The sequence below is a fragment of the Phyllobates terribilis genome, unplaced genomic scaffold, assembly GCF_046119375.1.
Source record: "Phyllobates terribilis strain yellow unplaced genomic scaffold, ASM4611937v1 Scaffold_12__6_contigs__length_324123572, whole genome shotgun sequence".
NCBI lineage: Eukaryota > Metazoa > Chordata > Amphibia > Anura > Dendrobatidae > Phyllobates > Phyllobates terribilis.
The window spans coordinates 136,271,533-137,424,965 of record NW_027362772.1 but is presented as its reverse complement, the minus strand read 5'-3'; the positions used below and the strand labels follow the sequence as shown (position 1 = coordinate 137,424,965).

Below are 1,153,433 nucleotides of genomic sequence, written 5' to 3'. Positions count from 1 at the left end.
AATTGAGGAAAATCAAGCGTGAAGCTGCCAAGATGCCATTCGCCACCAGTTTTGCCATATTTCAGAACTGCAACGTTACTGGAGTATCAAAAAGCACAAGGTGTGCGATACTCAGGGACATGGCCAAGGTAAGGAAGGCTGAAAAACGACCACCTTTGAACAAGAAACATAAGATAAAACGTCAAGAATGGGCCAAGAAATATCTTAAGACTGATTTTTCAAAGGTTTTATGGACTGATAAAATGAGAGTGACTCTTGATGGGCCAGATAGATGGGCCAGAGGCTGGATCAGTAAAGGGCAGAGAGCTCCACTCCGACTCAGACGCCAGCCAGGTGGAGGTGGGGTACTGGTATGGGCTGGTATCATCAAAGATGAACTTGTGGGACATTTTCGGGTTGAGGATGGAGTGAAGACCAACTCCCAGACCTACTGCCAGTTTCTGGAAGACAACTTCTTCAAGCAGTGGTACAGGAAGAAGTCGATATTGTTCAAGAAAAACATGATTTTAATGCAGGACAATGCTCCATCACATGCATCCAACTATTCCACAGCGTGGCTGGCCAGTAAAGGTCTAAAAGAAGAAAAAATAATGACATGGCCCCCTTGTTCACCTGATCTGAACCCCATAGAGAACCTGTGGTCCATCATAAAATGTGAGATCTACAGGGAGGGAAAACAGTACACCTCTTGGAACAGTGTCTGGGATGGCTGTGGTGGCTGCTGCATGCAATGTTGATCAAAAACAGATCAAGCAACTGCCAGAATCTATGGATTGAAGGCTGTTGAGTGTCATCATAAAGAAAGGTGGTTATATTGATCACTAATTTTTTTGGTTTTTGTTTTTGCATGTCAGAAATGTTTATTTCTAAATTTTGTGCACTGATATTGGTTTACCTGGAGAAAATAAACAAGTGAGATGGGATTGTATTTGGTTTCTATTAAGTTGCCTAATAATTCTGCACAGTAATAGTTACCTGCACAAACAGATATCCTCCTAAGATAGCCAAATCTAAAAAAAAACGCACTCCAACTTTCCAAAATATTAAGCTTGGATATTTATGAGTCTTTTGGGTTGATTGAGAATATAGTTGTTGATCAATAATAAAAATAATCCTCTAAAATACAACTTGCCTAATAATTCTGCACACAGTGTAGTATATACACTGCTTGAAAAAATAAAGGGAACACTCAAATAACACATCCTAGATCTGAATGAATGAATGAAATATTCTCATTGAATACTTTGTTCCGTACAAAGTTGAATGTGCTGACAACAAAATCACACAAAAATCATCAATGGAAAACAAATTTATTAACCAATGGAGACCTGGATTTGGAGTCATCCCCAAAATTAAAGTGGAAAAACACACTACAGGCTGATCCAACTTTGATGCAATGTTGTTAAAACAAGTCAAAATGAGGCTCAGTATTGTGTGTGGCCTCCACGAGCCTGTATGACCTACCTACAATGCCTGGGCATTAGTGTTGAGCGAACATGCTCGACACTGCTCGGTACTCGCCCGAGCATCACGCTACTCGGGATGTTCGGCGAGCACCGAGCATTTCTGGGTTACACGGGCGGGAGCTCGGGTCTCCGCCTTGCATGTTTGGCGCTCTTTACAGAGCCAATGAACATGCAGGGATTGCCAGCCAGTCACTGTAATGCCGCAGCCATGTTGTTTGTGGGCATTACAGTGATTGGTTGGCCGCACAGCGTCACCTCGAGTATTTAAAACCGGGCGCCGCCATCTTGGACACAGTCGCTCCGGATCAGACAGTGTAGGGACAGCGCTGCTGATTTAGGGAGAGATATATCCTGCAAAATAGTTAGTGTAGGGTCTGTAAAGGCTGCCAGATCAAACAAACAGTCCTTCTCAGGACTAATATCCATCCCAGGTATATCAGGCAGGCAGGCAGGCAGGCTGTATAGGAGACGCAGTGGTTATACCAGTAAACGCTGCATTACAGTCCTGTGTGCTCCTGTTGCTGAAATTGCTGGACTTAGCTCCAGGTCCCGGGGGCCAGGAAAAATCCTTTTTTTTTATCTAAATCCTCTTTTTTTTTTTCCTCCTTCACAATGTACAAATACCCATCTTAGTAACCTTTTGGTGCCCCCCCCCCCAAAAAAAAAAAGTGTGCCTCTGATTTTTCAGACACAAATATATCTGTTGAAAATAGTCTGGTGTAGGCCAGAGAAATAGAAGTGTGGTTTTGCAGTTCTATGGGCCATTTGTATCTAAAAAAAACAGTTTGAGTTTGTCGCTCACTGTTCAGCCGCAAATATATATATATTTTAAAAAGCCTGGTATACACCAGTAAATTATTACTGTGGTTTTGATGTTCCACGGTATAACATCTCTATTATCCTGTTTTTGGCATTTTTTGCTGTATAAAAATAATAATAGTGTCTCCCTGATTTTTCAGACACAAATATATCTGTTGAAAATAGTCTGGTGTAGGCCAGAGAGACAGAAGTGTGCTTTTGCTGTTCCACGGTAAAAAATCTCTATTATCCTGCTTTTTGCATTTTTTGCTGTAAAAAAAAAAAAAATAGTGTCTCCCTGATTTTTCAGACACAAATATATCTGTTGAAAATAGTCTGGTGTAGGCCCGAGAAATACAAGTGTGGTTTTGCAGTTCCACGGTACAAACCTCTGTATTATCCACTTTTGGGCCATTTGTATCTAAAAAAAACAGTTTGAGTGTGTCGCTCACTGTTCAGCCGCAAATATATATATATATTTTAAAAAGCCTGGTATACACCAGTAAATTATAACTGTGGTTTTGCTGTTCCACGGTAAAAAATCTCTATTATTCAGGTTTTGGTAGTTTTTTCCGTAAAGAAAAACAGTAGTGTCTCCTGACTGTTGTGACACAAAAATATATCTGTTGAAAATAGTCTTGTGTAGGCCCGACATCCCAGTGTGGTTTCGCAGTTCCACGGGTCAAATCGCTGTACTATCCAGTTTTGGGCCTTTGGTATCTAAAAAAAAAGCAGTTTGAGTGTGTCGCTCACTGTTCAGCCGCAAATATCTCTATTTAAAAAAGTGTGGTATACCCCAGTAAACAATAACTGTGGTTTTCCTCTTCCACGGTTGTAATCTACTCTTTATTACCCTTTTTCCATTGATAGTGCAAGTGTAAGCTATTTTACTTCATTTACAATGGGCAAGGCGCGTGGCAAGGGACGTGGAAGTGGACGTTCTGGTGATGGTTCGTGCAGAGGACGGGGCCGTGGCCAAGGTGAAAATGTGCCACAACCAACAGCCACATCTTCTCGCTCCCACTTCTTGACCGAATTACTAGGGAAGCACAGAACAACACCAGTATTGAGAACTGATCAGTGTGAAGAGGTTATTAATTGGATAGCAGACAATACTTCCAGTTATCTGGGCACCACCACCTCCGGTCAGTCTTCCACATGGTCAACTCTTAGTAGCCGTGAGTCTCGACCGCATACTCCTCCTCACCCTGATGCTCCTTCCTCCCACCATGCCGAGTGTCATCAGACAGCAAGTGATCCCACACTTGGACACTCTGAAGAGCTGTTCACTGGTCCATTTCCATATTTGGGTCCCTCGCCTGATACGCTTGAAGTGGTGGAAGAGGAGATCCCATGTTGCGATGCCCAAATATTTGAACAGCCACGGCCACAGGAAGTCGACGTTGGCAATCTGTCACAAGAGGTGGACGATGACGAGACACAATTGGCAGGAAGTGAGGAGGAGGATCGTGGTGCGCAAGTGGAAGAGGAGGAGGTGGTGGATGATCTAGTAACTGACCCAACGTGGAAGGAGGACATGCAGAGTGAGGCCAGCAGCACACAGGGGGAGGGAGGCAGAGTACCCCAACAGGCAGGAAGAAGCAGTGTGGTGGCCGCAGACAGAAGGCAGGCAACCGTTCCCCGTAACACCAACACGAGGGACGTTGTCAGTACAAGCGGTAGGTCTTCCAGAGTCTGGAATTTTTTTAAAGACTCTGCTGATAACCCCAAAAAGGCCATATGTTCCACCTGCCATGCCAGCATCAGCAGGGGTGACAAAACTACCAGCCTGACCACCACCAGCATGATCAGGCACATGGCAGCAAAGCACCCGACTTTGTGGGGCGAAACCCAGGGTCCACGACCAGTGTCAGCGGGTGTCACCACTGCTTCTTCCACTGTTGTGCGTGCAATAGAACCCCCTGTTGTGTGTGCAAGGCAATCCCCTGTCCATACTGCATGTAAAGATGCCCCCTCCTCTCAGTCTTCACTTGTTATGGCAGTTTCTCAAGAAACAGCATCAACGTCCACGTCCCACCGCAGCGTTCAATTGTCCATATCCCAGACCTTTGAACGAAAGCGGAAATTCGCAGCTAACGCCCCACAGGCCACAGTCCTAAATTCGCACATTTCACGACTGCTTGCATTGGAAATGCTGCCTTTTAGGCTGGTGGAGACGGAATCCTTCCGCAATCTTATGGCGGTGGCCGTCCCTCGGTACTCGGTCCCCAGCCGACACTATTTTGCCCGGTGTGCCATCCCCGCACTACACAAGCACGTGTCCCAAAGCATCTGCCGTGTCCTCAACAACGCAGTTACTGGGAGAGTCCACCTGACAACGGACACGTGGACAAGTGCTTGTGGCCAGGGATGGTACATCTCTCTGACGGCACACTGGGTAAACATAGTGGAAGCCGGGACCCAGTCGGACCTTGGGACGGAACACATCCTCCCCACACCGAGGATTGCGGGCCCTATGTCAGTCAGAGTTGCCCCCAGTGTACAGCTCCTGCACATCCTCCTCCTCCTCCTCCTCCTCATGTTCAGCCTCCATCTCAGATATCACCACATCAGTTACAAGCTGGAAGCATTGCAGTACTGCCTCAGCCAAGCGGCAACAGGCTGTGCTGAAACTCATAAGCTTAGGTGATAAACCTCACACTGCTTGTGAGTTGTGGACAGCTGTGAAAGAGCAGGCAGATCTGTGGCTGAGACCGCTGAACCTACATTCCGGCATGGTCGTGTGTGACAATGGCCGTAACCTGGTGGCGGCTCTGAGGCGAGGTGAGATCACACACTTACCATGCCAGGCTCATGTGCTTAACCTCGTGGTTCAGCGGTTTCTTAAATCGTACCCCGAGTTGCAGATCTGCTCGTGAAAGTACGCCACCTGTCAGCTAATTTTCGCAAGTCGGCTACAGCTTCCGCCGCCCTTGCTGTGTTGCAGCAGCGTTTGCAGCTTCCGGCACACCGACTGGTGTGTGATGTCCCCACACATTGGAACTCTACCCTCCACATGTTGCAAAGGATTTGTGAGCAGAAGAGAGCAGTTGTGGAGTACCAGCTGCAACAAGGCCGTCGATATTCAGGTCAGACTCCACACATAAGACCTCTGGAGTGGACCTGGATGTCTGACATATGTACCATCCTGACAAACTTTGAGAAGGCCACCAAGATGGTGAGTGGCGATGACGCCATCAATAGTGTCAGCATCCCACTTGTCTGTCTTTTGCAACGCTCTCTGCAGAGAATTAAAGAGGAGGCATTGCAGCCAGAGTATGATGAGATGGATCAAGAAGCCGTAGCGGGCGATTACACACAGCCCAGCCTCATCTCATCCCAACGTGCATTGGGGGACAATGAGGGAGAGGAGGAGGAGGAGGAGGAGGAGGAGGAAGAACAGGAGCTGCTATCATGCGTTGTAGACGGTAGTACCTGTACAAGTGTCATACCGTCGGTTCAGCGTGGGTGGCCTGAGGACAGGGGGGAGGAGGAAGAGGAGGAGGAGGAGGAGGAGAGCATGGTCAGTCGTCATCTTGGTGAGGACACGGAAATCTTGCCCGTTACCAGTCTGGCACGCATGGCTGACTTTATGTTACGCTGCCTTAACCGTGACTCTCGCGTTGTCAAAATGTTGGGTGACAGTCATTACTGGTTGGTGACACTTGTAGACCCCCGCTACAAGGAGAACTTTCACTCTCTTATTCCTGAGGTGGAGAGGTCTACAAAAATGGGGCAATACCAGAAGGCCCTTGCTGCAGAACTCTTAAAAAAATTCCCATCTGAACACGCTAGCGGCAGAGGTCACAGTTCGTTGCCCAACCAAGGCGTACAGGCGAGAGAGATGCAACTCCAATCCAGCAGAGGCAGGGGAACACTGTCAACGTTCTGGGACAGTTTTCTGACACCCGCCCAGCTTCCAGGCCCTGAGGCGCGGGGTACTCTCACAAGGACTGGAAAGGTTCAAAAGATGGTGAGGGAGTACCTTGCCGATCGTACCAGCGTCCTCCGTGATTCCTCTGTGCCTTTTAATTATTGGGTATCCAAGCTGGACACTTGGAATGAACTCGCTCTGTACGCCTTGGAGGTCCTGGCCTGCCCTGCCGCTAGCGTGTTATCGGAGCGTGTTTTTAGTGCCGCTGGGGGAATTATAACTGATAAGCGCACTCGCCTGTCAACTGACAATGCTGACAAGCTGACCCTTATCAAAATGAACAAGGGCTGGATTGGGCCAGACTTCTCATCACCACCAAATGACAGCAGAGTAACATAAAGTCAAATCCACTGTGTTATTTCGGGAGGTGTATTCACATGCACCGCTTCACACCCACACATGGGTATACTTTTCCTCGTTTCGGCTGTTTAATCTTCTTCTCCTTATCCTCAGCCTCCACCACCACTATACCACCAGGTTGCCAGCATTGCAAGTTCCTCCGTCCTAATTTTTGGCAGCTTTTGCTGGGAAAGCATAAGCAAATACCATGGGACACCCACTCCCCAATAATGGGACTTATGTTTGTAATATGCTGTATTGCATGGCTCTTGTAAGTAGTGTTGAGCCACCCCCGTAGTGTTCGAGTTCGGTTCGGTTCGTCGAACACCCGTGTGTTCGCCGAACTGTTCGTCGAACTGTTCGTCGAACACCTTCGAACACCGTTAAAACCAATGGCAGGCAAACAAAAACACATAGAAACACATAGAAAACACCTTCAAAGGTGTCCAAAAGCTGACAAACTGCTCAGAAGACACAACTAACACATGGAAAAGTGACAAGTACATATAGTCATGCGAAAATAAAAGAGGTGGAGGAGTAAAAGGAGGGGGAGACACAGATATAGGCATGTCATGCCCTTCTAAAATCCAAAAAGTGAGAAGCCGACACGGCCAGTCCGCTCCTGCCCGTGCCACCTCCGTATCGCCGGGTTTGTGCCAGAGCCGCGGTGAACCCTGATGGCCAGCCCCCCTCTCCCAATACTGGTGCCTGTCCGCTGGTGGGTCGAGCGAGTCCCCCTGTGGTGGAGGCAGCTCTAAGCTTTTTAATTTAAATTGTCTCTCTAATTTGAATGAATACACTTTAAATCCATTTACAAGGATCTATTGGAGGGCAAGTCTCATGCCAGCAGCCGCGTAATTCCAGCTCCAGTAGCGTCCACTAAAGCTGCTGCAGTTAAAAAGCTTTTATAAGGATCGAGCTCGGCTGTCCACCGAAAGGCATCCTACTGCCAGTCCCAGCCCCTATGCCTTGGGGTGCCTCCTGATGCTCTTCACTGAGTATCCCCTGGTCCCGAAGCATTTCCTTTGAAAAAATTAAGTGTCTAAACTACAGGTGGTGTAGCTTGCTTAACAGCCGGGATAATCCGCTGACTAGCAGACACTGCTACTAGGCACAAAGTATTTCCTGGGCTAGATGCAGTTAAAAATTTGTAAGTAGATACTCTCGTTGGATGCTGAGAAAGCATTCCATAGAGTCTCCTGGCACGCCATATATGATTCTCTTAAAAAGCTTGGGGTAGGGGTCTAGGGGACCCTTTTATAGCCAAAATCACGGCCCTGTATCGCAATACGTCACCTAGGCTGAAGATAAATGGAACTGTAGCACCCTGAGGGCTCGGTTGCTACAGACGTATTGCACCTCACCCAGAGGTGTGATATCTCACTCTCAGGTAAGGATGGAGTGTGGATCAGGACCCGACACCTGCATGCATTACACCACATTGCCGTGGGGCAGGGCCCCTGAGATGGGCACGACAGTCCCTGTCCCTGGCTGGAGTGGGGGGAGGGAACACTGAGGAAGGGGAACCCTGTAGTGCAGGAGCAGGGAGGAAGCAGTTCCTGGGTGCATTGAGAAGGGAGTATAAAAGGTGGGCACCATCTTAGTTCAGTGCAGAGAAGTCTGAGCAGAAGTGGCAGTGAGCAGGGGCTCTGCATGAGCTCTGCTCCGGAGGCGGGCCTAGTAACAGAGGCCCAGGCCTGGAAGAGGGAGAAGGAAGGAAGAGGAGCGGAGAAGGCTCCAGGAACCTGCGTGGAGGGGTCAGGCCAAAGGGGGAGACCGGTCCCCGAACTAGTGGAGGCAGGAAACGACCCTCAGCTAGAAACCGGAGGCTCTGACATTTTATGTGGCGCAGCCCCTCGCTACACCCGCTAGGAAGGCACCACATAGGGTCAGGGAAACTGGCGCCAAGTTTACCAAGAGGAGGCTCGAGGCAGCCGGACAGAAGTGTTGGTAAGAAAGGCCAGACAAAGGACACACAAAGGGGGTCCTGTGAAGTGCTCCAAAGTTATCTGGGAGTTGTCTGAGCCCCTCACCACAGTACGACGTGGGCAGCCGTTACCTGCAGACGTGGTCTGGATAATAAGAACTGTGAGTAAAGGCCCTGGACTGCATCACTGACTCCGTGTCGTTACTGCTGCTGCCCTGCACCATCACCCCCATCCTCCGCATACACTGCCCTGAGGCTATACTCCTCCCGTGGGGAGTTATGCTACGCTCTGCTGCACCCACAACACCAGCCTCAGCGGTCTGCCCTGTAGCGGCGGTTCACTCTGACCGCAATCCACGGGTGGCGTAGTCGGACATTTAAACATCAAAACCACATAAATAGTTCCGCCACTGGTTTGACCGCCCTGAGCCATGGAACCGGGTCGCCGCCACGAAGACTACAACCACCAGCATCCACCAAAAAGGGTCCGGCTCCGGGTGTCCCAAGGCCCAGGGGGTGCGTCAGAACATTTTCATCACCTTTCACAATCACCAATGGGACAAGGCAGGGATGTCCTCTGTCCCCTCTCTTATACATCCTAGTGACGGAGCACCTGCTCTCATCAATTCGCCATAACCCCAATATTAGGTGGATTGAGGTGGGAGGCACCGAGTACAAGTGCTCTCTATTTGCTGATGATGTCCTAGTATATATCACTCAATCACATATATCCATCCATGCTGTTATGGCTGAAATAGATCACTTTGTTACATGGTAAAATTTTAAAATCAATGCAGCGAAGTCTGAGGCCCTCGATGTCTCCCTCCCCAAATCCATATAGGATTCCATCCAGTCCAACTTTCCCTTTGCCTGGCCCTCACAGGGTATCAAATACTTAGGAATTCCTATTCATAGAGACCTCTCCCATCTATGTTATCTTAATTTTGGGCCCTTTATTGAACAATTCCATACAGACCACGGTTGGCAAGTTAGAACTGTAAGATTCACTACGTGAACCGCTGGTGTTTTGTGGAAAAGCACATGTAGACCGCGTTCCAAATTATTATGCAAAAAGTGTTTAGGAGTGATAAGGGAAGAATTTGTTTGTTTGTCAGTTAAACTCATTGATGGTGATGTGTGTCAGGGCTCTTTATATCACTGTAAGCAATTGCAGACACCTGTGCTAATTAGTTTGGCAGGTGTGTCCAATGAAAGGCAAGACTACTTAAGAAGGCTCTCTCACATTATTAAGCAGCCTACATTTTCTGCCAAAATGGGAAAGAAAAAGGATGTGTCAGCTGCTGAGAAGCAACAAATTGTGGAGTGTTTAGGTCAAGGCATGACTACAATCAACATTGTGCGATGATCAGGATGAAGTGTCTTGGAAATCAAGAAGTATGTAGCTGATTCACAGTACACACGTGTGCGTGCTGATAAGGGCAAATTGAGGACTCTTTCCTACAGGCAATTACGTCAGGTTGAAAGAGCAGCGGCAAAAAAGCCTTGTCATAGCAGCAGACAAGTTTTTGAAGCTGCTTGTGCCTCCAACGTCCCCCGAACAACAAGATGCAGGGTCCTTCAGAGGTTTGCAGCTGTGCATACGCCATCCTGTCGACCTCCTCTATCCACTTCACACAAGCAGAAACGGCTCCAGTGGGCCAAACATTACATGAAGACTGATTTCAAAACTGTTTTGTTCACGGATGAGTGCCGTGCAGCGCTCGATGGTCCAGATGGATGGAGTGGAGGATGGCTGGTTGATGGACACCCCACGCAAACACGGCTACAGCGCCAACAAGGAGGAGGTGGAGTAATGTTTTGGGCTGGAATCATGGGGAGAGAGATTGTCGGCCCCTTTAGGATCCCTGAAGGCGCTAAAGATGAACTCCATAATGTATGTGGATTTTCTCAAACAGCACTTCCTGCCATGGTTCAAGAAGAAGAACCGTGTATTTCACAGCAAGATCATTTTTCTGCATGATAATGCACCATCTCATGCTGCACATAAAACATCTGCATCTCTGGCTGATATGGGCATAAAAGGGGACAAACTTATGGTGTGACCCCCATGCTCCCCTGACCTCTACCCCATTCAGAACCTTTGGAGCATCATTAAAAGGAGTGTCTATGATGGCGGGAGGCAGTTCACATCTAAGCAACAGCTCTGGGAGGGTATTCTGTCCTCATGCAAAACAATTGAAGCAGAAACCATCCAAAACCTGACAAATTCAATGGACGAGAGAGTTCAGAAGCTCCTTTCGAACAAGGGGTCCTATGTGAAAATGTAACATCACCTAGAATAAAGTTTTGAGTTGAAAACTGTTTGATTTCAGTTTCTAACAACCTGCTAATGCTTATAATTTCAAAAATGACCATTTTTTTGGTCTTTATTAAAATGAAAAGGTTGATCGAAAAGTTTGGGGGATCTAAGAGTGTGGCAACCCAGTAGTCATGATTACTTCGAATTCTGACAATATGAGGGTCATGCTGCAGGTAGTGCAGCAAGAAGGCACTTATGTGTCTTGCGCATCTCGGAGCCCCAAAATTATTTTCCGGGCTAGATGCAGCTAAAAATTATTTTTAATTTTAAATCTGGTGGAGCTTATTATAGATGGCCTAATAGGATCAGTGCTGCACACTGCTACAAAGCCCAAATTATTTTCCAGTCAAGATACAGATAAACATGATTAGTAATTTGAAAGCTTAAAACGTTTGGTAGGGTGATTTTAACCAATCATCAAGCTTTTACTCTCCCCAGGATGACACAGGGGTAGAAAAGTCGTTTCGGATCCATGATTTGTTCATCTTTATGAACGTGAGTCTGTCTACATTATCAGTGGAGAGCCGCGTGCGCTTATCTGTCAGCACACCACCAGCAGCGCTGAACACACGTTCAGACAGAACGCTGGCTGCGGGGCATGACAAGATCTCCAAGGCGTAAGTGGCTAGCTCCGGCCATTTATCCAGATTGGAAGCCCAAAAAGAGCAAAGGTCCAGTGACACAGTCGTGGCTTCAATGTTTACTTGGAGATACTCCTGTACCATCGTCTCTAGGCGTTGACTATGTGTCAGACTTCTTGTCTCCTGTGGCCTTAGAATCATAGAATCATAGAATCATAGAATCATAGAATGGTAGAGTTGGAAGGGACCTCCTGGGTCATCTGGTCCAACCCCCTGCTCAAAGTAGGATTCACTAGATCATCTCAGACAGATGTCTGTCCAGCCTCTGTTTGAAGACGTCCATTGAAGGGGAACTCACCACCTCTCGTGGCAGCCTGTTCCACTCATTAATCACCCTAACTGTATAGTAATCACCCTAACTTGCAAAGGATGGGCTAAAAAAGTGGTGAAATGATTCCGCAAAATTGATGTTACCAGCAGATACTGTGGTTCTGTTACGGTTTGAGTGCTGAACACTTGACGGTCCCACGGTTGGCAAGTTGGAACTGTGAGATTCACTACGTGCACCACTGGTATTTTGTGGAAAAGCACATGTAAGATTCTGCAACAGTCTCTGCTGATACTCCTGCATGCGTGCATCCCTTTCTATGGCAGGAATAATTTCTGCAAATTTACTTTTGTACCGGGGATCTAACAGTGTGGCAACCCAGTAGTCAGGATTATTTCTAATTCTCACAATTCGAGGGTCATGTTGCAGGTAGTGCAGCAAGAAGGCACTCATGTGTGTTGCGCATCCAGGAGCACCAAGTCCCTGTTGTGTTGGTGGCGAGGTAACAATCATGCTTCCTTCCTCTGTCCTCTCCCCCCAACCTCGCACAACAGAAATGTGATCAAGGTCTCCCTCATCTGATGAGTCTTCCATCAGTTCGTCCTCCACTTCTTCCTGGGCTCCTGCACCTTCCTCACTAGTTTGGCTGCTACCATGCGCCCTGGTAAAACCATCTCCCCCACCCTCACATGCCTGCCGCCTTGGTGCTGCCGACCTTCTGGACCTTGCAGATGTTAGCCCTTCCGCATACAACTCCTCCTCCTCTACTTCCTCCACCTCCTCTTGTGCCACCACCTGACTCCGAATTCTGTTTAACATGTGCTCCAGCATGTAAATCACCGGAATAGTCATGCTGATCATGGCATCGTCAGCACTAAACATCTTCGTCGCCATTTCAAAACTGTGCAGAAGGGTGCATAGGTCCCTGATCTGAGACCACTCCTCCAGCGTGATATGCCCCACCTCTGAATCTCGTTGGCCCAGGCTATACGTCAGAACGTATTGCACCAGGGCTTGTCGGTGCTGCCACAGTCGCTGCAACATGTGCAGAGTTGAATTCCACCGGGTAGGCACATCGCATTTTAGCCGGTGAAGTGGCAGGCCCAACGACTTCTGTAGAGATGTAAGTCGCTGAGCTGCGGGATGCGAACGGCGGAAGTGAGCACACAGCGACCGTGCCCTCTGCAGAAGGCCATCTAGTCTGGGATAGTGGGCTAAAAATTGCTGGACAACCAGGTTCAACACGTGAGCCATACAAGACACGTGTGTGACATTGCCCCGGCGAAGGGCCGCACCCAGGTTTGCAGCATTGTCGCACACGGCCTTCCCTGGTTTCAGGTCCAGTGGAGACAACCATTCATGAAATTGGTTCTCCAGAGCTGACCACAACTCCTCAGCTGTGTGACTCACATTTCCCAGACATTTCAATGTAAAAACCGCCTGATGACGTTGAGCCCTACTGCCAGCATAGTAAGGAGGTGTGCAGGATCCCTTCTGCGCAGTTAGAAAGCTTGTGGCATGACCAGACAGGCTTTGGGTGCAGGTGGAAGACCGAGAGGAGGTTGAGGAGGCAGAAGCAGTGGAGGAACTTTGACATAAAGAGGATTGACGCACAACTCGTGGGGACGGCAAGACTTGGACAGCAGCCCCTTGTCCTGCTGTCACCATAGTTACCCAGTGCCCAGTCAGCGACATGTAACGCCCCTGTCCATGCCTACTCGTCCAAGTGTCTGTGGTGAAATGCACCCTGTCACACACAGAGTTTCTCAAAGAAGCGGTGATGTTGTGTGCGACATGCTGGTGGAGCGCAGGCACACCTTTCTTTGAGAAGTAGCGCTGACTGGGCATCTGGTACTGGGGCACTGCGACGGACATAAGGTCTCGAAAATCCTCTGTGTCCACCAGGCGGAAAGGCAGCATTTCTGTAGCCAAGAGCTTGCAGATGGTGAAATTCAACCTCTTAGCTTTCTCATGGCTAGGAGGAAATGGTCTTTTACTTGTCCACATCTGAGGGACCGAGGGCTGGCTATTGTGCTTAGACGGGGTTGATAAGGGTGTCCCCGGCAAACTGCCGGTCTGTGAGGAAGATGCAGGCGGACATGTTAGGTTGCCTTCATCCAAAGGTGGTGCTATCGATGTCGGACAGCGCTCAACACCAGCTGGTGTTACCACCTCCAAAGAAAATGATGACCTGCCAATCACGCTGGCTGTTGCGGGTAAAGAGGTGGCAGGTCTGCGCCCCAAAACAGGTGTGACTGCTGTCCCCCCAGTCACAGAGGATGAAGAGGCCGCGAATGCACAAGATATGGCAGACGGTGGTTGGCCCGGCCGGCTAGGCCGCATTGTAGCACACTGAGCTTCCCACTGCAACTTATGTTTCATGTCCATGTGCCGGTTCATGCATGAAGTACTCAAAATATGTATTTTTTGGCCTCTACTTAGCTTTTGCTGACAAATGTTACAGATAACACGAGTTGGGTCATCTTTATCGATCTGAAAAAATGCCCAGGCTATGCAAGGCTTAGCACCCATGCGACCTGAAGAGCCACCACGACTTGTGGTGAGAGGCAGAGTTGTGTTTGAGGATGCAGTTGTTGACGTGCTTCCAGTACTACGTCTCTGTCCAGGAAGGCGCAACCTGATCTCGTCGTCACTAGCATCTTCCTCCACCTCCTCTGCTGACCTCATCTCTTGGCTGACTGTGGGTTGACAGTAAGTGGGATCTCCGACCTCATCATCATCACCCTGTGCGTTATCACACCCGTCGTCCTCAGAGCCAACCTGTTCCTGCCCTGACAAAAAACTAAAGTTGTCGCTCCAATCAGGTATTTGAGTCTTATCATCGTCTTCCTCATTGTCTCCACCAACAGGAGTTACAGTTTGGGAATGAGGGTCTACATTATGGTCAGAACCTTCTGCGTCTGGTCCTGGATCCGACTCATAAAGATTCTGGGCATCAGTGCAGATCATTTCCTCGTCTGGATTCACAGAAGCGCTGGAGTCGACATCTGATTCCCAGGCTATAGTATGAGTAAACAGCTCTGCAGACTCAACCATCTGTTCTACCTCATACTCAGACGGGCAGCTGGAGATTTGGGAGCTGTGAGGAAGCAAGTGCGATTTGGGTGACACCTTTGAGGACTGGAGTATTTGTGATGTTGAAGTTGATGTGGAGGAGAGCCCACTTAAAGGAGCACTTGATATCCGTTGAAGCACCTGCTGTTTTTGTGCCTCATCTGGAATTTGCAGCGATTGGCGTGGCCGTAAGAAAGGGATCTTATCACATTGTCCGCTAAAAGAAGTAGACATTTTAGTTTGGCTGGAAGATGGTCTTTCTTCTGCAGATGTTACTGTTGCTTTAACACCTACCCCACGGACACAACCTTTTTTCCCCTTCCCAACACGCCTATTCCCCTTTCCACCAGCAGCAGGCCTTTTTCCACTCATTTTGGTGGTTAACTAATTCACAACTCTGGAGTTGTTTGCACAAAAAAACAATGGATGGTAACCGAGCAGAGCTGAGTGGCTAAACTGTGGTATTAGGCCAAAACTATTGGCTGGGTTAGATGCAGAAAAAAATTATTTTGAATTTGCAACCTGATGGAGGTCAGTATAGATGGACTAATAGAGAAAGTCCGACACACTACTAGAAGGCCAAATATTTTTTCAGAGGTAGATGCAGAAAAAAATATATTCAGTTTGCAACCTGATGGAGGTCAGTATAGATGGACTAATACAACAAGTCCCGCACACAGCTAGAAGCCCAAATATTTTTTCAGAGGTACTGTAGATGCAGATAAAAATTATTTTTAATTTGCAACCTGATGGAGGTCAGTATAGATGGACTAATAGAGAAAGTCCGACACACTACTAGAAGGCTAAATATTTTTTCAGAGCTAGATGCAGAAAAAAATTATATTCAGTTTGCAACCTGATGGAGGTCAGTATAGATGGACTAATAGAGAAAGTCCGACACACTACTAGAAGGCCAAATATTTTTTCAGAGGTAGATGCAGAAAAAAATATATTCAGTTTGCAACCTGATGGAGGTCAGTATAGATGGATTAATAGAACAAGACCCACACACAGCTAGAAGCCCAATATTTTTTCAGAGGAAGATGCAGAAAAAACTATATTCAGTTTGCAACCTGATGGAGCTCAGTATAGATGGACTAATAGAACAAGTCCCACACACTGCTAGAAGCCCAAATATTTTTTCAGAGGTACTGTAGATGCAGATAAAAATTAGTTTTAATTTGCAACCTGATGGAGGTCAGTATAGATGGACTAATAGAGAAAGTCCGACACACTACTAGAAGGCCAAACATTTTTTCAGAGCTAGATGCAGAAAAAAATTATATTCAGTTTGCAACCTGATGGAGGTCAGTATAGATGGACTAATAGAGAAAGTCCGACACACTACTAGAAGGCCAAATATATTTTCAGAGGTAGATGCAGAAAAAAATATATTCAGTTTGCAACCTGATGGAGGTCAGTATAGATGGATTAATAGAACAAGACACACACACAGCTAGAAGCCCAATATTTTTTCAGAGGTAGATGCAGAAAAAACTATATTCAGTTTGCAACCTGATGGAGGTCAGTATAGATGGACTAATAGAACAAGTCCCACACACTGCTAGAAGCCCAAATATTTTTTCAGAGGTACTGTAGATGCAGATAAAAATTAGTTTTAATTTGCAACCTGACGGAGGTCAGTATAGATGGACTAATAGAGAAAGTCCGACACACTACTAGACGGCCAAATATTTTTTCAGAGGTAGATGCAAAAAAAAATATATTCAGTTTGCAACCTGATGGAGGTCAGTGTAGATGGATTAATAGAACAAGACCCACACACAGCTAGAAGCCCAATATTTTTTCAGAGGTAGATGCAGAAAAAACTATATTCAGTTTGCAACCTGATGGAGGTCAGTATAGATGGACTAATAGAACAAGTCCCACACACTGCTAGAAGCCCAAATATTTTTTCAGAGGTACTGTAGATGCAGATAAAAATTAGTTTTAATTTGCAACCTGATGGAGGTCAGTATAGATGGACTAATAGAGAAAGTCCGACACACTACTAGAAGGCCAAATATTTTTTCAGAGGTAGATGCAGAAAAAAATATATTCAGTTTGCAACCTGATGGAGGTCAGTATAGATGGATTAATAGAACAAGACCCACACACAGCTAGAAGCCCAATATTTTTTCAGAGGTAGATGCAGAAAAAAATATATTCAGTTTGCAACCTGATGGAGGTCAGTATAGATGGACTAATAGAACAAGTCCCACACACTGCTAGAAGCCCAAATATTTTTTCAGAGGTACTGTAGATGCAGATAAAAATTAGTTTTAATTTGCAACCTGATGGAGGTCAGTATAGATGGACTAATAGAGAAAGTCCGACACACTACTAGAAGGCCAAATATTTTTTCAGAGGTAGATGCAGAAAAAAATATATTCAGTTTGCAACCTGATGGAGGTCAGTATAGATGGATTAATAGAACAAGACCCACACACAGCTAGAAGCCCAATATTTTTTCAGAGGTAGATGCAGAAAAAAATATATTCAGTTTGCAACCTGATGGAGGTCAGTATAGATGGACTAATAGAACAAGTCCCACACACTGCTAGAAGCCCAAATATTTTTTCAGAGGTACTGTAGATGCAGATAAAAATTAGTTTTAATTTGCAACCTGATGGAGGTCAGCATAGATGGAATAATAGAGAAAGTCCGACACACTACTAGAAGGCCAAATATTTTTTCAGAGGTAGATGCAGAAAAAAATATATTCAGTTTGCAACCTGATGGAGGTCAGTATAGATGGATTAATAGAACAAGACCCACACACAGCTAGAAGCCCAATATTTTTTCAGAGGTAGATGCAGAAAAAAATATATTCAGTTTGCAACCTGATGGAGGTCAGTATAGATGGACTAATAGAGCAAGTCCCACACACTGCTAGAAGCCCAAATATTTTTTCAGAGGTACTGTAGATGCAGATAAAAATTAGTTTTAATTTGCAACCTGATGGAGGTCAGTATAGATGGACTAATAGAATGATGCTATGCCCAAAAGATTTTACTTCACTAGGTGCAGTAAAAAAATTGGTATTCTATACACAGGTGGTATATCTTGCAACACAGATAGGCTACTCCACTGACTAACACACTCTGCAATAGGCCAAAAAGGATTAGCTTTGCTAGATTCAGCCAAATGCTGTGAAAAAAACTTGCACAGCACTGGCACAGACCTGCCTGGCAAAAACTGAGAGTAACTCATGTAACCTAGTCCTGAAAAGGACTGCAATTACAATTAGTCTTTACTCCCACAACCAATCTATTTAAGAGCACAGACCTCCCTGATAAAAGTCGTAGGAAATGCTGTAACCTAGTCCTTAAAAGGACTGCAATCACAACTATTCCCTACTCCCAAGCTATCTGTATATTTGTGCGAAAATTGGCTTGAAATTAACAAGGTATAGCGCACACAGCAACAGCGGTGCCGTCTAACACGCAGCTGCAGCAGTGAGAAAATGGTGGCGACGGGGAAAATGGCTTGGTCTTATAGGGCAAGGACATGTGACATACACTGCCAATGACACATGCCCTTGCTTGTGTGAAAAAAAGCACTTCGCTCCGTGTGTGCGCTGCTGATAGGCTGACAGATTGCACCTCCCCACTGTAAATGCGGGAAAGAGAAAAAAAAATGGAGATCTTCATTGTTCCTGCAGAGATCCATCCCCTGCCCCTCCCCCCACCCCGCTGTACACTCAAACTGCGTATTAACATTAATTTTCATCATTACTGAGAAAAAATCCAGTTATGATTTTGGTGCACGAACAGTTATCGAACATAACCTCGAACAGCCGAATTTTTCTCAAATTGTTCGTGTTCGCCGAACGGCTCGAACACCGCCCAAAACAGCTCGAATTTGAGATTGGCGAACAGTTCGAGTAGAACAACGCTCATCTCTACTTGTAAGGGGCATTGCAAGTTGCTCCGTCCTAATTTTTGGCAGCTTTGGCTGGGAAAGCTTAAGCAAATACCATGGGACACCCACTGCCCAATAATGGGACATATGTTTGTAATATGCTGTACTGCATGGCTCTTGTAAGGGGCATTGCAAGTTGCTCCGTCCTATTTTTTGGCAGCTTTTGCTTTCAAGGCATAAGCAAATACTATGGGACACCCACTCCCCAATAATGGGACTTATGTCTGTAATATGCTGTACTGCATGGCTCTTGTAAGGGGCATTGCAAGTTGCTCCATCCTAATTTTTGGCAGCTTTTGCTGGGAAGGCATAAGCAAATACTATGGGAGACCCACTCCCCAATAATGGGACTTATGTTTGTAATATGCTGTACTGCATGGCTCTTGTAAGGGGCATTGCAAGTTGCTCCGTCCTAATTTTTGGCAGCTTTTGCTTGCAAGGCATAAGTGTAGCACCCTGAGGATTCGGCTGCTACAGGGGTATTGCACCTCAATCCAGAGGTGTGATATTCCACTCCCGGGTAAGGATGGAGTGTGGAACTGAGCTCGGTAGGCTGCATGCACTACACACATCCCATTTCCGAGGAACAGACCAACGGTACTCCCACTTAGAAATGTGCAGGTACGACCGAGTCTGTTCCTGGCTGGAGTGGGAGGGGGGTGGAACATCCCAAGTAGTGTAGGGGCAGATAGGGGGAGCAGCCTGGGTAAAGATAGGAGCTCATTGGGTGCTGGTCGCCTGAGCTCACACATAGAGGGTGTATATAAGGTGGGCACCATCAAAGAACAGGGTCAGTCAGTCTTTGCAGAGCAGTCAGTCTGTCAGAGGAGGAAGAGGAGCAGAGCAGTCCCAGAGAGAGAGAGGAGAAAGAAGGAAAGACCCAGAGGGGGAAGCAGAAGAGAGGACTCTAAGACCCCAAATCCAATCCACGGGTGAAGAGTCGGCATCAGGGTACCGGAACCCAAGCTGGTGGGGGCAAAAACACACCCCAGCCAGAGACCGGAGGCCGTGGGCAGCGTCTGCCATGGCCACCCACCACATCCACCACGAAGGCATACCACGTGGAGGGTCAGGGAACCCAAGGCCAAGGGTCACCCAACAGAAGGCCCAAGGGAGCTGGACCTGGGTGGATCAATAGTGGGGACGGCCAGAGAAAGGACAGAAGGAGAGCTCAGGGTCACGCTCCGGACTCGCTTGGGGGTTGGCTGGATCCAGGACCTGGTGGACGCAGCACGGCTCGGGAGGTCACTTGAAGCTGGAGTGACCGGAACATCAGCAGTGAGTAAATACCCTAAACTGCACAACCCGACTCTGTCTTCCTTTAACATCTATGCTGCACCACCACAACCCCCATCCTCTGCACCTGACCCCCTGAGGCTATACCCCACCCGTTGGGGGTTATACCACCAAAAGCTGCACCTACACCATCAGCCTCAGCGGACCCTGCTGCAGCGGCGGCCATAGTGACCGCAATACAACGGGTGGCGTAGTCGACAATAAAGAACTTATAACATCTGTAGGACTGCCACATACTCTGAGCTTGACACCCTGGGCACGGACCGGGTCACAGCCACTCGGAAGACTACAACCCCCATCTGATCCGGCTCCGGGTATTCCCCTAAAGAATATGGCCCAGGGGGCGCGTCAACTTTGGCGTAGTCGGCAGGATTACGTGCCCGCAACATCCGGGTACTGCGTGCCTGAAGAAAAGAACGAATTTACCTCAAAAGGAAGTCTCCTGTCGGTTCCGGAGGGTCCCCGCCATCGGACCCCATCACCAGTCGATTCCCGCCGGTTGTCCGCCATTAACAGCTTTTTCCCGCCATCTGCAGAGTTTCCCGCCACTGGGAGACGATTCCCGCCATTTCCGAAGGTTTCCCGCCTTGGAAGAGCGGGCGCCATTGTGGGCGTGCCAGAGGATGGCAAGAGGCCACCTCCCATCGTGGGCCAGGACCGAAAATGGCGCCAAAAGTGGAAACCGCCCCCACCAACAGAGACTGTGATGCTAGAGGTGTCTGTCAGCGTGAAAGAACAGCCCCTGGAGCTGACAATCACCAAGTGGCCCCGGGACCGCCCTCAAAGGGGGAGGAGACGAAAGGAGAGAAGAGAAAAGATGGGTGCCGCTTGGAGCAGTCTGGAGCGAGCGCACCCGGAGGCAAGAAGTCTAACGAGGAGTAGCGGAGGAGCTTGCCCGGAGATGGAGAGAAAGCAGAACAGCACCGGCCCGCTGGCCAGGAGTCTGCTAGAGACCGAGGAAGGAGAGCAGAGCAGCACCGACCCGTTGGTCAGGAGCCTGCTAGAGACCACGACCCCACTAGGCCTAGTGGAGGTCCTTGCACAGCTCCCCCGAGACCGGGAGTGTGCACAGACTGCCCTGGAGGGCCTCGCACGGAGGATGGCCCGGGTACAGCGCGAGATATTGGCGGAATGGAGCCGGGAGATGGCCCAGCAAGCTGAGACCAGTCAACGGAGCACGCTCCCCTGGGAGAGGACACCAACTGCCTCTACGGATGACGCGGGAGGACCCAAGGTCGGAGACGGCGCTGAGAAGGGAGCCGAACGTATGAAGGCAGGTAAAGGGGACGCTTATACCCCATACCGAGAGACCGCCCACCTGCCCCGGTTCCCCGTCGCAGAGCCCGAAAGTCCCCCGTCCGTGCCAGTAACCGCCATGTCACCGCTAATGATTAGGCCCCGACCAGAAGCCGCCGCCGCGACCCCTGTGACGTCACACGCACCGACCCGGAGCGTGACCAAGCAGGAAGAGCCTCCGGCCTGGTCGCAAGGCCCGGTACTCCCGGGCCCCGCATCACCAACAGCGCCCCCTACCTCCGCGGAGCCTCCGGCCTGGCCGCAAGGCCAGGTAGCCCAGGGCGCCGCCGTCCTAACGGTGCCCTTCACCTTCCAGGTGCCCCAGGCCTGGCCGCAAGGCCTGGGCAACCCGGGCGCCACCACCACCGCGCCCGCACCCGTAAAACCAAGGGTGCCGAGTTTGGGAAAGGACCTCTTCAGCCAGCTCACATGGCCGGACGGGCGGCCCTTTATCTGGCCCGAGGAGTTTTGTGAGCTGGAGCGGCAACAAAGACTAGGGCCCTTGTGTGAGCCCCTGATCCCGGCTCCGAAGCCCGTGACTCGGGTCTCGCCTCCTTTAGAAGAAGCCCAATTCGTGTGGGACCCCACGGGAGAAGATTTGATGGGGTTCACCGGAGAAACTCGGGCAGTCGCCGCTGAGCGTACTGAGTGTTGTCGTCAGCAGCTAGCAGAATTTGCGAGAGAACGGGAGGAGAGGCGGGTCAGAGAACAACAGGCCCAAATCCGGAGCGCGGAGCAGAAGAGCCGGACTAGGAGGAACCCCCGTGCAGCGCACTGTCCCCGCACCATCGGGACGGTGATAAAGTTCAACCCGCAGCATGGGTGGGGCTTTATTCGGGACCGTAACAACCGCGGTGACGTTTTTGTGACCCGCAGAGACGTCGAGTCCCACCTGCCGGAAGGTCACAAAGGCCGTGACCTCTACGTAGGAGACGAGGTCACTTTCACCCGGCACAAGTGTGCCAAAGGACCTTACGCCCTCCACGTACACCGCTTGACGGAGGAGGAGTTGCGGTGCGAGGAGGAGGAGCAAGAGGACCCGGACGGGTCTGAAGCAACACCATATCACCAAGAAAAAGCAGGAGGGAGCCGTCGTTAAGGACGGGGGTAGAGACTGTATATAGTTGCCCGTCGGGGCACAGTGAACCGTTGCTGCTAAAATAGTCCCCGTTGGGACCAGTGAACTGTTTACCCGTTAACCCCTTCATCCTACAGGCTGAGGACTGTGAGCAGCCATTCCCTTCCCTCTACCTGGCCGAGGACTGAGAGCGGCCAACTTCCCCTGTAAATAGTTGCGCGTCCTAAAGCGCCCCCTACCGGTTTTATAGAAAACCAGTTTTTCAAAGAGACTGTCGCACTTTTCCCGGACACACGTTGCACAGTGTCCGGAGGAGGAACCAGAAACAAGAGACGACGAGAATGATTATATGAAAAGTTTTATATGATGTTTTATTATGTTTATGTTTATGAAAAAAAAAAAATAATGTATGTTTGTGGATGTTATGTCTTACAGCCCGAGGACGTGCTGTGATTTACCAGGGGGGAATGTAGCACCCTGAGGATTCGGCTGCTACAGGGGTATTGCACCTCAATCCAGAGGTGTGATATTCCACTCCCGGGTAAGGATGGAGTGTGGAACTGAGCTCGGTAGGCTGCATGCACTACACACATCCCATTTCCGAGGAACAGACCAACGGTACTCCCACTTAGAAATGTGCAGGTACGACCGAGTCTGTTCCTGGCTGGAGTGGGAGGGGGGTGGAACATCCCAAGTAGTGTAGGGGCAGATAGGGGGAGCAGCCTGGGTAAAGATAGGAGCTCATTGGGTGCTGGTCGCCTGAGCTCACACATAGAGGGTGTATATAAGGTGGGCACCATCAAAGAACAGGGTCAGTCAGTCTTTGCAGAGCAGTCAGTCTGTCAGAGGAGGAAGAGGAGCAGAGCAGTCCCAGAGAGAGAGAGGAGAAAGAAGGAAAGACCCAGAGGGGGAAGCAGAAGAGAGGACTCTAAGACCCCAAATCCAATCCACGGGTGAAGAGTCGGCATCAGGGTACCGGAACCCAAGCTGGTGGGGGCAAAAACACACCCCAGCCAGAGACCGGAGGCCGTGGGCAGCGTCTGCCACGGCCACCCACCACATCCACCACGAAGGCATACCACGTGGAGGGTCAGGGAACCCAAGGCCAAGGGTCACCCAACAGAAGGCCCGAGGGAGCTGGACCTGGGTGGATCAATAGTGGGGACGGCCAGAGAAAGGACAGAAGGAGAGCTCAGGGTCACGCTCCGGACTCGCTTGGGGGTTGGCTGGATCCAGGACCTGGTGGACGCAGCACGGCTCGGGAGGTCACTTGAAGCTGGAGTGACCGGAACATCAGCAGTGAGTAAATACCCTAAACTGCACAACCCGACTCTGTCTTCCTTTAACATCTATGCTGCACCACCACAACCCCCATCCTCTGCACCTGACCCCCTGAGGCTATACCCCACCCGTTGGGGGTTATACCACCAAAAGCTGCACCTACACCATCAGCCTCAGCGGACCCTGCTGCAGCGGCGGCCATAGTGACCGCAATACAACGGGTGGCGTAGTCGACAATAAAGAACTTATAACATCTGTAGGACTGCCACATACTCTGAGCTTGACACCCTGGGCACGGACCGGGTCACAGCCACTCGGAAGACTACAACCCCCATCTGATCCGGCTCCGGGTATTCCCCTAAAGAATATGGCCCAGGGGGCGCGTCATAAGCAAATACTATGGGACACCCACTCCCCAATAATGGGACTTATGTTTGTAATATGCTGTACTGCATGGCTCTTGTAAGGGGCATTGCAAGTTGCTCCGTCCTAATTTTTGCCAGCTTTTGCTGGGAAAGCATAAGCAAATACTATGGGAGACCCACTCCCCAATAATGGGACTTATGTTTGTAATATGCTGTACTGCATGGCTCTTGTAAGGGGCATTGCAAGTTGCTCCGTCCTAATTTTTGGCAGCTTTTGCTTGCAAGGCATAAGCAAATACTATGGGACACCGACTCCCCAATAATGGGACTTATGTTTGTAATATGCTGTACTGCATGTGACGCGCCCCCTGGGCCGTGTGTACACGTGTGTGGGATACCCGGTGCTGGGTCTCTGGGGTCTGTAGTCTCCGTGGCGGTGACCCGGTCCCGTGGCTCAGGCTGGTCAAACCAGTGGCAGTCTTTCTTAGGTTTTGAGGTTAATTGTCCGACTGCGCCATCCGTGGATTGCGGTCAGGGAGTACCACCGCTGCGAGGCAGACCGCTGAGGCTGGTGTTGTGTGCGCAGCATAGAATGGGATAACTCCCCTCGGGAGGAGTATAGCCTCAGGGCAGTGAGTGTGGATGATGGGGGTGATGGTGCACAAGCGCAGCAGGAACGACTCAGAGTCTTTGCAGTGCAGTTTAGGGTCTTTACTGATGATTATAAGGTAGACCCTCCCGGGAGTACTGGATAGCATAAGAGGCCTGGTCAGTCTGTGAGCAAGCAGGAGTTCCCCTGGCCAGGTGGAGTTGTAGGCCTCCCCGTCTGTCTGCACTCTTCCTGGCTACCTTGCTGTAAGCGGGTAGAAGTAGCCCACGTCCCTGAGTGTACCGTGTAGTGCTCACCCGTATGGCTGGTGACTTGGGGCCTTCTGTTAGCCTCCGCTCCACGACGGCGGTGCTGGTCCCTTGCTTGTGACTGAGCCTCCGGGCTTCTATGGCCAGAGGACCTGAAATCCCCTGCCGGTTGGTTTCTGCTTCTGGATATATAAGTCCTCACAGCTTCGGACTCCTGTGTCCGGTTCCTATTGTCTTCTGCCAGGGCGAGCTCTGCTCAGCTTCCAGTCCCTGGTCTTTAGCTCCTAGCTCCTTCAGAGCTCCTTGCTGTTACTTTCCCTTGCTCTCACTCTGACTCTGACTGTTCTCTGACTCACTCAACCCCGCCCCAGATCCAGTTTATAAGGGCAGAATTTTCCCCTCCCAGGACTGGGGCAGGAGGATGTTGCATGTTTAAGGGATCCTGACCAGGAAACCTCCCACTTGCTCTCCAACGTAATATCTCTATTACTGTGGTGACCAGACCCCTGGGGTGCCACACATGGCTCTTGTAAGGGGCATTGCAGTTCCTCATAATTTTTGGAAAGCCTTCCATTCACTGCTTAGGCCAACAGTGCACGGGAGACCCAGTTGCTATAAATCGAAAAAAAGGTTTAGTTAACGCCCTCTGACCTCCATGTCATTTCCAAGGGGCATTGGAGTGGCTCGAAATTTTTGGTAGGCATTGCACTCACTGTTTGCCCTATAACTGTGTAGCCGAACCGCTCCTTTGGTTACAGAAACATATCCTACAAGACATATCTGGTTGACTGGCCTGATATTGATGTGAATGGTCCCTGTTCCTCCTGCTCTTTCTCCTTTGCCACCACCTCATCCATCATTTATCACCTGAAGCTTTGTTTTAACGGGAGTCATAGAACTGGGATAGTAGCAGGAAAACATCCAGCAATCCTCGGAGGAGGTAGGATATGCGCCAAAACGCGGACCACCTCAGGCCTAGCCGCTACTACATACATGCGCTTGCATTCCAAGAAAACAAAGCAGATGCTAGCTTCTATCATCATCATCATGCTCCTCACCTAGGCACTCTCAACTCCTCTGATGGAGAAGCCAGGGCCCACCGGAGGAGTCTGGTTCTCTGATGGGCTCGTCCAATGCTGCCCTAAAGCAGGCCAGGCTAAGAAAAGTGTGGGGGAAGGTGACAGGAGAAATCTGGGCGGCTGGGGACCGAGCGTGGACACCAGGCCACCGAGCGGCTGGGGACAGAGTATGGATACCTCGCTCCCGAAGCGGCCATGAGGTAGTGGCCAGCTTCGGCCTCCTCCAAACTAAAAGGCCCCATTTCAAGTGAAAGCTAGCAGTATGGTATTGCAGCCTGCGGGTGGGTGGGAGGTTGGCTGCATATTTTCGTTTGCATTGCAAGGAATGGGGGAGGTACAATTGAACACTGCCCTGCGACAAGGACTTGCACGGGGATAGTTGCAAGTCTGCATCTTCTGATGCGGCAAGGATCACTTCTGATGGGCACACTTTTAGACAGTGACCTGGGGGTTAGAGATGCTTCCAGGGGTCTTCCCCATGCTGATCCCTTGTCTTTTCAGCACTGTATGCATGTGTCACACAGCACAAGGCCAGATAAGGTTGTAAAATGTTAAAATGACTTTTCCCGGTGAACGCATTTGTCACGGTTGAAAGCAATACAAAAGTGCAAAAACGCATGAAAAATGCTACTTGTGAACATAGCCCAAGGAGTGGAGGAGTATTTTTGTTTTTTGTTATTTATTTTACCTTATACACAAGTTTTTACCCTGGAAAGGAAATTCCTTAACATATTTCACAGGAAAACCGTTTCAGTTTCGTTTTTGAACGTTTTATTGTGAGCCCGCAAAAGTGGCTTAATACCTCTGACCACGTTGTTGACAGCAGTGACCTGGGGGTCAGAAATGCTTCCAGGGGCGATCCGCATGCTGCCTCCATGTCTTTTGAGTACTGTCACTTTTTAGGCTTTCTACAGACTGCCGGGGGTGCTGCCGCAAAAATGCTCGGGTCTCTCATAGACTAACATTGGGCTCATTGCTCGGGTCGAGCACCCGAGTATCACGGTAAGCTCGGCCCGAGCTTCGAGCACCCGAGCATTTTAGTGATCGCTCAACACTATCAGTCGTCATCTTGGTGAGGACACGGAAGTCTTGCCCGTTACCAGTCTGGCACCCATGGCTGACTTTATGTTACGCTGCCTTAACCGTGACCCTCGCATTGTCAAAATGTTGGGTGACAGTCATTACTGGTTGATGACACTTTTAGACCCCCTCTACAAGGAGAACTTTCACTCTCTTATTCCTGAGTTGGAGAGGTCTACAAAAATGGGGCAGTACCAGAAGGCCCTTGCTGCAGAACTATTAAAAAAATTCCCATCTGAACACGGTAGCGGCAGAGGTCACAGTTCGCTGCCCAACTAAGGTATACAGGCGAGAGAGACGCAACTCCAATCCAGCAGAGGCAGGGGAACACTGTCAATATTCTAGGACAGTTTTCTGAGACCTGCCCAGCTTACAGGCCCTGAGGCGCAGGGTACTCTCACAAGGAGTGGAAAGTTTCAAAAGATGGTGAGGGAGTACCAGTGTCCTCCAGGATTCCTCTGTGCCTTTTAATTATAGGGTATCCAAGCTGAACACTTGGAATGAACTCACTCTGTATGCCTTGGAGCTCCTGGCCTGCCCTGCCGCTAGCGTGTTATCGGAGCGTGTTTTTAGTGCCGCTGGGGGAATTATAACTGATAAGCGCACTCGCCTGTCAACTGACAATGCTGACAAGCTGACCCTTATCAAAATGAACAAGGGCTGGATTGGGCCAGACTTCTCATCACCACCAAATGACAGCAGAGTAACATAAAGTCAAATCCACTGTGTTATTTCGGGAGGTGTATTCCCATGCATCACTTCACACCCACACATGGGTATACGCTTCCTCATTTCGGCTGTTTTTTGCTCTTCTCCTTATCCTCAGCCTCCACGACCACTATACCACCAGGGTGACCGTGGTCCATGTTGCCAGCATTGCAAGTTCCTCTGTCCTAATTTTTGGCAGCTTTTGCTTGGAAGGCATAGGCAAAGACTATGGGAGACCCACTCCCCAATAATGGGAATAATGTTTTTAATATGCTGTACTGCATGGCTCTTGTAAGGGGCATTAAAATCGTCTTGTTAAGCTACTGTGACCTCCACGTCTCTTCCACAGGGCGTTGATATTGTCTTTTTATTCCACTGTAACCTCCACCACTCTTCCAAGGGGCATTGATATTGTCTTTTTATTCCACTGCGACCTCCACCACTCTTCCAAGGGCCATTAAAACCGTCTTGTTAAGCTACTGTGACCTCCACGTCTCTTCCACGGGGCATTGATATTGTCTTTTTATTGCACTGTAACCTCCACCACTCTTCCAAGGGGCATTGATATTGTCTTTTTATTCCACTGCGACCTCCACCACTCTTCCAAGGGGCATTAAAACCGTCTTGTTAAGCTACTGTGACCTCCACATCTCTTCCACGGGGCATTGATATTGTCTTTTTATTCCACTGTAACCTCCACCACTCTTCCAAGGGGCATTAAAACTGTCTTGTTAAACCACTCTGAACTCCACATCTCTTCCAAGGGGCATCAAAACCATCTTGTTAAGCTACTGTGACCTCCACATCTCTTCCAAGGGGCATTAAAACTGTCTTGTTAAACCACTCTGAACTCCACGTCTCTTCTAAGGGGCATTAAAACCGTCTTGTTAAACCACTCTGAACTCCACAGCTCTTCCAAGGGGCATCGACATGTTGTTTTTAATTACCTCTAAGCTCCACGACTCTTGCAACGGGCATTGCATTTCCTCCTAATTTTTGTCAGCTTTTGCTTTTCAATGCATAGGCGAACACGAAGGGAGACCCACTCTCCAATAATGGGTAGAAGGTTTTTAATACGCTGTAATCCACGTCTGTTTCAAGGGGCATTGCAGTGGCTAATAATTTTTGGAAAGCCTTCCATTCCCTGCTTAGGCCAACAGTGTACAGGAGACCCAGTTGCTATAAATGGAAAAAATGGTTTAGTTAAGGCCCTCTGACCTCCATATCACTTCCAAGGGGCATTGGAGTGCCTCGAAATTTTTGGTAGGCATTGCATTCACTGTATGCCTTATAACTGTGTAGCTGAACCGCTCCTTTTGGTACAGAAACATATCCTACAAGACATGTGTGGTTGGCTGGCCTGATATTGATGTGAATGGTCCCTGTTCCTCCTGCACTTTCTCCTTTGCCACCACCTCATCCATCATTTATCACCTGAAGCATTGTTTTAACGGGAGTCATAGAACTGGGATAGTAGCAGGAAAGCATCCAGCAATCCTCGAAGGAGGTAGAATATGCGCCAAAACGCTGACCACCTAAGGCCTAGCTGCTACTACATACATGTGACGCGCCCCCTGGGCCATATTCAGGGGATACCCGGAGCCGGATCTGGATAGGGGTAGTAGTCCTTGTGGCGGTGACCCGGTCCGTGCCCAGGGTGTCAAACTAAGTGGCAGTCTATGGCAGTAGATGTTAATTTGATCGACTACGCCACCCGTTGAGTGCGGCTTTGAAGCCGCCGCTGCAGAGCAGTCCGCTGAGGCCGGTGGTATATGTGCAGAAGTGATGGTATAACCCCCAACGGGAGGGGTATGGCCTCAGGGCAGCAGGTGTGGATGATGGGTGTAGTTATGTTGTAGAAAGGAGAGTCAGAGACTTGAGGTGCAGTTTCAGGGTTTTTACTCACGGTTGTTCTCTCAGTCACTCTGGCCTTGAGTGACCACCCGAGCCGTGCTGCGTCCACCAGGTCCTGGACTCGGCTAACCCCCAGGCAGTTCTGGAGCGTGGTCCTGAGCTCCCTTTCTCTCTCTCTGTCTCTGGCCATTCCCACCAGGGATCCACCTTTGGCCGGCTCCCTCGGGTCTCTTGGTGGTCAAACCTCCTCTGGGTTCCCTGACCCTATGCTTGGTGTGCCTTTCTGGTGGATTTGGTGAGGGTCGTGGCAAATCTTGACCACGACCTCCGGTTCCTGGCTGAGAATTAGTGGCCTCCACCAGTTCGGGTTCCGGTACCCGTGTCCGCCAACCCTTCACCCTTTCTGGTCTGTTTCTGGGTTCTTGGGGTTCCCTCTGACTCTGCTTCTCTGGGCCTTTCTTCCTCCTCTCTCTCTTCAATGCAGGCTTGGCCCTGGAGCTGGGCCCAGCCGGAGCCACAGCTCCCTGTCAGCCCTCCTGGCTGAGCTCCTCTGCTAAAAAGACCCTGTCCTAAGATGGTGCCCACCATATATACTCCCTCTATGTGTGAGCCCAGGTGACTAGCACCCAATGAGCTCCTAGCTTTACCCAGAGTACTCCCCCTATCTGCCCCTACACTACTGGGATGTCCCACCCCCCTCCCACTTCAGCCAGGGACAGACGCTGTCGTACCTGCACATATACTTGGTGGGAGTACCGTAGTTCTGTCCCCCGGAAATGGGATGTATGTAGTGCATGCAGCCTACTGAGCTCAGTCCCACACTCCATCCTTACCCGGGAGTGGAATACCACACCTCTGGGTCGAGGTGCAATACCCCTGTAGCAGCCGAATCCTCAGGGTGCTACACATGCGCTTGCATTCCAAGGAACAGAAAGCTAAGGAGGTGGATGGCCTCATGATCATGAATAATTTACTCGTTGTGTAGGAGGCCGACCACTGCTGCTGTCTACCTTCTGAACTTTGTGTTGAAGCCTGATTGACCCAGGACCCGCAATCCTCTATGTCTGGAGGACGTGTTGCATCCCAGTGTCCAACTGTGTCCCGGCTTCCACAATATTAACCCAGTGTGAAGGCGTCAGTGAGATGGACCATTCCTGGCCACATTCACTTGTCCACGTGTTTGTGGTTAGGCTGTCCTTCCCACTAAATGCACTGGGGAGGGCACAGGTAATGTTTTGGAATGCGCGCTTGTGTATAAGGCACACCGGGACAAATAGGGGCGGCTGGGGACCGTTTATGGACACCCGGCCACCCCCACGCGGCTGGGGACTGTGTGTGGGCACCCGGCCGCGGGGCGGCTGGGGACTGAGTATGGACACCCGGCCGCCGGGCGGCTGGGGACTGAGTATGAATACCAGGCTACCGACGCAGCCATGACGTGGTGGCCAGATTCCACCTCCACATGCCTAAAAGGCCCAATTTCAAGTGCAAGCAAGCTAGCAGTATGGTATTGCAGCCTGGGGGTGGGTGGGTGGCAGGCTGCATACTTGCGCTTGTATTGCAAGTTATGGGGGAGATACAATTGAACACTGCCCTGCGACAAGGACTTGCACGGGGATAGTTGCAAGTCTGCATCTTCTGATGCGGCAAGGATCACTTCTGATGGGCACACTTTTAGGCAGTGACCTGGGTGTCAGAGATGCTTCCAGGGGTCTTCCCCATGCTGTTCCCATGTCTTTTTAGCACTGTATGCATGTGTCACACAGCACATGGCCAGATAAGGTTGTAAAATGTTAAAATGACATTTCCCGGTGAACGCATTTGTCACGGTTGAAAGCAATACAAAAATGCTACTTGTGAACATAGCCCAAGGTGTGGAGGAGTATTTTTGTTTTTGGTTATTTATTTTACCTTATACACAAGTCTTTACCCTGGAAAGGATGTTCCTTAACCCCTTTCCGACCTGGTCAGTAATAGTACGCACCAGGTCGGGAAGGCCGGTTCAGCGGGGGCTCCGGCGGTGAGCCCGCACTGAAGCAAGCACATGTCAGCTGATTATTGGAATCGCAATCCACCCGCGGCTGTTAACATGTTAAATCTCTGACAGTGGCATTTAACTCGCGCTTCCGGGAGTCCTAAGCCCCGCCCATCAGTGACCCCGTCACGTGATCGCGGGTCACCAATGGGTGGGCATGACAACTCAGGGTCTGCAGCAGACGCCTGTGGTTGTCATGTCTCAATTGCTATGAGCGCCACCTAGTGGTCAGCGCTCATAGCAAGTGAGCATTTCTCCTGCATACAAGCGATCTGCTCATCGCTTGTATGCAGTAGAAGCAATCAGACAACTGCTGCTTCTAGTCTCCTCTGGAGACTATAGAAGCAAGCAGAAAGTGTAAAAAAAAAGTTTTTAAAAAAATAAAAAAAATAAAAAATATATAAAAGTTTAAGTCACCCCCCTTTCGCCCCATTCAAAATAAAATATATATATATAAAAAAAAAACACATACACATATTTGGTATCGCCGCGTTCAGAATCACCCGATCTATCAATATAAAAGAAGAATTAATACAATCAGTAAACGGCGTAACGAGAAAAAAAATTTAAACGCCAGAATTAAGTTTTTTTGGTCGCTACAACTTTGCAATAAAATGCAATAACGGGCGATCAAAACATCGGATCTACCCCAAAATGGTATCAATAAAAACGTCAGCCCGGCACGCAAAGAATAAGCCCTCACCTGGCCCCAGATCCCGAAAGATGGAGAAGCTAAGGGTCTTGGAAAATGGCGTCATTTTTTTTTGTTTTTTTTAGCAAGCTTTGGATTTTTTTTTCACCACTTAAATAAAAAAGAACCTATACATGTTTGGTGTCTATGAACTCGTAACGACCTGGAAAATAATGATGGCAGGTCAGTTTTAGCAATCTGTGAACGTGGTAAAAAAAGGACCCAAAAAACAACTGTGGAATTGCATTTTTTTTGCAGTTTCACTGCACTTGGAATTTTTTTCCCATTTTCCAGCACACGATATGGTAAAACCAGTGATGGTGTTTAAAAGTACAACTCGTCCCGCAAAAAATAAGCCCTCACACGGCCATATTGAACGAAAATTAAAAAAGTTCTGGCTCTGGGAAGAAGGGGAGCAAAAAAGGAAAACACAAAAACAGAAAGACCCATGGTCATTAAGGGGTTAACATATTTCACAGGAAAGCACTTTCACTTTCGTTTTTGAACGTTTTATTGTGAGCCTGTAAAAGTGGCTTAATACCTCTGACCACGTTGTTGACAGCAGTGACCTGGGGGTCAGAAATGCTTCCAGGGGCGATCCCCATGCTGTCCCCATGTCATTTGAGCACTGTCACTATCGTTTTGGGCACTTTTTAGGCTTTCTACAGACTGCCGGGGGAGCCGCCGCAAAAATGTTTGGGTCTCCCATAGACTAACACTGGGCTCGTTGCTCGGGTCGAGCACCCGAGTATCACAGTGAGCTCGGCCCGAGCTTCGAGCACCCGAGCATTTTAGTGCTCGCTCAACACTACTGGGCATGCTCCTGATGAGGTTGCGGATGGTCTCCTGCGGGATCTCCTCCAGGATGGCACATCAATGCGAGCTGTGGCAAGAAGGTTTGCTGTGTCTGTCAGCTTAGTGTCCAGAGGCTGGAGGCACTAGCAGGAGACAGGCCAGTACACCAGGAGACGTGGAGGGGGCCGTAGAAGGGCAAAAACCCAGCAACAGGACCGCTACCTCCGCCTTTGTGCAAAGAGGAGCACTGCCAGAGCCCTGCAAAATGACATCCAGCAGGCCACAAATGTGCATGTGTCTGCACAAACGGTTAGAAACTGACTCCATGAGGGTGATATGAGGGCCCGACGTCCACAGATGGGGGTTGTGCTCACAGCTCAACACCATGCAGGACGCTTGGCATTTGCCACAGAACACTAGGATTGGCAAAGTCGCCACTGGCGCCCTGTGCTCTTCACAGATGAAAGCAGGTTCACACTGAGCACATGTGACAGACGTGACAGAGTCCGGAGACATTGTGGAGAGCGATCTGCTGCTTACAACATCCTTTAGCATGACCGGTTTGGCAGTGGGTCAGTAATGGTGTGGGGTGGTATTTCTTTGCAGGGCCGCACAACCCTCCATGTGCTCGTCAGAGGTAGCCTGACTGCCATTAAGTACCGAGATGAGATCCTCAGACCCCTCGTGAGACCATATGCTGGTGCGGTTGGCCCTGGGTTCCTCCTAATGCAGGACAATGCCAGACCTCATGTGACTGAAGTGTGTCAGCAGTTCCTGCAAGAGGAAGGCATTGAAGCTATGGACTGGCCTGCCCGTTCCCCAGACCTGAATCCGATTGAGCACATCTGGGACATCATGTCTCGCTCCATCCACCAACGTCACATTGCACCACAGACTGTCCAGGAGTTGGCGGATGCTTTAGTCCAGGTCTGTGAGGAGATCCCACAGGAGACCATCCACAACCTCATCAGGAGCATGCCCAGGCATTGTAGGGAGGTCATACAGACAAGTGGAGGCCACACACAAACATTTGACTTGACTTGTTTTGACTTGTTTTAAGGACATTATATCAAAGTTGGATCAGCCTGTAGTGTGTTTTTCCACTTTAATTTTGGGGGTGACTCCAAATCTAGGCCTCATTGGTTAATAAATTTGATTTCCATTGATGATTTTTGTGTGATTTTGTTGTCAGCACATTCAACTTTGTACAGAATAAAGTATTCAATGAGAATATTTCATTCATTTGTGTCACCCCAGGCCTGGATGCCACAAACAATAATCTGTGTCTGAGAGCAGGAGGGAGGTTCCCTGGTTAGGGACCATTAGCATGCAGCACCTCCTGTCCCAGGCCAGTAGGGGGAGCTGGCTGCCCTATAAAAGCTGGAATTGGGGCAGGGTTAGAGAGACCAGAACCCACTTCTGAAGTGACCAGAAGGGTTCTCAGAGAAAAGGGACAGGTCAGCAGCAGCTGAGGAGTCCGTGAGGCAGAGGAGAGACTGCGAAACAGGGACAGAGGCGACGAGAGCTGGTCCTGGCTGAGAGAATCACACAACCGGACATTGGGGTCCGAGGCTGTCAGGGTTATAAGCCCAGCAGCAGAGAACCAACCCGTGAGGGATTTCAGGTCCCTTGGCCCAAGAAGCCTGGAGGCTCAGCCACACAGAGGGACCAGTACAGCGAGGAGAAAGCAAAAGGTACCCAAGGCCCGAGTCGCAAGCCATACAGGCGAGAAGTACACGGCCAGCTCAGGGACGTGGGCTATTACACAACGAAGAGGGGGATAGTCAGAAAGAGCATAGAGAGAACGGTAGGCCTACACACTCACCCTGACCAGTGGGGTTCCCCGAATGCTCTCAGACACCCAGGCCCATTCCTAACCGGTACTACTGTTGGGTCATTAATAATATCTACAATAAAGACCCTGAACTGTTTGAAGCGGACTCTGAACTCTTACTATTGCGGCCTGCACTATCACCCCCAACATCCACCTACACTACCCTGGGGCTACACTCCTCCCGTGGGGAGTTATCCTACCTCTGTGCTGCACACCAACACCAGCCCCAGTGGCCTGCCCTGCAGCAGTGGTTATCCCTGACCAAAATCCACGGGTGGCGTAGTCGGACAATTAAAGCACTGATTGATAGACTGCCACAATTTGGTCTGACCACCCTGAGCCATGGGATCGGGTTGCCACTACTACCCCCAGCATCGTACAGAAGCCCGGTTCCGGGTACCCCACGGCCCAGGGGGCGAGTCACATTCAGATCTAGGATGTGTTATTTGAGTGTTCCCTTTATTTTTTTGAGCAGTGTATATACAAATATACTTGCTGTAACGGGTCTGGGAGGTGGAACCTCTGAGCAACTATACAAGGGGGCAGTCCTTGTAAGGAAGCGGGTGGCTCCCTGGGAAGACGGGCAGGTACTCACGGCAAGTGACAGGGACAGTCTCTGGGTAGAAGGGCAGGTAGTCACGGCAAGTGACAGGGACAGTCTCTGGGTAGAAGGGCAGCAGACAGGTGGCTGGTGAGCACTCCCAGGTGAGCGGGCGAGAGTCTCTGGACAGGCAGGTGGTCACGGCAAGTGACGGCAGAACCTCCAGGTAGACTAGCAGACAGATAGCAGGTGGACGCTCCCAGGTGAGCGGGCAAGAGTCTCTGGACAGGCAGGTGGTCACGGCAAGTGACGGCAGAGCCTCCAGGTAGGCTAGCAGGCAGGTAGCAGGTGAACGCTCCCAGGTGAGCGGGCAAGAGTCTCTGGACAGGCAGGTGGTCACGGCAAGTGATGGCAGAGCCTCCAGGTAGGCTAGCAGGCAGGTAGCAGGTGAGCGCTCCCAGGTGAGCGGGCAGGCTGGTCCATAGACAGACTGACAGGTGTCGGAAGGCAGACCGTCGGACCGCAGGCTTGCAAGCAGGAAAGCGGATATCAGGCAGGTATCTAGCAGGAAACTTGCAGGTGACTGGCAGGTAACAGGCAGGAATCTGGCAGGTGACTGGCAGGTAACAGGCAGGAATCTGGCAGGTGACTGGCAGGTAACTGGTAACGGGACCTGAGGGCTGAAGCAGAGTGAAGGCTTTGCAACAACATTGCTCGGGCACCTCCATTTTGGAGGAGGTGCCTTATATATGGAGAGGTCCTCCGGCCATTGGCCGAGGACTCCTTAGGATGGCGCGCGCGGCCCCTTTAAGAGAGGGGGAGCGCGCGCGCGCCCTAAGCACAGACGCCGGGAAGCAGCGCGCGCTGCCAGCAGAGCGGGAGGAAGCTGCCGGGCACGGAGCGAAGAGGTGAGGGGAACGGCGTCCCTGCCTAGCAGGGGGCAGGGACGCCGACGCTACAGTACCCCCCCCTTTAGGCCCCCCCTCTTTTAGGCCAGAGAGAAATTTAGCAAGGATGAGAGGGGCATGGATGTTCTCCCGGGGCTCCCATGTTCTCTCCTCAGGACCAAACCCCTTCCAATCTACCAAAAAAAAGGTCTTCCCTCTTACCCTCTTAGTGGCCAGAATACTCTCTACCTCAAAGACGTCTTCAGCGGAAACCGGAGCAGGAGGAGTACCTGGATTGTTGGAAAAAGAGTTAAAGACAACGGGTTTGAGGAGAGATACGTGGAAGGAGTTGGGAATCCGTAAGATGGCCAGGAGTTTTAATTTGTAGGCCACTGGATTAATTTGCCTGAGGATTTCGAAAGGACCAATGAAGCGAGGACCTAACTTGTAGGAGGGTATCTTGAGCCGTACATGTTTGGAAGAGAGCCAAACCTTGTCTCCCGGACGGAATTGAGGCGGATCCAGACGTCTCTTATCAGCATATCGCTTCATCCGCTCGGAGGACTGAAGAAGTGCAGACCTGGTACTCTCCCAAATGGTAGAAAACTCGCTGACAAGAGACTGCGCGGCAGGGTTGTCCACAGAGGCGGAGACGGGAAAAGGAATCCGGGGGTGCTGGCCATAGACAATAAAGAACGGGGACTTGGAAGAGGATTCGCTCTCGTGGTTATTATAAGAGAACTCGGCCCAAGGAAGGAGGTCCACCCAATCAGAATGGTGGGCATTAACAAAGTGCCGGAGATAGCTGGTAAGGATCTGATTGATCCGCTCCACTTGACCATTGGACTGAGGGTGGTAAGCGGAGGAGAAGTCCAGGGTGACGTCCAGCAGTTTACATGTGGCTCTCCAGAAGCGTGAGGTAAACTGAACCCCTCGATCCGACACGATGTGGAGGGGTAGGCCATGGAGACGGAAGATATGGCGAATAAAGTCCTTAGCCAGCTCAGGTGCAGATGGAAGACCAGACAGGGGAATGAAGTGGGCCATTTTAGAGAAGCGGTCCGCGACCACCCAAATGACAGTACACCCGGCAGAGACAGGAAGATCGGTAATGAAGTCCATAGCGATGTGCTGCCACGGGGCAACAGGTATGGGAAGCGGCAGGAGATGACCAGCTGGTAAGTGTCTGGGAACTTTGTTGCAGCCACAAGATGAACAGGCAGAGACGAAGTCTACCACATCCTTACGCAGGGTAGACCACCAGTAATGCCGGGAAATGAGTAGGAAGGTCTTCTTTTGGCCAGCATGGCCAGCTAGTTTAGAAGAATGACCCCAGCGAAGAACCCTCTCACGGTCTGGAGGCGCCACGAACGTCTTGCCGGGTGGAAGACGAGTCAAATCCAAGGGGGCCACATTCATCACCTTGGAGGGGTCGATAATGTGCATAGGCTCCTCCTCTTGGTCGGAGGACAGGAAGGATCGGGACAAGGCATCAGCTTTAATGAACAAACAAAGTAGCACACTGTAACACTGAGTATATAGATGTGAAATATGAAATATGAATAGCATAACTGCTGTAAAAAATAGAAATAAATGAAAATTTTTTTTTTTTTTTTGAAAATTTTTTTTAGCGCATGAAATATGAAGTATGGAAAATGAATAGCATTACTGCTGTAAATAAATGAGAAATCTTAGCGCATAAATTGGCCAATTCATGTGTACCTGACAGCCGCGGTAAGGCGTTTCTCGATGTCAGGACCTACCAATGTGAATACCTCTCTAAGAGACCTCCGTCTGCTTATGTGTGGGAAAGACAGATCCTGATGCATTTAAAACCACCTGCGGCATGGGGGTGGGGGTGGAGTGCTCAGTCAATGCTAAATCTAGTAACAAAGAAAATGACGGCACTTCCACTACAAAAACTAGGTGTGAACAGGTGCTTACTAAGAGCAGCTACCTCCATATATAATGAACAAACAAAGTAGCACACTGTAACACTGAGTATATAGATGTGAAATATGAAATATGAATAGCATAACTGCTGTAAAAAATAGAAATAAATGAAAAATTTTTTTTTTTTTTTTTTGAAATTTTTTTTTTTTTTGGCCAATTTATGCGCTAAGATTTCTCATTTATTTACAGCAGTAATGCTATTCATTTTCCATACTTCATATTTCATGCGCTAAAAAAATTTTTCAAAAAAAAATTTTTCATTTATTTCTATTTTTTACAGCAGTTATGCTATTCATATTTCATATTTCACATCTATATACTCAGTGTTACAGTGTGCTACTTTGTTTGTTCAAGGCATCAGCTTTGACATTTTTGTCCGCCGGGCGGAAATGAAGGATGAAATCGAAGCGGGCAAAGAACAAAGACCACCAGGCCTGACGTGGATTAAGTCTCTGGGCATTTTGGAGATATGCCAGGTTCTTGTGATCTGTATAGATGATCACCGGGTATAGAGCCCCTTCAAGCAGGTAATGCCATTCCTCCAGCGCCAATTTAACGGTAAGCAGTTCTCGGTCTCCTATGGAGTAATTGCGCTCAGCGGAGGAGAAGATTTTAGAGAAAAAGCCGCAGGTTACCATTCTCCCAGAGGAAGACTTCTGGGTGAGCACCGCTCCGGCTCCAGAGGAGGAGGCATCAACCTCCAGGTAGAACTGTTTGTTGCAGTCCGGACGGTGCAGCACAGGGGCAGAGGAGAAGGCTTGTTTCAGGGAAAGGAAGGCCTCCTCAGCTTCGGATGACCACCATACCTTGGGATTTGCTCCCTTACGGGTGAGCGCAGATATGGGCGCAGTCCGTGACGAGAAGTGAGGAATGAAGAGACGATAGTAATTAGCGAAGCCCAGGAATCGCTGTATCGCCTTCAAGCCCTCCGGACGGGGCCACTTTAGGACAGCAGAGAGCTTCTCGGGATCCATTCGCAAGCCTGTCTGGGAGATAACATAGCCCAGGAAAGGAAGAGAGGTCTGCTCAAAAAGGCACTTCTCGTATTTAGCATAGAGGTGGTTCTGCCTGAGCCTAAGCAGGACCTGACGAACATCCCTCCGGTGTGTGGGAAGATCCGGAGAGAAGACCAAGATGTCGTCCAGGTATACCACCACACAGGAGTAAAGAAGGTCACGGAAGATGTCGTTGACCAGTTCTTGGAAGATGGCGGGAGCATTGCAGAGACCGAAGGGCATCACACGGTACTCATAGTGTCCGTCCCGGGTATTAAATGCTGTTTTCCACTCGTCTCCCTGACGGATACGGACCAGGTTATATGCTCCGCGTAGATCCAGCTTGGAGAAGATCCTGGCGCCTTTAAGACGATCAAATAACTCAGAGATGAGCGGAAGGGGGTATTTATTTTTAACCGTGATCTGATTGAGTCCTCTATAGTCAATACAGGGGCGAAGCGAGCCATCTTTTTTTTTGACAAAGAAGAATCCGGCTCCAGCCGGGGAAGTAGACTTCCGGATGAATCCCCTGGCCAGATTCTCCTCTATGTACTCAGACATGGCCCGGGTTTCTGCTGCAGACAACGGATAAATAAGCCCGCGGGGTGGAGTGGCACCAGGTACCAGGTCGATCGGGCAATCATATGGCCTATGAGGAGGCAATGTCTCTGCTTCCTTCTTACCGAAGACGTCAGCATAGGGCCAGTAAGGAGCCGGAAGACCGGGTAAATTAGCTGGGATAGGTGGAGGACGAACCGGACGAACCGGAACCAGGCAGGTCTTTTGGCAGGCCGGCCCCCACCGGAGTACTTCACCGGAATGCCAGTTCAACACGGGTTCATGTGTCTGGAGCCAAGGTAGACCTAGCAATAGGGAGTGGGAGAGTCCGGACAACACATGGAAGGAGATTACCTCAGAGTGCAGCATTCCCACCTGCAGGGTTATGGGTTCCGTGACGAGACCAGGATGGTCACTGGAAGGAGTCTTCCATCCACGGAGGCGACTGACAAAGGTTCAGCCAGAGACTTGGTGGGAATACGGTATTTCTCAACCAGGGACTGAGAGATGAGGTTTCCAGCGGATCCAGAGTCCAGGTGGGCGAGTTCAAAGTGACGGTTCTCTCCCCAGGAGATAGATACAGACAAAGTCAGGGTTGGAGAGGACTTATTTTTGTCTAGGGCGACCTCTCCGAGCGGTCCTAGACACTGGAGTTTCCCGACCTCTCTGGGCAGGAACGAATCAGGTGCTCCTTACTGCCACAATAGAAGCAGCTCCCCTCGGCTCGGCGTGACTCTTGGCGAGATTTGACCAACTTGGTCTGGTCGATCTGCATGGACTCGGGTGAGTGCGCCCGGGGAGTGACAGAAGAGGAGACAGGTTTCTGGAAAGTAGGAGCTAGGCGGGGAATCCTTCTCTCATGGGTGGTCTCTTTGGTACGTTCTTGAAACCGGATGTCAATCCGGGTGGCCAGAGACACCAGGTCATTTAGGGTGGTAGGAATGTCCCGACCGGCGAGCTCATCTTTAATCTGACCGGAAAGGCCCTCCCAGAAGACGGACACCAGGGCCTCATTATCCCAGGCAAGCTCAGAAGCGATGGTATGGAACCGTATGGCATATTGACCCACGGTGAGACTCCCTTGGCGGAGACGTAGCAAAGAGGAGGCAGATGAGATCTTTCGTCCCGGTTCATCGAAGACCCCTCGGAAAGCAGTGAGGAAAGACGACAAGTCGGACACCAGGGGATCCCCTCTCTCCCACAGAGGGTTAAGCCATGCCAGTGCCTCCCCAGTGAGATGGGACATGATGAATGCCACTTTGGCTCGGTCGGAGATAAACTGATGTGCCAAGAGTTCAAAGTGCAGGGTGCACTGGTTTATGAAGCCCCGAGCTTGAGCGGGGTCGCCTCCGAAGCGAGGAGGTGCAGAAAGCCGGGGACCGGGGCAGGATGCCATGGTATTGGTGGGCAGCGGCGCTGCCGGGTTGCGAGTCATGACACTAGCGGTGGTTGCTGGTGGAGCAGTCAGAGTGTCCAGGTGAGAGTTGACATTCCGCAGGTGGCTCAGGATGGACTCCTGTTGGGACCTTTGACGGGACAGTTCATGGCATAGGTCCGAGAGCGAGGGAGATTGGGTGCCACCGGGTTCCATGGCCCGAGCAAACTGTAACGGGTCTGGGAGGTGGAACCTCTGAGCAACTATACAAGGGGGCAGTCCTTGTAAGGAAGCAGGTGGCTCCCTGGGAAGACGGGCAGGTACTCACGGCAAGTGACAAGGACAGTCTCTGGGTAGAAGGGCAGGTAGTCACGGCAAGTAACAGGGACAGTCTCTGGGTAGAAGGGCAGGTAGTCATGGCAAGTGACAGGGACAGTCTCTGGGTAGAAGGGCAGCAGACAGGTGGCTGGTGAGCGCTCCCAGGTGAGCGGGCGAGAGTCTCTGGACAGGCAGGTGGTCACGGCAGGTGACGGCAGAACCTCCAGGTAGACTAGCAGACAGATAGCAGGTGGACGCTCCCAGGTGAGCGGGCAAGAGTCTCTGGACAGGCAGGTGGTCAAGGCAAGTGACGGCAGAGCCTCCAGGTAGGCTAGCAGGCAGGAAGCAGGTGAACGCTCCCAGGTGAGCGGGCAAGAGTCTCTGGACAGGCAGGTGGTCACGTCAAGTGACGGCAGAGCCTCCAGGTAGGCTAGCAGGCAGGTAGCAGGTGAGCGCTCCCAGGTGAGCGGGCAGGCTGGTCCATAGACAGACTGACAGGTGTCGGAAGGCAGACCGTCGGACCACAGGCTTGCAAGCAGGTACGCGGATATCAGGCAGGTATCTAGCAGGAAACTGGCAGGTGACTGGCAGGTAACAGGCAGGAATCTGGCAGGTGACTGGCAGGTAACAAGCAGGAATCTGGCAGGTGACTGGCAGGTAACTGGTAACGGGACCTGAGTGCTGAAGCAGAGTGAAGGCTTTGCAACAACATTGCTCGGGCACCTCCATTTTGGAGGAGGTGCCTTATATATGGAGAGGTCCTCCGGCCATTGGCGGGGGACTCCTTAGTACGGCGCGCGCGGCCCCTTTAAGAGAGGGGGAGCGCGCGCGCGCGCCCTAAGCACAGAGGCCGGGAAGCAGCGCGCGCTGCCAGCAGAGCGGGAGGAAGCCGCCGGGCACCGAGCGGAGAGGTGAGGGGAACGGCGTCCCTGCCTAGCAGGGGGCAGGGACGCCGACGCTACACTTGCCAGGTCCTGCTGCTTCATTTGTTGAGATCCCAGGAAGAGTCACGGAGAGGTCAGTCATGTTGATGAGGAGGGGAACATAGAACTGCTGGCTGCTTCCTGTCTAGGAGTCTGCACAATGCTGTGTGGTCAACCGGCCCCTCCACCTCCCTCTCAAATTGTAACGTAACACTGCCAGGGGAGAGACAGGGAAATACATTCTGGACTACAGAGGATGTAGACTGATGTTACATTGATGCACATCCTTTGTGCATTGCACGGAAGGGCCAGCCTTGCTCCTATATCTCACACAGCCTGCACCCCCATGCACACCTCTATCCCACACAACCTATACCCACTTACACCTCTCTTTCTCACACATTATACAACCCCATATCCCACAAGCCAGCACCCCATGCACTTATCTATTCCACACAAACTGCACTCCCATATTCCACACTGCTTGCACCCCTCTTTCCCACACAGCCTCCACCCCTCTATCCCACACAGCCTGCATCCTCATGCACCATTTTATCCTACACAGCCTGCACCCTAATATCCTACAAGCCTGCAGTGCATCCACATGCACTTATGTTCATATAGCCTGCATTCCTCTATCTCACACACACCCTGCACTGCCATGTACCTGTCTATCATATATACCCTGCACTCCCCATGTACCCCTCTATTACATACACCCTACACTCCCAATGTACTCCTGTTCCTCATTACCTGCCTCCACTGCCTCAATGTTCTCAAGTTTACATACTGCTGCTTCCTGCCTGGTAAAAGGAAAGACTTGCTTCAAAACTCTATGACAACTCCTTCCATACAAGTCACATGGACATGACATCATCATAGGTCCTTTGCCATTAGTATGTATTCTTTTCTGTCTCGGCAGGGAGATAATTATCGCTCTGCTGCCGCTGAAACACGCTCGCATCTAAAATTCCTCCTTCACCCTCCCCCCTTTAAAAACAACGCCCGTTTTGCTACTGGGTCTGGCAAAGGGGAAGGTGGTATTAAACAAAAAAAAATTCTGAACCATGGCGCCGCCCCTTGCAGTCTGCCGCCCTAGGCACCTGCTCTACCGTGCCTCGTGCCTAATACAGCCCTGGCTCTGGAGATGTATTTGTAGCACCCTGAGGATTCGGCTGCTACAGGGGTATTACACCTTAAGCCAGAGGTGTGGTATTCCACTCCCGGGTAAGGATGGAGTGTGGAACTGAGCTCAGTTAGCTGCATGCACTACACACATCCCATTTCCGGGGAACAGACCGATGGTACTCCCACTAGAGAAATGTGCAGGTACGACAGTGTCTGTTCCTGGCTGGAGTGGGAGGGGGGTGGAACATCCCAGTAGTGTAGGGGCAGATAGGGGGAGCAGCCTGGGTAAAGCTAGGAGCTCATTGGGTGCTGGTCACCTGAGCTCACACATAGAGGGAGTATATAAGGTGGGCACCATCTTAGGACAGGGTCTTTTGCAGAGTGAGGTCAGTCTGTGAGACGTCAGTCTTTTGCAGAGTGAGGTCAGTCTGTCAGAGCAGAGGAGAAGAGCAGCTCCAAGGCCAAGAGAGAGAGAGGAGAAAGAAAGACCCAGAGGGGGAGAAAGAAGGAACTCCAAGAGCCCAAATTAGACCAGAGGGTGAAGAGTTGGCAACAGGGTACCGGATCCCAAGCTGGCAGAGGCTACAGCACACCTTAGCCAGGAACCGGAGGTCGTGGGCAGGACCGATCTGCCACGATCACCCACTAAATCCACCCGGAAGGCAGACCAGGAATAGGGTCAGGGAACCCAGAGACAAGGGTTTACCACCAAGAGGCCCGAGGGAGCCGGACATAGGTGGATCCCTGGTGGGGAAGGCCAGAGAAGAGGACAGGACAGAAAGGGAGCTCAGGACCATGCTCCAGAATCACCTGGGGGTTGGCTGAGTCCAGGACCTGGTGGACGCAGCACGGCTCGGGTGGTCACTTAAGGCCGGAGTGACCAGAACAACTGCAGTAAGTAAACCCTGAACTGCACAGCCCGACTCTGAGTCTCATTTCCATCCCCGCTGCACCACCACAACCCCCATCCTCTGCAACTGACCCCCTGAGGCTATACCCCTCCCATTGGGGGTTATACTACCTGAGCTGCACATACATCACCAGCCTCAGCGGACCCTGCTGCAGCGGCGGCCGTATTGACCGCAATTCAACGGGTGGCGTAGTCGACACAAAAGAACATCTAGTAACATCATAAGGACTGCCACACACTGAGCTTGACACCCTGGGCACGGACCGGGTCACAGCCACTCGGAGACTACAACCCCCATCTGATCCGGCTCCGGGTATCCCTAACAGCACTGGCCCAGGGGGCGCGTCAATTTTGGCGTAGTCGGCAGGATAACGTGCCCGCAACAACCGGGTACTGCGTGCCTGAAGAAAAGTTCACCGTTACCTCAAAAAGAAGTCTCCTGCCGGTTCCGGAGGGTCCCCGCCAACGGACCCCATCACAGGTCGTTTCCCGCCGGTTGTCCGCCATTTGCAGCTTTTTCCCGCCATCCATGGAGTTTCCCGTCACTGGGAGACGATTCCCGCCATTTCCAAGGATTTCCCGCCTTGGGGGAGCGGACGCCATTATAGGCGTGCCAGAGGGTGGCAAGAGGTCACCTCCCATCGTGGGCCAGGTCGAAGAATGGCGCCAAAAGCGGAAACCGCGCCCACCAACAGAGACTGTGATGCTGGAAGTGTCCATCAGCGTGAGAGAACTGCCCCTGGAACTGAAGTTGCCCCGGGACCACCTTCAATGTGGGCGGAGACAGAAGAAGAGAGCAAAGATGGGTGTCGCCTGGAGCAGTCTGGAGAGAGCGCACCCGGAGACAAGACGTCTGGAAGAGAGTCCAGAGAGAGCGTACCCGGAGATGGAGGGAGAGACAGGCAGCACCGACCCAGTGGTCAGGAGCCTGCTGCAAGCAACAACCCCACTAGGCTTAGTGGAGATCCTGGCACAGCTCCCCCGAGACCGGGAGTGTGCACAGACCGCGCTGGAGGGCCTCGCACGGAGGATGGCCCGGGTGCAGCGGGAGACGTTGGCGGAGTGGAGCCGAGAGATGGCCCAGCAGACCGAAACCCGTCAGCGGAGCACGCCACCCGAGACGAGGAGACAGACCGCCTCTGAGGATGGCGCAGGAGGAATGAAGGCAGGAGACGGTGCCGAGAAGGGAGCTGAACGGACGGAGGCAGGTAAAGGGGACGTCTCTACCCCGAGCCGGGAAACCGCGTGCCTGCCCCAGCTCCCCGTCGCAGAGCCTGAAATTCCCCCTGCCGTGCCCGTCGCTGCATCGTCACCGCCGCCGACTAGGCCTGAACCGGAAACCGCGGCCGCGACCCCTGTGACGTCACACGCCTCGACCTCGAGCGTGGCCAAGCAGGAAATACCACCGGCCTGGTCGCAAGGCCTAGTACCCCCGGGCGCCGCAATACCAACAGCGCCCCCTACCTCCGCGGAGCCACCGGCCTGGCCGCAGGGCCGAATAACCCAGGGCGCCGCCGTTCTTACGGTGCCCTTTGCCTTTAGGGTGCCCCAAGCCTGGTCGCAAGGCCTAGTACCCCCGGGCGCCGCAATACCAACAGCGCCCCCTACCTCCGCGGAGCCACCGGCCTGGTCGCAGGGCCGAATAACCCAGGGCGCCGCCGTTCTTACGGTGCCCTTTGCCTTTAAGGTGCCCCAGGCCTGGTCGCAAGGCCTGGTTAACCCGGGCGCCGCTACCATCAACGCGCCCTCAACATCTCGAGTGCCGCACCTGGGTGAAAATCTATTCGCCCAGCATACGTGCCCGGATGGGCAGCCCTTCATCTGGCCCCAGGAGTACATTCAGCTAGAACTCCAGAGAGCAAGGCCCATGTGCGAGCCCCTGATTCCGGCTCCGAAGCCTGTAAAGAGGACCTCGCCCCCGCTGGAGGAGGCACAGTTTGAGTGGGACCCCACCGGAGAAGACCTCATGGGGTTCACTCAGGAGACTCGGGCGGCCGCAGCGGAGCGTGCAGAGTGCTGCCGCCAGCAGCTCGAGGTCTTCGAGAGGGAGCGGAGAGAGAGGCGGGTCCGGGAACAGCAAGCGCAGATAAGGAGCGCGGAGCAGAAGAGCCGGACCAGGAGGAATCCCCGTGCAGCTCATGGTCCCCCTTCCACCGGGACTGTGATAAAATTCAATATGCAGCACGGATGGGGCTTTATCAGAGACCATCAGACCCCCGGCGACGTCTTTGTAACCCGCAGAGACGTAGAAAGCCATCTGCCGGAGGGACACAGAGGTCGTGACCTGTATGTAGGGGACGAGGTCACCTTCACCCGGCACAAGTGTGCCAAAGGACCCTACGCCCTCCATGTGCATCGCCTGACGGAGGAGGAGCTGCGGTGTGAGGAGGAGCAAGAGGACCCGGACGGGTCTGAAGAATCTAAAGAAGGAGCAGGAGGACGCCGTCGTTGAAGTACGGTAGAGAGAGACTGTATAAAGTTACCCGTCAGGGTATAAGAACTGTTCTAGTTAAAATATAGTCCCCGTTGGGACCAGCAAATTGAACTGAATCCCGTGTGTCCCTATTCCCACTGACCGAGGACTGAGAGCGGTCAATCCTCCCTAATACCTGGCCGAGGACTGAGAGCGGCCATATCCCCTTGTATATAGTTGCGCTTCCTAAAGCGCCCCCTACCGGTTTTATAGGAAACTGTTTTCTTCCAAAAGAGACTGTTGCACTTTACCCGGTCACAAGTTGCACCGTGACCGGAGGAACCAGAAACAAGAATGTTTATATGAAAAGTTTATTGCTGCTGATGATGTTTTATATGTTTTATATGTTTATGTTTATGAAAAAAATTGTATGTTTTGGATGTTTTTGTTTATATCTTACAGCCCGAGGACGTGCTGTGATTTACCAGGGGGGAATGTAGCACCCTGAGGATTCGGCTGCTACAGGGGTATTACACCTCAAGCCAGAGGTGTGGTATTCCACTCCCGGGTAAGGATGGAGTGTGGAACTGAGCTCAGTTAGCTGCATGCACTACACACATCCCATTTCCGGGGAACAGACCGATGGTACTCCCACTAGAGAAATGTGCAGGTACGACAGTGTCTGTTCCTGGCTGGAGTGGGAGGGGGGTGGAACATCCCAGTAGTGTAGGGGCAGATAGGGGGAGCAGCCTGGGTAAAGCTAGGAGCTCATTGGGTGCTGGTCACCTGAGCTCACACATAGAGGGAGTATATAAGGTGGGCACCATCTTAGGACAGGGTCTTTTGCAGAGTGAGGTCAGTCTGTGAGACGTCAGTCTTTTGCAGAGTGAGGTCAGTCTGTCAGAGCAGAGGAGAAGAGCAGCTCCAAGGCCAAGAGAGAGAGAGGAGAAAGAAAGACCCAGAGGGGGAGAAAGAAGGAACTCCAAGAGCCCAAATTAGACCAGAGGGTGAAGAGTTGGCAACAGGGTACCGGATCCCAAGCTGGCAGAGGCTACAGCACACCTTAGCCAGGAACCGGAGGTCGTGGGCAGGACCGATCTGCCACGATCACCCACTAAATCCACCCGGAAGGCAGACCAGGAATAGGGTCAGGGAACCCAGAGACAAGGGTTTACCACCAAGAGGCCCGAGGGAGCCGGACATAGGTGGATCCCTGGTGGGGAAGGCCAGAGAAGAGGACAGGACAGAAAGGGAGCTCAGGACCACGCTCCAGAATCACCTGGGGGTTGGCTGAGTCCAGGACCTGGTGGACGCAGCACGGCTCGGGTGGTCACTTAAGGCCGGAGTGACCAGAACAACTGCAGTAAGTAAACAAACCCTGAACTGCACAGCCCGACTCTGAGTCTCATTTCCATCCCCGCTGCACCACCACAACCCCCATCCTCTGCAACTGACCCCCTGAGGCTATACCCCTCCCGTTGGGGGTTATACTACCTGAGCTGCACATACATCACCAGCCTCAGCGGACCCTGCTGCAGCGGCGGCCGTATTGACCGCAATTCAACGGGTGGCGTAGTCGACACAAAAGAACATCTAGTAACATCATAAGGACTGCCACACACTGAGCTTGACACCCTGGGCACGGACCGGGTCACAGCCACTCGGAGACTACAACCCCCATCTGATCCGGCTCCGGGTATCCCTAACAGCACTGGCCCAGGGGGCGCGTCATATTCATATACTGACTATGCTTTTGGTGATGTAAGCCTGTACTGATGGTGGTTGTAATGATGTACAGTTCTGCTCATGGTTATTGGCACCCATGAAGTTTAAGTACATAACGTGGAATATCTCCTGAAAAAAATAATCAAGTGAAACAGTTTTTTTGAATAGTGCACTCGTGTTAAATACAAAAGAGCAAATGATAAAAAAGAATTTAAAACAAAAAACAATGGGAGTGAAAAACAGAAAAACATAAAGCTTGCTGTGTCACTGGTATTGGCACCCTTTGAACTTAATTTAGTATGGAAACACATTTTGACTCAACCGTGGTAAATCAGAAAAGAGGTTCATCTGTGATTAATTGTAAGTGCCCATGTGACATGAATTACCCAATGAATGAGGACTTTAGTGTTTTAAAAAGCCACACGGTAGACCCTGTTCCTTTGTCACAATAGTGAAGACAAAGGTTTTGTCTGAAGACATCAAAACTGCTATTATTATCAAACACAAGACTTCCAAATGGTATAAGGCCATTTCCAAATACCTTGGTATCCCAGTTTCAACAGTGTGTAATGTTATTAAGAAGTTTGCCAAGCATGGAACCATCAAAACATCCCTGGATGTGGGGGAAAGAGGAAAATTGACAAGAGATGTCTTCGAAGGTTGGTGCGAATGGTGGAAAAAACACCACGTCAAACATCCAAAGACCTGCAGGCCAACCTGGAACAGTCTGGAGACATGGTTTCAACAGGTATCATGCGCCGCACACTAAACCAATCAGAGTTTTATGGTCGAAGGCCAAGGAAGAAACCATTGCTGAAGAAAAGACATAAAAAGGAACAACTGATCTTTGCCAAAGAGTACCGCGACAAACCACAATCCTTCTAGGAAAATGTTCTGTGGACTGATGAAACAAAAATTGCGTTTTGGCAATGCAAAGCAACAGTTTATTTGCTGACAGCACAATGAAGATTATAAGGAAAAGAACACCTTACAAACAATTAAGCATGGTGGAGGATACAAATTGCTGTGAGGTTGCTTTGCTGCGTCTGGTACTGGAGGCCTTGACCGTATCACAGGAATCATGAAATCGGAGAATTATCAAGAGATTTTAGAGCGTAATGTCCTACCCAGTGCAAGAAAACTTGGTTTGAGTCGAAGATCATGGGTCCTCCAGCAAGACCGTGACCAAAAGTTCACAGAAATGGTTGAAAAAGAAAAAATGGACTGTTCTAAAATAGCAAGCAATGAGTCCTAACCTCAATCCCATTGAAAATCTTTGGGGTGAGCTGAAATCTGCCATTGGGAAAAAGAACCCTGCAAACATTTAACAACTTGAACAAACTGCAAAGGAAGAGTTGGAAAAAATTCCAGCTGAGAAGTGCAAGAAGCTTATAGATGGCTACAAGAAACGTATTAATTAGCGGTGCCTTTGTAGCGCCCCGAGGGTTCGGCCGCTACAGGGGTATTACACCTCTGCCAGAGGTGTGATATTCCACTCCCGGGGTAAGGATGGAGTATGGACCAGGGCTCAGTTAGCTGCATACAGCACACACACCCCATTTCCGAGGGACAGCTCAACGGTGCTCCCACTAGACAGAAGTGCAGGCACGACCGACTATGTCCCTGTCTGGAGTGAGGAGGGGGTGGAACACCCAGTGCTGTAGGGGCAGATAGGGGTTGGTTCCTGAGCGTAGGAAGGAGCCCATTGGTTGCTGGTCACCTGGGCTCATGGTCAGAGGGAGGTATAAAAAGTGGGCACCATCTTAGATCTGAGTTCAGTTCAGTCTGTGGAGAGAGTGGAGAAGACAGGGAGTAGAGGCTCTGTAGGAGCCCTACTCCTGGAGGGCCTAGTGAGAGGCGGAGGAGGAGGTGAAGGGGAGTTGTGGTGTCACCTCAGCCCAGCTCCACGAGAAGGGAGGAGAAGAAGGAACAGGAAAGACGGAGGAGAGGCAGAGAAACAGAAGGGCTCAGGAACAAGAAGGCAGAAGGGACCCTAAGAACCCACGAGAATACAGGGTGAAGGGTCAGGCAGATTAAGGGTGCCGGATCCCAAGTTGGTGGAGGAGTAACTACCCTCAGCCAAAGACCGGATGTCGTGATCATTTATTGGTGCGACACCTCATCAAACCTGCTAGGAAGGCACCATATAGGACAGCGGAGGACGGGGCCAACGTTTAACCGCACAAGTCCGCGGCAGCTGGACAAAAGTGGGTCACTGGTGAGGCAGGCCAGAGAAAGGACAAAAGGGGGTCTTGAGCCATACTCCTGAGCTGCCTGGGAGTTGACCGAGCCCCTCACCTGGCGGACGCCGCACGGCTCGGGCAGTCATTCCCTGCAGAAGTGACTTGGATATTAACCGTGAGTAAAGACCCTGGACTGCAGTACGTTGTCTGTGTGCTTTTTCGCTCCTCCGGCACTACCGGTACTGGGACTCTCACCACCATCACTCCCACCATCCACTACACTGCCCTGGGGCCGCACTCTTCCCGTGGGGAGTCACACCATCCCAGCTGCATACATCATCGGCCCCAGCGGTCTGCCCTGCAGCGGCGGTTCCTAATAACCGCAATCCACGGGTGGCATAGTCGGACATTATCTAAGACATCTAAAAGACTGCCACTGGTCTGACCACCCTGAGCTATGGGACCGGGTCGCCACTACTACCCCCATCGTCTTCCTACTGCCCGGTTCCGAGTGCCCCACGGCCCAGGGGGCGAGTCAGCTTTGGCGTAGTCGGCAGGATTTCGTGCCCGCTAACAACGGGTACTGCGCGCCTGAAAAGAGACTGTTTCACTGTACTAAAGATGGCGCCTGCCCCAGAAGAACGAGCGCCATAATGTGCGCGCCAAAAGACCACAGGAGGCCGCCTCCTATCGTGGGCTGGGTCCCAGAATGGCGCCAAAGAGGAAGCCTGCCCCCAACCACCATGAGCACGGCTGTAGAAATGTCCGTCAACGTGAGGGGGCTGCCCCTGAGAGTGATTGTCAGCAAAATGCCCCAGAACCACCCCACATGGGGCCGGAAAGAGAAGAAAACTGCGGGGCAGGGGGTGGTCTGGATCAGTCTGGCCTGGCCGCACCCGGAGATGGAGAAAGCAACCAGCTCCAGCACTTTGGCAAGGGGCCTGCTGAAGCCACACCACCATGCAGCTTCACAGAGCTGCTAGCCCATCTCCCCAAGGAGGACCCCGAGTATGCACGGGCGGTGCTAGAGGAGCTGGACCGGAGGATGGTCCGGGCGCAGCAGGACGTGATCACCGGGTGGAAAGAAGAAGTGGCCCGGCGGGCTGTGACCCTGCAGCAGGAGGCGCCGTCGACATCCAGCAGCACACCAGCCACCGAGGGCAGTGAAGACAGAGCGGAGGCTGAAGACGACGCCGCGGAGGAGGCCGCGACAGCAGAGGCAGGTAACGGAGACGCCCCTACCCTGAACCCTGGGGCCGCCGACCTGCCCCTGCGCCCTGTTGCGGAGCCCAACGCACCTGGACCCGCCGTCGACACGGTACCTCCACCGCCATCAACCGGCCCCCAAGCCGTCGACGCTGCCAGTGAACCCCGCCCCACGCCGTGCCCTCTGACCCCGGGCGTGCTCAGCCAACCACCATCGCAGGCCCGGCTGCAAGGCCTGGTCGCAAGTAGTGTTGAGCCACCCCCGTAGTGTTCGAGTTCGGTTCGTCGAACACCCGTGTGTTCGCCGAACTGTTCGTCGAACTGTTCGTCGAACACCTTCTAACACCGTTAAAACCAATGGCAGGCAAACAAAAACACATAGAAACACACAGAAAACACCTTCAAAGGTGTCCAAAACCTGACAAACTGCTCAGAAGACATAACTAACACATGGAAAAGTGACAAGTACATATAGTCATGCGAAAAGAAAAGAGGTGGAGGAGTAAGAGGAGGGGGAGACACAGATATAGGCATGTCATGCCCTTCTAAAATCCAAAAAGTGAGAAGCCGACACGGCCAGTCCGCTCCTGCGCGTGCCACCTCCGTGTCGCCGGGTTTGTGCCAGAGCCGCGGTGAACCCTGACGGCCAGCCCCCCTCTCCCAATACTGGTGCCTGTCCGATGGTGGGTCGAGCGAGCCCCCCTGTGGTGGAGGCAGCTCTAAGCTTTTTAATTTAAATTGTCTCTCTAATTTGAATGAATACACTTTAAATCCATTTACAAGGATCTATTGGAGGGCAAGTCTCATGCCAGCAGCCGCGTAATTCCAGCTCCAGTAGCGTCCACTAAAGCTGCTGCAGTTAAAAAGCTTTTATAAGGATCAAGCTCTTCTGTCCACCGCAAGGCATCCTACTGCCAGTCCCAGCCCCTATGCCTTGGGGTGCCTCCTGATGCTCTTCACTGAGTATCCCGTGGTCCCGAAGCATTTCCTTTGAAAAAATTAAGTGTCCAAACTACACGTGGTGTAGCTTGCTTAACAGCCGGGATAATCCGCTGACTAGCAGACACTGCTACTAGGCACAAAGTATTTCCTGGGCTAGATGCAGTTAAAAATTTGTAATTAGATACTCTCGTTGGATGCTGAGAAAGCATTCCATAGAGTCTCCTGGCATGCCATATATTATTCTCTTAAAAAGTTTGGGGTAGGGGTCTAGGGGACCCTTTTATAGCCAAAATCACGGCCCTGTATCGCAATACGTCACCTAGGCTGAAGATAAATGGAACTGTAGCACCCTGAGGGCTCGGTTGCTACAGAGGTATTGCACCTCACCCAGAGGTGTGATATCTCACTCTCAGGTAAGGATGGAGTGTGGATCAGGACCCGACACCTGCATGCATTACACAACATTGCCGTGGGGCAGGGCGACCAATATGCCCCTGAGATGGGCACGACAGTCCCTGTCCCTGGCTGGAGTGGCGGGAGGGAACACTGAGGAAGGGGAACCCTGTAGTGCAGGAGCAGGGAGGACGCAGTTCCTGGGTGCATTGAGAAGGGAGTATAAAAGGTGGGCACCATCTTAGTTCAGTGCAGAGAAGTCTGAGCAGAAGTGACAGGGAGCAGGGGCTCTGCATGAGCTCTGCTCCGGAGGCGGGCCTAGTAACAGAGGCCCAGGCCTGGAAGAGGGAGAACGAAGGAAGAGGAGCGGAGAAGGCTCCAGGAACGAGGAACGAAGGGATACCAGGGGTGCGGACGGGCGAGACGCCACCGCACGCCCGAATTCACCTGCGTGGAGGGGTCAGGCCAAAGGGGGAGACCGGTCCCCGAAACTAGTGGAGGCGGGAAACGACCCTCAGCTAGAAACCGGAGGCTGTGACATTTTATGTGGCGCAGCCCCTCGCTACACCCGCTAGGAAGGCACCACATAGGGTCAGGGAAACTGGCGCCAAGTTTACCAAGAGGAGGCCCAAGGCAGCCGGACAGAAGGGTTGGTAAGAAAGGCCAGACAAAGGACACACAAAGGGGGTCCTGTGAAGCGCTCCAAAGTTATCTGGGAGTTGTCTGAGCCCCTCACCTGGTGAACACAGTACGACGTGTGCAGCCGTTACCTGCAGACGTGGTCTGGATAATAAGAACTGTGAGTAAAGGCCCTGGACTGCATCACTGACTCCGTGTCGTTACTGCTGCTGCCCTGCACCATCACCCCCATCCATACACTGCCCTGAGGCTATACTCCTCCCGTGGGGAGTTATGCTATGCTCTGCTGCACCCACAACACCAGCCTCAGCGGTCTGCCCTGCAGCGGCGGTTCACTCTGACCGCAATCCACGGGTGGCGTAGTCGAACATTTAAACATCAAAACCACATAAATAGTTCCGCCATTGGTTTGACCGCCCTGAGCCACTTAACCGGGTCGCCGCCACGGAGACTACAACCACCAGCATACACCAAAAAGGGTCCGGCTCCGGGTGTCCCAAGGCCCAGGGGGCGCGTCAGAACATTTTCATCACCTTTCATAATCACCAATGGGACAAGGCAGGGATGTCCTCTGTCCCCTCTCTTATACATCCTAGTGACGGAGCACCTGCTCTCATCAATTCGCCATAACCCCAATATTAGGTGGATTGAGGTGGGAGGCACCGAGTACAAGTGCTCTCTATTTGCTGATGATGTACTAGTATATATCACTCAATCACATATATCCATCCCTGCTGTTATGGCTGAAATAGATCACTTTGTTACATGGTCAAATTTTAAAATCAATGCAGCGAAGTCTGAGGCCCTCGATGTCTCCCTCCCCAAATCCATACAGGATTCCATCCAGTCCAACTTTCCCTTTGCCTGGCCCTCACAGGGTATCAAATACTTAGGAATTCCTATTCATAGAGACCTCTCCCATCTATGTTATCTTAATTTTGGGCCCTTTATTGAACAACTCCATACAGACCACGGTTGGCAAGTTAGAACTGTAAGATTCACTACGTGAACCACTGGTGTTTTGTGGAAAAGCACATGTACACTGTGTTCCAAATTATTATGCAAAAAGTGTTTCGGAGTGATAAGGGAAGAATTTGTTTGTTTGTCAGTTAAACTCATTGATGGTGATGTGTGTCAGGGCTCTTTATATCACTGTAAGCAATTGCAGACACCTGTGCTAATTAGTTTGGCAGGTGTGTCCAATGAAAGGCAAGACTACTTAAGAAGGCTGTCCCACATTATTAAGCAGCCTACATTTTCTGCCAAAATGGGAAAGAAAAAGGATGTGTCGGCTGCTGAGAAGCAACAAATTGTGGAGTGTTTAGGTCAAGGCATGACTACAATCAACATTGTGCGATGATCAGGATGAAGTGTCTTGGCAATCAAGAAGTATGTAGCTGATTCACAGTACACACGTGTGCGTGCTGATAAGGGCATATTGAGGACTCTTTCCTACAGGCAATTACGTCAGGTTAAAAGAGCAGCGGCAAAAAATCCTTGTCATAGCAGCAGACAAGTTTTTGAAGCTGCTGTTGCCTCCAACGTCCCCCGAACAACAAGATGCAGGGTCCTTCAGAGGTTTGCAGCTGTGCATACGCCATCCTGTCGACCTCCTCTATCCACTTCACACAAGCAGAAACGGCTCCAGTGGGCCAAACATTACATGAAGACTGATTTCAAAACTGTTTTGTTCACGGATGAGTGCCGTGCAACGCTCGATGGTCCAGATGGATGGAGTTGAGGATGGCTGGTTGATGGACACCCCACGCAAACACGGCTACAGCGCCAACAAGGAGGAGGTGGAGTAATGTTTTGGGCTGGAATCATGGGGAGAGAGATTGTCGGCCCCTTTAGGATCCCTGAAGGGGTAAAGATGAACTCCATAATGTATGTGGAGTTTCTCAAACAGCACTTCCTGCCATGGTTCAAGAAGAAGAACAGTGTATTCCACAGCAAGATCATTTTTATGCATGATAATGCACCGTCTTATGCTGCACATAACACATCTGCATCTCTGGCTGCTATGGGCATAAAAGGGGACAAACTTATGGTGTGACCCCCATGCTCCCCTGACCTCTACCCCATTCAGAACCTCTGGAGCATCATCAAAAGGAGTGTCTATGATGGCGGGAGGCAGTTCACATCTAAGCAACAGCTCTGGGAGGGTATTCTGTCCTCATGCAAAACAGTTGAAGCAGAAACCATCCAAAACCTGACAAATTCAATGGACGAGAGAGTTCAGAAGCTCCTTTCGAACAAGGGGTCCTATGTGCAAATGTAACATCACCTAAAATAAAGTTTTGAGTTGAAAACTGTTTGATTTCAGTTTCTAATAACCTGCTAATGCTTATAATTTCAAAAATGACCATTTTTTTGTTCTTTATTAAAATGAAAAGGTTGATCGAAGAGTGTGGGGGATCTAAGAGTGTGGCAACCCAGTAGTCAGGATTACTTTGAATTCTGACAATCTGAGGGTCATGTTGCAGGTAGTGCAGCAAGAAGGCACTTATGTGTCTTGCGCATCTCGGAGCCCCAAACTTATTTTCCGGGCTAGATGCAGCTAAAAATAATAATTATTAATATTATTAATTTTAAATCTGGTGGAGCTTAGTATAGATGGCCTAATAGAATCAGTACTGCACACTGCTACAAAGCCCAAATTATTTTCCAGCCAAGATACAGATAAACATGATTAGTAATTTTAAATCTGGTGGAGCTTAGTATAGATGGCCTAATAGAATCAGTACTGCACACTTCTACAAAGCCCAAATAATTTTCCAGCCAAGATACAGATAAACATGATTAGTAATTTGAAAGCTTAAAATGGTTGGTGAGGTGATTTTAACCAATCATCAAGCTTTTACTCTCCCCAGGATGACACAGGGGTAGAAAAGTCGTTTCGGATCCATGATTTGTTCATCTTTATGAACGTGAGTCTGTCTACATTATCAGTGGAGAGCCGCGTGCGCTTATCTGTCAGCACACCACCAGCAGCGCTGAACACACGTTCAGACAGAACGCTGGCTGCGGGGCATGACAAGATCTCCAAGGCGTAAGTGGCTAGCTCCGGCCATTTATCCAGATTGGAAGCCCAAAAAGAGCAAGGGTCCAGTGACACAGTCATGGCTTCAATGTTTATTTGGAGATACTCCTGTACCATCGTCTCTAGGCGTTGACTATGTGTCAGACTTCTTGTCTCCTGTGGCCTTGCAAAGGATGGGCTAAAAAAGTGGTGAAATGATTCCGCAAAATTGATGTTACCAGCAGATACTGTGTTTCTGTTACGGTTTGAGTGCTGAACACTCGACGGTCCCACGGTTGGCAAGTTGGAACTGTGAGATTCACTACGTGCACCACTGGTGTTTTGTGGAAAAGCACATGTAAGATTCTGCAACAGTCTCTGCTGATACTCCTGCATGCGTGCATCCCTTTCTATGGCAGGAATAATTTCTGCAAATTTACTTTTGTACCGGGGATCTAACAGTGTGGCAACCCAGTAGTCAGGATTATTTCTAATTCTCACAATTCGAGGGTCATGTTGCAGATAGTGCAGCAAGAAGGCACTCATGTGTGTTGCGCATCCAGGAGCACCAAGTCCCTGTTGTGTTGGTGGCGAGGTAACAATCATGCTTCCTTCCTCTGTCCTCTCCCCCCAACCTCGCACAACATAAATGTGATCAAGGTCTCCCTCATCTGATGAGTCTTCCATCAGTTCGTCCTCCACTTCTTCCTGGGCTCCTGCACCTTCCTCACTAGTTTGGCTGCTACCATGCGCCCTGGTAAAACCATCTCCCCCACCCTCACATGCCTGCCGCCTTGGTGCTGCCGACCGTCTGGACCTTGCAGATGTTAGCCCTTCCGCATACAACTCCTCCTCCTCTACTTCCTCCACCTCCTCTTGTGCCACCACCTGACTCCGAATTCTGTTTAACATGTGCTCCAGCATGTAAATCACCGGAATAGTCATGCTGATAATGGCATCGTCAGCACTAAACATCTTCGTCGCCATTTCAAAACTGTGCAGAAGGGTGCATAGGTCCCTGATCTGAGACCACTCCTCCAGCGTGATTTGCCCCACCTCTGGATCTCGTTGGCCCAGGCTATACGTCAGAACGTATTGCACCAGGGCTTGTCGGTGCTGCCATAGTCGCTGCAACATGTGCAGAGTTGAATTCCACTGGGTAGGCACATCGCATTTTAGCCGGTGTAGTGGCAGCCCAACGACTTCTGTAGAGATGTAAGTCGCTGAGCTGCGGGATGCGAACGGCGGAAGTGAGCACACAGCGACCGTGCCCTCTGCAGAAGGCCATCTAGTCCGGGATAGTGGGCTAAAAATTGCTGGACAACCAGGTTCAACACGTGAGCCATACAAGGCACGTGTGTGACATTGCCCCGGCGAAGGGCCGCACCCAGGTTTGCAGCATTGTCGCACACGGCCTTCCCTGGTTTCAGGTCCAGTGGAGACAACCATTCATGAAATTGGTTCTCCAGAGCTGACCACAACTCCTCAGCTGTGTGACTCACATTTCCCAGACATTTCAAAGTAAAAACCGCCTTATGACGTTGAGCCCTACTGCCAGCATAGTAAGGAGGTGTGCAGGATCCCTTCTGCGCAGTTAGAAAGCTTGTGGCATGACCAGACAGGCTTTGGGTGCAGGTGGAGGACCGAGAGGAGGTTGAGGAGGCAGAAGCAGTGGAGGAACTTTGACATAAAGAGGATTGACGCACAACTCGTGGGGAAGGCAAGACTTGGACAGCAGCCCCTTATCCTGCTGTCACCATAGTTACCCAGTGCCCAGTCAGCGACATGTAACGCCCCTGTCCATGCCTACTCGTCCAAGTATCTGTGGTGAAATGCACCCTGTCACACACAGAGTTTCTCAAAGAAGCGGTGATGTTGTGTGCGACATGCTGGTGGAGCGCAGGCACACCTTTCTTTGAGAAGTAGTGCCGACTGGGCATCTGGTACTGGGGCACTACGACGGACATAAGGTCTCGAAAATCCTTTGTGTCCACCAGGCGGAAAGGCAGCATTTCTGTAGCCAAGAGCTTGCAGATGGTGAAATTCAACCTCTTAGCTTTCTCATGGCTAGGAGGAAATGGTCTTTTACTTGTCCACATCTGAGGGACCGAGGGCTGGCTATTGTGCTTAGACGGGGTTGATAAGGGTGTCCCCGGCAAACTGCCGGTCTGTGAGGAAGATACAGGCGGACATGTTAGGTTGCCTTGATCCAAAGGTGGTGCTATCGATGTCGGACAGCGCTCAACACCAGCTGATGTTACCACCTCCAAAGAAAATGATGACCTGCCAATCACCCTGGCTGTTGCGGGTAAAGAGGTGGCAGGTCTGCGCCCCAAAATAGGTGTGACCGCTGTCCCCCAAGTCACAGAGGATGAAGAGGCCGCGGATGCACAAGATATGGCAGACGGTGGTTGGCCCGGCCGGCTAGGCCGCATTGTAGCACAGTGAGCTTCCCACTGCAACTTATGCTTCATGTCCATGTGCCGGTTCATGCATGAAGTACTCAAACTATGTATTTTTTGGCCTCTACTTAGCTTTTGCTGACAAATGTTACAGATAACACGAGCTGGGTCATCTTTATCGATCTGAAAAAATGCCCAGGCTATGCAAGGCTTAGCACCCATGCGACCTGAAGAGCCACCACGACTTGTGGTGAGAGGCAGAGTTGTGTTTGAGGATGCAGTTGTTGACGTGCTTCCAGTACTACGTCTCTGTCCAGGAAGGCGCAACCTGACCTCGTCGTCACTAGCATTCTCCTCCACCTCCTCTGCTGACCTCATCTCTTGGCTGACTGTGGGTTGACAGTAAGTGGGATCTCCAAGCTCATCATCATCACCCTGTGCGTTATCACACCCGTCGTCCTCAGAGCCAACCTGTTCCTGCCCTGACAAAAAACTAAAGTTGTCGCTCCAATCAGGTATTTGAGTCTCATCATGGTCTTCCTCATTGTCTCCACCAACAGTACGTTGTCTGTGTGCTTTTTCGCTCCTCCAGCACTACCGGTACTGGGACTCTCACCACCATCACTCCCACCATCCACTACACTGCCCTGGGGCCGCACTCTTCCCGTTGGGAGTCACAGCATCCCAGCTGCATACATCATCGGCCCCAGCGGTCTTCCCTGCAGCGGCGGTTCCTAATAACCGCAATCCACGGGTGGCGTAGTCTGACATCTCTTAAAACATCTAAAAGACTGCCACTGGTCTGACCACCCTGAGCCACGGGACCGGGTCGCCACTACTACACCCATCGTCTCCCTATTGCCCGGTTCCGAGTACCCCACGGCCCAGGGGGCGAGTCACCTTTATTGCTGAACATGCTGTTTACTCTGTTTCTTCTTTGAAATTGCAACATGGAAGTTGAAAAACAATGTTTTATTGTTATATTACTTTTGATCACTAATTAAAATATCCTGAGGATATAACTTTGGTACATTTCCATTTATTTATGAAGATATTGTCTATGAAAAAAGATACAGTCTGTGAAAAAATGAAGGGGGTGCCAATAATGGTGAGCAGCACTGTATTTCTGTACTATTGGTAGTTCTAGTGGTATATTCATGTACTTTTAGTGGTTCTGATTCTGTATATGTGATGCCCCTGAGGGTTCGGTCACCACAGAGGTACTGCATCTCACCCAGAGGTGTGGTATCTCACTCTCAGGTAAGGAAGGAGTACAGCTCAGGACCCTAACACCAGCATCCAACATACCACTCCAGGCCAGCAGGAGGGGCAAGATGCCTCCCACGTACTTGCTGAGCCCCTTTCCTGGCTGGAGTGGGGGGAACCTAGCTGGTAGGGGGAACCATGTAGCGGGTGTGGGTGGAGGAAATAGTTAAAGGGAGCACATAGAAGGGAGATATAAGTAGAGAAGCCATCTTAGAAAGTCAGATCAGTGAGAGGAGGAAAGTGACAGGAGCAGACGCTCTGCAGGAGCTCTGCTCCAGAAGCGGGCCTAATCAGTGAGGCCCGAGGAAAAAGAGAAGGAGAGGGAGCAGGAAGGCTCCAGGAACCAGAAGAAAGGATCCTAGGGGTACCGGCAGTGCGAGAGGCCACCCGTACGCCCGAATATACCGGGAGGTGGAGGGGTCAGGCTGCACAAAGGGAACCGGTCCCTCAGATAGCAGAAGACTGTACGTCTTAACTAGAAACCGAGGCTGCAGTATTTCATGTCCTATAGCCAACAGTCCATACCAGTCTCGCCAGGAGGGTAGCTATATAGGACCCAGGGGACGGAACAGACGTCGCCCGCCAAGGCCCGCAGGTGCCGGACTGGGACACTTGGTTCAGGGAGATGGCCGGAGAGAAGACAAAGAAGGGGGTCCTGCTATGTACTCCGGAGTTATCTGGGGGTTGACTGAGCCCCTCACTGAGTAAACGCAGCACGGCACGGGAAGTTACTTTGACATCTGTAACTTGGACTGCAATAACCGTGAGTAAAGACCCTGAGGACTGCACTTCCTTGTCTCTGTGTTTCTTGCTGCGCCATCTACCCCTACAGTACAACTCCCAGCACAACCTGCAACATCTACACTGCCCTGGAGCTAGCTCTTCCTGTGGAGAGCCACACCATCCCTGCTGCAGTAACATCAGCTCCAGAGGGCTTCTCCGCAGCGACAGCTCCCTTTAGCAGCATTCCACAGGTGGCGTCACGAACTTTAATATAAACTATAAAAATCCCCTGTAAATATAACCCCTTTTATTTGACCGCCCTGGGTCACGGACCGGGTCACCGCCACTATTACATTCCCTAGCATTTACCGGCCCGGCACCGGGTACCCCACGGCCCAGGGGGCGCGTCATAGACATGTAACAATCAATAACCTGACAGATAACCTGATACATAAGTATGTTATTAAAGTATTGGGCCATCTGACAAATTCAGGGTTACTGTATCAGTATTTATGTTAGTGTGGCACCCTGCTACCACAGGTGCCACAGGACCCAAAAGGGTGCATGGATGGATTTTTCCACAAGAGGCCCTCACTACAAAAAGACACCTCCACCCTTCCACCTCATACCACAGAAGGGAGCCCTGTTAGGTATATATAAACTGGAGAGTGGAGTCAGTTAGGGGGTAGTCATCGTCAGTTAGTCAGTCAGAGAGTGTGCTGACACTGAAAGCAGTGAAGACGCAGTACGTCTGCTGCTATACTGAGGGCCCCAAGTGTGGCCGAGGCAAGGAGAGAGAAGAGAGGAGTTAAGGGGGCAGAGGAGCGACTGAAGCTCACCCCAAGACACAAGCCGGACACCGGGTCCGCGCCTACAGGGTCCTCTACACCCAGTAGGGACAACTGGCATACCAGGAGGCTTCCAGACCCCTGGTCATCCTGAAGCTGCTATCAATTACAGGACTAGGAACCACGAAGGCCCCGGCGTCCAGGGATAGTGGTTGCAGGAGAAAAGTCCTACTACCAAGCAGTTAGGTAAGAGAGCAAAACAATATAGAAGCAAGGCCAAGTTCCAGGCTAGCCAGAAGCTTAGAGAGAGGAAGACACAGACCAGGAGGCCTACAACCTGCTCACTGGGGAGAGTTCTGAAGTGCACCCTTCCTATTAAGTACCCTGGACCCTACATGCCGTTACACCAGTAAAGGTACTGAAGCGAATCCCCTGTGTGCGTGTCCGTCATTCCCCCTGACCTGACCGTGTCACCTCTCACCTGCATCCCTTTCATCAACCCTGCCCCGGGGGCTCGCTCCACCTGTGGGGAGCAGAAACATCCCAGCTGCCATCCCATCATCCCCGGAGGTCTGCAGCAGGTCTGCAGGTACTCATTACCGGGAACCACAGGTGGCGTCACAAGACAAACTGTTAACAAAAAAAACCCTTTTAAAGAGTGACCCCAGGGTACGGACCCAGGAGCCGACTGCCGTGACATCCCACAGAACGTCAAGGCCCGGGTACCGAGTCTCCCCCATATCACCCTGGGCGAGTCATTAGGAACATTAAATAAAAAAATAATCACTCCAGCATGCCAAATCCTAACAGTATGTAACATACTCACTGTCAGGATTCGACTCTGCTTTCCTATTTAAGCTGTCTTCATGTGACCACACATACACTATTTTCATACTTACAGTCACATGCGAACTAGCTTCACTTCCTGCCTCTCTAAATGAAGTAGGTGCTGTAATTTTCACTGAACATTGAGAGAATTAGAAACAGCAGCCCGCCCGCACATGACGATTACTTCAGGTGCATATAGGATGGGGCACCGAACTACATTTTTGGTCCATGTCAAGGAAAACCTAGATATGCCTCTGGTTGCAGCAATGTCTTATGCTGCCACTTGTCGGTTTAGTTAGAAGAGGAACCATGAAGATCAGTGTTGGAAAAAGAGTGGCGCGACACCGGTACTGTGAATTTATTTTTTTTCGGGTTTCTTTTGGCCTCCTAAATGTTTTTCCCTTTTCCTGGGCCCACATCATGCGTCTTCTCCTGGGCCCACATCTTGCCTCTTTTCCTGGGCTCACATCATGCCCCTTCTCTTGGGCCCACATCATTCCCCTTCTCCTGGGCGCACATCATGCCACTTCTCCTGGGCCACATCATTCCCCTTCTCCTGGGCCCACATCAAGCCACATCCCCTGGGCCCACATCATGCCCCTTCTCCTAGGCCCACATCATGCCCCTTCTCCTAGGCCCACATCATGCCCCTTCTCCTGGCCCCACATCATGCCCCTTCTCCTGGGCCAACATCATGCACCTTTTCCTGGGCCCACATGATGCCCCTTCTCCTGGGCCCACATCATGCTGCATCCACTGAAGAATGAAGAAAAAAAAAATTCTTCTTACCTGCCTGCACTCCCGGCTCTGTGCGGTGTCCTCTTCCTTCAGGTTTGGCACGGTAGTGGTGAAATGGCCACCAGCGGATGACTTCAGTGCATCTGTTGCAGGCGGTGCATCACAGTGAGGTCATATGCCAGCGACGTCACTGTCATGCACCACTTGTGGGGAGCGCTCTGAAGTGATCCGCCGGCGGCCATGTTAACTATTGCGGTGCAGACTTTCTGTGCCGCAATACATTTTAATTGAATGTGCGTCCTCGGACGCACATTCAGTTGAAACTAGCGGGCCCCCACTACTTCTTTCTCGGGGGCCTGCCGAAGGCCCAGGGCCCACCAGAGAATCCTCCGGTGTCCCGATGCCCCAGTCCGACCCTGGTCTTACTAATCAGAAGAGGAGCCAAGGATACTGAGGGTATCTACCTAAAATCAATCAATCAATCCATCAATCTATCTAGCTATCTATCCTATCAAATTGATATTAAGTGTCAATACTTGAACTAGTTTACACATTTTAGAGAAATCATACAGTTTTGCAATATGAATTCATTTCTAATTTATAGGATAAATATTCATGGGAACTACGTCCATTTCCGCAGTATTTATTGTCCTATAATCATTGACGTTTAGATGTTCTGTTCGATTTATGTGGCAATCCTTTCTGTCTTGTGTTCAGAAATACAGATTGCACATTTTTTTCTAGTAATTCAAGGCCAAGGTCCCCCAAACTAGCCATTCTAATAACAGTGACTTCCTCCAGAGGTCTTGGCTCACTTATAATGAGATTGATCTCTGTTGACATTTTGTGTTTGTGAAGTAAAAGATGAAACGGCGATGCTTGTCAAGTCTTTTACCTCTGTAGGCCTGTGGAGAAAACTACAAGGTCATTGGAGTGAGCCATGCTCATTTTTAATCTGAGTTTTCCTGCCGGGTTATGCAACCTTTTACAAACAAGGGACCAGGACGCAGCCATAAAATAAATGCAGAAAAACAACAACACCGGCCATTCAGGGGTAGCAGATTTCTCATGTATTCGGTTTTGTTAGGATGATGTCAATGATTTCTGAGACAAGGGGCCACATCTCCTGACAGTATTTTCAACTGGCAGTGTAAGATACAGCATCCAACATGACAATATGGTGCTGAGGCACTGGCGTAATTCCCTAAACCGTTCCAAAAGAGCTCTGCAGGAGCGGCTTCAGGCATGGAACGGTTGACAACTGGACTATCCCGTCTGACACTGCATCTCCTGCAGCCAATTGCACATTTCTTCTTAGGAGATGCAGTTAGTGGATTCGATTTTGAGATTTTGTTCGATTTACCATTTTCTCGGCAAATTTGAATGGAAATTGGTATGAGGCTGAAGCCCCAAAAAAAGTTTTTGACAAAATTTGGATAATTATATATGTGCAGAAAAGCTGCTTACATGCTGTGCTCCATAAATTGTAAGTTACCCAAATTTTTGGCTGGATTAACTGTGCAAAATGCTTTTATATGACATAGTCATACTTACAGTACCAAAAATTCAAGGGCCCAAATGGGGCATTTAGGCCACCAGGGCCACCCAGGTTCATCTCCAAAATTACCAGGAATGCCTACTTTAGAAATTGTGAGTAGGGATATCCCACTGAAATAGTGACTTTTACCAATTTTGTAAAGTTTCTATGAGAATCATTTCCTTTAGCGGTGATAGTTTCCTTCACACATGAGATACTAAAGGAAATACAAGCCCCTTCTGCTAACCTGTTACCTGTTACTGCAGTTGTTGTGCTGTTATTCCATCTTGAAATGTATACTATAATTGGAAATAGTCTGCTACTATTGCCATGGTCAATAAGGTAGGGAATGTCCATATACTATCTGAAATTGTCAACAGTGAATGGTCAGGGTCAAAGTGAACTGGTAATGCCCAATTGTCAATTTGTGTAAATTTGCTCAAGAATTTCTATTTTGAAGAACACTATTAACTACTAACTCTAACATGTCAGGAGAGCTGGTAGACCCTTTAAAATGATACTAACTACAAACTGGTACAATGGGAATATGAAAACCTCTGCTTTTTATAATACTGACACATGCTAATGCTAAAGAAGTTGTACACTACATGGACAAGCCCTTTTCAACTTAGAAATTCCCCTTATAAAATAAAAATAACACAATCACCTCCCATATTGCAGCTGTTCTAGCGATGTCTCCCGGGGCTCATTACATTATGTCATGTGAGCCCTGCAGCTAATCAGCGGCCACTATTAGACTGCGGCTCTCTCACATCCTTCATCCGAACCTTGGACAAAGGTAAGTAGTGAGAGTGCAGCATCTTATTAATAGTGGCTGCTGACTGGCTACAAGGCTCACGTGACATAATGTCACACAAGCCCTGGGATACCAGGTGCTGGCATCCCTGGAGTGGTGGCAGTACGGTAGGTGAGTATATGTTATTTATAAATAGGTTGTTCAAGCGTTATGCTTGCTTATATAGCGCCATCATATTCCGCAGCGCTTTACAGATGTCATCATCACTGTCCCCATTGGGGCTCACAATCTAAATTCCCTATCAGTATGTCTTTTGAGTGGAACCCGGAGGAAACCCACACAAATATGGGGAGAACACGCAAACTCCTTGCAGATGTTTGTAGGATTTGAAGCCAGGACTCCAGTGCTGCAAGGCTACAGTGTTAACCACTGAGCCACCATGCTGCCCAAAGTAGTGGACAACCCCTTTAAAGATGACCTATCACTTGTAATAAGTATGTATTTTTTTACCTGTTTTCTTGAACCCTCTTCCCTGTATATAAATGTATTTTAAGCCAACTGGGAGAAGAGGTTAGGATGACGCTCACTTGGCTATAAAAACTAGTGTTACATACAGGAATGAGAAGGCCATATCTCGCCCAGATGCAATAAAATGAAAGGCACATGGAGGTACAGTAACATAAAGGGCCCATAGCAGGTTACGGGTACAGCATTTTAGATCTTTATCACTTTGACTGATAATACAGAAGTCTAAATAAGTGTTCAGAAGTACAACGTCCTGCATGTGATGATTTCTGGTCAATTCGGCTTCTACTTTGAATATGTCCCCCAAGAAAACATAAATACACAAAAACTCCACTGACTTAAATGTATTTAATAAAAGTTTCAGTCATTACAAATAAATATCACTGTACACATTCTGTATAGTAAAACCATTTAATTGCAGCCCCAGCGTGTGGCTGTTCTTTCACACAAATTATTTACCGGCAGATGGAAATGGTTAATGAACAAACACACAATGGCGCACTTCTGTCTTGGTAGCGCGGGACGTTGCAATATTTATAGCGACATCTCCCAGTCTTTAAAAGCATTTACAGTTCTTGGCAAGAAGAAATTTCTGATACAAGGTTCTTGGAGAAAAAAGTGTACTGTACCCAGGTCGGCTCTAAGGAATATTGAAAAAGATATTTTTAGAAAAATGAACTCAGGAATCAATGTATTTCTTCCCCTGAGGACGTACGTCTGAGCTGACCCAATCATTCTGCAGCTTTAAGGCCCCTCTCAGCACTGTCAAGTACATAACAGCCCGCAGGGTCAAATTAGCATCATATAGCTTGCAGGCACCGCATGGATGAAGATTTTCCTAATTAGAAGTGTGCTTATCCTTCAAGTGAAACATAATGCGTGAGATATAATGTACGAGCTGATTGTAAGTCACATTACTTTCTGAAAAAAATTAAAAAGGAACTGACAGTTTTATTTGGATCACGGTCCATTTTGCATCCATACAATTTTTTTTCCCTTTTGTAGCTATGACGCATCAAAGAAACGTTTCGCAACCAGTTTGCTTTTTCATAGGGTATACTAAAATGGTGCTTTTATATCAAGACGTTGCACTATCTGCAATTCTGTCCTATGCTTTCAAAAAGCTTCTGCTGCAAACAGAGTGACGATAAGTGACAGTAAGAAGCTGCAGAGGGGTTGCCTCCATATGGTAACTGTTCATTAAGGCATGGGGATGTTACAAAGCTGGTTTCCTGCTTTGGACACCCTCTTATGTTCTCTTGCATTATATCACTGGTCCCCAACCTTTTATTACCCAGTGTACTATGCTGGTACTACGTAATAGCATAATGTAAGCAACTAAAAGGTGGTTGCAATGAAACACACAAATTACTGTGACACGCAAGTCGCAATAAATCTAAATCATCAGCATTTTCTATGACTTGCGATTCGCAGGTGGCAAAACGAGAATATTCACTTTTTCCATGATACTGCAATATAGCACAATGTTTGGTTGCAGGATGACTGACATGGTTTACCTTGTTTTGTAGCCCCGGCCTTGGGCTGCTTTCAGACAAGCACATTTCCTGCTCCATATACAGAACCGCTTGACTTGAACTAACAAACTCATAGGCATAAGGCTGCTAGTTCGGGTCAAGATACTGTCTACCGGTCTTTGCTTTACGGTTCATTTATGGATCTTGAGACATGCTCATCTGAAATTGACCTCAGGCTTCATTAACGTATCCATGTTGTACGGTCCATGATTAACGGACCGGCTATGGGTTTCCTGACCCAAACTCAACAACCACCTCAGCATTTGTGAGGCTGTCACGTTTGGGTCAGGAGCGTGTGGCCAATCAGTTCATTGTGCTCCTCTTTAAAGGGTTATCCAGGACTTCTTTATTTTTACTATTGGCCTAAGAACTTAGCAGCAGGTAGATGCTAACTACCTGCCTGTTCTTCCTTGCTACAATCCGTTCTGGCTCAAACAGCAATTCTCCGGCTTCATTTGACTTCACATCAACAGAGCAGCTCTTTCACTTCCGGTCGCCCTGTATACAGATCATCTGTCATGGGTGTGTCAGGCGTGACAGACAGTCATTCTGGATCCAGCTGTAGAAGGTCATTGCGCTTGGCTCTGCAGGCACCTTTTTGATCTTTCTGTCTCTGCAGTGCAGTGATATCCTGCTCTCTCTAGGACCAAGCAGTTACCTTCACTTTCTGCTGCTAATTGACACAATCTTGCTGGATGTTTAAATACCCTCAGTCTCTCCAGAGAGTTGCCGGTGATATCTCTATTTTCCTCTATCCAGGCTTGAAGTACTAGTAATTGGCCAGTGTCTTCTTGGAGTTCCCTTGGAGGATAGTTGGCGTGATCTCTCTGGTGTCCTCTCAAGCTAAGTGTATTCCCTTGTCTTTCTACCTGTTTGTCTTTAGTTGCAGTGGGGGCTGCCTAGTGCTCACCCCATCTCCTCAGGGTTTAGGTTTCCTGCTCGGCAATAGGTGCGGAACCTATTTAGGGACGTTAGGGGAGTCAGGGTGTTGTCAAATCTGCCTAGGGGTCTCCACTCCCCCTTTCCCTAGTGTTTGGGCTTCCTCCTCCTCTTCCCGTCGTTGTGCACTTAGTCTTTCCCTCACCTTGAGTGACATCATCACTGTCGATGTCATGCTAATTGACAGCAGGCTAGACAATGGAAAGCCGGCTGTCAATCAGCATGACATCAGCAGTGACGCCCTGTTGACAGAGCAGACTAAAAGAGAAGAAACTGGTCTGTTGATGTGATGTCATTGGAAGCACAAGAACCGCGGGCAGGAGTGGACCGTGACTGCTCTGAACAGATCGTCACAGGGTAGAACTGGCAGGTAGTTACCAATTACCTGCCGAGAACTTCTTAACTCCATAGCCAAAAAAGTCCAAAGTGCCAGATAACATCGTTAAAGCTCAGTTCACATTTTCATGCTGTTTAAACATCCCAAACTATGAATAGATTCAAACAGAAGAATGTCCAATCTTGGGAAGGATTGTTCTTATTTTTGATTATTATTATATTTTTTGTTAAAAACTGTGCCTAATTTCTTATTATACTCGTAGAAATAAATCTTTAGGAACACTGATACCGCTGCTATAAAAATAAGCACAGTTTTCATGAAGCCCATCGTATGTACATTATGTGTGGTGTTATTTTACACTGTACTTATATGACCCCACATTGATAGATTACATTCACTTCAGAATGATATCACGTCTAGAGATAGAGAAACTGTCCTACAGGAGCGAGTAGAAAGACAAACTGCTCTCTTAGGGACCTGTAGGTGTTTCTCTTTAGTAATGATTTCTCACATTGAGAAAGCCGAGTTTGGCAATCCAGCATAGTGTTAGTCTTCAGGAGGCTTCACTGGAAAATGACACCTTATTTTTACATGAACCTTTTTTTGGAAATTTTGTCATGGCATTTTGTAGCGATTTTGCAATATTCTTTCTATATCAATTTATCACAGTTCTTAAGATCTTCCCATCTTGCCATTGAATAAGATATTATTTACTCCCATTGGATTAAAATATTGCTCATATCATGAGCACAAGTGAACAAAAAAATAAGTGGAAGCATTGGGCCCGAGTCATCATTTACATCTTTTTTTCCCAAGTCACATTCTTTTTTTGTTTTCTGGTATTCATTACAGTTTTTTAGGCCAGTTTCTTCAAAATGCAACAAAGGATTGATGAATTAGGCCTCAAAATTAAATATTCTTTTTTTTCTTATGTCTTTTACTTTTTTCGCGCCTTTTCAGAGATTAGACAGATAGATAGATTAGATAGATAGATAGATTAGATATATAGATTATATAGATAGATAGATATATAGATTAGATAGATAGATTACATAGATATAGTAGATAGATAGATTAGATAGATAGATTAGATAGATAGATTAGATAGATATATTAGATATATAGATTAGATAGATAGATTAGATAGATAAATTAGATAGATAGATTAGATAGATTAGATAAATAAAATAGATTAGATAGATTAGATAGATAGATTAGATAGATAGATTAGATAGATTAGATAGATAGATTAGATAGATTAGATAGATAAATTAGATAGATAGATTAGATAGATAGATTAGATAGATAAAATAGATTAGATAGATTGGATAGATAGATTAGATAGATAAAATAGATTAGATAGATTAGATAGATAGATTAGATAGATAGATTAGATAGATAAATTAGATAGATAGATTAGATAGATAGATTAGATAGATAAAATAGATTAGATAGCTTAAATAGATTAGATAGATAGATTAGATAGATTAGATAGATAGATTAGATATATAGATTAGATAGATAGATTACATAGATAGATTAGATAGATAGATTAGATAGATAGATTAGATAGATAGATTAGATAGATAGATTAGATAGATAGATTAGATAGATAGATTAGATAGATAGATTAGATAGATAGATTAGATAGATAAATTAGATAGATAAAATAGATTAGATAGATAGATTAGATAGATTAGATAGATAGATTAGATAGATAGATTAGATAGATAGATAAATTAGATAGATAGATTAGATAGATAAACTAGATTAGATAGATTAAATAGATAGATTAGATAGATAGATTAGATAGATTAGATAGATAGATTAGATAGATAAATTAGATAGATAGATTAGATAGATAGATTAGATAGATAAAATAGATTAGATAGCTTAAATAGATTAGATAGATAGATTAGATAGATTAGATAGATAGATTAGATATATAGATTAGATATATAGATTAGATAGATAGATTACATAGATAGATTAGATAGATAGATTACATAGATAGATTAGATAGATAGATTAGATAGATAGATTAGATAGATAGATTAGATAGATATATTAGATAGATAGATTAGATAGATAGATTAGATAGATTAGATAGATAGATTAGATAGATAAATTAGATAGATAAAATAGATTAGATAGATAGATTAGATAGATTAGATAGATAGATTAGATAGATAGATAAATTAGATAGATAGATTAGATAGATAGATTAGATAGATAAACTAGATTAGATAGATTAAATAGATAGATTAGATAGATTAGATAGATAGATTAGATAGATTAGATAGATAGATTAGATAGGTAGATTAGATAGATAAATTAGATAGATAGATTAGCTAGATAGATTAGATAGATAGATTAGATAGATAAATTAGATAGATAGATTAGCTAGATAGATTAGATAGATAGATTATATAGATAAATTAGATACATAGATAGATTAGATAGATTAGATAGATAGATTAGATAGATTAGATAGATAGATAGATAGATAGATAGAATATAGGTGCAGCTCCAGTAACAAGGCAAATAATTATAAGTGGGTGCAACCCTTCATAGGCAATACCAAACCGCTAAACATGTCCAAAAAAGACGAAGGCAGCACTCCAAAGATTCCAAAATATAGTGGATTATTGACCCATCATGTCAGGCCAACGTTCCAAGTGAGGAACTTTTTCAAGCAATCTTTGGAGTGCTCCTTTCAACTTTTTGAACTTAGATAGCTAGATAGATAGATATGGGGTAAATAGATAGATAATACATATCTAGATAGATATCTGTGAGATATATACAGTGGTGGCCAAAAGTATTGGCACCCCTGCAATTCTGTCAGATAATACTCAGTTTCTTCCTGAAAATGATTGCAATCACAAATTCTTTGGTATAATTATCTCATTTAATTTGTCTTCAATGAAAAAACACAAAAAGAATTGTCCTAAAGCCAAATTGGATATAATTCCACACCAAACCTAAAAAAGGGGGTGGACAAAAGTATTGGCACTGTTTGAAAAATCATGTGATGCTTCTCTAATTCGTGTAATAAACAGCACCTGTAACTTACCTGTGGCACCTAACAGGTGTTGGCAATAACTAAATCACACTTGCAGCCAGTTAACATGGATTAAAGTTGACTCAACCTCTGTCCTGTGTCCTTGTGTGTACCACATTGAGCATGGAGAAAAGAAAGAAGACCAAAGAACTGTCTGAGGACTTGAGAAACCAAATTGTGAGGAAGCATGAGCAATCTCAAGGCTACAAGTCCATCTCCAAAGACCTGAATGTTCCTGTGTCTTCTGTGCGCAGTGTCATCAAGAAGTTTAAAGCCCATGGCACTGTGGCTAACCTCCCTAGATGTGGACGGAATAGAAAAATTGACGAGAGATTTCAACGCAAGATTGTGCGGATGGTGGATAAAGAACCTCGACTAACATCCAAACAAGTTCAAGCTGCCCTGCAGTCCGAGGGTGCAACAGTGTCAACCCGTACTATCCGTCGGCGTCTGAATGAAAAGGGACTGTATGGTAGGATACCCAGGAAGACCCCACTTGTTACCCCGAGACATAAAAAAGCCAGGCTGGAGTTTGCCAAAACTTACCTGAGAAAGCCTAAAACGTTTTGGAAGAATGTTCTCTGGTCAGATGAGACAAAAGTAGAGCTTTTTGGGAAAAAGCATCAACATAGAGTGTACAGGAAAAAAAAAGAGGCATTCAAAGAAAAGAACACGGTCCCTACAGTCAAACATGGCGGAGGTTCCCTGATGTTTTTGGGTTGCTTTGCTGCCTCTGGCACTGGACTGCTTGACCGTGTGCATGGCATTATGAAGTCTGAAGACTACCAACAAATTTTGCAGCATAATGTAGGGCCCAGTGTGAGAAAGCTGGGTCTCCCTCAGAGGTCATGGGTCTTCCAGCAGGACAATGACCCAAAACACACTTCCAAAAGCACTATAAAATGGTTTGAGAGAAAGCACTGGAGACTTCTAAGGTGGCCAGCAATGAGTCCAGACCTGAATCCCATAGAACACCTGTGGAGAGATCTCAAAATGGCAGTTTGGAGAAAGCACCCTTCAAATATCAGGGACCTGGAGCAGTTTGCCAAAGAAGAATGGTCTACAATTCCAGCAGAGCATTGTAAGAAACTCATTGATGGTTATCGGAAGCGGTTGTTGGCAGTTATTTCGGCTAAAGGTTGTGCAACCAAGTATTAGGCTGAGGGTGCCAATACTTTTGTCTTGCCCATTTTTGGAGTTTTGTGTGAAATGATCAATGATTTGATTTTTGCTTCATTCTCTTTTGTGTTTTTTCCTTGCAAGCAAATTAAATGAAGATAATAATACCAAAGAATTTGTGATTGCAATCATTTTCAGGAAGAAACGGAGTATTATCTGACAGAATTTCAGGGGTGCCAATACTTTTGGCCACCACTGTAATTAGTGCTTTGCATGTGTAGCTTACTGTACATGGATAAATAAATGAAAAAAATGACGTGGGGTCCTCTACATTTTTGATAACCAGCAGAGGGAAAGCAGACAGCTGTGAGTGGACATTATCAGGCTGGGAAGGTCCATGGTTATTGGGCCCTTCCCAGTCTAAAAATAGCTGCCTATCTATCTATCTATCTATCTATCTATCTATCTATCTATCTATCTATCTATCATCTATCTATCTATCTATCTATCTATCTATCATCTATCTATCTATCTATCATCTATCTATCTATCTATCTATCTATCTATCTATCTATCTATCTATCTATCTATATCTTTGCACATGTTTAAAACCTAAACATCTGCAATTTTAATTCTGCATTCTATTCCGGTGCGTGTCACATGGATGGTGCACACGGATGTCACACTCATGTCATCCGTGTGCACGCGTGCGGCACGTATTGTCATCCGTGCTGCCTGAAAAAAATGGACATGTCTATGTGTGGATCACATGGAAACACGGCCAGTGTGACAACACAAATGTGTGTGCAGCCCCATTCATTATAATGGGTGTGTATGTGTACATGTCCCCGATATGTGTGAAAAATGACACCACACGTACAGGAAAAACGGACATGTGAAGGGGCCTAAGGGCAGGTGCAGACGATGATTTTCAGACCCATGTTATTTCATGGGGCCATGCACATGTTCGATTTTTTCCTCGGAAAGAGCTGGTCCAAAGAAAAAAATCACAGCATGTCCGAGTTTGATCTAATATTTGGATCGTACTCGGCCATGCAAGTCAACGAATCCATGGAAAACATCAGACAGGATGGATGACATCTGAGTGCGGTCCAATTTTCCCGGACTGATAGAATGGAGAAGATGGAGAATTTTTTTTTTTTCATCTTTTCCTCATCCCAGGAAATCAGATCACACTGTGATCACACTCTGGTCAAACTTTTATCGGAGTATGATTAGCATAATAAATATGCTGGTGTGAGACTAGTCTAAAACATGTGGATAAGCAAAGATCGTAGAGGAAAAATAAAAAAAGACTTAAAAGAGAAAGACATAAAAACTGGTGTAAAACTTATAGAGAATAAGGAGCAAATATTAAACGCTACAAAAAAAAGAGCAAATTACTCCAGAAAAGTGGAAAAACAGCAATGATGAATCTGGCAAAGAATGGAATAAAAATTAAGATTATTGTGCCCACTATGGTCAAAGTGGACACCCCCTCTATATGTCTGCCCCTGTGTCACATCATGGCATTAGTTTACCTTCATAACATGGTGGTGGACTGAGTACACCGTCAAAGCATTGGCCGGAGGCGGTATAGCTGCAGGCTTGTGTTTTATTCTGGCAGAAAAACTCCACATTCTCTGAGTGATGCACTAGGCCTTCATCGATCTCTGTGACCCAGAGCTTCTGACCATTGTAAATCACTTGGCTCCGCTGTACTGGCACTTTACATCTCGCTGTGTATAGAACAGGAATGGACACATACATTTAAGAGAAAACATCAAAAATTAGATTATACATTTTTGTATACTCAACATTCTGTCTTTGCTGAAATTGAAAGCAGACTCAATTATCAAAAAACCCCTTGATTTACAGTCCTTACTTGTGAGCTCTATTCTGCAAGAGATATATATATATATATATACCTTTACAGATGCAGATTTCTGTGATCTGCTTGGTTGCAGGAGCTTGAGCAGAGACATCTTCACATGGGGTAAAGATTTTTACTCTGTGTATCTGGATTTGAGGTCACACAGGCACAGCTTATACTCAGTTGAGGCAGGCTAGTCTAGCGGTTGCCATCTCTCTGAGTACAAGCTCCAAGGCTAGACTAAAATGTTGGTCCAGTTCTTGGGGGTAACACATCAATATTAAAGCACAGAGCTTGGCAATAACATATGAACAGGAACAGTCTCTTTATTTAGTGGTTACTTTTCAGTTCAGTGACCTGGAGCTTGATGGTTACAATACTAAACAGAGGCATGCAGCTTGGTGGTTCTTAGTTCTTGTCTTTCAGTAAATGTAAACAGGTCTTCTGGGTCCGGACACAGTTTTCTTTTGTCAAGGCTCAGGCCACTGTTAACTACCAGTAATTGTCTCATTCTACAGCAGCACTATTCTGCAGATACATATATATATTTTTTTCACCAGTGATTGACTTCAGCAGTCCTACGACACATGGGACAGCACAGACATTGTTTCTGGAGCTCCGGGGGCAAGTATGAGTATGCTTTTGTTTGTTATTATGAAAAGATTCATGTCCAGGAATTGTTTTACAGTGTTGGGTTAGTTTGAGGGTTGATGCCCACCTACAACTAGATTATGTGGGGATAAGTCCATATGTAATCACCCCTTCCACCACCCAAAAAAATAAATAGTCAATTAAATGTGAAGAATCAGAAAATTATATTTGGATATAATACAGCTAATAATGTGCCCGATATCAAATCTTATTTTAACCACATGTGTCCCATTGCTGTAGTTTTCCAAAGTATAAGATGATTAACCCAGTCTTCAGTAAGTTCCCATATGTTACCTCTGCAAGCAGGACCATCAGACCATTGCCCATCCGCCATACAGGTTACACTATGTGATCCATCCATAAAGAAGTTTCTTTTACACATATAGTAGATCACTTCTGAGACTTCATAATCTGCTTTCTTCACTGCTACGAGAATGCCTTCTTTGATCTCTGGAGGTGGTGGACAATAGACTTCTGAAATTAAAAATGTAAACTGTTATTCTCAATAGACAAATGTAATTGGTCATTGAGTCAGGTAGGAGGTAGTGATGAGCGAGCATGCTCGTTACTCAAGATTTACAAGTATGCTCGGGTGTTTTCCAAATATCTTCAGTGTGCTCGGGTGTTTCTTAGGCATTCTTCACATGTATTAAAGCTGTCAAACAGTCGCAAATCATGAGCATGGAGTGACTAAAACATAACATCTGAACACGCTGAAGATACTTGGCGAGCACCCTAGCATGCTCGGCAAAAGGGTTAACAGAAAATACTCGCTCATCACTAGTAGGAGGACCACCATGTGGAAGGGGACTACTGATGGGCTTCAGGAAAGTGAGAATGGCATGTGACTGGTGGCACTTGTAAGGGGATACTGTTGGTCATCATGTGTGATTTATAGCACCGATCTCTTCATGTGGGATAGAGGGACGTTTTGGGCCCTCTTGTGCTCCAGGGCCCTGGTGCAGGCACAACTACTGCACCACATAACGTGACATTGCTGTATATTTGCATGCTCTCGTATGTGTACATATCAGTTGTTATGCTGGCGTCTGGGCTGACTGGCGTGAGCGTGATTAGTGACCCCAAGGTACCATTAACCGAGGAGTGCCTGGAGGGGCATAACTAAGTATCAACCCGATCCGACCAAGGTCGCACGGCGGCTTAGTCGACTCCGTGGACCAAGGAGGAACCGAGCAGAGGAACCAGGTGCGACTCCAGGTCAGACCCCGGTCACAGTTGTTGACCCACACCGGGGAATGCAGGAACAGGCAGGTTAGACTGGCATACAGGCAGGTGGGTATTGGCAAGTACGGCTGGTATGCAGACGGGTGGGTACTGGCAAGTACGGCTGGTATGCAGACAGGTGGGCACTGGCAAGCACGGCTGGTATGCAGACAAGGAGATACTGGCAAGCACGGCTGGAGTGCAGACAAGGAGGTACTAGCAGGTTGGAGCGCAGGCTGGATAGGGTCCAGTACAGACTGGGAGACAAGTACAGAGCCGCAGATGCGGTAGACAAGCAGAGTAAACCGAAACCGCCGGAGCGGAGGACAAGGCAGAGCAGAGAGGAACTGCTGGTGCGGTGAGCAAGCAGAGCAGAGCGAAAACCGCAGGTGCGGTGGGCAAGGCAGAGCAGGGCGGAACCGCCAGAGCGGTGGACAAGGCAGAGCAGAGAGAAACCACAGGTTCGGTGGACAAGGCAGAGCAGAGCGGAACCGCCAGAGGAGTGGGCAAGGCAGAGCAGAGAGAAGCCGCTGGAGTGGTGGGCAAGGCAGAGCAGAGAGAAGCCGCCGGAGCGGTGGGCAAGTCAGAGCAGAGAGAAACCGCTGGTGCGGTGAGCAAGGCAGAGCAGAGAGAAGCCGCCAGAGCGGAGGACAAGGCAGAGCAGAGCGGAACTGCCGGAGTGGTGGGCAAGGCAGAGCAGAGAGAAGCCGCCGGAGCGGTGGGCAAGGCAGAACAGAGAAAAGCCGCCGGAGGGGTGGGCAAGTCAGAGCAGAGAGAAACCGCCGGAGCGGTGGGCAAGACAGAGCGGAGCGAAACCGCAGGTGCGGTGGACAAGGCGAGAGGACAGGGCTCTGTTCACATGGAACAGACTGGAAAATACAGGAAGATGACTAGAACACAGGAGGAAGATACGGAGGAAGGGAAAAGGGACAAGCAGAACCAGATACACAAAAGGTACTTACTATGAAGTAGCGAGTGGACACAAAACTCACAAACAGAAGTACAGAGACAAAGAGTTAGAGTAGGTGCAGGTTCAGATACTGCAGGAAAAGGGAAGATATGGACCTAGAGACAACAGGTAACAGGCTAGGATACAGTTCAGACAGGAACTGCTACTGCAATGAGATACAAGAATGAGCCTGGGTACACAGCCCCCAGAGTGGCGGGACAGACTAGAAGTCAGAGATAACAGGCCTGGGTATACAGCCCCCAGAGATGGCGGAAACGGACAAGAAGTCACAGATAACAGGTCTGGGTATGCAGCCCCCAGAAATGGCGGAAACAGACAAGAAGCAGAACTGGACCTGGCAACTTCAGAGTCAAGGAGCACACTGAATGTTAGTTTTGCTCAGGCACCTCCTACTGGATGGAGGGGGTTTAAATATCCAGTGACTCACAGCAATAGGCTGGAGACGCATTAGGGGTGCGCCCACAGCAGCTATAAGAATCAGAAAGTAACCGGGCCGCTGTCCTAAGCAGTCAGTCAAGAGACATGCACACAGCATGAACTGGAGCAAGATTTGCAGGCTGGACTGACAGGTAAGATTGCGGTCTTGCATAGTGGGTGGTGGTGCACTATGCAAGCACGCCGCCAGGGATGTTACATGAGTTCATCCCTGACCCTTTACTGAATCTTGTGTATACCACTAAATGGATAGATAGAAATATAGATGAACTGAGTAAACTGTTTCATAATGAGACTAATAGCTTACTTTTACATGTGGGGACGTTGTTAGACCAGGTCTTGTTCTCCAAGCACTTTGCGAATGCTGGACCTTCTAATGTGTAGCTGTCGAGAAGAAAGGACAATCATATATGTCAATAGGGCTAATACAGCTTTTTGTGACGCTGTACCTTAAATGTATTAGGGCACGAATTAATGTCAAAGGAAGGTACCCGCATGTGTGACGGGGGCTCAGAAGCTGTGGCTGTTGCTGCATATATTACAAAGCTGTCATCTGTCTCTAACAGCCATGACTGGAGCTGAGCTTAGGCCGCGGCTCTAAACCTCTTTAATGTCTCTGTCAATCTCTGACAGCGGCATTTAAATGGAACATGTGCCATTGCTTGTGTGCATTTGCTCCATTCGGGCCCCTGAACAATGAATGCAAAAAAAAACAAGCCATTTTTTTACAATTTCATCTCACTTGGATTTTTTTTCCCTGTTCTTCAGTATACTGGGTGGCAACATGAATGGTGTCATTCAAAACTCTAATTTTCCCTCCAAAAACATGAGCTCATACGGCTATGTTGGTAGAAAAAAAAATGATGGCTCTTGGAAGAAGGGAAAGAAAAGACGAAAGAGCAGAAGTAAAAAAAAAATAAATCCCTGGTCCTCAAAGGGTCCTATGCAGTCTATAACTTTGAATAATTTGATTTGACATTTCTACCAGGAGTGAGAAATTTTAGGGTTAACCTGCGATCAATCTTTCACGGCAGATTTATGCTGTAAATTATAGGTGAGTGTTACATGTGACACCTCTTACTCGAAAAAGCCCTTTAGTTTACCCTGGGAGATGGGGGACTCGGAGTCGGGTCCTGTGATGGAGAGATGGGGGTGCAGCCGTGGCCCGGACCCGACCCATGCTCAGGGCCGTCACATTAAAGGAGATGGTGTGGGCTCATCCAGGTTGAGTGGCTGATTTACGACTAGGCCACCTGTGGCACCTGGTGAAGGCCACCAGCACCGCTGCAGTCCGCTGAGGCCTGGTGTTATGGCGGCGAAAGTTATTACTACTCCCCACAAGCGGAGCAAGGCCTCAGGGCAGAGGGACAGGATGGAGGGGGTAGTAGTAGAGGATGACGGGCGCCGCGTCTCGCGGTGTGGCGCAGAATAAACAGTCCAGAGGCAATAGGGGTGAACTTCCAAGGCTTTACTCACTTTAGAGATGGCAGAAGGAAGGCGACTCCCTGCTCCCCGCGGAGTCCTGCGATCACCAGGGACAGGGGTCCGACAACCTCCGAGTAAGTCCAGCGTTCAATCGGGACCCTACACCAGAGTGTTCCTGAACTACAGACCGAATCCTTTCCTGTCCGTGTGTGTGCGAATAGGCCGAGTCTCCCTCTGAGCTCCTCTCAGAACAAGGGCATGGGTGGCAGCTCCACTCCGTCTGATACCCGGTGGGATCCTCTGGGCCTACCGGGCTTTCCCGACCAGGACATGGAGTAGCAAGGTCAGGAGTCGGGGGCCGGTACCCCTCTTGCAGCCGGACTCCCTCTGAATATATCAGCATGGCGAGGACAGGTGGCGTACACAGCTCCTGCCTGGGATCCATTTGCTGTGGAGACACACTCTTAAGCTCCGGGCCTTCTTGGTCCTGGTCCTTGACCGGGTCGAGACATTCCTTGTCTACAAAATACCCCTCGTCCCAAGGCCGGGGCACGAGGGCTGTGTCTCCATCCGTTGCGGGCCCACACAGGATCCGCGTTAGGGTGGGAGATCACAGTCCACTCAGCAATTGACAGCATAGAGGCAGTCAAAGAGCGATTGAAGGCAGTCAAAGAACCAAGACCCAAAATGGCTTTTTATTAAATATCAAATTTAAAGTGTAACTAACTTGTAGGTCCTCCACCCTCACCCACTAACTGGTTCCCCTAACTCTTGGTTCCCCAGTCTCCCTGTAACCAGGGGAGCAGCACCTAGTGCATACTAGCTCCCTCTGGTGGAGAAGTGTGGTGTTGGATGCAAAGGTTGGGTCACGACTATCACACTGTTCTTACCTCAGAGGTGGAACACCACACTCCATTAGAGAAGTGCAGCATCCCTGTGGCGGTCAAACCCTCAGGGGCGCCACATTGCCCCCTGGTAAAACACAGCACGTCCGCGGGCTGCAAAAGAAGTAACACCCAGGAAATTTTCTTTTTATATAAACATGAACTATCTTCCCTTTATGGGAGGCACATCTTCTTAAACATTGCATAACAGGTTATACAGTATAAAAGTACAAAAGTATAAAATTATAAAAGTGCTAGCATTTTCCAGAGACATTTTGTGCAAACAGACGGGTTAAGGTGTAAAGACGCAGAGTCAGTCCAGAAGTGCGAGGGACCTGTCCCAAACCCTCAACGTGGGCCCTGGGGTGGCTGCATGGCATGAAGATCCCAAGTTGGACCTCCCGGAGAGCCACCCTGACAGGTTTTCATGAGGTAGAAATTATCCGCGGTTTTTGTATAAAACCAATATGGAGCACCTAAAAAGATGCAAACTATATACAATAGAAAGAGTCTGTCTGCTGCCAGTCCGCAGGGACACATGTCTCTAGAAACCTGGGTATAAAGTAAAAATAGAAATATCAACACACATCAACTTGTAAACAAAAACTGCAACAGCCGGGGGGGGCTGCTTTAAATCTCGGGCCCCTTCCTGGGAAAAGGCTCGTTCCTCCCTATGGAGGCTAACTGGTCCCCTGAGGCTGAGCGCGGGGTGGCGTCGCTCCCGGACACTTTGTGTACGTCCAGGGCGTACCACCCTCGCACCCTCTGGTGGCGAGAAAAGGTCACTCTGTCGCCCGGGAAGAGGTTCTGACCAGGGTGTCCCTTCTTCAGACGCGGCTCGACGTCCCGCCGGCTGACAAAGACGTCGTCCTGGTACTGGGGACTTCTAATGAACCCCCACCTCGCCTCATGGTGGAAGCAGACAACTTGCCCTTCCACTCGGGGACTGGGACGGGTGGCCTCCTCCTGACGAGCCCGGGATTTCGCAGCTTTGGCCCGTACCTCTAGACGTTCACAGCGGAGCTCCCGTTGGCGCTGCTCCCGAGCGAGCTGGAAGATCTGGTCGCTGCACCACTGGCTCCTCCTCCGCGCTTCAGCCCGGGTCTCCCAGGGGAAGCCCATCAGGTCCCCCCCCTGGTTATCCAAAGGCCCACTCCTCAGCCTTGGGCCAGGTTACTGCTGGTGCGGGTAGCGCGGTCATGACGGGTTGCTGCGGGTCCTCTACAGGCGCGGACCAGTCCGGGTTGGAGCCGGTGGATTCCTCCGCAGTTTCAGGCACTTCGATTTCAGGGTTAGGGCGGCATCGCAGGTCCCCACTCATAGCTGCCGCTTGCAGCTCCGGAGCCAAAGCCTGCTCCCAGGTGGCCGCGGGGGGTATTAAATACTCCATTATCAGGTCCAGGATTGTTACGATAGGCTCTACAGCCGGGACAGGGGTTGCACACTCACCCGCCGCTGGGCCGCCCTCGACCTCTGTCACCGCATCTCCTTGTCCTGGGACCTCAACTCCTTGGCGGCGGTCCCGGATACGCTGCAGCATCTCTTCCCGCCACGCAGCCGTCGCCGCCTCCTGGGCCTCTCTCTGTCTCCGCAAGAGACCTGGAGTTTCCTGCCGTAGAAATTCAAAATCTCCCGATATGAGGATACTGCTGCCTCGTTCTCTGCCGGGTGAAGTGCCTGAACCGGGTTCAGAAGGTGCGTTGGTTTGCTCTCCAAAAGCGGCCATGTCTGCCTCTGATGATTGCCAAGCTCCGACTGCAATGGCCGCACCTTGTTGCTTTTTTTTCTTCCTCCTCTTTCGGGGCGGTTCCTAGGCGGCATGCTGACAGGCCCGCCTTCGTTCAGCCCATCCAGTTTGACGGGCATTACCCCGCGGACAGTCTCTAATGGAAGGGGCAGTCCACATTTTTGGCGCCAAGCGGGAGCCCAGCCCGCGATGGGAGGCGCTTAAAGACAGTCTTTTCACAACATTATGGAGCCTGTTCTTCTTGGGCGGGCGCCATTTTAAGTGTTTAAAATGACAGTTCAAAGTGTAAGGCACACAGTACCCGGTAGCAATGGGTAATTCCTTCCTTTGCTGCGGGCACGCGATCCTGCCGACTACGCCAGGTTGTGACGCCTCTTACTCGAAAAAGCCCTTTAGTTTACCCTGGGAGATGGGGGACTCGGAGTCGGGTCCTGTGATGGAGAGATGGGGGTGCAGCCGTGGCCCGGACCAGACCCGTGCTCAGGGCCATCACATTAAAAGAGATGGTGTGGGCTCATCCGGGTTGAGTGGCTGATTTATGACTACGCCACCTGTGGCACCTGGTGAAGGCCACCAGCGCCGCTGCAGTCCGCTGAGGCCTGGTGTTATGGCGGCCAAAGTTATTACTACTCCCTACAGGCGGAGCAAGGCCTCAGGGCAGAGGGACAGGATGGAGGGGGTAGTAGTAGAGGATGACGGGCGCCGAATCTCGCGGTGTGGCGCAGAATAAACAGTCCGGAGGCCATAGGGGTGAACTTCCAAGGCTTTACTCACTTTAGAGATGGCAGAAGGAAGGCGACTCCCTGCTCCCCGCGGAGTCCTGCGGTCACCAGGGACGGGGGTCCGACAACCTCCGAGTAAGTCCAGCGTTCAATCGGGACCCTACACCAGAGTGTTCCTGAACTACAAACCGAATCCTTTCCTGTCTGTGTGTGTGCGAATAGGCCGGGTCTCCCTCTGAGCTCCTCTCAGAACAAGGGCACGGGTGGCAGCTCCGCTCCGTCCGATACCCGGTGGGATCCTCTGGGCCTACCGGGCTTTCCAGACCAGGACATGGAGTAGCAAGGTCAGGTGTTGGGGGCCGGTACCCCTCTTGCAGCCGGACTCCCTCTGAATATATCAGCATGGCGAGGACAGGTGGCGTACACCACTCCGTCTGCATCCTGCCTGGGATCCATTTGCTGTGGAGCCACACTCTTAAGCTCCGGGCCTTCTTGGTCCTGGTCCTTGACCGGGTCGAGACATTCCTTGTCTACAACCTACCCCTCGTCCCAAGGCCCGGGCATGAGGGCTGTGTCTCCATCCATTGCGGGCCCACACAGGATCCGTGTTAGGGTGGGAGATCACAGTCCACTCAGCAATTGACAGCATAGAGACAGTCAAAGAGCGATTGAAGGCAGTCAAAGAACCAAGACCCAAAATGGCTTTTTATTAAATATCAAATTTAAAGTGTAACTAACTTGTAGGTCCTCCACCCTCACCCACTAACTGGTTCCCCTAACTCTTGGTTCCCCAGTCTCCCTGTAACCAGGGGAGCAGCACCTAGTGCATACTAGTTCCCTCTGGTGGAGAAGTGTGGTGTTGGATGCAAAGGTTGGGTCACGACTATCACACTGTTCTTACCTCAGAGGAGGAACACCACACTCCATTAGAGAAGTGCAGCATCCCTGTGGCGGTCGAACCCTCAGGGGCGCCACATTACACGGTCATGAACAAATAACGTAGCACACTGTAATACTGAGTATGTAAATATGAGCTATGAATAGCATAATTGCTGTAAAAAATAGAAATAAATGAAAAATTTTTTGAAAAATTTTTGGCGCATGTAAAAATGAAGTATGAAATATGAATAGCATTGCTGCTGTAGAAATAAATGAGAAATCTTAGCGCATAAATTGGCCAATTCATGTGTACCTGACAGCCGTGGTAAGGCGTTTCTCGATGTCAGGACCTAACAATGTGAATACCTCTCTAAGAGACCTCCGTCTGCTTATGTGTGGGAAAGTCAGATCCTGATGCATTTAAAACCACCTGCGGCATGGGGGTGGGGGTGGAGTGCTCAGTCAACGCTAAATCTAGTAACAAAGAAAATGTCAGGTACACATGAATTGGCCAATATATGCTCTAAGATTTCTCATTTATTTCTACAGCAGCAATGCTATTCATATTTCATACTTCATTTTTACATGCGCCAAAAATTTTTCAAAAAATTTTTCATTTATTTCTATTTTTTACAGCAATTATGCTATTCATATCTCATATTTACATACTCAGTATTACAGTGTGCTATGTTATTTGTTCATTGTATATGGAGGTAGCTCCTCTTAGTAGGCACCTGTTCACACCTATTTCTTGAAGTGGAAGTGCCGTCATTTTCTTTGTTACATTACACGGTTATGACTTTATTCATCATTACTGCAACCAGCCATAGATGCTTCCTGCCACATCTCACCCAATCACCACAATTAGAAGACCTCAAGTTTTTCCAGATTGGAGTGTTGCTGTAAAGTTACCACAGTGATTGCATTGCACTTGCAGTAAATCTCCTTTTCAGATGATGGAAATAGATTTGACTACAGAACATAAAATACACAGAGTCCAATAATGTGTCTCTGAGATACTGTCGTACTATAATGGCCAGTATCCTGGTAGATAGATGAAGCTGCACAGTGTGTTTGCACTTTAGTGTTCTCAATTGTAGCAATAATTGAAAAAGAAACCAATGTTAGCTTTAAACTTACCCTTGGTCGCATTTATACTGGACCAGTGCTTCTTCTACCAAATGTCCATTCTTTACAAAGTATCCATTCTTAATGCTTGGAGGATCGGTACAAGTGGATACAACTAAATGTAAAGCAGAGAAGTGTTAATCAATAGCACACTTGGAACTAAAATCTATTGATACAACCTTATAAACCATGACTAATAAATATATGGTTCCTGCTTGGGACATATGTCTTTTAACCAGAGTAAAAAGCAACTAGTGCCATGTAATATAATGGAGTCCATACTAGAGCTCCATTGCAGTAGCTGAAGATATGGAAATGTACGGCCACTTGCTATTGAGAATAGGTTGTCCAGATGGCACAAACTCCTTTTAAGAAATGATTGCACTCTGTTGCAGTTTTGACAAAGTATCACCTATTTACTGTCAATAGATCAGTGTGAGTTTGTCTACTGTGACTCCCACAGATCTCCAGAATGGAGGTGTCCATTTATCTGGAAGTCACAAGACATCAGAGCAGAGAAGTTGACTGGTGGCTGGTTGTGCAGCCGAGCGCTGTGGTCATCAGTGCCTTGAACTTTGAATGGAGCAGGAAGGCACATATGCATTCAGGTACTCCATTCAGCTTCTCTCTCCCACGGTCTTGTGATTTGTGGGGAACGGAGTCCATCAGTCTGTAACATGGCTTGGGGAGGTAGCCATGGGCGAGGTACTCGTCTTCTACGCCCCTGCAGGCTACAGACAAGCGAAGTCCTGACTCGGTGTGTGTATGCAGTTGTGTTTCCGTTGTGGACACCTCCAAATTCAGCTTTGCCACCCTTTGCGCGATGCCGGTTCCCTTTGACCCCACGATAAGGAAACCACATCAGCTCATAAAAACAAAGTCCTTTTTGCTGACAACTAAACTTATGTACAGAGAGTAGCAGGAGGTGAGCTCGTCATGTTCTTCTACAGAAGCATATTCCCAACCGTTATGGACAGTGTCACAGTTGGTGAAATAGAGATTACTGTAGAATTGCAAGTTAAGTGGAGAATCTCCATACTTTCTTAGTGTAGCACCACCTAAAATAGTTCTCTTCATTGTGACCACTATGTTTCAGCTACACCTCTTGAGAATCAAGTAAGGATGCACCTCTGGCTGTCGCCTTACTAAATGTACCCCAGCCTTGCTGTCTGTCTGACCGCAGCTTCCAAGGTCTGGCCAACACTAAGGCATTCCCGTTGGTCCCTTAGAGACCTTCCTAGAAGTTTTCTCGCTGTAGGTCCCCTGACTTGCCTTCTTAAAGGAGTACACTGCCACCACTGGAATTCTCTTGCTCTGGCTCACTTTTTCTGATCTCCTCACACACACACCCAGTGATGATCACCTTCCTCTCAGTGTGTCCTTTCTTGTCTCTCTGCTATCCACTACTCACTACCACAACAGGAACTAACACACAGGTCCCTGTTACTCCTCCTCAGCAATGGGCCGGCCTTACAGTTAACCCTGTCACACCTGACTAGCAGGAACTGCAGCCTTCAGGAGGATAATACATATAATGCAACACATTTTCATACATTTAAAACAAAAGGGGTTTCCGGAAGGATGCAACGTCATCCTCTCCACCCCTGCAAGTCTTTGTCACCAATAGGAGTCATAGCAGATTAATCAAATTACTATGATCTACGTAGTGGATATGTGATAATTTGGCTAAACTGCAATTAGTACCTCATTTCTTGTGCTTGCTTTAGAGCAGTGTTTCCCAAACTTCAGTCCCCATGACCCCCAACAGATCACGTCAGGATTTCCTTAGTATTGCTCAGGTGTGAGATGCTGCGGCAGCTTCTGATGCCTTAAAGGGAATCTGTCACCCCCTGGAACCTATCAGACCGCTACTATGGGCATACAGGTTACAGAAAAGTAAATCTATACTTACCTGAATGGCCCATGGTAGAGGTCTGATTGCAGAGAAAAGTGGTTTTATCTTTTTGGTTTTCAACAGGCTTGGCATCTGGGGGACACCAAGCAATGCCCTCCTATCTGATTATTATTCCCCTAAATCGCCGCCTATCTGCCTAGTTACCATTTTCCCTCCCCTGCACGTCACAGGGCGCTGTGACGTTCGCTTTCTTTCCTCACCTCCTGGCACATGCGCAAAGTGCGGGTCTTATAGACCACGCTTTGTTTGATCCCGGACAGGTTTGTATGAGCAGAGTGCCGCAGAAAATATTCTAGTTATGCGCCGGGAGTTACTGGAGTGGAAGTCATAGTGACTCCCCGGCGCTTGCGCAATAGAGCACTGCGGCACTGTGCTCATACAAACCCGGCCGGGAGGAAACAAAGCGGGGCCTACAAGAGCTGCGCTTTGCGCATGCGCTTGGAGGTGAGGAAGGAAAGCACATGTCACAGCGCTCTGTGACGTGTGGGGGGGGGAGGGAAAATGGTAACTAGGCTGATAGGTGGCGATTTAGGGGAATAATAATTAGATAGGTGGGCATTGCTTGGCGTCCCCTGGATGCCAAGCCTGTTGAAAACCAAAAAGATAAAGCTACTTATCTCTGCAATCAGATCTCTACCATGGATTATACAGGTAAGTATAGATTTACTTTTCTATACCCTGTATGGCCATAGTAGAGATCTGATAACTCCCAGGGGGGTGACAGATTCCCTTTAATATTATTGGCATCACCTCTGTAGTAATCCTGAAAATATGATCTATTGGTGCTGTGAGGACTGGATTTGGGAAACACTGCTCTAGAGGCAGATTCACACTGGATTATGACTGTAGATCATTTATAGCAGTGTTCCCCAACTGCAGTCCTCAAGGCCCACCAACAGGCCATGTTTTCAGGATTTCCTTAGTATTGCACAGGTGATGGAATTATTGCCTGTGCAGGTGATGTAATTATCACCTGAGCAATACTAAGGAAATCCTGAAAACATGATCTGTTGGTGGGCATGGAGGACTGCAGTTGGAAGAACCCTGATTTATAGGATGCAGGCTGCAGCAACTAGCAACATGTATGTTGCTGAAACGTCTGCAGCGCAAGGCAAAGTTGATTTCATTGCGGCTCTACCAGTTTCTGCATGTAAAAAGCTATTGGATAAATAATTCCTAAAAGTGACAGTTGGGTATTTGCTATTGTTAAAACCGGCATCTTATGTATAATATATATAATATGTATGTTTGATCATTTCTGTATTTCTGTACTTGGCATGCTGTAACACATGGTTTTAATATGGCCGTTTGTACACTTTTGACCACACCAGAAGGCCACAGAATCGTCCAAAAATTCATTGCCAAATTTTACATCTACTCTGTTGGAGCTTTGTTACTTGTAATGTAAATATGCAGAAAAGTAAGAAGCAAAGCCATCCAAGATTGACTATTTGGATTTTGGGTTTCTTTGACTATAATATTGTCTATTTTTTATATAAAGTGAAAAATATGGTGTAGAGCACACATGTCAAACTCTGACCGGTGGGCCAAATCTGGCCCGCAGGGTCATTATATTTGGCCCCCGACACCAGAACCACCACCCCTATGTGGACCCATTATACTGTATGGAGGACTATGTGGGGCCCATTATACTGTATGGAGGACTTGTGGGGCCATTATTCTGTATGGAGGACTATGTTGGGCTCATTATTCTGAATGGAGGACTATGCGGGGCTCATTATTCTGTATAGAGGACTATGTGGGGCACATAATACTGTATGGAGGACTATGTGGGACACATAATACTGTATGGAGGACTATGTGGTGCCCAAAATAATGTATGGAGGACTATGTGAGGCCCATTATTCTGTGTGGAGGACTATGTGGGCCCATTATTCTGCATGGAGGACTATGTGGGGCCCAATATTCTGTATGGAGGACAATGTGGGGCCCTTTATTCTGTATGGAGTACTATGTGGGGCCAATTATTCTGTATGGAGGACTATATATGGCACATTATAATGTATGGAGCACTATATATGGCCCATTATACTGTGTGGAGCAAGATCTGGGGCCCATTATTCTGTATGGAGGACTATGTGGAGCCTATTATACTGTGTGGGGCACTATCTGGCTCCCATTATTCTGTATGGAGGACTATATGGGGCCAATTATTCTATATGAAGGATTATGTGGGGCCCATTATTCTGTATGGAGGACTATGTGGTGCCCAAAATAATGTATGGAGGACTATGTGGGGTCCCATTATTCTGTATGGAGGACTATGTGGGGCCCATTATTCTGTATGGAGGACTATGTGGGACCATTATTCTGTATGGAGGAATATGTGGGGCTCATTATTCTGTATAGAGGACTATGTAGGGTCCATTATACTGTATGGAGGACTATGTGGGGTCATTATTCTGCATGGAGGACTATGTGGGGCCCATTATTCTGCATGGAGGACTATGTGGGCCCATTATTCTCTATGGAGGAATATGTGGGGCTCATTCTGTATAGAGGAAAATGTAGGGTCCATTATACTGTATGGAGGACTATGTGAGGCCCATTATTCTGTATGGAGGTGTAGCACCCTGAGGATTCGGCTGCTACAGGGGTATTGCACCTCAACCCAGAGGTGTGATATTCCACTCCCGGGTAAGGATGGAGTGTGGAACTGAGCTCAGTTAGCTGCATGCACTACACACATCCCATTTCCGGGGAACAGACCGACGGTACTCCCACCAGTTTATGTGCAGGTACGATAGTGTCTGTTCCTGGCTGGAGTGGGAGGGGGGTGGAACATCCCAGTAGTGTAGGGGCAGATAGGGGGAGCAGTCTGGGTAATGCTAGGAGCTCATTGGGTGCTGGTCACCTGAGCTCACACATAGAGGGAGTATATAAGGTGGGCACCATCTTAGGACAGGGTCTTTTGTAGAGAAGTCTTTGTGCAGAGTCAGAGGAAGAGAGTAGAGAAGAAGTAGAGACAGAGAAAAGAAGCAAATATAGGAACAGAACATCAGGAGCTCTGTGGGAGCAGTGTTACAAGGAGTCAGGGGCTGGCAGCTGCAGAGCTCGCCCTCACTGAGAAGATTTCTTACCGGACCCGGAGTCCGAGGCTGTGGGGACTAACTCGTACCCAGCAGCAGAATCCGTCAGGCAGGGGATTCCAGGTCCTCTGGCCAAGAAACCCGAAGGCCCCGAGTCACCGGCCATACGGGTGAGCACCACACGGTACACTGAGGGACGTGGGCTACTTATACCTGCCTCTAGCAAGGTAGCCAGAAGAGTACAGTTAGTTTGGGAGGCCTACAACTCCGCCTGGCCAGGGGAGATCCCATCTGCTCAAGGACTGACCAGGCCCCAATCGCTAGCCAGTACTCCGGGAGGGTCTATCTTTGTCACCAGTAAAGACCCTGAACTACACCGTACCGTCTCCGAGTGGTTCCTGCTACCCCCATCATCCACGTCGGCTGCCCTGAGGCCATACCCCTCCCGTTGGGGGTTATACTATCACGCTGCACAATCCTACCACCGGCCTCAGCGGTCTGCCCTGCAGCGGCAGCTCCTTAGCTGTACTCAACGGGTGGCGTAGTCGTCCAACATCTACCGCTGATACATCGCCGCTCAGTTTGACTCCCTGGGCACGGACCGGGTCACCGCCACGAGACTACAACCCCCATCTGATCCGGCTCCGGGTATCCCTAACAACATGGCCCAGGGGGCGCGTCAACTTTGGCGTAGTCGGCAGGATAACGTGCCCGCAACAACCGGGTACTGCGTGCCTGAAGAAAAGTTCACCGTTACCTTAAAAAGAAGTCTCCCGCCGGTTCCGGAGGGTCCCCGCCAACGGACCCCATCACAGGTCGTTTCCCGCCGGTTGTCCGCCATTTGCAGCTTTTTCCCGCCATCCATGGAGTTTCCCGCCACTGGGAGACGATTCCCGCCATTTCCGAAGATTTCCCGCCTTGGGGGAGCGGACGCCATTATGGGCGTGCCAGAGGGTGGCAAAAGGCCACCTCCCATCGTGGGCCAGGTCGAAGAATGGCGCCAAAAGCGGAAACCGCGCCCACCAACAGAGACTGTGATGCTGGAAGTGTCCATCAGCGTGAGAGAACTGCCCCTGGAACTGACAATCACTAAGTTGCCCCGGGACCACCCTCAATGTGGGCGGAGACAGAACAAGAGAGCAAAGATGGGTGTCGCCTGGAGCAGTCTGGAGAGAGCGCACCCGGAGACAAGACGTCTGGAGGAGAGTCCAGAGAGAGCGTACCCGGAGATGGAGGGAGAGTCAGGCAGCACCGACCCAGTGGTCAGGAGCCTGTTGCAGGTCGCCACTCCAGAAGGCCTGCTGGAGATCCTAGCACAGCTCCCCCGAGACCGGGAGTGTGCACAGACCGCGCTGGAGGGCCTCGCACGGAGGATGGCCCGGGTGCAGCGGGAGACGTTGGCGGAGTGGAGCCGAGAGATGGCCCAGCAGACCGGAACCCGTCAGCGGAGCACGCCGCCCGAGACGAGGAGACAGACCGCCTCTGAGGATGGCGCAGGAGGAATGAAGGCAGGAGACGGCGCCGAGAAGGGAGCTGAACGGACGGAGGCAGGTAAAGGGGACGTCTCTACCCCGAGCCGGGAAACCGCGTGCCTGCCCCAGCTCCCCGTCGCAGAGCCCGAAATTCCCCCTGCCGTGCCCGTCGCTGCATCGTCACCGCCGCCGACTAGGCCTCAACCGGAAACCGCGGCCGCGACCCCTGTGACGTCACACGCCTCGACCCTGAGCGCGACCAAACAGGAAATACCATCAGCCTGGTCGCAAGGCCTAGTACCCCCGTGCGCCGCCATTCCAACAGCGCCCCCTACCTCCGCGGAGCTACCAGCCTGGTCGCAGGGCCGAGTAACCACGGGCGCCGCCGTTCTTACGGTGCCCTTTTCCTTTAGCGTGCCCCAAGCCTGGTCGCAAGGCCTGGTCAACCCGGGCGCCACTACCACCACAGCGCCCATAACACCTAAAGTACCGCACCTGGGTGAGGACTTGTTCGCCCAGCATACGTGCCCGGATGGGCAGCCCTTCATATGGCCACCGGAGTTTCACCATCCCCGACTCCGGAAAGAAAGACCCCTAGTTGAACCCCTGATTCCGGTTCCGAAGCCCGTCAGGAGGACCCAGCCCCCGCTAGAGGAGGCACAGTTTGAGTGGGACCCCACCGGAGGAGACCTCATGGGGTTCACTCAGGAGACTCGGGCGGCCGCAGCGGAGCGTGCAGAGTGCTGCCGCCAGCAGCTCGAGGTCTTCGAGAGGGAGCGGAGAGAGAGGCGGGTCCGGGAACAGCAGATGCAGATAAGAAGCGCGGAGCAGAAGAGCCGGACCAGGAGGAAACCCCGTGCAGCTCATGGTCCCCGTGCCACCGGGACTGTGATAAAATTCAATATGCAGCACGGATGGGGCTTTATCAGAGACCATCAGACCCCCGGCGACGTCTTTGTAACTCGCAGAGACGTAGAAAGCCATCTGCCAGAGGGACACAGAGGTCGTGACCTGTACGTAGGGGACGAGGTCACCTTCACCCGGAACAAGTGTGCCAAAGGACCCTACGCCCTCCATGTACATCGCCTGACGGAGGAGGAGCTGCGGTGTGAGGAGGAGCAAGAGGACCCGGACGGGTCTGAAGAATCTAAAGAAGGAGCAGGAGGACGCCGTCGTTGAAGTACGGTAGAGAGAGACTGTACATAGTTACCCGTCAGGGTATAAGAACTGTTCTAGTTAAAATATAGTCCCCGTTGGGACCAGCCAATTGAACTGAAACCCGTGTGTCCCTATTCCCACTGACCGAGGACTGAGAGCGGTCAATCCTCCCTAATACCTGGCTGAGGACTGAGAGCGGCCATATTTCCCTTGTATATAGTTGCGCTTCCTAAAGCACCCCCTACCGGTTTTATAGGAAACTGTTTTCTTCCAAGAGAGACTGTCGCACTTTACCCGGTCACAAGTTGCACCGTGGCCGGAGGAACAAGAATGTTTCTAATGAGGAGTTTTATATGAAAAGTTTTATGATATATATATATTGTTTTATATGTTTATGATGTTTATGAAAAAAAAAAAAAAATTGTATGTTTTGATGTTTTGTTATCTTACAGCCCGGGGACGTGCTGTGATTTACCAGGGGGGAATGTAGCACCCTGAGGATTCGGCTGCTACAGGGGTATTGCACCTCAACCCAGAGGTGTGATATTCCACTCCCGGGTAAGGATGGAGTGTGAAACTGAGCTCAGTTAGCTGCATGCACTACACACATCCCATTTCCGGGGAACAGACCGACGGTACTCCCACCAGTTTATGTGCAGGTACGATAGTGTCTGTTCCTGGCTGGAGTGGGAGGGGGGTGGAACATCCCAGTAGTGTAGGGGCAGATAGGGGGAGCAGTCTGGGTAATGCTAGGAGCTCATTGGGTGCTGGTCACCTGAGCTCACACATAGAGGGAGTATATAAGGTGGGCACCATCTTAGGACAGGGTCTTTTGTAGAGAAGTCTTTGTGCAGAGTCAGAGGAAGAGAGCAGAGGAGAAGAGCAGCTCCAAGGCCAAGAGAGAGAGAGGAGTCAGAAGGACCCAGAGAAAACAAGCAGGAACTCCAAGAACCCAAAATTAGATCAGAGGGTGAAGAGTTGGCAACAGGGTACCGGATCCCAAGCTGGCAGAGAGAAAAGCACACCTTAGCCAGAGACCGGAGGTCGTGGGCAGGATCTGCCACGACCCTCCCCAAATCCACCAGGAAGGCAGACCAAGCATAGGGTCAGGGAACCCAGAGGAGGTGTACCCACCAAGAGACCCGAGGGAGCCGGACATAGGTGGATCCCTGGTGAGAACGGCCAGAAGAGAGGGAAAGTCAGACAGGAGCTCAGGACCACGCTCCAGAACTGCCTGGGGGTTAGCCGAGTCCAGAACCTGGTGGACGCAGCACGGCTCGGGTGGTCGCTTCAGGCCAGAGTGACCATAAGAACACCCGTAAGTAAAAACCCCTGAACACCCCTAGCCCGACTCTGAGTCTTCTTGCTGATTCATCCTGCACCTTCACAACCACCATCCTCTACATCTGACCCCCTGAGGCTATACCCCTCCCGTTGGGGGTTATACTACCAAAGCTGCACACATACCAACAGCCTCAGCGGACCCTGCTGCAGCGGCGGCCTTTTGACCGCAAATCAACTGGTGGCGTAGTCGACACAAAGAACTTTGATAACATCTGTAGGACTGCCACACTCTGAGCTTGACACCCTGGGCACGGACCGGGTCACAGCCACTCGGAGACTACAACCCCCATCTGATCCGGCTCCGGGTATCCCTAACAACATGGCCCAGGGGGCGCGTCAGAGGACTATGTGGGGCCCATTATTCTATATGAAGGATTATGTGGGGCCCATTATTCTGTATGGAGGACTATGTGGTGCCTAAAATAATGTATGGAGGACTATGTGGGGTCCCATTATTCTGTACGGAGGACTATGTAGGGTCCATTATACTGTATGGAGGACTATGTGATGCCCATTATTCTGTATGGAGGACTATGTGGGGCCCATTATACTGTATGGAGGACTATGTGGGGCCCATTATTCTGTATGGAGGACTATGTGGGCCCATTATTTTGTATGGAGGACTATGTGGGCCCATTATTCTGCATGGAGGACTATGTGGAGCCCATTATTCTGTATGGAGGACTATATGGGGCCCATTATTCTGTATGGAGGACTATGTGGGGCCCATTATTCCGTATGGAGGACTATGTGGTGCCCAAAATAATGTATGGAGGACTATGTGGGGTCCCATTATTCTGCATGGAGGACTATGAGGGACCATTATTCTGTATGGAGGAATATGTGGGGCTCATTAATCTGTATAGAGGACTATGTAGGGTCCATTATACTGTATGGAGGACTATGTGGGCTCATTATTCTGCATGGAGGACTATGTGGGACCATTATTCTGTATGGAGGAATATGTGGGGCTCATTAATCTGTATAGAGGACTATGTAGGGTCCATTATACTGTATGGAGGACTATGTGGGCTCATTATTCTGCATGGAGGACTATGTGGGGCCCATTATTCTGCATGGAGGACTATGAGGGACCATTATTCTGTATGGAGGAATATGTGGGGCTCATTTTTCTGTATAGAGGACTATGTAGGGTCCATTATACTGTATGGAAGACTATGTGGGGTCATTATTCTGCATGGAGGACTATGTGGGGCCCATTATTCTGCATGGAGGACTATGTGGGCCCATTATTCTCTATGGAGGAATATGTGGGGCTCATTATTCTGTATAGAGGAAAATGTAGGGTCCATTATACTGCATGGAGGACTATGTGAGGCCCATTATTCTGTATGGAGGACTATGTGGGGCCAATTATTCTATATGAAGGATTATGTGGGGCCCATTATTCTGTATGGAGGACTATGTGGTGCCTAAAATAATGTATGGAGGACTATGTGGGGTCCCATTATTCTGTACGGAGGACTATGTAGGGTCCATTATACTGTATGGAGGACTATGTGAGGCCCATTATTCTGTATGGAGGACTATGTGGGGCCATTATTCTGTATAGAGCACTATGTGGGGCCCATTATAGTGTATGGAGGACTATGTGGGGCCCATTATTCTGCATGGAGGACTATGTGGGGCCCATTATTCTGTATGGAGGACTATGTGGGCCCATTATTTTGTATGGAGGACTATGTGGGCCCATTATTCTGCATGGAGGACTATGTGGAGCCCATTATTCTGTATGGAGGACTATGTGGGGCCCAATATTCTGTATGGAGGACTATGTGGTGCCCAAAATAATGTATGGAGGACTATGTGGGGTCCCATTATTCTATACGGAGGACTATGTGGGGCCCATTATTCTGTATGGAGGACTATGAGGGACCATTATTCTGTATGGAGGAATATGTGGGGCTCATTATTCTGTATAGAGGACTATGTAGGGTCCATTATACTGTATGGAGGTCTATGTGGGCTCATTATTCTGCATGGAGGACTATGTGGGGCCCATTATTCTGCATGGAGGACTATGAGGGACCATTATTCTGAATGGAGGAATATGTGGGGCTCATTATTCTGTATAGAGGACTATGTAGGGTCCATTATACTGTATGGAGGACTATGTAGGCTCATTATTCTGCATGGAGGACTATGTGGGGCCCATTATTCTGCATGGAGGACTATGTGGGCCCATTATTCTCTATGGAGGAATATGTGGGGCTCATTATTCTGTATAGAGGACTATGTAGGGTCCATTATACTGTATGGAGAACTATGTGAGGCCCATTATTCTGTATGGAGGACAATGTGGGGCCAATTATTCTATATGAAGGATTATGTGGGGCCCATTATTCTGTATGGAGGACTATGTGGTGCCCAAAAGAATGTATGGAGGACTATGTGGGTCCCATTATTCTGTACGGAGGACTATGTAGGGTCCATTATACTGTATGGAGGACTATGTGAGGCCCATTATTCTGTATGGGGGACTATGTGGGGCCAATTATTCTATATGAAGGATTATGTGGGGCCCATTATTCTGTATGGAGGACTATGTGGGACCATTATTCTGTATGGAGGAATATGTGGGACTCATTATTCTGTATAGAGGACTATGTAGGGTCCATTATACTGTATGGAGGACTAAGTGGGCTCATTATTCTGCATGGAGGACTATGTGGGGCCCATTATTCTGCATGGAGGACTATGTGGGCCCATTATTCTCTATGGAGGAATATGTGGGGCTCATTATTCTGTATAGAGGACTATGTAGGGTCCATTATTCTGCATGGAGGACTATGTGGAGCCCATTATTCTGTATGGAGGACTATGTGGGGCCCAATATTCTGTATGGAGGACTATGTGGTGCCCAAAATAATGTATGGAGGACTATGTGGGGTCCCATTATTCTATACGGAGGACTATGTGGGGCCCATTATTCTGTATGGAGGACTATGAGGGACCATTATTCTGTATGGAGGAATATGTGGGGCTCATTATTCTGTATAGAGGACTATGTAGGGTCCATTATACTGTATGGAGGTCTATGTGGGCTCATTATTCTGCATGGAGGACTATGTGGGGCCCATTATTCTGCATGGAGGACTATGAGGGACCATTATTCTGAATGGAGGAATATGTGGGGCTCATTATTCTGTATAGAGGACTATGTAGGGTCCATTATACTGTATGGAGGACTATGTAGGCTCATTATTCTGCATGGAGGACTATGTGGGGCCCATTATTCTGCATGGAGGACTTTGTGGGCCCATTATTCTCTATGGAGGAATATGTTGGGCTCATTATTCTGTATAGAGGACTATGTAGGGTCCATTATACTGTATGGAGAACTATGTGAGGCCCATTATTCTGTATGGAGGACAATGTGGGGCCAATTATTCTATATGAAGGATTATGTGGGGCCCATTATTCTGTATGGAGGACTATGTGGTGCCCAAAAGAATGTATGGAGGACTATGTGGGTCCCATTATTCTGTACGGAGGACTATGTAGGGTCCATTATACTGTATGGAGGACTATGTGAGGCCCATTATTCTGTATGAGGGACTATGTGGGGCCAATTATTCTATATGAAGGATTATGTGGGGCCCATTATTCTGTATGGAGGACTATGTGGGACCATTATTCTGTATGGAGGAATATGTGGGACTCATTATTCTGTATAGAGGACTATGTAGGGTCCATTATACTGTATGGAGGACTAAGTGGGCTCATTATTCTGCATGGAGGACTATGTGGGGCCTATTATTCTGCATGGAGGAGTATGTGGGCCCATTATTCTCTATGGAGGAATATGTGGGGCTCATTATTCTGTATAGAGGACTATGTAGGGTCCATTATACTGTATGGAGGACTATGTGAGGCCCATTATTCTGTATGGAGGACTATGTGGTGCCCAAAATAATGTATGGAGGACTATGTGGGGTCCCATTATTCTGTACGGAGGACTATGTAGGGTCAATTATACTGTATGGAGGACTATCTGAGGCCCATTATTCTGTATGGAGGACTATGTGGGGCCATTATTCTGTATAGAGCACTATGTGGGGCCCATTATACTGTATGGAGGTCTATGTGGGGCCCATTATTCTGCATGGAGTACTATGTGGGGCCCATTATTCTAAATGGAGGACTATGTGGGCCCATTATTTTGTATGGAGGACTATGTGGGCCCATTATTCTGCATGGAGGACTATGTGGAGCCCATTATTCTGAATGGAGGACTATGTGGGGCCCATTATACTGTATGGAGGACTATGTGGGCCCATTACTTTGCATGTAGGATTATGTGGGGCCCATTATACTGTATGTAGGACTATGTGCGCCTATTATTCTGCATGGAGAAGTTTGTGGGGCCCATTATACTGTATGGAAAGCTATGTGGGGCCCATTATACTGTATGGAAAGCTATGTGAGGCCCATTATTTTGTATGGAGGACTATATGGGTCCCATTATACTGTATACTGGTTGGCCCGCAACTTTGTCCAAGTTTTTCATTTTGGCCCTCTGTGTGTTTGAGTTTTATATCCCTGATGTAGAGGAAAATGTAAAAATCCCAGCATTCTGTGGCCACCACTGGATCCATCGCAAAAATTACACCAATAGTGGCCAATAGTTTCCACTGTGGCCCTTTGAGTTTCATCATCTTGGTGGAAATAAGCAGGGCTCCATGCAGTGCCATTTTTTTCCTTCAAATGTGATGAAATCTGCAATGGAGTTTCCCTATGCTGATATGAACATATCCTATCTTTAATGAGGGCATATTTAGATTTATGGCCCGATTCATCAAGACTGGTGAACAACTTGATAAAGAGGTGTGCTGAAGTCAGACGCTCCTGATTCGTGAAGAGGCGTGAGGATGAGCAGCATACACATTGGTGTGTGCTTTGCCACACATGCCATTCCTGTCGCTGCTGGAGTAAGATTTAGCGGACATAGTGGACAATGCCGCTCATCATGAATCTGATGGGTGGCGGTAGCCACATTCCTGTCCCACTTTCCTCCACTTTGTCACAGCTGGATGAAAATGGCGTAAGAAAGCCAAAAATTGCACAATTTTAACCCAGCTGCCAGTTGCACCCAAACTATGTGACTTTTCAAAGCTTTTTACACCAGAATCCCAGAAAAAAAGCTTTGATGAATCGGGCCCCTAGTGCCTAGGGACTATAAATACAGACCTGCCTGTGCTTCCCATTCCAACACTTCCCTGGTCCCCTGCTAGTATCAGTACTTCCAGTATTAGTCACCCCCACAGTGAGTGATTGGCTGCAGTAGTCACATTTTTGCTTGGACTAAGCAGGACAGTTAGAAAGCCTCAAAGTGTCAGAATGGAAGCAGTCTGGGATCAGTAAGGTGAGCATCCTAAGAGTGGTTTTATTTTTTTAAGAGGTCAAACAACCCCAGAAATATAAAATCTGCCTTCAGCCTTTAGCTATGAGTATAGAGCTACGGCCGTCTGCCTGCTTCCCTCTTATATGGCGTCTGTGTATTTGCGCTTTTACATTAGCGTCGGAAGCACTTTTCCTGAAATACTTATTTATGAAGGCGTCTATGGCAGCACGTTAAGCAGTAGTGATTTACGGTCTGCATAGGAATAAGGCAGCTCGCCTCCTGGCAGACGCAGGGTGACAGCTGCACCCAGGTCCATCTTCTGCCATTCCCACTGGTAAAAGTGTTTAGAAATGCAAAGGGGAAGATTGCGGAGAGTCGGTGAGTGAGCAGCGTTCTTATGGATTACAGCGCTGAAATAAAAATGAATCATGTCACTTTGCTATTACCATCACAGGCTGCTGTCACACTCCACTTCTTGTCTCCCTGACAACGGCTTTGTGCCATCTCCTGTCCAGCGGCCATCTTGAATCCTGAATGGCAGTGCACTAACATCTGATCTCCAAAGTTCCACGTCTCCTGCTTCAGAGATACGTTCGCATTCTCAAGGATTACAGGCCACGGACAGCTGCTGCGGGCTTCAGTGTAGAATCCAGAGGAATACAGATAATATACAGTTAGTATACCTGACAAATAATACGGATCTACTAACTGTGGAAAACAATGTCAGGAGAGCTTTCTACTATAATTTCCTAATATAATTATTTCCTCACCATCTAAGTATAACAATCGTGTCCACATTCAGAACGAATAAACTGATCCATGCCTAGACTTTCACTCATTTGGTCCATGCCTAGACTTTCACTCATCTGGTCCATGCCTAGACTCTCACTCATCAGGTCCATGCCTAGACTTTCACTCATCAGGTCCATGCCTAGACTTTCACTCATTTGGTCCATGCCTAGACTTTCACTCATCTGGTCCATGCCTAGACTCTCACTCATCAGGTTCATGCCTAGACTTTCACTCATCTGGTCCATGCCTAGACTCTCACTCATCAGGTCCATGCCTAGACTTTCACTCATCTGGTCCATGCCTAGACTTTCACTCATCGGTTCCATGCCTTGACTCTCACTCATCAGGTCCATGCCTAGACTTTCACTCATCTGGTCCATGCCTAGACTCTCACTCATCAGGTTCATGCCTAGACTTTCACTCATCTGGTCCATGCCTAGACTCTCACTCATCAGGTCCATGCCTAGACTTTCACTCATCTGGTCCATGCCTAGACTCTCACTCATCAGGTTCATGCCTAGACTTTCACTCATCTGGTCCATGCCTACACTCTCACTCATCAGGTCCATGCCTAGACTTTCACTCATCTGGTCCATGCCTAGACTCTCACTCATCAGGTCCATGCCTAGACTTTCACTCATCTGGTCCATGCCTAGACTTTCACTCATCGGTTCCATGCCTTGACTTTCACTCATCTGGTCCATGCCTAGACTTTCACTCATCTGTTCCATGCCTAGATTTTCACTCATCTGATCCATGCCTAGACTTTCACTCATCTGGGAAATGTGTACCATGGTATCCAGGAGTGGGATTCCCATTTTACACCGGGCTCCTTTCCTTTCCCAAAGGGCAGGGGCAGACAACTGTTTCTTCTCCATCTGACAATATCGCTGCTATTACGCTAATCACACTCTGGTCAGAGTTGGATCTGATTTTCTTAGAGGTGGAGAAAAAAAAGTTTTTCCATTTTCTCCTTTATATGAGTCCATGAAAACCAGACCACACTCGGATGTCATGATTTTTTCACAGACCTATAGACATGAATGGGCAAGTGCCATCTGATTCTTGGAAGCAAATAGTGCATGCTACGATCTTTTTCCCGAGATCACTTGGTCTGAGGAAAAATCTTGGACGTTTGCATGGCCCAGAGAATGACATTGGTATGAGTGGTATCTGTCTAAACCACGAATAGCACGATTAAAATGGTCGTCTGCACGAGCCCTAAAAGCAAAACCAACCAACTGCCAAGTCTGGTTAACCCCTTCTATGTAAGTTTGTCTAGCATGGAGCTACAGCTTCCAGTTTGACCGTAAAAAATGGATCGGACAACCTCTTTTCCATTGTGATATACACTTTACAGTTGTTAGAACCCTCCTGTTTGTTTTTTCCATCTTGTGTTTTGCGGTCCATCTGGCTTTATATTCCAGCTCCGCCCTTTTGGCTGTGCTGGACTTCAGTGTTTGACTGTTTTGCTAGCCAGGTGCTTCGGTGCCTATCTCTGTCAGTTTCTCTGTCCTTCTGGGACCTCTAGTTCCTTTTTGCCAGTTTGTCTTTTTGTGTTCTGCAACAACTTTCTCTGTTCAGGAGGTGTCCCATTTTTGTTCCAGTCCTTAGTTCTTTTAGGGACTCCTTCCTTTATGCTCTAGGTCTTCGTTCAGACTAGCCGAGGACTAAGGCGCGTCCGTTAGCAAGGAACAGGCAGCCAGCTACATCGTAGGGATTCAGCTTAGTCTTATTGTAGGGACAGCTTTCCCCTTCTTTCCTTAGTAAATGTTTCAGATCATAACAGTAAGTCCAGCCCAAAAAACTAAAAGGAAAGAAATTCGGGGATCAGTATGGTTTCCGTCCAGGATGTGGCTCAACGCTTGCAGGGATTGTCTCTGGAGGTGGCCGAGCTCCAGTAACACGTGAGTAGCTGTTCTGGAGCGCATTTTGTGGAACCCAAGGTAGGACTGCCTGATATTTTTTATGGTAATCAGCAAGATTTTTTTTCCTTTAAAAATGCTTGTTTGTTATATTTTTGTTTGAGACCAAGGTCCTCTGGGAATGAATCACAGCGCAATGGTTTTATTATGTCACTTTTGCGCAATGAACCACAGGGGTGGGCCTTTTCTCTCCAACCTAATGATTCATGCTTAAGGTCGGTAGAAGAATTTTTTTCTGCTATGGGGCTATTATATGACGATCCTGATCGAATCTCAACTGCTGAGGCAGAACTCAGGAGTTTGAATCAGGGGTCAGGTGATGTTGAAAATTATTGCACACACTTTAGAAGATGGGCTTCTGAAGTTAAATGGAATGATTCTGCTCTGAAATGTCTATTTCTTGCTGGTCTGAGTGAAAGGGTTAAGGATTTGCTAATTGCATTCCCCGCACCTGAGACTCTGCAGGATGCCATGTAATTAGCTGTTCGTGTGGATAGGAGGCTGAGGTCCAGGCAAAATGAGGTAAAGACTCCTGTAATGCCAGGTCCTAGTCCCCAGAAAATCTGCTCAGATGGCGGAGAACCGATGGAGGTTGGGGCGATGTCACTCCGCTCTCAGGAAAGAGACCGGAGGTTCGCCGAGGGATTGTGTCTTTATTGTGGTAAAGCTGACCATTTGATTAAGTATTGTGAGATTTGTTTAAGTAAAGAAAAAAAAAAGGTCAGGTATGCCCGTATATCTTGTTTACGCTCTGCAGGAGTATTTCTTTCAGGGAGTATTACTTTGCAGGAAAATGTTATTAAATTTCAGGTATTTGTGGATTGTGGTTCAACACTTAATGAGATTGATAAAGTGTTTTTGGGAAAACTTAAATTGAAATCAAAACCTTTGTCATCACCTATTTCTTGGTTGATGGTTTCTTGGTTGTATTAGATAATTTACCCTCTCCGGTCGTTCTAGGATTTCCTTGGTTAAAACTGCACAATCCTTTGCTGGACTGGTCTACTAATGTGATTAAGTCTTGGAGTCCGAAGTGCTATGATAAATGTTGTAATGGTCGCATTGCGGCTGTGTGGAAAAAGGGGAATTGCCTGTACCTATTCAAGATTTTTGGAGGGTTTTTTCAGAGGAGGAGTCGCAAATTTTACCTCCTCATAGGGATTATGATTGCGCCATTGAGTTTGCTCCGGGAGCTACTCTTCCCAAGAGTCGCTTGTTTAATCTGACTATCCCTGAAAGAAAGGCCTTGGAGGAATACATACAGACTAGCCTGGCTGCTGGTCACATTAGACCTTCTAAGTCACCTGTGGCAGTTGGATTTTTTTTTGTTAAAAAAAAGGACAGGGGTTTACGTCCATGTCTGGATTTTCGTGAAATTAATAAGATTACCGCATGCAATTCCTACCCATTGCCGTTAATTCCTGACTTGTTTAACCAGTTAGTGGGGGCCAAGTGGTTCTCTAAAATTGGCCTCCGGGGGGGCTTACAATTTGTTACGAGTGAAGGAGGATGATGAATGGAAAACTGCTTTTAACACTCCGGTAGGTCATTTTGAGAATCTGGTGATGCCTTTTGGTCTTACCAATGCACCTGCATTTTTCAGAACCTTATTAATGACATCCTGAGACCTTTGATTGGTAAGAATGTGGTTGTGTATTTGGATGACATTTTGATTTATTTGCCAGATCTGGAGTCCCATTGGCAGAGTGTACGTGAAGTTTTGCAGTTATCGAGTGATAATTCACTCTTTGCTAATCTAAGAAATGTGAGTTCGCTGTGCAGAGAATTAGTTTTTTTGGGCTACATTGTCTCCAGCGAGGGCTTTGAGATGGACCGGGTGAAGGTTCAGGCTGTGCAGGAATGGCCTAGGCCTATTGGTTTGAAATCTATACAGAGATTTTTGGGTTTTGCCAATTATTACAGGAAATTCATTAAGAATTTTTCTGTAATTGTTAAGCCTCTAACCGATCTCACCAGAAAAGGTGCAAATACGGTCCAGTGGACTACTGAGGCCATTGAAGCATTTAAGTATCTCAAAGAGAGGTTCAGTTCTGCCCCTATCCTTATATAGCCTGATGAGACCAATCCTTTTTTGTTCAAGGTCGATGCTTCATTGATGGGGGTCGGAGCAGTTTTCTCTCAGGAGAACAGGGATGGAGTACATCCTTGTGCCTTCTTTTCGAAAAAAATTTCGGAAACCGAACTGAATTATGATGTTGGAAATCGGGAGTTGCTAGCTATTAAACTCGCGTTTGAACATTGGCGTCATTTTTTGGAAGGCGCTAGATTTCCTATTCAGGTTTTCACAGATCATAAGAATTTGATCTATCTGGATGCTGCCAAGCGCTTGAATGCCCGTCAAGCTAGGTGGGCACTTTTTTTTATCTCGGTTTCATTTTTCTGTTACCTATATCCCTGGTACTAAGAATGTTAAAGCCAATGCTTTATCTGGCAGCTTCTATCCTGCGGTCGGTGCCGAGGAGGAGGAGAGCATTTTACAGAAAGGAGTTGTAGTGTCGGCATTGGACTCCGTTTTGGAGAATGGGATTCTGAAAGCTCAAGATGATGCTCCATCTAACACTCCCCATGGCAGGTTGTTCGTGCCTAAAACCTTTAGGAGATATTTGTTTGTGGAGTGTCATGAGTCTCGGTTGGCAGGTCATCCAGGAATTTCTGAGACTAAGAGACTTATCAGTCGCAGATTTTGGTGGCTTGGATGGCAGAAAGAAGTCATCAAGTGGGTGCGTCAATGTACGGTGTGTGCTAGGTCAAAGGCTTCACATACTCCTGCTGCGGGGTTGCTTTGCCCTCTGGAGGTTCCTAGTGCACCTTGGACGCATCTCACAATGGATATTATTACTGATCAACCTGTGTCCGAGAGTTTTACTGTCATCTGGGTGGTCGTGGACCGTTTTAGTAAGATGTGTCATTTGGTTCCATTCATTAAGTTGCCCTGCGCCAAGACACTCGCTAAGGCGTTTCTTAAGGAGATTGTCAAGCTTCATGGCGTTCCCACGGATATTGTTTCTGATAGAGGACGTCAGTTTGTGGCTCGCTTTTGGTATGCTTTTTGTGACAGGTTGGGAGTCCATTTGTCATTTTCGTCTGGGTATCATCCTGAGTCTAATGGACAGACTGAAAGAAAGAACCAGGATGTAGAACAGTTTTTGCGTTGTTTTGTGGCGGACAATCAAGAGGTGTGGTCTGAGTTTCTGCCTCTCGCAGAATTTGCTTTTAACAATCATACATCCTCCTCTCTTCTGCTTGGTGTGCTCCTTTTTTTTTGTACTGGGAGACATCCGTATTTTTGTTCATTCTCCAAATTGGGGTCGGCAGTGCCGGAGGAGGAGAATTTTTCCGGTGATTTGGAGAGAGTTTGAACTATTGTACGTTGCAACCTTCAAGAGGCTAACAAGAAGTCCAAGAAGTATTTTGACAGGAAACATAAGGAGGTTTTGTTTACTGTGGGTGACATGGTTTGGTTGTCCTCAAAGAACATGCGGTTGAGGATTCCCTCTAAAAAACTGGGTCCTAAGTTTGTGGGTCCATTTAAAGTGCTTCAGGTTGTTAACCAGTCTGCGTTTAGGTTGGAGGTCCCTACTTCCTGGAAGATTAATCCTGTGTTTCATGTTTCCTTGTTGAAAAAGGCTGAAGTATCAGATAGGGACGCCACTGTCACAGTTCCTCCTGTGGTGGAAGACGGCAAATATGAAATTTCTCGTATCTTGAATTCTAGATGGCATAAAGGGAGATTACTGTATCTTGTCTCCTGGAAGGGTTTCGGTCCCGAAGATAATTCCTGGATAAGGGCGGATGATGTCTCTGCTCCTAGGCTTGTTAGAGCTTTCCACAAGAGGTTTCCAGATAGGCCTGGAGGATCCTCATAAAAGAGGGGGCACTGTTAGAACCCTCCTGTTTGTTTTTTCCATCTTGTGTTTTGCGGTCACGTGACTATCTGCCTTTATATTCCAGCTCTGCCCTTTTGGCTGTGCTGGACTTCAGTGTTTGACTGTTTTGCTGTTTTGGTGCCTATCTCTGTCAGTTTCTTGGTCCTTCTGGGACCTCTAGTTCCTTTTTGTCTTTTTGTTCTGAAACAACTTTCTCTGTTCAGGAGGTGTCCCATTTTTGTTCCAGTCCTTAGTTCTTTTAGGGACTCCTTACTTTATTCTATAGGTCTTTGTTCAGACTAGCCGAGGACTAAGGCGGGTCCATTCGCAAGGAACAGGCAGCCCGCTACATCGTAGGGATTCAGCCTAGTCTTATTGTAGGGACAGCTTTCCCCTTCATTCCTTAGTACATGTTGCAGATCATAACAACAGTGGGGAAAAAAATATTTAGTCAGCCACCAATTGTGCAAGTTCTACCACTCAAAAGATGAGAGAGGCCTGTAATTGACATCCTAGGTAGACCTCAACTATGAGAGACAAAATGAGAAAACAAATCCTGAAAATCACATTGTCTGATTTGGGAATAAATTTTTTTTTTTAAATTTTGGTGAAAAATAAGTATTTGATCACCTACAAACAAGCAAGATTTCTAGCTCTCACAGACCTGTAACTTCTTCTTTAAAAGGCTCCTCTGTCCTCCACTCATTACCTGTAGTACTGGCACCAGTTTGAACTTGTTATCAGTATAAAAGACATGTGTCCGCAACCTCAAACAGTCACACTCCAAACTCCACTATGGTGAAGACCAAAGAGCTGTCGAAGGACACCAGAAACAAAATTGTAGCCCTGCACCAGGCTGGGAAGACTGAATCTGCAATAGGCAAGCTGCTTGGTATGAAGAAATGAACCGCTGGAGCAATAATTAAAAAATGGAAGACATGCAGGACCACTGATAATCTCCCTTGATCTGGGGCTCCACACAAGATCTCACCCCGTAGGGTCAAAATGATCTCAAGAACGGTGAGCAAAAATCCCAGAACCACACGGGGGTACCTAATGAATGACTTGCAGAGAGCTGGGACTAATGTTACACAGGCTACCATCAGTAACACACTACACTGCCAGGGCCTCAGAACCTGCAGTGCCAGATATGTCCCCCTGCTTAAGCCATTACATGTCCAGGCCCATCTGAAGTTTGCTAGAGAGCATTTGGATGATCCAGAAGAGTATTGGGAGAATGTCATATGGTGAGATGAAACCAAAGTAGAACTGTTTGGTAGAAACACAACTCGTCGTGTTTGGAGGAGAAAGAATGCTGAGTTGCATCCAAAGAACACCATACCTACTGTGAAGCATGGGGGTGGCAACATTATGCTTTTGGGCTGTTTCTCTGCCAAGGGACCAGGACGACTGATCCGTGTACATGAAAGAATGATGTACCATGAGATTTTGAGTGCAAACCTCCTTCCATTAGCAAGGGCATTGAAGATGAAATGTGGCTGCGTCTTTCAGCATGAAAATGATCCCAAACACACCGCCAGGGCAAGGAAGGCGTGGCTTCGTAAGAAGCATTTCAAGGTCCTGGAGTGGCCTAGCTAGTCTTCAGATCTAAACCCTATAGAAAACCTTTGGAGGGAGTTGAAAGTCCGTGTTGCCCAGCAACAGCCCAAAAACGTCACTGCTCTAGAGGAGATCTGCATGGAGGAATGGGCCAACATACCAGCAACAGTGTGTGCCAACCTTGTGAAGACTTACAGAAAATGTTTGACTCCTGTCATTGCCAACAAAGGATATATAACAAAGTATTGAGATGAACTTTTGTAGGTAACCAAATACTTATTTCCCACCAAAATTTAAAAAAAAAATTCTTTCCAAATCAGACAATGTGATTTTCAGGATTTTTTTTCTCTTTTTGTCTCTCATAGTTGAGGTCTACCTATGATGTCAATTACAGGTCTCTCGTCTTTTAAGTGGGAGAACTTGCACAATTGGTGGCTGACTAAATACTTTTTTTCCCCACTGTATATTCACATCCGATGCTGGTGCCGATGGTCTTCTGGGGCTCTCGTGATATTGTTATGCCACATGACCCCTGCAGCCAATTAACATCACTCTCACATCCCTCAAACAAAACTGATATCCAGATGAAGTGAGAGCTGCTGCTGCTCCCTGACTTCCTCTGGATATCATTTATATTTAAAAGAAGTGAGAATGAAGCAGCACATGAAATAACAACATCACAAGAGACCTGGGCGACCTGGCATCGACGTTACGGGAACGGCTTTATTTTTACAAGGGAAATATAGCAATTGAGAAGGTGTTGTCCGATTAGTGGACTTTTAAGAATGGATCATATGAGAATGAGGACCCCAAGCATATTGCCAATATCCTGAGGAAGCCACCTCCTGTGGCGATACACGTAGGGTCCTCATGCCCATATGATGCTTTTCCTATGAGCCAATTTTTCTAGGTGACTATGCACTTTATTGTACCGTGTTACTGCTGACCTGGCATCATTTCTGTATTAGCTGTACTTGTGCATTGCTGCGCTCTCCATTATTGAATAGTATTTGACATTTCTTTAGGCGTAGGGTCCACTTATACCTATTTTCGATATCCACTATATTACATGTCTCTATTGGTTATCATCCCAGTCATATGGGTTGTAACTCAATGCCAGTTTATGGCCTAGGAAACAGGTTCTGATGCAACATGTGCATTTTTTAATTGTTTTTATATGTCTTTTCTAGTTTTTTGTGTTTGCTACATAATAAAGAAGTACATTGATAAAATTTAGGAAGTGCAACCAATCTTTTGTACGTGTCTTTCCTATTTTTTTTTTAATGACAGATTTGTGCATATGTTATACTATGATTAAGGATCCCATTCATTCCGAAACGCGTCACTGTGTCTTCCTCTTGATGTAATATGTGGACATTTCAATAAACCAGGCAAGTATTTTATTGGATCATTGGTTCTGAATATTTCCTTTTGTGTTTTATCATGCTACCGGAATGGGATAAAATTTTTGCTCTTTTTACTGTATACATGGTGACTCCTGAATTAAATAATTCTCTACATAGTGCCCCCTTGGTTCAATACACTTTTCCTCTCTGAACATAAAATAAATAATCTATACACATTACAACCAATGAGCATTTTCTTCACGTATTGTGCTTTTTTGGGTAATTATGTGTTTTTTATGCACTTTTGAATTAATTTTGCTACAGGAATCAAAGCACATGAAAAAATGGTTGCAAAAATTACATAAGACCTATGGCAGTTTATAAAAGTCGTAAGAGATCTGCACATAAAGAAAGCCTCAAACTATAGTCTGTTGGCTGCTGAAATATTTGCAAGGCAACGCTGGAGAATTTCCTGTAGGATTGTAGCACGACACTATACTGTACATCACCATGCCAGGGTATATAATTCCAAGAAGTATTATAGCAGGATCACCAATGAAATAAATCAGTAAATACAATAAACACGTGATCGAGAGAGCTAAGAAAAATGACAGAACCATCACAAAAAAAGATTTCCCTTGCTCTCCGCAGGCTGTGAGATGTGCGGAAAACCTAAATGCATCGTAAATTCATGTTTCTCATTGGGGTTCGCTCCTATTCCACAGAATCATTTTTTTAACAGCTTGCACCTTAAATAAGTCATATGTGCATGATGATATTAAAGGAAACAGCACCATCTGGTCACCTTCCCTTTGGTGATAAAAGTCATTTAACAGGCAGAGCATCTGGGTTTCCGCAATGCCCTCCTCTGCAACATGTGTGCCAGGGAGTCAAGCCAATGTTTCCCTGTGATAAGCCTTTTACTAGGTTTTAATTTTACAGTGTGGCTCCCCTGGCACAAAAATGTCCCCTTTTTTGATATTTTATTCATATTCTTAGTGGTATTTCACAGTGTCGCTGTATTACTGAATTTGTAATGCTGGCACTTACATTGCAGAAGTGACAGACGTGGTCATCGCCTGGTGTGTGTTATCACTATGATTAACTGGGAAGGAGAGTATTACGTGTTGTTTGGCAATAATACAATTTTTAGAATATTAATGCTTTACAATCTTTATCAGAAATGTAGAGTTGGTCAGAGGGGTCATTATTGTGCAGCATGGTGGCACTGCCGCAATGGAGCTCTGGGGTCGGAATCAGGAATCCTCTGGAATCCTCTGGAATCCTCTGGAATCCTCCTTGTTCCGACCCCAGAGCTCCGTTGCAGCAGTGCCACCATGCTGCACAATATTTTGCTGATAAAGAGTATGTTCCCTGTGTTTGCATGACAGTTTCTTGCCACACTCCAAAAACATGGAAATTGACCCTAGTTTTTGGCAGGTAGGCTGCAGTGCTCACGTGACATAACAATATCATGTGACCACCAGGGATTGTCATGGCAATGTTGCAGACATGGAGCTGACTGTATGTTTTTTATTATATGTGGGCACTTAAAGAGAATCTTTCACCAGGTATTTGCTACTCCACCTGACAGCAGAATGTTATAGGGGCAGATACCCTGATTCCGGGAATGAATCACTTACTATGCTGCTTGCTATAGTTTGGATGCAATTCCTGTTTTCTCTGCTGCAGATCTACTAGTTCTCTGAATGCTAAGCTCTGTATAACCCCGCCCACACCTCTGATTGGCAGCCTATGCACAGAAACAGCCAATCAGTGGTGAGAGAAGGGTTATACAGAGCTCATGAATATAGAGAACTATATGGCAACATGTTTACTAGTTCTTTAGTGATAATCTCTTACTGACAAAACTACAGCAAGTAGCTTAGTAAGTGACACATCATTGGAATCAGGGTCTTTGTCTCTATATAATGCAAGTGCTATAAATCTGGTGACAGATTCCCTTTAAGCTGCTAAGAAAGGATTGTCCAACCCTCTTAAATTGTGCGCCAAGTAGGGGACTTAGATGTGAATGGTGACAACCTCTGTACAATGCTGCTACATAAGAACTGGGAAATATACTACATATCAAGACTTATTAACACAACAGTTTCTGTGTTGTCTTACTAGTTACAATACAGTTGACATGAACGATTTTCCATGGGGAAAAACTACTAGACTCTGTCCTGAGGATGTCCGGAAAAGTTAACACAATGTGAACTGTGGACAGGCACATGGACTGCACATGAAGTGCAAATAGGTCCGATTCATCCAGACGATCCTTCAAAGAGTTGTGTGAATTTAGCCCAACAGATTTGTTCAAGTTTTCAAATATTTTTTTCTTATATTTATTGCCCCTGATTTAGGGATTTGTACTATAGGTGCGTAATTATTATCCATAGACTTTGGATATGTCCATCAGGATCAATGATCATTCGCTAAAATACGGTCAAGCAAACAATACTTTGCTACAGCTATGGCCCCTGAGATCAGTGCTCGGAAAAGTGTTCATAATTGATACTATATTAGGAAATGAGAGCACGTCTTCTGCTCTGCTAATTGGGTTCTAATTATACTCTCCTGGAGAACCACATCGACCGTCCTGTTACAGTTTATAAAATGTGATAAAGTAACAGGAACATTTACATGCCGATCACTAGTGTAATGATACGAGTTGTAGACATACGTGTAACGCAGCTCATCCCGCATTCTCCATCACAGAAACATTTCAGCCTCTTCTTTGGACAGTCTTGGTCTTTAGTACAAGCCTTTTGACAAGTATGACCAATAGGGCTTTTATTTCTTGTAGGGCAAAAATCTGCAATATCTAAAAAAGAAATGAAACAGTCAAAACTCAGCCCATCACTCTGTCTGAAGAATAAAGCGAGGTCTCATTTGAATGAATAATGATCTCTGCAGTATCATCTCAGCAATGCAGAAACCAAACTTTACAGCAGATGGGCAATCGCAATAATTGATAATAAATTCAATATTTAGAACAGGGTTGGACAGAGCATGGCTTAAAAGCTACAAGCAGGTTGTGGGTTCCAGTCCTGCAGCTCCTAACTCTCGACTGCAAGCTCACAGAAATATCAGGTTAAACAGTTTATTGAACTCTAGGGAGATGGGATTGGGGGGAATTGGGTAGCACTCAGCTAAGTGAGAGACCAGACAGAGGCAAATTTGTTTAACCCTGGGGCTGGATTCACAGCTACACAGATCAGTACTTCTATATAATCTTTCACATGCTCCTCCTGCTTCTATCTGTATGCTACAGAGAAAGAGAAGCAGGAATCATTTCTCTGTCAGCATTGACATTTCTATGTTTCACAGTTGCGAAACATCTAGTTACACTTTCATATACACATATCACATTTACAATTTGGTAAAAAGCTGAAAAGAGTAAAAAAAAATGCTAAAAGCAATATATGTTAAATGGAAGAAATCAGGCTAACAAAATTTCACTTTTTAAGAGTTTCGAGAAGACAAGTTATTAAACTTGGGGTTAGTCACTATTGAAAAACAAAGGCTTAGGGGCGATCTTATTACAATGTACAAACAAATGAATGGACAGTACAGAGTTCATTACACCTTGGCCTGCAACCATGACAATGGGACATGCTCTACATCTAGAATGAATTCTTTACTGTACAAGCAGTGAGACTATAAATCTTTTTCCCACACCAGGTTGTAATCGTTAATTGACAAAATAAAAGTTCAAGGAAGGCTTTGACGCCTTTCTTGAAAAATAAAATATTATACGTTATGGGTCCTAAATTCTGTGATAGGACATTTAAAAAGAACCTGTCACCAGCAAAAACGCTATTAACTTGCAGATATGGGGCTATTCTGCAGGTTAATAGTGTTATTAACCTGCCCGGCGCCAGCACTTAGCTGAACGCTGCTGGGAGAAAATTAACTTTATTCCCCCCTGGCAGCATTCCTGTTTCAGTCATGGGGTAGCGGTGGCGTGGGTTCAGGCACTGCTCTGAGAATACAGAGCAGAGGCTGAAAGTGGCCCTGACTGAGAGCCGGGTCTAATGCAAAGCCGGGGGCGAAGTTGTAGTTGCTGCTCTGTATTCTCAGAGTGGTGACTAAGCCCGCGCCACCGCTACCCCATGACTGAAACAGGAATGCTGCCAGGGGGGAATAAAGTTGATTTTCTCCTCGCTGCATTTGTCTACGTGCAGGCGCTGGACAGCTCAGTAACTCTATTAACCTGCACATTAACTCCAAATCTCCAGGTTAATAGTGTTTTTGCTGGTTACAAGTTCCCTTTAACCAGTGATCCAGACTGATTGCCATTAGTGGAGTTGGGAAGAAAATGTTCACCCAATATAGGGCAATTGAAATCGATTGACTGTCTTCTTTCAACATTGAAATCTGAGGCTATGAAGGTTTTTTCCCAACATTTCAAGTTTCATCACCTATTTACAATGGGGCACAAAAATGCCCTGTAACAAGGGAGCTCACCTCCATTCATTTTCTATGGAACTGACAGAGAAAGCTTAGTAAAGTCCTCTGCTTTCTCCAGCAGTCCTATAGATAATAAATTTAGAAGTGGCACACATTTGCAGTCACTGTTTACTTCCAACAAAGCATTTCAAAGCCTTCTTCTCAGCAATCTGCGGGTCCCAGCTGTCAGACCCAGACTCATCAGTAAGTTATCACCTATCCTGTGGTCTTGAAATATTGGAAACAAACCTTTACCTTTAAATAATAAAAATTTGAAAAATAGAATCTCATATTGCATCTAAAGTGAGGAAGGCGATTAAAGGAAATAAACCTAGTGCTCAAAGGTCATGTAGAAGAAAAGTGACCATGATATCAACTTATCTTCATATGAAGTTGACATATCATAGTCACTTTTCTTCTACATCCCACAGAATAATTATAGTATTGCATGCTGTTGGTGATGAGTGTGGGCAATAGGAGCCCCAAAATTCAATGCAAATCGAAGTTGGGTCGAATTTCAAGAAATTTGCAGGTCCCAGCGAATTCAAGTATTTCTGATTCAACTTGCACAAATCACCAAAAAAAAACAAGCCAGCTCTTTAGACATTGCTGAAAATTGCATCAGTCACAGAACACTGACACGACCTCAGGCATATCACATGGTATGGCGCAGCCAATCAGGAGGGACTATCATAGCCTGTATAAAAGCACAGACAGGGAATGCAGCAGCCTTATTAAGCTGATTTTAGGATAGTGGGAGGATGTCAGAGCTCACAGCTCAGCAATGGAAATAGAAAGTGAATGCTCTAAAGCACTGGACAATTCTCCATAATGTGTCGTATAACTGCAGAACTGAAGAAGATGAGAGTAGTAATCTACAAATAATACAATGATTCAAATGGAAATTCGTCAGTAGTTTTTTTTGCTCTGTAATCTGACAGCAGCATGATGTAGGAGCTGAGACCCTGATTCCAATGATGTGTCACTTAGTATACTAAGTGCAGACACTTGTGATAGAATGCTGAGCTTTGTATAACCCCGCCCACAACACAGAGTGACAGTTTTCATTGTACAATGAATATTGACAGAGAGCTGCTAATCAGTGGTGTTGGAGTGGTTGGACCACTAAGCACAAGGCAACTAGTCAGATAATGATTATCTCCTGCTGATTTAACATTGAATTTATTAAAACCGAAACACAGCCCAGTAAGTGACACATCTCGGGAATCAGTGTCTCATCTCCTACAATAAGATGATCTCAGAACACATAGCAAAAACCTGCTCACATATTCCCTTTAAATAATAGCAGAAGAAAGATAAGAGAGGTGTCAGCAATAGTGTGATTGATCAGTAGTAGAGAGGTGTCAGCAATAGTGTGATTGATCAGTAATATTTTCTAGCTGGCATCTTTGCTACTGCATTTAAATTACAATTACACATTTTTTTCTTAATTATTAATACACTTAAAAGCAAAGACAAGTCAGCACAATAGTTTTCACAGAAAAAAGAAATCTGAGATCAGTGTCAGAGCATGTGCTTGCCCCAAAAGAAAATTCACTAAAATCCAGACATTTAACTGCAACTGTCTATCTCACAAAGTGTGCGTGTCACAAACAATTTTATTTTACATATCTGTTTCTAATCAAATTTTACATCCTATATAGCACACCAATACACATATTGCAGGTGCTTGGCTTTTTGGACATGTACCTAACATTTCTTATCATGCAATATTTGAGAAGGGGGATGAATTTTGTGGAGCAAAATGTACATTTAACTGTGAATTTTTGCACACCTAATGTACATTTAACTGTGAATTTTTGCACACCTAATGTACATTTAACTGTGAATTTTTGCACACCTAATGTACATTTAACTGTGAATTTTTGCACATCTATTTTACTAATCATATTTGACAATTGTACACATCAAACCTATACAAAGGCCAGCTGTATCATTTTGCTTTCTATAACAGTACCTATATAGCTGGAATTTCTTATTTCATCCATTTTGGCAAGGGTTGAATAAAAGGGGTTGAAAGGATTGTCAAAAAATAATCATAGAGTTGTAGAAAATGTATAATAAAAGAAAAAGTCTCAATGGTAATGAACGGGATAATGTAAAAGAAAAAAAGCCCTACACCACGTCTAAGACTGTGGGAGCCACTAGCAGCAGCAGAAGCACCATCAGCACTACTGTAACCATCTGTCCAGGCAGTAATACTACCAAGCACAGGTAATATTTGGCTTCCTTGGCTTATGGCAAGCAAATTAGTTGGAAGGAAGTGGAGGTCATTATGGAATATATCCAAGGAATAAGAAAAGATATGGCTTCTCCAGACGCTGCCATAAGGGAGGATGAGCCAAAGGTAAATGAAGAAGGATATGAGGTGATACCTGATAAAGGGGACGAGTCATCCCCGAAACACGTAGTTCTGCAATCAATGATAAATTATCCTTCTTCATTTACCTTTGGCTCCTTCTCCCTTACTGCAGTGCCTGGAGAAACTGCACCTTTTCCTATTTCTTGGATCGTCCAATGGTTCCGTGCCTTGGCACTTGGAAGGGGCGGTCGGTGCAGCACCCATGGGTGTTTCTATTCCAAACCTGCTGCAGTGTTGTGCCTGTCCAGCACAACCATTTCAGGTGAACATTTCCATATTGCTGAGGTTTCTGTTCCTCCATGCTGATACACACATTGAGCGCTTCTGTGTCTTTATGTATTATGGAATATATGGCACATCACTTGTCTCAATCACAGCAGGATGATGTTATCTCTGACAGCGACACCATCAGTTTGAGTCAGCGTTCTTTACAGAAAAGTCTTCCAGATCACAAACAATCAAGACAGATCATTTCTGGACCATATTTTATATTTAAAAAAAATAAAATAAAACAATCTGTCAGTGCACTGCGTTTTTAAATTAGGTTTACTGCTAGGTTAACATCCATTCTCTGGTGAGGTCACTTTGACATTACTAGGGCTCTGTTTGCTTAATAAAGATTAAAAGAGGTTGGATAAATTCCTAGGAGACCTCAGCTTTTCAAGACAATTGAAGTTCCTTTCACTCGAATTTTTTTCGAACCTGGCGATTTCAGATGATAAAAGATTTGGGCATCTATACTTGTTACCTTGTTACTGCAGATGTGAATGCATTTGATTACCCCTGAAGAGCTACTATAGTGTTTTGGGAAAGATAATGTCTGAGTATATTTTTAAAATGATTGTAATACTATTATTTCTCACTAGATGTCAATGGAATCTTTAAACAAACCTCAATTTACCATTATAAGCATTCTGCAAGATGAGGATTACATTGCTATGTAATGCTGGACTGCAAGAACATGTGACTGCTGAATGTATTAGTTTCCAGAGATACCAACAGTGGGCTGCAAAACTGTTCCTGCTCATCAGCACAGCTGGCAGCACCTTATAACATTGGAATACTCCGTATTCACCTAGCAACGGAACGGGAAACGTTGCATTAATGAACTCAGGTTTACATCCCCATCACTGCATAACAATTATAAGGAGAGTATCTACCATAGCTATGGTGAACATCAAAGCTGAATACCCAAGTAATAGGAAATAGTCTAGTAAGGCATTAAAAAAGGAGATGATCCCACATAACAATAAAAAAATGCAAAAAAACAAACAAACAAAACACATCATTTACCAGTTTAAGCTAAGTAAATGAGATTTCATAATGAGATGCTGATGAAGTGTGCATTTTTGTTGTTGCATTTTTCTTCCATAAAGGCTATGGTGAGCCTAATAAAAAGCATGTCTCAAAAACTGTACTAAAATACGGATAAAAAAAGCTGCTTACAATCTGCACCAAAAACGCATAAAAAAGTGGAATTAAAAAAGCAGCGAAAACTCAATAATCAGAGCAGATTGTTATTGCGTACTTTGTTGCGAACACCGGCTGAAAAAACGCTGCGGGAAAAAACAGTGGGAACATTGGCTATTTTTTTTTTAATTTTATTTATTAATTTACAAACATTTATGCGACACAAACAGCAATGTATGAAAAAATAATTAAAGGGATTGTCCAGGATTGGAAAAACCTGATCCAATTCCGTCCATTGGCTGTGTCTGATATAGCAGCTAATCCAAAAGAAAATACTGCAATAGCAGCCACAGTCCATTGACGGCCGGCCTGACTGAGTCTAACTGTGGGTCCCAGTGCTGCTCGGCCCTTATTCAAATTGAGGTCAATTTTGACACATGGTAAGGTTTTAATACTAGAGGTTTGGACCATCCCAACTGGGTACACCTTGACGCTGGTGGGATTGCTTTTACGCTTTTTTTAAAATAAAAAATGGTGTTTACTAAGTGCCCAATGTTATTTATATGCACTATTGCATTTTTACTGATTCATAGCAGTGTATATTTTAATTTTGTTTCTATGTTAGGTTCAAACTCTAGACAAGCAAAATCATCTGTGTTGTACATAGTAACTAATCAGTAAAAAATGCAATAATCTGAGCAGATTGTAATTGATTGTATGTGCACAGACACTGTGCACACGCTGTCAGGATTCACCAGTTTCGGCGGTGAGAGCGGGCAGTCACATGGTGTCAAGTATGTTAATATTCATACTTCCGGCCACATTCCAACTAGATGTGCTCACTCTTTTTCAATGCAAGTGAATTGAGAGAGGTTGAACGCGTCTAGTTGGAGAGTGACCGCATGTATGTAGATTGCATACTTGCAGTCACATGGCCGCCTGCTCTCACAGGCATAACCGGTGAATCCTGACAGTGTGCACACCGCATGCTGTCCAGATTCAGCAGTCTGTAGTCATTTAGAGTAACTGCATATCTTAATAAGAAGACCAAGGAAACACTGTAAGGAAATGTAGCAATTCACAGGCTAGTTGAGTTGGTAAGCCAAACTTTCTACTCTGACTCCATTTTTTAAGAATCTGACTCCATCTCAAAGTTTTTTGTAAATGGTCCATGTACAGTATAATAATTAATACTTATATCAATCCCGTATATTAATTATACCATATTAATAACGTGATTAAAAGGGTTGTCCAAAACTAATATTGATTTTCATCCTAAATGTCTTTATTTATTTTAATAATTTTCTAACATAGTTTAAAAACTCCCTGCTTTTTTTCCTTCTCTAACCTAACTGCTTTATTTTATTTTTTTAACTATTTCTGTTTTGATGACGCCTCATTTGAGAATCCCAAGTGCATGCAGGGATGCTCAAATGAGATGTCATCGGGGGCAGAGGCTGCGGTAAATTCTGGAGCCTCTGTCCCCATCCTAAAATGAAAAGTCATCGGGGATGTCTGTTTTATGGCTGGGCTGGTCCCTGCTGTACTGAGCATGCTTCAGTTTTCAATTCCAATGTATGCTTAGTACGAGCTCCCTTCTTACTGTACAGTATTCTTCTCAGTGCACAGTGACAGTGCGCTCCCTTGCCACTAATTAGAAGTTGTAACGCCGGCGTCCCTGCAATATTCCCCTCCTTCTCATCAGCAGGGACGCCAACATGCTAATGGCCATGGCGTCTCCTGCGCCATCTCCCACCGTGGCTCCCAGGTTCCAGGGTCTGCACAGATCATGCAGGTCTCCCGGCAACTCCCTTAGGGCGCGCGCTCCCTGCTTCTTAAAGTGGCTGCACGTCCACTCCAGAAGTGTCCCCAGCCTAGAGCTGGGAGGCATTAGGTATTTAAGACACCTCCCTTCTGTCTAAACTGGCATCAGTATCCATACTGCCAGTGATCCTGATCCTGTCCTGCCTGAACCCCCTTAGGTCAGATGCTGCAGTACCCAGGACTGCCCTGGAGTGGTACCTGGCGGCTACCTGCAGCATGAGCCTAACCTCACAATTAGAGCCTCTAGTGAAGAACTGAGTAGTCTCTTAGTTATGCCCCTCCAGAGTAGGGAGTAATTAAATTTTGACAGTATGTTCAAAGACACTAAATATAACAGGCTCCAGAGGTTGTGAAGATACCTTTAAAGATACCGCAGAAGAATTTGACCTGCCCAGAGTGTGGCTCTACTGCAGGACAGGAGGGTATTGGGTGAGTAAATTTTCCTTTTTAACCCATATCCAGCCCTAAATAATCCAGCAAAATGGTAGCTTGACAAGATTTTGCTTTTTCAGGCAAATCTCATTTTTTTTTGTAAAAATTGAGGCAAACTCAATATTCTCAACTGTTTATGTGATGTTTAATAATTTTGTCTGCAGAAGGAAGTAAAGTGAGTGCCAGGATTTACTTCCTTCTGCAGACAAATCCCGGCACTCACTTTACTTCCTTCTGCATACTTTTTCTCCTCGAGGAACAAGCCAGTGGAGTGCCGACCCCCCATCTTCATGTTCTTAATGATTGTATCTAGCCTCACCCAAAACTCTTGTTGACTCAGCTTCGGTGATACAGATGTGTCCTTTCTTACCTTAGCTCTTGACTCAGAACATGAAAACTGAGATGAGTAGCCTTAGATGACCAGCCTTGTAAGATAACATTATTTTGTGATACTCTGTTGGGAGATGTTAATGCTACATATGTCTATACATGGCTATAAGGCGCTTGTGAATAATTTCAGCTACATGAGCTTGAAAGAAAACGTACAATTCCTCCTGTCTAACCACGTATGAAAAAAATAAACTGTGTTTCCATATGTAATTAGGTCAGCTATATTGATATTAACTCCAGTAATTGAGTTAATTTTAAACCAGCAGCATGAAGTAATACTCGAAGTTAACATTGGAAATTAGGGGTCGTTAATGGCAGCTTTGACTACAAAGTACCCTACAGAGATTAGCCTGGATATTGGCTGAAATCGCAGCCTGTCAAGGGTCCTGCTGGCCTGTAATGATAATGTTATTGAATTTGTGTCAGGAGAAATTGAAGTCCATGACATAATTTGCTGAAAGGTAATGATGGACTCATCTGTATGGGAATGGTACTGACTTCTCCTCTGTAGTATAAAAGTATATTCCATTCGACTCAGTCTTTTTATACATACAATGCAACTGGAGATAAAACACATGTATTTTTTAAATATAAGCTGCAAAATATTCCATGAATAAAAAATGTATTGGCTTAAAATGGTTGCATGAAAATATTTGAATTGGCCATAAAATGGATTAGCCATTTATTGGCCAATATTTGGATTGGCCATTACTTTTTTTAATTGATGACCTATCCATAAATATCTGATCAGTGGGGGTGTGACATTCGGCACCCCCACGATCAGTTGGAGCCGGCGCTGGCGGCTGAAAGTTCTTGGATGCTACCGGTATACAGCAACTCCGTCAAAACTTTAGTGGCCACAGCCAGGTACTACAGATCCATATGCAATGTGATCCCGTAGTATCCGAGAGCTTCCGGCTGCTGCCAGTAACATCTGATGGGTGCCAAGTGTTGCACCACCCACCGATCAGTTATTGATGATCTATCTTAAAGAGGTTGTCCACTACCTTTACATTGAAGGTATCCTTAGGATAGGTCATCAATGTCTGATCAGCCGGGGTCTGACACCCGGCACCCTTGCCAATCAGCTATTATCGGTTTTGGCAGCGGCTCCAGAGAAAGGCAATAAAACCCCATGTGGCAAACACTAAGCTCCACATTGGGGAAAAAAATTCCTTCCTGACTCCATACGACAATCAGACTAGTTCCCTGGATCAACGTCCTATCAAGTAATCTAGTATATATAACCTGTAATATTATACTTTTCAAGAAAGGCATCCATGCCCTTCTTAAATATTAGTAGTGTATCACTCATTACAACATCATGCAACAGAGACTTCCATAGTCTCACTGCTCTTACAGTAAAGAATCGCCGTCTGTGATTGTGTTTAAACCTTCTTTCCTCCAGACGTAGAAGATGCCCCCTTGTCCCCATCTCAGGACTCAGAGTAAAAAGATCAGTAGAAAGGTCTTTGTACTGTCCCCTCATATACTTGTATATAGTAATAAGATCACCCCTAAGCCTTCTTTTTTCCACAGTAAATAACCCCAAGTGTAATAACCTGTCTTGGTATTGCAGACCCCCCAGTCCTCTAATAACCTTGGTCGCTCTTCTCTGCACCCGCTGTAGTTCAGCTATGTCTTTCTTATACACCGGAGACCAGAACTGTACACAGTATTCTAAGTGTGGTCGCACTAGTGACTTGTATAGAGGTAAAATTATGTTTTCCTCATGAGCATCTATGCCTCTTTTAATGCATCCCATTATTTTATTTGCCTTTGCAGCAACAGCCTGACACTGGCCACCAAACGTGAGCTTGTCGTCCACCAATACACCCAGGTCTTTTTCAGTTACAGTTTTGCCAGTGTTTTACAATTAAGCCTATAATTATACATTTTATTTCCTCTACCCAAGTGCATTGCCTTACATTTATCCCCATTAAAGCTCATTTGCCATTTATCAGCCCAAGCTTCTAGTTTACATAGATCCTCCTGTAATATAAAATTGTCCTCCTCTGTATTGATTACCCTGCAGAGTTTAGTGTCATCTGCAAATATTGAAATATTACTCTGTATGCCCCCTACAAGGTCATTAATAAATATGTTAAAAAGAAGGGGGCCCAATACTGACCCCTGTGGTACCCCACTGTTAACTGAGACCCAGTCTGAGTGTGATCCATTAATAACCACCCTTTGTTTCCTATCACTGAGCCAATTCTTAACCCACATACATATATTTTCCCCTATCCCCATTGTTCTCATTTTATGTATCAACCTTTTATGTGGAACCGTATCAAAAGCTTTTGAAAAGTCCATATACACAACATCCACTGCATTTCCTTGGTCCAGTCCAGAACTTGTCTCCTCATAAAAGCTGATCAGATTAGTCTGACAGGAACGGTCCCTCGTAAACCCATGTTGATATTGGGTCATGAGGTTATTCTTCTTCAGATACTCTAGTATAGCATCTCTTAGGAAACCCTCCAGGATTTTACCCACAGTAGAGGTTAAGCTTACCGGCCTATAATTTCCAAGTTCAGTTTTTGTCCCCTTTTTGAATATTGGCACCACATTTGCTATATGCCAGTCCTGTGGTACAGACCCTGTTATTATGGAATCTTTAAAGATTAAAAATAATGGTCTGTCTATGACGTTAATTAATTCCTGCAGTACTCGCGGGAGTATCCCATCCGGGCCCGGGGATTTGTCAACTTTAGTGATTTTTAGACACCACCGTACTTCCTGCTGGGTTAAGCAAGTGACGTTTAATGGAGAATTTTTGTCATCACTAATCATGTTTTCTGTCATTAGAGTTATGTCATAGACCTAATGGAAAAGAGAAGAATCATCCGGGAAGAAAGGCAAAATGAGCAATTGTAAGTACACAGTGCTGTATAATATGATGACTGCAATATATTAAGATGATGAAAACTTTGATCGAAGTGCTTCTTTACGAGTGAAAATATGTGGGTGCATGGTGGGGGGTCGGATTAAAAATCTCCAGGAAATGTCTGGGTTTATTTCATTAGCAGCATATATTATAATAAGTAGAATAATTATAAAGCAAAATATACTAAATGACCAAGTATGAAAAGAATACACTTGTGTACATTTTCATTTTTAATTAGGTCAGCTATATTGATATTAACTCCAGTAATTAAGTTAATATTTTTCCAGTATCATAAAGTAGCACTCGATGGGTTAACACTGGAAATTATGGGGTCATAAATTGGAGCTTTGACTACAAAGTGCCCTACAGAGATTTGCCGGGATATTGGCTGTAATTGGGATATTCGGGAGCTGTTACCAGCAGCAGAATACAATTTTCTAGCTTGCTAGTGTTTAGTATAATTACTTTGCTCATATTGCTGAGGAAGCCTCCAGAGGTTGATTTTGTATACAGATTATCATATACTGCTTGGGATCCTTGAAATGGGTCACATGAAAAAAAAGTAGAAAAAAAGGAATCTAGAGAGCTGGAACTGTTTATTTCTGAAAAAAATTAATCCACACTCTAATAACACCGTTCTACATATTTTCAAAAGTTGTCAGGTTCAGTTATGAAACGAGCCATTTCTTAATGATTTTGACCTCATGAATTCAAACCTGACAATGAAATTTTTTAGTTGGCTCTTGTTTATATGATATTAAAGAGTTTTTCTTTTACTGCTGCATATAATCAATGCATAAAAGTTTCAGTACTTTGAAAACTTATTATTTTTTGCAAATATAAAGATGCAGAATATTTTGTTATGACAATTTTCTGATATTTATTTAGAGGAAACTTAGCAACAATTCAAATAACTAAAACATGCCTAAACACTATTGCAAATTACAGTGGCTTAAGAAAGTATTCACCCTCCTTGGCTTTTTACCTATTTTGCTACTTTACAATCTGTGTTTAAATATTTCTGTAATCCTATGTGTCTGTGATGCATCAGCACTAAATAGTCTAAGTTGGTGAAGTGAGAAAAATATAGGCATAAATTAAATTTATGGGATCAAATAACTAAAAATTGCCATGTGCATATGTATTCACCCTTTTTGCGATGAAGTACCTAAAAATTTCTGGTGCAAGCAATTACCTTCATAAGTCACATGCTTAGTAAAAGGACGTCCACCTGTGTGCAATCTAAGTGTCACATGGTCTGTCAGTATATACATTTACCTTTTTTGAAAGGCCACAGAGGCTGAAACACCATTAAGCAAGAGTCACCACTTAGCAACCAACACCATGAAGACCAAGGAGATCTCCAAGTCAGGGACAAAGTTGTTGAGAAGTACAAGTCAGGGCTGGGTTATAAAAAATGTCCCAATCTCTGATGATCCCCCCACCCCTGAACACCATCAAATCCATTATCAGCAAACAGAAAGAACATGTTACCACAATAAACCTGCCAAGAGAGGGCCGACCACCAAAACTCTCAGTCCTGGTAAGGAGAGCTTTAATCAGAGAGGCAGCACAGAAACCTAATGTAACCCTGAAGGAGCTGCTGAGTTCTCAAGCAGAGACTGGAGTATCTGTCCATACTACCACAATAAGTTGTACACTCCATAGAGGTGGCCTTTATGCAAGAGTGGGCAGAAAAAAGCCTTTACTTACACACAAAAATTGTAAGGCTTATTTTCAGTTTGCCAAAAGACATGTGAGAGACTCCCCAAATGTATGGAGGAAGGTGCTGTGGTCAAATGAGACCAAAATTTAACTTTTTGGCCAACAATGTAAAAGCCATGGAACCAAACCAATACAGCTCATTATCTCACGAACATCATCCCTACTATGAAACATGGTGGGGGCAGCATCATGCTGTGGGGATGTTTTTTGGCAGCAGGGTTAGAGAAAATGGTCCAAGTCAAGGTGAAGATGGATGGTGCAAAATATAGGGATATTCTTGAGCAAAACCTGTTTCAGTCAGTCAGAGATTTGAGACTGGACGGAGGTTCACCTTCCAACAAAATAATGACCCAAACCATACAGCTAAAACAGCACTTGAATGGTTTAAGGGTAAACGTGTAAATGTTTTGGAGTGGCCTAGTCAAAGCCCAGACCTTAATCCAATTGAGAATCTGTGGTCAGACTTAAAGACTGCTGTTCACCAGAGGAAACCATCTAATCTGAAGGAGCATGAGTAGTTTTGAGAAATGGGCAAAAATCCCAGTGGCAAGATGTGGAAAGCTCATAGAGACTTATCCAAAGCGACTTGCAGCTGTAATTGCCACAAAAAGAGGCTCTACAAAGTACTGACTTTAGGGGGGGGGGTGAATAGTTATGCACACTGAAGGTTTTAGTTATTTTTTCCTATTTGTTGATTGCTTCTCAAAAAAGAAAAACACATTTTCACAGTTGTCGGCATGTTCTTTACATGAACTGCTGCAAACCCTCAAAAAAAACAGTGAAATTCCAGATTGTGAGGTAGCAAAACATGAAGCATGGCAATGTTGGTGAAGTCTTTCACAAGCCATTGTATAAACAGTTACAGAAATTGCACTACAAAATTTGGTCATCATTCAGTGACAACTCTTTTGCTTGTCTCTTGTACTCATGCATCGGATCATCTCTTACAATTGTCTAACAGTAATCTGCAAGCATTGATGGATTTCATCTTCCTTGATATATTTTCTCCATAGCTGCAATATTGGTGAAATATCTCACCAGGCTCCGCAGTTTGGTGGAAAAAAGTCTAGATGCAAATGTAAGAAATAAATGTTTAATTACATGTTAAAGTCAAGATATATGTTTTGAGGAGATTTTCCACCAACACTTCATAGTTAACTGCTCTTAAGTTTTCCAAAAAATGAATTACCATTAATGCAAATGCTACCCATGCAGAGGAGAAACTCCTCATCTTGAAGACGCTTACGAATCTGAGGTCCAATAAACACTCCTGCTGGATGCACGACATATTTACTCCCTGGATGAAGTGAATCTCGGAGAGACCAGTCTCTTTTATTGTACTGATATTCTCTTGCATGACTATCACACTCACACAGAAAGCAGCAGTACTTTGTGTATCCACCCTGGAGACCAAGCAAGAGGGCAACCACCTTTAAGCCACCACAGAAGGGCCACAAATGTTGGTCATAGTTCAGGCACCTCAACAGCTGTTTCATGTTGTCATAGTTTTTTTCATGCGGACTGCATAACCAACTGGAATTGAAGGTAGTACATTGAAATTATGCAGCAAGACGGATTTTAGACTTGTTTTGGATGAATTGATGAAGACCCTCCATTCCGCTAGATTATGACTTATCTTCAGAGCTTATATTAAACTGTTGATGCTATTGTATGCCACAAGATTGCCCTCCATGAAGAAGTATTGAACAAGATCTTTATCACGGTTGCGGAACAAAGAACATCTCCCTCAAGGAGATTCCACTGCTCTGGCCTGGACCCTAGGGGCTTAGCCTTACTCTTGGGAAGGTCTAAATCTCTAACAAGATCGTTCAGTTTCAGTTCACTTTGTGTTATATGGTGTGGCTCAGTTGAGATTGCTGACAGAACTTCTGGGTCGTGAGAGGAAGATGCTTCATGACACCAAGCGCCCTCTTCTTTCTCAGGTGACTCAACTGAAAATGTTTCTGGTGCTTTTGGAGCTGGCAGTTCTTCTGTATGTGGTACTGGGTGTATTGCAGATGGAATGTTTAGATACTGTAAAGTCCACTTTTACCTTCAAACTTCTTTCCTAATCGGGGTCACCATGCAGAAATAGCAATTGGTAGTGTGATGGTTTGGCTCTCTCCAGATCATTGGGACTGTAAAAGGGATAGATTGCCTTTTCCCATGAAACCACTGGGTAAAATGTGATGCACATCTATTGTGGCATATGTGTAGAGCCCATCTCTTGTACTGATCTCCTATAGCCAAAATACAGGTTGTAAGCTTTCCTTATCATGGTAGTCAAGTTTCACCTTTGTGACGAAAAAGTGACTTCTCCACATATCTAGTAAAAACTATCCACTTTGTTAATGCAAAAACGAGGCATATCTGAAAAAACATATAGAAATATATCAATATGCTAAGAAACTAAGCTAAGAAATCCTAAAACTGTATACCTTACATAGAGAGCACTTATAAAAGTAGGTGATGCAACTGTAATTAGGATTACATCATTGAAGCTGACTTGGCGTCTTTTGATTGGTCATCCTAAAATGACAGAATACTGAAGGATCAATAGACTAAATAGATGATGTAAAAGACTAGCTACTAACAATGAAATAGTAATGAGGAAATAATTAAGATGCAATTTTTCTATAAGCCTGCATGAAAGGTGTCATAAATAATTACAACCTCCTCTGGATCATGAAAATTAGAGCAAATCAGGAAATGTAAGCATCATATTCATTTTCAGCACCACAAAATTAGTTGAGTTCAACTGTTTTCTTCCCTGAACCAATTTGGCCGTAGAACAGTGAACAGAAAACAAAATTTAAAAAATCTAGGTGGCAACAAAAAATAGGCTAAATTACCTGATGACAGGTAATGTCCATGATGCAGAACATGAGGGTTGGTATTCAATATATATTTGATATAATACACTGTGATTTTTAGAAGGGGGGGGGGGGGTAATTATCCAGAACTCTAAGGGTTACTAAAGGGAATTAATCATCAAAAGATAACGTAAAGTGTTTAAAGTGTAGCTGATGTTTCAGGAGAACTTGCAGCAGAATGTCGGTGTCTTCCTCTAGCTCCTCCCTCCTCCTGCCTACTCCCTTCTCCGTAGAACCTTATGGGCACCAACTATCATATCCTATTTCAGTAATGGGAAAAATCTGTATTTACTGAAGACAGATTTTACCTGTAAACTGAGAATTTTGAAAATGAAAGATCAGTCCAGAAGAAAAAAGCAGATTTCTCTGATAAGATATATTACAAAAGATATTTATTTTTATGTGTACTATTGATTAATGAAAAATAAATAAATAAATGACAGCTACTTTTTAATTCATTGAATACACATGCATTGAATATACAGGCGGTACACTTCCCTGCAAGTGTCACGACTGCAATTTCAATCTACACTGGGCATGCCCTGGATTATGGGCTGGTAGAGACGCCATGTCAACTATTCCAACAGTGTCCTAACTGAACATGTGCAGAGCGGATTGAGTGTCATGTCACATGCCAACCGAGTCCGAATGATTCAGACACAGGGCTATGTGTAATATAACATTATTGGATTCAATTCTTTATCTATTTTGTAATGTCATAGTATTATTATTATTTATCCATTGTATCTTCATACTAACTCTTTCCCTTCTTCCTTCATGGGGGTGATGTTGCCTTTGTTTTTGGCACCTTTCCTTCATGGGGGTGATGTTGCCTTTGTTTTTGGCACCTTTCCTTCATGGGGGTGATGTTGCCTTTGTTTTTGGCACCTTTATGTGTGACTAAAAGTTGGAAAACTATGGAGGTTTGCATAACACCTTTGTTAGCTTGATAAAAGGGATCCTGTTTCACTGAAACACATTGCTCTTTGTAAGATCTGATATGTGATAATTTTTATGCATTTTTCTTGACATTTTTTTTATAAAAGAATCAATTTATTCAATAATTTTTTGAGAGTTTTTCCTGGAATTGGACTGATAGATACATTGCTCCTTTAAATAAGGTTCCTAGTTTTGCTGATATGATTTTGGTTACATTTAGCCTTTTTATAATATTGATTAAATCAAGTTTCTATATTATATGTCCTTTTTTGAAATGGCAATGTTTTTTTGTCATATTATGATCTATATTTGAAAAAAGAAAGAATTTTTGCAATTTTCACACTGGAGCAATTTTAGCCTCATTCTCCAGGGTCTTTTGAGAAGACTTTTCAGAAGTCTCATTATCATCAGAGGTAATATTACAATGACAGGTAACACCTTATAACCAGCTGATAACACAGGATCACAATAGGTGAAATCACGCTCCTCCTGCTCCCCTTCTCTTCAAAGGCATATCTTTAGATGCTTCGATATAAATGATAGCATCTGAGTAAGTCTTTTGCTCCAAATGTGCATGTGGATTTCCTGAAAGGGCAGGAAGTATGAGTCTAGAATGGCCCCAGTGGACGGTGTGAAAATTGCAAGTTTTAACATTTTTAATACAGATTCTGATATGAAAAAAAAAAAATGACAATAATTTTTAAACAATTCATTAAACATAAAAACGTGATTTAAACAGTAGGTCATTTTATAATAACATGTTGCCTTTAATTTTCATGAAGTCTCTAACCTCTGATGATCAGCTATTATCACTAGGTGAAGCCATGCTTGGCCCTCAGTGCCCCGGTCTCCTCTGGTGTTCTCCAGTCAGAGTGTGATTGGTGACCTGTTTGCAGCTACTCATTGGATTGGGTCTTCTCTGCCTGGCCTCCTTCTTATCACTAGTGCCTTCCTTCTGGATCCTCAGCTAATGATGGCACCAGCTTCTTAAACACTCAGTAAGTGCCCAATCATTTATTTTTTAGTCAATGCCCAATCATCATAACTTTTTAATGGCTGTACGATATTGTGTCCAGCTCCTGAGTAATAATAAGGTCCTTTTGGTTCCTATACTACGCAAATGTGTTTTCTTCTTGCATCACTTGGCTTTAAGTTAACTTGTTTCGGACCACGTCATATTGTCTAGTGCCTGCCCTGTCCTCTGCCTGTCATCTGAGCGCGACTGAACTCTGCGTGTCCTCACCTGTTACTGTCTGATTACACCTTCCGTTTGCTCCAGTCGTTGCTAAAAGATACTACTCTGGGCGAAGCAGCCTGGGAATTTCTTCTGGGAAAGGGAGATTGTCAATCTCTTAAAGGGGTTGTCTAATATTGATGTCCATTTCTTAGTATAGGTCATCAATATTAGATTGGTGGGGGTCCAACACCCAGAACTCCCACCAATCAGCTAAAACTAACTTCAGTGGCAGCCGGATATCAACCATTGAATGGAGCTGGACAGAACAGTCCTGTTTTTTCTTCATTAGAAGCTGATGGGCAGTTCTCAGTAGAAGCTGATGGGCAGTTCTCGGTAGAAGCTGATGGGAAGTTCTGGATAGAAGCTGATGGGCAGTTCTCAATAGAAGCTGATGGGCAGTTCTGGATAGAAGCTGATAGGCAGTTCTGGATAGAAGCTGATGGGCAGTTCTCAATAGAAGCTGATGAGCAGTTCTCGATAGAAGCTGATGGGCAGTTCTCGATAGAAGCTGATGGGCAGTTTTCGATAGAAGCTTATGGGCAGTTCTCGGTAGAAGCTGATGGGCAGTTCTGGATAGAAGCTGATGGACAGTTCTCGATAGAAGCTGATGGGCAGTTCTCGATAGAAGCTGATGGGCAGTTCTCGGTAGAAGCTGATGGGCAGTTCTCGATAGAAGCTGATGGGCAGTTCTCGATAGAAGCTGATGGGTAGTTCGCAATAGAAGCTGATGGGCAGTTCTCAATAGAAGCTGATGAGCTATTCTCGATAGAAGCTGATGGGCAGTTCTCGATAGAAGCTGATGGGCAGTTCTGGGTAGAAGCTGATGGGCAGTTCTGGATAGAAGCTGATGGGCAGTTCTTGATAGAAGCTGATGGGCAGTTCTGGATAGAAGCTGATGGGCAGTTCTCAATAGAAGCTGATGGGCAGTTCTGGATAGAAGCCGATGGGCAGTTCTCAATAGAAGCTGATGGGCAGTTCTCGATAGAAGCTGATGGACAGTTCTGGATAGAAGCTGATGGGCAGTTCTCAATAGAAGCTGATGGGCAGTTCTCAATAGAAGCTGATGGGCAGTTCTCGATAGAAGCTGATGGGCAGTTCTCGATAGAATATGATGGGCAGTTTTCGATAGAAGCTGATGGGCAGTTCACGATAGAAGTTAATGGGCAGTTCTCGATAGAAGCTGATGGGCAGTTCTCAATAGAAGCTGATGGGCAGTTCTCAATAGAAGCTGATGGGCAGTTCTCGATAGAAGCTGATGGGCAGCTCTCGATAGAAGCTTATGGGGAGTTCTCGGTAGAAGCTGATGGGCAGTTCTCGATAGAAGCTGATGGGCAGTTCTCGATAGAAGCTGATGGGCCGTTCTCGATAGAAGCTGATGGGCAGTTCTCGATAGAAGCTAATGGGCAGTTCTCGATAGAAGCTGATGGGCAGTTCTTGATAGAAGCTGATGAAGATTGTACAAATCTATGCCTACATGTCTGTACAATTTTTACATCCTAACTCCACTGGAGCTAATAACAGATGATCGGTGGTGGTGCCGATTTGATATTGATGACCAATCTAAAAGATAGGTCATAAATATTAAATGTCTGATCTACCCCTTTTAACTAACCCCTTGAAACTGAGCCCTGATGATATGGACTCACCAATGCTTTGGGTCCACCTCAATGTGGTGGGTCCACCTCATCTAAGGTAGGCCTCATGACAATAACTTTTACATCAATGGCTGTATTTTTCAGGCACACTCCTCTAAGGTATTTAGACAACCTAAAGGTGCACTTGGTTTTGTACTGTAGTTACCAATTTTAGAGCACTATTTCTACCATTATTGATGCACTGTAGTTTTTTCCTACATTGACTGCTGCATTAATGGATAAGACTATGCAGAACAGCTCTGATGTTGGAATGATATGTATTTCCAACGGGAACATGTGCTTTTGAGCCTCATTCAAACGTCAGTGTAACACTGTCCTCGTGTAGACCATGATGCTAGGAATGGCTTCAGGTCTCCTGACCTGAACTTGGCAGCCTCATATATTCCTGACATTGTCAATTTAAGGTCAAGAGACCCGTGGTCAGTCCATGCATCATGGTCCATATGGTTACACAGATGTCTGAATGAGACTTTGGCTTAAAGAGGACCTGTCACCAGCTCAAAGGTCACCAGTGTTTGCCCTTAATTCATTGCCACTGCTTATCTGAGTATGACTTTTTTTTTTAATCCATCATACAGTCCTTTTTATTTTTTGCTAATTTTTATTGTCTTTAGCAAAGGGGAATGGCTCATAGGATAGTGCAGAGCAGCCTAAAGACACATCCCCAGAGAAGCCCGCGATCCACATCCCCTTGATAAAGACCATAAAATCTTGCACTAAATTAAAAGGCCCATATTCTTAACTATAACCATAACCATATGGCGGATGTCACGATCCCACGCCTCACTGTGTCCTAGGGCCAGAGTGAGTGACAACTCTGCTGTCTTATGGATTGCAGGGGCGTGCCAGGCTGTCAGCCTTGTGAGTGGCAGCTTGGTCGTCCTATAGTATGCAGAGGTGGGCTGGACTGTCAGTTTTGTCTATGGCATTTCCTTGCAGCTTAATTAGGCTGGGCCTGCTGGAAATCCTCCAGGTGTCGACCTTGCAGGGTGATTGCTTGGCCATTTAGCTGGCTGGCTATGCTAGGACTATTGCCAGTCGTAGCTTTGAGCTCAGTTGTGTGTTTGCTCTGTGCTCTGTATTCTGATCTTCTGATCTTTGTTTCTGAACTTTGGATTTTACTTTTGACTACCCGTTTATATTACCCCTTTTGCTTGACCTGTACTGGGACCTGACTATGCCTTAGTCTCTCCCCTCTGCTTATGACGTACCCTCCTGGCTCTTGACCGCCGACTCCTTGACTTCCCTGACTCATGGCTTGTTCATGAGAAGTGACTCAGCATCAAATTACGACTGGCCCATACATTTGTCTCTTTCATCATTATGGACCCTGTTCACACACTATGTGATGAGGTGGTGAATCTGACGCAAATGATTCTGGATCTGGCTAAAGAATACTAGAGCCTTGAATCATCGCTAAATCAATTACAAGGTCAGGTAACTAGCTTGATGAAGACTTCCTATAGCTCTCTGCAGGCAGCAGCGGCTGCAATGTCAGTAAATCCTGATGTGCAGTTGGTCTCTTCTGAACCTATAGTGGACCTTCCTGAGAAAATTTGGGAGAGATCGACCAGTTTAGGGTGTTCCAGTTATTGTCTACCCTACGTCCTCGGTTTTCAGGTTATGAGTCCCAGCAAGTGGGAATAATTATGTCTCTCCTGCAAGGGGGTCCTCAGACCTGGGCATTTCCTTTAGCTCCCCACGCCCCAGAATGGGCTTCTGTTAATGCTTTTTTAGACAGGTATGATTTATGACCAACCTGACAGAATCCAGGTCACGGAGGCTAAGATCATGAGTCTGACACAGGGAGAGCCACACCATTGAAGACTATAGTATTGCATTTCGGCAATTATCTAATGAAGTTCGGTGGAACAATACGGCCCTGAGGTGCCAATTCTATGTGGTCCTTTCCGAAGCTGTTAAGGATGCTCTGGCTTTTCTTGCTTCCCTGTGTTCTTTGGTAGAGGCCATGACGCATGCCATACACATGGTCCGCAGGATTCAGAAAGACGTGGTGAACAAGAAGGTGCCTTTTCCACTGAACATGTCCGTTCATCTGAGATGGAGTTCATGGAAGTTGGAGTTGCCAGTTCTTGTGCTGTGTAAAGGAAACGTTGGCACAATGTAGGTCTCGGTCTCTAATGTCATCTCACTGGAAATTTTCTTAAGAATTTCCCAACTCGTCCTCAAACAAGCAATCCGTTGGGACAACACCTTTGTCTTGGTGATTGTCGAGAAGGTCACCCAGACTCCCTGGTACCTTTTTCTTCCTCTGATGAAGTACTGATGAATATGTTGTTATCCTTCAAGAACCAGGTGTTATCAGCATTGGCATTCAAGGACTGCAGGTCTATTGCTAACTTTAATGATTCAGTTCTGGTTCTAAAGTTAGGATTAGAGACAGTTAATTTGGAAAGACCCATTCAAATTTTCACCATTGACAAGACACCATTAGTCCGGAATTGGGTCAAGATGGTGACGGTGGATTTCACGCTCCAAGTGAGAGCACTTTGCTTTGCATCCATCTCCTGTTTTGGATAATTTACCTGCTGGGTTGGTACTGGGGCTTTCATGGCTGCTTCTTCACAACCCTTTTACTGATTGGTATCAGAAGGAAATTGTTAAATAGAGCCACAATTGTCACAAGGAATGTCTAAAGTCGGTACAAATATGCTCCGCTAGTCTGAAGGGTCAGCCAGGGTACTTGAACGACTTTGGAGATGTGTTTTCAGAAAAAGAAGTGAAGATACTACCTCCCAATTATCCTTGTGATTGTGCTATTAATCTTGTCCCTAATGCCAAATTACCTAACGCTTGCCTTTATAATTTGTCTGGGCCTGAAAAGACCGCCATGAAAGACTATGTTAACGAAGTTTACAGAAGGGTCAAAACCCGTCCTTCCTTTTCCCCTGTTAATGCAGGATTTTTCTTTGTCAAAAAGAAAGATGGGAGTCTCTTTCCTTGCCTTGATTTTCTAGAACTGAACAAAATCACGGTTAAGAATACTTATCCACTTCCACTCATCTCTGACCTACAGTATATAATGAGCTTTTGGGGGCTAAATGGTATTCTAAACTTCATCTTAGGGGGGCTTTCAATTTGATAAACATCCGGAAGGGTGATGAGTGTAAAACGCTGTATTTAACGTCTGAGGGTTTATTTGAAAACCTTGTCATGCCCCTGGCGATATCCAGTACACCTTCTGTATTTCAAAATATTATCAATGATGATCTTTTCAGATTGCATTGCAACATTTGTTGTGATTTACCTGGATGAAATTCTAATTATCTCCCGATTTGGACTCTCACCAGGAATATGTCCTTGTAGGATTACTAAGGTTGAGGGAGAACTGTTTGTTTGGGAAATGTGTTTTTTTCTGTTTAGGAAATTTCGTTCCTGGGGTTTATTTTGACAGGAGCAGGGTTTAAAGGGGTTCTCCGGTCCAAATCGATAAGTCTGCAGTCACTCTGTTTGACTGCAGACATATGAATTCCCCCGACGCACGCACTGCGCGCTGTGGGGATTTGCTGGTTACAGACCCGGGACCTGAGGGTATGTATGTGTTATACATACTCCCAGTCAGTGGGTGTGGCCTAGCTTCCATACACTTGTATGGAGTGAGGCCACGCCCTCTAGTCAGCCACGCCCACTGGACATCCGCGTCACTAGATGGGGCGCAGCCTTGCTCAATATAAGGGTATGGAGTGAGGCAATATCCAGTAGACGGGCCATGGCCGGGAGTATGTATAATGCATACATACCCTCTAGTTCCGGATCAGAAATGCCCACAGCGCACAGTGTGCTGGGTACTGCACATCCACCCCTTATTGATATAGATATTGGATGTGCAGTTCCGGCCACTACCACTATACAGTTGACAGATCTGTGCCGTGCAGCTCCGTAACTGAGCAGTTCCGGACAGAAACAGCTGATTGGCTGGGGGTGTCGGGTGTTGCACCCCCATCGATTAGACATTGATGACCTATCCTAAGGTGGGTGACACATGATCGCTGCACCTAATCAGTGGCTGCAGTGGTCACATATCCTACGCCTGACTGCTATGCCCAATGATTGTAAAAATAGTGATTGTAAAAGCGAAGAGATGGAAGCACTGCAGGAGGGCCAGGACTGGATCCTTGGGGGAGAGAGTATGTGAATAGTGATGACTTTGTTACTTTGCAGTAACAGCAGCCATTATTACAAATTGGATAACTGCTCTGAATTATAAAATGGTTTCTACTTGTAGCTGCCAATATGCCGCCTAAAAAATATGCATTCCTCTCCTCTTATAATTTTGCATTATGGCTGTATGATGGATTTGGTCAGAATAGTATATAACAGTTCAAAGAGATATTACAAAATCAATTAGCGCAGAATTTAAGATCTTTTTTTTTTACGAACAACTGTAAAATAATATGTGCTACCACTAATGATAATAATAATAATAATAATGCTTCTAGAATTCTCAATCACCAAGTATATTAGGTATGGACTCATAAACTCATAGTCCATTATTGTACTTTGGAGATAGTAGTAATGCCCCAAGACACAAGATGTCCAGAATTGACAACTATTAAGGACAATAAAGGATATTACCCAAACTCTGGTTGATAGAAGGATTTTAAAGGGGACTCACAAAAGTCCATAGAATTGGACTTTTTTATTTAATTATTATTATCACCTCTGTTTATTAAATATCAATGTTGTCATAAGCTAGCATTGTTAGTAGTCACACACCAAGACAATTTTATGACATATTTAGAGATGCAATCTTGCACTCCTATAACTTTGGGATGGAATAACTTTGATTTATGGAATAACAATATTTACCAAATTCCAAACAAAGAAATAATGAACCATAAGCAGAAATCAGTATGAATGAGGAGCCAACAATACTATACCGTCATCTCCAAAGTCACAATGGACGGCCATAGGGATGAAGACAATTAGGAAATATATTTTCCAAGCCATTTTTCAAAATGTTGGTATCCAAATGTTGTCACTCCTCACTGGTTCGTATTTTGCAATTCTGCACCTTCTTTATAAATTAGCAATGTTACTGATTAACCAGTTACTAGTATGAAAAAGAACAAAATCTATGTTAAAGGCCATGTTGACTGTGGGCTCATCCTTCCGTTTGGCCTTTGACCTCTCCCACGCTGATAGTTTAAGAACAAAAAAGAAAAACAGTCTCATGCCCGCTGGAAAAACATAACAGAATATAAACTCTATTTATCAATACCAGCAATGTATTACTATTACTACTATTTCCAAATCAGGAACAAATACACAAAAGTACTACAAATATTATAGAACCTAGCTTCTCTCATTTCAACTATTCAACCCATATCAGAAAATGTCTTTTCCCTTAAAGGGATTCAGTCACCAGATTTTTGCCACCTAATCTGATGCAGGGGCAGAGACCCTGATTCCAGCTATGTGTCACTTACTGGGATGCTTGAGATAGTTTTGATAAAATCACTGTTTTATCAGCAAGAGATAAATCTGCTGCCATGTAATTCTCCATATTCAAGAGCTCTGTATAACCCCGCCCTCACCACTGATTGGTAGATTTCTGTCTATGCACAATGTACATAGAGAGCAGCCAATCAGTGGTGTGGGCGGGGTTATACAGAGCTCAGCATTCAGAGAACTGCTAGATCAGCAGCAGGGAAAACAGTGATTTTATTAAAACTACAGAAGGCAACCAAGTAAGTGATACATTGCTGGAATCAGGGTCTCTGCCTCTACATCATGCTGCTCCCAGATAGGGTATCAAAATCCTGGTGACAGATTAGTTTCAAAAGGGTTGTCTCATCGCAAACAACACCTTTAATCCGAGAGCCAAAAAGCTGAGTTTCCGAGGCAAATTTACAGTCCACTGCTCATCTCCCCTTCATTGGCTGCAACTACAGAAATATAGCTGTACATCTATGGCCTACAGATGTATCTTTCCATACCTTTCCTCATGGCTTGTCATATCTGAAGATGTGAGCCACAAGATTTATTACTGGAATATGTTTATGCTATATGTGCCCCTATGTGGACATGCAGTAACTGTGTATGTGCAGCCTGTGAAAAGCTTTGCTAGCATGTCCACATATTGTATTGAATGTGAACACTGAGAAATTGTAGTCACATTACAACCGACATACACTATTAAAATGATCTGATGATGCTGGTGTTTTTACTTTGCAAAGGTATGTCATATTATTTTGAGACTATCTAAAGAATGAGAAATCTCATTATAACAATTGTATTGGCAGCTGCAGCTTGTACTGAGCAGTGTGAGATCTCAGCAGCAGCAGGGAAGGGGGGACACAGAGGAGCTGTCAATCAGGCTAGGTGGTTGGAGATTGAGTCTAGTCAAGCCAAATTGACAGCATAGCCCTTATAAAATATGCTAATTAGTGTGTGTGGTGCACCCTTGGTGTGGCCAAGAGGCTCAGCTCACTGTTCTGTTCAGTAGTTTTTCATGTTTCTGCCTCTTTCAATGGTGATGAGAGCTCTGGCTGGTCTGACAGTGTTCCCTCTAGGCACGCCAATGCTGTCAATCAAAAAATGGGTTGAACAATGCAAGGAGCTTCTTTGTAATGTAAAAGGTGCGCCGTGCACCCCAATTATCATATTTGATAAAATTGTATTTTCTGCAGAACAGAGGCAGTGAATAAAACATTTAAGGTGTCATTTTTCTATGGGCTGTGTTCTCTACAAGGCTGTGTACTATTTTATACTTTCTGTTTGGGCTGTGACTCTCTGAAATGATTATATAGCCATAATGATATGGACATTTAGAGTAACAACACCAGTCTCATCAGGTCCAAGCGATCTATTTCTAAATGTATGTAGTTTGTGTTGTGAAATATGACAACAGATCGGCTTTAACGAACTTTGTGGAAAGGTACGGGAGGACACATCTGTACAGAGATAACTTGAATCTGCAAGCGCGGGAGCAGCTGCTAGTTAGTGGCGCTCTTCTCTGGCTCAGGGATTTTGCTTTTTACAATTAATGTGCATCCTAAAGTATCAAAGTGTAAGAAATGTCAGAGCAGAATTCAGCTGGGACAGAGAGAGGGATTGCTATCAATCTTCATTCATTTACAAACACTGGCACTGTTGCTGCTCTCTGCATGGCTGCACAGACCCATAGGAATTAACCAACGCTATCAGCTATTCACTTATTGGTCTGGATCTAGTCTACTGTACAGACACAGACCAATAAGTGAACAACTGATAGCGTTGGTTAAAGAGTAACTCTTTTTTTTCAGAATTCAATAATACACATGAAAATCAGAAACTTTGTAATATATCTTATCAGGGAATTCTGCTTCTTTCTTCTCCTGGGGTGATCAGTCATTCTCAAAATGATCAATTCATGGGTAATATCTGTATTCAGTGAAGACAGTTTTTACCATTACTGATGGTGCTCATAAATTTCTATGGAGAACTGTAACTGACATTTCAGGAGAACTTGCAGCAGAATGTCTGGGTCTGCCTCTAGCTCCTTCCTCCTGCTCCATAGAATGTTATGAGCACCAACTGTCTGTAACTGACGCTGCAGGAGAACTTGCAGCAGAATGTCTGTGTCTGCCTCTAGCTCCTTCCTCCTGCTCCATAAGATGTTATGAGCACCAACTGTCTGTAACTGATGTTTCAGGAGAACTTGCAGCAGAATGTCTGTGTCTGCCTCTAGCTCCTGTCTCCTGGTCCATAGAATGTTATGAGCACCAACTGTCTGTAACTGACGCTGCAGGAGAACTTGCAGCAGAATGTCTGTGTCTGCCTCTAGCTCCTTCCTCCTGCTCCATAGAATGTTATGAGCACCAAGTGTCTGTAACTGACGCTTCAGGAGAACTTGCAGCAGAATGTCTATGTCTGCCTCTAGCTCCTTCCTCCTGCTTCATAGAATGTTATGAGCACAAACTGTCTGTAACTGACACGACAGGAGAACTTCCAGCAGCATGTCTGTGTCTGCCTCTAGCTCCTTCCTCCTGCTCCATAGAATGTTATGAGCACCAACTGTCCGTAACTGACGTTTCAGGAGAACTTGCAGCAGAATGTCTGTCTGCCTCTAGCTCCTTCCTCCTGCTCCATAGAATGTTATGAGCACCAACTGTCTGTAACTAACGTTTCAGGAGAACTTGCAGCAGAATGTCTGTGTCTGCCTCTAGCTCCTTCCTCCTGCTCCATAGAATGTTATGAGCACCAACTGTCTGTAACTGATGTTTCAGGAGAACTTACAGCAGAATGTCTGGGTCTGCCTCTAGCTCCTTCCTCCTGCTCTATAGAATGTTATGAGCACCAACTGTCTGTAACTGACGTTTCAGGAGAACTTGCAGCAGAATGTCTGTCTGCCTCTAGCTCCTTCCTCCTGCTCCATAGAATGTTATGAGCACCCACTGTCTGTAACTAACGTTTCCGGAGAACTTGCAGCAGAATGTCTGTGTCTGCCTCTAGCTCCTTCCTCCTGCTCCATAGAATGTTATGAGCACCAACTGTCTGTAACTGATATTTCAGGAGAACTTGCAGCAGAATCTGTGTCTGCCTCTCGTTCCTTCCTCCTGCTCCGTAGAATGTTATGAGCACCAACTGTCTGTAACTGACGCTTCAGGAGAACTTGCAGCAGCATGTTGGTGTCTGCCTCTAGCTCCTTCCTCCTGCTCCATAGAATGTTATGAGCACCAACTGTCTGTAACTGATGTTTCAGGAGAACTTGCAGCAGAATGCCTGTGTCTGCCTCTAGCTCCTTCCTCCTGCTCCATAGAAAGTTATGAGCACCAACTGTCTGTAACTGACACTTCAGGAGAACTTGCAGCAGCATGTCTGTGTCTGCCTCTAGCTCCTTCCTCCTGCTCCATAGAATGTTATGAGCACCAACTGTCAGTAACTGACGTTTCAGGAGAACTTGCAGCGGAATGTCTGTCTGCTTCTAGCTCTTTTCTCCTGCTCCATAGAATGTTATGAGCACCAACTGTCTGTAACTGATGTTTCAGGAGAACTTGCAGCAGAATGTCTGTGTCTGCCTCTAGCTCCTTCCTCCTGCTCCATAGAATGTTATGAGCACCAACTGCTGTAACTGACGTCTCAGGAGAACTTGCAACAGAATGTCTGTGTCTGCCTCTAGCTCCTTCCTCTGCTCCATAGAATGTTATGAGCACCAACTGTCATCTCTTATCTCAGTAATGGGAAAATCTGTCTTTATTGAATTTTACAGATTTTACCCATGAATTGAAAATAAAAGATCAACCCAGAAGGAGAAATAAGCAGAATTCTTTGATGAGATACATTACAAAGTTGCTTAATAATTGAAATGGCAGTTACAATATAAAGTGGTTTTCCGGCCTTGGGACACAAGTCTGCAGTCACTATATGAGACTGCAGACTTGTGAATTCTCACAGAGCACGAACTGTGTGCTGTGAGGATTCGCCGGTGCTGGGACCAGGCGGTTACTTCTGGCCACATTGTGACTAGATATGTCCGGCCTTGCTCAATACTAGTGATGGACGAGCACTAAACTGCTCGGGTGCTCGATGCTAGGGTCGAGCACATTGAAATACTCGGGTGCTCGACCCGACCAACGAGCCCAACGTAAGTCTATGGGAAACTCGAACATTTTTCAGGCGGCTCCCCCCGGCAGTCTGCAGAGGGCCTAAAAATTGCCCAAATCGATGGGAACAGTGCTCAAATGACATGGGGACAGAATGGGGAAGACCCCTGGAAGCATTTCTGACTCCCAGGTCACTGCTGTGAACAATGTTGTCAGAGGTATTCAACCGTGACAAATGCATTCACCAGGAAATGTCATTTTAACATTTTACAACCTTATCTGGCCATGTGGTGTGTGAGATATCATCAGACACATCCTGTTTCATTTATGAAGGAGGGACTCTGAAAGTCACAAAGCCTATTTTTATAGGGCCATCAGGCGGCCTTTACTATTCATAAAGGGCCAGCAGTCGGCCCTCAGTATTCTTAGAGAGCCATCAGCCGGCTATGTTTTACTGTTCCCATTACTAAAGAGTGGGTCTCCTATACTGTTATTGCATATGCAGTGAGTGTCAGGGCTGCCCAAAATTTGGACACACCCCAATACCACTTTGAAAATTTGGACACACCCCTATACCCCTTTGAAGAGACTTAAAGGCCTCCTGAAAACAATGTTCCCATTTTTATGAAGTAGGTCTCCCATTGTGTTTGCCTATGCAGTGAATGCAAGGGTTGCCAAAAATTTGGAGGCACTCCAATGCCCCTTGGAAGAGACGTGGAGATCAGAGGGCCTTCTGAAAACAATGTCCCCTTTATTAGAAAGTGGGTCTCTCATTTTGTTTACCTATGCAGTGAATGCAAGGGTTGCAAAAAATTTGGAGGCACTCCAATGCCCCTTGGAAGAGATCTGGAGGTCAGAGGGCCTCATGAAAACAATGTTCCCATTATTAGGAAGTGGATCTCTCATTATGTTTGCCTATGCAGTGAATGCAAGGTTGCCAAAAATTTGGAGGCACTCCAATGCTCCTTGGAAGAGACGTGGAGGTTAGAGGGCCTTCTGAAAACAATGTTCCCATTATTAGGAAGTGGGTCTCCCATTATGTTTGCCTATGCAGTGAATGCAATGGTTGCCAAAAATTTGGAGGCACTAAAATGCCCCTTGGAAGAGGGGAATAAAATGTTCCCATTATTAGGAAGTGGGTCTCCCATTGTGTTTGCGTATACAGTAAATGCAAGGGCTGCCAAAAATTGGGAGGCACTCCAATCACAGACCACGGTCACCGTGGTGATATGGTGGTGGAGTTCATAGAATCATAGAATCATAGAATCATAGAATGGTAGAGTTGGAAGGGACCTCCTGGGTCATCTGGTCCAACCCCCTGCTCAAAGCAGGATTCACTAAATCATCTCAGACAGATGTCTGTCCAGCCTCTGTTTGAAGACGTCCATTGAAGGGGAACTCACCACCTCTCGTGGCAGCCTCTTCCACTCATTAATCACCCTAACTGTCAAAAAGTTTTTTCTAATATCTAATCTGTGTCTCCTCCCATTTAGTTTCATCCCATTGCTTCTAGTCTTTCCTTGTGAAAATGAGAATAAAGATGATCCTTCTACAATGTGACAGCCCTTGAGATATTTGTAGACAGCTATTAAGTCTCCTCTCAGTCTTCTTTTTTGCAAGCTAAACATTCCCAAATCCTGCAACCGTTCCTCATAGGACATGGTTTGCAGACCAGTCACCATTCTGGTCGCTCTTCTCTGAACTTGTTCCAGTTTGTCTATGTCTTTTTTAAAATGTGGTGCCCAAAACTGTACACAGTATTCCAGATGAGGTCTGACCAAAGAGGAGTAAAGACCGATAATGACTTCACGTGATCTAGACTGTATGCTTCTGTTAATACACCCCAGAATTGTATTTGCCTTTTTTGCTACTGCATCACACTGTTGACTCATGTTCAGTCTATGATCTATTAGTATACCTAAGTCTTTTTCATATGTACTGTTGCTTAGCTCTATTCTTCCCATTCTGTAAATGCTTTTTTCATTTTTATTGCCCAGATGTAGTACTTTGCATTTTTCCCTGTTAAAAACCATTCTGTTGGTTGCTGCCCACTGCTCCAGTTTATTCAGGTCTTTTTGAATCCTCTCTCTCTCTTCTCTAGTATTAGCTATCCCTCCTAGCTTTGTGTCATCAGCAAATTTAATCAGTTTACCCTCAATTCCTACATCTAAATCATTGATGAAGATGTTGAACAATACAGGTCCCAGGACAGAGCCCTGTGGTACCCCACTTGAGACATTCATCCAGCTGGATGTGAAGCCATTTACAACCACCCTTTGAGTCCGATCACTAAGCCAGTTATGAATCCACCTAACAGTTGCCTGGTCCATTGCATACTTGGTCATTTTTTCAATAAGGATGGTGTGAGATACTTTGTCAAATGCTTTGCTGAAGTCAAGATATACTATATCTACAGCATTTCCCTGATCCACCCAGTCAGTGATTCTGTCATAGAAGGAAATTAAGTTAGTCTGACATGACTTGTTAGTTACAAACCCATGCTGACTCTGGTTAATCACTTCATTCTTATCCATGTACTTACATACATGTTGTTTAATAATTTGTTCAAAGATCTTTCCTGGTATAGAAGTCAGACTCACCGGCCTATAGTTCCCTGGGTCCACCTTCTTCCCCTTTTTGAAGATAGGAACAACATTTGCTCTTCTCCAGTCTTCTGGGACTTCTCCTGTTCTCCAAGAATTTTCAAAGATTATGGAGAGTGGTTCTAAAATTTCTTCTACGATCTCCTTCTGTACTCTGGGGTGTAATTCATCTGGACCTGGAGACTTGAACTCATTTATGTTAGCTAAATATTCCCTCACAATCTTTCTGTTTACAGATAACTTGGATTCTTCTATTCCTTTAAAAGGACAGTGAAGATCAGTTGATATTACATTTTCTTTCTGAGAGAAAACAGATGCAAAATAGGAATTAAAAAGTTCGGCCTTCTCAACATCCTCTCTTACCATTTCTCCATTTTCATCCTGTAAAAATCCTATAGCATCTTTGACTTTTCTTTTACTTTTGACATACCCCCAAAATCCTTTTTTATTGCTTTTGACATCTCTTGCAAGCCTTAATTCATTGTCAGCTTTAGCTAACCTGATACGTGCCCTGCAGGATCTGCAGACTGCATTATAATCTTCTTTAGAAATGCCTCCCTCTTTCCATTTAATAAACATTTCTTTCTTTCTTTTTAGCATGTGTTTAAGTTCTGTGTTCATCCATCCTGGTTTCCTTAAATGCTTCCCATTCTTCCTACTTTTCGGGATTGTTAACGATTGTGCTTTGAGAATCTCATTTTTAAAAATTTCCCATCCTTCCTGGACATTTTTGTCCTTAAGGACATCCAGCCATTGGATCCCTCCTATTCTCTTTCTGAGTCTCTTAAAATCTGCCTTTCTAAAATCTAACCTTGAAGTTTGAGTCTTCACATGTCTTCCTCCTCTAGTTATCCAAAATTCTATAATAGCATGATCGCTGCCTCCTAGGGTCCCAGCCACCTTTACCTCCTCAACCATTTCCTCCCTGTTTATAAGGATTAGATCCAAAGTAGCAGATCCCCTTGTTTTCTCCCCTACCTTTTGGAAGATAAAGTTGTCAGCAAGAGAGGATAAGAATTTGCTTGACCTGTTAGTTTTACTTGAGAGAGATTCCCAACAAATGTCTGGATAGTTGAAATCTCCCATGACCACTACGTCATATTTTTTGGAGAACTTGGTCATTTGATACATAAAGAGTTCATCCATATCTTCAGTTTGCCCAGGTGGCCTGTAGTAAATGCCTACAATGGTGTCCTTTCTGTTGTTCTCTCCTTGTATTCTTACCCAAACAGTTTCCACAGAACTCCCAGTCTCTGAAGCTTCAATCTCTGTGCAGATATACGCTTTTCTAACATACAATGCGACACCTCCTCCTCGTTTATCAAGTCTGTTTCTTCCAAATAAGTTGTATCCTTTTAGCCTTTTATTCCAATCATGTGTATCGTCCCACCAAGTTTCAGTGATTCCAATGACATCATATTTCTTTTCCTGCATTAGTAGTTCCAATTCTCCTTGTTTGTTGCCCATGCTTTGTGCATTTGTATAAAAACATTTTAGTTTGTGATTGTTTTCTCTTCCTCCCATATTTTTATTATTTAAATTGTTTTGTCTTTGTTCTTCCTTTCCACTTCCAGTAGCAGAGATCTCAATAGTATTTGTCAGCTGTATGGCCTTTTCTGGCCTTTTGCTTCCCTTCCCACATTGTTCTAGTTTAAAGCTCTCCTGATGAGTGTAGCAAGGCGACTTCCAAATACATGTTTTCCAGTCTTCGTAAGGTGCACCCCATCTCTAGCAAGTAGTCCATCGTATAGGTAATTCATTCCGTGATCCAGAAATCCAAATCCTTGTTGACGGCACCATCGACGTAGCCAGTTGTTCACCTGTAGAATCTTATTCCACCTCATTGTTCCATGGCCATCCACTGGGAGGATGGATGAGAAGACCACCTGCGCTCCCAATTCTTTCACTTTCTTGCCTAAGTCTTCAAAGTCACTGCAGATGGTTTCCAGGTCCTTTCTTGCGGTGTCATTTGTCCCCACATGTATTAGCAGGAATGGGTAGTGATCTGTAGGTCTGAAGAGTCTTGATATCCTGTCAGACACATCTTTAATTTTTTCTCCAGGAAGACAGCACATTTCTCTTGAGGTTATGTCTGGTCTGCAGATAGCGGCCTCTGTTCCTCATGTTACGCTGCTATCATTCGGTGGTGTTGAGAAGTCTGGCCCCATCCAGCCCTTGTTCATTTTTATAAGATTCAGCCTGTCAGCATTTTCAGTTGACAGGCGGATGCGCTTATCAGTTATAATTCCAACAATGGCACTAAAAACCCGCTCTGACAAAACGCTGGCGACAGGGCAGGCCAGGACATCCAAGGAGTAGAGAGCCAGTTGATTCCATGTATCAAGCTTGGATACCCAATAATTATGAGGCACAGAGGAATCACGGAGGACGTTGGTACGGTCGTCAAGGTACTCCCTCAGCCTCTTCCCAAACGTTGCACTCCTTGTGAGAGTACCCCGCGCCTCAGGGCTTGTGCGATGGGAGGGGCTGACAAAATTCTCCCCGAACTTTGACAGTGTTCCCCTGCCTCTGCTGGATTGCATTTGTGTCTCTCTCACCTGTACTCCTTGGTTGTCCAACGAACTGTGACCTCTGCCACCAGCGATTTCAGATGGGAATTTTTTTAATAGTTCCGCAACAAGGGCCTTCTGGTACTGCCCCATTTTTGTAGTCCTGTCCGCCTCAGGAATAAGAGATATAAAGGTCTCCTTGTAGCATGGGTCTAGAAGTGTCACCAACCAGTAATGACTATAATCCAAAATTTTGAGAACGTGAGGGTCATGGGAAAGGCAGTGAAACATAAACTCAGCCATGCGTGCCGGACTGCTAACAGGCAAGACTTCCGTGTCCTCACCAAGAGGATGACTGACCATGCTCTCCTCCTCCTCTCTGTACTCTGGCCATCCTCGCTGAACAGACAGTATGACAGTTGTGAAGGTAGTACCGTCTATAGGGCATGAAACTAGCTCCTGTTCTTCCTCCTCCTCATCCTCTTCCCCATTGTCACCCAATCCATGTTGGGATGAGATGAAGCTGGGCTGTGTGTAATCACCCTGTATGGTTCCTTGCTCCATCTCATCATGCTCCGCCTGCAATGCATCCTCTTTGATTGTGAGCAGAGAGAATTTCAGAAGACAGAGAAGCGGGACGATGACGCTAATTATGGCGTCATCGCCTTTCACCATCTTGATGGAGTCCTCAAAGTTTTGGAGGATGGTACATATATCTGACATCCATGTCCACTCCTGAGGTCTTATGTGTGGAGTCTGAACTGTATACCAATGGAATTGTTGATTCTGGTACTCAAGAACTTCGCTCTTCTGCTCACAAATCCTTCCCAACATCTGCAGTGTAGAGTTCCAAGGCATGGGGACATCACACACCAGTCTGTGAGTCGGAAGCTGCAAACGCTGCTGAAACACGACAAGGTCGGCGGAAGCTGTAGGTGACTTTCTAAAATGGGCACACAGGCGGCGGACTTTAACTAGCAGACTCGGCAGCTTTAGGGAGGATTTGAGAAACCGCTGAACCAAGGTTAAGAACATGGGCCAGGCACGGTACGTGTGTGAGCTCGCCTTACCTCAGAGCCGCCAAAAGGTTCCGGCCATTGTCACACATGACCATGCCTGGCTGTAGGTTCAGCGGCGTGAGCCAAAGATCTGCCTGCTTTTTCAGAGCTGTCCACAACTCTTCAGCATTGTGCGGTTTGTCACCTAAGCATATTAGCTTCAGAACAGCCTGTTGCCACTTGGCCGAGGCAGTTCCGCAGTGCTTCCAGCTTGTGACTGATGTGGTCATTTTGGAGATGAAGGCTGAAGAGGAGGAGAAGGCTGAGGAGGATGAGGTGCAGGAGCTGTAGACTGTGAGGGCAACCCTGATTGACCTAGGGCCCGCAATCCTTGGCGTCGGGAGGACTTGTTCCGCCCCAAGGTCCGACTGGGTCCCGGCTTCCACTATGTTAACCTAGTGTGCCGTCAGCGAGATGTACCAGCCCTGCCCGCCAAGCACTTGTGCCTATGTCTGTGGTTAGGTGGACTTTCCAGGTAACTGCGTTGTTGAGGGCATGGCTAATGTTTTGGGACACGTACTTGTGTAATGTGGGGACGGCACACCAAGAGAAATAGTGGCAGCTGGGGACAGAGTATCGAGTGCTGCCGCCATCAGGTTGCGGAATGCTTCTGTGGCGCCCTGCTGCGCAGTGGTGCCATAGATCCCAGAGGGGTGCATGGATGGAATTCTCCCCAGTGGCCCCAATACATACAGACACCTCCACCCAAGTCCACTAGATGGAGCCCTGTCAGGTATATAAATACTGGGGGGTGGAGTTCAGGAGGTCAGTCAGTGGGAAGCAGATAGTGTGACACCATGCTGCAGCTCCAGTCAAGCTGAGGTCTGTGTGGCTGAAGGCCAGGCTAGGCCCAAGCTGCGGGCTAGTCTGGCCAGTGAGAGCCTGGAGCGGGCTAGAAGGCAAGTGAGAGTTCCTGTCAGGCACAGACAGGGACAGAATTCAGAGAGTCTGCTCAGGGAGTCTCTATGAGAGAGTCTGCAGACTGAGGAGAAGAAAGAGAAACGCACAGGGGCAGAGGAGCATAACAGGCTCACCCCGAACCATATACCAGACACTGGGTCCGCGCCTACAGGGATCTTTATGACCAGTAGGAACAACCGTAATCCCTGGAGAACTAGAAATCCCAGGTTAACCAACCGCTGACCACAGCAACACGGTTAGGTACCACTAAGGCTCCAGTGACCAGGAATAGTGGGAACCAGGAGAAAACCCTATCGCCAGGTCAGTAGTGTGTGTGCCTGTACTTCCTCTGTGACCGTCCTGCCATCTCTGTAACATACCTGGCGGCGTCCTTGCATGGTGGTCCATCTCCCACTGTGCAAGAGGGCGCACTTGATCTCCTGTCCAGAATGTCTCTCTGGCTTCCCTCCATGCTGTCTGTTTGTGTCTGTTTCTGCTGCTTAAGGGCGGCGCCCGATCACTTCCTGCCTTTTGTACCTGCTGTGGGTCACACCCCTTGTGCGTCCTCAGCCTATTGCTGTCTGTCACTTGGTATATAGCTCAGCAGCTCCCTTCTATCCCTGCCTGAGCATAGTGTTTCCTTCAGTGTGTGCTTGCACTCTGAAGGTGCCAGGTCCCGTCTCTTGTCTCCTGCTTTTTGTATCAGTTCCCGTGTCTGAACTGAGTCCTGTATGTCTCCTGCTTTGCGGTATCAGCTCCCGTGTCTGAATTGTGTCCTGTATGTCTTCTGCTTTGCGGTATCAGCTCCCGTGTCTGAACTGAGTCCTGTATTTCTCCTGCTTTGCGGTTTCAGCTCCCGTGTCTGAACTGAGTCCTGTATGTCTCCTGCTTTTCGGTATTAGTTCCCGTGTCTGAACTGAGTCCTTTCTGTGTTCTCTTGTCTGTCCTGTCTGAACACGCTCCTAGCCTGTTCCTCCTGCCTTCTAGGGGCCGATTACCTAGACCCGCTCCTGTATCTTGTCTGTCCTGTCTGAACACGCTCCTTGCCTGTTCGTCCCGCCTCTCTGGGGGCAGTATTCCCAGACCCGCTCCTGTATCCCGCTGCAGTGTCGGTCTCCTCCGTACACTCAGTTCCAGTCTGAACTCTCTCCTATCCTTTACCTGTTTTTGCCTCTATGTCCGTTCCCTTCCTTTTTCTGCAGAGTCTGAACTCGTACCTAACTCCTGCCAGTTGTCTCTGTACTCCCGTTTGTGAGTTTGTGGTCCACTCGCTACTTCACTGCAAGTACCCTGTGGGTGTCTGGCTCTGTCTTTCCCTTCCTGTCTGTTCCGTGTGAACAGAGCCCTGTCCTCCCTGCTCAGCCTTGTCTGCACTCTAGCCGTGCTTGCCTGTACCCCTTTGCCTGTATTGTTCCTGTGTCCCGGTGTGTACTGGGTCCTATCCCGCCTGTGTTCCTACCTGCTAGTGCCTCCCTGTCTGCACTCTAGCTGTGCTTGCCTTTACCCCCCTGCCTGCATACCCGCCTGCCTGCATACCAGTCGTGCCTGCCTATACCCACCAGTCTGTGTGCCAGCCTACCAGCCTGTTCCTGTATTCCCCTGTGTGGGTCAACAGCCGTGTCCGGGGTCTGTCCTGGAGTAGCACCTGGTCCCTCTGCTCGGTTCCTCCTTGGTGCACTGGCGTCGTATGCCGTCGTGCGACCCTGGTCGGATCGGGTGAATACCTAGTCACGCCCCTCCAGGCATTCACTCTCCGGCACGGTCCAGTGGAATCACTACCAATCACACGCACACGCCGCTTAGCCCGGGCGTGTGCATAACAATCTCTCTCCTGCTTCCACCATCTTTCTACACCTCTACACTGCCCTGAGGCCTGCTCCACCTGTGGGGAGCCGTCCAATCATAGCTGCCCCTAACATCAGCCTCAGTGGACTGCCGCAGCACTGGTAACCTCTTACCAGAATCCACAGGTGGCGTCACGAAAAACCCCATATAAAAGTATTCCCCCATTTCACTGACCGCCCTGGGTCACGGACCGGGCCCGCCACTGTGATATCTCCGGCAACCAGAGGCCCAGCTGCCGAGTACCCCACGGCCCTGGGGGCGTATCATGTTTTGGCGTCACGAACAGGATTGCGTGCCCGTTGCCACCAGGTACTGTGCGCCTTAAAATACTGTAACCCTTACCGTGGTGAAGTTTTCCCGCCATATCTGCCATTTTCCTGTCGCCGAGTGGGAAGAAGGGCGTAACAGCGGGTAACTGAGAGGCGTGCCTGCTGAAGTGCGTGAAGCCCCGGACACGCACGACACTGCAACGACGAACCAGGAAGTCTAAGGTCCTGGAAGGAGTCCAATGAGCACCCTGACGTCAGACGCGAGCGATGCAAGGTCCTGGAAGGAGACCGTCGCCTGCGGAGCTGCGGCCTACCGGTAGAAAAGTAAAGAAGGTATGCGACGGGTCACTAGGGGGGGCACAACGATGTCCGAAGCCCAGCAGAAAACCGCGGCCCTCGACATCGCCCCCGCAGGAGTAACTTCGTCCGGTGCTGCTCAAGCTGAAGCAGTCGCCGCACCAGCAGGAGCTGTGGCACGGATGGTGCCCATGGCTCTACAGCATGCCCTAAAATGTTCAGAGGGTGAGGGAACTGTTGGAACAGGACACCCAGACTGAACGGGAGGATGACCAGGACGGGTCATCCACCTCCCGTAACCAGGCGCAGCCCAGGAAGGGGCGCCCTTGAGCTACTAGTTTCCCGGTAGTTCTCATGTAACCTGAACTTGGAGTCCATGAACTATGAGCGGTCCCACCATTGTACGTAGTTTGCACCTCCTGAGGTGCCCCCTGGTGGTTTTCACAAGACCACCACCACTAAAACCTGCTTGGTGTGGCCAAACCAGTGGTCCTACACCAGTCCTGCAGCCCGCCCAGGACCTTCGTTGGGGGTTTGGAGCAGGTACCCCACAAGCCAGCTTACCCGGATGAGAGGGACACACCCGAGGAGGGATCGCATCAAAACTGGTCATTGCAGAACGTAAAGTTGTGTTGCTGCTAATGTGCGTGTGCAGCCCACAAACTGTTTCCTTGTACATAATTGCACTCCCTGGAGTGCCTCTAAAGCTACCTATGCAGTGCAATGGACACCATGTTAGGGGACTCGCTGCCATTTGCTCAAAAACTTTAACTTTTGTATATATGTGTATTATTGATTATGTTTTTGCAACGTTAAAGAAATGTGCCTCCCCTAAAAGGAAGAAATGTTATTGCTAACCTGTTTTTGAAAATTGCTTCAGTCCAGGAGTACTGAGTTTTACTAGGGGGGAATGTGGCGCCCTGCTGCCCACGGGTGCCACAGATCCCAGAGGGGTGCATGGATGGAATTCTCCCCAGTGGCCTCAATACATACAGACACCTCCACCCAAGTCCACTAGATGGAGCCCTGTCAGGTATATAAATACTGGGGGATGGAGTTCCGGAAGTCAGTCAGTGGGAAGCAGACAGTGCGACACCATGCTGCCGCTCCAGACAAGCTGAAGTCTGTGTGGCTGAAGGCCAGGCTAGGCCCAAGCTGCGGGCTAGTCTTGCCAGTGAGAGCCTGGAACGGGCTAGAAGGCAAGTGAGAGTTCCTGTCAGGCACAGACAGGGACAGAACTCAGAGAGTCTGCTCAGGGAGTCTGCATAAGAGAGTCTGCAGACTGAGGAGAAGAAAGAGAAATGCATAGGGGGCAGAGGAGCATAACAGGCTCACCCCGAACCGTATACCAGACATATGTCCGTGCCTACAGGAATCTTTATGACCAGTAGGAACAACCGGAATCCCTGGAGAACTACAAATCCCAGGTTAACCAGCCGCTGACCACAGCAACAGGGTTAGGTACCACTAAGGCTCCAGTGACCAGGAATAGTGGGAACCAGGAGAAAACCCTACCGCCAGGTCAGTAGGTACAAGAAGGAAGCAGTAAGCAAGCCAGGCCTAGCTCCAGGCAGGCCCGAAGCTTAGAGAGTAAAAGACACAGATCAGGAGGCCTTACACCCGATCACTGGCCCTGGGGGCGTGTCACTTCCGTCTCCACGAGCCTAAAAAGCAACATTTCAAGTGCAAGCAGTCGTGAAATGTGGGAATTTAGTAGTGTGGCCTGTGGGGCGTTGGCTACGTATTTGCGCTTGCGTTCCAGGGACTGGGATATGGACAACTGAATGTTGCCCTGGGACAAGGACATGGACGTGCTTCCTGATGCTGCTACTTGAGAGTGTGCAATGACAGGTGCAGAGCAGGATGCATCTTCACATGCACCATAGACAGGGGATTGGCTTGCATGCACAACAGCGGAAGAAGCAATGGTGCCACCCGCAGACACTGTTCCTAGACCCAGGAGTTCGGCCCACAAAGTCTGGTGCTTTGCTGCCATGTGCCTGATCATGCTGGTGGTGGTCAGGCTGGTTGTTTTGCCACCCCTGCTGATGCTGGCCAGGCCGGTTGTGCAAATGGCCTTTTTGGGGTTATCGGCAGAGTCTTTTAAAAACAACCAGACTCGGGAAGACCTAACAGTTGTACTGGCAACTTCCTTCTTGTTGGTGTTACGGAGAATGGTTGCCTGCTTTCTGTCTGCGGTTACTACACTGCTTCTACCTGCCTGTTGGGGTGCTCTTCCTCCCTCCCTCTGTGTGCTGCTGTCCTCGCTCTGCATGTCCTCCTGCCAGGTTGGGTCAGTTACTATATCATCCACCACCTCATCTTGAACTTCGGCACCCTGGTCCTCCTCCTGACTTTCTGGCAATTGTATCTCATCATCGTCCACCTCTTGTGACACTTTCCCGCCATCTCCTTCATGTGACCAAGGCTGCTCAAATATTTGACTTGTCTCCGGGCACTCGGCATGGTGGGAGGAAGGAGGATCAGGGTGAGGAATATGCAGTCCAGACTCACGGCTACTGAGACTTGACCATGTGGAAGACAGGGTGGTGGTGGATGCTAAGTGACTGGAAGCATTATCCGCTATCCAGCCAACAACCTTTTGACACTGCTCTGGGTTCAATAGTGGTGTGCTGCGGTCCCCTAGGAATTGGGACAGGAAGGTCGGGCGAGAAGATGTGGATGTTTGTTGTGGCACAATTTCAGCTTGCCTACGGCCTTGGCCTTGGCCTCTGCGTGCACCATTACCATCACGTCCAGTTCCCCGTCCCTTGCAATGCGCCTTGCCCATTTTAAATGGAGGATAATATCTTCCATGCTCACTACAAATGGCTGAATTTGGAGCGAAGTTATATGTAATCCGTGTGATGGAGAAACCACAGTTTTAAGTACCTGGCAAGTAGGTAACTATTTTGAACAGCAAACTGGTGCCAAAAACTTTGCTGACACACTGAAAAAAAATTAGAATGGAGGCCAGAAATGGCAGAATTTTCAGAAAACGTATATATGATCCGTGTGACGGATAAAACACAGTTTTAAATACCTGGCCTGTAGGTAACTATTTTGAACAGCAAACCGGTGTCAAAAACTTTGCTGACACACTGAAAAAATTTGAATGAAGGCCAGAAATGGCAGTATTTTCAGCGCAGTTTTATGTGATCCGTGTGACAGAGAAACCACAGTTTTAAATAGCTGGATTTTTAGCGCTGTAATATGGAAAGGACCTGGCTGTATTCTGCAGTGCCAACAAGCAAATGGCACAGAAAAACTGTGTTTTCTGGATTGCTTTTTAAGACCTGGGCCTTTGGGCCTTTGTCTAGAAATATCTAACAGCAGCAGAAGGCAGAACTGGAATGGAGCCTCTTGTGCTATATGCACTGCAGTCTGCTATATTCACTGCCTGCCTGCCTATATACACTGCCTGCCTATATACACTGCCTGCCTGATATCTCTGTAGATGGATTAGTCCTCAGAAGGACTGTTTGTTGAGATGGATATGTGTAATGTACCGTACTTGTTTTCTCCCTACACTACCTAATACACAAGCAAATCTCTCCCTGACACAGCAGCACCTCTCCCTACTCTGCCTGATTCCGGAGTGACTGTGACGAGCATGGCGGCGCCAGATCTGATATAGACCTGATGACACTGTGCAGCCATCCAATCACTGTAATGCCACATCCACCATGGCTGCGTCATTACAATGAGTGGCAGGAAATCCATGCATGTTGATTGGCGCTCTAAAGAATGCCAAACATGCAGGGAGTTGACCAGAGCATCCGCCCGAGCATCTCGCAAGTACTCGGCAAGCTCCGAGCATCTCGAGTACTGAGATGCTCGGGCGAGTACCGAGTATTTGCGAGTATGCGCGCTCATTACTACTCAATACACTTGTATTGAGTGAGGCTGCTTATGTCTAGTTGGCATGTGACCATATGTATGCTAGTCACATACTGGCAGTCTTACGCCTGGCCTTCCCGACTTCAGCACTGGAGAATCTGTCACATGATGTGAGGGTTCACAAGTTTGTAGATACAAGTCTGTAGATACATACAGTACAGACCAAAAGTTTGGACACACCTTCTCATTTAAGGATTTTTCTGTATTTTCATGACTTTGAAAATTGTACATTCACACTGAAGGCATCAAAACTATGAATTAACACATGTGGAATTATATACTTAACAAAAAAGTGTGAAACAACTGAAAATAGGTCTTATATTCTAGATTCTTCAAAGTAGCCACCTTTTGCTTTGATGACTGCTTTGCACACTCTTGGCATTCTCTTGATGAGCTTCAAGAGGTAGTCACTGGAAATGGTTTTCACTTCACAGGTGTGCCCTGTCAGGTTTAATAAGTGGGATTTCTTGCCTTATAAATGGGGTTGGGACCATCAGTTGTGTTGTGCAGAAGTCAGGTGGATACACAGCTGATAGTCCTACTGAATAGACTGTTAGAATTTGTATAATGGCAAGAAAAAAGCAGCTAAGTAAGGAAAAACGAGTGGCCATCATTACTTTAAGAAATGAAGGTCAGTCAGTGCGAAAAATTGAGCAAACTTTGAATGTGTCTCCAAGTGCAGTTGCAAAAACCATCAAGCACTACAAAGAAACTGGCTCACATGAGGACCACCCCAGGAAAAGAAGACCAAGAGTCACCTCTGCTTCTGAGGATAAGTTTATCTGAGTCACCAGTCTCAGAAATCGCAGGTTAACAGCAGCTCAGATTAGAGACCAGGACAATGCCACACAGAGTTCTAGCAGCAGACACATCTTTACAACAACTGTTAAGAGGAGACTTTGTGCAGCAGGCCTTCATGGTAAAATAGCTGCTAGGAAACCACTGCTAAGGACAGGCAACAAGCAGAAGAGACTTGTTTGGGCTAAAGAACACAAGGAATGGACATTAGACCAGTGGAAATCTGTGCTTTGGTCTGAAGAGTCCAAATTTGAGATCTTTAGTTCCAACAACCGTGTCTTTGTGCGACGCAGAAAAGGTGAACGGATGGACTCTACATGCCTGGTTCCCACCGAGAAGCATGGAGGAGGAGGTGTGATGGTGTGGGGGTGCTTTGCTGGTGACACTGTTGGAGATTTATTCAAAATTGAAGGCATACTGAACCAGCATGGCTACCACAGTGTAACATACCTGGCGGCGTCTTTGCATAGTGGTCCATCTCCCACTGTGCAAGAGCGTGCACTTGAGAATGTCTCTCTGGCTTCCCTCCATGCTGTCTGTTTGTGTCTGTTTCTGCTGCTTAAGTGCAGCGCCCGATCACTTCCTGCTTTTTGTACCTGCTGTGGGTCACACCCCTTGTGCGTCCTCAGCCTATTGCTGTCTGTCACCTGGTATTTAACCCAGCTGCTCCAATCAATCCCTGCCTGAGCATCTTGCCCTGTCAGTTGGCTTTTGTCTCTGACATGCCAGGTCCTGTCTATGTTACCTGTCTTGCAGTATCTGTTCCCATGTCTGTACTGTGTCCTATCTGTGTACCCTAACCTGCAGTCTGTACACGTTCCTTGCCTCTTGTCTGCCTATCCTGGAGGCTGTATTTCCAGGCCTGTCTGAACACGCTCCTAGCCTGTTCCTCCCGCCTTCTAGGGGCCGATTACCTAGACCTGCTCCTGTATCTTGTCTGTCCTGTCTGAACACGCTCCTTGCCTGTTCGTCCCGCCTCTCTGGGGGCCGTATTCCCAGACCCACTCCTGTATTCCGCTGCAGTGTCGGTCTCCTCCGTACACTCAGTTCCAGTCTGAGCTCTCTCCTATCTTTTACCTGTTTTTTCTCTATGTCCATTCCTTTCCTTTTTCTGCAGAGTCTGAACTCGTACCTAACTCCTGCTTGTTGTCTCTGTACTCCCGTTTGTGAGTTTGTGGTCCACTCGCTACTTCTCTGCAAGTACCCTGTGGGTATTTGGCTCTGCCTTTCCCTTCCTGTCTGTTCCGTGTGAACAGAGCCCTGTCCCCCCTGCTCTGCCTTGCTCTCCGCTCCAGGCGGCCTCGTCCTGCTCTGCTCTTGCTCACCGCTCCAGGCGGCCTCGTCCTGCTCTGCTCTTGCTCACCGCTCCAGGTGGTCTCGTCCTGCTCTGCTCTTGCTCACCGCTCCAGGCGGTCTCGTCCTGCTCTGCTCTTGCTCACCGCTCCAGGCGGTCTCGTCCTGCTCTGCTCTTGCTCACCGCTCCAGGTGGTCTCGTCCTGCTCTGCTCTTGCTCACCGCTCCAGGCGGTCTCGTCCTGCTCTGCTCTTGCTCACCGCTCCAGGCGGTCTCGTCCTGCTCTGCTCTTTCTCACTGCTCCGGCAGTCTCGTTCTGCTCTCTCCCTTTACCTCACTGCTCCGGCAGTCTCGCTCAGCTCCCTCTTTCTCACTGCTCCGGCAGTCTCGTTCTGCTCTCTCCTTCTTTCTCACTGCTCCAGCAGTCTCGCTCTGCTCCTTCTTTCTCACTGCTCCGGCAGTCTCGTTCTGCTCTCTCCCCTTTGCTCGCTGCCCTGGCAGTCTCGCTCTGCTCCCTCTTGCTCGCTGCTCCGGCAGTCTGCTCTTACCCTTTGCTCGCTGCTCCGGCAGTCTCGCTCTGCTCTGACCCTTTGCTCGCTGCTCCGGCAGTCCTACTCTGCTCTGACCCTTTGCTCGCTTCTCCGGCAGCCTCGCCCTGCTCCCTCTTGCTCGCTGCTCCGGCAGTCTCGCCCTGCTCCCTCTAGATTGCTGCTCCGGTAGTTTGCTCTGACCCTTTGCTCGCTGCTCCGGCAGTCTCGCTCTGTTTCCTCTTGCTCACTGCTCCGGCAGTCCTACCCTGCTCTTACCCTTTGCTCGCTGCTCCGGCAGTCTCACTCTGCTCAGACCCTTTGCTCGCTGCTCCGGCAGCCTCGCTCTGCTCTGACTCTTTGCTCCGCTCCTGGCGGCCTCGTCTTGCTCTCAACCTGCTGTGTTTGTATACCGCTTCTGCGGTTCTGTTCCAGAAGTCCCAGTCTGTACTGGGTTCTATCCTCTCTGTGCTCCAACCTGTTGTACCTGCCAGTACCTCCCCGTCTGCATACCAGTGTGCCAGCCTAAACCTTCCAGTTCCTGTATTCCCCGGTGTGGGCCAACAGCCGTGTCCGGAGTCTGACCTGGAGTAGACCCTGGTACCTCTGCTCGGTTCCTCCCTGGTGCACTGGCGTCGTATGCCGTCGTGCGATCTTGGTCGGATCGGGCAGACACTTAGTTACGCCCCTCCAGGCACTCTCCGGTACGGTACAGTGGAATCACTACAATCACACGCACACGCCGCTCAGCCCGGGCGTGTGCATTACACACAGCATCTTGCAGCGGCATGCTATTCCATCCGGTTTGCGTTTAGTTGGACCATCATTTATTTTTCAACAGGACAATGACCCCAAACACACCTCCAGGCTATGTAAGGGCTATTTGACCAAGAAGGAGAGTGATGGAGTGCTACGCCAGATGACCTGGCCTCCACAGTCACCAGACCTGAATCCAATCGAGATGGTTTGGGGTGAGCTGGACCACAGAGTGAAGGCAAAAGGGCCAACAAGTGCTAAGCATCTCTGGGAACTCCTTCAAGATTGTTGGAAGACCATTTCCGGTGACTACCTCTTGAAGCTCATCAAGAGAATGCCAAAAGTGTGCAGAGCAGTCATCAAAGCAAAAGGTGGCTACTTTGAAGAACCTAGAATATAAGATATATTTTCAGTTGTTTCACACTTTTTTGTTAAGTATATAATTCCACATGTGTTAATTCATAGTTTTGATGCCTTCAGTGTGAATGTTCAATTTTCAAAGTCATGAAAATACAGAAAAATCTTTAAATAATAAGGTGTGTCCAAACTTTTGGTCTGTACTGTACAATGACTGCAGACTTGTTGCTTAAAACTGGACAACTCCTTTAAGTGTTTGTAGAGATCCAGGCGCATAAGTGAATCTCTGGTAGGGTTGCTTAACTCTTGGACTTGTGAATGGTTGAAATGTTTCAAAATACTAAACCAGTGAATAGATGTAAATTGAAAATAAAAATGCTTTTTTACATATGGTTCCGGGACAAGCTCTTGTTCAGTACTATGATACATTTTGTTAAAAAATTGTGATCAACTATAAAATGATGTAGTTCATCCTTTCAAATGTTACTTCCTTCCTGCACATTAGTCAGGCTGACACTACTTTACTCACCTTCCCCAGGTCCAATGTGAATCTCTCTACTGAAGCATTGATGTCACATCAGTGGCGCTGCAGCACTGACGTCACATTAGTGGTGCTGCAGAGAATCACTGAGCTCACAGGCCTGAGCGACTCATGCTTTCAACTTGGGCAGAGCTGCTGAGCTCACTGGTTGGCTGCAGCGCTGTTGATGTGACATCAGTGCTGCAAACAGTAACAGACACGGGGAGCAGAGACTCATTGTTGGACCTGGGAATAGTGAGCAAAGAACTAGTTTTGCAAAACCAGAAATCTCCTTTAAAAATGATTAGATATTTTGCAGAGAGGCTTTAATGGAAGAATTGTTATTTATTGAAATGGACAAATAATTGTGAATTCATCAAGCGTCTTCGTGCAGAACATAACATGCCCGGTGCTTTGGAATTTAATACATTGTTGCCATGTCAACAGGCAGGTGCAGTGACCATAGAAATTGATGATCTCCAAGTTACCAACTGACATGCAAACAGCGCTCTGTAAAAGCTGCGGAATGACAGGTCTAAATGCGAAGAGCTCGACTGGGTTTTATGTAACTGCAAGAGGCAGGTGAAGAGCTTCCTAATAAATCAATGGAAAAACTGTGAAAGACGACTTTATTCCCTGTCACTGAAATGCATTTCTCCATATTCTTTTTCATCAGCCCATTAACTTCCTACAGGTCAAGGATAAATAAATAAATATATATATATATATATATATATATATATATATATATATATATATATATATATATTTGTGAAGGGATTCTGAAATGAGCTGGAACTAAAGGGTGCTGCAAGTTTGTATATCTGCAGCTGCATAAAGAAGCATTATAGCAGATGGTTACGTTGCCTAGCAACCAGGAATGCGGATACGGCACTGGTCCTGCCGCTTTAACATGCACAGTTAACTCCTTTGGACCTCATTCACATTGGACAATAGTCGTACACTTTTTACTCCCCTGACCCTCAAAAAAGCTCTTTTAAAATACATGAACTGTACAATTCTGAATCCATGTAAGAACATTGCAACAATGGACAAAAGTATTGGGACACCTGTACGTTACACGTACCGGAGCTTGTATGGCATCCCTTTCTAGATATATATACATTAATATGGAGTTGGCCCCGAATTTGCAGTTTCCACTTTTTTTGGGAAGGCTTTGTAAAAAATTTTTGGAGCAAATTCACCCTGAAGAACATTTGTGAGGTTGAAGTCGGATAGATCAGGCTCACAATCTCCGTATTAGTTCATCCCAAAGCAGGATAAGACACCGACAAAAGAGGGCTCCCGTCGAAGAACAATAAATTGGCCCTTTGCAGTCCAAATGCTCCTCATAATTCGCAATTCCACCTGTTTGGAGGTGTTAGTGACTCCTTTACCCCTTTTAGGACCCTGTGCGATTGAACAGGTTGCACCAATGGTATGTTGAATTGGTTGAGGTTAGGGTTCTTTCGGCCATGTTCTTCTTCACCAAACTCCCCCAACTGTTCTTTTATGGCTTGTGCTTTGTCTACTGGGGCACAGTCATGGGGAATAGAAAAGGGCCTTCCCCAAACTGTTCCCACAAAGCTGGATGATTGTCCAAGTTGTCTTGGTATGCTGAAGAATTAAAGGGGTTATCCAGGAATACGTTTTTTTTTTACTATGGCCTGTTGTACCCGGCACCGATCTCTGATGGCACAGTGGTCACAGACCGCTCCTGCCAGTGATTCACGGCTTCTGCTGACGTCACGTCAGAGCAGCGACTTCTCATCCACACTGCTCTGATGACGGGGCGTGACTGCCGATGTCATGCTGATTGACAGATGGCTCCCCACTGCCTAGCTGCGGGTAGCTATGTTTATCCTAAAAATCATGACTATACACAAGGTCAGTGTGCCCATTGTATGCATAGGCTATTAAATACACACTTGCACAATGAAAACAAAACCATGCATTCAATGACACAGCAAGATAGTAAATGGTTGGATGGCAATGAGGACCATTGTCCCCTCTGACATGAGCCCAATAACAGCTATACATGTCTGTAAGGTTTAGTGCACCTTAACGCTATCATTACCAGAGTGCACAGCTTAGAAGGAACAGTGTCTATAACAAGGTTTTCACAATACAAGCTACATTATATTGTCATATAAGGCCAATGTGTCTCATTAAATGCTCATTTTAATATCAAGTGGAAAAACTTTCAATAAGGATTATACAGCCCTCCTGATATTGATTTTCAAAGTCAACTTCATGAGGTGTAAGGGATCTACTTGATAATTGATGCAACTTAGATGTTGAAATATGGTGACAGATGATAAAAGTATGGAGTTTTTGCTCCTATTTTATTTCTGCTGTTCCCCTGAGTATTCCATTTTTTTCTTAGATCCGCCATATGGTTTGAGAAATGCAGGTTTTTTATTTAGTGGTGTTTTCTATGGTCTTTACGCCCCCTAATCATAAAAATTGGTTAAATAAAAAGGCCCATATCTCTGGAACCGTATGGCGGATTTAAAAAAAATGAATACTCAGGAGAACAGAGGGAATAAAGTAAGAGCAGAAGCTGACCACTTTTGACCCGGTGACAAGTCCTTTTTAAAGTATCTTTCCATGCCATAGTAACAAAATATCTTGAGCTGGTAACATTTTTTGAGAAGCTTTTCAGCTGTACAAATGTTACATACTGACACAGTATATAACTGCAAAGCTCCTAGAATAATCATGGGTTAATCACGTATTATTCCTGAATAACTTGGCATCATGTACTGTATCTTGTTTGTAATGTGAGTGCGATAAGACATGGCCTTGAGGCCACAGTAGCCAAGTGCGGTAGATGTACTAGCAGAGGGCACGCTGTCCAAAAATGTATTAGCTTCCGCTGTATACGGAATATGTTTTTCTATATTATAATTGTCCATCACCAAAGTCAAGTAATAGGAGCCACCGCACAGTATTGTACTCTTCCAGATTATTATTGAACAAATGAAGGTGGCGGAGAGACTCTCCCTGTAATACGCCACGCCTAGGCTAGAGTATCACCTGTCTCCAGGGTGGTGAAGCTCTTAAAGGGAATCTGTCACCAGGTCTTTACCACCTAGTCTGCGAGCAGCATTATGTAGAGACAGAGACCCTGTTTCCAGTGATGTATCACTTACTGGGCTGCTTGCTGTAGTTTTGATAAAATCACTGTTTTATCAGCATGATATTATCACTAGAGGACTAGTAAACCTGCTGTCATATAGTCCAACTCCACCCCCCACCACTGATTGGTAGATTTCTCTGCCTATAAACAGTGTACACAGAAAGCTGCCAATCAGTGGTGTGGGAGGGGTTATGCAAAACTCAACATTAAGAAAAATGGTAGATCTGCAGTAGATAAAACTGTGATTTTATCAAAACTGCAACAAGCAACCCAATAAGTGATACATTACTTAAATCAGGGTTTCTGCCCCTACATCATGCTGCTCTCAAATTGGGCAGCAAAAAACTTGCTGATAGATTCCCTTAGTGGTTGCCGAGGTCAACTTACTTTAACACTCTAAACAATGGAATCACATGGAGCTCTTACTCCAGGGACTAAACATAATTTCACAACAAAAATAAATAAATACATTTTCTCATTGACTACCAATGTCCTGTCCCCGATAGTACGGTGACCTAATAAATTTACATGTCATGAAATTCTTTGATAAAGAATTCCCAATATTCTCATTATAATTGGAATTGCTCCGTATATAAGCAGGAATCATTCCAATAAAAGAACAGGGTAGTAACAATCGTAGATAGCCTCTGTGTTCTGTTAATATTCCCAAAAAGAAGCATTACAGTAATGAAAATCTCACCCTTAGTCTATTGGTAAAAATCTTGTATCAGGTATATGTAATTCTGATACTAGCTTAAAGGGGTTTTTGGGTACACAAATTATCCAAGTGTAAGGGTGGTGGACTGTGCTATCACATTCCTTTCCATGAAGACACCAATTGGGTTATGTGTTGCATTGCAATGTGAATAATGTCTTGAGTCTTTTGTATATCGTGTCATGTGAATTGTAATATATAGAGTGTGATAAGTATTGTTAGTATAATGTTATGCATAGTATATAGTATAGTGTTAAGGCCCCGTCACACTAAGCGACGCTGCAACGATCCCGACAACGATACGACCTGTCAGGGATCGTTGCTGCATCGCTAATACATCGCTGGTGAGCTGTCAAACAGGCAGGCTCACCAATGATCAGGGGAGCAGCGACATCGTGGAAAGAATCTTTCCACGATATCCTGCTCCTAGTTACCAGCCTGCTGAAGCAGGAGCAGGCTGGTAACCAGGGTAAACATCGGGTTACTAGGGGCACACGCGCACCTAGTAACCCGTTGTTTATCATGGTTACCAGCCTGATCGCTGCTCCCGCTGGTCACGCACAGCGATGTGTGCTGACCAGCGGGAGGGCAACGACCAAAAATTGGTCCAGGACACTTTGCAGCGATCAGTGACCTCACAGCAGGTGCCTGATCGCTGCAAAGTGTCACACATAGCGACATCGCTGGTGAGGTCGCTGTTGCATCACCAAAACCTTGACACAGAAGCGATCTCGCTAGCGATCTCGCTATGTGAGACGGGGGCTTTATAAGATAGGTAGTGTAAGGTATAGGAATGTAGATAGTTGACTATAGGATAAGATGGAATTAATGTTTGGGATTAGCGTTATGGAGAGTGAGTCCTTTTTGTTGGTTAGTCAGCTAGGGTTTGGGGTGTGAAATAGCAGTGCTGCAGTAAGCTTGTGACCCTGAGTAAAAGGATACCAAAGGCAAGGGATAGTGTGATCCTGAAGAAAAAGTGACCGAAAGAGATAGAGTGGTCTTCTCGAGACGGGTCCTAGGAGAGAATGCCTAGCTACGAGACCTTGAGCTTGTAACGTGGAAGGTTACGGGCCTTTGCAGGACTGAGATATGTGGAATAGTGAAGAGTCCCGAGAAGTAAATCCAGGGCTCCAGTAGTGGAAGAAACAGGACATGGAACCGCTTAGCAAGTAAAGGAGACTTGTGACTCAGGACTGTAGCGTTACAGCTGAGTTGTGGCGAAGTGGGGAGAAATAGTGTGTCTTAAAAGCCCTGGAGTAAAGTACAGAAGAAGGATGCTGTGTGGAATAATGCTTAATACTGTAAAGGAAACATCCATAGCACTTTGTACCTGCTATAACCCTTATCAAGATACAGTTCAGTAAAGAGTTTATTTTGGAAAGGTGGTCTCCCTCATTGAACTTTACAAAATCTGGTCCTGGCAAGGCCACAACTCTGGCTATATGTGGCCTGCACGGGCATAAGGCTCTCATAGCACAAGTCCAATACGCAGCCAGGACCCACACTTTGATGAAGACTAGTGTCTCGCCCTCGGCTACCTCCCCGAACCACGTTACACCAGCATAGCCAGACTCATCTGTTTGCTGCAGACTCCCCTGTCCTCTCCAGACTCCCGGACTGTCCTCTCCAGACTCAACCATGTCCTCTCCAGACTCCACTGTCCTCTCCAGACTCCCCTGTCCTCTCCAGACTCAACCCTATCCTCTCCAGACTCCCCTGTCCTCTCCAGACTCATCTGTCTGCTCCAGACTCCCCTGTCCTCTCCAGACTCCCCTGTCCTCTCCAGACTCCCCTGTCCTCTCCAAACTCCTCTGTCCTCTCCAGACTCCTCTGTCCTCTTCAGACTCAACCCTGTCCTCTTCAGACTCAACCCTGTCCTCTCCAGACTCCTCTGTCCTCTCCAGACTCCCCTGGTATCGACTTATGTCTCGGAGAACAAAAGGATCGGCCATTAGAAATCCAACATTTTTTCCCACATTATCTGTCTCAGTGGAGTTGGGAGGCTCCTATACACATTAGTAGGCCGATTCCCTTAATATCATTGAGTTTGGCCAACTTCAGTCTAATGTTTATGGGGGCTTGTAGATAGCACAAGACTGCTGAGCCCAGTGATCGGTCACATGCACTGCAGTGTCAAGACGTCACTGCTAAAAAAAAACGCCATGAGGGATTTCTTGCACCTTCTAAGGAACCAGAGAGGAGGCCGCTACACACTGCTAATAAGGGGAGAGGAAAGTGTGCAGGTTGACACTAAGACCCAGGATGAAAAAAATTAAAGCATGATCATAAAGTGGAGAAAGGGAAAACTAAGGAGAATGAAAAATAAATGAAACAAGAATAACCTCTCAGAACCTTAACTGCGGTCAAAGGAAAATATGCTGGTAAGGTAGACAAAGAGACACTCAGCAGGAATACAAACAGTGTTTGCCTAGTAGGGAAAATCCCATAACTGAAGGGCTGGAGCTCCTTAGCACAAAGAAGTATAGCCAGCAAGGAAGTACAGTGAAAGGATAATATATAAAGCTCAACCCAGTATGTGATAGGACAAAACAAAATGGGAAAATGGAAAACACCTGGAGAGGAGTAAAGCAAGAAGGGAGAATAAAGACAATAGGAACAATCAGCACTTGGACAGGGATGAAAAGTGCAATAGCCCAGCAGACAGAAGAACAGGTCACCTGATCGAATCCCCAAACCGACCCTTGAGAGTCACACATGCTCTATACACATATCCCACAAGCTCAGTGCACACATCACGCAAGTTGTATCCACATATCGCACGCATCACACAAGCACAGTGCACACATCATTCAAGCTCAGTGCACACATCATGCATGCGTTATGCCAGATCACACAAGCATAGCACATTTCACACACGCACAGTGCAAACATCGCACAAGTAAAGGGAACACGTCACATGCGCAGTGCACACATCACACAAGCTCTTTGCACTGGTAACACAAGCACAGCACACACATTACACATGCACAGGATATACACAGAGCACACATTGCACAATTGTTACTGCACAAACCAAATATACACTTGCCAGTAAAGACACATTAATATCTCCAACAAAAACAATACCGAAAATGGAAATGGGCTCCCCCAATATCGCTGTTAAGTCCTACCTTCATTTCAGGATACTTCATGTTTCTTTAAGCTCCTTTCTGATGTGCCACCTTCCCTACTGGTTCCCTGAGTAGCTGCAATGACTGCATAGCTTGCCACTGCTAATAAACACAAACAGGAGCTCTGATAACACTAATGACAGTGCTAAGGCTGTGATTTTCTGTGATTTTTCGTGAATTTGTGTCTATGTGAGCCATTTTTTAATTTAGTGTAGGGACTCGCAAGTATAAGGACCCTTGATGTGGGTTGCGAGCTTGAGTATTTTGGTCAAAATATTGACCAATACCTCATATATTTTAGACATAATTTTTCATCTTTTTTTGTACATTTTTCCATTTTTTGCAGGATGCAGCGAGGCCCTTTAGTGTTGGTTGGGTGTAGTGGGGTGTCTGTCTTGTGAGGTGCATTTTTATAGTGCTGTGCAGCCCGCCTGATCTAATAGTATGGGTGTCATCAATAGGCTGCAAGCCAGTCACTGTTCATCACACGTGTCTGTGTGACTGGCGCTCTATGCAAGTCTCATCTGTGTGCATTTTTAATACTAAGCAACCACCCCCTTCATAAATTGGTAGGTTTGTGAGTGGTTTCTCCATGAGTATTTTGCACCTGTGTTGCCCCCATCTTTATCATGGGGACTCCTGCATCCTGCTAGTGCATTGGTAATCTCACCTGGCATTGGTAAGGCTGTTGTTTTCTGTGATTTTTCTTGAATATTTGTCCTACAGTACAGACCAAAAGTTTGGACACACCTCATTTAAAGATTTTTCTGTATTTTCATGACATTGTAAATTGTACATTCACACTGAAGACATCAAAACTATGAATTAACACGTGGAATTATATACTTAACAAAAAAGTGTGAAACAACTGAAAATATGTCTTATATTCTAGGTTCTTCAAAGTAGCCACCTTTTGCTTTGATGACTGCACCAAAAGGTGTGTCCAAACTTTTGGTCTGTACTGTATGTGAGTTGTTTTTGGCACTAATGACAGAGAGAAGTCCAAGGCAGAGTAAGTTCTGGAGTTTTGATAGTGAAGCAGACCTAGCTTCACCTCAATTGAACATCTTATTGACCAGCAGACTCCACAGCAGCACCATATGTTCATTGTAGGAGCTGCCTGTGGCATATAAAAGGACCAGGAAAGGTGGGAGCCACAACATGTCAGACAGATGGCCAGTCTGGAACAGTATAAATCATATTAGTCATAGCTCCATTGCAGTACACTGAGCCTGTGTGGGACATTATTGATGGCAGGAGAACCTCAGGGCTGGGCTTACAAGGTGGATGAATATTAGAGAAGAGAAAGTGTGTGCAATGATTTATCCTTCTTGAGACTGTGTGGAAGTCTTTAGATGGTGATTTGTTAATATAGTTTAGAGACACATTTATTTATTTATCTCACTTATATAGGGCCTTTAATTCCACCAAGCTTTACAGACATTAGTGGCACTGTCCCCATTGGGACTCACAATCTAAATTCCCTAGCAGTATGTCTTTGGAGTGTGGGAATAAACTATAGTACGCAGAGGAAACTCACACAAACATGGGAAGAACATTCAAACTCCTTGCAGATGTTGTCCTTGGTGGGATTTGAACCCAGAACCCCAGCAAAGCAACAGTGCTAACCACTGAGCCACCGTGCTGCCCCACATAGCGAGAGTTGGCAAGAAAGTCATCATGTAACTAATATCAGAACCCAAAGATGGCTACAGGGGGACAAAGGGGAGCTAAAAAGATGAAAATAGATATAAAGGTCCATTTGCATTGTGCAAATACTGTGAATCACCATAATTGTGCAGTCTAAACAAGCTGCCAATCACGTGAAAAACAAGCAAAACAAAATGCTCATTCTTTGGGTGAAATGATATTTTGCACTGCACAATAGATCATTGTTCTCGGCAGCACATCATCCGCTGTAAACAGAACCTATGCTGTCGAGAGCAGGCTATTAAATGACTATTGACTAGCAGAAATGTTGCCGGTCGGCAGTTGTTTAACTCCCGTAAATGAACCATAACAGTGCGGTCTTATTACAAGTACAGCCAGATCGATTTTTTATTTTGTGTGCCTGGAAAACCCCTTTAATGATTTATAAGTGCACTAGTGCTGATGAGTTGAATGATATTTACCAGATAAAAGATCATGTCGCAATGAACTGTACCGAATGATAAACCGAGCAGTGCTACCTCTGACAAATGCAGCACTGCTAGATTTGTAACGCAGCATTTCCATGAGATTGTCCTGTGTTCGAATGATAAACCAATTAGTGGAACCATAATGAGCGCTGCGGTAATCCTAGCATGGGGAGGGGAGCTAATGACATGTGACATACCTTAGCGTCTGCTCATTAACCGACTGACCACTGTAGGAATCATGGAGAGACTCAGTCAGCCTAGTCACAGGTAAGTGAGCACATGAACAGGGCCACGTGCAGCGGTATCACGTCATATTCCAGAATTGTGTGCACGTTCATATTCACTAAGGTGCAAAACATTGTATATTTCCTACCTGCTGTGTCCTTAGATGATACTCTAAAAGCACAGTTAAAGAAAAAGGAAACAGCAAACAATGTGCCTATTCTGTTAACACATATCAAAGGCAAGTAATAATGAAGCAGAATAATATAACCTTCAATGTTATCCAAATAAATGAACCACAGAAGCAAAATATAGTGCAATAAAAAAAAGTATGTTAATGGGGGGAAGGATGTCAGAAAATGGGTAACGTAAAGTAGTAAAGGCCACTATAACATTAACTTTACTACAAAAAAATAGTGTACGCTGTAATTACGCTGAATTGAAATAGTGATGAGTTAGAGTAATTATGGAATGTACAAAAAATAAATAATAGTGATGGTTATGTCAGCAATGTGTCACATAGATAATGAGAATGACTCATAAAGAAGAAAAGTGGCATCCAAAGCTCATCACAGTTTTGCTATAGTTCTAAAGTTCCCAATATACCAAAAAGCAGCGGAATTATGGAAAGTATTGCATGCTTGGTCCTACAAGCATCCCCCCAAATAATCAAGACCGTTCCTGAACATATTAGACTTGTATGTGAACCAAAGTAGTTATCCCTTATCAATTGAATAGAGGATAACCTGTTGATTGCTGGTGAAATCCCCACTAATACTGAGATAGGGGCTTCAGAACCCCAAGAATGGATCTCTGCAGCTGCTTCCTGAATGATCCGGAGGTGGGCATGTGCAGGATTTGCTACATTTACTGTCTATGACTGGCAACTCCACTTTATTCAGGATGTGGCTACTGAGCCCCATTCTCGCGGTTCTGAAGCCTCAATCTAGGGATTGCTGGGAATCTCATGGTTGCACCCCAGCAATAAGCATGTTGTCCCCTTCGTCATGGATAGTGAATAACTTTTTTTGGGTGGGGGAACAACTCTCTCTAAAGTCTTATATGACTAGGAACTGTCCCGATTCTTATACTCTGTAACTTTCTATCCACTCTTTTTAAGTGAGCAGTCCCACTTTTTCAGCATTCTGCCAGCACAGTTGAGTCTGGTACTTCCTTTCCAGCACTTCCCAATATGCCATTGACCAATACCTTGGCTACCCCGAACTGAAAGCCTGCCTCTGTTATGCCTGTATGCAGTTTGACATTCACTTTTCTCTCTGCTACTAGAGTTGGATTACACTTGACATTAGGCAGTGGGCAGCAAGTTAAACATCTAGTGGTCAGCACTTTGTAGTGATGTTTAATGGGTAAGACAACATAATTTTTTGCTACCATTTTATTTATTCTCTTTTGAATTGTTGGAGATAGCCAAGTATAGAGTTCAGCTTTTTCTTGGAGCCCCATAGAGAATGAGTGGTGATGAATAGGTGCTCCATTCCAACAGGGCATTGCAGAGCACTGTTCTCGGGACCAGCGGAGGTGCCATCGGCCTAACCCCATTGGCTAGGCAATAGTGATGATAACAACACTTTAGATATTGTGATTGCATCTGCTAACTTAATACTCTATACTTGATATAGTCTACAGAGCGCAGTGGTGACCATAATATAGTAATGTGGTAGACAACAAGTAGTACTAATATATTTGATATAGAGAGAAGAATACATCCTAAAAATACAAAGGGATGAAGAAGAAGACATAGCATTGACTAGTCAAAGAGGCTACCAGTCAGTATAGTGAGAGGTCCAAAAGGTCTGCCTTGTACTGCTGAAATGATGGAACCTGTAAAAAAAGAAAGTTGCAAAGTGTAAAGTGGCTCAGAGCGCAGCAAGTTCTTACAGATTGTTTGTTACCTGTCGACTTCAGAATAAATTATGACCTTGGGCAAGGGTAGCGTGTGCTGCACTAAAGTGACCTGCAGTGATTGATTGCACTGGCCCAACTGCCTGTGGTGAAAATATCTGTGGCCGGAAACAGCGAGAGGGACTGTGGTTTGTAATGCAAAGTGGCACTGTAGCATCAGACAGTGATCGGAGTTGTAATGCAAAATACTATGGCACTCACTTTTGCAATTTAAAGATTTATTGGTAAGTCAGCATATGGAAAGTAATAGAAAAGACAGACAACATTTCGGTCTGTCCCAGACCTTGATCACGGCCTATGTCCTATAGTTCATAGCAGATAGTCATAGAGAATGACTTATGCAATCTTAGAACAGTATAAGTGCGTGCTGTAGTATTTTGCACAATTTTAAGGAGGAATTTATGGAGGAATATCCCTTACTACACAGCACTGATGTCTTCTAGCTACAACTGCTGACCAGAAATTTTGATAATAGTTGTGGCCAGGTGCTGTGACCTGAGATGTTGAGATGAGCTTTGACATGTGATGCCTTATTCTGCCATGGCCTGAGACAATAGAGATAACTGGGGCCTCTAGGATGAGCCATCCATTACTTGAGACAATAGAGATGACTGCGGCCTCTAAGAAGAGCCTTCCATTACTTGAGACAATAGAGATAACTGTGGCCTCTAGGAAGAGCCTTCCATTACTTGAGGCAATAGAGAAGACTGCGGCCTCTAAGAAGAGTCTTCCATTACTTGAGACAATAGAGATAACTGGGGCCTCTAGGATGAGCCATCCATTACTTGAGACAATAGAGATGACTGCGGCCTCTAAGAAGAGCCTTCCATTACTTGAGACAATAGAGATAACTGTGGCCTCTAGGAAGAGCCTTCCATTACTTGAGACAATAGAGATGACTGCGGCCTCTAGAATGAGCCATCCATTACTTGAGACAATAGAGATGACTGCGGCCTCTAAGAAGAGCCTTCCATTACTTGAGACAATAGAGATAACTGTGGCCTCTAGGAAGAGCCTTCCATTACTTGAGGCAATAGAGATGACTGCGGCCTCTAAGAAGAGCCTTCCATTACTTGAGACAATAGAGATAACTGTGGTCTCTAGGATGAGCCTTCCATTACTTGAGACAATAAAGATAACTGTGGCCTCTAGGAAGAGCCTTCCATTACTTGAGACAATAGAGATAACTGTGGCCTCTAGGAAGAGTCTTCCATTACTTGAGACAATAGAGATAACTGTGGCCTCTAGGACGAGCCTTCTATTACTTGTGACAATAGAGATAACCGTGGCCTCTAGGATGAACCTTCCATTGCTTGAGACAATAGAGATAACTGTGGCCTCTAGCATGAGCGTTCCATGGCCTGAGGCTTCTAGCATGATCCTTCTGTGGCCCAAGGCTTCTAGCATGAGCCTTATGTGGCCTCAGACAATAGATTGTGACTTGTAACATGAGCCTTCCGTGGCCTGAGACATTGTAGAAGCCTATAGCCTGTACCAGGAGTTCTGGTTACTGACCACTGTGTAACCTGCATCTGTGAGTAACATTATGGGCGGTAAGAGATAGTGGTCATTGCTCCCAGTGTGATATATTGCAAAGTGTTTTACTGTATGTCAACTGTTCAGACAACTTTGGGCAATGTACATTGCTGGTGGCAGTCATAGCTGTTCATAAAGAGACTATACCTGTTGATTGCCATAGCTGCCAAGACTTCTCACAATATTGTAGTGAAACCTTCAATTTCCATTCCACAGCATGCAACCAGCAAACTAAGAGCCACATTATTGCAGTTTAACTGCTAAGCTTAGAGACTGTTCCGTTTGTAATGTAACCACCAAGCTCTGTGCCTTTATAGCAAAGTGTAACCATCAAGAAATGTGGCAACATTATTTTATTGTGTAATTAGAGTGGACCTGTCACCAGGTAAAAAGTGGCCTGTTTTTTCTCTTATTTTATTTCCGCTGTTACCCTTCCGCCTGGCAGATTCCAGAGGAACCCTAGCCTTCGCCCTTTAAACCCTGTACAGGGATCTGGTCTCAAAATTGGGTCCACTGGATTATTTCCACGGAAGAGCTGCTATCCGGAGGAGTGAACCAGAGGCAAGAGAATAGTTGGGTAGCTGGGTCAGAGTCAGCAAGACTCTCTTGATTGTCCACTGGGAGAATATCAAGCAAAGTTACACAGAAGCAGGTCAGAATATAACTGGCAGTGGACAGCAGGATTTCAGGATCTTCAATCGCCTGCAGCCCCACCCAAACCACACAGCAGTTAACTCTATGTCTCCCAGTATGAAAGTCCCTGAGAACACAAAACTAGAACTGTAGCCCCACAACACCTGCAACGAGATTGCAGCACCACCTGGTGACAGAAGCAGAGGCAAGAAGAGTGGGCACTGATTCAAATGTCACAGAGAACAGTTAAAAAGCAAATTGAGGAGTTTTCACTTGGAGACTAGTAAGGCACAAGTACACAGAATCAAGCCAGATTATAACTGGCAGTGGACGTCAGGATTTCAGGAGCTTAAAGAGGTTGTCCACTACTTCAACATTGATGACCTATCTGTAGGATAGGCAATCAATGTCTGATCGGCCGGGCTCTGACATCTGGCATCCCCGCCGATCACCAGTTATTGGTGTCGGAGGCCGCCGGCCAGAAGTACTCACTTGCCGAGCTGCTCCGTTTTCTGGTAGTGGCCGAGGCTTGGTACTGCACATCCGCCTCCCATTCACATCCATAAGAGGCGGATGTGCAGTACCCTGCGGTGGCCACAATCAGAAGACGTCCAGCTTTTGGCTGGCGGACGCCACTGACACTGAATACAGCGGATCAGCAGGGTTGCCGGGTGTCGGACCCCAGCCGATCAGACATTGATGACCTATCCTAAAGATAGCTTGCAGTCCCACCCAAATCACACAGCAGTTATCTCTATATCTCCCAGTCTAGATGGAACCTCAAGTCCCAGATGACACAAAACTAGAAATGTCGCACACGACACGCGTGAGGCGCCGTCTGGCGACAGAAGCATAGGCAGCAATGGCAGGCACCGATACAGATTTCACACAGATTAAGAAAAAGCAAAAAGCTGATTACTTAGGGGAACACTGGAAGTAAAATAAGAGCAAAAATTGTCCATTTTTGACCTGGCGACTTGTCCTCTTTTGCCTTGCCTGCCTGACATTGCATTAACCTGTCGCTGCATCCTCTTGTAACAGTTTTAGGAGTCAAAGGGCCGAACACAAAAACTGACCCACTTACATCAATCATGTGACTGCTGCCCCAGATAGTGAAGATGTATAAATATGTCATACCTGCCATTATTAAAATGCCTGAAAGAGTGAAATTTGGGGCAGATTCGGAGGGCTCACACAGTGGAGCCATGCTTTATACAGTGACAGAGATGTAATATTGCAGTGTAAAGGTCAGCTCCTCATACGTTTAGTTAAGAGATCTTACTAAAGCAAATACACATGTATCACAGAGCGCCCCGACATGGCTAATGCCTTCATGAAGTATCAGATTGTGATATAATCTGATCTATCCTCTGCAGCTATGTGGTTAGGAGCCGCCTGCACGCCGGACTCCCCGTTCATTACTGCACTGAGATATTCATGTCTTCAGAAGACATCTTCCTCCGTTCCACCGACACCCTGTTCTCTCCATCTAGCAGATTGGAGTTGTTCATGAGCACGGAGCCAACAATTCCACTACCATTCCTGACAACCAATGGCAGAGACAGAGCAGCGATCTGCGAGCAATCCCCGGTCACTATGGAGACTGATACATTATGGACTCTCAGCTTCTTATGGCATTTCCATCACTTTTTCACCATTTGTTTACTAGGAGAAAGGGTGAATATTAGTATCCGTCTATGGTAACCTATGGTATATAAAGAAGCCGGCAGCTTCTTTATATATCCTTTTTAATGATGTAGTTCAATAAAAGGAACTAGTGTTAGATGTCCTCCGAACCAAAAGAGTCTGAGGAAATGTATAAATTCTTTATTGCAATGATCAGATTAAAGCAAAACCTGACACGGTATGAAATTTCCTCCGATTCGCATATCTTCAATCTTCGGCTAAGTTCACATATAAAAAAAAATCATCCGATTTTCACCCAGAAAAACAAAGATGATTTTCCATCTGCATTATCATCCACATGCCATTAGCAAGATTCCATCATTACAAGACCAAATACAGTTTCCTATGTTAAGAATTGCAATGTATCCATAGAAATTGGATACTGTACGGACTGGATCTGATTTCATGCGGCCTATAGACTTGAATAAGCGGGTCTCATCCGATATACAGAAGAGATGAGCGCATACTGTGATTTTTTCCATGTAGATATTCAGTCCGTGTTAAAAAAACGGTTATCTCAACAGCCCTATTGTATAGCATTGATCCTAGTGCTGTCCTTTGTCCGTGTGATATCAGTTTGTTCCTCGGACAGCACCGGACCACAAATACGGTCGTGTGAACGTACTCTTATCTCTACATGAAGGAGGAATAAAAGCTACAGCGCTACTAAATAGCACTTCTAGATAGGTCAAAGATACCTTCCTGGGCTGTCGTGATGGCATACAACTCCATTACACAGACCACAAAATAAATAGAGACAGTATTCCAGCCCACCCAAAAAATACAGACTTCTCAAAAGAGCCCTACAAAATATAAGCCTCCTCTTTTTAAAACTCCAGTCCAGCTCTCGTTTAAACAGGCAGCAGACCAGATCCCTTATATACAGACCCCAACCAGACCCCCCCAGTATACACACCCCAATCCTGGCTCCCCTGTATACTGAACACAGACAAAATGCTCTATGAATAGAGAGCTCTGTGGCGCCCCTGCTGCGCATTGGTGCCACAGAACCTAGAAGGGTGCATAGATGGATTTCTCCACAAGAGGCCCTCACTACATGCAAACACCTCCACCTTCCACCTCATACCAGCAGAGGGAGCCCTGATAGGGATATATAAAGGGAAGGTGGAGCCAGGCAGCTCAGTCAGTGTTCAGTCTGCAGAGAGACAGGATGTAGCTGCACGCAGGCTGCTGTGTGAGGCAAGCTAGGCCTCCAGCAGCCCTGAAGCCTAGTGAGGGCCCCGAGCGGCCGAAGGCAAGTGGAACTAAGGGGGCAGAGGAGCATAGTAAGCTCACCCCGATTTCTATACCGGACACCATGTCCGAGCCTACAGGGATCTTTATGACCCGTAGGAACAACCGGAATCCCTGAAGAACTACAAGTCCCAGGTCAACCAACCGCTGACCACAGCAACAGGGTTAGGTACCACTAAGGCTCCAGCGACCAGGAATAGTGGGAACCAGGAGAAAACCCTACTTCCAGGTCAGTAGGTACAAGAAGGAAGCAGTAAGCAAGCCAGGCCTAGCTCCAGGCAGGCCCGAAGCTTAGAGAGTAAAAGACACAGATCAGGAGGCCTTACACCCGCTCACTGGGGAGAGTCCAGAAATGTACCCTTCGCCCTGAGTGCCCTGGACCGTACCTGCATCACCACCAGTAAGGTATTGAAGTTTGCCCTTGTGTGTGTGCCTGTACTTCCTCTGGGACCGTCCTGCCGTCTTTCTCCTGCTTCCACCATCTTTCTACACCTCTACACTGCCATGAGCCCTGCTTCACCTGTGGGGAGCCGTTCCATCATAGCTGCCCCTAACATCAGCCTCAGTGGACTGTCGCAGCGCTGGTAACCTCTTACCAGAATCCACAGGTGGCGTCACAAATTATTCTAAAACCCCTATAAATATAATTATTCCCCATTTTGTTGACTGCCCTGGGCCACGGACCGGGCCATCCACTGTGATTTCCCCCAAGCATCTGAAGGCCCGGCTGCAGAGTACCCCATGGCCCTGGGGGCGCGTCAGCTCAAGCAAGACCCTCATATGCACAGACCTCAGATCAGACCCCAATCAAACGCCAGACTAACTCTTAATCCAGACAACACACCAAATAAAGACTGCACTATTTATAGACTCAAGACTAACTCGTATTCCCTGTCTACATAGACCCTATACTAAACAAATCCCTGACCAGGGCCCCCCATCTTCATACTCTCCAGCCAGACACCCGAGCTTTACAGACTTCAAGCCAGGCTATCTTCATATATACAGACCCCAGACAATACCTCCAGATATAGAGACCCCATACTTTATGTAACGGGTCCGGGAGGCGGAACCTCTGAGCTACTATACAAGGGGGCGGCCCTTGTAAGGGAGCGGGTGGCAGTCTCTGGGTGAACGGACAGGGAGTTACGGCAAGTGATCAGGGCAGTCTCTGGGTAAGGGGTAGGTACGACCTGTGATGGCAGAGCCTCCGGGTAGGCTAGCAGGCAGATGGTAGATGTGTGCTCCCAGGTGAGCAAGCGAGAGTCTCTGGAATAGCAGGTGGTCACGGCACGTGACGGCGGAACCTCCGGGCTGGCAGGCAGGTAGGTAACGGAGAAGCGCTCCCAGGTGAGCGGGCAAGAGTCTCTGGAATAGCTGGTGGTCACCGCACGTGACAGCGGGACCTCCGGGCTGGCAAGCAGGCAGGTAACGGAGATGCGCTCCCAGGTAAGCGGGCAAGAGTCTCTGAGATAGCTGGTGGTCACAGCACGTGACAACGGAGCCTCCGGGCTGGCAAGCAGGCAGATAACGGAGAAGCGCTCCCAGGTGAGCGGGCAAGCTGGTCCATAGACAGACTGACCGGAGTAGTAAAGCAGACCGTCGGACCTCAGGCAAGCAGGCAGGTAGCTGATATGCGCTCCCAGGTGAGCGGGCAGGCTGGTCCTTTAGACAGACTGACAGGAGTAGTAAGGCAGACCGTCGGACCTCAGACTGGCAGACAGGTAACAAGTATTCAGGCAGGAATCAGGCAGGTAACTGGCAGGTAACTAGCAGGAAACTGGCAGGTAACTGGCAACGGGACCTGAGGGCTGAAGCACAGGTGAGACACAGGTGCAAACAACATTGCTCGGGCACCTCCATTTTGGAGGAGGTGCCTTATATATGATGAAGTCCTCCGGCCATTGGCCGGGGACTCTTTAGGGCGGCGCGCGCGGCCCCTTTAAGAGGAGGGGAGCGCGCGCGCGCGCGCCCTAAGCACAGGGGCCGGGAAGGAGCGCGCGCTGAGAGCAGAGCAGGAGGAGGACGCCGGGACGGAGCGCGCGCTGACAGCAGAGCGGGGGGAAGATGCCGGGCACGGAGCAGAGCGGTGAGGGGAGCAGCGTCCCTGCCTAGCAGAGGGCAGGGACGCCGGCACTACAGTACCCCCCCCTTTAGGCCCCCCCTTTTTTAGGCCAGACAGAAATTTAGCAAGGATGAGAGGGGCATGGATGTTCTCCCGGGGCTCCCACGTTCTCTCCTCAGGACCAAACCCCTTCCAATCTACCAGAAAAAAGGTCTTTCCTCTTACCCTTTTGGTGGCAAGAATGTTCTCTACCTCAAACTCGTCCTCAGCAGAAACCGGAGCAGGAGGCGTACCTGTAGACTTGGAAAAAGAGTTAAGCACCACAGGTTTGAGGAGAGACACATGGAAGGAGTTAGGGATCCGTAAGTTGGCTGGGAGTTTCAATTTATAGGCCACCGGATTGATCTGACTGATGACCTCCAGTGGGCCGATGAACCGAGGCCCTAACTTATAGGAAGGGATCTTGAGCCGGACATATTTGGACGAGAGCCAGACTTTATCCCCAGGGCGGAATTGAGGAGGGTCCAGACGTTTTTTGTCAGCGTGTCTTTTCATACGCTCGGATGACAGAAGGAGTGCGGACCGGGTACTCTCCCATATGGAGGAAAATTTGTTAACAAGAGATTCCGCAGCCGGATTGTCCGCCGAGGTGGAGACGGGAAACGGGATCCGAGGATGCTGACCGTAGACTACAAAAAACGGGGATTTGGAGGAAGACTCGCTCTCGTGATTGTTGTACGAGAATTCGGCCCATGGCAGGAGATCCACCCAGTCAGAATGGTGGGCATTAACGAAGTGCCGAAGGTAACTGGTCAGGTTCTGATTGATCCGCTCCACTTGACCATTAGACTGTGGGTGGTAAGCGGAGGAGAAGTCCAGGGTGACGTCCAGCAATTTACAAGTGGCTCTCCAGAAACGGGAAGTGAACTGTACCCCACGATCCGACACGATGTGACGGGGCAGGCCATGAAGACGGAAGATGTGGCGGATAAAGTCTTTAGCCAGCTCGGGTGCAGACGGAAGACCTGGCAGTGGAATGAAGTGAGCCATCTTGGAGAAGCGGTCAGCGACCACCCAAATGACCGTACAACCGGCAGAGACGGGCAGATCAGTAATGAAGTCCATCGCTATATGCTGCCAGGGGGCAGCAGGTACTGGCAGAGGTAGGAGGCGGCCGGCCGGCAGGTGTCTCGGAACTTTGTTGCGGGCGCAGGACACACAGGCAGAAACAAAGTCTATTACATCCTTGTGCAGGTTAGGCCACCAGTAGTGCCGGGTAATAAGCTGGAGGGTCTTTTTCTGACCGGCGTGGCCAGCTAGTTTAGACGAATGACCCCAGTGTAGGATCTTCTCCCGATCAGGTACTGGTACGAACGTCTTACCAGGAGGAAGACGATTTAGACTCACGGGAGCCACCTGCATTACTCTGGCGGGATCGATGATATGTTTCGGATCCTCCTCGAGATCAGACACCAGAAAGGACCGAGACAAGGCGTCCGCCTTGACGTTTTTGTCAGCCGGGCGAAAATGAAGGACAAAATCAAAACGAGCAAAAAACAAGGACCACCGGGCTTGGCGCGGGTTAAGTCTCTGGGCATGCTGGAGGTAAGCCAAGTTCTTGTGGTCAGTGTAAATTATTACCGGGTGAAGAGCCCCCTCGAGCAGGTAACGCCACTCCTCCAATGCCAGTTTGATGGCCAATAACTCTCGGTCTCCTATGGAATAGTTGCGCTCAGAGGAGGAGAAGAGTTTAGAGAAGAAGCCACAAGTTACCGTCCTCCCGGAAGATGATTTTTGAGTAAGTACCGCTCCGGCTCCAGAGGAGGAGGCGTCAACTTCCAGGAAGAACTGCTTGTTGCCATCTGGGCGATGCAGCACCGGGGCGGAAGAGAAGGCCTGTTTAAGGGAAAGAAAGGCCTCCTCTGCTTCGGGTGGCCACTCTTTGGTATTAGTACCTTTACGGGTGAGCGCAGAAATTGGGGCCGTCCGGGAAGAGAAGTGTGGTATGAAGAGGCGGTAGTAGTTGGCGAAGCCCAGGAATCGCTGAATGGCCTTCAACCCCTCCGGTCGGGGCCATTTCTCGATGGCAGACAGTTTCTCAGGATCCATTTGTAGGCCGGTCTGAGAGATAATGTAGCCCAGAAACGGAAGCGAGGTCTGCTCAAAGAGGCACTTCTCAAATTTAGCGTAGAGATGGTTCTGCCTTAGCCTGAGCAGGACCTGACGAACGTCCCTCCGGTGAGTCTGGAGATCCGGAGAGAAGACCAAGATGTCGTCCAGGTACACCACTACTCAGGAGTAGAGAAGGTCCCGGAAGATGTCATTGACCAACTCTTGAAAGACGGCAGGAGCGTTACAGAGACCAAAGGGCATTACCAGGTATTCATAGTGGCCGTCCCGGGTGTTGAATGCCGTCTTCCATTCATCCCCCTGACGAATACGAACCAGGTTGTACGCCCCACGAAGGTCCAGTTTGGTGAAGATCCTAGCCCCCCTCAGACGATCAAATAATTCTGGAATGAGCGGAAGGGGGTACTTATTCTTCACCGTGATCAGGTTTAGGCCTCTATAGTCTATACAGGGACGGAGAGAGCCGTCCTTCTTTTTGACGAAAAAGAAGCCTGCTCCCGCCGGGGAGGTAGATTTCCGGATGAATCCTCTGGCCAGATTCTCCTCAATATATTCGGACATTGACCGGGTCTCAGCAGCGGATAAAGGATAGATACGCCCACGGGGAGGAGTAGTACCGGGTAGCAGATCGATGGGACAGTCGTATGGTCTATGTGGTGGTAATGTCTCTGCCTCCTTTTTATTAAAGACATCTGCATAAGACCAATAAGGAATCGGAAGTCCAGGTAGATTAGCTGGGGTAGGAGAGGGACGGACGGGATGGACGGGAACCAGGCAGGTTTTATGACAGTCTTGTCCCCAGCGAAGGACCTCTCCGGTTTGCCAGTCTAGCACGGGTGCATGTCTCTGGAGCCAGGGCAGACCTAGCAAGAGGGCGTGAGAGAGTCCAGGCAGAACATGAAAGGAGATACTTTCAGAATGCAGCATTCCCACCTGCAGGGTAATGGATTCGGTGATGAGTTGAATGGGGCGAGGTAAGAGGCCCCCATCCACGGCAGCGACAGACAAGGGTACAGCCAGAGGTTTGGTGGGGATGCGGTATTTCTCAACCAGGGACTGTGAAATAAGGTTCCCGGCTGCTCCAGAGTCAAGTTGGGCTAGTTCGAAATAACGGTTCTCCCCGTAGATGATCGAAACTGACAACAGCAGGGATGGAGAGGATTTATTCTTGTCTAGGTGGACCTCTCTGAGCGAACCTAGACACAGGCGTTTCCCGACCTCTCCGGGCAGGCACGGATCCGGTGCTCCTTACTGCCACAGTAGAAGCAGCTCCCCTCGGCACGGCGTGAGTCCTGACGGGTTTTGACCATCTTGGTCTGGTCGACCTGCATAGGCTCAGGAGAGTGAACCTGGGGAGAGATGGAGGGAATGACGGGTTTCTGGAAAGTAGGAGCTAAACGTGGAATCCTTCTCTCACGGGTGACCTCTTTGGCACGCTCCTGGAACCGTAGGTCAATCCGGGTGGCAAGGGTTATTAGATCATCGAGAGAGGTAGGAATGTCCCGACCAGCAAGTTCATCTTTAATACGACCGGACAGACCCTCCCAGAAGACGGATACCAGAGCGTCGTTATCCCAAGCCAGCTCCGAGGCAAGGGTGCGGAACCGTATGGCATATTGGCCCACGGTGAGACCCTCCTGACGGAGGCGTAGCAGAGAGGATGCGGATGAGGTCTTCCGTCCGGGTTCGTCGAAGACTTTCCGGAAAGCCGAGAGAAAAGCAGGCAAGTTGGACACCAGGGGGTCTCCTCTCTCCCATAGAGGATTTAGCCAGGCCAGGGCCTCCCCGGTGAGATGGGACATGATAAAGGCAATTTTGGCCCGGTCGGAATTAAACTGATGGGACAAAAGTTCAAAGTGCAGGGTGCACTGATTTATGAAGCCCCGAGCCTGGACGGAGTCGCCTCCGAAGCGAGGAGGTGCAGACAGCCGGGGACCGGGATAGGTTACCATGGTATTAGTGGGTAGCGGAGCTGCCGGGTTGCGAGTCATGGTACTGGCAGTGGCTGCAGGTGGTGCAATCAGAGTGTCCAGGCGAGTATTGACATTCCGCAGGTGACCCAGGATGGACTCCTGTTGGGACCTTTGACGGGACAGTTCATGACACAGGTCCGTGAGCGAGGGAGCTTGGGTGCCACCGGGTTCCATGGCCCGAGCAAACTGTAACGGGTCCGGGAGGCGGAACCTCTGAGCTACTATACAAGGGGGCGGCCCTTGTAAGGGAGCGGGTGGCAGTCTCTGGGTGAACGGACAGGGAGTTACGGCAAGTGATCAGGGCAGTCTCTGGGTAAGGGGTAGGTACGACCTGTGATGGCAGAGCCTCCGGGTAGGCTAGCAGGCAGATGGTAGATGTGTGCTCCCAGGTGAGCAAGCGAGAGTCTCTGGAATAGCAGGTGGTCACGGCACGTGACGGCGGAACCTCCGGGCTGGCAGGCAGGTAGGTAACGGAGAAGCGCTCCCAGGTGAGCGGGCAAGAGTCTCTGGAATAGCTGGTGGTCACCGCACGTGACAGCGGGACCTCCGGGCTGGCAAGCAGGCAGGTAACGGAGATGCGCTCCCAGGTGAGCGGGCAAGAGTCTCTGAGATAGCTGGTGGTCACAGCACGTGACAACGGAGCCTCCGGGCTGGCAAGCAGGCAGATAACGGAGAAGCGCTCCCAGGTGAGCGGGCAAGCTGGTCCATAGACAGACTGACCGGAGTAGTAAGGCAGACCGTCGGACCTCAGGCAAGCAGGCAGGTAGCTGATATGCGCTCCCAGGTGAGCGGGCAGGCTGGTCCTTTAGACAGACTGACAGGAGTAGTAAGGCAGACCGTCGGACCTCAGACTGGCAGACAGGTAACAAGTATTCAGGCAGGAATCAGGCAGGTAACTGGCAGGTAACTAGCAGGAAACTGGCAGGTAACTGGCAACGGGACCTGAGGGCTGAAGCACAGGTGAGACACAGGTGCAAACAACATTGCTCGGGCACCTCCATTTTGGAGGAGGTGCCTTATATATGATGAAGTCCTCCGGCCATTGGCCGGGGACTCTTTAGGGCGGCGCGCGCGGCCCCTTTAAGAGGAGGGGAGCGCGCGCGCGCGCGCCCTAAGCACAGGGGCCGGGAAGGAGCGCGCGCTGAGAGCAGAGCAGGAGGAGGACGCCGGGACGGAGCGCGCGCTGACAGCAGAGCGGGGGGAAGATGCCGGGCACGGAGCAGAGCGGTGAGGGGAGCAGCGTCCCTGCCTAGCAGAGGGCAGGGACGCCGGCACTACACTTTACACACTTTTTAACCCATCCCTAATCTACAGTCACCATTGGTACAAACCCGAGACACCCATCTAGTCAGACCCCAAACCAGACCATCTCTACCTATACAGACACCAGACCAGATCACACCTTTTTACGGACTCCAAACTTAACTTGGGGCTTCCCAGACCCCATCTTCACGGCCCCCCAACACATCATGTTTTCCGGTTTTTCTAAGTATTGCACAGGTGAGAGACCCTCTGGCAGTTTCTGATGCCTTAATAATAATTCCATCACCTGTATATGTGGCTCCCCTGAGGGTTCGGTCACCACAGAGGTACTGCATCTCACCCAGAGGTGTAGTATCTCACTCTCAGGTAAGGAAGGAGTACAGGCCGGGACCCTAACATCTGCATCCAACACATTCCACTTCAGTGGGGGCAGGGCAAGATTGCTCCTAAGGGAGAGCACAGTCCCTGGTCCCTAACTGAAGGGTGGAACCATGTAGTGGGTGTGGGTGGAGGGCGTAGTTCAGGGGAGCACAGGAAAGGAAGTGATATAAAAGAGGGAACCATCTTGGCAAGTGAGCTCAGTCAAATCAGTCAGAGGAGGAAAGTGTGTGGAGCAGGAGCTCAGCAGGAGCTCTGCTCAGGGAGGAGGGCCTAGTGAGAGGCCCAAGGCTGTGAAGGAGAGAGGAGCAGGAGGAAGGCTCCAGGAACTCGGAAGGGACCCCAGGGGTGCGGGCAGTGCTGAAGGCCACCCGTACGCTCGAATCTACCAGGAGGTGTAGGGATCAGGCCGCACAAAGGGGACCGGTCCCTTAATTAGCAGAGTACTTTATGACTCAACTAGAAACCGGAGGCTGCAGTATTTGAAGTCCTGCAGTCAATAGTCCTTGTCAGTCTCACCAAGAAGGTAGCCATAGAGGACCCAGGGGACGGAACAGACGTTGCCCGACAAGGCCCGTGGTTGCTGGATTGGGACACTAGGTGTGAGGTGCAGGGAGACGGCCAGAGAGGGAGAACACACAGAATAGGGTCCCGCTAAATATTCCGGATCTACCTGAGGGTTGGCTGAACCCCTCCATGAGTAAACGCAGCACGACGAGGGAAGTTACACCGGTACCTGTAACTTGGATTGCAACAACCGTGAGCAAAAACTCTGAAGACTGCACCCCACTGCCTGGGTCCATTATTGCTGCTGCGCCATCATGCCTGCACTACAACGCCCAGCATCACCTATAACATCTATAACATCTCTACACTGCTCTGAAGCTAAGCTCTGCCTGTGGAGAGCTGAACCAACTCTGCTGCACTAACATCAGTTCCAGAGGACCTGCTCCGCAGCGGCGGCTCCATATAGCCGCATACCACAGGTGGTGTCACAAACTATACGTATAAGAACTTTAATTCCACTGTAAATATCCCCTTTTTACTGACTGCCCTGGGTCACGGCCTGGGTCACCGCCACTGTGACATCCCCCCTAGCAACGACCGGCCCGGCACTGAGTACCCCACAGCCCAGGGGGCACGTCATATACCACTAAGGAAATCCTGAAAACATGACATGTTGGGGGCCGTAAGGACTGGAGTTTGGGAAACACTGGTATAGACCCAAGACTAAATCCTCCAATAATACAGACCTGAGATCCCTCATTTAAATAGTTCCCAGAGTTCCAAGTCCTGACTTATTATCTGTGCTGAGCCTATAATAGACCACCTGCAAACAGATCCTTGACAAGGGAGCCCTATCTTCATAGACTTCAGCCAGACAACCCAAATATACCGACTTCAAGCCAGATTATCATCATATAAACAGGTCTCAGACCAGACCTCATTCTTGACCACTTTTTAACCAATTCCTAACCACAACCACCATTGGTACAGACCTGAGACACCTGTAGCACCCCAGGGGTCCGGTTGCTACAGTGGCATTGCCTCCCTCACAGGGGGTGATGCCATGCATAGAAGCAAGGAGGGGTCCCCTAATCTGGTTTACCAGCATACAACACTTTCCTGGCTACAGACCAGAAAGGGGAGCTCCTCCACTTCAAACTGGAATCTGGAGGCAGGGTTAGTAAGAATGAGTGGAGAGGAGTTGGAGACAGGAAGACGACGAGGAAGGACCTGGGGAAGGGAGCTGTGTACAAGCTCGCCCCAGAGGGAAGTGCAAGTGAACCAGACACCGGAGTTCGTGGTTGTGGGGCACTGAAGGCTCAGCAGCAGAATCTGGAGGGCAGGAGACTGCAGGTCTCCTGGCCCCACCAGACGCCGGGCGACTCAGCAGCATCATAGGGCCCAGCACCGCCACGTGGGAGCGACAATTGAGGAAGGCCCGAGCTGCCTGCCATATGGGTGAGGAAAAAGACGTTTTTCTCAGGGACGAGGGCCACAGCATAGCTTCAAGCAGCAGGGCCAAAGAGAATAGCGCAGAGGGAAGACCTACAACTTCACCTGGCGAGGTGGATCCCCAAATTGCTTCCAGGCTGCCCGGACCTCTACTAACAGCTAGTACCCATGCCCCGGTCTGCTTAACAAACCGCAAGTAAAGCTAACAGGAAACCGCCATTAAGGTGTGGACTGGTCATTATCTGCGCCATCACCTGCATTAGACCGCACCAACAACATCTACCTCCACAATTCTACATACACTGCCCTGGAGCTTAGCTCTGCCTGTGGAGAGCTGAACCAACTCTTCTGCATCACCATCAGCTCCGGAGGATCTGCACCGCAGTCGCAGTCTCATATAGCCGCGTACCACAAGTGGCGTCACGAATAGAATCTCTAAAAACTTAATTCCCCTTTTACTCTCCCTTCAATTGACCGCCCTGGGTCACGGACCAGGTCACTGCCACCGTGACATCCCCAGCACCGACCGGCCCGGCTACCGAGTACCCCACGGCCCAGGAGGCGCGTCAACTTGGCGTCACAAACAGGATTCGAAGTCCGGTATAACCGGGTACTGTGTGTCATAGACTTTGCTGAACTGTCTTATCACGTCATTTGCCATCAGCAGAGGGGAAGCAGGAGGCCCCGATCCTGAACCGCCGGGTAAGCGATCCCTCTCACCTGGAACGGGAGCAGAAACCTAGGACCTGGCTGAGGTTCACTAGGATGGAGGAAGATGCCCGACCTGGGAGAGGATTCAGCCGCGAGCGCGGCCGCCGCCACTCCAATGCCGTTATCCATGCCATATATACCAGGGGCGGCGTGGTTGCCCCAGTACTCAGGGGAGTCGCACACCCTGAGCAACTTTGGGGAGAGACTGCACAGTTTGTTAAAAATGTACCCCCTGTCTGAGGACCAGAAAGTCAGCATCCTTATAGGCCTGCTAATCGGTGCAGCCCAGAGGGAGGTGAAGTCCTGGCCGGGCAGGGACAAAAGCACTGTTAAGGAAATATTGGCCCGGTTGAAGGAGACCTTTGACACCCGCACAGCAGCAGAGATTAAAATGAAGTTGTACGGGTGCAAACAAAGGGTGCAGGACAGTGTACCGGACTATGCTCTAAACCAGCAGGAGGCGCTGCGGGCCATTAAACAGGTAGATCCCGACAGTGTGCGACACGAGGACAGATTGCTAACTGAGCAGTTTATTGAGGGGCTCCTGTCTAACGCTCACCGGACACAGCTGCGCATTATGGCTCAGCAAAACCCTGATCTGGACTTTGCACAATTTAAAGACTGAGCCATCCAGGTAAAGCACCCCTCTGGTGCCCAGCTATCACATACCACCAGGAGGTGGCGTCCTTTTCCCCGGCACCTGTGGAGGCTGACGCACAGATCCTAGATAATGACCCGTCTGCAGACCTACGCCTTCAGGTCCAGGAGCTGACCAAAAGTATGGCTACGCTGACCAAAACCGTGCAGACCATGCAAGTGTCTCCAAAGGAAAGAATCCAGCTGGCTTTCAGTCCAGATGACGTCCCGTGGCGACGACAGAGAAGAATTTCACCGTCCAGAGGGAGAAACAGCTATCGCTACGACCAGGACGGACAACCCATCTGCCGCCGCTGTGAAAAGGCGGGTCACCTCACAAGATTCTGCAATTTAAAAGAGCAACCCATGGGCATAGGGCCAGCCCCCAGGAGTAAGATGACCAGGCCCACAAAGCTGGCGAGACAAGTACGTGGGAGGACGACCGGTCCTACCTGTCATGCTTGATGGCATCCCGATGAACGCATTGCTGGACACTGGTTCCCAGGTGACAACGATGCCATATATTCTTTTCAAATGATACTGGACTGATTCAGACATTACCCGCAGTCCAGATGAACATATTAACATCTTTGCCAGCAATGATCAGCCCTTGCCTCAGGTGGGGTATAAAGAGGTGACCATAAAGGTTGGCCGAGTAGAATTGCTATCACAAGGGATGATTATTGTTGATATTAATCGCCGAGAAAGCCATCCTATGATAACTATAGGCACCAATGTGATAGAGAATTGTCTTGGGGAAATTATTGTTTTGTTGCAACAGGTCGCAGAGACTGCCAGTTCCAGTCAGCAGCGAGTTCTGCAGAAGGAGATCAAAGCCCTGATGCAAAGACAACAGGTAAAGCTGTCTGGTGGAGAAGTCGGCAGTGCCAGAATGAGTGATCCATTCCCCATTGCAATGCCCCCTAGGAGTGAAATGTTAATATGGTGTCGGGCAGCAATAGGTCTCAGGCGTCAAGATTATCAGGCCCTGGTAGAACCCGTGTACTCTGATAGTAGGCCCACCATCTTGACAGCCAGGGGTGTAGTCGATGTCCGCAAGGGGAGAGTACCAATACGCATCCTGAATTGTGGGGAGAAAGAGGTCCATTTACCCCAGTATGCCACCCTTGCTAAGTTGTTCACTGTCAGTAACAATGCAATAAAGGCAGTGGAACCCTTGCCTCCATCCAAACCGGCGGTGGATAAAGGCTCCAAGGGGCAGGTGGAGGATTGGTGTCAGAAGCTACAAGTAGGCACCGACTCCACCCCTTTGCACCAAAAGCATGGGGTGTACTGGGTGGTCCAAGAATATGAGCGAGTCTTTAGCATACACCCACTAGACTTTGGGCAGGAAAAAGGGGTCCAACATCATATCCCCACAGGAGATCATCCACCCATTAAAGAGAGGTACCGGCCTGTACCCCCAGCTCACTATCAATGTGCCAAAGGAATGTTACGGGAGATGAAGGAGGCTGGGGCGATCAGAGATAGTTGTAGCCCCTGGGCAGCTTCATTAGTCCTCGTTAGAAAGAAAGATGGTACAATGAGGATGTGTGTTGATTATAGGCAGATTAACCGCATTACACATAAGGACGCCTACCCATTACCCAGAATTGAGGAATCATTAGCTGCACTAAGATCCGCGCCATTATCTGAGCCATCACCTGTGTGGCACCCTGCTGTTCACAGGTACCACAGGACCCAAAAGGGTGCATGGATGGACTTCTCCACAAGAGGCCCTCATTACATGCAGACACCTCCACCCTTCCACCTCATACCACCAGAGGGAGCCCTGTTAGGGATATATATATATGGAGGGTGGAGTTAGGCAGTCAGTCAGAGAGTGTTTAGCCACTGAGAGCAGTGAAGACGCAGCACGTCCACTGCTGTATTGAGGGCTCCGAGTGTGGCCGGAGGCAAAGAGGAGAGGAGATAGGAGTTGAGGGGGCAGAGGAGCATCATAGGCTCACCCCAAGACACGAACCGGACACTGGGTCCGCGCCTACAGGGTCCTTTATACCCAGTAGGGATCACCGGCATACCAGGAGGACTACAAGTCCCTGGTCGACCTGAAGCTAAACCCTTGACAGGACTAGGAACCACGAAGGCCCCGGCGTCCAGGGATAGTGGTTGCCAGAAAAAGGTCCTACTACCAAGCGACAGGTGAAGGAACAGCACGACACAGAAGCTAGGCCCAGTTGCAGGCTGGCCAGGAGCTTAGAGAGAGGGAGACACGGACCAGGAGGCCTTATACCCACGCACTGGGGAGAAGTCCTGAAGTGCACCCTTCCTACCGAGTACCCTGGACCGTAACTGACATCCGCACCAGTAAAGGTACTGAAGTGAATCCCCTGTCTCTGTCAGTTACTCCTGCTGCGCCATCTCGCCTGCACTACAAGCCCCAGCATCACCACCATCTGCACCTACACTGCCCTGGGGGCCCGCTCCGCCTGTGGGGAGCAAGAACATCCCAGCTGCCATCCCATCACCCCCGGAGGTCTGCAGCAGCGCCGGTAACCATTACCGGAAACCACAGGTGGCGTCACGAGACAAACTTTATACTAAAACCCCTTTTTAAAGAGAGACCCACAGTATGGGCCTGGGAGCCGACTACCGTGACCTCCTAAACAAGGTAAAAGGCCCGGGTACCGAGTCTCCTATATTCCCCCTGGGTGACACACCGGCATTACACCCCACCAACAACATCTACCTCCACAATTCTACATATATTGCCCTGGAGCTAAGCTCTGCCTGTGGAGAGCTGAACCAACTCTGCTGCGTCACCATCAGCTCCAGTGGATCTGCACCGCAGCGGCGGCCTCATATAGCCGCATACCACAGGTGGCGTCACGAACATAATCTCTAAAAACTTAATTCCCCTTTTACTTTCCCTTTAATTGACTGCCCTGGGTCACAGACCGGGTCACTGCCACCGTGACATCCCCAGCACCGCACGGTCCAGCTACCGAGTATCCCACGGCCCAGGGGGCGCGTCACACCCATCTAGTCAGACCCCAAACCAGACTATCTGTATCCATACAGACACAAGACCAGATCACAGCTTTTTGCAGATTCCAAACTTAAACCCTTCTTTTACAGACCGAAGAACAGACCACATCTTTCTACAGACCCAAGAACAGACACTTGGTCTCTTCAGACCTCAGACGAGATGTACAACAATGGCCAGAAGAGCATCAGTGTCCGAACATTGTGTGTGGCAGCATCAAGACATGAAGAGAAGTGCGAGAACAGGGAGAGGTAAGCGTCATTTAAAACATATGCTGTTGTGAGATTTCTCCACTCCAGGAGTAACAGAATTTCATAGAGATATCCTCTTACTTCGGGAGATTAGGCAAGTTTGTTTTTATCAGACAGAACCGAGGATAAAAAAAATGAGCAAAAACCCTGCAGTAAATAAATAAATAGCAATAATTCATGTATGTAACTAACATGGGGAGACTTAGTAGTCACTATTTTGATCAAAAAAGCGTAAAAGCCATCCCACCACACGTTGTAACCAATCAGGATGGTCCCTAACTCTTGCAGTTTTTGTACCCTCGGTACTTCTTGACTGTCAAGATGTTATACGACATTCTTAGGCACACCACAAAATAAATACCGATCATATTCCAGCCAACCTAAATTAATACCTCCTAAAAGAATCCAGCTCTATCTTTTAAACAAATGTGGCGCCCTGCTGTGCATTAGTGCCACAGATCCTAGTGGGGTGCATGAACGGATTTCTCCACAAGAGGCCCTCATAGCATACACACACCTCCACCTTCCACCTCAGACCACCAGAGGGAGCCCGTCAGGGATATAAATAGGGAAAGTGAAGCTAGGCCGCTCAGTCTGGAGTCGACAGAGAGTCAAGCCTGTTGGGAGAGCACCTGCAGTAGTTAAGCCTGAGAGAGGTCAGCCTGCAATGGAGCCCAGTCCAGATTCAGGGAGCTCAGTTGGAGCCCAAGGCGTGCCGACGCCATAAGAGCGGTGAAGCGCGGCAAGCTGCCGCTAGTGTGTATAGCCTAGTGAGGGCCCCGAGTAGGCCGAAGGCTAGAGGAGTGAGTAGCATTGGGGGCAGAGAAGTAGTGTTGAGCCACCCCCGTAGTGTTCGGGTTCGGTTCGTCGAACACCGGGATGTTCGTGGAACTGTTCGTCGAACACCTTAGAACACCGTCGAACACCGTTAAAACCAATGGCAGGCAAACGGCAAACAAAGACACATAGAAACACATAGAAAACACCTTCAAAGGTGTCCAAAAGCTGACAAACTGCTCAGAAGACACCCTCTTTAAAAAAGCCGGCCGGCAATTCAGCAGCGGCATACACCGGTACCCGACAATTTAGAACAGAGAGAATAGAGCATCACACATAGATTAGATAGATAGAAACATGTCAGTCACATACAGTACAGACCAAAAGTTTGGACACAACTTTTCATTTAAACATTTTTCTGTATTTTCACGACTTTGAAAATTGTACATTTACACTGATGGCATCAAAACTATGAATTAACACATGTGGAATTATATACTTAACAAAAAAGTGTGAAACAACTGAAAATATGTCTTATATTCTAGGTTCTTCAAAGTAGCCACCTTTTGCTTTGATGACTACTTTGCACACTCTTGGCATTCTCTTGATGAGCTTCAAGAGGTAGTCACCGGAAATGGTTTTCACTTCACAGGTGTGCCCTGTCAGGTTTAATAAGTGGGATTTCTTGCCTTATAAATGGGGTTGGGACCATCAGTTGTGTTGTACAGAAGTCTGGTGGATACACAGCTGATAGTCATACTGAATAGACTGTTAGAATTTGTATTATGCTTGCGCTCTGCAATGTCTCTGAAGGATGACAAGCTGGATGGCAGCGCTCAGCTGTGATCCAGCCTGTCATCTCAATGGCATCCCAGCGTGGGAGAATTCTCCTGCTCAAGCGCTGAGCGCAGGAGAATTTTCCCACGCTGTCAGTGACGTGCATGAGGTGAGCTCATGTCCAATGAACTCAGCTCACCTCATGCTCTCCTGCTCAAGCGCTGAGGCTAAGTGCCAGAATCCTATGGATGCGCCATTTCTGGGGCGGCTGACGACTGGTGTTTCTAGCCTGGGAGGGGGCCAATATTCATGGCACCCTTCCTGGGCTATTAATATCAGCCCCCAGCTGTCTGCCTAGCCTTTGCTAGCTATTAAAATAGGGGGAACCCCATGTCATTTTTTTGGGGGTCCCTCATTTTAATAGCTAGTAAAGGCTAGGTATTCAGCTGGGGTCTGATATTAGTAGCCTGGGAAGCTCCGTGGGTATTACCTCCTTCCCATGCTTCAAACATCTGCCCCAGCGGTCTGCTTAACCACTGCTAGAGACTAAAATTACGGGGAACCCCACGCCAATTTTTTTTTTTAATAAATCCTTTATTTTAACACTAAATGACAAGTACAGTAACCAACACTATCACTGTACTTATTATATATGTGACTGACATGTTTCTATCTATCTAATCTATGTGTGATGCTCTAGTCTTTCTGTTATAAATTGTCGGGTACCGATGCTGAATTGCCCGCCGGCTTTTTTAAAGAGACGGTGCATGAAAACACTAATATTTTTTTAAATAAATCCTTTAACACTAAATGACAAGTATAGTAACCAACACTGTCACTGTACTTCTTATATATGTGACTGAGATGTTTCTATCTATCTAATCTATGTGTGATACTCTATTCTTTCTGTTCTAAATTGTCGGGTACCGGTGTATGCCGCTGCTGACTTGCCGGCTTTTCATGTTTCACTGTGAGCACTGTTCCCATTGATTTGGGCAACCACTGTAATGCCACAACCACCATGGCAGTGACATTACAGTGAGTGGCAGACAATCCCTGCATGATTGGTGCTCTAAATAGCGCCAGACATGCAGGACACGCTTTTGGTGCGCGAACAGTTATCGAACATAACCTCGAACAGCCGAATTTTTTGCAAATCATTCGCGTTCGTCGAACGACTCGAACACCGCCCAAAACAGCTCGAATTTGAGATTGGCGAACAGTTCTAGTCGAACACCGCTCATCTCTACAGAGGAGCTGTACAAGCTCACCCCAGAAAACATATACCGGACACCGGGTCCGCGTCTACAGGGTCATATATCCCCCTGTAGAGACAACTGGAGACCCCTGGAAGACTTCAGGTCCCAGGATCACCCAAGAGCTGATACGTAACAGGGTCTGGAGTCACGGAGGCCCCGCAACCTGGGAGCGCGTACTCCAAGTGAAGGCCCTACCACAAAGTCAGCCGGTGCAGGACAGAGATAAAGTTAGGCCTAGCTCCAGGCAGGTCAGAAACTTACTACACAAAGGCAAGAAACAGGAGGCTCTATACCTGCTCACTGGGTAGGATCCTGAAATACACCCTTCACTCTACAGTCCCCCGGGATGTGCCTGCATTTCCATCAGTAAGGTACTGAAGTGACTATCGTGTCTGTCCCTGTTCTTGCTCTGACCCGTCTGGGTCCCACCTGTCATGCATCCCTTCTCCTACGCTGCCCTGAGGCCTAGCTCCACCTGCGGGGAGCTATACCACGCAAGCTGCCTTAACACAGGCCTCAGTGGGCTGCCGCAGCGCTGGTGATCCTCACCAGACACCACAGGTGGCGTCACGAACTTTTATCTAATTATCCACCCTTTTAAAAGAGAGGCCCAGAGTAAAGGCCCGGGAGCCGACTACCGTGACATCCCCCAAAACCAAACAACAAGGCCTGGGCGCCGAGTCATCCCCATCCCCTGGGCTCGACACAAACACCAGACAAGATGCCCTATATACACACCCCAATCCTGGCTCTCCTGTACACTGAATACAGACCAAACGCTCTCTGAATAGAGAACTCAAACAAGACCCTCATCTGCACAGACCTCAGATTAGACCCCAATTAAATGCTAGACTACCTCTTAATCCATACAACACACCAAACAAAGACCACAGGCTAGACTACACTATTTATAGACTCAAGGCTAAATCTCCCATCTTTATAGACCCAAGACTAGATCCTTTATTAATACAGACATGAGACCCTTCATTTAAACAGTTGCCAGGCCTGACCCACTATCTATACAGACCCTTTACTAGACCCCCTGTAAATAGATGCCTGACCAGGGCCCCCCATTTTCATAGACTCCAGCCAGACATGCCAGCTATACAGACTTCAAGCCAGACTATCTTCACATGTAGAAACCCCAGAGCAGACCTCCAGATATAGAGACCCCAAACTTGACCCACTTTTTAAAGATCCCTAATCTACAGTCACCATTGGTACAGACCCAAGACACCCATCTAGTCGGACCCCACACTAGACAATCTCTATCTATATAGACTCCAGATCAGATCACATAATTTTACTGACTCCAAACACTTTCTTTTACAGACCTCCCCTTACTACAGACCCAAGAACAGACCCTTTGTCTCTTCAGACTTCAGACCAGATGTGCAGCAATGGCCAGAAAAGCATCAGCATCCGAACATTGTGTGTGGCAGCACCAAGACATGAAGAGAAGTGCAAAAACCATGAGAGGTAAAACGTAGGTTCCTCTGAGATTTCTCCCCTCTGCCAGGAGTTATAGAATATCATGGAGATATCCTCTGATTTCAAGAGAGTAGGCAAGTTTGCTTTTATAAGACAGAACCTAGGATAAAAAATAATGAGCTAATACTCTGCAGTAAATAAATAGTAAAAATGCATGTACATAACATTGGGGACGTAGTTGACACTATTTTGAGCAAAAGAGCTAAACAGCCATCCCACCACAATAAGGTGTACCTAATCAAGATGGTCTCTAACTCTTGTTGTTCTTGTACCCTAGGTACATCTTTACTGTCATGATGGCATACGACCCCCTTAAGCGCTTCCAAAATAAAAACAGGCCATATTTTAGCCAATATGACCTGTTTTTTTTTAAATAAACACAGACCTCTCAAAAAAAAAACTGAAACATAAACCTCCTCTTTGTAAAGACTCCATTCCAGCTCTTTCTTTTAAAGAGGCCAGATCCCTTATATAAAGACCCCGATCAGACAGGCCACTATGCACACCCCAGTCATGACTACTATGTACACTGAATACAGGCCAAACTTTCCATGAATAGAGAGCTCAAGCAAGACCCTCATCTCCACAGACCTCAGATCAGACCCCAATCAAACGCTAGACCGTCCCTTAATCCAGACAACATACCCAAATAAAGACCACCGGCTAGACTGCGCTATTTATACACTCAAGACTAAATCCCCCATCTGTACAGACTAGTGTTTCCCCAACCCCATCCTCATGGCCCCCCAGCATATCATGTTTTCAGGGTTTCTTTAGCATTCCACAGATAAGAGAACCTGTGGCTGTTTCTGATACCTTAGTAATTCCATCACCTGTGCAATACAAAGGAAATCCTGAAAACATGACATGTTGGAGGCCGTGAGGACTGGAGCTTGGGAAACACTGGTATAAACCTAGGACTAGGTCCTCCAATAATACAGACCTGAGTCCCCTCATTTAAACAGTTTCCAGACCTGACCTATTATCTGTACTGAACCTAATAGACCCCCTTTGTAACATCCGTTGCCTGCTACCCCGCATGGTTCCCCTGCTCTCTCCCTGCAGGGACACCGACATACTCACCACCCCAACTGCGGCAGCGTCCTCGTGCTCCTCCTCCTTCCCCTGTGCCCTCCGTACTGTCTTCTGGTGGCGCACCTAGTGTGCGCATGCTTCCCTGCTCTTAAAGGACCAATGTGCACACCTGAAAAGGTGCTCCCAGACAGTAGCTTGGAGGCATCTTGTATATAAAGCACCTTCGCCAATGGTAAGGTGCCTGAGCAACCCCTATAGTTAGTTTGCAGTAGTGTGTGCAACTGTATGTTGCCAGGTCCTCCATCCTTAGTCTGTTAATAGTATTTCCTTATTTAGTATATTTCCTATAGCCTTGTGTAGTTTGAATGTGATCCTGTGGCCGCTCTGGCGGTACCCAAACACTGAAACCACGTCGGCGATACCTGAACCGTTTCCCAATAAACTGCATGTATGAACGAATACCTATCTCTAAGATTCACGTTATCTGGACTGTCGATCAGTCTCCGAATCCTGCTTGTCAGTGACTTTGGTCACGTCTCCCCATCCAGCGAAACCGACCCTTGAGATCGGCAGATGCGGTACCGGGGACTACCTGTACCTGGTAGATACCTGCAGCTCAAGCCTGACTCAACCTTCAGGAGCTCAAGTAAACACCAGGTACACGCTTAGCTTCGCCCTTCCCAGGCAAGCCCGGTCCCGTGGCACAGTGGGTCTACTAACCACGTGCATCACCGGCGAGCGTGACACCATATAAACAGATCCTTGACAAAGGAACCCTATCTTTATAGACTTCAGCCAGACAACCCAAATATACAGAATTCAAGCCAGACTATCTTCCTATGAACTGGCCCCAGACCAGACTCCCAGATAAAGAGAACCCATACTTCACCCACTTTTTAACCGATCCCCAACCACAACCACCATTGGTACAGACCCGAGATACCCATCTAGTCAGACCCCAAACCAGACCATCTCTACTTATAAGACACAAGACCAGGTCACAACTTTTTACGGACTCCAAACTTAACCCCCTTCTTTTACAGACCCAAGAACAGACTGCACCTTTCTACAGACCAAAGAACAGACCATTTATCTCTTGAGACCTTAGACCAGATTTACAGCAAGAGTGAAAAGAGCATCAGTGTTCGAACACTGTGCATGGCAGCATCAAGGCATGAAGAGACGTGCGAGAACAGGGAGAGGTAAGCGTCATTTAAAACGTAGGCACTTGTGAAATTTCTCCCCTCTTCCAGGAGTTACAATATATTATACAAATATCCTCTTATTCTGGGAGAGTAGGCAAGTATGTTTTTATTTAGTGCCAAATACACTTCTATTATATATATATTTTTTTACTTACTTATATAGCGCCATCATATTCCACAGCGGTGTAGAGACATTATGATTGCTTCCTATCAGGGCAAAATAAGAACACCTTTTCCTGATTTGTCCCGACATGATATCTTATTAGGCTATGGTCACATGACTGTTTTTCTCTCATCCAAGATTATGCTAATCACCTTCTGATCAGTGTGATCCATTATTCTCAGATGTGGAGAATAATTAAGAAGAAATTCTCCATCTTCTCCATTCTGTCAGTCTGTGAAAATCGGCCTGCACTGGGATGTCAGCATTTTTTCTACGGCCTCTTAGATATAAAAGACCTAGTGCGATCTGATCATCGGATGAAACTTGTGCATGGTGCAATTTTTTACTTGGACCCCTCAGTCAGAGGTAAAAATCAGACATGTGCACGGTTCCATAGAATAACATGGGGACCAGTGCTATCCATAACAAAGACAGATAGCACTCATTCAAATTTTACAGTCATGTGTACAAACTCTTAGGATGTATTTGTATGAGTGATTTTGGTAGCAGCTTTTTAAGTGTTTTTCTCACTACAATTTTCATATTTATGTCGAATTTTTGGAGTTGCAACAATTTTGAAAAATACAAAAAAAAATGACAAAAAAACATCTGGTGTAATTACACCCTTAGCCCTAAATATACAGCTTCTAAAAATAACAGCAGTCCTTGTAAAATAGCAGCACCTTGGGAGTGAGAAGCCCAGAGGTGTGCCACTATATTTGATGGCAAAATATCAAGATGATCAAAAATATTAGAAACCAAAAAACTCCCCTTGTAACAGAGCCTTGGTGCTTGCATGACGCTGCTTGCATTTATCTAGCACTCAAAAACGTTTTTGTATCGGAGACTTGATGCTTGTATGGCGCTACTTGCATTTATCTAACACCCAAATACGTCTTTGTATCGGAGCCTTGGTGCTTGTATGGCGCTACTTGCATTTATCTAACACCCAAAAACGTCTTTGTATTGGAGCCTTGGTGCTTGTATGGCGCCACTTGCATTTATCTAACACCCAAAAACGTCTTTGTATCGGAGCCTTGGTGCTTGTATGGCGCCACTTGCATTTATCTAACACCCAAAAACGTTTTTGTATCGGAGCCTTGGTGCTTGTATGGCGCTACTTGCATTTATCTAACACCCAAAAACGTCTTTGTATCGGAGCCTTGGTGCTTGTATGGTGCCACTTGCATTTATCTAACACCCAAAAACGTCTTTGTATCGGAGCCTTGGTGCTTGTATGGCGCCACTTGCATTTATCTAAAAACGTCTTTGTATTGGAGCCTTGGTGCTTGTATGGCGCTACTTGTATTTATCTAACACCCAAAAACGTCTTTGTATCGGAGCCTTGGTGCTTGTATGGCGCCACTTGCATTTATCTAACACCCAAAAACGTCTTTGCATCGGAGCCTTGGTGCTTGTATGGCGCTACTTGCATTTATCTAACACCCAAAAACGTCTTTGTATCGGAGCCTTGGTGCTTGTATGGCGCCACTTGCATTTATCTAACACCCAAAAACGTCTTTGTATCGGAGCCTTGGTGCTTGTATGGCGCTACTTGCATTTATCTAACACCCAAAAACGTCTTTGTATCGGAGCCTTAGTGCTTGTATGGCGCTACTTGCATTTATCTAACACCCAAAAACGTCTTTGTATCAGAGCCTTGGTGCTTGTACGGCGCCACTTGCATTTATCTAACACCCAAAAACGTTTTTGTATCGGAGCCTTGGTGCTTGTATGGCGCTACTTGCATTTATCTAACACCCAAAAACGTCTTTGTATCGGAGCCTTGGTGCTTGTATGGCGCCACTTGCATTTATCTAACACCCAAAAACGTCTTTGTATCGGCGCCTTGGTGCTTGTATGGCGCCATTTGCATTCATCTAACACCCAAAAACGTCTTTGTATCGGAGCCTTGGTGCTTGTATGGCGCCACTTGTATTTATCTAACACCCAAAAACGTCTTTGTATCAGAGCCTTGGTGCTTGTATGGCGCCACTTGCATTTATCTAACACCCAAAAACGTCTTTGCATCGGAGCCTTGGTGCTTGTATGGCGCTACTTGCATTTATCTAACACCCAAAAACGTCTTTGTATCGGAGCCTTGGTGCTTGTATGGCGCTACTTGCATTTATCTAACACCCAAAAACGTCTTTGTATCGGAGCCTTGGTGCTTGTATGGCGCCACTTGTATTTATCTAACACCCAAAAACGTCTTTGTATCAGAGCCTTGGTGCTTGTATGGCGCCACTTGCATTTATCTAACACCCAAAAACGTCTTTGCATCGGAGCCTTGGTGCTTGTATGGCGCTACTTGCATTTATCTAACACCCAAAAACGTCTTTGTATCGGAGCATTGGTGCTTGTATGGCGCTACTTGCATTTATCTAACACCCAAAAACGTCTTTGTATCGGAGCCTTGGTGCTTGTATGGCGCTACTTGCATTTATCTAACACCCAAAAACGTCTTTGCATCGGAGCCTTGGTGCTTGTATGGCGCTACTTGCATTTATCTAACACCCAAATACGTCTTTGTATCGGAGCCTTGGTGCTTGTATGGCGCTACTTGCATTCATCTAACACCCAAAAACGTCTTTGTATCGAAGCCTTGGTGCTTGTATGGCGCCACTTGCATTTATCTAACACCCAAAAACGTCTTTGCATCGGAGCCTTGGTGCTTGTATGGCGCCACTTGCATTTATCTAACACCCAAAAACGTCTTTGCATCGGAGCCTTGGTGCTTGTATGGCGCTACTTGCATTAATCTAACACCCAAAAACGTCTTTGTATCGGAGCCTTGGTGCTTGTATGGCGCTACGTGCATTTATCTAACACCCAAAAACGTCTTTGTATCGGAGCCTTGGTGCTTGTATGGCGCTACTTGCATTTATCTAACACCCAAAAACGTCTTTGCATCGGAGCCTTGGTGCTTGTATGGCGCTACTTGCATTTATCTAACACCCAAATACGTCTTTGTATCGGAGCCTTGGTTCTTGTATGGCGCTACTTGCATTTATCTAACACCCAAAAACGTCTTTGTATCGGAGCCTTGGTGCTTGTATGGCGCCACTTGCATTTATCTAACATCCAAAAACGTCTTTGTATCGGAGCCTTGGTGATTGTTTGGCGCCACTTGCATTTATCTAACACCCAAAAACGTCTTTGTATCAGAGCCTTGGTGCTTGTATGGCGCTACTTGCATTTATCTAACACCCAAAAACGTCTTTGTATCGGAGCCTTGGTGCTTGTATGGCGCTACTTGCATTTATCTAACACCCAAAAACGTCTTTGCATCGGAGCCTTGGTGCTTGTATGGCGCTACTTGCATTTATCTAACACCCAAATACGTCTTTGTATCGGAGCCTTGGTGCTTGTATGGCGCTACTTGCATTTATCTAACACCCAAAAACGTCTTTGTATCGAAGCCTTGGTGCTTGTATGGCGCCACTTGCATTTATCTAACACCCAAAAACGTCTTTGTATCGGAGCCTTGGTGATTGTTTGGCGCCACTTGCATTTATCTAACACCCAAAAACGTCTTTGTATCAGAGCCTTGGTGCTTGTATGGCGCTACTTGCATTTATCTAACACCCAAAAACGTCTTTGTATCGGAGCCTTGGTGCTTGTATGGCGCTACTTGCATTTATCTAACACCCAAAAACGTCTTTGCATCGGAGCCTTGGTGCTTGTATGGCGCTACTTGCATTTATCTAACACCCAAATACGTCTTTGTATCGGAGCCTTGGTGCTTGTATGGCGCTACTTGCATTTATCTAACACCCAAAAACGTCTTTGTATCGAAGCCTTGGTGCTTGTATGGCGCTACTTGCATTTATCTAACACCCAAAAACGTCTTTGTATCGGAGCCTTGGTGCTTGTATGGCGCCACTTGCATTTATCTAACACCCAAAAACGTCTTTGCATCGGAGCCTTGGTGCTTGTATGGCGCCACTTGCATTAATCTAACACCCAAAAACGTCTTTGCATCGGAGCCTTGGTGCTTGTATGGCGCTACTTGCATTTATCTAACACCCAAAAACGTCTTTGTATCAGAGCCTTGGTGCTTGTATGGCGCTACTTGCATTTATCTAACACCCAAAAACGTCTTTGTATCGGAGCCTTGGTGCTTGTATGGCGCTACTTGCATTTATCTAACACCCAAAAACGTCTTTGCATCGGAGCCTTGGTGCTTGTATGGCGCTACTTGCATTTATCTAACACCCAAATACGTCTTTGTATCGGAGCCTTGGTGCTTGTATGGCGCTACTTGCATTTATCTAACACCCAAAAACGTCTTTGTATCGAAGCCTTGGTGCTTGTATGGCGCCACTTGCATTTATCTAACACCCAAAAACGTCTTTGTATCGGAGCCTTGGTGATTGTTTGGCGCCACTTGCATTTATCTAACACCCAAAAACGTCTTTGTATCAGAGCCTTGGTGCTTGTATGGCGCTACTTGCATTTATCTAACACCCAAAAACGTCTTTGTATCGGAGCCTTGGTGCTTGTATGGCGCTACTTGCATTTATCTAATACCCAAAAACGTCTTTGCATCGGAGCCTTGGTGCTTGTATGGCGCTACTTGCATTTATCTAACACCCAAATACGTCTTTGTATCGGAGCCTTGGTGCTTGTATGGTGCTACTTGCATTTATCTAATACCCAAAAACGTCTTTGCATCGGAGCCTTGGTGCTTGTATGGCGCTACTTGCATTTATCTAACACCCAAAAACGTCTTTGTATCAGAGCCTTGGTGCTTGTATGGCGCTACTTGCATTTATCTAACACCCAAAAACGTCTTTGTATCGGAGCCTTGGTGCTTGTATGGCGCTACTTGCATTTATCTAACACCCAAAAACGTCTTTGCATCGGAGCCTTGGTGCTTGTATGGCGCTACTTGCATTTATCTAACACCCAAATACGTCTTTGTATCGGAGCCTTGGTGCTTGTATGGCGCTACTTGCATTTATCTAACACCCAAAAACGTCTTTGTATCGAAGCCTTGGTGCTTGTATGGCGCTACTTGCATTTATCTAACACCCAAAAACGTCTTTGTATCGGAGCCTTGGTGCTTGTATGGCGCCACTTGCATTTATCTAACACCCAAAAACGTCTTTGCATCGGAGCCTTGGTGCTTGTATGGCGCCACTTGCATTAATCTAACACCCAAAAACGTCTTTGCATCGGAGCCTTGGTGCTTGTATGGCGCTACTTGCATTTATCTAACACCCAAATACGTCTTTGTATCGGAGCCTTGGTGCTTGTATGGCGCTACTTGCATTTATCTAACACCCAAAAACGTCTTTGTATCGGAGCCTTGGTGCTTGTATGGCGCCACTTGCATTTATCTAACACCAAAAAACGTCTTTGTATCGGAGCCTTGGTGCTTGTATGGCGCTACTTGCATTTATCTAACACCCAAAAACGTCTTTGTATCGGAGCCTTGGTGCTTGTATGGCGCTACTTGCATTTATCTAACACCCAAAAACGTCTTTGTATTGGAGCCTTGGTGCTTGTATGGCGCTACTTGCATTTATCTAACACCGGCCACCAAACTAGAACATGACCAATTCACATTCTACAACCGAAAATATTGTAAACATTTCCCTGATGATTCACAGGATGCACTGATAGCCATTGTATGAGCTTATTATTGGCTGAATCATAGAATACATCATTGCCCAGGACCAGCACAATAATTGTTTTTAACTCTTACATAACCAGCCAATTCTATTAATGTTCTCCTTTATGAAACTCCCCCCGTTTGCTCCCGATAGACAGGGAAAAGTCCTTCCTTTTGAAGGATACGTTGGAGAACTGCCTTCTCTATCTCCTAGGCTGGTGAAGATAGCATCATACCGTGGCTCTCAGCAGACACACACATACACTCACACATACACACAGCCGTGACGACTGCCCTACAGTTACAGCAAGTATCTCCAGCGAGAGGCTCACAGCTACAGCTACTGCAGCTCTCTCCTCTTCCAGCCTTCATTTCCACAGGCACCTATTAAAGAGCTGCTTCTGGTTTTCTCTCTGCCAGGTGTTCAGGTTTTATCTCCTCGCTGTGTCCTCTGGCATTGGGTGAATCTGGAAATCTCACAGATAGTCGCAGCAATAAAGACCTGGACAAGATGGCTCAGGTGTGCACTGGCACCGACGTGGAGCAGCCTTTTGTAAAACCACTGTTTTGTAGGAAGGGGGCTCTCAGGCAGAAACTAGTGCATGAGGTCAAGAGTCACAAGTTCACAGCCAGGTTCTTCAAGCAGCCGACCTTTTGCAGCCATTGCACTGATTTCATATGGTAAGTTTCCTATATGGAACTTTTGGTATTTGCATGCATCATGTACGCCGTACATCTCTGTGCGAGAACACATCATCTCTCCCGTTGTTTTCTCATCCGTCACATAGTGTCTGACATTATGCTGTGCTGTTCATTGCTATAGACAGATGTGGCTGGAAACAAAGCAGATGTTCTGGTAAAAGACAGCAAAGAGCACCTGTGTGCTAATTTCCGAAATGAAGGCTGTCACTCATCGCTGTCACCTGTCAGTGCAACATGGCATGTAAACTAGTAATACACTTGTTACAGAATATTAAGCCAGTGGCAAGTGACACAAATGTCGGTTCCTAAGCCTGTTTATATAATGTAGTAATGGCCAACTGTGTGACATGGAAGGTATGACCAATAATCATACCTATAATCATGCGTGTATGGACCCGAACATGGAAGGTATGACCAATAATCATAACTATAATCATGTGTGTATGGACCCGAACATGGAAGGTATGACCAATAATCATAGCTATAATCATGTGTGTATGGACCTGAACATGGAAGGTATGACCAATAATCATAACTATAATCATGTGTGTATGGACCCGAACATGGAAGGTATGACCAATAATCATAACTATAATCATGTGTGTATGGACCCGAACATAGAAGGTATGACCAATAATTATAGCTATAACCCTGTGTGTATGGACCTGAACATGGAAGGTATGACCAATAATCATAACTATAATCCTGTGTGTATGGACCCGAACATGGAAGGTATGACCAATAATCGTAACTATAATCCTGTGTGTATGGACCCGAACATGGAAGGTATGACCAATAATCGTAACTATAATCCTGTGTGTATGGACCTGAACATGGAAGGTATGACCAATAATCATAACTATAATCCTGTGTGTATGGACCCGAACATGGAAGGTATGACCAATAATCGTAACTATAATCCTGTGTGTATGGACCTGAACATGGAAGGTATGACCAATAATCATAACTATAATCCTGTGTGTATGGACCCGAACATGGAAGGTATGACCAATAATCGTAACTATAATCCTGTGTGTATGGACCTGAACATGGAAGGTATGACCAATAATCATAACTATAATCCTGTGTGTATGGACCCGAACATGGAAGGTATGACCAATAATCATAACTATAATCCTGTGTGTATGGACCCGAACATGGAAGGTATGACCAATAATCGTAACTATAATCCTGTGTGTATGGACCTGAACATGGAAGGTATGACCAATAATCATAACTATAATCCTGTGTGTATGGACCCGAACATGGAAGGTATGACCAATAATCATAACTATAATCATGTGTATAGGGACCCGAACATAGAAGGTATGACCAATAATTATAACTATAATCCTGTGTGTATGGACCTGAACATGGAAGGTATGACCAATAATCATAACTATAATCCTGTTTGTATGGACCCGAACATGGAAGGTATGACCAATAATCATAACTATAATCATGTGTATAGGGACCCGAACATGGAAGGTATGACCAATAATTATAACTATAACCCTGTGTGTATGGACCTGAACATGGAAGGTATGACCAATAATCATAGCTATAATCCTGTGTGTATGGACCCGAACATGGAAGGTATGACCAATAATCATAACTATAATCCTGTGTGTATGGACCTGAACATGGAAGGTATGACCAATAATCATAACTATAATCCTGTGTGTATGGACCCGAACATGGAAGGTATGACCAATAATCATAACTATAATCATGTGTATAGGGACCCGAACATGGAAGGTATGACCAATAATTATAACTATAATCCTGTGTGTATGGACCTGAACATGGAAGGTATGACCAATAATCATAACTATAATCCTGTTTGTATGGACCCGAACATGGAAGGTATGACCAATAATCATAGCTATAATCCTGTGTGTATGGACCCGAACATGGAAGGTATGACCAATAATCATAACTATAATCCTGTGTGTATGGACCTGAACATGGAAGGTATGACCAATAATCATAACTATAATCCTGTGTGTATGGACCCGAACATGGAAGGTATGACCAATAATCATAACTATAATCATGTGTATAGGGACCCGAACATGGAAGGTATGACCAATAATTATAACTATAATCCTGTGTGTATGGACCTGAACATGGAAGGTATGACCAATAATCATAACTATAATCCTGTTTGTATGGACCCGAACATGGAAGGTATGACCAATAATCATAGCTATAATCCTGTGTGTATGGACCCGAACATGGAAGGTATGACCAATAATCATAACTATAATCCTGTGTGTATGGACCCGAACATGGAAGGTATTACCTATAATAATTCCGATAGTCATGTGTGTATGGACCCGAACATGGAAGGTATTACCAATAATCAAAACTATAATCATATATATATGGACCCGAACACGGAAGGTATTATCAATAATCATCTTTATAGTCATGTGTGTATGGACTTGAACATGTAAGGAATGACCATTAATCATACTTATAATCACATGTATAGGGAGCCAAACATGTAAGGTATGACCAATATTCATACCTATAATCCTGTGTATATGATTCCTGTAATCCTGTGTGTAGGGACTCGAAAAATCAGATATAATCTGTTCCAATTATTGTTACGCCAGGGTGATCCTCAGCCTCGGCCACTTTTGCAGGTGTTATTACCGTACTGCAGCCATAAATGAGCATTGCTACCGGATAGGTCACGAGATATAATTTACTGTGAAGTGGATTGGAGATATTGGTGGTGCTGGACACTAAGGATAAGGTCCCACGTGGTGGTCCCCATTTGGCTGTGCCATGACAGTAACGGCGGCTATCAAATGCATTATAGGAACATTTGAGTAGTTTCATTGCTTTTTATTAATGCCACAAGTTCTACAAAACCAACCTTATATTTTTTACCAAAAGCAGATAATGTACACGCATTTACGGCCACTTCGACTGTCATGACGTGCCTTTGTCGCAATGACGCGCCTATGTGGTGGCTGTCTTGTGGGACCCTTTAGTAAATATCGTATTGGACTAGTGGGTAGGTAGGACATCTATTCCTAATTCTGCCGATATGGTGTGGTAATTGCCATGGATGTAACAGTGGGACATGCTGTGAGTGAGTTTAAGGCAATTGCTTCTTAATTAAACTAGTGGAGCATTACGACACATGTTACGTCTATGCCCGGGTTTCCACCTCTGCACAATGTTCATGGAGAATCTTACAGGCTGTGTATAGGAATTCCACCGCCAGCTCCTTTTCACATTGCAGCATATCACATTCTGATATAAAGAGGAATGAAACCTTCTGCACGAAGTGCTTAGCAACCATACGCTGCTGATAAAATGCTATTTACATAGTCCTCATCTCCCGTCTATGGCTCTGCAGTTATTGCCAGAGGGAGCTGGATGTTATTGGGCTCAAACAGGTTGCCATCTGGATTCACGTGGCAATTAAAGCTCATTATTGGCTGCCAATTACCATTTTATGGTGGTTAAATATATAAAAAGAAAAAAAAACAGGTTAAAATAGAAATAACCATTTTAGCAGCAACACCAAGCCCAGCACGGATCAAGTTGCTGTAAGAAATTAGTCAAAGACATCCGTCTAACGGTATGTGCATATGAGGTCTTAAAGACGCCAGCGTACCAGCATTGTTTTTGAAGCCGAAGACGCTTCATTAAAACATCGGTGTTGTTTTTCCTGAAGTGTTTTCTTTTATTTCCTTTTTATGGCATATTTTTTTTATTCCATGTATAAAGTAGTGAAGCCGTCTGAAAAATGGACCGGTCACTTCTTTTAGCCGCTTGACCACTTTCAAGGCCTGAAGTGGTAAAAAGTATTGTAATCGGCAAGAGAGCGCACTGTCAGTGTGCATTGGAAGGAGATTACCAGGCAAGCAAGGAAAACAGAGACCAGCCATGCCCCCCAAAGTGAAGACGGTTTTGGGAGTTGCCTGGTCTCTACTTTTTCTTGACGTTATCTCCTTACAATGCACAGTGCCAGTGCACTTTCTTGCCGGCTCGTCACTTCTCATCAGAGCCAGTAAGGGAGTGCACTGTCACTGTGCACTGAGATGAATATTGCATAGTAAGAAGGGAGCTCGTGCCGAACATACGTTGGAATTGACAACCAACGCATGCTCAGTAGAGCAGAGATTAGCCCAGTCCCTGAAATAGGCGGTATCAATGATGATACTTCATTTCAGTGTAGAAACAGAGGCTGCGACAGTGACCTTTAAAAAAGACTAATCATATGCACAGCAAGCCAGTTTTGATCATGCTGTGTATGTGTTCACTATTTTTACATTGTTTAACGCTTTTTCAGGCGGGTTCTAGGAGGAATCTGCGTGGAAAAGATGTTGTGGACAAATATCATCAAAGATGCAGAATTCAGCTACAGTGAAACCCATTTTATCACATGAAGAGGAGCTGAGTTATCAGCTGTAGTGGTGCTAAGCTTGTGTGTAGGATCAGGGCCAACTTTGACACAGTGTGGATTGCTTTTACATGAGACTGCAGGTTGAGTGATGCACAGCTGTTGTATCTGCAGATTGCAAATCTACTGCGGATTCCAGTTGTAGCGCTGGGGATTATTTTTTATTTTCTTTTTTACAAAATGTCATCCGCGCCCTGCGGAAAAATCGGTAATGTAAATTGACCGAAGATTTGATATAAGGCAAATCCGCATTTTCGCAGCGATGAGTTGCAGATTTGACGCAGATTTTCCACGTGCACCTATCCTCAAAAGTAATCAGTACACACAATTAGCATATGCAGGGGTAGCAGGGCAGAGAATTATGTAATCCTAATCCCATGTAGTATATGTAGCTCTTAGAGGAATACAAAATCCCAGAAAAATCCCAGACAACAGAGAAATGCGATTGATTGTGATTATTGAGCGTTAGAATTAAGTTTGACATTTCTTCTTCTGATCCTTTACAAATCCAATGGGGTAGGTTTTCTGCCCATGAAATGTCTGCTTGACATAACTAGGCAGCCTTATAAATCAAGGCATTTTCTATTATTGATTTGTTCAAGGCTGGAACTCCCCTCTGGAGTTTAAGACTTGTGAACGCTCAGGAATATCGCTCAATGGTGTCCTATTGTGGATAAACAATGAATGTCTAAGGCATCAGAGCTGGCATATGGAGGGTGGCATTTACGATATAATGAAAGGCTTAGCAATATTAATTAACGTTCGTCTGTGTGCACATTACGCAATGTAATGTTGACATATGTGGTGATTGTATAAATGATCAATACTTTTTTTTAGCTTCTAGAAATTCCAATTCAACATTTGCTTGTTTGTAATTTGGCTATTTTCAATGACATAAATAATCCCGATGATGTTCATTTACATAACTGGCTTGTATTTTATAAGCTTCTGATTGAAGCCACTCATACTATTATGGAATTACATTATGAGCAGTTGTCTATCATAATACTAATAACTAGAGATGAGCGTTGTTCTACTCGAACTGTTCGCCAATCTCAAATTCGAGCTGTTTTGGGCGGTGTTCGAGCCGGTCGGCGAACACGAACAATTTGAGAAAAATTCGGCTGTTCGAGGTTATGTTCGATAACTGTTCGTGCACCAAAATCATAACTGGATTTTTTCTCAGTAATGATGAAAATTAATGTTAATACGCAGTTTGAGTGTACAGCGGGGCGGGGGGAGGGGCAGGGGATGGATCTCTGCAGGAACAATGAAGATCTCCATTTTTTTTTCTCTTTCCCGCATTTGCAATGGGGAGGTGCAATCTGTCAGCCTATCAGCAGCGCACACACGGAGCGAAGTGCTTTTTTTCACACAAGCAAGGGCATGTGTCATTGGCAGTGTATGTCACATGTCCTTGCCCTATAAGACCAAGCCATTTTCCCCGTCGCCACCATTTTCTCACTGCTGCAGCTGCGTGTTAGACGGCACCGCTGTTGCTGTGTGCGCTATACCTTGTTAATTTCAAGCCAATTTTCGCACAAATATACAGATAGCTTGGGAGTAGGGAATAGTTGTGATTGCAGTCCTTTTAAGGACTAGGTTACAGCATTTCCTACGACTTTTATCAGGCAGGTCTGTGCTCTTAAATAGATAGGTTGTGGGAGTAAAGACTAATTGTAATTGGAGTCCTTTTCAGGACTAGGTTACATCAGTTCCTATCAGTTTTTGCCAGGCAGGTCTGTGCCAGTGCTGTGCAAGTTTTTTTCACAGCATTTGGCTGAATCTAGCAAAGCTAATCCTTTTTGGCCTATTGCAGAGTGTGTTAGTCAGTGGAGTAGCCTATCTGTGTTGCAAGATATAACACCTGTGTATAGAATATCAATTTTTTTACTGCACCTAGTGAAGTAAAATCTTTTGGGCATAGCATCATTCTATTAGTCCATCTATACTGACCTCCATCAGGTTGCAAACTGAATATAATTTTTTTCTGCATCTAGCTCTGAAAAAATATTTGGGCTTCTAGCAGTGTGTGGGACTTTCTCTATTAGTCCATCTATACTGACCTCCATCAGGTTGCAAATTAAAAATAATTTTTTTCTTCATTTAGCTCTGAAAAAATATTTGGCCTTCTAGCAGTGTGTGGGACTTGTTCTATTAGTCCTTCTATACTGACCTCCAGCAGGTTGCAAATTGAATATAATTTTTTTCTGCATCTAGCTCTGAAAAAATAGTTGGGCTTCTAGCGGTGTGTGGGACTTGGTCTATTAGTCCATCTATACTGACCTCCATCAGGTTGCAAATTAAAAATAATTTTTTTCTGCATCTAGCTCTGAAAAAATATTTGGGCTTCTAGCAGTGTGTGGGACTTGGTCTATTAGTCCATCTATACTGACCTCCATCAGGTTGCAAATTAAAAATAATTTTTTTCTGCATCTAGCTCTGAAAAAATATTTGGGCTTCTAGCAGTGTGTGGGACTTGGTCTATTAGTCCATCTATACTGACCTCCATCAGGTTGCAAATTAAAAATAATTTTTTTCTTCATTTAGCTCTGAAAAAATATTTGGGCTTCTAGCAGTGTGTGGGACTTGTTCTATTAGTCCTTCTATACTGACCTCCAGCAGGTTGCAAATTGAATATAATTTTTTTCTGCATCTAGCTCTGAAAAAATAGTTGGGCTTCTAGCGGTGTGTGGGACTTGGTCTATTAGTCCATCTATACTGACCTCCATCAGGTTGCAAATTAAAAATAATTTTTTTCTGCATCTAGCTCTGAAAAAATATTTGGGCTTCTAGCAGTGTGTGGGACTTGGTCTATTAGTCCATCTATACTGACCTCCATCAGGTTGCAAATTAAAAATAATTTTTTTCTGCATCTAGCTCTGAAAAAATATTTGGGCTTCTAGCGGTGTGTGGGACTTGGTCTATTAGTCCATCTATACTGACCACCATCAGGTTGCAAATTAAAAATAATTTTTTTCTGCATCTAGCTCTGAAAAAATATTTGGTCTTCTAGCAGTGTGTGGGACTTGGTCTATTAGTCCATCTATACTGACCTCCATCAGGTTGCAAATTAAAAATAATTTTTATCTGCATCTACAGTACCTCTGAAAAAAATATTTGGGCTTCTAGCAGTGTGTGGGACTATTTGTATTAGTCCATCTATACTGACCTCCATCAGGTTGCAAATTCAAAATAATTTTTTTCTGCATCTAACCCAGCCAATAGTTTTGGCCTAATACCACAGTTTGGCCACTCAGCTCTGCTCGGTTACCATCCATTGTTTTTTTGTGCAAACAACTCCAGAGTTGTGAATTAGTTAACCACCAAAATGAGTGGAAAAAGGCCTGCTGCTGGTGGAAAGGGGAATAGGCGTGTTGGGAAGGGGAAAAATGGTTGTGTCCGTGGGGTAGGTGTTAAAGCAACAGTAACATCTGCAGAAGAAAGACCATCTTCCAGCCAAACTAAAATGTCTACTTCTTTTAGCGGACAATGTGATAAGATCCCTTTCTTACGGCCACGCCAATCGCTACAAATTCCAGATGAGGCACAAAAACAGCAGGTGCTTCAACGGATATCAAGTGCTCTTTTAAGTGGGCTCTCCTCCACATCAACTTCAACATCACAAATACTCCAGTCCTCAAAGGTGTCACCCAAATCGCACTTGCTTCCTCACAGCTCCCAAATCTCCAGCTGCCCGTCTGAGTATGAGGTAGAACAGATGGTTGAGTCTGCAGAGCTGTTTACTCATACTATAGCCTGGGAATCAGAGGTCGACTCCAGCGCTTCTGTGAATCCAGACGAGGAAATGATCTGCACTGATGCCCAGAATCTTTATGAGTCGGATCCAGGACCAGACGCAGAAGGTTCTGACCATAATGTAGACCCTCATTCCCAAACTGTAACTCCTGTTGGTGGAGATAATGAGGAAGACGATGATAAGACTCAAATACCTGATTGGAGCGACAACTTTAGTTTTTTGTCAGGGCAGGAACAGGTTGGCTCTGAGGACGACGGGTGTGATAACGCACAGGGTGATGATGATGAGGTCGGAGATCCCACTTACTGTCAACCCACAGTCAGCCAAGAGATGAGGTCAGCAGAGGAGGTGGAGGAAGATGCTAGTGACGACGAGGTCAGGTTGCGCCTTCTTGGACAGAGACGTAGTACTGGAAGCACGTCAACAACTGCATCCTCAAACACAACTCTGCCTCTCACCACAAGTCGTGGTGGCTCTTCAGGTCGCATGGGTGCTAAGCCTTGCATAGCCTGGGCATTTTTTCAGATCGATAAAGATGACCCAACTCGTGTTATCTGTAACATTTGTCAGCAAAAGCTAAGTAGAGGCCAAAAAATACATAGTTTGAGTACTTCATGCATGAACCGGCACATGGACATGAAGCATAAGTTGCAGTGGGAAGCTCAGTGTGCTACAATGCGGCCTAGCCGGCCGGGCCAATCACCATCTGCCATATCTTGTGCATCCGCGGCCTCTTCATCCTCTGTGACTGGGGGTACAGCAGTCACACCTGTTTTGGGGCGCAGACCTGCCACCTCTTTACCCGCAACAGCCAGCGTGATTGGCAGGTCATCATTTTCTTTGGAGGTGGTAACACCAGCTGGTGTTGAGCGCTGTCCGACATCGATAGCACCACCTTTGGATCAAGGCAACCTAACATGTCCGCCTGCATCTTCCTCACAGACCGGCAGTTTGCCGGGGACACCCTTATCAACCCCGTCTAAGCACAATAGCCAGCCCTCGGTCCCTCAGATGTGGACAAGTAAAAGACCATTTCCTCCTAGCCATGAGAAAGCTAAGAGGTTGAATTTCACCATCTGCAAGCTCTTGGCTACAGAAATGCTGCCTTTCCGCCTGGTGGACACAGAGGATTTTCGAGACCTTATGTCCGTCGCAGTGCCCCAGTACCAGATGCCCAGTCGGCACTACTTCTCAAAGAAAGGTGTGCCTGCGCTCCACCAGCATGTCGCACACAACATCACCGCTTCTTTGAGAAACTCTGTGTGTGACAGGGTGCATTTCACCACAGACACTTGGACGAGTAGGCATGGACAGGGGCGTTACATGTCGCTGACTGGGCACTGGGTAACTATGGTGACAGCAGGACAAGGGGCTGCTGTCCAAGTCTTGCCGTCCCCACGAGTTGTGCGTCAATCCTCTTTATGTCAAAGTTCCTCCACTGCTTCTGCCTCCTCAACCTCCTCTCGGTCTTCCACCTGCACCCAAAGCCTGTCTGGTCATGCCACAAGCTTTCTAACTGCGCAGAAGGGATCCTGCACACCTCCTTACTATGCTGGCAGTAGGGCTCAACGTCATCAGGCGGTTTTTACATTGAAATGTCTGGGAAATGTGAGTCACACAGCTGAGGAGTTGTGGTCAGCTCTGGAGAACCAATTTCATGAATGGTTGTCTCCACTGGACCTGAAACCAGGGAAGGCCGTGTGGGACAATGCTGCAAACCTGGGTGCGGCCCTTCGCCGGGGCAATGTCACACACGTGCCTTGTATGGCTCACGTGTTGAACCTGGTTGTCCAGCAATTTTTAGCCCACTATCCCAGACTAGATGGCCTTCTGCAGAGGGCACGGTCGCTGTGTGCTCACTTCCGCCGTTCGCATCCCGCAGCTCAGCGACTTACATCTCTACAGAAGTCGTTGGGCCTGCCACTTCACCGGCTAAAATGCGATGTGCCTACCCGGTGGAATTCAACTCTGCACATGTTGCAGCGACTGTGGCAGCACCGACAAGCCCTGGTGCAATACGTTCTGACGTATAGCCTGGGCCAACGAGATTCAGAGGTGGGGCAAATCACGCTGGAGGAGTGGTCTCAGATCAGGGACCTATGCACCCTTCTGCACAGTTTTGAAATGGCGACGAAGATGTTTAGTGCTGACGATGCCATTATCAGCATGACTATTCCGGTGATTTACATGCTGGAGCACATGTTAAACAGAATTCGGAGTCAGGTGGTGGCACAAGAGGAGGTGGAGGAAGTAGAGGAGGAGGAGTTGTATGCGGAAGGGCTAACATCTGCAAGGTCCAGACGGTCGGCAGCACCAAGGCGGCAGGCATGTGAGGGTGGGGGAGATGGTTTTACCAGGGCGCATGGTAGCAGCCAAACTAGTGAGGAAGGTACAGGAGCCCAGGAAGAAGTGGAGGACGAACTGATGGAAGACTCATCAGATGAGGGAGACCTTGATCACATTTCTGTTGTGCGAGGTTGGGGGGAGAGGACAGAGGAAGGAAGCATGATTGTTACCTCGCCACCAACACAACAGGGACTTGGTGCTCCTGGATGCGCAACACACATGAGTGCCTTCTTGCTGCACTACCTGCAACATGACCCTCGAATTGTGAGAATTAGAAATAATCCTGACTACCGGGTTGCCACACTGTTAGATCCCCGGTACAAAAGTAAATTTGCAGAAATTATTCCTGCCATAGAAAGGGATGCACGCATGCAGGAGTATCAGCAGAGACTGTTGCAGAATCTTACATGTGCTTTTCCACAAAATACCAGTGGTGCACGTAGTGAATCTCACAGTTCCAACTTGCCAACCGTGGGACCGTCAAGTGTTCAGCACTCAAACCGTAACAGAACCACAGTATCTGCTGGTAACATCAATTTTGCGGAATCATTTCACCACTTTTTTAGCCCATCCTTTGCAAGGCCACAGGAGACAAGAAGTCTGACACATAGTCAACGCCTAGAGACGATGGTACAGGAGTATCTCCAAGTAAACATTGAAGCCACGACTGTGTCACTGGACCCTTGCTCTTTTTGGGCTTCCAATCTGGATAAATGGCCGGAGCTAGCCACTTACGCCTTGGAGATCTTGTCATGCCCCGCAGCCAGCGTTCTGTCTGAACGTGTGTTCAGCGCTGCTGGTGGTGTGCTGACAGATAAGCGCACGCGGCTCTCCACTGATAATGTAGACAGACTCACGTTCATAAAGATGAACAAATCATGGATCCGAAACGACTTTTCTACCCCTGTGTCATCCTGGGGAGAGTAAAAGCTTGATGATTGGTTAAAATCACCCTACCAACCGTTTTAAGCTTTCAAATTACTAATCATGTTTATCTGTATCTTGACTGGAAAATAATTTGGGCTTTGTAGCAGTGTGCAGCACTGATCCTATTAGGCCATCTATACTAAACCTTCACCAGATTTAAAATTAAAAATAATTTTTAGCTGCATCTAGCCCGGAAAATAATTTTGGGGCTCCGAGATGCGCAAGGCACATAAGTGCCTTCTTGCTGCACTACCTGCAGCATGACCCTCATATTGTCAGAATTCGAAGTAATCATGACTACTGGGTTGCCACACTCTTAGATCCCCCAAACTTTTCGATCAACCTTTTCATTTTAATAAAGACCAAAAAAATGGTCATTTTTGAAATTATAAGCATTAGCAGGTTGTTAGAAACTGAAATCAAACAGTTTTCAACTCAAAACTTTATTCTAGGTGATGTTACATTTTCACATAGGACCCCTTGTTCGAAAGGAGCTTCTGAACTCTCTCGTCCATTGAATTTGTCAGGTTTTGGATGGTTTCTGCTTCAATTGTTTTGCATGAGGACAGAATACCCTCCCAGAGCTGTTGCTTAGATGTGAACTGCCTCCCGCCATCATAGACACTCCTTTTAATGATGCTCCAAAGGTTCTGAATGGGGTAGAGGTCAGGGGAGCATGGGGGTCACACCATAAGTTTGTCCCCTTTTATGCCCATATCAGCCAGAGATGCAGATGTTTTATGTGCAGCATGAGATGGTGCATTATCATGCAGAAAAATGATCTTGCTGTGAAATACACGGTTCTTCTTCTTGAACCATGGCAGGAAGTGCTGTTTGAGAAAATCCACATACATTATGGAGTTCATCTTTAGCGCCTTCAGGGATCCTAAAGGGGCCGACAATCTCTCTCCCCATGATTCCAGCCCAAAACATTACTCCACCTCCTCCTTGTTGGCGCTGTAGCCGTGTTTGCGTGGGGTGTCCATCAACCAGCCATCCTCCAATCCATCCATCTGGACCATCGAGCGCTGCACGGCACTCATCCGTGAACAAAACAGTTTTGAAATCAGTCTTCATGTAATGTTTGGCCCACTGGAGCCGTTTCTGCTTGTGTGAAGTGGATAGAGGAGGTCGACAGGATGGCGCATGCACAGCTGCAAACCTCTGAAGGACCCTGCATCTTGTTGTTCGGGGGACGTTGGAGGCACAAGCAGCTTCAAAAACTTGTCTGCTGCTATGACAAGGCTTTTTTGCCGCTGCTCTTTCAACCTGACGTAATTGCCTGTAGGAAAGAGTCCTCAATTTGCCCTTATCAGCACGCACACGTGTGTACTGTGAATCAGCTACATACTTCTTGATTGCCAAGACACTTCATCCTGATCATCGCACAATGTTGATTGTAGTCATGCCTTGACCTAAACACTCCACAATTTGTTGCTTCTCAGCAGCCGACACATCCTTTTTCTTTCCCATTTTGGCAGAAAATGTAGGCTGCTTAATAATGTGAGAGAGCCTTCTTAAGTAGTCTTGCCTTTCATTGGACACACCTGCCAAACTAATTAGCACAGGTGTCTGCAATTGCTTACAGTGATATAAAGAGCCCTGACACACATCACCATCAATGAGTTTAACTGACAAACAATCAAATTCTTCCCTTATCACTCCTAAACACTTTTTGTATAATAATTTGGAACGCAGTGTACATGTGCTTTTCCACAAAACACCAGTGGTTCACGTAGTGAATCTTACAGTTCTAACTTGCCAACCGTGGTCTGTATGGAGTTGTTCAATAAAGGGCCCAAAATTAAGATAACATAGATGGGAGAGGTCTCTATGAATAGGAATTGCTAAGTATTTGATACCCTGTGAGGGCCAGGCAAAGGGAAAGTTGGACTGGATGGAATCCTATATGGATTTGGGGAGGGAGACATCGAGGGCCTCAGACTTCGCTGCATTGATTTTAAAATTTTACCATGTAACAAAGTGATCTATTTCAGCCATAACAGCATGGATGGATATATGTGATTGAGTGATATATACTAGGACATCATCAGCAAATAGAGAGCACTTGTACTCGGTGCCTCCCACCTCAATCCACCTAATATTGGGGTTATGGCGAATTGATGAGAGCAGGTGCTCCGTCACTAGGATGTATAAGAGAGGGGACAGAGGACATCACTGCCTTGTCCCATTGGTGATTGTGAAAGGTGATGAAAATGTTCTGACGCACCCCCTGGGCCTTGGGACACCCGGAGCCGGACCCTTTTTGGTGGATGCTGGTGGTTGTAGTCTTCGTGGCGGCGACCCAGTTCCGTGGCTCAGGGCGGTCAAACCAGTGGCGGAACTATTTATGTGGTTTTCATGTTTAAATGTCCGACTACGCCACCCGTGGATTGCGGTCAGAGTGAACCGCCGCTACAGGGCAGACCACTGAGGCTGGTGTTGTGGGTGCAGCAGAGCGTAGCATAACTCCCCACGGGATGAGTATAGCCTCAGGGCAGTGTATGCGGAGGATGGGGGTGATGGTGCAGGGCAGCAGCAGTAACGACACGGAGTCAGTGATGCAGTTCAGGGCCTTTACTCACAGTTCTTATTATCCAGACCACGTCTGCAGGTAACGGCTGCCCACGTCGTACTGTGCTCACCAGGTGAGGGGCTCAGACAACTCCCAGATAACTTTGTAGCACTTCACAGGACCCCCTTTGTGTGTCCTTTGTCTGGCCTTTCTTACCAACACTTCTGTCCGGCTGCCTCGGGCCTCCTCTTGGTAAACTTGGCGCCAGTTTCCCTGACCCTATGTGATGCCTTCCTAGCGGGTGTAGCGAGGGGCTGCGCCACATAAAATGTCAGAGCCTCCGGTTTCTAGCTGAGGGTCATTTCCTGCCTCCACTAGTTCGGGGACCGGTCTCCCCCTTTGGCCTGACCCCTCCACGCAGGTGGATTCGGGCGTGCGGTGGCGACTCGCCCGTCCGCACCCCTGGGATCCCTTCATTCCTCGTTCCTGGAGCCTTCTCCGCTCCTCTTCCTTCCTTCTCCCTCTTCCAGGCCTGGGCCTCTGTTACTAGGCCCGCCTCCGGAGCAGAGCTCATGCAGAGCCCCTGCTCCCTGCCACTTCTGCTCAGACTTCTCTGCACTGAACTAAGATGGTGCTCACCTTTTATACTCCCTTCTCAATGCACCCAGGAACTGCTTCCTCCCTGCTCCTGCACTACAGGGTTCCCCTTCCTCAGTGTTCCCTCCCCCCACTCCAGCCAGGGACAGGGACTGTCGTGCCCATCTCAGGGGCATATTGGTCGCCCTGCCCCACGGCAATGTGGTGTAATGCATGCAGGTGTCGGGTCCTGATCCACACTCCATCCTTACCTGAGAGTGAGATATCACACCTCTGGGTGAGGTGCAATACGTCTGTAGCAACCGAGCCCTCAGGGTGCTACAGTTCCATTTATCTTCAGCCTAGGTGACGTATTGCGATACAGGGCTGTGATTTTGGCTATAAAAGGGTCCCCTAGACCCCTACCCCAAGCTTTTTAAGAGAATCATATATGGCGTGCCAGGAGACTCTATGGAATGCTTTCTCAGCATCCAACGAGAGTATCTAATTACAAATTTTTAACTGCATCTAGCCCAGGAAATACTTTGTGCCTAGTAGCAGTGTCTGCTAGTGAGCCGATTATCCCGGCTGTTAAGCAAGCTGCACCACCTGTAGTTTAGACACTTAATTTTTTCAAAGGAAATGCTTCGGGACCATGGGATACTTAGTGAAGAGCATCAGGAGGCACCCCAAGGCATAGGGGCTGGGACTGGCAGTAGGATGCCTTGCGGTGGACAGCCGAGCTCGATCCTTATAAAAGCTTTTTAACTGCAGCAGCTTTAGTGGACGCTACTGGAGCTGGAATTACCGCGGCTGCTGGCATGAGACTTGCCCTCCAATAGATCCTTGTAAATGGATTTAAAGTGTATTCATTCAAATTAGAGAGACAATTTAAATTAAAAAGCTTAGAGCTGCCTCCACCACAGGGGGGCTCGCTCGACCCACCAGCGGACAGGCACCAGTATTGGGAGAGGGGGGCTGGCCGTCAGGGTTCACCGCGGCTCTGGCACAAACCCGGCGACACGGAGGTGGCACGGGCAGGAGCGGACTGGCCGTGTCGGCTTCTCACTTTTTGGATTTTAGAAGGGCTTGACATGCCTATATCTGTGTCTCCCCCTCCTTTTACTCCTCCACCTCTTTTATTTTCGCATGACTATATGTACTTGTCACTTTTCCATGTGTTAGTTATGTCTTCTGAGCAGTTTGTCAGCTTTTGGACACCTTTGAAGGTGTTTTCTATGTGTTTCTATGTGTTTTTGTTTGCCTGCCATTGGTTTTAACGGTGTTCGAAGGTGTTCGACGAACAGTTCGACGAACAGTTCGGCGAACACACGGGTGTTCGACGAACAAAACCGAACTCGAACACTACGGGGGTGGCTCAACACTACTAATAACTAATAATTCTGGCAATATGGTTATTGGGTTGAGCGCAAATTATATTAGTCACCTCTGTTTATGGCCCTGAATTCTCAGTATTGGTCCTGAAAAAAAGCTGTTCATTCAAAGAAATCTAACACTCACTATGTTCCGATGAAAATAGTTGTAACAAACCAAAAGAAATATCAGAAAGTATCAGAATTGTACAGTATTGACAAAGCACAGTTAATAAAATTCACATGGGGATTTACTTGGGTGTTGGATACAGTGCATCACCTTTTCTTGTATTGTAAATGTAATGCTTACTTATACTTATTTACTGCCTGTATTATAATAAGCTGCAACATTCATGTATCATAGCTTCAGAGCTTAAATCATCCAACTTTCCCACTTATGTTGTGGCTTTCATTATAAATCTGCCAAACACCACTGTTGCCCCTTAGATCATGTTAATTTAAAATAGGCTTCATTGGTTTCTTCATTAAGCTGACTGGAGACAATGGACACTTTGAATCAGAAACAATGGACAAATTTGCTCAGAAACAATGGACACTATTGACTGGAAACAATTGACACATTTGGTCGACACAATGGACACTATTGACCAGAAACAATGGATGCATTTGATTTAGAAACAATAGACACTATTGATCAGAAACAATGACACATTTGATTTAGAAACAATAGACACTATTGACCAGAAGCAATGGACACATTTGATCAGAAATAATAGACGCTATTGACTAGAAACAATTGACATATTTGTCAACAATGCCACAATAATGGCAATACACCAGGTCTACAAAATAGACCTACTTATTACAGAAGGCTCCAATGATGCTGGCGGATCTGCCTTACCTTTCTATCTCTCTATCAACCTATCTATTAGAGGTGGTGCGAATCAATTCCCCTGGCCCAGTCCATTGGCCACGTCAGGGATCTGTGACCTCCGGATGGAAGCCCAGGGAACCACCTCTTACATGACACCATTCTCTGCTCCCGTTTGATTAGTCAGCCTGTCACAATGTCATAGTTGTGGCGTGACGCATTTGTGATGGTGCGCCAGATCGGCTATTCGAAAGAAGAGCTGCAGATGCTGTCAAGTACAGGTGGTTCTCAAGGCCCCCATCCAGCAGCCACAGAATAGATTTGCACCATCTCTAGTATGTATCTGCTCAGCTTGTTATCCCTTTGCTTTGCCCCATCTGCCAATATATTCACTTGTCTGTCTGCCCTGATAACGGTAGGCATATTTAACGTGTATTGTCAGTGAAGCCTTGATGCTCTTGGTGATATACGAGGAGTTTTCTATCATCTCTCGCCTTCTGTTGCTGAAGTTAATGAAGCGTAGAAATGCAGCTTATCAGAGATTACAATTACTGGAAAACCATTTTTCTATTCCCTTGTTAAAGTTCAAAGATTTAGTTATGTAGTGAGACTAATCCTAGGAGCGATGAACGTATCTCTTCAGAAGGGGGTCTTGTTACGGAAACATGACATATTTTCAGTTACACAATGGATAAAAGGATGCGGAGTCCGGGGGTATCTCCCAGGCTGTTGCTTCTCTGTATTTCTTACTGGCATCTCACTTATGTACCAGAATAAAGATTGTACCGAGCAGAACTCACGGATTTTCTACTAATGGCGACCAATATCATAGCCTCAAGCTATCCACACTCACTAAATTGATATTGGTCGATACTGTCATCATTAGCTGCCAAGATCAAAAATATAACCTGGATGAATTCCCCTAGGCATTCTTCATTTTTCATATCAATGATCAAGAATCTTTGGCTAAAGCAATTGTTTCATGTCAACAGGAGCATCATTCACGTTGATGGGTTATGCAGGTGATGACGGATGCCTGGTGAATACTATGGTCACAGTTCTAAAAAAAATTCCCTGGACCCCCTCTACGATAGTTTCTGGTTGTAGTAGTGTCTGTGAATAAAACGGAGGATCAACCGAAAATATATTTTACAAGTTACCTCTGTCAAAAACCGAGCAGATGCTATAGTCTGCCCCAACTGGGGCTTGTCATAGTCATAGCTCTAGTGTCTGAAGGGTGTGACAGTAAAAGGGCTGTCTGGTTTGTAATATATGAGCATTACAATTTAATGGAGGGGGGAGGGTCCCCCAATCTGGATCAGTTTATTAGCCAGGGAGATGATCAGCATCTCTAGCTATGGTGGAGACATCTCTAGTTGTGGCACTGGAGAGAAAAGATCGGGATTTAAAGAGTGATCATCATTTAAATGTTTATAAATCAATAATACTCATGAAAATAAGAAACGCTGTAATATTTCTTATCAGAGAAATCTGCTTTCTTTTTCTGCCAGGACTGATTATTTATTCTCAAAATTCTCAGTTCTTGGGTAGAATCTGTATTCAGTGAAGATACATTACTGAGATAGGGGAGGGCAGATCCTTTTGTCAGAAGGCCCGTATACATACGTGACCAAATTTAATGAACAAAAAAAAAGATTGGGAAAACACTTTTCCTCAGTCAGTAGACATAACAATTAGGTCATAATTAAAAGGAATCTGTCAGCAGGTTTTTGCTATATAATCTGAGGACAGCATGAGGTAGTGGCTGAGACACTGATTTCAGTGATGTGTCACTTATTAGGCTGTGTGCTATTGTTTCAATACGCGTGTTTTATCAGCAGGAGATGATCACTGCTCGACTGGTGCCCTTGTGAGTCCTGGCCCATCCCCCCCCCCACCACTGATTAGCAGCTTACTGTTAATATACAACGTACAAATAAAGCTGCTAATCAGTGGTGTAGACGGGGGTCAGCTTTCTGAGGTCGGCTACATGCTAAAAATTTTGATTGCGTGACAACTGCTGCACCCAGTAAACTAAGTGACACATCACTGGAATCAAGATCTCTGATCCTGCATTATGCTGCTCTCAGATTAGGTAGCAAAAACCTGGTGACAGATTCCCTTTAAAGGGAACCTGTCGTGTCAAAAAACACTATGAGCCTGCAGATATCTGTCAGTTAATAGCATTCTAAAGCCATGCAGCCGCCACACTGAAAGCCCAGCTACTGGGAGGAAATTAACTTTATTCCTCCCGGCAGCCTCAGGCTTTCAGTCATGGAGGCGCAGCTGGTGCTGATTCAGTCATTGCTCAGTACATACCAAGCAGCGGCTGTAACCTCGCCCCGGCACTGACTAACAGCCGGCTGTGCAGTGCATCAGTACGGAGCCGGCTGTCAGTCAATGCCGGGGCGTGGTTACAGCCATTACTCACTATGTACTGAGCGATCACTAAAGCCACTCCAACTGCACCTCTATGACTGAAAGCTGGAGGCTGATGAGAGGAATAAAGTTCATTTCCTCCCTGTTGCTGGGATTTCATTATGACGGCCAGACATCTTTAGAACGTTATTAACCTGCAGATTAAACCCATATCATTTTGGGACATGAGAGGTTCTCTTTAAATTCTCTTATTTTGCAGAAACTCACCCTTATATCATTGAATCCCTTATTTGTCAAAAACTGTGCATAATGCTCCAATATCAGGCAATACTAGTGATATATATAAGTGAGAAATTATCTTTTGATCATGGAGGCATTTTTGAATGCATCCTGTTGTTTTATAAGCTTTAGCAGCAGCTGCTTAGCATTGCTTTATGCTGCTCAGTTTAATTCCAACTAATTTCCCCAGGTTCCTTTTCATGTCAATTTTATTAAGTTTTATTCCATTGAATATGTAGTGATGACATTTATTAAATCAACCTCAATGTATAACCTTATATTAATCTACAGGGTGGGCCATTTATATGAATACACCTAAATTAAATGGGAATGGTTGGTGATATCAACTTCCTGTTGTGGCACATTAGTATATGGGCGGGGGAAAACTTTTCCAGATGAGTGGTGACCATGGTGGTCATTTTGAAGTCGGCCATTTTGGATCCAGCTTTATTTTTTTCAATGGGAAGAGGGTCATGTGACACAGCAAACCTATTGAGAATTTCATAAGAAAAACAATGGTGTCCTTGGTTTTAACATAACTTTATTCTTTCATGAGTTTTTTACAAGTTTATGACCACTTATAAAATGTGTTCAAAGTGCTGCCCATTGTGCTGGATTGTCAATGCAACCCTCTTCTCCCACTCTTGACACACTGATAGCAACACCGCAGAAGAAATGCTAGCACAGGCTTCCAGTATCCGTTGTTTCAGATGCTGCACATCTCGTATCTTCACAGCATAGACAATTGCCTTCAGATGACCCCAAAGATAAAAGTCTAAGGGGGTTAGATCAGAAGACCTTGGTGGCCATTCAACTGGCCCACGACGACCAATCCACTTTCCAGGAAACTGTTCATGTAGGAATGCTCGGACCTGACACCCATAATGTGGTGGTGCACCATCTTGTTGGAAAAACTCAGGGAATGTGCCATCTTCAGTGCAAAAAGAGGGCAACACATCATCATGTAGCAATTTCAGATATCCAGTGGCATTGAGGTTTCCATTGATGAAGAATGGCCCCACCATCTTTGTACCCCATATACCACACCATACCTTCAAGATACGAGATGTGCAGCATCTGAAACAACGGATACTGGAAGCCTGTGCTAGCATTTGTTCTACGGTGTTACTATCAGTGTGTCAAGAGTGGGAGAAGAGGGCTGCATTGACAATCCAGCACAATGGGCAGCACTTTGAACACATTTTATAAGTGGTCATAGACTTGTAAATAACTCATGAAAGAATAAAGTTACGTTAAAACCAAGCACACCATTGTTTTTTTTATGAAATTCTCAATAAGTTTGATGTGTCACATGAAAAGTTTTCCCCCTCCCATATACTAATGTGCCACAAACAGGAAGTTGATATCAACTATTCCCATTTAACTTAGGAGTATCCATATAAATGGCCCACCCTGTACAATAAACTCTGTATGTGCCAACCTTCCTTCCATATAACCTTCCCATTTCTCGAAATCCCTTAGTAATATCCCACTATCCTCCTGAGCACTAACCACTATACATAATTTAGCATTCCCTGCAAAATAGAACCTCTAAGAGCTCATTCAGACGTCAGTGATTTTTCTCATAGAAAAAGAGAATGATCCAAGTTTCATCAGAGTTTTTGATTGTCTAATGAATTTGGTCAATGTCAGTTTTTACCATCAGAGTTTCATTAGTTAAAACAAAGAAACTGATGGGAGGTTTCTCAATCTTCTTCTATCAAACAGTCAGTGAAAAACAGACAGGACACGGATGGCATCCAAGTTCTTTCTGAGTTTTCGCAGACTTATAAACTTGCATTGGCCAGTTTGATCGATGACTCAGATTAAAATTGGACAAGTATCAATCATTTTGTGCTGATCACTAGGATTGTAAAAATACTCAGACATGTAAACAGCTCCATAAACTATAATAGGTACAAGTTCCATCCATGAAAAACACGGATAACACTCGTACATGAAAAACTAATGTCTGAATGGTGCCTATTAGAAGGTTATCTATAGATATACAAAAATGTAGAGGACCCAATACTGTTCCCTCTAGAAACCCATCATTAGTTATGACCCATCTTAATATGTTCTATTAAAACAAATAATAGAGTGTTTCTGATAAGTGATGAAAGATCCCTAAAAATAGTTTTTTTATGTACTGTAGTAACCCCTTCACCATACATTATAAGGTTGTTAATAGATATGCATAAAATGTAGAGGATCCAATACTGTTCCCTCTGGAACCCCATCATTAGTTATGGCCCATCTAAATATGCCCTATTAAAACAAATAATGGAGTGCCTCTGCTAAGTGATTGAAGATCACTAAAAATAGTTTTTTTATGTACTGTATTAACCCCTTCACCACATATGACATACATTTACAGTGCTGGCCAAAAGTATTGGCACCCCTGCAATTCTGTCAGATAATACTCAGTTTCTTCCTGGAAATGATTGCAATCACAAATTCTTTGGTATTATTCTCTTCATTTAATTTGCTTGCAAGGAAAAAAACACAAAAGAGAATGAAGCAAAAATCAAAACATTGATCATTTCACACAAAACTCCAAAAAAGGGCCAGACAAAAGTATTGGCACCCTCAGCCTAATGCTTGGTTGCACAACCTTTAGCCAAAATAACTGCGAACAACCGCTTCCATTTTGAGATCTCTCCACAGGTGTTCTATGGGATTCAGGTCTGGACTCATTGCTGGCCACCTTATAAGTCTCCAGTGCTTTCTCTCAAACCATTTTATAGTGCTTTTGGAAGTGTGTTTTGGGTCATCGTCCTGCTGGAAGACCCATGACCTCTGAGGGAGACCCAGCTTTCTCACACTGGGCCCTACATTATGCTGCAAAATTTGTTGGAAGTCTTCAGACTTCATAATGCCATGCACACGGTCAAGCAGTCCAGTGCCAGAGGCAGCAAAGAAACCCCAAAACATCAGGGAACCTCTGCCATGTTTGACTCTAGGGACCGTGTTCTTTTCTTTGAATGCCTCTTTTTTTTTCCTGTACACTCTATGTTGATGCTTTTTGCCAAAAAGCTCTACTTTTGTCTCATCTGACCAGAGAACATTCCTCCAAAACGTTTTAGGCTTTCTCAGGTAAGTTTTGGCAAACTCCAGCCTGGCTTTTTCATGTCTCGGGGTAAGAAGTGGGGTCTTCCTGGGTATCCTACCATACAGTCCCTTTTCATTCAGACGCCGACGGATAGTACGGGTTGACACTGTTGTACCCTCAGACTGCAGGGCAGCTTGAACTTGTTTGGATGTTAGTCGAGGTTCTTTATCCACCATCCGCACAATCTTGCGTTGAAATCTCTTGTCAATTTTTCTTTTCCGTCCACATCTAGGGAAGTTAGCCACAGTGCCATGGGCTTTAAACTTCTTGATGACACTGCGCACGGAAGACACAGGAACATTCAGGTCTTTGGAGATGGACTTGTAGCCTTGAGATTGCTCATGTTTCCTCACAATTTGGTTTCTCAAGTCCTCAGACAGTTCTTTGGTCTTCTTTCTTTTCTCCATGCTCAATGTGGTACACACAAGGACACAGGACAGAGGTTGAGTCAACTTTAATCCATGTTAACTGGCTGCAAGTGTGATTTAGTTATTGCCAACACCTGCTAGGTGCCACAGGTAAGTTACAGGTGCTGTTAATTACACGAATTAGAGAAGCATCACATGATTTTTCAAAGGGTGCCAATACTTTTGTCCACCCCCTTTTTAGATTTGGTGTGGAATTATATCCAATTTGGCTTTAGGACAATTCTTTTTGTGTTTTTTTCATTGAAGACAAATTAAATGAAGAGAATAATACCAAAGAATTTGTGATTGCAATCATTTTCAGGAAGAAACTGAGTATTATCTGACAGAATTGCAGGGGTGCCAATACTTTTGGCCAGCACTGTATGTCATATGTCATGTCCCTACCTATGCGAGACTGCATCTCTCCCGGCAGGTGATGGCTGATTTAATCAGCCACCATGTGCCTTTAACAGCCATAGGTGGAGCAAGGTGTTAACTTGTACAACTGTCAAACTCTAACAGCAGCATTTAACACGCACCGGCAGGAGGGCATGGCATTCTATTTGATGTGATCGCAGGGCACCAATGGGTTGACATGAAAGCTGGTGGTCTGCTGAAGAACCCCATTTTTGTCATGATGATTCTTTTCTTCATTGGAGATCCTCCTGACGTGGGTGGATGCATTACTATGCATAGTACAAGCGATCAGATGATCGAAGCTTCAAGTCCCCTAAGTGGACTATTACATACTGCAAAAAGTTTAAAAAAATGATTTTGAAAATATGAAAAAAATAAAAAAACACAAAAGTTAAAATCATCCCTCCCCCCCCTTTCCCGACGCAAGCAAAAATAATTTTTTTCACTATGCATGTTTGATATCTGTGTAACCGTACTGACCTGGAGAGACATATTGCAAGGTCAGTTTTACCATATAGTGTTTATGGTAAATAAAAAAGCCAAAAAACAATTGTAAAATTGCTCTTTTTTTATTGCAATTTCAACACACTTGGATTTTTTTCCCGATTTCCAGTGCATCACATGATAAAGTGAATGGTGTCATTCAAAAGTACAACTTGTCTTGCAAAAAACACATCCTCATATGGTTATGTAGATGGAAAATTAAAAAAAGTTATGGCTTTGAAGAAGGGAAATGAAAAACCGAAAAATGAATGCAGAATGAAGGGGTTAAAGCCTTCTAATAGAACAATCACTTAGCAGAAAATATGGGGGAAGGTATTGAGATCTCTGTTGTATTTATAGGCTTATTATTTATAGGCTTATTATTTACCGGCTTATTATTTATAGGCTTATTATCACTTCCTGTAACAGACATGAGTTTACTTATGTAATGAATGTTTTGCTTATTCGGCTTGTGTTATTAAGACCACACATAATGTCCATGGAAGCACAGTGAAGTAGTCGTGATTTAGGCTTTTTAAGGCATAATTTATAATGAAGCAGTCTCCGAGCGTCATATCTTGCCTTTTCACAAGGGTGACATCAAATATGCCTGGTCCTTCATTAAATAGTAAAGGTATTAAATAAAAAATGCAGGTCACAAAATTATTCAGGCTCCTTTTATCTAGATGGCAAAATATTCTTCTTAAAGAGTAACTAAACCTTTGAAATGTCTTTTTTTTCTTCACATTTCATTGCTCCAATAATTACAAGCAGATTGATGATGGTCAGAGTCCTGAGATGTCCATCGATTGCTCCCCATCCCGAGAGGAGCGCAGCTCAGGAAACAGGAGTGCATAGGTCCTAGCTGAGCACATCCAAAGAGCGGGGTACGGATTCAATACCGAGAATAGTATACAGAGCCTATGCTTTTGTGGCACCCCAGGGGTCTGGTTTCCACAGTAATAGAAGTATTACGTCTGTGAGCAGGTGGGAGGTCTCCTGGGCAGGAATCCTAAGCATGCCACACCTCCTGCCCAGTCCTGGGAGGGGAAGAACTTCCCCTATATAAACTGGGGCTGAAGCAGGGTTAGGGAGAGGAGTTCCAGACAGAGACGGAGTCTGGTCTGGACACACAGAAACAGGGACAGATAGACCTCAGGAGCTCTGTAGGAGCCAAGGAGAAGTGCCAGGGGCTGGAGCTGTGCAGAGCTCGCCCTGGGAGAAGGTACTAAAACCGGACACAGGAGTCCGAGGCTGTGGGGACTAAGATATACCCAGCAGCAGAATCCATCCGGCAGGGGATTCCAGGTCCTCTGGCCATAAAAGCCCGGAGGCTCAGTCACAACGAAGGGACCAGCACCGCCATCCCGGAGCGGAGGCTAACAGGAGGCCCCAGGTCACCAGCCATACGGGTGAGCACCACACGGTATACCCAGGGACGTGGGCTACTTGTAACCACTGAAAGCAGGGTAGCCAGGAAGGGTACAGACTAACGGGAAGGCCTACAACTCCACCTGGCCAGGGGAACTCCGGCTTACTCGCAGACTAACCAGGCCCCAACTACTAGCCAGTACTCCCGGGGGAATTTGCCTTGTACCATCAGTAAAGACCCTGAACTGTACCCTCGCGTTTCCGTGCTTCCTTGTCGCACCGTTAGTGCTGGGACATCCACACCATCACTCCCAACATCATCCACATCCGCTGCCCTGAGGCCATACCTCTCTCGTTGGGGGTTATATCAACATTGCTGCACACCTATACCACCGGCCTCAGCGGTCTGCCCTGCAGCGGCGGTTTCATAACCGCATTCAACGGGTGGCATAGTCGGACACTAACACCATCATACCAATAACCGCCACTTAGTTTGACCACCCTGGGCGCGGACCGGGTCACCACCACACGAAGACTACTACCCCCATCGGATCCGGCTCCGGGTATCCCCCACGCGCGCCGCACTACAGCACTGGCCCAGGGGGTGAGTCACTTTCAATTTAATCGGGGTTAGAAAAATTGGAATAACAATAAGTGCAATAGGGTTTTATCCGAGTGACGTTGGGGAGATCAAAGGCAATGGTACTCTCATCTGGTAAGGTTGTGTATCCACAACCACTAAAAGGCCGAAGGCTGCTGCGGACCCATGGCTAAGATAACAACTGAAATGGAATGAAAAGAGTTAATTTTTTGCGCTGTAGTCAAAGATGAAAGAGGAGAACAGTATCCAGGAATGCGTTTTTTTAGTCAACGCATTTCGAAGTTCCAACCTTCTTCATGAGGACAAACCACAGTGACACTGTTTGGAACTTCGAAATGTGTTAACACATAAACCGCATTCCTGGATACCGTTCTCCTCTTCAATCTTTGACTACTTGCGGCGCAGAGTTATCCCTTTTCATTTCATTTCATTTCAGTTGTTGAATTAAATCTGCCTGCAATGCTCAGCCAGGAGCTGTGAACTCCTGTATCCTGAGATGTGCACCTCTCACGGATGGGGGTGAGTGTAGGCAATCGGTGGCTGCCTCAGGACTCAAACCTCCACCGATCTTCTTGCAATTATTGGGGCAATGAAATGTCAAAAAACATTTCAAAGGTTTAGTAACTCTTTAAATATTGTGAGCGAGCACTAAAATGCTTGGCCACTTGTTACTCGAGTTGAGCAAATCATAATGCTCGGTTGCTCAAACCCGAGTAATAAGTATAATAAAAGTCAATGGGAAACGCAAGCATTTTTCCGGCGGCCCCCCTAGAGGTGTGGGGGGACCTAAAAATAGCTCAAATCGATGGAAACAGCGCTGAATTGTCATGGGAACAGCATGGGGAAGACCCCTGGATGCATATCTGAATGCCAGGTGGCAGCTGGGAGCAATGTTGTCAGAGTATTACGCCACTTTTACGGACTGACAATGAAACATACAAAAACAACGCTAAAATGGATTTTACTGGAAAGAATGTTAAGAAACATTCTTTCCAGGATAATGACTTGTATATAAGGCAAAATAAGAGAAAAAAATGCTCCTCCACACCTTGGGCTATGTTCACACGTAGTGTTTTTCTGCATTTTTGTACGTTCGCATTGCTTTCAGTGCTAACAAAAACATTCACCAGTAAATGTAATTTTAACATTTTAATACCTTATCTGGCTATGTGGTGTGTGAGAAATGATCAGACACATCCTGTTTAATGTATGAAGAAGGGACTCTGAAAGTCACAAAGCCTATTTTTTTCAGGGCCATTAGATGCCCCTTACTATTTGTAGAGGGCAATAAAGCAGCCCTTACTTTTGTTAGAGAGCCAGCAGTCGGCTCTCACTATTGTTAGAGGGCCATTCAGTGGCCCTCACTCAAGTTTTAGAGGGCTAGCTGCCAACCCTCACTAAGCATTTTTGGAGGGCCAGCAGCCAACTATGCTTTGCACAGCCTTATATTGCTACTGTAATATAGTGTATCCATCTGAGGTGGTCAAATTTTCTTTTTTGTATATATTATGTAAAGTTTGAAACTTGGAGTGCCAGCAGACGGCCTTCACTATTTTTAGAGGGCCAGCAGGCGTCTTGTGGACAGATGAAACCAAAATAGAGATTTTTGTTAAAACACATCATTCAACTGTTTACTGTAAATGGAATGAGGCCTACAATTAAAGCACTGGTGCCTTGACTGTGTGCAAGTGTGACATGTAGAAGTAGTGCTGTTGCTTTAAAAGCATTCAGCAACTAGTAGAAGTAACACACGCACAGGAGACTGGAAGTGTTGTGCTCCAGAAGCATCCAGCAACTAGAGGGGTTAACACAGTCACAGGAGAAGGGGAGTGTTTTAGCAGAGCCCCAGGGGGATTGTGGGGAAGTTGTTTACTGTCTGGCTGGAGCCGAAGAGAAAGGTGGTGTGTTCTGTATCTCACAGAAGTCCCCCTGCAACTGAAAAGGATTCAAGTCAGGAGTGAAGCTAAGCACAGGTCTGGTAGAGTTCCTGAACTAGCAGTGCAGAGTATTGTCAGGCAGAGAGATAAGGACTGGAAGAAATGGTGTCACAGGGATCATCTCCCTCAGCAAACCAGAAATTGATACAAACAAAGCACTGGAGAGTTGTGAAGTGGTAATTCCAACTCCAGTAGTCTTCCACCACTACCTCTTACATAGAGAAGCTACAGAGTAACTGCGAATGGACACATTAAATCAGTTAAATTTACCTGCTTTGATAAATTTCTGAGTACAGATCACTGTAAAGAACATGAATCTGTCAATGATTTTTTTTTAAAAAAAGCAATCAAGTTATAGACAGTGGAAGAGATGTATGAGACCAGAATGAACACTCATTTTGAGCAGATGATACCCAGCACCTGTCCCTATACTAAATGGAACTAATTACAGTATTAATTTGAAATAGAATAGAATTTTTTTTCGGGTGCAGCATCAAGGACTATAAGGCAATAATCCCTAACTAGGTGTCTGTAATACGCCGTCCCTAGTGCGACAGCTCACCGTACACGAATTGCAGATAAGAGAGGTAATATTGTAGCATGTAAAATAGATTTGATTCAGCAGTGAAGAAAGTTTTTTTTTTTTTTTTGTACATAGCAGCAGAAATGGGCACACGCACGGCGTACTTTCTCAAGCAGCTCAGGCAGATCAGGGTAGGTTTTGAGAAACCGTTAAACCACTAAGTTGAGCACGTCGGCCAGGCATGGTACGTGTGCAAGGTAGCCAAGCTTCAGAGCCACTACCAGGTTATGGCTATTGTCACACATGACCATGCCTGACTGTATGTTCAGGGGCGAAAGTCACAGATCAGTCTGGTCTGTTAAACTTTTCAACAACTCTGCGGCAGTGTGCGGTTTGTCACCTAAGCAGATTAACTTCAGCAGAGCCTGTTGCCGATTGGCTGAGGCAGTGCTGCAGCGCTTCCAGCTGGTGACTGATGTGGACATTCCGGAGATGGAGGGTGAGGAAGAGGTGCAGGAACTGCTGTAGAAGGAGCGGGAAACCCTGATTGAACCGGGGCCCGCAATCCTCAGCGTCGGTTGCACATGTTCTGTGGCTTCTATAATGTTCACCCAATGTGGCGTCTTGGAAATGTAGTGTCCCTAGCCACAAGCACTTGTCCATGTGTCCGTGGTTAAGTGAACCTTCCCAGTAACTGCATTAGTGAGGACATGGCTACTGTTATGCAGTCTCTTCATGTACCACTTGAAGCGGGCAGGGCGAGAGGCCAGAATCTATAAATGGATATGTGAACAGTTCTTCGGAGTGTCCAAGTGTTGGATAAGGGTGAGGTTTATGTGGTCCAGACTCAACGGCTACTGTCACTTTACCATGTGGAAGACAGGATGGTGCTGGCAAACTGACTGGAAGCATTATATGCTATCCAATCAACAACCTTTTCACACTGGTCTGACTTTAAGAGTGGTGTTCTGTGCCCCCCTAAAAAATGTAACAGGAAGCTAGATCGACATAATGTGTGTGTTTGTTGTGCTCTTTCAGCATGCACAGTTTCATCTTGTCCACAGCCTCAGCCTCTGCACTCACCATCAGCATCATGTCCACTTCACTGTGCCTTACCACGCACCTTACCCATTTTAACCCCTTTACAAACCAAGGTGGTTTGCACGTTAATGACCAGGCCAATTTTTACAATTCTGACCACTGTCACTTTATGAGGTAATTACTCTGGAACGCTTCAACGGATCCCCCTTATTCTGAGAAAGTTTTTTCATGACATATTGTACTTCATGATTGTGGTAAAATTTATTCGATATCACTTGCGTTTATTTGTGAAAAAAACATAAATTTGGCAAAAAGTTTGAAAATTTTGCAATATTCAAAATTTGAATTATTATGCCCTTAAATCAGAGAGATATGTCACACAAAAGAGTTAATAAATAACATTTCCCACATGTCTACTTTACATCAGCACAATTTTGGAACCCAACTTTTTTTTTATTAGGGAGATATAAGGGTTAAAAGTTGACCAGCGATTTCTCATTTTTCCAACAAAATTTTCAAAACCATTTTTTTTAGGGACCACATCACATTTGAAGTCACTTTGAGGGGTCTTTATGACAGAAAATATACAAAATTGACACCATTCTAAAAACTGCACCCCTCAAGGTGCTTAAAACCACATTCAAGAAGTTTATTAACCCTTCACGTGCTTCACACCAATTAATTGAACTTGAAAGGAAAAATGAACATTTAACTTTTTTTCACTGAAATTTTATTTTAGACCCCAATTTTTTTAATTTTCATAAGGGTACCAGGAGAAATTAGACCCCAAAAGTTGTTGTGCAATTTCTACTGAGTATGCCGATATCTCATATGTGGGGGAAAGCCATTGTTTGGGCGCACAGCAGGGCTCGGAAGGGAAAGAGCGCCACTTGAAGTTTTCAATGTAAAACTCGCTGGAATTGACAGCTGACCCCATGTCACCTTTGGAGAGCTCCTGATGTGCCTAAACAGTGGAAACCCCCTACAAGTGACCCCACTTTGTAAACTAGACCCCTTAAGGAACTTATTTAGATGTGTGGTGAGCACTTTGAACCCCCAAGTGTTTTGCAAAAGTTTATGACGTAGAGACAAAATATTTTTTTTCCCACAAAAACGATCTTTTAGCCGCAATATTTTTATTTTCACGAGGGTACTAGGAGAAATTGGACTCCAAAAGTTGTTGTGCAATTTCTACTGAGTACGCTGATACCTCATATGTGGGGGTAAGCCATTGTTTGGGTGCACAGTGGAAACCCCCCACAAGTGACCCCATTGTGGAAACTAGACCCCTCAGGGAACTTATTTTGATGTGTGGTGAGCACTTTGAATCCCCAAGTGTTTTGCAAAGGTTTATGACGTAGAGACGTGACAAAAAAAACATTTTTTTTCCACAAAAATGATCTTTTAGTCGCAATATTTTTATTTTCACGGGGGTACTAGGAGAAAATGGACTCCAAAAGTTGTTGTGCAATTTCTCCTGAGTACGCAGATACCCCATGTGTTGGATAAAACTACTGTTTGGGTGCATGTCAGGGCTCGGAAGTGAAGGAGTGACGCTTTTGAATGCAGACTTTGATGGAACTGTCTGCGGGCGTCATGTCACGTTCTCAGAGCCCCTGATGTGCCTAAACAGTGGAAATGCCCAATAAGTGCCCCCTTTTTGGAAAGTAGCCCCCCAATGAATTTATCTAGATGTGTGGTGAGCCCATTGAACCCCCAGGTGCTTCACAGAAAATTATAATGTTGACTTGTGAAAATAAAAAAAAAAACATTTTTTCCACAAAAATGCAAAAAGAAATATTTTCACAAGGGTACCAGGAGAAATTGCACCCCATAAGTTGTTGTTCAATTTCTCCTGAGTATGCTGATACCCCATGTGTTGGAGAAAACTACTATTTGGGCGCATGTCAGGGCTTGGAAGGGAAGGAGTGACGCTTTTGAATGCAGACTTTGATGGAACGGTCTGCGGGCGTCATGTTACGTTCTCACAGTCACTGATGTGCCTAAACAGTGGAAATGCCCAACAAGTGCCCCCTTTTTGGAAGTGGTAGCTGATTTTTGAATCTTATAATGTAGTGTCATACGTCAGTTGTGTAGGACAACCTGACGAACACTACACAACTGACGTATGACAACCTGACGAACACTACGTCAGCTGTATAGTGTTCGTCAGGTTGTCATACATCAGAAATTAATTTAATAGTCCATGGAAGTATGGTACCTTTTGAAGCAGTATTTCATGCACAGGCCAGGTTTGTCGTTTCAGGTGTCACATTGATAAGTGGTGTCCTTGCGTATTCCCCTTTTATAACACACTCGGCACCTCTTTTGTGACTTACCTTTTTTTCCGCTGTGAGGGACCTCTCCCGGGAAATGCTGGCCTGGTAAAATTCGAGGTCCTTAAGTTCCGGAAGTACTGGGGCCTGCTCCGTGACCGCTGCCAAATATCAGGGCCTTGATAACTGTCTCCTGGAAGTGAAGATACGACGCAGAAGTCGGGCCTGCACATTGTGACAGATGGAAAGCGTTGTGCATTGCCATCTGTACAATGTGCACGGCAAGCTTCTTATACCATACCTTGGCCTTTCTAAAAGCACTGTATGGCTGGCTGGAGGACTTGATCAGAGAGATCAACTCCCCCCATGTACTTGTTGTACCCCACTACACAGTCTGGTTTGGCGACCTGTGTAGTGGAACATCGTACGGTGCTGAGGGTGCTGCCATCACCATGTATGGTGGTCAAGAAAAGGACATCCCTCTTGTCCTTGTACTGGACCACCAGCAGGTGGTCAGTGTGGTGCCCCTGAGGGTTCAGTCGCCACAGAGGTACTGTATCTCACCCAGAGGTGTGGTGTCTCCTTCTCTCAGGTAAGGAGGGAGTGCTGCCCGGAACCCCAACATCTGCATCCAACACTACACTGCTCCAGGACGGCTGGAAGGGCAAGATGCAATGTATGCTCCTGCTGAGCCCTGTCCCTGGCTGGAGTGGGGGAACCAAAGGTAGGGGGAACCAGAAGTGAGTGTGGGTGGAGGAAGTAGTTAGGGGGAGCACTTTGGCTGGAGTATAAATAAGGAAGCCATCTTAGGGTGGCAGGTCAGTTCAGATGAGTGAGAGTTCAGTGGTGAGGGGACAGTTCAGTGCTCCACAACTAGGGCCTAGTGTCAGAGGCCCAGGAAGGGAGCAGGGAGTAGGCTCCGTTCTGTTGAAGGGATCCTAGGGGGTACAGCGAGTGCAGGACGGCACCCGTACGCCCCGCATCAGTCAGAAGACAGAGGGATCGTAGGCCGCAAGAAGAGGACCGGCCCCTGGTCCAGCCGTGTTACTCCAGGTCTCGACTGGGAAAACCGGAGGCTTCTGGCTTCTATAGTCAGTTGCCGAAGCCTCATTCTAATCCCCATGAGGGTCAAGCAGGTCTGTGAACTCTGACGGACAGGAGGGACTTTAGAGCACTCGAGCAGGATTCAGAGTGGGGAAGCGTAGGGCAGGAGGGAGAAAGACCCAGAGTGAAGACGGTCTAGCTAGGAACATGAGAAAGTGGGGTTCTGTCAGGTGCGCCTGACCTACCTGAGGAAGTGCTGAACCCCTGCCTGGTGAACGTAGCGCGATGTGGGAGGCTGACACCTGTACAGTGCACCAGTGGAACTGTCAAAAGAACTGTGAGTAAAAACTCGGATGACTGCACCGCACTGCCTCCGTCCATTCTTTAATCTGCGCCATCGTTCCCTCTCTGCACTGCAACACCCAGTGCAACCACCATTTCCATACACTGCCCTGGAGCTAGCTCTACCTGTGGAGAGCCACACCACCCCTGCTGCCATACCACCAGCTCCAGAGGACTGTTCCACAGCGGCGGCTCCTTTTGGCCGCAATCCACACGTGGCGTCACGAACAATCCCAAAAACCCCATTTAAAAGTACCCCCCTTTTGCACTGACCGCCCTGTGTCACGGACCGGGCCAGCCACCGTGATACTCCCCTACCGGCCTACACAGAGGCCTGGCTGCCGAGTACCCCACGGCCCTGGGGGCGCGTCACGCTACATTGGGCTCTGCTCTCACCCCTTCTGAGCAGCTGCCCAATTAGCGTCTTTGGGAGGCCTCTCTGATTTTTGCGGACCGTACCGCAGGCTGCGGTACCTCGCACAGAGAGGGACTTGAAGTGCGGGATACTTGTATAAAAGTTATCCACTTACAGGTGATAACCTTTATCCAGCAGTTGGTGCACCAAGTCCCTCACAATTTTCCTACTCACTCCCAAAACAGGGGGGCATTCAGGGGGTTCAATCGGGGAGTCTTTCCTTTTCATAAACTCTAAACTTGTGAGTGTACCCTGAGGTACTCTCACAAAGTTTATATAGCTTGATCCCGTACCTTGCCCTCTTACTGGGCCGGTACTGCCGCCCCTTAAAAGAGATTAAGGACTCATCCACGCAGATGTCCCTTTGGGGCACGTACACTTCAGCAAACTTGTTGAAGTGTTCGATGACCGGCCGAACTTTGAAAAGGCGATCAAAGTTCAGGTCATCGCGAGCAGGACACCTTGCATTACCTTGGTAATGCAAGAACCTGTGGATGGCCTGAAAACGTTTCCAGATCATGACCATTCGGAATACTGGAGTGTTATACAAAACGTCAACACTCCAGTATTGCCGAACTTGTGGCTTCTTCAGGATCCCCATAAGAAGGACCAGGCCCCAAAACGTCATCATTTCTACTGCGTCTACAGGAGACCAGTTAGAAAATGATGAAGAGGGGTTTTGTTCCAAAAATGGATGAGCGTATAAATTAGTTTGGCCCACCATGAGGTTTGCAAAATCCTCAGAGAAAAAGACTTTGAAAAAGTCTAGTCCTGTGAGGCCGATGGTGTCAAACTTGATTCCTGATTCCGCCACAAAATCAGGAATCAGTGGCTCATAATTTTCGAGGAGCGAGGTCCATATGGGATCAGTAGTGGGAAGCGCTGGATCATCTTCTCTCCTGCGACGACTGCGGGGCGGTCCTGCAGCACCTGAGGAAGAAGAGGAAGAGGAGGAAGAAGAGGAGGAGGAGGAAGACGACGAGGAGTCGGAAAAACAAAGAAATGTGGGATCCTTACCCTCACTGTCAGTGTCGGAGGCAAGAAAAGCATATGCCTCCTCCGCTGAATAGCGAGTTTGGGATGAGCGGGACATTTTTTGTTATGTATGTGGTGCATGTGTGTCAGTACTTTATTTAGAGTGTGTGTCAGTACTTTATTTAGAGTGTGTGGAAAAAGGAAATACTGTATGTGGTGCAAACAGCGAGCACGAGCGTGGATTGGTGAACTAAGTCACCGATCAACACTCGGTGGCTGCTGGTTGTGTGCACGGATGTGTGAGGAGTGGGAAGAGGGGGTGGATGAGGGGAGATCAGAGATGGACTTACCAAAGTCTTCTCTGTTCTTCTTTCAGCAGCAGGACCGGCGCTGGTGACCAGAAGCCCGGCGCTGGTGACCGGAAGCCCGGAACAGGAGACCGGGAGCACGGAAGCCTGGAGCAGGAGCCCGGGAGAGGGAGCCCGGAGCAGGAGACAGAGCCCGGAGCAGAAGACCAGTACTGGAGCTGGAGATCAGAACCAAGAGAGTTAACAGGGACAATGGGGTGAGGGGGGTTGGGGTGGATGAGGGGAGATCAGAGATGGACTTACCTAAGGGTCAGCAGGACCGGAACAGAAGACCCGGAGCAGGAGACCGGGAGCCTGATGCTGGAGACTGGGAGCCCGACGCTGGAGACCGGGAGCGGCGCTGGAGACCGGTACTGGAGCAGAAGACCAGAACCGAGAGAATCAACAGGGACACTGGGGTGAGGGGGATTGGGGTGGGAAGGGGGGTAAAACGTCGGTGGAGTGGGGAGAGGGGGATTGGGGTGGATGAGGGGAGATCAGAGATGGATTTACCAAAGGATCAGCAGCACCGGAACAGAAGACCCAGGCAAGAGAGGGAGCCCGGAACAGGAGACCGGGAGCCCGGAGCGGGAGCCCTGAGCTGGTGACCGGGAGCCCGGAGCAGGAGCCCGGCGCTGGTGACTGGGAGCTCGGAGCAGGAGCCCGGCGCTGGTGACAGGGAGCCTGGAGCAGGAGCCCGGCGCTGGTGACCGGGACCGGAGCTGGAGACCGCAGCAGGAAAAAAAAATGGTGGTAAGGGGGGTAAAAAGAGGGGAGAGGGGGGAGTGGGGTGGATGAGGGGAGAACAAACTTACCAAAGTCTTCTCTGCAGGATCAGCAGCAGGATCAGCAGCAGGCTCTGGAGCAGGATCTGGAGCAGGAACCACAGCAGGTCAGGAGCAGGAGACCCAGGATGCTGGAGCAGAAGATCCAGGAGTAGCAGCAGCAGCAGCAGCGACTGGAGCAGGTGAGAAGATGGTCTTGTGGTGTCACAGAATATTCTGTGGCACTACAAGGCCCAGCGATAGACACTGCAGACGTGACCGCTCTGCAGAAATCCTTACCAAGTGTGAGGGTCTGCAGGGCGATCACAGGGGGGTGATAGGGTGGTGACAGGTGAAGGTCACCACCCAGTCACCTCCCGGTCAGGTAATGATTGGAGCGATTGATGTTGACATTGATTGCTCCAATCAGAGTACCTGAATACAGGTGACTGGGCGGTCACAGGGAGGTGTCACCTCTCTGTGACCCCCTGTGGTGCATGCTGTGCCCCAGCCATCTGATTGGTGCGATCAGTGTCACCAATCAGACATGGCTGGGGCAGAGCATGCACCACAGGGGGTCACACACCTCCCTGTGACTGCCCGGTCACCTGTATTCAGGCACTATGGTTGGAGTGACTGATGTCATCATCGATCGCTCAAATCACAGCAGTCTGGGGGCTTGGATCACATTACAGGGGTCATGGGGCGGTGACAGGTAGGTCACAAGCCGGTCACGGCCCCTTGACCGCCCTGTCACCCTGCGGTCGCGCTACGATCGGTGCGATCGATGTGATCGGCGATTGCACCGATCTTAGCGCTTTGGGTCCAGGGCTGGGGTGTCCTAGCAACAGCCTAGGATCGGTGCTCTTAGGAGCACCGATACTAGGATGCAGATCACTGTTTCCGGCAATCACATTGCTGGAAACAGTGAGAAATGCTGTGATTGGCTGTTCAGATTTGAACAGCCAATCACAGCGATCACTGGTGAGGGGGGGGGCGACACCCCCCGGGATGACGGTGCCATCTACCCAGAGGTAAGATGGCGCAGGAAATTTAATGCGATCACCGCGACTTCGGTCAAGGTGCCGCATTAAAGATATGATGTACTAATATGTATCAGGCTCTTAAGTCCCAGGGCACAGATACGTATTAGTACGTCTTGGGCTTTAAAGGGGTTAAAGTACATATGATATTTCCCTGCAGAGAAAATGGTGTAGTATTTTTGTATCAGTAAAATTTGCCCATCTCAGATGGACTTTTTACAGTGCAATAGCAATATAGCGATGCTACCGGTTACAGGCCAAGTCTGGATGTATGTTTTCAATGCACAACTGGCGCAGCTTAAATAGCATATAATTTGTTGACGTTGAGAAAAGTTTGCAGTATTTGTATCAAAGAAAATTTAGCACACCTCAGATGGACTTGTTACTGTGCAATAGCAATAGTGATGGTACTGGTTACTGGCCAAGTCTAGATGTATGTTTCAATGCACAACTGGCGCAGTTTAAATAGCGCAGAATTTTTTTATGCTGAGATAAGTTTGCAGTGTTTGTATCACAGAAAATTTAGCATACCTCAGATGGACTGTTTTCACTGCTTGCACTATATAGTGATGCTATACCAATCAACCAAGTCTGCCTATAAACTTTTAACACACATGAGCAGTATAAACGGTGTATAATATGTCTTTTCACAACAATTTGCGGGATTAAGAGCAAAAAGTTTATTAATAGCCCTTAGGAGAGCTATTAGATATGAGTTCCTGCAGCAGAAAGGAAGTGCAATGAACCCTATCCTGTCCTACACTGTCCCTCCACAATCTCTCCCTAAATGCTGCTAACAGCAGTATTAATATTTATTAGAATGAGCCATAATAAGGGCAGTTGTTGCAGATTTTAGAAATAAAAGTGGTGTGGAATCCCTGCCTAAAGGCTGGTAAAAATCTCTTCCTCGCTCAGCAGCAGCTCTCCCTACTGTGATTGCATCCAGGGTAGACTGTGATGAGCATACGGTCCAAGGTCTTGTATTGACCAGATGACACTATACGGCCAGCCAATCACTGTAATGCCACAACCAACATGGCTACGGTATTACAGTGACTGTCAGGCAATCCCCGAATGTTTATTGAGTATCTAAAAAGCGCCAAACGTGGGGCAAGTACTCGAGCTTTTGCCCGAGCTTTAAAAAAATACTCGCGGAGTAACGAGCATCTCAAGCACAGTAATGCTCAAGCGAGTAACGACGGACATGCTAGCTCATCAGAAGTGGTAGCATCAGAGAAATCAGCTTGTAGTGATAGTATAATGGAGGGCACTGTTTACAGTAATCTGTCAGCTCTAAAAATGTCTAGCCACTCCGTTTACTAGATATCAGGGGTTAACCTGGCCTTCATCCATTAAGCTCTGCAGAGGGATCTGATCTTATGCAGGGACCCCTGATCTGGTGCCACAGAGTTGGCTACTACTGTTCAATAATGCAGGCTGGCAGGAATGGTGAGGTAGCCAGGTGGGAATCAGGAAGACAGACAAGGTACAAAAACATCAGGCAAGAAAATGGTCATTAAACAAGCTGAGAACAGAAACAGGAAAATCCCCCGGAAACCAAGAGTTGAAAATCAGAGTGTGTGAACCAGGCAAGCAGAACTATATCTGGCATCATTAAGCTGGGAGCTTTTGTAAGGTGCGGTGCTGTCCTATTGGCCAAGTTAGGGAGCTGATTACTCCATCTGACTGCACAAACACCCATAGTCTAGGTACAGACGAGTGTATTTTTTGTCATCCAAGAAAATCTTAACAATTATGCAAATGACACTCTGATTAAATTCTGATCAAAGTTTGATCAGAGTGTCAACATAAAGACATCTGATTCTCTCGGATAAGGAGAAGATGAAGAAAAAACTGTCTCCATCTTCTCCATTCTGTGAATGTGTGGAAAGCAGACCGCACTCAAATGTCATCCGAGTGCAGTCCGATGTTTCCCACACACTCACTTACTTGCATGGCCGAATGAGATCCAAACTCAGGCATGCAGTGAATTTTTTTCCAATGGACATTCTCTGTCTAAGCAGAAAATTTATCCTTTGTTGGGTGAACAGAATGGGGCATCAGACTGCGCTGCTCGCCTGTCAGAATAATGTACCAGAGGAATCCAAGTCGATGTATTGATGAAATAGACTTTATTTCTACTCGTTTCGTGGTGATCACACCACTTCCTCAGGACAGTCAGATTGTCCTGAGGAAGTGGTGTGATCACCACGAAATGCGTAGAAAGAAAGTCTATCAGACTGTCCTGAGGAAGTGGTGTGATCACCACGAAATGCGTAGAAAGAAAGTCTATCAGACTGTCCTGAGGAAGTGGTGTGATCACCACGAAATGCGTAGAAAGAAAGTCTATCAGACTGTCCTGAGGAAGTGGTGTGATCACCACGAAATGCGTAGAAATAAAGTCTATTAGATTGTCCTGAGGAAGTGGTGTGATCACCACGAAATGCGTAGAAATAAAGTCTATCAGACTGTCCTGAGGAAGTGATGTGATCACCACGAAATGCGTAGAAATAAAGTCTATTTCATCCTTACATCGACTTGGATTCCTCTGGTACATTATTCTGACAGACGAGCAGCGCAGTCTGATGCCCCATTCTCTTCACCCAACAAAGGATAATTGCATCGGGGTTTGCAGCAGCCGCCAATGCTAAGTACAGTTGTTGTGTCTCACACAACCCTAATAGGTGAGTGAATTTGAATTATCTTTCACAAATATTCCTTTTATCTCGGATAAGACCCTATGTGCGCTCTATATTCCATCTAGTTACTAAGCAGAAAATTGGACACGTGCGGGGCCCGATAGATTAATAGTGGTCATCAAATACGCTATATGCTATACGCTTTTTGATATTGAACTGAGCCTATACTTGAATTCTGTTTAGGAATTGATCCTGGCCCTTGCTGGACTTTCTTGGGTGCCTTAAAGCTTTATTCCAAGCAATGAACAACTCTCTCTTTGAAGTTCTTGATGGGCTGATAAATGGTTAATTTGAGGCAATGTTATAAGCAGGAATGTCCTTGCCTGTAAGCACCAGCCCCTTTTAAACCATATAGTCTGCACTTATAAATATATTAACGTAACAGAGTTATATCAGTTGCCTTGTCCTTTTTAATTCTTTCTCATGCCAGCGCTGACATCAATAAGGTGAACAGAGTTCATCACCTATGAACTCCGCTCACCTTATTCACCTCACCGTGAGTCACTGATGCTGCGCTATCACATGCAGCTCAGTGAATCTGCTGGAAGCCAGGCTGAATGGTGGCATCATGCAACATTTCAGCAAGGTATCTAGATGTAGCTGAGCTAGATAGACAGGTGAGGAATATGGTGGTTTATTATTTTTACTTTTTCCATATTAAATGGGTACAATAGGGGTGTGTTTATTTCAAATAAAGGTGTCAGTGTCTTTATTTCTATTAAAGGACTTTATTCTAGATGTGTATTATTTACAATTTGACTATGGGGTTAGTAATGAGGCTCTCCATTACAAACCCCTGGGCTTGATATCAGCTGCCAATACAAAACTGACATCAACCCCACATGCCAATGCACCAGGGCAAGTGGGAAGAGTGGATGTGCCATTTCTGGGGCAGCTGAGACTTGATGTTTTTAGTTTGGGAGGGTGCCAATATCATTGTCCCCTTCCTAGCCTATTAATATCAGCCCGCAGCTGTCTGCCTAGCCTTTTCTGGTTATTAATTATAGGGGAGACCTTACATCATTTTTTGGGGGGTCCCCCATTTTAATAACCAGTAAGGGCTAAGTATACAGCTATTAGCTGATATTAATAGCCTTGGAAGATCCATGTGTATTACCCCCTTCCCAGGCTATAAACATCAGCCCCAGCTGCCGGCTTACCCTCAGCTGGTTATTAAAATTCATACGCCATTTATTTCTGTAATTTATTTATTACTAAAATACATGTACTGTAAGCTACACACACACTGTACTAATTCTATATGTCACTCACATATTTCTATCTATCTATTGTACAGTATCTGACTCGCCCCCTGGGCCGTGGGGCACTCGGGACCGGGCTTCAGGGCAATGCTGGGAGTAGTGGTGGCGACCCGGTCCCGTGGCTCAGGGTGGTCAGACCAGTGGTAGTCTGCTATGTGCTGTAGGTAATGTTCGACTACGCCACCCGTGGATTGCGGCTATTATGAACCGCCGCTGCAAGGCAGACCGCTGAGGCTGATGGTGTTTGCAGCTGAGGTAGTGTTACTCCCCACGGGAAGAGTGCAGCCCCAGGGCAGTGTAGAGGATGGTGGGGGTGATGGTGCAGAGAGTCCCAGTGCTGTTAGTGCTGGAGGAGCAAGGAGTACACAGACAACGTACTGCAATCCAATATCTTTTACTCACAGTTCATATGCTCCGGGTCACTTCGGCGCAAGCAGTGACTACCCAAGCCGTGCGGTGTCCACCAGGTGAGGGACTCGGTCAACCCCCAGGCACTTCAGGAGTATGGTTCAGAGCTCCTTCCTATCCTTCCTTCGGCTCATGCCCCGCCAGTGACCAAGCTTTTGTCCAGCTCCCGTGGGTCTATGGGGGCAAACGTGGGCCCCGTTTCCCGCTACCCTATATGGTATGCCTTCCTAGCAAGGTTTAGCAAGGGGTCGCACCAAGTGATGGTCGCGACCTCCGGTTCTTGGCTGAAGATTATTAGCTTCCACCAAATTGGGATCCGGTACCCTCTTCTTGCCTGACCCGTCACCCGATTCACGTTGGTCCTTAGGGTTCCTTCCACCTTCTTGTTCCTGAGCCCTTCTGTTTCTTGGCCACTTATTTCCCTTTTCTGTTCCTTCTCTTCTCCTCTGTTCCTTCTCCTCTCAGGCCCCGGCCTTTTCTCTTGGCCTGCCTCTGAGCAGAGCTCCTACAGAGCCTCTGCTCCCTGTCTTCTCTTCTGCGTTCTCCACCGAACAGACTGAACCTGAACTGACCCTCGATCTAAGATGGTGCCCACCTTTTATACTTCCCTCTAGAACATGAGCCCAGGTGACCAGCAACCAATGAGCTCCTACCTACGCTCAGGAACCGTCCCCTCCTGCTCCTACATCACTGGGTTTTCCTCCCCCCTCCCCACTCCAGCCAGGGACATGGTCTGTCGTGCCTGCATTAATATTTAAATGGGAGCACCGTTGAGCTGTCCCCCGGAAATGGGGTGTGTGTGCTGCATGCAGCTACCTGAGCCCTGGTCCATACTCCATCCTTACCCGGGAGTGGAATATCACACCTCTGGCAGAGGTGCAATACCTCTGTAGCGACCGAGCCCTCGGGGCGCTACATATGTACTGTATATATATGTATTCTACCTATTCTATTGTGACTGGTCACACTGTGATTTTACTGTACTCGGCTGATGAAATGTCGGACTTTCTAGGTGATGGTTGTATAAAATTCGGACGGCACACGCATAGTCCTTGTGCCGTGCGATTTTTTTCTTGCACCCATTGACTTGCATTGGCGAGTCTCATTCGATATATATATGGACAATCACAGCATGCTGTAATTTTTTTCTCAGTCCGACCTCAACTGAGGAAAAAATTGCAGATGAGCAGGGAATCATTGAATAACATTAGTCAGAGTACAATCCGATTTTTTATAGGGTTGCACTCTTCCGTTTTTCTCGCAGATGAGTATGAGGTCTAATAGTACAACTCTGTATCTTACCAGAGCTGTCACTCAAGGAGGTGTCCCCACCCCATCAAAGATCAGGAAACAAGGAGACTGCATAGCTCTGAGATACTCAAAAGACAACCTGAGAATACCCCTTTAATGCAATTTGCCATTATAAAAACTGAAGCAACATACTCTATGAAAAACAACATTTGTATCAGTCTCAATACTTTTGGCCAAGTGTAACATGGCAAGGGGCAGTAGCCGCTAGCGAGGCACTCGTCTCCTTTTACGCTCCAACGTACGTTACATGAAAGTGTGGGTCCTGGCTGGGTGTATGGACTTGTGTTGTGATGGCCTTATGCCCATGCAGGCCACATGTCGCCATTGATGTGGGCTGGCCAGGAACATGTGTTTTACAGTTTAAAGAGAGAAACTTTGGTTCCAACACAAGCTCTTTACTGAATGGTAACTTGGTAAAGGTTGCATAGAAAGGATAGTGGGTACAAACTCTTATGGACATTTCCTTCACAGTACAAAACATTTTCCACTTTCAATATCGTTCCTCCATAGTTTACTCCAGAGCTAGTGAGGCACACTGTTTATTCCTACTCTGCCAGAGTCCAGCTTAACGCTACAGTCCTGATCAGCAAGTCTCCTTACTTGTTCTTTGGTTCCTCATCCTATTTCTTCCACTACTGCTGCCTTGGATCCCTTGCACTCAGGACCCCCACTTGTCCATCGTACTCAGTCCTTCTTAGGTCCGTTACCTTCTATGTTACAAGCGCTGGGATTCGTTACTCGACATCCTATTCAAGGACCCCTCTCTGGAAGGCCACTCTGACTCATCGGTAACTTCTCTTCAAGATTACACTATCCCTAAACCTTAGTCTCCTCTAACTGTGAGCCACCCTTTTGCAGCGCTGCTCACATTGCACACCAAACTCTATCTCTCTAACAGGAACTCCATCACTTTCCCTAACACTAATCACAACCCCTGTGGGCTAATCCCAACATTAACTCTATGCTAACTTACCCTATCGTCACTACCTATACTGCAGTAAACTATCTACATCTTACACTATCCTATGCTATACATTACTATACACTTTAATACTTTACATTATATATTACTAACATTAACTATACCACTATGCATAACCATATCACAATACATTACACTACACAATATGTACAATGACGCACAACATAATAAACACACAACGCTATTGGTGTCTTCAGGAACAAGAACACAATAGCACAGTCCACCATCCTTACACAAGCCTGTATGTTCTACATTACACACGTGATAGGTGCATTACATTGTCATGTCAGGATGTTGACATTGCTGTGGGAGTTGATTATAATATACAAAATGACCTTTGACAAGGCAAACATGATTTATACCTCACTTCAAATAATAGTCGTGGTTTTTGTATGCTTTTGATAGGAGACAATAGACATTCAATTGTGATCACTATTCATAAACCAATGCCCCGATTCATTAGGACTGGCATTTTGTATTCCAATCTTAATGAAAGGAGCTCTGGAGTAAGATGCACCAAATTCATTAGGAGATGTGTGCCTCTTTAATGAATTTGACACATCTTTCAACTGTCATGCGCCAGAAAAGCATGCCAGAAGCTGCTGTACATTTCAGTCATAATGTACGCCAACTTTCTAAGTTTGCAAAGTTGGCTAGGACAGACTTAAAAACACCAAAACTCACAACATATTTGCGTGATTTCAAGAATTCTGTCGAAAACTGCCTGATGAGTGAGTTGGCACCCAAGTGTCATGAAAGATGTCAGAATCAGGTGCCAGAATCCATTGCCTATAATGGAAGAGTATACTGGATTTATGAGAATATAGTCATTATAGAACTCAAAAGCTCAAGAACTTTTCATTATGCTTTGGCCGTGACGCATCAAGAAGTTTTTGCCAGGTTTCTACTGTAGAACTGCCTCAAATATTGAATTTGTGGTTCTTCTTTCATCAGCATTTTAAGTTTTCCACTAATTAAATTTTGGTGCAAAGGGGCCGGACTGTGACCTGGGTCTTCTCCACCCTGTCTGTAGTCCCCCGCCCCTCTGCCTGCCTCCAGTCTGTGAATGATCTGCCTCCTCTGTTTTAAATCTCAGCAGTGACCTGTCATTCAAAAATGGCAGGTGCAGGAGCAGGTGAATCACAGACAGTGAGAAGACCCAGAGCTGTATGGCATTTGTGACCGGAGACTGCCATTTACAGCACAAACGGAACCCTGTGGAACCAATAAGAGGGGGGATTGTTTTGAAAAGGACGAGTCTAGATGGAGCACCAGGTCAGGTGACATTCGTGACGCAGCTCCCCGATATAAAAGGCTGGAGTGACAAGAGACTTGGCGCCAATGAGAGAGAGCAGTAGGACGTGTGCTTGGAGGGATGCTGCAGCTGAGATACCAGAACGTACTCTGGGGATCAGACCAGCGGGCTACCGTGGGCTCATGAGTTTGCTCATGAGGAGTGGGCCAAAATACCTGTCGAGAGGTGCTGAAGTCTCATTGACAATTACAGGAATCGTTTGATTGCAGTGATTGCCTCAAAAGGTTGTTCAACAAAATATTAAGTTAAGAAGAACCATCATTTCTGTCCAGGCCTATTTCATGAGTTTCATTTTTTTAAAAAAATTCTGTGGAATCAGGGTTGAAAAGCAATGTCTGACTTTCTTTTGTTCATTTTCAAAGATTTTTTATTGATTATTACTTTTGTCAAATTCAAGTTATTTCTGTGACCATTGTGGGTTTTTCTTTCATTAAACTAGGGGTAACAACAATTTTGACCACGTGTGTAGTCATGTACTCAGCTGAAGTTTGGAAACAGTTGTATCTAGGCAATACTGCCTGTAACTGAGAGCAGGACTAGCTACGTACCTTCAGGTTATTGCCTTTGAGTATAAGGCTATGTGCCCACGATGCAGAAATGAAGCAGAAAATTTCTGCAGCATTTCTGCATCTCCCTGGCAGAAAAAACGCATGCAGATTGTGCATGCGTTTTTCCTGCAGAATACATGCGGATTCACATGCGGATACACATGCGTTAACGCATGTGTTTCCGCATGTGGACTGACAAGCACTTTTCAGGCGATAGCATCACTTGGAAAGTGCTTGACAACTAGGTCACACTGTATAAATCCATGCAAACGGCCTGGATTTATACAGTGTGACCGTAAAAATAAAAAAAATAAAGCTATACTCACCCCCGATGCCCCGGCGTGTGCTGCAGTGCTCGTCCTGGCTTCTTCCGGGTTGCCGGCACATCGCGAGACAGCCTGCGGTCACATGACCGCGAGGTCATCTCAGGTCCTGGAAGATAAACGCTGCAGGGGCCGCCGGACAGGTGAATATAAACTTTATTTTTTATTTTATTCTTTTTTTTACAGGTACAATGGTACCCAGGTCTGGATGAGAGTCTCCTCTCCTCCAGAACTGGGTACCATCCGCACATTGAGATGCATGTTATCCGCTTGTACAAATATGCAGACGTGGATATTATGCGTCTCAAAGCAAGTCAATGGCGGCGCTTCCGCTGCGCTTCCACAAAATTAATGAACATGCTGCGGATTTATGAGCGCCGCAGAAACGCTGCGGAAAAATCCGCAGCATGTGGATTGACATTGCGGAATGCCATTGGGGACCATGGGGTGCGGATTACCATGCGTTTTTGAAGCGTTTCCGCTGCGGAAATTCCGCAGCGGAAACGCATGACAAACGCATCGTGTGCACGCAGCCTAAATATGATTGTTCTCATTCACAAAGGCAAATATCTAGGAACAAGAAAAAATCCCCTTGTCCATTCTAAAAAGAAGGCATAATCATTGTATAATATACAGCTGCACAGCTTCATTTTTACTGCTTGTTTAGATTCATTTACATTGTGTTTCAACCCATAGCAATCATCAAGATCTCTGTTGTTGGATGTTTTCATCCAAATGCCTAAATGATCACTCCTGCATTTTTATTTTCCATTAGCCATTAGTAATGTGAGTATAGTGTATGCATTAAAACACTTACCCTTTGATGTCTTTTGCCGCTTCCACTGCCGCTCCAGTGCTCTGCTGCATTATGTGACCACAGCTCTTTCTTGCCAACTCACACATGGGACCGTTAGTTCCTGTCTTAATGGAAGCCTATCAAAGCCTTGCTCTAAGTCTCATAGCTTTACTTTGAAAAAGTAACTTCTAGTCTACATAAAAGAAGATGTTTGAGTTGGATGGTCATAACTGTGGTCTCATAAAGCAAGAGGAGACCTGAGCAGCGCTGAAAGCAACAGAGGAGAGTGTTATGAGATACACATTACATACATTACTGATAGCTAACCCCAGGACCGAGCCACTTTTGTAGGTTAATAACCAGGCCTCATTTTTTAATTTGACCAGTGGCATTTTATGAGGTAATTACTCTGGAACGCTTCAACGGATTCCCCTGATTCTGAGATTGTTTTTTCGTGGCGTATTGTACTTCATGATAGTGGTAAAAGTTTTACGATAAGATTTGCGTTTATTTGTGAAAAAATTGGAAATTTGGCAAAAATTGTGAAAATTTCACAATTTTCAAAATTTGAATTTTTATGCCTTTAAATTTTGTCGCACAAAATAGTTAATAAATAGCATTTCCCACATGTCTACTGTACATGGCAGGGCTCGGAAGGGAAGGAGCACCGTTTGACTTTTTAAATGTAAAATTGGCTCGAGTCGAGAGCGGACGCCAGGTCGTGTTTGCAGAGCCCCTGATGTGCCTAAACAGTGGAAACATACCACAATTGACCTCATTTTGGAAACTAGACCCCTCAAGGAATATATTTAGATGTGTTATGAAGACATTGAACCCCCCAGGTGCTTCACAAAAGTTTAAAACGTAGAGCCGTGAAAATAAAAAAAAATATTCTTTCCACAAAAATTATCTTTTAGCCCCAATTTTTTTATTTTCACAAGGGTAACAGGATAAAATGGACCTCAAAATTTGTTGTGCAATTTCTCCTGAGTTCGCCAATACACGATTTATAGTCAAAAACTACTTTTGAGGCACAGTGCAAAGCTCAGAAGAGAAGAAGCGCCATATTGGCGTTCAAATTTTGCTTGAATGGTTTGAGGCTGCCGTGTCACATTGATAGAACCCCTGAGGTGCCAGAACAGCATAATCCCCCATAAGTAACCCCATTTTACAAACTACACCTCTCAATGAATTCATCTAAGGGTGCAGTGATCATATTGATATCACAGTTGTGTCACAAAATTTTATACCATTGGGCAGTGAAGAAAAAATAATGACATTTTTACCACAAAAAATTTGTTTTAGCTCCAGAGTTTACATTTTCACATGGGGAAATTGGTAAAAAATGGCACCAAAATGTGTCACACAATTTCTGCTGAACGTTGCAATACCTCACACGTGGTTGTACAGTACTGCTTAGCCACACGGTGAGACTCGAGAGGGACGGACCGCTATTTGCCTGCTGGAACGCAGATTTTCCTAGAATAGTTTGCGTACAACATATACAGAACCCCCTCCCCCAAGTGACCCCATTTTGAAAATTATACCCCTGCCAAACATGTGGACGCTAAATGTGATTTCGACACACTGTGGTACTCAGAAGGGAGGGGATTTGGATTTGGGAGTGCAGAATTTGCTGAATTTCTTTTGGGGGGTGGGGGTGGGGCGGGCGAGGAGCCATTTAGCTTTTCAAGACCCTTTGTACTACCATAATGTGGAAGCCTCCTATATTTCCATTAACAGAAGATGAACCAGAGTGTGGGCTTTTTATGTGAAGGTTTTATTAGGAATATTTTACATAACATTTGGAATCACATTTATCCTGTGCTCTACATTGAGCTCTTACTTTGGGGTTTCCATCTAAATCTCCGAATGACATGATTTATATGAAACCCCTGAGGGATCCATTCACTATAATGAGATGAGGCAGCAGAGTTACTCTGGACTCTGTCTAGCCTCTGTACAGCGTTTTCCTTCTTTTCAAAGGGGCACAAAACTGTGGTTGACCGCGCTTTCATGCACACCTAAAAAAATGTACACCACTGGATCATAGATCAGATGGCATCCACAGTGCCTCCATTTGTCTCATCATAGGGAATCTTCCACCGGGGGTTCCGTCTGAATCACTTATTTCAGAGATTTACATTTAAACCCTGGTGTAAGCACTCAGCGTAGAGCGCAGGATAAATGTGAGCCAAGCCTTACCTTATCTTTGGGAGGCAGAATAAACAAATCAACTGCAGGTGAAGAATTAGTTTTATTTATTTTTTACACTGTTTCTTGTACGGTATAAGTGATTACTAGACTTTATTCTTCGGGTTGGTGCGATTACAGCGATATAAGATTTATATCGGGTTTTTATGTTTGCCAGCTGTCACACACAAAAAGACGCCTTTTATTATAAAAAAAAAGTTTTTACATAGCCATAGTTTGAGAGCCATAATTTTTCCATATTTTGGTCGATAGAGTCATGTAAGGGCTTGTTTTTTGCGGGACAAGTTGATGTTTTTATTGCTACCATTTTTGGGCAAATTACATTTTTTGATCGCTTTCTATTCTGATTTTTGGGGAGGCAGAATGAACAAAAACTAGCAATTCAGGAATTGTTTTTTTTTATGTCATTACTCGTGTGGTAAAATTGATAAGGCATCTTTATTCTTCAGATCAGTATGATTACAGCGATACCTCATTTATGACTTTTTTATGATTTTGCGCTTTTATATAATAATTTTAAATAATTATGTTTGCATCTCTGTATGCTGAGAGCTGTATTTTTTTTATTTTTTGGCTGATGGAGCTGTATGACAGCTTGATTTTTGCGGGACAGATAATGTTTTCTGCGGTACCATTTTTATTTACATTCGTCTTTTTGATCGCGTTTTATTCCACTTTTTTCTAGCGGTATGAAGAAAAAGCATAGTTTCCCATGTTTTTTTTTACGACATTCACTGAAGGGGTTAACTAGTGTAACTGATATAATGTATTACAATGCACTAGCATTGCAGTGCATTAAACCTGTGCAGAATACTTCTGAGACCATGCTCACAGCGGGTCTCAGATGCTTTCCGTAGCTTTGTGACCTGGGGTTCATTATGATTACTCCGGGTCATCATGGCAATGGTTGGACCCCCGCAATGACATCGTGGGGGCACCGATCTGAAGGCAGAGGGAGCTTCAGTCTCTCTGCCTGCCTTCTGACACCGCTTCTAGCTGTTTCATGAGGGGGGCTCAGCCACTAGAAGCGCTGAGCTCCTGCTCTGATCAGGCAGGTGGTGCTGATATTTCAGCATCTCCTGCGCAATCACAGCGATCTGGGTGCAGAGACCGCCAGCATGGGTCCCTGCAACTCTTCCCATGCCGACCAGCTGTCTGTGACAGCTGTCGGCATGGAACTGTAAGGCTAAGTAACCACGAAGCAGAAATGCACTGGATTTTTTCTGCATCTCTCTGGCAGGAAAAATGCATGCTGATTTTACATGCGTTTTTCCCGTCAGGTAGAGGCGTTTGTCAAGCGTTTTTGCATGTATTTCTGCATGCGGGTTATCAAGTGCTTTTCCAAACGATTTTAGCATCACTTAGAAAAGTGCTTGACAACTTGGTCACACTATATAAATCCATGCAACCGGCATGGATTTATATAATGTGACCAAGTTAATAGTTAAAAAAAGAATAAAAATGGTAAAAAATAAAAAAAACACATTATACTCACCTTCCGATGGCCCCCGGTTTCCTTCTCCGGTGTGTCCGGTGTCTTGGGCGGATTGCAGTGGTGTAAAAGGACCTTCCATGACGTCATTTAGTCATGTCACAGGTTACGCGACCGCTGACGTCGGCGATCGCGTGACCTGTCACATGACTAAATTACGTCATGAAAGGTCCTTTTACACCACCGCGAGCCGACCTAGACACCAGACGTGCTGTACAGGAGACCGGGGGCCATCGGAAGGTGAGTATAATGTTTTTTTTATTTTAATTCATTTTTAACTACAGGTACTATGATACTCGGGTCTGGAGGAGAGTCTCCTCTTTGCCAGACCCGGGTACCATCCGCACATTGAATCGCTTAATATCCGCATGTGCACATGTAGTCATGCGGATATTATGTGATTCAATGCAAGTCAATGGCGGCTATTACGCCGCGTTTCCACAAAATTAATGGACATGCTGCGGATTTTTCCGCAATGATAATCCGCAGCGTAAATTTCCGCAGCATGTGCACAGCACATGCGGATTATCATTGGGGAACATTGCAGACCTTCTACCATGCGTTTTTTAAGCGTTTCCGCGTCGAAATTGCCGCTGCAGAAACGCTTAATAATTGCATAGTGGGCACACAGCCTTACTGCGTGTTTACACGCAGTGACAGTTTAAATGTAAGATGGGCTTTCAACGGCAAGGAGCAGGAACTAGCACCTGGTCATGACAGGCTATGCCCGTCATTGAACGTTATGAGGTTAATACTCTTACAAGTTATAATTAGAGTGGAGCATAAGGATTCACACTTAGTTCATTGTCCAGTTGAGTCATCCATGACAGTTGTACTAGGGCAGTCTCCACTTTGTAACCAGCAAACTAACCCGGCATCTTGGGAGCCCCTTGCGCTTAGTAGGCATTGCTAGGTTTTTATGATACTTGAGGCTTAGTCACTAGACCTCATGCAATTTCATGACATGCTTTCACTGCAAGGACTTGATGTTGTGGGGACTTGTAAATTCAAAAGACGTCCAGGATATCAGGCCAAAGAGGAGATTGAAGAAGTGAAGAGTGCCCTCATCAAGCTGTCATGGAGGATCAGACTGAACAACATATTACCCCGATGATAAATAGACCCTAATTAAGGGATGCACTAAAACATGACTTTTATTGATTATCATTAAAAAGTGGCCTATACTTAAAATTACTATAGTGGACCTGTATTATTCTAATATATGAAAGGGTTACCAACTGGACATGGATTGGTGGAGTGGAGCAGGTCACTTTGCTTCTGATGGAGGCGGAGCTGCCTTTAAATTGACAGTGTGTCTGAACATGCAGGACCTGCTCCACTCATTCCATCTGATTCCTGTGCCTAAATGAGGAGCAGATCGGCCATAAGAGACAGTAACCATTTCCTGTATGTTGACAAGAAATGATTTGACCCACGCCAAAATGTGCTCATAGAAGAATTGCAGGTAATGAAAGTACATTAGAAAAGTGATTGTTATAAAGAGTTAGGACATATGATAGGGGGTCAAATATTAGTGGAAAAAAACGTTAAATTTATTCTATCATCAGAAAATGATTTAAGTTTTTGTGTTACATCTATTTTTAAAAAATATTTGGTAATTTTGTTTCATATCACAATCTTTATTAAAATATTATGGCAGTCACACCTTACCTTATTCTCCCATCTTTCACAATAACCTTTGCACAGGCTCATGAAAGGGTCATGATTTTTTTATTTGTTAATACAGATTGCGCTATGCAAAATAATTATGTAGAGCTAGCCACCGTTTGCAGACAAGTCGTGAGGCGGGATAATAAAACGTTGCGGGGTCAGATATCAAGAGAGCACGTAATAAGCAAAATGGAAAAGATAAAGGCAAATTCAGATCACATTCCGAAGTCAGAATACCAGGAGAATAGTGGATCAGAGCAAAGGGGTTGAGCAAATGGATAGTTAGAACGAGGTCCAAAGTCAGGTAGCACTAAATCAGTGAACAGAGCACTACAAGGCAAACAGCAGCACCGAGCGAATGCTACGATTGGCAGAGATCTGAGCTGAGAGCTCAGCTAAGTAGTAAGGAATTAATTAGAAACAGGGAAGACCGGCAAGAAGCCCAGCACCTCCTAGTATCGGATTGGATGGCTGAGTTATCAATCAACACACTGACAGCTCAGCACACCCCTGCACCAGGTTGGACGACTGAGCTTTCTATCAACACACTGACAGCTCAGCATGTGTTACACGCACGCCGCTAGGTTCAGATAGGGGCGAGACAGGTTACTTGAATTCTTTAGAATCCTGGGGGAACCGTTACTCAGGGCGACCATAGACCATGTGCTGCGGCTTCTTTCAGGCACACAGGGGTATTGACCCTCAGGCACAGAAATGTAGGTTGTTTCACTTGCTGACCAGACACACTTGACAAGAGTCCTCATAAATGGTAGAACAGTAGCATTTAATAAGAAGTCGCACGGCCAGTGCAGGTCAAGTCTTATCAGCAACAGGCTCCAGTGACAAACAGTACAGTTTCCTTAGCAGCACAGCAGTTCACAGTAGTCCCAGTAGTACAGGACAGCACAGTTCTAATGCAAAGGCACATTAATGAACACAGCATTCCTTACAGCACAGTGAGATGGAGAAGGGGGGAGGGTTTGCTGAGGGAGATGATCCCTGTGACACCATTTCTTCCAGTCCTTATCTTTCTGCCTGACAGTACTCCGCACTGCTAGTACAGGAACTCTACTTGACCTGTGCTTAACTTCACTCCTGACTTGAATCCTTTTCACTTGCAGGGGCACTTCTGTGAGATACAGAACACACATACCACCTTTCTCTTCTGCTCCAGCCAGACAGTAAACAACTTCCCCACAATACCCCTGGGGCTCTGCTAAAACATTCCCCTTCTCCTGTGACTGTGTTAACCCTTCTACTTGCTGGACGCTTGTGGAGCACAACACTTCCTGTCTCCTGTGCGTGTGTTACTTCTAATAGTTACTGAATGCTTTTAAAGCAACAGCACTACTCCTGCATGTCACACTCTGCAACAGCAGTACCTCTGCATGTCACACTCTGCAACAGCACTACTTCTGCATGTCACACATTCCCCCGCACCCATTTGAATGACTGAGCTATCACTCACTGTGCCCATGACACGCTGAGGGGAGGAATCATGACACAATAGGTTATTTTTTGATGATAGTTTCCCTTTAAGGGAATCTGGGATCAGTATTTATTCAGCGAGTTTTCTGAGGTCTGTATTAATTCCCTGGTCAGTTGCGCAATTTAGGAAAGTGTTTTTTTGCAGCTGCTTAGCCTGGCACATGCAGGTGAGAATTGTCTTCCATAATACTACAAGTGCCAGACATCTTTAAATTATATGTTTAGATTTTGAGAGAAATACATATATATACAGTACAAACCAAAAGTTTGGACACACCTTCTCATTTAAAGATTTTTCTGTATTTTCTTGACTATGAAAATTGTACATTCACACTGAAGGCATCAAAATTATGAATTAACACATGTGGAATTATATACTTAACAATAAAGTGTGAAACAACTGAAAATATGTCTCATATTCTAGGTTCTTCAAAGTAGCCACCTTTTGCTTTGATGACTCCTTTGCACACTCTTGGCATTCTCTTGATGAGCTTCAAGAGGTAGTCTTGGTCTGTACTGTATATGTTGGAGATAAGTAAACTGCCTCGTACCTGCCAGCATTCCCTGCTCCTCTTTTGATTAGCCGTTCTGACACAACAACATTATTGTGCCATACTTGCTAATAAACAGAGAACATGGGAATGCTGGCAGATCGATGGCAGTTCACAGGTATGTCTTTCCGGCGGCCATAGAATGCTGACCTGGCTGCTGGTCCAGGGTCCAGCAAATCGACTAGCTCGTCTCTAATACATGCATATATAGAATTATACTCCTCAACATAAAAATTGCAGCTCAAGATGGAAACATGCTACCATGGACAGCAGTGTCTCCGGAACATCTGGAACATCGTTGGTCAGCAATTACAAAGAGAGCTGCTAATGATTCTCAGCCCAAGTGCATTCATCATTGCAGAACATTTCTCAGACAAGCATTAATAACCTCATTGATAGCAGCCAAGGCAGTAAGTGTGTATATTTCTGCATGTAGCGCTCATACTGCAGAGTGAAGAAATTTAGATGTTTTGAAGATGTTCATTTAATTTTTACATCATTGCAGATCAATAACATGTCCATCTATTTTATGACTTTCACAATTTCATGATTTTTGATTTGTAATGTTATAATTTTTGGATATACAGTTAGTTACAGAAATTTTTGGACAGTGACACAAGTTTTGGCATTTTAGCTGTTTACCAAAACATATTAAAGATGCAGCGATATAATCAATATGAGCTTCAACTCAGACTCTCAGCTGTAATTTGAGGGTATTCACATCCTAATTCGAGTAAGGGTTTAGGAAATACAGCTCTGTAATATGTAGCGGCCTCTTTTTAAAGGGACCAAAAGTAATGGAACAATTATCTCAAAAGCTCTTTAATGGGCTCCACAGGCTATTCCCTCTTTAATCCATCATCACTTAAGCAGATAAAAGGTCTGGAGTTGATTTCAGGTTTGGCATTTGCAGTTGGAAGCTGTTCCATTGAACCCACAACATGTGGTCAAGAGAGCTCTTAATGGAAGAGAAACAGACCATCATTGGGTTGAAATAAAAGAAGAAATCCATCAGAGAGAAAGCAGAAATGTTAGGAGTGGCCAAATTAACAGTTTAGTACATTCAGAAAAAATAAGAGCACACTGGTGAGCTTGGGAACTCGAAAAATGCCTGGGGGTCCAGAAAAGACAACAGTAGAGGATGATCACAGAGAGCAAATACAGATGGTTCACCACAAGGTGCAAATCATCAATCAACCTTAAAAATAGAAAGGCCAGTTTAGACTTTGACAAAAAAAACATCTAAAGAAGCCGCCCAGTTTTGGAAAAGCAAAACTAAGATCAATCTGTACAAGAATGATGAGAAGAAGGAAGTATGGAGAAGGCTTGGAACAGCTCATGATCCAAAGCACACCACATCGTCTGTAATCCATTGTAGAGACAATGTGATGGCCGGGCATGCATGGCTTCCAATGGCACAGAGGCATTAGTGTTTATTGATGATATGGCTGAATACAGAAGCAGCCGGAGGAATTCTGAAGTGTACAGGCTGATACTTACTGCTCAAACTCAACCAAATACAACAAGGTTGATTGGACGGCGCTTCACGGTGCAGATGGACAATGACCCAAAACATACTGCAAAAGCAACCCAGGAGATTTTTAAGGCAAAGAACTGGAAAATTCTGCAATAGCCGAGTCAATGACCAGATCCCAACTCCATCGAGTATTAATCCCTTCATGACCGGAGCATTTTCCATTTTTGCGTTTTCATTTTTTGCTCCCCTTCTTCCCAGAGCCATAACTTTTTTATTTTTTGGTCAATACTTCCGTGTGAGGGCTCATTTTTTGAGGGACAAGTTGTACTTTTGAACTATATCACTGGTTTTACCATATCTTGTACTGGAAAACAGGAAAAAAATCCAAGTAATCCAAGCAAAAAAAGTGCAATTCCACAGTTGTTATTTATTTTATTTTTTACCATGTTCAGTAAATGCTAAAACTGACTGGTTATTATTATTCTCCAGGTCATTATGAGTTCGTAGACACCAAACGTGTATAGGTTATTTTTTATTTAAGTTGTGAAAGAAAAATCCAAAATTTCCAGTGTCTCCATTTTTCGGGATCTGGGGCTGGGTGAGGGCTTATTTTTTGCGTGCCGAGCTGACGTTTTTTATTGATACCATTTTGGGGTAGAAACAATGTTTTGATCACCCGTGACTGCATTTTATTGCAATGTTGCAGCGACCAAAAAACTTAATTCTGGCATTTAGAATTTTTTTCTCGTTACGCCGTTTACCGATCGAATGAATTCTTTTTTTATATTGATAGATCGGGCGATTCTGAACGCGGCGATACCAAATATGTGTGTTTTTTTATACTGTTTTATTTTGAATGGAACGAAAGGGGGGTGATTTAAACGTTTATATATATATATATATATATATACAGTATATATATTTTTTTAAATATTTTTAAAAACATTTTTTGTACGCTTTTTGCATGCTTCAATAGTTTCCATCGGAGAATTGAAGCTGCAAGTATCCGATTTCCTCTGCTACACACAGGCAATGATCAGATCGCCGGTGTGTAGCAGAAATGCTCACTGCTATGAGCACCCACCACTGAGCGGCGCTCATAGCAATCTGGCAGTGACAACCACAGGGGTCTCCTGCAGACCCCGGATTGTCATGCCGACCCATCGGCGACCCGCCATCATGTGACAGGTTCGCCGATGGGCGCTTTCCGGAAGCCCGAGTTAAATGTCAGAGATTGACAGCGGCATTTAGCCAGTTACCAGCCTCGGGTGAATCGCGATTCCACCCGCGGCTGTTGCGGGCACATGTCAGCTGTACAGATCAGCTGACATGTGCCTGGAAAGGTGCGGGCTCAGCACCAGAGCCTGCACCAAACGGGGCTCTCACGTCAGAAAGGGGTTAAAAATTAACATTTTATTTATGATAAAGTTCATTTGTCCAATCATTTTTGAGCCCCTGAAGTGAGGAGGCTTTGTAGAAAAATGGTTGCAATATCTAAAAGTTTCACAGGTTATTTTTATTTAACCCCTTTAATTAAACCTGAAAGTCTACACTTCAATTGCATCTCAGTTGTTTCATTTATAATCCAAAATAGTTTCATGCAGAACCCAAATCACGATGAGTCGGTAACTGTCCAAATATTTCTGCACCTAACTGTGACTGTGAAAGTCTAGAGCTCTGTCGTTACTTGCCTTAGTCAGTAGCCTTGGTACCATGCCTATACAGTAATCATTGGGAGGATGGGTTCTTATGACGATAATAATGAGCCTTTAGTTCACAAACATTGGAACATGACAGAGGAGAGCAGATCCTCAGATCACGTAAACAAGACAGAAGATGAAACAAGGGTACAAACCAGTTAATAATGTGTATTTAGTAATTTTATGACAGCATGTATAGAAGTTGTGGAAGGATTTCTCAGGGGGAGGCTTGACAGCAGAACAGAGCAGCAGAAGATAAACCATGACAGTTGTTCTGCATTTCCAGTCTGCTGATATTCTAAGCATCTCCCATGGAAATTATGAATGCCAATATTCTCTCTCCAGAAGATAGTGTACCGAAGACCGCTGCTCCTGTTTACAGTTTAACCCCATGATGACTGCTATTTTGGGCCATGCAATTTAAATAATTTTAGTTCCTTTAATTTATTAATGGAGAATGTATCAAGTTAGTAATTAAATATCTTCTTTAGCATATAATTGTATCTACTTTTATTTCCATAATATTTGTATATTATTTCCTTTTCTGAGCTTCAGCAGCAGCTGTTTCAGAGATTTGCTGTACAGTAGACACCTTAACATTTGGATCCTCATTCTGAACTTTAGGGGAGTGCTGTGAGCATGCTGTTACCTTCGAGAGGGGAAAGGGAGGAGATCGGAGGGTCTAACCCAGAAGTCTCAAACACGCGGCCAGCGGGCCGCATGCGGCCCCTGAGGCTGCTTTATGTGGCCCGCAGGCACAGACCCCTTGACGATCCCGACCTAGTCCAGGAGGAGCCGCCGACAGCAGCGCTGCATTGACGCACAGAGACCGTCTCCCTGCACAGCATTGCCAATGCCATGCAGTGACGTCATACGCCGCTGCGCTGGGATGCAAATATCAGCTGCTGGCCTCTGATTGGCCGGCGGCTGGCATTGGAAATGCTGTGCAGAGAGCCGGTCTCTGTGTGGCAATGCAGCGCCGCTGTCGGCGGCATCTCTGCACCAGGTCAGATCGTCAAGGGGCCGCATGCGCACAAAGGATGCCGAAGGAATGGAGGACAGGTGAGGAATCTTTTTTTTTTTTCTTTTTTTATGTGTGTGAAGAACAGCGCAGGGGACAATTCTACCAGATGGGGACCTGGATGGGGCATTACTACCGGATGGGGGACATTACTGCAAGATGGGGACCACCAGGAAGGGGCACATTACTGCAAGATGGGGACCACCAGGATGGGGCATATTACTGCAAGATGGGGACCACCAGGATGGGTCACATTACTAGATATTTGCCAGAATTACTATATGGTGCTAATTGTAAAACAATATTACTGTATGTGGCCATTTGGAGTAAACAAAATTGTAAAAATAAAAAATAAAAAAAAATTAAAAATAAAGCATGAAAAAATATTTTGCCACTAAAAATGCTGTTTTATATATAAACTAAACACAAAAAGTGCACCTTTATTATCGCCACATCCATAACGACCCAAGCTATAAATAAAATAAACACAGCAAAAATGTTCAGGCGGTGTATACAAAAAAAATGGTATCGCTAAAATTGTCACTTTGACCTGCAAAGAATGCGGCCCCCCAAATTCAAATTTTTTTCATGTGCAGCCCATATACCCAGCCGAGTTTGAGACCCCAGGTCTAACCTGTCCTCATCATCTGTTGTCAGTGGTCAATGCCTCCAGCTTTATGGTAGAAGCGTCACTATTTACTGTACTTCTACTTGTAATGAGAATGAAATGATGGCTCATATCCCCAGTGTGAACAGCAGAATCTAAGGCTATGTTCACACATCTTGTTTTTTTCAGAGTTTTTTGATGCATTTTTTATGCAAATTTTCAGCTGTGTTTTACAGTACCAGCAAAGTCTATGAGATTCCAGAAATCTCATGCACATATCATGTTTTTTTATCAAAATCTTGTGCTTTGCATTTTTTTTTGCAAACTAGAGCATTTCACTTCTTAGAGCGTTTTTTCAGCGTTTTTTCACCCATTGGAAGTAATGGGTAGTGAAAAAATGCTGAAAAAACACCTAGTGTGAACATAGCCATCAGGTTTTGCTGCATTTTTAGTAAAAATAAGCAAGTACAGCAGTATGTGAAACACATTTATTTTTGTGATTTTAGCATCTTGTCTTAGTCAATGAGATGGTAGTTCGTATTAGGAAAGTTTAATTAAATTAGTGATGTGTAAAGTGTAAACATTGGCTGAGCTATGTGTGAGATTTAACAATACCTGTGGCCCAGGGAGGTGTTAAATTGAACAATGCCCTAAGCAACTGAATGTCAGACTATAGTGTAAAAGTAAATAGTGTTCTACAAACTCAATGCACTGCCAGTGTCTTAGTTAAACTATTCCTGAACAATTTGCCAATCAATGGCTGCAGCAGTGATGCATCAACCTCACTGATGTCAGCCTCCTGGCCATTGATTGACTGTTGTGGTCACATTATGTTATAGTGCTATTGTTGTCACTGTAAACAAAGACCAGGAATTTGGAAGCGTTTTTTTTACTGTAACCAATTTTCCATTTTTGAAGTTTGGAAAAACCCCTTTAAATTGAAGCAACTGTCCAATCAGGGGCTCAAAGCATATATTTTTTTGTCTGTACTTACAGAAGATGCCTATCTGTTTCTTCGCGTTAGGTTGTGCTGCTTGGCTCAGCTTTATTGGATCAAAACTATGCTCAGTGACTACAGCTTTGCTACATATCCTACAGGGAGTCTAAGATGGTCCGAGACTGTCAGAATTCCAGTTGTCCTTCTACAGTTTGACCACTAGTGGCTGCTTTTGTTCACCTTAATAATTGTGCTGCAATCCCACTCCTTACCACTGGAGGCTGCTGTTGTGTTCTGCAATTGCCCTTTGCTATGATGGCAGATTCTGAACCTGTGGGATCCATCTTGTTTCCTATTTGGGCCTAAAGCTGCATGGATCTCTCACTCATTGCTTGAGTATTGTGTCTAGCTGTTAGCCTAGTTTCCAGTCTCCAAGCTCCTGAACATTCTTACCTAGATTGTTCTCACCTATCTATGGATTGTTTCCTAAAACTCCTTTTGCTAACTACAAGAACTTCTACTACCGATTGCTGTTCTGCTCGTGCTCCTTCGGCCACTGGTTTCCAGTAGTACTACGCCAGTATCGCAACAGAAACACCTCCTGTCTCATCATTGGTTCAGTGTACTGCTCTGTCCCGCCCCCTGGAACTCTACCACCTCAAATTTGTTGCTGTTTATTACATAAGCCTTGTATAGTCACTGTGTGGAGCGGGGATTTCTATTACACCAAGTGCAGAATTAGTATAAAATGCAGACTAGTAACCTACTAGTGAGAAAAATATGATTATCAGGCAACTGTCAGGTTTATATTTACCCATTTGAGCTTTAGCAGGGTTTAGGCTGAAGGGTCACTTTTATGTATTTGTGATCCTTTTATTGATACTGTTTTACACGTAAAAGATACAGCGAGGAACCAATGTTTGTGCAATTTAATAAAACACAGATTACATTTATGCAATAGATATTATAGTAGATATATAAATGGAAAACTCTCTGTAGAGATGAACATGAATGTTACATGTCAGATCACAGACTTAGATCTTTATATTTGCATCTATTCTCATGGTGGCCATACATATTTAAAGAAAATCGATTGTTAGATATTGAAATTGCCCTGCATGGTCAGGTCTATAATCTGGCCCACAGGGGGCACTATCAGTCAGAAGTGTGGTCGACAAGTTTGGCTTAGTTAGTAAAGGCAGAAAAATGACAGCCAATTTTCTGAGATAGAAATATGCCCAGCATGCTTTTCTTCCTCTGCTCCTCTGGGTATGTCATACAAAATGCATTACTCAGCAGGGGATGGCAATGAGAAGACAAGGAAGCACTTCTGAATAAAGCGAATTTCAAATTGGTACGATTAGGTTCAAATTCAGAAAAAAATGTATCAGTTCAGAATAAAATAGGATCTTATTTTTTATTTCCTTAACACTGTACAATTCACTGCCATTATCAATTATTTACAACCTATATTGCCTCTATTTCTAGCTAAGTACATGAGACATACCTAAATACAGAACCATGATCAGTCAAAAATGAGGTGCTAATACATCTCTCAATCACATAACCTTTATAAGGGCTCGTTAACTAGACCGTATCTTTGGTCACCGTGCTGTCTGTGAAAAAAACGGACAGCACTCAGACCATGTTATTCAATGGGGAAGTGCAGATGAGCGATTTTTTTTTTACTGACGGAATCTGCATATAAAAAAAATCACATCATGCACTAGTTTATCGGTCATTCAAGTCTATGGGTGCATAGAAAATATCAGTAGCCATACGGAGCCACAGTATAGTATCCGTTTTTTACGGACACATTGCAATTCTGTAACGTAAAAAACTTTAAAAGTGGTCTTGTGAATGATATTTTATATGCTCTTTTTATAATTATAGCCTCGATAGTCATAACTAAGAGGACATATCACAAATGTATTAACGTGAAAAGACACACTATCCAAGTTTTACCTACACATTACAAATGTTCAAAGTGATTTCCATTGGTCACCTGGCAGATATCTAGACGGTAGTCCAGTTCTGCCCTGACGCGCGCCCATGTATCCTCAGATATAGACTCCACAGTTTCAATTATCTTTTGTCTCAGGCCGATCAAATACTGGTATTGGGGAAGAGAGGCAGATAACCTGAGTCCTTGACGTAGTCCAACAGAAAGATGTCGCAAGGTCCTAGACCTGGTGATAGTGGAGGCCAGCACATTTTTTTAATCGACCTGAGACATTATGTCACTGAGACAGTGAAGTCCATATGTGAGAATATGCTGGCATGTGTCTGAACAGAAGACTATTGCCTTGACATCTTCCTTGTCATCAATGGAAATCACTCTGGACATTTGTAATCTATAGATAAAACTAGAATAGATATTGTGTCTTTTCATGTTAATAAATTTGTGTTCTGTCCTTCTCTTGGTTATGAATACCGAGGCTATAATTTTGCACCAACCTTTTTGAATCAGCCTGTACATAATTTTTATGTGAAAAGAAAAGAAAGGGCGCATGTGTAGACTCACGGGGCTATTTAATTAATTTAAAAAGTGCCAGTACACTCACCTGTGATGGTTGTGTACGTCTACACAACCAAGATTAAGCGTGTGATTAATGAGGCTCCGGGTCACCTCTATTTGTAGTACCGTCCTGTCGGTGTTTGCCTCGCAACTCCGTGCTCCTCAAGTGGTCACACGATCCTGCTGGACCAGATACTACGTCACCGCAGGTCCTCAGTAGTTTAACCCGGTGGCTGGATAACCGCAGGTCCTCAAACATCCAAATAGACCAGGCTGCTCCTGCCGCTTTGGCTCCGTATGGAGATATTTCACAAGTAAACAATGGTGCAGCGGTCTCAGGGAGCGCCAAAGGAATACTGGACAATTTAATAGATGGCAACTGACTTTTATTCTTCCTCCAATACCACTGCCAGTGGTATTTTGTATTCCTTTGGCGCTCCCTGAGACCGCTGCACCATTGTTTACTTGTACATAATTTTTAAACATAATTTCTCTGCTTTTCATCACATTTTGCCCGTTTGTTATTAAGTTATAGTATTCCCTCATTAAAAAAACATTTTAGACTGAGTTGAGAGCCAAGAATGCACCAATGTCTTCACCCTTCATCAGATGTGAATCTTCAACCTCTTCAGACTTCTTGCTTGGAATAAGCAAGTGATAGTTCGATGGAACAAGATCAGGAATTTAGGGAAGATGGTTTACACCTTGGTCATGGATTGGTATCCAACTCCTACTTCACGGCTGACACTTTGGCCACCTTGCTTGTACTTTCCTATCCATTCATACACACTTCTTCATGACAAAACATTAGTGTTGAGCGAGCACTAAAATGCTCGGGTGCTCGAAGCTCGGGCCGAGCTCGCCGTGATACTCGGGTGTTCGACCCGAGCAACGAGCCCAATGTTAGTCTATGGGAGACTCGAGCATTTTTGCGGTGGCACCCCCGGCAGTCTTTTAAAAGCCTAACAAGTGCCCAAAACGATAGTGACAGTGCTCAAATGACATGGGGACAGCATGGGGATCGCCCCAGGAAGCATTTCTGACCCCCAGGTCACTGCTGTCAACAACGTGGTCAGAGGTATTAAGCCACGTTTACAGGCTCACAATAAAACGTTCACAAACGAAAGTGAAACTTTTTTCCTGTGAAATATGTTAAGGAACATCCTTTCCAGGGTAAAGACTTGTGTATAAGTTAAAATAAATGACCAAAAACAAAAATACTCCTCCACACCTTCGGCTATGTTCACAATTAGCATTTTTTATGCGTTTTTGCACTTTTGTATTGCTTTCAACTATGACAAATGCATTCACCGTGAAAAGTCATTTTAACATTTTACAACCTTATCTGGCCATGTGCTGTGTGACACATGCTTAAAGTGCTGAAAAGACAAGGGAACAGCATGGGGAAGACCCCTGGAAGCATCTCTGACTCCCAGGTCACTGTCTAAAAGTGTGCCCATCATAAGTGATCCTTACCGCTTCAGAAGATGCAGACTTGCAACTATCCCCATGCAAGTTCTAGTCCCAGGGCAGTGTTCAATTGTACCTCCCCCATTCCTTGCAATACAAGCTCCAGTATGCAGCCTGCCACCCACCCACCCACAGGCTGCAATACCATACTGCTTGCTTGAACTTGAAATTGGGCCTTTTTGGTATGTGGAGGCGGAATCTGGCCACCAAGTCATGGCTGTGTTGGTGGCCTGGAATCCATACTCAGTCCCCAGCCGCCCGGCGGCCGGGTGTCCATACTCGGTCCCCAGCCGCCCCGCGGCCGGGTGTCCACACACGGTCCCCAGCCGCCCCTATTTCTCCTTGGAACATCCCCCCACACACTTTTCTTAGCCCGGCCTGCTTTAGGCGGCATTGGGCGAGCCCACCAGAGAACCAGACTCCTCTGGTGGGCCCTGACTTCTCCATCGGTGGAGTTGAGAGTGCCAAGGTGAGGAGCATGATGATGATGACAGAAGTTAGCATCAGCTATGTTTTCTTTTAATGCAAGTGTAAGTGTGCAGCCTGCCACCCACCCACCCCCAGACTGCAATTCCATACTGCTAGCTTGCACTTGAAATGGGGCCTTTTAGTTTGGAGGAGGCCGAAGCTGGCCACTACCTCATGGCTGCTTCGGCAGCGAGGTATCCATACTCGGTCCCCAGCCGCCCATATTTGTCCTGGTGTGCCTTATACATAAGATTAAGCGCGTATACCAAAACATTACCTGTGCCCTCCCCAGTGCATCTAGTGGGAAGGAGAGCCTATTACGCTGTAGTGTGTGCATGCCAAACCTCTGTTCATGGTACATGCGAAGATGCCTCCCACCTTGCACCTGTCGTTGCAGACTTGCAACTATCCCCATTCAAGTCCTTGTCTCAGGGCAGTGTTCAATTGTACCTCTCCCATTCCTTGCAATGCAAGCGCAAGTATGCAGCCTGCTACCCACCCACCCCCAGGCTGCAATACCATACTGCTTGCTTGCTTGCACTTTAAATTGGGCCTTTTAGGCATGTGGAGGCGGAATCTGGCCACCACGCCATGGCTGTGTCGGCGGCCTGGTATCCATACTCAGTCCCCAGCCGCCTGGTGGCCAGGAGTCCCCGCTTGCTCCCCAGCCTCCAGGGGGTGGCCGGGTGTCCATACTCGGTCCCCAGCCACCCCTATTTGTCCCGTAACCTTTCCCACACTTTTCTTAGCCTGGCCTGCTTTAGGGCAGCATTGGCCGAGCCCACCGGAATATCAGACTCCTCCGGTGGGCCCTGGCTTCTCCATCAGGGGAGTTGAGAGTGCCAAGGTGAGGAGCATGATGAGGATGATAGAAGTTAGCATCTGCTTTGTTTTGTTGTAATGCAAGCGCATGTATGTAGTAGCGGCTAGGCCTGAGGTGGTCAGCGTTTTGGTGCATATCCTACCTCCTCCGAGGATTGCTGGATGTTTTCCTGCTACTATCCAAGTTCTATGACTCCTGTTAAAACAAAGCTTCAGGTGATAAATGATGGATGAGGTAGTGGCAAAGGAGAAAGAGCAGGAGGAACAGGGACCATTCACATCAATATCAGGCCAGTCAACCAGATATGTCTTGTAGGATATGTTTCTGTAACAAAAGGAGCGGTTCGGCTACACAGTTATAGGGCATACAGTGAGTGCAATGCCTACCAAAAATTTCGAGCCACTCCAATGCCCCTTGGAAATGACATGGAGGTCAGAGGGCGTTAACTAAACCTTTTTTTCCATTTATAGCAACTGGGTCTCCCATGCACTGTTGGCCTAAGCAGTGAATGGAAGGCTTTCCAAAAATTATGAGGAACTGCAATGCCCCTTACAAGAGCCATGTGTGGCACCCCAGGGGTCTGGTCACCACAGTAATAGAGATATTACGTCGGAGAGCAAGTGGGAGGTTTCCTGGTCAGGATCCCTTAAACATGCAACATACTCCTGCCCCAATCCTGGGAGGGGAGAATTCTGCCCTTATAAACAGGATCTGGGGCGGGGTTGAGTGAGTCAGAGAACAGTCAGAGTCAGAGTGAGAGCAAGGGAAAGTAACACCAAGGAGCTCTGTAGGAGCTAGGAGCTAAAGACCAGGGGCTGGAAGCTGAGCAGAGCTCGCCCTGGCAGAAGACAATAGGAACCGGACACAGGAGTCCGAAGCTGTGAGGACTTATATATCCAGCAGCAGAAACCAGCCGGCAGGGGATTTCAGGTCCTCTGGCCATAGAAGCCCGGAGGCTCAGTCACAAGCAAGGGACCAGCACCGTCGTCGTGGAGCGGAGGCTAACAGAAGGCCCCAAGTCACCAGCCATACGGATGAGCACTACACGGTACACTCAGGGACGTGGGCTACTTCTACCCGCTTACAGCAAGGTAGCCAGGAAGAGTGCAGACAGACGGGGAGGCCTACAACTCCACCTGGCCAGGGGAACTCCTGCTTGCTCACAGACTGACCAGGCCTCTTATGCTAGCCAGTACTCCCGGGAGGGTCTACCTTATAATCATCAGCAAAGACCCTGAACTGCACTGCAAAGACTCTGAGTCATTCCTGCTGTGCTCGTGCACCATCACCCCCATCATCCACACTCACTGCCCTGAGGCTATACTCCTCCCGAAGGGGAGTTATCCCATTCTATGCTGCGCACACAACACCAGCCTCAGCGGTCTGCCTCGCAGCGGTGGTACTCCCTGACCGCAATCCACGGGTGGCGCAATCGGACAATTAACCTCAAAACCTAAGAAAGACTGCCACTGGTTTGACCAGCCTGAGCCACGGGACCGGGTCACCGCCACGGAGACTACAGACCCCAGAGACCCAGCACCGGGTATCCCATACACGTGTACACACGGCCCAGGGGGCGCGCCACATGCAGTACAGCATATTACAAACATAAGTCCCATTATTGGGGAGTGGGTGTCCCATAGTATTTGCTTATGCTTTCCCAGCAAAAGCTGCCCAAAATTAGGACGGAGCAACTTGCAATGCCCCTTACAAGAGCCATGCAGTACAGCATATTACAAACATAAGTCCCATTATTGGGGAGTGGGTCTCCCATAGTATTTGCTTATGCTTTCCCAGCAAAAGCTGCCAAAAATTAGGATGGAGCAACTTGCAATGCCCCTTACAAGAGCCATGCAGTACAGCATATTACAAACATAAGTCCCATTATTGGGGAGTGGGTGTCCCATAGTATTTGCTTATGCTTTCCCAGCAAAAGCTGCCAAAAATTAGGATGGAGCAACTTGCAATGCCCCTTACAAGAGCCATGCAGTACAGCATATTACAAACATAAGTCCCATTATTGGGGTGTGGGTGCCCCATAGTATTTGCTTATGCTTTCCCAGCAAAAGCTGCCAAAAAATAGGACGAAGCAACTTGCAATGCCCCTTACAAGAGCCATGCAGTACAGCATATTACAAACATAAGTCCCATTATTGGGGAGTGGGTGTCCCATAGTATTTGCTTATGCTTTCCCAGCAAAAGCTGCCAAAAATTAGGACGGAGCAACTTGCAATGCCCCTTACAAGAGCCATGCAGTACAGCATATTACAAACATAAGTCCCATTATTGGGGAGTGGGTGTCCTATAGTATTTGCTTATGCTTTCCCAGCAAAAGCTGCCAAAAATTAGGACGGAGCAACTTGCAATGCCCCTTACAAGAGCCATGCAGTACAGCATATTACAAACATAAGTCCCATTATTGGGGAGTGGGTGTCCCATAGTATTTGCTTATGCCTTGCAAGCAAAAGCTGCCAAAAATAAGGACGGAGGAACTTGCAATGCTGGCACCCTGGTGGTATAGTGGTGGTGGAGGCTGAGGATAAGGAGAAGAAGATTAAACAGCCGAAACGAGGAAGCGTATACCCATGTGTGGGTGTGAAGCGGTGCATGTGAATACACCTCCCGAAATAACACAGTGGATTTGACTTTATGTTACTCTGCTGTCATTTGGTGGTGATGAGAAGTCTGGCCCAATCCAGCTCTTGTTCATTTTGATAAGGGTCAGCTTGTCAGCATTGTCTATTGACAGGCGAGTGCGCTTATCAGTTATAATTCCCCCAGCGCCACTAAAAACACGCTCCGATGACACGCTAGCGGCAGTGCAGGCCAGGACCTCCAAGGCGTACAGAGCGAGTTCATTCCAAGTGTCCAGCTTGGATACCCAATAATTAAAAGGCACAGAGGAATCACGGAGGACGCTGGTACGATCGGCAAGGTACTCCCTCACCATCTTTTGAAACTTTCCACTCCTTGTGAGAGTACCCCGCTCCTCAGGGCCTGTAAGCTGGGCGGGTGTCATAAAACTGTCCCAGAATGTTGACAGTGTGCCCCTGCCTCTGCTGGATTGGAGTTGCATCTCTCTCGCCTGTACGCCTTGGTTGGGCAACGAACTGTGACCTCTGTCGCTAGCGTGTTCAGATGGGAATTTTTTTAAGAGTTCTGATGCAAGGGCCTTCTGGTATTGCCCCATTTTTGTAGACCTCTCCACCTCAGGAATAAGAGAGTGAATGTTCTCCTTGTAGCGGGGGTCTACAAGTGTCACCAACCAGTAATGACTGTCACCCAACATTTTGACAACGCGAGGGTCACGGTTAAGGCAGCGTAACATAAAGTCAGCCATGCGTGCCGGACTGGTAACGGGCAAGATTTCCGTGCCCTCACCAAGATGACGACTGACCATGCTCTCCTCCTCCTCCTCCTCCTCCTCTTCCTCCTCCCCCCTGTCCTCAGGCCACCCATGCTGAACCGACGGTATGACACTTGTACAGGTACTACCGTCTACAACGCATGATAGCAGCTCCTGTTCTTCCTCCTCCTCCTCCTCCTCCTCCTCTCCCTCATTGTCCCCCAATTCGTGTCTCCCCCAATATGGGAGGAGACACAGATTAGATATTAGAAAAAACTTTTTGACAGTTAGGGTGATTAATGAGTGGAACAGGCTGCCACGAGAGGTGGTGAGTTCCCCTTCAATGGACGTCTTCAAACAGAGGCTGGACAGACATCTGTCTGAGATGATCTAGTGAATCCTGCTTTGAGCAGGGGGTTGGACCAGATGACCCAGGAGGTCCCTTCCAACTCTACCATTCTATGATTCTATGATTCTAATTCAAGTTGGGATGAGATGAGGCTGGGCTGTGTGTTATCACCCGCTACGGCTTCTTGATCCATCTCATCATACTCTGGCTGCAATGCCTCCTCTTTAATTCTCTGCAGAGAGCGTTGCAAAAGACAGACAAGTGGGATGCTGATACTAATGATGGCGTCATCGCCACTCACCATCTTGGTGGCCTCCTCAAAGTTTGTCAGGATGATACATATGTCAGACATCCAGGTCCACTCCTGAGGTCTTATGTGTGGAGTATGACCTGAATATCGACGGCCTTGTTGCAGATGGTACTCCACAACTGCTCTCTTCTGCTCTCAAATCCTTTGCAACATGTGGAGGGTAGAGTTCCAACGTGTGGGGACATCACACACCAGTGTTCCGTCCCAAGGTCCGACTGGGTCCCGGCTTCCTCTATGTTTTCCCAGTGTGCCGTCAGAGAGATGTACCGTCCCTGGCCACAAGCACTTGTCCACGTGTCCGTTGTCAGGTGGACTCTCCCAGTAACTGCATTGTTGAGGGCACGGCAGATGCTTTGGGACACGTGCTTGTGTACTGCGGGGATGGCACACCGGGCAAAATAGTGTCGGCTGGGGACCGAGTACCGAGGGACGGCCACCGCCATAAGATTGCGGAAGGATTCCGTCTCCAACAGCCTAAAAGGCAGCATTTCCAATGCAAACAGTCGTGAAATGTGCGAATTTAGGACTGTGGCCTGTGGGGCGTTAGCTGCGAATTTCCGCCTTCGTTCAAAGGTCTGGGATATGGACAATTGAACGCTGCGGTGGGACGTGGACGTGGACGTTGATGCTGTTTCTTGAGAAACTGCCATAACAAGTGAAGACTGAGAGGAGGGGGCATCTTTACATGCAGTATGGACAGGGGATTGCCTTGCACACACAACAGGGGGTTCTATTGCACGCACAACAGTGGAAGAAGCAGTGGTGACACCCGCTGACACTGGTCGTGGACCCTGGGTTTCGCCCCACAATGTCGGGTGCTTTGCTGCCATGTGCCTGATCATGCTGGTGGTGGTCAGGCTGGTAGTTTTGTCACCCCTGCTGATGCTGGCATGGCAGGTGGAACATATAGCCTTTTTGGGGTTATCAGCAGAGTCTTTAAAAAAATTCCAGACTCTGGAAGACCTACCGCTTGTACTGGCAACGTCCCTCGTGTTGGTGTTACGGGGAACGGTTGCCTGCCTTCTGTCTGCCGCCACCACACTGCTTCTTCCTGCCTGTTGGGGTACTCTGCCTCCCTCCCACTGTGTGCTGCTGGCCTCACTCTGCATGTCCTCCTTCCACGTTGGGTCAGTTACTAGATCATCCACCACCTCCTCCTCTTCCACTTGCGCACCACGATCCTCCTCCTCACTTCCTGGCAATTGTGTCTCGGCATCGTCCACCTCTTGTGACAGATTGCCAACATCGACTTCCTGTGGCCGTGGCTGTTCAAATATTTGGGCATCGCAACATGGGATCTCCTCTTCCACCACTTCAAGCGTATCAGGCGAGGGGCCCAAATATGGAAATAGACCAGTGAACAGCTCTTCAGTGTGTCCAAGTGTGGGATCAGTTGCTGTCTGACGACACTCGGCATGGTGGGAGGAAGAAGCATCAGGGTGAGGAGGAGTATGCGTTCGAGGCTCACGGCTACTAAGAGTTGACCGTGTGGAAGACAGACCGGAGGTGGTGGTGCCCAGGTAACTGGAAGTATTATCTGCTATCCAATTAATAACCTGTTCACACTGATCAGTTCTCAATACTGGTGTTGTTCTGTGCTTCCCTAGTAATTCGGTCAAGAATTGGGAGCGAGAAGATGTGGCTGTTGGTTGTGGCACATTTTCACCTTGGCCACGGCCCCGTCCTCTGCACGAACCATCACCAGAACGTCCACTTCCACGTCCCTTGCCACGCGCCTTGCCCATTGTAAATGAAGTAAAATAGCTTACACTTGCACTATCAATGGAAAAAGGGTAATAAAGAGTAGATTAGAACCGTGGAAGAGGAAAACCACAGTTATTGTTTACTGGGGTTTACCACACTTTTTTAAATAGAGATATTTGCGGCTGAACAGTGAGCGACACACTCAAACTGCTTTTATTTTAGATACCAAAGGCCCAAAACTGGATAGTACAGCGATTTGACCCGTGGAACTGCAAAACCACACTGGGATGTCGGGCCTACACAAGACTATTTTCAACAGATATATTTTTGTGTCACAACAGTCAGGAGACACTACTGTTTTTCTTTACGGAAAAAACGACCAAAAGCTGAATAATAGAGATTTTTTACCGTGGGATGGCAAAACCACAGTTATTGTTTACTGGGGTATACCACACTTTTTTAAATAGAGATATTTGCGGCTGAACAGTGAGCGACACACTCAAACTGCTTTTTTTTTTAGATACCAAAGGCCCAAAACTGGATAGTACAGCGATTTGACCCGTGGAACTGCAAAACCACACTGGGATGTCGGGCCTACACAAGACTATTTTCAACAGATATATTTTTGTGTCACAACAGTCAGGAGACACTACTGTTTTTCTTTACGGAAAAAAATACCAAAAGCTGAATAATAGAGATTTTTTTCCGTGGGATGGCAAAACCACAGTTATTGTTTACTGGGGTATACCACACTTTTTTAAATAGAGATATTTGCGGCTGAACAGTGAGCGACACACTCAAACTGCTATTTTTTTAGATACCAAAGGCCCAAAACTGGATAGTACAGCGATTTGACCCGTGGAACTGCGAAACCACACTGGGATGTCGGGCCTACACAAGATTATTTTCAACAGATATATTTTTGTGTCACAACAGTCAGGAGACACTACTGTTTTTCTTTATGGAAAATACGACCAAAAGCTGAATAATAGAGATTTTTTACCGTGGGATGGCAAAACCACAGTTATTGTTTACTGGGGTATACCACACTTTTTAAAATAGAGATATTTGCGGCTGAACAGTGAGCGACACACTCAAACTGTTTTTTTTATAGATACAAATGGCCCAAAATGGATAATACAGAGGTTTGAACCGTGGAAGTGCAAAACAACACTTCTGTTTCTCTAGCCTACACCAGACTATTTTCAACAGTTATATTTGTGTCTGAAAAATCAGAGACACGCTTTTTTTTGGGGGGGGAGGGGACACACCAAAAGGTTAATAAGACGGGTATTTGTACAGTGTGAAGGAGGAACAAAAAAGGAGGATTTAGATGAAAAAAAAAAGGATTTTTCCTGGCCCCCGACACCTGGTGCTAAGTCCAGCAATTTCAGCAACAGGAGCACACAGGACTGTAATGCAGCGTTTGCTGGTATAACCACTGCGTCTCCTATACAGCCTGCCTGCCTGCCTGCCTACCTGGTATCTGGGATGGATATTAGTCCTGAAAAGGACTGTTTGTTTGATCTGGCAGCCTTTACAGACCCTACACTAACTATTTCGCAGTTTATATCTCTCCCTAAATCAGCAGCGCTGTCCCTACACTGTCTAATCCGGAACGACTGTGTCCAAGATGGCGGCGCCCCGTTTTAAATACTCGAGGTGACGCTGTGCGGCCAGCCAATCAATGTAATGCCCACAACCAACATGGCTGCAGCATTACAGTGACTGACTGGCAATCCCTGCATGTTCATTGGCTCTGTAAAGAGCGCCAAACATGCAGGGCGGAGACCCGAGCTCCCGCCCGAGTAACCCGGAAATGCTCGGTGCTCTCCGAACATCCCGAGTAGCGTGATGCTCGGGCGAGTACCGAGCCGTGTTGAGCATGTTCGCTCAACACTACAAAACATACATTTTCTCCAACCTTTGCACAAAGGTCCCAATTCATCAAGACCGGCATTATTCATACCAGGCTTGTTAAAAGGGCATGGTGGAGCCAGAGGTGCCTGATTCATTCAGAAGAGACACATACTTATTGAATCAAGTATATCTGAAAATGTGGAGCACACCTCCAAGCACCACGCAACAAATCTTACTCCAGTCTGGGATTGGAATACAATTTCTGGCATAAGGCACAGCACAATTTATCATGAATTAGTCAAGCTGTGGCATCACTAAGAGTGGCAAAATTTGGTGACTTTTGAAAGTGTTGTATGCCTGGTTTATGGAGAAAACACTTAAATTAATAGGGCCAAAGTCATCCGTAATTATCATTACAAGAAACATCCACAGATGACAAAAAATAATTACTGCAACCTGGTCTTTCATGCAAATCACTAGTGAAGGAGCCATTGTTTCTCATAATGGAGTCACAAATGAACTGACGTAACACATTCAAACCAGCACAGCAGTGACTGGGGAGACAGCAACTTCATACAGAAACCAACAGTAGGCCAAGTTTTACTACCATTAGGGTGAATGATATTTTTGACTCACTCTGTATATTGGTAACATTGGTTAAAGTGTAATCTGAGGTATCCTATGATATATTACATGATATTAAAAGGAAATCTCACCGATTTTTAAATGCTTAGTGTAAGAAAGATTAGAATATCACGACTTAAACACTAAATAAACAAGTATTTCATAATACCACCTGTAGGGTACCCCTTTTTGAAAATATCTATATCAGACCTTCAGGATATTGTTGTAGAAGTACCCCTGTGCTTTTCTTTGGTGCCTTGCCTCCCCTGATAGGGCCTTATAGGGTAAGACCCAGAGAGCCGACGTTTTAGCGGGGGCGCCATTGCGCAGGTACAGGGTGCCAACCTCTGCGGCAAGGTACTAGGATCACGATAGAGTTATATACCTTCTACACTGCCTTTGGATGAGTGACTATTATGTGGCCATAATTATATAGTGGTGTTATCCAATTATTATGTATTTTTAACATATCTTTAATAAAAGTGACGTTTTATGAAATATTTGTTTATTTAGTGTTTAAGTCGGTGATATGGTGTTAAAAGGACTCACAAAGAAAACATTAAAGGCAAACACATTGCTATTCACATACAGTAGTGTGATACTGTTCTCTCCAAGTGTGTGTTCCTGTGCAATAAAGCGCGTTTCACCATGCTTCATCAGGGGGCATGAGGAAGTGATAAAGCAGGTATATGCACTATGAATAAATTGATAGTCAATACCTGTCGGGAGGCATCACTACCATGCGTCCTCAAAGCCTATACTTAAATTTATATTATTTATCGTATGAATTTGGCTGAACCCCCTAGTCGTGATTTTAGTCTCTCTTACAGATTAACTCTGTCGCTTACATTTCTTTTAATTGCCTCTTATGAAGATTATGTGATTATGAGACATTTTAGTACCTTAGTATTTTTTAGCTTGGTTATTATCAATTATAACTGGAATTGCTCGTTAATTTTATGTGGAAGCTATGATGATTAAGTGCCAAAATGAAATCTGTCCCATTTTAGCTATTAGCATTTTATGTGATTAGTGGATGAAATTTCCCTTTCCATAGTGACTTGAGATTTTTGTTGGGAAGAGAATGATGGCAAGCAGAGGAATAAACTTCACCGCAGCCCGTTAATTCTCCTTACATACTTACAGCATAGTTAATGCAGTGCCAGGCTCCAGACTCCACGCCCCTTTAAAATCTGTTACTCATAAAACTGCAGCACTCAATTTCAGGTAAAAATAAAAAGCAAAAAATGTTTAATTTACATAGAGCAGTCGCTTTGTTTCCAATCATACTGATTCTTTTCCAGGCAAAAGATTTCTTGCATTATAAAAGGATCAGTATGGTTTGAAATTCATGCTACATATAATACATTGTGGGGGGTGGAAAAGAAACAGCATTTTTTTCTGTTTTGCATTAGCAGTGAATGCTGTGCGATATAATTACCATTATGACGTTATTCTCTGGGTTAATATGATTATGGTGATACTATATATAATTTTTAATGTTTTACTACTTTTGCTCAATAAAAAAAAGATATATTTTTTTCATGTTGTCATCTCTAAGAGCCAAAACACTTTGATTTCATTCCCGAACCTGTTTGACGGCTTACTTTTTTTGCAACATGAGTTAAAAATGTTATTATTGGCACTATTTTGTGGTACATTTAACTTTTTGAACAATTTTTAATACTTATTTTTGGAGGAGAAATTACTTTTTTTTATTTTGTAAGGAGTTCACCATGTGGGATAAATAATAGGCTAATTTTAAAGATTGGTTAGTCATGGATGAAAATATTGTAAAATGTACAATTTTTTTTCCTTTTTCTGTAATAAAAAATTTGCGACGAAAAAGGAGTTTTTACTGTTTTTTCTTCAAAGTTTATTGACCTTTTTTTTTTTTTTTTAAATGGAACAAATGTTTGATCACTTTTGTATTATACTAAGGGTTCACATACACATTTGACTAATGTCAGCCGAACCTGACAATATTGAAGGGAATGGAAACAGTCTAATGTGAATGGGGGTGCCAGCCAACTGATGGTCGGGGAGATGTCAGTCGGGAATATCCAATTTCAGACTGTCAATTGCATTGTTCCCCGGGAGATAAACTGCCTGCCAACATGTCAACCGGCGGTTTTCTCGTAGAGAACACAGGAGCGCTTGGAGCTCCCGTGTATGGGAGAGTCGGCTAAGATGGCTGTTAGTCATACAATCAGCATCCTTTGGCCGACATCCATCCAATGTGTTTAGCTGACTTTAAAACAGGTCACCCACTCACACCTGATATTTATTGCATTGATTGAAAATACTAGACACTAATTTCATCTTAAAATTATCTGCTAATTTGGAAGGTTCACATACTTTTGCCACTCACATGGATGTAATATTTGACCACACTCCTCATTTAAAAATAACAAAGTTGAATATTTTTGACTTGTTTGTTTCATTTGGTTCTGATTATGTATTTATAGGACTGATGTGAAAATCTGATGTAGTTTTAGTTCAAATTTATGCAGAAATATGGAACATTTTGAAGGGTTCACAAATTTTGAAGCATCACTGTCCTTGCTTAATTTACTAAGCCATGAAAACATGCAGGCCTATTAAAGAGGAACTTTCACCAAATATTTCACGTAGAACTAAATACACGATATAATAGTGGCTGCAGAGCGGCATAAATTGTTTTTGTTATCTTTTAATTTCACCTATCCGTTGTTGATATATTATTAAAGTATTTGGCACCTAATGAGTTATCTTTAGTTAAATCCAAGTGGGTGTTATCAGATCCTTTTCCCTGGGGGGTATGTACTTCTCCCCATTCAATAATAACTTTCACAATTTATTTCATGGACTACAAATCAGTCCCATTATTGTGTAATCACATGTGTACCAGGCACGTTACAAAGAAATTCTCAAGTGTCTATCTCCATTAGTGTTGAGCGAGCACTAAAATGCTCGGGTGCTCGAAGCTCGGGCTGAGCTCGCTGTGATACTTGGATGCTCGACCCGAGCAACGAGCCCAATGTTAGTCTATGGGAGACCCGAACATTTTTGCGGCGGCACCCCTGGCAGTCTTTTAAAAGCCTAACAAGTGCCCAAAACGATAGTGACAGTGCTCAAATGACATGGGGACAGCATGGGAATCGCCCCAGGAAGAATTTCTGACCCCCAGGTCACTGCTGTCAACAACGTGGTCAGAGGTATTAAGCAACTTTTAAGGGCTCACAATAAAACGTTCAAAAACGAAACTGAAACTGCTTTCCTGTGAAATATGTTAAGGAAGTTCCTTTCCAGGGTAAAGACTTGTGTATAAGGTAAAATAAATAACCAAAAAAAAAAATACTCCTCCACACCTTGGGCTATGTTCACAAGTAGCATTTTTTATTCGTTTTTGCACTTTTTTATTGCTTTCAACCGTGACAAATGCATTCACCGGAAAATGTCATTTTAACATTTTACAACCTTATCTGGCCATGTGCTGTGTGACACATGCATACAGTGCTGAAAAGACATGGGAACAGCATGGGGAAGACCCCTTTTAGCATCTCTGACACCCAGGTCACTGCCTAAAAGTGTGCCCATCAGAAGTGATCCTTGCCGCATCAGAAGATGCAGACTTTCAACTATCCCCGTGCAAGTCCTTGTCCCAGGGCAGTGTTCAATTGTACCTCCCCCATTCCTTGCAATGCAAGCGCAAATATGCAGCCAACCAAAAGCAGGCTGCAATACTATACTGCTAGCTTGCACTTGAAATGAGGCCTTTTAGTTTGGAGGAGGCCAAAGCTGGCCACTAACTCATGGCTGCTTCGGCAGCGAGGTATCCATACTCAGTCCCCAGCCGCTCGGCGGCGGGGTGTCCACGCACGGTCCCCAGCCGCCAGGGGGGGGCAGGGTGTCCATACTCGGTCCCCAGCCGCCCCGCGGCCGGGTGTCCACACACGGTCCCCACCCGCCCCTATTTCTCCTGTCACCTTCCAACACACTTTTCTTAGCCTGGCCTGCTTTAGGGAAGCATTGGACCACCAGAGAACCAGACTCCATCAGGGGAGTTGAGAGTGCCAAGGTGAGGAGCATGATGATAATGATAGAAGTTAGCATCTGCTTTGTTTTCTTGGAATGCAAGCGTAAGTGTGCAGCCTGCCACCCACCCACCCCCAGGCTGCAATACCATACTGCTAGCTTGCACTTGAAATGGGGCCTTTTAGTTTGGAGGAGGCCGAAGCTGGCCACTACCTCATGACTGTATAGGCAGCGAGGTATCCATACTCAGTCCCCAGCCGCCCCTATTTGTCCCGGTGTGCCTTATACATAAGATTAAGCGCGCATACCAAAACATTACCTGTGCCCTCCCCAGTGCATTTAGTGGGAAGGACAGCCTATTCCGCTTTAGTGTGTGCATGCCAAACCCCTGTTCATGGAACATGCGAAGATGCCTCCCACCCTGCACCTGTCGTTGCAGACTTGCAACTCTCCCCGTTCAAGTCCTTGTCCCAGGGCAGTGTTCAATTGTACCTCTCCCATTCCTTGCAATGCAAGCGCAAGTATGCAGCCTGCTACTCACCCACCCCCAGGCTGCAATACCTTACTGCTTGCTTGCACTTGAAATTGGGCCTTTTAGGCATGTGAAGGCAGAATCTGGCCACCACGTCATGGCTGCGTTGGCGGCCTGGTATCCATACTCAGTCAACAGCCGCCCGGCGGCCGGGTGTCCACACTCGGTCCCCAGCTGCCAGGGGGCGACCGGGTGTCCATACTCGGTGCCCAGCCGCTACGCGGCCGGGTGTCCACACACGGTCCCCTGCTGCCTGGGGGCAGCCGGGTGTCCATAAACGGTTCCCAGCCGCCCCTATTTCTCCTGTCAACTTCACCCCACACACTTTTCTTAGCCCGGCCTGCTTTAGGGCAGCATTGGACGAGCCCACCAGAAACCCAGACTCCTCCAGTGGGCCCTGGCTTCTCCATCAGGGGAGTTGAGAGTGCCAAGGTGAGGAGCATGATGATCATGAAAGAAGTTAACATCTGCTTTGTTTTCTTGGAATGCCAGCGCATGTATGTAGTAGCGGCTAGGCCTGAGGTGGTCAGCGTTTTGGCGCATATCCTACCTCCTCCGAGCATTGCTGGATGTTTTCCTGCTACTATCCAAGTTCTATGACTCCCGTTAAAACAAAGCTTCAGGTGATAAATGATGGATGAGGTGGTGGCAAAGGAGAAAGAGCAGGAGGAACAGGGACCATTCACATCAATATCAGGCCAGTCAACCACATATGTCCTGTAGGATATGTTTCTGTAACAAAAGGAGTGGTTCGGCTACACAGTTAGTGGCTACAGTGAGTGCAATGCCTACCAAAAATTTCGAGGTACTCCAATGCCCCTTGGAAATGACATGGAGGTCAGAGGGCCTTAACTAAAGCGTTTTTTCCATTTATAGCAACTGGGTCTCCTGTACACTGTTGGCCTAAGCAGTGAATGGAAGGCTTTCCAAAAATTATGAGGAACTGCAATGCCCCTTGAAACAGACGTGGATTAAAGTGTACTAAAAACCTTCTACCCATTATTGGGGAGTGGGTCTCCCTTAGTTTTCGCCTTTGCATTGAAAAGCAAAAGCTGACTAAAATTAGGAGGAAATGCAATGCCCATTGGAAGAGTCGTGGAGGATAGAGGTAATTAAAAACAACATTTCAATGCCCCTTGGAAGAGCTGTGGAGTTCAGAGTGGCTTAAGAAGACGCTTTTAATGCCCCTTTGAAAAGACGTGATGGTCACAGTAGCTTAACAAGAAAGTTTTAATGCCCCTCAGAAGAGACGTGGAGGTCACATTAGCTTAACAAGACGGTTTTAATGCCCCTCGGAAGAGAGGTGGAGGTCCCAGTAGCTTAACAAGACAGTTTGAATGCCCCTCGAAAGAGACGTGGAGGTCACAGTAAATTAACAAGACGGTTTTAATGCCCCTCGGAAAAGTGGTGGAGGTCACAGTAGCTTAAGAAGACGGTTTGAATGCCCCTTGGAAGAGACGTGGAGGTCCCAGTAGCTTAACAATATGCTTTTAATGCCCCTTGGAAAATGGTGGAGGTCACAGTAGCTTAACAAGACCGTTTTAATGCCCCTTGGAAAAGTGGTGGAGGTCCCAGTAGCTTAACAAGACGGTTTTAATGCCCCTTGGAAAAGTGGTGGAGGTCACAGTAGCTTAACAAGACGGTTTTAATGCCCCTTGGAAAAGTGGTGGAGGTCACAGTAGCTTAACAAGAAGGTTTTAATGCCCCTTGGAAAAGTGGTAGAGGTCACAGTAGCTTAACAAGACGGTTTTAATGCCCCTTGGAAAAGTGGTGGAGGTCACAGTAGCTTAACAAGACGGTTTTAATGCCCCTTACAAGAGCCATACAGTACAGTATCTTAAAAATATTATTCCCATTATTGGGGAGTGGGTCTCCCACAGTCTTTGCTTATGCCTTCCAAGCAAAAGCTGACAAAAATAAGGACGGAGGAACTTTCAATAATGGCAACACGGACCACGGTCACCTTGGTGGTATAGTGGTGGTGGAGGCTGAGGATAAGGAGAAGAACATAAAACAGCCAAAATGAGGAAGCGTATACCCATGTGTGGGTGTGAAGCTGTGCAAGTGAATACACCTCCCGAAATAACACAGTTGATTTGACTTTATGTTACTCTGCTGTCATTTGGTGGTGATGAGAAGTCTGTCCCAATACAGCCCTTGTTCATTTTGATAAGGGTCAGCTTGTCAGCATTGTCAGTGGACAGGCGAGTGCGCTTATCAGTTATAATTCCCCCAGCGGCACTAAAAACATGCTCCGATAACACGCTAGCGGCAGGGCAGGCCAGGACCTCCAAGGCGTACAGAGCGAGTTCATTCCAAGTGTCCAGCTTGAATACCCAATAATTAAAAGGCACAGAGGAATCACGGAGGATGCTGGTACGGTTGGCAAAGTACTCCCTCACCATCTTTTGAAACTTTCCACTCCTTGTGACAGTAGCCCGCGCCTCAGGGTCTGTCCGAAGGGAGGGTCTGAGAAAACTGTCCTAGAACGTTGACAGTGTTCCCCTGCCTCTGCTGGATTGGAGTTGCGTCTCTCTCCCATGTACGCCTTGGTTGGGCAACGAACTGTGACCTCTGCCGCTAGTGTGTTCAGATGGGAATTTTTTTAACAGTTCTGCAGCAAGGGCCTTCTTGTACTGCCCCATTTTTGTAGACCTCTCCACCTCAGGAATAAGAGAGTGAAAGTTCTTGTAGCGGGGGTCTAAAAGTGTCACCAACTAGTAATGACTGTCACCCAACATTTTGACAACGCGAGGGTCACGGTTAAGGCAGCGTAACAAAGTCAGCCATGCCTGCCAGACTGGTAACGGGCAAGACTTCCGTGTCCTCACCAAGATGACGACTGACCATGCTCTCCTCCTCATCCTCCTCCCCCCTGCCCTCAGGCCACCCACGTAGAACCGACGGTATGACAGTTGTACAGGTACTACTGTCTACAGCACATGATACAAGCTCCTGTTCTTCCTCCTCCTCCTTCTCCTCTCCCTCATCGTCCCCCAATGCACGTTGGGATGAGATGAGGCTGGGCTGTGTGTAATCGACCGCTACGGCTTCTTGATCCATCTCATCATACTCTGGCTGCAATGCTTGCTCTTTAATTCTCTGCAGAGAGCGTTGCAAAAGACAGACAATTGGAATGCTGACGCTAATGATGGCGTCTTCGCTACTCACCATCTTGGTGGACTCCTCAAAGTTTGTCAAGATGGTACATATGTCAGACATCCAGGTCCACTCCTGAGGTCTTATGTGTGGAGTCTGACATGAATATCGACAGCCTTGTTGCAGCTGGTACTCCACAACTGCTCTTCTGCTCACTAATCCTTTGCAACATGTGGAAGGTTCCAACGTGTGGGGACATCACACACCAGTCGGTGTGACGGAAGCTGCAAACGCTGCTGCAACACAGCAAGGGCGGCGGAAGCTGTAGCCGACTTGCGAAAATGAGCTGACAGGTGGCGTTCTTTGCAAGCAGATCTGGCAACTCGGGGTACAATTTAAGAAACCGCTGAACCACGAGGTTAAGCACATGAGCCAGGCATGGTACGTGTGTGATCTCACCTCGCCTCAGAGCCGCCACCAGGTTACGGCCATTGTCACACACGACCATGCCTGGATGTAGGTTCAGCGGTGTCAGCCACAGATCTGCCTGCTCTTTCACAGCTGTCCACAACTCACAAGCAGTGTGAGGTTTCTCACCTAAGCTTAAGAGTTTCAGCACAGCCTGTTGCCGCTTGGCGGAGGCAGTACTGCAGTGCTTCCAGCTTGTAACTGATGTGGTGATATCTGAGATGCAGGCTAAACATGGGGAGGAGGAGGATGCGCAGGAGCTGTACACTTTGGGGGCAACTCTGACTGACATAGGGCCTGCAATCCTCGGTGTGGGGAGGATGTGTTCCGTCCCAAGGTCTGACTGGGTCCCGGCTTCCACTATGTTTACCCAGTGTGCCGTCAGGGAGATGTACAGTCCCTGGCCACAAGCACTTGTCCACGTGTCCGTTGTCAGGTGGACTCTCCCAGTAACTGCGTTGTTGAGGGCACGGCAGATGTTTTGGGACACGTGCTTGTGTAGTGCGGGGATGGCACACTGGGCAAAATAGTGTCGGCTGGGTACCGAGTACCAAGGGACGGTCACCGCCATAAGGTTGCGGAAGGATTCCATCTCCACCAGCCTAAAAGGCAGCATTTCCAGCGCAAGCAGTCGTGAAATGTGTGAATTTAGGACTGTGGCCTGTGGGGCGTTAGCTGCGAATTTCCGCTTTCGTTCAAAGGTCTGGGATATGGACAATTGAATGCTGCAGTGGGACGTGGACATGGACGTTGATGCTGTTTCTTGAGAAACTGCCATAACAAGTGAAGACTGAGAGGAGGGGGCATCTTTGCATGCAGTATGGACAGTGGATTGCCTTGCACACACAACAGGGGGTTCTATTGCATGCACAACAGCGGAAGAAGCAGTGGTGACACCCGCTGACACTGGTCGTGGACCCTGGGGTTCGCCCCACAAAGTCGGATGCTTTGCTGTCATGTGCCTGATCATACTGGTGGTGGTCAGGTTGGTAGTTTTGTCACCCCTGCTGATGCTGGCATGGCAGGTGGTACAAATGGCCTTTTTGGGGTTATCAGCAGAGTCTTTAAAAAAATTCCAGACTCTGGAAGACCTACAGGTTGTACTGGCAACGTCCCTTGTGTTGGTGTTACGGGGAACTGTCGCCTGCCTTCTGTGTGCGGCCACCACACTGCTTCTTCCTGCCTGTTGGGGCACTATGCCTCCCTCACCCTGTGTGCTGCTGGCCTCGCTCTGCGTGTCCTGCTGCCACGTTGGGTCAGTTACTAGATCATCCACCACCTCCTCCTCTTCCACTTGCGCACCACGATCCTCCTCCTCACTTCCTGGCAATTGTGTCTCGTCATCGTCCACCTCTTGTGACAAATTGCCAGCGTCGACTTCCTGTGGCCGTGGCTGTTCAAATATTTGGGCATCGCTACATGGGATCTCCTCTTCCACCACTTCAAGCAGAGCAGGCGAGGGGCACAAATCTGGAAATAGACCAGTGAACAGCTCTTCAGAGTGTCCAAGTGTGGGATCAGTTGCTGTCTGACGACACTCGGCATGGTGGGAGGAAGGAGCATCAGGGTGAGGAGGAGTATGCGGTCGAGACTCACGGCTACTAAGAGTTGACCGTGTGGAAGACAGACCGGAGGTGGTGGTGCCCAGGTAACTGGAAGTATTATCTGCTATCCAATTAATAACCTGTTCACACTGATCAGTTCGCAATACTGTTGTTGTTCTGTGCTTCCCTAGTAATTCGGTCAAGAAGTAGTAGCGAGAAGATGTGTCTCTTGGTTGTGGCACATTTTCACCTTGGCCACTGCCCCGTCCTCTGCACGCACCATCACCAGAATGTCCAGTTCCACGTCCCTTGCCACGCGCCTTGCCCATTGTAAAGGAAGTAAAATAGCTTACACTCGCACTATCAATGGAAAAATGGTAATAAAAAGTAGATTAGAACCGTGGAAGAGGAAAACCACAGTTCTATTTCTCTGGCCTACACCTGACTCTTTTAAACAATCTGAAACATCAGGGAGACACTATTAGTTTTTTTTTTACGGCAAAAAATGCCAAAAGCAGGATAATAGAGATTTTTTTTACCGTGGAACAGCAAAACCACAGTTTTAATTTACTGGTGTATACCAGACTTTTTTAAATATATATATTTTTGGCTGAACAGTGAGCGACACACTCAACTGTTTTTTTTTTAGATACAAATGGCCCAAAAGTGGATAATACAGAGGTTTGAACCGTGGAACTGCAAAACCACACTTCTGTTTCCCTAGCCTACACCAGACTATTTTCAACAGATATATTTGTGTCTGAAAAATCAGAGACACACTTTTTTTTTGGGGGGGGGGACACCAAAAGGTTAATAAGACGGGTATTTGTACAGTGTGAAGGAGGAAAAAAAAAGAGGATTTAGATGAAAAAAAAAGGATTTTTCCTGGCCCAGAGACCTGGAGCTAAGTCCAGCAATTTCAGCAACAGGAGCACACAGGACTGTAATGCAGCGTTTGCTGGTATAACCACTGCGTCTCCTATACAGCCTGCCTGTCTGCCTGATATCTGGGATGGATATTAGTCCTGAGAAGGACTGTTTGTTTGATCTGGCAGCCTTTACAGACCCTACACTAACTATTTTGCAGTATATATCTCTCCCTAAATCAGCAGCGCTGTCCCTACACTGTCTGATCCCAGCCGTCTGTGTCCAAGATGGCGGCGCCCGGTTTTAAATACTCGAGGTGACTCTGTGTGGCCAGCCAATCAATGTAATGCCCACAACAAACATGGCTGCGGCATTACAGTGATTGGCTGGCAATCCCTGCATGTTCTGTAAAGAGCACCAAACATGCAGGGCGGAGAACCGAGCTCTCGCCCGAGTAACCCGGAAATGCTCGGTGCTCGCCGAACATCCCTAGTAGCGTGATGCTCGGGTGAGTACCGAGCAGCGTCGAGCATGTTCGCTCAACACTATTCTCCATCTATTATAGGCCACACTCCTTGTATTATTACAGAACAAGGATGTTTTTCAACATTTAAATAATCCCTTTTTCCCAAAGCCTGTCTTCACCTTCCTGACCAGGTCAAATTTTAGAGTTCTGACCTGTATCACTTTATGTGGTAATAACTCTAGAACCCTTCAACGGATCCCACTGATTCTGAGATTGATTTTTGATGACACATTGTACTTTATGTATGTGGTAAATTTAGGTTGAATTTTTTTGTGTTTATCTGTGAAAATATCGGAATTTTGTTAAAAAATTCGCAATTTTTAGACTTTCAATTTTTACATCCTTAAACCAGTTAGTCATGCTGTACAAAATAATTCATTAATAACATTTCCCACATATCTACTTTACATCAGCATAATTTTTTAATCATTTTTTTTGTTAGGAAGAGATAAAAGTTTATCAGTAATTTTTCATTTTTTCCAACAAAATTTACAAAAACGGTTTTTAGTGACCACATCACACTTGAAGTTACGTTGAAGGGCCTATATGACAGAAAATACCCAAAAGTGACACAATTTTAAAAACTGTACCCCTCAAAGTGCTCAAAACTAGTGTTGAGCCACCCCCGTAGTGTTCGAGTTCGGTACGGTTCGTCGAACACCCGTGTGTTCGCCGAACTGTTCGTGGAACTGTTCGTCGAACACCTTCGAACACCGTTAAAACCAATGGCAGGCAAACAAAAACACATAGAAACACATAGAAAACACCTTCAAAGGTGTCCAAAAGCTGACAAACTGCTCAGAAGACATAACTAACACATGGAAAAGTGACAAGTACATATAGTCATGCGAAAAGAAAAGAGGTGGAGGAGTAAAAGGAGGGGGAGACACAGATATAGGCATGTCATGCCCTTCTAAAATCCAAAAAGTGAGAAGCCACCTCCGTGTCGCCGGGTTTGTGCCAGAGCCGCGGTGGACCCTGACGGCCAGCCCCCCTCTCCCAATACTAGTGCCTGTCCGCTGGTGGGTCGAGCGAGCCCCCCTGTGGTGGAGGCAGCTCTAAGCTTTTTAATTTAAATTGTCTCTCTAATTTCAATGAATACACTTTAAATCCTTTTACAAGGATCTATTGGAGGGCAAGTCTCATGCCTGCAGCCGCGTAATTCCAGCTCCAGTAGCATCCACTAAAGCTGCTGCAGTTAAAAAGCTTTTATAAGGATCGAGCTCGGCTGTCCACCGCAAGGCATCCTACCGCCAGTCCCAGCCCCTATGCCTTGGGGTGCCTCCTGATGCTCTTCACTGAGTATCCCGTGGTCCCGAAGTATTTCCTTTGAAAAAATTAAGTGTCCAAACTACAGGTGGCGTAGTTTGCTTAACAGCCGGGATAATCCGCTGACTAGCAGACACTGCTACTAGGCACAAAGTATTTCCTGGGCTAGATGCAGTTAAAAATTTGTAATTAGATACTCTCGTTGGATGCTGAGAAAGCATTCCATAGAGTCTCCTGGCACGCCATATATTATTCTCTTAAAAAGCTTGGGGTAGGGGTCTAGGGGACCCTTTTATAGCCAAAATCACGGCCCTGTATCGCAATACATCACCTAGGCTGAGGATAAATGGAACTGTAGCACCCTGAGGGCTCGGTTGCTACAGAGGTATTGCACCTCACCCAGAGGTGTGATATCTCACTCTCAGGTAAGGATGGAGTGTGGATCAGGACCCGACACCTGCATGCATTACACCACATTGCCGTGGGGCAGGGCGACCAATATGCCCCTGAGATGGGCACGACAGTCCCTGTCCCAGGCTGAAGTGGGGGGAGGGAACACTGAGGAAGGGGAACCCTGTAGTGCAGGAGCAGGGAGGAAGCAGTTCCTGGGTGCATTGAGAAGGGAGTATAAAAGGTGGGCACCATCTTAGTTCAGTGCAGGGAAGTCTGAGCAGAAGTGACAGGGAGCAGGGGCTCTGCATGAGCTCTGCTCCGGAGGCGGGCCTAGTAACAGAGGCCCAGGCCTGGAAGAGGGAGAAGGAAGGAAGGGGAGCGGAGAAGGCTCCAGGAACGAAGAACGAAGGGATCCCAGGGGTGCGGACGGGCGAGTCGCCACCGCACGCCCGAATCCACCTGCGTGGAGGGGTCAGGCCAAAGGGGGAGACCGATCACAGAAACTAGTGGAGGCGGGAAACGACCCTCAGCTAGAAACTGGAGGCTGTGACATTTTATGTGGCGCAGCCCCTCGCTACACCCGCTAGGAAGGCACCACATAGGGTCAGGGAAACTGGCGCCAAGTTTACCAAGAGGAGGCCCGAGGCAGCCGGACAGAAGGGTTGGTAAGAAAGGCCAGACAAAGGACACACAAAGGGGGTCCTGTGAAGTGCTCCAAAGTTATCTGGGAGTTGTCTGAGCCCCTCACCTGGTGAGCACAGTATGACGTGGGCAGCCGTTACCTGCAGAAGTGGTCTGGATAATAAGAACTGTGAGTAAAGGCCCTGTACTGCATCACTGACTCCGTGTCGTTACTGCTGCTGCCCTGCACCATCACCCCCATCCTCTGCATACCCTGCCCTGAGGCTATACTCCTCCCGTGGGGAGTTATGCTAGGCTCTGCTGCACCCACAACACCAGCCTCAGCGGTCTGCCCTGCAGCGGCGGTTCACTCTGACCACAATCCACGGGTGGCATAGTCAGACATTTAAACATCAAAACCACATAAATAGTTCTGCCACTGGTTTGACCGCCCTGAGCCACGGAACCAGGTCGCCGCCACGGAGACTACAACCACCAGCATCCACCAAAAAGGGTCCGGCTCCGGGTGTCCCAAGGCCCAGGGGGCGCGGCAGAACATTTTCATCACCTTTCATAATCACCAATGGGACAAGGCAGGGATGTCCTCTGTCCCCTCTCTTATACATCCTAGTGACGGAGCACCTGCTCTCATCAATTCACCATAACCCCAATATTAGGTGGATTGAGGTGGGAGGCACCGAGTACAAGTGCTCTCTATTTGCTGATGATGTCCTAGTATATATCACTCAATCACATATATCCATCGCTGCTGTTATGGCTGAAATAGATCACTATGTTACATGGTCAAATTTTTAAATCAATGCAGCGAAGTCTGAGGCCCTCGATGTCTCCCTCCCCAAATCCATACAGGATTCCATCCAGTCCAACTTTCCCTTTGCCTGGCCCTCACAGGGTATCAAATACTTAGGAATTCCTAGTCATAGAGACCTCTCCCGTCTATGTTATCTTAATTTTGGGCCCTTTATTGAACAACTCCATACAGACCACGGTTGGCAAGTTAGAACTGTAAGATTCACTACGTGAACCACTGGTGTTTTGTGGAAAAGCACATGTACACTGTGTTCCAAATTATTATGCAAAAAGTGTTTAGGAGTGATAAGGGAAGAATTTGTTTGTTTGTCAGTTAAACTCATTGATGGTGATGTGTGTCAGGGCTCTTTATATCACTGTAAGCAATTGCAGACACCTGTGCTAATTAGTTTGGCAGGTGTGTCCAATGAAAGGCAAGACTACTTAAGAAGGCTGTCCCACATTATTAAGCAGCCTACATTTTCTGCCAAAATGGGAAAGAAAAAGGATGTGTCGGCTGCTGAGAAGCAACAAATTGTGGAGTGTTTAGGTCAAGGCATGACTACAATCAACATTGTGCGATGATCAGGATGAAGTGTCTTGGCACTCAAGAAGTATGTAGCTGATTCACAGTACACACATGTGCGTGCTGATAAGGGCAAATTGAGGACTCTTTCCTACAGGCAATTACGTCAGGTTAAAAGAGCAGCGGCAAAAAAGCCTTGTCATAGCAGCAGACAAGTTTTTGAAGCTGCTGGTGCCTCCAACGTCTCCCGAACAACAAGATGCAGGGTCCTTCAGAGGTTTGCAGCTGTGCGTACGCCATCCTGTCGACCTCCTCTATCCACTGCACACAAGCAGAAACGGCTCCAGTGGGCCAAACATTACATGAAGACTGATTTCAAAACTGTTTTGTTCACGGATGAGTGCCGTGCAACGCTCGATGGTCCAGATGGATGGAGTGGAGGATGGCTGGTTGATGGACACCCCACGCAAACACGGCTACAGCGCCAACAAGGAGGAGGTGGAGTAATGTTTTGGGCTGGAATCATGGGGAGAGAGATTGTCGGCCCCTTTAGGATCCCTGAAGGGGTAAAGATGAACTCCATAATATATGTGGAGTTTCTCAAACAGCACTTCCTGCCATGGTTCAAGAAGAAGAACCGTGTATTCCACAGCAAGATCATTTTCATGCATGATAATGCACCGTCTCATGCTGCACATAACACATCAGCATCTCTGGCTGATATGGGCATAAAAGGGGACAAACTTATGGTGTGACCCCCATGCTCCCCTGACCTCTACCCCATTCACAACCTCTGGAGCATCATCAAAAGGAGTGTCTATGATGGCAGGATGCAGTTCATATCTAAGCAACAGCTCTGGGAGGGTATTCTGTCCTCATGCAAAACAATTGAAGCAGAAACCATCCAAAACCTGACAAATTCAATGGACGAGAGATTTCAGAAGCTCCTTTCGAACAAGGGGTCCTATGTGCAAATGTAACATCACCTAGAATAAAGTTTTGAGTTGAAAACTGTTTGATTTCAGTTTCTAATAACCTACTAATGCTTATAATTTCAAAAATGACCATTTTTTTGGTCTTTATTAAAATGAAAAGGTTGATCGAAGAGTGTGGGGGATCTAAGAGTGTGGCAACCCAGTAGTCAGGATTACTTCGAATTCTGACAATCTGAGGGTAATGTTGCAGGTAGTGCAGCAAGAAGGCACTTATGTGTCTTGCGCATCTCGGAGCCCCAAAATTATTTTCCGTGCTAGATGCAGCTAAAAATTATTATTAATTTTAAATCTGGTGGAGCTTTGTATAGATGGCCTGATAGAATTAGTACTGCACACTGCTACAAAGCCCAAATTATTTTCCAGCCAAGATACAGATAAACATGATTAGTATTTTAAATCTGGTTGAGCTTAGTATAGATGGCCTAATAGAATCAGTACTGCACACTGCTACAAAGCCCAAATTATTTTCCAGCCAAGATACAGATAAACATGATTAGTAATTTGAAAGCTTAAAACGGTTGGTGAGGTGATTTTAACCAATCATCAAGCTTTTACTCTCCCCAGGATGACACAGGGGTAGAAAAGTCGTTTCGGATCCATGATTTGTTCATCTTTATGAACGAGAGTCTGTCTACATTATCAGTGGAGAGCCGCGTGCGCTTATCTGTCAGCACACCACCAGCAGCGCTGAACACACGTTCAGACAGAACGCTGGCTGCGGGGCATGACAAGATCTCCAAGGCGTAAGTGGCTAGCTCCGGCCATTTATCCAGATTGGAAGCCCAAAAAGAGCAAGGGTCCAGTGACACAGTCATGGCTTCAATGTTTACTTGGAGATACTCCTGTACCATCGTCTCTAGGCGTTGACTATGTGTCAGACTTCTTGTCTCCTGTGGCCTTGCAAAGGATGGGCTAAAACAGTGGTGAAATGATTCCGCAAAATTGATGTTACCAGCAGATACTGTGTTTCTGTTACGGTTTGAGTGCTGAACACTCGACGGTCCCACGGTTGGCAAGTTGGAACTGTGAGATTCACTACGTGCACCACTGGTGTTTTGTGGAAAAGCACATGTAAGATTCTGCAACAGTCTCTTCTGATACTCCTGCATGCGTGCATCCCTTTCTATGGTAGGAATAATTTCTGCAAATTTACTTTTGTACCGGGGATCTAACAGTGTGGCAACCCAGTAGTCAGGATTATTTCTAATTCTCAAAATTCGAGGGTCATGTTGCAGGTAGTGCAGCAAGAAGGCACTCATGTGTCTTGCGCAACCAGGAGCACCAAGTCCCTGTTGTGTTGGTGGCGATGTAACAATCATGCATCCTTCCTCTGTCCTCTCCCCCCAACCTCGCACAACAGAAATGTGATCAAGGTCTCCCTCATCTGATGAGTCTTCCATCAGTTCGTCCTCCCCTTCTTCCTGGGCTCCTGCACCTTCCTCACTAGTTTGGCTGCTACCATGCGCCCTGGTAAAACCATCTCCCCCACCCTCACATGCCTGCCGCCTTGGTGCTGCCGACCGTCTGGACCTTGCAGATATTAGCCCTTCCGCATACAACTCCTCCTCCTCTACTTCCTCCACCTCCTCTTGTGCCACCACCTGACTCCGAATTCTGTTTAACATGTGCTCCAGCATGTAAATCACCGGAATAGTCATGCTGATAATGGCATCGTCAGCACTAAACATCTTTGTCGCCATTTCAAAACTGTGCAGAAGGGTGCATAGGTCCCTGATCTGAGACCACTCCTCCAGCATGATTTGCCCCACCTCTGGATCTCGTTGGCCCAGGCTATACGTCAGAACGTATTGCACCAGGGCTTGTCGGTGCTGCCACAGTCGCTGCAACATGTGCAGAGTTGAATTTCACCGGGTAGGCACATCGCATTTTAGCCGGTGAAGTGGCAGGCCCAACGACTTCTGTAGAGATGTAAGTCGCTGAGCTGCGGGATGCGAACGGCGGAAGTGAGCACACAGTCACCGTGCCCTCTGCAGAAGGCCATCTAGTCCGGGATAGTGAGCTAAAAATTGCTGGACAACCAGGTTCAACACGTGAGCCATACAAGGCACGTGTGTGACATTGCCCCAGCGAAGGGCCGCACCCAGGTTTGCAGCATTGTCGCACACGGCCTTCCCTGGTTTCAGGTCCAGTGGAGACAACCATTCATGAAATTGGTTCTCCAGAGCTGACCACAACTCCTCAGCTGTGTGACTCACATTTCCCAGACATTTCAAAGTAAAAACCACCTGATGACCTTGAGCCCTACTGCCAGCATAGTAAGGAGGTGTGCAGGATCCCTTCTGCGCAGTTAGAAAGCTTGTGGCATGACCAGACAGGCTTTGGGTGCAGGTGGAGGACCGAGAGGAGGTTGAGGAGGCAGAAGCAGTGGAGGAACTTTGAGATAAGGAGGATTGACGCACAACTTGTGGGGACGGCAAGACTTGGACAGCAGCCCCTTGTCCTGCTGTCACCATTGTTACCCAGTGCCCAGTCAGCGACATGTAACGCCCCTGTCCATGCCTACTCGTCCAAGTGTCTGTGGTGAAATGCACCCTGTCACACAAAGAGTTTCTCAAAGAAGCGGTGATGTTGTGTGCGGCATGCTGGTGGAGCGCAGGCACACCTTTCTTTGAGAAGTAGTGCCGACTGAGCATCTGGTACTGGGGCACTGCGACGGATATAACGTCTCGAAAATCCTCTGTGTCCACCAGGCGGAAAGGCAGAATTTCTGTAGCCAAGAGCTTGCAGATGGTGAAATTCAACCTCTTAGCTTTCTCATGGCTAGGAGGAAATGGTCTTTTACTTGTCCACATCTGAGGGACCGAGGGCTGGCTGTTGTGCTTAGACGGGGTTGATAAGGGTGTCCCCGGCAAACTGCCAGTCTGTGAGGAAGATGCAGGCGGACATGTTAGGTTGCCTTGATCCAAAGGTGGTGCTATCGATGTCGGACAGCGCTCAACACCAGCTGGTGTTACCACCTCCAAAGAAAATGATGACCTGCCAATCACGCTGGCTGTTGCGGGTAAAGAGGTGGCAGGTCTGCATCCCAAAACAGGTGTGACTGCTGTCCCCCCAGTCACAGAGGATGAAGAGGCCGCGGATGCACAAGATGTGGCAGATGGTGGTTGGCCCGGCCGGCTAGGCCGCATTGTAGCACAGTGAGCTTCCCACTGCAACTTATGCTTCATGTCCATGTGCCGGTTCATGCATGAAGTACTCAAACTATGTATTTTTTGGCCTCTACTTAGCTTTTGCTGACAAGTGTTACAGATAACACGAGTTGGGTCATCTTTATTGATCTGAAAAAATGCCCAGGCTATGCAAGGCTTAGCACACATGCGACCTGAAGAGCCACCACGACTTGTGGTGAGAGGCAGAGTTGTGTTTGAGGATGCAGTTGTTGACGTGCTTCCAGTACTACGTCTCTGTCCAGGAAGGCGCAACCTGACCTCGTCATCACTAGCATTCTCCTCCACCTCCTCTGCTGACCTCATCTCTTGGCTGACTGTGGGTTGACACTAAGTGGGATCTCCAACCTCATCATCATCACCCTGTGTGTTATCACACCCGTCGTCCTCAGAGCCAACCTGTTCCTGCCCTGACAAAAAACTAAAGTTGTCGCTCCAATCAGGTATTTGAGTCTCATCATCGTCTTCCTCATTGTCTCCACCAACAGGATTTACAGTTTGGGAATGAGGGTCTAAATTATGGTCAGAACCTTCTGCGTCTGGTCCTGGATCCGACTCATAAAGATTCTGGGCATCAGTGCAGATCATTTCCTCGTCTGGATTCACAGAAGCGCTGGAGCCGACCTCTGATTCCCAGGCTATAGTATGAGTAAACAGCTCTGCAGACTCAACCATCTGTTCTACCTCATACTCAGACGGGCAGCTGGAGATTTGGGAGCTGTGAGGAAGCAAGTGCGATTGGGGTGACACCTCTGAGGACTGGAGTATTTGTGATGTTGAAGTTGATATGGAGGAGAGCCCACTTAAAGGAGCACTTGATATCCGTTGAAGCACCTGCTGTTTTTGTGCCTCATCTGGAATTTGTAGCGATTGGCGTGGCCGTAAGAAAAGGATCTTATCACATTGTCCGCTAAAAGAAGTAGACATTTTAGTTTGGCTGGAAGATGGTCTTTCTTCTGCAAATGTTACTGTTGCTTTAACACCTACCCCACGGACACAACCTTTTTTCCCCTTCCCAACACACCTATTCCCCTTTCCACCACCAGCAGGCCTTTTTCCACTCATTTTGGTGGTTAACTAATTCACAACTCTGGAGTTGTTTGCACAAAAAAACAATGGATGGGAACCGAGCAGAGCTGAGTGGCCAAACTGTGGTATTAGGCCAAAACTAATGGCTGGGTTAGATGCAGAAAAAATTATATTTAATTTGCAACCTGATGGAGGTCAGTATAGATGGACTAATAGACCAAGTCCCACACACTGCTAGAAGCCCAAATATTTTTTCAGAGCTAGATGCAGAAAAAAATTATATTCAATTTGCAACCTGATGGAGGTCAGTATAGATTGACAATTAGAACAAGTCCCACACACTGCTAGAAGCCCAAATATTTTTTCAGAGCTAGATGCAGAAAAAAATTATATTCAATTTGCAACCTGATGGAGGTCAGTATAGATGGACTAATAGAACAAGTCCCACACACTGCTAGAAGCCCAAATATTTTTTCAGAGCTAGATGCAGAAAAAAATTATATTCAATTTGCAACTTGATGGAGGTCAGTATAGATGGACTAATAGACCAAGTCCCACACACTGCTAGAAGCCCAAATATTTTTTCAGAGCTAGATGCAGAAATTTTTTTTATTCAATTTGCAACCTGATGGAGGTCAGTATAGATGGACTAATAGACCAAGTCCCACACACTGCTAGATGCCCAAATATTTTTTCAGAGCTAGATGCAGAAAAAAATTATATTAAATTTGCAACCTGATGGAGGTCAGTATAGATGGACTAATAGAACAAGTACCACACACTGCTAGAAGCACAAATATTTTTTCAGAGCTAGATGCAGAAAAAAATTATATTCAATTTGCAACCTGATGGAGGTCAGTATAGATGGACTAATAGACCAAGTCCCACACACTGCTAGAAGCCCAAATATTTTTTCAGAGCTAGATGCAGATAAAAATTATTTTTAATTTGCAACCTGATGGAGGTCAGTATAGATGGACTAATAGACCAAGTCCCACACACTGCTAGAAGCCCAAATATTTTTTCAGAGCTAGATGCAGATAAAAATTATTTTTAATTTGCAACCTGATGGAGGTCAGTATAGATGGACTAATAGACCAAGTCCCACACACTGCTAGAAGCCCAAATATTTTTTCAGAGCTAGATGCAGAAAAAAAATATATTCAATTTGCAACCTGATGGAGGTCAGTATAGATGTACTAATAGACCAAGTCCCACACACTGCTAGAAGCCCAAATATTTTTTCAGAGCTAGATGCAGATAAAAATTATTTTTAATTCGCAACCTGATGGAGGTCAGTATAGATGGACTATTAGAACAAGTCAAACACACTGCTAGAAGCCCAAATATTTTTTCAGAGCTAGATGCAGAAAAAAATTATATTCAATTTGCAACCTGATGGAGGTCAGTATAGATGGACTAATAGACCAAGTCCCACACACTGCTAGAAGCCCAAAAATTTTTTCAGAGCTAGATGCAGATAAAAATTATTTTTAATTCGCAACCTGATGGAGGTCAGTATAGATGGACTATTAGAACAAGTCCCACACACTGCTAGAAGCCCAAATATTTTTTCAGAGCTAGATGCAGAAAAAAATTATATTCAATTTGCAACCTGATGGAGATCAGTATAGATGGACTAATAGACCAAGTCCCACACACTGCTAGAAGCACAAATATTTTTTCAGAGCTAGATGCAGATAAAAATTATTTTGAATTTGCAACCTGATGGAGGTCAGTATAGATGGACTAATAGAACAAGTCCCACACACTGCTAGAAGCACAAATATTTTTTCAGAGCTAGATGCAGAAAAAAATTATATTCAGTATAGATGGACTAATAGAATGATGCTATGCCCAAAAGGTTTTACTTCACTAGGTGCAGTAAAAAAATTGGTATTCTATAAACAGGTAGTGTAGCTTCCAACACAGATAGGCTACTCCACTGACTAACACACTCTGCAATAGGCCAAAAAGGATTAGCTTTGCTAGATTTAGCCAAATGCTGTGAAAAAAACTTGCACAGCACTGGCACAGACCTGCCTGGCAAAAACTGATAGGAACTGGTGTAACTTAGTCCTGAAAAGGACTGCAATTACAATTAGTCTTTACTCCCAACCTATCTATTTAAGAGCACAGACCTGCCTGATAAAAGTCGTAGGAAATGCTGTAACCTAGTCCTTAAAAGGACTGCAATCACAACTATTCCCTACTCCCAAGCTATCCGTAGATTTGTGCGAAAATTGGCTTGAAATTAACAAGGTATAGCGCACACAGCAAAAGCGGTGCCATCTAATACGCAGCTGCAGCAGTGAGAAAATGGTGGCGACGGGGAAAATGGCTGGGTCTTATAGGGCAAGGACATGTGACATACACTGCCAGTGACACATGCCCTTGCTTGTGTGAAAAAAAGCACTTCGCTCCGTGTGTGCGCTGCTGATAGGCTGACAGATTGCACCTCCCCACTGTAAATGCGGGAAAGAGAAAAAAAAATGGAGATCTTCATTATTCCTGCAGAGATCCATCCCCTGCCCCTCCCCCCGCCCCGCTGTACACTCAAACTGCGTATTAACATTGATTTTCATTATTACTGAGAAAAAATCCAGTTATGATTTTGCTGCACGAACAGTTACCGAACATAACCTCGAACAGCCGAATTTTTTTCAAATCGTTCGTGTTCGCCGACCGGCTCGAACACCGCCCAAAACAGATTGGCGAACAGTTCAAGTCGAACAATGCTCATCTCTACTCAAAACCACATTCAAGAAGTTTATTAACTCTTTATGTGCTTCACAGGAATTAAAGAAATGTCTAAGGAAAAAATGAACATTTTAATTTTTTCCACAAAAATGTTCAATTAGCCACAAAGTTTTATAACAGGAAAAAATGAACCATACAATTTGTTGTGCTATTTCTTCTGCATATGCCAATACCCTATTTGTGGGGGAAAACTACCATTTGGGTGCAAGGCAGTGCTTGGAAGGAAAGGTGCTCCATTTGACTTTTGGACTGCAAAATTGGCTGGAATAGATAACGAATACCATGTCACGTTTGCTGAGCCCCTGATGTGCCTAAATAATGGTATCCTCCCACAAATAACCCCACATTGGAAACTATACCCATCAATGAATTTATCTAGAAGTGTGTTGAGCACAGGTGCTCCACAGAATTTTATAACGTTGAGCCATGAAAATGAAAAGATACATTTTTCCCCCAAATATGTTCTTTTTGCCACAAAGTTTTCATTTTCTCAAGGGTAACAGGAAAAAATGGATGATAGAATTTGCTGCACAATTTGTCCTGATCACACCAGTACCCCAATATGTGGTGGAAAACTGTTTGGGCACATGACAGGGCTTGAAATGGAAGAGGCGCCAATTGACTTTTGGAGCTCAAAATTTCCTGGAATAGATAGCGGACACCATGTTGTGTTTACAGAGCCCCTGATGAGCCTAAACAGTGGAAACCCCCAACAAGTAACCCCATATTGCAAGCTACACCCATCATATTTTGTCAGGGCTCAGAATGGAAGAAGCGCCAATTGAATTCTAGATCACAATTTTGGCTGGAGCAGATTGCGGATGCCATGTCACATTTGAAGAGTCCCTGGCATGACAAAACAGCAGAAACCTCCACAAGAGACCACATTTTGGAAACTGTACCTCTTGAGGAATTCATCTAGTGGTGTGGTGAGCATTTTTAACCCTCAGGCGATTCACAGAATTGAATAACATTGGGCTAAGTCAACAGAAAATTAAAATTTTTTCCACTAAAATGTTAGTTTGTCCCCAAGTTTTCAATTTTCAAAAGGGATAATAAGAGAAAATGGACCACAAAATATGTTGCACAATTTCTCTTGAGTATGCCAATACCTCATAAGTGGTTAAAAACTACTTTTGAGGCACAGTGTAAAGCTCAGAAGAGAAGGAGAGCCATATTGTAGTGTACATTTTGCTGGAATGGTTTGAGGGTGCCACTGGAAGGGTCCTTGAGGTTCCAGAACAGCATATACCTCCATAAGTGGCCTAATTTTACAAATACACCTCTTAATTAATTCATATAGGGGTGCAGTGATCATATTGACACCACATGTGCTTCACAGAATTTTATACCATTGGGCAGTGAAGAGAAAATAATTACATTTTTGCCACAAAAATTTAGTTTTAGCTTCAGATTTTACATTTTCACATGGGGAAATGGGGAAAAATGCCACCAAAGTTTGTCACACAATTTCTGCTGAACGTGGCAATACCCCATATGTGGCTGTACAGTATTGCTTAGCCACACGACGAGACTCAGAAGGGACGGAGTGCTATTTGACTCTCGAAGAACAAATGATAGTAGAATAGTTTTTGGACTCCATATACAGAGCCCTTAAGTGCCAGAGGAGCAGAATCCCACCTCAAGTGACCTCATTTTGGAAATCACACACTTCTTGGAATTGATCTACAGGTGTAGTGACGATTTTGACTCCATGGGTCCTTTCCAGAAACAGGCAGCAGTGGATGTTGCCAAGTAAAAATTGCAAATCTGCCAGTGTAGTGCCCAGTACATTGTAGTGCCCGTAGTTTATTCCCAGCTGGTTTTTCTGGAGACATGGATCCCATAAATTAAGCTGGTTCTCATCGCTACAGAAATGCCAAACATGGATGTTAACCGTGACTTAGGCACACTGTGGAGCTCAAAAGAGAGGGGGGCATTTGGATTTGGAAGAGCAGAATTTGCTGGATATCCTTTGATAGGCGAGGAGCCATAGGTTTTCCAGAGACTTTGTGCTACCAGCAAGGTGGAAGCCCTTACATTTCCATTGACAGTTTACGGATCTGAGTAGGAATTAGCTTTATTTGTGGATTGAGTTGAAGCTTTTATTGGGAACATTTTACATAACATTTTGGATCATATTTATCCTGTGCTCTACACGGTTATATTGGGGTTTCCATCCAAATCTCCAAATGACGTGATTCAGATAAAACCCCCGAGGGATCCATTCTCTATAATGAGGCTGCAAAGTTACTCTGGACTCCGTCTGGAATCTGTTCAGCGGTGCCCTTCTTTTCAGAGGTGCACAAAACTGAGGCGGACCGCGCTTTTATGCATGCTTAAAAAGACGGCCACCGCTGGATCACAGGCCAGATGGCATCCACAGTGCCTCCATCTGCCTCATTATAGGGAATCTTGCGTCAGGGGTTCAGTCTGAATCACGTATTTCAGAGATTTACACGGAAACCCCGGTGTAAGCGCTCAGCGCAGAGCGCAGGATAAATGTGAGTCGACCTTTATTGTGATCTTTGTAAGGCAGAATGAACAAATCAACAGCAGATGAAGAATTGGTTTTATTTATTTTTTATGACGTTCCTTGTGCAGTATAAGTGATTAGACGACTTTATTCTTTGGGTCGGTGTGATTACAGCGATATCAGATTTATTTTGGTTTTATATGATTGGTTGCTGTCATACACTAAAAACCATATTTTGAGATCCATAATTTTCTTTTCTGATTTTTGGGAGGCAGAATGAACAAAAACCTGCAATTTAGGAATTTTTTTTTATGCTGTTTCACCATGTGATAAAAGTGATAAGACAACTTTATTCTTCAGGTCAGTATGATTACCGTGATACAACATTTATATAATTTTTTTTTATGTTTTGGCGCTTTTACACAATTAAAACTATTTTATAGAAAAAAGAATTGTTTTTGCATCGCTCTATTCTGAGAGCTATAGCTCTTTTGTTTTTCCGCTGATGGAGCTATTTGTTGCTTGTTTTTTGCATGACAAGATGATGTTTTCAGTGTTAATATTATATTCCCCTTTTTGATCGAGTTTTATTTCACTTTTTGTACACCTATATGACAAAAAAGAAAGTTTTTTGCAACTTTTTTTTTTTCGGTGTTCACTGAAGTAGTTAATTAGTGTAACAGTTTTATAGTTAAGGTCGTTCCAAAAGCGGCAATACCAAATACTGTATGTGTTCCATATTAGGTTATATTTGTTTTTACATAAATATATGTATTTATTGGATTAATATTTTTTACATTTTTTTGTTCTTTACTTTGTGTTTTTTTTTTATATTTTTAAAAACCTTTTTTTTACTTTACTTTACTTGCCACAGGATGGGACATCAATTTTCCCTGCCCTGATCACTGATCTAAAACTCTATTAGATCTGTGCATCGCACACAAGCAGGAGGCATGTCACCTCCTGCACTGAGGAGGACCTAAGCCCACCGTACCTGGGTAACCCCGTGGCCATCTGTCAGAGCCAAGAGGAAGCTCTCTCCCTCTGCTATCCCAATCGATTTCACTGTCACTATTGACATTGGCATTTGCAACAATTGTGGGTCTTGCTGCAGGGTGTCAGCTCTCATATAGCGCTGACACCCGCTTTTGATCGTGCTCGGAGTGAGCCTTGCGTGATGGTCACGCTATACATGTACGGCGGTTTGTGGGAATGCACCTCCCACGGCGCTGTATATGTACGGCGGATGTCGTGAAGGGGTTAAAAGAAATCTGTCACAAGGTTTTTGCTTCCTCATCTGAGAGGAGCATAATGTAAGAAAAGAGACCCTGATTCCAGCGATGTGTCACTTAATTTACTGGGTGCAGCAGTTATGATAAAATCAACGTTTTTAGATGTAGCAAGGCTAAGAAAGCTAACCCCACCCATTCCACAGATTACTGAAATCTGTGTCTTAGCTCATACATCATGCTGCCCTCAGATTACATAGCAAAAAAACTACTGATGGATTCCTTCTAAAGAATTTTACTAATTAAAGGGATTTTTTCTCATCTCCTAAAATAATGACACATCTCTATGATATAGCATTACTTGATAAGTGAAAATAAGGAGTGAAGGGGCTGCAGCATTGTTTTAGTGCTGGTTACCATTCATTCTTTTATCTGTATAGCCGTGCTCCTGGCCACCAATTGTGCGGGGAATGCAGAATGGCCACATTCACTTGAACAGTAAGTACTTAGAAATGTGGCTGTGCAGTGAAAATGGTGGAGGTAGATGGAGCCAAATCACATATTTCCTGCATTTACCTTCTTGGACACATAGTAGCTGGCGGTCTCATTTTCTGTCTCATTAGGCTCATTTATCGGTCAAGACAAACTCTACTATTTTTAAATTCTATGTTAAAGGGATTGTCTGAGCGGGATCAAGTGATCACTGTGCACTTGTTTGGAGGAAGCCCCCAGGTTGACGTTATCCTCCAGCCATGCATTTCTCTGTAGGCCCCTCTTATATGGGGGCTATCTAAAGTCAAAAAGGAGGACGAACCCCTCTATGATCTACTTAACCTCCGGTGGACACAGCCACTATATACAGAGAGAGAAGCTAGAGAAGTATCACTTTGATTTTCTGTTAATATAAAATATAATCTCTTCTCAATTCCTGGTTATATATAAATTTGCAGTTTCTGTATTTAACTTGCTAAAAATCTGTCTCCCTATATGGACATCTTGGAGGTGGAGGTCTTAACTCGGGACCACCCACCAGTGAGTGGCACTCCACTTTGGCTCTTAGGGGGTGGTCCTGAGTGAGGACCTCTCTCAATAATGTTAAAGTTAAATACTGAAATAACATTTTTACATTTAACCAGCTGAGAAGAGATTATAGTTTATACTAATAAGAAATCAAAGTGATAATACTTGTCTAGCTAAAACGTATTTATTTTAAACAATGACAAATCTTTGGTTCATTTTCAAAGGTCAAAGATTCTTTAAGCTCATTACCAAAGATCTAATAGACTTTTCTCTAATACAAACTATAATGAAATGAAAATCATAATAAAATCAATGTAAGCCATATTTATTTCAGTCATCTTGCTGGGAATTAAACACGCTGTGCCTGTTACCATCACATTAATTATGTAGATCTTTATGTCACAGGAACATTCTGAATAAGGGGTAGATAATTCACAATATATCTACTATGTGCAATAATCTTGCAGTCTTTTGTGCATTTAAAACAATATAGATACTTTAGTTTTATTAAAAGTAAATTGAGGCTCTGTTCATGTTGTTGTTTGTTCCCCTTCCATCAGGGTTCCATTTTTTTTTAACATCAGGAATAGCTGAGACTGTAACATTAGTCTTGCTGTCAAAAATGCCGAATCCATGTGGATATAAAAAATCATAAATCCTCCAAGGCTCAAACTTTAAGGATATCATTAAACTGGTTGTCTGGTCCTTTTATATCTATGGTCTATCCTTAGGGAATCAGATGAAGCAGAGCCAAGATAGTGGTGTAAATGAGTAGACTCAGTGATGTGGTGGACTGACTATGAGTCCGAAAAACAAGTACAACAAAACTAGTCGTGAGGCAAATCAAGTATAGCATTATGGCAAAATAGAATACACTAAATTCAATGAAGGTACTATCTGAAATTGCAGCTGAATAGAAAAGTGGAGTACAGCTCACCCCTTGAGGAAGCACATTATGCGAAACGTGCGTAGGCAACTAGATTCTCTGGTTACACTCTATCAATATTTTATTCTTAATTTGGATTTGTCCTTGGCTTGTTTACACTATATGCATTGGAATATATTGACAAGTATTGTGCATTTTACTTTTTTTACTTAATATTTCTTTGTCAGTAAAATGTAAAAGTCAGCCAGGACAGTTGTTGTGTATATGTACAATATGCATACTTACCAAACTACTAAATCAATTTAATATGATTCTCTAGATATTATCAGGGTTCTACAATATTCCACACTTTTCATCTGTGCGGGTCTACTTTTTAAAACTTCTTTTTATCAGTGTCTTATTTTAATGCATTATCAAATAAAGTTTCTGTAAAGTTTTTACTGATTATTTTTGGTCACGCTCTTGATTTGTGTTTGTAGGATTCAAACTAAGGCAATGTAGCAAAACCAAGCAAAGCTGGGAATGTCAGGTGTGAAGCGAAGCTGAGTATATCAGGAAGCAAACTTGTGGCAAAGTAGCAGAGCCCAGGTGTGAAGCAAAGCTGGGTATGTAAGGAAGCACACTTGTGGCAAAATAGTAGAGTCCAGGTGTGAAGAAAAGCTGGGTATGTAAGGAAGCACACTTGTGGCAAAATAGTAGAGACCAGGTGTGAAGCAAAGCTTGGTATGTCAAGAAGCACACTTGTGGCAAAGTAGCAGAGCCCAGGTGTGAAGCAAAGCTGGGTATGTCAGGAAGCACACTTATAGCAAAGTAGCAGAGTCCAGGTGTGAAGCAAAGCTTGGTATGTCAAGAAGCACACTTGTAGCAAAGTAGCAGAGCCCAGGTGTGAAGCAAAGCTGGGTATGTAAGGAAGCACACTTGTGGCAAAGTAGCAGAGTCCAGGTGTGAAGCAAAGCTTGGTATGTCAAGAAGCACACTTGTGGCAAAGTAGCAGAGCCCAGGTGTGAAGCAAAGCTGGGTATGTCAGAAAGCACACTTGTAGCAAAGTAGCAGAGCCCAGGTGTGAAGCAAAGCTGGGTATGTCAGAAAGCACACTTGTAGCAAAGTAGCAGAGTCCAGGTGTGAAGCAAAGCTTGGTATGTCAAGAAGCACACTTGTGGCAAAGTAGCAGAGCCTAGGTGTGAAGCAAAGCTGAGTATGTCAGGAAGAACACTTGTAGCAAAGTAGCAGAGCCCAGTTGTGAAGCAGAGCTGGGCATGTCAGGAAGCACACTTATAGCAAAGTAGCAGAGTCCAGGTGTGAAGCAAAGCTGGGTATGTCAGGAAGCACACTTATAGCAAAGTAGCAGAGGCCAGGTGTGAAGCAAAGCTTGATATGTCAAGAAGCACACTTGTGGCAAAGTAGCAGAGCCCAGGTGTGAAGCAAAGCTGGGTATGTCAAGAAGCACACGTGTGGCAAAGTAGCAGAGCCCAGGTGTGAAGCAAAGCTGGGTATGTCAAGAAGCACACTAGTGGCAAAGTAGCAGAGTCCAGGTGTGAAGCAAAGCTGGGTATGTCAGGAAGCACACTTATAGCAAAGTAACAGAGGCCAGGTGTGAAGCAAAGCTTGGTATGTCAAGAAGCACACTTGTGGCAAAGTAGCAGAGCCCAGGTGTGAAGCAAAGCTGGGTATGTCTAGAAGCACACGTGTGGCAAAGTAGCAGAGCCCAGGTGTGAAGCAAAGCTGGGTATGTCAAGAAGCACACTTGTAGCAAAGTAGCAGAGCCAAGGTGTGAAGCAGAGCTGGGTATGTCAGGAAGCACACTTGTAGCAAAGTAGCAGAGCCCAGGTGTGAAGCAGAGCTGGGTATGTCAGGAAGCATACTTATAGCAAAGTAGCAGAGTCCAGGTGTGAAGCAAAGCTGGGTATGTCAGGAAGCACACTTATAGCAAAGTAGCAGAGTCCAGTTGTGAAGCAAAGCTTGGTATGTCAAGAAGCACACTTGTGGCAAAGTAGCAGAGCCCAGGTGTGAAGCAAAGCTGGGTATGTCAGAAAGCACACTTGTAGCAAAGTAGCAGAGCCCAGGTGTGAAGCAAAGCTGGGTATGTCAGAAAGCACACTTGTAGCAAAGTAGCAGAGTCCAGGTGTGAAGCAAAGCTTGGTATGTCAAGAAGCACACTTGTGGCAAAGTAGCAGAGCCTAGATGTGAAGCAAAGCTGAGTATGTCAGGAAGAACACTTGTACCAAAGTAGCAGAGCCCAGGTGTGAAGCAGAGCTGGGCATGTCAGGAAGCACACTTATAGCAAAGTAGCAGAGTCCAGGTGTGAAGCAAAGCTGGGTATGTCAGGAAGCACACTTATAGCAACGTAGCAGAGGCCAGGTGTGAAGCAAAGCTTGGTATGTCAAGAAGCACACTTGTGGCAAAGTAGCAAAGCACAGGTGTGAAGCAAAGCTGGGTATGTCAAGGAGCACACGTGTGGCAAAGTAGCAGAGCCCAGGTGTGAAGCAAAGCTGGGTATGTCAAGAAGCACACTTGTGGCAAAGTAGCAGAGTCCAGGTGTGAAGCAAAGCTGAGTATGTCAGGAAGCACACTTATAGCAAAGTAGCAGAGGCCAGGTGTGAAGCAAAGCTTGGTATGTCAAGAAGCACACTTGTGGCAAAGTAGCAGAGCCCAGGTGTGAAGCAAAGCTGGGTATGTCTAGAAGCACACGTGTGGCAAAGTAGCAGAGCCCAGGTGTGAAGCACAGCTGGGTATGTCAAGAAGCACACTTGTAGCAAAGTAGCAGAGCCAAGGTGTGAAGCAGAGCTGGGTATGTCAGGAAGCACACTTGTAGCAAAGTAGCAGAGCCCAGGTGTGAAGCAGAGCTGGGTATGTCAGGAAGCATACTTATAGCAAAGTAGCAGAGTCCAGGTGTGAAGCAAAGCTGGGTATGTCAGGAAGCACACTTATAGCAAAGTAGCAGAGTCCAGTTGTGAAGCAAAGCTTGGTATGTCAAGAAGCACACTTGTAGCAAAGTAGCAGAGCCCAGGTGTGAAGCAAAGCTGGGTATGTCAAGAAGCACACTTGTAGCAAAGTAGCAGAGCCCAGGTGTGAAGCAGAGCTGGGTATGTCAGGAAGCATACTTATAGCAAAGTAGCAGAGTCCAGGTGTGAAGCAAAGCTGGGTATGTCAGGAAGCACACTTATAGCAAAGTAGCAGAGTCCAGTTGTGAAGCAAAGCTTGGTATGTCAAGAAGCACACTTGTGGCAAATTAGCAGAGTCCAGGTGTGAAGCAAAGCTGGGTATGTCAAGAAGCAAACTTGTGGCAAAGTAGCAGAGCCCAGGTGTGAAGCAAAGCTGGGTATGTCAAGAAGCACACTTGTAGCAAAGTAGCAGAGTCCAGGTGTGAAGCAAAGCTGGGTATGTCAGGAAGTACACTTGTGGTAAAGTAGCAGAGCCTAGATGTGAAGCAAAGCTGAGTATGTCAGGAAGCACTCTTGTAGCAAAGTAGCAGAGCCCAGGTGTAAAGCAAAGCTGGGTATGTCAGGAAGCACACTTGTGGCAAAGTAGCAGAGCCCAGGTGTGAAGTAAAGCTGGGTATGTCAGGAAGCACACTTGCAGCAAAGTAGCAGAACCCAGGTGTGAAGCAAAGCTGAGTATGTCAGGAATCACCCTTGAAATGTAACAAAGCCCAGTGGCATAGCAGACAATTCTGGATGTGTTAGGAGACATTCTTGTGCTAGCACTGATAAGAAGAGCCCAGCGGTGTGATAGCTGAGAGAATACTCAGGTGGTGTGCTGCCTGAGCCAGCCTAAAGCCCCCGTCTCACATAGCGAGATCGCTAGCGAGAGATCGCTGCTGAGTCAAGGTTTTGGTGACGCAACAGCGACCTCACCAGCGATGTCGCTATGTGTGACACTTTGCAGCGACCAGGCCCCTGCTGTGAGGTCGCTGATCGCTGCAGAATGTCCTGGACCATTTTTTGGTCTTTGCCCTCCCGCTGGTCAGCACACATCGCTGTGTGTGACCAGCGGGAGCAGCGATCAGGCTGGTAACCATGATAAACAGCAGGTTACTAGGGGCACAAGCGCACTTAGTAACCCGCTGTTTATCATGGTTACGAGCCTGCTAAAGTGAGCAGTAACCTCCTGCTCACCATAGCAGAGTGGTAACCATGATAAACAGCGGGTTACTAGGTGCGCGTGTGCCCCTAGTAACCCGATGTTTACCATAGTTACCAGCCTGCTCCTGCTTCAGCAGGCTCGTAACCAGGAGCAGGACATCGTGGAAAGATTCTTTCCACGATGTCACTGCTCCCCTGATCGTTGGTGAGCCTGCCTGTTTGACAGCTCACCAGCGACCACATAGCGACGCAGCAACGATCCCTGACAGGTCGTATCGTTGTCAGGATTGCTGCAGCGTCGCTAAGTGTGACGGGGCCTTAAAGGTCTTAGCAGTCTTCCATCAGAGGTGTGTGACTGGTTTCATTGGTAAATTTATGTGCACAGGAGCACAAGGAGCTGCACATCGGAAGAGGAGCTGCCCGGACAGCTGAGTAACACAGTGAAGCATTATAAATTAACCCTCTGTATGGATGATCTTTTATATTTAATTAATCCCATGATTTCTATTTCCTCGCTTATCAGTGAATTTGAGCGATATATTCTTGTCAATAACTTTAAAGTTATTTATTCTATTACAAAATCATTGATAATTTCCATGCCCCTTCTTCAATTAGTGCAGGCGACCCAATCATCTTCTCTCCACTTGGAAAAAAAGGATAAAGTATCTTGGCATCTCCATTCTCATAACATTGGTGGACATGTATACTCTAAATTATGAATCTCTACTAAACCATATACTTAACAAACTAAAGTAATATAATAAGTATTTGTACCTGTGTGGATAAATGATTAAAATGGACATTCTATATCTTGTTCAAATCAGTCTTCTGAAACGTCTCTCAGTAGGGTTTCGCCATTTTGTATAGGCGTCGGCCAAACAGCAAATTAGATTAGACATAATATTTAAAAAAAAATGGCTACTATTGGAGTTGGCCACCTTAATTTTAGTCAATACTTTCATGCAGCCATCTTATTTACGACAGTTAATTGTTCTCTATCCTTTGACATCAGACAGTGAATGAGACTTGAAAGTGATCTTTTCTCCTTATAAGTTGATATCTCTACATGGATCTCAGAAAGTAATGACTATGAAGATGGATAAATTCTCATTAGCGACCCGTTGCACTTTAAAGGTTTGGAGTTATTACCTAAGTCTAGAAAAACCTGTCTGTTCCAGGGCCTTTTTCATTCTTTTCTTGTAATCTTGATTTTCATCCAGCCATGTCTGTATCTCAGTTTCTTAGCTGGTAGTCGTCTGGCTAAATTAAATAATCTCCACATCAGGGAAGATTGCTTCACTCAATACGTTCAGGGGGTCCTATGTGAGGAATCACTTGGTCCGGCTACAGTTTACACAATTAAAATGGTTTGTCAGTGAGCTAGATGCCCACGTAGCAGATTTGATGCAGAGCGTTTTTGACTCTCTCTGGCAGAAAAAAACGTATGCAGATTTACATACGCTTTTTCTGCCAGAGAGAAGCGTTTTTTCAGCATTTTTACATGTGACGCGCCCCCTGGGCCTGTGTTGTGCAGGGGAACCCGGAACCGGACCTGTTGTAGAATGCTGGGGGTTGTAGTCTCCATGTGACGGTGACCCGGTCCGTGCCCAGGGTGGTCAAACCAGTGGCAGTCTTAATGTATAGCAAATGTCCGACTACGCCACCCGTGGATTGCAGTCAGTGGGGACCGCCGCCGCGCTGCAGACCGCTGAGGCTGATGTTGTTTGCGCAGCTGAGTATGGGATAACTCCCCACGGGAGAAGTATTGCCTCAGGGCAGCTAATGTGAGAGATGATGGGAGTGATGGTGTGAGCGTCCCAGTGCTAATGGTGCTGGTGCGGCGAGGAACCACAGAGACGTGCGGTTGCAGTTTTCAATGCTTTACTCACAGTTGTTGTTCATGTCAATGCTGCAGGCGATGACTGCCCGAGCCATGCTGCATCCACCAGGCAAGGGACTCGGTCAACTCCCAGGTAATTCCAGAGTGTGGTTCAGAGCTCCCTTCTCTACCTTTCTCTGGCCGTCCCCACCAGTGACCCACCTTTGTCCAGCTTCCTCGGGCCTTCTGTTGGCAAAACCTCTCCCGGTTTCCCTGACCCTATACGGTATGCCTTTCTGGTGGATGTAGTGAGGGGTCGCACCAAGATGTGGTAACAACCTCCGGTCTTTGGCTGAGGAATCTGTTGCCTCCACCAATTTGGGTTCCGGTACCCTGTTCTGCCAACCCTTCGCCCTGTATCTCCTCTGGGCATATGGGGTTCCTTCTGTCCTCGTGTCTCTGGGCCTTTCTCTGTATTCCTGGCTTCCTTTCTCCTCTGTTCCAGTTCCTTTCTTACTTTCCTTTCCGCTACTTCTCCTCTCTCTTTCTGCTGTTTCTGGCCTCCACTCCAGGCCTGCTTCTGGAGCTGGGCCCAGACTGAGCCACAGCTCCCTGTCAGCCCTCTCTGGCTGAACTCCTGTCTTCTTCTCCTCCTCTCTGAACTGGCTGGACTCAACTCACTCCTAAGATGGTGCCCACCTTATATACCTCCTTCTAACACCCGAGCCCAGGTGACTAGCAACCAATGGGCTCCTACCTATGCCCAGAGACCCACCCCTATCTGCTCCTACACCACAGGGTATTCCACCCCCCCCCGCCACTCCAGCCAGGGACAGATGCTGTCGTGCCTGCACTTCTGTCTAGTGGGAGCACCGTTGAGCTGTCCCTCGGAAATGGGGTGTGTGTGGTGCATGCAGCCTACCGAGTCCTGGTCCACACTCCATCCTTACCCGGGAGTGGAATACCACACCTCTGGTTTGAGGTGCAATACCCCTGTAGCAGCCGAGCCCTCGGGGTGCTACACATGCGTTTTCGCATGCGTTTTTTGAAGCAGTTTTCCAAGCGATTTTGACAAGTCCTTGACAAGTTGGTCACACAATATAAATCCATGCAACCGGCATGGATTTATAATGTGTGACCAACTTAGATGCTTTAAATGCTGCATCTACAGTAAAAAAAAAGAATTAAAACGTTAAAAATAAAAAAAACTGTATACTCACCTCTCCCGTCTCCTCCCGGCGGCGATCCTCTCTCTTCGGCATCCCGCGGTGTACTGGCAGGACCTGCGCTGACGTCAGCGGTCGCGTGACCATCAGGTGACTAAATGACGTCACCGCAGGTCCTGCCAGTACACCGCAGGACGCCGAGGAGAGAGGACGAGGCCGGGAGGAGACCGGAGAGGTGAGTATACAGTTTCTTTTTATTTTTAACTTTTTTATTTCTTTTTTTCACCGCGTGGTAGCCGGGATGTAGAGGAGTTGTAGTCTCCTCTTCATCCTGGGTACCACACGCACCGCCATTATGCCGCAAATTCGTGGCCATTGAATTTTATTGAAACGCAGCAAATCCACATATACCTGTGGGTTTGCTGCATTTCAATGTTCCTCAATGGCCACAAATTTGCGGTGTAGTCACGGTAGAAATGGTCATGCTGCGTTTTGCAACGCAATGCGAATTCGGTGTGCTAATTAGCGCATCATGTGCACAGCACATCCGAATTCACATTGTTTGGCATGGCAGACGGTTTTACAAGCGTTTTCGCAGCTGTAAAAATGCCTCAAAAACGCTACGTGGGCACATAGCCTTCTACTTTCAGTCAGAAAGACCTATGTCAAATTCATTGGATTTTGCGCCATACAAATTTCTCTCTTCTTTATTCTTCCAGATTGTGGATAAAGAAATTAGGGATCATTTCCAATGTTGAGCAATGCACCGAAAGTTTCCTCTTAAAGCATAGAATTCCCATGTCACATTATGCTCGGGAAAAATGATAATTTTATCTCACTGGTACACAGTACCCTCTATGCTTCTCAGGATGTTCCCCACCGTATCAGAGCTCTGCTGACGATGTGGTTCTGACCCTGGCTCTTTTCTCCATGCTTGGTGGAGTGGTGCTTCTTTACACCCCTTCTGGAATGCCATATTTGACATTTACAACCATATTTTGGTAACTACATTAATAAATATCCCGGAGTTGACTTTTCATTCCATTATTCCTAGCCATTTACGAGTAATTAAAAATGGCCTGCTCAGACACTTTTTGACAGCCGCTAAGGATGTCATCCTTAGATATTGGAAATCTACGAGGGTCCAATGAATTCAAGAATAGGTTTCTGAAATTAATCATCTATTCTTAATGGAGCACGTGGTACCAGAGAACAATGATACATTTGTCACCTACTGGAAAACTTGGCCCATCTGGATGGACTTTATGGATGGTCCATTGTTTATAGTTATGAGGTCCCGTTTCTATCTTACAATGGATTACTTGGATGTCATCAGTATTTTTCCCCTCTTCCGCTTCCTCATTTTCTTCCACTTTTTATGTTATATTTTATGGTTATTTAAATGTTATCTTCGTATGTTTTTGTTTTGTCTTTCTTAATTTGTTGTCTATATGTCATCACTATCTTATAATTATATTAATGGTAAGTTGGCATTTTATTTTCAAAGGTATTAAGTCCTGGTTTCCACGGATATTCTATGAACATCATTATATCTTTATTTGTGGGTTTGTCCAGTATTACAGCTAAGTCCTTTTCAGTTGAATACTAACGACCTGCTGTAAGGTGCAGTTTTAGGTACAGTCACTACTAAATGTATGGCGTTGTACCTAGGAAAACAATGAACGGTACCTGCATTAAGATTTCCCGGGGGTTCTGGGAGATAGACCTAAGAAGCTGAGCTCATCACATTATTCTTCATATGTAGTACTCCCCCTCCAACCTACTCCATTGATATGTACATTAGACTCCATCCAAATCCAAAACGAATATAAAGAGTATTTACATATGATGCAGGGCACCCAAAAGATTTACTTGCTTCTATCGCCGATGTTATTCTAGAAGAGTTTGTTCTTGCAAGTTTAGAAAAGTCATATATAATATAAGACTGGTTTAATGCCTTATGTAATGTCATCCCAAATTTTAGTGGGATTATATAGCGACTTTAGCACTTAGACATTAAAGGGAACCTGTCATGCCATAAAACGCTACTATCCTGCAGGTTTAGGTTTAATCTGCAGGTTAATAGTGTTCTGAGCCTGCCTGGTCCCTGGACTTAGAGCCACTCTGCCGGGAGGAAATGCTGGTAGCGTTCGGGTCTCAGTCACGGGGGTGGCGCCGGCGTGGATTCAGTGACCGTTCTGTGTATAGAGAGCGGCGGCTGTAACCGTACTCCCGCTACTGACTGACAGCAGGATCAGCATTAAGGCCGGCTGTCAGTTAGTGCCGGGGTGTGGTTACATACACAGAGCGGAGACTGAACCCGCACTGGCGCCACCCCTGTGACTGAAACAAACCCGAATGCTTCCGGTAGGAATAAAGTTCATTTCCTCCTTTACAACACTATTAGTCTGCAGATTAATCCCATATCTGAAGGTTAGTAGCATTTTTTCACATGACAGCTCCCCTTTAAGCCTGGTTTACTCTGTTGCTTAAATGATCCCTGTCTTTTCATCAAACTGTGCATAAATTGATGATACAATTGAATATACTTTGTAAAATAACTTATCATAGAAACCTGCTTGTTTCTCCACTTATGATCACTTCTTCCCCTTTGCCTCCTGAAGTTAACATACACTCTGAAAAGTATCTTGTCTCTGTCTTGGTCAAAGCAAGTCGACTGTCAGTACATTGAGCTGTTAGGTTACAAAGCCTAATAAACTCCAAAGAAAAGGGAATGGAGATAAGAGACAGAAAGACACAGTCAGATCATGCTGCAGTTTTCACCAAAAGTATATTACTTCTGTGCTGGATTCACAGCCACACAGATCAGTGATGCTGTATAATATCTCCCATGCTGTAGCTGCTGCTGCTTCTTTCTGTATGCTACAGAGAAAGAAGATCCGATATCCACCCGCTCTGTGTACTGTGTATGGAAGAGATCATACTAGATACAATCCACCCACTAGCTCAGAGACAACTGAAGAATTTGGCTAGAATTGGCTGAGGGAAAAATGAGAACAATGCAGGATACAAGTCTTATTATGGACTAGAAAAATAGCGTTATTACTCATATATATACACATGGAAGTTTACTCGAAAAAGTTGGCTGAAATGACTGGTACACTTTAAAGTGAATTTATCACTAGGTTTTTGCTTCCCCATTTAAGATTAGCATGATATTGAGGCAGTGACCTGGATTCCAGTGATGTGTCACTTACTGGGGTGCTTTTTATAATTTTGATATAATCACAGTTTTCTCTGCTGTAGATCTAGCAGTTTTCCGAACGCTCAGCTCTGTATAACCCCACCCACATCACTCATTGACAGCTTTTAGCCCATGTACAATGTACACAGAAAACTACCAATCAGTGGTGGGGGTGGGGTTATGCAGAGCTCATGAATAGGGGCGACTACATAGCAGCAAGTTTACTAGTCCTCTAATAATAAACTCCTGCTGATAAAACAGGGATTTTATCAAAACTACAGCAAGCAGCCCAGTAAGTGACACATCACTGGAATCAGAGTCTCTGTGTCTACATTATCCTGCTCTCAGATTAGGTGGCAAAAATCTGGTGACAGAATCCATTTAAGAATGGATTTGTCAGATCAAACATAGTATGCCATAGCATATGAAATGATGTTGTAGGGGTAGTAATGTACATTACCTTCTGTAATTTTCATGACTATCCAGTGTGTAGGTGGCTCGTGCGAGTAGATTAAAGAACGGTGTACCATAAGTATATAAGGTGTGATAGGATCACATGATTACAAGCCCAGATTCTAATTCCATATAAACATAAGCACAATATTATACCATCTACTGTGGATTATATAGAAAGACGTATCCATTCTGGGACACAGCTGAAATTCCATAATATCCACATTCCATATTCATCTAATGAATCCTATTTGTTCTTTCCTCTCCACAGGGGAATTGGAAAGCAAGGATTCCAGTGCCAGGGTAAGATATTTATTTTATGCTTTGCTTTATTTGTGTGTTATCTGTTCCTCACATTTTCTCTAGAGGATGCCCTCTGCTATTTTTTGCAGCTGTGTCGAGGAGAAAATTATTAATTTATTCAGATTGACTTTTATTTTGCTGTAGGTAATATAGTCTGCCTAATTCTCCAATGCCTGGAAATACATATAATGTACCACAATGTAATTTAAAATATGCCAGTCACATATCATGTAGCATAGCGGGCTGCGCTAAATAACTTAATAACTTAATTAACAAACATTAAAATGTTTATGCTGATATCATGGTTCTGTGCTCCCTCCCGTCTCTGTATGTTACAAGTACAATGCAAAGCTATATTGTGGTACTGTACTAGCCAGAAAAATTGACGTAAATACTTTTACGCCCAAAAATGACAAAAGTATTCTTGGAGTGATACCTTTATTGGCTAACCAGAAAAAATATTAATTTGTAATCCTGCCTGAAGAAGGAGCCTCTGTGCACTGAAAGCTTGCATATATATTTTTTCTGGTTAGCCAATAAAGGTATCACTCCGAGAATACTTTTGTCATTTTTGGGCATAAAAGTATTTACATCAAGTACAATTTACAAACTACAGCAGTTGAGCGTTGACATTTTGGAAGGCAGGTGTTGGATACCTTAATTTGTCTTATTCTTGTGAGCTTAAAAAAAAATGAAAGGGATTGTCCACTATTAGATAACCCCAGCTTAATCGATTCAGGACCCCAAATAAAATACCCATATGTACTAACCTCCTGTAGCGGCACCGTTCAAGCCATGTTGGCGCCGCTGTTCTTGGAGCATAATGTGACTTGTCGGGACAAGTACAAGCTGCAGACAATGAGTGGTCGCTCTTTGGCTGAAGCTTATCAATATTCCGTCAGGATGGACATCTGCTCTGATGGAAGAGTAAAGACTGAAGATGACAAGTGACCACTCATTGGCTTCAGCCTGGATATGACACAATAATTCACATGACTCTCCGGGAACAGCAGCACCGTCATCATTGGAATTGTGCCGCTGCAGAACAACCCCATTAACCCCATTACTGGACAACTCCATTTACCCATTTGTGACATGTATGACACTTTGGGTGGTATGAATAAGCTCCATACATGTCTTGTACAAGCTGACAGTACTCTTCAATTGCCAAAATAGAGGCGAATCTGATTCCTGCTGTTTAACCTCTTAAATGCCACAGTCAATAGCAGCCTAAGGCCATGTGCCCACGTAGCATTTTTGCAGCGTTTTTGCGGCGTTTTTACGGCTGCGAAAAAACAGTCTGCCATGCAAAGCAATGTGAATTCAGATGTGCTGTGCACATGATGCGCTAATTTGCGCGCCGAATTCGCATTGCGTTGCAAAACGCAGCATGACCATTTCTACCGCGATTACGCCACAAATTCGCGGCCATTGAGGAACATTGAAATGCAGCAAACCCGCAGGTATATGTGGATTTGCTGCATTTCAATTAAAGTCAATGGCTGCGAATTTGCAGCGTAATCGCGGTGCGTGTGGTACCCGGGATGAAGAGGAGACTACAGCTTCTCTTCATCCCGGCTACCACGCGGTGAAAAAAAAGAAAGTTAAAAATAAACAAAACCTGTATATTCACCTCTTCGGCGGCCCCTGGTCTGCTCCCGGCCACGTCCTCTCTCCTCAGCGTCCCGCGGTGTACTGTCAGGACCTGCGGTGACATCATTTAGTCACCTGATGGTCACGCGACCGCTGACGTCGGCGGTCAGGTGATGGTCGCGTGACCATCAGCTGACTAAATGACGTCACAGCAGGTCCTGACAGTACACCACGGGACGCCAAGGAGAGAGGACATGGGCGGGAGCAGACTGGAGGAGACCGGAGAGGTGAGTATACAGGTTTTTTTTTTTTTTTTAACGTTTTAATTCTCTTTTTTTTACTATTGATGCTGCATTTAAAGCACCAGTTGTTCACACATTATAAATCCATGCTGGTTGCATCTATCCACGATATCCTGCTCCTGGCTGAAGCAGGAGCAGGCTGGTAACCATGATAAACAGCGGGTTACTAGGGACTCAGGCGCACTTAGTAACCCGCTGTTTATCATGGTTACCACTCTGCTACGGTGAGCGGGAGGTTACCGCTCACCGTAGCAGAGTGGTAACCATGATAAATAGCGGGTTACTAAGTGCGCGTGTGCCCCTAGTAACCCGCTGTTTATCATGGTTACCAGCCTGATCGCTGGTCCCGCTGGTCACACACAGCGATGTGTGCTGACCAGCGGGAGGGCAAGGACCAAAAAATGGTCCACAACACTTTGCAGCGATCAGCGACCTCACAGCAGGGGCCTGATCGCTGCAAAGTGTCACACATAACGACATCGCTGGTGAGGTCGCTGTTGCGTCACCAAAACCATGACTCAGCAGTGATCTCGCTATGTGAGACGGGGGCTTAACACTTGGAACTCTGATCCATTACAATAAAGATGTATAAATGTAATGATTAGACAGTATTATAGTAAAACCAAAAAGACCAAAATGAAACAAATATACTGTCTAAGAATTGCCATTTATTGTAACAGATGTACAGAGTAGAGAGATCCGGTATATTTGAGTGAAATTGAATTCTACTTGAATACTACAAAAAGTTTATAATTTGCTTCCGCACAGGGTCAGGAAAATGTAAAAGTGCTATTGTAGCACCCCGAGGGCTCGGCTGCTACAGGGGTATTGCACCTCGAACCAGACTTGTGGTATTCCACTCCCGGGTAAGGATGGATGGTGGACTAGAACTCAGTTAGCTGCATGCACCACATACATCCCATTTCCGGGGAACAGATCAACGGTACTCCCACCAGATAGATGTGCAGGTACGACAGCGTCTGTCCCTGGCTGGAGTGGGAGGGGGGGAGGAATATCCCAGTGGTGTAGGAGCAGACAGGGGAGGGACTCTGGGCATAGGAAGGAGCCCATTGGTGGCTAGTCACCTGGGCTCGGGTGTCAGAGGGAGTATAAAAGGTGGGCACCATCTTAGGAGTGAGTTCAGTGCAGTCAGACAGAAGAAGAGGAGAAGAGTAGTGACAGGGAGCAGCAGCCCTGTCTGGGTGCTGCTCCTGAAGGGAGCAAGAGAGAGAAAGACAAGAGGAAAGGAACAAGGAACAAGGAAGGAATGGAACCTGGAGAAAGGCCCAGAGACATGAAGGAAGAGGGAACCCGAACACGCTAGGAGTCAGCGGGTGAAGGGTTGGCAGATCAGGGTACCGGATCCCGAACTGGTGGAGGCCACTTATCCTCAGCCAGGAACCGGAGGTCGTGGCCACGTCTTGGCGCGACCACTCACTACACTCACCACGAAGGCACGCCACATAGGGTCAGGGAAACCGGAGATAGGTTTCGCCACCAGAAGGCCCGAGGAAGCTGGACATGGGTGGGTCCCTAGTGGGGACGGCCAGAGAAAGGAACGGAGAAAGGAGTTCAAGGTCACACTCTGGAACTGCCTGGGGGTTGGTCGAGCCCCGTACCTGGTGGACGCAGCACGGCTCGGGTCGTCATCACCTGCAGGACTGACACTGATAACATCTGTGAGTAAAGCATTGAAAACTGCAATCAGTCTCTGTGTTCCATCGCACTACCAGCACTAAAGGTACCGGGACGCCCTTTCTATCACTCCCTTCACCCGCACCAGCTGCCCTGAGGCCATACCTCTCCCGTTGGGGGTTATACCACCATTGCTGCACACATACCACCGGCCTCAGCGGACTGTTCTGCAGCGGCGGCCTTGCGACCGCAAATCAACGGGTGGCATAGTCGACACTTAAACAACATCTACAAAGACTGCCACACACTTAGTTTGACCACCCTGGGCACGGACCGGGTCCCCGCCACTCGGAGACTACTACCCCCATCGGATCCGGCTCCGGGTATTCCCCCGCGCACACGTGCGCCGCACTACAGCACTGGCCCAGGGGGCGCGTCACTATCAAAAGGTTAAAAAATGTAAAAAAAAATAATTATAGTTAACTTACCATCCGGGAGGTTTCTGTGCTTGCGGCCAAGGTCAAGACGCACGTCGTGACATCATGACGTTGTGACCTTACTCAGGAATGTCCCAGGCCTTATCAGAGCTGAAAGTCTCCACCTATAGGGTAAAGAGGCCGATGAATTTAGTGCTCAGTGGTGATAAGAATATGTACTGAGGATTGGATTGCGGTGAGTATAGAAAGGACATTCAGTTCGGGGAGAATACCTTTTCTGAGAATCAAATTTTCAGGGAAAATCCACGTGAGAAGGTGAATTAGAAATTTGACTGATCCACTCATCCCTTATACTGAGTTCTGAGTGTTACTATAATATCTATACCAATTTAGGACAATGTCAAAGTTTGATGAGGTCAGAAATCAACTCAGAAGACCATTCAGGAGAAGAATGATAAGGGTCATCATCTTTGCCATCAAACAAGCATAATGATGTAATTAATCAGTTCCTTTATATATTGAGTGATACATAAGAGACAAACCGTCCAAAACTTTTAAAGAAACTCTATTGCTAAAATACTTTTCGCCAAAGATACATTCTGTTATGTTCTGCTACCAAAGCTAAGGAAAGAGAGGAGATCTGTCCCTACTATAGGACTCAGCTGAATCCCTACGATGTAACAGGGAACCTGATCCTGCGATCAGACCTGCTAAAGTCCTAATCTAGTCTGTACGGAGACCTATAGATGTGGGGAGGGAATCCCTACAAGTACTAAGGACTGGGAGGAATATGGGACACCTCCTAACAGAAATAGTAGCAGACAGATGAACAAACAAAATAGATAGAACATAGAGGTCCGTAGACCAAGCAAACTAACAGAGTTAGATACAGAGCACAGGCTAGCTAGAAAGTAGATATACAATGAAGTCCAGCAAAGCCAGAAGGGCAGAGCAGGATTAAATAGGCCAACAAGGTCATGTGACCAGCAAAGGAAAAAAAACCTAACAGCAAGGTTCTAACAGTACCCCCCCTTCTAAGAGGATCCTCCGGATCCCCTAGGACCAGGCTTATCAGGAAATCTCCTGTGAAACGCTCTGATAAGTCTGGACGCGGAAACATCATCTGACCTCACCCAAGAGTTATCCTCGGGTCCGAAACCTTTCCAGGCCACAAGATACTGCAAACTACCTCTATACCGTCTAGAGTCAAGGATGCGAGAAATTTCATATTCCCCGTCCTCCACCACCGGAGGAACAGAGGCAGAGGCGTCACCATCCGACACAACAGCTTTTTTTAACAGAGAGACATGAAAGACCGGATTAATTCTCCAGGAGGTAGGAACCTTCAACCTAACAGCAGATTGGTTGACAACCTGAAGCACCTTAAAGGGCCCTACAAACTTGGGACCCAATTTCTTAGAAGGAATCCTCAACCGCAGATTCCTAGAGGACAACCAAACCATGTCACCAACAGCGAACAAAACCTCCTGTCGTTTCCTATCAAAGTAATCTTTAGATTTTCTGTTGGCCTCCTGAAGATTACCACGCACATCCGTCCAAACTCTTTCCAAATCACCGGAAAAATTCTCCTCCTCAGGCACGGCAGATCCCAACTTGGAGAACGACCCAAACGACGGATGTCTCCCAGAACAACAAAAAAAAGGCGAACAACCAGCAGAAGAAGATGTATGATTGTTCAGAGCAAATTCGGCAAGTGGCAGAAACTCAGACCACCCCCCTTGATTGTCTGCCACAAAACAACGCAAGAACTGCTCAACATCCTGGTTTTTCCTTTCTGTCTGGCCATTAGATTCAGGATGATATCCGGACGAAAACGACAAATGAATTCCCAACCTGTCACAAAAGGCACGCCAAAAACGAGCCACGAACTGAGGACCCCTATCAGAAACAATGTCAGTAGGAACGCCATGAAGTCTGACAATTTCCTTGACAAAGGCCTTAGCGAGAGTTTTAGCGCAGGGCAGTTTGACGAAGGGAACCAAGTGACACATCTTGCTAAAACGGTCCACGACCACCCAGATGACAGTAAAACCCTCAGAGGGGGGAAGGTCAGTTATAAAGTCCATAGCCAAATGTGTCCAAGGAGCACTGGGGACCTCCAAAGGACAAAGCAACCCCGCAGCAGGAGTATGTGGGGACTTAGATCTAGCACATATAGTACATTGGCGCACCCACTTAATGACTTCCTTCTGCCATCCAGGCCACCAAAAACTGCGACTCACCAGTCTCTTGGTCTCAGAGATTCCGGGATGACCTGCCAACCGAGATTCGTGACACTCAACAAACAAATCTCTCCTAAAGGTCCCAGGCACAAACAACCTCCCATGAGGAGTGTTAGATGGGGCATTCTCCTGAGCTTTAAGAATCTCATCTTCCAAAACGGAGTCTAAAGCAGCTATCACAACACCTTCTTGTAAAATGTTTTCCTCTTTCTCAGCACCGACTATGGGAGAAAAACTGCGAGACAAGGCATCCGCCTTAACATTCTAAGTACCAGGGATGTAAGTAACGGAGAAATTAAACCGCGAGAAAAACAGTGCCCACCTAGCCTGACGGGCATTCAGGCGCTTGGCAGCATCAAGATATATCAGATTTTTATGATCCGTAAGAACCTGAACGGGAAATTCCGCACCTTCCAAGAAGTGGCGCCAGTGTTCAAATGCGAGTTTAATAGCCAATAATTCCCGATTACCAATATCGTAATTCAATTCAGTCTCCGAAAATTTTTTTGAAAAAAAGGCACAGGGATGTAATCCATCCCCGTTATCCTGAGACAATACTGCGCCAACCCCCACAGAGGAAGCATCAACCTCAACCAAAAACGGCCTAGTAACATCAGGCTGCATAAGGATGGGAGCAGAGGTGAACCTCTCTTTGAGATACACAAAAGCTTCAATGGCCTCAGAAGACCACTGAACCGCATCAGCACCTTTCCTGGTGAGATCAGTCAGAGGTTTGACAATACTAGAAAAATTTTTTATGAATTTTCTATAGTAATTGGCGAAACCCAAAAACCTCTGTATCGATTTCAAACCAATAGGCCTAGGCCATTCCTGCACAGCCTGAACCTTAATCGGATCCATCTCAAAACCTTTGCTGGAGATAATGTAGCCCAAAAAACTAATTCTCTGTACAGCGAACTCACATTTCTCCAGCTTAGCAAAAAGCGAATTGTCCATTAATAACTGTAATACCTCACGCACGCTCCGCCAATGAGACTCCAGATCTGGCGAATAAATCAAAATGTCATCCAAATACACAACCACATTTTTACCGATCAAAGGTCTAAGGATGTCATTAATCAGATTCTGAAAAAATGCAGGAGCATTAGTAAGACCAAAAGGCATAACCAGATTCTCAAAATGACCTACAGGAGTGTTAAAAGCAGTCTTCCATTCATCACCCTCCTTCATGCGCAACAGATTGTATGCCCCCTTAAGGTCAATTTTAGAGAACCACTTGGCCCCCAATAACTGGTTAAACAGATCAGGAATCAATGGCAGTGGGTAAGGATTGCGTACCGTAATTTTGTTAATCTCACGAAAATCCAGACAAGGACGTAAACCGCCGTCCTTTTTTTTTACAAAAAAAAATCCAACCGCCACAGGAGACTTAGAGGGCCTAATGTGACCGGCGGCCAAGCTTGTCTGTATGTATTCCTCCAAAGCCTTCCTCTCAGGAATAGTAAGGTTAAATAAACGACTCTTAGGAAGAGTCGCTCCAGGGACAAATTCAATAGAACAATCATAGTCTCTATGGGGAGGCAAAACCTGCGATTCTTTCTCAGAAAAAACTCTCCAAAAATCCTGAATAGGAACAGGCAATTCTCCCCTATCCAAAGCTGCAATACGCCCGTTACAACACTTGTCATAACATTTATGGCTCCAGGATTTAATTTCACTGGTAGACCAATCCAGTACAGGATTGTGAAATTTTAACCAGGGCAAACCCAATATTACTGGAGAAGGCAAGTTATTCAACACTACCAAATCCAATTTCTCATGGTGAACACCATTAATAGTGAGAGGAAATTCACTGACCTTGAGAGTAATATTCTTCAAAGGGGAACCATCCACAGAAACCACAGCAATGGGGGATGATAAAGGTTCAGGTTTTAAATTGAGTTTTTCCACGAATCCCCCATCAATTACATTCAGTGTAGACCCGCAATCAACAAACACCCGAAATTCCATTAATTTTTCCTGAGCAATCGTGGAAGCAGCTAAAAATACACCCTTGGAATTTAAACAGGCAATACGGGCGTGACTGACCATTTTTTTTTCTTTCTTCATACGAAGCTCACAGCCTTTAATCAAATGACCAGATTTTCCGCAATAGAAACACAAGCCTTTCGAAAAACGACGGTCTTTTTCTTGAGAGCGAGGTGCCACCGATCCAATCTCCATCGGTTCACCACTGTTAGTACACACATTATCATAACCAGAAACTGACATAGCAGAGGATTTGCTCTCATTAACCCTAGCACGCAGTCTTCTATCCACCCGTATAGCTAATTGCATAGCCTGTTGCAAATCCTCAGGTGTAGGATAAGCAATTAGCAGGTCTTTAACCCTTTCACTGAGCCCAGCAAGAAATAGACTTTTCAGAGCAGAATCGTTCCACCCTGTTTGAGTGGACCAACGACGAAAATGTGTACAATATTTTTCCACATTACCTGATCCTTGTTTTAAACGTCTCAACTCAGTCTCAGCTGATGCGACACGGTCAGGATCATCATATAATAGTCCCAAAGCAGAAAAAAAACTATCCACTGATCTGAAGCATGAATCACTAGGTTGCAAAGAAAAGGCCCACTCCTGAGGCTCTTTGCGCAAAAGTGACATTATGAACCCTACGCGCTGGGATTCATCCCCAGAGGACTTAGGTCTCAAACGAAAATACAGTAAGCAAGCATTTTTAAATGAAAAAAATTCTCGGTGTTCACCAAAAAATAAATCCGGCAAACATACCTTAGGCTCCAAGAAATGTGCTCCAGGACAGTTACTCACGTGCTGACGGAGCTCGGCCACCTCCAGAGAGAGTCCCTGCAGGCGATGAGCCAAATCCTGAACCGACACCATGATGGAACAGAAAAATCTTTCCTTAGAGAATTTGCAGGCTGGACTTACTGTTATGTTCTGCTACCAAAGCTAAGGAAAGAGAGGAGATCTGTCCCTACTATAGGACTCAGCTGAATCCCTACGATGTAACAGGGAACCTGATCCTGCGATCAGACCTGCTAAAGTCCTAATCTAGTCTGTACGGAGACCTATAGATGTGGGGAGGGAATCCCTACAAGTACTAAGGACTGGGAGGAATATGGGACACCTCCTAACAGAAATAGTAGCAGACAGACGAACAAACAAAATAGATAGAACATAGAGGTCCGTAGACCAAGCAAACTAACAGAGTTAGATACAGAGCACCGGCTAGCTAGAAAGTAGATATACAATGAAGTCCAGCAAAGCCAGAAGGGCGGAGCAGGATTAAATAGGCCAACAAGGTCATGTGACCAGCAAAGGAAAAAAAACCTAACAGCAAGGTTCTAACACATTCAAGTAAAAAAATGCCTGAAGGGTGTTTATTTCCTTAAAGATTAAGGCCCATGTAAATAAATGAAAATATAGCACAGATATCATAATAAATAAAATACGGTGAAGCATTTCGAGCGAGGCGTGTCACTGTAGCCTAATGACTTTTCTCATAATAGCCAAGTGCTAGACAGCAATGCCTTGAGTAAATGTCTCTACAAGTAATTTTAATGAAGCATTTCATTATTTATCACTGCTATTTTTCTTTACACTGGACAATAAGCTTAACAGTTGCACTAAATTAATGAAGGCTTTGAAAACCCCAAATCAATGCAAAATAACACAAATAGCTAGCAAAAAATGTTTCTGCTGTGCTTGCACTTGCATTGCAGTTCAATAGGCTATATCCAAACTTACGTTTTAACATTTTGTTTGTTCCATTTTTAGGGACAAATGAATGGAATTAAAAGAGTTGTCCATTAAATACAACTTATCATATATCTACAAGACATGTGACATATTGCTGATCGGTGGGTGTCCCAGTAAATCAGGGAACTTTTATCCCCGAGAGAACTTTAATCCCCATTACAAAATGTACTGGTAGGTTGATTGCCCATTCTTTCTTCATGGGGCTGCGAGAAGTCAAGAACAGTGTCCAGCAGCTCCATAAAGAATGCATGGCGCAGCGGTCGAGCATGCTCACTTCTGCATGGGTATTAAAGTCCCACCCCCCAGTTCTGCAGATTGGCTCAGTTCCCAATAGTTAGACCCCCACCAATCAGCAAGTTATCATCCTCCTGATGGATAGGTAATAACTTGTTTGTCACCGGACAACTCCCTTTAATGCCAACTAATGTATAACTAATGGAAGCAGAGGGACTCCTTTGACTATTATGGGGTCTTCACGTCTGTGTTTTTAGAACTGCATCATGCAGAACATGTTCTTCCATTCTAAAGACTTCTCGATATTCCAATATGGGTAACATTACCTCCACAATTAGTCATCCATAATACCGTCACACGCATGTTATTTTTATTCCTTTGGTAAACGGGCAGGAATAATTAATTCCTATTACATCTGTTATTAAACCACTTGGAACAATTAGTCATGACTTTAATTTTGAGAGCAACTTATTCTCAGGGAGATTTCAGCACAGTTAGTAGGGAATGTTACCAAAATTGCCATTTTTTACAGTAATATTAACTCACCATTTTTTTAGAATATTAACTTACCCTATTGCTGTTTTGCCTTCTTTGACCCCCCAGACCATAATTCTCTTCAGTTTTTCTTGATGTAACATTCTTTTTCTTCAATGTGCAATGTGGTCAAGAATGTACACGACTTCTCTTCATCACATTCGGATATTTATAACTTTTTTTTACTATCAATGTATTGGGGTGAGGGTTTGTTTTATCTGTGGGTGAGTTATATTTTTTTAATACCACCGTTTTGGTGAACATATTACTATTACAGCCCCATCATCTTGTGGTATAAATAACATATTAACAATTTGTAGAATTATGTATAGTTTTAATGTTTTACTACTTTAGTAGTTAAAACAAAATACTTTTTATCAAAAAAAAAGTTTTTTATTTTGCTTGGGGTAAGGGCTCATTCAGCCGAGCATGTAGTCGGTTCATGAGCTTCTCATGGAGACCTCATGGACGCATTATAACCAGTGTGCCAATGCAGCTGATCGATTTTCCATTGGGACCAATAGTCTTCATGGAACAAAAATTGCTGAAATTACTACTTTGGTCCATTTTATAGACCAGAATAATGCATTCAATGAAAGTCAGGTCTGGCACCCATCTGCAATGTGGATGAGCACACGGAGCCACTCATGTCTGCAATTTGCAGACCCAACTCGTCCAATATTCAATATGGTCATCTGAACCCAGTTTTAGGGCTCATTCAGACAAGCATATTATACTGAAGTGTGCTGTCCAAGATCCAATGGCCAACACACTGGCCAATGTAATTCAAAGGTCCTGTTCAGATGACCAATGGTTCCGTGTGGAAAAAATCCCAGTATGCACTATTCTTTTCTGAATATCGGATGAGACACGTTCATTCAAGTCTACGGGTGAGCAAAAAATATCTGATCCCATATGAAATTTTGGTATTTTGGTATTCCATCCGACTTTTACGAATACATTGCCCTTATTAATCTAGGAAACTTAAATTAATCATGTAGATTTTAAATGTTGAGGTATAAATCCGGATGCCAAACGGATACAAAATACGGACACACGGATGATAATATGGCCTAAGACTGAGAACCGATTAAGAGTGTGTGAGTCTAATATGGAATAATTCGGAAAAATATTGGTATAAATCTCATGACGCTTATTCGATATAACCAATAATGGCAATACTAAGGTAAATGTACAAAAGTAACTTCTTCCCAAATTTCTTTTTTGCACTTTCCTCACTCTTTTCCAAATGTCATAACTTTGTTGAATTCTCAGTTAACATAACCATAAGAGGGCTTATTTTTTAATAACATATAATTTTGAAAAAAATATTTTTCAAGTTTTATTTTCAACAGAGAAATTAATAAAAAATCAAAAAAAACAAACAATCATTCAAAATGCCAGCTCGCGGACTTGTTTGAATACTAAATTCTGTATTCTCATTTTAGAACCATAAGATACAATATTTTACATTTCTTGTAGGAAGAGACGATAATGATTTATAATTATTGTTAAGTCTTGTAGCCAGCCAATGATCAACAATAGATTTCCCAATGTCCCTTTCAAACTTTCAGTTAAGCACCAACTGGTAATAGCGAAAGTCCCTTTGATTTTCTCAGGTGTGAAATGCTTCAAAATAAATTGCGTCCATCTCTTAAAGAAACTTCCCATCTGCCTCTCCTTTCGCTTTTCAGTGTTGAGTCTTTCTATGATCAGGAGATGCCTCATCTGGTCCAGAAACTCCAATACTGTAGGGATAGAAACTCTCAACCAAGGATTAAGCAAGAGCCATTTGGCGGCTAATAACATCACATGCAGTAGTTGAGGCAGTGTGAAAACGTCGAAGAGCAATCATTCTCTTCTGTCCAGTAACGCAACAGAATTAGATGAGGAGACGGCTCCAAATATGATCTCCGAAATTACCTGATGCACCTCCAAACCATGTTCCAAAAAGAAGCTCTACAAGTTCAGGACGTGGAGGAGATCTACATGTATAACTGGGGTTTTACATCTAGATTGAGTTCTGATCTAGGGAGCGTGGATGTATATTTGGTTCTATGTATGGGTTTTAAATGTGCTTCTCTAGATATTCCTTTCAAAGCTACTTTGAAAATCTTGACCCATTCGTCTCATAGTTTTGGCAATATATCCATGATCGTAATTGTTTTCCCTACTTTTTAAAATGGAACCTGTTATGTCCCTAAATGCTATTAATCTGCGGAAATGGAGTAATCTGCTGGTTAGTACTCCGAAGCTGTGTGGGTGCCGTACTCAAAGATGGGTTTAGCCCAAGAATAGAGATGGTCGAACCCGAGCAAAAATGTTCGCCGTTTGAATTGGACAGTCACTGTTCGGGACTGAACGCTGAACACAGACTTCCCCCTGCAGTCCAGTGCAGTGTTCGGAGTCTGGTTGTAAGTTAAGAGAGACATTTTTTTTTTTTCAGTTCGGGTTTCTATTATTTGGGGTTCGGGTTCTGGAGGAAGTTCGGGTACTGTTCTGGTACCCAATCCAAACTTTCTCTAAAGTTCGGGTCACACACCAGAACACAAACTTCTACCGGTCCGCCCATCCCATTTATCAACATCATTTTTAGCAAATGTTGTTGGCTCAGAGAGCTGTTGTTTTGATTGACAACAATCCATTTTACCATACAATGTACTGGAAAACAAAAAACAAAAAAATACCAAAGACTGTGAAATAAGAATTTTTTTTAATTTTATTTTTATGGTGTTCATTGTCCTGTAAAAATGACAAACACAATGATCTTCAAGGACAGTATGATTACGGAGACTCCAAACTCCTATAGATTTTTCATATATTTAAGTGCCAAAAAACTCATGAAATATATTTAAAAACAGTTTAGTTTGCATTGATATTTTCTGAGACCCATAACTTTATGTTTATGTTGGCAGAGCTGTGCGAGGGCTTGTTTTTCTGCCTGGTGAGCTGTTATTTTTATTGACACCATTTTGGGGTATATTTATTTATTGATGACTTTTTATTGCATTTTTTTAGGGAAGTGCGCCGACTGAAAAACAACAATTCTGTCTTCTTTTCCACTTTATGGAGTTTAATGGAGTTTACAGTATCAGTTGTTACTTATTTATTTAGAACTTTGCCTTAGCCATTGTTTTCTTGCTCGTACAAGTACTATCATCTCACTGCCTTTAGTTTTACTCTATTCTAACAATTTAAAAAAAAAAGCTTTTATTTTTAAAATTAAGGAAATGCTATATGAGTCATTAGCACTAACTTTGCATTTTTTTACTTTTCCATTTCTTTGCAACGTGTATGGGGCAGGGAGCCAAACTTAATAAAGTGACTGTTTGCTCATGTAATTGACGCGCCCCCTGGGGCCGTGGGGTACTCGGTAGCCGGGCCAATTGGTTCTATTGGGGTAGTCACAGTGGCGTGACCCGATCCGTGGCCCTGGGCGCTCAATAAATAAAGAAAAGAGGGGAATAAAGTTTTGGGGATAAAGTTTTGTGACGCCACCCGTGGTATCCAGCTCTAGGTGGCCGCCGCTGCTGTTCAGATCCACTGGGGCCGTTGGTGACACAGCAGAGATGGTTCAGCTCTCCACAGGTAGAGCTAGGCCTCAGGGCAGTTAAAGAGGTAATATTAGATGTTGGTGGTGTAGTGCAAGGCAGGTGACGCAGCAATTAAGTCAAGGACACAGCGGGGTGCAGTCTTCAAGTTTTTACTCACAGTTTTTACTGTGCTCAAGGTTACAAATGCTAGCCATGTTATAACAGTCCACTGAGTCCTGTGTCCTCCGAGGAAGTGATCCAGCCAACTCTCGAATAACTTGGGTGTGTAGCACCCTGAGGATTCGGCTGCTACAGGGGTATTGCACCTCAACCCAGAGGTGTGATATTCCACTCCCGGGTAAGGATGGAGTGTGGAACTGAGCTCAGAAAGCTGCATGCACTACACACATCCCATTTCCGAGGAACAGACCAACGGTACTCCCACTTAGAAATGTGCAGGTACGACCGAGTCTGTTCCTGGCTGGAGTGGGAGGGGGGTGGTACATCCCAGTAGTGTAGGGGCAGATAGGGGGAGCAGCCTGGGTAAAGTTAGGAGCTCATTGGGTGCTGGTCACCTGAGCTCACACATAGAGGGAGTATTTAAGGTGGGCACCAACTAAGATCAGGGTCAGTCAGCCAGTCTTTGCAGAGAAGTCAGAGGAAGAGAGCAGAGAGCAGAGAAGCCCCAGAGAGAGTGAGAGTGGAGCAAGAAAGACCCAGAGGGGGAAACACGAAGGAACTCTGAGAACCCACATACAAACCTAGGGTGAAGAGTTGGCAATAGGGTACCGGATCCCAAACTGGTGGGGGCTAAAGCACACCTCAGCCAGAGACCGGAGGCCGTGGGCAGCATCTGCCACGGCCACCCACCACATCCACCCTGAAGGCAAACCACGTGTAGGGTCAGGGAACCCAAGGCCAAGGGTCGCCCAACAGAAGGCCCGAGGGAGCTGGACTTAGGTGGATCCCTGGTGGGGACGGCCAGAAGAAAGGACAAGAAGGAGGGCTCAGGGACACGCTCCGGACTTGCTTGGGGGTTGGCTGAATCCAGGACCTGGTGGACGCAGCACGGCTCGGGTGGTCACTCAAGGCCGGAGTGACCGGAACATCTGCAGTAAGTAAACACCCTGAACTGCACAACCCGACTCTGTCTTTACTTATCACCTACGCTGCACCACCACAACCCCAATCCTCTGCACCTGACCCCCTGAGGCCATACCCCTCCCGTTGGGGGTTATACTATCCAAAGCTGCACCAACACCATCAGCCTCAGCGGACCCTGCTGCAGCGGCGGCCGTAGTGACCGCAATCCAACGGGTGGCGTAGTCGACATAACAAACTTTGTAACATCTGTAGGACTGCCACATACTCTGAGCTTGACACCCTGGGCACGGACCGGGTCACAGCCACTCGGAGACTACAACCCCCATCTGATCCGGCTCCGGGTATTCCCCTAAAGAATATGGCCCAGGGGGCGCATCAACTTTGGCGTAGTCGGCAGGATAACGTGCCCGCAACATCCGGGTACTGCATGCCTGAAGAAAAGAACAAGTTTACCTCAAAAAGAAGTCTCCTGCCGGTTCCGGAGGGTCCCCGCCATCGGACTCCATCACAGGTCGATTCCCGCCGGTTGTCCGCCATTAACAGCTTTTTCCCGCCATCTGCAGAGTTTCCCGCCACTGGGAGACGATTCCCGCCATTTCCAAAGGTTTCCCGCCTTGTCAGAGCGGACGCCATTATGGGCGTGCCGGAGGATGGCAAGAGGCCACCTCCCATCGTGGGCCAGGACTGAAAATGGCGCCAAAAGTGGAAACCGCCCCCACCAACAGAGACTGTGATGCTAGAGGTGTCTGTCAGCGTGAAAGAACTGCCCCTGGAGCTGACAATCACCAAGTGGCCCCGGGACCGCCCTCGAAGTGGGAGGACTGAGAAGAAGAGAGCAAAGATGGGTGTCACCTGGAGCAGTCTGGAGAGAGCGCACCCGGAGACAAGAAGCCTAGAGCTGAGTCCAGAAGAAGCTTACCCGGAGATGGAAGAAGAGCAGAGCAGCACCGGCCCGCTGGCCAGGAGCCTGCTGGAGACAACGAGAGGAGAGCAGAGCAGCACCGACCCGTTGGTCAGGAGCCTGCTAGAAGCAACGACCCCACTAGGCTTAGTGGAGGTCCTGGCACAGCTCCCCCGAGATCGGGAGTGTGCACAGACTGCGCTGGAGGGCCTCGCACGGAGGATGGCCCGGGTGCAGCGAGAGACGTTAGCGGAGTGGAGCCGAGAGATGGCCCAGCAGACAAAAACTCGTCAGCGGAGCACGCCACCCGAGACGAGGAGACAGACCGCCTCTGAGGATGGCGCAGGAGGACTGAAGGCCGGAGACGGCGCCGAGAAGGGAGCCGAACGAAAGGAGGCAGGTAAAGGGGACGTCTCTACCCCAAACCGGGAAACCGCGCACCTGCCCCAGCTCCCCGTCGCAGAGCCCGAAGTATCCCCTGCCGTGCCCGTCGCTGCAACGTCACCGCCGCAGACTAGGCCTCAAACGGGAGCCGCGACCCCTGTGACGTCACACGCCTCGACCCCAAGCGTGACCAAGCAGGAAGTACCATCGGCCTGGTCGCAAGGCCTAGTACCCCCGGGCGCCGCAATACCAACAGCGCCCCCTACCTCCGCGGAGCCACCGGCCTGGTCGCAGGGCCAAGTAGCCCAGGGCGCCGCCGTCCTTACGGTGCCCTTCACTTTCCAGGTGCCCCAGGCCTGGCCGCAAGGCCTGGGCAACCCGGGCGCCGCCACCACCACCGCGCCCATAAAACCAAGAGTGCCGCATCTGGGAGAAGATCTGTTCGCCCAACATATGTGCCCGGATGGGCAGCCCTTTATATGGCCACCGGAGTTTCACCATCCCCGACTCCGGAAAGAGAGAGCCCTAGACGAGCCCCTGATTCCGGTTCCAAAGCCCGTAAAAAGGACCTCGCCCCCGCTAGAGGAGGCACAGTTTGAGTGGGACCCCACCGGAGAAGACCTCATGGGGTTCACTCAGGAGACCCGGGCAGCCGCAGCGGAGCGTGCAGAGTGCTGCCGGCAGCAACTCGAGGTCTTTGAGAGGGAGCGGAGAGAGAGGCGGGTCCGGGAACAACAAGCCCAAATAAGGAGCGCGGAGCAGAAGAGCCGGGCCAGGAGGAGTCCCCGTGCAGCTCATGGTCCCCCTTCCACCGGGACTGTGATCAAGTTCAATATGCAGCACGGGTGGGGCTTCATCCGAGATCACCGCACCCCAGGCGACGTCTTCGTGACAAGAAGAGACGTTGAGTCCCACCTACCGGAGGGACACAGAGGACGTGACCTGTATATAGGGGACGAGTTCACCTTCACCAGGCACAAGTGTGCCAAAGGACCCTACGCCCTCCATGTGCATCGCCTGACGGAGGAGGAGCTGCGGTGTGAGGAAGAGCAAGAGGACCCGGACGGGTCTGAAGCTAAAGGTAACCACAAAGAAAGAGCAGGAGGACGTCGTCGTTAGGTACAGCAGAGTACAAGCTGTATATAGTTGCCCGTCGGGGCACAGTGAACTGCTGCTAATATAGTCCCCGTTGGGACCAGAGAACTGAACTGTTAACCCCGTGTGTCCCTATTCCCACTGGCCGAGGACTGAGAGCGGCCATATCCCTTGTATATAGTTGCGCTTCCTAAAGCGCCCCCCTACCGGTTTTATAGGAAGACCATTTTTCTAGAGAAACTGTTGCACTTTTCCCGGGCACACGTTGCACAGTGTCCGGAGGAGGAGCTAGAAGACGAGAATGTTATTTATGAAAAAAAAGTTTTATTGCTGATATATATGTTTTATATGTTTTTATTATGTTGTTTATGCAAAAAAAATTGTATGTTGTGGTGTTTTTATATCTTACAGCCCGAGGACGTGCTGTGATTTACCAGGGGGGAATGTAGCACCCTGAGGATTCGGCTGCTACAGGGGTATTGCACCTCAACCCAGAGGTGTGATATTCCACTCCCGGGTAAGGATGGAGTGTGGAACTGAGCTCAGAAAGCTGCATGCACTACACACATCCCATTTCCGAGGAACAGACCAACGGTACTCCCACTTAGAAATGTGCAGGTACGACCGAGTCTGTTCCTGGCTGGAGTGGGAGGGGGGTGGTACATCCCAGTAGTGTAGGGGCAGATAGGGGGAGCAGCCTGGGTAAAGTTAGGAGCTCATTGGGTGCTGGTCACCTGAGCTCACACATAGAGGGAGTATTTAAGGTGGGCACCAACTAAGATCAGGGTCAGTCAGCCAGTCTTTGCAGAGAAGTCAGAGGAAGAGAGCAGAGAGCAGAGAAGCCCCAGAGAGAGTGAGAGTGGAGCAAGAAAGACCCAGAGGGGGAAACACGAAGGAACTCTGAGAACCCACATACAAACCTAGGGTGAAGAGTTGGCAATAGGGTACCGGATCCCAAACTGGTGGGGGCTAAAGCACACCTCAGCCAGAGACCGGAGGCCGTGGGCAGCATCTGCCACGGCCACCCACCACATCCACCCTGAAGGCAAACCACGTGTAGGGTCAGGGAACCCAAGGCCAAGGGTCGCCCAACAGAAGGCCCGAGGGAGCTGGACTTAGGTGGATCCCTGGTGGGGACGGCCAGAAGAAAGGACAAGAAGGAGGGCTCAGGGACACGCTCCGGACTTGCTTGGGGGTTGGCTGAATCCAGGACCTGGTGGACGCAGCACGGCTCGGGTGGTCACTCAAGGCCGGAGTGACCGGAACATCTGCAGTAAGTAAACACCCTGAACTGCACAACCCGACTCTGTCTTTACTTATCACCTACGCTGCACCACCACAACCCCCATCCTCTGCACCTGACCCCCTGAGGCCATACCCCTCCCGTTGGGGGTTATACTATCCAAAGCTGCACCAACACCATCAGCCTCAGCGGACCCTGCTGCAGCGGCGGCCGTAGTGACCGCAATCCAACGGGTGGCGTAGTCGACATAACGAACTTTGTAACATCTGTAGGACTGCCACATACTCTGAGCTTGACACCCTGGGCACGGACCGGGTCACAGCCACTCGGAGACTACAACCCCCATCTGATCCGGCTCCGGGTATTCCCCTAAAGAATATGGCCCAGGGGGCGCGTCAGGTGCACTTGATTGGGACCCCCTTCTTGTGTATCTTCCCTGGTCGTCTCTCTGCATGGCTCTCGCCCTCCTGCCCTGCGCCTCACACGCAGTGCCCCGAGCCAGTGGCCACAGGCCTTGTCGGGTGATGTCCTCTCTGTCCCCTTGGTCCTATATGGCCACCTTTTCAGTGAATGTGGGTGGTTTTTGCTACAGCACTTAGAGATACCGCAGCCTCCGGTTTGCTAGCTGAGTCTTGCAGTCCTCCACTAGTCTGGGGCCGGTCCCCTACTGCGACCTGATCCCTTCACGGGAATTCGGGCGCACAGATGGACTCCGCACTTCCCGTGCCCCTAAGAACCTTTCTCTGTCTCTGGAGCCCTTCTCTGACTCCCTTGCTCCTCTTGTTCTTTCTCTTACTGGACCCCTCTGACTGGACCCTACTCCTCAAAGGTCCTCACTCACTGCGCTCTTGCTCCTAGATCTTTCTTCCTTTCCTTTTATACTCCCTGTCATGTGACCCACGTCACTGTCACTCTACATGGACCCCTCTACCTTCAGTCCTTCCTTGCGCTCCCCTAAACTACTTCCTCCAACTACCTCCTCTACATAGTTCCCTCCTCCAGACAGGGACAGGGACTGTACTCTCCCTCAGGAGCAATCTCGTCCTTCCCTACTGGAGTGATGTGGTGTTGGATGTGGGTGTGTGGGTCCCGGATAGTGCTCCCTCCTTAACTGAGAGTGGGGTACCACACTTCTGGGTGAGATGCAGCACCACATTATTATGTTCAATCCTGTAATCATTCAAATGGCATTCAATGGAAAATATTTTTTTTTATTTTTTTTTTAATCAGTGAATACATTTTGGCTAAAGTCTAAAACTATGGTATTTGTAATAGCATATGAGATCATCATCATCACAATCGATTATTAGCTGCAATCTTGTAATTTCCTGCTATATCATTAATATAATAGATATCGGCTTCTCCCCCACCTTCCTTGCCATTTCTGCCATCTCATTTTGATGAGATGAAAAATTAAAAAAGGTTAGCAACAAAAAAGTTGCATAAATGTTACATAAATACAAATGTGTGGAGATATAATACTCCTTATTACATTATTTTAATTGCATGAAATATATGACCAGCAATATTTTAATTACATGTTTTATGAATCAGAAAAATTTATGAAAAAGAGTGAATGGAATATTTAAAATATGGACCATGGAGAACCATCATGGCAGTGATCTATTTAATAAGGTGGAGCCATATTTTCAAAGGTTTGCCCTTCAATTTATTTAGTAGCGTAACTTATTATATAGGAAGAGATATTTCTGGAATTATGGAAAACTCTCTCCAGTTAATTTCATGATCTTATTTAAAGTTGATTCAGTGTTATCTTCAAATAAGATCTAGTGAAACACAGAAAACATTCTAGTAGACATTGATTTGTGGCATACAGTCATCCTCTGTGTTAGCTTTGGCGTCCTTTGATTTCAAAATGACCCCCCAGATGTTTCATGTATAAGGCCGTTAACTTGTGAATATCTCCGGCTGGTCTCTGCTCAATTTGTTCTTTTTTTTTAACAGTGTGCACTGACAGTGCGCTCTGTTGCCAGCTCGTCACTTCTAATTAGAACCAGAGAGGGAGTGCACTGTCACTGTGCACTCAAAAGAATATTGCACAGTAAGCATGTAGCTCGCACTGAGCATATTGACAAGCGACTCATACTTAGAAAAGCAAGAACTAGCCCAGCCTCTTAAACAGACTTCATTGAAGAGTGACGCTTCATTTCATGGAGGGGGCAGAGACTGTAGCAGCCTATGCCCCCTGATGACGTCCCAGTCGAGTAACCCAGTATGCATTGGAAATTTTCAAACAAAGCGTTATCAAACAGGAAGTAGATAAAAAAGAGCAGATAGATTAGAGAGGGAAGTGTAGAGACTTTTTAATTAAAGCAAATTAGAAAAACTATTATATTTTTTAAATAAATAGAGAGATATTTAGAATGAAAATCAGTATTAGTTTTGTTTCAGCCCTTTAATAAATGCGCAATTTGAGATGGAAAAGTAGATAATTCTCAATCCTGATGGTTTAATATCTTCCCTCTGAACTAAACCGTAATATAACTTGTCTTGTGTACTAGAATTTATACCTTTTATTATCTCACGTTTTCAAGAATGTAATAATTATTTGGGTTGAAATATTTACCATAAACAAGAATATAAAATATAGAAGTCTAAAAATACATTTTAAACAGCTGGTTTACACACATGGCAATTGTTCAAGTCATTGACTGGACTTTTCTTTCACATTAATGTATAATGTCACACAAAATGGTATAAATGAAGATATAGCTGTATTTGAAAGGGCTTTAGATGAAGCTTATGTGAGGTTTGTTATATAGTAAATGAATAATCTGATCCACTGAAGAGACATCAGTCCAAGACTATTTTAGTTGTAACTGGATAGCCCAAAGGACATGACCTAGAATTAAATCTAACATTCTAATATGACCTAAAATGAGGTTTAAAACCATAACTATAGGGCACGGCCGGTTTTAGCAAAGTGGGGCCCTGGGCATAAGTTTAAAGTGGGGTCCCAAATGCTCACATATTGCACCATCGCACAGAAACATTTCAGCTGTATCTACATGTGCTAAGTTCAGGCTGTTAAATGAGCGCGAACGACAATATTGAAGTCCTGGTTTTCAGACTTCTTTACAACGGCTGAGGAAGAATGATGAGCACAGAATGCTCACTAATAGATCAATCTGTCCTCGTTTATCATAATGTATCCCATAGTCCTCCACATAATATAATACACACCCCGTAGTCCTCCATATAGTATAATGTACTCCCATATTCCTCCATATAGTATAATGCACACCCCATAGTCTTCCAAGTAGTATAATATATTCCCTATAGTCCTCCATATAGTTTAATGCACCCCCATATAGTATAATGCACCCCCATATAGTGTACTGCACTCACCATAGTCCTCCATACAGTATACTGCACTCCCCATAGTCCTCCATATAGTATAATGCACTCCCAATAGTACTCCATATAGTATAATGCACTCCCAATAGTCATCCATATAGTATAATGCACTCCCCATAGTCCTCCATATAGTATAATGCACTCCCAATAGTCCTCCATATACTATAATGCCCTCCCCATAGTCCACCATATAGTATACTGCACTTTCCATGGTCCTCCATACAGTATAATACACACCCTATGGTCCTCCATATAGTATACTGCACTCCCCATATTCCTCCATATAGTATACTCCACTCCCCATGGTCCTCCATACAGTATAATACACACCCTATGGTCCTCCATATAGTATACTGCACTCCCCATATTCCTCCATATAGTATAATGCACTCCCCATAATCCGCCATATAGTATAATGCACCCCCATACAGTATAATGCAGCCATATAGAGTATTATGCAGCCCCATATAATATAATTGAAAAGAGGAGGAGCAAAGGGAGTGTGTATAAAATATATATTTTTTTTAAACACTGGTTAAAAACATTCCTACAAATAACCAGAACAGGCAAAATAGCAACATAGCAACAAGCCAAAACCCTGGGGTAGGGAAACACATGCAACATTCAAGTATAGAAGGTATTATATTATGACTGACAGGTGGAATCTTGACATGTATACAATCCGCTCCATGTCAAACATGTGTAAAAGAAATTTATTTGTAAGAATGTTTTTAACCAGTATTTAATAAAAATGTATATTTTATACCCACTCCCTTTGCTCCTCCTCTTTTCAAGTATTCATTTAGGAGTGTTCTAGATTTCTTTAAATGCATTAATGATCTATGATGATCTAATTATTTGTATCTCAGTATGCCTATGGGACTTGTATTTCCCATATAATATAATGTAGCGTCCCCATACAGTACAATGCATCCATATAGAGTATAATGCAGCCCCCATACAGTATAATGCAGCCATATAGAGTATTATGCCGCCCCATATAATATTATGTAGCGCCCCTGTACAGTACAATGCAGTCATATAGAGTGTAATGCAGCCCCCAGTATTATGGCCTTAGTTAAATAATAAAAAAATAATAAAAAAAATAGTTAAAAAATAATTAAATACAATACTTACCTCTCCTCCCCGTTCCCCTACTGCTCCGGACTCTGCAGTGTGTCTCAGTAGCTCCACTGCCCTGCACAGCGTGGCACACGATGACATCATCGCACCCACTGAGTTGGAGGCAGAAAGGGAATGATGGGAGAGGGATCATCACATGACGCTCTCTCCTCCATCATTGCTTTCTACTGTATCTATGATGAACATGCGATGCGGGTGAAGGGGGGGCTGGAGCCGGGCCCCATAGTGGCCGCGTGGTGTGCCGCTATTCGTAGCATGCAAGGGGGCACCTGGGAGAGTGGGGGCCTTAGGCAAATGCCTAGTCCCTAACGCCGGCTCTGCTATAGGGAAGACGGCTTCATGGACTTTCATATACAAATGTTTTACAAATATAAACTACAGTATATCACAACCAGCAAAAAGTTTTATTTGCACAGAAACCAGACAGTGGATACTTTCTGCCTGATCCACTGGCAGCATGTATCATACACTGGCTGTGAGATTCCAGTCATATATAGTCGACTCTAAAATGCTGCAGTGTTTCAGTGAAAACTATAGTTTAGATCAGAGGTCCCCAACCGCCGGTCCGCGGACCAGGACCGGGCCGTTGGGGTTTTTCAGCCGGTCCGCGGGGAGAGGGGGCCCCTCCAGCCTCCAGCAGGGCCGCCATCAGGGCATGACTGCCCTGACTCCAGTATGGGGCCCGGCCGGTAGGAGCCCCCTCGGAGCCCCCCTCTTGTGCGTCTCTCTCCTCATGGGGCCCCCGGCCCCATGCTAAGCGCCGGGTCCGGGACATCTTAGAGCTGCGCTGCTGCGGCAGCACCTTCATGATTCCCCTGACTTCCGGTCATGTGACGGCGCCGTCACATGGCCGGAAGTCAGGAGAACCTGGTGTCAGCGATTTGGACGAGCGCCAGGATTCTGCAGGGATTGCATGGGGGTAAGTATAACAAGTTTAATTTTTTTTTAAATACAATTAACTAGGAGTGGGGGGAATGGGAGATGCACATGGGGGGAGGGGAGAGATGAGAGATGCACATGGGGGAGGGGAGAGATGAGAGATCCACATGGGGGGGAGGGGAGAGATGAGAGATGCACATGGGGGAGGGGAGAGATGAGAGATCCACATGGGGGGGAGGGGAGAGATGAGAGATGCACATGGGGGAGGGGAGAGATGAGAGATCCACATGGGGGGAGGGGAGAGATGAGAGATGCACATGGGAGGGAGGGGAGAGATGAGAGATGCACGGGGGGGTGAGAGATGCACGGGGGGTGAGAGATGCACGGGGGGGATGAGAGATGCACGGGGGGTGGATGAGAGATGCACGGGGGGTGAGAGATGCACGGGGGGGATGAGAGATGCACAGGGGGTGGATGAGAGATGCACGGGGGGGTGAGAGATGCACGGGGGGGATGAGAGATGCACGGAGGGGATGAGAGATGCACGGGGGGTGGATGAGAGATGCACGGAGGGGGATGAGAGATGCACGGAGGGGGATGAGAGATGCACGGGGGTGAGCTGCACATGGGGGGGTGAGAGATGCACATGGGGGGGTTATGTTTACATAACTTTGTTGCCTTATGAAGGGCGGGGGGGGCCCCCAAAAATTTCTTGCACAGGGGCCCACTACAGTCTGTGTCCGCCCCTGGGATGAAGTAAATGCAGCTGAACAGCAGCTGTCAGGACAGCTGCCCTGTCCTGCTGCAGGGCGTGATGGGGCCTCAGTGATGCGGCTCCTGGCACAGCACATTATGTGGGGCTCCTGGCATAGCTCCTGGCGGGGACCTGGTCTACACTATATGATAAGTATGCACTAAACTCCAAATCCCTCCATTACCCCGCCCCCATATGACCAAAGCCCCGCCCACCCCACCCCCTCCTTGCTGGGCCATGGAAAAATGATCTTGCTTCAAGCCGGTCCCTGGTGCAAAAAAGGTTGGGGACCACTGGTTTAGATGATGCTGGGGACTGAGACACGTGGGTAGGGGCATACATAGAAATCATGGGGCCCCATAGCAAAAGTTCTATTTGGTCCTCTCCAAAAAAAAACGTAATATTCTGTGTGGTCACAGAAGAGCATATCTCACAACTTTGCAGCCCTTATGAAGTCAATTTTCTCCTACATAGTCCTCCATACAGTATTATGGCCACTACATAGTCCTCCGTACAGTATTAAGGGCACCACATAGTCTTCCATACAGTATTATGGGCACCACATAGCTCTCCGTTCTCCATACAGTATAATTGGCCCCATATAGTGCTCCGTACAGTTCAATGGGTCCCATATAGTGCTCCATACAGTATAATGTGCCGCATATAAAGCTCTGTACAGTATAATGGCCCCACATTGTGCCCCATAAAGTATAATGGCCCCACAAAGTCCTCCGTACGGTATAATGGCCCCTATATAGTGCACCATAAAGCATAATGGCCCCACATAGTCCTCCATACAGTATAATGGTCCCCATATATTGCTCCATACTGTATAATGGCCCCCAAATAGTGCTCCATAAAGTATAATGGCCCCAAATAGTGCTCCATACAGTATAATGGGCCCCATATATTGCTCCATACAGTATAATGGCCCCCATATAATGCTCCATACAGTATAATGGCCCCCATATAATGCTCCATACAGTATAATGGCCCCCATATAGTGTTCCATGCAGTATAATGGCCCCCATATAGTGCTCCATACAGTATAATGGCCCCAAATAGTGCTCCATACAGTATAATGGGCCCCATATATTGCTCCATACAGTATAATGGGCCATATATAGTGCTGCATACCTTAAAAATAAATAAATACTCACCTCTTCCTGTTCCCCTGGTACTCCGGACTCTGCAGTCTCTGGTCTTCTGACCCTCTGCACTGCTTGGCACAGAGGTCACGCTGTAGTAACGTCATTGTGCCCTCTGTGCTGAGACATCACAGAGCTCAGACGCAGATGGGGAATCCAAAATGCCGAAACAGTTGAAAGTACAATGCAGGGTGGGGGTGGAGGCGGTGCCAGCGATGGCACTGGGGCCCCCTACTGACAGGCCCCATAGTGGCCGAGTGGTCTGCTGCCATTGATGGTACGCCACTGCACATACAAGACTAGTTGAACAGGCGGGTCCCCAGAGGCTACGCCCACATCTGCTGCCCTAAAGTGACAGGTCCCTCACTCTACACGAATGCAAGAAGAGACCTGACACTCAAGGGGAGCGGGCAGAGAGAAGCCACCGGGGACTTGCCTGTCCCACTAGTCTCCTGTGCGGCTCAGTCCCCCGAAACCATACAGCAACTGTCTGAGACATACTGCCTATCGATCTGGCAGCATATATCACCTGTCATCTTCCCTTTAATATTATATAATATAAATTATTATCATTATTATTATTATTATTATTATTATTATTATTATTATTATCATCACTAAACCTTTCCCTCCACAGCTCATTTTTGCTTTTTGCTTTTTCATTTTTCCTCTTCTTTTTAAAATAGCCATAACATTTTTATTTTTGCACTGACATGAAAAAGTATGAGGGCTTGTTTTTTTTTGCATGGTATTATGTAGTTTTTAATGAAACCATTCATTCTACCATATAGAGTAAGGGGAAATTGTTTTACGGCATCCACTGTATAGTAAAATTACGTGGAAACATGATTCTGCAGGTCAGACCATGTCAGCGGCATTTGAGAGGTTAACAGCAGCGATCAGTGGCTGTGCTGATCGCTGCTATTAGAGGAAGATGCCAGTTAAATGTTTATCATAGCTGGCATCTGCCCTGTATGGAGCAGGATGCTCCAAAGTCCCTTAAAAGTTTTATTATGTATTGGTATTAGTGATGAGCGAGCATGCTCGTTACTCGAAATTTGCGAGCATGCTCGGGTGTTTTCCGAGTATCTTCAGCGTGCTCGGGTGTTATGTTTTAATCACTCCGTGCTCATGATTTGCGACTGTTTGACAGCTTTAATACATGTGAGGAATGCCTGTTTCTTAGGCATTCCTCACATGTATTAAAGCTGTCAAACAGTCGCAATTCATGAGCACTGAGTGACTAAAACATAACACCGAGCACGCTGAAGATACTCGGAAAACACCCGAGCATGCTCGCTGAAAGGGTTAACAGAACATACTCGCTCATCACTAATTGGTATGTCATGGAGGGTAAAGAATACCTGGGCCCGGGAGTGGACACAGACAGAAGAGGGCCCTTGTGCAAGAAGAATATATGGGCCCTTTTTAGTCTAATAGCTCCTCATAATGCACAATTTCACCTGCTTTGGCGGTGGTAGTGGCCCCCTAACCTCTTGGCCCCATATGTGGCTGCCCAGGTTGTACCAATAATATGTCCTCGTCTGCCTGGGTCTCATTATTAGTGAAGAAAGCCAACACCAAAATAGAAAATACTGATCAATTTACCTTTCTTTTGTGTCCTAAACGCAGTATAAAATTAAAATAATAAAAATAAGTTAGTTATTCTGCTAACCCAAAGATAACTGAGGCCAGAGAAAGAACTGGGCAGTTTATAGTCATGTATGTGAACACTGAGCTGCTCCTCACCGAAACAAGACAGTGTCGGTAAAAAAATGTAGACTGTAAGGCGGTGTCTGCTAAATCGGCTTCCAGCCTTCAATCAATGTACGGTATAAAAACTGCTTTCAATGCTAAGCACAAATAAAGGGAATAATAATACAGGGTATAAAATATTTAAAAGTATTTGTTGAAACCTTTAAATATTTTATGCCCTTTATTCTAACATAGTTTAAAGATCATAGGCCCAGATGAGATTAGTCCGGCGCTGCCCCGGCCGGCTTCTCTCCGCACCACTCCGGTTGATTGACAGGGCTCTCCCATGTGGTACATCGGGAGAGATCTTTAAACCTTATATTTTTTCTGAAACATCAAACAGCTTCAGAGGAGAACGCATCGGGCTGCATTCATGCGGACAGATTCTGATTATTGTTTCCTCTGGTTTGGGCAGCATGATTTAGCTTACAAGTTCTCTTTAATTATATGCACAAATAAAATTAATAAGAATAGAAAGTATAAAATATTTACAAATATCCAAAACACTTTTACATATTTTATACCCCCTATTCTAATTCATTTTATTGGTGTTTATTTCTTTTTGGTATTTCACCACAACTAGAAAGGTACATTACTCATGAGGTCCACTTCACAGTTTGAGAAGGTCTTGTCTTAAGGATATTTTTTTCTCATTGTGCATACTGCCAACCTGGCATAGGGAGATCTATTGGCCAGGCAATGCTCCCTGGGAAAAGGTATGCAAATTAGCATTTGCATTCCTCCAAGAGAAAGCTCTCCCTCTAGTGCCACCTACTGGAGGTATGTATTTGTAAAAGAGAAGGACAGAGCCAGGACCCAGTTGAACTGTACATATAGAAAATGGGAGGGGGAAATTAAGTGTATTTATTGGAAATAAAAATGTTATGGATTAATGGGCAAACGAGGTGATGAAATAGATAAAGCACCACTCCAGCATTTTTTTTTATTGCAGCCATGGAGTGGTGCTACTAATCTAAGTTCCCGGCCTCTAGTCTTATACTTACCAGTCGCCATCTTTTTCCTTTATCAGTGCCGCTCTGGTCAGTCTCCAGCTGGTTGTGACCTGCCGATGGCTCCAGTGTTTGCTGGGTTATTCGAAGTCACAACTTCATGTACGTCTGTGAGAGCCAGAATGAGACCAAAAAGAGGCTCTCATAGACTCACACTGAGCAAACTGACTGTTACCTCTAACTTCCAGTCAGTCAGAAGTTGTGGTCACAAGATGACGCCATGGGACTGGAGCAGCACTGGGAGCAGCTGACGACGGCGCTGGTAGGTACAATCCTAGGGTTGGGGACCTTACATTAGTGACACCACTTCAGCACTGAAATAAAAAAAACAGGGGTGCTGTTTTAAACAAATTACAGATTATCCAATTGTTTTCAAGGTGGGCACATTGTTAGACCCCTACTCTGGAAATCAGTAGAGCTAGTGCTACCTTCATTGCACAAAAAAGTGGTTTTCTATACTACTTTGGGGGTGTTCACCGGCAGGGTGCAGAGTAATAATTATCATAGTTTTACATCTACTAGTAGAGTTGCGCGGATCGATTTACACGACACTGGTCCATTGGCCAGATCAATAGTCTATGGCAGCTTGATGGGAGGTTTGCGAATCTCTTATCTTCGGGGATCCATGCATTGCTTTTGATTAGCCAGTCTGGTGCAATGTCATATGTGTGTCATGCCACAACAATGCTATCGCGCCAACCCAGCTAATCAAAAGCCGCACTGAGAATCAAGGACGGTTAGAGATTCGTGAGCCTCCAATTCAGTGGACAGAGACTACTTATCTTGACCTACTGACTGGAGTCCTCTTAATCAATCCGCCCATTTCTATCTCCTGCACAATAATGGATCTCCTCCCATGATCAAGCAGTGCTCAACAGCGGCAAGAAATTAGCAAATCGATCCGTGATAATCAAATTTATCACAGATTTCATTATAAATTTGAAGTCACAAGAATCTAAATTTTTACTGATTAGATTTTTCAAATCCAACAAACTGATGGCCAGCCATTTTGATTGATTCCTTTGAGGGCTAGGGAAGGACTAAATTAACAATAAAAGATTATTCTCACCTGCCCTTTAACTGTCCTGCAACAACAGCTTCTCACCAGGTCCTCAAGTCTTTGCATTGGATCTTCTAGCCTCCAGTCTTTGGATATTCCAACCTATGACCTTCAGGTCTTCAGACCCTGACTAGACCTCACACAGTCACGTAGGGCGCAATTCATATCAATGACATGTGTGGCTTCCCATCTGACTGCATGAGGTTTAGTGAGTGCTGGAAGACCCAAAGACCTGAGGTGAAAGATCTGGTCACAGAGAACAAAAGATCTGAAGCAAAGACTGGAGAACTGAGTGGAGTGGAATGTCATCAGGACAGCTGAGTATAATATTTTATTGTTTTTTAACCCATTCTCTCCCCCTGAATCGAAAACTAACTTTGAAAAATTCTTTAATCTCTAACAGTGGCATAACGTGAAGCTGGTGGGCCTCAATGCAATCTGTCCAACAGAGCTCCCAACTATCAGAGTCTTTATTAGTATTGCTCTTTTAAAATGGTCCTAAAGGGCTCTTTTGGCCCAGATGTGACTGCTACCTCTTCACTTACTATAGTTACATCCCTGGTCACCAATATAGTTTTTGGATTAAATTTTTCATGAAAGAGTTTATACAAGACTATTTTTTTTCATTATGGCTTTGAAACCTAAAAAGCAGTTAGTTGCAACTACCTGCCTGGTCTACACATCAACGTTGCAGAAAGGTTATTGACCGCTGCTGCCGGTGATTCGGCTGCTCCATGTCAAAAGAGCAACTCTTCTTCTTCCGGGCTGGTCTGTCAGCAGGTCATCACATCATGCTGATTGGCAACCGGCTCCCCGCAGTAAGGCGGCGGGGAGCCAGCTGTCAATTAGCATGATTTCGGCAGTCCCTCCCAATCAACAGAGCCAAGCAGAAGTGAAGCCACTACACTGTTGATGTGGCAGAAGTCGCAAAATCACCGGCAGGAGCGGTCTGTGACCACTTGATGCCGGCAGAGATCGGCGCTGGTCACAATAGGCAGGTAGTTAGCAACTAAAAAGTTAGATAAAATAATTAAAGACTCTCCCACTGGGCCATCAGAATGAGCTCAATGATAGATTATCAGCTAACTAATTTTGCAGCCTGGAATAAGCGATGGTTGTAGAAAGATAACTGTGCAAAACATTTTATAAAATCTAATTAAGCAAAATAATTTTTAACCAAAAATACATGTATTTACATAAGTAAAAATTGTATCTAAAGGTGGACAACCCTTAAATTACACATCTAATGCATAATCATCAACCATCAACATAATTCTTGGATTGGCAGTCAGCTCTGTAGAGAACCATGGTGTTTAAGCCGGGCTTAACACATAAACTGATTGTATACTGTCACAACAAGGCCTTAGCCACTAAGTAATAGTTAATCTGGAGTAATAGCAGGGAACAAAGTGCTGGTGGTAATTACACACAATAGTTGTAGCTTAATTGTTGTCATCAAATTATTATTGTATTCTACAATCAATTGTGCATTTTAAAGAACCACAAACATCTGAGGGTCCCCACCGAGCACCATAATAACCAGTTGTGGCCCCCTGGCCTGAGGTTGGCACTCGCTCTATTGCTCTATAGCCGCATTCTGCATATTCCTGTTGCAGAGCAGATTCGGCATGTAGTCTAGTAATTTTCCTCTTTTGTAATTCGGATTATTTGAACTAATAATTTGATTCTTTTATTCGCTAATTAAAGAACAAGGATAAAGCAGCCTGAACCGTCAATCCGGCACTATGATAACCGGCGCTCATGGAATGAAAAAAGGAGCCTTGTATCTAACCTGTCATTTAATAACCTTTATAAATTAGAATTGTTTTCAAAATTTAGGACTAGAAATGCTTTCTTTCAGGGTTTCTATGACAACTTCAGAATGCTTTGGCTTTGCATCCTTTATCCCAGGTTTGAATATGATACATAAATTGAAAATGTGTTACCTTGAATTATGCAAACACTGGATTCTCAGCTAAATATAAATATATGTATGTTTTCTATAAATATATTATTACATGTCGTTATTATTACATAGATAGATATATTAAATGGAGAATTTATTTGCTGGCTGAAGCAGAATGTAGTTATTTTTATAGCATTGACATTTAAAGGTAATCAGTCACCATCTTTTTGTTACTTAATCTGAGAGCAGCATAATGTAGGGACAGAGACACTGATTCTAGAAATGTGTCATTTACAATCTCAAAATCACAGTTTTAAAAGCAGAAGATTATCATTAGAGGACTAGTAAACCTGCTTACACGTAGTCCAACCCCTCCCCAACCACTGATTAGCAGCTTTCTGCCTATGCACAGCGTACACAGAAAATTATCTGCCAATCAATGGTGCAGGTGGAGCTCAACATTCTGAGAAATGCTAGATCTGTAGGAAATAAAACGAAGATTTTATCAAAACTGCAGCCAGCAGCCCATTAAGTGATATTTATCCATTATTCTTATTTGTATAGCGTCATTTATTTCACAGCACTTTACAGATTTGTCATCGCTGTCCGCATTGGGACTCAGAATCTACATTCCCTACCAATATTTGGAGTGTGGGAGGAAACTGGAGAACCCAGAGGAAATCCACATAAACACGGGGAGAACATACAAACTCCTTACAGATGTTGTCTTTGGTGGGATTTAAACCCAGTGCTGTAAAGCAACAGTGCTAACCACTGAGCCACTGTTCATCGTTGGAATCAGGGTCTTTGCCCTTACATCATGCTGCTCTTAGATGGAGGTAGCAAAAAACTGGCGACAGATTCCCTTTGATAAGTTGCTTTTTAAAGGAGTTTTCCGTACTTGAGCTAAATTTCTGCAGTCACTCTATGTGCATTACACACACTGTCAGGATTCCCCACCAATACCAGAAGGAGCAAGCAGTCACATGACCACCAGTGTGTGATTTGCATACTGGCAGTCACATGCCAGCAAGTTTCTTATCTGCTTCTCTCAATGTTCAATCTATTCTGCATTGATATAGAGTGACTGCAGAAATTTAGCTCAAGACTGATAAATCCCTTTAAGTATTTTTCCATACCTAGCATGTATCAACATTTGGTTCTTCTGCCATATTTATGAAGAGGTGCTTTCCAATGAGTCATAAGTGGCTTTGTATGGAACCTAAAAATATTGCCATAGAGTGGTGGAAAGACCCCAGGATAACCAGCAGAATACTTGCTTTGGATGTGGTTTTTCTAAACCTCTCTCCTTGACTGTCCCACCAAAATTATGACAATTGAAAAGTTCTCAAGAACTGTTTGCTTTGTTTCTGACGCATATAATGAAGTTGATGGGTTAAAGAGTTATTCTCAAGATAGTAAGTTCTTCCCTATCCTTGAGACCCAGCGGTCCTGAGAACAGGGCTCCAGAACTTCAAAAAGTGTGCGCCGTCCGCTAAGATGTGTCTTCAATGGAGTGGAGGTCCACATGCTCAACCTCTGATAAATTCATTGTCCATTTTCAAGATCGCGGAGGCCGGATAGCCACTGATTAAGTAATTATCCCCTATCCTGTGGAAAAGGAAATATCATAATATACGGGAATAACCCTTTAAAGATGTACAACTTTTTTTTTTGTTCCATGGCCTTAAAAAAAAAGCTTTATTCACCTACTGCAGATCCAGTGCTGCCTCTCTGCCACTATCCCTAATCTTTATTTACAGGCTGCAGTAGTGACATCATGGCTACAGCACATGTGACCTCTGCAACCAATCACTGCACTCATCTGTCTCTTGCTAACTACCATGATTGGCTTCAGTGGTTATGTGTGCTGTAGTCTTGACATCATCACTGCAGTCTGTCAACAAATACCGGCGCAGCAGCGGAGAGGCAGTGCTTGAACCTGCAGTGGGTAAGTAATGCTTTTTTTTAATTATTTTTTACAGTGGGAAAGCCAAGGAACAAAGATATTTTTAGAACTTAGAACACCCCTTTAATCTGTTCCCTTTTTATAGTAGTTTCTCCCTGAGAGCAGTTTACTTATTTTTACAAAATATTTACTAAGCTACTTCCAGCATAGGTCTGTAAAATAATGATTTATTACTAGTGATTTCCATAAAAATGTTTAGAAGTTTAAATATTTTGTAATTACTTTAGAAATGGAGATTAGGAAAAGGACTGTGAACAGAATACAGAACTCGAAGCTTTAAAGTGTATGATTATCTGCGAACACCATTATACAGTTTACATAGATAATCTACCTAAATGCCTGAGTGACTTTGAAAATGCTTTGCATTACTAATCTTGTACTCATCCGTAGACACGTATTATAGCTCAGAGCAGCATTCACAATTCACAATACTTTTTCTGGCTCAGTGTCTGCACAGTGATAATTAGCATTCTCGAAACTGTCATCCTTCTTACTTCGGGGGCTGTACAATAATTTCATGCAGGGAATAGTGTCTCCATCACTGCATCATAGGCGTTTCGCTAGGCTAAGGTGTATCTGGCGACAAGCTTGTTGATGTTTACCAATAGCCATGAGCAGAACTTTAAATGCAGCTCTGGGACATAAAACATAATGTAACTCAAGACCAATATATTTTATATCAGCCATTTACTAATTATACAGTGAAAGTTGTAAGAGGTGTTCTGCTGATAAGATTTCTTCATTATTATCGCTCAATAATTCATGAATTATTTGGGGGATGAGTTAAGGTCCCCATATTGATGACCATGTAGGTAACATTAAAAACACATAAAGGCACGGCCAAGTGTTCTTTCCCTTTAAATGTCTGAGCCAACTTGTGTTCATCTACCCTATCCCTCCTAGTTGCACTTGTATGGCGCTGATATCACATTGTGATTTGGTTCATGGCCCAGCTTATATGTGACGATACATACAGATGCATCTCACTAAATTAGAATATCATCAAAAAGTTAATTTATTTCAGTTCTTCAATACAAAAAGCGAAACGCATATTATATAGAGTCATTACAAACAGAGTGATCTATTTCAAGTGTTTATTTCTGTTAATGTTGATGATTATGGCTTACAGCCAATGAAAACACAAAAGTCAAAAAACACCTACAAAGGCTTCCTAAGCATCTAAAAAGGTCCCTTAGTCTGTTTCAGTAGGATCCACAACCATGGGGAAGACTGCTGACTTGACAAATGTCCAGAAGGCAGTCATTGACACACTCCACAAAGTCCCAAAGTTCCAATTTTCATTTGGATATCAAGGTCCCAGAGTCTGGAGGAAGAGTGGAGAAGCAGACAATCTAAGCTTCTTGAGGTCTAATGTGAATTTTTCACAATCAGTGATGGTTTGGGGAGCCATGTCATCTGCTGGTGTAGGTCCACTGTGTTTTATCAAGACCAAAGTCAGCGCAGCCGTCTACCAGGAAATTTTAGAGCATTTCATGCTTCCCTCTGCCGACAAGCTTTTTGGATATGGAAATTTCATTCTCCAGCAAGACTTGGCACCTGTCCACACTGCCAAAAGTACCAATACCTGGTTTACACAACTGTATCACTGTACTTGATTGGCAGCAAACTCGCCCGACCTTAACCCCATAGAGAATCTATGGGGTATTGTGAAGAGGAAGATGAGAGACACAAGACCCAACAATGCAGATGAGCTAAAGGCTGCTATCAAAGCAACCTGGGCTTCTATAACACCTGAGCAGTGCCACAGACTGATCACCTTCATGCCACGCCGCATTGATGCAGTAATTGATGCAAAAGGAGCCCGACCAAGTATTGCGTGCATTTACTGAACATACATTTCAGTAGGCCAACATTTCAGAATTTAAAAACATTTTTCAATCTGTTGTTATAAAGTATTCTAATTTACTGAGATAATGACTTTTGTGTTTTCATTGGCTGTAAGCCATAATCATCAACATTAACAGAAATAAACTCTTGAAATAGATCACTCTGTTTGTAATGACTCTATATAATATTCAATGTTCACTTTTTGTATTAAAAAACTGAAATAAATTAAATTTTTCATGATATTCTAATTCTGTGAGAAGCACCTGTATTTACTGTCATGCTTCTTGAGTCTGTGCTTTGTGGTCAGATTCCCTGTCCTCTGAGCCACAGCAGATACACCTTTTCTCTGAGTGTTTAGTTTCTGTTATCCTTGCTGCAGTCTGTTTAGGGTTACAGGTGTTTTCATTTGCTTATTTGTCTGCCCTATCACCTTTCGGGTGCAGCTTTATATACTTTCCCCCTGCTGGTATTTCCTGCTAGAAATAATCTCATTTGGATGCTCAGCCATACTGCTGTAGTTTAAAGCCAGTCAGTGAAAGACCAGCTAGGATTTATCTCTGTTTTTGTTCTTTATCCTGCACATATCTTCTGTGTCTTTTTAGGAAGTAGGTGGCATATTTTCTAACAGTACATATTTAAAACTTTATTTTGTATTTCGTGGTTTATTTTACTTACCCAGGGATCTTTTTCTTTTTTTTCAGCACACTTTCCCTTTTGTAGGTAATTTACATTCTTCTTTGCCCTTGGGTTCTTTAGGAGGAAAGTTTAGCACTCGACGGCCTTTCAGGCAGCATAGGTTCAAGTTGCCATCTTCTAGTCTGTGGTTAGGGCTATCTCAGCTCATACAGGAACCCCTAGGGACTGCAGGGTCAGGATCTCTAGTCTGTTCAGGAACCGGCAGAGTCAGTTACTTTTTTTATCATTACCTATTTTCCAGTGTGAGTTGCTTCACTAGCATAACAGTTACTTGGTCTGGTGAGTAAGTCTCAGCTCTGATCTATTATACTGACATAATTCTGGGAATTTTCATGGAAAGAAAACTACCTTGCACTAAATGTCTGGTATTAAAAAAAGGTATTAGTGACACAAATTAAAGGCAATTAGTAAAAATTATTATTCTGGCTTTAGTTTCCATCATAACCTCCTATCACTGTTAATTCCTTTCTTTAATTCTCCTTTATAGCTTCTCCTATTCTCTTTCCTTCCCTAGTTTTAATGTGAACCGTGGGCCATTTTTGCCACCAGGCGCTGAAGGTCCAGTGCCTAAGGCGGCGGATTTCTGGGGGCGGCACCAACCACAACCAATAAAACTTTTTTTCTCTTCATTTTGCAAGAACTTTCTCAGGTGGGAATGTTGCATTCAACATGTGCAGTGACTTATAAAACGATAGCTAGTACATCCCCAAGGTAGGATCAAACAGAGCTACTGCCACGTGACCAAAGCTCTTCCCAGCCATGGCTGAGAAGTGGCCCCTCGATTGTTAAGCAAAATTGTGCAACAATTTACCATCACTGAACTGTGAATTGAGTTTTAGTCACATGCAGCCATCTGCACCATCTGGCCCTACCCTTACTGTGCATGAACAGAATCCTCTGGAGCTTGATTACAGGCAGTTAGGGTGCAGTCAGACGGCCATATAAATCGGACGCAGATCGATACGCAATACACGGACTGGCCGGTTGTTCTCCCGACCAGCGTGTGACAGCTGCATAGAAATTAATATTAGTATTTGCTGTACAATGTCAACGCTCTGAGATAGGAAGTCAATGTATTCATGATGTGCTGACTCAACGATTACTGAGTGTACATGTGCCTTTAATGAAGGTCTATGTGGTTTTATGGATATGGGCCTTTTGTGGTTCTTGCAGCATTTTTGAAGAATTTACATCTGTAAATATAAATGTTTTTTGTTATATATTGCCCGGCTTTCCCTCTCGGTAGCCCAGCGTTAAAGTGAATTCTAACACTTAGGACTGTTAGAAGCAGTTTTGCTTCTCTAGTATTTTTCTTTAAGATTAGGACAAATGACTTTTTGAAGTTACAATTCCTTTAGGGAACATATACTTGTTCACAATTGGAATAAAACAATGTCCTCTCCTTTCTGTAGTTACAATGCTGGTAATAAAACAAGGCAAAATGATAAATGATACCAGCGTTGATATATTCAGATTTTAGAGCTTATTGTCTCCAAAACAAATGCAAAAAGAAATACAAAATAAGAAAACACCTATATAAAATAGAAATGGTTTGGAAGTTAGAAAATGAATTATAGATATCATCTGTGGGGAAAGTGTGAAATTTGTTAGGCCATGCCACCACCATTGCAACCATCTTGAAATTCTCTATTTGAATTAAACTTCAGTTTTTCAATTGGAAAGATAGGTATGGCATGAGTTTTCATGTTAAAACATTGATTTTTCTCCATTACAGGCGACGTGAAGGATGGCGTTATCCCAAGCAGAATGTGTGCTTATGGGGTGAACCCTCATGAACCAAAACATGCCTCTTTATCATCCAAACTTCTTGCCAAATTTTTAAAAACACTTTTTGTTGCCAAGGTATTAAAAGCTGGTTACCAAAACCGCTACGGATGTATCAATATCAGTCATTATGCTGGAATCATTCATCAAGAGTCCGCAATGTAGCTCTTATCGTCTATCTCTGGCCAACCGAGCCCCAATTCAATTAATTTTGTCTACCCATAAAGATACCTCAAAACCTGACCGAAGACAATCCAAAGATTTGGATAAAATTTGCCAAATGAGTGACACAGTTACACAAATTTTCTGTATTAGGCGCTGTTCAGTGACGGCAAGGTTTGGTTACTGGTTGGCATTGGGTGAAATCTTCTACAATGATTCGTGTGCTTCATTCTTTAGAAATAAGGATGATCTGAACATGTTTTGTTTGGGATAAAGCCATCCTTCACATGAAAATAAGCCATTCGTTCGAAAAAGGATTTGGCATTAAAAATGAAAGCCACAATATCATTGTGAACAAAGCCTTATACATGTAATTAAATTACAAGTATAGATCGGCATAAGACACTGACTATTCAGGATAAGCGCTCTATCACAATAGAAATAATAGATGAGAAGAAAAAACTGGTCAGGGATGAATGACCTACTTTATTCCTAGAGAGATGTTATTCTCTGGCATGGTCAAGAAACGTGTTTTGTAAGAGAGATTATTAGATCAATGAACTTTGTCTTTTCAGGATGATGTGGAATGTGTTCATGAACTATCTGATATTGGCATGAATCTAGGCCAATTTCCTTCTTACTAAGAGGCCGATCAAATCATGTTGTTTCCTTTGTATTAGAGGTGAATGAATCAATTCACAAGACCCTGGTCCAGAGGCCACGTCAGAAGTCCATGGCTGCTGAGCTGGAGCCTTTGATACGCCTCCTAATTGGTGTAATCCTTGACGTCTCTTCTGCGAACTTGGCCTCAAGCTCCAGAGAGGACGAAGTTCTGCTCTTGCTAAGTCTTCACAAGTAGTAATGAATATAGCCAGCACCTCCCTCTCAGACACACCAGGTATATATACACCCAGGCCAGGGAGCTAATTACCAGAAGGAGGTAGCCGCTAGGTCCTAGAGACAGCCTCTCATCTAAGAAGATGTCTGTAATGCCGAACGTAGAGATCTCCTGCATCCAACTGCAGGGCGACAGTCTGTCACCTCTGACACACCCGTGGCACTTACTGAGCTGTTTAGTGTAGTTTTAATGCTTCTGTCTAGGCATAAAGGGCCATGTGATGACTATGGGCTTTTTTAATACAACCGCACACAATGCAGTATTAGATCTTCATGGGATGCCTCTCGGTTGGAAAACTCATCATACTACACTTTTTCATACAGTTACAAAGAGTGTACTGACCTATGCCCGCTCATTGGATGCAAATCTCACTTACATTTGGCATCCTTATGGTAAATTGGGCTCTGTGGATACAATGGAACATCACACTGCTAAAGTTAATTAAGGCATAATATATTCATGCTTGAGTATTTCTCTACATATACCGCCAACAGAAGGCTTCAACTTCTGTCACTTTATAAGCAAACAATGGCATATGTTGTCCTTAGGGCCCTATTGTACAAAAAAAATGTGTATCTGCAAGATAACAATATAGAAGAATTCAGCTCACCAGCACTACCTTTCCTCATGGTTCGGAGCAGTGAGTGCGATTCTGCCGGGATGCCGTGGATGGCAATGGAAGTGCAGGGAATCCAGCTTCACAAACTCATAAAAATCTTTAATGGTGAAAATAACAATCTAGTGAAAAGATAAAATTCATGGCATTAATATGTCTATGGAGACCAGAGTTAAGATAGATGACATCTTCCCATCTACATAATTTTTGCAACTGGGTTTCATAAAAAATTATTTATTTTTCCAGGGTATTTGCTTTCCAGCACTTTCAACTTTCATATGATCTGTGGTCATAAATCAGTTGAAAAGAACTCAGAAAAAGACTGATAAAAGAGTTACGAGCCTCCTGTCAGACCATCATACCATGCTGACTCCTATCAATAGACAGTGCAACGCAGAAGCTATAGAAGGCAAACAGTACAACATTTTTAAAGGGAATCTGTCAGTAGGATCAACCCTCCTAAGCCGTCTCTATTGGCATGTAGGTCATAGGGAGCTGAATAAAATGATACCTTGAGATCTGCGATCTGATGTCTGATTCCAGAGAAATCCACGTTTTCCTCAATATGTAAATGAGCTGTTGAGATCTATGGGCCAGACATAGATCTCCCTGAGAATCAACCTTCAGAGCTTATTATAAGTGAAAGTAGGCGTTACCAGTGTGAGATGTAGTTCAGGAGAGCAGACTGTCAGTCATTATATGTCTCATACTGGTAACGCCCATTTTATTTATAATAATCTCTGGAGGCTGATTCTCAGGGAGATCTATGTCCGGCCCATAGATCTTAACAGCTAATTTACGTATTGAGGAAAACGTGGATTTCTCAGGAATAGGACATCGGATTGCAGATATCAAGGTATCATTTCATTTATCTTCCTATTATCTACATGTCCATATAGATGGCTTAGAAGGGGTTATCCTACTGACAGATTCCTTTTAATGAAACCCAATTGCAAAAAAGATTTTTTTTTCCCAAATTAGATGCATTTAAGTAAAAAAAAGATGTCTCCAAAAGTAGACAACCTTTACAATGGCTTAGATGCTGTGCCATAACCTTTGGACCGGTGGTCATGTACAGTATGTTCACCACTTCTTCTTTCACACAGTGGAATGTGAGAGCCTGTTCTTGTCATTCCTGACCAGTCCAATGGTCGGACCCCAGTAATGACACATTTATCATGTGTCCTGATGTGAAATAAAATTGAAAAAAATAATAACTAAGTGAAAGCTCTTCAGAGGCCCAATCATGTTCTCCACCTACACTTCATTATACATTTTTGCAGCTACTTTGGGTCATCAGATTAAATATTGAAACTAAAGAACAGGCTCGTCTGTATGTGTTCTCAATAATCTCATGAGATAAAAGGAGTGGAAACACCATGCATGTGTTATTCTAGCGTTATTATGAAGATTTATTGTCTTTTTGTTTATGGAGTACATGTAGTTATTTCCTGAGCTCTTTACAAAGACCTTCAGCAAGTCATAATGACCCAGTGTACTGAATAAGAAGGTTAGCTGCAAAAGCATTATTTACTGATGGGTTTTATGAACGCGAGAAGTTGCCGAGTTAATTCATTATTAATTAGACATCTTGTGTTTTTATTATTCCTAAGAGAAAATGACAAAAAGACTTTATATCTGTTAATATAAATTAAAACCCTCTGCATTCACTGCTTTGGAATAAGGAACATTCATTGAGTTTATTGAATCACTACATCCACTATTAAACTTTAATGTGTCGGAAATAAACATTAATATGTGATTGTCTCTATTGCTTCACACCTTCTGTCACTTTTAATGCTGTTGTGTGTGATCTTTAAATGTGACCTTATTTTTTTAGTTTAGGCAAAATCTGTCACTTGCATGCTCACGGTATGTGTCCATCTATCATTCCAACACTGGAGGCTAAAGTCCTGCTGAGCCCGAAAATGCAGCAATACTAATGAGATTGTCCCCTGCTGATGCATGTGAGAAAAATACTCTGTCACTTCCATGTAACTTCACTCTGTTGGAAATTCCATCAAAACATGGTGGTGCAATGTATGGGAGCTCTGGTAGGAATGGCAGATTATCATCTTACCGGTGCGTAATTTATGCAGAACCATTCACTACTCTATAAAAGGCTGCAGTCAGTCATCAAATCCGAGTCAGCAGTCCATGGCATCCCATAATACTGCTCCTATGTCGGAGAATTGTGTCTCGGATCTCATTTTGTGCAATCCTGTTAAATCCAAGTTTATGCTGCTACTTTCTGCCGATGTTACAGCTGATGAACACATTTTTTATGAGAAAGGCATAAAATCCATTTTTGCTGCTATATTGTGTATTTTGGTAGGAAACACCATATCATAGGGCAGAACGGTGGCTCAGTGGTTAGCACTGCAGCCTTGCAGCTCTGGGGTTCTGGGTTCATATCCCACAAAGGACAACATCTGAAGGAGCTTGTATGTTCTCTCCATGTATGTGTGGGTGCCTTTCGGATTCTCTGATTTCCTCCTACACTCCATTTTTACTACTATATTGTGTATTTTGGTATGAAAAGCTGTATCATGGGGCAGCCCATTGGCTCAGTGGTTAGCACTGTTGCTCTTCAGCGCTGGGGTCTTGGGTTCATATAGCACCAAGGACAACAACTGCAAGGAGCTTGTATGTTCTCCTCATGTTTGTGTGGGTTTCCTACTGCACACAAAAGGCATACTGATAGGGAATTTAAATTGGGAACCATGATGATGATAAAGCAAGAGACAATAGAGAGAAATCAGTCCCCATTGATTTCTAGGGGCTCAGGTTCAAGTTCGGATACAGTTCTTGTACCCGAACCAAATTTTGGACTAAACTTCGGTCGAACCCAAACTTCAACGGATCCACTCATCATTACTTGCCACCCTTTCCTCCATCTTCAAAGCCTCTTAAAAGAGTCCATCACTCTCAAATGCATTTTACATGGCCTATATAATGTTGTAGGAGATTAACATCCTTAACAACCCTTCTAGCACTGCACCCCTTACTGGTACACCACTTTAGAAAATAACTTTCAATTCATATGCAAATGAGAAGGTTTAGGTGCAACTTTGACATGGCCAAGAGTTTGTGCACTGTTACACCTACTAATTTGCATATTGCTGCCCTTCCTCCGCTTCTGATTGACAGTTCTCCCTTCCCAAAGTGCTGTCTGCGTATGTACGCCGCCTCCTTTCTGTCCCCTTTCTTCTGACGCTGATTTCTACACTAATACACTTGGAAGTGCAGCAGGAGGCAAAGGAGAATACATGTGGCCACTGCATCCCTGCACGGCCGCAGGCACACCAGCAGCATTCAGACACTGCTCACTCTGGGAAGCAAGCACTGTCAATCAGAAGTAAAGGATAGGCCCCAAAATGCAAATGAGGAGGCATAATGATGCACTATAGTCTTGGCCGCACCAAGGGTGCACCGAAGCCTCTCATTTGCAGATGATTTAAAAGCTACTTTCTCAGGCTCTGTACCAGTAACAGGTACACTGCTAGTATAAGGTTTATAGGGGTTAATCCCCTACAACACTGTATAGCCCATTGAAAATACATTTTGGAGGTGATGGACACTCTTTAAATTGGCATCTCCTGAAAGGGCCATTGACCAATCATAGCTCTCAGTGGTCAGGTGACTGAAGAACAGGACATCATGACTTCCTGCTTAACTGAAGACCACTGACGTCACAGAGGTTGGAGTAGGTGAGTATACTTTCTTTTATTATTTTTTAACCATCACTTCCTTCTGTAATTTTTTTTTTCAAAGTCGGACACACCTCACCACTTGCAATAAAAGGGCAACTGGTTTATTCATAACTTTCTTTTTGTTTGCTTACAACAAATAAGATGTGCTGCTACAATAGGATACTTACACAGTTGGCGCCTGTTACCATTGATTTCTAAAAATAAACAGAATGGGCTTCATTTATGAACAACCTATAACCCATAGCAATTAATCAGAGCGCAGTATTAATTTATTAACTGCTGGTGAACTGCCAGACTCCTTATAGAGAAGACAGATTAGGTTTATTAAGATCTCTTACTTTCTGAACATTGTCTACACACTGCTAAACAAGCGCTATGTATACCATTCAGAAAGCACAGATGGGGCTATCTACGGTCCTACATGATCCCAAGATCCCAAGAAGTCGCTAGGGAGCAGGAGCTGCCAAGTCTTATCAGATCAGCTCTGTGGTGCAGGCAGGAGGCTGAATTTGCCTTGTAACTTAGGCTAATAAGAGAGCCCCAGTTACAGAGGAAATCCGCAATAAAACAATATTTTACTGTTAAAATGTCCCAAAACGTCTTTATGACCTTATGGAAAGCAAACAAAATAAATAAAGAAGAAAGCCACCTTCAGTCTAAACCTCTGTTTGTAGCCTGGCCCTGATGAGAAAAACATATGTCCAATACATAAATATAATTGTAATGAAAATGGACACAATTTAAAGGGAATTTGTCAATAGGATCAATCCTCCTAAGCCGTCTATATAGAATCATAGAATCTTAGAGTTTGAAGGGGCCTCCAGGGTCATCATGTCCAACCCCCTGCTCAATGCATGACTCACTAAACCATCTTAGACAGATGTCTGTCCAACCTCTGATTGAAGACTTCCATTGAAGGAGAACTCACCACCTCTCGTGGCCGCCTGTTCCACTCATTGATCACCCTCACTGTCAAAAAGTTTTTTCTAATATCTAATCTGTATCTTCTCCCTTTAAGTTTCATCCCATTGCTTCTTGTATTTCCATGTGCATATGAGAATAAGATTGATCCCTCTATACTGTGACAGCCCTTCAGATATTTGTAGACACAGCTATTACGTCTCCTCTCAGTCTTCTCTTTTGCAAGCTAAACATTCCCAAATCATCTATCCATTCCTCATAGGACATTGTTTACAGACTGGTCACCATTCTGGTAGCTCTTCTCTGAACTTGCTCCAGTTTTTTGGTCTTTTTTAAAATGTGGTGCCCAGAACTGGACACAGAATTCCAGATGAGGTCTGACCAAGGAGGAGTAGAGGGGGGATAATGACTTCACGTGATCTAGACTGTATGCTTCTGCTAATGCAGCCCAGAATTGTGTTTGCCTTTTTGCTGCGGCATCACACTGTTGACTCATGTTCAGTCTGTGATCTAGTAGTATACCCAAGTCTTTTTCACACATGCTGTTGCTTAGCCCTATTCCTCCCATTCTGTAAATGTTTTTTTCATTTTTCTTGCCCAGATGTAGGACTTTGCATTTCTCCTTGTTAAAAACCATTCTGTTGGTTGCTGCCCACAATTCGAGTTTGTTTAGATCTTTTTGAATCCTCTCTCTCTCTCCTCTAGTATTAGCTATCCCTCCTAGCTTTGTGTCATCAGCAAATTTAATCAGTTTACCCTCAATTCCTTCATCTAAATCATTGATATAGGCTTAGTGTATGTGCCAAACATAGTATGTACCTGGCCTATTTTATTTCAATGTAGGGAATGCTGCTACTACTTATATTTTGGCAATGGGATTTCATGCTCAGTTTGTATAAGTACTGATTTTGTATACGTTTGTATTAGTACTGTGCAAAAGTTTTAGGCATGTGTGAAAAAATGCTGCAAAGTAAGACTGCTTTAAAAAATAGAAATGTTAATAGTGGCCTTAGCAGCCATGTACTATGCATGCCAATGTGACCATTAAGACTAGCTGCAGTGTTCGTGTGAATGAAGGACATAATGCTATAGTGTTATGATTGGTAAGGGCACCATGAGAGTACAGACATTACAGATAAAGAAGGTAATGGTTGCCACCACAAAGGGGATCAGAGAGGCTTATTGCTGTGAGAGAAGATCCCCGCTTAGGTAAGGTATAAATATCCACAGGGGACAGAGAGCTACAATAATTACATGCTGATTCCTGTAAGTGTAGAGGTTTGCGTCAGATGGTGCATGGGTAGGGTGGCTGAAGGAGTGCACAAGCTGCCAGATAAGTTACTACAGGGAAATGCTACCATGAGGAACTTAGAGAAGAACCGTCACAACCATTTACAGACTGTGTGCCATGTTGTAGTGAAACTGACACATAGACTATGATTCAATAAAGAAGTAGCTGCTGAGGAGATTGCCAGCAGGATGGAAGCATCAGTCCACTACTGTTGGGAATACCAACTATCTACCACTGTTCAAGACAAGCCATTGCCTATTTTGAAACTCTTGTAACCACAAAGCTCATTGTCTTGCATAAGACTCTGTAATCACCAAGATCTTGCCTCTTCATGACTAAACCTGTTGGTAAGGAAACTTGTCACATTGTACATACAGTCTGATCTGTGGGGCAGCATGGTGGCTCAGTGGTTAGCACTGTAGTCTTGCAGCACTGGTGTCCTGGTTAAAATCCCACCAAGGACAACATCTGCAAGGAGTCTGTATGTTCTCGCCGTGTTTGCGTGGCTTTCCTCCGTGGTTTCCTCCCACACGCCAAAGACACACTGATAGGGAATGCAGATTGTGAGCCCCAATGGGGACAGTAATGATAATGTCTGTAAAGTGCTGGGGAATATTATGGTGCTAAAACATAATAAATCATTTGTGGACAGTATGGTATAGAGAAGTAGAAGCTGAGCAGAATGATATATTGGTTTGTTTGTTTGTTGTAAAAAATTCAGTATAACTTGTATTTTATTCATATAAATCTCTGGTGTTTTTATACAGTCCAGTAGGCGGTCCTACTAGCGATTGACAGCTATCTCTGCCTGCACAGTCATACAGAGAAGACTGTCAATCACTGAATAGGACCACCCACTAGACTCTAGAAATCAATGAATAAAATACAAGGTTTACGGAAACTTTTCCTAGAAAAATCTTTATCAATCTGATCACCTCCTCCTGCTTCATATCATCCTGCCTACAGATCAGATACCATTTTCAGCATGACAGGTTGTCTTTAAACTTCTCCTACCCCTAAATGGAGAACTAGTCTACCACTAAGAGCACATTCAGACGTCCGTACAAATTGGTCCGAGATCGGACCACAATGCAGGTCTACTGACCCGAGCTCGACAGCTTCATATATTTCTATCTTGGACCGATTTGTACTGACGTCTGAATGCGCTTTAAGGATGACTAGATTCTACGTATCATTTAAAGGGTCACACCACCTCCCAACCACTCCTGTGATCTCTTGGGTTGACAATCTACATTTACCATACAAGTAAGCCATATTTGCTATAATTTCCCCTAGACATAGAGAACATACCATGCATTAACTTTTAATCCAACATTTAAAAATGTAGCCAATATTTTACTTATTTCTGACCTAAGTTGCATGAGTGATTCATTCAAAACTAATTAACACTGTCAAGTATAGTCAGCTGTACAGTCCTAATACCCGTGTGCTCCCAGGTTGGTGTGCGGGGGCTGCGTTACTCTTGGAATGGTAGCAATAAAATAAGTAAGGACAAGTACTTTATAATGCTGTAAGATATTTATTTCAAGTAGTAAAGAAATCACAAGAAGCTAAAAATATGAAAGCTGACTCATCGACTTCCCATTCATCATCATAACCACATCAAATATAGTTATTGCACTTATTTGCCTTATGCTGCATTCAGCCTCCCACCCCCAGTCTTCGGGAATACAGTAATGTTAATGTATAAGGGACTTTTTAGATGTTGCAATAACAATAAGCTCCAGTGGAGCAGGGCAGGTAGGGTAGGTAAATGATTGTATAGCATTGTGGAATCAGTCATTTACCATAGGAGTATAATGATAACATTACAGTAGTATTGCCATCCATTACACTAACACAAAACATGACTGATACCATTTTATTGTACAAATTTTAGTAAATAAGGAGGACAATAATCCTTGGGAGCACTGCAGGAAAAACTGATCCAATGTGCCCAATTCCTCATCTGAGTTTATTTTCAGTCAATTTTCTTTTCTTATCTTCAATTAATTGTTGATGTTTTTTGCTCTAAATTCTTCAAAATGGCACAGAGGGTTCATGAATTTTGAATAATGCTCTATAAAAATGTTCCTCTTTTGTACAAGCAGTCACATGTTCCTCTAAATTATTGCAAAATGTGTACAAAACTTCATGGATATGTAAAATCCATTGTGTACATTTGTGCAAAAATTTTGCAACTTTGCAACTTTTTCAAAAGTTGAAATTGATGAATTAGTCAAAAATATCTGGAAACCCCAAATTTTGCCCACAAAATGGCGAGCAGAAACACCAGCTCCACCCTCACAAGTAATGCTTGTTTTGGGATGGGGCTTGCCTCTGCCGTGCTCTCTCCTTACAATGTGCACTGACAGTGCTCTCTCTTGGTTTTCATTTCTAACTAGAAGCAGTGATGGAGCGCACTGTCAGTGTGCACTGAGAAGAATGTTGCACAGTAAAAAGGGAGCTCATACTGAGCACATGTTGAAATTGACAACCAACTCATGATCAGTAGAGCAGTTAGTAGTCCAGCCCCTGAAACGGATGTCACTGATGATGCTTCATTTCAGGGTGGAGAAAGAGACTGTGGCAATGTATTTCTATGTACCCTCATTCCTCCTTAGTGTATTGACTTTCCTAACTCCTCCTCCCATGCCACCCCAGTATCATTACTTATGCACAGGTCACTGTTTAGACTATCTTCCCCTCTTATAATGTAAATGCCCTTTCCCCTGTCCCTAGCTTAAACACTCCTCTAACCTTATAACCATTTTTTCACCCAGCACAGCTACAGCCTCCCAATTGAGGTACAGATCATCCTTAACGTAGAGCCTGTAGCATACAGTGAATTCAGCCCAGAAACCCAAAATCTTCTTTCCTATACCAGTTCCTGAGAAACTTATTCATCTCCCCAATCTCATGCTGCCTCTCTGGTGTGGCAGGTGGTACAGGCAGTTTTTCAGAGAATACTTCCTTCAAGCTCATAGCCTTAAACATTTGGCCTAAATCCCTGAAATCATTTTTAAAGATCTTCCACCTACTTCTAACTTTGTCACTGGTGCCGATGTGCACCATGACTGCTAGGTCTTTACCAGCCCCTCCCAGTAATCTGTCAACCTGATCTGCGATGTGCTGAACTTGAGCGCCATGAAGACAACACACCGCTCACCGATCCTGGTCTTTGTGGCAAATTGCCCTATTTTTTCCCCTAATAATGGAGTTCCCTACTTCCAGCACCTGTCTGGCCTGTCCTGTACTCCTACCCTCCCTTAGTGGAGCAGACACTCCAGAGGACGTGTCTTGCTACAGCAGCGCTAACCTTGTACTGACACCCACCTCATCAGCCAACTTAACAAACTTGTCGGCGTGTGCGAGGTCAGGACTAAACTCAATGACACTCTTCCCTCTACTCCACCTGCTGTCACCCAGCTAGCTGCCTCATTATCCTGCACATCCATGCTACCATTACGCCTCCATTTTTAACAATAGCATGTAGCAGCACCAGGTCTATACTCATAATAGCTAAAAAAAACAGCATTAGGAACACTAAATTAATACACAGTGCACATAAGTTATCAGTAAGGAGTATTTATGATGAGGGCCATCATCATCATCCTCTTCCTTCTGTATGTGCGTACACAGCAGCCTATCAATCACTGTCATAAGGGGTGATGGGAGGCAGATTGGGGTGAAAAAGGGTATTGTACTCATGATTATGTGTTCGGAGTATTTTTTAACTCTTCTTGTATCCTAACAGCACCACATTTTTGTGTTGTTTTCACTTCTAGAAGTTTGTGCCTGTAGCAGTAATATGCCAACAGATCTGCTTTATTTATAGTGCCACCATATTCTGAAGAGCTGTACACATCAGTTTACATTACTACTGGGGCTCACAAAAGGGTCTATTCAATGGCAAGTCAATTGACCTCTTAGTATAATTCTCATGTGTGGCGGGAAACTGGAATATCTAAAGGAGACTAATGCAAAGACATAGAGAACATGTAAACTCTATGCTTTAAGATTTAACACATATATTGTACTTCAAGTCTCACTTCAGTCCTTTACAATGTCTTTGAGATCTCTGCTGGTTGTCAGTGTATGAAAACATTCTTGATTCAGTTCAAAATGAAATTCTCACAGCCGGGGTTTTCCAAATAGGTATTAGTTTGGGCACTCCTCTGTGAGCAAATATTTTTCCTTCCCAAAGTTTATTACTCATATCAGGACTTCATCAAGATTAGTATTTCTCAGATGACCAGAGTCCTCAGACCTCTGATCCACCTTTTAAGGCGTCCACCATCACTCAGGCGCAGACTGATTGGAGAGATGTCACTCATGTTCATGGCTCATTCCATTTTAATCTATGGAAGTCACAGAAGCAAGCTTTCGCAGTTGCTTCCGTAAGGCCTATAAAATAAACAATAAAAAAATGCCCGGTCAGACATTTTGCACCTTTATTATAGTAGTTAAAAATTATTCAAAACACCCATACTATGCACCAAAACACCAGAGCATGCAAAGATGTGCAATATTTGAAAGTATTCTAATATGTGACAAACCTGTTCTGCAAACAAAATATATTCAGCAAAAAAGTATAAAGTAAGAAGTAGAGATGGGCGGATGGCTCAGCGGAGGATCGAGTTAGAGTCAAATTAGAACATTTTGAGATTTTTGTTGAAAAAAGAGAAAAAAACTTGCATGACACCATTTCTCACATTGCTAAAACATTAGAGCGCAAGCTAACATCATTTTGCGCTCAGTGGAGACCCTCTTACGGATTATCGTACTTTGCACAGTGGTGGTCAGTACCGTGGCCATCAAAGACCAGTGGAGCATAGTTTGTACAGCAGAGTCGTTTTCCATTTCCAGAATCACTGGGTAAGTCTTTCTCTCCTGTAGTGTGTAAGCTCTTATGGTCAGCAGTGTCCTATCTCCTGTAAAGTGTAATCTTTTATGGTCAGCTGGGTTCTCTCTCTTTTGTACAGTAGAGCGTAAGCTTTAAGGTCAACGGGAGCTTCTTTCTCTCTGTCTTCTGTAGAGTGTAAGCTCTTATGGTCAGCTGGGTTCTCTCTCTTCAGTACAGTAGAGCGTAAGCTTTACGGTCAACGGGAGCTTCTTTCTCTCTGTCTTCTGTAGAGTGTAAGCTCTTATGGTCAGCTGGGTTCTCTCTCTTCATTACAGTAGAGCGTAAGCTTTAAGGTCAACGGGAGCTTCTTTCTCTCTGTCTTCTGTAGAGTGTAAGCTCTTATGGTCAGCTGGGTTCTCTCTCTTCAGTACAGTAGAGCGTAAGCTTTAAGGTCAACGGGAGCTTCTTTCACTCTGTCTTCTGTAGAGTGTAAGCTCTTATGGTCAGCTGGGTTCTCTCTCTTCAGTACAGTAGAGCGTAAGCTTTAAGGTCAACGGGAGCTTCTTTCTGTCTTCTGTAGAGTGTAAGCTCTTATGGTCAGCTGGGTTCTCTCTCTTCAATACAGTAGAGCGTAAGCTTTATGGTCAACGGGAGCTTCTTTCTCTCTGTCTTCTGTAGAGTGTAAGCTCTTATGGTCAGCTGTGTTCTCTCTCTTCTGTACAGTAGAGCATAAACTTTAAGGTCAACGGGAGCTTCTTTCTCTCTGTCTTCTGTAGAGTGTAAGCTCTTATGGTCAGCTGGGTTCTCTCTTTTGCTCTCACTCTCTCTCAGATTCACGTGAATTTATTCACCATTAGTGATGCGTGAAAGTGCTTGGATAAGGTGTTATTCGAGCATGCTCGAGTCCTAACCAAGTATCTTCGGCGTGCTGACAAAATATGTTCGCTTTGCCGCTGGTGCATGCACTACAATGTGTATGGGGGCATTGGCCAACAGATTGTCGGGGGAAATTTCCGATTTTGGACTGCTGATTGCTTTGTCTCCCCAGAGATAAGCTACTGACAGGCATGTCTGTTGGCGGATTTCTCATAGAGTACACAAGAACACTCACCAATCAAGTGTACTTGTGTATGGGAGAGACATTCAAGATGACTACCGAACGATTAGCCGAGGCATTGTTCAGCCATCAGCCATCTAATGTGTATGGGGCCTTAACTTTCAAAGTGTCATTCCAATAATAGCATTGACTATACAACCATTAAATAGATACGTAGGAACCAGATGGAATGAATAAATCTCAGAAACATCAGAAACATGGAGCCTTCCTTTTTATACAGTAATTTAGATGAGCAGAATGTAGATTTCCAATCTTAATTAGCTTATACTGTACATTAGATTCTCAGACCAATTTACAGCATGTTTAAATATAGCAATTGTCAAGTTGTCTGAGACAAGAACATATCCCCAGGGGCTGGGAGTAGAGATGAGCGTTGTTCTACTCGAACTGTTCGCCAATCTCAAATTCGAGCTGTTTTGGGCGGTGTTCGAGCCGTTCGGCGAACACGAACAATTTGAGAAAAATTCGGCTGTTCGAGGTTATGTTCGATAACTGTTCGTGCACCAAAATCATAACTGGATTTTTTCTCAGTAATGATGAAAATTAATGTTAATACGCAGTTTGAGTGTACAGCGGGGTGGGGGGAGGGGCAGGGGATGGATCTCTGCAGGAACAATGAAGATCTCCATTTTTTTTTTCTCTTTCCCGCATTTACAGTGGGGAGGTGCAATCTGTCAGCCTATCAGCAGCGCACACACGGAGCGAAGTGCTTTTTTTCACACAAGCAAGGGCATGTGTCATTGGCAGTGTATGTCACATGTCCTTGCCCTATAAGACCAAGCCATTTTCCCCGTCGCCACCATTTTCTCACTGCTGCAGCTGCGTGTTAGACGGCACCGCTGTTGCTGTGTGCGCTATACCTTGTTAATTTCAAGCCAATTTTCGCACAAATCTACAGATAGCTTGGGAGTAGGGAATAGTTGTGATTGCAGTCCTTTTAAGGACTAGGTTACAGCATTTCCTACGACTTTTATCAGGCTGGTCTGTGCTCTTAAATAGATAGATTGTGGGAGTAAAGACTAATTGTAATTGGAGTCCTTTTCAGGACTAGGTTACATGAGTTCCTATCAGTTTTTGCCAGGCAGGTCTGTGCCAGTGCTGTGCCAGTTTTTTTCACAGCATTTGGCTGAATCTAGCAAAGCTAATCCTTTTTGGCCTATTGCAGAGTGTGTTAGTCAGTGGAGTAGCCTATCTGTGTTGCAAGATATACCACCTGTGTATAGAATACCAATTTTTTTACTGCACCTAGTGAAGTAAAATCTTTTGGGCATAGCATCATTCTATTAGTCCATCTATACTGACCTCCATCAGGTTGCAAATTGAATATAATTTTTTGTTGCATCTAGCTCTGAAAAAATATTGGGCTTCTAGCTGTGTGTGGGACTTGTTGTATTAGTCCATCTATACTGACCTCCATCAGGTTGCAAACTGAATATATTTTTTTCTGCATCTACCTCTGAAAAAATATTGGGCTTCTAGCTGTGTGTGGGACTTGTTGTATTAGTCCATCTATACTGACCTCCATCAGGTTGCAAACTGAATATATTTTTTTCTGCATCTAGCTCTGAAAAAATATTGGGCTTCTAGCTGTGTGTGGGAATTGTTCTATTAATCCATCTATACAGACCTCCATCAGGTTGCAAACTGAATATATTTTTTTCTGCATCTACCTCTGAAAAAATATTGGGCTTCTAGCTGTGTGTGGGACTTGTTGTATTAGTCCATCTATACTGACCTCCATCAGGTTGCAAACTGAATATATTTTTTTCTGCATCTACCTCTGAAAAAATATTGGGCTTCTAGCTGTGTGTGGGACTTGTTCTATTAATCCATCTATACAGACCTCCATCAGGTTGCAAACTGAATATATTTTTTTCTGCATCTACCTCTGAAAAAATATGTGGCCTTCTAGCAGTGTGTGGGACTTTCTCTATTAGTCCATCTATACTGACCTCCATCAGGTTGCAAACTGAATATAATTTTTTTCTGCATCTAGCTCTGAAAAAATATTTGGCCTTCTAGCAGTGTGTGGGACTTTCTCTATTAGTCCATCTATACTGACCTCCATCAGGTTGCAAATTAAAAATTATTTTTATCTGCATCTACCTCTGAAAAAATATTTGGGCTTCTAGCTGTGTGTGGGACTTGTTCTATTACTCCATCTATACTGACCTCCATCAGGTTGCAAACTGAATATATTTTTTTCTGCATCTACCTCTGAAACAATATTTGGGCTTCTAGCTGTGTGTGGGACTTGTTCTATTAGTCCATCTATACTGACCTCCATCAGGTTGCAAATTGAATATATTTTTTTTCTGCATCTAACCCAGCCAATAGTTTTGGCCTAATACCACAGTTTGGCCACTCAGCTCTGCTCGGTTCCCATCCATTGTTTTTTTGTGCAAACAACTCCAGAGTTGTGAATTAGTTAACCACCAAAATGAGTGGAAAAAGGCCTGCTGCTGGTGGAAAGGGGAATAGGCGTGTTGGGAAGGGGAAAAAAGGTTGTGTCCGTGGTGTAGGTGTTAAAGCAACAGTAACATCTGCAGAAGAAAGACCATCTTCCAGCCAAACTAAAATGTCTACTTCTTTTAGCGGACAATGTGATAAGATCCCTTTCTTACGGCCACGCCAATCGCTACAAATTCCAGATGAGGCACAAAAACAGCAGGTGCTTCAACGGATATCAAGTGCTCCTTTAAGTGGGCTCTCCTCCACATCAACTTCAACATCACAAATACTCCAGTCCTCAAAGGTGTCACCCCAATCGCACTTGCTTCCTCACAGCTCCCAAATCTCCAGCTGCCCATCTGAGTATGAGGTAGAACAGATGGTTGAGTCTGCAGAGCTGTTTACTCATACTATAGCCTGGGAATCAGAGGTCAACTCCAGCGCTTCTGTGAATCCAGACGAGGAAATGATCTGCACTGATGCCCAAAATCTTTATGAGTCGGATCCAGGACCAGACGCAGAAGGTTCTGACCATAATGAAGACCCTCATTCCCAAACTGTAACTCCTGTTGGTGGAGACAATGAGGAAGACGATGATGAGACTCAAATACCTGATTGGAGCGACAACTTTAGTTTTTTGTCAGGGCAGGAACAGGTTGGCTCTGAGGACGACGGGTGTGATAACGCACAGGGTGATGATGATGAGGTTGGAGATCCCACTTACTGTCAACCCACAGTCAGCCAAGAGATGAGGTCAGCAGAGGAGGTGGAGGAAGATGCTAGTGACGACGAGGTCAGGTTGCGCCTTCCTGGACAGAGACGTAGTACTGGAAGCACGTCAACAACTGCATCCTCAAACACAACTCTGCCTCTCACCACAAGTCGTGGTGGCTCTTCAGGTCGCATGGGTGCTAAGCCTTGCATAGCCTGGGCATTTTTTCAGATCGATAAAGATGACCCAACTCGTGTTATCTGTAACATTTGTCAGCAAAAGCTAAGTAGAGGCCAAAAAATACATAGTTTGAGTACTTCATGCATGAACTGGCACATGGACATGAAGCATAAGTTGCAGTGGGAAGCTCAGTGTGCTACAATGCGGCCTAGCCGGCCGGGCCAACCACCGTCTGCCATATCTTGTGCATCCGCGGCCTCTTCATCCTCTGTGACTGGGGGGACAGCAGTCACACCTGTTTTGGGGCGCAGACCTGCCACCTCTTTACCCGCAACAGCCAGCGTGATTGGCAGGTCATCATTTTCTTTGGAGGTGGTAACACCAGCTGGTGTTGAGCGCTGTCCGACATCGATAGCACCACCTTTGGATCAAGGCAACCTAACATGTCCGCCTGCATCTTCCTCACAGACCGGCAGTTTGCCGGGGACACCCTTATCAACCCCGTCTAAGCACAATAGCCAGCCCTCGGTCCCTCAGATGTGGACAAGTAAAAGACCATTTCCTCCTAGCCATGAGAAAGCTAAGAGGTTGAATTTCACCATCTGCAAGCTCTTGGCTACAGAAATGCTGCCTTTCCGCCTGGTGGACACAGAGGATTTTCGAGACCTTATGTCCGTCGCAGTGCCCCAGTACCAGATGCCCAGTCGGCACTACTTCTCAAAGAAAGGTGTGCCTGCGCTCCACCAGCATGTCACACACAACATCACCGCTTCTTTGAGAAACTCTGTGTGTGACAGGGTGCATTTCACCACAGACACTTGGACGAGTAGGCATGGACAGGGGCGTTACATGTCGCTGACTGGGCACTGGGTAACTATGGTGACAGCAGGACAAGGGGCTGCTGTCCAAGTCTTGCCGTCCCCACGAGTTGTGCGTCAATCCTCTTTATGTCAAAGTTCCTCCACTGCTTCTGCCTCCTCAACCTCCTCTCGGTCTTCCACCTGCACCCAAAGTCTGTCTGGTCATGCCACAAGCTTTCTTACTGCGCAGAAGGGATCCTGCACACCTCCTTACTATGCTGGCAGTAGGGCTCAACGTCATCAGGCGGTTTTTACATTGAAATGTCTGGGAAATGTGAGTCACACAGCTGAGGAGTTGTGGTCAGCTCTGGAGAACCAATTTCATGAATGGTTGTCTCCACTGGACCTGAAACCAGGGAAGGCCGTGTGCGACAATGCTGCAAACCTGGGTGCGGCCCTTCGCCGGGGCAATGTCACACACGTGCCTTGTATGGCTCACGTGTTGAACCTTGTCCAGCAATTTTTAGCCCACTATCCCAGACTAGATGGCCTTCTGCAGAGGGCACGGTCGCTGTGTGCTCACTTCCGCCGTTCGCATCCCGCAGCTCAGCGACTTACATCTCTACAGAAGTCGTTGGGCCTGCCACTTCACCGGCTAAAATGCGATGTGCCTACCCGGTGGAATTCAACTCTGCACATGTTGCAGCGACTGTGGCAGCACCGACAAGCCCTGGTGCAATACGTTCTGACGTATAGCCTGGGCCAACGAGATCCAGAGGTGGGGCAAATCACGCTGGAGGAGTGGTCTCAGATCAGGGACCTATGCACCCTTCTGCACAGTTTTGAAATGGCGACGAAGATGTTTAGTGCTGACGATGCCATTATCAGCATGACTATTCCGGTGATTTACATGCTGGAGCACATGTTAAACAGAATTCGGAGTCAGGTGGTAGCACAAGAGGAGGTGGAGGAAGTAGAGGAGGAGGAGTTGTCTGCGGAAGGGCTAACATCTGCAAAGTCCAGACGGTCGGCAGCACCAAGGCGGCAGGCATGTGAGGGTGGGGGAGATGGTTTTACCAGGGCGCATGGTAGCAGCCAAACTAGTGAGGAAGGTGCAGGAGCCCAGGAAGAAGTGGAGGACGAACTGATGGAAGACTCATCAGATGAGGGAGACCTTGATCACATTTCTGTTGTGCGAGGTTGGGGGAAGAGGACAGAGGAAGGAAGCATGATTGTTACCTCGCCACCAACACAACAGGGACTTGGTGCTCCTGGATGCGCAACACACATGAGTGCCTTCTTGCTGCACTACCTGCAACATGACCCTCGAATTGTGAGAATTAGAAATAATCCTGACTACTGGGTTGCCACACTGTTAGATCTCCGGTACAAAAGTAAATTTGCAGAAATTATTCCTGCCATAGAAAGGGATGCACGCATGCAGGAGTATCAGCAGAGACTGTTGCAGAATCTTACATGTGCTTCTCCACAAAATACCAGTGGTGCACGTAGTGAATCTCACAGTTCCAACTTGCCAACCGTGGGACCGTCAAGTGTTCAGCACTCAAACCGTAACAGAACCACAGTATCTGCTGGTAACATCAATTTTGCGGAATCATTTCACCACTTTTTTAGCCCATCCTTTGCAAGGCCACAGGAGACAAGAAGTCTGACACATAGTCAACGCCTAGAGACGATGGTACAGGAGTATCTCCAAGTAAACATTGAAGCCATGACTGTGTCACTGGACCCTTGCTCTTTTTGGGCTTCCAATCTGGATAAATGGCCGGAGCTAGCCACTTACGCCTTGGAGATCTTGTCATGCCCCGCAGCCAGCGTTCTGTCTGAACGTGTGTTCAGCGCTGCTGGTGGTATGCTGACAGATAAGCGCACGCGGCTCTCCACTGATAATGTAGACAGACTCACGTTCATAAAGATGAACAAATCATGGATCCGAAACTACTTTTCTACCCCTGTGTCATCCTGGGGAGAGTAAAAGCTTGATGATTGGTTAAAATCACCCTACCAACCGTTTTAAGCTTTCAAATTACTAATCATGTTTATCTGTATCTTGGCTGGAAAATAATTTGGGCTTTGTAGCAGTGTGCAGCACTGATTCTATTAGGCCATCTATAATAAGCTCCACCAGATTTAAAATTACTAATCATGTTTATCTGTATCTTGACTGGAAAATAATTTGGGTTTTGTAGCAGTGTGCAGCACTGATCCTATTAGACCATCTATACTAAAGCTTCACCAGATTTAAAATTAATAATAATTTTTAGCTGCATCTAGCCCGGAAAATAATTTTGGGGCTCCGAGATGCGCAAGACACATAAGTGCCTTCTTGCTGCACTACCTGCAGCATGACCCTCATATTGTCAGAATTCGAAGTAATCATGACTACTGGGTTGCCACACTCTTAGATCCCCCAAACTTTTCGATCAACCTTTTCATTTTAATAAAGACCAAAAAAATGGTCATTTTTGAAATTATAAGCATTAGCAGGTTGTTAGAAACTGAAATCAAACAGTTTTCAACTCAAAACTTTATTCTAGGTGATGTTACATTTTCACATAGGACCCCTTGTTCGAAAGGAGCTTCTGAACTCTCTCGTCCATTGAATTTGTCAGGTTTTGGATGGTTTCTGCTTCAATTGTTTTGCATGAGGACAGAATACCCTCCCAGAGCTGTTGCTTAGATGTGAACTGCCTCCCGTCATCATAGACACTCCTTTTAATGATGCTCCAAAGGTTCTGAATGGGGTAGAGATCAGGGGAGCATGGGGGTCACACCATAAGTTTGTCCCCTTTTATGCCCATATCAGCCAGAGATGCAGATGTTTTATGTGCAGCATGAGATGGTGCATTATCATGCAAAAAAATGATCTTGCTGTGAAATACACGGTTCTTCTTCTTGAACCATGGCAGGAAGTGCTGTTTGAGAAAATCCACATACATTATGGAGTTCATCTTTAGCGCCTTCAGGGATCCTAAAGGGGCCGACAATCTCTCTCCCCATGATTCCAGCCCAAAACATTACTCCACCTCCTCCTTGTTGGCGCTGTAGCCGTGTTTGCGTGGGGTGTCCATCAACCAGCCATCCTCCACTCCATCCATCTGGACCATCGAGCGCTGCACGGCACTCATCCGTGAACAAAACAGTTTTGAAATCAGTCTTCATGTAATGTTTGGCCCACTGGAGCCGTTTCTGCTTGTGTGAAGTGGATAGAGGAGGTCGACAGGATGGCGCATGCACAGCTGCAAACCTCTGAAGGACCCTGCATCTTGTTGTTCGGGGGACGTTGGAGGCACAAGCAGCTTCAAAAACTTGTCTGCTGCTATGACAAGGCTTTTTTGCCGCTGCTCTTTCAACCTGACGTAATTGCCTGTAGGAAAGAGTCCTCAATTTGCCCTTATCAGCACGCACACGTGTGTACTGTGAATCAGCTACATACTTCTTGATTGCCAAGACATTTCATCCTGATCATCGCACAATGTTGATTGTAGTCATGCCTTGACCTAAACACTCCACAATTTGTTGCTTCTCAGCAGCCGACACATCCTTTTTCTTTCCCATTTTGGCAGAAAATATAGGCTGCTTAATAATGTGAGACAGCCTTCTTAAGTAGTCTTGCCTTTCATTGGACACACCTGCCAAACTAATTAGCACAGGTGTCTGCAATTGCTTACAGTGATATAAAGAGCCCTGACACACATCACCATCAATGAGTTTAACTGACAAACAAACAAATTCTTCCCTTATCACTCCTAAACACTTTTTGCATAATAATTTGGAACACAGTGTACATGTGCTTTTCCACAAAACACCAGTGGTTCACGTAGTGAATCTTACAGTTCTAACTTGCCAACCGTGGTCTGTATGGAGTTGTTCAATAAAGGGCCCAAAATTAAGATAACATAGATGGGAGAGGTCTCTATGAATAGGAATTCCTAAGTATTTGATACCCTGTGAGGGCCAGGCAAAGGGAAAGTTGGACTGGATGGAATCCTATATGGATTTGGGGAGGGAGACATCGAGGGCCTCAGACTTCGCTGCATTGATTTTAAAATTTGACCATGTAACAAAGTGATCTATTTCAGCCATAACAGCATGGATGGATATATGTGATTGAGTGATATATACTAGGACATCATCAGCAAATAGAGAGCACTTGTACTCGGTGCCTCCCACCTCAATCCACCTAATATTGGGGTTATGGCGAATTGATGAGAGCAGGTGCTCCGTCACTAGGATGTATAAGAGAGGGGACAGAGAACATCCCTGCCTTGTCCCATTGGTGATTGTGAAAGGTGATGAAAATGTTCTGACGCGCCCCCTGGGCCTTGGGACACCCGGAGCCGGACCCTTTTTGGTGGATGCTGGTGGTTGTAGTCTCCGTGGCGGCGACCCGGTTCCGTGGCTCAGGGCGGTCAAACCAGTGGCGGAACTGTTTATGTGGTTTTGATGTTTAAATGTCCGACTACGCCACCCGTGGATTGCGGTCAGAGTGAACCGCCGCTCCAGGGCAGACCGCTGAGGCTGGTGTTGTGGGTGCAGCAGAGAGTAGCATAACTCCCCACGGGAGGAGTATAGCCTCAGGGCAGTGTATGCGGAGGATGGGGGTGATGGTGCAGGGCAGCATCAGTAACGACACGGAGTCAGTGATGCAGTCCAGGGCCTTTACTCACAGTTCTTATTATCCAGACCACGTCTGCAGGTAACGGCTGCCCACGTCGTACTGTGCTCACCAGGTGAGGGGCTCAGACAACTCCCAGATAACTTTGGAGCGCTTCACAGGACCCCCTTTGTGTGTCCTTTGTCTGGCCTTTCTTACCAACCCTTCTGTCCGGCTGCCTCGGGCCTCCTCTTGGTAAACTTGGCGCCAGTTTCCGTGACCCTATGCGGTGCCTTCCTAGCGGGTGTAGCGAGGGGCTGCGCCACATAAAATGTCACAGCCTCCTGTTTCTAGCTGAGTGTCGTTTCCTGCCTCCACTAGTTTCGGGGACCGGTCTCCCCCTTTGGCCTGATCCCTCCACGCAGGTGGATTCGGGCGTGCGGTGGCGACTCGCCCGTCCGCACCCCTGGGATCCCTTCGTTCCTCGTTCCTGGAGCCTTCTCCGCTCCTCTTCCTTCCTTCTCCCTCTTCCAGGCCTGGGCCTCTGTTACTAGGCCCGCCTCCGGAGCAGAGCTCATGCAGAGCCCCTGCTCCCTGCCACTTCTGCCCAGACTTCTCTGCACTGAACTAAGATGGTGCCCACCTTTTATACTCCCTTCTCAATGCACCCAGGAACTGCTTCCTCCCTGCTCCTGCACTCAGTGTTCCCTCCCCCCACTCCAGCCAGGGACAGGGACTGTCGTGCCCATCTCAGGGGCATATTGGTCGCCCTGCCCCACGGCAATGTGGTGTAATGCATGCAGGTGTCGGGTCCTGATCCACACTACATCCTTACCTGAGAGTGAGATATCACACCTCTGGGTGAGGTGCAATACCTCTGTAGCAACCGAGCCCTCAGGGTGCTACAGTTCCATTTATCTTCAGCCTAGGTGACGTATTGCGATACAGGGCCGTGATTTTGGCTATAAAAGGGTCCCCTAGACCCCTACCCCAAGCTTTTTAAGAGAATCATATATGGCGTGCCAGGAGACTCTATGGAATGCTTTCTCAGCATCCAACGAGAGTATCTAATTACAAATTTTTAACTGCATCTAGCCCAGGAAATACTTTGTGCCTAGCAGCAGTGTCTGCTAGTCAGCGGATTATCCCGGCTGTTAAGCAAGCTACACCACCTGTAGTTTGGACACTTAATTTTTTCAAAGGAAATGCTTCGGGACCACGGGATACTCAGTGAAGAGCATCAGGAGGCACCCCAAGGCATAGGGGCTGGGACTGGCAGTAGGATGCCTTGCGGTGGACAGCCGAGCTCGATCCTTATAAAAGCTTTTTAACTGCAGCAGCTTTAGTGGACGCTACTGGAGCTGGAATTACGCGGCTGCTGGCATGAGACTTGCCCTCCAATAGATCCTTGTATATGGATTTAAAGTGTATTCATTCAAATTAGAGAGACAATTTAAATTAAAAAGCTTAGAGCTGCCTCCGCCACAGGGGGGCTCGCTCGACCCACCAGCGGACAGGCACCAGTATTGGGAGAGGGGGGCTGGCCGTCACGGTTCACCGCGGCTCTGGCACAAACCCGGCGACGCGGAGGTGGCACGGGCAGGAGCGGACTGAACGTGTCGGCTTCTCACTTTTTGGATTTTAGAAGGGCATGACATGCCTATATCTGTGTCTCCCCCTCCTTTTACTCCTCCACCTCTTTTCTTTTCGCATGACTATATGTACTTGTCACTTTTCCATGTGTTAGTTGTGTCTTCTGAGCAGTTTGTCAGCTTTTGGACACCTTTGAAGGTGTTTTCTATGTGTTTCTATGTGTTTTTGTTTGCCTGCCATTGGTTTTAACGGTGCTCGAAGGTGTTCGACGAACAGTTCGACGAACAGTTCGGCGAACACACGGGTGTTCGACGAACCGAACCGAACTCGAACACTACGGGGGTGGCTCAACACTAGCTGGGAGCTTTCCTAAGACACTTGCACATGACACCGATTTGCAAGTTATAAATGTTTGCTGTTCACTTTCATTACATATTTGACTTATGTAGCTTCCTATAGATGAAAAACAAATCGGAACATACACTATGTAATGTAACATGTATACTTGATTTATACATTTCTGCTTCCAAATCTGCTGCTGAAAGTTGCAGTAGGTGATAGCTCTTGAATATCGGTAATAATGTCCAGTCGAGCTTCACCATAATATCCTGCAGCTATTAGATCACATGCTCTAGCGCAGCCAATCATGGGAGACTATCACAGCCAGTATCAAATATGGCGGCAGGCCAAGGAGAGCATTTTATACTTTTACAACATTGAGATATAGGTCAGAGCACACAGCTAATTCCACAGGGGCAGAAAAAGGCACCAATGTTGAAGAACATTTAGTTGAACATTTAGGGGCAGGGCCGGCGTCAGCACCTGGCGCACCCGGGCAAATGCCGGGGCCCTGAGCAGGCAGAGGGGCCCACTGGCGGTCGCGCACCGCGCTGGGCTATGGGCGGAGGAGAGCGGTGTCAGCGCCCGCCCTTCTCCGCCGCTTGCTCAGGGCCCCGGCAGCTGGATACTTACCTCTCCCCGTGCCTCCGCAGATCCGCTGTCTTCCTGCTCTGCGCTCCCTGTGACATCTCAGGTCAGAGGGCGCGGTGACGTCTTTTCACCGCGCCCTCCCCTGGCCTTCACAGGGAGCGCTGAGCGGGAAGACACCGACAATGCTGGCGTTCGGACCCGAGCAGCGGGCAGCAGGTAGCAGGTGAGGAGAAGGGAGGTGAGTATTTGATTTTTTTTTTAATGTATGGAGGCATGGGGCAGTATAAAGAGAAGGGGGGGGCATCCTGCATGGGGCATTATAAAGAGGGGGGGGGACATCCTGCATGGGGCATTATATAGAGGGGGGGGTGACATCCTGCATGGGGCATTATAAGGTGGGGAACAGCCTGCATGGAGCATTATAAGGGGGGGAGCCTGTATGGGGCATTATGTGGGGGGGTAACAGCCTGCATGGAGCATTAAAAGGGGGGGGGCTGTATGGGGCATTATGTGGGGGGGAACAGCCTGCATGGAGCATTATAAGGGGGGGCATCCTGCATGGGGCATTATAAAGAGGGGGGGCATCCTGCATGGGGCATTATAAAGAGGGGGGGACATCCTGCATGGGGCATTATATAGAGGGGGGGTGACATCCTGCATGGGGCATTATAAGGTGGGGAACAGCCTGCATGGGGCATTATAAGGGAGGGGGCATCCTGCATGGGGCATTATAAAGAGGGGGGGGCATCCTGCATGGGGCATTATAAAGAGGGGGGGGACATCCTGCATGGGGCATTATATAGAGGGGGGGACATCCTGCATGGGGCATTATAAGGTGGGGAACAGCCTGCATGGGGCATTATAAAGGGGGGGGCAGCCTGCATAGTGCATTATGTGGGGGGGAACAGCCTGCATGGAGCATTATAAGGGGGGGCAGCCTGTATGGGGCATTATGTGGGGGGTAACAGCCTGCATGGAGCATTAAAAGGGGGGAGCCTGTATGGGGCATTATGTGGGGGGTAACAGCCTGCATGGAGCATTATAAGGGGGGGACAGCCTGTATGGGGCATTATGTGGGGGGTAACAGCCTGCATGCAGCATTATATGGGGGCCAGTATCCTGTATGGAGAGTTATAAGGGGACCGGTATCCTGTATGGAGCGTTATAAGGGGACCGGTATCCTGTATGGAGCGTTATATGGGGGCCAGTATCCTGTATGGAGTTTTATAAGGGGACCAGTATCCTGTATGGAACGTTATATGGGGGCCAGTATCCTGTATGGAGCTTTATAAGGGGACCAGTATCCTGTATGGAGCGTTATATGGGGGCCAGTATTCCGTATGGAGCCTTATATGGGGGCCAGTATTCCGTATGGAGCCTTATATGGAGGCCAGTATTCCGTATGGAGCCTTATATGGGGGCCAGTATTCCGTATGGGGCATAATATGGGGGCCAGTATTCCGTATGGAGCCTTATATGGGGACCAGTATTCCGTATGGAGCCTTATATGGGGGCCAGTATTCCGTATGGAGCCTTATATGGGGGCCAGTATTTCGTATGGAGCCTTATATGGGGGGCCAGTATTCCGTATGGAGCCTTATATGGAGGCCAGTATTCCGTATGGGGCCTTATATGGGGGCCAGTATTCTGTATGGGGCCTTATATGGGGGCCAGTATTCCGTATGGAGCCTTACATGGGGGCCAGTATTCCGTATGGGGCCTTACATGGGGGCCAGTATTCCGTATGGAGCCTTATATGGGGGCCAGTATTCCGTATGGAGCCTTATATGGGGGCCAGTATTCCGTATGGAGCCTTATATGGGGGCCAGTATTCGGTATGAAGCGTTATATGGGGGCCAGTATTCCGTATGGAGCCTTATATGGGGGCCAGTATTCTGTGTGGAGCGATTCACCGGTTTCTGAGCTATTGTGGAATTTACAATAGATATCACTCATGTAATGTAAGAAGTGAAATCTTCAGCCTTGTACTATATATATATATATTTCTCTGCGGTATCTGTGCATCATGAATCGTGGTATGTGTTAAAGGGGCCCACTGAGACTCTTTCGCCCGGGGCCCAGAAAAACCTGGAGCCGGCCCTGTTTAGGGGTGAAATAGAAAGGGCAGCAGAAGTGTCAGTGTAGTTGATCAATCCTCATCCTTCCAAGAGTACAAAAGTTTGGAATCTTTCTCTTCCTTTCTCTTTTTCTCTCTCCTATATTGGCAATAAATATGTTTGGGTTACAGTATTGGGGAACAGCAAAAATGTTCTACACCCCATTCCAAGGCAATTGGATTTCTCAAGATTAGCTGCAAATAAAATCAACTTGAAACAAATTTTTGGGAAGCCTGGTAAATTTAAAAGTCAAAATGTTCCATCATCTCTAGTTGCATCTGGTTCACAATAAACTGAGCTGTGCTCTTCAGCTTCATTCAGCTAGTAAAAGCTGATCGGTGGGGGTGACTATTATTGGAGTTGGGTTCTATGTGAACGCAGCCCACAAATCCGACCCCCATCCATGTGATATTAATAACCTATCCTAAGCATAGGTCATCATTATTTTATGCTTGGACAACCCATGGAAGTAGAAATATCAGTAATAATATGACTGCGTTCTGCCTAAATAAGTCCTTGAGTGACTTTGTGACCTCACATGGAGCCATGTCAACAGAGTCCATGAGCAGCGGTGGAGAGACAGTGCCGGAGCAGCAGGGGTTAAATTGATTATTATTTTTTTTTAACACCATTCTGACATTGTACGTATTATTACATCCCTGTGCACTGTGCCTTATGGACCAGGTACGGATTATTATGTCTGGCGGATCGCTCCCGCACAGAGGCTGTCTGGGCCCCATTGCCACCAGGTGTCGCCAGGTGTCAGCGATCGCAGCATTTAGCGAGTGAGCAGAGGGGCAAAAGCCCCTCCGCTCTTGGATCGGAGACCCTGCAATGATGTCCTGATCATTGCCATGGTGACCCGATGTCGTCATGATGACATCAGGGTCACGAGGCACCAGCAAGTTAGTTTGACCTTGCGCAGTGCATGATCAAACTAACTTGTGTCTGCTGCACTGACAGTTATGAGGTATAGCAGTGATCCTGCACTGCTATACCTTATAACTGCGATCAGAGTGCTAAAAGTGAAAGTCCCATAGTGGAACTAAGTAAAAAAGTGAAAAAAAGTTGTAAAAATATTTTTGAAAAAAAAATCAGAAAATAATAAAAAATATATATATACTATATATATATATATATATTGTACCTATAAATAAATATTATTATGAAAAAAAAACACAAAACAAACAATAAAAGTACACATATTTGGTATCGCCTCGTCCGGAACAACCTGACTTATAAAACTGTCCCACTAGTTAACCCCTTTAGTGAACACGGTAAAAAATAAAAATAAAAAATGAAGCAAAAAACGATGCTTTATCATCATTCAGCCAAAGAAAAAGTGGAATAAAACGCGATCAAAAAGACGAATGTAAATAAAAATGGTACCGCTGAAAACGTCATCTTGTCCCCCAAAAAAAAGCCGTCATACAGCTCCATAATCCAAAAAATAAAAAAAGTTATAGCTCTCAGAATAAAGTGATGCAAAAAAATATATTTTTTCTATAAAATAGTTTTTATTGTGTAAAAGCGCCAAAACATAAAAAAAAGATATAAATGTGGAACCGCTGTAAACGTACTGACCCAAAGAATAAAGCTACCTTATCAATTTTAACATATGTGAAACGGCATAAAAAAAAACAAAAAAAACAACTCCTGAATTGTTGGTTTTTGTTTGTTCTGCCTCCCAGAAATCAAAATAGAAAGTGATCAAAAAATGTCACTTGCCTGAAAATGGTACCAATAAATACGTCAACTGTCTTGCAAAAGTCAAGCCCTCACATGACTCTGTCAGCTGAAATATGGAAAAATTATAGCTATCAAAATATGGCGATGCAAAAACTAGTCTTTGCAAAAAAAGCGTGGTGGTCATTAATGTGCAAACAGCCTTCGGAGGAAAAGCGGTTAAAGAGGGAAAAATTAATGATTGAAAGCCCTCTTCACATTAATACATAATATAGATGACATTTAAGGAAAAATATCTGCATTTTTTGTTAAGTAGCGATAGACAGCAGACTAAACCTTGACCCCTGGTCATATAAAGCAAGCAATAAAGAGTATTGCAGCACTCCAAAGGATTAGGTAGAATATCGCAGATTATTTACTCTTGTTCAGTGCGGCATTTCAATTTCATTATGGGACTTTTATTAAAAAATGGGACTAAAATGTTGAACTGAACAGGGATAAAAAAAAATGCTGATTTTTCTACTGAATCATTTGTATTGCTGTAGCATTCTTCATGACTTAATACTCCCTGAATTGCCACCTTTTTATACTGTAGATACCCATCTAGTAGAGCGTTAGACCTCTTTTGGCTTTCATAACGGCAGCAATTCATTGTGTCATAGACTCCATTTGGCGGTAATTACACCATCTGACACTAATTTAATTTTTTTTCTGTAAAAATTATTGCTCAGTCTTACTTCTGCTTTCTAGTGCACTATAAATGAAGACAAAAATGTTTATTTGGAAATCAAATGCAGCTGGACAAATTCCAGCTACATCACATCACTGATCAATCACACTAAGGCCACAACCCCACTATCAGTATTTGATCAGTATTTGGTCAGTATTTTTTCTCTGGAGTGGGAGCCAAAACCAGGTTAGGAAGAATCATAGAAAAAGTATAATAGAAACAAGTCACCAATCCTGCATTTATCACCTACTCCTGGTTTTGTCTCCCACTCCTGAGAAAAAATACTGACGGAATACTGACCAAATACTGATAGTGGGGCCGTGGCCTTAGTCTGCGGCTGTCACCTCTCATATCTCCCTCTCCCCCTATCAACTGAATCTCTGTATTTCCCCATACTACTATTCTCATCTTCTTTTGCTGTTCATTTATTTATTTACTGCAGGGTATTTGCTTTTTATATTTTCATCTTGGGTTTTTTTCTGTTTAGTGTCCAGTGTGAACATGCGCCTACATGCTGCATGCACACCAGCTTATATTCCAGTTCATCTCTTCAGGTGTCTTCTTTTCAGTGTTTTTGCATTCTGTGCAAATAAAGGAGTGGCCTCTCTTTTGTTTGAACTGGACTTTACATTCACATAGTTCCCCATGCCTGGGTTGTCCATTATCTGAGCTCAGTCCTTCTCAGCCCTTATACACATGTACGTCACTTGACAAATGGTAAGGCTTGAATATTAGAGGTTAGGACCGTCCTGGATAGGGTCACCGTGACATGGTGGGATAGCTTTTACAGCTTTTTTTTATCAAAATTATGCTAACTAAGCACCCTATATTATTTTCATGAACTATTGCTGCTTATTGATTTGCTGCAGGGTATTTGCTTTTTTTGCTTTTATATTGGGTTTTACCTGTTTAGTGGCCAGTGTGAACATGCGCCTACACACTGCATGCACATGAACCTATATTCCAGTTCATCTCTTCAGGTGTTTTTATTCTCATCTTCAACAATTTTCCACTAGATATGAGCAAATTGATTTGTAGGAACCTGGTTGAGCGGCCACATCAGTATTTAGTGGTGGCCCTGCGAACAATCTGCAAATTGCCGGCAATCACGGTGTCTCTTCTAATTAGTAGGTCTGATGTGAAGTCATGCGATTGTCATGCCGCAATGATGACATTGCACCTACAAATCATGTCATACTGATGTGGCTGCTGGATGAGGGTCTTGCAAATTGATAAATTGATTCGCTCATCACTATTTCCCACATATTGTTTTCCGCCATCTTCCCGTAAACTTCTTTTGTAAGATATGAAAAATGTAAAAAAGCAAAATAAAGTGTATGAATTTTTATAAAAATATATAAAAAAAACAAAGCATGTCTGGGTCTTAAAGCCTTCGTCTTTTATTTTGCAAGTACTTGTTCTGCCAATAGTTTTCATGGATAGAACACATACTCATTATAAACTATGGGGCTGTTCACATGTCCGTGGTTTTTCGCAGATTGGGTATATGCAAAAATCATGATGACATGTTCATTTTTTACCAATATCACGGATGAAACTCATGGACAGCACATGGATAGCATCAGTATACATTCTGTGTGCTGTCCATTTATTATATTAACTTTGTATTTATTTACTTTTTTACCTATATGTGAAACCACTGGTAAAAATGGACACACGGACCAAACACCGATGAAAATCAGATCCAACACACTTTCGACACTCAAACTGTCTTTTTTATTACGTGAAACAACGCAGATATCGGAATGAGGCCCTCATGCAGTTTATTAATGCCACAGTTTATATTGATGACTGTCATACATTAGAAAGTTCTCATGAGGAATATAGTTATGGATCTGACCTACTTAATTACAGTGATAGCTGTTGGAAAATTTTAGGCTCCAACAATAAAAAGCAAGTGAAAAAATTGCTCTGGGCGGCATCCATCAGTGGCCAGCTGTGCTAAATGCACAAAACCCTATTGCGTCAGCGGCAAAATCCTTCCAGCCACTAACTCCAGAACAATATGCTAATATGACTGTGTTTGGATTTTGATGTGAAGTTTTGTTTATTGGTTTTCTAAAAATAAGTTGTTATCGTGGCACTGTATTTTGCTGTGATATTTGCCTGTTTTCTAGCATCAACAGAAAACTAGAATCATTTAGACTTGTGTAAATAGTCATTAGTAATATTGTCAATCAAATCAACATTTCGAAACCTTTTACCCTTGTCTTGAAACTAGGCCAATTCGTATGTCGTTACAATTAATAGAAGCTTTCAATACTTTTTTCTATGAAGCTTTATGAAATATTGGAAACCACTTGATCATACTGTATGTAAAAGGACAGACTCGAAGCAGGAGGCAAAGCTGCCAGTGTAGACCCTGGTTAGTCACCGCTGCGGCCAATACTTAGCTGCAGTCACCATATGCCCATCTGGACCAAACAGGGAATACAGAGACCGGTGGGGCACAATGGCCAGTGTAGGACAGAGGTGGAATCGGCTCTTTGAGTTTATTTATTTTATTATGGGTTCTAAGGGGCAATGTTTCTCCTGGTGGAGAGTGACCTGACAGGGTAAGAAGACTAATAGGCCATTTTGCAATGCTCCTCTGAGAAATGATATATGCAAATTGCTTCTTCAGAGAGGAAGAGGACTTGAACTCTAGTGCCAACCATTGGAAGCAGAGATCCTAAAAGTCAATATCGACCCTTTAACGAGCCTTGCCATTTGACATAGGATAAAAGCCAAACCAGAATCTCAAATTGCAGACACGTGTTTCGGGGTGTTACCCCCCATCAATGAAAAGCATGAGATCTGATTTGGCTGTATGAGAGGACTCAGACTAGAGTCTGAGGGGTAACTTTTTTTCTTGTGGAGAGTGACATACCTGACATACCAGGGTAAGGAGACTTATAGGCCATGCATGCAGTTATTTTATCATGTTACAGCATTCTGGCTCGTTTAAAAAAATGTTTACAGACTGGACAACCCCTTTTTTGGTAAAAAAAAAAGTTGGAGAGTAGATTAAGGAGATTAGGGATGAGGAAAAGCATGGGGCCAGTATGTAATGAGTTCAAAAGAAGTGAGAACTTTCTTAGGACCATCAATTTAATGTGCGCTCTGCATGCAAAAAAACTTTTTTTTTTCTGATTGCAGGGCACTGAGTTTATACTATTCTCTGTGCTTTGTCATGGCAACCACCCTGAGCTTGAGGTCTTTGAGGGTAATATACAGGGAATTTGTGGGGGCTCATAGATGTTTGGACGTCCGTTTTTGAAAAGTACTTGTAGGACTAATGTATAGAGGAAAAAAATTGGCTACTCATACAGGTTTGTCCCTCCCCAAGCAGTGTTGGGCAGGCGTGCCAAGGGTCCACCGGTAACATTGAATCTGGGGCTTCACTGTTGAGCTACATGCAAACATTACATTAACCACAATAATACATTTACCTTTGAATGTCTACAGTAATATACTCATTAGTATGTTAAATGAATGCTGATGCTGCCGTTTTCTGAATCACGTGTATTGGGCCAACTGTTGCTCATAAAGGTGGGTGGAGGCTCAATCCTGCGCCGGGGCCCACCCAATATGGTGCAACTGGGGAATCTGCCAATGTGTCATACTGATTTATAATTGCCCCCAAACTCCCCCTGCAGACATGCTCAGAATATAGGTTATACCTTATAGTCATTGAGGTTTTTTGCTTACATATACCTTAAATGCATATAGCTAATAAGTTTTCCAAATAGTGATGTCTTTGGGATACGCCATTAAAATCAAATTGCTGATGGCCCGACTCTCGACACTCTCACCGATCAGAGGTATAAAAGGATTGTGGTACTTGTCGAGCACTGTGGCATCTTTAGGGTGTACACTGCAAGGGAAACCTGCATGTTGTCTACTTACATAGTTACATAGGTTGAAAAAAGACAGGGCCATCAAGTGCAACCTTTCTTCACTAGTTATACATTCTCTATCATTAGATTGTTTATAACACACAATGCCATTTCTTGTCACAAAAACCTCCAACCCTTCTATAAATTCTGTTATACTGTCTGTCTTGTGCTTGGGAATTCCACAGTCTGACTGCTCTGACTGTAAAGAACCCTTTCCTGTAAAGCTGCTGGAATCGCTTTTCTTCCACCCGTACGAGTGCCCCCTGATCCTTTTTAAAGTCTTTGAATAAATCATGTGCCAGTCCTTTGTACTGACCACACATGTATTTATATATATATAAATGAGATGGCCTTCGAGGCATCTTTTTTCTAAGTTAAACAAGCCCAACATCTTTAACCTCTCATCATAGGAGAGACCTTCCATCCCATGTAATAATCTAATTGCCGTCTTTGAACTGACTCTAACTTCCTAATATCCTTTTTAAAATGTGGAGCCCCAAACTGGATCCCATATTCTAGATGTGGCCTGACAAGTAATTTATAGAGGAGTAACAATACATTGGGATCACAGGATTTTATCTCTCGTTTTGGATACCCTAAAATCTTGTTTGCTTTTGCAGCTGCTGCCTGATATTGAGTACTGCTGTTTAGCTTATTATAAGCAGAATACCCAAGTCCTTAGTAAATGCTGTTCTGGGCATTGCAGTGTTGTCTCATTAATGTCAATAGGACAATGGTGCAATATCCAATACAGCTGCTGCTAAGTAGTACAGGTATACAGAACAGTGAACACACTAAAACACAATGCTCGTATGAACATCACAGTCTCGTCTTACAGTTTATTGGTGGGCGGGCCGGACTGGCCATCTGGCAATTCTGGCAATTACCAGATGGGCTGGTACCTGCACTGGGCTGCTCTGTCACTTGGTGTCTCCTAGTATTTTCCACTGCACATAGATCAATGCCGCACCCCTTCTCCCACGAGTCCAACGTGACGTCCTTTTCTTCACATTCACGTTATGCAGGTGACGAATGATAGAGGAGATGACGCCTCAGGCAGTCAGTATGGTCAGTACCGCCAGCCGGTCTCGCAGGGGCAGGCTGAGTTACACACTGAAGAGCAGCAGTACGTTAGTGCAGGAACCAATCCCCGATCCAGCAGATGAGAAGCGCTTTTTCCTGGTGTGCTTGAGGACATCTTGTGTGAAATGCTTGTCCTCTGTTCTGTCCAGCAGCTCCTGCCTCTGATCTGCAGCTCCCATCTTGCCACACATGAAGTTCGTCGTGCGAGCCATGGCGCATGACATCACTGCCACCATGTTCCCCCAGTAAGGGGCACACCGACGTCAGCTGCCAGCCTCTGATTGGCCAGCGGCGTATGTAGCAGTGTAGGTATCCGGCGTCACAATACATTTTAGCTGGATGTGCACCATTGCAAGAACCCTCCAACTCTGGCCCCCCCGTGCAGCTTCACCGGAGAAATGTCTGCCCTGCCATTACTGATTCCACTGCTAACTGTGACCCAGTCTGAGTGTGTCCCATTATAACCACTTTCTGTTTCCCATCACTGAGCCAGTTGTTGACCCAGTTACACATATTTTACAATGGTCCCATTGCTCTCATTTTATGTACCAAGCTTTTGTGAAGCACTATATCAAATGCCTTGGCTTTGAAAAGTCCAGATAGACAACATCTACTGTGTTTCTCTGGTCCAAACTAGAACTTACCTCCTTATAGAATGTGATCAGATTAGTTTGCAGGACAAATCCCTCATAAACATATGTTAATATTGGGAAATTAGGTTATTCTTATTGAGACCCTCCAGGGTCACATCTCATAGAAACCCTCAAAGATGTTCCCCACAGTAGAGGTTAAACTTGCCAGCCTATAAATTCCAGGCTCAGATGTTGTCCCTTTCTTGAATAGTGGTGCCTCATTTGCTATGCATCTGTAACACTGGTGGGTGAATGTAACGCTGGTGGATGTGGACCCACTGTGCCACGGGCCAGGCTTACCCTGGAAGAGTGTGACTAGGTGTCTACTGAGTCTTCACTAGAGCCTCTGGTGGTGAGGATAGGCTGGGCTGCTGGAAGACACCAGGTACCACCCCAGGGCATTCCCGGGACTGCAGCAGCAGACCGGAGAGTCAGAGGCACGGGTACCAGGTACAGGAGGGTGAAGACAAAGACAAGGTCTGAGGTCGGGGCAGGCAAAACAGTTTCAGGATAGAGAAAGTGATGCTGCAGATTTCAAAATCTCAATGCATTCAAATTCTTTAGTGTTAAAAAGGCCTAGGGGAGAGAAAGTTGTCTGAAATGCGTTTGCATAATTCTTTAATGGTTTTTCAAGATGAAGTTGCAATTTCCTTTCTATATTTTAAAATAAGGCTTTTAGTGGAAGATTTTGATGCTGGATCACTATTTTTTGCTTCTGCCTACCTCTCTCTGCATTACTAGTCTCCGTGCATGGATCTTCTTATGAGTGAGCTGACTTTTTTTTGCCTTTTTGATTATATATATGTCATCCACTTTGCTGGAACTGTAATTCGCTGTATTATGGGTTTTTTTTGCATGAAAATATGCAGTAGAACTTAGCCTAAATGAGTGCGTCTCATACTCAGATGCAGCAGCTGCTTTTAAGTGAGGTGAGGATAGGGAGGCGGTTATCATAGAAGTGATGATATGCTGCACAGTCTTTCCTGGGGAGGGTGAGGAAAGTACAGTACGGCAACTGGAAAACTCCTTTAACGCTTGCAACCTCTGCTGCAACTCAATCTGTCATATCAGTCAGTGAGGATTTAGGGCACTTTTACATGGCGATATTCTGCATCAGTATTTGTTAATAGACGCCAAGAGTGGATCCAAAACACATAAGAGGTGAAAGTGATTCACTTATTTTTTTTCTCTGTGTCTGTTCCCCTTTGGTTTTTAGCTTACAAATACTGATGTAAATTATTGTCCAAAATACTCACTGTGTGAATGAGGTGAGGAGGCTGCTTGTAATGCTGCTGTAATATTATTCCGAGGATGAGTGCACACTTGCCGGTGCTGTGCTGTAATGCTTGTCTTCTCTGCTACATCATACTCCCCAGAGCAGGGGCAACCCCTGGGGCAAAACTGCATCCAGCAGATGTCCAGATATATGACTCTGTGATAGGTGATGGACCCCTACTCCCAAACAAAATGAATCAGACAGAAGCATACAAAATAAATACACAAAGCATTGCAATTAGGTGTCAAATGTTCTCAACTTTATTTAAATTTACATGACACCAAAAGTAGCACAACCCCCGACTCATGAAGAGTCACCCTCCAGCACTCAGGAGAGGAAAACCCCCTGTGGAGGAAACCTTTAGGGAACCATGGCTGGAGGGCTGCCCTTCCCTTGGGCTTAGAGAGTTAGTGCCGTTATAATACTGAGTTCTAGAATTTGTACATTTTACCAGATTTATAGAGAACGACATAAATATAGACTGTGATAAACTGGATGTTGAAGAGATCCGGCTGCGATATTGGTCACTACATTGATTGATAGAACGAATTTAGCTGATTTGGTTGTCCAGGTGGATGTGCCATTTCTCCCTTACAGATATAGGTCCGTCTCTGCAGAAGTTGGACATTCAGTTACAAGTTCGTTATGGATAACCCCTAATAGGATAAATATCCCCTCCCAATTTATCACCCATTGAAGTCATAGATCCGTCCATCAACTCCCAAAGGAGAGCTGCTCTATGTAGAGGGTATCAGAAGAGGATCCTCTGCTGGGGCCCCCCTCTGTTACCTTCACATACCCTGGGGGCGTCTAAAGCAGACTATCCCTTTCCCTGCTAGAACCTCCAAATTACACCAAGGTTGGCACATTACGTGGGGTGGTCAAGCTCAAGGTCCGCAGGCGCATCAGTAATGGCACTGATGTGGCAGCGCGGCATTCTTTTATGGAATCTTCTTTATGACACTTGTTTATGACCTCATAACAGTTGTCATGGTTACTACAGGGGCTATTACTGATGCAGGGCCCAAGTATTAACACTGTCACCATTGGTAATTTTCTTTCATTATAGAGGCAAATAACTGCACTTATTACCAAGCAGGTGCCTTATCAGTATGGCTTCCTTTAGGCACCATAAGAAATACAGATTAAATGTGCAAGTGTTTCAGGAGTGTTTTGCACTTTTTAGATCCAGAGACTGGGTTTATAACCAGCACTTTACAAAGAAAAAAATTAAGATGAAATTACTTGCAAAATAATATTATAGGGAATTGCATTTCAAGCATTTTCTTAATGTACATTCTACATAGTTATATAGGCTGAAAAAAGACCTAGGACCATAAAGTTCAAACTATCTTTTCAAAGTTATACATTTTCTATTGCTAGATTATTTCTAACTCACAATGTCATGTTTTGTTAAAGTATCCAGCCCTTTTTTAAATGCTGCTATAGTGTCGGCCATTACTATCTCTTGTGATCGGCATTCCACAGTCTGACTGCTCTGACTGTAAAGAACCCTTTCCTGTTTAAATGCCAGAATTAATCCTCAGAAGCACATAACCCTGAAATATGCAGTGATTGTACACTACCCATTATAAAAGTGTCTAATGTGATACTTACTACCATATTTTAGCTAAGATACAAGACATACTTGTAAGTAGAGATGAAAAAGGTAATGGGGGTTGACATAAATATACTGAGGAACTGTATAGAACATAAAATGTAAGAAAAAAAGAAAGGGAAGAATGACTGCACATCTCTTAGCCGTATTGTAACCATTCTTTTAAAAATAGTTACAGTCGTTAAGGGATTTTTTCACCTGAAAGGAAACGTTCAGCGAGCAGTGCAGATTACATAATAACTGACAGTGTGCAGTGGATACAATGTCAGGATTTGGCTCTGCAGGTTGGTCGGTTTTCATAGCAGGAATGGGATTTGCGCTAAATTGTGGTCATGTTCTGACGAGATTTTAATCTGCTTTACTCAGAAGAACATTGAGATACAATACCATTCAAAAGTTTGGGGTCATTTGAAAATTTCATTATTTTTGAAAGAAAAGCACATTTTTTTAATGAAGCTAACATTAAATGAATCAGAAATACACTCTATACATTGTTAATGTGGTAAATGACTATTCTAGCTGCAAACATCTTGTTTTTATTGCAATATCTACATAGGTGTATAGAGGCCCATTTCCAACAACCACCACTCCAGTGTTTTAACCCCTTTAAAGCCCATGACGTATTAATACGCGTAAGTGCCCTGGGCTTTAAGAGCCTGACATGTATTAGTACATCATGACGATCGCGCCCGCACACAGGCTGTGCGGGCGCTATCGCCGCCCGGTGTCAGCTGATAGTACTGGGTGTCAGCTGTGACAATGTGCAGGGAGCGGTCCCGCACTGCTTCCGGCACATTAACCCCCGCAATGCTGCGATCGAAGTCGATCGCAGCATTGCGGTGGCTAAGGGGAGGTGATCGGTATACTCACCTCCTCTTCCGGCCTCTAGCGCTGTCTCCCGCGGCTTCCCGGATGTTGCCATGACGACCCGATGTTGTCATGACAACATCCGGGTCACCAGACAGCTGGAAGATTTTTTGGTCATGCGCAGTACATGACCAAACTATCTTCTCACTGTGCAGCGCTGACAGCATGCATGGCACAGGGATGGTACTGCATCCCTATGCTATACAGGCGATCAGAATAAAAAAAGTGAAAGTCCCATAGTGAGACAAAGTAAACAAATAAAAAACTGTCAGAAAGCGAAACATTTTTTGAAAAAAAATTGTAAAAATATAAAAAAAAATAAAAAAATAATCCACCAAAAATAAAAATATAATGTACCCATCAATAAATATTATTATGAAAAAAAAACAATAAAAGTACACATATTTGGTATCGCCGTATCCAAAACGACCTGACCTATAAAATTATCCCACTAGTTAACCCCTTCAGTGAACACGGTAAAAAATAAAAATAAAAAACGAAGCAAAAAACAATGCTTTATCATCATACCACTAAACAAAAAATGGAATAACATGCAATCAAAAAGACAAATATAAATAAAAATGGTACCGCTGAAAACGTCTTCTTGTCCCGCAAAAAACAAGCCACCATACAGCTCCATCATCCGAAAAATCAAAAGTTATAGCTCTCAGAATAAAGCGATGCAAAAAAATAATTTTTTCTATAAAATAGCTTTTATTGTGTAAAAGCGCCAAAACATAGAAAAACGATATAAATGTGGTACCGCTGTAAACATACTGACTTGAAGAATAAAGCTGCCTTATCAATTTTACCACACGCAGAGTAGAATAAAAAAATAAAGAAAAAAACAATTGCTGAATTGTTGTTTTTTGTTTATTCTGCCTCCCAAAAGCTGGAATAGAAAACGATCAAAAAATGTCACATGCCTGAAAATGGCACCAATAAAAACGTCAACTCATCCCGCAAAAAACAAGCCATCACATGACTCTGTCGGACAAAATATGGAAAAATTATAGCTCTCAAAATATGGCAATGCAAAAACTAGATTTTACAAAACGTGTCTTTTAGTCTGTGACAGCTGTCAATCATAAAAACCCGATATGATTCTGGTATCTCTGTAGTCGCACCGACCCGAAGAATAAGGTCTTCTAATCACTTATACCTCACTAGGAACGGCATAAAAAATAAACGCTAAGGCTGGGGTTGGGGTTAGGGTTGGGGTTGTTTTTTTTTTCAAAAGTAAAAAAAAAGATGACGATATGGCAACTAGTGTTGAACGCAAGTGCTCGCTACTTGAGTTTGCATCGGGTGCTCGGGTATGCACTGAGTATCACGGGTGCTCGAGTCTCCGTCCCATATGCTTTGCAGCCAAAAAAACCTCGCGGGGATTGCCTGCCATGCACGAGCGATCCCCGCATGTTTTTTTTGGGGTGTCTAATAACCGTGAAACATGCGGGGCAGGAACTCGAGCATGTCACTTGAGCACCAGTGATACATGGTGCATACCTGAGTACCCGATGCAAACTCAAGTAGTGAGCACTTGCGCTCAAAACTAATGACAACTTATTCAATATGATGACCTAATGTTATCAAATTCTGTGTCGTACCTCTGGGTTCAAAATGTTCACAGTACCCCTTGATAAAATCCTTGAGTGGTGTAGTTTCCAAAATGGGGTCACTTTTGGGGGGTTTCCACTATTTAGGCACATCAGGGGCTCTCCAAACGCGACATGGCGTCCGCTCTTGATTCCAGACGATTTTGCGTTCAAAAAGTCACACAGTGCTCCTTCCCTTCTGAACTCTGCCGTGCGCCCAACCACTGTATTTTCCCCACATATAGGGTATTGACGTACTCAAGAGAAATTGCACAAAAGTTTTTGGGGTCCATTTTCTCCTCTTACCCTTGTGAAAATAAAAAAATTGGGGCTAAAACATAATTTTTGTGGAAAAAGTTTGATTTTTTTATTTTCACGGCTCAATGTTATAAACTTCTGTAAAGGACTTGGGGGTTCAAGGTGCTCACCACACATCTAGATAAGTTCCCTGAGGGGTGTAGTTTCCAAAATGGTGTCACTTGTGGGGGGTTTCCACTGTTTAGGCACATCAGGGGCTCCCCAAATGCAACATGGCATCCGCTAATTATTCAAGCAAATTTTACATTCAAAAAGTCAAATGGCGCTCCTTCCCTTCAAAACCCTGCCGTGCGCCCAAACAGTGTTTTTACCCCACATATGGGGTATCTGCTAACTCAGGAGAAATTGCACAACAAACTGCATAGTGCAATTTCTTCTGTTACCCTTATGAAAATGCAAAAGTGGGGGCTGAAAAACATTTTTGTGGGAAAAATGTGAAAATTTTATTTTTACCGCTCAATGTTATAAACTTCAGTGAATCACCTGGGGGTTCAAGGTGCTCACCACACATCTAGATAAGTTCCCTGAGGGGTCTAGTTTCCAAAATGGTGTCACTTGTGGGGGGTTTCCACTGTTTAGGCACATCAGGGGCACATCCGCTAATTATTCAAGCAAATTTTACAATCAAAAAGTCAAATGGCACTCCTTACCTTCCGAACCCTGCCGTGCGCCCAAACAGTGGTTTTCCCCCACATATGGAGTATCTGATAACTCAAGAGAAATTACACAACAAACTGCATAGTGCAATTTCTTCTTTTACCCTTATGAAAATGCAAAAGTGGGGGCTGAAAAACATTTTTGTGGGAAAAATGTGAACATTTTATTTTTATGGCTCAATGTTATAAACTTCTGTGAAGCACCTGGGAGTTCAAGGTGCCCACCACAAATCTAAATAAGTTCCCTGAAGGGTCTAGTTTCCAAAATGGTGTCACTGGTGTTTTTTTTTACTGTTTAGGCACATCAGGGGCTCCCCAAATGCAACATGGCATCCGCTAATTATTCAAGCAAATTTTACATTCAAAAAGTCAAATGGCGCTCCTTTCCTTCCGAACCCTGCCGTGCGCCCAAACAGTGGTTTTCCCCCACATATGGGGTATCTGCTTACTCAGGAGAAATTTCACAACAAACTGCGTGGTGCAATTTCTCCTGTTACCCTAATGAAAATGCAAAAGTGGGGGATGAAAAACATTTTTGTGGGAAAAATGTGAACATTTTATTTTTACGGCTCAATGTTATAAACTTCTGTGAAGCACCTGGGGGTTCAAGGTGCTCACCACAAAACTAGATAAGTTCCCTGAGGGGTCTAGTTTCCAAAATGGTGTCACTTGTGGGGGTTTTCCACAGTTTAGGCATGTCAGGGGCTCCCCAAATGCAACATGGCGTCCGCTAATTATTCAAGCAAATTTTACATTCAAAAAGTCAAATGGCGCTCCTTCCCTTCCGAACCCTGCCGTGCGCCCAAACAGTGGTTTTTCCCCACATATGGGGTATATGCATGCCCAGGGGAAATTGCACAACAAATTTTGGGGTCCATTTTTTCCTGTTACCCCTGCGAAAATAAAAAAACTTTGGTCTAAAGTAACATTTTTGTGAAAAAAGTTAAATGTTAATTTTTTTCTTCCACATTCCAAAAATTCCTCTGAAGCACCTGAAGGGTTAATAAAATTCTTGAATGTGGTTTTGAGCACCTTGACGGGTGCAGTTTTTAGAATGGTGTCACTTTTGGGTATTTTCTGTCAAAAAGACCCCTCAAAGTGACTTCAAATATGATGTGGTCCCTAAAAAAATGTGTTGTAAATTTTGTTGGAAAAATGAGAAATCGCTGGTCAACTTTTAACCCTTATAGCTCCTTAATAAATAAAAAAAATTTGGTTCCAAAATTGTGCTGATGTAAAGTAGACATGTGGCAAATGTTATTTATTAACTATTTTGTGTGACATACAGTACAGACCAAAAGTTTGGACACACCTTCTCATTTAAAGATTTTTCTGTATTTTCATGACTTTAAAAATTGTACATTCACACTGAAGGCATCAAAACTATGAATTAACACATGTGGAATTATATACTTAACAAACAAGTGTGAAACAACTGAAAATATGTCTTATATTCTAGGTTCTTCAAAGAAGCCACCTTTTGCTTTGATGACTGCTTTGCACACTCTTGGCATTCTCTTGATGAGCTTCAAGAGGTAGTCACCGGAAATGGTTTTCACTTCACAGGTGTGCCCTGTCAGGTTTAATAAGTGGGATTTCTTGCCTTATAAATGGGATTGGGACCATCAGTTGTGTTGTACAGAAGTCAGGTGGATACACAACTGATAGTACTACTGAATAGACTGTTAGAATTTGTATTATGGCAAGAAAAAAGCAGCTAAGTAAAGAAAAACGAGTGGCCATCATTACTTTAAGAAATGAAGGTCAGTCAGTCTGAAAAATTGGGCAAACTTTGAAAGTGTCCCCAAGTGCAGTTGAAAAAAACATCAAGCGCTACAAAGAAACTGGCTCACTTGGGGACCGCCCCAGGAAAGGAAGACCAAGAGTCACCTCTGCTTCTGAGGATAAGTTTATTCGAGTCACCAGCCTCAGAAATTGCAGGTTAACAGCAGCTCAGATTAGAGACCAGATCAATGCCACACAGAGTTCTAGCAGCAGACACATCTCTACAACAACTGTTAAGAGGATACTTTGTGCAGCAGACCTTCATGGTAAAATAGCTGCTAGGAAACCACTGCTAAGGACAGGAAACAAGCAGAAGAGACTTGTTTGGGCTAAAGAACACAAGGAATGGACATTAGACCAGTGGAAATTTGTGCTTTGGTCTGATGAGTCCAAATTTGAGATGTTTGGTTCCAACCACCGTGTCTTTGTGCGACGCAGAAAAGGTGAACGGATGGACTCTACATGCCTGGTTCCCACCGTGAAGCATGGAGGAGGGGGTGTGATGGTGTGGCGGTGCTTTGCTGGTGACACTGTTGGGGATTTATTCAAAATGGAAGGCATACTGAACCAGCATGGCTACCACAGCATCTTGCAGCAGCATGCTATTCCATCCGGTTTGCGTTTAGTTGGACCATCATTTATTTTTCAACAGGACAATGACCCCAAACACACCTCCAGGCTGTGTAAGGGCTATTTGACCAAGAAGGAGAGTGATGGGGTGCTACGCCAGATGACCTGGCCTCCACAGTCACCAGACCTGAACCCAATCGAGATGGTTTGGGGTGAGCTGGACCGCAGAGTGAAGGCAAAAGGGCCAACAAGTGCTAAGCATCTCTGGGAACTCCTTCAAGATTGTTGGAAGACCATTTCCGGTGACTACCTCTTGAAGCTCATCAAGAGAATGCCAAGAGAGTGCAAAGCAGTCATTAAAGCAAAAGGTGGCTACTTTGAAGAACCTAGAATATAAGACATATTTTCAGTTGTTTCACACTTTTTTGTTAAGTATATAATTCCACATGTGTTAATTCATAGTTTTGATGCCTTCAGTGTGAATGTACAATTTTTAAATTCATGAAAATACAGAAAAATCTTTAAATGAGAAGGTGTGTCCAAACTTTTGGTCTGTACTGTATCTCTCTGAATTAAGGGGATAAAAATTCAAATTTTGAAAATTGCAAAATGTTCAAAATTTTCACCAAATTTCCGTTTTTTTCACAAATAAACGTAAGTGATATCGAAGAAATTTTACCACAAATATGAAGTACAATATGTCACAAAAAAATAATCTCAGAATCAGGGTGATCCATTGAAAAATTCCAGAGTATTTACCTCATAAAGTGACAGTGGTCATAATTGTAAAAATTGGCCTTGTCATTAACATGCAAACCACCTTGGGTTGTAAAGGGGTTAATGGTACATTGTGTTTTCTAACTGTGTAAGAAGGCTAATGGATGTTTAGAAAACCCTAGAAAACCCTTGCACAAGTATGTTAGCCCAGCTGAAAATGGTTTGGCTGATTTTAGAAGCTATAAAATTGACCTTCCTTTGAGCTAGTTGAGAATCTGGAGCATTACATTTGTTTGTTCTATGAAACTCTCAAAATGGCCAGAAAAAGAGAACTTTCATGTGAAACTCGACAGTCTATTCTTGTATGAAGGCTATTCCATGCGAGAAATTGCCAAGAAACTGAAGATTTCCTACAAGGGTGTGTACTACTCCCTTCAGAGGAGAGCACAAACAGGCTCTAACCAGAGTAGAAAGAGAAGTGGGAGGCCTCGGTGCACAACTGAGCAACAAGACAAGTACATTAGAGTCTCTAGTTTGAGAAATCCATGCCTCACAGCTCCTCAACTGGCAGCTTCATTAAAAAGTAGACGCAAAACGCCACTGTCAACGTCTTGAGTGAAAAGGCGACTGCGGGATGCTGGCCTTCAGGGCAAAGTGGCAAAGAAAAAGCCATATCTGAGACTGGCTAATAAAAGGAAAAGATTAATATGGGCAAAAGAACACAGACATTGGACAGAGGAAGATTGGAAAAAAGTTTTATGGACTGACGAATCAAAGTTTGAGGTGTTTGGATCACACAGAAGAACATTTGTGAAACGCAGAACAACTGAAAAGATGCTGGAAGTGTGCCTGACGCCATCTGTCAAGCATGGTGGAGGTAATGTGATGGTCTGGGGTTGCTTTGGTGCTGGTAAAGTGGGAGATTTGTACAAGGTAAATGGGATTTTGAATAAGGAAGGCTATCACTCCATTTTGCAATGCCATGCCATACCCTGTGGACAGCGCTTGATTGGAGTCAATTTCATCCTACAACAGGACAATGACCCAAAGCACACCTTCAAATTATGCATGAACTATTTAGGGAAGAAGCAGGCAGCTGATATTCTATCTGTAATGGAGTGGCCAGCGCAGTCACCAGATCTCAACCCCATTGAGCTGTTGTGGGAGCAGCTTGACCGTATGGTACGCAAAAAGTGCCCATCAAGCCAATCCAACTTGTGGGAGGGACTTCAGGAAGCATGGGGTGAAATTTCTCAAGTTTACCTCAGCAAATTAACAGCTTGAATAAAAGATCTGCAATGCTGTAACCAGAACTGTTACGTGTCAGTCTGTGGCTGGATTTGAAATGGGTCCAGGACCGTCTGTGGTTTCCCATCTCAGTCCAGCCAAGGATGATGCTGTTCAGCATCATAATCAGCCCCAATGCCTAGCTGGTCCACAAGACATACAGATTGTCTCCCGTGTATTGGTACCTAGCAATGTTAAGCACAGGTCACAGAGGGAGACAGGGTACTTGGAATCTAAGTCCAGGATTTGCCGCACTGAGCATGCCCGTGACCTGGCGGATGGTGATTGGGGGTTTGGCACCCACCTGACCCGGTGACCTGGCACCGCCTGATTGGTCCACGGGTGGCGTCACCAATGGCGCATCAGTGGGCAGGGCTTAGTCTTTAAAAGGCCCGCCCACAAACATGGCAGCACGCTCTGATCATTTGAGCAAGCGATGCTGTTGTGTGGACAACTATGTTCCACGTGCTCCCTAGCTGTTCACTCCGTGACCTGCCGATGCCAGAGTTCGCTCGGCTAATTAGCACAGGTCGCTTAGGCAGGTTAGCTCCATAGAGGCAGGTTAGCTCCATAGAGGCAGGTAGCTTCGTCTAGCAGCCTGGCTCAGCCAAAGGGGTCACCTATCACCCCGAGCAGCCTGCAGACGCCCTGCTCATGGCTAACGCCTGTCAGCCACGTGGAGTTGAACCCTTCAGTCCGGTAGCACGCTGGCTGGAGGCATGTGTACCCATTGGCGTAGTCACACACGCATCCTAGCGCCGCCACTGTAGTCCCTGTGCTGTAACAGGACTACATATAGCTTTTCTCTGCCTATCTCTCGTGCAGCTAACGAAGATAGTGCAAATTGCTACACCCGTTCCAGTGTGCAGAAACACGGAAGGGTTTTACATTTAAGTTGGTTGCTTCCCTTTCCACCCGGAAAGTGTTCGGCAGCAGTCCACCAAGCTGCATCGTGGACCCCGGGGTCGGTTGCATTCCATTATATTAAAGTTGTCTGCAACCGCCCTCCTAACAGTATCAGAGTGCCAGGGTCTTGCCGAACATGGCCGACAACCAGCAAATGCAGCGTTACATACAGCAACTGGAGACCAGACTTGGCTCTCTGGAACAAGCTCCGGCCGCTGATATCACTGCAGTAGCTACGCAGGCGGCTTCGCAAGCAGCCAATCTGGTTAACTCGGCTGCGATAAATGCTGCGACAGCTGCAACTGCCCCATTACCCCGTTTTGCTCTCCCGGAAATATTTTCTGGGGACAGTAAATCCTGCAGGGGTTTTATTAATTTATGCTCCATTCACTTGGAGATGATGGAGGCACGGTTCCCCTCCGAAAGAGCCACAGTGGGATATGTCATCTCGTTACTCTCCCACAGAGCTCTGGAGTGGGCTACTCCCCTGTGGGAGCGCAATGACCCGGTAGTGACTAATGCGGGTCTCTTTCTCAGAACCCTAAAAAGTGTATTCCTAGGTCCTCAGGTCACGCATGATACAGCTGTTAAGCTTCTTGCGTTGATTCAGGGTTCGGCCACCGCCAGCCACTATGCCATCCAGTTTAGAACCCTAGCGGCTGAACTGGATTGGTCTGAGCGGTTGCTTATCCCGTTGTTCTGGAAGGGTCTGGCTGGTCATGTTAAAAATGCTCTATCTACCAGAGAAATCCCAACCTCCCTGGAGGAGTTAATATCTCTCGCTAACCGTATAGACTTGCGTCATGCGGAACACAAGTTAGAGCTGGAGGTCGCCAGAACTCAGTATCAGTTGGCACCATCCTTCTCTAGACCCATTTCCATACCCGAGGCTCCCGACCCGGAGCCTGAGGCTATGGATGTATCTCGAACTGAGTTTAACTCTTCTCGTTCCCGACCTGCTCATCTCTTGGAGTCCCCCGTTAATAAGGGTTCCAAGCAGTCGGGTAAACGAGTTGGTCTTACCACCGTTGGAGGAGGTGTATTAAATTCTGGGACTTCTTCCTCCAAATTATTATATACTGTGTCATTGTCCTTTGGTACATCTGCAGTTACTGCCAAGGCGTGGGTGGACTCTGGTGCTGATGGCAATTTTTTATCATCTACGTTTGCCCTGAGGCATGCCATCCCTTTAGAGTTACTGTCAAGACCCATGAACATTAATGTTGTCAATGGTTCACTCCTGGACGCGCAAATCACCCACCAGTCGATTCCCCTCACCATGTCATTTCCTCAGGGCCACCGGGAGGTCATCTCATTTCTTATTATTCCCGGTGGATTAAACGAGGTGTTATTGGGTCTCCCCTGGTTACGTTGTCATGCTCCACACATTGACTGGAATACGGGGGAGATTTCTTCCTGGAGTGAGAATTGTGAGTCTCAGTGTATGGTCGCAGTCACCCGGAGGGTAGTCTCTGATCCCTCTACCGTTGTGGCTTCCGGTACAGATTCTTTGTCTGTCCCCAAGACCCGGGTCTTGTCAGACTATGTCAAAAGGAACTCTCAGGTAGAGAGGGTGGCTGCTGTGTCCTCTAACCAGGTTCCATCGGGGAGGAAGTTTGTTTCCCCTAATCTACAGAATATGGTGCTCTCCTGGGCTCATGTGCCTAAGATCGGAGCCCACCTGGGGGTCAAGCGTACTGCTAAGTCCCTTCGACGGTCCTATTGGTGGCCTCAGTGGCGCCAGGACGTCAGGGACTTTGTTCTCGCGTGTCCCATCTGTGTGGGAGATAAATCTTTCCGCCAAAGTCCGGCGGGTCTTCCCCATCTGTCACCCGCGACGGACTCCACACATAGAGAGTCAGTTGTCACTTCTCGTCGTCCTGCCCCCGTATTCTATCCGGGTGACAGAGTGTGGCCCACGGTGTGTAATACTAAAGTACGCGGGGAGTCTGCGAGGTTGGTCCTCCGCTCTAAAAAAGGGTACCCTGTACACCGGAGGGGTCACAGTTCTGTGAATTCCCTCTGTGAACCGGTGGACCACATTTTTCTCCCCCTGCTCATGGAGGAAAATGAGCGTCAAGTGGAGGGGGACGTTAGAAGGTGGGATAACGTTAGGCGTCAGTCTGTGGCTTGATTCGAAATGGGTCCAGGACCTTCTGTGGTCTCCCATTTCAGTCCTGCTGGGGCTAATGCTGCTCAGCATCGTCATCAGCTCCAACGCCTAGCTGGTCCACAAGACATACAGATTGTCTCCTGTGTATTGGTACCTAGCAATGTTAAGCATAGGTCGCAGAGGGAGACAGGGTACTTGGAATCTAAGTCCAGGATTTGCCGCACTGAGCATGCCCGTGACCTGGCGGATGGTGATTGGTGGTTTGGCACCTACCTGACCCGGTGACCTGGCACCGCCTGATTGGTCCACGGGTGGCATCACCAATGGCGCATCAGTGGGCAGGGCTTAGTCTTTAAAAGGCCCGCCCACAACATGGCGGCACGCTCTGATCATTTGAGCAAGCGATGCTGTTGTGTGGACAACTGTGTTCCACGTGCTCCCTAGCTGTTCACTCCGTGACCTGCCGATGCCAGAGTTCGCTCGGCTAATTAGCACAGGTCGCTTAGGCAGGTTAGCTCCATAGAGGCAGGTTAGCTCCATGGAGGCAGGTAGCTTCATATAGCAGCCTGGCTCAGCCAAAGGGGTCACCTATCACCCCGAGCAGCCTGCAGACGTCCTGTTCACGGCTAACGCCTGTCAGCCACGTGGAGTTGAACCCTTCAGTCCGGTATCACGCCGGCTGGAGGCACGTGTACCCGTCGGCGTAGTCACACACGCATTCTAGCCTGCCACTGCAGTCCCTGTGCTGTAACAGGACTACAGATAGTTTTCTCTGCCTATCTCTCGTGCAGCTAACGGAGATAGTGCGACGTGCTATACCCGTTCCAGTGTGCAGAAACACGGAAGGGTTTTACATTTAAGTTGGTTGCTTCCCTTTCCACCCGGAAAGTGTTCGGCAGCAGTCCACCAGGCTGCATCGCGGACCCCGGGGTCGGTTGCGTTCCATTATATTAAAGTTGTCTGCAACCGCCCTCCTAACAGGAACATTCTGTGATGAAAGCAAAGTTTGAAGTTATTCTTTCTAATAAAAATCATTATTTCTAACCTTGTCAATGTCTGGACTATATTTTCTAATCATTTTTCAACTCATTTCATAAATAAAAGTATGAGTTTTCATGGAAAACACAAAATTGTCTGGGTGACCCCAAACTTTTGAACGGTAGTGTAAGTTACATGACAAAGCGGTAGAAAGCCGTTATAATGGCTGCAGTCGGCTGGTATAAATGCACTTTCTCCTGTTTAAGATAATTGTTAAAGTCAGTATCTAGTAGAGATAACAGTCCATAGTCTGCAGCGGTTACTGGTAATGATATGGCGCGGGGATGTGCACACGATAAGTGTTTGCTGCACACATTTCTGCACCAAAAAAAAGGTATCTCTTGGCAGGAAAATCACCTTGATATTGCTGCGTTTTTTAAGATATTTTTTTCCCGTTCTTTAGAACAGGTGAAAAATGCTGAAAGGATAGACGCTGCAGACATGAAACTGCTTCACATCTGCAAGGAGAAAATAAGCTGCTTTTCCATCAGATTTCAGACATCTCATTCACTTTTCTGGTACTAAAGTTTTTTGGGATCATATTACAAATATGTCCGTCCCCCAGTTAAAAGAAATTAACCTTTTCATGGAGGGACATTTATATTCTATATTATGTCAAGTCAGTTTTGTCATTGATAAAGTGCCATTTGCAGCTATTTGTTTTTTAAAAAATGTCATATACCCAAATCAGCCATAACCCAAAAGTTCCCAAAAACTTTCACATTTACCACCCATTGGGTGGCCTGAGCCTATGTGCTCTCAAATGTCAGGGCTGAATTTCAATTCCTAGAGTCAGACCCCCGCCCTTTGATTTTCTGATATTGTGATACTATAAACTCCTTTAACTCCTTAGTGACGAGCCAATTTTGACCTTAATGACCAAGCCAAATTTTACACTTCTGACCACTGCCACTTTATGAGATAATACCTCTGGAACGCTTCAACGGATCCCGCTGATTATGAGAATATTTTTTTGTGACATATTGCACTTCATGATAGTGAAAAAATTTGTTCGATATGACTGGCGTTTATTTGTGAAAAAAACGTAAATTTGGTGGAAATTTTCAAACTTTGATTTCTTATGCCCTTAAACCAGAGAGATATGTTACACAAAGTATTAATAAATAACATTTCCCACATGTCTACTTTACATCAGCATCATTTTCTTTGTTGTTAGGAAGCGATTTCTCATTTTTCCAACAACATTTACAAAACCATTTTTTTAGGGACCACATCACATTTTGAGGGGCCTTTATGACAGAAAATACCCAAAAGTGACACCATTCTAAAAACTGCACCCCTCAAGGTGCTCAATACTACATTAAAGAAGTTTAGGTGCTTCACAGGAACTGAAGCAATGTGGTAAGAAAAATGAACATTTTACTTTTTTTCACAGACATTTTACTTCGAACGCAATTTTTTTATTTTCACAAGGGTAACAAGAGAAAATGGACCACAAAATTTGTTATGCAATTTTCGCTGAGCCCCATATATGGGGGAAAACCACTGTTTGGGCGCACGGCAGAGTTCAGAAGGGAAGGAGCACTGTTTGACTTTTTGAATGCAAAATTGTCTGGAATCGAGAGCAGACGCCATGTTGCATTTGAAGAGCCCCTGATGTGCCTAAACAGTGGAAACCCCCCACATATGATCCAAGTTTGCAAACTAGACCCCTCAAGGATTTTATCCAATGGCATAGTGAGCATTTTGCTCCCATAGGTACTACACAGAAGTTGATAACATTAGGTCGTCATATGGAAAATTTTCATTTTTTTCACAAAAATGTTGCTTTAGCCACAAATTTGTAATTTTCACAATGGATAATAGGTGAAAATGGACCCCATAATTTGTTACACAATTTCTCCCTAACGCGATGATCCCATATGTTGTCAAAAACTTCTGTTTGGGCACATGGCAGGGCAAGGAAAGGAAAGAGTGCTATTTGTCTGGAATAAATTGTGAATGCCATGTCATATTTGGATAGTCCCTGACATGCGAAAACAGCAGAGACCCGTCACAAGTGACTCTATTTTGGAAACTAGGCTTGATCACCTTCTTGTGTTCTACGCTAAGTGCTTACGTCAGAGTTTCTGTGTAAATCCCACAAAAACACGATTCAGATGAAACACCCAATGGAACCACTCACCATAATGAGGCAGATGGAGACACTTTGGAGTCCATTTGGCATCTGTTCCGGTGGAGTCCTGCTTTTTAGGCATGCACAAATCTGTGGTCACTGGTCACCCACACTTCTGCACTAAAAAGACACCTAAAACGATGGAACACCACCGGAACAGAGACCAGTCCAAAGTGCCTCTATCTACTTCATAAGTGAGTGGTTCCGTCGGGGGATTTTGTCTGAATCGCAGTTTTGGAGAATGTACATGGAAACCCTATCGTAAGCGCTCAGTGGAGAGCGCAGGATAAATGTGAGCCGAGCCTTATTCCGATTTTTGGGAGAAAGAATGAACATATAGACAGAAGTACAAGAATAGTTCTTATTTTTATTTTTGTGTGGTTCACTGTTCAGTATAAGTGATGAGGCGGATTTATTGTTCGGCTCGGTGCGATTACAGCAATAACTGATTTATATTGTTTTTTTTAACTTTTGATGCTGTCACACAGTAAAAATCTTTTTTTAGAAAAAGTGGATTTTTTTCGTTGCCATATTCTGAGAGCTGTAACTTTTTGTTTTTTGGCGGACAGAGCTGTATGAGGGCTTATTTTTTGTAGGACGAGTTTCAGATTTTGGTACCAATATTTTTTGATAGCTTTTTATTCAGATTTTTCAGACACAGAATGAACAAAAAACATAAATTCAGTTGTTTTTATGTTTTATTTTTTTGCGTCATTGACTGTCCGGTAAAAGTGATCAGACAGGTTTGTCTATCGGGTCGGTACGATTACAGCGATACTAGATTTATATATTTTTTAATGTTTTGCTAGTTTTACAGACTAAAAACAATATTTTACAAAAATTAATTTGTTTTTGCATCAGCATATTATGAAAGCTGTAACTTTTTTTTTGCTGAATGTGCCTTGTTAGGGTTTGCTTTTTGCGAGACGGTTGGCGTTTTTATTTATACCATGTTTTTTTTACATGTGACTTTTTGATTGCTTTTTATTCACTTTTTTGAGAGTCAGGATGATGAAAAAGCGAAATTTTTTGTGCTTTTTTCATTATTTTTTATGCCGTTCGCCAATCGGAATAAATAATATGCCAGTTTTATAGAGCAGGTTGTTCTGGATGTGGCTATTCCAATTATGTGTACGTTTTTTGTTTATTTTTATTTTATCACAAATGCTTTTGATTGGCGAAATGACTTATTGTGATTTGTGTGCGCTTTTTTTTTTTTTTACTTTTTTACATATTTTATTTAACTTTTATCACTTTTTCACTAAGTCCCACTGTGGGACATCTATAATTTTTTTTTTTGATCACTGGTCTCATACACTGAAGTACTCGGCACTACAGTGCATGAGACTGTCAGTGAGTCCAGCTTATAGCTGAATCTCACAGGCCACCGTATACTGAGGTCATCACATGACCTCAGGGTACCAGGGTCACCATCAGGACCTGCGATACTCATCTCGGGGGTCTGATAATTACTAAGGGGGTCTTGCGACCACCTTGTAACCACTTAAATAGCGCTTTCACGATTGACAGTGATATTTAAGGGGTTAATCGGTTCCAATCAGTTGCAAAATCATCTGGGGCCCATACTGCAGGGTGTCAGCTGTCACATACAACTGACACCCGCAGGAATTGGCGGTGCTATTCCATTATTCCCGATTAAGGGAATAAGGGTCCTTAACGACCCCCATTCTAATACGTACTGGCGGTCATTATGGGGTTAATAAAGAGGCTGTTGTGATCATAATTTTACAACATCACTCAGTGTCTGTATAGAGATGAGGAGTAGAGGTGAGCGAACCCAAACTTAAAAGTTTGGGGTTCATCCCGTACAGCTAGTATTCGGTGCTAAACGCCAAACACTGACTTCTCCCCGACGTCCGTTGCAATGTTCGGAGGTCCGGGGGAAGTCTGTTGCAGAGAGAGAGAGGAGAGAGAGAAAGATATTTTCCAGCTCAAAAGTCTGGGTCCCCATTGTTTTCAATGAGGTTCTGGTTCAAGTTCGGGTTTCGAATAAAGTTTGGATCTGGTCCATGGGTCTGCTGATCCCTAGCGAGGGGAACTCACTAATACAATCCCAACTGATGTTACAAAATCCAAGTATTTTGTTGGAAACATCATCATTTACTACTTTGGTGAAAAGGTAATTGAGGTGAGTTTTATGTCTGTATGAGGATCAGAACCAAACCCTTAGGTCGATAACATAATGCAGTGAGAGAAAACAAGTTTATGAGTCAGGAATCACAAGTGAAATCTGTAGATTATAATATAGAGTGTCCTATCGATCTGTGGAAAGATGTAGAAAAATCAGAAAGTGAATGCTATTATCGTAGTGTTCTTTGGTCTCATCTATAAATTTACATTCGCATGGATACATACAGTACTGACCAAAGGTTTGGACACACCTTCTCATTTAAAGATTTTTCTGTATTTTCATGACTATGAAAATTGTACATTCACACTGAATGCATAAAAACTATGAATTAACACATGTGGAATTATATACTTAACAAAAAAGTGTGAAACAACTGAAAATATGTCTTAGATTCTAGGTTCTTCAAAGTAGCCACCTTTTGCTTTGATAACTGCTTTGCACACTCTTGCCATTCTCTTGATGAGCTTCAAGAGGTAGTCACCGGAAATGGTCTTCCATCAATCTTGAAGGAGTTCCCAGAGATGCTTAGCACTTGTTGGCCCTTTTGCCTTCACTTTGCGGTCCAGCTCACCCCAAACCATCTCGAATGGGTTCAGGTCTGGTGACTGTGGAGGCCAGGTCATCTGGCATAGCGTAGCACCCCATCACTCTCCTTCTTGGTCAAATAGCCCTTACACAGCCTGGAGGTGTGTTTGGGGTCATTATCCTGTTGAAAAATAAATGATGGTCCAACTAAACGCAAACCGGATGGAATACCATGCCGCTGCAAGATGCTGTGGTAGCCATGCTGGTTCAGTATGCCTTCAATTTTGAATAAATCCCCAACAGTGTCACCAGCAAAGCACCCCCACACAATCACACCTCCTCCTCCATGCTTCACGGTGGGAACCAGGGATGTAGAGATCATCCGTTCACCTTTTCTGCGTCGCACAGAAACCAAGAAATGTTGGAACCTAAAATCTCAAATTTAGACTCATCAGACCAAAGCACAGATTTCCAATGGTCTAATGTCCATTCCTTGTGTTCTTTAGCCCAAACAAGTCTCTTCTGCGTGTTGCCTGTCCTTAGCCGTGGTTTTCTAGCAGCTATTTTACCATGAAGGCCTGCTGCACAAAGTCTCCTCTTAAAAGTTGTTGAAGAGATGTGTCTGCTGCTAGAACTCTGTGTGGCATTGACCTTGTCTCTAATCTGAGCTGCTGTTAACCTGTGATTTCTGAGGCTGGTGACTCGGATAAACTTATCCTCAGAAGCAGAGGTGACTCTGGTCTTCCTTTCCTGGGGCGGTCCTCATGTGAGCCAGTTTCTTTGTAGCGCTTATGGTTTTTGCAACTGCACTTGGGGACACTTTCAAAGTTTTCCCAATTTTTCGCACTGACTGACCTTCATTTCTTAAAGTAATGATGGCCACTCGTTTTTCTTTACTTAGCTGCTTTTTTCTTGCCATAATACAAATTCTAACAGGCTATTCAGTAGGACTATCAGCTGTGTATCCACCAGACTTCTGCACAACACAACTGATGGTCCCAACCCCATTGATAAGGCAAGAAATCCCACTTATTAAACCTGACAGGGCACACCTGTGAAGTGAAAACCATTTCCGGTGACTACCTCTTGAAGCTCATCAAGAGAATGCGAAGAGTGTGCAAAGCAGTCATCAAAGCAAAAGGTGGCTACTTTGAAGAACCTAGAATATAAGACATATTTTCAATTGTTTCACACTTTTTTTGTTAAGTATATAATTCCACATGTGTTAATTCATAGCTTTGATTCATTCAGCGTGAATGTACAATTTTCATAGTCCTGAAAATACAGAAAAATCTTTAAATGAGAAGGTGTGTCCAAACTTTTGGTCTGTACTGTATGTTCCAGGTCCTGCATGTTTTTATTTTCTTTTCTGCACTCGAGGACATAGTTTTAAGGATAATTATGGGAAAGCATTAATTCTGGGTCCTGCCGCCTGAGCAGCTGCAATATCTCCGCAGCACTCCTTCCAACCTAATTCCATTAGCCCGATCCGAACTGTTCTGTTTCTGTACAAATGTTGCTACTGCAGTCAAGAAATCATGGGTAATTATAATTATACATTTAGATGAAACTAAATTTAAATATATTACTAATTATGCTAAAGGATCCAGTCAACAAGTCAAGTGTAGTTTATGGAAATAAGATGTGTGAGTGGATACACTGTGATTTATATTGATTAATAATTGTAGTTATGTTAATCTAAACTTTTTTTCTATCTTTACAATATAGTAACATGAAAACCCTAGTAAACATTGACTTAAGAGTGAATAAAATTGTACGCTGTTGTAAATGTGTAATGTATAATATTATACAATCCTGTATTTGTAATATAAGAAACCAGTGCCGGACTGAGGTGCCAGGTTTTCACCAATAACATTGACTCTGGCGGCCTACAGCTACATGTACATACCATAATACATTTTCCTAATTCACAAATTTATCTATGCTTCTATATAATAATAAACGGGGTGGTTTGTTAATTAAATGATAAGGATGCTGCTTGTGTCTCTTCATAGAGAATCAAGTGTATTGTACCAACTCTTGCACATGGGGTCCATTGGGGGTTTAACCTGTTTCCCCATGGGCACATTAAATCCATGATAGGGTCATAAAAATCTCAAAATTTATTAGATCATAAAATTAAAAACATGATGAAGGGATAAGGGAAAAGGGGGGGGGGGGACAAAAGTGTAGAAAAAGGAGGGGGACTACTCAGGGGGGTATATAAGTAAATGTCAATGATAGATGATAAAATAGCTTTCATGTCCACATAACATAGCATATATAACCACAGTAAGAGAAAACATCACTGGAATGTCTAAGTGTTAATAACAGATACCACAGTTATAAATAGGAGCAAAAACATTAATGAATAAAGTGCACAGTGCCTAAAGGATAGTATTGCCCCTAGCTAAATGCTCAGGAGATCTGTATGTAGCAGAGTATGCTCCAAGTGGATATATAATATGCAAAAGATGGTGGAGTGATCATGAGTTCAGAATACAATAAAGTTAATCGATGATACTAACCTCCTGGACGCCACACCTCACATCCGACGCGCGTTTCGCCAATGCTTTGTCAAGAATATAGATCAGACATATGAGTCAGTATATATAGATATATGAGAGGCCGGTCATCGATTAGTGTGGACAGGTGCTGAAACAAAAGCGCCATGCATGGTAATCCTGGCGTCACATCCTACCAGGCAGACGCGTCTCCATGGAGTGCGGCCGCCAGGGAGGAAGTGACGTCGGCGTGCGTGTCAGCGTGGACCGCATAGAAGGAATCCCGGAAGTGACGTGTCGTTAAGAGCTCAGGACAGGATTTAAAGTATGTATAATGACGCTGTGAACGCTGAATACAGAATACAGCGCATGAAAGAGAATCCCCATACTTGGACATAGCAGATCAAAATCAAGTGAAAAGATCAATGTGATAAATACACAATTTTGAAAATTATTCAATAACAGAATACCCCATGTGCAAATATCGCTAAGTGACAGTAGTGAAAATAACAATACATGATGCAATAAAAAGAATAAAAAATACAGTTAAAAAGTACAATTAATTATAGGGTACAAGTGCATGTGACCCTGAATCTGACTCCATTCAAGTATATATGAGTAAATACAGTGTATATACAAGGCAAATCTACTAAAAGATAGGTTCCGTGATAGGGGCTACAGCGACAAAATTATCCAACGTAGCTACCGGAGGGCCAAATTCTCCAAAAGGAAGGATTTATTATATAAGACACGAATATCGGAAACATCGGACCTAGTGAGATTTATCTCTACTTTCAATGCTAGAAGTGGGGTAGTTTGGGCTGCGCTTAAGAAACACTGGCGAATCCTGCAATTAGACCAATCACTTGCATCCTATGTCTCACTAAATCCAATAATCACCTACCGACGGTCACAGTCATGAAACTTTTTGAAGTGACGGGGAATGGTTTTCAGTTTTTCAAAGGTGCCATTTTCTCTAGCTGCCTTTATATCCAGGACATGTTCCCGTGTCCTCCTACGAAGTTCTCTTGTTGTCATCCCAATGTAAATTTTGTTACAAGGGCACCTGGCACTTTAGATTACACCTACTGTATCGCAAGATATGGTATGACTAATCTTGAAACTCCTTGAGTTGTCAGCATTAGTGAATGTCTTTGTTGGTTCAATATTTGGGCAGGCTACGCATCCACCACAAGGGCGACAGCCCCATTGTGGGCCCTTAGAGAAAAATAGTAAGTTCTTTTTTCTACATGCTAGATGGCTATGGACCAGCAAGTCTCGTAGATTCTGTGACCGTCGGTAGGTGATTATTGGATTTCGTGAGACATAGGGTGCAAGTGATTGGTCTAATTGCAGGATTCGCCAGTGTTTCTTAAGCGCAGCCCATACTACCCCACTTCTAGCATTGAAAGTAGAGATAAATCTCACTAGGTCCGATGTTTCCGGTATTCGTGTCTAATATAATAAATCCTTCCTTTTGGAGAATTTGGCCCTCCGGTAGCTACGTTGGATAATTTTGTCGCTGTAGCCCCTATCACGGAACCTATCTTTTAGTAGATTTGCCTTGTATATACACTGTATTTACTCATATATACTTGGAGTCGGATTCAGGGTCACATGCACTTGTGCCCTATAATTAATTGTACTTTTTAACTGTATTTTTTATTCTTTTTATTGCATCATGTATTGTTATTTTCACTACTGTCACTTAGCGATATTTGCACATGGGGTATTCTGTTATTGAATAATTTTCAAAATTGTGTATTTATCACTAGAGATGAGCGGTGTTCGACTAGAACTGTTCGCCAATCTCAAAATTCGAGCTGTTTTGGGCGGTGTTCGAGTTGTTCGACGAACCCGAACGATTTGCAAAAAATTCGGCTGTTGTTATGTTCGATAACTGTTCGTGCACCAAAAGCGTGTCCTGCATGTCTGGCGCTATTTAGAGCACCAATCATGCAGGGATTGTCTGCCACTCACTGTAATGCCACAGCCATGGTGGTTGTGGCATTAGAGTGATTGCCCAAATCGATGGGAACAGTGCTCACAGTGAAACATGAAAAGCCGGCAATTCAGCAGCGGCATACACCGGTACCCGACAATTTAGAACCGAAAGAATAGAGCTTCACACATAGATTAGATAGATAGAAACATGTCAGTCACATATATAAGAAGTACAGTGACAGTGTTGATTACTGTAATTGTCATTTAGTGTAAAGGATTTATTAAAAAAAATATTAGTGTTTTCATGCACTGTCTCTTTAAAAAAGCCGGCCGGCAATTCAGCAGCGGTACCCGACATTTTAGAATGGAAGGAATAGAGAATCACACATAGATTAGATAGATAGAAACATGTCAGTCACATATATATGAAGTACAGTGACAGTGTTGATTACTGTACTTGTCATTTAGTGTTAAAATAAAGGATTTATTTAAAAAAAAATTGGCGTGGGGTTCCCCATAATTTTAGGCTCTAGCGGAGGTTAAGCAGACAGCTGGGGCAGATGTTTGATGCCTGGGAAGGGGTAATACCCACGGAGCTTCCCAGGCTACTAATATCAGCCCCCAGCTGAATGCCTAGCCTTTACTAACTATTAAAATGGGGGACCCCCCAAAAAATTGATGTGGGGTCCCCCCTATTTTAATAGCTAGCAAAGGCTAGGCAGACAGCTGGGGACTGATATTAATAGCCCAGGAAGGGTGCCATGAATATTGGCCCCCTCCCAGGCTAGAAACACCAGCCGTCATCCGCCCCAGAAATGGCACATCCATAGGATGCGCCAATTCTGGCACTTAGCCTCGCTCTTCCCACTGCCCTGTAGCAGTGGCAGTGGGGTAATAGGGCTGGGGTTGATGTCAGCTTATAATGCCAGCTGACATCAAGCCCAGGTTAGTAATGGAGAGGTGTCTATAAGACGCGCCCATTACTAACCCCATAGTCAAAGTTAAAAAAAAGCACAAACACCCAGAATAAAGTCCTTTAATTGAAATAAACACACAATTCTTTATTGTTCTAAATTAAACCATACTTACCATCACGCCCATTCCAGCTGAAGCCAACGATCTCCTGCAATAAAAGAAAAATAATAAACCAACATCATCCTTACCTTTCCATGGTTCCCACGACAGCTTCAGCTCTGCTACATCGAGATGACTGGCTGGACCGCAGCAGAACGCTGCCATCCAGCCTGTCATCTCGCAGACACTGAGAAGAGCAGGCTTGCTTGCGCTCCTCAGTGTCTCGCTGTGACGGCATCCAGATGAGCCGAGGTCATGTCCAATGAACTCGGCTCACCTCATGCACGTCACTGACAGCGTAGGAAAATTCTCACGCTGAAGCGCGGAGTGCAGGAGAATTCTCCCACGCTGTCAGTGACGTGCATGAGGTGAGCTCATGTCCAATGAACTCAGCTCACCTCATGCACGTCACTGACAGCGTGGGAAAATTCTCCTGCACTCAGCGCTTCAGCGTGAGAATTCTCCCACGCTGTAAGTGACGTGCATGAGGTGAGCTGAGATCATTGGACATGAACTCACCTCATGCACGTCACTGACAGCGTGGGAAAATTCTCACGCTGAAGCGCTGAGTGCAGGAGAATTTTCCCACACTGTCAGTGACGTGCATGAGGTGAGCTGAGTTCATTGGACATGACCTCGGCTCGTCTGGATGCCGTCACAGCGAGACACTGAGGAGCGCAAGCAAGCCTGCTCTTCTCAGTGTCTGCGGGTTGACAGGCTGGATGGCAGTGTTCTGCTGCGGTCCAGCCTGTCATCTCGATGTAGCAGAGCTGGAGCTGTCCTGGGAACCTTCGAAAGGTAAGGATGATGTTGGTTTATTATTTTATTTTTATTGCAGGAGATCGTTGGCTTCAGCTGGAATTGGCGTGATTGTAAGTATGGTTTAATTTAGAACAATAAAGAATTGTGTGTTTATTTCAATTAAAGGATTTTATTCTGGGTGTTTGTGTTTTTTTTAACTTTCACTATGGGGTTAGTAATGGGGGTGTCTTATAGACGCCTCTCCATTACTAACCTGGGCTTGATGTCAGCTGGCATTATAAGCTGACATCAACCCCAGCCCTATTACCCCACTGCCACCGCTACAGGGCAGTGGGAAGAGCGAGGCTAAGTGCCAGAATTGGCGCATCCTATGGATGCGCCATTTCTGGGTCGGCTGACAGCTGGTGTTTCTAGCCTGGGAGGGGGCCAATATTCATGGCACCCTTCCTGAGCTATTAATATCAGCCCCCAGCTGTCTGCCTAGCCTTTGCTAGCTATTAAAATAGGGGGGACTCCACGTCATTTTTTGGGGGGGATCCCCCATTTTAATAGCTAGTAAAGGCTAGGTATTCAGCTGGGGGCTGATATTAGTAGCCTGGGAAGCTCCATGGGTATTACCCCCTTCCCAGGCTTCAAACATCTGCCCCAGCCATCTGCTTAACCTCCGCTAGAGACTAAAATTACGGGGAACACTACGCTAATTTTTTTTTTAACAAATCCTTTATTTTAACACTAAATGACAAGTACAGTAACCAACACTATCACTGTACTTATTATATATCTGACTGACATGTTTCTATCTATCTAATCTATGTGTGATGCTCTATCTTTCTGTTCTAAATTGTCGGGTACAGATGCTGAATTGCCGGACGGCTTTTTTAAAGAGACGGTGCATGAAAACACTATTATTTTTTTAAATAAATCCTTTACACTAAATGACAAGTACAGTAAGCAACTCTGTCACTGTACTTATTATATATGTGACTGACATGTTTCTATCTATCTAATCTATGTGTGAAGCTCTATTCTTTCTGTTCTAAATTGTCGGGTACCGCTGCTGAATTGCCGGCCGACTTTTTTAAAGAGACGGTGCATGAAAACACTAATATTTTTTTTAATAAATCCTTTACACTAAATGACAAGTGCAGTAACCAACACTGTCACTGTGCTTCTTATATATGTGACTGACATGTTTCTATCTATCTAATCTATGTGTGATGCTCTATTCCTTCTTGTCTAAATTGTCGGGTACCGGTGTATGCCGCTGCTGAATTTGCCGGCCGGCTTTTTTAAAGAGAGTGTCTTCTGAGCAGTTTGTCAGCTTTTGGACACCTTTGAAGGTGTTTTCTATGTGTTTTTGTTTGCCTGCCATTGGTTTTAAGGGTGTTCGACGGTGTTCTAAGGTGTTCGACGAACAGTTCGACGAACAGTTCCTCGAACATCCCGGTGTTCGACGAACCGAACCGAACCCGAACACTACAAGGGTGGCTCAACACTATTTATCACATTGATCTTTTTACTTGATTTTGATCTGCTATGTCCAAGTATGGGGATTCTCTTTCATGCGCTGTATTCTGTATTCAGCGTTCACAGCGTCATTATACATACCTTAAATCCTGTCCTGAGCTCTTAACGACATGTCACTTCCGGGATTCCCTCTGTGCTGTCCACGCTGACATGCACGCCGACGTCACTTCCTCCCAGGCGGCCGCGCTCCATTGAGACGCATCTGCCTTGCAGTATGTGACGCCGGGATTATCATGCATGGCACTTTTGTTTCAGCACCTGTCCACACTAATCGATCACTGGCCTCTTATATATATATATATATATAAATATATATATATATATATATATATTAACTCATATGTCTGACCTATAGTCTTGACAAAGCATTGGCGAAACACGCGTCGGATGTGAGGTGTGGCGTCCAGGGGGTTAGTATCATCTATTAACTTTATTGTATTCTGAACTCATGATTGCTCCACCATATTTGCATATTATATATCCACTTGGAGCATACTCTGCTACTTACAGATCCCCTGAGCATTTAGCTAGGGGCAATACTATCCTTTAGGCACTGTGCACTTTATTCCTTAATGTTTTTGCTCCTATTTATAACTGTGGTATCTGTTATTAACATTTATACATTCCAGTGATGTTTTCTCTTACTGTGGTTATATATGCTATATTATGTGGACATGAGAGCTATTTTATCATCTATCATTGACATTTACTTAAATACCCCCCTGTGTAGTCCCCCTCCTTTTTCTCCACTTTTGGTTTCCCCCCACCCCTTTTCCCTTACCCCTTCATCATGTTTTTAATTTTATGATCTAATAAATTTTGATATTTTTATGACCCTATCATGGATTTGATGTGTCCTTTTCTAGGTTTTTGAATTTTGAGTGACACACAAATGTTAATTATTTGCTACTTTAGCTAATTTTTGTTGTTACTGTTTCCCCATGGGCCAGACCAAGCCTAGATGCAGTGGTGTGAGTTGGGGGATCCTGGTGCCATTGCTGGTACTGCTTTCCCCCCTCCATCATACCTTCAACTGTATCTTCATCCTGGATGCGAATAAAGTTGAAAACAATGATGGAGCAGGAAGCCATTGGCTCCCTTCTCCATCATTTTCCCTGTGAGTCTGAGCTCTACTGTCTCAGCGCAGCGGGTGTGATGACATCACTATATCGCTCCCGCTGTGGAGCCCAATGTAGTGGTCAATATACTGTTTGGGGGGGCTATCTGGGGGTCATTATACTGTTTGGAGCGCTATGTTGGGTGGAATTGTAATGTTTGTAGGGCTATGTGGGGTGCCATTACACTGGTTGGGGGCCATTATACAGTGTGGAGGATTTTTTGGGGTACATCATACCATGTGTAGGATTGTGTGGGGATGTGGGAACCATTATAATGTATGGAGTGCTATTATACTTTATGGGCTCCATTATACTGTATGGAGGGCTATCATACTGTAAGTAGTGCTGTATGGGGTCCATTATATTGTGAGGAGGCCTGTGAGGGCCTAATACTGTGTAGGAGTTTTGTGTCAGAGCCATCCTGCTGTGTATCGGGGACTGTGAGGGCTATCATACTGTGTGTGTGGGACATCATATTGTGTTGGGGTCACTGTGAGGGTATCGTACTTTGCGGGGGGTACTATAGGGTCATCATGCTGTGCATATTGAGGAATTCACTTGGGGGGTATCACACTGTGTTTTGAGGGCACATTTGTTGGCATTATATTTTAAGGGGTGTGACAGAGTCACTGGCAAAGTACTGGAGGGAAGATATGTAGCACTGATATTGTTATGCAAATTGCCTCTTCAGAGAAAAAGAGGACTTGAACTCTATAGCGCCACCTATTGGAAGCAGCAATCCTACAAGTCACAATCAACCCATTAACGAGTCGTGCAATATGACTTAGGATAAAAGCCAAATCAAAATCTCAATTTTTAGACACGGTGTTTCGGGCTGTTGGCCCTCGTCAGTGCAAAGTATGAGAAAAGATTTGGCTAGATGAGAGGCTCTGGATATTGTTAGCGCCAGTAATTAAACATAGGAGGAAAAAGGTTCCAGCACACGAGGGGGTTAATCAGCCATCTTGAGTGCTACGGTGATTGAACACCTGTAGAGAGGGAAGAGGACAGAGCATAAAATCTCAGCCTTTAGAGCATTTGGTGTGAGGAGGGCCTGGAGGTGAAAGCGCTGGAGCTGTTTGGGTCATATGATGGAAAGACAAACCTGGGATTGTTTATTCCTGAAGCGGGCAGTTGCCCGTATCAACAAAGCACTGTGCCATACTTATGATTAAGTTTTGTTTTTCCTGTTAGGCCAGGAAGGCCATGTTTGTTGTGCTAACTAGAGATGAGCGTTGTTCTACTCGAACTGTTCGCCAATCTCAAATTCGAGCTGTTTTGGGCGGTGTTCGAGCCGTTCGGCGAACACGAACAATTTGAGAAAAATTCGGCTGTTCGAGGTTATGTTCGATAACTGTTCGTGCACCAAAATCATAACTGGATTTTTTCTCAGTAATGATGAAAATTAATGTTAATACGCAGTTTGAGTGTACAGCGGGGTGGGGGGAGGGGCAGGGGATGGATCTCTGCAGGAACAATGAAGATCTCCATTTTTTTTTTCTCTTTCCCGCATTTACAGTGGGGAGGTGCAATCTGTCAGCCTATCAGCAGCGCACACACGGAGCGAAGTGCTTTTTTTCACACAAGCAAGGGCATGTGTCATTGGCAGTGTATGTCACATGTCCTTGCCCTATAAGACCAAGCCATTTTCCCACTGCTGCAGCTGCGTGTTAGACGGCACCGCTGTTGCTGTGTGTGCTATACCTTGTTAATTTCAAGCCAATTTTCGCACAAATCTACAGATAGCTTGGGAGTAGGGAATAGTTGTGATTGCAGTCCTTTTAAGGACTAGGTTACAGCATTTCCCACGACTTTTATCAGGCAGGTCTGTGCTCTTAAATAGATAGATTGTGGGAGTAAAGACTAATTGTAATTGGAGTCCTTTTCAGGACTAGGTTACATCAGTTCCTATCAGTTTTTGCCAGGCAGGTCTGTGCCAGTGCTGTGCAAGTTTTTTTCACAGCATTTGGCTGAATCTAGCAAAGCTAATCCTTTTTGGCCTATTGCAGAGTGTGTTAGTCAGTGGAGTAGCCTATCTGTGTTGCAAGATATACCACCTGTGTATAGAATACCAATTTTTTTACTGCACCTAGTGAAGTAAAATCTTTTGGGCATAGCATCATTCTATTAGTCCATCTATACTGACCTCCATCAGGTTGCAAACTGAATATATTTTTTTCTGCATCTACCTCTGAAAAAATATTGGGCTTCTAGCTGTGTGTGGGACTTGTTGTATTAGTCCATCTATACTGACCTCCATCAGGTTGCAAACTGAATATATTTTTTTCTGCATCTACCTCTGAAAAAATATTGGGCTTCTAGCTGTGTGTGGGACTTGTTCTATTAATCCATCTATACTGACCTCCATCAGGTTGCAAACTGAATATATTTTTTTCTGCATCTACCTCTGAAAAAATATTTGGCTTCTAGCTGTGTGTGGGACTTGTTGTATTAGTCCATCTATACTGACCTCCATCAGGTTGCAAACTGAATATATTTTTTTCTGCATCTACCTCTGAAAAAATATTGGGCTTCTAGCTGTGTGTGGGACTTGTTATATTAATCCATCTATACAGACCTCCATCAGGTTGCAAACTGAATATATTTTTTTCTGCATCTATCTCTGAAAAAATATTGGGCTTCTAGCTGTGTGTGGGACTTGTTGTATTAGTCCATCTATACTGACCTCCATCAGGTTGCAAACTGAATATATTTTTTTCTGCATCTACCTCTGAAAAAATATTGGGCTTCTAGCTGTGTGTGGGACTTGTTCTATTAATCCATCTATACAGACCTCCATCAGGTTGCAAACTGAATATATTTTTTTCTGCATCTACCTCTGAAAAAATATTGGGCTTCTAGCTGTGTATGGGACTTGTTGTATTAGTCCATCTATACTGACCTCCATCATGTTGCAAACTGAATATATTTTTTTCTGCATCTACCTCTGAAAAAATATTGGGCTTCTAGCTGTGTGTGGGACTTGTTCTATTAATCCATCTATACAGACCTCCATCAGGTTTCAAACTGAATATATTTTTTCCTGCATCTACCTCTGAAAAAATATTGGGCTTCTAGCTGTATGTGGGACTTGTTGTATTAGTCCATCTATACTGACCTCCATCAGGTTGCAAACTGAATATATTTTTTTCTGCATCTACCTCTGAAAAAATATTGGGCTTCTAGCTGTGTGTGGGACTTGTTCTATTAATCCATCTATACAGACCTCCATCAGGTTGCAAACTGAATATATTTTTTTCTGCATCTACCTCTGAAAAAATATTGGGCTTCTAGCTGTGTGTGGGACTTGTTGTATTAGTCCATCTATACTGACCTCCATCAGGTTGCAAACTGAATATATTTTTTTCTGCATCTACCTCTGAAAAAATATTGGGCTTCTAGCTGTGTGTGGGACTTGTTCTATTAATCCATCTATACTGACCTCCATCAGGTTGCAAACTGAATATATTTTTTTCTGCATCTACCTCTGAAAAAATATTTGGCTTCTAGCTGTGTGTGGGACTTGTTGTATTAGTCCATCTATACTGACCTCCATCAGGTTGCAAACTGAATATATTTTTTTCTGCATCTACCTCTGAAAAAATATTGGGCTTCTAGCTGTGTGTGGGACTTGTTATATTAATCCATCTATACAGACCTCCATCAGGTTGCAAACTGAATATATTTTTTTCTGCATCTATCTCTGAAAAAATATTGGGCTTCTAGCTGTGTGTGGGACTTGTTGTATTAGTCCATCTATACTGACCTCCATCAGGTTGCAAACTGAATATATTTTTTTCTGCATCTACCTCTGAAAAAATATTGGGCTTCTAGCTGTGTGTGGGACTTGTTCTATTAATCCATCTATACAGACCTCCATCAGGTTGCAAACTGAATATATTTTTTTCTGCATCTACCTCTGAAAAAATATTGGGCTTCTAGCTGTGTATGGGACTTGTTGTATTAGTCCATCTATACTGACCTCCATCATGTTGCAAACTGAATATATTTTTTTCTGCATCTACCTCTGAAAAAATATTGGGCTTCTAGCTGTGTGTGGGACTTGTTCTATTAATCCATCTATACAGACCTCCATCAGGTTTCAAACTGAATATATTTTTTCCTGCATCTACCTCTGAAAAAATATTGGGCTTCTAGCTGTATGTGGGACTTGTTGTATTAGTCCATCTATACTGACCTCCATCAGGTTGCAAACTGAATATATTTTTTTCTGCATCTACCTCTGAAAAAATATTGGGCTTCTAGCTGTGTGTGGGACTTGTTCTATTAATCCATCTATACAGACCTCCATCAGGTTGCAAACTGAATATATTTTTTTCTGCATCTACCTCTGAAAAAGTATTGGGCTTCTAGCTGTGTGTGGGACGTGTTGTATTAGTCCATCTATACTGACCTCCATCAGGTTGCAAACTGAATATATTTTTTTCTGCATCTACCTCTGAAAAAATATTGGGCTTCTAGCTGTGTGTGGGACTTGTTCTATTAATCCATCTATACAGACCTCCATCAGGTTGCAAACTGAATATATTTTTTTCTGCATCTACCTCTGAAAAATTATTGGGCTTCTAGCTGTGTGTGGGACTTGTTGTATTAGTCCATCTATACTGACCTCCATCAGGTTGCAAACTGAATATATTTTTTTCTGCATCTACCTCTGAAAAAATATTGGGCTTCTAGCTGTGTGTGGGACTTGTTCTATTAATCCATCTATACAGACCTCCATCAGGTTGCAAACTGAATATATTTTTTTCTGCATCTACCTCTGAAAAAATATTGGGCTTCTAGCTGTGTGTGGGACTTGTTGTATTAGTCCATCTACACTGACCTTCATCTGGTTGCAAACTGAATATATTTTTTTCTGCATCTACCTCTGAAAAAATATTGGGCTTCTAGCTGTGTGTGGGACTTGTTCTATTAATCCATCTATACAGACCTCCATCAGGTTGCAAACTGAATATATTTTTTTCTGCATCTAGCTCTGAAAAAATATTTGGCCTTCTAGCAGTGTGTGGGACTTTCTCTATTAGTCCATCTATACTGACCTCCATCAGGTTGCAAATTAAAAATAATTTTTATCTGCATCTAGCTCTGAAAAAATATTTGGCCTTCTAGCAGTGTGTGGGACTTTCTCTATTAGTCCATCTATACTGACCTCCATCAGGTTGCAAATTGAATATAATTTTTTTCTGCATCTAACCCAGCCAATAGTTTTGGCCTAATACCACAGTTTGGCCACTCAGCTCTGCTCGGTTCCCATCCATTGTTTTTTTGTGCAAACAACTCCAGAGTTGTGAATTAGTTAACCACCAAAATGAGTGGAAAAAGGCCTGCTGCTGGTGGAAAGGGGAATAGGCGTGTTGGGAAGGGGAAAAAAGGTTGTGTCCGTGGGGTAGGTGTTAAAGCAACAGTAACATCTGCAGAAGAAAGACCATCTTCCAGCCAAACTAAAATGTCTACTTCTTTTAGCGGACAATGTGATAAGATCCCTTTCTTACGGCCATGCCAATCGCTACAAATTCCAGATGAGGCACAAAAACAGCAGGTGCTTCAACGGATATCAAGTGCTCCTTTAAGTGGGCTCTCCTCCACATCAACTTCAACATCACAAATACTCCAGTCCTCAAAGGTGTCACCCCAATCGCACTTGCTTCCTCACAGCTCCCAAATCTCCAGCTGCCCGTCTGAGTATGAGGTAGAACAGATGGTTGAGTCTGCAGAGCTGTTTACTCATACTATAGCCTGGGAATCAGAGGTCGACTCCAGCGCTTCTGTGAATCCAGACGAGGAAATGATCTGCACTGATGCCCAGAATCTTTATGAGTCGGATCCAGGACCAGACGCAGAAGGTTCTGACCATAATGTAGACCCTCATTCCAAAACTGTAACTCATGTTGGTGGAGAAAATGAGGAAGACGATGATAAGACTCAAATACCTGATTGGAGCGACAACTTTAGTTTTTTGTCAGGGCAGGAACAGGTTGGCTCTGAGGACGACGGGTGTGATAACGCACAGGGTGATGATGATGAGGTTGGAGATCCCACTTACTGTCAACCCACAGTCAGCCAAGAGATGAGGTCAGCAGAGGAGGTGGAGGAAGATGCTAGTGACGACGAGGTCAGGTTGCGCCTTCCTGGACAGAGACGTAGTACTGGAAGCATGTCAACAACTGCATCCTCAAACACAACTCTGCCTCTCACCACAAGTCGTGGTGGCTCTTCAGGTCGCATGGGTGCTAAGCCTTGCATAGCCTGGGCATTTTTTCAGATCGATAAAGATGACCCAACTCGTGTTATCTGTAACATTTGTCAGCAAAAGCTAAGTAGAGGCCAAAAAATACATAGTTTGAGTACTTCATGCATGAACCGGCACATGGACATGAAGCATAAGTTGCAGTGGGAAGCTCAGTGTGCTACAATGGGGCCTAGCCGGCCGGGCCAACCACCGTCTGCCATATCTTGTGCATCCGCGGCCTCTTCATCCTCTGTGGCTGGGGGGACAGCAGTCACACCTGTTTTGGGGCGCAGACCTGCCACCTCTTTACCCGCAACAGCCAGCGTGATTGGCAGGTCATCATTTTCTTTGGAGGTGGTAACACCAGCTGGTGTTGAGCGCTGTCCGACATCGATAGCACCACCTTTGGATCAAGGCAACATAACATGTCCGCCTGCATCTTCCTCACAGACCGGCAGTTTGCCGGGGACACCCTTATCAACCCCGTCTAAGCACAATAGCCAGCCCTCGGTCCCTCAGATGTGGACAAGTAAAAGACCATTTCCTCCTAGCCATGAGAAAGCTAAGAGGTTGAATTTCACCATCTGCAAGCTCTTGGCTACAGAAATGCTGCCTTTCCGCCTGGTGGACACAGAGGATTTTCGAGACCTTATGTCCGTCGCAGTGCCCCAGTACCAGATGCCCAGTCGGCACTACTTCTCAAAGAAAGGTGTGCCTGCGCTCCACCAGCATGTCGCACACAACATCACCACTTCTTTGAGAAACTCTGTGTGTGACAGGGTGCATTTCACCACAGACACTTGGACGAGTAGGCATGGACAGGGGCGTTACATGTCGCTGACTGGGCACTGGGTAACTATGGTGACAGCAGGACAAGGGGCTGCTGTCCAAGTCTTGCCGTCCCCACGAGTTGTGCGTCAATCCTCTTTATGTCAAAGTTCCTCCACTGCTTCTGCCTCCTCAACCTCCTCTCGGTCTTCCACCTGCACCCAAAGCCTGTCTGGTCATGCCACAAGCTTTCTAACTGCGCAGAAGGGATCCTGCACACCTCCTTACTATGCAGACAGTAGGGCTCAACGTCATCAGGCGGTTTTTACATTGAAATGTCTGGGAAATGTGAGTCACACAGCTGAGGAGTTGTGGTCAGCTCTGGAGAACCAATTTCATGAATGGTTGTCTCCACTGGACCTGAAACCAGGGAAGGCCGTGTGCGACAATGCTGCAAACCTGGGTGCGGCCCTTCGCCGGGGCAATGTCACACACGTGCCTTGTATGGCTCACGTGTTGAACCTGGTTGTCCAGCAATTTTTAGCCCACTATCCCAGACTAGATGGCCTTCTGCAGAGGGCACGGTCGCTGTGTGCTCACTTCCGCCGTTCGCATCCCGCAGCTCAGCGACTTACATCTCTACAGAAGTCGTTGGGCCTGCCACTTCACCGGCTAAAATGCGATGTGCCTACCCGGTGGAATTCAACTCTGCACATGTTGCAGCGACTGTGGCAGCACCGACAAGCCCTGGTGCAATACGTTCTGACGTATAGCCTGGGCCAACGAGATCCAGAGGTGGGGCAAATCACGCTGGAGGAGTGGTCTCAGATCAGGGACCTATGCACCCTTCTGCACAGTTTTGAAATGGCGACGAAGATGTTTAGTGCTGACGATGCCATTATCAGCATGACTATTCCGGTGATTTACATGCTGGAGCACATGTTAAACAGAATTCGGAGTCAGGTGGTGGCACAAGAGGAGGTGGAGGAAGTAGAGGAGGAGGAGTTGTATGCGGAAGGGCTAACATCTGCAAGGTCCAGACGGTCGGCAGCACCAAGGCGGCAGGCATGTGAGGGTGGGGGAGATGGTTTTACCAGGGCGCATGGTAGCAGCCAAACTAGTGAGGAAGGTGCAGGAGCCCAGGAAGAAGTGAAGGACGAACTGATGGAAGACTCATCAGATGAGGGAGACCTTGATCACATTTCTGTTGTGCGAGGTTGGGGGGAGAGGACAGAGGAAGGAAGCATGATTGTTACCTCGCCACCAACACAACAGGGACTTGGTGCTCCTGGATGCGCAACACACATGAGTGCCTTCTTGCTGCACTACCTGCAACATGACCCTCGAATTGTGAGAATTAGAAATAATCCTGACTACTGGGTTGCCACACTGTTAGATCCCCGGTACAAAAGTAAATTTGCAGAAATTATTCCTGCCATAGAAAGGGATGCACGCATGCAGGAGTATCAGCAGAGACTGTTGCAGAATCTTACATGTGCTTTTCCACAAAATACCAGTGGTGCACGTAGTGAATCTCACAGTTCCAACTTGCCAACCGTGGGACCGTCAAGTGTTCAGCACTCAAACCGTAACAGAACCACAGTATCTGCTGGTAACATCAATTTTGCGGAATCATTTCACCACTTTTTTAGCCCATCCTTTGCAAGGCCACAGGAGACAAGAAGTCTGACACATAGTCAACGCCTAGAGACGATGGTACAGGAGTATCTCCAAGTAAACATTGAAGCCACGACTGTGTCACTGGACCCTTGCTCTTTTTGGGCTTCCAATCTGGATAAATGGCCGGAGCTAGCCACTTACGCCTTGGAGATCTTGTCATGCCCCGCAGCCAGCGTTCTGTCTGAACGTGTGTTCAGCGCTGCTGGTGGTGTGCTGACAGATAAGCGCACGCGGCTCTCCACTGATAATGTAGACAGACTCACGTTCATAAAGATGAACAAATTATGGATCCGAAACGACTTTTCTACCCCTGTGTCATCCTGGGGAGAGTAAAAGCTTGATGATTGGTTAAAATCACCCTACCAACCATTTTAAGCTTTCAAATTACTAATCATGTTTATCTGTATCTTGGCTGGAAAATAATTTGGGCTTTGTAGCAGTGTGCAGCACTGATTCTATTAGGCCATCTATAATAAGCTCCACCAGATTTAAAATTACTAATCATGTTTATCTGTATCTTGACTGGAAAATAATTTTGGGGCTCCGAGATGCGCAAGACACATAAGTGCCTTCTTGCTGCACTACCTGCAGCATGACCCTCATATTGTCAGAATTCGAAGTAATCATGACTACTGGGTTGCCACACTCTTAGATCCCCCAAACTTTTCAATCAACCTTTTCATTTTAATAAAGACCAAAAAAATGGTCATTTTTGAAATTATAAGCATTAGCAGGTTGTTAGAAACTGAAATCAAACAGTTTTCAACTCAAAACTTTATTCTAGGTGATGTTACATTTTCACATAGGACCCCTTGTTCGAAAGGAGCTTCTGAACTCTCTCGTCCATTGAATTTGTCAGGTTTTGGATGGTTTCTGCTTCAATTGTTTTGCATGAGGACAGAATACCCTCCCAGAGCTGTTGCTTAGATGTGAACTGCCTCCCGCCATCATAGACACTCCTTTTAATGATGCTCTAAAGGTTCTGAATGGGGTAGAGGTCAGGGGAGCATGGGGGTCACACCATAAGTTTGTCCCCTTTTATGCCCATATCAGCCAGAGATGCAGATGTTTTATGTGCAGCATGAGTTGGTGCATTATCATGCAGAAAAATGATCTTGCTGTGAAATACACGGTTCTTCTTCTTGAACCATGGCAGGAAGTGCTGTTTGAGAAAATCCACATACATTATGGAGTTCATCTTTAGCGCCTTCAGGGATCCTAAAGGGGCCGACAATCTCTCTCCCCATGATTCCAGCCCAAAACATTACTCCACCTCCTCCTTGTTGGCGCTGTAGCCGTGTTTGCGTGGGGTGTCCATCAACCAGCCACCCTCCACTCCATCCATCTGGACCATCGAGCGCTGCACGGCACTCATCCGTGAACAAAACAGTTTTGAAATCAGTCTTCATGTAATGTTTGGCCCACTGGAGCCGTTTCTGTTTGTGTGAAGTGGATAGAGGAGGTCGACAGGATGGCGTATGCACAGCTGCAAACCTCTGAAGGACCCTGCATCTTGTTGTTCGGGGGACGTTGGAGGCACAAGCAGCTTCAAAAACTTGTCTGCTGCTATGACAAGGCTTTTTTGCCGCTGCTCTTTCAACCTGACGTAATTGCCTGTAGGAAAGAGTCCTCAATTTGCCCTTATCAGCACGCACACGTGTGTACTGTGAATCAGCTACATACTTCTTGATTGCCAAGACACTTCATCCTGATCATCACACAATGTTGATTGTAGTCATGCCTTGACCTAAACACTCCACAATTTGTTGCTTCTCAGCAGCCGACACATCCTTTTTCTTTCCCATTTTGGCAGAAAATGTAGGCTGCTTAATAATGTGAGACAGCCTTCTTAAGTAGTCTTGCCTTTCATTGGACACACCTGCCAAACTAATTAGCACAGGTGTCTGCAATTGCTTACAGTGATATAAAGAGCCCTGACACACATCACCATCAATGAGTTTAACTGACAAACAAACAAATTCTTCCCTTATAACTCCTAAACACTTTTTGCATAATAATTTGGAACACAATGTACATGTGCTTTTCCACAAAACACCAGTGGTTCACGTAGTGAATCTTACAGTTCTAACTTGCCAACCGTGGTCTGTATGGAGTTGTTCAATAAAGGGCCCAAAATTAAGATAACATAGATGGGAGAGGTCTCTATGAATAGGAATTCCTAAGTATTTGATACCCTGTGAGGGCCAGGCAAAGGGAAAGTTGGACTGGATGGAATCCTATATGGATTTTGGGAGGGAGACATCGAGGGCCTCAGATTTCGCTGCATTGATTTTAAAATTTGACCATGTAACAAAGTGATCTATTTCAGCCATAACAGCATGGATGGATATATGTGATTGAGTGATATATACTAGGACATCATCAGCAAATAGAGAGCACTTGTACTCGGTGCCTCCCACCTCAATCCACCTAATATTGGGGTTATGGCGAATTGATGAGAGCAGGTGCTCCGTCACTAGGATGTATAAGAGAGGGGACAGAGAACATCCCTGCCTTGTCCCATTGGTGATTGTGAAAGGTGATGAAAATGTTCTGACGCTCCCCCTGGGCCTTGGGACACCCGGAGCCGGACCCTTTTTGGTGGATGCTGGTGGTTGTAGTCTCCATGGCGGCGACCCGGTTCCGTGGCTCAGGGCGGTCAAACCAGTGGCGGAACTATTTATGTGGTTTTGATGTTTAAATGTCCGACTACGCCACCCGTGGATTGCGGTCAGAGTGAACCGCCGCTCCAGGGCAGACCGCTGAGGCTGGTGTTGTGGGTGCAGCAGAGCGTAGCATAACTCCCCACGGGAGGAGTATAGCCTCAGGGCAGTGTATGCGGAGGATGGAGGTGATGGTGCAGGGCAGCAGCAGTAACGACACGGAGTCAGTGATGCAGTCCAGGGCCTTTACTCACAGTTCTTATTATCCAGACCACGTCTGCAGGTAACGGCTGCCCACGTCGTACTGTGCTCACCAGGTGAGGGGCTCAGACAACTCCCAGATAACTTTGGAGCGCTTCACAGGATCCCCTTTGTGTGTCCTTTGTCTGGCCTTTCTTACCAATCCTTCTGTTCGGCTGCCTCGGGCCTCCTCTTGGTAAACTTGGCGCCAGTTTCCCTGACCCTATGTGGTGCCTTCCTAGCGGGTGTAGCGAGGGGCTGCGCCACATAAAATGTCACAGCCTCCTGTTTCTAGCTGAGGGTCGTTTCCTGCCTCCACTAGTTTCGGGGACCGGTCTCCCCCTTTGGCCTGACCCCTCCACGCAGGTGGATTCGGGCGTGCGGTGGCGACTCGCCCGTCCGCACCCCTGGGATCCCTTCGTTCCTCGTTCCTGGAGCCTTCTCCGCTCCTCTTCCTTCCTTCTCCCTCTTCCAGGCCTGGGCCTCTGTTACTATGCCCGCCTCCGGAGCAGAGCTCATGCAGAGCCCCTGCTCCCTGCCACTTCTGCTCAGACTTCTCTGCACTGAACTAAGATGGTGCCCACCTTTTATACTCCCTTCTCAATGCACCCAGGAACTGCTTCCTCCCTGCTCCTGCACTACAGGGTTCCCCTTCCTCAGTGTTCCCTCCCCCCACTCCAGCCAGGGACAGGGACTGTCGTGCCCATCTCAGGGGCATATTGGTCGCCCTGCCCCACGGCAATGTGGTGTAATGCATGCAGGTGTCGGGTCCTGATCCACACTCCATCCTTACCTGAGAGTGAGATATCACACCTCTGGGTGAGGTGCAATACCTCTGTAGCAACCGAGCCCTCAGGGTGCTACAGTTCAATTTATCTTCAGCCTAGGTGACGTATTGCGATACAGGGCCGTGATTTTGGCTATAAAAGGGTCCCCTAGACCCCTACCCCAAGCTTTTTAAGAGAATCATATATGGCGTGCCAGGAGACTCTATGGAATGCAGCATCCAACGAGAGTATCTAATTACAAATTTTTAACTGCATCTAGCCCAGGAAATACTTTGTGCCTAGTAGCAGTGTCTGCTAGTCAGCGGATTATCCCGGCTGTTAAGCAAGCTACACCACCTGTAGTTTGGACACTTAATTTTTTCAAAGGAAATGCTTCGGGACCACGGGATACTCAGTGAAGAGCATCAGGAGGCACCCCAAGGCATAGGGGCTGGGACTGGCAGTAGGATGCCTTGCGGTGGACAGCCGAGCTCGATCCTTATAAAAGCTTTTTAACTGCAGCAGCTTTAGTGGACGCTACTGGAGCTGGAATTACGCGGCTGCTGGCATGAGACTTGCCCTCCAATAGATCCTTGTAAATGGATGTAAAGTGTATTCATTCAAATTAGAGAGACAATTTAAATTAAAAAGCTTAGAGCTGCCTCCACCACAGGGGGGCTCGCTCGACCCACCAGCGGACAGGCACCAGTATTGGGAGAGGGGGGCTGGCCGTCAGGGTTCACCGCGGCTCTGGCACAAACCCGGCGACGCGGAGGTGGCACGGGCAGGAGCGGACTGAACGTGTCGGCTTCTCACTTTTTGGATTTTAGAAGGGCATGACATGCCTATATCTGTGTCTCCCCCTCCTTTTACTCCTCCACCTCTTTTCTTTTCGCATGACTATATGTACTTGTCACTTTTCCATGTGTTAGTTGTGTCTTCTGAGCAGTTTGTCAGCTTTTGGACACCTTTGAAGGTGTTTTCTATGTGTTTCTATGTGTTTTTGTTTGCCTGCCATTGGTTTTAACGGTGTTCGAAGGTGTTCGACGAACAGTTCGACGAACAGTTCGGCGAACACACGGGTGTTCGACGAACCGAACCGAACTCGAACACTACGGGGGTGGCTCAACACTAGTGCTAACATTACTGTAGCTTATGCAGTGCTCTTAATAAACTCTGCAGAAGATTTAAAGAGGCAGTGTTCCTGTGTACCTCTATGTACAGTACAGACCAAAAGTTTGGACACACCTTCTCATTTAAAGATTTTTCTGCATTTTCATGACTATGAAAATTGTACATTCACACTGAAGGCATCAAAACTATGAATTAACACATGTGGAATTATATACTTAACAAAAAAGTGTAAAACAACTGAAAATATGTCTTATATTCTAGGTTCTTCAAAGTAGCCACCTCTTGCTTTGATGACTGCTTTGCACACTCTTGGCATTCTCTTGATGAGCTTCAAGAGGTAGTCACCGGATATGGTCTTCCAACAATCTTGAAGGAGTTCCCAGAGATGCTTAGCACTTGTTGGCCCTTTTGCCTTCACTCTGCGGTCCAGCTCACCCCAAACTATCTCAATTGGGTTCAGGTCTGGTGACTGTGGAGGCCAGTTCATCTGGTGTAGCACCCCATCACTCTCCTTCTTGGTCAAATAGCCCTTACACAGCCTGGAGGTGTGTTTGGGGTCATTGTCCTGTTGAAAAATACATGATGGTCCAACTAAACGCAAACCGGATGGAATAGCATGGCGCTGCAAGATGCTGTGGTAGCCATGCTGGTTCAGTATGCCTTCAATTTTGAATAAATCCCCAACAGTGTCACCAGCAAAGCACCCCCACACCATCACACCTCCTCCTCCATGCTTCACAGTGGGAACCAGGCATGAAGAGTCCATCCGTTCACCTTTTCACAAAGACACGGTGGTTGGAATCAAAGATCTCAAATTTGGACTCATCAGACCAAAGCACAGATTTCCACTTGTCTAATGTCCATTCCTTGTGTTCTTTAGCCCAAATAAGTCTCTTCTGCTTGTTGCCTGTCCTTAGCAGTGGTTTCCTAGCAGCTATTTAACCATGAAGGCCTGCTGCACAAAGTCTCCTCTTAACAGTTGTTGAAAAGATGTGTGTGCTGCTAGAACTCTGTGTGGCATTGACCTGGTCTCTAATCTGAGCTGCTGTTAACCTGCGATTTCTGAGGTTGCTGACTCGGATAAACTTATCATGAGAAGCAGAGGTGACTCTTGGTCTTCCTTTCCTGGGGCGGTCCTCAAGTGAGCCAATTTCTTTGCAGCGCTTGATGGTTTTTGCAACTGCACTTGGGGACACTTTCAAAGTTTTCCCAATTTTTCGCACTGACTGACCTTCATTTCTTAAAGTAATGATGGCCACTCGTTTTTCTATACTTAGCTGCTTTTTTCTTGCCATAATACAAATTCTTACAGTCTATTCAGTAGGACTATCAGCTGTGTATCCACCTGACTTCTGCAGAATACAACTGATGGTCCCAACCCCATTTATAAGGCAAGAAATCCCACTTATTAAACCTGACAGGGCACACCTGTGAAGTGAAAACCATTTCCGGTGACTACCTCTTGAAGCTCATCAAGAGAATGCCAAGAGTGTGCAAAGCAGTCATCAAAGCAAAAGGTGGATACTTTGAAGAACCTAGGATATAAGACATATTTTCAGTTGTGTCACACTTTTTTGTTAAGTATATAATTCCACATGTGTTAATTCATAGTTTTGATGCCTTCAGTGTGAATGTACAATTTTAATAGTTAAGAAAATACAGAAAAATCTTTAAATGAGAAGGTGTGTCCAAACTTTTGGTCTGTACTGTATAACCAAGTTAGGCGATCTACCAAAGGGGGCATGAAAGAAGTATCTTAGCACATGAGAATGGTAAGGGGTTTCAATAGGAGAAAGATTACTTTGTAAGGGTTTCAAAGTTATGAGATATGCTGCTCTGTGATCCCGTTGAACAGTATTATTTTTTTTTTGGGTGGGGTGGGGGCTGGGAGCAATTAGGACTTCTGCTATGAGGCCCCATGAGTTCTATGTATGCTCCTGCCTAGATGTGACTTTGTATGTACTGTATATTAATATATGGATATGGAAATATAGTGCGTTGAAAAAGTATTCATACTCCGTGAATATTTCCACACTTTTTTATGTTACACCTGCAAACTAAATGTATTTTATAGGGATTTCATGTGATATACCAACAAACAGTAGCAAGTGTTTGTGAAGTGTAAAAGAAAAGATACATGGTTTTCTAAATATTTTAAAAATATAGATCTGAAAATTGTGACGTCCATAATCTCCCTGTAGTTTGACATCTCTAGATAAAATCTTAAGTGACCAATTGCCTCCAGAAGTCACATAATTAGTAAATTGAGGCACCTGTGTGTAATTTATTCTTAGTATAACAACAGCTGTTCTGTGAAGGCTTCAGTGGTTTGTTTTAGAAGATTAGGGATCAAACAGCATCATGTAAACCAAGGAACACATCAGACAGGTCAGGGATAAAGTTGTGGAGCAGAGTAAAGCTGGGATAGATTATAAAAACATAACCCAATCTCTGAACATCTCAAGGAGCTCTGTTCAATCCATCATCCACAATTGAAGACATAAGGTACAACTGCAAAAAAGCAAGACATGGCCATCTACCTAAACTGATATCCCAAGCAAGGGGAGCACTAATTAGAGAAGCATCCAAGAGGCCTTTGGTCACTCTGGAGGAGCTGCAGAGATCCATAGCTCAAGTGGAAGAATCTGTCCACAGAACAACTATTAGTTGTATGCTTCACAAATCTGGCCTATATGGGAAAGTGACAAGAAGAAAGCCATTTTTTAAAGCAAGCAATTTTTGTAAGCAAATCATGTCTTTTTGCAGGTTGCAAAAAGCCATGTAGTGGACACAGCTAGTGTGTGGAAGAAGGTGCTCTGGCCAGATGAGACCAAAGTAGATATTTTTGGACTAAATGCAAAACGCTATGTGTGATTAAAAACTAACTCCGCACATCACCCTGAAAACACCATCTTCATTGTCAAATATGGTGGTGGCAGCATCATGCTTTGGGATGGTTTTCGTCAGCAGGGACAGGGAAGCCAGTCAGTGTTGATGGAAAGATGAATGGAGCTAAATACAGGGCAATCCTGGAAGAAAAACCTGTCAGAGACTGCAAAAGACTTGAGCATGGGGCGTGGGTTCACCATCCAGCAGGACAATGACCCTAAACATACTGCCAGAGATACAATGGATGTTATAGATCAAAGCACATTCATGTGTGTGAACGGCCCAGTCACAGTCCAGACCTAAATCCCATTGAGAATCTGTGAAAAGACTTTTAAATTGCTGTTCACAGACGTCTCCATCCAATCTCACTGAGATAGAGCGAGCGTGCAAAAAATAATGGACAAAAATGTCATCTCTAGATGTACAAAGCTGGGAGAGATGTACCCCAAAAGACTTGCAGCAGAAAGGTGGTCCTACAAAGTATATGTATATATTATATGTATATATATTTTTTTTTTCAGATTTTTGGGTTTACCCAATCAAGCCTGATTTGTTGATTTCAGAATGAGACAAACCTTTGTGTCCAAATCAGTCAGCCTGATTATTGCAGAAAGCCAAACAACAGCAATTTATTTTACTGCTATGGTCCTCCTAACAGAGCAAGTCTCAGGATTGGGCATCAATCTTACAGTAGATCTGCGGGCATCTGGCTCTTTTCACCTCTGCGAAACAGCTGCTTGAAGGGAGAGAGCACACCATCCCTTTTATTGTTTCCACTACTGTGTACAGCACAATGCCATAGTTTTAGAACTGCCTGTGTTTAGTATTGCAACTCAATAACATTCACTTGAAAATAGCAAAGTAGTAATACCAGGCACAAAGAAGAGGATGCAGGAGCGTGGTGGCACCTTCAAACAGTTGATCAAGAGTGGTGCCAAGAGTCAGAAACCCCACAAACCCAAACTTGTGATGCTTAGCATTTGTACTAAAAATCAAACAGTAAAGGCAGCTCTCCAACAGATTTTGAAAAAAAAAATACAATAGATTTATTTATCCAAGATGGAGATCTAAGGGGTAAGGTTTCTCTTTGTAGAGAGTGACATTCCAGGTCTGGCACACCAGTATGAGGAGATTTAAATGCAAATTGTCTCTTCGGAGAGAAGGAGGACTTGAACTGAGATTCTGATTTGACCTTTATCCTAAGTCATATTTCAAGGCTCGTTAAAGGGTCGATATTGACTTTTAGGACTGCTACTTCTAATAGGTGACATTAGAGTTCTAGTCCTCTTCCTCTCTGAAAAGTCAATTTGCATATTTAATTTCCCAGAGGAACATGCAAGGCTTTTAAGTCTCCACATGCTGGCATGCCAGACCTGGCAGGTCACTCCCCACAAGGAGAAACCTTATCCCTTAGATCCCCGTCTTAGCCTCTCACCTAGCTAAATCGGATGTCATACTTTGTACTGAGGAGGGGCTACTCCCTGAAACACCGTCTCTACAAATTGATTTATACAATAGATTTATTTATCCAAGATGGAGATCTAAGGGGTAAGGTTCTCCTTGTGGAGAGTGACATGCCAGGTCTGACACACCAGTATGAGGAGATTTAAATGCCTTGCATGCTCCTCTGGGAAATTAAATATGCAAATTGTCTCTTTAGAGAGGGCGAGGACTTGAATTGAGATTCGTATTTGGCTTTTACCCTAAGTCATTTCATGGCTCGTTAAAGGGTCGATAATAACTTGTAGGATGGCTAGTTCCCATACGTGGCACTATAGTTCAAGTCCTCTTCCTCTCTGAAGAGACAATTTGCATATTTATCCAAGATGCAATGTTTCCCATCTCATGAAATCTTTATTAAGAATTTCCACTAGATATCTTGACCTTAGTACCACATAAGACCCAAATACTGAGTAAATAAAGGCTTGAGAGGGTTGATTTTAGTCTTGTCTACGTGTTTTTGTTCTTAGTCTATTATTATTAATATTTTATTGTCTATTACCTTGATAAAAGTATAGTTCTCTCGTTAACATCAAAATGTTTTGTTTGGAAAATAGAAAAATGCATCCAAATGTGACCTTTTTCTGACTTTATCTTGAATGCTCTATGACTATTTCATGATTATTGGCCATTATTAACTCCTTTCTCTAACACAAATTGACTTGTGTTGCTGTTATACATAGAAAAATAAAATAAACAATTAAACAAGGAGAAAAATAGATGAGATGTTTTATGATCTTTTCACCAGTTTATTACTTTCTTGTGATGATATTATTGACATTATTTTTTATTATGTTCATTAAATTTAACAATTGGTGCGTGAAATCAGAGAAGTGAAATTGAACCCATGTTACTTCTACTTCAAGTCATTTTTAAGTCACGTGGATTACAATTATTTGTTGGTTTTACTCTACTTTAGGTATAGATCAGGTCTGAGTAGGTTTCTCTATGGCTCCATCATAAGAGGCTCAAAAACATCTTTGACCCGATTCATTACTGCATTTGCTTTTCTTTTTTTTTGTCTTGTTTTTGGTGTTTTTTGTCTCTTTTTCATTTGCACCTAATTATTTTTTTAATTTGCACCTTTTTTAAAGAAGTTTATTTTACATATTATTAACCTGTTGTTTTTAAGCAACTTTTTTGCAAAAAAGGTTAGGAACAAAAATAAAGACCATAATGACTGCGCAAAATGTATGAACTTGCATGTGCGCTATGTTGAAGAATGTTGCGCAAAAAAGGCAATGAATACCAGTAGACAATATAGAAAATTGACTTATAAAATGCAAATGATGAATCTGTGGCTATACCTGTTAGGTAAAAACTGGAGTAAATTTGTAAGAAATTTGGAGTTTTATAAAAGTTGTAAATTATAAAGTGAGGCGTAAACATCTGGAGTTGCTAAACTCTGCCCAAAGTGGTGAACTAAGGAAAAACAAAACAAATGCAAGCACGTATAAAACAGACTTCAGAAAAGGTACAAATGGAAAGATTAATATCATGCACCCATAAAAAGGTGCAAAACAGTAAAAACTCGACAAAAAACAAGTGCAAATGCAATAATGAATAGGGCACATAGTGCTCGCCACAATAGCATCCTCGTGGAAATTACAGCTGATGACTCCATGAAGTTCCCACACCTTAAAATAGTGTAATCCAAACTTGTCAATTCTCCCGTGATGTTCGTGAGGCTCCAGAAAAATTTGGAGACCTCCTTAAGATGATGGCAAGTCTCCTGGGTATTGCAGAAGCCTCCTGGAAGCTCCTATGGCTCTCTCTATGTGTCCCAATTGTAGAGTTGGGTTGATTTATCAGCATCCTAAGCCTCAGCGTCCACACGCACAGGGAGCCGGAAATGTATTCATAATTGGTGTAACCTGCAAAACATTTATTGTTGTGAAAAAAAATAAATTGTAAGCCTCCTGTAGGGATTTCATGTTCCTTTGGCAGCTATTAGCATTCACACAGGCAATGTCTCTGTTCCAAACAAGGGAAGTGTTATTATCATAAAACTTCAGTGATTACAAAAACAAATTAGTCTCTTCTGGGCAAAAAGGTATAGCAGAAAATAAACAGTTCCTGCACCAGCAAATATATGGCAGTTTGGGCTCACAAGAACAGATTAAAATCCACTCTGAATCTCTGACAGAGTTTAACCAACTGCACAGGGTCCTTCACTCCTCCCAAAGAACAGGGAATGAGGCAATTCAGCTGCCTTTTAAATGGGTTTTAAAGCCTGGATAGGAGAATATGGGAATGACCAGTCCTACCCAGCTTTTTTGGCCATTCCTAAAACCCGGACCCAAAATCTGGGCCCATTACAAAACCTCTCAGCACTATCTGGGCTGAAGCCTGCTTTTCCAGGCTCACATCACCAAGGCTAACCACCTTGGTGATGCATATCTTACATGCATCATCTGTCCAGCTGCCAGCTTACTCTCCATATTTTGGAATCTACTGCAAAACCACTTCACAAAGTTGACATGTATAATCTTAGGTGGATGAAGATAGAGACTATTATTAAATGGAATCTGTCACCAGGTTTTTGCTATGAAATTTGAGAGTAGTGTGATGTCAGGGCAGAGAACCTGATACGAGTAATTATTTACTGGTTTGTTGTAGTTTTCATGAAATCCCTGTTTTCCCTGCTGCAAATCTATCAGTTCTCCGAGTGCTGAGCTTTGTATATCTCTACCCACACTACTGATTGATAGCTTTCTTTCTGTGCATAGGCAGAAAAGCTGCTAATCAGTGGTGGGGAAGGGGCAGGAGCAGGAGAACTACATGGCATGAGACATCTAATCCTCCAGTGATAATCTCCTGCTGATAAAACACTGATTTTATTGAAACTACAAGCAGTCCAGTAAGTGACACATTGCTGGAATCAGGGTCACTACCCATACATCATGTTTCTCTACATAGCAAAAACCTGCTGACAGATTCCCTTTAATCTTTCTCTTTAATGTGTGGTCCTGCCATTCAGAAGGTTGTTGTTTCAACTTGTTTATATTTCTTTATATTTCATTATTACATGTTTGGCTGTTGCTTTATTAAATGTGTAATGTGAATATGAGTGGAGCCTTTGCTTCAGAAGTGGACCTTGCATAACACCTGCCTAGGTACCTTGCTGCTTTCAGCTTTCATTATCATAAAGCACTGAAACACGGCATGGCTTCATGTTGCTATGCAGACGGGTATTATTAGTTTTATGTGATATATCTGAGATGTCTGCACAATAGCTTAATGGAGTCGGGGCCTTGCCGTCACTGGTTGCCATAATGAAGTTTTGTCAAAGCTATATTTAGCATCTCTTTAGGACTTTCTTACCTAACTTGAATTATTTTAAACCGCTTTTGTGAATTATTTATGCAGATCTCTATCACTCACATGCTAAATGTTTTAACTCTTGTTGCTGAAAGAGGAAAAAAAAGCCGGTGTGTGTTGTTGTCTGCAGTGCTAATGTCATAATGACAGAGCTGCAGGCTACTGAGCTCAGCAGCTATGCCCTGGGAGATAGTAGAAGTTGTTCAGAGTTCCTGTGCTCAGTGATTGGCTGCAGTGCTGTTGACATGTTTTGAGTGCTGCAAGTCTGGATCCAATAAAGCATAGTTTGCTTTTCTACTTCTAACGGAACTTTAACACCAAAGGTCAGCCACAATAGGTTCACATAAGTTAGTTAAAAAAAATAATAATATTGAATAGATAAGCAATTGATGACTAATATTTTTTAGATCCCCATATTGGCAATGACTGCTGTGGCCATACTGATAAACAATAGATCACCAATTCATACAAAAAGAGCATAGCCACAAATAATAACAGCTATAATTCAAATGAAAATTAGTCTTAAACAATAACATGAGTGCACGAAAAGTGGTGACAAGCAGCAGGAAGGGATATACTGGACATACGTAAAAAAGTTTTATAGTAGTGTGGATAAACGATAATACATATAAAAATATATATACCTATAGAAATTTCATATGCAGCTCAGTATTATAATGAAGTGCATAGTGCAAAAAAATAAAAGACCCATAATAGTCTATAGATGTAACACTTTGATAAATATATCCCTATATAGTAGGTATCATACACTAAACATGTTTCCCATATCAAGTACTTAGATTAGCACCATGATTCATAGGTCATATATGGTTAATAGAGGGAAATTATTGAACTGGCAGTGCACATTAATCTAAAGGCATCTCCTCTTGCTGGCATGGTGCCACAAATGTCCCGACGCGCGTTTGCCATCTGCCTTTGTCTCCTTGTGTTTCTATGTAGCTGTCATGCTCGGGTTGGGAGAGCCAATGGTCAGTCCGAGCATTGCGTTACGATCCTCATTAGAGTTATACGGCCATCTGACTCTTCCCTTACTATGGATAGGTGATTAGTGCTGTTCATGGGATAACCAAGGTTATAAGTGCCAATACATATAAGATCATTGAACTTACAAATTGTAATGGCATTGGGCAACCATTTAGTGAGTGTAGCATTGTCCCAACCCTCCCACAAAGGTAGATGTAAGGGAAAGAAGAATGATGGATGCTTGATGTTCACATGCCTCATCCTGTGTGAAATAAGGCTCTTACACAAGTGCACAGTAGCGGCCATCCTTCTGCACTTGGCCAGAAGAATGGTCTAAGGAATGCTCAGCCGACAGATATCATATGTTTCGGGGCCGCCTCAGAACAATATTCTCAATATTCTAACTCAAGTTCCCCATACCCAGATTCAGTAACTTTTGGCAGGTCGATTCCATTTGTATCTATTAGAGACAGATGCCAGCTATTTTAATGGGGATGTAGATTGTGAGCCCCAGTGGGGACAGTGCCGATATTGTCTGTAAATTGTCTGAATTGTAACACGCTGCGGAATATCTTAGCGCTATATAAATAGAAAGATTATTATTATTATTGTTCTGCTTTAGGCTACAAATTTGCAGTCACTCTTTGTGAGTGCAAACTTGAGAATCCTCACATTGCGCATACTGCGCACTCTGAAGATCCTCCAGTGCCGGCACCAGGAACTGGCGGTCATGTGACCTGGAGTATGCGATTTGCATCCGGCCACATTCCAACTAGACTTGTCCATTCTCTCTCATTACACTTACATTGAGCAAAGCCGTACCCATCTAGTCAGCACATTACCACATGTGTGCAAATCACATACCTGCCGTCATACACCCGCCGCTCCTGTTGCTGGCACCGGAGAATCCTCAGAGCATGCAATTCACAAGTCTGCAGGCACATAGAGTGACTAGACTTGTAGCCTAAGGCTGCACTGCCTTTTAATATAGCTATCAACAACCGTGTATGGAGGGAGCGAAGCTCCTGAGACCCCTCCATATGCGGTCACCCCAGCATAGTGTTACGTCCATATGTGCAAAAGGGTTAATGTTTTATATTTCAGTTTTAATACTTTTTCTAGATCTGCTACGGTTTTCTCTTAAAAGTAGTTTTGGATTTAATACTTTACATTTCAGAAAATTAATATTCATTGGATCCATATGGAAATAAAATGATTTTGGTTCATTCTTGTCCCTCTTATCACATTTATATGAATAGCTATGGGACTTTGCGGTGGAAATTGGATCTGGATGGGTAGGTGGTATTGTATGGCATGGATGAATACTCTATTTGCCTCCAGACTCGGCTAGCGAAGTAGGCGGCTGTTTCCAATATTCTAATGGTTAAAAGAGAAATTCAATTTAAGTTCCAGAAGCTGAAGAGCTGCTGGAGTTTCTCATCTCTTTGTGCAAATCTATTGATAGGGTATTGCACTGATCATTGCAAGAAAAAGATTAGCTGTTACCGGCCGGTTGTGGAGAGCCTATAAAAATAATTATCACTTGGAGAGAAACTTCTTCCAAACACATGACGCGTATGCTCATCATAAGCAGCAGGCATTTGTCGCATCATAATGAGCATACACATTATGCAGATCACGCAGGTACGGCAGAAATGGCTACATTTTCAGAAACGAGATAATGGCTATAATACAAGGCCACAATATTACTTTACAATCCACATTGCATCTAATGAATTTCTATCTGTAATTTGACCACTTGTTAATAGCGAAAATTGCAACTCTAAAATAATCTTGTGACAGCAAGTTACAGACAAGTTGCACAAATGTTTTTGGTCTCGTCACTTGTCAGGGAATTGCTGACGTCCAATACATGTGGCCATGTAGCTCCGGCTTATATTTCAGCAACAAAAATTCCAGCCACATGATCACCATTAATGGCAATCAAACCTAAGACTATTCCGTAATTTTTTCTATTGCTAGGGCACACTTTTTGATAAAACATAAAAATCAAAAATCCTCCAATGGGTTTAATAAAAGTAAACTGGCTAGAAAAAAAAGCCTTGTTAAAAAACATCAGTAAAAAAATAAGCAACAGCTCACATTTTTTCGAAATGTAGTTTTTATTGGTGTAAGAAACGAAAGAATAAGGTTTGGGCTACACGGCGACCAAAACAAGTGAATGAGGTCACATTGAAACCCAGAGGGTACTGCAACCGCAAAAGTCGCAAGAATTCCAACCACATCAAACTTTTTTTGACTTATACTTGTCGCATCTGCAGTATCCCTAGCGTCTCAAGTCTCAACACGACCCCATTCACTTCTTTTGCGCTGCAATGTATCAGCGACACCTAGCAAACTTTGGTCGTGGGACAGGTGTCATGGCCAAAGTTGTCAGATATCTACAGCCTTAGGCATATAAAGTAATAAATGCAGACAAAAATGCGCATTTTTTACAATTTAAAACCATTACTTTGTATAAGTTTCCAAACATTATTTAAAGGGGTGATCTGAAACTAATGCTGATTTCATCCTAAATGCCTATCTATTTAAAGGGAATCTGTCACCAGGTTTTTCCCATATAAAGTAGGGCCAGCATCTGTAAGCCCCATGTGACAGCATTCTATAGTTTTATATAAATGTCCCCACTGCGCTTTGAATAACCCAAAAATAGCTTTTATTATACTCAGCTACGGAGTGGTCTGGCATCGCTGGTCTTGATCCGATTCCTCCTCTCTTCTTCCCTCTTGTGGATGACGTGTTTTACATCATCCACACAGTGTCCTGTGCACAAGTGCACTTCTCTGCCCTGCCACACTGCACTGTAATGCGCATGCGCAGAGAAAGGCCAAAGAGCATCGGTGCATGCGCAATACAATACTTTGCTTTACCCTCAATAGGGCAGAGAAGTAAGCCTGAGTAGGAACGTGATGCAGAGGACACTGTGTGGATGACTTAGAAATCATCATCCACACTAAGCAAGAAGAGAATAGGCTCTGTATCAATACCAGCAACGCCCATCAGATCAGACCGCCCCGTAGATGAGTATAACAAATGTTATTATTCAGAGCGCAAACAACTTCCTGTTTGATTACATTTATTTTGAGAATCCCCAGTGCAAGCTGGGTCACTCAAAAAAAGATATCATCAGGGGGGCAGAAGCTGTGATAACTTTCCAGGGCTGGTCTGGTCTCTGCTTTTCCTTCTAGTCAGATTCTCTCCTAACAATACGCACTGACAGTGCGCTCTCTTGACGGATCACCACTTCTCATCAGAGTCGGTGAGGGAGCGTACTGTCACTGTGTATTAAAAAGAATATTGCACAGTGACAAGATCCTACTCAGCATACGCTGAAATTCTCAACCAATGCATGCTCAGTAGAACAGGGACTATCCCAGCCCCTGAAACAGACATCACTGATCATGCTTCATTTTATGGTGGAGACAGAGTCTGCGACAATGAATGCAGCCTCTTCACCCTGATGACGTCCCATTTGAGTCGTCCCATTTGAGCATCCCAGCATGCACTGGGGGCTCTCAAATGAACAGAAAGTTGATAAAAAAAGCAGCTTAATAGTGTAGAGAGGGAATGTTAGGGGATTTTTAATTAAGTTATATTAGAAAAGAGATCAGATTATCACATTAAACAGACCAACATTTGGGATTAAATCAGTGTTAGTTTCGGACCAGCCCTTTGATGTCACATATTTGGTCTTCCTTATGATGATCCATGGTCTATTGAAATGTAGATATTTATTTTTCATTTTGTGGTTTCCTTTTATTTCAAAGAATTTTGTTTTACACTTTTGTTAGGCCATTAACAGATTTGTAAACCTTCTCTTATCATGAATGCTTTTTGAAGACTCTATTTGCTTTGTAGAGCGGCTGAATATTAAACGACTTAATGTGACAGTTGTACAGAACTTCAGCATCTAAAGTCCAAGTCTGTACTTATCTTGCCTGATTATTCTCTAATGTGTAATCTGGGTTGCCGGGTGTAATGCATCTGTCATTGTACTATCCAATTAAAGTGTACAACAGTAAATATATATGTAGTGTAGAAGAATACCAGCTGAACGCAACAATAAGAAATCCAGGTCAAAATTTTGCAAAAGAGCTGTAAACTTTAATGAGGAACCTGGTAAATATCATAATAAATACTGGTGCAATTCATTAAAACGCAACTTGCTGGAATATTCTGGTTTATTTGTTTTAATGGTGCAGACCTCACATAATGATTGTGGAATTGTACCATAAATGGCAAAACAAAAACACGTTATAACTAGTGTTGAGCATTCCGATACTGAAATATCGGGTATCGGCCGATATTCACTGTATCGGAATTCCGATACTTAATTCCGATACTTTTATAATATCGAATACCGGAATCGGAAGTTCCCATAATGCCTGCGCTCTGCAGTGTCTGTGAAGGATGACAAGCTGGATGGCAGCGCTCAGCTGCGATCCAGCTTGTCATCAGAATGCCATCCCAGCGTGGGAGAATTCTCCTGATTGTTTAAAAGCCGGCGGGCGGTAAAAAGCCGCCGGCTTTTAAACAATCACTCAGCCCCATACTGCTTCCCCGCAGCCTCCCACCCCGATCCTCCGCTCCCCTCGCCACCTCCAATCCCAATCGTAAATTAGGACCGGGCGGGGAGCGCAGCACCAAGGAGCGAAGGACCCGGGCGGGGAAGCCGGCAGTGAAAAGACTTCACCGCCGGCTTTCCCGTTCTGTGCTGCGCTTTCCCGCCGGTTATTTCAAATGAACAGCTGAGGTATCAGGTGATGCCGATCAGCTGTTCATTTGAAGTAGCCGCGGTGCCCTCAGAGGGTTCATGTGAGTTCATGCTTGACTGCATGAACTCACATGAACTTTCCCACGGCCGCACAGGTCAGCCTCACCTCCCAGACCCGTCATGATTAGTGTGTGCGGGGTGTGTGTGTGCGGGGTGTGTGTGTGTGCGGGGTGTGTGTGCGGGGTGTGTGTGTGCGGGGTGTGTGTGTGTGCGGGGTGTGTGTGCGGGGTGTCTGTGCGTGCAGGCAGACATAGGCCGATGTGACACTACTACTCCCATCGGCCTATGTCTGTCCCCCGTCCACTCGTTCCAGCAGGATCAGCTCGATGGGAGCAGTAGTTCCCATCAGCCTGATCCTGCTATATAAATTGCCCTACTGTGTCCCCAATAAATGTTAGATACATGTCATTGGTGGCCAGTGGTTACCTAAAAGAAATTAGTTTATACATTACCTGTCCCCGCCGATCGTCACCTAAAATAAAGTAAAAAATAAAAAACTACACCTATACTCACCTAGACACCTAATTCCCCGAAGCCATCGATCTCCTGTAATAAAATATAAAATAATAAACCACAACCTTATCCTTACCCCTCCGTAGCAGTCCACGAGTGTCCCACGAAGATCTCCAGTTCAGAGCAGCCACATAGAATGTGACCGCTCTGAACCGCTGCCGCCGCTAGAATGACGGGGCCGTAAGGGTTCACCAGAGTTAAGGCAGCGCTGCTCCGGTTAGCTGCTTTACGGCACTGCTGTATCGTGAGAAATTCCCACGGTACAGCACTGCCGTAAAGGAGGTCTCCGGAGCTGCGCTGCCTGAATGCACTCCGGTAACCTCAGTCAGTGGCTCCCGCTGCCGGGAGCGGACGTGTTCCCGGCAGCGTGAGCTTACAGCAGCCATGCACAGCTGTCACCATCTCCAGATGTGACAGCTGTGCATGGGAGATCAGCGCAGGAACGTGGACAGGTAACTATTTTTTTTTAGTAAACTAAGAATTAAATAAAATGGTGTTTTATTTCAAATAAATTATTTTTTTCTGGGTGTAGTGTGTTTTTTCTTTTTAACACTTTGTAGGTTAGTAATGGGGGTGTCTTATAGACACCCATCATTACTAACCTGGGCTTCATGGCAGCTGGCGCTGACATGAACCCCACCACTATTACCCCCTGCCACCGCACCAGGGCAGCGTGGAAGAGCGAGGCTAAGTGCCAGAATTGGCGCATCCTATGGATGCGCCATTTCTGGGGCGGCTGACGGCTGGTGTTTCTAGCCTGGGAGGGGGCCAATATTCATGGCACCCTTCCTGAGCTATTAATATCAGCCCCCAGCTGTCTGCCTAGCCTTTGCTAGCTATTAAAATAGGGGGGACCCCACGTCATTTTTTTTGGGGGGGTCCCCCATTTTAATAGCTAGTAAAGGCTAGGTATTCAGCTGGGGGCTGATATTAGTAGCCTGGGAAGCTCCGTGGGTTTTACCCCCTTCCCAGGCTTCAAACATCTGCCCCAGCCGTCTGCTTAACCTCTGCTAGAGACTAAAATTATGGGGGATCCCACGCCATTTTTTTTTAAAATAAATCCTTTATTTTAACACTAAATGACATTTGAGGACTTAATAAAGATGCAGTCCCTAAATTATTATTTATTTTTTAATAAATTTTTCCCAAAACTTTTGACGTGGGCTTCGCCATATTTTTGTATGCCAGCCAGGTACAGCATCCAGCTTCTATGAACGCGCCATTTTCCGGGGCGGCCGCGGACTGCAATTTTCAGCGGGGGGCAGAAAGCTTGGGCCTCCCTGCGCTGCAGATTCCATCCCCCAGCTGCCTAGTTGTACCTGGCTGGACACAAAAATAGGGAGAAGCCCCACGTTTTTTTTTTTTTAATTATTTCATGAAATTCATGGAATAATTAAGAAAAAAAGGGCTTCCCTATATTGTTGTGTCTGGCCAGGTACAAATAGGCAGCTGGTGGTTGGGGGCAGCCCGTTCCTGCCTGCTGTACCTGGCTGGACACAAATATAGTGTGAAGCCCCACGTCAATTTTTTTTTAATTATTTCAGGAAATTCATGAAATAATTAAAAAAAAATTATGTGGGGCTTCGCCCTATATTTGTGTCCAGTCAGGTACAGCAGGCAGGAACGGGCTGCCCCCAACCACCAGCTGCCTATTTGTACCTGGCCGGACACAACAATATAGGGAAGCCCTTTTTTTCTTAATTATTCCATGAATTTCATGAAATAATTAAAAAAAAATTGACGTGGGGCTTCGCACTATATTTGTGTCCAGCCAGGTACAGCAGGCAGGAACGGGCTGCCCCCAACCACCAGCTGCCTATTTGTACCTGGTTGGACACAACAATATAGGGAAGCCCTTTTTTTCTTAATTATTTCATGAATTTCATGAAATAATTAAAAAAAAAAAATACGTGAAGCTTCTCCCTATTTTTGTGTCCAGCCAGGTACAACTAGGCAGCTGGGGGATGGAATCTGCAGCGCAGGGAGGCCCAAGCTTTCTCCCCCCCCCCCCCCCCGCTGAAAATTGCAGTCCGCAGCCACCCCGGAAAATGGCGCGTTCATAGAAGCTGGATGCTGTACCTGGCTGGCATACAAAAATATGGCGAAGCCCACGTCAAAAGTTTTGGGAAAAATTAATTAAAAAATAAATAATAATTTAGGGACTGCATCTTTATTAACTCCTCAAATGTCATTTAGTGTTAAAATAAAGGATTTATTTTAAAAAAAATTGACGTGGGGCTTCGCCCTATATTTGTGTCCAGCCAGGTACAGCAGGCAGGAATGGGCTGCCCCCAACCACCAGCTGCCTATTTGTACCTGGTTGGACACAACAATATAGGGAAGCCCTTTTTTTCTTAATTATTCCATGAATTTCATGAAATAATTAAAAAAAAATTGACGTGGGGCTTCGCACTATATTTGTGTCCAGCCAGGTACAGCAGGCAGGAATGGGCTGCCCCCAACCACCAGCTGCCTATTTGTACCTGGTTGGACACAACAATATAGGGAAGCCCTTTTTTTCTTAATTATTCCATGAATTTCATGAAATAATTAAAAAAAAAAATGCTTGGGGCTTCGCCCTATTTTTGTGTCCAGCCAGATACAACTATGCAGCTGGGGGCTGGAATCCGCAGCGCAGGGAGACCCAAGCTTTCTGGGCCACCCCCGCTGCAAATTGCAGTCCGCAGCCGCCCCAGAAAATGGCGCGTTCATTGAAGCGCCATCTTCTGGCGCTGTACCCAACTCATCCAGGGCCCTGGTGCGGTGGCTCACTGGGTAATAAAGGGGTTAAGGCCAGCTTGGTATTATCAGCTGGCCCTAAGCCCAAAATTCATGGGGTCACGCCAATATTAGACATGACCACCATGAATTTCTAGTAAAGTATTTAAAAAAACACAACACCCAGAAAAAAGTCCTTTAATTGAAATAAACACACAATTCTTTATTGTTCTAAATTAAACCATACTTACCATCACGCCCATTCCAGCTGAAGCCAACGATCTCCTGCAATAAAAGTAAAATAATAAAGCAACCTCATCCTTACCTTTCCATGGTTCCCACGACAGCTTCAGCTCTGCTACATCGAGATGACAGGCTGGACCGCAGCAGAACGCTGCCATCCATCCTGTCATCCCGCAGACACTGAGAAGCACAGGCATGCTTGTGCTCCTCAATGTCTGGCTGTGACGGCATAAAGATGAGCCGAGGTCATGTCCAATGAACTCAGCTCACCTCATGTACGTCACTGACAGCGTGGGAAAATTCTCCTGCACTCAGCACTTCAGCGTGAGAATTTTCCCACACTGTCAGTGACGTGCATGAGGTGAGCTGAGTTCATTGGACATGACCTCACCTCATGTATGTCACTGACAGCGTGGGAGAATTCTCACGCTGAAGCGCTGAGTGCAGGAGAACTTTCCCACGCTGTCAGTGACGTGCATGAGGTGAGCTGAGTTCATTGGACATGAACTCGGCTCATCTGGATGACGTCACAGAGAGACACTGAGGAGCGCAAGCATGCCTGCCTTCTCAGTGTCTGCGGGATGACAGGCTGGATGGCAGCTTTCTGCTGCGGTCCATCCTGTCATCTCGATGTAGCAGAGCTGGAGCTGTCCTGGGAACCATCGAAAGGTAAGGATGAGGTTGCTTTATTATTTTTCTTTTATTGCAGGAGATCGTTGGCTTCAGCTGGAATGGGCGTGATGGTAAGTATGGTTTAATTTAGAACAATAAAGAATTGTGTCTTTATTTCAATTAAAGGACTTTATTCTGGGTGTTTGTGTTTTCTTTTAACTTTGACTATGGGGTTAGTAATGGGGGTGTCTTATAGACGCCTCTCCATTACTAACCTGGGCTTGATGTCAGCTGGCATTATAAGCTGACATCAACCCCAACCCTATTACCCCCTGCCACCGCACCAGGGCAGCGTGGAAGAGCGAGGCTAAGTGCCAGAATTGGCGCATCCTATGGATGCGCCATTTCTGGGGCGGCTGACGGCTGGTGTTTCTAGCCTGGGAGGGGGCCAATATTCATGGCACCCTTCCTGGGCTATTAATATCAGCCCCCAGCTGTCTGCCTAGCCTGTGCTAGCTATTAAATTAGGGGGGACCCCACGTTATTTTTTTGGGGGGGTTCCCCCATTTTAATAGCTAGTAAAGGCTAGGTATTCAGCTGGGGGCTGATATTAGTAGCCTGGGAAGCTCCGTGGGTATTACCCCCTTCCCAGGCTTCAAACATTTAAGCTGTCTGCTTAACCTCCGCTAGAGCCTAAAATTAAGGGGAACCCCACGCCAATTTTTTTTTAAATAAATCCTTTATTTTAACACTAAATGACAAGTACAGTAATCAACACTGTCACTGTACTTCATATATATGTGACTGACATGTTTCTATCTATCTAATCTATGTGTGAAGCTCTATTCTTTCTGTTCTAAATTGTCGGGTACAGATGCTGAATTGACGGCCGGCTTTCTTAAAGAGACGGTGCATGAAAACACTATTATTTTTTTAAATAAATCCTTTACACTAAATGACAAGTACAGTAAGCAACACTGTCACTGTACTTCATATATATGTGACTGACATGTTTCTATCTATCTAATCTATGTGTGAAGCTCTATTCTTTCTGTTATAAATTGTCGGGTACCGCTGCTGAATTGCCGGCCGGCTTTTTTAAAGAGACGGTGCACGAAAACACTAATATTTTTTTTAATAAATCCTTTACACTAAATGACAAGTACAGTAAGCAACACTGTCACTGTACTTCATATATATGTGACTGACATGTTTCTATCTATCTAATCTATGTGTGATGCTCTATTCTTTCTGTTGTAAATTGTCGGGTACCGGTGTATGCCGCTGATGAATTGCCGGCTTTTCATGTCATTCTACATTATTCTTAGTTGTTTTACTTCATGTAGAATTAACCTACAAGGAAAGAAAGGGTTTATTTTCATTCCGATATTTGTGTCCCATTGACTTGCATTGGTTTCCGGTATCGGAATCGGCGATATCCGATACTTTTTGGGTATCGGCCCGATCCAATCCGATACGATATTTCCTGATATCGGAAGGTATCGCTCAACACTGGTGTTGAGCATTCCGATACTGAAATATCGGGTATCGGCCGATATTCACTGTATCGGAATTCCGATACTTAATTCCGATACTTTTATAATATCGAATACCGGAATCGGAAGTTCCCATAATGCCTGCGCTCTGCAGTGTCTGTGAAGGATGACAAGCTGGATGGCAGCGCTCAGCTGCGATCCAGCTTGTCATCAGAATGCCATCCCAGCGTGGGAGAATTCTCCTGATTGTTTAAAAGCCGGCGGGCGGTAAAAAGCCGCCGGCTTTTAAACAATCACTCAGCCCCATACTGCTTCCCCGCAGCCTCCCACCCCGATCCTCCGCTCCTCTCGCCACCTCCAATCCCAATCGTAAATTAGGACCGGGCGGGGAGCGCAGCACCAAGGAGCGAAGGACCCGGGCGGGGAAGCCGGCAGTGAAAAGACTTCACCGCCGGCTTTCCCGTTCTGTGCTGCGCTTTCCCGCCGGTTATTTCAAATGAACAGCTGAGGTATCAGGTGATGCCGATCAGCTGTTCATTTGAAGTAGCCGCGGTGCCCTCAGAGGGTTCATGTGAGTTCATGCTTGACTGCATTAACTCACATGAACTTTCCCACGGCCGCACAGGTCAGCCTCACCTCCCAGACCCGTCATGATTAGTGTGTGCGGGGTGTGTGTGTGCGGGGTGTGTGTGTGTGCGGGGTGTGTGTGCGGGGTGTGTGTGTGCGGGGTGTGTGTGTGTGCGGGGTGTGTGTGCGGGGTGTCTGTGCGTGCAGGCAGACATAGGCCGATGTGACACTACTACTCCCATCGGCCTATGTCTGTCCCCCGTCCACTCGTGCCAGCAGGATCAGCTCGATGGGAGCAGTAGTTCCCATCAGCCTGATCCTGCTATATAAATTGCCCTACTGTGTCCCCAATAAATGTTAGATACATGTCATTGGTGGCCAGTGGTTACCTAAAAGAAATTAGTTTATACATTACCTGTCCCCGCCGATCGTCACCTAAAATAAAGTAAAAAATAAAAAACTACACCTATACTCACCTAGACACCTAATTCCCCGAAGCCATCGATCTCCTGTAATAAAATATAAAATAATAAACCACAACCTTATCCTTACCCCTCCGTAGCAGTCCACGAGTGTCCCACGAAGATCTCCAGTTCAGAGCAGCCACATAGAATGTGACCGCTCTGAACCGCTGCCGCCGCTAGAATGACGGGGCCGTAAGGGTTCACCAGAGTTAAGGCAGCGCTGCTCCGGTTAGCTGCTTTACGGCACTGCTGTATCGTGAGAAATTCCCACGGTACAGCACTGCCGTAAAGGAGGTCTCCGGAGCTGCGCTGCCTGAATGCACTCCGGTAACCTCAGTCAGTGGCTCCCGCTGCCGGGAGCGGACGTGTTCCCGGCAGCGTGAGCTTACAGCAGCCATGCACAGCTGTCACCATCTCCAGATGTGACAGCTGTGCATGGGAGATCAGCGCAGGAACGTGGACAGGTAACTATTTTTTTTTAGTAAACTAAGAATTAAATAAAATGGTGTTTTATTTCAAATAAATTATTTTTTTCTGGGTGTAGTGTGTTTTTTCTTTTTAACACTTTGTAGGTTAGTAATGGGGGTGTCTTATAGACACCCATCATTACTAACCTGGGCTTCATGGCAGCTGGCGCTGACATGAACCCCACCACTATTACCCCCTGCCACCGCACCAGGGCAGCGTGGAAGAGCGAGGCTAAGTGCCAGAATTGGCGCATCCTATGGATGCGCCATTTCTGGGGCGGCTGACGGCTGGTGTTTCTAGCCTGGGAGGGGGCCAATATTCATGGCACCCTTCCTGAGCTATTAATATCAGCCCCCAGCTGTCTGCCTAGCCTTTGCTAGCTATTAAAATAGGGGGGACCCCACGTCATTTTTTTTGGGGGGGTCCCCCATTTTAATAGCTAGTAAAGGCTAGGTATTCAGCTGGGGGCTGATATTAGTAGCCTGGGAAGCTCCGTGGGTTTTACCCCCTTCCCAGGCTTCAAACATCTGCCCCAGCCGTCTGCTTAACCTCTGCTAGAGACTAAAATTATGGGGGATCCCACGCCATTTTTTTTTTAAAATAAATCCTTTATTTTAACACTAAATGACATTTGAGGACTTAATAAAGATGCAGTCCCTAAATTATTATTTATTTTTTAATAAATTTTTCCCAAAACTTTTGACGTGGGCTTCGCCATATTTTTGTATGCCAGCCAGGTACAGCATCCAGCTTCTATGAACGCGCCATTTTCCGGGGCGGCCGCGGACTGCAATTTTCAGCGGGGGGCAGAAAGCTTGGGCCTCCCTGCGCTGCAGATTCCATCCCCCAGCTGCCTAGTTGTACCTGGCTGGACACAAAAATAGGGAGAAGCCCCACGTTTTTTTTTTTTTAATTATTTCATGAAATTCATGGAATAATTAAGAAAAAAAGGGCTTCCCTATATTGTTGTGTCTGGCCAGGTACAAATAGGCAGCTGGTGGTTGGGGGCAGCCCGTTCCTGCCTGCTGTACCTGGCTGGACACAAATATAGTGTGAAGCCCCACGTCAATTTTTTTTTAATTATTTCAGGAAATTCATGAAATAATTAAAAAAAAATTATGTGGGGCTTCGCCCTATATTTGTGTCCAGTCAGGTACAGCAGGCAGGAACGGGCTGCCCCCAACCACCAGCTGCCTATTTGTACCTGGCCGGACACAACAATATAGGGAAGCCCTTTTTTTCTTAATTATTCCATGAATTTCATGAAATAATTAAAAAAAAATTGACGTGGGGCTTCGCACTATATTTGTGTCCAGCCAGGTACAGCAGGCAGGAACGGGCTGCCCCCAACCACCAGCTGCCTATTTGTACCTGGTTGGACACAACAATATAGGGAAGCCCTTTTTTTCTTAATTATTTCATGAATTTCATGAAATAATTAAAAAAAAAAAATACGTGAAGCTTCTCCCTATTTTTGTGTCCAGCCAGGTACAACTAGGCAGCTGGGGGATGGAATCTGCAGCGCAGGGAGGCCCAAGCTTTCTCCCCCCCCCCCCCCCCCCGCTGAAAATTGCAGTCCGCAGCCACCCCGGAAAATGGCGCGTTCATAGAAGCTGGATGCTGTACCTGGCTGGCATACAAAAATATGGCGAAGCCCACGTCAAAAGTTTTGGGAAAAATTAATTAAAAAATAAATAATAATTTAGGGACTGCATCTTTATTAACTCCTCAAATGTCATTTAGTGTTAAAATAAAGGATTTATTTTAAAAAAAATTGACGTGGGGCTTCGCCCTATATTTGTGTCCAGCCAGGTACAGCAGGCAGGAATGGGCTGCCCCCAACCACCAGCTGCCTATTTGTACCTGGTTGGACACAACAATATAGGGAAGCCCTTTTTTTCTTAATTATTCCATGAATTTCATGAAATAATTAAAAAAAAATTGACGTGGGGCTTCGCACTATATTTGTGTCCAGCCAGGTACAGCAGGCAGGAATGGGCTGCCCCCAACCACCAGCTGCCTATTTGTACCTGGTTGGACACAACAATATAGGGAAGCCCTTTTTTTCTTAATTATTCCATGAATTTCATGAAATAATTAAAAAAAAAAATGCTTGGGGCTTCGCCCTATTTTTGTGTCCAGCCAGATACAACTATGCAGCTGGGGGCTGGAATCCGCAGCGCAGGGAGACCCAAGCTTTCTGGGCCACCCCCGCTGCAAATTGCAGTCCGCAGCCGCCCCAGAAAATGGCGCGTTCATTGAAGCGCCATCTTCTGGCGCTGTACCCAACTCATCCAGGGCCCTGGTGCGGTGGCTCACTGGGTAATAAAGGGGTTAAGGCCAGCTTGGTATTATCAGCTGGCCCTAAGCCCAAAATTCATGGGGTCACGCCAATATTAGACATGACCACCATGAATTTCTAGTAAAGTATTTAAAAAAACACAACACCCAGAAAAAAGTCCTTTAATTGAAATAAACACACAATTCTTTATTGTTCTAAATTAAACCATACTTACCATCACGCCCATTCCAGCTGAAGCCAACGATCTCCTGCAATAAAAGTAAAATAATAAAGCAACCTCATCCTTACCTTTCCATGGTTCCCACGACAGCTTCAGCTCTGCTACATCGAGATGACAGGCTGGACCGCAGCAGAACGCTGCCATCCATCCTGTCATCCCGCAGACACTGAGAAGCACAGGCATGCTTGTGCTCCTCAATGTCTGGCTGTGACGGCATAAAGATGAGCCGAGGTCATGTCCAATGAACTCAGCTCACCTCATGTACGTCACTGACAGCGTGGGAAAATTCTCCTGCACTCAGCACTTCAGCGTGAGAATTTTCCCACACTGTCAGTGACGTGCATGAGGTGAGCTGAGTTCATTGGACATGACCTCACCTCATGTATGTCACTGACAGCGTGGGAGAATTCTCACGCTGAAGCGCTGAGTGCAGGAGAACTTTCCCACGCTGTCAGTGACGTGCATGAGGTGAGCTGAGTTCATTGGACATGAACTCGGCTCATCTGGATGACGTCACAGAGAGACACTGAGGAGCGCAAGCATGCCTGCCTTCTCAGTGTCTGCGGGATGACAGGCTGGATGGCAGCTTTCTGCTGCGGTCCATCCTGTCATCTCGATGTAGCAGAGCTGGAGCTGTCCTGGGAACCATCGAAAGGTAAGGATGAGGTTGCTTTATTATTTTTCTTTTATTGCAGGAGATCGTTGGCTTCAGCTGGAATGGGCGTGATGGTAAGTATGGTTTAATTTAGAACAATAAAGAATTGTGTCTTTATTTCAATTAAAGGACTTTATTCTGGGTGTTTGTGTTTTCTTTTAACTTTGACTATGGGGTTAGTAATGGGGGTGTCTTATAGACGCCTCTCCATTACTAACCTGGGCTTGATGTCAGCTGGCATTATAAGCTGACATCAACCCCAACCCTATTACCCCCTGCCACCGCACCAGGGCAGCGTGGAAGAGCGAGGCTAAGTGCCAGAATTGGCGCATCCTATGGATGCGCCATTTCTGGGGCGGCTGACGGCTGGTGTTTCTAGCCTGGGAGGGGGCCAATATTCATGGCACCCTTCCTGGGCTATTAATATCAGCCCCCAGCTGTCTGCCTAGCCTGTGCTAGCTATTAAATTAGGGGGGACCCCACGTTATTTTTTTGGGGGGGTTCCCCCATTTTAATAGCTAGTAAAGGCTAGGTATTCAGCTGGGGGCTGATATTAGTAGCCTGGGAAGCTCCGTGGGTATTACCCCCTTCCCAGGCTTCAAACATTTGCCCCAGCTGTCTGCTTAACCTCCGCTAGAGCCTAAAATTAAGGGGAACCCCACGCCAATTTTTTTTTAAATAAATCCTTTATTTTAACACTAAATGACAAGTACAGTAATCAACACTGTCACTGTACTTCATATATATGTGACTGACATGTTTCTATCTATCTAATCTATGTGTGATTCTCTATTCTTTCTGTTCTAAATTGTCGGGTACAGATGCTGAATTGCCGGCCGGCTTTCTTAAAGAGACGGTGCATGAAAACACTATTATTTTTTTAAATAAATCCTTTACACTAAATGACAAGTACAGTAAGCAACACTGTCACTGTACTTCATATATATGTGACTGACATGTTTCTATCTATCTAATCTATGTGTGAAGCTCTATTCTTTCTGTTATAAATTGTCGGGTACCGCTGCTGAATTGCCGGCCGGCTTTTTTAAAGAGACGGTGCACGAAAACACTAATATTTTTTTTAATAAATCCTTTACACTAAATGACAAGTACAGTAAGCAACACTGTCACTGTACTTCATATATATGTGACTGACATGTTTCTATCTATCTAATCTATGTGTGATGCTCTATTCTTTCTGTTGTAAATTGTCGGGTACCGGTGTATGCCGCTGATGAATTGCCGGCTTTTCATGTCATTCTACATTATTCTTAGTTGTTTTACTTCATGTAGAATTAACCTACAAGGAAAGAAAGGGTTTATTTTCATTCCGATATTTGTGTCCCATTGACTTGCATTGGTTTCCGGTATCGGAATCGGCGATATCCGATACTTTTTGGGTATCGGCCCGATCCAATCCGATACGATATTTCCTGATATCGGAAGGTATCGCTCAACACTACTCAACACTAGTTATAACATTAAGGATAATGATTACTTAAATTGGCACTGAACATGGTAACATTCTGACATTCTCATGGTGTATGGCAGGGCCGGACTGGACTAAAAAGCAGCCCTGGCGCACAAATCCCACCAGCCCAAATACTATAACACCCTTGCTCATCAAGGCAAGGTTCAGCAAATTTTGCTTTGCTTGGTCACTCCCCTCGCCACTTCCTTAAAGGGGTTGTTTGAAGAGCCACGTATTAATGGAGCTGCAGTACGCATGATCGACCTACATTCCAATAGGCTCGTTAGAGCACCCGTTCTCGGGATCAGTTGGGGTCCCAGCTGTAAAACCCCCAGCGATTAGTAAGTAATGTTCCATCCAAGGAAAGGGGATAACATCCCAACGTGAGATAACCCTTTTAAACAGCTTTCTTCAGAATTAATTTCTATTTGCCTAAAGGATTGCAGACATGGAAAATAATAAACCCACCAATACACCAGTACTGACCCTCCCAAAGTCCATTGCTGCCTCTCCATCAACAGGACACACTGTATATATACACAGAATATCACAGATACTGAGTACTACACCCAGCATACAGGACAGAAGTGGTACTGTGCAGTGTGTATATACAGAATAATACAGGTACCGAGGTTTACACCCAGGATACAGGACAAGAGAAGTGGTACTGTGCAGTGTATATATACAGGTACGGAGAATTACACCAGTATACAGGACAGGAAAAGTGGTACTGGAATTATACCCAGTATACAGGACAGTAGAGATGGTATTGTGCAGTATATATATATATATATATATATATATATATATATATATATATACATATATATATATATATATATATATATAAAATGATCATACAGATACTGAGAATTAGGCTATGTGCCCACAATGCAGAAATGCTCCGGATTTTTACTGAGCGTTTCTGTATCTCCCTGGCAGAAAAAATGCATGCGGATTGTACATGCGGATTGTACATGCATTTTCCTGCCAGGGACATGCGGATGTGAAGCGTTCTTCACATGCATTTCCGCATGCGGGTTGACAAGCACTTTCCAAGCAATTTTATCATCACTTGGAAAGTGCTTGACAACTTGGTCACATTATATAAATCCATGCAACCAGCATGGATTTATATAGTGTGACCGTAAAAGAATGTGAAAAAATAAAAATAAAAATCTATACTTACCTTCCAATGGCCCCCGCAGTCTTGCTTCCCTCCGTCCTGGCTGCTATGACGTCAGCGCAGGTCCTTCAGTCCATCGCGAACTGCCGGCATGAGAGGAGGAGCGCATCGGGGGAAGCCAGAAGGTAAGTATATATTTATTTTTTATTTTATAGTTTTCTATGGTACCCGGGTCTGGAGGAGAGTCTCCTCTCCTCTAGACCTGGGTACCATCTGCACATTAGAACGCATGGAATGCGCATCTACATATACAGTGATGCGTAATCCATGTGTTCTAATGCAAGTCAATGGCGGCGAAAACGCAGCGCTTCCGCAAAATAATTGGTAGTGCTTTGTTTTTTTCCGCAATAATAATCCGCAGCGGAATTTCCGCAGCATGTGCACAGCACATGCGGATTATCATTTGGGAACATGGCAGGCCTTCTACCAAGCATTTTTTAAGCGTTTCTGCAGCGTTTTTGCCGCTGCGGAAACGCTTAAAAAACTCATCATGGGCACACAGCCTTACTCCCAGTATAAAGGACAGGAGAAGTGGTATTGTGCAGTGTATACATACAGAATAATACAAGTACTGATAACTACACCCGGCATACAGGGCAAAAAAAGTGCTACTGAGCAGTGTATATACAGTTAGGTCCATATATATTTGGACAGAGACAACATTTTTCTAATTTTGGTTCTAGACATTACCACAATGAATTTTAAACAAACCAATTCAGATGCAGTTGAAGTTTAGACTTTCAGCTTTCATTTGAGGGTATCCACATTAAAATTGGATGAAGGGTTTAGGAGTTTCAGCTCCTTAACATGTGCCACCCTGTTTTTAAAGGGACCAAAAATAATTGGACAGATTAAATAATTGTAAATAAAATGTTCATTTCTAGTACTTGGTTGAAAACCCTTTGTTGGCAATGACTGCCTTGAACTCATGGACATCACCAGACGCTGTGTTTCCTCCTTTTTGATGCTCTGCCAGGCCTTCACTGCAGTGGTTTTCAGTTGCTGTTTGTTTGTGGGCCTTTCTGTCTGAAGTTTAGCCTTTAACAAGTGAAATGCATGCTCAATTGGATTGAGATCAGGTGACTGACTTGGCCATTCAAGAATATTCCACTTCTTTGCTTTAATAAACTCCTGGGTTGCTTTGGCTTTATGTTTTGGGTCATTGTCGATCTGTAGTATGAAACGACGACCAATCAGTTTGGCTGCATTTGGCTGGATCTGAGCACACAGTATGGCTCTGAATATATCAGAATTCATTCGGCTGCTTCTGTCCTGTGTCACATCATCAATAAACACTAGTGACCCAGTGCCACTGGCAGCCATGCATGCCCAAGCCATGACACTGCCTCTGCCTTGTTTTGCAGATGATGTGGTATGCTTTGGATCATGAGCTGTACCACGTCTTCGCCATACTTTTCTCTTTCCATCATTCTGGTAGAGGTTGTTCTTGGTTTCATCTGTCCAAAGAATGTTCTTCCAGAACTGTGCTGGCTTTTTTAGATGTTATTTTAGCAAAGTCCAGTCTAGCCTTTTTCTTCTTGATGCTTATGAGTGGCTTGCACCGTGCAGTGAACCCTCTGTATTTACTTTCATGCAGTCTTCTCTTTATGGTAGATTTGGATATTGATACGCCTACCTCCTGGAGAGTGTTGTTCACTTGGTTGACTGTTGTGAAGGGGTTTCTCTTCACCATGGAGATTATTCTGCGATCATTCACCACTGTTGTCTTCTGTGGGCGCCCAGGTCTTTTTGCATTGATGAGTTCACCAGTGCTTTCTTTCTTTCTCAGGGTGTACCAAACTGTAGATTTTGCCACTCCTAATATTGTAGCAATATCTCGGATGGTTTTTTTCTGTTTTTGCAGCTTAAGGATGGCTTGTTTCACCTGCATGGAGAGCTCCTTTGATCGCATGTTTACTTCACAGTAAAACCTTCCAAATGCAAGCACCACACCTCAAATCAACTCCAGGTCTTTTATCTGCTTAATTGAGAATGACATAACGAAGGGATTGCCCACATCTGTCCATGAAATAGCCTTGGAGTCAATTGTTCAATTACTTTTGGTCCCTTTAAAAACAGGGTGGCACATATGTTAAGGAGCTGAAACTCCTAAACCCTTCATCCAATTTTAATGTGGATACCCTCAAATGAAAGCTGAAAGTCTGAACTTCAACTGCATCTGAATTGTTTTGTTTAAAATTCATTGTGGTAATGTCTAGAACCAAAAGTAGAAAAATGCTGTCTCTGTCCAAATATATATGGATCTAACTGTATACAGAATAATACAGATACTAAGAATTATACCAAGTATTCAGGACAGGAAAAGTGGTACTGTACAGTGTAAATGTACAGAATAATACCGATACTTATTATTATACCCAGTATAAATGACAGGCGAAGTGGTATTGTGCAGTGTATATATACAGAATAATTAAGATACTGAGAATTACACTTAGTATACTAAAGGGCAGAATAAGTGGCACGGTGCAGTGTATATATAGAAGAATAAAGATGCTGAGAATTACACCCAGTGTATAGGAGAGGGGAAGTAATACTGTGTAATGTGTATAATGTATATATAGAATAATACAAATATTGAGAATTACACCCAGTATACAGGACAGGAGAAGGGATACTGTGCAGTGTATATGTGCAGAATAATATAGATACTGAGAATAAAACCAGTATACAGGACAGGAGAAATGGTTGTCACGGGATACTGCAACAGAGCGGGGCCAGGAGATCGTGGCGTCTGGTTACACAAACTCCTGCACTTATTAGAACTGCTTCACCATCCTATTAAACAGTGCAGGTTTCCTTGCTGTTATGGCATTGGTTAATTAGTTCAGTTGATCTCCTGGAGCTCTCCACCCTGAATTGTCTCAGCTGTTCTGTGTTGACCACTCCTCAGTAGTGTATATGCTCACCACTGTCACTTGGAAGTTTCCAGTGATAGTTCTACTTCCTGGTTCGGTGGGGAAGGAGAAAGTTCTTTGTTTGGAGTTGGTCATTGGAGTGTTTTTCTGGAGATTGCTGAATGGAGATGGTTTGCATGTTTTTCCTTATCCTCTCACATTTGCTTTCCCCTTCCTATATCTCCACTGTTTCTCACTCTATTGTTTTGTGACTGTAATTGTATGATTGTAGCTTTCTTTTATCCCTGTCTGTTAACCCTGTATGTCTGGTTAGTGCTTTCCTATACACTTCAGCCCTGGATGGGGGAGGGATCAGATGGAGTAAGTTAGGAGCATTGATAGGTACGAGAGCCCAACGTCTCCACCTTCAGGAGTAATCCGGGGGACAGGGATAGACTAAGGCATCCCTAATTCAAGGGATCGGGTAGGTGCCGACATATAAGGAAAAAATACCACTACACCATGACCAGATCACATATTACCACCACATAGTAACTGAATAATACCGCATACAAGGAACAAATACCTCCATACCATGACCAGACCACATATTACCACCACATAGCAACTGAATAATACCACATACAAGGAAAAAAATACTGCCACACCATGACCAGAGCACACTACATAATATACACATAGAACCATATAATATATGATATATACAGGTCAATACTATATACCTAATTATGCTGTGTACATCACAAAAGATACACTGCTGTATATACAGTATGTCACAAAGGAGACACTGAGACTGATGTATACAAATCACATAGGAGACACTGAGACTAATTTATAAAAACCACATAGGATACACTGAGACTGATGTATATAAATCACAAAGGATACAATGGAATTCTGCTGGATATATTCATCACATAGGAGACACTGAGCCTGCTATGCATACAACATATAGGATACACTGATAAAGAGACATGTGCACAAATCACTCATGACATAACAACCACTCACCTAATATTATGTATGACCACTCATACCCCTAAAACAGCTATTGCACTTTGAGCCAGAGATTCATCTGTGTCCAGTAGTGATATCTGGTGCTAAGACATTAGTGACGCGCCCCCTGGGCCTGTGCTGAGCAGGGGATACCCGGAGCCGGATCGCTGGGGGTTGTAGTCCTCCGTGGCTGTGACCCGGTCCGTGCCCAGGGCGGTCAAACCAGTGGCAGTCTGAGTGTGATAACAAATGTCCGACTACGCCACCCGTGGATTGCGGTCAGTGGGGACCGCCGCTGCGCTGCAGACCGCTGAGGCTGATGTTGTATGCGCAGTCAAGTATGGGATAACTCCCCATGGGAGAAGTATTGCCTCAGGGCAGCTAGTGTGGATGATGAGAGTAATGGTGTGAGAGTCCCAGTACTGATGGTGCTTGTGCGGCGATGAAACACAGAGACGTGTGGTGCAGTTCAGGGTCTTTACTGATGGAATAACGCAGACCCTCCCGGGAGTACTGGTTAGCAGTAGGGGCCTTGTCAGTCTGTAAGCAAGTAGGATCTCCCCTGGCCAGGTGGAGTTGTAGGCCTCCCCGACTATCTGCACTCTTTCCTGGCTAGCTTGCTCTATGCAGGTAGAAGTAGCCCACGTCCCTGAGTATACCGTGTGGTGCTCACCCGTATGGCCGGTGACTTGGGGCCTTCCGTTAGCCTCCGCTTCACGATGGCGGTGCTGGTCCCTTGCTTGTGACCGTGCCTCCGGGCTTCTATGGCCAGAGGACATGGAATCCCCTGCCGGTTGGATTCTGCTGCTGGACCTGGATGTCCCCACAGCCTCGGACTCCGTGTCCGGGTTTAGTGTCTTCAGCCAAGGCGAGCTTTCTAGCTTCCAGCCTCTGGCACTCGCTCCTGCTCCTACAGAGCTCCTAGTTCTTGCTTTCCCTGTGTGTGCTGTCCTCCAGACCAGACTGCCTCTCTGTCTGGGACTCTCTCCCCTAATCCCGCCCCAGACCCAGTTTATAAGGGCAGATTCCTCCCCTCCCAGGTCTGGGCGGGCAGTGTTGCATGCTTAGGGCTCCTGACCAGAGAAACCTCCCACTTGCTCTCAGACATAATATTTCTATTACTGTGGCAACCAGACCCCTGGGATGCCACATTCCCCCCTAGTAAATTTTAGTACTCCGGGACTAAACACTTTTTTAAAGAAGCATAAATACAAAGGTATAAACGATAATACAGTAACATATTTACAAGAAGCTTTAGTTCTTTAAAGGTCACGGCGTGTCCGGAACCGGGTGTCCATATCACCCAAGGTGAAGCTTTAAGCGAAGTAGGGGACCTGTCCAAAGCAAACCCCTTGCGTTGGCCTTGGGCATGGCTGCAAGGCTGAAGCTAGCTACTTTGGGCCACAAGGAGGCCACGCCAGACAGGTTTTCTCTTCTGCGGCCGTCTTCGCAAGAGGCACAATGTGCAACTATCTACAAGATTGTTCCGGTTATCCACCGTCCATAACCTGTTAGTCCAAAGAAATATGCAGGGTAACTGAGAAACATAATTAATAACAGGCAAAAACAAAAACCATCAACATTTCTCACTAAACAGGTAAATTTACAGTGCATTAGTTTAGATTTTCCAGCGGGCGGGCATTTGACCTCTAGTGACTCTAGTGGACCTACGGAGCTCACTAATTGGTCCTGCACTACAGGGTGTAGGAGGTGTTATGGGCAAGCTGGGCAGCTGTCTGCGCACTCTTTGGCTCACTAGGGGCATGGCAGGCTCACTACTAGCAGAGGGTTGATTCTCCTGGTCTGCTGGTATGGATCCTTCTGCCACCTGGGCCGGCTGCTCTTCCAGCTGTACCTGGTCTTCTGTAGGCACTTGAGGGGCTGGCTGGAGAAAGGTGAGGACGGGCACCACGATAGCGTTGTTTACTTGTGTCCAGGACCGGGGAAAGTCTCCGAGTACGGTGCTGATCATTTCCTCCTTTTCCTCTACGGGTTGAGGGTCTTCCTGATCTTCATCCGTGCTTTGCAACTTCTCGGGGCACTTTTTCAGGTGGTCTCTGGAGACAGTGGCTGTGGTCTCTCCTCCATCCTTGCTGATGACGTACACCTTTGGATTATTGTGGCTTGAGGGCAGTACGGTGTACGTGTCCTTTTCCCACTGGTCGTCCAACTTATGGAGCCGCCTTTTCTTTTCAAGACCTGCTCTCCAGGTACCAGGGGAACAGCGGGAGCATGTTGGTTATAAGTCCTCTCCTGCCTTTCTCTTGATTGACAGAGACTTCGCTCGACGCTCTCCTGTACTTTCCGGTACTGCTGCTGCCGTTCTGTATCCCAGTCTGCCTCTGGCGAGGTGTCCTCGGGTATCAGGACTCCCATATCCAGGTCAACAGGCAGCTTACCAGGTCTTGCTCGCATTAGGTAAGGCGGGGTACAGTTGGTGGAACCTACCGGGATGTGATTATACAGGTCCACCAGATCGGGCAGTTTCTCAGGCCACCGACTGCGTTCTTTCAGGGGCAATATTTTAGCAGATCTATCACCACCTGGTTCATCTTTTCGCAGAGTCCGTTAGTCTGTGGGTCAGCATCTCCTTCACCAGACGGACTGCGTGGTCACTGTCTTGCGTCTCCGCCCAGTTGTAGTGGGGTAAGGGGTTGAACGTAGCGGATCGCTGGCCCCTCACACGGTGGGAATACTGGGTAATCCCATGACGGTGAAACGCAGGGAGTTCGATCTCTTCCAATTCTTCTGGATCGTCCCCTTCGTCCGGTAGGTTTGGCATCCTGGACAGGGCGTCCGCATTGGTATTGGAGCGCCCTGCCCGGTATTTGATTGTGAACTCAAAATTGGACAAGCGGGCCATCCATCTCTGCTCCAGGGCACCCAGTCTTGCAGTGTCCAGGTGTGTCAACGGGTTGTTGTCCGTGTACACGGTGAACCTGGACGAGGCAAGGTAATGCTTGAAACATTCGGTTACTGCCCACACCACTGCCAGGAACTCTAGCTTGAACGAGCTGTAATTCTCAGGGTTTCTTTCCGTGGGTCGCAGTTTTCGGCTGGCGTAAGCAATTACCCGTTCTCTCCCCTGCTGGATCTGGGACAGTACGGCTCCTAGCCCGACGTTGCTTGCGTCCGTGTGGAGGATAAAGGGCTGGCTGTAATCAGGGTACGCCAGGATTTCATCCCCCGTGAGGGCCATCTTCAGCTGGCGGAAGGACTCCTCTTCCAGCTTTTCCCATTTGAAGGGTGGCTTCTGGTTTTTGGCCTTCCTGGACTGGCCTATCAGGAGGTCCTGCATAGGAGCTGCCTTCTTAGTAAAACCGGTAATGAATCTTCGGTAGTAGCCTACCAACCCGAGGAACTGCCCCACTTCCTTTATGCTGGATGGTCTTGGCCAGTCCTTAATCACGGTGATCTTGTCAGGGTCGGGGGCTACTCCGTCAGCACTCACCACGTGTCCCAGGTACTGTACCTTTGGCTTCAGTAGATGACACTTTGAGGGTTTTACCTTTAGGCCATAGTTTGCCAGGGCTTCAAACACTTCTGCCAGGTGTTCCAGATGGTCCTCATAGGTCTTGGAATAGACGATGATGTTGTCCAGGTATAATAGGACCGTCTCGAAGTTCCGGTGTCCCAGACAGCATTCCATCAACCGTTGGAAGGTTCCTGGTGCGTTGCAGAGCCCGAACGGCATACAGTTAAATTCGCTGAGTCCCATTGGGGTGGTGAATGCGGTCTTCTCCCGGTCCGCCTCTGCTACAGGAACCTGCCAGTACCCGCTAGTGAGATCCAAAGTAGAGAAGAAGTTAGCAGATTTTAATGCAGCTAAGGACTCTTCTCTCCTTGGTAACGGGTACGCATCTTTGTGTGTGATATGGTTGACCTTCCTGTAGTCTACACACATTCTCATGGTGTTGTCTTTCTTTTTCACTAAGACTAGTGGAGCTGCCCAGGGGCTACAGCTGTCCCTAATTACCCCAGCCTCCTTCAAGTTTTTTAGCATCCCCTTGGCATGTTGATAGTGTGCAGGGGGTACGGGTCGGTATCTCTCCTTTATGGGAGGATGGTCTCCCGTGGGGATGTGATGTTCTACCCCCTTTACTCGCCCGAAGTCTAGCGGGTGTTTACTGAACACTCTCTCGTACTCTTGAACCACCCGGTAGACTCCCTGTTTTTGGTGTGAGGGAGTAGAGTCAGTACCCAAATGCAGTTGCTGACACCAGTCCCTCCATTGGTTTCTTAGAGCCGTTACCTTCCTCTGGTTAAGATAGAGGCAAGGGTTCCACGGCCTGTACAGAGTTCTGGTTGATGGTGAACAATTTGGCTAGCGTGGCATACCGGGGCAGGTATACTTCTCTCTCCCCGATATTTATCATGTGGACGGGCACCCTCCCATGACGTACATCGACCACCCCCCATGCTGTCAAAATGGTGGGCCTACTGTCTGAGTAGACGGGTTCTACCATTGCTTGGTAGTCTCTACCTCTCAGACCAATAGCTGCCCGGCACCAAATCATCATCTCACTTTTTGGGGGCATGGCAATAGGGAACGGGTCACACATTCTCATGCTACCTATCTCACCACCAGATAGTTCCACTTGTTGCCGCTTCATCAGTGCCCGGATCTCTTTTTGGAGCACACGCTGCTGGCTGGAACTGGCATTCTTGGCAACCTGCTGCAAAATAAGAATCACCTCTGCAAGACAGTTTTCAATTACGTTAGTACCTAGGGTTATTTTTGGGTGACTCTCGCGACGGTCAGTGTCCACAATGATCAGTCCTTGTGCCGGCAGTTCAACTTTACCGACCTTGATGGTCACCTCCTTAAATCCTATCTGGGGCATGGGCTGACCATTGCTGGCTATAATGCTCAGGTCGTCATCTGGGTAGCGGGTTATGTCCGAGTCATTCCAGTACCGCTTAAAGAGCACGTACGGGATGGTGGTGACCTGTGACCCCGTGTCTAGTAGGGCACTCATAGGAATGCCGTCCAGTACCACAGGCAAGACCGGACGTCCCTCTACGTTTTTATCACGCCAGTTCGATGGGCCTGATGATCTTATGCCTGGGGGTTGGCCCTCTACCCCAGGTTGTGCCCGTTTAAATGACAGTACCTTGCCATATGTCCGGGTTGATTGCAGCGGCGGCAGATGGGTCGTCCGTCCTCGTTGTACCTGTCGCTGGGTCTTCCTCTGGCCGGTGGGGTCCTCCTCAGTCGGCGCCACGGGACGTCCTCCGGTCCGGATGCCAGCTGGATCCTTCCTGGAGAAGAGACCTGTAAAGACTGCACAGTTCTGGTTAGCGCGGCAACGCTCTTAGTCAGCTCTTGGACCTGATGGTGCAGGTCTGTAGCCGGGTTATTGTTCAAAGCCTGCGCATCAGCTCCCACAGGCCCTGCAGACAAGGGCGCCTCATCCTGGTGATAAGTGATAGCAGGGCGCCTGTGGGTCACAGCGCCACCTGGTGCCGGTTCTCGGAGCACCCAGATGGCTCTGTCCTTGAACTGCGCAAAGTCCAGGTCAGGGTCCTGTAAGGCCATTGCCCGCAACTGGGTTCGGTGGGCATTGCACAGTAGACCCTCAATAAATTGTTCGGTCAACAGCTTGTCTTCATTTCCCACGCTGTCAGGGTCTGCCTGCTTAATGGCTCTCTGGGCCTCTTGTAGGTTTAGAGCATAGTCTCTTATACTTTCATGTGCCCGCTGTTTGCACCCGTAAAATCTGAGCTTTATTTCGGCTGAGGTTCGGGTATCAAATGTGTCTTTCAGCCAGGCTAGTATTTCTCTGACAGTCCTCTTCTTCCCAGGTGACCAGGACTTTACCTCCCTTTGGGCTGCACCGATTAACTGGGCCACCAGAATGCTCATTTTTTGCTCTTCTGTGAGGGGGTATACCTGGAAGAGGCTATCAAGTCTTTCCCTAAAGTCACTCAGGGTATTTGACTCCCCTGAGTACTGGGGTAGCCAGGTTGCCCCCGGGATATAGGGCATGGTGAATGGCATGACCGCAGCAGCGGTTGCGCTGGCGGCTGGTGTGGCGGTGTAGCTTCCCTCGGTATCCGACATCCTCCTTCCCCCCCTAGTGGACCGTGGCCTACCTGCGATGCTCTTCTTCCGTAGGCCGCGGCTCCGCAGTCAATCGTCGGGGTAGAGGACCTGGCGTCGCGCTCCGATGACGTCAGCGTCGCTCTTCCTCCCTTCCAGGACCTTGCGCAGCGTCAGAGCGTGGGGCGGAGCTTCGTATCTCGCGCGCTTTCGGCATCCACGCCCCTCTTCTTCCCGCGCGGCATCCTGAAGATGGCGTCCGAAGGCGGGAATCAGCTGCGGATGGCGGGAAGACAGCAGAAGACGGCGGGAAACGACCCAAGATGGCGTCCGATGGCGGGAAACGGCTCCGGACGGCGGGAAACTTCGCCACAGGTAAGTACAAAAGTCTTTTTCAGGCACGCAGTACCCGGTGGTTGCGGGCACGAAATCCTGCCGACTACGCCAAAGTTGACGCGCCCCCTGGGCCTGTGCTGAGCAGTGGATACCCGGAGCCGGATCGCTGGGGGTTGTAGTCCTCCGTGGCTGTGACCCGGTCCGTGCCCAGGGCAGTCAAACCAGTGGCAGTCTGAGTGTGATAACAAATGTCCGACTACGCCACCCGTGGATTGCGGTCAGTGGGGACCGCCGCTGCGCTGCAGACCGCTGAGACTGATGTTGTACGCGCAGCCAAGTATGGGATAACTCCCCATGGGAGAAGTATTGCCTCAGGGCAGCTAGTGTGGATGATGAGAGTAATGGTGTGAGCGTCCCAGTACTGATGGTGCTGGTGCGGCGATGAAACACAGAGACGTGTGGTGCAGTTCAGGGTCTTTACTGATGGAATAACGCAGACCATCCCGGGAGTACTGGTTAGCAGTAGGGGCCTGGTCAGTCTGTAAGCAAGTAGGATCTCCCCTGGCCAGGTGGAGTTGTAGGCCTCCCCGACTATCTGCACTCTTTCCTGGCTACCTTGCTCTATGCGGGTAGAAGTAGCCCACGTCCCTGAGTATACCGTGTGGTGCTCACCCGTATGGCCGATGACTTGGGGCCTTACGTTAGCCTCCGCTTCACGATGGCGGTGCTGGTCCCTTGCTTGTGACCGTGCCTCCGGGCTTCTATGGCCAGAGGACATGGAATCCCCTGCCGGTTGGATTCTGCTGCTGGACCTGGATGTCCCCACAGCCTCGGACTCCGTGTCCGGGTTTAGTGTCTTCAGCCAAGGCGAGCTTTCTAGCTTCCAGCCTCTGGCACTCGCTCCTGCTCCTACAGAGCTCCTAGTTCTCGCTTTCCCTGTGTGTGCTGTCCTCCAGACCAGACTGCGTCTCTGTCTGGGACTCTCTCCCCTAATCCCACCCCAGACCCAGTTTATAAGGGCAGATTTCTCCCCTCCCAGGTCTGGACGGGCAGTGTTGCATGCTTAGGGCTCCTGACCAGAGAAACCTCCCACTTGCTCTCAGACATAATATTTCTATTACTGTGGCAACCAGACCCCTGGGGTGCCACATTAGCAGCAGAGATGAGTGCATCGCTTTGCAGCAAACCTGGTCAACAGTCCAGGTCAGTGCTGTGTGATCATGAACAGAAGCTGTGCAAATTTCCTGAGCTTCCTCGTTCCTCGGCACTCGTTTTATTCTCCAACCTGTACATGGCCAGAGAGCACTGACCTGGGCCACGGTTGTTACAATCTCATCTTTAATTAGCAGCAGATCCTTTAAAATGTAATTGGTTTCAAAAGAACTTGCAGCAGAATGTCTGTGTCTTCCTCTAGTTCTTCCCCCTCTAAGCTCCATAGAATCTTATGAGCACCAACTGCCATCTCCGATCTCATTAATGGAAAAATCTGTCTTCTCTGAATATTATTGAGAGAGAAAAATCAGTCCAGGAGGAGAAAGAAGCAAATTTCTCTGATAACATATATTGCAAAGTTACCTTACTTATTTTCTTGTGCACTATCACTTTATAATAATCAAAACGACGAATACAGTTCTGTAAACTGAGAGGTGGATCCTCCTGGAATTGTACCTGTAAAGACACGACGGTCAGTGGGTGCTCATGTCCGCTGGCCTGGCTGTCTTTAGAAAGATCATATGGACCAGGGCTCATCCCACTGAACGCCCGTACTCCTTCCCCATGGGCAGAACAATACTCAGACAACACAGGGTGAGGTAACCACACTCCGGTAAGACTTTATTGAATCACCAACAGGTAACAACATATAGCACATTCCCAGAAACTACACAAGATTGTGCAAATGACAGAGCCTCATCCTTCCGCTGGCTTGTTGTGGATTAGAACCTCTATGACTGCGGGGCATCCAGGGCCAACTACCACAACCAGTAGCACCCTGCTTTTGGAAAGCACCCGCAGAAAAGGTAGCAGCAAGATTAGGAAGCTGACCGAGCACCGAGAGGTAGGTGGCCAAGTGACTTGACTATCTCAACCTGGGTTCTCCAAATGACTTTGTGGGCTCAGTGATGAGCAGTGGAGCAGATCTGTATTCAACCAGCTGTAACCGCGATTCCTGGGCTGATGTGATGTTGAGTCACACAGGTGACAGGAGCAGGGCCCTTTTATATTCCACAGGTCTCATTTCAGTGCATTGTCCCACAGAATTGGGGGAAGGCAATCCCTCATTGTTCAACTGTTCAATTAGACTGCATATTTGTCCTACAAGTTGTGCGAACTAGTACACTGCAGGGGCGCTGATGAAATATGTAATTAGCAGGCATTCGACAAATTAACATGCAAAAAGGGTCAATGGACAGTCTCACATGAAACAATGGCTCATGTCCCTTGATCTACTAAACAATGGAACAGTATGTCTGGCATAATTAAGAATAATTCACCCCGCACCACAGGGTAGATTGACCTTGTGTCATCACAGTACCCATCTATCATGACCCACTGCTGGCTACAGGGAGCTGGTGGCTGTCAATCATCATGTTGTCACCATTCACGCCACATGGACAGAGTAGCGCAGAAGAGGAAGAGCTGCTCTGTAGACATGGAGCAGCTGAATCACCGGAAGGCGAGGTCGGTGACCGCTCTGAGCCGATGGCAGGTAGAACAGGCAGGTTAGATGGCACATACCTGCCTGTTAGTTTTTAGGCCCATAGTAAAAAAAAAAACAGTTCTAGATAAACCCTTTAAGCATCGAAATTTGGTACTAGTCAATTTTCCAGCTTCTAACATCAACTTCAGAAACCAACTATTCATTATCTGCCTAATATATTCCACATCTTGAAAGGTGCTATTGTCCTACAATAATCAATGGCATTCACTTCCCCTGTGCTTTTAATGCTATGGCTGATTGCTATATACTGCAGCTGCCGTTGACTTCGATGCTAACTTTGCCAGATGCATTATGGATTTCCCAATCATGAAAGAAGCTTCAATCTGCACAAGGCTGGTCTGTAAATAAAAGCTGATTTTTTTTTTTATTTAGCCCTTTTGAGACAAATGAAAAGCAGAATGCCAATCAGGAGAAGCAGAGCATGCTAAATCTAGAAAGGTGCTCACCGCGTGTCAAATCTACGATTAAACAAAAGAATATTTGCATGAATGGAAAAAAAATTGGGCTGCAGGCAAAGGATCAAATTATATGACTGAATGAATGAGGAAATCATTCCATAGACCTTAGAGACACCAGCTCTGAATAACAAAATTCACATGGGACCCGGCAGCAGCGAGCTGTCCATTTATTCCAGTTGACAATGAATGATTATAATTTATGTCTTTCTTGTGTGCTCTGTTGTCTTCTAACCATTTATTTCATTAGCATGCGATTTATTTTTTTTAACTTACCCATTAACATAATGAGCAAAATATTAAATGCAGTTACTTGTTTTTATTTGCTTATATTTAGGGCTCATTCACACGTTCAATTTTTCCACAAAAAAACAGACCAATTATTCTGATCAGACTTGGATCAGAGTTCGATCAGAGTGTGGTCAGAGGGTCACCTATTTTTCTCATACGTGGAGTAATTATAAAAAAACGTTCTCCATGCTGACAGTCCGTGAAAATCTGACCACACTTGGATATAATCACGGACCCTTGACTTGCATTGCTGATTTTGAGCCAACCCTCGAATTAAAATCAGACATGTCTCATGTATATTTTCCATGTACCACTTGGATAGCTTCCATATTCAAAAATCGGACGTGTGAATGAGCCCATACAGTGTATTTCTAATGTGAATATGGCATGTACAATGATCATATTCTGACTGCAGCTCAGATCATAAGCCAAAAATTACAGAATATTAGCCTCAATTTGCAATCTGTTGCTGCTGGTAGTTAAAGGGGTTGTCCAATACCGAAATATATATTTTTACTCACCTTCCAGTGCTCCTGTGATTGGCTGCAGTGTTCAGGTGATTAGAAAAGTATGTCATTAGAGGTTTCTGTTTCTGGTGACCTACAAATTGCGTAGACATCACTCTTTGATGAAATGTGACATCTGGAAGAGCCTACGCTGGTTCCTTGGGGGTGGTTGATAGTAAGTATGCCTCTGTTTACTATTTTAAAACCCAATCATGCCTATGAACAAAGCTTATTTTGGTGTTGGGCGACCCCTTTAACACTAGTTAAAGAGAATCTCTCAATAGGCTCAACCCTCCAAAGCCATCTATATGGGTATGTAGGTCATAGAAATTAAAAACAAATGCTGGAGGCAAATTCTCATGGAGATTTGTGTCCTACCCATAGATCTTAACAGCTCATTTACATGTTAAGAAAAATGTGGATATCTTTGGAATGAGATATCTGATCACAGATATCAAGGTATCATTTCAATTTCCTATGACCTGCATGTCCAGATAAATGGCTTAAGGGGATTGATCCTACTGACAGATTCTCTTTAATTTTATGGTGTGATATTACCTATTTTATTGGAACTACTTCTTAAACTGGAATCTATATATCTAGAATCCCCTCCCCATCTGTATGTGTATGGTCTGCTGTGTTTTCGCCAAATTCTATGTTCTGTCCTAGTTGTGTCTCTCCGTTGGGTCTTTGGCTGTCTGGAAGAGAAAAAATCTGGGAGTATCTCCTCCATTTCACAATGAAGGTGCAGCAATGGAGAGGAGAGACAGTAATATTGTCATGTCCCTGTTGCTCAATGTGAAAATTAGTGATGAGTGAACGTGCTCGCGGCTGCTCAGTACTCTCTCGGCGTTCGTCGAGTATTTCCGGGGTTGCTTGGCGAGAACTCGGGTCCCCTCCCTGAATGTTTGGCGCTCTTTAGAGAGCCAATGAACATGCAGGGATTGCCTGCCACTCACTGTAATGCCGTAGCCATGTTGGTTGTGGCATTACAGTGATTGGCTGGCCGCACAGCATCATCAGGTGCCGCCATGGCGCACCAGGCGCCGCCATGCTCGTCACAGTCACTCCGGAATCAGACAGTGTTGGGAGAGGTGCTGCTGACCTAGGGACAGATTTGCTTGTTTATAGTTAGTATAGGTATTCCACAGCATATATCTATACCATCTGAACTAACAATCCTTCTGAGGACTAATCCAGCTGCATATAATCCGTGCTAGGCAGGCAGGCAGTGTATGTGGCAGACTGCAGTGCATGATACAGCACAAGAGGGTCCATTGAACTTCCTCTTAGTATATGTATTCCACAGCATATATACACTGCTCAAAAAAATAAAGGGAACACTCAAATAACACATCCTAAATCTGAATGAATGAAATAATCTCATTGAACACTTTGTTCTGTACAAAGTTGAATGTGCTGACAACAAAATCACACAAAAATCATTAATGGAAATCAAATTTATTAATCAATGGTGGCCTGGATTTGGAGTCACCCCCAAAATTAAAGTGGAACAACACACTACAGGCTGATCCAACTTTGATGTAATGTCCTTAAAACAAGTCAAAATGAGGCTCAGTATTGTGTGTGGCCTCTACGTGCCTGTACGACCTTCCTACAATGACTGGGCATGCTCCTGATGAGGTTGCGGATGGTCTCCTGTGGGATCTCCTCCCAGACCTGGACGAAAGCATCCGCCAACTCCTGGACAGTCTGTGGTGAAATGTCACGTTGGTGGATGGAGCGAGACATGATGTCCCAGATGTGCTTAATCAGATTCAGGTCTGGGGAATGGGCGGGCCAGTCCATCGCTTCCATGCCTTCATCTTGCAGGAACTGCTGACACACTCCAGCCACATGAGGTCTGGCATTGTCCTGCATTAGGAGGAACCCAGGGCCAACCGCACCAGCATATGGTCTCACAAGGGGTCTGAGGATCTCATCTCGGTACTTAATGGCAGTCAGACTACCTCTGTTGAGCACATGGAGGGCTGTGCGGCCATCCAAAGAAATGCCACCCCAGACCATTACTGACCCACTGCCAAACCAGTCATGCTGAAGGATGTTGCAGGCAGCAGATCGCTCTCCACGGCTTCTCCAGACTCTGTCACGTCTGTCACATGTGCTCAGTGTGAACCTGCTTTCATCTGTGAAGAGCACAGGGCGCCAGTGGCGACTTTGCCAATCCTGGTGTTCTGTGGCAAATGCAAAGCGTCCTGCACGGTGTTGGGCTGTGAGCACAACCCCCATCTGTGGACGTCGGGCCCTCATACCATGCTCATGGAGTCGGTTTCTAACCGTTTGTGCAGACACATGCACATTTGTGGCCTGCTGAAGGTCATTTTGCAGGGCTCTGGCAGTCCTCCTCCTGTTCCTCCTTGCAAAAAGGAGGAGGTAACGGTCCTGCTGCTGGGTTGTTGCCCTCTTATGGCTCCCTCCACATCTGCTGGTATCTGCTCCATGCTCTGGACACTGTGCTGACAGACACACCTACCCTTCTTGCCACAGCTTGCATTGATGTGCCATCCTGGATGAACTGCACTACCTGAGCAACTTCTGTGGGTTGTACTGTAGACACCGCCTCATGCTATTGTACCTCTAGGGGTGAGAGCAATGGCAAAATGAAAAAGTGACCAAAACAACAGCCAAAAAGGATGAGAACAGAGAAATGGTCTGTGGTCACCACCTGCAGAACCACTCCTTTATAGGGGGTATCTTGCTAATTGCTTATCATTTCTACCAGTTGTCTGTTCCATTTGCACAACAGCAGGAGAAATTGATTCACAATCAGTGTTGCTTCATAACTGGACAGGTAGATGTCACAGAAGTGTTACTGGCTTGGAATTACATTGTGTTGTTTAAGTGTTCCCTTTATTTTTTTGAGCAGTGTATATATATATATATATATATATATATATATATATATATATCCAACTGAGCTAACAGTCCTTCTGAGGACTAATTCAGCAGCATATATTCAGTAGTGATAGCAGGAGATAGGCAGGCAGGTAGGGTATGTGGCAGACTGCAGTGCATATAGTTCAAGAGGGTCCATTGACCGTCCTGTTAGTATAGGTATTTCACAACATATATATATATATCCATCTGAACTAACAGTCCTTCTGAGGACTAATCCAGCTGCATATAATCAGTGCTAGGCAGGAGTTAGGCAGGCAGGCAGTGTACGTGGCAGACTGCAGTGCATATAGCGCAAGAGGGTCCATTGAATGTCCTGTCTGCTGCTGCTGTAATAATTACAGATATTTGTAGACATAGCCCCAGATATCAGGGGCCAGGGCAAATTTTTTTTTATCTTAATCCTTGTTATTTGCTTAAAAAGCAATCCAGAGTACACAATTTTTCTGCTCCATTTGCTGGTTAGCAGTGCAGAATACAGCCAAATCTGTTCCATATTTCAATAATAAAAATCCAGAAATTTGAACTGAACGTGCAAAATATTGGCCTCCTTTTCCATTCTGTTGCAGTGTGTTGGTCAAGCTATTCACACTTGGTCTCTGTGTAGAATAATATTAGTAAATTACAGACTTCTATTTAAAACCGTAGTTCTATGTCAGACATATCACCTATAAGAGTGTTCCAAAATCAGCCATTTCTTCCATTTTCATTTTGTTGCAGTGTGTCGGTCAAGCTATTCACACTAGGTCTCTGTGTAGAATAATATTAGTAAATTGCAGGCTTCTATTTAAAACCGTGGTTCTCTGTCAGACATATCATTTATAAGAGTGTTCCAAAATCAGCCATTTCTTCCATTTTCATTTCGTTGCAGTGTGTCGGTCAAGCTATTCATACTAGGTCTCTCTATAGAATAATATTAGTAAATTACAGGCTTCTATTTAAAACCGTGGTTCTCTGTCAGACATGTCACCTATAAGAGTGTTCCAAAATCAGCCATTTCTTCCATTTTCAAGTTTTTGCAGTGTGTCGGTCAAGCTATTCACACTAGATATCTGTGAAGAATAGTATTAGTAAATTACAGGCCTACTATTTAGAACCGTGGTTCTCTGTCAGACATATCATTTATAAGAGTGTTCCAAAATCAGCCATTTCTTCCATTTTCATTTCGTTGCAGTGTGTCAGTCAAGCTATTCACACTAAGTCTCTGTGTAGAATAGTATTAGTAAATTAAAGGCCTGCTATTTAAAATTGTGGTTCTCTGTCAGACGTATCACATATAACTGTGTTCCAAAATCAGCCATTTCTCGTGAATGTGGAAATTATTGTCCTCCATTTAAAATGGACAAGGTGCATGGCAAGGGACGGGGAAGTGGACGTGATGGTGATGGTGCATGCAGAGGCCAAGGACGTGGCCGCGGGCAAGCTGAAATTGTGCCACAACAAACACCCACATCTTGTCGATCGACATTCCTGTCCCAATTACTAGGGGACCACAGTACACTATTAATGAATCCAGAGTAGTGTCAAAAGGTTTTTGGTTGGATAGCAGATAATACTTCCAGTCACTTTTCCACCACCACCACTCTGTCTTCCACACGGTCAAGTCTCAGTAGCCGTGAGTCTGCACCGCATATCCCACACTTGGATACTCAGAAGAGCTGTTCACTTTTACATTTGTAGATTCGGGCCTCTCGCCCGGCCAGCTTCAGACGAGTCAAGAGGAGAATGCGTGTAGCAGTGCCCAAGCATTGGAGCAGCCATAGTCACATGAAGGCAACAATGGGAAAGTGCAATTACTGTCGCAAGAGGTGGATGATGATGATGATGAGACACAATTGCCAGAAAGTCAGGAGGAGGACCAGTGGTATGATCTGCAACAAGTACTAAGGAAAGAAGGGGAAAGCTTTCCCTACAGTAAGACTAAGCTGAATCCCTACGATGTTGCGGGCTGCCTGTTCCTAGTGAACGGACCCGCCTTAGTCCTAGTTTAGTCTGAAAGAAGACCTATAGAAAAAAGGGAAGGGGTCCCTAAACGAACTAAGGACTGGAACAAAAATGCGACACCTCCTGAACAGAGAAAGTTGTTGCAGAACACCAAAAGGATAACCTGACAAAAAGGTACTAGAGGTCCCAAAAGGACCAAGCGAACTGATAGAGATAGGCACCGAAGCACCTGGCTAGCAAAACAGTCAAACAACAGTGAAGTCCAGCGCAGCCAAAAAGGCAGAGCTGGAATATAAAGGCAGATGGTCAGGTGACCGCAAAACACAAGATGGAGAAAACAAACAGGAAGGTTCTAACAACCAGGGTGCGGAAGTAGAAGACGAGGTGGTGGATGACATGGTAAATGACCCAACCTAGCAGGGGGGCATACAGAGCGAGGACAGCAGCACACAGGGGGAGGGAGGCGTAGCACCACAACATGCAGGAAGAATGAGTGTTGTTGCCGCAGACACAAGGCGGGAAAGAGTTCCTCATAACGCCAACATGACGGAAGTTGCCAGTACAACTGTTAGGTCTTCCCGAGTCTGGTTGTTTTTTAAAGACTCTGCTGATAACCTCAAAAAGGCCATTTGCACCACCTGCCAGGCCAGCATCAGCAGCGGTAGCAAAACTAGCAGCCTGACCGCCACCAGCATGATCAGGCATATGGCAGCAAAGCACCCAGCTAAATTGGCTGAACCCCAGGGTCCAGAAACAGTGTCTGCGGATGACACCACTGCTTCTTCCGCTGTTGTGCGTGCATGCCAATCCCCTGTCCATGGCACATGCCAAGATGCCTCTCTCCCTGCATGTGTCATTGCACACTCTCAACCAGCACCATCAGCAAGCGCGTCCATGTCCTTGTCCCAGTGCAGCATTCAGTCCTTGGAATGCAAGTGCAAATATGCAGCCAACGCCCCACAGGCCACACTACTAATTTCACACATTTCGCTAATACTTGTGCTCGAAACGTTGCCTTTTAGGCTCATGGAAACGGAAGCTTTCCGCAACCTGAAGGTGGCGGCCGTCCCTCAGTACTCGGTCCCCAGCCGCAATTATTTCTCCTGGTGTGCCATCCCCGCATTACACAAGCATGTGTCCCAAAACATTAGCCGTGCCCTCAACAACGCAGTTACCGGGAAAGTCTACCTAACCACGGACACGTGGACAAGTGCTTGTGGGCAGGGACAGTACATCTCGCTGACGGCACACTGGGTTAATATAGTTGAAGCCAGGACCCAGTCGGACCTTGGGACGGAACATGTCCTTCCAACGTTGAGGATTGTGGGCCCTGGGTCAATCAGGGTTGCCCCCACATTCTACAGCTCCTGCACCTCCTCCTCCTCTTTAGCCTCCATCTCTGAAATGACCACATCAGTCGCAAGCTGGAAGCACTGCAGCACTGCCTCGGCCAAGCGGCAACAGGCTGTGCTGAAGCTAATATGCTTAGTTGACAAACCGCACAATGCTGAAAACTTGTGGACAGCTCTGAAAGAGCTGGCAGATCTGTGGCTGACACCGCTGACCCTACAGCCAGGCATGGTCGTGTGTGTCAATGGGCAGAACCCGGTGATGGCTCTGAGGCAAGGCGAGCTCACACACGTACCATGCCTGGCCCATGTGCTTAACCTCGTGGTTCAGCGGTTTCTCAAAACCTACCAGGATCTGCCAGATCTGCTTGTTAAAGTATGCCGTCTGTGTGCCCATTTAAGAAAGTCAGCTACAGCTTCCGCCGCCCTTACCGTGCTTCAGCAGCATTTGCAGCTTCCAGCTCACTGACTGATCTGCAATGTCCCCACGCATTGGAACTCTACATTGCAGATATTGGGAAGGATTTGTGAGCAGAAGAGGGCAGTTTTTAACTACCAGCATCAACAAGACAGTTGGTATTCAGGTCAGACTAATCACATAAGACGTCAGGAGTGGACATGGATGTCAGACATATGTACCATCCTTCAAGACTTTGAGGACTCCACCAAGATGGTGAGCGGTGATGACACCATAATTAGTGTCAACATCTCATTTCTCTGTCTTCTGAAACGCTCTCTGCTCACAATTAAAGAGGATGCATTGCAGGCGGAGCACGATGAGATGGAGCAAGGAACAATACAGGGTGATTCCACACTGCCCAGCCTCATATCATCCCAACGTGGATTGGGTGACAATGAGGAGGAGGAAGAACAGGAGCTACTTTCCTGCGCTATAGATGGTACTACCTGCACAACTGTCATACAGTCTGTTCAACGTGGATGGCCCAAGGACAGGGAGGAGGAGGAAAAAGAGGAGGAGGATGAGAAGGAGAGCATGGTCAGTTGTCCTCTTGGTGAGGACACAGAAGTCTTGCCTTCTAGCAGTCTGGCACACATGGCTGAGTTTATGTTATGCTGCCTTTCCCGTGACCCTCGCGTTGTCCAAATTTTGGGTGACCGTCATTACTGATTGGTGACACTTCTAGACCTACGCTACAAGGAGAAATTTCTGTCTCTTATTCCCGCGCAGGACAGGCCTAATAAAATGGTGCAGTATGAGAAGGCCCTTGTTGCAGAATTATTTAAAAAATTCCCATCTGAAAATGCTGGCGACAGAGGTCACAGTTCGTTGGACAACCAAGGAGTACAGGCGAGAGAGACACAAATGCAATCCAGCAGAGGGAGGAGAACACTGTCAAAGTTCTGGGACAGTTTTCTCAGACCCTCCCATCGCACAGGCCCAGACGCAATGGGTACTCTCCCAAGGAGGGAAAAGTTTTGGAAGATGATGAGGGAGTATCTTTCATACCGTCCTTAGTGATTCCTCTGTGCCTTATAATTATTGGGTATCCAAGCTAGACACGTGGCATGAACTGGCTCTCTATGCCTTGGAGGTACTAGCCTGCCCTGCTGCTAGCGTTTTGTCAGAGCGGGTTTTTAGTGCCGTTGGTGGAATTATAATCGATAGGCGCATCTGCCTGTCAACTGAAAATGCTGACAGGCTGACTCTTATAAAAATGAACAAGGGCTGGATTGGGCCAGACTTCTCAACACCACCGAATTATATCAGCGTAACATAAACTCAAATCCAGTCAGTTTTTTTTTTGGGAGGTCTAACTCTATTCACATGCAACTCTGTCTTCACACCCAGACATGGGTATATGCTTGTTCATTTTGTGCATTTGCTCTTGTCCTCCTCCTTCTCCTCATCCTCCACATCCTCCTCCATATCACCACCATATCTACCATATCATCATTTCTACATCTCTTGTACGGGGCATTGGAGTTCCTCCAAATTTTTGGCAGCCGTTGCATTCACTGCATAGGCAAACAGTATGGGAGACTTACTTCCTAATAATGGGAACAATGTTTTCAGGAAGCCCTCCGACCTCTACGTCTCTTGCAAGGGGCATTGGATTTCCTACAAATTTTTGGCAGCCATTGCATTCACTGCATAGGCAAACAGTATGGGAGACCCACTTCCTAATAATGGGAACATAGTTTTCAAGAGGCCCTCCTACCTCTATGTCTCTTGCAAGTGGCATTTGAGTGCCTCCAAATTTTTTGGCAGCCGTTGCATTCACTGCATAGGCAAACAGTATGGGAGACTCACTTCCTGATAATGGGAATATTGTTTTCAGGAGGCCCTCCGACCTCTATGTCTCTTGCAGGGGGCATTGGAGTTCCTTCAAATTTTTGGCAGCCGTTGCATTCACTGCATAGGCAAACAGTATGGGAAACCCATTTCCTAATAATGGAACATAGTTTTCAGGAGACCCTCCGACCTCTATGACTCTTGCAAGGGGCATTGGAGTGCCTCCAAATTTTTGGCAGCCGTTGCATTCACTGCATAGGAAAACAGTATGGGAGACCCACTTCCTAATAATGGGAACATTGTTTTCAGGAGGCCCTCCGATCTCTTCGTCTCTTGCAGGGGGCATTGGAGTTCCTCCAAATTTTTGGCAGCAGCTCCATTCACTGCTTAGGCAAACAGTATGGGAGACCCACTTCCTAATAACGTAACATAGTTTTCAGGAGACCCTCTGAACTCTATGTCTCTTGCAAGGGGCATTTGAGTGCCTCCAAATTTTTGGCAGCCGTTGCATTCACTGCATAGGCAAACAGTATGGAAGACCTACTTCCTAATAATGGGACCATTGTTTTCAGGAGGCCCTCCGACCTCTACATCTCTTGCAAGGGGCTTTGGAGTGCCTCCAAATTTTTGGCAGCCGTTGCATTCACTGCATAGGCAAACAGTATGGGAGACCCACTCCTTTTTAATGGGAACATGTCATACTCGTTACTGTAGCCTAGTTCCATGTGTCTTTAAATTGTTAGTAGGGTTTTTCTTCCATTTTGGCAGCCATTTGACTCACTGCATACCCTATAACTGGATAGCAGACCTTCTACTTTCTAATGGGAACATGTCGTTACTGTGGCCCAGCCTTATGTGTTTTTAAATTGTTATTGGTTTTTTTCCCAAATTTTGCCAGACTTGCAGTCACTGCATGGGCATTACCACTGTAGGAGACCCACTCCTTTATAATGGGAACAATTTTTTTACTGAGACCCTCCTCTATGTCTCTTCAAAGGGGTATTGGGGTGCATCCAAATTTTTGGCAGCCTTGCAGTCACTGCATACACAATAACACAATTACCTTCTGATGGCCCCTGGTCTTCAAAATGATGCGTCCTGGCTTGCCGTCAGCTCGCGATGGTAAAAGGACCTGCCATGACGTCATTTAGTCATGTAACGGGTCATGCGACCACCGACGGCAGCGGTCGCGTGACCCATCACATGACTAAATGACGTCATGGCAGGTCCTTTTAGACTATCGCGAGCTGCCGGCAAGTCAGGAAGCATCGCTAAGGACACCGGGGGCCATCAGAAGGTAAGTATAATATTTATTTTTAATTTTTTACCTTTCTTTTCCGGTCACACTACGTAAATCCATGCCGCTTGCATGGATTTATATAGTGTGACCAAGTTGTCAAGCACTTTCCAAGTGATGCTAAAATCGCTTGGAAAGCGCTTGACAACCCGCATGCGGAAATGCATGTGAAGAACGCTTCACTTCCGCTTGTCCCTGGCAGGAAAAATGCATGTACAATCTGCATGCGTTTTTTCTGCCAGGGAGATGCAGAAACGCTCAGTAAAAAATCCGGAGCATTTCTGCATCGTGGGCACATAGCCTCATAGAGAAAGAGATTTTGAACTCTAATGCCACCTCTTGGAAGTAGCAATCCTAAAATTCATATTGACCCTTTAATGAGCCTTGTCACATGACTTGTGGTAAACACCAAACCAGAATCTCAATTTGCATACTAGTGTTTCTGGGTGTTTACTACTCCTAAGAGCAAAGCTTGAGATATGATTTGGCTGTATGAGAGGCCTTTGACTGGGGACTAAGGAGTAACATGTTTCCTTGTGGAGAGTGACATGCCTGACATGAAAGGGTAAGGATGCTTGTAGCCCATGCAATGCTTCTCTGGGAAATTAACTATCCAAATTGTCTCTGTAGAGAGGATGCGGACCAGAGCTCTAGTGCCACCTATTGAAAGTAGCAATCCTAAAAGGCAATAATGACCCTTTAATATGCCTTGCCACATGACTTAGGATATGAACCAAACTAGAATCTCAATTTGTAGACGTGTTTCAGGGTCTTGCCCCTCCTCAGTGCAAAGCATGAGATCTGATCTGGTATGGCTGGTCGAGAGGCCTATGACTGGGGGTCTAAGGGGAATCTCCAGCCAGCGTTTTTTTTTTTTGTAACACCAGAGGGTCAATTTAAAACATCTCAAGTGATCTACTTAGCTTTTAATCTAGAAATAAATATGAGAGCTCTATACCATTTATTAGCTTTGTTCACCCATTCATTTTAATATAGTGCTGAGTAGAAGGTGACTTGAATTACTGCCTTTACTTCCACCATATTAATGTGGGCAGCAGAGCAGATAGAGATGCAACAGAAAGATCAGTAAATGAAAGCTAAGCTCCATTGAAATTATTCTGGATCAGAAAGTAGCAGACACATAAAACTTGAAATTAAGGATAAGCCTATAACCTGCATTGTATGGCTGGCCTTTTTTTTGCATAGATTGAGTCATTCTGCTCAGTGTAAAATACTTTTCACAATGACTTGAGAATTTCACAACTCTTCAGAAAGGCAGTGCTGTATTGCTTGCTTACCAAGATGACAAATTGTTAAAGGTGAAACCTCCAGGGATTCAGTCTTCGCAAGGCAATCTATTTTCTTAGACAGCTGGGTGGTTAATAAACCCTCGAAATGCAGAGTCGGCTTAAGAACAAAAATGTTGCTTACTGCAGAAACAGTGAATAAAAGACTGGTATTACACTAAATGTTTCAGACTATTAAAAGATACAGACATAATTGGTGGGTGAGGCCTTTTTTATTTGTATATATGCATTTTTGGCTAAAAATAATTTTTTCAAAATGGTCTTCATTAGTGATGAGCGAGCACTAAAATGCTCGGATGCTCGTTTTAAAGTTAAAAGTACTGTATAATGAGAGTCAATGGGAAATCAGAGCATTTTTCCTGCAGACCCTACAAGGAGGTCTGTGGGGCAGTGAAAATGTTGAAATGGATGAAAAAAGTGCTGAATGTAAAGAGAACAGCATGGGGAAGACCCCTGGAAGCATCTCTGATTCCCAGATCGCTGCTGACAACAGTGGTGTCACACCTTTACTCCACTTTAAGGACTGACAATAAAACATTCAAAATCGAAGCGAAATTGGAGTTTACAGTAAAAAAAACATGTTAAGAAACATTCTTTCCTGTATAATGACTTGTATATAAGGCAAAATTTAAAAAGGATTTAAAAAAAATAATAATTTAAAGGGAATCTGTCACCACCTGGGAGTCATCAGACCTCTAATATCAGACCTGCGCACTAGACCACTGCAGGAAAAAATGGGTCTGGGAGCAAAAATAGCGCTCCTGACGTTAGAGGCACTTTGCGTATGCGCGGGATGTGAACGAGAAGAGTGCACGTTACAGGGCCTTGTGACGTGCAGGGGAGGGGGGAATATGGAAACTAAGCAGATAGGCTGGGATTTCTTGGCGTCCCCTGGGCGCCAAGTATATGAAAAAGCATTTTATAAAAAGACATTTCTCTGCAATGAGACCGCTAATATGGGACATACCAGTGTGTATATGTAGCACCCTGAGGATTCGGCTGCTACAGGGGTATTACACCTCAAGCCAGAGGTGTGATATTCCACTCCCGGGTAAGGATGGAGTGTGGAACTGAGCTCAGTTAGCTGCATGCACTACACACATCCCATTTCCGAGGAACAGACCGACGGTACTCCCACTAGAGAAATGTGCAGGTACGACAGTGTCTGTTCCTGGCTGGAGTGGGAGGGGGGTGGAACATCCCAGTAGTGTAGGGGCAGATAGGGGGAGCAGTCTGGGTAGTGCTAGGAGCTCATTGGGTGCTGGTCACCTGAGCTCACACATAGAGGGAGTATATAAGGTGGGCACCATCTTAGGACAGGGTCTTTGCAGAGTGAGGTCAGTCTGTTAGAGCAGAGGAGAAGAGCAGCTCCAAGGCCAAGAGAGAGAGAGAGGAGAAAGAAAGACCCAGAGGGGGAGAAAGAAGGAACTCCAAGAGCCCAAATTAGACCAGAGGGTGAAGAGTTGGCAACAGGGTACCGGATCCCAAGCTGGCAGAGGCTACAGCACACCTTAGCCAGGAACCGGAGGTCGTGGGCAGGACCGATCTGCCACAATCACCCACTAAATCCACCCGGAAGGCAGACCAGGAATAGGGTCAGGGAACCCAGAAACAAGGGTTTACCACCAAGAGGCCCGAGGGAGCCGGACATAGGTGGATCCCTGGTGGGGAAGGCCAGAGAAGAGGACAGGACAGAAAGGGAGCTCAGGACCACGCTCCAGAATCACCTGGGGGTTGGCTGAGTCCAGGACCTGGTGGACGCAGCACGGCTCGGGTGGTCACTTAAGGCCGGAGTGACCAGAACAACTGCAGTAGGTAAACAAACCCTGAACTGCACAGCCCGACTCTGAGTCTCATTTCCATCCCCGCTGCACCACCACAACCCCCATCCTCTGCAACTGACCCCCTGAGGCTATACCCCTCCCGTTGGGGGTTATACTACCTGAGCTGCACATACATCACCAGCCTCAGCGGACCCTGCTGCAGCGGCGGCCGTATTGACCGCAATTCAACGGGTGGCGTAGTCGACACAAAAGAACATCTAGTAACATCATAAGGACTGCCACACACTGAGCTTGACACCCTGGGCACGGACCGGGTCACAGCCACTCGGAGACTACAACCCCCATCTGATCCGGCTCCGGGTATCCCCAACAACACTGGCCCAGGGGGCGCGTCATATAGATTTACATTTCTATGACCTGTATGCCCATATTAGAGGTCTGATAACTCCCAGGGGTGACAGATTCCCTTTAAGCAAACCAAAATTGAAAATTGTATTAAAAAATTGGAAACTTCAGTGTAATTTATGAAGGAAGCAAGAACTGCCAAAAATTAGATGGAAGAGGGACATAAAGGAGGGTCTCATACACATTCTGTTCAAATTGTCATGTAGCGGTACTCTTAGACTCATAAAGGCTTGGCACTAAGTGCAAAGCCTGCCAAAAATTACAAGCAGGGTCATCCATAGACCCTTGAAAGCACCAACTGTAGTGCCTCATTCAATATTGTAAACAAAATGTAGTTGTAGTACTCCTACACTCATAAAGGTTGTGCACACAGTGCAAAGCCTGCAGTTGTAGTACTCCTACACTCATAAAGGTTCTGCACACAGTGCAAAGCCTGCCAAAAATTACAAGCAGGGTCATCCATAGACCCTTGAAGGCACCAACTGCAGTGCCTCATTAAGGTATTGAGAAGAAAGTGTAGTTGTGGTACTCCTACACTCATAAAGGTTCTGCACACAGTACAAAGCCAGACAAAAATTGCAAGCAGGCTCATCCATAGACCCTTGAAGGCAACAACTGGAGGGCCTCATTCAAATATTTAAGATTAATAACACTTTATGTGCTGCTGTTATCTGGTGGTATGGAAAAGTCGGGCTAATCCAGACTTTGTTTATTTTTATCAGAGTGAGCCTGTCAGTATTTTCTTATGACAGGTATGTTCTCCCCCACGGCGGCACTAAAAACCCGCTCAGACAAAACACTAGCAGCAGGGCTGCACAACACCTCCAAGGCATAGAGGGACAGCTCATGCCAGGCATCAAGATTTGAGACCCAATAGTTGAAGGTCACAAAGGAATTATGGAGTACACTGGTTTGGTTGGCCTTGTATTGCTTGACCATCTTTAAAAACTTTTCCCTCCTTGTCAAAAATACCCAGTCATCAGAACCTGAATGCTGGGAGGGTATCATTAAATTTGCCCATGCCTTTGACAGTGTACCCCTGCCTCTGCTGTATCTGGTGGGTGTCTCCCTCGACTCTCCTCCTTGGTTTTGCAGCAAAGCTTGTCCCCTGCTGCAACATTGGGTGGATGGGTATTTTTGCAACATATTTTCCGCAACAGCCTTCTGGCATAGCACCATTTTAGTAGACCTCTCCGCCTCAGGAAGGAGAGATGCAAGTTTATTAGTGTTGAGCGAGCACTAAAATGCTTGGGTGCTCGAAGCTCGGGCCGAGCTTGCCGTGATACTCGGATGCTCGACCCGAGCAACGAACCCAATGTTAGTCTATGGGAGACCCGAGCATTTTTGCGGCGACACCCCCGGCAGTCTGTAGAAAGCCTAAAAAGTGCCCAAAACGATAGTGACAGTGCCCAAAAGACATGGGGACAGCATGGGCATTGCCCTAGGAAGCATTTATGACCCCCAGGTCACTGCTGTCAACAACGTGGTCAGAGGTATTAAGCCACTTTTATGGGCTCACAATAAAACGTTCAAAAACGAAACTGAAACGGTTTTCCTGTGAAATATGTTAAGGAACTTCCTTTCCAGGGTAAAGACTTGTGTATAAGGTAAAATAAATAACCAAAAACAAAAATACTCCTCCACACCTTGGGCTATGTTCACAAGTAGCATTTTTAATGCGTTTTTGCACTTTTGTATTGCTTTCAACCGTGACAAATGCATTCACCGGGAAATATCATTTTAACATTTTACAATCTTATCTGGCCATGTGCTGTGTGACACATGCATACAGTGCTGAAAAGACATGGGAACAGCATGGGGAAGACCCCTGGAAGCATCTCTGACACCCAGGTCACTGCCTAAAAGTATGCCCATGAGAAGTGATCCTTGCCGCATCAGAAGATGCAGACTTGCAACTATCCCCGTGCAAGTTCTCGTCCCAGGGCAGTGTTCAATTGTACCTCCCCCATTCCTTGCAATGCAAGCGCAAGTATGCAGCCTGCCACCCACCCACCCCCAGGCTGCAATACCATACTGCTAGCTTGCGTGCACTTAAAATTGGGCCTTTTAGGCATGTGGAGGCGGAATCTGCCCACCACGTCATGGCTGCATCGGCTGCCTGGTATCCATACTCAGTCCTCAGCTGCCCGGCGGCCGGGTGTGCACGCTCGGGCCCCAGCCGCCAGGGGGTGGCCGGGTGTCCATACTCGGTCCCCAGCCGCCCCGCGGCCGGGTGTCCACACACGGTCCCCAGCCGCATGGGGGCGGCCGGGTGTCCATAAACAGTCCCAAGCCGCCCCTATTTGAAGGACAGCCTCACCACAAACACGTGGACAAGTGAATGTGGCCAGGGATGGTCCATCTCACGCCTTCACACTGGGTTAATATTGTGGAAGCCGGGACACAGTTGGACACTGGGATGCAACACATCCTCCAGACATAGAGGATTGCGGGTCCTGGGTCAATCAGGCTTCAACACTAAGTTCAAAAGGTAGACAGCAGCAGTGGTCGGCCTCCTACACAACGAGTAAATTATTCATGATCATGAGGCCATCCATCTCCTTAGCTTTCTGTTCCATGGAATGCAAGCGCATGTATGCAGCAGCAGCTATGCCTGAGGTGGTCAGCGTTTTGGCGCATATCCTACCTCCTCCGAGGATTGCTGGATGTTTTCCTGCTACTATCCCAGTTCTATGACTCCCGTTAAAACAAAGCTTCAGGTGATGAATGAAGGATGAGGGGGTGGCAAAGGAGAAAGAGAAGGAGGAACAGGGACCATTCACATCAATATCAGGCCAGTCAACCACACATGTCTTGTAGGATATGTTTCTGTACCAAAAGGAGCGGTTCGGCTACACAGTTATTGGGCATACAGTGAGTGCAATGCCTACCAAAAATTTTGAGGCACTCCAATGCCCCTTGGAAGTGACATGGAGGTCAGAGGGCCTTAACTAAACTGTTTTTTCCATTTATAGCAACTGGGTCTCCTGTGCACTGTAGGCCTAAGCAGTGAATGGAAGGCTTTACAAAAATCATGAGGAACTGCAATGGCCCTTGAAACAGACGAGGATTACAGCATACTAAAAAACTTCTACCCATTATTGGGGAGTGGGACTCCCTTAGTGTTCCCCTATGCATTGAAAAGCAAAAGCTGACTAAAATTAGGAGGAAATGCAATGCCCGTTGGAAGAGTCAAGGAGGTTAGAGTTAATTAAAAACAACATTTCAATGCCCCTTGGAAGAGCTGTGGAGTTCAGAATGGTTTAACAAGATGGTTTTAATGCCCATTGGAAGAGATGTGGAGGTCGCAGTAGCTTAACAAGACGGTTTTAATGCCCTTTGGAAGAGACGTGGAGGTCGCAGTAGCTTAACAAGACAGTTTTAATGCCCCTTGGAAGAGAGTTGGAGGTTGCAGTAGCTTAACAATATGGTTTTAATGCCCCTTGGAAGAGACGTGGAGGTCGCAGTAGCTTAACAAGACGGTTTTAATGCAAGATGGTTTTAATGCCCCTTGGAAGAGACGTGGAGGTCAAAGTAGCTTGGCAAGATGGTTTTAATGCCACTTGGAAGAGACGTGGAGGTCGCAGTAGCATAACAAGACGGTTTTAATGCCCCTTGGAAGAGACGTGGAGGTCGCAGTAGCTTAACAAAACGGTTTTAATGCCCCTTGGAAGAGACGTGGAGGTCACAGTAGCTTAACAAGACTGTTTTAATGCCCCACGGAACAGACGTGGAGGTCACAGTAGCTTAACAAGACGGATTTAATGCCCCTTGGAAGAGACGTGGAGGTCACAGTAGCTTAACAAGACTGTTTTAATGCCCCATGGAAGAGACGTGGAGGTTAGAGTAGCTTAACAAGACGGTTTTAATGCCCCTTGGAAGAGACGTGGAGGTCGCAGTAGCTTAACAAGACGGTTTTAATGCCCCTTGGAAGAGACGTGGAGGTCACAGTAGCTTAACAAGATGGTTTTAGTGCCCCTTCGAAGAGACGTGGAGGTCACAGTAGCTTAAAAAGATGGTTTTAATGCCCCTTGGAAGTGACGTGGAGGTCGCAGTAGCTTATCAAGATAGTTTTAATGCCCCTTGGAAGAGACGTGGAGGTCGCAGTAGCTTAACAAGACGGTTTTAATGCCCCTTGGAAGAGACGTGGAGGTCGCAGTAGCTTAACAAGATGGTTTTAATGCCCCTTGGAAGAGACGTGGAGGTCACAGTAGCTTAACAAGACAGTTTTAATGCCCCTTGGAAGAGACGTGGAGGTCACAGTAGCTTAACAAGACGGTTTTAATGCCCCTTGGAAGAGACGTGGAGGTCACAGAAGCTTAACAAGATAGTTTTAATGCCCCTTGGAAGAGACATGGAGGTCGCAGTAGCTTAACAAGATGGTTTTAATGCCCCTTGGAAGAGACGTGGAGGTCGCAGTAGCTTAACAAGACGGTTTTAATGCCCCTTGGAAGAGACGTGGAGGTCACAGCAGCTTAACAAGACTGTTTTAATGCCCCTTGGAAGAGACGTGGAGGTCACAGTGGAATAAAAAGACAATATCAATGCCCCTTGAAAATGTGGTGGAGGTCGCAGTAGCTTAACAAGACGGTTTTAATGCCCCTTGGAAGAGACGTGGAGGTCGCAGTAGCTTAACAAGACGGTTTTAATGCCCCTTGGAAGAGAATTGGAGGTTGCAGTAGCTTAACAATATGGTTTTAATTCCCCTTGGAAGAGACGTGGAGGTCGCAGTAGCTTAACAAGACGGTTTTAATGCCCCTTGGAAGAGACGTGGACGTCACAGTAGCTTAACAAGATGGTTTTACTGCGCCTTGGAAGAGACGTGGAGGTCAAAGTAGCTTGGCAAGATGGTTTTAATGCCCCTTGGAAGAGACGTGGAGGTCTCAGTAGCATAACAAGATGGTTTTAATGCCCCTTGGAAGAGACGTGGAGGTCGCAGTAGCTTAACAAAACGATTTTAATGCCCCTTGGAAGAGACGTGGAGGTCACAGTAGCTTAACAAGACGGTTTTAATGCCCCTTGGAAGAGACGTGGAGGTCACAGTAGCTTAACAAGACGGTTTTAATGCCCCTTGGAAGAGACGTGGAGGTCGCAGTAGCTTAACAAGACGGTTTTAATGCCCCTTGGAAGAGACGTGGAGGTCGCAGTAGCTTAACAAGACGGTTTTAATGCCCCTTGGAAGAGAATTGGAGGTTGCAGTAGCTTAACAATATGGTTTTAATTCCCCTTGGAAGAGACGTGGAGGTCGCAGTAGCTTAACAAGACGGTTTTAATGCCACTTGGAAGAGACGTGGAGGTCACAGTAGCTTAACAAGATGGTTTTACTGCGCCTTGGAAGAGACGTGGAGGTCAAAGTAGCTTGGCAAGATGGTTTTAATGCCCCTTGGAAGAGACGTGGAGGTCTCAGTAGCATAACAAGACGGTTTTAATGCCCATTGGAAGAGACGTGGAGGTCGCAGTAGCTTAACAAAACGGTTTTAATGCCCCTTGGAAGAGACGTGGAGGTCACAGTAGCTTAACAAGACGGTTTTAATGCCCCTTGGAAGAGACGTGGAGGTCACAGTAGCTTAACAAGACGGTTTTAATGCCCCTTGGAAGAGACGTGGAGGTCGCAGTAGCTTAACAAGACGGTTTTAATGCCCCTTGGAAGAGACGTGGAGGTCACTGTAGCTTAACAAGACAGTTTTAATGCCCCTTGGAAGAGACGTGGAGGTCACAGTAGCTTAACAAGACGGTTTTAATGCCCCTTGGAAGAGACGTGGAGGTCACAGTAGCTTAACAAGATAGTTTTAATGCCCCTTGGAAGAGACATGGAGGTCGCAGTAGCTTAACAAGATGGTTTTAATGCCCCTTGGAAGAGACGTGGAGGTCGCAGTAGCTTAACAAGACGGTTTTAATGCCCCTTGGAATAGACGTGGAGGTCACAGTAGCTTAACAAGAGTGTTTTAATGCCTCTTGGAAGAGACGTGGAGGTCACAGTGGAATAAAAAGACAATATCAATGTCCCTTGAAAATGTGGTGGAGGTCGCAGTAGCTTAACAAGACGGTTTTAACGCCCCTTGGAAGAGACGTGGAGGTCGCAGTAGCTTAACAAGACGGTTTTAATGCCCCTTGGAAGAGACTTGGCGGTTGCTGTAGCTTAACAATATGGTTTTAAAGCCCCTTGGAAGAGACGTGGAGGTCGCAGTAGCTTAACAAGACGGTTTTAATGCCCCTTGGAAGAGACGTGGAGGTCACAGTAGCTTAACAAGATGGTTTTAATGCGCCTTGGAAGAGACGTGGAGGTCAAAGTAGCTTGGCAAGATGGTTTTAATGCCCCTTGGAAGAGACGTGGAGGTCTCAGTAGCATAACAAGACGGTTTTAATGCCCCTTGTAAGAGACGTGTAGGTCGCAGTAGCTTAACAAAACGGTTTTAATGCCCCTTGGAAGAGACGTGGAGGTCACAGTAGCTTAACAAGACGGTTTTAATGCCCCTTGGAAGAGACGTGGAGGTCGCAGTAGCTTAACAAGATGGTTTTAATGCCCCTTGGAAGAGACGTGGAGGTCGCAGTAGCTTAGCAACACAGTTTTAGTGCCCCTTGGAAGAGACGTGGAGGTCACAGTAGCTTAACAAGACGGTTTTAATGCCCCATGGAAGAGAGGTGGAGGTCACAGTAGCTTAACAAGATGGATTTAATGCCCCTTGGAAGAGACGTGGAGGTCGCAGTAGCTTAACAAGACGGTTTTAATGCCCCTTGGAAGAGACGTGGAGGTCACAGTAGCTTAACAAGACGGTTTTAATGCCCCTTGGAAGAGACGTGGAGGTCGCAGTAGCTTAACAAGACGGTTTTAATGCCCCTTGGAAGAGACGTGGAGGTCGCAGTAGCTTAGCAAGACGGTTTTAGTGCCCCTTGGAAGAGACGTGGAGGTCGCAGTAGCTTAACAAGACGGTTTTAATGCCCCTTGGAAGAGACGTGGAGGTCACAGTAGCTTAACAAGACAGTTTTAATGCCCCTTGGAAGAGACGTGGAGGTCACAGTAGCTTAACAAGACGGTTTTAATGCCCCTTGGAAGAGACGTGGAGGTCACAGTAGCTTAACAAGATAGTTTTAATGCCCCTTGGAAGATACATGGAGGTCGCAGTAGCTTAACAAGATGGTTTTAATGCCCCTTGGAAGAGACGTGGAGGTCGCAGTAGCTTAACAAGACGGTTTTAATGCCCCTTGGAATAGACGTGGAGGTCACAGTAGCTTAACAAGACTGTTTTAATGCCCCTTGGAAGAGACGTGGAGGTCAGAGTGGAATAAAAAGACAATATCAATGCCCCTTGAAAATGTGGTGGAGGTCGCAGTAGCTTAACAAGACGGTTTTAATGCCCCTTGGAAGAGACGTGGAGGTCGCAGTAGCTTAACCAGACGGTTTTAATGCCCCTTGGAAGAGACTTGGAGGTTGCTGTAGCTTAACAATATGGTTTTAAAGCCCCTTGGAAGAGACGTGGAGGTCGCAGTAGCTTAACAAGACGGTTTTAATGCCCCTTGGAAGAGACGTGGAGGTCACAGTAGCTTAACAAGATGGTTTTAATGCGCCTTGGAAGAGACGTGGAGGTCAAAGTAGCTTGGCAAGATGGTTTTAATGCCCCTTGGAAGAGACGTGGAGGTCTCAGTAGCATAACAAGACGGTTTTAATGCCCCTTGGAAGAGACGTGGAGGTCGCAGTAGCTTAACAAAACGGTTTTAATGCCCCTTGGAAGAGACGTGGAGGTCACAGTAGCTTAACAAGACGGTTTTAATGCCCCTTGGAAGAGACGTGGAGGTCGCAGTAGCTTAACAAGACGGTTTTAATGCCCCTTGGAAGAGACGTGGAGGTCGCAGTAGCTTAGCAAGACAGTTTTAGTGCCCCTTGGAAGAGACGTGGAGGTCACAGTAGCTTAACAAGACGGTTTTAATGCCCCATGGAAGAGACGTGGAGGTCACAGTAGCTTAACAAGACGGTTTTAATGCCCCTTGGAAGAGACGTGGAGGTCGCAGTAGCTTAACAAGACGGTTTTAATGCCCCTTGTAAGAGACGTGGAGGTTGCAGTAGCTTAACAAGACAGTTTTAATGCCCCTTGGAAGAGACGTGGAGGTCACAGTAGCTTAACAAGACGGTTTTAATGCCCCTTGGAAGAGACGTGGAGGTCACAGTAGCTTAACAAGACGGTTTTAATGCCCCTTGGAAGAGACGTGGAGGTCGCAGTAGCTTGTCAAGATAGTTTTAATGCCCCTTGGAAGAGACGTGGAGGTCGCAGTAGCTTAACAAGACGGTTTTAATGCCCCTTGGAAGAGACGTGGAGGTCGCAGTAGCTTAACAAGACGGTTTTAATGCCCCTTGTAAGAGACGTGGAGGTCGCAGTAGCTTAACAAGACGGTTTTAATGCCCCTTGGAAGAGACGTGGAGGTCACAGTAGCTTAACAAGAAAGTTTTAATGCCCCTTGGAAGTGACATGGAGGTCGCAGTAGCTTAACAAGACGGTTTTAATGCCCCTTGGAAGAGACGTGGAGGTCGCAGTAGCTTAACAAGACGGTTTTAATGCCCCTTGGAAGAGACGTGGAGGTCACAGTAGCTTAACAAGACTGTTTTAATGATCCTTGGAAGAGACGTGGAGGTCACAGTGGAATAAAAAGACAATATCAATGCCCCTTGAAAATGTGGTGGAGGTCGCAGTGGCTTAACAAGACAGTTTTAATGTCCCTTGGAAGAGTGGTGGAGGTCACAGTAGCTTAACAAAACAGTTTTAATGCCCCTTGGAAGAATGGTGGAGGTCGCAGTAGCTTAACAAGATGCTTTTAATGCCCCTTGGAAGAGCCATGCAGTACAGCATCTTAAAAACATTATTCCCATTATTGGGGAGTGGGTCTCCCATAGTCTTTGCCTATGCCTTCCAAGCAAAAGCTGCCAAAAATTAGGAGGAAGGAACTTGCAATACTTGCAATACGGACCAAGGTCACCCTGGTGGTATAGTGGTGGTGGAGGCTGAGGATAAGGAGAAGAGAAAAATACAGCCGAAATGAGGAAGCGTATACCCATGTGTGGGTGTGAAGTGGTGCATGGGAATACACCTCCCGAAATAACACAGTGTATTTTACTTTATGTTACTCTGCTGTCATTTGGTGGTGATGAGAAATCTGGCCCAATCCAGCCCTTGTTCATTTTGATAAGGGTCAGCTTGTCAGCATTTTCAGTTGACAGGTGAGTGCACTTATCAGTTATAATTCCCCCAGCGGCACTAAAAACACGCTCCGATAACACGCTAGCGGCAGGGCAGGCCAGGACCTCCAAGGCGTACAGAGCGAGTTCATTCCAAGTGTCCAGCTTGGATACCCAATAATTAAAAGCAGAGAGGAATCACGGAGAATGCTGGTATGGTCGGCAAGGTACTCCCTCACCATCTTTTGAAACTTTCCACTCCTTGTGACAGTACCCCGCGCCTCAGGGCCTGTAAGCTGGGCGGGTCTCAGAAAACTGTCCCAGAACATTGACTGTGTTCCTCTGCCTCTGCTGGATTGGAGTTGCGTCTCTCTCGCCTGTACGCCTTGGTTGGTCAACGGACTGTGACCTCTGCCGCTAGCGTGTTCAGATGGGAATTTTTTTTAACAGTTCTGCATAAAGGGCCTTCTTTTACTGCCCCATTTTTGTAGACCTCTCCACCTCAGGAATAAGAGAGTGAAAGTTCTCCTTGTAGCGGGGGTCTAAAAGTCTCACCAACCAGTAATGACTGTCACCCAACATTTTTACAACGCGAGGGTGACGGTTAAGGCAGCGTAATATAAAGTCAGCCATACATGCCAGACTGGTAATGGGCAAGACTTCCGTGTTCTCCCCCCTGTCCTCAGGCCACCCACGCTGAATCGATGATATGACAGTTGTACAGGTACTACCGTCTACAGCGCATGATACCAGCTCCTGTTCTTCCTCCTCCTCCTCCTCCTCCTCTCCCTCATTGTCCCCCAATGCACGTTGGGATGAGATGACGCTGGGATGTGTGTAATCGCCCGCTACGGCTTCTTGATCCATCTCATCATACTCTGGCTGCAATGCCTCCTCTTTAATTCTCTGCAGAGAATGTTGCAAAAGACAGACAAGTGGGATGCTGAAGCTAATGATGACGTCATCGCCACTCTCCATCTTGGTGGACTCCTCAAAGTTTGTCAGGATGGTACATATGTCAGACATCCAGGTCCACTCCTGAGGTCTTATGTGTGGAGTCTGACCTGAATTTCGAAGGCCTAGTTGCAGCTGGTACTCCACAACTGCTCTCTTCTGCTCACAAATCCTTTGCAACATGTGGAGGGTAGAGTTCCAACGTGTGGGGACATCACACACCAGTCGGTGTGCCGGAAGTTGCAAACTCTGCTGCAACACAGCAAGGGCGGTTGAAGCTGTAGCCGACTTGCGAAAATGAGCTGACAGGCGGCGTACTTTGACGAGCAGATCTGGCACCTCGGGGTACGATTTAAGAAACCGCTGAACCACGAGGTTAAGCACATGAGCCAGGCATGGTACGTGTGTGATCTCGCCTCGCCTCAGAGCCGCCACCAGGTTACGGCCATTGTCACACACGACCATGCCTGGATGTAGGTTGAGCGGTCTCAGCCACAGGTCAGCCTGCTCTTTCACAGCTGTCCACAACTCACAAGCAGTGTGAGGTTTATCACCTAAGCTTATGAGTTTCAGCACAGCCTGTTGCCGCTTGGCTGAGGCAGTACTGCAGTGCTTCCAACTTGTAACTGATGTGGTGATATCTGAAATGGAGGCTGAACATGAGGAGGAGGAGGAGGATGAGGTGCAGGAGCTGTACACTGTGGGGGCAACTCTGACTGACATAGGGCCCGCAATCCTCGGTGTGGGGAAGATGTGTTCCGTCCCAATGTCCGACTGGGTCCCGGCTTCCACTATGTTTACCCAGTGTGCTGTCAGGGAGATGTACCTTCCCTGGCCACAAGCACTTGTCCACGTGTCCGTTGTCAGGTGGACTCTCCCAGTAACTGCATTGTTGAGGGCACAGCAGATGTTTTGGGACACGTGCTTGTGTAGTGCGGGGATGGCACACCGGGCAAAATAGTGTCGGCTGGGGACCGAGTACCGAGGGACGTCCACCGCCATAAGGTTGCGGAAGGATTCTGTCTCCACCAGCCTAAAAGGCAGCATTTCCAACACAAGCAGTCGTGAAATGTGCGAATTTAGAACTGTGGCCTGAGGGGCGTTAGCTGAGAATTTGCGCTTTCGTTCAATGGTCTGGGATATGGACAACTGAACTCTGCGGTGGGACGTGGACGTGGACGTTGATGCTGTTTCTTGAGAAACTGCCATAACAAATGAAGACTGAGAGGAGGGGGCATCTTTGCATGCAGTATGGACAGGGGATTGCCTTGCACGCACAACAGGGGGTTCTATTACACGCACAACAGTGGAAGAAGCAGTGGTGACACCCGCTGACACTGGTCGTGGACCCTGGGGTTCGCCCCACAAAGTCGGGTGCTTTGCTGCCATGTGCCTGATCATGCTGTTGGTGGTCAGGCTGGTAGTTTTGTCACCCCTGCTGATGCTGGCATGGCAGGTGGTACAAATGGCCTTTTTGGGGTTATCAGCAGAGTCTTTAAAAAAATTCCAGACTCTGGAAGACCTACCGGTTGTACTGGCAACGTCCCTCATGTTGGTGTTACGGGTAACTGTTGCCCGCCTTCTGTGTGCGGCCACCACACTGCTTCTTCCTGCCTGTTGGGGTACTCTGCCTCCCTCCCCCTGTGTGCTGCTGGCCTCGCTCTGCGTGGCCTCCTGCCACGTTGGGTCAGTTACTAGATCATCCACCACCTCCTCCTCTTCCACTTGCTCACCACGATCCTCCTCCTCACTTCGTGGAAATTGTGTCTCGTCATCGTCCACCTCTTGTGACAAATTGCCAACATCGACTTCCTCTGGCCGTGGCTGTTCAAATATTTGAGCATCGCTACATGGGATCTCCTCTTCCACCACTTCAAGCGGAGCAGGCAAGTGGCACAAATCTGTAAATGGGCCAGTGAACAGCATTTCAGAGTGTCCAAGTGTGGGATCAGTTGCTGTCTGATGACACTCGGCATGGTGGGAGGAAGGAGCATCAGGGTGATGAGGAGTATGCGGTCGAGACTCACGGCTACTAAAACTTGACCGTGTGGAAGACAGACCGGAGGTGGTGGTGCCCAGGTAACTGGAAGTATTATCTGCTATCCAATTAATAACCTGTTCACACTGATCAGTTCGCAATACTGGTGTTGTAGTGTGCTTCCCTAGTAATTCGGTCAAGAAGTGGGAGCGAGAAGATGTGGCTGTTGGTTGTGGCACATTTTCACCTTGGCCACGGCCCCATCCTCTACACTTACCATCACCAGAACGTCCAGTTCCACGTCCCTTGCCACGCGCCTTGCCCATTGTAAATTAAGTAAAAAAGCTTACACTCGCACTATCAATGGAAAAAGGGTAATAAAAAGGAGATTAGAACCGTGGAAGAGGAAAACCACAGTTCTATTTCTCAGGCCTACACCAGAATCTTTTAAACAGATATATTTGTGACTGAACAATCAGGGAGACACTATTACTGTTTTTCTTTACGGAAAAAATACCAAAAGCTGGATAATACAGAGATTTGAACTGTGGAACTGCAAAACCACAGTTATATTTTTCTGGCCTACACCAGAATCTTTCACATAAATATATTTGTGTCTGAACAATCAGGGAGACACTATTACTGTTTTTCTTTAGGGAAAAAAAAAGCAAAAGCTGGATAATACAGAGATTTGAACCGTGGAACTGCAAAACCATAGTTATATTTTTCTGGCCTACACCAGAATCTTTCAAACAGATATATTTGTGTCTGAACAGTCAGGGAGACACTATTACTGTTTTTGTTTAGGGAAAAAATACCAAAAGCTGGATAATACAGAGATTTGAATCATGGAACTGCAAAACCACAGTTATATTTTTCTGGCCTACACCAGAATCTTTCAAACAGATATATTTGTGTCTGAACAATCAGTGAGACACTATTACTGTTTTTCTTTAGGGAAAAAATACCAAAAGCTGGATAATACAGAGATTTGAACCGTGGAACTGCAATACCACAGTTATATTTTTCTGGCCTACACCAGAATCTTTCAAACAGATATATTTGTGTCTGAACAATCAGGAAGACACTATTACTGTTTTTCTTTAGGGAAAAAATACCAAAAGCAGGATAATACAGAGATTTGAACCGTGGAACTGCAAAACCACAGTTATATATTTCTGGCCTACACCAGACTCTTTTAAACAGATATATTGGTGTCTGACCAGTCAGGGAGACACTATTACAGTTTTTTTACGTCAAAAAAAGCCAGAAACAGGATAATACAGAGATTTGACCCGTGGAACTGCAAAACCACAGTTATATTTTTCTGGCCTACACCAGAATCTTTCAAACAGATATATTTGTGTCTGAACAATCATGGAGACACTATTACTGTTCTTCTTTATGGAAAAAATACCAAAAGCTGGATAATACAGAGATTTGAACCGTCGAACTGCAAAACCACAGTTATATATTTCTGGCCTACACCAGACTCTTTTAAACAGATATATTGGTGTCTGACCAGTCAGGGAGACACTATTACAGTTTTTTTACGGCAAAAAATGCCAAAAACAGGATAATACAGACATTCGAAACGTGGAACTGCAAAACCACAGTTATATTTTTCTGGCCTACACCAGACTCTTTTAAACAGATATATTGGTGTCTGACCAGTCAAGGAGACACTATTACTGTTTTTCTTTACGGAAAAAATACCAAAAGCTGGATAATACAGAGATTTGACTCGTGGAACTGCAAAACCACAGTTATAGTTATGTGGCATACACCAGACTCTTTTAAACAGATATATTGGTGTCTGACCAGTCAGGAAGACACTATTACAGTTTTTTTTACGGCAAAAAATGCCAAAAACAGGATAATACAGAGATTTCACCCGTGGAACTGCAAAACCACAGTTATATTTTTCTGGCCTACACCAGACTCTTTTAAGCAGATATATTGGTGTCTGAACAGTCACAGACACGATCATTTTTATTTTGGGGGGGGGAATACCTAAAGGTTAATAAGACGCGTATTTGGACAGTCTGACTGAGGAAAAAAAAATACAGGATTTAGATGAAAAAAAAAAATTTTTCCTGGCCCCTGAGACCGGGGTGATAAGTCTAGCAATTTGACCAACAGGAGCACACAGGACTGTAATGCAGCGTTTGCTGGTATAACCACTGCGTCTCCTATACAGTGTTATGCACACGCCCGGACTGACTGGCGTGTGCGGGTGTTGTGGTTCCACTGGACCATGGACCGGAGAGTGCCTGGAGGGGCGTGACTAAGTATCTGGCCGATCCGACCAAGGTGGCACGACGGCATACGACGCCAGTGCACCAGGGAGAAACCGGGCAGAGGGACCAGGTGCTACTCCAGGTCAAACTCCGGACACGGGGGTTGACCCACACTGGGATTACTGGAACAGGCAGGTTAGGCTGGCACAGACTGGTGGATGTAAGCAAACACGGCAGGTATGCAGATGGGTGGATACAGGCGAGTATGCAGGCAGGGAGGTACTGGCCGAAAGGACGGGCTGGAGCACAGAAAGGTTAAGACCCAGTACAGACTGGGTCACAGAACCGCAGATGCGGTAGACAACCACAGCAGAGAGGGAACGCCCGAAGCGGTGGGCAAGAACAGAGCAGGACGGGGCTGCAGGAGCAGCGAGCACAAGCAGGGCAGGACAGGACTGCCGGAGCAGCGGGCACAAGCAGGGCAGGACAGGACTGCCGGAGCAGCGGGCAGAAGCAGGGCAGGACAGGACTGCCGGAGCAGCGGACAGAAGCAGGGCAGGACAGGACTGCCGGAGCAGCGGGCAGAAGCAGGGCAGGACAGGACTGCCGGAGCAGCGGGCAGAAGCAGGGCAGGACAGGACTGCCGGAGCAGCGGGCAGAAGCAGGGCAGGACAGGACTGCCGGAGCAGCGGGCAAAAGGGTCAGAGCGGAGCAAGGCTGCCGGAGCAGTGAGCAAAAGGGTCAGAGCGGAGCAAGGCTGCCGGAGCAGTGAGCAAGGAGTCAGAGCAGGACGGACAGGGCTCTGTTCACACGGAACAGACAGGAAGGGAAAGGCAGAGCCAGATACCCACAGGGTATTTGCAGTGAAGTAGAAAGTGGACCACAAACTCACAAACGGGAGTACAGAGACAACAAGCAGGAGTTAGGTACGAGTTCAGACTCTGCAGAAAAAGGAAAGGAACGGACATAGAGGCAAAACAGGTAAAGGATAGGAGAGAGTTCAGACTGGAACTGAGTGTACGGAAGAGACCGACACTGCAGCGGGATACAGGAGCGGGTCTGGGAATACGGCCCCCAGAGAGGCGGGACGAACAGGCAAGGAGCGTGTTCAGACAGGACAGACAAGATACAGGAACGGATCTAGGTAATCGGCCCCTAGAAGGCGGGAGGAACAGGCTAAGAGCGTGTTCAGACAGGCCTGGAAATACAGCCTCCAGGAAAGGCAGCAGGCAAGAGTACACAGACAGGACTCAGTTCAGACACGGGAACTGATACCGCAAGGCAGGAGACATAGACAGGACTCAGTTCAGACACGGGAACTGATACTGCAAGACAGGAGAAATAGACAGGACTCAGTTCAGACAGGAACAGATACCGCAAGGCAGGGACACAAACAGGACTCTGTTCAGACGGGAACAGATACCGCAAGGCACAGACAGGCAGATCTAGGAATACGGCCCCTAGAAGGCGAAAGAACAGGCAAGAAGCGTGTTCACAAGAACAGACCACAGTTCAGACACAGAACTGGAAAACAGGCAGGAAAACAGGATAGGACCTGGCATGTCAGAGACAAAAAGCCGACTGACAGGACACAATGCTCAGGCGCCATCTTGAGGAAGAAGGTGGTATAAATACCCAAAGATGGACAGCAATAGGCTGAAGGTGCAACAGGGGCGTGTCCGCAGCAGGTACAAGAAACAGGAAGTTCAGCGGGCGTCGCCCTATGCAGCCAAAACAGACAAACAGACAGCAAGGAGGGAAGCCAGAGAGACATTCTGGACTGGAGATCAAGTGCGCGCTCTTGCACAGTGGGAGATGGACCACCATGCAAGGACGCCGCCAGGTATGTTGCAGTACCCCCCCCCCCTTACGCCCCCTCTTCTTCAGGCCTGCCAGAATCTTCCGCAGGGAATTCGAGGACCAGTCGTTCACTTCAAGGAGATCACTTCCACTGTCCACAGGAAAAATTGATCTCATCTGGTTAGCTAGGATGCTACCTCCTATCCAGCCATCCTTAGCAACAGACGAAACGGGTGGAGTACCAGGAACAGCACACAAGGAAGTCTCTCTCCACATATTTTCAGGTGGCACCCCAGAGGGTACAGGAAACAACTGGAAGTCCTTCACCGGGTTGGAGGGGGACAGAGACTTGGGGGTAATCTCTGCTTCGAGGTACATCTTGTCAAGCTCACAGGAAGAAATAGACGGGTTATCAGGTACATAATGAGGAAAAGTCACTGTCTCTTTGTTATCTGGTGGTACCCCGGAGAATTCAGGAAACAACTGGAGGTCCTCCGCCGGGTCAGAAGAGTGCAGAGGCTCAGAGAAAACATCTGCTTCAGAGTACACTAGGTCAGACTCACTGGAGGAAGCAGGCGAGGTATCGGGTACCGAGTATAGGAAAGTCTCTGTCCATTCACCACCAGGTGGCACCCCGAAGGGTTCTGGAGACAACTGGAGGTCCTCCGCCTGGTCAGAGGGGTGTAGAGACTCAAGGGTAACCTCTGCTTCAGAGTACACAAGGTCGGACTCACTGGACGAAGCAAGCGAGGTATCAGATCCAGGATATAGGAAAGTCTCTGTCCATTCACCACCAGGTGGCACCCCGAAGGGTTCTGGAGACAACTGGAGGTCCTCCGCCTGGTCGGAGGGGTGTAGAGACTCGGGAGTAACCTCTGCTTCGGAGTACACTAGGTTGGACTCACTGGACGAAGCGAGCGAGGTATCAGGTACAGAGTAAAGGAGAGTCTCTGTCCTTTCGCTACCAGGTAGCACCCCGAAGGGTTCTGGAGACAACTGGAGGTCCTCCGCCTGGTCGGAGGGGTGTAGAGACTCAGGAGTAACCTCTGCTTCGGAGTACACTAGGTTGGACTCACTGGACGAAGCGAGCGAGGTATCAGGTACAGAGTATAGGAGAGTCTCTGTCCTTTCGCTACCAGGTAGCACCCCGAAGGGTTCTGGAGACAACTGGAGGTCCTCCGCCTGGTCAGAGGGGTGTAGAGACTCGGGGGTAACTACCACTTTGGGGTACCGATTGTCAGGCTCACAGGAGGAAGCGGACAAAGTATCGAGTACCGAGTGTAGAGAAGTCTCTCTCCATTTGTCATCGAGTGGTATCCCGGAGGATTCAGGAGGCAACAGGTGGTCCTCCGCCAGGTAGTAGAGGTGCACAGACTCAGAGGTAACCACAGCTTTGGAGCATCCTTGGACATGCACACCGGTTAAAGTGGGTGAAGCATCTGATGCCGGGTGCAGGAAGTTCTCCTGTGTGGAGTCTGGATGGGCAGAAGTCTCTTCGGGCAGGAGAACCGGAGCACTACCCACGCACATTACCCGTTGGGGCTTCTCCGGGATACAGGGAGATGAAGCTTCAGTAGGGACTTCAAGGTTGGGGTCAGGAGGTCTCAGGGAGGACAGACCCTGGCGTGACGGCTTGCCTCTACGTCTAGCACGTCTGGACTGCCTCTTGAGGTTGGGAGAAGTATTCCGGAAAGCGCAGTCACCCTGTGAGGATTCTGGGTGGGCAGTAGTCTCATTGGGCTGGAGGACTATTGCGCTACCCACACACATTACCCATCGGGGCTGCTCCGGGATATTGGGAGGTGAAGCTTCAGCAGGAGCCTCCGGGTTAGGATCATCGAAGACCATTAGAAAGGCCACCAGGAAGGCCATTAGGTCCAGGAGGATCGGATCCTGTGTTTCATATAGGGGGTTGATCCATTCCAAGGCATCACCCGCCAGGTAAGACATAATGAATGCCACCTTAACCCGATCGGTGGGAAAACATAGAGGGTAGAACTTGAAGTGTAGCATGCATTGCTCCACAAATGCACGACTTTGTCTTGGATCCCCATAGTAACGTGGCGGATCCGCAGGAACGAGAGCAGATAGATCCATCTGGACGGGTGCGTAATTCGCCTGGAACTCAGCTGAGAAAAAAAATAAATTTTATTTATTTATTTTTAATGCATGTATTCGCTGGAAAACTTCTCAGAGAGCGAAGGCCGTGGGGCTCAACGGGAACCATGGCCTGAGCATGCTGTTATGCACACGCCCGGACTGACTGGCGTGTGCGGGTGTTGTGGTTCCACTGGACCATGGACCGGAGAGTGCCTGGAGGGGCGTGACTAAGTATCTGGCCGATCCGACCAAGGTGGCACGACGGCATACGACGCCAGTGCACCAGGGAGAAACCGGGCAGAGGGACCAGGTGCTACTCCAGGTCAAACTCCGGACACGGGGGTTGACCCACACTGGGATTACTGGAACAGGCAGGTTAGGCTGGCACAGACTGGTGGATGTAAGCAAACACGGCAGGTATGCAGATGGGTGGATACAGGCGAGTATGCAGGCAGGGAGGTACTGGCCGAAAGGACGGGCTGGAGCACAGAAAGGTTAAGACCCAGTACAGACTGGGTCACAGAACCGCAGATGCGGTAGACAACCACAGCAGAGAGGTAACGCCCAAAGCGGTGGGCAAGAACAGAGCAGGACGGGGCTGCAGGAGCAGCGAGCACAAGCAGGGCAGGACAGGACTGCCGGAGCAGCGGGCAGAAGCAGGGCAGGACAGGACTGCCGGAGCAGCGGGCAGAAGCAGGGCAGGACAGGACTGCCGGAGCAGCGGGCAGAAGCAGGGCAGGACAGGACTGCCGGAGCAGCGGGCAGAAGCAGGGCAGGACAGGACTGCCGGAGCAGCGGGCAGAAGCAGGGCAGGACAGGACTGCCGGAGCAGCGGGCAAAAGGGTCAGAGCGGAGCAAGGCTGCCGGAGCAGTGAGCAAAAGGGTCAGAGCAGAGCAAGGCTGCCGGAGCAGTGAGCAAGGAGTCAGAGCAGGACAGACAGGGCTCTGTTCACACGGAACAGACAGGAAGGGAAAGGCAGAGCCAGATACCCACAGGGTATTTGCAGTGAAGTAGCAAGTGGACCACAAACTCACAAACGGGAGTACAGAGACAACAAGCAGGAGTTAGGTACGAGTTCAGACTCTGCAGAAAAAGGAAAGGAACGGACATAGAGGCAAAACAGGTAAAGGATAGGAGAGAGTTCAGACTGGAACTGAGTGTACGGAAGAGACCGACACTGCAGCGGGATACAGGAGCGGGTCTGGGAATACGGCCCCCAGAGAGGCGGGACGAACAGGCAAGGAGCGTGTTCAGACAGGACAGACAAGATACAGGAACGGATCTAGGTAATCGGCCCCTAGAAGGCGGGAGGAACAGGCTAGGAGCGTGTTCAGACAGGCCTGGAAATACAGCCTCCAGGAAAGGCAGCAGGCAAGAGTACACAGACAGGACTCAGTTCAGACACGGGAACTGATACCGCAAGGCAGGAGACATAGACAGGACTCAGTTCAGACACGGGAACTGATACTGCAAGACAGGAGAAATAGACAGGACTCAGTTCAGACAGGAACAGATACCGCAAGGCAGGGACACAAACAGGACTCTGTTCAGACGGGAACAGATACCGCAAGGCAGAGACACAAACAGGACTCTGTTCAGACGGGAACAGATACCGCAAGGCACAGACAGGCAGATCTAGGAATACGGCCCCTAGAAGGCGAAAGAACAGGCAAGAAGCGTGTTCACAAGAACAGACCACAGTTCAGACACAGAACTGGAAAACAGGCAGGAAAACAGGATAGGACCTGGCATGTCAGAGACAAAAAGCCGACTGACAGGACACAATGCTCAGGCGCCATCTTGAGGAAGAAGGTGGTATAAATACCCAAAGATGGACAGCAATAGGCTGAAGGTGCAACAGGGGCGTGTCCGCAGCAGGTACAAGAAACAGGAAGTTCAGCGGGCGTCGCCCTATGCAGCCAAAACAGACAAACAGACAGCAAGGAGGGAAGCCAGAGAGACATTCTGGACTGGAGATCAAGTGCGCGCTCTTGCACAGTGGGAGATGGACCACCATGCAAGGACGCCGCCAGGTATGTTACATACAGCCTGCCTGCCTGCCTGATATCTGGGATGGATATTAGTCCTGAGAAGGACTGTTTGTTTGATTTGGCAGGCTTTAGAGACCCTACACTAACTATTTCAGAGTATAAATCTCTCCCTAGCTCAGCAGCACTGACCCTACACTGTCTGATCCGGATCGACTGTGCACAAGATGGAGGCGCCCAGTTTTAAATACTCGAGGTGACGCTGTGCGGCCAGCCAATCACTGTAATGCCCACAAACAACATGGCTGCGGCATGACAGTGACTGGCTGGCAATCCCTGCATGTTCATTGGCTCTGTAGAGAGCGCCACACGTGCAGAGCGGAGACCAGAGCCCCCGCCCGAGTAACCCGGAAATGCTCGGTGCTCACCGAACAACCCGAGTAGTGAGATGCTCGGGCGAGTACCAATCAGTGTCGAGCATGCTCGCTCAACACTAAAGTTTATCCTTGTATCGTGGATCCAGCAGGGTGAACAACCAGTACTCTTTTTTGGCCAAAATGAATATAACGAGAAGGTCATGGGAAATGCAGCGATACATAAAGTCGGCCATATGTACCAAGCTCCCTACAGCCAAAACTTCCCTATCGCCACCATGATGATGACTCTCAATCTCCTCCTCCTCCCTCTCTTCCTCCTCGTTCCCCTATTCAGCTCATCCACGTAGGAGAGAAGGGATGAAGCTCGTGTGGGTACTAGCCTTTTTTGTGCTAGCAACCAGCTCCTGTTCCTCCTCCTCAGCCTCCTCTTCCTCATTCTTACCCAATCCGCGCTGAGCAGATGAGATAGGGCTGGGCTGGGTAGTATCTCCCTGTTTCATGTTTTCCTCCATCTCCACCTGGTCTGCATGCAAAGATTCATCCTTAATTGTGAGCAACAACTGTTTAAGGAGGATCAGAAGCGGGATCATTGCGCTGATTATGGCGTCATCATCACTCACAATCTTTGTGGAGTCCTCACAGTCTTGGAGAATCGCACAAATTTGAGACATCCATGCCTATTCATTAGTTGTTATGTGTGGAGGCTGACCAGAATACCGACGGGCATGTTGGAGCTGGTATTCAAAAACTGGTCTCTTCTGCTCACAAAGCCTTGCCAGCATGTGCAGTATGGAGTTTCAGCACATGGTCACGACAGCAGCTTTAGCTGACTTGCGGAAATGGGTGCTCACGCGGCGTACCTTGACAAGTAGCTCTGGCAAATCTGTGTAGGTTTTCAGAAACCACTGAAACACTAAGTTGAGCACGTGGGCCAAGCATAGTACGTGTGTGAGATTGCCACCACCAGGTTAAGGATATTATCACACATGACCATGCCTGGTTGTCTGCTCCGCAGCGAGAGTCACAGATCTGTCTGGTCTGTTAGTGTTAGAACTCTCCTGTTAGGTTTTTTCTATTATGCTGGTCACATGACCGTTTTTGCCTATTTAATCCTGCTCCGCCCTTCTGGCCTTGCTGGACTTCATTGTAATTTCTACTCTTAAGTTAGCCAGGTGCTTTGTTACCTTTCTTAGTCAGTTTAGCTAGGTCTTTTGACCTCTATGTCCTATGTTGTTTATTTGTCTTTTTACTGCTACAATTTCTGCTAGGAGATGTCCATCTTTCTCCCAGTCCCTAGTTCTTGTAGGGATCCCTCCCTCACATCTATAGGTCTTCGTTCAGACTAGCTGAGGACTTTAGCGGGTCTGATCGCAGGATCAGGTTCCCCGTTACATCGTAGGGATCTAGCTTAGTTCTATTGTAGGGACAGATCTCCTGTCTTTCCTTAGTGCTTGTAGGAGATCATAGCAGTAAGTCCAGCCCAAAAAATTTCTCTAAGGAAAGACCTCCAGTTTCCATCATGGTGTCGGTTCACGATTTGGCTCAACGCCTGCAGGGACTCTCTCTGGAGGTGGCCGAGCTCCAACAACACGTGAGTAGCTGTTCTGGAGCGCATTTTGTGGAGCCAAAGGTACGATTGCCTGATTTATTTTTTGGTGAACAACAAGATTTTTTTTCCTTTAAAAATGCTTGTTTATTGTATTTTCGTTTGAGACCCAGATCCTCTGGTGATGAATCACAGCGCATAGGGTTCATAATGTCACTTTTGCGCAAAGAACCTCAGGGATGGGCCTTTTCTCTCCAACCTAGTGATCCGTGCTTTAGATCAGTGGATAGTTTTTTTTTCTGCTTTGGGGTTGTTCTATGATGATCCTGATCGTGTCTCATCAGCTGAGACGGAATTGAGACATTTGAGGCAGGGTTCAGGTAATGTGGAAAATTATTGTACTCACTTCCGTCGGTGGCCTGCTCAGGTGGGTGGAACGATTCAGCTCTGAAAAGTTTGTTTCTTGCTGGGCTAGGTGAAAGGGTTAAGGATCTGCTTATTGCTTATCCTACACCTGGAAACTTGCAGGAGGCAATGCAATTAGCTATACGGGTGGACAGGAGACTACATGCAAGGGTTAATGAGAGTAAATCCTCTACCATGTCAGCTCCGAGTCTTGAGAGGGTCTGTACTGACACTGGAGAGCCGATGGAGATTGGGGCGATGTCATCCCGCTCTCAGGAAAAAGACCGCAGGTTTTCTGAAGGTTTGTGCTTTTATTGCGGCAAATCTGACCATTTCATTAAGAACTGTGTGCTTCGTATGAACAAAGAAAAAAAAAAGGTCAGTTACGCCCGTATAGCCTGTTTAAACACTAAGGGTGTATTTCTTTCTGCTACTACCGCAGCTCAGGAAGAATTAATTGAATTTCGGGTATTTGTGGATTGTGGTTCAACTCTGAATGTGATTGATGGGGGATTCTTGGAAAAACTTAATTTAAAACCCAAACCTTTGTCATCCCCTATTGCCGTGGTTTCTGTCGATGGCTCTCCCTTGAAATGTGTTACTCACAAGGTTTATGAATTTCCCCTCACTATTAATGGTATTCACCAAGAAAATTTGGATTTGGTGGTATTAAATAATTTGCCTTCTCTAGTAGTTTTGGGGTTGTCCTGGTTAAAATTGCACAATCCTGTACTTGATTGGTCTACCAATGAAATTAAGTCCTGGAGCCCTAAGTGTTATGACAAGTGTTGTAACGGGCGCATTGCTGCTGTGGATAAAGGGGAATTACCTGTACCTATTCAGGATTTTTGGAAAGTTTTTTCTGAGGAGGAGTCGCAAATTTTACCTCCCCATAGAGACTACGATTGTACCACTGAATTTGTCCCTGGAGTGACTCTTCCTAAAAGTCGTTTATTTAATTTGACTATTCCTGAGAGAAAGGCTTTGGAGGAATACATACAGACGAGCTTGGCCGCCGGTCATATCAGACCCTCTAAGTCACCTGTGGCTGTTGGATTTTTTTTTGGTAAAAAAAAGGACGGCGGTTTACGTCCTTGTTTGGACTTTCGCGAGATTAATAAAATTACTGTATGCAATCCCTACCCACTGCCATTGATTCCTGATTTGTTTAACCAGTTAGTGGGGGCCAAGTGGTTCTCTAAAATTGATCTCCGGGGGGCATACAATTTGTTGCGCATGAAGGAGGGTGATGAATGGAAGACTGCTTTTAACACTCCTGTGGGTCATTTTGAGAATTTGGTTATGCCTTTTGGTCTTACCAATGCACCAGCATTTTTTCAGAATCTTATTAATGACATCCTTAGACCTTTGATCGGCTAAAATGTGGTTGTGTATTTGGATGACATTTTGATTTATTTGCCTGACCTGGAGTCTCATTGGCGGAGCGTACGTGAGGTATTGCAGTTATTGATTGACAATTCGCTTTTTGCTAAGCTGGAGAAATGTGAGTTCGCTGTACAGAGAATTAGTTTTTTGGGCTACATTATCTACAGTGAGGGCTTTGAGATGGACCCGGTGAAAGTTCAAGCTGTGCAGGAATGGCCTAGGCCTATTGGTTTGAAATCGATACAGAGGTTTTTGGGTTTCGCCAATTATTACAGAAAATTCATTAAAAATGTTTCTATTATTGTTAAACCACTGACCGATCTCACCAGGAAAGGTTCTAATACGGTTCAGTGGACTACTGAGGCCATTGAAGCTTTTGTGTTTCTAAAGGAGAGGTTCAGCTCTGCCCCCATCCTTATACAGCCTGATGTGACTAAGCCGTTTTTGGTTGAGGTTGATGCTTCTTCTGTGGGGGTCGGTGCGGTGTTGTCTCAGGAAAACAAGGATGGAGTACATCCCTGTGCCTTTTTTTCAAAAAATTTTTCTGAGACTGAACTTAATTACGATATTGGTAATCGGGAATTGCTGGCTATTAATCTCGCATTTGAACACTGGCGTCATCTCTTGGAAGGTGCTGATTTTCCCATTCAGGTTTTCACTGATCATAAAAATCTGATCTATCTTGATGCTGCCAAGCTCTTGAATGCCCGTCAGGCTAGGTGGGCACTTTTTTTTTTGCGGTTTAATTTTTCCGTTACTTACATCCCGGGTACCAAGAATGTTGTGCGTGGTAATCTTCAGGAGGCTAACAAAAAATCTAAGAGGTACTTTGACAGGAAACATCAAGAGGTTTTGTTTACGGTTGGTGACATGGTTTGGTTGTCCTTTAAGAATCTGCAGTTGAGGATTCCTTCTAAAAAATTGGGTCCCAAGTTTGTAGGGCCCTTTAAGGTGCTTCAGGTAGTTAACCAATCTGCTGTTAGGTTGGAGGTTCCTACCTCCTGGAAGATTAATCCGGTGTTTCATGTTTCTCTATTGAAAAAAGCTTATGTATCAGATAGAGAAACCACTGCCACTGTTCCTCCGGTGGTGGAGGACGGGGAATATGAAATTTCCCGCATCCTTAATTCTAGACGGTATAGAGGGAGTTTGCAGTATCTCGTCGCTTGGAAGGGTTTCAGTCCCGAGGATAACTCATGGGTGAGGGCAGATGATGTTTCTGCTTCCAGACTTGTCAGAGCGTTTCACAAGAGGTTTCCTGATAAGCCTGGGCCTAGGGGATCCGGAGGATCCTCATAGAAGAGGGGGTACTGTTAGAACTCTCCTGTTAGGTTTTTTCTATTATGCTGGTCACATGACCGTTTTTGCCTATTTAATCCTGCTCCGCCCTTCTGGCCTTGCTGGACTTCATTGTAATTTCTACTCTTAAGCTAGCCAGGTGCTTTGTTACCTTTCTCAGTCAGTTTAGCTAGGTCTTTTGACCTCTATGTTCTATGTTGTTTGTTTGTTTTTTTACTGCTACAATTTCTGCTAGGAGATGTCCATCTTTCTCCCAGTCCCTAGTTCTTGTAGGGATCCCTCCCTCACATCTATAGGTCTTCGTTCAGACTAGCTGAGGACTTTAGCGGGTCTGATCGCAGGATCAGGTTCCCCGTTACATCGTAGGGATCTAGCTTAGTTCTATTGTAGGGACAGATCTCCTGTCTTTCCTTAGTGCTTGTAGCAGATCATAACAGTTAGTCCTTTCAAAAACTCTGTGGCGGTGTGCCATTTGTCTGTCAGACAAATTAGCTTCATCAGAGCCTGTTGCCACTTCACTGAGGCAGTGCTGCAGAGCTTCCAGCTTCCGGCTGATGTGGACTATGTGCTCTGAGATGACAAATCGAAGATGGAGGATGAGCAGGAGCAGGAAAGGGTGCAGGAACTGGTGTAGGAGGTGAAGGAAACCCTGATAGAAGTAGGGCCACCAATCCTCAGCGTCAGTAGCTCATGTGCAATGCCATGGTCGGAGTCATCCCCAGTCTCCACAAGGTTCACCTAGTGTGTCATCAGGGAAATCTAGTGTCCCTAGCCACAAGCGCTTGTCCACGTGTCGGTCATTAAGTAGACCATCCCTGTAAATGTGTTGGTAAGGGCACAGGTGATGTTCCTGGACACGTGCTTGTACCAGGCAGGGACGCCACACCAGGAGAAAAAGTGGCAGCTTGGGACCAAGTACCGAGGGACGGCTTCCGCCATGAGTTGGTGGAAATCACCCGTGTCCACAAGAACTCTCTTTAAAAAAAGTCCCAGACGGACACCTAACTATTTGACGGACAAATTCACACGTGTTGGTGCTCTTTGGAACACTTGCCCATCTTCTCCCTCTGGTCACCCCACTGCCTCTTCCTGCCTGTTGCGGTGCTGTCAATCCTTCGCTCTCAGCCCTGCTGTCCTTTCTCTGCATACCATCTTCCCAGGTTGGGTCAATGACTTTGTCATCCATCACCTCGTCTTCCTCAACCGCACCCTGGTCCTCCTGATTTGGTGACTTCACAACAACCTGACTTATCGGCAACTGTGTCTCATCATCATCTACCTTCTTAGACAAAATTTGCTGCTCCCCACCATCATCTTCTTGTGACCGTGGCTGCTCTAAGTTTTGTGCATCACTAAACAGCATGTCCTCCTGTCCCACTTGAAACATGCAGGGCGAGAGGCCACAATCAAGAAATGATGATGTAAAGAGCTCCTCGGAGTGTCCAAGTGTGGAATCACTGGACTCCTGGGACTCGAGATGGTGGGAGGAAGGAGGATAAAGGTGAGGATTAAGTGATCCAGACTCTTAGCTGGTGAGATTGGACTGTGTGGAAGACTGGGTGGTGCTGTCAAACATGCTGGAAGCATTATCTGCTATCCAACCGACCAGCTTTTTGTGGCTTCAGAAGTGGTGTACCGTGCCTCCTTGCAAAGTGGGACAGGAAGCTACGTGTCATGGATGGGCATGTTTCTTGTGCTCCATCAACAGGCACAGTTGTACCTGCCCCACATCCACAGCGTTTTCATGCACCATCATCAGCACTTCTACTTCCCCGTCCCTTACCACATGCCTTACGCATTTTTTAATTGCTAGGTCTCTGGAAACCAAGTTTCCTTGATTTATTGAAAATAAAAAAAAATTATAAAAAAAAATGCAGTCACCTGCAGCAGGCAAAGCATTTTTTTGTGTTGAAATCAATTTAACACAAAGCAGGGTAAACTATATAAATGACAATCCAGTAAATTGTTCACCAAAAAAATTTGGTCACCTGCAGCAGGCAAAGCGTTTTTTTTAATTTTTTTAAACCACTGTAATTGAACACAAAGCACTTTAAACTGTATGGATGATAATACATTAAATTTTTTCACAAAAAAAAAATATGTGGTCACTTGCAGCAAGCAAAGCTGTTTTTTTAGTTTAAAATCACTGTAATTGAACACAAAGCAGGTTAAACTGTATGGATGACAATGAAGTCAATTTTTTCACCAAAAAAATAATAAATGTGGTCACCTGCAGCCGCTATATATTTATAAATGGACTGCAAAGCCCTAAGCACTGCCTAGAGGCTGTATTTAGCCACTCTTCCTGCTCCAGCACCTAGGCTAAATGTAGGATGTATTGCATAGAAACAGCAAAGCACAAGGTTAGCCCTTAGAAGGACTTTTAATATAGTGGTTCAGCAACAGTATCACCACTAGAGAACTCTGATTCCTAAAACTGTGCACACAGGCCTGGACAGATACTCTCTCCTTTCAACCACAACTGTCCGTGAGCTGTGCAATGTCATCAGTATGCCGAGCATGGTGGCGCCGGTCCTTTTATAACCTCTGATGAGGAAATGCAGGCAGCCGATCACAGTAATGCCACTACCAAGATGGCTATGGCATTATAGTGACTGGCTTGCATTTCTCACATGTTTATCGGCTGTGTAACAGGCGCCAAACATTTGGAGCGGGTATTTGAGCATTACATCTGAGTACCAAACAATGCTCTTCGAGTGCCGAGCACCACCGAGCGCCCAGATATTCGAGTGATATCCAAATATCACCAAGCACGTTCACTCATCACTAGTGTTCAATAAACATTTTGCAATGTTTGCCTTTCAAGTTGCAGAATGAGTTAAGTGATAATCCATCAGTGAGCGTATCTTCCTTCTGAGCTCTCTCTCAGATGATTTATGCCACATGAAAGTTGAACTGAACTTTATGGTCATAAACCTGATGAGAGAAGCTTAGAAAAAGTTATAAAGTCACCTGCCAGAGAGTTAACTAATTCTACATCCAGCAATAGACAGTGCACCACAGAGGCGATAGGAGGAAAACAGTGTAAATGTTTTAAGTAAAACCTAACTGCAAATATGATTTTTAGTAAAAAAAAAATACATGTATTTCATAACAAAAATGGTCCCAAACATCTATTTATCCTTAAAAGGGATTGTCCAGGCTTGTGGCTCAGGTCTGCAATCACTCTATGTGACTACAGATGACTACAGACTTTTGAATCCTCACAGTGAGCTATGTGCGCACTGTCAGGATACTCCAGTACCGGATCCAGGAGCGGGAAGGAGTGTGACTGCAAGTATGTGATTTGTATACATGTTGTCACTTGCCAACTAGACATCTGCTGCCTCACTCACTACAAGCAAATTGAGCGAAAGTGGACACGTCTAGTTAGAATGTGGCCAGGAGTATGCATGTCACATACTTGCAGCCACATGATCTCCTGCTCCCAGCACCAACACCAGAGAATCCTCACAGCGCACACTTTGCGCACTGTGAGGATTCACAAGTCTACAATCACATAGAGTGACTGAAGACTTGTTCCCCAAGTCTGGGCAACCCCTTTAAACACACAGTTATCTACTTGGTATAAAATAGCAGGCAAATGACATCATATATGTAAATTTAAATACATTTTATGCCAAAAACACAACTTTAAAAGAAAAAGCAAGACTATCTCTAGATTGCAAGCAGAGCAAATGATATTAGAGTCTTCAAGTGTAACTAAACTTTTTTTTATTTTTTTATTTTCTATTCTTACAATTTTTTATATATTATATTTAAATTTATTTTTATTATTTATTTATATGTACTATAAACATGTACTTAAATTATTATTATTTTATTTTATTATATTATCTTAATTATTAAATTACTATTAAACTATTATATTTAATTATTTATATATATATATATACATATATATATATATATATATATTTTATTTATGTTATTATGTTTGTTCATTATTATTTTCATCATTGTGGGCAGGTTTAGGGGTTTCTAGATGTTTTCGGCTGGTTCATCAATTGCGACTTTTTAAAAAGTTGCAAAATGTTTGTGTAATGCCTTTCCTCTTCCCACACAAGTGATTTTGTGTATGCCTAAATTTTTATGCTGAAATTTTGCAACATTTTAACACAATTTGCAACTGTTTACTCTAAAAGGTAAAAGACAAAAATTAAGACAATTTTTCCTTTTGCACCAATTTTTTAAGAACTTGGTGAAAAAAAAGTCAACCAATATCACAAAAGAAAATAAATTTTTATAGTAATATATATTCAGGACTGTAGACAGGACTGGCTGTAGACAGACAGGTTTTATTCATATTCACTTGGGTAATGGATTGTTTATAGACAAGCAGAGGAGCATTGGTACAGTGGTTATTATTATTATTATTTATTATTATAGCGCCATTTGTTCCATGGCGCTTTACATGTCGAAAAGGGGTATACGTAGCAAATATGACTCGCCCCCTGGGCACCGCGTACACGTGTAGTGGGCTACCCGGAACCAGGTCTCTGGGGGATGCTGGGGTTTGTAGTCTCCGTGGCGGCGACCCGGTCGCGTGGCTCAGGGTGGTCAGGCCGATGGCGGTATTTTGTGAGGGTTTTAAGTTAATTGTCCGACTACGTCACCCGTGGATTGCGGTCAGCACGGACCGCCGCTGCAAGGCAGACCGCTGGGGCTGATGGTGTGTGCAGCTGAGGTAGTGTGACTCCCCACGGGAAGAGTGGAGCCCCAGGGCAGTGTAGTTGATGGTGAGGGTGATAGTGCACGGGAGTCCCAGCACTAGTAGTGCTGGTGCGGCGATGAAGCAGAAACGACTCAGAGTCTTTGCAGTGCAGTTCAGGGTCTTTACTGGTGATGTTAAGGCAGACCCTCCCGGGAGTACTGGCTAACATAAGGGGCCTGGTCAGTCTGCGAGCAAACAGGAGTTCCCCTGGCCAGGTGGAGTTGTAGGCCTCCCCGTCTATCTGCACTCTTTCTGGCTACCTTGCTGTAAGCGGGTAGAAGTAGCCCACGTCCCTGAGTATACCGTGTGGTGCTCACCCGTATGGCTGGTGACTTGGGGCCTTCTGTTAGCCTCCGCTCCTGGATGGCAGTGCTGGTCCCTTCCTTGTGACTGAGCCTCCGGGCTTCTTTGGCAAGAGGACCTGGAATCCCCTGCCGGCTGGTTTCTGCTGCTTGGTGGATATCAGTCCCCACAGCCTCGGACTCCTGTGTCCGGTTATTAGATTCTTCTGCCAGGGCGAGCTATATCTCTGCTTAGCTTCCAGCCCCTGGTCTTCTGCTCCTAGCTCCTACAGAGCTCCTGCTGTAACTTTCCCTCTCCAGGCTCTGACTCACTAATCCCGCCCCAGACCCAGTTTATAAGGGCAGATTCCTCCCCTTCCAGGTCTGGGCGGGCGGTGTTGCATGCTTAGGGCTCCTGACAAGAGAAACCTCCCACTTGCTCTCAGACGTAATATTCCTATTACTGTGGCAACCAGACCCCTTGGGTGCCACAAATACACTTACCATAATTTTGAACAAAACGAGTCAGCGACTGGTACAGGAGGAGTGAGGACCCTTCCCGCAAGGGCTCACGATCTACAAGGGAGGGGTGAGGATACAGTAGGTGGGGGTAGAGCTGGTCGTGCAGCGATATGGTGGAGCAGTGGTTACTGCAGGTTGCAGGCTTGTCGGAAGAGGTGGGTCTTCAGATTCCATTTGAAGGTTTCCACGGTAGGCTAGAGTCTGATATGTTGGGGTAGAGAGTTCCAGAGTAGGGGGGATGCATGAGAGAAATCTTGTATGCGATTGTGGGAGGAGGAGATAAGGGGGGAAGTAGAGAAGGAGATCTTATGAGGATTGGAGGTTGCGTGCAGGTAAGTACCGGGAGACTAGGTCACAGATGTATGGAGGAGACAGGTTGTGGATGGCTTTGTATGCCAAGGTTATGGTCTTGAACTTAAGTCTCTGGGTAATGGGGAGCCAGTGAAGGGATTGATGTTACGCATACGCCTGGACAGACTCGCGTGAGCGTGATTAGTGATCCCACTGGACCATGAACCGAGGAGTGCCTGGAGGGGCGTAACTAAGTATCACCCCGGTCCGATCAAGGTCGCATGGCGGCTCAATCGACTCCGTGAACCAGGGAGGAACCGAGCAGAGGGACCAGGTGCTACTCCTGGTCAGACCCCGGTCACAGCTGTTGACCCACACCGGGGAATACAGGAACAGGCAGGTTAGGCTGGCATACAGACTGGTGGATACTGGCAGGCACGGCTGGCATGCAGGCAGGCGGGTACTGACAGGAATGCAGGCAGGATAAGGACCAGAACAGACTAGGATACAGGAACAGGGCCGCAGGTGCGGTAGACAAGTAGAGCAGAGCAAAACCAGCAGGTGCAGTAGACAAGCAGAGCAGAGCAATACCCGCAGGTGCGGTAGACAAGCAGAGCAGAGCAAAACCCGCAGGTGCGGTAGCCAAGCAGAGCAGAGCAAAACCCAGAGATGTGGTAAACAAGCAGAGCAAAATCCGCAGATGAGGTAGACAAGTAGAGCAGAGAAAAAACCCGCAGATGCGGTAAACAAGCAGAGCAGAGCAAAACCCGCAGGTGCGGTAGACAAGCAGAGCAGAGCAAAACCCGCAGGTGCGGTAGACAAGCAGAGCAGAGCAAAACCCGCAGGTGCGGCAGACGAGCAGAGCAAAACCCGCAGATGAGGTAGACAAGCAGAGCAGAGCAAAACCCGCCGATGCGGTAGACAAGCAGAGCAGAGCAAAACCCGCAGATGCAGTAGACAAGCAGAGCAGAGCAAAACCCGCAGATGCGGTAAACAAGCAGAGCAGAGCAAAACCCGCAGATGCGGTAGACAAGCAGAGCAGAGCAAAACCCGCAGATGCGGTAAACAAGCAGAGCAAAACCCGCAGATGCGGTAGACAAGCAGAGCAGAGCAAAACCCGCAGATGCGGTAAACAAGCAGAGCAGAGCATAACCCGCAGATGCGGTAAACAAGCAGGGCAGAGCAAAACCCACAGATGCTGTAGACAAGCAGAGCAGAGCAAAACCCGCAGATGCAGTAGACGAGCAGAGCAGAGCAAAACCCGCAGATGCAGTAGACAAGCAGAGCAGCGCAAAACCCGCAGAAGCGGTAGACAAGCAGAGCAGAGCAAAACCCGCAGAAACGGTAGACAAGCACAGCAGAGCAAAACCCGCAGATGTGGTAGACAAGCAGAGCAGAACAAAACCCACAGATGCGGTAGACAAGCAGAGCAGAGCAAAACCCGCAGATGCGGTAGACAAGCAGAGCAGAGCAAAACCCGCAGATGCAGTAGACAAGCAGAGCAGACCAAAACCCGCAGATGTGGTAGACCAGCAGAGCAGAGCAAAACCCGCAGATGCGGTAGACAAGCAGAGCAGAGCAAAACCCGCAGATGCGGTAAACAAGCAGAGCAAAACCCGCAGATGCGGTAGACAAGCAGAGCAGAGCAAAACCCGCAGATGCGGTAGACAAGCAGAGCAGAGCAAAACCCGCAGATGCGGTAAACAAGCAGAGCAGAGCAAAACCCACAGATGCGGTAGACAAGCAGAGCAGAGCAAAACCCGCAGATGCAGTAGACAAGCAGAGCAGAGCAAAACCCGCAGATGCAGTAGACAAGCAGAGCAGCGCAAAACCCGCAGAAGCGGTAGACAAGCAGAGCAGAGCAAAACCTGCAGAAACGGTAGACAAGCACAGCAGAGCAAAACCCGCAGATGTGGTAGACAAGCAGAGCAGAGCTAAACCCACAGATGCGGTAGACAAGCAGAGCAGAGCAAAACCCGCAGATGCGGTAGACAAGCAGAGCAGAGCAAAACCCGCAGAAGCGATAGACAAGCAGAGCAGAGCAAAACCCGCAGATGCGGTAGACAGGACAGGGCTCTGTTCACATGGAACAGACTGGAAAACACAAGAAGATAGCTGGAACACAGGAGTTATATACGGAGGCTGGGAAACAGAACGAGCAGAACCAGATACACACAAGGTACTTGCAATGAAGTAGCGAGTGGACACAAAACTCACAAACAGAAGAACAGAGACAATGAGTTGGAGTTAGGTGCAGGTTCAGATACTGCAGGAAAAGGGGAAGGTACAGACATAGAAACAAACAGGTAACGGACTAGGACACTGTTCAGACAGGATCAGAACCAGGAACAAGATACAGGAACGAGCCTGGGAACTCAGCCCCCAGGCTGGCGGAAACTGACTAGAAGTCACAGGTAGAGGTAACAGGCCTGGGTATACAGCCCCCAGGGTGGCAGAAACAGACTAGATACAGGACAGGACCTGGCAACTCAGTTGCAAGAAACACTCAGATGGAAAGTGTTGCTCAGGCCCCTCCTACTGGGTGGAGGGGGTTTAAGTATCCAGTGACTCAGAGCAATAGGCTGAGGACGCATTAGGACTGCGCACACTGTAGCTTTAAGAATCAGAAAGTAACAGCGCCGCCGCCCTAAGCCAGCAGACAAGAGACATACAAACAGCAGGTACTGGAGCAAAGTGTGCAGCCTGGCCTGATAGGTAAGATGGCGGTCTTGCATGGTGGGAGGTGGTAAGCCATGCAAGCATGCCGCCAGGGATGTTACAATTGACAGAGGGGGGAAGCCGGGGAGTAGCGGGGAACAGGTGGATTAGTGGGGCAGCAGAATTAAGGACTGATTGGAGGGGTGCGAGAGTGTTAGAAGGGAGGCCACAAAGCAGAGCAGGAAGTTGCAGTAGTTGAGGCGGGAGATGATGAGGGCATGCACTATTATTTTTGCAGAGTCTTTGCTGAGGAATGTGCTGATCAGGGAAATATTTCTGAGTTGGAGTCAGCAGGAAGTGGAGAGGGCTTGGATACATGTTTGAAGGAGAGATCAGAGTCCAGGGTTACACCGAGGCAGCGAGCTTTTGTTACTGAGGAGAGTGGGCAGTCATTAACTTTGATGGATAGGTCAGATGGGGGTGTTGAGTGAGGTGGGGGAAAGATGATGAATTCAGTTTTATCCATGTTAAGTTTTAGAAATCTGGCAGAGAAAAAGGATGAAATAGCGGACAGACATTGTGGGATTCTGGTTAGTAAAGAGTGGATATCGGGTCCAGAGAGGTAGATCTGTGTGTCATTAGCATAGAGGTGATACTTAAAGCTGTGAGACTCTATGAGCTGTTACAGGCCAAAGGTGTAGATGGAGAAGAGCAGGGGCCCTAGGGCTGAACCTTGGGGAACACCGACAGATAGGGGGCAAGATGAGGAGGTGGTATGTAAGTGGGAGACTCTGAATGTCCAGTCTGTTAGGTATGAATAGATACAAGATAGGACCAAGTCTGTGATTCCCTGTAGTAAGAGGGAATGGTCCACTATGTCGAAGGCAGATGACAGGTCCAGACACAGGAGGGCAGAGTAGTGGCGCTTCTATTTGGCAATTAGTAGGTCGCTGGTGACTTTAATCAGGGCAGTTTCAGCGGAGTTGTGCGGCCGGAAGCCTGATTGTAAGTGGACGAAGAGGGAGAAGGAGGAGAGGTGGGAGGACAGTTCAAGGTGGATGTGTTGTTCCAATTGTTTTGAGGCATAGGGGAGGAGTGATATGGGGCAATAGCTAGACAGAGAGGATGGGTCGTGGGAGGGCTTTTTGAGGATGAGGCATGTTTGAAACATGAGGGGAAGACGCCAGTTGTTAGTGACAGGTTGAAGACTGTGGTAAGGTTAGGGATTAGGTGGGACAGGATTGGGTCGAGTTCACAGGTGGTGAGGTGTGATTTGGAAAGTAAAGAGGTGCAATGGTGGAGAAGCTTGTTTTGGAGGAGGAAGGTTGGGTAGATATGAGGAAGGGCTGTGGGGACTTAAGGCAAAAGCGAAGTCTAATGCTGTCAATCTTCTTCTTGAAGAATGAGGAAAGTCTTAGACTGAGATGAGAGGAGAAGGAGGAGGTGCTGGGGGACGGAGGAGAGAATTGAAAGTGTTAAATAGCTGTTTGGGGTTGTGAGACAGGGAGGATGTGAGAGATAAGAAGTATGTTTGTTTTGCTGTAGTGAGTGTGGACTTGAAAATAGTGAGGGATTGTTTGAATTTGATGAAGTGCTTGTTGGAGTGGAACCTTTTCCATCTCCGCTCAGAAACCCTGAAGGCCCATCACAGTTCTTTAATCAGGTTGGTATGTCAGGGTTGCCTATTGATTGTGCGATCTTTGTTGTGTGTGAAAGGGGCGACCAAATCGAGAGCTGCAGCTGTTGTGATATTATGTCTGTAAGAGGGAGATGGGATTTAGAGAGTGAGTGTAGGTCAAGGTGTTTGAGATTTCAGCGAGGGTGTGTAAGTTTGTGGAGTGGGGTTTGTGGACCTGGAGAGGAGAGGGAAGAGAATGTAAATAGGTTTTGGTCAGATAGAGAGAGAGGTGAGTTAGAGAGGTTAAATAGGGAACTGAGGGAGGTGAAGATGAGGTCCAGCATGTGGCCATCTTTGTGAGTGGCTGTTAAAGACAACTGAGTAAGGCCAAAGGAGAAAGTGAGGTATAGAAGAGACGGATGAGTGGGAAGTGTCAATGGGGATGTTGAAGTCGCCCATGATGATAGTGGGGATGTCAGTGGAAAGGAAGTGAAGTAGCCAGGTGGTGAAGTGGTCGAGAAAAGTGGTGGCTGGCCCTGGGGGACGGTAAATGACAGCCAGGTGGAGGTTGGAGGGGGAGTAGATGTGCACACAGTGCACCTCAAAGGAGGGAAGGATAACGGAGGGCAGTAGTGGCATTTGAGTGAAGGCACAGGTATCAGACAGGAGAAAGCCTACTCCTCCATCATGTTTGCTGCTGGGGCGGGGTGGGTGGGGAAGGGTGGAATCCACCGTATGAGAGTGCAGCTGGAAAAGCTATGTCAGAAGGGGTGAGCCAGGTTTCAGTGATGGCGTGGAAGGAAAGTTTGTTAGTAATGAAAAGATCATGAATGTAGGAAAGTTTATTGCAGACAGAGCGAGCGTTCCATAGAGCTCCTGTTAGTGCGACTGGGGAAGTGGGGGCTGGGTGAATGTTAATGAGGTTAGAGAGGTTGCGAGAGTTTGTGACAGATCGTGGATAGGAGGCGGAAGTGACTGTGGGGATATGGTGAGGAGGACCAGGATTTGGAGAGATATTGCCAGCAGTGAGGAGGAGCAGAGAAAGTGTTAGTAGGTGGGAGCAGGAGAGAGCATCAGGTGGCTGTCTGTGCTTAGAGACACAGGATTGAATGTTGAGGAATAGTTCTGAGGAGGAGGTGAGATGGATAGGGAGGATGGAGGGAGAGATGACCAGTTCCTTACTTGAAGTAGGGATTAGAGGGGTTAGTAGAAAGTGAAGGACTATAGGGGAGAGAATGAAAACTAACAAAAACATGGATAAAAGAGAGTAAGCAGTCAAAGTGTGAGTTACCTGACTCCTGCCCTGACTAACTGCCTGTGAAGTAACTGCCCACGCTTGGCAACGAAGACGCGTACATCCACCCCACATGCGTGCACCCCTTATGCAGCTTCTACATTTATGGGTCAGACTAAACCATCAGGTGAGGTGCATTGTGGGAGCTGCTTGTGGATAAATTAGCTGCTGCTGAGATCACCAGGAGATAGCTGGGTGATCAAAGACAGAGCTTGGACTGTGTGGGGATATGCGGTTTAAGACCTTTAGATATCTGATAAAGTCTACAGTGCAGAAAGGAAAGACATACTAGTGAGTATTGAATAGAAAAAAATAGATAAAGCAGAAATATCAAGCAGAGATATTGTACCATTAGATTCTTTCAAGGGGGGAATAGCAGCAGCAATCCTGGTTAGTAGGATTCCCTTGCAGAGTCATGTTATACAGTTAATATTTCATTTGGCCATATGACACTTTTCATAGATTGTGGCATCTGATATTATTATTAAATAATATTTCTCCAATGCCCACTGGGACAAGGACTGATTTATAGGAATAATTGCCCTGCATATGACGCGCCCCCTGGGCCAGTGCTGTTTGGGGATTACCCGGAGCCGGATCTGATGGGGGTTGTAGTCTCCGAGTGGCGGCGACCCGGTCCGTGCCCAGGGTGTCAAACTCAGTGTGTGGCAGTCTTTACAGATGTTATTAGTTGTTCTTAGTGTCGACTACGCCACCCGTTGATTTGCGGTCAAAAGGCCGCCGCTGCAGCAGGGTCCGCTGAGGCTGGTGGTATATGTGCAGCTGTGGTAGTATAACCCCCAACGGGAGGGGTATAGCCTCAGGGGGTCAGGTGTAGAGGATGGTGGTAGTGGTGGTGCAGTGTGGATGGTAAGAAGACTCAGAGTCGGGCTGTGCAGTTCAGGGTTTTTACTTACTGCTGTTCTGTTGGTCACTCTGGCCTTGAGTGACCGCCCGAGCCGTGCTGCGTCCACCAGGTCCTGGACTCGGCCAACCCCCAAGCAATTCTGGAGCGTGGTCCTGAGCTCCCTTTCTGACTGTCCTCTCTACTGGCCGTTCCCACCAGAGGTCCACTTATGTCCGGCTCCCTCGGGTCTCCTGTTGGGTGAACCTTCTTTGGCTTCCCTGACCCTATGCTCGGTGTGCCTTCTTAGTGGACTTGGTGAGGGGCTGCTCCACATGTAATGTCGCAGCCTCCGGTTCTTAGTTGAGGGTAGTTTCTTTCCTCCACTAATTTGGGATCCGGTTCCCTTGCGTGCCAACCCTTCACCCTTCTGGTTGTATACTGGGTTCTTGGGGTTCCTTCTTCTCCCCCTCTGGGTCCTTCTCTTCTCCTCTCTCTCTTCTCTCTGCAGGCGCTCCTGGACCTCTCTCAGGACTGACTGACCCTCTACAGAAGACTGACCCTGATCTAAGATGGTGCCCACCTTATATACTCCCTCTATGTGTGAGCTCAGGTGACCAGCACCCAATGAGCTCCTAGCCTTACCCAGACTGCTCCCCCTATCTGCCCCTACACTACTGGGATGTTCCACCCCCCTCCCACTCCAGCCAGGGACAGACACTGTCGTACCTGCACATATACTGGTGGGAGTACCGTCGGTCTGTCCCCCGGAAATGGGATGTATGTAGTGTATGCAGCTATCTGAGCTCAGTCCCACACTCCATCCTTACCCGGGAGTGGAATACCACACCTCTGGCTTGCGGTGTAATACCCCTGTAGCAGCCGAGTCCTCAGGGTGCTACATTCCCCCCTGGTAAATCACAGCACGTCCTCGGGCTGTAAGAGAATAAAACATCCATAAACATACAATTTTTTTTATAACAACATAAACATATAAAACATTATATATATATTTCTGCAGCATAAAACTTTTTCATAATAAACATTCTTGTAAACTTTCTTGTTCCTCCGGCCACGGTGCAACTTGTGACCGGGTAAAGTGCGACAGTCTCTTGTAGAATAACACAGCTTTCCTATAAAACCATTAGGGGGCGCCTTAAAAAGCGCAACTATATACAAGGGGAAATATGGCCGCTCTCAGTCCTCGGCCAGGTATTAGGAAAGGAATGACCGCTCTCAGTCCTCGGTCAGTGGGAATAGGGACACACGGGTTTCAGTTCAATTTGCTGGTCCCAACGGGGACTATATTTTAACTAGCAGCAGTAACAGTTCTTATACCCTGACGGGTAACTATGTACAGTCTCTTTACCGTACTTTAATGACGGCGTACTCCTGCTCCTCCTTCAGACCCGTCCGGGTCCTCTTGCTCCTCTTCACACCGTAGCTCCTCCTCCGTCAGCCGGTGTACATGGAGGGCGTAGGGTCCTTTGGCACACTTGTGCCGGGTGAACGTGACCTCGTCCCTTACATATAGGTCACGACCTCTGTGTCCCTCCGGCAGATGGGACTCCACGTCTCTTCTGGTCACAAAGACGTCGCCGGGGGTGTGGTGATCCCTGATGAAGCCCCACCCGTGCTGCAATTGAAACTTAATCACAGTCCCGGTGGCACGGGGACCATGAGCTGCACGGGGGTCTCTCCTGGTCCTGCTCTTCTGCCCTGCGCTCTGTTCCTGCAGCCGCTGCTCACGGACCCGCCTCTCTCTCCGTTCTTGCTCGAAGACTGCCAACTGCTGGCGGCAGCACTCCACACGCTCCGCTGCGGCTGCCCGAGTTTCCTGAGTGAACCCCATGAGGTCTCCTCCGGTGGGGTCCCACTCGAACTGCGCTTCTTCCAGCGGGAGCGGGGTCCTCTTAACGGGCTTCGGAGCCAGAATCAGGGGCTCGCACAGGGGCCTTGCTTTTTGGAGTTCCAGTTGGTAGTACTCCGGTGGCCATCTAAAGGGCTGCCCATCCGGGCACGTATGCTGGGCAAATAGGTCTTCACCCAGGTGTGGCGCTGTGGATGTTGAGGGCGCGGTGGTGGTAGCGGCGCCCGGGTTCGCCAGGCCTTGCGACCAGGCCTGGGGTACCCTGAACGTAAAGGGCACCGTGAAGACGGCAGCGCCCGGGGTTACTTGGCCCAGCGACCAGGCCGGTGGCTCAGTGGAGGTAGAGGGCGCTGTTGGTACTGCGACGCCCGGGGGTACTAGACCTTGCGACCAGGCCGGTGGTGTTTCCTGCTTTGCCGCGCTCAGGGTTGAGGCGCGTGACGTCACAGGGGTCGCGGCCGCGGCTTCTGCTTGAGGCCTTGTCTGGAGCGGTGACGATGCAGCGACGGGCACGGCAGGGGGAATTTCGGGCTCTGCGACGGGGAGCTGGGGCAGGCACGCGGTTTCTCGGCTCGGGGTAGTGACGTCCCCTTTACCTGTCTCCATCTGTCCAGCTCCCTTCTCGGCGCCGTCTCCGGCCTTCACTCCTCCTGCACCATCCTCAGAGGCGGTCTGTCTCCTCGTCTCGGGTGGCGTGCTTCGCTGGCGGGTTCTTGCCTGCAGGGCCATCTCTCGGCTCCACTCCGTCAGCGTCTCTCGCTGCACCTGGGCCATCCTCCATGCGAGGCGCTCCAGCGCGGTCTGCGCACACTCCCGGTCTCGGGGAAGCTGTGCCAGGATCTCCACTAAGCCTAGTGGGGTTGTTGCTTGCAGCAGGCTCCTGACCACAGGGTCGGTGCTGCCTGACTCTCCTTCCATCTCCGGGTACGACTTCTCCGGAGTCCTCTCCAGACTTCTTGTCTCCGGGTGCGCTCTCTCCAGACTTCTCCAGGCTGCACCCATCTTCTCTGTTTTGTTCTGTCTCCGCCCACATTGAAGGTGGTCCTGGGGCAACTTTGTGATTGTCAGTTCCAGGGGCAGTTCTCTCACGCTGATGGACATCTCTAGCATCACAGTCTCCGTTGGTGGGGGCGGTTTCCGCTTTTGGCGCCATTCCTTGACCTGGCCCACGATGGGAGGTGACCTCTTGCCACCCTCTGGCACGCCCATAATGGCGTCTGCTCTTCCAAGACGGGAAATCTTCTGGAAATGGCGGGAATCGTCTCCCAGTGGCGGGAAACTCCGTGGATGGCGGGAAAACGCTGCAGATGGTGGGCAACCGGCGGGAAACGATCCGTGATGGCGTCCCATGGCGGGGACCCTCTGGAACCGGCGGGAGACTTCTTCTTGAGGTAAATTTGAACTTTTCTTCAGGCACGCAGTACCCGGTGGTTGCGGGCACGAAATCCTGCCGACTACGCCAAAGTTGACGCGCCCCCTGGGCCAGTGCTGTTTGGGGATTACCCGGAGCCGGATCTGATGGGGGTTGTAGTCTCCGAGTGGCGGTGACCCGGTCCGTGCCCAGGGTGTCAAACTCAGTGTGTGGCAGTCTTCACAGATGTTATTAGTTGTTCTTAGTGTCGACTACGCCACCCGTTGATTTGCGGTCAAAAGGCCGCCGCTGCAGCAGGGTCCGCTGAGGCTGGTGGTATATGTGCAGCTGTGGTAGTATAACCCCCAACGGGAGGGGTATAGCCTCAGGGGGTCAGGTGTAGAGGATGGTGGTAGTGGTGGTGCAGTGTGGATGGTAAGAAGACTCAGAGTCGGGCTGTGCAGTTCAGGGTTTTTACTTACTGCTGTTCTGTTGGTCACTCTGGCCTTGAGTGACCGCCCGAGCCGTGCTGCGTCCACCAGGTCCTGGACTCGGCCAACCCCCAAGCAATTCTGGAGCGTGGTCCTGAGCTCCCTTTCTGACTGTCCTCTCTACTGGCCGTTCCCACCAGAGGTCCACTTATGTCCGGCTCCCTCGGGTCTCCTGTTGGGTGAACCTTCTTTGGCTTCCCTGACCCTATGCTCGGTGTGCCTTCTTAGTGGACTTGGTGAGGGGCTGCTCCACATGTAATGTCGCAGCCTCCGGTTCTTAGTTGAGGGTGTAACATACCTGGCGGCGTCCTTGCATGGTGGTCCATCTCCCACTGTGCAAGAGGGCGCACTTGATCTCCTGTCCAGAATGTCTCTCTGGCTTCCCTCCATGCTGTCTGTTTGTGTCTGTCTTTGCTGCTTAAGGGCGGCGCCCGATCACTTCCTGCTTTTTGTACCTGCTGTGGGTCACACCCCTTGTGCGTCCTCAGCCTATTGCTGTCTGTCACTTGGTATATAGCTCAGCAGCTCCCTTCTATCCCTGCCTGAGCATAGTGTTTTCCTTCAGTGTGTGCTTGCACTCTGAAGGTGCCAGGTCCCGTCTTTGTTTCCTTGTCTGCCTTTCCTGGAGGCTGTATTTCCAGGCCTGTCTGAACTGAGTCCTGTATGTCTCCTGCTTTTTGTATCAGTTCCCGTGTCTGAACTGAGTCCTGTATTTCTCCTGCTTTGCGGTATTAGTTCCCGTGTCTGAACTAAGTCCTGTATGTCTCCTGCTTTTTGTATCAGTTCCCGTGTCTGAACTGAGTCCTGTATGTCTCCTGCTTTTTGTATCAGTTCCCGTGTCTGAACTGAGTCCTGTATGTCTCCTGCTTTTTGTATCAGTTCCCGTGTCTGAACTGAGTCCTGTATTTCTCCTGCTTTGCGGTATCAGCTCCCGTGTCTGAACTGTGTCCTGTATGTCTCCTGCTTTGCGGTATTAGTTCCCGTGTCTGAACTAAGTCCTGTATGTCTCCTGCTTTGCGGTATTAGTTCCCGTGTCTGAACTAAGTCCTGTATGTCTCCTGCTTTGCGGTATTAGTTCCCGTGTCTGAACGGAGTCCTTTCTGTTTATCTTGTCTGTCCTGTCTGAACACGCTCCTAGCCTGTTCCTCCCGCCTTCTAGGAGCCGATTACCTAGACCCGCTCCTGTATCTTGTCTGTCCTGTCTGAACACGCTCCTTGCCTGTTCGTCCCGCCTCTCTGGGGGCAGTATTCCCAGACCCGCTCCTGTATCCCGCTGCAGTGTCGGTCTCCTCCGTACACTCAGTTCCAGTCTGAACTCTCTCCTATCCTTTACCTGTTTTGCCTCTATGTCCGTTCCCTTCCTTTTTCTGCAGAGTCTGAACTCGTACCTAACTCCTGCTTGTTGTCTCTGCAAGTACTGTGTGAGTATCTGGCTCTGTCTTTCCCTTCCTGTCTGTTCCGTGTGAACAGAGTCCTGTCCTGCCCTGCTTCTGCCCGCTGCTCCGGCAGTCCTGTCCTGCCCTGCTTCTGCCCGCTGCTCCGGCAGTCCTGTCCTGCCCTGCTTCTGCCCGCTGCTCCGGCAGTCCTGTCCTGCCCTGCTTCTGCCCGCTGCTCCGGCAGTCCTGTCCTGCCCTGCCTGTACCCCTCTGCCTGTAATGTTCCTGAGTCCCAGTGTGTACTGGGCCCTATCCCGCCTGTGTTCCTACCTTCTAGTGCCTCCCTGTCTGCACTCTAGCTGTGCTTGCCTTTACCCCCCTGCCTGCATACCCGCCTGCCTGCATACCAGTCGTGCCTGCCTATACCCTCCAGTCTGTGTGCCAGCCTACCAGCCTGTTCCTGTATTTCCCTGTGTGGGTCAACAGCCGTGTCCGGGGTCTGTCCTGGAGTAGCACCTGGTCCCTCTGCTCGGTTCCTCCTTGGTGCACTGGCGTCGTATGCCGTCGTGCGACCCTGGTCGGATCGGGTGAATACTTAGTCACGCCCCTCCAGGCATTCACTCTCCGGCACGGTCCAGTGGAATCACTACCAATCACACGCACACGCCGCTTAGCCCGGGCGTGTGCATAACAGCGGGTAGTTTCTCTCCTCCACTAATTTGGGATCCGGTTCCCTTGCGTGCCAACCCTTCACCCTTCTGGTTGTATACTGGGTTCTTGGGGTTCCTTCTTCTCCCCCTCTGGGTCCTTCTCTTCTCCTCTCTCTCTTCTCTCTGCAGGCGCTCCTGGACCTCTCTCAGGACTGACTGACCCTCTACAGAAGACTGACCCTGATCTAAGATGGTGCCCACCTTATATACTCCCTCTATGTGTAAGCTCAGGTGACCAGCACCCAATGAGCTCCTAGCCTTACCCAGACTGCTCCCCCTATCTGCCCCTACACTACTGGGATGTTCCACCCCCCTCCCACTCCAGCCAGGGACAGACACTGTCGTACCTGCACATTTACTGGTGGGAGTACCGTCGGTCTGTCCCCCGGAAATGGGATGTATGTAGTGTATGCAGCTATCTGAGCTCAGTCCAACACTCCATCCTTACCCGGGAGTGGAATACCACACCTCTGGCTTGAGGTGTAATACCCCTGTAGCAGCCGAGTCCTCAGGGTGCTACACATATATTGGTAATTATTATACAAATATCTGGTACTTTATAAGCCAAATCATCTGATAGAATATACAATATAGTCCTTTCTTTCTGCACAAGTTACTGTCGTAATACATCAAGATGTTGTTCATCTGCATAAACTAAATGGAGCTACCTTATTTATAAGTGATATTGGCACTCCCACACGATAAGTATGATAGTTCCTCCATTTCCTCATAATAAAAAAAATTGAGTGATATTATGCTAAAAATAAGAGATTCACCTGTTGGGTACCCATGTCTGATGTTTGCCATAGAGTACCCACAATTCATTTATAGGTGTTTAACCCCTTCACAAAATGACGTAAATTTACGTTAATGCCATTGAGCGGGCACAGGAGTAGTGCCCGTACGATCGCCACTGGGAACTCAGCTTAAGTAAAACCCGAGCCACGGCTGTCACAGCCAGTACCGGTGCACGCACCACCCCGTTACATTTAACCCCCTAAATCAATAGCAATCACGGGATTTAGAAGGCTAGGAAACGGTGGGGGCTCCCTCTCCTTTCAGATTGGCACCCTGCATCATCATCACAAAGTCATCATAAAAAACCTACAGGTCTGTTTAGACCATACAAGGAGCATGGTCTAAGAGGCTTTTGTCATTGTAATACTGACAAGTATAATACATTGTAATGCATTATACCAGCAATCAAAGAAATAAAAGTTAAAGTCCCATACAGGGACTAAGTAAAAAGTAAAAAAAAAATGCAAAAATATTTTCAAAAAATGTCACAAAATAAACAAAAAGAAATGAAAAAATATTATAGCAATAAATATATATATATATATTTATGTAAAAAAAGCTATAAAAAATTACACAAATTTGGTATCACCGCATTCAAAACGATTCGATCGATAAAACTGTCACACTATTTAACCCCCACAGTGAACACCATAAAAAAAGAGTGGAAAAAACACTATGCTTTTCATCAAACAACAAAAAAAAAGTGGAATAAAGCATGATCAAAAAGTCAAATGTAAATAAAAATGGTACATCTGAAAATGTCATCTTGTCTGACAAAAGACAAGCCACCATACAGCTCCATCAGCCGAAAAATAAAAAAGTTATAGCTCTCAGAATAAAGCGATGCAAAAATAATTATTTTTTCTATATAATAGTTTTTACTGTGTAAAAGCGCCAAAATATAAAAAAAAATATATAAATGTGGTATCTCTGTAATCATACTGAAGAATAAAGTTCCCTTATCACTTTTTTACCACATAGTGAACAGCATAAAAAAAACAATTCCTGAATTGTTGGTTTTTGTTCATTCTGACTCCCAAAAATTGGCATAGAAAGTGATCAAAAAATGTTATGTGCCTGAACATGGTACCAATAAAACATCAACTCGTCTCACAAAAAAACAAGCCCTCACACGACTCTGTCAGCTGAAATATGGAAAATTATAGAGCTCAAAATATGGGAATGTGCAAAACAAAGGTGTCTTTTAGCAGCCAAACATTAAAAACCAGATATAAATCTAGCATCGCTGTAATCAGACCAACTCAAAGAATATTGTCGTCTAATAACTTATACTGCACAATGAACGGCGTAAAAAATAAATAAAATCAATTCTTGAACTGCTGTTGATTTGTTCACTCTGCCTCCCAAAGATCACAATAGGGCTCGACTCACATTTATCCTGTGCTATGATCTGAGCGCTAACACCAGGGTTCCTCTGTAAATCTCTGAAATACGCAATTCAGATGGAACCCCCCCTGCGGAAGACTCCCTGTAATGAGGCAGATGGAGGCACTGTGGACACTGTTTAGCCTATGATCCGGCAGTGTCTATCTTCTCAAGCGTGTGTAAAAGCGTTGTCAACCTCAGTTTTGTGCACTTCTGAAAAGAAGGAGACCGCTGAACAGAGGCCAGATGGAGTCCAGAGTAACTCTGCTTCCTCATTATAGTGAAAGGATCCATGGGGGGTTTCATCTGAATCATGTCACTCTGAGATTTAGATGGAAACCCCGATGTAAGTGCTCAGTGTAGAGTGCAGGAAAAATGTGATTCAAAATGTTCCCAATAAAAGGTTTAACTCAATAGACAAAAAAAAAAGGCCCCATTCAGGTTATTCATCTGTCAATGAAAATATAGAGGGCTTCCATGTTACTGGTAGCACACTATGGCTCCTCCCCCCCCCCCCCCCCCAAAAAAAAAATCTAGCGAATTTTGCGCTCCTAAGTCAACATGCTCTCCACTCCCTTTTGAACCCCAGGGTGCCTAAATCACAAATAATGTCCATATGTTGGCATTTCTGTAGCGATGAAGCCCACTTAATTTACATGTCTCCAGAAGCAAGAGCTGGGCACAATGTATGGGCACTACAACATACTGGGCACTGAAATGTATGGTCACTACAATGGCAGATTTTCAATTTTCATTCATTGCTGCTTGTTTCTGGAAAATAACAATCAAGTCAAAATCACCTCTATACCTGTAGATAAATTCCCAGAGGGATGAAATTTCCAAAATGGGGTTATTTGAGAGGGGATTCTGGTCTTCTAGCACTTAGGGGCTCTGTATATGGAATCCGCAAACAATTCTACAATAATTTGTTCTCCAAGAGTCAAATAGCGCTCCTTCCATTCCGAGTCTCGCCGTATGGCTAAGCAATATTGTACAGCTACGTATGGGGTATTGCCACTTTCATCAGAAATTGTGGAACAAATTTTCCTCATGTGAAAATGTAAAATCTGGGACTAAAATTACATTTTTGTGTTAAAAATATAATTAGTTTTTCTTCACTGCCCAATGGTGTACATTTCTCTGACACACCAGTGGTGTCAATAGGATCTCTGCACCACTAGATGAGTTCAATGAGAGGTGTAGTTTGTAAAATAGGGACACTTATTGGGGGGGGGAGGGATTCTGCTCTCTTCCAGTGGGTCATGACATCCACAAACCATAACAGCAAAATCTGCATCATAATATGGCGCTCCTTCTCTTCTAAGCTTACCACTTTACCTGAGAAGTTTTTCCCAATTACATATCGATTACATGTAGGGTATTGGCGCACTCAGGGGAAATTGCACAAAAAACTTTAAGGTCCATTTTTTCCTATTAGACCTTATAAAATAAATAATTTGTGGCTAAAACAACATTTTAGTGGTAAAAATGTAATTATTCATTCTTCACCGCCCAATGGTATCAAATTCTGTGAGGCACATGTGGTGTCATCATGCTCACTGCACCCCCAGATTAATTAATTGGCAGGTATAGATTGTAAAATGAGTTCACTTATGGGGGCTCTGCTGTATGGCACATCAGGGGCTATGCCAATGTGACATGGCACCCTCAAACTATTCCAGTTCAGCAAAATCTGAACTCCAATATGGTGCTTCTTCCCTTCTGAGCTTTGCACAGAGCCTCAAAAGTAGTTTTCAGCTACATGTGGGGTATTGGCATACTCCTGAGAAATTGCATAACAAATTGCACAGTTCATTTTCTTCTATTATTCCTTTTGAAAATTAAATAGTTGGTGCCAAAGCAATATTTTAGTGGAAAAAAATGATTTTCCACTTATTCGGCAAAATGTTATACTATTCTGTGAATCGCCTGAGGGTTAAAAATGCTCACTACTCCCCTAGATCAATTCTTTAAAAGGTGTAGCTTCCAAAATGGGGTCACGTGTGGGAGTTTCTGCTATTTTTGCATGTCAGGAGTTCTTCAAAAGTGACATGGCATCCACAATCTATTTCAGCCAAAATTGCACTCCAGAAATCAATTGGCACTCCTTCCTTTCTGAGCCCTTCTGTGTGCCAAAACAGTAGTTTTCCACCACATATCGGCGTACCGAGTAGAAATTGCGCAACAAAATAGTTTTCCAACTTATATTAGCTATCTGTGGACTCAGAAGAAATTGCACAACAGACTGTACTGTCGATTTCATCCTGTTACCCTTGTGAACATGAAAACTTTGGGGAAAAACGAATAACATTTTGTGGAAAAAATAATTTTTTTCATTTTCATGCCACAATGTTATAAAATTCTGTAAAGAACCTGTGGGTTCAAGGTTCTCACCACACCTCTAAACAAATTCTTGGAGGGGTGTAGTTTCCAAAATATGGTCTCTTTTGGTGGGTTCCTATTGTTTAGGCACATAAGTGGTTCTGCAAAAGAGACATGGCATTTGCTATCTATCCAAGCCAATTTTGCACTTCAAAAGTCAAATGGTGCTCCTTCACTTCTGAGTCCTGCCATGCACCAAAACAGTAGTTTTCCACCACATAAGTGGCATCAGTGTACTCAGGAGAAATCGCACAACATATTGTATGGTCCACTTTCTCCTATCATCCTTGTGAAAATGAAAACTTTGGGGCAAAAAACAACATTTTTGTGGGATAAATGTTTTTTTTTTTCATTTTCACAGCTCAACGTTATAAAATTCAGTGAAATTGTTGTGCATTCAAGGTGCTCACCACACCTCTGAATAAATTCCTTTGGGAGTTTAGTTTCCAAAATGGGGTCACTTGTGGGGGGGTTCTATTGTTTGAACACTTTAGGGGCTCTGATGCATCATGGCGTCCGCTACCTATTACAACCAATTTTGCGTTCCAAAAGTCAAATGGTCCTTTTTCCCTTCTGAGCCCTGCAGTGTGCCCAAATAATAGTTTTCCACCACTTATTGTGTACTAGATGGAGGCGGTAATGTCACGATGGGGGTAGGCTTTGCAGCGTTGAGAATCTCTCCCCCCATGTGCTCACCCACCTATCCACTCTCTCTTTCCCCCATGTGCTGACTTCTCCTGTCTGTGCTCTCTTCTTTGACGTGTCTACCCCATTTGCTATCCCCCTTCTCTCCTGTCTTTCTCCTTCCTGTGCTGTCTTCTCCCCTCATGTGCTGTCCCGTTTGAGCTGTCTCCCCCCCTGTGCTCTGTCTCTCTGCCCCGTGCGCTTTCTCTCTCCCCATCTGCTGTCTTCTCCTCTCATGTGATCTCTTCTTTGACCTGTGTAACACATGTGCTCTCTCCACCCCTGTGCTGTCTTATTCCCTCATGTGTTCTCTCGTTTGAGCTGTCTCCCCGCGCAGTAAATCAGACCGCCACCATCTTTGTGAAGGCAGATAGAGGCGGTCACATTAAAACTGCGCATGCACTCCTCTTGTACAAAAATGGCGGCGGTCAGTGAATCATTTGGCTGATCCCGGCAGTGGCGTGTACGGCGTGTTCGCAATGGTGTTCCGCTGGTGGTACTGCGCAAGAGGCTGGTACCACCAGCGGTTTCCATATTGAGACACCCATCACTTGGGTGTCCCAATATGGCGGTCGACAAACTTCCGCCTCTTGGAAATCTGGGATCCGGACACATCTGGACGGAACCGGATGTGAAGACATTACAAGGTAAGTATATTATAGATTATCGTACTCAGGAGAAATTGCACAAAAAATGTTATGGTCCATTTTCTCCTGTTATCCTTGTGAAAATGCAAAACTTGGGGCTAAAGCAAAATTTTTGTGGGAAAAAGTTAAATTTTATTATTTTTCTTTCACCTTGTATAAATTCCTTTGTAGCACCTCAAGGGTAAATAAACCTCTTGAATGTGGTTTTGATAACTTTAAGGGATTCAGTTTTTAAAATGGTGTCACTTTTGGGTATTTTTTGTCATATAGGCCTCCCAACATCACTTCAAATGAGCTGTGGTCCGTAAAAAAATTGGTTTTGTACATTTCGATGAAAAAATGAGAAGTTGCAAGTGACCTTTGACTTTTCTAACTTCCTAACAAAAAAGAATTATGTTTTAAAAATGATGCTGATGAAAAGTAGGCACGTGGAAATGTTATTTATTAACTATTTTGTGTGATATAACCATCTGGTTTAAGGTAAAAAAAAAAAAAAAAAAAAAGGGGAGGGGAAAGTGAGAGAAATGGGATAGTCGATAAGGAGAAAAAAAGGTTTGTGGGAAGATAGAGTAAAAAACAGATCACAGCTAGGAAGATAAAACCGAGAACTTGCTGAAAAGTTGATAAGGACCTAAGGAAGTCAAGAAAAATGCAAAAAAAGGGGTAGAAAAAAAGGTAGAAAAAAATTTAAGCAAGAAGAAAAAAGTGAAGAGAAAAAAGAAAAATAGTGACGTGAGAACAGAAGACCAGAACCTGACTTTAGGCAGAAATGAGAGTGGGGATGAAGTAATTAGTATGTGAGGCCATAGAGAGATGTGAAATGAGGTGTAGGTGGGTGGAAGAAAAAGTTTAATGGGAGAAAGACATAAAAAAAGCCTTCCAGAAAAGTGATATTTGATGATTTTATCATCAGAACAAATTTTAAGGTGAAGAACAAAGTGCAAAAATTGCATCGAGAAAGAAAACAGTGAAAGGGAAGAGAGAATAGCTGTTGGTGAGAAGAAGGAAAGTATGAGAAAACCAGAAGTGTAAATAATAGAAGTTAGGGATACTGGTGAATAAATGAAAACGGGGTACAAGAGAGAAAGTTGTTGATCAAAAATATAATTTTGTAGGAGGAGAAGGATGGAAAGAGAAAAAAAAATTGCAGAAAGTCGGCTGTCAATCATCATGACGATGGCAGTCAAGCCCCATCGACACAGCTGCCTGGTAGAAGAAGAAGAGCTGCTCTGTTGACATGGAGCAGCAGAATCTCGGTCATTGACTGCTCTGAGCCGGCGCCGGGTAGAACAGGCAGGTCATTGCCACTGTTAGCAACTACCTGCCTGTTAGTTTTTAGGCCCATAGTAAACTCTTTAAGTATATTTGCAATTACATTCATTTCTTGCAGATACTGCTGTCAAAAAGCAGCTCTAAAATTGTATGCCGCCACTATCATTAAAAGGTTCTTGTTTTGGAAAGGTATGCATTGTCATCTATTTTTTGGATCATTTATGTTTACATTTGAGATTGGGAATGTTGCAAGACAACAGACATGACCACTTTAGACTTATGACACTCTCGATGTGTGAAAAATTTCATTATCATCTTCACAAGACGTCTTCTTAGGAATTTGAGAAGACTTTACTGCAAGTGGAACATGCAAATATCATGTAGCAAAGTGGTCATGGATTTTAAGTCTTCACCTCCCCCATGCTTGGCTCCTTCCAGCAATGCAGAAAATCTGAGTATATTTGGGGAATCTGTTGTCATGGAGACTGGCATTGGATTCTGGAAGTGCTAAGAAATACATTACGTCTTTCTCTTTGTAGTTCTAGGCGGATGGGGTGATTTTTCTAACTCACTTCAACTGTGTTAGTTTTTTCCTCTATTTCATGTTCTTTGAAAATAACTCTGAAGGGACCATAAAATGTTCCTTTAGGCATATTTTGATAGTTATTCTTTGTAAAGCACCTTCTGCTTTTGACAAACAGTTGGCTATGAGATACTTTATGTGGGATTACTTTCATATCTGGGTGCAATGATAAGTAATTCAATCAGTAGAGATCCACAAAACCTTGCCAAAGTTGATAGAAATTGCATTATATGTTATTTATAAGGAATAGGTTATTTAACCGCTCCAACTTCAAAATGACCTCTATAAAGCTATATATTAAAACAATATCTTCAATGTCTAATGCCAAAAGTTTAGCTGGCAGAGCAGGTGGACTGGGTGCTTAGACAGCTGTATTATCCCAAAAATCTCCAATCTGAGGAGGTTTGCAGGAGAGGCTTTCAAAATTGTATAAGCAACTTTACTGTCCGCACTTCCTACCACTTCTAAACCTCTGTAGAGAGACATTTACACAACATTATACATTTTATGTAGTTTCAACAAACTTTGCAAAAACTTTATAATGTATCGTAACAGAGAAATATGATTCTTTCAGAACTTATGAGCCTCTTTTTCTCCCTCATGAGATCATCATTCACTTTGAAAAATGTCTAAAATCCTTCTTAGTTAAAAGGGGACAGATTGTCAGCTCACTGAGATGCCTATTAATCCATGTATATAGATTCACATTTCTATATACTGTTTATAGGAGACAACATAGCAGTGAATCTCCACCCACTAGTTCAGAGAGAACTGTAAATTAGAGATAGAGTCTGCAGGGGGAGAACAAGTGAAAAATGCAATATACAAGTCATATAATGGCTAGAAAAAGAGTTATTCTTCATGTACACACACGACAGCTGATTCTTAAAAATCACCTGAAACAGATATGGTACAGGTACACTTTACAAGAGTTGTCTCATCTTAATACATTGGTAAAATTGGAAAGTGCTTGTAAAAGCAAGCAACTTTGCAACTTACCTCTTAAAATTCCTATCTATTCTCAAAAGACAGATGAATTTTTAATTATATAGTTTAAAGGTCATTGCCAAGGTTGATGGTCACCTGAGAGGTGGTTGGTTTCCTAGGCAAAGAGTTTGAGTTTACAAGCTGTTTCCTATACAACTTGCAAGTGCTGCTCTGAAGCTGGCCAGATTGCTGGATTTGCATTAAACGTTCACAGTAGATTTCATCTTTAGAAAGCAAATGGAATGAATCTATAATAAATAAAAATAAAAAAAAAACACCGGCATGTGACGGAAGCATCTGAACTCATATAGTCATCTTGAATTAAAATTAGTACATTTTTAAAGTAAAAGTTCTAACAAGGATTCCAAGAGCTATTGTATTTTTGTGTATTTTTCTGATAAACAAAGTTGACCATAACTAAGATATTGATGGCCTATCCTAATACTGGTAAACAATATCAGATTGGTAGGGGGAAGACGACAGGCACCACATCCAATCAGCTGTTACCCAGTCCCATGGTCAGTGGAAGTGTATGAAACATTAGAGCCCTATACACTGTCTAGTGGTCATTGTTGGGTACTGCAACTCAGCTCCTATTGAAGTGAATAGGGAAGTGATCTGTAGTGATCAAAAAAGGCCAATAGGTGTGGGGCTCTGACTCCGGACCCTGTATACTTTCAGTAATCAAGTGACCTTGTAATAGCTGATCGGGTTGGGGGGGCGGGTTCTTGGTGTTGGACCCCAACTTATCAGGCATTTATGACCTGTCTTAAGGATAATTAATATCTTAGTCCTGGACAACCCCTTTAATCATGGTTGAGTTAAAATGTCACAACATATTTGCATAATGTTTACATAGTGGAGTATAAAATCAGTCCATTTTTTTTGCACAGTTTTAGACTAATATGGTGATAAGAGCAGAAATTGATTTTTGTCCTTATGAACATATCAGTCAGACTCAAGCAGTTAAAGACAGAGGACAGCTGGATTCGCAACATGGTCAGTTCTAGTCATCTAAGCACAGTAGTGAAGTAATTCACTTCCTCATCGAGATAGAAAGTAGTCTAGATCTCACCCTTTAATATGCCCCCCAAAACAAGTGGATTAGACTGCGTACAGCACAAGAAAATCGAAAGAGCCAGAGATCCAACTTCCAATACGCCTAAAATGTATTGGTTCCTCATAAAAATATCACAGCGTGATAAAATAGGACACAATAGAAAAAGAAAAGCATGTCTTCTGACGCGTTTCGAGCATGGATAATGCACTTAATCATATACACTAACTGTGAGTTTGTCAATGTGTTTAAACGTCTTTTCCAACCTCCACTTTCACCTTATTGAAATTAGCAGGTGTATGAGAAGATAGTGCACAATAGAACAAAAGATGGAAACATTGACAAATTAAGTATTAAAAACACAGAAAATACACAACAGTCACAAAGGAAAAACTAAAATGAGAAACTAAAGTTAATATTAGATCTTGTTTTTTATTGAGACCAAACAGAACGCAAATATTCTGCAGGAAGATCCAATAGGTCTCCTGATGAACAATTTTCGGCAATGGTCTTCTCCCTTGAAGGGGGGAATTGACTCTATCTGTACCCTCTGCTTTCCAATGTGAGGTGTCTCCAGAGTATTTTCCCTGCTACAATGCACCAACTCTTGGGATGTTTATTTTTCTTGTATTAGCCGCATAAGTTGTATCTTCTGATCCGAGTCTTTAAATTACCGGAAGATTAACCAACATCTTGAACTTAGCAGGAAACACAAGTTATAAGATACAACAACAAAAGCAATGTTGCAGTTCATATATTGTCAAGGATGGAATGTTTTATTATTAGGTGTAAAATTGTGGTATACCGACAAAAGTTTACAACACATACGTGTGTGGCTGCCTTTGAAGTTGCCTTTGATTGGTAAACCAGCAGCTGAAGTTGGTGGTGCATCCATAGGAGAAGGCAAAAGCAACTAACTTATGTTGATGCTTTTCTTGGAACATATTGCACCCCTGCATCATCACAACTTTGTAGAAATATTGTCATATAGTAAGGGAATATTCTTTTTGTTTCAGTTATCATTAATCAGAATACTGAGTTTTGAAAATGAATGCAGATGAATCGTGTGTGTCACATTTAGATTATGTTGGAATTATTATTCAATAGTAGTTTTCTGCTTCTAGAGCTAGTAATAGTATCTGCACAAATAATTGTCCATTCAGGATATGATCTGGACCTTAATTAGAGAGGACCTACTCAGCTTCCAATGTCAACAAGTTGGTATTAGTGCAATTGCGTTTTGTTCTGAAAAGCTCGCCACGGGGATCCCTCTAATGAATGTAAAATGAAATAAAAATCTATCCAAATATAACTAATTGTCTGAATATTTTCTGCAGTAAAAAAATATGCCATTCAAATTATGGAATGTCTAGCATCAAAGTGAGTAATTAAAAGTTAAGAATGGAAATAGCATTGGTGTGGTAGGAAATCAGTGCACCGTGCTTCTCTTGTTGCTAGAGATGAGTGGATAGCTTCGCACAACCCCAGTCTACCGGTCAAGGTCAGTGCTCTCTGGCCATGGACAGAAGCTGCATGAATTTCCCTATCCTTCGGGATTCCAAGCTTGGGTTATGACTGTCTGGGCTAATGAGACATCATCTGTACGCCACACAGATGACGTTACACCAGTCCAGCAAATAAAATGCTGCCCAGGGAACTTGGATACTCAGGAAATTCGCACAGCTCCTTTCCACGGCCAGAGAGCACTGACCTAGACTGTAGACTGGGGTTGCGCAAAGCGATCTGCTCATCTCTCTTTGTTACTCTTAGTTTTATGTCCATTCTAGCAGTGGATAGAGCAAAAAAGCGTCATTTTCCACTCCCATTTATTGCCATTATTGATACTCCAGAATCCCCATCAATGAAAGAGTTTTCATATTTTTTAATTGGGATTCATAACAAAGCACTAAATAGCGTTGTTCTCGATTCTTCCACAGCCACATTAGGTTGAAGACCCTTTTGGGTTTTGTATCTTGCTTGATTGGGCTCAAATATTACTACCATAGAGGGCACTCTTTGACTTGCTCCTGAAATGCAGTCTTTCATACCTACCAGAAGACTCATTGATGCTCATGGAAAGCAAAGTTTGGACCATCTGGTCTAATCCCACAGAAAAGCTTCTTTTGCACAATTGGTGACATTGTTAATGCTGGCTATGGTTGAAGGTTGTCAGAATACAGAATTCTTAACAGTTCACTATGCCTTGGAGTCAGAGTACCCTTTCTGGCCACTTACAATGGATGCAAGAAAGGTTGCCTTGTTTTGGTTTCAACATTTTTCAAATTTCATGGTTATAATGTCATTAATACTATTCTGTCTTTTGTAGATACATTCTAGATACTTGTTTGGAGGATAAATCTGACATAAACTGAGCTCAAAAAATTGTCATACAGTCAGAATATGACATCTTTGTTCCATATCTTAAAATATCCCTCAAACTTTTGAATCCATCCAAAAGTTCACCATTTCACAAACATGATTTCTGTCCTTTGTGAAATAGCACATAAAAAACCCCCAAAGAGGATGCTCATAAGGGTATCACATCTAATTTACTACATACTCATGCTAGAGAGATCAACAAGGCTTAGCGAAGATAGTTTTTGAGGATAAGCAAAATGCTACTGTATAGTTTACAATAAGATCAATGAAGCCTGATGTCCCAAACCTGCTAGAAGAGCTGATGAGTTCAATGAAGGTCGGAATTGACAGAAAAAGACTTAGGTCAGTTGGTAAACTGATTCAGGTTAGAAGACATCAATGGCCACCAAAAATTCTGAGGAATGAGGAACATAATGGCTGAAAGAGGACCTGTCACTTGCTGAAAAATAATTGAGTTAAGTACCTTGTAAAAATCTCTGAGCTTCCCTGATTTTGCCAATCTTTTCCATTTTGCGCTGCTTCACTCAAATGCAGAGATATTTGTTTTTTTCTAGATCACTATATGTGAAATCTCTGCTTTCAGGCCAATTGAGAGTTTATTCAGAATTTTCTATGGGGGTGTGCAGTTTCCCTATCATTCCTAGATGATGCCAAACACAGCTAGGCAGCTGATCTAGCAGTCTATCTGTCTCAGATACTGCCGAACTGTGATTGGGAGAGAGGCGTGAAAGTACAGATTCACAAAGAAGACTTTAAATAAACACTATGACGCAGAGATTTCACATACTGTGCTGCAGAAAAAAAAAATCTGAATATCTCAGCAATTGATAGACTCTGTGCAAAATGGAAAATGTCAGCAGAATCAGGGGAGCTCATGGAATATCATACAGACTGGACACAAATACACAAATATATAGATGAATAGATGGGCTTAGAAAAAAGGGTAATTCCTCTTTATCATAGTAACATGAAATAAAAGTTAGATTGATTTTATTATAAAACAATAATGATCAGAGTAATAGCTCATTTTTGGCATAATAGGAAATTGTGTCCTTTGCAATGTTAGGTTTACTATAATAACCTGTGAAGTCTATTTATGTTTTCTATGACCTATAATTATATTTGTCATTGCTCATTTTTGTATGCACTTGGCTACTATATTTTTCATTGTTAGGTTTTGTTATCATGTCTGTTATCCCTAATACCACTTAACCACCGAACAAGGTGGCTCAGTGGTTAGCACTGTTGCTCTGGAGTGCTGGGGCCCTGGGTTCAAATTGCACCAAGGACAAAATCTGCAAGGAGTTTTATGTTCATCTGTGGGTTTCCTCCGGGTTCTCCGGTTTCTTCTCACAATCCAAATACATACTAATAGGGAATTTAGATTGTCCCCCAATGGGGGCAGCGATGGCAATATCTGTCAAGTGCTGGGGATTATAATGATGCTATTAATAAGCATAATAAATAATACCTCCCACCTAGTGGTCTTTGAAGTTTGGTGCCATTTTATACTGTATTTAAGGACTTTAAGCAGCTTTGGTCCCACATGTCTCGTTGTACTTGACTTTGGGGTCTAAGACTATCCAAATTAACAAGACCCTTCGACAATATCTCACTTTGTCTCTTCCCAATTCATTCATTTGGGACTATTGCACCCTAGGATGTCTTCTAACTTGGGTCAGTCTAACAACAAATTTAAGCCTTTTTCTTTCGGTGTCTATGACAAGTTTAATTTTGAATTGAAATTATAATTGGATGGATTATTGGCTGAACTGGTAAATCTATTTCTTCACTGCAGGAAACAGAATATAACATAATAAGAATATAATATAATATAATATATAATAAGAACATAATATAAGATTTGACATTCTAGAATCCTGAGCCAGTGTTTAGGAGCATTAAATATTCCAGTTACATCAGCATTCAGGAATATTTTCTCATTAGAATATTAGCAGTTATCTGTATTAAATGTTGCTTGGACCTTTCCATCATCAGTTGGAGTCAAAATTAGCTATGCATGAATAAAATCTTCAGGGAAGCGGGGCAGAGAAGGCAAAAGGGTTATTGTGTGTTGGAGCACAATATTTGATATGCTTGCTCTCCATGGATGACAGACACCTAGCTGGTATTTTCCACATCACAGCCATGAGCAGAATATATAACGAGGAGCAGTGTTTTTTCATAGGAAATAACAGTAGACAACATTATTAAGCAATTATATTATTTTTTGAATATTTTATGTGTTATGGAGAATAAGGTCTTAGCCATTATTGTGGGAAAAATTGATTTTCCAGATTTCAGATTTTATTTGATTAAAGGAAAATGGAATATATAAACCTATATTGTTTGCTAGACATTATTCCCCCCAGACCCCTGACTTGGTGCAAAGAGTTGACATTTATCTCTTTTCTTGCTTTTTACATGGACAGGAGGAACCTATTGATGTGTCAGACTCGCCCCCAGAGCTGTGGGGCACTCGGCAGCCGGGCCTTATGGCTGCTTTTGGGGGAGATCACTGTGGCTGGCCCGGTCCGTGACCCAGGGCGGTCAGTGAAAAGGGGGGATATTTATAAGGGATTTGTCGTGGCGCCACCTGTGGTTTCTGGTGAGGATCACCAGCGCTGCGACAGTCCTCTGAAGCAGGTGTTTAGGGCAGCTTGAGATGGAGCGGCTCCCCACAGGTGGAGCAGACCTCAGGGCAGTGAAAACGATGCAGGTTGCGCTGGGCATTGTGGTGCAGGGGAAGCGATGGCGCAGCAGAAGTAACTGACAGAGACAGGGGCTTTGCTTCATTACTTTTACTGGTGCTGTTGTTAGGTACGGTTCAGGGTGCTCCAGGTGAAGGGCACACTTTTGGACTCTCCCCAGAGAGCGGATATAGGGCCTCCTGATCCGTGTCTGTCTCTTTGTATGTTCCTGGCCAGCCTGCAACTGAGCCTAGACTATGTGTCCTGCTTTTACTTCACTTGTTGCTCAGAAGTAGGACCTCTGGTTGGTAACCACTTTCCCTGGATGTCGGGGCCTTTGTGGTTCCTGGTCCTGTAGGTGTCTAGCTTCAGGTTTGCCAGGGACTTGTAGTCCTCCTGGGATTCCGGTTATCCCTACTGGGTGTAAAGGGTCCCTGTAGGCTCGGACCCGGTGTCCGGTTTGTATAATGGGGTGAGCTTACTTGGCTCTTCTGCCCCCTTAGCGCCACTCTCTTTTTCTCCTCGCCGTTGACCACACTTGGGGCCCTCACTACTCGGCAGCTGGCGTGCTGCGTCTTCACCGCTCTCTGAGTGTCGGCACGCTCTCTGCTCACAGACTCACTTCTGTCTGAGCTAACAACTAACTTCTCACTGAGCTGCCTGGCTCCACCCTCCCTATATGTATCCCTAACGGGCTCCCTTTGCTGGTCTGAGGTGGTAGGGTGGAGGTGTGTGAATGTAGTAAGGGCCTCTTGTGGAGAAGTCCATCCATGCACCCTTCTGGGTTCTGTGGCACCAATGCGCAGAAGGGCGCCACATTCCCCTCCTAGTAAAACTCAGTACTCCTGGACTGAAGCATTTTTTTCAAAAACAGGTTAACAATAATAATAACAATTACAATAATAACAATATGGTTACAGCAAGTCTCGTAACCTGGTGTCCTTTTCACCGAAAGTGGATGAGTAGCATGAGGGACCGGTCCGAAAACCCTCAACGTAGGCCCTGGGCGTGGCTGCAGGGCATAAGTGATCCAGGTGATGGACCACGTCTTCGGCCACGCCAAACGGGTTTTTGTTCAGTGGTTACTTACGAGGCACTCCAGGGAGTGCAATTATGTACATGAACAGTTTTTGGGCTGCTCACAGTCCTCAGCCACAGAGTCTTTTATATATATACCCTTATGGGTAACTAAATGCAATGCTAAGTGTCCATGTCACCTAAATTGTCCATTGTAAGCAAAACACATCGATAATTAAATACATGAAAATTACACAAAAACAACATACCCCAGGGGCAACTATTTATACTATCAGAGTTTCTCTTTTTACTCTCTGTATCTGACAGGGGTCTGACCTTGCGTGCTACGTGTTGACCTACATAGTACTGGGATGCGTGTGGTACTGGTGTTTGTACTACCTCCCAATCTGTCAGTTCTAAGTGTGGAGGGGCTGCAAGGCTGCCTTAACCTCTCTACGGGACTGGCAAGTGTACCATTGGCTGGGCCTTCTTGCTCTGCTCCAACCGGGGATCCTTCTTCCGGGGATTCTTCCTGGGCAGGCTCTTCTGGGGCACTTACAAGTTCTACTTGCTGTGGAGGTCTTCTGGCTATTGGTAAAAGTGGATCACAGGTATTATCACTGCTCCTCCTAGTTGGGGCCAATCTGCCGGGAAATCTCCTAATTCAGCATGTATTACTGCTTCTTTAGGCTCCTCCGGTATGATGAGAGGCACTTCTTCCTGGGGCTTTAGCAGACCTGGACACAACTTCAGATGGTCTCTAGATACCGTTGCAGTCGTTCTTCCTCCATCTTTGCTAATTAAACAGGTCTTTCTGTTATCAAATCTTGAATTTAACACAGTGTAGGGTTCCCTCTCCCACTGGTCATCAAGTTTGTGGTTTCTTCTTTTTCTCTTTAGCACAACTTCTCCAGGCTAAGGGTTCTGCTGGCGCACTCTTGTTGTACTGTGCTTCCTGCTTGTCTCTTAGCCTATTCAGACTGTCTTCGACGCAGGCTTGTACTCTCCTGTACTGTTCCTGTCGCATCATGTCCCAGTCCTCAGTGGACATATCTGCTTTGGGTTCTACTGCAGCAAGCTCCAGGTCCATGGGCAACTTTCCGGGTCTTGCTCGCATGAGATATGCTGGAGTACAATTGGTGGAACTCACAGGTATGTGGTTGTACAGATCTACCAGGTCAGGTAGCTTGTCTGGCCACTGGTTTCCTTCTTCTAGTGGTGAGGTCTTCGACAGGTCGATGATGATGTTATTCATCTTTTCACATAACCCATTGGTTTGGGGGTGATACGGTGTAGTCCGGATCTTCTTACACCCGTACAGATGGCAGAACTCCTTGAACAATTCGGCTTCAAAGGCAGGGCCTTGATCTGTCAGCACCTGCTCCAGGTATCCATGGGGCCTGCAGAAGTACGCCTGAAACATCTTCGCCGCAGTTTCTGCATTCAGATCCTTGACGGGGGTGACCACCAGGAACCGGGAGTAGTGATCCACCATGGTCAGGACATAGGAATATCCTGACCTGCGGGGTGACAGCTTGACATGATCCAGGGCCACGATCTCCAAGGGTCGAGTTGTCTTGATGGGTTGCAGGGGTAGTCCTTTCTTCTGAGGCTACAGGGTCCACAATCCCGGCACCATCTCTCTTGGAACTGCGCATTCCAGCCCAATAAAACCGACCTTTCAGCAGGGTTTCTACCTTCTTCCAGCCAAAGTGCCTTGCTTGATCGTGGTAGGCCTCCAACATCATCTGGATGTCCATCCTGGGCACTAGGATCTGCCACACCATCTCATGGGTCCTAGGGTTGATGTACCTTCGGCACAGCTTCTCTCTATAGATGAACAGCCGGCTTCTCTCATTCCACAGTTGCTTGGCTTGTGGAGACGCGTCCTTCTCCAGGGAGGAACCTTCCTGGGTTATCAGTTCTTTGATACGGCTGACAACCGGGTTGCTGTCCTGGGTCTCCTTCCAGCTGTGGTGAGGCAAAGGGTTTAACCTCTTACCGCGATCTCTCCTGGAGGCTCGTTGCTCGTGGACCACTCTATTACGGTGGAAGGCAGGTAGCTCAATCTCCTCCAGGTCATCCACTTCTTCAGTGTCCGACTGGTGAGGCATCCTGGACAGGGCATCGGCGTTGGCATTCTTGCGGCCTGCCCGGTACTTAATGGTGAACTGGTAGTTTGACAGCTGAGCCATCCATCGTTGTTCCATGGCTCCTAACTTGGCTGTTTCCAGATGAGTGAAGAGGTTATTATCAGTGTAGGCAGTGAACTTACTGGAGGCTAGGTAGTACTTGAACCGCTCGGTGATGGCCCAGACCAGGGCCAGCAACTCCAACTTTAAGCTGCTATAGTTCTCTGGGTTCCTCTCGGTCGGGCGGAGCTTCCTGCTTGCATAGGCGATCACCTTCTCTCGGCCATTCTGCTTCTGACTTAACACAGCTCCTAATCCCTCGTTGCTGGCATCAGTGTACAGCAGGAACGGTTGGCTGTAGTCAGCGTAGGCTAGGATCTCTTCGCCGGTCAGGATCTCCTTCATCACCTCAAAGGATTCAGCTTGCTCCTTACCCCACTGGAATGGGGGGTTTATGCCTCTCCCAGACTGTTCTACCAGGAGATCTTGCAAAGGCGCCGCTTTCTTGGTATAGTCCTTCACAAACCTCCGGTAATACCCGACTAGTCCCAGGAACTGACGTACCTCCTTGAGGCTCTTTGGCACCGGCCATTTCTGGATGGCAGTGACCTTCTCCGGGTCTGGTGCTACTCCCTCTGGACTAACGATGTGCCCCAGGTACTGTACCTTTCGCTTGAGCAGGTGTCACTTTGAGGGCTTCAGCTTCATCCCATACCGGGACAGTGACTCAAATACCTCTGCCAGGTGCTTCAAATGGTACGTTTTGGAGTACACTATCACGTCATCCAAGTATAGCAGCACAGTCTCAAAGTTGCAGTGTCCCAGGCAGCACTCCATCAATCTCTGGAACCTTCCGGGGGCGTTGCAGAGTCCAAAAGGCATACTGTTGAACTCGCAGAGTCCCATCGGGGTAGTAAAGGCCGTCTTTTCCTGATCCTCCTCAGCAACAGCTACTTGCCAGTACCCACTAGTGAGGTCAAGGGTGGAGAAGTAATTTGCAGACTTTAATGCAGCCAGGGATTCCTCTATACGGGGCAAAGGGTATGCATCCTTGTGTGTTATGCGATTTACCTGTCTGTAATATACACACATTCTCATGCTTCAGTCCTTTTTCCTGACTAGGACCAGGGGAGCTGCCCAGGGACTACAGCTATCCCTTACTACCCCTGCCTTCTTCATGTCGTGCAACATATCTTTCGCCTTCTGGTAGTGTGCTGGTGGTATGGGCCTGTAACGTTCTTTGATGGGTGGATGGTCAGCTGTGGGTATATGGTGTTGTACCCCTTTAATCCTCCCAAAGTCAAGTGGGTGTTTGCTGAATACCTGCTCGTATTCCTGAACCACCCGGTGTACACCCTGCTTCTGATGGGCAGGAGTGGTGTCTGTCCCAACATGGAGCTGTTGACACCAATCCTCCACCTGGGTTCCCGGGTCATTATCCTCCACTTCGTCTGGTGAGGTTAAGGACTCCGCTGTGTGTATGGAGTTGTTAGCTACTGTGTACAGTTTGGCAACAGTGGCGTAGCGTGGTAATCTAATCTCGTCCTCCCCATAGTTTAGGAGGCGTACGGGCACCCTCCCATTGCGTACATCCACCACCCCTCTGGCAGTCAAGAGTGTAGGTCTATTCTCCGAACTAAGGGGCACTACTACCGCCTGGTAGCTCTGCCCTTTGAGACCTATTGCTGCTCTACACCAAATCAGCATCTCATTCATCGGGGGGATCACAATGGGTATTGGGTCTGTCACCTGTACATTACCGATTTCACCACCTGTTAGCTTTACCTGTTGCTGGTACATAAGGGCTCGGATCTCTTTCTGGAGCACCCTCCTCTGCCCTGGTCTGGTGGTGTCAGCCATCTGTTGGAGCAAAAACAACACTTCTCCCAAACAGTTACTAACAATATTTGTGCCAAGTACCATATACAAGTCTGTATCATCAGGATTAGTCTCTACTACAATTAGTCCCTGGTCCTTCAGTTCCACTCTTCCCACCTTTACTGCCATATCCTTAACCCCGACTAGGTTAAGGGGGAGGCCATTAGAGGCATACACGGAAAGGTTTGGATCTGGCGGGTGAAGTTCTTCTATGGACCAGAACCTTTTGTAGAGGACATCAGGCATGATGGTTACCTGAGATCCTGTGTCCAGCAGGACAGGTGTCGCGATGCCGTCCAGCACAATGGAGAGGAAAGGTCTTCCTCCCACGAACCGGCGCTACCAGTTTGATGGGCCTGGTTGGTCTACTCCTGGGTGTCGGCCCTCGGCCCCAGGGTTTCCTCGTTTAAAGGGCAGGTCCGCATGGTGTGGCCTGCTTTATGGCAGCGGTAGCAGATGAAGTCTTCTGGAGGGCGATGTCCTCCTCCGGGGTGGCATTGTCCTCCTACGGGGTGGCATTGTCTTCCTTCTTCTTCTCATCCAGGGGACATCCTCAGGGCTATCGGCTAGCAGGATCCTTCCTTCCGGCTCAGGCTCCGTCTGTAGCTGCAGGGTGCTCATGACAGTGGCCAGGGTTTTACTTAACTGGCGCACTTCAGAGCGTAAACTGTCCAGCTCGCTAGGGGGCACTGTTTGCATCCTTGTTTCAGCTGTCAATGGAGGAGCAGTGGGTGCTGCGGGCACTGGGGTGGCCCCACCCTGGTAACGCTGGATAGCAGTGTCTGTTGTTTCCAGGGGCTGCAGGCCCTTTATAGCCATGTCCTTAAGGGTGTCAAAGGTGGCATCTGGATGGTCTGAGGCCCACCACCGTACAGTTCTGCTCTCTTCCTGGGACTTCAACCCCCGGATGAATTGTTCCGTCAGCATTTTATTTTCCTCATGGATGCTGGCTGAACTAACCTGTTTCAGGGCCCGCAGGGCCTCCTGTAAGTGCCAGCCATAGTCCCGTATACTGTCCTCGGGTTTCTGAACACACTGGTAGAACCTCATCCGGAGATCTGTCTCAGTGCGGTTTGCAATCTTTTAAAGATGATGGACACTGATTCTTGGTCTGCGGCTGGCCAGGTTTCAACTTCTCGCACAGCGGCACCAGTCAATTGTCCTAACACTACAGCGGCTCTCTGCTTGCCAGTCATAGAATACATATCCAGTATGCTGCATATTTTCCTCTTGAATCCGGACAGTGTTTCTGGCTTACCATTATACTGGGGGAACCACTTCGCTCCAGGGATATACGGCAGGGCCATAGGTATCAACGGAGTTACGACCCCTGCTGTTGGAGTGGCCGCTCCGGCCTGTGCGGCGCCCGGCGCAGGTTGGGCCTCACGAGCGCTAACCGGCGCTCTGGTGGCTTGCTGGTCGTCGGCCATGGTTGCGCCCCCCTAGTGAACTTGAGCCTACCTTCTTTTACCAGGTAGGCCGCAGCTCCGCGGGCGACAGTCTTCTTCCAGGACCTTGCGTCGCTCAAGTCTGACGTCAGAGCGTCTTCTGGCTCCTTCCAGGACCTGACACTTCCTGATTCGACGTCAGGGGCGGGGCGTGTCCCGGGCTTCACGCGCTACCAGCGGTTAGGCCCCTCTTCTTCTCGAGCGGCAACAGGAAAAATGGCAGATATGGCGGGAAAACCTCAGGAATGGCGGGAAACTTAACCGCGGTAAGGGTTACAGTCTCTTAAGGCGCACAGTACCCGGTGGCAACGGGCACGCAATCCTGTTCGTGACGCCAAGATCTGACTCGCCCCCAGGGCCGTGGGGTGCTCGGCAGCCGGGCCTTATGGCTGCTTTTGGGGGAGATCACGGTGGCTGGCCCGGTCCGTGACCCAGGGTGGTCAGTGAAAAGGGGGGATATTTATAGGGGATTTGTCGTGACGCCACCTGTGGTGTCTGGTGAGGATCACCAGCGCTGCGACAGTCCTCTGAGGCAGGTGTTTAGGGCCGCTTGAGATGGAACAGCTCCCCACAGGTGGAGCAGGCCTCAGGGCAGTGAAAACTATGCAGGTTGCGCTGGGCGTTGTGGTGCAGGGGAAGCGATGGCGCAGCAGAAGTAACGGACAGAGACAGGGGCTTTGCTTCATTACCTTTACTGGTGCTGTTGTTAGGTACGGTCCAGGGTACTCCAGGTGAAGGGCGCACTTTTGGTCTTCACCCCAGTGAGCGGGTATAGGGCCTCCTGATCCGTGTCTGTCTCTGTGTATGTTCCTGACCAGCCTGCAACTGAGCCTAGACTATGTGTCCTGCTTTTACTTCACTTGTTGCTCAGAAGTAGGACCTCTGGTTGGTAACCACTTTCCCTGGATGTCGGGGCCTTCGTGGTTCCTGGTCCTGTAGGTGTCTAGCTTCAGGTTTGCCAGGGACTTGTAGTCCTCCTGGGATTCCGTTTATCCCTACTGGGTGTAAAGGGTCCCTGTAGGCTCGGACCCGGTGTCTGGTTTGTATAACGGGGTGAGCTTACTAGGCTCCTCTGCCCCCTTAGCTCCACTCTCTTTTTCTCCTCGCTGTCGACCACACTCGGGGCCCTCACTACTTGGCAGCTGGCTTGCTGTGTCTTCACCGCTCTCTGAGCTTCGGCACACTCTCTGCTCACAGACTCACTTCTGTCTGAGCTAACAACTAACTTCTCACTGAGCTGCCTGGCTCCACCCTCCCTATATGTATCTCTAACGGGCTCCACCTGCTGGTCTGAGGTGGTAGGGTGGAGGTGTGTGAATGTAGTGAGGGCCTCTTGTGGAGAAGTCCGTCCATGCACCCTTCTGGGTTCTGTGGCACCAATGCGCAGCAGGGCACCACATGTCCACCAATTACTTTTCTTGAATTGTGTTAGCCTAAAGTATTTGTCTTGATTAGAGATGAGCGAAATGATCCGCGGAGGATCGAATTTGAGTTCGAATACTTTGAGTTCCAATTTATGGATCAAAAACAAAAAATTGCCTGGCACCATTTCCCACACTGTTGAGGCATCAAATAGCATAGCGAGCTTGCGTCATTTTGCGTTGCCGCGTGGGTCTCTCCATAATGCCCTGCAGCAATGACATCTAGCGGATGATCATACCTTGTACAGTGGTGGACAGCACCTGAGCCATCCCAGATCAGCGGCTCCCAGTAGAGCACAGTTTATATGGCAGAGTCTTTTTCCATCTCCAGATTCAATGGCTAAGTCTTTCTCCTGTAGAGTGAAAGCTCTTATGGTCAGTGGGTCCTCTCTCTCTCTCCTGTAGAGTGTAAGCTCTTATGGTCAACAGGGTCCTCTCTTTCTCCTATATAGTGTAAGCTCTTAAAATCAGTGGGTTCCTCTATCGTTTTTGTAGAGTGTAAACTCTTATAGTCAGGGGAGCCCTCTCTCTCTCTCTTCTCCACATGTATTTCCAGAGCCGTTACAAGCTCTCCAGTTTTGAGATTTACACTAAATTATTCACCACAAATGAAATTTTTTGGGAAAATTTGGCGTAGCCAGTAAGTTACTGGTAAGGTCTCTCTCTTCTATACAGTGTAAGCTCCTTTGGTAAGTGGGGTCACCTCTCTCCTGTAGAGTGTAAGCTGTTATGATTAGTGGGGATCTCTCTCCTATAGAGTGTAAGCTCTTATGGACAGCGGGATCCTCTCTCCCTCTCTTGTAAAGTGTAAGCTCTTATGATCAGCGGGGTCCTTTCACTCTCCAGTGCAGTGTAAGCTCTAATGGTCTGCAGGGTTCTCTCTCCCTGTGGAGTGAAGCTCTTATGGTCAGCAAAGTTCTTTCTCTCTCTCCTATAGAGTATAAGATCTCATGGTCAACAGGGTCCTCTCTCTTTCCTATAGAGTGTGATCTCTTATGATCGGCAAGGTCTTATCTCTCTCTCCCATAGAGTATAAGCTTATGGTCAGCTGGGTTCTCTTTCCTATAGAGTGAAAGCTCTTATGGTCAGAGGGGTCTTTTCTCTCTCCTATCGAGTGTAAGCTCTTATGGTCAGCTGGGTTCTCTTTCCTATAGGGTGAAAGCTCTTATGGTCAGCGGGGGCTTCTCTCTCTCCTATCGAGTGTAAGCTCTTAGGATCAGAGGGGTCCTCTCTCTCTCTTTCCTGTAGAGTGTAAGCTTTTATGGTCAGTGGGGTCCTCTCTCTCTCTTGTAGAGTGTAAGCTCTTATGGTCAGCAGGTCCTCTCTCTCCTGTAGAGTGTAAGCTCCTATGGTTAGAGGGGTCCTCTCTCTCTCTCCTGTAGTGTATATGCTCTTATGATCATCGGGGTCCTCCCTCTCCTCTAGAGTGTAAGCTCTTATGGTCAGTGGGGTCCTTTCTCTCTCCCTCTCTTTCTCCTGTACAGTGTATGATCTCTTATGGTCAGCAGGGCTCTCTCTCTCTTAACTCCTCCTCAATGACAACCTATCCAATTCTGATATTTGCAGAAATGTATTTGCCGCAAAATGAATTCTTTCGGAAACTTCTGCGAAGCCGGCGAATTCAAATGTCAAACCATACTCTCATCTCTGGTCACGATACCATTTTAATACAAACTTGCACCATGCGATAAAACTTATAAAAACATGTTAACAAATACATTTTCTTGTAAACAATAGCCTAGGGGAGAAGGATCGCGTCAGTCACAGAAATCAAGTAAAATAGGGTACATGTTAATGTATACATTTCTTTTATTTAATAAAAGAGCCTATGGGTGATAAATGGAATACACCAAGGCATCCTTCAAATGTAGTTTTTTAAGATATGTTTAGCATGTTTTGCCATGCACCTGGGTATATAAGGAAGATCAGGAAGGACACAAGAGAATAAGAGAGGAACTGCAGTTCTGGGCAGCACCAATCCATACTGTGCAGCTCTAAATAATATTTCAAGCCCGCCACTAGAGGCACTAATAAAAGGCAGTCAGTGGGACTGGTGTGCTATCCCACAAAATGGCCATACCACACTGGGGGTGTCGGGTGTCCGACGCCCACTAATCTGTTATTGATGACCTATCAGAATGTCAGCAAGATTATGGAGACACCAAAATCATCTAGTTTTATTCATGTTTTATTACTTTTATACAAGAAATACAGTTTAAAGAAAATGTTTTTGTGTTGCCATATTCTGAGAGTCATAACTGTAACATTACTCTCTCAACTGAACGGTATGAGGTTTGGTTTTTTGAAGGACAAGTTGTAGTTTTCATTGATACCTTTTTGCACATTTTTGAATAACTTTTTATTCCATTGTTTTTTTGGGGGTGTGAAGAGTGGTGGTGGTGGTGGGGGGTTATTAAAAAATCTGCAATTCTGGCACTGTTTTTTTTATTTTTTTTGCATTTTCACCCAGGATTAATAAAGACACAGTTTTCTAATATGGACCAATATGATTAAAGTGATACCCAAATTGTAACTTTTTTTTGTTTTACTAGTTTTGCGCAAAAAAATCACTTAAAAAAATATATATATATTTTTTGCATTATATAACTTTTTGTCGTTCTTCTGACTACAGAGTTCGATGAGGACTTTTTTTTATGCATAACAAGTTGTAGTTTTTATTGGTACCATTTTTGGATACATACAAATATTTTTTATCATTTTTTATTTTATGTAAGACAGAATAGACAAAAATACAAATTCTGGTGTAGTTTTTGTATTTTTTTTGCAGAGTTCACCATGTAGGATAAATAATGATTTTTTTAATTGTACTGGTTGTTACGACACAGTGATACCAAATATGTATCCTCCTTTGAGTATTTTTATTTTATTGTAACATTTTTTCTTTTTTTACATTTTTATAAATGTAGCACCCTGAGGATTCGGCTGCTACAGGGGTATTACACCTCAAGCCAGAGGTGTGGTATTCCACTCCCGGGTAAGGATGGAGTGTGGAACTCAGCTAGTAGGCTGCATGCACTACATACATCCCATTTCCGGGGGACAGATCAACGGTACTCCCACCAGTTTATGTGCAGGTACGACAGCGTCTGTCCCTGGCTGGAGTGGGAGGGGGGTGGAACATCCCAGTAGTGTAGGGGCAGATAGGGGGAGTAGTCTGGGTAAATATAGGAGCTCATTGGGTGCTGGTCACCTGAGCTCACACATAGAGGGAGTATATAAGGTGGGCACCATCTTAGAACAGGGTCAGTCAGTGAGTCTTTAGCCTGAGGAGCAGAGCAGAGGAGCTCAGCCAGGAGGGCTGACAGGGAGCTGTGGCTCCGGCTGGGCCCAGCTCCAGAACAGAGCCTGCTGAGAGAGAGAGAGAGGAGTGAGAAGGACCCAGAGAGGAAACAAGAAGGAACCCCAAGATCCCAGAATAAGGACAGAAGGGTGAAGGGTTGGCGCACAAGGGTACCGGAACCCAAGCTGGCAGAGGCCAAAACGAACCTTAACCAGGAACCGGAGGTTGTGGGCAGGATCTGCCACGACCCTCACCAAATCCACTAGAAAGGCACACCGAGCATAGGGTCAGGGAGACCAGAGGAGGCTTGACCACCAAGAGACCCGAGGGAGCCGGCCAAAAGTGGATCCCTGGTGGGAACGGCCAGAGGAAGGAAGAGTCAGAAAGGAGCTCAGGACCACGCTCCAGAATTGCCTGGGGGTTGGCCGAGTCCAGGACCTGGTGGACGCAGCACGGCTCGGGTGGTCACTCAAGGCCATAGTGACCAAAAGAACACCAGTAAGTAAAAGCCCTGAACTGCATCTCCTGACTCTGAGTCTTCCCTTCTGCATCTTCACAACCCCCATCATCTACACCTTCTGCCCTGAGGCCATACCCCTCCCGTTGGGGGTTATACCATCACTGCTGCACATATACCACCGGCCTCAGTGGACTGCTCTGCAGCGGCGGCTTCAAAGCCGCACTCAACGGGTGGCGTAGTCGACAATCAAGTTAACATCTGTTGCCATAGACTGCCACTTAGTTTGACACCCTGGGCACGGACCGGGTCACCGCCACAAGGACTACTACCCCCATCGAGATCCGGCTCCGGGTATTCCCTACAGCACTGGCCCAGGGGGCGTGTCAACTTTGGCGTAGTCGGCAGGATCACGTGCCCGCAACCACCGGGTACTGCGTGCCTGAAGAAAAGTTCACATTTACCTCAAAAAGAAGTCTCCCGCCGATTCCGGAGGGTCCCCGCCATCGGACGCCATCTCGGATCGGTTCCCGCCATTTGCCCGTCATTTGCAGTCTTTTCCCGCCATTTCAGAAGATTTCCCACCCTGGCAGAGCGGACGCCATTATGGGCGTGTCGGAGGGTGGCAAGAGGCCACCTCCCATCGTGGGCCAGGTCAAGGAATGGCGCCAAAAGTGGAAACCGCCCCGACCAGCAGAGACTGTGATGTTAGAGATGTCCATCAGCGTGAGGGGTCTGCCCCTGGAACTGACAATCACCAAGTTGCCCCAGGACCGCCCTCAATGTGGGCGGAGACAGAACAAAAGAGAGAAGATGGGAGCAGCCTGGAGGAGTCTGGAGGAGCCGTACCCGGAGATGGAGGGAGAGGCAGACAGCACCGACCCAGTGGTCAGGAGCCTGTTGCAAGCGACAACCCCAGAAGGCCTGGTGGAGATCCTGGCGCAGCTCCCCAGAGATCGGGAGCATGCACGGACCGCACTGGAGGGCTTGGCTCAGAGGATGGCCCGAGTGCAGCGGGACGTACTGGCCGCATGGAGCAGAGAGATGGCCCAGCAGGCTGGAACCCGCCAGCGGAGCACACCACCTGCAACGAGGAGCACGCCTGCCCCTGAAGAGGATGCAGAAGGGACGGAGGCCGGAGACGACGCCGCAGAGGGAGCTGAAGAGACGGAGGCAAGTAAAGGGGACGTCACTACCCCAAGCCCAGCCACCGTAAGCCTACCCCCGCTCCCCGTCGACAAGCCCGAAGTCCCACTGATCGTGCCCGTTGCCGCACCGCTACCGCTCCAGACTAGGCCCCAAGCAGGAGCCGCGACCACGCCCCCTGTGACGTCACGCGCCTCAACCCTGAGCGCGGCCAAGCAGGAGACGCCACCGGCCTGGTCGCAAGGCCGAGTACCCCCGGGCGCCGCAGTACCAACAGCGCCCTCTACCTCCACTGAGCCACCGGCCTGGTCGCTGGGCCAAGTAACCCCGGGCGCCGCCGTCTTCACGGTGCCCTTTACATTCAGGGTGCCCCAAGCCTGGTCGCAAGGCCTGGTGAACCCGGGCGCCGCCACCAAAACAGCGCCCTCAACGTCCACAGCGCCACACCTGGGTGAAGACCTATTTGCCCAGCACACATGCCCAGATGGGCAGCCCTTTGTGTGGCCACCGGAGTTCCACCATCCCCGACTCCGGAAAGAAAGACCTCTGGATGAGCCCCTGATCCCGGCTCCGGCGCCCGTCAAGATGACCCCGCTCTCGTTAGAGGAGGCGCAGTTTGAGTGGGACCCCGCAGGAGGAGACCTCATCGGGTTCACTCAAGAAACCCGGGCGGCTGCAGCGGAGCGTGCAGAGTGCTGCCGCCAGCAGTTGGAAGCCTTTGACCGAGAAAGAAGAGAGAGGCGGGTCCGCGAGCAGCGGCTGCAAATAAAAAGTGCAGAACAGAAGAGCCGGACCAGGAGGAACCCCCGTGCAGCCCACGGTCCCCGTGCCACCGGGACTGTAATTAAATTCCAGTTGCAGCACGGTTGGGGCTTCATTCGAGATCATCACACCCCCGGCGACGTCTTCGTGACCAGAAGAGATGTCGAGTCCCACCTACCGGAGGGACACAGAGGTCGTGATCTTTACCTGGGTGATGAGGTCACCTTCACCCGGCACCAATGTGCCAAAGGACCCTATGCCCTTCATGTGCACCGACTGACAGAGAAAGAGCTGAGGTGTCAGGAGGAGCAAGAGGACCCGGACGGGTCTGAAGAATACACGGAGAAGGAGCTGGAGGACGTCGCTACTAAAATACAGTAGGAGCACTGTAAATAGTTACCCGTGAAGGTACAATAACTGTTACCATTATAGTCCCCGTTGGGACCAGTGAACTGTTCCAGTGTGTCCCATCTCCCCACAGGCTGAGGACTGTGAGCAGCCATCCCTAATCCCACTGGCCGAGGACTGAGAGCGGCCATACCTCCCCTTGTATATAGTTGCGCTTTCTAAAGCGCCCCCTACCGGTTTTATAGGAAACTGTTGTTTTTACTACAAGAGACTGTTGCACTTTACCCGGTCACAAGTTGCACCGTGGCCGGAGGAACAAGAATGTTTACTATGAAAAGTTTTATATGAAAAGTTTTATGCTGATGATATATATAATGTTTTATATGTTTATGATGTTTTTGAAAGAAAATTTGTATGTTTGTGGATGTTTTTATTCTTTTACAGCCCGAGGACGTGCTGTGATTTACCAGGGGGGAATGTAGCACCCTGAGGATTCGGCTGCTACAGGGGTATTACACCTCAAGCCAGAGGTGTGGTATTCCACTCCCGGGTAAGGATGGAGTGTGGAACTGAGCTAGTAGGCTGCATGCACTACATACATCCCATTTCCGGGGGACAGATCAACGGTACTCCCACCAGTTTATGTGCAGGTACGACAGCGTCTGTCCCTGGCTGGAGTGGGAGGGGGGTGGAACATCCCAGTAGTGTAGGGGCAGATAGGGGGAGTAGTCTGGGTAAAGATAGGAGCTCATTGGGTGCTGGTCACCTGAGCTCACACATAGAGGGAGTATATAAGGTGGGCACCATCTTAGAACAGGGTCAGTCAGTGAGTCTTTAGCCTGAGGAGCAGAGCAGAGGAGCTCAGCCAGGAGGGCTGACAGGGAGCTGTGGCTCCGGCTGGGCCCAGCTCCAGAACAGAGCCTGCTGAGAGAGAGAGGAGTGAGAAGGACCCAGAGAGGAAACAAGAAGGAACCCCAAGATCCCAGAATAAGGACAGAAGGGTGAAGGGTTGGCGCACAAGGGTACCGGAACCCAAGCTGGCAGAGGCCAAAACGAACCTTAACCAGGAACCGGAGGTTGTGGGCAGGATCTGCCACGACCCTCACCAAATCCACTAGAAAGGCACACCGAGCATAGGGTCAGGGAGACCAGAGGAGGCTTGACCACCAAGAGACCCGAGGGAGCCGGCCAAAAGTGGATCCCTGGTGGGAACGGCCAGAGGAAGGGAGAGTCAGAAAGGAGCTCAGGACCACGCTCCAGAATTGCCTGGGGGTTGGCCGAGTCCAGGACCTGGTGGACGCAGCACGGCTTGGGTGGTCAATCAAGGCCAGAGTGACCAAAAGAACACCAGTAAGTAAAAGCCCTGAACTGCATCTCCTGACTCTGAGTCTTCCCTTCTGCATCTTCACAACCCCCATCATCTACACCTTCTGCCCTGAGGCCATACCCCTCCCGTTGGGGGTTATACCATCACTGCTGCACATATACCACCGGCCTCAGTGGACTGCTCTGCAGCGGCGGCTTCAAAGCCGCACTCAACGGGTGGCGTAGTCGACAATCAAGTTAACATCTGTTGCCATAGACTGCCACTTAGTTTGACACCCTGGGCACTGACCGGGTCACCGCCACAAGGACTACTACCCCCATCGAGATCCGGCTCCGGGTATTCCCTACAGCACTGGCCCAGGGGGCGCGTCATAAACATATCAAAATATTTTTGTATATTCTGTTAAAATGGTTATTTGTCCTGCAGGGGGACATGAACACGTGATCCCTTGATTGCATTGATAATCCTCCTAGGGATAGGTTCACGCGACCGATGTCTCTACATATGTGAAAAACAGGCCGATTATTTTGATCAGAGTTTGATCAGCGCGGAATCAGGTTTTTTTGTATGTAGAGAAAAATAAAAGTTTCTCCAACCTTGTCCTTTATGTAAATCCATGAAAATCGGACCACACTCTTATGTCATCTGAGTGCAGTCCGATTTACACAGATTCATAGATTTATATTTCCAATTTTGATCCTGCCCCTAGGATCAAAATCGGACATGTCTATGAATTTCTCTGCTGCCCTCATGGTCCGAGCTAAAGATCGTAAATGTGCACAGCCCCATAGAATATCATTTGCACAGGTGTTATCCATGAAAACCATAGATAGCAGTTGTATGAGAAAATCGGTTGTGTGCACCTGTCCTAAAGTGGAGAATCTTTTTCTAGGAAGGTTAACCACTTTTATATTTTATCTGAAGTTAGGAACAAAAAGTCCTCCTCCGTAGGATGCCCTTATTACCCGCCTTCTATACTGAGAATATACGGCATTGTGACCCGTCAGCGCCTAAGTGATTATTTAGTGCAGCTGTTTTACTGTTGCCTACAATTCTCTATTATGTAGAAAAGTAAATGATCTGAAATAATATAAAATAAGAATCCAAAAAGGTTCTGAATCTTACATCATTACAAAACTGTTACAAATGCACAGTGCATGGAAATAGCACAATTACCTATTTTATTCTGGATTATTACACAAGTCTTCTTGCATGTAGTAAACCCCAGGAATAAAAATCGATCGAGCTAATTACCAGAACATAACAGCACATAAATTGCTGAAGGTTTGATGCTATTTGTAGAAGGTGTCCCTACACACACATTATTTATAGCACTGCTTGAGCCTGGATACAATGGTGTGAGCATTTACACTACCTAAATAGTAGGCGTCACATACACACGGGCCGTGGAATCGTCATTATAATGTACTAGCAACACTAAGGCTATGTGCCCACATAGCAGATTTGATGCAGAGCGTTTTTGCCTCTTTCTGGCAGAAAAAAACGCAAGCAGATTTACATGTGTTTTTTCTGCCAGACAGAAGCGTTTTTTCATGCGTTTTCGCATGCGTTTTTTCAAGCAGTTTTCCAAGCGATTTTGAGCATCACTTGGAAAGTGCTTGACAAGTTGGTCACACAATATAAATCCACGCAACCGGCATGGATTTATATTGTGTGACCAATTTAGATGCTTTAAATGCAGCATCTATAGTAAAAAAAAGGGAATTAAAACGTTAAAAATAAAAAAAAACTGTATACTCACCTCTCCGGTCTCCTCTCGGCGGCGATCCTCTCTCCTCGGCGTCCCGCGGTGTACTGGCAGGACCTGTGGTGACGTCATTTAGTCAGCTGATGGTCACGAGACCATCACCTGACCGCTGACGTCAGCGGTCACCTGACCATCAGCTGACTAAATGACGTCACCGCAGGTCCTGCCAGTACACCGCGGGACACCGAGGAGAGAGGATCGCTGCCACCGAGAGGAGACCGGAGAGGTGAGTATACAGGTTTTTTTTTATTTGTAACTTTTTTATTTCTTTTTTTCACCGCGTGGTAGCCAGGATGAAGAAGAGTTGTAGTCTCCTCCTCATCCCGGGTACCACACGCACCGCGATTACGCTGCAAATTCGCAGCCATTGAATTTAATTGAAACGCAGCAAATCCACATATACGTGCGGGTTTGCTGCGTTTCAATGTTCCTCAATGGCCGCAAATTTGTGGAGTAATCATGGTAGAAATGGTCATGCTGCATTTTGCAACGCAATGCGAATTCGGCACGCAAATTAGCGCATCATGTGCACAGCACATCCGAATTCACATTGCTTTGCATAGCAGACGGTTTTACGAGCATTTTTTGCGGCGTTTTCGCGGCCGTAAAAATGCCGCAAAAATGCTACAAAAACGCTACGTGGGCACATGGCCTACAAAGGATTTTCTGAAACTTTGGAACAGCTAGTCATATCAGATTAGTTGTGGTCCAACTCCTGGCTCCCGACCTTTCAGCTGCCTGAAGGGGCCAAAGCAACCGGTCCGCCGCCATTCTCTTCATTGTTTACTACTCCTGGTGTTGAAGATTGTGCAGCTGCAATACCAGGGACTGCAACTCTGTGCAGCTCAGTCCCATTCAAGTCAATGATAATAACTTGCAATCCTGGGCACAGCCACCGCCAAATGTACTGTGGTCTGCTAGGTAAAAAATAATAAAAGTGATTAGAGAGGGGGACAATGTCATTTTGTAATGCTGCGCAGGCCTCCCCATAATGCCCTGCTGCTATGACATCTAGCGGATCATCATACCTTGCACTGTTGTGGCCAGAGGTTCTCAGTGCAGCACAATTTGCAGAGTTGTTTTCTATCTCCAAAGTCAGTGGGTAAGTCTCTCTCCCCTTTAGAGTGTAAGCTCTTACAGACAGCTGAGTCCTCTCTCTCTCTTTCCTATAGAGTGTAAGGTCTCGTGGTCAGCAGGGTTCTCTCTCTCTCTTCCTTCTGTAGAGTGTAAGCTCTGACAGTCAGCGGGTCCTCTCTCTTTCTTTCTCTTTTCTGTAGAGTGTAAGCTCTTGTGGTCAGTTGGGTCCTCTCTCTCTCGCTTCTGTAGAGTGTAAGTGCTCTTATTTTCAGCAGGGTCTTTTCTCTCTCCTCTGCAAAGTGTAAGCTGTTATGGCCAGCAGGGTCCACTCTTTCTCTCTCTTGTAGAGTGTAAGGTCCTATGTCCAGCTAGGTCATCTCTCTGTCTCTCACTCTCGCTCCTGTAAAATGTAAGCTCTTATGGTCAGTAGGGACCTCTCTCTCTCCTGTAGAGTGTAAGCTCTTATGGTCAGTGTGGTCCTCGCTCTCTCTCCTGCAGAGTGTAAGCTCCTATGTTCACCTAGGTCATCTCTCTCTTTCTTCTTTAAAGTGTAGCGTCTTGTGGTCAGTGGGGTCCGCTCTCTTTCTCTCTCTCGCTCTCCTGTAAAGTGTAAGCTCTTATGGTCAGTAAGGTCCTTTCTCTCTCCTGTAGAGTGTAACTTCTTACGGTCAGCGGGGTCTGTCTCTCTCTGTCTCCTGTAGAGTGTAACGTCTTATGGTCAGCAGGATCCTTCTCTCTATGTCTCCTGTAGAGTGTAACTTCTTATGGTCAGCAGGGTCTGTCTCTCCCTTTCTCTTGTAGAGTGTAAGCTCTTATGGTCAGCAGGGTCTGTCTCTCCCTTTCTCTTGTAGAGTGTAAGCTCTTATGGTCAGCAGGGTCATTCTCTCCCTTTCTCTTGTAGAGTGTAACTTCTTATGGTCAGCAGGGTCGTTCTCTCTCTGTCTCCTGTAGCGTCTAAGTTCTTATGATCAGCAAATTCCCTCTCTGTCTTTCTCCTTTAGAGAGTAAGCTCTTATGGTCAGTAGGGTCCTTCTCTCTCTCACTCCTGTAGAGTGTAACTTCTTATGGTCAGCAGGGTCCTTCTCTCTCTCTTACTCTTGCAGTGTAAGCTCTTATGGTCAGCAAGGTCGTTCTCTCCCTTTTTCCTGTAGAGTGTAACTTCTTATAGTCAGTGGGGTCCTCTCTCTCTTTCTCCTTTAGAGAGTAAGCTCTTATGGTCAGTTGTGTCCTCTCTCCCTCTCCTGTAGAGTATAACTTCTTATAGCCATTGGGGTCCTCTCTCTCTCTTTCTCCTGTAGAGTGGAACTTCTTATGGTCAATGGGGTCCTCTCTTTTTCTCCTGCAGCGTGTAAGCTCTTATGGTCAGCAGGGTCCTTCTCTCCCTTTCTCCTGTAGAGTGTAACTTCTTATGGTCAATGGGGTCCTCTCTTTTTCTCCTGTAGTGTGTAAGCTCTTATGGTCAGCAGGGTCTGTCTCTCCCTTTCTCTTGTAGAGTGTAAGCTCTTATGGTCAGCAGGGTCGTTCTCTCCCTTTCTCTTGTAGAGTGTAACTTCTTATGGTCAGCAGGGACGTTCTCTCTCTGTCTCCTGTAGCGTGTAAGTTCTTATGATCAGCAAGTTCCCTCTCTGTCTTTCTCCTTTAGAGAGTAAGCTCTTATGGTCAGTAGGGTCCTTCTCTCTCTCACTCCTGTAGAGTGTAACTTCTTATGGTCAGCAGGGTCCTTCTCTCTCTCTTACTCTTGTAGTGTAAGCTCTTATGGTCAGCAAGGTCGTTCTCTCCCTTTTTCCTGTAGAGTGTAAGCTCGTATGGTCAGCAGGGTCCTTCTCTCCCTTTTTCCTGTAGAGTGTAACTTCTTATAGTCAGTGGGGTCCTCTCTCTCTTTCTCCTTTAGAGAGTAAGCTCTTATGGTCAGTAGGGTCCTCGCTCTCTCTCCTGTAGAGTATAACTTCCTATAGCCATTGGGGTCCTCTCTCTCTCTTTCTCCTGTAGAGTGTAACTTCTTATGTTCAATGGGGTCCTCTCTTTTTCTCCTGCAGCATGTAAGCTCTTATGGTCAGCAGGGTCCTTCTCTCCCTTTCTCCTGTAGAGTGTAACTTCTTATGGTCAATGGGGTCCTCTCTTTTTCTCCTGTAGTGTGTAAGCTCTTATGGTCAGCAGGGTCCTTCTCTCCCTTTTTCCTGTAGAGTGTAACTTCTTATAGTCAGTGGGGTCCTCTCTCTCTTTCTCCTTTAGAGAGTAAGCTCTTATGGTCAGTAGGGTCCTCTCTCTCTCTCCTGTAGAGTGTAACTTCTTATAGCCAGTGGGGTCCTCTCTCTCTCTTTCTCCTGTATAGTGTAACTTCTTATGGTCAATGGGGTCCTCTCTTTTTCTCCTGCAACGTGTAAGCTCTTATGGTCAGCAGGGTCCTTCTCTCCCTTTCTCCTGTAGAGTGTAACTTCTTGTGGTCAATGGGGTCCTCTCTTTTTCTCCTGCAGCGTGTAAGCTCTTATGGTCAGCAGGGTCCTTCTCTCCCTTTCTCCTGTAGAGTGTAACTTCTTATGGTCAATGGGGTCTTCTCTTTTTCTCCTGCAGCGTGTAAGCTCTTATGGTCAGCAGGGTCCTTCTCTCCCTTTCTCCTGTAGAGTGTAACTTCTTGTGGTCAATGGGGTCCTCTCTTTTTCTCCTGTAGCGTGTAAGCTCTTACGGTCAGCAGGGTCCTTCTCTCCCTTTTTCCTGTCGAGTGTAACTTCTTATGGTCAGCAGGGTCCCTCTCTCTTTCTCTATGTAGAGTGTAAGCTCTTGTGGTCAGCTGGGTCCCTCTCTCTTTCTCTATGTAGAGTGTAAGCTCTTATGGTCAGTAGGGCTCTCTATCTTTCTCGCTCTCCCCCACATGTATTTTATGAACAGTTACAAGCTTTCCAGTATTGCACTGCCGAGAACAATAGCAGCCCTTGTTCACAGTGTGATCTAGTACAGATAGCTCAGTATACGTAATTTTTCTGCAGTATTTCTGTGTAAAGAGCTATTAAATGACCGCCGATGAGTGAATGTTTACTGATCAGCAGTCATTTAGTGCCACCGGTTGGTCCATAAAAAAGATTGCACTTTCTAAAAAAGTTTTTGTAAGTCTGTGACACTGACTCCTTAGACATCTGTATCTGCATAATAATGGAGTATTCCTGTGAACTCTCCACAGGATAGGTGATAAACTCTAGATCAGAGGAGGTCCAACCATTGGGACCCCAGTAATTGAAAGAAAGGAGCACTTTTGTCCCCCAACTGAGTAGTACAGTAGTGTGCATGCAAATCACTGCTCCATTCATTCTTTATGAGACTGCTGGAGAGATCTGGATTCAGCATATGTACTAGACACCTAGAAGCAGAGACTATTGTGAGGAAGATGCCACTTTTCACCATTAAGAGTTTATACAGTATTTCATGTATGAGCCAAAATGCAATAAAATAGTACAAAAGGTGAATATACCAACTAATCGAAAAGTATCTACCTCTGCATGACGCTTCCTTCTGACTTATCTGGCGCTATTGGTCTTTCCACTCATTTATTTAACCCTCATAAAGCCAGATTTTTGGACAAGCTCCCAAAATTCCAGCCAAGGGAGTCTTTTTTGAGGATGCATTGTATTGGCATGACTTTATCATTTTGTATAAAAAAGGAGATTACGACTGCTGTTCCCCTCTCCTTCACAATCCCTTTATATAGCACTTTTCTCTGCGCTGATCCAGTTTCTATAAAGGTGACAGTCTTCTAATGCCACTTTTGGAATCTGCCATTGGTTTCCATGGAGACAAGGAATCTAAATATGTTCTTTCCAAGCAAACCCCACAGTTTACCTCCTATTCCGAAGACTAGTGAGGAGGGATAGAAAAAAAAAGCAGAGGATTCCAAAAAAAAACCCAAACTTTAAAATACGTAAAACCCTTTGTTTCGGTATTTAGTTACGATCTGCTGCGGAACATTTAACATTTTCTGTTCAATGTCATTTAGTTTTATAGACCTAACTGATGTATATAAAATAAAAAAAGTTATTCTTTTATCTAGTTTCAACTAAAAATGAGGATCTAAAGAGGAGCTTTCAGCAGGTCAAAAGTGGCAAGCTTATTTTTTCCCGTTACTCCTCTGCGTATTCCAATTTTTTAATCTACTATACTGTTCTAGAGATAAGGGACCTTTAAGTTAGATCTACTTTTTATGATCTTTACTAATGGGGTGTTGCTCACAATATTCGCTTGGGGCGTGGCTCATAGGATCCTCCTGGGCGTGTCTTTAGGCTCTTCTGCACCGTTATTCTTTGAGTCCTGCCCCCTTGGAAAGACCATAAACTTTTGCACTGAATAAAAAGACAATATTGATGAAAACTTATGGTGAATTTAAAATAAAAAAAAAGAATTGTCAGGGAAGCAGCGGAAATAAAATAAAAGCCAAATCATTTTACTTTTTGCAATAACATTCACATCTAGCAGCATCACATCATTATTAAACACTATGATGTCATAAATCATTAGGGATGCAATATACGTGTCGTATATTATGATAATTAAAACCTGACATCGACTTATTTTTATCAAAAACTGAGTGCCAAAAGCAAAAATTGCAAATTGCGCCTATTACTACCATCTCTAATTAACGCAATTGTCCAAATTGGTAATTAGGAGGAGCAGTTCTGCAGCTATTAGTGCTCTAAAAGAGCAACCTTCATTTTGTTTAATTTTTTTTAACATGAAAATAAGAAACTTTGTAATAGATATCATCAGAGATATCTGTTTCTTTGTCCTCCTGGACTGAGCTATCAAACTCAAATTTCTCAATTCAGGGGTAAAATCTGGCTACAGTGAATACAGATTTTTCCATTACAGAGGTGGGAGAAAACAGTTGGTGCTCATAAAGTTCTATGGAGAAATGAGAACTTCCAGCAGAATGTCTATGTCTGACTCTAGCTCCTCCCTCCTCCTGCCCTCTCCACAGAAATTTAACAGCACCTTCTGTCTTCTCCTGTCTCAGTGAAGATCTGTCTTCACTGAATGCAGATTTGTCCATTGAACTTGAATGAAAATTGATATCATACTGTAGGTATGCTTTCTTCTTTTCGCCACATCTCTGTCTCTTCTGATTTCTTGCTGGGTATACACAGAAGTCCAGACACAGGCTTATCGAGAGATCAGAGCATGGAATATTAAAGGAGTTGTCCAGCCTTAGGCTACAAGTCTTAAGTCACTCAATATGATTGCAGGCTTGTGAATTCTCACATCATGTGGTCTGCATGCTTTGAGGATTCTCAGGGGTTGGCACCAGTAGTGGGCGGTCATGTGACCGCAAGCATTCAATTGCAAACTTCCGGCCACATTCCGACTAGACTGTGTCCGGCCTCACTCAATACACTTTCATTGAGCAAGGCTGCATATGTCTAGTCTACATGTGACCGCATATATTGAAAACATATACTTGAGGTCATTTTCCTGCTGCTTCCAGTGCCGCACCGTAGAATTCCCACAGCGCACAGTACACGTGATGTGAAGTCACTGATTGGTCCACTTAAAGTTGAAGGGATACAAAACCAATCCAGTGAGTTTAGAAGAACTTCTCAGAGTTCAAAGATGTGTATTTTCTGTGTTGAAGCCATGGCCTTCACGCTGGTGTTAACATTATATTGATTCTCAGTATCATTGGCTTATGTGTGACTCATGATGTCCCTTCCTCATAGAACGTGTATATCAAAGCACTGGTATTTAAGTGTTTGCAGATCAAAGTACTTGGCAGCAGATTTAAGCATCCCATTGCACTGCTTTTGCTGGTACAAACAGTGAGACATTGGCATTGTACACTGCGTATCATCCCCCGCAGAGATGGGTTATTTGCTTGATATGCCAATTAAGGAGGGCTGGGAAAAATTGCAAGAGGGGGGAGGGCTAGCAATGGATTGAGAAAAATATCATGGGATGTCTGCCAGAAAAATCCATTGTTAAACCTTGACAGTTAAAGCACTTGGAAAATCAGATGCATGTTCATAGCTGTGTTGTTTTCATTTTCAATATATTTATCAGTAGTAGAGGTGAGCGGATCAAGCAAAAGTCAATTTATTGTTATCCCAGGAAATCTGCAAATTTCATGTACCTTATTATGCTGTGGGTTCTCTCCAGACATGAGAGCAATACTAAATATAATACATAAAAATTAGTGATGAGCGAGCATGCTCGTTACTCGAAATTTACGTGCATGCTCGGGTGTTTTCCGAATATCTTCGGCGTGCTCGAATGTTATGTTAGAGTCACTGTGTGTGCATGATTTGCGACTGTTTGACAGCTTTAATACTTGTGAGGAATGCCTGTGTCCTAACATGTATTAAAGCTGTCAAACAGTCGCAAATCATGCACACACAGTGACTCTAACATAACATTCGAGCACGCCGCAAATACTCGGCGAGCACCCGAGCATGCTCGAATAAGGGGTTAAGAGAACATGCTCGCTTATCAGTATTAGGCATTCCTCACATGTATTAAAGCTGTCAAACAGTCGCAAATCATGCACACACAGTGACTCAAACATAACATTCGAGCACGCCGCAAATACTCGGCGAGCACCCGAGCATGCTCGCCAAAAGGGTTAACAGAACACGCTCGCTCATCACTAATATAGATGTAAAAAAATCCTTGTTCTCACTGCTCACCTCTCCGGCCCCTCCGCTCCTCACCGTCACCTGTCTGATCCTCATCTTGCTTGCTTTAAAATTCCCTGGCCTCTAACAATGAGCCAACATTTCTGTCTATGTTGAGGCCTTGGAGAATTAGGCTCAAGCAAACAAAATGTCATGATGTCATGATATGGGCCATGACCTTGCTTGCGTATGTGCAGATCCGTCTCGGCCCTCGTCAGAGTCGGAGGTTCCTGTTCAGTGTGAGAGGCCCAGGGGTTTCAGCACTAGAGACAGAGATCAGAAGATGCAACGAGGACCAGACAGATGACAGTGAGAGATCGAGGGCACACAAAGGTGATTGGTAAGGTGAGTATGGATATTTTATATTTTTTACCTTTCGATGGCCAACAGGCGCCATTTTGCTGAGTCACTCGAAGGCAAATTGCATTTTGGCAATTGCTGATTTTTGTAAAATAAGTTAAATTCAATTCCACTAGAATACATTCGTTCCTCACTGTCATGATTTTTCAGCATTTCACTCCAGATCACAACAGATCACTACATGAAATGTGATCTAGCCACCGGATCAGCACCTTCACCTGTCCAACTGCTGCCCTAAAGGGGTATAAATGATCCAAATGTAAACAAGGGATTAGTTCATCCATCAGCTACCAACAGGTGTTTTAGTTTAAACTACCTATGTAGAGAAAAGCAGAAGAGCACTCCAAAGTCCTAGAGGTTTGCCTCAACTATACATTTATTGAAATATTCCAGACCCAACTAGAACACAGCTTTTGTAACTTATTCATTAAATGCAAAGTGTTGGATCAATAAACTCTTCATCAGACAGGGTGCTTCAAGAAGTCATGAGGATCCTGTTGGGAAGGCTCTACGGCTGGTGTCCATTATGTTAAGGACCTGACGGCATGTACAGTACTTGTGTGTTGGATGGAAACTATGATGCAGGATGGAATTCATCAATGCGCCAGTCTTGATCTAGATTCTACGAGAGTAACATGTGCCAAATTCAGTACTTTGGCTCATCTTTTGGCTGCCCATTTGCTAATGTCAGAATATGTAGTCGTAAACAGGATTATATTTCTGCTATAATTTATGCCACTTTTGGTGGTCCACACCAAATGTTGTTTCTTTTGCTAAACTCCACCTCATTTTCAAGAATGACACATTGTGCACAGAAATTAAAACTTTTTAACATTAATTTTTTGGGTGTAAAATGCATAATGAAGCACTCCTCCTCCCATCAAAGTTCTTATCCTCTTAATATATTGCAATCATCAACACAATTGCTCATTTTGCCCTTCTACCTAGTTAATTCTTCTTTTTTTCATCACGTGATTAAAAACTGACTAGCTGAATCCTTCTAAGCTCTATGGTGAAACAGGAAGTCTCTTTTTCCCTGTGTTATGGGTCCGGGTGGTGGAACCTCTGTGCTTCGGTGCAAGGAGGGGCCAGAGGGGCGTGACTAAGTACCTACTCGGCCTGACCAAAGTCGCACGGCGGCTCAATCGACTCCGTGAACCAGGGAGGGACCGAGCAGGGGGACCAGGTGCCACTCTGGGACCAACTTTGTGTGAGAGCAGGTGACTCCCACGGGTCAGATGGCAGGAACTGACCGGTACAGCGGATGAGCATGGCTGGAAGGCTGACGGGTGGACCGGGTAGATAAGCAGGCTGGTTCGGCAGATAGCCAGATGGGTGCTCCGGGGATGCAGGTTGGCAGGCACAAGAGGTAACAGGCAGGTACTCTAGGTAAGCAGGCTGGTGGGCACAACAGGTAACAGGCAGGTGCTTCCAGGTAAACAGGCTGGCGGGCACAACAGGTAACAGGCAGGTGCTTCCAGGTAAGCAGGCTGGTGGGCACAATAGGTAACAGTCAGGTGCTTCCAGGTAAGGAGGCTGGTGGGCACAATAGGTAACAGGCAGGTGCTCCAGGTAAGCAGGCCGGTGGGCACAACAGGTGACAGGCAGGTGCTACCAGGTAAGCAGGCTGGTGGGCACAACAGGTAACAGGCAGGTGCTACCAGGTAAGCAGGCTGGTGAGCACAGCAGGTAATTGGCAGGCAGACTGGCGGCAGGACCGACAGGCAGACTGGCGGGCAGGACTGACAGGCAGTGGGACCTGAGGGCTGAAGCAAGTGTTAGCACATGGAACAACAACCATTGCACAGGCACCTCCATATTGGAGGAGGTGCCTAATATAGGAGCAGTCCTCCGGCCATTGGCCGGGGATTCTATTGGATGGCGCATGCGGCCCCATTAAGAGGGAGGGAGCACGCGCGCCCTAAGCACAGGGCCCAGGAAGTTGCGCGCCGTGAGCGCCACAGCAGCAAGGGAGCGGGAGGACGCCGGACCTGGACCGTAGCGGTGAGGGGGACGGCGTCTCTGCCCAGCAGGAGGAAGAGATGCCGATACTACACCCTGCATGAGTCATCATTACTACAATCCTATATCGCTCAAAAGTCCCTGGCAGTCCAGCTTCACCTCCTCTTCAACTTCTGACCCAGCTTCTTCCGCCCTCATTGCTTTTATCTTTCTTTTTTGTTTCCTTTAGTCAGTAATGTAGGATTGTAGTTCTAATGATGACTTTTGCGTGGAAAAAGAGACTTCCTGTTTCCACATAGAACGTAGAAGAATTCAGCTAGTTGTGTTTTTAATCACGTGATGTCATAGACCTAATGGAAAAGAGAAGAATTATCTGGGTAGAAATGTAAAATGAGCAATTGTAAGTACACAGTGCTATATAATATGATATATATATATTCAGAGCATAACAACTCTGATGGGAGGAGGAGGAGTGCTTCTTTAATAACTACGACCCAGAGTGTTTTTCTTTCATGGATCTAGATGCTTACAATAAACATGTAGCACCTTCTCCACATGCCATAATATTTAGATATATGGCATGTGTGGGGCACATACAGGACTTTTAGCTCTGCAGTATGGATCTGTGTATATGCCAAAGCTCTGTCATGTACATAGATCCCTTTTTTGTTGAAAAAAATATATATTTGTTTTGACCTTTAAGTGACAAATACATTCTTGAGTACTAGGTAGAAAATGTAATTAGGGTTACACAGGTTACCCAAAATGAAATTATGCTAAAAAATAATAGTGGCTTTTAGATTTCCCAGACATCCAGAACGGCAAATTTAATTTAAAAATCCTTTTCAGTGAACACAAGAAACCTGCAGTTACATTTACAATATTTTCACGGAGCAGGAAAGATGAGCGATGTAAAGTTTGAACTTTTAATATGAAATTATTTTATGGCCAATTTTTTCTGTATTTAAAAATGTTAATTATTTTACAAAATAATGCTGGAGATTGCTAAAAACATAATACAATTCAGTAATCTTACAGTGTATCACATGAGAGAGCAAGTAATCACAGATTCAAGTACACAAAATGTAAGAGTTTAAAAAGCTTTTAAACATATAACAAAATTCAAGTTTGTGCTGAGAAGTGCCAAGTTCTTCATCTGTGTAATATTTGGAGTTGAATCCCACTTGAGCACCTACCCATTAGGAGTGCTACGCAGCTCTATGTCCATAAAAAAAAATCATTATTTTGTTTCTATAATGGTACAGATGCACAGAATAAAGTTAACATGCAATTTTTACGTTAATGTTGTAAAACTAAACTGTTTTATTTCAGTTCCAACCCACAACTCTGCAACATTTCTTTTCCATACAGTTTATGGTAAATTAAATGGTGTTTTTAATGTCATGTATCATGAGCACTGGATAATTGTTTTTCCATGAAAGATATATGTCACATTCATTATATGAGTACAGCCTATGTACTCATGTGATCAGCTGCAAAGAGTTGGCAATGTGTGTATATACAGCTCCTGTTGTGGTCAATAACAACCAAAGCATCTGAGGAGTCTGAAAAAGGGAGCACTGGAGATCACTCTGTACTCTATGTCAGCTCACTGTCATTGGTGGAATGGCACCTGGATGCCTAAGAATGTGTCACGGGTGTGTCAGGTGTAACAGACAGTTGCTCTGGATCTGGCTGTAGAAGGTCACTGTGCTTGGCATTGCAGACACTTCTTAATCCTTCTTCCTTTAGGACCCAGCAGCGACCTCCCTCCTGTTGCTGATTGACACACCCTTGCTGGGGAGTTAAAAACACTTAGTTTGATCCAGGGAATCGCCGGTGATATTTCTATAAACCTTTGTGCAGTCTTGGAGCACTAGCAGTCGGCTAGTTTCTTCTCTCGTGCCCTTGGAGGACAGTTGTTGTTACTGACTCGCCCCCAGGGCCGTGGGGTGCTCGGCAGCCGGGCCTCTGGTTGCCGGGGGATATCACGGTGGCTGGCCCGGTCCGTGACCCAGGGCGGTCAGTGAAAAGGGGAAACTTCTATATGGGGTTTTTGGGATTTTTCGTGACGCCGCCTGTGGTGTCTGGTGAGGATCACCAGCGCTGCGACAGTCCTCTGAGACAGATGGTAGGGCAGCTTGTGATGGAATGGCTCCCCACAGGTGGAGCGGGCCTCAGGGCAGTGTGGATGAATTGAGGGGCGCTGGGCGTTGTAGTGCAGGGAGGGAAATGGCACCGGCGAAATAAAGGAGCGGAGGCAGCTCAGTGCAGTCATCCAAGATTTACTCACAGTTCTTAGACAGTCCACAGGTGCACTGTACCGGTGCAAGCCTCCCGCGTCGCACTGCGTTCACCGGTCTGGGGTTCAGTCCTTCTTCAGGCAGCTCGGGTGTACCTGGCAGAACCCCACTTTCATATGTACCTTCCTAGACCGACTTCACGCTGGGTCTTTACTCCCTCCTGCCCTGCGCTTCTCACTGTGAATCCTATTCGGGTGCTGCAAGGTCCCCCCTGTCCGTCGGAGTTGCTCAGACCTGCTCGACCTTACTCTTGGATTGAAGTGAGAGTTTGGCTCCTGCTATAGAAGTCAGAAGCCTCCGGTTTTTCCAGCCGAGGCTTGAAGCTGCACGACTGGGCCAGGGGCCGGTCCCCTTCTTGCAGCCTAGATCCTCCTGACACCTGGCAGATTCGGGGTGTACGGGTGCCGCCTGCACTCGCCATACCCCCTAGGATCCCTTCTTCAGAACGGAGCTTCCTCCCTGCTCCCCTCCTGGGCCTCTGAGGCTAGGCCCTGCTTGGGGAGCAGAGCTCTGACAGAGACTCTGCTCCTTGACTGTCTTCACTCTCTCCTCTCACTGACTGGACTGCACTATTCTAAAATGGCTTCTTTTTATATCTTTACTGTATGAGTGCTCCCCTAAATTACTTCCTCCATCCACACCCACTACTGGTTCCCCCTACCTTTGGTTCCCCCCACTCCAGCCAGGGACAGGGCTCAGCAGCTGCGCTCTGCATGTCGCCACTCCAGCTGGCCTGGAGCAGTGTAGTGTTGGATGCAGGTGTTTGGGGTTCCATGCAGCACTCCCTCCTTACCTGAGTGAAGAGAGGCACCACACCTCTGAGTGATGTGCAGTACCTCTGTGGCGACTGAACCCTCAGGGGCGCCACATTACTCCTCTCGTGTCTGCTCAATCGAAGTTTGTCTACCTTGTTGTCTTTAGTTTGTAGAGGGGCCTGACCAGTGCTCACCCTCCCCCTCCCTATCTAGTGCCATGCTCTAGGGACATTCAGGGCTTAGGATCCTGCTCGGCGATAGGTGTGGAACCTATATAGGGACGGTCAGGCAGGGTGATATAAGATCTGCCTAGGGGTCTCCACTCCCCCTTTCCCTAGTGTTTGGGCTTCTTCCCCCTCTTCCCTTCGTGTTGCACTTAGTCTTTCCCACACTGTTTGTCATTTAAAAAAGCCTAATAGAGCTTGCTAGGCCGGATAATTCACTCTTCTACATTGGTAGTGCATGGCATTATTTAAGTGATCATAGGTTTGTATGTTCAAGTCTCCTTGTTACACTAAGGGCAAGTTCACACGAGCATAGAAAAAAGTCATTCAGAGTTTCATCCAGAAAACTCAGATGCTTTTTTTCTCTCCTGTGATCCCTGTGAAGTCTGTATACAATCTGTTTTCTTACAGCAGTTATTAATCATTTACAGTTTCCTATCTTACGGAATTGCAATGTATCCAACATAATTGGATGCTGTATTGTGGCTTCATGTGGTATCTGTTTTTTTTTTTTTTTGCACGTCCTTGTCAAATAACTGAATCTCATCCGAAACTAGTGCATGCTGTGATTTTTTCACACTCAGGTTTGGTCAGTGAAAAAAATCGCTCATCTGCATTCACTGGCGGACACAGACAGAAGAGGTCCCTGTGAAAAAACATTATTTGGGCCCCTTGCAGTCCAATAGCTCATTGTAATGCACAATTCCAAATCTTTTGGAGGTGCTGGTACCCCCCTTATCTCAGGGCCCCTGTACGGCTGCACAGGTTGCACCAATGATGCACCTGTCTGCACTGCTCCATTGAATAACATTGGTCTGAGTGCTGTCCGTTTTATTCATGGACAGCACTTGGACTAAAAATATGGTAGTGTGAACGAGCCCTAATAGATATTATAAAAAAGATAGTTTTCCTTTATAAAAAATGATTTCTTTAGAAGAAAAACAGCCATAAAGCAAGGCATACATTAGGCATCACTGTGACTGTAATGACACATGCTATAAAATGGTTTCAGTATTCATCACTAGTGTTGAGCGAATTTGTTCGTCATTTCAAATTCGGGTTCATGTTCGGGGTTCCGACATGTTTGCGCCAAAAATTCAGCTCCTCCCATGAACATCCCTGATTTGCTACGTTGTCACGCATATGACATTGTGGCAAATCAGGGATGTTCATGGGCGGAGACAATTTTTTGGCGCGAACATGTCGGAACCCCGAACACGAACCCAAATTTGAAATGACGAACAAATTTGCTCAACACTATTCATCACCCATGATGAATGCTGTAAATATAAATGACTGTTTTGGTTCATAATCACCTCACTAAATGAGAAACAAAAAGGAAACACAAAGTCATATGTATCCCAAATGTTACCAAATCAGAACAATTTTGCGACTTTAGACATTTTCAAGCCAATTTGGGGCTGCTCCACCAAAATGGGCAGAGCTGGTGAGGAGCCATGGCGGGGAGGAGTGTGGGTATGTCAACCCGTCAAATATCATGATGACTGGCCCCTGGGCTGTGGGGCACCCGGAACCGGGCTTCTATGCGATGCTGGGGGTAGTAGTGGCTACCCGATCCCGTGGCTCAGGGTGGTCAGACCAAACTGTGGCAGTCTATTTATCAGTGTTTTGAATGTCCGACTACGCCACCCGTGGATTGCAGTCAGGGATGACCGCCGCTGCAAGGCAGACCGCTGAGGCTGGTGTTGGTGTGCAGCATAGGGATAGGATAACTCCCCACGGGAAGAGTGTAGCCTCAGGGCAGTGTAGGTGAATGCTGGGGGTGATGGTGCAGGCGCAGCATAAATCACACAGAGTCCAATGGTGCAGTTCAGGCCTTTTACTCACAGTTGACATCCAAGTCACTTCTGTCAGCAATGACTGCCCAAGCCGTGCTGCGTCCACCAGGTGAGGGGCTCGGTCAACCCCCAGGCAACTCAGGAGTGTGGCACAGGACCCCCTTCTATCCTTTCTCTGGCCTCTCGTGCCCACCAGTGACCACGCTTCTGTCCGTCTGCCTCGGGCCTTCTCTGGTTAAACTTGGCGCCAGTTTCCCTGACCCTATGTGGTGCCTTCCTAGCGGGTGTAGCAAGGGGTCGCACCAATAAATGATCACGACCTCCGGTTCTTGGCTGAGGGATGATTTACCTCCACCAACTTGGGAATCCGGTACCCTTCCACGGCCTGACCCTTCACCCGATATAACGCGGGATTGCAACGGTTGCTGTCCTATCTGCTCTCTTAGGGTCCCTTCTGCCTTCTTGTTTCTAGAGCCTTTCTACTCCTCTGTCTCTCCTCTTTCTTTCCTTCCTTCTCCTTCTCCTCTTCTCCTCTCTGGCCCCGGCCTTCTCTCTAGGCCTGCCTCGTGGAGCTGAGCTCAGGCTGAGCCTCGGCTCCCTGTCAGCTCTCTACTCCTTCACTCTGCTCTGCCTCTTCCCTTTTTCTCTCTGACTTAAGATGGCTCCCACCTTTTATCTACCTCTCTGTGTCTGAGCTCAGGTGACCTGCACCCAATGAGCTCCTTCCTGTGCCCCAGAAACCGTCCCCTTCTGCTCCTACATCACTGGGTTCTCTCCCCCCTCCCCACTCCAGCCAGGGACATGGTCAGTTGTGCCTGCATAAATGGGAGCACCGTCGAGCTGTCCCCCGGAAATGGGGTGAGTGTGTGTATGCAGCTAACTGAGCCCTGGTCCACACTCCATCCTTACCTGGGAGTGGAATATCACACCTCAGGTTGAGGTGCAATACCCCTGTGGCAACCGAACCCTCAGGGTGCCACATTCCCCCCCTGGTAAACCACAGCACATCCTCGGGCTGGAACAAAGCAAAAGACCATTCAGAAACATGCAAGTTTTTTTAGAATCCATCCACATATAAGACTATAAACCATCATAACTCATCCCTTTATGGGAGGCAATTCTTCTCTCTCAACGTTACTGCCACATTTTCTCTTTCAGCAGTTATTATAAGACTTTCTTCACATATATAAAACACTATAAAATTCTTTTCACTTTTATAACCACATCTGTCACATACAAAACACTTTTCTTGTAAACATTCTTCATATAAAACTTTGGTTAACTGGTCACAGTGTACTTTGCAACCAGGTGTCCATCTTTCTATTAAGTGCAAACACATGAACACAAACACGAGGGACCCATTCCTAAACCCTCAACAAAGGTCCTGGGGTGGCTGCAGGGCGTAGCTGATCCAGCTGCTGGACCTCGTCTTCAGCCACCTCTAAAGGGTTTTTGTTCTGAGGTCAGTTGTTGTTGTGGTCTCTTATAAAACCAGTAGGGGGGCACTGTAAGAAGTGCAATTATGTACAAGATTGACCGTTCCCAGTCCTCGGCTGGATAGTTCAATAAGTTGGCTGCTCCCAGTCCTCAGCCGGTTTTAACTGACCCGATACCGGGTAACTCTCTGCAACAGTTCCTTCACCCTGATGGGCAACTATGTACATTGGTACGCTGCCATTCCTTAGTAGCGGTGTCCTCCCTGCGCACCCTCTTCCTCCTCGCCATACTCTTCAGACCCCGGGTCCTCCGGGTAGCAATGCTCCTGGTACTGCTCCTCCTCCACCCTCTGGACACTGAGGGCATACCACCCTTTTAGGCCTCGATGTCGGGTGTATATTACCCGATCTCCCGGCAACAACTCCCGCTTCCGGTGACCCGCTGGCAGGTGACCCTCTACATCCCTCCTGTTGACATGGAGGTCTGTGGCTGTGGCAGAGTCCCGGATAAACCCCCACCCTTTCTCCTGGTGGAACTTCACCGCGGTCCCAGCTGTTTTAAGATCGCGTGCCGCATGGGGATTTTGACTAGTCCGCGTCTTCTCCTCCGCGCTCCGGGCCTGCAGCTGCTCCCTCTTCCGGCGCTGTACCCGCTCCTCCTTTGCAAGCTGCTCACAGATCTCTCGTCTGCGAACTGCGGCCGTCCGCGTCTCCTGTGCAAACCCCATCACATCCTCCCCGGTCTGGTCCCATCCCATCTGGACCTCTTCCTCCGGGAGTTGAGAAACGGTGACTGGCTGTGGTAGGGGCAAGAGCAGAGCAAGCGGGGCCTCGGCCTCTGCGGACAGGTTTTTCCGCTTACTGGGGTGAACCCATCCCTCTGGTACGGGGACCGGCTCTCCATCGGGTCCGGCGAGCTGGCTGTACAGGTCAGTCCCAAGGGGTGGTGGCTTCAGGACCGGGGGCGCACGCGGTTGGGAGGCGCCTGGGGTGGTCAGGCCTTGCGACCGGGCCTGGAGCGGGCCGATTCCGACCGCACCTGGGGTCCGGGGGCACGATGTGGGGCGTGGTTCAGCGGTGGTGTTCGCGGCTTGGGGCCTACGTACTGGCGGCGGGAGCGGGGAAGCTGCAGAGGCTCCCGGGACTTCTGGCTCCACGGCGGGATCCAGGGGTAAGCCTTTTGTGTCAGGACTCGGGGCAGGGGTGTCTTCCTTACCTGCCTCCGCGGCAGCGCTGTTCTCGGCCTCTGGTATCCTCTCTCTGTCCTCGGGGGCAGGTGCACTGCCGGGTGCTGGCAGCGTTTCTTGCTGCCGGGTCGCGACCCGCCGGGCCATCTCCTCCCTCCATCCGGCGATGACTTCCCTCTGCGCCCAGACCATCCTCCGGTCCAACTCCTCCAGCGCAGTCCGCAGGAACTCAGGGTCTTCTGCGGGGAGCTGAGCAATCAGCTCCGTGAGGCTGTATGGGGTCGCCTCGGCCTGCAGCAGGCCGCTTGCCAGGGTGCTGGAGCAGGTGCTGCTCTCCATCTCCGGGTGTGGTCTGGCGAGACTCATCCAAACCACACCCTGCCCCTCGGTTTTCTTCTCTTTCCGTCCCTGTTGGGGGTGGTCCCGGGGCAATCTGCTGACAATCACTCTCAGGGGCAGCCCCCCCACCTTGATGGACATCTCTGCAGCCGCACTCATGGCTGTTGGGGGTGGGATCCTTCTTTGGCGCCATTCTGGGACCTGGCCCACGATGGGAGGTGGCTTCCTGTGGTCTTTTGGAGTGCACATTATGTCGTCCGTTCTGCCGGGGCGGGCGCCATTTTCAATACAGTAAAACAGTCTCTTTTTAGACACGCAATACCTGTTTGTGGCGGGTTGGTCACAATCCTGCCGACTACGCCAAAGCTGACTCGCCCCCTGGGCCGTGGGGCACCCGGAACCGGGCTTCTATGCGATGCTGGGGGTAGTAGTGGCAACCCGATCCCGTGGCTCAGAGTGGTCAGACCAAACTGTGGCAGTCTATTTATCAGTGTTTTGAATGTCCGACTACGCCACCCGTGGATTGCGGTCAGGGATGACCGCCGCTGCAAGGCAGACCGCTGAGCCTGGTGTTGGTGTGCAGCATAGGGATAGGATAACTCCCCACGGAAAGAGTGTAGCCTCAGGGCAGTGTAGGTGAATGCTGGGGGTGATGGTGCATTGCAGCATAAATCACACAGAGTCCAATGGTGCAGTTCAGGCCTTTTACTCACAGTTGATATCCAAGTCACTTCTGTCAGCAATGACTGCCCAAGCCGTGCTGCGTCCACCAGGTGAGGGGCTCGGTCAACCCCCAGGCAACTCAGGAGTGTGGCACAGGACCCCGTTCTATCCTTTCTCTGGCCTCTCGTGCCCCACCAGTGACCACGCTTCGGTCCGGCTGCCTGGGGCCTTCTCTGGTAAAACTTGGTGCCAGTTTCCCTGACCCTATGTGGTGCCTTCCTAGCGGGTGTAGCAAGGGGTCGCACCAATAAATGATCACGACCTTCGGTTCTTGGCTGAGGGATGATTTACCTCCACCAACTTGGGAATCCGGTACCCTTCCACGGCCTGACCCTTCACCCGATATAACGCGGGCTTGCAACGGTTGCTGTCCGTTCTGCTCTCTTACGGTCCCTTCTGCCTTCTTGTTTCTGGAGCCTTTCTACTCCTCTGTCTCTCCTCTTTCCTTCCTTCTCCTTCTCCTCTTCTCCTCTCTGGCCCCGGCCTTCTCTCTTGGCCTGCCTCGTGGAACTGAGCTCAGGCTGAGCCTTGACTCCCTGTCAGCTCTCTACTCCTTCACTCTGCTCTGCTTCTTCCCTTTTTTCTCTCTGACTTAAGATGGCTCCCACCTTTTATCTACCTCTCTGTGTCTGAGCTCAGGTGACCTGCACCCAATGAGCTCCTTCTTGTGCTCCAGAAACCGTCCCCTTCTACTCCTACATCACTGGGTTCTCTCCCCCATCCCCACTCCAGCCAGGGACATGGTCAGTTGTGCCTGCATAAATGGGAGCACCGTCGAACTGTCCCCCGGAAATGGGGTGAGTGTGTGTATGCAGCTAACTGAGCCCTGGTCCACACTCCATCCTTACCTGGGAGTGGAATATCACACCTCAGGTTGAGGTGCAATACCCCTGTGGCAACCGAACCCTCGGGGCGCCACAATGACAGGTGGTGGAATTTTTCACACCAGAAATATGGATATGGATTGGAGTAACATTTCTGGTGCGGAGCATGGAGTCCGACACCGCTGATAAGATGCGCTGACTTCATTAAAGCAGGACTATTTTTTTAACAATGTGCCTAGAAAGAAGAACTAGCAGGCAAGTAGTTGCAACCTCCGGCTCCGATCTCAGCTCCTATACCCTCAAATTGTATAACTAGCATAAAGCAGAAGGGCGACCGTCCATTATCTATCATGAGGGAGTGTATCCTATTGTGTAATGTCTAATTACCACAGGAACAAAGCAATATTAACAGAGAAGAAGCCTCCCCAATGTGTTTTACCCTTACAGGCTTCATCAGGGTAATGAGGGAATTGCAAACCAAAACAGCAAATCAAACTATTTATAACCTCCCCATCTGATATGAGACAGACTTCATTATTATGATACCCAATCTTCTGGCCCAGCATTGTGGAAGCTCAGATTGCCTGCAGACTGGGAATCATAATGATGAGGTCGGTCTGCTGGGGAGGTTATAAATAGTTTATTTGGTCATTTTGGTTCACATTTGCTTCATTACCCTGAAGAAGCCTGTAAGGGTGAAACATATTGGGAAAGCTTCTTCTCTATGTTAATATTGCTTTGTTCCTGTGGTCATTAGACTTTACACAATAGGAAATAGGATACACTCCCTCATGGCAGATAATAGACGGCCGTCCTAGTGCTTTATGCTAGTTAAACAATGTGAGACTATTTTGGCATTTGGTGATTGGATTTCAAATATTAATTAATCCTTACCTATACAACTGAGCAATTTTGATTTAATCTTAATTAATTTAGTGCATCTTATTCCTGCATGCCCCTTGTTAAGGCTGGCATATGAAACTCCAATCTTAATTAATCCGGGCTTCAGTGTGTAAACTAACCTTAAAGAGAAATGTAAAACTAGTCTGTTACAAAACTAAATGTTTTTTTTAGCCCATTGAAGATAAATCTATTTTTGCATCGATGAAAAGATGATTTTTTTCACTCGTGTATCACCGCATTCTGAGAGCCATAACCTTCACATTTCTCCAATGACTTAGTTGTGTGAGGACCTTGTTTTTCATTGAGGATAAGTTACATTTTTAATGTAACTATATCATTTATTGAAAAATGTTCATGAATGTTTTTGGAAGGTTTTTGTTTTTACAACATTCACTATGCTGTAAAAGTGACCATTTTATTTTATGGGTCAGTACAATTACAATACTGAATGAATATATATATATATATGTATATGTATATATATATATATATACAGTACAGACCAAAAGTTTGGACACACCTTCTCATTTAAAGATTTTTCTGTATTTTCCTGACTTTGAAAATTGTACATTCACTCTGAAGGCATCAAAACTATGAATTAACACATGTGGAATTATATACTTAACAAAAAAGTGTGAAACAACTGAAAATATGTCTTATATTCTAGGTTCTTCAAAGTAGCCACCTTTTCCTTTGATGACTGCTTTGCACACTCTTGCCATTCTCTTGATGAGCTTAAAAAGGTAGTCACCGGAAATGGTCTTCCAACAATCTTGAAGGAGTTCCCAGAGATGCTTAGCACTTGTTGGCCCTTTTGCCTTCACTCTGCGGTCCAGCTCACCCCAAACAATCTCGATTGGGTTCAGGTCTGGTGACTGTGGAGGCCAGGTCATCTGGCGTAGCAACCCATCACTCTCCTTCTTGGTCAAATAGTCCTTACACAGCCTGGAGGTGTGTTTGGGGTCATTGTCCTGTTGAAAAATAAATGATGGTCCAACTAAACGCAAACCGGATGGAATAGCATGCCGCTGCAAGATGCTGTGGTAGCCATGCTGGTTCAGTATGCCTTCAATTTTGAATAAATCCCCAACAGTGTGACCAGCAAAGCACCCCCACACCATCACACCTCCTCCTCCATGCTTCACGGTGGGAACCAGGCATGTAGAGTCCATCCGTTTACCTTTTCTGCGTAACACAAAGACACGGTGGTTGGAACCAAAGATCTCAAATTTGGACTCATCAGACCAAAACACAGATTTCCACTGGTCTAATGTCCATTCCTTGTGTTCTTTAGCCCAAACAAGTCTCTTCTGCTTGTTGCCTGTCCTTAGCAGTGGTTTCCTAGCAGCTATTTTACCATGAAGGCCTGCTGCACAAAGTCTCCTCTTAACAGTTGTTGTAGAGATGTGTCTGCTGCTAGAACTCTGTGTGGCATTGACCTGGTCTCTAATCTAAGCTGCTGTTAACCTGCGATTTCTGATTCTGGTGACTCAGATAAACTTATCCTCAGAAGCAGAGGTGACTCTTGGTCTTCCTTTCCTGGGGCGGTCCTCATGTGAGCCAGTTTCTTTGTAGAGCTTGATGGTTTTTGCAACTGCACTTGGGGACACTTTCAAAGTTTGCCCAATTTTTCAGACTGACTGACCTTCATTTCTTAAAGTAATGATGGCCACTAGTTTTTCTTTACTTAGCTGCTCTTTTCTTGCCATAATACAAATTCTAACAGTTTATTCAGTAGGACTATCAGCTGTGTATCCACCTGACTTCTGCACAACACAACTGATGGTCCCAACCATGGGCGTACCCACCGTGGGGCAGGTGGAGGCACCTCCCCCCCTAGAAGCAGCGACGCACGCCGCGCATTTGCCCTGGTGCTGACGCCGGGGCCCTCAGCAGGCAGAGGGGGACCTCACCGTCGGGCACCCCGCGTGCTATGGGACCCGTGAGCGGAGGAGAGCGGTGTCAGCGCCCTCTCCCCCCCACTTGCTCAGGGCCCCAGCAGCTGGCACAAAACTTACCCCTCCCCGTGCCTCCGCAGCAGCTCCTGCAACCTCCGCGGCTGCGGCACTGTGACGTCTCAGGTCAGAGGGCGCGGTGACGTCTTTACACCGTGCTCTGTCCTGAGCAGTCACAGCGCAGAGCGGGATTAGGCTGGCGACACTGGAGTCCAGAGCAGCGTCAGCAGGTGAGACGTGAGGTGAGTATTTGATTTTTTTTTTTTATTGTATGGAGGCCTGTGGAAGTATAAGGGAGGGGGATGAGGTGGGTGTGTGTGACATCCTCCATGGAGCATTATAAGGGAGGGGGGGGTGTGTGACATCCTGCATGGGGCATTATATGGGAGGGGAGGTGTGTGACATCCTGCATGGGGCATTATATGCGGGTATGTGTGACATCCTGCATGGGGCATTATATGGGGGGTGACATCCTGCATGGGGCATTATATGGGGGGGTGACATCCTGCATGGGGCATTATATGGGGGGAGGGGTGACATCCTGCATGGGGCATTATATGGGGGGGTGACATCCTGCATGGGGCATTATAACAGGGGGGTGATATACTGCATGAGGCATTATAAGGGAGGGGGGGTGTATGACATCCTGTATGGAGCATTATAAGGGGGGTGACATCCTGCATGGGGCATTATAATGGGGGGAAGTGACATCCTGCATGGGGCATTATAAGGGAGGGGGAGTGTGTGACATCCTGCATGGGGCATTATAAGGGAGGGGGGGTGTGTGACATCCTGCATGGGGCATTATAAGGGAGGGGGTGTGTGACATCCTGCATGGGGCATTATAAGGGAGGGGGGATGTGTGACATCCAGTATGGGGCATTATAAGGAAGGGGGGTGTCATCTTGCATGGGGCATTATAAGGGGGGGTGACATCCTACATGGAGCATTATATGAGGGGAACAGCCTGCATGGGGCATTATATGGGGGGAACAGCCTGCGTAGGGCATTATGTGGGGGGAACAGCCTGCGTGGAGCATTATGTGGGGGGAACAGCCTGCATGAGGCATTATGTGTGGGGAACAGCCTGCATGGAGCGTTATATGGGGGCCAGTATTGTGTATGGAGCGTTATATGGGGGCCAGTATCCTGCATGGAGCGTTATATGGGGGCCAGAATTCTGTATGGAGCAGTTTTTATCCTGGGTACGCTCATGGTCCCAACCCCATTTATAAGGCAAGAAATCCCACTTATTAAACCTGACAGGGCACACCTGTGAAGTGAAAACCATTTCCGGTGACTACCTCTTGAAGCTCAACAAGAGAATGCCAAGAGTGTGCAAAGCAGTCATCAAAGCAAAAGGAGGCTACTTTGAAGAATCTAGAATATAAGACATATTTTCAGTTGTTTCACACTTTTTTGTTAAGTATATAATTCCACATGTGTTAACTTTTGGTCTGTACTGCATATGTATATATATATATATATATATATATATATATATATATAATTAGTTTGCTTTTTATGATTTGTTACATTTACCTTTTTTGCAGGAGAAAAAAACAACACTTATTTTTGTGTTGCCATAATCTGTGAGACATACATTTTTAATTTTAATGTTTTCAAATATTTTTATATATATTTTTTGACATAATAATAATGACTTTTTTCTCTTTTTCTCTCTTTTTATATTTGTAATAGATTATCTAACTGCTATTTTTTTTTTTTAGTTCACATAGAGAACTACTTAAAGGGGTTGTACGACCTTAGGCTACAAGTCTGCAGACACTCTATGTGACTGCAGACTTGCATCATGCAAGAATTCCCCAGTGCTGGTGCCAGGAGTGGGAGGCCATGTGATCACAAGTATGCCATTCTGACTAGATTTGTCTGGCCTCACTTAATACACTTGTATTGACTGAGGCTGCACACGTCTAGTCGGCATATGACCTCATGTCTGCAAATCACATACCTGCGGTCACGTCCCTTATGTTCCCGACACCGGCACCAGAAAATCCTTACAGCATGCAGTGTGAAGAATCACAAGTCTGCAGTCCCAGAGAATGAATGCAGACTTGCAGCCTGAGGTCTCTCTACCCCTTTAATTGCGAATACAATACACTGGATTACTTCAGTATTGCAGTGGATTTTATCTGTCATTGTAAAACTAAAGGAAACAAAGAGTATAAAAGAACAGATGTGGGGGCATTAATTACACCCTCAGCCTCCACAGGAAGTGGAACCCCAAATGCACCCTGCATTTACCTGCTGCCATTGCTCTTAGATAATAATAGGATTATTATTGACCTCGCCATCTAGGAGCTTGTGTGACCAGGACTGGAGCAATATCTGATCATGGGTGGCAGCTGCAGCTAAGTGTTAGATGCAACATTAAGTTGACACCTGCTGAGAATTGTGAGGGGATCAACTTCTGAACCCATATCAAGCCAAACAGTGCTTGGTGATAACTACGTAGTGCCAACGTTGTAAAGGCGCACTTAGATCCAATTGGTCCGAGATCGGACCGCAGTGCATGGACTGGCCGCAGATCTCCCGACCCAACTGTGACAGCTTCATATATTCCTGTGAAACTCTCGGGAGACGCGCACCCAGTCCGTACGTTGCGGACCGATCTCAGACCGACATCTGAATGCACCCTAAATGTACAGAGGCTGTTAACAAGGGGTTAAATAAAGTAGAATCCACATAAATGACAATGTATTCTTATATTGCATTTACCTATTTCTGAAAAATTAATTTGATCTTTCTTTCCAGTTTGCAGCTTTGTAGTGCACAAACGATGTCATGAGTTTGTCACCTTCGAATGTCCCGGTGGCGGTAAAGGACCACAGGCAGATGTAAGTACTATGTGACGAGCCCGATGTTGGTTCCTTCCTGTAAGTGCCGCCCACACAATCTTTGACAAATACGGTGTAATCTGCTATGAGAATGACTGGTATCAGCAATCATCTGCTATTAACAAATCACTTCTATGCTAATCCAGGTTTATTTTTGGATTCTCAAATTTTCTTTAACAGTTTATGTACCAAACAGGTCAGAATTAGCATTAAAACCCATCTGGCGTTTGGAACTGAATTACAAAAGATAAGACAATGAAAATTGGCTCATTAACCTTTGTCTACTTTGATAAAATATACAGTGGGATGAATAAATGAGTAGGAATTTGTGATTGATAATAAGCCATAACTTCTGACCCGAGCTTATCTCTCAATAATTCTGCAGACGTGCAAATTTGTTGTATCCAGTAAAATTACAGAGTTTCAGTGGGAAGTGTTAGTTGTGAGAGCATTGTTTGTAATGGGTCTTTCCTCTATAGTAAGACATTTACATGGATTTTCATTTTTCCTATGCTTTATTAGAACATGTACATGTAAAATAAGGGTCTCCTCTGCTTAGAACGCCTCTTTACTAGCCAGAACGGAACACGGCTGCAAAGACCATGTTTCGCTCTGGAGGACACCTCAAGGATCCTGCTCTTTTCAGAATTTACAATATCATTACAGACAGGTTTACAATGACAGTTAATACCTCTGTGCATGTATGATAACACATAATCTACCATTCACAAGTGATGTCACCGCTTTCCCTGCTCCACCTCCCTTCACAAAGACCTTTGCACATGCTCATTAGGTAATTAATAAAATGGAATAGGGTCAGAGTTGGGTATATTGCTGCTAATGTACATGTGCATTTTCTGAAAGAACATGAAGCATGAGTCTAAAATAGCCCCAATGGCCACTGTGAGAATGGCAAGAGTTTAAATTTTTATTCAATAAAGAAAATGGTATATATAAAAAATGTATCAATTTGGTTTTCTAAAAAATAGAACATAAAAACCTAATTTAAAGAATAGGTTGTTCTCTGATAACACATCACTTTAATTTAAGGCAATCATTACTTCACCTTCACATTCATTTATTTTCTGTGGGCAGAAAGAAACGCTATATTCGAATCAAGTTTTTTTGTTAAATATAATTTTCAATTTTTGTTGTTTTTTTTTATTTACTTTCCATATCACTATCTATATAAAAATGCTAAAATTTGCAATTTTTAAACTAATTACTGAGGCAAGATTGCAGTGAAAGTTTCCTTACACGATATATATATATATTACATCCAGGCCATTTTCATTATTTTTATTTATTTTCTTGTTTTTTCTGTCTCATGACCTCTTTACTGATCACAGAGATGCCTAGAATACTCTTACATAAAAGACAATACAATTCTCTAGTCTATTGCTTCCTTTGATACTTGTGGCTGCTGTAAAGAGCATCACTAAATACTGCTAACAAAAGCTCATAAATGAGGGACAATGAAAAAACAATATACTGTATGTACACCTAATAATACCAAGAAGTATAAAGAGTAAAGATATATATGTATATAGAAATATCTTAGGCATAAATATTAACGAGCAATAATACCAATCAGACAAGTCGCTATTGAACTATATGCCTCCTTTCAAAAATATATGATGTTTTTATACTTGTATCTACATTTGGATGTTTGTGCATCCTCTTTACACCATTTTTATTCCTATAAAGTATTTATTCCTTAAATTGGAGTGAGCCATGGACTATTTTTTGAGTTTTCTCTTCTTCTAATAAAAGCTCAGACAAAATAACCATAAAAGAATGATCTTTACAGATCCAGCTCTTTGATTCTGAGATCATGGGGCCAAAATTACTCTGTGTAAATGAAATGTTACTGAGAATGTGCAACTCCTGCTCTGTTAACTGTCTTTAACTCTTATAAGACAGTTAAAGAAGCACTCCTCCTCCCATCAAAAATGTTATCCTCTAATTATATTGCAATCATCATATTATACAGCACTGTGTGTTGCTCATTTTGCCTTTCTACCCAGTTAATTCTTCTCGTGATTAAAAACTGACTAGCTAAATCCTTCTAAGCTCTTTGTAGAAACAGGAAGTCAATTTCCCTTTTATGAGTCATCAATCAGTGCAAAAGTCCCTGGCAGGAGGAGGAGGGAGCAGCTGGGTCAGGAGCTGAAGAGGGGAATGATTTCTGATGGGAAAAGAGACTTCCTGTTTCTACATAGAGCAGAGAAAAGAGAATAATTAGCAAAATGAGCAATTGTAAGTACACAGTGCCATATAATATGATGATTGCAATATATTAAGAGGATAAAAACTTGGATGGGAGGAGTGCTTCTTTAATGGACAATTAATGGAGTAGTGGTTGCACATGCTCTGTAATGTTTCATTCATACAGGGATCATAGATTTAAGATTTTTCCTGTGGATGAGTGATATATGTTTCTACTGTTTTTGGCAAAACCATCTTAACCCCTTACCAACATACAATGTACCACTGCGTCATATGCCAGCTCCCTGACTGATGCAGGCTTGTACGCTGAGGTTTGCTGAAGAACCCTGTGCCTGTCATTATAATCTTCCTGTGAAAGCCGGCATATGGCTGGCATTCATAGGAGATAATGATATTCACTATACATAGCAATGATTATGCTCTGCTATGTATAGCACAAATAATCTGACAGTCACAGCTTTAAGTCCCATAAGGGGCCTATTTAATACAGTATAAAAAAAGTCTTTAACCCCTTTCTGGCGTACTAATATGTATCTGTGCCCTGAGCCTTATGGGCCTAATATGTGTTAGTACGCCTTAGAGATTTCACCCCCACACAAGCGGTGCGGGCGAGATCGCCGCCAGGTGTCAGCTGATTGTTACAGCTGACACCTGGTGCTATGTGCAGGGAGTGGTCCTGCACCGCTCCCGGCACATTAACCCCCGAAATGCTGTGATTAAAATCGATTGCAGCATTCCGGTGGCAAGAGGAGGAAAGCGCTATACTTACCTTCTCTGCCGGCGTCCCGCGGCGTCTGAGTCTGATCCCGGATGTTACTATGGTGACCCGATGTCATCATGACAACATCCGGGTCACCAGGAGGCAGGAAGCTGCTTTGGTCATGCGCAGTGCGCGACCAAAGTAACTTCTCCCTGTGCAGCGCTGACAGCCTGCATAGCACAGGGATGCTGCTGCATTCCTGTGCTATACAGCCAATCAGGCTGCAAAAAGTGAAAGTCCCATAGTGGGACAAAGTGTAAAAGAGAAAAAAATGACAGAAAGTGAAAAAAAAACTAAAAAAAAAAAAAATTGTAAAAATATTTAAAAAAAATGAAAGATATATTCAAACAAAAAATAAAAATACATTGTACCCATAAATAAATAATCTTATGAAAAAAAAAGAAACCAATAAAAGTACACATATTTGGTATTGCCGCATCCGGAATGACCTGACCTATAAAACTATCCTGCTAGTTAACCCCTTTAGTGAACACGGTAAAAAAAAAAAAAAAAAACGAAACATAAAACAATGTTTTATCATCATGCCGCCAAACAAAAAATGGAGTAAAACGCGATCAAAAAGACGAATATAAATAAAAATGGTACCACTGAAAACGTCATCTTGTCTCGCAAAAAACAAGCCGCCATACAGCTCCAACGGCTGAAAAAGAAAAGTTACAGCTCTCAGAATAAAGCGATGCAAAAACAATTCTTTTTTCTATAAAATAGTTTTTATTCTGTAAAAGCGCCAAAATATAAAAAAATATATAAATGTGGTACCGCTGTAAATGTACTGACCCGAAGAATGAAGCTACCTTATCAATTTTACCACACGCCGGACGGCATAAAAAGAACCCTAAAAACAATTCCTGAATTGTTTTTTGTTTATTCTACCTTCTAAAAATCAGAATAGAAAGCAATCAAAAAATGTTATGTGCCCAAAATGGTACCAATAAAAACGTCAACTTGTCCCGCAAAAAACAAGCCATCACATGGCTTTGTCGGCCGAAATATGGAAAAATTATAGCTCTCAAAATATGGCGATGGAAAAACTAGTCTTTGCAAAAAAAATGTTTTTTTAGTGTGTGAAAGCTGTCAATCATAAAAACCCGATATCAATCTGGCATCGCTGTAATTGCACCGACCTGAAGAATAAAGACGTCTAATCACTTATACCGCACGAGGAACGGCGTAAAAAATAAACTCTAGGGTTAGGGTTGTGCTAGGGTTAGGGTTGTGCGAGGGTTAGGGTTGTGCTAGGGCAGTGTTTCTCAACTCCTGTCCTCAAGACCCGCCAACAGATCGTGTTTTCAGTATTTCGATTCACATTGCACAAGTGATGGAATTATCACCTGGGTAATACTAAGGAAATCCTGAAAACATGACCTGTTGCTGGGTCTTGAGGACAGGAGTTGAGAAACACTGTGCTAGGGTTAAGGTTGTGCTAGGGTTAGGGTTGGGTAGGGTTAGGTTTGGGCTAGAGGTGTTCTAGAGTTATGGTTGGGCTAGGGTTAGGGTTGTGCTAGGGTTAGGGTTGGGCTAGGGTTAGGGTTGTGCTAGGGTCAGGGTTGGGCTAGGGTTAGGGTTGAGCTACGGTTGGGCTAGGGTTAGGGTTGGGCTAGGGTTAGGGTTGTGCTAGGGTTAGGGTTATGCTAGGGTTAGGGTTGTGCTTGGGTTATACTAGAGTTAGTGTTAGGCTAGGGTTAGTCTAAGGTTATGGTTGGTCAAGGGTTTTGCTAGGGTTAGGTTTGAGCTAAGGTTAGGGTTGGGATTTTTTCAGAAGTAAAGAAAAAAAATGACGACAATATGGCAACTAATGTTGAGCGCAAGTGCTCGCTACTTGAGTTTGCATCGAGTGCTCGGGTATGCACCGAGTATAGCGGGTGCTCGAGTGACATGCTCGAGTCTCCACCCCAAATGTTTTGCAGCTGTTATACAACCAAAAAAACATTGCAGGATTGTCTGCCATGCACAAGCGATCCCCGCATGTTTTTTTTTGGGTGTCTAATAACCGTGAAACATGCGGGGTGGGAACTCGAGCATGTCACTTGAGCACCAGCGATACTTGGTGCATACCCGAGTACCCGATGCAAACTCAAATATCGAGCACTTGCGCTCAAGACAACTTATTCAATATGATGACCTAATGTTATCAAATTTTGTGTACCTCTGGGTTCCAAATGTTCACTATACCCCTTGATAAAATCCTGGAGGGGTGTAGTTTCCAAAATGGAATCACTGGGGGGGGGGGGGTTTCCACTGTTTAGGCACATCAGGGGTTCTCCAAACGCAACATGGTGTCTGCTAATTATTCAAGCAAATTTTATATTCAAAAAGTCAAATGGCGTTCCTTCCCTTCCAAACCCTGCCGTGCGCCCAAACAGTGTTTTTTCCTCACATATTGGGTATCTGCATACTCAGGGGAAATTGCACAGCAAATTTTGGGGTCCATTTTTTCCTATTACCCCTGCAAAAATAAAAAAAATTGGGTCTAAATTAACATTTTTGTGAAAAAAGTTAAATGTTAATTTTTTTCTTCCACATTCCAAAAATTCCTGTGAAGCACCTGAAGGGTTAATAAACTTCTTGAATGTGGTTTTGAGCACCTTGAGGGGTGCAGTTTTTAGAATGGTTTCACTTTTTGGTATTTTCTGTCATAAAGGCCCCTCAAAGTGACTTCAAATGTGATGTGGTCTCTAAAAAAATGGTTTTGTAAATTTTGTTGTAAAAATGAGAAATCGCTGGTCAACTTTTAACCCTTATAGCTCCCTACTAAAAAAAAATTTTGCTTCCAAAATTGTGCTGATGTAAAGTAGACATGTGGGAAATATTATTTATTAACTATTTTGTGTAACATATCTCTCTGATTTAAGGGCATAAATATTAACATTTTGAAAATTGCAATTTTCAACATTTTCACCAAATTTCCGATTTTTTCACAAATAAACGCAAGTGGTATCGAAGAAATTTTACCACTATCATGAAGTACAATATGTCATGAAAAACAGCTGGATCCGTTGAAGCGTTCCAGAGTAATTACCTCATAAAGTGACAGTGGTCAGAATTGTAAAAATTGGCCCTGTCATTAACGTGCAAACCACCCTCGGTGGTAAAGGGGTTAAAAATATGAAATATGTTACCCCATTAAAAATAAAACAGTTAAAATAAAAAATAGAGATATTTGGTATTGCTGCATTCGTAAAAGTCCGATCTATCAAATATAAAATAAATTAATACAATTGGTAAACAGTGTAAATGAGAAAAAAAATTGAAGCGCCAGAATTACGCTTTTGGCTGCCGCAGCATTGCAATAAGAGTCGATCAATACATTGTATGTATCCCAAAATGGTATCAGTAAATGTCTGCTCAGTGTGCAGAAAAACAAGTTATAGCATTGCACTATATATCCCAAAAATGTAAAATGTTACGGGTCTACGAATCTCCAATTTTTTTTCACCACTTAAATAAAAAACAATACGGATATTTGATTTCTGCGTAATTGTACTGACCTGTGATATCATATTGCCTGGTCAGTTTTACTATATAGTGAACATGGTAAGTAAAAGACTCAAAAAACAATTATAAAATTGCACTTTTTTTTCTCGCTTTCCAGTGCATCACATGATAAAATAAATGGTGTCATTCAAAAGTACAACTTGTAGTGCCATCGATTCTGGCAGTGTGGGTGAGTATAGTGTCCAGCTGAAGTACCCAGCTCCCTGCTGTGGCCAATGAGACAGCACCACACCCTACTGAAACTCCCAATTTGCTATTGGGAATTGTCAGTTATAGTCTATACTAGCTCTGGTTTACTATTGTTGTTCAGCTCTTGTTCTGCCTATATGATCTTCATTCTGACCACAGCTTGTTTAGTGTCAATTCTTCTTACTTCCAATTTGTTCCTTGTTATCCTTTCTGGTTCTGATCCAACAAAGTGACCATTCCTGCCAGCCCACTCCACCGGCCAGTAGCTTCTCTGAGGACTCAAACCCAGGTTACCTGTGTAAGTCCACATCCCTGGGCAGGGATGTAAGGGTGAAGGACAGAGCTTCCCTGGAACCTGACAATCTGAATAGTTTATTTTAAAACTGTTCTTGAAAACACTATTTAGAGCTGGCAGGTGACCTCGGACAGAGCCATTTTACATCTACCTAAGTGTTGCCAGTAAGTTCTTCCATTAAATTATGTGATCTGGAATAATCCTACCCAAGATCTGCTTTCTGGGACAAATTAGTGGACATTTTATATTACAAAATACATTTAGTGCTTGTTTCAATTAATTGTATTCACACTTACGAGCAGAACCCCTTTGAGGAACATGAAATAGCAATCAACATGGTTCACACCGCATGAATGTGTATATGTGAGAGGTAGCTGCTAGAATTATGTCCGTACAAGCAATATTGAGGACGATGCTGGAGATACAGTATCTAGTGATATCTGGAGATATCTAGTGAACAACAAACAGCTTTCATGGAAATGGTATCAAAGAAGCAAAGAACGATTCTGTCTGAGCTTTTACCTTCTGTCTTGATAACTCATGTAGTTAGTTCTTGGCATAGGTGCCAGGCTAGACATGCCACCTCTATTTGTCACCTGCAATATAGGAAAATAAGATGATGGTTGCAAAGGTGAATCACAGATGTCTAAGATCCTATGCTAAGAAGGCAATGCTAAGCCATTTGTCAAGAAAAGATGTTGGATAAATTCAACTTTATAGATGTTAATACAGTACCAGAATATGGGATTCTCCTGTCCCAAGACACTCCAAATATTGAAAGAATACTTATCCTATAAAATTCTCACTTTTACTCAATTTTTTTTATGGTCGCCCAGGATGTAAATTTCTTTTAAGAGGCAGGAATGTGATAAAATTATAAAATAATCGATAGCCACCAATTTTAGACACTGCAGCTACAGTCCCTACAGGTTTCCCCTTACTTCCAGGCAGCCGAATATTTGTCATCTAATTGTCTGGTGTCAGTGATGATACCATGCCGTCTATATAGGTGAATATTCCTGAAAATAATCAGCAGTGTCATGTAAGAATATGATCATTCTCTCCAACCACTGGCCTCAATTATTACACTGAAGAGGGGAGTGTATGTTCACTTTGGTCGCATGTTTAAATGAACGTGATCAGATGCCTGAAAGTAAATGAGGACCATTAGGTATCAAAAAAATAATTATTGGTTATTTTACTGTCTTCCATGCCCTTAAAAAAAATATGTTTTTTATAAATTCTATACGAGTATGGAATATAAATAATTGCATGTTGATTACTTATACACAGTATGTTTCTGTAATTGTAAATCCATCACATACATCTAAGCAGGGTTGCTTCTGCAGCATCTGCGTGCATTTATAGAAACCCTATTCAGATCATTAGAGTAGTCACAAAACTGTGATCTACTAATTTACTGCATGTGAACATGACCCAAGCTAGAAATTATAAAGTAAAGTTAAATATCCTATTTATATACAACAGGGATGTCCAAAACTTTTAACAAGAACAGTTATCTTGGGCTGCATAATAAACACACAAATACTAACGAAGGCTGATGACAATAAAAAGGTCTGTGCATAATTTTTGGAATTTATGCCACCTCAGATAAGCAAAGAAGTCATTACTTACTAATCTTAATTATGCAGCAGCTCACTCAGAAAGTGTTTTAAAATCTTCGATCAAGTCTTAAGATTGTAATCACCAGTATAGAAAATATAGAATAAAATGCTATACTGAGGTTTGTGTATACATCATAAATGATACATTGAGACATCGCATAGAATACACTCAGACTCTGCTGTACACATCCCATAGAATACACTGAGACTCTGCTGTATATACATTACATAGGATACACTGAGACTGCTGTACATACATCACATATGATGCACTGAGACTCTGCTGTATACATCCCATAGAATACACTGAGACTCTACTGTATATACATTACATAGGATACACTGAGACTGCTGTACATACATCACATATGATGCACTCAGACTCTGCTGTATACATCCCATAGAATACACTGACACTCTGCTGTATATACATTACATAGGATACACTGAGACTGCTGTATATACATCACATATGATGCACTGAGACTCTGCTGTATACATCCCATAGAATACACTGAGACTCTACTGTATATACATTAAATAGGATACACTGAGACTGCTGTATATATATCGCATATGATGCACTGAGACTCTGCTGTATACATCACATAGGAGACACTGAGACTCTGCTGGATACATCCCATAGAATACTCTGAGACTCTGCTGTATATACATTACATAGGATACATTGAGACTGCTGTATGTACATCGCATATGATGCACTGAGACTCTGCTGTATACATCACATAGGAGACACTGAGACTGCTGTATATATATATAACATTGGAGATACTGAGACTGCTGTATACATTACATATGAGACTCTGAGGTTGCTGTATACACATCACATAGGAAACACTGAGGCTGATGTATACACATCACACAGGAAACACTGAGGCTGATGTATACACATCGCATAGGAAACACTGAGACTGATGTATTCACAACACATAGAAAATATTAAGATTGCTGTCTATACATTATATAGGAGACATGAAACTACTGTGAATATCCATCAATTAAGAGAAACAGAAAGTGTGGAATATATATCACATAGGATAAACTATGACTGCTGTATATACATTACATAGGAAACACTGATGCTGACGTATATACAACACATGGGAGATATTGAGACTGATGGATATACATTAAATAGGAGACATGCAACTGCTGTATATATATATCAATTAGGAGACACTGAAACTGCAGTATATACATGACTTAGAATACTTTGAGATTGTTATAAATACATCTCATAGGAGACACTGAGATTCTGCTGCATGCACATCACAAAGGATACACTAAGACTGTTGTATACTTCATGGAATACACTGAGACTGTGGTATATAGACTCACCTTGCCCTGGAAATGCAACGCTACAGAGCTGGATAGCGGCATTCTGCCCAGAAAGAATGTCCTGACGCTGGCACTATCCAGTGTCAGACTTAATCCAGTCTTTTGTTTGCGATGGCGTTCAGTACAGAACATTTCATGTGTGCGAATAGGTCTCCCCACAAAAATTAAAGGGCCAGTGGCCATAAAAACTTGGCTGGTGGCCTATGGCTGCGTGCCCACTATGCGTTTTTCAAGCGTTTTTTCCGTGGAATTTCCGCAGCGAAAATGCTTAAAAACGCTTGGTAATACGTGCCCCATGGTCCCCAGTGGTAAAAAAATGAAAAAAATAAACCTTATACTTACCTTCTGATTGACGTCGGCAGTCGCGTAACCTGTCACGTGACTAAATGACATCATGAAAGGTCGTTTTACACCACCGCGAGCCACCCAAGACACCAAATGCACCGGAGAGAAGACCGCGGGCCATCAGAAAGTGAGTATAATGTTTTTTTGTTTTTTTTTAACCACTTTTATACTTTTTTTAACTATTACTTGGTCACACTATATAAATCCATGCCGGTTGCATGAATTTATATAGTGTGACCAAGTTGTCAAGCACTTTTCCAAGTGATGCTAAAATCTCTTGGAAAAGCTCTTGATAACCCGCATGCGGAAATGCATGCAAAAACGCTTGACAAACACTTCTACCTGGCAGGAAAAATGCATGTAAAATCCGCATGCGTTTTTCCTGCCAGGGAGATGCGGAAAAAATCCAGAGCATTTCTGCATCGTGGGCACTTAGCCTTATGTAGTTCGGCACTGTGGTCCACTGGAAATATGTCTTGGGACACATTAATAGCCATCCTTGGCTTGTGGGCACCCCTGACCTAGGACCAAAATTACCAGAACTATATAGCATATCGATCAGTTCTCTTACAATTTTATTTAGATGCAGCAATCAAATCTGCATGTGCAATCTATTACTACGATCGTCACCATGCAGTTTATACTTTTTCGGCAGTAAATTGACTGTTTATTGAGAGGATGTGCTGACAATCCATGATGATTTTTAGGCCACATTGAAGACACAATTAACAGACAAAAGAGCTGATCACTGGCATGTTTGTGTGACGCCCCTGAGGGTTCAGTCGCCACAGGGGTACTGCACCTCAGAATGAGGTGTGGTATCTCCTCTCCAAGGTAAGGATGGAGCACCACACAGGACCCCAACCACACACTCAACACTACACCACTCCAGTTCTGTAGGGGGCTTAAAAGCACCATAGTGCTGCCCCGGCCCGGAATGGAGGAGTTGGGGCGAACCAAAGTTAGGGGGAACCAAGTAGTAAGTGAGGGTGGAGGAAGCACTTTACTTTAACACTTCATAGAATCATATTTAACTGGAGGCCATCTTAATAACCAGGTCTTTAGTCATGGGTCTTTGGTACGGCAAGTCAGCACAAAGCTGCTGCCGGCTGGAGGGTCCATGGTTCCCGGTCTCAGGCCTCGAGACGGGGGACTGGGGCAGAGTTAAAACCGGCTCTGTCCCCGGTCAGAGTCCAACCAAGAAGGCCCAGGAGGGGAGCAGAGGAGTTAGGCTCCACAGGCGAAAGGATCTCAGGGGGTGCGGATGGAGTGGTGTCGCCACCTGCATACCTTATTCTGGCCCTGCCAGAGAGACCCTGCCGCAAGAGGGGGTACCGGTCCCCGATTATCTGACTTAGCACTTCACGTCTCTGTCGGAAAAGTCCGGAGGCTTATGTGGATCCCAGGGGGATATAGACGGAGCGGAGTCGCCACCTGTATTCCTTAATCTGAGTTCATCGAGAGGGACCCGGCCTTACGCCAAGTTCTCACCACTAGTAACCAAGAAGGGCACCCAGTCGGTCCGGGAGCTAAACGCTATCCATCAAGGACATCGCAGTACAGTGGGGGACACAAGGCAGGAAAAGCTACAACAGGAGAGGAACACTTTAGAGCGGGGGTCCTGTCAAGCGCTCTTGAGCTACCTGGAGTGTTCTGAACCCCACCCTGGCGACCGCAGCTCACCGTGTGATAGCAGAGAGAAGCTCTGAGCTGAGAAAGCACCACTGTGAGTAAAGACTTGGATGACTTCAAATACTGACTCTGTCTGTTCTTTCCTCCGCGGCTCTGCACCCGCCAGCGCTCTGTTCTGTATCCCTTCTCCTATGCTGCCCTGAGGCCCTGCTCCACCTGTGGGGAGCAGCACCAACTAAGCTGCCTGATCACCGGCCTCAGAGGACTGTACCAGCGCTGGTGATCCTCACCAAACACCACGGGTGGCGTCACGAACTTTCCCCTTTCCCATACACCTTTTCCCCCATTCCTTCTTGCTTTTAAGAGTGACCCCAGGGTACGGCCCCGGGAGCCAGCCACCGCGGCATCCCCCAAAACTAAGAGCAAGGCCCGGGCGCCGAGTCCCCATCCCTTGGGCGCGTCATTTGCGTGTGACAATGATTGGAACCAATGATCCTCTAAATTTCCATTTGGCCCATCATAGGCCCTTGTAAAAGGGTCTTAATCAGGAGAACACACCATCTAGTCAGGTAATAAACAACAGAGCGATGCACTCTTCATAGTCAGTAGAGATATTAGTAAGAGAAGAAGTGCATGTAAAACTGTAACCGATGTGGCACGATTTCATGCACAGCCATTCAATGTTACAGTCAAGTAGATTTATGTGCCAAGAGCTGTTAAAGCTGAAGAAGAAACAGAAACATTTTATGATCAAGCAAAACTGAAAATGACAATCCTTCTAAAGTATAACTGTCAACTATAGATTGGAATGGCAAGGTGGTAAATGTGTAGGAAAAAATACAGCAGGTCACGGTAGCTGAGATAGCAGGTAGTGTGCTGTCATCGTGATTCACTTACCTGTGTGATAAAGCCATGGTGCCCTATTATTTTTAGTATTTTTACTGATAACCTTGTAAAGGGATGGCCAAATATGATTTCAATATTTTCAGATGATATAAAGTTCTGCAAAGTAATCAACACAGAGGAAAAAGATATAATGTAGCATCGGCGTCTCTGCCTCCTGCCAAGCAGAGATGCCGTTCCCCTCACCGCCGCGGTCCCGGTCCGTCGTCTTCCTGCTCCCCTCCTGCTGCTGCTGTGACACGCACCGCGCGCAGCTTCCCGGGCACTGTGCTTAGGGCGCGCGCGCTCCCTCCCTTTTAAAGGGGCCGAGCGCACCGTCCTAAAGAGTCCCCGGCCAATGGCCAGAGGACTTCCCCTTTATAAGGTACCTCCTCCAAAATGGAGGTGCCTGTGCAAGGTTGTTGTTTTGTGTGCAGACACTTTCCTCAGCCCTCAGGTCCCGCTGCCTGTCAGTCCAGCCCGCCAGTCTGTCTAACAGTCCAACCCGCCAGTCTGTCTTACAGTCCTGCCCACCAGTCTGCCAGTTACCTGCCATGCCCGCTAGCCTGCCTACCTAAAGCACCTGCCTGTAACCTGCCGTGCCTGCCAGCCTGCCTACCTGGAGCACCTGCCGTGCCCGCCAGCCAGCATACCTGGAGGACTTGCCAGTTATCTGACATGCCCACCAGAAGAAGAGGAAACTCTCATCCAACCCGGGTACCATTAGTAAAAAAAAGAATTAAAACGTAAAAAAGTAAAAAAAAACATTATACTTACCTCTCCGGTGGCCTCTGGTCTCCTCTCCAGTTGCTTCCTCGGTCATCGGCGTCCACCTGTGTTCAGAAAGGACCTGCGGTGACGTCATTTAGTCATGTGATGGTCACGCAACCGCTTGCGTCGGTGGTCGCGTGACCTGTCAGCTGATTAAATGACGTCAACACAGGTCCTTTCAGAACACCGCGGGATGCCAATGACAGAGGAAGCCACCGGAGAGGAGACCAGGGGCCGCCGGAGAGGTAACTTTTTAATTTTTTCTTTTTTACTATTGATGCTGCATTTAAAGCAGCATAAGTTGGTCACCCAATCTAAATCCACGCCAGCTGCATGGATTTATATTGTGTGACCAACTTGTCAAGCACTTCTCCAAGTGATGCTAAAATCGCTTGGAAAAGTGCTTGAAAAAATGCATGCAAAAACGCTTGACAAACGCTTCTTCCTGGCAGAAAAAACGCATGTAAAATCCGAATGCGTTTGTCCCCCTGCTCTGTGCTGTACTAGTTATTGCCTGGACAAGATATCACAAGGGTATGAGGGGGTGGCGTCATCTAGGAGAAGAGCTTATTGTGGGGGTTCTGGCACTTTCAATTGTACCCTTGGAAGACCGTGAACTTCAACTTCACAACTATTGGCAAGCAGCGGCTGCCAAAACAAAAAAATGATGGGCTACATAAAAAAAAGTTGACATGCACATAACAAAAACACAGTTCTGCTTCTCAAGAATTCATTAGTTAAAGCATACATGGAAAGTTGGAATATTTTGTACAATTTTGGAAGGAGCTGAACTAGAGTGGGTGCAGAGGAGGAAGACAAAAGTATTTAAGAAACAAAAATAAGAATTACTGGTCCTTCCGATTAATGAACAAATGAACAATAATAGTCCTCACAGTAATTCAACAACACTGATAAAATAAATGATCCATATTAGAGCAAGGGAAATGGGGTAAAGATGGGATAAAGAAAGAGAGTGAGTTATAAAATATCACCTTTATTATCATTACATTAAAATATACATGTATATTATTTTTTATGAGTTATCTATAGCTATAAATAAAACATATACACCCCAGCCTGGCACTCCGACTGTGGATCAATATTAATAAAAAGGGAGGGAAAACTAGCAGAGATTCCCTAGAAAAGCTTGTGCCTATCCAGCCTCTTGCAGAAACCCGTGTGATGGTGCTCCGACAGAGGGGAAAAGAAAGGAAGAAGCAATACATAGAGGCAAGAAAAAATCATTACTGCTATGTGTATACATAAGTACAGGGGGCCATGAATGAAATAAAATGTTAGTAACGCCTATACCTCAGATACAACAGAGAATATAGATCTTAACGCTGCATCTATCAATGTCTCTAGTCAATATGAACCTACACAAATTGTCTATAGATATTTTGTAACAAATGGCACCACAATTATATGTCAGGCGACTGGCTGTTAAAAGTGACAAAGTATTAGTGCATTTATTTTGATTCTAGTTAATACTTTTGAATCAACTTTATACATGAGGCCATATAGATATTAAAGGGGTTGTCCACTACTATTGAAAATAGGCCAATGTATTGTTATGATGAAAATAAGTTTCTTTGTAAATACCTTGAGCTGTTGTTACTGCCTGTGAGCGGCGCTATCACTGGCCGCTCACAGGCATCACATGACCCCTGGCTGCAGCCGGCTATGACATCCGCTGGCGTCACGTCAAGTACCGGCTGCAGCCAGGCGTGACTCAGCGCTACGTTCCATGGTGGCTGCTGGGTCGTGGGCGGGGTTACCCTGTGCGTCACACCCAGCATCCACCGCGCGCTCTACCTCTCCCCATTCATTGGGAAAGCGCGCAGTGGATGCTGCGTGTGAAGTGCTGGATAACCCCGCCCACAACCCAGCAGCCACCGCGGGGACTGCGTCACTGATGTCATGCCTCATTTGACGTGACATCAGCGGGGAGGTCACGTGATGCCTGTGAGCTGCCAGCAATAGCACCACTCACAGGCAGTAGCACCATCCTTACTTAGGTTTCACCAGGTTAACTGGCTTCTTCTAGAAGCACAGCCTACCCAGTTGGCAAGCTCTACAAAGGCTTTAAAAAAGCTTACTATTACTGTGTTACTAATCATACAGCTGTTATATCTATGGCAATAATAAAGAATGTTCAAAATAGGAGATAAAGCATCTTCTACGACGTTATGTATTATAAACAAAAAGGGTATATTCTCTCCAAATATAAACTTTTTTAGATGGCAGATAATTAGAGATGAGCGGTGTTCGACTCGAACTGTTCGCCAATCTCAAATTCGAGCTGTTTTGGGCGGTGTTCGAGCCGTTCAATGAACACGAACAATTTGAGAAAAATTCGGCTGTTCGAGGTTATGTTCGATAACTGTTCGTGCACCAAAATCATAACTGGATTTTTTCTCAGTAATGATGAAAATTAATGTTAATACGCAGTTTGAGTGTACAGCGGGGTGGGGGGAGGGGCAGGGGATGGATCTCTGCAGAAATAATGAAGATCTCCATTTTTTTTCTCTTTCCCGCATTTACAGTGGGGAGGTGCAGTCTGTCAGCCTATCAGCAGCGCACACACGCAGCGAAGTGCTTTTTTTCACGCAAGCAAGGGCATGTGTCATTGGCTGTGTATGTCACATGTCCTTGCCCTATAAGACCCAGCCATTTTCCCCGTCGCCACCATTTTCTCACTGCTGCAGCTGCGTGTTAGATGGCACCGCTGTTGCTGTGTGCGCTATACTTTGTTAATTTCAATCCAATTTTCACACAAATCTACAGATAGCTTGGGAGTAGGGAATAGTTGTGATTGCAGTCCTTTTGAGGACTAGGTTACATCATTTCCTACGAATTTTATCAGGCAGGTCTGTGCTCTTAAATAGATAGTTTGGGAGTAAAGACTAATTGCAATTGCAGTCCTTTTGAGGGCTAGGTTACATCAGTTCCTATCACTTTTATCAGGCAGGTCTGTGCTCTTAAATAGATAGGTTGGGAGTAAAGACTAATTGTAATTGCAGTCCTTTTGAGGGCTAGGTTACATCAGTTCCTATCACTTTTTGCCAGGCAGATCTGTGCCAGTGCTGTGCAAGTTTTTTTGACAGCATTGGGCTAAATCTAGCAAAGCAATTCCTTTTTGGCCTCTTGCAGTGTGTGTTAGTCAGTGGAGTAGCCTCTCTGTGTTACAAGCTACACCACCTGTGTATAGAATACAATTATTTTTTACTGCACCTAGTGAAGTAAAACCTTTTGGGCATAGCATCATTCTATTAGTCCATCTATACTAACCTCCACCAGGTTGCAAATTCCAAATAATTTTTATCTGCATCTAGCTCTGAAAAAATATTTTGACTTCGGCTTGTAGCAGTGTGTGGGACTTGTTTTATTAGTCTATCTATACTAACCTCCACCAGGTTGCAAATTCAAAATAATTTTTATCTGCATCTAGCTCTGAAAAAATATTTTGGCTTTGGCTTGTAGCAGTGTGTGGGACTTGTTCTATTAGTCCATCTATACTAACCTCCACCAGGTTGCAAATTCAAAATAATTTTTATCTGCATCTAGCTCTGAAAAAATATTTTGGCTTCGGCTTGTAGCAGTGTGTGGGACTTGTTCTATTAGTCCATCTATACTAACCTCCACCAGGTTGCAAATTCAAAATAATTTTTATCTGCATCTAGCTCTGAAAAAGTATTTTGGCTTCGGCTTGTAGCAGTGTGTGGGACTTGTTCTTTTAGTCCATCTATACTAACCTCCACCAGGTTGCAAATTCAAACTAATTTTTATCTGCATCTAGCTCTGAAAAAATATTTTGGCTTCGGCTTGTAGCAGTGTGTGGGACTTGTTCTATTAGTCCATCTATACTAACCTCCACCAGGTTGCAAATTCAAAATAATTTTTATCTGAATCTAGCTCTGAAAAAATATTTTGGCTTCGGCTTGTAGCAGTGTGTGGGACTTGTTCTATTAGTCCATCTACACTAACCTCCACCAGGTTGCAAATTCAAAATAATTTTTATCTGCGTCTAGCTCTGAAAAAATATTTTGGCTTTGGCTTGTAGCAGTGTGTGGGAGTTGTTCTATTAGTCCATCTATACTAACCTCCACCAGGTTGCAAATTCAAAATAATTTTTATCTGCATCTAGCTCTGAAAAAATATTTTGGCTTCGGCTTGTAGCAGTGTGTGGGACTTGTTCTATTAGTCCATCTGTACTAACTTCCACCAGGTTGCAAATTCAAAATAATTTTTATCTGCATCTAGCCCAGCCTATACTTTTGGGCTAATACCACAGTTTGGCCACTCAGCTCTGCTCGGTTCCCATCCATTGTTTTTTGTGCAAACAACTCCAGAGTTGTCAATTATTTAACCACCAAAATGAGTGGAAAAAGGCCTGCTGCTGGTGGAAAGGGGAATAGGCGTGTTGGGAAGGGAAACAAAGGTTGTGTCCGTGGGGTAGGTGTTAAAGCAACAGTAATATCTGCAGAAGAAAGACCATCTTCCAACCAAACTATGATGTCTACTTCTTTTAACGGACAATGTGATAAGATCCCATTCTTACGGCCACGCCAATCGCTACAAATTCCAGATGAGGCACAAAAACAGCAGGTGCTTCATCGGATATCAAGTGCTCCTTTAAGTGGGCGCTCCTCCACCTCAACTTCAACATCACAAATACTCCAGTCCTCAGAGATGTCACCCCAATCGCACTTGCTTCCTCACAGCTCCCAAGTCTCCAGCTGCCCGTCTGAGTATGGGGTAGAACAGATGGTTGAGTCTGCAGAGCTGTTTACTCATACTGTAGCCTGGGAATCAGAGGTCGGCTCCAGAGCTTCTGTGAATCCAGACGAGGAAATGATCTGCACTGATGCCCAGAATCTTTATGAGTCGGATCCAGGACCAGACGCAGAAGGTTCTGACCATAATGTAGACCCTCATTCCCAAACTGTAACTCCTGTTGGTGGAGACAATGAGGAAGACGATGATGAGACTCAAATACCTGATTGGAGCGACAACTTTATTTTTTTGTCTGGGCAGAAAGAGGTTGGCTCTGAGGACGGCGGGTGTAATAACACACAGGGTGATGATGACGAGTTTGCAGATCCCACTTACTGTCAACCCACTGTCAGTCAGTCGATGAGGTCAGCAGAGGAGGAGGAGGAGGATGCTAGTGACGACAAGGTCAGGTTGCGCCTTTCTGGACAGAGACGTAGTACTGGAAGCACGTCAACAACTGCATCCTCAAACACAACTCTGCCTCTGACCACAAGTCATGGTGGCTCTTCAGGTCGCATGAGTGCTAAGCCTTGCATAGCCTGGGCATTTTTTCAGATCGAGAAGGATGACCCAACTCGTGTTATCTGTAACATTTGTCAGCAAAATCTAAGTAGAGGCCAAAAAATACATAGTTTGAGTACTTCATGCATGAACCGGCACATGGATATGAAGCATAAGTTGCAGTGGGAAGCTCACTGTGCTACAATGCGGCCTAGCCGGCCGGGTCAACCACCGTCTGCCACATCTTGTGCATCCGCAGCCTCTTCATCCTCTGTGACTGGGGGGACAGCAGTCACACCTGTTTTGGGACGCAGACCTGCCACCTCTTTACCCACAACAGCCAGCGTGATTGGCAGGTCATCATTTTCTTTGAAGGTGGAAACACCAGCTGGTGTTGAGCGCTCTCCGACATCGATAGCACAACCTTTGGATCAAGGCAACCTAACATGTCCGCCTGCATCTTCCTCACAGACCGGCAGTTTACCGGGGACACCCTTCTCAACTCCGTCTAAGCACAACAGCCAGCACTCGGTCCCTCAGATGTGGACAAGTAAAAGACCATTTCCTCCTAGCCATGAGAAAGCTAAGAGGTGGAATTTCACCATCTGCTAGCTCTTGGCAACAGAAATGCTGCCTTTCCGCCTGGTGGACTCAGAGGATTTTCAAGACCTTATGTCCGTCGCAATGTCCCTGTACCAGATGCCCAGTCGGCACTACTTCTGAAAGAAAGGTGTGCCTGCGCTCCACCAGCATGTCGCACACAACATCACCGCTTCTTTGAGAAACTCTGTGCGTGACAGGGTGCATTTCACCACAGACACTTGGACGAGTAAGCATGGACAGGGGCGTTACATGTCGCTGACTGGGCATTGGGTAACTATGGTGACAGCAGGACAAGGGGCTGCTGTCCAAGTCTTGCCGTCCCCACGAGTTGTGCGTCAATCCTCTTTATCTCGAAGTTCCTCCACTGCTTCTGCCTCCTCAACCTTCTCTCGGTCCTCCACTTGCAGCCAAAGCCTGTCTGGTCATGCCACAAGCTTTCTAACTGCGCAGAAGGGATCCTGCACACCTCCTTACTATGCTGGCAGCAGGGCTCAACGTCATCAGGCGGTTTTTACTTTGAAATGTCTGGGAAATGTGAGTCACACAGCTGAGGAGTTGTGGTCAGCTCTGGAGAACCAGTTTCATGAATGGTTGTCTCCACTGGACCTGAAACCAGGGAAGGCCGTGTGCGACAATGCTGCAAACCTGGGTGCGGCCCTTCGCCGGGGCAATGTCACACACGTGCCTTGTATGGCTCACGTGTTGAACCTGGTTGTCCAGCAATTTTTAGGCCACTATCCCAGACTAGATGGCCTTCTGCAGAGGGCATGGTCGCTGTGTGCTCACTTCCGCCGTTCGCATCCCGCAGCTCAGCGACTTACATCTCTACAGAAGTCGTTGGGCCTGCCACTTCACCGGCTAAAATGCGTTGTGCCTACCCGGTGGAATTCAACCCTGCACATGTTGCAGCGACTGTGGCAGCACCGACAAGCCCTGGTGCAATAAGTTCTGACGTATAGCCTGGGCCAACGAGATCCAGAGGTGGGGCAAATCACGCTGGAGGAGTGGTCTCAGATGAGGGACCTATGCACCCTTCTGCACAGTTTTGAAATGGCGACGAAGATGTTTAGTGCTGATGATGCCATTATCAGCATGACTATTCCGGTGATTTACATGCTGGAGCACATGTTAAACAGAATTCGGAGTCAGGTGGTGGCACAAGAGGAGGTGGAGGAAGTAGAGGAGGAGTTGTATGCGGAAGGGCTAACATCTGCAAGGTCCAGACGGTCGGCAGCACCAAGGCGGCAGGCATGTGAAGGGAGGGGAGATGGTTTTACCAGGACGCATCGTAGCAGCCAAACTAGTGAGGAAGGTGCAGGAGCCCAGGAAGAAGTGGAGGACGAACTGATGGAAGACTCATCAGATGAGGGAGACCTTGATCACATTTCTGTTGTGCGAGGTTGGTGGGAGAGGACAGAGGAAGGAAGCATGATTGTTACCTCGCCACCAACACAACAGGGACTTGGTGCTCCTGGATGCGCAACACACATGAGTGCCTTCTTGCTGCACTACCTGCAACATGACCCTTGAATTGTGAGAATTAGAAATAATCCTGACTACTGGGTTGCCACACTCTTACATCCCTGGTACAAAAGTAAATTTGAAGAAATTATTCCTGCCATAGAAAGAGATGCATGCATGCAGGAGTATCAGCAGAGACTGTTGCAGAATCTTACATGTGCTTTTCCACAAAACACTAGTGGTGCACGTAGTGAATTTCACATTTCCAACTTGCCAACCATGAGACCATCGAGTGTTCAGTACTCAAAACGTAACAGAAACACAGTATCTGCTGGTAACATCAATTTTGCGGAATCATTTCACCACTTTTTTAGCCCATCCTTTGCAAGGCCACAGGAGACAAGAAGTCTGACACATAGTCAAGAAGTCTGACACATAGTGTCACTGGACCCTTGCTCTTTTTGGGCTTCCAATCTGGATAAATGGCCGGAGCTCGCCACTTACGCCTTGGAGATCTTGTCATGCCCTGCAGCCAGGCGTTCTGTCTGAACGTGTGTTCAGCGCTGCTGGTGGTGTGCTGACAGATAAGCGCACGCGGCTCTCCACGGATAATGTAGACAGACTCATGTTCATAATGATGAACAAATCATGGATCCGAAATGACTTTTCTACCCCTGTGTCATCCTGGGGAGAGTAAAAGCTTGATGATTTGTTAAAATCACCTCACCAACCGTTTTAAGCTTTCAAATTACTAATCATATTTATCTGTATCTTGGCTGGAAAATAATTTTGGCCTTGTAGCAGTGTGCAGTACTGATTCTATTAGGCCATCTATACTAAACTCCACCAGATTTAAAATTACTAGTCATGTTTATCTGTATCTTGGCTGGAAAATAATTTGGGCCTTGTAGCAGTTTGCAGTAGTGATTCTATTAGGCCATCTATACTAAGCTCCACCAGCTTTCAAATTAATAACAATTTTTAGCTGCATCTAGCCCGGAAAATAATTTTGGGGCTCCGAGATGCGCAAGACACATGAGTGCCTTCTTGCTGCACTACCTGCAACATGACCCTCAGATTGTCAGAATTCGAAATAATCCTGACTACTGGGTTGCCATACACTTAGATCCCCCACTTCTTCGATCAACCTTTTCATTTTAATAAAGAACAAAAAAATGGTCATTTTTGAAATTATAAAAATTAGCAGGTTATTAGAAACTGAAATCAAACAGTTTTCAACTCAAAACTTTATTATAGATGGTGTTACATTTGCGCATAGGACCCCTTGTTCGAAAGGAGCTTCTGAACTCCCTCGTCCATTGAATTTGTCAGGTTTTGGATGGTTGCTGCTTCAATTGTTTTGCATTAGGACAGAATACCCTCCCAGAGCTGTTGCTTAGATGTGAACTGCCTCCCGACATCATAGACACTCCTTTTGATGATGCTCCAGAGGTTCTCAATGGGGTTGAAGTCAGGGGAGCATGGGGGTCACACCATAAGTTTGTCCCCTTTTATGCCCATATCAGAAATAGATGCAGATGTGTTATGTGCAGCATGAAAAGGTGCATTATCATGCATGAAAATGATCTTGCTGCGGAATACACGGTTCTTCTTCTTGAACCATGGCAGGGAGTGCTGTTTGAGAAACTCCACATACATTATGGAGTTCATCTTTACCCCTTCAGGGATCCTAAAGGGGCCAACAATCTTTCTCCCCATGATTCCAGCCCAAAACATTACTCCACCTCCTCCTTGTTGGCGCCGTAGCCGTGTTTGCATGGGGTGTCCATCAACCAGCCATCCTCCACTCCATCCATCTGGACCATCGAGCGTTGCACGGCACTCATCGGTGAACAAAACAGTTTTGAAGTCAGTCTTCATGTTTTGTTTGGCCCACTGGAGCCATTTCTGCTTGTGTACAGTGGATAGAGGAGGTCGACAGGATGGCTTACGCACAGCTGCAAACCTCTCAAGGACCCTGCATCTTGTTGTTCGGGGGACGTTGGAGGCACCAACAGCTTCAAAAACTTGTCTGCTGCTATGACAAGGCTTTTTTGCCACTGCTCTCTTTAACCTGACGTAATTGCCTGTAGGAAAGAGTCCTCAATTTTCCCTTATCAGCACGCACACGTGTGTACTGTGAATCAGCTAGATACTTCTTGATTGTGCGATGATCAGGATGAAGTGTCTTGGCAATGTTGATTATAGTCATGCCTTGACCTAAACACTCCACAATTTGTTGCTTCTCAGCAGCCAACACATCCTTTTTCTTTCCCATTTTGGCAGAAAATGTAGGCTGCTTAATAATGTGGGACAGCCTTCTTAAGTAGTCTTGCCTTTCATTGGACACACCTGCCAAACTAATTAGCACAGGTGTCTGCAATTGCTTACAGTGATATAAAGAGCCCTGACACACATCACCATCAATGAGTTTAACTGACAAACACAAAAATTCTTACCTTATCACTCCTAAACACTTTTTGCATAATAATTTGGAACACAGTGTACATGTGCTTTTCCACAAAACACCAGTGGTTCACGTAGTGAATCTTACAGTTCTATCTTGCCAACCGTGGTCTGTATGGAGTTGTTCAATAAAGGGCCCAAAATTAAGATAACATAGATGGGAGAGGTCTCTATGAATACGAATTCCTAAGTATTTGATACCTTGTGAGGGCCAGGCAAAGGGAAAGTTGGACTGGATGAAATCCTGTATGGATTTGGGGAGGGAGACATCGAGGGCCTCAGACTTCGCTGCATTGATTTTAAAATTTGACCATGTAACAAAGTGATCTATTTCAGCCATAACAGCATGGATGGATATATGTGATTGAGTGATATATACTAAGACATCAGCAGCAAATGCAGAGCACTTGTACTCGGTGCCTCCCACCTCAATCCACCTAATATTGGGGTTATGGCGAATTGATGAGAGCAGGTGCTCCATCACTAGGATGTATAAGAGAGGGGACAGAGGACATCCCTCCTTGTCCCATTGGTGATTATGAAAGGTGATGAAAATGTTCCATTTATCTTCAGCCTAGGTGACGTATTGCGATACAGGGCTGTGATTTTGCCTATAAAAGGGTCCCCTAGACCCCTACCCCAAGCTTTTTAAGAGAATAATATATGGCGTGCCAGCAGACTCTATGGAATGCTTTCTCAGCATCCAACGAGAGTATCTAATTACAAATTTTTAACTGCATCTAGCCCAGGAAATACTTTGTGCCTAGTTGCAGTGTCTGCTAGTCAGCGGATTATCCCAGCTGTTAAGAAAGCTACACCACCTGTAGTTTGGACGCTTAATTTTTATCAAAGGAAATGGTTCGGGCCCCCGGGACACTCAGTGAAGAGCATCGGGGAGGCACCCCAAGGCACAGGGGCTGGGACTGGCGGTAGGACGCCTTGCGGTGGACCGCCAAGCTCGATCCTTATAAAAGCTTTTTAACTGCAGCAGCTTTAGTGGACACTACTGGAGCTTGAATTACCTCGGCTGCTGGCTTGAGACTTGCCCTCCAATAGATCCTTGTAAAAGAATTTAAAGTGTACTCATTCAAATTAGAGAGACAATTTAAATTAAAAAGATTAGACCTGCCTCCAGCGCATGGGGGCTCGATCGACCCACCAGTGGACAGGCACCAGTATTGGTAGAGGGGGGCTGGCAGTCAGGGTCCACCGCAGCTCTGGCACAAACCCGGCGACACGGAGGTCGCACGGGCAGGAACGGACTGGCCGTGTCGGCTTCGCACTTTTTTGGTTTTCGAAGGGCATGACATGCCTGTATCTGTGTCTCCCCTCCTTTTACTCCTTCACCTCTTTTCTTTTCGCATGACTATATGTACTTGTCACTTTTCCATGTGTTTGTTGTGTCTTCTGAGCAGTTTGTCAGCTTTTGGACACCTTTGAAGGTGTTTTCTATGTGTTTCTATGTGTTTTTGTTGGCCTGCCATTGGTTTTAATGGTGTTCGAAGGTGTTCGACGAACAGTTCGGCGAACATACGGGTGTTCGACGAACCGAAGCGAACTCGAACACTACGTGGGTGGCTCAACACTACAGATAATCTGTGTGGTACAGACACATATAAGATCAATAGGAAGCTTGTACCGTGTATAATTAAATTAATGCTAGTTATCAAATATTTTTTCTTCAAGTCCATTAAATATAAATTTATGCTTTCACAAACACTCTTAGATATGATATCCCTGACAGCACAAACAAAAATTATATATACAGGATATCTGTCGTATAAGGTGCCATGTAGAACCATAAAGTGTAGCTTGATAGTATGAGAAGTCACATAAAATGAGTAATGCCATTTGGCCCAGTGTAACTTTTGGTCATTAGGCAGTCCTGCATAATTCATAGCATGATAATATTCACACCATACCTATAGTCACCAACCTATAAAATCCAAATTGAATAATGATTCAGGTAAGTATAAAATATTATTATGTGATGTTTCATTTTTGAAATAGTTATAAATGAAGTAGATATGTATGAAGATTTTATTCATCATTTTATCAGGAATCATGCAGCCCCACATAAGAAGACTGTCCCCAGCATGTCTCACTGTAGGCACCTTGCATTTTTCTAACTGTAGGGTGCCTACAGTGAAACATGACGGTGGCAGTGTCTTTATGTGGGGCTGCATGAGCTACTGGTGTCGAGGAGTTACATTTCATTGATGACATCATGAATTCAGAGATTTATTGCTCTATAGTGAAAGCGAAGATGCTGCCATCACTCTGTGCCTTTGGTAGACCGGCAGTTTTCCAACATGATAATAAACCAAAGCACACACATCTGTTGCATTTCAAAGGGGGTGTACATACTCATTTATGCTGAGCACTGTGTGTATATACATACTGTATATCTATACACATGCAGTGCTCAGCATAAATGAGTGCACCCCCTTTGAAATGCAACAAATTGTTTTCTGGATCATCGTGTGCGTATATATATGTATATATATATATATATATATATATATATATATATATATACAGTACAGACCAAAAGTTTGGACACACCTTCTCATTTAAAGATTTTTCTGTATTTTCATGACTATGGAAATTATACATTCACACTGAAGGCATCAAAACTATGAATTAACACTGTGGAATTATATACTTAACAAAAAAATGTGAAACAACTGAAAATATGTCTTATATTCCAGGTTCTTCAAAGTAGCCAACTTTTGCTTTGATGACTGCTTTGCACACTTTTGCAATTCTCTTGATGAGCTTCAAGAGGTAGTCACCGGAAATGGTCTTCCAACAATCTTGAAGGAGTTCCCAGAGATGCTTAGCACTTGTTGGCCCCTTTGCCTCCACTCTGCGGTCCAGCTAACCCCAAACCATCTCGACTGGGTTCAGGTCTGGTGACTGTGGAGGCCAGGTCATCTGGCGTAGCACCCCATCACTCTCCTTCTTGGTCAAATAGCCCTTACACAGCCTGGAGGTGTGTTTTGGGTCATTGTCCTGTTGAAAAATAAATGATGGTCCTACTAAACGCAAACGGGATGGAAAAGCATGCCGCTGCAAGATGCTGTGTTAGCCATGCTGGTTCAGTATGCCTTTAATTTTGAATAAATCCCCAACAGTGTCACCAGCAAAGCACCCCCACACGATCACACCTCCTCCTCCATGCTTCACGGTGGGAACCAGGCATGTAGAGTCCATCTGTTCACCTTTTCTGCATCGCACAAAGACACTTTGGTTGGAACCAAAGATCTCAAATTTGGACTCATCAGACCAAAGCACAGATTTCCACCAGTCTAATGTCCATTCCTTGTGTTCTTTTGCCCAAACAAGTCTCTTCTGCTTGTTGCCTGTCCTTAGCAGTGGTTTCCTAGCAGCTATTTTACCATGAAGGCCTGCTGCACAAAGTCTCCTCTTAACAGTTGTTGAAAAGATGTGTCTGCTGCTAGAACTCTGTGTGGCATCGACCTGGTCTCTAATCTGAGCTGCTGTTAACCTGCGATTTCTGAGGCTGGTAACTCGGATAAACTTATCCTCAGGAGCAGAGGTGACTCTTGGTCTTCCTTTCCTGGGGCGGTCCTCATGTGAGCCAGTTTCTTTGTAGCGCTTGATGGTTTTTGCAACTGCACTTGGGGACACTTTCAAAGATTTTCCAATTTTTCGCACTGAGTGACCTTCATTTCTCAAATTAATGATGGCCACTTGTTTTTCTTTACTTAGCTGCTTTTTTCTTGCCATAATACAAATTCTAACAATCTATTCAGTAGGACTATCAGCCTTGTATCCTCCAGACTTCTGCACAACACAACTGATGGTCCCAACCCCATTTATAAGGCAAGAAATCCCACTTATTAAACCTGACAGGGCACACCTGTGAAGTGAAAACCATTTCCGGTGACTACCTCTTGAAGCTCATCAAGAGAATGCCAAGAGTGTGCAAAGCAGTCATCAAAGCAAAAGGTGGCTACTTTGAAGAACCTAGAATATAAGACATATTTTCAGTTGTTTCACACTTTTTGTTAAGTATATAATTCCACATGTGTTAATTCATAGTTTTGATGCCTTCAGTGTGAATGTACAATTTTCATAGTCATGAAAATACAGAAAAATCTTTAAATGAGAAGGTGTGTCCAAACTTTTGGTCTGTACTGTATATATATATATATATATACAGTAGAGACCAAAAGTTTGGACACACCTTCTCATTTAAAGATTTTTCTGTATTTTCATGACTTGGAAAATTGTATATTCACACTGAAGGCATCAAAACTATGAATTAACACATGTGGAATTATATACTTAACAAAAAAGTGTGAAGCAACTGAAAATATGTCTTATATTCTAAGTTCTTCAAAGTAGCCACCTTTTGCTTTGATGACTGCTTTGCACACTCTTGACATTCTCTTGATGAGCTTCAAGAGGTCGTCACCGGAAATGGTCTTCCAACAATCTTGATGGAGTTCCCAGAGATGCTTAGCACTTGTTGGCCCTTTTGCTTTCACTCTGCGGTCCAGCTCACCCCAAACCATCTCGATTGGGTTCAGGTCTGGTGACTGTGGAGGCCAGGTCATCTGGCTAGCACCCCATCACTCTCCTTCTTGGTCAAATAGCCCTTACACAGCCTGGAGGTGTGTTTGGGGTCATTGTCCTGTTGAAAAATAAATGATGGTCCAACTAAACGCAAACTGGATGGAATAGCATGCCGCTGCAAGATGCTGTGGTAGCCATGCTGGTTCAGTATGCCTTCAATTTTGAATAAATTCCCAACAGTGTCACCAGAAAATCACCCCCACACCATCACACCTCCTCCTCCACGGTGGGAACCAGGCAAGTAGAGTCCATCTGTTTACCTTTTCTGCGTTGCACAAAGACACGGTGGTTGGAACCAAAGATCTCAAATTTGGACTCATCAGACCAAAGCACAGATTTCCACTTGTCTAATGTCCATTCCTTGTGTTCTTTAGCCCAAACAAGTCTCTTCTGCTTGTTTCCTGTCCTTAGCAGTGGTTTCCTAGCAGCTATTTTACCATGAAGGCCTGCTGAACAAAGTCTCCCCTTAACAGTTGTTGTAGAGATGTGTCTGCTGCTAGAACTCTGTGTGGCATCGACCTGGTCTCTAATCTGAGCTGCTGTTAACCTGCGATTTCTGAGGCTGGTGACTCGGATAAACTTATGCTCAGAAGCAGAGGTGACTCTTGGTCTTCCTTTCCTGGGGCGGTCCTCATGTGAGGCAGCTTCTTTGTAGCGATTGATAGTTTTTGCAACTGCACTTGGGGACACTTTCAAATTTTGCCCAATATTTTGGACTGACTGACATTCATTTCTTAAAGTAATGATGGCCACTCGTTTTTCTTTACTTAGCTTCTTTACTTAGCTGTGTATCCACCTGACTTCTGCACAACACAACTGATGGTCCCAACTCCATTTATAAGGCAAGAAATCCCACTTATCATACCTGACAGGGCACACCTGTGAAGTGAAACCATTTCCGGTGACTACCTCTTGAAACTCTTCAAGAGAATGCCAAGAATGTGCAAAGCAGACATCAAAGAAACAGGTGGCTACTTTGAAGAACCAAGAATATAAGACATATTTTCAGTTGTTTCACACTTTTTTGTTAAGTATATAATTCCACATGTGTTAATTCATAGTTTTGATGCCTTCAGTGTGAATGTAAAATTTTCAAAGTCATGAAAATACAGAAAAATCTTTAAATGAGAAGGTGTTTCTAAACTTTTGGTCTGTACTGTCTATACAGTGGGGGAAATAAGTATTTGATCCCTTGCTGTTTTTGTAAGTTTGCCCACTGACAAAGACATGAAGAGTCTATAATTTTAAGGGTAGGTTAATTTTAACATCGAGAGATAGAATATCCCAAAAAAAATTCAAGAAAATCACATTGTATAAATTAGATATTTTTTTTTGCATTTTGCAGTGAGAAATAACTATTTTATCCCCTACAAACCATTATGAGTTCTGGCTCCTACAGACCAGTTAGATGATTCTAATCAACTCGCTACCTGCATTAAAGACAGCTGTCTTACATAGTCACCTGTATAAATACTCCTGTCCACAGACTCAATTAATCAGTCATACTCTAACCTCTACAACATGGGCAAGACCAAAAAGCTTTCTAAGGATGTCAGGGACAAGATCATAGACCAGCACAAAGCTGAAATGGGCTGCAAAACCATAAGTAAGACGCTGGGTAAGAAGGAGACAACTGTTGGTGAAATAGTAAGAAAATGGAAGAAATTCAAAATGACTGTCAATCAACATTGATCTGGGGCAAGATGCAAAATCTCACCTCGTGGGGTATCCTTGATCATGAGGAAGGTGAGAGATCAGCCTAAAACTACATGGGGAGAACTTGTTAATGATCTCCAGGCAGCTGGGACCACAGTCACCAAGAAAACCATTGGTAACACATTCCGCCTTAATGGTTTAAAATCCTGCAGTGCCCGCAAGGTCCCCCTACCCAATAAGGCACATGTGCAGGCCCGTCTGAAGTTTTCCAATGAACACCTGGATGATTCTGTGAGTTATTGGGAGAAGGTGCTGTGGTCAGATGAGACAAAAATTGAGCCCTTTGGCATTAACTCAACTCGCCATGTTTGGAGGAAGAAGAAAGATAAGTATAACCCTAAGAACATCGTCCCAACTGTGAAGCATGGTTGGGAAACATTATACTTTGGGGGTGCTTTTCTGCAAAGGGGACATGACGACTAAACCGTACTGAAGGGAAGATGGATGGGGTCATGTATCGCGAAATTTTGGCCAATAGCCTCCTTCCCTCAGTAAGAGCATTGAAGATGGGTCGTGGCTGGGTCTTCCAGCAAGACAATGACCCAAAACCTTACAGCCAAGGCAACAAAGGAGTGGCTCAAAAAGAAGCACAGTAAGGTCTTGGAGTGGCCTAGCCAGTCTCCAGACCTTAATCCCATAGAAAACTTATGGAGGGAGTTGAAGCTCCGAGTTGCCAAGCGACAGCCTCAAAATCTGAATGATTTAGAGATGATCTGCAAAGAGGAGTGGACCAAAATTCCTCCTGAAATGTGCGCAACCCTCATCATCAACTACAAAAACATCTGACTGCTGTGCTTGCCAACAAGGGTTTTGCCACCAAGTATTAAGTGTTGTTTGCCAGAGGGATCAAATACTTATTTCTCATTGCAAAATGCAAATAAATTTATCTAATTTATACAATGTGATTTTCTTGATTTTTTTGGGGATATTCTATCTCTCTTACCCTTAAAATTGTAGACTGTTCATGTCTTTGTCAGTGGGAAAACTTACAAAAACAGGTAGGGATCAAATACTTATTTCCCCCACTGTATATTTATATATATATATATATATATATATATATATATATATGATGCATGATGGTTAAATGGTTAGCTCTGTTGCCTTGCAGTGCCTTGCTTTTAACATAGTTTGTTGTCCAAGAAATTGTAGAAGATCTCTGGAGAACATTTTCTTTAATTCAAATTTTCCACTATAATTGGGGCATCCATAGAAGCCCCAATTACAGGAGAAATGAGTCTCCTGCTATACTCCGTGTCACTGGTAGTGCCGATTTTGGTCTTCTAGTATCCAGCAGATTTACTATGCTGGCCGACATTAATTGTGATTGCCAGGTCCTACAGGAACGTCATCTGTGCCAATGCTTCTGTACGCTACAGAGCACAGAGCACTCACCAGACAATATGTAGCTGGCATAATAGAAGATAGAAGAGGTAGTAAACAGATTTTGTCTTCTCCCTATGGGATGACAGCCAGGACCTGCTTCTGTTAGATGGTAAGGGTAATAGCTTAGAAGCCCAGGGTGTAAATTTACAATATAGCAAAGCCCAGGATCAAGTACTGTCAATTTTTGATGCTTGGTCGTTATCAGGTTACCAGATCAAATGTGGCCATTTTTGCATCTATTTTATTCCCTATGTTCTCTTGAAAATGCCGTGTATATGGTTACAGAAATATGGGTCTTTTTATTTAGTGTTAATTTTTGTGGTATTTACAAAGGGGTGTTGCTCACAGAATAATGATGTAGAACAGCCTAAAGACATGCCCACAAGGAATCTTTGAGCACAGCCCCCTTGCTAAAGACCAGAAAAATTGACACAGTAAAAAGTTTCATATCTTTAGAAATGTATGACGGATTCATAAAAAAATTTAGATGAGGGACAGGAATAAAGTAAGAGCAAAAACTTTTGTCTTTTAACCTGTGACAGGTCTTCCTTACACAACACTTAAAAATAGATAGAATTTTGCAATTCAAACTCTCTCTGTTATATCAAATATTGTATTTTGCTGACATTTCAATAAAAAATTCTGGCAGTTGAATCAATAATTAACTTCAGATTCTATCATTAAACTATTATTATGATATTCTCTATAATTATTTTATATTTAATCCTGATCTTCAGAAAAAAAATATTTTTTAGATTTATGTCAACTTGTACTGTGATCTTTCCCTAAGGAATCTTTGTCCCATTTCTAAGATCTATTATTAATGCTCAGAAAGAATGAATAAGATACAGTCAGCACAGGTTCTTTGTCTCTGTTTTATTGTGCCCTTGGCCTTTTTATTAATAGGGAAGACAGGTGCTTTGTAAAAAAACTTCAACTGAAGTGAAACATTAGATGGAATCAAAGTAAACCATAGGATTCCATTTTTTTTTTTTAAACAGGTCACTATCACCGGCAGACATGCAGTAAAATACACAATACATATAACCAAATACAGCTAAACAATGCAAAGTACTACTTCTAGTCATCTTTCCATTTGCGCCTTTTTTGAAGTCTATTTTATATGTGTTCCTTTTTTTTAAGTTTCCCACTGTGGGCGTTGTTTAGAGTTTCTAGACTTTTTTGCCTGATTAATCATTAATCAGACTTCTCAAAAAGTTCAAAGTTTCAAAAGTTTGTCACCAATGTACTCCTAACATTTTTAAACTTTTTTGTGTCATTTTACTAAATGTGCAAATTTTTGGCATTAAAAGTCTCAAAAATTGTAAATATAGAAAAGAAGTGTATGTCATTTTGATGAATTTGGCACAAAAAACATCAGCAAATAAAAAATTAAAAGTGACTTTTAAAAAAACGCACATGATGAATCGGGGGCATAGGGTCCATAAAACACTGCCATATATTTCCAAATACACTATACTGTATGAACAAGTATATTGGGACACACCTCTTAATTGTTGAATTTAGGTTATTCATTCAGTTCCATTGTCACAAATGTATAAAATTGAACTCCAAGCCATGCAGTCTGTTTTTACTAACATTTGGGAACCACAACAATTCAGCTGTGGAGTAGCAGACCATGCAAAGGTACAGAGCAAGGGCACTGAGAGCTGAGGTGCACAAAAGTTGTCAACACTCTGCTGATTCAGTAACTGCAGAGCACCAAACCTTCTCTGACATTAGTATCAGCACAAAAGAACTGAGCGTCAGGACATGGTTTCCATGGCCAATCAGATTCTTGTAAGCCTTACATCACCAGGCACAATGCAAAGAGTTGGATGGAGTGGTGTAAAGCCGCCACCACTGAACTATGGAACAGTGAAAACATGTCCTGTGGAGTGATAGTGTTACGCTAGGTATGGGGAGAACCCAGCATATAACGACAGGAAAAGGGGAGGGAGCCGTACAAATAGGGAATGGGAGAGTGGAGACCCCTAAACAGATCTAATGACAAACTCTAACTTCCCTATAGGCCCTAAATAGGTTATGCACCTATCGCCGAGCAGGAAACTAGTTGAACCTAAAGCTAGGCCTTAGGAAGGGAGTGGGAGGGGTGAGCACTGAGTCAGTCCAACTACAAAGTAAAGTACACAACAGAAAACAAACAGGGTAGTTCACTTTGCTCCAAAGTGACACCAGAGAAAGCATGGCAACAATGCACGATGGAACTCCAAGGTAATTCTAGTCAACTACTAGAATCCCAGGCCTGAATAGGTATAACATGCTATCACCAGCAACTCTCTGAGGATCTGAGTGTATTTAAGATCACAGCAAGGAAGTGAGGATACCTCAGGGTCCTAAAGGGAAAGGTGAAATCCTCAAGGAAGGTGAGGATCACCACTGGGTCCTAAAGAGAAAGGAATCACAAAAGGATCAGGGAGATGTTTGAAAGGCCAAAAGCAGTGACCTTCTACAGCCGGACACCGTATGACTGTCTGACAACTCTGACACACCCGTGACAGATAGATCACACTTTTCTATCTCGCAGTCTGGTGACGAGTCTCGGTTTGGTAATTGCCAGGAGAACTTTACCTAGCTGGGGTTGGACTAGACCACATAGTTTCAGTGAAAGGAAATCTTAATACTCCTGTATGCCAAACTGTTACTAACACTGTCCACTCGCTGCACGTATGACTTTGATGTGACCGTAAAGGAGGATTCCACTTCTCACACTCACTCATACACTCATCTATCGCAATAGGTTGACAATGCACTGAGCGAACCACACAGCCAATTCACATATCCACACCATACTTCTTTCTGCCACCACTCTCCATTTTTTTAGGCCTGCGAAATGCTTGCTAAGGGTAATATACTAGTACACAATCACCACTAGCGTTCCCAAGCCTTCGACGGCTACACTGCTTGCACTCTGGCATACACAGGGTAACACAACCAAGCTATTCTTTTCCTCTTTGAGGTTGTGTGTACATTTAGAACAAAAAGGAAGAAGCTTATTCAATTTTAGATTTAATATACAAAAAAAGATATATTAACAAAACACACAAGACAAAACAATATAAAATAAAAAGCATAAAATATAGAAACCTCTTACAAACTTAGATCTGTGAGACCTTCTGGAACAGAAGTTAGGACAGATCTAAAATTCACGTGGTCTCTCCTGGATCTCATAATGAGTTTTTCTGGATGAGATATTATAAAGGATCTCATTGACACCCCTCACCCCTCCTACTGGTCCAATGAGAAGAAGATGGATAATTGTAAGCCAGTAAAGTTGGGTAGGTGCAGAATGTAATTCTAATTTTTCTACAGGTACCTCCTAGTGGGATAATATCATCATTATATTTCCAAGAATAAGTTTGTCATCCTAGACAAAAAAACTTGACTATGATATAGCCATAATTTGAGTTGATATTACATTTGTGTGGTTTCCCAAAACCAAATCCTGGCACTTGGAACCATAGAAACAATTACATTTCCATTGTGCCATGTGATGTCCCTGGTATGGAATGGAGATGTCCAGTCTACCTAGGAGTGATTATCTTTTACTGCATTTATTAGTCCCTTTTTGCTAGCAAGGAAAATTGCAGAAAGCATTTGGTCTCCATGTAGACTGGTTAACTCCTCCTTAATTTAATTATCACAGAAAATATGTTGCTGGGTCTCCAGTGATATTGGATTTTTTTTACCTAATCCATTACCCAATACACAACACAAAGTATTTTGGACATTTCTAGCTTCCAACTTTGTGGAAAGAGTTTTAGAAAGGTCCTTTTCGGTTCCAGAATCAATCTCCACAAAAACATTGTTAGATGGAAGAACCTGACAGGCAAGAACAAAATCTTGACCCCAACCCCATCCAACACCTTGGGGATGAACTAGAATAGAGATTGTGAGCCCGGCCCTCTAATCTAACATTAGCATCTGACCTTATAAATACTATTCTGCATTAATGTGCAAAATTTCTCACAAACACACTCTAAAATTTTGTAGCAAGCTTCCCAGAAAAGTGAAAGCTGTTCTAGCTGCAAAATGGGGACCAACTGCCAAGTAGATAGTAATGGTTATGGATTTAGAATTGGATGTCATAAAAGCTCCTGTAGCTGTAATATGAAGATGTCCTAATACTTGTGTCCATATAGTGTATAAATATGCAAATATATCTGCCATTTTGGATCAGTGTTCTGCTGAGAATTAAATGCTAAAGTTCTTGATGTCCAAGGACTCTGAAGCAGTTACTTGTGTGTATATGATGGCAAGATAATCAGATATTATTGAAGACTATTGAGCGTGACAGTTTTGAAAACTATTGGGTTTCTAGAAGAATATTACAGGTAGGGAACATATTATTATGGGAACATACATGTAGTCCGAAAACAAGAAATATTGCCACAGGGATACAGAGTTATACTTATGTTTAAGAAAATTAATTCAAAACCACATAATTGGTATTTTTCTATGTGTGATGGATTTCTAAGGAAGTATTAAATAAAACCCGAAGATGTTACCTACATATGGATGCCGAATCTCATTTTAATTATGGGAATATTGAAAAGTACATTCATCAAGATCTGAAACGAACAAAATGCTTTAGGGCAGAGTGAAATTGGTGTATCTATCTAATCATTAACAAACTTTACTGCTTACTTACAAAAACCATTAACCTTTAGGCATGTCCAAAAAATATGAAAAAATGAGCCAGGCGCACTATTATACTTGGGACATTTATCTTCATAATTAGGACAGAATCTGTGCAGCTTTGTTGTACAGCAAAGGCTCTGTGGGCTATAAAAAATTGGAAAGTTCATTGTAGTTAGAGGCAACTACATTTGAAGAGCTAAGAGTCCTATTCCATTCATCTTCTGAACGTAAATCTTCCATGCACCCCTGAGGGTTATAAGCACAGGGGTCTCTTATTTTTTGTGAGAGAAGAGCATAAAAAAGCTAAAATCAAGCTGCTATATCAGGGCGAGAGGGAAAAAAATGAAAAGTGAGATATCTCAGTACAAGACAACTCTGGTCAAAGGAGTTGAAAGGTACCAAATTTATCTTGGTCACCAATCTATACCATAGAAGTGAAAAAGTAATTTTGGGTCTCGGTATACAGTAGTTGCATTCAAAGAGTGCTTGCCTCAACAAAGAGTAATTCTAGTGTTCTGTAGGGTGCAGAGGAGAAGATGTCAGAGATGGAAGAATCCTAGGATAATTATTAGTATCTAGACATGTCTTGTTGTCTAGTACCCCACCAAATGATGTCAGAAGTGACTGTACCAGGAGTTGTCTGCCAGCAATATGGGGTCTTTTATTGTTAAAAAATGTGTTAGTAATACATAGGAGATTGATAAAGTAAGTACAGTATTTTGAGTACTGTATGGACCAAGTAGTAAAAAAGAGTAGTATACCCCATTACGATTATCATTCAGTCACATCATGAGAGGGACTTTAGTTTACCTTAATCTGGCATCAATCTAGATACCAAGATGGGCTTTGCAATTAATTGAATTAATTTGATTAATCTGCCCTCGGAAATGGGCTTGATTCTGATTTTTGGCAAAACCAAAAATTTTAATTTAGCTTTGCCTCCTCTTATCCTGACAGCATAGTTTTCTATTAGTGGAGCGGGCAGTGTAGGATTAAGAGAAGAGCTGCTGAGCTCCATGATTGGGAGGAGCAGCTCAACTGGTGAGAAGAAGCTGTTAGTTCTCTCCTTCATTCCGGAGCATGAACAATCAGGAAGTGCGGTGTGATTAGGTGTCTAGACATTTCCCGCATTAGCCCTCTATGAACAAGAGCATAGTTCAGAAAACTGTTTACATGCATGGAGAGCAGTAAATACATAGTTTCTCTACCTTCATAAAATCTTCTCTGTGTCCCTACCTCCACTGTTGCTCAGCGTTAAAGTGTTATCAATAACTACTATTCTCTTTCTTTGTGTAACAGAGTTAACAATTTCCTCCTTTCCTCCCCTCCATCTTTTTTTTTCTGTGTTATCTAGTTTTTCTCCCATTCTGTATTTTGTCGCATGTGACTTCATGAACTGCAATAATGTTTGTTTCTGACTAAATGGGTAAATGGATAATTCCAGCATCTGAATTTGAAAAAAAAAATTTACCGTATTGCTCATGGTAAAATTTCAAAGGAAAAAAATCACTTGACCTACGCGTTTCAAGCCCATGAAGAGCCATTTATCATAGATGCTATTCAGATATTCCTGCTGTAATTTACGCTTCTTTTTTGGGCAGACTTCAGCAAGTTTGATGGGCTGTGGATAGCCATGCTCTTCTACTAACGTCCTGGTTATTAGTATAGCATGGGTCTTTGGATGCGAGATGTAGGCCAATAGGAAAAAAAACAATAGGTCTGGACTTGAGGAATATAGTGATCATGGCCTCTCACGTTATATGGGGAAATATCATGTCACGCTATTTGGTAGTCTGTATAAAAGTGTCAGGGCCCCATTACGAAAGGCGAGCCATCCTGAAGTATAAATGGTTGTTCTAAAACCTCTTGGTATAAACATAGAGCGAGAAACAATGTATTGCTAAGGCTGAATACAGTATCATTGTTGTGGGATGGATACAAGCACGCATAATATTTATAAAATGTCTCTTTTTGCTGGCTTGAACTGCAGGGGTCTGAAGGTGTTTTCTGCATGAGGACAACTGGTGAATCACTAAGTCCTTTGGCTTTTGCAGCTCAGGATGTTGACGCATTTTTCGAATTCTTCGTGAAACAGTTGTCTGGAGAAAGGAGGCTTTTCTTCTTGGCTGCATGTGGTTTGAAACAGTCTGATTTTGATGAGCTATTCAGACTTATTTTACTCAGCACGTTTTTTTTTATATTAAAGTGCTACTTTTAATACACAATTGACAGTTCTCTATGTGCCAAGACTTTTGCACCAGTGATAAAGTGCTCCAAATGTAAGCCATTATGTGGTTTACAACTTTGGGGACTATTTGTTTTGTTTTCATTTAATTAAACGAATTTATTTGAGAATAAAAAATTTTTTGTAAATGGGATTCATTAACAATTTTACACTGTTTGGCTTTTGCATGATCTTTGCTGGACATTCAACTTTGACGTGCTAAGAGACGCTAAGGAAAAGACAAATAAGACTTACAAAGTCTCCAGTCAATCAATCTGAATGAACTCACTGGCACATTCCCAGTTAATTCATTCTGCAGACAATAATAGGCAGGGTAATACAGAAGCAATAGAAGCAAAAATAAATTTTAGCATGAAAAATGTATGCATTTAAATACAATCTGTCATGTGAAAAAAATGCCATTAGTTTGCATATATGGTGTTAATCTGCAAGTTAATAGCGTTTTGAAGTTGTACAGCCTCCACACTGTAAACCCGGCTACTGAGAGAAAATTCACTTTAATCCTACCGGCAGCATCCGGCTTTCAGTCATAGAGGTTACTGCCCAGTGCATAGTAAGCGGTGGCTGTAACTACACCCCCGCCACTGATTGACAGTCAACTCTACAGTACATCAGTCCTGAGCCAGCTGTCAGTCAGTGCCAGGGTGTGGTTACAGCCGCTGCTCACTATATACTGAGCTGTGACTAAAGTCCCTCCAGCCACGCCTCTATGACTGAAAGCCGGAGGCTGACGGGAAAATGAAAGTTAATTTCCTTGCTGTAGCCTTGCTTGCAGCATGGCAGCCACATGGCTTCAGAAAGCTATTACCCTGCAGATTAACCCCATATCTGCAGGTTAATAGCATTTTTTCACAAGACAGGTTCCCTTCAAGTAAAAGAAAATTGTCCCCAACATTGGACAACTACAAGTCACACATGACTACAGTATTGTCGCTTCTTCAAAAAATAATTAGAAGGGAAGATTTTTAGGCAGAATAGATTTCAAAGCTTTCAGGATCTCAGGGAAATATATAAAAGATTAAAGATAAATCTGCCCAAGGAATGATCAGAGTCTGGTCTAGACAGATTACCCACATTTTAAACTGCCATAAATTGGAGATATGGACAAGCATTAGGTCTGTAAATGTAAGAGGATCATCAATGAATAAACTCAAGGATTGATTAAAGCTAGGCATGAGGGCATGAAGGAGCAGAAGCTAAGCTGTCCAGCGGCTTGTCCCAGGGGCAATTAAAATTGACTAGATGAATATCTAGGACAAATTTGAACGGACATCTGAATGAGCGCTAATTCAACAGAACTGCTATTATGTCACCCACCATTTGCAGACCCTATCACCAGTCTACATGGCAAAGCTGTCAAGTTACTGTTCTCAAGGCGAGAGAGGAAACCAAATATTTCAGTATAACTACAATAGCTATGTGTTTATACTGAAAACAAATATGCTTTTAATAATAACTCATGTGCATTTTATTGGCCACTTTTTGATGATTCCTTCTCCACAGGTCTTTCCGAGCTTCCTTACCCCTTGACTGCCCTCAGTGCAGTGGCAATTCTGTCTTGGATTGTCAGTTTGCGACAAACTGGTTGCAGTTTGCCTGATGACTAGTGATGAGCAAGTACTAAATTGCTCAGGTACTCGCTGCTCGGGTCCAGCAAATTGGAATACTTGGGTGCTCAACCCGAGCAACGAGCCCAATGTAAGTCTATGGGAAACTCAAGCATTTTTCAGGCGGCTCCCCCCCAGCGGTCTGCAGAGGCCTAAAAATTGCCCAAATCGATGGAAACAGTGCTCAAATGACATGGGAACAGCATGGGGAAGACCCCTGGAAGCATTTCTGACTCCCAGATCACTGCTGTCATCAACAATGTCAGAGTATTACGCCACTTTTACGGACTCACAATAAAACATACAAAAACAAAACCAAAATGGATTTTCCTGGGAAATATATTAAGGAACATCCTTTCCAGGGTAATGACTTGTATATAAGGCAAAATAAATAACCAAAACCAAAAATACTCCTCCACACCTTGGGCTATGTTCACACGTAGCGTTTTTGATGCTTTTTTGCACTTTTGCATTGCTTTCAACAAAGACGAATGCATTCACTGGAAAATGTCATTATAACATTTTACCACCTTATCTGGCTATGTGGTGTGTGACACATCATCAGACACTTGCACACAGTACAGAAAAGACATGGGAACAGCATGGGGAAGACCTCTGGAAGCATTTCTGACTCCCAGGTCATTGCCTAAAAGTGTGCCCATCATAAGTGATCCTTTGCGCATGCAGATGCCTCACGCCATGCACCTGTCATTGCAGACTTGCAACAATCACCGTCCAGGTCCTTGTCCCACTGCAGCGTTCTGTTGTCCCTACCCCATTCCTTGGAATGCAAGCGCAAGTATGCAGCCAGCCAGCCACCCACCCACAGGCTGCAATACTATACTGCCAATTTTTTCACAGCTACTTGCACTAGGAATGTGGCCTTTTAGGCTCGTGGAGGCGGAAGCTTTTGATAAACTAATGCCGGCGGTGGCTGGGTGTCCATACTCGGTCCCCAGCCACCACTGTTTCTCCCGGTGTCGTCTCCACCTTCCACAAGCACGGGTCCCACAACATTACCCGTGCCCTCCCCAGTGCACTTACTGGGAAAGACCGCCTAACCACAAACACGTGGACAGGTGAATGTGGCTAGGGACGGTACGGAGCCAGTCCACAGCTTTTTTTGCTGAGTTGTATTTCACCACAGCCATATTCTTTAGCTTGGTGAAAGGACTTGGGAAACCATATCTACCCAGCTGTCATTTCTCCCAGGAAGTCCTCTAAAGCTGCTTTCACTTGAAATGTGGCCTTTTAGGCTCGTGGAGGCGGAAGCTTTTCAAAACCTCATGCCGGCTGTGGCCGGGTGTCCATACTTGGTCCCCAGCCGCCACTATTTCTCCCGGTATCGTCTCCGCATTCCACAAGCACGGGTCCCACAACATTACCCGTGCCCTCCTCAGTGCACTTACTGGGAAGGACCCCCTAACCACAAACACGTGGACAGGTGAATGTGGCCGGGGATGGTACGGAGCCAGTCCACAGCTTTTTTTGATGAGAGTTGTATTTAGCTCGGTGAAAGGACTGGCATAGAGGGAAACCGTATCTACCCTGGGTGTCATTTCTCCCAGGAAGTCCTCTAATGCAGCTTGTTGCAGAAGCAATGGCAGCCCGACCTACATCAACTCACACTTGTCGGTGGTGCTTTGACACACAAACATCTTTCTTTGCGCATTTAATTTCATGAATACAGAGTTGGACAATGGCCTTATCTGCAATGCGGTCTAAGAAATAACATGCATAAGCATGTTTGATCCACATTGAAAAAGCAGCCATAGAGTGTCCGGTAACCTTCCCCAACACTTTTCTTAGCCAAGGCTGCTACTCAGCAGGGTTGGTCGGGCCCAACAGAGAACCGGAGACTCCTCCGGTGGGCCCTGGCTTCTCCTTCAGGAGAGTTCATAGTACCGAAGTGAGGCCATGATGATGATAGAGGCCACCATCTGCTTAGTTTTCTGTTACTTGGAATGCAAGCGCAAGTATGCAGCCAGCCACCCACCCAACCACAGGCCGCAACACTAAACTGCCAGATTTCTGGGCAGCTGCTTGCACTTGAAATATGGCCTTTTAGGCTCGTGGAGGCAGAAGCTTTTCACAACCTCATGCCGGCGGCAGCCGGGTATCTATACTCGATCCCCAGCCACCACTGTTTCTCCCGGTGTCGTCTCCGCCTTCCACAAGCACGGGTCCCACAACATTATCCATGCCCTCCCCAGTGCACTTACTGGGAAGGACCGCCTAACAACAAAAACGTGGACAGGTGAATGTGGCCAGGGACGGTGCGGAGCCAATCCACAACTTTTTTTTGATGAAAGGTTTATTTAGCTCGTTGAAAGGACTGGCATAGAGGGAAACCATATCTACTCTGGGTGTCATTTCTCCGTCACCAGGTTCTGCCCATTGTCACACACGACCATGCCTGGCTGTATGTTCAGCAGTGAGATCCACAGATCAGGCTGCTGTGTTACAGCTTTCAACAACTCTGCAGTGCTGGGTGGTTTGTCACTTAAGCATTAAGCATGTTATCTACAGCACAGCCTATTGCCACTTGGCCAAGGCAGTGCTGCAGTGGTGTCAGCTTGTGACTGATGTGGTCATTTCGGAAATGGAGGAGGAGGTGCAGGAGCTGAACAATGTGATTACATTGAGGTTAAATTGGTGACGCTGTTTTTTATACTAAAGAAAGATCCTATTGCTTGTTTGTTTTTTACGTTATTTTTTAAGACAAATCCATTCACCAGGAAATGTAATTTTAACATTTTACAACCTTATCTGGCAATGTAGTGTGTGACACATCATCAGACACATCCTGTTTTATTTATGATGGATGGACTCTGAAAGTCATAAAGCCTATTTTTATAGGGCCATCAGACGGCCCTTACTATTCTTAAAAGGCCAGCAGTCGGCCCTCGCTATTGTTAGAGAGCCATCAGCCGGCTATGCTTTGTTGTTCCCATTATTAACAAGTGGGTCTCCTATACTGTTATTGCGTATCCAGTGACTGCAAGGGCTGCCAAAAATTTGGACGCAACCCAATACCCCTTTAAAGAGACATAGAGGAGGGTCTCAGTAAAAAAAATGTTCCCATTATAAAGGAGCGGGTCTCCTATAGTGGTAATGCCCATGCTGTGACTGCAAGGGCTGCCAAAATTTGGGAAAAACCCCACTAAGAATTTAAAGATACATAGAGCAGGGCCACAGTAACAAGATACGACATGTCCCCATTAGAAAGGAGACAGTCTGCTATACAGTTATAGGTATGCAGTGAGTCCAACGGCTGACCAATTTTAGGAAAAACCCCACTAAGAATTTAATGACACATAGAGCAGGGCCACAGTAACAAGGTACGACATGTTCCCATTAGATAGGAGAGAGTCTGCTATACAGTTATAGCGTATGCAGTGAGTCCAATGGCTGACCAAATTTAGGAAAAACCCCACAAAAAATTTAAAGAGACATAGATCAGGGCCACAGTAATGACAAATTCCCATTAGAAAGGAGAGAGTCTCCCATAGTGTTGGCCTATGCAGTGAATGCAAGGGCTGCCAAAAATTTGGAGGCACTTCAATGCCCCTTGGAAGAGACGTGGAGGCGGGCCTCATAAAAAAATGTTCCCATTAGAAAGGAGCGGGCCTCCTATACTTGTAATGCCCATGCACAAGTGTATAGGCTGACAAACATTTACCCCTGGGGGGTATATATGAACATACTGTATAAAAAATTTTTTTTACGGGCATCATAAACACCCTTAAAAAAAATTATGTGAGTGTTGCATCACGGACCATCGTCACCCTGGTGATATGGTGGTGGAGGATGAAGAGAAGGAGGAGGACAAGAGCAAATAGACAAAATCAGGAAGCGTCTACCCATGTGTGGGTGTGAAAAGGTGCATGGGAATATACCTCCCAAGAAAAGACACTGGATTTGAGTTTATGTTACGCTGCTATCATTCGGTGGTGTTGAGAAGTCTGGCTCAATCCAGCCCTTGTTCATTTTTATAAGAGTCAGTCTGGCTGCATTTTCAGTTGACAGGCGGATGCGCTTATCAGTTATAATTCCACCAGTGGCACTAAAAACTCGCTCTGATAAAATGCTGGTGGCAGGCCTGGCCAGGACCTCCAAGGCAGAGAGAGCCAGTTCATTCCATGTATCCAGCTTGGATACCCAATAATTATAAGGCAAAGAGGAATCACGGAGGAGGTTGGTACGGTCGGCAAGGTACTCCCTCAGCATCTTCCAAAACTTTGCACTTCTTGTGAGAATACCCTCAGGGACTGTGCGATGGGAGGGTCTGCGAAAACTCTCCCAGAACTTTGACAGTGTTCCCCTGCCTCTGCTGGATTGAAGTTGTGTCTCTCTTGCCTGTACTCCTTGGTTGTCCAACAAAGTGTGCCCTCTGCCGCTAACGTTTTCAGATGGGAATTTTTTTAATAGTTCTGCAACAAGGGCCTTCTGGTACTACCCCATTTTTGTAGACCTGTCCGCCTCAGGAATAAAAGATATAAAGTTCTCCTTGTAGCGTGGGTCTAGAAGTGTCACCAACCATTAATGACTGTTACCCAAAATTTTGAGAACGCGAGGGTCATGGGAAAGGCAGCGTAATATAAACTCAGCCATGCGTGCCAGGCTACTAACAGGCAAGACTTCCGTGTCCTCACCAAGAGGATGACTGACCATGCTCTCCTCCTCCTCCTCCTCTCTGTCCTCTGGCCATCCACGTTGAACAGACGGTATGACAGCTGTGCAGGTAGTACCATCTATAGTGCATGAAACTAGCTCCTGTCCTTCCTCCTCCTGTTCCTCATTGTCATCCAATCCACGTTGGGATGAGATGAGGCTTGGCTGTGTGTAATCACCCTGTATGGTCCCTTGCTCGATCTAATCATGCTCCGCCTGCAATGCATCCTCTTTGATTGTGAGCAGAGAGCGTTTCAGAAGACAGAGAAGCAGGATGGTGACGCTAATTATGACGTCATCGCCACTCACCATCTTGGTGGAGTCCTCAATGTTTTGGAGGATGGTACATATGTCTGACATCCATGTCCACTCCTGAGGTCTTATGTGTGGAGTCTGAACTGAATACCGACGGCCTTGTTGATGCTGGTACTCAACAACTGCTCTCTTCTGCTCACAAATCCTTCCCAACATGTGCAGTGTAGAGTTCCAACGCGTGGGGACATCACACACCAGTCTGTGAGCCGGAAGTTGCAAACGCCAGTGCGGCGGAAGCTGTAGCTGACTTTCTAAAATGGGCACACAGGCGGCATACTTAAACTAGCAGATCTGGCAGCTCCGGGTAGGATTTGAGAAACCGCTGAACCACGAGGTTAAGCACATGGGCCAGGCATGGTACGTGTGTGAGCTTACCTCGCCTCAGAGATGCCACCAAGTTCCGGCCATGCCTCGCTGTAGGTACATCGGTGTGAGCCACAGATCTGCCTGCTCTTTCAGAGCTGTCCACAACTCTTCAGCATTGTGCAGTTTGTCACCTAAGCATATTAGCTTCAGCACAGCCTGTTGCCACTTGGCCTAGGCAGTTCTGCAGTGCTTCCAGCTTGTAACTGATGTGGTCATTTTGGAGATGGAGGCTGAAGAGGAGGAGGAGGCTGAGGAGGATGAAGTGCAGGAGCTGTAGACCGTGGGGGCCACCCTGATTGACTTAGGGCCCGCAATCCTTGGCGTCGGGAGGACGTGTTCCGTCCCAAGGTCCGACTGGGTCCCGGCTTCCATTATGTTAACCCTGTGTGCTGCCAGCGAGATGTATCGTCCCTGCCCACAAGCATTTGTCCACGTGTCTGTGGTTAGGTGGAGTTTCCCGGTAACCGAGTTGTTGAAGGCACGGCTAATGTTTTGGGACACGTGCTTGTGTAATGCGGGGATGGCAATCTGGGAGAAATAGTGGCAGCTGGGGACCGAGTACCGAGGGACGACTGCCGCCATCAGGTTGTGGAATGCTTCCGTCTCCACGAGCCTAAAAGGCAACATTTCGAGCGCAAGCAGTCGTGAAATGTGAGAACTTAGTAGTGTGGCCTGTGGGGCGTTGGCTGCATATTTGCGCTTGTGTTCCAAGGACTGGGGTTTGGACAACTGAACGCTACGCTGGGACAAGGACATGGACATGCTTCCTGATGCTGCTACTTGAGAGTGTGCAAAGACAGATGCAGGGCAGGAGGCATCTTCGCATGCACCATGGACAGGGGATTGGCTTGCGTGCACAACAGCGGAAGAAGCAATTTTGCCACCTGCAAACACTGTTCCTGGACCGTGGGGTTCGGCCCACAAAGTTAGATGCTTTGCTGCCATGTGCCTGATCATGCTGGTGGTGGTCAGGCTGGTCGATTTGCCACCACTGCTGATGCTGGCCTGGCAGCTGGTGCAAATGGCCTTTTTGGGGTTATCGGCAGAGTCTTTAAAAAACAACCAGACTGGGGAAGACCTAACAGTTGTACTGGCAACTTCCTTCGTGTTGGTGTTACGGGGAACGGTTGCCTGCCTTCTGTCTGCGGCCACCACACTGCTTCTTTTGCCTGTTGGGGTGCTCTGTCTCCCTCCACCTGTGTGCTGCTGTCCTCACTCTGCATGTCCTTCTGCCAGGTTGGGTCAGTTACTACATCATCCACCACCTCGTCTTCCACTTCCGCACCCTGGTCCTCCTCCTGACTTTCTGACAATTGTGTCTCATCATCGTCCACCTCTTGTGACACTTTCCCACAGTCACCTTCGTGTGACCGTGGCTGCTCAAATATTTGGGCATCGCTACACGCGATCTCCTCTTACCCCGCTTCAAGTGGACCGGGCGAGAGGCCCGAATCTATAAATGGAAAAGTGAATCAGGGTGTGGAATATGCGGTCCAGACTCACGGCTACTGAGACTTGACCGTGTGGAAGACGGGTGGTGGTGGTGGTGGCTAAGTGACTGGAAGCTTTATCCGCTATCCAACCAATAACCTTTTGACACTGCTCTGGGTTCAATAGTGGTGTGCTGCGGTCCCCTAGAAATTGGGACAGGAAGGTCAGGCAAGAAGATGTGGGTGTTTGTTGTGGCACAATTTCGGCTTGCCCACGGCCTTGTCCTCGGCGTCTGCATGCACCATTACCATCGCGTCCAGTTCCCCGTCCCTTGCCACGTGCCTTGCCAATTTTAAATGGAGGACAGTATCTTCCACGCTCACTACAAATGACTGAGTTTGGAGCGAACTTTTATGTGATCCGTGTGATGGAGAAAACAGAGTTTTAAATACCTGGCCTGTAGGTAAGTAGTTTGAACAGCAAACTGCTGTGAATTGCTTCACTGACACACTAAAGGAAATTTGTAATGGAGGCCAGAAATGGCAGTATTTTCTGACAACGTATATGTGATCCGTGTGACGGAGAAAACATAGTTTTAAATAGATGGATTTCTAGCGCTGTAATATGGAAAGGACCTGGCTGTATTCTGCAGTGCCTACAAGCAAATGGCGCAGAAAAACTGTGTTCTCTGGATTGATTTTTAAGCAAATAATGAGAATTAAGATTCAAAGAAAAGTATTCCTGGCCCCTGAGTCCTGGGCCTTTGTCTAGAAATGTCTAACAGCAGCAGAAGGCAGAACTGGAATGGAGCCTCTTGTGCTATATGCACTGCAGTCTGCTATATACCCTGCCTGCCTATATACACTGCCTGCCTGATATCTCTGCAGATGGATTAGTTAGTCCCCAAAAGAACTGTTTGTTAAGATGGATATGTGTAATATATGGTTTTTCTCCCTACACTACCTAATACACAAGCAAATCTCTCCCTGACGCAGCAGCACCTCTCCCTATACAAGCAAATGGCGCAGAAAAACGGTGTTCTCTGGATTGCTTTTTAAGCAAATAATGAGGATTAAGATCCAAAGAAAAGTATTCCTGGCCCCTGAGACCTGGGCCTTTTTATAGAAATATCTAACAGCAGCTGAAGGCAGAATTGGAATGGAGCCTCTTGTGCTATATGCACTGCTGTCTGCTATATACCCTGCCTGCCTATACACCCTGCCTGCCTGATATCTCTGCAGATAGATTATTCCTCACAATGACTGTTTGTTAAGATGGATATGTGTAATGAACGGTTTTTCTCCCTACACTACCTAATACACGATCAAATCTCTCCCTGACGCAGCAGCACCTCTCCCTACACTGTCTGATTCCGGAGTGACTGTGATGAGCATGGCGGCGCCAGGTCTGATATAGAACCGATGACGCTATGCGGCCAGCCAATCACTGTAGTGCTACAACCAACATGGCTACGGCATTACAGTGAGTGGCAGGCAATCCCTGCATGTTCATTGACTCTGTAAAGAGCGCCAAACATGCAGGGAGGAGACCCGAGCTCCCGCTGAGCAACCCCAGAAATGCTCAACAAGCGCCGAGCATCTCGAGCAGTGAGATGCTCGGCCGAGCATCTCGAGCAGTGAGATGCTCGGCCGAGCACCGAGCAGTAGCGAGCATGCTCGCTCATCACTACTGATGACCCCATAAAAAAGACATTGGTTGTTATTCTGTGTATCTTCATCAATGAGAGTGCCTCATATGGCTCAGCTGTTCTCCTCAGCAGCTGGAAGCAGTCATGCTTTGTCATTTATTATCCTTTTGTTAAACAGATCTTTTTAAAATAACATTTAGGCTGAAAAACCTCACAAAAAGGTTATAGAACAATTAGATAAAAGGCTTTTTTTAAACTAAGGTCATTAAAGTTGCTATAAATTGTCGTCCTCAGCTTGGTTGAAATCCTAAAAGGTCTTTTGAGCATATATTAAAAGTATTTGTAAAATGCTGTGATGTGAAAATAGCTTCATAATAAGTAGCCTTGTTCGGATTCGATTGAAATTTTTCACGACAAAGAACTCCAGGGTTCATTTGCAATTCACTGATGCATTACAGGACACCAACGTGCAAAAAGAGTTCTATTGCTCAAATTTGATTATTTTGTGCAATTTAATTTATGTCTGTATTTTGGATAAGTTTCATATTGATTAGTGTTGTAAGAAATATTTATTTTTGATCAGTTTTGATTTCCAGCTCAAGGGCACCGGTTGGTTAGCTGTTTGGATGACATAAATTGACCCGGATGTGTTAGCTGCATTGAGTAATCACCAGTAGTGGGACATTGTTCTGTTCAGGTGTGAAACTACATAATATACAATATATAATATAATAGGTCAAAGGAGCATATGTATATGGAGGGTATGTTAAACAGTGTTATATCCCCCCTTAGGAAGCAGCATGCGAAATGCGCGTCAGGATATGGGTCCTTTTAGATTGAATTGGGTAATTATTTATTATGATATTTATGTACCATGAATCATGTTTTTTACATAATAATGTTTTGATTTATTTATACATATGCACCTTAACCTGTATGAATTTACAGTAACCTTCACTTTACTATACATTATATTGTATAGCACTGTATAGCATTATATCATTATATCAGTTACTGGTGTGATTACTCAACCACTTCATTGATTACATGATCCATATTATTATTTTACCCTCATTCCTAATTATCCGCTTTATGCGCTTTATATTTTCCTCGAATTTGTATATATATATAAATATACAGTATATATACACATATAGAGTTGAAACCAGAAGTTTTACATACACTATATAAAAAGACACATATGCATGTTTTTCTCAATATCTGACATGAAATCAGAATAGACCTTTCCTGTTTTAGGTCACTTAGGATTACCATAATGTTTAATATTTGCCAAATACCAGAATAATGAGAGAGAATGATTTAAGGCATTTTATTACTTACTGCAAAGTCAAAAGTTTACATACACTAAGATTACTATGCCTTTAAACAATTCTGGACTGCCCATATGATGATGTCATGTGTTTGGAAGCTTCTGATAGTTTCTTTTGGCAACATCTCAGTTAATTAGAGACACACCTGTGGATGTATTTTAATGCACACCTGAAACACACTGCTTCTTTGTGTAGCATCATGGGAAAATCTAAAGAAATCAGCCAAGATATCAGGAAGAGAATTATGGACTTGCACAAGTCTGGCTCATCCTTGGGTACAATTTCAAGAAGCCTGAAGGTGCCTCGTTCATTTGTACAACCAATTACGCGCAAGTACAAAACAAGATGGGAATGTCCAGCCATCATACCACTCAGGAAGGAGACGGGTTCTGTGTCCCAGAGATGAACGTGCTTTGGTCTGACATGTGCATATCAACCCAAGGACAAAAGCAAAAGACCTTGTGAAGATGGTGTCAGAAGCTGGTAAGATTGTGTCAATAACCACAGTGAAATGAGAACTGTAACAACATGGGCTGAAAGGCCACTCTGCCAGGAAGAAGCCATTACTCCAAAAGAAACATAAAAAAGCCAGATTAATGTTTGCAAATGCACACCGGAACAAAGGAGAAATTTCCTGTGGTCTGATGAAACTAAAATTGGACTTTTTGAGCATAATGACCATCATTACGTTTGGAGGAAAAAATTTGAAGCTTAAAGCCTAAAAACTCCATCCCAACTGTGAAAATGTGAAACACCGGGGTGGCAGCATCATATTGTGAGGTTGTTTTGCTGTAGGAGGAACTGGTGCACTTCACAAAATAGATGGTATCATGAGAAAAGAAGATTATGTGGCAATACTGAAGCAACATCTCAAGACATCAGCCAGGAAGTTAAAGCTTGGGCTGAAATGGGTCTTCCAAATGGACAATGACCTGAAGCATACTGCCAAAATGGTAGCAAAGTGGCTTAAGGATAAAAAAGTCAATGTTTTGGAGTGGCCATCACAAAGCCCTGATCTCAATCCTATTGAAAATTTATGGGCAAAGATGAAAAGGCAGGTGTGAGCAAGGCGACCTACAAACCTGGATCAGTTACACCAGTTTTGTCAGGAGGAATGGGCCCAAATTCTGACCAACTATTGTGAGAAGCTTGTGGAAGGATATCCCAAACGTTTGACCCAAGTCAATCAGTTTAAGGGCAATGGTACTAAATACTAATTAAATGTATGTAAACTTTTGACTTTGCAGTAAGTAATAAAAATGCCTTAAAACTTTATCTCTCTTTCTCATTATTTTGGCACTTGGCAAATATTAAAAATTCTGGTAATCCAAACTGACCTAAAACCTGAAAGGTTTATTCTGATTTCATGTCAGATATTGAGAAAAACATGCATATGTGTCTTTTTATATAGTGTATGGAAACTTCTGGTTTCAACTGTATATATATAAATACTTTTATTACTGATATGATGAAATATGTGTTTTAAATTATCTAATAAATAGTATATTCTATTTATATTATTTCTTGAAAGTGTGGTAATTTTTCTTTGTAGGATTTATGACTAATTTACACACTTATTATTGTTGTTTAGTGAATGAGTAATCTAAGAAATATTTATGATCGATGATACATTTGCTCAATTCACCTTGAATATCCATTATCAACATCTCTATACATATTTAATTTCACAGTATATGTTCATAGAGTGGACTGTTTCACAATACAGCAGTTTGTCTTCACATCATTCAAACAGTCATACAGTGTAATAATAAAATATTAACTAAATCTTCTACTAGAGAGGACTCCGATTCATCAAAAAGTTTTCGCCAAAATTCTGGCATATAATTCAAGTATGGCAAGCTTTTTTGTGCAACTCGTAGTTGAGCAAACTTTGGTGACTTTTGGGGTTTTCCCATCAATCCCGGTCAGTTCAGCCCACTTTTTGGAAAGTAAATGCAGCTTAGCCAGGAATGGAGGTGGACCAGTACGGCTTACAAATTCATTATAGTTTTTTTTGTCACAAAAATTGGCATACAGTTAGGTCCATATATATTTGGACAGAGACAACATTTTTCTAATTTTGGTTCTAGACATTACCACAATGAATTTTAAACAAAACAATTCGGATGCAGTTGAAGTTCAGACTTTCAGCTTTCATTTGAGGGTATCCACATTAAAATTAGATTAAGGGTTTAGGAGTTTCAGCTCCTTAACATGTGCCACCCTGTTTTTAAAGGGACCAAAAGTAATTGGACAGATTAAATAATTGTAAATAAAATGTTCATTTCTAGTACTTGGTTGAAAACCCTTTGTTGGCAATGACTGCCTGAAGTCTTGAACTCATGGACAATCACCAGACGCTGTGTTTCCTCCTTTTTGATGCTCTGCCAGGCCTTCACTGCAGTGGTTTTCAGTTGCTGTTTGTTTGTGGGCCTTTCTGTCTGAAGTTTAGTCTTTAACAAGTGAAATGCATGCTCAATTGGGTTGAGATCAGGTGACTGACTTGGCCATTCAAGAATATTCCACTTCTTTGCATTAATAAACTCATGGGTTGCTTTGGCTTTATGTTTTGGGTCATTGTCCATCTGTAGTATGAAACGACGACCAATCAGTCTGGTTGCATTTGGCTGGATCTGAGCACACAGTATGGCTCTGAATACATCAGAATTCATTTGGCTGCTTCTGTCCTGTGTCACATCATCAATAAACACTAGTGACCCAGTGCACTGGCAGCCATGCATGCCCAAGCCATCACACTGCCTCCTCCGTGTTTTACAGATAATGTAGTATGCTTTGGATCATGAGCTGTACCACGCCTTCACCATACTTTTCTCTTTCCATCATTCTGGTAGAGGTTGATCTTGGTTTCATCTGTCCAAAGAATGTTCTTCCAGAGCTGTGCTGGCTTTTTTAGATGTTTTTTAGCAAAGTCCAGTCTAGCCTTTTTATTCTTGATGCTTATGAGTGGCTTGCACCGTGCAGTGAACCCTCTGTATTTACTTTCATGCAGTCTTCTCTTTATGGTAGATTTGGCTATTGATACGCCTACCTCCTGGAGAGTGTTGTTCACTTGGTTGGCTGTTGTGAAGGGGTTTCTCTTCACCATGGAGATTATTCTGCGATCATCCACCGCTGTTGTCTTCCGTGGGCGCCCAGGTCTTTTTGCATTGATGAGTTCACCAGTGCTTTCTTTCTTTCTCAGGATATACCAAACTGTAGATTTTGCCACTCCTAATATTGTAGCAATTTCTCAGATGGGTTTTTTCAGTTTTTGCAGCTTAAGGATGGCTTGTTTCACCTGCATGGAGAGCTCCTTTGACCGCATGTTTATGTGGCACCCCTGGGGGTTTAGTCGCCACAGAGGTACTGCACCTCAACCAGAGGTGTTTCACCTGCATGGAGAGCTCCTTTGACCGCATGTTTACTTCACAACAAAACCTTCCAAATGCAAGCACCACACCTCAAATCAACTTCAGGCCTTTTATCTGTTTAATTGAGAATAACATAACGAAGGGATATATATATATGGACCTAACTATAAATTACAAAAAAAATGTACTCTGAGACTGGGTAACAGTTCTTGCATTGGTGCATGGCAACAGAAAGAGGCTCCTCTTAAAGAGGTACTCCCATCAAAGTTTTTATCTTTCTAATATATTGAAGTCATATTATACAGCACTGTGTACTTACAATTGCTCATTTTGCCTTTCTACCCAGTAAAATCTTCTCTTTTCTCTGCTCTCTGTAGAAACAAGATGTGTTTTTTCCCTGCATGAATCATTCCCCTCTTAACTCCTGACCTAGTTGCTCCTTCCTCCCCCCGCCCCACCAGGAACTTTTGCAGTGATTTATGACTCATACAAGGAAAATAAATTTTCTGTTTCTACATAGAGCTTAGAAGGATTCAGCTAGTCAGTTTTTCATGAAGACCTAATAGAAAAGAGAAGAATTAGTTGTGGAGAAGGGCAAAATGAGCAATTGTAAGTACACAGTGCTATATAATATGCTGATTGTAATATATTAAGAGGATGAACATTTTCATGAGAGCGCTTCTTTAATGAATGTCGTGCATCTATCCAAAGTGTACTCTTCATCAAGATTGGCCTTCAAGATGACTGGTCTTGATGAATTGGGGGCTGGGAATTTTTTTATTTAGGAAACTGATATGCAAAAGGACACCCATTGTGCTGGCTGCAGTCATTGTTTCCTACAGCTTTGTAAGGAATATGGATATTGAATGTGAGAAGAGAAAGGAAAAGGAGGAAGCAAAAACACAGAATGCTAAGAGGACATTATATGAGTGAAGAGATGGTGTCATTTTACTTTATAGATTATACAAGGTTAGACATGTCTCATAGGCTCTTTATCCTCTTTAGAATCTAGAACCCCGAACTGGATCCCATATTCTAGATGTGGTCTTGCAAGTGATTTATAGAGGGCTAATATTGCATTGTGAGCCCAGTTTTTTATCACCCTTATATGACTTGAACCCATGATTCATATAATATGAGAGAACTAGCTAAAAACCCAACAGAAATTCAATTTGGACATTCCTTTGTGTTTTTTTCCCAATGTTTCTGAAGTTAGCTTTCCTTTTTGTCTGACCATGTCTTTATGTGTCCACACAAGTTCTTACATTAGTTGCCTTCTTCTTTTCTCCGAGAAGCTTTCTCTTTGAAGCAGATAACCTGTAAGAAATGAGTGATTCTCTTGAGAGGTGCTTAACAATTACTGAAGATAATTATTCATATCCCTGCACAGAGAACCCCAGAGCTTCTTTCAAAAGATGTTCTACATTCTGTAAAGGGGACATTTATCATCGCTCCAGGGATATCTGTTGCATCAAAATATAAGTCGCTTCCACTTTTTTTCCACTGTACGCTACTACTAATATGATATGTTACTGTAATTTCAATTAATAAGAGTACAAGCGGCAGATAAATGTTATGCAAAAGTCAAAGCCCAAAGCTAATCAGTTAAATTAATTCATTTCTCAAGTAATGTGTCCTGTAATAGCCTCACTAAATGCTTTCGATTCCTACAAAAGGTGAGAGACACTGCGGAATATTTATTAACTTTTGAAACCTCCCCCCAAAAAATAGTGTTGAAAAATAAAACCTACTTTTTGCATTATGATGATCAGTATTTTTTTATTTTCCATGTGGACCACAATTCAACAATGTCTGAATCCTCCTCAGCGCCATTTTCTGATGGCCACTGACTCAAAAAGGGAAGAACTACTATTTCTGCTGAGACATTTCAACTCAAAATACTTTATCATGGTATTCACTTAAACTGCATAGCACTTCAGCAGAATTATCAATATGACTTATGAATGAGGTCTCGTTCACACCTTACAGTAGCCCAAGCTTAAAGGTGTTATCAATTAGATCCTGCAAAGCAAGAGTTGTCAGGATTGTCCAGTGTCGGGAGCGAGCGGTCAGCAGTCATGTGAACGCAAGTATGCGGTATGCATATTCCAGGCCACATTCCAACTAGACGTGTGCGGCCTTGCTCAATGCAAGTTAATTGAGCAAGGACGAGCACATTTATTCGGAATGTCGCCAGAAGAATGCTTATCACATACTAACGGACACATGACCACACAGTCTAGCCAATGATACTAGAGAATCCTGATAAGGCGCCCTGTGTATGATGTGAGGATTGACAGGTCTGCAGTTACATAGAATGACTGAAGATGTTTGTGCCAAACCAGGACAATCTCTTTAAGCATTATGACAACTACTACAATGATAAACCCATATATAAATCACTGCTCAGCTTTGTAAATTAGGGTACTGCCTCTGTAGAATGCGACAAGTGAGCTGACTTTGTAATTGGCTTCTGCGCTTTGTTCATTGAAGTTGAATGTGCAGAGTGCAGCAGCCAGTGGCCAGTTAAGCTGCTGCTCTCAGTGGAGAAGGCAGTTGGGCTTCCAAATCTGGGCTCACTAGGTGTGCCAAGGGCACTGATTTCACTGCTGCGCTCTGCACACTGTAGGTACCAGAGGTAGGGAGATGCCCTTGAGTATGAATGGGCCTGGGGCATCTGCCCCCTTGTCTATGATTCTGGGACGAATATTATGGGATGAGCCTACCTAAATTTCTAGTGATATCTGCCCATAAGAATCATTTTGGAGCTATAAATAGTTCTATATGTTCTTTGATCTCAGCATCACTGAGGAAAGTTATAATAAAGGTTTTCCGTTTTTTAATGGGAAATTTTTTAATGGGAAAAAAAAGAAATCAGTTCTTCTAAACTATCTGGGAATAAGGTATTCAGTATATGAACGCTGAGAAACTGCAGCTTGAGAAGGATGTAGGTTAGGCCATGTCAGGATTGAAAGCTAAAAAGAAAACTTACTTTCCTTGTTGCTAATCATTCTGCATATTCCCTGCCTAAAATCCATCAAGCATTATTGAATATAACCTACAAATGAATACAACTTATCTCACTCCTTTCATGAGAACTGGATTCCTGTGTCTGCTGTTTGAATGGAACAACAGGTGCGCTAGCTGCCAATATGACAGTCAAAAATAGTGGAGTGCTTTAATCGACCATCTATGTCTATCCAATACGTGTTAAAAGGAACAGCAGAAAACATGCATTGATGCTACTTCATTCATATAAAGAATATAGGACTCCTGTTGTTATGATTGGTGGGACCCCCAAGTGATCAGACATTGATCAGATATGTTGCTGATAGGTGGTGGTTAATTGTAATTGAGGGACTTATACCTAAAAGGTTAGTCTTTAACATGTGTCTTCAGAAGCACACAAGTCACCAGCCTCCTTACTGTATTGCTTGAGGCTGGACACTCCTTGAGTGGTCCTACTGCTGAACTGAATGTGCTACAGTGACTGACTTTGACCTTGTTCTAAAGTTTACACTCTTATCTGTACATTTACGTATAAAGATAATTGTGACTTTGAACAAGCGGACTGCTCAGCAGCTCATTGGAAAAAGCGAGCAGTGGTTAACATCTCAAATAGCAAATGGGGGGGAGATATGGGTGTATGATTTTTCAGGACTGATAGCAGCTTCTAGTGAGGAGCTGACATGGATGGTGAGGAGAGAAGCACTGTCAAACTTCTCTTAGAAATTGATGAATTGAAGAAAAGTGATTGGAATCTTACGAATTAGCTTTCAGATCCCAGCCTTGTATGTAGCTACTGCACATGTTCGGCTATCCTCTGATGGCCGGCCACTTTGCAACGAGCTATGAACAATAAAAGACAAAAGAACAGCAGGAGAATGACAGCAGATTGGAAAATAATTAATCTGTAACCTTGTTTATTTCCAAAATAGCTGACTAAAACAATTTAAAAACATGACGATAATTCTTTAAAGGGAATCAGTCATCAGTTTATTATGCTTAGCTTATATAGCACCATCATATTCCACAGCGCTTTACAGACATTATCGTCACTGTCCCCATTGGGGCTCACAATCCACATTCTCTATCAGTATGTCTTTGGAGTATGGGAGGAAACCAGAGAACTCGGAGGAAACCCACGTGAACACGGGGAGAGCATACAAACGCCTTACAGATGTTGTCCTTGGTGGGATTTGAACCCAGGACCCCAGCGCTTCAAAGCAACAGTGTTTATCACCGTGCAGCCCCATTTTTTGCTATACCATGTGAGAGCAGCATAATTTAGGGACAGAGACCCTTATTCCAGTCATGTATTACTTACTGGAATAGTTGTTGCTGTTTTGATAAAATTACTGTTTTATCTACAGCAGATCTACCAGTTCTCTGAATGCTGAGCTCCGCATAACCCCACCCACAATACTGATTGGCTGCTTACTGTGTACACTGTGCATATGCAAAAAGCTGCCAGTCAGTGGTGAAGACGCAGTTATACAGAGCTCATTAATGTGGAAGACTACATGACAGCAGAGTTACTAGTCCTCTTGTGATAATCTCCTGCTGATAAAACAGTGATTTTATTAAAACTACAGCAAGCAGCCCAGTAAGTGACACATTGCTGGAATAAGAGTCTCTGTGCTCTAAGTTATTATGTTTTTAGATTAGATAGCAAAACCCTAGTGACAGATTAGACTCTTGTGAATTTAAAATATGTTTTCTTTCTCCTTATAATGTTAAAGGGGTGGTCTTAGGTGAAATTAAATTTTACTCTAATTCCCTATCTATTTAGTGCCATAATTTAAGCTATTTTCTAATATACTTGTTTTACAAATTCCATACCGTTTCCTAACTACACTATCTAACTGCTATTCTATTTTTTTCCTTAATTCCTTTCTGATGAGTGACGACGCTTCGTTTGAGAATCCCAGTGCATGCTGGGATACTCAAACAAAGCGTCATCTGGGGGGCATAGGCTGCGGTCACTGACACAGCCTCTGCCCCCTCCCTGAAATGAAGCGTCATCACTGACCCCATTTATGGGATTGTGCGCATCCCGGCTGTGTCCCTCCCTGTGACAGTGTTCGCTCTGTCGTTGGCTCAGATCACTAGTCAGCCAACAACATAGCGGTGTTAGAATGCCCGGCATGCAGGAGACGTCTGACGTCGCTATCGGGGACGGCTCTAGTCCCTTGCAGACTGGGTATTCTAAGACTGCTATGTTGCCGGCTGATTATTACTGATCTGAGCCGACAATAGAGTGTATGCTGTCACTGTGCAGATTGTGTAGTGCACATCTCGTAGGGATGGACACAGCAGGGTCGAGCACAGCCCCTGAAACGAGCATCACAGATGACGTTTCAATTCAGGGAGGGGACAGAGGCTTTGACAGTGATCACAGCCTCTGCCCCCCTGATGACACTTTGAGTATCACAGCATGCACTGGGAATCTCAAACGAAGGGTCATCAAAAAGGAAGTAGGGAAAATAAATAGAATAGCAGTCAGATAGAGTAGTTAGGGAACTACACTAATTGAACTAATTGAACTAATCTCCCGATATATTCCCTTATGCAATCTCCAGTCCTCCCATGACCTCCTTCTCTCTTTCACACTTATTCATTCCTCACCCAATCGCCTACAAGATTTCTCCCGAATATCCCCCATCCTATGGAATTCTGTGCCTCAACACATCCAATTGGCCTCCACATTTGGATCCTTCATACGGAACCTGGAAACCCATCTCTTCAAATAAGCTTACAGCCTGCCATGACCTTGCTTGCTGCCACCTCAACAACACCGGAGCTACTGCAACCCCCCAACCTAATGTCTCCTTCCCCATTCCTGCAAAATGTAAGCCCACAAGGGCAGGGTCCTCTTCCCTCCGTACCAGTCTATCATTGTTAGTTTGTTTACTGTAAGTGACATCTGTACTTGGTATGTAACCCCTTCTTGTGTACATCAATGCCGCTATATAAATAAATAATAATAATGTTAACAGTAGGGAATTTTTAATACAAGTATATAAGAAAATAGCTTACAATATGGCACTAAATAAATAGGGATGTAGAATGAAAATGACTTAGGACCACACCTTTAATTAACGGATTCTTTATTTAGGAATAAACACCAAGGATATTAGGCTAAATATTTATGAAAATTACTTCATACCAAAAAGGAGGAAAAGTAAGAAAGCTGAAATGATGAGAAAATGTTTAACTTTATTAATTAGGTCAAAACTATAAAAACATTTAAAAGGGACAATATGGCACAGAAACATGCCCCTTGGAAGAAACCTACCCAAAACGCGCATCGAGGTTCCCTCCCTTGCCCTCTACTATCATATTAATTACATTATACCTTGTCTTATAGTGCTTATGGACTGACCATGTTATGACTGCTATGTTACCTCTGATTATAATTTTGTATTCCATATTTTTTATTTTTTGTATGCACTTTTGCATCTCATATATTGTTTATAGGTTTCTTTTTTGTTGTATTACTACCTCCATTTGACTGGACTTCACGCTATAGATTTTGTATGCACATGCACTTTGTACATGTTAGAGACGGTCTACCCCAATTGTTTTTCACTTGCACTTTATATCTAATTCTTTGTCTATCCTTAGGTAAACAGATTTTCTGTTACATTTTAGGCAGACACGGATTGATCAACTTTTTTTTTTTAAATTTATTTAAAAAAAATGTCTTTTGATTGGAATTGACACAGAGTTAATATAATTGTTACTTTTTGTTTTTATTGTTTGATCTAATTAATAAAGTTTAGATATTTTGTTATTATTTGGGCTTTCTTACATCTCCTTTTTGGTTTGATTTTTCTTTGATAGTGCCCTTACCTCGTGTTTGGTATCTGGCCATGTCCTCTGGGTATATGTTGTAGACCTTTGATAATATCAGTGATGTTATCACACTAAGCATGGCAATCAGTATATGATTTGTTTCTTCATGCTATATAGTGGTATGTACCGGGCACTGTATAGGGGTTGAGACAGTTTAATCATGAGGGTCAAGAAGCTATAAACTAAACAAGGTGCATTATGATCCAGATAAGTATTAATGTGATTAAAAGCTTTATAGTCCAGTAACCCAAATCATTCTTTGTTTGCCCGTTCCTATAATTTCAATGAGAAAACTATGACAATCATTGGTTATTGGTCCTTTTTGAAAGGTAAAGCAATGCTATTACTATATTTTATTATTTATTATTTAACAGCCTCCGGCTCAATCTCGAGCCATTGCAACTTGATGGATGAATGCTCTGTAGGAAGATTGATCTTGTGCAAGCCTAGATAGGTCCACCAGGGACTTCGCCACCCTTATCTTGATAGTATCAAGCCATGGGTTTGCTGGTCTTTTGCTTCGCCTTGTTCCTTCTATTCTTCCGACCATGATGTCCTTCTCCAGTGATTGCTCTCTTCGTAAGATGTGCCCAAAGTAGGAAAGTCGTAGCTTGGTGATTCTCGCTTCAAGTGACATGTCTGCTTGATTTGTTCCAAAATGAATTTGTTTGTTCTTATTGCCAACCATGGTATTGATAACATCTTTTTCCAGCACCACATTTCGAAGGTGTTGATTCTTCCTATTCTGAGTTTTACTGTAGAGGCACAACAAAATACACAAATAAGTAGTGGATCAAATACACTGCTCAAAAAAATAAAGGGAACACTCAAATAACACATCCTAGATCTGAATGAATGAAATATTCTCATTGAATACTTTGTTCTGTACAAAGTTGAATGTGCTGACAACAAAATCACACAAAAATCATCAATGGAAATCAAATTTATTAACCAATGGAGGCCTGGATTTGGAGTCACCCCCAAAATTAAAGTGGAAAAATACACTACAGGCTGATTCAACTTTAATGTAATGTGCTTAAGACAAGTCAAAATGAGGCTCAGTATTGTGTGTGGTTTCCACGTGCCTGTATGACCTCCCTACAACACCTGGGCATGCTCCTGATGAGGTTGCGGATGGTCTCCTGTGGAATCTCCTCCCAGACCTGGACTAAAGCATCCGCCAACTCCTGGACAGTCTGTGGTGCAAAGTGACGTTGGTGGATGGAGCGAGACATGATGTCCCAGATGTGCTCAATCGGATTCAGGTCTGGGGAACGGACGGGCCAGTCCATAGCTTCAATGTCTTCATCTTGCAGTACCTGCTGACATACTCGAGCCACATGAGGTCTGGCATTGTCTTGCATTAGGAGGAACCCAGGGCCAAACGCACCAGCATATGGTCTCACAAGGGGTCTGAGGATCTCATCTCGGTACCTAATGGCAGTCAGGCTACCTCTGGCGAGCACATGGAGGGCTGTGTGGCCCTCCAAAGAAATTCCACCCCACACTATTACTGACCCACTGCCAAACCGGTCATGCTGAACGATGTTGCAGGCAGCAGATCGCTCTCCACGGCGTCTCCAGACTCTGTCACGTCGTTCACATGTGCTCAGTGTGAACCTGCTTTCATCTGTGAAGAGCACAGGGCGCCAGTGGCGACTTTGCCAATCCTGGTGTTCTGTGGCAAATGCCAAGCGTCCTGCACGGTGTTGGGCTGTGAGCAAAACCCCCATCTGTGGACGTCGGGCCCTCATACCACCCTCATGTTGTCAGTTTCTAACCATTTGTGCAGACACATGCACATTTGTGGCCTACTGGAGGTCTTTTTGCAGGCTCTGGCAGTGCTCCTCCTGTTCCTGCTTGCACAAAGGCGGAGGTAGCGGTCCTGCTGCTGGGTTGTTGCCCTCCTGCGGCCTCCTTCACGTCTCCTGGTATTCTGGCCTGTCTCCTGGTAGCGCCTCCAGCCTCTGAACACTACGCTGACAGACACAGCAAACCTTCTTGCCACAGCTCGCATTGATGTGCCATCCTGGATGAGCTGCACTACCTGAGCAACTTCTGTGGGTTGTAGAGTCCGTCTCATGCTACCACGAGTGTGAAAGCACAAGCAACATTCAAAAGTGACCAAAACATCAACCAGAAAGCATTGGTACTGAGATATGGTTTGTGGTCCTCTCCTGCAGAACCACTCCTTTATTGAGGGTGTCTTGATAATTGCCTAAAATTTCCATCTATTGTCTATTCCATTTTCACAACAGCATGTGAAATTGATTGTCAATCAGTGTTGCTTCCTAAGTGGACAGTTTGATTTCACAGAAGTTTGATTCACTTGGAGTTATATTCTGTTGTTTAAGTGTTCCCTTTATTTTTCTGAGCAGTGTATATAAAATGTTATTTAAGACTGTAAAATCCTTTATTATGTCACAAAGAAAAGGTGTTAGAGAAATGTACATTTTTTTCTGCTCTTTCCCAGTTAATGATGGATGAATACAGGAGTAATTCCAAGAAATGTTCATACATAATACGAGTGTAAATATCTACTTGCCTGACTTCTCCTATTCCCAAAAGAACTTTACTTCAAAGGCCAAGAAAATAATTCTAACTACAGCATAATTACTATTGAGATGCGAAGACATGGAAATTATCCTAGATGAAGTTACGGGAGGGGGAAGGCAGAAGTTGTCACAGCATAAAGATGTTCCCGGATTGGGTTATTAAAGGGCTTCCTTTAACTCTTTTCTTGTAAAATATTATCTCAGCTTTTAGCTACAGAAGTTGCTAAAAATCTCACTAAATAATTCTGACTACTCAGATCCTCAACCTAATATTGCTTCTTTGTTGAAGATACAATATGCATAGGAGTGACCGAGATCTTCAACATGACCTTGAGCGTCTGTTCGGAGCAGGCAGTTGTGATCTTCATAGATTGGGTATGATTTCTGAGTAATATAGTTGTGAGGTAAAGGGAATTTGTCAGTAGGATCAACCCTCCTAAGCCGTCTATATGGGCATGTAGGTTACAGGAAGCAGAACAAAATGATACATTGATATCCACAATCCGATGTCTTATTCTCGAGATATACACATTTTTCTTAATATGTAAATTAGCTGTTAAGATCTATGGGCCTGATACAGATCTGCCTGAGAATCCACCTCCAGAGCATATTTAAATAAAAGGGGGCGTTACCAGTGTGAAACATGTAATGACTGACAGTCTGTTCTCCTGATCTACATGTCTCACACTGGTAACGCCCCCTTTTTATTTAAAATAAGTCCTGGAGGTAAATTCTCAGGGAAATCTTTGTCCGGCCCATAGATCTTAACAGCTTATTTACGTATAAGGAAAACATGGATTTCTCTAGAATACGACATCGGGTAGAAGATATCAAGATATCATTTTATTCAGCTTCCTATGACCTACATGCCCATATAGACAGCTTAGGAGGGTCAATTCTACTGACAGATTCCATTTAATCATACTGTACTGAATAAATACTGTATATTACAAAAAAAATAGCCAGAGCATTAGGCTTTGTGTTTGTGATGATAGTAAATTTCTCAAAGTATAGACCAATTGTATAACACTAGATATTTTCTTGGAATATACAGCATGTAGAACCAGCATGTAGTCCTTCACATTATATAATATAGGGCTGCAATGTACTGTATGCTAATATTGTGCTGGTGCTATATTGTCATGATCTATTATCCCATTATATGAATGCATTGCCATCTGGTGGGAAACAGTGAAAAACATTGCTAACAATTCAAGATTGGCCTATAAATTATAGATAGTGTTACAGATGTTACTATGGAACATTAAAAATGATAATTATCTACAGTTTTATTTTAGCCCTGAAGACATTTCCAAACTGATACTGTGCAGCTGATACATAGAGTTTGTGCATATTGGTATCTAAATTTGGCATGCTGAATGAATACTGTATATCAGTATAAAGTCTAGCTTCCCCAAAATATACATTAATATATAGTACTTCTGCAATAAAACTCTCAGTGCTAAACATAATTAAAGGGAATTTATCAGTAGGATGAACCCTCCTAAGCCGTCTATATGGACATGCAGGTCATAGGAAGCTGAATAAAATGATACCTTGATATACAGTACAGACCAAAAGTTTGGACACACCTTCTCATTTAAAGATTTTTCTGTATTTTCATAACTATGAAAATTGTACATTCACACTGAAGGCATCAAAACTATGAATTAACACATGTGGAATTATATACTTAACAAAAAAGTGTGACACAACTGAAAATATGTCTTATATCCTAGGTTCTTCAAAGTAGCCACCTTTTGCTTTGATGACTGCTTTGCACACTCTTGGCATTCTCTTGATGAGCTTCAAGAAGTAGTCACCGGAAATGGTCTTCCAACAATCTTGGAGGAGTTCCCAGAGATGCTTAGCACTTGTTTGCCCTTTTGCCTTCACTCTGCGGTCCAGCTCACCCCAAACCATCTCGATTGGGTTCAGGTCTGGAGACTGTGGAGGCCAGGTCATCTGGCGTAGCACCCCATCACTCTCCTTCTTGGTCAAATAGCCCTTACACAGCCTGGAGGTGTGTTTGTGGTCATTGTCCTGTTGAAAAATAAATGATCGTCCAACTAAACGCAAACCGGATGGAATAGCATGCCGCTGCAAGATGCTGTGGTAGCCATGCTGGTTCAGTATGCCTTAAATTTTGAATAAATCCCCAACAGCATCACCCGAAAAGCACCCCCACACCATCACACCTCCTCCTCCATGCTTCACGGTAGGAACCTGGCATGTAGAGTCCATCCATTCACCTTTTCTGCGTCGCACAAAGAAACGGTGGTTGGAACTAAAGATCTCAAATTTGGACTCATCAGACCAAAGCACAGATTTTCACTGGTCTAATGTCCTTTCCTTGTGTTCTTTAGCCCAAACAAGTCTCTTCTGCTTGTTGCCTGTCCTTAGCAGTGGTTTCCTAGCAGCTATTTTACCATGAAGGCCTGCTGCACAAAGTCTCCTCTTAACAGTTGTTATAGAGATGTGTCTGCTGCTAGAACTCTGTGTGGCATTGATCTGGTCTCTAATCTGAGCTGCTGTTAACCTGCGATTTCTGAGGCTGGTGACTAGTGTTGAGCCACCCCCGTAGTGTTCGAGTTCGGTTCGGTTCGTCGAACACCCGTGTGTTCGCCGAACTGTTCGCCGAACACCTTCGAACACCATTAAAACCAATGGCAGGCAAACAAAAATACATAGAAACACATAGAAAACACCTTCAAAGGTGTCCAAAAGCTGACAAACTGCTCAGAAGACATAACTAACACATGGAAAAGTGACAAGTACATATAGTCATGCGAAAAGAAAAGAGGTGGAGGAGTAAAAGGAGGGGGAGACACAGATATAAGCATGTCATGCCCTTCTAAAATCCAAAAAGTGAGAAGCCGACACGGCCAGTTCGTTCCTGCCCGTGCCACCTCCGTGTCCCGGGTTTGTGCCAGAGCCGCGGTGGACCCTGACGGCCAGCCCCCTCTCCCAATACTGGTGCCTGTCCGCTGGTGGGTCGAGCCCCCCCGCGGTGGAGGGGGTAACATCTGCAGAAGAAAGACCATCTTCCAGCCAAACTAAGATGTCGACTTCTTTTCGTGGACAATGTGATACGATCCCTTTCTTACGGACACGCCCATCGCTACAAATTCCAGATGAGACACAAAAACAGCAGGTGATTCAGCGGATATCAAGTGCTCCTTCAAGTGGGCTCTCCTCCACCTCAATTTCAACATCACAAATACTCCAGTCCTCAGAGGTGTCACCCCAATCGCACTTGCTTCCTCACAGCTCCCAAGTCTCCAGCTGCCCGTCTGAGTATGGGGTAACACAGATGGTTGAGTCTGCAGAGCTGTTTACTCATACTATAGCCTGGGAAACGGAGGTCTGCTCCAGAGCTTCTGTTAATCCAGACGAGGAAATGATCTGCACTGATGCCCAGAATCTTTATAAGTCGGATCCAGGACCAGATGAAGAAGGTTCTGAGCATAATGTAGACCCTCGTTCCCAAACTCTCACTCCTGTTGGTGGAGACAATGATGAAGACGATGATGAGACTCAAATACCTGATTGGAGCGACAACTTGACTTTTCGGTCAGGGCAGAAAGAGGTTGGCTTTGAGGACGACGGGTGTGATAACACACAGGGTGATGATGACGAGGTTGGAGATCCCACTTACTGTCAACCCACAGTCAGCCAGTCGATGAGGTCAACGGAGGAGGTGGAGGAGGATGTGACTAGCCCAGGGGATGGGGATGACTCAGTACCCGGGCCTTTGCCTGGCCTTGGGGATGTCGGGGTGGTCGGCTCCCTGGCCCGTATCCTGGGATCACTCTTTAAAAGAGTGGATAATTGTTAATTTTATAAGAGTTCGTGACGCCACCTGTGGTATCTGGTGAGAAGCACCAGCGCTGCAGCAGTCCACTGAGACCCGTGGTAAGGCAGCTCGATGGTATAGCTCCCCACAGGTGGAGCTAGGTCTCAGGGCAGCGTATGCAGGGGGAATGCAGGACAGGCGAGACCCAGCTGGGTCAGAGCAAGAACGGGAATGGACACGGTAGTCACTTCAGTACCTTTTACTGGAGGAAATTCAGGCACATCCCGGAGCACTGTAGGGTGAAGAGTGAATATCAGGATCCTCCCCAATGAGCGGGTGTAGGGCCTCCTGTTTCTTGCCTCTGCGTGGTAAGTTTCTGACCTGCCTGGAGCTAGGCCTAACTTTGTCTCTGTCCTGCGCTGGCTGACCTTGTGGTAGGGCCTTCTCTTGGAGTTCACGCTCCCACTATGCGGGGCCTAAGCGTCTCCTGGCTCTGTTACGTATCAGCACCTTAGCGATCCTGGGACTTGTAGTTCTCCAGGGATTCCGGTTATGCCTTACTGAATCTAGCTAGCAGGAGCCTCGTGGTCCACTGCTGAACTATTAACTGAGTTCTCTAGACTAGACTGAGCTTCACTGCAGACTGACCTCTCTTAGGCTTCTCTACTGCAGGAACTCTTCAGAAGAACTGAACTGCCTAGCTCCACCTTCCTTATTTATATCCCTAACGGGCTCCCTCTGCTGGTCTGAGGTGGAAGGTGGAGATGTGTGAATGTTTATGGGGGCCTCTTGTGGAGGATTCCATCAATACACTCTTCTAGGATCTGTGATACCAAGCACAGCGGGGCGTCACAGATGCTATTGACGACGAGGTTAGGTTGCGCCTTCCTGGACAGAGACGGAGTACTGGAAGCACGTCAACAACTGCATCCTCAACCACAACTCTGCCTCTGACCACAAGTCGTAGTGGCTCTTCAGGTCGCATGGGCTCTAAGCCTTGCATAGCCTGGGCATTTATTCAGAATGATAAGGATGACCCAACTCGTGTTATCTGTAATATTTGTCACCAAAAGCTAAGTAGAGGCCAAAAAATCCATAGTTTGAGTACTTCATGCATGTACCGTCACATGGATATGAAGCATAAGTTGCAGTGGGAAGCTCACTGTGCTACAATGCGGCCTAGCAGGCTGGGCCAACCACCGTCTGCCCCATCTTGTGCATCCGCGGCCTCTTCATCCTCTGTGACTGGGGGGACAGCAGTCACACATGTTTTTGGACGCAGACCTGCCACCTCTTTACCCGCAACAGCCAGCGTGATTGGCAGGTCATCATTTTCTTTGGAGGTGGTAACACCAGCTGGTGTTGAGCGCTGTCCGACATCGATAGCACCACCTTTGGATCAAGGCAACCTAACATGTCCGCCTGCATCTTCCTCACAGACCGGCAGTTTGCCGGGGACACCCTACTCAACCCGTCTAAGCACAACAGCCAGCCCTCGGTCCCTCAGATGTGGAAAAGTAAAAGACCATTTCCTCCTAGCCATGAGAAAGCTAAGAGGTTGAATTTCACCATCTGCAAGCTCTTGGCTACAGAAATGCTGCCTTTCCGCCTGAAGGACACAGTGGATTTTCGAGACCTTATGTCCGTCGCAGTGCCCCAGTACCAGATGCCCAGTCGGCACTACTTCTCAAAGAAAGGTGTGCCTGCGCTCCACCAGCATGTCGCACACAACATCACCGCTTTTTTGAGAAACTCTGTGTGTGACAGGGTGCATTTTACCATAGACACTTGGACGAGTAGGCATGGACAGGGGCGTTACATGTCGCTGACTGGGCACTGGGTAACTATGGTGACAGCAGGACAAGGGGCTGCTGTCCAAATCTTACCGTCCCCACGAGTTGTGCGTCAATCCTCTTTATCTCGAAGTTCCTCCACTGCTTCTGCCTCCTCAACCTCCTCTCGGTCCTCCACCTGCACCCAAAGCCTGTCTGGTAATACCACCTGCTTTCTAACTGCGCAGAAGGAATCCTGCACACCTCCTTACTATGCTGGCAGCAGGGCTCAAGGCATCAGTGTTTACTTTGAAATGTCTGGGAAATGTGAGTCACACAGCTGAGGAGTTGTGGTCAGCTCTGGAGACCCAGTTTCATGAATGGTTGTCTCCACTGGACCTGCAACCAGGGAATGCCGTGTGCGACAATGCTGCAAACCTGGGTGCGGCCCTTCGCCGGGGCAATGTCACACACGTGCCTTGTATGGCTCACGTGTTCAACCTGGTTGTCCATAAATTGTTAGCCCACTATCCCGGACTAGATGGCCTTCTGCAGAGGGCACGGTCGCTGTGTGCTCACTTCCGCCGTTCGCATCCCGCAGCTCAACGACTTACATCTCTACAGAAGTCGTTGGGCCTGCCAGTTCACCGGCTGAAATGCGATGTGCCGACACGGTGGAATTCAACTCTGACCATGTTGCAGCGACTGTGGCAGCACCGACAAGCCCTGGTGCAATACGTTCTTACGTATAGCCTGGGCCAACGAGATCCAGAGGTGGGGCAAATCACGCTGCAGGAGTGGTCTCAGATCAGGGACCTATGAAGTTGACGCGCCCCCTGGGCCGTGGGGTACCCTGAGCCGGGCCGGTAGACGCTGGGGGTTGTAGTCACTGTGGCGGTGACCCGGTCCGTGATCCAGGGCGGTCAATCCAAGGGTAATTTGTATATATGGGTTTTATAATGTCCGACTACGCCACCTCTGGAGTGGGGCAAAAGGGGCCGCCGCTGCGGAACAGTCCTCTGAAGCTGGTGGTTTTGCAGCAATGGTATTATTACTCACCACAGGAAGAGTGTAGCTTCAGGGCAGTGTGGGTGGATGATGGTGGTTGTAGTGCAGGGAGTCAGTAATGAACACAGAGTCCGTGTGATGCAGTCCCAAGATCTTTACTCACAGTTGTTGCAGTCCAGATTACAGGTACCAGAGCAATCTCACCCGTCGTGCTGTGCGTACTCAGTGAGGGGCTCAGTCCACCCCCAGATAGCTCCGGAGTACTTAGCAGGACCCACTTCTGTGTGTCCTTTCTCTGGCCTTCTCCCAGCACCTCACACCCAGTGCAACTTCTATCCGGTATCCTCGGGCCTTGGCGGGCGACTTGTGTTCCGTCCCCTTGGTCCTATGTGGCTAACTTCTTAGTGAGACTGGTGTGGACTTTTACCTGCAGTACATGAAATGCTGTAGCCTCCGGTTTCTAGTTGAGCCTTGCTGTTTCTCCGCTAGTTGAGGGAGAGGTTCACCTTATCTGGCCTGACCCCTCTACCTCCTGGTAGCAGCAGGAGTACGGGTGGCCTTCTGCACGGCCGTAGCCCTAGGGTCCCTTTGGTTCCTGGAGCCTTCCTGCTCCCACTCCTCTCTTCTCTCCTTCAGTCCTGGGCCTCCCAGGCTAGGCCCGCCTCTGGAGCAGAGCTCATGCCGAGCCTCTGCTCCTGTCACTTTTCCTCCTCTGACTGGCTTGCTCTTTCTAAGATGGCTTCCTATTTATACTCTCCCTGTCATGTGCTCCACTAAGCTGCTCCCCTAAGCACCCACTACATAGGACCCTCCCACCAGCTAGGGACCTGGGACTGTGCTCTCCCTTAGGAGCAATCTCGCCCTACCCCCACTGCAGGTATGTGTTGGATGCAGGTGTTAGGGTCCCAAGCCATATGCCTTCCTTACCTGAGGGTGAGATACCACACCTCTGGGTGAGATGCAGTAACTCTGTGGCGACTGAACCCTCAGGGGCGCCACACACCCTTCTGCACAGTTTTGAAATGGCGACGAAGATGTTTAGTGCTGACGACGATGCCATTATCAGCATGACTATTCCGGTGATTTACATGCTGGAGCACACATTAAACAGAATTCAGAGTCAGGTGGTGGGACAAGAGGAGGTGGAGGAAGTAGAGGAGGAGTTGTATGCGGAAGGGATAACAACTCCAAGGTCCAGACGGTTGGCAGCACCAAGGCGGCAGGCATGGGAGGGTGGGGGAGAGGGATTAACCAGGGCGCATGGTAGCTGCCAAACTGTTGAGGAAGGTCAGGAGCCAAGGAAGAAGTGGAGGACGAACTGGCGATGGGCATGGAAGACTCATCAGATGAGGGAGACCTTGATCACATTTCTGTTGTGCGAGGTTGGGGGGAGAGGGCAGAGGAAGGAAGCATGATTCTTACCTCGCTACCAACACAACAAGGACTTGGTCCTCCTGGATGCGCAAGACACATGAGTGCCTTCTTGCTGCACTACCTGCAACATGACCCTCAGATTGTCAGAATTCGAAGTAATCCCGACTACTGGGTTGCCACACTCTTAGATCCCCGTTACAAAAGTAAATTTGCCGAAATAATTCCTGCCATAAAAAGGGATTGACGCATGCAGGAGTATCTGCAGACGCTGTTGCAGAATCTTACATGTGCTTTTCCACAAAACACCAGTGGTGCACGTAGTGAATCTCACAGTTCTAACTTGCCAACCGTGGGACTGTCGAGTCTTCATCACTCAAACCGTAACAGTAACACAGTATCTGCTGGTAACAGCAATTTTGTGGAATCGTTTCACCACTTTTTTAGACCATCCTTTGCAAGGCCACAGGAGACAAGAAGTCTGACACATAGTCAATGCCTAGAGAGGATGGTGCAGGAGTATCTCCAAGTGAACATCGAAGCCATGACTGTGTCACTGGACCCTTGCTCATTTTGGTATTCCAATCTGGAAAAATGGCCGGAGCTCGCCACTCACGCCTTGGAGATCTTGTCATGCCCTGCAGCCAGTGTTCTCTCTGAATGTGTGTTCAGCGCTGCTGGTGGTGTGCTGACAGATAAGCGCACGCGTCTGTCCACTGAGAATGTAGACAGACTCACGTTCATAAAGATGAACAAATCATGGTTTCACAAGGACTTTTCTACCCCTGTGTTATCCTTGGGAGACTAACACCTTGAGGATTTGATAAAATCACCTCACCAACCGTTTTAAGCAACTGTGGGGCAATTGATGCCACTTAACCCTAGAACGCATGACCATAAAAATCTACACTTTCATATACCTGGGGCCTTTTAGGCCCGTGTGCAAATAACATGGAATAACTCAAACTCAAATGACAAACAACTATATACATGAAGAATACCTAGAGTTTCAAAATTCTAACTAAAGTAATCTTGCAGAAAATAGAAAACAATTAACAGGGCGGGACTGCGAGGCCCCAGGTATGCGTTCTAGGGTTAAGTGGTGTCTGTGCCACCATTTTGGGAAAAAATAGAGACTCTTTTTGGAGTCCCCTTGCTGTGTCTTACGTGACGTTGGCATCGTCAATTCCAGGTGGGTTGGGTCGCTCCCCCCCCTTTTAACTGTAAGAAACTACATACACTATGGCTTGGGGTAACACAGATGGTTGAGTCTGAAGAGCTGTTTACTCAGAGGTCTGCTCCAAATCTTCAGTGTCTGCTAGTCAGCGTAGAATTTTTAACTGCATCTAGCCTAGGCAATACTTTGGGCGTAGTAGCCCAGCTGCGAAGCAAGTTGCACCGCCTGTGTATCTAATAAGAATTTTTAAATGCATCTAGCCTAGGCAGACTGTGGGGACCCCCAACCAAACCCAGATGCTCAGCCCCCCTACCGCCCCCCTTTCCTTGACAATACAATAATGTAACTCTTACAACTGGATGGGTGAGGATCGGTCACAGCTTTATTAACTCTTTATACTCATTCCATTAGAAAGGCATTTTATTTCTAAAATAATTCAGCTTGTTGCAGCATGCCCTGTGTCTCCACTCCGGCAAGTTGGCCAACAAGTGTAACTCTCCAACATGTCCTTTCTATTTCCAGGCCACGGAGGATCCTGCGTGGACTCTGACCCCCACCCATCACTCTTAACGCTTGTTTCACTTAACGCTTGTTCCTGGAGGCCTGACAGGAATATGTCCAGTACAATATCCATTAAGTGAACAACGTCGGGCCGTATGAGGCCTGCTTTATCTCCTTCCAGTTGTCTGTGTCATACCACTACACCACCTCTGTCTCTTCTAAATTTTGCCATCAGAATATTTATTACCCGCCTTGTTTGTTCGATGGCCGTGATGTCTCGCGCACCTTGCCATACCGCTATCGGCACAATCTCTGACCATACTATAGCTAGTTTTGTGAAAAATTCTCTGAAGCGCTCAGTGTCTAGTTTCATTATTGCCATTAGTTATGCGCTGTTGTGATGACCTAGGTTGTTTCCCCCGGCCTGTATAACTAAGATGACCGGACATCTTGCCTCTCTCCCTACCTTGATTACCTCCATTAGTACCTGTAGCCATAGCAGGCCTCTAATACCTCTCTAGTTGAAATATGTGTTATGAAACTCTAATTTCCTCCCGCCTGGGCAGACTTTCGCCCTTTTTTCTGCCCAATACATATACGAGTGGCCTATCACCCACACTGTTGGCTTAGCGTCACCTGTAAAAGAAACAAACCACGTTAGGATAACAAGTTCGGTCTTATGTATCTTGCCAAACACGTGGATCGCCATCTCCCTATCCTCTGAACTTCCGTTTCTGACAGTCCTGCTCTTGCTGCTTCCGTGGCCGCGCCTATGCGGAATGAGTGTGTCCCGTAATCTTTGGGGTGGTTCCCTGCCGATGTTATGCATTTATTAAATATAGCTTGGAACTGGTATCTTGATAATGGCATTCCATCAATGTGTGATAGGAAGAAATTACTTTGTGATCTGATGGTTAGATATGTTTTTACTATTGTTACCCGACTCAGTGTACCGTTTGTGGGTTGTAGAAGTACCCAAGTGCCCCTGCCCGCTGGAACCGTTTTCGATTTGTGTATGCGTAGACGTATTACATTATTGGCTATGACTACGTCCTGGTGTAATAAGCCTCCACTGGTGGTAATTTTGGATTGAGGGACTAATTCGCTTATGCATAGCGCCCCGAAGAAGGCGATCACAAATGCAGTAGACAGTAGTGTTGCTTCAAATTGTGAGTGTCATGTTAATGGTGTTAGGGATATGATGTGAGAAATCAGTTTTAGTGACACGGGACGGGACGTCTACACTCCTGACTTGGCTGACCCTTTTTCCACCCTTTTATGGATTGTCTGATGATGAACCTTTGTCACATCTCCCCAATTCAGTAGTTGGAAGTGAAATGCTACTCCGGTCAGACACCGCTGCGCTGACGACCCTGATATGCCCCTCATAATTAGCTGGTGGAGAAATTCTATGGTGACTTGTGATCTGGCTTGTTCACATTGGTCAACCCGTCTGCCTGCTACTAGTCGTGTCCACTCTTCCCATGCCTTACCGTATGCTTGCCACGTCGACGGGGCAACTGACGCTCTGATTAATGGCATCACCTATTCGCCACTAGATCCCATAGGGAAGGTGGGCAACTGTTGCCCGATGGGTGGGCATTGTGGAAGAGCTCTGTGAAAATCTGCCAATTGAATTGTTATAAAGCGTTAGCAGCAGCTTTAGACCCCTCAGCATAGTGGCTAGCGCGGACCCATACATTGTGTTTTAGCCACAGGAATGCTAGCCTGGGTAGTAGGCCTATCACTGAGAGAGACGATGATGCCATCTTATTAATGCAGTGCGCTAGGCTGGTGTTTTTTGTTATGAAGCGTATATTTTTGTAAGCCAGGCGCGCGCCCCATGTTTCTATTGCTACCACTATTGGGAAGAAAAATTATTTTCAGTGCTAGATGCAGCTAAAAATTATTATTAATTTAAAAGCTGGTGGAGCTTGGTATAGATGGCCTTATACAGTCATGGCCAAAAGTTTTGAGAATGACACCAAAATTATATTTTCACATGATCTGCTGGCCTCTGGTTTTTATTAGTGTTTGTCTGATGTTTATATCACATACAGAAATATAATTGCAATCATATTATGAGTACCAATAGGTTATATTGACAGTTAGAATGAGTTAATGCAGCAAGTCAATATTTTCAGTGTTGCCCCTTCTTCTTCAAGACCTCTGTAATTCTCCCTGGCATGCTCTCAATCAACTTTTGGACCAAATCCTGACTGATAGCAGTCCATTCTTGCATAATCAATGCTTGCATTTTGCCTGAATTTGTTGGTTTTTGTTTGTCCACCCGTCTCTTGATGATTGACCACAAGTTCTCAATGGGATTAAGATCTGGGGAGTTTCCAGGCCATGGACCCAAAATCTCTATGTTTTGTTCCATGAGCCATTTAGTTATCACCTTTGCTTTATGGCAATGTGCTCCATCATGCTGGAAAAGGCATTGTTGGGCGCCAAACTGCTCTTGGACGGTTGGGAGAAGTTGCTCTTGGAGGACATTCTGGTACCATTCTTTATTCATGGCTGTGTTTTTAGGCAAGACTGTGAGTGAGCCGATTCCCTTGGCTGAGAAGCAACCCCACACATGAATGGTTTCAGGATGCTTTACAGTTGGCATGAGACAAAACTGGTGGTAGCGCTCACCTCTTCTTCTCCGAATAAGCTGTTTTCCAGATGTCCCAAGCAATCGAAAAGGGGATTCATCAGAGAAAATGACTTTGCCCCAGTCCTCAGCAGTCCACTCCCTGTACCTTTTGCAGAATATCAGTCGGTCCCTGGTGTTTTTTCTGCAGAGAAGTGGCTTCTTTGCTGCCCTCCTTGAAACCAGCCCTTGCTCAAAGAGTCTCTGCCTCACAGTGCGTGCAGAAGCACTCACACCAGCCTGCTGCCATTCCTGAGCAAGCTCGGTACTGCTGGTAGTCCGATCCCACAGCTGAAACAGTTTTAAGATGCGGTCCTGGCGCTTGCTGGTCTTTCTTGGACGCCCTGGAGCCTTTTTGACAACAATGGAAGCTCTCTCCTTGAAGTTCTTGATGATGCGATAGATTGTTGACTGAGGTGCAATCTTTGTAGCTGCGATACTCTTCCCTGTTAGGCCATTTTTGTGCAGTGCAATGATGGCTGCACGTGTTTCTTTAGAGATAACCATGGTTAACTGAAGAGAAACAATGATACCAAGAACCAGCCTCCTTTTAAAGTGTCCAGTGATGTCATTCTTACTTATTCATGACTGATTGATCGCCAGCCCTGTCCTCATCAACACCCACACCTGTGTTAATGGATCAATCACTAAAACGATGTTAGCTGCTCCTTTTAAGGCAGGACTGCAATGATGTTGAAATGTGTTTTGGGGGTTAAAGTTCATTTTCTGGGCAAATATTGACTTTGCAAGTACAGTAATTGCTGTTAAGCTGATCACTCTTTGACATTCAGGGGTATATGCAAATTGCCATTACAAAAAATGAAGCAGTAAACTTTCGAAAAATTACTATTTGTCTCATTCTCAATACTTTTGGCCATAACTGTACAATGAGTCCCACACACTGCTAGAAGGCCAAATATTTTTTCAGAGCTAGATGCAGATAAAAATTATTTTTAATTTGTAACCTGATGGAGGTCAGTATAGATGGACTAATAGAGAATGTCCCACACACTGCTAGAAGGCCAAATATTTTTTCAGAGCTAGATGCAGATAAAAATTATTTTTCATTTGCAACCTGATGGAGGTCAGTATAGATGGACTAATAGAGAAAGTCCCACACACTGCTAGAAGGCCAAATATTTTTTCAGAGCTAGATGCAGATAAAAATTATTTTTCATTTGCAACCTGATGGAGGTCAGTATAGATGGACTAATAGAGAAAGTCCCACACACTGCTAGAAGGCCAAATATTTTTTCAGAGCTAGATGCAGATAAAAATTATTTTTCATTTGCAACCTGATGGAGGTCAGTATAGATGGACTAATAGAGAAAGTCCCACACACTGCTAGAAGGCCAAATATTTTTTCAGAGCTAGATGCAGATAAAAATTATTTTTAATTTGCAACCTGATGGAGGTCAGTATAGATGGACTAATAGAGAAAGTCCAACACACTGCTAGAAGGCCAAATATTTTTTCAGAGCTAGATGCAGAAAAAAATTATATTCAATTTGCAACCTGATGGAGGACAGTATAGATGTACTAATAGAACAAGTCGCACACAATGCTAGAAGGCCAAATATTTTTTCAGAGCTAGATGCAGATAAAAATTATTTTTAATTTGCAACCTGATGGAGGTCAGTATAGATGGACTAATAGAGAAAGTCCCACACACTGCTAGAAGGCCAAATATTTTTTCAGAGCTAGATGCAGATAAAAATTATTTTTCATTTGCAACCTGATGGAGGTCAGTATAGATGGACTAATAGAGAAAGTCCCACACACTGCTAGAAGGCCAAATATTTTTTCAGAGCTAGATGCAGACAAAATTTATATTCAGTTTGCAACCTGATGGAGGTCAGTATAGATGGACTAATAGAACAAGTCCCACACACTGCTAGAAGGCCAAATATTTTTTCAGAGCTAGATACAGACAAAAATTATATTCAGTTTGCAACCTGATGGAGGTCAGTATAGATGGACTAATAGAACAAGTCCCACACGCAGCTAGAAGGCCAAATATTTTTTCAGAGCTTGATGCAGAAAAAAATTATATTCAATTTGCAACCTGATGGAGGTCAGTATAGATGGACTAATAGAATGATGCTATGCCCAAAAGGTTTTACTTCACTAGGTGCAGTAAAAAATTGGTATTCTATACACAGGTGGTGTATCTTGCAACACAGATAGGCTACTCCACTGACTAACACACTCTGCAATAGGCCAAAAAGGATTAGCTTTGCTAGATTCAGCCAAATGCTGTGAAAAAAACTTGCACAGCACTGGCACAGACCTGCCTGGCAAAAAGTGATAGGAACTGATGTAACCTAGCCCAGAAAAGGACTGCAATTACAATTAGTCTTTACTCCCAACCTATCTATTTAAGAGCACAGACCTGCCTGATAAAAGTCGTATGAAATGATGTAACGTAGTCCTTAAAAGGACTGCAATCACAACTATTCCCTACTCCCAAACTATCTGTAGATTTGTGCGAAAATTGGCTTGAAATTAACAAGGTATAGCGCACACAGCAACAGCGGTGCCGTCTAACACGCAGCTGCAGCAGTGAGAAAATGGTGGCGACGGGGAAAATGGCTGGGTCTTATAGGGCAAGGACATGTGACATACACTGCCAATGACACATGCCCTTGCTTGTGTGAAAAAAAGCACTTCGCTCCGTGTGTGCGCTGCTGATAGGCTGACAGATTGCACCTCCCCACTGTAAATGCGGGAAAGAGAAAAAAAATGGAGATCTTCATTATTCCTGCAGAGATCCATCCCCTGCCCCTCCCCCCACCCCGCTGTACACTCAAACTGCGTATTAACATTAATTTTCATCATTACTGAGAAAAAATCCAGTTATGATTTTGGTGCACGAACAGTTATCGAACATAACCTCGAACAGCCGAATTTTTCTCAAATCGTTCGTGTTCGCCGAACGGCTCGAACACCGCCCAAAACAGCTCGAATTTGAGATTGGCGAACAGTTCGAGTCGAACAACGCTCATCTCTACTGGTGACTAGGATAAACTTATCCTCAGAAGCAGAGATGACTCTTGGTCTTGGTCCTGGGGCGGTCCTCATGTGAGCCAGTTTCTTTGTAGCGCTTGATGGTTTTTGCAACTGCACTTGGGGACACTTTCAAAGTTTGCCCAATTTTTTGCACTGACTGACCTTCATTTCTTAAAGTAATGATGGCCACTCGTTTTTCTTTACTTAGCTGCTTTTTTCTTGCCATAATACAAATTCTAACAGTCTATTCAGTAGGACTATCAGCTGTGTATCCACCTGACTTCTGCACAACACAACTGATGGTCCCAACCCCATTTATAAGGCAAGAAATCCCACTTATTATACCTGACAGGGCACACCTGTGAAGTGAAAACCATTTCCGGTGACTACCTCTTGAAGCTCATCAAGAGAATGCCAAGAGTGTGCAAAGCAGTCATCAAAGCAAAAGGTGGCTACTTTGAAGAACCTAGAATATAAGACATATTTTCAGTTGTTTCACACTTTTTTGTTAAGTATATAATTCCACATGTGTTAATTCATAGTTTTGATGCCTTCAGTGTGAATGTACAATTTTCATTGTCATGAAAATACAGAAAAATCTTTAAATGAGAAGGTGTGTCCAAACTTTTGGTCTGTACTGTATGGGAACTGATGTCATATGCCTGAGAAATCCATGTTTTTTTATATGCAAATGAGCTGTTAAGATCTATGGGCCGGACACTGATCTGCATAAGAAACTGCCTCCAGAGATTATTTTTTTTAGAGTTTTTTACTTTGATAATATTAAATGTGGAAAGTCAATAGCATTTTAGAGAGTGTTTTAGCCAAATTTTTTTGAATGGACGTAGGTTTTTTATAAATGATGTAAGGCAGCAAATGCAAGCAACGAATATTGACCTACAAACCAGGGGTGGGCACTGACAGCTTGGGGCCCCTGTGCAAGAAATGTGTTTGGGCCCCCTCCTTTTAAGGCGACCAGGCTACAGATTATATGTAGTGTGTGAGCATATACATACTTTAATAGTCTCCTCTCATCATGAATATTACCTATTATTATTAGGATTATTATGTGTAGTGGAAAGAAGGCTTCCCTTTTTCGGCGCTTCCAGAGGATAAGGATGGTTAAAGATTAATTATTTTTCTCAATATCAGATTTATTAGAATATTATTCTAAGAACGAACTTTTATTAGGATTATTACATAGTTCCCTCTCTTGTTACGTACAGCACCATCCCTTACATCAGGGGTCTCAAACACGCGGCCCGCGGGCCGCATGCGGCCCCTGAGGCTGCTTTATGCGGTCCGCAGGCACAGACGCCTTGACGATCCCGACCTGGTCCAGGAGGAGCCGCCGACAGCAGCGCTGAATTGCCACACAGAGACCGTCTCCCAGCACAGCATTTCCAATGCCAGCCGCTGGCCAATCAGAGGCCAGCAGCTGATATCTGCGTGTCGGCGCAGCGAGTATGACGTCATTGCCATATGCAGATGTCAGCTGCTGGCCTCTGATTGGCCGGCGGCTGACATTGAAAATGCTGTGCTGGGAGACAGTCTCTGTGCGGCAATGCAGCGCTGCTGTCGGCGGCTCCTCCTGGACCAGGTCGGGATCGTGAAGGGGTCGGACTCTGTGGTGCCTGCGGGCCACATCTGCAGGAAGGCCGCCGAGGGAACGGAGGACAGGTGAGAATCATCTTTTTTTTTTTCTATTTTATGTGTGTGAAGAACAGCACAGGGGGCACATAGCCAAAAGATGGGGACCTGGATGGGGCACATAGCCACAAGATGGGGACCTGGATGGGGCACATAGCCACAAGATGGGGACCTGGATGGGGAACATTGCCACAGGATGGGGACCTGGATGGGGCACATAGCCACAAGATGGGGTCCTGGATGGGGCACATAGCCACAAGAGGGGACCTGGATGGGGCACATAGCCACAAGAGGGGACCTGGATGGGGAACATTGCCACAGGATGGGGACCTGGATGGGGCACATAGCCACAAGAGGGGGACCTGGATGGGCACATAGCCACAAGAGGGGACCTGGATGGGGCACATAGCCACAAGATGGGGACCTGGATGGGGCACATAGCCACAAGATGGGGACCTGGATGGGGAACATTGCCACAGGATGGGGACCTGGATGGGGCACATAGCCACAAGAGGGGACCTGGATGGGGAACAATGCCACAGGATGGGGACCTGGATGGGGTACATATCCACAAGAGGGGACCTGGATGGGGCACATAGCCACAAGATGGGGACCTGGATGGGGCACAGAGCCACAAGAGGGGACCTGGATGGGACACATAGCCACAAGATGGGGACCTGGATGGGGCACATAGCCACAAGAGGGGACCTGGATGGGGCACATAGCCACAGGATGGGGACCTGGATGGGGCACATAGCCACAAGATGGGGACCTGGATGGGGCACATAGCCACAAGATGGGGACCTGGATGGGGCACATAGCCACAAGAGGGGACCTGGATGGGGCACATAGCCACAAGATGGGGACCTGGATGGGGCACATAGCCACAAGAGGGGACCTGGATGGGGCACATAGCCACAAGATGGGGACCTGGATGGGGCACATAGCCACAAGAGGGGACCTGGATGGGGCACATAGCCACAGGATGGGGACCTGGATGGGGCACAGAGCCTCAAGATGTGGACCTGGATGGGGCACATAGCCTCAAGATGTGGACCTGGATGGGGCACATAGCCACAAGATGGGGACCTGGATGGGGCACAGAGTCACAAGATGGGGACCAGAGCCACAACATGGGGACCTGGATGGGGCACATAGCCACAAGATGGGGACCTGGATTGGGAACATTGCCACAGGATGGGGACCTGGATGGGGCACATAGCCCCAAGTTGTTGACCTGGATGAGGCACATTAGTACAAGATGGGCGCCAGGATGGGGAACGTTGCCACAGGATGGGGACCTGGATGGGGCACATAGCCACAAGATGGGGACCTGGATGGGGCACAGAGCCACAAGATGGGGACCTGGATGGGGCACAGAGCCACAAGATGGGGACCTGGATGGGGCACAGAGCCACAAGATGGGGACCTGGATGGGGCACAGAGCCACAAGATGGGGACCAGAGCCACAAGATGGGGACCTGGATGGGGAACATTGCCACAGGATGGGGACCTGGATGAGGCACATTAGTACAAGATGGGCGCCAGGATGGGGAACGTAGCCACAGGATGGGGACCTGGATGGGGCACATAGCCACAGGATGGGGACCTGGATGGGGCACATTAGTACAAGATGGGGACTTGGATGGGGAACATTACTACAAGATGTTTTCCATTATTACTATATGATGCTAATTGTAAGACAATATTACTGTATGTGGCCAATTGGGGGAAATAAAATTGTAAAAAAAATAAAAAATAAAATAAAGCATGAAAAAATATTGGTACTAAAAATGCTGTTTTATATGTAAACTAAAGTAAACACAAAAAAGTGCACGTTTATTATTGCCACGTCCATAACGACCCAAGCCATAAAAAAATAAACACGGCAAAAATGTTCAAAAGGTGTATACAAAAAAAATGGTATCACTAAAAATGTCACATTGAACAAAGAATGCGGCCCCCCAAATTCAAATTTTTTCCATGTGCGGCCCATATACCCAGCCGAGTTTGAGACCCCTGCCTTACATATTGGATTCTCTTGTTATTTATGGTGCCCTGTCTTTATTTCTCTTGTTAGATGTGGAATTACTGCTGATGGAACATGGTTAATGTCTTTTCTGATGCAGAAAGCTATTTGACTGGTCTTCTGGTCAGATGCTGTTCCATCAGCATTTATTTTATTTTATATCTAACAAAAGAGGACTCTATGTAATAAAGAGAGCGTGCTGACATTAACAAAAATAACATGAATATGCTATGTAAGGGAGGGTGCTGTACAATGCATGAGATTAACTATGTAATAATGTCTTGCGCTGTACATAACAGAGGATGCCTATATAATAAGGAACCATATCATACATAACTAGTAGTGATGGACCAGCATGCTCGCTACTGCTTGGTGCTCACCCAAGCATCTCACTGTTCGAGATGCTCGGCGCTCGCCGAGTATTTCCGGGTTGCTCGGGCGGGAACTCAGGTCCGCTCCCTGCATGTTTGGCGCTCTTTAGAGAGCCAATGAACATGCAGGGATTGCCTGCCATGCACTGTAATGCCGTAGCCATGTTGGTTGTGGCAGTACAGTGATTGGCTGGCAGCACAGCGTCAGCAGGTCTATATTAGACCTGGCACCGCCATGCTCGTCACAGTCACTCCAGATCAGACAGTGTAGGGAGAGCTGCTGCTGATTTAGGGAGAGATTTGATCGTGTATTAGGTAGTGTAGGGAGAAAAAACGTACATTACACATATCCATCTTAACAAACAGTCCTTCTGAGGACTAATCCATCTGCAGAGATATCAGGCAGGCAGGGTGTATAGGCAGGCAGGGTATATAGCAGACTGCAGTGCATATAGAACAAGAGGCCCCATTCCAATTCTGCCTTCTGCTGCTGTTAGATATTTCTATACAAAGGCCCAGGTCTCAGGGGCCAGGAATACTTTTCTTTGGATTCCTCATTATTTCCTTAAAAAGCAATCCAGAGAACACCATTTTTTCTGCGCCATTTGCTTGTTGGCACTGCAGAATACAGCCAGGTCATTTCCATATTACAGCGCTAAAAATACAGCTATTTAAAACTGTGTTTTCGCCGTCAAACGGATCACATATACGTTGTCAGAAAATACTGCCATTTCTGGCCTCCATTAAAAATTTCTTTCAGTGTGTCAGTGAAGCAATTCAGAGCAGTTTGCTGGTCAAACTACTTACCTACAGGCCAGGATCACATATAAGTTCGCTCCAAACTCAGTCATTTGTAGTGAGCGTGGAAGATACTGTCCTCCATTTAAAATGGGCAAGGCACGTGGCAAGGGACGGGGAACTGGACGTGATGGTAATGGTGCATGCAGAGGCCGAGTACATCCCACATCTTCTTGCCTGACCTTCCTGTCCCAATTTCTAGGGGACCGCAGCACACCACTATTGAACCCAGAGTAGTGTCAAAAGGTTGTTGGTTGGATAGCGGAAAATGCTTACAATCATTTAGCCACCACCACCCTGTCTTCCACATGGTCAAGTCTCAGTAGCCGTTTGTCTGAACCGCATATTCCTCACCCTGATCCTCCTTCCTCCCACCATGCTGAGTACCCAGAGACAACTGATCCCACACTTGGACACTCTGAAGAGCTGTTCACTTTTCCATTTATAGATTCGGGCCTCTCGCCCGGTCCACTTGAAACGGGGCAAGAGGAGATCGCAGCCACGGATGCACGAAGGCGATGGTGGGAAAGTGTCACAAGAGGTGGACGATGATGAGACACAATTGCCAGAAAGTCAGGAGGAGGACCAGGCTGCGGAAGTGGAAGACGAGGTGGTGGATGATATAGTAACTGACCCAACCTGGCAGGAGGACATGCAGAGCGAGGACAGCAGCACACAGGGGAAGGGAGGCAGAGCACCCCAACAGGCAGGAAGAAGCAGTGTGGTGGCCGCAGACAGAAGGCTGGCAACTGTTCCCCGTAACACCAACACAAAGGAAGTTGCCAGTACAACTGTTAGGTCTTCCCGAGTCTGGTTGTTTTTTAAAGACTCTGCCGATAACCCCAAAAAGGCCATTTGCACCACCTGCCAGGCCAGCATCAGCAGGGGTGGCAAAACGACCAGCCTGACCACCACCAGCATGATCAGGCACATGGCAGCAAAGCACCCGACTTTGTGGGCTGAACCCCAGGGTCCAGGAACGGTGTCTGCGGGTGGCACCATTGCTTCTTCCGCTGTTGTGCATGCAAGCCAAAAAAAAGACGCCTCCTGCCCTGCGACAAGTCGTTGCACACTCTCAAGTAGCAGCATCAGGAAGCACGTCCATGTCCTTTTCCCAGCGCAGCATTCAGTTGTCCATACAACAGTCCTTGGAACGCAAGCGCAAATATGCAGCCAACGCCCCACAGGCCACACTACTAAATTCTCACATTTCACAACTGTTTGCACTCGAAATGTTGCCTTTTAGGCTAGTGGAGATGGAAGCATTCCGCAACCTGATTGCAGAGGCCGTCCCTCTGAAATCGGTCCCCAGCCGCCACTATTTATCCCAGTGTGCCGTCCCCGCATTACACAAGCATGTGTCCCAAAACATTAGCCATGCTCTCAACAATGCTGTTACCAGTAAAGTCCACCTAACCACGGACACGTGGACAAGTGCTTGTGGGCAGAGACGGTGCATCTCGCTGACGGCATACTGGGTAAACATAGTGGAAGCCGGGACCCAGTCGGACCTTGTGACGGAACAAGTCCTCCTGACGCCAAGGATTGCGGGCCCTAGGTCAATCAGGGTTGCAGCCACGGTCTACAGCTCTTGCACCTCATCATCCTCAGCCTCCTCCTCTTCTTTAGCCTCCATCTCCGAAATGACCACATCAGTCACAAGCTGGAAGCACTGCAGCACTGCCTCGACCAAGCGACAACTGGCTGTGCTGAAGCTAATATGCTTAGGTGAGTTGTGGACATCTCTGAAAGAGCAGACAGATCTGTGGCTCACACCGCTGAACCTACAGCGTGACAATGGCCAGAACCTGGTGGCGGCTCTGAGGCGAGGCGAGCTCACACACGTACCATGCCTGGCCCATGTGCTTAACCTCGTGGTTCAGCGGTTTCTCAAATCCTACCGGAAGCTGCCGGATCTTCTTGTTAAAGTACGCCGCCTGTGTGCCCGTTTTAGAAAGTCAGCTACAGCTTCCGCCGCCCTTGCAGTGTTTCAGCAGCGTTTGCAGCTTCTGGCTCACAGACTGGTGTGTGATGTCCCCACGAGTTGGAACTCTACACTGCCGATGTTGGGAAGGATTTGTGAGCAGAAGAGGGCAGTTGTTGAGTACCAGCATCAACAAGGCCGTCGGTATTCAGTTCAGACAGGTCTACAAAAATGGGGCAGTACCAGAAGGCCCTTGTTGTGGAACTATTAAAAAAATTCCCATCTGAAAATGCTGGCGGCAGAGGCCACACTTCATTGGGCAACCAAGGAGTACAGGCGAGAGAGACACAACTTCAATCCAGCAGAGGCAGGGGAACACTGTCAAAGTTCTGGGAGAGTTTTATCAGACCCTCCAATCGCACAGGCCCTGAGGCGCGGGGTACTCTCACAAGGAGTGCAAAGTTTGAGAAGATGCTGAGGGAGTACCTGGCCGACCGTACCAGCGTCCTCCTTGTTTCCTCTGTGCCTCATAATTATTGGGTATCCAAGCTGGAAACGTGGAATGAACTGGCTCTCTACGCCTAGGAGGTCCTGGCCTGCCCTGCCACCAGCGTTTTATCAGAGTGGGTTTTTAGTGCCGCTGGTGGAATTATAACTGATAAGCGCATCCGCCTGTCAACTGAAAATGCTAACAGGTTGACTCTTATAAAAATAAACAAGGGCTGGATTGGGCCTGACTTTTCAACACCACCACCGAATGATAGCAGTGTAACATAAACTCAAATCCAGTGTCTTTTTTTGGGAGGTGTATTCTCATGCATCTTTTCACACCCACACATGGGTATACGCTTCCTGATTTTGTCTATTTGCTCTTATCCTCCTCCTTCTCCTCATCCTCCACCACCATATCACCAGGGTGACCGTGGTCTGTGATTCAGCACCCACATAATTTTTTTAAAGGGTGTTTATGATGCCCGTGAAATACATTTTTTATACAGTATGTTCATGTATACCCCCCAGGGGTAAATGTTTGTCAGCCCATACACTTAGTGCATGGGCATTACAAGTATAGTTGGCCCGCTCCTTTCTAATGGGAACATTTTTTTATGAGGCCCTCCTCCACGTCTCTTCCAAGGGGCATTGAAGTGCCTCCAAATTTTTGGAAGCCCTTGCATTCACTGCATAGGCCAACACTATGGGAGACTCTCTCCATTCTAATGGGAATTTGTCGTTACTGTGGCCCTGCTCTGTGTGTCTTTAAATTCTTAGTGGAGTTTTTCCTAAAATTGGTCAGCCGTTGGACTCACTGCATACCCTATAACTGTATAGCAGACCCTCTCCTTTCTAATGGGAACATGTCATACCTTGCTACTGTGGCCCTGCTAAATGTGTCTTTAAATTCTTAGTGGGGTTTTTCCTAAAATTGGTCAGCCGTTGGACTCACTGCATACCCTATTACTGTATAGCAGACCCTCTCCTTTCTAATGGGAATATGTCGTACTTTGTTACTGTGGCTCTGCTCCATGTGTCTTTAAATTCTTAGCTGGGTTTTTCCTAAAACTGGTCAGCCATTGGACTCACTGCATACCCTCTAACTATATAGCAGACCCTCTCCTTTCTAATGGGAACATGTCGTACCTTGTTACTGTGGCCCTGCTCTATGTGTCTTTAAGTTCTTAGTGGGGTTTTTCCTAAAATTGGTCAGCCATTGGACTCACTGCATACCCTCTAACTGTATAGCAGAACCTCTTCTTTCTAATGGGAAAATGTCTTACCTTGTTACTGTGACCCTGCTCTATGTGTCTTTAAATTCTTAGTGCGGTTTTTCCTAAAATTGGTCAGCCATTGGACTCACTGCATACCCTATAACTGTATAGCAGACCCTCTCCTTTCTAATGGGAACATGCCGTACGTGTTACTATGGCCCTGCTCCGTGTGTCTTTAAATTCTTAGTGGGGTTTTTCCTAAAATTGGTCAGCCATTGGACTCACTGCATACCCTATAACTGTATAGCAGACCCTCTCCTTTCTAATGGGAACATGTCGTACTTGTTACTGTGGCCCTGCTCCATATGTCTTTAAATTCTTAATGGGGTTTTTCCTAAAATTGGTCAGCCATTAGACTCACTGCATACCCTATAACTGTATAGCAGACCCTCTCCTTTCTAATGGGAGCATGTCGTACCTTGTTACTGTGGCCCTGCTCTATGTGTCTTTAAATTCTTAGTGGGGTTTTTCATAAAATTGGTCAGCCGTTGGACTCACTGCATACCCTATAACTGTATAGCAGACCCTCTACTTTCTAATGGGAACATGTCGTACTTGTTACTGGCCCTGCTCTATGTGTCTTTAAATTCTGAGTGGAGTTTTTCCTAAAATTGGTCAGCCATTGACTTATTGCATACCCTATAACTGTATAGCAGACCCTCTCCTTTCTAATGGGAACATGTCGTACCTTGTTACTTTGGCCGAGCTCCGTGTGTCTTTAAATTCTTAGTGGGGTTTTTCCTAAAATTGGTCAGCCGTTGGACTCATTGCATACACTATAACTGTATAGCAGACCCTCTCCTTTCTAATGAGAACATGTCGTACATTGTTACTGTGGCCCTGCTCTATGTGTCTTTAAATTCTTAGTGGGGTTTTTCCCAAATTTTGTCAGCCCTTTCAATCACAGCATGGGCATTACCACTATAGGAGACCCGCTCCTTTATAATGGGAAGATTTTTTTTATTGAGACCCTCCTCTATGTCTCTTCAAAGGGGTATTGGGTTGCGTCCAAATTTTTGGCAGCCCTTGCAGTCACTGGATACGCAATAACAGTATAGGAGACCCACTTGTTAATAATGGGAACAACAAAGCATAGCCGACTGATGGCTCTCTAACAATAGCTAGGGCCGACTGCTGGCGTTTTAAGAATAGTAAGGGCCGTCTGATGTCCCTGTAAAAATAATCTTTATGACTTTCAGAGTCCCTCCATCTTAAATAAAAAAGGATGTGTCTAATGATGTGTCACACACCACATTGCCAGATAAGTTTGTAAAATGTTAAAATGACATTTCCCGGGGAATGCATTTGTCTTAAAAAATAACGTAAAAAACCCCAAAACAATAGGATCTTTCTTTAGTATAAAAAACAGCGTCACCAATTTAACCTCAATGTAATCACATTGTTCAGCTCATGCACCTCCTCCTCCATCTCCGAAATGATCACATCAGTCACAAGCTGACAGCACTGCAGAACTGCCTTGGCCAAGCGGCAACAGGCTGTGCTGAAGATATCATGCTTAATGCTTAATTGACAAATCGCCCAGTGCTGAAGAGTTGTTGAAAGCTGTAACACAGCAGCCTGATCTGTGGCTCTCACCGCTGAACATACAGCCAGGCATGGTCATGTGTGACAATGGACGGAACCTGGTGACAGAGAAATGACAGCCGCGGTAGATACGGTTTCCCTCTATGCCAGTCCTTTCACCGAGCTAAAGAATATGGCTGTGGTGAAATACAACTCCCACTGAGAAGCTGTTTCAGATTGAAAAACATTGTGTCCACCAGATGATTTGATTCTGAGGGCTAACCTTTTCCACCCGCTCAAGAGCCCCATAGCAGCTGCAAAGTTAGCGCTATCATGAACTCTCCTGAGGTAGAAGTCAAGGCACACCAGAGGAGGTGGGACCGTCCAACCCTGCCGAGAAGCAGTCCTGGCTAAGAAAAGTGTGTGGGAAGGTTCCCGGACACTCTATGGCTGCTTTTTTACTGAGGAGGAAACACACGCAAACAAGGGGAGAACATACAAAGTCCTTGCAGATGTTGTCTTTGCTGGGATTTGAACACAGGATCCCAGCGCTGCAAGGCTTCAGTGCTAACCACTGATCTATATGCTGCCATTCACCCTCTATTATCTAACAGTCTGGAGAAACTTGCACCTACTGCCACTCTATTTTTGTGAGAAAATGTATTTGGGCAGCCACTCAGTCTACCAAATAAAATTCTTGAGAAGGAAATTGGGGATGGCTTCGCTACTGGTACTGGTGGCAGTGCTAGTACCATGGCTTCGTACCATAGTTTGCTGGAAATATTCCAGGCTGGTAGGAGGCAAGCAAATTCCCACAGAAAAGTACCAGCAGTAATGTTCAGGCCACAATTCAAGTGCAAGCAGCTTTAGAGGACTTACTTGAAGAAATGATACGCAGGGTAGATACGGTTTCCCTCCATGCCAGTCCTTTCACCGAGCTAAATACAACTCTCAGCAAAAAAAGTTGTGGACTGGCTCTGTACCGTCCCTGGCCACATTCACCTGTCCACGTGTTTGTGGTTAGGCGGTCCTTCCCTGTAAGTGCACTGGGGAGGGCACGGGTAATGTTGTGGGACCCATGCTTGTGGAAGGCGGAGGCAATACCGGGATATATAGTGGTTGCTGGGGACCCAGGATGGACACCCGGCCGCCGCCAGCATGAGGTTGTGAAAACCTTCCTTGCACTTGCATTCAAAGTAACAGAAAACTAAGCAGATGGTGGCCTCTATCATCATCATGGCCTCACCTCGGCACTATGAACTCTCCTGAAGCAGAAGCCAGGGCCTGCCGGAGGAGTCTCCGGTTCTCTGGTGGGCCCGTCCAACCCTGCCGAAAAGCAGCCCTGGATAAGAAAAGTGTGGGGGAAGGTTCCCAGACACTCTATGGCTGCTTTTTTATGTGGATTGGCCATGCTTATGCATGTTATTTCTCAAAACGCATTACAGATTAGGCCATTGTCCAACTCTGTATTCAAGAAAATAAATGCGCAAAGAAAGATGTGTGTGTGTCAAAGCACCACCGACAAGTGCGAGTTGATGTTGGACGGGCTGCCATTGCTTCTGCAACAAGCTCAATTAGAGGACTTCCTGGGAGAAATGACACGCAGGGTACATACGGTTTCCCTCTATGCTAGTCCTTTCACCGAGCTAAATACAACTCTTAGCAAAAAAAGTTGTGGACAGGCTCCGTACCATCCCTGGCCACATTCACCTGTCCATGTGTTTGTGGTTAGGCGGTACTTCCCAGTAAGTGCACTGTGGAGGGCACAGGTAATGTTGTGGGACCCGTGCTTGTGGAAGGGGGGGGACCGAGTATGGACACCCGGCCGCCGCCGGCATGAGGTTGCGAAAAGCTTCCGCCTCCGCGAGCCTAGTGCAAGTAGCTGTCAAAAATTTGGCAGTGAAGTATTGCAGCCTGTGGGTGGGTGGGTGGCTGCCTGCATACTTGCGCTTGCATTCCAAGGAATGGGGTAGGGACAACTGAATGCTGCAGTGGGACAAGAACGTGGATGGTGATTGTTGCAAGTCTGCAACGACAGGTGCATGGCGAGAGGCATCTTCGCATGCGCCAAGGATCACTTATGATGGGCACACTTTTAGGCAGTAACCTGGGAGTCAGAGATGCTGTTCCCATGTCTTTTCAGCACTGTATGCATGTATCTGATGATGTGTCACACACCACATGGCCAGATAAGGTTGTAAAATGTTAAAATGACATTTACTGGTGAATGCATTTGTCTTGGTTGAAAGCAATTCAAAAGTGCAAAAACACATCAAAAAAGCTACGTGTGAACATAGCCCAAGTTGTGGAGGAGTATTTTTGTTTTTGGTTATTTATTTTGCTTTACATACAAGTCATTACCCTGGAAAGGATGTTCCTTAACATATTTCCCAGGAAAATCCATTTTGGTTTTGTTTTTGTATGTTTTATTGTGAGTCCGTAACAGTGGCATAATACTCTGACCACGTTGCTGACAGCAGTGATCTGGGAGTCAGAGATGCTTCCAGGGGTCTTCCCCATGCTGTTCCCATGTCATTTGAGCACTGTTCCCATCAATTTGGGCAATTTTTAGGTAGTACTCCCTCCTTACCTGAGAGAAGGAGACACCACACCTCTGGGTGAGGTGCAGTACCTCTGTGGCGACTGAACCCTCAGGAGCGCCACATATACATAATAAAAGGGGAAACTATGTAATTAAGGATGGCGCTGTACACAATAAGTGAGTATGTGACACCCCAGGGGTCTGGTTGCCACAGTGATAGAGATATTATGTCTGAGAGCAGGTGGGAGGTCCTTTGGTCAGGGATCCTGTGCATGCCACACCTCCTGCCCAGTCTTGGGAGGGGAAGAACTTCCCCTGTATAAACCCGGGGCTGAGGCAGGGTGAGTCAGACAAGGAGAGTGGAGACAAGAAGCAGCATAGGAAACAGCAGAGTTACAAGGAGTCAGGGGCTGGCAGCTGCAGAGCCCGCCCTGACTAAGAAGATTCTTTACCGGACCCGGAGTCCGAGGCTGTGGGGACTAACTCCTACCCAGCAGCAGAATCCGTCGGGCAGGGGATTTCAGGTCCTCTGGCCCAGAAGCCCGAAGGCACGGTCACACGTGTGGGACCAGCACCGCCATCGTGGAGCGGAAGCCATTAGAAGGCCCCGAGTCACCGGCCATACGGGTGATCACCACACGGTACACTCAGGGACGTGGGCTACTTACATCAGCTTCTAGCAAGGTAGCCAGAAGAGTACAGTCAGTTTGGGAGGCCTACAACTACGCCTGGCCAGGGGAGATCCCATCTGCTCAAAGACTGACCAGGCCCCGTTTGCTAGCAAGTACTCCGGGAGGGTCTGTCGTTGTTACCAGTAAAGACCCTGAACTACACCGTACCGTCTCTGAGTGGTTCCTGCTACCCCCATCATCCACGTCGGCTGCCCTGAGGCCATACCCCTCCCGTTGGGGGTTATACTATCACGCTGCACAATCCTACCACCGGCCTCAGCGGTCTGCCCTGCAGCAGCAGCTTCCTGGCTGCACTCAACGGGTGGCGTAGTCATCAACTATTTACTACTAATAGACTGCCGTCTAGTTTGACTCCCTGGGCACGGACCGGGTCACCGCCACGAGATTACAACCCTCCACGGATCCGGCTCCGGGTAAGCTCCCGCGTGCGCACCGCAGCGCGACACAGGCCCAGGGGCGCGTCAACTTTGGCGTAGTCGGCAGGATTTCGTGCCCGCAACCACCGGGTACTGCGTGCCTGAAAAGCAAAGACTGTTCAAACTTACCAGTGGTGAAGGTTTCCCGCCATCCGGCGCCATCTTCTACCTTCTTCCCGCCATCCGCGAAGTTTTCCCGCCATCCGGCGCCATCTTCGACCTTCTTCCCGCCATCCGTGGAGTTTTCCCGCCATTGGACGCCATCTTGAGGACGCCGCGCGGGAAGAAGAGGGGCGTGGACTCCGAAAGCGCGCGAGAACTGAAGCCCCGCCTCACGTCCGGACGTTGCGTAAGGTCCTGGAAGGAGCCCAGCAGACGCCGACGTCACAGGAGCGCGACGGAAGGTCCTCAACCCTGACGATCCACTGCGGAGCCGCGGCCTACGGAAGAGGATCATCGCAAGGTAGGCCACGGTCCACTAGGGGGGAGGAAGATGTCGGATACGGAGGAGAGCTTCACTGCCTCAACCCCCGCCAGCGCTACCGCTGCTGCAGTTATGCCCTTCACCATGCCCTATATCCCGGGAGCAGATTGGCTACCCCAGTACTCAGGGGAGTCACATACCCTGCATGACTTTAGAGAAAAGCTGGATAGCCTCTTCCAGGTGTACCCCCTCACAGAAGAGCAAAAAGTGAGCATCCTGGTGGCCCAACTAACCGGGGCAGCCAAAAGGGAAGTAAAATCCTGGCCACCTGGGAGGAAGACTGTTGCAGGGATACTAACCCGGCTGAAGGACACCTTTGATACCCGCACCTCAGCCGAGATTAAGCTTAGATTCTACGGGTGCAAGCAGCGAGCGCATGAGAGTATAAGGGACTATGCACTAAACCTACAAGAGGCCCTGAGGGCCATAAAGCAGACCGACCCTGATGGGGTGGGAAACGAGGACAGGCTGTTGACTGAACAATTTATAGAGGGTTTATATTGCAATGCCCACCGAACCCAGTTGCGAGCAATGGCCTTACAGGATCCCCATCTGGACTTTGCACAGTTCAAGGACAGAGCCATCCGGGTGCTCCGAGAACCGGCACCAGGTGGCGTTGTGACCCACAGACGCCCCACTACCACTTACTACCAGGAGGCGGCGCCCTTGTCAGCAGGGCCTGTGGGAGCTGATGCGCAGGCTTTGGACAATGACCCGGCTCCAGACCTACACCATCAGGTCCAAGAGCTAGCTAAGAGCGTTGCTGCGCTAACCCGAACTGTGCAGTCTTTACAGGTTTCCACCCCAGGGAAGATCCAGCTGGCATCCGGACCGGAGGACATCCCGTGGCGTCGACCAAGGAGGACCCCACCGGCCAGAGGAAGACCCAGTGACCGATACAGTGAGGACGGACGACCCATCTGCCGCCGCTGCAATCAACCCGGACATATGGCAAGGTACTGTTCTTTAAACGGGCACAACCTGGGGTAGAGGTCCAACCCCCAGGAAAAAGATCACCAGGCCCATCGAACTGGCGCGACAGATATGTGGGAGGACGTCCAGTCTTGCCTGTGGTACTGGATGGCATTCCCATGAGTGCCCTACTGGACACCGGGTCACAGGTCACCACCATCCCGTACGTGCTCTTCAAGCAGTACTGGAATGACTCGGATATTACCCGCTACCCCGACGACGACTTGAGTATCATCGCCAGCAATGGTCAGCCCGTGCCACAGATCGGATTTAAAGAGGTGACCATCAAAATTGGTAGAGTCGAACTGGCCGCACAGGGACTGATCATTGTAGATATCGATAAACATGAGAGTCACCCAAAAATAACTCTAGGAACTAATGTAATTGAAAATTGTCTTGCAGAGGTGATTTTCCTTTTACAGCAGGTTGCCAAGAATGCCAGCTCCGGCGAGCAGCGGGTGCTCCAGAAAGAGATCCGGGCACTGATGCAACGGCAACAAGTGGAACTCTCCGGCGGTGAGATTGGTAGCGTAAGAATGTGTGACCCTTTTCCTATTGCCATGCCCCCAAAAAGTGAAATGATGATTTGGTGCCGGGCAGCTATTGGTCTGAGAGGTAGAGATTACCAGGCAATGGTAGAACCAGTTTACTCAGACAGTAGGCCCACCATTTTGACAGCACGGGGGGTGGTCAATGTACGCCATGGGAGGGTGCCCATTCGCATAATAAATATCGGGGAGAGGGAAGTGTACCTGCCCCGGTATGCCACGCTAGCCAAATTATATACCACTAATCAAAGTTCTATACAATCTGTGGAACCCTTGCCTCCATCTCACCCGGAGGAAGGTAACGGCTCTAAGAAAGACATGGAGGACTGGTGTCAGCAACTACATTTGGGTACTGACTCCACTCCCTCACATCAGAAACAAGGAGTCTATCGGGTGGTTCAAGAGTATGAGAGAGTGTTTAGTAAACACCCGTTAGACTTCGGGCGAGTCAAGGGGGTAGAACATCGCATCCCCACGGGAGATCATCCTCCCATAAAAGAGAGGTATCGACCCGTACCCCCTGCACATTACCAACACGCCAAGGGGATGCTTAGAGATATGAAGGAGGCTGGGGTAATCCGGGATAGTTGTAGCCCCTGGGCAGCCCCATTAGTTTTAGTCAAAAAGAAAGACAACACCATGAGGATGTGTGTAGATTACCGGAAAATCAACCGTATCACACACAAGGATGCGTACCCCTTACCAAGGATAGAGGAGTCATTGGCTGCTTTAAAATCTGCTAACTTCTTCTCTACCTTGGATCTCACTAGCGGGTACTGGCAGGTTCCTGTAGCAGAGGCGGACCGGGAGAAGACCGCATTCACCACCCCGATGGGACTTAGCGAGTTCACCTGCATGCCGTTCGGACTCTGCAACGCACCAGGAACCTTCCAACGCCTAATGGAGTGTTGTCTGGGCCACAGAAACTTCGAGACGGTCCTGTTGTACCTGGACGATGTCATCGTATATTCCAAGACGTATGAGGACCACCTGAAACACCTGGCGGAAGTGTTCGAGGCTCTGGCGAGTTACGGCCTAAAGGTGAAACCCTCCAAGTGTCACCTCCTGAAACCAAAGGTGCAGTACCTGGGACACGTGGTGAGCGCTGACGGAGTGGCTCCCGACCCCGATAAGATCACCGCAATTAAGGGATGGCCAAGCCCCTCCAGCGTAAAAGAAGTGCGGCAGTTCCTCGGGTTGGTAGGCTACTACCGAAGGTTTATTCCCGGTTTCACCAAAAAGGCAGCACCTATGCAGGACCTCCTGATAGGCCAGTCCCGGAAGGCCAAGAACCAGAAGCCGCCCTTCAAATGGGAAGAGCTGGAAGAAGAGTCCTTCCGCCAGCTGAAGATGGCCCTCACGGGGGACGAAATCCTGGCGTACCCGGATTATAGCCAGCCCTTTATCCTCTACACCGACGCCAGTAACATCGGGCTAGGAGCCGTACTGTCCCAGATCCAGCAGGGGAAGGAACGAGTAATCGCCTACGCCAGCCGAAAACTGCGACCCACCGAAAGGAACCCCGAGAATTACAGCTCATTTAAGTTAGAGTTCCTGGCCGTAGTATGGGCAATCACTGAGCGCTTTAAGCATTACCTCGCTTCTTCCCGGTTCACCGTGTACACGGATAACAACCCGCTGACACACCTGGACACGGCAAGACTCGGTGCCCTGGAGCAGAGGTGGATGGCCCGTCTGTCCAACTACGAGTTCACAATTAAATACCGGGCAGGACGCTCCAATACCAACGCGGACGCCCTGTCCAGGATGCCCAACCTGCCGGACTGAGGAGAAGATCCGGAGGGACTGGAAGAAGTTGAACTCCCTACGTTCCACCGTCATGGGACTATTCAGTATTCCCACCGGGTAAGGAGTAAGCAGGCTGCTACGTTGAACCCCTTACCCCACTACAACTGGGCGGAAACGCAAGACAGCGACCCTGCCGTCCGACTGGTGAAGGAGATGCTGACTCGGCCGGAGGCTCGCCTTGAACCAGACGCTCCGGAGGAAGCCAAACAACTATGGGCAGAGAAGAGTCGACTGTTCCTTTACAAAGGGAAGTTGTGCCGCAGAATGGTTAACTCCCGGACGCATGAATTACTCTGGCAAGTAGTGGTGCCACGAAGAGACGCAGCCATGGTGATGGAGGCATACCACGACGGAGCTGGACACTTTGGGTGGAAAAAGCTGGAGTTCCTGCTGCGCGAGCGGTTCCACTGGGTAGGCATGAGGGGAACCATCGAGAAGTGGTGCAGAGATTGTGGCCCGTGCAACCTGAGAAGGAAGGACCGAGCCAGCCAGAAGACTCCCCTGCAGTCCATCGTCACCCGGCAACCGTTGGAACTGGTAGCCTTGGATCATGTAAAACTGACCCCAAGCAGAAGTGGCTACGTCTACGCGTTAACCATCGTGGATCATTACTCCCGGTTCTTGGTTGTCGTCCCCGTCAAGGACTTAACGGCTCAAACAGCAGCTAGAGCCTTCCAGCAGCACTTCTGCCGTCCACACGGGTACCCGGACCAAGTGCTGACGGACCAGGGACCTGCCTTTGAAGCGGAGGTCTTTCAGGAATTCTGCAATCTGTATGGCTGCCGGAAGATAAGGACGACACCCTACCATCCGCAGACTAATGGACTTTGTGAAAAAATGAACCAGGTGGTAATGGATCTTCTAAAAACGTTGCCCCTGGAAGAACGCAGTCTGTGGCCTGAAAAGTTGCCCGATCTGGTGGACCTATACAACCACATCCCGGTAGGTTCCACCAACTGTACCCCGGCTTACCTAATGAGGGCAAGACCTGGTAAGTTACCTGTTGACCTGGAAATGGGAGTCCTGACCCCCGAGGACACTTCACCAGAAACAGACTGGGACACAGAGAGGCAGCAGCAGTACCGGAGAGTACAGGAGAGCGTGGAGCGAAGTCTCTGTCAGGCTAGGGAAAGACAAGAGAAAACTTACAACCAGTATGCTCCCGCTGTTCCCCTGGTACCCGGAGAGCAGGTCTTGAAGAGGAAGAGACGGCTCCACAAGTTGGACGACCAGTGGGAGAAGGACCCGTACACCGTACTGCCCTCAAGCCACGAGAACCCGAAGGTCTGTACCATCAGTAAAGACGGAGGGGAAACCACAGCCATTGTATCCCGGGACCACCTGAAGAAGTGTCCCGAACAACTGAGGAACCCTGAAGAGGAACAAGAAGACCATCGACCCGTGGAAGAAAGGGAAGATATGGTTAGTACCGTGCTCGGGGACTTTCCTCAGTCTTGGACTCAAGTCAATGGTGCAGTTGTGGTACCCGTACTCACCTTCCTCCAACCATCATCCCAAGAACCTACGGAGCAACGGGTAGAGCTGGAAGAACAGCCGGTCCAGGAGGCAGAAGACTCCACACAAGCAGAACAGGAGAATCAACCCTCTGCTTATAGTGAGCCTGCCGTACCCCTAGTGAGACAAAGAGCCGGTAGACAGCTGCCCAGTTTACCCTTGACAGCTCCTACACCCTGTAGTTCAGGGCCAGACAGTCAGCTCCGTAGGTCCACTCGGGCCACTAGAGGCCAGTTACCCGCACGCTGGAGAATTTAAAGTGTGTAAATTGTTTTATTTATGTTTTTCTGTGTCTTGTTGCTTGTGTATAATTTTGTGTTTCTAGTTATTTTTAGGAAACCTTGGTGGATTTACCGGGAATCCTTGTATATAGTTGGAGCGTAACCCAGGATGGACTAGAGACTGTTAAGGACTCGGGGTAGGACAGACCCCTACCTGGTTACGTCTCCCTGTGTTGGTGAAATGGACACCTTTGCTTTTCTTCAAAGACTGCATCCGGTTGCGGACACGCCGTAACCATCTTATGTGTTTTTCTTATAGTATTGTTATTGTTATACTTTGTTATGTTTTTCTAAATGTGTTTAGTCCCGGAGTACTAAATTTCACTAGGGGGGAATGTGACACCCCAGGGGTCTGGTTGCCACAGTGATAGAGATATTATGTCTGAGAGCAGGTGGGAGGTCCTTTGGTCAGGGATCCTGTGCATGCCACACCTCCTGCCCAGTCTTGGGAGGGGAAGAACTTCCACTGTATAAACCCGGGGCTGAGGCAGGGTGAGTCAGACAAGGAGAGTGGAGACAAGAAGCAGCATAGGAAACAGCAGAGTTACAAGGAGTCAGGGGCTGGCAGCTGCAGAGCCCGCCCTGACTAAGAAGATTCTTTACCGGACCCGGAGTCCGAGGCTGTGGGGACTAACTCCTACCCAGCAGCAGAATCCGTCGGGCAGGGGATTTCAGGTCCTCTGGCCCAGAAGCCCGAAGGCACGGTCACACGTGTGGGACCAGCACCGCCATCGTGGAGCGGAAGCCATTAGAAGGCCCCGAGTCACCGGCCATACGGGTGATCACCACACGGTACACTCAGGGACGTGGGCTACTTACATCAGCTTCTAGCAAGGTAGCCAGAAGAGTACAGTCAGTTTGGGAGGCCTACAACTACGCCTGGCCAGGGGAGATCCCATCTGCTCAAAGACTGACCAGGCCCCGTTTGCTAGCAAGTACTCCGGGAGGGTCTGTCGTTGTTACCAGTAAAGACCCTGAACTACACCGTACCGTCTCTGAGTGGTTCCTGCTACCCCCATCATCCACGTCGGCTGCCCTGAGGCCATACCCCTCCCGTTGGGGGTTATACTATCACGCTGCACAATCCTACCACCGGCCTCAGCGGTCTGCCCTGCAGCAGCAGCTTCCTGGCTGCACTCAACGGGTGGCGTAGTCATCAACTATTTACTACTAATAGACTGCCGTCTAGTTTGACTCCCTGGGCACGGACCGGGTCACCGCCACGAGATTACAACCCTCCACGGATCCGGCTCCGGATAAGCTCCCGCGTGCGCACCGCAGCGCGACACAGGCCCAGGGGCGCGTCAAGTACACTATATACTAAGAGATGACACTACACATAATATAGGATATCCTGGTCCCCTTCATGGGTTGATGTGCCCCATCCTGGTCCCCTTGATTGGGTAATGTGTCCCATGCTGGTCCTCTTCATGGTATAAGGTTCTGTTCTTCTCCAACACATGCCCCTACGCCCACACGCCGTGTGTGTTTCTCTTCTTCAGCTGGCACAGGAACCGGCGGCTTAATTTGGCTTACGTGCCATGGTGTATGACATCACTGCCAAGTGCCCCAAGTCTCGAGCATGCCGACGTCAGCTACCGGCTGCAATATAAAAAATGGGCTTGCACACATGTTGGTATAACTAATGAGTAGGTGCACATTCCCACTGTGGCCATTAAGAAACATAACCTAGGATAGCAACAAATGGGCAAATACCCTGTAGTAAGTAAATAAATAGTAATAGCACATGTAAATAACATAGGGTACTTCGTTTACACTAGTTTTATCAAAAGAGCATAAAAGCCATCCCAACGTGACAAAGTGTACCCCATTAGGAGGGTTCCTAACTGTTATAGTCCACCTCGATAAGTATCAGCAGGCCTCAAAATAGATGGGGGCAGAGAAGGACTCAGACCTGAGTATTTGAACACCTGCCCATGGAAAGCTATATAGACAGAATGCACAGCCCAAAAAGAGGGAGCCATGCACCTGTATGTACAAAGCACTCAAAACTAAAATAAAATCAAAGAAATGGGCAGGCACACTTGTTGGTATAAGTGCAATGTGTAGGTGCACTGTGGCCATTTAACAGACAAAACCTTGGCTAAAAACAAATGAGCAACATTTCTAGACCCCTTTGTGGAACCCTGAATATTTCCAACTTTTACATTACCCAGAAAGGACTCCATTCATTTAGCAGTCTCCAAGGTATCCTGGTAGAGTTGGCATAAATGAAGTAAATTCTTCAAGTACACAGTGGAGTGATGCCAAGCTGAAATACACAAGAAATACATACCCAAAATATTTCTGAGGACCCGGTTGCTATCAGTTTGTTGCGGCAAAGTCTTCATCTGGGAGTGATATTTTTACTGTCTCTACTCACTACCAACCTTTAGCCGGGAATAAGGGCAGGTTAGAGATGAGTGGATCGATCTGCTGCAAATCAAATTTGAGTCAAATTTCTTGAAATTCTATGGTCTCGATGAATTGTAACAATTTGCGATTCGATTTGTAAGGATCACAAAAAAATGCCCAGTTCATACATACACTGCTGAAGATTGCATCAGCTACAGAGCGGCCATCCTGGCAAAATCGTCATGTCTTTCAGCTATCAAATCACATTGCCTAGTGCAGCCAATCAGAAAGGACTAACACAGGGACTATAAAAGATGATGGCCCGCCAAGCAGCACCATTTTAGAATTTTATAGGCTAGGGATAGAAGTTCAGAGTGCATAGCTCATTACATATACAGATAGTAAAAGAGCTAATCTGACTTTGGGGTACTACTGCAGTGCTGAAAAATATTGGAAAAGGGAGTAGTTTAAGTTTTTGAATAATAATTCAAAGATTCAAGTGATAGGGAGGTGCTGTACCTGCATAGTCAGTGTAAATGGGAATTGATTGACCTGTAATATACTGCAATAAAGCACGTTAAGGCTGTGTGCCCACGATGCATTTTTTAAGCGTTGCCGCAGCGGCAAAAACGCTGCAGAAAGGCTTAAAAAACGCATGGTAGAAGGCCTGCCATGTTCCCCAATGATAATCCACATGTGCTGTGCACATGCTGCGGAAGTTTCCGCTGCGGATTATCATTGCGGAAAAAAACGCAGCACTACCAATTATTTTGCCGAAGTGCTGCGTTTTCGCCACCATTGACTTGCATTAGAGCGCATGTATTCTGCTTCACTAAATAAGCAAATGCGGAATACATGCGTTCAGTGTGCGGATGGTACCCAGGTCTGTAGGAGAGGAAACTCTCCGCCGGACCCGGGTACCATAGAAACTGTAAAAAAACGAATAAAATAAAAAATAAATATGATACTTATCTTCTGACGGCCCGCGGTGCGCTCCTCCTCCTTTGCCGGCAGATATCGATGGACTGGAGGACCTGCGCTGATGTCATAGTCATGTGACGGGTCACGCGATGCTGACGTCGGCAGGTCCTTCAGTGTAGTGTACCGCGATCTGCCGGCAGTCAGCACCGAGCGAAGCAAGACTCCGGGGGCCATCGGAAGGTAAGTATAGATTTATTTTTTATTTTTTTACATTCTCTCGGGTCACACTATATAAATCCATGCCGGTTGCATGGATTTATATAGTGTGACCAAGTTGACAAGCACTTTCCAAGTGATGTTAAAATCGTTTGGAAAGCGCTTGACAACCTGCATGCGGAAATGCAAGTGAAGAACGCTTCACATCAGCAAGTCCCTGGCAGGAAAAACGCATGTACAATCCGCATGTACAATCCGCATGTACAATCCGCATGCGTTTTTTCTGCCAGGGAGATGCAGAAACGCTCAGGAAAAATCCGGAGCATTTCTGCATCGTGGGCACATAGCCTAATAACACTTTTTTTAATTCTTAACACACTGCAAACAATGAAAGCACTTTAATACCATTCTATCCTAATTTTGCTACTGAAAAAGATCCCAAAATCGTGGCTTGTGTATCAGAGAAAGTGTGATTACTGCATTGTGAGGAAGACGAGCCATAAACTATATGTTTTTGCATTTTTTGCATTCTTTTGTAATTTTTTTAAAGAAATGCAAAAGAAAAATCTCCATATTCCAGAAATGTAAATGCAACTGTATACCTCTCAAAGATATACGTTCTTGTAGTAATAGTCCAGTATGAGGCTTGTATATGCCAAATAATACAACAACCTGTTGCAGGTGCTTGCTTTTGGGATGTGAACCTACCATACTTTTCTAATTCCATCCTTTTTCGCAAATGCCTGGGAGTGGTGTTATTTAATTTTTTACTCTTTGAGAAAAAGACACATTTTCATTTTTGAATAACTGTTTTAATCATCTAATTTTGCAACAGTACACCACTGTAAAATAATACTCTTCCTGTATTATTTTTTCCTACTGAGGACTTCGCAAAGTATCAATATCACGATATTCTTATAAAAAAATGTATCTATTTATTCTTGGATTGTCCATTAAAAAGAATCAGATTGCAGCAGGTACATACAATAATTAGTTATAAAGTAATTGTCCATTTGTCCATAATTAGCTTAATTGTTGAGATTCACCCATCTTTCCTTGGATCCTGGCTGGTAAATCATGTCTTTGTCCAGCACGTGTCCAGGCCTACATGTCATCTGCTTCTCAGCATGAAGATTCTTCTTGTGGGTTGGGAAGAGCAAGAGAGACCCCCCTTTCTGTACCATGGGCTTTTATAGCCAGTCGTATGGCACACCTGTTCTACATGTGGTAGTGAACCAAAAATACACACACAAATAGCGCATGTCAACTAGACACAATGGCTGAGGCAATCCTTGTATAGAACTCAAAATTAAGGATAAAATGAATATCCATTATTAATTAACATTCCAAATGAATTTCCATAATTAACCATTTAACAACCACATAACCATATCGCATGATGTTGCTTTAATTGCAAGCTTCTTAGCAATAGGCTTTTAGCAGGTTAGGCTTATTTTGCATTATTGGTCAAAGTTGGATCATTTAAACAAAAAAAGTTGTAAATAGAATATAAAAAAGGTAAGGTTTAGCAACTGTTTTCCTAGTCCAACAACTTGTCCAGTGTGCTGAATAGCTGTATGGTACTGCTGCTGAGAAGTGTACTCTCTTGAGGGCACACAAACACGAAACTGCTTCACATATAGTGATAGATTTTTTCATGGCTTTTTGACAAGTCATTGCTTTTTCCCTTTGAAAATACCTAGCCTGTTCCTGCTCATTAAAAAGGGGGATAAGTGTTAGATGGCTTGATTGAATTGTTTAATCATCTTGAGAACAGGAAACCTGTTGAAGATCCCAAAAAGGATAATTGTTTCATTCCTAGTTAAGAAGTCTTTACTTTTTACTCTCAAACAGCTTACCTATTTTTGCTTCCTAAATAAAGGGATAATTTTTGGACGACCTGTTGAAAAGCTATCAATTCTTCATTTAGAAAAGAAACAAAGCTCTTGATACTCCCCTAACATGGATAATTTTTGCACCATACCATGTGAATAAACCACGACTTCTTCCAATTCCACCGCCTGTATATAAATACCAGCAAAGCAGGTATCTGCCCCAGTGACGGATATTTTTGGACTGTTTTTACAGTTTAAGTAGCCAAAAAAGTCTGTTAGTTCATTGTGCTGTTAAATATAGTGTTGGCTGCGACCTGTTACCATCCATTTTCCACACTGCCAGGTAGGTTGAGGTTACTTCGACGTAAATAAGGCTGTGCTTGTATTAAAGAGCCTAAAAAGGGTTCAATACAGACCTCGTAAACCTAGAGATATTGCAGTATTTGGTTTTGCTGCTAAATTTTATTCTCTGCAAATCAATTTTTTTTAGAAAATTCGGTGATGCTGGAGAATTCACATCTCAAAAGATCCACTCATTTCCATGGCAGGTTATGGCAAAGGGACTACTATGTTTATAAAGTGTTTTCACACCATGTATATATATATTTTTTACAGCTCACATTCAGCTGCGGAACTTGCACTCATCTGACACCAATAGACATACCCTCAAGATTTTTTTTTATATGCTCGCCCCCATTTTGTTTGTACCTAATTAAGCTTACATGAAATTACTTTTATATCAATGTTATGACAAAACCAAGGTGTGGGGCATTCCTCAACTTCAGTAAAAACCCCTCCACAATCACCACTACACATTACATGTTGTGCCGTTAGACTATACAACACGATGCATCTGTTTTTGATGTTTTAAAAGGATATTCCCACACAAATTCTAAAAAGGAAGAAGGAGTGGGGGGAACTGCCAGGGGATATATAGTGGGGGCGTTGATGATAGACAGTGGATGTGGGACTGGGCGTTTGGATTTTTTTTTTTCGTGTAATAGAATACTCGGTACTCACTGTAATTATAAGGTTCAGACACTGAAAATCACTTTGTTTACTTCAGTAATTTTAGAAAATCACTCAGAACTATTTGACTTCCATTCCAATGATTGTATATTTGAAAAAAAGCACAGAAATACACTAAATTATTTCAGATGGCTTGAATACTAATTGAAGTAGAAGCTGTTCTCCAATTTGCATTTTAGTATGTCTGCAAAACAGGAATGTGCATTTTTCACACATGAGAGAAAAGGTCAGTACATATAACTTTATTGTATGTGACTAGTTATAAGCTCAGAAACAGTGATGAGCAAGCATGCTCGTTACTCGAGGTTTACGAGCATGCTCGGGTGTTTTCCGAGTATCTTCAGCATGCTCGAGTGTTTTGTTTGAATCGCTTCCGTGTGCATGATTTGCAACTGTTTGACAGTTTTAATACACGTGAGGAATGCTTGTTTCTTAGGCATTCCTCAGATGTATTAATGCTGTCAAACAGTCGCAAACCATGCACACGGGAGTGATTCAAACGAGCATGCTTGCCGAAAGGGTTAATAGAACATACACGCTCATCACTACTCAGAAACTGTTGGAATACAAATTACGCCTTCATACTATTTCATAAATACAATGTAAAATTATATTGTGGTAGTGTATTAGCTAGAAAAATCTATGTAAATATTTTTTATGTAAAAATAATAAATATTAGGGGAGTTATAATTTTTTTGGAAAGCTGGACAGTTTCTGGTTAGCCAATAAAGCTATCACTTCTAGAATAATGTGGTCTTTTTTAACATAAAAGTTTTTACATACTGTTTCATACTGGATTGATAGATATTCCCTCTGATTAGCTGTTTAATCGGGCTCCAGGGCTTCATGTTTCTGTAGTTCACATATTCCAAGGTGGTCAATGAAGCTAGGTGGGCAAAGATAAGATTTTAAAGCCTTAAAGAGAGTCTGTCAGCAAAAAATGACTGTTTAAATCAATTACAAGCACTTGGTGCACCCTTGGTGTGGCCAAATATTTAAGTACACCTTCCCACTTACTTGTTTTCCCTCTATCTCCATCCTCTTCTTTTTTTATTGACATCTCTGTCTTTATAGAATAAGAGAAGAGCGAAGATAGATTGAAAACAAGTAGTTGGGAAGGGACACTTAAATATTTGATGTTTGACCACACCAAGGGTGCACAGAGCCTATGTACTTTGTTTGAACAGTCATTCTGTGCTGACAGACTTCCTTTAAAGGGGATGTCCGTTACCAAGTAAATATGTAAATCATGTTCAGGGAGCTGTATTACAGGCTTATGTTTCACCAATATTCATTTTCATCCCCTTTCTCCCATCTCAGCACTGTGATTAACAACTAAGACCTTCCTGAAGTTTATGTAAATCTACTATGTTTTACCATGGATATAATGTACACATAAGTAGACTTACACTTTGGGAAATTCTTTTTTTGCAGCAGGTGGTTTTTGGAACTTTCCTTTTTTACTGTAGAGTTTTGGAGACCGCAGCTTCTACTGAGCATGTGCAGCTTTCATCAGCAGGAGCAGTGAGGAGTATGATGAAATATCATGTCAATTAACCTTGGTGGGCAAAGAATTTACAGCCTTAATACACTCTGAACTTATAAAATGCAGAGCATTCTGAAAGGATTAGCCCCTTGCCTTCGCAGCCAATTTGATGAAAAAAATAACATTTTGCCAGTTTTTTTAGGTTTGCTTTTTACAACATTCATTACATGGTAAAAATGATCTGGTAGCCAGGCCAGTCTGAATATGATAACACTAAACTTGTAGATTTTTTTTATTTAGGTGGTGAAAAAAATTCAGCAGTTTTTGAAAAAAATAAAATATATATATATAGTTGTGTCGCAATTTTCCAAGACCCGTAACGTTTTTATTTTTCCATTGACAACCTGCGTGAGTTCTTGTCTTTTTGCATGGCAAGCATTTTATTGATAACAATTTAGAGTACATACAATGTTTTGAGTTCTTTCAATTACATTTTTTAGGGAGATGAGGTAAGCGAAAAAATGCAATTCTGGTGTTTTATTTTTACGTTTTTTTTTTCACCCAGCATCTGCTATATAGGTTAATTAATTCTATATTTTGATAAACCAGACTATTATGGATGCAGCAATATCAAATGTTTTTTTTTTTTAATTTTGCAATTTTTTTAATAGGGGAAAAGGAGTGTGATTCTAATTTTTGTATTTAATGTATTTATTTTTTACTTATAAAAGCTTTTTTTTATTTTTACTGTATTATTTTAGTCTCCTAAGGAGTCTAAAACCTGAAATCATGATCATTGCTTATACTATATAATGCCATACAACAGTACTGCAGTATATAGTGAATCTGCGGTCTGCTATGGCTGAGCTTCTCAGGACTTCCAAGATGGCAGCAAACAGTTTATCTTTTGCTCTGCAAGAAAGATAAATTCCATACATATCTTCCATAGGGTACTGCCTGTAATACTTGACAATTAGCTGGTCTCTTTAAAGAGAACCAATACTCCCCCATTCTGCATCAATGGCGTAACACTCAGACAGACTCTACATTGAGGAAGAACAAACACCAGGAAAATGGTCATCTGCTGTAGATGAGCTTCTGACCTGGTAATTATTCTTTTTATGTTGCACAGCTCGACATTGATTTAGGGCTCATTCACACGTTCGATTTTCACTTATGAGTGCTATCCTTGTTTTTCACGGATAGCACTCGTACCAGTGATAGTCTATGCACCATTCACGAGTCTTGGTCGTCGGAAAATTGCTGAGAGATGTTCGATTTTGATCCAAGTGTTGGATCAAAATCGGCAAGGATTAACATGGCACGGGGTGGTAGCCGTGAGTGAGGTACTCGTCTCTTGCATCCCAGCATGTTACATGAAGGTGAGGGTCCTGGCTGGGTGTGTGGACTTGTGCTGTGAGGGCGCTATGCCCGTGCAGGCCACATATAACCGATGTTGCTGGTTTGCAGGACCAGATGTTTTACAGTTCAATGAGGAAGACCATCAGTCGAAAATAAACTTTTTATTGAACAGGAACGTGGTAGGGAATATATGCAAGAGATAGTGGATACACAGTCTTATGAAAATTTCCTTTAGAAATCAGATCATTTTCCACACAGTTTCCTTCCTTCTTTACTCAATATTCACCTTTCCTCTTTATTCTGTCTACTTGTCTACTGTATCCACTGTTTCTCACTACTTCACCACAACCCAGCTTGACACTACAGTCCTGTTTAGCAAAAGTCCTTTACTAGACCCACAGTTCCACGTCTTCTCTCCCCTTAGGGAAGCTGTGGTGCCAATATGGCCAGTACTTATCTTCTTTAATGCTAACGTTCTGGAACTGCTGCCCGGGACAATCTATTCATCTCACGTACTTAGTCCTGTCCAGGCCCGTTACCTCTTAGAGTTATAAACCCTGGCTCTTGCTGCTAGCTCTCCTTTCCCAGGATTCGTCTCCGATAGATCACTCTGTCTCTAAGTCATTTCTGCTCTGGATCACGCTATCTCTCTCTTTCCTTCTATCTCCTCTCACTTTAGGGACACCCAGAATGTGGCACTGCTCACAATGGACCTTAGGTCCTTTCTCAAAGCACTCCAGGCCCTATCTGGCTCTCTGACAAGAAATTGTCACTTTCATTTCAACTTAACTCCTCTCACTCTGAGTTAATCCCAAACATTAACTCTCACTCTCAGTACTGTTAAACTACATACACTATCAATATAATTCTAACACCTTTAACGCACATCACAATTCAGATTATACATCATATAACATTATACTTGTTTCTTCTAGAGGGCACGTTGGCAGAATGTCAATCTCCTTACATTTGCAAGTCAATAGGTCTGTGAAAAACACCAGGCTGCTCTCGGATGACATCCGAGTGTGGTCCGATTTTCACGGACAGTCAGAATGGAGAAGGTGGAGAACATTTTTTTTTTCCCACATACTCTCGGGCCACACTCTGATCAGTTGACACTCTGGCCACAGTCTGATCAAAGTTTGATCATAATAATCGGACTGTTTTTCTTGTATGTGGAAAAATCTGAATGAGCCTTTTTAGCAGAGGTCTCAAACACTCGGCGCATGGGCTGCATTGCCCAATCCAGGGGTCGTTGATGCCAGCGGTTTGTTTCAGCTGAATGTGCGTCCTTGAACGCACATTCAATTGAAATGAATTGTGGTGCAGACCATCTCTCTGCACCTCAATTCCAATACCAGCCACCGGCCAATCAGTGGCCATCTGCCAACATCGGCGTGCTGGTGTGGGCAGCATATGACATCACTGTCATGTGCTGCCCCATCTGTGCAGGAGAAAGAGGCTGCTGTTCACTGAGGGAGTGACGTCAGGTGAGGGGGAATTTTTTCTATGTGAAGAGCGGCAACATTGGGAACATTTGCTATGAGAAGGTGACCAGGATGGGGACATTTGCTACATGAAGGTGATCAGGATGGAGACATTTGCTACAACAAGGAGACCTGGATGGGGACTTTGCTACATGAAGGTGACCAGGATGAGGACATTGCTCCATAAAGGCGACCAGGATGAGAAAATTGCTACATGAAGGAGACCAGGATGGGGATATTGCTACATGAAGGTGACCAGGATGAGGACATTTGCTACAACAAGGTGACCAGGATGGGGACATTTTATACAACAAGGTGACCAGGATGGGGACACTGATACAAAAAGGTCACCAGGATAGGGACATTTGCTACAAGGTACCAGGATAGGGACATTTCTACATGAAGGTGACCTGGATGGAGACATTGCTACAAGAAGATGAGCAGGATGGGGTTGATACAACAAGGTTACCAGGATGGGGACATTTGCTACTACTAGGTGACCAGGATGGGGACATTTCTACATGAAGGTGACCAGGATTGGGACCTTGCTATATGAAGGTGACCAGTATGGGGACATCTGCTACAACAAGATGAACAGGATGGGGGCATTTTCTACAACAAGGTGACCAGGTTGGGGACATTGTTACAACAAGTTGACCAGGATGAGGACATTGCTACATAAAGGTGATCAGAATGGGGACATTAATACGATAAGGTGCCCAGGATGGGGACCTTGCTATATGAAGGTGACGAGCTATAAAATTATACCATAAACCTTACGATGAATGGCATTAAAAACATGCCAGAAATGGCAAAAAAGATGTTGGGAAAAAAATTGCTATCACTGAAAATGTTATCTCATCCTACAAAGAATGCAGACCGTCAAATTCAATGCAGGCGATATACCCAGCCAAGTTTGAGACCCCTGCTTTATAGGGTACCTACCTATTATAGGTGGTACTTGTGGAATAGTTTTTTTTGTTCTGAGAGCTAATTTGCCTGTCTGAAAGGTAATACAGTGGGATGAGCCAGGAAGCAATGTTTAAGAGATAGATGCATTAGGCAGTTGCTATGGTAGTAACCATTTACACATGCAAGATAAGGTTTACCTTCCTCGTGCACCAACATTCACAGCAAACCAACATGACAAACAGAAAAGATATAAATGTGGCAGATCATGGCTTTGGTGCAGCAGGACTTACTGTCAAAACCAGGAGTCCAGTCCTGTTCTTTCAGTAGCGGGCCATATTTTTGCCATAACAGATGGTCCAGCAAAGAACCTTAAATTTAAATACCCTGATACAAGCTTGCCAGGCACATGATGATAAAGTCAGAAGAGGCGCCCCACATGCCAGCAGGTATCAGGAAGTTTGCAGTGCTCTTGTCCGGCTGTTAACATAGCCAATGGATCAGGTAGAGCAGTCGCAAAAATGTCTCCATAACACTAACTACAGGTGTATCTCACTAAATTAGAATACCATCAAAAATTAATTTATTTCAATTCTTCAATGCAAAAAGTAAAACTGATATATTATATAGAGTCATTACAGACAGAATGATCTATTACAAGTGTTTATATCTGTTAATGTTGATTATTATGGCTTACAGCCAATGAAAACACAAAAGTCATTATCTCAGTAAATTAAAATAATTAGCAAAAAACACCTGCAAAGGCTTCCTAAGTGTTTAAAAAGGTTCCTTAGTGTGTTTCAGTAGGCTCCACAATCATGGAGAAGACTGCTGACTTGACAGATGTCCAGAAGGCAGTCATTCACACACTCCACAATTTTCATTTGGAAATCAACGTCCCAGAGTCTGGAGGAAGAGTGGAGAGGCCACAATCCAAGCTGCTTGAGGTCTAGTGTGAAGTTTCCACAATCAGTGATGGTTTGGGGAGCCATGTCATCTGCTGGTGTAGGTCCACTGTGTTTTATCAAGACCAAAGTCAGCACAGCCGTCTACCAGGAAATTTTAGAGCACTTCATGCTCTGCCGACAAGCTTTTTGGATATGGAAATTTCATTCTCCAGCAGGACTTGGCACCTGTCCACACTGCCAAAAGTACCAATACCTGGTTTACAAACAATAGTATCACTATGCTTGATTGGCAGCAAACTCACCTGCCCTTAACCCCATAGAGAATCTATGGGGTATTGTCAAGAGGAATATGAGAGACACCAGACCCAACAATGAAGATGAGCTGAAGGCTCCTATCAAAGCAACCTGGGCTTCCATAACACCTCAGCAGTGCCACAGACTGATCGCCTCCATGCCACGCTGCATTGATCGAGTAATTGATGAAAAAGGAGCCCCGATCAAATATTGAGGGCATTTACTGAACATACATTTCAGTAGGATAACATTTTGGATTTGAAAATCATTTTTCAAGCTGTTGTTATAAAGTATTCTAATTTACTGATGACGCGCCCCCAGGGGCCGTGGGGTACTCGGCAGCCGGGCCTCTGGATGCCGGTCGGGGGATATCACGGTGGCTGGCCTGGTCCATGGCCCAGGGCGGTCACTAAAAAGGGGAATATTAATTTATAGGGGATTTGGAAAGTTCGTGACGCCACCGGTGGATTGCGGCTAAAGGGAGCCGCCGCTGCGAAGCAGTCCTCTGGAGCTGGTGTTACGGCAGCAGGGATGGTGTGGCTCTCCACAGGTAGAGCTTGCTCCAGGGCAGTGTAGGTAGTGTGAGTTGCGCTGGGCGTTGTAGTGCAGGGAGGGAAAGATATCGCCGATGAAAAGAAGGGACGGAGGCAGTGCAGTGCAGTCATCCGAGTTTTTACTCACAGTTCTTATGACAGTTCCACTGGTGCACTGTACAGGTGTCAGCCTCCCATGTCGCGCTGCGTTCACCAGGCAGGGGTTCAGCACTTCCTCAGGCAGATTAGGAGTACCTGGCAAAACCCCACTTTCTTGTGTTCCTAGCTAGACCGTCTTCACGCTGGGTCTTTCTCCCTCCTGCCCTGCGCTGCCCACTCTCAATCCCGCTCGGGTGCTCTGAAGTCCCTCCTGTACGTTGGAGTTCCCGGACCTGCTTGACCTTCACGGAGATTAAAATGCGGCTTTGGCAACTGACTATATAAGCCAGAAGCCTCCCGTTTTCCCTGCCGAGACTTGAAGTTACACGACTGGACCAGGGGCCAGTCCCCTTCTTGCGGCCTACGATCCCTCTGTCTTCTGACAGATTCGGGGCGTACGGGTGCCGTCCTGCACTCGCCGTACCCCCTGGGATCCCTTCCTTAGAACGGAGCCTACTCCTGTGCTCCCCTCCTGGGCCTCTAGGACTGGGCCCTACTTGTGGAGCAGAGCTTCTAATGAGACTCTGCTCCCTGACTGTCCTCCTGAGCTGTTCTTCTGAACTGCTCTCAACTGTTCTGCCACCCTGCGGTAGCTTACCATTATATATCTCCTACCATGGTGCTCCACTAAACTGCTTCCTCCACCCACACCCACTACTGGTTCCCCCTACCTTTGGTTCCCCCCACTCCAGCCAGGGTCTGGGCTCAGCAGGAAACACATTGCATCTTGCCCTTCCAGCCGGCCTGGAGCAGTGTAGTGTTGGATGCAGGTGTTGGGGTTCCGGGCAGCACTCCCTCCTTACCTGAGAGAAGGAGACACCACACCTCTGGGTGAGGTGCAGTACCTCTGTGGCGACTGAACCCTCAGGGGCGCCACACTGAGATAATGACTTTTGTGTTTCCATTGGCTGTAAGCCATAATCATCAACATTAACAGAAATAAACACTTGAAATAGATCACTCTGTTTGTAATGACTCTATATAATATGAGTTTCACTTTTTGTATTGAAGAATTGAAATAAATTAACTTTTTGATGATATTCTAATTTAGTGAGATTCACCTGTATATGAGCCTCCCACCACCATCCAAGGAACTCTTTGTGACACAGAATAACCCATTCCTGACTAACTTTTGTTTTTGCGCTTTCTTTTCGCTCCATAACTTTTCTTTATTTCTGTTGATATAAGTGTATGAAGGCTTGTTTCCTGTGGGACAGGTTATAGTTTTGTATGGCGCCATACACTTTTCATTGCTGAAAAATACTGAAAAAAATCCAAGTAGTGTAAAATGGTGAAAAATAAAAACAAAACGGAATCCTGCAATATTTTTGGGGCTTCTTCTTTACGGGTGTTTAATGCGCAGTAAAAATAACCTGGGGACATCATTCTGCTGGTAGGTAGGATTACAGCAATTTCAAATGTAAATGTTATTTTACTATTATTATTATTATTATTATTTTATTATTTATTTTTTAAACAAATTTTGATGTCACGGTTTTCTGAGGTATACACAAAATACCAGAGATGAGCAGATTGATCTGTAGATGATTCAGTTCAAGTCATATTTCCTTAAATTAATGGTTTCTCGTGAATTTGAACATTTTGAGATTCAATTCGCTGTTCACAAAAAACACCTCTTTCATTCTCTCTCAACTGTAGAGTAGAAGCTCTCATCATCAGAGAGGCCCTCTTATTCTTTTTCTCTCTCATTCTCTCTCTCTCTCTTTCTCTCTCACTCACTCCCTCCCTCTCTCTCCTGTAGATTGTAAGTTATTATGGACAGTGTGGTCTTCATTTTCTCTCTCTCTTGCACTCTCGCTTCTCTCTCTTCCCCTCTCACTGCTGTAGAGTGTGTGAGAGTGTGAAATGTGATAACAGCAGGAGAGCACTAGGACCCTGTGACTTTTGCCTGGCTAGGCTCAGAGGAGGGGCAGTGCTAGAAACTGTGCATATTCTAAGAGTGTCTGATGTGTGAGTCTAGACAGGAAGTCTGTGAAAAGGAGCTGCAATAAGACGCTGTCTTTACACTCTTCCACTCTTCCGTGTGGAGTTTGTTTACCCCTTTCTCTGTTTAAGGACAAGTGCTGAGCTGGGGAAGCTGTGTGGCTCTGTGGAGTTTTGTGGAGGTCCATGCTGAGTGGATTATAGACTTTGTGCTGAAGGAGTCACGTGTCGAGTGATGAAGGGACTGAGTAATCCATTTCTGTGACTGAGCACGCGGTTGGTGTACTGGATAACAGTGAGAGACTTCGGGAGGAAAGAAGGTTTCTGGTGCCATTTCCACTGAGAGGATATTGACAAGACTTTGTGAAGAGATCTTCCCAGACCTTAATCTGAGGCTACAGCACTAAAGTCCCCGGCGTGTGGGCTCGGCATCGGCTGACAAGACAAGGAATTTTTGCTGTTTTGTGAACTTTGTTTTTGTTTTGGCGCCAAAGTTTTCCGGGACTAGCTGCAGCCACCGTAATTCACAGGCCTGTGATAGACTGCATCTGAGGTTAACGGTACCATAACTTTAAGATATCCGTATATCCTGATAATAAGGGTATAAGAGCAATTGATATAGTTTCATGCATTATTTTTGTTCATAGTGGTAGGACTGTATGCAGTGTGCCATCTCAGGGGGTCCCCATAGACTGCCCTCACTAAACTGACACAGTGTTTAGGTAAAATTGTTCCAGATCTCTAGAATAATTCACACAAGCTGGAAACCTTGAGATTGGCACATTAATTTCAGCTTTTGCTGATTGTGTGTATTTAGTAGAGACAGTGTCCCAGGCAGAACCTGAGACTGATTCATTCAATACAGAATTTTAGTGTAATCCCTGTTTTAGTAAAGAAAGTGTTGATTATTTCTGTCTGTGCCTCAGTTTGTGACTCATTGGATCTCTCTCGGACCTCCGGTCATTACATTTTTGGCGTAGTCAGCAGGATCCAGTGCTTGTCATTGACGGAGACGAGGGAAGAAATGACTCTGCCGCACCAGCAGCCCCCCCGCTGGTCGCGGAACCCCTGGCAGCCGCAACGACTGTGGGAGGATATGTGCCGGTAGGAGCTTTACTCCAGCACATGCTGAAATACGACGGGCGTAACATGCCATTGCAGGATTGGGCTGCGAGGGTTCGGAGTGTGCTGCGGATGTGTAATCTGGCCCCCGCATTACGGGCAGAGTTGGCATTAAATGCACTAGAGGGCGACGCTAGGCGGATGGTAATGGTACGTCCAGAGTCAGAGAGGAGCACGTTAGAGAAAATCTTGGAGCTGTTAGAGGGGAGTTCAGGAGGCCGGGCTCGTGTGGCCCAGCTTCGTTCCTTGTTTTTCAATCGGCCCCAAAGGGAATGTGAGACTTTGATGCAGTACTCGAACACTTTACAGGAAACGTTGAATGAGGTGCAGCGACTAGACCCAGTGGCCATGGGGGCATTCCGAGAGGTAGACCGCCTACTCCGGGATCAATTCATAATGGGGTAGGCCAATAGACTCCTTCGAGACAAACTGATGGAGATGTCCCGAGCTACCCCGGAATTATCCTTCTGGCAGATTTATCGGGCCGCGGTGGAAAGGGAGGAGGAGTCTACTTTGGTGGCTGAGGGGGCAGTGGACAGTGCACAGCTGGAGGGAGGTCTGGCGCCAGTTTCAGGAGAGGGTGGACTGGTAAACGTTGTACAGGCTCTGCGTGCTGAACTGAAGGAGTTAAAGCTGGAGGTGTCTAAACTCAGAGCTGGGCCGGTCCCTGCTCCTACGGAAGGGCCACCCGCCCCGTCCTCTGGAATGGTGGTTCCACAGTCTGCCAGGTCGCCCCCTTCGAATGATCCAAGTTCTCGTCCATGAGGAGCAGTCACCTGCTGGAGGTGTGGGGGCGTCGGGGACACATCTCCCGGTACTGCCGGATGTCTGCAGCCCCGGAGCCTCCTTCGCCGGCATTAAACTCCCAGCCGCTGCCATGAGAGGGCGAGCAGCAGTGGCCCACCCCCCACAAAGCCCTCGACGGGAAGAACAAGATTTGCTCGCATGCAGTCCAGTGCTGGAAGCAGAGTTTGAAGGGCGGAAGATGAGATGCTTGGTCGACACAGGATCCAAATGTACCATAATGCCCTTAGAGGTGTACGAAAGGCACTTCAGTCAACTCGTGGTTCCCGAGGACGGCCGAGTGATAAGGCTTACAGCCGCTAACAATGGCCAACTGACGGTGAAGGGGATCGTGTGGATGCAACTGAAAATGTTTGGTCAAGAGCTGGGTCAGAAAGGGATAGTGCTGGTGGACCATCCTCCCAGAAGAGGGATGGAGGTGACGCTCGGAATGAACGTTCTGCGAGATTTAAATCATCAGATGTATGCCAGGGAGGGACCCCGATACTGGGCAAGTGCTACCCACCATCGACCCACCCAGAGAATGTTACACCGTCTAGTGCTGAGTTGCGATCTCCTGAAGAGTGTGGTCCCTGGGGGTCGGGTGGGCCTGGTCTGAGTGCCATCGCGGACCACGATCTCGCTAGCGCCCCGGCATGAAGAACTCTTAATGTTACCGGTGGGGGCTGCGCAGAGACTAAATGGGCTTGAAGTACTCATCGAGCCAGCCCCAGAGAAGTCCTCGTTCGCCAAGGCGCATGTGGCCCAGTCTCTGGCGATTGTGAAGAATGGACGGGTGCCAGTCAGATGTATCAACGTTTTAGATGAGGCTGTTACAATTCCAGCTGGGACCATTCTGGCTGAACTGTTCATGCCAGCAGGGAAGGTGCCTGATAAGACAGTGTTTGAACTTCGCTCAGATGAACAGTCTTCCTGGACATTCGCGGTTGAAGTAGGCCAGACCGAATCTCCTACCGAAGAATGGAATGGTCGTGTGATCATGGACCAGATGGGAGTGGATCGGGAGAAACTGACCCCCGTGCAATTGGAGCAGCTGGAGAAGGTCTTGTGGGAACATCAAGAGACCTTTTCGCGACATGCGGAGGATTTCGGTTGTTCCCGGACGATTGAGCATGAGATTCCCACAGGGGATACTCCTCCTATTAGGGAACGTTATCGTCAAATTCCCCCAACACTCTATCAAGAGGTGAAGCGCATGGTGGCCAGTATGCTTGACAACCAAGTGATCCGAGAAAGCCAGAGCCCCTGGGCGGCCCCTGTGGTCTTGGTGTGGAAGAAGGATGGGACCCTTCGGTTTTGTGTGGACTATCGCAAATTGAATGCTCACACGGTGAGGGACGCATATCCATTACCTCGCATAGAAGAGTCTCTGTCGGCATTGGGTCGGGCCAAATATTTCTCGACGTTGGATTTAGCAAGTGGCTATTGACAGGTACCAATGGCCGAAAAAGATCGAGCCAAGACGGCGTTTGTCCTACCAATGGGGCTCTTTGAATTCAACCGGATGCCCTTCGGGCTCACTAACACCCCGGGAACTTTTCAGCGCCTGATGGAACATTGCTTAGGTGATGTGAATTTTGAATCAGTCCTGATATACCTAGATGACATTGTGGTGTTTGGGGCCTCATTTGAAGACCATCTTGAGAAGTCATGTCAAGTTCTCCGGCGGCTCTGTTGTTATGGCCTAAAAATAAAACCAAAGAAGTGCCAACTGTTGCAGAGTCAGATTGAGTATCTAGGTCATGTGGTGACTGCGGACGGGGTTCTGCCCGCGACCAGTAAGGTCATGGTTGTGCAGGAGTGGGCACTCCCCGTACCCTGCGAGAGGTTCGGGCCTTCTTAGGTTTAGCGGGATACTATCGGCGATTTGTACCTAAGTTTTCACAAGTAGTGAGTCCCCTGAATGAGCTCTTAAGAGGGACGGCACAAGGCCCCCAAAATCGCCCCATCCCATGGGGACCCCAGCAACGAAAGGCATTTGAGGAGGTGAAGGCCACCCTAATGAGTGCTCCGTTGTTAGCATATGCCCGGTTCGATTCCCCTTTCCTGTTATATACCGATGGCAGTCTGCATGGGCTGGGGGCGGTACTAGCACAAGTGCAGGATGGTCAGGAGCGAGTAATCGCCTATGGCAGCAGGTCTTTCAGAGACACTGAACGCAACCCAGCTAACTACAGTTAATTTCGCCTAGAGCTACTGGCCCTAGTGTGGGCGATGACGGAACGCTTTGCCGAGTATTTAACGGGAGCTGAGGTGCTGGTCATGACTGATAATAACCCTCTGGCTCACCTAGAAAACGAAAAGCTGGGAGCGTTGGAGCAGCGGTGGGTCGCTCGCCTTGCTAAGTTTAACTATCGAATTAAGTTTCGATCTGGGCGGGAAAACGGAAATGCGGATGCACTCTCAAGGGTGCCCCTTGGGTCCTCGGGGGAAAATGTTGATGACCTGCTGGAGGACACTGAAACCCCTGACTTAGGGCAGGTATCTATCTTCCGAAGTGTGGTACATTCAAGTGGGGTGGCGTCAGGGATGCCGTGTGTTCTGGGGAAAACACCCTCGGATTGGGCGAAGGACCAGAACGATTGCTCTGACATTGCACTAGTGCACAGTTGGGTACAAAAAGGGGTCTGGCCACGTGCAGAGGAAAAGGCCCAGCTGTCCGTGGAAGGAGTGAAACTACTGCGACAGTGGGATAAGTTGTGCATGGAACAGGGCCTCTTGTACCGTAAGGTGTACCTGCCATCTGAGCTGCAGCACCGGTTCCAGCTAGTAATTCCTATGGGGATCGGTCTGGTAGTCGCTCGCGAGGCGCATGAGAAGGGGGCCCACTTTGGGAGTGAAAAGACACTCCAGTGGCTACAGCGAGTCCTCTATTGTCCTGAATTGGGGGAGATGGTGACAGAGGCGTGTCGGCAGTGTCGGGTCTGTGGTCTCAGTAAGAGCCCTGAGCTGCGGGCGCCCACGCAATCTATTAAGACTTCCGCTCCTTTAGAGCTGCTCATGATTGACTATGTCCTGATAGGATACTCAACGTCTGGGTATTCCTATTGCTTGGTAATGACAGACCACTTTACCAAGTATGCTGTAGCAGTGCCGACAAGAGATCAGACGGCGGAGTCGGCGGCTGAAGCCGTGTGTCGATATTTCATTCAGGTGTTTGGGTGTCTGCAAAGAATACACTCGGATCAAGGGGCATGTTTTCAGGGGGCATTGATGAAGGAGCTGTACCAGCTGTATGGTGTCGCACAGTCGAGAACGACACCTTACCATCCCCAAGGTAATGGAGCTTGTGAGCGCTTTAATCGGACTCTGTTGCAGATGTTGAGGACGTTGGAGGGTAAACAACAGGTACGCTGGCCTGAGTATCTTCCCGAATTGATGTGGGCCTACAATAATAGAGTGCACAGCACTACTGGCTACTCACCACACATGTTGATGTTCGGGAGGCCAGGGCTGAACATTGAGGATTTGAGCATGCCAGATCCCTCTTCCAATCCCCCTCGGACCGCATCAGAATGGGTTCGGGAACACCGGCGGCGGTTGAGGGTGGTGTATCAGGTGGTGAGTGATCGACTAAGTCAGGTGACCCATAGGGACACGTGCCCCGTGCAAACCGAGCATTTCTCCCCGGGGGATAGAGTGTTGGTGAGACTCAACCACGGTTCGGAAAGCTGAGTGAACGGTGGGAGGCGACTCCGTACCTGGTAAAAAAACGACTGAGCCCTGAGATTCCAGTCTACGAGGTTGAACCGGTGGGGACAGGGGGACCATCCCGTAATCTTCATCGTAACATGGTACAACGGTGCTGGTTTAAAGATGCCATCCCCGTTTACCCGGAACCACAGGTCGTGTCCCGAGGGGTGGGCATCCCTAATACTCTCGAATTTGATGGTGGGTCTGTCTCCGCCCCTGCTTACTTGCCCCCTGCGACCGATCTGGAGAGAGTATCGAGAATGTGGTATGTCCTTCAGAGAACGGGGAATCAGGTCAGTTACCTTATCCGTATGATGTGGCACCGGGCGCCACACCTCAGGAGGGAGCAGCCTCATTGGCTCCCATTGAAGAGACTTCTGCTCCCTCGGGAGCCGAGCCTGTTGGGGTAGGTCTCAGGAGAACTACTCGAGCTACGGCAGGTATACCTCCACAACGCTATGCACATGACGACTTTGAGTGGGGAGGTGTGTCGAGGACGCCAACCTCTAGTGGGGTGGCATGTGAGAGTGAGAAATGTGATAACAGCAGGAGAGCACTAGCACCCTGTGACTTTTGCCTGGCTGGGCTCAGAGGAGGGGCAGTGCTAGAAAGTGTGTGTATTCTAAGAGCGTCTGATGTGTGAGTCTAGACAGGAAGTCTGTGAAAAGGAGCTGCAATAAGACGCTGTCTTTACACTCTTCCGTGTGGAGTTTGTTTACCCCTTTCTCTGTTTAAGGACAAGTGCTGAGCTGGGGAAGTTGTGTGGCTCTGTGGAGTTTTGTGGAGGTCCATACTGAGTGGATTATAGACTTTGTGCTGACGGAGTCACGTGTCGAGTGATGAAGGGACTGAGTAATCCATTTCTGTGACTGAGCACATGGTTGGTGTACTGGATAACAGTGAGAGACTTTGGGAGGAAAGAAGGTTTCTGGTGCCATTTCCACTGAGAGAATATTGACAAGACTTTGTGAAGAGATCTTCCCAGACCTTAATCTGAGGCTACAGGACTAAAGTCCCCGGTGTGTGGGCTCGGCATCGGCCGACAAGACAAGGAATTTTTGCTGTTTTGTGAACTTTGTTTTTGTTTTGGCGCCAAAGTTTTCCGGGACTAGCTGCAGCCACCGTAATTCACAGGCCTGTGATAGACTGCATCTGAGGTTAACGGTACCATAACTTTAAGATATCCGGATATCCTGATAATAAGGGTATAAGAGCAATTGATATAGTTTCATGCGTTATTATTGTTCATAGTGGTAGGATTGTATGCAGTGTGCCATCTCAGGGGGTCCCCATAGACCGCCCTCACTAGACTGACACAGTGTTTAGGTAAAATTGTTCCAGATCTCTAGAATAATTCACACAAGCTGGAAACCTTGAGATTGGCACATTGATTTCAGCTCTTGCTGATTGTGTGTATTTAGTAGAGACAGTGTCCCAGGCAGAACCTGAGACTGATTCATTCAATACTGAATTTTAATCTAATCCTTGTTTTAGTAAAGAAAGTGTTGATTATTTCTGTCTCTGTCTCAGTTTGTGACTCACTGGATCTCTCTCGGACCTCCGGTCATTACAAGTGTAAGCTCTCATAGACAGCGCTGTCCACTTTTTTATTTCTTTCTCTCTAGCTCTATCTTTGTTTCCCTCCTTGTCTCTCACCTGTAAGCTCTTATGATCAGCGGGATCCTCTCTCTCCTGTAGAGTGTAAGCTCTTATGGTCAGTGCGGTCCTCTCTCTCTCCTGTAGAGTGTAAGCTCTTATGTTCAGCAGGGTCCTCTCTCTCTCCTGTAGAGTGTAAGCTCTTATGATCAGCGGGATCCTCTCTCTCCTGTAGAGTGTAAGCTCTTATGGTCAGCGGGGTCCTTTCTCTCTAGCTGTCCTGTAGAGTGTAAGCTCTTATGGTCAGCGGGGTCTTCTCTCTCTCCTGTAGAGTGTAAGCTCTTATGGTCAGCGGGATCCTTTCTCTCCTGTAGAATGTAAGTTCTTATGATCAGTGGGGTCCTCTCTCTCTCTCTCGCTTCTGTAGAGTGTATGCTCTTGTGAACAGTGGGGTCCTCTCTCTCTCCTGTAGAGTGTAAGCTCTTATGATCAGCGGGGTCCTCTCTCTCTCCTGTAGAGTGTAAGCTCTTATGATGAGCAGGGTCCTCTCTCTCTCCTGTAGAGTGTAAGCTTTTATGATCAGTGGGGTCCTCTCTCTCTCCTGTAGAGTGTAAGCTCTTATGATCAGCGGCATCTTCTCTCTCTCCTGTAGAGTGTAAGCTCTTATGGTCAGTGGGGTCCTCTCTCTCTCCTGTAGAGTGTAAGCTCTTATGATCAGAGGGGTCCTCTCTCTCTCCTGTTGAGTGTAAGCTCTTATGATCAGCAGGGTCCTCTCTCTCTCCTGTAGAGTGTAAGCTCTTATGGTCAGAGGGGTTCTCTCTCTATCCTGTAGAGTGTAAGCTCTTATGATCAACGGGATCCTTTCTTTTCTGTATAATGTAAGCTCTTATGGTCAGAGGGGTTCTCTCTCTCTCCTGTAGAGTGTAAGCTCTTATGATCAGCGGGGTCCTCTCTCTCTCCTGTAGAGTGTAAGCTCTTATGGTCAGAGGGGTTCTCTCTCTATCCTGTAGAGTGTAAGCTCTTATGATCAACGGGATCCTTTCTTTTCTGTATAATGTAAGCTCTTATGGTCAGAGGGGTTCTCTCTCTCTCCTGTAGAGTGTAAGCTCTTATGATCAGCGGGGTCCTCTCTCTCTCCTGTAGAGTGTAAGCTCTTATGATCAGTGGGGTCCTCTCTCTCTCCTGTAGAGTGTAAGCTCTTATGATCAGAGGGGTCCTCTCTCTCTCCTGTAGAGTGTAAGCTCTTATGATCAGCAGGGTCCTCTCTCTCTCCTGTAGAGTGTAAGCTCTTATGGTCAGTGGGGTCCTCTCTCTCTCCTGTAGAGTGTAAGCTCTTATGATCAGAGGGGTCCTCTCTCTCTCCTGTAGAGTGTAAGCTCTTATGATCAGCGGGATCCTTTCTTTTCTGTATAATGTAAGCTCTTATGGTCAGAGGGGTTCTCTCTCTATCCTGTAGAGTGTAAGCTCTTATGATCAACGGGATCCTTTCTTTTCTGTATAATGTAAGCTCTTATGGTCAGAGGGGTTCTCTCTCTCTCCTGTAGAGTGTAAGCTCTTATGATCAGCGGGGTCCTTTCTCTCTCCTGTAGAGTGTAAGCTCTTATGATCAGCGGGATCCTTTCTCTCCTGTAGAGTGTAAGCTCTTGTGATCAGCGGGGTCCTCTCTCTCCCCTGTAGAGTGTAAGCTCTTATGATCAGCGGGATCCTTTCTCTTCTGTATAATGTGAGCTCTTATGATCAGCGGGCTCCTCTCTCTCTCCTGTAGAGTGTAAACTCTTATGGACAGTGGGGTCCTCTCTCTCTCCTGTAGAATGTAAGCTCTTATGGTCAGCGGGCCTTCTCTTTCTCCTATAGAGTATAGAGTCTTATTGTTAGCAGGTACACATATACAACAGCGCAGACAATGAGTAGACCGTGGTAGTTAAACCAACATCTATTTATTTGATTAACACAATTAAATGGGTGCACAATATCAGGAAATAACGCAAACGGTGAGAAATGAAACAAGTTGTGTTACAAGGAGAATACAGTAATTCAGATGAACAGGATATTGACACAATGCAATTGACACACTATCGTTCTACTATTACCATTAAATAACTGTTATCATCAGTGATGTCTTAGTCTTAATACCCTAGCCAAAATGGCGTCACTATTACTACCAGGCCCGTCGCCTTGTCACTCTCTAGGCAATGCAGAACGTCACACAGACCCTAATTGGGGTCTACAATGCTGTCCACTAGGCCGCAAGTCCCGGATTTGTGTGTTACTCTGTACACTCGTCACAGTGGCAGCCTTTGTTCCCTGAAGCATGACTCTGGTCCCCACTTTGTACCGTACATCAACACTGGAAGCGATAGCTAACAAAAATGTCCCTCCGCTGCACCCTAGTCGTTTCTCTCTCAGCCCTGACTCTGCTCACTCGACTCAGCTCTCCTGGCTCTGGTCTCTCTCAGATGTTCTCTCTGGTCTGGTCTCTCTTGGATCATCACTCGGACCTGGACTCTCTCAGGTCTTCTCTCTGGTCTGGTCTCTCTCGGGTCATCACTCGGATCTGGTCTCTCTCAGGTCTTCATGCAGGTCTGATATCTTGATTCCTTTACTCGGATCTGATCTGGTAATGGAGGCTATTAGCCTACTCCGCTGGTAACACAACCGTCCAGTTACAGATCCAGGTGGCGTCTCCTCCAATCTCTTCCCCAAGGAAACATGCACTTCACTCTTGAGTTCCTGCAAATTTAATTCTTTCTGCTTTTCTTTTCTCTATCATCTTTGACGAGCAGATGGCAGTGTTTGCCTGCAGACACTCTGTTAGGCATTAACTGTGTGAGTCTTCTCACTTGTCTATCTCCTTACATTATGGTCAGTGGGATTCTCTCTCTCTCTTCTCTCCCTTACATGTATTTTCCAAATAATTACAAGGTTTTCAGTATTGAGATTTACATTAATTTATTCACCGCAAATCACATTTTTTGGAGTAAATTCAGTGAAGTAGGTGAAGTTGAATTTCAAAAGATCCGCTTATCTCTACAAAATAAGCAATTCTGATATTTTATATTTTTAATTTATGATCTTTAAATAATCTAAGCTATTGAAAGATTAGACTTTTAAGGATGCTGTTATGAAAATATGCTTTTTTTTCTTTCTTTACTTTTGAATGTTAAACAGGTGGTGATTTGATCTTTTAGGATTTCAGTTACTGATTGGTAACAGCTACAATGATGTTACCAACTGGTGACTACTGGAAACATAATGGGACAATGCTGTTTTAGTTAAAAGCGTTACATCTCGCGATAACACAAGAGATCTGGCACTTTTCCAGTGAGGGGGACTGTGTCGGTTTGTCAGATTCTGCTGTGAATACTAGAATCTCACATCCCAAAATTTCGGACCCGACTTTTGATAGAAAGGTTGGCATTCGTGGCACTTCTGAACATTTTTTCTAATTTATGCTATTTAGAAAATGAAGTTTGTGGCTGTCCACTGCTTTTTTTAATGAAATGGGCAGCCTCAGACAGGTGATACCGATGTATAGTTCAGAGACATCACTATGGTTGTAGATTTTATTTCCTCTAAAAGAGAAAGAAAAGTAATTTAATGTGAAACATTTACAGAGCTTCTCTTAAACATTGAAGGCCAATACTCCGGGTAGGATATCAAAGTGATTTGTGAAAGGAGTCCATACATCAGTGGTAAAATATTTTATAAAGGATCTGATGGCGTACATTGTACATAATACGAATAAGACTGGAAGGTCGAAACGCGTCAACATCTTATTTTACTGTCCTGCCTTGAAGATATTTTCATGGATTTCAAATAAATTAAGTTATTTTTATTGGAATTTTCATCTTTTTTACTTTCTATAGATTATACCACTCACTGAGCACAATAAAAAAGCTTTGGTGCTCATAGGAGCTTTACGTCCTTTTCAATATTAACACAGGTATAGCAGACCATAACCCCTCTAAGCTCCTGGAAGTTGGTCCCCATCAATGTATAAGTCAAGGATAACAGCTAAAGTATATATATATATATATATATATATATATATATATACTTTAGAAAAAGGGTTCTCCGTGGCTTATACATTGATGGGGACCAACTTCCAGGAGCTAAGAGTTGTCAATATGTACAGTACAGACCAAAGGTTTGGACACATCTTCTCATTTAAAGATTTTTCTGTATTTTCATGACTATGAAAATTGTACATTCACACTGAAGGCATCAAAACTATGAATTAACACATGTGGAATTATATACTTAACTAAAAAGTGTGAAACAACTGAAAATATATCTTATATTCTAGATTCTTCAAAGTAGCCACCTTTTGCTTTGATGACTGCTTTGCACACTCTTGGCATTCTCTTGATGAGCTTCAAGAGGTAGTCACCGGAAATGGTTTTCACTTCACAGGTGTGCCCTGTCAGGTTTAATAAGTGGGATTTCTTGCCTTATAAATGGGGTTGGGACCACCAGTTGTGTTGTGCAGAAGTCTGGTGGATACACAGCTGATAGTCCTACTGAATAGACTGTTAGAATTTGTATTATGGCAAGAAAAAAGCAGCTAAGTAAAGAAAAACAAGTGGCCATCATTACTTTAAGAAATGAAGGTCAGTCATTCCGAAAAATTGGGCAAACTTTGTCCCCAAGTGCTGTTGCAAAAACCATCAAGCGATACAAAGAAACTGGCTCACATGAGGACCGCCCCAGGAAAGGAAGACCAAGAGTCACCTCTGCTTCTGAGGATAAGTTTATCCGAGTCACCAGCCTCAGAAATCGCAGGTTAACAGCAGCTCAGATTAGAGACCAGGTCAATGCCACACAGAGTTCTAGCAGCAGACACATCTCTACAACAACTGTTAAGAGGAGACTTTGTGCAGCAGGCCTTCATGGTAAAATAGCTGCTAGGAAACCACTGCTAAGGACAGGCAACAAGCAGAAGAGACTTGTTTGGGCTAAATAACACAAGGAATGGACATTAGACCAGTGGAAATGTGTGCTTTGGTCTGATGAGTCCAAATTTGAGATCTTTGGTTCCAACCACCGTGTCTTTGTGCGACGCAGAAAAGGTGAACGGATGGACTCTACATGCCTGGTTCCCACCGTGAAGCATGGAGGAGGAGGTGTGATGGTGATGGGGTGCTTTGCTGGTGACACTGTTGGGGATTTATTAAAAATTGAAGGCATACTGAACCAGCGTGGCTACCACAGCATCTTGCAGCGGCATGCTATTCCATCCGGTTTGCGTTTAGTTGGACCATCATTTATTTTTCAACAGGACAATGACCCCAAACACCTCCAGGCTGTGTAAGGGCTATTTGACCAAGAAGGAGAGTGATGGGGTGCTCAGCCAGATGACCTGGCCTCCACAGTCACCAGACCTGAACCCAATCGAGATGGTTTGGGGTGAGCTGGACCGCAGAGTGAAGGCAAAAGGGCCAACAAGTGCTAAGCATCTCTGGGAACTCCTTCAAGATTGTTGGAAGACCATTTCTGGTGACTACATCTTGAAGCTCATCAAGAGAATGCCAAGAGTGTGCAAAGCAGTCATCAATGCAAAAGGTGGCTACTTTGAAGAACCTAGAATATAAGACATATTTTCAGTTGTTTCACACTTTTTTGTTAAGTATATAATTCCACATGTGTTAATTCATAGTTTTGATGCCTTCAGTGTGAATGTACAAGTTTCATAGTCATGAAAATACAGAAAAATCTTTAAATGAGGTGTGTCCAAACTTTTGGTCTGTACTGTATATATATATATATATATATATATATATATATATATATATATATATACACTGCTCAAAAAATATAGGGAACACTCAAATAACACATCCTAGATCTGAATGAATGAAATATTCTTATTGAATACTTTGTTCTGTACAAAGTTGAATGTGCTGACAACAAAATCACACAAAAATCATCAATGGAAATCAAATTTATTAACCAATGGAGGCCTGGATTTGGAGTCACCCCCAAAGTTAAAGTGGAAAAACACACTACAGGCTGATCCAACTTTGATGTAATGTCCTAAAAACAACTCAAAATGAGGCTCAGTATTGTGTGTGGTTTCCACGTGCCTGTATGACCTCCCTACAACACCTGGGCATGCTCCTGATGAGGTTGCGGATGGTCTCCTGTGGAATCTCCTCCCAGGCCTGAACGAAAGCATCCGCCAACTCCTGGACAGTCTGTGGTGCAACGTTGTAGTGACGTTGGTGGATGGAGAGAGACATGATGTCCCAGATGTGCTCAATCAGATTCAGGTCTGGGGAATGGGCGGGCCAGTCCATAGCTTCAATGCCTTCATCTTGCAGGAACTGCTAACACACTCCAGCCACATGAGGTCTGGCATTGTCCTGCATTAGGAGGAACCCAGGGCCAAAAACACCAGCATATGGTCTCACAAGGGGTCTGAGGATCTCATCTCGGTAACTAATGGCAGTCAGGCTACCTCTGGCGAGCACATGGAGAGCTGTGCGGCCCTCCAAAGAAATGCCACCCCACACCATTACTGACCCACTGCCAAACCGGTCATGCTGAAGGATGTTGCAGGCAGCAGATTGCTCTCCACGGTGTCTCCAGACTCTGTCACGTCTGTCACATGTGCTCAGTGTGAACTTGCTTTCATCTGTGAAGAGCACAGGGTGCCAGTGGCGACTTTGCCAATCCTGGTGTTCTGTGGCAAATGCCAAGCACGGTGTTGGGCTGTGAGCTAAAACCCCCATCTGTGGACGTCGGGTCCTCATACCACCCTCATGAAGTCGGTTTCTAACTGTTTGTGCAGACACATGCACATTTGTGGCCTGCTGGAGGTCATTTTTCAGGCTCTGGCAGTGCTCCTTCTGTTCATCCTTGAACAAATGCAGAGGTAGCGGTCCTGCTGCTGGGTTGTTGCCCTCCTACGGCCCTCTCCACATCTCCTGGTGTACTGACCTGTCTCCTGGTAGCACCTCCAGCCTCTGGACACTACCCTGACAGACACAGCAAACCTTCTTGCCGCAGCTCGCATTGATGTGCCTTCCTGGATGAGCTGCACTACCTGAGCAACTTTTGTGGGTTGTAGAGTCCGTCTTATGCTACCACGAGTGAGAAAACACAAGCAAAATTCAAAAGTGACCAAAACATCAGCCAGAAAGCATTGGTACTGAGATGTGGTCTCTGGTCCCCACCTGCAGAACCACTCCTTTATTGAGTGTGTCTTGATAATTGCCAATAATTTCCATCTATTGTCTATTCCATTTGCACATCAGCATGTGAAATTGATTGTCAATCAGTGTTGCTTCCTAAGTGGACAGTTTGATTTCACAGAAGTTTGATTTACTTGGAGTTATATTCTGTTGTTTAAGTGTTCCCTTTATTTTTTTGAGCAGTGTATATATATTAGTATTTACTTTCTTTTGCTGATGTTTTTAACTAGAAATAAGAAATTCCAGCAGCTGATCTACAAACCTTGGAGCCAGACAGATCAGATCCATGACAAAGTGCACTGTCATTGTCTTCCACTGTACAACATCCGTCAACTCTTTAACTTGTTAACTATGTGTCTGTGTGTTGTGCAATAAACAAATGTGCAGTCAGTGAGTGGGTGAGATGGCCTTAATAGAGGTCATTTATCCACGAAACTAGTTAAAGGTATTTTAAACACATGAAAAGAAAGATTTACTTTATTCAGTAGCTATGTTTAAAGGGAACTTTACAGCAGATTTTAGTACCCCCAACTGATCTAATCCGTGTGAGGTCAATGTAAGGGGGTGTTCGCTAGAGTGCTCTCTATGAAAAAAAAAATGGACAGCCCTCAGACGAATGTTATTCGGTGGGGCAGTGAATCTGTGAAAAAATCACAGCATGCACTAGTTTCTTCCATAAATTGGATGAGACTCGGCCAATCAAGTCTATGGATGCATGAAAAAAATCAGAAGCCATAGGGGGCCACAGTATAACATCCATTTTTTAAGGCTACATTACAATTCTTTAGCATAAGAATGGTCTTATAAAATGGTCTTGCAAATTATTAATTGCTACTGTTGTAAAAAAAACAGACTGAACACAGGTGACAAGTGAGAAAAAAATTGTCCCACTTTTCTGGATGAAACTCTATGATTTTTTTGTACGCTCCTGTGAACCTACCATAATGGCCCGTACACACGATCATTGAAATTGGATGAGTGCTACTTGCGGTTCGAATGGATAGCACTCGTACCCATGTTATTCTATGGGGCTGTGTACATGTCCAATTTTTTCCTCGGATGACATTGGATGACATGATTTTCACAGACTGACATAATGTAGAAGATGTTTTTTTTTTCTCTCAATGACCTGCTCCCCTGCTGAAAATCTTGCACAGGTGCCATCATTCCCTGGGGAGGCGCGTGTGCAGATTCATCTGCAGATTCATCTGCCAGTTTTCAAAACGTCATCAGGACTTGACTGTGCGTGTGAAGGACAGCGCTTGCATCAGGCGGGGGAGCAGATCACCAAGAGAAGAGTGACCTTTCAGTTAGTGATATAAGAATGATGATGAGCGGGAAAGTAGTAGAAAGGATGGACAGGTGTAAGTGCAGAGCCAAGGATGGACAGGTGTAAGTGTAGAGCCAATGATGGACAGCAGTAAGTGCAGAGCCAAGGACGGACAGCTGTAAGTGCAGGGTCAAGCCCCCTGCACTTGCGGCTCCTTTATAACATAAAAATTAGAAAAATTAATACTGGGTATAGGAGTAAAGGATTGATAAAGCAAAGGTTTGGATTTTATCTGAATTACAGCGATCTAACACAGATCAGATCAATGATGGGTAAAAAAAAAACTGCAGACAGGTTCCCTTTAAATTAGTACATTAGACGGAAAGATTTCTTAGTCTGTCATCTCAAAAACACTATTTAAACTAACTAAATGGTCAAATAGGGGAATTAGTCCCTAGAAATAATCACACTTTTTGTGTAATAATCACTGCAATTGCTGTGCAAAAAGTAGTTTGTCTAAAATGCAAATAAGGGAGTTTAGTGCAACCTGACATGGCCACAAGTGCTCAGTGCAAAGTTCTGCCATTTAACTACCAAGCCTGGTCACGTCTCCCTATGTAGATTGACACCGTTCACTGGGCCATTGTGAGCAGTGCCTGAAAAGAAAAATTAGAAGTAAGCACTTGTTACGGCAGGAGCGGAGCCCTCTCTTATCTCTGCTGCAGCTCGCTACACTGATACACCAAAAGCATTATTTTTTACACCAAATGTATGATTGTTACTGGTGTTAAGTGTCCAATACACCACGAGGTTTGTTTAACCCGTTCATTACTTTGCGATTTTCCAGTTTTGCGCTTTCGTTTTTTCTTCCCTTTATTTCAACTTTTTTTTTATTTTTCCATCCCCATAGCCGTATGAGTGCTTGATTTTTGCGGGACGAGTTTTGCCTTTCAGTTTATCATGTGATGCACTGGAAAGGGTTAAAAAAAATTCCAAGTGGATTGAAGTTACAAAAAAAAATTTAATTCTAATATATATATATATTTTTTCATTTACCGTGTTTACTATATGGTAAAACTGACCTGATAATATTATTCTCCAGGTGAGTATGAGTACGCAGATACCAAATATGTATGTTTTTTTTTATTATTGAAGTGGTGAAAAAAAAAAGTAAATTGTAAGAAAATTTTTGCCTATGTCGCCATTTTAAGAGACCTATAATATTTTATTTTTCGGGATATGGAGCTGTGTGATGGTTTTTGTTTTGCACCCTGAGCTGACATATTTATTGATACCATTTTGCTGGAGATACAATGTTTTGATTGCCTCTTATTACATTTTATTGCAATGTTGCAGCGGTCAAAAACAGTAATTCTAGCATTTTGATTTTTTTCTCGTTACGCTGTTTACCGATCAGTTTAATTAATTTTATATTTTGATAGTTCAGACTGTTACGAACGCGGTGATATCAAATACGTGTACATTTTTCATTGTTTATTTTTAATTAGACAAAAGTGGGGTGATTTGAATTTTTGTGTTTTTTTTTTTCAAATTTTTAAAAACTTCTTTTCCCACTTTTTATTGTATATTGTTCTTCAGCACTGCTATGTATAGCAGAAATCACAATATCCTATGAAGTAGGATTGAAATAACAGGCATGGGGGTCATCAGCATATCCCCGTCTGTCATGACAACCCATAGGCGTCCCACGATCAAGTGATGGGTGTGCTGATGGGCGGGATGAATGATGCGCTTCTGGCTGGTGTGTGTTAAATCTTACTGTCAGTGATTAAATCAGCCATCATGTGCGGTGAAAGATGTGGGCTTTGAGCCGCATCAAAGGCAAGGACACAAAATTTTACGTAATTGTATGTCAAAGGTTGTGAAGGGGTTAATAGGAACCTATCAGGTCAGATAAAGCTATAAGACAATCTATGAATAGGTATTTTCTAATTAATCTGAAAGCAGTATAATATAGGGGCATAGACCCTGATTCCAGGGATTCGTCACTTGCTCAGCAGCTTGTTGTATTTTCAATGTGTAAGGTGCACAGGACGGTAGCCATGGATGAGGGGCTGTTGTTCTCACACACCCTGGCACCCCAAAAATAATAAATAATGTCTTGTCTGTCGTGTGGTCTGCGTAAAGTGGGTAACACTCACTTTTGGTCCTGAGGAATCCGCTTGCTCCACAATTCCGGATCCGCTACAGACACACAGTCACCATCAGACACTTTGTCCTTTGTAAACAGTTCAACTTTACTTAACATCTGATATTCAATCGCAGGTACAGCACAGTGCATTTCCACTTGTTCATCTTGAGCTCTCCATTCGCTTTCTGGCACCTATGGCCCCTGAGATGCTCTTTCCAGCCCTGCAGCTCCCATGCTTTCTGGCCCACTTCTCTGACACTGTTTCCCATCCAGCTTTCTTTTCTGGAACATGAATAAGGCACCTGCTTCTGTACCTATTTCGGGATGCAGGACCTGGATATCCTGTGAAGGATCGCTGAAATTCATGGTGACCGCCCACATGCTTTTTAAAAGTCCCGTACTCTTCCGTGCAATTCGGTCCACTGGCCTAATCTGTTTTACATCTAATCACACACTATCTTAGCTCTACATCTGTCTCTGTCTGACTAAAACCAGGAAGTGTCCCTCTTTTATCTACTCCTACCTCTCCCAACTGGAGGGAGCCCCCTGAGCACATTAACTACTTCTGTACTGAACCTATCTATCTTCCTCAACTACAGTGCCCTCCACTGAACTTTCCATTCCTATCTATATGATCTACTTCTTAGTCTTATTCCTATACCTATGTCCCTATTCTTAAACTGTCCCAGTCTTAACACACATTATAGCATTATAAGAACACATACAGGCCATCCACATAAAAAATAGTCATAAAACCGTACACATTATATTAGTCACATTACTACGCATAAACTGTAAAATGCACTTAACATACACAAAACACACCTATTTTAGTAAGGAGGGAATAAGAGCATGCTTGTCCCGGACGCACCCTTACAAATGCAATCAGTGTTTTATTGGGAGGAGATTATCACTGCAGGAGTAGGTGTTACATGCCCTGCAGTCCAGCTAATCTCTGTAACTCCGCCCCTGCCATTGATTGGCAGCTTTATGCCTATGCACAGTGTACACAGGAAGCTGCCAATCAGTGGTGTGGGCTGGGTTATGCACAGCTCAGCATTCATAGCACTGCCACATCTGTAGCAGAGAAAAGAAGGATTTTATCCAATTGCACCAAGCTGCACAGTGATCACTGGAATCAGGATCTCTGTCTCTATATCATGCTGCTCTCAGATTCCATATCATTTAATCTGCAGATTAATCTACAGGTTAACAGTGTTAGGAAGGTGCCGAGCCGCTTAAGTGAAAATGCAGCACCCGGGAGAAGATGAACTTTAAAACTTCAGTAAGAAGATTGAAACTACTGCACTCACCTAGTAAAACAATTCTTAATTGCGGCATATGCAGAATTGTAAGTGAAAGCAAACAACTCGTTGCGTATGGCCGTTTCACGTCCATCATAACACATCCTTGACCAAAGATGAACTTTATTCTTCCCGGGAGCTGATAGTCAGTGAAAGAGGTGTTCCGGCACAGCTACAGTCATCGTTCAGTTCACAGTGAGCTGCAGTTGTACCACACCCCATACTGACTGACAGCTCGTTCTGCAGTATTGGGGTGTGCTTACAGCTGCGCCGTCACCTGAATGACTGAAAGCCGGCGGCTCCCAGGAGGAATAAAGTTCATTTTCTTCAGGGTGCCGCACTTTATCAAAGGCACCTTCCTAATGCTATTAACTGCAGATTTACCTTATACCTGTAGGCTAATAGCATTATCTGAGCCTACTCTAGGTTCAGGCTTTTTTTCCCAATAATTTTCTCCATAGGATTTTCAATAGAATAAGGCTGAAGCAGCAGATCTGTCAAATGATAGATGATATCCAGTGAATCTCACTTACGTATAATGGTGTCCAATGGCTTCTGCTACGTTGTATGTCATTTTGAAGAGAATATTAACGAGAAGCATAATTATGCACAGTATTAAATTATTATGCTGACAGGGTCTAAAACACTTGTAAATGCTCTGCACATTTTTTTTGCATGTGGGAAAAATGCTGTAGGAGGGAGGACCAAAAACTATTTTCTAAAGAACACAAATTATGTCGTTCATTTTTCCCTTTATGAGGTTTTTCCATAATCAACATGTCTGATAATTGAGCTGCTCATTGGTAGCAGGAATGGAGGTCCCATGTTCCCTATTCCTCCTCACCACCATATTTGTAGTGAGGAGATTGAATGGAGCAATGGTTGGGTATGCCCCACCTACAGCTTCATCTAATGACTATGGTGCTGATGGAAACAGCTGGACTTGGTTGTCTCTGTCAGCCCCACAGACATGGAGCAGAGTGGTTGGGTACATTCTAGGACACTTCTCCATTCAAATTCCACATTGACTGGTCATCCTGAGAAGGAAAATGAGAAACACAGGACCCCATTCATGTGATTGGTTGGTGACCCAACGTTGAACCCCCAGCAATCAGACACTTGTGACTTGACCTGTCGATAAGTATTATATATTCATTCTAGGAAAGCCAATTTAATTATGTTATAATTGAATGGAACCTGTCACATTGAACTAGGCGACAGGCTCCCTTTAATTCAATCAAATATTATCTTTGAAGGTTAGATCACTGGTTTCTGTATGCATAAAATATAATGTAGTTATCTAGTAACTAGAGATGAGCGTTGTTCGACTAGAACTGTTCGCCAATCTCAATTTCGAGCTGTTTTGGGCGGTGTTCGAGTTGTTCGACGAACCCGAACGATTTGCAAAAAATTCGGCTGTTCGAGGTTATGTTCGATAACTGTTCGTGCACCAAAAGCGTGTCCTGCATGTCTGGCGCTATTTAGAGCACCAATCATGCAGGGATTGTCTGCCACTCACTGTAATGCCACAGCCATGGTGGTTGTGGCATTACAGTGATTGCCCAAATCGATGGGAACAGTGTCAACAGTGAAACATGAAAAGCCGGCAATTCAGCAGCGGCAAACACCTGTACCCGACAATTTAGAACCGAAAGAATAGAGCTTCACACATAGATTAGATAGATATAAACATGTCAGCCACATATATACGAAGTACAGTGAAAGTGCTGCTTACTGTACTTGTCATTTAGCGTAAAGGATTTATCAAAAAAAATAATAGTGTTTTCATGCACCGTCTCTTTAAAAAAGCCGGCCGGCAATTCAGCAGCGGTACCCGACAATTTATAACAGACAGAATAGAGCTTCACACATAGATTAGATAGATAGAAACATGTCAGTCACATATATATGAAGTACAGTGATAGTGTTGGTTACTGTACTTGTCATTTAGTATTAAAATAAAGGATTTATTATTAAAAAAATTGGCGTGGGGTTCCCCTTAATTTTAGGCTCTAGCGGAGGTTAAGCAGACGGCTGGGGCAGATGTTTGAAGCCTGGGAAGGGGGTAATACCCACGGAGCTTCCCAGGCTACTAATATCAGCCCCCAGCTGAATACATAGCCTTTACTAGCTATTAAAATGGGGGACACCCCAAAAAAAATGACGTGGGGTCCCCCCTAATTTAATAGCTAGCAAAGGCTAGGCAGACAGCTGGGGGCTGATATTAATAGCCCAGGAAGGGAGCCATGAATATTGGCCCCCTCCCAGGCTAGAAACACCAGCCGTCAGCCGCCCCAGAAATGGCGCATTCATAGGATGCGCCAATTCTGGTACTTAGCCTCGCTCTTCCACGCTGCCCTGGTGCGGTGGCAGGGGGTAATAGGGTTGGGGTTGATGTCAGCTTATAATGCCAGCTGACATCAAGCCCAGGTTAGTAATGGAGAGGCGTCTATAAGACACCACCATTATTAACCCCATAGTCAAAGTTAAAAAAAACACAAACACCCAGAATAAAGTCCTTTAATTGAAATAAAGACACAATCCTTTATTGTTCTAAATTAAACCATACTTACCGTCACGCCCATTCCAGCTGAAGCCAACGATCTCCTGCAATAAAAGAAAAATAATAAAGCAACCTCATCCTTACCTTTCCATGGTTCCCACGACAGCTTCAGCTCTGCTACATAGAGATGACAGGCTGGACCGCAGCAGAACGCTGCCATCCAGCCTCTCATCCCGCAGACACTGAGAAGCGCAGGCTTGCTTGCGCTGCTCAGCGTCTCTCTGTGACGACATCCAGATGAGCCGAGTTCATGTCCAATGAACTCGGCTCACATCATGCACGTCACTGACAGCGTGGGAAAATTCTCACGCTGAAGCGGTGAGTGCAGGAGAATTCTCCCACGCTGTCAGTGACGTGCATAAGGTGAGCTCATGTCCAATGAACTCAGCTCACCTCCTGCACGTCACTGACAGCGTGGGAGAATTCTCCTGCACTCAGCGCTTCAGCGTGAGAATTCTCCCACGCTGAAGCGCTGAGTGCAGGAGAATTTTCCCACGCTGTCAGTGACGTGCATAAGGTGAGCTCATGTCCAATGAACTCAGCTCACCTCCTGCACGTCACTGACAGCGTGGGAGAATTCTCCTGCACTCAGCGCTTCAGTGTGAGAATTCTCCCACGCTGAAGCGCTGAGTGCAGGAGAATTTTCCCACGCTGTCAGTGACGTGCATGAGGTGAGCCGAGTTCATTGGACATTAACTCGGCTCATCTGGATGCCCTCACAGAGAGACACTGTGGAGCGCAAGCAAGCCTGCGCTTCTCAGTGTCTGCGGGATGAGAGGCTGGATGGCAGCGTTCTGCTGCGGTCCAGCCTGTCATCTCGATGTAGCAGAGCTGAAGCTGTCATGGGAACCATGGAAAGGTAAGGATGATGTTGCTTTATTATTTTTCTTTTATTTCAGGAGATCGTTGGCTTCAGCTGGAATGGGCGTGATGGTAAGTATGGTTTAATTTAGAACAATAAAGAATTGTGTGTTTATTTCAATTAAAGGACTTTTTTCTGGGTGTTGTGTTTTTTTTAAATACTTTACTAGAAATTCATGGTGGTCATGTCTAATATTGGCGTGACCCCATGAATTTCGGGCTTAGGGCCAGCTGATAATGCCAAGCTGGCCCTAACCCCTTTATTACCCAGTGAGCCACCGCATCAGGGCCCTGGATGAGTTGGGTACAGCGCCAGAAGATGGCGCTTCTATGAACGCGCCATTTTCCGGGGTGGCTGCGGACTGCAATTTGCAGCGGGGGTGGCCCAGAAAGCTTGGGCCTCCCTGCGCTGCGGATTCCAGCCCCCAGCTGCCTAGTTGTACCTGGCTGGACACAAAAACAGGGCGAAGCCCCACGTCAATTTTCTTTAAATTATTTCATGAAATAATTAAGAAAAAAAGGGCTTCCCTATATTGTTGTGTCCGGCCAGGTACAATTAGGCAGCTGGTGGTTGGGGGCAGCCCGTTCCTGCCTGCTGTACCTGGCTGGACACAAATATAGTGCGAAGCCCCACGTCAATTTTTTTTAAATTATTTCATGAATTTCCTGAAATAATTTAAAAAAATTGAAGTGGGGCTTCGCACTATATTTGTGTCCAGCCAGGTACAGCAGGCAGGAACGGGCTGCCCCCATCCACCAGCTGCCTATTTGTACCTGGCCGGACACAACAATATAGGGAAGCCCTTTTTTTCTTAATTATTTCATGAATTTCATGAAATAATTAAAAAAAATTGAAGTGGGGCTTCGCACTATATTTGTGTCCAGCCAGGTACAGCAGGCAGGAACGGGCTGCCCCCAACCACCAGCTGCCTATTTGTACCTGGCCGGACACAACAATATAGGGAAGGCCTTTTTTTCTTAATTATTTCATGAATTTCATGAAATAATTAAAAAAAAAGTACGTGGGGCTTCGCCCTATTTTTGTGTCCAGCCAGGTACAACTAGGCAGCTGGGGGCTGGAATCTGCAGCGCAGGGAGGCCCAAGCTTTCTGGGCCCCCCCCCCGCTACAAATTGCAGTCCGCAGCCACCCCGGAAAATGGCGCGTTCATAGAAGCGCCATCTTCTGGCGCTGTACCCAACTCATCCAGGGCCCTAGTGCGGTGGCTCACTGGGTAATAAAGGGGTTAGGGCCAGCTTGGTATTATCAGCTGGCCCCAAGCCCAAAATTCATGGGGTCACGCCAGTATTAGACATGACCGCCATGAATTTCTAGTAAAGTATTTAAAAAAAACACAACACCCAGAATAAAGTCCTTTAATTGAAATAAAGACACAATTCTTTATTGTTCTAAATTAAACCATACTTACCATCACACCCATTCCAGCTGAAGCCAACGATCTCCTGCAATAAAAGAAAAATAATAAACCAACCTCATCCTTACCTTTCCATGGTTCCCACGACAGCTTCAGCTCTGCTACATCGAGATGACTGGCTGGACCGCAGCAGAACGCTGCCATCCAGTCTGTCATCCCGCAGACACTGAGAAGCGCAGGCATGCTTGCGCTCCTCACTGTCTCGCTTTGACGGCATCCAGATGAGCCGAGGTCATGTCCAATGAACTCGGCTCACCTCATGCACGTCACTGACAGCGTGGGAAAATTCTCACGCTGAAGTGCTGAGTGCAGGAGAATTCTCCCACGCTGTCAGTGATGTGCATGAGGTGAGCTCATGTCCAATGAACTCAGCTCACCTCCTGCACGTCACTGACAGCGTGGGAAAATTCTCCTGCAATCAGCGCTTCAGCGTGAGAATTTTCCCACGCTGTCAGTGACGTGCATGAGGTGAGCCGAGTTCATTGGACATGAACTCGGCTCATCTGGATGTCGTCACAGAGAGACGCTGAGCAGCGCAAGCAAGCCTGCGCTTCTCAGTGTCTGCGGGATGACAGGCTGGATGGCAGCGTTCTGCTGCGGTCCAGCCTGTCATCTCGATGTAGCAGAGCTGAAGCTGTCGTGGGAACCATGGAAAGGTAAGGATGAGGTTGCTTTATTATTTTTCTTTTATTGCAGGAGATCGTTGGCTTCAGCTGGAATGGGCGTGATGGTAAGTATGGTTTAATTTAGAACAATAAAGGATTGTGTCTTTATTTCAATTAAAGGACTTTATTCTGGGTGTTTGTGTTTTTTTTAACTTTGACTATGGGGTTAGTAATGGGGGTGTCTTATAGACGCCTCTCCATTACTAACCTGGGCTTGATGTCAGCTGGCATTATAAGCTGACATCAACCCCAACCCTATTACCCCCTGCCACCGCACCAGGGCAGCGTGGAAGAGCGAGGCTAAGTGCCAGAATTGGCGCATCCTATGAATGCGCCATTTCTGGGGCGGCTGACGGCTGGTGTTTCTAGCCTGGGAGGGGGCCAATATTCATGGCTCCCTTCCTGGGCTATTAATATCAGCCCCCAGCTGTCTGCCTAGCCTTTGCTAGCTATTAAAATAGGGGGGACCCCACGTCATTTTTTTTGGGGGGTCCCCCATTTTAATAGCTAGTAAAGGCTATGTATTCAGCTGGGGGCTGATATTAGTAGCCTGGGAAGCTCCGTGGGTATTACCCCCTTCCCAGGCTTCAAACATCTGCCCCAGCCGTCTGCTTAACCTCCGCTAGAGCCTAAAATTAAGGGGAACCCCACGCCAATTTTTTTAATAATAAATCCTTTATTTTAATACTAAATGACAAGTACAGTAACCAACACTATCACTGTACTTCATATATATGTGACTGACATGTTTCTATCTATCTAATCTATGTATGATGCTCTATTCTGTCTGTTATAAATTGTCGGGTACCGCTGCTGAATTGCCGGCCGGCTTTTTTAAAGAGACAGTGCATGAAAACACTATTATTTTTTTAAATAAATCCTTTACACTAAATGACAAGTACAGTAAGCAACACTATCACTGTACTTATTATATATGTGACTGACATGTTTCTATCTATCTAATCTATGTGTGAAGCTCTATTCTTTCTGTTCTAAATTGTCGGGTACAGATGCTGAATTGCCGGCCGGCTTTTTTAAAGAGACAGTGCATGAAAACACTAATATTTTTTTTAATAAATCCTTTACACTAAATGACAAGTGCAGTAACCAGCACTGTCACTGTGCTTCTTATATGTGTGACTGACATGTTTCTATCTATCTAATCTATGTGTGATGCTCTATTCCTTCTTGTCTAAATTGTCGGGTACCGGTGTATGCCGCTGCTGAATTTGCCGGCCGGCTTTTTTAAAGAGAGTGTCTTCTGAGCAGTTTGTCAGCTTTTGGACACCTTTGCAGGTGTTTTCTATGTGTTTCTATGTGTTTTTGTTTGCCTGCCATTGGTTTTAACGGTGTTCGACGGTGTTCTAAGGTGTTCGACGAACAGTTCGACGAACAGTTCCTCGAACATCCCGGTGTTCGACGAACCGAACCGAACCCGAACACTACGGGGGTGGCTCAACACTACTAGTAACCATCAAATAAGACAAACCATACAAGTCCAAACATGAGGATGAGACGTAAAAGATGGAGAACATCTTAAAGGAAATCTCTCAGCAAGATTTCATCCCATTATTATATGTGCATATCGCACTTTCAAAGACAAATCCAGCAATAACTTTACATGGCCAGCCGCTTCCTCCATTACTGGATATTCCAGGTTTGAATCGATTTGTAAATGAGGCTGAAAAGCTACTGTAGATCTGAAGCCTCTGTCACTCCCGCTCTGTCCAACGCCTAACTGGCAGCCTCTATGCTGTGTGACTTTAGGCAAAGGAGCTGTCAGCCAAGCATGAGGAGGCAGCACTGGTTGGGGAATAGAGCTGGAGTGACACAGGCTTCAGATCTACCATAGTCCTTCAGCCTCATTTGCATATCAATTCAAATGCTGATTTCTCAATAACCGAGGAACGGGCTGGCCATGTAAAGGTATTGCCAGACTTTTCGTTGAAAGTGATATATAGTTTAGAGGTAAAATCCTGCTGATAGATTCCCTTTAATCCCTTTGGGGTCTGTATATGGGAGATGTCTGGTCTGGTATCTGTATAAGGTTTGGCAGGAATCCGGGGAAAGGGGCTGGGGTCTATATTTTTATTTAAGGGTCTGGTCAGGGATGGGGTGAGCTAAGGGGAAGGTTTTATATATTTGCAATATAAATGTCATAGGTTGGGTGCACATCCTACATAAATGGAAGGGACTTTTGGAAAAAAGTATAACACATATATACTTGTCCCTTGCAATAATTCTTCTCTTTATCTTATATTATACGATGTTGCATCAATCTGTAACACATTTTGTATAGTGAGATTAAGCTGTAAGGAAATGTCTCATTAAAGTATTGACAGCAGCAGTGCTGTCTGTCTGCATGTGAACTACTGAGATCCATAAACCAGGAATTTGGAGAATCATCCCGAACATTTGTACTTATGACGTCGGATGAAAGAGTGACCCACTGGGCCGCACATGGCGGGGTATAACAGACCCCTTTACAGTTAAGCAGATTAAATTGGATGAGCTGTGTTCACTTGGATGGTGATTTGTAATAATATTTCAAAGCTTCCACCTCCCTCCACGCCGAGAGAACTTTGCATTACATGGCTCTCATTAAAAACCCGAAGGTGACTTTGTATCTATTGTGAATGTAACAACAGTGGAGCAGAGGGAAGCTTGGTGTCTCCGTTTTGTGGATTTCAGTTTTATGGGAAGGCTTCCTATGTTTGGTCTGAAGGAAAATAATGGAAAAAAAAAATAAATGTATAATTTTGATACTGTAGAATTAGAAAGAACTTGTCAGATGACCTACAATATGGAGTCATAGTTAATAAACAAGTGTTATGCAGATAATCTCATCCAAGAGATGTGTCGGAAAGAGATTCTTTTCCATCCAGCCTGGTAACAAATTACATTGCATTGGGCATGACATCTAGTAGTTTTTGTTGTGAGCAACTCTTTATGGAAAAGAAATGATGGTCACTATGATGTGTAAGGTTTGGAAGAGTTGAGTCATTCTCCATTATTCCATTATCGCTGTTAGGCCAAGGTCATACAACCGTTTACTCTACTTCCGAGAAAAACGGTCTGATTATGGTAATCAGTTTGATCAGAGTTTGATCAGGGTGAGATCCGATTTTCTCAGAGGTGGAGAGAAAAAAAGAAAGTTTCTCCACCTTTTCCATGTTGTCAGTTCCATGTGATCCGAGTGCAGTCTAATTTTTTTCCGTTTTTTTTCACGGACCCATAGGCTTGAATGGGCAAGTGCCATCCAATTTTTGGGGGCAAATTGTGCATGCTGTGATTTTTTTCCCCCAATCCAAGGAAAAAAATCAGACATGTGCACAGTTCCATAGAATAATATGGGTACGAGTGCCATACATCAAGACCACAGAGAGCACTCATCCAATTTAAATAGTTGTGTGCATGAGCCTTAGATGGAAAAAACACACAGCCAATATGTAAGAGCAACCCACACTCAGATGGATGGAGTCGATCCTTTCACACCGATACTGAAGCAAGCAGCTGATCACTGAGCTGGCTTCATTTGGAAAGGAAGTTGCCATAAAGGGGTTATTCAGGACTAAATTATTTATGAGCCAAAAAATCAGCAGGCAGGTAGTTGCTAACTAGTTAGTAACTACCTGCCTGTTCTATCCGGTTCTGGCCCAGCGCAGTCATTGCCCAGTCCAGTTGGCGATTTAGCTGCTCCACATCATCAGAGCAGCTCTTCTTTTCCAGGCTGCTCTGTCGATGGGGCGTGACTGATGACATCATGCTAACTGACAGCCAGCTCCCCGCAGTGATGCAGCAGGGAGCCGGCTGTCAGTCAGCATGATGTGCGTAGTCAGGCCCCGTCAACAGAGCAGAGCGGAAAAGAAGCCAGCACTTATCATTGCTGGACACCACAGGCAGGTAGTTAGCAAGTACCTGTCTGTTGGCTCGTAGGCGAATGGTAAAAAATGTATAAAGTCCTGGATAACCTCTTTAACGATACCACCAGCTTGATATGTGAGTTGCCTAAGCTGTTCCACAATATACCAAAGTAATGCTTGTTTAAAACAATATGTAACACGGTTCATTTTTTTCTGAATTTCACAAAGAATCAGCACTAATTCATGGTATGGGAAAGAGTTTTGTTCAAAATGAACCAAAATGTAACGACGAAAGGACATAAGGTGGAAAATATAGGTCACTGGCAGTGAGGCTGGGACATCATTCATCTGCGCATGAAAAGGGCACAAGTTGGCTGCAATGAATGTATTGTCCTTTCAATTTAATCTGTGAGATACAAAGGATTTACACAAAGGATTTGCCTGCGACTGTAAATTAATGTCAGAGGAAGCAATAATGTCCTGCACTCCTGAAAACAAGAGCAAATGTTTGTGCCTTCTATAGCTTGTGGTAATGAAAAGTACTTTCCAATTGACATGTTGGGTCACTTTTCTCTTCTGTACATAGGAGAGCTGAATCTGTCATTGTAGAACAATATGTTATCTGTGGTCCACAGAAGCTACAGACGTGGCCAAAAGTTTTGAGACTGACACAAATTTTGGTTTTCACAAAGTTTGTTTCTTCAAGTCTTATTCAAACTTTTAATCTGATGTTTCTATGATTACTGAGGTACAATTAGAAACATTTCATGAGTTTTTAAACTTTTAATGTAAAATACATGAAGTTTATGTAAAGACTCAATATTTAGTTGATCCTTATTTATTCAAGAATTTTGACTTTCGGCCCGGCAGCTACATGTCAGCTTCTGGGACAATTCCTGACTGATGACCGCCCATTCATGTCTGATCAGTGCTTTATTACAAGTTATTTTTTTTAGTTTGTTGCTTTTTGAGGATTGACCAAAGGTTCTTAATGGGATTGAGATCTGGAGAGTTTACTTGCCATGGACAGAAAATGTCTATGTTTTGTTCATCTAGCCACTTATTAATTTTGCCTTGTAATATGGTCTCCATCATGCTGGGAAGAGCATTGTTCTTCACCAAATTGCTCCTGGATCGTTGGAAGACGTTGTTCTTTGAGGATGATTAGATACAATTCTTTATTCCTGACCGTGTTTTAGGTAAAATAGTGATTGAACCCCCTCCTTGGATGAAAAGCCCCCATACATGAATGGTCTCAGGATGCTTTATTGTTGGGCAAACACAGGACAGTGTTCATTTTTTCTTACTTTTTTATGCTGATTCCTGCTAATCAAATTACAAAGTGTTCAAATTGGATGGTCCATGGATTGATCGGTTCATCTCTACTGGACACTCCCTATCAGACCACATTTTATTAATAATCAATGCAGTAATCCAGGTGACTTTAAAGGGGTCACTTTTTATCTATTGAAGCTGTATACCGATAGGATTCTACTCATTTTCATAATACGTACAAGAAAATTGGACACTTAAATTTTGATTCAGATGTGTAACTTTCTAGCAAGTCAATCATGTAAAACATGTCGTTGTGGTTGAAATTAGGGACTTTTGTCAGACATGCTGTTATGGCAGATACCAGACAGATCATTCATGAGTCACATTTGTGAATCAAATTTCCTGTTCAAACAAATTGCTGAATTTTAATTTTGACAGATTTGCTCATCTTTAGTTACATGGTCTGCTGGCACACAACTCCTTTATTGTACAGTGCCACAGAGTGGCAAAGTCTGCTATAAGCATAGAGCGCTGTTCTAGTAGTACGTTATATGAACTGCATGCTACATTGAAGGGGATGTCTGACCTGTAAGCAAATTGTTCTGGCACCACAGATGTCTTCAAATACTAAAATTAGACATACTCATCTGCTCTACCCTCACCTACACTTGGACAGAAAGCCATGATGTTCATTCTTCAGTCTTCTGACTCCTGAGACCTGTAATTGGCTGCAGACTGAAACAGACGATCATCGGATGTGCTTTTAATGACACATCGTTCCAAAGGTGTCTGGGCACTGACCATCAGCGTCGCCTCTCTGATCCTCATGGAGAAGAGCAGGTTAATAAGTATGTTTGATGGTAATATTCTACCGCTGGTACATTTTCCTTAGGAGCTGGACCCCCTCTTCAATAGCGTAGCATAGTGCACCGTAGTGATTTTTCCTTGGATAGCACTTGACAAATATTATTTATTAGGCTGATGACCGATTTTTTTCACTGACCGAATCTGTCTGTGAAAAAAATTGCAGCATGCTGATACTACTCCTGCAGCGGCCGTAAGGGCCTAGGGTACTCAGTAGCCGGGCCGGCAGTCTTCCAGGGAGGTCACGGTGGCATTGGCCCAGCTCCGTGGCCCTGGCCGAGCAGATGAAGGGAGTATTTACAGGGGATTCATAGTCTTTATGTGACGCCACCTGTGGTGCCTGGTCAGGGATGACCAGCCCTGCTGTGTGGACCCTGGGGGACACATGGTATAGCAGCTGGGAGGAAACACTTACCACAGGTGAAGCGGGCCCCCAGGGAGCTTATGTGAAGGATGCCGGCAGGGGAAACTGGGTGAAGAGAGCAGCGCGGCAGCAGTGATGATAGTCACGGTGGTAGCACAGCTGTGGGGAGGCGTAGAAGAAGAAGACAGACACGAGGAATGCAGTCCGGTTACCTTTACTGCAGAGAAAGCTGTGGAGTCTGGGGCACTAGTCACTAGGTCCAGGAGGGTCCGGTCAGCCTGGAAGCAATCGGAGTCCACCCCGTCAAGTGGGTTTGGAGGCCTGCCTGCTGCTCTTCTCCGTTGTGGTCTACCATGCGGTCCCTTTTCTTCACTCCTGCCCTAAGCTCCGTACTAGCAGGCGGTGCGAACCTATAACGGGTACTGCCGTCTTGGGTGCAGTTCTGGGCTCTAGTTATGCCACTGTGCTGCCGGGCCTCTGCTTGTTGCCAGAAAACTTGCAGTCTCCTGTCCCCGAGATTCAGTTGCCGGGATGTGCAATGCCCGTACAACCCAGGACTCTTGCGTCCTCTGCTCCGCTGCCTGGGGTGAGCTCTTCACTTGCTCTGCTCCCCAGAACTTTCTCCTTCTCCCTCTGCTGCTTTCTCCCCCTCTCCCTTCCTTCTCACACTCACTGACTAACTCCTCCCGCCAGCCGGAAAAGGCAGCTCCCCAAAATAGGGTGTAGAGCTCCCCCTTCAGGTCAGGGATCAGAACCTGTGTGTGCATGTGAGGTTTACCTGGCGTGGGGAGCTCCTCCTGCTTCCAAGTGTAATATCACCTCCGGTGAAGGAGGCAACACTACTGTGACAATCAGCCCATGGGGCGCCACATTCCTAAACCAGAATCCACTCACCCATTAAAGTCTATGGATGCATGGAAATCATCAGGCTGCAATCGGATTTCGGCGGACTCACACAATGGAGAAGATGGAAACATTTTGCTCTCCTTCTTCTCACTTGTGTTACGGTTCTCTAATCTGAAAGTATCGGATCACACTAATCTGACACTCTGATGAAACTCGGACCAGAGTTTGATCATCGAAATGTCATTACCTTAATTGATCCGATTCTCCTGGAGCAAGTAATATACGCTTGGTGACCCTAGCTTTATTCTAATATTCAGCTTTATTAATGTATATAGTATAAAACTTGATAACTATGATAATATTCCTCTGGTGTGGTCATACTCCTTGCCTTTGCTTGCATCTCTGTAACCAACCTTGAGAAGATGTAGAAATAATTTCAGTGCTCTCATAAACCAGAAGTTGCACATTTACATGTCCTCCGGCATCATGTGTGACAAGGGGGAGACAGAGCCATCTGCAATCTTCTAATGACTCGCTTACCTGACAGTAAAAAAAATAATCTACTTTGCATCTGTACAGAAAAATCACTGTTCTGGCCCAGACTAAACTATTTCTCGCTCAGTGATCTACAGCGAAGGCCAGATGTTTGCTCATAGTCAACAGTGTGACCAGACTGGAAGATGTTTCAGTACCAAGGACAAGACCAGAATACATAAAAACCGTATCTGTTGCATGACATATTAGATCAAAAAACCCTGAAAAATTATGTGAATATTCAAGAAATGTAATGAAATATAATTACGTGTGCCAAACACTGTGGTTAGAAATTCATTGTCAAATTGTAAGGGATCTTGAGTGGATCATCCTTTAATCATGATCATTATGGTCTGACAAAATGCACATGTAAAGACAGAGAAGGCATTATCACAGGCTCGTCTACAGATTGTTCCTTACTCGCAATGCACACAAGCAATTAAAACATCAGAAAGCCATTTGCAATCAGAAAGTCGGCGCTGTCAGTGATATCGCTGTTGATATTTCCCTTTCGTTTGATTTCCTGGAGTGTTAGTCTGTAATTTATAGAAAAAGGCTTTACGCTCTCTTTTGGATTGCTGAAGAGGAAAGGAAAAATGAATGATATAGCCAATGAATTGTAACAAGCACAATTACTCCAGTGTCACTGATAAGGAATAACAGTAAGTAACCATGCAGCAAATAGAGAAATTCTAGGGATAATGTTATAAACTTTCTCTTGGCTGCATATTTCATTGCACTTGTCTTTTAAAGGGAATGAGTCAACAGGTGTTTGCTACTTAATCTGAGAAAAGCATAATACAGAGACAGGGACCCTGATTCCAGTGATGTGTCACTTACTAGGCTACTTACTGTAGTTTTGATAAAATCACAGTTTTATCAGCAGGAGATTATCACTAGAGTACCAGTAAACATGCTGCCATGTAATTCAAACACATCCCCACCACTGATTGGCAGCTCTCTGCCTATGCATAGAGTACACAGAAAGCTGGCAATCAGTGGTGAGGGTGGGGTTATACACAGCTCAGCATTCAGAGAACTGCTAGATCTGCAGCAGATAAAACTGTGATTTTATCAAAACTGCAGCAAGCTGCCCAATAAGTGACACATCAGTGGAATCATGGTTTTTGCCCCTACATCATGCTGCTCTCAGATGAGGTAGCAAACACCTGGTGACAGATTCAGTTTAAATGTTATGCCACTACTAATAATGTCTAGTACCATACTCATCTATTACACTCACTTAATCCAAGGAAATGGCATGGAGACACACAAACTTCAGAGAGGGGTAAGAGAAACCTACACGTTTCAAACGTAACAAGTTCTTAATATTTTTCAAACAACATCATTGTGAGAATACAAAAACTACAGCCATATTTTATGAATATGAAATATGCCTGCAATTTTTGTACATTTTGCACACTGGTCCTACTCCCTAAATTATGGTGTGGGGTGGTATACTGTACCGTAACCAGATCCCTCTAGTCTTTATTCTAGTTACAGCTAGGTACAACAATTTCTTCAGAGTGTTTCAGAAGCCATTTTTAAATACAACAATGCCAGACTTCATTTTTCTTGTGCAACTGTGAGCATTCTATATGGCCTAAATGTACTGCCATCGCCTGCCATGTCTCTGAACTTGTCTTCCATCGAGCACATCTGAGATGTCATTGGTAGGCAATTGCACAGGGAGCTGTTAGCAGCGGAACTTGATGATTTTAGTGCCCAAATGTCATCTGAAATTACACAGCCTACATCAATCCCAAAAACTATTATCCCAATTGTCACTGCAACAGGGAATCGAGAAGAGCCGAGGCTAAGTGCCACATTTAAGTTGTAATGGAAGCGCCATTTCTGGGGCGGTTAAGGGCTGGACTTATTAGGCTGGGAAGAGGCCAATATTCTGGGACCTTCCCAGCCTATTAATATCAGCCCCCCGCTGTCAGCTTTGCCTTAGCTGTTTATTAAAAATAGGAAAGACCCCACATCATGTTTTTTGGGTTCCCCTGTTTTTAATAACCAGCAAAGGTAAATCAGACAGCTGGGGGCTGATATTAATAGGCTGGGAAGGTCCAAAGATATTGTCCTTTTTCCAGCATAATAAGACCACCTCACAGCTGTCTGCTTTCCCTTGGCTGGTTATTAAAAGAGGCACTTCATGATGTTTTTTTTAATTGTTTATTTATTTTACACTGTCCCTACGCTAATTAGAGCACAGTGGTGGTGACATCAGTGATACGGCGTTTAAACAGGCCAGGTCAAATGTTGCGCGGGCCAATCACAGCCATGCCAATACTTGACATGGCTGTGACGACTGCAGAAGTGCCCACAGCCTAAAAGCTTGTTAATTTTCTGTGCTGCAGCCTTTCAACAAGCTTTATTAAACATCCAAACTCAGAACAGTAACACTCAGACTTCCTGGAGAAGTCCATGTTCGGAGTTCTACAGCGCACACTAGGTGTCCGGTACGAACCTCAAACTTTGCAGTGAAAGTTTCTTTTTCTCTTGTACTTTGTTTTGCTATGCACTCCAACAGCTCTTGAGCTTCAGAGCACTGACTAATGATCAGACATTCTTCCTCAGAATTTTCCGGCAGTAATCTAAGGGATAATGTCTCTCCATGTGGACATGCCTGACATGCCATTGTAAGGAGACTTATAGGCCATCTGGTAGATAGCAAAATTTTATGACACTCCACTCTCAACATGAAGCAACTTAACATTTTTACACAATCACACTACCACCACCTAGTTCACATTAGGCTCCCTAGTCAATAAAATTTCAGTTCAAAGGCTTGGATTGAGCAAGATATTTTGACAATAGTTAGATGAGCCTTTAAGTTTTATTCGGTTAGTGGAGATTTTCATATAATGTTAATTAATATACTGTTATAAGGTAGTAATCAGGAGCCTTGACAGGGGGCTGAAATAAGATGCAATTATTTTAGATTGTAGAACAGCAGTTAAATGACTATATCCAATGATTAATTAATGGTTCCTCTTCAAAGTAAGTCTAATCATGCCGACATTTGGGAGAAGCAACTTAACAAAAATGATAAAATATTATACAGTACATGTCTTAGTTTTGCACTTTTGCTCTGTATGTAATGATCCTACAACCATCTTTCATGTTTCTTTTCCAAACTCCAAATTATCTCTTTAAAAAAAGAACAATTAATTTCATAGATTGAAAGGATGATTAAAGCTGGAAAATGTGTCCAAAGTCTAGGAAATTGGTGTTTAAGTCATTTAATGTAATTAATAGTGATGGGCGAGCACTAAAATGCTCAGATACTCGTTGCTCAGGAAGAGAAAATCGTAATGCTCGGGTGTTCGACTCGAGCAACGAGCCCAATGTAAGTCTATTGGAAATGTGAGCATTTTTCCGGCAGCTTCCCCCCGAAGGTCTGCAGGGGGCATAAAAATTGCCCTAATCGATGGGAACAGCGCTCAAATGACATGGGAACAGCATGGGGAAGACCCCTGGAAGCATCTCTGACTCCCAGGTCACTGCTGTCAACAATGTGGTCAGAGTATTACGCCACTTTTACGGACTCACAATAAAACATACATAAACGAAACCAATATGGATTTTCCTGGGAAAAATGTTAAGGAACATCTTTTCCAGGGTAATGACTTGTATATAAGGCAAAATAAATAACCAAAAACAAAATTTCTCCTCCAAACCTTGGGCTATGTTCATGTTTTTGATGCGTTTTTGCATTGCTTTCAACTGTGAAAAAAGCATTCACCAGTAAATGTAATTTTAACATTTTACTACCTTATCTGGCCTTGTGTTGTTCGAGACATCATCAGACACATTCTGTTTAATTTATGAAGGAGGGACTCTGAAAGTCACAAAGTCTATTTTTATAGGGCCATCAGGCGACCCTTACTGTTGTTAAAGGGCCAGCAGTCCGCCCTCACTATTGTTAGAGGGCCATTAGCTGGCTATGCTTTATTGTTCCCATTATTAAGGAGTGGGTCCCCTATACTGTTATATATGACTTTAAGGCCTGCACAAAATTTGGAAAAATACCAATATGCCTTTGAAGAGACATAGAGGGCTTGATTTAAAAAAAAAATGTCATAATATTAAGGAGCTTGTTTCCTAGAGTGTTATATTGTATACATTAACTCTAAGGTCTGTCCAAATTTTGGAAAAACCCCAATACACCTTTGCAGACACAGAGGCGGGCCTCAGTAAAAAATTTTTTACCGTTATAAAGGAGCGGTTCTGCTATACTGTTATTGCGTATGTGGTGACTACAACAATTGCCTAAATTTTGTAAAAAACCGAATACCAATTTGAAGACACAGAGAGGAGGGCCTCCGTTAAAAAAATGTTCCCATTATAAAGGAGCGGTTCTGCTATACAGTTATAGCATATGCATTGACTACAACTGCTTCCTAAATTTTGGAAAAACCGCATAAATTTTGGAAAAAAAAACAATACCAATTTGAAGACACAAAGAGGAGGGCCTCCGTTAATTTTTTTTTCCCATTTTAAAGGAACGGTTCTGCTATAGAGCTATTGCGTATGCAGTAACTACAACGATTTCCTAAATTTTGGAAAAATACCAATACCAATTTCAAGACATATAAAGGAGGGCCTTAGTAAAAAAAATGTTCCCATTATAAAGGAGCAGTTCTGCTATACAGTTATAGCGTATGCAGTGACTACAACGGCTTCCTAAATTTTGGAAAACCCCAATACCAATTTGAAGACACATAGAGGAGGGCCTCAGTAAAAAAAACGTTCCCATTATAAAGGAGCAGGTCTCCTATACGATTATTGCATATGCAGTGACTGCAACGTCTACTAAAAATTAGGACGCACTCCAACTCCAATACCCCTTTGAAGAGACATAAAGGAGGTCCGCATTAAAAAAATTGTTACTATTGTTAAGGAATGGGTCTCCTATACTGGTAATGCCCATGCGCTAAGCGCATGGGCTAAAAAACATTTACCCCTAGGGGGTATACATAAGCATACTGTATATCACACAGAATGTTAGAGGTAGGCCTCTAAAAAAAAATTCCTAAGGGCATCATAAACGCCTTTAAAAAAAATTATGTGGGTGTTGCATCACGGTCACCCTGGTGATATGATGGTGGAGGATGAGGAGAAGGAGGAGGACAACAGAAAATAGCCAAAATCAGGAAGTGTATACCAATGTCTGGGTGTGAAGAGGTGCATGGGAATAGACCTCCCAAAAAAGCCACTGGATTTGACTTTATGTTCCGCTGCTATCATCTGGTGGTGTTGAGAAGTCTGGCCCAATCCAGCCCTTGACTCATTTTTATAAGAGTCAGCCTGTCAGCATTTTCAGTTGACAGGTGGGTGCGCCTATCAGTTATAATACCCCCGGTGGCACTAAAAACCCGCTCTGACAAAACGCTAGCAACAGGGCAGGCCAGGACCTCCAAGGCGTAGAGAGCCAGTTCATGCCACGTGTTCATCTTGGATACCCAATAATTATAAGGCACAGAGGAATCACGGAGGACGTTGGTATCGTCGGCAAGGTAATCCTTCAGCATTTTCCCAAAATTTTCCCTCCTTGTCAGAATACCCCATGCATCAGGGCCTGGGTATTGGGAGGATCTGAGAAAACTGTCCCACCACTTTGACAGTGTTCCCCTGCCTCTGCTGCATCGTATTTATGTCTCTCTCGCCTGTACTCCTTTGTTGTCCAAGGAACTGTGACCTCTGCCGCCAGCGTTTTCAGATGGGAATTTTTTTAATAATTCCTCCACACGGGCCTTTTAGTACTGCAACATTTTACTACACCTCTCCGCCACTGGAATAAAAGATAGAAAGTTCTCCTTGTAGCGTGGGTTCTAGAAGTGTGACTAACCAGTAATTACTGTCAGCCAAAATCCGTACAACACGAAGGTCACGGGAAAGGCAGCGGAATGTAAAGTCAGCCATGTGTGCCAGACTGCTAACAGCCAAGTCTTCCCTGTCCTGAACAAGAGGACAACTGTCCACGCTCTCCTCCTCATCCTCCTCATTCTCCCTTTCCTCAAGCCATCCATGCTGAACAGACAGTATGAATGTGGTGTGGCTAGTACAGTCTGTAGGGCAGGAAACAACTCCTGTTCCTCCTCATCCTCTTCCTCCTCCTCCCCATTAGCACTTAATTTGCGTTGGGATGAGATGAGGCTGGGCTGTGTGGCATCTCCCTGTATGGTTCCTTGCTCCATCTCATCATGCTGTGTCTGCAATGCCTCCCCTTTAATTGTGTGCAGCGAGCGTTTCAGAAGAAAGAGAAGCGGGATGGTGACGCTAATTATGGCCTCATCGCTGCTCACCATCTTGGTGGACTCCTAAAAGTTTTGGAGACCAACACAGATGTCTAACATCCATGCCAACTCCTCAGTTCTTATATGCGGAGGCTGACCTGAATGCCAATGGGCGTGTTGAAACTGGTACTCAACAACTGCCCTCTGCTGCTTACAAATCCTTCCCAACATCTGCAACGTTGAGTTACAATGCTTGGTGACATCGCACACCAGTTGGTGATCTAGAAGCTGCAAAGGCTACTGAAGCACGACGAGGTGGCAAAAGCTGTAGGTGACTTTCTGAAATGGGCACACACGTGGCGTAATTTGACAAGCAGATCTGGGTTGGTTTTGAGAAACCGCTAAACCACTAGGTTAAGCACATGGGCCAGGCATGGTGCATGTATGAGGTTGCCTAGCTTTAGAACCGACACCAGGCTCTGGCCATTGTCACACATGACCATGCCTGGCTGTAGGTTCAACAGTGACAACCACAGATATGCCTGCTCTGTTACAGCTGTCAACAACTCTTCAGAGGTGTGTGGTTTGTACCCTAAGCATATTAGCTTCAGCAGTGCTTGTTGCCCCTTGGCCGAGGCAATGCTGAAGTGATTCCAGCTTCTGATTGATGTGGTCATTTCAGAAATGGAGGCTGAGGAGAAGGAGGTGCAGGAGCTGTAAAATATGGGGGAAACCCTGATTGAACCAGGGCCCGATGCCATCCTCAGTATCGGAAGGACGTGTTCCGTCCCAAGGTCCGACTGGGTCCCGGCTTCCACTATATTAACCCAGTGTGCCACCAGTGAGGTGTACTATGCCTGCCCACAAACACTTGTCCATGTGTCCGTGGTTAGGTGGACCTTCCCAGTAACTGTGTTGTTGAGGGCATGGCTAATGTTCTGGGACACGTACTTGTGTAATGTGGGGACAGCACATCGGGAGAAATAGTGGTGGCTGGGGACCGAGTACCGAGGGACTGCCACCACCATCAGGTTGCGGAAAGTTTCCATCTCCACCAGCCTAAAAGGCAACATTTCAAGTTTAGTTTAGTCATGTGGCCTATGGGGCGTTGGCTGCGTATTTGCTCTTGCGTTCCAAGGACTGGGGTAGGGACAGCTGAATGATGTGCTGGGACAAGGATGTGGTTGTTGATGGTGGTAGTTGCGAGTGTGCAACGACAGGTGCAGGAAGGGAGGCATTTTTGCATGCGCCATGGACAGGGGATTGGCGTGCACACACAACAGCGATACAAGCAGTGGTGTCACCCGCAGACACTGTTTCTAGACCCTGGCATTTGGCCCACCTAGTCGGGTGCTTTGCTGTCATGTGCCTGAGCATGCTGGTGGTGGTCAGGCTGGTAGGTTTGCTGCCCCTGCTGATGCTGGCCTGGCAGATGTTGAAAATGGCCTTTTTGGGGTTATCTGGACAGTCTTTAAAAAATAACCAGTCTCGGGAAGACCTAACAGTTGTACTGGCAACTTCTGTTGTGTTGATGTTAAATGGAATAATTGCCCGCCTTGTGTCTGTGGCCACCACACTGCTTGTTCCTGCCTATTGTGGTGCTACTCCTCCCGCCCCCTGTGTACTGCTGTCCTCGCTCTGGATGTCACCTTGCCAGGTTGGATCAGTGACTTCATCGTCCACTACCTCGTCTTCCACTTCCACACCCTGGCCTCCTCCTGACATTCTAGCAATTGTGTCTCTTCGTCATTTGGGCATCGCTACATGCGATCTCCTCTTGCCCAGCTTGAATATGCCTGGGCGAGAGGCCCGAATCTATAGATGAAAAAGTGAACAGCTCTTCGGAGTGTCCAAGTGAGTGATCAGTTGTCTCCGGGCTCACGGCATGGTGGGAGGATGGAGGATCAGGGTGATAAATATGTGGTTCAGACTCACGGCTACTGAGACTTGACCATGTGGAAGACAGGGTGGTGGTGGAAAAATGACTGGAAGAATTATCTGCTATCCAACCAGCAAACTTTTCACACTGCTCTGGCTTCAAGAGTGGTGTTCCATGGCTCCTAGTAATTTAGGATAGGAAGGTAGTTCAACATGATTTGGGTGTTTGTGGTGCTCCCTCAGCAGGCACAGTTTCATCTTGCCCATGGCCTCGACCTCTGTGTGCACCATCACCATCACATCCACTTCCCCGTCCCTTGCCACGCACCTTTACCATTTTAAATGGAGTGTAATATTTGGCATGCTCCACAAAATGTCTGAATTATTACGGCAGTAATATGCGATCACGTGTGACGACCACGGTTTTAGGCTGTGGCCTTGTAGTATAGTATTGGTCAGTGACCAAGTGTGAATTGGTTCAATAAAACACAGATGGCTAACTTTAAATGGAGTGCAATATTTGGCATGCTTCAAAAAATGTCACGATTATTACCGCAGTAATATGCGATCACATGTGATGTGATGGAAAAGTTTCTCTGCTTACACAGTACACCAATGTGAATAAAATTAAAAAAATCTACCTGTATTCTGCTCACAAGCAAATGTAGCAGTAAAATGGAGTACTGTATTGCTTTTTAAGCAAATAATCAGGATTAAGAGCAAAAAAAAAATAGCCCTGATATGTAGGGCTATATACTGTAGATATGTAACAGTAGCAGCAGACAGAACGTGCACAGAACGTGCAAAGGACCCTATTGTGCTGTATACACTGCCACAAACCCTGCCTAACTCCTGCTATCACCACTGTATATATGCAGCTGGATTAGTCCTCAGAAGGAGTATTAGTTCAGACGGATATATACAGTATATATATATATATATATATATATATATATATATATATATACAGTGCCTACAAGTAGTATTCAACCCCCTGCAGATTTAGCTGGTTGACACATGCGGAATTAACTTGGCATTGTGACATTTGTACTGTAGATCAGCCTGGAAGTGGGAAATGCACTGCAGCAAATTTTTTTTTTTTTTTTTTTTAAATGTTAAAAGTTAATTCAGAGTGTCATTTATTATTCAACCCCTCAAACCACAAGAATTCTGTTTGGTCCCCCTAAAGTATTAAGAAGTAGTTCAGGCACCAAGAATAATGAGCTTCACATGTGTGGATTAAAGATCTCTTTTGCCAGCCTTTTCTGACTATTTAAGACCCTCCCCAAACTTGTGAACAGCACTCAGACATGGTCAACATGGGAAAGACAAAGGAGCATTCCAAGGCCATCAGAGACAAGATCGTGGAGGGTCACAAGGCTGGCAAGGGGTACAAAACCCTTTCCAAGGAGTTGGGCCTACCTGTCTCCACTGTTGGGAGCATCATCCGTAAGTGGAAGGCTTATGGAACTACTGTTAGCCTTCCACGGCCAGGACAGCCTTTGAAAGTGTCCTCCCGTGCTGAGGCCAGGCTTGTCCGAAGAGTCAAGGCTAACCCAAGGACAACAAGGAAGGAGCTCCGGGAAGATCTCATGGCAGTGGGGACATTGGTTTCAGTCAATACCATAAGTAACGTACTCCACCGCACTGGTCTCCGTTCCAGACGAGCCCGTAAGGTACCTTTACTTTCAAAGCGTCATGTTAAGGCTCGTCTACAGTTTGCTCATGATCACTTGGAGGACTCTGAGACAGACTGGTTCAAGGTTCTATGGTCTGATAAGACCAAGAGCAAGATCTTTGGTGCCAACCACACACGTGACGTTTGGAGACTGGATGGCACTGCATACGACCCCAAGAATACCATCCCTACAGTCAAGCATGGCGGTGGCAGCATCATGCTGTGGGGCTGTTTCTCTGCCAAGGGGCCTGGCCATCTGGTCCGCATCCATGGGAAGATGGATAGCACGGCCTTCCTGAAGATTTTGGCCAAGAACCTCCGCTCCTCCATCAAGGATTTTAAGATGGGTCGTAATTTCATCTTCCAACAAGACAACGACCCAAAGCACACAGCCAAGAAAACCAAGGCCTGGTTCAAGAGGGAAAAAGTCAAGGTGTTGGAGTGGCCTAGTCAGTCTCCTGACCTTAACCCAATTGAAAACTTGTGGAAGGAGCTCAAGAATAAAGTCCACATGAGACACCCAAAGAACCTAGATAACTTGGAGAAGATCTGCATGGAGGAGTGGGCCAAGATAACTCCACAGACCTGTGCCGGCCTGATCAGGTCTTATAAAAGACGATTATTAGCTGTAATTGCAAACAAGGGTTATTCCACAATATATTAAACATAGGGGTTGTATAATAATTGACCCACACTTTTATGTTTAAAATTTAATAAAATTCAACTGAGCAACATAACTTTTTGGTTTGTAAGATTTATGCTTCTGTTCATAAAACCTACTCTCGTTTGCAGTTTGAAGGCTCTAACTTATTTGCATCTTATCAAACCAGCTAAATCTGCAGGTGGTTGAATACTACTTGTAGGCACTGTATATATATATATGTTGTGGGATACCTATACCTAACTAATAAACGAGCAATTCTCTCCCTCACTCAGCAGCAGCTCTCCCTACTCTGCCTGTTTCCGGAGTGACTGTGACGAGCTTGGCGGTGCCAGGTCTGATATAGACCTGATGACGCTGTGCAGCCCGCCAATCAGTGTAATGCCCACAACCAACATGGCTACGGCATTACAGTGAGTGGCAAGCAATCCCTGCTTGTTAATTGGCTCTCTAAAGAGTGCCAAACTTGCGGGGAGGGGACCCGAGTTCCCACCCGAGCAACCCGGAAATACTCGACGAGCTCCGAACAGGTCAAGCAGTGAGATGCTCGGGCGAGTACCAAGCAGTGATGAGCACGCTCACTCATCACCAGTAATTCATTTACAAGTGAAGGATACGTCTGAAAATTCTGATGAGTGGGACCACATTATTAAATTCTATGGCCCTTACATAGTTTTAGTTTATTGGCCCCCCACATATGATATCTTCTAACTTGCCTTAATGACCTTTTAATTATTTTTTGACTTTACAATGTTCCTGTTTATTTTTATTTAGGCAAACGCTAATCAATAAAACCCTGCTTTCATACATCCATATACTGCAATGCATGTACTAGCCGTGGGTCTGCTGCCAATGAGACTGTGGATATATAGTTGGACCGTAAAAAATGGATGTGTGAAATTAGCCTTAGGGTGAGCATTGGATTCAGAGCAACATTTTATATTTTCTCCTTCGATCTTCATATTACAAAAAGTTTATCCACAGCCTGACTTGACTTTCTCCTTTCGAGTTTAAGGTGCTTATATGGGACAATTGTATGTGCACATTTGTAAAGATTCGATGAAGAGGAAAGGGTCACATAGTAGATTCGAATGATGCTATAACTTACAGATTGGTAATTTGATGACATTGCCTTTGGTTTCCCTAATGGCTTGATAATGATGATATCTTCTTCAGTAAGATGGCACTATATGACAGTCCTATGGTAATATGATCTTATTGTTTGGCATCTGCTTTACTTACAGGATCCTCGTAGTCGACACAAGTTCAAGGTCCACAGTTACAGCAGCCCAACCTTCTGTGATCACTGCGGTTCCCTTCTTTATGGGCTGGTTCACCAGGGAATGAAATGTGCTTGTAAGTACTATTTGTTAATAATTAATTTTTTTAATAAATACTTTATTGATATTTTAACTTTTTAATCAGATAATTTTTATTCCATAAACATACATATATACACTTCTATAAATCCCGTCTCATTACCCCTCCACCTCACTTCCTTTCCTCAATCCTTCTTTAGGCTAGTCTATACTTATTCAGTATTATGATATATTTTGTACATTCTTCATCATGCATAGCATTTATATCTACTCTTAGATCTTGTAGATTTAGTAGATCTTGTGATTCCTGGCTAGTAAGAACCAAAGTTATCAGTTTTTTTTTTAATTTTTCCTCTTGTGTCACCACCAGAAATATGATATTATTTGATAACTCCTGGGTTATAGGACTTGGGTATGAGACAATTTTACTTTACTGTTGTCTATGGTGCCATGAAAACTAACGTAATCTTCCAAAACTCCTTATCAAGATACATGTTTCGACTGACTATGGAGGAAAAATCAGGCAGGGTCCACGTGAACCTCTTTCTCTAGAATAGGATTAATTATTTTAACTCCTCTCTCCTAAAACTAAAATAATATTGATACCTTTGTCGTGAAAATATTGTTTGACATATTTTGATGATAACTTTAAGTTCATAAAATGTCACTAAGTTTCAGTTTTCAGTCGTATTTCCTTTATTCATTTTTAAAAACCTCTGATATGCAGTTATTGCTTGATTTTTCTAGGTTGCATATATGGGCTATGTGTATCCAGAATGCTGCTGTATTCATTAGCTCATATATTAGCACAGCTTCTATCCTGAACTTATTTTCATGTGTTTTCTATAGTCTATTTTCTTTGCCCTCCCTGAAACTGCAAATACATTTTCCCCTCTCCACTGTTGTCATGTGTATATAATCCTAAATAATAACATATTGCACCATTACACTCAAACATTTCGGTCACATTTACATGCACTGAGTTCATACCGTTAAGTGAGCATGATTGACAATATTGAAGTTGTTCGGCGCTTGTTTACCGACTTCTTTAGCCAGGCTGGCGAAGAACAATCACTAATAGATCAATCTGTGGTATCCCAGTACCCAGTCTACATCTGTGGCAGTAGATGTGTTCTAGTGTGCCAGAGCTCACACTTTGCACTGATGAGGGGCAGCACCCTGAAAGATCATGTCTGTAAAATCAGATTCTGGCTTGGCTTTTATCCTGACTCATGTGGCAAGACTTGTTAAAGGGTCGATATTGACTTTTAGGATTACTACTTCCAATAGGTGGCCCTAGCGTTCTAGTCCTCTTCCCCTCTGAAGATGCAATTTTCATATAGAACTACTCTGGACACTGTGAGGTACGAGATGTATAATACATTGCATGTGCGCACACTGAGGATTCATAAATGTGCATTATACTTTGCTGCAATCTACTGGTCAATGTATGCGTATGAAAGATAGGTGATTAATCTCCTCACAACAAGCTGCCATAGAAATGGCTGGGAGAAGCTTCCCAGATCAGTGCACACACTTCCTGTGAGATGGTTTATCCCCTTAAGGATCGAGCCACTTTGTAGGTTAATGACGAGGCCAATTGTTACTTTATGAGGTAATAGCTCTGAAGCGCTTCAACGGATCCCGCTGATTCTGAGATTGTTTTTTCATGACACATTGTACTTTATATCAGCACAATTTTTGAAACATAATTTTTTTTTGTTTGGAAGTTATAAGGGTTAAAAGTTGACCAGCGATTTCTCATTTTTCCAACAAAATTTTGAAAACCATTTTTTTAGGGACCACATCACATTTGAAGTGACTTTGAAGGGTCTATATGACAGAAAATACCCAAAAGTGACACCATTCTAAAAACTGCACCCCTCAAGGTGCTCAAAACCACATTCAAGAAGTTTTTTAACCCTTCAGGTGCTTCACAGGAACTGAAGCAATGTGGAAGGAAAAAATGAACATTTACATTTTTTTCATAAAAATGTTACTTTAGTCCTATTGTTTTTTTATTTTCACAAGGGTATCAGGAGAAAATTTGTTGCACAATTTCTCCTGAGTACGCCAATACCCCATATGTGAGGGAAAACCACTGTTTGGGGGCATGGCAGGGCTCGGATGGCAAGGACCACCGTTTGACTTTTTGAATGCAAAATTGGCTGCAATCGAGAGCGGATGCTAAACTGTTGAAACATACCACAAGTGACCCCATTTTGGAAGCTAGACCCCTCAAGGAACATATTTAGATGTGTGGTGAACACCTTGAACCCCCAGGTACTTCACAGAAGTTTATAACATAGAGCTGTGAAAATAAGAAATCTATTTTTTTTTCCACAAAAATTATCTTTTAGTTCCAATTTTTTTATTTTCACAAAGGTAACGAGAAAATGGACCTCAAAATTTGTTTTGCAATTTCTCCTGAGTACGCCAATACACAATGTGTAGTCAAAAACTACTTTTGAGGCACAGTGCAAAGCTCAGAAGGGAAAAAGCACCATATTGAAGTTCAAATTAGGCTGGAATGGTTTGAGGGTGCCATGTCACATTGGCAGAGCCCCTGAGGTGCCAAAGCAGCAGAATCCCCCATAAGTTACCCCATTTTACAAACTACACCTCTCAATGAACTCATCTAGGGGTGCAGTGATCATATTGACACCACAGATATGTCACAGAATTTTATACCATTGGGCAGTGAAAAAAAAAAATAAATTTTTTTTACCACAAATATTTTGTTTTAGCCCCAGATTTTACATTTTCACATGGGGAAATTGGTTAAAAAAATGGCACCAAAATGTGTCACAATTTCTGCTGAACGTGGCAATACCTCACATGTGGTTGTACAGTACTGCTTAGCCACATGATGAGACTCGGGAGGGACAGAGCGCTATTTGCCTGCTGCAGCACAGATTGTCCTAGAATAGTTTCTGGACTCCATATACAGAGCCCCTAAGTGCTAGAAGAGCAGAATCCCCCCTCAAGTGACCCCATTTTGGAAATCATACCCCGGCCAAAGATGTGGATGCTAAATATGGTTTAGACACACTGTGGGGCTCAGAAGGGAGGGGGGCTTGGATTTGGGAGTGCAGAATTTGCTGAATTTCTTTTGAGGGGACGAGGAGCCATTTTACTTTTCCAGAGCCTTTGTACTACCCGTAATGTAGAAGCCCCCTATATTTCCATTAACACATGACAGACCTGAGTGGGGGCTTTTTATGTGAAGCTTTTATTGGGAACATTTTACATAACATTTTGGACCACATTTATCCTGCGCTCTACGCTGAGCACTTATTTTGGGGTTTCCATCTAAATCTCCGAATGACGTGATTCAGATGAAACCTCCAAGGGATCCATTCACTATAATGAGATGAGGCAGCAGAGTTACTCTGGACTCCCTCTGGCCTCTGTTCATCGTTGTCCTTTTCAGAGGTTCACAAAACTGTGGCTGACTGTGCTTTTATCTACGCCTAAAAAGATGGACACCGCAGGATCATAGGTCAGATGGTGTCCACGGTGCCTCCATATGCCTCATTACAGGGAATCTTCTGCTCGAGGTTTCGTGTGAATCACGTATTTCAGAGGTTTATATGGAAACCCCAGTGTAAGTGCTCAGCGCAGGATAAATGTGAGCAGAGCCTTACTGTGATCTTTTGGGAGGCAGAATGAACAAATCAGCAGCAGGTGAAGAATTGGTTTTATTTATTTTTTTATGCCGTTCCTCGTGCTGTATAAGTGATTAGGCGACTTTATTCTTTGGGTCGGTGAGATTACAGCGATACCAGATTCATATCTTTTTTATGACTGACAGCTGTCAAACACTAAAAAACATTATTTTTTGCAAAAAACAGTTTTTGCATCGCCATATTTTGAGAGCTCTAATTTTTCCATGTTTCGCTCGACAGAGTCATGTGAGGGCTTTTTTTTTGTGGAACGACTTTTATTGGCACCATTTTTGGGCACGTGACACTTTTTGATCGCGTTCTATTCCGATTTTTGGGAGGCAGAATAAATAAAAACCAGCAATTCTGGAATTGTTTTTATTTTCTTTTTTTTTTAATACTGTTCCACGTGTGGTAAAATTGATAAGGCAGCTTTATTCTTTGGGTCAGTACGATTATAGCGGTTTCTCATTTATGTAATTTTTTTTATGCTTTTGTGCTTTTACATAATAAAAGCTTTTATAGAAAAAGTAATTATCTTTGCATTGCTTTATTCTGAGAGCTATACTTTTTTTTACTTTTCGGCTGATGGAGCTGTATGGCAGCTTGATTTTTGCGGGACAGATAATGTTTTCATTGGTACCATTTTTATTTACATCCGTCTTTTTGATCGCGTTTTATTCCACTTTTTTGTAGTGGTATGATGCAAATGCATAGTTTCCCATGTTTTTTTTTACACTGTTCACTGAAGGGGTTAACTAGTGTGCCACATTTATAGATCAGGTCGATCCGGACGCGGCGATAGCAAATATGTGCACTTTTTTGGTAAGTTTTATTTTTTCACATAAAAAACTGTATTTATTAGTGTAATATATTTTATTATTTTTTAACATTTTTTTTTAAGATTTTTACAATTTTTTTTTTACTTTTTTAAATTTTTATACTTAGTCCCTCTATGACACTTTCACTTTTTTCACTATTTCTACTAGCATTGCAGTACATTATACCTGTGCAGAATACTTCTGAGAGCATGCTGTGAGCATGGTCTCAGAAGCTTTCCGTAGCTTGGTGTCCCCAGGTCACCATAGCAATGGTCGGGCCCCCGTGATGACGTTGCGGGGGCGCCAATCTGAAGGCAGAGGGAGCTCCCAACCCTCTGTCTGCCTCCTGAATGCTGCGATCTCGCTTGATCGCAGCACTCAGGGGGTTAACAGCCAGGGGCGGCACTGACACCGCTACTGGCTGTTTAGTGCCGGAGCTCAGCCACTGGCAGTGCTGACTTCCGACACTGATCCAGCAGGAGATGCTGATATTACAGCTTTTCCTGCGCAATCATGCTGTGATCGGTCATACACACCATATGTGATAAACACATTGAATGTTACACACTCATACAGTATGTATAAACACACATAGCACACATGCATTTATACACACACCATAGCACACACACATATGTACACACACATATGTATAAAGACACATAGCACACATGCATGTATACACACAACATAGCACACACACATATGTACACACACTTAGCAAACATGAATGTTTACATACATAGCACACACATGTATACATAAACATAGCACACACATGTATACACACATATAGCACTCACACATCTAAACACACACATAGCACACATAAATGTATACACACATAGCACACACACATGAATACATAAACATAGCACACTCGCATGTATATACACAACATAGCACACTTGTATGTATACACACATAGCACACAAGCATGTATATACAGAGCACCTACACCCAACCACATACAGTACAGACCAAAAGTTTGGACACACCTTCTCATTTAAAGATTTTTCTGTATTTTCATGACTATGAAAATTGTAAATTCACACTGAAGGCATCAAAACTATGAATTAACACATGTGGAATTATATACTTAACAAAAAAGTGTGAAACAACTGAAAATATGTCTTATATTCTAGGTTCTTCAAAGTAGCCACCTTTTGCTTTGATGACTGCTTTGCACACTCTTGGCATTCTCTTGATGAGCTTCAAGAGGTAGTCACCGGAAATGGTTTTCACTTCACACTTTCAAAGTTTGCCCAATTTTTCGGACTGATTCACCTTCATTTCTTAAAGTAATGATGGCCACTCATTTTTCTTTACTTAGCTGCTTTTTTCTTGCCATAATACAAATTCTAACAGTATATTCAGTAGGACTATCAGCTATGTATCCACCTGACTTCTGCACAACACAACAGATGGTCCCAACCCCATTTATAAGGCAAGAAATCCCACTTATTAAACCTGACAGGGCACACCTGTGAAGTGAAAACCATTTCCGGTGACTACCTCTTGAAGCTCATCAAGAGAATGCCAAGAGTGTGCAAAGCAGTCATCAAAGCAAAAGGTGGCTACTTTGAAGAACCTAGAATATAAGACATATTTTCAGTTGTTTCACACTTTTTTGTTAAGTATATAATTCCACATGTGATAATTCATAGTTTTGATGCCTTCAGTGTGAATGTACAATTTTCATAGTCATGAAAATACAGAAAAATCTTTAAATGACAAGGTGTGTCCAAACTTTTGGTCTGTACTGTATATAGTGTGACCAAGTTGTCAAGCACTTTCCAAGTGATGCTAAAATTGCTTGGAAAGCACTTGACAACCCGCATGCGGAAATGCATGTGAAGAACGCTTCATATCCGCATGTCCCTGGCAGGAAAAACGCATGTACAATCCGCATGTACAATCCGCATGTACAATCCGCATGTACAATCCGCATGCGTTTTTTCTGCCAGGGAGATGCAGAAACGCTCAGGAAAAAATCCGGAGCATTTCTGCATCGTGGGCACATAGCCTTAGACTTGTATCAGATCTTTTCCCAATTAGATACTTTGAGAATACATATTGATACTATTAGCTGCATAATGTGTGCACAGTTCCTGACTCTTTCATGTTCAACATATGGATATCATTATGATCACTGCACAAACTCCCCTTGCACATACAGATTTTTTGCTTAAAGATCGTTTCCCAGCTTTGGTATGTGTCTTTTATCCTGAAACTTGAGAATGTAGTCTTTATTGCAGACATATGGGCATAGCATTTAATTTTCTACTTCACTTTGCAGCAAAAAACCCCCAATGAAACATACATAGAAATAAATAAAATCAGTTTCTACATGTTTTGGGGTTTATTTCACTACTGATACCGTATATGTTCTCTTACCAATCAGATTGCTGGTCCACGTGTTCTCCCTTATGACCAGAAGTGACGTTACGCGATTGTTATCCATTAAAATCTCTACGTTCTTAGGACTCCTCCAAGTCTCTGTAAGGGGGAATACCGGGGTGTAAGTACTTTCAAAACAAGGGATCCTGGACTGCCAGGGCCGAGCCTCTTGTTGCAGGGGGAAGACAGACTGCGAGACAGGAGTCAGGTGACTGGGAAGCTGGGGGTGTGTCCAGAGAGAGAGCTGAGGAGTCAGGTGACCGGGGAGCTGAGCTTGTGTCTAGGAAGAGGGTGGAAAAGGATTTTTTTTTGCACGGGAAAAGTGGCAGTGGTCAGTGAGAGTCAAGCCCAATTAGAGGGAGAAGAGACGCAGGATCCCTGGAGCCGAGCAAGTGAGGTGAACTGTTATGGACTAGTGGCTCAGCGGGTCAAACCGGAGACTGCCCGCTGCTGCCAGAAGACGGAGCATTGTTTAGGCGGGGAAGCTGGAAGAAAGCAACACCGGCACCAGCCGGCAACTGCCTTGTGAGGAGCAAGAGTCAGCTAAGTGAAAAAACTGCTGATTACAACCATGTCGACTCTGCTACATCTAGCCCAACTGTGGATTGTCAGTTATAGCATATTACCTGCTACTTCCATTGTTGTCCCCATATTTCGCCTGTTACTCCATGCGTGGAGATTGACCCTGTTACAGTAAATCCCCCTTCTTTATTAACCCTGTACTGGCTGCTCTGTGTTTCTGTGTCACTGCATCTAAAGTACCTGTGTTACATTTGGCGTAGTCGGCAGGATGCAGTCTTTAGACACAGACACTGCAGATCAGTCCATCCTGGGAGCCCCTAGATCTAGCTTGCCCCTGGGGGCCATGCTCAGCAATCTCCCAAAGTTCACCGGGGACAATATGATGCTGTGGGACTGGGTTGAGAGAGAGAGTTAGGAGTATGTTGCGTATGCATCCGATGACCCCAGCTATGCAAGCCGAAATAGCCTTACTGACCCTGGACGGTGAGGTCCGGCACTCTGTGATGTACCGCCCTCCCCATGACCAAGATACTGTAGAAAAAGTGGTGTGGATATTGGAAGAGATTCATGGGGATCCCACCAATGTAGGAGAGCTGAGGATATGTCTGTTTCACCAAGTGCAGCAGGAGGGGGAGACTGTGACGCAATATGTTAATGCATTACAGAGGGTGCATGTGACGCGCCCCCTGGGCCAGTGTTGTTGGGGATACCCGGAGCCGGATCAGATGGGGGTTGTAGTCTCCGAGTGGCTGTGACCCGGTCCGTGCCCAGGGTGTCAAGCTCAGTGTGTGGCAGTCCTTATGATGTTTCTAGATGTTCTTTTGTGTCGACTACGCCACCCGTTGAATTGCGGTCAGTACGGCCGCCGCTGCAGCAGGGTCCGCTGAGGCTGGTGATGTATGTGCAGCTCAGGTAGTATAACCCCCAACGGGAGGGGTATAGCCTCAGGGGGTCAGCCGTGGAGGATGGTGGTTGTGAAGGTGCAGCAAGGAGACTCAGAGGCATAAAATGCAGTTCCAGGGTTTTACTTACTGGTGTTCCTCGGGTCACTGTGTACAGCAGTGACCACCCAAGCCGTGCTGCGTCCACCAGGTCCTGGACTCGGTCAACTCCCAGGCAACTCCGGAGTGTGGTCCTGAGCTCCTTTCTGTCTCTCCCTTCTTCTGGCCGTTCCCACCAGGGATCCACCTAAGTCCGGCTCCCTCGGGCCTCTTGTTGGTCAAGCCTCCTCTGGGCTCCCTGACCCTATTCTTGGTCTGCCTTCCGGGTGGATTTAGTGGGTGGTCGTGGCAGATCCTGCCCACGACCTCCGATTCCTGGCTAAGGTGTGCTGTAGCCTCTGCCAGCTTGGGATCCGGTACCCTGTTGCCGACCCTTCACCCTATTAGCTCTCTTATGGGCTCTTGGGGTCCCCTCTGCGCCTCTGGGTCTCTCTCTCTTCTCCTCTGCTCTGCTTCTCAGGCTCTCAGACAGACTGTCTGACTGACGTCTCACAGACTGACCCTGATCTAAGATGGTTCCCACCTTATATACTCCCTCTATGTGTGAGCTCAGGTGACCAGCACCCAATGAGCTCCTAACTTTACCCAGGCTGCTCCCCCTATCTGCCCCTACACTACTGGGATGTTCCACCCCCCTCCCACTCCAGCCAGGAACAGACACTGTCGTACCTGCACATTTCTCTAGTGGGAGTACCATCGGTCTGTTCCCCGGAAATGGGATGTGTGTAGTGCATGCAGCCTACTAGCTCAGTTCCACACTCCATCCTTACCCGGGAGTGGAATATCACACCTCTGGGTTGAGGTGCAATACCCCTGTAGCAGCCGAAATCCTCAGGGTGCTACACATGCCTATATCTCTAGAAAAGACGACATGGGGAATTTAGGAATGGGCCCCCCTGACGTGATCTTAAGGGACCTATTTGTGGCAGGCCTCAGGGATGTGCAGCTGAAGCAGGCCTTGCGGGAGCGCCTGCGCGCTAACCTACGTATGACTTTTCTAGAAGTGCGGGCGGAGGCACGTGTGAGAGAGCAGGAGATTGGGGTGATGGCCCTGGCAGGGATGGTCCGGAGTAACGAGGTACCCACCCCACTTGCAACTGAACCGGAATGGGCTCGAGAGATGTGAAAGGAGATACAGGAGATGCGGGGTGAATGGTCCAGGCTCAAGAAGACCCCTGCACCGACAGCAAAGATACCCAGATCGATTGCCCCTGTTAGGGAAAGAATTGAATTCAGACCCCGCCCCGCAGGAGAGTTCCATAGAGAAGTGAGGCAGCCCTACACAGACAGAGACACGACCTGCTGGAAGTGTGGAGGCACAGGACATTACGCCAGGGGCTGTGCTAGCCGAGGGCGGCCCCTGTCGTGGCAGGCGTTAAACTAGCGAGCTACATGTTTGGGGGACACAGCCCGGAGCCTAAGAAAGGGGAAAGAAAAAGAGGAAGTCCCAAGGACCTAGTTTCCACCAGCCTGACTGTCTGGGCCGAAATGAGCAGTCGGGCTGTTCACTGCCTGATTGACATGGGATCCCAGGTGACTACGATGACAGAAGCCTACTTTCAACAGCGATTTCCAAAGATAGCACGGCCTGAATGGGGACCAGTAATTAGACTTATGGCAGCTAATCAATTACCCATCCCGGTCGCAGGGGTGGTGTGGATGAAGATCTGAGTGTGTGGAAAAGATGTGGGAAAAAAAGGGGTCGTCTTGGTCGCAGGGGGAACCAGAAGTGGACCCCCGGTGACCCTCGGAATGAATGTGCTGAAAGAGATTGGGCAAATCCTGATTAGTCAGCCGAAGGAGATTCCTCTAGACCAGTGGGACCCACGAACCCCTCAAAGGAGGATTTTTCAACAATTAATCCGAGCCACCCAGGCTCAGGAGACATCGAGTGAAGGGAAGGTCCTGGGGAAAGTAATAGTACCAGCAGCTACGGTGCTCACCTTACCGCCAGGACAAACTGTATTCACGTTACCCGCACGGGCCAGCACACCTCTTGAGGGGGTCGAAGTACAGGCAGAACCAACATCGATGGACAAAGTACCCCCCGGACTCCTAGTGGTTCGAACACTGGCCACCGTCCAGGGTGGCAATGTTATAGTGCGGTGCGTTAATCTGGGCGAAGGTGATCTCACACTCCCTCCCAGGGCGGAAATAGCCCAGATTCTGGGAATGCCAGAAAAGTTGGTGCGACCTGATGCGGTACAGCTGTCCGCTGTAGGAGGAGACCCCTGGAGTCTGGCGGTCACCGTGTCGCCGGAATCCCACCTTGCTGGTGCAAAGGGTGGACAAAGAATCCTAGAGCGAATGCGGGCTGAATTGACGGGACTTTCACCTCGACAGGTGCAGCAGGTTGAGGAGGTACTGGAGCGGTACCAGAAAGTCTTTGCTCGCCATGAGGATGATTTTACCCACGAGATTCCCACAGGGAGCGCTGTCCCAGTGCGGGAGAGATACCGGCAGATACCACCCCAGATGTATAAAGAAGTTAAGGAGATGCTAGCCCATATGTTACAAAATGGTGTAATACGGGAGAGTCAGAGTCTGTGGGCTGCCCCGATTGTCCTGGTCCGGAAGAAAGATGGGACCCTGCTTTTCTGTGTGGACTATAGACGACTGAATGCCTGTACAGTATGAGACTCTTACCCACTACCCCGAATCAAACAGTCTCTGTCAGCCTTAGGGAAGGCAAGATACTTTTCCTCCTTGGATCTGGCCAGTGGGTACTGGCAGGTGCCCATGGCCAAACATGACCGTGCGAAGACGGCGTTCATATTTCCCATGGGACTGTTCGAGTTCAATCGGATGCCCTTCAACCTGACTAATGCCCCCGGAACCTTCCAGCGTCTGATGGAGAGGTGCCTGGGCGATTTGAACTTTGAGGCGACACTGATATATCTTGACGACATAATTGTCTATGCCGCCACCTTCGAGGAACACCTCCAGTGATTGGAGCAAGTACTGAGCTGCCTGCAGAGTCATGGTCTAAAGGTGAAGCCCCAGAAGTGCCACCTGCTCCGCAAACAGATAGAATATCTCGGTCATACTGTGTCCGGTGAAGGAGTCTGGCCCACCCGGGAAAAGGTGGCCGCCGTACAGGAGTGGCCTACCCCGAAGACAGTGAAGGATGTTCGGGCCTTTCTGGGACTTGCCGGGTACTACCGAAGATTCGTGAAGAACTTCATCCGCATAGCCAACCCATTGCTGGAGCTACTTAAGGGAGTGCCGGCGGGCTCCAAGAATCTGGCAATTCGGTGGGAAAGCAGCCAGGAAGAGGCCTTCTGTGCCCTAAAAATGGCCCTGACCGAGGCCCCAATACTTGCCTATGCGGATTTCTCCCAACCATTCATACTCCACACTGATGGGCGCCTACATGGTCTGGGAGCCATGTTATCCCAAGTACAGGAGGAGAAAGAGCGCGTGATTGCGTACGACAGTCGCTCCCTTCACGACTCCGAGAGGAACCCAGATAATTATAGCACTTTCAAATTAGAGTTGCTGGCTCTGGTTTGGGCAATGACCGAGAAGTTTGCAGAGTATTTGTCCGGGTCCAAAGTACTGGTGAGAACAGATAACAACCCGTTGGCTCACCTGGAGAATGTGAAGTTGGGGGCCCTGGAGCAGCGGTGGGTGGCCCGCATGGCCAGGTACCGGTATAAAATCGCCTACGGGTCTAAGGCAGAGAATATTCACGCCGACGCCCTCTCCAGAGTGACATATGAATGGCCTGATCATGACCGCGATGAAGATTTTGAGGCAGATGAGATCCCTAGCTTCCGAAGTTTCGTGGGACCACTGGTCGCGGCGCAGGGACAGATCGGAGAGACTTTGGAAGAACAAGTGCTAGGGCGGCCAAGAGATGACTGGGTCCGACTTCAACAGACTGACAAAGAAGTTGCTCAATTAGGTCAATGGGTGGCTTTGAGGCAGGTCCCCAGTCGAGAGGAGAGGAGTACCCTGTCCCCGGGAGTGCTGAAAATGCTGGGACAATGGGAGAGACAGGCTGATGTGCCGACAAGTACAGCTACTGCCAGAGTTCGGGACCACCTGGCAAGTGGTGATCCCAGAGAAGTTGGCCAGAGTAGTGGCTAAAGAGGCTCATGAATGAGGGGCTCACTTCGGACCAGAGAAGACGTTTCAGTGGTTGCAGAGGTTGGTGTATCACCCCCGACTGCGAGCAACAATAGAAGACACTTGTCGAAGATGCCGGAGCTGTGAGCTGGTTAAGCCCCCGGAGCAGCGGGTCCCCATACATGCCATTGTGACTTCTGCCCCCTTGGAGGTGCTGATGATCGACTATTTGACTGTTGACCGGCATATCTCGGGTATGAACATTGGCTGGTAATGACAGACCACTTCACAAAGTTTATGGTGGTGACCCTGACTAGAGATCAGACCGCCGAATCAGCTGCGGAGGCCATCTGCCGAGACTTCATTTGGGTGTACGGCTGCCCAAAGAGGATCCATTCCGATCAAGGCGCCTGCTTCCAGGGCCGGGTGATGGAAGAGCTGCATCGGTTGTACAGGATTACTCCTTATCACCCTCAAGGAAATGGGGCCTGTGAACGCTTTAATCGGACACTGATTCAAATGCTCCGCACATTGGAGGAAGATCGGAAAGTGCGATGGCCTGAGTTTGTAGCCGAGCTGGTGTGGGTCTACAACAACCGAGTGAATAGTACGATGGGGTTCACTCCTTATACCTTACTGTTCTAGCAAAAGGGGCGAGAAATTACCGAGTTAGAGCTGGACCCCGAGGAGGACTACCCACGGACGGGGTTGTCTTCCTGGGTCCGAGAATACCGGCATCAACTGCAGACCCTCCGACGGTTGGTATGTAACGACAGGAACGCCGGTCGAATGTGTATTAGGAATACGGCGCTGCTATGAATGACTCCGACCTTGTATAGTGGCAAATAACTTTCTTTATACTGGTCACAAAAATTGACAGGGTTAAACAATTCTACAAAATATGGGCCACAACAGCCACTAACACAAAATACAAGTTATGCAGCCTGAGAGAGCTCAAGTGCCAATCTCGCGGGAATGAGCCAAACTACCCCTGGGCTTTGCCGCACCCACGCTTATTCAGTACAGGGCCTACCCAGGATGTTACCGCGGACATGGCACGTGGTCCTCCCAGGAATATAACCTTACACCCCCCTCCCACACTAATACAATGGGATCTGGGTACCCTTGTTTTCCCCTTAGAGAACACTCATATATATTTAACCAACGCGTTACCTATACAGTGTACAGTTTCTCTTCTTACAAGAGCAAAGAGAAATCTCTCAATCTTAATACATATGCAAACAGTTAACAAACTAAACCTTTAATTAGACCTGATCTCCGGCCACAAGGTTTGATCAGCTTCTCCTTCTTACCAAGCTCTCCAGCTCATCCAGGTGTAAACAGGAATTAGAATCAATCTCAGTCTCAAAGTGTAGTTCACAACAGGGCTCCTTTGTAGTATCCACGTGCACAGAGTCTTTGTGTACCAGATCCTTCACAATCTCTGGATCAAGACTGATCAGTCCATCAGCAGTGATATACACCAGGCAGTTCTCAGCACTACTGGAATCACTAACTAGCTTTCCCTAACTGACTACACAGTTGGTGACAGGTCACATATCTCAGTTACTCACAAGTCACAGCTTCTTCTTGGACACACCGTCTGGCTGCAGTCCGTACAAGCTCTCCACCGTCACTCAGCATTCAGACGCATGTCGCCTTCTCAGAGAGCTTCCTGGATCTCTCTTTCCCGGGCTTTTTACAGATCCCTGGGCTTTCTCTTTACTTCTTTTTTGCTGACCCCTAATGGCCGGACTAAGTCATTGCAGGAGAAATTTACACTGTCATAAATATGAGCTCATTACTAGAAAGACATGTCAACATGTTACACTCCACGCCACTTACAATTTGGCATCCCGACAAATGGTTTCATACCACTCATATGTAACACACACTCCTCAGGATTATATTGTATCGGGGGAACACCAGCTGTGCTCCTCTCTGATCTCCGCAAACCAGTACCTGCCGAGCTCGATGGAGGGTCCACCGCATCTAGTGGAACAGTAACATCAGGGGCGGTGTCTGGAACACCTGGAACTTGCGCTATCGGACTCTGCATGTCTGATGGTCTCACCCCGAAGTCATCCCAACAGTCACATTTAACATTGCTCGGTGCAACTGCCGTAGGTGGCGCAGGTGACTCAGGGTGACAGGCAGGTGTGTCGGACATACATCTCTTTAGCCAGTTCCAGTGCATTGTGCGACAGGGTCCAATGCACCCTTCAGGAACCACTGTGTACACACTTCCCCCTGGGAATGCCCTTTCCACTACTGTGTAGGGCGTTTCCTCCCACCTGTCTCTCAGCTTCCTTCCTGGACGCGTGACTCGCACTAGCACCTTATCACCCACCCGGAACTCATCTTGGTGCACCGGCCCCCAATCTCGGTGAGGATGATCCTGCACACGGTCTTTTACTATCCGGTGGATTTCACGCAACCTTCGGCGATGATCCTGGACCCACTCACTGGCTGTACGATATTCTGGTTCATCGGGTACAGTGAGACTAAGTTCTTCAATCTCTCGCCCAGGCCGACCGAACATCATCGCGTACGGAGTGAATCCTATGGTGCTATGGACCCGATTGTTATAGGCCCACATAAGTTCTGGGAGGAACTCAGTCCATCGCTCCTTCTGCCTCTGTTCAAGCATTCTCAGCATCAGGAGCAAGGTTCGGTTGAGCCGTTCACAGGCCCCATTTCCCTGCGGATGGTAGGACGTTGTCCGGGATTGCTGAATCCCATAGACTTGTAGCAATTCCATTATGAGCTGACCTTGGAAGCAAGCACCTTGATCTGAATGTATCCTTTGAGGACACCCATAAACCTGGATGAAATGCTTACAAATTGCCTCCACTGCAGACTTAGCAGTCTGATCCTTGGTGGGGACAGCGACGGCAAACTTAGTAAAGTGATCAGTCATGACCAGACATGACTGATGACCACTTCTGGCGTACCCAATTGACAAATAATCCACCATTAGCACTTCCAGTGGGGCAGACGTCACCATTGTCTGGACAGGAGCCCTCTGCTCTGGGGACTTATTCAGCTCACATGCCCGGCACCTACCACACACCTCTCTCACAACTTCTTCTAAGCCAGGCATGTACACATACCGGTGCAGCCAACGATAAGTCTTCTCAGGCCCGAAATGTGCACCCCGCGTATGAGCTTCCTGGGCAATGTCCGGAGCCACTGAAGCTGGATTTACTACCTGCCAACTGTACCCCAGCTCCGCTGCTATGTAGATCCAGCGATACAGTATCCCCTCCGCTATGACCAATCGATCCCACTGCCTTAGCAGCTTTTGTCCTTCGGCACCCAGCCGGCCTCTTGCTCTCCCATCGGGCCAGGACTTTTGACTCAGCCATTTCTTTACTCGTGACAGTTCGGAGTCTGCGTCCTGTAACTCAGCCCACTCTTGACGAGTCTTGCCCAGCAACGTGGCGACCCATGTCACCACCCCACTTGAACGTGCCACGTCCACGAACACAGTCAATCGCCTCAAATCGGGGATCTCAGTATCCTCGAGGTCTTCATCCACTCCATGCTCGGGTGCACCTCGGGTCACTCATGATAATGCGTCAGCATTGAAGTTCTCTTTACCCGAACAGAACCGAATCCGGTAATTAAACATGGACATCCGAGCTACCCATCTCTGCTCCAGGGCTCCAAGCTTAGCGTTTTCCAAGTGGGCAAGCGGATTATTGTCCGTCATCACGAGAATCTCAGAACCAGCCAGATACTCTGCAAACTTCACAATTATGGCCCACACCAGGGCCAACATCTCCAGATTAAACGAGCTGTAATTGTCCGGATTTCGCTCAGTGTCCCATAGAGACCGGCTAGCATACGCGATGACCCTCTCACGCCCATCTTGTTCTTGGGCTAACACAGCTCCCAGACCATGGAGACTTCCATCCGTGTACAGGGTGAACAGTTGGTCAAAGCGAGCATGCGCCAATAAAGGTGCCTGTACAAGGGCGGCCCTGACCCGATCAAATGCCTGTTGCTGTCGGTCAGTCAACCGAATTGGCTGATTCTTGGGCCCCTGTGCCGTCCCTGTCAACAACTCATTCAGTGGTTCAGCCACCTCAGCAAAGTCCTTCACAAACCGACGGTAGTACCCAGCTAAACCAAGGAACGCTCGTACTTCTCTCACGGTCTTGGGACGGGGCCACCCCTGAATGGCCTCAATTTTACTCGGTGCTGGTCGCACACCCTCAGCAGACACTACATGCCCCAGATACTCGATCTGTGTCTGGAACAAGTGACATTTCTTTGGCTTGATCTTAAGTCCATTGTCTCTCAGTCGGTGCAACACTTGCCGGAGCTTCTTCAGGTTGTAGTCGAACGAATCTCCAAATATAATTACATCATCCAAATAGATCAACACTTACTCGAAATTGTAATCGCCCAAGCAGTATTCCATTAACCGCTGAAATGTTCCTGGAGCATTGGTCAGTCCGAAGGACATTTGATTAAATTCGTACAGTCCCACTGGCAAGATGAATGCTGTCTTCTGCCGATCTAGAGCTGCCACAGGCACCTGCCAGTAGCCGCTGGCCAGGTCAAGAGTGGAGAAGTGGAGAAGTACTTTGCCTTTCCCAGGGCAGACAGGGATTCCTCGATCCGGGCAAAGGGTAGGAGTCACGTACTGTGTGCGCATTCAGCTTACGGTAATCAACACAAAACCGTATGGTCCCATCCTTTTTCCGGACCAGCACGACCGGTGCGGCCCAAGAACTTTGACTCGGCCGGATCACCCCATTATCCAGCATCTGCGCCAGCATTCCTTTGACCTCCTAATAAGACTCGGTGGGATCTGGCGATATTTCTCCCGAATTTGGGGGGTGTTTCCCGTGGGTATCTCGTGCTCCACAGCCTTGGTGCAACCAAAGTCTTCATCTCCCCTGGAGAAGGCAGCCTGATATTCCCACAGCACAGCCTCCAGTCTGCGAGCCTGTTCGGGAGTCAACTGGGACTCATCCACTCCCATGATTTCCATAATCCTTCTGCCATTCCACTCAGGCGTGGGGGATTCTTCAGCTGTCGTCTGCATCGACAAGGTAGAGGCGTTCCGGCGGTCTGCCCTCAGTGTGAACTGGCTTTTGGGGATGACTCCTTCAACACACACATACACATCAGCCAGCTTCGTGCCCACTGCCAGAGTCACCTCATGATTCTGCAGATTCAGACATCTCACTGGTACACTTCAATCTTGCACAATGGCCAATGTTCGGGCTATCATCGGGCTATCCGTATCTTCTGACCGTCCCAACAGTTCCAGAATCACCTCCACACCATTCATTTTCCTGTGCGTCCCTACCGGCATCAACACAAGCTTCTCTTGACCCGAAGCGATTACAACGGCAGACCCGCGTGGGACATACACCGCTCCCACTGCGCTTCCTTCAGCCAAACTCTTTTGAATGCCGCATGAACGGACCACCTGTTGCAGGGCTCTCTGAGTGGCTTTGTGGGGTGTCGCTCATTTCCAGTATCTCGGACCATCGCGCTCAAACAAAAGGGAGTCCAGTTCTCTCAGGATATTCATTCCCAGAACCACCGGGAGATTCGGCCTCGCCTGAGTCTTCACAAGCACAACTCCTTTGGTTCTTAACTCCTGGCCGCACAGCTGTACTCTCATCCAAGCGATGCCTGTGACTGGAATTTCTTCATTATTAGCGGCCTTCAACCTTAGCAGGTGTCCCGACTCCGTTTTGACAGTCTCTTCGAAGTGCATCTTGAAAAATTCCATCGGCATGGTCATCACCTCCGATCCGGTATCCACCAAGCACGCCACCTTCTCTCCTGCAAACTGCACATCCAACGTGGGACTCTCTGCAATCAGATCCTCGGAACAGACATTGGGCGCTGATTTTCGTTCCTGCCTCGCCGTATGCCCAACTACAGCGAGGGCCTCTCTTTTACCGATGGCAGGACTTCAGCTGGCAGACTCCTCGGGTAGTACCGCTGCATATGCCCCAGTTCTCGGCATCGCCAACATTGAACTGGTCTTCTTGCCCTACCTCCGGATGCCTCAGGTCTAGGAGCAGTCGGCGTCCTTCCTGAGGTATAGGGGGTTGACCATAAAGGGGAATAGAGGGGTTCGTCAAGGCTGAGCATATCGGAGGCGCCCCCCGAACTTGCATCTGTTGTACCTGTTCCGTCAGGTTTTCTACGGTTTTCTGCAAGGCAGCCAACTGTGCCTGAACAGGGTCTGGTCTTGGCTCTCTTGTGTTAGCCACTTTCAGGCTACTCCACTGCAAAGCAGGCTTCACTTCCAAAGTCCGTGCTACCGCCTCTTCCTGTATTTCGGCATAGGTGACACCAGGGGAGTAGGGGGGTGGAGTACTACAGCCAACGCGGCAGCACCTTCCACGCTACTGTCACCATTCATGGCGAGCACCGTATCCTGCCGACTACGCCAAGATGTATCGACCGGAACGCCGGTCGAATGTGCTATGAATGACTCCGACCTTGTATAGTGGCAAATAACTTTCTTTATACTGGTCACAAAAATTGACAGGGTTAAACAATTCTACAAAATATGGGCCACAACAGCCACTAACACAAAATACAAGTTATGCAGCCCGAGAGATCCCAAGTGCCAATCTTGCGTGAATGAGCCAAACTACTCCTGGGCTATGCCGCACCCACCCTTATTCAGTACAGGGCCTACCCAGGATGTTACCGTGGACGTGGCACGTGGTCCTCCCAGGAATATAACCTTACACCCCCCTCCCACACTAATACAATAAGATCTGGGTACCCTTGTTTTTCCCCTTAGAGAACACTCATATATTTAACCAACGCATTACCTATACAGTGTACAGTTTCTCTTCTTACAAGAGCAAATAGAAATCTCTCAGACTTAATACATATGCAAACAGTTAACAAACTAAACCTTTAATTAGACCTGATCTTCGGCCACAGGGTTTGATCAGCTTCTTCTTCTCACCAAGCTCTCCAGCACGTTCAGGTGTAAGAAGGAATTAGAATCAATCTCAGTCTCAAAGTGTAGTTCACAACAGGGCTCCTTTGTAGTATCCACGTGAACAGAGTCTTAGTGTACCAGATCCTTCACAATCTCTGGATCAAGCCTGACCAGTCCATCAGCAGTGATATACACCAGGCAGTTCTCAGCACTACTGGAATCACTAACTAGCTTTCCCTAACTGACTACACAGTTGGTGACAGGTCACATATCTCAGTTACTCACAAGTCACAGCTTCTTCTTGGACGCACCGTCTGGCTGCAGTCCGTACAAGCTCTCCAACGTCACTCAGCATTCAGACGCATGTCGCCTTCTCAGAGAGCTTCCTGGATCTCTCTTTCCCGGGCTTTTTACAGATCCCTGGGCTTTCTCTTTACTTCTTTCTTGCTGACCCCTAATGGCCGGACTAAGTCATTGCAGGAGAAATTTACACTGTCATAAATGTGAGCTCAATACTAGAAAGACATGTCAACATGTTACAGGTACAACAAAAGTTTCGGGAGCTCAAGCATCATGAGACATTGCCTCTTCGAGGGACAGCTCTGAGGCCCAGTGAGCGGGTGTTGGTTCGAGACTGGCGGCCCCAAGGCAAATTGAGTAGGTAGTGGGAACAGACCCTGCACCGAGTGAAGTGCAGGTTTGGAGCTGAAGGACCTATTTCTGAAGTTCAGCCTGAGGGGGCTGAAGGAGCCCCTACCAGAGTGGTTCATTGTAGTATGCTGCGGCCATGTCTGTGTAAAGATGACGAGGATGAAGAATAATCACCTGCTTCTAGAGAGGGTCCTGTCACAGTTGCCCCAAGCCACCATGTGGATGAAGAAGAATTGTTGATTCTACCTCCGAGCCCCAGCACTCGATTACCTGCAGTCCCCAGTGCGGGCGGCGAGGAAACACCATCGGTTAAAGCCACCGGGCAGGCGGAGATTGGGAATCCAAGTGTCCTTGCACCCCCCATCAGTCAAACTGAGTTACGCCGGTCAGAATGGACAACAGCAGGAGTGCCTCCTCACCGTTGTGGACAAGATCAATTTATACGGTAACGTATCGTCCAGAAAGTCCAAGAATGTGAACGTTTGGTGAAGGAACTCTCGCCCGTGGAATGGCGAGTTAAAGGAGAGCGGGAGTGTAAGGGGGAAGACCTGGGTGTAAGTACTTTCAAAACAAGGGATCCAGAACTGCCGGCGCTGTGTCTCTTGTTGCAGGGGAAAGACAGACTGCGAGACAGGAGTCAGGTGACCGAGAAGCTGGGGGTGTGTCCACAGAGAGAGATGAGGAGTCAGGTGACTGGGGAGCTGAGCTCGTGTCTAGGAAGAGGGTGGAAAAGGAGTTTTTTGCGCGGGAAAAGCGGCAGTTGACAGTGGGAGTCAAGCCCGATTAGAGGGAGAAGAGATGCAGGATCCCTGGAGCCAAGCAAGTGAGGTGAACTGTTATGGACTAGTGGTTCAGCGGGTCAAACCGGAGACCGCCCACTGCTGCCAGAAGACGGAGCATTGTTTAGGTGGGGAAGCCGGAAGAAAGCAACACCGGCACCAGCCGGCAACTGCCTTGTGAGGAGCAAGAGTCAGCTAAGTGAAAAAACTGCTGATTACAACCGTGTCGACTCTGCTACATCTAGCCCAACTGTGGATTTTCAGTTAGAGCATATTACTTGCTACTTCCCTTGTTGTCCCCATATTTCCCCTGTTACTCCCTGCGTGAAGATTGACCCTGTTACAGTAAATCCCCCTTGTTTATTAACCCTGTACTGGCTGCTCTGTGTTCCTGTGCCACTGCATCTAAAGTACGTGTGTTACATCTCCTTAGAACTCTCCACGTAATCATAATAAGGAGTGATATTATGGAAAACAAATGTCGCCACTTCACTGCCTGCACTCATACCAGCAATTTCTAAGGACTGTAAATATCTTTTGCATTATTTCTTGCAATGATTTGATTTATAGCATTACTTATATCCTGAAATTGATTATACGGTCTTGGCCAAAAGTTTTGTCCACCCTTGAAATTGATCCAGAAAATGAAATCTTTCTCCCAGAAAATTATTGCAATTACACATGTTTTGTTATACACATGATTATTTCCTTTGTGTGTATTGGAACATCACGAAAAAACAGAGACGAAAAAGGCAAATTGGACATAATTTCACACAAAATGTCAAAAATGGTCTGGACAGAATTGTTGGCACCAAAATGTATACAATTCTGGGTTACATTTTTTTTTAGGGAAGCGGAGTGATTGAGAAATTGCAATCCTGTAATTTAAACTTTTCTTTCAGCATTGACTGTTTTGGTTAGTTAATGTTATATTTTGATAGTTCAGACTTTTACATACATGGAAATTGCAAAGATGCTATTTTTTAATTATTGTACCATTTTTAATGAGGAAAATAAGGGTGATTAGATTTTATCTTTAAACTTTTTTTTTTTTACTTTTATTTTTTAGTCCCTTTAGGGGACTTGAACTTGCAATCGTATCATCACCTTGTTCTATGTTCTGAAATGCTGTTATATTGATGCATTGATATACTGTATACTTTGCATGTATACAAGACATTTTGGTAATACAATGTATATCTTATCAGAGCAATAGGATTCCTTCTTCACTTATGAGCCACCGCGCCCCCTTCCCGCCTCATCATTAACTGTGAAAATCTGCTGAAATTTATCTTGGTCAGAACTAGATACAGTAGATTGACTTTACAATGAGGGATCAGATTATAACTGCCTATTAAAGTCTACAGAGAGGGGAATGGGAGAAGGGAGAAACACAATAGGAGACAAGGCAGAGGCACAGACACACACAGAGCAATACTGCTGCTTGGAGGTGATCTCTCTCACTCCAGAGCTGGATTCACAGCTTCTCTGCATAGTCCGAGTGTATAATGTCCTCCATGCTGCTGCATCTGAACATTTATTACACAGAGACAGGAGACCAGAAATCACTCATGTCTGTGTGTACTGTGTATAGGAGACATCATAGCAGCTAGTCTTCATCCAGTAGCTCAGAGACAACTGAAACTTAGAAAAGGAGCCGGCAGAGGAGAAAACGTGAAAAATGCAGGATGTAAGACAGATAATGACCAAAAATAGTGTCATTTCTTATGTACATACACATAAGAAAAAGTCACCTGAAAAGAAGATTAAACTTTAGGTTTTACACCTGGTCCACAAAGAAATATATATAAAATCTCTTGTTTTTTTAGCCCATTTGCAAAATTTTCCATATGTCCCCACCTTGTTGCAGTGTGTATTTTGTTCTGTCGAACTGTAAAATTACAGCACACTTGAAAATAGAAAATGCTATCTTCACATAAATATACAGAGTACTACTTTGCATTCAAAATGTATTTTTTATGTAGTTCGTGTTGTTACAGTACAGGATTATGCAGCAATAATCTTAAACCAGAGCTCTCAATCACATTGCTAAAGTTGTTTTAGCAAGTTAATTTTTTTCATTCTAATGTACAATGAAAACTTTGTCATCAGCATCCATTTTTTACGTTTTCTTAATTACCTTTGGATATTGTACTTATAGCAGCTATCAAGGGACTTTTTTAATGCACCATCTCTTTATAGTGGAGACTATTATGGCAGGCAATCTTTTCCCCTGGGCTGTCCCAAGCACCTGCCTTTTAGGCCATGCTGGTGAAGTTTAATGATAACTATTTTATTATTAATAACTTTTTATTTACATAGCTTTAACGATTTAGTGCAAAGCAGGAGGTATAATTTGGCTGAGTGAGAGGCCTCTGATAGAAAGTCAAAAGCAGAACGTTTCTCCTTGTGGAGAAGGACATGCCAGCGTAAGGAGACTTTTAGGCCTTTCAAAGCTCCTTTGGGAAGTTAAATATGCAACTTCCTCTTCAGAGAGGAAGAACTCGTGCAGCCTATTTTGGGCAGAAATCCTCGAAGTCAATGTTGAACCTGTCGCAAGCCAAGCCACATGACTTAGGATAAAAATTCAAACCGAAACCTCCATTTTCAGACACATGCTTTGGGGTGTTTGCCCTTCATCAGTGTTAAGCAGTAGGTCTTATTTAGCTGGGTGAGAGGTGTCTGAAAGGGTTTATGTTTCTCCTTGTGGAGTGTGCCAAGTCAGCATAAGGAGACTTATAGGCTATGTGATGCTCCTTTTGTAATTTAGATATGTAAATATCTTCTTCATAGAGGAAGAGGACTAGAATACTAGTGCCACTTATTGGGATAGCAATCCTAAAAGTCAATAAAAAAAATGGTTGAACACACACGAAAAACAGACATGTGAATTGGGGCTTTATAATGAGTTATGCCTCTGTATATACAGTACAGACCAAAAGTTTGGACACACATTCTCATTTAAAGATTTTTCTGTATTTTCATGACTATGAAAATTGTACATTCACACTGAAGGCATCAAAACTATGAATTAACACATGTGGAATTATATACTTAACAAAAAAGTGTGAAACAACTGAAAATATGTCTTATATTCTAGGTTCTTCAAAGTAGCCACCTTTTGCTTTGATGACAGCTTTACACACTCTTGGCATTCTCTTGATGAGCTTCAAGAGGTAGTCACCGGAAATGGTCTTCCAACAATCTTGAAGGAGTTCCCAGAGATGCTTAGCACTTGTTGGCCCTTTTGCCTTCAATCTGCCATCCAGCTCACCCCAAACCATCTCGATTGGGTTGAGGTCTGGTGACTGTGGAGGCCAGGTCATCTGGCGTAGCACCCCATCACTCTCCTTCTTGGTCAAATAGCCCTTACACAGCCTGGAGGTGTGTTTGGGGTCATTGTCCTGTTGAAAAATAAATGATGGTCCAACTAAACGCAAACCGGATGGAATAGCATGCTGCTGCAAGATGCTGTGGTAGCCATGCTGGTTCAGTATGCCTTCAATTTTGAATAAATCCCCAACAGTGTCACCAGCAAAGCACCCACACACCATCACACCTCTTCCTCCATGCATCACGGTGGGAACCAGGCATGTAGAGTCCATCCGTTCACCTTTTCTGCGTCGCACAAAGACACATTGGTTGGAACCAAAGATCTCAAATTTGGACTCATCAGACCAAAGCACAGATTTCCACTGGTCTAATGTCCATTCCTTGTGTTCTTTAGCCCAAACAAGTCTCTTCTGCTTGCTGTCTGTCCTTAGCAGTGGTTTCCTAGCAGCTATTTTACCATGAAGGCCTGCTGCACAAAGTCTCCTCTTAACAGTTGTTGTAGAGATGTGTCTGCTGCTAGAACTCTGTGTGGCATTGACCTGGTCTCTAATCTGAGCTGCTGTTAACCTGCGATTTCTGAGGCTGGTGACTCAGATAAACTTATCCTCAGAAGCAGAGGTGACTCTCGGTCTTCCTTTCCTGGGGCAGTCCTCATGTTAACCAGTTTCTTTGTAGCGCTTGATGGTTTTTGCAACTGCACTTGGGACACTTTTAAAGTTTTCCCAATTTTTCGGACTGACTGAACTTCATTTCTTAAAGTAATGATGGCCACTCGTTTTTCTTTACTTAGAATATGTATTATGGCTAGAAAAAGCAGCTAACAGTCTATTCAGTAGGACTATCAGCTGTGTATCCACCAGACTTCTGCACAACACAACTGATGGTCCCAACCCCATTTATAAGGCAAGAAATCCCACTTATTAAACCTGACAGGGCACACCTGTGAAGTGAAAACCATTTCCGGTGACTACCTCTTGAAGCTCATCAAGAGAATGCCAAGAGTGTGCAAAGCAGTCATCAAAGCAAAAGGTGGCTACTTTGAAGAACCTAGAATATAAGACATATTTTCCGTTGTTTCACACTTTATTGTTAAGTATATAATTCCACATGTGTTAATTCATAGTTTTGATGCCTTCAGTGTGAATGTACAATTTTCATAGTCTTGAAAATACAGAAAAATCTTTAAATGAGAAGGTGTGTCCAAAATTTTGGTCTGTACTGTATAACTAAGGCAAAGTTTTATCCCTTGGAAATAAACAATGGAGGATCCCATACAAGAATGGCAAAAAGAGATGTGAAACATTGATACTGAAAATATATTAGATGATGATTATACAAATTTTCATTACAACATTCAAAAGGTTTTTTTTGCGGAAATTGAAATACTGATATAATATTCCTAGGTCAGTAATGGTTTACATGTATAATACGTTATGTTGTCTTCCTGCAGGCTGCGAGATGAATGTACACAAGCGTTGTGTTCAGAGTGTACCTAGTCTCTGTGGGGTCGATCATACTGAACGCCGTGGCCGGATGCACATCAGGGTGGAATCAATTAATGATGAAGAGTTTCAAGTAACAGGTGTGTGAGACATTATGCACCCACACCTATATATACAGTATATATATATATATATATATATATATATATATATATATATATATATATATATATATACTTTTTTTTCCTTTCTACTATGAATTGTTCTATTGTTTCTCTTTTTAGTATTATTTTTTTGTCTTTTTTTCTAGTGTGGCCTAAAGTGCTCCTACCTTGAGAGTGAATCCTTTAAACTGGATTGTCACTCTAGAATATATTTATATATTATATATATTCATGTATTTCATTATCAAAATGAAAAGTGGGTACAGAAAAAGATAAAGGAGGTGGGGAAGGATGTAGTACAAGTTACAGGAACAATAATATCAGTATTTATTGACATCAATCCAAAATAAAGTTTGGTCTTTTAAATAACATCTTTAGATCCTGAATGCAGTGAGATCTTTATTTTGCAGATAGAGAAGTCCAAATCCTTTGCATATACAGTCTACATTCTCACTTCCTTGAGCTGTCACTAGCGGAAGCTACTTGTTAAAGCAGTTAATTGAATAAACTTCTACAGTGAAGATAATAAATAAGAATATATACAGTCAGCTCTTTGGTCCCAGCTTGTTCTGTTTTAAAAAATATGAATATTCAGGAATTTAGAGCTTTTTGTAATTAACAAAAGAGAGCTCTGTCCAACATTTATTAAGAAATTATCACAGAAAATTGTACTTAAAAAAATGTGTTAAAAGTTGAGATTCATTATAAACTGAATTTTATTTCACATAATTTATTGAGAAATACCTGTTTATTACTTGGTAACACTTCCATGAAAACTTGTTCCATATGCCTTCAACAGAGATGTAAATTGACCAAAAGATTAAAAGGAAAATCTACAGAAAAAGTAAAACATTTGCATGAGTTATTTACTGATTTGACATTTATTTTACTGCTGGGTTGCCACAAATTGTAAAGGATGAAATCTGATGTAAAAAATCAATGCCCAAATTGGCAGTATCAATTTCTTCTCATATTCTGCGCTAATCTTTTACACATTGGTTGGATCTTATTGACTTTTCTCTTACTGAAATACTCTGTAGACTTTCCAGATAGAGAATCCGATTTGAAAATATGATGTCTATTATTCCAGTGTGAAAATACCCTCAGGATTTTCCTTTAGTGCTGTATAAATATTAAAAACTACATTTTTGATACTATGTCACCAAATTACAATAGATACTGCATTTACATACACAGATGTTAAAACTGCACAATGGCACTTGTGTATTAAAGATGACATGTTAAGAAATAAGAGAAACCAACTGTTTCTCTATGTAATAATAGATTTAAATAAATGGAAAAAAATGGAAAAGAAACAAAGGAAATAAGCATTTTTTGGATAAAAAAATACAGCACATTACCATTGTTGTAAATCATTTAAAGAAGTTGTCGAGTACTTTAGATTACCCCCCAATGTATCCCCCCGGGACCCCTAAGCATTTTTGTAATTAGCTTACGTTGCAGATCCTGCCTGTGAGCGGCGCTATTACTGGCCGCTCACAGGCATCACATGACCCCGCACTGACGTCATGACAAGTGAGGCGTGACTCAGCCCTGGGGTCCCCGCAGTGGTTGCTCGGTTGTGGGCGGGGTTACCCCCCGCGTCACACCCAGCATCCACCGCACGCTTTCCCAATGAATAGGGAGAGGCAGAGCGCGTAGTGGATGTCGGTTGTGGCGAGGGGGGATAACCCCGCCCACAGCCTGGCATCCACCGTGGAACTCGGAAGACAGAGACCCCCGGCTGCTGCCAGCACTTGTCGTGACGTCAGCGGATGTCAGAGCCGGCTGCAGCCGGGGGACACGTGATGCCTGTGAGCGGCCAGTGATAGCGCCGCTCACAGGCAGTATCTGCAATGTAAGCTAATTACAAAATTCCTTAGGCGCCCCGAGGGCATACATTGGGGAGGTAATATAAAGTACTGGACAACCCCTTTAATGGTCAATATATAACCTGACGCAACACAACATAATATATTGTTTGGTTTCCCCTGGATACTGCTAGCCTTTACCATTATTTAAAAGAAATTTATCACCTAGACTTTTTTACCAACTTAGGCTAGGACTTACACGTGTTGCATGACAGCAATTATCAGACAAGTAGTGTGAACAAAAAGCATTTGTGCAATTTCTGTACGAGTTGCTGTAATGCGTCTGGATTTGAACCCTTGATCCTGTGTTCTGTGGTCAACGTCTCTTTCCACTGAGCCATAGCAGATACACCATTTCTTTGGGTGTTCTGTTATTTTTGTTTCTGTCAGTTTTGGGTGAAACGTGTTTTTCATTTACTCTGTTTGTCTGCCCTATCACCTCTCAGGTGCACCTTTATATACCTTTCCCTGCTGGTGTTTCCTCCTGGTGATAGACTTTGTTGGATTCATTCACTTAGCTGTAGATTATGTTGGTTGCAGTGATTTCATGTGTGATTCCTTTATTCCTTAAGGATTTGATACTCTAGCGATTCTAGGAGCTTCTAAGGACATTCAGGGTAAGCCGCCGTCAAGTGCGGGCACCATTGCAGTTCAGCTTAAACCTGCTGTGAACAAATGCAATTCTGTGATTATTTTTTGGGGTTTTGCTATAACAGTTTTATTTTATTATTATTTAGCCCCCTTAAGGAATTTGAACCTTTGATCATCTGATTGTTTATGCTATATACTGCAATACGAGTATTGCAGTATATAGAACAAATGACTGTCTCCTATGAAGGAACATAGATCCACTCGCAGTACATGAATACAGCACCAGAACCACCATCAGTTCATGAATACAGCACTAGAACTATCATCACTACATGAAAACAGCAGCAGAACAGGCATCAGTAGACAAATGCATCACGAGTAGGGATAAGCAGAACTGTGGAAGTTCGGGTTCGTATGGTTCGACCGAACTTTACTCTAAAGTTTGGTTTGGACAACAGAACTGTACCCAAACTTGAACCTGAACCCCATAGAAATCAATGGGGACCCAAACTTTGAAGCTGAAAACCTCTCTTTCTCCTCAAGCTGTAAAACGGACTTCCAGGAGAAGTCGTTGTTCGGAGTTCAGCACTGGACACTAGGTGCCATGTATGAACCCCAAACTTTACAGTTTGGGTTTGCTCATCTCTAATCATCAGAACCACCATCAGTACATGAGCACTTCACCAGCACCATCATCATCAGTAAATGACAAGCTTAATACAGAGATCAATTGCAATGTCAAGTCAGCCCCCATTATATTATTTGGTATAAGATTTGAATGGGCAGAACTGCTCTCACCCTCTGCCCCCAAAGCTAAGTGTGCATTAGTGGAGGTATTTTTCTTGAACCCATCACCTGGGTCTGAATGTGAGACTCCCTGTGGTGATGGCTCTGCTGGATCTTCTTTCAACACTCATAAAAAGGGCCTAGATGCTTTTTGAACAATGGTTAGAGGCTCCTGAGATGCTAATGAGATTACACCTTGCAAGTAAAATTAGTGTACATAAACTGACAAGCAAACTGAACATTAATAAAACACAGAAACAAATCTCTAATAAAACACAATAATAATATTGATGGCACGGGTGCTCCGTGCTGGAAAAGTCTCATAGTCTTTAGTAAGTGGGCAGCTTCTCACAGTCCTCCCCCACTTTTTCAGCACGGACACGAACATAAGAGGTTTCACCTTTATGAGAACGAAACTTTGTATCATCCAGTTCCCTCAAAGAATATTCCATGTCATCCTTGCGAATGTACTCCACAGTGCCCATTCCACCTTGGTATACATCAGTATAATAGACCTCTCCAGCTTCTCTCATATGATCTTTCAGATCCTGCCAACTCCCCAATGGGAGAAGGCCTGAGACAAGGACTCTGTATTTATTTACCTGGGACAGAGGTCTGAACCTTCCGCGGGGTCCTCCATATCCTCCCCTTGATCCCCGGTTTGTTCTGGGAAACTCCACATGTATCCGATGAGAACCAAACTAGTATCCATTGCAACCAACCCCAGAGTGCTGACACCCAGTTAGGGGGATGGTCACTTGGCGGCCAGGTAAATAGTGTTCTTGGGGGACAATATCGTGGCTGACCAGGGTGATGGTAGAACCAGTGTCCCGAAGTCCCTGGGTCTCCTCACTGATGTCATTTACCTCACCCAGTTCACATTCCTTCATGGTAGCAGTCATTGCATTTTGCATTGCATTACTTATTGCATTTTGTGTATTACTCACCACAGGTGGGGGGTTAGTCTGCAGATAGCTCCACTCCCTCTCGGCTGAAGCAGTGGGAACCGGTCCCTAGTTTTGGGTTACGACATTGGCCCAGTGACACACCAATCCTGCTGCTCTTTGTGATGTGGGCTAGAACGTTCCCGACATTCCCTGACAAAATGTCCCATGCGTCCACAGTTATTGCAGTTTAGCCCTCCTCGCCCCAACATGGGCCATACTTGGGGGCTTGGGACACCTCCCCCTCTTTGGGAAGTCTGAAATCCCTGCCGTTCCTAATCTGGCCAGTCTATGGTTCTCGCTGGCCTCCCTGTAAGCTCCTGGGGCTTTACTTCCACGTAGCCCTGGTCGATTAGCAAACCAATCATCAGCAAATCTTGCAGCCTCATCCACGCTGAGTGGTTTTCTATCCGCCAAATTTCCTAGGAACTTTGACATAAATTGTTTCAGCATGATTATGCCCATTACATGTTCTGCTTCCCAGCCCTTAGTCCTTCTATCCATCGAGTGCATGCCGTAGGTGGTGTGTTAGCAAACTCCTGATGGGTGTGTGCAGCGGGCTTGTCAGTCTCCCAAAAGTTCCTCCAGTAGGTTTCCAGCGTGATGGCATAGTAATGTGCTGCGAATGGTAGAGTTACATCTCTGATCCCCAGAAGACAAGTTATTAAAAGCTTCTCTTGCTTTTCTGGTAAGGCCAACACTCAAAAATCAGGGACACCTCATGCAGCAGGCAGAGGTTCTCAAATAACCAGAGATGTTCATCAATATCCGAGGTGTCCTCATTGAACTGTGGTATATCCCGGTACCTTAAAGATGTGGGACCCTCTCTCCTGTTATCCACTGACTTCTGCCCTGGGGCGGGTGGGGTTACCTCTACATACACACCCAGATATCTGCTTAACACTGTCGCCCGCTCTATCTCCGTGGCCGGCTCTCCTGGGACGTTCAGCATCCACCTCAACTCAGTCGGTCGATCCTCCGCCATTTGGATGACAGCCCTAGGCTGTTGTCCCTCATCCACGTCTGAACTGACCTACTCATGTGGTTGTTCATGGTCCCAATCGTCCAAGCATTGCATTAGGGTTGCCCGATTGTCCTCCGGCAACCACTTCAGTTCTCTCTCAGAGGAAAGGGCTCTCAGCTCCTCCTTCTTGAGTCTCTTGTAGATGGAGTCTGTCATCTCTTCTGCCAAGTCACCTCTCAGTAATGTTTCCTGGTATGTTGTCCAGAGATAGGTGATCCCACCGCTTGCCACCACTTGTAAATATTAGTAATGAGCGAGCTCTAAAATGCTCGGGTACTCGTTGCTCGGGTTGAGCAAATTGGAATACTCGGGTGCTCGACCCGAGCAACGAGACTAATGTAAGTCTATGGGAAACTCGAGCATTTTTCAGGCGGCTCCCCCTGGCGGTCTGCAGAGGGCCTAAATATTGCCCAAATCGATGGGAACAGTGCTCAAATGACATGGGAACAGCATGGGGAAGACCCCTGGAAGCATCTCTGACTCCCAGATCACTGCTGTCAGCAACGTGGTCAGAGTATTACGCCACTTTTACGGACTCACAATAAAACATACAAAAACAAAACCAAAATGGATTTTCCTGGGAAATATGTTAAGGAACATCCTTTCCAGGGTAATGACTTGTATATAAGGCAAAATAAATAACCAAAAACAAAAATACTCATGCACAACTTGGGCTATGTTCACACGTAGCGTTTTTGATGCGTTTTTGCACTTTTGAATTGCTTTCAACCAAGACAAATGCATTCACCAGGGAATATCAGGTTAACATTTTACAACCTTATCTGGCCATGTGGTGTGTGACACATCATCAGAGACATGCATACAGTGCTGAAAAGACATGGGAACAGCATGGGGAAGACCTCTGGAAGCATCTCTGACTCCCAGGTCACTGTCTAAAAGTGTGCCCATCATAAGTGATCCTTGGCGTATGCAAAGATGACTCCCGCCATGCACCTGTCGTTGCAGACTTGTAACAATCACTGTCCACGTCCTTCTCCCACTGCAGCGTTCAGTTATCCCTACCCCATTCCTTGGAATGCAAGCGTAAGTATGCAGGCAGCCACCCACCCACCCACAGGCTTGAAAAAAATGGAAAAGAAACAAAGGAAATAAGCATTTTCTGGATAAAAAAATACAGCACATTACCATTGTTGTAAATCATTTAAAGAAGTTGTCGAGTACTTTAGATTACCCTCCAATGTATCCCCCCGGGACCCCTAAGGATTTTTGTAATTAGCTTACGTTGCAGATCCTGCCTGTGAGCGGCGCTATTACTGGCCGCTCACAGGCATCACATGACCCCGCACTGACGTCATGACAAGTGAGGCGTGACTCAGCCCTAGGGTCCCTGCAGTGGTTGCTCGGTTGTGGGCGGGGTTACCCCCCGCGTCACACCCAGCATCCACCGCACGCTTTCCCAATGAATAGGGAGAGGCAGAGCGCGTGGTGGATGTCGGGTGTGACGAGGGGGGATAACCTCTCCCACAGCCTGGCATCCACCGTGGAACTCGGAAGACAGAGACCCCCGGCTGCTGCCAGCACTTGTCGTGATGTCAGCGGATGTCAGAGCCGGCTGCAGCCGGGGGACACGTGATGCCTGTGAGCGGCCAGTGATAGCGCCGCTCACAGGCAGTATCTGCAATGTCAGCTAATTACAAAAATCCTTAGGCGCCCCGAGGGCATACATTGGGGGGGTAATATAAAGTATGGGACAACCCCTTTAATGGTCAATATATAACCTCAACCAACACAACATAATATATTGTTTGGTTTCCCCTGGATACTGCTAGCCTTTACCATTATTTAAAAGAAATTTATCACCTAGACTTTTTTACCAACTTAGGCTAGGACTTACACGTGTTGCATGAAAACAATTATCAGACAAGTACTGTGAACAAAAAGCATTTGTGCAATTTCTGTACGAGTTGCTGTTGACGCGCCCCTGGGCCTGTGTCGCGCTGCGTTGCGCACGCGGGAGCTTACCCGGAGCCGGATCTGTTGAGGGTTGTAGTCTCGTGGCGGTGACCCGGTCCGTGCCCAGGGAGTCAAACTGAGCGGCGATGTATCAGCGGTAGATGTTGGACGACTACGCCACCCGTTGAGTACAGCTAAGGAGCTGCTGCTGCAGGGCAGACCGCTGAGGCCGGTGGTAGGATTGTGCAGCGTGATAGTATAACCCCCAACGGGAGGGGTATGGCCTCAGGGCAGCCGACGTGGATGATGGGGGTAGCAGGAACCACTCGGAGACGGTACGGTGTAGTTCAGGGTCTTTACTGGTGACAAAGATAGACCCTCCCGGAGTACTGGCTAGCGATTGGGGCCTGGTCAGTCCTTGAGCAGATGGGATCTCCCCTGGCCAGGCGGAGTTGTAGGCCTCCCAAACTAACTGTACTCTTCTGGCTACCTTGCTAGAGGCGGGTATAAGTAGCCCACGTCCCTGAGTGTACCGTGTGGTGCTCACCCGTATGGCCGGTGACTCGGGGCCTTCTAGTAGCTTCCGCTCCACGACGGCGGTGCTGGTCCCATGCGTGTGACCGTGCCTTCGGGTTTCTTGGCCAGAGGACCTGGAATCCCCTGCCTGACGGATTCTGCTGCTGGGTAGGAGTTAGTCCCCACAGCCTCGGACTCCGGGTCCGGTAAGAAATCTTCTCAGTCAGGGCGAGCTCTGCAGCTGCCAGCCCCTGACTCCTTGTAACACTGCTCCCACAGAGCTCCTGATGTTCTGTTCCTATATTTGCTTCTTTTCTCTGTCTCTACTTCTTCTCTACTCACTAACCCTGCCTCAGCCCTAGGTTTATATAGGGGAAGTTCTTCCCCTCCCAGGACTGGGCAGGAGGTGTGGCATGCATAGGATTCCTGACCAAGAGACCTCCCACCTGCTCTCAGACATAACATTGCTGTTACTGTGGAAACCAGATCCCTGGGGTGCCACATTCCCCCCTAGTGAAATTTAGTACTCCGGGACTAAACATATTTTAGAAAAACATAACAAGATATAACAATAACAATACAATAAAGAAACACATAAAGGTGGTCACGGCATGTCCGTAACCGGGTGCAGTCTTTGAAGAAAGCAAGGTGTCCATTTCACCAAAACAGGGAGACGTAACCAGGGAGGGGTCTGTCCTGCCCCGAGTCCTTAACAGTCTTTAGTCCGTCCTGGGTTACGCTCCAACTATGTACACAGGATTCCCGGTAAATCCACCAAAGACTCCTATAAACAACTAGAAACACATAATTATACACAAGCAACAAGAAAAACAGGTAACCACAAATAAAACAATTTATAAACTTCAAATCCTCCAACGTGCGAGTAACTGGCCTCTAGTGGCCCTAGTGGACCTACGGAGCTGACTGTCTGGCCCTGAACTACAGGGTGTAGGAGCTGTCAAGGGTAAATTGGGCAGCTGTCTACGGGCCCTTTGGCTCACTAGGGATATGGCAGGCTCACTGCAAGCAGAGGGTTGATCCTCCTGATGTGCTGGTGTGGGGTCTTCTGCCTCCTGGACCGGCTGTTCTTCCAGCTCTACCTGTTGCTCCGTAGGTGCTTGGGATGCTGGTTGGAGGAAGGTGAGTACGGGTACCACAACTGCACCATTGACTTGAGTCCAAGACCGAGGGAAGTCTCCGAGCACAGTACTAACCATATCTTCCCTTTCCTCTACGGGTCGATGGTCTTCTTGTTCCTCTTCAGGGTTCCGTAGCTGTTCAGGACACTTCTTCAGGTGATCCCGGGATACAATGGCTGTGGTCTCCCCTCCGTCTTTACTGATGGTACAGACCTTCGGGTTCTCGTGGCTTGAGGGCAGTACGGTGTACGGGTCCTTCTCCCACTGGTCGTCCAACTTGTGGAGCCGTCTTTTCCTCTTCAAGACCTGCTCTCCGGGCACCAGGGGAACAGCGGGAGCATACTGGTTGTAAGTTTTCTCTTGTCTCTCCCTAGCCTGACAGAGACTTCGCTCCACTCTCTCCTGTACTTTCCGGTACTGCTGCTGCCTCTCTGTGTCCCAGTCTGCTTCTGGTGAAGTGTCCTCGGGTGTCAGGACTCCCATTTCCAGGTCAACAGGTAACTTACCAGGTCTCGCCCTCATTAGGTAAGCCGGGGTACAGTTGGTGGAACCTACCGGGATGTGGTTGTATAGGTCCACCAGATCGGGCAGCTTCTCAGGCCACAGACTGCGTTCTTCCAGGGGCAACGTTTTCAGAAGATCCATTACCACCTGGTTCATTTTCTCACAAAGTCCATTAGTTTGCGGATGATAGGGTGTCGTCCTTATCTTCCGGCAGCCATACAGATTGCAGAATTCCTGGAAGACCTCCGCTTCAAAGGCAGGTCCCTGATCCGTCAGCACTTGGTCCGGGTACCCGTGTGGACGGCAGAAGTGCTGCTGGAAGGCTCTAGCTGCTGTTTGAGCCGTTAAGTCCTTGACGGGGACGACAACCAAGAACCGGGAGTAATGATCCACGATGGTTAACGCGTAGACGTAGCCACTTCTGCTTGGGGTCAGTTTTACATGATCCAAGGCTACCAGTTCCAATGGCTGCCGGGTGACGATGGACTGCAGGGGAGTCTTCTGGCTGGCAGGGTCCTTCCTCCTCAGGTTGCACGGGCCACAGTCTCTGCACCACCTCTCGATGGTTCCCCTCATGCCTACCCAATGGAACCGCCCGCGCAGCAGGAACTCCAGCTTCTTCCATCCGAAATGCCCAGCTCCATCGTGGTATGCCTCCATCACCATGGCTGCGTCTCGTCGTGGCACCACTACTTGCCAGATTAGTTCATGCGTCCGGGAGTTAACCATCCTGCGGCACAACTTCCCCTTGTAAAGGAACAGTCTACTCTTTTCTGCCCACAGTTGCTTGGCTTCCTCCGGAGCGTCTGGGTCAAGGCGAGCCTCTGGCTGAGTCAGCATCTCCTTCACCAGCCGGACAGCAGGGTCACTGTCTTGCGTTTCCGCCCAGTTGTAGTGAGGTAAGGGGTTAAGCGTAGCGCCTTGCTTACTCCTTACCCGATGGGAATACTGGATAGTCCCATGACGGTGAAACGCGGGGAGTTCGACTTCTTCCAGTCCCTCTGGATCTTCTCCTACGTCCGGTAGGTTTGGCATCCTGGACAGGGCGTCCGCGTTGGTATTGGAGCGTCCTGCCCGGTATTTGATGGTGAACTCGTAGTTGGACAGGCGGGCCATCCATCTCTGCTCTAGGGCACCGAGTCTTGCCGTGTCCAGGTGTGTCAACGGGTTGTTATCCGTGTACACGACGAACCGGGAAGAAGCGAGGTAGTGCTTAAAGCGTTCGGTGACTGCCCACACCACTGCCAGGAACTCTAGCTTAAATGAGCTGTAATTCTCAGGGTTTCTTTCGGTGGGTCGCAGTTTTCGGCTGGCGTAAGCGATTACTCGCTCTTTCCCCTGCTGGATCTGGGACAGCACGGCTCCTAGCCCGATGTTACTTGCGTCGGTGTAGAGGATAAAGGGCTGGCTGTAATCCGGGTACGCCAGGATTTCATCCCCCGTGAGGGCCATCTTCAGCTGGCGGAAGGACTCTTCTTCCAACTTCTCCTATCTGAAGGGCGGCTTCTGGTTCTTGGCCTTCCGGGACTGGCCTATCAGGAGGTCCTGCATAGGAGCTGCCTTTTTGGTGAAACCGGGGATGAACCTGCGGTAGTAGCCTACCAACCCGAGGAACTGCCGCACTTCCTTTACACTGGAGGGACTTGGCCATTCCTTAATTGCGGTGATCTTATCAGGGTCGGGAGCCACTCCGTCAGCGCTCACCACGTGTCCCAGGTACTGCACCTTTGGTTTCAGGAGGTGACACTTGGAGGGTTTCACCTTTAGGCCGTAGCTTGCCAGAGCTTCGAACACTTCCGCCAGGTGTTTCAGGTGGTCCTCATAAGTCTTAGAATATACGATGACATCGTCCAGGTACAACAGGACCGTCTTGAAGTTTCTGTGGCCCAGACAGCACTCCATTAATCGTTGGAAGGTTCCTGGTGCGTTGCAGAGTCCGAACGGCATGCAGGTAAACTCGCTAAGTCCCATCGGGGTGGTGAATGCGGTCTTCTCCCGGTCCGCCTCTGCTACAGGAACCTGCCAGTACCCACTAGTGAGATCCAAGGTAGAGAAGAAGTTAGCAGATCTTAAAGCAGCCAAAGACTCCTCTATCCTTGGTAAGGGGTACGCATCCTTGTGTGTGATACGGTTGATTTTCCGGTAATCTACACACATCCTCATGGTGTTGTCTTTCTTTTTGACTAAGACTAGTGGAGCTGCCCAGGGGCTACAGCTATCCCTGATCACCCCAGCCTCCTTCATGTCTCTAAGCATCCCCTTGGCGTGTAGGTAGTGTGCAGGGGGTACGGGTCGATACCTCTCTTTTATGGGAGGATGGTCTCCCGTGGGGATGTGGTGTTCTACCCCCTTGACTCGCCCGAAGTCTAACGGGTGTTTACTAAACACTCTCTCGTACTCTTGAACCACCCGATAGACTCCCTGTTTCTGGTGTGAGGGAGTGGAGTCAGTACCCAAATGTAGTTGCTGACACCAGTCCTCCATTGTTTTCTTAGAGCCGTTACCTTCCTCCGGGTGAGATGGAGGCAAGGGTTGGACAGATTGTATAGCATTTTGGTTAATGGTATATAATTTGGCTAGCGTGGCATACCGGGGCAGGTACACTTCCCTCTTCCCGATATTGATTATGCGAACGGGCACCCTCCCATGGCGTACATTAACCACCCCCCGTGCTGTCAAGATGGTGGGCCTACTGTCTGAGTAAACTGGTTCTACCATTGCCTGGTAATCTCTACCTCTCAGACCAATAGCTGCCCGGCACCAAATCATCATTTCACTTTTTGGGGGCATGGCAATAGGGAAAGGGTCACACATTCTCACCCTACCAATCTCACCGCCGGAGAGTTCCACCTGTTGCCGTCGCATCAGTGCCCGGATCTCTTTTTGGAGCACTCGCTGCTCGCCGGAGCTGGCGTTCTTGGCAACCTGCTGTAAAAGGAAAATCACCTCTGCAAGACAATTTTCAATTACATTAGTTCCTAGAGTAATCTTTGGGTGACTCTCGTGTTTGTCAATGTCTACAATGATCAGTCCCTGTGCTGCCAGTTCAACTCTACCAATTTTAATGGTCACCTCTTTAAATCCGATCTGTGGCATGGGCTGACCATTGCTGGCGATGATACTCAAGTCGTCGTCAGGGTAGCGGGTAATATCCGAGTCATTCCAGTACTGCTTGAAGAGCACGTACGGGATGGTGGTGACCTGTGACCCGGTGTCCAGTAGGGCACTCATAGGAATGCCATCCAGTACCACAGGCAAGACTGGACGTCCTCCCACATATTTGTCGCGCCAGTTCGATGGGCCTGATGATCTTTTTCCTAGGGGTTGGCCCTCTACCCTAGGTTGTGCCAGTTTAAAGGACAGTACCTTGCCATATGTCCGGGTTGATTACAGCGGCGGCAGATGGGTCGTCCGTCCTCGTTGTATCGGTCGCTGGGTCTTCCTCTGGCCGGTGGGGTCCTCCTTGGTCGATGCCACGGGATGTCCTCCGGTCCGGATGCCAGCTGGATCTTCCCTGGAGTAGAAACCTGTAAAGACTGCACAGTTCGGGTTAGCGCAGCAATGCTTTTAGCTAGCTCTTGGACCTGATGGTGCAGGTCTGGAGCCGGGTCATTGCTCAAAGCCTGCGCATCAGCTCCCACAGGCCCTGCCGACAAGGGCGCCGCCTCCTGGTGGTAAGTAGTAGTGGGGCATCTGTGGGTCACAACGCCACCTGGTGCCGGTTCTTGGAGCACCCGGATGGCTCTGTCCTTGAACTGTGCAAATCCCAGATGAGGGTCCTGTAAGGCCATTGCCCGCAACTGGGTTCGGTGGGCATTGCAATATAAACCCTCTATAAATTGTTCAGTCAACAGCCTGTCCTCGTCTCCCACACCGTCAGGGTCGGTCTGCTTAATGGCTCTCAGGGCCTCTTGTAGGTTCAGGGCATAGTCCCTTATACTCTCACGTGCCCGCTGTTTGCACCCGTAGAATCTAAGCTTGATCTCGGCTGAGGTGCGGGTATCAAAGGTGTCCCTCAGCCGGGTTAGTATCCCTGCGACAGTCCTCCCCCCAGGTGGCCAGGACTTTACCTCCCTTCGGGCTGCCCCAGTTAATTGGGCCACCAGGATGCTCACTTTTTGCTCTTCTGTGAGGGGGTACACCTGGAAGAGGCTATCCAGCTTTTCTCTAAAGTCATGCAGGGTATGTGACTCCCCTGAGTACTGGGGTAGCCAGGCCGCTCCCGGGATATAGGGCATGGTGAAAGGCATGACTGCAGCAGCGATAGCGCTGGCGGGGGTTGAGGCAGTGAAGCTCTCCTCCGTATCCGACATCCTCCTCCCCCCTAGTGGACCGTGGCCTACCTTGCAATGATCCTCTTCCGTAGGCCGCGGCTCCGCAGTAGATCGTCAGGGTTGAGGACCTTCCGTCGCGCTCCTGTGACGTCGGCGTCTGCTGGGCTCCTTCCAGGACCTTACGCGATGTCCGGACGTGAGGCGGGGCTTCAGTTCTCGCGCGCTTTCGGAGTCCACGCCCCTCTTCTTCCCGCGCGACGTCTTCAAGATGGCGTCCAACGGCGGGAAAACTCCACGGAAGGCTGGAAGAAGGCTGAAAATGGCGCCGGATGGCGGGAATCTTCACCGATGGCGGGAAGAAGGCTGAAGATGGCGCCGGATGGCGGGAATCTTCACCACAGGTAAGTTTGAACAGTCTCTTTCAGGCACGCAGTACCCGGTGGTTGCGGGCACGAAATCCTGCCGACTACACCAAAAGTTGACGCGCCCCTGGGCCTGTGTCGCGCTGCGTTGCGCACGCGGGAGCTTACCCGGAGCCGGATCTGTTGAGGGTTGTAGTCTCGTGGCGGTGACCCGGTCCGTGCCCAGGGAGTCAAACTGAGCGGCGATGTATCAGCGGTAGATGTTGGACGACTACGCCACCCGTTGAGTACAGCTAAGGAGCTGCTGCTGCAGGGCAGACCGCTGAGGCCGGTGGTAGGATTGTGCAGCGTGATAGTATAACCCCCAACGGGAGGCGTATGGCCTCAGGGCAGCCGACGTGGATGATGGGGGTAGCAGGAACCACTCGGAGACGGTACGGTGTAGTTCAGGGTCTTTACTGGTGACAAAGATAGACCCTCCCGGAGTACTGGCTAGCGATTGGGGCCTGGTCAGTCCTTGAGCAGATGGGATCTCCCCTGGCCAGGCGGAGTTGTAGGCCTCCCAAACTAACTGTACTCTTCTGGCTACCTTGCTAGAGGCGGGTATAAGTAGCCCACGTCCCTGAGTGTACCGTGTGGTGCTCACCCGTATGGCCGGTGACTCGGGGCCTTCTAGTAGCTTCCGCTCCACGACGGCGGTGCTGGTCCCATGCGTGTGACCGTGCCTTCGGGTTTCTTGGCCAGAGGACCTGGAATCCCCTGCCTGACGGATTCTGCTGCTGGGTAGGAGTTAGTCCCCACAGCCTCGGACTCCGGGTCCGGTAAGAAATCTTCTCAGTCAGGGCGAGCTCTGCAGCTGCCAGCCCCTGACTCCTTGTAACACTGCTCCCACAGAGCTCCTGATGTTCTATTCCCATATTTGCTTCTTTTCTCTGTCTCTACTTCTTCTCTACTCACTAACCCTGCCTCAGCCCTAGGTTTATATAGGGGAAGTTCTTCCCCTCCCAGTACTGGGCAGGAGGTGTGGCATGCATAGGATTCCTGACCAAGAGACCTCCCACCTGCTCTCAGACATAACATTGCTGTTACTGTGGAAACCAGATCCCTGGGGTGCCACACTGTAATGCGTCTGGATTTGAACCCTTGATCCTGTGTTCTGTGGTCAACGTCTCTTTCCACTGAGCCACAGCAGATACACCATTTCTTTGGGTGTTCTGTTATTTTTGTTTCTGTCAGTTTTGGGTGAAACGTGTTTTTCATTTACTCTGTTTGTCTGCCCTATCACCTCTCAGGTGCACCTTTATATACCTTTCCCTGCTGGTGTTTCCTCCTGGTGATAGACTTTGTTGGATTCATTCACTTGGCTGTAGATTATGTTGGTTGCAGTGATTTCATGTGTGATTCCTTTATTCCTTAGGGATTTGATACTCTAGCGATTCTAGGAGCTTCTAAGGACATTCAGGGTAAGCCGCCGTCAAGTGCGGGCACCATTGCAGTTCAGCTTAAACCTGCTGTGAAAAAATGCAATTCTGTGATTATTTTTTGGGGTTTTGCTATAACAGTTTTATTTTATTATTATTTAGCCCCCTTAAGGAAGTTGAACCTTTGATCATCTGATTGTTTATGCTATATACTGCAATACGAGTATTGCAGTATATAGAACAAATGACTGTCTCCTATGAAGGAACATAGATCCACTCGCAGTACATGAATATAGCACCAGAACCACCATCAGTTCATGAATACAGCACTAGAACTATCATCACTACATGAAAACAGCAGCAGAACAGGCATCAGTAGACAAATGCATCACGAGTAGGGATAAGCAGACCTGTGGAAGTTCGGGTTCGTATGGTTCGACCGAACTTTACTCTAAAGTTTGGTTTGGACACCAGAACTGTACCCAAACTTGAACCTGAACCCCATAGAAATCAATGGGGACCCAAACTTTGGAGCTGAAAACCTCTCTTTCTCCTCAAGCTGTAAAACGGACTTCCAGGAGAAGTCGTTGTTCGGAGTTCAGCACTGGACACTAGGTGCCATGTATGAACCCCAAACTTTACAGTTTGGGTTTGCTCATCTCTAATCATCAGAACCACCATCAGTACATGAGCACTTCACCAGCACCATCATCATCAGTACATGACAAGCTTAATACAGAGATCAATTGCAATGTCAAGTCAGCCCCCATTATATTCTTTGGTATAAGATTTGAATGGGCAGAACTGCTCTCACCCTCTGCCCCCAAAGCTAAGTGTGCATTAGTGGAGGTATTTTTCTTGAACCCATCACCTGGGTCTGAATGTGAGACTCCCTGTGGTGATGGCTCTGCTGGATCTTCTTTCAACACTCATAAAAAGGGCCTAGATGCTTTTTGAACACTGGTTAGAGGCTCCTGAGATGCTAATGAGATTACACCTTGCAAGTAAAATTAGTGTACATAAACTGACAAGCAAGCCGAACATTAATAAAACACAGAAACAAATCTCTAATAAAACACAATAATAATATTGATGGCACGGGTGCTCCGTGCTGGAAAAGTCTCATAGTCTTTAGTAAGTGGGCAGCTTCTCACAGTCCTCCCCCACTTTTTCAGCACGGACACGAACATAAGAGGTTTCACCTTTATGAGAATGAAACTTTGTATCATCCAGTTCCCTCAAAGCATATTCCATGTCATCCTTGCGAATGAACTCCACAGTGCCCATTCCACCTTGGTATACATCAGTATAATAGACCTCTCCAGCTTCTCTCATATGATCTTTCAGATCCTGCCAACTCCCCAATGGGAGAAGGCCTGAGACAAGGACTCTGTATTTATTTACCTGGGACAGGGGTCTGAACCTTCCGCGGGGTCCTCCATATCCTCCCCTTGATCCCCGGTTTGTTCTGGGAAACTCCACATGTATCCGATGAGAACCAAACTTGTATCCATTGCAACCAACCCCAGAGTGCTGACACCCAGTTAGGGGGATGGTCACTTGGCGGCCAGGTAAATAGTGTTTTGGGGGGACAATATCGTGGCTGACCAGGGTGATGGTAGAACCAGTGTCCCGAAGTCCCTGGGTTTCTTCACTGATGTCATTTACCTCACCCAGTTCACATTCCTTCATGGTAGCAGTCATTGCATTTTGCATTGCATTACTTATTGCAGTTTGTGTATTACTCACCACAGGTGGGGGGTTAGTCTGCAGATAGCTCCACTCCCTCTCGGCTGAAGCAGTGGGAACCGGTCCCTAGTTTTGGGTTACGACATTGGCCCAGTGGCACACCAATCCTGCTGCTCTTTGTGATGTGGGCTAGAACGTTCCCGACATTCCCTGACAAAATGTTCCATGCGTCCACAGTTATTGCAGTTTAGCCCTCCTCGCCCCAACATGGGCCATACTTGGGGGCTTGGGACACCTCCCCCTCTTTGGGAAGTCTGAAATCCCTGCCGTTCCTAATCTGGCCAGTCTATCGTTCTCGCTGGCCTCCCTGTAAGCTCCTGGGGCTTTACTTCCACGTAGCCCTGGTCGATTAGCAGACCAATCATCAGCAAATCTTGCAGCCTCATCCACGCTGAGTGGTTTTCTATCCGCCAAATTTCCTAGGAACTTTGACATAAATTGTTTCAGCATGATCATGCCCATTACATGTTCTGCTTCCCAGCCCTTAGTCCTTCTATCCATTGAGTGCATGCCGTAGGTGGTGTGTTAGCAAACTCCTGATGGGTGTGTGCAGCGGGCTTGTCAGTCTCCCAAAAGTTCCTCCAGTAGGTTTCCAGCGTGATGGCATAGTAATGTGCTGCGAATGGTAGAGTTACATCTCTGATCCCCAGAAGACAAGTTATTAAAAGCTTCTCTTGCTTTTCTGGTAAGGCCAACACTCAAAAATCAGGGACACCTCATGCAGCAGGCAGAGGTTCTCAAATAACCAGAGATGTTCATCAATATCCGAGGTGTCCTCATTGAACTGTGGTATATCCCGGTACCTTAAAGATGTGGGACCCTCTCTCCTGTTATCCACTGACTTCTGCCCTGGGGCGGGTGGGGTTACCTCTACATACACACCCAGATATCTGCTTAACACTGTCGCCCGCTCTATCTCCGTGGCTGGCTCTCCTGGGACGTTCAGCATCCACCTCAACTCTGTCGGTCGATCCTCCGCCATCTGGATGACAGCCCTAGCCTGTTGTCCCTCATCCACGTCTGAACTTACCTACTCATGTGGTTGTTCATGGTCCCAATCGTTCAAGCATTGCATTAGGGTCGCCCGATTGTCCTCCGGCAACCACTTCAGTTCTCTCTCAGAGGAAAGGGCTCTCAGATCCTCCTTCTTGAGCCTCTTGTAGATGGAGTCTGTCATCTCTTCTGCCAAGTCACCTCTCAGTAATGTTTCCTGGTATGTTGTCCAGAGATAGGTGATCCCACCGCTTGCCACCACTTGTAAAGATTAGTAATGAGTGAGCTCTAAAATGCTCGGGTACTCGTTGCTCGGGTTGAGCAAATTGGAATACTCGGGTGCTCGACCCGAGCAACGAGACTAATGTAAGTCTATGGGAAACTCGAGCATTTTTCAGGCGGCTCCCCCCGGCGGTCTGCAGAGGGCCTAAATATTGCCCAAGTCGATGGGAACAGTGCTCAAATGACATGGGAACAGCATGGGGAAGACCCCTGGAAGCATCTCTGACTCCCAGATCACTGCTGTCAGCAACGTGGTCAGAGTATTACGCCACTTTTACGGACTCACAATAAAACATACAAAAACAAAACCAAAATGGATTTTCCTGGGAAATATGTTAAGGAACATCCTTTCCAAGGTAATGACTTGTATATAAGGCAAAATAAATAACCAAAACCAAAAATACTCATGCACAACTTGGGCTATGTTCACACGTAGCGTTTTTGATGCGTTTTTGCACTTTTGAATTGCTTTCAACCAAGACAAATGCATTCATCAGGGAATATCAGTTTAACATTTTACAACCTTATCTGGCCATGTGGTGTGTGACACATCATCAGAGACATGCATACAGTGCTGAAAAGACATGGGAACAGCATGGGGAAGACCTCTGGAAGTATCTCTGACTCCCAGGTCACTGCCTAAAAGTGTGCCCATCATAAGTGATCCTTGGCGTATGCAAAGATGACTCCCGCCATGCACCTGTCGTTGCAGACTTGTAACAATCACTGTCCACGTCCTTCTCCCACTGCAGTGTTCAGTTGTCCCTACCCCATTCCTTGGAATGCAAGCGTAAGTATGCAGGCAGCCACCCACCCACCCACAGGCTGCAATACTATACTGCCAAATTTTTGACAGCTGCTTGCACTTGAAATGTGGCCTTTTAGGCTCGTGGAGGCGTAAGCTTTTCACAACCTCATGCCGGCGGCGGCCGGGTGTCCATACTCGGTCCCCAGCCGCCACTATATTTCCCGGTATCGCCTCCGCCTTCCAAAAGCACGGGTCCCACAACATTACCCGTGCCCTCCCCAGTGCTCAGGTATGTACAGAGTTGGATAATGGCCTGATCTGTAATGCTGTTTAAGAAATAACATGCATACGCATGGCCAATCCACAATAAAAAAGCAGCCATAGAGTGTCCAGGAATCTTCCGCCACACTTTTCTTAGCCAGGGCTGCTTCTTGGCAGGGTTGGACGGGCCCACCAGAGAACTGGAGACTCCTCCGGTGGGCCCTGGCTTCTCCTTCAGGAGACTTCATAGTGACGAGGTGAGGCCATGATAATGATAGAAGCCACCATCTGCTTAGTTTTCTGTTACTTGGTATGCAAGTGCAAGTATGCAGCCAGCCACCCACCCAACCCACAGGCCGCAACACTAAACTGCCAGATTTCTGAGCAGCTCTTTGCACTTGAAATATGGCCTTTTAAGCTCGTGGAGGTGGAAGCTTTTCACAACCTTATGCCGGCGGCGGCCGGGTTTCCATACTCGGTCCCCAGCCGCCACTATATTTCCCGGTATTGCCTCCACCTTCCACAAGCACGGGTCCCACAACATTACCCGTGCCCTCCCCAGTGCACTTACTGGGAAGGACCGCCTAACCACAAACACGTGGACAGGTGAATGTGGCCAGGGATGGTACGGAGCCAGTCCACAACTTTTTTTGCTAAGAGTTGTATTTAGCTCGGTGAACGGACTGGCATAGAGGGAAACTGTAAGTACCCTGCGTGTCATTTCTCCCAGGAAGTTCTCTAAAGTTGCTTGCACTTTAAATGTGGCCTGAACATTACTTCTGGTACTTTTCTGTGGGAATTTGCTTGCCTCCTACCAGCCTGGAGTATTTCCAGCAAACTATAATACGACGCCATGGTATTAGCACTGCCCCCAGTACCAGTAGCGAAGCCATCCCCAATTTCCTTCTCAGGAATTTTATTTGGTAGACTGAGTGGCTGCCCAAATACATTTTCTCACAAAGGAGCTGAAGATAGAGTGGCAGTAGGTGTAAGTTTCTCTAGCCTGTTAGATACTAGAGGGTGAGCCGCAGCACATTGCATCAGTGGTTAGCACTGAAGACTTGCAGAGCTGGGATCCTGGGTTCAAATCTCAGCAAGGACAACATCTGCAAGGATTTAGTATGTTCTCCCCGTGTTTGTGTGTGTTTCTTCCTCAGTAAAAAAGCAGCCATAAAGTGTCCGGGAACCTTCCCACACACTTTTCTTAGCCAGGACTGCTTCTCGGCAGAATCCTCTGGTGTGCCTTGGCTTCCACCTCAGGAGAGTTTGTGATAGCGCTAACTTTGCAGCTGCTATGGGGCTCTTGAGCGGGTGAGAAAGGTTAGCCCTCAGAATCAAATCCTCTGGTGGGCACAATGTTTTTCAATCTTAAACAGCTTCTCAGTGGGAGTTGTCTTTCACCACAGCCATATTCTTTAGCTCAGTGGAAGGACTGGCGTAGAGGGAAACCTTATCTACCCCGGCTGTCATTTCTCCGTCACCAGGTTCCGCCCATTGTCACACACGACCATGCCTGACTGTATGTTCAGCGGTGAGAGACACAGATCAGGCTGCTGTGTTACAGCTTTCAACAACTCTGCAGCGCTGGGCGGTTTGTCAATTAAGCATTAAGCATGTTATCTTCAGCACAGCCTGTTGCCGCTTGACCAAGGCAGTGCTGCAGTGCTGTCAGCTTGTGACTGATGTGGTCATTTCGGAGATGGAGGAGGAGGTGCAGGAGCTGAACAATGTGATTACATTGAGGTTAAATTGGTGACGCTGTTTTTTATACTAAAGAAAGATCCTATTGTTTTGTTTTTTTTACGTTATTTTTTAAGACAAATACATTCACCGGGAAATGTCATTTTAACATTTTACAACCTTATCTGGCAATGTGGTGTGTGACAGATCATCAGACACATTCTTTTTTATTTATGATGGCGGGACTCTGAAAGTCATAAAGCCTATTTTTATAGGGCCATCAGACGGCCCTTATTATTCTTAAAAGGCCAGCAGTCAGCCCTAGCTATTGTTAGAGAGCCATCAGCCGGCTATGCTTTGTTGTTCCTATTATTAACAAGTGGGTCTCCTATACTGTTATTGCGTATCCAGTGACTGCAAGGGCTGCCAAAAATTTGGACGCCACCCATGCCCCTATCAAGAGACATAGAGGAGGGTCTCAGTAAAAAAAATGTTCCCATTATAAAGCAGCGGGTCTCCTATAGTGGTAATTCCCATGCTGTAGCTGCAAGGGCTGCCAAAATTTGGGAAAAACCCCACTAAGAATTTAAAGACACATAGAGCAGAGCCACAGTAACAAGGTACGACATGTTCCCATTAGAAAGGAGAGGGTCTGCTATACAGTTATAGGGTATGCAGTGAGTCCAATGGCTGACCAATTTTAGGAAAAACCCCACTAAGAATTTAAAGACACACAGAGCAGGGCCACAGTAACGACAAATTCCCATTAGAAAGGAGAGAGTCTCCCATAGTGTTGGTCTATGCAGTGAATGCAAGGGCTGCCAAAAATTTGGAGGCACTTCAATGCCCCTTGGAAGAGACGTGGAGGAGGGCCTCATAAAAAAATGTTCCCATTAGAAAGGAGCGGGCCTCCTATACTTGTAATGCCCATGCACTAAGTGTATGGGCTAACAAACATTTACCCCTGGGGGGTATACATGAACATACTGTATAAAAATGTTTTTTTACAGGCATCATAAACACCCTTTAAAAAAATTACGTGGGTGTTGCATCATGGACCACAGTCACCCTGGTGATATGGTCGTGGAGGATGAGGAGAAGGAGGACAAGAGCAAATAGACAAAATCAGTAAGCGTATACCCATGTGTGGGTGTGAAAAGGTGCATGGGAATACACCTCCTAAGAAAAGACACTGGATTTGAGTTTATGTTACGCTGCTATCATTTGGTGGTGTTGAGATGTCTGGCCCAATCCAGCCCTTGTTCATTTTTATAAGAGTCAGCCGGTCAGCATTTTCAGTTGACAGGCCGATGTGCTTATCAGTTATAATTCCACCAGCGGCACTAAAAACCAGCTCTGATAAAACGCTGGTGGCAGGGCAGGCCAGTACCTCCAAGGCATAGAGAGCAAGTTCATTCCACGTATCCAGCTTGGATACCCAATAATTATAAGGCACAGAGGAATCACGGAGGACGTCAGTACGGTCAGCAAGGTACTCCCTCAGCATCTTCCCAAACTTTGCACTCCTTGTGAGAGTACCCCATGCCTCAAGGCCTGTGCAATGGGAGGGTCTGAGAAAACTCTCCCAGAACTTTGACTGTGTTCCCCTGCCTCTGCTGGATTGAATTTATGTCTCTCTCGCCTGTACTCCTTGGTTGTCCAACGAAGTGTGCCCTCTGCCGCCAGCGTTGTCAGATGGGAATTTTTTTAATAGTTCTGCAACAAGGGCTTTCTGGTACTGCCCCATTTTTGTAGACCTGTCCGCCTCAGAAATAAGAGATATAAAGTTCTCCTTGTAGTGTGGGTCTAGAAGTGTCACCAACCAGTAATGACTGTCACCCAACGCGAGGGTCATTGGAAAGGCAGCGTAACATAAACTCAGCAATGTGTGCCAGACTACTAACAGGCAAGTCTTCCGTGTCCTCACCAAGAGGATGACTGACCATGCTCTCCTCCTCCTCCTCTCTGTCCCCTAGCCATCCACGCTGAACAGACGGTATGACAGCTGTGCAGGTAGTACCATCTATAGTGCATGAAACTAGCTCCTGTCCTTCCTCCTCCTCCTCCTCTTCCTCATTGTCACCCAATCCATGTTGGGATGAGATGAGGCTTGGCTGTGTGTAATCACCCTGTATGGTTCCTTGCTCCATCTCATCGTGCTCCGCCTGCAATGCATCCTCTTTGATTGCGAGCTGAAAGCGTTTCAGAAGACAGAGATGTGGGATGGTGATGCTAATTATGGCATCATCGCCGCTCACCATCTTGGTGGAGTCCTCAAAGTTTTGGAGGATGGTACATATGTCTGACATCCATGTCCACTCCTGAGGTCTTATGTGTGGAGTCTGAACTGAATACCGACGACCTTGTTGATGCTGGTACTCAACAACTGTCCTCTTCTGCTCACAAATCCTTCCCAACATCTTCAGTGTAGAGTTCCAACGCGTGGGGACATCACACACCAGTCTGTGAGCCGGAAGCTGCAAACTCTACTGAAACACTGCAAGGGCGGCGGAAGCTGTAGCTGACTTCCTAAAATGGGCACACAGGCGGCGTACTTTATCAAGCAGATACGGCAGGTCCGGGTAGGATTTGAGAAACTGTTGAACCACGAGGTTTAAGCACATGGGCCAGGCATGGTGTGAGCTCGCCTCGCCTCAGAGCTGCCACCAGGTTCCGGCCATTGTCACACACGACAATGCCTGGCTGTAGGTTCAGCGGTGTGAGCCACAGATCTGCCTGCTCTTTCAGAGCTGTCCACAACTCTTCAGCATTGTGCGTTTTTTCACCTAAGCATATTAGCTTCAGCACAGCCTGTTGCCGCTTGGCCGAAGCAGTGCTGCAGCCTTCCAGCTTGTGACTGATGTGGTCATTTCGGAGATGGAGGCTGAAGAGGAGGAGGAGGCTAAGGAGGATGAGGTACAGGAGCTGTAGACTGTGGGGGCAACCCTGATTGACCTAGGGCCCGCAATCCTTGGCGTCGGGAGGACGTGTTCCGTTCCAAGGTCCGACTGGGTCCCGGCTTCCACTATGTTAACCCAGTGTGCTGTCAGCGAGATGTACCGTTCCTGCCCACAAGCACTTGTCCACGTGTCCGTGGTTAGGTGGACTTTACCGATAACTGTGTTGTTGAGAGCACGGCTAATGTTTTGGGACACGTGCTTTTGTAATGCGGGGACAGCACACCGGGAGAAATAGTGGCGGCTGTGGACCGAGTACCGAGGGATGGCTTCCGCCATCAGGTTGTGGAATGCTTCCGTCTCCACGAGCCTAAAAGGCAACATTTCGAGCGCAAGCAGTCGTGAAATGTGAGAATTTAGTAGTGTGGCCTGTGGGGCGTTGGTTGCATATTTGCTCTTGCATTCCAAGGACTGGGGTATGGACAACTGAATGCTGCGCTGGGACAAGGACATGGACGTGCTTCCTGATGCTGCTACTTGAGGGTGTGCAACAACAGGTGCAAGGCAGGAGGCGTCTTCGCATGCACCATGGACAGGGGATTGGCTTGCATGCACAACAATGGAAGAAGCAATGGTGCCACCCGCAGACACCATTCCTGGACCCTGGGGTTCGGCCCACAAAGTCGGGTGCTTTGCTGCCATGTGCCTGATCATGCTGGTGGTGGTCAGGCTGTTCGTTTTGCCACCCCTGCTGATGCTGGCATGGCTGGTGGTGCAAATGACCTTTTTGGGGTTATCGGCAGAGTCTTTAAAAAACAACCAGACTCGGGAAGACCTAACAGTTGTACTGGAAACTTCCTTCATCTCGGTGTTACGCGGAACGGTTGCCTGCCTTCTGTCTGCGGCCATCACACTGCTTCTTCCTGCCTGTTGGGGTGCTCTCCCCCTGTGTTCTGCTGTCCTCGCTCTGTATGTCCTCCTGCCAGGTTGGGTCAGTTACTATATCATCCACCACCTCGTCTTCCACTTCCGCACCCTGGTCCTCCTCCTGACTTTCTGTCAATTGTGTCTCATCATCGTCCACCTCTTGTGACACTTTCCCACCGTCGCCTTTGTGTGACCGTGGCTGCTCAAATATTTGGGCATCGCTACATTCGATCTCCTCTTGCCCCGCTTCAAGTGGACCAGGCGAGAGGCCTGAATCTATAAATGGAAAAGTGAACAGCTCTTCAGAGTGTCCAAGTGTGGGATCAGTTGTCTCTGGGTACTCAGCATGGTGGGAGGAGGGAGGATCAGGGTGAGGAATATGCGGTCCAGACTCACGGCTACCGAGACTTGACTATGTTGAAGACAGGGTGGTGGTGGTGGTGGCTAAGTGACTGGAAGCATTATCCGCTATCCAACCAACAACCTTTTGACACTGCTCTGGGTTCAATAGTGGTGTGCTGCGGTCCCCTAGAAATTGGGACAGGAAGGTCAGGCGAGAAGATGTGGGTGTTTGTTGTGGCACAATTTCGGCTTGCCCACTGCCTTGTCCTCAGCCTCTGCATGCACCATTACCATCACGTCCAGTTCCCCGTCCCTTGCCACGTGCCTTGCCCATTTTAAATGGAGGACAGTATCTTCCACGCTCATTACAAATGACTGAGTTTGGAGCGAACTTATATGTGATCCGTGTGATAGAGAAAACAGAGTTTTAAATACCTGGCCTGTAGGTAAGTAGTTTGAACAGCAAACTGCGGTGAATTGCTTCAATGACACACTAAAGTACATTTTTAATGGAGGCCAGAAATGGCAGTATTTTCTCACAACGTATATGTGATCCGTTTGACGGAGAAAACCCAGTTTTAAATAGCTGGATTTCTAGCGCTCTAATATGGAAAGGACCTGGCTGTATTCTGCAGTGCCAACAAGCAAATGGCGCAGAAATTTTTTTCTCTGGATTGCTTTTTATATAAATATTTAAATAATGAGGATTAAGATCCAAAGAAAAGTATTCCTGGCCCCTGAGATCTGGGCCTTTGTATAGAAATATCTAACAGCAGCAGAAGGCAGAATTGGAATGGAGCCTCTTGTGATATATGCACTGCAGTCTGCTATACACACCGCCTGCCTATATACCCTGCCTGCCTGAGATCTCTGCAGATGGATTAGTCCTCAGAAGGACTGTTTGTTAAGATGATATGTGTAATGTACGGTTTTTCTCCCTTTACTACCTAATACACGATCAAATCTCTCCCTGACTCAGCTGCAGCTCTCCCTACACTGTCTGATCCGGAGTGACTGTGACGAGCATGGCGGTGCCAGGTCTGATATAGACCTGATGACGCTGTGCGGCCAACCAACCACTGTAATGGCCACAACCAACATGGCTACGGCATTACAGTGCATGGCAGGCAATCCCTGCATGTTCATTGGCTCTCTAAAGAGCGTCCAACATGCAGGGAGGGGACCCGAGTTTCCGCCCGAGCAACCCGGAAATACTCGGCGAGTGCCGAGCATCTCGAGCAGTGAGATGCTCGGGCGAGCACCGAGCAGTAGCGAGCATGCTCGCTCATCACTAGTAAAGATCTGAGGTTGTGGGTTGTAAGTAATCACCTAGGCAGGTTAACAATGCAACAGTATTTTATTAATCACATCCATGGTTATGCAGCAATTCCAGGTAAATGGCCAAAATACAGTTCTCTCAGTCCTTAAATTCTCAACCTGGGATCAGTAGCTGCACTGGCTTTGTATCAGGCCATACTCACTGTCTCCCAACTTTTGGTTAGCCCCACAGATTTTGTATTTCCAGCCAGTATAGTCTGTAGTCACAGTCCATGATCCTTCAGACGACAGATAAAACGATGGAAGCACAGGTATCCAGTAGCAGCAGTCCTTCAGTAAAGTTTAAATACAAACTACATATCCACAACTGTAGCACGTTTATCCAGCGTAGTTGGTAACTGATCTCCAACACTCTGTAAGCCATCCATCCATCGGCTTCACGTCCACAGCCATAGATCCTATCCCTTTGACGTCCTTCCACCCACTCCCTACTAAACATGTGGCTTCTTTTTTACTTCATTGAGATCAGCCCCTTGAATGGGCAGAACTGCTCTCACCCTCCCCTCCCAAAGGTAGGTGTGCATTAGTGGAGGTATTTTTCTTGAAACCATCACCTGAGACTCCCTGTGGTGATGGCTCCTCCGGATCTTCTTTCAACACTCACACAATGGGCCTAGATGCTTTTTGAACAATGGTTAGAGGCTCCTGAGATACTAATGAGATTACACTTTACAAGTACAATTAGTGGACATAAACTGACAAGCAAACAGAACATTAATAAAACACAGCAAGCAAACCTCTAATAAAACACAATAATAATATCGTTGGCACGGGTGCTCCATGCTGGAAAAGTCTCATAGTCTTTAGTAAGTGGGCAACTCCTCCCAAAAATTAACCTAAAACTGACAGTATTTCCTTAACAAAAGTAAATAGATGCTGGGAGTTATTGTTACCAGGCATCATCAGACTGGTGAATCCAATGGAAAAACATTACTGATTAGATGCAGGCAGTATGACAAATAAATATTTACACCCAGTAGCTTATAAATTACATCTTTTCTGGATGGAGTCGTTCTCATAAATTATGTCTTATCTGGTCCAGACATTGAAATGACTTTGAACTTCCAGCTTTTCTCAACAAATTTTCATTTTCTCTGGTCTTCTGCAGGACTTCCCATTATTAAAAAAAACAGTGTCATTATAATGCTCCTGAATAAAAATATCTGCCTATGCTGCGTCTCTGAAAAATAACCTGCCCTTCACTGTGCTTCCTGCATAAAATATGACTCCCACACTATCCCTCTTATGGTACATGGCCCCCACACTGCCATCCCCTATAAAAAATTGCCTCCACATTGTGTGCCGTTATGAACTATCAGACACAATCACCCTTTATGATCTATAATCACTACACCATACACCCTTATGAACTATAACCTCCACTTTGTGCGCCCTTATGAATTATAACACACAATCACCCCTTATTATCTATAACCACTACATTTCCTTCCCTTATGACTATAACCTCTACACATCCCCCCTTTATGAACTATAACCTCTAAACTGTCTGCCCTTATGAACTATGATAATACACCATCACCCCTTATGACCTATAACCACCACATGTTCCCTATTTCATGCTGTCCTGTTTCCCCCACGCTGTCTGTATCTTCATACTGCTACTCATGCTACCCTCTCCAGTCTGTTCCCATGTACAGTGTGTCACTCTCTAAAAAAATATCTCCTAGCACACAATATTATTCCCTCATATCCCTCTGTACATAGTATAGTGACCCATAAACCCCTATGCACAGTATGATGGCTTAATAACTCACTATATACAATAGAAGGCCTATAGTCTCAAAAACAGTGTCATGTTTGATAATTCCCTATGTATTATACCTCAAATGCCCTATATAAAGTATGATGCCCTATACTCCCTATAAACAGAATAGTAGACCCATAGATCCTTATATACAGTATGATGGCTCCTTCGCTCCCTATACACAATATGACACCCCCATAGCTTTTTCTACATGGTAGGATTGCTCATACCCCACACACACACAGTATAATGACCCCATAACCCCCTATGCACAGTACGATGGCCAACAGCCTCCTATATACAGTGTGAAGGCCTATATGCCCCTATATACTGCATGATGCTCCAAAACCCCCATGCATACAGTATGATGACCCCATCGCTGCCTATACACAATTTGATGGCCCATAGACCTCTATGTACAGTATGATACTCTGTAGCCTCCTATGCAAAGTATGACAGCACAATAACCCCATATACACACTATTATGGCTCCATATACCTACCCCTATACACATCACAGCCATATACACAGCATGATGATTACCATAGTCTCCTTTACATGGTATAATTGCCCCACACATCCCAATTCAAAATATGAATATCACAGTACCGGACAGCGCCTCTATACACAGTAAGATGGCCATCATGCCCCCATTCTTACAGTATAATCCCCCAAGACACAGTAGGATGGTGACCACTTCACCCTATGCACAGTATGATTGCCCATATACCCTATACAGTGCACAGTATGGTGGCCCCATAGCTCCTTATACACAGTAGTATGGCCTGTAGCCCCTATATACAGTATGATACTCCATAGACTCCCATATATAGTGTAATACTCCCACATACCCTCTATACACAGTATGATTACCCCACAGTACATTTCCCCATACAATATATCATGTCCTTACAGCAAACTCACCCCAGAAACAGTATGATGGTGAGCATTGCTTCCTATGCACAGTATGATGGCTCATAGTCCACATATACAATATGATGGCCAATCTTTCCCCCTACTCAGTATAATGTCAACATAGCCCCCTATTCATAGTTTAATGGCTCATACCCCCTATACACAATATGATGGCCCCATTGCTCCCTATACACAATATAATGAACCATAGACCCCTATGTACAGAGTGATAACCCATAGCTTCCCATATACAGTATGATGCCCCAAAGCCCTCTACATACAGTATAGTGACCCATACCTCCTATACACAGAGTATGGTAGCCCCAAAGCTCTCTATTCACAGTATAATGGGCCATAGCCCCTCTACACAGTTTGAAGGCCAATGGCATCTTATATGCAGTGTGATGGCCCATTGTCACCTATACACAGTATGAAGCCCCACAGCCCTCTTGCATATAGTATGATGGCCACAAAGCTCATTATGCACAGTATGATGCCCTATAGTCCTCTATACACAGTATGATAACACCCTAGCCCCCTAAACACAGTATGATGGCCCCATAGACCTCTATACATAGGATGATGGTTCATAGTCCCTATAAATAATATGACAGCTCATAGCCCCTATACGCAAAATAATGTTCCAATAGCCCCCTATACACAGTATGAAGGCCCCATAGACCCCTATGCACAGTATGATGGCCCCATGACTACACTATACATACACAGTCCGATGACCCATAACCCCTATCCGCAGTATAACACCCCCATAGCCCCCTATATGCTATGTAATAGCATCACAGTACATTCCCCCATACAATGCATGATGCCACCACAGTCTTGACGACTCCCAGGCCGCATAATATTCAAAAATATATACTCACCATATGCTGGTTCTCCGTCCACCACAGGCTCTGTCTTCACTTTCAGCTTATCTCGCAGTGGGCCTCTAACAGGCAACAAGCCAGAAGTAGTTTGCGGCTGCTGACGTAAGTGGCGGATCAGGGAGCCAATGGCTCTCTACTCCATTACAGCTGTTAACAGTATTGGGGTTCTGGAGATGCCAATATTTTTAAAAGTTTTCGAGACTGATACGGCCCACTGCCGTATGAAACCAGTGACATTTACTTGATGGCCAATCCGGCACAGCTTCCGGAGAAAAATACTGCCTCCTGGGAGTCACTTCAGACAGCTAATCTTGCCTCATGGCGGAATCAGGTCTGCTTGTGGCTTGCATTGAAAGCAACAGAAAGTTCACACATTTGAAAAAAAATAGAAAGTTCACACATTTGTGACTGTATGTGGCTGTTGTGGAAGGTAGCAGATTGCAATGTGACACAATTTGAAATACTGTATATAACTAAAGGAAAAGCATCAGCACTGACAAGTTGAAAGAGGGAGTCCATGCCCCTATGGATTTCATCTAACAGTCTCCAACAATCAACAAATATGAGTGAGGTAGTGAAATTAATTTTTTATTTTTTATTAACTCATGTTACGATTCAGCTCCAGGAAGCTTGAGAAAAACTCGCTGGAGCTTAAACGTCGCATAAAAATAAAAGCCTCATTTCAGTAGATGTGCTGCTTCACTCTCCATATATTTAGCAATAATTAGATGCAATGTCGCAATGCAAAACTACAATTTCAAAGTTGCGCAATTCATGTTGCCTTGTAATCTCGGCCTTAAACAAATTATTATTTTTTCAATCTATTTTTATCTACTAAATGTAGATTTTTCAGTTTCTGTATTTGATAATTGGTTGGAAATTTGGAGTTGATACTTTGCTGTGTCAACAGCTGTGTACCTACTGTGACAGAGTCACTGGTGAAATATGTGAGGGGAGACATGTTTCACTGCGGCTACTAGCCTCAGTGAACTTAACCTAGAAGTTTCTTCAGCATGTTAGGTGCTGAAGAGGTTAATCAGCCATCTTGGGTTTGGTTCTTTGTGAATGAATTTAGTGCAGGAGGGAGGTCCTTCACCATATCTCCACCTCAAGGGTGTAGCTGGGGAAGTTAAATACTTTTCACTATTTTTTTTTCTCTGATGTGGTCTGGAGAAGGAAGTCTCCAGACTGCGTGGAAGCCAGAGAGCTCCACAGAAGGACTTTGCTGAACTGTTTTGTGTTACTGAGAGTGGGCAAACTCGCTCACCTTTGAACTGTGTTATACTTTATCTTTTTGTTTCCATTTATCCCGGAGAAGCCTTGTTTATTTTGTGGAACTCTGAAGTGGTTTATGCTGTATATTAATAAACCCCCAGGAAGTTAACCCAAGAAGTGTTTCCTGTGTCTGCCTCTGTGAGAGCCGAGCCAGTCGCTTTACCACACTACATATTTTAGGGTAAGAACACATGGGCGGGCGGCAGTATGTGACCGAAACTCTGCTTATTTGCGGCTCTCCCCTTATCTACCCTGCCACCACCAGTTCTCCAATCAGCTCTTCTATCTTCAATCTCTAGTCTTCTTTCTTTTATCTTCCTTCCAGCCAAGTCTTCCATTCACTATCTACCACGCCATCATGTGTGGTGCGCTGCTTGTCAGTGAAGTGCATTGTATCACACGTGTCCGCATGCAGTGAAGAGAATAATGCTGCATGTTGCATGAAACCTAGTGAATGGAAGACCCCACCGGAATGAAGATAGAAGAGTCGATCGGAGGACTAACTAAGAGAAGGCTTAAGAGAAGTGAAGATAAGCTTTGATTTTTCAAAGAAATTCAGTTCACTTCAAATTTATTCCATGTGAATTGAATCTGACTGAAACCAATGTCAGGAGATTCGCTCAACTCTAATGCACAATCAATGATTGCGTTTTTTTACCCCATTGTTACCTCGTTATTTTCTAAGTTTGGGTTTTCTATATGAAAATCTCATTTTATTCTTCGGATTTCTTTGTTTTGTCACATTGACTCTCGTATTCCACTCCTTTGCACTTTGTTTCTTCTGTTGTGCATTTATCTTTTCAAGACATCTTGATTTGAGTATTTTTATCCTGACACTTTAATGTCTTCTTTGATCTGCCCTCGTGTTTTTTTATTCCTTTTTTAACCGATTCATGTTTATTTCTATAGTAGCATCATATTTTACACACAGATGACATGGAACAAGCTATGTCTTTTACAGCACTCCATTTTTAATTTCCATCATGCAGGTGGCAAGTCCAATGTTGAGGTTTAGGATTGCTACTTCCAATAGGTGGATACTAGAGTGTTGGCACTAGACTTCCATCAGGCTTCCTCTCCTCTCTAAAGAAACTATTTGTATATTAAAATTTCCAATGGAGTATTTCATAGCCTTTAACTCTTCTTAATCCGACTTGGTGCTCTCCATAAGGAGTGATTTTGCCTTTTAGTCCCCTATCAGTGGCTTCTCACACAGTCAAACCAGCTTTCTCTTGCTTTGCACTGATGAGGGGTAAACACCCAGAGGCACTTGTCTTCAAATGGAGTTTCTGCTTTGGCTTCTTATTCTAAGCTATGTGGAAAGGCTCATAAAAGGGTCAATTTTAACTTTAAGGATTACTACTTCCAAACGATAGCGGTAGAATCCCTGTTCTCTTCCTCTCTGAAGAGATTATATGCACATGATTAAGAAGTTTTATAATTCTTTACAAATATGTTTAACCAATAATACTGTACATGTGTATCCTACTTTTAACAACATTTATATGACTGCAATGCTATTTTGCACCCAGCTCTTGTGAACACTGTCACTAGCCTGTAGCTAGGTAATGGTATCGGGAGTGTACTAATTGAAAAGACCATTAGATTAGGGATTTCAATTGCATTTTTTTTCTAGGCAGCTTTTCCAAAAATCACGGACACACAAAATTTTAATGGGAATCTCACTAGGATCGTCCCTCCTAGGCCGTCTGTATGGGCATGTAGGCCATAGAAAGTTTAATACAATGATAGCTTGATATCTGTGATCCAATGTCTAAGGGCTCGATTACACTAGCATATAAAATGGCTGAATGCTATCTGATGTTTTATCGGATAGCATTCAGCCCAATGTTATACTGTGGAGCAGTGCGGGCCTGGTGCTTTTTCTCATGCAGGTTCGGCATGATAAAAAATTCACAGCATGCTACAAGTGGCTCCGTAATTTGGATCACTTGCACCCATACAAATCTTTGGGTGCGTGTTTCATCAGACTGCACTCAGATATCATCCGAGTGCAGTCCGGCATCCGTGGACTCAGACAATGGAGAAGATGGAGAAATTACATTCTCCATCTTCTCCGCACCTCTACTGTAATTCTCTCATGTGAAAGAATTGGCCCAAGTCTCTCGCATAAGAGAATCTACGGCTTGTGAGCGAGCCCTTATTCCAGAGAAATACCAACTTTTCTTAATATATAAATGAGCTGTTAAGATCTGGGGCAGACATGGATCTCTCTGAAAATCTGCTTTCAATGCTTATTTTAGATTAAAGGGGGTGGTTCCAGTGTGAGACATGTAGGGAGAACATGAAGGAGATGGAGGACCTAATTCTAATGTCATGCTAAGTTATAAGCTCTGTCAGCCATGGTGATAGGGTCACTAGCAGTAGTAGTAGCCCTCTTAGCCAGGTCAAATCTTGAGGTGGGAATCAAGCGAGGAGATGGAGGAGGGCAAGAAGCTCAGGCCATTTCACACATAGAGCCAACTGTCTGCCGAATCACGAATGATGATGATGATTCTGTGGTAGACAAGCTCGAGGAACAAGACAGGGGTGCCGAAGGGGTGATGTCTGCAGAGGAGGTTGTTGGCCTTAGCGATGCACAGCACAGATGATACATGGCTAAAAATATCATCTGGGGCAAAATCTGCTAGTTCTGTGGTCAGATCTGGAACAGGTGATGTCGCCTGGGATGTTAGTGGAGAAGGCTCAACAGCACCTGTCTAATCGCGGTGATGGAGAATCATACATGCAGGCATCTCATGTGTAGGAGTTCTTTTGCACGTTGCTGCCAGATGACTCTTGCGCAGTCTGCAAGCTCTGCGAGAGGAAAATAAGCTGTGATCATTACGGCTCGTATACACCACATTCCAAATTATTATGCAAATAATATTTTTTTCCAATTTTCCTAAATGGTCAATGGAAATGAGCCAGTATCAAGTTCAAATCATCAACCGTTAAGAGTATAAATCAAATTTTATTGGACAAACCTCCCAATGATAACAGAATTTTTTTTTCAAAACTAAAAAAACTCAAAATGCGCTGTTCCAAATTATAATGCACAACAGAGTTTCCAAACACTTTATAGGTTGTAAACGACTGAAAATGGTCAATTGTTGAATTTACTGACATCCAAAGCCTTTTCAATCAAAAACGTCTTAACAGGCCAAGTTACATTTTAGCATAAGACCCCTTCTTTAATATCACCTTTGTATTCTTGCATACATTTAACTTGTGATTTTTTTAAAGTTTCTGCTTGAATTTCTTTGCAGGATGTCAGAATGGCCTCCCACAGCTGCTGTTTTGATGTGAACTGCCTCCCACCCTCATAGATAATTTGCTTGAGAATACTCCAAAGGTTCTCAATAGGGTTCATGTAAGGGGAGGATGGTGGCCACACCATGAGTTTGTCCACAGCAGCCAATGACTCAGAGGTATTGTTTGCAGCATGAGATGGTGCCTCGTCATGCATGAAGATGATTTTGCTACAGATGGCATGGTTCTTATTTTTGTACCATGGAAGAAAGTGGTCAGTCAGAAACTCTATATATTTTGCCAAGGTCAGTTTCACGCCTTCCGGCTTAAAACATGCCTCTGCCACCTCTTGCTGATATTGCAGCCCTGGGACATGGTGGTAATCTACCAATCATCCACTACTCCATCCATCTAGACCATCCAGGGTTGCACAGCACAGCGATATTAGTCTTCATGTACAGTACAGACCAAAAGTTTGGACACACCTTCTCATTTAAAGATTTTTCTGTATTTTCATGACTTTGAAAATTGTACATTCACACTGAAGGCATCAAAACTATGAATTAACACATGTGGAATTATATACTTAACAAAAAAGTGTGAAACAACTGAAAATATGTCTTATATTCTAGGTTCTTCAAAGTAGCCACCTTTTGCTTTGATGACTGCTTTGCACACTCTTGGCATTCTCTTGATGAGCTTCAAGAGGTAGTCACCGGAAATGGTTTTCACTTCACAGGTGTGCCCTGTCAGGTTTAATAAGTGGGATTTCTTGCCTTATAAATGGGGTTGGGACCATCAGTTGTGTTGTGCAGAATCAGGTGGATACACAGCTGATAGTCCTACTGAATAGACTGTTAGAATTTGTATTATGGCAAGAAAAGCAGCTAAGTAAAGAAAAACGAGTGGCCATCATTACTTTAAGAAATGAAGGTCAGTCAGTCCCAAAAATAGGGCAAACTTTGAAAAAGTCCCCAAGTGCAGTTGCAAAAACCATCAAGCGCTACAAAGAAACTGGCTCACATGAGGACTGCCCCAGGAAAGGAAGACCAAGAGTCACCTCTGCTTCTGAGGATAAGTTTATCCGAGTCACCAGCCTCAGAAATCGCAGGTTAACAGCAGCTCAGATTAGAGACCAGGTCAATGCCACACAGAGTTCTAGCAGCAGACACATCTCTACAACAACTGTTAAGAGGAGACTTTGTGCAGCAGGCCTTCATGGTAAAATAGCTGCTAGGAAACCACTGCTAAGGACAGGCAACAAGCAGAAGAGACTTGTTTGGGCTAAAGAACACAAGGAATTGACATTAGACCAGTGGAAATCTGTCCTTTGGTCTGATGAGTCCGAATTTGAGATCTTTGGTTCCAAACACGGTGTCTTTGTGCGACGCAGAAAAGGTGAACGGATGGATTCTACATGCCTGATTCCCATCGTGAAGCATGGAGGAGGAGGTGTTATGGTGTAGGGGTGCTTTGCTGGTGACACTGTTGGGGATTTATTCAAAATTGAAGACATACTGAACCAGCATGGCTACCACAGCATCTTGCAGCGGCATGCTATTCCATCCGGTTTGCGTTTATTTGGACCATCATTTATTTTTCAACAGGACAATGACCCCAAACACACCTTCAGGCTGTGTAATGGCTATTTGACAAAGAAGGAGAGTGATGGGGTGCTATGCCAGATGACCTGGCCTCCACAGTCACCAGACCTGAACCCAATCGAGATGGTTTGGGGTGAGCTGGACCGCAGAGTGAAGGCAAAAGGGCCAACAAGTGCTAAGCATCTCTGGGAACTCCTTCAAGATTGTTGGAAGACCATTTCCGGTGACTACCTCTTGAAGCTCATCAAGAGAATGCCAAGAGTGTGCAAAGCAGTCATCAAAGCAAAAGGTGGCTACTTTGAAGAACCTAGAATATAAGACATATTTTCAGTTGTTTCACACTTTTTTGTTAAGTATATAATTCCACATGTGTTAATTCATAGTTTTGATGCCTTCAGTGTGAATGTACAATTTTCAAAGTCATGAAAATACAGAAAAATCTTTAAATGAGAAGGTATGTCCAAACTTTTGGTCTGTACTGTACATCTGGGCCCACTGCAACCATTTCTGCTTATGATTAAAGTTTCATGGTGGCCAAATAGTTTGTTTTTGCACAACTGCTGGCTTCTGGAGAATCCTACACTTTGAGGTCTGCTGGACTCCAGAGACACCAGCAGCTTCAAATACCTGTTTGCTGCTTTGCAATTGTACTGTATTTTAGCAGCTGATATCTTAGTCCAATGAATTTGGCTTGCAGAAACCTTCCTTATTATGTCTGTATCTGCATAAACCCATCTGTGCTTAGCTGTGCTCTGTATCAGCCATAAATCTATTCAAAGTACGATGATCACACTTAAATTTTCATGAAATATCTAATGTTTTCGGACCTTGTCCAAAGCATTACGCTATTTGACGCTTTTCGGCAGCAAAAAGATCATTTTTCTTTCCCATATTGCTTGAAACCCGTCGCAAGCTTAAAAATGTGAAACATCCTTCTTATGTAGTTTTTCTTTAATGGGCTCACTTGGCAAACTAATTATCACAAGTGCGTGAGATTGATTTCAGTGATCCAAAGAGCCCTGAGACACAAAATTATTGAAAATACAAAAAATTACATCTTTATGACACTTAAATCCAATTTGCATAATAATTTGGAACATGGTGTAGACTAAGAGCAAGGGCACATGAAGTGAAAAGCAAGCTAGCTAGCAATCAGAGCTGCACCCTCAATTATTATCAGATTAATGGCATCATCACTATCATCATCATCCACCACCACTCCTTTTCATACTCCGAGTACGCCTCCTCCTCTGTCACATAGGAAGATATCATCATCATTTGTGTGTAGTCATCTGCTTTTGTGCCAACTAAATTTTCACCTGATCAAGCTGCTAGTTTTCAGTCACTGCTGGACCATTTTATGGACTCGTCTGCCTTTAAAGAAATGATGACATGCACTTAGCCTAATGCCAATGATTAAATCAGCCATACCATCGGCCTGCCTGACTGTCTGCTTACTGTCTTCCATACACATCTCCTGAGTGCCCACTCTGTTTCATACTGCTAGACAGTATTGCTGCTGTCAGAGCTACCATTGCTAGCCTGATACGGCTAGACATCTCTTTGCTCACCCCATCATAATCTTCTCAGTGCGGCTTTAGCACAGCCATGCCAACAACACATCTCCTGGCTGCACACGTTAATTTATAGTGCTAGACTGTAATGATGCTGTCACGGTGTGTCAGGTGTAATAGACAGTCGCTCTGGATATGGCTGTAGAAGGTCACTGCGCTTGGCATTGCAGACACCTTCTTAATCCTTCTTCCTTTAAGGCCCAGCGGCAACCTCCCTCCTGCTGCTGTTTGACACACCCTTTCATGGGAGTTAAAAACTCTGTTTGCTCCAGGCAATTGCCGTTGATACCTCTACGTACAGGCTTGGAGCACTAGCAGTCGGATCGCGTCTTCTCTGGTGCCCCTGGAGGACAGTTGGCGTTACTCCTCTGGTGTCTGCTTAAGCTAAGTTAATCCCCTTTGCTTGTCTACCTTGTTATCTTTAGTTTGTAGTGGGGCATGACCAGTGTTAACCCCTTACCCTCCCTATCTAGGGCTAAGTTCTAGGGTCATCCAGGGTTTAGGGTCCTGCTCGGCGATAGGTGTGAAACCTATATAGGGACAATAGGGTAGGCAGGGTGATATTAGATCTGCCTAGGGGTTTCCACTCCCCATTTCCCTACTGTTTGGACTTCCTCCCCCTCTTCCCTTCGTGTTGCACTAAGTCTTTCCCACACCTTGTGTGATAGATACTGGGAAATGTACTCTCTTGTGGATACACAAACATGAAACAGCTTCCAAAATAGGGCTAATTTTTTCAAAGGTTTGTCAACGAGCCATTGCTACTTCTGTTTGAAAACAGCTAGCCTATTCCTTCTCCCTAAAACAATGATACCTTTTAGCAGCTTGGTAAAAAACCTTTGTAATTGTTTAATCAATTTGAGAATAGCAAACCTGTTGTGGATCTCAAAAAAGGGATAATTGTTTCACTCTCAGTTTGGAAGCAATTACTTTTTTTGGAAGGCTTGATAAACAGATATTGCTCTTTTATTTAGGAAAGAAAAAAGCTCTTGATACTCCCCAAACAGGAATAATTTTTGAACTACCCCTTGTGAAAAGCCACAACTTCTTATGTTTCTAATACTTACTGTATTTTTTCGACTATAAGACGCACTTTTTTCCTCCAAAATTTTGGAGGAAAGTGGGGGGTGCGTCTTATAGTCTGAATATTATATACATGGCTGTGCGTGGTGGTGGGTGTGGGGGAGCGACAGCGGGGGATCAGGGGGGCACAAGAGGCAGCAGCAGCTTGCTGCAGCCTACGCTGTGCCCGCTACTAAAGAAAATGAATATTCCCTGCTCCCCACACCCATGGGCGTGGAGAGCAATGAATATAAATTTCTCTTAATAGCCGACACACTGTAGCCGCAGCACGGCTCCTGCTGCCGCTCTGTGGTCTGTGTGCCTACTATTAAAGCTCATGAATATTCCCTACAACCCACTCCCATGGGTTGTAGTGAATATCCATGGTCTTTAAAACCAGGCACACTGACCATAGAGGTGCAGCAGGAGCCGCACTGCGGTACAGTGTGCCGGCTATTGAACAGACTGAATGGTCACTGCACCCCACGCACAGAGTCCCAGCGTGGGGAGCAGTGACTATTCCAGCACAGAAACTCACACAGTGTGAGGGCGCATGGCAGGGACACCATGCGCACCCTGCCATGCACGGCTCACACAGTAAGAGTGTCGGCAGCAGAGCGGGACAGCGCTGGAGGAGAGAGGAGGTGAGTATAATTGATTATTTTTTTGTAGGCAGCGTGATGGGGGCTCAGAGGGTGCCATGCATACCAGGATGGGGGCTCAAGGGGGGCCATGCATACCAGGATGGGGGCTCAGATTGTGCCATGCATACCAGGTTGGGAGCTCAAGGGGTGCCATGCATAACAGGATGGGGGATCAAGGCTAGCCATGTATACCAGGATGGGGGCTCAAGGGGTGCCATACATACCAGGATGGGGGCTCAGAGGGTGCCATGCATACCAGGATGCGGGCTCAACTGGTGCCATGCATACCAGGATGGGGGCTCAGAGAGTGCCATGCATACCAGGATGGGGGCTCAAGGGGTGCCATGCATCCCAGGATGGGGGCTCAAGGGGTGCCATGTATACCAGGATGGGGGCTCAAAGGGTGCCATGCATACCAGGATGGGGGCTCAGAGGGTGCCAAGCATACCAGGATGGGGGCTCAAGGGGTGCCATGCATACCAGGATGGGGGATAAAGGGGTGCCATGCGTACCAGGATGGGGAATCAAGGGGTGTCATGAATACCAAGATGGGGTATAAAGGGGTGCCATGTATACCAGGATGGGGGATAAAGGTGTGCCATGCATACTAGGATGGAGGATCAAGGGGTGTCATGAATACCAAGATGGGGTATGTGATGAAAGCCGGCCGGTGGGTGCAGCTCTCTGGCGCCCCCTTACCTCTCAGGTCAGTCAAGGTACTGCACCTAGAGAAAGTAGTGCCAGGAAGCTGCAACCAGCGCAGGGAACACGGTAGAGTGTTCCCCTTCAACGTCACTAAACCGTAACGTCACTACACAGCACAACTCGCTAGCGCCCTCTTAGCCTCAGGTCAGTCAAGGAACTGCACCTAGGATAAGCGGTCGCCAGAGAGACTGTCCTGTAACCTACTGGGTATCGGGGCCCTCTGTAGTGAGGGTGGTATATATATCTTCCTTGGCCGCGCCAGGAATATATATATCTGAACCTCCGACCGTCACTACCAGCCTTCCCCAATCCCCAGTTGGTATGCTGCCACCAGTCCCTATTTTAGATATATGCCCAGTCCGTGAATGGGCCTATATCGGGTCAGGAACCAACCCTGGGTAGCGTTTTTGGCTTGAGCCGAGCTTACACGGACGTGCGTTCGTTATGCAGAATAAAAGGCAGTCCCACAATTACTTGAGGTAATTGATTATAATAATACACTAGATACACGATATACAACTAAATATACACAGGTATAAGGTCAGGCTAAACTATACAACAATGGAATACAACACACAGAATCACCACAGCATATCAGTTACCGGTTTCTTGATTTTCTTGTGACGCAGGGAGAGGATTCTGCGGTCACAGGCATGGTTCTTTGTTACAGGCTGAGGCCTACCACCGCATGGTCAAACTGCTCCTCCCCTTGGTGGCCTCAGCTGGTGCTCAGATGTTCAGCACCCCACTCTTGGGTCAAGACTCACTTGTCTCTTGTCTGTCCTGCTATCTTACCTGCCCCGTCCCGCCCACTGCTGGTGAGGTCAGCTGGCTCACTCTCCACCCTCAGGTCTAACTTCGATCAGAAGCCCAAATTCTAAGGAACCCAATAACTTCTTCTGGGATGGTCTCAGGATACCCCCAGGGGTTCCCATGGATTCGGGCCGCCGTAACCGACCTTTTGATATCAATTATGATACCATACGGTCCTCAGGAATGGCTCAGCGCTATATCTTGTCTTCCAGAGCACGTACAAACGTCTACCGCGGAGGCTTGTGTGCGCAATGGCTTCGGGACGCCGTGATATTTTTTTATTGGCCCATCCCATGCAACATGCGTGTACTTTTCATGTTTCTATATCTTATGCCTCCATGCTTGTGACAGACAAAGAAACTAGTCCTATGGGACAAATGGTCAGGTACAGATAGACGAAGCACCCCCCCCCCTGCTGGCTGTGTTTCCTCTCGAAGTCTTTGAAGCTCCTAGCATTCAAGTGTTAAGTAGGCCCCGGGGCTTCTTATCTTACAGGAGCCTGGATGGGGGGAAACTATCTAGTTGACGTGTTAACAGAAGGTCCCAAGGGTGGGGGCTGCTGAAGTGTGGCCATCCCTGGATATGATTTATCATTACCAAGATGGCGGCTACAGGTTCATCACAGGGTATAAAGGGGTATCATGCGTACCAGGATGGGGATGAGGGCCACGTATACCAGGATGGGATGAAAGCCACATATACCAGGAAGGAGGGGCCATATATACCAGGATGGAGGATATTAACAGAATTGGGGGATATTACCCCAATACCAGTGTCAGCAGCAGACCCCCTCTCCCATAACAGGGCATCATGGCCACATTTCATTTTTTGCTTAATTTTTTCTTCCTATTTTCCTCCTTTAAAACCTAGGTGCGTCTTATAGTCCAAAAAATATGGTATATGTAAACACCAGCAAGAAAGGTATTTTCCCTCAAAAAGGATAATGTTTGGACAGTTTTTACATTCTAGGTAGCCTAAAAGTCACTGGTCAACATACATTTTCCCTTAGCCAGATAGGTTGAGGTCACTTGGACATTAATAAGGGATGCATTTGCATTATAGAGCTTAAAAGGGGTTCAATGCAATCCTAGGAGACCTCACAGTATTATGCATGTATTTTTTGAGCAATTAGAAGCTTTGAAGTATTAATATCCGCAGCTAAATTATTCACCGCAAATGTAATTTTGGGTGAAAATTCGGCGAAGTTGACAAATTCTAAGTCAAAGGATCAGCTCATTTCTAATTCTACTGATATGAACACATTAATAGCATTTACTGTAAACTGTAATATGATGAAGTTACTATCATAACAATCTGTACAATCTTCTCCAGCTTAAAAATGTATTTATCTATATTTTAAGAATAGAGAAAAAAAGTCACCTGGTCAACCTGACATCAGGTCCTCATCTGATCCAGCAGATGGAAGTTGCTCTTCCTGAAACTTCATAAAGTACCATCTCACCAGTAGGATCAATAGGTTTATTGCTTAAAACTTCTATACTAAATATGCTTTATGAGACCTGTAGAGTAAGGATATGGCCGTCTCTTCAAAGAATCATCTTATCTATTGCTACTGAACATAATGATTCCATAAAGAAGCTGAACTAAACAGAATCTCAAAATATTAGGAACATGAGGCATTTCCTGTTTTATATTTAAGAACCAGAACATTTGTGTATCTAAAAATGTCTCAATCTGTGAAAACAGTCCCTGTGCATGGCTAATGATTTCATCACAGGAACATCCGTTACTTTGTCTTCTACTCTCGTCTCTAGCGCCACCTCATGGAAAATACTAAGTACGGACGCTCTTCACACCTAAGATTCGAGATTCCCCTTAGCAACAAGCTAGAGTTAAAAATAACCTTTATTATCTATACTTGGATTTCTTTCCTGTTGTTTGTGCACATTAAGACAGCATTTATTCCGTCTCTTGAGCCAAGCAGTACCACCATCGTATGAATGCATTCTGAGTATCTGTAATAAAAGGTGTGAGAGGTAATAGACATCTGATACATGCGCTCTAATTACAGAATAATGACATGTGCTGTTGAAATAAACTGTGCAAACATGATATCGATAGATTACTTTTGATGCACGTGATGAGCGAGCATGCTTGTTGCTCGAAATTTATGAGCATGCTCGGGTGTTTTCCAAGTATCTTCAGCGTGCTCGGGTGTTATGTTTGAGTCACGCCGTGCACATGATTTGAGACTGTTTGACAGCTTTAATACATGTGAGGAATGCCTGTTTCTTAGGCATTCCTCACATGTATTAAAGCTGTCTATCAGTGGCAAATCAATCGTGCATAGCGTGACTCAAAAATAATAGCCAGCACGCTGAAGATACTCGGCGAGCACCCGAGTATGCTCGTCGAAAGGGTTAACAGAACATACTCGCTCATCACTACATGTGTTAATTTTTTTCAATACCTAAAGATACTTTTATGTGAGTGTGTCCTTTATAAATGAAGAAAATGCAGGCACTCGATACTAGACCTATACCCAGCTGAACTGTCCAACCGCTGGTTGCTTTCCATGGAACATAATTAGTGTTGATCAAGCACTAAAATGCTCGGGTGCTCGAAGCTCGGGCCGAGCACGCCGTGATACTCGGGTGCTCAACCCGAGCAACGAGCCCAATGTTAGTCTATGGGAGACCCGAGCACCCCCGGCAGTCTGTAGAAAGCCTAACAAGTGCCCAAAACGATAGTGACAGTACTCAAATGACATGGGGACAGCATGGGGATCGCCCCAGGAAGCATTTCTGACCCCCAGCTCACTGCTGTCAACAACGTGGTCAGAGGTATTAAGCCACTTTTAAGGGCTCACAATAAAACATTCAAAAACGAAACTGAAACTGCTTTCCTGTGAAATATGTTAAGGAATTTCCTTTCCAGGGTAAAGAAGACTTGTGTATAAGGTAAAATAAATAACCCCCCCAAAAAATACTCCTCCACACCTTGGGCTATGTTCACAAGTAGCATTTTTTATGCGTTTTTGCACTTTTGTATTGCTTTCAACCGTGACAAATGCATTCACCAGGAAATGTCATTTTAACGTTTTACAACCTTATCTGGCCATGTGCTGTGTGACACATGCATACAGTGCTGAAAAGACACGGGAACAGCATGGGAAAGACCCCTGGAAACATCTCTGACACCCAGGTCACTGCCTAAAAGTGTGCCCATCAGAAGTCATCCTTGCCGCATCAGAAGATGCAGACTTGCAACTATCCCCGTGCAAGTTCTTGTCCCAGGGCAGTGTTCAATTGTACCTCCCCCATTCCTTGCAATGCAAGCGCAAATATGCAGCCAACCAACCACCCACCCCCAGGCTGCAATACCATACTGCTTGCTTGCACTTGAAATTGGGCCTTTTAGGCATGTGGAGGCGGAATCTGGCCACCACGTCATGGCTGCGTTGGCGGCCTGGAATCCATGCTCAGTCCCCAGCCACCCAGCGGCCGGGTGTCCACACTCGGTCCCCAGCTGCCAGGGGGCGGCCGGGTGTCCATAAACGGCCCCCAGCCGCCCCTATTTCCCCTGTCAACTTCCCCCCACACACTTTTCTTAGCCTGGCCTGCTTTAGGGCAGCATTGGATGAGCCCACCAGAGAACCAGACTCCTCCAGTGGGCCCTGGCTTCTCCATCAGGGGAGTTGAGAGTGCCAAGGTGAGGACCATGATGATGATCATACAAGTTAGCATCTGCTTTGTTTTCTTGGAATGCAAGCTCATGTATGTAGTAGCGGCTAGGCCTGAGGTGGTCAGCGTTTTGGCGCATATCCTACCTCCTCCGAGGATTGCTGGATGTTTTCCTGCTACTATTCCAGTTCTATGACTCCCGTTAAAACAAAGCTTCAGGTGATAAATGATGGATGAGGTAGTGGCAAAGGAGAAAGAGCAGGAGGAACAGGGACCATTCACATCAATATCAGGCCAGTCAACCACATATGTCTTGTAGGATATGTTTCTGTAACAAAAGGAGCGGTTCGGCTACACAGTTATAGGGCATACAGTGAGTGCAATGCCTACCAAAAATTTTGAGGCACTCCAATGCCCCTTGGAAATGGCATGGAGGTCAGAGGGCCTAAACTAAACCGTTTTTTCCATTTATAGCAACTGGGTCTCCTGTACACTGTTAGCCTAAGTAGTGAATGGAAGGCTTTCCAAAAATTATGAGTAAATGCAATGCCCCTTGAAACAGACGTGGATTACAGCGTGCTAAAAACCTTCTACCCATTATTGGGGAGTGGGTCTCCCTTAGTTTTCGCCTTTGCATTGAAAAGCAAAAGCTGACTAAAATTAGGAGGAAATGCAATGCCCGTTGGAAGAGTCGTGGAGGTTAGAGGTAATTAAAAACAACATTTCAATGCCCCTTGGAAGAGCTGTGGAGTTCAGAGTAGCTTAAGAAGACGCTTTTAATGCCCCTTTGAAGAGACATGGAGGTCACAGTAGCTTAACAAGACGGTTTTAATGCCAATCGGAAAAGACGTGGAGGTCCCAGTAGCTTAACAAGATGGTTTGAATGTCCCTTGGAAGAGACGTGGAGGTCACAGTAGCTTAGCAAGACGGTTTTAATGCCCCTTGGAAGAGACGTGGAGGTCACAGTAGCTTAACAAGACGGTTTTAATGCCCCTCGGAAAAGTGGTGGAGGTCGCAGTAGCTTAACAAGATGGTTTTAATGCCCCTCGAAAAAGACGTGGAGGTCCCAGTAGCTTAACAAGACGGTTTGAATGCCCCTTGGAACAGACATGGAGGTCACAGTAGCTTAACAAGACGCTTTTAATGCCCCTTACAAGAGCCATACAGTACAGCATCTTAAAAATATTATTCCCATTATTGGGGAGTGGGTCTCCCATAGTATTTGCTTATGCCTTCCAAGCAAAAGCTTCCCAAAATTAAGACAGAGCAACTTGCAATGCCCCTTTCAAGAGCCATGCAGTACATCATATTACAAACATTATTCCCATTATTGGGGAGTGGGTCTCCCATAGTAATTGCTTATGCCATCCAAGCAAAAGCTTCCAAAAATTAGGACGGAGCAACTTGCAATGCCCCTTACAAGAGCCATGCAGTACAGCATATAACAAACATAAATCCCATTATTGGGGAGTGGGTCTCCCATAGTATTTGCTTATGCCTTCCAAGCAAAAGCTTCCCAAAATTAAGACGGAGCAACTTGCAATGCCCCTTACAAGAGCCATGCAGTACAGCATATTACAAACATAAGTCCCATTATTGGGGAGTGGGTCTCCCATAGTATTTGCTTATGCCTTCCAAGCAAAAGCTTCCAAAAATTAGGAGGAAATGCAATGCCCGTTCGAAGACCCGTGGAGGTCCCAGTAGCTTAACAAGACGGTTTTAATGCCTCTTACAAGAGACGTGGAGGTCAGAGTGGTATAACAAAATGCTTTTAATGCCCCTCAGAAGAGACGTGGAGGTCAGAGTGGTATAACAAGACGCTTTTAATGCCCCTTACAAGAGACGTGGAGGTCAGAGTGGTATAACAAGATGCTTTTAATGCCCCTCAGAAGAGACGTGGAGGTCAGAGTGGTATAACAAGACGCTTTTAATGCCCCTTACAAGAGCCGTGGAGGTCAGAGTGGTATAACAAGACGCTTTTAATGCCCCTCAGAAGAGACGTGGAGGTCAGAGTGGTATGACAAGACGCTTTTAATGCCCCTTACAAGAGACGTGGAGGTCAGAGTGGTATAACAAGATGCTTTTAATGCCCCTCAGAAGAGACGTGGAGGTCAGAGTGGTATAACAAGACGCTTTTAATGCCCCTCAGAAGAGACGTGGAGGTCAGAGTCGTATAATAAGACGGTTTTAATGCCCCTCAGAAGAGACGTGGCGGTCAGAGTGGTATAACAAGATGCTTTTAATGCCCCTTACAAGAGACGTGGAGGTCAGAGTGGTATAATAAGACGCTTTTAATGCCCGTCAGAAGAGACGTGGAGGTCAGAGTGTTATAACAAGACGCTTTTAATGCCCCTTACAAGAGACGTGGAGATCAGAGTGGTATAACAAGATGCTTTTAATGCCCCTTACAAGAGATGTGGAGGTCAAAGTGGTATAACAAGATGCTTTTAATGCCCCTTACAAGAGACGTGGAGGTCAGAGTGGTATAACAAGACGCTTTTAATGCCCCTTACAAGAGACGTGGAGGTCAGAGTGGTAAAACAAGATTCTTTTAATGCCCCTTACAAGAGACGTGGAGGTCAGAGTGGTATAAAAAGACGTTTTTAATGCCCCTCAGAAGAGACGTGGAGGTCAGAGTGGCATAACAAGTCGCTTTTAATGCCCCTTACAAGAGACGGGGAGGTCAGAGTGGTATAACAAGATGCTTTTAATGCCCCTTACAAGAGACGTGGAGGTCATAGTGGTATAACAAGACGCTTTTAATGCCCCTGAGAAGAGACGTGGAGGTCAGAGTGGTATAACAAGACAGTTTTAATGCCCCTCAGAAGAGACGTGGAGGTCAGAGTGGCATAACAAGACGCTTTTAATGCCCCTTACAAGAGACGGGGAGGTCAGAGTGGTATAACAAGATGCTTTAAATGCCCCTTACAAGAGACGTGGAGGTCATAGTGGTATAACAAGACGCTTTTAATGCCCCTGAGAAGAGACGTGGAGGTCAGAGTGGTATAACAAGACGCTTTTAATGCCCCTTACAAGAGACGTGGAGGTCAGAGTGGTATAACAAGACGCTTTTAATGCCCCTCAGAAAAGACGTGGAGGTCAGAGTGGTATAACAAGACGCTTTTTATGCCCCTTACAAGAGACGTGGAGGTCAGAGTGGTATAACAAGATGCTTTTAATGCCCCTTACAAGAGACGTGGAGGTCAGAATGGTATAACAAGACGCTTTTAATGCCCCTTACAGGAGACGTGGAGGTCAAAGTGGTATAACAAGACGCTTTTAAGGCCCCTCAGAAAAGACGTGGAGGTCAGAGTGGTATAACAAGATGCTTTTAATGCCCCTTACAAGAGACGTGGAGGTCAGAGTGGTATAACAAGATGCTTTTAATGCCCCTTACAAGAGACCTGGAGGTCAGAGTGGTATGACAAGACGGTTTTAATTCCCCTCAGAAGAGACGTGGAGGTCAGAGTGGTATAACAAGACGGTTTTAATGCCCCTCAGAAGCGACGTGGAGGTCAGAGTGGTATAACAAGACGCTTTTAATGCCCCTTACAAGAGCCATACAGTACAGCATCTTAAAAATATTATTCCCATTATTGCGTAGTGGGTCTCCCACAGTCTTTGCTTATGCCTTCCAAGCAAAAGCTGACAAAAATAAGGAACTTTCAATAATGGCAACACGGACCACGGTCACCCTGGTGGTATAGTGGTGGTGGAGGCTGAGGATAAGGAGAAGAACATAAAACAGCCGAAATGAGGAAGCGTATACCAATGTGTGGGTGTGAAGCGGTGCATGTGAATACACCTCCCGAAATAACACAGTGGATTTGACTTTATGTTACTCTGCTGTCATTTGGTGGTGATGAGAAGTCTGGCCCAATCCAGCCCTTGTTCGTTTTGATAAGGGTCAGCTTGTCAGCATTGTCAGTTGACAGGTGAGTGCGCTTATCAGTTATAATTCCCCCAGCGGCACTAAAAACACGCTCCGATAGCACGCTAGCGGCAGGGCAGGCCAGGATCTCCAAGGCGTACAGAGCGAGTTCATTCCAAGTGTCCAGCTTGGATACCCAATAATTAAAAGGCACAGAGGAATCACGGAGGACGCTGGTATGGTCCGCAAGGTACTCCCTCACCATCTTTTGAAACTTTCCACTCCTTGTGAGAGTACCCCGCGCCTCAGGGTCTGTCCGAAGGGAGGGTCGGAGAAAACTGCCCCAGAACGTTGACAGTGTTCCCCTGCCTCTGCTGGATTGGAGTTGCCTCTCTCTCCCTTGTACGCTTTGGTTGGTCAACGAACTGTGACCTCTACCGCTAGCGTGTTCAGATGGGAATTTTTTTAACAGTTCTTCAGCAAGGGCCTTCTGGTACTGCCCCATTTTTGTAGACCTCTCCACCTCAGAAATAAGAGAGTGAAAGTCCTCCTTGTAGCGGGGGTCTACAAGTGTCACCAACCAGTAATGACTGTCACCCAACATTTTGACAACGCGAGGGTCACGGTTAAGGCAGCGTAACATAAAGTCAGCCATGCGTGCCAGACTGGTAACAGGCAAGATTTCCGTGTCCTCACCAAGATGACGACTGACCATGCTCTCCTCCTCCTCCTCCTCCCCCCTGTCCTCAGGCCACCCACGCTGAACCAATGGTATGACACTTGTACAGGTACTGCCGTCTACAGCGCATGATAACAACTCCTGTTCTTCCTCCTCCTCCTCCTCCTCCTCTCCCTCATTGTCCCCCAATGCACGTTGGGATGAGATGAGGCTGGGCTGTGTGTAATCGCCCACTACGGCTTCTTGATCCATCTCATCATACTCTCGCTGCAATGCCTCCTCTTTAATTCTCTGCAGAGAGCGTTGCAAAAGACAGACAAGTGGGATGCTGACACTAATGATGGCGTCATCGCCAGTCACCATCTTGGTGGCCTCCTCAAAGTTTGTCAGGATGGTACATATGTCAGACATCCAGGTCCACTCCTGAGGTCTTATGTGTGGAGTCTGACCTGAATATCGACGGCCTTGTTGCAGCTGGTACTCCACAACTGTTCTCGTCTGCTCACAAATCCTTTGCAACATGTGGAGGGTAGAGTTCCAACATGTCGGGACATCACACACCAGTCGGTGTGCCGGAAGCTGCAAACGTTGCTGCAACACAGCAAGGGAGGTGGAAGCTGTAGCCGACTTGCGAAAATGAGCTGACAGGCGGCGTACTATCACAAGTAGATCTGGCAACTCGGGGTACGATTTAAGAAACCGCTGAACCACGAGGTTAAGCACATGAGCCAGGCATGGTACGTGTGTGATCTCGCCTCGCCTCAGAGCCGCCACCAGGTTACGGCCATTGTCACACACGACCATGCCTGGATGGAGGTTCAGCGGTCTCAGCCACAGATCTGCCTGCTCTTTCACAGCTGTCCACAACTCACAAGCAGTGTGAGGTTTATCACCTAAGCTTATGAGTTTCAGCACAGCCTGTTGCCGCTTGGCGTAGGCAGTACTGCAGTGCTTTCAGCTTGTAACTGATGTGGTGATATCTGAGATGGAGGCTGAACATGAGGAGGAGGATGATGCGCAGGAGCTGTACCCTGTGGGGGCAACTCTGACTGACATAGGGTCCGCAATCCTCAGTGTGGGGAGGATGTGTTCCGTCCCAAGGTCCGACTGGGTCCCGGCTTCCACTATGTTTACCCAGTGTGCCGTCAAGGAGATGTACCGTCCCTGGCATCAAGCACTTGTCCATGTGTCCGTTGTCAGGTGGACTCTCCCAGTAACTGCGTTGTTGAGGGCACGGCAGATGTTTTGGGACACGTGCTTGTGTAGTGCGGGGATGGCACACCGGGCAAAATAGTGTCAGCTGGGGACCGAGTACCGAGGGACGGCCACCGCCATAAGGTTGCGGAAGGATTCCGTATCCACCAGCCTAAAAGGCTGCATTTCCAATGCAAGCAGTCGTGAAATGTGCGAATTTAGGACTGTGGCCTGTGGGGCGTTAGCTGCGAATTTCCGCTTTCGTTCAAAGGTCTGGGATATGGACAATTGAACGCTGCGGTGGGACGTGGACGTGGACGTTGATGCTGTTTCTTGAGAAACTGCCATAACAAGTGAAGACTGAGAGGAGGGGGCATCTTTACATGCAGTATGGAGAGGGGATTGCCTTGCACACACAACAGGGGGTTCTATTGCACGCACAACAGCGGAAGAAGCAGTGGTGACACCCGCTGACACTGGTCGTGGACCCTGGGTTTCGCCCCACAAAGTCGGGTGCTTTGCTGCCATGTGCCTGATCATGCTGGTGGTGGTCAGGCTGGTAGTTTTGTCACCCCTGCTGATGCTGGCATGGCAGGTGGTACAAATGGCCTTTTTGGGGTTATCAGCAGAGTCTTTAAAAAAATTCCAGACTCTGGAAGACCTACCGCTTGTACAGGCAACGTCCCTCGTGTTGGTTTTACGGGGAACGGTTGCCTGCCTTCTGTCTGCGGCCACCACACTGCTTCTTCCTGCTTGTTGGGGTACTCTGCCTCCCTCCCCCTGTGTGCTGCTGGCCACACTCTGCATGTCCTCCTGCCACGTTGGGTCAGTTACTAGATCATCCACCACCTCCTCCTCTTCCACTTGCGCACCACGATGCTCCTCCTCACTTCCTGGCAATTGTGTCTCGTCATTGTCCACCTCTTGTGACAAATTGCCAGCGTCGACTTCCAGTGGCCGTGGCTGTTCAAATATTTGGGCATCGCTACATGGGATCTCCTCTTCCACCACTTCAAGCGTAGCAGGCGAGGGGCACAAATATGGAAATGGACCAGTGACCAGCTCTTCAGAGTGTCCAAGTGTGGGATCAATTGCTGTCTGACGACACTCGGCATGGTGGGAGGAAGGAGCATAAGGGTGGGGAGGAGTATGCGGTCGAGACTCACGGCTACTAAGAGTTGACCGTGTGGAAGACAGACCAGAGGTGGTGGTGCCCAGGTAACTGGAAGTATTATCTGCTATCCAATTAATAACCTGTTCACACTGATCAGTTTGCAATACTGGTGTTGTTCTGTGCTTCCCTAGTAATTCGGTCAAGAAGTGGGAGCGAGAAGATGTGGCTGTTGGTTGTGGCACATTTTCACCTTGGCCACTGCCCCGTCCTCTGCACGAACCATCACCAGAACGTCCAGTTCCACGTCCCTTGCCACGCGCCTTGCCCATTGTAAAGGAAGTAAAATAGCTTACACTCGCGCTATCAATGGAAAAAGGGTAATAAAAAGTAGATTAGAGCCGTGGAAGAGGAAAACCACAGTTCTATTTCTCTGGCCTACACCCGACTCTTTTAAACAATCAGAACAATCAGGGAGAAACTATTACTGTTTTTCCTTACGGAAAAAATACCAAAAGCTGAATAATAGAGATTTTTTACCGTGGAACAGCAAAACCACAGTTATTGTTTACTGGGGTATACCACACTTTTTAAAATATATAGATTTGCGGCTGAACAGTGAGCAACACACTCAAACTGTTTTTTTCTTAGATAGCAAAGGCCCAAAACTGGATACTACGGAGATTTTACCCGTAGAACTACAAAACCACACTGGGATTTGTCAGGCGCACACCAGACTATTTTCAACAGATATATTTTTGTGTCAGAACACTCAGGAGACACTACTGGTTTATTTTACTGCAAAAAATGCGAAAAGCAGGATAATAGAGATTTTTTTACCATTGAACACCAAAACCACAGTTTTAATTTACTGGTGTATATACCAGACTTTTTTAAAAATATAGATTTGCGGCTGAACAGTGAGCGACACACTCAAACTGTTTTTTTTTAAGATACCAAAGGCCCAAAACTGGATAGTACAGAGATTTTATCCGTAGAACTGCAAAACCACACTGGGATGTCGGGCCTACACAAGACTATTTTCGACAGATATATTTTTGTGTATATCAAAAATCAATTACAAGACCATCTGTTCGAAAACAGTAAACACTTTAATAATTCAGCCTTATTTACACACTTTTTTATTTGTCACTGTACACTAATTAAATCCCACATTTTATTCATTTTATCTTACACTTTTTAGCACCATTATTATTCTAAACAGATTTTAGTCTTAACAGTGTATTCTTCTACACATAGCACTCATGCACTTTTTAAGCCCTCCTTTTTGTTTTTTATCACTTGTAAATATTATTCAAACTAAACGGATCCTAGCCTTCAGCATTGCATATTCTTACATAGAGTACTCGTGTACCCCCCTGTCCCCTTTTGGATTTTATCACTGTAATCATGATCATTTGGGTAGTCTGGGAGAGTATGACAGGTTAGTTTCCATTGTGCGATGTGTACACGCCCCTTAGGGTTGGCACGCCCCTTCTAAACTCCGCTACCTCCATATGGGTTTCCATAACAGAGAGTGCGCATGCGTGTGAATGGACTCGTTGGACTTCCGGTCCTGCACAGTAGACACGCTATGCGTTCCACCGCATGCGTGCCAGACGCAGGATGTCGGAAGTCACTGTTACACATACGGGACTTCCAAGTAATTTACGCATGCACCGCAACCACTCTGGCTTACTTAGAATAATTATATTCAGCTGGTGAGAGCGATACATAAAATGGGACACTGCGTACATACATTTACGCCCCCATTGAAGAAGCATATGGCGAAACGGCGGGGTCGAGGCAGATTTCTTCAAACACCTCCTCAGTTTGCATCCTGTCATCAATAGTCCACATGTAAGTACTATTTTTCAGTTCATGCTTATGGTCAACATGACTTGATACACATAGCTCCCCATTGATAATTTGACTAGGTGCTGTTTGTGTCTCTCACATATTAATGGGTAACTGGATTAATGCATTCATACTTACAAGTATAGTTAGCTTTCTTAAATAGAGGAAAAAAAGTTTCTCTTATGCACTTGCACTTTACGTTTGGATTAGAGTAGGATTGTATCTAATTTTTCACACCACTTTATGGTCATGGGGGGAGTGCAATATAGGCTCCATGGATTTGTAGGCATGTCTGTATTATGTATTGTGGCATGAAATTGTAGTCAACATTGAGGTTTGTATAGATGAAATCTGAAGGCTCCTGTTTTTTAATCTTAAGGGAATTCTTTTAAAAAAAATTTTTTTAAATAAAAATAATTGATTTTAATGAACTTGTACTTAATCTTCCTTTAAGCCGGGCCCATAGAGCCCGAGCTTTGTGTGGTAAAGATATATTTTTGTGTCAGAACACTCAGGAGACACTACTGTTTTTTTTTACTGCAAAAAATGCGAAAAGCAGGATAATAGAGATTTTTTACTGTGGAACAACAAAACCACAGTTTTAATTTACTGGTGTATATACCAGACTTTTTTAAAAATATAGATTTGCGGCTGAACAGTGAGCGACACACTCAAACTTTTTTTTTTTTAGATACCAAAGGCCCAAAACTGGATACTACAGAGATTTTACCCGTAGAACTGCAAAACCACACTGGGATTTGTCAGGCGTACACCAGACCATTTTCAACAGATATATTTTTGTGTCAGAACACTCAGGAGACACTACTGTTTTTTTTACTACAAAAGATGCGAAAAGCAGGATAATAGAGATTTTTTACCATGGAACAGCAAAACCACAGTTTTAATTTACTGGTGTATATACCAGACTTTTTTAAAAATATAGATTTGCGGCTGAAAAGTCAGCGACACACTCAAACTGTTTTTTTTTTAGATACCAAAGGCCCAAAACTGGATACTACAGAGATTTTACCCGTGGAACTGCAAAACCACACTTCTGTTTCTGTGGCCTATACCAGACTCTTTTCATCAGATATATTTGTGTCTGAATAATCAGAGACACACTTTTTTTTTTTTTGTGGGGGGGGGAGCACCAATAGGTTAATAAGACGGGTATTTGTACAGTGTGTAGGAGGAAAAAAAAAAGAGGATTTAGATGAAAAAAAAGGATTTTTACTGGCCCCCGAGACCTGCAGCTAAGTCCAGCAATTTCAGAAACAGGAGCGCCAAACATGCAGGGTGGAGACCTGAGCTCCCGCCCGAGTAACCCGGAAATGCTCAGTGCTTGCCGAACATCCCGAGTAGCGTGATGCTCGGGCGAGTACCGAGCAGTGTCGAGCATGCTCGCTCGACACTAAACATAATCCATTAGATTTTCTCCTAATATCTCTTGAAAATATTGGAAAGGAGCCAATGTTCAGGGTAAGGATACAGGTCCACAAACAAATTTGCAAGTGTTACATGCAGATTTTGAAGTGGATTTCTGTGTCTTTCACCCTATGCATTGCAAACGGTGAAATCCACAGAGAAATTTGGCAGAAAGATTTGATCTCCTGCGGATGTAAAATTCACACTGCTCAGAATTTTTTTTCATAGTATATGGATGAAATTTGTTAAAATCTCAAACACTTTGCTGCTAGTGTAATACACTTAAGATTTTCCGTATTCAGTGAATATGCCTTTGAAAAGACTGTTAGGCTATGTTCACACTTTACTTTTTTGCCACTTTTTGTTCTGCAGCATAAACCTGATCTCTTGGCGGTAAAAATCTGCAGACAAAAAGCAGCATATTTTGCTGCATTTTTTTGCTGCGGTTTTCAGGATCCCAAATCTCAGCTTTGCTTTCCCCATACAAGCATGAACAATGCAAGGTGTTAGACCACCATTGCAAGATATATGTGAAACAAAAAAACATTTTTGTAAAAAACAATTTGATCAAATTATTTAGTGGAAAAAGATTTTTATGTCCAAAAAAATAGTGGCTATTCATAACCAAAAAGTTCATGAGATCATGAAAAAATACACAATTACAAATGTAACAGCGGGGGAAGATTAATTGGTCGGGAATAGTTTACCTAACACACTGACAATACATTGAGTTGGTCAGGCACTGTTTACTATCACACATTTTGTAGGGCCATTGAGTTGGTCAGGCATTGCTGGCTTTAACACATATCACTAATTTAATTAAACTGTACTAATACTGAGTGCCATGATCAGGTGAGGAAACCTACACATTTTGGTTTAAACTTGGGAAAATCACAAAAATAAATGGGTTTTACATCCTGCTGCTGTACATGCTTTTTTTTCTCACAAAAAAAGCTGCAAAAACTAATGGCAATGTTTTTTTCTCTGTTTTTGCTACTTTGTTGAACTTACTCATTGCTTTCTATGTGTGAAAAAACACAGGAAAAATGCTGAAAGAATTGACATCCTGCAGTTTTTCAAAAAAGCAGTAATTTTCCAAGTGTTGTGAATGAGATTTCTGAAATCTCATAGCTTTTGCTGGTACTGTAAAAAGCAGATTTTAATTTGCATAAAAAAGCAGCAAAAACGCAAAGTGTGAACATAGCATTAAACTTCATCTTGGTTATAAAACAGGTCCAAATTCTGATAGATAAATATAATATTGTAAGGGAAAAACTGGATGAGATACTAGGGCCACAACCTAGCAAGCTCGTTTTCAGGAATTGAGGAGAGAGACTGAGGAGGATCTAAGTTTTCTGGCACTCTGGGCAAGAATTCACTTTTGCGCTCACCCCCAAACCTACGCTCAAGCGGTTTGTGTCGTGATCGTGTGACCGCTCATATGCGATTTTCTTACAGTCACGTGCCAACTAGCTGCTCTTACTAATTCTCTCAGTGTTCAATGAAAAACTATAGCTCCTGCTTCACTGATAAAAGCAGGAAAGAAAAGCTAGTTGTCATATAACCGGAAGTATGAAAATCACATATGAGTGGTCATGTGATGACTGCAGGAAACCAGAAACTGAGCTGAATGCGATTGTAATGCAGGTACCGGAATGCAACGCACAGAGACACAAGGCGAGAACAGTCAGAGATGTTTGTAAACAGTTTTATACAACAGGTATACTGAAACAAGGGATTAGCAACAAGGGTAATGAATAGTGTTGAGCGAACATGCTCGACACTGCTCGGTACTCGCCCGAGCATCACGCTACTCGGGATGTTCGGCGAGCACCGAGCATTTCCGGGTTACTCGGGCGGGAGCTCGGGTCTCCGCCCTGCATGTTTGGCGCTCTTTACAGAGCCAATGAACATGCAGGGATTGCCAGCCAGTCACTGTAATGCCGCAGCCATGTTGTTTGTGGGCATTACAGTGATTGGCTGGCCGTACAGCGTCACCTTGAGTATTTAAAACCGGGCGCCGCCATCTTGGACACAGTCGCTCCGGATCAGACAGTGTAGGGACAGCGCTGCTGATTTAGGGAGAGATATATCCTGCAAAATAGTTAGTGTAGGGTCTGTAAAGGCTGCCAGATCAAACAAACAGTCCTTCTCAGGACTAATATCCATCCCAGGTATATCAGGCAGGCAGGCAGGCAGGCTGTATAGGAGACGCAGTGGTTATACCAGCAAACACTGCATTACAGTCCTGTGTGCAGCTCCTGTTGCTGAAATTGCTGGACTTAGCTCCAGGTCCCAGGGGCCAGGAAAAATCTTTTTTTTTTATCTAAATCCTCTTTTTTTTCCTCCTTCACAATGTACAAATACCCGTCTTATTAACCTTTTGGTGCCCCCCCCCCCCCCCAAAAAAAAAAGTGTGCCTCTGATTTTTCAGACACAGATATATCTGTTGAAAATTGTCTGGTGTAGGCCAGAGAAATAGAAGTGTGGTTTTGCAGTTCTATGGGCCATTTGTATCTAAAAAAAAAAACAGTTTGAGTGTGTCGCTCACTGTTCAGCCGCAAATATATATATATTTTAAAAAGCCTGGTATACACCAGTAAATTATTACTGTGGTTTTGATGTTCCACGGTAAAACATCTCTATTATCCTGTTTTTGGCATTTTTTGCTGTATAAAAATAATAAGTGTCTCCCTGATTTTTCAGACACAAATATATCTGTTGAAAATAGTCTGGTGTAGGCCAGAGAGACAGAAGTGTGCTTTTGCTGTTCCACGGTAAAAAATCTCTATTATCCTGCTTTTTGCATTTTTTGCTGTAAAAAAAAAAAAAATAGTGTCTCCCTGATTTTTCAGACACAAATATATCTGTTGAAAATAGTCTGGTGTAGGCCCGAGAAATACAAGTGTGGTTTTGCAGTTCCACGGTACAAACCTCTGTATTATCCACTTTTGGGCCATTTGTATCTAAAAAAAACAGTTTGAGTGTGTCGCTCACTGTTCAGCCGCAAATATATATATATATTTTAAAAAGCCTGGTATACACCAGTAAATTATTACTGTGGTTTTGATGTTCCACGGTAAAACATCTCAATTATCCTGTTTTTGGCATTTTTTGCTGTATAAAAATAATAATAGTGTCTCCCTGATTTTTCAGACACAAATATATCTGTTGAAAATAGTCTGGTGTAGGCCAGAGAGACAGAAGTGTGCTTTTGCTGTTCCATGGTAAAAAATCTCTATTATCCTGCTTTTTGCATTTTTTGCTGTAAAAATAAAAAAAAATAGTGTCTCCCTGATTTTTCAGACACAAATATATCTGTTGAAAATAGTCTGGTGTAGGCCCGAGAAATACAAGTGTGGTTTTGCAGTTCCACGGTACAAACCTCTGTATTATCCACTTTTGGACCATTTGTATCTAAAAAAAACAGTTTGAGTGTGTCGCTCACTGTTCTGCCGCAAATATATATATATTTTAAAAAGCCTGGTATACACCAGTAAATTATAACTGTGGTTTTGCTGTTCCACGGTAAAAAATCTCTATTATTCAGGTTTTGGTAGTTTTTTCCGTAAAGAAAAACAGTAGTGTCTCCTGACTGTTGTGACACAAAAATATATCTGTTGAAAATAATCTTGTGTAGGCCCGACATCCCAGTGTGGTTTCGCAGTTCCACGGGTCAAATCGCTGTACTATCCAGTTTTGGGCCTTTGGTATCTAAAAAAAAAGCAGTTTGAGTGTGTCGCTCACTGTTCAGCCGCAAATATCTCTATTTAAAAAAGTGTAGTATACCCCAGTAAACAATAACTGTGGTTTTCCTCTTCCATGGTTCTAATCTACTCTTTATTACCCTTTTTCCATTGATAGTGCAAGTGTAAGCTATTTTACTTCATTTACAATGGGCAAGGCGCGTGGCAAGGGACGTGGAAGTGGACGTTCTGGTGATGGTTCGTGCAGAGGACGGGGCCGTGGCCAAGGTGAAAATGTGCCACAACCAACAGCCACATCTTCTCGCTCCCACTTCTTGACCGAATTACTAGGGAAGCACAGAACAACACCAGTATTGAGAACTGATCAGTGTGAACAGGTTATTAATTGGATAGCAGACAATACTTCCAGTTACCTGGGCACCACCACCTCCGGTCTGTCTTCCACACGGTCAACTCTTAGTAGCCGTGAGTCTCGACCGCATACTCCTCCTCACCCTGATGCTCCTTCCTCCCACCATGCCGAGTGTCGTCAGACAGCAAGTGATCACACACTTGGACACTCTGAAGAGCTGTTCACTGGTCCATTTCCATATTTGGGTCCCTCGCCTGATACGCTTGAAGTGGTGGAAGAGGAGATCCCATGTTTCGATGCCCAAATATTTGAACAGCCACGGCCACAGGAAGTCGACGTTGGCAATCTGTCACAAGAGGTGGACGATGACGAGACACAATTGCCAGGAAGTGAGGAGGAGGATCGTGGTGCGCAAGTCGAAGAGGAGGAGGTGGTGGATGATCTAGTAACTGACCCAACGTGGAAGGAGGACATGCAGAGTGAGGCCAGCAGCACACAGGGGGAGGGAGGAAGAGTACCCCAACAGGCAGGAAGAAGCAGTGTGGTGGCCGCAGACAGAAGGCAGGCAACCGTTCCTCGTAACACCAACACGAGGGACATTGCCAGTACAAGCGGTAGGTCTTCCAGAGTCTGGAATTTTTTTAAAGACTCTGCTGATAACCCCAAAAATGCCATATGTTCCACCTGCCATGCCAGCATCAGCAGGGGTAACAAAACTACCAGCCTGACCACCACCAGCATGATGAGGCACATGGCAGCAAAGCACCCGACTTTGTGGGGCGAAACCCAGGGTCCACGACCAGTGTCAGCGGGTGTCACCACTGCTTCTTCCACTGTTGTGCGTGCAATAGAACCCCTTGTTGTGTGTGCAAGGCAATCCCCTCTCCGTACTGCATGTAAAGATGCCCCCTCCTCTCAGTCTTCACTTGTTATGGCAGTTTCTCAAGAAACAGCATCAACGTCCACGTCCACGTCCCACCGCAGCGTTCAATTGTCCATATCCCAGACCTTTGAACGAAAGCGGAAATTCGCAGCTAACGCCCCACAGGCCACAGTCCTAAATTCGCACATTTCACGACTGCTTGCAATGGAAATGCTGCCTTTTAGGCTGGTGGAGATGGAATCCTTCCGCAATCTTTTGGCGGTGGCCGTCCCTCGGTACTCGGTCCCCAGCCGACACTATTTTGCCCGGTGTGCCATCCCCGCACTACACAAGCACGTGTCCCAAAACATCTGCCGTGCCCTTAATAACACACCGAGGATTGCGGGCCCTATGTCAGTCAGAGTTGCCCCCACAGTGTACAGCTCCTGCGCATCCTCCTCCTCCTCATGTTCAGCCTACATCTCAGATATCACCACATCAGTTACTAGCTGGAAGCATTGCAGTACTGCCTCCGCCAAGCGGCAATAGGCTGTGCTGAAACTCATAAGCTTAGGTGATAAACCTCACACTGCTTGTGAGTTGTGGACAGCTGTGAAAGAGCAGGCAGATCTGTGGCTGAGACCGCTGAACCTACATCCCGTCATGGTCGTGTGTGACAATGGCCGTAACCTGGTGGCGGATCTGAGGCGAGGTGAGATCACACACGTACCATGCCTGGCTCATGTGCTTAACCTTGTGGTTCAGCGGTTTCTTAAATCGTACCCCGAGTTGCCAGATCTGCTCGTGAAAGTACGCCGCCTGTCAGCTCATTTTCGCAAGTCGGCTACAGCTTCCGCCGCCCTTGCTGTGTTGCAGCAGCGTTTGCAGATTCCGGCACACCGACTGGTGTGTGATGTCCCCACACGTTGGAACTCTACCCTCCACATGTTGCAAAGGATTTGTGAGCAGAAGAGAACAGTTGTGGAGTACCAGCTGCAACAAGGCCGTCGATATTCAGGTCAGACTCCACACATAAGACCTCAGGAGTGGACCTGGATGTCTGACATATGTACCATCCTGACAAACTTTGAGGAGGCCACCAAGATGGTGAGTGGCGATGACGCCATCATTAGTGTCAGCATCCCACTTGTCTGTCTTTTGCAACGCTCTCTGCAGAGAATTAAAGAGGAGGCATTGCAGCCAGAGTATGATGAGATGGATCAAGAAGCCGTAGCAGGCGATTACACACAGCCCAGCCTCATCTCATCCCAACGTGCATTGGGGGACAATGAGGGAGAGGAGGAGGAGGAGGAAGAACAGGAGCTGCTATCATGCGTTGTAGACGGTAGTACCTGTACAAGTGTCATACCATCGGTTCAGCATGGGTGGCCTGAGGACGGGGGGAGGAGGAAGAGGAGGAGGAGGAGGAGGAGAGCATGGTCAGTCGTCATCTTGGTGAGGACACGGAAATCTTGCCCGCTACCAGTCTGGCACGCATGGCTGACTTTATGTTACGCTGCCTTAACCGTGACGCTCGCGTTGTCAAAATGTTGGGTGACAGTCATTACTGGTTGGTGACACTTGTAGACCCCCGCTACAAGGAGAACTTTCACTCTCTTATTCCTGAGGTGGAGAGGTCTACAAAAATGGGGCAATACCAGAAGGCCCTTGCTGCAGAACTCTTAAAAAAATTCCCATCTGAACACGCTAGCGGCAGAGGTCACAGTTCGTTGCCCAACCAAGGCGTACAGGCGAGAGAGATGCAACTCCAATCCAGCAAAGGCAGGGGAACACTGTCAACGTTCTGGGACAGTTTTCTGACACCCGCCCAGCTTACAGGCCCTGAGGCGCGGGGTACTCTCACAAGGAGTGGAAAGTTTCAAAAGATGGTGAGGGAGTACCTTGCCGATCGTACCAGCGTTCTCCGTGATTCCTCTGTGCCTTTTAATTATTGGGTATCCAAGTTGGACACTTGGAATGAACTCGCTCTGTACGCCTTGGAGGTCCTGGCCTGCCCTGCCGCTAGCGTGTTATCGGAGCGTGTTTTTAGTGCCGCTGGGGGAATTATAATTGATAAGCGCACTTGCCTGTCAACTGACAATGCTGACAAGCTGACCCTTATCAAAATGAACAAGGGCTGGATTGGGCCAGACTTCTCATCACCACCAAATGACAGCAGAGTAACATAAAGTCAAATCCACTGTGTTATTTCGGGAGGTGTATTCACATGCACCGCTTCACACCCACACATGGGTATACGCTTCCTCGTTTTGGCTGTTTAATCTTCTTCTCCTTATCCTCAGCCTCCACCACCACTATACCACCAGGGTGCCAGCATTGCAAGTTCCTCCATCCTAATTTTTGGCATCTTTTGCTGGGAAAGCATAAGCAAATACTATGGGACACCCACTCCCCAATAATGGGACTTATGTTTGTAATATGCTGTACTGCATGGCTCTTGTAAGGGGCATTGCAAGTTGCTCCGTCCTAATTTTTGGCAGCTTTTGCTGGGAAAGCATAAGCAAATACTATGGGAGACCCACTCCCCAATAATGGGACTTATGTTTGTAATATGCTGTACTGCATGGCTCTTGTAAGGGGCATTGCAAGTTGCTCCGTCCTAATTTTTGGCAGCTTTTGCTGGGAAAGCATAAGCAAATACTGTGGGAGACCCAATCCCCAATAATGGGACTTATGTTTGTAATATGCTGTACTGCATGGCTCTTGTAAGGGGCATTGCAAGTTGCTCCGTCCTAATTTTTGGCAGCTTTTGCTTGCAAGGCATAAGCAAATACTATGGGACACCCACTCCCCAATAATGGGACTTATGTTTGTAATATGCTGTACTGCATGTGACGCGCCCCCTGAGCCATGTGTTCACGTGTGTGGGATACCCAGTGCCGGGTCTCTGGGGTCTGTAGTCTCCGTGGCGGTGACCCGGTCCCGTGGCTCAGGCTGGTCAAACCAGTGGCAATCTTTCTTAGGTTTTGAGGTTAATTGTCCGACTGCGCCACCCGTGGATTGCGGTCAGGGAGTACCACCGCTGCGAGGCAGACCGCTGAGGCTGGTGTTGTGTGCGCAGCATAAAATGGGATAACTCCCCACGGGAGGAGTATAGGCTCAGGGCAGTGAGTGTGGATGATGGGGGTGATGGTGCACGAGCGCAGTAGGAATGACTCAGAGTCTTTGCAGTGCAGTTCAGGGTCTTTACTGATGATTATAAGGTTGACCCTCCCGGGAGTACTGGCTAGCATAAGAGGCCTGGTTAGTCTGTGAGCAAGCAGGAGTTCCCCTGGCCAGGTGGAGTTGTAGGCCTCCCCGTCTGTCTGCACTCTTCCTGGCTACCTTGCTGTAAGCGGGTAGAAGTAGCCCACGTCCCTGAGTGTACCGTGTAGTGCTCACCTGTATGGCTGGTGACTTGGGGCCTTCTGTTAGCCTCCGCTCCACGACGGCAGTGCTGGTCCCTTGCTTGTGACTGAGCCTCCAGGCTTCTATGGCCAGAGGACCTGAAATCCCCTGCCTGCTGGTTTCTGCTGCTGGATATATAAGTCCTCACAGCTTCGAACTCCTGTGTCCGGTTCCTATTGTCTTCTGCCAGGGCGAGCTCTGCTCAGCTTCCAGCCCCTCGTCTTTAGCTCCTAGCTCCTACAGAGCTCCTTGCTGTAACTTTCCCTTGCTCTCACTCTGACTCTGACTGTTCTCTGACTCACTCAACCCCACCCCAGATCCAGTTTATAAGGGCAGAATTCACCCCTCCCAGGACTGGGGCAGGAGGATGTTGCATGTTTAAGGGATCCTGACCAGGAAACCTCCCACTATCTCTCCGACGTAATCTCTATTACTGTGGTGAAAAGACCCCTGGGGTGCCACACATGGCTCTTGTAAGGGGCATTGCAGTACCTCATAATTTTTGGAAAGCATTCCATTCACTGCTTAGGCCAACAGTGCACAGGAGACCGAGTTGCTATAAATGGAAAAAAAGGTTTAGTTAACGCCCTCTGACCTCCATGTCATTTCCAAGGGGCATTGGAGTGCCTCAAATTTTTGGTAGGCATTGCACTCACTGTATGCCCTATAACTGTGTAGCCGAACCGCTCCTTTTGTTACAGAAACATATCCTACAAGACATATCTGGTTGACTAGCCTGATATTGATGTGAATGGTCCCTGTTCCTCCTGCTCTTTCTCCTTTGCCACTACCTCATCCATCATTTATCACCTGAAGCTTTGTTTTAACGGGAGTCATAGAACTTGGATAGTAGCAGGAAAACATCCAGCAATCCTCGGAGGAGGTAGGATATGCGCCAAAACGCTGACCTCCTCAGGCCTAGCCGCTGTTATGTTCTGCTACCAGAGCTAAGGAAAGAGAGGAGATCTGTCCCTACGATAGAACTCAGCTGAATCCCTACGATGTAACAGGGAACCTGATCCTGCGATCAAACCTGCTAAAGTCCTAAGCTAGTCTGTACGAAGACCTATAGATGTGGGGGAGGAATCCCTACAAGTACTAAGGACTGGGAGGAATATGGGACACCTCCTAACAGAAATAGTAGCAGACAGACGAACAAACAAAATATAAAGAACATAGAGGTCAGTAAACCAAGCAAACTAACAGAGCAAGACACAGAGCACAGGCTAGCTAGAAAGTAGATATACAATGAAGTCCAGCAAAGCCAGAAGGGCGGAGCAGGATTAAATAGGCCAACAAGGTCATGTGACCAGCAAAGGAAAAAAAACCTAACAGCAAGGTTCTAACAGTACCCCCCCCTTCTAAGAGGATCCTCCGGATCCCCTAGGACCAGGCTTATCAGGAAATCTCCTGTGAAACGCTCTGATAAGTCTGGACGCGGAAACATCATCTGACCTCACCCAAGAGTTATCCTCGTGTCCGAAACCTTTCCAGGCCACAAGATACTGCAAACTACCTCTATACCGTCTAGAGTCAAGGATGCGAGAAATTTCATATTCCCCGTCCTCCACCACCGGAGGAACAGAGGCAGAGGCGTCACCATCCGACACAACAGCTTTTTTTAACAGAGAGACATGAAAGACCGGATTAATTCTCCAGGAGGTAGGAACCTCCAACCTAACAGCAGATTGGTTGACAACCTGAAGCACCTTAAAGGGCCCTACAAACTTGGGACCCAATTTCTTAGAAGGAATCCTCAACCGCAGATTCCTAGAGGACAACCAAACCATGTCACCAACAGCGAACAAAACCTCCTGTCGTTTCCTATCAAAGTAGTCTTTAGATTTTCTGTTGGCCTCCTGAAGATTACCACGCACATCCGTCCAAACTCTTTCCAAATCACCGGAAAAATTCTCCTCCTCAGGCACGGCAGATCCCAACTTGGAGAACGACCCAAACGACGGATGTCTCCCAGAACAACAAAAAAAAGGCGAACAACCAGCAGAAGAAGATGTATGATTGTTCAGAGCAAATTCGGCAAGTGGCAGAAACTCAGACCACCCCTCTTGATTGTCTGCCACAAAACAACGCAAGAACTGCTCAACATCCTGGTTTTTCCTTTCTGTCTGGCCATTAGATTCAGGATGATATCCGGACGAAAACGACAAATGAATTCCCAACCTGTCACAAAAGGCACGCCAAAAACGAGCCACGAACTGAGGACCCCTATCAGAAACAATGTCAGTAGGAACGCCATGAAGTCTGACAATTTCCTTGACAAAGGCCTTAGCGAGAGTTTTAGCGCAGGGCAGTTTGATGAAGGGAACCAAGTGACACATCTTACTAAAACGGTCCACGACCACCCAGATGACAGTAAAACCCTCAGAGGGGGGAAGGTCAGTTATAAAGTCCATAGCCAAATGTGTCCAAGGAGCACTGGGGACCTCCAAAGGACAAAGCAACCCCGCAGCAGGAGTATGTGAGGACTTAGATCTAGCACATACAGTACATTGGCGTACCCACTTAATGACTTCCTTCTGCCATCCAGGCCACCAAAAACTGCGACCCACCAGTCTCTTGGTCTCAGAGATTCCGGGATGACCTGCCAACCGAGATTCGTGACACTCAACAAACAAATCTCTCCTAAAGGTCCCAGGCACAAACAACCTCCCATGAGGAGTGTTAGATGGGGCATTCTCCTGAGCTTTAAGAATCTCATCTTCCAAAACGGAGTCTAAAGCAGCTATCACAACACCTTCTTGTAAAATGTTTTCCTCTTTCTCAGCACCGACTATGGGAGAAAAACTGCGAGACAAGGCATCCGCCTTAACATTCTTAGTACCAGGGATGTAAGTAACGGAGAAATTAAACCGCGAGAAAAACAGTGCCCACCTAGCCTGACGGGCATTCAGGCGCTTGGCAGCGTCAAGATATATCAGATTTTTATGATCCGTAAGAACCTGAACGGGAAATTCCGCACCTTCCAAGAAGTGGCGCCAGTGTTCAAATGCGAGTTTAATAGCCAATAATTCCCGATTACCAATATCGTAATTCAATTCAGTCTCCGAAAATTTTTTTGAAAAAAAGGCACAGGGATGTAATCCATCCCCGTTATCCTGAGACAATACTGCGCCAACGCCCACAGAGGAAGCATCAACCTCAACCAAAAACGGCCTAGTAACATCAGGCTGCATAAGGATGGGAGCAGAGGTGAACCTCTCCTTGAGATACACAAAAGCTTCAATGGCCTCAGAAGACCACTGAACCGCATCAGCACCTTTCCTGGTGAGATCAGTCAGAGGTTTGACAATACTAGAAAATTTTTTTATGAATTTTCTATAGTAATTGGCGAAACCCAAAAACCTCTGTATCGATTTCAAACCAATAGGCCTAGGCCATTCCTGCACAGCCTGAACCTTAACCGGATCCATCTCAAAACCTTTGCTGGAGATAATGTAGCCCAAAAAACTAATTCTCTGTACAGCGAACTCACATTTCTCCAGCTTAGCAAAAAGCGAATTGTCCATTAATAACTGTAATACCTCACGCACGCTCCGCCAATGAGACTCCAGATCTGGCGAATAAATCAAAATGTCATCCAAATACACAACCACATTTTTACCGATCAAAGGTCTAAGGATGTCATTAATCAGATTCTGAAAAAATGCAGGAGCATTAGTAAGACCAAAAGGCATAACCAGATTCTCAAAATGACCCACAGGAGTGTTAAAAGCAGTCTTCCATTCATCACCCTCCTTCATGCGCAACAGATTGTATGCCCCCTTAAGGTCAATTTTAGAGAACCACTTGGCCCCCAATAACTGGTTAAACAGATCAGGAATCAATGGCAGTGGGTAAGGATTGCGTACCGTAATTTTGTTAATCTCACGAAAATCCAGACAAGGACGTAAACCGCCGTCCTTTTTTTTTACAAAAAAAAATCCAACCGCCACAGGAGACTTAGAGGGCCTAATGTGACCGGCGGCCAAACTTGTCTGTATGTATTCCTCCAAAGCCTTCCTCTCAGGAATAGTAAGGTTAAATAAACGACTTTTAGGAAGAGTCGCTCCAGGGACAAATTCAATAGAACAATCATAGTCTCTATGGGGAGGCAAAACCTGCGATTCTTTCTCAGAAAAAACTCTCCAAAAATCCTGAATAGGAACAGGCAATTCTCCCCTATCCAAAGCTGCAATACGCCCGTTACAACACTTGTCATAACATTTATGGCTCCAGGATTTAATTTCACTGGTAGACCAATCCAGTACAGGATTGTGACATTTTAACCAGGGCAAACCCAATATTACTGGAGAAGGCAAGTTATTCAACACTACCAAATCCAATTTCTCATGGTGAACACCATTAATAGTGAGAGGAAATTCACTGACCTTGAGAGTAATATTCTTCAAAGGGGAGCCATCCACAGAAACCACAGCAATGGGGGATGATAAAGGTTCAGGTTTTAAATTGAGTTTTTCCACGAATCCCCCGTCAATTACATTCAGTGTAGACCCGCAATCAACAAACACCCGAAATTCCATTAATTTTTCCTGAGCAATCGTGGAAGCAGCTAAAAATACACCCTTGGAATTTAAACAGGCAATACGGGCATGACTGACCATTTTTTTTTCTTTCTTCATACGAAGCTCACAGCCTTTAATCAAATGACCAGATTTTCCGCAATAGAAACACAAGCCTTTCGAAAAACGACGGTCTTTTTCTTGAGAGCGAGGTGCCACCGATCCAATCTCCATCGGTTCACCACTGTTAGTACACACATTATCATAACCAGAAACTGACATAGCAGAGGATTTGCTCTCATTAACCCTAGCACGCAGTCTTCTATCCACCCGTATAGCTAATTGCATAGCCTGTTGCAAATCCTCAGGTGTAGGATAAGCAATTAGCAGGTCTTTAACCCTTTCACTGAGCCCAGCAAGAAATAGACTTTTCAGAGCAGAATCGTTCCACCCTGTTTGAGTGGACCAACGACGAAAATGTGTACAATATTTTTCGACATTACCTGATCCTTGTTTTAAACGTCTCAACTCAGTCTCAGCTGATGCGACACGGTCAGGATCATCATATAATAGTCCTAAAGCAGAAAAAAAACTATCCACTGATCTGAAGCATGTATCACTAGGTTGCAAAGAAAAGGCCCACTCCTGAGGCTCTTTGCGCAAAAGTGACATTATGAACCCTACGCGCTGGGATTCATCCCCAGAGGACTTGGGTCTCAAACGAAAATACAATAAGCAAGCATTTTTAAATGAAAAAAATTCTCGATGTTCACCAAAAAATAAATCCGGCAAACATACCTTAGGCTCCAAGAAATGTGCTCCAGAACAGTTACTCACGTGCTGACGGAGCTCGGCCACTTCCAGAGAGAGTCCCTGCAGGCGATGAGCCAAATCCTGAACCGACACCATGATGGAACAGAAAAATCTTTCCTTAGAGAATTTGCTGGCTGGACTTACTGTTATGTTCTGCTACCAGAGCTAAGGAAAGAGAGGAGATCTGTCCCTACGATAGAACTCAGCTGAATCCCTACGATGTAACAGGGAACCTGATCCTGCGATCAGACCTGCTAAAGTCCTAAGCTAGTCTGTACGAAGACCTATAGATGTGGGGGAGGAATCCCTACAAGTACTAAGGACTGGGAGGAATATGGGACACCTCCTAACAGAAATAGTAGCAGACAGACGAACAAACAAAATATAAAGAACATAGAGGTCAGTAAACCAAGCAAACTAACAGAGCAAGACACAGAGCACAGGCTAGCTAGAAAGTAGATATACAATGAAGTCCAGCAAAGCCAGAAGGGCGGAGCAGGATTAAATAGGCCAACAAGGTCATGTGACCAGCAAAGGAAAAAAAACCTAACAGCAAGGTTCTAACAGCCGCTACTACATACATGCGCTTGCATTACAACAAAACAAAGCAGATGCTAACTTCTATCATCCTCATCATGCTCCTCACCTTGGCACTCTCAACTCCCCTGATGGAGAAGCCAGGGCCCACCGGAGGAGTCTGATAGTCCGGTGGGCTCGGCCAATGCTGCCCTAAAGCAGGCCAGGCTAAGAAAAGTGTGGGAAAGGTTACCGGTACAAATAGGGGTGGCTAGGGACCGAGTATGGACACCCGGCCACCCCCTGGAGGCTGGGGAGCAAGCGGGGACACCCGGCCACCAGGCGGTTGGGGACTGAATATGGATACCAGGCCGCCGACACAGCCATGGCGTGGTGGCCAGATTCCGCCTCCACATGCCTAAAAGGCCCAATTTAAAGTGCAAGCAAGCAAGCAGTATGGTATTGCAGCCTGGGGGTGGGTGAGTGGCAGGCTGCATACTTACGCTTGTATTGCAAGGAATGGGGGAGGTACAATTGAACACTGCCCTGGGACTAGAACTTGCATGGGGATAGTTGCAAGTCTGCATCTTCTGATGCGGCAAGGATCACTTATGATGGGCACACTTTTAGACAGTGACCTGGGAGTCAGAGATGCTTCCAGGGGTCTTCCCCATGCTGTTCCCATGTCTTTTCAGCACTTTATGCATGTGTCACACAGCACATGGCCAGATAAGGTTGTAAAATGTTAAAATGACATTTCCCAGTGAATGCATTTGTCATAGTTGAAAGCAATACAAAAGTGCAAAAACGCATAAAAAATGCTACTTGTGAACATAGCCAAAGGTGTGGAGGAGTATTTTTGTTTTTGGTCATTTATTTTAACTTATATACTAGTCTTTTCCCTGGAAAGGATGTTCCTTAACATATTTCACAGGAAAAAAGTTTCACTTTCGTTTTATTGTGAGCCTGTAAAAGTGGCTTAATACCTCTGACCACGTTGTTGACAGCAGTGACCTGGGGGTCAGAAATGCTTCCTGGGGCGATCCCCATGCTGTCCCCATGTCATTTGAGCACTGTCACTATCGTTTTGGGCACTTGTTAGGCTTTTAAAAGACTGCCGGGGGTGCCACCGCAAAAATGCTCGAGTCTCCCATAGACTAACATTGGGCTCGTTGCTCGGGTCGAGCACCCGAGTATCACGGCGAGCTCGGCCCGAGCTTCGAGCACCCGAGCATTTTAGTGCTCGCTCAACACTAGTAATGAACAGTGGTTTGAAATATCAGAAAAATACGAAATTTCTCAAAGTAAGGCGCAGTCTCTTAAAATAAGGCACAGTCTCTTAAAGTAAGGTGATGCCCTCAAGCATGAGAAGCTTTCCGGATGAATTAAATTAAATCATGTTGTGCTACTTTAGCCCCAACCGTCCCCCTCCCAACCTGAGTACTTAAACCCAATTGTCCCCGGTACCGTGGGTGAGCAGTTGAAGTGACGGCCCTGCTCACGTATGCAGCTCCTCTCTGCTTGGCTGTTGGGGACAGTCTCTCGAGCCTTGGATAGGGGGGTCCAGGCCTCGTCTGTCGGCGGCCGACGTCGGGTTCCGCGAACTCACTCAGCACCGCGATCAGGTTCCTAGCATCCTCAGCAGGCACAGCACTCGAGTCACAACTGTGAGGGATCCGGAGCTCTTTTACCGGTGCCCGGCTGGAACACCTCTCAGGCTTCTGGATTTGGCCTGTCACGCAGGGTTTCTCAGGACGCAGGGAGCACGTCTGCTCCTCTCTGCTGCTTGGCGCCAAAGACCCCTAAGGTTTGGCGCGCTGGCCTCTTATCTCTCTGAACTCCTTCCTGGAAGTCAACTGATCGGGTCCAGCCTCTGAATCTGCCCTCCCTGCAACTTCCTTTGTATATTTTGGTTCCGCTTGACTGTCTCTGGCCAGTAGATGGCAGTCTCGCTCCATCCTTAAAACGTCATGTTGAAGTTCTTTTACAAGCTTTTTTGCTCGTTCTACATTCCTCCCTCCTTTTTGCTCGCCAGTCCTCGGGCGAGTGGACTCCTCGCAGAATTGATGTCTCCTTCGAGGCAGTGCAAGCTCAGACAGGAGTTGGGCACACTCCTGCGTTTTCTGTTGGATTCGAGACCAGATAAACTCTTCCTGAGCATACCGGTTAGGAGGAATTCCGGCATTAGCCCGCTCAGTTCTGCGGGGCTCTTCTTGCGGAGGAGACTCTGGGAGATCCGAGGAATCAACTACTGTGGATTGCAAATCATTTCCTGACTCATTCTGACTTCCACTCGGGAGTGGCACCAACGGTTCTGACGGGCCCAACTGCATTGTGACCCACCCTTCTTCATCCCCCAAGGTTCCTGTATGTGGCACTTCAGCCAACACGTCTGAGGGCCCAGCCCTGTTGTTGACTTCTGCTTCAGAGGAGCAAGGTCGCAACATATTACGGTGCAACACCCTGGATGTCGCGGCGTCATCCCCTTCGGGCCTAACCTCGTAGACGGGGTTTTCTGGGTGAACCTTCTTCACCACCCGATATGGTATTGCCTCCCAACGATGGTCCAGCTTACTCCCAAATCGTTTAGCCCTCACCAGCACTCGGTCTCCTGGCTGAAGCGATCCACCTGTGGTCGGGGACCGAACTGCATGCTCTACTTCCTGAAACTTCTGAGCAACCAGTCTTCTCACGGTATGGAGTCGACGCTGGTGTTCTCGAATCCAGGTACTTGGGCTACTGCCCGGACCGGGGTCTTCTGAGTCTAGCTCCAGTTCGGTGATTTCTCGGCCACTTCTTCCAAACAGCAACATGTAGGGGGTGTAGCCGGTGGTTGCATGAAATCGATTATTATACACCCACACCAGTTCGGACACGAATTCGGGCCACTTCATCTTTTTGCAAGCTTCCAGTGTTCGCAACATTTGCAACAGGGTTCGATTAAAGCGCTCGCATGCACCGTTCCCTTGCGGGTAGTAGGGCGTTGTCCGGGAACGGTCGATCCCATAGATGCGGTATAGCTCATCCATCACTCGTCCTTGGAAGCAGGCCCCCTGGTCAGAATGTATTCGCTTCAGGCACCCATAAATCCGGATGAAATCTTGACAGATGGCCTTGGCTGCGGCTTCTGCCGTCTGATCTTTAGTGGGCGTCACTACTGAAAACTTGGTGAAGTGATCAGTCATGACTACACAGTGTCCATAACCGTTGTATGAAGTTCCTACCATCAAGTAGTCAATCATCAAGACTTCCAAGGGGGCAGAAGTTCGGATGGTCTGAATGGAAGCTCTTTGCTCCGGGGGCTTGTTCAACTCACACTGGCGACATGTTCGGCAGACCCCCTCGACTTCTTGTCGCAGTTGAGGCCAATACACCAACTGTTTGTCACGCTGTCTCAGCGTTCAGGAGGTCAGGAGCCTATGCTGACCCTACACTGAGGCCCTGCCTAATCCCTCTACCTGGAGGTACTGTTGATGGTACAGAGGTCCAGGCCGCCAGCGTAAACCTACCTCCTGAGAATCCCTGAACCTCAGTAACCTAGTCCTGAGAAGGACCCCGATCACAACAATTGGGGACAGGACCGTATATGCCAAACACAGTACAAGACGAACGAGACAGTACAAGGGGCAAACCAAAAACCACCTTGCACACAAAAAACTTACACCACTACAACGGAGGGAACACCAACGGGTAAGGGAATAAAGAATAAAGTGAGGAAGGGAAAAAACCACACCGAGTACACTTCGCTCCTAACTCCACAATACCATGTATCCCTCTGATAGTCTGCATGAAAAGCTTTCACCGACAACTACCCTATCAGAACGGCAGGTATTAGAAGGAGTCCCAATACTGCAGAATTAACTGCAGCTGGGCGAGGCTGGGCCTCGTCTAGCACAGAGAGAGAGAATTAACTCCCTCCCTGCCAAAAAACACCAAGCACCAAAAACTCAGCTGCGAGAAGTCAGGCTGTGTAATCGCGACGATCTTCATGGCGACACACCCGTGACAGTACCCCCCCTTCTACGAGGGGCCTCCGGACCCTCAGGGCCAGGTTTATAAGGGTGAGTCGTGTGGAAGGCCCGAATTAATTGGTCTGCGTTAATATCCGACGCAGGAACCCACATCCTCTCCTCAGGACCATACCCCTTCCAATGAACCAGGTACTGAAGGGACCGGCGATTAAAACGTGAATCGATGACCTTCGATACCTGAAACTCCAAGTTACCATTGACCACCACAGGAGGAGGAGGTAAAGGTGACGGTATCACCGGCGCCACATACCTTTTAAGCAAAGATCTGTGGAACACGTTGTGAATTTTAAAAGTAGAGGGGAGTTCAAGACGAAATGTCACCAGATTAATTATAGAGCAGATCCTATACGGCCCGATGAACCTGGGACCCAGTTTCCAGGAGGGAACCTTAAGTTTTATATTCTTGGTAGACAACCATACCCGATCGTTCACACTTAGGTCCGGACCAGACACTCTCTTCCTATCAGCCATACATTTGTATCGGTTCCCCATAGAACTTAGATTATACAGCAACCCTTTCCATATCGAAGCGAGTGATGACGAAAATCGTTCCTCCTCAGGAACCCCCGAAGAGCCCCCCCTACTGAAAGTACAAAACTGGGGGTGAAAACCATATGCCCCAAAAAACGGGGACTTACCAGTGGACTCACTCTGCCTATTATTAAGAGCAAACTCCGCCAGAGGTAAGAAAGAAGCCCAGTCCTCCTGGTTCTCTGACACAAATCACCGGAGATATGTCTCCAAACTTTGGTTCAGACGTTCCGTCTGACCATTGGTCTGAGGATGAAAAGCCGAAGAAAACGATAAATGCATCCCCCGCCGTGTACAAAATGCCCTCCAGAATTTGGACACAAACTGAGACCCCCGATCAGACACCACATCAGAGGGTACACCGTGAAGCCTTACAATCTCCCCAATGAACACCTGCGCAAGAGTTTTAGCATTAGGAAGAGCAGGAAGAGCGATAAAATGTGCCATCTTGCTGAACCTGTCCACTACAACGAGTATGACCGTTTTACCCGAAGATAGCGGGAGATCCGTAATAAAGTCCATAGACAGATGAGTCCAAGAACGCTCCGGGATCTTCAAAGGTAAGAGAGCCCCAGATGGACGGTTACATGGGGTCTTAGAGCGCGCACAAACCCCACAGGACGCAACAAAAGTTCCCACCTCCCTATGTAAATTAGGCCACCAAAACCGACGCGAAAGGAGATCCACAGTTGCTTTACTCCCTGGGTGTCCTGCCAAAGCTGAGTTATGGTGTGCCTCGATCACCTTTTGTCGCAACTGATCTGGAACAAACAGTCTCCCAGGAGGTCCAACAGGGGCGTCCCCCTGAGCCTCCAATACTTCCTCCTCAAGCTCAGAGAATACTGCCGACACCACCACCCCCTCCTGAAGGATAGGAACTGGGTCATCCGTATTCCCGGCCCCAGGGAAACTACGAGATAAGGCATCCGCCTTTACATTTTTTGATCCAGGACGATATGTGACGACAAAATTAAACCTGGTAAAAAAACAATGACCACCTAGCTTGTCTGGGATTCAGACGTTTTGCGGACTCCAGATATAGCAGGTTCTTGTGATCGGTGATGACGGTGACCGGATGGATAGCCCCCTCCAAAAAATGGTGCCACTTCTCAAAAGCTAACTTAATGGCTAAGAGTTCCTTATTGCCGACATCGTAATTCCTCTCAGCGGACGACAATTTTTTAGAGAAAAAAGCGCACGCCATTTACCAGGAGACGAACCTTGTGATAATACTGCCCCTACCCCTACCTCAGAAGCGTCTACCTCTACAATGAATAGCTGTGACGCATCAGGTTGAATGAGTATGGGTGCCGAGGCAAAACATTTTTTCAAGGAAGAGAAAGCTTGACAAGCCTTGTCAGACCACCTAGAAAAATCCGTCCCTTTTTTTGTCATGTCTGTGAGAGGTTTAACCATGGACGAGAAATTACGAATGAATTTCCGGTAATAATTAGCAAACTCCAGAAAACGTTGTAGTGCCTTAAGATTCTCTGGCAGATCCCACTCAAGAACTGCCCGCACTTTCCCAGGGTCCATACGAAAACCAGACGCTTACACCAGGAAGCCTAGAAACTGGAGTTCCTGAACGGCGAACACACACTTTTCCCACTTGGCGTACAGTTTATTATCCCGCAAGATCTGTAACACCTGCCTAACATGCTCCTGATGAGACACAAGATCAGGCAAGTAAATTAAGATGTCATCCAGATAAATAACAACAAACTGACCCACAAGGCAGCGAAAAATGTCATTAACAAAGTGTTGGAACACCGCCGGGGCATTAGTCAGACCAAATGGCATGACAAGGTTCTCATAATGTCCCTCCGGAGTGTTAAAAGCCGTCTTCCACTCATCCCCCTCCTTCATTCTAATCAGATTGTACCCCCCCTGAGATCCAATTTAGAGAACCATTTGGCGCCCACGATCTGATTGAAGAGATCGGGGATAAGTGGGAGCAGATACGGATCTCGGACCGTAATCCGATTAAGTTCACGGAAATCCAGGCAAGGGCGTAGGCCACCATCTTTCTTCTTCACAAAGAAGAACCCCGCGGCCACCGGGGAAGATGAAGGTCTAATATGCCCCTTAGCCAGACTCTCTGAAATATAATCCTTCATGGCCTGCCTCTCCGGACCAGACAAATTATACAACCTAGATTTAGGTAACTTGACCCCAGGAAGCAGTTTTACCGAACAGTCATACACGCGATGAGGAGGTAGTTCCTGACACCCTCTTTCCGAGAACACATCCTCAAAGTCAGCCAGAATTGGGGGTAAGACCCTAGGAGCGACCGAACCGATGACCGTATTCATGCAGTTTTTTTTACAGAATTCACTCCATTGGCTTATCTCTCTAGATTGCCAATTAATAACCGGGTTATGCTTAGTTAACCAAGGAAGGCCCAACACAATAGGAGTGGGAAGACCCTCCAACACGTAACAAGACAACAGTTCTTTATGTATCGCCCCCACCTGAAGATTTATGTTATGCACCGCTTGCGAAAAACTTCCCTGACCGAGAGGCCTGGCGTCGATCGAGAATATGGGGATGGGTTTAGCCAACACACTCAATCGCATACCTTGAACACGAGCAAACCGAGCGTCCTCCAAATTAACCCCGGCCCCACTATCCAGAAGAACAGATAACCTCTCAGTTCTCGTACCCACCACCACCTCCGCCGGTACAAGAAACTGAGACGAACCTAAGGACGAAATACCTACTCCCAGATTGCCGTCCACCACACAACCTGGGATCAATAGTTTTCCGACGACTCTTTGCTCTGCGAAGGACGGGAAGGACACCCCCCAATAAAATGTCCCTTTCTCCCGCAGAAGAAACACCTTCCTGTCTTGTGGCGCACCGCCGGTCCCCTCCCCCGAAAGGATGTCCCTCCTAACTGCATAGGCTCCTCTGGACTGACCAGGGGAACCTCCATATAAGGGACCCTTGTAGAAGGTGGAGTCATCACAGGGGGTGGAGTTATCCCGCACCTCTCCCGAAGCCGTCTGTCAATGCGAATAGCAAGGGCCATAGCGGCTTCCAGCGACGCGGGAGAGTCATACTGTGCCAACATATCCTTTAATTTGTCAGATAAACCTTGACAAAACTGGCTCCGAAGAGCCGGGTCATTCCACTGGGTGTCCGTGGCCCACCTACGGAACTCTGAACAGAATTCCTCCGCTGTACGATCTCCCTGCTGGATCCTACGTAACTTAGATTCAGCAAGGGAGATCCGATCCGGGTCATCATATACAAGACCCAGAGCAGAGAAAAACCCATCCACTGTCCGGAGAGCCGGAGAGCCCGGGGGAAGAGAGAACGCCCAAGATTGGGGGTCCCCTTGAAGGAGCGAGATGACTATCCCCACCCTTTGTTCTTCACTCCCCGATGACCGAGGCCGCAGCCGAAAGTACAACTTACATGCCTCCCGGAAAACAAAAAACTTGTCCTGCCCCCCCGTGAACCTGTCAGGGAGAGCTACTTTGGGTTCTGATCCGGCTTGCTCCAGGGGATACAAAACCTTGGACTTAACGTCCGCCAGCTCCAAGGACAAACTCTGCAACTGCCGAGCTATATTGGCTACTGGATCCATGGTGGCTGGAGAGAATCTTTTAGTGGGTCGGTGAAAATGTCACGCTGTCTCGGCGTTCAGGAGGTCAGGAGCCTATGCTGACCCTACACTGAGGCCCTGCCTAATCCCTCTACCTGGAGGTACTGTTGATGGTAAAGAGGTCCAGGCCGCCAGCGTAAACCTACCTCCTGAGAATCCCTGAACCTCAGTAATCTAGTCCTGAGAAGGACCCCGATCACAACAATTGGGGACAGGACCGTATATGCCAAACACAGTACAAGACGAACGAGACAGTACAAGGGGCAAACCAAAAACCACCTTGCATACAAAAAACTTACACCATTACAACGGAGGAACACCAACGGGTAAGGGAATAAAGAATAAAGTGAGGAAGGGAAAAAACCACACCGAGTACACTTCGCTCCTAACTCCACAATACCACGTATCCCTCTGATAGTCTGCATGAAAAGCTTTCACCGACAACTACCCTATCAGAACGGCAGGTATTAGAAGGAGTCCCAATACGGCAGAATTAACTGCAGCTGGGCGAGGCTGGGCCTCGTCTAGCACAGAGAGAGAGAATTAACTCCCTCCCTACCGAAAAACACCAAGCACCAAAAACTCAGCTGCGAGAAGTCAGGCTGTGTAATCACGACGATCTTCGTGGCGACACACCCATGACACCGTTGCAACCACCGGAAGGTCTTTTCTACTCCGAAGTGAGCACCTCTTCTATGAGCTTCTTGGGCTAGCTGTGTTACTAGCGCTCCTGGAACTACCACTTGCCAGGTAACATCAAACTCTCGAGGCAGCTGGATTCTTCGGCATAGCAAGCCGTCCTTCAGGAGGAGCCTCTCCCACTGGCCTAGGATTTGTAGGGTAGTTGGAAGTGAAGCAGCTCTGGTTTCCTGGTCGGGTCTCTGATTAAGGGCGACCCATTCTCTCAACTTTGCTAGCTCCGGGTCGGATTGCTGCAGATGTATCCATTCGTCTCTTGAACGGCCCAGAATCTGAGTGGGCCTCGGCTCCCCTCTGGTCTCTTGGGCGTCGACCACAGCAGCGGCGAACTGGCTGAAATTCGGGATCTCGTCGCCTTCGAGCTCCTCATCTCTGTCCTTCTTCGGCCCCGCCTTAGTGACCCGGGACTGGGCATCTGCATGTGTGTTCAGGGCCTTGGACCGATAGGCGATTTTATACTGGAATTTGGACATTCTTGCGACCCACCGCTGTTCTAACGCGCCCAGTTTGGCGTTCTCCAAGTGGGCCAAAGGGTTGTTATCTGTCCGCACTTGCACTTCTGACCCTGACAGGTACTCAGCAAACTTCTCAGTCATGGCCCACACCAGTGCCAGTATCTCCAGCTTAAACGATCTGTAGTTGTCCGGATTCTTCTCCGTATCTCGGAGTGACCTGCTGGCATACGCGATCACTCGCTCTTTCCCTCCTTGTACTTGAGCCAGCACTGCTCCCAGCCCATGCAAGCTTCCATCAGTGTACAACATGAATGGCTGCGAAAAGTCAGCGTAGGCCAGAATCGGGGCATCTGTTAGCGCCATTTTCAATGCTCGGAATGCCTCTTCTTGTCGTGGGCCCCACTGAATGGGCTGCCGCTTGGCTTCCCCGGCTGTTCCTCTCAGCAATTCATTGAGCGGGTTCGCAATCTTAGCGAAGTCTTTAATGAATCTGCGGTAGTATCCAGCGAGCCCCAGGAATGCCCTTAGTTCCCTTAGATTGGCGGGCGTGGCCCACTTCTGCACGGCAGCTACTTTCTCCGCAGTGGGGTGCACCCCTGCACTGGACACAGTGTGCCCCAGATATTCAATTTCTCGTTTGAAGAGACGACACTTACGAGGCTTAATTTTCAGGCCGTGCCTTTGTAGCCGTTCTAACACTTGTTCCAATCGGCGGAGATGATCCTCAAACGTTGCGGAATAGATAATTATATCGTCCAGATATATTAAAGTGGCTTCAAAGTTGAGGTCCCCCAAGCATCTCTCCATCAGCCGTTGGAAGGTTCCTGGTGCATTTGTTAGTCCGAACGGCATTCGATTGAACTCAAACAGGCCCATAAGGAGAACAAAAGCTGTCTTCGGACGATCCTTCTCAGCTACTGGGACCTGCCAATAGCCACTGGCCAGGTCGAGGGAGGAGAAGAATTTGGTGCTCCCTAGTGCAGATAGAGACTCTTCGATTCGGGGGAGTGGATAGGAGTTCCGTACTGTACAGGCATTCAGATTCCGATAGTCTATGCAGAATCTCAGGGTACCATCCTTCTTTTGGACCAGCACGATCGGAGCCGCCCAGGGGCTCTGGCTTTCACGGATCACACCGTTCCGCAACATGTGGGCCAACAGCTCTTTCACCTCCTGGTACATTTGAGGCGGGATCTGCCGATATCTCTCTCGGATGGGAGCAGTATTTCCGGTGGGTATTTCGTGCTGAATGTCCCGAGTGCGCCCGAAATCATCTTCATGCTGTGCAAACACTCCCTGATATCGCTGTAGAAGTTGTTCGATCTGCCTTCCTTGTCCAGCAGAAAACTCAGTCAGGTTAGCTTCCATTTCTTCCAGGAGGTGGCGTCCAGCCAACGGTTCTCTTCCATGTTCCTGGCTATTGAGGGAGACCTCTAGGGTCCATGGTTTTCCTTCCACAGGTGCCAGCCCTATAGCGTCAGCTCTAGTAAGGGCCTCCGGCATTACGCACACTCGCGCCACCTCTTGTCGGGGCAACAACTGTAAACTGGTGCCACTTAAATTGATGCAGCGCACGGGTACTCGACCGTGCCACACTGTGGCCAGAGTTTGAGCAATCAGGAGTCCAGAGGGCGCTTCTTCTCCCTCCATTGGTTCAACTTGAATGTCCACGCCCTCTAAGGACACATGTGTCAGCACCGGCAAAGTGAGTACAGTCTGTCCCACCGGCAGTGTCATTGTGGCTTCGGGCGGTATCGATACCTTACCAAGGTACTGTGAGGTAGTGGGCAACTTTTGAATCTGACTGACCTGCACAAGGTGCTGGAACACTCTCTTGTTAGCTGGGTCTCGAGTGGCGCGGGTCCAGTTGTTTTTGCTACAGCCCTCAGCCAGGAACTGTCCGACTTCTTTCAGCACATTCATGCCCAGGGTTACAATTGGCCCATCGCCTCCGGGCCCGGTGGTCAGTACAATCCCTTTTCGACCGAGGTCCTTTCCACATGCTCGCACGGACATCCATACTACTCCCGCTACTGGGATAGGTAGTTGATTAGCTGCCACCAGTTTGACAGTGGGTTCCCGGCAGGAACGAGTGACTTCAGGAAAGTGACTTTGGGAGTACGTCTCAGGCATAGTGGTCACTTGAGACCCGGTGTCCATCAAACAGCGGATCCGCTGCCCATTGAATTCAGCCCAGATAATGGGCCTCTCGGAGACAATGTCTTCAGAGCTCCCTCTTCTACTCTCTGAAGCTCGAGACCCCACGGTATGCTCCACAACCGTGGGGCATTTTAGTTTAATGGCTGTCCCCTCCTCCTCCTTTCTCAGTTGGGACAGTCTTTGGAGATATGCCCCCTACCTCTGCAGGTCCAGCACTCCGGTCCTCGTTCTGCCGATAGGTCGGGTACATGTCGTGCTGGGGCCGGATAGGAACGTCTTTCTCGTTCTGGTCTCCGTCCGCGTTGAGCAGCATGGTCCGTCGGCAAGGGGGCAGTAGGAGTCTTCCTAATAGAATTCAGCTCACCCCGAATGTCTCGAATTTCCTGACGTATTTCCCGTACCCAATCAGGCTCTTGGTTGGTGAATCCAGGAGCAATTGCCTCATGAATTCTAACTGTGGCTTTGAGAACAGGAACTTCTCTCTCCAGGACTCTAGCTTCAGCCCCTACCTCCAGGAAGCCCATATCAGGGCTCAATCACAGCCGCTCCTTCAGGATCTGCCTCAGGGAAGGGTCTTTCAAGCCAGCAATCAGTTGGTCACGCAACACCTCATCCAATGGTCCCAGTCCTTGGTTCCCATCTCGAGTTTTCTTAGTGATATGGGTCGTTACTTCCTGTAATGCATTAACATACTGATTTACTGTCTCATTTTCCCCTTGGACCCGCTGAAACAACCGTAAGCGCAAGTGTCCCAAATCTGTAGTGTCACCGTGCATGTCCTCTAGAATTTTTATCACTTTATCCACGGTGTCACGGTCCCCAGGTGGGCGGTACATCACAGTCTGTCGGGCCTCTCCATCAAGGGTTAGGAGGGCCAGCTCCGCCTGGGCTAGAGGGTCAAGGGGATACATACGTAGCATACTTCTCAGTCTTTCTGCCCAGTCCCAAAGTGACATGCCATCCCCTGTAAACTTGGGAAGATGGCTGAGCATAGCCCCCAGGGGTATATGGCTCCGGCTGGACCCAGCCACAGACTGATCCGCCATCTCTGCGTCTGAATGTTGCATCCTGCCGACTACGCCAAATGTAATGCAGGTACCGGAATGCAACGCACAGAGACACAAGGTGAGAACAGTCAGAGATGTTTGTAAACAGTTTTATACAACAGGTATACTGAAACAAGGGATTAGCAACAAGGGTAATGAACAGTGGTTTGAAATATCAGAAAAATACGAAATTTCTCAAAGTAAGGCGCAGTCTCTTAAAATAAGGCGCAGTCTCTTAAAGTAAGGTGATGCCCTCAAGCATGAGAAGCACTACACAAGTTCTTTAACCGTGAATTTGGCCCTAGCGGGGGTCACCGGTTATTCCCGCTAGGCCGTGAGTCTCTTTCCGGATGAATTCAATTAAATCATGTTGTGCTACTTTAGCCCCAACCGTCCCCCTCCCAACCTGAGTACTTAAACCCAATTGTCCCCGATACCGTGGGTGAGCAGTGGAAGTGACGGCCCTGCTCACGTATGCAGCTCCTCTCTGCTTGGCTGTTGGGTGCAGTCTCTCGAGCCTTGGATAGGGGGGTCCAGGCCTCGTCTGTCAGCGGCCGACGTCGGGTTCCGCAAACTCACTCAGAACCGCGATCAGGTTCCTAGTATCCTCAGCAGGCACAGCACTCGAGTCACAACTGTGAGGGATCCGGAGCTCTTTTACCGGTGCCGCTGGAGCACCTCTCAGGCCTCTGGATTTGGCCTGTCACGCGGGGTTTCTCAGGATGCAGGGAGCACATCTGCTCCTCTCTGCTGCTTGGCGCCAAAGACCCCTCAGGTTTGGTGCGCTGGCCTCTTATCTCTCTGAACTCCTTCCTGGAAGTCACCTGATCGGGTCCAGCCTCTGAATCTGCCCTCCCTGCAACTTCCTTTGTATATTTTGGTTCCACTTGACTGTCTCTGGCCAGTAGATGGCAGTCTCGCTTCCATCCTTGAAACGTCATGTTGAAGTTCTTTTACAAGCTTTTTTGCTCGTTCTACACGATTTGCATACTTCCAGTCACAATCCGATTAGAAATGTCTGGCCTCGCTCAATTCACTTGTATTAAGCGCAGTCACGGATGTCTGGTCTGCATGTGACTGCATATATGCAAATCACATACTTGCAGTTTTTAATGACCTCCTGCTCTCATTGCCAGCCCCAGAGAATCCTTACAGCAAGCAGTGCATGTGCGGTGGGAATTTAGAAGTCTGCAGTCACATAGAGAGCCTGCAGATTTTTATCACAAACTTGGACAACACCTTTAATGCTTCTACCATAAATAAAAACATAGTAACCTATAACGGAACAACAGTTTATTAACATAGCCATAGATTACATAATCTTACAAGTTATGGATTGTTAAATGTGTACGGGATCAGAACCAATAACAGCTCAAGAATACATTACCAGAGACACCAGTAGTACAGAAATACATCACTACAACCCTCATCAGAATAGAATTACATCACCAGAACTACCATCAGTACATGAATACATCACCAGAACCACCATCAGTACATGAATACATCACCAGAACACCATTAATACAGAAATACATCACCAGAACCACCGTCATTACATGAATAAATCAACAAAACCACTACATGAATATAACACCAAGACCATCATTGGTGCATGAATACATCGCCTGAACACCTGAACCATAATTATTACATCACCAGGACCACCATTCGTACATAAATTTAGCACCAGTACTACCATCAGCCCCATATATACTGTACTTTATCGCATGAAACTACAACTCCTGGTATGTCCATAACAGTGGTAAGGAGATACTGAAAGCTATTATTATCAGTCATCTTCAAACTCCTGACTATACAAAAACAACAGTATTGATGAGAATTAGTCAGTAGCACAAATATACATTTACATTCAGATATCTAATAGATGGCAAGTTATTTGATTGGAACTGTTCTTTTACTTTGCTTCTTCATCTTGTCCAGATGGTATAATAACTTTTCACATCCACAGCTCATCTCTGCAGACTTCCATCTTCTTCGGTCTTCTTCAGAACATACCAACACAATGCCCTTAAAAATAGAAGCATGGTTATAATGTTCCTGATTAAAAATATCTGCCCCATGCTGTGCTCCTGAATAAATAATTGACCCTCACTGTGTTCCTTGCACAAAATATGACTTCCACATTCTGTCCCTTTCGTGGTACATGCCCTCTGCACTGTCCTTTTATACCCCAATCTTGAACAAAATGTCTGCTGAAGAAAGGTATAGCTAATTCACCGAAGCACACACTTTCTAATAAATTTGGTGCATCTTTTGGGCTCTCTGTGTAACAGAAAATAAAATCTACACCAACAATAAGCTGTTGTAAATTTCATATAAAACTTACGCCAGTTTTCTGGCCAAAACACAAAGAGTCCCAAAGATTTTGTGTAAAAATCTCTTGCCAAAATGTGCAACTTTTTGATATCAGAAAACTGTAATAATAAATACCCCAATTAATTAATTATAGTTTAAGTTCTCTTTAAGCTGCCCATTCCTTATATTTACTGGCAAATAAATGCATAAAGGAGTTATTCTTTATTCAAATAATTTATTCAATGCTTGATTAACATAGCAGCCCATCATTGCATACATTCATGGTGCTTTAGTCATGTAGTCTCCATGGTTGCAGCTCTACCACAAGAATCATATCTTCACGTTGCTGCAGTCTGTTCCTTGCTCTGGCGTCAAACTTCAATGACAGCTCTTGCTTCAGGGCATCTGCTGTAAACTGCTTCAAACAGTTCTTTGCATGTGTACTTAAAGAGCATTTTATTTATCATTGCATTGTACGAACATTTACAATGACATTTTGCAGTTTTCTTCATAAGCTGGAAATTTGGCAATCAACTGTCATGCAAGGTGAGGGAAGGAACAATTGTACAATAAGAGGGGGAAGGGAGCCCAACAACTAGGGAGAGGGGGAGTGGAAACCCCTAGGCAGATCTAATATCACCTTGACTACTCTGTCATCCCTATATAGGTTCCGCACCTATCGCTGATCAGGAAACCTAATCCCTGAATGTCCCTAGAGCTTGGCCATCAGTAGGGAGTGGATGGTGTGAACATTAGTCAGGCCCCACTGTAACTAAAGACAACAAGATAAAAAACAAATGGGATACAATTAGCTTGAGAAGACACCAGAGAGAAAACGCCAACTGTCCTCCAAGGGAATTCCAAGAAAGAATCTAGCAGACTACAAGTACACCAGGCATGGACAGAGGAACATAGAACTATCACCGGCGACTCTCTGGAGACACTGAGAGTTTTTAACTACCAAGCAAGGGTGTGTCAATTATCAGCAGAAGGTGGAGATCGCTGCTGGGTGCTAAAGAAAGAAAGGATATCACAACATTACAGAGATGAGAGGATCAAGAAGGTATCTGCAATGCCAAGCGCAGTGCCCTTCTACAGCCGGATCCAGAGTGACTGTCACACTTGATACACCCGTAACAGCAACCAAGCATAGTGCATGAATACAATCATAACTACATAAATGTAATAATAGAACCACATTTATTAGATAGTACCAGATCCAAGATTAGTTTATTAATACAGTCACAGAGCCAAGCATAGCACATGGATACAATCCCAATTTACTGCAAAGAAACAGTACCAAAACCAAATTTAAAGGGGTTGTCTAGTCTAAAATGAAAAGCCTGCAGACGCTCAGTGTGTGAGTGTAGAATTTTGAATCCCCAAATTGTGTGCTGCGATGATTCATTGGTTTTAGAGCCTGGAACGGCGGTGATGTATACGATATCATACTCCTGGACAGAAGCTTTCTAGTGGGCGTGGCCTTGCTTCATACAAGTGTATGGAGCTCGGGCGCGTACGTTCAGTGGGCATGGCTGTTTAGTGGGCGCAGCCTTGCTCAATACACTTGTATGGATCGAGCCCACACCCAGTAAACAGATTCCGCCCAGAAGTATGCATATCGTATACATCACCACTGTTCCCAGCTCAGAAACCTGTGAATCCTCGCAGCACACAGTACCTGCGTGGGGGGGATTCAAAAGTCTGCAGTCACACTGAGTGACTGCAAACTTTTTATTTTAGACCCCTTTAATGAGCAGCACTAAAAGTAACTGTCCATGGCAGTAAAGGGAGTATTCCAATATAACAAGAATATTTAGAATGTTTTGACATTTTCTAAAATTTCATTAATAGACAAAGTTATGTACTAATGTTACAAAGCAAAAGCTTCCCTTAATTTAAATATGGTAAAGAACATGTTGTGTGCAGGGTCTGGGGGTGCAATATAAGGGAGCATGTATTGTGTGCAGAGTCTGGGGTGCAACATAAGGGAGTATGTGTTGTGTGCAGAGTCTGGGGATGCAATATGAGTGAGCATGTGTTATGTGCAGGGTCTGGGGGTGCCATATAAGGTAGCATGTGTTGTGTGCAGGGTCTGGGGGTGCAATATAAGTAACCATACGTTCTAAGAGGGCTCTGTGGTGCAGCATAATGATTCGTGATATGCAATAAATTCTCAGAAATTCACAGCAGAACCCCTCCCCCCGCTATAAACAACAACTGCTCCCAACTTGTCATGGGTGTATCAGAAGTGAAAGACAGTCGCCCTGCAGTTGGTTGCAGAAGATCTCTACATTTGGCATTGCAGACACCTTAGAGGCTGTCTCTCTAGGATCCAGCGACAACCTTCCTCTGGTTAATTGACACCCTGACCTGGGTGTATAAATACCTGCTGTCTGCTGGAGGGTGGTGCCGGCGATACTCACATTACCCTTTGTGAGGGCTCGGAGCAAGTGCATTACTTCATCCTCTCTGGAGCTATGGACGGGTGTTCAGCTCTCTGAAAAGAGAGACTAAAAGCTAAACTATCTTCCCTTGTTTGTTCCCCCCTTGTTGTCTTTAGTGGTCAGTGGGGATTGACTAGCGCTCATCCCCCTCGCATCCCTAGCCAGGCCAAACGCCAGGGGAAGACAGGGCGATTGGAGAGCCAATACAGGGACGTTAGTGGAGACATGGTGATGTTAGATCAGCCTAGGAGCTCTCCACTCCCCTCTTTCCCTACAGTCTGGGCTCCCTTTCCCTCTTCCCTTTGTGTTGCACTAAGTCTTTCCCACACCTTGCATGACATTATCGCCGGCCGAGCACATTTTGAAAGGGAAAAAAAAAAACTCACACTTTGGTTTATTTTTTGTGTGTGCTTTTTGGACGTGTTTTTTCCTTTCTCCTTGGTATGGGTTCAGTTGCCGAGCTCACAGTCTGTCTCTGGAGGTGAAAGACCTCTGCTGTGAGGTTCAGCAGCAGCATCAGCGGCTACAGGTTGCCAATGTGGGGGTCTCTGCAGGTAGGCATGTCCAGCCTGAACCCAAGGTTGCCCTCCCGGACCGGTTTTCAGGAGGTAGGGACAAGTTTTTTGCATACAAGGAGGCCTGCAAACTGTATTTTAAACTTCAACCTTACTCCTCCGGAAATGAGGAGAAACGGGTTGGAATTGGGATCTCTCTACTGCAGGGCGATCCTCAGTCATGGGTGTTTTCTTTACTGCAGGACTCGGTTTGTCTCCAGTCTGTGGAGGGTTTTTTCAGGGCTCTGGCCCTCATCAATGACCCTGACTGAGACACCTTGGCTGAGTCTAGGCTATGTCGCCTTCAGCAGGGGAATCGGTCAGTGGAGCTATACAGTTCTGAAATTGGTAGATGGGCAATGGATCCTAAATGGAATGACTCAGCCCTTATGTGAGGGGTGTGGGTAGATTGTCTACTCCACTCCCCTATAGAGCTGTACTGTTTTAATGACTGTGTATGTTTTAGTCATCTAAAAAAAACTGTTGTTTTCAGGTATGGCTATTAGATGGCAGCAAAGGTTTATACTTGTATTATCTTACCCTCATGGTAGTTGGGGGCACATAGAGGGTTAACCTTGGATGGAATGCCCTTGGTGACAAGGGGGAACTGAGGGATTTCTGGGAGGTTAGTTTCGGCCATCTTAGTTAGTTGTTCAGGGACAGTGAAGAGTGGAGACGTGTCAGGAGGACACAGTAACAAGTACAACAGAAGGGTATGTGTGGGAGTCAGTGTAAAAAGGAAGCTCTATAGCGGAGAGGAGTAGACAATCTCCCCACATCCCTCAAACTTAGTAGTAAATTTTGTGAGGGTGATACTGAAAGGTTGAAAGATGCCTTTTGCAGTATATGAAACCCCTTAGTCCTTGGAGGCTGCCTTGTCATTGGACATATGTCTTGATAGACGCCTTCAGGATAAACGGGTGAGACCACCTTCTCCTGGTCCTTCTTGTTGGAGTTGTGTACCTCTGCAGGGGGAGTAATCTGGGGGTGAACCAGTACAGGGGGAGGTGGAGGAATGCATGCAGTTAGGGGTTGTCTCTGCATCATACATTTCCCCAGAGATTCGCAAGAAAAAATGTGTTTTTTTTTGTGGGAAAAAGGGACATTTTGTTGGGACCTGTCATTCAATTCCTAAACAAAAGGAGACTCGATTAACTCTTGGTAGTCTGGAGTTGGATAAACAAGGGGTGCATTTGTTGCCAACCTGCAGTTCCCGGTTTGTACTGACAGCAGAGGTGGTGCCAGAGAGAAAAACCGAGAAAATCTCTGTGTTTGTTGAAAGTGGAGCTGGAGTCTGCATGGTTGATGCTGAGTTTGTGAAAACTTATGGTCTTGTTTGCTGTACTTTAGCTAAACCTATTTCCATCTTCACCATTGACCCGGCGCCACTTGCACAGAAAGCATTTACTCAGATTGTATATAATGTAAAACTGAGGGAAGAGTCAGTTCATTGTAAAATAATCCCTTGCTATGTCCTTGACAATTTTCCTACACCTATTGTTTTGGGTATTCCTTGGCTTGTTAAAAATAATCCGTTAGTGGATTGGCAAGCCGGGGAGATTATTGAATGGGGATTACTGCCATGAGAACTGTTTAGATATTTCCCTCGCTACTGTCTCTACTGAAATATTACCTGCTTTTCTGTCTGGTTTTGAGGGTGTTTTTTCTAAGAGGCGGTGTCAGGATTTGCCTTTTCATCGTGCATATAACTGTCCTATTAACTTGTCAAGATTGTAATCACTGCACACGGTACTGAATAATTTTGCTTCACGCTATTACTGTTATGATCTGCAACATGAATTAAGGAAAGATAGGGGAAAGCTGTCCCTACAGTAAGACTAAGCTGAATCCCTACGATGTAGTGGGCTGCCTGTTCCTAGCGAACAGACCCGCCTTAGTCCTCGGCTAGTCTGAACAAAGACCTATAGCATAAAGGGAGGGGTCCCTAAAAGAACTAAGGACTGGGACAAAAAATTGGACACCTCCTAAATAGAGATGAGCGTTGTTCGACTCGAACTGTTCGCCAATCTCAAATTCGAGCTGTTTTGGGCGGTGTTCGAGCCGTTCGACGAACACGAACGATTTGAAAAAAATTCGGCTGTTCGAGGTTATGTTCGATAACTGTTCGTGCACCAAAATCATAACTGATTAAAATTAATGTTAATACACAGTTTGAGTGTACAGCGGGGCGGGGGGAGGGGCAGGGGATGGATCTCTGCAGGAATAATGAAGATCTCCATTTTTTTTTTCTCTTTCCCGCATTTACAGTGGGGAGGTGCAATCTGTCAGCCTATCAGCAGCGCACACACGGAGCGAAGTGCTTTTTTTCACACAAGCAAGGGCATGTGTCATTGGCAGTGTATGTCACATGTCCTTGCCCTATAAGACCCAGCCATTTTCCCCGTCGCCACCATTTTCTCACTGCTGCAGCTGCGTGTTAGACGGCACCGCTGTTGCTGTGTGCGCTATACCTTGTTAATTTCAAGCCAATTTTCGCACAAATCTACAGATAGCTTGGGAGTAGGGAATAGTTGTGATTGCAGTCCTTTTAAGGACTAGGTTATAGCATTTCCTACGACTTTTATCAGGCAGGTTTGTGCTCTTAAATAGATAGGTTGTGGGAGTAAAGACTAATTGTAATTGCAGTCCTTTTCAGGACTAAGTTACATCAGTTCCTATCAGTTTTTGCCAGGCAGGTCTGTGCCAGTGCTGTGCAAGTTTTTTTCACAGCATTTGGATAAATCTAGCAAAGCTAATCCTTTTTGGCCTATTGCAGAGTGTGTTAGTCAGTGGAGTAGCCTATCTGTGTTGCAAGCTACACCACCTGTGTATAGAATACCAATTTTTTACTGCACCTAGTGAAGTAAAACCTTTTGGGCATAGCATCATTCTATTAGTCCATCTATACTGACCTCCATAAGGTTGCAAATTGAATATAATTTTTTTCTGCATCTAGCTCTGAAAAAATATTTGGCCTTCTAGCTATGTGTGAGACTTGTTCTATTAGTCCATCTATACTGACCTCCATCAGGTTGCAAACAGAATATAATTTTTTTCTGCATCTCCCTCTGAAAAATATTTGGGCTTCTAGCTGTGTGTGGGACTTGTTCTATTAGTGCATCTACACTGACCTCCATCAGGTTGCAAATTGAATATAATATTTTTCTGCATCTAGCTCTGAAAAAATATTTGGGCTTCTAGCAGTGTGTGGGACTTGTTCTATTAGTCCATCTATACTGACCTCCATCAGGTTGCAAATTCAAAATAATTTTTTGTCTGCATCTAGCTCTGAAAAAATATTTGGCCTTCTAGCAGTGTGTGGGACTTGTTCTAATAGTCCATCTATACTGACCTCCATCAGTTTGCAAACTGAATATAATTTTTTCTGCATCTACCTCTGAAAAAATATATGGGCTTCTAGCTGTGTGTGGGACTTGTTCTATTAGTCCATCTATACTGACCTCCATCAGGTTGCAAATTGAATAAAATATTTTTCTGCACCTAGCTCTGAAAAAATAGTTGGCCTTCTAGCATTGTGTGGGACTTGTTCTATTAGTCCATCTATACTGACCTCCATCAGGTTGCAAACTGAATATAATTTTTTTCTGCATCTACCTCTGAAAAAATATTTGGGCTTCTAGCTGTGTGTGGGACTTGTTCTAGTAGTCCATCTATACTGACCTCCATCAGGTTGCAAAGTGAATATAATTTTTTTCTGCATCTAGCTCTGAAAAAATATTTGGCCTTCTAGCAGTGTGTGGGACTTGTTCTATTAGTCCATCTATACTGACCTCCATCACGTTGCAAATTCAAAATAATTTTTTGTCTGCATCTAGCTCTGAAAAAATATTTGGCCTTCTAGCAGTGTGTGGGACTTGTTCTATTAGGCAATCTATACTGACCTCCATCAGGTTGCAAACTGAATATAATTTTTTTCTGCATCTACCTCTGAAAAAATATTTGGGCTCCTAGCTGTGTGTGGGACTTGTTCTATTAGTCCATCTATACTGAACTCCATCAGGTTGCAAATTGAATATAATTGTTTTCTGCATCTACCGCTGAAAAAATATTTGGCCTTCTAGCAGTGTGTGCGACTTGTTCTATTAGTCCATCTATACTGACCTCCATCAGGTTGCAAATTAAAAATAATTTTTATCTGCATCTAGCTCTGAAAAAATATTTGGCCTTCTAGCAGTGTGTGGGACTTGTTCTATTAGGCCATCTATACTGACCTCCATCAGGTTGCAAATTAAAAATGATCTTTATCTGCATCTAGCTCTGAAAAAATATTTGGCCTTCTAGCAGTGTGTGGGACTTGTTCTATTAGTCCATCTATACTGACCTCCATCAGGTTGCAAACTGAATATAATTTTTTTCTGCATCTACCTCTGAAAAAATATTTGGGCTCCTAGCTGTGTGTGAGACTTGTTCTATTAGTCCATCTATACTGACCTCCATCAGGTTGCAAATTGAATGTAATATTTTTCTGCATCTAGCTCTGAAAAAATATTTGGCCTTCTAGCAGTGTGTGGAACTTGTTCTATTAGTCCATCTATACTGACCTCCATCAGGTTGCAAACTGAATATAATTTTTTCTGCATCTACCTCTGAAAAAATATTTGGGCTTCTAGCTGTGTGTGGGACTTGTTCTATTAGTCCATCTATACTGACCTCCATCAGGTTGCAAATTGAATATAATTTTTTTCTGCATCTAGCTCTGAAAAAATATTTGGGCTTCTAGCAGTGTGTGGGACTTGTTCTATTAGTCCATCTATACTGACCTCCATCAAGTTGGAAACTCAAAATAATTTTTTGTCTGCATCTAGCTCTGAAAAAATATTTGGCCTTCTAGCAGTGTGTGGGACTTGTTCTATTAGTCCATCTATACTCACCTCCATCAGGTTGCAAACTGAATATAATTTTTTTCTGCATCTACCTCTGAAAAAATATTTGGGCTTCTAGCTGTGTGTGGGACTTGTTCTATTAGTCCATCTATACTGACCTCCATCAGGTTGCAAATTGAATATAATATTTTTCTGCATCTAGCTCTGAAAAAATATTTGGCCTTCTAGCAGTGTGTGGGACTTGTTTTATTAGTCCATCTATACTGACCTCCATCAGGTTGCAAATTAAAAATAATTTTTATCTGCATCTAGCTCTGAAAAAATATTTGGCCTTCTAGCAGTGAGTGGGACTTGTTCTATTAGTCCATCTATATTGACCTCCATCAGGTTGCAAACTCAATATAATTTTTTCTGCATCTACCTCTGAAAAAATATTTGGGCTTCTAGCTGTGTGTGGGACTCGTTCTATTAGTCCATCTATACTGACCTCCATCAGGTTGCAAATTGAATATAATTTTTTTCTGCATCTAGCTCTGAAAAAATATTTGGCCTTCTAGCAGTGTGTGGGACTTCTTCTATTAGTCCATCTATACTGACCTGCATCAAGTTGGAAACTCAAAATAATTTTTTGTCTGCATCTGGCTCTGAAAAAATATTTGGCCTTCTAGCAGTGTGTGGGACTTGTTCTATTAGTCCATCTATACTCACCTCCATCAGGTTGCAAACTGAATATAACTTTTTTCTGCATCTACCTCTGAAAAAATATTTGGGCTTCTAGCTGTGTGTGGGACTTGTTCTATTAGTCCATCTATACTGACCTCCATCAGGTTGCAAATTGAATATAATATTTTTCTGCATCTAGCTCTGAAAAAATATTTGGCCTTCTAGCAGTGTGTGGGACTTGTTCTATTAGTCCATCTATACTGACCTCCATCAGGTTGCAAATTAAAAATAATTTTTATCTGCATCTAGCTCTGAAAAAATATTTGGCCTTCTAGCAGTGTGTGGGACTTGTTCTATTAGTCCATCTATACTGACCTCCATCATGTTGCAAACTGAATATAATTTTTTTCTGCATCTACATCTGAAAAAATATTTGGGCTTCTATCTGTGTGTGGGACTTGTTCTATAAGTCCATCTATACTGACCTCCATCAGGTTGCAAATTGAATATAATATTTTTCTGCGTCTAGCTCTGAAAAAATATTTGGCCATCTAGCAGTGTGTGGGACTTGTTCTATTAGTCCATCTATACTGACCTCCATCATGTTGCAAACTGAATATAATTTTTTTCTGCATCTACCTCTGAAAAAATATTTGGGCTTCTAGCTGTGTGTGGGACTTGTTCTATTAGTCGATCTATACTGACCTCCATCAGGTTGCAAATTGAATATAATTTTTTCTGCATCTAGCTCTTAAAAAATATTTGGCCTTCTAGCAGTGTGTGGGACTTGTTCTATTAGTCCATCTATACTGACCTCCATCAGGTTGCAAATTAAAAATAATTTTTATCTGCATCTAGCTCTGAAAAAATATTTGGCCTTCTAGCAGTGTGTGGGACTTGTTCTATTAGGCCATCTATACTGACCTTCATCAGGTTGCAAATTAAAAATAATTTTTATCTGCATCTAGCTCTGAAAAAATATTTGGCCTTCTAGCAGTGTGTGGGACTTGTTCTATTAGTCCATCTATACTGACCTCCATCAGGTTGCAAACTGAATATAATTTTTTTCTGCATCTGCCTCTGAAAAAATATTTGGGCTTCTAGCTGTGTGTGGGACTTGTTCTATTAGTCCATCTATACTGACCTCCATCAGGTTGCAAATTGAATATAATATTTTTCTGCATCTAGCACTGAAAAAATATTTGGCCTTCTAGCTGTGTGTGGGACTTGTTCTATTAGTCCATCTATACTGACCTCCATCAGGTTGCAAACTGAATATAATTTTTTTCTGCATCTCCCTCTGAAAAATATTTGGGCTTCTAGCTGTGTGTGGGACTTGTTCTATTAGTCCATCTATACTGACCTCCATCAGGTTGCAAATTGAATATAATATTTTTCTGCATCTAGCTCTGAAAAAATATTTGGGCTTCTAGCAGTGTGTGGGACTTGTTCTATTAGTCCATCTATACTGACCTCCATCAGGTTGCAAATTCAAAATAATTTTTTGTCTGCATCTAGCTCTGAAAAAATATTTGGCATTCTAGCAGTGTGTGGGACTTGTTCTAATAGTCCATCTATACTGACCTCCATCAGTTTGCAAACTGAATATAATTTTTTTCTGCATCTACCTCTGAAAAAATATATGGGCTTCTAGCTGTGTGTGGGACTTGTTCTATTAGTCCATCTATACTGACCTCCATCAGGTTGCAAATTGAATAAAATATTTTTCTGCACCTAGCTCTGAAAAAATATTTGGCCTTCTAGCATTGTGTGGGACTTGTTCTATTAGTCCATCTATACTGACCTCCATCAGGTTGCAAACTGAATATAATTTTTTTCTGCATCTACCTCTGAAAAAATATTTGGGCTTCTAGCTGTGTGTGGGACTTGTTCTAGTAGTCCATCTATACTGACCTCCATCAGGTTGCAAAGTGAATATAATTTTTTTCTGCATCTAGCTCTGAAAAAATATTTGGCCTTCTAGCAGTGTGTGGGACTTGTTCTATTAGTCCATCTATACTGACCTCCATCACGTTGCAAATTCAAAATAATTTTTTGTCTGCATCTAGCTCTGAAAAAATATTTGGCCTTCTAGCAGTGTGTGGGACTTGTTCTATTAGGCAATCTATACTGACCTCCATCAGGTTGCAAACTGAATATAATTTTTTTCTGCATCTACCTCTGAAAAAATATTTGGGCTCCTAGCTGTGTGTGGGACTTGTTCTATTAGTCCATCTATACTGAACTCCATCAGGTTGCAAATTGAATATAATTGTTTTCTGCATCTACCGCTGAAAAAATATTTGGCCTTCTAGCAGTGTGTGGGACTTGTTCTATTAGTCCATCTATACTGACCTCCATCAGGTTGCAAATTAAAAATAATTTTTATCTGCATCTAGCTCTGAAAAAATATTTGGCCTTCTAGCAGTGTGTGGGACTTGTTCTATTAGGCCATCTATACTGACCTCCATCAGGTTGCAAATTAAAAATAATTTTTATCTGCATCTAGCTCTGAAAAAATATTTGGCCTTCTAGCAGTGTGTGGGACTTGTTCTATTAGTCCATCTATATTCACCTCCATCAGGTTGCAAACTGAATATAATTTTTTTCTGCATCTACCTCTGAAAAAATATTTGGGCTCCTAGCTGTGTGTGAGACTTGTTCTATTAGTCCATCTATACTGACCTCCATCAGGTTGCAAATTGAATGTAATATTTTTCAGCATCTAGCTCTGAAAAAATATTTGGCCTTCTAGCAGTGTGTGGGACTTGTTCTATTAGTCCATCTATACTGACCTCCATCAGGTTGCAAACTGAATATAATTTTTTCTGCATCTACCTCTGAAAAAATATTTGGGCTTCTAGCTGTGTGTGGGACTTGTTCTATTAGTCCATCTATACTGACCTCCATCAGGTTGCAAATTGAATATAATTTTTTTCTGCATCTAGCTCTGAAAAAATATTTGGCCTTCTAGCAGTGTGTGGGACTTGTTCTATTAGTCCATCTATACTGACCTCCATCAAGTTGGAAACTCAAAATAATTTTTTGTCTGCATCTAGCTCTGAAAAAATATTTGGCCTTCTAGCAGTGTGTGGGACTTGTTCTATTAGTCCATCTATACTCACCTCCATCAGGTTGCAAACTGAATATAATTTTTTTCTGCATCTACCTCTGAAAAAATATTTGGGCTTGTAGCTGTGTGTGGGACTTGTTCTATTAGTCCATCTATACTGACCTCCATCAGGTTGCAAATTGAATATAATATTTTTCTGCATCTAGCTCTGAAAAAATATTTGGCCTTCTAGCAGTGTGTGGGACTTGTTTTATTAGTCCATCTATACTGACCTCCATCAGGTTGCAAATTAAAAATAATTTTTATCTGCATCTAGCTCTGAAAAAATATTTGGCCTTCTAGCAGTGAGTGGGACTTGTTCTATTAGTCCATCTATATTGACCTCCATCAGGTTGCAAACTCAATATAATTTTTTCTGCATCTACCTCTGAAAAAATATTTGGGCTCCTAGCTGTGTGTGAGACTTGTTCTATTAGTCCATCTATACTGACCTCCATCAGGTTGCAAATTGAATGTAATATTTTTCTGCATCTAGCTCTGAAAAAATATTTGGCCTTCTAGCAGTGTGTGGGACTTGTTCTATTAGTCCATCTATACTGACCTCCATCAGGTTGCAAACTGAATATAATTTTTTCTGCATCTACCTCTGAAAAAATATTTGGGCTTCTAGCTGTGTGTGGGACTTGTTCTATTAGTCCATCTATACTGACCTCCATCAGGTTGCAAATTGAATATAATTTTTTTCTGCATCTAGCTCTGAAAAAATATTTGGGCTTCTAGCAGTGTGTGGGACTTGTTCTATTAGTCCATCTATACTGACCTCCATCAAGTTGGAAACTCAAAATAATTTTTTGTCTGCATCTAGCTCTGAAAAAATATTTGGCCTTCTAGCAGTGTGTGGGACTTGTTCTATTAGTCCATCTATACTCACCTCCATCAGGTTGCAAACTGAATATAATTTTTTTTTCTGCATCTACCTCTGAAAAAATATTTGGGCTTCTAGCTGTGTGTGGGACTTGTTCTATTAGTCCATCTATACTGACCTCCATCAGGTTGCAAATTGAATATAATATTTTTCTGCATCTAGCTCTGAAAAAATATTTGGCCTTCTAGCAGTGTGTGGGACTTGTTTTATTAGTCCATCTATACTGACCTCCATCAGGTTGCAAATTAAAAATAATTTTTATCTGCATCTAGCTCTGAAAAAATATTTGGCCTTCTAGCAGTGAGTGGGACTTGTTCTATTAGTCCATCTATATTGACCTCCATCAGGTTGCAAACTCAATATAATTTTTTCTCCATCTACCTCTGAAAAAATATTTGGGCTTCTAGCTGTGTGTGGGACTCGTTCTATTAGTCCATCTATACTGACCTCCATCAGGTTGCAAATTGAATATAATTTTTTTCTGCATCTAGCTCTGAAAAAATATTTGGCCTTCTAGCAGTGTGTGGGACTTGTTCTATTAGTCCATCTATACTGACCTGCATCAAGTTGGAAACTCAAAATAATTTTTTGTCTGCATCTGGCTCTGAAAAAATATTTGGCCTTCTAGCAGTGTGTGGGACTTGTTCTATTAGTCCATCTATACTCACCTCCATCAGGTTGCAAACTGAATATAACTTTTTTCTGCATCTACCTCTGAAAAAATATTTGGGCTTCTAGCTGTGTGTGGGACTTGTTCTATTAGTCCATCTATACTGACCTCCATCAGGTTGCAAATTGAATATAATATTTTTCTGCATCTAGCTCTGAAAAAATATTTGGCCTTCTAGCAGTGTGTGGGACTTGTTCTATTAGTCCATCTATACTGACCTCCATCAGGTTCCAAATTAAAAATAATTTTTATCTGCATCTAGCTCTGAAAAAATATTTGGCCTTCTAGCAGTGTGTGGGACTTGTTCTATTAGTCCATCTATACTGACCTCCATCATGTTGCAAACTGAATATAATTTTTTTCTGCATCTACATCTGAAAAAATATTTGGGCTTCTATCTGTGTGTGGGACTTGTTCTATAAGTCCATCTATACTGACCTCCATCAGGTTGCAAATTGAATATAATATTTTTCTGCGTCTAGCTCTGAAAAAATATTTGGCCATCTAGCAGTGTGTGGGACTTGTTCTATTAGTCCATCTATACTGACCTCCATCATGTTGCAAACTGAATATAATTTTTTTCTGCATCTACCTCTGAAAAAATATTTGGGCTTCTAGCTGTGTGTGGGACTTGTTCTATTAGTCGATCTATACTGACCTCCATCAGGTTGCAAATTGAATATAATTTTTTCTGCATCTAGCTCTTAAAAAATATTTGGCCTTCTAGCAGTGTGTGGGACTTGTTCTATTAGTCCATCTATACTGACCTCCATCAGGTTGCAAATTAAAAATAATTTTTATCTGCATCTAGCTCTGAAAAAATATTTGGCCTTCTAGCAGTGTGTGGGACTTGTTCTATTAGGCCATCTATACTGACCTCCATCAGGTTGCAAATTAAAAATAATTTTTATCTGCATCTAGCTCTGAAAAAATATTTGGCCTTCTAGCAGTGTGTGGGACTTGTTCTATTAGTCCATCTATACTGACCTCCATCAGGTTGCAAACTGAATATAATTTTTTTCTGCATCTGCCTCTGAAAAAATATTTGGGCTTCTAGCTGTGTGTGGGACTTGTTCTATTAGTCCATCTATACTGACCTCCATCAGGTTGCAAATTGAATATAATATTTTTCTGCATCTAGCACTGAAAAAATATTTGGCCTTCTAGCTGTGTGTGGGACTTGTTCTATTAGTCCATCTATACTGACCTCCATCAGGTTGCAAACTGAATATAATTTTTTTCTGCATCTCCCTCTTAAAAATATTTGGGCTTCTAGCTGTGTGTGGGACTTGTTCTATTAGTCCATCTATACTGACCTCCATCAGGTTGCAAATTGAATATAATATTTTTCTGCATCTAGCTCTGAAAAAATATTTGGGCTTCTAGCAGTGTGTGGGACTTGTTCTATTAGTCCATCTATACTGACCTCCATCAGGTTGCAAATTCAAAATAATTTTTTGTCTGCATCTAGCTCTGAAAAAATATTTGGCATTCTAGCAGTGTGTGGGACTTGTTCTAATAGTCCATCTATACTGACCTCCATCAGTTTGCAAACTGAATATAATTTTTTTCTGCATCTACCTCTGAAAAAATATATGGGCTTCTAGCTGTGTGTGGGACTTGTTCTATTAGTCCATCTATACTGACCTCCATCAGGTTGCAAATTGAATAAAATATTTTTCTGCACCTAGCTCTGAAAAAATATTTGGCCTTCTAGCATTGTGTGGGACTTGTTCTATTAGTCCATCTATACTGACCTCCATCAGGTTGCAAACTGAATATAATTTTTTTCTGCATCTACCTCTGAAAAAATATTTGGGCTTCTAGCTGTGTGTGGGACTTGTTCTAGTAGTCCATCTATACTGACCTCCATCAGGTTGCAAAGTGAATATAATTTTTTTCTGCATCTAGCTCTGAAAAAATATTTGGCCTTCTAGCAGTGTGTGGGACTTGTTCTATTAGTCCATCTATACTGACCTCCATCACGTTGCAAATTCAAAATAATTTTTTGTCTGCATCTAGCTCTGAAAAAATATTTGGCCTTCTAGCAGTGTGTGGGACTTGTTCTATTAGGCAATCTATACTGACCTCCATCAGGTTGCAAACTGAATATAATTTTTTTCTGCATCTACCTCTGAAAAAATATTTGGGCTCCTAGCTGTGTGTGGGACTTGTTCTATTAGTCCATCTATACTGAACTCCATCAGGTTGCAAATTGAATATAATTGTTTTCTGCATCTACCGCTGAAAAAATATTTGGCCTTCTAGCAGTGTGTGGGACTTGTTCTATTAGTCCATCTATACTGACCTCCATCAGGTTGCAAATTAAAAATAATTTTTATCTGCATCTAGCTCTGAAAAAATATTTGGCCTTCTAGCAGTGTGTGGGACTTGTTCTATTAGGCCATCTATACTGACCTCCATCAGGTTGCAAATTAAAAATAATTTTTATCTGCATCTAGCTCTGAAAAAATATTTGGCCTTCTAGCAGTGTGTGGGACTTGTTCTATTAGTCCATCTATATTCACCTCCATCAGGTTGCAAACTGAATATAATTTTTTTCTGCATCTACCTCTGAAAAAATATTTGGGCTCCTAGCTGTGTGTGAGACTTGTTCTATTAGTCCATCTATACTGACCTCCATCAGGTTGCAAATTGAATGTAATATTTTTCAGCATCTAGCTCTGAAAAAATATTTGGCCTTCTAGCAGTGTGTGGGACTTGTTCTATTAGTCCATCTATACTGACCTCCATCAGGTTGCAAACTGAATATAATTTTTTCTGCATCTACCTCTGAAAAAATATTTGGGCTTCTAGCTGTGTGTGGGACTTGTTCTATTAGTCCATCTATACTGACCTCCATCAGGTTGCAAATTGAATATAATTTTTTTCTGCATCTAGCTCTGAAAAAATATTTGGCCTTCTAGCAGTGTGTGGGACTTGTTCTATTAGTCCATCTATACTGACCTCCATCAAGTTGGAAACTCAAAATAATTTTTTGTCTGCATCTAGCTCTGAAAAAATATTTGGCCTTCTAGCAGTGTGTGGGACTTGTTCTATTAGTCCATCTATACTCACCTCCATCAGGTTGCAAACTGAATATAATTTTTTTCTGCATCTACCTCTGAAAAAATATTTGGGCTTGTAGCTGTGTGTGGGACTTGTTCTATTAGTCCATCTATACTGACCTCCATCAGGTTGCAAATTGAATATAATATTTTTCTGCATCTAGCTCTGAAAAAATATTTGGCCTTCTAGCAGTGTGTGGGACTTGTTTTATTAGTCCATCTATACTGACCTCCATCAGGTTGCAAATTAAAAATAATTTTTATCTGCATCTAGCTCTGAAAAAATATTTGGCCTTCTAGCAGTGAGTGGGACTTGTTCTATTAGTCCATCTATATTGACCTCCATCAGGTTGCAAACTCAATATAATTTTTTCTGCATCTACCTCTGAAAAAATATTTGGGCTCCTAGCTGTGTGTGAGACTTGTTCTATTAGTCCATCTATACTGACCTCCATCAGGTTGCAAATTCAATGTAATATTTTTCTGCATCTAGCTCTGAAAAAATATTTGGCCTTCTAGCAGTGTGTGGGACTTGTTCTATTAGTCCATCTATACTGACCTCCATCAGGTTGCAAACTGAATATAATTTTTTCTGCATCTACCTCTGAAAAAATATTTGGGCTTCTAGCTGTGTGTGGGACTTGTTCTATTAGTCCATCTATACTGACCTCCATCAGGTTGCAAATTGAATATAATTTTTTTCTGCATCTAGCTCTGAAAAAATATTTGGGCTTCTAGCAGTGTGTGGGACTTGTTCTATTAGTCCATCTATACTGACCTCCATCAAGTTGGAAACTCAAAATAATTTTTTGTCTGCATCTAGCTCTGAAAAAATATTTGGCCTTCTAGCAGTGTGTGGGACTTGTTCTATTAGTCCATCTATACTCACCTCCATCAGGTTGCAAACTGAATATAATTTTTTTTTCTGCATCTACCTCTGAAAAAATATTTGGGCTTCTAGCTGTGTGTGGGACTTGTTCTATTAGTCCATCTATACTGACCTCCATCAGGTTGCAAATTGAATATAATATTTTTCTGCATCTAGCTCTGAAAAAATATTTGGCCTTCTAGCAGTGTGTGGGACTTGTTTTATTAGTCCATCTATACTGACCTCCATCAGGTTGCAAATTAAAAATAATTTTTATCTGCATCTAGCTCTGAAAAAATATTTGGCCTTCTAGCAGTGAGTGGGACTTGTTCTATTAGTCCATCTATATTGACCTCCATCAGGTTGCAAACTCAATATAATTTTTTCTGCATCTACCTCTGAAAAAATATTTGGGCTTCTAGCTGTGTGTGGGACTCGTTCTATTAGTCCATCTATACTGACCTCCATCAGGTTGCAAATTGAATATAATTTTTTTCTGCATCTAGCTCTGAAAAAATATTTGGCCTTCTAGCAGTGTGTGGGACTTGTTCTATTAGTCCATCTATACTGACCTGCATCAAGTTGGAAACTCAAAATAATTTTTTGTCTGCATCTGGCTCTGAAAAAATATTTGGCCTTCTAGCAGTGTGTGGGACTTGTTCTATTAGTCCATCTATACTCACCTCCATCAGGTTGCAAACTGAATATAACTTTTTTCTGCATCTACCTCTGAAAAAATATTTGGGCTTCTAGCTGTGTGTGGGACTTGTTCTATTAGTCCATCTATACTGACCTCCATCAGGTTGCAAATTGAATATAATATTTTTCTGCATCTAGCTCTGAAAAAATATTTGGCCTTCTAGCAGTGTGTGGGACTTGTTCTATTAGTCCATCTATACTGACCTCCATCAGGTTGCAAATTAAAAATAATTTTTATCTGCATCTAGCTCTGAAAAAATATTTGGCCTTCTAGCAGTGTGTGGGACTTGTTCTATTAGTCCATCTATACTGACCTCCATCATGTTGCAAACTGAATATAATTTTTTTCTGCATCTACATCTGAAAAAATATTTGGGCTTCTATCTGTGTGTGGGACTTGTTCTATAAGTCCATCTATACTGACCTCCATCAGGTTGCAAATTGAATATAATATTTTTCTGCGTCTAGCTCTGAAAAAATATTTGGCCATCTAGCAGTGTGTGGGACTTGTTCTATTAGTCCATCTATACTGACCTCCATCATGTTGCAAACTGAATATAATTTTTTTCTGCATCTACCTCTGAAAAAATATTTGGGCTTCTAGCTGTGTGTGGGACTTGTTCTATTAGTCCATCTATACTGACCTCCATCAGGTTGCAAATTGAATATAATTTTTTCTGCATCTAGCTCTTAAAAAATATTTGGCCTTCTAGCAGTGTGTGGGACTTGTTCTATTAGTCCATCTATACTGACCTCCATCAGGTTGCAAATTAAAAATAATTTTTATCTGCATCTAGCTCTGAAAAAATATTTGGCCTTCTAGCAGTGTGTGGGACTTGTTCTATTAGGCCATCTATACTGACCTCCATCAGGTTGCAAATTAAAAATAATTTTTATCTGCATCTAGCTCTGAAAAAATATTTGGCCTTCTAGCAGTGTGTGGGACTTGTTCTATTAGTCCATCTATACTGACCTCCATCAGGTTGCAAACTGAATATAATTTTTTTCTGCATCTGCCTCTGAAAAAATATTTGGGCTTCTAGCTGTGTGTGGGACTTGTTCTATTAGTCCATCTATACTGACCTCCATCAGGTTGCAAATTGAATATAATATTTTTCTGCATCTAGCACTGAAAAAATATTTGGCCTTCTAGCTGTGTGTGGGACTTGTTCTATTAGTCCATCTATACTGACCTCCATCAGGTTGCAAACTGAATATAATTTTTTTCTGCATCTCCCTCTGAAAAATATTTGGGCTTCTAGCTGTGTGTGGGACTTGTTCTATTAGTCCATCTATACTGACATCCATCAGGTTGCAAATTGAATATAATATTTTTCTGCATCTAGCTCTGAAAAAATATTTGGGCTTCTAGCAGTGTGTGGGACTTGTTCTATTAGTCCATCTATACTGACCTCCATCAGGTTGCAAATTCAAAATAATTTTTTGTCTGCATCTAGCTCTGAAAAAATATTTGGCATTCTAGCAGTGTGTGGGACTTGTTCTAATAGTCCATCTATACTGACCTCCATCAGTTTGCAAACTGAATATAATTTTTTTCTGCATCTACCTCTGAAAAAATATATGGGCTTCTAGCTGTGTGTGGGACTTGTTCTATTAGTCCATCTATACTGACCTCCATCAGGTTGCAAATTGAATAAAATATTTTTCTGCACCTAGCTCTGAAAAAATATTTGGCCTTCTAGCATTGTGTGGGACTTGTTCTATTAGTCCATCTATACTGACCTCCATCAGGTTGCAAACTGAATATAATTTTTTTCTGCATCTACCTCTGAAAAAATATTTGGGCTTCTAGCTGTGTGTGGGACTTGTTCTAGTAGTCCATCTATACTGACCTCCATCAGGTTGCAAAGTGAATATAATTTTTTTCTGCATCTAGCTCTGAAAAAATATTTGGCCTTCTAGCAGTGTGTGGGACTTGTTCTATTAGTCCATCTATACTGACCTCCATCACGTTGCAAATTCAAAATAATTTTTTGTCTGCATCTAGCTCTGAAAAAATATTTGGCCTTCTAGCAGTGTGTGGGACTTGTTCTATTAGGCAATCTATACTGACCTCCATCAGGTTGCAAACTGAATATAATTTTTTTCTGCATCTACCTCTGAAAAAATATTTGGGCTCCTAGCTGTGTGTGGGACTTGTTCTATTAGTCCATCTATACTGAACTCCATCAGGTTGCAAATTGAATATAATTGTTTTCTGCATCTACCGCTGAAAAAATATTTGGCCTTCTAGCAGTGTGTGGGACTTGTTCTATTAGTCCATCTATACTGACCTCCATCAGGTTGCAAATTAAAAATAATTTTTATCTGCATCTAGCTCTGAAAAAATATTTGGCCTTCTAGCAGTGTGTGGGACTTGTTCTATTAGGCCATCTATACTGACCTCCATCAGGTTGCAAATTAAAAATAATTTTTATCTGCATCTAGCTCTGAAAAAATATTTGGCCTTCTAGCAGTGTGTGGGACTTGTTCTATTAGTCCATCTATACTCACCTCCATCAGGTTGCAAACTGAATATAATTTTTTTCTGCATCTACCTCTGAAAAAATATTTGGGCTCCTAGCTGTGTGTGAGACTTGTTCTATTAGTCCATCTATACTGACCTCCATCAGGTTGCAAATTGAATATAATTTTTTTCTGCATCTAGCTCTGAAAAAATATTTGGCCTTCTAGCAGTGTGTGGGACTTGTTCTATTAGTCCATCTATACTGACCTCCATCAAGTTGGAAACTCAAAATAATTTTTTGTCTGCATCTAGCTCTGAAAAAATATTTGGCCTTCTAGCAGTGTGTGGGACTTGTTCTATTAGTCCATCTATACTCACCTCCATCAGGTTGCAAACTGAATATAATTTTTTTCTGCATCTACCTCTGAAAAAATATTTGGGCTTCTAGCTGTGTGTGGGACTTGTTCTATTAGTCCATCTATACTGACCTCCATCAGGTTGCAAATTGAATATAATATTTTTCTGCATCTAGCTCTGAAAAAATATTTGGCCTTCTAGCAGTGTGTGGGACTTGTTCTATTAGTCCATCTATACTGACCTCCATCAGTTTGCAAATTAAAAATAATTTTTATCTGCATCTAGCTCTGAAAAAATATTTGGCCTTCTAGCAGTGTGTGGGACTTGTTCTATTAGTCCATCTATACTGACCTCCATCAGGTTGCAAACTGAATATAATTTTTTTCTGCATCTACATCTGAAAAAATATTTGGGCTTCTATCTGTGTGTGGGACTTGTTCTATAAGTCCATCTATACTGACCTCCATCAGATTGCAAATTGAATATAATATTTTTCTGCATCTAGCTCTGAAAAAATATTTGGCCATCTAGCAGTGTGTGGGACTTGTTCTATTAGTCCATCTATACTGACCTCCATCATGTTGCAAACTGAATATAATTTTTTTCTGCATCTACCTCTGAAAAAATATTTGGGCTTCTAGCTGTGTGTGGGACTTGTTCTATTAGTCCATCTATACTGACCTCCATCAGGTTGCAAATTGAATATATTTTTTCCTGCATCTAGCTCTTAAAAAATATTTGGCCTTCTAGCAGTGTGTGGGACTTGTTCTATTAGTCCATCTATACTGACCTCCATCAGGTTGCAAATTAAAAATAATTTTTATCTGCATCTAGCTCTGAAAAAATATTTGGCCTTCTAGCAGTGTGTGGGACTTGTTCTATTAGGCCATCTATACTGACCTCCATCAGGTTGCAAATTAAAAATAATTTTTATCTGCATCTAGCTCTGAAAAAATATTTGGCTTTCTAGCAGTGTGTGGGACTTGTTCTATTAGTCCATCTATACTGACCTCCATCAGGTTGCAAACTGAATATAATTTTTTTCTGCATCTGCCTCTGAAAAAATATTTGGGCTTCTAGCTGTGTGTGGGACTTGTTCTATTAGTCCATCTATACTGACCTCCATCAGGTTGCAAACTGAATATAATTTTTTCTGCATCTACCTCTGAAAAAATATTTCGGCTTCTAGCTGTGTGTGGGACTTGTTCTATTAGTCCATCTATACTGACCTCCATCAGGTTGCAAATTGAATATAATTTTTTTCTGCATCTAGCTCTGAAAAAATATTTTGGCTTCTAGCAGTGTGTGGGACTTGTTCTATTAGTCCATCTATACTGACCTCCATCAAGTTGGAAATTTTAAATAATTTTTTGTCTGCATCTAGCTCTGAAAAAATATTTGGCCTTCTGGCAGTGTGTGGGACTTGTTCTATTAGTCCATCTATACTCACCTCCATCAGGTTGCAAACTGAATATAACTTTTTTCTGCATCTACCTCTGAAAAAATATTTCGGCTTCTAGCTGTGTGTTGGACTTGTTCTATTAGTCCATATATACTCACCTCCATCAGGTTGCAAACTGAATATAACTTTTTTCTGCAACTACCTCTGAAAAAATATTTGGGCTTCTAGCTGTGTGTGGGACTTGTTCTATTAGTCCATCTATACTGACCTCCATCAGGTTGCAAATTGAATATAATTTTTTTCTGCATCTAGCTCTGAAAAAATATTTGGCCTTCTAGCAGTGTGTGGGACTTGTTCTATTAGTCCATCTATACTGACCTCCATCAAGTTGGAAACTCAAAATAATTTTTTGTCTGCATCTAGCTCTGAAAAAATATTTGGCCTTCTAGCAGTGTGTGGGACTTGTTCTATTAGTCCATCTATACTCACCTTCATCAGGTTGCAAACTGAATATAATTTTTTTCTGCATCTACCTCTGAAAAAATATTTGGGCTTCTAGCTGTGTGTGGGACTTGTTCTATTAGTCCATCTATACTGACCTCCATCAGGTTGCAAATTGAATATAATATTTTTCTGCATCTAGCTCTGAAAAAATATTTGGCCTTCTAGCAGAGTGTGGGACTTGTTCTATTAGTCCATCTATACTGACCTCCATCAGGTTGCAAATTAAAAATAATTTTTATCTGCATCTAGCTCTGAAAAAATATTTGGCCTTCTAGCAGTGTGTGGGACTTGTTCTATTAGTCCATCTATACTGACCTCCATCAGGTTGCAAATTAAAAATAATTTTTTCTGCATCTAGCTCTTAAAAAATATTTGGCCTTCTAGCAGTGTGTGGGACTTGTTCTATTAGTCCATCTATACTGACCTCCAACAGGTTGCAAATTAAAAATAATTTTTATCTGCATCTAGCTTTGAAAAAATATTTGGCCTTCTAGCAGTGTGTGGGACTTGTTCTATTAGGCCATCTATACTGACCTCCATCAGGTTGCAAATTAAAAATAATTTTTATCTGCATCTAGCTCTGAAAAAATATTTGGCCTTCTAGCAGTGTGTGGGACTTGTTCTATTAGTCCATCTATACTGACCTCCATCAGGTTGCAAACTGAATATAATTTTTTCTGCATCTACCTCTGAAAAAATATTTGGGCTTCTAGCTGTGTGTGGGACTTGTTCTATTAGTCCATCTATACTGACCTCCATCAGGTTGCAAATTGAATATAATTTTTTTCTGCATCTAGCTCTGAAAAAATATTTGGGCTTCTAGCAGTGTGTGGGACTTGTTCTATTAGTCCATCTATACTGACCTCCATCAAGTTGGAAATTTTAAATAATTTTTTGTCTGCATCTAGCTCTGAAAAAATATTTGGCCTTCTGGCAGTGTGTGGGACTTGTTCTATTAGTCCATCTATACTCACCAGCATCAGGTTGCAAACTGAATATAACTTTTTTCTGCATCTACCTCTGAAAAAATATTTCGGCTTCTAGCTGTGTGTGGGTCTTGTTCTATTAGTCCATCTATACTCACCTCCATCAGGTTGCAAACTGAATATAACTTTTTTCTGCAACTACCTCTGAAAAAATATTTGGGCTTCTAGCTGTGTGTGGGACTTGTTCTATTAGTCCATCTATACTGACCTTCATCAGGTTGCAAATTGAATATAATATTTTTCTCCATCTAGCACTGAAAAAATATTTGGCCTTCTAGCAGTGTGTGGGACTTGTTCTATTAGTCCATCTATACTGACCTCCATCAGGTTGCAAATTAAAAATAATTTTTATCTGCATCTAGCTCTGAAAAAATATTTGGCCTTCTAGCAGTGTGTGGGACTTGTTCTATTAGTCCATCTATACTGACCTCCATCAGGTTGCAAATTAAAAATATTTTTTATCTGCATCTAGCTCTGAAAAAATATTTGGCCTTCTAGCAGTGTGTGGGACTAGTTCTATTAGTCCATATATACTGACCTCCATCATGTTGCAAACTGAATATAATTTTTTTCTGCATCTACCTCTGAAAAAATATTTGGGCTTTTAGCTGTGTGTGGGACTTGTTCTATTAGTCCATCTATACTGACCTCCAACAGGTTGCAAATTGAATATAATATTTTTCTGCATCTAGCTCTGAAAAAATATTTGGCCTTCTAGCAGTGTGTGGGACTTGTTCTATTAGTCCATCTATACTGACCTCCTTCAGGTTGCAAACTGAATATAATTTTTTTCTGCATCTACATCTGAAAAAATATTTGGGCTTCTAGCTGTGTGTGGGACTTGTTCTATTAGTTCATCTATACTGACCTCCATCAGGTTGCAAATTGAATATAATATTTTTCTGCATCTAGCTCTGAAAAAATATTTGTCCTTCTAGCAGTGTGTGGAGCTTGTTCTATTAGTCCATCTATACTGACCTCCATCACGTTGCAAACTGAATATAATTTTTTTCTGCATCTACCTCTGAAAAAATATTTGGGCTTCTAGCTGTGTGTGGGACTTGTTCTATTAGTCCATCTATACTGACCTCCATCAGGTTGCAAATTGAATATAATTTTTTTCTGCATCTAGCTCTTAAAAATTATTTGGCCTTCTAGCAGTGTGTGGGACTTTTTCTATTAGTCCATCTATACTGACCTCCATCAGGTTGCAAATTAAAAATAATTTTAATCTGCATCTAGCTCTGAAAAAATATTTGGCCTTCTAGCAGTGTGTGGGACTTGTTCTATTAGTCCATCTATACTGACCTCCATCAGGTTGCAAACTGAATGTAATTTTTTTCTGCATCTACCTCTGAAAAAATATTTGGGCTTCTAGCTGTGTGTGGGACTTGTTCTGTTAGTCCATCTATACTGACCTCCATCAGGTTGCAAATTGAATATAATATTTTTCTGCATCTAGCTCTGAAAAAATATTTGGCCTTCTTGCAGTGTGTGGGAATTGTTCTATTAGTCCATCTATACTGACCTAAATCATGTTGCAAACTGAATATAATTTTTTTCTGCATCTACCTCTGAAAAAATATTTGGGCTTCTAGCTGTGTGTGGGACTTGTTCTATTAGTCCATCTATACTGACCTCCAACAGGTTGCAAATTGAATATAATATTTTTCTGCATTTAGCTCTGAAGAAATATTTGGCCTTTTAGCAGTGTGTGGGACTTGTTCTATTAGTCCATGTATACTGACCTCCATCAGGTTGCAAATTCAAAATAATTTTTTGTCTGCATCTAGCTCTGAAAAAATATTTGGCCTTCTAGCAGTGTGTGGGACTTGTTCTATTAGTCCATCTATACTGACCTAAATCATGTTGCAAACTGAATATAATTTTTTTCTGCATCTACATCTGAAAAAATATTTGGGCTTCTAGCTGTGTGTGGGACTTGTTCTATTAGTCCATCTATACTGACCTCCATCAGGTTGCAAATTGAATATAATATTTTTCTGCATCTAGCTCTGACAAAATATTTGGCCTTCTAGCAGTGTGTGGAACTTGTTCTATTAGTCCATCTATACTGACCTCCATCAGGTTGCAAGCTGAATATAATTTTTTTCTGCATTTACCTCTGAAAAAATATTTGGGCTTCTAGCTGTGTGTGGGACTTGTTCTATTAGTCCATCTGTACTGACCTCCATCAGGTTGCAAATTGAATATAATTTTTTTCTGCATCTAGCTCTTAAAAAATATTTGGACTTCTAGCATTGTGTGGGACTTGTTCTATTAGTCCATCTATACTGACCTCCATCAGGTTGCAAATTAAAAATAATTTTTATCTGCATCTAGCTCTGAAAAAATATTTGGCCTTCTAGCAGTGTGTGGGACTTGTTCTATTAGTCCATCTATACTGACCTCCATCAGATTGCAAATGAAAAATAATTTTTATCTGCATCTCGCTCTGAAAAAATATTTGGGCTTCTAGCTGTGTGTGGGACTTGTTCTATTAGTCCATCTATACTGACCTCCATCAGGTTGCAAACTGAATATAATTTTTTTCTGCATCTACCTCTGAAAAAATATTTGGGCTTCTAGCTGTGTGTGGGACTTGTTCTATTAGTCCATCTATACTGACCTCCATCAGTTTGCAAATTGAATATAATTTTTTTCTGTATCTAGCTTTGAAAAAATATTTGGCCTTCTAGCAGTGTGTGGGACTTGTTCTATTAGTCCATCTATACTGACCTCCATCAGGTTGCAAATTCAAAATAATTTTTTGTCTGCATCTAGCTCTGAAAAAATATTTGGCCTTCTAGCAGTGTGTGGGACTTTTTCTATTAGTCCATCTATACTGACCTCCATCAGGTTGCAAACTGAATATAATTTTTTTCTGCATCTACCTCTGAAAAAATATTTGGGCTTCTAGCTGTGTGTGCGACTTGTTCTATTAGTCCATCTATACTGACCTCCATCAGGTTGCAAATTGAATATAATTTTTTTCTGCATCTAGCTCTGAAAAAATATTTGGCCTTCTAGCAGTGTGTGGGACTTGTTCTATTAGTCCATCTATACTGACCTCCATCAGGTTGCAAATTAAAAATAATTTTTATCTGCATCTAGCTCTGAAAAAATATTTGGCCTTCTAGCAGTGTGTGCGACTTGTTCTATTAGTCCATCTATACTGACCTCCATCAGGTTGCAAACTGAATATAATTTTTTTATGCATCTACCTCTGAAAAAATATTTGGCCTTCTAGCAGTGTGTGGGACTCATTGTATTAGGCCATCTATAGCAAGCTCCACCAGCTTTTAAATTAATAATAATTTTTAGCTGCATCTAGCCCTGAAAATAATTTTTCTTCCCAATAGTGGTAGCAATAGAAATATGGGGCGTGCTCCTCGCTTACAAAAATATGCGCTTCATAACAAAAAACACCAGCCTAGTGCACTGAATTAATAAGATGGCATCTTCGTCTCTCCCATTGCTAGGCCTACTACCCAGGCTAGCATTCCTGTGCCTAAAACACAATGTATGGGTCCGCGCTAGCCACTATGCTGAGGGATCTAAAGCTGCTGCTAACGCTTTATAACATTTCAATTGGCAGATTTTCACAGAGCTCTTCCACAACGCCCACCCATCGGGCAACAGTTGCCCACCTTCCCTATGGGATCTAGTGGCGAATAGTTGATGCCATTAATCAGAGCGTCAGTTGCCCCGTCGACGTGGCAAGCATACGGTAAAGCATGGGAAGAGTGGACACGACTAGTAGCAGGCAGACGGGTTGACCAATGTGAACAATCCAGATCACAAGTCACCATAGAATTTCTCCACCAGCTAATGATGAGGGGCATATCAGGGGCGTCAGCGCAGCGGTGTCTGACCGGAGTAGCATTTCACTTCCAACTACTGAATTGGGGAGATGTGACAAAGATTCATCATCAGACAATCCATAAAAGGGTGGAAAAGGGGTCAGCCAAGCCAGGAGTGTAGACGTCCCATCCCGTGTCACTAAAACTGATTTCTCACATCATATCCCTAACACCATTAACATGACACTCACAATTTGAAGCAACACTACTGTCTACTGCATTTGTGATCGCCTTCTTCGGGGCGCTATGCATAAGCGAATTAGTCCTTCAATCCAAAATTACCACCAGTGGAGGCTTATTACACCAGGACGTAGTCATAGCCAATAATGCAATTCGTCTACGCATACACAAATCGAAAACGGTTCCAGCGGGCAGGGGCACTTGGGTACTTCTACAACCCACAAACGGTACACTGAGTCGGGTAACAATAGTAAAAACATTTCTAACCATCAGATCACAAAGTAATTTCTTCCTATCACACATTGATGGAACGCCATTATCAAGATACCAGTTCCAAGCTATACTTAATAAATGCATAACATCGGCAGGGAACCACCCCAAAGATTACAGGACACACTCATTCCGCATAGGCGTGGCCACGGAAGCAGCAAGAGCAGGACTGTCAGAAACGGAAGTTCAGAGGATAGGGAGATGGCGATCCACGTGTTTGGCAAGATACATAAGACCGGACTTGTTATCCTAACGTGGTTTGTTTCTTTTACAGGTGACGCTAAGCCAACAGTGTGGGTGATAGGCCACTCGTATATATATTGGGCAGAAAAAAGGGCAAAAGTCCGCCCAGGCGGGAGGAAATTAGAGTTTCATAACACATATTTCAAATGGAGAGGTATTAGAGGCCTGCTATGGCCACAGGTACTAATGGAGGTAATCAAGGTAGGGAGAGAGGCAAGATGTCCGGTCATCTTAGTTATACAGGCCGGGGGAAACAACCTAGGTCATCTCAAGAGCGCATAACTAATGGCAATAATGAAACTAGACACTGAGCGCTTCAGAGAATTTTTCACATAACTAGCTATAGTATGGTCAGAGATTGTGCCGATAGCGGTATGGCAAGGTGCGCGAGACATCACGGCCATCGAACGGACAAGGCGGGTAATAAATATTTGGATGGCAAAATTTAAAAGAGACAGAGGTGGTGTAGTGGTACGACATCGACAACTGGAAGGAGATAAAGCAGGCCTCATACGGCCCGACGGTGTTCACTTAATGGATATTGGACTGGACACATTCCTGTCAGGACTCCAGGACGGAGTGGAACAAGCGTTAAGAGTGATGGGTGGGGGTCAGAGTCCTGCATACGAGTACACAGGATCCTCCGTGGCCTGGAAATAGAAAGGACATGTTGGAGAGTTACACTTGTTGGCCAAGTTGCCGGAGTGGAGACCCAGGGCATGCTGCAACAAGCTGAATTATTTTAGAAATAAAATGCCTTTCTAATGGAATGAGTATAAAGAGTTAATAAAGCTGTGACCGATCCTCACCCATCCAGTTGTAAAAGTTACATTATTGTATTGTCAAGGAAAGGGGGGCGGTAGGGGGGCTGAGCATCTGGGTTTGGTTGGGGGTCCCCACAGTATGCCTAGGCTAGATGCATTTAAAAATTCTTATTAGATACACAGGTGGTGCAGCTTGCTTCGCAGCTGGGCTACTACCCCCAAAGTATTGCCTAGGCTGGATGCAGTTAAAAATTCTACGCTGACTAGCAGACACTGAAGATTAGGAGCAGACCTCTGAGTAAACAGCTCTTCAGACTCAACCATCTGTGTTACCCCAAGCCATAGTGTATGTAGTTTCTTACAGTTAAAAGGGGGGGGGAGCGACCCAACCCACCTGGAATTGACGATGCCAACGTCACGTAAGACACAGCAAGGGGACTCCAAAAAGAGTCTCCCTTTTTTCCCAAAATTGTGACACAGACACCACTTAACCCTAGAACGCATACCTGGGGCCTCGCAGGCCCGCCCTGTTAATTGTTTTCTATTTTCTGCAAGATTACTTTAGTTAGAATTTTGAAACTCTAGGTATTCTTCATGTATATAGTTGTTTGTCATTTGAGTTTGAGTTAATCCATGTTATTTGCACACGGGCCTAAAAGGCCCCAGATATATGAAAGTGTAGATTTTTATGGCCATGCGTTCTAGGGTTAAGTGGCATCAATTGCCCCACAGTTGCTTAAAACGGTTGGTCAGTTGATATTACCAAATCCTCAAGCTTTTAGTCTCCCAAGGATAACACAGGGTTAGAAAAGTCCTTGCGAATCCATGATTTGTTCATCTTTATGAACGTGAGTCTGTCTACATTCTCAGTGGACAGCCCCGTGCGCTTATCTGCCAGCACACCATCAGCAGCGCTGAACACACGTTCAGAGAAAACACTGGCTGCATGGCATGACAAGATCTCCAAGGCGTGAGTGGCGAGCTCCGGCCATTTTTCCAGATTGGAATACCAAAATGAGCAAGGGTCCAGTGACACAGTCATGGCTTCGATGTTCACTTGGAGATACTCCTGCACCATCCTCTCTAGGCATTGACTATGTGTCAGACTTCTTGTCTCCTGTGGCCTTGCAAAGGATGGTCTAAAAAAGTGGTGAAACGATTCCACAAAATTGCTGTTACCAGCAGATACTGTGTTACTGTTACGGTTTGAGTGATGAAGACTCGACAGTCCCACGATTGGCAAGTTAGAACTGTGAGATTCACTTCGTGCACCACTGGTGTTTTGTGGAAAAGCACATGTAAGATTCTGCAACAGCGTCTGCAGATACTCCTGCATGCATCAATCCCTTTTTATGGCAGGAATTATTTCGGCAAATTTACTTTTGTAACGGGGATCTAAGAGTGTGGCAACCCAGTAGTTGGGATTACTTCGAATTCTGACAATCTGAGGGTCATGTTGCAGGTAGTGCAGCAAGAAGGCACTCATGTGTCTTGCGCATCCAGGAGGACCAAGTCCTTGTTGTGTTGGTAGCGAGGTAAGAATCATGCTTCCTTCCTCTGCCCTCTCCCCCCAACCTCGCGCAACAGAAATGTGATCAAGGTCTCCCTCATCTGATGAGTCTTCCATGCCCATCGCCAGTTCATCCTCCACTTCTTCCTCGGCTCCTGCACCTTCCTCAACAGTTTGGCTGCTACCATGCGCCCTGGTTAATCCCTCTCCCCCACCCTCCCATGCCTACCGCCTTGATGCTGCCAACCGTCTGGACCTTGGAGATGTTATCCCTTCCGCATACGACTCCTCCTCTACTTCCTCCACCTCCTCTTGTCCCACCACCTGACTCTGAATTCTGTTTAATGTGTGCTCCAGCATGTAAATCACCGGAATAGTCATGCTGATAATGGCATCGTCGTCAGCACTAAGCATCTTCATCGCCATTTCAAAACTGTGCAGAAGGGTGTGTGGCACCCCTGAGGGTTCAGTTGCCACAGAGTTACTGCATCTCACCCAGAGGTGTGGTATCTCACCCTCAGGTAAGGAAGGCATATGGCTCGGGACCCTAACACCTGCATCCAACACATACCCGCAGTGGGGGTAGGGCGAGATTGCTCCTAAGGGAGAGCACAGTCCCAGGTCCCTAGCTGGTGGGAGGGTCCTATGTAGTGGGTGCTTAGGGGAGCAGCTTAGGAGAGCACATGACAGGGAGAGTATAAATAGGAAGCCATCTTAGAAAGAGCAAGCCAGTCAGAGGAGGAAAAGTGACAGGAGCAGAGGCTCGGCATGAGCTCTGCTCCGGAGGCGGGCCTAGCCTGGGAGGCCCAGGACTGAAGGAGAGAAGAGAGGAGTGGGAGCAGGAAGGCTCCAGGAACTGAAGGGACCCTAGGGCTACGGGCCGTGCAGAAGGCCACCCGTACTCCCGCTGCTACCAGGAGGTAGAGGGGTCAGGCCAGATAAGGGGAACCGGTCCCTCAACTAGAGGAGAAACAGCAAGGCTCAACTGGAAACCGGAGGCTGCAGCATTTCATGTACTGCAGGCAAAAGTCCACACCAGTCTCACTAAGAAGGTAGCCACATAGGACCCAGGGGACGGAACACAAGTCGCCCGCCAAGGCCCGAGGATACCGGATAGAAGTGTCTCTGGGTGTGAGGTGCAGGGAGAAGGCCAGAGAAAGGACACACAGAAGGGGGTCCTGCTAAGTACTCCGGAGCTATCTGGGGGTGGACTGAGCCCCTCACTGAGTACGCACAGCACGACGGGTGAGATTGCTCTGGTACCTGTAATCTGGACTGCAACAACTGTGAGTAAAGATCTTGGGACTGCATCACATGGACTCTGTGTTCATTACTGACTCCCTGCATTGCAACCACCATCATCCACCCACACTGCCCTGAAGCTACACTCTTCCTGTGGTGAATAATAATACCATTGCTGCAAAACCACCAGCTTCAGAGGACTGTTCCGCAGCGGCGGCCCCTTTGGCTGCACTCCACAGGTGGCGTAGTCGGACATTATAAAATCCATATATACAAATTACCGTTGGATTGACCGCCCTGGGTCACGGACAGGGTCACCGCCACAGTGACTACAACCCCCAGCGTCTACCGGCCCGGCTCAGTGTACCCCATGGCCCAGGGGGCGCGTCAACTTCATAGGTCCCTGATCTGAGACCACTCCTGCAGCGTGATTTGCCCCACCTCTGGATCTCATTGGCCCAGGCTATACGTCAGAACGTATTGCACCAGGGCTTGTCGGTGCTGCCACAGTCGCTGCAACATGTGCAGAGTTGAATTCCACCGTGTCGGCACATCGCATTTCAGCCGGTGAACTGGCAGGCCCAACGACTTCGGTAGAGATGTAAGTCGTTGAGCTGCGGGATGCGAACGGCGGAAGTGAGCACACAGCGACCATGCCCTCTGCAGAAGGCCATCTAGTCCGGGATAGTGGGCTAAAAATTTATGGACAACCAGGTTCAACACGTGAGCCATACAAGGCACGTGTGTGACATTGCCCCGGCGAAGGGCAGCACCCAGGTTTGCAGCATTGTCGCACACGGCCTTCCCTAGTTGCAGGTCCAGTGGAGACAACCATTCATGAAACTGGGTCTCCAGAGCTGACCACAAGTCCTCAGCTGTGTGACTCACATTTCCCAGACATTTCAAAGTAAACACTGATGCCGTTGAGCCCTGCTGCCAGCATAGTAAGGAGGTGTGCAGGATTCCTTCTGCGCAGTTAGAAAGCAGGTGGCATTACCAGACAGGCTTTGGGTGCAGGTGGAGGACCGAGAGGAGGTTGAGGAGGCAGAAGCAGTGGAGGAACTTCGACATAAAGAGGATTGACGCAAAACTCGTGGGGACGGTAAGACTTGGACAGCAGCCCCTTGTCCTGCTGTCACCATAGTTACCCAGTGCCCAGTCAGCGACATGTAACGCTCCTGTCCATGCCTACTCGTCCAAGTGTCTGTGGTGAAATGCACCCTGTCACACACAGAGTTTCTCAAAGAAGCGATGATGTTGTGTGCGACATGCTGGTGGAGCGCAGGCACACCTTTCTTTGAGAAGTAGTGCCGACTGGGCATCTGGTACTGGGGCACTGCGACGGACATAAGGTCTCGAAAATCCACTGTGTCCTCCAGGCGGAAAGCAGCATTTCTGTAGCCAACAGCTTGCAGATGGTGAAATTCAACCTCTTAGCTTTCTCATGGCTAGGAGGAAATGGTCTTTTACTTTTTCACATCTGAGGGACCGAGGGCTGGCTGTTGTGCTTTGACGGGGTTGAGTAGGGTGTCCCCGGCAAACTGCCGGTCTGTGAGGAAGATGCAGGCGGACATGTTAGGTTGCCTTGATCCAAAGGTGGTGCTCTCGATGTCAGATAGCGCTCAACACCAGCAGGTGTTTCCACTTTCCAATGAACTGACGACCTGCCAATCACACTGGCTGTTGCAGGTAAAGAGGAGGCAGGTCTGCGTCCAAAAACATGTGCGACTGCTGTCCCCCCAGTCACAGAGGATGAAGAGGCCACGGATGCACAAGATGGGGCAGACGGTGGTTGGCCCAGCCTGCTAGGCCGCATTGTAGCACAGTGAGCTTCCCACTGCAACTTATGCTTCATATCCATGTGACGGTACATGCATGAAGTACTCAAACTATGGATTTTTTGGCCTCTACTTAGCTTTTGGTGACAAATATTACAGATAACACGAGTTGGGTCATCCTTATCGATCTGAATAAATGCCCAGGCTATGCAAGGCTTAGAGCCCATGCGACCTGAAGAGCCACTACGACTTGTGGTCAGAGGCAGAGTTGTGGTTGAGGATGCAGTTGTTGACGTGCTTCCAGTACTCCGTCTCTGTCCTGGAAGGCGCAACCTAACCTCGTCGTCAATAGCATCTGTGACGCCCCGCTGCGCTTGGTATCACAGATCCTAGAAGAGTGTATTGATGGAATCCTCCACAAGAGGCCCCCATAAACATTCACACATCTCCATCTTCCACCTCAGACCAGCAGAGGGAGCCCGTTAGGGATATAAATAGGGAAGGTGGAGCTAGGCATTTCAGTTCCTCTGAAGAGTTCCTGCAGTAGAGAAGCCTAAGAGAGGTCAGTCTGCAGTGGAGCTCAGTCTAGTCTAGAGAACTCAGTTAATAGTTCAGCAGTGGAGCAAGAGGCTCCTGCTAGCTAGATTCAGGGAGCCCAGATAGAGCTTAAGGTGTGCCGGCGCCATAAGATCGGTGAAGCGCGGCAAGCTGCCGTTAGTGTGTATAGCCTAGTGAGGGCCCGAGTAGGCCGAAGGCGAGTGGGGAGTTAGTACATAAGGGGCAGAGGAGCTTAACCAGCTCACCCCGAAGCATTTACCGGACACCGGATCCGAGCTTACCGGGATCTCTATGATCCAGTAACGCATAACCGGAATCCCTGGAGAACTACAAGTCCCAGGATCGCTAAGGTGCTGATACGTAACAGAGCCAGGAGACGCTTAGGCCCCGCATACTGGGAGCGTGAACTTCAACAGAAGGCCCTACCACAAGGTCAGCCAGCGCAGGACAGAGACCAAATTAGGCTTAGCTCCAGGCAGGTCAGAAACTTACTACGCAGAGGCAAGAAACAGGAGGCCCTACACCCGCTCATTGGGGAGGATCCTGATATGCACCCTTCACCCTACAGTGCTCCGGGATGTGCCTGAATTTCCTCCAGTAAAATGTACTGAAGTCACTACCGTGTCCGTTCCCGTTCTTTCTCTGACCCAGCTGGGTCTCGCCTGTCCTGCATTCCCCCTGCATACGCTGCCCTGAGACCTAGCTCCACCTGTGGGGAGCTATACCATTGAGCTTTCTTATCACGGGCCTCAGTGGACTGCTGCAGTGCTGGTGCTTCTCACCAGATACCACAGGTGGCGTCACGAACTCTTATAAAATTAACAATTATCCACCCTTTTAAAGAGTGACCCCAGGGTACGGGCCAGGGAGCCGACCACCGCGACATCCCCAAGGCCAGGCAAAGGCCCGGGTGACCTCATCGACTGGCTGACTGTGGGTTGACAGTAAGTGGGATCTCCAATCTTGTCATCATCACCCTGTGTGTTATCACACCCGTCGTCCTCAAAGCCAACCTCTTCCTGCCCTGACCGAAAAGTCAAGTTGTCGCTGCAATCAGGTATTTGAGTCTCATCATCGTCTTCATCATTGTCTCCACCAACAGGAGTTACAGTTTGGGAACGAGGGTCTACATTATGCTCAGAACCTTCTTCATCTGGTCCTGGATCCGACTTATAAAGATTCTGGGCATCAGTGCAGATCATTTCCTCATCTGGATTAACAGAAGCTCTGGAGCAGACCTCCATTTCCCAGGCTATAGTATGAGTAAACAGCTCTGCAGACTCAACCATCTGTGTTACCCCATACTCAGAGGGGCCGCTGGAGACTTGGGAGCTGTGAGGAAGCAAGTGCGATTGGGGTGACACCTCTGAGGACTGGAGTATTTGTGATGTTGAAATTGAGGTGGAGGAGAGCCCACTTGAAGGAGCACTTGATATCCGCTGAAGCACCTGCTGTTTTTGTGCCTCATCTGGAATTTGTAGCGATGGGCGTGTCCGTAACAAAGGGATCGTATCACATTGTCCACGAAAAGAAGTCGACATGTTAGTTTGGCTGGAAGATGGTCTTTCTTCTGCAGATGTTACTCCCCCCCCCACCGCGGGGGGGCTCGACCCACCAGCGGACAGGCACCAGTATTGGGAGAGGGGGGCTGGCCGTCAGGGTCCACCGCGGCTCTGGCACAAACCCGGCGACACGGAGGTGGCACGGGCAGGAACGGACTGGCCGTGTCGGCATCTCACTTTTTGGATTTTAGAAGGGCATGACATGCCTATATCTGTGTCTCCCCCTCCTTTTACTCCTCCACCTCTTTTCTTTTCGCATGACTATATGTACTTGTCTCTTTTCCATGTGTTAGTTATGTCTTCTGAGCAGTTTGTCAGCTTTTGGACACATTTGAAGGTGTTTTCAATGTGTTTCTATGTGTTTTTGTTTGCCTGCCATTGGTTTCAACGGTGTTCGAAGGTGTTCGACGAACAGTTCGACGAACAGTTCGGCGAACACACGGGTGTTCGACGAACCGAACCGAACTCGAACACTACGGCGGTGGCTCAACACTACTCCTAAACAGAGAAGTTGTTGCACAACACAAAAAGACAAACTGACAAAAAGATACTAGAGGTCCCAGAAGGACCAAGCGAACTGACAGAGAAAGGCACAGAAGCTCCTGGCTAGAGAAGCAATCAAACACTGAAGTCCATCACAGCCAAAAGGGCGAAGCTAGAATATAAAGGCAGATGGTCACGTGACCGCAAAACACAAGATGGAAAAAACAAACAGGAGGGTTCTAATAATTACATTGGAATAAATTTCACTTGAAGCAAAATTATTCAGTACCATGTGCAGTGATTACAACCTTGACATATAAGTGGATCATTTGATCCGTTCACAAGCATCGGAATAGACATTGTTGAGTACTAGCCATTTACCATATTATTTTGTCCTATTAACCTGACCCCTGGGGCTAAACTACCGAAGTCCAGACTGTAAATTCTTTCTGGCCCTGAGAGACAAGCCATGAAGGATTTCATTGCGAAAAGTCTGGAGAAGGGACATATCAGACCCTCATCTTCGCCCGTGACGGCAGGGTTCTTCTTTATGAAGAAGAAAGATGTCGGTCTATGTCACTGTTTAGATTTCTGGGAATTAAATCAAATTACCATCCGTGATCCATACCCTCTTCCTCTGTTTCCTGATTTGTTCAGCCAAGTTGTAGGAGCTAAGGTATTCTCCAAGTTGGATTTAAGGGGAGCCTACAATCTGGTTAGAATCAGAGAAGGGAACGAATGTAAAACAGCTTTCAATACCCCTGAAGGGCATTTCGAGAGTCTGATTATGCCTTTCGGTTTGACCAATGCACCTGCAGTATTCCAGCATTTCATAAAAGATATTTTCCATCATTTGTTGGGGAGGTTTGTGGTGGTCTATCTGGATGATATTTTGGTTTACTCTCCTGATTTGGAGACACATCGGGGGCATGTTAAGCAGGTACTCCACATATTAAGGGATAACAAACTTTATGCCAAACTAGAAAAATGTGTTTTCACTGTCCAGGAGGTGCAGTTTTTGGGGTACTTGTTGTCATCTTCAGGTTTTTGGATGGATCCGGAGAAGATCCGTGCAGTCCTTGATTGTGACCATCCTGAGAACCTGAAGGCTCTACAACATTTTCTGGGCTTTACAAATTTTTACCGGAAATTCATCCAAAATTACTCAGTTATTGTGAAACTCCTTACTAACATGACTAAGAAGGGGTCTGATTTTTCCAAATGATCGGATACCTTCATCCAGGCTTTTTCTTCCTTAAAGAATAATTTTGCCACTGCACCTATACTCAGTCAACCCGATGTTTCCCAACCCTTTATTGTGGAGGTTGATGCATCGGATGTCGGGGTTGGGGCTGTGTTGTCTCAGGGTCAATTCCCTGGTAAATGGCGTCCATGCGCCTTCTTTTCTAAAAAATTGTCTTTGGCTGAGAGAAATTATGGCATGGGTAATAGGGAACTTTTGGTGATCAAATTGGTGTTCAAAGAATGGGAACATTGGTTGGAGGGAGCTGTCCATCTGATTACTGTTATTACTGACCATAAGAACTTGTCATATCTCCATTCAGCTAAACGTTTCAACCCTAGGCAAACCAGATGGTTCCTGTTTTTTACTAGGTTAATTTTGTTGTCACTTTTCTTCCAGGGGTCAAAAATGTCAAGGCTGATGCTTTGTCCCGGAGCTTCTGTGGTGGTGGTGACCATGAGAACCCTACCCCGATATTACAGAAAGGGGTAGTCATTTCCGCACTGTATCCTGAACTGGGGGATGAGGTATTGTAGGCTCAGGGGGACGCCCATATCTCCTGCCCCTCAGGAAGGTTATTTGTACCATCTAATCTGCGCCGCAAAGTAATTAAGGAACATCATAACTCTGTGCTTGCTGGGCATCCAGGTGGTAAGGCAACCGCGGACCGCCTTTTGCGGCGTTTTTGGTGGCCGGGGTTGCGTCGCGATGTGATTGAACACATATCTGCTTGTAGTATTTGTGCTTGTTCTAAGGTTTCGCATACCCGTCCGTCTGGTACTCTTCTTCCGCTACCTAACCCTAGTAGGCCATGGACACACTTGTCCATGGATTCTATTACTGACCTATCGATTTCTGCAGGCAAAACAGTGGTTTGGGTGGTTGTAGATAGGTTCAGTAAAATAGTTCACTTCGTCGCATTACCTGCACGTCTATATGCCAAGACACTTGCTCAGGTGTTCATAAATAAAATCGTGAAGCTTCACGGGTTTCCCTCCGATGTGCTGTCAGATCGGGAGACCCAGTTTATTTCCAAGTTCTGGACGGCATTCTGTTCTCGACTGAGGGAGCAGCTGTCCATTTCCTCTGCCTTCCACCCTCAGTCGAATGGACAGACCGAGCGTGTCAATGAGAATTTGGAGACCTACCTCAGGTGTTTCGTCTCCGAAAATCAGGAGGATTGGGCATCCTACTTACTGCTTTCAGAATTTGCCATTAATAATCATCGTCAAGAATCCACTGGCAGGTCACCGTTCTTCAGTGCATATGGTTATCGCCCACAGTTTGGTACCTTTAGTGAGGGAGGAGCTTCGGAAGTTCCTGAGGATGAATGGTTTGCTTCGTCACTCTCCTCGATATGGCAGGGTGTTCTGAGACAGGGAGACAGGTATAACGTATGGCTGACAGAAAACGCTTGCCAGGTCCAGAGCTGAATGTGAATGACTTTGTGTGGTTGTTGACCAGGAATATAAGATTGAAAGTTCCTTCTTGGAAGCTGGAACCTAGGTTTATTGGTCCCTATAAAATAACCGCCGTCATTAACCAAGCAGCGTTTCGTCTTGAACTTCCTTAGGCCCTTAAGGTCCACAACGTGTTCCACAGGTCCTTATTCAAGAAATATGTGGAACCTCTTGAGCCCTCACCTCTACCACCACCCCCAGTAATGGTTGATGGTAATCTGGAGTTCCAGATTTAGAGGATTGTAGAATCTCATCTCCAACCTCGTTCTCTACAATACTTGGTGCACTGGAAGGGTTATGGTCCAGAGGAGAGGATGTGGGTTTCAGAATCAAAGGTGAATGCTCCCAGGTTGGTTCGTTCATTCCACGCCTTTTATCCTGAGAAATCCGGTCCTGTGTGTCTGGAGGCCACTCGTAGAGAAGGGGTACTGTCACGGGTGCATCAGAAGTGACAGACAGTCATCCTGCAGTTGGTTGCAGGAGATCTCTACGTTGGTCATTGCAGGCACCTTCTTAGAGGCTGTATCTCTAGGACCCAGCAACTACCTTCCTCTGGTTAATTGACACCCTGGCCTGGGTGTATAAATACCTGCTGTCTGCTGGAGGGAGGTGCCGGAGATACTGACATTACCCTTTGTGAAGGCTTGGAGCAAGTGCATTACTTCATCCTCTCTGAAGCTATGAGGAAGGGTGTTCCTCTCTCTGAAGTTGACTAAAAGCTAAGCTATCTTCCCTTGTTTGTTCCCCCCTTGTTGTCTTTAGTGGTCAGTGGGGATCGAATAGCGCTCATCCCCCTACCTTACCTAGCCAGGGCCAAACACCAGGGAAAGACAGGGCAAGGTTCACGTGATGCGATTGGTGAAGAGTCAATACAGGGATGGTACTGGAGACAGGGTGATAGTAGATCAGCCAAGGATCAGCCTCCACTTCCCCCCTTTCCCTAGAGTCTGGGCTCCCTTTCCCTCTTCCCTTTGTGTTCCACTAAGTCTTTCCCACACCTTGCGTGTCACAACTTTTTTCTAACAACAGGAATCCTGCTGCCTGTGTGAAATCAGATATATTGAGCTCACTCCACCTCCTTGCATTTTGCTGGTTGTTGGTCACTTTTTGCCCCACACCATGCAGTGGAAATGCACCTTTGGTCATTTAGTTATCCAAATTATTGTTTTTTAATACATATGTGAGACATTTTTGAAGTTCTCAATTTTTTGTAATGCTCTTTAAGTGGCTTAAACCTTTTATTATTTCATATCATTCATGCACCCAAGTCTACTTTTTCCTGGGAAAAAAAACAACAACAAAAAAAGCACAATTATTTGCCCCAGAAGAAGATTTAATTATGTCTTTCTGTGTTCATGAGCTTTATTTAGTCCCAGAGAATCTTTTTACTGTAGTAGGTGGCTTAATAGTGTCAGTAGGAAGGGATTTGTAGAAAACATTCAATCTTTTTTTCACCAAGTCTCTTTGATTGCTTTCATGAGAAAAATAATTTCAAAAGTTAATCTCATGAGCATTTAAGAGCACACAACCAGTATAAATGGTATTACATATTTTACAACATTTTCAATAATCCCTCTTGTGTATAAATAGGACTGGATCAGAGTAATAAAAAAAGCACTATACAATTAGACATTTAATTTCTTATTGTTGTATGTTCAATAACATTTCAAAAATACTAAATTCTTCATCAGCATTCTGCCAACATTAATCTATTCATGACCGGGCCATTTTTAGTTTTCATTTTTAACTCCCCTTCTTCCAAGAGCCATCATTTTTTTTATATTTCCATCAATATAGCCATATGAAGGCTTGTTTTTTGCAGGATGAGTTGTACTTTTGAATGGCACCATTGGTTTTACAATATAGTGTACTGGAAAACATGGAAAAAAATTCAAGTGCAGTTAAACTGTAAAAAAAAAGTGCAATTCCACAATTGTTTTTAGAATTTTTTATTTATCATGTTTACTACAGTCATGGCCAAAAGTATTGAGAATGAGACAAATAGTAATTTTTCCAAAGTTTACTGCTTCATTTTTTGTAATGGCAATTTGCATATACTCCTGAATGTCAAAGAGTGATCAGCTTAACCGCAATTACTGTACTTGCAAAGTCAATATTTGCCCAGAAAATGAACTTTAACCCCCAAAACACATTTCAACATCATTGCAGTCCTGCCTTAAAAGCGGCTAACATCGTTTTAGTGATTGATCCATTAACACAGGTGTAGGTGTTGATGAGGACAGGGCTGGCGATCAGTCAGTCATGATTAAGTAAGAATGACATCACTGGACACTTTAAAAGGAGGCTGGTTCTTTGTATCATTGTTTCTCTTCAGTTAACCATGGTTATCTCTAAAGAAACACGTGCAGCCATCATTGCACTGCACAAAAATGGCCTAACAGGGAAGAGTATCGCAGCTACAAAGATTGCACCTCAGTCAACAATCTATCGCATCATCAAGAACTTCAAGGAGAGAGCTTCCATTGTTGTCAAAAAGGCTCCAGGGCGCCCAAGAAAGACCAGCAACACCAGGACCGTATCTTAAAACTGTTTCAGCTGCGGGATCGGACTACCAGCAGTGCCGAGCTTGCTCAGGAATGGCAGCAGGCTGGTGTGAGTGCTTCTGCATGCACTGTGAGGCGGAGACTCTTTGAGCAAGGGCTGGTTTCAAGGAGGGCAGCAAAGAAGCCACTTCTCTCCAGAAAAAACATCAGGGACCGACTGATATTCTGCAAAAGGTACAGGGAGTGGACTGCTGAGGACTGAGGCAAAGTCATTTTCTCTGATGAATCACCTTTTCGATTGTTTGGGACATCTGGAAAACAGCTTATTCGGAGAAGAAGAGGTGAGCGCTACCACCAGTCTTGTCTCATGCCAACTGTAAAGCATCCTGAAACCATTCATGTGTGGGGTTGCTTCTCAGCCAAGGGAATCGGCTCACTCACAGTCTTGCCTAAAAACACAGCCATGAATAAAGAATGGTACCAGAATGTCCACCAAGAGCAACTTCTCCCAACCGTCCAAGAGCAGTTTGGTGCCCAACAATGCCTTTTCCAGCATGATGGAGCACCTTGCCATAAAGCAAAGTTGATAACTAAATGGCTCATGGAACAAAACATAGAGATTTTGGGTCCATGGCCCGGAAACTCCCCAGATCTTAATCCCATTGAGAACTTGTGGTCAATCATCAAGAGACGGGTGGACAAACAAAAACCAACAAATTCTGGCAAAATTCAAGCATTGATTATGCAAGAATGGACTGCTATCAGTCAGGATTTGGTCCAAAAGTTGATTGAGAGTATGCCAGGGAGAATTACAGAGGTCTTGAAGAAGAAGGGGCAACACTGCAAATATTGACTTGCCTCATTAACTCATTCTAACTGTCAATATAACCTATTGGTACTCATAATATGATTGCAATTATATTTCTGTATGTGATATAAACATCAGACAAGCACTAATAAAAACCAGAGGCCAGCAGATCATGTGAAAATATAATTTTGGTGTCATTCTCAAAACTTTTGGCCATGACTGTATATGGTAAAACTGGCCTGGCAGTATAATTCCCCAGGTCAGTACGAGTACGCAGATACCAGACATGTATAGATTACTTTTTATTTAAGTCGTGGAAAAAATTTGTATGAAAAAAAGTTTTTGCATATGTCGCCATTTTCTAAGACTCGTAACATTTTAATTTTTCGGGATCTGGAGCTTGATTAAGGCTTATTTTTTGCGCGCAATGCTGACATTTTTATTGCTACCATTTTGGGTAGATACAATGTTTTGATTGCCTCTTATTGCATTTTACTGCAATCTTGTGGTAGCCACAAAAATGTAATTCTGGCGTTCCGATTTTTTTCTCATTACCGATCTGATTAATTTACTTTATACTTTGATAGATCGGACATTTCTGACTGCAGTGTTACCAAATATGTGTATTTTTTTAATTGTTTTATTTTCAATGGGGCAAAACGAGGGTGATTTCAACTTTTGTGTTTTTTCATATTTTTAAAACATTTCTTTTCATTTGTTACTGTATGTAATAGTTCCATTAGGAGACTTGAAGCTGCGATCATCCAATTGCCTGTGCTGTACATAGCAGTGCTTCAGTATTGCTATGTATAGCAGAAATATGTATAGCAGAAATCATGAAATCCTTCTGCAGACCCTCTGTTGTCATAAAAACCCACCGGCACCCGACGATCATGTGACAGGGGTGCCGATGAGCGGGATTTCTGTTATGCTTCCACCCAGCGCATGTTAAATCCTGCTGTCAGAGATTGACAGCAGAATTTAACTGGTTAACATCCGCTGGTGGATTAAATCAGCTTTTTGTATATCGGGAAAGATGCGGGCTTAGCGCCGGAGCCCGCATCAAAGTCGGGGATAAGACATATGATGTAAATATAAATCATATGTCCTGAATGGGTTAAAAGTGCTGTTACTTCTTTCCCTCACTACTCATATAATGGCTGCCATTGTCCAGCGGATTAAATGTTGTGAAGTGAAATCCCACCTCTGTGTTATACCTGTGAGCAGAGTGTCTACTGTAATTCATTTTAAAAAGCTCAAGTCTTGGAGCTCACTATCAGTAGTCTCCAGTGCCAGCGCCAGGATCGAGAGGTCTTGTGACCATAAGTATATGATTTGCATACGTCTGGTCATATGCTGATAGCCGCGTCCGGCCTCTCTCAATTCTCTTGTATTGAGGGAAACCACGCATGTCTATTGGGCACATCACCCCTGATATTCTAATTGCATATCTGCTGTAATGTGACCTCATGTTCCTGGTGCCGGCACCACAGAATCCTGACAGTATGCACACTGCACGCTGTCAGGATTCACAAGTCTGCAGTCATATAGAGTGACTGAAAACTTTAATGCCAAGCCTGGACAATACCTTTAACACGTTGTTTTGTGGAAGTAAGATACCAAGAAACCTGTCACCTGTTTTTTCATGTATGAACCAATATCACCACCTTTCACAGCGCCTTTGCTGCATTCCAGAAAGTTGTATATTATGTCCTGAACCCCCCCTGTACATTTCCCAAAAAAACTTTTGAGGTGCTCCAATGAGGTATGCAAACTCAATTCTGGCAGCAGGGAACAAAACAGTATGGGCGGAATTGTTGGGGTAAGCAGGAGCCAGAAAGATGTGTTTTGGTGCACGTGCAGTTAGGTTTTAGGCTCTGCCCACAGTAGGACAGAGCAAAGTGCACGTGCGCGAGCTTGCAATTTCCCTGCACAGGCGCGAGATTTTGTTCAGCTATGTGAATGACACAGGATGCATCATCCACATCAATCACAGCGAGAGAGTGGCATTTAGCAGGGGAGAGGAGGGACCGGTGTCACTGCAATGACCCATCGGCTTTGACAGTCCGAATTTGCATACCTCCCTGGAGCACTTCAAAAGGTTTTTTTGGGGATATACAGGGGAGTTAGGACATAATATACAACTTTCTGAAATGCAGCAGTGGAGCTGAGGAAGGTGGTGATATTGGATTATACATGAAAAAACTTAAAAAAAAGGGTCCCTTTAAGTAAGGTGATATTCAGATGCACATTATCTATCAAAAGATTGAGTTATTTATAAATGCAGTGACCATTTATGGCATCAACATATTTTATTAATATTACGGGTAATTCATGAAATTTCCTGGAGTTTTCTAATAATAATTTATTTCTATTTAATTTTATTTTGTTTCTTCAGTTGGAGAAGCTCGAAATCTTATCCCAATGGATCCAAATGGCTTGTCAGATCCTTATGTGAAGCTGAAGCTCATACCTGACCCAAAGAACATGACCAAGCAGAAAACCAGGACTGTCAAATCTACTCTTAACCCATTGTGGAATGAAGCCTTTATTTTGTACGAAAACATATTCTTTACAATTACTGTTGTGTGCAGAATGTATATTTTTTTGCTGACAGGTATTAGCAATGGTTTTTATACAATTTAGCTTGTTTATTTGTGTGACAGCTATTTAATCCAACTCCTCCATACACATAAACAGCCTATGGGTACATTTACACTGCACAATTATTGGGAATCAGTGTTTCAAGAACATTCGTTACTTGGAAATCACTCGATGAATTAGCAAAATGCTTATTCGATGGGTAAATTGATTTTTAAGCTTTCACAAAAAATCATTGTTCTCTGCAGCACATCCTGTGTAAATAGAACATGTGCTGTTGAGAACAAGTCAGCCTATTACTGATTGTTCTGTGCCAACAGTAAGGGTGGTCAACCCTTCTAAACTAGCTACTAAACAATCGCTCATCGGCAAACATGTAGGCAATCAGTGATGGTTTAATGGCCATCATTGACCAGAGTAAATGGGCCCCAACTCTGTGTGTTTTCACTCAAATTACATGATGCGTCTCAGGATGCCCTCAAACACATCAGACGGTTGGCCTACATTGGTTGAATGTGTCCATGTGGCTTTAGGCACAACCATACATATGGAATGCTGCTAGGTATCTACTATGCTGCTGCGCAAAATCATGCACATCATCCAGTATGCCTCCACATAGAGAAGGCAGAGAACCATATATCTTATGTAATTCCACATAAAATAGATAACGTATCTAGTGCCAGTGTCAGATTATAGGAAGGGAAGGAAGACCAACTGAGCTGAAGTAGAGGCTCTCTGTAGGGTAAAGGCTCAAAGGTGCATTCGCTATATGAGCAGAGGAAGGGACAAGGCTATACAAAGGTAGCAGAAGTGTAGCACAATGGCCGGTGCCCCTGCATAGTGTCTCCTTATCCCTCCATGCAGGGACACCGCATTTCCACCGCCCTGGCCCTCGACATGGTCCCTGGCGTGCTCCCTGTCCACTGCCCATTGTGACCTTATGCCCCTGTCCTCTGCTGCTGTTCGCGCCGTAGTTCCCTGCCGTGCCTAGTGCGCGCATGCGCTCCTTTGCTCTTACCGGGGCAGTGCACGCTTATAGTAAATGCCCTCATCTTGTTGCTGAGAGGCATTTAATATAAGTAGTACACCTGCAAGATGACTCCCAGCCAATAACTGGGAGGCAGCTTGTATATAAAACTCCCTGCCTTAGAAAGGGGTTGAAGCAACAGCATTCATTAGTATCTAGTTTCCCTTACTAGTAAGTTGTGAGGTCCCTTGGTCCCGGTGTGGCCAGTGTCCTGAGCTCTAATCCTTGGTCCCGGTGCGGCCTGTGTCCTGTTCCCGTAGTCCCCTGGTCCTGGTGTGACCAGTCCTGTCCCCAAAGTCCCCTGGTCGTACTGTGGCCCGAGCCTGAGCATTGTCCCCTGGTCCTGGTGTGGCCAGTTTTGTTCCCAAAGTCCCCTGGACCTGGTGCAGCCAGTTCCTGAACATTGTCCCCTGGTCCTGGTGCGGCCAGTCCTGTCCCCAAAGTCCCCTGGTCACGGTGCAGCCAGTATCTGAACGTTTTCCTATCTTAGTATTCCATGTATCTGGACTGCTACAACCTATCTCTGAAGCACGTATCTGAGTCTCTGTGTCAGCTACCTTTCTACAGTGATCCTGAACCTATTAGTCTGAACGTAGCTCTAATCTGTGTCAGCTAACCTGACCCCGGGGTCAGCAGCTGCAGTACCGGGATCTGCCTAGGAGTGGTACCAGGCGGCCACCTGCAGCCCAGTCTGTCTCCACCATCAGGAGCTCCAGTGAACACAAGGTAGCCGCTTAGCTACGCTCCTTTCTAGGCAGACTCGGCACAGTGGGTCCACCGTCCACTAATCCACTTGCGCCACCGTTGGGGAGTAACAGAGGGCACTGATAGAGGAGTTGAAGTAATGGGAGTGAGGACATAAAGTAGGCAGCACACCGGCTCTATGGTTAGCACTATAGCTTTGCAGTGCTATCGTCCTGGGTTCAAATGTCATGAGTCTACTGGTCTTCGGTTAAAGGGTTAATCCCTTCTCTGCCATGAAATAATTGCTTCTTGTCACAGCGACCAGAGGAGGGTTTATGAAACAGCCGAATTCTACACTGTTTATGCATCTATTATAAAATGAATTGGAATTATAGAAAAACTATGCTGTTTCTACAACTCAAGCATTATGATAACAGCGTAACTTACTTTGCTAAGGTGCATATACCTTATGGAAGGCATATTAGTAGAATTTTAAATGCATGAACAATAGAAAATTGTTTCACTTGTTATCAAAGGACCATAGTCCATCACTATAAAAGAGACCTTTAAAGATTTTTTGATAAAAAAAAGGGATATTATATCTATACTGCATGCATTGTTCTTCACTCACCATAGGCATAACATGGCTTTTTATGAAACGTTTACTATTATTGTTTATGCAAAGCATTCATTTTATTTTATTTTTTTTCATTTGGATTCCTAAGCTCCCTAAAGTCAGGGGATGAAGACAGACGTCTCTCTGTAGAAGTTTGGGATTGGGATCGCACGTCGCGCAATGACTTTATGGGCTCCATGTCATTTGGTGTCTCAGAAATCATGAAGAATGCTGTGGATGGCTGGTAAGTACTTTAGATCTATTGTACAATACTTCCATGTACATTGTGGTGCAGACAATGGGTCACTTACCATTCAGTGCTTGGTCAGTTAATGTGATGAATGAATGTGAGACGTTCATGTACCTTGTCTTGTTGTGATAGAGACAAAATATAAGATATATATGGAATATCAGACGCCAATAAACTTTCCTGGGAATACCTACCTTATTCTCCTTTCTTTTTTTCTTATTCTTCTTTCTCTTTTTTATATTTGTTCACTCGGTGTTGTCATAAATTATCCCCCCTACCTATTTTTTTTTATCACTTGTCACCCTAATTTCATTTGGGCTCCCTTTTTTTACTTTATTTAATATAATTTCTTCTACGTTCGCCTTACCATATGAAATGCTTTTTACTGTGGTCTCGATTATTTGGTAATTTTTTAATTGCTGGTCTATTCAATCACACTATTGGTTTTTTTTCATGCTGCCATTTTTCCTGTGTCCCCCCTTCCCTCTCCTTCTTGGTCCTGGTTGTTTGTCTGCCCCGTGTCTCTCTCAGGTACAAGCTATTGAATCAAGAAGAAGGCGAGTATTACAATGTGCCTGTAGCTGATGACGCAGATGACTTTGGACTTCGACAAAAGTTTGAGGTACAGGCTTTGCCCGTACACACTTTAGGGTTGTAGCTCAGGTGCCAGTACTTGATTTTTTTTTCATTATTCACATAAATATAAGATTATTTTTACATCACTTCAGGGTTTACATAGACGAGTGGATTTAGTCTTAGTGTCCTACTTAGAAGAAGAGGACGGCTTGGATCTTGAAGCTACTCCCCAACCTACTTTGGCTTTCAAAGGTTTTTGAGAGAGAAAGCCCAGTATAGAGGTAGATTATAGGAAAAGAAGATATAGAAAACCAGAATAGAGGCTTCTATGGTCCTAATCTGCCATAATAGAGGCAGATGTGCTACATTCTTCTACAACACCCTACATGTGACTCACATTCTATGAGAACTGGAGACAAATTCCACCTGCTGTATATGGGCTTCTGGTATTAATATAGTATTACTAATTTTGAAAAAAAATAATAACTGCAAGACTTCGCGTTGTCCGTCATTGTCCTCAGTATCTAACGGCGGATTACTGATTATGGCATCCTACATTCTGTAAATGGGTTAATATACATTTTATTGTCCTGATGCAGCTGCTAGACGTCTAACACAGTCAGAGCAATGAGATTTTAACATTATATGGATAGAAAACAATCCAACGATCCAAGGCACCGGGTAGTATCCTTCCAAAAAGTTTTATTAGCACCAGTGTACACATAAAAAAAACAGACATGCGATGTTTCGGCCTTTTTCAAGCCAATAAAGAGGTGTACATACTTTTTTAACTTTAAAAACCTTGTATGGCCAAAATGTCACATATCAGTTTTTTTTAAGTGTATACTGGTGCTAATAAAACTTTTTGGAAGGATACTACCCGGTACCTTGGATATTTGGATTGTTTCAGATTTTACAAAGGAGCGAAGGGTTGTACCAAGTCTGCGTGGGAGATGTAGTTGATATAACCTTTTTAAATTCTATGGATAGAAGCTACACTGACCACATACTGAAAGATTTGTTCATGATTAGTGATGAGCGAGCATGCTCATTACTCGAGATTTACGAGCGTGCTCGATTGTTATGTTTGAGTCACTCCAGCGTGCATGATTTGTGACTGTTTGACAGCTTTAATACATGTGACGAATAGCTGTTTGCTAGGCTTTCCTCACATGTATTAAAGCTGTCAAAAAGTCGCAAATCATACACACGGGAGTGACTGAAACATAACATTCGAGCACGCCGAAGATACTTGGCGAGCACGCTCACTCATCACTATTCATGATTTGATGAACATTCCAATTTGTTTTAAAGGGGTTGTCCCATGAATATAAGCCCTTTCCATGTGCCCTAATACTATTGCTTAATTGGAGGGCTATCTGGTATTTCTTTCTCTCTGTGTATGTCTTTAAACGTTGGTGATCCTAGAAGTTAAATGCTGTTAGTCACCCCCAAAGTGCATATTAAACTAACTGTACACTGATATCGAGGCCTTAGCCCCTATAAAAATCATACTAACACAATACATTTTCATGGTACAGTGCCTGAGAAAATTACTTTTACTTCAAATGCAAATGAGGAGACTTTGGAGCACCCTTAGTGTAGCAAAGGGCTCCGTACATTGTTATCTCCCCGCAGCTTGAACTTTGAGGACTTCCCCTGCTTCTGATTGACAGTGTGTGCCTACCCACAGTGAATACTGCTCAAACTCTGCTCACATGTTTGCTCATGTGCACTGACATTGCATGGGGCAGGTCACAGGCGGGCGCGTATACAGCATGAGCGGACGCATTCTCCTTCCTGCCTCCTCTCTGCGGCCATCGTTTAGCACACTGATGTACTCAGAAGTGTAGAGAGTAGCTCCAAAAAAGAGGAGAGGACAAAGTTCATTCTCTTACAGAATAGGTGATTAGATTATTGGTCAGACATTTGTGACCATAGTCAACCTGGTGGAGAAAGGTTGAACTTGATGGACCTAGGTCTTTTTTCATTCTATGAAGCTATGTAACTATTTAAGATTGTGGTCAGATATTGTAGAAATGTTCAATAAAGTATTGCCAAAATGAAAATCCCAATATTAGCTCATATGACCACAGCCTAAAACTAACCATAAGCATCAAACTTATCACTAACGATCCAAATGATTTCATGTGTATTAGTGTTAAATAGTGTTGAGCAAATTTGTTCGGCATTTCAAATTCGGGTTCAGGATTCCGGCTTGCTCGCGCCAAAAAATAGGCTGCGAAAAAGCAGGAACCCCGAACCAGAATTTGAAATGCCAAACAAATTCACTCAACACTAGTGTTAAAACCTATATTTATAACTGATGGAAATCTGCTGATCATTAACTCTTCCAAATGTTTTGTCCCTTTTTAAGTCAAGTGTTCTGCAGATGTATCTTCAGGACCGATTCACTCCCCGACCCCCTGACATCTGCTTTGTTAGAGTAAGGGTTGACAACCGTCCAGAAATTCTAAGACAATCCATAAAAATAAGGCATTTTTGACCAGTCCATAAAAAAAATGTAAGGCGGCTGTGATATTTTGAAGCTGAAGAAATTTATACAGATTATTTTGACTGTAATTATCATCATTTCACATATATTAGAGATAGGCATCACTTTTTGAAGTCAGCTTTACCTAGCAATACTTGTCTGATGTGAGGGACCTGCTGCTGTTCGCCAGAGGACAGATAACTCCTATAATTCAGATTACATCAATTTGATGATGTAATAACTGGCTGAGTGTTGTGTACACTATATAGCACCACACTATGTCACTATAGCACCGAAGTAATACATGCATATAGCAACCATGGACTGAACACTGATCATGGATGCAGAATAGATAGCCACTGGGTGAAGCAGGTTATCACATCTGACCACTGTTTCTGAAGACATGGTAAAAAATATATATATTTTTTATTCCTTTTTTCTCTTTTTTTCCCTTTTTATTTTCTCTTTTTTATAATGTGATGGAATTGATGGAATTTTCAGTTTGCTTCACCTCCACCTAATCTTTTCAGTGCAGAGACAATTAGTTCCTTTCATTGGCTGGGGTCGACCGTAGATTTTCTCATCTGAGAGAATCGGGTCGATTAGGCTAACGAAACTGCTATCTAACTCAGAGTTTGATCAGAATGTGAACATAGCTTCATACATTCTCTTAGATGAGAGAATAGTAGCACAGCTGAGAAGATGGAGAACAAAATTTCTCCATCTTCTCCATTGTGTGAGTCTGCGGAAAATCAGACTGCACTCGGATGTCATGGTTTTTCACGCACCCATAGACTTGAATGGGAGATGATTTCAGAGTGAAATCTCAGCATGCTGCTATTTTTTCCCCAGACAGATTCTGTCAGTAAAAAAAAAATCAGACATGATTGAATAACATTGGTCCGAGGGCTCTCCGATAAAAAATGGGATAGCACTTGTCCGATGTATATGCTCGTGACCCTGCCATAGCGTCATATTGAAACTGTACAATAAATACTATCTATGATCTTTGTATAACAGGCCACACTGTAACCCAATGCACATCTGGAATTCTTTATATTGTTATATGAGGAATGTTTTCTTTACTAAACTCTGCAGGAACATAAACTCTTCAAAGATGGGTTCAATAAATATTTATAAAGATGGTGTTCCAAATGGTGAACAAAAAAAGAGCAATGTTAAAAAATGAGGTACATTCTTTACAACAAACATAAATCATCCAGCACTTTAAATAATTGAACACCCGCATGTCATAAAATTTCATTTTCACATTTTATACTTTTCATGGTGAGACGTGTGATAATTGTGGAGCCATTTATAAATATACATATATATTATTTATGCACTTTATAAATTGAAAACGTGTTCTTCCCCCAAAAGTGCTAATGCATGGTACATTTACTTTGCAAAGGCAGCCGGTGAATTATTTGCATCTCTAATACAACCTAATTTGAGAACTGTGTCGCCCTCTTCTGGCAGAAATTAAAAATGCGTCCAGATTTAAAATTACTGTATCAAGGCTGCCTGTTAGTGTAAAAGTAATTTATTTCTCAGTGCTTTAATTAGTAGAGATACTTTGGTTGCAGACATGTTCATGCAAAACAAATTATTTACTATTTTAACAAACTTAAATATGAATCGAATAAGCAGATTATTCTGATCTAGTGCTATAATTGACTTAATAGATTTAATGAAATCTATTACTTTATTTTTATTTAAATAGCAGGTGAAACCTGAGTTAATAGATGACTTTATCTGCTGTTGCCCACTGTGAGAATAAACAGTACAAACGGTATCAGGGTTATGGCATATTGCAGACAAATATGTTAACAAAGGAAACTAAAATGTATATTTATTACATTATTTCAAATAAAAGTTTATAATTTAAATTTCATAAATATAAGATTTCAGTTTATGTGTAATGTGACCAAAACAGATTAAAGGGGTTTTCCCATTTCAGAATATGTTCTTTAATATGCTGCAGTAGCTATGAAAAAACAAAGCGAGTATGACTTACCCTCCCTGGGTCCACTGTCGGCTCTCCGACCCTGCCTTGATCTCTGTTGTTTGTCTGCAGTGCTGACGTCATGTCTGCAGCCAATTAGCGACCTCTGCTTGTGTAGACAGCAAAAGCTGCTTAGAGTTGCTGAGCTCACTGATTGGTTGCAGTGCTGTTGAAGTGAAGTCAGCGCTGCAGCCAAACAACAAAGACCAGCGCAGAAACTGAGAAACCCAGCAGTAGATCCACAGAGGATCTATAATATAATTACCTTGTAATGTCTTCACATCCTGTTCCGTCCAGATGTGTCCGGATCCCAGAATTCCAAGCGGCGGAAGTTCGCCGACCGCTATTTTGGGACACCCAATTGATGGGTATCTCAATATGGAAACCGCTGGTGGTACCAGCCTCTTGTGCGGTACCACCAGCGTAACACCGTCATGAACACGCCGCCGACGGGATCAGCCGAATGATTCACTGACAGCTGCCATCTTTGTACAGGAGGAGCGCATGCGCAGGTTTAATGTGACCGCCGCTATATGCCTGCACAAAGATGGCGGCGGTCTGATTTACTGCGCCTGCGCGAATTCCGCGCAGGCGCAGTGAATCATTCGGCTGATCCTGGAGGTGTTCTCAAACGAGAGAACACATGAAGGAAGAAGACAGCACAGGGGTGGAGAGAGAGAGCAGACAATGGGGAGAGCATATGGGGTACAAAGGTGAAAGAAGAGATCACATGAGAGGAGAAGACAGCAGATGGGGAGAGAGAAAGCGCACAGAGGGGAGAGAGAGAGCACAGGGGGGAGACAGCTCAAACGGGACAGCACATGAGGGGAGAACACAGCCCAGGAAGGAGAGAGACAGCAGACAAGGGGGATAGCACATGGGGTAGACAGGTCAAATAAGAGAGCAAAGACCGGAGAAGTCAGCACATGTGGGAAAGAGAGAGTGGATAGGTGGGTGGGATGGAGAGATTCTCAACGCTGCAAAGTCTGTCCCCATCGTGACATTACTGCCCTCCCGATGCGATAGCATCGGGCCTCCATCTAGTAAGTAATACTTAGCTAAAAAATACATACATTTAAAGCTCTACTTCAGTGTTTTTATTTTATTTCACGCTGGAGTAGCACCACTGTGGTTTCCGGTAATAGTTACCGGCGCTGCTGCAGACCTCCAGGGGTGATGGGATGGCAGCTGGGATGTTTCTGCTCCCCACAGGCGGAGCGGATCCCCGTGGCAGTGTAGGTGCAGATGGTGATGCTGGGCGTTGCAGTGCAGATGAGAGAGATGGCGCAGTGGAAATAACTGACGGAGGCAGGGGAGTGCAGTCATCCGAGTTTTACTCACAGTTCTGTTCAAGTTCCTCAGGTACACTGTACGGGTGTCAGCCTCCCACGTTGCACTGCGTCTACCAGACAAGGGGTTCAGCACTTTCTCAAGTATATCAGGAGCGCTTGATGGAACCCCGCTTTCTTTATGTTCCTTACTAGACCGACTTCTCGCGCCGGGTCTTCTCCCTCCTGCTCTGCGCTTCCCCACACAAAGTCCCGATCGGGTACTCTGAAGTCCCTCTGGGTAGCGTGGAGTTTCTGGACCTATTTAGCACCCTTCACGGCGGCTAGGGTGAGGTTGTGGCAACTGCACCATGGAAGTGCAGAAGCCTCCGGTTTTTCCAGCCGAGACCTGGAGTAACACGGCTGGTCCAGGGACCAGTTTCCTTCTTGCTGCCTGATCCCTCTGACACTTGGCAGACTCGGTCGTACGGGTGGCTTCCTGCTCCTTCCGTACCCCTGGGATCTCTTACGTTACCGGAGCCTTTCTCCTCTGCTCCCCTCCTGGTCCTCTCTTGCTAGGCCCCAGTCATGGAGCAGAGCTCCTGAAGAGACTCTGCTCCCCTCCTCTCCTTACTACTCACTGACTGAACTTCTGAACTGTCTACTCTAAGATGGCTTCCTTATATATACCTCCTATAATGGTGCTCCTCTATTCTCCATCCTCCACCCACACCCACTACTGGTTCCCCCTCTCTTTGGTTCCCCCCACTCCAGCCAGGAACAGGGCAGCAGAAAATGTGCATAATGCCCTTCCAGCCAGCTTGGAGTAGTGTAGTGTTGAATGCGGGTGTTGGGGTCCCGGTCAGCACTCCCTCCTTACCTGAGAAAGGAGACGCCTCACCTCTGGGTGAGGTGCAGTACCTCTGTGGCGACTGAACCCTCAGGGACGCCACACTCCCCCCTGGTAAAACACAGCACGTCCACGGGCTGCAACTGAGCAAAAGCACGGTATTTTAGACATACAAAATTTTCAGATGCATCACTTAGAAGATTATAAACCTTTTTCTTCCCTTTATGGTAGGCTCATTTCTTAAACGTTACAGGTTAACATTAGCAACAACAATATACAACTTTTCACTTGCATATACATATTTTCTCATGTACAACATTTTCAACATTTTTAACAGCATGAGAGACCCGTCCGAAAGCCCTCCAAGTAGGCCCTGGGCGTGGCTGCAGGGCTTAAGTGATCCTGGTGCTGGACCACGTCTTCGGCCACGCCAAACAGGTTTTTGTTCTGAGGTCGGTTGGTTGCAAATATAAAACCAATAGAGGGCACTTTAATAAGTGCAACTATATACACTGGAAAGTTTTTGGCTGCTCACAGTCCTCAGCCTGCAGTCTGTATACCCTCACGGGTAAGCAAATGCACACATAATTTTTCAGTTCTCACACTAATAACTGGTTGTACCCTTACGGGTAACTATTTTAAAGTTTGTCCACTCACTTTTGCTTAGTGGTGGTATTCCCGCCGGGGGTACTCTTGATTTTTGCTGGCTGACCCAGCCGGGTCAACAGCCATGAACTGCGGGGGCATGTCCTCTTCCTCCTTGACCACGCGGTATACCTGGAGGGCATACCACCCGCATTCCCCATGGTGCCTAGTATAGGTGACACGGTCACCGGCGTACAAATTCCGGTCGGGGTTGCCCTGTTCCAGATGGTGCTCCACATCCCGACCGTTGACGAATATGTCTCTGCTGAAGTGGGGATTGCAGATGAAGCCCCACCCAGCCCCAAAGTCAAATTTGATGACCAGTCCCTCCAGGGTGAGGGGGGTCGCCAGCTCTTGCAGGCCAGAGGTGAAGGTTTGGTCCTGACCTCCTTCCATTCTGGCTGCCGGGTGCAGTCTGTCTAGACTGGTTAAGACCACACCCTGTCTCCATTCCTTCTCTCTTCCTCCCCTCCCTTTTCCGGGGCGGCCTCCCACGTTGCACTGCGTCTACCAGACAAGGGGTTCAGCACTTTCTCAAGTATATCAGGAGCGCTTGATGGAACCCCGCTTTCTTTATGTTCCTTACTAGACCGACTTCTCACGCCGGGTCTTCTCCCTCCTGCCCTGCGCTTCCCCACACAAAGTCCCAATCGGGTAACCTGAAGTCACTCTGGGTAGCGTGGAGTTCCCGGACCTATTTTGCGCCCTTCACGGCGGCTAGGGTGAGGTTGTGGCAACTGCACCATGGAAGTGCAGAAGCCTCCGGTTTTTCCAGCCGAGACCTGGAGTAACACGGCTGGTCCAGGGACCGGTTCCCTTCTTGCGGCCTGATCCCTCTGACACCTGGCAGACTTGGGCGTACGGGTGGCTTCCTGCTCCTTCTGTACCCCTGGGATCTCTTTCGTTACCGGAGCCTTTCTCCTCTGCTCCCCTCCTGGGCCTCTCTTACTAGGCCCCAGTCATGGAGCAGAGCTCCTGAAGAGACTCTGCTCTCCTCCTCTCCTTACTACTCACTGACTGAACTTCTGAACTGTCTACTCTAAGATGGCTTCCTTATATATACCTCCTATAATGGTGCTCCTCTATTCTACATCCTCCACCCACACCGACTACTGGTTCCCCCTCTCTTTGGTTCCTCCAACTCCAGCCAGGGACAGGGCAGCAGAAAAAGTGCATAATGCCCTTCCAGCTGGCCTGGAGTAGTGTAGTGTTGAATGCGGGTGTTGGGGTCCCGGGCAGCACTCCCTCCTTACCTGAGAAAGGAGACGCCACACATCTGCGTGAGGTGCAGTACCTCTGTGGCGACTGAACCCTCAGGGGCACCACACTAAGCATCTCTGGGAACTCCTTCAAGATTGTTGGAAGACCATTTCCGGTGACTACCTCTTGAAGCTCATCAAGAGAATGCCAAGAGTGTGCAAAGCAGTCATCAAAGCAAAAGGTGACTACTTTGAAGAACCTAGAATATAAGACATATTTTCAGTTGTTTCACATTTTTTTGTTAAGTATATAATTCCACATGTGTTAATTCATAGTTTTGATGCCTTCAGTGTGAATGTACAATTTTCATAGTCAAGAAAATACAAAAAAATCTTAAAATGAGAAGGTGTGTCCAAACTTTTGGTCTGTACTGTAAGTTCCCCTGTATTATACTTACCAGCTGCCGTCTTCAGATCTTCCCAGCTCCGCTGTGATCCCGATCTTGTGACCGGAATGTCTGACTGACCGGAAGTGAGAGATAACGGTCACAAGCTTTAGATGTAAGTCTATGGGAACCTTGTTTTGGCTCTATGACTTACATTGTGTTGTGACTTCCAACTCGCCCAGTAAACAGTAGAGTGATCCGGTAGGTCATACAACCTGCAGAAGAGCGACCGGAGCAGCACTGATAGCAGACGGTGGCAGGTGAGTATAATACTAGGGGCACGGAACTTAGATTAATGACACCACTCCAGCACTGTAATAGAAAAGCCCCCTGGAGTGGTGCTTTAAGAAGAAAAGTCAATTGTACCAGGATGCAGTTGAAACATAGCTACTATTAAAGGTGTGAAGCAATATATTTAATGTATCCAAATGCAATATATATTTTCAAACAAAATTAGGCTACCATGTCCTTGACATTCGCATAGCAATGAGAGTATTTATTGGTATGGTTAGTATGCAAATTATGGACTCAGGAAATCTGAGATGCAACATAACACATCTAGAGAGGAGTGTCAAATTATAGCTAAAGTAAAACCATGGGAAAACATGGTATATAAGCAATCTGAAAAATTGTGCAGTGTGGTACAATTGATGGAGGAAGGTTGAACTTGATGGACCTAGGTCTTTATTCAACCTATGTAACTATGTCATCACATTTATGAATACATAAATGCACAAAGACAAAAATGGACACCTTTAAACTAATGGTCTGCAAACCCGTTTGTGTTACCCAACTATACAGTTTTTACATGAGTACACCACTATTATAAAGAAAGGATTAGAGCAAGGAGAGTTATTGAAGAACAAGATGGATTACATGATTGATAAGAATGCCCAAATTGCCACTTGCTACTAAGGTTATGTGCACACAGTATGTTTTTGGTGCGTTTTTGCAGCGTTTTTTCCACAAGAAAATGGGCCAAAATGCTAGGGAATCTGTGTGCCAGCTGAGGCAATGACAATCCGGAAGTGCTGTGCACATGATCAGGAATTTTCCTGTCAGGATTGTCATTGCGTTTAAATCTGCAGCATGTCGATTCTTTGTGTGTTTTTTCAGCGTTTTTCACCCATTGACTTAAATTGAGTCAGTCAAATCCATAGCAAAAGCGCAGGTAAAAAAATATTTGCAGATTTGCTGCAGATATTTGCTGTGTATTTGACTGATCATTCAAGTCAATTAGTCAAAAATGCAGCAAAAACGCACAAATAATTGCCATCGGGAGACTACTCCTACCATCATCCTATGGCTGATAACAGCGAGAGTAGGCGAGGCTGAGGGGAGAAGTAGTCTCCTCAGGCGGCACCTCTGCCGTGTAAAAAAAAAAAGTTAAAATAAATTGTTATTAAAATAAAAGACACTTTATACTCACCCGGCAGCACACTAAACATTGACGGGAGCGTGACAGAGGTCACTTGAGTTCATCAGCTGGTGATCAGCTGAGAGCTCTGGTGACCTCACTTATGGCACTGATGCTGCGTGAGAATTTTCTCATGCAGCACTAGTGCAGTAAGTGAGGTCATCGGAGCTCTCAGCTGATCACCAGTACTCTTGTAACCTCTGTCACAACGGCTCAGCGCTATACACTGACAGGAGTGATTACACTCCTGTCAGTGTATAGAGTGCTGACCTCTAGAACAGTCACACCAGTGATTGCTGGTGTGACTGCTCTAGAAGTGACCCAATTTTTTTCTGGGGTCCCCGTGTAATCTAGCCAGTAAAGGCTAAGCAAACAGCTGTGGGCTGTTATTAACAGCCGGGAAACATTTTTGGCTAATGGCCCCTTCTCCTGCTACTAATATCAGCCCCCTGTGGTTGGCTTTCCCTCTGCTGGTTAGGAAAATGATGCGGGAGCCAACGCCATTTTTTTAATTTTTACTCTATGTGCCCACGATCCGGACGTAGCAGTGCTTTGGACGCAGCATATCTTTGCTACGTCCAAAACACTACGTTCTGTTGAACACATGTAAATCCGCATTTCTTCACTGAACCATGCAGATTTAATGCATTCAATACATTCTAGTGGTCAAATTTCTGTTGCAGAGACTAGCGACTCTGCAAGAGAATTTGACATGCTGTGGTCCTGAAAGACGCGCTGCATGTCAGTGTCATCGGGTGATCCGCAGCTTCAGATGCACGCATAGTTGACATGGGATTTCTAAAAATCTCATCCACTATGCTGTAATATCTGGCCACAGCGGGTCTGATGCAGCATAAAAACGCAGAGTCACACCCGCAGAATTTCCTGATCATGGGCACATTCCCAAACTCACCACATTATGTCAATTTCTGTAGCGGAGCTGCTGATTTTGACCGATTGAAATGTCTTTACATGCGGTGGATCCGCATGTACTGACAACACAAGAGCGAGATTAGGAATAATGGGATTAGGGTTAATGGGATTAGGTGTCACTGACACCTAACCCTAGCTTTACTAATGAAGAATGTCAGCCAGACACTCTTATTACTAAGTAAAGAGAAAATAAACACACACTGAGAATAAAACACTTTATTTGAATTAAAACAAACACATTCTTTAATCATTTAAATTAACCCATATACTCACCCCTGGTCTGACGGTAATCCAAGGGTTAAATCGATGTCCCACATTTCTTTTTTCAAATATCTTTATTTAGCTCCAAAAAGCAGTTATTGCTGTACAAAAACGCATCAAAAAAACAAATAAAAATGCATAAAGAATGCTCTAAAATTGCAGAAAAACGAGCATTTTTGCTGCAGAGTTTTTGCTGCCAAGAGATGCTGAAACCTTGCAGAAATTTCTGCAATCAAATAGTGAACATGCGCACATACCCTAAAAGTGCTAATTAAAAAAATGTGACAATTTCACAAGGGAGGTCCATTTTTTCTGGTTGTAGTAATAATAATAATTTTATTTATATAGAGTCAACATACTGCGCAATGCTTTATCATTCAGATCGTATATATACAAATATCAGACATTATTGGGGATTCAGCTATTCAAACGAGAGGAGTGAGGGCCCTGCTCATAAGTTTAGAATCTATAAGGAAATTAGGGTGAAACAAAAGGTAAGAAAGTGCTACTCGTGTATGGTCCAGCCATCATTATAATAAATAGGGGAAACCATGTCAAGCTGCAGCTGCCAGAGCCTGCATTAGTCCAGATAGAGCTACTGAGTGCATGGAGGGTGAGAGAAATGGATGAAAAGGTGAGGTCTGAAGAGGAATGTAAGGAGGGAAGAACATACTAAAGTAGGTTGGGTTGATGTGATAGCTACCCTGCCTAAAAAGGTGTGCTTTTAGAGCATGCTTAAATTTGTGGACATTGGAAATTAACCTGAGTGATTTGGGGTAGTAGATTCCAGTGGATTCCTGATAACTTGCAGCACGAAAAAAGTGCTAGAGATCGGAGAGGTACAGTGCTGCTCACCATTATTGGCACCCCTTTGTTTTTTCATGTACAATATCCTCAGAAATAAATGGAAATGGACCAAAGTTATATCCTCAGAATTTTTTAATTAGTGGTCCAAACTAGTACAACAATAAAACATTGTTTTTCTACTTCCATGTTTCAACTTCAAAGAAGAAACAGAATAAACAGCATGTGCAGGAATAAAGGCACCCCTAATTAATAATTTGTTGCACACCCTTTAGCATTGACAGTCTCCCAATGTTTTTTGTAGCCATCTATAAGCTTCTTGCACTTCTCAGCTGGAATTTTCTCCCACTCTTCCTTTGCAATTTGTTCAAACTCTTGAATGTTTGCAGGGTTATTTTTCCCAATGGCAGATTTCAGCTCACCCCAAAAATTTTCAATGGGATTGAGGTCATGACTCATTGCTGGCCATTTTAAAACAATCCATGTTTTCTTTTTCAACCATTCCTGTGTACTTTTGGATGTCTGCTTTGGGTCATTGTCTTGCTGGAGGACCCATGATCTTCGACTCAAACCAAGTTTTCTTACACTGGGTAGGATATTTCGCTCTAAAATCTCTTGATAATTCTCTGATTTCATGATTCCTGTGATACGGTCAAAGCCTCCAGTACCAGACACAGCAAAGCAAACCCACAGCATTATGGATCCTCCACCATGCTAAACTGTTGGCAAGGTGTTCTTTTCCTTTTAAGCTTCATTGAGCCATCTGAACGCAAACTGTTGCTTTGCATTGCCAAAAAGCTCTATTTTTGCTTAATCTGTCCACAGAACATTTTCCCAGAAGGATTGTGGTTTGTCAGGGTACTCTTTGGCAAAGATCAGCGTATGGTACTTGTTGAAACCACACAGACTGTTCCAGGTTGGCCTTCAGGTCTTTAGATGTTTGACATAGTGTTTTTCCACCATTCGCACCAACTTTCGAAGACATCTCTTGAGAATTTTTCTCTTTTCCCCACGTTAGGGAGGTTTTTGACGGTTCCATGCTTGGCAAACTTCTTAATAACATTGCGCACTGTTGAAACTGGGATACCATGGTCTTTGGAAATGGCCTTATACCCTTTGGAAGTCTTGTGTTTGCTAATAATAGCAGTTCTGATGTCCTCAAACAGTTCCTTTGTCTTCACCATTGTGAAAAAGGAACAGGGCCTACCATGTGGCTTTTTAAAACACTGAAGTCAGCATTCATTGGCTAATTCATGTGACATGGGCACCAACAACTAATCACAGGAGAATCTCTTTTGTGATTTACCACAGGTGAGTCAAAATGTGTTTCCATACTAAATTAAAGTAAATAGTGCCAATACCAGTGACACAGCAAGCTTTAGGTTTTTCTATTTTTACCTCCCATTGTTTTTAGTCTTAAATTATTGTTTATCATTTGCTCTTTTGTATTTAACACGAGTGCTCTATACCAAAAAAAACTTTCACTTGATTCATTTTTTTCAGGAGATATTCCACATTATGTACTTAAACTGCATGGGTGCCAATAACGATGAGCAGGACTGTAGGCTTCGATTATGGAGAATGTTAGTTTTAGATCATTAGGAAAATGGAGAGCACAGCTAGTGTAGTAGACAGAGATGAGTGAAGAGATGTGTGTTGGAGCAGAACTGTGGAGAACTTTTTGTTGAGTGTTATGAGATTATGTTCTATTATGCAGTAGATTGGCAACCAGTGCAATGACTGGCATAGAGTGGAGGCATCAGTGTAAAGGCTGGACAGAAATAATTGCTATGAAGGTGACTTGCGCGTGCAAGTAATTGGATATGAGCACCTCTTTAAATCTCCTCCCTCATATTAGTCTACCACCCTACCTGTATTCTCTGTTCTGCTAATGACCTAACATTAACATCCTCAATAATCCTAACCTCCCACCTCGCCTCCAAGACTTCTCACGTGCTGCCCCAATTCTGTGAAATGCACAACTCAGGACAATTCGATTAATCTCCAATACCCACAGTGTTAAGCGTGCACTAGCAACGCATTTCTCTAGACTGGCCTATCGCCTCCCCTCACTAATCTAACTATCCCCATTTTCCCATACAAAACTTTCTTCAAAATGAGGACCCTAGTAGCATCTGTTCACACACCCCCATTCACTTACTAGCCCTCTGTGTCTGTACTTGTACATACACTGTCTGGTGACCAGTTCTTGCAGCATTATGTGAATACCCTATTTATTATATTGATGGCTGGACAATATAATACAATAATACAAACACTTTTTTACCATTCACCTTTCGTGTCTCCCCTCTTTCCCCACAGAGCTTGCGAGCAGGGTCCGCACTTCTCTTGGTATCTATTGAATTATGTGTTACCCTGTAATGTCGTTATTGTCTGTACAAATCCCCTCTAAAATGTAAAGTGCTGCGGAATATGTTGGCGCTATAGAAATAAAAATTAGAGTGAAAGAAATATCTGAGTCAAAAATGATCACAAATAACATAATGAAAGTTGTGGTATTTTTTTTAAATGGAAACAGCAGCAAAAAAGGTTTTTTTTTTCAAAAACAGATCACCACTCATAAAGGTAATATGAAGCAAATAAAGTAATGAGAGAGGTTAAAACATAACCTTTAATGAATACGTAGGTAAAAAGGATATAAACGTCCCTAGGACCTAAAATCCAATTAATGCCTGCCAATAGTAGTAACACAAAACTACCTATCATAAATATGTACCTGTTATAAACAGGGGTATTATATGGCATGAACACCAAATGTATCCCATCTGTATACTTAACAAGACAGTGGCAAGAAAAATGATAGAGCTGTCAATACCACATCTCAATAAGTGTGCCACATATCCGACGACCAGTGATTTTTTGTGAGGGCTCAAACTTAATATAATATTGGAACAGCCTCACCATGCAAGTTGTCGGTTCACCCTTCCTTAGCAGGACAGCTCACTAACGTGGGGCATCGGCACCTCTTCGGCCGCCATCCACATAAGAAACACCACTCCCAAAGCATTTCATCACCTCAGTCGCTCGTCCTAGACACCAGGACACGGATCTGTCATCTACTGACACGGACTTATCGGAGTCCGAAGCTAGGCCCAAATCACACCGAGGTAGGCAGAGAGGGAGAGGGGGCAGAGGGAAAATAATAACAGGAGATCCCCATTGAGAGCTCATTTTTTAGAGGAGGGATATCCCCTACGCAGTGGTCTCAATTTGAACAACCCCCCAGCAATGTAGCGAATCCGCAGATTATTAATCTGTCCTCCAGGCAACTTACAGCCCCAGAGATGGCAGTGTTAAGTAAAGGTCTGACTTTTGTACCAATAACTGACTATGATTCCTTTGATACTATCAAGGACATTAATTTATTTGTTCGCAAATTGAAATGGCGGAAACATTTTATCAGAAATGATACATTGACGTGCAGAATATGGAGTACGTGAAGAGCTACTAACTGACATCAGGACCCTTTTTCATCTTAGTGACCCCGACCCAAATCAGGAGGGGATAGGCCCATTCACAGACCTTAAATTAAAGAGCACCAAAATGCCCCCTCCACAAAATGATCTTAGTCCGATTGACGTTTTTTTGAGCATGGTCACTAAGGATCTTAGAGACCTGGGGAGACAACCAGGATGGGCTAAATATAACTTCACGCATCAGGAAATACAGGCCCTGGTGGCCCTTGAAACAGATCACTCCTTTACCATTAAGCCGTCAGACAAGGGCGGCAATGTGGTGATCATGAACACCAGTGAATATCATTCAATATGCACGAAAATACTTAATATAAAGGACTGCTACCACCTATTAGACACTAATCTCACAAAAGAATTCTCCCTACAACTAAACCAGTTGGTTAGGGATGCTGTACGTGATGGCATTGTGAGCAAGCAGGAGTGCGAGTTTATATGCCCTAATCATCCAGTGATGGTGACTTTCTATAGTTTACCAAAGGTGCACAAGGGATTGAGACCATTGAAAGGGCGTCCGATTGTATCTGGTGTGAATAATCTTACTCAAAACCTCGGTGTGTACCTTGATAAGGTCCTCAGACCTTTCGTGACTGGTCTCAACTCGTTCATTGGAGACACTAATGATCTTCTTCGAAGATTGGAAAATATGGTGGTAGACACTGATGTACTACTAGCTAGTATTGATGTAGAATCATTGTATTCCTCAATACCACATGAGAGGGGTTTGGAGGCTGTTCAGTTTTTTCTCAGTGGGAGGGGTAGGCAGTTTGGTAGACACAACACGTTTATTCTGGAGGCCCTTCAATTTTGTCTGACAAAAAATGTCTTCCTTTTCGGTGGGAAGTACTTCCACCAGCTCAGGGGTACGGTGATGGGGAGTCCCTGTGCCCCTTCGTATGCCAATTTGTATCTGGGCTGGTGGGAAGAAACCGTCGTGTTTGGGGATACACCTGTAGAGGGGAGTGACAGTATACTATTGTGGATTCGCTATATTGATGACGTGTTGGTAATGTGGAAAGGAGGTGAAAAAACTTTTGAGGATTTCATCAAAAGACTGAATCATAATAATCTTAACCTCCATTTCACCTTCGAACATGATATGGAGAAGCTACCATTCTTGGATATTCTTATCCAGAAGGGGGCTGATGGACTGATAGGAACAAAAACCTTCAGAAAGACAACTTCCTCTAATTCCCTTCTCAGGTGGGACAGTAACCATCCGGTGCCCCTGAAAAAGGGAATTCCAAAGGAACAGTTTATGAGAATTCGGAGAAATTGTTCAGATGATGCCACCTTCAAGGAACAGGCCGATGACCTCTGTCGGCGGTTCTATGAGAGGGGATACCCTAGAAGGGTGGTAACTGAGGCATATGGGGAGACTTTGGCAAGGGACTGCACTTCTCTGTTGTATCCCCCCCCCTAAATCAATTGAGGACGACAACACAGGCAGGCTTATTACTACATTTTCGAACAAGGCACACACCGTTCGCAGGATATTGCAAAAACATTGGCCAATCCTCCAGATGGATTAGGACATAGGCACACTGGTTAGTTCAGGACCCCTGGTAACGTACAAAAGGGGAAGATCCCTGAGGGACAGGTTGGTTCATAGCCACTACACGGGTCATCAAGGAGGCAGTTGGATTCAAAACCCCATTAAGGGGAGCTTCAGATGTAGTGGATGCATAGCATGAAAAGTCATGCTGCAAAGGAAGGATTTTACGAGCAACGTCACCGGTGAGACCTTTGCTATAAAACATTTCATAAACTGTAGGTCCAAGGGGATAGTGTATAAGGCCACGTGTGTGTGCGGTCTGGAATATGTAGGGAAAACAAAGAGAGAACTGAGGAGAAGGGTGGGGGAACATCAAAGAGATATTGCCCTTAAAAGGGACACCCCCTTAGCAAGGCATGTTAACAATGCACATTCATGTTGTGTGGATGTGATACGGTTTTTGGGGATTGATAAGATAATTGCCCCACCGAGGTTGGGAGACTGGGACAAATTGATTCTCCAGAGAGAGACCAAGTGGATAGATAAGTTACAAACAATGGCTCCACATGGTCTGAATGAACAATTATCCTTTAGATCTTTCCTTTGAATGTAGGGTGTAATAGGGATAGGAGTGTAGGGAGAGCCGCCACGGAGTGGGGGCGCCAATTGCGCAGGTGTTTTAGGGTGCCAACCTCCACTGATGGGTAGGGATGATTTTGCTAGTACCTTACTAGGGAATGCTAGTTCCTCGCCATCTCGTTTCCCTTAGATGTGGTCCCTGCCCTTGTCTCTCCTGTCCTTGCTTCCCATCCATTGGTGCTTTCTTTTGGGCAGGATGTGTGCTCATGATTTTATTGCCTTTTGACTTCTGACTTGTTTTGTCTTGTGATGATTTTCAGCCATAGACCTCCTGGGGACAATGTAACATGGTTTATACTGCGCTGCATGTGGTATGTAACTGGAGTTGGTTCCTGGATATGCATGTTTGCAAGGAAACGCCTCCTGGCTGGAGTGAGGTACCGCAGAATAATTGTGCCGGGTTCCCACCCCTCTCATGGTGTGGGCAGTACCTATCCTACATGATGCGGTCACTCCTTCTTTATGCATCATCTGGGTTGCGAGCGCCTGGTGACGCGCGCACCGGATGTATCGCTTGCATGTCACGGCCGGCACTTGCGTTCCACATACCAGATGTAAGGTAGCCGGAACCGGAAGTGACGCGCCCGCGTGATTAGGGAGCGCGGGCAGATATAAAAAGGATGACAGGATCATCTGTAAACTGTGCCGTCTGTATGATAGGCTTGGCAACAGACACCCCTTTCTCCCCTGACGAGCAACTGAGGTGATGAAACGCATTGGGAGTGGTGTTTCATATGTGGATGGTGGCCGAAGAGGTGCCGATGCCCCACGTTAGTGAGCTGTCCTGCTAAGGAAGCGTGAACGGACAACTTGCATGGTGAGGCTGTTTCAATATTATATTAAGTTTGAACCCTCACAAAAAATCACTGGTCGTCGGATATGTTGCACGCTTATTGAGATGTGGTATTGACAGCTCTATCATTTTTCTTGCCACTGTCTTGTTAAGTATACAGATGGGATACATTTATTGTTGATGCCATATATACTCCTGTTTATAACAGGTACATATTTATGATAGGTAGCTTTGTGTTACTACCTTTGGCAGGCATTAATTGGATTTCAGGTCCTAGGGATGTTTTATATTTTTTTTACCTACGTATTCATTAAAGGTTATGTTTTAACCTCTCTCACTACTTTATTTGCTTCATATTATTTTTTTAAATGGAATGAATATTAAACATGAGATAGCTGAGAGGTGAGTTCAAATGCGCTGAATGAAACCTTTGTTTGTGACAAGATAAATGCTTTCTGCTTTATCATTGTACATATATTAAAAATCCTTTGTTTTAACTAAAATCTAGCTGATGTTGAGTTTGATATAATACTTGCTGAACTCAGATAGCAGAGAGAACCTTTTAATGTGGTATTCTGATTATTGAAGTGGTTGTCTGGTCTCAGAAGAAAAGTCTGCAGTCGCTGTGTTACTGCAGATTGGTAAATTATGGCAGTGTGTGATTCACACATTGTCTTGATTCCCCTCTATTCCCCATGTGGGTGGGTGGTCATATGACTAGTGTTGAGCCACCCCCATAGTGTTCGGGTTCGGTTCGGTTCGTCGAACACCGGGATGTTCGAGGAACTGTTTGTCGAACTGTTCGTCGAACACCTTAGAACACCGTCGAACACCGTTAAAACCAATGGCAGGCAAACAAAAACACATAGAAAACACCTTCAAAGGTGTCCAAAAGCTGACAAACTGCTCAGAAGACACTCTCTTTAAAAAAGCCGGCCAGCAAATTCAGCAGCGGCATACACCGGTACCCAACAATTTAGACAAGAAGGAATAGAGCATCACACATAGATTAGATAGATAGAAACATGTCAGTCACACATATAAGAAGCACAGTAACAGTGTTGGTTACTGCACTTGTCATTTAGTGTAAAGGATTTATTAAAAAAAATATTAGTGTTTTCATGCACCGTCTCTTTAAAAAAGCCGGCCGGCAATTCAGCAGCGGTACCCGACAATTTGGAACAGAAAGAATAGAGCTTCACACATAGATTAGATAGATAGAAACATGTCAGTCACATAAATAATAAGTACAGTGACAGTGTTGCTTACTGTACTTGTCATTTAGTGTAAAGGATTTATTTAAAAAAATAATAGTGTTTTCATGCACCGTCTCTTTAAAAAAGCCGGCCGGCAATTCAGCATCTGTACTCGACAATTTAGAACAGAAAGATAGAGCATCACACATAGATTAGATAGATAGAAACTTGTCAGTCAGATATATAATAAGTACAGTGATAGTGTTGATTACTGTACTTGTCATTTAGTGTTAAAATAAAGGATTTAGTAAAAAATAATTAGCGTGGGGTTCCCCGTAATTTTAGTCTCTAGCGGAGGTTAAGCAGACAGCTGGGGCAGATGTTTGAAGCCTGGGAAGGGGGTAATACCCACGGAGCTTCCCAGGCTACTAATATCAGCCCCCAGCTGAATACCTAGCCTTTACTAGCTATTAAAATGGGGGACCCCCCAAAAAAATGACGTGGGGTCCCCCCTATTTTAAAAGCTAGCAAAGGCTAGGCAGACAGCTGGGGGCTGATATTAATAGCTCAGGAAGGGTGCCATGAATATTGGCCCCCTCCCAGGCTAGAAACACCAGCCGTCAGCCGCCCCAGAAATGGCGCATCCATAGGATGCGCCAATTCTGGCACTTAGCCTCGCTCTTCCCACTGCCCTGTAGCGGTGGCAGTGGGGTAATAGGGCTAGGGTTGATGTCAGCTTATAATGCCAGCTGACATCAAGCCCAGGTTAGTAATGGAGAGGCGTCTATAAGACACCCCCATTACTAACCCCATAGTGAAAGTTAAAAAAAACACAAACACCCAGAATAAAGTCCTTTAATTGAAATAAACACACAATTCTTTATTGTTCTAAATTAAACCATACTTACCGTCACGCCCATTCCAGCTGAAGCCCACGATCTCCTGCAATAAAAATAAAATAATAAACCAACATCATCCTTACCTTTCGATGGTTCCCAGGACAGCTCCAGCTCTGCTACATCGAGATGACAGGCTGGACCGCAGCAGAACGCTGCCATCCAGCCTGTCAACCCGCAGACACTGAGAAGAGCAGGCTTGCTTCGCTCCTCAGTGTCTCGCTGTGACGGCATCCAGATGAGCCGAGGTCATGTCCAATGAACTCGGCTCACCTCATGCACGTCACTGACAGCGTGGGAAAATTCTCCTGCACTCAGCGCTTCAGCGTGGGAGAATTCTCATGCTGAAGCGCTGAGTGCAGGAGAATTTTCCCACGCTGTCAGTGACGTGCATGAGGTGAGCTGAGATCATTGGACATGAACTCACCTCATGCACGTCACTGACAGCGTGGGAAAATTCTCACGCTGAAGCGCTGAGTGCAGGAGAATTCTCCCACGCTGTCAGTGACGTGCATGAGGTGAGCTCATGTCCAATGAACTCAGTTCACCTCATGCACATCACTGACAGCGTGGGAGAATTCTCCTGCACTCAGCGCTTCAGCGTGAGAATTTTCCCACGCTGTCAGTGACGTGCATGAGGTGAGTTCATGTCCAATGATCTCAGCTCACCTCATGCACGTCACTGACAGCGTGGGAGAATTCTCACACTGAAGCGCTGAGTGCAGGAGAATTTTCCCACGCTGTCAGTGACGTGCATGAGGTGAGCTGAGTTCATTGGACATGAGCTCACCTCATGCACGTCACTGACAGCGTGGGAGAATTCTCCTGCACTCAGCGCTTCAGCGTGAGAAATTTCCCACGCTGTCAGTGACGTGCATGAGGTGAGCCTAGTTCATTGAACATGACCTCGGCTCATCTGGATGCCGTCACAGAGAGACACTGTGGAGCGCAAGCATGCCTGCTCTTCTCAGTGTCTGCGGGATGACAGGCTGGATGGCAGCGTTCTGCTGCGGTCCAGCCAGTCATCTCGATGTAGCAGAGCTGAAGCTGTCATGGGAACCATGGAAAGGTAAGGATGATGTTGGTTTATTATTTTTCTTTTATTTCAGGAGATCGTTGGCTTCAGCTGGAATGGGCGTGATGGTAAGTATAGTTTAATTTAGAACAATAAAGAATTGTGTGTTTATTTCAATTAAAGGACTTTATTCTGGGTGTTGTGTTTTTTTTAAATACTTTACTAGAAATTCATGGCGGTCATGTCTAATACTGGCGTGACCCCATGAATTTTGGGCTTAGGGCCAGCTGATAATAACAAGCTGGCCCTAACCCCTTTATTACCCAGTGAGCCACCGCACCAGGGCCCTGGATGAGTTGGGTACAGCGCCAGAAGATGGCGCTTCTATGAACGCGCTATTTTCCGGGGTGGCTGCGGATTGCAATTTGCAGCGGGGGGGGGCCCAGAAAGCTTGGGCCTCCCTGCGCTGCAGATTCCAGCCCCCAGCTGCCTAGTTGTACCTGGCTGGACACAAAAATAGGGCGAAGCCCCACGTATTTTTTTTTTCATTATTTCATGAAATTCATGAAATAATTAAGAAAAAAAGGCCTTCCCTATATTGTTGTGTCCGGCCAGGTACAAATAGGCAGCTGGTGGTTGGGGGCAGCCCGTTCCTGCCTGCTGTACCTGGCTGGACACAAATATTTTGTTTCTATCTATCTAATCTATGTGTGATGCTCTATTCCTTCCATTCTAAATTGTTGGGTACCCTGCTGAATTGCCGGCCGGCTTTTTTAAAGAGACGGTGCATGAAAACACTAATATTTTTTTTAATAAATCCTTTACACTAAATGGCAAGTACAGTAATCAACACTGTCACTGTACTTCTTATATGTGTGACTGACATGTTTCTATCTAATCTATGTGTGATTCTCTATTCCTTCCATTCTAAATTGTCGGGTACCGCTGCTGAATTGCCGGCCGGCTTTTTTAAAGAGACGGTGCATGAAAACACTAATATATTTTTTTAATAAATCCTTTACACTAAATGACAAGTACAGTAAGCAACACTGTCACTGTACTTCTTATATATGTGACTGACATGTTTCTATCTATCTAATCTATGTGTGAAGCTCTATTCTTTCGGTTCTAAATTGTCGGGTACTGGTGTATGCCGCTGCTGAATTGCCGGCTTTTCATGTTTCACTGTGAGCACTGTTCCCATCGATTTGGGCAATCACTGTAATGCCACAACCACCATGGCTGTGGCATTACAGTGAGTGGCAGACAATCCCTGCATGATTGGTGCTCTAAATAGCGCCAGACATGCAGGACACGCTTTTGGTGCACGAACAGTTATCGAACATAACCTCGAACAGCCAAATTTTTTGCAAATCGTTCGGGTTCGTCGAACAACTCGAACGCCGCCCAAAACAGCTCGAATTTGAGATTGGCGAACAGTTCTAGTCAAACACCGCTCATCTCTAAATATGACCACATCTATGTGATTTGCAATACTGCAGTCATGTGCTAACATCACCCTTATCAGGCTTCTCTCAATTCTTCTCTATTGAGAGAAAACAGCTTTGACTAGTTGGCAGGTGACCACATGTGTGCAAATTGTGTACATGCAGTCTCAGAATCTGCTACCCACAGAGGGACTGAAGGGGAATAGTGACAGCATGATATGACAGTCTGCAGTCATATGGAGTGACTACAGGCTTTTCTTCTGAGTGCGGACAATCCCTTCAATCCTTTGAGCCGTTAAATCAGTTTATTATATTAGTATAAAGTTGTACAAGGTCTGAGTTCTGGAATGTTGGCTCATTCCGATGTTATATGTAGAATAATATTAACTTCTAGAATCAATGAGCAGTGATTCCTGGTACAACAGAAGGATGCAAAAGAGGGTATGCAGACAGGACAGCATGGGATCGCAGTTGATTCTTTCAATTGATCCCATGCTGTCCTGTCTGTATACTCTCTTTTGCTTCCTCCCAGCCTAGGAGATGTAGTATGATCAGACCATGTACTTGCATGGTAAGACACAGCCATTACACAGTACACAGCAGGGGCACAATTATAAGATTATCTCAGCACAGGAACATTTTTTAACACATCCAATTGTGGAAGTTCTTATTATTCCAAGATCTATTGATCAAAATGTACTTTGTGGAAAAACCTGATTAAGCACTAATAGCAGCTCTATTAAGGTTATGCACATATTGAGCATTAATATGCATGAGCCAAAAGGGTCTGAGGTCTGTCCTTCAGTCAATCCTGTTACCAAGAACAAAACTGACCATGTACATTTATTCCCATAGAGAGATACTGTACATGGTTGCAAGATATATTAAAGCACATCTATATTCTAGTTTAAGAAAGTGTCAAACTTGTTAAGGTGAAGAATGCTGTTGCTAAACCGCACACAAAGAAAGACAGTGAGTAAGATCCAAGGCTAAGATCACAAGAGTGCATAAAAAATTGTCCAATTTTCATCATATGCCATTCATTTTTTATATATCAGCAGTGAATTACATTTTCCAGACCAGTTTCCTAGGTTAATAATGACATTAAATCTGTAAAAATCAGCTACAAAATGGATGATCCGTATAGGATTTAATTTTTTTGCGCATCCATAGACTTAAATAGGAAAGTCTCATCCGAAAAAAGAATTATAGTAATGCATGCTGTGATATTTTTCAAGAAGACATTAGGTCCGTGTAAAAAAACAGTCATCTGAGCATCCTAATTAAAAAATATTGGTCCTAGTGCATTTTTTCCCGGCCGCACTTGGACTAACATATGCTTGTGTGAACTTAGTCTTATTGTCATATCATGGCTAAGGCTACATACACGCATTCATCTGAATGTTACCATCCGAGAAAAACAGACCAATTTTTTCTTTGCTGCCATCATCCTAGTTGCCATCATCTCTTTTTTTTTCTCATCTTTTTTTTCCTGAAGCAGATAGACTGTCTGGACTTTTGTTATCCATTGGCTTAGCGATAGATCAGTTAAAAATGGATGAAACTCGATGGATCTCTGAAGTACAAAGTCTGTCTTCTGTATGTCATCTGTTTTACATTGATTCACATATACTCCAATGGCCGAGTCTGATCCGCAAAACGGATGACAATAGAACATGATCTGAGTCTCTGATCTTTGAGAGTAGCACACATGTTTTATTATTGTGTGCAGGCACAATACAGTTGTGCTGAAAAGTTTACATACCCCAGCAGAATTTTTCCTTTCTCAGCCTTGTTTCAGAGAATATGAGTGACAACAAAAAAACTTTTTCTCCTCTCATGGTTATTGGTTAGGTGAAGCCATTTATTGTCAAACTACTGTGTTTTCTCTTTTTAAATCTCAATGACAACCAAAAACATCCAAAAGACCCTGATCAAAAGTTCATATACCCTGGTGATTTTGTCCTGATAACATGCACAGAATTTGACACAAATGGGTTTGAATGGTTACTAAAGGTAACATCCTCACCTGTGACCTGTTGGCTTGTAATCTGTGTGTGTGCATAAAAGCTGAGTGAGTTTCTGGGATCCAGACAGACTCTTGCATCTTTCATCCAGCCACTGATGTTTGTGGATTGTGAGTAATGGGGAAAGCAAAAGAATTGTCAACAGATCGACGGGAAAAGGTAGTTGAACTGTATAACACAGGGAAGGGATACAAAAAGATATCCAGGGAATTGATAATGGCAGTCAGCAGCATTCAAACTGTGATTAACAAATGGAAAATCAGGTGCTCTGTAAAAACCAAACCACGGTCAGGTAGACCAACAAAGATTTCGGCCACAACTGCAAGGAAAATTGTTCGGAATGCAAAGAAAAGCCCACAAATAACATCAGCTGAAATTCAGTTCTCTCTGAAAACTAGCGATGAGGCTGTTTCAATATGCACAATAAGGAGGCACTTGAAGAAAAATGGGTCGAGCCGCCAGAAGAAAGCCATTACTGCGCAAATGCCACAAAGTATCTCACCTACAATACGCCAAACAGCACAGAGACAAGCCTCAAAACTTCTGGAACAAGGTAATTTGGAGTGATGAGACCAAAATTGAACTTTTTGGCCACAACCATAAACGTTACATTTGGAGAGAGGTCAACAAGGCCTATGATGAAAGGAACACCATTCCTACTGTAAAGCACGGAGGTGGATCGCTGATATTTTGGAGATGTGTGAGCTACAAAGGCACAGGAAACTTGATAAAAGTTGAAGGAAAGATGAATGCAGCACATTATCAGCAAATACTGGAGGCAAATTTGAACTCATCAGCCTGGAAGCTGCGCATGGGACGTACTTGGACGTTCCAACATGACAACTATCCAAAACACAAGGCCAAGTCGACCTGTCATTGGCTACAGCAGAACAAAGTGGCCATTTCAGTCTCCTGACCTCAATATCATTGAGCCACTTTGGGGAGATCTCAAGCGTGCAGTTCATGTTAGATAGCCCAGGAATTTACAGGAACTGGGAGCTTTTTGCCAAGAAGAATAGGCAGCTTTACCATCTGAGAAATTAAAGAACCTCATCCACAACTACCACAAAAGATTTCAAACTGTCATTGATATTAGAGGGGGCAATACACGGTATTAATGTGACATGGAGAAGTAGTGCTGTTGCAGAGTGTGACATGCAGAAGTAGTGCTGTTGCTTTAAAAGCATTCAGCAACTATTAGCAGTAACACAAGCACATGAGACAGGAAGTGTTGTGCTCCAGAAGGATCCAGCAACTAGAGGGGTTACACAGTCACAGGAGAAGGGGAGTGTTTTAGCAGAGCCCCAGGGGGATTGTGGGGAAGTTGTTTACTGTCTGGCCAGATCCAAAGAGAAAGGAGGCTCATGATCTGTATCTCACCAAAAGCAAGGGAGCAGAATTCAGGTCAGGGGGGAAGCTAAACAAAGGTCAGTTAGACTCCCTGAGCTATCAGTGTGGAGTATTATCAGTCAGAAAGATAAGGACTGGAAGAAAGCCTGTCATAGAGATCATCTCCCTCATCTCACCCCCCCTCCATCTCCATGCAGGATAAAGAATGCTGTGAACTATTGAGTCCTTGTGAAGGAAAAGCCTGTAGTTGTGTATGCATTAAAACTGTGCTGTACTGTGCTACCGGATAATAGACTGTGTACTGCTGTGCTAAAAAGGAGACTGTACTGTTATTACTTGATCCTGTTGCTCAAGACATTTGCATTGCACTGTCCGTGCCTCATTAAATGTTACTGTTCTACCATTTATGAAGACTCTTGTCAGATGTGTCTGGTCAGCAACTGAATCTATCATGTGCCTGAAAGAAGCTGCAGCCTATGGCCGCCCTGAGGAACGGTTCCCCCAGGATTCCTACGAATTCATGTAACCGGTCTCGCCCCTATCTGAACTTAGGCGGCGTGCATGTAACACATGCTTAAAAATTATCCTTAGTACTGCATTACTTGCTTAAAAAGAACTTGCACTGCTGTGAACGATGGCAGTCTTTGCGCACTGAGCAATCTATTACAGATCGATATTATGACGCTGAGTCACTTCTCACAGGCAAGCCGTGAGGAGGGAAAATCAAGGAGTCTGAGGTTGTAAGGATTATGTTAAGGACAAAGGGATAAGACAAACGGATAGTCAGAGGCAAAGTCCGGGGTCAGGTAACTAAGGTCAGAGTGCGTTAAAGGCAAAAGGGGCAATATAAACAAGTAGTCAAAAGGCGAATCCAAGGTCCAGCAACAAAGATCAGAAAATCAGAACACAGAGTACTGAACAAACACACCACTGAGCGAGGCTACAACTGGCAATGGTCTGACCATTGTCAGCCAGCTAAATAGCCAGGTTGTCACCCTGAACATGTGACACCTGGAAGAAACTCCACAGGCCCAGCCAGATTGGACAGCTGGGCTGTCATTCACAATACTGACAGACCAGCATGCCCTTGATCCTATACGGTGGCTGAGTTGTCCCTCACAGCGTCCTTAGAACACCGTGAGTTGTGGAATCGTGACAGTTATGCGTGCATCATTCAGCATGGTGTAAACAAGCTTTTATATGATCAACAGTCATTTAGTGTTGCTGGTCAGTTCATATAGAAGCCATTGCAGGTGGGCGTGCTTCAGTCAAGTACAGCACCAGGACCCTGTGAAGGCATCAGAGTGTTTTCTGAATTTTTCACAGCCACATAGACTAACATTGCTGATATTGATCCAACACTCAAATCAATTCAATATTAGACACATATCTGCATTTTTTTTCGGACCACTTGACCTGCCCAAAAAATCGGACATGTGAACGGCCCCATAGTCTATACTAGCTATGAGTTCTATCGGCAAAAAACATGGAACACTTATGTGTAAAATGGACGTCTGAATGAGCCCTAACTTATTAAGTATCATACATTAATATTGCACTGACAATTGTATGTTATAAGCTGATACAGAACTAGCAAAGTAATATAGAGATTACTATTATACTCTTATGCACATATAGATGAGATCCTTATCCTTATAGTTATAGAAGTCAAACTATTTCCTGCTTACAGGTGATGTAAATACTTTTATGCTCAAAAATGATAAAAATATTCTCGGAGTGATATCTTTATTGGCTAACCAGAAAATTTTATTTCCAAGCATTCACAGCACAGAGACTCCTTCTTCAGGCTGGTTTACAAATGAATAACTAAGAGCACAACATTTAAGAGATGTTGCAACAGGGCATTTGTGTATGTAGTGGATGGGGTGTTGCCTCCTTAAAATAAGCCAAGGAAATTAAATAAGGTTTTTTCTGCTACAAATGGAGAGGTGGTGGGAGTGATGGCTCAGTGATCTGGAGTTGGTTTGGTGGAGGTGTGAAGTGTGTTCAAGCTGACAAGGATATTAAAAACTTTGACAATGGGACTCAATTTAACACCTGGATTTATGACTCACTATTTGAATACACTTCACACCACCAGGCTGACTCCAGATCACTACGCCATCACTTCCACCACCTCTTCATTCTTTAACAAAAACCTTAATTTTATAACCTTGACTTATCTTTAGAAGGCATCACCCCATCCACCCCTTTCACAAATGTCCTGTTACAACATCTCTTAAAAGTTGTGCTCTTGTCTCAGCCATTCATTTGTAAACTCACCTGATGATGGAGCCTCTGTGCTCTGAAAGCTTGCAAATATAGTTTTCTGGTTAGCCAATAAAATTGTCACTCCTAGGTTCTCTATTGGATAATGTCAATGCGTCTCAAGACTAACCTGGTGACTTCTTTAGGACAATTGTATGGAAGAATTCTGATGAAGGTACAGGTTCAATCTTGAAATGTTTTGATGCTATCCAATAAACAATATTGTACTCGTGCACACACGTTAGCTAATAATATTCTTTAAGGTACAAATGTGTGCTTATGTTGTATTCATAGGCACAAGTGAGTTATCATTATACTCATAGGTTTGCTAGTGAATTAATATTGTACTGATGGTTTTACCTAAGCTGATAAAATATGTGCAAATAAATTGAGTTGGTTACTATCAATGGTAGAAAAATAGTACAAACAGAAGAAACGTTGTAATATATCTTGTCTTATTTATATGCTTCTTTCTCCACTTATGAGCCACTTTCTCCCAACCTTCCGTCTTTTAAACTCATCAACTGCTCTGAAAAAAGAACGCACATCCTTTGAACAGTCAGCACAATAAGAAGTCAGGTTACAGTTCCTATTATACTCGATGAAGAAGGGATAAGGAGTGAAAAGCGCTCAGCACAGTGTTAGAGCAGGTAGACAAAGGCAAAGAAACAGGCAGATCCTGCTACAGCTTCTAGGACATTTATTTTTACTTCAGTGTTGGATTCACAGCCACACAGCTCAGTGATGCTGCATAATGTTAGGAGTTGTTTGGCATAATAATTACAATTTTAGCCCAAAATTACTTTATTTTTCATCAATTTTTAGTTTGTTAGTTTGCTATAAGTATTTATTTATTCATTCTCCTTTATATCAGTTTCTCTCTGTTTCTTGAATAACCTTTATTTTCTTTGCCATTCCCACACTTTTTCATTTTGCTCTTTATTTCAGGCATGCAATTTTCCTCTTGAACTTTATGAGGTAATTTATATGTTATTTGTTGTGAAAACAAACAGCGTCTTGTATGTGCGTCTTGTTCTACTGTGACATTACCAACAGATTTACATCGTCTGTCTGGCTTGTAATGTCTCTGGTCTTGTGATCTTCTATAATGATACCGTGTTTGGAGCTAATGCCAGTGGAGTACCGGCCCAGGTAATAGGTAATACTATTGGACCCTGGAGAAGAGGCAGTGAGCACTGAAACGTCCCACGAGGAGCAAATCCTGACTACAAAATACAAGCTAAAGATCTAGAGATCTGCAGGGGCTGGTGGTCTACTGGAGAAGGAAGGATATTCGGGGGCCGGAGCAGCTGCCTGGGGGCATATAACAAGGGAGTCATCCAATTTATGCATTTCTTTTTTCTCAATTAAAGGGAATCTGTCAGTAGTTTTTTGCTATATATTCTGAGAGCAGCATGATGTAGGGGCTGAGAGCCTGATTCCAGGGATGTGTACTTACTGGACTGCTTGGTGCAGTTTTGATAGAATGTAGCAGGGCTAAGACTTTTAGGCTGTGTATAACCCCGTCCACACCACTGATTGGCATCTTCCTGTGTACACTGTGAATTGTCAGCAAGCTGACAATCAGTGGAGGGGGCGGGGTTACACAGATTAGCCTGACTGCCTGGCACGTGAGACCTAGTCCTCTAGTGATAATCTCCTTCTGATAAAATACTGATTGTATTGAAACTACAATACACAACCTAATAAATGACACATCCTGGGAATCAGGCTCTTGTACCCTATAATATGCTGCTCTCAGATTACATAACAAAAACCTACTGACAGATTTCCTTTAAAAGACCTGAATTCAATATCCCCACTAATAATTTACATAAGATATAATCATTTCTGGCATCCTATACACAGATCAGTACTTGTATCAAATAGCTGAAAGTTTGCCACCTACAATGAAACGTTATGAGGGTTCCACATCGACTGGAGATAAAAAAAAAATGGGTCTCATTCAACAGTTTTAAAATCTGTTAGATAAAATAAAAAAGACTATGACTTTACAACCCCCCCTTCAGATTGGAGCACCTGCATAAAGTAGTATCAAAGGTGAACATGTATGGTCAATTACAACCACTAGTGCCAACCAAAAGTCTGGATTTTTAGTAATAGGGGTATTGGTAAATATCACCCTTTCTCTGCTCGATAGACAGAGCTCACAAAGGTATAGTAAAGTACGTGAAAACATATTCCTTTGTCTCTCATTATTGTGTTTGTGTACATAAAATTTTTTACAGGCAAATCGCGACTTGAATCTGCGTAAAAAAGTGCTGAAAACCCGCCGCGAAAAATGAACATAGTGCACAGCAATGTAAAAACGACATCGCTGTGCACATGTTCAGTCTTATATAGTTTCGTTTAACTGCTTCAGGAGTTAGACACCACAAAGTGGTTAATAGAAGTGACATGATTATTCTCTTGGCAACTTCCGCTAGGAATGTGCTCACTGGTTAAAGTTTCAATTTTTCCTGAAGTGGCTTCACCTAGGCAAACCTTGTCTGGTTTGTATACAGTGGGGGAAATAAGTATTTGATACATTGCCAATTTTTCAAGTTTTCCCACCTACAAATAATGGAGAGGTCTGTAATTTTTATTATAGGTACATCTTTCTGGTTTCGGGGCTGTCGCTGGGCAACATTGAGTTTCAGCTCTCTTCAAAGATTTTCTATTGGGTTCAGGTCTGGAGACTTGCTAGGCCACTCCAGGACCTTGAAATGCTTCTTACGGAGCCACTCCTTAGTTGCCCTGGCTGTGTGTTTTGGATCATTCTTATGCTGGAAGACCCAGCCACGACCCATCTTCAATGCTCTTACTGGGGGAAGGAGGTTGTTGGCCATAATCTCTTGATACATGACCCCATCCATCCTCCCTTCAATACGATGCAGTCATCCTGTCCCCTTTGCAGAAAATTACTCCCAAAGTATGATGTTTCCCCCACCATGCTTCACTGTTGGGACGGTGTTCTTGGTGTTTTACTCATCCTTCTTCTTCCTCTAAATATGGCAAATGGAGTTGATACCAAAAAGTTGTTTTTTGGTCTCATCTGACCACATGACCTTCTCCCATGCCTCTTCTGGATCATCCAGATGGTCATTGGCAAACTTCAAACGGGCCTGGAAATGCGCTAGCATGAGCAGGGGAACCTTACGTGCCCTGCAGAATTTAATTCATGACTGTGTAGTGTGCTACTAATGGTAATGTTTGAGACTGTGGTCCCAGTGTGATCGATTGTGTGGACAGGTACCTTTTATACAGGTAATGAGTTTAAACAGGTGCAATTAATACAGGTAATGAGTGCAGAGTAAGAGGGCTTCTAAAAGAAAAACTAACAGGTCTGTGAGAGCCAGAATTCTTGCTGGTTGGTAGGTGATTAAATACTTATTTCATATAATAAAATGCAATTTAATTATGTAAAAATCATACAATGTGATTTTCTGGTATATATTTTTAGATTCCGTCTCTCACAGTTGAAGTGTGCCTACGATAAAAATTACAGAAATCTCCATTCTCTATAGGTGGGAAAACATTCAAAATCTGCACTTTATCAAATACTTATTTTCCCCCCTTTACATCCATTGAGACCATATGCACACAGAGTTTTTGGAGGAGATTTTGGAGCATAAGCTGAGTGAAAACTCTCCAAATCCTTCTCAAAAAGTTAAAAATCCTCTAAAATTTGGAGGTTCTGCTTAGTTTCTACTCTGAAAACTCGGCAAAAATACTCCGTATGCACATAGCCTTATTGCTCATGACAGTTCACAATATTATTAAAGTTTTAGTCCAACATTTATGGCAAAGGTTTATGCAATATATGTGAGATAGATGCAGGTTCTGCCTTCTTTCGAACACACAGGGAATGGAGGGTTTCTAAAATGCATGATTAAGTGTGCAATAATAATCAGCTCTTGTTAATATTTAGCCGTCATGCATATGCCCCTCTATAGAAAATGCTGTAAAGCCAAACTGGTATTTTAATCAATGGTTATTCTTTAATGCTTTATATTAATTAGGACTAATAATAACTTTTAATATAGTTATTGCAGGAGTTCATGTCAATGTTTGTGCACCACTCGACTATTCCACTAGAGGGCGGACTTGCTCTACTATATAATTCTCCATCATAAACCTTTTCCAGTTGCAAGTAAAGAAATGCCGCAATCTGAGATCTGCTCTTAAAGCTTGTGTTTTGTGACAGCTATTCCCTTAATATACAGTGAATTACAGTAACTGTACATTATTACCCAAAGAAAGTAAAATAATAGTACATTATTCACTTTAAATTGCTATATTTTCACAAATGGTAAAGCTTCTTAGCTCCAGGGGAAAATTCAATTTTTCAAGCTTCTTCAGTTTCCATTCAAGGCAAATTGAGAAATAAAATGATTTTTTAAACCTTTCATCTTTTATTTTTTTTAATATTACAAGAATAATCCATTGCTATTAAAATTGTGAAATAGTGGCTACAGACCAGATAAGGCACCGCATGTGTGTGTTACTCTGCTCTACTTTTGCTTTATATCACATTATATCGGAGGCTTTATTGCAGGAAAACGAGCGCTATTTGTTTCCGGTAAAATAGCATGATGGAAACCTGATGGACCACGTTATAGTCATTGGGGCCTTTTGGGCACCATTGATGGAGAACAAAAGGGAAAATAGAAGTGCAGATGTGAACCCACTCACCGTAGAGCATCCTAAATCCTATAGAATTAATCAGGAACACTTTTCTTTTTTAAAGGGGTTGTATCCTTTTAGAAAGTATTGGTCCCCAAATGCAGTATGTTATATAAAACAAAATCGCTTTTCTCACCAAACCCAGGTCCACAGCTCCACCATTGAGTCTCTGCTGTTGCTCCCTTTGCCTCATACTGGCTGCTGCGCTGCCGACGTGACTCAGTACTGGACCTGGGGAGGGTGAATAATGCACTTTTTGTTATAACAATCTGTGCATGGGGACCAAGATTTTATGAATGGGGACAACCCATTTAAGGCTAGGGTTACGCAGCCACTCAGGTTGCACTACAGTAATTCTTAGACAGATCACTAGAATAAAACCATTTGTGTGACATGTCTGCCACTTGCTATTTAGCCGCTATTTGTAGCTGCAAATCCCCCCATTCCAGCAAAATCAAAGACAAGCCACATGAGTAACCCTTTCCCTCCGCAGCCAATTTTCCTTTTTGCCCTTATTGTATGGCAGTAATGGGGGCCTTCATCAGGCACCCAGCTGACACAGTAACCTATCGGCACCCCGTGATAGCCTCATACAGTGCCAATGGGAACTGATAGGTGAGTACAGTGATCGATAGCGGCATTTAAATGGTTAACAAGCCTCTACCGGAGATGAGCTGCAGTTAGAGGCAGATACCGGCTATTTAACATAGCCGGTATCTGCCACCTGTGGAGAGAACACAGCTGCTGAGCCTTCTCCACATGGAATCACCCCTGTAATCACATAGATGCACATGATATTGTGCTATGGGGTTAACGGGACCCCGATAGCTGATTCATGCTGCCAAAACCACAGGTAGCGTGAATCAGATGATTGCAGCCAGACATATTTTTCTCTGAAATTCTGCTGCATTGAAGATCCAGCTGATGACTATAGCCGGAGACAAAACTAGTCCAGCGCCGCCCTTGGCCGGCTCTTCCCAGCACTGCCAGAGGTGACTGACAGGCCTCTCTCTATGTACACACCTTGGAACGACATGTCAGTCACCTGGAGTGGTGTGAGAAGAAGCTGGCCAGAGCTTTTAAGAGAAAAATATACCTGTCTGCAGCCGTGCATGCTCTAATTGATGTTGCCAATCAACTGATCGGTTCCCTTTAATATTCCTCCTAAAAGCACAGCAGCCATGACAAGGTGAACAACTTACTCTCCTTGGACAAAGTGCTGTATGTTGTTAATTGTTTTTCCCCTTTTAGGCGGCCTCTGTTGCCATGCAACTAGCAGCCTGCGGCTTGGAAACAGACTCGGGATACAGTGTGGAGAAGACAGAATAAGCCTAAATTACGTTGTTATATCAGCCCAGAATTGCCGTTTAATGAAGTACGATCAGCACGTGAATCTCGAGTGAAATGTGCTCTCAGCTTCGAAAGTCACCATCCTGCAAAAACCGCAGGAGTCATGGAGGCCGCCATACATGGTATTTAAAGGGAATCTATCAGTAGGTTTTTGCTACCTCATCTGAGAGCAGCATGATGTAGAGGCAGAGACTCTGATTCCAGCGATGTATCACTTAGTTTACTGGGTGCTGCAGTTGTGACACAATCAGAGTTTTTAGATGTAGCACATAGCAGAGCTAACAAAGCTATCCCCACCCTCTTTCTGTGTATATTGAGTAATGACAATAAGTTGCTGATCAGTGCTGGGGCGTGGTTGGACCAGGATGCATGGGAGCTGTAGTTCTGTAGTAATAACCTCCTGCTGATAGAACATTCATTGTATTGAAACTACAGCACACAGCCTAATAAGTAACACATCCCTGAAATCAGTGTATCAGCCCCTACATCATGCTGCCCTTAGATTATCTGCTGACAAATTCCCTTCAATCATGACCTTTGGGGGCTAACATTGCCCAGTTTTCTGCCTGTGCTTAGACGAAGGGCTCTCTGTTAGTTCACTTAGATCAGAGTTTCCCAAACTCCAGTCCTCATGGACCCAACAGATCATGTTCTCAGGATTTCCTTAGCATTGCACCGGCGATGGAAGTAACAAGGCAATCAGAATTCTCTCACCTGTGCAACACTATGGAAATCCTGAAAACATGACCTGTGGGGGCCGTGAGGACTGGAGTTTGGGAAACACTGACTTAGATGACTTACATACCAGGAAAAGAGCCCAACGTTAAGAATCTGATATGCCATCATTGACAAGATAAAGGCCAAAGAGTTTCCCTTGCTCTCTATCTCGTTGGTTTGTGTATACCATTTTTTATTTGTATTGGAAGTCACAAGAAATGTCACTTTCCTATACAAGACACCACCACAAAACAAATGGTAAACATTTTTTTTACATTGGGTGGGGCCCTAAGGTGGACGAATGTTAGGGCCCCTTTGCATACCTGTGCTGCCCCGTCCTTGGGTGCAAATTTATTACTAACAATAACCTGGAACACGACCTGTTACGTGAAGACTGGAGATGAGGAACACTTATGTAAGGTGGTGAAGGTGCTTATTTGACAGCTTTAATACATGTGAGGAATGTGTAAGAAATAGACATTCCTCACATGTAATAAAGCTGTCAAACCGTCGCAAATCATGCACACGGGAGTGATTCACACATATCACCGAGCAGCTGTAACTACTCGGTGCTCGCCCGAGCATACTCGCCGAAAGGGTTAACAAAATATACTTGCTCATCACTACTTATTTGCAGAGCTATGGAAATGTCTAGAAAGCTTTTTCTCAAAATAATGGTGACATTTAAATTGTGCCATTTGGCTGCATTAGCAACAATTAGAAGACATGAAAGGCCGGGGGCAATGCTCGCTGTCATTGTCCTACAGAACTAAAGATGTAGGCTACTTTATTACAACTATTATTCTCTAGCCCTTAGAGAGATTAACTGCAGCCTACAGTATGCTGAGGAGCCCCCAAGGCCACAGGGAAATTTGAGCATTTTCAGACTAAATCTCCCAATACAATCTAGATAGATGTTGGCCGAGCGATGCAGCAACTCTGCTGTACACTGGAGCGCTGGCCGACATCTGGCTGGCTCTGCTGAGCGCTCCTGTGTTCTCTATTAGAGTGCTGCTCCCGAACATCTTAGCTGGCGGTTTATCTCTTACAGAACAAAAGGATCAGCAGTCCAAAATTCCTATCTCCCCAACAATCATTTGTCGGGGTATCCTACATATTCAACTGTTGGCTGAACCCATCAATATTGGCAAAAAGACTGAGGTTAGTCTATTGCGTGTGGCGACCTTAAGGCTGAGTTTACACTTAGCGACTAGCGTCTGTTTACAACTGCTGACCAGCTACATGTAAGCCAATTGGTGGCCATTTATTATCACACAGACCTACCATACTTCCACATGCACAGAATGATTGGTAGTACAATCCCTCTGTGAGCATAGATTGTCTTTGTTCTCTCCAGCACATTTTCTGTTGACATGAATCTAGCACATGTGCTGTCGAGTTTTATGATTTATAAGAAAACTTAAAATCATTTCAACCAACGAACAAGAGTTTTGCTGATTTGTCAGGTGCTTTACCGCCTATTTACACTGCATGATTATCGAGGAAACTAACATTCCTAGGAATGCTCTAGTCATTACCAAAAATCTTCCAATGTAAATCCACCCTTAAATTGCACTGCCTAAATTGTGGACAGGATTAGTTAATCTGAACCAGTAAGTATGCTGTTTGCTTCCCCTTGAGGTATCTGAGGACAGCCGGGGTGTTCACATTTAAAATTATATATATGTGCAATCATTTGAAGTTTTAGACTTTGTACCAAAAAAATAAATTCTAAGATAATCTAAAATTAGTTCTGCTGTGTTATAAAGTAATTGATACAGATTTATTAATCTGTCCTAATATACAGTCAGATAAGATTTTGACTAGACAGTCTAAAAGGAAACTAGTCCGTGCAAAATGATTGCTCAAATCAAGCACAGGCGCTCGGTGCACCCTTAGTGTGGCCAAAAGTTCAGCACCTCTTACCTCCTCTTTGTTTTGTGTGTCTCCACCCTTCTCTGGCTCCAGTAAAGTCACAGCTGTCAATGAAAGAAGACGAGGTGGAAATCGATGCACAACAAGTTGTTGGGTAAGGGGCAGAGAACCACTCTGCCACCTCAAGGGTGTACATTGTCCTACACAATAAGGGACTTTAAGTTTAGACATTGCTACATTACTCTCCGATGGCCAAAGGTGAGTTAAAGGGTTGATTCTAATATGTATGGTTTTGTTTTACCTGCTTTTTGCTTACAAAAAAAATCATTTATTCTATAAATCAGGTTCTCCAACCTTTTTTGCTATAAAGATAATCCATAAAAAATGGCACTTCCACAAAAAAATATAAAAAAAAAATGCGCTGAAGCTGTGTGCTCCAGAAGCCAGAAGTATTTATATAAAAATTTGCAGCATTAAAACACAGCGCATTTCGGCTATAACAGCCTTTATCAGGTATCTCTCTTTATTCCCCTTTTCCTAGGGAAATCCTTCTTTTAACCTTTTTTGCTGGATGTTGGATAATTCATTTTTTTTGTTCAACCATTTGCTCCCATGGATGATTACAAATACAGGAGAACTTGTTACTTACAAAGCATTAAAAAAGCAAAACAGGATAGAAGCAATTCAGTATTTTAACAGGTTGGATAATTTTTAGACAGGGTTGGATTTTATCATCTCTGGTTGTATTACCTACAAGATTGTATGTACATACTTTTATTATTACTTTTACTTTACTTTTATTATTACTTTTAACATGTTTGTTAAATGCTGGGATTTTTGTCTGGTCTATATGTTGCAATGTTCACAATGTCAAACTGTTTGATGTATCCTTGCTGTTATACATGTACCGAAATCTGCTTATGTCAAACATCATGTGATCATTGGAAATTTATGAAATGAAAAAAATATCTGAACTCTGCTTCTCGCATTTTATACAGGTTTATTTGCTGCCTTGAAGTAGACTAAAAGTACATTTTAATATATAGACTTATCTGTTGTCAAGCTGTTACTCTGCTATCTTCTATTCTAAACCATATGCAAAATCAATGATCCCCTGTGTGTCTGGCAAGCTGCTTAATAGCTTGGAGATGGAGTGTAGTCACTCACTGACAGCAGCTTGCGTTATTACTAGGGAACAACTTTTACGATACTTGCCAAGCAAAGTTTCTTTAACTTGTACATAGAAAATGTATGAGACTACATATGGATTATGTATGAAAAGTGGTGTAGAGTAGTATAGAAGGTGACTTTTCTAATTTTCACAGGGTGGAATGAATGTTTGAAGGCATCTTAAGTCGATTCCAGAATGGCATTTAAACGTCTATGTAAAGGGAAGCGTCTTCCCTGACCCTTGTGTTCCATGCACACTAGATACATCTCACACTCATCCTCACTGGGTTGACCGTGATCAACTTGTACATTTTGAACTTTCACAACACAACGACATGAGATTTACTTTGGGATGTGTATTTGATTGTAGCTTTCCGTTTGAGTTTTTTATAATTTCACAGTAGTGCATTCGTACTAATGGGAGATCCTACGTCTTGCCTCACAATCTCTTATAGTACGTACAGGTAAATAGGTTTCTTTGCAGGCACATTATATCACATGATGCTCCTTTTACATGTGCCTACAATATTGATGCATACAGAAAAATGACAGCCTGAATAAATCATCTCAAGATTCTTTCATTTTAAGAACTGTATAAATCTGGTTGGTTAATGAATTATCTTTATTTCACCTCTGTTGTGCAGAAAGTCAGACGAGGTCCAGTTCCGAGTCCAAGCCCAACAGATTCCAAACGAGTCAGCTTCTTTGGTACTAGTCGCTTCCACATCTCAGATTTCAACTTTCTCATGGTGCTTGGGAAAGGAAGTTTTGGAAAGGTTAGTAAATCTTGGCATTGGGTGTGATAATATTTAACTTATTATATCAACCTTTCTAGGACACTCTTACTACGGACAGAGCAAAGCACAGAAACTTATGCAGATGTTGAGTAATAATGTATTTTTTACCATTGTACGTAGTGTAATAAATCTTATATAAATGTACTGTTAAAGTGAACCCATCAGCTGATTCTTGCTGCCCAAACCATGGGCAGTATGAATCAGAGCCTGGCTGCATGATTGCAGAGATGTATATTTTTCTCTGAAATCCTTTTGCATTTGAGGTAAAAGGTTCTTTTTAATGTAGACAATTCCTTGGATCATGTCTAAAAGAGTGGTATCTGTGTTAATGTTCATTTCTTGTTGAATACAATGCCAGAAATAGAAGATGTAAAGGTGTTGTCCTATGAACAAAGCACATTTTAATCAATATAACTTGGAATATGTAGCGCTATGGCCGGCACCCCTTCATGGTGTCCCCTTCTCTCTCCATGCAGGGACACCGGCTTATTCACAAATCCAGCATGGTCCCCAGTGTGCTTCCTGCCATCTGTTCTTGTGTGCACTGTAGTTCTCAGAGGCATGCCAAGTGTGCACGCACGCTCCCCTGCTCTTAAAGGGGCAATGCGGTCATATAGTTAATGCCCTCAGCTTTTAGCTGAGAGGCACTTAGTATAATGATGCACCTGCAAGATGGCTCCCAGCCAATAGCTGGGAGGCATCTTGTATGAAAGACTCCCTTCCCAATTAGGGAGTCGCCAAGCAATGAGTTTAGTCATTAGGTAGTGGGGTGTTCTACCACTGCAGTTGTGAGGTCCCCTGGTCCTCGTGCGGCCAGGGTCCTGAACCCAAAACCCTGGTCCTGGTGCAGCCAGAGTCCTGAACCCGAATCCTTGGTCCGGGTGCGGCCGGTGTCCTGACTCCGAATCCATGGTCTCGAAGTGGCCAGTGTCCTGAGCCCAAATTCCTTGTCCCAGTGCGGACAGTGTCCTGAAGCCGAATCCCTGGTGCTGGTGCAGCCTGTGCCTAAACATTGTCCCCTGTTCCTGGTGTGGCCAGTTCTGTTCCTGAGGTCCCCTGGTCCCAGTGCTTCCAGTGCATGAACATTGTCCCCTGGTCCTGGTGCGGCCAGTACTGTTCCTGAAGTCCCCTGGTCCCAGTGCAGCCAGTACCTGAACATTGTCCCCTGGTCCTGATGGGCCAGTCCTGTCCTCAATGTCCCCGGTACTAGTGCGGCCAATGCCTGGACATTGTCCCCCAATCTGTGTGCAGCCAGTCCCTGATCCAGTATCTTAGACTGGTGTGTCTGAACGAAGCCCTAATCCGTGTCAGCAGGTGAAGTACTGAGATCTGCCCAGGAGTAGTACCTGGACGACTACCTGCTGCCAGTTTGTCTCCACCATCAGGAGCTCCAATGAACACCAGGTAGCTGCTTAGCTATGCCCCTCCCTGAGCAGGCCGACCCTGTGGCACAGTGGGTTCACAAATCCATGTGCACCACGTTGGGCATAACAGAAAAATAATAATAAGTTCCATAATTGGAATGTTACAATTTTTTCCTGTGCTGAGGTAAACTTATAAATGTGCTCATGGTGTGTGCTGTTATTTGCTGTTTCCCACCATGCAGAGCTGCTCTAGTTCATGGTTGGCATATACCACAGCTATTGGCAGGGGAGGAATAGCATCAGCTAATTATGATAAGTGAATATACAAGACGACAAAGAAGGAGCTCATAGGTGTTGTTTTCTGAGTTAACACAGTAGTGAGTGATTCTGCTGCTAGTCCAGCCGTCAGAGCTCATCATAAATGAAGTCAGTCACTTAGGAGCACAAGTGGCTATTTAGCTTATATGTCAACCACTTGATTTTTGATGAGCTCAGAGGACATTGATGAGACAGAAACACTCACTGCTATGATAAAACATGCAGGGAAATGTGTTACTTCAGAAAGCAGCAACTGCAAGCCCCTGTTGTTTCTTCTGTTTAGTCACTTATCATAAGTGACTTATGCTTCCACCTTTTGCCAGGAGCAGTGGTATGGGCTGACCAAAAACTGGAGTGGCTTTGTATTGTGAGACACAGCCATTACACAGTACACAGCAGAGGAACATTTATAAGATTATCTCATCACAGGAACAGGTTGTTAACACATCCAATCATGGAACTTATTAATATTCCAAGATCTATTAATAAATGTATTTTGTTTGTGAAACAACCCCTTTAAGGTGAGCAGACATATTAGACTCAGGCTGACTTTGGAGAGAATGGTCAACTATCTAACATATCTATAATGTTCTGGATATGTAAAGGGAGGAGAGGAGTGGAGGAAGGTTGGCATGTTTTAAATCCAAGACAATTTTTTATGTCGTAAAAGTTTAGGAGAAATATAAAAATTATCATTAGCTATGATGAAAAATTGTATATACCTTGTATTTATGACTGAGGTCATATTCACAACAATTTTTTTGCATTATAATTTACACAGCAAGAGTTTAAGAACTTATTTCATTGCAGTCATATTGTAACATGAATCATAAGATGTCTGTATGTCCCTCCCTGTAGACGGTGCCTCTATTGTTCTTAGAGGAGAGTAAGTCTTTAAATATGGGATATAAATGAAAAAAAATCAGTTCCATTCATCTCATGGAGTTATGTTTTATAAGCAAACGTATGGATTTCAAGAAGCCCCATTTAGATGAATAGTTCGGTCACAGAAACGTTTACATCAAATTTGCTGTGTGTGATTAAATCTTTAATGAACAGTCCTTCATTCCACGGAGAGGCAGGATCTCAGCTTCTGGACCCCCATGGATATTATTTCTTGTTCTTTTATGTTGCCGGAGTGCATTCCACTTGTATATATCCAGTAGTTATGTATTTTATTCACATCAACAATCAATCTAGCTATGCTGGGCTGATTAAAATCATCAGGAAATATTACATTTTTCATTTTCTGCTGACCAATAGATGACACTGTTTTGTTTGACTCATTTGTCGGACTTTATTGTCATGCATTTGGTTATGGTGAAATTGATTTATTTATGCATTGGCAATCAGAATTCTCCCTCCATGAATACTGGATCCCGTTGCGAGTTTACTTCAATTGATTTGTGCAGCAGGGCTTCATTTTCTGAACTGAGTAAAATAAATAATGTAAAGTGCTTATGATGTAAACACCCAAGGATTTTATATTACATATATTCTGTATAATGGAAGCTAAATGAAAGAAAAGCAAAGTCAAGCCGCTGTTGGTTGTATCATTAATTCTAGAGACTACAGGAACATATTAATAGGTGCTGGGTTTATAAATAAAACTGTTGAGTCATGAGTGAATAAGATAGTCTCTATATACTATAAAACTTCTTTTCATCAGGCACCCCATTTCACCTCCTTTCAGTTCCTTAAAGGGAATCTGTCAGCATGATTTCACCCTCAAACTATTTAAATATGGATGTAGCACTTTCAAAGACAAGTCCAGCAATACCATTGCATGGCCAGTCCGTTCCTCCATTACTGAGAAATCAGCGTTTGAATTGGTATACAAATGAAGCTGTGGATTTAAAGCCTCTGTCACTCCAGCTCTATTCCCCACCCATCGCCGTCTCCTTCTAGACCAGTGGTGCTTAAAACCAGTCCTCAAGACCCACCAACAGATCACGTTTTCAGCATTTCATCAGTATTACACAGGTAATAATTCCACCACATGTGCAATATTAAGGAAATCCTGAAAACATGATCTGTTGGTGGGTCTTGAGGACTGGAGTTGAGAACCACTGTTCTAATCTCAATGTTGTGTGACATTAAAAATGGAGTAATAACTAGTGATGGGCGAGCACTAAAATGCTCGGGTGCTCAATGCTCGGGTCGAGCACATTGGTATACTTGGGTGCTCGACCCGAGTAATGAGCCCAATGTTAGTCTATGGGAAACTCGAGCATTTTTCAGGCAGCTCCCCCCGGCGGTCTGCAGAGGGCCTAAAAATTGCCCAAGTCGATGGGAACAGTGCTCAAATGGCATGGGAACAGCATGGGGAAGACCCCTTGAAGCATTTCTGACTCCCAGGTCACTGCTGTCAACAATGTTGTCAGAGGTATTACGCCACTTTAATGGACTCACAATAAAGCATACTGAAACAAAACCAAAATGGATTTTCCTGGGAAATATGTTAAGGAACATTCTTCCCAGGGCAATGACTTGTGTATAAGGCAAAATAAATAACCAAAACTACTCCTCCACACCTTGGGCTATGTTCACATGTAGCGTTTTTGATGCGTTTTTGCATTTTTGCATTGCTTTCAACCGTGACAAATGAATTCACCAGGAAATGTCATTTTAACATTTTACAACCTTATCTGGCCATGTGGCGTGTGGGACATGATCAGACACATCCTGCTTCATTTATGAAGGAAGGACTCTGAAAGTCACAAAGCCTATTTTCATAGGGCCACCAGGCGGCCTTTACTATTCTTAAAGGGCCAGCAGTCTGCCCTCACTATTCTTAGAGAGCCATCAGCTGGCTATGCTTTATTGTTTCCATTACTAAAGAGTGGGTCTCCTATACTTTTATTGCATATGCAGTGAGTGGCAGGGCTGCCCAAAATTTGGACGCACCCCAAAGAGACTTAGAGGAGGGCCTCATGAAGAAATGTTCCCATTATTAGGAAGTGGGTCTCCCATAGTGTTGGCCTATGCAGTGAATGCAAGGGTTGTCAAAAATTTGGAGGCACTCCAATGCCCCTTGGAAGAGACGTGGAGGTCAGAGGGCCTCCTGAAACAATGTTTCCATTATTAGGACGTGGGTCTCCCATAGTGTTGGCCTATGCAGTGAATGCAAGGGCTGCCAAAAATTTGGATCTACTCCAAATCCCCTTGGAAGAGACGTAGAGGAGGGCCTCCTGAATTTTTTTTTTCCCATTATTAGGAAGTGGGTCTCCCATAGTATTGGCCTAGGCAGTGAATGCAAGGGCTGCCAAAAATTGGGAGGCATTCCAATGCCCCTTGGAAGATACGTGGAGAAGGGCCTCTTAAAAAATGTTCCCATTAGAAAGGAGCGGGTCTCCTATACTTGTAATGCCCATGCACTAAGTGCATGGGCTGACAAACATTTAGCCCTGGGGGGTATACATGAACATACTGTATAAAAATTTTTTTTTACGGGCGTCATAAACACCCTTTAAAAAAATTATGTGGGTGTTGCATCACGGACCACGGTCACCCTGGTGATATGGAGGTGGAAGATGAGGATGAGAAGGAGGACAAGAGCACATAGCCAAAATCAGGAAATGTATACCTATATGTGGGTGTGAAAAGGTGCATGGGAATACACCTCCCAAAAAAAGACACTGTATTTGAGTTTATGTTACGCTCCTATCATTTGGTTGTGTTGAAAAGTCTGGCCCAATCAAGCCCTTGTTCATTTTTATAAGAGTCAGCCTGTCTGCGTTTTCAGTTGACAGGCGGATGCTCTTATCAGTTATAATTCCACCAGCGGCACTAAAAACCCGCTCTGATAAAACGCTGGCGGCAGGGCAGGCCAAGACCTCCAAGGCATAAAAAGCCAGTTCATTCCATGTATCCAGCTTGGATACCCAATAATTATAAGGCACAGAGGAATCAAGGAGGAAGTTGGTACCGTCGGCAAGGTACTCCCTTCAGCATCTTCCCAAACTTTGCACTCCTTGTGAGAGTACCCCGCACCTCAGGGCCTGTGCGATGGGAGGGGCTGAGAAAATTCTCCCAGAACTTTGACAGTGTTCCCCTGCCTCTGCTGGATTGGAGTTGTGTCTCTCTCGCCTGTAGTCCTTGGTTGCCCAACGAACTTTGACCTCTGCTGCCAGCGTTTTCAGATGGGAATTTTTTTAATAGTTCTGCAACAAGGGCCTTCTGGTACTGCCTCATTTTTGTAGACCTATCCGCCTCAGGAATAAGAGATATAAAGTTCTCCTTGTAGCATGGGTCTAGAAGTGTCACCAACCAGTAATGACTGTCACCCAAAATTTGAGAACGTGAGGGTCATAGGAAAGGCAGCGTAACATAAACTCAGCCATGCGTGCCAGACTGCTAACAGGCAAGACTTCCATGTCCTCACCAAGAGGACAACTGACCATACTCTCCTCCTCCTCTCTGTCCTCAGGCCATCCACACTGAACAGACAGTATGACAGTTGTGCAGGTAGTACCATCTATAGTGCATGAAACTATCTCCTGTTCTTCCTCCTCCTCCTCCTCTTCCTCATTGTCACCCAATCCACGTTGGGATGAGTTGAGGCTGGGCTGTGTTTAATCGCCCTGTATGGTTCCTTGCTCCATCTCATCATGCTCCGACTGCAATGCATCCTCTTTGATTGTGAGCAGAGAGCATTTCAGAAGACAGAGAAGCGGGATGGTGACGCAAATTATGGCATCATCGCCGCTCACCATCTTGGTGGAATCCTTAAAGTTTTGGAAGATGGTGCATATGTCTGACATCCATGTCCACTCCTGAGGTCTTATGTGTGGAGTCTGAACTGAATACCGATGGCCTTGTTGATACTGGTACTCAACAACTGCCCTCTTATGGTCACAAATCATTCCCAACATCTGCAGTGTAGAGTTCCAACGCGTGGGGACATCACACACCAGTCTGTGAGCCGGAAGCTGCAAATGCTGCTCAAACATGGCAAGGGCGGCGGAAGCTGTAGGTGACTTTCTAAAATGGGCACACAGGCGGCGTACTATAACAAGCAGATCCGGCAGCTCCTGGTAGGATTTGAGGAACCACTGATCCACGAGGTTAAGCACATGGGCCAGGCATGGTACGTGTGTGAGATCGCCTTGCCTCAGAGCCGCCATGAGGTTCCGGCCATTGTCATACATGACCATGCCTGGCTGTAGGTTCAGCAGTGTGAGCCACAGATCTGCTTGTTCTTTCAGAGCTGTCCACAACTCTTCAGCATTGTGCGGTTTGTCACCTAAGCATATTAGCTTCAGCACAACCTGTTGTCGCTTGGCCGAGGTAGTGCTGCAGTGGTTCCAGCTTGTGACTGATGTGGTCATTTCGGAGATGGAGGCTGAAGAGGAGGAGTAGGCTGAGGAGGATGAGGTGCAAGAGCTGTAGACTGTGGAGGCAACCCTGATTGATCTAGGGCCCGCAATCTTTGGCATCGGGAGGACGTGTTCCATCCCAAGGTCTGACTGGGTCCCGGGTTCCACTATGTTAACCCAGTGTGCATCAGCAAGATGTACCTCCCTGCCCACAAGCACTTGTCCACGTGTCCGTGGTTAGGTGGACTTTCCCAGTAACTGCGTTGTTGAGGGCATGGTTAATGTTTTGGGACACATGTTTGTGTAATGCGGGGATGGCACACCGGGAGAAATAGTGGCGGCTGGGGACCGAGTACAGAGGGATGGCCGCAACCATCAGGTTGCAGAATGCTTCCGTCTCCACGAGCCTAAAAAGGCAACATTTCGAGCGCAAGCAGTCGCGAAATGTGGGAATTTAGTAGTGAGGTCTGTGGGTCATTGGCTGCGTATTTGCACTTGCCTTCCAAGGACTGGGGTATGGACAACTGAACACTGCGCTGGGACAAGGTCGTGGACATGCATCCTGATGCTGCTACTTGAGAGTGTGCAACGACAGGTGCAGGGCAGGAGGCATCTTCACATGCACTATGGACCGAGGATTGGCTTGCATACACAACAGCGGAAGAAGCAGTGGTGCCACCCGCAGACACTGTTCCTGGACCCTGGCGTTTGGCCCACAAAGTAGGGTGCTTTGCTGCCATGTGCCTGATTATGCTGGTGGTGGTTAGGCTGATGCTGGCCTGGCAGGTGGTGTAAATGGCCTTTTTGGGGTTATCGGCAGAGTCTTTAAAACAGTTGTACTTGCAACTTCCTTCGTGTTGGTGTTACGGGGAACAGTTGCCTGCCTTCTGTCTGTGGCCACCACACTGCTTCTTCCTGCCTCTTGGGGTGCTCTGCCTCCCTCCCCCTGTGTGCTGCTCTCCTCGCTCTGCATGTCCTCCTGCCACGTTGGGTCAGTTACTACATCATCCACCACCTCGTCTCCCACTTCTGCACCCTGGTCCTCCTCCTGACTTTTTGGCAACATGGCTGCGGCATTACAGTGAGGGGCAGGCAATCCTTGCATGTTCATTGGCTCTGTAAAGAGGGCCAAACATGCAAGGAGGGGACAAGAGCTCCCGCTGAGCAACCCCGGAAATACTCGGCGGGCGCCGAGCATCTCGAGCAGTGAGATGCTCAGGTGAGCACCAAACAGTAGCGAACATGCTCACTCATCACTAGTAATAACTCAAGCTGAAGGAGCTGCCAGTGGGCAAAGAATAGAGCTGGAGTTCTTTTTTAACCTTATAAGGGAAAATTAAAGAAATAATGAAAAATAAATAAATATAAATCATGTGAACAAAAAAAATAAAATGCTACTGCCAATCCAAATTGCTGTTACTTGCATTGAAAAAAATGTGTCTTATATGTCAAAATAATTGTTACAAATAGGGGAACTAATTGAAATGTATTCTAGTGGTCTTTTTGTGTTCCTAAAAAATAATATAAAATGTGAAAAACAAACACGTATTTCCTATATTTTCACAACAATATCGACAAAAGAATAAATACAGTATGAAAATTACACAAAAATTAATCATAAGCTGAGCCTGGGATCCTGAAGGGTAAGGAAATTTGCTCAGCTTATGTTTATGACCAGAGAAAACGGATCTGGAAGGTGGACGTGCATTTCACTCATCTCTAATAAGCGTATTTCAAATCTCTGGGCACCTTGAAAGTGTTTTACAGGCACAAAAAAAATGTTTGATGCTCCTTGTGTGGTAACCTCATGTGGTATATGGCCGAGGGAGGGTTTGTGCTCCTGGTGGTCAATAAATCTGCGTCACGGTGGCCAAGCTTTCTGTTGCGATGAGCCTCTTCCCCCCTCTCCTGTTAAACACACACAAAGTTCCCCCAATAAAAATGTAAAAAAAAAACAGTGGGCAATAGTTTGTTGTAATGCTAGGTGCGTATCCGACAGTTGGAAAAGGGTCTCTGAACACAGGGCTGATAACGAATCCCAAATCTGCGCACTTCAGAGAAGATAATGTGACTTCAGCAGCTGCCTCTTAAAGTAGAGTATGATGGTGATGGTGGTTGTTCGTGCAGCTAGTCCCCAATCATAAAGCAACACTGTTAACTTGAAAAGAACAGTCGTTACAGTAATAACAGGGTAAATAACTATATACAAATACATCCTATAAGAGACATGGAATCTGAAGTGCACAATTTGTAAAAAATATCAAAATTTATTGAAATACAAATGTAGACAAATTACATAATAATAATCAAAGAAAGTGAAAAGGCGAAGAGACACAGGTGTTTTAGAACTGCAGGACCACTATAGTATGACGACATGGGGGGTGTACATCCTGGAAGTATCACCAAAGTATCACCCAGGCCCAGAAGCTGCTTCTTCTGCCGGTCCACACGGGTATAGGATGGGTAAGGCGTCTGCCTTATTGTGACTGTTCTTTTTTCATTACATTATATGGCTTACTGCGTATGTGCTGATACATATCACCAGTCTAAAAGTTTAGATCTAACTAAATTTATCTGATCTGGACTCATTCTAGATTCAGACTTTATGCACAAGAATCTTATTATATTTTTTCATTTATTATCTTTGTGCATTTTCCAGTTGGTAAGGTTATGATATGAGGTAGAATATCAGTGTGCCTTGATATAAATCATGAATGTAATGTATTGTTTATATATTAATTAGGCTATTACTTACACTGGTGGTCTGTGTTACCATATATGTAGTCACAATCTTTATATGTATTATCTTTGGTGATACTTCCATGATGTACACCGCGATGCCTGTCACACTATAGTGGTCCTGCAGTTCTAAAACACCTGTGTATCTTCTCCTTTGGACTTTCTTTGATTATTATTATGTAATTTGTCTATATTTGTATTTCAATAAATTTTGATACTTTTTACAAATTTTGGACTTCAGATTCCATGTCTCTTATAGGATGTATCTGCTTGAGAGTGTCTTAGTGGTTGTTCCATTATAGCCATCTTTTGGCATTTCGTATATGTATATATCTGTCATGTTGGTGTATCAGATGATATTGACTTTAACTATATACAAATAGTAGGCAATTGGTGGTCAAATTTACACTCACAATTGAAAGTTGACTCAACATGAGGACAGGTAGATCTCTATGGGATACTTGTCTTATCCATTCAATTCACTTGTTTTGAGGCAGTCACCTTTGGTAATCCTCATTCATTAATCCCTTACTTAGGGCTGAGCTATGCTTCTCCTCAATGGTGTTTTTTCCCTCCTGGAGTTGCAATAGGAATCTTTCCAATCTGAAGGCTGGCAGCTTCCCTCCTTTTTCATTGGTCCTTTTCAGACCCAGAAGTCAGGGGAGATCAATGTCTTCTCATTGCAGTTTGCCTTCCTCTACTGACTTCTCTCTCCTGTTACTCTTTTCATCTGCAGTCTTGATTAACTGCCAGGGGAACTTGTTTCAGCTCTTTCCAGAAACTTCTGCATAACAAGCACAGCTGAATCATGTAAACAAGCTCCTGAGAGGGAATATTAACCCTTTGAGTACTGCCTGTCAGCAAGTCTGAAAATATGTTACAACATACAGTTTACACAGAAATCACAGTATTTGCATGAAACACACTATACATTCAGTATCCCATGCAGATGGCAGCTTTGTGGGATACCACACTTGAAATGAGTACCCACAATTCTGCTACAATTATTTTCCCATTTTAGCTCACCTTTAGCCCTTTCAGCCAGCCTTGTGGTCGGTTATTGTTTACATTCTGAACTGCCCCCTCCTTCTGTGCCTTTAAGCAACATTTCCCAGAAGGCAGTATGCTCTGGCTTCTCTGACAGAACTGTATCTGTCCCACTATCAGTAACTCCCACCCATAGTATCCGCTCACTCCACCTAAAAGGCGCCATCTTGAGACTCCTTTCTAGTCTCAAGATGGATAAATCATTGCCCACACTCATTTTCTCTCTTAACAATAATATGCACTTTCCTGTGACTAATCTGCAGGCAATAGTGTTACAAATGCTGACACGGCCCCACACCAGATCAGTGTGTGGTAGAGGAGCAATGAGTGGGATGATATTAATTTATTATAATTTAATCTAGAATTCTGGAAAGTCACCAGTTTATAACATTACTTGCTTTTTGTGAAGCCTGCACTGTATTCTAAGGTTCTGCTCTCTCTCCCTTACTGTAAAATTTGCTAAAAATCATTGGCCATGGAAAATATGACATGACCATACTGAGCACTTTGGTCTGAGAACTGCTGGTTGAGTCCTGCCTCCTGTATGCAGGGCTGTGCTTGACTGACAGAATACCTTCAAAGCACAGACTGAAAACAGAACATCTTTGCACTCTGTGCTTTGAACAGATAGAAGCAGGAAGTAACGATCTGGAGGGCATACAACCCCAAGTGATAGTTCAGAAACAGCAGAATTTTATCAAGCAAATTATGAAGCTTCTTTGTGTCACATAGGCTTTTTACAATGTTTTAAAAATGTGTGTGCCTGTAAAACCCCTTTAAGCATTGACACTGTTTTAATTAAATCCCATTAAATTTGATACTAAGGTGATCTTTCATTGCATATTCAATAGATATGTATCGTATTTCTTTTGTACTGACCTAACATAAAATCCTGGAGAAATATACGTTTTTTTTCTGAGTTTAATTTTCTTTAAACCAAATAGCAATTTATCAAAAGTAGATCACACCATTACTGGTATAAATATAACTCTACTCCTCTGAACTTCTTTTAAATTATAAAAAGTCTGTTATGGAGTGAAGCCCAAAATGGTACTGCTTGTTCAAGGTTACATTTGGCAAAATGTACTTGAATGCAGTAACACAATATTTTAATACACATTAAACGGTAACGCAATAGCAACACCAAAATACATAAATCCCGCCTTCCTCTTTCCATGATTCATGCTAGTAGGGGTTTAAGAAGCTAAGCTATATTTCATCAATTCATCTCAAGAGTATACCTCCAAATATGCAGCTTTCTGTCTAAATTAGAATTCGTCCATTCCTCAACCCCTAATCTACTAAAATATTAGTGCATGCCCTCATCATCTCCCGCCTTGACTACCGCAGTCTCCTCCTCTGTTGCCTCCTGACTAACTCTCTCGCACCGCTCCTATTTGTCCTTAACTCTGTTGCCTGATTAATCCACCTCTCTCCACGCTACTCTTCTGCCACTACCATCTGCAAATCCCTTCACTGGCTTCCAATTCCCCAGCGAATCCAGGTTAAATTACTAACAATGACCTACAAGGCCCTCCATAATCTGTCTTCTCCATACATCTCCAAACTAAACTCCCGACTCATCCCCACACGTAATCTCTGACCCTCAGAAGGTCTTTCTCTGTGCTCTGCTCTCATACATTCCTCACCCAATTGCCTCCAAGACTTCTCCTGGGTATCCCTCATCCTCAGGAACTTAGTTCCTCAACACATCCTATTATCTTCCACATTTGGAACCTTCAAATGAAACGTGAAAACTCATCTTTTCAAAAATACCTTATCCTGCAATAAGCTCACTATATTGGTATTGCTATCTTGATAGCATCTTCAGTACTAATCCAAGCAGGAATGTAGTGTACTTTCAGTAGCGAAGAGAGGTGGAGCTTTAACACGTATAATATAAGCTAGCGGACCCATAGAAACAGTGACTGGTTGTGTCATTCAGGTAAAATACTCCTCAACATTGAAATTGCAACACTAAGAAGGAAAGGTCTATTGGATTTGTAACATGGTTTAATAAGGAATTTTGCTTTTAATTACCTATCATGGGTGTGACCCTTTTTTCACTGAGCTATGTAGAGTATACCTCAATCAAAATTTGCAGAATACACAGTCACCTTTTCAAAGAAGTTCTGTCATTTTGCAGATTCAGGTGACGAGTTTAAGCTTCTTTTTTATATACAGAAGTAACAATATTATACTACATGATGAAAAAATGTTTCTCATCTTTAGTCATTTACTGGGGTTGAAAATACAGGACAGCAGAACGAGGGTTGACACTTTTATTATGCTAATAGCATGGTGCTAGATCTAGCTAGAAAGGAGCTGAACATTATATAGTTTAAAGGAGACAATAAAAAGAAAATGTGTTAAGTTATTGCACAAAATTACAGGCTTTCTTCCTATACTTTATAATTAACAATACCAAAAGGGGTTTTTAGATATCAAAGTGTCAGGTATATGACATGGTAATAAAAATGCAAGAATATAAAAATAGGTTAAGCAGAGAAATCTGTTTTACACAATGTTTAACCCAAGGAAAAGAAGCTATAGTCATATGCAGAAATTGAACATATGCAATAGAGATAAATTTGTCAAAGCAGCAGGGATGGTTTTGTACGTCGCCACCACATATGGTGACAAACCTATCTCTGCTGCTTTTTCTTTATATGGTTTTCAAGTTTACTACACTCTTCAACATTGACATTGCAACACTAAGAGGGAAATTTTGTGGATTTATGGAAATCACAAGATGGATGGACATGGTAATGATATTCCAATGTTGAAAAAATGTAAACTAATTTTTCAAAACCTCTCTATTTATTTAGTATTAAGTATGAGCGGCACAGGCAAAAATCCTCGCACTTACAGCCTTGGCTGCTATCAATGAGGTTATTTATGTCTGAAGAATGTTCTGCTGCATTGAATGCACTTTGGCGCAAAAAATCATCAAGATCAGCTGCTGGCAGCTACCATTTCAGTTGGAGACTAATGACGTTGCAGATGTGCTCGATGGTATGTAAGTCCAAAGAGCTACATATAGAACATTTAGGATTCGCAGGCTGCTTACAGTAACACAAGCAACATACAGCCTGGATTTATTGTGTTGAAAAAATGTCTCTTTGGATACTTTGGAGAAATGACCATACCACGGTTCCATGTTTTGTACTGGAAAGGAAATTGGACATAATATACCAAGCCTAAGGCATAAAATAGTGCCTCCACAAACCATCAGAAGGTGTATTTTCATTACATTGGGCTATGAACCAGACATCAACTACAGGTGCTCCATTGACCTCACAGCACTGCTCTCAAAGGCAATTATGGTGCAGTGATAGATGGCAATGGAGGCTGGAATCCAGGTCCCTCCTTTTCAGCAACACGTCCTGCTTTTATCTTTGGAGCAATGATAGCTGGAGATTGGTTTTGAACAAACATTGGCAACTCAATGATGAGGCCATCATGAGGGAAAGTAATATTGGTCCTACTCCTAGGATTATAGTGTGGGGAGGTTTAATGTATGGTAGACAGACCCCTCAAGTCTTCATTCCAGGTACACTAAGGGGTCACTCACATGAGCATAGAACTCGGAATGAGAAAAAGATTGCAGCATGCTGTGAATGGCTCTGCAAATCATATCACGCACACTCATTCAAGTCTATGGATGCGTGTGAAGCTTCAGATTTATGTGGTCACAGACAATGGAGAAGATGGAGAAATTAGGTTCTCTGTCTTCTCCACACCTGTGGTACAATTTTAATCAGAGTTTGAGCCAAGTGTCATTACTATTATAGATCTGACAGCTCAGATTTACATTGAATTGGTCATCGAATCGGTGGTAAGGCCATTTCTCCAATGTGTCCCAGGAGCCATTTTTTAATACAACAATGAGAGGCCACATGTTGCTTCTAGCTGCGGAAAGCATCCTACATGGCTTAAATGTGCTCCCATGGCGTATTCGGACTTGTCTACCATTGTGTACATATGGGACGGACTGGCCATCAATTGAAAAGGCAGCGGCCAGCAGCAGATCTTGACAATTAATGTTGCCCAAGTGCCTTCAGTGTGGCAGAACATCCATCAGACAACCATAAATAGCCTCCTTGATAGCAGCCAAGATGTGTAAGGGCAGAGATTTCTGCACATGGCTCTAAAACTCATTACTGGATACATTGAGATGTTTTGAAAATGTTGTTTCCATTTTTTCATCATTTGCATATCATTAGCATGTCTTTCCATCCTGTGATTTCCATAAGTCCATGACTTTTCCTTCTTGGTGTTGTAATTTTATTGTAGACATGTATATTAATGATAGGGTAGGTCATCAATCATAGAACAGTAAGTGTCCAACACTCGGCTTCTCGACTGATCGGCTGTTTTAGTTTCAGCGTTGGCTAGAAGTAAACAGTGAATGGTGGATAACAGCACAGCTCCGTTCACTATGTGATATCTATTCCACGGTATTGTAGTTCTGCTCTGATCTGCGACTAGGAGCTGAGCTGCAGTACACAGAAATGACCACTATGCAATATGGAACTGTACTAGAACTGTAACAGTTTATCGATGGGGAATCAGATGCCCGCTGATTGCATTTTGATGACTTATAATAGGGATAGGTCATCAATATAGCAAGCATAGGAAATCTCTTAACCCCTTTTTGACTAGCGATTTTCTGTGTTTGCACTTTCTTTTATTCTTCACCTTCTTCCAAGAGTCAGAGTTTTATTTTTCCATCACTATAGCCATCTAAGGGTGCATGTCCACATTCAGGATTTGCAGAAAAATAATCTGCCGCAAATACTGGAATGTTGGCATGTGTTTTGATTCATTTTTTATGCGACTTTTACCATTTATTTGAATGGGTGAAAAACACTGCAAAAAAGCTGAAAATTGATATGCTGTAGATTTCAAGCAGATTTTTTTACTTTATTTTTTAGTCCCCTTAAGGTTCTTGTTAGAACTAAATACTGCAGTAACACAGTATTGTAGTAAATAGTAAAAAAGACGACATTCACCTATGAAGTCCACCTACCGGCTGGGATTTATACGTGTGCCAAGATGGCAGCAATTAAGTAGGTCTTTGGTTGCCATAACAGCCCATCTGTTTCCCTCAATCACGGGAAGCCAGTGAAAGCGGGGACTGCGAGCACTGGTGATCAGACCATTTAAATGCTGTAGTCAGAGAGCTAGCTATAGCGGCCTTTAAGTGGTTAAACTACAGCGATCGGAGCACACGCTGACACCTGTTGTTACAGGCAGTTGCGAGCTATGTATTACTGCAGACAACTGCCTAGTATGGTGCAGGCTCAGCTCCTGAACCTGATCCATACTGTACATGAATAATATGTAAAATTGCGTCTTATGTGGGAAGGGGTTAAGCATGTCAGTCATGCAACTAAACCACACTTTCCATACCTTTAAAGTCTTACTTGTGGTCTCCAGTTTTAAAGATTGTTTTTTGGCATTCTTGTCAGGTACACTAATAAGCCATACATAAAACTTCAGGGCCAGTTTCTGGCGTTATCAAGGTCTTTAGATAACAGAGTCGTAATGGGTCATCCTGCATCACCTCAAAAAAGAGTGGAGAATATTTAACCCAAATGCCACTGGACCTGCTTAAGCTTTTTTTTTTAATTCAGCCATGTTGGCAATCAGTTTCAGACAGCTACACATATAACAGCATCCATTACAATAATAAGACAATTATTGTCTTCATGTTTTTACCAGAGTTGCAGCAACTATTTGTAGCAGTTCTTTAATCTGGTCTATAGCACTAGCTCATTGTTCTGTATTCAGTTGTTAAAGTGGTATTTTCATGTTATTAAATTGCTTTAGTTACATTAAAATGAGCAAGTTTGTAATTGACTTACTCTTTCTATCTATCCAATGTCATTCTCATGCAGTGATAGCTTTTATTTTACATAATGTACAGCTTGTTTCCATTGAGCTTGTCCACTAGTGCCTGGCCAAGTTTGTGCAGTATTTACATTCCAGGAGAGGAGTTAACTCCTAACATCCCAGTCAGTACTCTGGAGCCCATTGATTTCTGTACAGCAGTTTGCTGCTCCCCTAATTTTCAGCTCTTATCAGTCCTGTAGAATCACAATCCTCCATCACCAGTTTTCAAAAATTTCTCATAAATGTTACTTGTATATGTAAATATACAGTGACGACTCAGAAAAAACAGTGACAGATCATTATTGTGTACTGCCAGAACTAAACTCCTGATGAGAACTATCAATCAGGAAGAAGCATCCGACCCTAAGCATCCAAGAAGTAAGGAGACTGCAGAGCTCTGAGCTGCTCAAGAAACAATTTCAGAATCCCGTGTTAAGAGCTCATGAATGGTTATTTAGATGGATTTTAGCTCTAGTGGTAGGCATATTTTGGGATCTTGGATTTTCTTTTCCCATTTTTCTTCTTTTTATTCTTTGGTTATGTATATACCATAGTGTTTGCTTTCCCTTTGTTTTTTTCTACCTTTAAATTCAGATTTTTATGGTTTAGGATTGATTTATGCACAGATTTATTGGGTAAAGTTTATTAATAAGGGCAAACTGTCCGTAGAGTGTGGTAGTTTATCTTCTGATGCCGCATGCACAGCTTGCTGATAATTATGGTGTATGTTCTTCTCAAATTGTGAGGCTGGCTTTACCAGCGAGGTGTCAGCAAGTCATAATGCATCTTTCCATGCACATGACAGCAAGACTTATAATAATGTTTTAAGGGATTCAGGATTCAAGAGACAAAAAAAATTGAGGGAAATTTTTCATTGTAGTATGGACTTTTACTATACATGTTGAGGCTTAGACATCATCTTGGTTTGGTCTTAGGCTATGTTCACACACGTTAGGTTTTGCAGCTTATTTTGCTGCTGATTTTTATGCAAATTTTCAGCTGCATTTTGCAGTACCAGCAAAGTCTATGAGAAACCAGAATTCTCTGTTCACACAGGTTGTTTTTTTTTTGCTGCGAATTTTGTTACTTGGTTATGTTTTTCTTTCAGAGTTTTTGCAGGGAAAACCGCACCGGCATTTTTGCTGCGTTTTTGCAGCATTTTTTCACCCATAGGAAATAATGGGTGGTCAAAAAAATGCAGCAAAAATGCAGCGAAAAAACACAACAAAAAACGCAACAAAACCTGCGTTTTTAACGCAGCTGTTTTCCTGCCAGAGAAAAATTAGCAGCAGATTTGCAGCAGAAAAAAACACAATGTGTGTGAACATAGCCTTAGTCTTGGTGGTCTGTGAGACCTCTTCTTGGTCTGTCTGAGGAGGCCCCAGAAGAAAAAGTTTGTGAAGCCCAAGCAATACTTTTATTATTATTATTAATATTATTATTATTTTTTTTTTCATATAGCTCCATTGATTCCATGGTGCTGTCCATAAGAAGGGGTTACATGCCAAATACAGATATCACTTACAGTAAACATACTAATAATGATAGACTGGTACAGAGGGAAGAGGACCCTGCCCTTGCGGGCTTACATTCTACAGGAGTGGGGAAGGAGACAGTAGGTTGCGGTAGCTCTGGTGTTGTTGAGGTTTCAGCAGGCAAGGTCATGGCAGGCTGTAAGCTTGTTTGAAGAGATGGGTTTTTAGATTCCGTCTGAAGCATCCAAGTGTGGCGGATAATCGGACGTGTTGAGGCACAGAATTCCATAGGATGGGGGATATTCGGGAGAAATCTTGGAGGTGATTGGGCAAGGAACGAATAAGTCTGGAGGAGAGAAGGAGTTTATGGGAGGACTGGAGACTACGTAAGGGAATGTATCGAGAGATTAGTTCAGAGATGTACGGCGGAGAGAGGTTATGAATGGCTTTGAAGGTCAGTGTTAGTAAGTTGAACTGGATACGCTGGGCAATTGGGAGCCAGTGAAGGGATTTGCAAAGGGGGATAGCAGAGGAGTAGCGAGCCGAGAGATTAACTAGTCACGCAGCAGAGTTAAGGATGGACTGTAGGGGTGCAAGAGTGTTAGCAGGAAGGCCACAGAGGAGGATGTTGCAGTAGTCGAGGCGGGAGATGATGAGGGCATGAACAAGCAGTTTAGTAGATTGAGGGTTGAGGAAAGCACGGATTCTGGAAATATTTTTGAGCTGGAGGCGACAGGAGGTGGCGAGAGCTTGGATGTGAGGTTTGAAGGACAGGGCAGAGTCAAGGATTACTCCGAGGCAGCGGATTGCCGGTACAGGGAAAGTGTGATGTAATTTATTGTAATAGAAAGGTCAGGTGGGGAAGATATGCAAGATGGGGGAAAGATGATGAGTTCAGTTTTGTCCACATTGAGCTTGAGGAAGCGGGAGGAGAAGAAGGAGGATAAGACTGCTACACATGCTGGGATTCTGGACAGCAGAGAGGTGAAATCTGGGCCAGAGAGGTAGATCTGAGTGTCATCAGTGTATAGATGGTTCAGGAAGCCATGGGATTTTATGATCTGTCCCAGGTCAAGGGTATAGATTGATAAGTGCAGGGGTCCTAGGACAGAGCCTTGAGGGACTCCAACAGAGAGGGGGTGGGGTGAGGAGGTAGTGTGGGAGTTGGAGACGCTAAATGTGGGGTTAGAAAGGTATGAGGAGATCCAGGATAGGGCAAGGTTTTTGACGCCAAAGGAAGAGAGTATCTGTAGTAGGAGGCAGTGGTCAACTGAGTCGAAAGCAGATGACAGGTCAAGAAGAAGGAGTACAGAGAATTGTCTGTTAGCTTTGGCTGTAAGTAGGTCATTGGTGATTTTAATAAGGGCAGTTTCAGTGGAATGGTGGGGGCGGAAGCCAGATTGTCGGTTGTCGAAGAGAGAGTTAGATGAGAAGTGGGAGGAAAGTTCAGCGTAAATGTGTTGCTCAAGGAGTTTGGAGGCAAATGGGAGCAGCAATATGGGGCGGCAGATATTCAAAAACTTGATAAACGAGTTGCAGAAAATTTGATTCAATCAGATTTATCAGAAAAATTGGCATTGAGGCTTCAATAGAGATGTAATTTGCAGCAAAGAGAATAGATAGCACTTACTGGTATGTAAAAAATTATTTTTTATTGCATCTTATTAAAAACAACAAGCAAGTCCCTCGCTTGTTGTTTTTGATAAGATGCAATAAAGAAGAAATTTTTACATACCAGTGAGTGCTATCTATTCTCTTTGCTGCAAATTATATTGCACTTATTTCAAGATAAGCACCCGGTTTATGTCGGAGAGGTGTCAGTCCTGCATATTAGAGAGTTCATAAGTAAAGCGATGCCGGTGTTTTTTCTTTGTTCGGGAAGGACAGATATATAGAGATGTCATGTAATATTATTTTCTAATTATGTAAATACATTTTCTGGATAATTAGTAGTTCAAATTCACTGTTATAAGTCATTCTCAAAGGGGTTGTGCCATGAACAACAGTTATCATATATCCACAACATAAATGATTACTGTACGATCACTGGAGGACTCTTAGTGATCACAAGAACGTGGATTTAAAGTCCTCTTTGTGACTGGAGCTGTAGTGTGTTTACATGTTCACCACCACATTCACTGTCTATGAACATTGGCACTTCCACTTTCCTAGACCCATAGCAATGAATAAAGGGGTGGTTAACAAGGCAGACCACTGCTCCATTCACACAGTAAACTTTGGATTTCCTTGGTTGCTGAATGTCCCAGGATGTAGATTCAATCCTAGTGGAAGGCTAGGTGATAAATGTTGGTTATGCACATCTTTTTAACCATTTTATTTCTTAAATGAATTTAAAATAAAAACATAATAATAAACATTTTTGCAAATAGCTTTGATTAAAATACCTGACAATCTTTGCTTACAGCTCTTTTGCAATCTTATGTGTAACCATGGTAACAGACTGCAAACAAATACTGTAGTCTGATTCTGCAATCATACTTGCTTTAATTTGTCTGCTGCTCTTTAGCAAAACGTAGGTAGTAGTGATAAGTGAGCATGCTCGTTACTCCAGATTTACAAGCATGCTCGGGTGTGTTCCGAGTATCTTCAGCGTGTTCGGGTGTTATGTTTTAGTCACTCTTGTTTCTTAGGCATTCCTCACATGTATTAAAGCTGTAAAACAGTCGCAAATCATGGGCATGAAGTGACTAAAACATAACACCCGAGCACGCTGAAGATACTCGGAACACACCCGAGCATGCTCGCTGAAAGGGTTAACAGAACATACGCTCTCATCACTAGTAGGTAGCAGATGAATGAAAGTGAGAATGACAGCAGTGTCAGATTACCCTGTGTTTATAGTCCATGCGATGGAGACACATAATTCTGCATAGTGGCTGCAGGCACAAAACAATATGAGATTTTTAATCAAGATATTTGTCAAAATTGCTCCATTGTTTAATTGTATACGTATTGGAATAATTAAAATAAAAAGTTGGTTGAAAGGTAGCTGTTAAGCCTTTGCCATTTTTTCGTGGTGCATTGCATTTTTTGCAAACCTCCTACATCGGATTATTAAGCACTGGAATAGTTCCATTAGTGAGGACTTTTAGTTAGTCCTTTGGATTGTGAAGATGTTATATTCAACTTCATTACCAGGTGTTACATATGTCTGTCTGGTGAACAACTACCAACCAGTTTTCTAGAACATAATTGCAACAAATCAAGTTGTGAGATCCCTAAAAGCCTACAATGGGGCCTAGAAAACCTGTAGAAGTAAATGCCAGAACCTACTGTAGATCCTAAGCCCTGCTGACCTGGGAGGCAAAGAAATATTAGGCTTTACTGCTAAAGTTTTTATTTTGTGACTTTTCCCTCCTGTATTTCAGGTTATGCTGGCTGAGAGGCGTGGATCCGATGAACTGTACGCAATTAAAATTCTTAAGAAGGATGTAATTATTCAGGATGACGACGTGGAGTGCACTATGGTTGAGAAACGCGTTTTAGCATTGAATGACCGACCTCACTTTCTCACACAACTACATTCAACATTTCAGACTGTGGTACGATTTTTTTTTCAGATTTGTTATAAGCTTTATTTTTATTGAATGGATATAAAGAATGAGACAAAACAAAATCATGCAGTGTAAAACATGGCGAAGAGACAGAGCATCCGCCTAATTGTTGATTGGTCTGTCATTTGACCTGTTGAGCAGTAGTTACTGTGATTGGTTAACCCTCACTCAGTGAAGTATAGAAGCTCCGTCCCATGGAGTAAATCAGAAGTAGGGAAAGATCTTACTAATGCTTTAAAAAATTCCTGAAAGATGAATTGGAGACATCATTTAAAGGGGTCATTCCAACAACATTTATCACCCAACCATAGATGATCATAAGAAGACGCTCTCATGCCCTCTGTGTGTAAGGAGCAATAATGAGAATGCCGGACCACCTCATTGTCCATTGTGTATGGGAGCAATACCACTCCATTCACACGTTGGACTCGGGATCTCATGGATCGTGGACCTCCTAATGGTTGAATTCCACTGTCCATGAATCAAATATCCTGCGGATGGATAATAAATGTTGTTTGCTGGATAATATCTTTCACTGATTTGTGCCAAAAGCATTAATTACAAGGTATATCAGATGAAAAATGACATGATACATGGCTGTGTACTTCTTTTTTGTTCAGAAATATCTAAATGTGCATTAACATATTCAGGATATTCTGTTATTCTAGGATCGTCTTTATTTCGTTATGGAGTATGTGAATGGTGGTGACCTTATGTACCACATACAACAGGTTGGCAAGTTCAAGGAACCCCATGCCATGTAAGTGATTGAAGGTGAAGGGGGATGTCTGGTATAGGAAGCCAGGTTTTAAATACCCTGTCAAGAAAAGTTAGAAAAATGGGGTATTGCTCACGATAGCAGGGAGCAAATACAAAGATAGCTACAATCTCCTGTTCTAGGGTCCTTGGCACATCCATGCATTATGCAGGCAGCCCACTGATTTTAATGGGAGTTGTTTAATGCTTCAGTTCACATTTCGCGACATTTCGGGATAATTGAATACCGGATGGTATGGGTATGATTTTGCCCCATCCCTTTACGCGTGTTGAGGTGGATGCTCTTGTGCGTAGCTCTCCCTGTTCATCTTTTTGGGCAATATAGGGTTGTGCATTTGTCTAGCCGCCTCTCTATTCATGCTGCTATTTTAAGTGGCCATTTCACCTTGTTCGACCCCCACCAATAAGACATATCCTGTGCATTTTAAATGATTCTAGTGCATGGATTTGTTTCCCAGTTCTTAAGTTCCCATTAGATACTAATCATTGCTTACGATATGTTGTGTCTGTTTGTAGGTTCTATGCTGCTGAAATTGCCATTGGACTCTTCTTCCTCCACAATAAGGGAATCATCTATAGGTATTTACTAACGTAATGCATTTTATATGTCTAAAACAAAGAGAATTGGAAATATCTAGTGTCATAATAAAGCAACATATGGAAGAAAGAATTTTAGTTTTGCCATTAGGTTAGCAAATTATGGTGTAGTAAGATATCAAGACATAATAGTCCTTCACTGACACACTGTAAAGCATCATTGACTTGGCAGCATCTCTTTGGCTTTTATTTCCATGTTTTTGCTTCTCATTGTCAATTCAGCAACTATTCCCTTCAGCTCACTGGACACATGGAAATACATAACAACTGTGCACTACCTTTTAAAGAACAGAAGTGGAAATGACCATATTGTACCCAAATCCACCGACTCTATCAGCACAGGCCAACCATCTAATGTGATTTTGGAGAAGATAAAGATCAAGCATTTTCAATAAAAAACAAAACAAAACTGTAGATAAGACATTGCCAGAGCTGTCTGACGGAGACTTTCTCTGCTGTTTTCATAGAGAACACATGAACGCTAAGCTGAGCCAAGCGATTATATGTCAGGAGTGAGATCTTCCAGCTGACAGCTGTCTGGGGTGTATGGGACTAAGTGTAAGATTCTAATGTCTAAAGATCTACATTTAAAATGCATGTTTGATGCATTTTATTCTCCAATGTGTCTGAGCTATTAGAATGGAATGGGCTGTTATATGACCATAAGTATGCGATTTTTGGATACTTCTGACCACTTTCCAACTTGATGCGTCCAGCCTTGCTTAATATACTTACACTGAGTGAGGCTGCATCCATCTAGTTGGCACGTGACCACTTGTATGCAAATCACATACTTGCGGTCACGCACCCGCAGCTCCCAGCATGGGCATTGGAGAATTCTCACAGCGTGCGCACTGCATGCTGTAAGGATTCTCCGTTGCCAGCACCGGGAGCTGGCAGTCATGTGACCACAAATATGCGATTTGCATACTTCCGACCTTTTTGCGACTAAATGTGTCTGGCCTAGTTCAATACACTTGCATGGAGTGAGGCCGCGCATGTCTAGTTGACACGTTACGCATGCATGCAAATCACATACCTGTGATAACGAGCCCTACCGGCACCAGAGAAACAGAGTGACTGCCGACTTGTACCTCACTCAAGACTAGAAAACCCATTTAATATTTAAAAAAAATAACATTACTCATAGTCAATGAACTAGGAACTACACAATTTCTCAAAGCCATAAAGTAACACTTTATTGTCAGGGTTGTAGAGCATCTAGAGAGATAGAAATCTCCAAGCATGACTGAGGGGTGCAGAGGTATTACAGAGTACCCCTGAACTAATATTTTAAAGGGGTTGCCCACTACTTTCACATTGATGCTCTATCTGTAAGATAGAGCATCATTGTATGATCGGTCGGGGTTCCGCACGTGGCACCCCGGCTGAACAGTTGTTATCGGTGCTAGCGGCGGGGGCCACAGGCCGGAAGTCCTTACCTGCGGTACTTGGCCGTCAAGTTGTAGTGACCGGTGTTTGTTACTGCACATCCACCTACTATTCAATTGAATGTGAGGTGGATGTGCAGTACCCCACGCCGGCCACTACAACTTGACGGCCAAAACACCACAGGTAAGGACTTCCGGACGGTGGCCTCCGCTACCGGCACCGATGACAACTGATCAGCGGGGGTGCCGCATGCGGGACCCTGGCCGATCATACACTGATGCCCTATCTTATAGATAGGTCATCAATGTGAAAGTAGTGGACAACCCCTTTAATAAGGACAATGAATATTCTTGTGCAAACGCTTATTCCTGGAATATAATGCAGCCATAGTTTACCACGTATACCATTAGTATACCAAATGTTTGGTAAGCTAATTAAACAATAAAAGCCTAGCACTTAGTCCTCATGATCTGCCAATTATAGTGTGCAGAGCTGTTCACATTCCCATGTTTTTGGAAGGATTGCATGACCACAAAGTCACAGAGACAAATTTGTTTTTGATCTGAGTCACAGATCAAGTTTACCTGTACAAGTGTATGGGTCTGTGAATAATCACTGATGAATGACATCCATGTGAAATTCGTGTGTTTTTAAGGTAGTCTCCTGGCTGAGATTTACTTCGGAAGCCCTAAACACCAAACAGATGGGTACCCGGGTGTGCGCATTAACGTTCTTTACCTTAAACGTCACTCTCAAGGTGGACTGTGCCGTGTCACGGTGAAGCTGGGGACCCTTCATATTCTTGGAGAATAAGTCAGACAGTTTTAGAACAATGAATTCTTCTTTACTAAGTGTTGAAACTATATAAAGATAGTAGCAGATAAAGTTGTTGAATACATTTTCTTCTGTCTCGCAGGATAGAGGCACATACATGTCAGTTATAGACGGCAGCACATAACTTGTAGTGAACTTTGCAAGTTTAAAGAAGGTTATGCTGGGGATCTCCATCTTCCTAGTACAGAGTCACACGGTGACCACTGTACCCTAACTGCACTCTGTGTGAACGGAGTAAGGGAGCTCCCTCTAGCTATCACCTTACTGACGTGCTCCAGCCTGGCTGACCCCATCCTTCACCGCAGATCTCTAGGTCTAGCTAACACTTCACCTGCACTCTGAAACTCTTCTATTATGTTCCCCAACTTGCCTTGATGAGAAGTGACTCTGCCGTCCCTGTTGCTTGGCAGTTGTAAGGCTTGCTACTTCTTTGCAATACTGGATATCTTCAGCACACACCCAAATACAGTTCTGCGAGTCCTATATCTTTTTTTGCTCGCTAATCACTTCTAACCAGGAACTAACACACAGGTCCCCATTACTCCTCCCCAACTATGGCCGGACCCTACAGTTAATCCTGTCACCTCTGACTTACAAGAGCTGCAGCTTCCAGGAGGATAAAAACATATAATTAGAGATGAGCATTGTTCTACTCGAACTGTTCGCCAATCTCAAATTCGAGCTGTTTTGGGCGGTGTTCGAGCCGTTCGGCGAACACGAACAATTTGAGAAAAATTCGGCTGTTCGAGGTTATGTTCGATAACTGTTCGTGCACCAAAATCATAACTGGATTTTTTCTCATGATGAAAATTAATGTTAATACGCAGTTTGAGTGTACAGCAGGGCGGGGGGAGGGGCAGGGGATGGATCTCTGCAGAAATAATGAAGATCTCCATTTTTTTTTCTCTTTCCCGCATTTACAGTGGGGAGGTGCAATCTGTCAGCCTATCAGCAGCGCACACACGGAGCGAAGTGCTTTTTTTCACACAAGCAAGGGCATGTGTCATTGGCAGTGTATGTCACATGTCCTTGCCCTATAAGACCAAGCCATTTTCCCCGTCGCCACCATTTTCTCACTGCTGCAGCTGCGTGTTAGACGGCACCGCTGTTGCTGTGTGCGCTATACCTTGTTAATTTCAAGCCAATTTTCGCACAAATATACAGATAGCTTGGGAGTAGGGAATAGTTGTGATTGCAGTCCTTTTAAGGACTAGGTTACAGCATTTCCTACGACTTTTATCAGGGAGGTCTGTGCTCTTAAATAGATAGGTTGTGGGAGTAAAGACTAATTGTAATTGGAGTGCTTTTCAGGACTAGGTTACATCAGTTCCTATGAGTTTTTGCCAGGCAGGTCTGTGCCAGTGCTGTGCAAGTTTTTTTCACAGCATTTGGCTGAATCTAGCAAAGCTAATCCTTTTTGGCCTATTGCAGTGTGTTAGTCAGTGGAGTAGCCTATCTGTGTTGCAAGATATAACACCTGTGTATAGAATACCAATTTTTTTACTGCACCTAGTGAAGTAAAATCTTTTGGGCATAGCATCATTCTATTAGTCCATCTATACTGACCTCCATCAGGTTGCAAACTGAATATAATTTTTTTCTGCATCTAGCTCTGAAAAAATATTTGGGCTTCTAGCATTGTGTGGGACTTGGTCTATTAGTCCATCTATACTGACCTCCATCAGGTTGCAAATTAAAAATAATTTTTTTCTTCATTTAGCTCTGAAAAAATATTTGGGCTTCTAGCAGTGTGTGGGACTTGTTCTATTAGTCCTTCTATACTGACCTCCATCAGGTTGCAAATTGAATATAATTTTTTTCTGCATCTAGCTCTGAAAAAATAGTTGGGCTTCTAGCGGTGTGTGGGACTTGGTCTATTAGTCCATCTATACTGACCTCCATCAGGTTGCAAATTAAAAATAATTTTTTTCTGCATCTAGCTCTGAAAAAATATTTGGGCTTCTAGCAGTGTGTGGGACTTGGTCTATTAGTCCATCTATACTGACCTCCATCAGGTTGCAAATTAAAAATAATTTTTTTCTGCATCTAGCTCTGAAAAAATATTTGGGCTTCTAGCAGTGTGTGGGACTTGGTCTATTAGTCCATCTATACTGACCTCCATCAGGTTGCAAATTAAAAATATTTTTTTTCTTCATTTAGCTCTGAAAAAATATTTGGGCTTCTAGCAGTGTGTGGGACTTGTTCTATTAGTCCTTCTATACTGACCTCCAGCAGGTTGCAAATTGAATATAATTTTTTTCTGCATCTAGCTCTGAAAAAATAGTTGGGCTTCTAGCGGTGTGTGGGACTTGGTCTATTAGTCCATCTATACTGACCTCCATCAGGTTGCAAATTAAAAATAATTTTTTTCTGCATCTAGCTCTGAAAAAATATTTGGGCTTCTAGCAGTGTGTGGGACTTGGTCTATTAGTCCATCTATACTGACCTCCATCAGGTTGCAAATTAAAAATAATTTTTATCTGCATCTACAGTACCTCTGAAAAAATATTTGGGCTTCTAGCAGTGTGTGGGACTATTTGTATTAGTCCATCTATACTGACCTCCATCAGGTTGCAAATTCAAAATAATTTTTTTCTGCATCTAACCCAGCCAATAGTTTTGGCCTAATACCACAGTTTGGCCACTCAGCTCTGCTCGGTTACCATCCATTGTTTTTTTGTGCAAACAACTCTAGAGTTGTGAATTAGTTAACCACCAAAATGAGTGGAAAAAGGCCTGCTGCTGGTGGAAAGGGGAATAGGCGTGTTGGGAAGGGGAAAAAAGGTTGTGTCCGTGGGGTAGGTGTTAAAGCAACAGTAACATCTGCAGAAGAAAGACCATCTTCCAGCCAAACTAAAATGTCTACTTCTTTTAGCGGACAATGTGATAAGATCCCTTTCTTACGGCCACGCCAATCGCTACAAATTCCAGATGAGGCACAAAAACAGCAGGTGCTTCAACGGATATCAAGTGCTCCTTTAAGTGGGCTCTCCTCCACATCAACTTCAACATCACAAATACTCCAGTCCTCAAAGGTGTCACCCAAATCCTACTTGCTTCCTCACAGCTCCCAAATCTCCAGCTGCCCGTCTGAGTATGAGGTAGAACAGATGGTTGAGTCTGCAGAGCTGTTTACTCATACTATAGCCTGGGAATCAGAGGTCGACTCCAGCGCTTCTGTGAATCCAGACGAGGAAATGATCTGCACTGATGCCCAGAATCTTTATGAGTCGGATCCAGGACCAGACGCAGAAGGTTCTGACCATAATGTAGACCCTCATTCCCAAACTGTAACTCCTGTTGGTGGAGACAATGAGGAAGACGATGATAAGACTCAAATACCTGATTGGAGCGACAACTTTAGTTTTTTGTCAGGGCAGGAACAGGTTGGCTCTGAGGACGACGGGTGTGATAACGCACAGGGTGATGATGATGAGGTCGGAGATCCCACTTACTGTCAACCCACAGTCAGCCAAGAGATGAGGTCAGCAGAGGAGGTGGAGGAAGATGCTAGTGACGACGAGGTCAGGTTGCGCCTTCCTGGACAGAGACGTAGTACTGGAAGCACGTCAACAACTGCATCCTCAAACACAACTCTGCCTCTCACCACAAGTCGTGGTGGCTCTTCAGGTCGCATGGGTGCTAAGACTTGCATAGCCTGGGCATTTTTTCAGATCGATAAAGATGACCCAACTCGTGTTATCTGTAACATTTGTCAGCAAAAGCTAAGTAGAGGCCAAAAAATACATAGTTTGAGTACTTCATGCATGAACCGGCACATGGACATGAAGCATAAGTTGCAGTGGGAAGCTCAGTGTGCTACAATGCGGCCTAGCCGGCCGGGCCAATCACCGTCTGCCATATCTTGTGCATCCGCGGCCTCTTCATCCTCTGTGACTGGGGGGACAGCAGTCACACCTGTTTTGGGGTGCAGACCTGCCACCTCTTTACCCGCAACAGCCAGCGTGATTGGCAGGTCATCATTTTCTTTGGAGGTGGTAACACCAGCTGGTGTTGAGCGCTGTCCGACATCGATAGCACCACCTTTGGATCAAGGCAACCTAACATGTCCGCCTGCATCTTCCTCACAGACCGGCAGTTTGCCGGGGACACCCTTATCAACCCCGTCTAAGCACAATAGCCAGCCCTCGGTCCCTCAGATGTGGACAAGTAAAAGACCATTTCCTCCTAGCCATGAGAAAGCTAAGAGGTTGAATTTCACCATCTGCAAGCTCTTGGCTACAGAAATGCTGCCTTTCCGCCTGGTGGACCCAGAGGATTTTCGAGACCTTATGTCCGTCGCAGTGCCCCAGTACCAGATGCCCAGTCGGCACTACTTCTCAAAGAAAGGTGTGCCTGCGCTCCACCAGCATGTCGCACACAACATCACCGCTTCTTTGAGAAACTCTGTGTGTGACAGGGTGCATTTCACCACAGACACTTGGACGAGTAGGCATGGACAGGGGCGTTACATGTCGCTGACTGGGCACTGGGTAACTATGGTGACAGCAGGACAAGGGGCTGCTGTCCAAGTCTTGCCGTCCCCACGAGTTGTGCGTCAATCCTCTTTATGTCAAAGTTCCTCCACTGCTTCTGCCTCCTCAACCTCCTCTCGGTCTTCCACCTGCACCCAAAGCCTGTCTGGTCATGCCACAAGCTTTCTAACTGCGCAGAAGGGATCCTGCACACCTCCTTACTATGCTGGCAGTAGGGCTCAACGTCATCAGGCGGTTTTTACATTGAAATGTCTGGGAAATGTGAGTCACACAGCTGAGGAGTTGTGGTCAGCTCTGGAGAACCAATTTCATGAATGGTTGTCTCCACTGGACCTGAAACCAGGGAAGGCCGTGTGCGACAATGCTGCAAACCTGGGTGCGGCCCTTCGCCGGGGCAATGTCACACACGTGCCTTGTATGGCTCACGTGTTGAACCTGGTTGTCCAGCAATTTTTAGCCCACTATCCCAGACTAGATGGCCTTCTGCAGAGGGCACGGTCGCTGTGTGCTCACTTCCGCCGTTCGCATCCCGCAGCTCAGCGACTTACATCTCTACAGAAGTCGTTGGGCCTGCCACTTCACCGGCTAAAATGCGATGTGCCTACTGTTAGAACCTTGCTGTTAGGTTTTTTTTCCTTTGCTGGTCACATGACCTTGTTGGCCTATTTAATCCTGCTCCGCCCTTCTGGCTTTGCTGGACTTCATTGTATATCTACTTTCTAGCTAGCCTGTGCTCTGTGTCTTGCTCTGTTAGTTTGCTTGGTTTACTGACCTCTATGTTCTTTATATTTTGTTTGTTCTTCTGTCTGCTACTATTTCAGTTAGGAGGTGTCCCATATTCCTCCCAGTCCTTAGTACTTGTAGGGATTCCTTCCCCACATCTATAGGTCTCCGTACAGACTAGCTTAGGACTTTAGCAGGTCTGATCACAGGATCAGGTTCCCTGTTACATCGTAGGGATTCAGCTGAGTTCTATCGTAGGGACAGATCGCCTCTCTTTCCTTAGCTCTGGTAGCAGAACATAACAGTAAGTCCAGCCAGCAAATTCTCTAAGGAAAGATTTTTCTGTTCCATCATGGTGTCGGTTCAGGATTTAGCCCATCGCCTGCAGGGACTCTCTCTGGAAGTGGCCGAGCTCCGTCAGCACGTGAGTAACTGTTCTGGAGCACATTTCTTGGAGCCTAAGGTATGTTTGCCGGATTTATTTTTTGGTGAACATCGAGAATTTTTTTCATTTAAAAATGCTTGCTTATTGTATTTCCGTTTGAGACCCAAGTCCTCTGGGGATGAATCCCAGCGCGTAGGGTTCATAATGTCACTTTTGCGCAAAGAGCCTCAGGAGTGGGCCTTTTCTTTGCAACCTAGTGATACATGCTTCAGATCAGTGGATAGTTTTTTTTCTGCTTTAGGACTATTATATGATGATCCTGACCGTGTCGCATCAGCTGAGACTGAGTTGAGACGTTTAAAACAAGGATCAGGTAATGTCGAAAAATATTGTACACATTTTCGTCGTTGGTCCACTCAAACAGGGTGGAACGATTCTGCTCTGAAAAGTCTATTTCTTGCTGGGCTCAGTGAAAGGGTTAAAGACCTGCTAATTGCTTATCCTACACCTGAGGATTTGCAACAGGCTATGCAATTAGCTATACGGGTGGATAGAAGACTGCGTGCTAGGGTTAATGAGAGCAAATCCTCTGCTATGTCAGTTTCTGGTTATGATAATGTGTATACTAACAGTGGTGAACCGATGGAGATTGGATCGGTGGCACCTCGCTCTCAAGAAAAAGACCGTCGTTTTTCGAAAGGCTTGTGTTTCTATTGCGGAAAATCTGGTCATTTGATTAAAGGCTGTGAGCTTCGTATGAAGAAAGAAAAAAAAATGGTCAGTCACGCCCGTATTGCCTGTTTAAATTCTAAGGGTATATTTTTAGCTGCTTCCACGATTGCTCAGGAAAAATTAATGGAATTTCGGGTGTTTGTTGATTGCGGGTCTACACTGAATGTAATTGATGGGGGATTCGTGGAAAAACTCAATTTAAAACCTGAACCTTTATCATCCCCCATTGCTGTGGTTTCTGTGGATGGCTCCCCTTTGAAGAATATTACTCTCAAGGTCTGTGAATTTCCTCTCACTATTAATGGTGTTCACCATGAGAAATTGGATTTGGTGGTGTTGAATAACTTGCCTTCTCCAGTAATATTGGGATTGCCTTGGTTAAAATGTCACAATCCTGTACTGGATTGGTCTACCAGTGAAATTAAATCCTGGAGCCATAAATGTTATGACAAGTGTTGTAACGGGCGTATTGCAGCTTTGGATAGGGGAGAATTGCCTGTTCCTATTCAGGATTTTTGGAGAGTTTTTTCTGAGAAGGAATCGCAGGTTTTGCCTCCCCATAGAGACTATGATTGTTCTATTGAATTTGTCCCTGGAGCGACTCTTCCTAAAAGTCGTTTATTTAACCTTACTATTCCTGAGAGGAAGGCTTTGGAGGAATACATACAGACAAGTTTGGCCGCCGGTCACATTAGGCCCTCTAAGTCTCCTGTGGCGGTTGGATTTTTTTTTGTAAAAAAAAGGACGGCGGTTTACGTCCTTGTCTGGATTTTCGTGAGATTAACAAAATTACGGTACGCAATCCTTACCCACTGCCATTGATTCCTGATCTGTTTAACCAGTTATTGGGGGCCAAGTGGTTCTCTAAAATTGACCTTAAGGGGGCATACAATCTGTTGCGCATGAAGGAGGGTGATGAATGGAAGACTGCTTTTAACACTCCTGTGGGTCATTTTGAGAATCTGGTTATGCCTTTTGGTCTTACTAATGCTCCTGCATTTTTTCAGAATCTGATTAATGACATCCTTAGACCTTTGATCGGTAAAAATGTGGTTGTGTATTTGGATGACATTTTGATTTATTCGCCAGATCTGGAGTCTCATTGGCGGAGCGTGCGTGAGGTATTACAGTTATTAATGGACAATTCGCTTTTTGCTAAGCTGGAGAAATGTGAGTTCGCTGTACAGAGAATTAGTTTTTTGGGCTACATTATCTCCAGCAAAGGTTTTGAGATGGATCCGGTTAAGGTTCAGGCTGTGCAGGAATGGCCTAGGCCTATTGGTTTGAAATCGATACAGAGGTTTTTGGGTTTCGCCAATTACTATAGAAAATTCATAAAAAATTTTTCTAGTATTGTCAAACCTCTGACTGATCTCACCAGGAAAGGTGCTGATGCGGTTCAGTGGTCTTCTGAGGCCATTGAAGCTTTTGTGTATCTCAAGGAGAGGTTCACCTCTGCTCCCATCCTTATGCAGCCTGATGTTACTAGGCCGTTTTTGGTTGAGGTTGATGCTTCCTCTGTGGGGGTTGGCGCAGTATTGTCTCAGGATAACGGGGATGGATTACATCCCTGTGCCTTTTTTTCAAAAAAATTTTCGGAGACTGAATTGAATTACGATATTGGTAATCGGGAATTATTGGCTATTAAACTCGCATTTGAACACTGGCGCCACTTCTTGGAAGGTGCGGAATTTCCCGTTCAGGTTCTTACGGATCATAAAAATCTGATATATCTTGACGCTGCCAAGCGCCTGAATGCCCGTCAGGCTAGGTGGGCACTGTTTTTCTCGCGGTTTAATTTCTCCGTTACTTACATCCCTGGTACTAAGAATGTTAAGGCGGATGCCTTGTCTCGCAGTTTTTCTCCCATAGTCGGTGCTGAGAAAGAGGAAAACATTTTACAAGAAGGTGTTGTGATAGCTGCTTTAGACTCCGTTTTGGAAGATGAGATTCTTAAAGCTCGTGAGAATGCCCCATCTAACACTCCTCATGGGAGGTTGTTTGTGCCTGGGACCTTTAGGAGAGCTTTGTTTGTTGAGTGTCACGAATCTCGGTTGGCAGGTCATCCCGGAATCTCTGAGACCAAGAGACTGGTGGGTCGCAGTTTTTGGTGGCCTGGATGGCAGAAGGAAGTCATTAAGTGGGTACGCCAATGTACTGTATGTGCTAGATCTAAGTCCTCACATACTCCTGCTGCGGGGTTGCTTTGTCCTTTGGAGGTCCCCAGTGCTCCTTGGACACATTTGGCTATGGACTTTATAACTGACCTTCCCCCCTCTGAGGGTTTTACTGTCATCTGGGTGGTCGTGGACCGTTTTAGTAAGATGTGTCACTTGGTTCCCTTCATCAAACTGCCCTGCGCTAAAACTCTCGCTAAGGCCTTTGTCAAGGAAATTGTCAGACTTCATGGCGTTCCTACTGACATTGTTTCTGATAGGGGTCCTCAGTTCGTGGCTCGTTTTTGGCGTGCCTTTTGTGACAGGTTGGGAATTCATTTGTCGTTTTCGTCCGGATATCATCCTGAATCTAATGGCCAGACAGAAAGGAAAAACCAGGATGTTGAGCAGTTCTTGCGTTGTTTTGTGGCAGACAATCAAGAGGGGTGGTCTGAGTTTCTGCCACTTGCCGAATTTGCTCTGAACAATCATACATCTTCTTCTGCTGGTTGTTCGCCTTTTTTTTGTTGTTCTGGGAGACATCCGTCGTTTGGGTCGTTCTCCAAGTTGGGATCTGCCGTGCCTGAGGAGGAGAATTTTTCCGGTGATTTGGAAAGAGTTTGGACGGATGTGCGTGGTAATCTTCAGGAGGCCAACAGAAAATCTAAAGACTACTTTGATAGGAAACGACAGGAGGTTTTGTTCGCTGTTGGTGACATGGTTTGGTTGTCCTCTAGGAATCTGCGGTTGAGGATTCCTTCTAAGAAATTGGGTCCCAAGTTTGTAGGGCCCTTTAAGGTGCTTCAGGTTGTCAACCAATCTGCTGTTAGGTTGGAGGTTCCTACCTCCTGGAGAATTAATCCGGTCTTTCATGTCTCTCTGTTAAAAAAAGCTGTTGTGTCGGATGGTGACGCCTCTGCCTCTGTTCCTCCGGTGGTGGAGGACGGGGAATATGAAATTTCTCGCATCCTTGACTCTAGACGGTATAGAGGTAGTTTGCAGTATCTTGTGGCCTGGAAAGGTTTCGGACCCGAGGATAACTCTTGGGTGAGGTCAGATGATGTTTCCGCGTCCAGACTTATCAGAGCGTTTCACAGGAGATTTCCTGATAAGCCTGGTCCTAGGGGATCCGGAGGATCCTCTTAGAAGGGGGGGTACTGTTAGAACCTTGCTGTTAGGTTTTTTTTCCTTTGCTGGTCACATGACCTTGTTGGCCTATTTAATCCTGCTCCGCCCTTCTGGCTTTGCTGGACTTCATTGTATATCTACTTTCTAGCTAGCCTGTGCTCTGTGTCTTGCTCTGTTAGTTTGCTTGGTTTACTGACCTCTATGTTCTTTATATTTTGTTTGTTCTTCTGTCTGCTACTATTTCAGTTAGGAGGTGTCCCATATTCCTCCCAGTCCTTAGTACTTGTAGGGATTCCTTCCCCACATCTATAGGTCTCCGTACAGACTAGCTTAGGACTTTAGCAGGTCTGATCACAGGATCAGGTTCCCTGTTACATCGTAGGGATTCAGCTGAGTTCTATCGTAGGGACAGATCTCCTCTCTTTCCTTAGCTCTGGTAGCAGAACATAACACCTACCCGGTGGAATTCAACTCTGCACATGTTGCAGCGACTGTGGCAGCACCGACAAGCCCTGGTGCAATACGTTCTGACGTATAGCCTGGGCCAACGAGATTCAGAGGTGGGGCAAATCACGCTGGAGGAGTGGTCTCAGATCAGGGACCTATGCACCCTTCTGCACAGTTTTGAAATGGCGACGAAGATGTTTAGTGCTGACGATGCCATTATCAGCATGACTATTCCGGTGATTTACATGCTGGAGCACATGTTAAACAGAATTCGGAGTCAGGTGGTGGCACAAGAGGAGGTGGAGGAAGTAGAGGAGGAGGAGTTGTATGCGGAAGGGCTAACATCTGCAAGGTCCAGACGGTCGGCAGCACCAAGGCGGCAGGCATGTGAGGGTGGGGGAGATGGTTTTACCAGGGCGCATGGTAGCAGCCAAACTAGTGAGGAAGGTGCAGGAGCCCAGGAAGAAGTGGAGGACGAACTGATGGAAGACTCATCAGATGAGGGAGACCTTGATCACATTTCTGTTGTGCGAGGTTGGGGGGAGAGGACAGAGGAAGGAAGCATGATTGTTACCTCGCCACCAACACAACAGGGACTTGGTGCTCCTGGATGCGCAACACACATGAGTGCCTTCTTGCTGCACTACCTGCAACATGACCCTCGAATTGTGAGAATTAGAAATAATCCTGACTACTGGGTTGCCACACTGTTAGATCCCCGGTACAAAAGTAAATTTGCAGAAATTATTCCTGCCATAGAAAGGGATGCACGCATGCAGGAGTATCAGCAGAGACTGTTGCAGAATCTTACATGTGCTTTTCCACAAAACACCAGTGGTGCACGTAGTGAATCTCACAGTTCCAACTTGCCAACCGTGGGACCGTCAAGTGTTCAGCACTCAAACCGTAACAGAACCACAGTATCTGCTGGTAACATCAATTTTGCGGAATCATTTCACCACTTTTTTAGCCCATCCTTTGCAAGGCCACAGGAGACAAGAAGTCTGACACATAGTCAACGCCTAGAGACGATGGTACAGGAGTATCTCCAAGTAAACATTGAAGCCACGACTGTGTCACTGGACCCTTGCTCTTTTTGGGCTTCCAATCTGGATAAATGGCCGGAGCTAGCCACTTACGCCTTGGAGATCTTGTCATGCCCCGCAGCCAGCGTTCTGTCTGAACGTGTGTTCAGCGCTGCTGGTGGTGTGCTGACAGATAAGCGCACGCGGCTCTCCACTGATAATGTAGACAGACTCACGTTCATAAAGATGAACAAATCATGGATCCGAAACGACTTTTCTACCCCTGTGTCATCCTGGGGAGAGTAAAAGCTTGATGATTGGTTAAAATCACCCTACCAACCGTTTTAAGCTTTCAAATTACTAATCATGTTTATCTGTATCTTGACTGGAAAATAATTTGGGCTTTGTAGCAGTGTGCAGCACTGATCCTATTAGGCCATCTATACTAAAGCTTCACCAGATTTAAAATTAAAAATAATTTTTAGCTGCATGTAGCCCGGAAAATAATTTTGGGGCTCCGAGATGCGCAAGACACATAAGTGCCTTCTTGCTGCACTACCTGCAGCATGACCCTCATATTGTGAGAATTCGAAGTAATCATGACTACTGGGTTGCCACACTCTTAGATCCCCCAAACTTTTCGATCAACCTTTTCATTTTAATAAAGACCAAAAAAATGGTCATTTTTGAAATTATAAGCATTAGCAGGTTGTTAGAAACTGAAATCAAACAGTTTTCAACTCAAAACTTTATTCTAGGTGATGTTACATTTTCACATAGGACCCCTTGTTCGAAAGGAGCTTCTGAACTCTCTCGTCCATTGAATTTGTCAGGTTTTGGATGGTTTCTGCTTCAATTGTTTTGCATGAGGACAGAATACCCTCCCAGAGCTGTTGCTTAGATGTGAACTGCCTCCCGCCATCATAGACACTCCTTTTAATGATGCTCCAAAGGTTCTGAATGGGGTAGAGGTCAGGGGAGCATGGGGGTCACACCATAAGTTTGTCCCCTTTTATGCCCATATCAGCCAGAGATGCAGATGTTTTATGTGCAGCATGAGATGGTGCATTATCATGCAGAAAAATGATCTTGCTGTGAAATACACGGTTCTTCTTCTTGAACCATGGCAGGAAGTGCTGTTTGAGAAAATCCACATACATTATGGAGTTCATCTTTAGCGCCTTCAGGGATCCTAAAGGGGCCGACAATCTCTCTCCCCAGGATTCCAGCCCAAAACATTACTCCACCTCCTCCTTGTTGGCGCTGTAGCCGTGTTTGCGTGGGGTGTCCATCAACCAGCCATCCTCCACTCCATCCATCTGGACCATCGAGCGCTGCACGGCACTCATCCGTGAACAAAACAGTTTTGAAATCAGTCTTCATGTAATGTTTGGCCCACTGGAGCCGTTTCTGCTTGTGTGAAGTGGATAGAGGAGGTCGACAGGATGGCGCATGCACAGCTGCAAACCTCTGAAGGACCCTGCATCTTGTTGTTCGGGGGACGTTGGAGGCACAAGCAGCTTCAAAAACTTGTCTGCTGCTATGACAAGGCTTTTTTGCCGCTGCTCTTTCAACCTGACGTAATTGCCTGTAGGAAAGAGTCCTCAATTTGCCCTTATCAGCACGCACACGTGTGTACTGTGAATCAGCTACATACTTCTTGATTGCCAAGACACTTCATCCTGATCATCGCACAATGTTGATTGTAGTCATGCCTTGACCTAAACACTCCACAATTTGTTGCTTCTCAGCAGCCGACACATCCTTTTTCTTTCCCATTTTGGCAGAAAATGTAGGCTGCTTAATAATGTGAGAGAGCCTTCTTAAGTAGTCTTGCCTTTCATTGGACACACCTGCCAAACTAATTAGCACAGGTGTCTGCAATTGCTTACAGTGATATAAAGAGCCCTGACACACATCACCATCAATGAGTTTAACTGACAAACAAACAAATTCTTCCCTTATCACTCCTAAACACTTTTTGTATAATAATTAGAGATGAGCGGTGTTCGACTAGAACTGTTCGCCAATCTCAAATTCGAGCTGTTTTGGGCGGTGTTTGAGTTGTTCGACGAACCCGAACGATTTGCAAAAAATTCGGCTGTTCGAGGTTATGTTCGATAACTGTTCGTGCACCAAAAGCGTGTCCTGCATGTCTGGCGCTATTTAGAGCACCAATCATGCAGGGATTGTCTGCCACTCACTGTAATGCCACAGACATGGTGGTTGTGGCATTACAGTGATTGCCCAAATCGATGGGAACAGTGCCAACAGTGAAACATGAAAAGCCGGCAATTCAGCAGCGGCATACACCGGTACCCGACAATTTAGAACCGAAAGAATAGAGCTTCACACATAGATTAGATAGATAGAAACATGTCAGCCACATATATACGAAGTACAGTGAAAGTGCTGCTTACTGTACTTGTCATTTAGCGTAAAGGATTTATCAAAAAAAATAATAGTGTTTTCATGCACTGTCTCTTTAAAAAAGCCGGCCGGCAATTCAGCAGCGGTACCCGACAATTTAGAATAGAAGGAATAGAGAATCACACATAGATTAGATAGATAGAAACATGTCAGTCACATATATACGAAGTACAGTGACAGTGTTGCTTACTGTACTTGTCATTTAGCGTAAAGGATTTATCAAAAAAAATAATAGTGTTTTCATGCACTGTCTCTTTAAAAAAGCCGGCCGGCAATTCAGCAGCGGTACCCGACAATTTATAACAGACAGAATAGAGCTTCACACATAGATTAGATAGATAGAAACATGTCAGTCACATATATATGAAGTACAGTGATAGTGTTGGTTACTGTACTTGTCATTTAGTATTAAAATAAAGGATTTATTATTAAAAAAATTGGCGTGGGGTTCCCCTAAATTTTAGGCTCTAGCGGAGGTTAAGCAGACGGCTGGGGCAGATGTTTGAAGCCTGGGAAGGGGGTAATACCCACGGAGCTTCCCAGGCTACTAATATCAGCCCCCAGCTGAATACATAGCCTTTACTAGCTATTAAAATGGGGGACCCCCCAAATAAAATGACGTGGGGTCCCCCCTAATTTAATAGCTAGCAAAGCCTAGGCAGACAGCTGGGGGCTGATATTAATAGCCCAGGAAGGGAGCCATGAATATTGTCCCCCTCCCAGGCTAGAAACACCAGCCGTCAGCCGCCCCAGAAATGGCGCATTCATAGGATGCGCCAATTCTGGCACTTAGCCTCGCTCTTTCACGCTGCCCTGGTGCGGTGGCAGGGGGTAATACGGTTGGGGTTGATGTCAGCTTATAATGCCAGCTGACATCAAGCCCAGGTTAGTAATGGAGAGGCGTCTATAAGACACCCCCATTACTAACCCCATAGTCAAAGTTAAGAAAAACACAAACACCCAGAATAAAGTCCTTTAATTGAAATAAAGACACAATCCTTTATTGTTCTAAATTAAACCATACTTACCGTCACGCCCATTCCAGCTGAAGCCAACGATCTCCTGCAATAAAAGAAAAATAATAAAGCAACCTCATCCTTACCTTTCCATGGTTCCCATGACAGCTTCAGCTCTGCTACATCGAGATGACAGGCTGGACCGCAGCAGAACGCTGCCATCCAGCCTGTCATCCCGCAGACACTGAGAAGCGCAGGCTTGCTTGCGCTCCACAGTGTCTCTCTGTGAGGGCATCCAGATGAGCCGAGTTAATGTCCAATGAACTCGGCTCACCTCATGCACGTCACTGACAGCGTGGGAAAATTCTCCTGCACTCAGCGCTTCAGCGTGGGAGAATTCTCACACTGAAGCGCTGAGTGCAGGAGAATTCTCCCACGCTGTCAGTGACGTGCAGGAGGTGAGCTGAGTTCATTGGACATGAGCTCACCTTATGCACGTCACTGACAGCGTGGGAAAATTCTCCTGCACTCAGCGCTTCAGCGTGGGAGAATTCTCACGCTGAAGCGCTGAGTGCAGGAGAATTCTCCCACGCTGTCAGTGACGTGCAGGAGGTGAGCTGAGTTCATTGGACATGAGCTCACCTTATGCACGTCACTGACAGCGTGGGAGAATTCTCCTGCACTCACCGCTTCAGCGTGAGAATTTTCCCACGTTGTCAGTGACGTGCATTAGGTGAGCCGAGTTCATTGGACATGAACTCGGCTCATCTGGATGTCGTCACAGAGAGACGCTGAGCAGCGCAAGCAAGCCTGCGCTTCTCAGTGTCTGCGGGATGACAGGCTGGATGGCAGCGTTCTGCTGCGGTCCAGCCTGTCATCTCGATGTAGCAGAGCTGAAGCTGTCGTGGGAACCATGGAAAGGTAAGGATGAGGTTGCTTTATTATTTTTCTTTTATTGCAGGAGATCATTGGCTTCAGCTGGAATGGGCGTGATGGTAAGTATGGTTTAATTTAGAACAATAAAGGATTGTGTCTTTATTTCAATTAAAGGACTTTATTCTGGGTGTTTGTGTTTTTTTTTAACTTTGACTATGGGGTTAGTAATGGGGGTGTCTTATAGACGCCTCTCCATTACTAACCTGGGCTTGATGTCAGCTGGCATTATAAGCTGACATCAACCCCAACCCTATTACCCCCTGCCACCGCACCAGGGCAGCGTGGAAGAGCGAGGCTAAGTGCCAGAATTGGCGCATCCTATGAATGCGCCATTTCTGGGGCGGCTGACGGCTGGTGTTTCTAGCCTGGGAGGGGGCCAATATTCATGGCTCCCTTCCTGGGCTATTAATATCAGCCCCCAGCTGTCTGCCTAGCCTTTGCTAGCTATTAAATTAGGGGGGACCCCACGTCATTTTTTTTGGGGGGTCCCCCATTTTAATAGCTAGTAAAGGCTATGTATTCAGCTGGGGGCTGATATTAGTAGCCTGGGAAGCTCCGTGGGTATTACCCCCTTCCCAGGCTTCAAACATCTGCCCCAGCCGTCTGCTTAACCTCCGCTAGAGCCTAAAATTAAGGGGAACCCCACGCCAATTTTTTTAATAATAAATCCTTTATTTTAATACTAAATGACAAGTACAGTAACCAACACTATCACTGTACTTCATATATATGTGACTGACATGTTTCTACCTATCTAATCTATGTGTGATGCTCTATCTTTCTGTTCTAAATTGTCGGGTACCGCTGCTGAATTGCCGGCCGGCTTTTTTAAAGAGACAGTGCATGAAAACACTATTATTTTTTTAAATAAATCCTTTACACTAAATGACAAGTACAGTAAGCAACACTATCACTGTACTTATTATATATGTGACTGACATGTTTCTATCTATCTAATCTATGTGTGAAGCTCTATTCTTTCTGTTCTAAATTGTCGGGTACAGATGCTGATTTGCCGGCCGGCTTTTTTAAAGAGACGGTGCATGAAAACACTAATATTTTTTTTAATAAATCCTTTACACTAAATGACAAGTGCAGTAACCAACACTGTCACTGTGCTTCTTATATGTGTGACTGACATGTTTCTATCTATCTAATCTATGTGTGATGCTCTATTCCTTCTTGTCTAAATTGTCGGGTACCGGTGTATGCCGCTGCTGAATTTGCCGGCCGGCTTTTTTAAAGAGAGTGTCTTCTGAGCAGTTTGTCAGCTTTTGGACACCTTTGCAGGTGTTTTCTATGTGTTTCTATGTGTTTTTGTTTGCCTGCCATTGGTTTTAACGGTGTTCGACGGTGTTCTAAGGTGTTCGACGAACAGTTCGACGAACAGTTCCTCGAACATCCCGGTGTTCGACGAACCGAACCGAACCCGAACACTACGGGGGTGGCTCAACACTAATAATAATTTGGAACGCAGTGTACATGTGCTTTTCCACAAAACACCAGTGGTTCACGTAGTGAATCTTACAGTTCTAACTTGCCAACCATGGTCTGTATGGAGTTGTTCAATAAAGGGCCCAAAATTAAGATAACATAGATGGGAGAGGTCTCTATGAATAGGAATTCCTAAGTATTTGATACCCTGTGAGGGCCAGGCAAAGGGAAAGTTGGACTGGATGGAATCCTATATGGATTTGGGGAGGGAGACATCGAGGGCCTCAGACTTCGCTGCATTGATTTTAAAATTTTACCATGTAACAAAGTGATCTATTTCAGCCATAACAGCATGGATGGATATATGTGATTGAGTGATATATACTAGGACATCATCAGCAAATAGAGAGCACTTGTACTCGGTGCCTCCCACCTCAATCCACCTAATATTGGGGTTATGGCGAATTGATGAGAGCAGGTGCTCCGTCACTAGGATGTATAAGAGAGGGGACAGAGGACATCACTGCCTTGTCCCATTGGTGATTGTGAAAGGTGATGAAAATGTTCTGACGCACCCCCTGGGCCTTGGGACACCCGGAGCCGGACCCTTTTTGGTGGATGCTGGTGGTTGTAGTCTTCGTGGCGGCGACCCAGTTCCGTGGCTCAGGGCGGTCAAACCAGTGGCGGAACTATTTATGTGGTTTTCATGTTTAAATGTCCGACTACGCCACCCGTGGATTGCGGTCAGAGTGAACCGCCGCTACAGGGCAGACCACTGAGGCTGGTATTGTGGGTGCAGCAGAGTGTAGCATAACTCCCCACGGGAGGAGTATAGCCTCAGGGCAGTGTATGCGGAGGATGGGGGTGATGGTGCAGGGCAGCAGCAGTAACGACACGGAGTCAGTGATGCAGTTCAGGGCCTTTACTCACAGTTCTTATTATCCAGACCACGTCTGCAGGTAACGGCTGCCCACGTCGTACTGTGCTCACCAGGTGAGGGGCTCAGACAACTCCCAGATAACTTTGGAGCACTTCACAGGACCCCCTTTGTGTGTCCTTTGTCTGGCCTTTCTTACCAACCCTTCTGTCCGGCTGCCTCGGGCCTCCTCTTGGTAAACTTGGCGCCAGTTTCCCTGACCCTATGTGGTGCCTTCCTAGCGGGTGTAGCGAGGGGCTGCGCCACATAAAATGTCAGAGCCTCCGGTTTCTAGCTGAGGGTCGTTTCCTGCCTCCACTAGTTCGGGGACCGGTCTCCCCCTTTGGCCTGACCCCTCCACGCAGGTGGATTCGGGCGTGCGGTGGCGACTCGCCCATCCGCACCCCTGGGATCCCTTCATTCCTCGTTCCTGGAGCCTTCTCCGCTCCTCTTCCTTCCTTCTCCCTCTTCCAGGCCTGGGCCTCTGTTACTAGGCCCGCCTCCGGAGCAGAGCTCATGCAGAGCCCCTGCTCCCTGCCACTTCTGCTCAGACTTCTCTGCACTGAACTAAGATGGTGCCCACCTTTTATACTCCCTTCTCAATGCACCCAGGAACTGCTTCCTCCCTGCTCCTACACTACAGGGTTCCCCTTCCTCAGTGTTCCCTCCCCCCACTCCAGCCAGGGACAGGGACTGTCGTGCCCATCTCAGGGGCATATTGGTCGCCCTGCCCCACGGCAATGTGGTGTAATGCATGCAGGTGTCGGGTCCTGATCCACACTCCATCCTTACCTGAGAGTGAGATATCACACCTCTGGGTGAGGTGCAATACGTTTGTAGCAACCGAGCCCTCAGGGTGCTACAGTTCCATTTATCTTCAGCCTAGGTGACGTATTGCGATACAGGGCTGTGATTTTGGCTATAAAAGGGTCCCCTAGACCCCTACCCCAAGCTTTTTAAGAGAATCATATATGGCGTGCCAGGAGACTCTATGGAATGCTTTCTCAGCATCCAACGAGAGTATCTAATTACAAATTTTTAACTGCATCTAGCCCAGGAAATACTTTGTGCCTAGTAGCAGTGTCTGCTAGTGAGCGGATTATCCCGGCTGTTAAGCAAGCTGCACCACCTGTAGTTTAGACACTTAATTTTTTCAAAGGAAATGCTTCGGGACCATGGGATACTTAGTGAAGAGCATCAGGAGGCACCCCAAGGCATAGGGGCTGGGACTGGCAGTAGGATGCCTTGCGGTGGACAGCCGAGCTCGATCCTTATAAAAGCTTTTTAACTGCAGCAGCTTTAGTGGACGCTACTGGAGCTGGAATTACTGCGGCTGCTGGCATGAGACTTGCCCTCCAATAGATCCTTGTAAATGGATTTAAAGTGTATTCATTCAAATTAGAGAGACAATTTAAATTAAGAAGCTTAGAGCTGCCTCCACCACAGGGGGGCTCGCTCGACCCACCAGCGGACAGGCACCAGTATTGGGAGAGGGGGGCTGGCCGTCAGGGTTCACCGCGGCTCTGGCACAAACCTGGCGACACGGAGGTGGCACGGGCAGGAGCGGACTGGCCGTGTCGGCTTCTCACTTTTTGGATTTTAGAAGGGCATGACATGCCTATATCTGTGTCTCCCCCTCCTTTTACTCCTCCACCTCTTTTATTTTCGCATGACTATATGTACTTGTCACTTTTCTATGTGTTAGTTATGTCTTCTGAGCAGTTTGTCAGCTTTTGGACACCTTTGAAGGTGTTTTCTATGTGTTTCTATGTGTTTTTGTTTGCCTGCCATTGGTTTTAACGGTGTTCGAAGGTGTTCGACGAACAGTTCGACGAACAGTTCGGCGAACACACGGGTGTTCGACGAACCGAACCGAACTCGAACACTACGGGGGTGGCTCAACACTACATATAATACAGTACATTTTCACACATTAAAAAACAGGGGTCTTCAGAGGGCAGCTCTATCTTCTCCACTTTTACATGCTTTCTGTTTTTAATGTAGTAATAAGTAGGAAAAGTTTAACAATTTTTTTTTCAAACAAGAAAATTAGTGTCCTTAAATATCACATGTTTCTGACTTTTGTATTGTACATATACTATTTGGCATTTAGAGAAGATTTGTAACATGCCGGTATGTTCTGCTAACATATCTTGGTTCATTTACTTCAGTCACTGATGATATGTCTATTTTGTATGTAGAGACTTGAAGCTGGATAACGTTATGCTGGACGCTGAGGGACACATAAAAATCACTGACTTTGGAATGTGTAAAGAGAACATTTTCAGCGGTGCCACCACTCGCACATTCTGCGGGACCCCGGACTACATAGCTCCAGAGGTAATTCATTGTACGTCTATGAATCTGTCTAAGCTCCTGGAATCTGGGCCTGCAAATTTGTTACATTATTTAATTATCTACTCTTGGGTGTTTATTACTCCAAACAATCCAACATACATTCACTCATGGCAATCCTAGAATAAGTGGACAGTTTATTTGAAAATCCAGCTGAAATCTCAATGGCTTCACTCGAAATTACAACTGGGACATCATTGACTCAACTGGACTTAGCACTGTCCATCAATAAGGTGGGGATGCAGTTACAGCCGGACTACCCACATTGCCCTGTGAACCTCATTTGCATAAAAACATGTATTGTGAATGTAGGATGAGTGTGTATGACGTGGGCTTAGCTCCATACACACCGTTGACACCTGCATCTAACAGCAGTGATTGTTTTATCACCATACTGGTGCCGCTATGAAGCCCATCAGCTTCTGGGCTCCATAAGAGATCATTATTTTCATCATATTCTGCGATACTAAAGTGTAATGAATTAAATGATCACATATTCAAGCCACTTAGACCCTGTTCACACTGCACTTTTGTAGTGTGTTCAGGGGTCTCGCCTGAGTCCCCCTAAAAATGGGATTCAGATGAACCCCTGATGGGGCCATAGACTGCAATGACATGTCAGAAAAAAAATACAAAAAGGCCCATTTGGGATTCGTACAATATCTTGTTTTTAGGGGGATTCAGGTGTAACCATTGAATGCAGCACAGAAATACAGTGTAAAGGCTAATATATATATATATTTTAAAAAATAAAAAATTATAAAGGTAAAAGATCATGTCTCTCACCTTTTCTCTATCTGAAAACAATATAAAAAATTGGTATCACTGCATCTCCAGAAGTCAGATCTTTCAAAATATAAACTTATTGAATCGATATGGTAAATGCATTAAAGAAAAAGAAAGTTAGACATTCCATAATTGCACTTTTTTTTCTCACCTGCCTCCCAGAATTTTTTTTTAATAAAAAGTGATTAAATAGTTGCATATAGCCCAAAATGATACCAATAAAAACAATAATAAAAGCAATAAATAAATAAAAAATTATATTAGCTTGTTATCACTGTAATCATACTGACCTGGAAAATCAACTTAACAGGTAATTTATACTTCACAATGAACACCGTAAGCACAGAACTCAAAGAACAATGGAGATATTTTTTCATCTTTTCACCCCGCTTACATTTTTTTTCCTTATTTCAGTACATTATATGGTGAAGTAAATTGTGGAATTTAAAACTACAACTCATCAAAAAAAAAGCCCTCTTACAACTTTGTTAATGTAAAAAAGGCCTGGCTTTTGAAAAAATTGGAGGAAACAACAAAAGCTCAAAAATGAAAAATTGGCCCTAGTTGGGGAGAGTTTATGGGGTTTTCCACTTGAGGGAAAATGCTCTAAAGTATCTAAAATAGCAAACAGATACTCAGCTCTTGTAAGTTCAGTACCAGCTTCCCACCGCTGCTCAGGACACTGTGTTTTGGCTGCAGCGGTGACGTCACATCAACAGTGTGCATCACTTCTGTAGCCAGTAAGCTCTGCCAAGGTAGACGGCATGAGCTCCTTGATTGGTTACAGCAGTGAGGAGTGCTGTCGAGGTGACGTCAGCACTGCAGACAAAACATCGAGACCCAAGCAGCAGTGAGCCAGTGCTGGATCCAGAGAGGGTGACTACCTGCTGTTTATTATTTGGCGCCTCCGTCGTCTTCACTCTGCACATATAGCAACAACATAATAATTTCACAACAGGTGCAATGAAAGACAAACACGCCAACTGCAAAGTAAAATGAATTACATATGACACATGGTAACCTATGAATTTTCAGATCTAAAACTCCATTGGGGTTTACAAATTCCTATTTCCACTTGAGGCAAAAAATATGCAACACTCCATTTATTCTCTTTGAAATTGGAGATAGCCAAGAACGGAGTGGTGGCGTGCATTTATCACCACCGCACCATTCCAATGAGGCCCTTCAGTTCCCTGTTCTCGTGATCAATGAGGGTCCCAAAGGTAGACTCTCTACTAATCCACAAATTATTACCTACTCTCTGGATAGGTGATAACTTTTAATCATGGGAATAACATGTTAGGTATTCCAAGTAAATATCCTGCATTTACTTTCTTGAAGTCTCTGCCATACCTTGAGTATAGACTTTTACAATGATACGTTCAGCTCCACAAATATTGTTTTTTCACATCTTTTAGTACATTTTACAGTAATGGGACCATTATATAATACAATTCATACCCCAAAAAAAGCCCTCTCACTGCAATGTTAACAAAAAAAGTAAAAATGTATGGCTTTTGGGAAAATGGCGATCTCCTCAAGTGGTGAAGCTTCTTCAGTCTAGCGATAAGTGAATTGATCCATGGAGCATTAACTTCTAATCAAATTTCTTAAAATGTTATAGCCTCTGCAAATTCAACCATTGCCCTGCAGCTAACACATCACATGGCCTAGAGCAGTCGATCAGGAGTGACTAGCATAGGCAGTATCAAAGATGAGGGCCAACTCATTCCACCTAGGGATAGAAAAAGGTGTAATCTAATTGTGGTGTACTATTTCATTGCTCAGGCATATTGAAAATGGGAGTGCTAGTCTCAGTCTGTAAGTAATAATCTAAATGTTCAAATAATATACAGTACAGACCAAAAGTTTGGACACACCTTCTCATTTAAAGATTTTTCTGTATTTTCATGACTTTGAAAATTGTACATTCACACTGAAGGCATCAAAACTATGAATTAACACATGTGGAATTATATACTTAACAAAAAAGTGTGAAACAACTGAAAATATGTCTTATATTCTAGGTTCTTCAAAGTAGCCACCTTTTGCTTTGATGACTGCTTTGCACACTCTTGGCATTCTCTTGATGAGCTTCAAGTGGTAGTCACAGGAAATGGTTTTCACTTCACAGGTGTGCCCTGTCAGGTTTAATAAGTGGGATTTCTTTTCCTGCCTTATAAATTGGGTTGGGACCATCAGTTGTGTTGTGCAGAAGTCTGGTGGATACACAGCTGATAGTCTTACTGAATAGACTGTTAGAATTTGTATTATGGCAAGAAAAAAGCAGATTAGTAAAGAAAAACGATTGGCCATCATTACTTTAAGAAATGAAGTTCAGTCAGTGTGAAAAATTGGTTAAACTTTGAAAGTGTCCCCAAGTGCAATTGCAAAAACCATCAAGCGCTACAAAGAAACTGGCACACATGAGGACCGCCCCAGGAAAGGAAGACCAAGAGTCACCTCTGCTTCTGAGGATAAGTTTATCCGAGTCACCAGCCTCAGAAATTGCAGGTTAACAGCAGCTCAGATTAGAGACCAGGTCAATGTCACAAAGAGTTCTAGCAGCAGACACATCTCTTCAACAACTGTTAAGAAGAGACTTTGTGCAGCAGGCCTTCATGGTAAAATAGCTGCTAGGAAACCACTGCTAAGGACAGGCAACAAGCAGAAGAGACATGTTTGGGCTAAAGAACACAATGAATGGAAATTAGACCAGTGGAAATCTGTGCTTTGGTCTGATGAGTCCAAATTTGAGATCTTTGGTTCCAACCAACGTGTCTTTGTGCAACGCAGAAAAGGTGAACGGATGGACTCTACATTCCTGGTTCCCACCATGAAGCATGGAGGAGGAGGTGTGATGGTGTGGGGGTGCTTTGCTGGTGACACTGTTGGGGATTTATTCAAAATTGAAGGCATACTGAACCAGCATGGCTACCACAGCATCTTGCAGCGGCATGGTATTCCATCCGGCTTTCGTTTAGTTGGACCATCATTTATTTTTCAACAGGACAATGACCCAAAACACACCTCCAGGCTGTGTAAGGGCTATTTGACTAAAAAGGAAGGTGATGGGGTGCTACACCAGATGACCTGGCCTCTACAGTCACCAGACCTGAACCCAATCGAGTAGCTTTGGGGTGAGCTGGACCGCAGAGTGAAGGCAAAAGGTCCAACAAGTGCTAAGCATCTCTGGGAACTCCTTCAAGATTGTTGGAAGACCATTTCCGGTGACTACCTCTTGAAGCTCATCAAGAGAATGCCAAGAGAGTGCAAAGCAGTCATCAAAGCAAAAGGTGGCTACTTTGAAGAACCTAGAATAGAAGACATATTTTCAGTTGTTTCACACTTTTTTGTTAAGTATATAATTCCACATGTGTTAATTCATAGTTTTGATGCCTTCAGTGTGAATGTACAATTTTCATAGTCATGAAAATACAGAAAAATCTTTAAATGAGAAGGTGTGTCCAAACGTTTGGTCTGTACTGTATAGGGAAGTGCTGTAGCTGCATAGTCAGTGTGACTGAATTGATTAATCAGTGACATACTGCAGTAACAGCACATTTTTTTTTATACTTCAAACACTGACAAACAAGGAGGGCAATATTAAACCCCTCAGTTCTCTCTATCCTTCCATTTCCCTGTCCTCTTTTTTTTCAGGTCAATTACTGTTTTTTCAGTATTGCTAATCGCAGGAATTTATTTAATGCAAATCACATTTTTGGGAAAAAAATGTTGTTCTTGGTGAATTTGAATCTCAAAAGATCACTCATCTGTAGTTTAGCCTAATGATGGCCTCATTCACTTGCATTGACCCCACTGTATTTTTTTAAATACCATGAACATTTACCAAATGCAAATGCCACATCTTGAATTAGTTCCAGTCCTTTTATCACCTTAATTTCTCATGACTTGAAATTGAGGTAACAGGTCACACGAAGCCATGAAACAGTTGATCAGTCTATTGTCCAATTCATTTTAATTCTATTAAAATGGAGGGCCCAGGTAAAAATGGCTGATTTTTACACCCCCTGAATTAGTGTACAGAAGCTAAAATGTGAAAATTGGGTCACAATCCATAAGTCTTTAGATCGGCATGGTACAAACACTATGTATGACGTATTCATAAAAAAACTTTATTTCATGGAATAAGTAACTACGATGTTTTAAAAAAATCTAATTTTAACAACTGTAATACTTTATGGAAGCCACAAGATGGCACATTGTATACACTATGTACTATGAATAGCATAGCAATGTATAATGCATTACTGCATTTGCTTCCTGAGTATATTTGCAATTTACAAAACCATTTTTTATTATCATTTAGATATATTATATTAGATATACAGTGGCGACCAAAAGTTTTGCATCTTTTTTAAAGTGTGATTTCTTACGTCTGGTTGTTGTGATGCCATTTCCCTGGTGATTAATTGAAGGTGCATTAAGTTATCATCATGGAAGACCTTAATTTTAACTAAAATGCTTTTGAATATAGGTATGGTCATTTAATTAAAGAAAACTGACTGCCAAAAGGTTTGCATATACTATTTATTGATCACATCATAGAGAGAACCGTATTTTTCAGAGTATAAGGTGCACCTTACCATAAGATGCACCCCAGGTTTAGACAGCAGAAAATAGGAAAAACATTTTTTCCTGTTAATTAAAACTTCCCTAAAGGTGTAAAGTGGAGGGGTCATTATCACTAATTTTAATGTACTAGGATAGAATAGGGAGGTAATAAATCTATTGCTAGTGTCTCTCTGCAGTGTTATACACACAAACACCTCTGGTACATGCACATACACACAGCTCTGCTACATGCACATAATGACACACAAACAGCTCTGCTACATGCATATAATGACACACAAACAGCTCTGCTACATGCACATAATGGCACACAAACAGCTCTGCTACATGCCCATACAGACACACAAACAGCTCTGCTACATGCCCATACAGACACACAAACTGCTCTGCTACATGCCCATACAGACACACAAACAGCTCTGCAACATGCACATAATGGCACACAAACAGCTCTGCTACACGCCCATACAGACACACAAACAGCTCTGCTACATGCGCATACAGACATACACACGCTATACATTACCACATTCTGCAGTTCCTGATCTTGTCCCGTAGGAGGCTGCAGCAGAGGAGGATTGGCAGGACCTTCTACTTGATTATAGAAGTCGTCCACTAGTATTTAAAATGCCCCCAATGTGTTTAAACTGTGTAGAGAAGTCTTTTTGTAATTATCTTGCGTTGTCTTTATTGCCTGTGAGTGGCGCTATCACTAGCTGCTCACAGGCATCATGTGACCTCGGGCTGCAGCCGGCTCTGGCATCTGCTGATGTCATGTCAAGTTCCGGCTGCAGCAGGGCATGACTCAGTGACGTGCTCCCCCTGATTGATGGGCTATGGGCGGGGTTTCCCCATGCGTCACAGCCCAGCATCCACCACGTGCTCTCCCTCTCCTGCATTCATTGGGAAAGTGCATAGTGGATACTGGGTGTGCCTCGCGGGGAAACCTTGCCCACAGCCCATCAATCAGCGGGGAGCGCATCACTGAGTCAAGCCCAGCTGCAGCCGGAACTTGATGTGACATCAGCGGATGCCAGAGCCGGCTGGAGCTGGCAGTCAAGTGATGCCTGTGAGCGGCCAGTGATGGCTCCGCACACAGGCAATAAAGACAACGCAAGGTAATTACAAAAAAACTCCTCTCCACAATTTAAATACATTGGGGGCATTTTAAATAGTAGTGGAAAACTTCTTTAAGTCAAGCACCTTTCGGGTCATGTGATCAGTCACATGACCTGAAAGATCCTGCAATTACTGTTGCAGAAGGTCCTGCTGATGCTCAGCTCCTGCAGCCTCCGTTCCTGTCGGTAATCTTCCACTCCTGCTCTGTACCCATCACATAGATTACTACAGAGTAGGAGGAGAAACATCAACTCTCTGTGATCGGGCAGGACACTGTGTCAGTGTCCTCCTTCATCAAAGGAAGCTGCCTCCGGACTATAAGAAGCACACATTTTTTAACAAGAGTTTTTATTGTTAAAAAAAATGTGTCTTATAGTCCGAAAAATATGGCAGTTCATTGTTTACAGTGCCATAACTTAGTATTTTACAGTATAACCTCTTGCTTTAACCCCTTAATAACATCTGACGTACTAATACGCATCTGTGCCCTGGGACTTAAGAGCCAGACCCGTATTAGTACGTCATGGCGATCGCGCGCGCACACAGGCTGTGCGGGCGCGATCGCCGCCGGGTGTCAGCTGATTGTCACAGCTGACACCCGGTACTATGTGCAGGGAGCGGTCACGCACCGCTCCCAGCACATTAACCCCCGCGATGCTGCGATCGAAGTCGATCGAAGTCGATCGCGGCATTGCGGGGGCAAGGGGAGGTGATCGCCGATACTCACCTCCTCTTCCGGCTTCCAGCGCAGTCTGCAAAGGCTTCCCGGGTGTTGCCATGACGACCCGATGTCGTCATGACAACATCCGGGTCACCAGAGAGCAGGAAGATTGCTTGGACATGCGCAGTGCATCTCCAAGCAATCTTCACACTGTGCACTTCTGACAGCCTTCATGGCATAGGGATGGTGCTCCATTCCTGTGCCATGCAGGCGATCAGAAAAAAAAAAGTGAAAGTCCCAGAGTGGGACAAAGTAATAAAGTGTATAAACTGTGTGAAAGTGGAAAAAAAAAAAAAAAAAAAATGTGCAAAAATATTATAAAAAAATAAAAAAAATAATACACCAAAAATAAAAATATAATGTACCCATCAATAAATATTATTATAAAAAAAATAAAAAAAAAACAATAAAAGTACACATATTTGGTATCGCCGCGTCCGGAACAACCTGACCTATAAAACTGTCCCACTAGTTAACCCCTTCAGTGAACACGGTAAAAAAAAAAAAAAAAAAACCAAGCAAAAAACAATGCTTTATCACCATACCGCCAAACAAAAAGTGGAATAACACGCGATCAAAAAGACGCATATAAATAAAAATGATACCGCTGAAAACGTCATCTCGTCCCGCAAAAAACAAGCCGCCATATAGCTCAATCAGCCGAAAAATAAAAAAGTTATAGCTCTCAGAATAAAGCGATACTAAAAAATATTTTTTTCTATAAAATAGCTTTTATTGTGTATAAGCGCCAAAACATAGAAAAATTATACAAATGTGGTACCGCTGTAAACGTACTGACCCGAAGAGTAAAGCTGCCTCATCAATTTTACCACACGCGGAACAGAATAAAAAAAAAAAAAAAAAAACAATTCCTGAATTGTTGGTTTTTGTTTATTCTGCCTCCCAAAAATCGGAATAGAAAGCGATCAAAAAATGTCACGTGCCTGAAAATGGCACCAATAACAACGTCAAGTCATCCCGCAAAAAACGAGCCGTCACATGACTGTCTGCCAAAATTTGGAAAAATTATAGCTCTCAAAATATGGCGATGCAAAAACTAGATTTTACAAAAAATGCGTCTTTTAGTGTGTGACAGCTGTCAGTCATAAAAACCCCATATGATTCTGGCATTGCTGTAATCACACCGACCCGAAGAATAAAGTCGTCTAATCACTTATACCGCACAAGGAACGGCGTCAAAAATAAACTCTTGAGTTAGGATTGGGCTAGGGTTAGGGCTGGGTTTGGGGCTAGGGTTGTGCTGGGGCTAGGGTTGTGCTGGGGCTAGGGTTGTGCTGGGGCTAGGGTTGTGCTGGGGCTAGGGTTGTGCTAGGGTTAGGGCTGGGGTTGGGATTTTTTTCAAAAGTAAGAAAAAAAGATGACGATATGGCGACTAGTGTTGAGAGCAAGTGCTCGCTACTTGAGTTTGCATCGGGTGCTCTGGTATGCATTTAGTATCGTGGGTATTTGAGTGACATGCTCGAGTCTCTGCCCCATATGCTTCGCGGCCAAAAAACTTTACGGGGATTGCCTGCCATGCACGAGCGATCCCCGCATGTTTTTTTTTGGGTGTCTAATAACCGTGAAACATGCGGAGCAGGGACTCGAGCATGTCACTCGAGCACACGCTGTACATGGTGCATACCTGAGTACCCGATGCAAACTCAAGTAGCGAGCACTTGCGCTCAAGAATAATGAAAACTTATTCAATATGATGACCTAATGTAAACAAATAATGTGCCGTACCTCTGGGTTCAAAATGTTCACTATACACCTTAATAAAATCTTTGAGGGGTATAGTTTCCAAAATGGGGACACTTGTGGGGGAGCTCCACTGTTTAGGCACATCACGGGCTCTCCAAACGCGACATGGTGTCCGCTAACAAATTGAATGGAAAATCGGCTCAAATTGTTAGCGGACGCCATGTTGCGTTTGGAGAGCCCCTGTGTGTCCAAACATTGGAGCTCCCCCACAAGTGACCCCATTTTGGAAACTAGACCCCCCAAGGCACCTATCTAGATGCATAGTGAGCACTTAGAACCCCCAGGTGCTTCACAAATTGATTCGTAAAAATGAAAAAGTGAAAATAAAACACTTTTTCATTTTTATGAATCAATTTGTGAAGCACCTGGGGGTTCCAACTGCTCACTATGCATCTAGATAGGTGCCTTGGGGGGTCTAGTTTCCAAAATGGGGTCACTTGTGGGGGAGCTCCAATGTTTGGGCACACAGGGACTCTCTAAATGCAACATGGTATCCGCTAACAAATTGAATGGAAAATCGGCTCAAATTGTTAGCGGACACCACATTGCGTTTGGAGAGCCCCTCTGTGCCCAAACTTTGGAGCTCCCCCACAAGTGACCCCATTTTGGAAACTAGATCCCCCAAGGCACCTTTCTAGATGCATAGTGAGCACTTGGAACCCCCAGGTGCTTCACAAATTGATTCGTAAAAATGAAAAAGTGAAAAAAAAAACACTTTTTCATTTTTATGAATCAATTTGTGAAGCACCTGGGGTTCCAAGTGCTCACTATGAATCTAGATAGGTGCCTTGGGGGGTCTAGTTTCCAAAATGGGGTCACTTGTGGGGGAGCTCCAATGTTTGAGCACACAGGGACTCTCCAAATGCAACATGATATCCGCTAACAAATTGTCGGCTCAAATTGTTAGCGGATATCATGTTGCATTTGGAGAGTCCCTGTGTGCCCAAACATTGGAGCTCCTCCACAAGTGACCCCATTTTGGAAACTAGACCCCCCAAGGCACCTATCTAGATGCATAGTGAGCACTTAGAACCCCCAGGTGCTTCACAAATTGATTCGTAAAAATGAAAAAGTGAAAATAAAACACTTTTTCATTTTTATGAATCAATTTGTGAAGCACCTGGGGGTTCCAACTGCTCACTATGCATCTAGATAGGTGCCTTGGGGGGTCTAGTTTCCAAAATGGGGTCACTTGTGGGGGAGCTCCAATGTTTGGGCACACAGGGACTCTCTAAATGCAACATGGTATCCGCTAACAAATTGAATGGAAAATCGGCTCAAATTGTTAGCGGACACCACATTGCGTTTGGAGAGCCCCTCTGTGCCCAAACTTTGGAGCTCCCCCACAAGTGACCCCATTTTGGAAACTAGATCCCCCAAGGCACCTTTCTAGATGCATAGTGAGCACTTGGAACCCCCAGGTGCTTCACAAATTGATTCGTAAAAATGAAAAAGTGAAAAAAAAAACACTTTTTCATTTTTATGAATCAATTTGTGAAGCACCTGGGGTTCCAAGTGCTCACTATGAATCTAGATAGGTGCCTTGGGGGGTCTAGTTTCCAAAATGGGGTCACTTGTGGGGGAGCTCCAATGTTTGAGCACACAGGGACTCTCCAAATGCAACATGATATCCGCTAACAAATTGTCGGCTCAAATTGTTAGCGGATATCATGTTGCATTTGGAGAGTCCCTGTGTGCCCAAACATTGGAGCTCCTCCACAAGTGACCCCATTTTGGAAACTAGACCCCCCAAGGCACCTATCTAGATGCATAGTGAGCACTTGGAACCCCTAGGTGCTTCACAAATTAATTCGTAAAAATGAAAAAGTGTTTTTTTTTTCACGTTTCATTATTACGAATCAATTTGTGAAGCACCTGGGGGTTCCAAGTGCTCACTATGCATCTAGAAAGGTGCCTTGGGGGGTCTAGTTTCCAAAATGGGGTCACTTGTGGGGGAGCTCCAAAGTTTGGGCACAGAGGGGCTCTCCAAACGCAATGTGGCGTCCGCTAACAATTTGAGCCGATTTTCCATTCAATTTGTTAGCGGATACCATGTTGCATTTAGAGAGTCCCTGTGTGCCCAAACATTGGAGCTCCCCCACAAGTGACCCCATTTTGGAAACTAGACCCCCCAAGGCACCTATCTAGATGCATAGTGAGCACTTGGAACCCCTAGGTGCTTCACAAATTGATTCGTAAAAATGAAAAAGTGTTTTTTTTTTCACTTTTTCATTATTACGAATCAATTTGTGAAGCACCTGGGGGTTCCAAGTGCTCACTATGCATCTAGAAAGGTGCCTTGGGGGGTCTAGTTTCCAAAATGGGGTCACTTGTGGGGGAGCTCCAAAGTTTGGGCACAGAGAAGCTCTCCAAACGCAATGTGGTGTCCGCTAACAATTTGAGCCGATTTTCCATTCAATTTGTTAGCGGATACCATGTTGCATTTAGAGAGTCCCTGTGTGCCCAAACATTGGAGCTCTCCCACAAGTGACCCCATTTTGGAAACTAGACCCCCCAAGGCACCTATCTAGATGCATAGTGAGCAGTTGGAACCCCCAGGTGCTTCACAAATTGATTCATAAAAATGAAAAAGTGTTTTTTTTTTCACTTTTTCATTGTTACGAATCAATTTGTGAAGCACCTGGGGGTTCCAAGTGCTCACTATGCATCTAGATAGGTGCCTTGGGGGGTCTAGTTTCCAAAATGGGGTCACTTGTGGGGGAGCTCCAAAGTTTGGGCACACAGCAGCTCTCCAAACGCAACATGGTGTCGCTAACAATTTGAGCCAATTTTGCGTTAAATTTGTTAGCGGACACCATGTTGCATTTAGAGAGCCGCTGTGTGCCCAAATATTGGAGCTCCCCCACAAGTGACCCCATTTTGGAAACTAGACCACCCAAGGCACCTATCTAGATGCATAGTGAGCACTTGGAACCCTCAGGTGCTTCACAAATTGATTCATACAAATGAAAAAGTGTTTTTTTTTTCACTTTTTCATTGTTACGAATCAATTTGTGAAGCACCTGGGGGTTCCAAGTGCTCACTATGCATCTAGATAGGTGCCTTGGGGGGTCTAGTTTCCAAAATGGGGTCACTTGTGGGGGAGCTCCAATGTTTGGGCACACAGGGACTCTCTAAATGCAACATGGTGTCCTCTAACAAATTTAACGGAAAATCGGCTCAAATTGTTAGCGACACCATGTTGCGTTTGGAGAGCCGCTGTGTGCCCAAACATTGGAGCTCCCCCACAAGTGACCCCATTTTGGAAACTAGACCCCCCAAGGCACCTATCTAGATGCATTGTGAGCACTTGGAACACTCAGGTGCTTCACAAATTGATTCATAAAAATGAAAAAGTGTTTTTTTTTTTCACTTTTTCATTGTTACGAATCAATTTGTGAAGCACCTGGGGGTTCCAAGTGCTCACTATGCATCTAGAAAGGTGCCTTGGGGGGTCTAGTTTCCAAAATGGGGTCACTTGTGGGGGAGCTCCAAAGTTTGGGCACACATGGGCTCTCCAAACACAACATGGCGTCCGCTAATTATTCAAGCAAATTTTACAATCAAAAAGTCAAATAGCGCTCCTTCCCTTCCGAGCCCTGCCGTGCGCCCAAACAGTATTTTTTCCCCAAATATTGGGTATCTGCGTGCCCAGGGGAAATTGCACAACAAATTTTGGGGTCCATTTTTTCTTGTTACCCCTGTGAAAATAAAAAAAATTGGGTCTAAATTAACATTTTTGTGAAAAAAGTTAAATGTTCATTTTTTTCTTCCACATTCAAAAAATTCCTGTGAAGCACCTGAAGGGTTAATAAAGTTCTTGAATGTGGTTTTGAGCACCTTGAAGGGTGCAGTTTTTAGAATGGTGTCACTTTTGGGTATTTTCTGTCATAAAGACCTCTCAAAGTGACTTCAAATGTGATGTGGTCCCTAAAAAAATGGTTTTGTAAATTTTGTTGGAAAAATGAGAAATCGCTGGTCAACTTTTAACCCTTATAGCTCCCTAACAAAAAAAAATTTTGGTTCCAAAATTGTGCTGATGTAAAGTAGACATGTGGGAAATGTTATTTATTAACTCTTTTGTGTGACATATCGCTCTGATTTCAGGGCTTAAAAATTCAAATTTTGAAAATTGCAAAATTTTCAAAATTTTCGCCAAATTTCCGTTTTTTTCACAAATAAACGCAAGTGATATCGAAGAAATTTTTCCACAATCATGAAGTACAATATGTCACGAAAAAACAATCTCAGAATCAGGGGGATCCGTTGAAGCGTTCGAGAGTAATTACCTCATAAAGTGACAGTGGTCAGAATTGTAAAAATTGGCCCGGTCATTAACGTGCAAACCACCCGCGGGGCTTAAGGGGTTAATTACTGCACCACACCGACGGGGCATTGAAGCCACATTGAACAGTTGAATTCCATAGCTGCCTCTTTTTGGCTTTTGCCTGACTTCTCTCTCTGAATATTAAGCTTCCTGACATCTGGTGATAAGTTTGGCTTTGTCTTTGCCATGTTTTAACCTAAAAACACACATAAAAAATTTTTTAGGCAAAATTCGACTACCCATGACAAGATATGCAAAACATTGGGCCCAGCAAATGTTGAAAATTAACACATAAAGGCATAAAACCATGTCAAATATAATTTTCTTCCTTATAGCTGACAATCATTTGCTTCTGGTTTACTAAAATTACCAAGATAATGGCATCACAACAACCAGACAGAAGAAATCACACTTTAAAAAAATGCAAAACTTTTGGCTATTACTGTATTGTTTTGTATTTAAACATACTGTATTTCTATGTACAAATGCTACCAATGATTTCCTATGGTAGATTATTTTTAAATAGGGCCCCAATGCAATTGATGCAATGTATTTAATAAAGCCAGAGGTACAGTTTTGAAATTTTCATATGTAATTATCATAGTTTTTGTGTGAGAGAATACTGATTTAAATAAATAATATTAGATAAAAGTCTGTTTAGAAGATCCATACCTTGAAACAATTTTACAGGGAAGTGTAATCCCTAATATAGTGTCATTCACTCGCTACTTTACCCAGAAAAATTACTGCAACTTCTTAAAGAGAAGATTTATCGTACTGAAATTTGGACTATACATACCTTGGTTCATGAGAAACTGATGCTTTAAAGCAGGTGTTGAAAATGTCCACCGTTCACATCCAAGCACGCCTGCACGCGCCGTTCCATATTGTTGAATGTATTCCGCAGGACGTCTGGGGTCATAGCCTGAATTTTTGGCTGTATGTTCTCTCGAGCTTCTGTAATTTTTGAGCTTGTTACTGTTCAACCGACCCTTTAAATGGCCCAAAAGGAAAAAATCTAGCAATAACTAATTCTTTTTTCTTGATTGAACATTTTCAATTCCTGAACGACAGAGACTCTGTATGGGTGAACATGACCTTTCTTGGCGCAGAATGTCTAAAATTATCACAGTAGGCCACAATGGACCAAAACAGATCTCACTGAACAAATCATCAGGAGTACTGAAAGAAAATCTTCGGAGACAAATTATCTACATTTGTGAGACCCTTGTGGCTTAGCCACTCCATTTTTTGCTCCAACTTTACTGTGAATCTGGTTATTTATCATAAATTGGAGTATTGATAGGTTTTGTCGCTACAGATTTTCTATGTCCAGCAAGTCTATTTAAGATTTTACTACACAAAAATGTTTCTAACTAGCCTATCTGTATTGTGTCTATTTATTAGAAATAAGGTGTGATAGGGTTAGAATGGATACCAACGTTAAGCGGGGGCGCCACGCAGTACAAATTAGGATGCCAACCTCCGCTGTCAGAAAAGGACAGGAGAAAGTGACAACTAGGGCTGTGATAGACCTTTCTGTATTGTCCCTTGGCTGGAACCCTTTATATTAGAAAAAGAGAAATCTTTCATATTTTGTACATACACTATAGTATTCATGTCTGGTATATATGTTTTTAGAATGACAGGTCCTATAAACTTTTAAAAACATTATTAAAAGTTAATTTTTAGGGGTTTAATTTTTTGTTTTTTGGTTGTCTAGATGTATGGAAGAGACAGATTGTGGTCAGCCTTGTAGATCAATGTTAATAATTTAAGCTGGATTTGCAGAGGACTTGGAAGCCAGTGAAAGGACTGGCACAGCAAAGAGGTGGAGGAGTAGCGAGTGGAGAGTTGGATTAATTGGACTGCAAAGTTAAATATGCATACATTCAGTATACATGTTAAAGTTCCATGCTGTGCGTAACAGGTTGTGCGACAGAGCAGACAGAGACAGCAAGCCAGTGAACAATCTAGCAACCTTTATTGGGACTGTGATAATATAATACCAAACATAGATTCCTTAGAGTTGGCAATGTGGCCACACAAACGGAACAAATCCAGGGGGCGCAACCCGGTAATCCGTCGCCAAGGAAAATGCAACAACCGCCCTTAGACTAGTTCTTCAAATCCAGCAGGGTGGGCAAGACATCACAATACCATGTGGCAACTGCTCAACAATCTCCAATAGTCCATACACGTGCACAGCAGAAGATCCTCTCCTTTCGCATGACACAGCATCAACTAACAAACCAAACATGTGGCTTATTGTTTTCTGTCTCTTGGGATCAGCCCCCTGGTTGGGCAGAAATACTTATACGCGTATAAAGTGCTGGTAAGTCAGCACTTAGAATATTGTGCACAGTTCTGAGCTCCGGTGCTCAGGAAAGACATATTGGAGCTAGAGAGGGTACAAAGGAGGGCGACTAAGGTAATAAAGGGAATGGAGGGACTAGAATACCCAGAGAGGTTGGCAAAATTAGGCCTATTTACGTTGGAAAAGAAAAGGCTTAGGGGAGACCTCATAAACATGTATAAATACATCAGGGGGCAGTACCGAGATCTCTCCCATGACCTGTTTATACCAAGTATGGTGACAAAGACGAGGGGGCACACTATGCGTCTGGAGGAAAGGAGGTTCCTGCACCAGCATAGAAGGGGATTCTTTACGGTCAGAGCCGTGAGACTCTGGAACTCTCTGGGAGAGGAAGTGGTGATGTCCAACTCACTTATTGAGTTCAAGAGAGGCCTGGATGCCTTTCTTGAGAACAATAAAATTACATCTTATGCTTAGTGATAGTTAATTAATCCAGGGATTTAATCTGACTGCCAGATTGGAGTCGGGAAGTGAATTTTTCCTCAATGATGTAAATTGGCCTATACCGCATGGTTTTTTTTTGCCTTCCCCTGGATCAACGCTGCGGAATAGCTGCAGTGCACAAGAAATAGGCTGAACTGGATGGACGCTTGTCTTTTTTTGGCCTTATAAACTATGTAACTATGTAACTATGTACTCACACCCCACCCCTTTAAACATTTATTATAGGTAACTCACTGGAGGAAGAAGCTTCCAGAAGTCCAGTCTTCAGCCTGTCTGAAGGATTGTGTATTAGGGAGGCCCCTTGCAGAAAGGGACAAAGACACCCATGCCCCCACCAGATGCAGGACAGAAAATGTTAACGTAGGCCTGATTACAGCATGGTCCATGCAAGCAGGCTGGGGTTGATAATCTGTTACACCGTGATTATTATACACTACCCACATTTCATTGTAGCTAGAACATTGCAACCATGCAGTGCCCAAATTATAGAACAACGTAAAGTCTAGCTATAGTACCCAGGAAATTGTGACTTGCATATTTAGTAGTCAACTATAATACCTTTTAGGTAGTATCAGTGGCAGTGACCCTGTTATAAGGCTTTCCACAGAGTCCATTTACACAAAACTGTAACTACGAACCCATATAAAGGGTACGAGAAAGAGGGCAATCATTTCAGCAGGAGGAATGAGGTTTTTATTACTGCTGACAGCTTTACCCAAAAGTGAACCGATTTAGGGTGCCCAAACCACAGGCAGCAGTGATCAGACCAATATGCACAAATGCAGCTAGATATGTCTTGTCTTTCTAGGAATTGCCCCAGCATTTCAAAGGATACATAGTTTGAAGGTCCAGCTGGGGACAAAAAGCTAGAAACTAGACTAGTCTGGTGCTGTCCATGGCTGGTTTCTCCCCACCTCTCTCTAGGAGATTGACAGATTTCTCTTGTGTTTGGTTATAGAGAGAGATCTTTCAGTCTAGTAAAGCAGTGCTGGGAGTATCCAGCTGGGAGCAGCTCTGGACTAGTCTGTTTTCTCTGAAATGTCAGAGCATATCAGAGAAAAATATACTTGGCTGCAATTGTACAGCCAGGCTTTGATTCATGCTGCTCGAGGTTTAGACAACATGAATCGACTCACAAATTCCCTTTATTGCAGAGTTGACCTGTTATAGCATCAGTGCCACTAGAAACAATTATTCTTGAGTGGAAACTTATTTCTTTAAGTAGAATTTTCACTTAAAGGGATTTTCTTAGAAAATTTCATTTAAATAAAGGATTAAATTGTGAAACACAATGGCCCAATTCATCAGTCAGAGCCAGAAAACTGGCATAAAACTCTTGAAAATGTCAAAAGAAGATTTTGCGCAACATGTATTGAAATTTTCAACATTTTGAAAAGTGGGTGATGCTTATCCGGAGAGACATGGTATAGTATTGCCCAATAAAATGATAATTTATGGCACAAAAGTGACATTAATTATAGCAGAAACATATTTCATTCAATTACTCAAGCACATAGTAGCTGAAAGTTTAACCAAATTCATTAATACACTGAATGAATTTGGCGCATATTACTCCAGACGACTCTGCATTGAGACCGGTGTAGAAAATACTCTTTATGACTTTTTGTAATATTAATTAGTTTTTTTACCAACATACAGTATGTCGCTGATTGTACTCTAAAGTGAAGGGTGGCTGTATTGTTATAAAAATCTACATATATATTCTGCCCCGATTGATTTTCTGCACTTTTTGCCAAATAGTGATTTTACTTGTTTGCAGCATGCTACACTGTTCACCAGAGTAAAATGCTTCCCCATGAAAAAAACAGATGTAACACGTACTGGAAACACGGATGTGTGAAGTCAAGCAAGCTAGTACACATGGAGCTAAATAAAAAAAAACACAGCAAAGAATACAGCATGTCAAAAAAGGAGATAAATTCTAACAAAATCGTGACCATGCAACCAAAATAAAGAGACACTAAAAAGTCTTAAATGGATGAAAAAGGGATGAGGAAAAACAGTGCCTGAATAAAGTGAACCAATAGGGTATAAAAGAAAAATTGTTATTATATCATATATTGGTAACAAATTATTATTGTCCCATGTAAATTGGTGGATAATAAGAGATTGGAGAAAAGGATATATGGCATTTAAAAGATACAGTTTGGTATAAACATGATGAAAACTAGTGCTCACCTGATGAATTATCAAAGAATCTGATATACGAATATCAAAGAGTGCCAATGATGTAGTAAAAGTAACTATATATACTCTCTCTCTCTCTCTCTCTCTCTCTCTCTCTCTCTCTCTCTCTATATATATATATATATGTACAAAGGGTCCCAACCCAATTTATAAGGCAAGAAATCCCACTTATTAAACCTGACAGGGCACACCTGTGAAGTGAAAACCATTTACGGTGACTACCTCTTGAAGATCATCAAGAGAATGCCAAGAGTGTGCAAAGCAGTCATCAAAGCAAAAGGTGGCTACTTTGAAGAACCTAGAATATAAGACATATTTTCAGTTGTTTCACACTTTTTTGTTAAGTATATAATTCCACATGTGTTAATTCATAGTTTTGATTCCTTCAGTGTGAATGTACAATTTTCAAAGTCATGAAAATACAGAAAAATCTTTAAATAAGAAGGTGTGTTCAAACTTTTGGTCTGTGCTGTATATTGTAAGGTGGCATCTTGACAGGTCCTGGATTGGGGGTATGTGTCCCCAAGGTACCAAGCCGTGGTGATGTATGACCCGGAGAAGCAGCCTCCCTCCAGCACATATAGTGCTGAGAGGTTTTTTCTATGAGCCTGGATTCATGGGTCAGCTGAAAGAGCTGGGTGGGATCAGCTCCCTTACCTTCAGTTCCAGGTCTTGGAACGGGCTATAAAAGATAGTTCACCTACCTCATTTGCTGTCTGTGAGTGGAGATGTACAGACCTCCAGTGTTGTACATTTCTGCTAAAGGCTGAAGAGCTGGACACTAAACCATTATTAATAAAGTTGTTTGCAACCGTCCCCTTAACAGTATCAGAGCGCCAGGGTTTTGCCGAACATGGCTGACAACCAGCAACTGCAGCGTTATATTCAGCAACTTGAGGTCAGACTTAGGACTCTGGAACAAGCCGCCCTGGTCGCTGATATCACTGCAATAGCTACCCAAGCAGCTTCCCAAGCGGCCAATCTGGTTAACACGGTTGCGGTGAATGCTGCGGCAGCTGCAATCGCCCCATTACCCCGGTTTGCTCTCCTGGAAAAAATTTCTGGCGACAGTTGATCCTGCAGAGGTTTTATTAATCTGTGCTCCATTCAGTTGGAGATGATGGAGGCACGGTTCCCCTCCGAAAGGGCCAAAGTGGGTTTTGTCATCTCGTTACTTTCTCACAGGGCCTTGGAGTGGGCTACACCTCTGTGGGAGCGGAGTAACCCAGTAGTGGCTAATGCGGGTCTCTTTCTTACAGCCCTAACAAAAAGTTTTCCTAGGTCCTCAGGTCACATATGATACTGCTCTTAAGCTTCTTGCGTTGGTCCAGGGTTCGGTCACCGCCAGCCACTATGCCATCCAGTTCAGAACCCTAGCGGCTGAATTGGATTGGTCTGAGCGGTCTTTAATCCCGGTGTTCTGGAGGGGTCTGACTGGGCATATTAAAAATGCTCTATCTACCAGAGAGATTCCAACCTCCCTGGAGGAGTTAATCTCTGTCGCTAACCGAATAGATTTGCATCATGCAGAACACAAGTTAGAGCTGGAGGTCCCCAGACCTCAGTGTAGGTTGGCACCTTCATTCTCTAGACCCATTTCCAAACCCGCGACTCCCGACCCAGAGCCTGAGGCTATGGATATATCCCGGACTGAGTCTAGCTCTTCTCGTTCCCGACCTGCACATCTCTTGGAGTACCCCATTAATAAGGGTTCCAAGCAGTCGGGAAAACGAGTGTGTCTAACCACCGTGGGAGGAGATGTGTTAGATTCCGGGGCTCCTTCCTCCAAATTATTGTATAAGGTGACATTGTTCTTCGGAACAACCACGGTTACTGCCAAGGCGTGGGTGGATTCTGGCGCCGATGGCAATTTTTTGTCATCTACGTTTGCCCAGAAGTACGCCATTCCTATGGAGTTACTACCAAAACCAATGAACATTAGGGTAGTCAACGGTTCACTACTGGACACGCAAATCACCCACCAGTCGATTCCCCTCACCATGTCGTTTCCTCAGGATCACCGGGAGGTTATCTCCTTTCTTATTATTCCCGGTGGATTAGATGAGGTGCTATTGGGCCTCCCATGGTTACGTTGTCACACTCCACACATTGACTGGAATACGGGGAGAATTTCTTCCTGGAGTGAGAATTGTGTGTCTCAGTGTATGGATACAGCCACCCGGAGAGTAGTCTCTGAGCCTTCTACCGACTAGGCCGCCCTCCCTGTGCAATATCAGACTTTTGCGGATGTCTTCCCCAAAAAGGCTGCAGACACTTTACGTCGCCACCTACCCCATGGCTGTCCTATTGATTTGGCCCCCGGCACACATCCTCTGTCTGTCTCCGAGACCCAGGTCTTGTCAGATTATATCAAAAAGAACCCTCGGGTAGACCTTTTGTCTCGGTCCATGGATACGGCTGAGGACGATGACGAGCCCAGGCTCACCATTCCTTCGGGAGGTATGCAGATGGTGGCTCCAGTGCCCTTAAACCAGGTTCCTTCTGGGAGGACGTTCGTTCCCCCTAATCTACAAAATGATGTGCTCTCCTGGGCACATGCCCCTAAGATCGGAGGTCATTTTGGGGTCAAACGTACCACAAAGTTTCTTCAACGGTCGTATTGGTGGCCCCGGTGGCGCCAGGACATTAAGGAATATGTTTTAGCATGTGTCTCCTGTGCGAGAGATAAATCATTACGTCCATGTCTGGCTGGTCTTATCCACCCATTACCCGTGGCGGATTCCACAGATCAGACTCCGCTTTTTCTGAATAATGGCCAACATCTGCGTGTTCCGGTTCCTATGCCAGTTCCCTCTATGGAACCTGGGGTCAGAGATTTGGCTCTGGAGGCGCGGGAGGTTTGGGACCATACCCAGGATGCGATATTGGCCTCCAAGAGTCGGATGAGAGAGTCGGCTGACACTCTTCGTCGTCCAGCTCCCGTATTCTATCCGGGCGACAGAGTGTGGCTCACGGCTCGCAATATTAAAGTACGCAGGGAACCTGCTAAGTTTGCCCCCCGCTTTATTGGTCCTTTCAAAATTTTGGCCCAAGTAAACCCAGTAATGTACCGTTTACAGTTACCACGACACCTGAGGAGTCACGAGACTTTTCATGTGTCGCTCCTTAAACCCGTTCGCCTGACCAAACTCGCTGAACCCCAACCTGCTACAGACACCAGGGGTGATGATCTCGAGGTGCAGGCTATTATGGGGTCTTAGGTGGTTCGTGGAAAAAAATGTTACCTAGTACACTGGAGGGGCCATGGATCTGAGGATTGTTCCTGGGAACCGGTGGACCACATTCATTCTCCCCTGCTCATTGAGGAATATGAGTGTCAAGTGGAGGGGGATGTTAGAAGGGGGGATAACGTTAGGCATTTTCTGGATCTGAAATGGGTTCAGAATCATCAGGGGATTCTGTGGTCTCCCATTCCAGTCCAGCTGGGGCAGATGCTGCTCAGCATCGTCATTGGTCCCAATGCCTAGCTGGTGCACGAGATGTACAAGTTGTCTCTTGGGTCTTTGTTCCTAGCAACATGAAGGATAAGTTGCAGAGGGAAACAGGGCTGCTACAGCCTAAGTCCAGGATTCACTGCACTGAGCATGCCTGTGACATGGCGGACCGTGATTGGTGGTTTGGGAGTCAGCTGATCCGGTGACCTGGCACCGCCTGATTGGTTGCGGGTGATGTCACCAATAATGCGACGGTGGGCAGGGCTTAATCTTTAAATAGCCTGCCCACAAACATGGCGGCGCACTCTGATCCTTGAGCTGGGATGGTGTTATTGTGTGGACGCCTGGTTGTTTGGGCTCCACGTGTGCTATTGCTGTTATAGCTTCTGACAGGCAGGTTTAGTGGGGGATAGGCAGCCTTAGATGGAGGGAGGCAGGTAGCTTCGTCTGACAGTCTGGCTCCGACAAGGGGGTCACTATACACCCCAAGCAGACTGCAGACGCCGTATTCCCAGCACCGCCTGTTAGCCACGTGGAGAGATACGCCTCAGTCCGGTAGCACGCCGGCTGGGAGCACGTATACGCCGGTGTTAATCACACACGCATCCTAGCGCCTGCTGCATAGTCCCTGTGCAGTAAACAGGGCTACGGATACATTATTTGTCGCACATCTCTCGTGCAGTTAACGGAGATAGTTCTGGTGTGCAGTAACACAGAAGGGATTGTTATTTCAGTTGGTTGTTTTACCTTCTTACCCGGAAGGTGTTCGGCCGCAGTCCTCCAGGCTGCATCGCGGACCCTGGGTTCAGTTACTTTCCATTATTAATAAAGTTGTTTGCAACCGTCCCCTTAACACAGACCTCCTTAAAGATACGAAGTCAGCTATGGCTAAGTGGTCCCCGGAATCTGAGACGGACTTCCAGGAACTGAAGCTAGGCCTGTGTAAACAACCAGTATTGGTGGTGTCGGAAATCTCCAAGGAGTTTTTGGTCCAGACAGATGCGTTGGATGTCGGTCTGGGCTCCGTCTTGTCTCAAGAGGTTAACTGAGAAGAGCACCCTTTACTGTACAGTCAGAAGCTGTCTTCCTGCAAAAAGAACTACTCCATAGTGGAGAAGGAATGTTTGGCCATAAAGTGAGCATTGGACACTCTGAGGTGCTACCTGTTAGACAGAAGGTTCTGGTTTGTGTCGGACCATGCCCCGCTGAGGTGGATGAGGGAGAAGAAGGGAAGCAATGCTCAAGTAATAAAGTGATTCCTAGACTTTCATGATTTTTGTTTTTGGATGGCGTATAGGCCTGGGATATACCATGGAAATGCAGATGCCCTATCAAGGGTCTAATGTATGTTGGCAGAAGGTGCCATGTTCCCCCGGCTTTGGGCAGAGGGGGGGCATGTAAGGTGGTAGCTGGACAGGTCCTGGATGGGAGGTATGTGTCCCTGAGATGCCAAGCCTTGGTGATGTAGGACCTGGAGAATCAGGCTCCAGCACATGTAGTGCTGAGAGGTTTCTTCTATTGGCCCCGACCAATGGGTCCGGGTTTTACGAGCAGCTGAAAGAGCTGGGTGGGAAAAATATGATTTTAATTAAGATCTCACTGAATGCAAGAACAGTTTCCAAAATTTTGACAGGACTGATTTTCATAGAATACTTTTTTTTAACAACACTCTGATGGTAAGGTTGATAATATAACTTTCGTTTCAAAATCTTCATTTTTACTCAGATTAATTGATGCAAAAATGAATATATCTCACATCAAAAAACTGCTTCATCTAGTATTTTGTATGGCCTGTATGATTTTTAAGGACAGCAGCAAGTCTTCTTGGCACCGAATAACAAAGTCGGCGACTTATTGCTATCTTTTTCCATTCTTCACGAGAAACCACTTTTAAAGCCTGGATTCTGGATGAAGAGTGATGATCACTTGTCTCTTCAGAATTTCCCCATAGGTGTTTGATTGGTTACAGATCAGGAGACACTTGGCCACTGAATCACTTTCACCCTGTTTTTCATCAGAAATGCAACAGTGCAACAGTGGCCTTAGGTGACTGTTTTGGGTCATTTTTGGAAAATTGTACATCTACCAAGGGAACTATGTGATGGTAGCAACTTGTCTTTCAATATACAGTGGGTACGGAAAGTATTCAGACCCCTTTAAAGTTTTCACTCTTTGTTTCATTGCAGCCATTTGGTAAATTCTAAAAAGTTCATTTTTTTCTCATTAAAGTACACTCTGCACCCCATCTTAACTGGTAAAAACAGAAATGTAGACATTTTTGCAAATTTATTAGAAAAGAAAAACTGAAATATCACATGGTCATAAGTCTTCAGACCCTTTGCTCAGACACTCATATTTAAGTCATATGCTGTCCATTTCCTTGTGATCCTCCTTGAGATGGTTCTACTCCTTCATTGGAGTACAACTGTGTTTAATTAAACTGATAGAACTTAATTTGGAAAGGCACACACCTGTCTACATAAGACCTCACAGCTCACAGTGCATGTCAGACCAAATAAGCTCTAAGGAACTGCCCAAGGAGCTCAAAGACAGAATTGTGGCAAGGCACAGATCTGGCCAAGGTTACAAAAGAATTTCTACAGTACTCAAGAGCACAGTGGCCTCCATAATCCTTAAATGGGAGAAGTTTGGGATCACCAGAAGTCTTCCTAGACCAGGCCGTCCAGCCAATCTGAGCAATTGTGGGAGAAGAGCCTTGGTGAGAGAGGTAAAGGAGAACCCCAAGATCACTGTGGCTGAGCTCCAGAGATGCAGTAGGGAGATGGGAGAAAGTTCCACAAAGTCAACTATCACTGCAGCTCTCCCTCCTCCAGTCAGGCCTTTACGGCAGAGTGGCCAGACGAAAGCCTCTCTTCAGTGCAAGACATATGAAAGCCCGCATAGAGTTTGCTCAAAAACACATGAAGGACTCCCAGACTATGAGAAATAAGATTCTCTGGTCTGATGAGAATGAGACGAAGATAGAAATTTTTGGTGATAATTCTAAGCAGTATGTGTGGAGAAAACCAGGCACTGCTCATCACCTGCCCAATACAATCCCAACAGTGAAACATGGTGGTGGCAGTATCATGCTATGGCGTTTTTTTTCAGCTGCAGGGACAGGACGACTGGTTGCAATTGAAGGAAACATGAATGCGGCTAAGTACAGAGATATCCTGGATGAAAACCTCTTCCAGAGTGCTCTGGACCTCAGACTTGGCAAAAGGTTCACCTTCCAACGAGACAATGACCCTAACCACACAGCTAAAATAACAAAGGAGTGGCTTCAGAACAACTCTGTGACCATTCTTGACTGGCCCAGCCAGAGCCCTGACCTAAACCCAATTGAGCATCTCTGGAGAGACCTGAAAATGGCTGTCCACCAACGTTCACCATCCAACCTGACGGAACTGGAGAGGATCTGGAAGGAAGAATGGCAGAGGATCCCCAAATCCAGGCGTGAAAAAGTTGTTGCATCATTCCCAAGAAGACTCATGGCTGTACTAGCTCAAAAGGGTGCTTTTACTCAATACTGAGCAAAGGGTCTGAATACTTATGTCCATGTGATATTTAAATTTTTCTTTTTTAATAAATTTGCAAAAATTTCTTCATTTCTGTTTTTTTCTCAGTCAAGATGGGGTGCAGAGTGTACTTTAATGAGAAAAAAAATAAACTTTTTAGAATTTACCAAATGGCTGCAATGAAACATAGAGTAAAAAAATTAAAGGGGGCTGAATTCTTTCCGTACACACTGTAGAGCAGTACATCTGTGAATTCATGATACCATCAATGAAATGTATCTCCCCGACACCCGCAGCACTCTTGTTGCCCCACATAAGGACATTGCCTCCACCATGTTTCACTGCAGTCATCATGCATTTTTCTAAATTCATTTTTCTAAAAGCATGGTGCCTCCAATGAAATATGATATATTTTGTATTCCCTCATTAAAAAATATTTTAGGCTGAGCTGCGAGCAACTAATGCACACATTCTCTTAACCTCTTCAAATAATTTATCCAATGTCACTCGTCTATCCAACAGTATCAGTTCACGTGCATGCTCAATGTTCTCATTAGTCGTAGATATGGATGGATTTCCAGCTCCATCTTCATTGCTGACATTTGTGCGGCTTCCTTGAACTTCTCTATACATTTATTGCTACACTTCTTTGCAACAAAACACTTTCTCCAGACTTTGCACAATCCTTGGTAAATATCAGCAAGAGACACATGTCCAAACTACAAAAAACAAAAACAAATCACTCCACACTGCTCTACTTTAGTGCAAATCACAAGTGGCGCAGCCATTGTTTCTCGCACCGCTGTCACAAATAACCTGAGTATGCAAATTGCCTCTTCAAAGAGGAAGAGACTTGAACTCTACTGCCACCTAGTGGAAGTAGCAATCCTAAAAGTCAATATCGACCCTTTAACGAGCCTTGCCATATGGCTTTGGATAAAAGCTAAACAAGAATCTCAATTTGCAGATATGGTGTTTCGGGATGTTGCCCCTCATCAGTGCAAAGATCTGAGTTAACACATTCAAACTTGCACAGCAAAGACATTGAGAACAGCGACCTTGCAAAGAAAGCGTCGATAAGACAGTGAGGCCAACAGAAGTTTTACTATAACCAGAGTGCAGAAAGTTTTTAACTCACCCCCAAACTTTACATTATATACATGCATTCCTTTTTATGTCAGAATTTTACTTACTCCTAGAGAACCCTCTTTTGCATTGTTTTTCTGCTCTGAATATGACATATAAAACAGTGAGTTGGTTCCTAAGGTCACAGGCCATAGCATGAGCTGCACAGAATAGTAGATCTATAGCAAGGTAACACAGCCTTGGAAATGAAGTTGTAAATTCCCCCCCTACCGTAGCAATCTATTTTGTGATACAAATGGTTTTGAAGCCAAAGGGTATATGAGACCATTCCCGTCTCTTGTTTTGGGAGATGGAATGATGAATTTTTCTGTTCTTGGATCACCTCGGGCTTCTGTTAGGCAGGAGAAGGCAACAGGGGAGATTCATTAGCACAGGATATGTAAAACAAAAGCTACAGCCTATTTCACGTTGTTTCTCCTTTGCTCCTCGATCTTGTACTTGTCATGTTCTATCTGGATAACTAGCATGTGTATTACCTTGCAAGGGAAATTAGATTTTGTCGAAATACCCGTGGAAAACAGCAGATGGCATAAAAAATCCGGATTGCAACGTTTAATGTATCAGCCTCAACTAGATAGAGATGTCGTGCATCATTACCTACAGTGGTGGCCAAAAGTATTGGCACTCCTGCAATTCTGTTAGATAATACTCAGTTTCTTCCTGAAAATGACTGCAATCACAAATTCTTATTATCTTCATTTAATTTGCTTGCAAGGAAAAAGCACAAAAGAGATTGAAGCAAAAATCAAATCATTGATCATTTCACACAAAACTCCAAAAATGGGCCAGACAAAAGTATTGGCACCCTCTGCCTAATACTTGGTTGCACAACCTTTAGCCAAAATAACTGCGAACAATCGCTTCCGGTAACCATCAATGAGTTTCTTACAATGCTCTGCTGGAATTGTAGACCATTCTTCTTTGGCAAACTGCTCCAGGTCCCTGATATTTGAAGGGTGCCTTCTCGAAACTGCCATTTTGAGATCTCTCCACAGGTGTTCTATGGGATTCAGGTCTGGACTCATTGCTGGCCACCTTAGAAGTCTCCAGTGCTTTTTCTCAAACCATTTTATAGCGCTTTTGGAAGTGTGTTTTGGGTCATTGTCCTGCTGGAAGACCCATGACCTCTGAGGGAGACCCAGCTTTCTCACACTGGGCCCTACATTATGCTGCAAAATTTGTTGGTAGTCTTCAGACTTCATAATGCCATGCACACGGTCAAGCAGTCCAGTGCCAGAGGCAGCAAAGCAACCCCAAAACATCAGGGAACCTCCGCCATGTTTGACTGTAGGGACCGTGTTCTTTTCTTTGAATGCCTCTTTTTTTTCCTGTACACTCTATGTTGATGCTTTTTCCCAAAAAGCTCTACTTTTGTCTCATCTGACCAGAGAACATTCTTCCAAAACGTTTTAGGCTTTCTCAGGTAAGTTTTGGCAAACTTCAGCCTGGCTTTTTTATGTCTCGGGGTAAGAAGTGGGGTCTTCCTGGGTATCCTACCATACAGTCCCTTTTCATTCAGACGCCGACGGATAGTATGGGTTGACACTGTTGTACCCTCGGACTGCAGGGCAGCTTGAACTTGTTTGGATGTTAGTCGAGGTTCTTTATCCACCATTAGCACAATCTTGCGTTGAAATCTCTCGTCAATTTTTATTTTCCGTCCACATCTAGGGAGGTTAGCCACAGTGCCATGGGCTTTAAACTTCTTGATGACACTGCGCACGGAAGACACAGGAACATTCAGGTCTTTGGAGATGGACTTGTAGCCTTGAGATTGCCCATGCTTCCTCACAATTTGGTTTCTCAAGTCCTCAGACAGTTCTTTGGTCTTCTTTCTTTTCTCCATGCTCAATGTGGTACACACAAGGACACAGGACAGAGGTTGAGTCAACTTTAATCCATGTTAACTGGCTGCAAGTGTGATTTAGTTATTGCCAACACCTGTTAGGTGCCACAGGTAAGTTACAGGTGCTGTTAATTACACGAATTAGAGAAGCATCACATGATTTTTCAAACAGTGCCAATACTTTTGTCCACCCCCTTTTTTAGGTTTGGTGTGGAATTATATCCAATTTGGCTTTAGGACAATTCTTTTTGTGTTTTTTCATTGAAGACAAATTAAATGAAGATAATAATACCAAAGAATTTGTGATTGCAATCATTTTCAGGAAGAAACTGAGTATTATCTGACAGAATTGCAGGGGTGTCAATACTTTTGGCCACCACTGTACGTGCATCTGAGCAGGGACACACACAGAAATCATATGGCTGCGTGGAAATTCTATTGGCCCCAACCCACTTTTTAAAGTGCCAATAAGATAATTTTAATAGGTTGACGTTAATCTTACTTTTATAGGGAGCCTCTGCCAATTTCAACTTATTGAGCATTATACTAGACCTTGTGAGCGTTCATATTTATTAAAAGAAAATCTGCCAATAGGTTTTTACCACCTAATGAGATTAGCATGAATGTAGGGGCCAGGATTCTGATTCCAGTGATGTGTCACTTACTGGGTTACCGTCTTGATTAATACTGTTTTCACTGCTGCAGATCTATCAATTCCCTGAATGCTGAGCTCTGTATAACCCCGCCCACATCACTGATTGGCAGCTTTTTGTGCACACTGTGCATAGGCAGAAAACTGCCAATTGGTGGTAGGGGTGGGTTTATATGGAGCTCATGAATATGCAGCACTACATGAGAGGCTGTTTACTAGTTCTCTAATGATAATCTCCTGCTGATAAAACTGAATTTTTTTTCAAAACTACACTAGACAGCCCAGTAAGGGACACCGTTGGAATCAAGGTCTTTGGCTCTACATCATGCTTATCTCAGATTAGAAGGCAAAAACCTGATGACAGATTTGATTTAACAGTGTGCACTAACAATTGATGAATCTGGCTTACCCTAGATCGCACCTCTTTCAATACTTTTCATAGAAAAGAAGGAAAACAAAGGTACTGTAATTAACTTTTTTCTTGCTGAATATTGTTTGTATGATTTCACCATGTACGCATTATTTGTTTTTATTCTGTATGTAACACTCTTTAGAATAATAAAAAAAATTATATATAAATATTAGTGTTGAGCGAGCACTAAAATGCTCGGGTGCTCGAAGCTCGGGCCGAGCTCGCCGTGATACTCGGGTGCTCGACTCGAGCAACGAGCCCAATGTTAGTCTATGGGAGACCCGAGCATTTTTGCGGTGGCACACCCGGCAGTCTTTTAGAAGCCTAACAAGTGCCCAAAACGATAGTGACAGTGCTCAAATGACATGGGGACAGCATGGGGATCGCCCCAGGAAGGATTTCTGACCCCCGAGTCACTGCTGTCAACAACGTGGTCAGAGGTATTAAGCCACTTTTAAGGGCTCACAATAAAACGTTCAAAAGCAAAACTGAAACTGCTTTCCTGTGAAATATGTTAAGGAAGTTCCTTTCCAGGGTAAAGACTTGTGTATGAGGTAAAATAAATAACCCAAAAAAAATACTCCTCCACACCTTGGGCTATGTTCACAAGTAGCATTTTTTATGTGTTTTTGCACTTTTGTATTGCTTTCAATCGTGACAAATGCATTCACCGGGAAATGTCATTATAACATTTTACAACCTTATCTGGCCATGTGCTGTGTGACACATGCATACAGTGCTGAAAAGACATGGGAACAGCATGGGGAAGACCACTGGAAGCATCTCTGACACCCAGGGCACTGCCTAAAAGTGTGCCCATCACAAGTGATCCTTGCCGCATCAGAAGATGCAGACTTGCAACTATCCCTGTTCAAGTCCTTGTCCCAGGGCAGTGTTCAATTGTACCTCTCCCATTCCTTGCAATGCAAGCGCAAGTATGCAGCCTGCCACCCACCTACCCACCCCCAGGCTGCAATACCATACTGCTTGCTTGCACTTTAAATTGGGCCTTTTAGGCATGTGGAGGCGGAATCTGGCCACCATGTCATGTCTGCGTTGGCGGCCTGGTATCCATACTCAGTCCCCAGCCGCCCGGCGGCCGGGTGTCCACACTCGGTCCCCAGCCGCCAGGGGGCGGCCGGGTGTCCATACTCGGTCCCCAGCTGCCATGCGGCCGGGTGTCCACACACGGCCCCCAGCCCCTGTTTCTCCTGTCACCTTCCCACACACTGCTTTTCTTTTAATGCAAGCATAAGTGTGCAGCCTGCCATCCACCCACCCCCAGGCTGCAATGCCATACTGCTAGCTTGCACTTGAAATGGGGCCTTTTAGTTTGGAGGAGGTCGAAGCTGGCCACTACCTCATGGCTGCTTCGGCAGCGAGGTATCCATACTCAGTCCCCAGCCACCCGGCGGCCGTTTGTCCATACTCAGTCCCCAGCCACCCCGCGGCCGGGTGTCCACACACGGTCCCCAGCCGCCTGGGGGCGGCCAGGTGTCCATAAACGGTCCCCAGCCGCCCCTATTTCTCCTGTCACCTTCCCACACAGTTTTCTTAGCCTGGCCTGCTTTAGGGCAGCATTGGACGAGCCCACTAGAGAACCAGACTTCTCCGGTGGGCCCTGGCTTCTCCATCAGGGGACTTGAGAGTGCCAAGGTGAGGAGCATGATGATGATGATAGAAGTTAGCATCTGCTTTGTTTTCTTGGAATGCAAGCGTAAGTGTGCAGCCTGCCACCCACCCACCCTCAGGCTGCAATACCATACTGCTAGCTTTCACTTGAAATGGGGCCTTTTAGTTTGGAGGAGGCCGAAGATGGCCACTACCTCATGGCTGCGTCGGCGGCGAGGTCTCCATACTCAGTCCCCAGCCGCCACTATTTGTCCCGGGAACCTCCCCACACTTTTCTTAGCCTGGCCTGCTTTAGGGCAGCATTGGACGAGCCCACCAGACTACCAGAGACTCCTCCGGTGGGCCCTGGCTTCTTCATCAGAGGAGTTGAGAGTGCCAAGGTGATGAGCATGATGATGATTATAGAAGTTAGCATCTGCTTTTTTTTCTTGGAATGCAAGCGTAAGTGTGCAGCCTGCCACCCACCCACCCCCAGGCTGCAATACCATACTGGTAGCTTCCACTTAAAATAGGGCCTTTTTAGTTTGGAGGAGGCCGAAGCTGGCCACTACCTCATGGCTGCTTCGGCAGCGAGGTCTCCATACTCGATCCCCAGTAGTGTTAAGCCACCCCCGTAGTGTTCGAGTTCGGTTCGGTTCGTCGAACACCCGTGTGTTCGCAGAACTGTTCGTCGAACTGTTCGTCGAACACCTTCAAACACTGTTAAAACCAATGGCAGGCAAACAAAAACACATAGAAACACATAGAAAACACCTTCAAAGGTGTCCAAAAGCTGACAAACTGCTCTGAAGACACAACTAACACATGGAAAAGTGACAAGTACATATAGTCATGCGAAAAGAAAAGAGGTGGAGGAGTAAAAGGAGGGGGAGACACAGATATAGGCACATCATGCCCTTCTAAAATCCAAAAAGTGAGAAGCCGACACGTTCAGTCCGCTCCTGCCCGTGCCACCTCCGTGTCGCCGGGTTTGTGCCAGAGCCGCGGTGAACCCTGACGGCCAGCCCCCCTCTCCCAATACTGGTGCCTGTCCGCTGGTGGGTCGAGCGAGCCCCCCTGTGGTGGAGGCAGCTCTAAGCTTTTAAATTTAAATTGTCTCTCTAATTTGAATGAATACACTTTAAATCCATTTACAAGGATCTATTGGAGGGCAAGTCTCATGCCAGCAGCCGCGTAATTCCAGCTCCAGTAGCGTCCACTAAAGCTGCTGCAGTTAAAAAGCTTTTATAAGGATCGAGCTCGGCTGTCCACCGCACGGCATCCTACTGCCAGTCCCAGCCCCTATGCCTTGGGGTGCCTCCTGATGCTCTTCACTGAGTATCCCGTGGTCCCGAAGCATTTCCTTTGAAAAAATTAAGTGTCAAAACTACAGGTGGTGTAGCTTACTTAACAGCCGGGATAATCCGCTGACTAGCAGACACTGCTACTAGGCACAAAGTATTTCCTGGGCTAGATGCAGTTAAAAATTTGTAATTAGATACTCTCGTTGGATGCTGAGAAAGCATTCCATAGAGTCTCCTGGCACGCCATATATGATTCTCTTAAAAAGCTTGGGGTAGGCGTCTAGGGGACCCTTTTATAGCCAAAATCACGGCCCTGTATCGCAATACGTCACCTAGGCTGAAGATAAATGGAACTGTATTACCCTGAGGGCTCGGTTGCTACAGAGGTATTGCACCTCACCCAGAGGTGTGATATCTCACTCTCAGGTAAGGATGGAGTGTGGATCAGGACCCGACACCTGCATGCATTACACCACATTGCCGTGGGGCAGGGCGACCAATATGCCCCTGAGATGGGCATGACAGTCCCTGTCCCTGGCTGGAGTGGGGGGAGGGAACACTGAGGAAGGGGAACCCTGTAGTGCAGGAGCAGGGAGGAAGCAGTTCCTGGGTGCATTGAGAAGGGAGTATAAAAGGTGGGCACCATCTTAGTTCAGTGCAGAGAAGTCTGAGCAGAAGTGGCAGGGAGCAGGGGCTCTGCATGAGCTCTGCTCCGGAGGCGGGCCTAGTAACAGAGGCCCAGGCCTGGAAGAGGGAGAAGGAAGGAAGAGGAGCGGAGAAGGCTCCAGGAATGAGGAACGAAGGGATCCCAGGGGTGCGGACGGGCGAGTCGCCACCGCACGCCCGAATCCACCTGCGTGGAGGGGTCAGGCCAAAGGGGGAGACCGGTCCCCGAAACTAGTGGAGGCAGGAAACGACCCTCAGCTAGAAACCGGAGGCTGTGACATTTTTTGTGGCGCAGCCCCTCGCTACACCCGCTAGGAAGGCACCACATAGGGTCAGGAAAACTGGCGCCAAGTTTACCAAGAGGAGGCCCGAGGCAGCCGGACAGAAGGGTTGGTAAGAAAGGCCAGACAAAGTACACACAAAGGGGGTCCTGTGAAGCGCTCCAAAGTTATCTGGGAGTTGTCTGAGCCCCTCACCTGGTGAGCACAGTACGACGTGGGCAGCCGTTACCTGCAGACGTGGTCTGGATAATAAGAACCGTGAGTAAAGGCCCTGGACTGCATCACTGACTCCGTGTCGTTACTGCTGCTGCCCTGCACCATCACCCCCATCCTCCGCATACACTGCCCTGAGGCTATACTCCTCCCGTGGGGAGTTATGCTACGCTCTGCTGCACCCACAACACCAGCCTCAGCGGTCTGCCCTGGAGCGGCGGTTCACTCTGACCGCAATCCACGGGTTCCGACACTCGTTTGACCGCCCTGAGCCACGGAACCGGGTCGCCGCCACGGAGACTACAACCACCAGCATCCACCAAAAAGGGTCCGGCTCCGGGTGTCCCAAGGCCCAGGGGGTGCGTCAGAACATTTTCATCACCTTTCACAATCACCAATGGGACAAGGCAGGGATGTTCTCTGTCCCCTCTCTTATACATCCTAGTGACGGAGCACCTGCTCTCATCAATTCGCCATAACCCCAATATTAGGTGGATTGAGGTGGGAGGCACCGAGTACAAGTGCTCTCTATTTGCTGATGATGTCCTAGTATATATCACTCAATCACATATATCCATCCATGCTGTTATGGCTGAAATAGATCACTTTGTTACATGGTCAAATTTTAAAATCAATGCAGCGAAGTCTGAGGCCCTCGATGTCTCCCTCCCCAAATCCATATAGGATTCCATCCAGTCCAACTTTCCCTTTGCCTGGCCCTCACAGGGTATCAAATACTTAGGAATTCCTATTCATAGAGACCTCTACCATCTATGTTATCTTAATTTTGGGCCCTTTATTGAACAGCTCCATACAGACCACGGTTGGCAAGTTAGAACTGTAAGATTCACTACGTGAACCACTGGTGTTTTGTGGAAAAGCACATGTACACTGTGTTCCAAATTATTATGCAAAAAGTGTTTAGGAGTGATAAGGGAAGAATTTGTTTGTTTGTCAGTTAAACTCATTGATGGTGATGTGTGTCAGGGCTCTTTATATCACTGTAAGCAATTGCAGACACCTGTGCTAATTAGTTTGGCAGGTGTGTCCAATGAAAGGCAAGACTACTTAAGAAGGCTGTCTCACATTATTAAGCAGCCTACATTTTCTGCCAAAATGGGAAAGAAAAAGGATGTGTCGGCTGCTGAGAAGCAACAAATTGTGGAGTGTTTAGGTCAAGGCATGACTACAATCAACATTGTGCAATGATCAGGATGAAGTGTCTTGGCAATCAAGAAGTATGTAGCTGATTCACAGTACACACGTGTGCGTGCTGATAAGGGCAAATTGAGGACTCTTTCCTACAAGCAATTACGTCAGGTTAAAAGAGCAGCGGCAAAAAAGCCTTGTCATAGCAGCAGACAAGTTTTTGAAGCTGCTGGTGCCTCCAACGTCCCCCGAACAACAAGATGCAGGGTCCTACAGAGGTTTGCAGCTGTGCATATGCCATCCTGTCGACCTCCTCTATCCACTTCACACAAGCAGAAACGGCTCCAGTGGGCCAAACATTACATGAACACTGATTTCAAAACTGTTTTGTTCACGGATGAGTGCCGTGCAGCGCTCGATGGTCCAGATGGATGGAGTGGAGGATGGCTGGTTGATGGACACCCCACGCAAACACGGCTACAGCGCCAACAAGGAGGAGGTGGAGTAATGTTTTGGGCTGGAATCATGGGGAGAGAGATTGTCGGCCCCTTTAGGATCCCTGAAGGCGCTAAAGATGAACTCCATAATGTATGTGGATTTTCTCAAACAGCACTTCCTGCCATGGTTCAAGAAGAAGAACCGTGTATTTCACAGAAAAATCATTTTTTTGCATGATAATGCACCATCTCATGCTGCACATAAAACATCTGCATCTCTGGCTTATATGGGCATAAAAGGGGACAAACTTATGGTGTGACCCCCATGCTCCCCTGACCTCTACCCCATTCAGAACCTCTGGAGCATCATCAAAAGGAGTGTCTATGATGGCGGGAGGCAATTCACATCTAAGCAACAGCTCTGGGAGGGTATTCTGTCCTCATGCAAAACAATTGAAGCAGAAACCATCCAAAACCTGACAAATTCAATGGACGAGAGAGTGCAGAAGCTCCTTTCGAACAAGGGGTCCTATGTGAAAATGTAACATCACCTAGAATAAAGTTTTGAGTTGAAAACTGTTTGATTTCAGTTTCTAATAACCTGCTAATGCTTATAATTTCAAAAATGACCATTTTTTTGGTCTTTATTAAAATGAAAAGGTTGATCGAAAAGTTTGGTGGATCTAAGAGTGTGGCAACCCAGTAGTCATGATTACTTCGAATTCTGACAATATGAGGGTCATGTTGCAGGTAGTGCAGCAAGAAGGCACTTATGTGTCTTGCGCATCTCGGAGCCCCAAAATTATTTTCTGGGCTAGATGCAGCTAAAAATTATTATTAATTTTAAATCTGGTGGAGCTTAGTATAGATGGCCTAATAGGATCAGTGCTGCACACTGCTACAAAGCCAAATTATTTTCCAGCCAAGATACAGATAAACATGATTAGTAATTTTAAATCTGGTGGAGCTTATTATAGATGGCCTAATAGAATCAGTGCTGCACACTGCTACAAAGCCCAAATTATTTTCCAGCCAAGATACAGATAAACATGATTAGTAATTTGAAAGCTTAAAACGGTTGGTAGGGTGATTTTAACCAATCATCCATCTTTTACTCTCCCCAGGATGACACAGGGGTAGAAAAGTCGTTTCGGATCCATGATTTGTTCATCTTTATGAACGTGAGTCTGTCTACATTATCAGTGGAGAGCCGCGTGCGCTTATCTGTCAGCACACCACCAGCAGCGCTGAACACACGTTCAGACAGAACGCTGGCTGCGGGGCATGACAAGATCTCCAAGGTGTAAGTGGCTAGCTCCGGCCATTTATCCAGATTGGAAGCCCAAAAAGAGCAAGGGTCCAGTGACACAGTCATGGCTTCAATGTTTACTTGGAGATACTCCTGTACCATCGTCTCTAGGCGTTGACTATGTGTCAGACTTCTTGTCTCCTGTGGCCTTGCAAAGGATGGGCTTAAAAAGTGGTGAAATGATTGCGCAAAATTGATGTTACCAGCAGATACTGTGGTTCTGTTATGGTTTGAGTGCTGAACACTTGACGGTCCCACGGTTGGCAAGTTGGAACTGTGAGATTCACTACGTGCACCACTGGTGTTTTGTGGAAAAGCACATGTAAGATTCTGCAACAGTCTCTGCTGATACTCCTGCATGCGTGCATCCCTTTCTATGGCAGGAATAATTTCTGCAAATTTACTTTTGTACCGGGGATCTAACAGTGTGGCAACCCAGTAGTCAGGATTATTTCTAATTCTCCCAATTCGAGGGTCATGTTGCAGATAGTGCAGCAAGAAGGCACTCATGTGTGTTGCGCATCCAGGAGCACCAAGTCCCTGTTGTGTTGGTGGCGAGGTAACAATCATGCTTCCTTCCTCTGTCCTCTCCCCCCAACAGAAATGTGATCAAGGTCTCCCTCATCTGATGAGTCTTCCATCAGTTCGTCCTTCACTTCTTCCTGGGCTCCTGCACCTTCCTCACTAGTTTGGCTGCTACCATGCGCCCTGGTAAAACCATCTCCCCCACCCTCACATGCCTGCCGCCTTGGTGCTGCCGACCGTCTGGACCTTGCAGATGTTAGCCCTTCCGCATACAACTCCTCCTCATCTACTTCCTCCACCTCCTCTTGTGCCACCACCTGACTCCGAATTCTGTTTAACATGTGCTCCAGCATGTAAATCACCGGAATAGTCATGCTGATAATGGCATCGTCAGCACTAAACATCTTCGTCGCCATTTCAAAACTGTGCAGAAGGGTGCATAGGTCCCTGATCTGAGACCACTCCTCCAGCGTGATTTGCCCCATGTCTGGATCTCGTTGGCCCAGGCTATACGTCAGAACGTATTGCACCAGGGCTTGTCGGTGCTGTCACAGTCGCTGCAACATGTGCAGAGTTGAATTCCACCGGGTAGGCACATCGCATTTTAGCCGGTGAAGTGGCAGGCCCAACGACTTCTGTAGAGATGTAAGTCGCTGAGCTGCGGGATGCGAACGGCGGAAGTGAGCACACAGCGACCGTGCACTCTGCAGAAGGCCATCTAGTCTGGGATAGTGGGCTAAAAATTGCTGGACAACCAGGTTCAACACGTGAGCCATACAAGGCACGTGTGTGACATTGCCCCGGCGAAGGGCCGCACCCAGGTTTGCAGCATTGTCGCACACGGCCTTCCCTGGTTTCAGGTCCAGTGGAGACAACCATTTATGAAATTGGTCCTCCAGAGCTGACCACAACTCCTCAGCTGTGTGACTCACATTTCCCAGACATTTCAAAGTAAAAACCGCCTGATGACGTTGAGCCCTACTGCCAGCATAGTAAGGAGGTGTGCAGGATCCCTTCTGCGCAGTTAGAAAGCTTGTGGCATGACCAGACAGGCTTTGGGTGCAGGTGGAAGACCGAGAGGAGGTTGAGGAGGCAGAAGCAGTGGAGGAACTTTGACATAAAGAGGATTGACGCACAACTCGTGGGGACGGCAAGACTTGAACAGCAGCCCCTTGTCCTGCTGTCACCATAGTTACCCAGTGCCCAGTCAGCGACATGTAACGCCCCTGTCCATGCCTACTCATCCAAGTGTCTGTGGTGAAATGCACCCTGTCACACACAGAGTTTCTCAAAGAAGCGGTGATGTTGTGTGCGACATGCTGGTGGAGCGCAGGCACACCTTTCTTTGAGAAGTAGTGCCGACTGGGCATCTGGTACTGGGGCACTGCGACGGACATAAGGTCTCAAAAATCCTCTGTGTCCACCAGGCTGAAAGGCAGCATTTCTGTAGCCAAGAGCTTGCAGATGGTGAAATTCAACCTCTTAGCTTTCTCATGGCTAGGAGGAAATGGTCTTTTACTTGTCCACATCTGAGGGACCGAGGGCTGGCTATTGTGCTTAGACTCGGTTGATAAGGGTGTCCCCGGCAAACTGCCGGTCTGTGAGGAAGATGCAGGCGGACATGTTAGGTTGCCTTGATCCAAAGGTGGTGCTATCGATGTCGGACAGCGCTCAACACCAGCTGGTGTTACCACCTCCAAAGAAAATGATGACCTGCCAATCACGCTGGCTGTTTCGGGTAAAGAGGTGGCAGGTCTGCGCCCCAAAACAGGTGTGACTGCTGTCCCCCCAGTCACAGAGGATGAAGAGGCCGCGGATGCACAAGATATGGCAGACGGTGGTTGGCCCGGCCGGCTAGGCCGCATTGTAGCACACTGAGCTTCCCACTGCAACTTATGCTTCATGTCCATGTGCCGGTTCATGCATGAAGTACTCAAACTATGTATTTTTTGGCCTCTACTTAGCTTTTGCTGACAAATGTTACAGATAACACGAGTTGGGTCATCTTTATCGATCTGAAAAAAAGCCCAGGCTATGCAAGGCTTAGCACCCATGCGACCTGAAGAGCCACCACGACTTGTGGTGAGAGACAGAGTTGTGTTTGAGGATGCAGTTGTTGACGTGCTTCCAGTACTACGTCTCTGTCCAGGAAGGCGCAACCTGACCTCGTCGTCACTAGCATCTTCCTCCACCTCCTCTGCTGACCTCATCTCTTGGCTGACTGTGGGTTGACAGTAAGTGGGATCTCCAACCTCATCATCATCACCCTGTGCGTTATCACACCCGTCGTCCTCAGAGCCAACCTGTTCCTGCCCTGACAAAAAACTAAAGTTGTCGCTCCAATCAGGTATTTGAGTCTCATCATCGTCTTCCTCATTGTCTCCAACAACAGGAGTTACAGTTTGGGAATGAGGGTCTACATTATGGTCAGAACCTTCTGCGTCTGGTCCTGGATCCGACTCATAAAGATTCTGGGCATCAGTGCAGATCATTTCCTCGTCTGGATTCACAGAATCTCTGGAGTCGACCTCTGATTCCCAGGCTATAGTATGAGTAAACAGCTCTGCAGACTCAACCATCTGTTCTACCTCATACTCAGACGGGCAGCTGGAGATTTGGGAGCTGTGAGGAAGCAAGTGCGATTGGGGTGACACCTTTGAGGACTGGAGTATTTGTGATGTTGAAGTTGATGTGGAGGAGAGCCCACTTAAAGGAGCACTTGATATCCGTTGAAGCACTTGTTGTTTTTGTGCCTCATCTGGAATTTGTAGCGATTGGCGTGGCCGTAAGAAAGGGATCTTATCACATTGTCCGCTAAAAGAAGTAGACATTTTAGTTTGGCTGGAAAATGGTCTTTCTTCTGCAGATGTTACTGTTGCTTTAACACCTACCCCACGGACACAACCTTTTTTCCCCTTCCCAACATGCCTATTCCCCTTTCCACCAGCAGCAGGCCTTTTTCCACTCATTTTGGTGGTTAACTAATTCACAACTCTGGAGTTGTTTGCACAAAAAAACAATGGATGGGAACCGAGCAGAGCTGAGTGGCCAAACTGTGGTATTAGGCTAAAACTATTGGCTGGGTTAGATGCAGAAAAAAATTCTATTCAATTTGCAACCTGATGGAGGTCAGTATAGATGGACTAATAGAACAAGTCCCACACACAGCTAGAAGCCCAAATATTTTTTCAGAGGTAGATGCAGAAAAAATATATTCAGTTTGCAACCTGATGGAGGTCAGTATAGATGGACTAATACAAGTCCCACACACAGCTAGAAGCCCAATATTTTTTCAGAGCTAGATGCAGAAAAAAATTATATTCAATTTGCAACCTGATGGAGGTCAGTATAGATGGAGTAATAGAACAAGTCCCACACACAGCTAGAAGCCCAAATATTTTTTCAGAGCTAGATGCAGATAAAAATTATTTTTAATTTGCAACCTGATGGAGGTCAGTATAGATGGACTAATAGAGAAAGTCCCACACACTGCTAGAAGGCCAAATATTTTTTCAGAGCTAGATGCAGACAAAAAATTATTTTGAATTTGCAGCGTGATGGAGGTCAGTATAAAAAGACTAATAGAACAAGTCCCACACACAGCTAGAAGCCCAAATATTTTTTCAGAGGTAGATGCAGATGAAAATTATTTTTAATTTGCAACCTGATGGAGGTCAGTATAAATGGACTAATAGAGAAAGTCCCACACATTGCTAGAAGGCCAAATATTTTTTCAGAGCTAGATGCAGAAAAAAATTATATTCAGTTTGCAACCTGATGGAGGTCTGTATAGATGGATTAATAGAACAAGTCCCACACACAGCTAGAAGCCCAATATTTTTTCAGAGGTAGATGCAGAAAAAAATATATTCAGTTTGCAACCTGATGGAGGTCAGTATAGATGGACTAATACAACAAGTCCCACACACAGCTAGAAGCCCAATATTTTTTCAGAGCTAGATGCAGAAAAAAATTATATTCAATTTGCAACCTGATGGAGGTCAGTATAGATGGAGTAATAGAACAAGTCCCACACACAGCTAGAAGCCCAAATATTTTTTCAGAGCTAGATGCAGATAAAAATTATTTTTAATTTGCAACCTGATGGAGGTCAGTATAGATGGACTAATAGAGAAAGTCCCACACACTGCTAGAAGGCCAAATATTTTTTCAGAGCTAGATACAGAAAAAAATTATATTCAGTTTGCAACCTGATGGAGGTCTGTATAGATGGATTAATAGAACAAGTCCCACACACAGCTAGAAGCCCAATATTTTTCCAGAGGTAGATGCAGAAAAAAATATATTTAGTTTGCAACCTGATGGAGGTCAGTATAGATGGACTAATACAACAAGTCCCACACACAGCTAGAAGCCCAATATTTTTTCAGAGCTAGATGCAGAAAAAAATTATATTCAATTTGCAACCTGATGGAGGTCAGTATAGATGGAGTAATAGAACAAGTCCCACACACAGCTAGAAGCCCAAATATTTTTTCAGAGGTAGATGCAGATAAAAATTATTTTTAATTTGCAACCTGATGGAGGTCAGTATAGATGGACTAATAGAGAAAGTCCTACACACTGCTAGAAGGCCAAATATTTTTTCAGAGGTAGATGCAGATAAAAATTATTTTTAATTTGCAACCTGATGGAGGTCAGTATAGATGGACTAATAGAGAAAGTCCTACACACTGCTAGAAGGCCAAATATTTTTTCAGAGCTAGATGCAGACAAAAAATTATTTTGAATTTGCAGCGTGATGGAGAGCAGTATAGATGAACTAATAGAACAAGTCCCACACACAGCTAGAAGCCCAAATATTTTTTCAGAGGTAGATGCAGATAAAAATTATTTTTAATTTGCAACCTGATGGAGGTCAGTATAGATGGACTAATAGAGAAAGTCCCACACACTGCTAGAAGGCCAAATATTTTTTCAGAGCTAGATGCAGAAAAAAATTATATTCAGTTTGCAACCTGATGGAGGTCTGTATAGATGGATTAATAGAACAAGTCCCACACACAGCTAGAAGCCCAATATTTTTTCAGAGGTAGATGCAGAAAAAAATATATTCAGTTTGCAACCTGATGGAGGTCAGTATAGATGGACTAATACAACAAGTCTCACACACAGCTAGAAGCCTAATATTTTTTCAGAGCTAGATGCAGAAAAAAATTATATTCAATTTGCAACCTGATGGAGGTCAGTATAGATGGATTAATAGAACAAGTCCCACACACAGCTAGAAGCCCAAATATTTTTTCAGAGCTAGATGCAGATAAAAATTATTTTTAATTTGCAACCTGATGGAGGTCAGTATAGATGGACTAATAGAGAAAGTCCCACACACTGCTAGAAGGCCAAATATTTTTTCAGAGCTAGATGCAGAAAAAAATTATTTTCAGTTTGCAACCTGATGGAGGTCTGTATAGATGGATTAATAGAACAAGTCCCACACACAGCTAGAAGCCCAATATTTTTTCAGAGGTAGGTGCAGAAAAAAATATATTCAGTTTGCAACCTGATGGAGGTCAGTATAGATGGACTAATACAACAAGTCCCACACACAGCTAGAAGCCCAATATTTTTTCAGAGCTAGATGCAGAAAAAAATTATATTCAATTTGCAACCTGATGGAGGTCAGTATAGATGGAGTAATAGAACAAGTCCCACACACTGCTAGAAGCCCAAATATTTTTTCAGAGGTAGATGCAGAAAAAAAATATATTCAGTTTGCAACCTGATGGAGGTCTGTATAGATGGATTAATAGAACAAGTCCCACACACAGCTACAAGCCCAATATTTTTTCAGAGGTAGATGCAGAAAAAAATATATTCAGTTTGCAACCTGATGGAGGTCAGTATAGATGGACTAATAGAATGATGCTATGCCCAAAAGATTTTACTTCACTAGGTGCAGTAAAAAAATTGGTATTCTATACACAGGTGGTATATCTTGCAACACAGATAGGCTACTCCACTGACTAACACACTCTGCAATAGGCCAAAAAGGATTAGCTTTGCTAGATTCAGCCAAATGCTGTGAAAAAAACTTGCACAGCACTGGCACAGACCTGCCTGGCAAAAACTGATAGGAACTGATGTAACCTAGTCCTGAAAAGGACTCCAATTACAATTAGTCTTTACTCCCACAACCTATCTATTTAAGAGCACAGACCTGCCTGATAAAAGTCATAGGAAATGCTGTAACCTAGTCCTTAAAAGGACTGCAATCACAACTATTCCCTACTCCCAAGCTATCTGTAGATTTGTGCGAAAATTGGCATGAAATTAACAAGGTATAGCGCACACAGCAACAGCGGTGCCGTCTAACACGCAGCTGCAGCAGTGAGAAAATGGTGGCAACGGGGAAAATGGCTTGGTCTTATAGGGCAAGGACATGTGACATACACTGCCAATGACACATGCCCTTGCTTGTGTGAAAAAAAGCACTTCGCTCCGTGTGTGCGCTGCTGATAGGCTGACAGATTGCACCTCCCCACTGTAAATGCGGGAAAGAGAAAAAAAAATGGAGATCTTCATTATTCCTGCAGAGATCCATCCCCTGCCCCTCCCCCCACCCCGCTGTACACTCAAACTGCGTATTAACATTAATTTTCATCATTACTGAGAAAAAATCCAGTTATGATTTTGGTGCATGAACAGTTATCGAACATAACCTCGAACAGCCGAATTTTTCTCAAATCGTTCGTGTTCGCCGAACGGCTCGAACACCGCCCAAAACAGCTCGAATTTGAGATTGGCGAACAGTTCGAGTAGAACAACGCTCATCTCTAGTCCCCAGCCGCCCCTATTTGTCCCGGTGCGCCTTATACATAAGATTAAGCGCGCATACCAAAACATTACCTGTGCCCTCCCAAGTGCATTTAGTGGGAAGGACAGCCTCTTCCGCTGTCGTGTGTGCATGCCAAACCCCTGTTCATGGTACATGCGAAGAAGCCTCCCACCCTGCACCTGTCATTGCAGACTTGCAACTATCCCCGTTTAAGGCCTTGTCCCAGGGCAGTGTTCAATTGTACCTCTCCCATTCCTTGCAATGCAAGAGCAAGTATGCAGCCTGCCACCCACCCACCCACCCCCAGGCTGCAATACCATACTGCTTGCTTGCTTGCACTTTAAATTGGGCATTTTAGGCATGTGGAGGCAGAATCTGGCCACCATGTCATGGCTGCGTTGGCGGCCTGGTATCCATACTCAGTCCCCAGCCGCCCGGCGGCCGGGTGTCACCACTCGGTCCCCAGCCGCCAGGGGGCGGCCGGGTGTCCATAAACGGTCCCCAGCCACCCCTATTTCTCCTGTCACCTTCCCACACACTTTTCTTAGCCTGGCCTGCTTTAGGGCAGCATTGCACGAGCCCACCAGAGAACCAGACCCCTCCGGTGGGCCCTGGCTTCTCCATCAGGGGAGTTGAGAGAGCCAAGGTGAGGAGCATGATGATGATGATAGAAGTTATCATCTGTTTTGTTTTCTTGGAATGCAAACGCATGTATGTAGTAGCGGCTAGGCCTGAGGTGGTCAGCGTTTTGGCGCATATCCTACCTCCTCCGAGGATTGCTGGATGTTTTCCTGCTACTATCCCAGTTCTATGACTCCCGTTAAAACAAAGCTTCAGGTGATAAATGATGGATGAGGTGATGGCAAAGGAGAAAGAGCAGGAGAAACAGGGACCATGTCTTGTAGGATATGTTTCTATAACAAAAGGAGCAGTTCGGCTACACAGTTATAGGGCATACAGTGAGTGCAATGCCTACCAAAAATTTCGAGGCACTCCAATGCCCCTTGGAAGTGACATGGAGGTCAGAGGGCCTTAACTAAACCTTTTTTTCCATTTATAGCAACTGGGTCTCCTGTGCGCTGTTGGCCTAAGCAGTGAATGGAAGGCTTTCTAAAAATTATGAGGAACTGCAATGCCCCTTGAAACAGACGTGAATTACAGCATACTAGAAACCTTCTACCCATTATTGGAGAGTGGGTCTCCCTTAGTTTTCGCCTTTGCATTGAAAAGCAAAAGCTGACTAAAATTAGGAGGAAATGCAATGCCCGTTGGAAGAGTCGTGGAGGTTAGAGGTAATTAAAAACAACATTTAAATGCCCCTTGGAAGAGCTGTGGAGTTCAGAGTGGTTAAAGAAGACGCTTTTAATGCCCCTTTGAAGAGACGTGGAGGCCACAGTAGCTTAACAAGACGGTGTTAATGCCCCTTGGAAAAGTGGTGGAGGTCGCAGTAGCTTAACAAGACGGTTTTAATGCCCCTTGGAAAAGTGGTGGAGGTCACAGTGGCTTAACAAGACGGTTTTAATGTCCCTTGGAAAAGTGGTGGAGGTCACAGTAGCTTAACAAGACTGTTTTAATGCCCCTCGAAACAGACGTGGAGGTCACAGTAGGTTAACAAGATGGTTTTAATGCCCCTCATAAGAGACGTGGAGGTCACAGTAGCTTAACAAGACGATTTTAATGCCCCTCGGAAGAGACGTGGAGGTCCCAGTAGCTTAACAAGACAGTTTTAATGCCCCTTGGAAAAGTGGTGAAGGTCACAGTAGCTTAACAAGACGGTTTTAATGTCCCTTGGAAAAGTGATGGAGGTCACAGTAGCTTAACAAGACGGTTTTAATGCCCCTCGAAAGAGACGTGGAGGTCACAGTAGCTTAACAAGACAGTTTTAATGCCCCTCGGATGAGACGTGGAGTTCACAGTAGCTTAACAAGATGGTTTTAATGCCCCTCGGAAGAGACGTGGAGGTCCCAGTAGCTTAACAAGGCGGTTTTAATGCCCCTTGGAAAAGTGGTGAAGGTTGCAGTAGCTTAACAAGACAGTTTTAATGCCCCTTACAAGAGCCATACAGTACAGCTTCTTAAAAATATTATTCCCATTATTGGGGAGTGGGTGTCCCACAGTCTTTGCTTATGCCTTCCAAGCAAAAGCTGACAAAAATAAGGACGGAGGAACTTTCAATAATGGCAACACGGACCACGGTCATCCTGGTGGTATAGTGGTGGTGGAGACTGAGAATAAGGAGAAGAGCATAAAACAGCCAAAATGAGGACGCGTATACCCATGTGTGGGTGTGAAGCGGTGCATGTGAATACACCTCCCGAAATAACACAGTTGATTTGACTTTATGTTACTCTGCTGTCATTTGGTGGTGATGAGAATTCTGGCCCAATCCAGCCCTTGTTCATTTTGATAAGGGTCAGCTTGTCAGCATTGTCAGTTGACAGGCGAGTGCGCTTATCAGTTATAATTCCCCCAGCGGCACTAAAAACACGCTCTGATAACACGCTAGCGGCAGGGCAGGTCAGGACCTCCAAGGCATACAGAGCGAGTTCATTCCAAGTGTCCTCCCTCACCATCTTTTGAAACTTTCCACTCCTTGTAAAAGTACCCCGCGCTTCAGGGTCTGTCTGAAGGGAGCGTCTGAGAAAACTGTCCCAGAATGTTGACAGTGTTCCCCTGCCTCTGCTGGATTGGAGTTGCGTCTCTCTCGCATGTACGCCTTGGTTGGGCAACGAACTGTGATCTCTGCCACTAGCGTGTTCAGATGGGAATTTTTTTTGACAGTTCTGCAGCAAGGGCATTCTGGTACTGTTCCATTTTTGTAGACCTCTCCACCTCAGGAATAAGAGAGTGAAAATTCTCCTTGTAGCAGGGGTCTAAAAGTTTCAACAACCAGTAATGACTGTCACCCAACATATTGACAACGCGAGGGTCACGGTTAAGGCAGCGTAACATAAAGTCAGCCATGCGTGCCAGACTGGTAACGGGCAAGACTTCCGTGTCCTCAACAAGATGACGACTGACCATGCTCTCCTCCTCCTACTCCTCCTCCCCCCTTTCCTCAGGCCACCCACGCTGAACCGACGGTATGACAGTTGTACAGGTACTACCGTCTACAGCGCATGATACAAGCTCCTGTTCTTCCTCCTCCTCCTCTTCCTCTCCCTTATTTTCCCCCAATGCACGTTGGGATGAGATGAGGCTGGGCTGTGTGTAATCAACCGCTATGGCTTCTTGATCCATCTCATCATTAGAGATGAGCGGTGTTCGACTAGAACTGTTCGCCAATCTCAAATTCAAGCTGTTTTGGGCGGTGTTCGAGTTGTTCGACGAACCCGAACGATTTGCAAAAAATTCGGCTGTTCGAGGTTATGTTCGATAACTGTTCGTGCACCAAAAGCGTGTCCTGCATGTCTGGCGCTATTTAGAGCACCAATCATGCAGGGATTGTCTGCCACTCACTGTAATGCCACAGCCATGGTGGTTGTGGCATTACAGTGATTGCCCAAATCGATGGGAACAGTGCCAACAGTGAAACATGAAAAGCCGGCAATTCAGCAGCGGCATACACCTGTACCCGACAATTTAGAACCGAAAGAATAGAGCTTCACACATAGATTAGATAGATGGAAACATGTCAGCCACATATATACGAAGTACAGTGACAGTGTTGCTTACTGTACTTGTCATTTAGCGTAAAGGATTTATCAAAAAAAATAATAGTGTTTTCATGCACTGTCTCTTTAAAAAAGCCGGCCGGCAATTCAGCAGCGGTACCCGACAATTTATAACAGACAGAATAGAGCTTCACACATAGATTAGATAGATAGAAACATGTCAGTCACATATATATGAAGTACAGTGATAGTGTTGGTTACTGTACTTGTCATTTAGTATTAAAATAAAGGATTTATTATTAAAAAAATTGGCGTGGGGTTCCCCTTAATTTTAGGCTCTAGCGGAGGTTAAGCAGACGGCTGGGGCAGATGTTTGAAGCCTGGGAAGGGGGTAATACCCACGGAGCTTCCCAGGCTACTAATATCAGCCCCCAGCTGAATACATAGCCTTTACTAGCTATTAAAATGGGGGACACCCCAAAAAAAATGACGTGGGGTCCCCCCTAATTTAATAGCTAGCAAAGGCTAGGCAGACAGCTGGGGGCTGATATTAATAGCCCAGGAAGGGAGCCATGAATATTGGCCCCCTCCCAGGCTAGAAACACCAGCCGTCAGCCGCCCCAGAAATGGCGCATTCATAGGATGCGCCAATTCTGGCACTTAGCCTCGCTCTTCCACGCTGCCCTGGTGCGGTGGCAGGGGGTAATAGGGTTGGGGTTGATGTCAGCTTATAATGCCAGCTGACATCAAGCCCAGGTTAGTAATGGAGAGGCGTCTATAAGACACCCCCATTACTAACCCCATAGTCAAAGTTAAAAAAAACACAAACACCCAGAATAAAGTCCTTTAATTGAAATAAAGACACAATCCTTTATTGTTCTAAATTAAACCATACTTACTGTCACGCCCATTCCAGCTGAAGCCAACGATCTCCTGCAATAAAAGAAAAATAATAAAGCAACCTCATCCTTACCTTTCCATGGTTCCCACGACAGCTTCAGCTCTGCTACATCGAGATGACAGGCTGGACCGCAGCAGAACGCTGCCATCCAGCCTGTCATCCCGCAGACACTGAGAAGCGCAGGCTTGCTTGCGCTGCTCAGCGTCTCTCTGTGACGACATCCAGATGAGCCGAGTTCATGTCCAATGAACTCGGCTCACCTCATGCACGTCACTGACAGCGTGGGAAAATTCTCACGCTGAAGCGGTGAGTGCAGGAGAATTCTCCCACGCTGTCAGTGACGTGCATAAGGTGAGCTCATGTCCAATGAACTCAGCTCACCTCCTGCACGTCACTGACAGCGTGGGAGAATTCTCCTGCACTCAGCGCTTCAGCGTGAGAATTCTCCCACGCTGAAGCGCTGAGTGCAGGAGAATTTTCCCACGCTGTCAGTGACGTGCATAAGGTGAGCTCATGTCCAATGAACTCAGCTCACCTCCTGCACGTCACTGACAGCGTGGGAGAATTCTCCTGCACTCAGCGCTTCAGTGTGAGAATTCTCCCACGCTGAAGCGCTGAGTGCAGGAGAATTTTCCCACGCTGTCAGTGACGTGCATGAGGTGAGCCGAGTTCATTGGACATTAACTCGGCTCATCTGGATGCCCTCACAGAGAGACACTGTGGAGCGCAAGCAAGCCTGCGCTTCTCAGTGCCTGCGGGATGAGAGGCTGGATGGCAGCGTTCTGCTGCGGTCCAGCCTGTCATCTCGATGTAGCAGAGCTGAAGCTGTCATGGGAACCATGGAAAGGTAAGGATGATGTTGCTTTATTATTTTTCTTTTATTTCAGGAGATCGTTGGCTTCAGCTGGAATGGGCGTGATGGTAAGTATGGTTTAATTTAGAACAATAAAGAATTGTGTGTTTATTTCAATTAAAGGACTTTTTTCTGGGTGTTGTGTTTTTTTTAAATACTTTACTAGAAATTCATGGTGGTCATGTCTAATATTGGCGTGACCCCATGAATTTCGGGCTTAGGGCCAGCTGATAATGCCAAGCTGGCCCTAACCCCTTTATTACCCAGTGAGCCACCGCATCAGGGCCCTGGATGAGTTGGGTACAGCGCCAGAAGATGGCGCTTCTATGAACGCGCCATTTTCCGGGGTGGCTGCGGACTGCAATTTGCAGCGGGGGTGGCCCAGAAAGCTTGGGCCTCCCTGCGCTGCGGATTCCAGCCCCCAGCTGCCTAGTTGTACCTGGCTGGACACAAAAACAGGGCGAAGCCCCACGTCAATTTTCTTTAAATTATTTCATGAAATAATTAAGAAAAAAAGGGCTTCCCTATATTGTTGTGTCCGGCCAGGTACAAATAGGCAGCTGGTGGTTGGGGGCAGCCCGTTCCTGCCTGCTGTACCTGGCTGGACACAAATATAGTGCGAAGCCCCACGTCAATTTTTTTTAAATTATTTCATGAATTTCCTGAAATAATTTAAAAAAATTGAAGTGGGGCTTCGCACTATATTTGTGTCCAGCCAGGTACAGCAGGCAGGAACGGGCTGCCCCCATCCACCAGCTGCCTATTTGTACCTGGCCGGACACAACAATATAGGGAAGCCCTTTTTTTCTTAATTATTTCATGAATTTCATGAAATAATTAAAAAAAATTGAAGTGGGGCTTCGCACTATATTTGTGTCCAGCCAGGTACAGCAGGCAGGAACGGGCTGCCCCCAACCACCAGCTGCCTATTTGTACCTGGCCGGACACAACAATATAGGGAAGGCCTTTTTTTCTTAATTATTTCATGAATTTCATGAAATAATTAAAAAAAAAGTACGTGGGGCTTCGCCCTGTTTTTGTGTCCAGCCAGGTACAACTAGGCAGCTGGGGGCTGGAATCTGCAGCGCAGGGAGGCCCAAGCTTTCTGGGACCCCCCCGCTACAAATTGCAGTCCGCAGCCACCCCGGAAAATGGCGCGTTCATAGAAGCGCCATCTTCTGGCGCTGTACCCAACTCATCCAGGGCCCTGGTGCGGTGGCTCACTGGGTAATAAAGGGGTTAGGGCCAGCTTGGTATTATCAGCTGGCCCCAAGCCCAAAATTCATGGGGTCACGCCAGTATTAGACATGACCGCCATGAATTTCTAGTAAAGTATTTAAAAAAAACACAACACCCAGAATAAAGTCCTTTAATTGAAATAAAGACACAATTCTTTATTGTTCTAAATTAAACCATACTTACCATCACACCCATTCCAGCTGAAGCCAACGATCTCCTGCAATAAAAGAAAAATAATAAACCAACCTCATCCTTACCTTTCCATGGTTCCCACGACAGCTTCAGCTCTGCTACATCGAGATGACTGGCTGGACCGCAGCAGAACGCTGCCATCCAGTCTCTCATCCCGCAGACACTGAGAAGAGCAGGCATGCTTGCGCTCCTCACTGTCTCGCTGTGACGGCATCCAGATGAGCCGAGGTCATGTCCAATGAACTCGGCTCACCTCATGCACGTCACTGACAGCGTGGGAAAATTCTCACGCTGAAGTGCTGAGTGCAGGAGAATTCTCCCACGCTGTCAGTGATGTGCATGAGGTGAGCTCATGTCCAATGAACTCAGCTCACCTCCTGCACGTCACTGACAGCGTGGGAAAATTCTCCTGCAATCAGCGCTTCAGCGTGAGAATTTTCCCACGCTGTCAGTGACGTGCATGAGGTGAGCCGAGTTCATTCGACATGAACTCGGCTCATCTGGATGTCGTCACAGAGAGACGCTGAGCAGCGCAAGCAAGCCTGCGCTTCTCAGTGTCTGCGGGATGACAGGCTGGATGGCAGCGTTCTGCTGCGGTCCAGCCTGTCATCTCGATGTAGCAGAGCTGAAGCTGTCGTGGGAACCATGGAAAGGTAAGGATGAGGTTGCTTTATTATTTTTCTTTTATTGCAGGAGATCGTTGGCTTCAGCTGGAATGGGCGTGATGGTAAGTATGGTTTAATTTAGAACAATAAAGGATTGTGTCTTTATTTCAATTAAAGGACTTTATTCTGGGTGTTTGTGTTTTTTTTAACTTTGACTATGGGGTTAGTAATGGGGGTGTCTTATAGACGCCTCTCCATTACTAACCTGGGCTTGATGTCAGCTGGCATTATAAGCTGACATCAACCCCAACCCTATTACCCCCTGCCACCGCACCAGGGCAGCGTGGAAGAGCGAGGCTAAGTGCCAGAATTGGCGCATCCTATGAATGCGCCATTTCTGGGGCGGCTGACGGCTGGTGTTTCTAGCCTGGGAGGGGGCCAATATTAATGGCTCCCTTCCTGGGCTATTAATATCAGCCCCCAGCTGTCTGCCTAGCCTTTGCTAGCTATTAAATTAGGGGGGACCCCACGTCATTTTTTTTGGGGGGTCCCCCATTTTAATAGCTAGTAAAGGCTATGTATTCAGCTGGGGGCTGATATTAGTAGCCTGGGAAGCTCCGTGGGTATTACCCCCTTCCCAGGCTTCAAACATCTGCCCCAGCCGTCTGCTTAACCTCCGCTAGAGCCTAAAATTAAGGGGAACCCCACGCCAATTTTTTTAATAATAAATCCTTTATTTTAATACTAAATGACAAGTACAGTAACCAACACTATCACTGTACTTCATATATATGTGACTGACATGTTTCTATCTATCTATTCTATGTGTGATGCTCTATCTTTCTGTTCTAAATTGTCGGGTACCGCTGCTGAATTGCCGGCCGGCTTTTTTAAAGAGACAGTGCATGAAAACACTATTATTTTTTTAAATAAATCCTTTACACTAAATGACAAGTACAGTAAGCAACACTATCACTGTACTTATTATATATGTGACTGACATGTTTCTATCTATCTAATCTATGTGTGAAGCTCTATTCTTTCTGTTCTAAATTGTCGGGTACAGATGCTGAATTGCCGGCCGGCTTTTTTAAAGAGACGGTGCATGAAAACACTAATATTTTTTTTAATAAATCCTTTACACTAAATGACAAGTGCAGTAACCAACACTGTCACTGTGCTTCTTATATGTGTGACTGACATGTTTCTATCTATCTAATTTATGTGTGATGCTCTATTCCTTCTTGTCTAAATTGTCGGGTACCGGTGTATGCCGCTGCTGAATTTGCCGGCCGGCTTTTTTAAAGAGAGTGTCTTCTGAGCAGTTTGTCAGCTTTTGGACACCTTTGCAGGTGTTTTCTATGTGTTTCTATGTGTTTTTGTTTGCCTGCCATTGGTTTTAACGGTGTTCGACGGTGTTCTAAGGTGTTCGACGAACAGTTCGACGAACAGTTCCTCGAACATCCCGGTGTTCGACGAACCGAACCGAACCCGAACACTACAGGGGTGGCTCAACACTACTCATCATACTCTGGCTGCAATGCCTCCTCTTTAATTCTCTGCAGAGAGCGTTGCAAAAGACAGACAAGTGGAATGCTGACGCTAATGATGGCGTCATCGCCACTCACCATCTTGGTGGACTCCTCAAAGTTTGTCAAGATGGTACATATGTCAGACATCCAGGTCCACTCCTGAGGTCTCATGTGTGGAGTCTGACCTGAATATCGACGGCCTTGTTGCAGCTGGTACTCCACAACTGCTCTCTTCTGCTCACAAATCCTTTGCAACATGTGGAGGGTAGAGTTCCAACATGTGGGGACATCACACACCAGTCGGTGTGACGGAAGCTACAAAGGCTGCTGCAACACAGCAAGGGCGGCGGAAGCTGTAGCCGACTTGCGAAAATGAGCTGACAGGCGGCGTACTCTGATGAGCAGATCTGGCAACTCGGGGTACGATTTAAGAAACCGCTGAACCGCGAGGTTAAGCACATGAGCCAGGCATGGAACGTGTGTGATCTCGCCTCGCCTCAGAGCCGCCACCAGGTTACGGCCATTGTCACACACGACCAAGGCTGGATGTAGGTTCAGCGGTCTCATCCACAGATCTGCCTGCTCTGTCAAAGCTGTCCACAACTCACAAGCAGTGTAAGGTTTCTCACCTAAGCTTAGGAGTTTCAGCACAGCCTGTTGCCGCTTGGCGGAGGCAGTACTGCAGTGCTTCCAGCTTGTAACTGATGTGGTGATATCTGAGATGGAGGCTGAACATGAGGAGGAGGAGGATGATGCGCAGGAGCTGTACACTGTGGGATCAACTCTGACTGACATAGGGCCCGCAATCCTTGGTGTGGGGAGGATGTGTTCCGTCCCAAGGTCCGACTGGGTCCCGTCTTCCACTATGTTTATCCAGTGTGCCGTCAGGGAGATGTACCGTCCCTGGCCACAAGCACTTGTACATGTGTCCGTTGTCAGGTGGACTCTCCCAGTAACTGCGTTGTTGAGGGCACGGCAGATGTTTTGGGACACGTGCTTGTGTAGTGCGGGGATGGCACACCGGACAAAATAGTGTCGGCTGGGGACTGAGTACCGAGGGATGGCCACCGCCATAAGGTTGTGGAAGGATTCCGTCTCCACCAGCCTAAAAGGCAGCATTTCCAACGCAAGCATTCGTGAAATGTGCGAATTTAGGACTCTGGACTGTGGGGCATTAGCTGCGAATTTCCGCTTTCGTTCAAAGGTCTGGGATATGGACAATTGAAAGCTGTGGTGGGACGTGGACGTTGATGCTGTTTCTTGAGAAACTGCCATAACAAGTGAAGACTGAGAGGAGGGGGCATCTTTGCATGCAGCATGGACAGGGGATTGCCTTGCACACACAACAGGGGGTTCTATTGCACGCACAACAGCGGAAGAAGCAGTGGTGACACCCGCTGACACTGGTCGTGGACCCTGGGGTTCGCCCCACAAAGTCGGGAGCTTTGCTGCCATGTGCCTGATTATGCTGGTGGTGGTCAGGCTGGTAGTTTTGTCACCCCTGCTGATGCTGGCATGGCAGGTGGTACAAATGGACTTTTTGGGGTTATCAGCAGTCTTTAAAAAAATTCCAGACTCTGGAAGACCTACAGGTTGCACTGGCAACGTCCTTCGTGTTGGTGTTACGGGGAACTGTTGCCTGCCTTCTGTGTGCGACCACCACTCTGCTTTTTCCTGCCCGTTGGGGTACTCTGCCTCCCTCACCCTGTGTGCTGCTGGCCTCTCTCTGCATGTCCTCCTGCCACGTTAGGTCAGTTACTAGATCATCCACCACCTCTTCCTCTTCCGCTTGCACACCACGATCCTCCTCCTCACTTCCTGGCAATTGTGTCTCGTCATCGTCCACCTCTTGTGACAAATTGCCAGCGTCGACTTCCTGTGGCCATGGCTGTTCAAATATTTGGGCATCGCTACATGGGATCTCCTCTTCCACCACTTCAAGCGGAGCAGACGAGGGGCACAAATCTGGAAATGGACCAGTGAACAGCTCTTCAGAGTGTCCAAGTTTGGGATCAGTTGCTGTCTGATGACACTCGGCATGGTGGGAGGAAGGAGCATCAGGGTGAGAAGGAGTATGCGGTCGAGACTCACGGCTACTAAGATTTGACCATGTGGAAGACAGACCGGAGGTGGTGGTGCCCAGGTAACTGGAAGTATTATCTGCTATCCAATTAATAACCTGTTCACACTGATCAGTTCGCAATACTGGTGTTGTTCTGTGCTTCCCTAGTAATTCGGTCAAGTAGTGGGAGCGAGAAGATGTGGCTGTTGATTGTGGCACATTTTCACCTTGGCCACGGCCCCGTCCTCTGCACGCACCATCACCAGAACGTCCACTTCCACGTCCCTTGCCACGCTCCTTGCCCATTGTAAAGGAAGTAAAATAGCTTACACTCGCACTATCAATGGAAAAATGGTAAGAAAAAGTAGATTAGAACCGTGGAAGAGGAAAGCCACAGTTCTATTTCTCTGGCCTAAACCCGACTCTTTTAAACAATCTGAACAATCAGGGAGAAACTATTACTGTTTTTCTTTATGGAAAAAATAACAAAAGCTGGATAATAGAGATTTTTTACCATGGTACGGCAAAACCACAGTTATAATTTACTGGTGTATACCAGACTTTTTTAAATATATATATTTGCGTCTGAACAGTGAGCGACACACTCAAACTGTTTTTCTTTAGATACAAATGGCCCCAAAGTGGATAATACTAAGGTTTGAACCGTGGAACTGCAAAACCACACTTCTGTTTCTCTGGCCTACACCAGACTATTTTCAACAAATATATTTGTGTCTGAAAAATCAGGGAGACACTATTAGTTTTTTTTTTACGGTAAAAAATGCCAAAAGCAGGATAATAGAGATTTTTTACAGTGGAACAGCAAAACCACAGTTATAATTTACTGGTGTATACCAGACTTTTTTAAATATATATAGTTGCGGCTGAACAGTGAGCGACACACTCAAACTGTTTTTTTTTAGATACAAATGGCCCAAAAGTGGATAATACAGAGGTTTGAACCGTGGAACTGCAAAACCACACTTCTGTTTCTCTGGCCTACACCAGACTATTTTAAACAGATCTATTTGTGTCTGAAAAATCAGGGAGACACTATTAGTTTTTTTTTACGGCAAAAAATGCCAAAAGCAGGATAATAGAGATTTTTTACCGTGGAACAGCAAAACCACAGTTATAATTTACTGGTGTATACCAGACTTTTTAAAATATATATATTTGGGCTGAACAGTGAGCGACACACTCAAACTGTTTTTTTTTTGATACCTATGGCCCAAAAATGGATAATACAGAGGTTTGAACCATGGAACTGGAAAACCACACTTCTGTTTCTCTGGCCTACACCAGACTATTTTCAACAGATATATTTGTGTCTGAAAAATCAGGGAGACACTTTTAGTTTTTTTTTTACGGCAAAAAATGCCAAAAGCAGGATAATAGAGATTTTTTACCGTGGAACAGCAAAACCACAGTTATAATTTACTGGTGTATACCAGACTTTTTAAAATATATATATTTGGGCTGAACAGTGAGCGACACACTCAAACTGTTTTTTTTTAGATACCTATGGCCCAAAAGTGGATAATACAGAGGTTTGAACCATGGAACTGGAAAACCACACTTCTGTTTCTCTGGCCTACACCAGACTATTTTCAACAGATATATTTGTGTCTGAACTGTCAGAGACACACTTTTTTTTTTTGGGGGGGGGGTGACACCAAAAGGTTAATAAGATGGGTATTTGTACAGTGTGAAGGAGGAAAAAAGAAAGAGGATTTAGATGAAAAAAAAAGGATTTTTCCTGGCCCCCGAGACCTGGAGCTAAGTCCAGCAATTTCAGCAACAGGAGCACACAGGACTGTAATGCAGTGTTTGCTGGTATAACCACTGCGTCTCCTATACAGCATGCCTGCCTGCCTGCCTGATATCTGGGATGGATATTAGTCCTGAGAAGGACTGTTTGTTTGATCTGGCAGCCTTTACAGACCCTACACTAACTATTTCGCAGTATATATCTCTCCCTAAATCAGCAGCGCTGTCCCTACACTGTCTGATCCCAGCCGTCTGTGTCCAAGATGGCGGCGCCCGGTTTTAAATACTCGAGGTGACGCTGTGCGGCCAGCCAATCAATGTAATGCCCATAACCAACATGGCTGCGGCATTACAGTGACTGCTTGGCAATCTCTGCATGTTCATTGGCTCTGTAAAGAGCGCCAAACATGCACGGCAGAGACCCGAGCACCCGCCCGAGTAACCCGGAAATGCTCGGTGCTCGCCGAACATCCCGAGTAGCGTGATGCTCGGGCGAGTACCGAGCAGTGTTGAGCATGTTCGCTCAACACTAATAAATATATATAGTACAGACCAAACGTTTGGACACACCTTCTCATTTAAACATTTTTCTGTATTTTCATGACTATGAAAATTGTGCATTCACACTGAAGGCATCAAAACTATGAATTAACACCTGTGGAATTATATACTTAACAAAAAACTGTGAAACAACTGAAAATATGTCTTATATTCTAGGTTCTTCAAAGTAGCCACCTTTTGCTTTGATGACTGCTTTGCACACCCTTGGCATTCTCTTGATGAGCTTCAAGTGGTAGTCACCGGAAATGGTTTTCACTTCACAGGTGTGCCCTGTCAGGTTTAATAAGTGGGATTTCTTTTCTTGCCTTATAAATTGGGTTGGGACCATCAGTTGTGTTGTGCAGAAGTCTGGTGGATACACAGCTGATAGTCCTACTGAATAGACTGTTAGAATTTGTATTATGGCAAGAAAAAAGCAGCTTAGCAAAGAAAAACGAGTGGCCATCATTACTTTAAGAAATGAAGGTCAGTCAGTGCGAAAAATTGGGAAAACTTTGAAAGTGTCCCCAAGTGCAGTTGCAAAAACCATCAAGCGCTACAAAGAATCTGGCTCACATGAGGGCCGCCCCAGGAATGGAAGACCAAGAGTCACCTCTGCTTCTGAGGATAAGTTTATCCGAGTCACCAGCCTCAGAAATCGCAGGTTAACAGCATCTCAGATTAGAGACCAGGTCAATGCCACACAGAGTTCTAGCAGCAGACACATCTCTTCAACAACTGTTAAGAGGAGACTTTGTGCAGCAGGCCATCATGGTAAAATAGCTGCTAGGAAACCACTGCTAAGGACATGCAACAAGCAGAAAAGACTTGTTTGGGCTAAAGAACACAAGGAATTGACATTAGACCAGTGGAAATATGTGCTTTGGTCCGATGAGTCCAAATTTGAGATTTTTGGTTCCAACCACCGTGTCTTTGTGCGACGCAGAAAAGGTGAACGGATGGACTCTACATGCCTGGTTCCTGCCGTGAAGCATGGAGGAGGAGGTGTGATGGTGTGGGGGTACTTTGCTGTTGACACTGTTGTGGATTTATTCAAAATTGAAGGCATACTGAACCAGCATGGCTACCACAGCATCTTGAAGCGGCATGCTATTCCATCCGGTTTGCGTTTAGTTGGACCATCACTTTTTTTTCAACAGGACAATGACCCCAAACACACCTCCAGGCTGTGTAAGGGCTATTTGACCAAGAAGGAGGGTGATGGGGTGCTACGCCAGATGACCTGGCCTCCACAGTCACCAGACCTGAACCCAATCAAGATGCTTTGGGGTGAGCTGGACCGCAGAGTGAAGGCAAAAGGGCCAACAAGTGCTAAGCATCTCTGGGAACTCCTTCAAGATTGTTGGAAGACCATTTCCGGTGACTACCTCTTGAAGCTCATCAAGAGAATGCCAAGAGTGTGCAAAGCAGTCATCAAAGCAAAAGGTGGCTACTTTGAAGAACCTAGAATATAAGACATATTTTCAGTTGTTTCACAGTTTTTTGTTAAGTATATAATTCCACATGTGTTAATTCATAGTTTTGATGCCTTTAGTGTGAATGTACAATTTTCATAGTCATGAAAATACAGAAAAATCTTTAAATGAGAAGGTGTGTCAAATCTTTTGTTCTGTACTGTATATATATATAATTGCCCTTGCTATTTGGTATATTCTTTCCATCTTTCACACATCTATGCAATGTTACAGTCAATGCACTATTCGAGAAATTATGCAGGCTCTGTTTACAACTAAGGTTTCATTGTTTTTCTTCATAAAGTCACTAATTTTTGTATATTAGAAATATACTGAATTTTCAAAACTGCAAACTGCCTCAAAATAATCCCCACAATATGTTCACTGGAAATTTTTTTTTTGCTGTATCAACATTAACAACTGTTTTGTTTTTGTTCTCTGTATCTGCTGAGCATGTAATCCAAAGGCAAACAATTTATATAGATTTGTATATTTTTACAGCAGAAGGTCCAAAGTGATTAATGGTGCTGGGACTTTGTATTACCCTGTACTTGTAATCACAAAATACATCCCGTGTATTGGAGCATCATTTACAAATCTTCTTGTTTAAAGAGGGCCATTCTCGCCTATTGTATTTGTGACTACTTCCTTTATCATAAAGTGTCTCAAGTGCTGATTAAAATGTTTTATTTTTCTTCTATTTTTTTTCACCACTTTATTGTGGAGATATTGACTACTGAATTTTGCTGTGCCCCATATGTAAGTTCCCCTTCAACCAAAGGGATGGTAACCAAGTTACTTCTCTGGGGGCGTTTACTTTTCTCCTTTATGACATTACCCAATAATAAGAAGGCAGCATCATAGAGGTGAAAAAAAAGCAAAAGATGCCAGAGAAGGCCAAATGTAGCAATTTCATTGTTATCTGGTGAGATAATATGTCTCACTTGATCACGCTGAGAACTCCTCACTCCTGTTGCTTCGTGTCATTTCAGCTTCGGGAGAGGAGAAGTGGTACAGCATGAAGTGCCTGGGGAAGTGAAGATCTTTGTAGGAGCAATGTTTGGCACATAAAACGTTCTGGAGCTACTACAGGTATCTTGGAATAAAGAGGTTGGCGATATGTCCCAATATCTGAAGTAGGTCCAGAGGGTTGTATGTGACAAATGCTGCTCCCACAGTGATCTTGGTGAACATGTATTTCCTTAAAAACTAATTGTATTATTTTGATTAAAATACACCAACGCTAAACTCCGCAGGTACGGCGCCAGCACGGGAGGAGAGTATAGTTTTTTTTATTTTATCGGAGCCATACATTTTGATCATGAAGGGGTTGTTGTAGTTGTAGACAACACCTTTAAGAGAAAAATGAGATAAATGGCTCAATTGCAATTATTTATTATTTTTATATATTTTTAATTTATATAGGTACAGTGTGGTCACAGCAAATGTGTACAGTACATTACCAGTATGACCTATTTTATAAATATATTGTTTTAAAAATTAATCAATGAAAATTGTGGATTTTTTATTTTCTGACGAGTGCTGGATCTTCCTATTTTCTACTAAATTACTGCAGCGATACCCACAGCAGACTGGTTTCTTCTGCACCATCTGGTATTACAAGCTTGAATTATTGAATGACTAGAACATGAGGAGTTGGATTAACCAAATTTTTCTCAGTCTGTGAGGAATATTTTACTAACAAGTGCAGGAAGAGAACCCGAAAGGGCATGTTCCTGCACAGTGTAAACACTACAAATATTTTATTTTGTAGCATTTTTTTGTACAAAAAATCGGTTGCATTTAACAGCTAACGCAAAGTGGATGGGATTTTATGAAAACTCGTGCCCATTATGTGTTTGAAACCCTTCCCTCTGTGTTAGTAAAAAATAAAATCATAAAAACACTTCTTCTGAACTAAAAATGAAAACAGCAAGAAACACAACTATCACAGCAGATTCCTATTGTGTATAGCAAAAAACGGGATAAAAAGCAGTAGAAAAAAATGTTGCATTTATGCTACTTGTGAACATGGCCTGATACAAATATATTAAGTTCCACAAAATCATGTCCCTGTCACATTTGTTAACATATAGATAAGTGGCCCAGCCCTTAATTCATGTCTGTGAATTTTCATGCCATGCTTTGGCAACTAATTAATGTGGTTCACTACAAATAAGAAATTAAATAACCTCAAGACCTGTTTCGAAAGTGGTTATTGTAACATTGTAGCAACTTTCCTCTTTACTCTCCAAATCACACCTCACCACCTGTGCACTTGACCCAATCCCATCCCACCTCATCCCCAACCTTACCACTATCTTCATCCCAACCCTAACCCACCTTTTCAACCTGTCACTAACAACTGGTGTCTTCCCCTCATGCTTCAAACATGCCTCAATCACACCCATCATCAAAAAGCCCTCCCTTGACCCATCCTCTCTGACTAGATATTGCCCCAAATCACTTCTCACTTCTATGCCTCAAAACTACTGTAACAACATGTCCATTTTGAACTGTCCTCCCACCTCTCCTCCTGCTTTCTCTTTAATCGCCTCCAATCTGGCTTCTGACTACACCATTCTACTTAAACTGCCCTGACTAAAGTCACCAACGACCTACTAATTGCCAAATCCAAGCGCCACTACTCTGTCCTCCTTCTCCTAGACCTGTCATCTTCCTTCGACACAGTGGACCATTCCCTCTTACTATAGACTCTATCATCTCTCGGCATTACAGACTTGGCCCTATCCTGGATCTCCTCATACCTAACAGACCGAACATTCAGTGTCTCCCACTCACACACCACTTCCTCATCTCACTCTCTATCTGTCGGTGTTCCCCAAGGTTCAGTCCTAGGACCCCTCCTCTTCTCCATCTACACCTTCGGCTTGGGACAGCTCATTGAGTCTCACGGTTTTCAGTATCACCTCTATGCTGATGACACAGATCTACCTTTCTGGACCCGACATCTCCTCCCTACTAGTGTTGAGCGAGCACTAAAATACTTGGGTGCTCGAAGCTCAGGCCGAGCTCACTGTGATACTCGGGTGCTCGCCCTGAGCAACGAGCCCAATGTTAGTCTATGGGAGACCCGAGCATTTTTGCGGCGGCACCCCCAGCAGTCTGTGGAAAGCCTAAAAAGTGCCCAAAACGATAGTGACATTGCTCAAATGACATGGGGACAGCATGGTGATCACCCCGGGAAGCATTTCTGACCCCCAGGTCACTGCTGTCAACAACATGGCCAGAGGTATTAAGCCACTTTTACGGACTCACAATAAAACGTTCAAAAACGAAACTGAAACTGTTTTCCTGTGAAATATGTTAAGGAACATCCTTTCCAGGGTAAAGACTTGTGTATAAGGTAAAATAAATAACCAAAAACAAAAATACTCCTCCACACCTTGGGCTATGTTCACAAGTAGCATTTTTTATGTGTTTTTGCACTTTTGTATTGCTTTCAACCATGACAAATACATTCACCGGGAAATATCATTTTAACATTTTACAACCTTATCTGGCCATGTGCTGTGTGACACATGCATACAGTGCTGAAAAGACATGGGAACAGCATGGGGAAGACCCCTACAATCATCTCTGACACCCGGTCACTGCCTAAAAGTGTGCCCATCAGAAGTGATCCTTGCCGCATCAGAAGATGCAGACTGGCAACTATCCCCGTGCAAGTCCTTGTCCCAGGGTAATATTCAATTGTACCTCCCATTCCTTGCAATGCAAGCGCAAATATGCAGCCAACCACCCACCCGCAGGCTGCAATACTTTACTGCTAGCTTACACTTGAAATGGGGCCTTTTAGTTTGGAGGAGGCCAAAGCTGGCCACTACCTCATGGCTGCTTCGGCAGTGAGGTCTCCATACTCAGTCACCAGCCACCACTATTTGACCCGGTAACCTTCCCCACACTTTTCTTAGCCTGGCCTGCTTTAGGGCAACATTGGATGAGCCCAACAGACAACCAGAGACTCCTCCGGTGGGCCCTGGCTTCTCCATCAGTGGAGTTGAGAGTGCCAAGGTGAGGAGCATGATGATGATGATAGAAGTTAGCATCTGCTTTGTTTTCTTGGAATGCAAGCGTAAGTGTGCAGCCTGCCACCCACCTGCCCCCAGGCTGCAATACTTTACTGCTAGCTTGCACTTGAAATGGGGCCTTTTAGTTTGGAGGAGGCCGAAGCTGGCCACTACCTCATGGCTGCTTCGGCAGCGAGGTCTCCATACTCAGTCCCCAGCCGCCATTATTTGTCCAGGTAACTTTCCCCACACTTTTCTTAGCCTGGCCTGCTTTAGGGCAGCATTGGAAGAGCCCACCAGACAATCAAACTCCTCCGGTGGGCCCTGGCTTCTCCATCAGGGGAGTTGAGAGTGCCAAGGTGAGGAGCATGATGATGATGATAGAAGTTAGCATTTGCTTTGTTTTCTTGAAATGCAAGAGTAAGTGTGCTGCCTGCCACCCACCCACCCCCAGGCTGCAATACCATACTGCTAGCTTGCTTGCACTTGAAATAAGGCCTTTTAGGCTTGTGGAGGCAGACGCCGGCCACCATGTCATGGCTGCATCGGCGGCCTGGTGTCCATACTCAGTCCCCAGCCGCCCGGCGGCCGGGTGTACACACTCGGTCCCCAGCCGCCCCTATTTGTCCCGGTGCGCCTTATACACAAGCACGCATACCAAAACATTACATGTGCCCTCCCCAGTGCATTTAGTGGGAAGGACAGCCTATTCCACTGTAGTGTATGCAAGCCAACCCCCTGTTCATGGCACATGCGAAGATGCCTCCCGCCCTGCACCTGTCGTTGCAGACTTGCAACTATCCCCGTTCAAGTCCTTGTCCCAGGGCAGTGTTCAATTGTACCTCCCCCATTCCTTGCAATGCAAGCGCAAGTATGCATCCTGACACCCACCCCCAGGCTGCAATACCATACTGCTTGCTTGCTTGCACTTGAAATAGGGCCTTTTAGACATGTGGAGGAGGAATCTGGCCACCACATCATGGCTGCGTCGGCGGCCTGGTATCCATACTTGGTCCCCAGCCTCCCCGCGGCTAGGTGCCCACACACGGTATCCATCTGCCTATTTGTCCCGGTGCGCCTTATACACAAGCGCACATACCAAAACATTACCTGTGCCCTCCCCAGTGCATTTAATGGGTAGGACAGCCTGACCACAAACACGTGGACAAGTGATTGTGGCCAGGGATGGTCCATCTCACTGACGCCTTCACACTGGGTTAATATTGTGGAAGCCGGGACACAGTTGGACACTGGGATTCAACACGTCCCCCAGACATAGAGGATTGCGGGTCCTGGGTCAATCAGGTTTCAACACAAAGTTCAGAAGGTAGACATCAGCAGTGGTCGGCCTCCTACACAACGAGTAAATTATTCATGATCATGAGGCCATCCATCTCCTTAGCTTTCTGTTCCTTGGAATGCAAGCGAATGTATGTAGTAGCGGCTAGGCCTGAGGTGGTCAGCGTTTTGGCGCATATCCTACCTCCTCTGAGGATTGCTGGATGTTTTCCTGCTACTATCCCAGTTCTATGACTCCCGTTAAAACAAAGCTTCAGGTGATGAATGATGGATGAGGTGGTGGCAAAGGAGAAAGAGCAGGAGGAACAGGGACCATTCACATCAATATTAGGCCAGTCAACCACACATGTCTTGTAGGATATGTTTCTGTACCAAAAGGAGCGGTTTGGCTACACAGTTATAGGGCATACAGTGAGTACAATGCCTACCAAAAATTTCGAGGCACTCCAATGCCCCTTGGAAGTGACATGGAGGTCAGATGGCCTTAACTAAACCGTTTTTTCCATTTATAGCAACTGGGTCTCCTGTACCCTGTTGGCCTAAGCAGTGAATAGAAGGCTTTCCAAAAATTATGAGGAACTGCAATGCCCCTTGAAACAGACGTGGATTACAGCGTACTAAAAACCTACCCATTATTGGGGAGTGGGTCTTCCTTAGTGTTCGCCTTTGCATTGAAAAGCAAAAGCTAACTAAAATTAGGAGGAAATGCAATGCCCGTTGGAAGAGTCATGGAGATTAGAGGTAATTAAAAACAACATTTCAATGCCCCTTGGAAGAGACGTGGAGGTCACAGTAGCTTAACAAGATGGTTTTAATGCCCCTTGGAAGAGACGTGCAGTTCTGAGTGGTTTAACAAGACTGTTTTAATGCCCCTTGAAAGAGTGGTGGAGGTCCCAGTGGAATAAAAAGACAATATCAATGCTCCTTGGAAGAGTGGTGGAGGTTACAGTGGAATAAAAATATAATATACCCCTTGGAAGAGTGGTAGAGGTCGCAGTGGAATAAAAAGACAATATCAATGCCCCTTGGAAGAGTGGTGGAGGTCCCAGTGGAATAAAAAGACAATATCAATGACCCTTGGAAGAGACGCGGAGGTCACAGTAGCTTAACAAGACGATTTTAATGCCCCTTGGAAGAGACGTGGAGTTCAAAGTGGTTTAACAAGACTGTTTTAATGCCCCTTGGAAGAGACGTGGAGGTCACAGTAGCTTAACAAGACGGCTTTAATGCCCCTTGGAAGAGATATGGAAGTTCAGAGTGGTTTAACAAGATGATTTTAATGCCCCTTGGAAGAGACGTGGAGGTCTCAGTGGAATAAAAAGACAATATCCATGCCCCTTGGAAGAGACGTGGAGGTCCCAGTGGAATAAAAAGACAATATCAATGCCCCTTGGAAGAGTGGTGGAGGTTACAGTGGATTAAAAAGACAATATCAATGCCCCTTGGAAGAGTGGTGGAGTTCAGAATGGTTTAACAAGACGGTTTTAATGCCCCTTGGAAGAGACGTGGAGGTCACAGTAGCTTAACAAGATGGTTTTAATGCCCCTTGGAAGAGACGTGGAGGTCCCAGTGGAATAAAAAGACAATATCAATGCCCCTTGGAAGAGTGGTGGAGGTCCCAGTGGAATAAAAAGACAATATCAGTGATCCTTGGAAGAGACGTGGAGGTCACAGTAGCTTAACAAGACGGTTTTAATGCCCCTTGGAAGAGACGTGGAGCTCAGACTGGTTTAACAAGACGGTTTTAATGCCCCTTGGAAGAAACGTGGAGGTTCCAGTGGAATAAATAGACAATATCAATGCCCCTTGGAAGAGTGGTGGAGGTCGCAGTGGAATAAAAAGACAATATCAATGCCCCTTGGAAGAGTGGTGGAGGTCCCAGTGGAATAAAAAGACAATATCAATGCCCCTTGGAAGAGTGGTGGAGGTTACAGTGGAATAAAAAGACAATATCAATGCCCCTTGGAAGAGTGGTGGAGTTCAGAGTGGTGTAACAAGACGGTTTTAATGCCCCTTGGAAGAGACGTGGAGGTCACAGTAGCTTAACAAGACGGTTTTAATGCCCCTTGGAAGAGACGTGGAGGTCCCAGTGGAATAAAAAGACAATATTAATGCCCCTTGAAAGAGTGGTGGAGGTCCCAGTGGAATAAAAAGACCATATCAATGACCCTTGGAAGAGATGTGGAGGTCACAGTAGTTTAACAAGATGATTTTAATGCCCCTTGGAAAAGACGTGGAGTTCAGAGTGGTTTATCAAGAAGGCTTTAATGCTCCTTGGAAGAGACGTGGAGGTCGCAGTAGCTTAACAAGACTTTTTTAATGCCCCTTGGAAGAGACGTGGAGGTCTCAGTGGAATAAAAAGACAATATCAATGACCCTTGGAAGGGACGTGGAGGTCACGGTAGCTTAACAAGACAATTTTAATGCTCCTTACAAGAACCATGCAGTACAGCATATTAAAAACATTATTCCCATTATTGGGGAGTGGGTCTCTCATAGTCTTTGCCTATGCCTTCCAAGCAAAACCTGCCAAAAATTAGAACGGAGGAACTTGCAATGCCCCTGAAAAGAGCCATGCAGTACAGCATATTAAAAACATTATTCCCATTATTGGGGAGTGGGTCTCCCATAGTCTTTGCCTATGCCTTCCAAGCAAAAGCTGCCGAAAATTAGGACGGAGGAACTTTCAATGCCCCTTACAAGAGCCATGCAGTACAGCATATTAAAAACTTTATTCCCATTATTGAGGAGTGGGTCTTCCATAGTCTTTGCATATGCCTTCCAAGAAAAGCTGCCAAAAATTAGGACGGAGGAACTTGCAATGCCCCTTACAAGAGCCATGCAGTACAGCATATTAAAAACATTATTCCCATTGTTGGGAGTGGGTCTCCCATAGTCTTTGCCTATGCCTTCCAAGAAAAAGCTGCCAAAAATTAGGACGGAGGAACTTGCAATGGCCCTTACAAGAGCAATGCAGCACAGCATATTTAAATCATTATTCCCATTATTGGGGAGTGGGTCTCCCATAGTCTTTGCCTATGCCTTCCAAGCAAAAGCTGCCAAAAATTAGGACGGAGGAACTTGCAATGCTGGCAACACGGACCACGGTCACCCTGGTGGTATAGTGGTGGTGGAGGCTGAGGATAAGGAGAAGAGCAAAAAACAGCCGAAATGAGGATTCGTATACCCATGTGTGGGTGTGAAGCGGTGCATGGGAATTCACCTCCCGAAATAACACAGTGGACTTGACTTTATGTTACTCTGCTGTCATTTGGTGGTGATGAGAAGTCTGGCCCAATCCAGCCCTTGTTCATTTTGATAAGGGTCAGCTTGTCAGCATTGTCAGTTGACAGCCGAGTGCGCTTATTAGTTATAATTCCCCCAGCGGCACTAAAAACACGCTCTGATAACACGCTAGCAGCAGGGCAGGCCAGGACCTCCAAGGCGTACAGAGCGAGTTCATTCCAAGTGTCCAGCTTGGATACCCAATAATTAAAAGGCACAGAGGAATCACGGAGGACGCTGGTACGGTCGGCAAGATACTCCCTCACAATCTTTTGAAACTTTCCACTCCTTGTGAGAGTACCCCATGCCTCAGGGCCTGTAACCTGGGTGGGTCTCAGAAAACTGACCCAGAACGTTGACAGTGTTCCCCTGCCTCTGCTGGATTGGAGCTGCGTCTCTCTCACCTGTACGCCTTGGTTGGTCAACGAACTGTGACCTCTGCCGCTAGCGTGTTCAGATGGGAATTTTTTTTACCAGTTCTGCAGCAAGGGCCTTCTGGTACTGCCTCATTTTTGTAGACCTCTCCACCTCAGGAATAAGAGAGTGAAAGTTCTCCTTGTAGCGGGGGTCTAAAAGTGTCACCAACCAGTATTGACCGTCACCCAACATTTTGACAACGCGAGGGTCACGGTTAAGGCAGCGAAACATAAAGTCAGCCATGCGTGCAAGACTGGTAATGGGCAAGACTTCCGTGTCCTCACCAAGATGATGACTGACCATGTACTCCTTCTTCTCCTCCTCCTCCTCCCCCCTGTCCCTAGGCCACCCACGCTAAACCGATGGTATGACAGTTGTACAGGTACTACCATCTACAGCGCTTGATACCAGCTCCTGTTTTTCCTCCTCCTCCTCTCCCTCATTGTCCTCCAATGCACGTTGGGATGAGATGAGGCTGGGTTGTGTGTAATCGCCCGTTACGGCTTCTTGATCCATCGCATCATACTCTGGCTGCAATGCCTCCTCTTTAATTCTCTGCAGAGAGCGTTGCAAAAGACAGACAAGTGGGATGCTGACGCTAATGATGGCATCATTGCCACTCACCATCTTGGTGGACTCCTCAAAGTTTGTCAGGATGGTACATATGTCAGACATCCAGGTCCTCTCCTGAGGTCTTATGTGTGGAGTCTGAACTGAATACCAACGGCCTTGTTGATGCTGGTACTCCACAACTGCTCTCTTCTGCTCGGTGTGCCGGAAGCTGCAAACGCTGCTGCAATACAGGAAGGGCGGCGGAAGCTATAGCCGACTTCCGAAAATGAGCTGACAGGCAGCGTACTTTGACGAGCAGATCTGGCAACTTGGGGTACGATTTAAGAAACTGCTGGACCATGAAGTTAAGCACATGAGACAGGCATGGTACGTGTGTGATCTCGCCTCGCCTCAGAGCCGCCATCAGGTTACAGCCATTGTCACACACGACCATGCCTGGATGTAGGTTCAGCGGTCTCAGCCACAGATCTGCCTGCTCTTTCACAGCTGTCCACAACTCACAAGCAGTGTGAGGTTTATCACCTAAGCTTATGAGTTTCAGCACAGCCTGTTGCCGCTTGGCTGAGGCAGTACTGCAGTGCTTCCAGCTTGTAACTGATGTGGTGATATCTGAGATAGAGGCTGAACATGAGGAGGAGGAGGATGCGCAGGAGCTGTACACTGTGGGGGCAACTCTGACTGACATAGGTCCCACAATCCTCATTGTGGGGAGGATGTGTTCCGTCCCAAGGTCCGACTGGGTCCCGGCTTCCACTATGTTTACCCAGTGTGCCGTCAGGGAGATGTACCGTCCCTGGCCACAAGCACTTGTCCACGTGTTCGTTGTCAGGTGTACTCTCCCAGTAACTGTGTTGTTGAGGGCACGGCAGATGTTTTGGGACACGTGCTTGTGTAGTGCGGGGATGGCACACCAGGCAAAATAGTGTCGGCTGGGGACCGAGTACCGAGAGACGGCCACCGCCATAAGGTTGCGGAAGGATTCCGTCTCCACCAGCCTAGAAGGCAGCATTTCCAACGCAAGCAGTCCTGAAATGTGCGAATTTAGGACTGTGGCCTGTGGGGTGTTGGCTGCAAATTTGCGCTTTCGTTCAAAGGTCTGGGATATGGACAATTGAACGCTGCGGTGGGACGTGGACGTGGACGTTGATGCTTTTTCTTGAGAAACTGCCATAACAAGTGAAGACTGAGAGGAGGGGCATCTTTGCATGCAATATGGACAGGGGATTGCCTTGCACGCACAACAGGGGGTTCTCTTACACGCACAGCAGCGGGAGAAGCAGTGGTGACACCTGCTGACCCTGGTCGTGGACCCTGGGGTTCGCCCCACAAAGTCGGGTGCTTTGCTGACATGTGCCTGATCATGCTGGTGGTGCTCAGGCTGGTAGTTTCGTCACCCCTGCTGATGCTGGCCTGGCAGATGGTACAAATGGCCTTTTTGGGGTTATCAGCAGAGTCTTTAAAAAATTCCAGACTCTGGAATACCTACTGGTTTAACTGGCAACGTCCCTCGTGTTGGTGTTACGGGGAACGGTTGCCCGCCTTCTGTCTGCAGCCACCACACTGCTTCTTCCTGTCTGTTGGGGTACTCTGCCTCCCTCCCCCTGTGTGCTGCTGGCCTCGCTCTGCGTGTCCTCCTGCCACCTTGGGTCAGTTACTAGATCATCCACCACCTCCTCCTCTTCCACTTCCGCAACACGGTCCTCCTTCTCACTTCGTGGCAATTGTGTCTCGTCATCGTCCACCTCTTGTGACAAATTGCCAGCGTCGCCTTCCTGTGGCCGTGGCTGTTCAAATATTTGGCCATCACTACATGGGATTTCCTCTTCCACCACTTCTAGCGGAGCTCGCGAGGGGCCCAAATATGGAAATGGACCAGTGAACAGCTCTTCAGAGTGTCCAAGTGTGGGATCAGTTGCTGTCTGACGACACTCGGCATGGTGGGAGGAAGGAGCATCAGGGTGAGGAGGAGTATGCGGTTGAGACTCACGGCTACTAAGACTTGACCGTGTCGAAGACAGACCGGAGGTGGTGATGCCCAGGTGACTGGAAGTATTATTTGCTATCCAATCAATAACCTGTTCACACTGATCAGTTCGCAATAGTGGTTTTGTCGTGTGATTCCCTAGTAATTCGGTCAAGAACTGGGAGCGAGAAGATGTGGCTGTTGGTTGTGGCACATTTTCACCTTGGCCACGGCCCACTCCTCTGCACGCAGCATCACCAGAACATCCAGTTCCACGTCCCTTGCCAGGCGCCTTGCCCATTGTAAATGAATTAAAATAGCTTACACTCGCACTATCAATGGCAAAAGGGTAATAAAAAGGAGATTAGAACCGTGGAAGAGGAAAACCACAGTTCTAGTTCTCTGGCCTACACCAGAATCTTTTAAACAGATATATTTGTGTCTAAACAGTCAGCGAGACACTCAAACTGTTTTTTTTATGTAAAAAAGGCAGAAAGGTCGTTTACACCCAGATTTGAACCATGGAAGAGGAAAACCACAGTTCTTTTTCTCTGGCCTACACCAGAATCTTTTAAACAGATATATTTGTGTCTGAACAGTCAGCGAGATACTGAAACTGTTTTTTTTTATGTAAAAAAGGCAAAAAGGTGGATTACATCCAGATTTGAACCATGGAAGAGGAAAACCACAGTTCTAGTTCTCTGGCCTACACCAGAATAGTTTAAACAGATATATTTGTGTCTGAACAGTCAGCGAGACACTCAAACAGCTTTTTTTTATGCAAAAAAGGCAAAAAGGTGGGTAACACCCAGATTTGAACCGTGGAAGAGGAAAACCACAGTTCTAATTTCCTTGCGCATACCAGACTTTTTTAAATAGATATATTTGTGTCTGAACAGTCAGCAAGATACTCAAACTGTTTTTTTTTTATGGAAAAAAGGCAAAAAAGTGGATAATACAAAGATTTGAACCGTGGAACTGCAAAACCACAGTTCTAGTTATCTGGCCGAAACCAGACTCTTTTAAACACATATATTTGTGTCTGAACACTCACAGACACACTCAATGTTTTTTTTTTGGGGGGGAATACCAAAAGATGAATAAGACCGGTATTTGTACAGTCTGACTGAGGAAAAAAAGAAAAAAGAGGATTTAGATGAAAAAAAAAGTATTTTTCCTGGCCCCTGAGACCTGGGGCTAAGTCTAGCAATTTGAGCAGCAGCAGCACACAGGACTGTAATGCAGTGCTTGTTGGTATAACCACTGCATCTCCTATACAGCCTGCCTGCCTGATATCTGGGATGGATATTAGTCCACAGAAGGACTGTTTGTTTGATTTTTCAGGATTTAGAGAGTCTACACTACCTATTTCACAATATAAATCTCTCCCTTGCTCAGCAGCACTCTCCCTACACTGTCTGATCCGGAGCGACTGTGTCCAAGATGGCGGCGCCCAGTTTTAAATACTCATGATGACGCTGTGCAGCCAGCCAATCACTGTAATGCCCACAACCAACATGGCTGCGGCAATACAGTGACTGGCTGGCAATCTCTGCATGTTCATTAGCTCTGTAAAGAGCGCCAAACATGCAGGGCGGAGAACCGAGCTCGCGCCCGAGTTACACGAAAATGCTCGGTGCTCGCCGAACATCCCGAGTAGTGAGATGTACGGGCGACTACCGAGCAGTGTCGAGCATGCTCACTCAACACTACTACCTGCTAACTAAAATCCTGCATTGTCTGTCCGCTATTTCATCCTTCTTCTCTGCTAGATTTCTAAAACTTAACATGGACAAAACATAATTCATCATCTTTCCACCATCTCATTCTTCCCCCCCACCCGACCTATCTATCAACGTTAATGGCTGTTCACTCTCTCCAGTCCCACAAGCTCGCTGCCTTGGGGTAACCCTGGACTCTGATCTCTCCTTCAAACCATATATCCAAGCCCTTTCCACATCCTGCCGACTCCAACTCAAAAATATCTCCCGGATCCGCACATTCCTCAACCACGAATCTGCAAAAACACTAGTGCACACCCTCATCATCTCCCATCTCGACTACTGCAACCTCCTGCTCTGCGGCCTCCCTTCCAACTCTCTTGCACCCCTCCAATCTATCCTAAACTCTGCTGCCCGACTAATTCACCTGTCCCCATTGCACAGAGACTACAGTTCAAAACCCTAACCATGGCATACAAAGCCATCTACAACCTGTCTCCTCCATATATCTGTGACCTAGTCTCCCAGTACATACCTACACACAACCTCCGATCCTCACAAGATCTCCTTTTTTACTCCCCTCTTATCTCTCCTCCCACAATCATATAGAAGATTTCTCCCGTGCATCCCCCCTACTCTGGAACTCTCTACTCCAACATATAAGACTCTCGCCTACTGTGGAAACCTTCAAAAGGAACCTGAAGACCCACCTCTTCCGACAAGCGTACAACCTGCAGTAACCCTCGCTCCACCATACCGCTGCACAACCAGCTCTGCCCTCACCTACTGTATCCTCACCCATTTCTTGTAGACTGTGAGCTCTCACGGGCAGGGTCCTTGCCCCTCCTGTACCAGTCGCCGTCACGTTTTGTTCAAGATTATTGTAATTGCTCTTGTATGAACACCCCTTTTTCACATGTAAAGTGCCATGGAATAAATGGCGCGATAATAATAATCTGTGTCCATTTCTGCTTTGGCTGCTCGGCGGCGCTACGCCTTTGTTGTTGACAGCATCAGTCCTTTTTTATTTCTGGGAGTTTTGGGTGCCATAAGATCAGAGAATTATGGGGTTAATTGTCTAGTATTGATTGCTCCTTTATGAAAGCCTTCATCGTGGATGCCTGCTATTTAAACCCCTGGATCTCTGACTTCCACTTCCAGTCAATTAGTTTTGCTACCTGACTTATGCTAGCCATTCCATGTGTTGGTTTCCTGCTTTTTCCTATTTCATGATTTCAGCATTAATTTTGATTATCCTCTTGATTTACGATTATGCTTCTGATGTGACCTCTTGGCTATGATTCTGATTTGCGAACATTCCGGCCTCTGGTTCACTCATTCGGTTGGCAGCCTTTCCATGGAAGCAATCCATGGAAACGCGTTATAAGACCAGATCCCTGTACAGGGTTAAATAGTGAAGGTCGAGGTTCCTCTGGAATCTGCCAAATAGAGTGGCCTTTGACAAGTCTGTTAAAGGTAGCCTTCTTGAACCTGTCACCTCTGAAAGACGCGATAGTCATGCCAAGTTTCAATTGAGTGAACATGATTTTCAGGAATATCTTGTAATGTGGGAGAACGTAAATATACATGAATATCACCGGGATGTAGCTTTGACCACACACTAAAGTAAATAATGCGCCAATAAAATGTGGCAGTATAAGTGTAACTTATTTCTTACAAGAGGCACTTGATCTTGGTGGTTACATTACAGTACTTGAACAGTTCCTTAATTACAAACAAAATATCACCCATTGTGGTTGATGGAAGGTGCTGCTTGCGGTTTTGGCCTCCACTAAAGATAAGGAGTTTTTTTCATGTGTGTGGATCCACTTCACAATTTACAAAAAAACCCTTCAAATTGACTTTGAATTCCCTTTCGTATGGATTTTGAAGTGTATCTGCTTCAAAATTTGCAATAATAAACTCAGTGTGACCATACTTTAAATGTCACTTCAGTCTGTACCTCGTGGGGAAACGCCTTTCTGCCTGCTTTTTACATGGCTCATTCAAAGGACGACTCCTTAATATGTTTCACAGGCTTGTTCTACCTCATGGCATCCTACACAGATGTGGCCATGGAACAGTCACTTTGATAAAGTCCTCTCTGACTCTCTTGTCTAATCTTCTCACAATAGTCCGCGGGTGGCACGTGTTTCACGTATAACTGCACATCACTCCCGTTGGAGCTACACATCCTCGGCAGAGCATCTTTGGCTTGACTTACTATCTCTTCACTGATGTTATAGGAACCACTATGTCATCCAGAAAGACTCTGCCTCCACCCATCATCTTCTTCAAAAAGCTTGCTTCCATCCAGTGCCAGGCTTACATAAGAACTCAAGTGCCCAGGGTGACCCACCACATATCTATAAAGTACCTGTATCCATCTAGCTAGCTAGCTAGCTATAGATATACATTAAAAAATGTTAAAAAGCATGGCTCACACCCTCTTAAAGGGTCGTTATCTGATGACCAGTAAGTGTCATTTTATCATCCATAGGAAGTGTATTGTATGTAAAGAACATGTAGGTCCTTTGGCGAAAGTCATTTCCAAGTTCTGTTGTCAGTGTCCCATGTGGATACAATAGAATTTAGGCTATGGAGTAAAATTTGTTTAACATGTGTATCAACTCCCGATGTGCCACCCACATACCATGATACAGGAAAATACTAGTCACCCTTGTTGAGGCTAATACAAATTCTTGGCACTCCGGCCCGATGTGGCACAACAAATATCCAGAAAAAGAGATTTCTCCAAATAAAATGGTAACCTTTAATCCAATAAATTTATAAGATAGAAATTTGAATATACTTGAAGATGTCTATGTTCTTTCCTACGCGTTTCAGACTGCAATTCATTCCTCATTATCCATGAATAAAGACTGAGTTGCAATTTGAAATGCGTAGGAAAGAACTTAGAAACTTGGATATGCTTAAACATGTCTATCTTTTTAATTGTTGAGATAAAATTTACCATTTTATTGGGAAAATGTCTGGAAGGTTCCCTTTTTCCAGACCACCCAAACACCACCTCCTGTGAATAAGGCACAAGGAAGGTAGATTGACCAAATCCTGGCTAGATGGAATCACCATAAATAGTGCAATGCTTGAGATTTTGAGGATGGCGACCCACATAACTGGTGTAAACATGTTGTGGTCTTATAATTTGCAGCCCCCTATGTGGTAAAGCTTTTTAGTTATCACTACAGACTGACACTTGTATTTACAAAAGAGAAATATAATTATTGAGTCTGGGATTCTGCCGCTTCCTGACCACTGTAGGTGTCCTATTCACATAGCGCCATATAATGATGTCACACTGAGGGACAAAGAAAGGTCAGAGAGCATTTTCTTTGCCTGATAATTGGCTTTTCTGTGTTTGTATCAGCTCCATTGTTCTATATTATTTTTATGGGACATTAACATAATTAACTTACAGCATAAAATATAATTTTAAGAAACTGCTGTTGAATTGTAAGTTGCTTGGAAGATCGAATTTATACACTGAAACCCAAAGAAACCAATAAGATCTCATAAGCTTCAGTACTGTGTGCTACTAAAACCTGATATACTTACAGTAGGTTGACTTTGTACCATTTCACTAAATAAGGCTCATAATGTGCATGGTAATAAAATCGGCAATAAAGGATAAAACAGAAGGCGGACGCATTATTGCAATCTTTCCTCATATGGCTAGTAAATAAGTTTTACATTTATGATTAATTAGAAGATTATATAATACAATGGGTTCTCCTACATTATAAAGATTGCTAATAAAACCCCTGCAGAATCTAATTACATGCGCTTTATGATTGTATATGGAGTCGCTGTAGTGGTGGTGATAAAGACGGCAATAGAAGATGAGCGCCTGGCAATGTGATCTTCATTAGAGAGCATTTCTGTATTACTACAAATATTGTGTCCCAATAATACACAGCAACTGTTGATCCACTACACATAGCACGATAATGACGAAGAAAGTCTCAAAAGACTATTTTTGATAAGTTTATTAGGAGATATTCCTCTGCAAGTAAAGTTCCTTACTTTTTTAGACAAGCAAACTTAGGCTGAACATTTTAATAAACACTTGTAGGTCTGGGGCATATACACAAAACAAAATTCCCTACAATACAATTGTTTCTCTCGTTGCGCTGATGGCAAATTGCCACTTATTCATAGGATCAGAAATAAGTGTCTTTGTGAGCTGAGTCCCACTAATATAAAATAAACAGGTTTCATTCAGTGTCTCACTAAGTTCTACCCTATAAGTCACTTTACTTTTTCAACGTATTGGGTTAAAGTCAAGATATTAGACGCGCTGTTTGCTGCACTAGTGATAAACCCATAATGTGATAAAAGTGTTTTCCGCACTGGACATACATGTCTGCAGTTATTTTATGGAATTTCAGATTTCCAATAAGTACACTGTCAGGATTCCTCTGAACGGTTGTCACAGGAGAACAAGCATAGTTGCTGTAACTTGCCGAAAGCTTCTAATCCGCTTCCCTCAATAGAACATTGATAGAAGCAGAAAAAGTTGCTGGTTGGCTTGTGACCACCACTACTCAAATCGAATTGGCAACACAGGGGAATCCTGACAGTGTGCATATTGCACACTGTCAAAATTCATTCATTAAGCTGAAGTCACTCTATGTATAAATTTATGTTCATCCCGGAAAACCCCTTTAAGTTCCAATATACTGTAAAAAAAACAGGTTGCCAGTACAATATCAGATGAGTTAAAGGAGTCTTTAAATTCTAATGGCATATGTATTAAAGGAGTTTTCAAGTATATTAGTATTTAATGCCTATCCTTAGGATAGGACATCAATACTAGATTGGTTGGTGGGTGTGCAACACATAGCACCCCGGCCAATTAACTTGTTAGCTTGATACTACAGATCCAACCTTATTCATTCAAATAGAGGTGGATGTGTAGTTCCTGGCTGTGGCCATTATGCAGTTGATGGAGCTGTGCTGGTGTGCTCCACAACTTATCACATTTGGCCACTGCTGGCATAGGGAACAGCTGATCAGCGGGGGTATGGGTATCGCACCCCCACTGATCTGGTGTTAGTGACTTACCTGAAGGTTGGGCAAGTGTCGGACAACCCCTTTAAGTTGCAGTACCCAGGTATAATAAAATGGGTTTTCAGGTCTGTTGTTATTTTATATTTCCTCTACTAAGAAGGAGAATGCAGGTAACTATACTGTTCAGTAATATTATAGAAATTAAAAGAGGTCACATCTGTACAACATTTCATAGCTCGTGCTGAGTTCATGACCCTGTAATTTACATTCTTTTCAGATTATTGCCTATCAGCCCTATGGGAAGTCAGTGGATTGGTGGTCCTATGGGGTTTTACTGTATGAAATGCTGGCAGGACAGGTAAGTTGTTCTACAGAGACCACAGTATAATCATATTATAATGTTTCTCTTCATTTCACTCTTACACTATTAAGGGAAGACTGAAATCATCTAGATACAAGAAAAAATATATATCTTTGTACCGAGTTAGGCAGTAGAAAAATATTTAGATTTGAGAATCCTCAGTGACTGATACCTTTTATTGGCTAACTGAAAAGATGGTAACAGGTTGCAAGCTTTTGAGACTACTCAAGTCTCTTCTTCAGGCATACTATGCCTGAAGAAGAGACTTGAGTAGTCTCAAAAGCTTGCAACCTGTTACCATCTTTTCAGTTAGCCAATAAAATGTATCAACCACTGAGGACTCTCAAATCTAAATATTTTTGAAATCATCTAAGCATGTTAAAAATTACAGAATGAAGATGTAGTCATTTTACTGATCCTCCGTTACTGCATGTGACCTCCTCGGCTCCATTGCTCATCACTGATCTGACCCATAAATTATGGGTAATTTTTTTCATATTTTTATGTCATGTTTATTTACCATTTTTAAAATATTTACAGATTTATTCAATATTCTCTTGTATCCATCATTTATATTTTCTGATCGTAAAAGTTTTTTTAGGGTATGTCCAAGATTATGATATTGATGAGTTACCTTAGTATAGGTCTTCAATATCAGATTTGTGAGGGTCTTATAAGAGCTGAGCTGCAGTACCCCAAGGAACAGCCACTGCACAGTGTACAGATCCATGTGATTCTGGTCTGTACATTGTTACAGCTGCCAGAGCTGATAACAGCTCAATTCATCTATGTCACAGTTCTGGACAACCACATGAAAAAAGTTTATTTTCTCTTTATGTTACAACAGCCCCCATTTGATGGAGAAGATGAGGATGAGTTATTCCAATCCATCATGGAGCAGACTGTATCGTATCCAAAGTCCCTGTCCAGAGAAGCTGTCTCTATATGTAAAGGGGTAAAAATGTATTAACATACTTCTTTTATTAAAGTGATTCTGTCAGGTTCCCTGACTGTTCCCAACCGGTACTACAGCGGCATGCATGCTATTTGCTAATTCTAGTGTTTTATGCACTTACTTAAAGGGAATCCGACCGCTGATACATGCTGCCCGGTCTATGGGCAGCATGTATCAGACACTGGCCACACGATTCCAGCTATTTATGTTTAACTGCAGCGTTTCAGAGAAATACATAATTCAATAGCCGCCAAGGACAGCGCAGCTCTGGAAACTAGTCTAACAGGCGGGTCCCCGATGGCTTCTCCTTGCTCGCTGCCCAAGATTGACCAGTCTCTGCCTATTCACACATGCATGGCAGCACACAAGGAGATGCCGTCGGGGACCTGCTTGTCCGACTAGTTTCCAGTTCCCTTTTAAAAATGAACTGTAATTTCGCTGAGTCACATTTACTGATGAGGTAGGACTAGTCTGGTTGGGGCGTTTCGTCCCCCAGCCTAGTCCTGCTCTAACCACATTCTTCTGGGCATGATTGACAGCCCGTGTAACCGTGCTAATATAACGAGTGTTGTATTCAGGTTGTCACTGATGCCCAGTGGGATGTGATTAGAGGACCCAAGCCTGGACCTGGATACAACCCTAAAACCCTAAAGTGTTATACATATTTTTTCAGGACAATTGGAGGACCTGTAATTCCCGGTACAGATCAAATTCTTTTGAAAAATTTGCTAAACCGGGCAAATTTGAATTACAAAAGATTCAATCAACTCTACATATAAGCATTTTTCTAAGCCTAGATGTAGAAAGTCCAATTTATATTGAATGGAGACAGCTGTAACAGCTTTTACATAGATTAAAAAAGACTCCGGTCCATCAAGTTTACTCTTCCTCCACCAGTTATATGCTCTGCAGATAATATGGGTTAATTTCCCACTGATCAGTTCCATCTTTGGCTGGTGGCTACGCAAATCACCACTACCCAAGCAAAGAAGTGTGGCTTAGCGATATTTTGTACTACCGCAAGCAGAGCACAGCAGGAAGCTTCTGCTGCAGCCAGTTGTCTTACAGACACACACAAGACAGTTTATTTATTAAATAGAAGAGTGCTGTATGTGAGTGATGGCTCAATACGCGATGGTTCAATTCATAAAAAATACAGAAAAACATATTTACATATAGATAGGCTAACATCTGTAGCATTTCTTTTTATTATTTTGCTAGTTGCTTACGAAACATCCTCTAAAGCGACTTGGATCTGGCTGTGATGGGGAGCGGGATATACGTGATCATGCGTTTTTCCGTTGGATTGATTGGGAACGTTTAGAGCGTCTAGAAATCCAACCGCCTTTCAAACCGCGTCCTGTAAGTAAAAAAAAAAAATTGTAAATATATTTATATTCATGTGAGAAGGAATGTTCTGAAGTATGACCTAACTTTAGTGACACCTTTTTATTATGAGTGACAATGTGAATTGAAAGTGAGAGTCTGGAGAGCTATCTTCTAATATGGTGTGCAATTAAAAGGAAGGGCTTACAGACCTCAACAAGATGTTGAACTTGGCTAACTGAAGGAACGCATGCCCAAAGAAAGAGAGTTGCCAAATGTTACAATGGAAAAGATCATAGAATCTTTTTAAGATGCAAATTCTACACAGAGTATGGAAAAAATATTAGAAAACGTGTTCAGCTCAACACTTATGTGTTGGAGATAAGTATCTCAGGAGACTTCCAGGGTGGACAGTCTGTGGTCTGGGTGTGGTGAACGGAGAATGCACTGGTCTGTCTTCCAGGTCAATCAGTTCTCAGTGGTCCAAAAGGAGATGTTTTCCAGCACCAAGGAATGTAGTTAAAACTTAGTATAGAAATAAAAAATGGCAGAATGTGCCCATGTTAAAAAATCCCATAATTCTTATGGGATTCTGGTAGAAAACCCTTAATCTACCCGAAACGCATAAACATTACGTTTTTTTTAATATGTGCAGACTCTCCCAATTTTTTATCCAATATGATTAAAGGCTAAGTTTTAACTACCTTCCTTTGATACCTTTTGGAGCTATGGAAAAAGATGTTGGTCTTGCTCAGCGATTTGTGTGAACATTTTCTGCTATTACACATAACAAGGGAACGTTATAATAGGAAAACACAAGGGTAGAACAAGAAACATGTCAAAGCATCACGATAAAAATCTCAAAGCAATATGTTTCGAAAATAGAAAATGCACAACCAAATGAAAAACAAATGGGCAGAAACAGGAGAAATTGTTTATGAGAGAACTGCAAGAAATTTCCTGAATAAAATTATATTTAAAGATAGAAAATGAGAAGAGAAAACACCACTAGCACCTCAACAGTAGAAAACAAGGTTACAGTGAGCTAAAGAGAAGCAATCATGGAGAGTGGATGATTAGATGGAAGTTATATTCCGTAATGAATCACGGCAAAGTAATGACTGATGATGCTGGAACTTTCTAACGATATACAGAAATATGGTGTCCTGAAGAAAGCAATCAAATTTCCTTCTTCATTTATGATACATGACACATAAAGGACCGGGGAATTGGCAATCATTATGGTAACAGTAGTGTTGAGCCACCCCCGTAGTGTTCGAGTTCGGTTCGGTTCGTCGAACACCCGTGTGTTCGCCGAACTGTTCGTCGAACTGTTCGTCGAACACCTTCGAACACCGTTAAAACCAATGGCAGGCAAACAAAAACACATAGAAACACATAGAAAACACCTTCAAATGTGTCCAAAAGCTGACAAACTGCTCAGAAGACACAACTAACACATGGAAAAGTGACAAGTACATATAGTCATGCGAAAAGAAAAGAGGTGGAGGAGTAAAAGGAGGGGGAGACACAGATATAGGCATGTCATGCCCTTCTAAAATCCAAAAAGTGAGAAGCCGAGACGGCCAGTCCGCTCCTGCCCGTGCCACCTCCGTGTCGCCGGGTTTGTGCCAGAGCCGCGGTGAACCCTGACGGCCAGCCCCCCTCTCCCAATACTGGTGCCTGTCCGCTGGTGGGTCGAGAGAGCCCCCCTGTGGTGGAGGCAGCTCTAAGCTTTTTAATTTAAATTGTCCCTCTAATTTGAATGAATACACTTTAAATCCATTTACAAGGATCTATTGGAGGGCAAGTCTCATGCCAGCAGCCGCGTAATTCCAGCTCCAGTAGCGTCCACTAAAGCTGCTGCAGTTAAAAAGCTTTTATAAGGATCGAGCAAAGCTGTCCACCGCAAGGCATCCTAGTGCCAGTCCCAGCCCCTATGCTTTGGGGTGCCTCCTGATGCTCTTCACTGAGTATCCCGTGGTCCCGAAGCATTTCCTTTGAAAAAATTAAGTGTCCAAACTACAGGTGGTGTAGCTTGCTTAACAGCCGGGATAATCCGCTGACTAGCAGACACTGCTACTAGGCACAAAGTATTTCCTGGGCTAGATGCAGTTAAAAATTTGTAAGTAGATACTCTCGTTGGATGCTGAGAAAGCATTCCATAGAGTCTCCTGGCACGCCATATATGATTCTCTTAAAAAGCTTGGGGTAGGGGTCTAGGGGACCCTTTTATAGCCAAAATCACGGCCCTGTATCACAATACGTCACCTAGGCTGAAGATAAATGGAACTGTAGCACCGAGGGCTCGGTTGCTACAGACGTATTGCACCTCACCCAGAGGTGTGATATCTCACTCTCAGATAAGGATGGAGTGTGGATCAGGACCCGACACCAGCATGCATTACACCACATTGCCGTGGGGCAGGGCGACCAATATGCCCCTGAGATGGGCACGACAGTCCCTGTCCCTGGCTGGAGTGGGGGGAGGGAAAACTGAGGAAGGGGAACCCTGCAGTGCAGGAGCAGGGAGGAAGCAGTTCCTCGGTGCATTGAGAAGGGAGTATAAAAGGTGGGCACCATCTTAGTTCAGTGCAGAGAAGTCTGAGCAGAAGTGGCAGGGAGCAGGGGCTCTGCATGAGCTCTGCTCCGGAGGCGGGCCTAGTAACAGAGGCCCAGGCCTGCAAGAGGGAGAAGGAAGGAAGAGGAGCGGAGAAGGCTCCAGGAACGAGGAATGAAGGGATCCCAGGGGTGCGGACGGGCGAGTCGCCACCGCACGCCCGAATCCACCTGCGTGGAGGGGTCAGGCCAAAGGGGGAGACCGGTCCCCGAACTAGTGGAGGCAGGAAATGACCCTCAGCTAGAAACAGGAGGCTCTGACATTTTATGTGGCGCAACCCCTTGCTCCACCCGCTAGGAAGGCACCACATAGGGTCAGGGAAACTGGCGCCAAGTTTACCAAGTGGAGGCCCGAGGCAGCCGGACAGAAGTGTTGGTAAGAAAGGCCAGACAAAGGACACACAAAGGGGGTCCTGTGAAGCGCTCCAAAGTTATCTGGGAGTTGTCTGAGCCCCTCACCTGGTGAGCACAGTACGACGTGGGCAGCCGTTACCTGCAGACGTGGTCTGGATAATAAGAACTGTGAGTAAAGGCCCTGAACTGCATCACTGACTCCGTGTCGTTACTGCTGCTGCCCTGCACCATCACCCCCATCCTCCGCATACACTGCCCTGAGGCTATACTCCTCCCGTGGGGAGTTATGCTACGCTCTGCTGCACCCACAACACCAGCCTTAGCGGTCTGCCCTGTAGCGGCGGTTCACTCTGACCGCAATCCACGGGTGGCGTAGTCGGACATTTAAACATCAAAACCACATAAATAGTTCCGCCACTGGTTTGACCGCCCTGAGCCACGGAACCGGATCGCCGCCACGAAGACTACAACCACCAGCATCCACCAAATACGGTCCGGCTCCGGGTGTCCCAAGGCCCAGGGGGTGCGTCAGAACATTTTCATCACCTTTCACAATCACCAATGGGACAAGGCAGGGATGTCCTCTGTCCCCTCTCTTATACATCCTAGTGACGGAGCACCTGCTCTCATCAATTCGCCATAACCCCAATATTAGGTGGATTGAGGTGGGAGGCACCGAGTACAAGTGCTCTCTATTTGCTGATGATGTCCTAGTATATATCACTCAATCACATATATCCATCCCTGCTGTTATGGCTGAAATAGATCACTTTGTTACATGGTAAAATTTTAAAATCAATGCAGCGAAGTCTGAGGCCCTCGATGTCTCCCTCCCTAAATCCATATAGGATTCCATCCAGTCCAACTTTCCCTTTGCCTGGCCCTCACAGGGTATCAAATACTTAGGAATTCCTATTCATAGAGACCTCTCCCATCTATGTTATCTTAATTTTGGGCCCTTTATTGAACAATTCCATACAGACCACGGTTGGCAAGTTAGAACTGTAAGATTCACTACGTGAACCACTGGTGTTTTGTGGAAAAGCACATGTACACCGCGTTCCAAATTATTATGCAAAAAGTGTTTAGGAGTGATAAGGGAAGAATTTGTTTGTTTGTCAGTTAAACTCATTGATGGTGATGTGTGTCAGGGCTCTTTATATCACTGTAAGCAATTGCAGACACCTGTGCTAATTAGTTTGGCAGGTGTGTCCAATGAAAGGCAAGACTACTTAAGAAGGCTCTCTCACATTATTAAGCAGCCTACATTTTCTGCCAAAATGGGAAAGAAAAAGGATGTGTCGGCTGCTGAGAAGCAGCAAATTGTGGAGTGTTTAGGTCAAGGCATGACTACAATCAACATTGTGCGATGATCAGGATGAAGTGTCTTGGCAATCAAGAAGTATGTAGCTGATTCACAGTACACACGTGTGCGTGCTGATAAGGGCAAATTGAGGACTCTTTCCTACAGGCAATTACGTCAGGTTGAAAGAGCAGTGGCAAAAAAGCCTTGTCATAGCAGCAGACAAGTTTTTGAAGCTGCTTGTGCCTCCAACGTCCCCCGAACAACAAGATGCAGGGTCCTTCAGAGGTTTGCAGCTGTGCATACACCATCCTGTCGACCTCCTCTATCCACTTCACACAAGCAGAAACGGCTCCAGTGGGCCAAACATTACATGAAGACTGATTTCAAAACTGTTTTGTTCACGGATGAGTGCCGTGCAGCGCTCGATGGTCAAGATGAATGGAGTGGAGGATGGCTGGTTGATGGACACCCCACGCAAACACGGCTACAGCGCCAACAAGGAGGAGGTGGAGTAATGTTTTGGGCTGGAATCATGGGGAGAGAGATTGTCGGCCCGTTTAGGATCCCTGAAGGCGCTAAAGATGAACTCCATAATGTATGTGGATTTTCTCAAACAGCACTTCCTGCCATGGTTCAAGAAGAAGAACCGTGTATTTCACAGCAAGATCATTTTTCTGCATGATAATGCACCATCTCATGCTGCACATAAAACATCTGCATCTCTGGCTGATATGGGCATAAAAGGGGACAAACTTATGTTGTGACCCCCATGCTCCCCTGACCTCTACCCCATTCAGAACCTTTGGAGCATCATTAAAAGGAGTGTCTATGATGGCGGGAGGCAGTTCACATCTAAGCAACAGCTCTGGGAGGGTATTCTGTCCTCATGCAAAACAATTGAAGCAGAAACCATCCAAAACCTGACAAATTCAATGGACGAGAGAGTTCAGAAGCTCCTTTCGAACAAGGGGTCCTATGTGAAAATGTAACATCACCTAGAATAAAGTTTTGAGTTGAAAACTGTTTGATTTCAGTTTCTAACAACCTGCTAATGCTTATAATTTCAAAAATGACCATTTTTTTGGTCTTTATTAAAATGAAAAGGTTGATCGAAAAGTTTGGGGGATCTAAGAGTGTGGCAACCCAGTAGTCATGATTACTTCGAATTCTGACAATATGAGGGTCATGCTGCAGGTAGTGCAGCAAGAAGGCACTTATGTGTCTTGCGCATCTCGGAGCCCCAAAATTATTTTCCGGGCTAGATGCAGCTAAAAATTATTTTTAATTTTAAATCTGGTGAAGCTTATTATAGATGGCCTAATAGGATCAGTGCTGCACACTGCTACAAAGCCCAAATTATTTTCCAGTCAAGATACAGATAAACATGATTAGTAATTTGAAAGCTTAAAACGGTTGGTAGGGTGATTTTAACCAATCATCAAGCTTTTACTCTCCCCAGGATGACACAGGGGTAGAAAAGTCGTTTCGGATCCATGATTTGTTCATCTTTATGAACGTGAGTCTGTCTACATTATCAGTGGAGAGCCGCGTGCGCTTATCTGTCAGCACACCACCAGCAGCGCTGAACACACGTTCAGACAGAACGCTGGCTGCGGGGCATGACAAGATCTCCAAGGCGTAAGTGGCTAGCTCCGGCCATTTATCCAGATTGGAAGCCCAAAAAGAGCAAGGGTCCAGTGACACAGTCGTGGCTTCAATGTTTACTTGGAGATACTCCTGTACCATCGTCTCTAGGCGTTGACTATGTGTCAGACTTCTTGTCTCCTGTGGCCTTGCAAAGGATGGGCTAAAAAAGTGGTGAAATGATTCCGCAAAATTGATGTTACCAGCAGATACTGTGGTTCTGTTACGGTTTGAGTGCTGAACACTTGACGGTCCCACGGTTGGCAAGTTGGAACTGTGAGATTCACTACGTGCACCACTGGTATTTTGTGGAAAAGCACATGTAAGATTCTGCAACAGTCTCTGCTGATACTCCTGCATGCGTGCATCCCTTTCTATGGCAGGAATAATTTCTGCAAATTTACTTTTGTACCGGGGATCTAACAGTGTGGCAACCCAGTAGTCAGGATTATTTCTAATTCTCACAATTCGAGGGTCATGTTGCAGGTAGTGCAGCAAGAAGGCACTCATGTGTGTTGCGCATCCAGGAGCACCAAGTCCCTGTTGTGTTGGTGGCGAGGTAACAATCATGCTTCCTTTCTCTGTCCTCTCCCCCCAACCTCGCACAACAGAAATGTGATCAAGGTCTCCCTCATCTGATGAGTCTTCCATCAGTTCGTCCTCCACTTCTTCCTGGTCTCCTGCACCTTCCTCACTAGTTTGGCTGCTACCATGCGCCCTGGTAAAATCATCTCCCCCACCCTCACATGCCTGCCACCTTGGTGCTGCCGACCGTCTGGACCTTGCAGATGTTAGCCCTTCCGCATACAACTCCTCCTCCTCTACTTCCTCCACCTCCTCTTGTGCCACCACCTGACTCCGAATTCTGTTTAACATGTGCTCCAGCATGTAAATCACCGGAATAGTCATGCTGATAATGGCATCGTCAGCACTAAACATCTTCGTCGCCATTTCAAAACTGTGCAGAAGGGTGCATAGGTCCCTGATCTGAGACCACTCCTCCAGCGTGATTTGCCCCACCTCTGAATCTCGTTGGCCCAGGCTATACGTCAGAACGTATTGCACCAGGGCTTGTCGGTGCTGCCACAGTCGCTGCAACATGTGCAGAGTTGAATTCCACCGGGTAGGCACATCGCATTTTAGCCGGTGAAGTGGCAGGCCCAACGACTTCTGTAGAGATGTAAGTCGCTGAGCTGCGGGATGCGAACGGCGGAAGTGAGCACACAGCGACCGTGCCCTCTGCAGAAGGCCATCTAGTCTGGGATAGTGGGCTAAAAATTGCTGGACAACCAGGTTCAACACGTGAGCCATACAAGGCACGTGTGTGACATTGCCCCGGCGAAGGGCCGCACCCAGGTTTGCAGCATTGTCGCACACGGCCTTCCCTGGTTTCAGGTCCAGTGGAGACAACCATTCATGAAATTGGTTCTCCAGAGCTGACCACAACTCCTCAGCTGTGTGACTCACATTTCCCAGACATTTCAATGTAAAAACCGCCTGATGACGTTGAGCCCTACTGCCAGCATAGTAAGGAGGTGTGCAGGATCCCTTCTGCGCAGTTAGAAAGCTTGTGGCATGACCAGACAGGCTTTGGGTGCAGGTGGAAGACCGAGAGGAGGTTGAGGAGGCAGAAGCAGTGGAGGAACTTTGACATAAAGAGGATTGACGCACAACTCGTTGGGACGGCAAGACTTGGACAGCAGCCCCTTGTCCTGCTGTCACCATAGTTACCCAGTGCCCAGTCAGCGACATGTAACGCCCCTGTCCATGCCTACTCGTCCAAGTGTCTGTGGTGAAATGCACCCTGTCACACACAGAGTTTCTCAAAGAACCGGTGATGTTGTGTGCGACATGCTGGTGGAGCGCAGGCACACCTTTCTTTGAGAAGTAGTGCCGACTGGGCATCTGGTACTGGGGCACTGCGACGGACATAAGATCTCGAAAATCCTCTGTGTCCACCAGGCGGAAAGGCAGCATTTCTGTAGCCAAGAGCTTGCAGATGGTGAAATTCAACCTCTTAGCTTTCTCATGGCTAGGAGGAAATGGTCTTTTACTTGTCCACATCTGAGGGACCGAGGGCTGGCTATTGTGCTTAGACGGGGTTGATAAGGGTGTCCCCGGCAAACTGCCGGTCTGTGAGGAAGATGCAGGCGGACATGTTAGGTTGCCTTGATCCAAAGGTGGTGCTATCGATGTCGGACAGCGCTCAAGACCAGCTGGTGTTACCACCTCCAAAGAAAATGATGACCTGCCAATCACGCTGGCTGTTGCGGGTAAAGAGGTGGCAGGTCTGCGCCCCAAAACAGGTGTGACTGCGGTCCCCCCAGTCACAGAGGATGAAGAGGCCGCGGATGCACAAGATATGGCAGACGGTGGTTGGCCCGGCCGGCTAGGCCGCATTGTAGCACACTGAGCTTCCCACTACAACTTATGCTTCATGTCCATGTGCCGGTTCATGCATGAAGTACTCAAACTATGTATTTTTTGGCCTCTACTTAGCTTTTGCTGACAAATGTTACAGATAACACGAGTTGGGTCATCTTTATCGATCTGAAAAAATGCCCAGGCTATGCAAGGCTTAGCACCCATGCGACCTGAAGAGCCACCACGACTTGTGGTGAGAGGCAGAGTTGTGTTTGAGGATGCAGTTGTTGACGTGCTTCCAGTACTACGTCTCTGTCCAGGAAGGCGCAACCTGACCTCGTCGTCACTAGCATCTTCCTCCACCTCCTCTGCTGACCTCATCTCTTGGCTGACTGTGGGTTGACAGTAAGTGGGATCTCCGACCTCATCATCATCACCCTGTGCGTTATCACACCCGTCGTCCTCAGAGCCAACCTGTTCCTGCCCTGACAAAAAACTAAAGTTGTCGCTCCAATCAGGTATTTGAGTCTTATCATCGTCTTCCTCATTGTCTCCACCAACAGGAGTTACAGTTTGGGAATGAGGGTCTACATTATGGTCAGAACCTTCTGCGTCTGGTCCTGGATCCGACTCATAAAGATTCTGGGCATCAGTGCAGATCATTTCCTCGTCTGGATTCACAGAAGCGCTGGAGTCGACCTCTGATTCCCAGGCTATAGTATGAGTAAACAGCTCTGCAGACTCAACCATCTGTTCTACCTCATACTCAGACGGGCAGCTGGAGATTTGGGAGCTGTGAGGAAGCAAGTGCGATTTGGGTGACACCTTTGAGGACTGGAGTATTTGTGATGTTGAAGTTGATGTGGAGGAGAGCCCACTTAAAGGAGCACTTGATATCCGTTGAAGCACCTGCTGTTTTTGTGCCTCATCTGGAATTTGTAGCGATTGGCGTGGCCGTAAGAAAGGGATCTTATCACATTGTCCGCTAAAAGAAGTAGACATTTTAGTTTGGCTGGAAGATGGTCTTTCTTCTGCACCTACCCCACGGACACAACCTTTTTTCCCCTTCCCAACACGCCTATTCCCCTTTCCACCAGCAGCAGGCCTTTTTCCACTCATTTTGGTGGTTAACTAATTCACAACTCTGGAGTTGTTTGCACAAAAAAACAATGGATGGTAACCGAGCAGAGCTGAGTGGCCAAACTGTGGTATTAGGACAAAACTATTGGCTGGGTTAGATGCAGAAAATGTTTTTATTCAATTTGCAACCTGATGGAGGTCAGTATAGATGGACTAATAGACCAAGTCCCACACACTGCTAGAAGCCCAAATATTTTTTCAGAGCTAGATGCAGAAAAAAATTATTTTTAATTTGCAACCTGATGGAGGTCAGTATAGATGGACTAATAGACCAAGTCCCACACACCGCTAGAAGCCCAAATATTTTTTCAGAGCTAGATGCAGAAAAAAATTATATTCAATTTGCAACCTGCTGGAGGTCAGTATAGAAGGACTAATAGAACAAGTCCCACACACTGCTAGAAGCCCAAATATTTTTTCAGAGCTAAATGAAGAAAAAAATTATTTTTAATTTGCAACCTGATGGAGGTCAGTATAGATGGACTAATAGACCAAGTCCCACACACTGCTAGAAGCCCAAATATTTTTTCAGAGCTAGATGCAGAAAAAAATTATTTTTAATTTGCAACCTCATGGAGGTCAGTATAGATGGACTAATAGAACAAGTCCCACACGCTGCTAGAATCCCAAATATTTTTTCAGAGATAAATGAAGAAAAAAATTATTTTTAATTTGCAACCTGATGGAGGTCAGTATAGATGGACTAATAGACCAAGTCCCACACACTGCTAGAAGCCCAAATATTTTTTCAGAGCTAGATGCAGAAAAAAATTATTTTTAATTTGCAACCTGATGGAGGTCAGTATAGATGGACTAATAGACCAAGTCCCACACACCGCTAGAAGCCCAAATATTTTTTCAGAGCTTAATGCAGAAAATTTTTTTATTCAATTTGCAACCTGATGGAGGTCAGTATAGATGGACTAATAGACCAAGTCCCACACACTGCTAGAAGCCCAAATATTTTTTCAGAGCTAGATGCAGAAAAAAATTATTTTTAATTTGCAACCTGATGGAGGTCAGTATAGATGGACTAATAGACCAAGTCCCACACACTGCTAGAAGCCCAAATATTTTTTTCAGAGCTAGATGCAGAAAAAAATTATTTTTAATTTGCAACCTGATGGAGGTCAGTATAGATGGACTAATAGTCCCACACGCTGCTAGAAGCCCAAATATTTTTTCAGAGATAAATGAAGAGAAAAATTATTTTTAATTTGCAACCTGATGGAGGTCAGTATAGATTGACTAATAGACCAAGTCCCACACACTGCTAGAAGCCCAAATATTTTTTCAGAGCTAGATGCAGAAAAAAATTATTTTTAATTTGCAACCTGATGGAGGTCAGTATAGATGGACTAATAGAATGATGCTATGCCGAAAAGATTTTACTTCACTAGGTGCAGTAAAAAAATTGGTATTCTATACACAGGTGGTATATCTTGCAACACAGATAGGCTACTCCACTGACTAACACACTCTGCAATAGGCCAAAAAGGATTAGCTTTGCTATATTCAGCCAAATGCTGTGAAAAAAACTTGCACAGCACTGGCACAGACCTGCCTGGCAAAAACTGATAGGAACTGATGTAACCTAGTCCTGAAAAGGACTCCAATTACAATTAGTCTTTACTCCCACAATCTATCTATTTAAGAGCACAGACCTGCTTGATAAAAGTCGTAGGAAATGCTGTAACCTAGTCCTTAAAAGGACTGCAATCACAACTATTCCCTACTCCCAAGCTATCTGTATATTTGTGCGAAAATTGGCTTGAAATTAACAAGGTATAGCGCACACAGCAACAGCGGTGCCTTCTAACACGCAGCTGCAGCAGTGAGAAAATGGTGGCGACGGGGAAAATGGATTGGTCTTATAGGGCAAGGACATGTGACATACACTGCCAATCACACATGCCCTTGCTTGTGTGAAAAAAAGCACTTCGCTCCGTGTGTGCGCTGCTGATAGGCTGACAGATTGCACCTCCCCACTGCAAATGCGGGAAAGAGAAAAAAAAATGGAGATCTTCATTGTTCCTGCAGAGATCCATCCCCTGCCCCTCCCCCCGCCCCGCTGTACACTCAAACTGCGTATTAACATTAATTTTCATCATTACTGAGAAAAAATCCAGTTATGATTTTGGTGCACGAACAGTTATCGAACATAACCTCGAACAGCCGAATTTTTCTCAAATTGTTCGTGTTCGCCGACCGGCTCGAACACCGCCCAAAACAGCTCGAATTTGAGATTGGCGAACAGTTCGAGTAGAACAACGCTCATCTCTAGTTAACAGTCAACTCACAGGTGTTGACAAACATTTTGGAAACTTTTCTCATTCTATGGATAGAAAAAAGGTATAGTGATGACAACGTCATTTTATAGGATGATAATGCATCTTTCTACAGAGAAACAGGATTCAAGATTTTTTCAGGCAAAGTATATTAACATGGCTAGTAAATATTCCCATCCGATTGAACATTTGTGCTTGAAATGAAAAATGTTGGATCCTGCAAAGCTGATTTGTCAACTATAGTCCTGCTCATGGTTATTGGCACCCATGAAGTTTAAGTCCATAATGTGGAATATCTCCTGAAAAAAATGAATTAAGTGAAACAGTAATTTTTGTATAGAGCACTCGTGTTAAATACAAAAGAGCAAATGATAAACAATCATTTAAAACCAAAAACAATGGGAGGGAAATATAGAAAAACCTAAAGCTTGCTGTGTCATTGGCACCCTTTACATGAATTTAGTATGGAAACACATTTTGACTCATCTGTGGTAAATCACAAAAGAGATTCTTCTGTGATTAGTTGTCAGTGCCCATGTGACATGAATTAGCTAATGAATATTGACTTGAATGTTTTAAAAAGCCACATGTTAGGCCCTGTTCCTTTGTCACAATGGTGAAGACAAAGGAGCTGTCTGAGGATATAAGAACTGCTATTATTAGCAAACACTAGGTTCCAAAGAGTATAAGGCCACTTCCAAAAACCTTGGTATCACAGTTTCAACAGTGCGCAATGTTATTAAGAAGTTTGCCAAGCATGGAACCGTGAAGAACCTCCCTGGATGTGGGGGAAAGAGAAAAATTCACAAGAGATGTCTTCGAAGATTGGTGCGAATGGTGGAAAAAACACCACTTCAAACATCCCAAGACCTGAAGGCCAACATGGAACAGTCAGGGATCATGGTTTCAACAAGTACCATATGCCGCACACTAAACAGTTAAGCATGGTGGAGTAATAATAACACTAATAATAATATAACACATAATGCTGTGCGGTTGCTTTTCTGAATCCGGTACTGGAGGCATTGATCGTATCACAGGAATCATGAAGTCGGAGAATTATCAGGAGATTTTAGAGTGACATGTCCTACCCAGTGTAAGAAAACTTGGTTTGAGTCGAAAATCATGGATCCTCCAGCAAGACAATGACCCAAACACACATCCAAAAATACACAGGAATGGTGGAAAAGGAAAAAATGGACTGTTTTAAAATGACCAGCAATGAGTCCTGACCTTAATCCCATTGAACATCTTTGGGGTGAGCTGAAATCTGCCATTGGGAAAAAGAACCCTGCAAATATTCAAGAGCTTGAACAAACTGTAAAGGAAGAGTGGGAGAAAAAAATTCCAGCTGAGAAGTGCAAGAAGCTTATAGATGGCTACAAGAAACGTTTGGAGGCTGTCAGCAATGCCAAAGAGTGAGCAACCAAGTATTAATTAGGGGTGCTTTTATTGCTGCACATGCTGTTTATTCTGTTTTTTCTTTGAAATTGCAACATGGAAGTTGACAAACAATGTTTTATTGCTGTATTACTTTGGACAACAAATTAAAAAATCCTAAGGATATAACTTTGCTTCATTTCCATTTATTTATGAAGATATTGTACAGTGTATGAAAAAAATGAAGGGCTGCCAGTAATGGTGAGCAGCACTGTACTCTTCCAGGAAATTAAAACCAGTCAGACATAGAATATCACAGTCTCATAATTTTTTAAGGCTGAAGGTAGACATAAGTCCACAAGGAGAAAACCCCATGAGGCAGATACTAATTGCCCTACGTATATTAAGGGAAAAATGCCTTCCCAACTCAACATACAGCAATCTGACTAGTTCCTTGCATCAACGCCCTATCACAGAATCTACTGCCCAAAACCCGTAATATTATATTTTTCAAAAAAGGTTTCCAGGCCCTCCTTGTTTTCATTAGTCAATCCATTACCTTCAAGAATTCAGGCCTTCAAAAATATCCAAAAAGGAGCAACAAAGTAATGATTAAAGATAAGTGATCTTTCAAATTTCATTTTGGGCCGATTCGCTTGTTTTGTCCAACAAATTCACTTCCATTTTAAGAAAATTAGTCCACATTTAAAGCCATGAAAATACATTTATTATGCTCTGAAGTGTCTCCAGACCTCAAAATATAATAATCAGAGCGGAGGGGAGTGTTAAAAAATAGAAAAATAAATTATACTCACCTGTCCTAGTTCATCACCTATCCTTATGTCACTTCGGTCAATGCTGTAGCTCCCATGTCTTCCACGCCGGTCCTTCCTCATGCAGTCACAATGCATGTCATTGATGTCAGTGTTGTGCATTTTCCGTCCATTTGACTATGTGAAGCCAATCACTCACCTCAGAATAACTAAAAACTGGAGTGGAGGACTCCAGAGCTGCTGCAGCAGCAGAGGTGGCACGAGGATGTTGATGGCCATTTTGTTCGATTTATGTGGATCAAATCCCAAAATTTTGAATTGACCAGAATTAAATTTCTATGGATCGATTTGTTCATCTCTAGTTTATTGATTTATTCCTTTGACTATTCTATAATTTTTCCTTTACTTGTTCTGGAAAAAAATATGCTGTTACTTGAGACTAGAGTGAAGCCAGCGCTGATTGGTCACAGGGATCTTATGACACAACAATGTCATGTGAGCCCCGGGAGAGGCAGGAATGGCACAGCAGCAGAGGGGAGTATAAGTGTTATTATGTTACGGGAGGAAGGTAACATAGTGATTCAGAAGGGTTTGTCCGAGTAGTGGACAAACCCTTTGAGCGATTTGTTACATCATTGATTGACCCTTGTTCGACAGGAATTGTTCCTGTACATTTCAACCCTTAGTGGGTAGATTCCATAATTTTTGCCAGGGGTTTCATTACATTACAGTAGTGTGATATTATCTGTATGAGGCAAGGAATTGCTGATGAAAATGATGTTAAGTGTCATGTTGTCTGTGAATAAAATAATATTTGTGTTATTGATCTGTTAGTCATTAGCTAATATTACAATGTATACATGTTACATAAGGGGGTCCCTGAATAACTTACTGCTAAGTAAAAGTACATATTTGCAATTTTTATAAAAATGTACAGTTTATATTTGAAGAAATTTGCTGTTTTCTAAACTGTCTTAACATATGCATTCATTTAAAATAACAAAATATCCTTAAGTTGTCTTCTCAAGTTCTGCTTCCATCCTCCCGATCTGTAACAAGCAATATGAAATGATAAAAATGTAATGATGCAGCACAATAATAGAGGTACTGTACATGTAACACATTACATATGTAAGCGCTATATGATTGTTTACAAGCACAACTTATGAGTGCATTTCATACCTTTTAATGTTGCAGGTATTGCACCCCAAATACATTTATCAGTTGGTTAGGCATGTGTACTACCACTGTATTTACTCTGGGGACTTCGGGACCCCAATTTATGATCGCTGGGGTACAACTGCTGGAGTCAAAGTGATCCAAAGAACAGGGGTTCTAAAGTCCACAATATGGATTAAAACTGGTGGTCATTCGTGTGTACTACCACCCCATTTACACTGGGGATATTGGGATCATAATGTCTAATCGCTGGGGGTCCCACAACTTGAGACACAAAAATACCAAAAATGGAAGTTCCAAATTTTCCAGTGTAAATGGAGTGGTAGTACACATAAATGACCACCAGTTTTAATCTGCACAGGGGACTTTATGGTCCCTGTTTTCAGTATCACTTCAGTCACCAGCAGTTGGACCCCCTGCAATTATACATTTATTATCTATCCCATTCGAAACATATGCCAAGTTTGTTTGCAAAGTGACTCATTCATTTAAATAGTAAATTAACATCTATAATACTGTGGATTTAATTTCCTTCTTTCTTGTTTCTTACAGTGTGGAAAGAGTGGTGAAAATTTTGACAAATTCTTCACTCGAGCAGCTCCAGTCCTTACACCTCCAGACCAGTTGGTCTTAGCTGGGATCGACCAGAGTGAATTTGCTGGCTTCACATTCATCAATCCAGAGTTTGTCCATACTAATCCTCATAGTCCAGTTCCCATATCCCTGGTGTGACCACTTGATATGTACCACAAGGAGCAGAAGGCTTTTTCTCCAAGCCCTAATGCTTTGGTCGGCATGGTATCCTCCTTGATATTGGCTTTCTTGGCAGTTTATGCCCTAACCCCATCCTCTCCTTCGTCCCATTCTGCATCTTGGAAAAGCACTCAGTGTTGTGACGTGCCGTGTGAGGGGGCCAGGATGCAATAGTGAATCCATTCCTTCCGGGACCTGACACTGATCTGGTATTCAACTATAATTAGAAGATATGAAAGAGCACATGAGCAATTTGTGCGTTTTACCTTTGGGTTGTTTGGTGTCTCAAGGCCACCTAATGAAGAGCCAAGTCGTTGCTTTACTGTCTGCAATGAGGTCACTTTGAAATGGCACACGGTAATGTAATTCAGATGTTGGAACCCGATTGTGAGCCTATAAGATGGACCCCTGAGAGTCTGCATTTTGGACAAGTGCTCATGCTTGAAGTAAAACTGGATTCTGGATATACAAGAAGCAAATGTCTCATTTAGTTTGCACAACCCCCACTTGGAATGGACTTAACACTGCCTGCATCTCCCTCCAAAATTGCATCTAGCACTGGCATGCATGGCCTTTTATTATATTTGTTTGTGTACAATATATCTAAGTGTTATCCTCTTAACGTAGGCACAGGTATTCCCTTCCTCTCTAGGAAGAATGACCCTCAAAAAATGATATATGTATTATATACTTAGATCATCTGCTTTTTGTGCATGGACTGTAAGAGATCATGCTATGTGTACATGCTCGCTAGTCTGATCAGTTTCGCTGAGTCGTTCTGGACTTGGTGTAGAAATAGTGGTGGGATAACTGGTTTGGGCTTCCATGGGTATATTTTGATAAATAATTTCCACGTATTCTGAATATTTTAATTGTAGTGTTTATGATGAGTATTTTGACAAGTATAAATTAACGCTACACAAAGACTGCTGGGTCCAACTTGAAGGCAATGTATGTTTCTTACATGATAATTTATTCATTGGTTTATGACGGGGCTTACCATGAGTAAAGCAGAGGAGGTTTTGGTTGTGTGTTCTTAGACCATTGACATAGTAGTGTTTGATATCATGTTCTTCCGCTGCACACTGGTAGATTACTTGGATCTATGGAAACATTCGTTATTACAATAAAGTCATTGTGTTTCTGATGTAATAACAAGCCAATACAAATAGCTCGTTCACTCACATCATCTGAGCTGCTTTCTTATTCTGTTCCAGTAAATGGAAGGGAAAGTGAATTGGGGCACTTTGAATGAATAATAGGGATGCCTAATGAACTATAATGAAAGAGCAGAAGTCTATTCATTAAGCTAATTTTAAGAAGTCACAATACTCAGAGGATTGTAATGAAAGAAGTCATCTTTTTAAGGAGATGCAAAAAGTATTTTGCATGCAGTCCACTTGGGACTGTTTGACGGGCCAAAGTGGAGCTAACAGGTCTTTAAGTTGGGAGCTTCCAGTGACTTGAAGGGAACTGGTCACTTTAAACCTACTTGGGCAACATGTTAGAAAGTAGGAGAAGGTGAACAGATTAATATATAGTTTTGTGAAAAAATATTTTAGATAAATTGTAATTTACTCATTTAAATTCTTGCTCATTCTGGCTTAAGAGTGCAATGGGCGGTCATATCAGTGATTGACATCCATCCCTTTATAAGCATACATACTGAGACAGCTGTAGTAGGTAAGACAGCTCACTTGACTCCCAATGAAAGAATAAGCCGGTATTTAAATATATCAATTGAGATAGCTTCTCCTCCTTAACATGCCACTGGCAGATCACATTGCACGCTAAATGTGACTGGTTCCCATTAAGTTGGTTGCCTAATTTATTGTAAATAAAGCTTATTTAAATTAATTATTTTACATTGTGATACACTGTACACTGATTACGTCCATGGGAAATATGACAATACTGATTGTGGTGTTTGTCCACACAAGACACTTCCTCTCTATAATACTTGCTTTAAAGAGTTTGTCCAGGTTTGGGACAAAAGCCTGCAGTCACTTTATGCAAGTGCCGACTAGTAATAAGCATGCTGTCATGATTCCCCAATACTGTGGGTGGTCAAGTAACCACATGCATGTGATTTGCATATTTGTGGTCACGAGCTAGCTAGTCACTCTCAGCTTCTCTCCATAGTGAATTGAAAGAAGCCAGATACATCTAGTTGGACCGTAAGTGCACGTGTGCGAAATTGTCATAAACAATAACAGCGTGCACACTACATCAGAACAGGACTTCAGACTTTTGTCCCAAGCCAGGACAACCTCTTTACGTCTATCCCATTAAACATAGTCAAACACTGACTGTAGAAAGAAGCTGCCCTTTTTTCTTTATTTTTCTTTGCCACTATTGGTCCTGGTGGTCAAGTGATCATTGGGATGCTGGTAGGAGGAGGGGAGAACCAACAATGTCAATAGTCACCATAACAAGACTGAAAAGTATAGTGGTTATAGATGAGCGGACCCATGGAAGTTCGGGTTCGACCGAACTTTAGTCCAAAGCTCGGTTCGGGTACCAGAAGTCTACCCGAACTTGAACCAGAATCTGAACTTTGGAGGAAATCTCTCTCTCTCCCCTCTCACACTGTAAAACAGACTTCCAGGAGAAGTCCGTGTTAGGAGTTCACACTAGGTGTCTGGTATGATCTTTTAACCTTACAGTCCGGGTTCACTTATCTCTAATAGTGAGGGAAAAAACTTTTTTTCCTCACTATTAGAGATAAGTAAACCCGGACTGTAAATAGATATACACAGTGGGGAAAATAAATATTTGGTATGACGATTTTGCAAGTTTTCCCACCTACTAAGAATGGAGAGAGCTGTAATTTTTATCCTAGGTACACTTCACCTGTGAGAGACAGAACCTAAAGAAAATCCAGAAAATCACATTGTATGATTTTTACATTATTAATTTGCTTTTTATTGCATGAAGTAAATATTTGATACAATAGAAAAACCTTTGTTTGCAATTATAAAGGTCAGACATTTCCTGTAGTTTTTTACCAAATTTGCACACACTGCAGCAGGTATTTTGGCCCATTACTCCATACAAATTTTCTCCAGATCTTTCAGGTTACAGGGCTGTTGCTGGATAACATTGAGTTTCAGCTCCCTCCAAAGATTTTAGATTGGGTTGGGGTTTGGAGACTGGCCCGGACGCTCTAGGACCTTGAAATGCTTCTTACAGAACCACTCCTTAGTTGCCCTGGCTGTGTATTTCAGGTCATTGTCATGCTGCAAGACTCAACCAGGACCCATCTTCAATGATTTTACTGAGGGAAGGAGGTTGTTGGCCAAAATCTTGCGATACACCACCCCATCCATCCTCCTTTCAATAAGGTGAGAGTTGCCCTATCCACTTTGCAGAAAAGCACCCCCAAAGTATGATGTTTTCCCCACCATGCTTCACGGTTGGGACGTTGTTCTTTGGGTTGTACTCATCCTTCTTCTTCCTCCAAACACGGCGAGTGGAGTTGATGCCAAAAAGTTATATTTTGGTCTCATCTGACCACATGACCTTGTCCCATGCTTCCTCTGTGTTTCTTCCACTTTCTGATAATTGTGCCAACAGTTGTTGCCTTCTCACCAAGCTGCTTGCCTATTGTCCTGTAGCCCATCCCTGCCTTGTTCAGGTCTACAATTTTGCCTCTGGCGTCTTTAGACAGCTCTTTGGTCTTGGCCATGGTGGAGAGGTTGGAGTGTGATTGATTGTGTGGACAGGTATCTGTTATACAGGTAATGAGTTCAAGCAGGTGCAGTTAATACAGGTAATGAGTGCAGAGTATTAGGGCTTCTTAAAGAAAAACTAACAGGTCTGTGAGAGCCACAATTCTTGCTGGCTGGTAGATGATCAAATACTTATTTTATACAATAAAATGAAATGTAATTATTTAAAAATCATACAATGTGATTTTCTGGTATTTATTTTTAGATTCTGTCTCTCACAAGTGAAGTATACCTACAATAAAAATTACAGACCTCTCCACTCTTTGTAGGTGGGAAAACCTGCAAAATCATCAGTGTATCAAATACTTATTTTCTCCACTGTATATACACATCTTTTTCCAAATGATTTTTTATGACCCCTGATGAAAAAAACAAGACTATCCCTAAAAATACCCCTCAAGAAGCACTAGCTCCTCACTCCCAATAGTCATTTTGCAATTCTTGCCTTGACACATCTACTCTAAAATAGACATGTATGATATCAAAAAGATCATCAGTATACAGTGGTGAACTCAAATACAATGTCCATTTTAGGGTAACACTATAAAACTAGAAATAGAAAAAAAAACTTAAATTAAAAAAAGCAAAAATTGTGTATAAAATGAAAAATCATCAAGCATTGCATCGGTCACTAAAAAGTGCAACATTTCATGTTGCTAGTCCAACAAAAAAAAGAAAAAATGTTTAAAAATGCTTAACTATTTCTGGTCCTCCAGCTCCTAAATACCCTGCCTCAAAACTGGTAAATAAACTTTATTTAGAACAGGACAACCATATTAACTCTAGAAATGAGAACTGTAATGATATGATATTGCTTTCTTCTGTGATGGGTACTCCTAAAAATGAAAGGTTACAATGTATCTCTCTGACTAGCAATGTGAATAAAACAGAGTGCATGCCTACCATTATTCTAAGTATTGTTCTTCTTATATTAATGTACCTTTGATCTTACCGGGTGCTATACGATTAACATACAAGAATAATCATATATTTAAAGTGCAATATCATTTACGATTATAGGAGTTTAACATTAAAAGAGATGATCATCTAAAAATAAATGCTCATTAAAACGTGTATTTTGACCGTCACACTTGCTTTACGACGTGTTGTGATTAGTGGAATTCATATATTATAGGCAATCTGCTATGTGGATGTACAGGAATGCTCTGCAGCAATTTAACAAAAATTGCTATTACCTTAAGACTATTGGAAGGAGAACATTTTCCGCACCTTCTACAAGACTTTTCACGGACGCCTGGATAAGAATAGCTTATTCAATTCAGATGAGGCTGACATTAATTTTGTGCACGCATTGTATGCACAGCTCAGCTGTTTCCGCCTAGTGATTATCAGTCTCTTCATTTGTTTTGAGAAGGCCTACGTAATCCTTCATCAAACATCCACTTTATTAATAATGGATAGTTATGTCAATGGTCCCAAAAACGTGACAAATGAGGTTTTTCATCACTCTATAATTCTCTGTTATATCAGAGCATTTGTTTTTAAATCTACGGCCTTTTCTCATCAAGAGTGAGATTGTGCATGCCAGTTGAAGGGCTCGCTGGAGTATGATGTGCCAAATTCATTAAGAGGCACACATCATTTAAAACACCACTCCAGCAATTTTTTTTTAATGTAGAGCTGGAGTGGTGCTAATAATCTAAGTTCCCTGTCCCTAGTCTTATACTTATACTTACCAGCTGCCATTTTCATCTTTCATCAGCGCCATACCGGTCGGTAGCTCCAGTGTTTGCTGAGCGATCTGAAAGTTACAAGTCAGTGTAAGTCTATGGGAGCCAGCGAGAGTCCAGAACGAAGCTGTCATAGACTTACATTGAGAGCTTGTTACTTCTGACTTCCGTTAAGTCACAAGATGGTGGCACAGGATGGAGCGGCGCTGGAAAGAACTGAAGATTGCGGCTGGTAAGTATAATACAAGGAATTTAGATTAGTAGCACCACTCCAGCTCTGCAATGGAAAAATAAACCTCTGGAGTAGTGCTTTAATGAATTTTGAGCATCTTCTCAGTAGTATTCGCCTGCATGAGCAAATACCCTGTAGTAAATAAGTAAATAGTAATAGTACATTAAAATAACATTGGGTACTTGCTAAACACTATTTTTGATCAAAAAAGCGTAAAAGCCATCCCACCACAACGACGTACACCCCAATCGGGACAGTCCTATCCTCATGTATTTAAATCTTACCATGTGTCAGACGACTTCAGTGTAGATGGGGCAGAGCAGGACTGAAGCCCAACTGATCAGAGTCAGCCATAAAAGGAATCTATATAAAAGAAATACACCCACGCTTATATAGCTTCCCATGGTTGGGTGTCGGAACAGTTCGGCTCCAGTTTTGCTCTGCCATTTACATTGTCTTTGTCTGACACAAAATGAAGTTTAGGTTTTGACTGTCCCGATTGGGGTACACCTTGTCGCGGTGGAATGGCGTTTACGCTTTTTTGATCAAAAACAGTGATTACTAAGTCCCCTATGTTATTTATATGTACTATTACTATTCATTTACAGCAGGGTATATGCTCAATTTGTTTCTATTTTAGGATTTATCTGCTAAATGGCCACAGTGTGAACATGCTTCTATACTGTATATAGCAATTTATATTCCAGCTCAGTTCTTTAGTTTTGCTGGTACTCTCTTTTTGAGGTAGGCATTTCATTTACATACCTTCTTATGGCTGGGTGTCTCAACATTTGGGCTCCAATCTTGCTCTGCTCCATCTACATTGACGTCATCTGACGCAAGGTGAGTTGTTAATATTAGAGGATAGGACCATCCTGATTGGGGTTCACCTTGTCATGGTGGGATGGCTTTTATGCTTTTTTGATCAAAAACAATGTTTACTAATTCTCCTATGTGATTTATATGCACTATTGCTTTTTACTTACTTACAGCAGGGTATATGATCATTTTGTTTATATCTTAGGTTTTCTCTGCTAAATGGCCACAGTGTGAAAATGCTCCTATATGTTGCATGTATACCATCTTATACTCCAACAAATTTTTGGGGATTTTACAGTTAGTGACAGAAGAAGCATTTTTGGTTTAAGAAACCCTGGCACTTTTACAAATTTTGATGGATGGGCAAAGCCCCGACTTCTCTCAGACTCTGCCCACTTTCCCAAAATATTTTGTAAGTGTTTTATGCCAGTTTTGTGGCAAATACATTTTGATGAATCGCCCCAATAAACTCCAGGAAAATGCAACATATATGAGAAAGTTTATGTCCACACTTGTGTCAGAGGCTCCATTTCAAAGTCTAACAGATTTGACAAGAGAAATAGCACAGCATGCTGCAATCTTCTTGACTTCAAAATGATGGACACTATGATGAAACCCCAAAAGACACTGACAGTGCCTGTATGACTGATTGAGCACCGTGTCATGTTGTTATGATGTCTAAGTAATGCCATGTGCACACTTCATTTTCAGCCACTGTTGGGGCATGTACGATCACAAGATATGTTCCCTAGATTGGCCACAGTCTTGATGGATGCAGTGGCTAATAACATGTTTTATTCTTGAAGAATATAACCACTCCATGTGAGTGAATATGGAACATAACGTCTCATGCATATGCTTAGTATGGATTTCTATAAGGTCTGACATGTATGGAGCAAAATAACAATAGTAGAAGTTGGTGGAGTTTTCTACCTTTGTATGTCTACAGTTTCCACAAATAGAAGTATGCAAATTTTTAATCTGTTGTTTTTATGGAATTGTATGACACTGGCATCAATCATGTATAATCAGGCTTGGTTCACTTGTCCATTTGTCTGTTCCATTCTGCAAGCTGTAATTTTTCTTCTGTTCTAAAAACTGACACCAGATGGAAACCAGGCAGACCTCATAATTAGTGTTGAGCCACCCCCGTAGTGTTCGAGTTCGGTTCGGTTCGTCGAACACCCGTGTGTTCGCCGAACTGTTCGTCGAACACCTTCGAACACCGTTAAAACCAATGGCAGGCAAACAAAAACACATAGAAACACATAGAAAACACCTTCAAAGGTGTCCAAAAGCTGACAAACTGCTCAGAAGACACAACTAACACATGGAAAAGTGACAAGTACATATAGTCATGCGAAAAGAAAAGAGGTGGAGGAGTAAAAGGAGGGGGAGACACAGATATAGGCATGTCATGCCCTTCTAAAATCCAAAAAGTGAGAAGCCGACACGGCCAGTCCGCTCCTGCCCATGCCACCTCCGTGTCGCCGGGTTTGTGCCAGAGCCGCGGTGAACCCTGATGGCCAGCCCCCCTCTCCCAATACTGGTGCCTGTCCGCTGGTGGGTCGAGCGAGCCCCCCTGTGGTGGAGGCAGCTCTAAGCTTTTTACTTTAAATTGTCTCTCTAATTTGAATGAATACACTTTAAATCCATTTACAAGGATCTATTGGAGGGCAAGTCTCATGCCAGCAGCCGCGTAATTCCAGCTCCAGTAGCGTCCACTAAAGCTGCTGCAGTTAAAAAGCTTTTATAAGGATCGAGCTCGGCTGTCCACCGCAAGGCATCCTACTGCCAGTCCCAGCCCCTATGCCTTGGGGTGCCTCCTGATGCTCTTCACTGAGTATCCCATGGTCCCGAAGCATTTCCTTTGAAAAAATTAAGTGTCTAAACTACAGGTGGTGTAGCTTGCTTAACAGCCGGGATAATCCGCTGACTAGCAGACACTGCTACTAGGCACAAAGTATTTCCTGGGCTAGATGCAGTTAAAAATTTGTAATTAGATACTCTCGTTGGATGCTGAGAAAGCATTCCATAGAGTCTCCTGGCACGCCATATATGATTCTCTTAAAAAGCTTGGGGTAGGGGTCTAGGGGACCCTTTTATAGCCAAAATCACGGCCCTGTATCGCAATATGTCACCTAGGCTGAAGATAAATGGAACTGTAGCACCCTGAGGGCTCGGTTGCTACAGACGTATTGCACCTCACCCAGAGGTGTGATATCTCACTCTCAGGTAAGGATGGAGTGTGGATCAGGACCCGACACCTGCATGCATTACACCACATTGCCGTGGGGCAGGGCGACCAATATGCCCCTGAGATGGGCACGACAGTCCCTGTCCCTGGCTGGAGTGGGGGGAGGGAACACTGAGGAAGGGGAACCCTGTAGTGCAGGAGCAGGGAGGAAGCAGTTCCTGGGTGCATTGAGAAGGGAGTATAAAAGGTGGGCACCATCTTAGTTCAGTGCAGAGAAGTCTGAGCAGAAGTGGCAGGGAGCAGGGGCTCTGCATGAGCTCTGCTTCGGAGGCGGGCCTAGTAACAGAGGCCCAGGCCTGGAAGAGGGAGAAGGAAGGAAGAGGAGCGGAGAAGGCTCCAGGAACGAGGAATGAAGGGATCCCAGGGGTGCGGACGGGCGAGTCGCCACCGCACTCCCGAATCCACCTGCGTGGAGGGGTCAGGCCAAAGGGGGAGACCGGTCCCCGAACTAGTGGAGGCAGGAAACGACCCTCAGCTAGAAACCGGAGGCTCTGACATTTTATGTGGCGCAGCCCCTCGCTACACCCACTAGGAAGGCACCACATAGGGTCAGGGAAACTGGCGCCAAGTTTACCAAGAGGAGGCCCGAGGCAGCCGGGCAGAAGTGTTGGTAAGAAAGGCCAGACAAAGGACACACAAAGGGGGTCCTGTGAAGTCCTCCAAAGTTATCTGGGAGTTGTCTGAGCCCCTCACCTGGTGAGCACAGTACGACGTGGGCAGCCGTTACCTGCAGACGTGGTCTGGATAATAAGAACTGTGAGTAAAGGCCCTGGACTGCATCACTGACTCCGTGTCGTTACTGCTGCTGCCCTGCACCATCACCCCCATCCTCCGCATACACTGCCCTGAGGCTATACTCCTCCAGTGGGGAGTTATGCTACGCTCTGCTGCACCCACAACACCAGCCTCAGCGGTCTGCCCTGTAGCGGCGGTTCACTCTGACCGCAATCCACGGGTGGCGTAGTCGGACATTTAAATATCAAAACCACATAAATAGTTCCGCCACTGGTTTGACCGCCCTGAGCCACGGAACCGGGTCGCCGCCACGAAGACTACAACCACCAGCATCCACCAAAAAGGGTCCGGCTCCGGGTGTCCCAAGGCCCAGGGGGTGCGTCAGAACATTTTCATCACCTTTCACAATCACCAATGGGACAAGGCAGGGATGTCCTCTGTCCCCTCTCTTATACATCCTAGTGACGGAGCACCTGCTCTCATCAATTCGCCATAACCCCAATATTAGGTGGATTGAGGTGGGAGGCACCGAGTACAAGTGCTCTCTATTTGCTGATGATGTCCTAGTATATATCACTCAATCACATATATCCATCCATGCTGTTATGGCTGAAATAGATCACTTTGTTACATGGTAAAATTTTAAAATCAATGCAGCGAAGTCTGAGGCCCTCGATGTCTCCCTCCCCAAATCCATATAGGATTCCATCCAGTCCAACTTTCCCTTTGCCTGGCCCTCACAGGGTATCAAATACTTAGGAATTCCTATTCATAGAGACCTCTCCCATCTATGTTATCTTAATTTTGGGCCCTTTATTGAACAATTCCATACAGACCACGGTTGGCAAGTTAGAACTGTAAGATTCACTACGTGAACCGCTGGTGTTTTGTGGAAAAGCACATGTACACCGCGTTCCAAATTATTATGCAAAAAGTGTTTAGGAGTGATAAGGGAAGAATTTGTTTGTTTGTCAGTTAAACTCATTGATGGTGATGTGTGTCAGGGCTCTTTATATCACTGTAAGCAATTGCAGACACCTGTGCTAATTAGTTTGGCAGGTGTGTCCAATGAAAGGCAAGACTACTTAAGAAGGCTCTCTCACATTATTAAGCAGCCTACATTTTCTGCCAAAATGGGAAAGAAAAAGGATGTGTCGGCTGCTGAGAAGCAACAAATTGTGGAGTGTTTAGGTCAAGGCATGACTACAATCAACATTGTGCGATGATCAGGATGAAGTGTCTTGGCAATCAAGAAGTATGTAGCTGATTCACAGTACACACGTGTGCGTGCTGATAAGGGCAAATTGAGGACTCTTTCCTACAGGCAATTACGTCAGGTTGAAAGAGCAGCGGCAAAAAAGCCTTGTCATAGCAGCAGACAAGTTTTTGAAGCTGCTTGTGCCTCCAACGTCCCCCGAACAACAAGATGCAGGGTCCTTCAGAGGTTTGCAGCTGTGCATACGCCATCCTGTCGACCTCCTCTATCCACTTCACACAAGCAGAAATGGCTCCAGTGGGCCAAACATTACATGAAGACTGATTTCAAAACTGTTTTGTTCACGGATGAGTGCCGTGCAGCGCTCGATGGTCCAGATGGATGGAGTGGAGGATGGCTGGTTGATGGACACCCCACGCAAACACGGCTACAGCGCCAACAAGGAGGAGGTGGAGTAATGTTTTGGGCTGGAATCATGGGGAGAGAGATTGTCGGCCCCTTTAGGATCCCTGAAGGCGCTAAAGATGAACTCCATAATGTATGTGGATTTTCTCAAACAGCACTTCCTGCCATGGTTCAAGAAGAAGAACCGTTTATTTCACAGCAAGATCATTTTTCTGCATGATAATGCACCATCTCATGCTGCACATAAAACATCTGCATCTCTGGCTGATATGGGCATAAAAGGGGACAAACTTATGGTGTGACCCCCATGCTCCCCTGACCTCTACCCCATTCAGAACCTTTGGAGCATCATTAAAAGGAGTGTCTATGATGGCGGGAGGCAGTTCACATCTAAGCAACAGCTCTGGGAGGGTATTCTGTCCTCATGCAAAACAATTGAAGCAGAAACCATCCAAAACCTGACAAATTCAATGGACGAGAGAGTTCAGAAGCTCCTTTCGAACAAGGGGTCCTATGTGAAAATGTAACATCACCTAGAATAAAGTTTTGAGTTGAAAACTGTTTGATTTCAGTTTCTAACAACCTGCTAATGCTTATAATTTCAAAAATGACCATTTTTTTGGTCTTTATTAAAATGAAAAGGTTGATCGAAAAGTTTGGGGGATCTAAGAGTGTGGCAACCCAGTAGTCATGATTACTTCGAATTCTGACAATATGAGGGTCATGCTGCAGGTAGTGCAGCAAGAAGGCACTTATGTGTCTTGCGCATCTCGGAGCCCCAAAATTATTTTCCGGGCTAGATGCAGCTAAAAATTATTTTTAATTTTAAATCTGGTGGAGCTTATTATAGATGGCCTAATAGGATCAGTGCTGCACACTGCTACAAAGCCCAAATTATTTTCCAGTCAAGATACAGATAAACATGATTAGTAATTTGAAAGCTTAAAACGTTTGGTAGGGTGATTTTAACCAATCATCAAGCTTTTACTCTCCCCAGGATGACACAGGGGTAGAAAAGTCGTTTCGGATCCATGATTTGTTCATCTTTATGAACGTGAGTCTGTCTACATTATCAGTGGAGAGCCGCGTGCGCTTATCTGTCAGCACACCACCAGCAGCGCTGAACACACGTTCAGACAGAACGCTGGCTGCGGGGCATGACAAGATCTCCAAGGCGTAAGTGGCTAGCTCCGGCCATTTATCCAGATTGGAAGCCCAAAAAGAGCAAGGGTCCAGTGACACAGTCGTGGCTTCAATGTTTACTTGGAGATACTCCTGTACCATCGTCTCTAGGCATTGACTATGTGTCAGACTTCTTGTCTCCTGTGGCCTTGCAAAGGATGGGCTAAAAAAGTGGTGAAATGATTCCGCAAAATTGATGTTACCAGCAGATACTGTGGTTCTGTTACGGTTTGAGTGCTGAACACTTGACGGTCCCACGGTTGGCAAGTTGGAACTGTGAGATTCACTACGTGCACCACTGGTATTTTGTGGAAAAGCACATGTAAGATTCTGCAACAGTCTCTGCTGATACTCCTGCATGCGTGCATCCCTTTCTATGGCAGGAATAATTTCTGCAAATTTACTTTTGTACCCGGGATCTAACAGTGTGTCAACCCAGTAGTCAGGATTATTTCTAATTCTCACAATTCGAGGGTCATGTTGCAGGTAGTGCAGCAAGAAGGCACTCATGTGTGTTGCGCATCCAGGAGCACCAAGTCCCTGTTGTGTTGGTGGCGAGGTAACAATCATGCTTCCTTCCTCTGTCGTCTCCCCCCAACCTCGCACAACAGAAATGTGATCAAGGTCTCCCTTATCTGATGAGTCTTCCATCAGTTCGTCCTCCACTTCTTCCTGGGCTCCTGCTCCTTCCTCACTAGTTTGGCTGCTACCATGCGCCCTGGTAAAACCATCTCCCCCACCCTCACATGCCTGCCGCCTTGGTGCTGCCGACCTTCTGGACCTTGCAGATGTTAGCCCTTCCGCATACAACTCCTCCTCCTCTACTTCCTCCACCTCCTCTTGTGCCACCACCTGACTCCGAATTCTGTTTAACATGTGCTCCAGCATGTAAATCACCGGAATAGTCATGCTGATAATGGCATCGTCAGCACTAAACATCTTCGTCGCCATTTCAAAACTGTGCAGAAGGGTGCATAGGTCCCTGATCTGAGACCACTCCTCCAGCGTGATTTGCCCCACCTCTGAATCTCGTTGGCCGAGGCTATACGTCAGAACGTATTGCACCAGGGCTTGTCGGTGCTGCCACAGTCGCTGCAACATGTGCAGAGTTGAATTCCACCGGGTAGGCACATCGCATTTTAGCCGGTGAAGTGGCAGGCCCAACGACTTCTGTAGAGATGTAAGTCGTTGAGCTGCGGGATGCGAACGGCGGAAGTGAGCACACAGCGACCGTGCCCTCTGCAGAAGGCCATCTAGTCTGGGATAGTGGGCTAAAAATTGCTGGACAACCAGGTTCAACAAGTGAGCCATACAAGGCATGTGTGTGACATTGCCCCGGCGAAGGGCCGCACCCAGGTTTGCAGCATTGTCGCACACGGCCTTCCCTGGTTTCAGGTCCAGTGGAGACAACCATTCATGAAATTGGTTCTCCAGAGCTGACCACAACTCCTCAGCTGTGTGACTCACATTTCCCAGACATTTCAATGTAAAAACCGCCTGATGACGTTGAGCCCTACTGCCAGCATAGTAAGGAGGTGTGCAGGATCCCTTCTGCGCAGTTAGAAAGCTTGTGGCATGACCAGACAGGCTTTGGGTGCAGGTGGAAGACCGAGAGGAGGTTGAGGAGGCAGAAGCAGTGGAGGAACTTTGACATAAAGAGGATTGACGCACAACTCGTGGGGACAGCAAGACTTGGACAGCAGCCCCTTGTCCTGCTGTCACCATAGTTACCCAGTGCCCAGTCAGCGACATGTAACGCCCCTGTCCATGCCTACTCGTCCAAGTGTCTGTGGTGAAATGCACCCTGTCACACACAGAGTTTCTCAAAGAAGCGGTGATGTTGTGTGCGACATGCTGGTGGAGCGCAGGCACACCTTTCTTTGAGAAGTAGTGCCGACTGGGCATCTGGTACTGGGGCACTGCGACGGACATAAGGTCTCGAAAATCCTCTGTGTCCACCAGGCGGAAAGGCAGCATTTCTGTAGCCAAGAGCTTGCAGATGGTGAAATTCAACCTCTTAGCTTTCTCATGGCTAGGAGGAAATGGTCTTTTACTTGTCCACATCTGAGGGACCGAGGGCTGGCTATTGTGCTTAGACGGGGTTGATAAGGGTGTCCCCGGCAAACTGCCGGTCTGTGAGGAAGATGCAGGCGGACATGTTAGGTTGCCTTCATCCAAAGGTGGTGCTATCGATGTCGGACAGCGCTCAACACCAGCTGGTGTTACCACCTCCAAAGAAAATGATGACCTGCCAATCACGCTGGCTGTTGCGGGTAAAGAGGTGGCAGGTCTGCGCCCCAAAACAGGTGTGACTGCTGTCCCCCCAGTCACAGAGGATGAAGAGGCCGCGGATGCACAAGATATGGCAGACGGTGGTTGGCCCGGCCGGCTAGGCCGCATTGTAGCACACTGAGCTTCCCACTGCAACTTATGCTTCATGTCCATGTGCCGGTTCATGCATGAAGTACTCAAACTATGTATTTTTTGGCCTCTACTTAGCTTTTGCTGACAAATGTTACAGATAACACGAGTTGGGTCATCTTTATCGATCTGAAAAAATGCCCAGGCTATGCAAGGCTTAGCACCCATGTGACCTGAAGAGCCACCACGACTTGTGGTGAGAGGCAGAGTTGTGTTTGAGGATGCAGTTGTTGACGTGCTTCCAGTACTACGTCTCTGTCCAGGAAGGCGCAACCTGACCTCGTCGTCACTAGCATCTTCCTCCACCTCCTCTGCTGACCTCATCTCTTGGCTGACTGTGGGTTGACAGTAAGTGGTATCTCCGACCTCATCATCATCACCCTGTGCGTTATCACACCCGTCGTCCTCAGAGCCAACCTGTTCCTGCCCTGACAAAAAACTAAAGTTGTCGCTCCAATCAGGTATTTGAGTCTTATCATCGTCTTCCTCATTGTCTCCACCAACAGGAGTTACAGTTTGGGAATGAGGGTCTACATTATGGTCAGAACCTTCTGCGTCTGGTCCTGGATCCGACTCATAAAGATTCTGGGCATCAGTGCAGATCATTTCCTCGTCTGGATTCACAGAAGCGCTGGAGTCGACCTCTGATTCCCAGGCTATAGTATGAGTAAACAGCTCTGCAGACTCAACCATCTGTTCTACCTCATACTCAGACAGGCAGCTGGAGATTTGGGAGCTGTGAGGAAGCAAGTGCGATTTGGGTGACACCTTTGAGGACTGGAGTATTTGTGATGTTGAAGTTGATGTGGAGGAGAGCCCACTTAAAGGAGCACTTGATATCCGTTGAAGCACCTGCTGTTTTTGTGCCTCATCTGGAATTTGTAGCGATTGGCGTGGCCGTAAGAAAGGGATCTTATCACATTGTCCGCTAAAAGAAGTAGACATTTTAGTTTGGCTGGAAGATGGTCTTTCTTCTGCAGATGTTACTGTTGCTTTAACACCTACCCCACGGACACAACCTTTTTTCCCCTTCCCAACACGCCTATTCCCCTTTCCACCAGCAGCAGGCCTTTTTCCACTCATTTTGGTGGTTAACTAATTCACAACTCTGGAGTTGTTTGCACAAAAAAACAATGGATGGTAACCGAGCAGAGCTGAGTGGCCAAACTGTGGTATTAGGCCAAAACTATTGGCTGGGTTAGATGCAGAAAAAAATTATTTTGAATTTGCAACCTGATGGAGGTCAGTATAGATGGATTAATAGAACAAGACCCAAACACAGCTAGAAGCCCAATATTTTTTCAGAGGTAGATGCAGAAAAAAATATATTCAGTTTGCAACCTGATGGAGGTCAGTATAGATGGACTAATAGAACAAGTCCCACACACTGCTAGAAGCCCAAATATTTTTTCAGAGGTACTGTAGATGCAGATAAAAATTAGTTTTAATTTGCAACCTGATGGAGGTCAGTATAGATGGACTAATAGAGAAAGTCCGACACACTACTAGAAGGCCAAATATTTTTTCAGAGCTAGATGCAGAAAAAAATTATATTCAGTTTGCAACCTGATGGAGGTCAGTATAGATGGACTAATAGAGAAAGTCCGACACACTACTAGAAGGCCAAATATTTTTTCAGAGCTAGATGCAGAAAAAAATTATATTCAGTTTGCAACCTGATGGAGGTCAGTATAGATGGACTAATAGAGAAAGTCCGACACACTACTAGAATGCCAAATATTTTTTCAGAGGTAGATGCAGAAAAAAATATATTCAGTTTGCAACCTGATGGAGGTCAGTATAGATGGATTAATAGAACAAGACCCACACACAGCTAGAAGCCCAATATTTTTTCAGAGGTAGATGCAGAAAAAAATATATTCAGTTTGCAACCTGATGGAGGTCAGTATAGATGGACTAATAGAACAAGTCCCACACACTGCTAGAAGCCCAAATATTTTTTCAGAGGTACTGTAGATGCAGATAAAAATTTGTTTTAATTTGCAACCTGATGGAGGTCAGGATAGATGGAGTAATAGAGAAAGTCCGACACACTACTAGAAGGCCAAATAATTTTTCAGAGGTAGATGCAGAAAAAAATATATTCAGTTTGCAACCTGATGGAGGTCAGTATAGATCGATTAATAGAACAAGACCCACACACTGCTAGAAGCCCAAATATTTTTTCAGAGGTACTGTAGATGCAGATAAAAATTAGTTTTAATTTGCAACCTGATGGAGGTCAGTATAGATGGACTAATAGAATGATGCTATGCCCAAAAGATTTTACTTCACTAGGTGCAGTAAAAAAATTGGTATTCTATACACAGGTGGTATATCTTGCAACACAGATAGGCTACTCCACTGACTAACACACTCTGCAATAGGCCAAAAAGGATTAGCTTTGCTAGATTCAGCCAAATGCTGTGAAAAAAACTTGCACAGCACTGGCACAGACCTGCCTGGCAAAAACTGATAGGAACTCATGTAACCTAGTCCTGAAAAGGACTGCAATTACAATTAGTCTTTACTCCCACAACCGATCTATTTAAGAGCACAGACCTCCCTGATAAAAGTCGTAGGAAATGCTGTAACCTAGTCCTTAAAAGGACTGCAATCACAACTATTCCCTACTCCCAAGCTATCTGTATATTTGTGCGAAAATTGGCTTGAAATTAACAAGGTATAGCGCACACAGCAACAGCGGTGCCGTCTAACACGCAGCTGCAGCAGTGAGAAAATGGTGGCGACGGGGAAAATGGCTTGGTCTTATAGGGCAAGGACATGTGACATACACTGCCAATGACACATGCCCTTGCTTGTGTGAAAAAAAGCACTTCGCTCCGTGTGTGCGCTGCTGATAGGCTGACAGATTGCACCTCCCCACTGTAAATGCGGGAAAGAGAAAAAAAAATGGAGATCTTCATTGTTCCTGCAGAGATCCATCCCCTGCCCCTCCCCCCACCCCGCTGTACACTCAAACTGCGTATTAACATTAATTTTCAGCATTACTGAGAAAAAATCCAGTTATGATTTTGGTGCACGAACAGTTATCGAACATAACCTCGAACAGCCGAATTTTTCTCAAATTGTTCGTGTTCGCCGAACGGCTCGAACACCGCCCAAAACAGCTCGAATTTGAGATTGGCGAACAGTTCGAGTAGAACAACGCTCATCTCTACTCATAATGATCAATGGAGCCCGTTTTGCTTCTGATGCATCAGTTAGCAAATTGATAATTTTTGGACTTTTCCATTTTTCTGTGCCTGCAATGGCACAGCAAACAGAACTCCCAAAGAGACGTGTAGATTTACTCTTAGTAGCATTCCTGCTACCTTTTGAGGATAAAATAGAAACGGAACTAATTTTTAGGGTATGTGCAAACGATAAGTTTTTTATGCGTTTTTGATGCGGTAAATCCATGGGGATTTGGCCCCCAAAATGCATTGCAAACCTTATCCCAGCATTTTATATGAGAATTTGCAAGATCTGTGCACATGATCAGGATTTTTCCTTACTGAATTTCATGTCCATTCTTTGGGCATTTTTGCCTGCTTTGCTCAATCCTCTGTGATGCCTTAAACCAATGATCGTCAGGGCTGCTGAGACTGATCTTTCCATTCTAAGAATTCCATGGTAATTGGAATTGGAAAACTTATTTAACCAAACAAACCCTTTTAAAACTATTTTTTTATAATTTATCGCATAAATGTTGGATATCACATACCTCTCCATAGAGTATTACTATGGTATTAATAAAGCACAATATAGTACTATGACATGTGCTATCATATATTCTATAGTACACAGTGCAATAATCACAGAAAATAATACCAGCATGAAACCTAAACTCAAAAATTACTGAAATGCAAGGTGACTTGTGGTAGGACAATACCAGATGAAGTAAGTTCTGAAAACAATGTAATCATCCCAGAATTCTTCCGAACTTGTAATAGTTAAGAAATGGAGATTTGCAAATATTCCTGCCTCCATTTTTTATTATCTGAACCTTGGTTACTTCTCACACATTGACACCTATAAATGATATTTATGTGTCTATCTGAGCATGTGTGCGTCTTCTAAATACACACATATGACATGAATAGAAGCACCTGCTTCGTGCTCTCGCCCCCTCCCACTGGGCAGCCAATCAGGACTGCACTGGATCATATTGGTATGCAGGGAGTGTTGTGTGCTGCAGTCAGCAGCTGTGATTGTAAGGGGGGTGGGATGAAATGAAGGAGAAGGAACAGCAAGCTCAGGCAGTGGAATTTTGCATGCATTAACCCTATTGCTGCCTAGGGATTGTTCAGTTCAGTCAGCCCTTAAAAAGTTAAGAATATAATGGTGGACACAGCATTTCTCTATGCATCCATCCATGCCTACTTAGGTCTCCTAACCTTATCTCAATGTCCATATCGATGGTTATATACATATATATGTATATTATATATATATATATGTATATGTATATATAGACACACATACATATGTATAAATGTACGATACATGCTATTGCGCTAAGCAGCATCACTACAGTAATCATCCAGAAGACTGAATTCACACTCACATTCAATTACATTAACTTGATACATTTATAAATAAAAGAAACAATGTGATACTAAGTCACCTGATCCCATTATTCCCTCTAGGATTTAGGGCTTGTTCACATTGTGCTTTTATTTCAGGGGTTTTTATTGTTGTATTTCAATAATTTTTGTGCTGTTTTTAATGTGCATTCAATGGCATTTTTTTTTTTACATTTCTATATGGGTTTTTCCTAACATTTTTACAGAGCTGTACGGTAAAATTACAGAAAAAAAAATACCTAGAGCATGCTCCGTTTGCAGGTGACCTAAAAAAGGCGAAAAAACAAAATTCTGCTTATGTAGATTTTAAAATGATCTAGGGGAGGTGCTGTTTCTCCTTACGGAAATTGCCAGATGGCATAGAGAGACTTATCAGTTCCCTACCTTGTGGCCGCAGCTGCCAATGCCTGGTCTAAGTGGCACAACGCTGATGCCAGTATTTGACTGCAGCGGTTATGTGTAGTAGATATCACTTTGTTGCTAAAATAAATTAAACAGCGATAGGCAGGGAGGACCAGAGTGACATCAATGGAAATGCAGAGGGAATATAAATCCGAATACCTAGAACTGTACTGTATTTATTATTGCATTTTGACCATTTTTTAAAGAGGACCCATCACCTCTACACATATTATGGTATATTACAGTAAGGGGACTGTAGATATAAATTAGCATGAAGTAAATTACCTTCGGAAGAATTACTTGTGTTATGAATAGAGATGAGCGGTGTTCGACTCGAACTGTTCGCCAATCTCAAATTCGAGCTGTTTTGGGCGGTGTTCGAGCCGTTCGACGAACCCCAACGATTTGCAAAAAATCTGGCTGTTCGAGGTTATGTTCGATAACTGTTCGTGCACCAAAATCATAACTGGATTTTTTCACAGTAATACTGTTAATCAATGTTAATAGACAGTTTCAGTGTAGAGTGGGCGGGGGGAGGGGCAGGGGATGGATCTCTGCAGAAATAATGAAGATCTCCATTTTTTTTTTTCCCGCATTTACAGTGGGGCGGTGCAATCTGTCAGCCTATCAGCAGCGCACACACGGAGCGAAGTGCTTTTTTTTCACACAAGCAAGGGCATGTGTCATTGGCTGTGTATGTCACATGTCCTTGCCCTATAAGACCCAGCCATTTTCTCCGTCGCCACCATTTTCTCACTGCTGCAGCTGAGTGTTAGACGGCACCGCTGCTGCTGTGGGCGCAATACTTTGTAAATGTGTGAATTGCAAGCAAATTTGCTCTTAAATAGACAGATAGGTTTAGGGAGTAGGGACTAGTTGGAATTGCAGCCCTTTTGAGGGCTAGGTTACAGCAGTTCCTAGGACTTTTTCTAAGGCAGGTCTGTGCCAGTGTTGTGCAAGTGTTTTTCACAGCATTTGGCTAAATCTAGCTAAGCCAATCCTTTTGGGCCTCTAGCAGTGTGTGTTAGTCAGTGGAGTAGCCTATCTGTGTTGCAAGCTACACCACCTGTGTATCTAATACCAATTTTTTACTGCACCTAGCCCAGTAAATACTTTTGGGCCTGTAGCAGTGTCTGTTACGCATTGTAGTAGCCCATCTGTCCCAAGCTACACCACCTTTGTATTTAATAACAATTTTTTACTGCATCTAGCCCAGTAAATACTTTTGGGCCTGTAGCAGTGTCTGTTACGAATTGTAGTAGCCCATCTGTACCAAGCTACACCACCTTTGCATTTTAATAACAATTTTTTGCTGCATCTAGCCAAGTAAAACCTTTTGGGCATAGTAGCAGTGTCTGTTAGTCAGTGGAGTAGCCCATCTGTGCCAAGCTACACCACCTTTGTATTTAATAACAATTTTTTACTGCATCTAGCCCAGTAAATACTTTTGGGCCTGTAGCAGTGTCTGTTACTCATTGTAGTAGCCCATCTGAACCAAGCTACACCATCTTTGTATTTAATAATTTTTTACTGCATCTAGCCCAGTAAATACTTTTGGGCCTGTAGCAGTGTCTGTTACGAATTGTAGTAGCCCCTCTCGACCAAACTACACCACCTTTGTATTTAATAACAATTTTTTACTGCATCTAGCCAAGTAAAACCTTTTGGGCATTGTAGCAGTGTCTGGTAGTCAGTGGAGTAGCCCATCTGTGCCAACCTACACCACCTTTGTATTTAATAACAATTTTTTACTGCATCTAGCCCAGTAAATACTTTTGGGCCTGTAGCAGTGTCTGTTACTAATTGTAGTAGCCCATCTATACCAAGCTACACCACCTATGTATTTAATAACAATTTTTTACTGCATCTAGCCAAGTAAAACCTTTTGGGCCTGTAGCAGCGTTGGTTACTCATTGGAGTAGCCCATCTGTACGGATATGCAGCGATACTAAATAACCAATGGTGCCCAAGCTTATGGCCTCCGTATTGTGCAGAACAAGTGCTGACAAAAAAACAGACACTCCTGGAACTCTTCCCAATAGTGGTAGCAATAGAAATATGGGGCGCGCGCCTGGCTAGCACAAATATACGCTTCATAACAAAAAATACCAGCCTAGCGCACTGCATTAATAAGATGGCAACATTGTCTCTCCCAGTGCTAGGCCTACTATGCCGGCTAGCATTCCTGTGCCTAAAACACAATGAATGGGTCCGCGCTAGCCACAATGCTGAGGGGACTAACACTGCTGCTAACGCTTTATCACAATTCAATTGGAAGATTTTCACAGAGTTCCTCCCCAACGCCCACCCATTGGGCAACAGTTGCCCACCCTCCCTATGGGATCTAGTGGCGAATAGTTGATGCCATTAATCAGAGCGTCAGTTGCCCCGTCGACGTGGCAAGCATACGGTAAGGCATGGGAAGAGTGGACACAACTAGTAGCAGGCAGACGAGTTGACCAATATGAACAAGCCAGATTACAAGTCAACATAGAATTTCTCCACCAGCTAATGATGAGGGGCATATCAGGGGCATCAGCGCAGCAGTGTCTGACCGGAGTAGCATTTCACTTCCAACTACTGAATTGGGGAGATGTGACAAAGAGATTCATCATCAGACAATCCATAAAAGGGTGGAAAAGGGGTCAGCCAAGTCAGGAGTGTAGACGTCCCGTCCCGTGTCACTAAAACTGATTTCTCACATCATATCCCTAACACCATTAACTTGACACTCACAATTTGAAGCAACACTACTGTCTACTGCATTTGCGATCGCCTTCTTCGGGGCGCTATGCATAAGCGAATTAGTCCCTCAATCCAAAATTACCACCAGTGGAAGCTTATTACACCAGGACGTAGTCATAGCCAATAATGCAATACGTCTACGCATACGCAAATCGAAAACGGTTCCAGCGGGCAGGGGCACTTGGGTACTTCTACAACCCACAAACGGTACACTGAGTCGGGTAATAATAGTAAAAACATATATAACCATCAGATCACAAAGTAATTTCTTCCTATCACACATTGATGGAACGCCATTATCAAGATACCAGTTCCAAGCTATATTTAATAAATGCCTAACATCGGCAGGGAACCACCCCAAAGATTACGGGACACACTCATTCCGCATAGGCGCGGCCACGGAAGCAGCAAGAGCAGGACTGTCAGAAATGGAAGTTCAGAGGATAGGGAGATGGCGATCCACGTGTTTGGCGAGATACATAAGACCGGACTTGTTATCCTAACGTGGTTTGTTTCTTTTACAGGTGACACTAAGCCAACAGTGTGGGTGATAGGCCACTTGTATATATATTGGGCAGAAAAAAGGGCAAAAGTCCACCCAGGCGGGAGGAAATTAGAGTTTCATAACACATATTTCAACTGGAGAGGTATTAGAGGCCTGCAAAGGCCACAGGTACTAATGGAGGTAATCAAGGTAGGGAGAGAGGCAAGAGGTCTGGTCATCTTAGTTATACAGGCCGGGGAAAACAACCTAGGTCATCACAAGAGCGCATAACTAATGGCAATAATGAAACTAGACACTGAGCGCTTCAGAGAATTTTTCACAAAACTAACTATAGTATGGTCAGAGATTGTGCCGATAGCGGTATGGCAAGGTGCGCGAGACATCACGGCCATTGAACGGACAAGGCGGGTAATAAATATTCGGATGGCAAAATTTAGAAAAGACAGAGGCGGTGTAGTGATACGACACCGACAACTGGAAGGAGATAAAGCAGGCCTCATACGGCCCGACGGTATTCACTTAATGGATATTGGACTTGACATATTCCTGTCAGGACTCCAGGACGGAGTGGAACAAGCGTTAAGAGTGATGGCGAGGGGTTAGAGTCCTGCATACGAGTACGCAGGATCCTACGTGGCCTGGAAATAGAAAGGACATGTTGGAGAGTTACACTTGTTGGCCAACTTGCTGGTGTGGAGACACAGGGCATGCTGCAACAAGCTGAATTATTTTAGAAATAAAATGCCTTTCTAATGGAATGAGTATAAAGAGTTAATAAAGCTGTGACCGATCCTCACCCATCCAGTTGTAAGAGTTACATTATTGTATTGTCAAGGAAAGGGGGGCGGTAGGGGGGCTGAGCGTCTGGGTATGGTTGGGGGTCCCCACAGTCTGCCTAGGCTAGATGCAGTTAAAAATTCTTATTAGATACACAGGCGGTGCAGCTTGCTTCAGAGCTGGGTTACTACGCTGACTAGCAGACACTGAAGCTTTGGAGCAGACCTCTGAGTAAACAGCTCTTCAGACTCAACCATCTGTGTTACCCCAAGCCATAGTGTATGTAGTTTCTTATGGTTAAAAGGGGGGGGGGACCCAACCCACCTGGAATTGACGATGCCAACGTCACGTAAAACACAGCAAGGGGACTCCAAAAAGAGTCTCCATTTTTTCCAAAAATTGTGGCACAGACACCACTTAAGTGGCATCAATTGTCACAGAGTTGCTTAAAACGGTTGTTGAGGTGATTTTACCAAATCCTCAAGCTTTTACTCTCCCCAGGATGACACAGGGGTAGAAAAGTCCTTGCGGATCCATGATTTGTTCATCTTTATGAACGTGAGTCTGTCTACATTCTCAGTGGACAGCCACGTGCGCTTATCTGTCAGCTCACCACCAGCAGCACTGAACACATGTTCAGAGAGAACGCTGGCTGCAGGGCATGAAAAGATCTCCAAGACGTGAGTGGCGAGCTCCGGACATTGTTCCAGATTAGAAGCCCAAAATGAGCAAGGGTCCAGTGACACAGTCATGACTTCGATGTTCACTTGGAGATGCTCCTGTACCATCCTCTCTAGGCGTTGACTATGTGTCAGACTTCTTGTCTCCTGTGGCCTTGCAAAGGATGGTCTAAAAAAGTAGTGAAACGATTCCACAAAATTGCTGTTACCAGCAGATACTGTGTTACTGTTACAGTTTGAGTGATGAAGACTCGACAGTCCCATGGTTGGCAAGTTAGAACTGTGAGATTCACTACGTGCACCACTGGTGTTTTGTGGAAAAGCACATATAAGATTCTGAAACAGCCTCTGCTGATGCTCCTGCATGTGTGAATCCCTTTCTATGGCAGGAATTATTTCGGCAAATTTACTTTTGTACAGGGGATCTAAGAGTGTGGCAACCCAGTAGTCGGGATTACTTCGAATTCTGACAATCCGAGGGTCATGTTGCAGGTAGTGCAGCAAGAAGGCACTCATGTGTCTTGCGCATCCAGGAGGACCAAGTCCTTGTTGTGTTGGTAGCAAGGTAAGAATCATGCTTCCTTCCTCTGCCTTCTCCCCCCAACCTCGCACAACAGAAATCTGATCAAGGTCTCCCTCATCTGATGACTCTTCCATGCCTATCGCCAGTTCGTCCTCCACTTCTTCCTTGGCTCCTGCACCTTCCTCAACAGTTTGGCTGCTACCATGCGCCCTGGTTAATCCCTCTCCCCCACCCTCCCATGCCTGCCGCCTTGGTGCTGCCGAGCATCTGGACCTTGGAGATGTTATCCCCTTCCGCATACGACTCCTCCTCTACTTCCTCCACCTCCTCTTGTCCCACCACCTGACTCCGAATTCTGTTTAACGTGTGCTCCAGCATGTAAATCACCGGAATAGTCAAGCTGATAATTGCATCGTCAGCACTAAACATCTTCGTCGCCATTTCAAAACTGTTCAGAATGGTGCATAGGTCCCTGATCTGAGACCACTCCTGCAGCGTGATTTGCCCCCTCTGGATCTCGTTGGCCCACGCTATATGTCAGAACGTATTGCACCAGGGCTTGTCGGTGCTGCCACAGTCGCTGCAACATGTGCAGAGTTGAATTCCACCGTGTCGGCACATCGCATTTCAGCCGGTGAACTGGCAGGCCCAACGACTTCTGTATAGATGTAAGTCGTTGAGCTGCGGGATGCGAACGGCGGAAGTGAGCACACAGCGACCGTGCCCTCTGCAGAAAGCCATCTAGTCCGGGATAGTGGGCTAAAAATTGCTGGACAACCAGGTTCAACACGTGAGCCATACAAGGCACGTGTGTGACATTGCCCCGGCGAAGGGCCGCACCCAGGTTTGCAGCATTGTCGCACATGGCCTTCCCTGGTTGCTGGTCCAGTGGAGATAACCATTCATGAAGCTGGGCCTCCAGAGCTGACCACAACTCCTCAGCTGTGTGACTCACATTTCCCAGACATTTCAAAGTAAACACCGTCTGATGCCGTTGAGCCCTGCTGCCGGCATAGTAAGGAGGTGTGCAGGATTCCTTCTGCGCAGTTAGAAAGCGGGTGGCATTATCAGACTGGCTTTGGGTGCAGGTGGAGGACCGAGAGGAGGTTGAGGAGGCAGATGCAGTGGAGGAACTTCTAGATAAAGAGGATTGACGCACAACTCGTGGGGACGGCAAGACTTGGACAGCAGCCCCTTGTCCTGCTGTCACCATAGTTACCAGTGCCCAGTCAGCGACATGTAACTCCCCTGTCCATGCCTACTCGTCCAAGTGTCTGTGGTGAAATGCACCCTGTCACACACAGAGTTTCTCAAAGAAGCGGTGATGTTGTGTGCGACATGCTGGTGGAGCGCAGGCACACCTTTCTTTGAGAAATAGTGCCGACTGGGCATCTGGTACTGGGACACTACGACGGACATAAGGTCTCGAAAATCCTCTGTGTCCACCAGGCGGAAAGGCAGCATTTCTGTAGCCAAGAGCTTGCAGATGGTGAAATTCAACCTCTTAGCTTTGTCATGGCTAGGAGGAAATGGTCTTTTACTTGTCCACATCTGAGGGACCGAGGGCTGGCTGTGGTGCTTAGACGGGGTTGAGTAGGGTGTCCCCGGCAAACTGCTGGTCTGTGAGGAAGATGCAGGCGGAAAAGTTAGGTTGCCTTGATCCAAAAGGTGGTGCTCTCGATGTCAGAGAGCGCTCAACACCAGCTGGTGTTTCCATTTCCAAATGAAATGATGACCTGCCAATCACACTGGCTGTTGCAGGTAAAGAGGTTGCAGGTCTGCATCCAAAAACATGTGTGACTGCTGTATACCCAGTCACAGAGGATGAAGAGGCCGCGGATGCACAAGATGGGGCAGACAGTGGTTGGCCCGGCCCGCTAGGCCGCATTGTAGCACAGTGAGCTTCATATCCATGTGACGGTTCATGCATGAAGTACTCAAACTATGGATTTTTTGGCCTCTACTTAGCTTTTGGTGACAAATATTACAGATAACACAAGTTGGGTCATCCTTATTGATCTGAAAAAATACCCAGGCTATGCAAGGCTTAGAGCCCATGCGACCAGAAGTGCCACCACGACTTGTGGTCAGAGGCAGAGTTGTGGTTGAGGATGCAGTTGTTGACGTGCTTCCAGTACTCCGTCTCTCTCCAGGAAGGCGCAACCTAACCTCGTCGTCAATAGCATCCTCCTCCACCTCTTCCTCTGACCTCATCGACTGGCTGACTGTGGGTTGACAATAAGTGGGATCTCCAACCTCGTCATCATCACCCTGTGTGTTCTCACACCCGTCGTCCTCAGCGCCAACCTCTTCCTGCCCTGACCGAAAAGTCAAGTTGTCGCTCCAATCAGGTATTTGAGTCTCATCATCGTCTTCATCTTTGTCTTCACCAACAGGAGTTACAGTTTGGGAACGAGGGTCTACATTATGCTCAGAACCTTCTTCATCTGGTCATGGATCCGAATCAAAGATTCTGGGCATCAGTGCAGATCATTTCCTCGTCTGGATTAACAGAAGCTCTGGAGCAGACCTCCGTTTCCCAGGCTATAGTTTGAGTAAACAGCTGTGCAGACTCAACCATCTGTGTTACCCCATACTCAGATGGGCAGCTGGAGACTTGGGAGCTGTGAGGAAGCAAGTGCGATTGGGGTGACACCTTTGAGGACTGGAGTATTTGTGATGTTGAAGTTGAGGTGGAGGAGAGCCCACTTGATGGAGCACTTGATATCCTTTGAAGCAACTGCTGTTTTTGTGCCTCATCTGGAATTTGTAGCGATGGGCGTGTCCGTAAGAAAGGGATCGTATCACATTGTCCACGAAAATAAGTAAACATCTTAGTTTGGCTGGAAGATGTTCTTTCTTCTGCAGATGTTACTCCCCCCCACCACGGGGGGGCTCGACCCACCAGCGGACAGGCACCAGTATTGGGAGAGGGGGGCCGGTCGTCAGGGTCCACCGCGGCTCTGGCACAAACCCGGTGACACTGAGGTCGCACGGGCAGGAACGGACTGGCCGTGTCGGCTTCGCACTCCAGCGTAGTCCCTCTGCCCGCTCGCGCCCGTAACCTCAAAGGGATGCGCTAGCGGCTTTACTTCCCAGGGCTGTTCCCCGCCCAACAGGAACGTGGGGGAGCTCAGGTCGGCCTTCCACTTTACTCCCTTACCTCCCTCGCCCTCTTTCCTTCTTCCGTTCTCCATCTAACCCCTCGGCTCTGTGGTGTCCGCTCTCCCTCCAGCTCTCTCCTTGTCACAGGTGGACTACCGCGTGTATTCACACTGTGGCGAATCTTTTGGGCCCAGGCATAAGAAGTTGTCGAGGTAATGGATAATATGTGCCCCCATAAAAGGTGGCTACTTTGAAGAACCTAGAATATAAGGTATATTTTCAGTTGTTTCACACTTTTTTGTTAAGTATATAATTCCACATGTGTTTATTCATAGTTTTGATGCCTTTAGTGTGAATGTACAATTTTCAAAGTCATGAAAATACAGAAAAATCTTTAAATGAGAAGGTGTGTCCAAACTTTTGGTCTGTACTGTATATATATACATACACATTATATATATATATATATATATATATATATATATATATATATATATAAACACATATATGTGTATCAAACTTCTATGAAATCAAACTGTCCACTTAGGAAGCAACACTGATTGACAATCAATTTCACATGCTGTTGTGCAAATGGAATAGACAATAGATGGAAATAATTGGCAATTATCAAGACAGCCTCAATAAAGGAGTGGTTCTGCAGTTGTGGACCACAGACCACATCTCAGTACCAATGCTTTCAGACTGGTGTTTTGGTCACTTTTTAATGTTGGCTGTGCTTTCACACTCATGGTAGCATGAGACGGACTCTACACACCACAGAAGTTGCTCAGGTAACGGACTCTACAACACACAGAAGTAGCTCAGGTAGTGCAACTCATCCAGGATGGCACATCAATGCGAGCTGTGGCAAGAAGGTTTGCTGTGTCTGTCAGCGTAGTGTCCAGAGGCTGGAGGCGCTACCAGGAGACAGACCAGTACACCAGGAGACGTGCAGGGGGCAGTAGGAGGGCAACAACCCAGCAGCAGGACCGCTACCTCTGCCTTGTGCAAGGAGGAACAGGAGGAGCACTGCCAGAGCCTTGCAAAATGACCTCCAGTAGACCACAAATGTGCATGTGTCTGCACAAACGGTTAGAAACCGACTCCATGAGGGTGGTATGAGGGCCCGACGTCCACAGATGGGGGTTGTGCTCACAGCCCAACACCATGCAGGATGCTTGGCACTTGCCACAGAACACCAGGATTGGCAAAGTTGCCACTGGCTCCCTATGCTCTTCACAGATGAAAGCAGGTTCACACTGAGCACATGTGACAGACGTGACAGAGTCTGGAGACGCCATGGAGAACGATCTGCTGCCTGCAACATCCTTCAGCATTACCGGTTTGGCAGTGGGTAGTAATGGTGTGGGGTGGAATTTCTTTGGAGGGCTGCACAGCTCGCCACACACACACTGCATATATGTTTACATACAGTTCTCACATGCACCATACACTTCTGCATGCACTTTTCACATATATGCAGACATTTCACACATGTATACACACAATAATACATACACAGACTGCATGAAGTAAATAACACCCCTCTTTTCTGGCACCTATCTTCCTCAGCGTTTAGTTTCTGTTTCTGGCAACATCTTTCTCCTTTCAAGGTGCTTGTGATGACAGTGGGGGAGAGGCACAAACAATCACTACTGGAGGCTTCATTGCTGGACAGTGTGAGCAAGGGAACTGGGGGGTGAAGGAGGAAACACAAGAGCAGCCTCCAGCTCACTGCCATGTGAGTTATGGAGCACAGCACATACCCACTACTGCAGGCTGGACTGATCACATCCAGCTCAGTCACTGTGCCTGGGCTCAGATAGTCAGACTGCGTTCACTTTCCTTGATGCACTGCATCATGGGAGAGTGAGGTCAGCACAGCAGAGAAGGGGGAATTCTCCTCCCTGGCTGCGACTTCAGCTGAGGTCGTCTCTGTTGAGTGGAGGCTCCTGCCAAGAAAGGGAGTTTTTCTCCCACTTGGTAAATGCCTTGTTTGTAATGTTTTGGCCAAATAATAAATGTAATTGTGGTGCCCCTGAGGGTTCAGTCGCCACAGAGGTACTGCACCTCACCCAGAGGTGTGGTATCTACTTCTCTCAGGTAAGGAAGGAGTACTGCCCGGAACCCCAACACCCACATTCAACACTACACTATTCCAGGCCGGCTGGAAGGGCAAGATGCAATGTGTTTACTGCTGAGCCCTGTCCCTAGCTGGAGTGGGGGGGAACCAAAGGTAGGGGGAACCAGTAGTGGGTGTGGGTGGAGAATGTAGAGTAGGGGAGCACCATTGTAGGAGGTATATAAAGGGAAGCCATCTTAGGGTGTCAGGTCAGTAAGAGCAGTAGTGAGGACAGTCAGTCAGGGAGCAGAGTCTCTTCAGGAGCTCTGCTCCATAAGTGGGGCCTAGCAATAGAGGCCCAGGAGGGGAGTAGAGGAGTAAGGCTCCGTTCTATAGAAGGGATCCCAGGGGGTACGGCGAGTGCAGGACGGCACCCGTATGCCCCAAATCTGCCCGGTGTCAGAGGAATCAGGCTGCAAGAAGGAGACCAGCCCCTGGACCAACCGTGTTACTTCAGGTCTCGGCTGGAAAAACCGGAGGCTTCTGCACTTCCATGGTGCAATCGCCACAGTCTCATTCTAGTCACTGTGAGGGTCAAGCAGGTCTGGGAACTCCAGGTTGCCCAGAGGGACTTCAGAGCACCTGATCGGGACTGTGTGTGGGAAGCACAGAGCAGGAGGGAGAAGACCCAGCACGGGAAGTCGGTCTAGTTAGGAACATAAAGAAAGCGGGGTTCCGTCAAGTGCTCCTGACATATCTGAGGAAGAGCTGAACCCCTGGTCTGGTAGACGCAGTGCGACGCGGAGGCGGACACCCGTACAGTGTACCTGAGAACTTTGTACAAGAACTGTGAGTAAAACTCGGATGACTGCACTGTACTGCCTCAGTAAATTATTTCAGCTGCACCATCCATCCCTCCTGCACCACAAGTCCCAGCATCACCACCCACCACCAAACTCCACACTGCCCCAGGGCCGGGGGCCCGCTCCACCTGTGGGGAGCAGAAACACCTCAGCTGCCATCCCAACACCCCCGGAGGTCTGACGCAGTGCTGGTAATCATTACCAGGTACCACAGGTGGCGTCACGAACTGTTTATTTACTTTATCCAAGTTCCAATCCCCTTTTTCAAGAGTGACCCCAGGGTATGTGCCCGGGAGCCGACCACCGTGACATTCCCAAAACCAGGCAAAGGCCCGGGTACCGAGTCGTCCCCATCCCCTTGGCGCGACATTATTACATCTGTATTTAATTTAAATAATAAAAAATTTAGTGATAGGTGTGATTTAAGTTTTTTCTATTTTTTTGTCTTTTTTTTATGTGCCAATTTCTTCTTTTAAATTGCACATTTGTGGCACCCCAGAGGGTCTGGTTGCCACAGTGGTAGTAATACCATGTCTGGGAGCAAAACAGGGGTTTCCTGGTCAGGAACACATTACAGGCAACACCTCCTGCCCCAGACCAGAAAGGGGAGGATCCTGCCCTTTATAACTGGATCTGGAGGTGGGTTTAGGGCAGTCAGTGTGTGGAGTCAAGTAGGACACTAAGGAGAATAGAGCCAGGGACTGGAGCTGGAGTCAGCTCGTCCTGGATAGTATCTACAGAGGACCAGACACCGGAGTCCGAGGCTGTGGGGATTACGTACCCAGCAGCAGATACCGCAGGGCAGGGGATTGCAGGTCTCGTGGCCCATCAGAAGCCCAGAGGCTCAGCCACACTAAAGGACCAGTACCGCCACAGAGGAGCGAGGAATACACAAGGCCCGAGTCGCCAGCAATACGGGTGAGCGCAGCACGTAACACTCAGAGACGTGGGCTACAACACGACTATAAGCGGGATAGCCAAAGAGTATAGTCAGAATGGCAGGCCTACAACTTCACCTGTCCAGGAGGACTCTAGGATTGTTCCCAGACTGATCAGGCCCTCATCACTAGCCAGTACTCCCATTGGGGCCCATATAATTGCAAACAGTAAAGACCCTGGGACTGCACTGCAAAGACTCCGTGTTGTCATTACTGATACCTTGCACTACCACCACTATCTTCCATACATGCTGCCCTGAAGCTCCGCTCTTCCTGTGGGAAGTTACATAACCTTGCTGCACATACCACCAGCTTCAGCGGACAGCTCTGCAGCGGCGGTTCCCAATAACCACATTCCACAGGTGGCGTAGTCGGAAATTTACACCCATATATATAAATATGCCTTAGATTGACCACCTGGGTCATGGACCGGGTCACCGCCACAGTGACTACAACCCCCAGCATCTACAGGCCCGGCTCCGGGTATCCCACGGCCCAGGGTGCTCGTCAACTTTGGCGTAGTCGGCAGGATCTCGTGCCCGCGACCACCGGGTACTGCGCGCCTTCACAGACTGTGTCGCATACCGTGATGAAGATTTCGCGCCATCTGCTGCCGTTTTCCCGCCATTGTCCGCCATTTTCGGGTTGCCGCGCGGGAAGAAGAGGAAAGTGATCGCTGAAAACGCGCGAAGTACAAAGCCCCGCCCCACGCACTGACGCAGCGCCAGGTCCTGGAAGGAGCCACAGCGAACGCTGACGTCAGACGCGTGCAATGCCAGGTCCTCGACGGAGATCATCGCCTGCGGAACTGTGGCCTACGGAAGGAAAGTGAATGAAGGTAGGCTACTGATTACTAGGGGGGAGGAAGACACCCGATATGGAGGGAACTTCAACCACCGGCGCGGCCGCTGCCGCCGTAATGCCATTCACCATTCCTCATATACCGGGGACAGCGTGGTTGCCCCAGTACTCAGGAGAATCGCACACCCTGAGTGACTTCAAGGAGAGACTAAGCAGTTTATTTAAAGTATATCCAATGTCCGAGGAGCAGAAATTGAGCATCCTCATAGGCCAGTTGATTGGTGCAGCCCAGAGAGAAGTAAAATCCTGGTCAGCCAGAGAAAAAGGGACTGTAAAAGAGATACTGGCCCGCCTAAAGGACACTTTTGACACCAGTACTACAGCAGAGATAAAGATGCAGTTTTATGGGTGCAAACAACGGGCACAGGACAGTGTACGGGACTATGCTTTAAATCTGCAGGAGGCGCTGAGGGCCATCAAACAGGTTGACCCTGATAGTGTGCATGATGAAAACAGACTGTTAACTGAGCAATTTATTGAGGGTTTACTGTCCAGCACCCACTGAACCCAGCTGCGCATAATGGCTCTGCAAAACCCTGACTTGGACTTTGCTCAGTTTAAGGACAGGACCATCCGGGTGCTACGAGAACCAGCACCAGGTGGCGCTACAGCTCACCGGCGCCCTGCTATCACCTACCACCAGGAGGTGGCACCCTTTTCCCCGGAGCCTGCAGGAGCTGATGCACAGACTCTGGACAATGCCCTGTCTACAGACCTGCACCATCAGGTCCAAGAGTTAACTAAAAGTGTAGCTGCGCTAACCAAAACTGTGCAGTCCTTGCAGGTGTATCCCAAAGGGAAGATCCAGCTGGCTTACAGTCCGGAGGACGTCCCGTGGCGCCGACAGAAGAGGATTCCACCATCCCGAGGGAGGAACAGCGACCGCTGCGACCAGGACGGACGACCCATCTGCCGCCGTTGCAACCAGCCAGGACATTATGCAAGGTACTGTCATTTAAACGAGCAAAACCTGGGGCAGAGGGCCAACCCCCAGCGTAAGACCACCAGGCCCATCAAGCTGGCGAGACAAATATGTGGGAGGACGACCGGTCCTACCTCTCGTGCTGGACGGCTTTCCAATGAGCGTGTTGCTGAACACTGCATCCCAGGTGACCACCATCCCCTACATTCTTTTCAAACGGTACTGGACTTACTCTGACATTACCCGCCGTCCAGATGAACATTTGAGCATTTATGCCAGCAATGGTCAAACCATACCTCAGGTGGGGTTCAAAGAAGTGACCATAAAGGTTGGCAAAGTCGAACTGACAGCACAAGGACTGATTATTGTCGACATTGATCGCCGAGAAAGTCATCCTATGATAACTTTAGGCACTAATGTCATTGAAAATTGTCTTGCAGAAATAATTGTCTTATTACAGCAGGTTGCGGAGACTGCCAGTTCCAGCCAGCAGCGGGTTCTACAGAGGGAGATCCGAGGCCTGATGAAAAGACAGCAGGTAGAACTGTCTGGTGGTGAGATTGGCAGTGTCAGGATGAGTGACCCATTCCTTATTGCCATGCCCCCAAGAAGTGAAATGCTGATATGGTGCCGGGCAGCCATCGGTCTAAGGGGTAGTGTTGAGCCACCCCCGTAGTGTTCGAGTTCGGTTCAGTTCGTCGAACACCCGTGTGTTCGCCGAACACCTTCGAACACCGTTAAAACCAATGGCAGGCAAACAAAAACACATGGAAACACATAGAAAACACCTTCAAAGGTGTCCAAAAGCTGACAAACTGCTCAGAAGACATAACTAACACATGGAAAAGTGACAAGTACATATAGTCATGCGAAAAGAAAAGAGGTGGAGGAGTAAAAGGAGGGGGAGACACAGATATAGGCATGTCATGCCCTTCTAAAATCCAAAAAGTGAGAAGCCGACACGTTCAGTCCGCTCCTGCCCGTGCCACCTCCGTGTCGCCGGGTTTGTGCCAGAGCCGCGGTGAACCCTGATGGCCAGCCCCCCTCTCCCAATACTGGTGCCTGTCCGCTGGTGGGTCGAGCGAGCCCCCCTGTGGTGGAGGCAGCTCTAAGCTTTTTAATTTAACTTGTCTCTCTAATTTGAATGAATACACTTTAAATCCATTTACAAGGATCTATTGGAGGGCAAGTCTCATGCCAGCAGCCGCGTAATTCCAGCTCCAGTAGCGTCCACTAAAGCTGCTGCAGTTAAAAAGCTTTTATAAGGATCGAGCTCGGCTGTCCACCGCAAGGCATCCTACTGCCAGTCCCAGCCCCTATGCCTTGGGGTGCCTCCTGATGCTCTTCACTGAGTATCCCATGGTCCTGAAGCATTTCCTTTGAAAAAATTAAGTGTCTAAACTACAGGTGGTGTAGCTTGCTTAACAGCCGGGATAATCCGCTGACTAGCAGACACTGCTACTAGGCACAAAGTATTTCCTGGGCTAGATGCAGTTAAAAATTTGTAATTAGATACTCTCGTTGGATGCTGAGAAAGCATTCCATAGAGTCTCCTGGCACACCATATATGATTCTCTTAAAAAGCTTGGGGTAGGGGTCTAGGGGACCCTTTCATAGCCAAAATCACGGCCCTGTATCACAATACGTCACCTAGGCTGAAGATAAATGGAACTGTAGCACCCTGAGGGCTCGGTTGCTACAGAGGTATTGCACCTCACCCAGAGGTGTGATATCTCACTCTCAGGTAAGGATGGAGTGTGGATCAGGACCCGACACCTGCATGCATTACACCACATTGCCGTGGGGCAGGGCGACCAATATGCTTCTGAGATGGGCACGACAGTCCCTGTCCCTGGCTGGAGTGGGGGGAGGGAACACTGAGGAAGGGGAACCCTGTAGTGCAGGAACAGGGAGGAAGCAGTTCCTGGGTGCATTGAGAAGGGAGTATAAAAGGTGGGCACCATCTTAGTTCAGTGCAGAGAAGTCTGAGCAGAAGTGGCAGGGAGCAGGGGCTCTGCATGAGCTCTGCTCCGGAGGCGGGCCTAGTAACAGAGGCCCAGGCCTGGAAGAGGGAGAAGGAAGGAAGAGGAGCGGAGAAGGCTCCAGGAATGAGGAATGAAGGGATCCCAGGGGTGCGGACGGGCGAGTCGCCACCGCACGCCCGAATCCACCTGCGTGGAGGGGTCAGGCCAAAGGGGGAGACCGGTCCCCGAAACTAGTGGAGGCAGGAAACGACCCTCAGCTAGAAACCGGAGGCTGTGACATTTTATGTGGCGCAGCCCCTCGCTACACCCGCTAGGAAGGCACCACATAGGGTCAGGGAAACTGGCGCCGAGTTTACCAAGAGGAGGCCCGAGGCAGCCGGACAGAAGGGTTCGTAAGAAAGGCCAGACAAAGGACACACAAAGAGGGTCCTGTGAAGCGCTCCAAAGTTATCTGGGAGTTGTCTGAGCCCCTCACCTGGTGAGCACAGTACGACGTGGGCAGCTGTTACCTGCAGACGTGGTCTGGATAATAAGAACTGTGAGTAAAGGCCCTGGACTGCATCACTGACTCCGTGTCGTTACTGCTGCTGCCCTGCACCATCACCCCCATCCTCCGCATACACTGCCCTGAGGCTATACTCCTCCCGTGGGGAGTTATGCTACGCTCTGCTGCACCCACAACACCAGCCTCAGCGGTCTGCCCTGCAGCGGCGGTTCACTCTGACCGCAATCCACGGGTGGCGTAGTCGGACATTTAAACATCAAAACCACATAAATAGTTCCGCCACTGGTTTGACCACCCTGAGCCACGGAAACGGGTCGCCGCCACGAAGACTACAACCACCAGCATCCACCAAAAAGGGTCCGGCTCCGGGTGTCCCAAGGCCCAGGGGGTGCATCAGAACATTTTCATCACCTTTCACAATCACCAATGGGACAAGGCAGGGATGTCCTCTGTCCCCTCTCTTATACATCCTAGTGACGGAGCACCTGCTCTCATCAATTCGCCATAACCCCAATATTAGGTGGATTGAGGTGGGAGGCACCGAGTACAAGTGCTCTCTATTTGCTGATGATGTCCTAGTATATATCACTCAATCACATATATCCATCCATGCTGTTATGGCTGAAATAGATCACTTTGTTACATGGTAAAATTTTAAAATCAATGCAGCGAAGTCTGAGGCCCTCGATGTCTCCCTCCCCAAATCCATATAGGATTCCATCCAGTCCAACTTTCCCTTTGCCTGGCCCTCACAGGGTATCAAATACTTAGGAATTCCTATTCATAGAGACCTCTCCCATCTATGTTATCTTAATTTTGGGCCCTTTATTGAACAACTCCATACAGACCACGGTTGGCAAGTTAGAACTGTAAGATTCACTACGTGAACCACTGGTGTTTTGTGGAAAAGCACATGTACACTGCGTTCCAAATTATTATGCAAAAAGTGTTTAGGAGTGATAAGGGAAGAATTTGTTTGTTTGTCAGTTAAACTCATTGATGGTGATGTGAGTCAGGGCTCTTTATATCACTGTAAGCAATTGCAGACACCTGTGCTAATTAGTTTGGCAGGTGTGTCCAATGAAAGGCAAGACTACTTAAGAATGCTGTCTCACATTATTAAGCAGCCTACATTTTCTGCCAAAATGGGAAAGAAAAAGGATGTGTCGGCTGCTGAGAAGCAACAAATTGTGGAGTGTTTAGGTCAAGGCATGACTACAATCAACATTGTGCGATGATCAGGATGAAGTGTCTTGGCAATCAAGAAGTATGTAGCTGATTCACAGTACACACGTGTGCGTGCTGATAAGGGCAAATTGAGGACTCTTTCCTACAGGCAATAACGTCAGGTTGAAAAAAAAAGCCTTGTCATAGCAGCAGACAAGTTTTTGAAGCTGCTTGTGCCTCCAACGTCCCCTGAACAACAAGATGCAGGGTCCTTCAGAGGTTTGCAGCTGTGCATACGCCATCCTGTCGACCTCCTCTATCCACTTCACACAAGCAGAAACGGCTCCAGTGGGCCAAACATTACATGAAGACTGATTTCAAAACTGTTTTGTTCACGGATGAGTGCCGTGCAGCGCTCGATGGTCCAGATGGATGGAGTGGAGGATGGCTGGTTGATGGACACCCCACGCAAACACGGCTACAGCACCAACAAGGAGGAGGTGGAGTAATGTTTTGGGCTGGAATCATGGGGAGAGAGATTGTCGACCCCTTTAGGATCCCTGAAGGCGCTAAAGATGAACTCCATAATGTATGTGGATTTTCTCAAACAGCACTTCCTGCCATGGTTCAAGAAGAAGAACCGTGTATTTCACAGCAAGATCATTTTTCTGCATGATAATGCACCATCTCATGCTGCACATAAAGCATCTGCATCTCTGGCTGATATGGGCATAAAAGGAGACAAACTTATGGTGTGACCCCCATGCTCCCCTGACCTGTACCCCATTCAGAACCTTTGGAGCATCATTAAAAGGAGTGTCTATGATGGCGGGAGGCAGTTCACATCTAAGCAACAGCTCTGTCAGGGTATTCTGTCCTCATGCAAAACAATTGAAGCAGAAACCATCCAAAACCTGACAAATTCAATGGACGAGAGAGTTCAGAAGCTCTTTTCGAACAAGGGGTCCTATGTGAAAATGTAACATCACCTAGAATAAAGTTTTGAGTTGAAAACTGTTTGATTTCAGTTTCTAACAACCTGCTAATGCTTATAATTTAAAAAATGACCATTTTTTTTGGTCTTTATTAAAATGAAAAGGTTGATCGAAAAGTTTGGGTGATCTAAGAGTGTGGCAACCCAGTAGTCATGATTACTTCGAATTCTGACAATATGAGGGTCATGCTGCAGGTAGTGCAGCAAGAAGGCACTTATGTGTCTTGCGCATCTCGGAGCCCCAAAATTATTTTCCGGGCTAGATGCAGCTAAAAATTATTATTAATTTTAAATCTGGTGAAGCTTTAGTATAGATGGCCTAATAGGATCAGTGCTGCACACTGCTACAAAGCCCAAATTATTTTCCAGTCAAGATACAGATAAACATGATTAGTAATTTTAAATCTGGTGGAGCTTATTATAGATGGCCTAATAGAATCAGTGCTGCACACTGCTACAAAGCCCAAATTATTTTCCAGCCAAGATACAGATAAACATGATTAGTAATTTGAAAGCTTAAAACGGTTGGTAGGGTGATTTTAACCAATCATCAAGCTTTTACTCTCCCCAGGATGACACAGGGGTAGAAAAGTCGTTTCGGATCCATGATTTGTTCATCTTTATGAACGTGAGTCTGTCTACATTATCAGTGGAGAGCCGCGTGCGCTTATCTGTCAGCACACCACCAGCAGCGCTGAACACACGTTCAGACAGAACGTTGGCTGCGGGGCATGAAAGATCTCCAAGGCGTAAGTGGCTAGCTCCGGCCATTTATCCAGATTGGAAGCCCAAAAAGAGCCAGGGTCCAGTGACACAGTCGTGGCTTCAATGTTTACTTGGAGATACTCCTGTACCATCGTCTCTAGGCGTTGACTATGTGTCAGACTTCTTGTCTCCTGTGGCCTTGCAAAGGATGGGCTAAAAAAGTGGTGAAATGATTCCGCAAAATTGATGTTACCAGCAGATACTGTGGTTCTGTTACGGTTTGAGTGCTGAACACTTGACGGTCCCACGGTTGGCAAGTTGGAACTGTGAGATTCACTACGTGCACCACTGGTATTTTGTGGAAAAGCACATGTAAGATTCTGCAACAGTCTCTGCTGATACTCCTGCATGCGTGCATCCCTTTCTATGGCAGGAATAATTTCTGCAAATTTACTTTTGTGCCGGGGATCTAACAGTGTGGCAACCCAGTAGTCAGGATTATTTCTAATTCTCACAGTTCGAGGGTCATGTTGCAGGTAGTGCAGCAAGAAGGCACTCATGTGTGTTGCGCATCCAGGAGCACCAAGTCCCTGTTGTGTTGGTGGCGAGGTAACAATCATGCTTCCTTCCTCTGTCCTCTCCCCACAACCTCGCACAACAGAAATGTGATCAAGGTCTCCCTCATCTGATGAGTCTTCCATCAGTTCGTCCTCCACTTCTTCCTGGGCTCCTGCACCTTCCTCACTAGTTTGGCTGCTACCATGCGCCCTGGTAAAACCATCTCCCCCACCCTCACATGCCTGCCGCGTTGGTGCTGCCGACCGTCTGGACCTTGCAGATGTTAGCCCTTCCGCATACAACTCCTCCTCTACTTCCTCCACCTCCTCTTGTGCCACCACCTGACTCCGAATTCTGTTTAACATGTGCTCCAGCATGTAAATCACCGGAATAGTCATGCTGATAATGGCATCGTCAGCACTAAACATCTTCGTCGCCATTTCAAAACTGTGCAGAAGGGTGCATAGGTCCCTGATCTGAGACCACTCCTCCAGCGTGATTTGCCCCACCTCTGAATCTCGTTGGCCCAGGCTATACGTCAGAACGTATTGCACCAGGGCTTGTCGGTGCTGCCACAGTCGCTGCAACATGTGCAGAGTTGAATTCCACCGTGTAGGCACATCGCATTTTAGCCGGTGAAGTGGCAGGCCCAACGACTTCTGTAGAGATGTAAGTCGCTGAGCTGCGGGATGCGAACGGCGGAAGTGAGCACACAGCGACCGTGCCCTCTGCAGAAGGCCATCTAGTCTGGGATAGTGGGCTAAAAATTGCTGGACAACCAGGTTCAACACGTGAGCCATACAAGGCACGTGTGTGACATTGCCCCGGCGAAGGGCCGCACCCAGGTTTGCAGCATTGTCGCACACGGCCTTCCCTGGTTTCAGGTCCAGTGGAGACAACCATTCATGAAATTGGTTCTCCAGAGCTGACCACAACTCCTCAGCTGTGTGACTCACATTTCCCAGACATTTCAATGTAAAAACCGCCTGATGACGTTGAGCCCTACTGCCAGCATAGTAAGGAGGTGTGCAGGATCCCTTCTGCGCAGTTAGAAAGCTTGTGGCATGACCAGACAGGCTTTGGGTGCAGGTGGAAGACCGAGAGGAGGTTGAGGAGGCAGAAGCAGTGGAGGAACTTTGAAATAAAGAGGATTGACGCACAACTCGTGGGGACGGCAAGACTTGGACAGCAGCCCCTTGTCCTGCTATCACCATAGTTACCCAGTGCCCAGTCAGCGACATGTAACGCCCCTGTCCATGCCTACTCGTCCAAGTGTCTGTGGTGAAATGCACCCTGTCACACACAGAGTTTCTCAAAGAAGCGGTGATGTTGTGTGACATGCTGGTGGAGCGCAGGCACACCTTTCTTTGAGAATTAGTGCCGACTGGGCATCTGGTACTGGGGCACTGCGACGGACATAAGGTCTCGAAAATCCTCTGTGTCCACCAGGCGGAATGGCAGCATTTCTGTAGCCAAGAGCTTGCAGATGGTGAAATTCAACCTCTTAGCTTTCTCATGGCTAGGAGGAAATGGTCTTTTACTTGTCCACATCTGAGGGACCGAGGGCTGGCTATTGTGCTTAGACGGGGTTGATAAGGGTGTCCCCGACAAACTGCCGGTCTGTGAGGAAGATGCAGGCGGACATGTTAGGTTGCCTTGATCCAAAGGTGGTGCTATCGATGTCGGACAGCGCTCAACACCAGCTGGTGTTACCACCTCCAAAGAAAATGATGACCTGCCAATCACGCTGGCTGTTGCGGGTAAAGAGGTGGAAGGTCTGCGCCCCAAAACAGGTGTGACTGCTGTCCCCCCAGTCACAGAGGATGAAGAGGCCGCGGATGCACAAGATATGGCAGACGGTGGTTGGCCCGGCCGGCTAGGCCGCATTGTAGCACACTGAGCTTCCCACTGCAACTTATGCTTCATGTCCATGTGCCGGTTCATGCATGAAGTACTCAAACTATGTATTTTTTGGCCTCTACTTAGCTTTTGCTGACAAATGTTACAGATAACACGAGTTGGGTCATCTTTATCGATCTGAAAAAATGCCCAGGCTATGCAAGGCTTAGCACCCATGCGACCTGAAGAGCCACCACGACTTGTGGTGAGAGGCAGAGTTGTGTTTGAGGATGCAGTTGTTGACGTGCTTCCAGTACTACGTCTCTGTCCAGGAAGGCGCAACCTGACCTCGTCGTCACTAGCATCTTCCTCCACCTCCTCTGCTGACCTCATCTCTTGGCTGACTGTGGGTTGACAGTAAGTGGGATCTCCAACCTCATCATCATCACCCTGTGCCTTATCACACCCGTCGTCCTCAGAGCCAACCTGTTCCTGCCCTGACAAAAAACTAAAGTTGTCGCTCCAATCAGGTATTTGAGTCTCATCATCGTCTTCCTCATTGTCTCCATCAACAGGAGTTACAGTTTGGGAATGAGGGTCTACATTATGGTCAGAACCTTCTGCGTCTGGTCCTGGATCCGACTCATAAAGATTCTGGGCATCAGTGCAGATCATTTCCTCGTCTGGATTCACAGAAGCGCTGGAGTCGACCTCTGATTCCCAGGCTATAGTATGAGTAAACAGCTCTGCAGACTCAACCATCTGTTCTACCTCATACTCAGACGGGCAGCTGGAGATTTGGGAGCTGTGAGGAAGCAAGTGCGATTGGGGTGACACCTTTGAGGACTGGAGTATTTGTGATGTTGAAGTTGATGTGGAGGAGAGCCCACTTAAAGGAGCACTTGATATCCGTTGAAGCACCTGCTGTTTTTGTGCCTCATCTGGAATTTGTAGCGATTGGCGTGGCCGTAAGAAAGGGATCTTATCACATTGTCCGCTAAAAGAAGTAGACATTTTAGTTTGGCTGGAAGATGGTCTTTCTTCTGCAGATGTTACTGTTGCTTTAACACCTACCCCACGGACACAACCTTTTTTCCCCTTCCCAACACGCCTATTCCCCTTTCCACCAGCAGCAGGCCTTTTTCCACTCATTTTGGCGGTTAACTAATTCACAACTCTGGTGTTGTTTGCACAAAAAAACAATGGATTGTATACCGAGCAGAGCTGAGTGGCCAAACTGTGGTATTAGGCCAAAACTATTGGCTGGGTTAGATGCAGAAAAAAATTATATTCAATTTGCAACCTGATGGAGGTCAGTATAGATGGACTAATAGAACAAGTCCCACACACAGCTAGAAGCCCAAATATTTTTTCAGAGGTAGATGCAGAAAAATTTTTTATTCAGTTTGCAACCTGATGGAGGTCTGTATAGATGGATTAATAGAACAAGTCCCACACACAGCTACAAGCCCAATATTTTTTCAGAGGTAGATGCAGAAAAAAAATATATTCAGTTTGCAACCTGATGGAGGTCAGTATAGATGGACTAATAGAGAAAGTCCCACACACTGCTAGAAGGCCAAATATTTTTTCAGAGCTAGATGCAGACAAAAAATTATTTTGAATTTGCAACCTGATGGAGGTCAGTATAGGTGGACTAATAGAAAAAGTCCCACACAATGCTAGAAGGCCAAATATTTTTTCAGAGCTAGATGCAGAAAAAAATTATATTCAGTTTGCAACCTGATGGAGGTCTGTATAGATGGATTAATAGAACAAGTCCCACACACAGCTAGAAGCCCAATATTTTTTCAGAGCTAGATGCAGAAAAAAATTATATTCAATTTGCAACCTGATGGAGGTCAGTATAGATGGACTAATAGAATGATGCTATGCCCAAAAGATTTTACTTCACTCGGTGCAGTAAAAAAATTGGTATTCTATACACAGGTGGTATATCTTGCAACAAAGATAGGCTACTCCACTGACTAACACACTCTGCAATAGGCCAAAAAGGATTAGTTTTGCTAGATTCAGCCAAATGCTGTTAAAAAAACTTGCACAGCACTGGCACAGACCTGCCTGGCAAAAACTGATAGGAACTGATGTAACCTAGTCCTGAAAAGGACTCCAATTACAATTAGTCTTTACTCCCACAATCTATCTATTTAAGAGCACAGACCTGCCTGATAAAAGTCGTCGGAAATGCTGTAACCTAGTCCTTAAAAGGACTGCAATCACAACTATTCCCTACTCCCAAGCAATCTGTAGATTTGTGCGAAAATTGGCTTGAAATTAACAAGGTATAGCGCACACAGCAACAGCGGTGCCGTCTAACACGCAGCTGCAGCAGTGAGAAAATGGTGGCGACAGGGAAAATGGCTTGGTCTTATAGGGCAAGGACATGTGACATACACTGCCAATGACACATGCCCTTGCTTGTGTGAAAAAAAGCACTTCGCTCCGTGTGTGCGCTGCTGATAGGCTGACAGATTGCACCTCCCCACTGTAAATGCGGGAAAGAGAAAAAAAAATGGAGATCTTCATTGTTCCTGCAGAGATCCATCCCCTGCCCCTCCCCCCACCCCGCTGTACACTCAAACTGCGTATTAACATTAATTTTCATCATTACTGAGAAAAAATCCAGTTATGATTTTGGTGCACGAACAGTTATCGAACATAACCTCGAACAGCCGAATTTTTCTCAAATTGTTCGTGTTCGCCGAACGGCTCGAACACCGCCCAAAACAGCTCGAATTTGAGATTGGCGAACAGTTCGAGTAGAATAACGCTCATCTCTACTCATAATGATCAATGGAGCCCGTTTTGCTTCTGATGCAATGGCACAGCAAACAGAACTCCCAAAGAGACGTGTAGAACAACGCTCATCTCTACTAAGGGGTAGAGATTACCAGGCCCTGGTAGAGCCCGTCTACTCTGACAGTAGGCCCACCATTTTGACAGCCAGGGGGGTGGTTGATGTCCGCCATGGGAGAGTGCCAGTCCGCATCCTGAACATTGGGGAAAAAGAAGTCCATTTGCCCCAGTATGCCACCTTAACCAAACTATTCACCGTCAGTCACAATTCTATAAAGACAGTGGAACCCTTGCCTCCATCCAAACAGGCGGAGGGTAATGGCTCCGAGGGACAGATGGAGGACTGGTGTCAGAAGCTGCATGTGGGCACTGACTCCACCCCTCCACATCAAAAGCAAGGAGTATACCGGGTGGTCCAGGAGTATGAGAGGGTCTTCAGTAAACACCCACTCGACTTCGGGCAGGTAAAGGGGGTTCAACACCATATCCCCACGGGAGACCATCCACACCTGTACCGCCAGCACACTACCAAAATGCCAAATGTTGCGAGAGATGAAGGAGGCTGGGGTAATAAGAGACAGTTGTAGCCCCTGGGCAGCTCCATTAGTTCTTGTAAAGAAAAAGGATGGCACAATGAAAATGTGTGTAGACTACAGGCAAATTAACCGCATAACTCATAAAGATGCATACCCGCTGCCCAGGATAGAGGAGTCACTAGCTGCATTAAAATCTGCAAATTATTTCTCTACTTTGGATCTTACTAGTGTGTATTGGCAGGTTCCTGTAGCAGAGGCGAATAAGGAAAAGACCGCATTCACCACCCCGATGGGCCTCAGCGAGTTCAACTGCATGCCATTCGGGCTCTGCAATGCCCCAGGAACCTTCCAGCGGTTGATGGAGTGCTGTCTAGGACATAAGAATTTCGAGACAGTCCTCCTGTACCTGGATGACGTCATAGTATACTCCAAGACATATGAGGATCATCTGAAGCACCTGGCGGAAGTGTTTGAAGCCCTGGCTGGCTTTGGCCTGAAGGTGAAGCCCTCTAAGTGCCACCTGCTGAAGCCCAAAGTACAGTACTTAGGACATGTGGTAAGCGCTGACGGTGTAGCACCAGACCCCGATAAGATTACCATAATCAAGGACTGGCCGAGATCTTCCACCATCAAAGAAGTGCTGCAGTTCCTCGGGTTGGTAGGCTACTACCGAAGGTTTATACCAGGCTTCAACAAGATGGCAGCACCCATGCAGGACCTCCTGATAGGCCAGTCCAGGAAGGCCAAGAACCAGAAACCACCATTCAAATGGGACAAGCTGGAAGATGAGTCCTTCACCAGGCTGAAGATGGCTCTCACAGGAGACGAGGTCCTGGCCTACCCTTTTTATGGACAGCCCTTCATCCTTCACACGGACGCGAGCAACATGGGACTAGGAGCGGTGCTGTCCCAGATCCAGCAAGGCAGAGAAAGGGTGATAGCCTAAGCCAGCTGGAAGCTCCGGCCCACAGAAAGAAACCCAGAAAACTACAGCTGATTCAATTTGGAGTTCCTTGCCATCGTCTGGGCTGTGACTGAGCGCTTCAAACATTATCTCACCTCGTCCAAATTCACTGTGTTCACGGATAATAACCCGCTGACACACCTGGACACTGCAAAACTTGGTGTCCTGGAACAAAGATGGTTGGCCCGACTGTCTAATTACGAATTCACCATCAAGTACCGGGCTGGGCACAAGAATGCAAACGCAGATGCACTGTCCAGAATGCCTAACTTGCTAGACGGGGGAGAAGACCCAGAGGAGCTGGAAGAGATAGAAATCCCCGCGTTCCACCGCCATGGGATAAAGCAGTGCTCCCATTGTGTGAAGAACAGGTGCTCTGCCAACAGAGAAGCCACGTTCAATCCATTGCCCCACCATGGATGGGCAGAAACACAAGACAGTGACCCGGCTGTTCGCCTAGTCAAAGAGTTGCTGACACAAGCCGACTCATACCCTGATTCAGATGCTCCAGAAGAGACCAAACAGCTGTGGAAAGAAAAGAGCAAGCTGTTCATCTATGAAGGAAAGCTGTGTCGAAGAACTGTCAACTCCCGGACACAAGAGCTGGTCTGGCAGGTGGTAGTCCCGAGGCGAGATGCATCTATGGTCCTGGAAGCGTACCACGATGGAGCGGGACATTTTGTATGGAAGAAGCTGGAAGTCCTGCTACGTGAATGGTTCTATTGGGTTGGCATGAGGAAAGCAGTCAAGAGGTGGTGTCGAGAATGCGGACCATGCAACCTGAGAAGAAAAGACTGTGACAGCCAGAGGGCTCCCCTGCAGCCCATCATCACTAAGCAGCCACTCGAACTGGTAGCCCTGGACCATGTGAAGCTATCCCCGAGCAGGTCAGGCTATGTCTACACTCTCACCATCGTAGGCCACTACTCCCGGTTCCTGGTAGTAGTGCCAGTCAAGGACCAAATGGCTCAGACAGCAGCCAGAGCTTTCCAACAGCACTTCTGCCGCCCACATGGTTACCCAGAATGTGTGCTAACTGACCAAGGTCCGGCCTTCGAAACAGAAGTATTCCAGGAATTCTGCAACCTGTACGGCTGCAAGAAGATCAGGACAACGCATTATCACCCCCAGACCAACAGGATGTCTGAAAAGATGAATCAGGTGGTGATAGACCTACTGAAGACGTTGCCCCTGGAGGAATGCAGCCTGTGGCCAGAAAAGTTGCCAGACCTGTTGGATCTCTACAACCACATCCCAGTGAATTCCACCAACTGCACAACAGCTTACCTGATGAGAGCAAGACCTGGTAAGCTGCCCATCGATCTTGATATGGGAGCACTGACACCAGAGGACGCCTCACTGGATGCGGATTGGGACATTGAGCGGCAACAGCAATACCGCAAGGTACAGGAAAGTGTTGAAAGAAGTCTGTCCCAAGCAAGAGATAGGCAAGAGAGGACTTACAATCAGCATGCACATGCTGCCCCCTCGTCACCGGGAGAGCAAGTCTTAAAGAGAAAAAGGCGGCTCCATAAATTGGATGACCAGTGGGAAAAAGAGCCGTACACCATTCTACCATCAAGTCATGATAACACCAAGGTGTACCTCATAAGTAAGGATGGAGGAGAAACGACAGCAACAGTTTCCAGAGACCACCTGAAGAAATGTCCCGAGCAGCTACAGCATGCTGAAGAAGGCCAAGATATCCCTCAAGCCGCAGAGGAAGTGGAAGAAATGGTCAGCCCAGTACTCGGAGAATTTCCCCGGTCACAGACGCAAGTGAATAATGTCATTGTTGTGCCAGTCCTTACATTTCTGCAACCAGCCACTCAGGAAGCTGTAGAAGTCCTGGTAGAGTTGGAAGAACCATTGGCCCCGGAGGCAGAAGATTACTCATCAGCAGACCAGGAGAAGCAACCCTCTGCTAATATTGAACCTGTGGTACCTACGGTAAGCCAAAGAATCCGTAGGAAGGTGCCCAACCTACCAGTGTCACCTCAAAATACTAGTGATGCAGTTCACACTGAACCCACCAAACCAGGGGTAGGCACAGGGGACCAAGGTAGAACACAGACAGACAGTGTGTTACGTAGGTCTACCAGAATCACCAGAGGTCAGATCCCTGCTCGATGGAGAATTTGAAATGTAAAATATAACTGAAATGTTGGTATGTGTGTACTAAATATGTTTTTCCAGTTACCCGACAGGGTCCAAAAAGACTTTCAGGTTACGGACTATACTGTGACCTATAAAGACTGTAATACTTGTAAATATTCCTAATGTACCTTGTTTATTATTACCTGTTATTTTGCAAAATATTCTCAGTCCCGGAGTACTGAAATTTACTGGGGGGGAATGTGGCACCCCAGAGGGTCTTGTTGCCACAGTGGTAGTAATTAGAGATGAGCGTTTTTCTACTCGAACTGTTCGCCAATCTCAAATTCGAGCTGTTTTGGGCGGTGTTCGAGCCGTTCGGCGAACACGAACAATTTGAGAAAAATTCGGCTGTTCGATGTTATGTTCGATAACTGTTCGTGCACCAAAATCATAACTGGATTTTTTCTCAGTAATGATGAAAATTAATGTTAATACGCAGTTTGAGTGTACAGCGGGGTGGGGGGAGGGGCAGGGGATGGATCTCTGCAGGAACAATGAAGATCTCCATTTTTTTTTTCTCTTTCCCGCATTTACAGTGGGGAGGTGCAATCTGTCAGCCTATCAGCAGCGTACACACGGAGCGAAGTGCTTTTTTTCACACAAGCAAGGGCATGTGTCATTGGCAGTGTATGTCACATGTCCTTGTCCTATAAGACCAAGCCATTTTCCCCGTCGCCACCATTTTCTCACTGCTGCAGCTGCGTGTTAGACGGCACCGCTGTTGCTGTGTGCGCTATACCTTGTTAATTTCAAGCCAATTTTCGCACAAATCTACAGATAGCTTGGGAGTAGGGATTAGTTGTGATTGCAGTCCTTTTAAGGACTAGGTTACAGCATTTCCTACGACTTTTATCAGGCAGGTCTGTGCTCTTAAATAGATAGATTGTGGGAGTAAAGACTAATTGTAATTGGAGTCCTTTTCAGGACTAGGTTACATCAGTTCCTATCAGTTTTTGCCAGGCAGGTCTGTGCCAGTGCTGTGCCAGTGCTGTGCAAGTTTTTTTCACAGCATTTGGCTGAATCTAGCAAAGCTAATCCTTTTTGGCCTATTGCAGAGTGTGTTAGTCAGTGGAGTAGCCTATGTGTTGCAAGATATACCACCTGTGTATAGAATACCAATTTTTTTACTGCACCTAGTGAAGTAAAATCTTTTGGGCATAGCATCATTCTATTAGTCCATCTATACTGACCTCCATCAGGTTGCAAATTGAATATAATTTTTTTCTGCATCTAGCTCTGAAAAAATATTGGGCTTCTAGCTGTGTGTGGAACTTGTTGTATTAGTCCATCTATACTGACCTCCATCAGGTTGCAAACTGAATATATTTTTTTCTGCATCTACCTCTGAAAAAATATTGGGCTTCTAGCTGTGTGTGGGACTTGTTCTATTAATCCATCTATACAGACCTCCATCAGGTTGCAAACTGAATATATTTTTTCTGCATCTACCTCTGAAAAAATATTGGGCTTCTAGCTGTGTGTGGGACTTGTTGTATTAGTCCATCTATACTGACCTCCATCAGGTTGCAAACTGAATATATTTTTTTCTGCATCTACCTCTGAAAAAATATTGGGCTTCTAGCTGTGTGTGGGACTTGTTCTATTAATCCATCTATACAGACCTCCATCAGGTTGCAAACTGAATATATTTTTTTCTGCATCTAACTCTGAAAAAATATTTGGGCTTCTAGCAGTGTGTGGGACTTTCTCTATTAGGCCATCTATACTGACCTCCATCAGGTTGCAAATTAAAAATAATTTTTATCTGCATCTACAGTACCTCTGAAAAAATATTTGGGCTTCTAGCTGTGTGTGGGACTTGTTCTATTAGTCCATCTATACTGACCTCCATCAGGTTGCAAATTGAATATAATTTTTATCTGAATCTAGCTCTGAAAAAATATTTGGCCTTCTAGCAGTGTGTGGGACTTTCTCTATTAGTCCATCTATACTGACCTCCATCAGGTTGCAAATTGAATATAATTTTTATCTGCATCTAGCTCTGAAAAAATATTTGGCCTTCTAGCAGTGTGTGGGACTTTCTCTATTAGTCCATCTATACTGACCTCCATCAGGTTGCAAATTAAAAATAATTTTTATCTGCATCTACCTCTGAAAAAATATTTGGGCTTCTAGCTGTGTGTGGGACTTGTTCTATTACTCCATCTATACTGACCTCCATCAGGTTGCAAACTGAATATATTTTTTTCTGCATCTACCTCTGAAAAAATATTGGGCTTCTATCTGTGTGTGGGACTTGTTGTATTAGTCCATCTATACTGACCTCCATCAGGTTGCAAATTAAAAATAATTTTTATCTGCATCTACAGTAGGTCTGAAAAAAATATTTGGGCTTCTAGCTGTGTGTGGGACTTGTTCTATTAGTCCATCTATACTGACCTCCATCAGGTTGCAAATTGAATATAATTTTTTTCTGCATCTAGCTCTGAAAAAATATTTGGCCTTCTAGCAGTGTGTGGGACTTTTTCTATTAGTCCACCTATACTGACCTCCATCAGGTTGCAAATTCAAAATAATTTTTTGTCCGCATCTAGCTCTGAAAAAATATTTGGCCTTCTAGCAGTGTGTGGGACTTTCTCTATTAGTCCATCTATACTGACCTCCATCAGGTTGCAAACTGAATATATATTTTTTCTGCATCTACCTCTGAAAAAATATTGGGCTTGTAGCTGTGTGTGGGACTTGTTCTATTAATCCATCTATACAGACCTCCATCAGGTTGCAAACTGAATAAAAAATTTTTCTGCATCTACCTCTGAAAAAATATTTGGGCTTCTAGCTGTGTGTGGGACTTGTTCTATTAGTCCATCTATACTGACCTCCATCAGGTTGCAAATTGAATATAATTTTTTTCTGCTTCTAACCCAGCCAATAGTTTTGGCCTAATACCACAGTTTGGCCACTCAGCTCTGCTCGGTATACAATCCATTGTTTTTTTGTGCAAACAACACCAGAGTTGTGAATTAGTTAACCGCCAAAATGAGTGGAAAAAGGCCTGCTGCTGGTGGAAAGGGGAATAGGCGTGTTGGGAAGGGGAAAAAAGGTTGTGTCCGTGGGGTAGGTGTTAAAGCAACAGTAACATCTGCAGAAGAAAGACCATCTTCCAGCCAAACTAAAATGTCTACTTCTTTTAGCGGACAATGTAATAAGATCCCTTTCTTACGGCCACGCCAATCGCTACAAATTCCAGATGAGGCACAAAAACAGCAGGTGCTTCAACGGATATCAAGTGCTCCTTTAAGTGGGCTCTCCTCCACATCAACTTCAACATCACAAATACTCCAGTCCTCAAAGGTGTCACCCCAATCGCACTTGCTTCCTCACAGCTCCCAAATCTCCAGCTGCCCGTCTGAGTATGAGGTAGAACAGATGGTTGAGTCTGCAGAGCTGTTTACTCATACTATAGCCTGGGAATCAGAGGTCGACTCCAGCGCTTCTGTGAATCCAGATGAGGAAATGATCTGCACTGATGCCCAGAATCTTTATGAGTCGGATCCAGGACCAGACGCAGAAGGTTCTGACCATAATGTAGACCCTCATTCCCAAACTGTAACTCCTGTTGGTGGAGACAATGAGGAAGACGATGATAAGACTCAAATACCTGATTGGAGCGACAACTTTAGTTTTTTGTCAGGGCAGGAACAGGTTGGCTCTGAGGACGACGGGTGTGATAACGCACAGGGTGATGATGATGAGGTTGGAGATCCCACTTACTGTCAACCCACAGTCAGCCAAGAGATGAGGTCAGCAGAGGAGGTGGAGGAAGATGCTAGTGACGACGAGGTCAGGTTGCGCCTTCCTGGACAGAGACGTAGTACTGGAAGCACGTCAACAACTGCATCCTCAAACACAACTCTGCCTCTCACCACAAGTCGTGGTGGCTCTTCAGGTCGCATGGGTGCTAAGCCTTGCATAGCCTGGGCATTTTTTCAGATCGATAAAGATGACCCAACTCGTGTTATCTGTAACATTTGTCAGCAAAAGCTAAGTAGAGGCCAAAAAATACATAGTTTGAGTACTTCATGCATGAACCGGCACATGGACATGAAGCATAAGTTGCAGTGGGAAGCTCAGTGTGCTACAATGCGGCCTAGCCGGCCGGGCCAGCCACCGTCTGACATATCTTGTGCATCCGCGGCCTCTTCATCCTCTGTGACTGGGGGGACAGCAGTCACACCTGTTTTGGGGCGCAGACCTGCCACCTCTTTACCCGCAACAGCCAGCGTGATTGGCAGGTCATCATTTTCTTTGGAGGTGGTAACACCAGCTGGTGTTGAGCGCTGTCCGACATCGATAGCACCACCTTTGGATCAAGGCAACCTAACATGTCCGCCTGCATCTTCCTCACAGACCGGCAGTTTGCTGGGGACACCCTTATCAACCCCGTCTAAGCACAATAGCCACAAAGAGAATGACGGCACTTCCACTACAAAAACTAGGTGTGAACAGGTGCTTACTAAGAGCAGCTATCTCCATATATAATGAACAAATAAAGTAGCACACTGTAACACTGAGTATATAGATGTGAAATATGAATAGCATAACTGCTATAAAAAATAGAAATAAATGAAAAATTTTCTGAAAAATTTTTTTAGCGCATGAAATATGAAGTATGGAAAATGAATAGCATTACTGCTGTAAATAAATGAGAAATCTTAGCGCATAAATTGGCCAATTCATGTGTACCTGACAGCCGCGGTAAGGCGTTTCTCGATGTCAGGACCTACCAATGTGAATACCTCTCTAAGAGACCTCCGTCTGCTTATGTTTGGGAAAGACAGATCCTGATGCATTTAAAACCACCTGCGGCATAGGGGTGGGGGTGGAGTGCTCAGTCAACGCTAAATCTAGTAACAAAGAGAATGACGGCACTTCCACTACAAAAACTAGGTGTGAACAGGTGCTTACTAAGAGCAGCTACCTCCATATATAATGAACAAATAAAGTAGCACACTGTAACACTGAGTATATAGATGTGAAATTTGAAATATGAATAGCATAACTGCTATAAAAAATAGAAATAAATGAAAAATTTTCTGAAAATTTTTTTTAGCGCATGAAATATGAAGTATGGAAAATGAATAGCATTACTGCTGTAAATAAATGAGAAATCTTAGCGCATAAATTGGCCAATTCATGTGTACCTGACAGCCGCGGAAAGGCGTTTCTCGATGTCAGGACCTACCAATGTGAATACCTCTCTAAGAGACCTCCGTCTGCTTATGTGTGGGAAAGACAGATCCTGATGCATTTAAAACCACCTGCGGCATAGGGGTGGGGGTGGAGTGCTCAGTCAACGCTAAATCTAGTAACAAAGAGAATGACGGCACTTCCACTACAAAAACTAGGTGTGAACAGGTGCTTACTAAGAGCAGCTACCTCCATATATAATGAACAAATAAAGTAGCACACTGTAACACTGAGTATATAGATGTGAAATATGAAATATGAATAGCATAACTGCTATAAAAAATAGTAATAAATGAAAAATTTTTTGAAAAATATTTTTAGCGCATGAAATATGAAGTATGGAAAATGAATAGCATTACTGCTGTAAATAAATGAGAAATCTTAGCGCATAAATTGGCCAATTCATGTGTACCTGACAGCCGCGGTAAGGCGTTTCTCGATGTCAGGACCTACCAATGTGAATACCTCTCTAAGAGACCTCCGTCTGCTTATGTGTGGGAAAGACAGATCCTGATGCATTTAAAACCACCTGCGGCATAGGGGTGGGGGTGGAGTGCTCAGTCAACGCTAAATCTAGTAACAAAGAGAATGATGGCACTTCCACTACAAAAACTAGGTGTGAACAGGTGCTTACTAAGAGCAGCTACCTCCATATATAATGAACAAATAAAGTAGCACACTGTAACACTGAGTATATAGATGTGAAATATGAAATATGAATAGCATAACTGCTATAAAAAATAGAAATAAATGAAAAATTTTTTGAAAAATTTTTTTAGCGCATGAAATATGAAGTATGGAAAATGAATAGCATTACTGCTGTAAATAAATGAGAAATCTTAGCGCATAAATTGGCCAATTCATGTGTACCTGACAGCCGCGGTAAGGCGTTTCTCGATGTCAGGACCTACCAATGTGAATACCTCTCTAAGAGACCTCCGTCTGCTTATGTGTGGGAAAGACAGATCCTGATGCATTTAAAACCACCTGCGGCATAGGGGTGGGGGTGGAGTGCTCAGTCAACGCTAAATCTAGTAACAAAGAGAATGACGGCACTTCCACTACAAAAACTAGGTGTGAACAGGTGCTTACTAAGAGCAGCTACCTCCATATATAAAGAACAAATAAAGTAGCACACTGTAACACTGAGTATATAGATGTGAAATATGAAATATGAATAGCATAACTGCTATAAAAAAAGAAATAAATGAAAAATTTTTTGAAAATTTTTTTTAGCGCATGAAATATGAAGTATGGAAAATGAATAGCATTACTGCTGTAAATAAATGAGAAATCTTAGCGCATAAATTGGCCAATTCATGTGTACCTGACAGCCGCGGTAAGGCGTTTCTCGATGTCAGGACCTACCAATGTGAATACCTCTCTAAGAGACCTCCGTCTGCTTATGTGTGGGAAAATTTTTCATTTATTTCTATTTTTTAAAGCAGTTATGCTATTCATATTTCATATTTCACATCTATATACTCAGTGTTACAGTGTGCTACTTTATTTGTTCATTATATATGGAGGTAGGTGCTCTTAGTAAGCACCTGTTCACACCTAGTTTTTGTAGTGGAAGTGCCGTCATTCTCTTTGTTACTAGATTTAGCGTTGACTGAGCACTCCACCCCCACCCCTATGCCGCAGGTGGTTTTAAATGCATCAGGATCTGTCTTTCCCACACATAAGCAGACGGAGGTCTCTTAGAGAGGTATTCACATTGGTAAGTCCTGACATCGAGAAACGCCTTACCGCGGCTGTCAGGTACACATGAATTGGCCAATTTATGCGCTAAGATTTCTCATTTATTTACAGCAGTAATGCTATTCATTTTCCATACTTCATATTTCATGCGCTAAAAAAAAATTTTTCAAAAATTTTTTCATTTTTCTATTTTTTATAGCAGTTATGCTATTCATATTTCATATTTCACATCTATATACTCAGTGTTACAGTGTGCTACTTTATTTGTTCATTAAGCACAATAGCCAGCCCTCGGTCCCTCAGATGTGGACAAGTGAAAGACCATTTCCTCCTAGCCATGAGAAAGCTAAGAGGTTGAATTTCACCATCTGCAAGCTCTTGGCTACAGAAATGCTGCCTTTCCGCCTGGTGGACACAGAGGATTTTTGAGACCTTATGTCCGTCGCAGTGCCCCAGTACCAGATGCCCAGTCGGCACTACTTCTCAAAGAAAGGTGTGCCTGCGCTCCACCAGCATGTCGCACACAACATCACCGCTTCTTTGAGAAACTCTGTGTGTGACAGGGTGCATTTCACCACAGACACTTGGACGAGTAGGCATGGACAGGGGCGTTACATGTCGCTGACTGGGCACTGGGTAACTATGGTGACAGCAGGACAAGGGGCTGCTGTCCAAGTCTTGCCGTCCCCACGATTTGTGCGTCAATCCTCTTTATGTCAAAATTCCTCCACTGCTTCTGCCTCCTCAACCTGCTCTCGGTCTTCCACCTGCACCCAAAGCCTGTCTGGTCATGCCACAAGCTTTCTAACTGCGCAGAAGGGATCCTGCACACCTCCTTACTATGCTGGCAGTAGGGCTCAACGTCATCAGGCGGTTTTTACATTGAAATGTCTGGGAAATGTGAGTCACACAGCTGAGGAGTTGTGGTCAGCTCTGGAGAACCAATTTCATGAATGGTTGTCTCCACTGGACCTGAAACCAGGGAAGGCCGTGTGCGACAATGCTGCAAACCTGGGTGCGGCCCTTCGCCGGGGCAATGTCACACACGTGCCTTTTATGGCTCACGTGTTGAACCTGGTTGTCCAGCAATTTTTAGCCCACTATCCCAGACTAGATGGCCTTCTGCAGAGGGCACGGTCGCTGTGTGCTCACTTCCGCCGTTCGCATCCCGCAGCTCAGCGACTTACATCTCTCCAGAAGTCGTTGGGCCTGCCACTTCACCGGCTAAAATGCGATGTGCCTACCCGGTGGAATTCAACTCTGCACATGTTGCAGCGACTGTGGCAGCACCGACAAGCCCTGGTGCAATATGTTCTGACGTATAGCCTGGGCCAACGAGATCCAGAGGTGGGGCAAATCACGCTGGAGGAGTGGTCTCAGATCAGGGACCTATGCACCCTTCTGCACAGTTTTGAAGTGGCGACGAAGATGTTTAGTGCTGACGATGCCATTATCAGCATGACTATTCCGGTGATTTACATGCTGGAGCACATGTTAAACAGAATTCGGAGTCAGGTGGTGGCACAAGAGGAGGTGGAGGTAGTAGAGGAGGAGGAGTTGTATGCGGAAGGGCTAACATCTGCAAGGTCCAGACGGTCGGCAGCACCAAGGCGGCAGGCATGTGAGGGTGGGGGAGATGGTTTTACCAGGGCGCATGGTAGCAGCCAAACTAGTGAGGAAGGTGCAGGAGCCCAGGAAGAAGTGGAGGACGAACTGATGGAAGACTCATCATATGAGGGAGACCTTGATCACATTTCTGTTGTGCGAGGTTGGGGGGAGAGGACAGAGGAAGGAAGCATGATTGTTACCTCACCTCGCCACCAACACAACAGGGACTTGGTGCTCCTGGATGCGCAACACACATGAGTGCCTTCTTGCTGCACTACCTGCAACATGACCCTCGAATTGTGAGAATTAGAAATAATCCTGACTACTGGGTTGCCACACTGTTAGATCCCTGGTACAAAAGTAAATTTGCAGAAATTATTCCTGCCATAGAAAGGGATGCACGCATGCAGGAGTATCAGCAGAGACTGTTGCAGAATCTTACATGTGCTTTTCCACAAAATACCAGTGGTGCACGTAGTGAATCTCACAGTTCCAACTTGCCAACCGTGGGACCGTCAAGTGTTCAGCACTCAAACCGTAACAGAACCACAGTATCTGCTGGTAACATCAATTTTGCGGAATCATTTCACCACTTTTTTAGCCCATCCTTTGCAAGGCCACAGGAGACAAGAAGTCTGACACAAAGTCAACGCCTAGAGACGATGGTACAGGAGTATCTCCAAGTAAACATTGACTGTGTCACTGGACCCTTGCTCTTTTTGGGCTTCCAATCTGGATAAATGGCCGGAGCTAGCCACTTACGCCTTGGAGATCTGGTTATGCCCTGCAGCCAGCGTTCTGTCTGAACGTGTGTTCAGCGCTGCTGGTGGTGTGCTGACAGATAAGCGCACGCGGCTCTCCACTGATAATGTAGACAGACTCACGTTCATAAAGATGAACAAATCATGGATCCAAAATGACTTTTCTACCCCTGTGTCATCCTGGGGAGAGTAAAAGCTTGATGATTGGTTAAAATCACCCTACCAACCGTTTTAAGCTTTCAAATTACTAATCATGTTTATCTGTATCTTGACTGGAAAATAATTTGGGCTTTGTAGCAGTGTGCAGCACTGATCCTATTAGGCCATCTATACTAAAGCTTCACCAGATTTAAAATTAATAATAATTTTTAGCTGCATCTAGCCCGGAAAATAATTTTGGGGCTCCGAGATGCGCAAGACACATAAGTGCCTTCTTGCTGCACTACCTGCAGCATGACCCTCATATTGTCAGAATTCGAAGTAATCATGACTACTGGGTTGCCACACTCTTAGATCCCCCAAACTTTTCGATCAACCTTTTCATTTTAATAAAGACCAAAAAAATGGTCATTTTTGAAATTATAAGCATTAGCAGGTTGTTAGAAACTGAAATCAAACAGTTTTCAACTCAAAACTTTATTCTAGGTGATGTTACATTTTCACATAGGACCCCTTGTTCGAAAGGAGCTTCTGAACTCTCTCGTCCATTGAATTTGTCAGGTTTTGGATGGTTTCTGCTTCAATTGTTTTGCATGAGGACAGAATACCCTCCCAGAGCTGTTGCTTAGATGTGAACTGCCTCCCGCCATCATAGACACTCCTTTTAATGATGCTCCAAAGGTTCTGAATGGGGTAGAGGTCAGGGGAGCATGGGGGTCACACCATAAGTTTGTCCCCTTTTATGCCCATATCAGCCAGAGATGCAGATGTTTTATGTGCAGCATGATATGGTGCATTATCATGCAAAAAAATGATCTTGCTGTGAAATACACGGTTCTTCTTCTTGAACCATGGCAGGAAGTGCTGTTTGAGAAAATCCACATACATTATGGAGTTCATCTTTAGCGCCTTCAGGGATCCTAAAGGGGCCGACAATCTCTCTCCCCATGATTCCAGCCCAAAACATTACTCCACCTCCTCCTTGTTGGCGCTGTAGCCGTGTTTGCGTGGGGTGTCCATCAACCAGCCATCCTCCACTCCATCCATCTGGACCATCGAGCGCTGCATGGCACTCATCCGTGAACAAAACAGTTTTGAAATCAGTCTTCATGTAATGTTTGGCCCACTGGAGCCGTTTCTGCTTGTGTGAAGTGGATAGAGGAGGTCGACAGGATGGCGTATGCACAGCTGCAAACCTCTGAAGGACCCTGCATCTTGTTGTTCGGGGGACGTTGGAGGCACCAGCAGCTTCAAAAACTTGTCTGCTGCTATGACAAGGCTTTTTTGCCGCTGCTCTTTCAACCTGACGTAATTGCCTGTAGGAAAGAGTCCTCAATTTGCCCTTATCAGCGCGCACACGTGTGTACTGTGAATCAGCTACATACTTCTTGATTGCCAAGACACTTCATCCTGATCATCGCACAATGTTGATTGTAGTCATGCCTTGACCTAAACACTCCACAATTTGTTGCTTCTCAGCAGCCGACACATCCTTTTTCTTTCCCATTTTGGCAGAAAATGTAGGCTGCTTAATAATGTGAGACAGCCTTCTTAAGTAGTCTTGCCTTTCATTGAACACACCTGCCAAACTAATTAGCACAGGTGTCTGCAATTGCTTACAGTGATATAAAGAGCCCTGACACACATCACCATCAATGAGTTTAACTGACAAACAAACAGATTCTTCCCTTATCACTCCTCAGCACTTTTTGCATAATAATTTGGAACACAGTGTACATGTGCTTTTCCACAAAACACCAGTGGTTCACGTAGTGAATCTTACAGTTCTAACTTGCCAACCGTGGTCTGTATGGAGTTGTTCAATAAAGGGTCCAAAATTAAGATAACATAGATGGGAGAGGTCTCTATGAATAGGAATTCCTAAGTATTTGATACCCTGTGAGGGCCAGGCAAAGGGAAAGTTGGACTGGATGGAATCCTATATGGATTTGGGGAGGGAGACATCGAGGGCCTCAGACTTCGCTGCATTGATTTTAAAATTTGACCATGTAACAAAGTGATCTATTTCAGCCATAACAGCATGGATGGATATATGTGATTGAGTGATATATACTAGAACATCATCAGCAAATAGAGAGCACTTGTACTCGGTGCCTCCCACCTCAATCCACCTAATATTGGGGTTATGGCGAATTGATGAGAGCAGGTGCTCCGTCACTAGGATGTATAAGAGAGGGGACAGAGAACATCCCTGCCTTGTCCCATTGGTGATTATGAAAGGTGATGAAAATGTTCTGACGCGCCCCCTGGGCCTTGGGACACCAGGAGCCGGACCCTTTTTGGTGGATGCTGGTGGTTGTAGTCTCCGTGGCGGCGACCCGGTTCCGTGGCTCAGGGCGGTCAAACCAGTGGCGGAACTATTTATGTGGTTTTGATGTTTAAATGTCCGACTACGCCACCCGTGGATTGCGGTCAGAGTGAACCGCCGCTCCAGGGCAGACCGCTGAGGCTGGTGTTGTGGGTGCAGCAGAGCGTAGCATAACTCCCCACGGGAGGAGTATAGCCTCAGGGCAGTGTATGCGGAGGATGGGGGTGATGGTGCAGGGCAGCAGCAGTAACGACACGGAGTCAGTGATGCAGTCCAGGGCCTTTACTCACAGTTCTTATTATCCAGACCACGTCTGCAGGTAACGGCTGCCCACGTCGTACTGTGCTCACCAGGTGAGGGGCTCAGACAACTCCCAGATAACTTTGGAGCGCTTCACAGGACCCCCTTTGTGTGTCCTTTGTCTGGCCTTTCTTACCAACCCTTCTGTCCGGCTGCCTCGGGCCTCCTCTTGGTAAACTTGGCGCCAGTTTCCCTGACCCTATGTGGTGCCTTCCTAGCTGGTGTAGCGAGGGGCTGCGCCACATAAAATGTCACAGCCTCCTGTTTCTAGCTGAGGGTCGTTTCCTGCCTCCACTAGTTTCGGGGACCGGTCTCCCCCTTTGGCCTGACCCCTCCACGCAGGTGGATTCGGGCGTGCGGTGGCGACTCGCCCGTCCGCACCCCTGGGATCCCTTCGTTCCTCATTCCTGGAGCCTTCTCCGCTCCTCTTCCTTCCTTCTCCCTCTTCCAGGCCTGGGCCTCTGTTACTAGGCCCGCCTCCGGAGCAGAGCTCATGCAGAGCCCCTGCTCCCTGCCACTTCTGCTCAGACTTCTCTGCACTGAAGTAAGATGGTGCCCACCTTTTATACTCCCTTCTCAATGCACCCAGGAACTGCTTCCTCCTTGCTCCTGCACTACAGGGTTCCCCTTCCTCAGTGTTCCCTCCCCCCACTCCAGCCAGGGACAGCGACTGTCGTGCCCATCTCAGGGGCATATTGGTCGCCCTGCCCCACGGCAATGTGGTGTAATGCATGCAGGTGTCGGGTCCTGATCCACACTACATCCTTACCTGAGAGTGAGATATCACACCTCTGGGTGAGGTGCAATACCTCTGTAGCAACCGAGCCCTCAGTGTGCTACAGTTCCATTTATCTTCAGCCTAGGTGACGTATTGCGATACAGGGCCGTGATTTTGGCTATAAAAGGGTCCCCTAGACCCCTACCCAAAGCTTTTTAAGAGAATCATATATTATGGCGTGCCAGGAGACTCTATGGAATGCTTTCTCAGCATCCAACGAGAGTATCTAATTACAAATTTTTAACTGCATCTAGCCCAGGAAATACTTTGTGCCTAGTAGCAGTGTCTGCTAGTCAGCGGATTATCCCGGCTGTTAAGCAAGCTACACCACCTGTAGTTTGGACACTTCATTTTTTCAAAGGAAATGCTTCGGGACCACGGGATACTCAGTGAAGAGCATCAGGAGGCACCCCAAGGCATAGGGGCTGGGACTGGCAGTAGGATGCCTTGCGGTGGACAGCCGAGCTCGATCCTTATAAAAGCTTTTTAACTGCAGCAGCTTTAGTGGACGCTACTGGAGCTGGAATTACGCGGCTGCTGGCATGAGACTTGCCCTCCAATAGATCCTTGTAAATGGATTTAAAGTGTATTCATTCAAATTAGAGAGACAATTTAAATTAAAAAGCTTAGAGCTGCCTCCACCACAGGGGGGCTCGCTCGACCCACCAGCGGACAGGCACCAGTATTGGGAGAGGGGGGCTGGCCGTCAGGGTTCACCGCGGCTCTGGCACAAACCCGGCGACTTGGAGGTGGCACGGGCAGGAGCGGACTGAACGTGTCGGCTTCTCACTTTTTGGATTTTAGAAGGGCATGACATGCCTATATCTGTGTCTCCCCCTCCTTTTACTCCTCCACCTCTTTTCTTTTCGCATGACTATATGTACTTGTCACTTTTCCATGTGTTAGTTGTGTCTTCTGAGCAGTTTGTCAGCTTTTGGACACCTTTGAAGGTGTTTTCTATGTGTTTCTATGTGTTTTTGTTTGCCTGCCATTGGTTTTAACGGTGTTCGAAGGTGTTCGACGAACAGTTCGACGAACAGTTCGGCGAACACACGGGTGTTCGACGAACCGAACCGAACTCGAACACTACGGGGGTGGCTCAACACTAGTAGTAATACCATGTCTGGGAGAAAAACGGGGGTTTCCTGGTCAGGAACACATTACATGCAACACCTCCTGCCCCAGACCAGAAAGGGGAGGATCCTGCCCTTTATAACTGGATCTGGAGGCGGGGTTAGGGCAGTCATTGTGTGGAATCAAGTAGGACACTAAGGAGAAAAGAGCCAGGGACTGGAGCTGGAGTTAGCTCGTCCTGGATAGTATCTACAGAGGACCGGACACCGGAGTCCGAGGCTGTGAGGATTACGTACCCAGCGGCAGATACCGCAGGGCAGGGGATTGCAGGTCTCCTGGCCCATCAGAAGCCTGGAGTCTCAGCCACACGAAAGGACCAGTACCGCCACAGAGGAGCGAGGAATACACAATGCCCGAGTTGCCAGCCATACGGGTAAGCGCAGCACGTTACACTCAGGGACGTGGGCTACAACACGACTATAAGCGGGATAGCCAAAGAGTATAGTCAGAACGGCAGGCCTACAACTTCACCTGTCCAGGAGGACTCTAGGATTGTTCCCAGACTGATCAGGCCCTCATCACTAGCCGGTACTCCCGTTGGGGCCCATATAATTGCCAACAGTAAAGACCCTGGGACTGCACTGCAAAGACTCCGTGTTGTCATTACTTATACCTTGCACTACCACCACCATCTTCCATACACACTGCCCTCAAGCTCCACTCTTCCTGTGGGGAGTTACATCACCTTGCTGCACATACCACCAGCTTCAGCGGACAGCTCCGCAGCGGAGGTTCCCAATAACCGCATTCCACAGGTGGCGTAGTCAGACATTTACACCCATATATATAAATACGCCTTGGATTGACCACCTGGGTCACGAACCGTGTCACCACCACGGTGACTACAACCCCCAGCATCTACAGGCCCGGCTCTGGGTACCCCACGGCCCAGGGGGCGCATCACATTAAAGTCTATTTTTTACTTGTTTGTTTTATTCTTTTCTCTGTTCTCCATTGTGGATGTAGATTTGCAATCCAAATGTTTGCAGTCCCTGAATACCCCATTAGGCTATTTGCCTCAGTCTTCTCGTAAAAGAAAGTCACAAAGTATTTCACCAATTTGAAACTTTTTCTGATTTTGTGCTGCTCACAATACTTTTCAAAGAAAATTGCAGGTCTTCATGGGAAAAGTGTCTATTGTTATCTGCAGCACTAATATCACATCTACAGCACTGCAGCCAATCAATGAGCTCAGTGGCTCTGCCCATGTACATGACTTGAGCCACAGAGCTCACTGTCCCACTACAACATTATCGGTATTTTTTTTTTAGCATTTTTGTGTAGCAAAACAATAAAATAAAATTTTATAAATCTGGTATCTCTGTAATTGCACTCACCCGAAGAATAAAGTAATCTAAACATTTATACTGCATGGTCAACGGCGTAAAAAATAAATAAAACCAATTCAAGATCGCAATAAGGCTCGGCTCACATTTATCCTGCACTTTACACAGAGCATTAACACCATGGTTTTCGTGTAAATTTTTGAAATACGTGATTGAGAGAGAACCTACCATGGAAGATTCCCTATAATGAGGCAGATTGGAGGCACTGTGGATGCCGTCTGGCCTATGATCTGGCGATGTCCGACTTTTGAATCGTGCATAAAAGCGCGGTTGGCCACATTTTTGTGCACCTCTGAAAAGGATTTCTGAACAGAGGCCAGATGGAGTACACAATTACTCTGCTGCCTCATTACAGTGAATAGATCCCTCAGGTTATCATCTGAATCACGTAATTAGGAGATATAGATGGAAACCCCAATGTAAATGTTCAGCGTAGAGCGCAGGATAAATGTGGTCCAAAATGGTATGTAAAATGTTCCCAATAAAAGCTTCAACTCAATCCACAAAAAATCAAGTCCCCATTAAGATCAGTCATCTGTCAATGAAAATATAGGGGTCTTCCATGTTACTGGTAGCACAAAGGCTCTAAAAATGAGCCTTGGCGCCTCATGCCCCAAAAGAAATACAGTGAATTCTGCACTTCCAAAAATGCAATTATTTTTTCTTCACTGCCCAATTGTATAAAAGTCTGTGACACACCCTTGGTGTCAATATGGTCACTGCAACCTTGGATGAATCCTTTGAGAGATGTAGTTTGTAAAATTGGTCACTTATGGGGAGTTCTGCTGTTCTGGTACCTTTGGGGCTCTTACAGTGGGTCATCGCCCCCGAAAACCATAACAGCAAAATGTACACTACAATATGGTGCTACTTCCCTTCTGAGCTTTCCTCTGTGCCTGAAAAGCATTTCCAAATTATAGAGTTAGATCTCCCAAAATGAAGACACTGTATTTGAGTTTATGTTACGCTGCTATCATTCGGTGGTGTTGAGAAGTCTGGCCCAATCCAGCCCTTGTTAATTTTTATAAGAATCAGCCTGTCAGTATTTTTCAGTTGACAGGCGGATGCACCTATCGGTTATAATTCCATCAGTGGCACTAAAAACCCGCTCTGACAAAACGTTAGCGGCAGGGCAGGTCAAGACCTCCAAGGTGTAGAGAGCCAGTTCATGCCACGTGTCCAGCTTGGATCCCAATAATTATAAGGCACAGAGGAATCACGGAGGACGTTGGTACGGTCGGCAAGGTATTTCCTCACCATCTTCAGAAACGTTTCATTCCTTGAGAGAGTACCCCGCTCATCAGGGCTTGTGGGACAATGCGAGGGTCATGGGAAAGGCAGCGCAACATAAACTCAGCCATGTGTGCCACAGTGCAAAAAGGCAAGACATCCATGCCCTCACCAAGAGGACGACTAATCATGCTCTCCTCCTCTTCCTCCTCCTCCCTGTCCTCAGGCCATCCACGCTGAACAACCGGTATGACAGTTGTGCAGGTAGTACCTTCTATAGCGCAGGAAACTAGCTCCTGTTCTTCCTCCTCCTCATCCTCATCTTTATTGTCACCCAATCCACGTTGGGATGAGATGAGGCTGGGCTGTGTGGAATCACCCTGTATGGTTCCGTGCTCCATCTCATCATGCTCCGCCTGCAATGCATCCTCTTTAATTGTGAGAAGAGAATGTTTCAGAAGACAGAGAAGCGGGATGGTGAAGCTAACTATGGCATCATCGCCGCTCACCATTTTGGTGGAGTCCTCAAAGTTTGGGAGGATGGTACATATGTCTGACATCCATGTCCACTCCTGAGGTCTTATGTGTGAAGTCTGACCTGAATACCGATGGCCTTGTTGATGATGGTAGTCAAGAACTGCCCTCTTCTGCTCACAAATCCTTCCCAACATTTGCAATGTAGTTTCAACACATGGGAACATCGCAGATCAGTCGGTGATCTGGAAGCTGCAAACGCTGCTGAAGCACAGCAAGGGCTTCAGAAGCTGTAGCTGACTTTATAAAATGGGCACACAGGCACCATAGTTTGACAAGCAGAACTGACAGATCCGGGTAGGTTTTGAGAAACCGCTGAACCACGAGGGTAAGCACCTGGGCCAGGCATGGTACGTGTGTGAGCTTGCCTCTCCTCAGAGCCACCACCAGGTTCTGGCCATTGTCACACACGACCATGCCTGGCTCTAGGTTCAGCGGTGTCAGCCAAAGATCTGTCTGCTGTTTCAGAGCTGTCCACAACTTTTCAGCACTGTGTGGTTTGTCACTTAAGCATATTAGCTTCAGCACAGCATGTTGCCGCTTTGCTGAGGCAGTTCTGCAGTGCTTCCAGCTTGCAACTGATGTGGTCATTTCGGAGATGGAGACTGAAGAGGAGGAGGAAATGCAGGAGCTGCAGAATGTGGGGGCAACCCTGTTTGACCCAGGGACCGCAATCCTCGGCTTCGGGAGGACGTGTTCCGTCCCAAGATCCAACTGAATCCTGGCTTCCACTATATTAACCCAGTGTTCCATCAGCAAGATGTACCGTCGCTGCCCACAAGCACTTGTCCACGTGTCCGTGGTTAGGTGGACTTTCTCAGTAACTGTGCTGTTGAGGGCACGTCTAATGTTGTGGGACACGTGCTCATGTAATGCGGTGACGGCACACCGGGAGAAATAGTGGCGGCTGGGGACCGAGTACCGAGGGATGGCCGCCGCCATCAGGCTGTGGAAAGTTTCTGTCTCCATGAGCCTAAAAGGCAACATTTCGAGCGCAAGCATTTGCGAAATGTGTGAATTTAGTACTGTGTCCTGTAGAGTGTTGGCTGCATATTTATGCTTGCGTTCCAAGGACTGGGGTAGGGGCAACTTCCTTTGTGTTGCCGTTACAAGGAACGCTTTCCCGCCTTGTGTCTGCGGCCTCCAGCAGGCCTGTAATTTGCTAATATTATTCTAAACAGAGACCTAGTGTGAATAGCTTCACCAACACAGTGCAAGGGAATGAAAATGGAAGAAATGTCTGATTTTGGAACAGCCTTATAGGTGATATGCCTGACAGAGAACCACGGTTTTAAATAGTAGGCCTGTAATTTGCTAATATTATTTTACACAGAGACCTATTGTGAATAGCTTTACCGACACACTGCAACAGAATGGAAAAGGAGGCCAATATTTTCCACGTTCAGTTCAAATTTCTCAATTTTTATTGCTGAAATATGGAAAAGATCTAGCTTTAATCTGCAGTGAGAACAAGCAAATGGTGCAGAAAAATGGTGTACTCTGAATTACTTTTTAAGCAAATAACCAGGATTAAGATAAAAAAAGCATTTCTATGCCTAGAAATACCTGTAATTATTACAGCAGCAGACAGGACGTTCAATGGTGCTGTATCATACACTGCAGTCGGCCACATACACTGCCTGCCTGCCTGCATTGATTATATGCAGCTGGATTAGTCCTCAGAAGGACTGTTAGTTCAGATGAATATACACACGTGGTCAAAATTATTGGTATCCCTCGTTTAATGAAAGAAAAACCCACAATGGTCACAGAAATAATTTGAATCTGACAAAAGTAATAATAAATTAAAAACCTATGAAAATGAACAAATGAAAGTCAGACATTGCTTTTCAACCCTGCTTCCACAGAATTAAAAAAAAATTAAACTCATGAAATAGGCCTGGACAGAAATTATGGTACTCTTAACTTAATATTTTGTTGAACAACCTTTTGAGGCAATCACTGCAATCAAACAGTTCCTGTAACTGTTAATGAGACTTCTGCACCTCTCGACAGGTATTTTGGCCCACTCCTCATGAGCAAACTGCACCAGTTGTTTCGTGTTTTAAGATTGCCTTTTCCAGACAGCATGTTTCAGCTCTTTCCAAAGATGCTCAAAAGGATTTAAGTCAGGGCTTATAGAAGGCCACTTCAGAATAGTCCAATGTTTTCCTCTTAGCCATTCTTGGGTGTTTTTAGCTGTGTGTTTTGTGTCATTATCCTGTTGCAAGACCCATGACCTGCAACTGAGACCAAGCTTTCTGACACTGGGCAGCACATTTCTCTCTAGAATCCCTTGATAGTCTTGAGATTTCATTGTACCCTGCACAGATTCAAGACACTCTGTGGCAGATGCAGCAAAGAAGTCCCAGAACATAACAGAGCCTCCTCCATGTTTCACAGTATGGACAGTGCTCTTTTCTTGATATACTTCATTTTTCCATCTGTGAACATAGAGCTAATGTGCTTCGCTAAAAACGTCCATTTTTTCTCTTCTGTTCATAGGACATTCTCTCAGAAGCTTTGTGGCTTGTAAACATGTACAGTACTTTGGCAAATTCCAGTCTGGCTTTTTTATGATTTTTTTTCAACAATGGTATTCTCCTTGGTAATCACCCATGAAGTCCACTTTGGATCAAACAACGACGGATGGTGCGATCTGAAACTGATGTTCCTTGAGCTTGAAGTTAACCTTTAATCTCTTTAGAAGTTTTCCTGGGCTCTTCTGTTACCATTCATATTATCCGTCTCTTTTATTTGTCATCAATTTTCCTCCTTCAGCCACGTCCAGGGAGGTTGGCTAGAGTCCCATGGATCTTAAATTTCTGAATAATATGTGCAACTATAGTCAAAGGAACATCAAGCTGCTTGGAGATGGTCTTATAACCTTTACCTTTAATATATATGTGACGAGTTCCTGGGGCCGTGGGGTAGTCGGTAGCTGGGCCGGTCGGTGCTGGGGATGTCTCAGTGGCAGTGACCCAGTCCGTGACCCAGGTCGGTCATCAATTAAAGGAAAAGTAAAAGGGGAATAAAGTTTTTGGAGAATAATGTTCGTCACGCCACCTGTAGTATGCGGCTATATGGGACCACCTCTGCGTTGCAGTTCCACTGAAGCTGATGGTGACGCAGGAGAGTTGGTTCAGCTCTCCACCGGCAGAGCTAAGCTCCAGGACAGGATATGATGAATTGTGGAGGTAGATGCTGTTGGTGCAATGTAACGCAGGGCTGAGGGCGCAGATAATGACCAGACAACAAATTAATGGCGGTTTCCTCTATTTTTACTTGCGGTTTGTCAGAGCAGACCGGGGCATGGGTACTAGCTGGTGGTGGAGGTCCGGGCGGCCGGAAAGCAAGTTGGGGATCCACCTTGCCAGGTGGAGTTGAAGACCTTCCCTCTGTGCTATTCTCTTTGGCCCTGCTGCTTGAAGCTATGCTGCGGTCCTCGTCCCTGAGTAAAACGTATTTTTCCTCACCCGTAAGGCATGCAGCTTGGGCCTTCCTCAAGTGTCGCTCCCATGTAGCGGTGCTGGGACCTATGATGCTGCTGAGCCGCTGGGCGTCTGGTGGGGCCAGGAGACCTGCAGTCTCCTGCCCTCCAGATTTAGCTGGTGGGCCTTCAGTGCCCCACAACCACAGACTCCGGTGTCCGGTTCCCTTGTGCTTCTCTCTGGGGTGAGCTTGTCCACAGCTCCCTTCCCCAGGTCCTTCCTCATTGCTCTCCTCACTCCAATTCTTCTCAACTCACTCTTACTAACCCCGCCTCCAGATTCCAGTTTTTTAAGGGGAGGAGCTCCCCTTTCTGGTCTGGAGCCAGGAAAGTGTTGTATGCTGGTAGACCTGATTAGGAGACCCCTCCTTGCTTCCAGGCATGGTATCACCCCTTGTGAGGGAGGCAATGCCACTGTGGCAACCGGACCCCTGAGGTGCCACACTTGTCTATAATTTTCTTTCTAATCTCCTGAGACAAGTCTTTCCTTTGCTTCCTCTTGTCCATGATGAGTGTGGTACACACCATGTCACCAAACAGCACAGTGAGTATCTGTAGCCCTGTATACAGGCCCACTGACTGATTACAAGATTGTAGACACCTGTGATGCTAATTAGTGGACACAACTTGATTTAACATGGCCCTTTTGTCACATTATTTTCAGGGGTACCATCATTTCTGTCCAGGCCTGTTTCATGAGTTTTATTTTGTTTAAAAATTCTGCGGAAGCACGGATGAAAAGCAATGTCTGACTTTTATTTGTTCATTTTCATAGATTTTTAACTTATTATTACTTTTGTCAGATTCAAGTTATTCCTGCGATCATTGTTGGTTTTTCCTTCATTGAACGAGGGGTACCAACAATTTTGACCACGTGTGTGTGTATATATATATATATATATATATATATATATATATATATATATATATATTATACAGTACAGACCAAAAGTTTGGACACACCTCATTTAAAGATTTTTCTGTATTTTCATGACTTTGAAAATTGTACATTCACACTGAAGGCATCAAAACTATGAATTAACACATGTGGAATTATATACTTAACAAAAAAGTGTGAAACAACTGAAAATGTGTCTTATATTCTAGGTTCTTCAAAGTAGTCACCTTTTGCTTTGATGACTGTCTTGAACACTCTTGGCATTCTCTTGATGAGCTTCAAGAGGTAGTCACCGGAAATAGTCATCCAACAATCTTGAAGGAGTTCCCAGAGATGCTTAGCACTTGTTGGACCTTTTGCCTTCACTCTGCAGTCCAGCTCACCCCAAACTATCTCGATTGGGTTCAGGTCTGGGGACTGTGGAGGCCAGGTCATCTGGCGTAGAACCCCATCACTCTCTTTCTTGGTCAAATAGCCCTTACACAGCCTGTAGGTGTGTTTGAGGTCATTGTGCTGTTGAAAAATAAATGATGGTCCAACTAAACGCAAACCGGATGGAATAGCATGCCGCTGCAAGATACTGTGGTAGCCATGCTGGTTCAGTATGACTTCATTTTGAATAAATCCCCAACAGTGTCACCAGCAAAGCACCCCCACACCATCACACCTCCTCCTCCATGCTTCACGGTGGGAACCAGTCCATCCGTTCACCTTTTCTGCGTCGCACAAAGACACGGTGGTTGGAGACAAATATCTCAAACTTGGACTCATCAGACCAAAGCACAGATTTCCACTGGTCTAATGTCCATTCCTTGTGTTCTTTAGCCCAAACAAGTCTATTCTGCTTGTTGCCTGTCCTTAGCAGTGGTTTCCTAGCAGCTATTTTACCATGAAAGCCTGCTGCACAAATTCTCCTCTTAACAATTGTTGAAGAGATGTGTCTGCTGCTAGAATTCTGTGTGGCATTGATCTGGTCTCTAATCTGAGCTGCTGTTAACCTGCGATTTCTGAGGCTGGTGACTCAGATAAACTTATCCTCAGAAGCAGAGGTGACTCTTGGTCTTCCTTTCCTGGGGTGGCCCTCATGTGAGCCAGTTTCTTTGTAGCGCTTGATGGTTTTTGCAACTGCACTTGGGGACACATTCAAAGTTTGCCCAATTTTTCGGAATGACTGACCTTCATTTCTTAAAGTAATGATGGCCACTCGTTTTTCTTTACTTGGCTGCTTTTTTCTTGCCGTAATACAAATTCTAACAGTCTATTCAGTAGGACTATCAACTGTGTATCCACCAGACTTCTGCAGAACACAACTGATGGTCCCAACCCCATTTATAAGGCAAGAAATCCCACTTATTAAACCTGACAGGGCACACCTGTGAAATGAAAACCATTTCCGGTGACTACCTCTTGAAGCTCATCAAGAGAATGCCAAGAGTGTGCAAAGCAGTCATCAAAGCAAAAGGTGGCTACTTTGAAGAACCTAGAATAAAAGACATATTTTCAGTTGTTTCACACTTTTTTGTTAAGTATATAATTCCACATGTGTTAATTCATAGTTTTGATGCCTTCAGTGTGAATGTACAATTTTCATAGTCATGAAAATACAGAAAAATATTTAAATGAGAAGGTGTGTCCAAACTTTTGGTCTATACTGTATATATACACTGCTCAAAAAAATAAAGAGAACACTCAAATAACACATCCTAGATCTGAATGAATGAAATATTCTCATTGAATACTTTGCTCTGTACAAAGTTGAATGTGCTGACAACAAAATCACACAAAAATCATCAATGGAAATCAAATTTATTAACCAATGGAGGTGCTTCAACGGATATCAAGTGCTCCTTTAAGTGGGCTCTCCTCCACATCAACTTCAACATCACAAATACTCCAGTCCTCAAAGGTGTCACCCAAATCGCACTTGCTTCCTCACAGCTCCCAAATCTCCAGCTGCCCGTCTGAGTATGAGGTAGAACAGATGGTTGAGTCTGCAGAGCTGTTTACTCATACTATAGCCTGGGAATCAGAGGTCGACTCCAGCGCTTCTGTGAATCCAGACGAGGAAATGATCTGCACTGATGCCCAGAATCTTTATGAGTCGGATCCAGGACCAGACGCAGAAGGTTCTGACCATAATGTAGACCCTCATTCCCAAACTGTAACTCCTGTTGGTGGAGACAATGAGGAAGACGATGATAAGACTCAAATACCTGATTGGAGCGACAACTTTAGTTTTTTGTCAGGGCAGGAACAGGTTGGCTCTGAGGACGACGGGTGTGATAACGCACAGGGTGATGATGATGAGGTCGGAGATCCCACTTACTGTCAACCCACAGTCAGCCAAGAGATGAGGTCAGCAGAGGAGGTGGAGGAAGATGCTAGTGACGACGAGGTCAGGTTGCGCCTTCCTGGACAGAGACGTAGTACTGGAAGCACGTCAACAACTGCATCCTCAAACACAACTCTGCCTCTCACCACAAGTCGTGGTGGCTCTTCAGGTCGCATGGGTGCTAAGCCTTGCATAGCCTGGGCATTTTTTCAGATCGATAAAGATGACCCAACTCGTGTTATCTGTAACATTTGTCAGCAAAAGCTAAGTAGAGGCCAAAAAATACATAGTTTGAGTACTTCATGCATGAACCGGCACATGGACATGAAGCATAAGTTGCAGTGGGAAGCTCAGTGTGCTACAATGCTGTCTAGCCGGCCGGGCCAACCACCGTCTGCCATATCTTGTGCATCCGCGGCCTCTTCATCCTCTGTGACTGGGGGGACAGCAGTCACACCTGTTTTGGGGCGCAGACCTGCCACCTCTTTACCCGCAACAGCCAGCGTGATTGGCAGGTCATCATTTTCTTTGGAGGTGGTAACACCAGCTGGTCTTGAGCGCTGTCCGACATCGATAGCACCACCTTTGGATCAAGGCAACCTAACATGTCCGCCTGCATCTTCCTCACAGACCGGCAGTTTGCCGGGGACACCCTTATCAACCCCGTCTAAGCACAATAGCCAGCCCTCGGTCCCTCAGATGTGGACAAGTAAAAGACCATTTCCTCCTAGCCATGAGAAAGCTAAGAGGTTGAATTTCACCATCTGCAAGCTCTTGGCTACAGAAATGCTGCCTTTCCGCCTGGTGGACACAGAGGATTTTCGAGACCTTATGTCCGTCGCAGTGCCCCAGTACCAGATGCCCAGTCGGCACTACTTCTCAAAGAAAGGTGTGCCTGCGCTCCACCAGCATGTCGCACACAACATCACCGCTTCTTTGAGAAACTCTGTGTGTGACAGGGTGCATTTCACCACAGACACTTGGACGAGTAGGCATGGACAGGGGCGTTACATGTCGCTGACTGGGCACTGGGTAACTATGGTGACAGCAGGACAAGGGGCTGCTGTCCAAGTCTTGCCGTCCCCACGAGTTGTGCGTCAATCCTCTTTATGTCATTTTTCCTCCACTGCTTCTGCCTCCTCAACCTCCTCTCGGTCTTCCACCTGCACCCAAAGCCTGTCTGGTCATGCCACAAGCTTTCTAACTGCGCAGAAGGGATCCTGCACACCTCCTTACTATGCTGGCAGTAGGGCTCAACGTCATCAGGCGGTTTTTACATTGAAATGTCTGGCAAATGTGAGTCACACAGCTGAGGAGTTGTGGTCAGCTCTGGAGAACCAATTTCATGAATGGTTGTCTCCACTGGACCTGAAACCAGGGAAGGCCGTGTGCGACAATGCTGCAAATCTGGGTGCGGCCCTTCGCCGGGGCAATGTCACACACGTGCCTTGTATGGCTCACGTGTTGAACCTGGTTGTCCAGCAATTTTTAGCCCACTATCCCAGACTAGATGGCCTTCTGCAGAGGGCACGGTCGCTGTGTGCTCACTTCCGCCGTTCGCATCCCGCAGCTCAGCGACTTACATCTCTACAGAAGTCGTTGGGCCTGCCACTTCACCGGCTAAAATGCAATGTGCCTACCCGGTGGAATTCAACTCTGCACATGTTGCAGCGACTGTGGCAGCACCGACAAGCCCTGGTGCAATACGTTCTGACGTATAGCCTGGGCCAACGAGATTCAGAGGTGGGGCAAATCACGCTGGAGGAGTGGTCTCAGATCAGGGACCTATGCACCCTTCTGCACAGTTTTGAAATGGCGACGAAGATGTTTAGTGCTGACGATGCCATTATCAGCATGACTATTCCGGTGATTTACATGCTGGAGCACATGTTAAACAGAATTCGGAGTCAGGTGGTGGCACAAGAGGAGGTGGAGGAAGTAGAGGAGGAGGAGTTGTATGCGGAAGGGCTAACATCTGCAAGGTCCAGACGGTCGGCAGCACCAGGGCGGCAGGCATGTGAGGGTGGGGGAGATGATTTTACCAGGGCGCATGGTAGCAGCCAAACTAGTGAGGAAGGTGCAGGAGCCCAGGAAGAAGTGGAGGACGAACTGATGGAAGACTCATCAGATGAGGGAGACCTTGATCACATTTCTGTTGTGCGAGGTTGGGGGGAGAGGACAGAGGAAGGAAGCATGATTGTTACCTCGCCACCAACACAACAGGGACTTGGTGCTCCTGGATGCGCAACACACATGAGTGCCTTCTTGCTGCACTACCTGCAACATGACCCTCGAATTGTGAGAATTAGAAATAATCCTGACTACTGGGTTGCCACACTGTTAGATCCCCGGTACAAAAGTAAATTTGCAGAAATTATTCCTGCCATAGAAAGGGATGCACGCATGCAGGAGTATCAGCAGAGACTGTTGCAGAATCTTACATGTGCTTTTCCACAAAATACCAGTGGTGCACGTAGTGAATCTCACAGTTCCAACTTGCCAACCGTGGGACCGTCAAGTGTTCAGCACTCAAACCGTAACAGAACCACAGTATCTGCTGGTAACATCAATTTTGCGGAATCATTTCACCACTTTTTTAGCCCATCCTTTGCAAGGCCACAGGAGACAAGAAGTCTGACACATAGTCAACGCCTAGAGACGATGGTACAGGAGTATCTCCAAGTAAACATTGAAGCCACGACTGTGTCACTGGACCCTTGCTCTTTTTGGGCTTCCAATCTGGATAAATGGCCGGAGCTAGCCACTTACGCCTTGGAGATCTTGTCATGCCCCGCAGCCAGCGTTCTGTCTGAACGTGTGTTCAGCGCTGCTGGTGGTGTGCTGACAGATAAGCGCACGCAGCTCTCCACTGATAATGTAGACAGACTCACGTTCATAAAGATGAACAAATCATGGATCCGAAACGACTTTTCTACCCCTGTGTCATCCTGGGGAGAGTAAAAGCTTGATGATTGGTTAAAATCACCCTACCAACCGTTTTAAGCTTTCAAATTACTAATCATGTTTATCTATATCTTGACTGGAAAATAATTTGGGCTTTGTAGCAGTGTGCAGCACTGATCCTATTAGGCCATCTATAATAAGCTTCACCAGATTTAAAATTAAAAATAATTTTTAGCTGCATCTAGCCCGGAAAATAATTTTGGGGCTCCGAGATGCGCAAGACACATAAGTGCCTTCTTGCTGCACTACCTGCAGCATGACCCTCATATTGTCAGAATTCGAAGTAATCATGACTACTGGGTTGCCACACTCTTAGATCCCCCAAACTTTTCGATCAACCTTTTCATTTTAATAAAGACCAAAAAAATGGTCATTTTTGAAATTATAAGCATTAGCAGGTTGTTAGAAACTGAAATCAAACAGTTTTCAACTCAAAACTTTATTCTAGGTGATGTTACATTTTCACATA

The 1,153,433-nt window shown here is 45.3% G+C and overlaps 2 protein-coding genes across 4 annotated transcripts; one reads left to right on the top strand and one right to left on the bottom strand.

Moving 5' to 3' along the window:
- Window positions 1–66,951: 66,951 nt before the first annotated feature.
- Window positions 66,952–136,635, bottom strand: LOC141172278 (beta-2-glycoprotein 1-like). 2 transcript variants are annotated; one of them, XM_073656299.1, is made up of 8 exons: window positions 136,478–136,635; window positions 112,050–112,190; window positions 100,300–100,488; window positions 85,562–85,664; window positions 79,072–79,148; window positions 76,430–76,609; window positions 75,153–75,350; window positions 66,952–67,257 (listed from the first exon to the last, which is right to left on the bottom strand). In XM_073656299.1, exons 1-8 carry the CDS (start codon window positions 136,545–136,547, stop codon window positions 67,184–67,186), a joined length of 1,032 nt encoding a protein of 343 aa, XP_073512400.1. In that variant the 5' UTR covers window positions 136,548–136,635; the 3' UTR covers window positions 66,952–67,183. The 2 variants fall into 2 exon arrangements, with proteins under 2 accessions (XP_073512400.1, XP_073512401.1); XM_073656300.1 differs by lacking the exon at window positions 100,300–100,488.
- Window positions 136,636–201,982: 65,347 nt separating this feature from the next.
- On the top strand, window positions 201,983–1,083,117 carry PRKCG (protein kinase C gamma). 2 transcript variants are annotated; one of them, XM_073656296.1, is made up of 18 exons: window positions 201,984–202,518; window positions 314,576–314,607; window positions 584,209–584,291; window positions 740,615–740,726; window positions 766,320–766,451; window positions 894,739–894,895; window positions 897,378–897,512; window positions 898,050–898,140; window positions 927,986–928,015; window positions 937,480–937,611; window positions 959,181–959,354; window positions 960,035–960,126; window positions 960,660–960,722; window positions 982,932–983,070; window positions 1,060,134–1,060,214; window positions 1,061,065–1,061,172; window positions 1,062,394–1,062,534; window positions 1,078,098–1,083,117. In XM_073656296.1, exons 1-18 carry the CDS (start codon window positions 202,349–202,351, stop codon window positions 1,078,275–1,078,277), a joined length of 2,052 nt encoding a protein of 683 aa, XP_073512397.1. In that variant the 5' UTR covers window positions 201,984–202,348; the 3' UTR covers window positions 1,078,278–1,083,117. The 2 variants fall into 2 exon arrangements, with proteins under 2 accessions (XP_073512398.1, XP_073512397.1); XM_073656297.1 differs by lacking the exon at window positions 927,986–928,015 and having other exon boundaries at window positions 201,983–202,518.
- The last annotated feature ends 70,316 nt before the right edge of the window (window positions 1,083,118–1,153,433 follow it).

Bases quoted from the DNA above. Each gene is read 5' to 3' on its own strand.
- LOC141172278 (XM_073656299.1), bottom strand. From the start codon at position 136,547: ATGGCTTGGAAAATATATTTCCTAATTGTCTTCATCCCTATGGCCGTC. The intron at 79,149-85,561 runs GTAAGTTTAAAG...TCTTCTCGACAG, and splicing joins CAGTATAAATGCGACCAAGG to CTACACATTAGAAGGTCCAG. The intron at 76,610-79,071 runs GTAAGCTATTAG...TTTTAATTTCAG, and splicing joins CAACGTCCCCACATGTAAAA to AAGTCTATTGTCCACCACCT.
- PRKCG (XM_073656296.1), top strand. From the start codon at position 202,349: ATGGCTCAGGTGTGCACTGGCACCGACGTGGAGCAGCCTTTTGTAAAA. The intron at 1,061,173-1,062,393 runs GTAAAAATGTAT...TTATTTTGCTAG, and splicing joins CTGTCTCTATATGTAAAGGG to TTGCTTACGAAACATCCTCT. The intron at 1,062,535-1,078,097 runs GTAAGTAAAAAA...TGTTTCTTACAG, and splicing joins CGCCTTTCAAACCGCGTCCT to TGTGGAAAGAGTGGTGAAAA.